This window comes from Pseudorca crassidens, chromosome 2, assembly GCF_039906515.1.
Source record: "Pseudorca crassidens isolate mPseCra1 chromosome 2, mPseCra1.hap1, whole genome shotgun sequence".
NCBI lineage: Eukaryota > Metazoa > Chordata > Mammalia > Artiodactyla > Delphinidae > Pseudorca > Pseudorca crassidens.
Genome location: NC_090297.1, coordinates 84,941,927 through 86,095,359, shown reverse-complemented (window position 1 = coordinate 86,095,359; position 1,153,433 = coordinate 84,941,927). Strand labels below are relative to the sequence as shown.

Here is a 1,153,433-nt window from a genome sequence, read left to right as displayed (position 1 = left end):
CTCTTCACTTCTTTGTATTACCTTACCTTAAGCTACTACCATTTCCAGCCTGGTTTTTATAGTAGCCTCTTGAACAGTCTTTCTCCTTCTACCACTGCCAACCTAGAATATATTCTCAGCATAGCAGCCAAAATGAGTCTATTAAACCTTAAATCCAGTTGTGTCTCCTCTCTGCTCAAATTCTTGCAATAATTCCCATCATACTCAGAGAAGCCAAATCCTTCCCATGGCCTACAAGGCTCTAAATCATGGGCAACACCCTCCACCATCCTCGTTCATCTCTGACTGTATCTCCCACTCCTTCTCACTTTGCTTCTGCCTCATTGGCCTTTTTTTTTCCTGCTCCACAAATGCAAGTTCAGGAGCTTTTAACTTGCTGTTTTCTCTGTCTTTAATATTCTCCTTCACTCCCAACTCCAGCCACACAGACGGTCAGGTCACTTGCTCCATTACTTTCTGCAGTTCTCTACCTAAATATTATCTTATCTGAGACTCTGAGATACCACTCTATAGAAATAGTTACTCTGGGGGGGGGGGGGAGGGGCGGAGTCAAGATGGCAGTGTGGGAAGACTTGGAGTTCGTGTCTCCCCACAACTGGGGCGCCTGAAGGACACTGATGTGGGATCTTGACACCCTAGATGATGGGAGGAACCCACAAGCGAACTGGTAGGACGTGGGGGGACTGTGGGAGGAGGCCGGACAGGACCGGTGCCCCTGAGGGGTGGCTGGGGGGGAGGGGTTCCCACACCTGGAGGGACCACGGGGGGCTGGGATCCAGGTGGAGCACAACATATTCCCTGCCCAATCGGCCAGAGAAGGCTGCCCAGCTCTTGGGCCAGGTCCTACGCCCTCAGAGGTCCCCTCTGGGCCATGTGGGTCCTGGGGGCATAGGATGAAGGCTGGGGGAAGAACAGGAGAGGCAGGCAGGAGGGGTCCTCCAGGACCAGAGGAGTGGGAGAGGCACAGAGGGTGTCTGCCCCACCCACTCAAGCCCAGAAAGCCTGCTGGGTCCCCAGGTGGGGTCCCCCACCCTCTGAGACCAGAGGTGGGGGGCACGTGTGGGCCCACTCTGTTCCGTTGAGCCTAAGCCCCACCCCCACACCCCCAGGGCCTTTTCCAGCCCTGTGGGTCCTAAGCATAGGCCCCACCGACTGCCCAAACCTAGCCCCTGCTAGGCCCCGCCCTCCACAGCCAAGGACTTTTCCACATTTTTTTTTCTCCTCTTTTTTACTATTGTGGATCTGTTTTACCTTCTGGTTGTTGTTTCATCTATATTTTTATTTTTTTATTTTTCTAACATATCTGTTAATTTCCTACTCTAATTTTATTTTTTACTTTGCTATTGTTATCCCTTTTTTTTTTTTTTTTGCCACTCCACACACCGGTTGGCGTCTTGGTTCACAAGCCAGGGGTAAGGCTGAAGCTCCTGTGGTGGGAGCTCTGAGTCCGAACCATTGGACTAACAGAGAACCTCAGACCCCAGGGAATACTCACCGGAGTGAGGTCTCCCAGAGGTCCTCATCTCAGCACCAAGACCCAGCTCATCTCAGGTCTCCCAGGTCCTCATCTCAGCACCAAGACCCAACAGCCTACAAACTCCAGTGATGAAAGTCTCAGGCCAAACAACCAGAAAGACAGGAACACAATCCCACTCATCAAAAAAAAAGAAAGCAAAAAGATATATCACAGATGAAGGAGCAACATAAAACCAATGAGACCAAATAAATGAAGAAGAAATATGCAATCTACCTGAAAAAGAATTCAGAGTAATGATAGTAAAGATGATCCAGAATCTCTAAAATAGAATGGAGGCACGGATTGAGAAAATACAAGAAATGTTTAACAAAGATCTAGAAGAACTGAAGAACAAACAAACAGAGATGAACAACACAATAACTGAAATGAAAAATACACTAGAAAGAATCAGTAACAGAATAACTGAGGCAGAAGAACGAATAAGTGAGCTGGAAGACAGAATGGTGGAAATACCTGCCGAGGAGCAAAATAAAGAAAAAGGAATGAAAAGAATTGAGAACAGTCTCTGAGACCTCTGGGACAATACTAAATGCACCAATATTTGAATTGTAGGGGTCCCAGAAGAAGAAGAGAAAAAGAAAGGGTCTGAGAAAATATTTAAGAGATTATAGTCGAAAACTTCCCTAACATGGGAGAGGAAATAGTCACCCAAGTCCGGGAAGCACAAAGAGTCCCATACAGGAAAAACCCTAGGAGAAGCACACTAAGACCCATATTAATCAAACTAACAACAATTAAATTCAAAGAAAAAATGTTAAAAGCAGCAAAGGAAAAACAACAAATAACATACAAAGGAAACCCCATAAGGTTATCAGCTGACTTTTTAGCAGAAACTCTGCAGGCCAGAAGGGACTGGCAGGATATACTTAAAGTGATGAAAGAAAAAAACTACAGTGAAGATTACTCTACCCAGCAAGAATCTCATTCAGATTCGATGGAGAAATCAAAAGCTTTATAGACAAACAAAAGCTATGAGAATTCAGCACCATCCAACCAGCTTTACAACAAATGCTAAAGAAACTTCTCAGGGTGGGAAACACAAGAGAGGAAAAAGACCCACAAAAACAAACCCAAAACAATTAAGAAAATGGTAATAGGACCATATATAATCGATAATTACCTTAAATGTGGATGGATTAAACGCTCCAATCAAAAGACACAGACTGGCTGAATGGATACAAAAGCAAGACCCATATATATGCTGTCTACAAGAGACCCATTTCAGACCTAGGGACAAATACAGATTGAAAGTGAAGGGATGGAAAAAGATATTCCATGCGAGTGGAAATCAAAAGAAAGCTGGAGTAGCAATACTCATATCAGATAAAATAGATTTTAAAAGAAAGCCTGGGGGCTTCCCTGGTGGCACAGTGGTTGAGAATCTGCCTTCTAATCCAGGGGACACGGGTTCAAGCCCTGGTCTGGGAGGATCCCACATGCTGCGGAACAACTAGGCCCATGAACCACAACGACTGAGCCTGCGTGTCTGGAGCCTGTGCTCCACAACAAGGCCATGATAGTGAGAGGCCCATGCACCACGATGAAGAGTGGCCCCCACTTGCCACAACTAGAGAAAGCCCTCGCACAGAAACGAGGACCCAACACAGCAAAAATAAATAAATAAATAAACTCCTACCCCTAACAACTTCTTAAAAAAAAAAAAAGGCTGTTACAAGAGATAAGGAAGGACACTACATAATGATCAAGGGATCAATCCAAGAAGAAGACATAACAATTGTAAATATATATATGCACCCAACATAGGTGCACCTCAATATATAAGGAAAATGCTAACAGCCATAAAAGGGGAAATCGACAGTAACACAATAACAGTGGGGGACTTTAACACCCCAATTACGCCAATGGACAGATCATTCAAACAGAAAATAAATAAAGAAACACAAGCTTTAAATGACACAATAGACCGGATAGATTTAATTGATATTTATAGAACATTCCACCTGAAAGTGGCAGAATACACTTTCTTCTCAGGTGCACATGGAACATTCTCCAGGATAGATCACATCTTGGGTCACAAATCAAGCCTTGGAAAAGTTAAGAAAATTAAAGTCATATCAAGCATCTTTTCTGACCACAACGCTATGAGACTGGAAATCAGTTACAGGAAAAAACCTGTAAAAAACACAAATACATGGAGGCTAAACAGTGTGCTACTATATATCCAAGCGATCACTGAAGAAATCAAAGGAGAAATTTAAAAATACATAGAAACAAATGACAAACAAAAACACAACGACCCAAAACCTATGGGATGCAGCAAAAGCAGTTCTTAGAGGGAAGTTTATAGCAATTCAATCTCACCTCAAGAAACAAGAAAAATGTCAAATAAACAATCTAACCCTACACCTAAAGAAACAAGAGAAAGAAGAACAAAGAAAACCCAAAGTTAGTAGAAGGAAAGAAATCATAAAGATCAGATATAAAAGAAATAGAAACGAAGAAAACAACAAAAAAGATCAATAAAACTAAAAACTGGTTCACTGAGAAGATAAACAAAATTGATAAACCCTTAGACAGATTCATCAAGAGAAAAAGGGAGAGGACACAAATCAATAAAACTGGAAATGAAAAAGGAGAAATCACACCTGACACTGCAGAAATACAAAGGATTATGAGACTACTTACAAACACCTATTGCCAATAAAATGGACAACCAAGAAGAAATGGACAAATACCTGGAAAGGTACAATTTTCTAAGACTGAACCAGGAAGAATTAGAAAATAAAAACAGAACAATCATAAGCCCTGAAATTGAAACTGTAATTAAAAATCTTCCAACAAACAGAAGTCCAGGACCAGATGGCTTCACAGGTGAATTCTATCAAACATTTAGAGAAGAACTAACACTGATCCTTCTCAAACTCTTCCAAAAAAATTGCAGAGGGAGAAACACTCCCAAACTCATTCTACCAAGCCACCATCACCCTGATACCAAAAGCAGAAGAATATATCACAAAAAAAGAAAATTATAAACCAGTATCACTGATGAACATGGATGCAAAAATCCTCAACAAAATACTAGCAAACAGAAACCAATAACACATTAAAAGGATCATACACCATGATCAAGTGGGATTTACCCCAGGGATGCAAGGATTCTTCAATATAGGTAAACAAATCAATGTAACATTCCATATTAAAAAACTAAGGAATAAAAACCATATGATCATCTCAGTAGATGCAGAAAAAGCTTTTGACAGAATTCAAGTCACATTTATAATAAAAACTCTCCATAAAATGAGCTTAGAGGGAACATACCTCAACATAATAAAGGCCATATATGACAAACCCACAGCAAACATCATATTCAATGGTGAAAAACTGAAATCATTTCCACTAAGATCAGGAAGAAGACAAGGATGTCCACTTTCACCACTCTTATTCAACATAGTTTTGGAAATCCTAGCCACAGCAATCAGAGAAGAAAAAGAAATAAAAGGAATACCAATTGGAAAAGAAAAAGTAAAGCTGTCACTGTTTGCCGATGACATGATACTATACATAGAGAATCCTAAAGATGCCACCAGAAAACTACTAGAGCTAATCAATGAATTTGGCAAGGTTTCAGGATACAAAATTAATGCACAGAAATCTCTGGTATTCCTATACACTAACAACAAAAAATCAGAAAGAGAAATTAAGGAAACAATCCCATTTACCATCACAACAAAAAGAATAAAATACCTAGCAATACACCTACCTAAGAAGGCAAAAGACTTATACTCAGAAAACTATAAAACACTGTGAAAGAAATGAAAGACGACATAAACAGATGGAGAAATATACCATGTTCTTGGGTTGGAAGAATCAATATTGTAAAAATGACTATACTACCCAAAGCAATCTACAGGTTAAATGCAATCCCTATCAGATTACCAACAACATTTTTCAGAGAATTTGAACAAAAAATTTTTCACTTTGTATGGAATCACAAAAGACCCCAAACAGCCAAAGCAATCTTGAGAAAGAAAAATGGAGCTGGAGGAATCAGGCTCTCCAACTTCAAACTGTACTACAAAGCTACAGTAATCAAGATAGTATGGTACTGGCACAAAAACAGAAATATAGATCAATGGTACAGGATAGAAAGCCCAGAGATAAACCCATGCACCTACGATTACCTAATTTACAACAAAGGAGGCAAGAATATTCAATGGAGAAAAGACAGCCTCTTCAATAAGTGGTGCTGGGAAAACTAGACACTACATGTAAAAGAATGAAATTAGAACACTACCTAACACAATACACAAAAAGAAACTCCAAATGAATTAAAGACCTAAATGTAAAACCAGACACTATAAAACTCTTAGAGGAAAACACAGGAAAAACACTCTTTGACATAAACCACAGAGAGATCTTTTTTGACCCACCTCCTAGAGTAATGAAAATAAAAACCAAAGTAAGCAAATGGGACCTAATGGAACTTAAAAGCTTTTGCACAGCAAAGGAAACCATAAACAAGACAAAAAGATAACCCTCAGAATGGGAGAAAATATTTGCAAATGAAACAATGGACAAAGGATTAATCTCCAAAATATACGAACAGCTCATGGAACTCAATATCAAAAAAACAAACAATCCAATTTAAAAATGGGCAGAAGACCTAAATGGACATTTCACCAAAGAAGACGTACAGATGGCCAAGAGGCACGTGAAAAGATGCTCAGCATTACTAATTATTAGAGAAATGCAAATCAAAACTACAATGAAGTATCACCTCACACCAGTCAGAATGGCCATTATCAAAAAAATCTAGAAACAATAAATGCTGGAAAGGGTGTGATGAAAAGGGAACCCTCTTGCACTGTTGGTGGGAATGTAAATTGATACAACCACTATGGAAGACAGTATGGAGGTTCCTTAAAAAAGTAAAAATAGAACTACCATATGACCCAGCAATCCCACTACTGGGCATATACCCTGAGAAAACCATAATTCAAAAAGAGACATGTACCATAATGTTCATTGCAGCAGTATTTACAATAGCCAGGACACAGAAGCAACCTAAATGTCCACTGACAGATGAATGGATAAAGAAGATGTGGCACATATATACAGTGGAATATTACTCGGCCATAAAAAGAAATGAAATTGAGTTATTTGTAGCGAGGTGGATGGACCTAGAATCTGTCAAACGGAGTGAAGTAAGTCAGAAAGAGAAAAACAAATACAGTATGCTAACACATATATATGTAATCTAAAAAACAAAAAATGGTTCTGATGAACCTAGGGGCAGGACAGGAATAAAGATCCAGACATAGAGAATGGACTTGAGGACATGGAGGGGGAAGGGTAAGCTGAGATGAAGTAAGAGAGTAGCACTGACATATATACACTACCAAATGTAAAACAGATAGCTAGTGGGAAGCAGCTGCATAGCACAGAGAGATCAGCTAGGTGCTTTGTGACCACCTAGAGATGTGAGATAGGGAGGGTGGGAGGGAAGCTCAAGAGGGAGGGGATATGGGGATGTATGTGTGCATGTGGCTGATTCACTTTGTTGTGTGACAGAGGCTAGCCCAGTATCGTGAAGCAGTTATACTCCAATAAAGATCTATTAAGAAAAAAAGAAATAGTTACTCCCATTCCCAGCACTCTCTCTCTCCTTTATACTACTTTATTTTTATCCTTAGTATATATTATTACCAAATATATATATATAATATTGTATGTTTTCCCTACGTAAGCAATATAATAGGCTAGCAGGGGATTTTGTTTTCTCCAGTGTAGATACATAGAATCTGGAACAGTCCCTGCCATAGAATATATGCCCGTTAAATATGAGTGGAATGAATACAATATTTTTAGAATTCAATTCCCAAAAAACCTTGTAAAGTAATGTATAGTGACACCGTTCTACAGATAAAGACACTAAAACTTAGTAAAGTTAAATAAATGGCAAAAATCACTGTTAGTAAATGGGAGTGTCTGAGTTTAGACCTAGGCCTTGTGACTCCAAAGCTAAAAAAAAAGAGAAAATGATGGTTACAAAGAAATGTATTTCAACAATATCTATGGTGGGCAGAATTGTTAACAATCTAATTGTCCTAATATTAAGGAGTGTTTAAATAAACAAATATTAACTTGATTATTATGGACTCATTAAAATGAGCATCATAAGAGTATGTGGCAGCATGGGCAATTCTGATATATTGTTAAAATTTATATTTAGATTAGGATTACAAATGATTATGAAATTAAAATAGTCGTATTTTTTGGCTAGAAGGATTATCAGAGAATTTCTCCTTTGTATTTGATTTCAATGATTATAAAGTGATACCTTGAGACATATATTAAGAAAATAGCAAAATCTTTAGGTCTGGTATAAATATATTGATATTAAGATAACATATTCTTCTGAATAATAATAATCTTATGAAAACCTTTAATTTTTGAAGCAAAGAATAAATGTTGAAATCATAATGTAAACATAACCTCACCATCTCATTGCACATATTGTTACAGAAAATGTCCAGCAGATATTGACTTAGAGTTACTTGATAAATTACTAATCTTAAATTGCAGGCCATGCACTATAAAAATCTTCAATGAATAATCACAATATTATATAATAATTTCCTTTCATGTCAAAAACAGATTTTTTGCCTTCATGGTTTCGTTTAAACTAGCTTTAATTTGGCATCATTTTCTTCATCTTTTAATTTAATCCTCTATAAAAGGTAATATTTCCGAGAACATAAAATAGAGCTTCAGTTGCTATTTAACTTAACACTCTGAAGTTATCTAAACTAGCAAAAAACATGTAGTTAATTAGAAATTAGTGATGATATCTGTTGTAAATCCACAATTTTATATGTATATCTCTGTTCATATTGTTGTTAAAATATAGCAGAGTGCAGATGGTGATAACAAAACTGATATTATCTGACATAAATATATATTTGTCAGACAAATGTGCTATCTCGCTCTGTACTCTATGAAATAGAGGCATAAACTACAGAGACTTTTACTCCAATCAGCAAATGTTTTTTAGAGTTATTAATCTCTGGTAGAGAATCAAAAAATTCAAATATTTAAACAAGTTTGAAATCAGTATGCTTATATGTTCCAAAATGAATCCAATAAAATTGAGTAGAGTGCTACTTTCCCAGAACTTAGTTTTTGAAACACACATACAGGCAACAAACACAAAAACCCTAGACAAAAACTGACTCTGGCCAAATATCACCAAACCTATCTTCTTTATTTTGTGTCTCAAATAATAATGGAAAAGAGTAGGGTGATAAAATGTAGAAAGGGCTTAAATAATAACAAAAGACTACCTGAGCATCATTGCTCCATGAAACACCCAGTGTAAATGAGGTCCAAAAAAACTAATGTTTTTCTACATCTCAAAAGCCATCCCCATTACCTGGGCTCACAATACTCTCCCTTCTCACCTCCTGAGAGAACAGTCATCCTCTCTTTCTCTTGCATCTTGGATCTTTCCTTCTCTATGGACTCCTTCTCTGTGTCTCCAAATGTGCATGCATCTTCCTCATTTAGAAGACAAAAATCATTTCACTTGACCTTTGTAACTCTTAAAATATTAATATATTCCCCTTCACAAATTTTCACATGAATCACCTGCATTTTATTCTGAATGAAAAATGCTAGTGAGATTAAGCAACATTGCATCTTTTAATTAATATATTTAACACTGGGCAAGGTAGGGGAATTTTTATATTCATTAAAGGAGTGTAGTAGCATACAAATCTCTCCTTCTTTACTTGCTTCTTTAAAGAATGCAACAATTCTCAAGGCCTCTTATCACTAAGTTTCCATTCAAACTAAAAATTGTTTGCTCATGCCTCATCTCTTCAAACACACTTCACTTTATTTTATGAAAAGAATGCTCCTGGCTATTTTCCTGCATTTTGGAGTCTAGTTCAAGGTTGCTTTCATTACTCCACTTTCTTTAGCTTTATCTACCTGCAGATGCCTCCAAAATTCACTCTTTTCCCCTTAGCATTTCCTCTCGTGGAGAACTCATCCAGTCTCATAGATTCTCATTACCAGCTCATTCTGCGAACAGTAAAGACTGTTTAATCTATGCATGTGTTGTCCTAGGCTGTGGATTCACAAATATGACTATGGCAATGTTCTTGTCCTCAAGGAGCTTAGAACTAAGTTGGGGAAAAGACAAAAAAAAACAAAACAGTTATTCAGGCATAGCTATGATAGTGAGCCCAGCAGAGGAGATAATGTGATATCTGAGTCATAAATGAGTAAGAGTGAGGTGTTTAAACATACACACACACGCACACACACACACACACATGATATATGTAGTACGGAAGGGCATTCCAGAAAGCAGAAGCAACATACAGATGATTTGAAGGGAAGTGAGAGCCTGACAAGAAAATTCCTAATTCGCCATGAGCAAAGCAGATTTCTTACACAAACTTATAACTTTTCAGTGTTCCCTAAGACTCCACTTAAATGTCTTTTTGCCACATTAAACTCAACATGCCTAAACATACTCAAAATCAGTGGTGTCTAATAGAAATATAATGATAGTCACATAAACAATTAAAAAACATTTAGTATCCATGATTTAAAAAGTAAAAAGAATCATGTAAAATTAATTTTGAAGTATATTTTATTTAAACCAATATATCCAAAATATTATTTCAATGTATAATCAGTATAAGATTAAAGGAGTATTTTAAATTCCTTGTTTAAACTAATTCTTTAAAATCCAATGTGTATTTTTCAATTACAGCACACCTCATTTACATTAGCCACATTTCAACTGCTCAATAGCTACATGTGGTTAGTGGCTACCCTACTGGATAGCACAGCTCTAAGGAAACTAAAACAGTAAAATATTGGCACATGAATAAAGACAGATGAATGAAACAAGAACAACAGAAAGTACAAATATAGACCCAAAGAAGAAATGTCAATTTGCCATATTATTAGGTGGCATCTCAAATCAGTGAGGTAGAACGAAATTTCTAATAAGTGGTACTATAACAAATGGATAGGCATCAAAAGACAACTTTGACCCTTACCAGATAATCTCTAAATGGATTAAAGATGTAAATGTAAACGTAAGATCATAAAATTATTAGAAGAAAATATGAACAAATTTCTTTATAAGCTTGGAGGAGTAAGTTCTCTCCAATTCTGACTTAAAAAATCCAGAAATGAAGACAAAAATTAATAAGCTATATTACATTTTTTAAAAAGCACCAGAAATAAATGCAAAAACAACAGACAAAATGGGGACAAAAATGTCAATTGATGTCAGAAACAAAGGACTGATCCCTTAATAAATATAAATGGCTTCAAGATATGGAGAAGAAAAATAACAGCAATATAATAAATTAAGCAGATGGTGTAAAAAGACAGACCTCAGTAATAGGAGCACAATCGGTTCTTAAGCATATTAAAATTTCTTACATATCATATTAACAAGTATGCTAAAGTATGATGATATACTCTGTTGTCAAACCTTATGGGAAAACAGGCACTCACAAAATGCTGGTGGGAATACAAAGTGGTACATGCCTCTGGAGGGTAATTTTAAAATATCCATCAAGATTACTAACGCTTTATTCTTTAACCCACTTCTGGAACTGACTCAGATACCCTTTCACATGAACCCAATGGCAAATATACTAGGATATCATTGCAACATTACTTGTAGTAACATAAAATTGGATACAGACCAAGAGTCCTTCAATAAAGAACTGTTAAACATAAACTATGGTACATACATTCAACAGCATGCTATGCAACTACTAAAAAAGCAAACAAGCAAACAGAAAGGATGACAGTCTCTTTATAGAGACATGGAGAGAACACCAAAACATATTTTAAGTGAAAAACTCAATGTGCAGAACACACACACACACACGTGTATGTATATGCATATGTATATCCCAAGAGGACCCTCTTTCTCTCCAAAAATATTGCAATAAGAATATGCATATATATATACACATATATATGAAAACATATATGTATATATACATATATAATGTTATCCTTTGTATAAGAAAAGGAAGCACAAAAATGTTTGTTTTAATTCACATATTATTTCATAAAGAAACACTGGAAGAGTGCCTACCTAAAGTGGGTTGGAGGGAATGGGGTAGATGAGGAAGGAGTTATTATTTTAATTTCAAACTATGTGAATGTATCATCTATTCACAAGATAACAAAATGTCAAATATATATGTCCTTGTGTGTATTTGCATGTATGTTTGTGTGTGTGTACCCTACTTTTTGAGATAATAAGGAAATGGGAATCATTTTTGGCAACAAGGAAACTTTTGCTCTAAGCCTGGCTCCTCTGCAATTTGCTATTTTATATTGCCTCCAACTTTTATTCTTGATTTCATTAAAATAAATATTATATATTTTAGCATTGTTATTATAATAATGTTATAACACTTTGAGTGATTATAACGAGATAAAATTAGGAATTTTAGAGTAAATGTGAGGTGAGAAAGAAAACATGAAGCAGGAAGAGGATATTTGAAAGAGTTGATGTGAACAATGGGAGAGAGTGTTGAAAAAGGAAAAGAGTATATTTCTCAAAAATGTCAAGAGTCCATTTCAGGTTGGTGACCATGAATCTGCCCATGTGTGGTTTTCACTGTATTTGAGAAAGTGCATAGATAAGGTCATCCATTGTTGGTTTTGCTAGTCAGAAAAAAAGGAATACGGAAATGAAGTATAGGATTTGATTAGAGACTGGCCGAAGTTTTTTACTAGGGAAGATAAGCTGAATGGTGGAGGGTGGAGAAGGAGTAGTAGAAAAGAAGAAAGGAGAGGGCCAGTGATGTCACTGAGTGAATTAGCTGTAAAGATAAAGGTTAGGATAAAGAATAAGGTATGGAAATTTTTCTTCAATGACACATCAAACATAGTGAGTTTTCTATTCTCCAAATTACTGCACTTCTTACATTCTATACTCCAAAAGTCAGGCTTAATTTTGCTATCCCAGACTTTCTTGCTGCTCATGCATCCTTAGTTCAAATCCTGGGTCTGCCTTTGTGGCACTGGAAAAGCTAGTTAAACTTTTGTGTTTCAGATACTTCATCTATAAAAAAGAAGAAATAGTGAGCCACATACTTGAGCTTGTTTCCATCTTTATTATTTTGAATCAAGGACCATTAAACAGTTAAAAAAGATAAAATGCTTTCTTACTGGTGTAAGACAAATTCTGATTTCAGAGATGTAATGTGAAAAAAATATACACCTTGGATTTGATTCTTATTGAATTAGTTTGTTTCTTCTCACAATGGAACCTAAGACTTCTAAATTAATATTTTTAAGACCGGATTAAAGATATAGTATAACAAAATGACAGTCCATTAATGATTATTACCAACCCACATTCCACCCAGAAGTTACTCTAAAACAGTGATATAAATTGGCAAAATTGTATTCACCCTGAAAGGAGGGGCAAGATATTTTCATAGCTTCTTTAGACAATACTTACTGATAAGTATTTCTAGTAGAATAATTACCAGTTACAATGTGCACTGTATTCTTTGTGTTTATTAAACAATTGTAGCTTATTATGCCTGGTTATTATGACCCTTTATTTACGATACTGCAGAAAAATTAGGGATTATCATGTTAATATTCCCCAAGTCAAAAGCTTGTATGTAACAGAAGAACAAAATAAGGATTTGAAATCAAGTTTCTCTGTATTCTTATCTTACTTTTGTTATTTTATGTCTGTACGAATTTGGATAAATTACTAACCTCAAATCCTCAGTTTTCTAATTTGTAAAATGGGTATAATAGCACTATTTAATAGAATTGTTGTAAGGATTAAATAACATTTTTGTCTATTAAGCATCTAAACACATTAGGCTTCCACGTTTGTCCCTAATCATCTACATTGCTTTCTGCCCTGGCATCTCTAACAGCATAAGGTTAAATTACAAAAGAATGCTTAGAAAGTTGGACCTATTACAAAACAGCTTTACAGTTACTAAGTTTACTCTCCCCTACTTCTCCCTCCCCAAGCCCACACTATTTAGTCACTTCCTTTTTTCTCAATATTCCATTAAAAACAGTCTTTTTCTCTTTAGTTTATGATTGATTATCTGGGAAAGGGCTGGTAATGCTGTGAATAAACTACATATTGAGTTGAGAACAAAATAGCTGAAAACAGTCTGAGGCAGTTCTAGTTGGCACACAAATCAATTATAGATCATCATTTAACAGAAACCAAAACACAGACACTCACTAGAGAACCAATTTTTATCCTCAACCTCTTCCTGAGAAAAATAAGAAATATATATCTATAAAAATGTCAACCTATTCCATTGACTTGTAGCAAGGGAAAAAAACTTTAAAATGTCAGTATCACCATTATTTTGAGTCAGAAAACGGTTGTCTTTATGATATGTAACCACACAAGTTCTTCTCAGTAAAATAAAAATAAAACACAAATTAAATTCTCTGCACCTTAAAGTATTATTTTATATAACATATAGATGAAAGCGAATGGTTAAGAACTTTTGGCATATCCAATAACACAGGTTGCAAAACAAACGGGATGGTGCATAAATGCCTCTCGTTTCTACGCACGTGCCTCTTTGCAGTATGATTTTTCTGTTCCTTCCAGCAAAAGGTAGAGTCAATTTCTCTCCCTGCTTATGGGCCTTGTGACTCACCTTAACCAGAAAAATGTGATGGGCATTATGTTATGGGAGTTCCAAGTCTATGCTTCAAGAGGCCTTCGAGCTTCCATTATCACCCTTTTAGAAACCAAATGCCATAAAAAGAAGCCTGAGCTAGACTTCTTGATAGTTATAGGCTACAAAGAGAGAGAGAGAGGAGGGAGCCCTGTCAGCAGCCAGATGTGAGACCATCTTAGATCATTTCGCCCATTAAGCCTCCATATTACTACATTCACAAGAGTGACCTCTAGTGAGTCCCACAGAAAAGGCACCCAGCTGATCCCAGCTAAAATTTCTGAATAAGAGAATGAGGAGCAAAAAAATGATTATTTCAGTATACTGAGGTTTTTGCTTTTGTTTTAGTTTTCCTGAAAAAAAAGTGGCATATTTTACTGATTCTCAACAAAGTTCTTCAGAAGATTAATAATAAAAGTTTGATATATATTATGAGCAATTATAACCTTTGGACACAAAGGAAAGCCAGGCTGTATCAAAATGAGTGAGCCTCTTTTCTTTTGATTCATCATCCATAACTGGCTGTACATCTTCTACTTCTGCTGGAGCATGTTTTGAATTCTATTTTTCAGAGTAATGACTGGACCAGGGTAACTAGCAAAGAACTTTGGCATTTTAGCTGTAAAATGCCCTCCTCAAATCCTCTAGAGATATTTCTCCCTCTTCCCACAGAGTTGGCCACACTCTAGTTTCTAAAATTCCTTATTGTTGTCATAACTTCATGTCTTGTTTTGTTTTGGTTTTCCTGATCCTACTTCTCCTGAATATGCTTCTTCAGAAAAGATTCAAAGAAGTTCAAAATTGTTGCCTAAATATCTGGCTTCTTTAAATTCCAGCCTACATCTTTACTTTCATTTGTGAAAGCAATGAAATATGAGCTAAAGAAGATACTTTTGACTCCTTTAATGCTAAATATCTGCTTTGCCAGAAGAGAGTAAAATGCCACAGCTGATGTGGGAAAACCCATGGTCCTTCCCCCTAAAATTGGTTTTAATAGCTTCAAACTGGTAGAATTTGGGGTATTTTATGTTTGAATAAACATATTTGATATATAGTTCTGGCTAATTAATGTTGAATCGTTTCCTTGGTGAAACAGAAATTGAAACTTAGCAACCATACATTTTACTTATATCCTTGTCCTACACATATGTCACTTGGTGACATAGTGACCAAGCAGACAATTAGAAAAGAGGTCTTTACACAAATTGATAAAGAGGTTTTTTTCCCCATTGGTATGCAAATTTATCATTGTGACAGAATCACTAGCACAGCCCACAACAATGGCCACAGCTTCCCCAAGCCACCATCATATGCAGTGATTTGTTACATAGCAAGAGACAACTGATATATCCACCAAGATGGAGTCAGCATATTTCAGAGAAAAGAATGTTGAAAAGAAATAAGGTAACCTGGCTTCAAGTCCTGGTTGCACCATTGATTACCCATGTAAAATTGGATGAACCTCTTAACCTCTCCAGACCACAATTTCTTCTTGTACAAACAGATTTCATTAGGCAATCTTCCGTCACCTCAGCTACAAAGTTTATGCTTCTAAGTTACTATAGCTGACAGTAATTGTAGATCCAAACTAACTGAAGCTTTGGTTTCAGAATACTGCTCATAACTGTCTAGAAAGTCCAGATTCTCACCTGCTAAAGGAAGATGACATCTGTTATCTCTTTGAGAACAATGATTCCGCCAAAAGTCTAAGGGAATCTTCTATTTTTGGAGATAGTTTCCTTTTACAAGTTGAATAAATGCAGTATGATCAGGTGAATAGTACTGGCCTGTATGTACAAACCTAACACGAAAGATGAACTTACAGAACTTTGTAAACTTTTCCCTATTTCAGAGCAAAATTATTTCTAAAAATCTTTAGCCATGGCAATAAATCCTCACTAGAGGAATCTGCAGAAATATAGAAATATTTACCTGAAAATGCTGCACCAGGTTTTCAGAGTTCTCATTTCTTAATGTTCTCATATCGTTTATATAGCAAGAATCAAAAATGATACATTGTGTCCCAGCCAAATTCAAGTCAACTGTAGACATCATTGAATCTACTTATTTTATAGCCCGCTAAACATGAATCTAGTGTTTTGAATGTAAAAATTTCTCAAATAGACAAAACATTTGTAATTAGCCTCAGGAAAGACTTATGGTACCAGTGAAAGTGCACTTTATCTGGAGTCAGATAGTCATAGTTGAGTCTACAACCTGTCTCTTAGCTGTGTAACCCTGGACAAACCACTAACCTCTCTGAGCTGTAGTTTCCTGCTCTATAAAAAAGTGATGATTCAATATCAAAAAAACAAACAACCCAATCCAAAAATGGGCAGAAGACCTAAATAGACATTTCTCCAAAGAAGATATACAGATTGTCAACAAACACATGAAAGAATGCTCAACATCATTAACCATTAGAGAAATGCAAATCAAAACTACAATGAGATATCATCTCACACCAGTCAGAATGGCCATCATCAAAAAAATCTACAAACATTAAATGCTGGAGAGGGTGTGGAGAAAAGGGAACCCTCTTGCACTGTTGGTGGGAATGTAAATTGATACAGCTGCTATGGAGAACAGTATGGAGGTTCCTTAAAAACTAAAAATAGAACTACCGTACGACCCAACAATCCCACTACTAGGCATATACCCTGAGAAAACCATAACTCAAAAGGAGTCATGTACCAAAATGTTCATTGCAGCTCTATTTACAATAGCCAGGATAGGAACCAACCTAAGTGTCCATCAAGAGATGAATGGATAAAGAAGATGTGGCACATATATACAATGGAATATTAGCCATAGAAAGAAACGAAATTGAGTTATTTGCAGTGAGGTGGATGGACCTAGAGTCTGTCATACAGAGTAAAGTAAGTCAGAAAGAAAAAAACAAATAACATATGCTAACACATATATATGGAGTCAAAAAAAAATGGTCATGAAGAACCTAGGGGCAAGACAGGAATAAAGACACAGACCTACTAGAGAATGGACTTCAGAATATGGAGAGGGGGAAGGGTAAGCTGGGATAAAGTGAGAGAGTGGCAGGGACATATATACACTACCAAATGTAAAATAGATAGCTAGTGGGAAGCAGCTGCATAGCACAGGGAGATCAGCTAGGTGCTTTGTGACCACCTAGAGGGGTGGGATAGGGAGGGTAGGAGGGAGGGAGACGCAAGAGGGAAGAGATATGGGGACATATGTATATGTATAACTGATTCACTTTGTTATGAAGCAGAAACTAACACAACCATTGTAAAGCAATTATACTCCAATAAAGATGTTTTTAAAAAAAGCGATGATGATACACTCGAATTGACTATTTCACAAGGATATTGTGAGTATCAAATCAGAGGATTTGATGAGAAAGGTTTTTTTTAAATGCTCTATGGCTAATACCCCGAGGAAAGGAAAAGTGAGAGGCCTAGGCAATTCTCAATTCAGGGCAATGCCTGAGGTCTGCTGTATGTACACAAAGCTGTAAGGTTTTGGATAGAAATGATTAACACCAGAAGTAGACTTTGTGTTTTCTTTTTTATGACTATTTTCTCTTGTCAATCGATTTTTTCCCATTTTTGTTTTTCTGCCCTTTTGCTTCTCATACTATGTGGACCTCTCATCATATTCAGTAACTCAACCAACAAACATTTACTGAGCACCTAGTGAACACTGAAGGCAAAGATGGTCAAGACCCAATCTCTGGTTCTAGAAGCTCACATTCAAATGGAATGTCATACAAGCAACAACTCATCTCAAGGCAATAAAAAACAGTAATAACAAAAACATGGCGAAAACACTAAGGGAGCAGAGAGGAAGAACAACTATCCTTTCTGAGACATAGAGAAAGGATACTCTGGACCAGCCTCTCAAAGGAAGTGGCAATTGAACTATATCTTGAAAGGTGAGAATTTTTCTAGGCAGACAGACATTTGAGGTAAATCATAAGATCATAGCCTATGCTAAGAGCTGCAATTAATTATGATAAAAAAATAATTTTGAGAGCTAATATCTATCAAGCATTTGTCACATGCTAAGCAAGGAATTTGGACTCTATATTTTAAAGGAAAGGGAAGATGGTTGTTCATACTATTTAGAGTATTTCACATACCAAATATTCAATTCCTGATTTTTTAACTTACATAATATTTTGGCATATTAATGCCTCTAATTGGCACCTCAGTACCATAATGCCCTCCAAAAAAATGTTACCTCAAGGCTATACATTTAAGCAGTTTTTAAAATGCATCCTTTAGTTCAATGCAAAAGAAAGCATAATTGATGATTATTAACAAACAGAAGTAATAATTAAATAATAATACATTTTAGGAATCTAGTCTTACTGTTTATTAGGTGTTTAATCTTTTAAAAAATTGCAAATAAAATACTAGCTATTGGAACCATATCAATTTAACTTGCTCTTCTCTGACATCAGTGAAAGGGTATTATTTATCACACTAAGTATATATTATAATCTTCTGTTGATAGTAAAAGATCAAAGATTACCTTCCATCAAACAGAATTATGATGCCATAACATTTTATCTTGTTACAGCTGATATCAATCACTAGGTGACAGTGAGCTGCAGAGCAGATTTTTCAGTCAATATACCTGACATGCTCAAACACCTGAAATACAGCAGCCAACTTCCATGTGCTTTGTTTGTGAAAGTGAAAAACGGAGCATAAACAAATAAATGCCTGATTGTTAATATCATATATGTTGCTCAATACCACTTGGTTTCTGAGCAATTAACTGGTGTTTTTACCTAGAACTTCATCAAAGGAGAGAAAAGTCAGTGTCAATAAAACAGAAAGTGGGGCATTGTTTTAAATGGAGACATGAGAGTGGTAACATCTTCAATCACAAGATTAGGGCAAAGAACCCCTCCTGGTGTAACTCTCTGGAGACACATATATTCTCACTCTTTCATCAGAGAGCTATACAAGGCCCTGACTGAAGTCACAAATCTCCCAAGTAAATCCTCTTTCTCAAGAAGGGTCACAGCCTCTTTCCTGCATCTATTTTGAGTTATATCATGTGCTCACTCAATGGGTAATCTGGGCCAATTTTTTCCCCTCCTCGTGGTTTTGTAACTGCAGAAGACTATTCTTCCCTTCTCATTATGTTGGTAGCTTTGCTTTTTAGAAAAAGATAGAACAGTGCCCTTGAATTTTTGCAACGTTCAGTGTGCACTCAATGTTATCAAATACTTAAGCTATAGAAAGGAAAACATTGTGTTTGTAAAATCTTTGTTCATCTTCATGTATAAATTTTATAGCATGCTGATTCATGTCAAAACTCAGAACTATATTCATTTGTCTTACTAGCTTCTTAATATTTCTTTAACTGGAATGACAGAAAAGAAGAGCTTTATTATAAATCCAAAACTTTAACCTTTCTAAGTACTGACTGTATAGTAAAGAATTAGCATTTACAATTGTTTATATTATTTAATTTAAAAACAACAGTTGTCTACTCTGTGAATCATAAAATAATTTGCTTGAATATTTTCTTTTCTCTTTTTTCCTATGTTGAGATGCTCATACACTACATTATAGAGAATACAGCAAAACCTTCCCAAACTTGCAAAATTATTGGATGGGGACATTCATTTTTATGCAGACTATATGCATATTCATATAAAACAGTCTGAAAAATGTATCAGATATAATTAGCATGTTTATGAATCTATTTGCTCTGCTATTAAGTAACAAATTTGTAGTAACCATGGCAACTGCAACATCACAAGCATAAGTTCTATTTTTGTAATAATATGAGTACCTTTCTTAAAGCAACATTCATACTTACATTCTACATTTTAAAATATTAAAAGAAGAGTTTTTAAAATATCATGTCATTTTTCATTACATAAGGACACATTTTATATTTTGATTTTATTTTAAAGTAAAAGCTGTTTCTTTTTTGTTGTAGTGTGTGTGCTAATAATAATATTTAAGTGTAAAGGGAAAAAACATGGAATATTAGGCTCAGGTTAACACAGGTGGTTATAAGATTGTTAACTTTTCATTTTTTTTAGATTTTTTTTTTAATGTGGACCATTTTTAAAGTCTTTATTGAATTTGTTACAATATTGTTTCTGTTTTATGTTTTGGCTTTTTTGGCCACGAGGTACGTGGGATCTTAGCTTCCCAACGAGGGATCAAACCCGCATCCTCCACATTGGAAAGTGAAGTCTTTAACCACTGACTGCCAGGGAAGTCCCAAGATTGTTAACTTTAAAAAATTCCATTTCCTTTGAAACAGAAAAAACATAAGAGTTTTCCAATTTTTTAAAATAAAAGTCATATATGGATTTCTTATTTGACTTTTATTTAAATTTTCTTCTTCAATCTTAATAAGTACATTTTATCTAAGTAGTAACATTTTGTCTAAGTAGTAACATTTTTCTCCACAGCTGATTTGGGGAGGTATTTTAGTTAACACTTTTGTTAGAAGTAATTAATTGAATTATTACTTGTTTTCAGCATCTAAGTACCATCACTTATAGACATATCATCCTGAGCATTTTATGTAACCATTACAAACCTCACTTTGCTGCCCTATAAAATAGATATAATAATAATACCAACATTAAAGGATGGGTAAGAAGGTAAAATGTGAAAATGCCAGTATGATGAACATACTTTGCTGTTCCTTTAAAATCACAATTCTGCCAGTACCATACTGTCTTGATTACTGTAGCTTTGTAGTATAGTCTGAAGCCAGGAAGCCTGATTGCTCCAGCTCCATTTTCCTTTCTCAAGATTGCATTGGTTATTCAGGGTCTTTTGTGTTTCCATACAAATTGTGGAACTTTTTGTTCTAGTAATGTGAAAAATGCCAATGGTAGTTTGATAGGGATTGCATTAAATCCGTAGATTGCTTTGGGTAGTATACTCATTTTCACAATGTTGATATCTCTCCATCTATTTGTATCATCTTTAATTTCTTTCATCAGTGTCTAATAATTTTATGCATACAGGTCTTTTGCCTCCTTAGGTAGGTTTATTCCTAGATATATTATTCTTTTTGTTGCAATGGTAGATGGGAGTGTTTTCTTAATTTCACTTTCAGATTTTTCATCATTAGTGTATAGGAATGCAAGAGATTTCTGTGCGTTAATTTTGTATCCTGCTACTTTACCAAATTAATTGATTAGCTCTAGTAGTTTTCTGGTAGCATCTTTAGGATTCTCTATGTATAGTATCATGTCATCTGCAAACAGTGACAGCTTTACTTCTTCTTTCCCGATTTGGATTCCTTTTATTTCTTTTTCTTCTCTGATTGCTGTGGCTAAAACTTCCAAAACTATGTTGAATAACAGTGGTGATAGTGGGCAACCTTGTCTTGCTCCTGATCTTAGTGAAAATGGTTTCAGTTTTTCAATAGAACAGGATAGAAACCCAGAGATAAACCCATGCACCTATGGTCCCCTTATCCTTGAAAAAGGAGGCAAGAATATATAGTGGAGAAAAGACAGCCCCTTCAATAAGTGGTGCTGGGAAAACTGGACAGCTACATATAAAAGAATGAAATTAGAACATTCCCTAACACCATACACAAAAATAAACTCAAAATGGATTAAAGACCTAAATGTAAGGCCAGACACTATAAACCTCTTAGAGGAAAACATAGGCAGAACACTCTATGACATAAATCACAGCAAGATCCTTTTTGACCCACCTCCTAGAGAAATGGAAATAAAAACAAAAATAAACAAATGGGACCTAATGAAACTTAGAAGCTTTTGCACAGCAAAGGAAACAATAAACAAGATGAAAAGACAACCCTCAGAATGGGAGAAAATATTTGCAAATGAAGCAATTGACAAAGGATTAATCTCCAAAATTTGCAAGCAGCTCATGCAGCTCAATATCAAAAAAACGAACAACCCAATCCAAAAATGGGCAGAAGACCTAAATAGATATTTCTCCAAAGAAGATATACAGATTGCCAATGAACACATGAAAGAATGCTCAACATCATGAATCATTAGAGAAATGCAAATCAAAACTACAATGAGATGTCATCTCACACTGGTCAGAATGGCCATCATCTAAAAATCTACAAACATTAAATGCTGGAGAGGGTGTGGAGAAAAGGGAACCCTCCTGCACTGTTGGTGGGAATGTAAATTGATACAGCCACTATGAAGAACAGTATGGAGGTTCCTTAAAAAACTAAAAATAGAACTACCATACGACCCAGCAATCCCACTACTAGGCATATACCCTGAGAAAACCATAATTCAAAAGGAGTCATGTACCAAAATGTTCATTGCAGCTCTATTTACAATAGCCAGGACATGGAAGCAACCTAACTGTCCATCAACAGATGAATGGATAAAGAAGATGTGGCACATATATACAATGGAATATTACTCACCATAAAAAGAAACGAAATTGAGTTATATGTACTGAGGTGGATGGACCTAGAGTCTGTCATACGAGTGAAGTAAGTCAGAAAGAGAAAAACAAATACCATATGCTAACACACATATATGGGAAAAAAGTAAAAAATTTTTAAAAAGTTCTGAAGAACCTAGGGGCAGGACAGGAATAAAGATCCAGACTTCGAGAATGGACTTGAGGACACGGGGAGGGGGAAGGGTAAGCTGGGACAAAGTGAGAGAGTGGCATGGACATATATACACTACCAAATGTAAAATAGATAGCTAGTGGGAAGCAGCTGCATAGCACAGGGAGATCAGCTAGGTGCTTTGTGACCACCTAGAGGGGTGGGATAGGGAGGGTGGAGGGAGGGAGATGCAAGAGGGAAGAGATATGGGGACGTATGTATATGTATAACTGATTCACTTCGTTATAAAGCAGAAACTAACACACCATTGTAAAGCAATTATACTCCAATAAAGATGTTAAATAAATAAATTAAATTACAATTCTATATTCAGGTGTATTTTGTTACAAAAATTAAATTTAATCCTGAAATGAAATGTTTCAAATAATTCAAACCCTACAAACATCGGATTTCTGTATTTTATCAGAAAGTGGCAGAGGAATAACTGACGTCTGGAGAATTGGGATGATGATATTAGGTGAAGGAATTGTGCAAAAGCAACTCTTTCCTTTTTTAAAAAAATTCTAGCATGGCTTTAAGCCCCAATCAACCACTCACTGAGCCTCATTCCCTCAACTATATATGGAAGAGTAATATCTATTTCCTTAGATTTTTACATGCATAAATGTAACATAAAGCAGCCATCATACTCTATGACACAATATTTGTCAATGAAAGTAGTTAATCTAATCCCCATCCTTCATTTTAAAATTGTAATATTTGTCAATGAAAGTATTTAACTTAATCCCTATCCTCCATTTTAAAATTGTATAGACTTGAGAAAGTTTAGAGCGTGCTAAAGAGAAACTAAGAGGTTCAGATGAGTTTAGTCTTTCTAGCTATGTGCTCTGAAAAGAAAAAAAACTGGATAGGAATTTCTCTGGACAGAGTCTGGTGGAGCTAGGACTTGGTTGGCTTTGAGAAGAATGGCTACAATTTGAGCTGAAAAGGTAACACTAGCCCAGATGGAAAGGCCTTGCTCACCCTTGAGACAGAGGAAGGGCCTCAGAATCAAACTAGAAGGTAGAAAGTGAGAGCAAACTGTAAACACAGGTCAGTGATACAGAACTCTAGCTGGCAAGGGAAAGGAAAACCCAGGGCAGATAGAGTCTGTAAATCTGTAATTGTCCTCATATACCTCATCTCTATGTTCAACACCACCATGACCATTCCGTTTAAAAACTTCAGCCCCAGTCTAACACTCCTGTTCGCCCTTACTCTCCTTTGTTTTCTTCATAGGACTTACTATATTGGAATATGCTATAAAATTTACTTATTGATTGCACATAGTGTCCATCTCCACTCTCTAAGATGCAAACTCCAGAGACTTGTGGCTCTTTCTTCACTGCTGTGTCCTCAGTACCTGTCAGACCCTCAGAAAATATTTGTTGAATGAGTCTTTAGCATGGTGTTTGGCACCTTGTAAGCATACAATAAAGATTATTTGTTATTACTACTATACTTTTTCTTTTTTTATCCATTTTTTTCCTCAAATTGTCTAAAAATAGGGTCTTCCTTAAGATAAAGATAATGGGAATAATGAAGATCTACCTTATCCCTTTTAGGAGAAAGAACCTAATTTTGGTTGGATCAATGACTTAAAAAAAAAGATTTTAACATAAATACTACCTTAATCTTCGAAAATACTATAATCCATATCAGATTGACCACAAATTAATCCATTAGATTATCTGGTCAACTAACTTTGTTAAATCAAAAAATTATACCCAATTACCCAAATTGGATAATTTGCTGAGTGTCATATTTACCTACTATTGTGGATTCCATACACATTTTATCTCTTTAAGACTTGCTCTCTATTCATAAAAATAAATAATTTGAAGAGTCTCTCCTTTCCGTTGCATAATAACCTCAAGGCTGAGCTGCTTACTCTAGAGTAGGTACACATTTTAACTGATTTGTTATCATTTAGAATCTAGGGAGAAAATTAATGATGATGGTAAGTGTGATTAAGTCTAATTTATCTCAGCCAATGCAGTAGACATAAATTCTCTCTAGTCAAAGTCAACATTTGTCAAGCTGACCTACCTTGTCTTATTTTCTGTGTGTATTTCAGAGGCATAGAAATAGAAGTAATTTGCTGAGCAATAATGTAGTTAGTGATGTACTAAACAGGACTTATGATCTTCCTAATGACAGAAGATACAGGCTGTGAATAAAAAGGGGAAGGAGCACTGCCTCTGTCTTATAAAGAACTAGAAAAGTGATAATGTGGCAGGGCGCACTCCCAGTAGTTGGTGACACAGTCTAGATCAGATTGTAAGGTCAATGAAATAAGAGGACCATAAACCAGTTGGTTGTATTTTAGTAGACTACTTATAGGAAATTTAGAAAGAAAAGCTGTACTCTAGTTATATATATCAAAGAGAATGGGGAAGGTCTGGATGCTTATAGAACTATTTCAGTTCAGACAACTTATTTCAGTTGTCTCAATAGAGTTGGCATTGGCTACAAACCACATATCATGACGGTTGAAAAGAATTCTGTTTAGTTATGCTACACAGTCAACTGTTCTGATAAAAATATTTCAAATGCATCATGTCTCCACTTAACGTTTATTCCTTCCTTCTAGAGACAATGTGTTGTTAAGGTTAAATTAGATAGTAATAATATAGATTGTGAATGATCAGCAGTTTCAAAAATAATGTTAACCAATGAATAATCCAAGTATGAAGGGCCTTATAGACAAGGTAGAAAAGTAAGTCTGAATTCCTCTCATGCTGTGTTGAAGGCTGTCCTTTAAAACTTCTACCCCAGGAACACTCCATTTCCTATCCTCCCTTCTCCCTTGCCTTTAGATGTGACTTTGTGTCTTTTTCTCCCCCACAGAATGTCAGCAGAAGATACTGCTATGAATAAGATATGCTACTGCCAACCCTGCCCCATAAAGTTCCCTAAACCACCCCTCCAGGTTCTTCTCTCCATCCCATGGGTAGAAACGACAATGATCTCAGATACCATGCATTTAAGACGGTATTGTTATCAACCTGGATCCTCAAATGATATTCATTCATTCATTCAACAAGTACATATTGAGTACTTCAAATGTGCTACGTACTGTATTTTTCTAATAATTAGTAAAATTATATTTATTAATCAAAATGATTAAACTATTTCAATAAATTGAATCATGTCATCCAACAATGTGATTTTATAACATATTTAAGATGTGACAAATGAGTGTGATAAAATTTAAACTGAAAAAATGCAAGACACAAAGCTATCTAGATAGCATAATTCTAATTGTGTTTGATGTTATAAGGGCTGTATAGGCTTTCTCAACACCCACTCCCTTCAGTGGCAGAGGTTCAAAATCTAAAAATGACCTTTTCTATATCCGTTTGTAGCTTGGGCCCCAGATGTAATCTGGTTTCCTCTTTCATTTGAAAGAGAGTTATGCAGTGAGAGGGAGAGGGGTAGGGTGCAAGGCACCCATTCAGCTTGCAGGTGTGAATCAGGGTAGTAGCAGGGAGATGGTAGAGCCAGCAGTCAAGAGGAAAGCTTCCTAATTTTGCAGTTTCCTGATCATGGCACACACAGCAGTCCTCTTGGTTCTGCTGTGGTTTCAAGTCCCTTCTGAAAGCTTAGACTAGAAGCTTTTTTTTTCAGCCCTCCAAAAATTGTGATCTTCCTATGTTCTCTAGTAAAGTATTTCCTGCTTAAGCTAGCCAAAATGGTGTGTGTGTGTACAGTTATTTATGAATTCTTGGATTAAAGATTTCTTAAAACAGTTTTTGAGCCTAATCCATAAATCCTTGGCATTTATTATTATTTTGATTATATACAAAAGGCTCATTCCCCCTAAGTATGTTAACTACAAACTTCATGTCTTAATTATTTCTGAAATTATTCTTTAACCATACTGTAGTCTTATATCACTATTTTGATGATATGGAATCACTGAAAGTCTAACTTCGCTGAAAATGTTCTTACATAAAATATTTATATTCACAACATTAACTATACTCCAAAAACATGTGACTAGATGCTTTTACGCTTCTAAAGTCCTTAACAAAGTATTAACAAAAAGCATTAATACTGATTGTAAACTCCGAAGATTGGGTTTAGCATTGGCCCAGTGGAGTCAAATCAATTGAACACTCTAAATAGTTTTATTTTTTATTAAAATGATAATTTTATTAAAAATAATTTTATTTTATTATTTTCTAAAAAGAAAATAATCCAGAAACTTTTCTAACCACATATTTAGATATTATAGTACATAGAGTTTTTGTAATAAAATTTATTATTATTAAACAGAAATTTGTAGTGCCTAGATCATTTATGCTATCAATCTGAATTGAAAATGTACTGGCTATCCTAGCACAATCACAGGCAGACTTCTTTTTTTTTTTTTTTTTTTTTTTTTTACAGGCAGACTTCTTAATTAACACTTACATCATGCTGATAATATACTCGATTGGTATTTTAAAATTAGAAATACAAGAGCACATTTTTCTGTCAAAAATTGACAGGCAGCGGGCTTCCCTGGTGGCTCAGTGGTTGAGAGTCCGCCTGCCGATGCAGGGTACACGGGTTCCTGCCCCGGTCCGGGAGGATCCCACATGCCGCGGAGCGGCTGTGCCCGTGAGCCATGGCCGCTGGGCCTGCGCGTCTGGAGCCTGTGCTCCACAACGGGAGAGCCCACAACAGTGAGAGGCCCGCGTACCGCAAAAAAAAAAAAAAAAAAAAAAAATTGACAGGCGGCCCCAAAAGTAAATCATCATAATAACAGTAACAATAATAATGATGATGATGACCAATTTCTTTTGAATAAGAAACAAAACCTCTGAACTACTTCTATTTCCATACTTTCTACCACCAGCTTAAAAGAACTGATGTTTTAGGAGGAAAATGCTGTAATTCATGATTATATAAAATATTGTATAGAGTTGCAACTATTCCATGTACATTTATTGCAATAATGTTGTCATTTGTTTAATCATCAAATATGCATTAATTGTCTACTTTGAACCTGTCATTTTGCCCTATACAGGTTATACAGTGGTGAAGAAGACAGACACAGATACATGTAGCTGACAGGCTAGAGGGTAAGACAATAAACATGTAACAGGCAAATAAATATCTACTTGCAAGCTCAGAAAATCCAGACATGATGCTGCAATAAAAGGTAACAGGTCAGGATCTACTTAGATAGGGTAACCAGGAAAGGCTCTCAGGGGAGACATTATCCTAGCCAAGACCTGAAGGATGGGCAGGAGCCAACCACACAAGTATGGGAGGAAATCCTGCAAAGGGAATTGACCTTGTGGATCCTCAAGAATGAGTTAGCTTGAAGTGTTTGAAGAAATAAAATGCTATGTTACTAAAATATGACAACATATATGGCTATATATGTATATTTAATATACATATATATAATATGTACTGTTAAGTTATAACACAGTTGACCTATGGTGTAAAATTTTCCCCAACTCCAAAATGCTAAACTTGCATGAAGAATGTAACTTTCCTTCTTTGTCTACACACTTACAGGATAGGCTAAATAATATTGTAGTTAAAAACAGAAACAAAATCTCAGAGTTAATTTCTTACTCTACCTGTCTTCTGGGTGTGTGAGGGATGGTAGTGTGGGGAGCTGAGGGCCTTGCTCTTCATGTCCCTCACTCCAGGAGCTAGGTAAAGAGAGAAGTTTCCGAGGCAAAAAGTGGGGTGTGTTGCACTCTGGTTCTTAATACTTCCATGGAGTAGGACACACAGCACTTTTGCTCACATTTCCTTGACCAACATAGATAACATGGTCACAACTAACTCCATGTACCCAAGGAGAATAAGAAATGTTTGGTGAACAGCACTAATAAGTCTGAATAATGGAAAGAGAAAGGGTGAGAGAGAGAAAGATTGATTCTGATCATGTCATCAGAAAGCTCATACTTAAGAATAAAACACTAGGTTTTTCCATTTAAGGAGAAATACATAGCTCTGAAATGAGATGAATAAAAATTCTCAGTACTAAAAATGTACAAACTTATATTATCAAATTCTCTAATGGTCAACAGTTTAATTTAATTGTGAATTTGATAGTTCTGTTTCATTTTAACTCTTCCTTCTTGAACTCTAGAAAATTTCAGAACTCTAAAACACCAGCAAATAAAGGTTGATAGCACCTGGAGCACATTCCCTTTCTTATTTACTTTCAGTTTACTTCCATTATGTTCTTTAGAGGGAGAACAATGTTGTAATCCTTGTGACATGTCTGTAGAAATTAATCATCCAAATATTCTAAATGTGTTCATTATCACTGTTGCACAAATATTTTGCAATATACAGCTATCTACCTTCAAGGCATTTTTATTCTCTTCTTTCCATAAACCATTTCTTTTCTTTGATTGAAATTGCTTAGGAAAAGAAGAAGGTCACTGATTACTTGGGAATGCTTGTGACGTACACCCTTTATTGCTCAACCAGGACCTTCTACATCCATACCCAGGAAACCAAAAGGAAAGAGATAAAGTGCATAAGACCAGTAACAGTACTCTTGGGAAAGCACCACTTCTGGAAGGAAAAAGGTCCCTTTGGAGGTTTAAGGGTGATGAAAAAGAAGGAGGTAAGAGATGAAAGTTAAAGGGCCTGAACAATGTTACAAAATCAGAAGATACAATCATCCACCTCCCCAAGAGAAAAAAAAATTAAATCAATAAAAGAAAATTAACGTTACCATATCGAAAGAAGGAAGTACTCCTGTACTAATAGGCCAGCCAAACCTATCTCCTTTGTCTGCATAAAACTTACCTCTGGTCTAAGAAAATCAAACACATTTAAAATTTTTTAAAAAGATGTCCAACGATGTTCATACAAAACTACTGTACAAGGAAAATGGAAAGTGCAAATCAAAGTATTTCAGTTTATATTCTCCTTAATGAAACTACAATAAAGCAGAAGGAAACTAAATTAAATAAACCTTAAACAAGAATTTACAAAATTTTTAAAAATTTAAATCATAATTTATAAACTTCAAAACAGAAATGGGCAAATAAAATAGAGATGAAGAATTGACAAACTCAGAAAGAAATGATATTTTTAAAATTATAAAAATCATGTTAGAAATAAAGACTAAATTACAAGCTGCACAAGGGAGAATGGATTAAACAACAACAATAGATCATAAAGGATATTAAAGAAACGCAAACATAAAGCCATGTCAATGAAAACAAAAGAAACTGGAAAAAAAACAGGGAAAATGTAATTGATATATAAAATAGTAGGATATTTATCATAGAAATGATCTGATCCCCAGAAAATTTTTTAAAAACAATGAAATATATAAAGTTACAATCAAAGGAAGAAATTCTGGTAAAAGAAGACCTGACTCATATTAAAAGGACCCACTGTGTAACTGGGAAAACTGACCCAGACAAGCTCTAATAAAACTAGCATTTTTTAGACTGTAGACTCTAAAGATGAAGAAAAATCCTCTGGGCCTAGGAAACACACACACAACACACACACACACACACCCCTATCTCTCTCTCTCTCCATCAATCTAAATTGAAACAGAAAAGCAGATAAAGAAAATGTTTACAAAATGTTAATAATCAATGAGCCAAGGAGAAGGATATACGGGTGTCCATGGAATTGCTCTTTCAAATTCTCTTTAGTTTAATTATTTTTTTATAAAAAGAGAAAAATCATCACTAGTAACAAAAAAGAAAAAAGAATGAACAAGTTTCATACAAATAATTTCCTAATTTCCTACATATCATTATTTTAATGGCTGCATAATATTCTTTATAAGAATTATTACACTTCCTTTTAACCAATAACTCTTGTTTGGCATTTAGGTTTTTTTTCAGTTGCTGCAAGTCTTCAAATTTTGAACATGAGTTAAAATTTTTTAACAAACCAAAATGAGACCAAAAACTAAAGGCTGGCAGAAAGTAATGAGACAATTTTAAAACAATTCCAGAGGAGATGATCTTAAAACATGTTTTAATGATGTCAGCATCAACAAAATAAATATCTTCTTGAAAGATGAAATTATATTTGCTGTGCAAATTTCATAGTTTTAAAAAAAAATTTAAGTAAGAAAAGAACAAAAGAAATTAGGTAAGAAGAAAGGAGAAAATATACTACTTTATAGTCACACTCAAATAAGCAAAAAATGGTAGAGCTAGGGATATATCTCAAAAGATATCACCACTTCCTCTCAGCTTACATTTTTTAGGGAACCATATATATATATATATATATATATATATATATATATATATGTATATATATATATAATGTTATAATATAGATAACATGGGCTTGCACCTAACATCTATAATATAGGTAATACACCATGTACATAATAGCTATAAAATAGGTAAAGTGTGACATATGCATAATAGCAGCCAGGAAAGTGCTGTGCAATATATTAGAAAAGAGAGAGCAATTTCTTTAAACTTTTTAGAGGATGCTCAAAAACAGGGACAGAAATAGTTTCATAAAGGAGGTGAGGCTGGGGACATGCTTGAAGTAAGAGAAGGGCTTTCCAAGGGAATTGTGGGAAAGGTCATAGGAAAAAAAATAATAAAACAAGGCTCAGAGGCCTTTGAGAATTCTTGGGTGAAAGCAGGACACAGTGTATGCCAGCAAATATCCATGAGCTTATTGAAAAAATATTTATTGAGCATCCAGCATGGTGAGCCTTGACTGACATGCTCAGGACTTGGAATTTGTTGTTAGAAAATAAGGAGCATTGAAGGCTTTGAAACAGCTTGTAATGGTAATGTGATGGTCATGCAGATGGTTACGTGGCAGATGAAGACCTGGTCTCAGTTCATCATATGTCATACCCTGCCCTGACTCTGTATGCTTGATAGGCCCAATTAGAGTATCTCTCACACCTGTGGCAACATGGTTACTGCCTTAAAACTCATTCTCAATCAAAAGTATAACTTTTCTTACTTTATACAATTAACCCGAACGGACATTCCAAGGTTCTCCAGAGCAGTCATATGGCTGACACGCTATAACAATGATAGAAGGATCAGCTCAAGGCTATACCATACTAAATACACAAATGAATGCTGAATAAAGGAACCAGTTGTTTTCTAAATAGCCAGCTGTTGGTATGGAGTAGATTAATCATAGTGATAGATAAATGGCTCAGTTATTCTTTTTTTTTTGGGGGGGGGGGATGTTTGGCTATAAAGTCAGCTCAGCCCAAAGGTTTCTCCAGGCTCCTAAAACATTCTGGACATGGCTGACAAAGATATTCACTTTGTCATATTTCTTTGTCCCTTTCATTCTCAGGGATGAAGATAGTGTACTATATCAATAATCATGACTTTATTGGAAGTAAATATGATTTTCTGGGTCTTCTGGAAAGTACTATACATTTAGTTGCTGTGTTTACATGATTTCAATTTGAAACCAACCTTTGAATGAATCTCCTCTGGCTGAATTACTTTTAGTTTAGGCCTCATTTGATTTAGGCAGAAAAAGAAAAATCATGTACTGAAAGATAGAGTCAAATTTCCTGTGCACAAAAGTAGAGATGTTTCCCCATTCCTCCCAAGGATATAGTGATAAGGTGCAACAAACACTGGATCGGACCAGGGACACTTGGGCTGCAGTCTCAAGTCTGTCCCATTAATTAATTCATTCACTCATTCATTCATTAAATATTTATTGAACTTCCTATGTGCAAAGCACTGTCCTAGGTGTTGAAAGAATAAGATGATATTGACTTTGGGGAGAGAATCTAACTTATTTGGACTCAGGCTTCTCAAAAACTTTCTATGTGTGACTATCTGCAGTCATAAGCTTAAAATGATTTGAGGAAACAAGTAGGGAATGTGTGGAACAAGGATGAGAGTATGATGGAATTGGTGGTGAGGATCTATGGTGTACTGGACAAACTATGCCTCACCTAAAGGCATTCAAATTCAATTTTTCAAAATAAAATATAATGGGGAAAAGCCACATTGCAGGCCTTATTTGGCGGGACTCTAGTTTCTCACCCTTGAACTATATGATTTCTAGGATATTCTCTGGTCCTCACATCCCTTTCATACTTTAAAACAAATGAATGAATGAGTGAATGAATGCACGAGTGAATCTATTTCCTTAAAGCTTAACTTCCATTCAGTTTTCTAGATGACCCTAATCAAATGCACGTTTTTGGCAGGAGTATCTTCTTCTGAAAATTTGTTCTATGGGAAATAGACTTGGGGGAGGGGAGAAAGTGGGAATGAAAAGGCACTGAAAACAGACTTGGCCCACTTAGCATATTAGCTTTAGGTGACCCTACCTATACACCCTTCTACTTCCCCACTCAGCCTAAACCCAGAAGTACCATTTGAGTCAAAATTCTTGTCTTAGATTATGATTTAGGTTTGGTGCTAAAGAAGAAACATTTCACAGCCTGTAAATTAATAAGGACAGTGTCTGGTACTTGCTAAGTGTTCAGTAAATGAGACTGTGAGTAGACACACAGCAATGTATATAAGAGCCTTGCCTCAGGTCAGAACTTGGTTTGAAACCAAATCCCACTTTTTATAGATGGGTGGCCTTGAACAAGGCATTCAGTCTCCATAAGTCTCAGTCCCCTCAGAGTACCTCCACGTGGGGTTGCTGCAAGATGCAACATATCTTAACAGCGTTTCTGGGATGTGTCACGTATCCAGCACAATGCCTGTTAGTCAGCAAAAACTAAAGAAGCACTGGTCATTTTGTCAGCTTTTGTGAAGGCACTACTTATTTTTTGAAAAATTTTTATTTATATTTTTGTAAATTGATATATAAAATGAGAGCACATTATTAAATATGCTATAAAAATTATTTTAAAAGAAGGAAGCCTTATACATCACTTTAAAAATTATTACACATTGGATGGCTCTATGAAGAGTTAAATCACTGCTTTATCTTTCATAAGTCTAGTGAAAACCAAATGGCACAAGAATCAATATGAAACTTTAAAACAAATTTTCTTTTCAGACAGAAAATCTACGTCTATAGTTCAGGCACATTTTTACACATCAGTGAACGTTCCAATTAATATTTCTGAAACTCGTTGACTGGCATAGATTTTCTTTATAGTTGGAAAATTGTCAAATGTTTAAACAAGGGGACAGAAGTTGTGCTAGTATAAAAGCAAATAATAACATTTTAAAACTCTGTCACTATCCAAAGTCCATCATCTTTGGTCTTATCTGAATCTAGGGAAATGTATTTGATTATTATAGGTCCTATTTGCATGCATTCAGTATTCACATTCTATTCATTTCCTGGAAATCAAGAAAGGGCATTTTATTCTTATGTGTGAAGGCTTATTTTAATCAACAAACAAGCATCATACTCCCAATATTTTTATAAAAACCTACTTAAAACATAAAATTCTGTATTGGCACATGGTACTTTTATTATTTACTTCTGTATTTTAAAGCTTGGTTACGACAGAGAAAGATTGTATGTCGTTGACTCCTTTAAGCTGAAGCTTTTTATGACACTAAGGGCTGCTCACCCTTTCCTCCACTCTATCCACACCAATCATTTCTGTGCCTCAAAGCAATTTCTTACATGAATAGCGTCTCTTCAACATGCTATTTACCTGAACCTTAAAACTAAACACTGATAGTAAAAATAATCTCTCAACTTTAAAAAAGAAAAATCTTCGAGGTGCCATAATGATAAGGGAAGACCTCATCTCACCCTGGATTTTATTTAACTTTATTCTGAGATGCCGCTTTTCACAGCAGAAAGCATTTCTCCTTTGGCAATATTCTAAGCGAATGACTTTATTTCAATTATATAAACCATAAATAAACAGAAATAAAAGAGATTAATGAGCACCGGTACAAGTGAGTGACAGTCGTTAACTACAGTTTTGCTTTATTGAAAAACCTCTCTCTGACTTTTGTTCCATTAAGATGATATCCTAATTATCTCAGCTTCATTCTGCCATTAATAACCTTATTTTCTTGGAAATAGTACTGATGGATGAGTTTTAAATCGTACTTTCACAAGTAAGGCAGAGTACGATCAAGAAAGGGGTGCTCATGTATAGTTTTGCGGGGATACATGTGAAACGATCACATTTCCTAAATGGTCTTACAAATCAGACTTCAGCCAAATGTAGTACTCCATTATAAGGGACAGGGGAAATAATTGAATGTTGGAGTTCAAATTCATATAATAATTAGAAGGGACATTTATTTCAAAATGTGGAAAACTTGACAGTAAAAAAATGACAGAAATTCAGCTCAACAGTGAACTATAAATGTCAAATTACTAGTATGCATGTAAAAAAGTATGTAGCTATTAGAAACCAGACTCTGCATTTATGTGCAGTGCTTCTGCCTTTATCAGCTTCTTATATTCCTCTAAGGTGTTCTGTCATTCACTGTCAAATTTCCAGTGTAAGATTATAAGACATATGTCAGATCAGTGTCCAAAGCTTTCCAGGTTCTGGACACACCAATGCAGCCCCATATTTTACACAATATTAAGTATATTAAATGGGAAAAGCTGCTCAGTTATTAGAAGTCAGTTACAGAGTGTACTCTAGCATGTGATATCATCTACTCTGAAGAATGCAAAGTGCAGGAGAGGGGGGAGCAGCGTGATTCTATATTGTGTGTGGACTCATGATGCAGTCAGAGTATCAGCAGGATGAACAATGAAAAGAATGTTAACTAAATTTTGATGTGCAAGAACATGTGTTTAATTTGCAAGATGCTTTGTTTAATTAAAAGGTAAATACCATTTACAATTCCTCTTGCAGACAAATTTAGAGCAGCAACAACACCTACAGAGTGTTCAAATTGCCGGCAGAATTTGTTGGATGCATTTGATCAATTAAAAGGGTACACATTTGGGGAAAAATAATTATTTTTTCCATTTGTTTTCAAATAAAAATGGCTTTATTTTCTATAAACAGATTATTCCTAATGTTTAATGCCTAGCTAAGTATGGATTTAAAGATATAAAAACTATAGTATTGTGGAATCTAGAAAAATGGTATAGATGATCTTATTTGCAAAGCAGAAATAGAGACATAGACGTAGAGAACAAATGTATGGAAACCAAGGGGGAAAGGGGTGGGGAGGGAGGAACTGGGAGACTGAGATTGATACATATACATTACTGATACTATGTATACAATAGACAACTGATGGGAACATACTGTATAGCACAGGGATCTCTACCTAATGCACTGTGGTAACCTAAATGGGAGGGAAGTCCAAAAGGGAGGGGATATCTGTATGTGTATGGTTGATTCATTTTATTGTGCAGTAGAGGCTAACACAACATTGTAAAGCAACCATACTCCAATGAAAATTAATAACAAATTTAAAAACTATATTATTATATACCTAGTGCAGAGAAAATAAACCTGAAGGCTAAAAGTTTCTCTTGTCACTCAACCCCTACCTCAAAAGAGATTTTTTTTCCTTTCCTCCCTTTTTCCTTTCCCTTCCTTCACTTCCCTTTCCCCCTTCCTCCCTCTGTTCCTTCCTGCCTGCCTGCCTTCCTCCCTCCCGTCCTTCCTTCCTGTCTTTCTTTCTACAGAGAGTAGGCTCCAAAAGCTGTGTGTTTCACAAAGACCTTTTCACCCCTCCAGAAAGATAACCTCAGTCACATCACTTGGGTGCTCCAACATAATTGTTCCATAAGCTCACTCGGATCTTAAAGCAGATCAAAATGGTCTCAGGTCTCATGTTTTTCTTCATTTAAGATTTGCTACTTTTTTCAGTGATCCTAGAGGGGGAGTATGCTATTGCTTCTTCAGTGGGTCTGTGGGCAGAAAAGTCAGAGATTCAGAGCTCTTTACTTCCAACTTCTAGTCTCAGTAATACAGGTAATAGGGATAACAATTCAACCATTTATCTCCAATGCAACACTTCGTGCAGTTGCAGTTTAATCTTGATTACACTTGGAGGCAGAAAATAGATCAGTGATTCTCCTGAGGATATAATCTAATCATTTCCTTGGTTGATACCAACACATGACATCCAGGCAACATGAAAGAGAAATTCTGCAAGAGTTCCTTAACAGTTCACAATACAGTGAATTGGATTTGGGTGGCCCTAACTATGGAACAGTCATCCAAGTTTATTTCAGTCAGTCTTGTCTATCACATGACTAACACATAGACTGCCGAAATGCGAAACAGCCAAACTACTATTTTATTAACGAATATATTATACTATATTATTAACTACTTTACAACTAATATGTTATATTATTGCTTTATTGGAACTGAGAACAAATACAAATTAAATTGTCAGGAAAGAGAAGAGAAGAAATTTCAGTGTGTAAATGTACCTTTTCCCCCTGCTTTATCAGACAAAACTCTTTTCTTCCTACCGCATCCCCCCACTCTCCCCAATTCTAAAAGTTTGACTTTATATATTTGTCAAAAGAAAACTTCATTTCATTACCAGGCAAAATATGGTAAAACCCTGCAAAAAAACCCTGCCCCTCACTAGTAGTAAACGTGGACATGAGACAATCGGCCATTGGTCCTCATTGTTTAAACTCTGACAAGCAAAATTGTTGCAGGAAAAGCAGCAGGGGAGGGATTTTAGGAAGCTGCTGTATCCTAATCATTTGATAATTTTTCATTTCAACGTCCAGTGTACGTCTTGTTTGTAGTGGCCTGTTCTACTTGAATAACATTGAAATAACATTGAAAAATGTTATTTTTTTATGAATTTCACAATAATGAGACCCAGGATTTTACAGGATTCAACTTTTTATACCTTGCCCTCCCCAATTATTCCACTGGGGGGTGTGGAGAAGGGGGCTACTGTATATCATATTCTAAAAGGGGAAACTTGAGCTTATCACAAAAACCAATTATAATAGACCCTGTGGCTTCTGCCTTAAACTCTCAAGCTAGTGCTCTCCTGGCCTTTTGGTTCATCTGCTAGGATAATCTAATATACATTTGAAAATGTATCTTTTTTAAAAACATCTTGTTGAATAATTTCCTCTTTGATCTCTTTATTATTTCTTTATGCTAGTTCCTGCACAAGTCCATGTTTTCTCACAGGCCTGTAATCCCAAATCACAAGACGACTCTGGAAAAGAATTACCCTTGATCCATGAATGGATCACCTGAGAGGGCCCTGCCTACGTGGTTACAGTGTGCTTTCTCCATTTACCAATTTCCAGTCAATTAATTATTTGGCACTAAGGAGATCCCCAAATTTCTTTCACAGGAAAATGTGGAAGAATATTAGCATGTTTTTGCTGCCTTTCACTTTATAACACATTAAAGGCATTTTTTAAGAAAAATGTCTTTATAAAATGTCTTTCTAACCATTGTTAAGACTGGCATTTGACTTTGTCCACAATTAAAATATAAATTTCAACAAATTAAAGCCTTTTTCTGGATTGTTTTATTTTTTCCTTTTGTTGAATTTCTAATGTCTAGGACAGCTGCCAAGTTCATGGCAATAACTAGTTGTTGAATGAGTGACTGAATCTCTGACAATCAAATAAAGAAGGAACATGATGCTGTGGCAATGCACTTCTGCGTTAGAGGTTGAATACAGAAAATCTGGGTTCCAGTTCTCATTCTTCCACTAAGTAGGCAGTGACATGGAGAATTCTGAATTACTTCTTACGACGTCAATTTATCCATCAGTAAATAAAAGGATTAGACTAGATAATTTCAAAAAGCCCTTCAAATCTAAAAATCTGAGAGTGTTTTGGTACAAATTCACGCAGACAAGCAAGTTTCATTACATAACATAATAGTTCCAAACTGATATTGATACTAATGGTTTTAATGAGAGGTTGGGAGAGAAAATTCCCAGCTTGACATTAACAATCATATTCAACTAAATTAAACCTTTGGAAAAATCACAGATCCCCAACATGACAGGAGGCCATGTGGCCAAATAATCTGCACACAAATGACTGAGAAAGATGAGACACATGGGCTGCAGTCCAATCAGTGACTTAAGGCAGTTCATCTGGCTTTTTCTGATACTTTTGAGCCCTACTGAAAATGAAGTAACCCTAAGACCATTTTATGAAGCACATTCTGTACCTGAGCTAACTTTACAACACAGAGTGAATCAGTTCTACACAATACACTTCAGTGCATTTTAAGTGTGTCTTAAAATGTGGGTGCCAGTCTAAAATCTCTTGCCAATTAGTTTTATATATTTTTTGTCATTAAAGTGGCCACTCCAGAGATTTGTTTTGATATTTTTACTGTAACCATTCACAGAACAAAGAAGAAAGATATGAATGGAGATGAAAAGCACCAAAACCTTGTGAGTGTTAAACTCCTTCATGAACAAAAACTAGCAGAAATGTAATGTGGAATGACTTACCTGGCGTGGGGTAAGATCGGTCTTGTGGGGGGTGAAGAAGACTAAAATTGTACTCAGGCCTTTCAGATATCTTTTTAACTGCTTTAACTGCTTTTCAAGTAAAGCTGATGTAGCTTATTTAGTCTTTTGTGAATTTTATGTCATTTAATTCACCACTGAAAACAGCACAATTTCTACATTTGCATCCTTTTAAGTATAAAAAGGTATTCACAATTAAGCTGAAAGAAAGCTTACTCACTGAGATATATGGACTATGAGCTGTTAATGATTTACTGTTTAGCATTTTGAGAAAAACCAAGGCCCTTTCTGTGTTTGGACAGTGTGGTTAAGTAGAATGGACAGAGGAGCTGGAATCAGAAAATCTCATTTCCAGGCCTGGCTGTGCACCTTGCCAGGGAAGCTAAGTCGATTCATTCTCTCAGTTTTTTCAACTGGGAAACAGGAATAGGGAATTGATGACTAGAATTTTTTGCAACAAATACTCCCATTTTATCTAATATTTTCTTTCCAGAAAAGATTACCTTTTCTCTTTTTTTTTTATGAAAGACAAAACTCAGACTTAAACTATTAGTTTATTGCCACCTTGAATTCAATACAATAAGCATCATTTCTCAAGATATCTCTCCCACTGCCTACTTTTCAGATCCTTACTTTATGATGACCACCTGTTGTCTCCTTAGTCAAATAAATAAACCTTTCTAAGATTTACTTTCCTGATCTGTAAAATGAGAAACTATAATAGTACCTTATCCATAAGACTGTAGTGAGAATTAAATGAGATAATGAAGGTAAAGGCTGAAACTTAGCACCTGGTAGTGAGCAGACACTCAATACATGTTAGTTCTTATTATTATAATTGTTATTGTTATCTTCTGGAGTTCTAATCCTCTGTGACCCGCTCAGATCTCCCAGACTGTTGGATATAAAAGAGAGGTGCCGGATCCCACTCCAAATCAGCCTTACTCCCTTTCCTATTAGCAGATCAAATATGCTGTCATCCATCTGAAAATACCAAATAAAAAGACACACCATTTTAAAAGATACTCTTCTAGATCTGGCCTACTATAAACTAGTCTCAGGGATAGTCAAAATCCTTAATTCTCTTCCCCAAGGAGTGTGTGAAGAAAGTAGAAGCAAATAGTACTGATCTTTTCTTACTGGACCTATACTTATTATTTGCCTAAACTTATAAAACAAAATTTTTAAACCTTACTCCTTCTCCAAAGACAGTAAACATCCAGAGGCAACAGACACTACTGAAAGTCACAATAGTAAGACATTATGCCCATCTCTAACTCAAGGTTGCCTGAATAGAAAGAAACATTGTGATTTTTAATAACCTGTACCTAAGCACAGAAGAACTTGCCACTCAAAGCACATAGACTATTTCAAGGTTAAACTAATTTCAAAACACCATACAGAACTAAGTTATGAATTGTCTAGATAAACAAAACAATCCCTTCGCCAGTTCTCTGGTGAAGAATGGGAGCAGTACACAGGAAAACCCCCAAAAAGGGCTGAATCTCTCTTCCTTCTCAGTAAGAGGATGAAAACTTTTCTGCCCATGCTAGGACTTGAGACTGAAAATAGGACTCACGTCCAGGTATGGGAGGGAGGATTAAACTAAAGGGAATCTTTCCTCGTCTTCCCTCCTCTTTCCAATACACAGAATCACTGGTGTTGCCTACAACCTGCAGTATCAGTAAACGTTTCCTCCAACAGCTAATGAAATGCTTCCAGAAACATGCACATCAGTAGCCCTCTTCCGGACTGGTAAGTGTGGGTTTGGATGAGGGTGTGTGTGTGTGTGTCTGTCTGTCTGTCTGTCTGTGTTTGATCTTTATGTTTGCAAAACGTGCTTTCAAAAGCAGCCACGATTTATTTGGGGTGGGGTGAGTTGCCCCTTTGTCTCCCCCAGATCTCAGCCCAGAGGACCAGAGGAGGGTCAGAGAGGGGCATGGGAGAAGAGGCTGGACTCACACTTACCTTTAAGCAGCAGACGAGGTGAGAGTGGATTTTGGCGCTTTGTTTGTTTTGTTTTGTTTTCTGTTTCTTTTAACGCGTCCTCAGCGCCGGGGGCGCTGGAGGGTCGCTGCGGGGCTGGGCGGGGCGGGGCTGCGCGGCCGGGCGGCGGGAACCAGGAGCGGGTTGCCGCGCCTGCAGCGTCCGGCCAGCAGGGGGCCCCTTCGCTCTGCCTAAAGCCGCGCTGCCTCCTCGGCCGGCTCAGCCCGCGCTGCCCACGACCCCGGGAGCGCGGAGGATCTGGAGAGACGAGGAAGGCGAGGGCTTGACAGAGACCAAACGGGGTGAGCCACACAGTGGGTTTCCCCGAAAGCTCGCCTTCCTGGAGCTGCTTGACACTTGACAAACTCTGGAGGAATCGAGCGTTTTCAGAAACAGGGTCCGCGCCTCCGCTTTACTCTGGCTCCCAAGCGCCGCGGCGCCGTCTCGCTCCGGCCTCCGGCCCAGGTCGCCTTCGGCCGGGGCAGCCTTCCCAGCGAGGGTGTGAGGGGGCGAGCCGACGTCGCTGGCCGAGACGCGGGAGGCCCGAGAGAGCGCGCGGTGGGGATACAGCGGGGGCGGCGACTCCCTGTGCCCTCGTCCCCGCGCGGACCGCACCTTGCGCTCCTGGGGCTGCAAAACGCAGGCCGCCTTAACCCAAAGAGGCAACGGTTTGTGTATCGTTGTCCGGTGTAACCACACCTTTGCTTTGGCTTCCTTTCCTCGAGCTGAGAGCCAAGGTGGAGGTGGAGTTTTCGCTCCCTTACTCTCCCCGAGGAGGCCCGGGTCCGAGACCGCGCTGGCGGGCCGCAGCTGCTGAAACTAGAGTGGATGTGGCTAAAGCGGTGCCCTCGTCCCACGCCGGGGCGTCCGGGGAAAGTGAGCCGAGCCGGGGCCCAGGGCGGCTGGGCTTCCTCCGCATTGGCGCACTGGGCCTGGCGACCGGCGCGCTGCCCTTCGCCACACGAGAGTTGAGTCCCGGCCCGCCCGCGAGAACTGGCCTCCGGCGGTCTTCGGGACCCTGTCTCAAAACAGCGCGAGCACTGGGACCTGCCTTTAGCTCGTCTCGGTGGAGATAAGAAAGATACTCCTATCTTTTAAGGGGTCTCTCAGAACTACCTTGTTTAGATCTGCAGCAGTAGTGATGGCCTTGAATTTGTATAAAGTTACTGCCCGAGACACCCTCTCCCCAAATGCCCTCAAGCCACACACCACACTCCACCAAAACTCCCACCGCTCCCACTCCATTTGCATTTGAAAACCTCTGGAAAGAAGCACTTTCAGGATGAACACACACACACACACACACACACACACACACACACACACACACACGGCCCGCCAACTGGAAACTGAGTTGAGTCATAGGACACAAATGAATAAGATTGCCTGGCCTTTAGCTTCTGAGGATAAGAATGTCCAATAACCCAGGATTCCGGCAATAACAACATTACAAGGTTTCTGGAACCCTGTTCGGATCCTTTAGAAACAATCAGAATAATAGTGATGATAGTAAGAGGAAGAGAATTGTGTTTTTCAGGGCACTTGCGGGCCATCTGTTGCGTCGTGTGTGGGGAGAACTAAAAATCATTGCCCTTGATTCAGACCCGCAGGTCAAATGACACCATCTCTCTTTTCTGGACGCTAATTAAGAGCAACTCTGTCCATAGACGTTTGATAGACATTTGAATAAAAATAGTTGAAATTGTCTTGCTCAATAGCAGTGTGCTTATATATATATATGTATATATATATATATATATAAAATCATGTGTAATCATATCAAATATATGATATGTATTTTGAAAGAAAAATGTCCACTCAAAGACAGCTAGAAATGTCAGCTGCAGGCAACCAGTCACTCTTCTGGCTACAACAAGTTATGCAATTAATAGTCCAACAGCCTAGTCCAAATCCTCTCTTTGCTTGGATCAAGAGTGTTAATGAAATGTAGAAGCAAAGATCTTAATTTATAGATGTACTGTCCTTTTGAAATTTACCAAGCTTTAAAAATGTAATAAAACAAGGGTAGGTTTTCAGGTTTTGTTGTTTGGTTGGTTTTGTTTTTAGATTTGTTCAAAATATGACATAGTCATCCCCAGTGCCCATACCATGTTTTTATTCCAGAGGGTCTGGAAAAAGTATCAGTGAGTAGGGTAAAAAAATCCTCCAAGAAAGCCCTGAGTCTTGCCACTATCCTTATTTAAGTCTTTTGTGTGCATTTCAGAATAGCTGTTAAGATAGAATAATGCATTTCATGTTTCTAACTACTTCAACACAATGTGGAAATAGTACTTCTAACATTTGACTGGGTAAAATTCTTATTGATTGCTAATTTGACATTAAAATCAATAATATTTTGCATAATGATATCCCACTGTTCAATAAAATATGTATTTAAATAATAGGGAAATACCACTGCAGGGTTCTTTATGACTCAGTGTAAGTAGCTATATCATGACTTCGAAAATATAAAAGAATCTTCCCATAAGCCTTCTGAAATCATTCCCATAAACCTGCCCCACTTTCTAATACTGTTGAGAAGTTGACTTAATCTCTATTCTGTCAACACTAAATTTATTTCATTTTGGCGAGGTGCCTTGTTTGGAAAAGTTGATTGTAGGAGAGGAGGATAGGATGGCGGGAGCATGGACGTTGAAATAACATTTCATTTTATATTCAAGAAAAACATTGTAATTGTCCTCATCATATCAGTAGTAGGAAGACTCTGAAAGGGTTTGATTCGAATGCACTTCATTGAGTCTACCTAGAGCACACTGACATCAAGTAGTAAATTACCCAGAATAATTTCTTTATTGTTGAGAAATCATAATTCCAATCCTGTTGCATTTGTTTTTAAGTTTTGCTGGAGCTTGTGGGGAAAGGATATGAAAAGGTGAAGAAACAATATTGAGTGCAAAAAGGTACTTCCTGTGTGACAACAAAGTGGGTAATCTGCTCCACCCTGCAATTCTCAGAAGGAAAACTGAAATCTTCTATCTACAAATCTCATTTCATTTTTTTCTCAATTTACTAGCTATTTCTAAACAGTTTAAACTATGATGTAAACAAACTTAAAGTTAATAAATGGACTCTACTTAAGTATTGGGAGAGAATGAGTAACGTGACTACCATAAATTTACGAGGACTTGGCCAAATTCTGCCTGCACTTTCAGCCTAACCTGCAGGGGGCAATAGCTTGACACGAATGACAACAAAGGTTGCTGAGCTATTAGACTGGGATTTCTGACTATGACCCTGGAATGTTGTGTAGGTTGGAAAGAGTGCTTAATTAATGTATATTGAAACAAAAGATCAGGTAAATTGTTTGGTTTGTCTTCAAGATATATTTTGAGACTAATCTAATTCATAACTGTGAGGTTTTTTTTTTCCTTAAAGAGATGATCAAAGTTTCAGAAGACATATTCAGCTATCTCAAGAATTATCCTAAACACTAATTGTTTACTATGAATATATGTAATTTATATTCTCAAAGGCAGCCAAATCAAAATAAATACAGCTTTCAGCGTTCAAATGGATGACAAAATGAGAGGAAACGCGGCCTATTTGGACATAGATAATAAAAGAACATCACATATCTAGATAATAAACTCTGTATTCCTTTTTTAATTTTAAAAATACAAATGGGTAAGGGATGGTCACTCTATTGTTTGCACTATTTTCTTTCCAAATATAAACCACTAATTTTAAAAACTGGTTTATATTTATATTTAAATATCATGATCAGCAATTAGTAAGTGATCTCTTTTATTGCCATAGTTTTTTTATTACAGGTAGAATTGAATTTATTGGCTATTGGTAATCTACAGTCTCCCTCCTCCTTCCTCCCCCTGACCCTGTATCTACACTCCCTCCCCTTCCCTATACCTCCCCCATCAGCTGATCAGGAAAGACTGGAAACAGTCCAAAAGGAATTTTGGCCAGAGGGAATAACTGTAGAATTAAAAAAGAAAACTCTCCCCATCTCCTCACTGCAATCACACTTAACGTTCATTATGTCAATTTTCAGTGATGCAAAATGTCTTGCCCAAGAGGCATCCTGATTTCAGGAAATCAAAAGGGTATCTGGCATTAAACAACATCCAGTCAATCCTGGTAGGATTAACTGGGCTGAGTTTCTATATACTGCACATGCTATAGATCTACTCTGATCACAGTAAGGAGAAAAATGATAATAGATTTTTTTTTTTTTTTTTTTTTTTTTTTTTTTTTTTTAGAATTGCTGCACAGGAGTGTTGTTTCTTTCATGTGGCAGAATTTAATCTTGAAAAACTCTTTTAAAACATCTTTTTTTCCTCCACTGTGGTAAAGATATGGTGTCTATTTTTGCATTTCTTTAAGGAAGGAAGATGGGGTTGCTTATACTGGGAAAGAAAATTTTATTCTCCAACACCCCCCCCCCATTCTACTAAACCGTTTTAGTCGACATATGTTTGTTATCAGAGAGAGGTGCTGTGAACACACAGCCATTTTCTTAGCAGCTTTTTGACTGTATGTTACCATGGTCCCACAAGGCATTGGTCCTTTCCCATTGGGAAGTCATGAATAAGAGACTATGAAGCTTGCACGTCAGATCTTCCTCAATTAATCCACCATTAGCATGTTTGGGATCCACTACTGGATGGTTAACAGCAGCTTTTGTAACTGTACGCCGACCATACCCAATTATGCTCTGCTAAAAATGAACTCTTTGCAGACCAGCCCTCTCGGGTTGTCAGTGTTTTCCGTTTTCCTATTTTAACGTTTGTGTATAGTGGCAGGCGACAGATGGTGTAGATCAGATCGATTTGATTGCATTAGATGATTTTTTTTCCCTTCCCCACTCCTTTCTGGAAGCTCGCATCAGCTGAAGGCTACCGCCTGGGACTCCTCGGAAGCGTGAGCAAGCCGCCACCATGCGAAGGCACTGGGGCACAGCCAGCGCAAGGCACCGAGGTCCCTTCCTAGGGCTTGTTAACACTGTAACCCGGCACTCCGAGGGAAGCAGCTCCCACTGCCCAGAGCCTACCTCACTGCTCATCAGATGACTCTCTGGCTTCTACACACAGTTGGAGTTCCGCTTGAAACCTGGATTTAGAGGGTAAGCTCTTCAATCGAGATGGATTTGTGACAGTTACTTTGCTATACCGCAAGACAAATCTCAGCAAACGTAAAGGATGTAGGATGTGTGGAACAGGGAGACTATGTTTACATCGATAAATCTGTTTCTTTTTGTCTGAGAACGACAGTATTATTCAGTAAGATGTGTATAGTGTTTTTCCATTGATTGTAAGAGTCGACTATCACACTCCTCCCGATTTTTCCCCTCTCCTCGGTGTTTCCCCCTTTCTACTTCAGAGGGAAAGAGAGAGGGAGAGGGAGGGAGGCAAGGGGGAGGAGGGGAGAGAGACAGGCATTTCTGCTTTAGCTTAATTGGCTTATTTCCTCAAACCGATTGCTTTGTCGCGTTTCTTTATGTATATTTGGTCGCAAATTACCAAGCGTTTGACTGGGATGGGTGTTGGAGTGCGGGGGACAGGGTGGGAAAGTAGTGGGGACTGGCAGTCAGTCGCGGTGGCCTTGAGAGATCAAAAGGTGCTGAAAGCCCTTGCCCGCAAAACACACCTCTAGTTATTGGGGAGCTAGAGAAATGTAGATTCTAATAAACATGGCTTGCAGGAGTCGATGAACAAAGGTACTTAATGCAGACCTAAGCCTCCGTTGATATTGCTCCGCTAGCAGTATCTAAATATTCAAAAGCAAAGTGTAAGTTGATCAACAAACGCCCTGATGGTATTGGGCTTTTTTTCCCTTTTCCGTTTTTGTGTAGAGGGTGGAGAAGGGGGGGAGGGTGGATGGGTGGGGGAAATCCGACAGCTTAAGGAGGCTTGAATTGAATATGCACCCAGCGGCAGTGGTCTCGTAGGAAATGGTGTTCTCGTAAGTCAGGCTGCCCCGCGGAAGCACGAGAGAGCTTTGGTTAGAGCTCAGAGAGTCAGTTCTGCTGCGAGTGCTGCCGGCAATCGGCCCGGGCTGAGCTGTCCACTCGTCCAGGTGCTGAAGCTGGGAGAACATTTAGGTAGGTAGGGAAAGGGCTGGCACTGACTACTTGGATAAAAAGAAAGCATATTGACTGCGTTGTTCTAGTTTCTTAAAGCGTGTGAGTCTGTGGGTCAGTGTGTGTGTGTGTGTGTGTGTGTGTGTGTGTGTGTGTGTGCTTTATTCCAATTGTGAGGAAGCAAAACTAAAGGAGATTACTCAGAAAGCATTGAAAAGCTGTGTGGGTATTTATGCTGTGATTCTGATATGCCATGTATTGTTGTGTATGTATGTATGTATGTATATGCATATATGTATGTATGTGTGTTTGTGTGTGTGGTGTATATATGCCTTGATAATCCTTTTTAATTCAAAAGGAATGTTCTATTTACTAAATCAAAATCTGTCTCTAAAATGTGTTTCTTATTTTCCTTTTAATGTTAGTTGATTTTAAATGGAAGAGTTCAGGAACAAATGTACACTTTGCTCACAGACTATTGCATTACTTTCCCTAAGGGCTTTTGTTTCTAGGAGTTCAAGCTGAAGAGAACCTGTCAGCTTTCTGTGTGAGTGTGTGTGTGTGTGTGTGTGTGTGTGTGTGTGTGTGTTTGGTTGTAGCATCCCCAGAGAAAAGCTTCACTTTATAGCTATGTTAGGTAATGGCAGAAAATAGCACTTATTAATTTGTTTAATTGGCATCTGTCTTTTTGTGAAAGGTGTACTTAAAAGTCATCTGAAAATACTGTAAAATAGGCTACTAATTGGGCAATGCTTCTTTTCTTTTGAGTTATTTTAGGCATCAGGCATTATATACTAAACAGCTGTTCATAAAACCTAGAATTCATGTTGATTTTTCTATTTGTAAGTAACATGTCAGGAAAATGATGAGTTGGTGTGTTGGAGAAGTCATATATTTAAAAAATAACAGTAATAAGAGAAAGCACGACCTAAATGCCTTAAATTGCAACCAGGTCAGTTAGAGATGAGTTGTGGTAGTGGGAGAGATTCTGTTATATAATTATCCCTTGATGAAGAGCTATTTGCACTTACATAATTTGAGGAATCATAACGTCTATTGCCATGTTTCCATATACCCCTCCCTATTCCACTCACATGGATGTACTTCCATGTATTTGAGAGTAAAGGGAAAAGCAAATTGAGAACTTTCTAATGGAACCACAACATGTCTTGGGTAGTGACGTTGCACTTGTTCATTTTATTTAGTGAACAATAAACCCCTATTATCAGAATATTCACTGCAGGATCTTAAGACAAAGCTTTTCCAGTAAGAGCCATATTGATCATCAAAGAATCACAGAGATTCTCTCTCTGGAAACCAAAATTACAGTCAATTTGCAAATGAGTTTATACTGTTTTTTTTTTCTTAAATTTTTTTTATGAAGACAGATCTTCAAAGGTTTTTCTGTAGAGGTGTTCACAACAACTGCACAGCAATGTATTTATACTGTATATTAAAAATGTGGGCTATGGAATTACACATCGTGGTACTACAAAACAGTGCCTAAATCATGGAAACTCTACCAGCTTGCCAATTCAGTGAGTTCTGATACTATGGAAAATGAGTTTAATTATTTTGTGCTTTGAAGCTTTTTTTTTTCCCTTTAAAAATCATTATGTTGTATAGCTCTAAGGCCTTCAAAGGAGAGATGCCTATTTTTGTAGATCTATAAGTATTTGATTTCAAGTAGTAAATTGAATGAGTGTTTATTTTCTGTGATCTTGGGCTTGAGAAAATGCATTTCCAAAACACACTGCTGAAAATTTCACCCATGCATGACCCTATCTTTATTTGAGCCTCACTTCTTCTTAAAGCCGTCTAGGCAAATACATTTGTAATATTTGTGTGCTTAACTATGCATGTCTCTTACAGGGCTCTCTCGCTGCCATGACACTCAATCAAAGCACCTAGAGTGGGCTGGCTGAGACCAGAGGGGGTACCAAGCAGAACAAGGACAGAGGAAGGCACTGGGAGAGCACCAGGTAAACTAAAGGTTACTTGTCACGCCCACCCTGTGCCCAAAGAGCCTTCCCACGTCCTCCTTCTTCACTGGGAAGAGTGCACTCTTCTTCTGTGTTAAGTGGTTGGTTTTGTGATTTGTCTTTCAGAATTGGAGATAGAGCAGCCATTTGGATTTGGGCAGGAAGCAGCCGAGCACAGCTTTGGATCCTTCTTTAGGGAAATCGAGTTATGGATTTATGGTCCCGGTCAAGCTCAGCCCAGCCCCAGCCAGGGGCGGGCTCAGCAGCAAGAGTTCTGGTGGCGGCGGCAGTAGCAGCGGCAGCGGTAGCAGCGGCAGCAGCAGCTTGGTCCTCTGACTCTCTTCGGTGACGGGTATTCTTGGGTGGATAATACGGATTACGTTGTTATTGCTTAAGAATACGCGTAGTCGAGGAGAGTACCAGCGGCAGGCGGGCAGCGGCCGCCCCTCCCAGCCCACCAGCTGGCCTCTAAACGCCTGTGGTTGCCAAGGTAGCACTTTTTTGATCTTTTCCTTTCCTCGGTGTTTTCGCTCTGGGTCGCGTGTTAGGTGATCGCAAGACACATCCCACCAGAAGGGCTGTGTGCGCCGCGCCTCTGGTGACTGGAGCTGTAGAATGGGTGCGTGCAGAAGGGCGGGGGTCGAGGCGGAGGGGAGGGGCGGGGAAAGGATGAGGGTCTGTTCCGCGAAGCCTGCGGGGAGTTTCGGCGTCCCCGGCCTTCCAGGCTCCTCTCCCCGTTGGGGTCTGGCTGCGGGGAGAGACGCGGCCCGGGCGAATCTCGAAAGTTAGGAGTGATGGAAAGGCCTTGAGCAGTTTGGCAACGTCGCGAGTGAGGAGCTGGAGCTTAGCAGAGGGTCGCTGCGGGCTGCCTGCGCAGAAAGGGCGTGTCCGTGGGCGAAGGTGCCCCCGCAAGCCGCGGAGGCTTGTGACTTCGCGAATCCCGGGCCCCACCCCCAGCCGTGCCACTCCGCAGCCAGACCTGGCGGCCCGGGTGGGGAGCGGGCGGGAGACCTGGGCCCGGGTCCCCCGGAACTTCCAGACTGGAAGTGTGTTGGGTCTCTCAGGGGCCCATATTTTCTTTTCGGATTCTCCGCGAAGGGGTGGAGAATCAGCATGGGAACCGGATTGGTTGCCGTTTGGCACAGAACTGGAACCTTCCCGAAAGCGGTGGGGCAGGCAGGGACTGCTCAGTCGTCCAGTTTCTTTGGGACACCTCTTCGTCGTGTCTTCCCTGCCTCTGCCGTTAGGATGAGTCTCAAACATCAACAAACCCAAGGCACGTTCCCCTTCTCAGGTCTGCTGCGATGGGACTAGAGGAAGAGAGAGCCTTTCCCTACTTCTACTTACAGTTTCTGTTTGTTTGTTTGTTTCAAATGTTAATGGACGATCAAACCCTACGGATTTGTCCAGCAGAGGAGGGGTCCTAGCGAAGAACTAGCAACCACCCACCGACCCCCCACCCCCACCCCGCACACTCGGACACATCTGAGGACGACCGGCTGTGGCGGGAGTTGAGATGCCCAAAATGGTGCTGGAAAAGGTGATCCACCGGAGAAGACGCGGGCCAAGGAGGCTCCAGCTCTCAGCTCTTGTGGGCTTAAGACCACGCGACTCTGCAACTCTCCTTTCCCTCTAGGGAGGCGCCAGGGCCTGCCCAGTGGCGGCGCTTCATAGGTGGAAGGAGAAAATGCTGGGGACTAGAACGTGCCAGGCCCCCAGAAGGTTCCACGAGGCTCATTAAGAACCTCCTAGGACCCTAAGACCAAGTTTCTTACCTGCGTGGTGGCCCCTGATTTTGCACGGGCTGCGAAGACTGAATTCCTGAGAAGTCGAAGCTGCAGGAGGGGAAAAAACGAGAGAGAGAAGCCTGCGACGCTCTCCTTTGCGGCGCTCCCACACCAGCTTTAAACCGAGCTACTCCCCAGACACCTTTTCCCTTGGGAGGACTGGCCTTTCCCGGGCGCGACGTGCATGTACCCCGATGGGTTCTTGCCCACCAGAGCAGCCCTGAGCCATGGAGACATTGAGAGCAAAGTGCCCCAGAGGAGGCAGGCACACTCTCACACTTTCCCATCTAGAGCCTCGCCTTTCTTCCAGTGTCTTGGATTCATAGTGAAGGGTACACTATGCCACGCCTCTCCCTGTCCCTATTCCTACCACACCGCATCTGATCCCACATTCAGGGTATCAGCACTCATAGCTTTTGCGCTCAGGGAAGGATGTTTGCAAGGAAAATGAGTGGTGGCCCTTCTCAGAAGCTCCCAGGGCTGGCGATCCCGTTTTAAGAAGGAGTCTAAGTAGAAAAGAAAACACAGATACTATCTTTGCACTCGAAATTCTATCACTAGCAAGAGAATTTGTAAACTGCTGTTCTTTCCTTCATCGTTCCATGAATTACCCTCTTTCACTCGGGATTCACCAGTTGGTGATTAAGGGCTTTTAAATATTGTGCTTGTTGTGTATTTAACAGAATTCAATATGTCTACTGGTGCCCTTGTTTCATTAGGAAATTGGGAAAGTAGAGAGAACCTGCATAATCCAGTAATTCGGTGATCTTTGGAAAGTTGGCCTCATGCTGGTTGGTTAAATAAGTGTGTGAGATTGAAAGGCAGAAAGGGAGTTGGGAACCTAGTGACAGAGTTTGCAAGAAATGAAAGATGTAATACTCTGGCATTTGTTGAGAGAATAAGGAAGAACTTTTGAAAAATAAGCTGTTTCATTCAATTCTTTGCCACTGGTACTTTAGCTTATGATTGCAATTGCTTCATAAATGAATAATAATTTTTTAGAGTGGAATACTTTTAAATGCTAGTGACAAAATCTAGAGGAAACCTGTACTCATCTCATGGTCACAAAAAGTATTTGATATTCTTGGTTCAAGTGGTTTAACTACGTATCTCATTGCTTTCTTTCCTGTGCAGAATTATTTCTTAAAAAAGTTTCCATTAAGTGTCAGTCTGACTGAGCTGGTTCCTATTTAAATTTAGAAAACAAAACAAAACAAAAAAATATAGGTTTTACCATATTTGGCCTTTTTAGATAAGAAGGAGGAAAATCCCCAAAACTTTATTAAATTGAAATTGCTGTAGTTAATTGTTATTGTTATAAGGCAGCTTTCTTTCTCCCTCAGAAAATAGAATTTTAAATTACATCACCACTAGCCTGTTATCACTTTTGCCCTCTGGGTATCCATAGACAAGATTAAAGAAGTACAAAGTGATTGTGTATGTTTTTCATGCTAGATACAAGTGATTTTAAGTAATCATAATAGGTGGGTTGTTTTTCAATTGATGTCCAAATATTAGAAGGGTATGCATCCTTTTTCTAAAATATGGTTTGCTTTACAAAGGTGATACAATTTCTACCTGAGAAAAGCATATGGATACAGCTTAGACTGTTTACTTGACAGTAATACTTAAGGCACAGTGGACAGGGAAGGAGTAAACTTGTGAAAATTGCTTTTGTCTGCTATTTTTACCTTAATGAAGTCTGCCTAAGTACTCAAATCTTTATGAACACAATTTATGGCTTTTGATAGAAGATTTTAGTTTTCTCGTTGAAATTTATATGTCTAGAACACTCAAATTTATAACATGATATTCATTAATAGGTGTAAGAAACACCATCTTGGTTGATGGTTTACTACTGAGTCTCAGGTAAGGAGATTCACAGAAACTGCGTTTTACAAAGAATTTTCTGATTTTATTTTTTGTTTGTGAATCATGTTCTGATATTTTTGCTTGAATAGAAGTGCAGGGAATGGTGGTTTTCAGGGTTAAAGATCCATTCAGGGTCGTGACAACCTCTGTGTGAATACCAAAAAAAATTATTGTGCAGATGATTCTGACCAAGTACATTTTTAAATAAATAATCATGTCCTGGAGGCAGGATCTCTCTCCAAGTCCACTGTTAGCTCTAGAATGATATGTTTCTTGGTGTTACAGCAGTGCCAGTCTAGAACTAGAACAGTACTATCAATGAATGTCCAGGCAAAGGAGAATGATGAAGTAGCATTTTGATGGGAGGAAAATTCCATAAGTCATATTACCATTTTTAAAATTATATTCCATATCAGTACTAGTAAATTTTCAAGTATAAAAATAGACATTTTTTTTGTCTAGGTGGAGATGATGGGTATATTGGGGAAGATTTTGTGCTTTAATGTAGGACAGAGAAGGACTAAGGACACAGAAGCCAGTATAAGATGATCACAATTATTCACCAACTTTTCAATACTGTACAGTTTCCGCTGTCACTGAATCACAGAAATGACAGGGTGATGTTCTTACTCTTATAAAGTAGTGTAATCTGCATGTTAGACTTACTATTTGAAAGTAAATTTATTTGATGATAAATGTTCTCAATACGAAGAAAACATATTAATGACAATACTTAAAGAGTTTTATTATCGTATTTAGCTATTACATATAGTTATTGGTAGTTATACACCTATAAACATAAGTGCTAAATATCTTTTAAACAATGAGTTTTTTAGTACAGTTTGTTTTTCAAACGTTTTGAGATTTTCTCCTCTGGCACCTATACTTTAAATCATGACTTAGAACTCAAATTTAAATTTACAAAACCTTTCATGTGAGTGTATATTATAAGCTTTTTCATTGAGAAGACATTGCAATTCATGCAAAAACTGTAAGCTAAAGAAATATTATGAAATTTTAAGTTTCTTGAAATATGTTTACTACCTGGTTGAGTTTGCTGAGTGCAGCTTGACGGTGGAACCAATGTGTCCTAATATTTATATTGTTGTCCCAGATTACAAATATGTGACTACCTAAATCTTTTATGTTCTGAGTTCTGAGTTCTCTGTCCTGGTTAATAATGAGAGCTAAGTAAAACAGTCTATTCTCCACAACCAATGAAAAGTATTATACTGTCTATACAAGTGTAAAGACAACACTTTTCATTTGCTGTGTTTGTGGAAATACCCTTTGAGATTCAGTAACAATCCATGGTATCTGAAAATTTATACACACGACACCTATAGCTGAAACTAAAAGTTAAAAAAAAAGTCAAGAATAAACTATGAACTTTAAAATATTCAAAGGATTTTAAATAAGGCTTCCTGTGTTTATTTTATTAGCTTCAAAACAATACTGAACCTCAAATTTCAAACTAAAAAAACACTTATATTGCTGTAGCCTATTTACTAATACAATTCATGGTTAAAATACAGTTTATATCATAGTACACTTTTTCAAGTTGACAAGTTACATTACAGTAGTGGCATAATTGCATAATTTGATAGTAGTGTCTGTTTTTTAAACTTAAATAAAATGTGTGCTCTTAAGAGACACTTTCTAAAAAATTCTTTTCATAACAATGATATAATTTAACTAGAAAATTGATATTTCTTGTAATTTTTTTAAAAATTTATATCCAATACACAAGTGGAAATTAATTGTTTGCGGTCTGTTTTTATCTCCGTGAGCAAATGTGACCAATTTCAAGAATTGCTTCAAACAATCCCAAGATAAACTAAAGTTACTTATTTAAGACTTTTTTTGTATATCTGGTAAATATTCCATTCATTTTGGGACGTCAAGAAGAATGAATGAATGAATGAATGAATGCCATGCCTAATATTCTATCAGAAGCATAATTGCAAAAACATTTTTTCCTTTACAATAGAAACATATTAGGATAAGACTTAACAAATATTCTAAATTATTTTATGCATAACTTGTGGGGAATTAAATTTAAGAATGGTTACTTTATGGGTCCAGTTTCATGCACAATTTGTTTTCATAACTATTATTTTAAACAGGCTTTCACGGTGTTTACAAAGACAAAGCAAATTAGAGAATTGAGGCAGTTATATGGAAAAAACTTGAATCTTGTCTTTTCCTCAATTATATGATACTTAATGGAAGAAAGTGCATCTTATGGTAGAAAGAACTTTGGAATAAAGGCTGGGAAATCTGATTTTGAGTACAGGTTCTGCTGTGAACTGTGACTAGCCACAGGGCTTGCCCAGCGCTCAGGGTCTCATCCACAACAGGAGGGCTGGATTTAGATCCTCTCAAGGCCCTTCTACCTCTCATGAATTCCATTTCCAAAATAACCTTTTTGTTTTGGCCTGAATTCTACTCTTTATTTTATATATAGATAGATGGTGAGCAAATCGATACCACAACTAAGAAAGCAGATTTAAAAAAGACATAAATCTTTCAAAGGTATTCACCAACATATTTTGTCTTGATATTGAACAGGAAATTGTTTTTACTTAAACAATCTTTACATAAAATTTTAAAACATGAGCACATGGAGACATTTTTATCACTTCTTCATCCTTTGATTTTTATTTGAAGTTTCAGTGGGAAAGAAAACCCCAAAAGAATGACTTACTGATTCATCCTAGTGTGTTTTTGTGGGAATGCGTGTATGTGTATGTCTCTATATGTATAATATTTGTGAGGCTCTCAAACCATGGATACATCTCAAAAATATTTCAAGTTAATAAGACCAAATCACAAACAACTCTTTTCAAAGTCTATGTATACAATAATAGTGGGTAAAGACTAAACATTGGGCCTTTTAAAATGTTTATTCTGTGTGTAAATGTTTCTGCTATTAAATTTAATTACAATTTTTAGAGGAATGGGGAAATTACTATTTTTCATTCTGTTAAAAAGAAAACGACTAATATTTGTCTAGGATATTTAATCCTAAAATAGCATAGCAATGGTACATCCTTTTAAAATATCTAGTCCAGTGTCTGGCACATGATAGTTTCTTTAAAATATTTATTAATTTAGTGAAAGAAACTATATCCTTTCAGGACATGTTAACACAGAATTTTATATTTTTTTCCATAGTTAATGTCATTTTTAAAAAATGGCCGTTGAACTAAATGTAGTTAAGTTTAATTTAATGTTAATGTAAACTCTAATTATCAATTTGTTTAATAGTGCTTTTATTTTTTTAAATTTTTAATTGACGTATAGTTGATTTATAATGTTGTGTTAATAGTGCTTTTATTCTTTGCTAAGATAGAAAATTCATTTTCTCTGATTCTCAGATATAACTCCTAAATAATTGAAAAATCTGTGGGAACATTTCTTTTAAGCTGGTATGCTTTTTAGAATTGTAAATAACTGTTTAATCAAGACTCATTTCATTCTATGTGAATTCTGATGTAGAAAATGTTACCTAATATATTTTATTTAATATTAAATCTATAAATACTTAGAAGAATTCATAAAATGTTAAACAAATAATAAATAGAAATTCATTTTATCCCATATAATAATTACTGTGATAGATATATTTTCTAAGGTCAGGATCTGTGCAATATTTTTTTTTCATTATTTACTAGCAAAGCAAATTTAAATTACAAGCAAACTTAATTTATAGTTTTATTTGAAAGGTGTGACTCTCCTGGATGTTCCAAGTATAATAAATATAAGTTAACATTTTAACCACAAAAGAATACACCCATTTTCTTAAAATTAAAATAATATGGTTTGTCAGCTATTGTTTTATCCAGATAATTTACATAATGTTTCATCCACAGTTTAATGATGGATATGACACATCATGTCCATTTAAAACTCTGAGAATACGTTTAATAAAAGTTCTGTAAAGCTTTCAAAAGCAATTGATTTCAAATAGATTTCTGGTGATAGGAGCATGAGGTTCAGAAGCCATTTACTTACACTTCAATTAAAATATCTCATATTCTTTTCTCTTGCTGGATATAGTTGTCCAAAACAGCTCTGACATTGTTTAATACTATATACTAGGACAAAGTCGAAATTCTTTACTCCAAACAGGTTTTTGTTAGTTGTGGCTGCTATATTAAGAATCAGTGTTGACGTTAAATTTTTTAGACAGTTTCACATTTAGATCTGGCGATCTGTGCAGATAACAATTGGATTTGACAAGAGACAAGGGACAGTGATAGCAAGTAACCATATTAAGGATGTGAACTGCAGAGAGGATCATGCAGTTTGGGGTGATGTGTTAAAGAAACAATAATGAAATTATTTGTGGCAGTTTTATTGGCAGATCTAATAGCTAGTACCAATGCACATTGAACAAATACCAATTTTTAGGAAACTTTACAAGAGATCTTTTTTATATAGTGTCCTTTTCCCAAAATATGGGAAGTTGACAGTACTGATTTTATATAGTGTAACTATATAGTAGCGTTTCTTTCATAGTACGCAAAAGTTCTTGCTTTTATTTAGATAGAAAGTCATGCTCTAGTATAGAACTATACAGAAATGGTATAGAATCAGTTAAAATAGAAATAGTGTCTGAGTAAAATGGGCGGAACTTACAGGTAGAAAATTGAGAAAGGCATGAAATCTGGATGTTTCACAGGTCAAAGGAAAGATCATCAGTCTGAAAAGACAGACTTGTGGAAAATTAAGCCTAAGGGGAACATGGCTTTAAAAAGCCTTTTTAATCCATTTTTCTATTGGAAAAGACATATTTTATATTTGAATGCCTGCTTTAGAAATAAAGTTACCTAGGGGGATTTGTTTAAGACAGTATTAGCAATATTTCTCAGTATAAAAAGGACACTTGTGTCTAAGAGTCTAGCTTTTCCTTTTCACTGCAATTTAAATTTTAGGGCGGAGGACTGTTTGTTAATTAACGATGGTAAAGTTATAGAAGATTGACACACTTGTTCTTCTCTGGCTTGGCTCTTGTGTCCAAAGACATAACATTCCCACTTGATCATTAGTTTTCTTTTGATGTAATTATTTTCCAGTCCATTATCCACACAGAGTACAAAATTTCATGAGTCTTAGATAAGCCTATAGTACATTCTTATGATTTTTAGTTGTCATGATAATTTTCTATTTCAGATCCAGTTATTTGGTGTATGGTCATACTTCTACTTTTTATACATGAAATCCTCACAACACAGAGAATCTAAGTAACGTCCCCATAGACATGCAGTTAATACTTGGAACCCATTTTCTAAGTTTTCCGGATGTTTTCTTTCTAACACATCCCACTAAAACTTCAACACTGAGGTTTTTATTATAATTTTGCTTTTCCTGGTATCTGACAATAATTATATTATCCTTACTAGTCAGTTATTATCTGATTTAACCTTTTCAAGCTCAAATATTGTATATACAGATGTGAATGTGCGAATAGATTCTAAAGGTCTGCAGTGTGCTTATGGATAGGGTTTTTTCAAAATCTAGGAAGATTTTATAGGCCAAATTAATGTTAATGCTGAAACAAACATAAATCATAATTAAAAGAACAGCTTGATCTTTTACCCAAGTTGCAATATTTCAGTAAAAAAAGGAAAATTTTAATCTCAATTAAATCAGCTCAATTTAATAAGCTCCCAGATGAAAATATTGGCTGAAAGATTGGAGTGACAAATATTTGTCATGTAGTACATTCAATGGAAAATTTAAAATAAGATTAGTAAGTAACACTGGCTGAATGATTTTCACACAGCAGAACAGAAATCAAATCACATCTTTAATATACAAATTAAAATTGTATTTACTCTCTGTTATTTCAGCTTTTAAGTATTCAAAGCTATCTTGAATAAAGAAAGACAGAATGACTCTTGGATTAGAATAGAGTCAAAATAAAATTCTCAGTTTTACTAAACCCTTGTCCATTGCTATTATGCTGTGTATGAAAATTATGTAGTACCTGTAATACTAACCATTTAGGAGCCTGAGAGGGTGATTACTCACTGTGTAGTCACCCAGCTTATCAATCAAGGAAATACACTTCTTATACTCGAAAGATGACTGTTCCAAAATCAGACCTCACTCACAGCAGTGAGAGTTCACTTGAAAAATGGTGTAAGTAACTATACGGTTTTAAAATTTACCAAGATAAAAATATATCTTTTGACCATTTTGTCCTCATCAAAAGGTTTTCCTTTTTCATTAACTGTAAAAAATAACTGTAAATAATTATGCTCATTATTTTCTTCAATTTTTAAAAAACAAAATGTGAACATAACTCTAAGATAGATAGAAAGATAAAGAGTTGAAACATGGAGGGAGGGAAGCAAAGAGGGAGGGAGGGAGAGAGGAAGGAAGGGAGGAGAAGAGGAAGGGGGGGAGAGAGAGAGAGAAAGAGAGAAGGAGAGAGAGATTTTCTTCTGATTATTTTGGTGCCTAGTTCAAGGTAATAAATACAGTTGCAAAACTGACTCTGAGAAGCCACACCTAAAATAATAACATTTTGTCCAAGGAAAGATGTTTTATGGATTCACATAATTTGGTCAAGAACAGAAGGCTTTAAAATTTGTAGAGGATAGATTTTAATCCTCAAACCAGCTAATTAAGCTTCTTTTGTACAACATACAGCTTTAAGTTAACAGTAATTAATATAGCCAGCTTGGAACCTCAGGAAGCTAAAGCCAACAAGTGCTTTTTGGTTCACTCCAGAGGATGCGGTTTGATTGCTGGCGCCAGTAAACAGGTTGGGAATTGTCAGCATTGTAATTAGCAGCAAGTTTCTGGATTCTTAGCCTGCCAGACTAGTGGGCTGATGCTTGGAGCAGTTGCCCCAGGGGAGAGAGGGAAAAATAAAGGAAGGGAATTTGAGCAACCTTGCAATGCTCTGCCAGCATATGCCACTGGACCAATGTTTTTCTTGGCAAAGGTCTATTTTAAGACATCTAGCAGTGGTTTCCACAAAATATGAAACTCACCATAGCAACCAAAATGGCAAGTATCTCTAGGAAACTTTCCTTGATTGGCTATCAGGTCAAAACTGTTCAGAGCTATTTTGCCTCCTGTGCAGCATAGGCTGTACTCTGTGCGATGTGGTTATTAACAGTACGATTAAAAGGGTTAAAATCTGTTTGGGCAGCAATCCTGTAATGCTCTGCTATAAAGCCATCAAAGAAAAGGTTATGCAAACCTTATTAACCCTTTGTGTAGTACAAACAGAAGGAAACGTCAACCTTAATACCACCAAGAATCCAATCCTCAGTACGTAAATGATAATTTAAATGTACTTTTCTTAATTCAAAACCATGCGACTGTTGTGGAGAAAGGTTGTCGGATAATGAAATATCCAAACAGTATTTGCAAGGACTGTAAGACTAAGGGCTACATTAATAACGTTTATGGGTAATTTATAACCCAAATGAATGAAAATTAGGCTAGCTTTTAGAACTTATTCGATAAAAGTTTGTGTGTGTATGTGTGTGGAAAATTTCACTGATCTTACAGCAGAATAGGATCTGAAACAACATATATACTTTAAGTAGCTACAGGATAAGTACTAAATCTACTTACCTTGTGGCAAAAGCATAATAACAAACACTTTCTCTTTAAAGCAGCTCTGCAGTATATTAATTTTACCTTCCAGTTGAAAAAGGTCAAGGTTGCCGAGCATTGCTAAACTACACATATTAATTTCTCCCAAATAAACGCTTGGAATCATATCAAGCGTATTCTTACTGTCACTTACTACCTTTGCCAAAATATGAGGAGGCTTCAAAGAGATAAAGAGGATATAGAGAGACAAAATAGCTTTCTATACTGTAAAAAAAAAAAAAAAGCCTCAAATGGATCAATGTGCTATATTAAGCAATTGCCAAGTGGCAATTGCCGCAGGTGGGTTATCAAAAGTGCCCAAGAAGTGGCTGTGTAGATCTGGCACCCAGGTGTCTGGTGTTGCATTTAACGGATCTTTTGTGGGGAGAAAGATTACTCCTATTTGTTGGAGAGAGTACAGTTCTCTAATCCTCCACGACAGAATCCGTATTGGAGTAAACCAGCAACACATTTCTTACCCACTCTCCTCTAGACTCGGAGAAATTCTCCACAAGTATTCATTATATTCAGTGAAATTAGATGCCTACAGGTGGCCCCAGAATGTGCCTCCAGGCATACAACCTGCTGTAAATTTTTAAGTTACATTAACTTAATGTTGTATGTTGTCTTCTAACAAAAGTTCATTCACTTTATGAGGAAAGGGAGAAGGAAGCAGAAAGAGTCTTTCGTGTTAAGCAGCATTACAGCTCTGGCCCACCCTGTTCTTTCTTTGAAGGTAGTAAAGGATATTTGCCAGAAGCAGGGCTGCTGGCGTGTTAGTCGGGGCTGCATCTCCTTATAGAGTCACATGGGCTGTCACAGCCAGCAGGCCTCAGTACTGTGTCCTGTAACTGGTGTATTGGGGGTTAGTCTTAAAAATAGACGCAGAGCAGTAGGACTTTTTCTTTCATTTTTCGTTTTCTTTCTTCCTTAAAAAAAAAAAAAGAAAAACCTTTAAATGACTTCTGTTATTAAAGTGTTTTGTCATCAGTGGTTTTTCATATTGTGTTAGAAAAAATTAGTTCAGCTGTATCGAGGCATTTGGGTTTATCAGATGTTATTGCGATTTCTCCCGTACCACACATCCTATATGCTGTAATTGTTTTTCCTGGGCTTTTAGGTTACCAATCAGTGAGAGGAAGACAGAACTCCTTCATAACTTTTTTGTCATTGGGTTTCACACTCATCCTTTCTTTGTAATGATGTAATTGTCATTTAACGTATGCAGTTAAATCCCCCTGCATATGTTAGGGTACAATTCTCAGAACTGATGAAAAAACAAAGATAATATCTGAGTTAATATACTTTAAAAGCAGAAATTAAATTCACATTTCAGGTGCAATACACAGGTCTATTTAAGCCTCAGAAGACCTAGTTCTAGGTTATAAATCTCTTTCTCATCAGCCACAAGTAGAACCAAATCTGGCTTTCACCATTCTAGTCTCATTAAACCTGTAGCTTATACTACAAGTAACAGTGATAATATGTGTATTTTGAATATATATTTTGTTTATACAGGGTCATAGCTACATTATTAAAAATGAGAAAACTTTTAAAATGTAGAAACAGGTTTTTATTGTAATGCCTGTAGCATAGACATGGGCAAAATGAATAACTTAAGGCCAATTTGGTATTTATCAAGTCATCTGCCTTAATGCAAGAATATTTAGACCATCCCACGTTTCATTTTACAGCTTCTGACGAACATGCTGAGATCAAACAGATTGTATAGTCAAAAGAGCTAGGATGTCTTTCAGAATAAATCAGTAAATATCTATTATGCATGTACTCTTCATGAGTCATGTATTCATGGCTGTCAACGTTTATTAAGCACCTACTATGTACCTGGCATTCTTCTAAATGTTGGGGTGACATTGTCATTAAATCATTCATGCCCTCTAAGACATCTCACAGTCCAGGCTCTGTGGACGAGCTCTGTGGGGGATTCAAAAGAATGTAAAGTAACATCTTCCTGGGCTTCCCTGGTGGCGCAGTGGTTGAGAGTCCGCCTGCCGATGCAGGGGACACGGGTTCGTGCCCCGGGCCAGGAGGATCCCACGTGCTACAGAGCGGCTGGGCCCATGAGCCATGGCCGCTGAGCCTGCCCGTCCGGAGCCTGTGCTCCACAACAGTGAGAGACCGCAAAAAAGTAACATCTTCCTTTCAAGAAATTTACAAGATTGTGGTTAATATAACAAATATTAAATTGTGTAAAAGTGAATGTTGCTCTAAGCCATTACTGTTGTCTCTATTCACCAGAAAACACTTACCCATCACAGATATAATATTAAAGATTATTTCTAAAAGGACTTGTATTTCTTTTCCTTAGAGTATAGACTACCTTTCAGAACCGAAGAGACCAAGGAAGCACCTGATAAGAAAAGAATTAAGTACACAGTTTTTCACCTCAAAGCAATACTTTATTACCATTTCTAAGTTATTATAACACAATTTATAACTACACATAATTATACTGTCCTAGGAAAAATTGTTAGTGTATCTATGGTTATCAGAAATTTTATTTTAGTAACTATTAAAATGATAGTGAATACATGTAATTCCCAAATCCATTAATAATCTTAGGCTCCAGAGTCAATAAATGTCTTGTGAGAATGTGATGATAGGCTTTCTCAAAGAAGGTGCTAAGAGTACAATGCTACAGTTAAGATCAGTTGTTCTCAAAATGTGGTCTCTCGATCGTAGTCTCAGCATCACTTGGGAACTTGTTAGAAACGCAGGTTCCCAGATGGCATCACAGGCCCACTGAATCCAAAAATCTGGAGGTGAGGGCCTGCTAGTCTGTGTTTTAACAAGCCTGATTCTGATGCCTGCTAGAGTTTGAGAACCACTGCTTCCTACTGATTAAAGATAATTCACAATTAAAGTCAGGTTCTATGCCACAGTGACCCAAATATCAACAATTTAGGCTCTGTTGTAGATTTATAGTAATACTTTATTATTAATTACTAATTATAGCAGATACTTTAAATTCAAAATCAGGACTGCACCTCACTGGCAAATTCCATAACATTTGGGAAATATTTTAGGTTCCCAAATATTCCACTTTATTTGGAGATCTATGTGTATGGAACTTATATAGTACTCTTATTAGTGTTATATAATACTCTTAATAGTACTCTTATTGCTAATAGCTTTATAATTGTGATAATGCATATTGAATTGAATTTTTCCAGAATTTAAACTTTTCTTTTGATTTAAGTTACTATCATTGTAGTAATTCCAATAGCTTCCCAAATTTTACTCTGGTGTTAAATTGTGTCCCAGTGCAGAAGCAAGGAGAATCAGCTTCATTTTATAAAAGGCGTAAAGCATTTAATAAGTACTTTGTGTGTGTGTTATTGTCCCATGGATCATTATTAACATTTTCTCATTCATCAATGACACAAAGAATTTTTAAATTCTCATGTAAGTGAATTGCCCTGATCAAATTCTTTGAGCATTTACAAAACGTTCCAGTAAGTAATGCAATAGTGTAAAATAAATTTCCTAAATATGTTTATTAGAACGTCATTTGATTAAAATTTACTTAGAATATAGATTATTGTATAATAGTAAAAATGAATGTTACTGATTAAACAGTTAGATTATATCAGTTCTCATTATGCCAAGTGGAGACTTTCATAGAACTATAATATGTTCTTAGTTTGTCAGACCACAGCTTTTTATTCAAGCTTTCATGGAAATACTAGGAATTTAAAGGCTAAACTAACACAGCTCTAAAGTGCAGGGAATTGTTTCTCTTTATACTTTAAATTCAAATTAAAAGGACAACTAATAAACTATATCACTCTGGATTGTAAGACCTAGAATAGTTCTCTGATCCATTAAAGTTGTCTTTTGTATTTAGCACAAAACATAATCTCAAACCACCTTTGAGTTAATGTTAAAGTAACCGATTGGCAACATAACTGAAATTTTTCTCAGTCTAACCTCTTCCTTCTTTTAATAAGACACTGTACTTGCTTATGACAAAGTGTAAGTTTAGTCATATGCATTATAGGATGCCAGAATATATAATGAACAACTAATAATAATATTTCTTAGTAAAAATACAACCATTACTAATGTATAAAGAGAGAAGGCGTAGCCCAAATATCAAAAAATTACCTAATGGAGAATATGTATAACATTAAATAATAAATTGTGTAGTATTTCACATTATAATTTTAATGCATTAAAGTGTTCTATAATATCTTATTTTCTCAAAAAAAATTTTATAGTTGCTCCATTACTTGTCAGAATAATAGAACTTTCTGTCTCTAAAAATACATTCTGACTATGAGCAAAAGACTATATATTAATTTTAGAATATGATCTTATTTCTTTTTCACAGTAGAGATGAGCAACGCTGTCCAGACTTAAACACTAAAGAGAGAATCTCAGTGGTGGAACAATTTATGCACACCCAGTTTAGACAGAATGATTGACCAGAGATATGTGAGAAATCCAAGTTATTCTTATGGAGGAAAAAAGAAGTCCATTATTTTGACAGTTAACATTTAAGATTAAGCACTTCAGATTATCCAGAAAGGAAAATGAAATCATTTTAGTGAGTCTGAAGTTTGATGGATTTAGTTATTAAATTAAATAGACACTAATTTAAAGGTTAGTACTTCAGACTAGTACTTCAGACCTCAAACAAAGAAGGTGTGACTGTAAAAATGATACAAAATAAGTACCAAGTAGCCTATATTTAAGCAGAAAAGATACAATTTGGAAATGTCAAAAACAGCTTATTTTTCTATTGTATTTTTATTAAATGTTTCAGTTTATTATTGGTTCTATTTCTTAAGTTATAGGGTGGATTCAGAGGTGTTCAATTATTACATTGTTGATGTTTCACACATTCTTTTTTTATGTAGCAAATGTAACTTTAAACATTTTATAAAGGAAAAGTCAGTTTGAAAATTTTGTTAACATTATAAAGCCCATTAGAATCTTTCTCAAATGAGTATATAGATTTACTTTTTAGCCATATCTCATTTGGCTTATTGTGGACGTATATTGCTGATCATCTCATCATTGTGGATTTATACTTTATATAAATTAGTATGTTGATAGCTGGAAACTTATCAGATGTGAGCTTATTAATTATCAACAATAAAACATTAGTGGTTTAGCATCTCTGTTCTAGAATGCTTGAAGCCTTTTGCAAAATTGACTTAGTCACATCTGGACCATTTTATTTGCAAACCGCTACCTGATGCTACTTAGAAAGTTTTTCAATATGCCTATAAAAGTATATCTATGCAGGAAATTTTAAACGATTATCCACCGGAAAATGTGTTATTTTATAGTTTGTGAACTCTAATTTTTTTTTTTTTTTTTTCGGTACACGGGCCTCTCACTGTTGTGGCCTCTCCCGTTGCGGAGCACAGGCTCCGGGCACGCAGGCTCAGCAGCCATGGCTCACGGGCCTAGCCGCTCCGCGGCATGTGAGATCCTCCCGGCCCGGGGCACGAACCCGTGTCCCCTGCATCGGCAGGCGGACTCTCAACCACTGAGCCACCACGGAAGCTCTGAACTCTAATTATTAAATGATGTACATTTTAAAGTTTGTAGTAAACAAAATTTCCTAAAACACTCAAATAATATTTATATAAAAAACATTTTCCTGTAAAGAAGAAAACTTGAAATTTTTAGCCATACAGGAAAAGATAATTGGAAAAAAAATACTGAGGAAATAAAAGTGAAAGCACACTTTGGCCAAGTATTAAGTCCAAGTATTAAAATTAGCATGTTAAAATATGAAATATTAGGTGTAACATGTTTATTAAATCGAATTATTTCTATTACCCGTCTTTTCTGTTCTTTCTTTTTGATATATATTAACTTTAATGCCATGACTGGCTCACTAACAAGAACCAGGCCAGATCAAACTTTTAGCACTTACCTCAAATTTCATGAAAATAGAATCCAAGAATGGCATACTGCAACAAGGTCTGTTTTTTTGTGTCAAAATGGATTATTGTGCATTATAAATGATACTCCATGATGTTTTTATAATGATTCATGAAACTATGGGGCTGACATTTTAGCACAAAGATTGCCATAGAATGCCAATAAAGCAGGAAAACTAATTTCAAAGTACTCCTAGATGATGATAAAACAAGGTATTCAAATAATTTAAATCCTTTCCTATCACTGTGTATAATGCTTTTTAAAAAATCTATAAAAACAATCCAAAATATTTTAGTAGTTAAATTAATAGAGATTAAGAGTTTCTAATCAAAGCTAGGCCATGATAAAAGACCATCACATGATATACTTTTGCTTTTACATCTCTTAGAAAAATATGACCACTTACAAAACGTCCAGTCTTAGGATGATTAAATATCTTAGTCTAATGTAGAAATAATTATAAAATATATCATTTATATCCTTTTAAAATTATGATCTATTTTTCTTTAAAAAAACTTTATATCAAATTTGAAATTCTGTTCTGATTTATTAACTGCTATCCTAATTTATCTTGGTTTCTTAGTCTTTAAAAAGGAATCCCACATATCTCATATACATTAGTTAAATTTATTTAAATAAATTTTAAAATGCAAAATAATATTTTAAATAATTGTCACTTGTTAGTCATACTAGCTTATTTGAAAAAACTAGGCTATTGTGTTGGGGAAGCCACTATTATTTTCAGTCAAGAGATAAAAATCCAGGTTGACTTAAAAGATTCTGAAATGATTTCCCAAAATTATATTTGGTGAATGGTGATTACTGTTTTCATTTTCCTCTCTTTAACTTTACATGTTGTTTATCAGCAGAAAGAACACATGGTAAAAATTTGTTTAGAGAAATTTGTTTTAAAAGAATTAGCTTCATTTCGATTTCTCTCCACTATTTAGTAGGAGGGACATTTATATGGATTTGTTTTTTTACATTTATTATAATACAAAATTACACTAACTTAAGGAATAAAGTTTATATTTAGGAAAGGCATTTTCTTTATTTTATTTTCATTTTCTAATATACATAATTTGCTTTCTCTGGTAGATCCATATGGCTACAGAAATTAATTATTTTGAAAAAAATATATTAAACTGTAATGTATTAAGTTCCTTTAGTAGTATATTTTTAAGAACTATTTATGAATAATTAAATGTTATACATACATATCTATGTATTTGATTTACATTGATTTGTGAGGATTACTGTGTTTCCAGTTTGTCTTTACTATGATTATTATATTTTTCCCCAAGGTATCTAATTTTAACCATAAAAGTAATTTGTCAATGTGAAATTCTTGGTATAGCAAATTTAAAATTTAAACTACAAATAGAGGTAGATGGAAGTACATCTACTTAGTGTTTAATGTGATCTTAATTTCTGTGAATTTCATGCTCTCATCCCCTTCATCTCTTTTTGCAAGTGGCCACTTTGTCATATGCTTTAACTGTAGGAGGATGAAACAACTCTAAAAGTGCCCACCATCAGCATAAAGTGAGGCATTTTGAGCTCTACTGTGCAAAATGAAAGTATAATATTCATTGCAAAGAAGACTTAGAGATCTATTATCCTGTCATTTACCTTTAAAGGCACTTCGATTTCTGGAGTAGGTTAAACAAAGGAAATTTGGAATGGATGTCTCTTTAAAATTTAGTAAAATTGGAATCCTGAGGCTTGAAGACCACTGAATACCTTCAGCCATGTTCCAGACAACACATGGATGAAGGATAATTTGTGACATAACAAGCTATAAGTGTCAAAATATGTGAGCATAAAAAAAAGGGAAGCTGATTTTGTGAGTTCACTTATGTCACAGCCACCGAGGGAATGGGTTAGTATACTAAAACATATTTCCCAGTTCTGGACAACAGTGTGGTTCTGCTTCTGGCCTTGACTTTAGGATTTCCTGCTGAAGTCAAAACTAGGTTTATGCTGTCCTGAAGGGTCAGGAGCAAACTAGGTTGTGATTATAGAAGCAGTATCTCTGGAATCATTCCTAAGTCCTCTAATAATCCTGGGTATTGGTTTGATTGAGAATAGGAACCTCACAGGGTAGAATATCTCCCCTCAAGCCTCAGTCCTGATGGATTCTGGGTGCATGTATAGGAAGGACTCTATCATTGAACTGATGATAGAATTGTTTTCAGAGTTTAATGCTGAAACAGACTTAAATGGTCATTTGGTACAATTACTCTTATTTTAAAGATGAGAAACTGAGCTTTAGAGAAATTACAACTTCCAGTCTTAATATGATACTATTTTCTCCAAGAAAAGTCCTGCTGATAGTAACAACTCCAGAGTCATGGATCACGTCTAGTTCAACACGTATGGGGTTTAACCTGCCAAGTATTTGCGTGATCATGTCTATAATTATCACAAAAAATTTCTTCCTCCCATAGTTTATCCCTAATTGTCACATTCTTTACTCAATTACTGGGTAATTTATGAAACTTATGTAATTTATAAAATATTTCTAGGCCTTTATTTGAAGTGAAAATATTGTTAAACATAACATGACAAATAAACATGGGATTCTTTTCTCCTTTATGGAACATAGAAACTAGAAGGACAACTCTATGTCCGATTATTACTGTTAATACTTACATTAACACTAAAAATAACTGATTTTCACATTCAGCGCATCTTCTCATTGGCATTCCCATGATGGCACATCCCCTCCTTTTCTGTGTAAATCTGATTAAGGGGCTGCCCCAGCTGTCATTCTGCACACAAAACTTCCATGCCATTTCAACAATGATCCTATTTACACAAGGACGTCAAGGTTGAACATTGAAAGAACCTAACCATTACTGAATATTGAATCATTTCCCTCCACATAAAACTGCAAATATGGTCTGAGAGCCAATTTCCCCGATTACCTTGGTTGAGTAGGACTAATTACTGCTAAACTGGGTGCAGCAACGGTCTGCCACAGCAAAGCTAGATCCTTCCAATGTCAGGAGAGCTCTGCCCACCCAATGATTGTCTCATACTGTAGAATGCTGTGATTACTCATGCTTATAGTAATGATTAACTTTTAAAAGAATGCTAATTGTAAATAATCATAATAGTATACTTTATTTGAATGCCTCCCACACGGCAGGCATTGTATAAAGTATCTATTATCTCGTTTTACTTACTTCTGAAACTGTGTCAGATACTATTATTGACATTTTATAAATAGGAAAACTGAGTTTCATAGGGATTGTCACATATCCAAAGCCACACAGCTAATAAGTTCAAGAGCCTAAGGGCTACTTTATATTCAGTTCTTCCCACTTCACTGCCATTTCCATGTTTTCTTAAAACAACCAGTGAAGATGCGTGATGCCTGAGAAGAGCATCAGTTTGGGAATTAGTAGAACTGAGCTCTATTTCTGCTTCGGCCATTAGCTGAAATGTGACCTTAAACCAGCACTTTGTGTCTCATTTCCTTCATCTGTAGAATTAAGTGATAGAACTAGCTGTAGCTTTCTGTGATTTTAAGTAATCTCAGAGATTTTTCTTTTTTTGAGAAAGAAAATTGAAAAAAAAAATCATTCACAGTAATAATGCCATTGAACAATATTTCTCCAGTATTTCCCAGGTTCTCATCTGATTTCATGGCTTCAATCACAGAACAATCCTGTTTGTATAAAAAGAAGTCCATATTCTGACCAGATCAGTGAAGCACAGAGAAAGATATGGAATTGACTTATCATGGGTCAGACTGTTACAGAGTTTGAATTTAGCATCATGCATTTATTATGCAGCATATATAAAAAAATTAAATGGATGATGTGAAGCAAGGTGGGAATTTAGTACAAGCATAAAGGATATTTACAGTATGTGTGATGAAGCATAAAAATACATTTATCTCCCTCAAAAAGCAAAAATATTGTATATATTCATGTGAAACACCTTAGGCTATATCAAGAACACTATATTTAAATACTTAAATACATTTACATACTATTCAAGTACATATATTGACTTAATCATAGCAGCTCTAGGGATTCATGATATGTTATGGAAATTGTCTATAAAAGATAAGTGAATAAAAATTAACTGTAGCACACCAGCAATTTCAGACACATATACATACCATTTTGAAAATCTGTGCTTTTGAAATGTTAACAGTTCCTTATGTATTTCTCACAATGATGCATCCATATCACATATACAGTTTCCTAAACATATTGTATTTTTCTTAGAACATCAAACATCATTATGTCCCATGTCAATTTTGTAATATTTTGAAAGAACAAAATATGGTATAGTAAGCTGACATATTTTCCTTCGTTGAAATATTCTTTTGTGTGTAAACTTTTTACAGATTTTTCTCACCATTTTCTCCTTTTCTAAAGTTGACAAAAATGTAAATGATGGCAAAGTGAAAAGAATTATCATTTCTTTCAGCAGTTATTACTCTGTGCCCTCATATTGCTATTGCATAAATATTGGCAGAATGCCACAATTTTTGGATTAGAAATAATAATAAATAATTGTTCCACAGAATTTGTAAGCACCTAGAACACTTTCTTGGAATATATGATTTTCACACACACAAAAATATGTCACTTTAGGCTATTTTGAGCTAGTAGAAATTTTGGCCAAAAAAGAAGTGTGGTTAAGTTTTGATTTCACTCATTTATTTATTCAACATGTATTTATTTGAACTGCTACTACATGCCAGACACTATGCAAGGTGCTGGGTTTTGTTGCTAAAAAACACAAAGTTGATACTTACCTGAAGCTTCCAGTGCAATAAGAGAGACCAATAAGCAATTAAACCAATAGAGAGAAAAGTAATTACAAATTGTGAAAACTTCCACAAAGGAAATTAACACCTTGAGGAGACAAAGATTAACTGGAGGAAGCCAACCGAGATAAGGTGACTTTCTGAGATCAGGAAAGCCAGGAATGGAACCAGTGCTCGGTGAAGAGTGTTCTAAGCTAAGGCAGGATCAAGCACAAAGACACTGAGACATATCAAAATAGTTTAGGAATACATTGTCTGCTTTGTCCTTCAGTTTCATTAATTAGCATGATTCTCAGGAAAATTCCAACTCTCTATTGAAAGATTTGCTAAAGGAAGGCATTTTTTTAAAGTTGTAGTAATTTAGAAAAATAAAGAAATTACTCCTAAGGAACAGCTTTAAGAATGAGGGTAGGGCTTCCCTGGTGGCGCAGTGGTTGAGAGTCCGCCTGCCGATGCAGGGAACACGAGTTCGTGCCCCGGTCTGGGAAGATCCCACATGCCGCGGAGCGGCTGGGCCCATGAGCCATGGCCGCTGAGCCTGCGCGTCCGGAGCCTGTGCTCCGAAACGGGAGAGGCCACAACACTGAGAGGCCTGCGTACCGACAAAAAAAAAAAAAAAAAAAAAAAAAGAATGAGGGTAGATGAAGTATTTAATATCTAAAATATTATTACTTATTGGATATTATATTTTTAAGAAACATATCCCAGAGCAAAGATCTCTGCTTGAATTTTCTGTTTATAGTAGTCTATAAGATAGTTTAATGTGTTTTTATAAAACACAAAACTTATTCTGATAATTTTCTGTCCTTAGAGGAGTAACTGTTCTTATTTGTTTCTTCTTATTTACAATGAAAGCATTTGAGTCCCAAAATACACACCATATTTGGGGAAGACAGAAAAAGCTAAAATTTGTTTGTCAAAAACGTCTAAAACTATTTTCATGTAAACTCATTGTTTCAGAAAAAAAGACGTGGGCTATCTGAAAGATTGATTTACTACACTATCCTGTCATTATATTATACACATACATGGGTGCTAGTTAGAGACCGCCTTACTTTATTTTGAAATATTTACATTGTATGATGAAAAAATAAATTAAATAATATTTAATGAAATAATTATAGATGTTTTTTATGAAAATGAATTTTAATCAGTTTTACACACAAATTCATGATAATAATAACATATCTACCTAATGCCAAATCAAATTAATAAAAAGTAACAGAAAAATCAATTAACTTGGTTTTGTACACAAAATATAAGGATTTGCATTTTTATGACTATTCTGAAATTTGTTTAGGTCTAAATGTTCTTAATTGACTAGTATAAAGTGACAAGAATTAAATACAAAATTGAATTAGTTCACTAACTTTGCATTTCTCTATCAGATGATAATGCCATTAGATTTAAAATAAATTAAAACTAGTATACGTCTTGTAAATCTTTAGCCTAGTACTTGAAATAGGCATCATCCAATCTTCAGATTACTTCTGACAATCCTAATTCTCATTTAAATTAATTCTAAAACATAGATATCAGTTAAATGTCATTGTTCAATCAATTTTGAAATAAATTTAGAACTTAATAGGGACTAACACATCTCTTCTGAGATGAAAGAAACAGAATCCAAATCCACTTTGAAGAAGGTAAATTCTAAAGCAAGCATTTTGTGAAAATTGAAGATATCAAGAATTTCTCAGAAAAGCTCATAAAATACAACATGTGGTAATTTTAACTGGAGGCTAAAGCTTGAAAGTTGAAGCTAAATTCTGGTCCCATTATAAAGGTTATAATATATATATTCTTTACCCAAAGAATGAATAGTCACTAGGCAAGAATCATGAACATCTTTTCCATTTTTGCATGGAAAAAGAAAGAGGGAATAATTAATTCAGAAATATTTCATACATGTATTACACAGATGAGGCAAATTGGAAAGTATGTTCCAATTTCAGTTAGGGTTTGCTTGTTAAGGTTTTAAGCCCGCTGCAAATACTTCCACTTATACAACAAATGATGTCATTAAACATGCTTCAGCAAATCTTGTGTGAAAGATAAAATAAAGCAGATATTTATGTACAGATAGTGATTCAGGAAAACATGAAGATGCATTAATCTGGAATCAAACTAACAGAGTTAGGGGGCTTTCTGTGGTTTCACATCTCCTTATGAATACCTTATGGTACCCATCGCACTTTATTGTAATTACTGGTTCACATACCGTTTTTCCTCCTTATTAAGAGCTCCCTGCGTGATGTTCTCTAAATCACCTGTTATCTTTCCTGAATCTCCAGTAGGTATTCAGTAAACTTAAAAGGAAAGGATAAATGAATGAATGAGAAGAGAGAATGGGAAATGTAACTGAGATGAAATTACAATCAGCTAAGCATAAAACAGGAGTTGGTTAGAGAGAGGGGAAAACAATTTTTTACACCAGTCCTGTTTACAAAACAATGGAGAAATGGAGAATGTTGAAGGATAAATTAAGAAACTATACATTTTTGGTGTTCCAAAATGCAGTAAAGATTTGGCATGTTTTGGTAGGGAGGCAGAAAAGGAGGTTGATAAACCATGATCTTCTATAGACACATTTATATTCACATGAGGATATACATCATAATTTCCTCACATCTTTACACTCTTGCCTCATATCACATCTTCATGGTATCATTATGATCTGATTCCATTTCCACTGATTGACCCTTATAGCTCTGTGGGTCTGCCTCATTGTCATGCAGAAGTTTAAACTCATATACTTTGTTATTTCAATAGTTGTCCTTCAAGGAACAAAGATGGTCTGTATGTAAGGATGCTGTTTCCACTAAAATGTCATCTTAGCCAGTATAGAAGGGTAAAAATGGAAACAATTTTGGATAACCAACAGTAAGAGTAGCCATCTGTTTCTCAAAAAGATATGAATGTGTTTTCCTGTTTCTTTCTTTAAATAATCCATAAGATTTCATTCCTAAAATCTGATTATGATATTTCTCCAGATAAAATTTATATTTTATGACCAAATAATTAACTTGCAAAAATCTTGGATAAACTTTAAATAACTCATCAAATATTGTTGATGGATACTACATAGAATGATCCAGCAGCCATCTGGAGACCTGTTGGATGATCAACCTACCATATTCCAGATTGAGAAAGCAATCAAAATGAGGAAAATGGGAAGAGTACCACACCAAATGGTGTTCCAGCTAAATTATACAAGTGTGGGTACACAGCAAATAGTGAATACTTTCCCCACTTGTTCAAAACCATATGGACATGGAAAGATAGATGCAGATATCTGAGGAACACCCATTTCTTAAGAGAAAAAAGAGGGAAGATAAATTAGGATACTAAAAGGTACTGTGTTAACTGACAGGAAGTTGCTGACTTAAATTTTACTAAATTCTCTGTTATCTAAAATAATTTACTTTGCGATGTTATAACTATGACAAAGTCCCATAACCTCATAAAGTAAATGAGATAATAGAATGAAAATATTTTATAGAATATGTTGAAATACATTGAATTATTTCAACTGCATTTACTTTTTTCAGGTCAAAATTTTTAAGAAATGCAAACACTCTAAACTTTAGGTGTTATATAGTATTTCTTTATGGTATAAATCCCACAACTTTATACTGCGGTCATAGTTGCTTTCTAAAATTTCAGTAGAATAAAGCAATCTAAAAAAATTTATTAAAACACCTAACATTTAGAACTTATTTGGGTTATAATATTAGGTTACATACACCTACTCCTATCATTGAGAAAAATTTTAATCTCACAGACACCTATAGAGAGGTTTTATGTGTATATGTGCAAAATATAGCAGATGATTTATTTGCTATTATCACAAAAAGTCTTGGCCAATTTCAGACAAAGCAAGGAACTATATTCTTGCATGGTTTTGACCATTGAAACATGTCAGTGCCAAGTTTACTAATTGTGCACCCAGTACAAGTATTGGAAAGCTCTGCCAGAACAGGACTCTGAAGTACAAAGTAAATGTACGCATAAAGAGAAAATATAAGGGGCGTGTTTTGATTTTTCCTATCTATCTTAGTTACTTTTTCCTACTAAGCATCTTATTATGAAGCTGGTTGGAGTATATAGTAATATAAATGATACATATATAGAGATAACTCCAATGATAATTGAATCAATGAAACTATTTAAACCCATGTTGACTTTTGCAGAATATTTTAGCACGCAATGCTATACTTATCTCATCTACATTGGTGTAGAATATAAGCTACAGGAAACAGAGAGGAGGCTTCTAGAGGTAATTTTAGAGATAGTATCTTAGAAACATGTTCAAATAGTTGTTCAAGTGCAATGCAAACAACTGAAATTCCACATTTAAGTTTGCAAGGAAGAAAGAAGTCAGAAATATGTTCTCCTGAAATATTGTCAATATTTCTTAAAACCAACACCCCTCAAACTGTAAGTAAAAATGTCAAACTCCACAGTCTTAAAATTTACTGACCAATTTATTTTTAAACTGAGACTACCTCAATTTTAACAGCATTACTCTAATACTGAAAAGGTATGGAGAATTTTCTATGTGTCAGGCACAGTGCTTAGTTGAAATGGATTCTTCTATTTAATTCTTACAACCACCCTGTGGGATAGGCATTATTTTTTCCATCTTATGGATAGGAAACGGGCACAGAGAGGTTAAGCAATTTGTCCAGGAGAAAATATTAGCAATGTCAGAGCAGGGCTTTAAAAAAGCAATCCGACTGAAGAGCCCTTTCGGAAATTTATTACCATGCTATTCTGCTTCCCTTAGAATAATCTACCTAAAACATTCTGGTACTCATTATTTTTAGAAATGAAGAAAACTCACATTTGAAAGGAGTCGCATCTTTGCTTGGTAGCTAGCATTAAGATTTAGTTGCTTCTAGATGAAATTTGATATAGCTGATTTTTTCCCTAAGGGTTTGGTAAAAATTAGTATGCCAGGAATTCTTGATATATGTAAATAATTTTATCAATTCAATGAAAATTAATTTTGGTGGGTGTTTTTTTGCTTATAAACTGATCAATACATTCCTAAGGTATTTTACCCTTTACATCTAGTCTTTCTTCGTAGGAGAAGTATTGATAATGCCTTAGTCTATATGAATAACTCACATTAAAGATCTGGAAAACCTATTTCAAGTATCAATATCAGTTGAAATTCATGAAAATTAATCAAAATATTGGCAATCATGAATATGTAAAAATTAATACTTGCCTGCTCTAAGTTTAAATGGGTGAAATCACTTATTCGAATATTAACTCTTACCTTTCACTTGGAGAACTGACTCCCAGGTATGAATGAAAAAGGCATACACAGATTAGATGTGGTAAAATTAATATTTTTATGCTAATGAGATATTATTACACTAATGAACTTAAAAATTAATTTATAAGCTACAACTCTGAAGTGATATACTTTTTTTTCATTTATGGAATCTATCTTAAGTTGAAAATCTGAAAAAGAGGAAACTACTTTGTGTCATATCTCCATATTTTAAATGGAGATGTCATAGGTCTGATATACTCTACTTCTCTACTTGTGCCTGTGTGTATATCTGCAGTTGTCATTCATGAAAGCAGTTAGGGCACAGGTGTTAGACCTGATTCCTGTCTCATAACCTCATAGCCAATTCATTCTCAGCATGTAAAGTTACATAATCAATGTATTTAGGGCCTTTACCTGTCTCTTTCTGTCTCTCTCTCTCACTTTTTCTCTCAAGTTTCTATTATACATGGAAAAATATTCCCCAAAATCACATAGGGGAGAAAATTCTTATGTGTTCTATGTAACAGTCCAATTTTCCTAAACTATGAAAACCAGAAGACTGCTTTTCTTTGTGGCTTTTTTTCTTCCTGATTGTAAGGTTTATAAAATTAGCCTATTGGAGACATACATAATATACTGTAAATTATTCTTGACACCTATTTCCTTTAATGATTAATAAATAAATGTCTTTGTGATGCTTGACTTCTCTGTCAGGCAATATATAAATGCTAAATAATGCTGTTTACACCACTTACAAAGAATATGAATACACATAACCAACGTCTGCTGGATTCATGTAGCTATACTGTGAAAAACTCTGAAATATATATTCACATTTTGAAGGTTTCTCAAATTTTCATAATTATGTATTTCCCAGTTACAGTAGTTCAAGTTCAATAGCTATTTCAGATGTCTAGTTTAAAAAAAAGGCCTTTCCCCCCATTCCGCTGTAATGTTGATTTTAAAAGAAATGACCAATTACTTCTAGTAGTGGAACTTATTTTTTCAAAAGAAAAAAGCATTTGAATATTTTAAGTAACCCATAGATTTTTAAATTATATGTATATGTATATATATATATATATTCTTTTTTAAAATCGTGGTAAGAAGACTTGACATGAGATCTACCCTCTTAACACAATTGTACATGTACAATAAAATATTGTTAACTATACATAAAATGTCCAGCAGATTGCTAGAACTTACTCATTTCACATAACTGAAACTTTATATCCATGGATTAGCAACTCTTCTTTTCTCCCTATTCCCATCCCCTGGCAACCACCATTCTACTCTTGGCTTCTATGAGTTTGACTATTTTAGATAGCTTATATATGTGGAATCATGCAGTACTTGTCCTTCTGTGACTGACTTATTTCACTTAGCATAAGGTGTCACATATTGCAGAATTACCTTCCTTTTGAAGACTGAATAATATTCCATTGTATGTATATACCATATTTCTTTATCCATTCATTTTTTAATGGACATTTAGGTTGTTTCTACATCTTGGCTGTTGAGAATAGTGCTATAATGAACATAGAAGTGCTAATAACTCCTTGAGATGAGATCCTGATTTCAGTTCTTCTGGATAAATACCCAGAAGTGGAACTGCTGGATCATATGACAGTTCTATTTTTAACTTTTTGAGGAACTGCCTTCTGTTTTCCACAGCAGCTGTACCTTTTTACATTCCCACCAACAGTATAAGGGTTTCAGTTTCTCCACATCTTCGCCAACATTGTCTTTTGATTTTTTGATCATAACCATTTTAACGGATGTGAGGTGATATTTCATTGTGGCTTTGTTCTTCATTTCCCTGATGATTACCAATGTTGAGCATATTTTAATATACCTGTTGGCCATTTGCATATCTTCTTTGGAGAAATGTCTATTCAAGTCCTTAACCCTTTATTAAAAAATTGGATTATTAGATTTTTTTGCTATGGAATTATAGGAATTTCTTATGTATTTTGGAAATTAACCCCTTATCAGATATATAGTTTGTAAATATTTTCTCCCATTCCATATGTTCACTCTGTTGATTATTATTCCATAAAGACAAAAAAAAAAAAAAACCACAACAACGAAAACACCTGTTAAACTAAAAACAACTGTAGTAAAGCTGCAGGATACAAAATCAACATAAAAAATCAGTTGCATTTCTATACACTAACAGTGAACTATCCGAAAAGGAAAATGGGAAAATAGTTTCATTTACAAAAAAAATAAAAATACTTAGAAATAAACTTAACTGAGGCAATTAAAGAAGTACACTAAAAAACTACAAAACATTGATGAAAGAACTTAAGGAATGGAATCACAGAAAAATAGGGAAATATCCTGTGTTAATGGATTAAAAGGTTTAATATTGTTAAAAATGTCCATACTACTCAAAGAAATCTACAGATTAAATGCAATCCCAATCAAAATCCCAATGGCAATTTTTTTGTAAAAATAGAGAAAACAATTCTAAAATTCATATGGAACCTTAAAGGACCTCAAAGAGCCAAAACAATCTTAAAAAGATTAACAAAGCTGTAGACATCACATTTTCTGATTTCAAAATATATTACAAAGCTACCGTATGGTGCTGGCATAAAGACTGACATATCAACCAAAGGAACAGAATAGAGAGCTCAGAAATGAATCCATACATATATAGTCAACTGATCTTCCACAAGGGTACAAAGAATACATAATGATGATGGGATAATCTCTTCAGTAATGGTGCTGGGAAAACTGGATATCCATATGCACAAGAATGAAATTGGACCCTTATCTTACACCATGCAAAAAAAAAAAAGGTCACCTCAAAATGGGCCTAATGACTTAAATGTAAGACCTAAAACTGTAAAATTCCTAGAAGAAAACATAGAGCCAAAGCTTCATGACATTGGTCTTAGCCGTGATTTCACTGATATGCCACAAAAAGTACAGGCAACAAAACCAAAAATAGACAAGTGGGACTACATCAAACTATATATGTATATTCTGAACATATATATATATTAACATATATATATTCCTCATGTACATAATATATATGTTCTTCAAAATGTAATTTAACCTGTAGTTATAGAGCACTAATTCTGTATTCATGCTTGAAGTTTGGCAAGCATGTAAAATAATATAAAATCAAATTATGTTCTCAAATATTTTAAAAGTGCATGACCTATATTACAAGGATTAGGAAAATAGGTCTTTTAACTTACTCTATAATCAAATAAAATAGCTGCCCTTTTTTTTATTAACTTGAAGTAATTAAATTCAAGTGTAAGATGTATAGTAAGTGATATTAATAATTAGCAGGACGTATTTATAACCACTAGATCACTTTTCCTATTAATATAATTCAAATATTTTCCCACAATCTGTATTCAGCATATCTAGAGCATGTAGACATGTGCAAATATAAATTATACAATATATTATATATTTGGAAAGAAATACACATTTCTTGAGAACTTCAAGGAGAATTGCACCAAATTAAAAGTTATGAATGTGTTGGTTTGTGACAATGAAGTTTATATTTTCATTTATTAGAGAATTGAGAAATCCTGGAAAAAGTGTAGTTTTATGGGAGTAGGGTTTCTAGGCCAGAAAATCTTCAGATTATAGTCATGACTATATTGCAAGAATAATTTATGACATAAGCTCTTTCAAAAATATGCTGATCTAGATGCTCTAATATCACTTAGTTTGGGCTTGAAATTTAACTTTAATATGTGAGATTAACTCTTGATCCTATAAATATATGAGGCTTCTGGTTTCTTCAGAAAAGCTTTACGAAACTGACGGAGCAGTTTTAGGAACAGGAATGGAGTATGGAGAACTTTATTCCTCTCCATGATTCATGCTTTTATCTTCAACTTCAGGGTTGTTTAACATGTTTCCTGACCTAAGTCATTTTATGTGTCGAAATAGTCACAGAGGGAAAGTTGAATCTCAGGTATGCTCATTTGCTATTAATACTTTTAGGGTCATTGTTTCACTCATTTGGCAAGTTATTTATGGAGAGTAATTTCCTGTTCTAGGGACTTTGAATCCAGATACATATAAAGTTCATGCCTTCATGTGAGCTTTAATGTGGACAATAAATAATAAGCATATGGTAATAACTCCTCAGAAAAAAATGAAGTACGGTAAGGAGACAGAGAGTACAGATTAGGGAGTACTACCTGGCATTTGATCAGAGAACTGATTGAAATGAGAGAAAATAAAACCATTTAACTTTCTGGGGGATAAGCATTCCAGAAGGAAAAACAGCAAGTGCAAGGGCCCTGAGATGGGAACCTGCTTGATTCATCAGGTACTCTATTGTCTAACCCCATGTCTTGCTACCTGCTGTCTCCCTTGCCTGGAACTCCCTTCACCTCCTTTTATTGACCCTTAAGACTCAGCATCATCTCCACCGCATTTTTATAAAGCCTTCAAACTGGTGCAAATGCCCTCCCTTCTCTGCCCCTATAGCACTCGCACAAAGCTCTAGCTAATTCTTTTTCAAATATTTGCATTTTCTGTTATTGTGTCTATCTTCCTACTTGATTATTAACTCTTCGGAAGCAGGAGCTTTCTCTAATTAATTTTGGTTGTCCCAGGGCCTAGTATGGTGCTCAGGATGTCACAGCCCTCAGTGTAGGAAGATAATAATATTTGGTCATAAAATTATTTATACAACCTGTTTTCCTTTCCTTGGATTGTAATTGGAAAACCTTGATTTAAGTCATATCCTCAGGCAAAAACAAATAACTAGACCTATTTTTTAGACATATTGTCATTATGAAAGATTCCTAATCTTAAAAATCAGCATTTTCCTGGGAATCTTATATGAATAAAACAATATGTTAAAGACTATTTGTTTTCTGTCTCTGTATCAAGAGACAGAACTCACACTAAATGGAATAAATATAAAATGTTTAAAGGAGAATCAAAAGAAGAGAGCTATTCCAGATTGAATTCTTGCTTCATCAGATCTTCATAATTAGAACAATTATCAAACTAAGAAAAATTTTTCTAGATCTGGTATCTATATTATTTAATATTATAATAAGAAAACATTTAAGAACATGAAGATATTAAAAGATAAATTAGTGGCATACATTTATAATTTATCTTTTTGAATGCATAGATACAACCTAAATTACATATATGGTTGAGTTTTGTAATTTATGCCTCTTTCAAGAAGATATTTTATTTGCATTTTTTTTAAGTTTAGAACATTACTGCATTATCCTAAATGTTTTATTTCCTCTGGATATGAAACACATCTGTTTGAATCATTTTGACAAAGTACTGCCTGGTAGGCTCAGAATCAAACCCAATCATATGATCATTGAACAAATGGCTACTGTATTTCTTGGATTTGATGCAAGTTTATTCTCCAGTGACGTTGCTCTTTTCTCATTTGGCAGTGTACTGTCAGCTCTCAATTAACTGCACATCGATGCTCTGTATATACTGAATACTGCTGCCTTTCAGCTTTTTCTTCCTTCCAGGACAGCATCCACCTCACCTCATCATCCCATTCTCCCAGACAGGCCTTTTTCTCCACCTGGTTCTCCCAACTTTATCGAAATTAAGTGAATGTTTACTCTTCTAGGCACTTTGATGTGCACTGGGGATACCCACTAATTGAAAAAGAAACATGGTCTAACCCCTTAATAAGCTGAAGTCCTAGTGATGGAGATACCAGTGTAGAGAGGAGCACATGAATGGATAATCTCATTACAATGGGAAACGTCATGAGAAGTCAGTATAGAGTGCTGAGTAGACTCAAGCAAAGATGCTCCACTCTCCTTGGCAATGTTTCCTGGAGAAATTACCACCTGAGCTGAATCTGGAACAAATACAGCACTTAGGCATAGACATCATTTAAGGGGAAATAAAAGGCATATGCAAAGATACAGCAGAATGAAAAGGAAAGTGAATAATCAGAGGACCATATGACCAGAAATAGAAGTCTTTAAATCCAGAAGGTGAGGAATATCTTTGGAAGGAACCTTATTTGTAACAATGCTTTATTTTAATCTCTGTTAATGCCATAATCTGCATAAATAGGCACTCAATGAGTATTTTTTTGTTTGACTAAATGAAGATTAAATTGACCTTTTAGCAAACTTAAATGTGTCCAGTGTTGAAAGTAAGAGAATTGGTATTAAAGGATATACCAGAAGGGTAGTAGACTCCTGATATTTTCGATATTTGAAATCTGAAGTTTCCAAATTTATAAACAGAAACACTGCTTTCAGTGTTGGGTTATTTCAGTTGAGAAATTCTTTCACCAGAAGTTAATCACTTTTGTTTTTGACTGTCTAATCTCCTCTTCTCTTTTGAAGACCAGTTCCTTTCCACAAAGAAATAGTTGTGTTTTTTAAACCATTCTAAGTGAGATGCTTTGTATGCAGAGATGGTTAGAGAACAACAGGCAGCATTGATGTCCAGTGAGTAACTAGGTTCACATACTAGCTAAGTGATTTTCTTCAAATTACCAGAGTTGAAAAGAAAATAATTCAAATTTTAAGGTTCAAAAAATGATCACAGCTTTTAAATGTCATAAACCTTTGGGGCAGTTTGTGAAGAGTCAAATTTCAAATGGTAAATCCATAAATGGTGAGAATCTAATACAAATGACAATGTTCACATTTCCGGAGTCTTCCTAGGTATTGGTTCTCCTGTTACCTACTTATCAGAATTATTAAATCTCTCTCAGTCTTAAAGACTGCTGAACCAGAAAGAAAAGTCTTCAGTCAGTCACCCTCCTTTTTGAGCTATCCTTGTTCATACTTCCATTAGGCTAAATATCCTAAATTAACTTAATTGCAATACCTAAAGGCAAGTTTGCAGTATGTGAAAGTGCTTTGGAAAAAAATGAAGTGCTCTAACATTACCAGGGCTGCTGAAAGATGAGTGACACATCAAAGAAATTTGAGCTTTTTTTTTTCATGATAATTTAAGGGACTCAAAGTCCTTCTAAATCAAATCAGTCCTCTAATATATCCTCTAGTCTAAGATTCAGCAAAGCAGTAGGAATAGAAATTTAGTGTTACATTTATTAGCCAACACAAACAATTAAACCATGATATGGTTAATTTTTTTCTCATGATGAAATTTCCTTCAAGGTCCTATAGAACTGTAAGGATTTAGAATAACTGGAAATACTATAACCTACTAGACCATTTTAATAATACTAGCATCATCACCACCAGATTGAAAAGACTAAAGACTAGAAAACAAAGAATTGTAAAATATGATGAAATAACATGTTTGCCCATTTATGTTTTGCTTGTTTATATTGTTGTTTCTAATTACAAGGTGATATACAAATTTAATAATACCAAACTAAAGAGAATACAAAGAAAATAGATCTTCATTCCAACCCCCTCCTCCCATCTTTCTTATAGATAATCAATATTAAAATTACATTGAACTGTGGATGACTTATTCATTGAAATACTATTGGGCTTCTGGATTTGATTTCATACTCATCATAGGGTACCTGGATTCAAGAAGGCGAAGATTTGACCAGGAGGTGAGGATTCAAGTCTTTTGTTTCTCCATAGTCAAAAGTATTTGATTCCAAATATTTAAACGTGGGATTTTTCTATTTATACTATTTTTGTGAGTCACAGCAGCCTCAGTGACTATCTAGGAGTGTATATCTCTAACCTACACTTTATTTATTTTTTTTTTTTTTGCGGTACGCGGGCCTCTCACTGTTGTGGCCTCTCCCGTTGCGGAGCACAGGCTCCGGACGTGCAGGCTCAGCGGCCATGGCTCACGGGCCTAGCCACTCAGCAGAATGTGGGATCTTCCTGGACCGGGACACGAACCTGCGTCCCCTGCATCGGCAGGCAGACTCTCAACCACTGCGCCACCAGGGAAGCCCTCTAACCTACACTTTAGAAGAGGTGATTTCATTTTGCATTGCAGCACATGATGCATTATTAAAAGTAACAGTTTCCTATAAACTCTTCAAATTTCCAGACCAGTCTTCTAAGGTTACAACTACCAACAAGGGACAGGCAGGTATGGTAAATAGGTGAAATGGGTCTGCTGGAGGCTGTGCTACACTGGAAAGTACAAGTCCTATGTAGAGGGAACAGCTGCTGTTCAGTTCCAGCCAATTGTTGCCATGTGAGAATATGGACCCAGTGTTATCAGAGCTTCCAAATTTTCAAGAGAAGCTGTAAACCCAGAGATTCATGTAAAAAACAAATACCCTGGTGTTTAAATACTGTCTTAAATTTTTAAAAAATATCAGGCAGAACAAATAACATGTTTATGGGCCAAATTCAGTCCACGGGCAGCCAATTTGCAATCTCTTCTATCCGTATGTAAGAACAACTTTGTTCCCACTGATTAACTTATAATTCACATGTTTGAGCATTGATCCAAATATGTCTGGGGGTGATCTCAATAATCTGGATCAACACATTTCCATTCATGTCAGCTATTTGTCAATGCTGCTCAGTTTTCATGATAAAAAGTACTTTGCCCAACTTACCTTGGTTGTGGAAACATGTTTTACTTTTCTTTTAAATCCCAACCTCATTGAAATATTCAGATAAAAGCTTGATTGAGTAAATAACCCTTCAAAAAACTCATGATGGGATACAAGGATAAATTTTGTACAGTTCATAACAAGCTCACTCTCCAACACGAAGAGAAATAAACATTTTCTGAGGAGTTGAACATGTCACTACCTTGAGCCAGTGTTTTTCAAACATTGTTTCAGGAGACCTAAAGGATCTCAATTTCCTTAGAAGCCACATCATTGAGATAACTGTAGGTTGTCATTTTAAATGTGGATTTTACTTAAAAATGAAAAGTTTGATAATATTTCTTCATCAGATTATAGAATTAAAAATTTGATCTGTAAGGAAAAGGGTTTTATCTTCAGATCAGTGGATTCCTCAGAAGATCCATGAGCTACATGATATGGAAATGGATTTGCAAATGGTATTTTTTTTTTTTTTTTTTTTTTGCGGTACGCGGGCCTCTCACCGTTGTGGCCCCTCCCGTTGCGGAGCACAGGCTCCGGACGCGCAGGCTCAGCGTCCATGGCTCACGGGCCCAGCCGCTCCGCGGCATGTGGGGTCCTCCCGGACCGGGGCACAAACCCGTGTCCCCTGCATCGGCAGGCGGACTCTCAACCACCGCGCCACCAGGGAAGCCCGCAAATGGTATTTTAAAAATTACTTTTATCATATTCTTATAGGAGTTTGCAAATCAACATATGATGTTTAAAATAAATAATTATATGTGTTTAAAAGCATGGATTCTGAAGTTAGATCTACCTAAGTGGTTCATCTAGGACTAATTGCAAATTTTTAAGCCTCAGTTTGCTCATCAGTAAACTAGGGATGAAATAACATCTATTGATACCTCACCGTGTTGCAGTGAGGTCCAGATGAGATAAGCAACGTAAAGGGCACAGTACAATGCCTTACATATAGGAAGTATTCCATAAATGTTATTACTGTTGTTCTCCTTGTTATTATTGTTCAGCAAACTGAAGCTCATATAGGAAAGGTCACAAGACATTAACATGCCCTTGTTTGTCAACAAAGTGATGCTGAAGTACAAAAGGCAGAATGACTATTTCTTCTTGGATGAGTCAGTGTAGACTTCCAGAAGATGTGCCATTTGATCTGGGTCTTGAAGATGAAAAGGAGTTTTACCAAGAGAAGAGTTGGGAGAAGACCCTTCCAAAGAGGGGGCCGGAACAGTCTGGGTAGACATAGAGTATTCACAGGGATCGGAGAGCTCAGTGAATGGTGAGAAGGTTGGTACAATTTAGTCAATAGAAGCCAGGAGGGGAGAGACAGGAAATGAGGTTAGAGAAGTGGACTGGAGTTAAAATATCCAGGTGAGTGTAATTTTTAAGCAGTGGGAATTCAGTGAAGCTTTTCAATAGGAAAATATGATCAGAATTGTAAAGGAAGATCATTCTAATGGTATTGTCTGGGATAAATTGAAGTGAGAAGGTAACTAATATTTGTATGTGTTTAATATATGCCAGAAATTATATTATACAATAATTTTCTCAACAAATTTGAAATGTTCATATTATTATTTCATGTCCTACATGAGAAACTGAAGCTTGGAGTAAGTAGTTCGCTATCCAAGATCACATATATAGTCAGTGGTGCAGCTGTGCTTTTAATCATTTTGAAAGATTCCAAAGCCCCGTATATTTCCACTAGTCTACATGGTAGGGAAATAGGATATGAAATTATTGCCATTCATCCAGATGAGAGGTGAAGTAGGACTGAAATAAGAAAGTGGCAAGAGGAATTGATATTCAGAAGACAAGGAAAATAAGCAGACTTATATTCCAAGGAAAATAAGTAGACTTTTTCTTTTTTAAAAAAAAAAAAACACATTCATTGTAAGAAAGGAAATAGAAAGCACTAGTCAAGGATAATTTAGAGGTTATAAGACTGAGAAAGTATTAACACAAGTGACAACATTCAAGACCAAGAATCAAGTAGATGAACTATGATTTTTTTTTTCTGGAAGTTAAAGTATCATTGGTTCAGAAAAAAATTAATTTGTGACACATTGAGTTTTAAGTGTCTAGAGGACATCCAAAGAGAGAGGTCTAGTAAGGAGCTGGAAATACAGCTGCAGGTAAGTGTCAGGGATAGGCAGCACACACTGTAGTTGAGGTCTTGAGGATCAGTGAGATTACCTGGGCAGAACATGCAGAGAAGAGAAGCATTGACATCATTCAGTTAGAAAGTTATGTTTACATGCTTTCTTCACTATTAAAGGTCAAGGTCTTCAGGATAGTGCCTTTATTGTATGCACTTTTGAATACCTCAGAGATTTCACACTATAGTACACATAGTAATTGCTTCACAAACGTTCTTTGGATAAATGAGAAGAGAACCAAAAAGGAGAATCTAAGGAATGGGAAAAGGGAAGGGACCCAGAAAGGAAATTGAGAAAGATCGGTTAGTGATACGATGAGAAGAGAAGGCGAAGAATGGAAGCCAAAGGAAAAGAATATTTCAAGATATAGAGAATTGTCCCACAGATTGAAGTACTTCAGAGAGATGAGTTGGGACAAGGACTTAAAATCAGCCATTAAATATGACAGTGGGAGAACACTGAAAACTGTGTTTCCTATTGTCAACTGATCACTGGAACTAATTCACTGGGACTTTGGAATACATCCTTTGATGAGCTGGGAGTCAACCTGTATAAAGCAAGTTTCCAAACCCACAATTTAGCAACATAACTAGTAGTATAGATCTAGTGTAAGAGACTAACAGGCAATTAATTGTGCTGAGTTTCATTACAGGTGTCCTAGTTTAAAATGTTTCCTGCTGATAGGAGAGGGTAAGTGTGTATTAAAGGAAAAAAATGAAACAAAATATATTTTCATTGTAATTCATTAATAATTAAAACCCCCAAACACAGACATATTATTTGGGAATTCATTGATTTGCCTAAATATTTCAAAGAATTTGTCAGTTAACATCTTCTCACAATGAAAAACAAACTGAGAATGCAAAAGTAAAGTATCACAAGTCTTTGAAAAAGAAATCAGATGTCTTTGATATTTCTGTTTTTGTGTTTCATGCTTCCAATGCTTGTATCTTTCCATGACAAGCAAATAGCCGTTCAGTCTGATACGAATCAGTATGTTGTTCCTGGAAAATTAAAGACTCATAAATATGCTATACCTTCCTGTAACTCAACTATTTTCATTATTGCTCCTAATCAGATGGATTTTTTTGGATAATAAGTATTCAGACATATTCAGTTATGTATGATACAGTGTTGTTTTAATATTTCATTGGAATGCTTTGAGAGAAAGGCACTGAAATCTAATAATAATTGCATTTCAATAGTATTGTTTTAGTGTTAAAAAAAATAGTGGTAGAAAAGTAATTGTAGTTTCTTTACAAAAATCATCGTAGGTGTCCTCTAAGCATCAGACACATAACAGTGCTTTACAATTTTATTTAGACAATGTTTTATAAAGTCTGAAAGTAACAACCAAGATTTTTTTTTAACAACGAGAGAATCTGACACCTCTGAAATACTGAGCAATCACTGATCAAGAACTAGCATGACCTCTTAAAGCCTGTAATAGCTAACGGGAATATAGCTATAGGCTATAGAGTTAGGGATTTTAAAATGTCAAGCAACACTAATAATTCGTGCATCCTGGGACCATAAAGCTAGCAGCATGTCAATAATAATGGCATGCTCTTTGGAAACAGGTACAATTAACATGCTAGTGTTTTAAGTTAAGAGAATATTACAAAACTTTTGTAAAAAGAAAATATTTTCTCTGGCATAGGATGTTGCTGATTTTGTGTTTTATGTTGCTGCTACCTATTATGCCTCCTAGACATGTATCCCAAATACAGGGCTACACATACTGTCAGTTGACAAAGGGCCTGACATGGCATAATAGCAAAATGTGTAGGCAATAAAAATAAATGTGCATATACACTACCAAATGTAAAATAAATAGCTAGTGGGAAGCAGCCGCATAGCACAGGGAGATCAGCTCGGTGCTTTGTGACCACCTAGAAAGCTGGGATAGGGAGGGTGGGAGGGAGATGCAAGAGGGAGGAGATATGGGGATATATGTATATGTATAGCTGATTCACTTTGTTAGAAAGCAGAAACTAACACACCATTGTAAAGCAATTATACTCTAATAAAGATGTTAAAAATAAATAAATGAACAAAATAAATATCAATACCTAACAAGTCATGTGTGCCAGAGGATACAAGAGATTTCACATGCAGGAAACATTTAAGAAAAGGGATGACAGGGCTTCCCTGGTGGCGCAGTGGTTGAGAGTCCGCCTGCCGATGCCGGGGACACAGGTTCGTGCCCCGGTCTGGGAAGATCCCACATGCTGCGGAGCGGCTGGGCCCGTGAGCCATGGCCGCTGAGCCTGAGCGTCCAGAGCCTGTGCTCTGCAATGGGAGAGGCCACAACAGTGAGAGGCCCGCGTACCGAAAAAAAAAAAAAAGGAGATGACAAAATAATGAAAGATATCTTTAGGAAGGCTACTCTTCTGTTAAAATAAAATTTGGTGAGATTTGTTATTTTTATTTTTATTACTTCAAGATAGCCTATGTTAGAAGCCACACAATGCTTAGAAGCAACACTTCAATTCAGTGCTTTAAGAAGCTACTTGGCTCTTCAGAAACTGTCTTTGTTTTTTTTTTTCCCATGGCCTTCACTTTTGAAAGAATTCTTAAGAAAACAGCTGCATTTGAAGAGGAAGGGAGTACTGGACACAAGAGAAATGGGAAATGGTGTTTTATTGAGCAATTTTTTTATTGCCACTCTGGGAATCAAAAAAGTGGCTACGTCTATCAAATAAGTCTCCCTCAAAAAAATCTTTAGATCAATCTTTAATGAGAAAGAAAGGGAAAAAAAAGAGATATTCACCCAGGTCTCGTGTCATGCAAAAAATTCTATATCTTTTCCTAACTCATCAATATGCTCATGGTTCTTAAATTTAGTATTTGAATTAAATGCCCAAGAGCCTTGAATGACATTCATCCACCCATTAAAAGATATATAGCTCAATTATATGGCATCGATGAAATCCTTGATATGATTTGTGACCCTTTAACTAACGACATTTCCTCTAAAGTGACAAAATTGCAACAAAACATAAAAAAAGAGCACCTCATTACAAAGGAACCCGCCATACATTATTTAAATCTTTCCCTCTGAGAGGAAGAGCTAGAATGCATACTGAGTAACTGCTACTCAACATGAAATGATTCTTTTTCATGAACTCAGAGTACTGATTCCTGACTGGTCATTATGAGAAAAACAAATACCATCTGCAAATAATAATTAGAATGTAATACTATTTAAGCTTATGAAAAAAACATAAAATATGTATATAGAAACTCTGAAGCTAATAAAAATATAATGTAGATTACTTCAAAGCGTTTCACATTTATGTTGCTCAAGCACTAATAAAATGAAACAATATTAAATCCACTTTTCTTAAGTCCTATTTAAAAATCTCTCAGTTGAATCAGGAATGGTTCAGCTCACTTGAAGTTACAGCCTGGTTTAAGAAAATTGCATTTTACTGCTCTTCTATTGATTTTTAGCAAATTTAACTCTGTCACTGTCTGCTGATTCTGCTTATCTTTGAATTTAAAATGTCCACAGTATTTACCCAGCATTGAAAAATTACTGTTTCAATGTATTGTATTTTTAATGCAGCTCTATTTTTTGGTTTACATAGCTAGTTTGCTACCAACAGGACACTTTGATGTCATCCTCCGTTGTAGCATACAATGAAATCTCATATCTTTCTTTAATCAGCAATGACATGTTTATTGAGAAATAAAACCATTTCTCATTTCCTTCCTTTACCCCCACTTCTACTTTTTTTTTTCTTTTTCAGTGATCAACGTTTCAATTGCTTTGCATTTGTAGTTTTCAATAAAACTTTTATTTAGTATTACTGGGTAGTTCAAAACTTTAAAATTATTTTCAGACAAATGCAACTTCAGTTTCAAATTACCCCAAGCAGAGATATCAAATTTTAGTTTCTTAGTTAGCTTACTGGGGAAAATTCTACCCAAAGATAAATATATTATTCAGTTTCTGCTATCCATAAAACCACATATATAAAACACACATAAAATTCAAATCACAAGGCATTTGTTGAATGCTACTCCCATCAATTATGCTCTGTTTGCCTATGAGTTTGCAAATGATTTATTCAGAAGATGAGCTTGGGGGATGTTTAAATATTCTGGTAAACAATTAATGTGCATCAATCAATATAAAAACCAGAATTTTTTCTAAACTCCTGTTGAATGTGATTTTTTCCCTAAAATATACATTACCAAACAAAAGCTATAGATTCAGTTGCTAAGCAGCCATTAAAAATGTAATAGCCACATGTGATGAAAGTCAGATCACTATGACAAAAAATGAAATTTACATTCTTCATGCAAATTCATCCTGATATGCAGCTCTCAGCAGTGTAACTGTAGGGGTCTATTAGTAATTTTATTTTACTCATGAAAACATATATTATAGGGTTATTAATAGGCACATATAAAAATGTCCACTTTCCTGAGATTTTAACTAAAATCCATGGCATTTTGCCTACTATTTGAATTTACTCTGGAGATTTAAAAAATTATGTTACTCAAAATAAATTTAATACCATTGGGTTGTACACTGATGAATATATTTGTGTTTGTTTGTTTTGTATTGTTTTTAGCATGAAATCTTCCAGGCCACACTGCAGACCTGAATTTTTGACTCACCTATCAATTAAGGAAGAAACAGTGATGAAGGAGAAGGAAATCAGGGTTCATTAAATGCCTATCATTTATTCATTCATTCTACTTTCTTTTCAACTTGTTCCTATTGTGAACAGAATGCTGTGCCACAGCGTGCCTGGTGCCAGTAAATTTCATACACGTTAACTTAATGCATTTCATTCATAAACATTTTCCCTGCCTGTATTTATTCAGTGAAAAAAATGCTGAAATAAAGGTGTTAACTGTGGTGTTTACCATGAACAAAAATCATCTCATAGCAAAATTGTTCCTCCTCAGACCTCTGTTACCAGGACAAAATTGAGCTATTGTACCATTTCCAATTTATTCTTGTCCTAAGACCATTCTTCCATATCTGTAGTTCCCAGTTTGGTGGCAATATAATAAAACACAATAATCATTAGTACTATGGCAAAGGTCCTTTAACAACTCTAATAAGACTTGGCTTTGAAATACCCTAAATGAAATTAATAAGCTCCTATTAGTTTCCAAACATTTCAGACTCAAGTTCTCCAGTCAATATTGTTTATAAAAAGGCACTTAGGGCTTCCCTGGTGGTGCAGTGGTTGAGAGTCCGCCTGCCGATGCAGGGGACACGGGTTCGTGCCCCAGTCTGGGAAGATCCCACATGCCGCGGAGCGGCTGGGCCCGTGAGCCATGGCCGCTGAACCTGCGCGTCCAGAGCCTGTGCTCCGCAACGGGAGAGGCCACAACAGTGAGAGGCCCACGTACCGCAAAAAAAAAAAAAAAAAAAAAAAAAGGCACTTAAAGTATACATTGAAATAATCTCCTCAGGAAATAATTTTATAGTATATTTTATGAGTTAAAAAGGTCTTGTTCTGTATGATTTTTAAATTATTTCTCAGTTATTATTTTCACACCTTCTTTGGGATTTTAGAAAAACTCTCAACTCACCCTTGTTGTCTTACACTTGAAAAGGGGAAGTATTGGAAATTTTACTATACATGAAGCCAAGTGCCTCAATTATTAGTAATAATTATACAAACCATGTTATCAAATATATCCCAATTTGTCACCCATGAGTAAGTGATGGAATGTTTTAGTATATGGGGACGGTCTAATAGTGTATTTTTTGTGCTGTCAAATAGACACATCAGCTGATGAAGGGCACTCTTTCTCCATTATTAGGGGCTGAGTCTATTTTTTTAAATAAGATTCTTGTGATTATAACAATAATATCTAATTTTGCAAGTTTGAAAAAGTGTAAAGAAATTTAAAAGAACACAAAGGACATTTCATTATCTCCTTAAGGACATTTCATTATGCATTTTAAATATAGTTAGAAAAATGCAGAAATAGGTACAAAATATAGTTATGCACATACATGCAGATACAATTCCTCATGAATTTATGTAATCCTTTCTTAAAGTTTGTTTTTCAATTGTCATTTTTTATTTATTTTAAAGCATTTCCCATATTATGAACAAGTTTAATTATTTGTAATCTCTTTTCCTCAGAGTGTATTATAATTTATTTACCCAGTAACATTGTGTTGGATGTTTAAATTATTCCCATATTACAAATGTCACTGTCATAAAAACCTTTCAATACAACTTTTAGTCAATATTCTAGTTTTTCCTTATGACAGATCCCCAGAAATAGAATTTACTACCTCAAATGATACAAATATTTTAAGGTTCCTGATGCATTTTTGCCAAATTGATTTTTACAATTATCAATTCATTCCCACTATCCATGTTTTAAAACGTTGATCCCACTGTCCTTATATTGTTTGTAAGTTCCAATTTCAGTAAAATGTTGCTAAATTGATAGCGGAAGTGGTATCACATGTTGTTTAAAAGTGTATCCCCCATCATCTAAAGAGGAGGCCAGACTGCATGAAGATATAGGCTCACAGCAGATGGTGAGGTCCCACAAGTGATCTAGCCTAGCTAGAATTTCTCACTAATAAACGTGTAACTAGACTTCCAGGTGAAGCTCAGGGCCAGACAACTCTGTAATTTTACACTGCACATGTGTTGGACTTGACCTCCAAACAAATAGCCTCTTTTGAGGTAGAAAGAAAAGAATTTCCCAAATCCATAGACCAGGATGCACCCCTTTTGTCTTCGTGTCTTTAAAATATGAACTTCACATTAAAATGTACTCATAAATTTATAGATGAAGGAGATTCTTTGGTAGATAACCAGAGACAACCTATCCATTTATGCTGTAGTAATAATTTAGTGATAATTATCTTTGCAAAATGATATCATTCAAAATAGCAGTTTTCTAAGTAGCTGCTGAATGATTTGGAAAGAACCTCATGTGACTGTCTTTAAAAACACAAAGCTTCATCTGTAACTCTACTTTGCTTTATACAGTTTTAACTATAGGAACTGGTAAAAGTATATAACAGTATCACTAATAATCAGATTTTAAAAATCAGGAAATTATTTTGACTTTTCTACTTTCTCATGAATAACATTTCACTTATTAGTCCATATATTCAGCTACTGGCATCAGTTAATAAAATGGTGAATGGAGCTACATTTCTGAAATTAAATTTTATTATCTAAACTGAACTCACCTTAACAAAAGATCATTTAGACTAATTCCATATGTTGCCAAAATAAATTCATTCAAATTGGTTACTGAATAGAGAAAACCTTAGACCTACCAAGTTCATAGAAAGGATAGTATTGTAATTAGCTGATAGTTCAAATCAAGAATCTACAAAAAATAGCAAAGTTCATTTGACAGAGTTAGGAAATATGTTCAGTTAGTACTTGGTAAAAAACTGTTACAGAAGAATCATAACTCAGAAATGGCATAATTTATATCAATTCAAAATTGTAAAATGGCTTAATAGGAAAGGTTAGTTTAAAATATTCTGGAAATAAATTTAACCATCATATAAATTTATTCACGAGTGAAAGTTTTTTTGTGTGGGCATGTGGAATGTGTTTCTCTAACCAGAACTTCAGAAGTTACACATGTACAGAAAGACCTCCCCCCACCCCCGCAATCTATTGGTGCCCAGGATTAATTATCAATCTGGAAAAATATGAGAGTAACAATTTCTAGATAATACGTGAGATAGCACCAACTCACCTTATTTGTTTCTCTAAATGCTATAGAATAACAATAGTGTGTACTCCTTATGTGTTTAATAATTTTGCGACATTTTTACTGTGTGTCAATTCAATGTTTGTAATAAAACTAATAAATAGTTGATATACTGTGTAAATTTAATACATTATATGTAAAATTATTGAAGATCATCAGAAATGTTATAAATATGTTAGGGATAGTTGGTATATAGTTTCATGTCCTCTGCATTTCAAAATGTTGAGGAAATGGATCCATTGTGCCCTTTAAAAATGGGAAAAATCTCATTTTTTATCCATTTGAAGCACAATACAAAAGGCACAATCAAGGGATATATATGTTGAAACCAACAGTTTCTCCAAAACTTTCTAGCAGTATGATAAAGTTCAAATGTACTTCAATAAGTTCCTTAGAAAAGATTTGATGTTGAATAGTCTTCTTAAGTCATTTCAAGTACAAGAGCTGCCATTAAGATGTCTGAGACAAATAGTTGCAGACTGGGTATTTTTCTGTAATTGTGATCCAATTTCACACTGGTTTTAAGGTCATAAATGCTCAAAGGGTATTCCTGGTATATGATCTCAGTCTCCAACAGATGAGACTAGTGCTCAAGAGTACATGTTGCAATGAGACTATCTTCAAAATTGAAGAGATTATTATGGAAGTACGAGCAGGTTAATGTGTTGGGAAATATACAAAAGATTATTAATAAAGCAGAATGAACATAGGAATCAATTGCTTAAGTGTCATAGGTTACTGACATCTTCATGGTGACATACAACCTCTTTTAGACTTCACTTGTGCTTTTAAAAGCTTTTGAAAGAAATACAATTGACTTAATCTATCATGTGTACAGACTCATGATTCTTTTCCTTTGGACAACAAGGAAGACTTTTTTTTCTTTTAATTTTCCACTATTGGACACTATTTCCAAAGTTTAAGGGCTATAGAACAAGTGAAATAGCTTTCATTTTATAGTTGTGGCAACGCTACCCAATCACAGTTGTAGAGCTGGTTATTCTTTAACTTCTCTTACACTCTTGGGGCCCTCTGCCTTACAAGACATAAAAAAAGAAAATGAAGTTGCATTGTAGTAGAAGAGATTAAAGCTACATATAACAGTTTCTAGACAGGAATAATTGTTAAATTTTGAACACACTAAGGGAAGCTGATAAATCAATCCTCTCTCCCCCACCCACTCTCACCTCTCTAATTGCTTTAAAGACATTTCTTTCTGAAGTTAAACTGGCTGGTATGCTTAATTCTGTTTTAGAGATTGTCATTGTTATACACGAGTTAGATGAAAAACACTATATCTTAAACTAGAAAAAAAAGATATTTAAAATAAAATAAATCAAGTTACATGGATATGCCACCTTATTCTTTTCTTCCAAACCATTAATAATTACCTTAGAAAAAAATTGCTAAGCAATCCAATTTGCTACTTTGAACCCCCAATTTTTTATTGAAAATTTCAGGGAAAAAGAAAAACCTGAGTCACTACAAACAGATTCGCTTATGTTAATTGCATTTATTTGAGACAAAACTCAAGTACTTACTTCTCATCATCTTCATCACTGGGGACATTGGAAGCCATCTATTCCAATAGAAAGCTGAGATATAAAATACAGAAATATTTCCTGCTAAAATTTTGGCTCAAGGAAACTGAAAAAAAGGAACACGTAGTCTTTTTAGCATTACCATCTCTTTAAAAGCAAACACAGAGCTCCCCAACAGGTATGCCAATACACCCTGATGTATGCAAACGGACTAGGAGTGTGCCAGAATAGTGATGCCTGCAGCCCTCAGGGCTTCTGGGTTGGGCCTGGGGCCCAGACCTTCCCCAGCTTTCAGACTCTGCAGGAAGAAGCCTTCTTTTTGGTTTTATTCACCCCAGTGTGCTATACAAATGCTACTTTCAATGAGTGCTGTGATGTGGAAGAATTTAAGAAACCCTGTTGTACAATATACATGGTAGATGTTGATGTCGGTGGTAGTGTTGGGAATTATCCTAATTTCAATGATAAATACTTAAATGTGGGCTCATAAAACCCCTGGAAGGAAAAGAGGTAACTTCTCTTTTTAATCTACTAGTTTTTAAAATAGTTTGTGTTTGATGCAGTCATCTTCAAAACATCCCAGAAAAACGTGAACAGTAAAGGAAACTATTAAATGCTTTAACTTTCTTATATTTACAGCATAGTAATTAGTAAAACTCCCTCTCGCTCCAATAAACAAAACAAAAAGGATATTTATTTGGATACCCTGGCTTTCTACTTTCATAAGTCAAGTGCACCATTCCATAGACTTTAAGACCTCTGCTAATAAACACCATTTTCTTGTATTATTTTTGCAACTACAAGTGGAATTTTAGGGAAATTCCAAAAGTAAGGCAGTTCTTTTGCTTTTCGGTGGGTGTATTATCTATGTAAGAGTTTATATAATTCCCATTTAGTGGCCGATATATTTCTTCTGGTCTTTGGAAATACACTCACAGAAATCACCATGATGTTCTTGGCTCTTGTTGAAAATTCTTCCATTTTCCAAAGCATCCACATCTATAAAACTGTTGGTTAAAAACCAAAACGAAAAACCCCCATGCTTACTGTTTTGTTTTTAGTTTTTGTATTTGCAGTTCTATTTTTATTTCACTATGGTCTTTTATTGTCTTTAGATTTAATTTAGTAGACTTTGCCTTTAGAATAATTTCCTTGTAAAAATGTAGTAATTAAATTTTAATGTTACCACAGAGAAATGAAATACCAAGAAACATAAGCCTTGACTACCGCACAGGATTTTAAAAATAGAGTAGAAAACATTGTCTCAAGGACATCATTTTCACTCACCATACTTCATAGAAACATTAGGTGTACTAAAAAGTTGACAATGTTTGAAGACACTTTTGTTATCATAAATAAATATTTACAAGTCATTGTAGCCACCTCAAATTTCAGTTTAACATCCTGTAAAATGCAAACAAATTAACACAGTAATTTTAATGTATAGATGTTAAATGCTAGTCAATATAACACCATTTTATAACTCATTTAATTTCACAGCTTGTGAGGTAAGAACAATTCTCCACACTTCACCATCATGCCTCTACAGCTTGAAATATTTATAGGATTATCAATGTGAGCAGAAAAATGCCAGGTTCAAAAGATAAAAATAAGAAATACAATGTATTTTCACCTAAAATGATAGGGCATTTAATAGTCAGAGATTCTGGGCTAGGCCTAGAATAAACTCTTCATAAGAGTTCATGTAGGATATAAACAGGTTTCATAGGGTGAGAAGTTGTGCCTGATAACCTGGATCCAACTGTTATACTTTCAGAGTTTTCAGTCAGACCAAAAACCTCAACACTTATTTTGATGATGGCTCTTTGGGGAAGATTGTTTTCAATTTGCATAAGAGCCAAGTGGCTATGAAAATTACTCTTAACTGGAGAGTTCTAGAGTCAAGCATGGTGAGTTGGGACAGATCACCTAAAAGAATGCTGAGATTATGTGAGTTATTGCTGTATCCCAACACCTAAAACTATACCTGGCACATAATAGGTGTTCAACAAATAGTTGTTAAATTAATAAACAAATGTGGGGTTAGAGAATGATTTCCCTTAGAATCCTTGACAATTGGTCAGAACTCTCCAGATCTGGTGACACTGGACCCAGTCATTTGTTCCCAAACTCCTCCTATCTGCATTCAGTTAAATCTGAAGTCAATTATCTGCATCTACACATGTGTAAACTGTGACCTCCACTAGAATCCCAGTTCCTCAAAATTCATGGAAGGGAATGACTTTAGGGTCACATATCCCAGCTTTCCACACTGAGCAGGCATCTAGTCTCCAGATATTAACTATAACTCCAAGAGATCTTTCCCAAACCTGCCTGGACAAGAGAATCGATTAGAGCAATTATTTTTAAAAAATTAAAGATTCTCAAGTTTTCCTTAGCAAATTCTAATTCCAGAAATATTCATTTTAAAAATATACCTCATTTATCCCTCCAGGGAATTTGGGATTAACATATACACACTACTATATATAAAATAGATAATCAACAAGGACCTACTGTATAGCACAGGGAACTCTACTCAATATCCTGTAATAACCCATATGGGAAAAGAATCTGAATAAGAATAGATATATGTATATGTATAACTGAATCACTATGCTGTACACCTGAAACTAACACAACATTGTAAATCAACTATACTCTAATATAAAATAAAAACTAAAAAAAAAAAGCAAAACACACACACACACCCACACCTCCACCTTGGATGATTTTTATCAACAGGCCCAGTGTGTGAAATGCTTTCCTAAAGCACTCATCTGCATTTTCAAACAAACATCTCTATTAAAAAACTTCCATGAACAAACTTGACTGCCCAAATTTTGGCATAAGTGGGCTACAATAGACATCTATATTTATTCAGTTCTGCAGGGTTTATTCAACAATATTTAATGAACCCCCTAAGTGGAGCACTTCAGGGAGAAAAGCGAAAAGACAGGATTTTTCATATACTCCTAGAACTAAGTCCAGGTAAAATAACCCTGGAGTCTTGATTCATTGTGGAGTGAAAGGCAGGCATTGAAGAGTTCTGAGCATGAGTGTGACATAATCAGATTTGAATGTTGGAAATATCACTTTGGGAGTGAAGTCAGACATAGAGTGGGTGGGGACATTTGACTTATGCCAGGTAAGTGCTAAGAAGGTTATTTCTGTGATCCAACCAAGAGAGGATGAGAACATGCACTGAAATGAAGGCAATCCAGATAGAATGGCACAGGATTGTTTCCAACCAATTTGAGCAAACAAGAATATTAGACTAAGATTATCAATCACATTGAAAGTCATATTTATAAAAGAAATAAATAGATATCAGCAAGTACCTAACACTGATAAGTCATGCTAGTAGTCATTGCTTCAAAAATATTAATCAGGGCTTCCCTGGTGGTGCAGTGGTTGGGAGTCCGCCTGCCGATGCAGGGGACACGGGTTCGTGCCCTGGTCCGGGAAGATCCCACATGCCGCGGAGCGGCTGGGCCCGTGAGCCATGGCCACTGAGCCTGTGCATCCGGAGCCTGTGCTCCGTAGCAGGAGAGGCCACGGCAGTGAGAGGCCCGCGTACCGCAAAAAAAAAAATTAATCAAGTACTTATATGTTTGTGGTCAGGTTGGAGATATAAATGTGTATACAGTGCATATGACCCCTGCTTTCAGGGGTCCACTTTTAGCAAGAGAATCACAATGAGGCAGAGACAATTATCATAATATAGTATTTAAAAGAAGGTCTCTAATGATATTATTAAAAAATATCATCATATTAAAGAAGGGGATGCATTTAATATCTTAGAGAATATTTATGTGGGAACATATTGAATAAACGATCCTTTCAGAAATTGTCATTTCTTGAATAGTCTTCTGTAAATTATGGAATGGTTTCATACATTTATTTACAATCCATTCTCCTTGAAAAGGAGTGGTGGGTGGCAGGGTGATATTTCTGGTCATAATAAACAGCGAGAGGCATACAACTCCAACAGTAAAATTAAATCTATAAAAAGCACAGAAGACTTCCCAGAATATTATTTACAAAAATCACCATGTTTTGGATCAAACTTCTATTTAAAATTGCTTTTCCATATTACTCTATTGAGGCTTCCTACTTAATGAGATGTCTGGCAGGGAAGATTTGGAGAACATTTATTTAAAATGCCAGAACTGCTTTCCCCTTGCTGAAATGCTAGCAAGATGCTTTGAAAGTGGCAACCCATTTGCAAGACATCATTGTCAAACTTCCCCTAAAGGAAAAATGTGAATAGATAGCAAGAGAGCCGTGAATCAGATTGTCAGTGCCAAGCTATGCTATTGAATTTCCACAAACATGTTCCTAATTTTGCAATTACTTCTCCATTTCAGGAATGAATTCCACCTTTTGAATTATTTTTTACTAATGTTTAATCTCACATGATCCTTTATCCTATCATTCATCATATTTTATCATTTGTCCTACTCCTAAATAATATGTATGTAAGCAATTAAAACAATTTAAAGATTAGCCAATCCAGCACAAAAGTTAATAAAACAAACTTGCTTGGCCACAATCAGAATGCATTCCAAATTGAAACAGAAATAGTATACGTTGTCTGCCAGATTGGATTATCCATTGGGCTAGGTAGTCTCTCAGTGACTCTACGTATTTCTATGATACATCTGACTGCACTGTATTGATGTTAATTTGTTTTCACATCCACATCATCTACCTTTCTTAATAGAGTATATAATTTTGGAGGAGTCGTACTATGTCTTTTCAACTTTGTATCTACAGAAATCCCTGGCACAAAGTTATGCTCTTGATATTGTATGATGGTGACTGATTGACTGCCTAAAATAAATTAATGAGATTCTTCTCTCTCTGACTATTTGTATTGGGCTTATGCCCTTTTACTTATATCAGTTATTCAATTTTTGGATTGGCATAAAATTTAATTTGAAATTCTTTGAACTTATATGTGAACTGAAATCCATGATATAAAAATAAATACTATATTATTTTTTCATTCTAAAAAAGAACAAATGTATTAATCAGTTCTGAAATTCATGAATATTTAATAGAAAATATTTATCTGAGTACTTGCACACTACTGGAATATTTTTTCAAACAGGAAGAAAAAATTACCAGCTCTAAGCTTGAAAAACTGTCATAAAAAAATAGAAACCTAGAATAAAACTATTTGAAAGTAAGAGAAAACAGCTGCTGACTTCCAGAAATAATATAAGTATTCAGTAATCCCTTTCCAGTATTCATCCATTTGTTCAACTGCATTTTCTTCTAGTGTTCTCTGAAGGGTAATTAGGTAAATAATTAGCATTCTTATAATAATAATAAAAAACGTATTTTGCCGCTCAGAGAAAATACACAATCTAACAAGGGAGAGAATAGTAAAGAAAAGTATAGTTATGCAAGATCTAAGGGGAGGACGAGCATAAAAGAAGCAAATAACATAATCAGCTAAGATGTCAGAATGTAACTCAGTGGAAAACATAACTGTACTTTAATCTATAAATAAGACAAGAGCCCAAGATAATTTGTACAGTCTCCCCGTGATCTCTATTATCATTTATACTGAAAATAATGCCATATGAAATGTTGTCATTTGTATATGAAGATGGTGCTATGACCCACCAATAACAAATCTACAAGATTGTTTTGTTTTGGGATAGGAAAGGGTTGGCAATAAACTCATTCACGCTCTCTTATCTGGTCCTCTTGTGAGCAATGGTGTACATTGGCAAGTTGAAGTTACAACTGCAGTCAGAGAGCCTAGAAAAAAACAAAACAAAAATCTGGTGAGTGAAAAATCAATCATATTGTAATTGGTACATGAGGGAGACTGAATACCCTAACCTGACATACTAGTACCAAGTTCTGACCAACTAAGCTCAAATATCCATATGGTGTCAAATAATACAACTACATTTAATCCAGTTTTAAAAATAAACTGGTGTCATTATACCTTGATGAATTTCACAAAGCATCCCCAGTTCCTTTTTATTGTACAGCCTTCAGCCTGTGCATTCAAAATAGAATGTCAGGCATCACTTAACGCTACAACTATGAGAAAATAAAAGGAAAATACTTTGTATGTCTCACCCGTTTTTGGTGAGGAAACACAACCCAAGTAATATTTTGAGTGGTCGGATCATATGGGCCAGGCCAATCACTGACAGGTGAGTTTGATGTCCCCACAAAATAAATGAATAGGAATCATTACATTTTTTAACTAAATGCCACCATCGGAATGTTGTAAGGTGTGTTTAAATGTTAAAGTATTATCCAGCACAAGTTTTATAGCCAAGCAAAAATAAAAACTATCACTGACCCAGAAACTGCCCTATGCCTTGTGCTATACACGTTCCTTATATAATACATTGTGCTTGATCCTGACAATAGAACTATGTGGTAAGAATCATCTTCATTTTCAAGGTAAGAAACTAAATCTTGGAGTAAAAAACTTGTCTAGAGCCAAAGATAGAGAAAGCTTCAGAATCTGGCCAGAAAGACTTACTCCAAATACCATGATCATTTTTATTTAAAATAAAAATAATATAAACATAACCAAAAAACTTGATAGAATTCAGATAATTTGTATTGTTCATACTAACAAATGGATATAACTATTGACATAAAAACCCAAGTGGAGAACACGGATTTTTGGAGAACCATAATTTGTGACCAAGAGTTTTATAGATATGGGACATAATTGACAGAGATATCCTATTTTCTTAGTTATTCTAGATTTATCTTAGAGACTTTGCTAGACTGGCAGAATTCCTGGGTAGTTGCAGCATTCCAGTGATTCTAATGTTTTAAGAGATAGTTATAAACCAGAAACTAAACATCTGTTAGGCTAAAAATAAAAGCATTTCTTTTGTTAATTTACCCAAGACTTTTTAAAATGCCACTATCAGCATGGCTTTTTAAGACCCCTATAAAAATAGATAGCCCAGTATTCATTGTATTAACTACATGCTCCAAGTGCAATCAAAGCAATTCTAATTTACCATTCTCCATGAATTTTTTCTGTTTGAACAAACTCGGGAACATTATTTTATTTACAGATTAGGTAGGTAGCAACTGAGAAAGAGTAAAGCTACATGCTATATGTATATACACATATGTGCAAACTTTCAAATAATTGATATGCATGTATGTAAGTGAATCACAGCAAAACAATAATTTCAAAAACAATTGGAAGGTTGGTTTAAAGGTTGTCCCTCTGCATTCTCAGGACCTCCTATGAATTCTACTATATTACTTACCATGTTGTATTGTCAATGCCTTTCTCCATAACCAGAGTATGAGCTTTATAAGGTCAGAGACTGTGTCATTTTCTCTATGATCGCAGTGTATAATGCAGTTCCAGCATTCACTATTTATTTATTGAATAAATAAATATATAATATAAAGTAAAATATCAAATTACATAATGGCATCATAGGTTAATTCATATTTGCATCCCCTTGATTCATAGTACCCTTGAATTCTTGGAAACATCTTTAGTTCACTTAGGAACAAATTTTATAGAAGAAAGTTATATTTAATCATGTATAGATGAAATAGAATTATTACTCAAAAGCAACAGCAGCCACCTATAGTGCCCATGACAGAAGCTGAAAGGAGTTGACTTTCCTTGAATTCTAAGCAATTGTTGCATGCTGGTCCCAGGACAATAATATAAAGCTGGTAAAGTTTGTAGTTGAGGTGACCTTCACCCTCCATTTTTTGAACTTCTTTGACCTTTTGCCTCTGTTCCCAGGCATCCAGAGCCTTTGGGATGTGCTCTGACTCTCAACACTCTGATGTTGTGGAGAAAGAGCATAAGCTTTGCCTCCACTTGAACTACGTAACCGTCTTGGGCGTGAGTTAATTTCTCTGACACTTAGTCCCTTCAGTGTAAATTTAGAATAATAATAATGTTCCTCTGGAAGAAAAGGTGTAGGCCTATATAAAAGGATGCAAGTGAGAATGCTCTGTAAACTATATGACATTGAATAGATATTTAATATTATATAAAACAACCTTAAAATTGGAGAACTTCTGATGTCCTCTCTGCTCTGAAGTATCTATGACCTAAATAACTTCATTCTCTCCCCTCATCTATCAGTGCAATTGTTGGGACAAAAAATAATCTGATTGTGTCTAAATTTTTTCACTTTAAGCTAAAATACCTGATAAACATAAAACCACCCTAGCTTGTTGATACTTTTAAAGAGGCGAATGTGAATCCAGTTATTCTAGAGGCTGCTGGGGACAAGACCCACTTTTGTCTAATCTGATTGCTAATCCCTACCCTAATACATACAGGGGTCTGAAAGGTGGCATCCTAGAAAGAAAAGAATATTCATCTCAGTTTAAGCCTCCAACACATAAAGGATGGTAATTTAATTTCCTGAAATTTCCTTGTCTGAAAGTTTAATTTAATAACAAACCGATAATAATTTAATAAAAAACCAAGACACTAAAATAGTTTTGTATCAAATATATAGAATAGTGGTACTAACTACCAGATGACTCATGTTTCTATAGTGATTGTTAAAATTATATTTATGAAAGAAACCAAGTGTAACCATTTTAGCAATTCTAGAAAGGCATACTCTAAGAGGTAAAATTAAATTTAGGGAAAATAAGACCATTTATAATGGGTCGTTATGACTCTGAATAAAGATGATTATTGGTTCTGCTTAATAAAACTGTCATCTAACACAAAATAGGTATTAAGCTAAATTACATTACATTATCATTCTGTGATGCTACAAAATTCAATGCAAAGCTTTTTTGAAAAAAATAAATCCACAAGAAAAAAAGACTCAATATTAACTTTTTCTGCAGATTTTCAAATGGTTTTAACTAAGGAAACAATGTAAAGAATTTTTAAAATGTATGCTGAAAAATGTTGCTTTTTACTAGAGCAAATGACCAAACATTTATTGTTTACAAATTTTTTAAAGGATCTAGCTTTGATATAATACTTGATAAGGGCAGGATCAGCCTTTCTCAAATTTTTCTCCTGTTATTCAGCTTTATTCCAAAGGTCTTCTCTCCTGTCAGTTTCAACTGTCCTCTCTACTGACTAAATCATGTAGAGGAATCTTTGGTTTACCTACCTCTACTATCACTTCAAAATCTGATTAGACTCAGGTAATATTTCTCTAAATACTTTCTGTACTCCCAGAATCAAAATCAAACGTGTGAAAATACAGACTTCTAGACATTTTCCAAACCTGCTGAATCAGAAACTCTGTGGTGAGGCCTGTAAATCTTCATTTTAAAGTTCTCCTGAAGTGTTTTTTTTAATATCTCTGGTTTGAGAATCATTGTACTTGAACCACTGACAATTAGAAAAGACAACCTATCAATGCTTAGCATATACTATTGCTAAGTTTATCACTTAGTTGGTTTATATTTAATCTATACTGTAAACACTTATTGAGATATACAATTTGCCAGGCTGTTTACTAGATGCTAGGGCTACTAAGATAATGATTCATCCTTTCTTGCATGCATCTTGTAGCTTAATCACAGGATTTTCCTCTCTGGAATTACAACCTCAATATTTTGGCATTATTTATTCAAGACTTAGTATAGAATCCTGAGTTCCCAGCTTCCACGAGTATAAACCAGAAAAAGTTTTCAATCAAATAAAACAATAAAGTCATTGGAATAAAACAATAATGAAAAGTATATAAAGTAGACTAGACATAGATGGAGAGAAAATGAGTGAATAGGAAGATTGAAGCATGCAAAATGCAGCACAAAGAGAGAGATGGAAAGAAAAAAAAAAGGCATTAAAGAGAATTTAAAAGACGTGGAGACAAAAAAACAATCAAGAAGCTCTGACATATGTCTAATAATAATCCAAGTAAGAAATAATAGTGTGCATAGGGAGGGGGAAATCGTTGAAATGATGGCTGAAAAATATCTTGAACTGAAGACAGAAATGAGCCCTCATATCAAAAAGTTAGATAAAAAATAAAACAAATTATACTTAGTCACTTTTTGTCATGAATTGCAGAACATCAGGGACAAAGAGAAAATCTTGGAATCAAATAGAGATAAAGGAGAAATAAGTTCCTTATTTACAAAGGAACAATCAGACTGATAACAGACCTCATCATCATTAGGAGAGGCTAGAAGAGAATGGAGTAATAATTTCAAAGTGCTGAGGAAATAACATTCAAAGTAAAGTTAACATTTACAAAAGAGGGTAGAATAAAAAAGTTTAAAGACATACAATGACACACAAAGTGTGTCACTTGAAAGAAATACTAACGGACATATTTCATTAATAAATAAATCCATAGAGATTTATTTATTTATAAATAAATAATTTATAAAGTATAAATTAGGGAGCCACTGTGCAAATAAGTGGGTAAAGTATATTGCTAAATCTAACTAAGTTTTAGGTAGAAATGACAGTAATATTACAAACACTAAGTTTTATTGTTTAAATATAAACTAGAACTAAATGATAGATAATGCAAATCTTTCTTAAGAGATTTATAAAAACAGATTGTCAACAGGCAATTTTATAGCTAAAATTAATTTAAGGTGATATCAAGAGGCACTTGAATTAACATTAAATGTATAATCAAAAATCAGTTTATTTTCCTTTATATCATCATTTAAATAGCAACTTAAACTTAAACTCTAAATAGCATTTAAATAGCATTTAAATAGCAACTTAAATAGCAACTTAAACTCTATGGATTTAAAAACAGATTTTACTGTTACTAGTTTTCCCTAAAAAGATTTTTTTGTTTTAAGCAACAATCAGTTCTGTTACATAGTTTTTAACGTGTAAAATATGTCACACATGTAATTGGTGAATAATTAGCTCTTCACAAAGAATGAAGGCCCTTGTCTTAAAAATCTTTCTTCTTATCAGAGAGAGTCTGCTTTTTCAAGTCATAGACATTAGTACTATTATAGTAAATAGTATCAACAAAAAGCAGTGGCCTATATGGTAGAAAAAAGGGCAATTTATTATATAATTTAGAAGATTTCTTATGAAGTTGGGTTGATGTGCTACAGATCAATTACTCTCATTTATATCGTAGCTATATTTTTTAAAAATCACATGTTCTCTTAATTTTTTAACTGCTTAATATAGCATTTTCCCCTGAATTAAACAATAACAACAAATTTTGAGTAACAGTTCTTGGTAAAGTCAAGGAAGTAAATTCCTTTTTTCCTCTCTAAGAGATGTTTGGCTCTGTTTGTAAGAGTTTTTTTAGAGTACAACAAGGAAATAATATGGACTTTCATATTTAATGAGAAATTCAAAGGATAGTCTCAGTTTAGTATTTATTAAAAAAAAAAACTGGGGCTTCCCTGGTGGCGCAGTGGGTGAGAGTCCGCCTGCCGATGCAGGGGACGCGGGTTCGTGCCCCGGTCCGGGAAGATCCCACATGCCGCGGAGCGGCTGGGCCCGTGAGCCACGGCCGCTGAGCCTGCGCGTCCGGAGCCTGTGCTCTGCAACGGGAGAGGCCACAACAGTGAGAGGCCCGCGTACTGCAAAAACAAAACAAAACAAAACAAACAAAAAAAAAACTGTTGGCATGACTGACATCAATATACTGTCAACATCCACTAGAAGTTATCAAACATTTGGTTGGTTCACTCAATCAGGAAAAAAATAGTTACTAAATTCACTGAAAAAATAAGTAATTGAATCATTTTGGTGTGGATAATTCTTTTTGAATCTATTTGTGTAGAAACTGTGAAAATAAATTGATTAAAGTTTTCTTTTCTCTACTAATTGTTACAGAAATGCAATTTTTAGCCTTTTTTCCTAGATTTTTTTCTTCCTACATTTCCATGTAATTAAGAAAATGATCCCCTTATTTCTTTCTCCACAATTAATGGGTGCATTCTTCTTTCAGACTCCTTAATCTCATGTCCCTGATAAGCAACTCTCTAGTTGTGCCACGATGACTTCCATCCCTGGCTGCAGGTTGTAATTATGAAGCACGAAGATAGAAGTGTCCCTTTTATCTCTCATGATGCAGCATTAGAGGATTTTTTTTTTCTGTACAATAAAAAGGTTAGAAATACACTAAAAGTGCCAACACAATTAGAAGAAAAATTACTATGAAAAATACAAACATTCTACACATAAAATGTTCAAAAACAAACAAAAAACATCTGCTGCTAATTGGGCTACATAAAACTGAAGAAAACAGCTCAATATAGATATTGGGATCATATGGAATCCTTCTTGTAGTAATCCAAACACATTCGTATTCTAATGTATCTTAGGTAACCTATGATTTAAAAAGAAGAATATAAGGAAAGAAAGAAAAGAAATTGTGGGAAATTTTAATATGTTATATGTGGCAGTAAGAAGCTGAATGGAAAAAGAATTGAGAAATGTTGGGAAAAAGAGAACATAAAGAAATCGTTAAGAAAAAGAGAACAGGTGAAGGGATTCCATGGTAAGGAAAAGGCATTGCTTAGTTTTATTTATTTAGTTAGTTAGTTATTTAGTTATTTAGTTAATCAGTTAGTTACCATTGTCTCAATTCATCAAACCTGGGCATTCCCAATTTTTAAAAGTCAGTGATAGATATAAATATTAAAAAGCCATTTTCTTCAAATTTGGAATAATGTTTACAATGTTACTATCTCCTGGTTAAATCTTGTACTGGTGCAACATATGCTCTAACGTGAACCTGAGATCACAGACTGCCATATCCACATTCTATAAAGAAAATTTCAGGTACTGTAATCAACTAGTTGATTATTCATTTATATTTGCTTGCAGGGAGTTAATACTGTAACTTGTCATAATACAGGAAACCTGAAAAGTATTCTAAATGCATTAATAAGAAGGATTTCATCACCTATAGAGTACCTACCCTATCCAGGCACTATACATTTGTTGTAGCATTTATTCTCACATTGAGAGAATAAAAGACATTAAATTCTAAGCACTGTGGATTTAACTATAAGGAGGATTTTCTTATAATATGAGTCGTTAATATTTTTTTTAAAAAGATAGATATTTATTTTAGGTGGTTTAAGGATTTTTTTTTTCTGGAAACAGGATTTTGAACATGTGGACTTATTTAGGTCAATTTCAACCCAATAATTGTGTGTCTGACAGATTCTCAGCTGCTTTTATTAAAAAACAGATTTTCTAAATAATGACCATAGTCAAAAGTTCATCACTGTTTATAGTGTGACTTCTCAGAGTCTCACAGTCAGCGTAGCATTTTGCCAAATTGAAACCATGTATGATACTCATTACTTATTAAGATGGTATTTCTTTTTAATAATTTTATAGCAAATTGCTTACTTATATAAACTTATGATTTCTGATTTAGTGCATTATTGCAGCATTTATTTTTCTTACCAAATGTAACATTCTTTTTGAGGACAAGGATAGACTAAGCTGGACCTCGGTGAATGGTTGTGTAGGTTGCTTACTGCACAATCCTAGAGGAGCCATTCACATTGTATGCCTTGCCAATTTACGTATTTATTACAACACTCTTCTGCAGATGGCAGTATGGTGGCTTGTTCTAATAAAATTAGTTTATTATGACAAATTCCTCAACATGGACACAAAAATGTCTTGAGGAAGAGTGTCTTTTCCAAATTGTACAACGATGCCATATGAATTAGTGGCTGGCAGCCCTGTTAGGTCAGATTGTTCAGTGCCTGGCACACAGGAAATACTGGGGAAGTGCTCGTATGTTCAATGAAGATAATTTTTAAAATTTATACAATATTTTGTTAGTTTCAGGTTTACAACATAGTGATTAGATATTTTTGTAGATTATACTCCATTTAAAGTTACTATAAAATATTCCCTGCGCTGTACATTACACCCTTGTATCTTATTTATTTTATACCTAGTAGCTTGTATCTCCTAATCCTCTACCTCCCCCCTCCCCCCACCCCTCTCCCCACTGGTAACCACTAGTTTGTTCTCTGTACCTGGGAGTCTGTTTCTGTTTTATTATGTTCACTAGTTTGTTGTATTTTTTAGATGCCACATATAATTGAAAACATGTAATATTTGTCTTTCTCTGACTGACTTATTTCCCTAAGCATAATCCCCTCCAGGTCTGTCCATGTTGTTGCAAATGGCAAAATTTCATTCTTTTTTTATGGCTAACATTCCATTGTATATATATTTACGCACAACAGCTCCTTTTCCATTCATCTGTTGATAGATACTTAGGTTACTTCCACATCTTGGCTATCAATGAAGATAATTTAAGTACAAGAGATTGAACAATAACTAAATTTTACTGAGTTCTTACATATAGTATTATATGTAATATGTAGGTATTTCATTGTGACTCATGTTTTAATTTTTAAAAAATCCGCTGAATATAAACACATCTTAAATGTAATCTGACTGCTATAATGATAAAGAAAATTAAAGTTTTGAAGATATATTATACCCATTTGTACTATTTGTATTAAGGAACACCTAGATTAAATGTAAACTGCATCCTTAACTCTCATTTTCAATCATGGTAAATTTCCGAAGTCACCAAGTACAGTTTGCTATTAACTGGATAGAGCATTTGATAATTGAGTGGATTACTATAAGAAAATGAGGCTTTTATGGTGGCAAACTCCCCACATATTGAGACGTCTCACTTGATAATAGGTTGGGAGAAAGAGTACCATGCAAATAATTATTTAGAAAAGAAATTATATTTGCTCTCACAGAGGAGTGGTCAAGGAGAGGTAAAAGGCTGAGGGTGGAGTGATGAGAGTGGGGTAAAACAGACACTGTGAACCAAACCCACTTGGAAGGAAGCCAGGATCAGCCTCAAACTGAAGGCAACATCTGAAGAGAGCCTTAAAAATAGGTTTTTCCAGTCAGACAAGTCAAATAAGGCAGAGGCAGTTAGTTTAGATCCTGACATTTCTAAAATGTCTTATTCTTATACTGCAGACCTCGATTATGCTCTCAGAACTCACTGTGTCTCCCTCTGTCTTAGCATTTGCTATTTTATACTGAAATGTATATTTATAGTTTCTCCCATAGACTATGATATTCTCCACGTCAGAAGAAATAACCCAACACCTAGCACAGAGCCTTGTATCATTGGCTTGTTGAATAAGACTGACCTTTGGTATTGCCTTCTTCACCACACCATCCATAATCCCCATTTCCACCTTCCATTAATACCTGACATATGCCTTGTTAAAGCGCTCACCACTTGGTGTTCAATTATTAATGTGTTCTTTTCCTAATTAGACTGTGAGATCCTTGAGAGAAGAGATTAGATACTATTCATTTTATGATTGTCATTGACTCGCTGGCACATAGCAGTGTTCCTGTTTTTTGTTTGTTTTTTAATAGTAAACTATCATTAAGTATTTCACTATTACGAGAAATGAGTCTGCTATAGGTAGGAGTGAGAGGAGGGAAGATGGGATAACTTTTAAGGCTGGAAAAATATGGGGAAATTCATTGTTGGGATTAACTGACTAATAACGAGCAGTCCAGGATGACTCCTGTGTTTTGTATAATAGCATTCGCCAAGGTAAGCTCTACTAGAAGGATAAATTGGGGAGATAATAAGGAGTTGAGACATCTGTGGAACATCCAGACATCTAGCAGAGTCAGATACATGGGTCAGTGCTCAAAAAACTGGGAACAAAGATTTAGCCATCAGGAAGAGGCAATAAAGAGTAATAACAATAAGTAACCATTAAAGCACTTTCTAAGTGCTGGTATTGTTCTAAGTGCCTTACATTTATTATCCCACTTAACACTCCCATAAATCCTGGGAGACAGGCATAACGATCCCAATTTTATAAATTAGAAACTGAGGCCCAGATCTATTAAACAGTTTACCTCAGGTCACACAGCGCCCAGCCAAGTAGGATTCAAACCCAGACAGTCTGCTTCTAAAAAACACACTTAGTACAAATCCGGTGTGGAGATTCAGATTTTCATTCTTTTCTTTCCTTTCCCATCTATGAGCTGTGTGACCTTGGTTATGTTACCTACTCATTCTGTGCCTCAATTTTTTCATTTGCTAAATGAAGGTAATACTACCTATCTCCAAAAAGTGTTTGGTATATAGTAGCATTCAATCGATGTTAAGTCATTATTTTTATTAGCCTATCAATGAATGTTGGAATCGTGGAGGAAAAGGAGATTGGGTTAATGTGGGGAATGAGAAATTGAGAGGATCCTTGATCCTTTAAGGGGTAGTTGGATAGACAGAAGTCTACTGTGGAGGCTGTGTGATCATCCCAAGGAGAAAAGGGAGGTGAGGCTTCCGGACCTGGGGTCTGGGAAGAATCTTGGAAGTCTGGTCCAGTGCAGGGGCAGTGTGTCCTCCTCTTATCAGAAGCACATTAGGTGCTGAGAGGATGAAGCAGGGGGGAAGATGCCAAATCAAAAGCCTGGTATGCCATCTAAATGCAAGGTCCACGTAAAGGGTTTGAGCAAAGAAAAATGAAGAAATTCAGCTTAGGTGGTAGGAGGCAAAGCTTGGAGAAGTGTCTTACGCAGGTGTCAGGGTCTTTCTAGGATGCCTGTGACCTAGAGTGTTGGCTAGAAGACAACGCTTAAAGACAGTGGTCTTACATGAACTGAGTTTGAGAGAATAGTCAAGATAATAGGAGGGAATGAGGATGAAGCATCATCACAGAGCCAAGGGAGGAAAAAGATGTTGTGAAGTACGTGGGGAGCTGGGAGGTCTGAGTGAGACCACATCCTCTCCAGCATCCCCAACTCAGTTAATTCCTGCCCCAGCTTTATGAGGTAGATATTTTATTTATCCTCATTTTTTAGACTATAGAAAAAATTAGGCAACATAATTGCCAATATCTTGCCTGGGGTCACACAGTTAGTGAATGCCTGAGTTGGGATTTGAACACAGGCAGTCTGGCTTGAGTCCACGCTTGTAATAATCTATTACACATTCCTTATTCCTGCCTGCTTTACTCTTTCAGGTGGCTCACTTTATTTCATCCCTTCTATATTTCTAATGATAGATAATCTCTTTATATCACTTCTCCTCCACCTGCTCCATGCCCAGCAAGCCTAGATGGGGGCTGGGGGTGACACATTTTTAGTTTTTCACAAATTTCCCTCTCATAAGTATATCTATACTCTGAGTCCTCTCCATAACTCCAAGGGCTTCAGGTTTTTTGAAACCAGTTTCAGAATTTAAAAAAAAAATTTTTTCTGCATTTATCTCTATATTATTCTGAAATATTGACAGTTTTGGAGCAGAGTTGGGGTAGAGGAGGTAGGGAAGTGACACAGGAGGGACTTATTAAGAAAAAAAATTGGTTAGCGTTTCAGAACTAGTTAATGAATTACTGAGTCACAAATGGTGGTGTTAAAACCAATTACTTTCTAAAAAAATAAGGGTTAGATAAACAATACCACTTGGCTGCTTGGTGGTATCTAAAATGTAAAACATATTTCCAACTATGTGTTATATCTGTATTTAAAGAGAGAGCAAGACAAAATAATGGAATATTAAAAACTCAGAAATGATTACATCATTTGTACCCTTTCCCTCTTTAAAGCGTAAAGGATTCAAAACACTTAGTGAGCTTGAAGATCTTACCAAGGTCCAATAACTCAATACTGTTAATGATTACATAGGATGTATTAAGGATCAATAAACTCTAGAATTTAAAACAATCCGATATGAAATTACTTCTGTATAAATTAAAATTGCAATTATAAACAACCAAAACATAACTGAATATTAATGTTGGTTGAATAAACAGATCACTGCATAAATAGAATAAAAGAACCAGGCATAAATTACGATGGTTTACTTTCAGGTCTAATATTCTTTTTGAATAGTTTAATCTCAGATAATTACCTATAGATTTTAAAAGTCTAATATTCTATTAAAACTAATTCTTTTTTCTATGTATATTTTCCATTAGCCGTAGATCTATTAAGTATCAAATTCTGATGCTAGAGACAGTGAAAATATTCATTTGGGTGGATTTTATTGTTGGGGTAAATATAGTATGTGAAAATTAATCTTGAACTAAATTCAAAATTCCAATTTCCCCAGCCCACACTTTCTCTCTAGCTCAAAAGTTTTTAACTTTGGGCGTACTTCAAATTACCTGGAGAACGTTTAAAAATACCGTTTTACTGAATCCCACCCAGGACAATTAAATGAGTCTCTGGAGGTGGAGCATTACTGTTTCTCATAATCTTCCCAGTGATTCCAGGGTGCATCCAGGGCTGTGACCCATCACTCTGGTTTTTTTTTAATTAGGTTTTATCTTAAGAGAATTCTATTGCTAGTCTGGAATGTTAGAATTTCCAGGATGAAGAGGTGGTGGGTAAAAGCTACTTCATTCATTTATTCATTCACTATGAAAACATGTATAATGAGATCCTAGAATAAAATGTTGTGTGAAGGTCTAAGGAACACGCAGACAAATAATAACCAAGCCCTAATTCTTAAGAAACTTACAGTGTATTGTAAGGGAGAAAAGACAGGGGAAATGTATCTTAAAAGTTACAGAATTTAAAAATAAGGCTAGACAAGTATATGTGGCCAAATAGTAGAGGTTATTGAAATTTAAAAACAAGTAATTTAGAATTCTCATAAAAAATCATTGGAGGTTTCTGAACATGATCAGAGTTATGTTTTACAGGAAGAAAGTGAATATAGAGAATCAAGTTATATAATTATTTTGATATTTTAGATCAAAGTTAAATGAGAGACTAACAGTAAAAATGAGAATCCGGATGGGGAAGCAGATGTTAGGAATATTGTGAAGGCAAAATCCACACAATTTCTAAACTCAAGACATGTGGTGAGGATGGTGGGGTGGGGAGTGAGACCCCAGTGCAGTATTCCTGTCTGGTTTTCTAGGATTATGGTCCTGCTACCCAAGGAATAGGAAAGTGTGTGGAGAGAGGAGAGAAAAGCTTTTGGACGCGTTGAGTTTGAGGTGCTGGTGGTATGTCAGGTTGATCCAGTGGGTGGTGTGGAGTGAGAGAGAGTGATTTCAGGAAAATCCTCACAGAGATTAAAGTAGGGAGAGACAAGAGCTACATTCCACAGATGATTAGAAAACCAAAGGAAAAAAAGAAAGCGGATCCTTAGGAAATACCTGCATTCCAGGGCAAAAAAGGGCAGGAGGCAAACAAATCGTCCGAGTTACAAGAAGTCAAGGAAGCCGAAAGAAATACATTTTAAGATAAGAGTGATAAGTAATATAAAAAAGCAGGGCTTCCCTGGTGGCGCAGTGGTTGAGAGTCCGCCTGCCGATGCAGGCGACACGGGTTCGTGCCCCGGTCCGCGAAGATCCCACATGCCGCGGAGAGGCTGGGTCCGTGAGCCATGGCCGCTGAGCCTGCGCGTCCGGAGCCTGTGCTCTGCAATGGGAGAGGTCACAAGAGTGAGAGGCCCGCGTACCGCAAAAAAAAAAAAAAAAAAAAAAGCAAAAGGTGACTCAGAATTAGTTCTGAGGAAAGGTCATGAGTTTGCTAACTAAAGATTCTTGCTATCTACAGCTGGGGTACAGGATGCCAAATTGAAAAATAGCTGAGGGGCGAAATGTGTGGTAAACAACAAAGCGGTGAATATTGACCGTTCTTTGAAGAATCATAATCTTTAAAAGAAAAAGATAACTTTTTAATAGTATATGTTATACGGATATCATATTTAGTTGAAGGAATAAGTCTAATTGCTATATTGCAGAGGAGTTTATGGAAAGGAGGGATTAGAATAAGTGGAAAGAAACAGCGTAAAAGGAGCAGCCAGCTCACTGACTAAACATCATTTGACAACCACGATCTTCTCATCACGTCTTTTTCTTAAGAGTCCTCAGCTGAGATCAACTAGTATGGCTTGATTAATACTGAACTTCAATTGGACAGGCAATTAATAGTAAGATAAAATGATAAGCCTGATGCTAGGTAGTGTGAATATTGCTAAAAATTAATGAAAGAAAGCAAAATTAAAGAGTTCATACAGTTCAAAGATAAACATTTACAAACACATTACAAAGCAAAATGCAAGAATTTATAACGTGAATATTAAACAAATTTTAGTATAAATTATTCATAGAGTCAATTAATAAAAGTATTATTAAAATACTAGAAATGTAGAGAAAATTTAATTATTTAAGACAAATTGAAACCAAAATAAAATTCTTTGGCTTTATAAATTTGTGATCTTAAGTGGAAAAGCTTCATTCAATCCATTTTGTTGTATTTTTCTAACTGATTGATAAGCTCTTGTCACATCTACGTGGTCTGGGAAATGCTGCCGAGGAAGTTATTAACTGTTTCTACACATTTTCCTCTAATTCTTTCATTTTCATATAATTCCACCTATTGTTTCCTAAGCTTAAGATCTTTTTTATTACATTTTTTCTTTCCAGAAACTGCAGTTTTTAAAATTAAGGCAGAACTGTGGTTTCGATTTTTTTTGTTTAAACATTTTCAGTTTGTCTTTACCATCTTTAATTGTATTTTATGTACTTGGAGATTCCTACACAGAGTTACTCTTTCACTTTCAATACTGTCTTATTTATATGCCATCAGAGTAGGATGATTCTTGCAATATATGTTTGCAGCAGCATGATATGTTTGCTTATTATATTAGGCAGTGACCACTTTAGAATTGTAGATTATTTTTTGGTTTGTCATTTTTGTACAAATTGAACAAATAAATTGTTGATTTAATCTTATCATATAAAATTTTCAGAATAAAAATAAAAATATTATACAAACAAAATTACTGGTATCTTGATACTTCAAATTGGTGTCATAGAGTTGAATGTGAAATACCAAAAACCTGTATTGAAATCACTGCTTTGCTAATAATATCTTAGTTCTTATGCCTTAAAATAACGGCATTCATACTTGGTGGACTTTTATAAGTGAGGCACTATATGTTCAGTGGTTCAAATTTACATGATGCTCTATGATATTCTGTAATTTAATTATTATGACCCTAGTGTAAAGTAATAAAATTGCTAAGGTAATAAGTTGCTTATTAGGGGAAGCAATTCTCTTGCCATTCAGTTTTGTTCTTTACATTAGACTGAAATGTCAGATATCCACAGGAAAGAATACTAATACTTTAATAACTGTTTTTATTCTTTGAATTGTTTATGAGATTTTTAAAAATTATCATTTAAATTATTGTTTTACTTGAAGAAAATGATTTATTAAATTATTTTGCACTTCCATTGTTTGCATTTAACATGTGACAGTAAATGATATGAATGTAAAAGCAATTCTATTTCAAGTGTTTCAGTTTTAATAATTTAAGATCATGCTTTAGGTGAGGAAAACTACAAAAAACTTAAGACTGCCTATTGTAATATAATTTTTAATTTTATTTTGTTTCTAATTTTATTTATTTTCTATCTATCTGTCTATCTATTGGAATACCCACACATTTCACACACATATACATAGATGTTCTGACTCAATGCTTCTGCTTGAAAGTTGTGTTATGCCTAGAATAACCTAGTTTGTCCTTCCCACCTTTCCAAATTTCATTCATTCTTCAAGATCCTGTACAAATCCTACCTGTTCTAAAAATTTTCCTTAATCACCATAGCATGAAATTCTCTCTCCTTCCTTTGAATATCTTTAGTCTTTAATATTTATATGACTAATTTATTACACATATACTTCTTCCTCGTAGTTCTTGGAATGTTACACTGCTAAAATATTTTTACTTAACTTTTATTTACAATCAACTAGATTGTAAAATTATTGAGAACAGGTTGTTTCCTGAGTAGATCTTTATCAATTTGATCTCTGATTGCCTTTTGCAAAAAATAGCAAATACAAGATAAACAAGCAATAAAATCTCCACTGCAGCTATATCTTATATTTATATGGGAAAGATATATATAGATATATGTATGTAGAGACTTTAATAACAATTAAATATAAGTTAATTCTGATTAGCCTATTACAACTTTTCAAATTTATTCTCATGTATTGCCTTATGACTGATAATAACTTGGGAAGGTGAGTTTCCTTACAGAGGAAACTGATATTTAGAGGATTATAATATGACTGCAAAGATTTGATCATTATTACTTAATTAGCTAGGCGAGCACCACAATTAGAACTCTAGGAGTCTTCTAAACCAGTGCCTATCAAAATATCTGTAGTGATAGATGAGTTTACCACCCACTTTCAATGTCACCATTATTTTTTAATAATATAATATAAATGAATTACTAGGAAAATAAACCAAAAATGTATACAAAACACAAATCTAAACTTTTTGTTGTTGGATTCAACAGCCATCAAATGACTTTAACAAATAGCTGTAAAAGTTCTGACATGGTTATCCTCAATGTGCTTATCATTCTGGTTGGGTAACAAATAGCACAGGGACCAGCTCCAGTCTCTGGACTACGCTTTGAATATTGTCTATGTCAGTAATGACATATTCCTTCTAAGAGAATCATTTTCATCCAGAACATCTGCCACCTAAGTGGAGATGTTTACTCACAAGTAATCTCTGCTTCCCACCATTTAGAGCTGACTGAATTGGGACCAAAGAATAGGCTGGCTAGCAACCTATGAACTGTGGCCAGGCTTGAAAAGATGACGGGCCCTTCAGTCTTTTTGTCTCTGGATTTAGATCTAATAAGTGAAAAAATGATTTTCTATGATAGCCCAGTGTTTTGTACATGCTTAAAATATGAGCTATCAGAAACTCTGAGTAAACTGTGAAATTTGGATTGGGGCAGAGAAGAAAGAGGAAGAAGTGAAATACAGCTGAGTCATATTAATGGTGGCTCACTAAAGATTCAAAAACGCTGATGCTGAGGTACAAAAAGCTGCCATAACTCTAGAATTGCCTTTTAACTCTAATATCTCTTAGCCCCAGGCATGAAACAGCATTTTCTTTGAATGTCCTAAGATACACATCCCATACTTCTTGCAATGTACATATATATCCTAGCTGGCATAAATGGGTCTAAATTATAGAAGAAAGTTAGCTTAAGACATAGTCCAAGGCTCTTTCCCTTATTCCAAATAAGCTTACTTCAGAAGCAATAGATGCCGTATTTGAAAGGCATGTTGTTAGTGTACCCGTCTCTAATTGGCTTCCAGTCCGCAATGAGATTGTAAGCCAAACTGGGTTGGTCTGGTGGAACTTTATGTTTGCTATCAAATATCTGTCTCCCACCTACTTATCTACTTTTAACATTCTTTGTTTCCAACATATTCCCTCCAAAAGATTGCTTACAACATTTTCCATAATTAATTATAGTCTGATTTTTCTCAAAGAGGGAATCCTTTAAAATTTATATTAAATTATTTCAGTAATGGATGCGCCTCCACAGGTTACCTGCCTTCTGTCTGTCCTCTGAGTTGCAGAACTCTTTAGAACCAGACCTCTGTCTAATGGACCAGGCATGTGCTTTTAGTTTGTATGAATCCAGACACATATCATGTGTTAGTGGCTTTTGGTATCACCCCAGAAATCAAAGGTGCAGGTTTGAGATTAAGTGCACAGTAATTCTAAAAACATGTTTTATTGTCCCGATGCTCCTTTTTTTTTTTTTTTCAAATTAACGTGTTCAGATTATTTTTAACTCCTTAGCTACATTAAAGTAGCATACTTGCTTTGTAGTAAAGAAGTATCTTTTAGTTTAAAAATGGAAACATAACTTCTTTTATTATTCTCCAATAAATTTTAAATTTCTGCTAAACTAAATGGTTTATATCAGAAGGTAACAATATGGGGTATTAGATTAAAACAAACTCCATGTAATCTTATTGAGCCAGTAGGATACAGAAATAAGAGAAAATGTGTTTGAATCACAGGAAAGAAAGGATGTTGGATGGATCTGTAAAATGCTTTATGTTGTGGTATCAGCTGATTGATAGCAGCGATTCTCAGAAGGGTTCCAATATTATGCCTTTTAAAAGCTGGGGATTAGTGCAACCATGGTGAACAGCACAGCGACACTCTGGCAAAGAAAAAGGGTCAGGGCTGGCAAAATGTGGCAGGTGTCAAAATAAAAGGTTAGGCTCTGTGCCTGGGGACCCATCTGTCAGATACAAGTATGATAAGGCAATTAATGTATTTATTTATATTGCTCATGACAAATCACGTACTCCATAAAAATGGTCAATTTAAACATTCTCCACTGTTCTCTAGAAGGTAGAATTAATATAAAAATAAAGTGTTCAAGACAAAAAGTAAACTCTAATAATAAAATGGCTTGTCTATAAAAATAAATAAAGGTTTGAGGGATTATAGTAGTCTACATTGCAGGATAAAAACTATTAGATATAACATCTTGACAATATAGTGATTATATTCAGGATAATACAAAATCCATATTTATGTTGCAAGATAATTTCGGTAACATTCTTTGTAAGTTCAGCATGCTTATTATTCCATTAGGCTAGATTTCATAACCTGATAATAAAATGAAGCCCAGAAAAACTATGAGGAAATAGAAATTTAGAAATCCAAGATATGTCTTGCATTTTCTTTAAATGTTTAGTTCACAACCTTGTCATTATTAGAGCTTTCGTTTTCACTTTGTGACTAATCCTGACTCCTCTTTAATTTATCTATCATTTATTTAGCTTTCTCACTACTTCTGCTTTACAATCTGTTTAAACTAGAGTATGTTTAGATTCAATATTCATCAGTGATGCAGTTTTACATATAAAATAAATTTTTGTAAATGTTTTAAACATCATGCTATTTTACTAATCAACAAAAAATCTAACCCAGAATACTGAGAAAAATGAGATTTACTACAGTCTAAAGTTTTATGCAAAAACTGACCCCCCGGGCCTCCCTGGTGGCACAGTGGTTGAGAGTCCGCCTGCCGATGCAGGGGACACAGGTTCGTGCCCTGGTCCGGGAGGATCCCACATGCCGCGGAGCGCTTGGGCCCATGAGCCATGGCCGCTGAGCCTGCGCGTCCGGAGCCTGTGCTCCGCAACGGGAGAGGCCACAAGAGTGAGAGGCCCGCATACCGCAAAAAAAAAAAAAAAACAAAAAAAACTAACCCCCATATTTTCCCCTGAATAAAATAAAGCTCTCGATTATCTTGTTTTAATAAGTGAAGCTCACACCTTATGGTAATACCAAAATTTGAAGAGAAACAATATATGTCTATAGTGTAATATGCTATATAGAGGGAAAGTTCAAGTTATTTAATTGTAGGAAGAAAAAATGCCAATATGACTATATTATTGCCAAGTTACACATTTTGTCTGCTAAGCGATGAAATTTAACAAGTGAAGCCATTGGAACAGTAAAGAGAATCATTTGGCTTTGGAAAGAACAGAGGTATTATATTCAATAGATTTCTTTTCTTTATGTTGATGCAGCATTTATGCCCTCATCAGTACTTTCCATTTATTAGAAGGATATTGGTTAAATTCTAAGTCAATGATTTTTCTCTCCAGAATTTCCTTCTAGCCCTTGACATTATTACATTATTAAACTACCTTCTATTGGTCATATGAAACTTGGCTTTCCATAGTATAACAACGTTAGAGTAGGAGTTAAGGAAGGAAAGTAAATTAAAATATATTAAACACAAACTACATTATATTTTCTATATAATGCTCTGATATATGATTTACAAGTTATGTTTGAAGCTTAATTGTAATTAACCACTACTTAAAATCGAATTCACTCATGGCTTCATTTCCTGATTCAGAGTTCAATGTTGTTCCTATTGCTGGTTTTATTTCATTTGAACCTCAATCTTCTTAATTAGCTCTGTTTCCTATCTATTTATTTTCATTTGCCTGGATGTACTTGAAAATGCATCAGGTCCAAAAAAATTCTTATTCACCATTCTGTACAACTCTTCAAAACTCTAGGGTATGCTACATGATAAAATAATAATTTCAACAGAAAATCGTGATATCACTGAATTTTGTTATGAGTAACAAGAATAATACATCAAACAGAAGGTAAGATTTTGTTTTACTACTAGACAGAGAGAATTCTCCATTTTAAGTTTGTTCTTTTGCAGTATATGTTCTATCTTTATATGGGAAGAAAATATATAATGGGGCTCATTTTATAAAAAGAGAAATCACCTCAATTTGTACTTTTATTTTTCTACAGAAGTATATGAAAAAAAATTTTGCTGGGTATCCACTCACTTCAATTCAGCTATTTGAAGAAATTATGAAAATTCTGATGAGTTTTAAAATTCTCATTTTCTCCAGCATAGTATAAACATGTATTGGTCTATCATCACAGGTATGCTTTCATAAATTTCCTCTTACCAATCAGATAAAAATTCATACCAATTTGCAAAATTGTTTTCTTTATTTTTCTTAAAGCTTAACACATATGAGAATATTTGGGAAAAATTCATTTTCTCATCTGTCATTCTTTCAATTCATGGTAACAGTAAATGGTATTCATGAGTATCTTAATTATTTTAGCAAAGGATGAAATTCTTAGTATAAAATCTGTTATGCAAAGAAAATAATCTAGTGCAATTTTATTTCATGCTATGAAAAAAATGCTATCATATTCAAGAGTTTTTTTGTTTACAAATCTTTGAGATACGTTCCCACCAAACATCAAATGATGTTTTTCATCAGCATAAAATGATGTTGGATCTCATACATTCTCAAAGTATCATCCGTACCACCATCTCATACCCTCCATTTTTGTTCCTGCTATAGTTCCTGGTTTGTTTGTTTTTTAAATGATCAATCACTCACACATCACAAGGTAAGTACTCTTATTATCCTCATTTACAGATGAGGATACTCTGGTATTAAAAAAGGTTAAATAATTCTTAAAATGTGAACCCATCTTATTTTAGTAGTTAGACTTCTACCCATCTACTTACTTGCTCAAACAAGGAATGCCAGAATGTTGAAGAACTAAAGAGCATAAGTGAGAAAGTTACACTATAAGGTAAGAAAAAATTTAATAAACTATGAAAATGAAAAAAAGCAGCCAACATTCTGAAACAGCAAAAAAAATTGTTGGGGACCAAGTATATGGATATTAAGATGAAAAGTGGCAATGAAATATGAATAAGAAGCAACACTAGCAAAATCTGTGAAAGCTTAAGATAATGGAAAGGGAAGAATAATAGAAATGGTGATGGATGAAGTACACCATTTTTCTTGGTCTCTAACATATGGTTATTGAATAATTCTAAGAGACTATTTCCTGTATTAGTTTCAATAAAATAGAGAATAAAGAAGTATCTATGTTTCTGGGATTAAAGATATTGTAGACCTTCATGATCTTTTGTGATTTTTCAGGTGAATAGTTTATTATGTCAGAAGGCATTATTGTATGATGGTTTAAAGGATGGACTTTGTAGACAGCCAGGAGCTCAAATCCTGGCTCTCCAACTTCCTATTATGCTTATGATCTTGACAGTGGAGTATCAGAGCCACCTCCTACTGGATCATGATAGCTGATTATGTGCAGCTCTTCCCAACATCGTGTTCACTGACATCACACTGATAATTTGAAATCAGCCAGGTTGAGATCAGTTACATGGCAAAAATTGGCAAACCATATAAATCAGGGCTTTTACCCCCATGTGCCAGCTTACCAGCACACCCCTGTACATTGGGAAATTCCCTAATCTTTCTGGGCTTTTAGTTTTTTTCATCTGAGAAGAAAAAACAAATACGACAGGTCCTCATAATGTTCTGCATACCTTTCCATGGATGATATATTTCACATGATGCCTGGTACGTAGTATAAACATCAATAATGGTAGCACTCTAGTAATTTAATTCATACTATCACATAAAACACTGAACCATTTTGCTTTTCTAACACACTAGAAAACATTTCAATTAGTTAATCAAAATTCCAGGAGAGGAGGATTTGTAAAAATTATTTCATTGGCTTTACAGATGGAATGATTTCTCCTATATATTTTTAGATTTTGTAAAGAAGACAATTGCTAATACTTGTATAGTATATTTCTTCTGTACATTAGTTTAGAAAAACTTCTGCTTTCTACAGTGACTCATATAGAAGCTCAAGGGCATCCTTTGGGCTTTTAACACACCATCCACTAAATTAGATTGTAAATGGCTTTAGTTCTTCAAAACTTCTCGATAAGTTAATTCAAGGACTGATGTTGGCTGTATACCCCACTGTTTGGAAAGCTCAAACAGAAGATTCTGAGCCAGAGGCCACTATGTCTATCAAGATGACAGGCTGTATGTATACCTTGAAACTTTGAAGGTAGCAACCGCAGGAAATAAGGAATTTAAGAAAAGATTAAACAGTCTAGAGATAACCCCGCTAGTTGCTTACTTAACAACTCTCTCATCTAGGTAGTCTTCAATATGGATTTATTCTTAAGATCCTTGTTTCATTTCTCTGGCCTTGGAATATAATTCTTTGTAATATTTTAAGATAAGTTATACTTACCCACTTTCCACTATAGTTCACAAGGTATGAAGATCATCTTATTGTTAAAAATATCAAGTTGAATTGTAATGTCCTTTAGTACTTCAAAGATTTCATGGTAGATTGTTTACAAAAATGACTAAAATAATCCCTCCTATCCCTGTCTGCACACACCTTTTGCATTATGACTTTGCTGTTCCTCTCATCAAGAGCTAGTTTCTCTGCACCTTCAATCTGGGCTTTATCAGGTGGCTTGCTTTGGCCAATAAAACATCAGGAAACATGTTGAAAGTAGAGATTTGACAAGCACTTGCACATCTGGGCTTGCTGTCTTTGCTGCCCTGAGACTGACATGCGAAGAAGCTTGAGCTAGCTTCCTGGAGGATGAGAGACCACATGGGGTGGAGATGGGACATACCATCTAAGGTCCCCAATATCAACCAACCTGCTAAACACCAGGTACATGAGCAAGGCCATTCTAGATTATTTAGCCTTAGATGACCTGTCTGCTAACTGGACAATCAACTTATCATCCCACAGAATAATAAGCAAAAATAGAATAGTTGTTGTTTGAAGCCAGGGGTCAGCCAATCTATACAGCCCATGAGCCAAATGTAGAACACGACATGTTTTTGAAAATAAAGTTTTATTGGAACACAGCCATAGTCATTTGTTTATGTATTGTTTATTGTTCCTTTCATACTGCAATGGCAGAGTTGAATAGTAATTGTAACAAAGACTATATAGGCTTCAATGCCTTAAATATTTACTATCTTCCCATTACAGAAAAAAAATTGCTGATCTCTGTTTTAAGCCACTAAGTTTCGGGGTGGTTTGTTAAGTAGCAATAGAAAAATGACACAGACTTATTTTCCAAAAAAGGGAGTATATCTCATTTCTTATTAAGCTAATAAAGTCCTATGCTCATAACAAAATACATGCATTTTTTTCAGCGTCAATAATCTCTTTTATGGGAAAAATAATACCATTTCAGTTTGCATGTCTAAAGTACAGTTATGGGGACTGCTAGCTGTACACCAATATCTGTTTTTTCCTTTTTCCATAGTAATACATTTGGCAACGGGCTTATAGCCACTCAGTCCGAGATTACAACTATGAGCCTGATTCTCAGTTGTGTGTGACCACAGGACAAAGTTTTCACTTCTGGACTATGAACGGAAATGATGTATGCATTTACTGTGCTTTCTCCATGCTCCCCGTCCCCTTCCCCTTCCATTCCCCTAACTGGAATGTACAGAAATCTGATTTACCATGCAGACAGGTAGAATGCTCTAGAGAATGGAGGAGATACAATGAAAGGAATTTTAGTCAGTTAAAAACCATGTGGGGAAGTGCCATACCCCCCAACTTGGACCACGAGTTAATGTTGGACTATTAACATGAGAGAGAAATAAACTTGAATCTTCCTTAGGCCACTGAATTCTCCTTAAGAGTCTTTTTGGCAGCAGACTAATCTTATCCTAACTAATACAATAGTTTTGTGCAATATATTTTGATACCCAAATGATTTAGTTAGTAGAATGTTGGATCTTGGGTCAAAAACTCTAGGGTACTTTGATAAATTTTGCCCTAATTTTCTGAATTGGCTAGAGGCTAGTCACTTATAGGAACTGTGATTTTGTTTCCCTAGATAAAAATATACAACTCCAGATAGGCTAAGCAGGAATTTTGAAAACTGACCTTACTAATTCCTATTTCTACCAAGTAAGAGAGCCACAACAACTGGTGATTGCCCTAGGCATGTGTCATTTTAGTCCCAAGAAATGCTTATATACCAACATAGTGCCTTAGGTAATATAATGGGAAATAATCAAGGTGAGTTTTTTGGTACTTGGACAGCTAGGAATAGTTCTCCTTGAAAAGACACATATACTCCATTTGGAGGCAATGAGAAGAAAACTGGGGAAGAGGATTTTAGTTACATTCTGAATATACACTCAATGATGGCAGCCAATAAGTCTCAAACTTTAGTGTGTATGAGGGGAATTGTTAAGCATGCAAATTTTAGTTCTCTCTCTTCCTCTCCTCACATTCCCAGAGATTATGTTTCAGTAGGACTAGGAGACTTACCTATAATCTCCATATTTAAATATTACCCTAAGTGATTCTGAGATAGGGGGTCAGTGACTCTTCTTTGGAAACCACAGCCATGACAGAAATTAAATTCACATATTAAGAGTCAGTTCCAGGAAGTGGAGAAATGTAGATGTCGCAAATAGTGTGCAGAAAAAGAATTAAGGTTTCCAGAAGAAAAGCTTCTAGTTTTTAAATATTCTTTCACGAGCAATTTTGTTGAAAAACTAATGAGGAACAACTCTGTTGAAAAACTAATTAGGAAACTAATTACCAAACACAAGAGTAAAAAGGAAATTGACCTATTTTGCCTGTGAGCTTCCTACTCAGTGTTCAGTTTAAAAGTAACCATCGTTAGAAGTTACATGAGGCCTCTCTGTCACGTGCCTTCATTATACTCCATAATTACTGGATCAGAGCAAGAATCGCGTTGAGTTTAGTTGTCTAGCTGCATGTCTTCCCTAGTGGACTAAATGTTCTTTAAGGAAAGAAATTGTCTCTTTCTTGCACACCAAAGTATCCCCAGAGCTTATTAGGATGCCAGGAATAAGCCAAGTGCTTAACCATTATTTATTGAAGGAATGAATCTCTGAATGGAAAATAGCTGGTTGATTTTACCAACATAGGAAACGGACGTGAACTGTAATGAGACCAGGTGGAAATTGCCTAAAGGGTGTGCTTCTATCAAACAGATAATGACTTAAGCAACATAGACATGGCAGAGGTATTTTCAGAAGATAACGTTGAGCCTTGTGGCCTTGAGGACATTCCTGTTTGGAGAAGGGGTAGATTTTAGTGCATGGGCAAGGATTGGAGATAAAAATCCTCATTCATAAGAACAATCTCCCTGTAAGAACTACGCAGTTCTTACAGGGAGAACTGTAAGAAACTCCTTGGGGTCTCTTACAGTTGGGGTAGAGACTTTGAACCAGTTTGATTTTCTGTTCTGTTATTCTATAATTACAGTGGTTATTCTTCAGTGCTATCAAGTAGTCTTTTGGGTAAGCTTGAGGATGGTGAGCTTGTGAGGAATGGAGCTGTTGGAGCTGATTTCCCAACTGTGAGAGAAGTAATCATCCCAGATATTAGAATCCAATCTTGAGCAAAGAAACGGACAACTGAAATGTGGATTCTAAAAAATTCAAACTCACAGAAACAGAGTGGAATGGTGGTTGCCAGAGGCTGGGTGGAGGGGGAAATGGGGAGATGTTGGCCAAAGGGTACACACTGTAAGTTATAAGTTGAATAAATCCTGAGGAACCTAATGTACAGCATGGTGAATATAGTTAATAATAGTGTGATTGTATACCTGAAATTTGCTAATAGAGTAGATCTTAAGTGTTCTCACTACAAAGAAACAGAAACAAAAACGATAACTATGTGAGATGAGAGATTTGTTAATTAGCTTGATTGTGGTAATCATTTCACAAAGTGTAGCAAATCATTACATCTTAAATATATACAATTTTGGTTTCTCAATTATACCTCAGTAAATCTGGGGTGGAGGGGTGGGGAGGAAACACAACTGACTTAAAACATAATCCATCTCTCCAGATTATGTTTTTAACAGAATTGTTTAAAATTTAAGTAAAATATATTATTTGCCTGCTTTAAGATCCAGGTTTTATAGTTTCTGTGTATTCCAAGCATGCCAGAGAAGAAATGAAGGACACAAATACATTAGAGAAGAAAAGGAAAGAACCTGTGAAAAAGGTTCAAATGCAGCCTGAAAAGGGTGCAAGCCAGTCCCAGAAAGCAGTTAGCCAGCTGCACGAACTGGGAAAAGTCACTTAACCTCTTCTCTACCTGAATCTCATTAGTAAAATTAGGAGAAAGGATGAAATAATTTATAAGGTTTCTATTAGCTTTGAAATTTTTATGAGTTCAGAGCCTTTAAAAACTTGGCATCTTCAAAAAAAACAGCACTGAGAATTTTTTTTCAATATTCCTTTTATCTATAATGGAAACAAGTTAAAAATAATTGGCCTAATGTTCACAAATCCATTAAATATTTACTGCTTACTCTCTTGATGACCATTTTGATTCAATATGCATGTAGAAATCATCAGTATTTCCAAAATTCAAAAATGTGCACTAAGGAATTTTATGGCTTCTGTGATGGCTTTGAACTAAAATATGATATACTTCCTTGTTTGTGTAAGTGTTTTCATGCTTATCATTTGTCAGTAAGCCCTAGAATCTAAGTATAATATTTATACATGCTAAGTGCTTAGTTTATCATTATAATTTGCATCTTGAATTGCAAATTGCATAACTTTTCTAGAGTTTCTCCATTTATTTTTTAAATGTTAGTGTCCAGGTAACAACCAGAAAAAAAAGGAACTTCTCCAAACCATGTGGTATGCTAACACTGAAAATAAAATGAGTGTTATTTCCCATGAGGGAAATGTAGTTAAGGATAAAGGGGAGATATATATATATAGATAAGAACATTTGCTTATACACAAATAATGTGATAATTCTACTTTATAATTCTGTACATTTTTCTTATTTTAATTGAATCTATGTCCCTGCTAGTATTTTTCTTTTTTAATAAAAAATTTATTATTGATTTTTCTTCTTAATGACATACTGCCATCTTTTTTTGTATTTACCCCAAATATTTATAGAATAATTCTCTATACTAGGTGTTGTACAGTAAATATTTGTTGATTGTTGATTGATTAACATTTTAAATGCTGCTTCCAACACTTCCTTCCCATCCTCAATGTGACAAATACTGTCACTACCTACCTTCACAACCTTCCACCCCTGCTTCTTCTAGGGACATGTGAAGCTGTTGTGGCCAATGAGACACAAGACTACATCATCTTGCAAGATTTTTTTCATACTCTTCAGACAAAGGGGAGGGATGCCTTTTCATTCAATCTTTGAATAGTCTTTTGAGAAGCTATCTGAAGCTATTGTAGCCTTCTTGTAAGGCTGAAGAAAGTAACACACATGCAGAGGATGGCAGAAAAGAGAGATTCTGAACCAACTGTGTAGTACCACCCTACATCTAAAAAAGGATTTTTGACACATGACATAATAAATTTTCCTTATTGTTTAAGCCACTTTTAGTTGGGTCTTCTGTATCTTGCAGCTAAAACTGATACACTCGTTCCTTTATTTCCAATCTCCATACATATAAACATGATATTCTTATAGAGCCTATGTAGTCTGAAATCTTACATAAGAGTAAAATAGCACACCAGTACTATTTCCTTTGAGAAAAACACTGGTCACAGGTGTAAGCACTACCTCAACTATATAATAATAATGACAGTAGTTTACAATTATTGAGCACTTTCAATGAATAAAAAGGACATTGTGCTACGAACTTCACCTATATTATTTTATATTCACAACAAACGTCTAAATTGGGGAATAACATTATCTCTATTTTTAAAATGCAGAAAATGTGGCAGCAAGATAATAAGTAACCCACAGCTAATAAGTGAATAAACTGAAGGTTTGATTGGAATCAGCTAGTTATCATTATGCTATCTCTTAATGAATATGTGTATTTAAGATATGGGGTATATATGGGTTTTTGGCAGCATTTAGGAATAAAATGAACAGACTAGCACATCATCTTGGTGCTCTCTAAGCTTATCACTCATAGCTCTGTGCACAGACTGAACTAACAATTTACAGGTATGGGAGTGGGAGGATATAGCACTGTATGTATAGCATGTGTAATTCAAGGAAGAATATTTAAATGACATGTAGCAACACTAATATTTCTCTACATTAAGTAAAGTATACACGTTCACTGATAGTTTCAAAGTTATAGATAGACACACCTCTGAACACCATTAGAAAAACATGCCATATTTCCCTGGACATACTTTATACCCCTTCTATATTGAAAAAAATACTGAATTGAATTGGAAAGCAGACCATTAAGTTGAATCAGAGTTTATCATTTTAAAAATTACTTTTTTATTGACTTTGAGAATCTAGGAGACTCAGGATATAAAGTATGATTTTTTTTCTGAGTAGACCACAATTCAAGATCTACAGTGACTAAAATTTGGTATTGAAATTGTCAAAATTAATTTTCTTAAACAATTTTATCACTAACTAATGATATATCAATATTTTACTCAATAGACATGATCTTTAAGACTAATTTTAAAATTTTACATATTATTTTATAATATAATATTTGTTATATAAAATTGATATATATATAAGTAAAAATATTTTATATATAAAAATCATGAAGCATGAAAATATAACAGTCATGAACCCTGCAGCCAGCTCAGGAAGTAGAATATTACCCATGTCACCGAGGCTGTACATATGCTTTCCTCCAAACCCCATCTCCCTGCCAATCCCAAAAGGTAACCAATACCTTGAATGTTGGGTTTATTGTTCCTCTGCTTTTTCAAATAGTTTCTGTTGTAGATGTATCTATTTCTAGATTTTGACGTATATAACATGGTATTATTAACTTTGTGGTTTGCAACTTGCTTGTCTCACCCAAGGCTATGTTTCTTAGATTCACTGTGTTGCATGTAGCTATAATTTGTTCATTTTCATGGCTACATAATTTTCCACTGAGTGCCTATATAACAGTCTCTTAATTCAGTCACTTAACAAAGAATATTTTGGGTTTTTTCCAGTTTTTAAAATTTCTATTAAAATATGTTTATTGTGTGCTCAAATTATCTCTATCTTTAAATTTCTTTCTTCTTAATGTGTTAATGATTGACAGGGCGACTGGAAGTCTCTATGATTGGAGATTTATCACTTTGCTCTTGTTTCAACCATTTTTCCTATATATATTTTAGAGATGTTTTATTAGGTGCACACAATTTAATTATTTAATATTTCTGATGAATTTTTGACATGTATTTGGCCACTTTATTCCTAATTATCCTGTTTTATTCATTGAAGTTTATTTATCAGTCTTTAATAAAATTACAGTGGGTTTTTAAAATTAACATTTGCCTGCTATATATTTTTCTATACTTCTTTCAACTTTTTCATGTCCTTATGTTTTAGTGGTGGCCATTTAGAAGAGGGACTCTAAAATTGTCTTTTTAGTTGATGTTTAGTCCATGTCTTAAATAAACTTCCCTAGAAAATGGACCTTGAGGCAAAAGCTTATGTGCTATGACTTTCTTGGGTATGCAATCCCAGAGAAGCAGGAGTGAAGGAAAAACTGAGGATAATAAGGAGTATATTTTTGAGCTGGTCACAGCTTTGCATCACAGTTGGTTGTTAATTGTTGCAGGATATCCCAGAAGGGTTATATGTAACTAATTGCAACTTGGAACAGTCCAGTGAGGGAAAGGAAAAGCAAACAATTTATTTGCAATATCCTCTGTTTTCTATATGTCCCATGCAATAATAGCTCCCCAGTTTCTGGGTTGTGTTAGTTGGCCCCTCCAGGTATATGCTGGGGAATCCAGAGCCTCCAGGCATGCAGTACAGCCAACGGGCAGATGTAATGTCTTTATGTCAGTTGGTACAACATGTGAAGGCTTCTAAATTTGTGGCAATGAAGGTGGCAGTGGCACTGGCAGTGTCCGGAGCTTCATAACTGTGGAAGGTGCGACGATTTGCTAGAGTGTCACTTCCTCTACCCCATTACTAGTGAGGGAAGTGTCTGAGGTCTGGAGATGTAGATGGTCTCAAGCAGATCTCAGGTAGTGCATAAACCAAGCCCTGTATGGTCCATCCCTGGCACCACTTGGATCAGCTTGCAGTCAATCTCATGTGAGTACAAGAGCCCACACTTTTTTCTCTGAAAGCCGAGGTGCAAGTCCAATCTGTTTAGGAGGTAGTGAATTGTAAGAAACTGAAAAGCTTACAGAGTTTTAGCAAATCATAGTTACAGTCCTCATTGCTGCAGCTGGTCCAGTGCTATAATTAAAGGATTTAAGGAATAAAAAGTGCAGAGAGTAACAGAAATGCAGAGAGAAAGAAGATGGCATTATGCTAGGTTTAGAATATTTAAAACTTGTAAGGAGTCAGAAATTATATCATCTTTAGTTTTTTTCTTATTTTCATCCCCCCTCCCACTAACCACATGTCAAACATTTTTCACTTATTATGGAATTGATCTTCTTAACATTTACCCCTTTATGAATACTTTTAGAATGAAAAATACATTTTTTAACTTCTCCTAAATGCGGTGAGAATGGATTTGTTGTGTAAATTCTAAAATTGATTCTACTTTTGAGTGGTCCATCATGCAGCAATATGTCAATTAGATAACGAAGTTTCTCACTATCCTACGTGATTCTTTGAATGAGGCTATGAAGTTAAGCCACTGTAAAAAATATAAGAACAAAACGTAAAGCTGATTGTTCTAGACCCTATATAGAGTATGTATTTATATAATACAAAAGTTATTTGAAATGTTAACCAAAAAGTTTCCTAGGTACAACTTGATGGGATATAACTCAATATTGGAAGACAGAAAAGAAGGGTAAATATATTTTAACAAGCTTAGTGGAAGGTGGAGGAACATAACATTTTATGACAAGAAGATATTCCACACCTATGCAGAAATTTGCAAACTTTGGAAGGAACAGAGGGAATAAGGAAACAAGGGAATGGGACAAAAGGAGTGAAACGATTGGAGAATTCTGTAAAGAATTCCCGAGTGGGGCTTCCCTGGTGGCGCAGTGGTTGAGAGTCCGCCTGCCGATGCAGGGGACACGGGTTCGTGCCCCGGTCCGGGAAGATCCCACATGCCGTGGAGTGGCTAGGCCCGTGAGCCATGGCCGCTGAGCCTGCGCATCCGGAGCCTGTGCTCCACAATGGGAGAGGCCACAACAGTGGGAAGCCTGCGTACTGCAAAAAAATAAAAATAAAAAATTCCCCTCCTGAGTATATAGCCAAAAAAACAAAAACACTTTTTAATTCAAAAAGATACATGCACCCCAATGTTCATAGCAGCATTATTTACAATTACCAAGATATGGAAGCAACTTATGTGTCCATCAGCAGATGAATGGATAAAGAATGAAATACTACTCAGCCATAAAAGTGAATGAAATTTTGCCATTTGCAGCAACATAGATGGACTTGGAGGGCATTATGCTAAGTGAAATAAGTCAGACAGAGAAAGACAAATACTGTATGATATCACTTGTATATGGAACCTAAAAATTAGAACAAATTAGTGAATATAACAAAAAGAAGCAGACTCACAGATATAGAGAACAAACGAGCAGTTACCAGTGGGAAGAGGGAAGGGGGGGAGGGGCAATTCAGGGATAGAGGAGTAAGAGGTACAAACTACTAGGTATAAAATAAATTATAAGGATATATTGCAGAACACGGGAATATAGCCAATATTTTATAATCACTATAAATGGAATATAGCCTTTAAAAATCATGAATCACTATATTGTACACACATAACTTACATAATATTGTACAGCAACTATACTTCAATTTAAAAAAATTTTTAAAAAAGAAAAAAAATTCCCATGACACTCTCCTGATAAACAAGACAAGGTTATCATGAAGGCAAGACACAGTGTTTGCTAAAGAGGGAGTTCAACTACCTGAACTTTCTCCCAAAGCAGAGTATCTGAAAACATATTAATTACATTGATAATAAGTGTATGCCCAGAAGGATGCCATGAAATCAGTGTGTTAGAATATTTATAATTAATTTTCATCAATGTGGCAAAACCAATTGGTGACACAAAAGTGACAGGACAATTAGAAAAATAATGGCCATCTAATCAATATGACTCTTCTATGTTTGCTAGTCTTCTGCCTGTTTCACTGACACCTTATAGTTTCCCATCCCAGCTAAAGAGGGGCTCTGAGGGCAATTCCTGGGATGGAGTTCTGTGAGATAGGCCTGATCATAGGAATAGGGTGAACTTCCTTCACAGACTGTAGAATATGGAGTAGAGAAACATTAGAAAGTCAAGATCCAAGGGCAAGCCTGGGATCAGGCAAAACACTATATTAACACCTCTGTCTGAGAAAGACGGGGTGAGATGTTGAAACTGGGACCAAGTCAACAGACCAGGAACCTGTGCCCAGCTAAAGGGGTTTTTGAGAGCATTTCTAGAATCACTGAGCTGGGAGAATTTAACTTAGCCCTACAGGTAGTAGCTGCTTCAAACATCACCCAACTCAAATTAGATTTATTTTAGGATTTTATTCTTTTCCTCTTTTCTCATTGCAAAATGTTGTTCCAATGATTTGGTGAACATATATACTCTATTGTATTGGTCATATACCTAAAAGTGGAATTGCTGGTAGCTCATATATGCAACTTTAGTAGATATTGTCCAACCATTTTCCAAAGTAGTTGTACTAGTTTACATTCATACTAGCATTATATGAGGTTTCAGTTGTAGCATCATCTCACCAACACTAGCATTACCTGAATTTTTCATTATTTTTAACATCTTTATTAGAGTATAATTGCTTTACAATGGTGTGTTAGCTTCTGCTTTATAACAAAGTGAATTAGCTATACATATACATATATCTCCATATCTCCTCCCTCTTACATCTCCATCCCACCCTCCCTATCCCACCCATCTAGGTGGTCACAGAGCGCTGAGCTGATCTCCCTGTGCTATGCAGCTGCTTCCCATTAGCTATCTATTTTACATTTGGTAGTATGTATAAGTCCATGCCACTCCTCACTTCGTCCTAGCTTACCCGTCCCCCTCCCCATGTCCTCAAGTCCATTCTCTACATCACGTCTTTATTCCTGTCCTGCTCCTGCGTTCTTCAGAACCAATTTTTATTTCTAGATTCCATATATGTGTGTTAGCATATGGTGTGTATGACGGACACTAGGTCCATCCACCTCACTACAAATAACTCAATTTCGTTTCCTTTTATGGCTGAGTAATATTCCATTGTATACATGTGTCACATCTTCTTTATCCATTTATCAGTCGATAGACACTTAAGTTGTTTCCATGTCCTGGCTATTGTAAATAGAGCTGCAATGAACATTGTGGTACATGACTCTTTTTGAATTATGGTTTTCTCAGGGTATATGCCCAGTAGTGCAATGGCTGGGTCATATTGTAGTTCTATTTTTAGTTTTTTAAGGAACTTCCATACTGTTCTCCATAGTGGCTATATCAATTTACATTCCCACCAACAGCGCAAGAGGGTTCCTTTTTCTCCACACCCTCTCAGCATTTATTGTTTGTAGATTTTTTGATGATGGCCATTCTGACTGGTGTGAGGTGATACCTCATTGTAGCTTTGACTTGCATTTCTCTAATAATTAGTGATGTTGAACATTCTTTCATGTGTTTGTTGGCTATCTGTATATCTTTGGAGAAATGTCTATTTAGGTCTTCTACCCATTTTTGGATTGGTTGGTTGGTTTTTTTTGATATTGAGCTGCATGAGCTGCTTGTAAATTTTGGAGATTAATCCTTTGTCAGTTGCTTCGTTTGCAAATATTTTCTCCCATTCTGAGGGTTTTCCTTTGGTCTTGTTTATGGTTTCGTTTGCTGTGCAAAAGCTTTTAAGTTTTAATAGGTCCCATTTGTTTATTTTTGTTTTTATTTCCATTTCTCTAGGAGGTGGGTCAAAAAGGATCTTGCTGTGATTTATGTCATAGAGTGTTCTGCCTATGTTTTCCTCTAAGAGTTTGATAGTGTCTGGCCTTACATTTAGGTCTTTAATCCATTTTGAGTTTATTTTTGTGTGTGGTGTTAGGGAGTGTTCTAATTTCATTCTTTTTCATGTAGCTGTCCAATTTTCCCAACACCACTCATTGAAGAGGCTGTCTTTTCTCCATTGTATATTTTTGCCTCCTTTATCAAAAATAAGGTGACTACATGTGCGTGGGTCTATCTCTGGGCTTTCTATCCTGTACCATTGATCTATATTTCTGTTTCTCTGCCAGTACCGTACTGTCTTGTTTACTGTGGCTTTGTAGTATAGTCTGAAGTCAGGTAGTCTGATTCCTCCAGCTCTGTTTTTCTTTCTCATAATTGCTCTGGCTCTTTGGGGTTTTTTGTGTTTCCATACAAATTGTGAGATTTTTTGTTCTAGTTCTGTGAAAAATGCCAGTGGTAGTTTGATAGGGTTTGCATTGAATCTGTAGATTGCTTTGGGTAGTATAGTCACCTTCAGTGTTGTTTCTTCCAGTCCAACAAAATGGAATATTTCTCCAACTGTTTGTATCATCTTTAATTTCTTTCATCAGTGTCTTATAGTTTTCTGCATACAGGTCTTCTATCTCCTTAGGTAGGTTTATTTGTAGGTATTTTATTCTTTTTGTTGCAATGGTAAATGGGAGTGTTTCCTTAATTTCTCTTTCAGATTTTTCATCATTAGTGAATAGGAATGGAAGAGATTTCTGTGCATTGATTTTGTATCCTGCTACTTTACCAAATTCATTGATTAGCTCTTGTAGTTTTCTGGTAGCATCCTTAGGATTCTCTATGTATAGTATCATGTCATCTGCAAACAGTGACAGCCTTACTTCTTTTCTGATTTTGGTTCCTTTTGTTTTTCTTCTCTGATTGCTGTGGCTAAAACTTTCAAAATTATGTTGAATAATACTGGTGACAGTGCACAACCTTGTCTTTTTCCTGATCTTAGAGGAAACGGTTTGAATTTTTCACCATTGAGAAAGATGTTGGCTGTGGGTTTGTCATACATGGCCTTTATATGTTGAGGTAAGTTCCCTCTATGCCTACTTTCTGCAGGGTTTTTATCATAAATAGGTGTTGAATTTTGTCAAAAGCCTTTTCTGCATCTATAGAGATGATCATATGGTTTTCCTCCTTCAATTTGTTAATATAGTTTATCACATTGATTGATTTGCATAAATTGAAGAATCCTTGCATTCCTGGGATAAACACCACTCGATCATGGTGTATGATACTTTTAATGTGCTGTTGGATTCTGCTTGCTAGTATTTTGTTGAGGATTTTTGCATCTATGTTCATCAGTGATATTGCCCTGTAGTTTTCTTTCGTTATGACATCTTTGTCTGCTTTTGCTATCAGGGTGATGGTGGCCTTGTAAAATGAGTTTGGGAGTGTTCCTCCCTCTGCTATATTTTGGGAGAGTTTGAGAAGGATACATGTTAGCTCTTCACTAAATGTTTGATAGAATTTGCCTGTGAAGCCATCTGGTCTTGGGCTTTTGTTTTTTGGAAGATTTTTAATCAGTCTCACTTGTAGTGCTTGTGATTGGTCTGTTTATATTTTCTATTTCTTCCTGGTTCAATCTTGGAAGGTTGTGCTTTTCTTAAGAATTTGTCCATTTCTTCCAGGTTGTCCATTTTATTGGCATATAGTTGCTTGTAGAAATCTTTCATGATCCGTTGTATTTCTGCAGTGTAACTTGTTACCTCTCCTTTTTCATTTCTAATTCTATTGATTTGTCTTCTCCGTTTTTTTCTTGATGAGTCTGGCTAATGGTTTATCAATTTTGCTTATCTTCTCAAAGAACCAGCTTTTAGCTTTATTGATGTTTGCTATTGTTTCCTTCATTTCTTTTTAATTTATTTCTGATCTGATCTTTATGATTTCTTTCCTTCTGCTCACTTTGGGTTTTTTTTTTTGTTGTTGTTCTTCTTTCTCTAATTGCTTTAGGTGTAAGGTTAGGTTGTTTATCTGAGATGTTTCTTGTCTCTTGAGGAAGGTTTATATTGCTATAAACTTCCCACTTCGAACTGCTTTTGCTGCATCCTATACGTTTTGTGTTGTCGTGTTTCCATTGTCATTTGTTTCTAGGTATTTTTTGATTTCCTCTTTGATTTTTACAGTGATCTCTTGGATATTTAGTAGTGTATTGTTTAGACTTCATGTGTTTAGCCTCCATATTTTTTGCAGATTTTTTCCTGTAATTGATATCTAGTCTCAGAGTGTTGTGGTTGAAAAAGATACTTGGTACAATTTCAATTTTCTTAAATTTACCAAGGCTTGATTTGTGACCCAAGATATGATCTATCCTGGAGAATATTCCATGAGCACTTGAGAAAAATGTGTATTCTGTTGTTTTTGGATGGAATGTCCTATAAATATCAATTAAGTCCATCTTGTTTAATGTATCATTTAAAGCTTGTGTTTCCTTATATATTTTCATTTTGGAATATCTGTCCATTGGTGAAAGTGGGGTGTTAAAGTCCCCTACTATGATTGTGTTATTGTCAATTTCCCCTTTTATTGCTGTTAGCATTTGCCTTATGTATTGAGGTGCTCCTATGTTGGGTACATAAATATTTACAATCTTTATATCTTCTTCTTGGACTGATCCCTTTATCATTATGTAGTGTCCTTCTTTGTCTCTTGTAATAGTCTTTATGTTGAAGTCTATTTTGTCTGATTTGAGAATTGCGACTCCAGCTTTCTTTTGATTTCCATTTGCATGGAATAGCTTTTTCCATCCCCTCACTTTCAGTCTGTATGTGTCCCTAGGTCTGAAGTGGGTCTCTTGTAGACACCATATATACAGGTCTTGTTTTTGAATCCATTCAGCCAGTCTTTGTCTTTTGGTTCGAGCATTTAATCCATTTACATTTAAGGTAAATATTGATATGTATGTTCTTATTACTATTTGCTTAATTGTTTTGGTTTTGTTATTGTAGGCCTTTTCCTTCTCTTTTGTTTCCTGCCTAGAGAAGTCCCTTTAACATTTGTTGTAAAGCTGGTTTGGTGGTGCTGAATTCTCTTAGCTTTTGCTTGCCTATAAAGGCTTTAATTTCTCCATTGAATCTGAATGAGATCCTTGCTGAGTAGAGTAATCTTGTTTGAAGGTTTTTCTCTTTCCTCTCTTTAAATATGTCCTGCCACTCCCTTCTGGCTTGCAGAGTTTCTGCTGAAAGATCCGCTCTTAACCTTATGGGGACTTCCTTGTATGTTATTTGTTGTTTTTCCCTTGCTGGTTTTAATATTTTTTCTTTTTATTTAATTTTTGATAGTTTGATTAATATGTGTCTTGGAGTGTTTCTCATTGCTTTTATCCTGTATGGGACTCTCTGTGCCTCCTGGACTTGATTGACTATTTCCGTTCCCATGTTAGGGAAGTTTTCAACTATAATCTCTTCAAATATTTTCTCAGTCCCTTTCTTTTTCTCTTCTTCTTCTGGGACCCCTATAATTTGAATGTTGGTGTGTCTAATGTTGTCTCAGATGTCTCTAAGACTGTCCTCAATTCTTTTCATTCTTTTTTCTTTATTCTGCTCTGCAATAGTTATTTCCACTATTTTATGTTCTGGGTCACTTCTCTGTTCTTCTGCTTTAGTTATTCTGCTATTGATTCCTTCTAGAGAATTTTCAATTTCACTTATAGTATTGTTCATCATTGTTTGCTCTTTAGTTCTTCGAGGTCCTTGTTAAGCATTTCTTGTATTTTCCCCATTGTATTTCCAAGATTTTGAATCATCTTTACTATCATTACTCTGAATTCTTTTTCAGGTAGACTCCCTATTTACTCTTCATTTGTTTGGTCTGGTGGATTTTTATCTTGCTCCTTCATCTGCTGTGTGTTTCTCTGTCTCCTCATTTTGCTTAACTTACTGTGTTTGGGGTCTCCTTCTTGCAGCCTGCAGGTTCGTAGTTCCCATTGTTTTTGTGTCTTCCCCCAGTGGCTAAGGTTTGTTCAGTGAGTTGTGTAGGCTTGCTGGTGGAGCAGACTGGTGCCTGTGTTCTGGTGGATGAGGCTGGATCTTGTCTTTCTGATGGGCAGGTCCACATCTGGTGGTGTGTTTTGGGGTGTCTGTGACCTTATGATTTTAGGGAGCCTCTCTGCTAATGGGTTGGGTTGTGTTCCTGTCTTGCTGGTTTTTTGGTCCAGGGTGTCCAGCACTGTATCTTGCTAGTCATTGAGTGGAGCTGGGTCTTAGCATTGAGATGGAGATCTCTGGAGGAGCTTTCACCATTTGATATTATGTGGAGCAGGGAGGTCTCTGGTGGACCAATGTCCTGAACTTGGCTCTCCCACCATAGAGGCACAGGCCTGACACCCGGCTGGAACACCAAGACCGTGTCAGCCACATGGCTTGTTTTTAGGTTTCACTTCACCACAAAGCTTCATGAGGTCTGAAGACAGTGAGCTTCCTTCCTATCCTGGGCTGTTTAAAGGTACATCCTCATCAGTGCTGTCCTCTACATTTTAGTGAGTCCAACAGCTGGGCAGATGGGAACCATTTGGGATGGGAACCATCAAGAAATGATGCACCTCTTGGTGTCTACCTGTATTTTTCATTTTACTCATTCTGGTGGGTGAGTAATGTTATCCCAATCTCATCTTAGTTTGCACTAACTTGATTATCAATGATATTAAGCATGTTTTATCCTATTCACTGGCCATTTGGATGTCCTCCTATGTGAACTGTCTATTCAAATCATTTGCCTATTTTTTCTCCTGGACTGTATGCTTTTTTCTTATTGATTTGAAGATATTCTTAATATATTCTAGATAAAAGTCTTTTGTCAGATATCTATCTATCTATCTATCTATCTATCTATCTATCTATCTATCATATATCTATATCTTTACCATTGTGTCTTGGTTTTTTTGTTTGTTTGTTTGTTTTTTGTGGTACGCGGGCTTCTCACTGTTGTGGCCTCTCCCATTGTGGAGCACAGGCTCTGGAGATGCAGGCTCATTGGCCATGGCTCACAGGCCCAGCCAATCCACGGCATGTGGGATCCTCCCAGACCGGGGCTCGAACCCATGTCCCCTGCCTTGGCAGGCGGACTCCCAACCACTGCACCACCAGGGAAGCCCTGTGTCTTGGTTTTGATTCTATTAATGGTGTTTTTGATTGCTGAACATTCTTAATTCTATGCAGTAAAACTTACATACTTAACTTAAATATTATCCAGTTAATCATTCTTTCCTTTATGTAAACTTAATGCTGTGTCCTGATGAATAAATCTTTGCTTCCTCCAAAACCAAACAAAAAATCCGTTATGCTTTTTCTTAATCTTTATTGTTTTAACTTTAATAATTTGATCTACAATCCTTCTGAAATTTACTTTTCTGTATGGCATGAGGTAGTTGTTGCATTTCTACACAATAACAATGAAGCATCTAAAACAAAACAAGGAAAAAAATTCCATTCACAGTAGCATCAAAAACAATAAAATACTTAGGAATAAATTTAACCAAGGAGGTGAAAGATCCATACACTGAAAACTACAAAACTTTGGTGAAACAAATTGAAGAAGAAGCAAAAAATGGAAAGATACCCATGTTCATGGATTAGGAATTAATAACTTTATAATGTTCATACTACCCAAAGGCATCTATAGAGTCAATGCAATCCCTATCAAAACTCCAGTGACATTTTTCACAATAAGAGCAAAAACTTCTAAAATTTGTATGGAACAACAAAAGGCCTCAAATATACAAAGCAATACTGATAAAGAAGAACAATCCTGGAGGCATCACACTTCCTGATTTCAAACTATACTACAAAGCTATAGTAATCAAAAAGTATGGTACTGGCATTAAAAATAAACACACTGATCAACAGAACAGAATCAAAAGCCCTTAAGGAATACTAAGTGGGGAAAGGATAGTCTCTTCAATAAATGGTGTTGGGAAAACTGGATAACCATATTCAGAAGAATGAAATTGGACCCATATCTTACACCACTGACAAAAAATTAACTCAAAATGGTTGATTGAAACCTAAGACCTGAAACTGTAAAGTTCCTAGAAGAAAGCATAGGAAAAAAGCTCCATGACATTAGTCTTGTAATGATTTCATAGATATGACATCAAAGGCACAAGCAACAAAAAAGCAAAAATTAATCAGTCAGACTACTTCAAGCTAAAAAGCTTCTGCACAGCAAAAGAGATGATCAACAAAGTGAAAAGACAACCCATGGAATGGGAGAAAGTATTTGCAAATTATATATCTGATAAAGATTTAATATTCAAAATATATAAAAAATTCACACAATAGCAAAAAATAATCAATTAAAAATGGGCAGAGGAACTGAATATTCATTTTTCCAAAGAAGACATACAAATGACCAACAGTTACATGAAAATGTACTCAACATCACTAATCATCAGAGAAATGCAAATCAAAACACAAGACATATCACTACACATGTTAGAATGGCTTTCATCAAAAAGACAAGAGATAACAAGTACTGTCAAGGATGTGGAGAAATTGGAACCCTTGTGCACTGCTGATGGGAATGTAAATTGGTATAGCCACTATGGAAAACAGTATGGATGTTGTTCAAAAAATTAAAAATAGAAGTACCATATTATCCAGCAATCCCACTTCTGGGTATATATCTAAAGGATATGAAAACAGATCCTTGAAGAGATATCTGCACTCCTGTGTTCAACGCACCATTATTCATAATAGCCAAGATATGGAAACAACAATGTGAATGATGAATGAAAAAGATGTGATATATCTCTATCTATCATCTATCTGTCTATCTATCTATCTATCTATCATCTATCTATATATCACATACACAATGGAACATTATTCAGCCATGAGAAAGAAGGATATACTGCCATTTGTGACAACATGGATGAAACTTGAGGGCATTATGATAACTGAAATAAGTCAGAAAAGAAAGACAAATACTGTATGATATCACTTATATGTGGATTTTAAAAAGGTAAACTTTTAAAATAAGATGAATAAGTTCTGGGGAACCTAATTGCAGCATTGTGATTACAGTTAATAATACTGTATTATACACTTGAAAGTTGCTAGGAGCATAGATTGTAAATGTTCTCACCATAAAAAAGAAATGGTAATTATGTGATGTGATGGAAGTGTTAGCTAACACTATGGCAGTAATCATTTTGCAATATATAAGTGTATCAAATCACCACATTGTACACCTTAAACTCACACAGAATTATGTGTCAATTATATCTTAATAAAGCTGGGGGAACAACTATCATTTTTTCATATGGATATTCAATGGAACCAGTACCCCTTATTCTCCACTGCCCTGCAGTGTCATCTTTGTCATACATAAAGGGACCAGGCGAATGTGTGTCTCTTTCTGAATTCTCATCTATTTCTTTCACCTATTATTTTGTCAGTACCATACCATCTTCATTACTGCAGCTTGATAATAAGCCATGGTAACTGGCACTGGAAATTCTTCCACTTTATTCTTCTAAAGATTTTCTTGACTATTTTTGGACCTTTGTATTTCTATATAAATTTTAGAATCAGCTAATCAATTTCCACCAGAAAAAAAACTCTTCTGGGGTTTTAGTTGGAATGCATTGAATCTATAGATCACTTATAAGGGGGAAAATAGTTATACACTATTATATCTTCCAATTCATGAGCATATTATATCCATTCATTTATTTAGGTTTTTAATTTCTCTCAACAATGTTTGTAGTTTCTAGGATACAGAATTTACATATTCTGTTAGATTTATATCTAGATAGTTTATATTTTATGCTATTGTAAAAGTTATCTTTACCATTTCTATGTTATATTTTCTGTAGCTGATATATAGCTATACAGTTGATTTTTGGTATATTGACCTTGTATTCAGTAATCTTGATGAATTCACTTATAAATTTTAGTAATTTGTCCACATTTTTTTGGATTTACCACATATGTAATTATATTGTTTATAAATAATGACAGTTTATTTCTTCCTGTAATATTATTTTCATTTCATTTTTTCAGATATTTTTGCACAGACTGAAACCTTCAGACACTCTTGTCCCATTCCCAAACTCTGAGGAAAGCTTTCAATAAAATGGAAGATCCCAACTGTTCCCAGCTTACACAATTCTTTTCTTTTCATGAATTGTATTTTATTTTTCTTTATCTATTGATATGATTGTATCTATTTTCTCCTTTTTTTTCCATTAAGGTCAATTATATTGATTTATTTTTTGTTGCTAAAACACCATTACAATTCATGGAATAAAACTGACTCATTTTAACACACTGCACTTTTTGGTGCAGGATTTTTTTCATCTGTGTTCATGTAAAAAAATTTGTGTGATTTTAATTTTTTAAAATATTTCCAGATTTTCTGGAATTATACAGCCCTCATAAAAAGAATGGGAAGTTTTTCTTCTGTTTTTTTTGTTTGTTTGTTTAAATCCTCTGGAAGTGATTCTATAGAATTGGTGTTGTTTCTTCATAAATATTTTGAAGAAGTCACTGGTGAAATCAACTTGACAGGATATTTTTGTGTAAAATTTTCAATAATGGGTTCCATTATTAAAATAGACACAGAATTATTTAATTTTCTATTACTTTTCCTGATGTCTTTGGCAAATTTTGTTTTTTAAGGTATCTATTCCTTTCATCTAAACTGTCAAACGTATTTGTGTAAAGTTATTCAAAACATCCTTTATTATCTTTCTAATATCGATAGAACCTATAATGACATCTCATTTTTGTTCCTGATTTTCGTAAAAATGATTTTCTCTCTCCTTTTTTTTTAAAAAAACTTGGTCAGGCCTGTCTCCTATCTCCAAGTGATAATCAATTTTATTATTCAAAAACAAAAGACAACTTTGCACTTTGTTGAATTTTTCTGTTGTGTGTTTGCTTTCTATTTCATCTTTTTCTACTTTTATTTCATTCAAACTACTATTCTGTGTTTAATATGCTGTTCCTTTTTCTAGCTTTTTGAGATGGAAACTTTGATATTCATTATTAGCCCTTTCTTTTCCAATATAAGATGTTAAAGCTATAAATTGTCTCTAGAGAACATTGCTGTAACTAAGATTTCATGTGCTGTATTATTATTTAGTTCCTAAGATTTTCTGATTTCCACTGTGGTTTTGTCTTTCAATCATGCAAACTAAATTGCTTAATTTCCAAAAGTTGGAGATTCTCTAGTTATCTCTGTTATTACTTTATAGCTTAATTCAGCAGTGACCAGAAGCCTATACTCTGTATTATTCAATTATTTGAAACTTTTTTTTGGAATTCTTCTTATTTTTATGGAACTTGCCAAGTTTAGATTTTGGTACATATTCAATATGCATTTAAATAATGTATATTCTATCATGATTGTATGCACTCTTCAATTTATGCCAATAAATAATTTCCTGTGTTGTTCAGATCTATATTCTTACAATGTTTTTGTCTGTTTGTTCTATCAGCTATGAATAATGGTGACTTAAACTCTCTCATATGCTTTGGACTTGTTTATTTCTCTTTTTACTTGTGTCAACTTTTGCTTATATCTATCTATCTATCATAATATATATTTGCTATGTTAATAGGTGTATACAAATTTACAATTGCATATTCTGTTGTTGCTTTGACCTACTATTAGTATGAAATAGTTCTTTTTTCTGTACAAATTCTTCTAATCTTAAAACCGAGTTTGTCTTATATTAATGTAATATCCAACTTCCTTTTGAATACATTCTTATATATCTTTTCATATTCTTTTACAGTCACTCTTTTTGTGCCCTTATACTTAAGACATACTTCTAATAAGTAGCATAGTTAAGCTTTATTTTTTGTCTTTTAGTCAGAATATTTAATGCCTTTTTATTTAGTAGAGTTACTGAGGGGGTTGATAGGTATTATATAATTTGTTTTCTATATAACCCATCTGTTTTATAGTTTTATGTCCTTTCTTAACTTCTTTGGGGTTAATTATATTTTGCCATTCTATTTCCCTACTATTTGTTAGTTCTATGTTCTTTTTTCTTCTGTGATTGCCATAGTTACTAAAATATGCATCCTTGTCTATAAATTATTGCTTTTTCATTGCTGAGATCTTGGAATGCTTTGCCTCAATTTATTCCCCTCTCCCCTTTTGTGTTATCTTCTTCTCTGCTTTATTAAGGTATAGTTGAGGTAAAAATAAAATTTTAAGATTTTTAAAGTGTGCAATGTTATGATTTATACATTATGAAAATATTATCCTCGTTGAGATAATTTTTATTATTATGATGCACTTAATTATATAACATTGTAAAGTGCTCAAGACATTAGTATTGTTCCTTAATATCAATATTCATTTATATTTACTCCTATACTTACCTTTTCCTTTCTTTTTTTTTTCGGTACGCGGGCCTCTCACTGTTGTGGCCTCTCCCGATGTGGAGCACAGGCTCCGGACGCGCAGGCTCAGCGGCCATGGCTCACGGGCCCAGCCGCTCCGCGGCATGTCGGATCTTCCCGGACCGGGGCACGAACCCGTGTCCCCTGCATCGGCAGGCAGACTCTCAACCACTGTGCCACCAGGGAAGCCCTATATATATGTCTTATCCAATCAACATTTTAGTACATATACTATTTTAAATGGCTTGCAAAAGTATTTGGAACATCATGGATATAATAAACATATTAAAATCAAACAAAAATTAAAAAGCTTAGAGAAAATAAAATCAGAGATAAGGTTAGTACAAAAAACACGCATGGGTTTTGCAGGGTTTTGGAAAAAACCTGCCTGTTTTTTGAGCTTCTCACAAGCCAAAGAGGAAAGAAGCAGTCAGTTACGAGACCAGTGTCTGAAAGATAAAAAGTATACCGGTTGATTAGAAGCAATATGATTTGTCCTGAGATCTGAGAGAAACTTCTGCCTTAGGCAAGTTCCCTCCCACCTAGATGCAATAACTAAAAAAAAAAAAAAAAAAATTTTTTTTGAGCAGTAAACTGCTTTTTCAAAAGAAGTTGTATACAAATTCCTGCTATTTGAAAAAATAAACTAGATTAAATGGGCCTGCTTAGATATAAGGAACTCGAAAAGATTTTCTTGGCAAAGAGAAGTCTGAGAATGGGCAAAAGTGTACAAAGCAGTGGAAAGAACATCAGCTTTCAGGTTAGGCAGACTAACCTGAACAGACACTATTTCAATCATTTAGATCCTGAGATTGAACAAACTACTCACCTCTTTGAATCTGTTTCCTCAGCTTTGAAATGTAGTAATCTTTCCTTACAGGGTTGTGAAGCTTAAATAAATGAGAAAAAGTATGTAAAGTACCTGGCATACAGAATGTGCTACAAAAATATTGATTTCCTTCCTTCTTCTCTGCTTCATATTTCCAATATCTTAAATTGATTTTTTTACTATAACAGATTTATATATTAATTACTTTATAGAAAGAGCTTTTTGTAGGCTAGGGCCTATTAACTAATTAAAACTAAGCTCCTGTTACTTGTGTTAGGTGTTCTGGTAGGCAGTGCACTAGGTGATGATATATGCCTATGATTGTAAATCTTCCTTTGTGTTTGTGATTATATTCGCTCTTTCATACATAATGTAAAGAGCTTGCATCTTCCCTTTTTATTGACTTGCGTTTTCTGCAGTTTGTCTCTTTTAATGGTCTTTTGCAGAGCCAGCATTTACATTTATTTACCATTCTGCTGTTTTTTCTCATTTATAAATTATTAACCTGCAATTTTATCTTTATTAATTTTTCCCTGCTTTTCTTCTACTCATTATAAAGAATTATTTCTAACTTCTTCACTTGAGTGATTAATTCATTTTCATTCTTTCTTGTTTAATACAAGATCATTTAAGCATTCAATTTTTTCCTGAGTGTAAGTTTGGCAGCATCCCACCAGTTTTAAACCTGCTGTAACTATAGTTTTGATTTCATTGTGTATCTGAGTAAAGAGAATATTTTCTTCTAGATTGGCCAAATCTATAGGTTGCCCCAACATCCCAATATCTGTTAGCCCTTTCTTATGTGGTGATATGTTTTTTAGCTGAGCACATGGTCACCATCCTGAAGACTACTACTTCCTAGTTGCTCTTGAAGCTAGGTGTTGCCATGTAATAGTTCCACAAGGAGACCTGAGTGAAAGTGATGGAATGATGAAGTGATATAAATGCTTACTCTGAAAATGAAAGAGTGTGCTCCCTTCTTCTCAATGTCTGAAATGCAGACATGAAGGAGAGGTGCTGAAGCAGCTAACTTAGACCACGATGTGGAAGCAAAAGGTTGAGGTGTGTAGAATAAGAAAGTAGAAGATGCTTGGGTCCCTGATACCAGGAGCTGCCCTATCCACCCTGATGGTTTATGATAGAATTCTTTGTGTGACAAAAATAAACTTCTAACTCATTTAAGAGCTGTTATTTTGAGGCTCTGTATCAGCAGCTATAATTATAGCATAACTAATACAGTTAATAATTTTTAGTTTCTTTGCATTGTTAACAAGGAATATAGAAAGCATAATTTCTGCCCAGAATATGTTGAGATATTTTTGGTTGCCTAATAAAATGATCACGTTTTGTAAACATGTTCTGTATTTTGTTAGTTTTCAAAGCTATGTAACTGTGTGTGTGTGCAAGTTTCGCATTATGTTTATATTTTATTCAACTACTTAATCATATTAAGACTTTCCATATATGCTCTATAAAATACTTCTGTGGAATATTAATAGGTTCACCTCAAAATACAAAAGTTTAATAGTCCCTATATGCCCTGCTTCCTGTCTTTATTGTAGTGGTTAGTAACACAGAGTCTAAACTAGATTGTTTGAATCCTAGCTCTCCCAGTTGACAGGCTGTGTGAATTTTCACAAGTTATTTAACCTCACTTTCCATGTCATTAAAAGAGGAAAAATAACAGTACAGTACTTATAGGACTGTTCTGAGGACTGTAAGACGAATATATATTATACTGAACACTTATTGTCTGGCAGAGAGTAAGCATTTTTAAAAACAGTTAGGTATTGATACATTGCATATATAAGGCTCTGAGAAGTAATGAAGTAGTGGAATCTGCTTAATATTGCTTATTCTATCAGTTCCCAAACTTGAGTATGGGACACTTAGGTCTTAGCCAGTTGGGGAAAAAATGTATTCCATGGAATACTGGTTTTGGAAATATTGAACTAGATTATTCAGATTCACTGCATAATGGGAATTCTTCACCTTAACATAGGGTACATGTGTGCAATTTGGGAGGTCTGCGAACCTTTTAAAATTGACGAGTTTTAGGTGTATATGCATGTGTACCTGTTTCTGGGGAAAAGATCCACGGAGTTTATCTTATTCTCAAATTTCTCCATAATGCATTTTATGTTTAATTAAAACATCAGAGACTAAAATAGCAAAAGTCATTTCCTACTGTTTTATTGTTCTTCTCTTTCTTGTTTGATTCAAGCTTATCCTCTACATCATCATTAAGCTTTTTGAGATATCAATGGATTGTTATTCTTTTAATATAATTTTTAATTTCTTTACAATTCTTTCTTATTTTAAGTCATTCCTTTATCGTTTCACTTGAACATTGTTTCTCTAATGACTTTCTTCTATTGTTTTGTAAAAAACAATGATTTCTTGCATACTTTTTTGAACGCTGATTGTTTTCTAATATTTCCTTCTGGTTCCTGCAGCAAATCACTTTCAGAAAAAAGTCCTTTCACCGGGTCAAGCAGATGCTTCTTTTCCATTGTCTTGTATTGTTATTTAACATATTCAGGTATGGCCTTTATTTTTTTTGGTTTTTCTCATTATTAAACAGATGATATCTAATCCCACTTCAAATGAATTGGTTTAGGTGGTGAATAAACTTCCTTATTCCAACACATTTTCCAACAATGATTCTCAATAATCTTTTCAGATATAAAGCTGATGGGGAGTATTATATATATATATATATATATATTTCCATATATATATATACACACACACACATACATATACTCCATACATTTCACATGAAATGTGAATTTCTATCAGATTTTGCCTATTATCCCTTCTTCATTTGAGAGAACCTTTCTATACCCCAAATTGATGCTCTGCTACTTCAAAATAATGCAAATATCTTTGCATAAAATATATTTGAAGTAACTCAGTTTATTAGGTTGGCATTGCTCTGACACACACACACCGGACAATTACATTATAAGAAAGACAACTTTATTTTTTTATTTTTTAATAGATCTTTATTGGAGTATAATTACTTCACAGTACTGTGTTAGTTTCTGTTGCACAACAAAGCAAATCAGCCATTTGCATACATATGTTCCCATATCCCTTCCCTCTTGAGCCTCACTCCCATCCTCTCTATCCCACTCCTCTAGGTCATCACAGAACATGGAACCAATCTCCATGTGCTATGCTGCTGCTTCCCACCAGCCAAATATTTTACATTCGTTAGTATGTGTATGTTGATGCTACTCTCCCTTCACCCCAGCTTCACCCTCCCACTCCATGTCCTCAAGTCCATTTTCTATGTCTGTCTCTTTATTCCTGCCCTGCAACTAGGTTCATCAGTATCATTTTTTTTTTTTTTAGATTCCATATATATGTGTTAGCATACCATATTTGTTTTTCTCTTTCTGACTTACTTCACTCTATATGACAGACTCTAGCTCCATCCACCTCACTACAAATAACTCAATGTTGTTTCTTTTTATGGCTGGGTAATATTCCATTGTATATATGTGCCACATCTTCTTTATCCATTCATTTGTTGATGGACGCTTAGGTTGCTTCCATGTCCTGGCTATTGTAAATACAGCTGCGATGAACATTGTGGTACATGACTCTTTTTGAATTATGGTTTTCTCAGGGTATATGCCCAGTAGTGGAATTGCTGGGTCTTATGGTAGTTCTATTTTTAGTTTTTTTGTTTTTGTTTTTGCGGTACGCGGGCCTCTCACTGTTGTGGCCTCTCCCGTTGCAGAGCACAGGCTCCGGACGTGCAGCGGCCATGGCTCACAGGCCTAGCCGCTCCGTGGCATGTGGGATCTTCCCAAACTGGGGCACGAACCCATGTCCCCTGCATTGGTAGGCGGACTCTCAACCACTCTACCACCAGGGAAGCCTCTATTTTTAGTTTTTTAAGGAACCTCCATACTGTTCTCCATAGTGGCTGTATCAATTTACATTCCCGCTAACAGTGCAAGAGGGTTCCCTTTTCACCACACCCTTTCCAGCATTTATTGTTTCTAGATTTTTTGATAATGGCTATTCTGACTGGTGTGAGGTGATACCTCATTGTAGTGTTGATTTGCATTTCTCTAATAATTAGTGGTGTTGAGCATATTTTCATGTGTCTCTTGGCCATCTGTATGTCTTCCTCGGTGAAATGTCTATTTAGGTCTTCTGCCCATTTTTAAACTGGATTGTTTGTTTTTTGATATTGATCTCCATGAGCTGTTTGTATATTTTAGAGATTAATCATTTGTCTCTTGTTTCATTTGCAAATATTTTCTTCCATTCTGAGGGTTATCTTTTTGTCTTGTTTATAGTTTCCTTTGATGTGCAAAAGCTTTTAAGTTTTATTAGGTCCCATTTGTTTATTTTTGTTTTTATTTCCATTACTTTAGGAGGTGGGTCAAAAAAGATCTTGCTGTGGTTTATGTCAAAGAGTGTTTTTCCTATGTTTTCCTCTAAGAGTTTTATAGTGTCTGGTCTTACATATAAGTCTTTAATCCATTTGGATTTTATTTTTGTGTATAGTGTTAGGGAGTGTTCTAATTTCATTCTTTTATATGTAGCTGTCCAATTTTCCCAGCACCACTTACTGAAGAGGCTGTCTTTTCTCCATTGTATGTTCTTGCCTCCTTTGCTGTAAATTAGGTGCCCATTTGTGTGTGAGTTTATCTCTGGGCATTCTATCCTGCACCATTGATCTATATTTCTGTTTTTGTGCCTGTACCATACTGTCTTGATTACTGTAGCTTTGTGGTTTAGTTTGAAGTCACGGAGCCTGATTCCTCCAACTCCATTTTTCTTTCTCAAGATTGCTTTGGCTATTCGGGGTCTTTTGTGTGTCCATATGAATTGTGAAATTTTTTGTTCTAATTCTGTGAAGAATGCCATTGGTAGTTTGATAGGGATTGCACTGAATATGTAGATTGCATTGGGTATAGTCATTTTCACAATATTGAATCTTCCAATACAAGAACATGGTATATTTCTCCATCTGTTTATGTCATCTTTGATTTCTTTCATCAGTGTTTTATAGTTTTCTGAGTACAAGTCTTTTGCCTCCTTAGGCAGGTTTATTCCTAGGTATTTTATTTATTCTTTCTGTTGCAATGGTAAATGGGAGTGTTTTCTTAATTTCTCTCTCTGATTTTTCGTTGTTGGTGTATAGGAATAGCAGAGATTTCTGTGCATTATTTTGTATCCTGCAACCTTGCCAAATTCATTGATTAGTTCTAGTAGTTTTCTGGTGGCATCTTTAGGACTTTCTATGTATAGTATCATGTCATTGGCAAACAGTGACAGTTTTACTTCTTCTTTTCCAATTTGTATTCTTTTTATTTCTTTTTCTTCTCTGATTGCTGTGGCTAGGACTTCCAAAACTATGTTGAATAAGAGTTGCAAGAGTGGACATCCTTGTCTTGTTCCTGATCTTAGTGGAAATGCTTTCGGTTTTTCACCATTGAGTATGATGCTTGCTGTGGGTTTGTCATATATGGCCTTTATTATGTTGAGGTAGATTCCCTCTATCCCTACTTTCTGGAGAGTTTTTATCATAAATTGGTGTTGAATTTTGTTAAAAGCTTTTTCTGCATCTATTGAAGTGAGCATATGGTTTTTATTCCTTAATTTGTTAGTGTAGTATATCATATTGATTGATTTGCATATATTGAAGAAACCTTGCATCCCTGGAATAAATCCCACTTGACCATGGTGTATGATCCTTTTAATGTGCTGTTGGATTCTGTTTGCTAGTATTTTGTTCAGGATTTTTGCATTTATGTTCATCAGTGATATTGGTCTATAATTTTCTTTTTTTGTGATATTTTTGCCTGGTTTTGGTATCAGGGTGATGGTGGCTTTGTAGAATGAATTTGGGAGTGTTTCTCCCTCTGCAATTTTTTGGAAGAGTTTGAGAAGGATCGGTGTTAGCTCTTTTCTAAATGTTTGATAGAATTCGCCTGTGAAGCCATCTGGTCCTAGAGTTCTGTTTGTTGGAAGATTTTAAATTACGGTTTCAATATCATCACTTGTGATAGGTCTGTTTATATTTTCTAATTCTTCCTGGTTCAGTCTTGGAAAATTGTACCTTTCCAAGAATTTCAGAAAGACAATTTTAGACAATAAATATGGATGTAAAAATGTGTAACAAATAGTAGTTACTAACATTTTTATTTCGTTTATCTGTCCTAACAACTATTTGCTTGCACAGTATTTTTATTTCATCTCTGCAACATCATCTACCTCTTGCTTCCATTCATTCTGTTATTGTCCTAGTTCAGATTCTTAATCCCTATCACCTGGATTATTATAGTAACTTCCTTACTTGTCTCCACACCTTCACTTTATTCTTTTCATTACCCACTACCAGAGTCTTCATCTTAAACCAAAATCTCATCATGTTACACCAGGATTTGAGTCTTGAAAGACTGTGAACAGTTTTACAGGTCTATTTAATACAATTAATACCTCTTATTCCAACATTTGAAATTCTCCATTACTACAGTCAACTTACTTTTTTAAGGCTTTTACACCACTGTACACCCTGTATGTATGCTCAGTCAGGGCAACTCCACAATCTTGCTCCATCTTTCTTACGTTAGTACCTTTGCTATACTGTTCCCTCTACATGAAAACTTAGTGTATTAAAATCCCATTTCCTCTTCCCCAATTTTAGTCTCTCCACGTTTTGTGCTCCCACGTTACTTGGCTTTAACACTTATCACATTCCACCTTCTATCATAGTTGAATATAACACTTATTATTTGTACACATATTTGGAACATAGCAGATGATACCAGATCTTATCTTCTTTCTATAGGTGTCTCTTGGATTTCCAATAAGATTGGAAAACTTAAGATTCTTAACTATGTCTAACGATTCTCTGTCTTCTCATCATCTAACATAGTATTGTACATACATAAGTGTTAGGTTAATAATACATACTTAATGATGGTATCAGATACATTTAGTGATAGACCTGAGTAAAGCCTGAAATCCCTTCTTCTGGACACAAGCCTCAATTGGAAATATCTGAATTTGTTTCTCTTCTATTTAGTAGCATCTTTTAAACTGAAACTATATTACACACATCAAAATGTGTGGATTTTCTGCATCCCTGATTCTGTAATTTTCTTGTCCAATGAGTAATAAAAGTATTTTTCACACTTTTGGTTAGTTCATGGTTATCCTTACTTCTATCCCTGTTCAGCTTTGACCCTCTTTCTCCTCACCCAACTCCAAGCTTGCTGTAAGCATTGCTTCTCCTATTCAGTGAAAGAACTTCTTTAATGTATATACCAGTAATACCAATTTTGAATATTTAAGGACTTTTTCTTATCTAACACATACACAACTTAGGACACTAAAATTCTCACTCAGCCACAAGAAGAATCATTTATTTTTCCATTTACTGTAAAACAAACAGAACACTAACCCAAGTACGTACATACTCACACACACAGAGGCAACTCATTCTACCATAATTTCTTATGCTGCACAGAAAATTCTTATTTTCAGTTTGAGTGGATATAGCTTAAGATATACACCTCTAAACATTTCATTTAATATCTAGACACTTGTACTCTTTCTTTCATTGCTTGGGTTTATATTTTAAAAATTCATGTTCAAGAGGCATTATTGAAAAGATCAAAACATTTGATACACAAAAAATTGCCTTTAATATTTTCCAGAAATCAGTTATTTGTACACTAGAAATATAAATATTGAGTCAAAATTTGAAAATCACATATTTGCTTCATAAAGTCACCAAAAATGGCATCAACATCCATATCTCTTTACTGTGTCTAATCTGTACAATAAAAAAAATAAAACACAATTTTTATTCAATTCAAATAAGCAGCAGAAGATTCATAATTAGTGGACATGTTTGCATTTAGCATTCATTTTGAAAATATTTATTGAGCACCTACCATTTGCCAAGCACTTTCCAGTAGAGGATGAGTGTTTCCTTAGCAAAAGGTACCAACAATATAAGTTTAATTTAATTTTTTAAAATTTAATTTAATTTATTTATTTTTTACACAGCAGGTTCTTATTAGTTATATATTTTGTACATATTAGTGTATATATGTCAATCCCAATCTCCCAGTTCATCCCACCACCACCACCACCCACTCCGCAAATTTCAGTTTCATTTTAAAGGGAATACTTTAGTGGGAAAATGTAATCAATAATTTGTCTCTCAACCTCAGAACAATTAAGTTGTCCCTGTTTCCAAATACCCAATTGGAGAGTTTCCAACTTGCCTACATCTCTATTGTAGTATGAATAATGTTTCTAACTCACTAATTTTGCTGTTAATCAAACACTAAAAAGAGATTCTTTATACTTTCAGATATGCTTTGAAAAAAAGCCTTCCAACATATGCACAAGGGAATTATAAGTTCATTAGTATACAGTTTTTCAAATTGTAGATTCATGGTTCATTATGTTACCTTAGAGATAAAAATACAATTTTACACTTATATGACAGTAAAAAGAATTAGAATTAACAGCTGATTATGAGTTTTAATCTTTGAAGTTAATCTACAGGCAACTCTAATTTAAACATCTCAAATCAAAAGCTACCTTTAATATTTTATTCCAAACAATACTTAAAACCTAAATTAGATCCATTTAGAGGCATGCCTTCCAAAACCATGCAGTATCTCCAGATTTTAAAAGAATTTCCATATTTTATAGTATAGGTCCTAATGTAGACAAATCTAAAAATATATGCAGACTTTGCATTTTAGCAACATTTGCTATGCTTCTTATTCGACTCATTCTTTATTCATTTAAAGTTTGTGGCTACATATTTCAATGGGAAATGGATTATCTGTAATCCAGTGATACAACATAACACTCTAAATCACAGAAGCACATATCACATAAATTCTGGCCAAGGAAATGTCTCAAGTTGTTATTACATGTCACTAAAGCCTAAATTAGCTCCGAGACCAATCCAGGAAATTTAGCTAAATACTAAGCCCTCTAAAAAGCTTTACCTAACTTGGAAAGGCTTCCACCAAATTCTACAAAGTTGTATAGAATAGAATATTCAGGTTGTGTGTTAGAAATAATCCTAACACAGCTCATCCTCCTAGGAATATAAATTGGACAGACCTTATGGACCTGCCTTTCTAGCACTAACTCTAGCCATAACTGGGTATTGAACACGAGGCCTGCCCTTTGAAGAGTATTTGTGCATAAATAAATCTTTGGTTACAAATTTTATAAAGGTAATACATTTTAACAAGATATTTTTCTCAGTTCTTGTGATACTCCCTATGCAATTACAAATAATAATAGGAAGTATAGGTATACGTTCATAGAGGATACCTTTAAGATATTCTAAGAAATACTTTGGACTAAGCTGAGAGATAGGGAGAACATTTTTCGTTTTATTTTTCATCCTGACTCAATTATCCCTTTAGAGTTCGCCTGAATTTCTTTGTCTTGAACATCTTTTTTCATTACAGGAAGACACATTCACATTTATTTAGTAACATTTAAATGTGTAAGAAAATGCTCTGCTGTTTAACATTTGTCAAAATATGAAAAATCATGTCCAGCATAAGAGACCGAAAGAAAAATACGTATATACATATACAAGCACTATAAAGTTTCTAAGGAAACTCAACATTAACAAAATTGCTCGAGGATGACAAAGGTTATGGTTGCAAAAAGTATACATCTCTTTATTTACAGTATCATGGAACAGCCCAGGATGATCATTAAAGTTACATGACCAAAGAATTAACTTTTTGATCAAGAAGATATGGTAGTCTTTCTAATTTGTTGTTATTATGACATTATATGAAAGTATTTGACTAAACAGCAAAAGTACTTATTACTATTTACTGCAATTATTTTATACTTCTGTTTTAAAAAATCTCTTTTGAATACTAGAGAAAGTTTCTGAAAACACTGGATGTCAGTAAGATTTTTCATGATTTTGTTAAACCTCTCCCTCTTCTACTCTGTCCTCAGAATTGCTGCCAAATTCATAAGTCTAAAACATGGCCTAATCATGTAATTTCCTTGCTAAGTTACCTTTGGGTAATTCCTTGAAAATCCTCTTAACCCATACAGTGTGAATCTAAACCAAGTCTTTAAGTACCCTTCTAAGATGGCAGCTTCCCCCAGGCCACTGTGCCTCATTTAGCATGTCACACCTCATTCAGAATGTCTGTCTTGTTCTTCTACACCTGCCTCACTCCAACTCTTTCCTTCCTATCAGTTCCGGGTACCAAAGTGGCTTGCACCTTTCTTGAATTGCTCAGGCAGGTCCAAATTTCCCCCTTGCCTGAATTACTGCAATAATTGAAAATTATACCTTGAGGTACTATATGTGATGATACAGACAACACTCAGTAAACTAATGCCTTCCAAAAGTTCATTTATAAGCTACTTATTAGAAGATGAAAACTTATTCACTCACAAAAATGCTAAATATAATTAATATTCCATGCTATATTTTGGATAATCTAAAATGTAGCTAAAATATATTACTAATAAAAAATGTAGTTTCTAAAACTTTCAGTGAAAAGATGTATAGTATACTCAAGACTGGAAGCTCAAGACCTGGAAGTCAATTATATGAGATATTTAAAATATCCAAATTCATAGAATCAGAGTGGAAAGGTGGTAGCCAGTGGCTGGGGGGAGAGGGTAGAGGAGTTACTAACCAGTAGGCATAAAGTTTTAGGTAAGCAATATGAACAAGTTCCAGAGATCTGCTGTACAACGTCATACCTATAGTCAACAATATGGTATTCTACACTTAACAACTGTTAAGGGAGTACATCTCAGGTTAAGTGTTCTTACCTCAATAAAATAAAATTTAAATAAAATAAGACAAAATAAAATAAAATAAACCTGGAAGTCAAACATGCATCACTCCATCATCTATTCTTTGTACCTCCTTGGCAAACTATGCAGTGTCAGATATTCTGTAAGTGCTTTTTCTGGTCATTCATAGCCAAAACTTACTGGCTTGAAACAACTGTTTTATTTGCTTACACATTTGTAGTCTGGGCTGGGCTCAGCTTCTGATTCTTCTGATGGTCCTATTGCTGGTCACTTTTGTAGGTAAATTCAGCGGGCAAGTCAGCTGTGGGCAACAGGGAGGTTGAGAGGGCTAGGCATCTCTCTGAGGGCTAGGCATCTCTCTTTCATGTAGTCTCAGGGCCTCTCACTCTCCTCGCTGCTTCTTATGGCCTTTCCAAAAGCATAGCTGAATTTCTTGTCTAGAGGGTCAAGGCCTCCTATGAGTGCAAAAGTGGAAGCTGCCAGACTTTTTAAGGCTTAGGCCTGGAACTAGCACAGTCACCTTAGACCTATTCTTTTAGTTAAGCACATTGTTAGTCCAGTCCAGATTCACAGGGAAAGGACTGCACAAGGGGACAAATACCAGGAGACTAATTCATCCGGGGCCACCAATGTAATAGACTACCACATGGCTTAACCACTACTTATTGCCTTTGCAGCTTGATAATACAGAACAATGTATTCCAGGTTCTAATCACTAGGGAAAAAATGACTTCAGCATTTTGGTAACATGCAAAATTCAAGTATATGGAAAGTAAATGCTTTAGTGTATACAGAATGTAACTTGGTTATACGTTTGACAAAGTCCTACTTTAACCACAACTTAAGCTATAATTCCTACCTATGGGTGTTATTGAGAAGTTTTCACTTTTTTCTATGTTAATTCATGATTTATAATGTTGAATACATTTGTGAAATACTAAGCTTTCTGAAACAACAAACCACACAGTGTGAGTAAACTTGCAAAGTACTGGCTTTTTTTTCTCCTCCGCAAATATTTGGTATGAAATTTGCTTCCATTTCATAATGTGGAGTTTTCTCAGAAACCAATTTACTAGAATCACATAGAAAAAAAACAACAAATCAAAGTATCCCAAATAATGAGTTTGCCAGGTTAATATTTAAAGATACCACCATTACTTGTAACATTTTAACCACATGCAAATATTAGTCCTAACAGCTTATAATGAATAACTTCAGAGTAAAGTGGACCTCCCTCTTCAAATTCCACCCTCTCCATATCTTTATGGGGGAAAAAAGGTATGCTAGTTAGCATCTCCTGATTGCAAAACCTGACACTCACTTAGGTAATCTACATAATGTTAGGTGGTCAGGTTGAAGATACAAAATATAAATAAGGAAAACAAGATTCTCAAGTGACCCAGGGGTCGTTAAATAGAGACCATAACATATAGAGTTCCCAGAGATGACATGACTCAAGACAGCTCTAGGAAGATCGTATCACCTCTCAGTCCCAGGAAGTTGTCCTTAACCACTATTTTCTTTCCATCACTTGCAAATTTTGAATTCTACCCCACACTTTTTTCTACCTTTTGGTTTCTGCTGACTCATACGTCTGGCTGTTGTTTTCATCTGGGACGCTCAATGACATTTGAGATAGGGCTTTTCTTGATTGTGCAAGACGCTTTCACACACTGCACAGTATTGACTGGGCCTCAGACAATAAATGCCTGTAGCACACAGGTCGTTGTTAAACCAAAAGTATCCCAACGCTTCTCCAAGCTTCCCTAGAGGGTGAAATGTCTCCTCCCCACTCAGGGAAGAATGACACGGGGTAATAGGAGCTTTCTGCCTCCTCTCTGGCTAACAAATGGCTGGCTGTCATAGTTTGTAACAGGTAGGAGTTTTTCCACAAATGTTGGTTGCAATTCATATCATATTTATTCGATTGAATAAAAATAAAGAGACCATAGTCTTAACACGTAATCCAACAATAATGCTTCTAGGTACTTGCCAAATTGATTTGAAAACTGCGCTCATACAAAAATCTGCACATGAAGCACAAGAAAATATGCTCAACATCATTAGTCATTAGAGAAATGGAAATCAAAACTCTAGGAAGATACTGCTTCATACCCCTTAGATGGCTATAATAAAAATAATGGACAATGACAAGTATTGGTGAGGACGGAGAGAAATTGAAACTTTCATACATTGCTGGTGGGAATTTAAAATAGTAAAACTGCTTTGGAAAACATTTTGGCAGTTCCACAAAGAGTAAAACATAGAGTTAGCATATGACTCAGCAATTCAACTCCTAGATATAGACCCAAGAGAAATGAAAACATATGCTCATATAAAGATTGTACATAAATATTTATAGCAGTATTATTCTTTTTTTTAAATTTTATTTTATTTATTTATTTATGTTTGCGGTACGCGGGCCTCTCACTGCTGTGGCCCCTCCCGCCGCGGAGCACAGGCCCCGGACGCGCAGGCCCAGCGGCTCCGCGGCATATGGGATCCTCCCGGACCGGGGCACGAACCTGCGTTCCCTGCATCGGTAGGCGGACTCCCAACCACTGCGCCACCAGGGAAGCCCGAGCAGTATTATTCTTAATAGCCAAAAAGTACAAACAACCCAAACGTCCATCAACTAAAGAAAGGATAAACAAAGTATGCTATATCCATAAAATGGACTATTATTCAGACATAAAGAGCAATTAGTGTTGTTACATGGTACAACATGGATGAACTTTGAAAACATTATGATAAGTTAAAGAAGTCAGAAACAAAACACAACATACTGTATGGTTCCATTTATATGAAACGTCCCCAGATAGACAAAGCCATAGAGACAAAAAGTAGATTAGTGATTGCCAGGGACTGGGGGCAAGGGACACTGTAGAGTAATTTCTAATGGATACAAGTTTTCATTTTGGGGTGCTGAGATCATTCTGGAATTAGTGGTGATGATTATATAACATTGTAAATGTACTAAAAATACTTAAATATACATCTTTAAAGGATGAATTTTATGGTATGTAAATTATGTCAAAAAATTTTTTAAAGATAAAAATCAATATTACATATGCATGTTTACAGAAACTTTATTCATAGTCACTAAAAGTTGGAAGCAACCAGAATGTCTTTCTTTTTGTTAAACAAACTGTGGTATATCCAAATAACAGAATACTAGTCAGTGATAAAAGTAATGAGCTAGCAAGGCATACAAAAATATGCATGAATCTTAAATGCATATTACTAAGTGAAAGACGTCAGTCTGAAAGGCTACATACTGTGTGAGTCCATCTAAACGAAATTCTGGAAAAGGTAAAACTGTAGAATGGGTAAACAGGCTAATAGTTGCCAAGGGTTCCAGAAGAGGGAAGGTTTGAATAGATGAAATAAAGGAGATATTTTAGGACAATTAAACTATTCTGCATGATGCTAATAGAGAATATATGACATAATGCATTTGTCAATCAATACCCATAGAACTTCACAACACCAACAGCAAACTTTAATGTACGCAAATTAAAAAGAAATTATTTAGGAAATCAAGTGATCCCGAGATAGAATGCAGACTGTGACAAAAGGATCTAACTGTATTACAAATGCACAAAATAACCTCACTGAAAGAAGTGGGGGAACAGGTGTTAACCAAAGCAACTTTGGAAATTAGCAGAGTCTGTAAAACTAGGCAAAAGTAACTACAAAAGCAATGTATTGTTGCTTCCCACTGGATCATGGGTTAACAGTTCTGGTACTGCTATACATGTGCACTGAAACTGAACAATTAAGTAAATGGATGGTGGATGATGGATGGTGGATGATGGGAGTCAGTTCTCTCACCGTTGGGATAAGAGGTTACAGAAAAGCAAGGGGAGAAGGTTAGATGATCTACGTAGTAATGGATTAGAGTTGAAGACATCAGTATAAACTCACATTTAGTTTAATATAGTCACAGAAGGATACATAGGAAATATTTATAGATATTTATCTACATGAGGGTGAGTATACATACACATATTTCCTTGCTCTGTCTGCTGAGAAGGCCTAGAAGCAATGACACTCTGGTAGCAGTAAGCATACCTCGTGCCCAGATCTTGGTTTCTAATACCATTCTCCAATAAAATGAACCAGGGCTCCTTGGAGAAATCGTTGCTTCCAGACTGTTCAGGAAGTACACACGATGAGCCTGCAGCATATTGTAGTGCCAGAAAGAAAGTGGTAAAACACACACACACACACAGTTATGAGCTGAATGTTTGTATCTCCTCCAAATTCATATGTTGAAGCCCCAATCCCCAATTTGGAGATGGAGGCTTTGAGAGATAATTAGGTTTAGATGAAGGTGGGGCCCCCATGACGGCATTAAAATCAGAGCTTGTTCTTTCTTTCTCTCTCATTCTCTCTTTCTCTCTCTCTCCCCACCATGTGAGGATAAAATTAAAAGGCAATCATCTGCAAACCAGGAAGAGGGCCCTCACTGAGGAACTGAATGAGCTGGCATCTTGTTCTTGGATTTCCCAGCCTCCAGAACTGTAAGAAATAAATTCTTGTTGTTTAAGCAACCCAGTCTATGGTATTCTGTTATAGCAGCCTCCTGAGTCGACTAATACTCGCACTGTCACACACACACACACATAAATGGAATCTTAAAGCAACACAGAAGCCAACTTAAGGAGCTCTCAATGTTTACAGCTGGAACAATTTGAGTAACAAAATAAAGTGGTACTGTATTATAACCTAAACTATTTTAAAAAATCCATGAATCTACACTAATATAAATTAATTATTGAATAAGTAAATACATGGGAGAGAATTTTAAAAGCTTCCATGCAGAAGAATTACAGGTAATTTATATAGATTCTCAGTCCTCAAGGAAGGGGAGCATGATCCCCATCCTCTGTTCTTTCTGCCTATCCAAACCTACCTCGGTTTCGAAGCACAGATCAGACTCTATCTCCTTTACATACTTCTCTACCTATTCACTCTTCCCCACCAACCACTGATCTTCTTTTTTCTAAACATTAAATATAAGCTTTTATAGTGACTTCATCACTCCGTTCCCACCCCCCGCCCCCCGCAAATACAGTATGGAAAAAGAGAGAGGGAAAAAGTGTAACTTCACAGTGGAGAAACCTGACAAATACTATTTCAGCCAAATGATCAAGTTTAATATCAAAAGTGATGTCAGACTGATAGCATATACTTTTGATATTATGCAATGAGAATGGCATTTTACTTCTGTGGTCTTCCTCCCCCAAATCCTTAGCCCAGTGTAATCATGAGAAAAACATCAGACAATCTTCATTAAGGGTCATTCTACAAAATACCTAACCAGCACTCCTCAAAACTGTTAATATCATTAAAAAAAAAGGATTTCTGAGAAACTACCAGAGCCAAGAAGAATCTCAGGAGACATGCCAACTAAATATAACATGGTATAGAGGATGGGATCTTGCAACAATAAAAAAAAAAATTAGGTAAAAAATAAAGAAATATGAATAAAGTTTGAACTTTAGTTAGTAATAGTGGACCGATATTGGTTCATTAACCTGACCTATGTACCATACTAATTTAAGATGGAAATAATAATGAAAACTGGATGTGAGATACACGGGAACTCTCTGTACTACCTTTGCAACTTTTCTGTAAATCTAAAATTTTTCTAAAATAAAAGGTTTATAAAAAAATAAAGAGATCATCCAGGGTCTACGTAATGTCATGTAATATTAGACTTTGATCTTTCACTATGTGCTCTTTCATATTTTTTATCAGAATTCCTGCCTAGACAACACAGTGCCTTTGAGGACTGTTGCTCCAAAGGAGGGTCAACTTCCACTTTATCTGGCTAAGTTATGGGGGACACTTGCCATGATCCTCAAAAGTGTGAAACTTAGCACTGGGTCTTTGCAGAAACGAGCCTTCAGCTTCTAAGACCCTACCTATTCAGAGGGCCTCTACTCTGTGGAAGCTGCATTCACTTTTGTTTTTTCACACTCCTTCCCATTTCCACTCAGGACTGAGGGTCAACTCTCATTCTCACCCCACTCCCAAAACATAAGGCCTCTACTATCCCTGTCCTTTTCTTTCTCAAAATATGAATTCATATCTCAAAAAGGGCTTCTTCAGCCAAAAATCCCTCTACCAGAATGACAAAATAATCTATTTTTCTAACTTTGCTTGATGGGCAGGAGGATTGGAAAATAATTCCTTAGAAACAAGAGAGAGCTTCCTTCCCAGGAGCCAGATGAAGGGAGAGAGGGAATTCACAAGCCATTCACAATTAATGAATTAACATTCACAACTAATGAATCACCTACCCACAGTGATAGACAAAATGCTTCTTCTAAAGCAACAACCAACCAACAAATGAACAAACAGCAATAATCCCCCATTTCACTACCACCATTTCTAAAGGTATATAATAAAATTTTATTCCTAGGAACACCAGAGTCTCTAAGCAAAATTCTAAGGTTGAGAATATGATTGAGCCACACATTACTACAGGAGAAGTTTGGCTCCGGGATCCCAAATAAACACTAGACAGTGAGAATTTATTAGATAACATAGCTGCATGGTGCAGAATATGGCCACCTTACACAGAAGAAACCAGCTATGAGTACTTGGTTAGCAGATTACAGAATAATATCTTGATAATTTGCTATGTATTTTTCTTTTTCCTTTCCTCATTTTTTGTGTTTCCTCTATTTATTCAGTCAGATTATAGCCTGAAATGAGGGTTGTAAAACACGAGTAAAATGAGTCAGATTTTCTTTTTCATTTTAAAACTTGAGATCCAGGAACAAGGTTATGCTACCTCATAATATTTGGGAAGAATATGTGGTCAATCTCTGTATTCCTCATTTTTCCTATCAAGAATGAAAGATTAGTCACTTGTGGGTTTCTCAGAAACGAACTTGAGCTCTGCCTGTTTTGCTTCCCCTCACACTCATCCCATCCCTAACACATTCCCAATGTAGCTACAGTAGCAAAATAATGTGTTCCCTCTGTTCCATAGGCGCACAGCAGTAACTGAGAGAGAACAGGATGCTTTGGAGGCCTTGTCTTCAGGAAAGAAGAGCAAACTGTACTTACATGTGTGGACAGTGAACAGAATGGATGATGGTCATCTCATCTTTTATCACAGAGAAACATGAAAATGACCGAGGACCAGGTGCCCACCCTCCTTACTAAGACGCTGGCACTTTGTCAACTGCCTAGAATTTAGAAGAAGCAACTCTGTGTGAAAGGGAAAAGAAGCCTTACAATGAACGAGATTTTGGTTTTGCCATTTGACTGATTAAGGATTCAGAATAAAAATTAAGTTCTGTTAGAGAGTAATTTAAGTTACATTTCTGGTGAACCTAACTGAGTCTGAACTCTAAGGTTAGTAACTGCTACCTTTATATCAACACTTGAAAAATGGGAAGAATGCCTTTCTTGATAATCATAACTTTGAGAAATCTCTGTTAAATATAAAACTGAAGGAATTATATTGAAGGAAAAAAGTGAGGAAGATTAGTTATATAAAATATTCCGTATGTTTCCTTACAGTTTTCAGCCCCCTTGCAATTAGGAGGGTAATATAACTTGTTTTGGCTATTGGACTATGAGTGGAAATGACACGTGTCATTTCTAGTTTAAGTATTTAATTGTTAAGATGAAAACTTCCTGCATCTTTTTAATGTGCTGCAGTGACTGAGGAGGACACATGTTCCAGAGGGTACAACCAAAAGAAAGTGAAAGCTCTGGCAACTAGGTCCCAGGATTACTGTATGGAGCAGAGGGTCTGGGTCGACCCACATGGGAAATGTATCATGAGTAAGACATAAACCTTGTGGTATTAAGCCTCTGAAATTTCTGCCATCATTTGTTATTGCAGCATAACCTAACCTATACTTAATAACACTCAAAATTTAGAATAACATGAATCTACTAAATATCATATTTTGTGTTAAGTGAAAAAAATCAGGTTACAAATCAAGGTTATTAAAATAATTCCACCTGTGTAAAACAGTTGTATAAATTGACATAGATTAAAGCATTGATGGTGGAATTATGAGTGTTACATATTTTCTCCCTTTTTTTTTTACATTTTTATTATCACATATTCAGAAAAAATAAATTATGAATACAAAATGACCATATATTCCTCAAAACCTCACTAGTGGATTGTATATAGTCTTAGGTACCATAATAGCAAGTAGGATAATTTTTCTTTCAAATTAAAATCAATATTTGCAGGGCACAAACTTCTGAATTTCCATAATCTGATAATTTTATTAGAACATCAATTCAAAGCTATAAGCATTTGCTGAGCATTTATTCAGTGCCCAATAATGTGCCATATGTTTTCTAAGACAAAAAGAAAATATATGTCAGTTACTGGATCATTACACTCAAAATCTTACTGGGTGACAAAGACTTAACCAAGAATTGGTACACAATGGCACATAAGCATAACTCTACTTCATTCTACCAAATATATTAAATAAAGCACTGAGTTGAATGCATATGCATAGTGTTCCTTGAAGCAAACTTGATATATTATGCTAAATCTCAGGCTAGAACTTAGGTGCTTAAATAGGTGGATCAAATCACAAAATATTAGAATTTGAAGACATCGTGGGCAATACTGGTTAAGAAAATGGGCTATGAATTTGGAAATATCTATGTTCATCCTGAAACTTTGATATTTCTGGTAGTGTGACTTTGGTCACGTACTTAAACTCCTGAAGGCTCAATTTCCTTTACTATAAAACAAGCATAATAATATCTCCTGAGATAGATTTAAGTATTGAATGAGATAATATACATAATGCACTCAAGGCAGTGCCTGGCATAGAGTAATCTCTCAATAAAAGGTAGATATTTTTATTACTCCATCCCACCATGTAGTTTTACTCTGGGAATAAACATAGAAGTTAAAGAATTAGGGGATTATGTAAAGTCATAAGGCTATGTGAACTCATACTATACTTGAAATGTAGTATTAAATGCACTAAATATCCCAACAAACATATGACTCTAATAAATATGGGAAAATAGGCTATGAAAGGTAATCACTATGTAGTTTTCCAACTAGGGATTCTCAGAAGCTACCCCTACTTTTGATCTCACCTCATGACTGACACTTTCCATCTACTTTCTCCTTTATCTACTTTATCATGTCAAGGGGATGGGGATGTCCCTGGTTATAAGCTTTCATTGTATCCTTCATGATTTAGAGTGGATAGTACAGCAAGTTAGGGTAGTCAGTGTCAACTAGGGGCACCAGAACTAGGGTGAGGATCCAGGTGAGACTTTGGAGTGAGAATTAGGATATGGCTCCATGGGATGTGGCTAATTAACTGTAGTGGAATCTGGGGAAAGAGAAAATAGAGGGATAGAGAAGTTCAAGAAATATGGGAATGGTGACATTTATTCCCCCACCTATAATAGCGTTACTCATACTGGTATATTTATCATCAGGTAACTGGATACCAAGCAAGGTCAGGAATGAGAAAATAATAATCCTTAGGATTATTGGGAGAAGTATCATGGAGAGGGAGAAGGAATGAGTTGAATGACTTGAAGAACTAGATTAGGTACAGAGGGAAAATGGACAACAATCCAGAAGAGGGCAACAACATGGGAAAAGGAAGACTGAAATAAATGGAGGCTGGTTTGCATTGGGGTAATGAGGATACTGCCCTAACTTTGTCCTTATTAGTCCTTTTAATCTCAAGAATTGTCAACACTGTGGCAACTGACAATAACAGGAATAGCTGTTTTATGACAAATAAGCTTGAGAGCTCTGACACAGTTCACAATCACCTTCAGCCAGTGAAGCTACCCAACTGTGCCAGACTCAAACCGATGACCTTGAGGTGAAAAGTTCTATTGTCACAACATTTCTGATCACCAAGCTTCCCATGTTTTTTAAACTCCTTTCCTTAATATTCTACAGTGTGCTTATTTTCATGGCTATAAAGTCATCCTCAGATTTTCAATGATATTTACTACTATATTGCAGGGTATTTTAACTGATGTTAGTTCAAATCAATTCTGGAGAAACTTTCCAGCCAAGGGAATTGCAAGCTAGCTGGTTGACACTGGAGGTCAAATACTCCAGGGTATGTGTCTCAAATCACTTAATTCTTCACAGCAAATTAGAAATGGGACTCCAGCTGGTGCTAAAGCATAAGACAGACTTGCTGTATAAGGACAAGCTGCTGCTTGGATTTCGAGTCTTTATATTCCTAAAATAAAAAATATGAGACTCCATTTCCCTTCCCCAATCTCATTCTTTCAGAGAAAAGCTTTCTTAACAACAGCAAAAATCTGGCCAACTGATTTCAATACATAAATCTTGTCAAGGTATAAAAATAAAATATGATTTAAACAGCAACCTGTAATCTCCTGTTGACGACCAGCTGTGCCTCCTATTAGTATTAATGGAACTTACACAGGCATAATAAGAAGGAGGGGAAAATGCCACCTTATGCTTTTTGCACACCTTAACATTTTTACAGCAAGTCTGATTACGAGGGTTTACTTGAGCAGCAATTAAACACTGATTGATTACTAAGTACAATTTGTATTCCAGGCAACATGCAAATGGCAATGAAATTCTCGGATAGGGAATGGAATAAATTCTTCTCACATCAGAGAGAGAATCACATTTTTTAAATAGCAAATGTTTTCTTACATGGAGAAAAGAAGTTCACTGTAAGATTTTTTTTAATAATACATTTTTACCCAAAGACAATAAGCCTTGATTCATTTTAGAAAGAATAAATGATATAATTTCTTCAAATTGTACTTCCCAGTTCACCTTCAGACTACATCTCTCTTTCTATTATGACAAACCATACAGATGAAAAGTTTAATATTCAGTCACAAATATACTGACTTTGGCTATAGTCACAACTATAAACAATATTTTTTTTCCATCAGATTTTGGCATTGTGGAAATACTGTCTACGTTTAAATTGAAAGTGGAATGAAAGGCTGATTTATTAAATGTCTAGCATGTGCCAGATACTATACTAGGTGTAGGCAATATAACAGAGAATAAGAAAGAAAGCAGTCTTTGATCATAGTACTCATGACATAGAAGGAGAAACTGACACTAAATGGGTATACAAAACAGATATAATGTCAGTGGATGTGCAGCAAAGAAAAATGTTCAGTAGAAAGATATGGATGTTGATGTGTATGTCTACCTATGCATGTTCAGGGGAAAATGACAGAAAGAGAGCATTCAGAGCTTTGTACTTGCTGTTCCCTGAGTGTGGAATATCCTCATACAACATTGTTTAGTGGTCACCTGTTCAGTATCATTTTGGTATTACTCCAAGGAAAAAGACTAGGAAGAGCTAAGAAGCTGGTGTGTTGGGTAAGTAATAAGACCAGAGTGGCTGAAGTGGTGTGAGCTGGAGAAGAATGGGAGGAGAAGAGAACAGAGATACAGAATGTTCAGATCCTGAAAGGCCTTGTAGACCATACTACAGAATTTGGATTTTACTTTAGTTTAATGAGAAGCCATTGATAGGTTTTCAACAGGGGAGTGTTATGATTTAACAATATTTTTCAGTCATCGATCTAGTCCCTACATGTATGTAAGGAATACATTTTAAGTGTGCTCTCCCTTGCAATCTGCATTTTTCTTGAAAAACTGGCTCATATATAACTATTTTCACTTCTTGACAATGGAATGTAAAAGAAAAACTGCAGTTAATAGTCTTATAATCAGATGTGCTTAAAAAGAAAAGGCAGAGACTTCCCTGGTGGCACAGAGGTTAAGAATCTGCCTGCCAAGGCAGGGGACATGGGTTCGAGCCCTGGTCCAGGGAGATCCCACATGCCGCAGAGCAACAAAGCCCATGTGCCACAACTACTGAGCCTGTGCTCTAGAGCCTGTGAGCCACAACTACTGAGCCTGCTCACCTAGAGCCCATGTTCTGCAATAAAAGAAGCCACTGCAATGAGAAGCCCGCGCACCACGACGAAGAGTAGCCCCCACTCGCCGCAACTAGAGAAAGCCCATGTGCAGCAGCAAAGACCCAACACAGCCAAAAATAAATAAATAAGTAAATAAATAAATAAAAGGCAGAAATGGGCAGAAGACCTAAATAGACATTTCTCCAAAGAAGATATACAGATTGCCAACAAACACACGAATCATTAGATAAATGCAAATCAAAACTACAATGAGATATCATCTCACACCGGTCAGAATGGCTATCATCAAAATATCTACAAACAATAAATGCTGGGGAGGGTGTGGAGTAAAGGGAACCCTCTTGCACCATTGGTGGGAATGTAAATTGATACAGCCACTATGGAGAACAGTATGGAGGTTCCTTAAAAAACTAAAAATAGAACTACCATATGACCCAGCAATCCCACTACTGGGCATATGCCCTGAGAAAACCATAATTCAAAAAGAGTCATGTACCAAAATGTTCATTGCAGCTCTATTTACAATAGCCAGGACGTGGAAGCAACCTAAGTGTCCATCAACAGATGAATGGATAAAGAAGATGTGGCACATATATGCAGTGGAATATTACTCAGCCATAAAAAGGAATGAAACTGAGTTATTTGTGGTGAGGTGGATGGACCTAGGGACTGTCATACACAGTGAAGTAAGTCAGAAAGAGAAAAACAAATACCATATGCTAACACATATATATGGAATCTAAAAAAAAAGAAAGAAAGAAAATGGTCAGAAGACCCTAGGGGCAAGACAGGAATAAAGATGCCGACCTACTAGAGGATGGACTTGAGGATATGGGGAGGGGGAAGGGTAAGCTGGGACAAAGTGAGAGAGTGGCATGGACATATATACACTACCAAACGTAAAATCGATAGCTAGTGGGAAGCAGCCACATAGCACAGGGAGATCAGCTCTGTGCTTTGTGACCACCTAGAGGGGTGGGATAGGGAGGGTGTGAGGGAGGGAAATGCAAGAGGGAAGAGATATGGGAACATATATATATGTTTAACTGATTCACTTTGTTATAAAGCAGAAATTGACACACCATTGTAAAGCAATTATACTCTACTAAAGATGTTTAAAAAAAAAAGAAAAGGCAGAAATTGTTACTGTTTAGGATATTGTTATGAATGGCAGGGAGAGATGGAAGAAAAGTAAGGAAAGAGCTATGATGTCTATAAAACAAAAATTTAGAAAAAAACTACTTGAGATCTTGTTGTCCAGTAGATTACTTTTGGGGGCAGGATGTTTGTTTATGTTCTTTGTGCAGATTTCCAGTATAAAGACTTCATATCTTCCTTAGTAATTCGTTCTAATATTTCATCACTTTGGCATAGAGGCTATTTTCCTTATAGCCAATTAAACTCTTTGATAATTTATTAATTCATCTCTTGATCTGATGTCAGAATAGAAAACTGTTCACTATTCTTATAAAAAACCTATTTAAATGAATCATTTTTTCAAACTCAGCAAGCTTTATCTTCTCTAGGCTAAATGATCTCAAATTCCTTCATCTTTCTCTACTTTTATTGCTTTAGCCAATTTTTTTCTTATTCTCAGAACAATCTATTTTAAACTGTGAATTGCTTTTTGTATCATTGCATCATATGAGTTGTTTTGAGATTTGTGTTGCATGCTTAGTAATTCAGCTTAGTGCAAATGATGGGAGAAAGATGACAATAGAGCTTATCACCTAGACATGGATTTATTGTATGAATCAACCACAAATACATGTATTTACATAGGATGTGGTTGATACATATAGTTACACATGTAACTTATATGTTTGACTCTTACTGTAGCACAGAAAAGTCACCATTTAGATAATATCATTCTCCAAACATCAGGATTATTATAGGTCACAGGTAGACTAGGCTAGACTAGACTAGAATAGATAGATACATAGTTAGGAAGATAGGTGGATTCTGTAGGAGAATATAGGCTACCAGTACACTATTTCAAGTTGAAACACATACTGAATGAAGGAGTCCTAGGCAAGAATCCAGGATATGCCTGGATTCAGTCTTGAGAAGATACACAGTTAATCTTACTAAGCCTCTTTTCTTTTCACTGTGATAATTAATATGAAGTTTACATAGTAGACACTTTAAAAGTTAGTACCATTCTCCTTGAAGAAAACTAAAAATGCACTTTTTAAATTCCAGTGCATTTACAACAAACAAACAAAATCCACACATTTCTAACATTGTTTTATCAATAATAACTTCTACACACACACAAAAAAAGTAGTTATCAGAAATTCCCATAAAATACATAAGCATCAGTTTCTCTATCTTTAAATTCTGATTGCTGTGATGATTAAATCGGAAATTATATGTAATGTCCTAGGCATACAGTAGCTGATCAATAAAGGCAGGTATTTTTATTAGTCCTAAGTAAAATTAATGACTAAGCATGCATGGTTCAACAGAGGACACCACGCAGCAATCGATGGTAGCTAAGGCTAGTACAGATGGGAAGGTGGCTCTGTCCACACATTCTAGTCATTCATTACCCAGCAACAAGTGTGGGCCAGGAATATCTCTCCCTAGAACAACAGTGCATGCCAAGATCCTAACTGTTCAATACAGTTTCTCAGAAAGAAACATTTGGTGGCCTTTAAATAGAAAGTATGATGCCAAAAGGATGCTTTTGGGTTCATATTTTTTAATCTCCAAATTGCAAATAGTGGTGTTGAAAAATGTTTCTCGACTGAAAGATATATTCTTTAGGGGGCAAAAGTCAATCCTGAAATATGTTAATGTTTTTTATATCCTAATGATGGTGCTGAGGAGGACAAAAAAAATAATCTAAAACCCTTAAAAAACAAACTTTTGTGTGTGTGTAACACAGATGGTTGGAATAAATTATGGGACTCAATAAAAAGCAGTTCAATTTACTTAGTTTTAAAATCCATTTGGACATTTATCAAAGATCACATTGTGAAATATATTTGTGCTACTTGGAAGAGTCATGCTAATCAGTATCCCTCACCTTCCCACTTCTCTGATTGAAAAAAAAAAGGAAAAGAATAAGACGATATTTAAAAGAATTTCTTTCAATTAAAGTTTAAAACAAGATAGTTGAATTTATGAGTTCAGTGATGACTAACCTTAAGCAATAAATCTAAACAGTATACTGAGTGATAAAATATATCTATATACACACAAATATGTCACATACAATGGCACAAACATGTAATTTTTAGTGCTTCTAAAAGAGTGTTAAAATACTTTAGGAACGTTTATCCTGCCTGTGATACAAACTGTTGTTGGGTAGGAAGAAATTTTCCTCTACCTTTCTAGGTTCTTCTGGCTGGTCTAAGAATTAAATTGACATGAGACAGATTAACAAGAGAAAATCAAACAAAAATTTAATAACATGTATACATGGGAGAGACCCAGAAAAACTGAATAACTCGCCAAAATGGCTGAAGCCCTCACCATAAACACCATCTTCAGCTAAAGACAAAAGAGGGATAAATTGGAAGATTGGGATTGACACATACACACTACTATATATAAAATTGATAACTAATAAGGACCTGCTGAATAGCACAGGGAACTCTACTCAATACTCTGTAATGGTCTATATGGGAAAAGAATCTGAAAAAGAGTGGATATATGTATTTGTATAATAGATTCACTTTGCTGTACACCTGAAACTAACACAATATTGTAAGTCAATTATACCTCAACAAAAATTTAAGAAAAAAGAGGATATTGAGAGTGGGAGAATCAGTTTGGGGAGGTATCAGGAAAAGCATAGTAAACAAGGGTGATTGCGATGCAGGTTCAAGTTACTGCTTTCTCTACTGATAAGAGTTTCTAGATATTTAGTCATCCACCTCTCAGGCACAGAAAGACACACTTAAAATGGAGATTCCTCTTACAAATTATGTTTCTTCCAAAAGGGCAACTTCTACGTGGTTTTCAGAGCCCTTTCACGTCTGCTGTTTCTCAGAAAATAACCAATTTAAAACAATTAATATGCCAAAGAGACATATTTGGGGCTGTCAAATGCTGCTCCCCAACACTATCAAACAATTTTTCTCTAGCATTCTGCAAATTAGATGCAATTTTTTTAAAGCATAATTTGATAATATTTTCAATAGATGGAGAAGGGACTGCTCAGGACACTTGAAAAAACAAAACTAATGAAACTCTTTGAATGTGTTTAAGACATGAAATAAGAAAATGGAAATATTTTCAAATTTATTTACTTTATACAGGTGACTATACTTATCAAATATTGCCAAGTAAGTTGCTAAGACAAGAACGAGAACAGGAAACATGTTTCAGAGTAAGCTTCTAGCCAGGAGTTTCTCTGATTGCCATACATGATAAATTTCAACTTTTAAATGTCTAAGGATGCACTGGGGCAAGTGCTACTGGGAGAATATACAAGTATGCTGATTTTTAATCCATTTGTTTGTTCAATCAACACATATCTGAGTGCATTTACTTATTTCTAGACACTATGTAAGCTAAGGATTCAAAGATTAACAAGACATAGTCCTTGCCCTTGAACAATTCTCTCTGGTGGGTGAGACAGACTCATAAATGTATAATATTCAACGTTAAATGCTAATACAGAAGTATTAAAAGGTGAAAGGGGACTATAATGTACTAGCTGTATCATGCATTCAGGCAAAATATTTGTTAAGCATATACAGTGTGCTAGGTAGTAGTCCAGATACTGAGAGTATAGCAGTGAACAAAACAACCTTACAGAACTTAAGGTAGATGATGAATGGACACATAATTAAAACAAATAGAATGCTAGTTTGCAGTAATGCAGGAGAGGGGTATGGTGAATGTGAGAAATGGGAGCTGCAGTTTTAATTAGGTAGTCAGAATAGACCTTACCAAAAAGGTGAATTTTACATAGATTCTTGAAGCTGATGAGGGGCTAGTTGTTAGAATATCTGGTAGAATATCACTGCAGGCAGAGGGAACAGCAAATGGAAAGGCCTATCTGGGTAGAGTTGGAGTGAACAAGAACAGTAGGAATTAGGGGGAGAGAGGAATCAGACAGCTAGATCATGCATGACTTATAGGGCACTGTAAATTTTACTGAGTAAACTGGGAAGCCGTGAAGGGTTTGGAGCAAAGAACTGATGTAATTATTACTTTATAGATTAAATAAATCAATACATTCAATCAATTATTTTGTAATAGGACATTATTCAAATATTCAGATTATTTTGTCTAGTTAGATGAGGCTCAAGTAGTGTTCACTATTTGCCAATTTCTATAACTTAAAAAATTGTAGCCAGGACTATGATATTAATAATTCTATGTGCCAGTTTCTATAACTCTTAAAAAATGTTCATCCAGAAATACAATATGAATAATTATTTTCATAGAATGGACTGTAGAATATTATCAACACTTTTGGTATTCAGTTTTTCATATAAAATACTTCATATGAAAATTACAGAGTGCCTAACATGTGTCAAGCACCATGGTAGGAGTAAGGAAGGTCTTCCTTGCATGCACATATACAAATTTATAAAAGGTATATGTGTTTGTGTATTTGCTCATGATGCAATAGAGTTTTTAAAATAACTTTTACTTTTTCCTATAATTAACTAATATGTGTTTGTTACTTATCCATGTATATTCAGACCATATAATCTCATATGTTCTTTGATATATTGTCAGTATCTTTCACTGTGGGTAAAATTCTACAACCCCAGTTCTAAAGACTGCATAAGATTTAACTGTATCCATTCAATACAGTTATTAATCAGTCACCTTTTGTAGGACATTTATGTTGTTACCTTTTTGTTTTTGCATAAACAACATTGGAATGAACCATATTTTTAGGTAAATTTTGCATGGAAGCATAACTTTTTTTTAAGATAAAAATATAAGAAATGAAGTTGCTGGGACAAAGATAATGAACATGTTTAAAATTTGGGTATGTACTGCTAAACTGCTGTAACTATACACCATAAGAAAATTTTACTCATTATAGAGTCTTATGAATCCATTAATTTTCCTATGCCTTGATCACTCCTTAAATTTTCTTTGCCAGTCTGATAGGTGAAAAATCATATCTCATTATCATTTAAATGGCATTTGATTACTAGTTTGGTTGATACAATTTCACTTCTTTATCATCCACTTGCATTCTTTGCTTTTTTGTGAATGGCCCATTAATGCCCTTTATTTATTCATTTATTACTAGAAATCTTTTCCTCTCAGGCTTTCTGTACGCTGTCAAGTTTAGAGAGAGTAATAATATTAATTCCAACATATTTATGTATGTACTATTACTAGGTACTGTGTTAGGCATGGAGAATGAAAAGATACAACACACTCAATACTAAGAAGGACCTCACAATATAGAGGAGGTGGTGATCATGAAAACAAACCAAGAAACAAGAGTAGCCTGTCATTCATTATTCAGAAGACTAAAAATGGATCTTTATAGTTTCATCTTGGAAAATAGGAAGGTAGTCACTGACTGAGAGACAGAATTCCTTCTGGGGTTTAGGTTTTTCTTTCTAGACTTTGATTAAAACCATAGAGATCTGTTTTATTTTTTTGATTCCATATATAAGTGATAACATACAGTATTTGTTTTTCTCTGTCTGACATTTCACTAAGCATAATGCCCTCCAAATCTCTCCATGTTACTGCAAATGGCAAAATTTCATTCCTTTTTTTATGGCTGAGCAGTAGTATTCCATTGTGTATATATATATCACATCTTCTTTATTCATTCATATGATGATGGACACTTAGGCCACTTCCATACCTGGCTACTGTAAATAATGCTGCTGTGAACCTTGGGGTACATATATGTTTTTGACTTTGTGTTTTCATTCTCTTCAGATATATACCCAGAAGTGGAATTGTTGGACCATATGGTAGTGCTATTTTTAAGTTTTTGAGGAACCTCCATACTGTACTCCATAATGGCTCTACCAATTTACATTCCCACCAACGCTGTACAAGGTTTCCCTTTTCTCCATATCCTCACCAACATATGTTATTTGTGGTTATTTTGATGATAACCATTCTGACAGGTGTGAGGTGATATCTCATTGTGATTTTGATTTGCATTTCTTTGATTATTAGTGATGTTGAGCATCTTTTCATGTGCCTGTTGGCAATCTGTATGTCTTCTTTGAAAAAAAATGCCTATTCAGACCTTCTGCCCATTTTAAAATCAAGTTGTTTGTTTGTTTGATATTGAGTTGTATGAGCTGCTTATGTTTTTTGGATATTAACCCCTCATCAGTCATATCATTTGCAAATATTTTCTCCCAGTAAGTAAGTTTTCTTTTCATTTTGTTGATAGTTTCCCTAGCTGTGCAAAAGTTTTTAAGTTTAATTAGGTTCCAGGTGTTTATATTTGCTTTTGTTTCCTTTGCCTTAGGAGACAGATCGAAAAAAATATTGATCTGCCTATGAGAATGTTCTGCCTATGTTTTCCTCTAGGAGTTTTATGGTTTCCTGTCTTACATTTAGGTCTTTAATATATTTTGATTTTATTTTTGTCTATGATGTGAGACAATGTTCTAATTTCATTCTTTTACATATGCTCCCCAGTTTTCCCAGCACATTGCATTGAAGAGACTGTATTTTCACCATTATATCTTTTTCCCTCCTTTGTTGTAGATAAACTGACCATAAATGAGTGGGGTTATTTCCGGGCTCTCTATTCTTTTCCACTAATCTATGTGTTTGTTTTTGTGCCATTACCATACTGCTTTGATTACTGTAGTTTTGTAGTATAGTCTAAAGTCAGGGAGTGTGATACCTCTTGCTCTGTTCATCTTTCTCAAGATTGTTTTTGCTATTTGGAATCTTCAGTGTTTCCATACAAATTTTAAAATTATTTGTTCTAGCTCTGTGAAAAATGCCTTTGGTATTTTGATAGGGATTGCACTGAATCTGTAGATTGTTTTGGGTAGTATAAATATTTTAACAATGTTAATTCTTTCAACACATGAACACAGTATATCTTTCAATCTATTTGTGTTGTCTACAATTTCTTTCATCAGTGTCTTATAGTTTAATGAGTACAGGTCTTTTACCTCCTTTGTTAGACTTATTCCTAGGCATTTTATTCTTTATGAAGCAATTATAAATAGGACTGTTTCCTTAATTTTTCTTTCTGATAGTTTGTTTTTAGTGTATAGAAATGCAACAGATTTCTGCTTATTAATTTTATATCATGCAACTGTACCAAATTCACTGATGAGCTCTAGTAGGTTTTTGGTGGCATCTTTAGAATTTTCTATGGTATCATCTCATGCGCACACAGTGACAGTCTTACTTCTTCCTTTCCAATTTGGACTATTTTTATTTCTTTCTCTTGTTTGAGTGTTGTGGCTAGGACTTCCACTGTTATGTTGAGTAAAAGTAGTGAGACTGGGCATCCCTGTCATATTCTTGATCTTAGAGGAAATGCTTTCAGCTTTTCACTGCAGGGTATGACATTAGCTGTAAGCTTATCATATATGGTCTTTATTATGCCAAGGTATGTTTCCTTTACACAGACTTTGTGAAGTTTTTTTTTTTATCATAAATGGATATTTAATTTTGTGAAAAGCTTTTTCTGCATCTATTGAAATGACTGTATAGTTTTTATTCTTCAGTTTGTTAATGTGGTGTATCACACTGATTGATCTGCAGATACTGAACCGTCCTTGCATCCCTGGGATAAATCCCACTTTATCATGGAGTAAGAACCTTTTAACATATTGTTGGACTTGGTTTGCTAATATTTTGTTGAGGATTTTTGCATCTATGTTCATCAGTGATGTTGACCTGTAATTTTTGTGTGTGTGTGTGACATTTTTGTCTGGTTTTGGTATCAGAGTAATGTTGGCCTTGCAGAATGAGTTTAGAAGTATCCCTTCCTCTGTAATATTTTGGAATAATTTGAGAAGGATAGGTGTTAACTCTTCTGTACGTGTTTGGTAGAATTAACCTGTGAAGCCATCTGGCCCTGGACTTTTGTTTTGGGGAAGTTTTTTTAATTACTGATTCAATTTCATTACCATAATTGTTCTGTTTGTATTTCCTATTTCTTTCTTGTTCAGTATTGGAAGATGGTACATTTCTAGGAATTTGTTCATTTCTTCTAGGTTGTTCAAATTGGAGTATAATTGTTTGTAGTAATTTCTTATGATCCTTTGTATTTCTGTGGTGTCTGTTGTAACTTCTCCTTTTTCATTTCTGATTTATTGATTTGGGCCTTCTCTCTTTTTTCTTGGTGAGTCTGGCTCAAGGTTTATCAATATTGTTTACCTTTTTAAAGAACCAGCTTAGTTTCACTGATCTTTTCTATTGTATTTTTAGTCCCTATTTCCTTTATTTCTGCTCTGATGTTTATGATTTCTTTCCTTCTACTATCTTTGGATTTTGTTTGTTCTTCTAGTTCCTTAGGTGTAAGATTAGGTTGTTTACTTGAGGTTTTTTGTATTTTCTTGGGTAAGCTTGTATCACTATAAACTTCCCTCTTAAAAGTGCTTTTACTGCATCCCATAGATTATCCATTGTTGTGTTTTTGTTTTCATTTGCCTCCAGGTTTTTTAAAATTTCTTCTTTGATTTCCTCAGTAATCCATTAATCTTTCAGTAGCATATTGTTTAGTTTCCACGTGTTTGTCTTTTTTTGCAGTTTTTTTTCTTGTCATTGATTTCAAGTCTCATGGAATTGTGGCTGGAAAACATGCTTGATATGATTTCAATTTTCTTAAATTTACTGAGGCTTGTATTGTGGCCTAACCTGCGTTCTGTCCTGGAGAATGTTCCATGTGCACTTGAAAAGAACGCATATTATGCTGCTTTGGATGGAATGTTACCTATATATCTATTAAGTTCACCTGCTCTAATGTGTTATTTAAGGCCAGTGTTTCCTTATTGGTTTTCTGTATGGATGATCTGTCCATTGAGGCAAGTGGGGAGTTAAATTCCCCTACTATTATTGTGTTACTGTCAATTTCTCCCTTAATGTCTGTTAATATTTGCTTTATGTATTTAGCTGCTGTTATGTTCGGTGCATATATGTTCAAAATTGTTACATGTTCTTGGATTGATTCCTTAATCATTACGTAATGTCCTTCTTTGTCTCTATTACAGTCTTTATTTTAAAGTCTATTTAGTCTGATATAAGGATGGCTACCCCAGCTTTCTTTTGATTTACATTTGAATGGAATATTTTTTCCCCATCCTCTCATTTTTAGTCTGTATGTGTCTTTAGATCTGAAGTGAGTCCCTTGTAGGCAGCATATTACATGTTTTTTTTTTGGTCTCCACTCAGCCCCTCTATGTCTTTGATTGGAGTATTCCGTTTATTTACATTTAAAGTAATTATTGATAGGTATGTATTTATTGCCATTTTGCTAATTGTTTGAGGGTAGTTTTTATAGTTCTTTATTGTTCCTTTCTTCTTATTTTTTTCTTTTCCCTTGTGTCTTGATTACTATCTTTAACGTGGTTTGAATTCATTTCTCTTTTCTCAGTGTGTATGTATTACAGGTATATATAGATATATATATATATATATATATATATATATAATTGTTTTAAGTTGCTGATCTCTTCATTTTAAATACATTTTAACAACCCTGCATTTTTACTCCTCGCCCCCTCACTACTACTGTTTCTGACATCATATTTTACATCTTTTTGTTTTGTGTATCCCTTAACTTCCTATTGCAGATATAGATGATTTTATTACTTTTGTCTTTTAATCTTCGTACTAGCTTTGTATGTGGTGGATTTACTACCTTTACCAGATATTTGCCTTTACTAATGAGCTTTTTCCTTTTGTACTTTTCATGTTTCTAGTTGTGGCCTTTTCCTTTTCCCTTAGAGAAGTCTCTTTACTGTTTCTTTCTTTTTTTTTTTTTTTTTTTTTTTTTTTGCGGTATGTGGGCCTCTCACTGTCGTGGCCTCTCCTGTTGCAGAGCACAGGCTCCAGACGCTCAGGCTCAGCGGCCATGGCTCAGAGGCCCAGCCGCTCCGCAGCATGTGGGATCTTCCTAGACCGGGACACAAACCCATGTCCCCTGCATCGGCAGGCGGACTCTCAACCACTGTGCCACCAGGGAAGCCCCTCTTTACTGTTTCTTGTAAAGCTGGTGCTGAACTCTTTCTCCTTTTGCTTGTCTGTAAAACTTTTGATTTCTCCATCAAATCTGAAAGAAAGCCTTGCCAGGTACAGTATTCTTAGTTGTAGGTTTTCCCCTTTATCACTTTAAATATATCATGCCACTTCCTTCTGGCCTGCAGAGTTTCTGCTGAAAAGTCAGCTGATAGCCTTCTGAGAGTTCCCTTGTACATAACTCATTGCTTTTCCCTTGATGCTTTTTAATAATCTAGCCTCTGTCTTTAATTTTTGCTTTGTCATTTTAATTACAATGTACTTTGGTGTGGTCCTCTTTGGGTTGATCTTGTTTGGGACTCTCTGTGCTTCCTGGACCTGGATGTCTGTTTACATTCCCAGGCTAGGAAAGTTTTCAGCTATTATACCTTCAAATATGTTCTCTGCCCCTTTCTCTCTCTCTCTTCTCCTGGAACCACTATAAGGTGAACATTTCTATGTTTTATGTTGTCCTAGAGGTCTTGTAAAGTGTCCTTATTTCTTTTCATTCTTTTTTCTTTTTTTTGTTCACCTTCAGTGATTTCCACTACTCTTGTCCTCCAGCTCACTGATCCATTCCTCTGTATCATTTCATCTACTGTTGATTCCTTGTAGCGTATTTTTCATTTCAATTATTATATTCTTCACCTCTGTTTGGTTCTTCTTTATATTTTCTAACTCTTTGCTATAAACTTCTGACTTCTCACTTTGTTCATCCATTCTTCTTCTGAGATCTTTGACCATTTTCACAATCATTATTTTGAACTCTTTATCTGGTAGACTGCCTATCTAGCTCCACTTCACTTAGTTCTTCTGAAGTTTTATCTTGTTCCTTTGTCACTTCATTTTTCCTAAGTTGCTGTTTTTATCTCTATGTATCTGATAGCTTGGTTATGCTTCCTGACCTGGGAAAAGTGGCCTTTTATGAAGATGTTCTCTGAGTCCCAGCAGAGCATTTCCTTCTCTCTGGTCACTACAGCTATGTGTTCTAGGGGTACCCTCTCTGTTGGCTGCATGGGTATTTCTGTTGTGGTTGGCTGTGGGTGGCTGCTGTCAGTCTGGTTGGTTGCTGGGCCCTGCTTTGTGTGGAAGCTGATGGCCACTCTTTGGTGGGGCCAAGTTGTGGAAGACCGGGGAGGGGGCCAGGTTCCCAGGGCTAGTGCTGGCTCACTGGTGAGCAGAACCAGGTTCTGGGGTGGGTGGTTGCAGGGTTAGATTTCCCAGAGCTAGTGTTGGCCTGCTGGTGGGTAGGGCTGGATCCTGACATCACTGGCTATGGGTTCTGTGGTGTCCCAAAGCTGGTGCTTGCCTGCTGGTGAGTGGGGCTGGATCCTGGGGCAGAGTCAATGTAACAAAACAGAAAAAGACTCACAGATATAGAGAACAAACTAGTAGTTACCAGTGGGGAGAGAGAAAGGTGGAGGGGAAAAATAGAGTTAGAAGATTAAGTAGTACAAACTAGTATGTATAAAATAAATAAGCTACAAAGATATATTATATAGCATATGGAATATAGCCAATATTTTATAATAACTTCAAATGGAGTATAGTCTCTAAAAATTTTGAATCACTGTGTTGTACATCTGAAACTAATATAATATTATAAATCAACTACAACTCAATTAAAAAGAAAATAGAGGGCCTTCCCTAGTGGGGCAGTGGTTAAGAATCCACCTGCTAATGCAGGGGACACGGGTTTGATTCCTGGTCCGGGAAGATCCCACATGCCATGGAGAAACTAAGCCCGTGAGCCACAACTACTGAAGCCCGTGCACTTAGAGCTCGTGCTCCACAACAAGAGAAGCCACTGCAATGAGAAGCCCGTGCACCGCAACAAAGAGCAGCCCCTACTCACTGCAACTAGAGAATGCCTGTGCACAGCAATGAAGACCCAACACAGCCAAAAAATAAATTAATTAATTTTAAAAAAGAAAAAGTTTAAAAAATTAAGAAAAAAATTTGCTTTTTAATTATTAGAAAATAATAAATGACAATGGCATTAATATATGGTAGGAAACTCACTATTTTGGTTTCTATGACCATGGTGACTATCAGCCAGGCTAACATGTGGAGGAAATGACTGAGCCCATCCCCAGAAATCACTTGCCTTGGTTGATTTTCACATATTTACCCAAGTGAGTATATGAATATGCAATTACACATACACTGCAATCAGAGTGATACTTCAAAATACATATTTGATCATGTCATTCCACTGCTTTAAAAAACTTCCATTACTTCTCACTTCTTATAGGATAATATTCAAAATCTTAAACTAAGACTAAAACACCACAGTCCATTCTTGTTTCTACTGCCTCGCTCTGCGACACTTTCCACCTAGATTCCTGACCTCCAGATATCAGAGCCTTCTTTCCCTTCCATTAGGATACCACTGTTCTTGGAGTCTTTGCAGAGATTATTTCCTTGCCTGGAATGTTGTTGATCTCTTCTTTTTTGCCTTCTTAACTTCTACTGTCCTTCAGAAATTAGCAGCAAGGTTATTTACTCAAGGTGTCCTTCACTGATTTCCCAGTCCTTCTGATATAACAGTTCTCTATATTTTCCTTGATATTGTTATTCATAGTAAGTACTATATTTTTGTGTGATTACTTGACAAATGTTTATCTCTCTAACTCATCTGCAAGCTGCATAAGCAGAGACTTCATTTCTTTTTTGCTTACCATGGTACCTCTAATGTTATTTACTATACCTAGTATGTATTAGGCATATAGTTATTTGTGGTATAAATAAATATATGAACAAATATAGGAATATCTCAGAATACTGAAAGAAATGATGAGACTTTATTATATGAGTCATTTTTTTTATGTCCAGACACGTGGATAATTAAGTACATTTTACATGCAATATATTTTATCAGTGAAATAATATACAGTGGTGATAATGCAGCTTAGGTCCCCTGGGAAGTGGACCTAAGATAGAAATGTGCATGCAGGAAGTTTATTTATTGGGAATTGCTATCTGGATGAGGACCTGTGGGAGTGGAGAATGAAGCAGGATGGACAGAGGGAGAAGTTGAATTCTTGGCAATTCCAACAAATGTCTCAGATGATCCCTCCAGGGACCTCTGAAGTTGGGATGGCCCCTCAAAGATATCTTGAATTTAGGCAAGTGCCAAACCTTTATGGTCCCACATCAATCAGTTATTGGATGTGCATTACCTGAGGAAGAGGAATGACCCTTAAGTGAATAGCTCTCTTTAGCCAGGGGCAATTTCCGAAGAGTGACTCAGCAAAGTCACTCTTCTGCCAACACACCCAGCAGCTGTGAGAATGAGTACCTTAGTCTTAACTTGCAGGGAAGTGTGGGAACCTGTGAGGCACATCAGACATCCACTGCAGTTGACCAAAAGAAACACTGAATAATTTCAGTAAGGTTCTGTCTCAATCCCAAATATAAACACACTTGAAACTATGAAAGAGTAAAATCTCAGCAAGAAAACCAAGAGACAGCTATTAACTGCCAGCTGCTGGGATTATGGTAAGTTTTGATTGTGAGAGAGAAGCAACAAGCCTGAGAAAAAGGCCTCGAGGTAATGACAGAAATTCAGGGACTATTCATTCCAGAGGATATTTTTCCCCTAGTTTAAGTCGTCTAAGTCTGTAAACCTCCAACTCACACTGCATTTTACCCCAAATCATTCATAGTCAACCATACCCCAATGGTGTATTTCTGGAATATGAGCATTGGAGAACATACCTTTAAACATTTAATGTGTAACACTGCATGGTGTTTTGCAATGTACAAAATACTATCACATATTTTGTCATTTAACTCTCATAATAACCCCATTCATCACTTACTTAAAATCACTATGTGACAGTATGAGTTTTTGAACTAGTGGCTTAATTTTTGTGATGACAAGGACATTGTCTTTACTATACACTGAGGTATCACTAATGCCTATCTCAGGGCCTGAAACAATAACATTAAGTAATCATTGAATAAATTTGTGACAGGAATTTATATTTTCTCTTTGTTATCTGTGATTTTTATGGCATTACATAATATATATGCATACATGTAGCACCCACATGTGTGTATGCGTGTGCACATGCAGGCTTATATAGGATACATGGCATACACAGCTGAATAAATTATACCATGTTTATTCCATAAAATAGGACAAATATATAAGTTATTATCTTTTTGAGCAGGAATACTTGATATATTTGAGCCCAATTGATTTTTAGTCATTATCCTCTTTGTCAGTTTGGATAGGAGTTAATCTGGCCTTAGAAAATCAGATGGGGGAAAAAAGGTTTTATGCTAAATCAAACGCTCTGACTTTTTGGAAGAAAATCATCTTCCAAAGAATGTTTTAAAAATTGCTTAATTCTAGACTAAAGAGGGGAAATAAAAGCATATGGAAATCTAAATTTTTATTGTGTTTCCAAAATCATCGTACTGAATAACTTTCCAGAAATGAAAGATGACTCATAAGCCTTCCTTCTGATTATGGTAATAATATTCATTTGTGTAATGTAAATTATTAGGCTGAGATGCATTTTGGTAAATCTGTACACTATTTGATATGCTGTCCCTCTAAAGCCTACAAACAATTAATGTGGAACACCTGATATTTGGCTGTGCTTCCAGATGGAGGGACAGCTTGACAAGTGCCATCATAACTTACAACTTTAAAAAAGTGTAGTGTGAATGCATTTGCAGTAAACTTTAAACAGCTTGGATTATTTACAGGTACAACTGTGTTTAATGTGGAATTTTAATGGATTTAAAATATTACTAGATTCCATCACTGATCATGGAGTATAGGTGTGGCATGTGAGCAATGTGATTATATGCCTTAATTAAATATCTCAGAATAGGATACATCTGTTTGGTGAGATTGAGAGGATGGTAAAATAACATTTAAATTTTCTATTTGATTATTGAGTATCACTGAAGAAGCTCTCACCTTTGGAAAGACAGCATATTTTGGGCTTTTATCCTCTATGGTGGTTTAGGAGAATAATAATCACATAAAATCAAAATGGAAATATAGTGTCTAACTCTTAAGGATAACTTGGACAACTAAAGTATGGATTGCTAACTGATAAGATTTGTATTAGTGTGCAACCTAAAACAACACATAAATCCATATCTCTGGTGGTCAGGAAATTGACTATTGAAACTTTCTGGTTAAACTGGAGAAGGAATCATACATATTAAAATTACATATATCATATTATATACATATTATATGTGGATAAATGCACACATGTGTATATCTCTTTCTATCCTTCTAAATATGTGTATATGTATGTATGATATATGTATGCATATATAAAAAATATCTCCAAGAAAGAGGATATAGATGACTTTGGTGGTGAGTTAGGTATGGTCGTAGGACGATGAAGGAAATCAGACTTTGGAATTTTACTCCATGAAAAGAAAAGTAGTTAGTTTGACACATTTTAACTAGAAAATCATTGATAGATACTATGATTTTACTTCCCAGGAATAAGTGGAACATTGAGAAGAATATATGGTAAAGTGAAACTGTAAAGTAAAACTAAAGTTTCTAAAATGAATTACTTACTGCATTAACTAACTTTAGGATTTACTGAGTTCATTCAGTCACCTAGTATTCCTGGTCCCATGTTTCAGTCCCGGTCTAGACACTTAATATTCAGTAGGCTACCAAGCCAGATGTGGACCCTCCCTTCCTGGTGCTTACATTCTAAATAGAAGACAGATATTAAACAAATCACACTCAAATAAATATGCAAATAAAATCTGACAGGGCTATGGAGACAAAAATAAGGTGTCCTGAAAGAGAACAACAGAGACAGGGTGGGTCTAATTTTGTTGGTGGTGGGGATAGGTCAGGGAAGGTTTCTCTGAAACCTGAAATACAAGTAGAATGGAGGACATGTGTAAAAGGAGAAAAGTGGTTGGAGAATGGGAAGATTACTTTGTGGCTGGAACATAATGACTCATGGCAAGAGTAGCCCTAGGTGAGGTTGGAGAAGAGGGGAAGAGCAGGTTATTCAGAGGTCACTATGGGTTTGTATTTTATTCTGAATACAGTGGGAACCACTGAAAGATTTATGCTGTGTGTGTGTGTGTGTGTGTGTGTGTGATGAGCCAATCGATACTTTTTAAAGCTCAATCTGGAGGGAAGAGGGGTAAGAGTAGAAGCTGCAATACCAGCAGCTTGGATCTTGGTGGATGCAGTGAAGAAAGAGAAATGAAGAAATGTTCCAAGATGTATTTAGGAGGTTGAATCCTGAGAGCTTGGGATGCATTAAATGTGGGAGAAAAGGGGAGTCAAGAATAGTTCAGGGTGGGCTTCCCTGGTGGCGCAGTGGTTGGGAGTCCGCCTGCTGATGTGGGGCACGCGGGTTTGTGCCCCGGTCCGGGAGGATCCCACATGCCGCGGAGCTGCTGGGCCCGTGGGCCATGGCCGCTGGGCCTGCGCGTCCGGAGCCTGTGCTCCGCGGAGGTGGGGGCTGCAGCGGTGAGAGGCCCAAGTACCGCAAAAAAAAAAAAAAAAAAAAAAAGAATAGTCCAAGGTTTCTATGTAACTTTCTACTTTCTCTTAATATACTATTAGATTTAAGAAAAATGTATCCAGCCTCTATCCAGGTTCTGGACGGTAATCTGATGGTTTGTTTAAAGTAGTCTTCCCAACCACTCAAGATGGTGAACACTCACACCCCAGTCATTCTGTTCTAGTCCTCTAATCTTCCAAGCTGGCATCTCAGTCTCCTATTAGTTTGCTCACTTCCTTACTCTGAGTAAAATTTCCATGAGACTGATGTGTCTTCTTGAAGCCTATGGGCAGAGCACCTAACACAGTGTTTGGTAACTGAAAATGTTTACTAAATATCTGTTGAATGAATGAAAATGTTTAATAAATATTTGTTGAAAGAATAATGATAAAGAGGAAATACTAGAATCCAAGGTGCTCACTATCTAGCCAAGAGGACTAAGAAGTGTGATAAAAGCCTTAATAGAAGTAAGCAGGACGAGTTACGGGAGAAGAGAGGACGATGGAGGGAGAAAGGAGGGATGCCTGGAGTACAGATACACTCAAAGATGAGGAGAATATTTTCTGGATTGAGACTGTCTCTAAATGAAGTCGTTCCCCTCTCCCCAGCAAGCTCTAGAACAAAACATAAAGAACAATTCTTCAAAAGAGCTTCACATTTTAGAACAATTTTTTAAAATAGACATTAGAACGTACTGCACTGCAAAAACACAACCTTGATTTTGTACCACCTACAGGACTTGCTACTTGCAGCTTCTGTCTGTAGAAATTTTTGCTCACTTTCATCCCGGGCCCCCTTTCTCTTCGCCCCTGCCCCCAGGGATTGTCAGTTCTCAGAAGATCACTGACCTTGCCTGCTCCCGCCTATTTGTTGGATGGCCTGAGGAACATTTACTACTATCTTATCCCTGAGGAATTCTGAGGATGCAGCTGCCCATGAGACAATGTTTCTGCACCTTGCAGGGCTCCTGCGGAAGGAGAGAAAAGGAGTAATTAGTTACTTAGAGCGCCGACCGTTTTTACCTTGAATCACATCTTGCCCCTACGTACCTAGCTCAGCCTTTAACAGTTTACAGAGCAAAGGCCAGTCCCCAGAGCTACCGCTCTCTCCCTCCCTTCTTTCCGAGAACAGAAGGAAAACAAGCTGCTAGGCTGTGGGGCGGAGGCGGGAAACAGGGGGCGGGCTCCTTCCCGCCACTCGGCCCACGGTGCGGCGCGCGGGGAACCGCGGGGCCGAGCGCGCAGCCCCGCCCCGGGGGCGTCACCGCCCGGCGCCCGCCCCGCCCCCGCGCCGACTGCCTTCTGTTTTCCATTTCCACAGGCGCTCGGGCAAGCTGTTGCTTTGCTCTCCGGCTGGAGCCTGAGGACGCGGGGTGGATTCGTCTGTAGGAGACTCCAGGCTGTGGGCAACGCCATGGCCTCTGTGCTAAGCAAGGACGTGGTGGACATCGAGGTACCGACTGCGCGCGGGCTCGTCTAGGGAGGGAGGGGGGCGCAGCTGGCGGGTGCCCAGAAGGCCGCCGCGGCCACCGCAGGGCCGGGGAAAGTGGGAGAGGCGGGAAACTTTGCCTTCGCGGGAGGCCTTGCGGGGAGGCGGAGGAGCGAGGAGCCAGAGACCCGTGTGGGCTGGCAGGGAGGGAAGTGGGGGGCCCGCGACGGTAGGGGTGTTCTTTGGCTTGGGACCTGGCTGTTTACTTCGGAGTGGGGGTTAAAGAAGTCTTTGAGTGGCAGTGACTGAAGAACCACGAGTGTTCGAGAGAGATGGATTTTCTCAAAGGAGCGCTCATTTCTCACGCAGTCTATCCCGCACCTTCCCCTTTGCCCCTGTAAGCGTCCGCGTTTCCGGACACCTCCAGTCTGCTGCCCCACCTCCAGTCGCGGAATAATGCATATTTGCAAAGTATAGAAATAAAGATCTGTGTGTCAGCTATAGCAGCCCCTGCTAGCCTTAGTATTGCTTATGAAAATAACATAGAGAAGAATGGGATAAGGTATTGAAAATATGAAAAATACAGTGCCTTCAGAAATACAAAATAAACTGTATTTTCCTCTCGTCAACAGTTTTTGATTCTCTCTTGCACTCTTTCTGTAAAAATGTCATCTTTCTTCCTGTGAATAAAGTTCTCCCTGAAATACATGACCATTTCCTTTGACTTCTCCCTAAGACCTTTATGTATGCGATGAGACAGATATAATAACAAACAGTGATTTTAGACGTACTAACCCAGTGTCAGCACTTTTGAGCTAAAATAAACTGCTTTGTAGTTTTTTGTTGTGTTTTGTTTGGGGCTTTTTAAAATTTGAGTCTCCTACGCTGGTAAAACGTGTGTATGTGCACGCCTATGTTTTCCTTAGAATGAAAAAATTTTCCTTTCCTCAGTCCTTTCAGTGGCTTAAGTAAAATTTTAAAACCACCTGTTTGCAGAAGAGCTGCTTCTTGCCATTGTGTTGCCTCTGTGTTCTCTCTGTCAGTGATTGAAGGAACTTTGTGTTCTGTTTGGGGGATGATAGTAGTGTTTTCTCCAGATTCCATACCTTGGGTTGAAAAATCCACTGTGGTAATAAGAGCCAAAGTATATTATGTGGACATGTCTACTTAATTTACTTGTAGTTTCTCTTGTGGATAGTTTACTTTTTTATATTGATCAATATGATATATTTAACCCAATGTTTATTCATGCACAGGGTAAAAGATACTTGATTTATGTCATTGTCCTTTTTGGTCCTTGTTACTTTGACTTCACCAAATGCCCCCTCTGCCCCGCCCCCCCCCCCCCTTTTGAAGCTAAGTCAAATAGTACGTTTCTGACAGTATTAGGTAGTAGTGATGTACTGATTTCAGAGATAAGAATGTCAGAGGGCAGATGGCTTTTGGCTTTTGAATTTATCTATTTCGCAGTTGTCCATGAAATCAGTTCATAACCATATTACACTAAGGAAAAAGATGCCAGTGAAACATTAACGACCAGCTTAATTTCATGAATTGTTTCAACTAAGACCATTTAAGAAGGTCAGGCCCTCACATTTACTCCCCTTAATCTAAGCTTAGTTGGCCCAATATTACTTGATATAGAATAGTGGCATTCAAGCTTTTTCAGCTTTTATGTAGTTCATATATGCACCACACTTTAATCAGTAACATCTTTCATCATGCATGGGAATTTTCTTTTCCCTCAAAGTAATATGCACGATTCAGGAGCTAGAGTACCATGAAAGGGTGTGAAATTAATCATTAAAATATAATGCAGTGAGGAAAAATACATTAAATCTAGAGGGATACATCCAAGCATAGATGTCTCAGGTGATCCTATTGACTCACCAAAGCTCATTTTTTTTTTTTTTGGAAGAGTCAAAATGAATTATGAAGGTTCAATTTTCTATCAAATTTGAATGTATACATTGGATTTGCCTTTTTTGAATGAATTCTTTAAAATCATTGTCTAGAGGTTGATCTGCTTGTGACCATTGCCTTGTCTCAAATATGTGGAGAAGCACGTAATCTTTAAAAAAAATTATCAGTGTAAAACAGTAAGTGTTCAGTTGATGAATGTGAAAAGAACAGAAGGTGATGGTGACAGCCCGCTATAATAGTGACTAAATTTTCTCCTTAAGCTACCTATAGAACCTCAGGTTTCAGTGAAGCAGCCAAGAAATATTTTTGTTTCTGGGGAAAAAAATTACTGAGGCTTACAAAGTTGTTTTGTGTGCTCACTCCATATTTCTAGCCTCAATCCAATAGTGCATCAGGGTTTGAAGGGTTGGGAGCATAAAAAACAGTCAGAAGGTCACCAGACTCCAAAACTGAAATATCCCTGGGCCGGAAGATAGGCATAGCAAGGATGCATTAGTAGGTAATAGATACTAGGCAATAAAATCTAGCTCATATACTAAAAAATTATTGTAATTGTAGTAATGGTAGCAGATGTATGAGAAGTCAGACATTTCTCCAGACCTATTAATGTGGTTCAGGGCCTGGGATCTGGAGCAAACTGCCTGTGGTTGAGGTCTATGTCTACCCCTTTTTAGATAGGTGACGTTGTTTAGGTTACCTAGCTTCTCTGTGTCACATCTGCATAATCTGCTAAGTAAGGAAAATAATCATAGACAAGATAATAAACAAGATATAAAATAGACAAGATATAAACATAGACAAGATGTAAAATTAGTAAATAAATGTCACAACTTCACATCTTGTTAGGAAAAGGACAAAGCATGTTAAAAAATAAAAATATAGAACAAATATCTCAGGAAAATCACTGCCTGTGAAATAACTACTATTTTAAAGTTCATTAATGGTAGCTATATACTTTAAAAAGATATTTTGCTTTGTGGGCTTACTTTTTGGATTTAGCTAAATTTTGTCAAGACTGACTTTTGAATACAAATTCTCCTGCGAAGGTTTTAAGAAAGGTGAATATCAGACATTGATCACGTTCCCTGACCTCAGCAATACCTTCACAATAATTCATTTAGTTTGAACTGACAACTGGTCTGTTGTCAATATCTGCACTTTTAAAAGCAAGTAAGAATGATTTTGGAAGAGTTCACTTTTGTTCAATGTCTTGTTCCCCTCCACTGACATGGGTAATTGAGAATTTACTGTAAAAGTATAGCAGAGTGAAAATGTATGCAGGTACAGTGAGCTTTTAATTAATTCTTTGGATATTAGTAATTTTGGTAAGTATTTATAGCTGAACTAAATTGCTGTCCACCCCTTTACTGTTTCCATAATCCCAAATCAAGGTCTATTCTTAGAATTATCAGTTAATGATTCATAAGGAGTTATAAACTCATTTCAAATTTATGTTGAACAAAAAAATGATTTTAGTCCAATGTCCACAAAATCATAATGCTTTTAGAGTTAAGTAGAAATGGTTTCTGAATTACCGATACTGTGACTTCTATTCATTTGAGAAGATAATCTAGAATTTTCTGTGTTTGTTAATAAAGAAAATAAGATAATAAAACGATGGCTTTGGGAAATGGCAGTATAATGGAAACAACTTGGAGAAAGTAAATTTTCAGGAGAATTTTAAAAACAGGCTTATGAATTGGTAGAGATGGCAAAAGATATTTCAGAATGCCCTTTATCATAACTACTTTTGCCCCTGGGGAGGGAGGAGGTGCATAGATCCAAAGGAGAGAATAAGGATTCAACTTTGCAGAAGTTATGGGTTATTTATTTATTTATTTAAACTTAAATGTTTTTTACTGCATCCATTTTTGTCTCCTTCCTTTTATTGATTGGGCACCACAAATCTCTGGGAATGCTATCTTGACTTGCCAAGGCTTTTAAAGCATTAAAAAAAATTTTTTTTTTAATTTGTTTTGTGAGTTTGAGTTGTTAAAAATGTGCTTGTTCTCCTTATTTTAAGCTGTCCCGTGGACAGTACTTAATTTTATTTTAAAGTATTTCTCCTTTCTAACGAATTTAGCTGGGTGGTAGAAATGTGTCTGATTATGTGATTTGGAAAGTTACTCCAAATTTGGAGAGTTATTCCAATGATAGCTCCTTGTAGTTTTAAGGTACTACACATTCCTGTAGTTAAGGATGGTTATGTATGTATTCCATTACAGTTTTAAAAAGAATTTTACCTCCTACATGTGAAGTAGATGGCTAGTTTCAGTGGTTTAATTAAAAACTGTGAGATTAATGACTAATGATGAATCTATCACTAGGGAGATTTTTAGATTGGATCTGCTTAATCTTAATCATAGCAGATAGTGTTGACTGATTGCTTAATTGTTAAAATGTGCTAAAATTCAATAGTCGCCTTTCTTACATTCTAGAAGGAAAACCCAGTTTTGGAAAGCTCTACATTTACAGTAAGGAATTAGTAAGAATACCAAGAAGATCTCTAGTCAGAATGCTGAGATAACTGGATGATCATTAAGCAATCATATCTTTCCTAAACTGTTGGAATACAGCATTTTACCAAACTCTGTATATAAACAAGCAACAACACAAGAGCTGAAAAATAGACCTTCCAATAAGGTAAACATGTGTGGTCACTGTGGGTGAATTCTAGTAATTAGCATAAAGTTAAGTCAGAAAATTAGAAACACTAAAATTGAAGACAATGAGACTAAAAAAAAATCGTCATGAAATAATGTGACAAAGGAACTGTAAGAGATTTGATATAGTCTAGGCTTCAGTGTGGCCAAAGAGATTGAAAAGTAGAATTGGCCAATTTGCTTTTCTGCCTCTTAGCTAAATGGACACAATGATATATAGGAGGAAGAAATCTTCAGTCCTTAAAACTGTAAGGAAAGTTCTGTGTCATTCATATCCTGCCTTAATTAAAAAATATTTAATAAGGCATTCTAAGGTTATAAATTTATCTGTAATCAGGATTTTGATATTCAAATGTGACGTGTTTGCCTTCTGGACTTCATTTGCTCTTAATCCTCCATGTTAAGACAGAGGTATTTTTTGGCCTCAAACATCAATAATGTGGGTGTTCACAGATATCCTGGAGCCAATTATACTACTGATAACTCTTAATAGGATTATGTCTTTCCTGTGGTTTATAATTATTACTGCTTCCATTGCTTTTAATTAAAATGTTATACTAGTAGATAGGAAACAGCTGTATTTAACTCAACATATAACTTCTTTCAGACTCTTCACCACACTTATCTATATATTGATGTTAGGAACTCATTATTTTTGTATAAAAATTTTTATTTTGTATTTCACAAAATCAAGCTTCATTTCATGGTTAGTTTGAAAAATAAACCAAAACAAACAAACAAACAAAAATTGTGTTTAAAACGGTCCTGAGTTCAAATCCTGGCACTGTTATTTTTCTATTTGTGTGATTGTGGTCAAGTTGTTTCCTGGACTATCAGTCATTTCTTCTTCTGTCAGTTGGTTTTAATCTTAATTTATTTCATGCAATAAATTAAGGATTTAATTTATTAACTTTAATTTAATTTTATTTAATAAATAAGGATTAATTGGAGTCATGTACATATAATGCCTTAGACAGCATCTGTCACTTAAAATATGTGCTTTTTGAATGGTAGTAGTTATTGTAAATATTATTATTGCATATATCATCTGTGTTATGTAAATGTCATTTGGCTAGAATGTTGTTCAACTCCAAGAATTAACTAGTGGTATCAAAAGCTGTTAAAATACGTGAAGAAAGGGAGAGTTAATGAAGTTAAAAGAATTATGAGTGAGGCTTATTACAGATGAAAAAATTTTGCAGACATGACTTATGAGAAAATTCCTGAATTCTTTTGGTCAGTATTACCAGTGAGATGGGGGAGTTTTCAAAATTCAGGTCAAATTAAAGAGACCTTCTTCATGTTGAGTTTTATTTCTATTTAAAAAATATTTTTAATACCCACTGTATTACCAACCCTCTAGTGTAAGCTGCAGGAGATTCAAAGGAAGTATGTGGCACAGGCTTTGTCTATATAGGATTATCCACATCTAAATCTCTGGGGAATAAGATTCAGATTCAGCATTGACTGTTCTCCTACCTCCTAACCCTTGCTGTTTTACTGCAGTGTACATATGGATTGATATTTTTGGTGTTTTTCTGAGTGTTTTTGTGACGAGATCAGGCGCAAGCATTGGTGAAAATGGTTTCTTGGCATTCTCAATGATATGTAGAAGGGATTGGTGTTATCCTTTTCTGAAAAGAAATCCCTATACAATTATTTTAAGAAAAAGTGTCTAACTCCATATCTCTTTGTGTAAACTGGACTAAACTTATAGTTTCTCTAAGTGAGCATATTAGCTTCAAAGAGAGTTTCTTTCCGGACTTCTAAGCATCCCTGCACACACTATATTTGTATTTATAACTTTTTGAATTCCTAGGAAGGAGGGAATTGGAGATAACCTATTTTGCACCAGGAAAAGGTAAAGTGTGCCCTTTCTAAAGGATGACTCAGATAATAAACTTTGTATACTAGGTTATGGTAATTTAATTTCTTTGAGGATTTCAGCTTGGTTGTGTAATAGCATTCTCACTATCTTTTACCTCTATCATAATAATTAAAGAGACAATCCGTGTCCCTACCTCCCAGGTGCTTGGAAATTGATATTATGAGTGCTTATGAATGTCCCCTTGAGGTACTCCTGGCTAGGCCACTTTGAAGAAAAATCTCTTCATCAATAATGAAGCCCTGAGGGCCACTTCTCAGGGGACCCACACAAAATTACATGTCAACTCCAGGCCTGATTTATACAGATGGTGCTCAAGGATGGAGCCTGACTGTACCTCTCCCTTCCCCAATATTTTATTACCTACCACTCTCTGCTGATCCTCCCCATGCCCTTCCCCACCTTCACCTCTCTCCCAAAACTTCATCCTCCAGTTTTCAACTTGTTTTACCTATTCAAGATTGTCTCATCTAAGTAGATCTGTTTGTTTAGTCTTTGTGAAATCCTTTGAATGATATTAAAAATTGACCATAGTAGCATGTTAAAACTTTAGAAATGTTAGTATGTTTAATTAAAGGCCATGAGGAAATCTTCAGCAAAACAATAGAAGATAATGTGTATTTACTATATGTTAATTAAAATAAGTATCCTGGGATAGGGGCCAAGCCTGGGGATATTTTTGCTCCATAAGTGAGATCCCTTGCTGTCTGACCTTGTGGAAATCATTCAACCACTGTGAAGAGTTTGCTGATTCCTCAATGAGTTTGCTATTGATCAGTCTTTTACGGATGGTTTGTGATACAATATGGCAATGGTGAAATCGTTTGGAAACGTGACCTGCTGGGTGATCATATTAAGGAAATACAAGGTAGTGGTGTGGAGCTACTGTATTTTACATGCTAGGTAGGATTAAGTGCACCATTTATACCAGCTATAAGGATTTGATATACTTATTCACCTGATTTTTAAACTTTCTTCATGCTTGCTTGCTTCCTTTTCTTTTTTAATCAAATGAATGAGTTAAGTCTAAATCTCTCCTGAGCACACAGAAAAAGTCCGATCCTTCTTTATATGGCTGGAGTTCTGTGAGGGTGATCTGGAATTAATAAATTCATATTTTTGTGTGTCTGTAGAGTGATGCTGTATTTAACTAGGAATTAAGACCAGAGATTCCAGAAAGGAATCAGTTTCTCCAGTGTGCTTTTTGATTGATAACTGTCAACGGAAACTAGAGTACAGATAGTGGATTCCCAGCCCCACAGAAATTCAAGTTACCTTTCTCTGACTCTTTGCACCACAGTGTCCTCAAAGCTTTGGGAATCTTCTTCCAAATGTTCTTCCATGACAGATTTTGGGAAGTGCTGGTGAAAAGTTTGAAATCCTTGGTAATTCAAAGAAGAAAAAGTCATTCAGTTCTCTTCACAGATCCCTAGGATTAAAGCATAACAACATTCACAGCAAAATACTCTTTATTGGGGGTTAACTTTCAATAATTTTTAAAAATTTCTCTAAATTAATTATTTTTCATGATCATTACAGAAGATTTAAAAGATGCAAAAAAAAGTGAAAAGAAGATCCCAAACATACAGTCATACCACATGAAACAGTCATGCTGATAGTAATTTAGTATTTTCCTATACATGAGGTTTTTTTCCCTAAATAGTTTAATCATGTATAATATTCATTTAGGTATAGTTGATTTACAATATTGTATTAGTTTCAGGTGTATAACGTAGTGATTCAAAATTTTTATAGATTATACTCCATTTAAAGTTATTATAAAATGTTGGCTATATTCCCTGTGCTGTGCAATATAACCTTGTAGCTTATTTATTTTACACATAGTATTTTGTATCTCTTAATCCCCTACCCTTATCTTGTCCCTTTCTGATTCCTTCTCCCTACTGGTAACCACTAGTTCTCTGTATCAGTGAGTATGTTTCTTTTTTTGTTATTTTCATTCATTTGCTGTGTTTTATTTTATTTTTTGATTCCACATGTAAGTGATAACATACAGTACTTGTCTTTCTCTGACTTATTTCACTAAGCATGATACCCTCAAGGTCCATCCGTGTCATTGCAAATGGAAAAATTGGCAAAATTTCATTCTCTGTTTTGGCTGAGTAATATTCCATTATACACATGCACGCACGAACACACACACACACGTGCGCGCATGGCCCCACCCACCAGCAAGCAGGCTGCCTTAAGACCCCCTGAACCCACAGCCTCTCCTGGGCATGGCCCTGTCCATCAGAGGGCCTAAGACTTGATGCCACACACCAGGGAGCAGGCACTAGAAGCGGGACAGCCCAGCGCCCTTCAAACAGAGACTCAAGGAATCAGCTGTTTCCCAGCTCTTTACTGGACACGTACTAGTTCCAGAACCCCCTGGGTCCCAGTATGTGGACACCAGTATGTGGACACCAGTCCCAGGTCAGTTGCACCTGGCAGCCTGCCGTGGCAGGACCCAGCTCACTTACCAGCGGGCTACCACCAGCACTGGGACCCAGTGGGCCCTGAGCCCTCCTACCAGCAGGCTAACACCAGCTCCGAGAAACCTTGGGCCCCTCAGCCAGCCACCCCAGGGCTGGCCACTCACCAGTGGGTTAACACAAGCCTTGGGACACCCTGGGGCCCTGCAGTCAGAGACCCTGGGACTTGGCTCTGCCCAGCAGTGAGCTGGCACTAGCCCTGGGACCCCTGGACCCACCTGCCAGTGTCCAGCACAAGCCTCAGGCCCTGCCAACCCTGGCCCCACCCACCAGCAGGCCAATATCAGTTCTGAGATGTTTCCTCAGCCAGCTGCCCTGATTTCCAGCTTCACTCACCAGCACACCGGCACCAGGTCTGGGACACCCAGAAACCCACAGCCTGCTGTGTCAGAACTGGCACCACAAACTAGCAGACCAACACTAGATCCAGGAACCTTAGTGCTTCGTCCACCCACTCCAGAGCCCAGCTCTGCCTACCGAGCCAGTACTAGTCCCAGGACCCCCTGGGGTTCCACAGCCAGCTATCTTGTGACCCAGTGCTGCCAACCAGTAGCCAGCAGCCTCTGCACAAGGCAAGGCCTGGCAACCAACTGGACGAAGGGCTGGCCACGCCTACCAGGCCATCCACAGTAGTCAGCCTGCCACAACAGAAGTACCCATGCAGCCTTCATAGAGGCACCACTAATGCATATAGCTCTGGTGATCAGAGGGGAGTATACTGCTGGGATGCATAAGGCATCTCCTACAGAAGGCCACTTTTCCCAGGTTAGGAAACATAACCAACCTACCAGATACATAGAAATAAATACAGCAACTTAGGCAAAGTGAAGCGACAGAGGAACATGTTCCAAACAAAGGAGCAACGTAAAACCCCAGAAGAAAAACTAAGTGAAGAGATAGACAGTCTTCCAGATAAAGAGTTCAAAGTAATGATTGTGAAGATGATCAAAGAACTTGAGAGAAGGATGGATGGACAAAGTGAGAAGTCAGAAGTTTATAACAAAGAGTTAGAAAATATAAAGAGGAACAAAATAGAGGTGAAGAATACAATAATTGAAATGAAAAATACACTAGAAGGAATCAACAGTAAATGAAATGATACAGAGGAACAAATCAGTGAGCTGGAAGACAGTGGAAATCACTGAAGCTGAACAGAAAAAAGAAAAAAGAATGAAAAGAAATGAGGACAGTTTAAGAGACCTCTAGGACAACATCAAGCTCACTGATACTCCCATTATAGTGGTCCCGGAAGAAGAGAGAAAGGGAAGAGAACATGTTTGAAGGTATCATAGGTGAAAACTTCCCTAGCCTGGGAAAGTAAACAGACATCCAGGTCCAGGAATCACAGAGAGTCCCAAATAGGATCAACCCAAAGAGGACCACACGAAGACACACTGTAATTAAAATGGCAAAAATTAAAGATAGAGAATATTAAAAGCAATGAGGGAAAAGCAATGAGTTATGTAGAAGGGAACTCCCATAGGCTATCAACTAACTTTTCTGCAGAAACTCTGCAGGCATAATGTATTTAAAGTGATGAAGGGGAAAACCTACAACCAAGAATACTCTACCCAGCAAGGCTTTCATTCAGATTTGATGGAGAAATCAAAAGTTTTTACAGACAAGCAAAGGAAAAAGAGTTCAGCACCACCAAACCAGCTTTACAAGAAACGTAAAAGAGAGTTCTCTAAGGGAATAAGAAAAGGCCAAAATTAGAAACATGAAAATTATGAAAGGAAAAAGCTCATTGGGGAAGGCAAGTCCACCACATACAAAGCTAGTAAGAAGGTTAAAAGACAAAAGTAGTAAAATCATCTATATCTGCAATAGGATACACAAAACAAAAAGATGTAAAATATGATGTCAAAAACAGTAGTAGTGAGGGGGTGGGGAGTAAAAATGCAGGGTCGTTAAAATGCATTTGAAATTAAGAGATCAGCAACTTAAAACGTATATATATATACATATATATATAGTTATATATAAACCTCATATCAACCACAGACCAAAAATCTATAATACATACATGCAAAAAAAAGAGAAGGAATCATATATAATTTTATACTTGCTTTTTTATCCTGTCAGAAGTATTTCCCTACATTCTTACTATTTAAAAGGCAGCATGATTCTCTGGGAGTGGAGATACCAAAGTTTATTGAAAACATTTATTAACAGACATTTGTTTTTAGTGTGGTTATTAAAAATAATGCTTCAACAAAATTCTTAAAATGTAAATATACTTGAGAGGGTGGCTTTAATGATTTGTAGTGCATTTCAGTTCTGCCCTTCTAACCTACAATGATTCAACTGAATTAAGCATTTTTAAAAAGTATTTTTTAAATGGAAAAATGTCTCATTATTGGGTACAAAGAAAGGACAAAATGGAATTGGAACCAATCACCCATTTGCCTCATCCTCCCACCACTGACACAAGGCTATGGAACACTCAGGCATCTGGATGTCCTTTCCTTTGATGTGGATATGACTTGATTTGCATTCAGTCCTGATCTGATGCTTATTTCTAGATTGTGACTTTACTGCCTGATGATGGTTCCTTATTTTTTCTGCCCTGGGAGAACAGGATGAGTAAGGTTGGGATTCAAGTTGTTATCTTGAATGAATAAATCTCAGGATGTGATTGCAAATGAATAAATGTAACACCAACTGCAGATGTCCCAACATGTGACCAAGGATGGTAACTTTTACATTGTAGCCCCACCTTTAAAATCACTCTGTCAGGCCAGATTCTCAAAGGATTCTTTCACCTTAGGTCTTTATATCAGAAGAATGAGTTGTGTGTGTGTTTGTGTGTACACACAAGCACATGTATGTTTGCAATTTTTTCCTTTTTCTTTTCCTCATAGTACTTAGGAAGAGAAAAGGGGCAGTTAGTGTAACTACTTTTGCCTCAACACAGTTTTCTCACATGACAAATTTAATAAAGCAAAACTTTTTTTTGTCTTAGATGTGTTAACCAAAATAACTTAAAAAAAAACATTTTCTTTTCTTTATTTTTCAAATTTTAATCTTTTGGCTGTGCCTCGTGGCATATGGGATCTTAATTCCCCGACCAGAGATCCAGCCTGTACCCCCTGCGTTGGAAGCATGGAGTCTTAACCACTGGACCGCTAGGGAAGACCCAAAATAACTTTGATTCATGCTTCATTTTAAAGCTAAAATTTACTTGCAACCTGAACTCTGAACATTGGTATGCTTAAGCCTCTATATTTTTTTAAAGAGATAAAAACATTTGTAGAAGAAAATTCTCATATGTTCATGAATATTACTGCCCATCACCCCTTCACGCCAAAACTAGACAGTAATAAACAAAACTTTAAAATATTTTTATACATGTTTAAGATCACATTATCATGAAAGGATTCTAGAAGAGAAATTATCCACTGCAGGTATGACTGTTTTAAGGATTTGAAATATTTTTGAGTTGTACAAATTCATATGGCTGCTATCAGTGTATGAATGTGTATGAAATGATACCCTTGAAGGTTAATATTGATTTTTAATTTTTAAATAAACAATTTGATGAAAACTGTTTGATTAGTTCAATTTGCATTTATTTGAATATTGTAAGTTTGAACATTTTTCCACATTTTAAAATAGTTTGCATTTTCTTTTAAACAAATTATGTTAACAGAATTTTAATGTAATAATAAGAGAAAATAAGAAATACAAATAAGAACAGTAGAAATATCACCGATTTTAAGAAAATTAAGTGCTAATGAATTACAAAATCAGAACAAAACTAATGCTATTTTGGAAACATACCATCCACTAAAACTACCCTCAGATAAATTCAGAAATGGCAATAGATCAGTAGACTTAACCTATTAAAATATTTATTGGTAATATGTAATGGATCATTATTATTTATTTTAATTGTAATGAAAGGGTAGCATGGATTAGTGATTAAGAGTATAGGCTCTGGAATGAGAGCGCTAGTGTTTGTATCCTAGCTCTGCCACTTACTAGTTTTTGACCTTAACAAATAACTTTTTTTGTTTGTTTCCTTGCCTGAAAAATCGGGGCAGTAATAGTACCTATATCATAAGATTGTTGTATGGTTGAAGGAAATAGTGCATATTCAATACTACATATTTTTAATAGTTCTAACGCATAGCAACTGTGTAATTAATGTCAGCTGTTAAAATATTAATAATGGCTACTAATTATTGTTTTGACTCCAGTGGACTTTGTATCTCTGAAAATATGGTGTTTTGATATTTTAAAAACACAGAAATCTACTTTTTTGTTTTGTCCATTTAAAAATATTTATAAATTTCTTACTGTGTGCTAGGCACTGGTCTAGATTTCAGAAACACATCCGCAAACAAGACCAAAAAGATTTCTGCTTTCAATAAAATTGCACTACAGAAGGCGAGTAATAGACAGTAAAAAAACTTTAAAATGTGCGGTTAGTTTTAGACAGTATGACGAGTTTTGGTAAAAGTAAACCAGAGTAAAATGATGCAGAATGACTAGTAGAGCCTTCTTTATATGTAGCAGTCAGAGCAGGCTTCCTTATGGAGGTGACTTTTGAACTCAAACCTGAAAGACCAGAAGTCTGCCATGGCTTTTGAGTTAAAAAAGAAAGCAAATCAAAGAGGTAGGCTAGAACTTAGTTTGAAGAGCAAAAAGAAGTAACCGGTGTGAGGGAGATACAGGTGTTGTATGTAATGGCATTAAGTTTGAAATCCCTATTTGATATCAAAGTGAAGATACCAGATAGGCAGCTGGAAATAAGCATCTGAAGATCAGTGAAGCAGTCCTAGTGAAGATGGATATTGGAGAATTATGGGGCTAAAACCACTTAGAGACAGTGGAGCTAGACAAGGGGCTGAGGAGTCTGGTATCACAGAGACCAGGGAAAGAGGAAGGATGTGTTAAAGTCAGCTGTCTTTATTGCTGTTGAGAGGGTAAGGTGAGGGCATAAAGATTCTTTAGTTTGTTAACATGGAGAAATCGTGAGCTTGACAATAGCTAGCTTGGAGAAAGGAGCCAATAAGAGTGGACTGAGAAGAGAACAGAATATAAGGAAGTGATAGTATGACAAGTGATAACTCTGGGGAAAAATTCTGCTGTAAAGAGGAACATGGAAATGGGGAAGTAGCTGGAAGGGGATAAAAGAGCATATACACATGTTAATGGAAGAGATCCAGTGGAAAGAGACACCAGTGTTGAATACATAGGAGGGATAATTACATGTATGAGAGGATTCTTTTGGTGAGAGGGAATAGGATTGATAATATAAGCATTAGAGTAGAAAAAGTAGAGAGGTGGTATATTGGGTGGTGGGAAATTGAGGGAGTTCCCATCTGATGGTTTTTATTTTCTCAGTAAGCGTATGAGGCAATATCGTTAACTGAGGCTAAGAGGAAAATGGAATATAGATTTGAAGAACAGACGAAACTATGAATAGATTTTCTGCAAAGTGGGAGAATGAAAACAATAAGAAAGTAGAGTAGAATTGTTACGCAGTGTTTGTTTTCCATTTGAAATTTGTCAAAAATTTAACATGAGAACAGTGAACATAATTGGGAATTCTCCAGCCACTTTTAGCTGCTTGGGTAGCTAGAGAAAGTAGTTAAAGGGCTTAATTGGGTTCAGATTTGCCTGGGCAATGACGTTGATGTGAGAGAGGGGAAGGGAGTTAAGGGTGTTTTGAAGATGAGGGAAGTCAGAATACCAGGGGTGCAGTCAATGGATTGGCAGTCTCAGTAAGGTCAAAGAATTTTTGTAAGAGGGAAGAGTATAAGAGGTGAAGATTAGAGTGGTGTGTTTGAAATAAAGCTTTTGGAGGTGGTGCAATAATTAATAACAAGGCTAAGGGAGATGGTGGCTGAAGTGATGTGGAAGAAAAAAAAATTGTTGGTGAGACTGTTGAGTAAGAGGCAGATGCTGGATGATCTAAGTGGCTGTTGAAGTCACTGGACTGCTGAAAAGAATGGAGGGTATGGAAAGAAAACTCGATGTTAAATTTTCACTGAATTTGGGCAGAGGGTGGTGTGGTGACCAAGGGGTTGGTAGATGACAGGAATGCAGAGTTATAAGGAGGAGAATCAGAGGAAAGATGATGTGAAGATACATGAGGAAAGATGGCCATATGACTACGGAGGCCGGGATTGGAGTGATGCATCTACAAGCCTAGGAATGCAGAGGATTGTATGCAAACACCAGAGTGTCCAAGAGACAACCTACAGGTTTCAGAGGAAATATGGCCAGTTGACACTTTAATTTCAGACTTATAGGCCTTAGAACTGTGAGCCTGTTGTTTTAAGCCACCCAGTTTGTGGTATTTTTTAATGGCAACCCTAGCAAATGAATACAGATTTTAATATGAATTGCAAAAAAGCTGGGATATTTGTGGAAGGAAGCAAGGGAAGGAAGGATGAGATTTTGGAAGTAGAGATAGCTAAAGTTTGTAAAAGAGAAGATCTTTATTAAATTCACATCCATAGTTTAAGGAAGTAATTAGGGTTAAATATCATAATATATTTTAGAGAACCCTAAATATGCTGTTAAAGTCCTAGTTCTGCCACTGTATAGATTTGTCAAATTAAGCTAATTTCTGTATCTATAAAATGGAGATCATGGTCATTGTCCTGTCTGCCTCATACTATTATTGATTGGAACAAATGAATGAAGAACAAATGCATCTGGAAGCTGATATTATCACGAAGTTCTTTAACTTACAGACATGTACAGTCGCTGTATGAGGGGAAAATATGTTTATTATCAAATATGATAAAGAACCAAGTAGATACATTCTAAAATCTACACTAAAAATTAAATATGTATTTTTCCAAAGCTAAAGTTACCAACAAGGTATATACCTTCATTCAGTTTTATAAGTAATTGTTAAGTATCTGCTATATCCTAAGCTCTACATTAAGTACCATGTGGGAACTGGCTAAAAAGATAAATGCGTCTCCCCTCAATGAGCTTATGACATCAGAATGGAATTTGAAGCAAATTGACAAATAAGTATAAATTAGGACAGAAGGTGAAGAGTGCTTGGGTGTGATGGTTCAGAATTATGGTGTTAGAATTAAAGTATGCATGTTATAAATCCACATTCATGCAGCTTGGTGATTTAGCTTTACACTATTTTCATTTTATTAAATAAATGATAATAAAGAGATACATGTAAGTTGTGTTATAATCTTCTCCCACCTTCACTCCAATCTACTGTAATTCAGGGGCCAAAAATGAGTTAGGTGTCTGTTTCTAGGGACAGGTAGAGGAGGGCTCTCCTGGCTTAATGGGTCAAGTGTAAGACAGGTGTAAGTACAGGAGCGGGCAGTGTTAGAGTTAAGAAGGGTGAATGTGGGTCTGTGTACTCACAGCACTTTTTTCCTCCCTGCCTTACTTAAAAACATGTTTCCAGCCTTACAAAGATATATTAGTTTCAGAAATGATAAAACCAAGGGCATAGAAAGGTTAAATGGTTCGACTAAAGTCAGTAGTGAACTGGAAACTAAAATCTATGAATATGAGCCCAGTTTTACATTGCTCTTTATTCAGACATTAAAATACATGACATGAAAATGAGGAGTAAAAGAAGTACAGGAGTGGGAAGTCCTTCAAACGTTACCTCATTTTTTCCCACTGTATGCATTCACAAAATTTCTCAATAAGATGTTTTATATTCAGTTCTTCAAGGAGTCCTTCACATGTGTAAATGAAACAAGGTATGAATGGCTTCTAATCCACAGGCCAGATGGTTGCAGTGGAGGGGAGCTGATGAGGTTTCATCAATCACTTCTCAACATGGTGTCAACTGACCAGTTTTGCCCTTTGCCAGGCTATGTTGATCTCTGACAGGACACAGTCTTTAATTGTTGGAGAAATTAGGAAAAATAGGCAAAATGGACTGCAGAACTGGAATTGGCTTTGGGATTCTATATGTATATATATATATATTTTTTTTTCTTTAGTTTCTATACATTTAGGCATTTGTTATAAAACATTCACTGGATCCCTTGACTGAAGGACATTATTCTTTTGCAATTCTACTTTATAACAGTGATGATGCCACTGTCAAGACAATCAGTTCATATTTGAGAATTAGAAAAAAATCATTACAAGGCTATGATCTGTGGTTAATTTATATAAGCCTAACCATTGTCTCTTTTGCATCTTTAGTACTAATACAATTTTGAATTAATTATGCTACAATGGCAAACACTTAAGAGTTGCATATTGTGTAATTGTAATTTGCTCTACAATGTTCAAAACAAAGCAATTTGTCTAGTTCTCAGGTAATCTGAAAATGAAATAAATCAGGAGTCTATGTAAATATTTCATTTCTCAATTTTAAAATAGTATACCTCCATATTCACCTATGGTTTAAAAATACAACCTTTGGGTTTGATAACTTTTATTCTTTGAGTCAACTTTTCTGGTGATATTAAATTACATTGACTAGTTATGCAAATGCTCATGCTATTACTCAAGCTCACCAGTGCCTTTTAATATCCATGGGAACTACTTTGGATTAATATGGAACTTTGAGTTCTTTCCATGTTATTAAGGTACTGTCACTGAAATGTTATGATTACCTTGCTGCCCAGTGAATCCTGTGGAATAATCTCTGAATTATCCCATTGTTTTAATAAAGGCATCTTTTTTTTTTTTTTTTTTTTTGGTGGTACGTGGGCCTCTCACTGCCGTGGCCTCCCCCGTCTCGGAGCACAGGCTCCGGACGCGCAGGCTCAGCAGCCATGGCCCACGGGCCCAGCCGCTCCGCAGCACGTGGGATCCTCCCGGACCGGGGCACGAACCCGCGTCCCCTGCACCGGCAGGCGGACTCTCAACCACTGCGCCACCAGGGAAGCCCATAAAGGCATCTTTAAATGTAATTTAATTAGTGTAACAAATGGACAAAATAAAAATAAAAAATAAAGAAAAGCTTTTAAGGAAATCAGTGGTGCTCTTTATTATTCCTCCCAGTGATAGGCTGGTAAACTACTGATTGGGAGTGGAGAAAGGGGGACGGGGAGCAGGGAAGCCATGGTTTGTAGTGTTTGCTGATTACCAGGGGCTAGATACATCCTCCACAGCAGGTTTTACACCCTAAAAACATGAAGTTGGGAAAAAATGTTAACTGTAGGCTCTCCAGTACCCGCTGGAGCTGGGTCCAGCTCCGACAACACTGACTTCTCTGCAGCTCTCTCCATCTTCTCTCCATTCCTTTTTTAGAGGCAACACTTTTAGCTGTTCCTGCTTTTAATTTACCCATAGTATGATTCATCTATCACATTTTTGGACATTTTTCTTTTTATCTTTGGCTATTTGCCTAGCAGTTTTGGAAAAGTACAGTTTTTTAAAAGACCACCTAAAGATTAAGATTTTTAAAACATTAAATATTTGGATCTCTGGGTTCCTCTAGTACAGTTGAAACTAATTTAAATTACCAAATAGTGGGCTAGAAAGTGAAAAACAGTGAAATGTAAGATAGTTCCAAGAAAAGTTTTCCAAGGAATAATTTTAGAAAGATATTAGTGAACCTAAAGATATTGCTATGTTAATAATAGAATTAATGTAATAACACGGGACATTTCTACAGCCTTGCTCATATTAGATATTGCTTTGCTAGTCTAGTATGTTTTGCCTATTTCAAGATTCTGGTTATGGCAGAAGCTCTACTTTGGAACTGATTCATGAATTGTGAGAAACACCATTTTTTTGTATACTTAAAAGTTATCAAATGCTTCAGTTCCATAACCTGTATTTTTAGGAGGGTTGAATTTCATTGTATTTAAAGTTTTCTTACCTTTTCCAATAAAAAGTTATTATGTTCAATGTAAAAAAAAAAAGCAAAAGAAGTCTGAGATATCTCATTCTCTGATAACGTTAAACAGATCATTTCTAGTACTTCGTTTTTATTTCACTTCATTGTAAATACTACGAGATGTATTAATCATCCAGCCTTTGCTTCCTTAAATCTTAACAAGTGTGTAAATAGCACAAATGTTGCTCACAATTAATTCTGTTATGTAATTATGTAGCAATCTTGTTAATTTCCATCACAGAGAGTCTTCCATTAAGTCAAATCCTCCTCTATGCTAACATAATAACCTTAATTACAAGTTAATATCCATCATTTTTGAGGAAAATGTTTATACCTTTGAATAAGTTTAAATGCCAGGAAGGCTTATAGAAACTATGTGGACCTATACAGTGATGGAATTGCCTTTTATCAAACACCTGGAAGTTACTACAGTTATTTAGATTGAAATAGAGAGTAATAGCTGATTGTTTCCTAGTAGTATGCCCCATTTTAGAAAAGTCTTAAAAGGTAAATGGTTCTGTTTGTATGCTCTTTTTACTAAATATTCTATGACTAAAATAAATCTCACTAGAAGCTGAATGCTACTAATTTGATAAAATTATTACTCATTACACAGCAATGTAACTCTGCTTAAAATTTATTTTCAGTTATGAATCTGTAAAATGACAGCTGAAGTGCAAGAAGCTTTGTATTGAAAGTGACAGTGATAATTTACTCATCTTGAGATGAATAGTATTTCAGTGGCAATGGAAAACTTTTAATGCTTAAAGAATTATTTTAAATATGGGGATCATGTGATCTTTCCTGTGGAAACAAAAGAAGCCTAGTTTTATCCAAAAAATCTGAAACACTGAACTTCTGACCTATTATGCCTCTCTCTGGTCTGAATATTTATACGTTTCTTGATTGTTGCTCCATTTCTGCTTTTATATATACTTCCAGTCAGAAGTGTGGTCAGAGGCAATGTAAAATAGTGGATAACTCAAAATATTTTGTAGCTTCTTTGTAGTAATATTTTTATATGAATATGGTGAAGTAATGGAATCAGGAGAATTGGTCCTAATCTTGACTGCCTTTAACTTGGGTTCTCCTTTCACCTTCCTAGGTTCATCTATCTGTAAATGGAGATCCCTTACAGCTCTAACACTCTAAGGAGGTGCAATTCAATTCATTGTGAGCCTCATTTATGTTATACCTATACAAGGTACTGAAGGTACTGAGATGCGTCATAGCCATTCATTATAGTCGATATGCTCAAGTCTTGTTGGGCAGACAGGCACATAAGTAGACTTTTTTTTTTCTTTTTTTACAGTGTAGATTTCAATTGGAACACATGATCTAATAATATATGTAAAAAATTTTATAAACTGAAAGTGTTAAGCATATAATTTCTATTATAATGGAAGTAGTGTTACTTGGCATTTCTAAGTTGTAAATTGTATTTTTGGTACCAGAGCATCTGTGATTTCTTCACAATTAAGGAAAGATCTTAGCTTTTCAGATAAGATGTCTGGACTTCATTCAAATTCAACAATTGAAAGGCACTGGTAACATGCTGTATTTCACTGTCAGTTTTTTTAGTCTATGTGTCATTTGTAAGATAACACCAGTACTCAAGTGATGTGTCAAAAAGAATTGAACACTTTTTCCTAAGCCAGTTCTGTATCTCAATTTTTATTTTCTGTGGTTACCCTTTCTCTTATAATCACAAATTCCTGACATGGGAGATACACTTAATTTTCTGTCTCTTACAGCTTTCATTCATTGTCATCACCTCCTTCCAGAGTTTCCTTAACAATATCTCTAAGATTTGCCTCTTTCTTTTCATTTAACCTCGAAGCAGGTAATCAATGTATACCAGTTAGTTTGTTAGGTGCTGTGGCTAACAGACAGATAATAGATTTTTCTTTAAGTCTGACTTATTCATGTCTTATTTACATTGTTATATGTCCTAATACAAAACTCATTTCATTATTTACAGTGAATATACTGCAATATTTGAGTTACATACATTAAAAGTAAATATGAAGGTAATGTTATTGCTGCCCATGGAGGAAGTAGAGTAGTGATTAACAGTATGGAATCTGAAGACACTCTGCCACTTTCTGGGCAAGTTACTTCACCTCCTTGTGATTTTGTTTCCTCATCTATAAACTGGCAATAATAATAGTAATGGCATCACAGGATCAACTTGAAAAACTCTTAGAATGGTGCCTTGTGTACTGGAATCTCCGATTTAACATCAGCTATTATAAACAGTCGTCCAATGTAAGAACATTAGAAAAATGTGCCTAAGTATTTCTACAAAGAAGAAACGTTATAAAATTTTGAGAAAGAGGAGTTAAGCTGTCTTCTTGTTTGAAATATATATTAGGCTGAGAATAAATCCTGAAATTAAGTCCAAAAATATTGATAGAGATAGTGTATCTTGGGAGCACAGAGTGTGTAATCTACCACAGCCTGGTAAGTTGGGTTTAACATAGCTTGGTTTGAGTGGATTGAAGGCAGGGAGTGTGCAAAGGATGGTTATGGAAGGTTTCCAGAAAACAGTGTACGAATGAACATTGGGTAAATTTTTATTCACATCATCGTGCCATATTGTAAAAAATTCATGTCAGTTAAAATGGAGAAACCTATTAGCAGTCAATCAATGGAGATTAAAATGAATCTTTTTTTTTTTTCTGTGCTGGCACAACAAAGTTTCCATTGATCATTTTTTGAAATGAGTAATTTTTGGTTTAGGATTTTTGACATGGCGATGGGTTTCAAGAAAAATACTAACTTATGCTGATGTGATTTCCCATTTTTCTTTTAAGTACGTAAGCCAAATGCTTTCATTTTGATGTTTATATATATTCTGGCTCCAAATAGTTTGCTTGTTGATGGGACTATCAGTGCTTCCCATACCTAGTTGGCCACCAGAATCACCTCGGGCACTGTAAGAACAAGTTTATGAGGCATATTATAGAAAAAATTAATAAAAGTGTCTTAAACAAGACAGTGATTTACTTCTTCCTCATGTAAAGCATCCCAGAGATACATAGTGGAGGGCATGCAGCACCTTTTTCTTGTCAGCAGGCTTCTGTCTTTACACTCTGATATCCTCAACTCCACCTCATCGTTCAGTTTGGAAGTTAGAGCTCCAGAAGGATGGAGGAAGGGGAAAAGAAGGGTGTACCCCTCCCTTTAATGAGACTTCCTAAAAGACCCACACTTCTAAATACATCTTACTGGCTGACACTTGAATATATGAGTGGAGAAATCACTTTGTTGCCATTTAGAGAATTTTTCTATGTTTTTTTGTCAAGATGCTTTAGAAAGTTAAGTTGTGTGGGACAGAGTGACCGTTAAAATATGGTACTCTTGTCTCTACTTCCACTTCTGCTCAAGGTGGAGTAAAAGGGAATGAGTTTACATTTTGTGTCAGGGGTGCCCAAGACCACTCTCAGACTCATTGATTCACCAGAAGTATTCACAGAACTCAGAAGTTATTATATTCATGATTACAGTTTATTACATGAAAGATATATTAAAATCAACAAAGAGAAAAGGAACATAGGTCAAATCCAGAGGAAACCAGGCACAAGCATTCAGGTGTCCTCTCTCAATGGAGTTATGTGGGACATGCTTAATTCCCCCAACCACAATGTGTAACCACATGTGTGAAGTGTTGCCAACCAGGGGCACTGACCCAGGCCTTAGTGTTCACAGTTTTTATTTGGCCTTAGTCACAGAGGCATATAGTGCTACATGGCTGACTTCAGTTACTCAAGCACCAGACCCCCAGAGAAAAAGCAGATGTTCATCATTAATCACACTGTAAGCTTAAACTATCTAGTCAGGTTAGTGTAGCATGGCCCAAGACCTTAGGCATATAAAAGTACTCTGATCAGAGCATTCCCAGCTTGGTTCCCAGGAGTGGGTCAAGGGCCACTTCTGAAAATAGTCCTTTTCTGGTAATGTGCAGGATTTGAGCGACTCAGGCCTACTGAACGAACCCATTCCTGCATACATTCCCACCTGATAGTAAAAAAAAAATGAAGCATATGAAACAATGTTTTTTAATAAACTAGCTATCTGGCAACAAAAGATTCTGATCCCTGAGAGACAGATAACAAAGGAGGAGAGCCCCCAATATTTGCCCAGCTTACTCTCTTGAGAGAGTTTATAAGCCTCATCTCAGGAAGTGGGAACCCACCCAGGGCCTGGTGGACTCTGGGGAGACCAAGGCCATTGGAGTTTGTAGCACAGAGTAACAGAGGAGAGTGCTTCTCAGAGGGAAAATCAGCACATGAATGTGAGAAAAGTGACCCAAAGCTGGGTAAGGAACAATCTGAGAGAACTAGAAGGAACAGTACCTGACATTTACACTGGTCTGGGAAGAATGCTTGCTCCCGCCAGCCAGACTGGAACACTTCATGATTCATAGGGCACTTGCCTCAGTAGTGGAAAATAATTAACCCTAGACTAACTGCTGCTCAGATACCACCTCACAAATCTTAAAAGCAAGACCCAAGAGGATCAAACTATTTCCACATAACTACGTCTTAGAACAAAACTCAAGAACATAAATAGGAATACAGAAATATCCCAACAAGGTGCAATCCACAATACCTGGCATCCAATTAAACATTACTAGACATTTTTGAAAAGAAGTAGGAAGATACAACCCATAATGAGGATAAACGTGAACGAATTGAAACAAACTAAGAACTGACACAGATGTTGGAATTAGTAGAGGACATTAGAATAGTTATAACGTTCTATGTGTTCAAAAGTTAAGTAGAGGCGCAGAAAATAAGACAGAAGTGCTAAATTGAATTTACAGAAATGATAACTACAATATCTATGATGAAGGATACACTGGATAAGATGAAACACTGATTAGATAGTGCAGAAGAAAAGATAGTGAAATATCTGAAATGAAGCATAGAGAGAAAAAAAAAGAGAGCTGCAAGTTGTGGGACAGCTTCAAGTGGCCTAATATATACGTACATGGAATCCCCTAAGGAGAGGAGTGGTGGTGGGATGAGAAATCAGAAAAAAATTTGAGAAAATAAATCCATAGGTCCAAAAAGCCCCATGAAGCCAAGTAGAAGAAATATGAAGGAAACCACACAAAGACACATCATAATCAAATTGCTGAAAACCAGTTATAAGGAGAAAATCTTCAAAGCAGACAAAAACACAGGCAAACTAGTTCAGAAGAACAAAGATAGGGTAAACAGCTTTCTTCTTGGAAATGATGCAAGTGAGAAGACAGCAGAGCAACGTATTTAAAGTACTGGGAAAAACACACAACTCTCAACCTAGAATTCTATACCCAGTGAAATCAGCATTCGAAAACTAAGGTGAAAAAGACTTTTTCAGACAAAAGCTGAAAGAATGTATCAGCAGCAAACCTGCACTGTAAGAAACGTGAAAGGAAGTCATGTCCTTCAGACAAGGAAAATGATATCAGGCAGAAATATTGATTTACACAAAGGAATACAAAACTGCAAAAATGGTAACTGCATGGGTAAATGTATGGTTTTTACTTATTTAAAGGTCATTAAAAGGTAATTATTTAAATGAAAACTATGTAGTGTGGGGTTTATAATATATATAAAAGTAAAATGCAACATGGATAAAACATTGAAAACATTGTGCAAAATGAAAGAAAGCAGTTACAAAAGACCATATATTGTGTGATTCTGTTTATATGACATGTCTGGAATAGGTGAATCCATAGTGAGAAAACAAATAATCCAATTAAAAAGGCAGATGCAAATAGACGTTTCTCAAAGAAGTCATACAAATGGCTAATAGGTATATGAAAAGGTGTTCAACACCTCTATTCATCAGTGAAATGAAAATTAAAACCACAGTGAGAGCCTACCTCACACTGTTAGGGCTGTTATCAGAAAGACGAAAGATAATGAGTGCTGGCGAGAATGTGGAGAAAAAGGAACTCTTGTGCACTGTTGTAGGGACTGTAAATTGGTACAGCAGTTATGGAAAACAGTGTGAAATTTCCACAAAAAATTAAAAATGGAACTACCACATGATCAGCAATCCCACTTCTGGGTATTTATTCAAAGAACAGAAATCAGTATCAGAAGAGAAGATACTTGCACTCCCGGGAATGTTCATCGCAGCACTAGTCATAATAGTCAAGATACAGAAACAACTCAAGTGTCCATCAGTGGATGAGTAAATAACTAAAATGGAGTACACACACACACACACACACACACACACACACAGAGGAATATTCAGCCATAAAAACGAAGGAAATTCTCTCATTTGCAATGTCATGGATGAACCTGGAGGACATTGTGCTAAGTGAAATAAGCTGGGCACAGAAAGGCAAAAATAGGGGCTGGGAGGTGGGGGAAATGGAGAGATGATTGTCGAAGGGTACGAAGTTTCAGTTATGCAGAGTGAACATGTTCTAGAAATCTGATACGGACAGTGTGGTGACCATAGTTAATAGTACTGTATTACTTGACATTTACTGAGAGTAGACCTAAAATGTTCTTCCCCCCGCCCCCACACACAAAAGGTAATTGTAAGGGGATGGGTATTTTGATTAGCTCGATTGTGGTAACATTTCATGATGTATATGTATATTAGAACAACATTGTATACCTTAAATACATATCTAATTTTATAATCTCTCAATTATACTGCAGTGAAGCTGGGAAAAAAGAACAGACAAATCTGTAGTCAGGAAGTAGATTAATGATTGCCTGAATCTGGGAGTTTGGGGTAAATGGAAAGTGACTACTAATGGGTATGGATTTTTGGGGGGAGGGGGAATTGATGCAGTGTTCTAAAATTGTTTATGATGATGGTTACACAACTCTGTGAATGTACTAAAAGCCATTAAATTGTATACTTTAAATGGGTAAACTGTGTGGTAAGTGAATTATATCTCAATAAAGCTATTATAAAAATTACTTGAAAAGTTAAAAAAAGGTGAAAAATATGAAAAAAAAAGTGAAATGTGTGACAACAATAGCACAAAGAGAAATAATGGGCAACTTGTTCATCATCAGAGAGTTGACAGGAGCTTTTCTAGTAGTGGTAGGAGCAGAAAATTACTTCAATGAAGACCCAGTGGGTGGCTGAACATTTTTTAACTGGAAATATACATGCATTCCTCTGTGAAGTGTTTATGCCCTTTTTGTATTTATCTTTTAGCATTTTCTTGTTTCCTTAATACTTTGTGTGAGCCTTGTATATGTTATAGATTAATGCTTTGTCATATTTCTTTGATAAATTTGATTGATATAGTTTAATAAGTGTTTGGAATAAGATTTCTGAGTTAGGATGGGAAATAAAATCTTAATATCTAAAGTCCATTCCAACTCTAATGTACTGAATCCTAGAGACCCTGAGAAGATGCAGAGAGTTTAATTTTATTTATTCCTGAAAGGAAACCAGTTTAGGTCAAGTAGTATTTAATCACAACGGAAGAGTAGTAAAAGAGGCTTCATTTCTTCATATCTTAATTTAGGTTTAAATCCAAAGTATTTAAAGTGAGATATTTATGCCCCTAGTTGGAATTGCTAGATCATGTTTGTTAAAGAATTGAGATACCTTGATCTGACTTCATACTGCATATTTTCCATTAGCTAATACTACTTTTTATAATAAATGGAGATCATTCTCTTAGGCACTCAAACAAAGGTCATTAAGAATACAAGATATCACGTAAGAGAAAGGGCTTAGATAGTAATTATATGCATGCATTTTATATTAATTAAAATAGTTATCTAATACACAAAATTATATCTTTCTCATGGAACTGATCTTATTTCATATATAAATTTGATTTTTCCTCCTTTTAAAACCTTTTCATAATATTTTCTCCAATCAGTATTTTTTTAAACAATTTATAATAAGTATGTATATTACTCAACTGTAGACAGACTGTAATTTAGCTTTTCTCTTCTTGCCAGGTATTTTCCAGGTTTTTTTTAATAAACAACAAGTCATACTTTCTTTTAAGAGGATCTCCTTTTTATTTTAAAGATTACAAGGGAAACCCTTAAAAAATACACTTCAAATCTAGCCTTTCCTAGACTCACCTTCTGGGCTGACTTAGCACCATGCATTGCTCTATGAACATACTTAGACCACTTTATTTATTTATTTATTTATTTTTGCGGTATGCGGGCCTCTCACTGCTGTGGTCTCTCCCGTTGCGGAGCACAGGCTCCGGACGCGCAGGCTCAGCGGCCATGGCTCACGGGCCCAGCCGCTCCGCGGCATGTGGGATCTTCCCGAACCGGGGCACGAACCCGTGTCCCCTGCATCGGCAGGTGGAATCTCAACCACTGCGCCACCAGGGAAGCCCCTATTTTTCTTTTTTTGTGTCTACTTCGTCCAGTGGTCTGCATCTTCTTTTGTCGTAGGGACCACATCTATCATATGTTGGAGATGTCTGTGTTGTGTAATAAAATTCAAAATTTTGACCCTAGAACATGTTCAAAGTGGATAACAAATAATTCATTTGTTTTCTTGTCAGAACTTTTTGCTGGTGTTATATTACCACAGATTGCAAGGTTCAGTTCAAAGTGTCACTGCTGCTTCAGCAAGTGATTAAACCTTCCAATGAAAGTAGGAAAACACTGACCTCCCATTTTGGAGTAGTTAATGATTATATGGCTTAAATATCTTTGTAAGTGCTGACAGATACTGAATGGTGTTTTTTGTCCTCTGCAATAGAATGAACACTAAGAAAACAAAATTTTGTTTGTTTTGCCAGCATTAAAGTTCATTTTCCAGTGGAAGTTTCTTGCTGCTTTTTATGACTGTTTTGCTAAAGAACTTTTCTTATTAACCATTTTTTGCATAATTTTACTAATGAAAAATTATGCTTGGTTTTGAGGACAGGAGGATATATAAACTATATCATTGCTTTTGAGGGTTTTACTGAACAGTTTGATGAGAGGGCATATATATTGATAATTGATATCCTATCTGATGTGTCCAATGACAGTGGCAGTAGGTTATCTAGAAGTTCATGGATATGATCTAAATAGAGGGAGGGACAGTTCTTCTTAATTTTTGGAGGAAATAGTTCTTAGTTCTTAAAGGAAAGTTAGCATTTACACTAACATAAAGTGGCTGCATCCTAGACAGGAAGTGATGTGAGCAGAAGTGTGGAGGTAGGATTGTACACAGACTCAATAAACAACAAATAGGTGAGAGTGGAAGTAGGTTGGAGTGGTAGGTGGTACCAGATTGAATAGCAAAGTGATAATTTTTATTGGCATTAGGTAGGTAACAGGGAGACATTGAAGCCTTGTGGTGTGTCTATGTGTGGGTACCAGATTGAATAGCAGGGTGATAGTTTTATTGGCATTATGTATGTAATGGGGAGACATTTAAGCTTTGTGGTGTGTATATGTGTGTGTGCACGTGCATTTATATGTGTGTAGGATGTCTGTTATATAGGAAAGAGAGAAAGTACAGAATTGAGGTGAATAGTTTAATTGGGAGAGTAGTAGTATATCATGATCCAAGTGTACTATAATAGGATCTGCAATAGTTTGTAGAAATAGGAAATACAGAGAGGATGGGCCAGATGTAAATGACATTGGCATTGTGTGGGTTTAAGGAACAAAAGAAACAGTAGTTATAGATTGACCACATGTGAAGTTCAATTTACTGGAGAAGTGGTGGTATTATTGACAGAAGTCAAGTGGAGTTAAAAAGTTGGGTGAAAAAGACAATACATTGTTTTTTGATGTGAAGAAATTGAGATAATGATGGAACATGCAAGTGGGTTATTTGGCATCCAGTGAAGTAGATAACTGTAGATCAAGACAGAGAGAGATCTCAGGGTTTGGAATATAGATATAAGACTCAGCTGCAGAAATCATTAATAAAGGGGCATTCAGAAGAGGTCCAAGGACCCTTAATTGTGGTCAAGAGGACAATGGAAGTCACAGAAGTAAAGGTAGTGAATAGAAAGAGAGGCCTTAAAACTCTGATACCAGAGAAACCAAAGACGATGTATTTCTGGATAGAAGAGCAAATCAACAGTATTGAATACGGCATAAAAGTCATGGAGAGTTGAGAAGTAAACTAAAGCTTATAGCATAATACAAAAAAAGTTTTCAAAAGTTGCATTTTCTTGATTTTAAATAGTTCAACTCCCAAACTCACCACATCCTTGCCTCACACTTATCCTTCTCAAATTCTTACTGACCCCCTCCTGGATCGGGTGGATCCCAGTTGGGTCCTTTTCTTGCCTGGTGCTGCTTGCACCAATTGAAGGGGAGCAGGTTCGGCAAAGCAGAGCGAGAAACTTTATTGATTAAGGAATGAGGAAGGGAAAGCTCTGTGTTCTACTGAACCCTTCTCCCTCAGGGAGGGAGGCGAGAAACTTTTAAGGGGTAACAGGTGAGTACGCCATCAGACTTTGGGAAAGGGGCAGCAATTTCCAGAAGCAACCAGAGCATGAGTAGTCCTTTGGGCTCCTTTGCATGCAGCACAAACTGTGTCTCGCAAAGTGCAAGCCCCCTCTTTGGATGGAGATCTTAGCATGGTAATGAGGCAAAGACAACTTATGGACACTTTGGTTCTCGTCTGCACAGGCGCCGCCCTCGTGGTTGGGCTGGAACCGGTTCAGGGCGGTTGACCGTCTTGGCGCTTTCTGGCTGGGGCTGGTTCAAAGGTTTTGCCTTAGTTTTTGTTAAGCAAGCACAGCTGTGGGGATAGACTAGTGGATGGTGGGGCGGAAAAAAGGAAGAAAGTAGGTTAGTCTCTGCACAGGTGTGGATCTCTTCCTGGTGGCAAAAAGAAAATGTATCTTATGATAATTCTTCATGTTAATAAAATCAAGAAATTAATAGATCACTTAAAAATAATTTTAGTTTTTATTTCTGATATAAATCACTTGCTAGCCCATATATGTTTCCTTTTAGCTATTAACCATATAAATGAAGGGCAACTAGTCAATCCTTGATTTATTACGATTTTGTGAACCTGGAAATCATGCTGCTTGCTCAATTTAGTTAATTAAAAAAAAAATCTAAACTCAGCCAAGGTCCTACTCTCTTCTTTCCCCTTAAATCTTGTTTTCTAGCTTTTCCATTTGCTCTCCAGTATTGCTTTATTTTTAGCATGCTGGCGTACACTTAGCCTCTCTTGAACTAAAATGACCTTTAGTCTTGTAAACACAGCTCTTTTGAGAAACAATGTATCTTATACACAAAAGTTAATAGATTAAAGGTAAATTGTAATAGTTTTCATATTACTTAAAAAGACTCTCAAAGGCTGATTTTTGAGGCCAAAAAACTTCTGTAAAGCAAGTTTTAAGATAAAGTTACTAATTTTTCTTGAATATAAAAAGTATAAATTCTAGAATATGAATTTTCTTAATTATCAGTGAACTGGTGAATATTTTTTGGTAATGTAATAATTCTCTTTAATTCTCTTCGTGTATAATTTTATCTTGAGTTTCTGTGTATACATTCATATATATATATGCAACTCTTGAGAATGTAAGATACTATTTTAGCATGAGTTTTTATAGTTATGCCTTTTCCAAATATTGTTTTTTATTTAAATATATAATGCAGAGATACTTTGCAATAATATATTAAATTATATTAAATAGAAAATAGTTTATAAAGTAGTGAAATTTTTAAATAAAATGGGTATAGTACAGGTTCTCATCTTTTTTATATTTTTGATACCACTTTATCTATTTTATTTTATTTTTTTTGATACCACTTTATAAGGGTTTGCATGTGACACTTTGTTTTCAATTCCTGTTATGAAAATATATAAACAGTACATAACTAGGTATATATGCTATTCAAATGGTTAAAGGAATAAAGGAAGATACATAATTAATGGCTAGTATTAATTTCTTTGTCAATATTGTTTTTATTAAAATTTAAGCAATACCATGTAATATCTCTTTTGTTTATTCTGAAGTTTCTTCTTGATAAAATAGAAGTGTAGACTCAATGTAGTACCACTGCAATCTTAAGAGAAAAATATCTTTTAAGTTAATGCCCAAGTTAACATTTGCATAGTTCCACAGATAGTAGAATCCTTTCCATGGCTGTTATGGACTGAATGTTTGTGTCCCCCTTAAATTTTATGTGTTGAAGCCCTAACTCTCAATGTGATAGTATTTAGAGACAGGGCCTTCTCGGAACTGTGAGAAAGAAATGTCTATGAGATTCTTTTATAGCAGCCCAAGCTGACTAATACAGTGTCTAAGTCAGAATCAGTCACCACCTTTGTTATGCTCTGTTCTGTATTAAGAATTATGAGATTAATATCAGATGTATAAGTTATGAATCCTGTGTTTGAATTCTTAATCTTTTCTGAAAGACATTAAAAGACGTTTTTCAATTAGGAAGCACTTAGGTGCCTAATGTGTGGTGTGTATTCTGTAAGTGAAGAAGAGTGCATACTGGACCCTGCAAAGGCAGACAGCAGCTTCACGTGGCAGACCTTTGCTTGTTGAATAGGAGAGTGACATGATGAATGCAGTGTTTTAAGATACGTAAACTATTTTATTTGTATTAACTATTGGTTCAGTAGAAATAGATCAAATTTCCCAGGCATGGAAGTCCCAGAATGACTAGCATTTCTGAAGGGGTTCATTCACTTCCAGTTGATGAGTTTTTTGATGTTTTATAAATTCATCACTTTTGACTTGCCCTGTCTTTCTTGGAAAGGAAATGTAATATGAGTTCACCTAAACATGTTGCAGCCAAAGGTCCATGAGTTATATAGAGTTGTATGTATTATAAAATGATATCTACATTGCTATATACATGTACTGGATTTTAAAAATCTGTAATTGAATTTCATGACCCTTCCATTCTAATTTGTGAAGAGCATATTGCATTTTCAGGCAATGTGCCTTTGAAATTGCAGACTTAGGGCAAAGATAAGTTCAGAGACCAATGATTTGTTTTCACCTGGGATATATCTCTACTTACTGTCTCATTTATAGTTACCTTTTCACCTGTTGCCTTCATCTGTTTCTATATTCCTGTATGATTCATATATACATATGTATTCAAAATTAACAATATAAAATATGAATATAAATGGGTTGAGTGGAGTCTAAAATCTAGTCCCATCATATACTAATTGATAACATGTATTAAGCACTTTCTGCACGCACCATTCTAAGTTTTATATGTCATTTTATTTAATCCTCAAAACAACCCTATGGGGTAGGTACTATTACTAATGACCATTCTATAGTTGAAGAAGTAGAGGGACTGAGAGTTTAAATAACCAGCAAAAATAGTAGAGCTAAAATCTAAGCCCAAATTTAATCTGAAACACTATGCATATTGCTTAGTAGATATTTAATACAATGAAAGTTGTAAAATTTAGGACTGTTAGAGACTTCATCCTTCATCAATTATGTATTAACTGTAGTGAGTTAGTCATTGTGCATAAAGGAAAAAATGTTCTTTGAATAGAGCTAGTAAAATGGAAAATATGGAAGATAAGTTATTTGGAAAGGTAGTCCAACCTAAAGGAAAAGAAATCTGAGCCTGGACAAGGAATGAAAGTGCATTAAGAATAATTAGATTTCTTGACCGGGACAGATTACCATGGATTTCCAAGGTTTTCAAACTTCAAGGTTATTTATATCTCAAGTGTGGGTGCAAGGTGCAAAATGGAGGCTGCATTCTCTCCTCTTCAGCTCCCAACCCAGCTGGAGTTCTGAGCTTATCCAAGAGCCAAAGACACCTTTGTAAATTCCTAAGTTACTTAAACTTGCCTTATACTATGACTAGTGATAGACATAGGAAAGAGTAGGGTAATTGGCTGAGATTGGGGCCTGTAAGCAAGAGACTGTTAAGCAAATGAATACTGAAAAGTTCAGTTCTCCATTGATGAACATTTGTTAGATTGTTACCTGGATGAAGCAAGAGATACTTAGCAAAATCATTAAGCAATAGTTGTTTCTGTTTTTCTGTTAGCTGAGAATATTTATAGAGGAAAAGAATGACAGCACAATACAATGTTTTGCTGAAATCAAGATAGTTATACCGAATTATGAAAAAATGAGAAAAGCATGTTTTAAATTTTATTTATTTTTGACATGATTCAATGGAAAGTAGGAGACCATTATAGAGACCTCAGGATAAGTTACCAGAGACAAAATTTAAACATAATTTAAATAAGACAAAATCTAACTCATTAAGTTCAGCCTGTAAATCAGAAATGTCAGTGTATGTGTATTATGTTAATGGGTCAGTAAGCAATGACCAGTACTGAAGAGGAAACATTTGCTTATAATTTAAAATGCAAAGGATGAAGGGAGCTTAATGGTGCATTATGTTTGAATAATCGATATTGTGATATAAAACAAAGCTGTGTGTTTAGAAAGAGAATATGTTGGCCAAGTGGTTTTCTGCAATTGGAATTCAAGCTCTCAGTACTCAGTTCCAGTATTTTTGGGCTAAGACTTAATGCTTTTATTTGTGAAGTGAGGGCCTGTTATTGTAGTCAATATGGGCTCCTCTTTGTGTTCTCTATGGCAGTACAGAAGGATGCTCCTCAGATGCAGAATTCTAGTTTTTGTGTTGTGGCATTCCAGCTGCTTCCCAGAATAGCACTGACAGACAGCACAGTGACAACACATGCCTCTGACTTGATCTCATGTGTAAATCTGTCTCTGGATCATATTCTATCGTTTCTTAACCTAAATAAAATTAGTACAATGGAATTTTCTCAAATTCTGTTCTTTTGTCTTTAGAATCACCAGTACATTTTTATCGTGTTACTGAAAATGGGAAAGCCAAAGGCCAAATTCTTTGCATGGGAGAAAATCTCCCTTTATAAGCAGTATGCCTTATATCTGAAAGGGTTAATGGGCCTCTTACAGTGCTCAATTTATCCAGGGAGGGGACCCTGTGACCCTTTTAGGACCTGGCTTTGGTCATTTCTTAGGAAGAACACAATTTAGAACTCTCCTGTATTATTCTGCCAGCTGCTTAGTTATTGATGATATTGACTTTTAGTTTTAAAAAGTCTTGCTTTGGAAAATTGTTTTTAACAGCTCTCAACCACTCGTGTCTTGTATTTTTATTTTATATCACTTTTCATTTGGGATATTATTAAGTCAAATCCTTGGTAACCATTCTCCACAATCCAATTTATTTTTAGCCAAGATCCATTGAATTCAACTCACTGCCTTTTTGCAAAAGGTTAACCCAATATTTCATGTTGTGTTATACTTTCTACTTATGCTGTGTAAAAGAAAAGTTACTGTGATAAGCAGCCAATAAATTGCATTCAGAATATTTATTCTCAAAGTTACATTACTGTGCCGACATAGATAAACATAATCATTTATCACAGTATGGATTGTGGAAGTAAAAACTAAATGAAATACAGCCATCTTTCTTGCATATTACCCAGTTTTTTTTTTTTTTCCTTTAAATGTTGGCCACAATAACTACCTTTAAAAAATGTCATCTTTTTATTTATCAGTTTGAATTAATGTGTGAGATTAGTAATGGTTCAGGTTGAATAACTAAAACAAAACTGCATCTATTTTATAATAAGGAAGTGTTTTCAACTTTTTTTGTATAAAAATGAGATTACTTATGTTTTCTTTCTTTTTTTAAAATAAATTTATTTATTTTTGGCTGTATTGGGTCTTTGCTGCTGCTAGTGGGCTTTCTCTAGTTGCGGTGAGCGGGCTTCTCATTGTGGTGGCTTCTCTTGTTGCGGAGCATGGGCTCTAGGTGCACGGGCTTCAGTAGTTGTGGCACGTGAGCTCAGTAGTGGTGGCTCGTGGGCTCTAGAGTGCAGACTCAGTAGTTGTGGCGCACGAGCGTAGTTGCTGCACGGCATGTGGGATCTTCCCAGACCAGGGCTCGAACCCGTGTCCCCTGCATTGGCAGGTGGATTCTTAACCACTGTGCCGCCAGGGGAGCCCACTTATGTTTTCTAATGTTGGCTCTTATTACTAGGTTGCTTTGGCATTATTTCATCATAAGGAATACACTATGAGTTTAAAACTCATAGCTCTATTGTTCGTTTGTTGTCCAGAACACAGACATCTAAATTGATAGATTGAAGAAATATCATGTATATCATATATAGCAATTATTAAAAGTAATCTTCATTTATACTGGGATAATAAAATAAGTCCCAATTGATGTTTATTAGAATGAATGCAGTATACAGTGAAATACACTGAATGTAGAATATGTGTTTATTATTATTATTTGGTAACAGCCTTATTGAGATGTAATTCACATACTGTACAATTTACCTGTATAAAGTGTAGAATTCAAAGGCTTTTAGTGTATTCATAGCTGTGCTGCTATCACCACAATCAATTTTCATCATCCCCAAAGAAACCATATACCCTTTAGCAGTAATGTTGCATTTGCCCTAATCCCCCCAGCCCCTGGCAGCCACAGTCTACTTTCTGTCTCTATAGCTTTGCCTATTTTGGACATTGTGTATAAATAGAATCATACAATATGTGGTATTTTGTAACTGACTCCTCTCAGCACAATGTTTACTATGTGCATGTAAGCTGTTTGTGAATTTCCCAGATTTCTTTCTGTTATTGATATCTGTTTCCATTCCATTGTGGTTGGAGAACTACTTTGTATGATTTTAATCCTTTAAAATTTATTAAGGCTTGTTTTATGGCCTAGCATCTGGTCTGTCATAGAGAATGTTTTGTGTACACTTGAGAAGAATGTATATTCTGTTGTTGGGTGGAGTGTGGTTATAGATATCTATTAGGTCTAGTTGGTTTACAGTATACTTCAAATCTATTTCCTTTTTGTTCTTCTGCCTTCAGTATAGGATTCTTGGTTGACAATTTTTTTCTTTTAGTACCTTGTAAATGTTATCCTACTACTTTCAGACATTTATTGTTCCTGATGAGAAGTCAACCATTAAACTTATTGGAGTTCCCTTGTACATATGAGTATTTTTCTTTTGCTGCTTTCAAGATTTTCTCTTTGGTGTTGACTTTTAGCATTTTTACCAATGTTCCTATGTGTGGATCTTTTTGCATTTATCCTACTTCAAATTTCTTGAGTTTATTGGATATATACTTTAATGTTTTTTCTGTCTTTTTTTAAAATCAAAATTTTAGTCATTTTTCTCCTTATATTTTTTTCTCCTCCTTTCTTTCCTCTCCTGATATCCTGCTACAATATTTTGGGGTACTTAATGGTGTACCACATATCTTTTTTTTTTTTGTACCACATATCTTTAAGGCTCTGTTAATTAAAAAAAAATATTTTTTCTCTTTGTTTGTTGGATTGCATAATCTCTCTTGAGTTCTCTTAAAATTTGCTGATTCTTTCTTCTGCAAGTTAAAATATACTACTGAGCCCCTCTAGCAAATTTTTCATTTCAGTTATTGTAGTTTATTATCTCCATAATTTTAAAAATAATTTCTATCTCTGTATGAATATTCTGTTTGATGAGATATTGTTACTATACCTTCCTTATAATGGCTGCTTTGAAGTTTTTATTAAATCTTATACCTGGAACCTCTGAAAGGCAATTTCTGTTATCTGCTTTTTTTCTTGCATGGATCACATAATCCTGCTTCTTTGAATGTCTTGTAATTTTTTTTTTTATTAAAAGCTGAACATTTCAGATAATATAGCAATTCAGGATACTAATTTCCTTCTCCCCCACCCCAGGGATGGGGGCTTGTTGTTGTTTGCATATTTGTTTAGTGATTTGGTGTACTACTTTAGGGAAGTCTATTTCCCCCAAGGTGTGAACCTCAGATAGCACTCATGTAGGGTGAAGTCGTGGGTGTGTGCCTAGTAACTCTGGGATGACAGGGGTTTTAGTGGGACTCTGTGTCTTCTCTTTGGATCTCTTTGTTAAACTATCCACCTCTGTTGGTATCACAGCCAGCTCTTAGTCTCTATTGATTGCTAGTTGATTGCTCTGCTGTTTTTGACAATGCCCTGGCATATAAATTGCTCCACAGTGTGATTCAGTTAAATTTGGGCCCCTTTGCTGGGGTAGCTTTCAGGTGAGTCTTTGCGGCTTGCTGTGGCCCTGCAGGAGCTGTTAGCTATTTCTTTCTGGTAAACTGTCTGCCTTATGCCTTACTTTATTGCTCTCATGAAGCTACCAGTTTTGTCTTAATTGTTTGGCATCAAAATCTTTATTGTTTTTGAGACTACCCTTAGGCTTGAACTTCCTATGTATTAATTCAAATAAAGTCAGTTCTTCTGGGGAGAGCCGTCTGTTCTTATGGCCTGCCTCTTTCTCTGGGAAAAATCTCTGAGCCACAGCTCCAGATCTAGGTGTGGTTACAGTGGCCTGCTTCTCACAGAGTGACACTCCTGCTTTTATGAGCAGGGCCCTGGTATAGGCGGTAACCTCTGATCTCAGTTTGCTTCTCTTGGTTTGCTAACTCTAAACCATGAGCGAGCTGAGATGATGGTGATCAGAACCCCATTGTTACTGGTATGTTTGCTTCTGAAGTAGAGCCTCTGCTCTATGAGTGGGGGCTGGGTGAAGCAAAGGAGCTCCTGACTTCTCAGCTGCACTTTTGGCATTTAGTTGCTGCATAGCTGGTAGAGTAGGGAGAGGGGATGAGAAATGTTAATGTCCTGCCTCTCTCTGGGAGACACCACAGCCTCAGCTAGAGGCTGGGGGCGGAGGGAGCTCTGTGTTCTTGGCTGTACTCACCTGAGGTAGAATTTCTGTCAGGCTGAACTGGGAACGTGGAGGCTGGGGGCAGACTGCACTTCGAATGCCACACACCCTCGCCATTCTTACCAAGTTTCAGTAGATTTTTCCTGAATAAATGTTCCTTCATTTGCTCTTTGGCTTTACGACAATTTCTGGAGATTTCAAAGGCTTCTTAATTTTACTAATTTTTATCAGTTATATTGTTCTGCTGGGGAGTTGATCTGCAGAGGTCTTCATGTGATTGTTCTGGAAGACTCCTAGTGGTTATGTTTTTTTTTTTTTTTTTTTTTTTTTTTGCGGTACGTGGGCCTTTCACTGTTGTGGCCTCTCCCGTTGCGGAGCACAGGCTCCGGACGCGCAGGCTCAGCGGCCATGGCTCACGGACCTAGCCGCTCCGCGGCATGTGGGATCTTCCCGGACCGGGGCACGAACCCGTGTTCCCTGCATCGACAGGCAGACTCACAACCACTGCGCCACCAGGGAAGCCCAGTGGTTATGTTTTAAAACATTGCTTAAGACAGGGCTTTGGAATTCATTTTTTATTCAGTTACTCAGGTGCTGCTTTACATGTGTGGTTAGAAAGGTTTTCTCTTCTACTTTATACCTCACAAAGTCACAGTAAAATATATAGATTTCATCTTTGGATGAATTCAAATGTAAGCCCAACACTCAGAAGAACTGAGTTCTGATTCATTCCCTTCCACATATTAATTGTGAGATCTTGAACAGGTTACTTAACCAGCCTCAGTTTATTTGATCATCCAAGATTTTGGGATAATAGTAGCTGTTTGTAAGTTAAATTAAATAATACGTTTGAAAGCAATTGGTAAAACTCTAAAAACTTAAAGTAGAGAGTATTATTACTACTTTAAATCAAATCTGGAATGAAGTGCCTCTCTTTTCATTCTCATGTAAGAATACTAATTATAAAATTTATCTTAAAGAGTTATTTGTTATATTTCACATGTTTTTGAACTCCATATTATCATTAATAAATATTTTTATAAAGTCAGCTGGGATATCACCTAGTAAATGATTACTTTAGATAAGTTTGTTGTGGAATTACAATAGTAGAAGGGAAAAACAACATTTTTAATATATGTCTTTGGGGTATGTGTGGGGAATCTTAAAATAAAATTTGATTTTTTAAAATGCCAACATATTTACACATGCTTATGCTTTGTTTATACTGTCTTCAGAGTATCCTGGCTTTAAATCCTCGAACACAATCTCATGCAACTCTGCATTCCACTTTGGCCAAGAAATTAGCCAAGAAACATTGGAAAAGAAATCCTGATAAGAACTGCTTTGTAAGTACCACTGATACATGAGTTCATGCTGAAAATTATCTCATTCTACACACTGTAAGACCAGATTTTATACGTAGTTAGAAACATAATTAAATATGTGTAAAGTACAGCTGTGATATTTTTCTTATTTTAAATATTTTATATTTGAATAATCTGAAAAGTGTGTTTAATTTTGATGCTTAAAAATCTATTGAAATAGTTTAAAATCATAAATTTAGTTTGGTGCCAAAATTTATTTTCTTAAAAATCTGTAAAAACCTCTTAAAATCATTTTGTAATGACACAATGATACAGAAGAGTTTCAAAGTTATAAATATAATTCAGTTGAACAAGGGTATACTAATGTATACAAACTGTTATAAAATATGCTTTGGGGGAATATTTGAACATTAGGTATTCAATATGAGCATCTCATAGTTCCAGGTGAGGTATAGGTGCAAAAATCTGAGATCTGGTTGCTAGAATGTTATTTAATTGGGCCCATGAAATGATTACTGGGTTGGGATTGTTAGGCCATAAATGAGGATTAAGTACAACCTTGAAGGCAATTTTAAAATGCTGTCTTAGGAGGTATAAATCTTTAAGTTTGGGAAAGCAATTTCCTTTTTACCTGCTTTCCCAAAATTAATTTCTCCAAAATTAATTTTCTCAAAGTAACTAGTGAGCTAATTAATAGTATTAGCTTATTTAACATTAGCTCTTTTGGTACCTTGTGTATATGTTCTATTTAATACAATGATTTTAATTTATTTTTATGCACTTCTTTCCTACATATAAACTCTTTGAGGATAGGAATTGAGGGTATGTGCTCATGTGCATTTGTTTTTATCTGATATTTAATCTTTCTGTCACTGACCAACCAGCAAAGTTTTTTGAGTAAAAAAAGAAATAGAAATACGGAGAAACAACATGACTTGAGATGATAACACAGCCACTTACTAGCAGATCTGGATTTGAAATTCAGTTTTCCTTGCTCCGGCTCTGTGAGCTTTGCATTCTACTATGACATTTCTAGTAGAGGTCTCTGGAAGGACACTAATGTGGTCCAAATTAGATCGAGGAATAGATCAACTATCAGTCATGTTCCTGTATAATGATGTGAACAATTGAAGGACACTGAAAAAAGAATCACATAATTTTCAAACTTAGAATGCCTTTAAAGATTATCAAGTCTAACTCTCTCATTTTAAATGTGATCCAGATAAATTAGATTAAATTAGATAAATTCTCTAACGTCCCCTTTATAGATTATTAAACTGTTTATTTAGAAAGAGAGGCTTTCTCTATTATTATTATTGTTATTGTTATTTTATAAAAATCAGCATTTTCATTCCACAATGTTAGCCTGTAAACTGAGTGGTGTATATTGGGTTGGCCAAAAAGTTCATTTGGGTTTTTCCATAACGTGTTAACAGAAAACTCGGACAAACTTTTTGGCCAGTCCAATATTATCCTATTTTTTGTAATTGGCAAAGATACAGTGAGAAGTGTTTTTCTCTATTAAATATATATTGGCACAAATTCCTAGAAAAGCAATTTGACAGTATCTTTGGCAATATATTTGACAATATTTGTTAATACCTGTGTTAGTTTGCTAGGGCTGCCATAACGAAGTACCACAGACTGGGTGGCCTAAAGAACAGTTTATTTTCTCAGTGCTCTGGAGGCTAGGAATCTGAGATCAGGGTGTCAGCAGGGGCGATTTATTCTGAGGCCTCTCTCTGGATTGCAGCTGGCTGTCTTTTCTCTGTGTCTTCACATGGTCTTCACTCTGTACTTGTCCAAATTTCCTCTTACAATGACACCAATATCTCAGATAAGATCCACTCTGATGACCTCATTTTAATTACCTTTTTAAAGGCTGTCTCCAAATTTGTCCAAATACAGTTACATTCTAAGTTACTGGGGGTTAGGACTTCAATAAATTAATTTGAGGGGATATACATACAGTTCAGTCCATAATAATACCTTTAAATTATCAAACACTTACACCCAGTAATTCATCTCCTAGTAAACTATCCTAAGGAAAGAATTAGGAATGTAGGTAAATAATTAAATAGAAAGAAGATCATCCCAACATTATTTGTAGAGAAAAATCTGGGGGAAAAAACCTACTGAATTCCAACCATTGGGTTATGGTTAAGTAAATTAGGGCCGATCTATTCAGTGGTAAATTGTGCAACCATTAAAATTACTTTTGAAATAATTAATAATCTGAAAAAATACTTACAATCTATATTATATGAACAAGGCACGAAACAGCACTGTATTTAAGAATGATTGTATGCACTTTTACATAACCACACTTATATACATATTCACAAAGAAAAAAAGAAAAAAATAATGAAATGTTAATAGTAATTATATTTGTTTTCTTAGCACTTTTGTATATTTCAAATTTTCTATAATGAGCAAGTGTTAGAGGAAAAATAAAAGCTTTAAATATATGTTAAAATAATCTCAATTTCTAACAGCAGATATATTGCTCTGGATGTAAACCATTTTGAAAACTCTATGTGATACACTGGATTAATAAAGAACAGTGAAATAATATTCCCAAGGGGAAATATGGAGCTAGAGTTGAAAGTTATCCTCAGTGTAATTAAAGAATGCATTTTTTTCCTTTTCATTATTATTCTCTTTGTGCATGAATAAAAGTATCACCACAAGATATGATTTATTTTGAATTGATAAGTTTTCATACTTGAGTTTTATAATCACTCATCTAAACTAAAAAGCCTTATAGGTAAAACAAGCATAAGAAGATTCTGAAAAGTGAAGAGAAGGCCAGCCAGCTAGGGATATGGACCTGAAACATGACACAGTGATGAGTTCCCTGGGTTTTCTTTTTTCTGCCTTGGAGCTGAAGAAATTGGAAAACCAGAAATGCTAACTGATACACACACACACACGCACATGCACACACACACACACACACACACACACATACACACACACACGTACACAGATCTCAACAAAGTCTGCTCTCTCTAGCCAAAATACCAGGAAAGGAACAGTCTAGCAACAGAAGACTTTTCGACAGTAACTGCTTTAATCTAGCCAAACACAACAAAAAAAATTGTGACCTCATCCTGATGCATTCATAAAGGCCGAGTGGGAGCCTAGACTTCCATCTTATGATGAGAGGATGAGATGCTCCAATCCTTCTGCTGGGTGAAAGAGTAGGGAGTCAGGATTTTCATACCCACTAGCTAGCTGGTAACCAAGGCAGCCCACAACCCCAGTCACCCTCTGTGGTGTCAGTGGTGAGACCACTGAACTTCTACCCCTATCAAGAAGAGAAGAAACGGGGTGAGGCTGAAAAATACCCCAAAAGGAAATAATAGCTAAAAACTTCCCAAATTTAACAAGAGACGTAAATCTACAGATTCAAAAGCCTCTGTGAAACACAAAGGAATCCATAGCAAGACGTATCATAATTAACCTTCTGAGAACTAAAAAGAAAGACAGTATCTTAGAAGAAGCCAGCCTGCTTGCCTCAAGGTAAGGACAGCTCCTATGGGCAGTTGTGCTCCAGATCCTTGCCCTGTAGCTTTGACTAAGACAAGACACTATCACTGACAAATGCTTGCTCAGCATTTTTTTTTTTTCCTACCCTGCTTCACCCCTCTTGTATTGGTATTTCCTGAAGAACACTCACTCCATAATCACGTGAACCCAAATCCCTGTCTCAAATTTTGCTTTTAGGGAAAACGAACTTTAAATTGCTAAATTAAGAGCAAATTGTGGCCTGTATCAGCAGTACTTGACATAGGCAGTCACTCTCTTCTTCCTGAAATATTTTTTTCACTTGACTTCCAGGACATTAGACTCCCTGGTGTTCTTCTTTCCTTCTTGGTATCTCCTTCTCACTCAGCGTATTTGTTGGTTATTCCTCATCTTCTCACCCTTAAATATCAGAGTGCCCAGGGCTCAGATCTTTCTTTCTTTCTTTAGAGACTCACTTAAGTTGGTGATCACATTTTGTCTCCTCATTTTAAATACCATGTATAGACAGATGGCTCCTGCATTTATATCTCTTGCCTGGACCACTTTCTTAAATTCTAGTCCTCTATAACAAAATGCCTAATGAATACCTCCACTTGAATGTCTAATCGCCATTTCAGTGTACACATACTGAAAATCCAAATTATGATCTTACCTCCAAAATGTATTATTCCTGGAGTCATGTCCATCCACCCTTTCTCTGAGAGCAAAATACTGAGTCCTTGATTTTGTTATTTCTCTCACCTTCCATACCTAAGTAGAAGATCCTTTTGGCTTCAAATATATCTAGAATCTGATTATTTCTCACCACTTCTACCACTACCAACCTTTCTAAGCCATCATCATTATCTTTCATCTGGATTATTTCAGTTGCTTTGTAATGGTTTCCATGCTTATGCCCTTTCCTGGTAGAGTCTCTTCATAATAATTCATCGGAGAAATCCTTTTAATATTCCTGTGCTCAGAATCGTTCAGTGGTTTTCTAGCTTACTTGGAGTTTGCATAATTTCCTTTGTACAGTTGTCACCTCAGCAAGGGCTTCTCCAGCCACCCTATTTAAAACTCTAACCTGCCACCCTACCAAGCTCTCTTTAGACTTCTTGGCTTCTTTGCGTCCCCAGCTTCATGAACCCTTGGTGCTCACTAAAGATCTGTTGAATGAATATGACCCCTCTTTTACATAGTCCTTACATACTAGACATAAGGATCACATGTTTTCTTGTATAGTGCTATATACAGTTTCCAGAGTCCCTTTGCATATTGCATTTGATTTTTACCATGATGTGAATGGACAGCCCAGATTTGTTTCCTCATTATACTGATCTGTTTCCTCATTTTACTGACTATGCTGAAAATGTTAAATTATTTGCTTAAACTCATTGAAATTACTTAGTGTTGGAGCCGTGTCTAGAATTCTGGTTATCTGAATCTAGTGTGTCCTATCCAGTGTATTACCTGGCCTCCTTAAAAAACACGAATAAGATGATTAGAAAATAGATACGTTAAAGTTAAGGAAAATGTAGATTGTAGTGGTGGTCACATTTGTGACCAGTAATCTTACATCATTTCTGAAGGCAGCCAAAGAGCTCGTTTTGAACCAACTCCCCAACTACCAAATAGAAAGGCTTTATTTATTCGTGTTTATTTTGTTTTATTTTCTAATGATTTTGCTTTGGCTTTACAATTCTCTGTTTTGGTTTGACTCAGATAATTACTGCTTTATCATTCTTAGCATATCTGCATTGGGGCTGTGGTTTGGGTTTATTTGGGTAGAGTCCTCTCTGTCTCTCTTTCCACTTTGGTCCTTGAAGCAACTGTATGTTAGGCACTGTATTGAATGCCACTCAAAGGTGAATAAAATATGCAAAATAAGTAGTCTAAAATTGTCTATTAAATTAAATCACATTTAGTTTTAATAAACAAATATTTGTTTATAGGCTTTTTAGAAAATAGGCATCTGTTTTGGCCTGTAGAAGTACCCTAAGAATGGCAGTTCTGAAATTTTTTACCCAGGAATTTCTTTCCTTGCCAAGTTAATACCATTCTAGTAATAATTAGAAATTCTGAATTCAGTAGGGAATTTAAACTGGCAAATGTGTTTTTACTGGTTAATGAAGCACGAAACAGTTATTTCCAGTATCTTTTAAGCAGGTGTTCTATAACTGCTGTTTATTTTTGCCATTTTTGAAAATGTTGAACTGTCTTAATTACATAAATATTTTGTGCTCATTTTCCGTTAGCAATTTTTAAAGAGCAGAAAATGTTACAAATCAGAAAACTTACCCTGGGTGAAAATAAAAAGGAAAGGCAATTAAAGACAACCAATTATTTGACATGTTTTGAGAATTTTAACTAATTTGTTTTAAACACATGGCACGTAGTAGGTGCTCAAAGTAAAATAATACAAATAAAAATAAACCATAATGTATATTAAGAATTTGCTGACTGCAGGTATATTTCAAAATGCTTTCTATGAAGTAACTCTTTTTAGCCTCAGAACCACCCTGGTGAGGTAAGTGTTATATTTTATCTCCATTCACAGATGAGGGAAGCTTAAGAAACCTGTCTAAGGGTCCACAACTAAATGGTAGAACTAGAGGCTGAATCCATGCAGTCTGGTACCAGAGCTCTTTAAGTAGACTATTTAAAATAAGTAAATAAAAATAAATCACTGAACTTTTTTCTTCTAGTAAGTAATATGTAGGTTTTGGTAATCATTTATTTTTTCCCTGGGTGAGCTTCACCATCTTAGTCACTACTTTGTTTCTACATTTATTGCCTGTTTACAATGGGCCAGGCATTGTGCTGCTTAGCACTCTGGAATAAAAATGAACATGATATAGACCCTGCCAAGAAGGTCTCACATTCTTTAGAAGAAGACAGAAATATCAACATATAGTCCTCTTTCAAAGAACGAACCCTGGAGGAATTTTAATTATCAGTATGAGTTGGTCAGATTTGTCTTGAGAGGAATCAGTCTAACTTTCAGTGTAGAAGATGGGTTCAACGAGAAAGATGGGAGGCCAGGTCTCTGGGACTGATGTGCAAGGCTGGAAGACAAATCATGGAGACCAGGGGCGGGGAGCATGTAGGAGAGAGGATAAGCTTGAATATATAGGAGGTGTCTTAGTCTGTTTGGGCTGCTATAACAAAAATATCACAGACTGGGTGGCTTAAACAACAAACATTTATTTCTTATACTTTTGGAGGCTGGGAAGTCCAAGATCGAGGCACCGGAAGATTTAGTATCTGGTGAGGGCCTGCTTCCTCATTCATAGATGGCTTTTTGCTGTGCCCTCACGTGGCAGAAGGGATGAGAGAGCTCTCTGGAGCCTCTTTTATAAGCACTAATCCCATCCATGAGGGCTCCACCCTCATAACCTAAAAGCCTCACAAAGGCCCCACCTCCTAATACCATCACAGTGAGAGTTAGGATTTCAGCATGTGAACTTTGATGGACACAAACATTTAGTCCATAACAGGGAGGTAAAATAAATATGACTTGGGAGTTGACTTTATGTGTACACTTAATTGTTCATACGATAAATTGAGAGAAATCGTGAATTCAGTTTGGGATCTTTTGAGTTTCTTGTACCTGTGGGTCATCCTGTTTAGTTTAAAGGTTGAAGCTCAGTAACGGGGTCAGGAATGCAGATGAAGAGTTTTGAGTAATCAGAATATATGTGGGTAATTAAAGGCCTGTGGGCAGAGTTACCCAGGAAGGGTGTGTGGAGTGGGAAGAATATGGAGGTTAGACTTTGGGCAGGGATTAGGGAGAGGGGAGTTAGACACAGGCCTCAGGTGAAGAGTGTAAAGGAGGCACCAAAAGACTCAATAATCAAGGTAAATAGTACAAAAATCATACAAAATATATAAATAATACAAAAAATATATAAAATGTGTATATGGAAGCACACTTCTTTCCTTTTGCCTCAGGCTCCATTGTGGCTCAGCTTGGCACTGAGCACCAGGCAAGGGCAGGCAGAGATGAGAATTTAGCCAAGAAGTGCTATGATGGGTGAGATGAGAACCAGAGGAGCGTAGTGGGAGAGTTCCTACAAAGAAGGAGAGATCAGTGTGCTTTTCCTCTAATACCCGATTACCGAATGGGGCTATTTTTTGTACTTTGGAAATTATCCTTCTAGCTTGCCTTATCTGCTGAGTCCATTTTTCCCTCTCAATTTTACATGTCTATTAAGAGATGAAATCCACGTAGTTAATAAAGTTATTAGTCAACCAATCTCATTCAGAAAGGGAAGGTGGAAGCTTGGATCCCCAGCTACTTGGCTCTGTTAAACTTGACATAGAATGCAGGTCCCAATATTGGTACATATCAAATTCACAATATGAATTTTTATTTTTAAGCTCCAAAATTAAATGAGCTTTTGACCAGAGTCACAGTAAGAAAGCAATCCTATTCTGCACTGGCCTCTTCTTACACCATAGTTTAAAACAGCTTCTCAGGCTTGAGCTTGCTTTCCTGATTGCTGACAATAGCTTTCTTCCAAAAATAGACTCAATGCCTGAAGGGGTTTCTGGAATTAAAAAAAATAACCAAAACCAAGATTCTTTACAACTTAATGCCTTCTTCAATAGTTGAAAAATACATGGTTTGTATACATAATACAAATATCAGACTAGAAACTCAGGCATGAAGGAAATAAAACCTCCTTTATTTTCCTATAACTGAACTTAATTTTTAGTTTGAACTTCTCTAAGAGTAGAAGTTTAGTCACTGTCACTTTCAGAATTCTCTTTTCCCTGTTTGTCCCCCCACTCCCCCTTATTTCTCTGAGCTAATATATGAGTTTCTGGGGATTTGGTGGCAAGTGTGATAGGTGAGCTGAGCCCTGCTGATTCTTCATGACATCTTTCTTCTAATAACCATCACGGGGAATGTGGAGTCATCCTTCATTCCCATTCACCGGGTCCCTTCCTGTCCCTCACCTCTCTTCTACTTTGAAGTCACTCTCGAACACATGACAATCATTCTAATGTCCTTCTCAACACAGGGGCTTGGGGAACTTCACGGTTTAGTCACCTTTTCCCAGGGCTTCATCTAGTTAGTGGGTGACAGGTTCTCCAAGCTCATGATTTCCACGCACCTGGCTAGGCTTTGTCATTCCCCCTGTGTCCAGCCTGAGGAACTGAGCTTCTTTCTCTGGATCGACCATTATTCCTGGACCCTTCCCTTTCCTTTTGATCCTCATTTTGTTTTTCCATTCTTAAAATATTTATATAGTTTAGATGGGAAGGTAAGAGTGGAGGAAAAAATTTGCTTTTAACTCATCACACATATCCTCCTAAATCCACACTGTCAATCACCCAAGTTCTTCCAGTTTCCTTGAAAACTTGACTTCTGAAATCCGAAGTCTCACAGAAAATCTCTGTGTCGCTGCTTTCTGCACTTACATTCTTCTCTTTAAGAAATGAAAACCAGTGGCCTAGCTGCCTAACATGTGTAAACTTTAGGAGGAAGGAGACAAAAATTACAGTAAAACATCTCGTATCCCACAAAGTCTGATTTTGAATTTAACAGGATCGGTGATTATCTCCCATCCTTCATCCAGCAGAGTATCAAATGAGGTCTGTTGGGGTGGGAAGTTAGGGTAGGGTAAGTTCCTACTTTGGGTTGGAGAGACTAAGAAAGAAGGGCTAGGCCAGGCAAAGCCATTCAGAACCCTGTGTTGGGAAGCTGAGATAGTACTTGCAGGACTCTTGAGAGTGAGTGTCTCCTTAAATTTTGTGACATGGACACCTCACTTACATCACCATAGTACTGACCCTGAAAACTGCTGCCAACCAAAGGCTTGCACTGTGCCGGAGGTACCAGCATGCCTTGGGACCCAGCAATGTCCCCATGAGTGTTTAAACTTGGGTAACAACTGCCAACCTGCAGCAGGGACTCAAATGGATTTGGATGGCACAGGTGACCCCAGAAATCCTAGCTGGCTCACTGGGTGGGCTTCCCTTGTCCTTACATTAATTTCCCAGTAATGCTATTGCATATATTATCGGATTTTTTGGAATCATTAATCTGGTATGGTTTTACCATTTCTATTAAGAACAGTTATCCTGCTGCATTTGTTGAGAACATTGTAATGGATTCGAAAAATAAGTTTATTTTTAAATAGGTGTATTTTAAGTGATCTTTATTGGATAATCTCTTCCATACTTCTAACAAAGGTTAGAAGTTATTACTGTATAAATTTAGTAATTAACTTTATGTGTGTGTTAAGATAGACATAAACTAGAAAAAACTAATCCTTTAAAGAAAATGCAAGTTTAAAAGTTCAGCAGAGGGAAAATTTTACAGAGTTAAAATCTACTGTGAAATGTGACTACCTAAAAATCCTGTTGTCAGAATATACAACTTTAAGAAGAACAGGGATTCTGAGCCTAAACTCTTGCTGCACGGTCATTTAGACATATGTAAACCTTGTAATTTTGAAATTGGGATGGAGTCTTCAGTCGTATGAATTTTGACACATAACCAGTATTTATTTTACTATAGTAGCATACTACTTATGGGAAGGGCATTTTTGGTAGAAGTCTTAAAGTCTAGTTATGAATTTCTAAAGAATTTTGGGCAATCTCAATTTCTTTAAGAATACAAAGTATACTCTGAATCTGTACTTAAAATATGAAATCATTGATTGGTTTCCATTGTCTATATATGAATTATGAACTCCAAAGAGCATCTTTTGAACATTTTTGGGCATTGATCCAATGGCTAGAAATAAGGTACTTTTTATAGCATTGACCTCTCTTAGATAATTAATACATTGCATCACATTTTTCCATATTTATACAACACTGATCTTGGTTGGCCTCGGTCTGCAGCGACTAGAAGCAGGGTTTCTGATCCTGGCCAGAGATTAAGATTGGGTCATGGCAGTGAGAGCACCGAATTCTAGCCACTAGACCAGTGGTCAGTGACAAGGCCCTGGCCCTTTGGCTTTGCAGAAAAGAATTCCCACAAAAACGGAAAGTAGTGAAACAAGTGAAGTGTTTATTAGGAGAAAAAAGAGTACAGTACGTGTGGATAGACACATGGGCGGACACAGAGAGAGGGTTGCGCCCTTGTGGTAGTTTAAATCGCTTTTATGGGCATTTCTTCCAGGTTTCCTTTGGCCAATCATTTTGATTTGCCTGGCTCAGAGTCCATATTTGGTATATCTCAGGATCCTTCCGTGTGTGCACGCATCTCTCAGCCAAGATGGATTACACCGAAGAGACCTATGGGTAGCTTGGCATAACTCCCCTTTTGACATCCAAGGAGCTTCTGGTCGGGAAGGTCTCCTTGACTTCGAGAGTGAGAAATATATGGTCTCTTATCTTCTATCTGGGCAGGGCCCAGCCTCTTCTCTCGATTTGTCATGCTATTCTCATCTTGGAGTATCCACAGGGGACAAACTCCAATTGCTTACCCTAGGGGGGGGCCCATCTACCTCCTGCCTCAACACTACTATAGATAAATTATTTTACTAATATTCATAGTATATTTGCTTGAAATCTGAGTTGTACAGTTTAATTAATTACCAAATATTAATGGAAGGCCAAATATGTGCCAACCACTGTGAAAAGTGGGGAAAGGGACAGATGCTTTTCCTGCCCTGACAGCTTACAGTCATTCGAACAGGCATTAAACTCATTCACAACCAAGTGTTGTGAGTATTGCCATCCATGGGACTTGAAGTATGTAACCTAGTCTCAGGATTTAGCGTTAGAAAACAGAAAATTCTGTTTTCTCTCTGAGAAAACAGAATTTAAGTTGAAAATGTAGATGAAGGAAGGAAAGAAGAAGAAGGATCCCACCAGAGTACAGACTATATATTGCAGACACCTAAGATGAGGGAGGATATTGAACTAACGATATTGATACTTTAACAATTTTAGTGCTGCATGGCTGTGTAGAATATGGGGGGAAGTACCAAGTGATGAGACAGAAGAGATCAGAGGGGAGTAGTACAAGTAACAATAACAGTAATGATATTAATAATAACATTCATTGAAAAGTTCTTTATGCTGATTCTTTCATTGAGAGAAGTGCATACCATCTCATTAAGAAAGCACACTCTGCTACCTGCTAGAATTTGGAATTTTGCCATATATTAGGTTCTGTCTTTGAAAGTATGTGTTTCCTTGGCACTTTATTGCACACATAGAATTAGAATAGTATTGTCAGAGATTTATTCTCCAGGCAAAATATGTAATAAAATGCTAATTGGCTAAAAAGAAGAAAAGTGTTAACTCTTGATTTCCTGAGGCTGTTACAAGAAAGCTTTGCTTTAATTATTTATTTCAGACTGATCACAACTTTCTCCACGTCCATGTGACACACAAATTAAACTCATTTGTAATTGTCAGCCATCAGCTCTGTTACTTTTATTTTGCTCTTCTTTAGTTTGAAATTTTATAATAGTTAAGTGGGAGTGAAATTTTATAGTAGTTAAGTGGCAGTTCTGGTTGTTTTTTTTTTTAACCAACTTTATTGTTAATTAGAATGGAGTGTAGTTATCTAGTCAGGGTTTAATTGGAACTGGAAAAAACTTTCCTCTGAGTAAGGTGTGTTTCAGTTAGCTTTATTAGCAAAAGAAAGAAATCTTTCCCTTTAAAGCTAGCTGCCTTATCTTTGAGGTTGGCTTTTTATGAAAGAAGACAGTGGAACCTGAAGGGATGACCTATCAGCAGAAAGGTTGGTTTAAGAGTGAGTTACAGAGATAAACTAATTGGGTTCAATTATTGGTTCTGCCATTTACTACCTATGTGCCCTTGAGTAAATTCCTTAATCTCTTCCTGCCTCCATTTCCTCTTCTGTAAAATGAGGGTAATAACAGCATCTACCTGATATAGTTGTTGTTAGGATTAAATGAGTCAATTTGCGTACTATATACACTTCCTATACACTTTAAAACACTTCCTGGCATATATATAATCCTCTATAACTGTCATTGTGTAGCATTGATGGGTTGATGCTCCCAGATCTGTTTCTGTTACTACATATGTAGATCCATAATGATAGTGGATACGGAACAAAGTAACTAAATATGGAAAGAATGTGGAAGGGTAATAAACAGGAAGATATTAAGGACGGTAATGGAAAACAGAGCAGACATTTCCTGTATTGCCGAGAAATTTCTTAGCAGCAAGTTGTGTGTGTGTGTGTGTGTGTGTGTGTGTGTGTGTGTGTGAGAGAGAGAGAGAGAGAGAGAGAGAGAGAGAGAGAGAGAGAGAGAGAAACAACGGAGGTACCAGATTTTCTGAGCACTGCCTAATATATCCATGAAGTTGGAATGAATTATCTTCCTGTGAATTTTTTTTTACCATATTTTGCACTCTCCAAAAAGCTTCATCATGACACCTTGGTCCTGCCCAGTTTCACCAGTCTATAGCTCTTCGTTGTCATGGGGATTTCGCCCTGGCCGATGCTCTGTTGTGTGAGCCCCTGTAGGGAACTAAGTGCTAACCTGAAATGTTTCTCTTCCCTTAAAATGGCCGAGAGTGAAACATTTCCTCTAACCATTTGACAAGGAAGTTTCTCTTTGGAGAAGTTGTTCATATAGATTACATATTAGTCCAGGAATATTGAGAAGGGAATCCAAAAGATCTGAAACCAAACTGATTTGGTTTGTTTATATAGAAATTCTTTGCATAGTCATAAATACTAAACTGGAATTATATGATGTATTGTATGTCAATAAGTAGTATATAATAAAGCAGATGTGTTAAGACTATGTCTATAAAAACAGGATATGTATATTTTAAAAGATATTAATGAAGCATATTACTGTATTTGCAAATAAGAAATAACTTTGCATATGGGAAAATAGAGTGCTCTGAACTAAAGAAATCAGCTAAATTGTCTTTAGAGCCTAATGGTATATTTTACCTTTGCAAAACATTTATTTGGTGCTCATAACAAATAAATATGCTAGTTTTGCTGTTTTCTGAATGGGCATACAATGGCAGCTGTCTTTCTAATCGCTCCCCTATTCAAACACTAATCGGTGGAACCCACGTAGAATGCTAGGCGCCTGAATAGGTAGACAATGGCAGCAACGTTTTTAATCACAGTCCTATTCAAGCGCTAATCAGAGTGATGATTAAGGGACATTAGAGGGAGCACTTTGACATCTGATCCTTTGAACTGACGTCTGTGCAGGCTGCACTCCACAGAGCTCACTCGGCCAAACTGATTTCCTTAAATAAAGTGCAGTGATTTCCAATGTAGGAAATATTACATTAGAGCCTATTGAAATGATTAGGAATTGAGGAGCTTTTCTTTTAGTGAGGATTTGGTGTATGCTGTATACTCAAGCTAGAACATTAATATTGCATGCACTCTGGGTATCAGGGACTATAGAGAAATAGCTTGAAAAAGATCCTCCTCTAGTCACACACTTACAATTGACTATGAGCAGAGATGTGAAACTCTGCTGTCATAGTCCTCCGTTATGGAAGTTTATTTGGAGTTTTATATAACTCAGTCAAGATCGGAACATCCTAACTGCATTGCATTTTTTTGTTTTCTTTAGACCAGGGTATTTTAGTGTTACTTCTTTTGAGTTGCTTTAATAACAACAAAAACAAAAATTGTGTTATATCCTATGCATGGTTATACTTTGCTTCAGTAGTCTTTAATAAGACAGAATGGAATATTTCTTTTTTTAGTCTCTCAGAATTTCTAATATCTATTTAGATTTTACTAACCTATTCTCCAGAACATTGCATAGGATTGATCCTGAAAACATTAGTATCTATTCAAGATTTGCAGATTGGATCAGTGGTTAACATTTCAACATCAGCATTTGAAGATGTAGCTCTAAATATCTGTATATTTCTATAGCTATCTATCTATCATCTATCTATCCATATTTATAATTTATGTAAAAGAGAAAAAAAATTTTTCTTCTTATGTTCAATATATGAGGTCTATGAAATTAAACTGGCAAAAAACATTAATAGAAGAAAAGGTGTACACATTTTATTTGATGTTAACAGTTTATGTCCATGAAGGCTTTCATAGATAAGAAGTGAAGACTCAAAGAAGCAGTTAGACTCATGGGCTTATATATCATTTTAACAAAGGGCAGTATATTGTAGAGAAGTGACCAAAGGAAAACGGATTTGACTTCTAGGGGTGGTTAATTGTGGGAAGGTAAGTATATGGGGGAAACTAATGGCTGATAGGACTTATTTTAGTAAGGTTTGTTTTTGCATCTTTGTGTCAACTTTCTGTCTCCTGTGATAAGGGTTGTTCTTCAGGAGAAGGGAGGAGGAACGCATTCAGGAAGGGAAGTTTATGTCCTGCTTTTAGACAGATAGTGGAGGGCAAAGAGCTCTTTCTGCACTTGTTTTTTCTTAATTGCCTTCAGCTCAAAATAATCTTTAAAGATTGAATAAAGTAGCATATTTTGGGATAGCATACTCTGATTGCCTTCATGTACAACCTCTTAGGATTGAGTTCCCTATAGTTTTTATGTTCCTTAGTTATAGGATTCTCTTCTACAAGAGGCAAATATTTATCATAAATTCTGGAATAAATATGACTGTGGTGTACGCTTTTGAGGGTATCTGCCCCCCAATTCACAGATGCATAGGTGTGGGCCGTTGAAACTATACTTGCACCATCTGACTGTGACCCCAATTCTAGGGTCAGATTCTGAATCTGATTGAGAAAACTCACCCAACCCAGGAAAAGCAGATTCTGTCTTAGAAATCTGGGACAAGAGATAACATTTCATTCTAGGTTGTTTCAGTAGAAAAAAAAATGAAACCTGGTTGTTGTGGGGTGGCCATTTTCCACCTGCCAATTATATTAAAAGCAGAAAAAGCCAGTCTAAAGAGAGAGAAGATTGAGGCAGATGTAGATAAAAAGGCTGCCTGGGTTACTCATGGCTTTTCATCAGGGGAGTTTTGCAGTTTTGTGTTTTGTGAGATACTCTTGTATCCAAATATAGTCTTCTTTTTTTGGCTTAAACTACCTAAAGCAGATTTTAGGTATAGACAACCAAAAAATCCTAAGGAGCACAGTGGTATATATCAAATTCTAATGACTTAGAAAAGGGTGTTTTAGTTTTAGGGAATATATGAAAATTATAATTAAGTAGGAAAAGAAAAACAGAGTAAGGGGTAAAGATAGTTAAATTGTATGTGTTGGGTGAAGCAGTAGAGTGTAATGTAATTAGCTCCCACTTAGAGACAGACTGCCTGGGTACAAATTATGTCTCAGCATTTACTAACTTGACCTTGGGTACTATTCTTCACTTCTATCAGCTAGCTCTAGTTTCCTTCAATAAAAAATGGAAACACTAATAATTATAGCAATCTAATTAAATTATTTTGAGGAGTAAATTAATGAATTTTAAAAGGGTCTAATACAAAGCTTAGCACATGGTAAATGCTCACTAAATGGTGTGTTATTTTATTATTTTATTTTTATGTGCATATGGGGAATGTCTCAGGTTCAGATGATAAGACATTTATCTAGGATTTCTTACATCTTGTCATAATTTACAGATGGTAAAAATTGAGTAAACTGATACTACATTTATTTATCCTAAGTGTGATTTTTTTCCAAATGTCATATACTTTTAAAAAATTGAGGTAAAATTGGTATGTAACATTATATAAGTTTCAGGTGTACAACATTATAGTTCTACATCTTTATACACTACAAAGTGATCACCACCAAAGGTCTAGTTACCACTCATCACCATACAGTTGACCCGCTTCATCCATTTGGGTATTTGGTAAACAAATCCAGGTTGATATAACCATATGATTTTCATGATTAAATAGACCCTTTATCATAAACTCTCTCAGTGTTCCTTATTCTATAAGAGACAAAATGTATACAGATGTAGTATTCTTAGTTTACTTCCATGTTACATGAAGTAATTGTAGTTGGTTATTTTGGATTACTTCTATTTTTTCCTCCCTGAGCTCCACTAAGAATACAGATAGTATTTATGGTATACCTTTGCCCTTATTATCTATTAGTTCATCCTATCCATTTTCTATCCATTTGCTTTTAGGTTTATTATGTTTCATTTTAAATTGCCTCTCATGTGTTTTGAGAATTGGAATCTATATCTGTACCTCTATATTAACCTATCTATCTCTCTTTATCTCTAAATCTATATCTATATGCCTTCTTTTTAAAGTTATACTCTCTGGCTTTAAAGCCAGCAGCTTTGTAAGCTGCAAATCAACAAGTAATCTACCCAAATCATTTCCCCACAGCTCTGCCTAAGAAAGTTTGACAGTGTGGTGGTTTTTCTTGCACACATTTGGAATAACTTTTCTATCATATTTGAGTTCTTGCCATATTTTGGTTTAGTAGGGGAGGATTTAAAAGAGTGAGTAAAAGGAAGAGGGCCAGGAGGTCCATCAAGGAGAACAGATTTTTGAATGTGGAATATGCATAGTATGTTTGGGAGGCAAAAATCCAGTAGATAATTCAGGCTCCAGAAGGGATTCATGCCTGAGAGCAATAGAAGAAGAGTTTTGGAAGGAAGGGTGGAGGTGAAAATGTCTAGAAAAGAAGACTGGATTGAGCTTGTGAAAAAAAATTAAGTACACTTTAGGGATTTGGATGTTTTTCTTAGGGCAATAAACTCATGATTTGGACTAAGATACTACCATCATAAAAGTAATGTTTTAAAATTAATGAGTAATCCTTAGAATGTTAATTTGGAACTTACTTTTTAGTTAGGTACATCAATAAAGGTGGGAGTTATGGGAATAAAGAGAAAGGGATTAAAGATTCTTCAGATATTGTGAAAATTATTTAGGAAGAATGAACAGCATTCTTTGTTGGAAAGGGATGAAAAAATTAAATAAAATGCCATCCATCATTCATTAAATACATATTGAGTACCATAATAGGGATACAAGAAGGTATCCATATTCGTATTAGGGAGAAACAGACATCAATGGAATGTAGCACTGATGTACGGTGGGAAATACCAGCTATGGTGCCATCTTGGCCCATTGTTCTCCCAGCTGGCATAGTGCCTGGCATATAGTAGGCACTCAACGATTGCTAGCTATTATATTCATCCTTGATAGATTTTGCTATCACTGTTGCTGATTTTTTCTCTTATTATTGACATTCAGTGGTAAAGTCACTTCTTGCTAATTACTGGTAATGTTACACGTTCTGTGGTTCTGGCTGTACCGGAATGGCTTCTAGGCAGAGGCGAAAAAAAAAAAAAAAGTAGAAGAGAAGATAACTTCACTCCAACCCAGAAAAAGGCTGAAAGAACTTATCAAGCCTCAAACTTCGGGTATATATTGGACAAGTTATCTGCGATGCAAGGTTTAGGCTTTATCAGATGTATACTAAGCTTTGTTAGATTAAATATCATAGGTTGTAATTTTTTCACTGAAAGTGTTCTTTTGAACACCTTACTTATCTCCCCTATAAAAGCATTATTCCTTTTTACTGCATTTATCTTATACCTTCTTGGAAAAACAGTTCATAGTATATTTTGTCCAGCCCTGAAACATTGCTTGCTTTGTGATGAATGTCATCATAGTAACCTAGTTTTAATCTTTTGAGTGGGAAATATTATGAATCAATTGAACAAATATTTAATCCCTCAAACAGAAATAAATAGAAATGGTGGCATTTCAGTCTTCTTATCATTCATTCAACAAACTGGGTTTGGACCAATGGTAGAAAGTTGAAGAGTAAAGGTCAAAATAAAAACAATTATATTTTTAAGATAAATCTTGAATAGATATTCTAAAGCATAGAAAAATTCTAGAACATTGGATAATATTGGACATTCTATAAATATTTGAGAAATAAATAACTGGATAATTAAAGAAGTTACCTTTGCCAGGAGGGAATACGAGGAATAACTGGAGAAGATTATGGGTCATTTGAATCTTGAAGATACAGCAGGCCTTTAACCAGGCAGGAAAGAGAAGGGGAAAAGGAAGCAATACAAGCAGAAGAACAGCATGTGTAGCCTCATAGATTTATAAAGCAGTGACATGTTTTCAATGAACTGCAGATAACTATAGTATTACCAGAATAGACAGGATAATACGGACCAGCATATGAAGGCCTTTAAATGTATATTATTACTATGCACCCTTTTAGAAGAAGAAATTAAACAACACCTACTTAATTTTCACAATAATTCAGTGATGTAAGTGCTAGCGTTATTCCTATTTAAAGGTGAGGGAACTGAGAATTAGAGATGTTAAGTTCCTTGTCCAGGTTATGTAGCTAGTAAGTAAACTATTAACACCTAGGGATGAAACTGGACATCTGCAAGTCCTAGCACACTTCAGAATATATAAAAATATGTTTATGTTTTTGCAAGAAGAAAGTAAATGTTTGGAATATTTTTGTACTGAACTGAAACAAGATAGGAACAGTTGTTAAATTTACCCACCTTTTTTTAGTTGTTTTCATTACCAATATATCATTAGGCAAGTTTTATTGGGTTTGCCCAAAATTCAAATCAAGTTTTCCAAAGAAACTAATTTTCAAAAGAGTGATCTAATTATACTCAGCAGCTTGATATATCTGACAGAAAATTGTCTCAAAGCAATAATGTTATTGTACTGTTGTAAGGGCAGTAAATTTAAGAAAAATAAAAATATTTTATTATTAATTAAAAAATAGAAACAGATATTTTAATAATGGGAATAAACATCTAGAAAGCTACATGTGAAAGATCAGTAAAATTCAGTAATGCTGAAAACAGTGCTGACGTGCTGAAAACAGTAATGTTGACAAAATAAAAAAATTTTCTGAGATTTGCCTTGTATTTGAGTCTTTCATTGGAACTGTTAACACAGTGTTGGCATCAGAAAAGAATCTAGACAGAATATATACTCAAGAAATCATTTTAAAACTATCATAAATAATATCAAGATAGCAGTTCCAGTTTGCATTTATAGAATATTTTTCTCCAAGGAACTCAAAACACTTGACATTTATCTTACCACCTTGGTGAAGTATTTCTATGGTAGGTATTATTGTTCTGTCATTCCTCTTAAGAGAAAATACATAGAAAGTGTCGGGAGCTGTTTTTTTTAACAGTTACCTAAACTTTTTTCTTTTTAATAGCCAGATAAGTCTCAGTAAAAGATAACTTTATCCACTTAATTCCCCTGGCCAAAAATATTGAATCTTGATTTCTTATTTTCTCCACACATCATATCTAGTCTGTTAATAAATTAGCTCTACCTTCAAAATATATACAGAAAAGACAACTTCTCACCTTCTCCACCTCATGGGAGCTTCATCTGTATTGTGATCTGTGGGTATGGTTTCTCTTAGAATTATGTGTACAACTGCACAACCATACCTGGTCTTCTGGCTGTTACCCTGGCCTGGACATTTGTTTGGCTCAGGCAAGAATACAAGTAGAGGCCCACATCTCATATATTTGAATATTTACAAGCTATAATGCAAGACAAAAAAGTGTTAAAAAATTATATTCTAGCACCCAACTTTAACAAATACATGTTCATGATAAAGTTGAAAAATATGGTTTTTATACATGGCTGTTCTGTTGGTGGGCTGGTGATGCTTAGGTGAGTAATAAAATAAACGTGTGTAGTTTATAAAATTACTATATTTATATTATGAAATTTATTTTTTCTTGCCTTTGTTTCAGCAGAAACAAACTGTGTTGTGATAATTGAAGATGCCATATAATTTGTATTCTAGTGGTAATAATGTTTTAAAGGATTAAAATATAATGGAATTTATTCAAAATATACCAATTTGAATATATTTCATTAAAATGTAAATTAAAGTAAATATTTAAACATTTACAAACTATTTTCATATATTTGAAACTTTTTTCTAAAATATTCACATTATTTATTAAAATGGTATAATAAAATAATATAAACAAAATCATTCAATGAAGTAAAACAATTTATAATTATTAAATATCAAAATATTTAACTGAAGTTGAAATTTATATTGAACTTTTTTGTAAATATTATCAAATATTAGTATTTGATAAAAATAAATCAATTTGAATATAAGCTTTAGTTTTCATGTATATGGTACTCTAAAGAATCATGTTTCACATATTATATCTAGCTCTATATATGCATACAAATTAACAGTAATATGGATTGTTTAATATTACTAGTTACTCACTGGCTGTCATGTGCAGATTTTGTAAGGATTGTGTGGGGGAGGAAAAACACATTCCTTTCCAGGCCCTGGGCCACACTTAGCTCGTGTTCTTTGTGGATATCTCTGGTGATAGTGCTCCTTCTGGACCAGGCCCTTTATAAAATATTTTAATTGGCCTTTAAGAGGAGGAGGTTAAAAACTCTTCCTGAGCCTTTTGTTTCTTTAAAGCAATCAGCCTAAAATAATCCTCAAGCCAAAGAAACACATTTTGGGGTGGCAAATTTTGTTTCCCTACAATTACAATAACGTGTTTCTGGAATTATGAATTAGGAGATGGAAAGAATCAAGTCAATGGACTCTTGGCACTACTAGAAAATGATACAAGAAGTATTGAATTTATGCTATCTGTAAGGAAGGACTTTAATTCTCTGTTGTTTATTTAACGGCTTCTGCCTTTAAATCCTCCCTTCATTCCAAAGCAGTTTTTATCTCATATGTCAGTAATGACATACCCACACTTATTCATGTTATTCTCTCTTTTTGAAGGAGATAGGATGGAAGATGTAGAGAAGTGTTCTCTGGAGCCTCAATGGTTTAGAACTTTTAGGGTTCTAAACCCTAAAAATGGTTTAGAACCCTTTTAGGGTTTAAAACTGTATCAGCACCCAATATCAGTTTCAGAGTGACAGGAGCAGGCATTTGTTCTTTAATAAATGTATTATGGGTATATATGTTTGAGAGATAGAGGTTCTCCAATGTGACCATCTCTTGCCCAGATTTAAAGCAATATTGAACTTAGGTATTCTCCTATATGGTCTCCTTGTTTTCCCCTATTCCTCAGACGTTTAAAACAAACAAACAAACAAAACCTTAAAAAACCCATATTATTATTATCTTGAAACATAAAATACGGCATGTCTTCTTGTTGTCTTCCCATCACAATCGAGATAAAATACAGTCTTGTACAATCTGCAGCACTACCCTTCTTGCTCCAACTTCTGTTGTTCTCCCAGTGACTTACTCTGGAAGGAAGACTTTGATTTTTATAGGAATTTTTAGGTTCATAGCAAAATTGAGGGGAAGGTACAGAAATTTTCCATATATGTACTACCTCCCAAACATGCATAGCCTCTCCCATTATCAGCATCTCCCACCAGAGTGGTACATTTAACTGCTTTAAAAATCCTCTGTGCTCTGCCTGTTCATCGTTCTCCTCCCCTAGACCCCTGGCAACCACTGAACTTTTTACTGTCTCCTTAGTTTTGCCTTTTCTAGAATGTCATATAGTAGGAATCATACAGCCTGTAGCTTTTTCAAATTGGCTTCTTTCACTTTTTTTACGCATTTAAGATTCCTGCATGCCTTTTCATGGCTTGCTAGCTAATTTCTTTTTTAGTGCTGAGTAATATTCCATTGCCTGTATGTACCATAGTTTATTTATCGATTCATCTACTTAAGGACATTTTGGCTGCTTCCAAGTTTTGGCAATTAAGAATAAAGCTGCCATACATATCCATGTGCAAGTTTTTGTGTGAACATAATTTTTCAGCTTCTTTGGGTAAATACCAAGGGGTGTGATAGCTGGAGCATATGGTAAGAGTATGTTTAGTTTTGTAAGAAACTGCTAAATTGTCTCCCAAAGTGGTTGTATCATTTTGCATTCCCACCAGCAATGAATGAGAGTTTCTGTTGCTCTACATCCTTGCCAGCATTTGGTGTTGCATAGTTTGGTCATTCTAATAGTTATGTATGGTATCTCATTGTTGTTTTAATTTGCATTTCCATGATGACATATGATATGGAACATCTTTTCATAAGCTTATTTGCCATGTATATATCTTCTTTGGTGAAGTGTTTGTTAAGATCTTTGGCCCATTTTAGAATCAGGATGTTTGCTTTCTCATTGTGAGTTTTAAGAATTCTTTTTATATTTTGGATAATGGTACTTTCTCAGGTAAATCTTTTGCAGATATCTTCTCCCTGTCTGAGGCTTGCTTTCCCATTCTCTTGACATTGTCTTTTCAGAGAAGAAGCTTTTAATTTTAATGATGTCCAAATTATCAGTTATTTCTTCATAAGTGCCTTTGGTGTTGTATCTAAAGAGCCATTGCCATACCCAAGGATCATCTAGGTTTTCTCTATGTTATCTTCTAGTTTTATAGTTTTTCTTATATTTAGGTCTGTGATCTAGTTTGAATTAATTTTTGTGAAGGGTGTAAGGTCTATGCCTAGATTATTTTTTAATTTTTTTTTTTTTTTATGTAGATGTTCAGTTTTACCAGCACCCTTTGATGAAAAGACTGTCTTTGCATCATTGTATTGCCTTTGCTCTCTTGTCAAAGATCAGTTTGTGTGGGTCTATTTCTGGGCTCTCTGTTCTGTACCATTGATGTATTTATCTTTTTTTTTTTTGGCAGTACCACACTGTATTGATTACTGTAATTTTATGGTAAGTCTTGAAATTGGTTACTGTCAGTCTTCCAACTTTGTTCTTCTTCTCCAATATTGTGTTGGGTGTTGTGGGGTCTTTTGCCTTTTTATATAAACTTTAGAATCAGTTTGTCAGTATCCATAAAATAACTTGCTGAGATTTAGACTTGGATTACATTTAATCTATAGATTAAGTTCAGGAGAAATGACACCTTGACAATATTGAGCCTTTCTATATAGGATCATTTATTTATCTCCATTTGTTTAGTTCCTCTTTGATTTCATTCATTAGAGTTTTGTAGTTTTCCTTGTATAGATCTTGTACATATTTTATTAGATTTATACCTAAGTATTTCACTTTTTTGGCTGCTAATGTAAGTGACAGTGTGTTTTTATTTTTTTTATTTTTTATTTTTTGCGGTACGCAGGCCTCTCACTGCTGTGGCCTCTCCCGTTGCGGAGCACAGTCTCCGGACGCGCAGGCTCGGCAGCCATGGCTCACGGGCGCAGCCACTCCGCGGCATGTGGGATCTTCCCGGACTGGGGCACGAACCCGTGTCCCCTGCGCTGGCAGGCAGACTCTCAACCACTGCGCCACCAGGGAAGCCCCATGACAGTGTGTTTTTAATTTCAAATTCCCTTTGTTCAAGTATAGAGGAAAGCAGTTGACTTTTGTTTATTAACCTTGTGTTCTGCAAGCTTGCTGTAATAGCTTATCATTTTCAGGAGTGTTTTGGTAGATTCTTTCCAATTTTCTACATAGACAGTAATATCATCTGTGAACAAAGACAGCATTATTCTTTCCTTCCCAATCTGTTTACCTTTTATTTTCCTATTTCATTAGCTAGAACTTTCATTACGATGTTGGAAAGGACTGGTGAGAGGAAGTGGTTTAGAGGGGATATCTTTGACTTGCACCTGATCTTAGTGGGAAAGCTACAAGTTTCTCACCATTAGGTATGTTGGCTGTAGATTTTTTGTAGATGTCCATTATCCAGTTGAGGAAGTTCTCCTCTGTTTCGAATTTACCAAGAGGTTTGTTTGTTTTTTTTTTTTTTATCGTGAATGAGTATTCGATTTTGTCAAATGCTTTTTCTGCATTTATTGATATGATTGTGTGATTTTTCTATTTTAGCCTGTTGATGGATTGTATTAATTTTTGAATGTTGTATCAGACTTGCATATCTGGAATAAGTCCTACTTGCTCATGATGTATAATTCTTATTATACATTGTTGGATTTGATTTGCCAATATTTTGTTGAGGATTTTTGCATCTATGTTCATGAGAATGTTGGTCTATAGTTTTCTTTTTTAATAATGTCTTTGTCTTGTTTTGGTACTAGGGTAATGCGGGCCTCAGAATGAGTTAGGAAGTATTCTCTGCTTCAGAGGATAACTCTGAAAAAGGTTGTAGTGAATAGGTATAATTTCTTCCTTATATGTTTGGTAGAATTCACCAGGGGATAGAATTCACCCTCTGGGCCTAGTACTTTCTGTTTTGAAAGGTTATTGATTATTGATTCAATTTTGTTAATAAATACAGTCCTATTCAGATTGTCTGTTTCTTTGTGTGTGAGTTTTGGCAGCTTGTGTCTTTCAAGATATTGGTCCATTTCATCGAGGTCATCAAATTTGTGGGCATAGAGTTGTTTTTAGTATTCCTTTATTATCCTTTTCATGTACGTAGGATCTGTAGTGATGTCCCCTCTTTGATTTCTGATGTTAGTAATTTGTGCCCTCTGTCTTTTTTTCTTAGTTAGCTTGGCTAGAGTCTTACCCATTTTACTGATGTCCTGAAAGAACCAGCTTTTGGTTTAATTGATTTTCTTTATTGATTTCTTGTTTTCAATTTTATTAATTCCTGTCATTCTCTAATTTTGCTTAATTTGCTCTTCTTTTTCTAGTTTCCTAAGGTGGAAGTTTAGGTTATTGATTTTAGATCTTCTTTTCTAATATATGTATTTAATACTATAAATTTCCTTCTAAGTACTGCTTTCACTGCATTCCATAAATTTTGGTAAGTTATATTTTCATTTTTATTTAGTTCAACATATTTTAAACTTCTCCTGAGATTTCTTTGACCCATATGTTATTTAAAAGTGTGTTATCAAATCTCCACGTATTTTACAATTTTCTAGTTGTTTTTCTGTTATTAATTTCTAGTTTAATTACACTGTGTTCTGAGAGCAGACACTGTATGTTTGGTATTCTTTTAAATCTGTTAAGATGTGTCTTATGGCCCAGAATGTGTTCTGTGTTGGTGAATGTTCCATGTGAGCTTGAGAAAAATGTGCATTCTCCTGTTGTTGGATACAGTCTGTAGACGTCAATTATGTCCAGTTGATTGATGTAGTTGTTGAGTTCAACTATATTATTACTTTTTCTGCCTGTTGGATCTGTCCATTTCTGATGAGGGTTGTTAAAGTCTCCAATTATGATAGTAGACTCATGTATTTCTCTTTGCAATTCTATAAGATTTTATGCTGACTTAGTTTGACATGCTGTTGTTAAGCATGTACACATTAAGGATTTTTATGTCTTTCTGGAGAATTGACACCTTTATCATTGTGTAATGCCCTTCTTTTTATTTTTTTATTTTTCTAATGATTCTTCCCTTCACATTAATGAACACATCCATTCCCTCACACATTTACTTTATTTATTTAGAGAATTTAAGTTCTACTCTTCTAGCAAATTTCAATTATACGTTACAGTGTTATCAGTTATACTCACCATGTTATACATGAGATGGTCAGACCTTATTCATCTTATAATTGAAAGTTGTACTCTTTACTAACCCATGGCAACCACTTTTTTTACTTTCTATGAGTTTGACCTTTTTTTTTTTAGATTCCACATATAAGTTATACCATGTGACATTTGTCGTTCTCTGTCTGGCTTCCTTTACTTACCATAATGACCTCCAGCTTCATCCATGTTTTTGCAAATGACAGGATTTCCTTCTTTTCAAAGGCTGAATAATATTCCACTGTATATATACATATACCACATTGTTTTTCTCCATTCATCCATCAGTTGACACTTAGGTTGTTTCCATACCTTTGCTAGTGTGAATAATGCTGCCATGAACATGAGAGTACAGATATCTCTTTGAGATAATGATTTCATTTACTTTGAATATACATCCAAATGTGGGATTGCTGGGTCATATGGTAGTTCTAGTTTTAATATCTTGAGGAACCTCCATATGTTCTCAATATAGCAGTATCAGTTTATATTCCCACCAACAGTATACAAGGGTTCCCTTTTTTCCACATCCTCCCCAGCATTTATTATCTTTGTCTTTTTGATAATAGACATCCTTACAGGTGGGAGGTGATATTTCACTGTGGTTTTGATTTGCATTTCCCTGATGATTAGTGATGTTGGTCACCTTTTCATGTACATGCTGGCCATTTGTATGCCTTTGGAAAAATATCTAAGTCCTATGCCCATTTTTAAATTGGGTTATTTTTGCTATTGAGTTGTGTGTGTCCCTTGTATATTTTGGATATTAACTCCTTATTAGATATGTGGTTTGTAAATATTTTCTCCCATTTCATAGGCTGCCTTTTTATTTTGTTGATGGTTTCCTTTGCTATGCAGAAGCTTGTTAGTTAGATGTAGTCCCCCGCTTATTTATTTTTGCTTTTGTTGCTTTTGCTTTTGGTGTCAAATCCAAAAAAATCTTTCCAAGACCAATGTCAAGAAGTTTTTCTCCTTTGTTTTCTTCTAGGAGTTTTACAGTTTTAGGTCTTATGTTTAAGTCTTAATCAATTTGGAGTTGATTTTTATGTATGGTGTAAGATAGGGGTCAGGTTTCATTCTTTTGTGTGTGGCTTCTTTTTCTATGATAATTTTCCTTGCTTTGAAGTCTGCTCTCTCTCAAGTTAATATATCTACTCTTGGAGGTAAATCTGACAATATTTTGGGGGCTTCCCTATGATTGGGTTCCCTGGAATTTTTCACTCTCAGACTTGTTCACATTGAGCATGCAGCAATTTACCAATTACAGTTCAGCTTTTCCTACCCTGGCACTGGTTCCTGTGGCAATTTCCTCTCCTTTGTCTTTATACAGGTACTCTCTGACTCCCTGTATGCACCTGTCTGTCCAGTCTTGGGGAAAACACTTTGCTCTGGGTCCTCGCCTCTTTCACAAGTCCAAGAAAAGCTGTTTATTTTTCAGTTTGTTCAGGCTTTTTACTTGTTAGGTTGCAGTAGTGACTTCCAGGCTCTTTACATGCAGAACCAGGAACTGGAAGTCCGTGTCTCCTTAATTTTTCATGAAACATCATACAGCTTCCTGCTTCATGGCATTTACACTATCTTTTTTTTTTTTTTTGTCTGAAATATTCCTTCCCAGATATCTGCATAGCACACTCTCTTAACTTCCTTCAGATCTCTGCTCATATGTAATCTAATTGGAAATATCTTTCTTGAGACTGAAAGTCACATAGCAACATCTCCCATCCCAGCATTTCTTATTATCTCTAACCACATTTAATTTTCCTCTGTAGCATTTATTATCATCTATATATTTGCTGGTTTATTTGTTTATTGACTTTCTCCCTCCCTAGAATTTAAATTTCTTGAGGGCAGTGGCTCAGTCAGTTTTGTCCACAGCTATATCCTCAGGACCAAGACAAATACTTGTCAAAAGTATATACACAGATTAATGAAACAAAGATTCTAGAAACTAGTCCATGTTATTATCTCAAATCTAATTAATGACACAAAAAAATACAGTCACACATGAATCAAAATTGAAGTTCACATTTAAAGTTTGGTTTTTCAAATTCATCTGCTTCTTTGAACACCAGTATTTTCATGTTGTATCCATTTTGAGGTGGATTGGAATTAGAAATATTTAGCCCCCAGTGGGCTCAATAAATTGTTTTCTCTAACCATCTAACAGTATCTTTTAGTGAGCAAAATGATTCTCAAGTTCTATAAGTAAATATAATACAGCTGTCATCCTGGCTTTTAACTGAAAAGATTGTTTTAGGTCATAAGAAGAGAAATATCACATAGCTTATATCTTTGGATTGTTATGATGAGAAGTTTTTATTTTGTCTGGAATTATTCTGTATAAAGGACTTGAAGAGGAGCATATTATGCTTTTTCTATGGTGCCCAAATGAAATCAGTAATAATGTTTCTTACCCTGATGCACTTAAGACCTGGACATTTTATGAAATTGTGGGATCCGTCAGAGGCATACTTTGTAATATTGTTTATAGGTTAAAATTTCACACACAGAATAATCTAGCTGAGGAGAGCACCACTACTGCAGATAGGCCAGTTTTCCCATCATTACAAATTGAGTAATCATTTAGCATAGCACTTCCCAACCTTTTTCTTTTGTTTTAGAACACCATTTTTCTTTTGTTTTAGAACACACAAAGAAATATTTGCATGCCACACTGAGATACCAGGGAGTATTTGGAGGTGTGTAAATGGGGCTTGGTAGATGAGTTAGTTACATTTCCCTATATAAGTTATGTAAATAAAAATATTTATATATAAGTAAATATATAACAAATATGTCATTATATATAAAACATAAATGTATATAAAGAATATAATATAATGTAGTAAAAATCAAGTATAGAAAGAAGATATTAAGTATTTATAATTTATAAAAAAAAACTTTCAAATAGGATATTTTTGAAATTATTAAGATCAGAAAGTTAACAGAAGGACCTGTATAGTTTTCAAATATATTTTCAAGTGTGGTAAATTTTGAATGTGTACAATGACTCAGTTTTTATCAATATAAAAAATGTTATCACTTTACATCCATCAGTATGTCCTGCCATACTTCTAACCCATTTGCAAAAAGTCGATTAAGAAGCTCCCTTATGGAAGTCACACTGAGAGGCCACAACATGTGTGATTACTCTACATTTGCCCTCCTGTGGCATCTGTTGATTGAAACAATCAAAGGTGACAAGGTGGTTTGGAAAGTGAATGGAAAAGTAAAAATTATTTTATATGTACTTTTGGAAATGCTTCTTGAGGTTCATCCTAGTTTTAAGGAAGGAAGTTTTCTATCTGTACCATGTAACTACGTGGATTCCCATGTCTTCTGTTAGAACATCAGAGATGATTTGAGCTGCTTGATGATAGGGATTGTGTCTTAGTCATCTTTGGTTCTTCTATGGCTGTATAACCACTTATAGCTCAATAATGAATAATTTAAAAAGGCAGCCCTGGGCTTCCCTGGTGGCGCAGTGGTTGGGAGTCCGCCTGCCGATGCAGGGGACGCGGGTTCGTGCCCCGGTCCGGGAGGATCCCACGTGCCGCGGAGCGACTGGGCCCGTGAGCCATGGCCGCTGAGCCTGCGCGTCCGGAGTCTGTGCTCCGCAGCGGGAGAGGCCACAGCAGTGAGAGGCCCGCGTACCGCAAAAAAAAAAAAATAAAAAAAAATAAAAAGGCAGCCCTATGTATGCTAGTTTAAAATGTGTGTCAGTGTTGACATTTTAAATTATTTTAGATCCTTGTTTATATGTCTTATTTTTAAAAACCTGGGGTTTTAGGCAGAGACATTATGGTCATGGTTTGACCAGAATAACTGTTTCTTAAAAAAAGCTTATTGGTATGCCCATATACAGTTCTCCCAATTACACATTCCCAAATACTGTAAAAAAAAAAAAAAAGCTTTAAAACAAGAGTGCCAGTTACCACATTATAATATGGTCAAGTATTTTATAATTTTATAACTAATTTTAAAAGTAAAAGCAATGTACTTCCATTGGTATGATGTAAGTGAAATTTCTGGGTTACTTTTGCAATAAATTTAAGTATAACAAAATAAATGCAATGTTATTGACTCATGAGTCAATGTTATTGACTCATGCCAACAGGCACTTTATTATTAACTTTCAGCAAATATTTATTATTATTATAAATATTATTAACTTTCAGCAAATATTTCTTGACAGTAAATTGTGGAGAGAATGGAACTATGTAGTTAAAGAGTGAGGGAGGATGGCAAGAAAGAGACAGAAAAAAAATAGAATGAAAAAATGGTAGTGATGGAAATTCTATGGTAATTTTCCATTATATAAATAAACCAATATCCAGTAATCAATAAATTATGAATTTTAGGTCTCAATATTTCTTATTCTTTGGAATAAATGTTTTTAAATATCTGCAGAAAGATTTTGATATTTTCAAAGGTATTGTCCTAGAACAACCAAAACCACAGAGATATACAAGCTTGAGTACACTCCTGGAGAGAAAAATTAAATGCATTTCATGTAGTTCAGTGGAGAAGCTTACTCTCCTTGTTAAAGCTGTTTGTTTTTCTTTTCTTTTAACATCCAAATAATAGGCAGGCAAATCTTTCTCCTCACCAACTAGTGTCACTAAGTAATTTTATACTGTTGGATTCTCAAAGCTCCTGGTGAGAATTTCCAAACGCCTATGGAAGACGCTCATTTTGAGTGCAGTACACATTTTTCCCCCTCTACCTCTGCAGCAGTATTTCCTCTTCCACATTCAAACACATAGCCTAGGCTTGTCATTTTTAAAAAATTAGTTGAAGTATATATTATAACTAGAGGTATTCACAGATGTAACCAGCTAAATCTCCTTCCCTCATCCAGACCTCAAAATCACTGCCCATTCTCTGGAAATGCCAAGCACTCATTTCTCTTTTACTCCTAAACTCTCTACAATGTGGTTTCCACTTCCTCTGCTTGAACGAAATCGCTCTCATCAAGGTCACAAATGGCCTCTGTGTTGCTAAGCCCAGTGAACATATTTCCAATCATTTTTCTTACTAGAACTCTCTGTATAATTTGATATATGTATCAAATTCTATCTATCTATCTATCTATCTATCTATCTATCTATCTATCTATCTATCAACATCTTCACCTTGGATACACCACTGGAACGTTAGTTGCAAAATAAAACAGTATTTTTACAGAAATCAATTCCACTTATCTCTGTCTAACCAGTCTTCCATTTATTTGATCAAGGACTTAAGATAATCTCACACCATTCAAATACTTTCACTAAATTCAATCTTGTCCTCAGGTCTCAGCTAAGATTTTATATCTTCTGGAAAACCTTCTCTGATTACTCCCTGGCCTCCCAACACCATGAACCTACCTCCAGTATAGCCCACCTTCCCTCCTTTCTGCTATCCCTTATTTTCTTTCCCTTTCTTCATTCAATCAACTAATCTGTTGAGGACTTATTAATTCCCTGGCACTGCTATAAGCATTTAGAATACAACTAGACAAAAATCTTTTCTTCATGGAACTCTCATTCTTGTCAGGGGAGACAGACAATAAAAACTTCCAAACAAGTAAATTATATTATACTATTAAGAAATTTCTTACACTGTGTTTACATTGCTGCTTTACTTGTCACTCTTCCCAATGATACTGTAAGTTCTTATACCTACTAAGTGCCTAGCATCTTGTGGTACGCGGGCCTCTCACTGTTGCGGCCTCTCCCGCTGCAGAGCACAGGCTCCAGAGGCGCAGGCTCAGCGACCATGGCTCACGGGCCCAGCCACTCCGTGGCATGTGGGATCTTCCCGGACCGGGGCACGAACCCGTGTGCCCTGCACCAGCAGGCAGACTCTCAACCACTGCGCCACCAGGGAAGCCCTTAAAAGTCTTTATTCAGTCTAAGATCTGCCTTTCCCACTAATTGGTGAGTTCTTTTCCAAAATTAGCCTAGCCTCCATTCCCATATTCCAGGGTCTTACACAAATTAACTTTAGACTAATGTCACTTTCATGGTTTACTAGGACCCTAAAGAGAAGTTCTCTTTGAGCAGATCTATATTACTATGTTACATGCATTATTATTTTCCTTTTATTACAGTTTGGGGGTTTACTTGTTTATTGATTGCATTCCAGAAACTTAGTGTTATATATACTTTTATGTAACATTAGAACTTATATGGTTATACTGGATTTATCATCAGGTTATAGACTTTTAGAAGAGTCTGCTGTTAGTTGCTACATATAAAACAGATTTTACCTGATTCCTGGGCAGTACATATTGATCTATTTCATTAATTTTAATGGCTACATAATATTCTATTATATACATATGTAATTACATATCTGATCATCCTTTTTTATTTTTATTTTTTTAAATTAATTAATTTATTTTTGGCTGCGTTGGGTCTTCATTGCTGTGTGTAGGCTTTCTCTAGTTGTGGCGAGCGGGGGCTACTCTTCATTGTGGTGCGCAGGCTTCTCATTGCAGTGGCTTCTCTTGTTGCGGAGCCTGGGCACGTGGGCTTCAGTAGTTGTGGCACACGGGCTGAGTAGTTGTGGCTTGCGGGCTCTAGAGCACAGGCTCAGTAGTTGTGGCAGACAGACTTAGTTGCTCCGCGGCATGTGGGATCTTCCCGGACCAGGAATCAAACCTGTGTCCCTTGCATTGGCAGGTGGATTCTTAACCACTGTGCCACCAGGGAAGTCCCTGATCATCCTTTTTAAAAAGACTTTTAGTACTTCCCAGTTCTGTACCGTTACAAACCACGTTGTAGTGAAGCTCCGTCTGTCTACCTTCTTTTTGCATATCCGCACGTTTCTTTTTGGCCACACCATGGGGCATGTGGGACCTTAGTTCCCTAACCAGGGAACCTGTGCCCCCTGCATTGAGAGCACGGAGTCTTGACCACTGGACTGCCAGGGAAGTCCCTCTGCATGTTTCTATAGTATAGATTCCTAGAAGTGAAATTGCTCGTTCAAACAATGAATGCTGACAAATTTTCTTCCAGAAACTGGAGTTTATACCTCCCCAAAAGTGTAGCTGCTGTTTCCCTTTCTTCTTTACAGATCTTTCCTGTGTGTGTGTGTGTGTGTGTGTGTGTGTGTGTGTATGTGTACGTGTGTGTTTAATTTTCTCATCCTCTGTTGATCATATAGCATTTCTTTATGAGAGGAAGGGAAGTTTAACCTTGAATCTGTAGCCTAGCTCATGTGTCTCTGCTGGATGCCCTCGTAGCATGCCACGTCACATTTTATCCTTATTACTAATATCACTACTACTTTATTTCACTTTTTTACTATCACTTTTGTTTTTTAAAGTCATAACTTCTTGACTTAAATATATCATTAAGATTAAAAAATAGTAATTACAGCTTGGCTAGGTCTTTAGTACAGTAAGTCTCCTACGTACAAACGAGTTCCATTCTGAGAGTGCATTTGTAAATCCAATTTTTTCATAAGTCCAACAAAGTTAGCCTAGGTACCCAACTAATACAATTGGCTATATAGTACTGTACTATAATAGGTTTATAATACTTTTCACACAAATAATACATAAAAAGCAAACATGAAAAGTAAACATTTCTAATCTTACAGTACAGCACCTTGAAAGAGTGCAGTAATACAGTACAACAGCTGGCATACAGGGGCTGGCATCAAGTGAACAGATAAGAAGAGTTACTGACCGGAGGAGGGAGGGGAGGTGGGAGATGGTAGAGCTGAAGGAACGTCAGCAATAGGAGATGGAGGGAAAGCCGAAATTTCACTCACGTGTGATGTTGATGGCACAGGTTCTGGTTCCTTGCTGGATTCAATTCTGTCTACCTTCTGAAAAAATGATCCAGGGATGTCTGGGTAGTAGCTCCTTTTTCCTCATCATGGATGACACAGTAGCACTGGATTGCATTCTGAACGGCTGCTGCAACCTTCGTGTACCATTCTACATTCGGGTCCTGTGCCACAAAAACTAACAGGGCCTCCTCAAAGGAAGAAAATCCCCTTGCCATTTCCTGTGTTGTGAATCTCTTCAGTTCTTCAGTTAATTCTTCCTCTTGTGTCTCTTCTCTCTGTCCTTCTCTGGGCCTCCAGTTCCATTAGGTCTTCATTAGTAAGCTCCTTGTGTTGCACAGCAAGGAGTTCAATGCTACAGGAACCAGTGACGTGTACCATCTTTTCACCTCGCTCCACTCTCTCAATTACTTTCACTTTTGTTTCCATCGTTATCGCTCGGCGCTTCTTGGCAGGACCAGCTACATCACTGCTGCTTTCACACTTGCTTCCAGACATCCTGGGCTTGAAATAAAGATACTGTACTACTGTACTCTATACAGTACTGTACCGTAAAGTACACAAAAGCACAACCACTCGTAGAGGATGCACGCACATGACAGTGTACGCCAGACACGTGAACTAGCTTACGTGATTGGACATGAGAAGGCATGTTCGCATCTTTGAAAGTTGGCAACTTGAAGGTTCATATGTAGGGGACTTACTGTATGGAGTTTTTTCATTTTACTTATTTAAAACAATTTTTTTTGAAAAAATTATACTTTTACCTAATAGCTGTTCAGGATAATGGTTGGCGCTTTTGTCCAAATGATTATATTTTTCTTGTTATGTTATCATTTTCTCATTATGCTGCATTGTAGTGAGAAGGCCTGTATAAAAATTGCTTTTTAGAAATGACTGTAAAATATTATTTTAAATTTGTGTAATATTAGGTTATTAGTTTTTAATGTCCTAAGAACAATTGAAAGTAAATATATCCCCTAATTATGGGATTTCATGTGAAATTTGATATATATTTATTAATTTAAATTTGTTAGCTGTGTTATTTAAACCATACTATCAGGTCTCTGTTTAAATGGGACTGAATACATGGTGAGTACAATTTAGTTAGGGAAGATGAGCAGTAATTAAATAGATAAAATTTGGGGTACTATAAATATATTGTGGTGAATGTAAGTAGAGGGAAATGAGAGGAAGTGACTAGACAGGGAATTTAGGTTGGATGGCCTCTGAAGAGGTAGCAGTTAAGTTAGGCAGCCATATATTTTATCATGTGTTGAAACTCAATTTAAAATTTTTGCTTTGTATTTTATCTGTTAGTATATTATTGTAGCTGTTTTATTTTTATTTGCTTATTAATACATTTTTGTTCATGCTTTTATCTTAAAAAGTTTGTTTGTTTCTGGCTTTGTTTTGTTTTGTTTCTCCTAAGTAGTATAGATTTGGATTTAATTACAGTTCAAGCTGAAAAACTTTGTCTATTATTGGTGAATGCAAATGATCATAAATGATAAATTTGTTAAATGCCTTCTATTATTTGGTTTTAAAATCTTTTTACTGTTTTCTACATTTTAGTGCACATACTGAGCTATATTTACCTCTATCTTCTGCAATAATTTGGTAGGAAAATTTCCTTTATTGGAAAAAAGGGTACTTTAATAACTATATTTAAGCTGACATTGTTCTAACTTTAAAAGTCAATAATTGAATAGTAGTAAGGATGTTAGTATCTTAAAAGTGTTTTCTAGCTATAAATAAGATATTTTAAAATACGACCTCATAAAAATATTTAGAATTTCTATTGTCTTCCATAATTATGAAAATCTAAGGCTATCTCATTTAATCTACCAGAGAGAAATTTTAAAAAAAGATTAAATTGTTATGAATACTGATATTAATAGTGGAACATATCTTTGTCATTTATGTCTTTCTTCTGTTTACCAGTGAGTCGATATACAGTGAAAGAAAGGTTTTGCATAGTATACTAAGGAGACAGAAAGGGAAGGAATCCTTGTTACTGCTCTGCGTTAAAAAGGGCAGTGAATAATGTTGCTAGACCATACAACAGTCCCATAGAGAGCATTTTCTTTTAACTTATTAATTTTTTGGTTTAGAAAGAGTACTGCTTAGGGTCATTTGGGTAATAGGCAAGAAGATATAAAGCTGAAGAATAAAACAAAGATAACAAAACAATAAATTGCTTGATATTTTCAAAAACAGAGAAGTAAATGGTCCAAAAGGGAGAGAATGATTAAAAATTACCAGTGGAAAATAAACATAAGAAAAAAAATCAAGTAGAAATTAGAAAAACAGAAATAATATCAAACATTAACTATAGGTCATTGTAAATTCATAGAACTATAATACATGTATTTTCATTCAAAATTAGAACTAGTCACATAATATTTGTCAAATACATTCTGCATTTGGCATTAAAGATTTCAAATATATATTCATTAAGCATATATTATGACTAATATTAAAATTGTTTTGACAGTAGTGTAGATTTGATAATTCTTAATTGAAGTACTAGACAGTAATGTCTGTTTTTCTTTCCCAGAGCCTAGATGTTTAGGTAGTTTAATTTTTTTAAATCAAAGTTTATTTTGGTAAACGTACTAGTTTTGCAAACACATTCAATTTTTTTTAAATTTAATTAATTTATTATTTATTTATTTATTTATGGCTGTGTTGGGTCTTCGTTTCTGTGCGAGGGCTTTCTCAAGTTGTGGCAAGCGGGGGCCGCTCTTTATTGCGGTGCGCGGGCCTCTCACTATCGCGGCCTCTCTTGTTGCGGAGCACAGGCTCCAGATGCGCAGGCTCAGTAATTGTGGCTCACAGGCCTAGTTGCTCCGCGGCATGTGGGATCTTCCCAGACCAGGGCTCGAACTCGTGTCCCCTGCACTGGCAGGCAGATTCTCAACCACTGCGCCACCAGGGCATCCCCAATACATTAAATTTGATCGCTGGTTACAGAATAAAGTTCAAGTTTCAAATGTCTCTATGGCAGGATTTCCCTTGTAAAACTCTTACTACAGCTAATGTTAGGGAAGACTTGTAAAACAGCAAAACAGAAGTACTGTCTTTATGTTATCTAGAAACAGAAGAAAACAAGCACTGTACCTGCAAAATTCACTTTTCAATAAAATTCATTTATAAAACATTATCCTAAGAATTGTAATCCTATCAAGTTTCCATAATCACTTAAATAATAGCTATAAAAAAAGGAAAAAAATCACATTTTTGAATGAAGACAAAAATACTTGCCTGTGTTTCTGGATTATTTTAGTGGATTTAAAAACAAAAATACTGTAATTACACTACCTACAAATTGAATAAGATGGAAGCAATTTACATATGATTCACATTTAAATAACACACAGTTATAAAATATTTTCCTATGGATTATAATCCTATCAGACTTTCATTTGAGCCATTATGTAATCACTTAATAGTAAAAATAACCCCAAAAAATGTGAGAAAGAAAAAAAAAATTCCTTTAGTAAAGGAAAAAAAAAGCATCTTGCTATGGTTTTGGATCTTCAGAAACAGACTCATGGGAAGGTGAGATGAACTAGGAAATTGACTTATTTCTATTTTCAGGCTATGTGATTAGAAGACAAAATTCAGTGCTTGGTATACAGACCTTTCTTCTTGTCAGGGGAGGATGTACTGAGTGAGGGAGTTTCTTCAGGGGAGTGGATTCTTCAGGAAGTTCATCTTCACTTTACAAAATTGGGGGAAGGTGAAAGGTTTCTCTTAATACCTGCCCCTGAGTATCTGTCTGTAACATCTCACTTTTAACAGAAAGACTTAGACCACCAGGGTCTGGACCAGCAACTCCACGTCAAGTGGGAGAGTTGTGCCCAAAGAAAGTCCAAAACACCTGCCAGTGCAAGGTCAGTTTTGCTGTTATGGAGGACCTGCTCTGTCAGGAAGGAGCTGCCTTGATGGAAGGGCCTGCTCATGTGGCTGTAACCCTGGGACAGGAGCAGGTGGCACCTGGTCCATTCTGGACTTGAAACTCTGCAGCTGCACAACACCACAGCTTGATGCTCCTCCTTTTCCAGAGATCTTTTCATCCAGAGAATTTCCAGGTAGTCCTCCTTGGTCTCTGCTAAGTGCCTCCCACGTGGAGTATTGAGGATGTTAGGATACTTTTCAGAATATTTAAATTCTTAATAATTTGTCTAATGTGTTGTTATTTTGTTTTCTTATGATATCAGAGTTTCTCTCAGCCAATAGATCTCTCAAACTATTATCTGAGTTTTTTTCTCATGGGAAATAAGCTGCCTTTGATAATAGCCAATGATATATTTTGAAATTATTTCTAAAAGACTTTTTGGCAATAATTTTATAGATGTCTATCTCTTTACATGTGTAGCTGATCTTTTCATCTCTGTTGAGAAGTTTCCCCTCCATCTTGTTTTTTTTTTTTGCAGTACGCGGGCCTCTCACTCTTGTGGCCTCTCTCATTGCAGAGCACAGGCTACGGATGCGCAGGCTCAGCGGCCATGGCTCACGGGCCCAGCCGCTCTGGGGCATGTGGGATCTTCCCGGACCGGGGCACGAACCCGTGTCCCCTGCATTGGCAGGCGGACTCTCAACCACTGCGCCACCAGGGAAGCCCCCCTCTATCTTTATGGAATAAATTCACTCTAATTGGATACTTTGTGAAAATGCATTTTTTTTTTTTTGATTCAGTTCAGGAAAAACTTGAAGTTTCACTAGAGCTTTTGCTTCTACCGTTCAGTGTGTGTGTGTGTGTGTGTGTGTGTGTTTGTGTGTGTTTGTGTGTGTGTTTTATGACTGCAATGAAGCTTTGCCAGTTTGGAAACTTTTGATATAACCTTTAAGTACATAAATTCTCCTATCTTCTTCAGTTAGCTTAGTTAGCATTTATTTATTTTTATTGAGTTGTTAAGTAATTTATCCATTCATCTGTTGATGGACATTTAAGTTCTTTCATGTCCTGGCTATTGTAGATAGTGCTGCAATGAACATTGTGGTACACAACATTGAATTATGTCTCTTTTTGAATATACTTGGTATATGCCCAGTACTGGGGTTGCTGGGTCGTATGGTAGTTCTATTTTTAGTTTTTTAAGGAACCTCCATACTGTTTTCCATAGTGGCTGTATCAATTTATGTTCCCACCAACAGTGCAGGAGGGTTCCCTTTACACCACACCCTTTCCAGCATTTATTGTTTCTAGATTTTTTGATGATGGCGTGTGAGGTGATACCTCATTGTGGTTTTCATTTGCATTTCTCTAATGATTAGTGATATTGAGCATCCTTTCATGTGTTTATTGGGAATCTGTATGTCTTCTTTGGAGAAATGTCTGTTTAGGTCTTCCGCCCATTTTTTGATTGAGTTGTTTGTTTTTTTGATATTGAGCTGCATGAGCTGCTTGTAAATTTTGGAGATGAATCCTTTGTCCGTTGCTTTGTTTGCAAATATTTTCTCCCATTCTGAGTGTTGTCTTTTCATCTTGTTTATGGTTTCCTTTGCTGTGCAAAAGCTTTTAAGTTTCATTAGGTCCCATTTGTTTATTTTTGTTTTTATTTCCATTACTCTAGGAGGTGGGTCAAAAAGGATCTTGCTGTGATTTATATCATAGAATGTTCTGCCTATGTTCTCCTCTAAGAGTTTTATAGTGTCTGGCCTTACATTTAGGTCTTTAATCCATTTTGAGTTTATTTTTGTGTATGATGTTAGGAAATGTTCTAATTTCATTCTTTTACATGTAGCCGTCCAGTTTTCCCAGCACCACTTATTGAAGAGGCTATTTTTCTCCACTGTATATTCTTGCCTCCTTTGTCAAAGATGAGGTGACCATAGGTGCATGGGTTTATCTCTGGGCTTTCTATCCTGTTCCATTGATGTGGCACATATATATATATACACACACACACACACACACACACACACACACACACAATGGACTATTATTCTCCCATAAAAAGGAATGAAATTGAGTTATTTTTAGTGAGGTGGAAGGACCTAGAGCCTGTCATGCAGAGTGAAGTAAGTCAGAAAGAGAAAAACAAATACCATATGCTAACGCACATATATATGGAATCTAAAAAAATGGTACTGATGAACCTAGTGGCAAGGCAGGAATAAAGACGCAGATGTAGAAAATGGACTTGAGGACATGGGGGGGGAAGGAGAAGCTGGGACTAAGTGAGAGAGTAGCATTTACATATATACAGTACCAAATATAAAATGGATGGCTGGTGGGAAGCTGCTGCATAGCACAGGGAGATCAACTCGATGCTTTGTGATGAGCTAGAGGGATGGGATAGGGAGGGTAGGAGGGACGCTCAAGAGGGAGGGGATTTGGGGATATATATATATATATATATATATATATACACGTATAGCTGATTCACTTTGTTGTACAGCAGAAACTAACACAACATTGTAAAGCAATTGTACTCCAATAAAGTTGTGAAAAAAAATAACTTAGTTGCATCAATTAATTTCTTCAAAATAACTTTCAATCCATCTTCTAAGTGGGCTTAATTTTCTAATGCATTCTTTATTTTAATTAAAGTTTAGTTGACTTACAATATTGTATTAGTTTCAGATGTATAACATAGTAATTCGACATTGTTATAGAGTATACTCTGTACAAAGTTACTGAAAATATTGATTGTATTCCCTTAATCCCCATCCCCCCAGAAACCACTACTTTGTTCTCTGTGTCCATGAATCTGTTTCTGTTTTATGCTTTTTCATTTGTTTTATTTTTTAGATTCCACATATAAGTGAAAACATACATTATTTGTCCTTCTTCGTCTGACTTATTTCACTAAGCATAATACCCTTCAGGTCCATCCATGTTGTCACAAATGGCAAAATTTCATTCTTTTTATGGCTGAGTAATATTCCAGAGTGTGTGTGTGTGTGTGTGTGTGTGTGTGTGTATCACATCTTCTTTAGCCATTCATCTGTTGATGGACAATTAGGATCTAATGCATTATTTATATTCAATTCCAAGTTCCCACCATCTGTGTTATCTTCTCCAAGAGCAGTAGCCCAATCCCTCATCTTTAGCTAGTGTTCACCCAAGGCTTGATCTTTCTTTATCTTTTAGAATTCATTTCATGCACACTGTAGAGTTTTCTAACATTTTATTTTGTTTAATGTTTGTTCCCTTTCCCTTTTCCAATCTCTGGCTTCTTGTGAAAGTAGTTTTGTACTTCCCTCAAGATTGAAATTTTTATCCAATGCACTGCTTTTAGTGCTATCTGAAGTCATTCTTAATTCTTCTTATGTATTTTGAAGGCTGTTTTGGTTGCAGCTACGTGAAATTGGCTGTGTTTTGATGTGTCTTCTAAAGACTGAAACTTTCTTGGAACTTCAGCTCCCAGCTTAACTTATTCTAAACATTTAGATTTTTCTTCTTTTGGCTCTTTTCTAAAAGGAACTCTCTACCTGTCTATTAAAGATTTATAAGTTTGCGTATTTCTAATGATTTGTTCCTGAATCTGGCTTCTCTTAAAGTTGATTCTAGTCCTCCAAATTCTTTTTGAAGCCCTCTGATTCTTTTTGAATCAGATTAATTTTCTTATAAATTTGTTCTTTCCTCCAGAATGTTTGCCCAGAACCAAACATTGTAATTAGGAATATTTTTCCATCCATCTTTATTATTTCTTATTAGTATTCTTTTACGGTTATAAATGTTTTTATTTTTGTGAGGATAAGGCATTTGCTTCCGTGTGGCCTGGTTTATTCTTATAACTGCTGCTTTTTTTTGAAGATAGTTTCATAAAGCACAGCAGTACTGGAAAATGGAAGTAGACTCTATGCTAACTACTCAATCTTAGATAAGTCATGTGACTCGTGTTATCTGATGATCTCTTATTATCTGATGACATCCTTCATGTCAGCCTTCTAGTAAAAGTGTATCTGAAGATAACTGAAGATGGTGTGTAATATATTTTGAAAGAAAAATTAAACGTTAAATAAATTTTGCCTGTTTGTTTACACAGTTTAGTAGATTTATTAACCATTTTAATTCAGACAGTGTTATAGTTTAGACTCTAGGCCAGGTGTGGTGTAGTATGTCTCATACTTGGATAGGAAAAAATCAGCCTTGAGGTTGTACTCAGCAATTTTATATAAGTTGCTGCTCATCAGAAGTGCTCACATTTGGCAGCAGAATCTTAACTATTCTTTTCAGAGTGATTCACTTAGTTCAGGAATTTAAGTATGATAATGCCCAAGGAGTTTATTGATCAAGAATTTTGAAGACTGCACATGACTAAACTAATATCATAGAAGTTCCTAAAGAGTTGAACTAAATATAAATCAATCGTTAATTAATCCAGTAAGTGGATATTGAGTACATACTATCGATCAAACACTGGGTTATGCATGAACTTTTATACACAGAAGAATGTTTAGTCAAGTGAGGGAGAGAAACCCGTTACTAAAGGACTATAATACAAGAGAAATAACCTGACAGACAGATACCCAAGTGCCAGAAAGCACTTCTGAAGCATTAACCCAGAATGGGATTAATGGGTTTTAGAGAGATATGCCTGTAGGTGATGTCAAGATACAAAGAATGCACTGTGGGGTCTGGGTATCGACAGCCAATTGGTTCTCAGTAATAAATTGGTAAACTATTTCTGAGGGAAATATATGGGAATGGTTCTTCCTAATTTTCAGTGTGCCAGTTTGTTAGTTTATAATGAGGAAAGTAACTCTTCCATGTATCAGAACACTAGAAAGGAACTCCGTTAAAAGCCAGATAATAATCAGAATATTACTATGTGAGCATCAGATCAATTGAATTTCAGTAAGATGAATAGAAAGTTGCCATTCTGCAAAGCAATTTCACAATGGAGATGACCTTTTTAGAAAATGCAGGTGTTCAGTGCTCATTGGTTACAACTCCACTCTTACAATTTGGATAATATCATCATTAATAAATAATAATAGTTATTATAATGCATTACATGTATTATGCTGTGTTCCATTTTAAAGATGGGAAAACTGAGGTTTAGAAAATTACTAGCCCTGTAAAACAAAAAAAGAAAAAATTACTAGCTCTGTGATATTAGGGAGGTTATTTTCCACTATCTGGTGCTCAGTTTCCTCATCTATAAAATGAGAATGATAATAATTTATACTAATCTTAATACTAACATAATAATAATATTGTTAGCAAATGTGACACCCTATATATGGCACATAGCAAGCACTATGTAAGCCATAATAACACTTAGTCGGTATTATTATAACTAAGAGAAAGCAGAAAGAAAATTAAAACAGAGAATTAGTTTTTAATGTGAGAATTTCTGATTTTAAGCTAACTAAGCTAATAATAGTTTAGTCTCTAATGTTGATCCTTGAATATTTGTTAAAAGTGGCCTAATTTCCACTTCATTTCTCCATTCCTTCATTTGGTTTTCTTCAGTCATCATATAACTGTACTTCCTGACTGGTTCAGACATGCAAAATTTAACAGCTCAGTTTCTTTCAGGTGTTCAGCCCTGGTTTACCTGAATCAAGCACAAACACACACACACATAGACATCAATTCTTATTTACGGTGCTTTACAATTACAGAAAGCTTTCATATTTATTTGTCCATCTCCCAATTATTTTTTTTTCCTTGCTGCTGGCACCATTAGCCACTGTGAAATTTATAAAAGTAGGTATGGTCTGGTTTGATATTTGCAGAAGTTTTGGGACTAGGGTTGAATATCTAATTTTGATTTAAGGTCAGAAACTTTCTGTAAAACTTTGTGTAAATATATGGATATCTGAAAAAGACTACATAAGGGAGGGAGGTCCAAATGTCCTTGCATATTTAAATTATAATTACTCTTTCTTGAACTTCCATCACGGTATATTACCATTCAAGAATTTCACCTTTGACCTTGACCTTATATGTAGTGTCTACACTTAGGTGATTTATATATATGTCATAGTTTATAGGTGAAAGGAATTATAAGTGAGGTGATATACTACACTACCTTAAAAATAAGGAGGATCCTAATTAGACCTCATCATAGCGAATAGTTTTCATTACTTTGTTTGAATTAGGATATTAAATAAAGTGCAACAGAAATGACATATATAGGAATTAGGCAAGTGATAATTTGTGTTCCAATATTATAACTTGTTAGAGACATTATTTATTTATTTATTTATTTTGGTACGTGAGCCTCTCACTGTTGTGGCCTCTCCCGTTGCGGAGCACAGGCTCCGGACGCGCAGGCTCAGCGGCCATGGCTCACGGGCCCAGCCGCTCCGCGGCATGTGGGATCTTCCCGGACCGGGGCACGAACCCGTGTCCCCTGCATCGGCAGGCTTACTCTCAACCACTGCGCCACCAGGGAAGCCCTAGAGACATTATATTTTTAAAATTTTAATTAAGATGTCCTTCTCTATATATCTTTCCTATGACTATAGATATGACTATTTCCTTTGTCAAATATTACTCTTTGAGCATCAGTGCTTTGTCAAATGATAAAACAGTGATATACTTAACTTAGGAAAGATGTTAAAGTTCTATTCTGTGTTTTACATAAATTATGTTGTTTTATTTTATTACATAGACAATTTATGAAAAAAGAGAACAATGTATTTTTCCCTTTCACTTGCAAATTGGTAAGGAATCATGGGAGATATATTCTAAAAAAGGACATATATTTAAAAAATCATTATTGATTTGATTTTAATATATCATTTATAGAGGAACAGTTGGTAGAGTTATAGTTATAAGCATTGAAATACAAAAATCACCTAGCCTGGTGGTTTTTAGTAGGCACTTTGCATGATTAAATTAAGTTGAAAAAAATTGGAGACTTAATTCTATAGATGACATTATTGGTAGTTTTATTTTCCCTATGATCTCATGTATTTCTTATCTCTCATGGTTGCACAGCACCCCTCATATTATTCCTCTTCTCATTTTTCCTTTTATACAGTCACTCTAGTATTCTGAGGCTGATTTTTTTTTAGAGATTTAAAGCCAGATTCTGGTGTAAAAATCCATTTGTGTTAAAGAATTCATATGAAATAAAAGGACTATTGAATCAAAGCACAAAATAGTTCATTAAGAAGCATTGTAGAAGTGAAAAGTGTCCTAATAAAGAGTTTTAAACTTCATTTTCATAACTAAAATTTTAGTTAACCTTAATTTACTTCCTTAATTAATACCTACTTTGCAAGTTAAGTAACAGAGAAACTGGAAATTTAACCTGCATTTTACCATTTGTAAGAGAGGTACAAAAGTATTCTATACCAGTTGTAATCGTGCATGACTTTAATCAGATATTTGGAGACCTATTTCAATTGCCTGCAGTGTTAGCTATTCAAACTCAAAATATTCTGTAAGATTCCCTTATAACTTGAGAATCACATGACTCATTTTCCTTAGACAGCTTAGCTTGTGCAATTTTAGCTGTGGAGAATGAGCTGTCCATTACTCTTTATCACCATTCTCTGCTGAGTGCATTTGCTCTTTCTTCCTTTCCGTTGCTTGTGTTTGTTTATCTAATTTGGATTATTAGCATGCCATAATAGTCTATAATTTTTTCCCCTCAGTCATTTACTTCTCAGGCAGGAAATTTCTTAGTGCTCCTGAGGACAACAACAACATGTGATTTTTTTGTTTTTGTTAAAGGAAAGTCACAAAATTAAAAGTTTGGAAGAGACTCATGTCTTTCAGGAAAGCTTTATTCAAACATTGCTACAGAATATTTGCCCATATTTTTTCCTGTAAATATGCATAAAAGGAGATAGAACTGATTATGGCAATCTTTATATTCATCAGGTTTGTTTCTTTAATTTTTAATATAACTATTATAATGCTTTGAGAATTATAAAAGATAATTCTTTTCTTGTTTGTGGAATGCTTAGAGTGTAGTGCAGGTCCTGGTACCATACGCGTAAGGTTCAAATCTGAACGCTGTCAGTTTCTACCCAGGAAATCTTAGGCAACAAGTTATTTAACCTCTTTGCCTCACTTTCCTCATCTGAAAAAAACAAATTTAGTAATGGCTCTTTTACAGAGCTGTTGGTAGGGTTTAAAAGAATTAGAACAATGCCTGATACAGAACAAGAATTCAGTAAAAGTTAGCTATTAAAGAATTTTTGATAGTGTTAGAGAATTTTAGGAAATATATATAGACAGAGCAGAGCAAAGTGGAATGAATCACTTGAAATCTTACCCCTCAAAAATAAAGTCACAGGGGCTTCCCTGGTGGTGCAGTGGTTGAGAGTCCGTCTGCCGATGCAGGGGACACGGATTCATGCCGCAGTCCGGGAAGATCCCACGTGCCGCGCGGGGTGGCTAGGCCCGTGAGCCATGGCCGCTGAGCCTGCGCGTCTGGAGCCTGTGCTCCGCAACAGGAGAGGCCACAACAGTGAGAGGCCCGCGTACCGCAAAAATAAAAAAAAAAATTAAGAAAAAGGTAAAGTCACAGACATTTTGGTGTGTTGTTTCAGTCTTAGTTAATACTTCTATATTTTTATTAAATATGGGATTATATAGCATACCTGTTAGTTTGTAACCTCGTTTTGTTCACTTTAAATGGAAAATTTACTACATATTATTTTATCACATATCATACTACATATTATTTAAATGCTTTTAGTACCACAGTAATATGATAATTTATATATTCAGTGCCCTAAAGCTGAATATGCAATTTTTATACAGGTTTTGTTTTGTTTTGTTTTGTTTTTTGCTATTATCAACAATGCCTCAGATGGTATTGATATAAAGGCCCTGATTTCACATATTTACATATTTAAGATTATTTTCTTAAAATATACTGTATAAGAAATTTCTCTCACATCTAATCTTCAGTTGTTAGTTATAACTTAAAGCAAACTGAAACTGATTACATTTCAAATGTTTGGAAATGTTTGACTCATAATCTCATAATACACAGAAAAAAGTCCTTAATCTTTCCTCATTGTTTTCCTCTGAAAACTCTTTGATTTTTTATTTGAGCTTCTCCAAAACAAACATAGCACTCAAGATGCTGAGTAATGGTGATGGTACAGAGGGAGATAACACTTGCTGTTAATTATACAACACCATTTTATAACTATGACATGAATAACACTGATTCATATCTAATTAGGCATAATTGTATAATTAGTAATTTCATATACTTGTAGATTTTTTAAAAAGACGATTTGAATGTGTATTATACACATATACTGTAAGTGTTCATATGATAATGGTGTTTGATATTTATATGCTGTATACACACACAGTAAAACTTTTTAAATTAGATCTGCTGCCCTAATAACGTAAAATATAATTGCATGTCACAGCCCAACCTCCTGTCTCCTCTATAATGACACTTTACACATTCTCTTAAAGGATGAACTGTTTTGGATTTATTTTATTTTATCTATTCAATATGACATTTTAGGAGAATAGTCACAATTTTTAAAAGTTCTTAAACAGAAATGATATTTTCTTATTGTTAAATAGAGAATATGAAAAATACTATGTATAACTGAGTCACTTTGCTGTACAGCAGAAATTAAACACAACATTGTAAATCAACTGTATTTCAATAAGATGTTAAAAGAATGCAGATAAACAGGACCTTAAAAAAAACAAGATATGGTATATATATACAATGGAATATTACTCAGCCATAAAAATAATGAAATGATGCCATTTGCAGCAACATGGATGGACCTAGAGACTATCGTACTAAGTCAGAAACAGAAAAACAAATACCATATGATATCACTTGTATGTGGAATCTAAAATATGACATAAATGAACTTCCATGAAACAGAAACAGACTCACAGACATAGAACACAGACTTGTGGTTGCCAAGGAGGAGGTGGGTAGGGGAGGGATAGATTGGGAGTTTGGGGTTAGCAGATGCAAAGTATTGTTTATAGAACGGATAAACAACAAGGTCCTACTGTATAGCACAGGGAACTATATTTAATATCCTGTGATAAACCAGAATGGAAAAGAATGTGTGTGTGTGTGTGTGTGTGTGTGTGTGTGTGTGTGTGTGTGTGTATATATATATATATATAACTGAGTAAGTTTGCTGTATAGCAGAAACTAATGCAACATTGTAAATCAACTATACTTCAATAAGATAATTTAAAAAAGAGAAAAAAATAGAGAAATGTCTTAAAGTTTTCTATTGACTATTTAAAAAATGTTTTGAATGCTTTGTTTCCATCTCAGTTTAATGTTATTGTATCTTCTTTGAAGATTTTACTATTTATCAATATAAAACAATCTTGTTCTTTGCATTTGCCTGGCCCATCCTATTATTTATAATTGTCATTTGATATAGAGGTATATCTTGTTATTTTTTATTCTGAGAATATCTTTTAATAAAGAAGCTTAACCATTTTACATTTATGTTTAATTGGTATATTTTGACTTGCATTCAAATGCTATCTTAATCCCTACCCTGCCCTCATCACATCTATGATATTTCTCTTTATTTCTTCCTTTTTTGCTGAAATTTTAATCTTTTCCTTTAGACTAATAAATCATACACTGTATATTGATTCTATAAATGTATAATATTAAATTTGTAACATATTTGAATTAATTGACTTCTCAATATCACAATCAGTAAATACCAGAGTCAATAAATGGAATGAGGCTCTCTTTAATCCCTTCATTTAAGCTGATAAATATAGCATGCTTTTATTTCCTGCCTAATGATCCCTTTTATTATTTTGTTAGGATAAACTTGTGTTTAAAATATGTTTTATTTTTAAAGTACTATGAAACTTTTAAGAATAATTTATTTTTACTAAGCTTCATAGGTATGTTAAGGACACATTTTACCAATTGCTTATGTTTTTTACACTTTTATTCCTCACTTATCTTTATTTTTTACACTACATCTTTTTTTTGTACTTAAGAAATAAAATAAGTGGAGAGAGTTCTTGTCTGAATAATTATTTGAGATTCTTTTTTGTAGCGATTGTATTCTTAGTTTTCAACAGTCACTGCATCCCAAAAGTACTTGGTTGTTCCTGGGAAGAAATTTATTTATTTATTTATTTATTGGCCATGCTGCGCAGCTTGCAGCATCTTAATTCCCTGACTAGGGATCGAACCTTGCCCCCCAGCAGTGGAAGTGTGGAGTCCTAACTACTGGACTGCCAGGGAATTCCCCAAAATAATTTATATTGAGGAAAAATATACAGTCTAGTGTCAAACATGTTCTAAATTCCTAGCAGTAAGTTGGAAATACAGCACTGATTCTTAGTGAAAGGTGAGCAGTGCAAGTCAGATCTGAGGGTGGCTAACTAAAAATGATGACTGGGACAGCCATTCATCCCTCCCTTTTGTTCATCATATTTAATTCCACAAGCTAAAAGATAATTTATCTGTTGTGCAGTATTTTTAGAAATCTACACTTCTTGATGAATACGTGTTTTATAGAAGCACATGATGAACTAATATTTTAAGAAGTTAAAAAATTAGTAAATGAGGAATAGTGATTACAAAAGAGAACAGAAAATATTATGTGATGATTTTCTTATGATTTTAAGACAATGATGCTAAATAAGTATCTCCCTGTGAAGGGTTCATGTTGTAATTCCAATGAATTACAAACTCCTTACCACGGTTTAACAAGATCCTTTATGATCTGGACCCTGTCCACCTCTCCTGTTTTAACTTCTACTATTATGCACTTTATCAAACTTTTAAGGAACACTGTTTCTTTTACTTGAAATTAGCCAAGTTCATAGCCATCTCAGGGTCTTTGCAATTCCATTTTCCTCTATCATGACCTTAAAAACTAGGCCTTCCCTGACCATTCTGTTTGTACTAGGTCCACATCTCCCTCACTATCACATTACCTTCCTTTCTTTCCCTAAAGCATTTAACAGTATTTGAGGCTCTCGGTGTTAAATGTTGATATTTGAAGTGTGTATTTTACTATATTTTACATAGATATTTGAAGTATATATTTGTATCATTTCTCTCCCCTCCATTAAAATGTAAACTTTACAAGGACAGAGAGCTAGAATATTCAGAATAAATTCTAAAAGTATTATTAATTTATTTCTAGTAAATCCATACCAATAAAATTCATAAAATGATTTATGTATACAAATATTATGGAGTGTCTATTTCAGAGTATTACTCAATTAATGAACATTTGACTTTTTAAGGAGAGAAGTGCGGCTATCATTTAATCTAGTTAATACACAAAGCAAGGTCAGCCTGATTGTATGCTAAGTGTTTAGAAAATCAAGTTTACATCTCCAACTTAGCTGACGAAATAAAAGTTCTTATGCAGCAGGTATCATATTGTTCACAGGGGGATTGTCAGAGGCTCCATAAATAATGATTTGGGGAAGACAGTGGAGTTATTCAAATCTACCATGAAATGGCACATGGGTGTCACTTTTTACTCTGTTTTGTTGTGTCTTAAAATTGTATTCAGTTTACATGTAACTGGATTGTGCTGAGAAAAATTATGATAAAACTCTATGGAATGTACTGAAGGGAAACATTATTTGCTATGAGGGAAAATAGCTTCTGCCAGTAAATTTGTATGTTCTAGTGGGTCAAAGTGTCATTTTAATTCCTAAGAACATCTAGATTGGGCTGCTGGAGAGGGAGTTATTGCTGTAGTAAGAAGCTGTAAAGCAACATTTTGTTGATTATGTTCAAAATTGGTTAAATGCATAGAACAAGTTATCCAGTTTTGAGCCCCATTAATAAGAAGGAAAGTTGAGAAATGCAGTGGATTCCTGAGATAAGCATGTGTATAAATTTAGAGTTGAAAACAAATCAGAATGATGAAGCAAGGCTAGAGAATTGGATTGTTCAATCTTGAGACGATAAGAATAGGGAGTTAATAACAGTCTTTAAGGATGAAGAGTTCTTACAAAAGAAAGATGACTAGCTGTTTTCCATCTTCAGTGAGAACAGAACAAGAGGATGGAATTTAACAAATATTTATTGAACATCTCCACTGAGCGCAGAACAAGAGGGTGGGAAGCATAAGGACTTTAGATTAGAACTAAAGAATATCCTAAGAGTGAAGATTTTAATTCCTTGAGAGGTTGTGAATTTTGTTTTTTGGAAGTCTTTTAAACAATATAGGTTTTCACTTCATAACTACCAATAGGCAGTAGTTTCAATTCAGTTCAACAAACATTTATTGCATTTTCAAGGCCCCCTCCAGTTCAGTGGTCTCAGCAGCAATCTGTCAGTAAATACAATATTGAGCAGATCTTTGTAGAACTAGTAATATATAAGCTATTTAAGATAATACTAACCATAATCATGTTAATTATGATAATAATAACTTAGTGAAATTAGTAAAAGGTATTAATAGTATCATTTGGTGGAGAGTTATACCAAGTAAGCTCCTATATGAATTGTAGGATATGTTTAAGTCTATGTATGTAATATATGTGTATGTAATATGTATATAATGCTTAATTTAAGAATTAAGATATTTGGACTATTTAAATATATAGATGTCTTCTGATAGAAATAACTAAATAATATATTTGTGAGAGAGGAAATTATCTTGAATTGCAGTTTAGTATGATTTTCCTTAAAAAAGTGCATTTGAGAATTAAGCCCTAAAATAATTTTTTCATCTTTGCAATTTTAACATATTCACTGACAATTTTATTATATTTCTTATTCTATTAATGATTGCAGACAACATTTAATTATTCTAACAAGGATGGCAAGATATCTACTCAATTTATCAAGTTGAAATATTTAATATGCTTAATAGAAATATTACTTTATAATAATATAAATAATACATTACTTTATATATTACTAATAGTCATTAAAGAACAATTAAGATATGCTTATCATCTTCCCCTGTGAAGCAAGTCAGTTTTTAAGAATTGTATCAATAAAGTAGTGCTTTTCAAAGGAGCTACTGCATACTAGAGAAGGTCTGGGCCTTTAGCCCAGCGAAAATGTCTATAAAGTCTCTTTTGTTTAATTTTAGTATTTATGCAAATTTTTAATTCTACATCTAATACGGTTTTAATTCATTCATTGAATGCCTATTATGGTCAGGCACTGCTTGATACCCTGCGAACGCAGCAGTGAACAAAATATAGGAAAATATCTTCTCTTGTGGAAATTGCATTCTAGTTTGATAAAATTAACAGCAAACAAAATAAGTAAAATATATAGTATGTCAGATTACTTTAAGATTTGTTCATTTTGACATTAAAATATTCGAATTGCTCAGGCCAAGGAACAATATTTTTCCCCAGCTTTGGATAGTCGGTAGGATGCTGTTTCAATGATCCTGTCAGTGTCAGGAAGCTGCTTTAATTAAGAAGTACTTATATCACATATTCATTTCAGCAACGTGGTGATTATCATTCTTTTTTAGCCCTCCCAGCATTGGCGATTGCACACAGTCATGTGGGGGAGAGATGCCATCACTTTCTTTTCTTCACTGCTTACTAAATACCCCCAGATAATCGCTAATAAGAGAGATCCAGAATGAAGTCAAAGAGGCAGTGCAGTGCAATATTTCGAGGCTGTGTTGACAGAAATTTTGATAAGTATATTTTTTGATGACAAGTTAAGCCACTTGTGGTTTATGATGGGATGAAAGGGATAAAAGGGTCACTAATCTTTTGGTCCATCTTCTCTTGTCTCTGTGATAATCTCATAAAAGGACTGATTCAGGGAAAAACGATGACTGATAATGCCATTAATTTAAAAACTGATACTGTAATTTTCATCACATGTAAATTATCTGAGCCTTGCAATCTGCATAATCAACTCTCTTCATTCAGTTTTCAAATTTCATTTTCATTGCAGCATTTTGGTCATGTACCATAAATAGACTGTTTTCCTTGTAATTTTTTTAATGAATCATGCCCAAACTTGTAAGAATGTTTAAATAGACCAAATTTGCAAATCTCTGTATTAGAGTGAGCAATGAATTTAAGTTGATTTACCTTATTTCAGTTTTTAACCTCTGACAGAGCATCATATTCCTTCATGATGAAAATTTCTTGGACCAACGCTTGTCTCCAGTGAAGTGCAGCAGAGAAAACTGTATACATTCTTGTCTATTTCATTAAAAAATTATCTAAAATTACAGTTATTGATACTTCAAATTTTTAAATCGTAAAACTACCTGTTTTGCTACTCAAACCAGTCAGGAAAAAAGAAGCAAACTCATGGAGACAAAGTATAAACTGAGAATGTGGCTATAGCTCCTGGAGCATTCAAAGTAGCATGGTCCAGATGCAGGTGAATCTTCTTGCCTTTCATGGATTTGGCATCATTGTACACATGACTCCATTCATTTTTTCTAATTAAATACAATATTTTAAAATAATAATAAAAAGAAATAAAAGGAAAAGACTCAAATAGCCTACTGAAATTTTCTTCACAGATTATTTTGTCTTTAAATGTTTGGAAAATGAACATACCATCATAAATAACGGTGAAATGGTGAACATGGAAAAATTAAGGAAATTAGTGAAGTTCATGCTTTCATCTAAGAAAGATACAGTATTTGGTTAACCTCTATTCTCAACTAGTTATTCAGATGTCATTTGAATATATTAAATTTTATGATTTAAACATAAATAACAACCCTGTTTTCTGCTTGGATGCTTCTTTCTGATGCAAAGCAGATCCAACCAAAATCTTACAGCCCTGGGTTTCAAAAATTTATTCCCATTTCCATCAGATAAGTGTGGAGGAATTCTCTTTTCTTTTTCTCTGTTATGAATTGTTATAAATACTTTATAATTTTCAATATTTTATGATTGTTTCCTGTGTTATTTTTTAATGTTATAAATTTTTCTCTAAAAAATCCATTTTAGCTTCATTTTATAGATTTTATGTTATTGTCATTGCTTTTAATATACTTTAAAAACAAGCAACAAAATAACAAAGAATGATTGTGTGGCAAAATGTACCCTAAACTAGTCAAATAGGAGCAATTGTCTGGGAATATATTTATAACATAAATGATTAAGAAAAATGTCAAAGGATATGAATAGACAATATCTAAAAGAGACAGTATAAACAGCCAGTAAACACGTGAAAGGATGCTCAACCGCATTAGGAGACAGGTAAATGTAAAATGATTTCCAGTCTTAAGTTGGCAAACGTGTAGGAGATTAATAATATCTAGCACGAGCAAAGTTTCAGGTAACTAAGCACTTTCATACACTGCTAGTGAGTTGTGAATTGGTACAAAATTTTGGTGAAAAATCTAGTAATATATCTTAAAATGAAAAAGAAACTCCTAGGGCTTCCCTGGTGGCGCAGTGGTTGAGAGTCTGCCTCCCGATGCAGGGGACACAGGTTCGTGCCCCGGTCCGGGAAGATCCCACATGCCGCGCAGCGGCTGGGCGTGTGAGCCATGGCCGCTGAGCCTGCGCGTCCGGAGCCTGTGCTCCGCAAAGGGAGAGGCCACAACAGTGAGAGGCCCGCGTATCGCAAAAAAAAAAAAAAAAGTCCTAACATTTCTACTACGAAAAAGTTTGTCCCACAATAAGAAAAATTATCATCACCCATGTACAGTGGTACGTATTATAGTATTATTTGTAGCAATAAAATGCTAGGATAAAAAGTACATTTCTATCATTAATAAAATTGTTAAAAATATGGAACTTGATGTAGTTTTTGGAATTTCAGAGGCATATTTATTGATCTGGTAGGATATCTACATATTCATGTTATGTGAAAAAAAATTGCTGACTTTTTAAAAAGGTGAACTTTATTGAAACCCCCCCGCCCCTCAACACACACAGGAAAAGTACAGCATAAAGTATATGTTTCTGTGAGCATGGAAAACTCTATAGAAAGATAGTAATTGTGCTTAAAATGACTAGTACAGAGGATTAGAATAGACTTTAGTATGGGGTAGGAGATTATTATTTTTTATGTAACTTCACATTTTTTTCCAATTTTACAAGGAAAATATATTACTTTTACAATTGAACACCTAATTATTAAATAAAATTTGAAATTGAAAAATTAAACTTAAAAATGCTAATTCACTTAAGCACAATTTTAAACTTGTTTTTTATATTGGGGAGTATACTCAGAAAGGATTGTGGCTTGATAATGTGTATTACTAAAACATTTTTAAGGAAGCTGTTGTGGAAAATGTTGATGTATTTTGTGGGAAAGAGTTTTGTCTATTGGTTGGTTTAATTGATGAGGAAAGAAGCCTGGTTTCTAAGGTTACAAACTTATTCTTCAGAAAATTGAATCATGGGAGTCTCCTGAAATCATTGGTTCTAGCTGCTACACTCCTTTTTGGGCTAGCAATGGTCCTGTTAATTTGATGTGACTGCAGAGTTTGTAATGTTAAATTCAGCAATAATACTCAATTTCCATTATTTACCAATTATTTAGTGCACATAACTATTTTCCACTCTGAGATTTCATGGAAAGGACATAGTATTGGATAACATGGAAAATGTGACTATTGATTATAGTTGACTGGCAAAATTTCAAAATTTTTTCCAGAATATCTTTCATGAAATTAATATTTCAGGAAAATATACCCCTTTTTCACCTGTCTTTGAATACCCAGAACTTTCAGCCACTTGCCTTTAACTATTACATCTAGCCATTTTGATAAGTTATAGCATTGATGTATTCAGAGAACTGGAACTTTTATCTTTGCTAATTCTAAAATGCTTGATATGGTGAGAAATACACCAAAAATATTTCCTGGTATTTAGCTATTAATTAAGTATAAAGATAACTATCTAAGACTTTGGTTTTTATTATGGTTACTAAGCTTATATCAGAATTCCATCTTTTAGTCTAATTTGTTTAATCAGAAAAAAATCAAAACACACCTGTAATTTATGATTATTGGACGAAAGGGAGAGAACTTATTTTTCATTTCATACCTCCTGAAATGAAGGTTATATTTTTTTACAAGAAAGATAGAAAAATCATATATTAACAGATGATAAGAAACTTGACACATATTTCAGATACACAGATACTATGTTTCATGTGTTTCTGGTGTTGAAAGTAAAAGGATATATGTCTTAGAATTTCTACTCAATTGTATACCTCTATGTGCCTACTATCTGCTATGTTAGATTTCTAATCAATCAATATTTTAAAAAAATTGTTAGCACATTCAAGTGTTTAGTTCCTGAGGATGGAGGGTTCATGAGCACTGAATTTATACTTTCCATATTGATCCACTTATTACTGATACTTAAAATTTTAGAACTGATAATCACTTACTGTTCTGGGCAATATAAATTATTTAATCAGTTCCAAACTTTTGAAATAATTGTCTGATGTTTTAGAAACCAGAAACAAAAATTATAATAGGAGTTTAGACTATAATATATTGCTGCAAGGATAATTATTAAGGGAAAACACAGCTGACATTTTCTGATTTATGCACACAATCAGAGATGGAGTCCAAGGACTGTGACATAATTATCTTCATGCTAACAATTTTTGTAAATCTCTTGACGGAATTTTAGCTAATTTTAAAATGGCTTCTGAAGATTAGCACTTAAAATTGTTGGGGAAAATAGCACAATTTATTAGCAAGGGTATAATTGTAAACCTTCTAAATACTCATTGTGAATATCATTTAGACAGTAACTCCTGCTTTAGCAGCTGGTATATAAGACACCAGTTTATGGAGTCTTGAAACAACAGAGAGTGGAATCTAATTAAAGAGGATTACATGCCAATGAAAAATTATTAAAAACAGACTAATAGACAATTGTTATGAATTTAGAAGTCTCTGCCAACTTCTCTTTTTGATACAAATTTATGTAAGTAACTGTCAAGTAAAAGCCTTTATTTCTTCAAAACCAAAAGGATATTAGAAGGCTTCATTTTTGTGACTTAAAAATTATTGCTTTTCTGAATTTTAACTTAACACAAGAACTTAAATGATTCTATTAAACTTTTTTCACATATTTAAAATGCACGTGTGCTTTTAAAGATACATGATTAGAAATACTATTTTAGGGTCTTTTGTTTGTTTGATATCTATCTAGTACCAAGCATTCCATGTTTATAGAGAAATCTTAGGCATATGGTTTTGTAAACAAAAATCAGTTTATCAGTTTAGGTACTGTTTATGGAGACTTATGTTGGATTGGATTGCATAATTTTTTTTGTAATGTACATTTAAAATTTTTGATGCACTAAAGATTGTTAAATTTCAGTACTTCCAGTACTGAATTACTCCTTCCTGTTTGAATTGACTCACTTTGCTGTGATCTCAAGGGTTTTATTCCAAACAAGAGAATGAGGTAGCTTAAAATGATACATAGTCAGCTTTTAATTATTTTTTAATAGAATTTAAAAATAAGTGGTCCTTCCCAGCACTGGAGAAAAGACTATGTTTGTGTATGTTCACTTCTTTGAGTTTACCTGATGTCTAACTTTACATCGTACATGCTATGTATGGTACTGTTGTAATACATTATGCATTGCATTACGCAGCCATATGGTCTGTAGACATTTGTAGATTTTGACCAAAGTAAACATACTAAAGATTAAGTGCTGAACACTGAGAATGATGTGTTTTCTGTGTAATTAAGTGCATGAATAAGCAGATTGGATTCAGTAAATGAGACACTTGTTTAAGATTTTTAAAGTGGATGATGTTCCTAAAGACAATCCTTCACGTGAAAAACTTAACTGTCTAAAATTGTCTTTGAGATGTAGAAAAATACCACTGATGTCAGAGTAGTAATAATGGAATTATTCCACTCCCCCAACACTGTCAACCTTGACCTCAAACTTTTCCTCATCTGCTGAGATATCCCTATTCTGGAAAGAACACCCACTGCTTCTGAGATAAGCTGCCCAAGGACAAGGGATTGTTTAATTTTAAAGCCTCCAGATTATATCAAATTTTTAATTTTGAATAGGCTTAAGATCCTATATAGAACAACCGTGTACCTCTGCCTTTCTAGTGGTGGTAATTAATTTAGTGGGGGCATACTGATGTTAGTAAAACTATTAGTAAATATTTTATTTTCAAGCTTCCACATGGCAAAGGTAAATAGCTGTTGGATCATGTGGTTGATGGGCATTTTAATGTAGATTACTCAGACTGGTATTGATCCTTCTCTACGATAACAAATCAGCCAGTATATGAAGTGCTTGGTACCGTGAATTTATTAGTATTAAGAAAATGAATTTAATTTTTTGTTTTGGTAGAAATACTTTTTATAGAAATTAACTCATAAATATATAACACTTGAAGAGTTGTCTTTTGGGAATGTTCTGATCTTCTTGGAATTAGGTTTTTCTTATTGGCCTCATTTAGCATAGCAGGGCTCAAAATATCTACCAGAGGGTTATTTGAAGGTATACAAAGTTCTGTCATTTATTTGAAGTTCATAGCAAGGAACTGCCAAAAGGGAGCTAATTCATGGTAAACCGTGGTCTGCATACACTCCAGTGCTAAAGAGGTATTTAAATATGAGCGCACATACCCTAGCTTAGGAGACAAATAAGGTGATCAAAGCTTCTATTCCTTCTGTAGCTTTCTGTCCATCTTCCACCGTATCACTGAACACAGGAAGGTCCAGTTTGGCCAGTAAGCTTTTGCTGTTCATCAAAAAAATATACACCCATGCTATTCAGTAGATATCATAGGCTGAACTGGATGAGAGTGCTGTAAATGAGCTAGGATTTGAAGCAGTGTCTTGAGAAAATGATACAAATGTAGATTATGATTTGTAATCCAATTTTTCCCACTTTTCTTATTCTTAGCAGGCATATTCTATAAACACCATCAGTTTCTAGTACTTTCAGGATTTTTTTGGTTTTGTTTTGCTTTCTTGTTTTTTTTCCCCTCCATTTTAGCAATTTATTAAGTACTTAATTGGAAGTCCTTGTTTTCTTACTATAGTGACTTGCAAATAGTTTTCTTTTTGATTTTTTTTTTTTTTTGGCACTGCAAAGAGCATTTTATTGTGACTTACGAGTATGTACAGGAAAAATTATCTTAAAAAGTTTGGGAGATTCAACTGGCAGATAAAGACTTGTTTGGGTTAGCTCTACCCAAATGTCCATTAAGAGTACTTAACTCTAGAATCATAGGAGAAAATGAGTTATAAAGCTCAACAAGGGCAGTGTCTATTCATGTCCAGTAAAGGCACTGGTAATGATCTCTTTGTGGAAAGCAAGAATACTCTATGCTGTCTCTTTTGAAGTAACACTTTTTAAAGTCTGATTTCTTTTCATTAGAATCTATGCTCACTAACCAACATTGATTTTTATTTGCCATTCCATATTGAATTTCCCGAAAGTTAAATTTCACTGTTCATGTTATCATAATAGTCTGGTCCATGTAACAGTTTAATGTAATAAATGACTGCATTTGCACTCTACTTTGGTATCTCTGTTTCATTTAACTTGGTTAATGTGAGACAAAATATGAAAGGCAGACTGACAAAATTAGCTGTTAGTTTGCAAGACTGAATAACCAAATTTGAACCATGAGGTAGTTGTCAAGATAAGGCTACAATGGAAGGTCTCTTGGAGGAAAGATAGCTAGCTGCCTTCACTGACATCATTTTGCACTTTTAATTGAAGGTAGCATCTGATTCATGTATGTGAAAGTTCCTAGACCATCCATTCAACAAGCCTTTAATGGTTAACTACTATGTGGAAATGTAGTAGTAAATAAATTAATAAAAAAATCCTCTTGCCTTCATAAGTATAGTCAACATTTATAAGTAAAAAACAACCCCTTGCCTTTATGAATACAGTCAGTATTTTAAAAATACCATAACATGTAATATAATGTTAGGTATAATAAATGTTATGAAGAAGAATAGTGAAGTAGGGAAAGGCGGCAGAGAGAGTGAAGATAAATTCATTTTTAGAGACAGTGGTTAGGGAAGATGTTTCTAAAGAAGTGCCATTTAAATAGAGACCTGAATGAAATGAAAGAGTAAACCATGTGAATATTTGGCAGAAGAACATTTCAGGCAGAGGGAACAGCATGTGCAAAGGTCCTGAGGAGAAAGGGTGCTTTTGTGTAGAAGGAACAGCAAGGAGGCACTGTCACTGGAGCAAACTGAGTTCAGGAAGCCTGGTAGCAAATGAGATCGGTCCTATCAAACAGAGCTTGAAGGTGAGCAAACTTCGCAGTTGAAGTAGTAGATTTTCATTATTTAAATTGTTCTTTGAAAGGCTTTTCCCCCTCAAGATTAGGTGAATAAGGAAATAATAATGACTTCTAAAAAGCAAATATTAAAGTTTATATAGTGATTTGAGATAGGCAGTGTCTGGCACATAGTACTCCACAATATTTTTTGAAATAATGATAATTGTTTTTCATTTGGTTATCCTGTAAACCAAGTGAGATTCATTCAAAATCTAACCATACGGGGACTTCCCTGGTGGTCCAGTGGTAAAGAATCCGCCTTCCAATGCAGGGGATGCGGGTTCGATCCCTGGTCAGGGAACTAAGATCCCACATGCCTCGGGGCAACTAAGCCTGTGCGCCGCAACTACTGAGCTCGAGCGCCTCAACCAGAGAGCCCGCGTGCCACAGACTACAGAGCCTACGCTCCCTAGAGCCTGCGCGCCACAACTAGAGAAGAGAAAAAAACCCGCATGCCACAACTAGAGAGAAGCCTGTGAGCTGCAACTAAGAGCCCGCGTGCTGCAACGAAGACGCGAAACAGCCAAATAAATAAATAAATAAATATTAAAAAAAAAACGAATCCAAAAAAGACAAACTATAACCATACGTTATGTAAAGACCTATGTGGTAATTTGAATAAGAAATTAAGATTAAAAAGTAAATACTCAATCTTGAATTTTGTTTACCTCCTTTAGATATAGGAATTAATGCTCAGCAGGTAGGATTCTGCAGCAGAACTGTTTTTAATTTTTGCTCACCTTGGGAAAGTACTAAAATATTACTTAATTTTTACCATGGATACGAGTTAAAATTTAAAACACTTCAAGGTAATTGTAGCTAAAATACATTTTGACTTAGACTATGAGCCTGGAAATGAGATTTATTCTATCCATTTAAAAATGTATAGCACTATTTGAACAGTGCTTTCTTGTTTAGAGTATATTTTCACATACATCATCTCATTTAATTTTTCCTCACAACACTTTGAAGTGTGTGTCATTACTTTTATCATTTTCATTGATATCTTCATTTCATGAGGAAATATTTGCAGACTGAGATGTTACGCATTTTCCTAAGAATATATAAACAGTTTACTTGCAAAGCTGGAACTTAAAAACAGATTTCCTGTCTCCACAGCTCCTATGTCTCCTACTATATTATATTCTATTTCACTGTGACTCATACGAGATTCTCCTAGACAGGCCTTGATTGTAAGCTGGCCACCATTAGTGAAATGACATTAGCTAAACATGATTATGTCTTAATGTTCACTGAAAGGATTAGACTAGTTAAGACATACCGAAGGGAAAAGCAATTATCTATTGAAATATGAAACTCTGGATTAGAACTGGAAATCGTATATTGGTATTAGAATATTCATCTGGAATTTTAAAAGTCTGAATATAATTATTATTTCTTACTTCGGTCATAAAGAACTTCAGTGGGGCTACTTTTGAGGCTTTTTGCTGAGTGCCAAGATTTAAAACATAACATTTTACTGGAAGAGTAAGTTCATCTAATTGACTCATTCTTTGGAGGAACTTAGACCTTAGGAATTTCTGACTTCATGAGAAACATAGGCGTTGGTATTAACTTTTCCCTGTTTACCTTACTGCCTAAAGAAAATCATTAAATTAATCCATGCTAAATTACCTTAGAGTTGTAGCTTTATAGCTTGAAGTGTGCTATTTTACTTAAATTGTTCAGATTTTGAAATGTAAATTTATTTATTTATTTATTTTTCACATCTTTCTTGGAGTATAATTGTTTACAATGGTGTGTTAGTTTCTGCTTTATGAAATGTAAATTTATAATTGCCTCCATAAAACTTGTGACCTCTGTGGTGTTAATTCCCTGTGGGTCCTGCAGGCTTCCAGTCATCTGAGATTTGTAATGATCGCATTAATATGTGATCATTTGTAATGATCGCATTAATATGCAAGTATTCTTCCTCTGGATGTGGGACATACTTGCCTGATAATAGTTTCCTTTTTGAACTGAAATTGTGTTTTTGAACATGAAGAGGTTTTTTTTTTAAACCTTCGTATCCCCAGTGACTACCGTGTATCTGGCACCTATTAGAATCTAAATGAATATTAAATGAATGAATGAGTGAATGACTTGCTTTCATTTTAGCTTGGCAACAGAATTGACTTTTGCAACATATTTTTTTATTAGGAATATGAATACTTAAGCATCATTATCAAACAGTAGAAATTTGCCAGCTTTTGGACCCCTTGCTTCTCAATGTACTTGGACATTATATTTGTAACTTTCATTTCTATGTCATCTAGGTCCATTACAAAATCATCCTTCCTCATATTAAAATTTGGTGCGCATAGACGTAGGGCTATAGATGGGCTTCAGGGGATCCACTGGCTCATTGAAATTGTATGTAGCATATTGTATATATATGCATATGAATTTTTTGTGAATATTTAATTTTTTAAGAGGAAAGGATCATGATTTTCATTATATTCTCATAGGGATCTTATGATCAAAAAGTTAAAAATCTTCTTTTTCCCATAAAGACTGTATTGATTTTACTTTATTACTCATTAGAATCACTTGGAAGACATGAAAAATGCACTTTTTTCTACCTCACTCCATAATGTCTGATCCATTAGGATTATGGTGGGGTTCATGGATACTCTTCTTCTTCCTCCTCTTTATTCTTTTCCTTTGCTTCCTCCATTTATTGAAGACCTTCTATTTGTTTGGTGTACTAAGTGATTTACATGTATTATTTAATTTTGATGACCATGCTAGAAGGTTCAAGTATATTTTGCTTAGAATAAACTGAGTGTCCTGCCTAAGGACCTATAACTAGTAGGCAGTAATGCTGAGGTCTGAGGCTAGAGCCAATTCCACTACCTTTGCCTTCTCACCCCTCCTCAGCCCCTGTTAATCTGGAAAATTTTGACTCATTTCAAAGACATGTTTAGAAGTCATTAACTCATAGACATATCTGCTCTAGGAGAGTTAATTCCTCTCTCTTCTCTATATTATCACTGGATTGTGATCAATATGGGGGTCTTTTCTTATTTACCTTTATATCCCTGATGCTTAGTATGATGCTTAACAGTAGATTTTCAAGTTTTTTTTCTGAATTGAAATTTAATTGATTAACTTCAGCTTTTGTTATTTAGTAATTATGAGACTAAAGTTCTAGTAGCTGTGCCATTAACTCTCTGTGACCTTAATAATATAAAACTGTTTCCTCATTTATTAAAATTAATTTACTAATTAAAAAAATTGGTTACTATATAAATTTAGGTCCAATCTATTTAGTTCTAATTATTGTGATTATTTCATAAAGGAAATGCTGTCCTAATAGAAATTACATTATATGGTAATACCATCAATTCTTTTATTTAATAATGTAATTTGCTGAATTTTTTGCTTCTTTCCTACCCCATCCAGCATGTGAATCACTAGATACTTGGTTGAATTTGTTATTGTTTGGTTTAGTTAAGCAAAGATACTTCAGTGATCGTGTTTAAATTTCTCAGCATTCAGAGATCTTCTTGTGTGTTACTTTGCCCCCATGTTGCTGTTGATATTTTACTCATTTGTTTTATCATACCTTTATATAATCCTTAATACAGATGAGATATTAAAACACTGTAAAATCTATCACAGTTGAAACCCTAGACCTTCTCTCAACCCATGGGGATTCATTTGGCAGGAGGCCACCAAAACCAGTTCTTTTTGATGCTTAGTTTCTAGTTTCTACTTTAATTGCTGCCAAAATCTGAGCACTTGGGAATTTAATTGCTCATTATATTTGTCACAGTGGTGTCACAGACCCAAATAAAGACTGTTGCATGCAAAATATTTATGGGTATTAATTTTGCCTAAACATCTGTATATTGGATTCCTTATTTTCTACCTTGTAAAGTGTAGCACATCCAGAAAGAAATAAAACAGTATTCTGTACAAACTTATGCCCCACTTTATTAGTAAACTATTGTCCGTCCAATCCAGTTATCTAAACTTAACAACAAACGTCTAGAGGAGGACCTATGCAGAACTTTATTATATTCACTTTACTCAGTTTACTCTTTTGAAGCAGTCTCTGAGGGATTTGAGTCTGGCTCTGAGGACAGACTCCTTGGGTTCAAATCCCTGCTTTATCCCTTATTAGCTATATGACCTTAGGCAAGTTATCTTAATCTCCCTGTGCCTGTTTCCTCAGTTGTGAAGTATGGATCTCAATGGTTGTTGTGCAGATTAAATGGATAAAGTTCCTAGAAAAGTGTCTAACACAGAGTAAGCCCTTCATGTTATTAGCTAGTTTACTGTTAATATAATTCATCTTTATACGCCAAAAAACTATAACATTTACCTTGGTTGCTGATATGGATTTCCAGTTTCCTACTAATTAAGTAGAGATAACATTTGCCTGTTGTAGCCAATGGAATATCTGGTCAGCACTAAATTCAATACTTTTCATGTCCTTCCATTTTTTCTGTGTGTTCCCACTTTCTTGCTCCATGGTATTTAGGCTAATAGGCCTGTTTTTTGTTCCAGTGTTTTATTACTAATCACTGATTTTTCTCGTTCTTGTACTTGCTAATCTGAGGAGTAGTTTGTTCATTCATTCTCTCCCTGTGTCCCCTTTTCCTTTTTAGTTACCCTTTGCCTTTGCCTTCCTTCTTTCCTACAAAATAGATTGTCTGTCTTGCATCTGCTGTGATGGTTGCAGCTCTCTCATGCAATCATCTTGGTCAAAGGAAATTACGAGGCACTTGAAAAATAAGAAGTATCAGTCATCACCATGCGTGAGTTCATTTTTAGAATTGTTTGAAAGCTTTTTACATCCTGGAAAGTCCCCTATGCCTTACTTATGCCTGAAATTGTATTCTGGGATAATCCTACACTAACATATAGAATCCCCTTGAAACAGGAGGGAAGGGGGCAGGGCACAGCCTTTAAAATAATGACATAGCCATAGGACATTACAAAAACTGGTTAAAACCAACTAGGTACAAGATGGTGGAAGATTTGACTTCCAGTATACCTTGAGCCTCATTATATGCTCATTGTAATACATTAGCATGCTAAATGACACACGCACCAGCGCCATGACAGTTCTGAGGCCAACTATAAACGGTCAGAAAGTAGGTGGTGGCTCAATTCCTGGAAATCCCCACCCCAGCCCCCAAATAATTGGAATAATCCTCCCACTCATTAGCCTATGAAATTACCCAGCCCATAAAAACTAACCACCTCATATTTTGGGGCCTGTTGCCTTCTAAGATGGCCCACACTCTGCCTGTGGAGTGTGTTTCTTTCTGAATAAATCCACTTCTTACCTATCACTTTGTCTTTCACTGAATTCTTTCTGCGACAAGAACATCAAGAACCTGAGCTTCGTTAAGTCCTGAGACCAGGTGTGTGATCTCAATTAAAAGACTGTGGGTTCAAGTCCCAATCTGGGTTACATGGTTTCACCCTGTAATGAACAGCGTATTAAGTTATTTGTTATTTAAACATAAGTTTATAATTTTTTTTAGATCCGTACTCATATGAACTGGGCTGAGAATAGACTTTGATAGAAGACATTGGCTCCATTTTACTTACAGTTGTCCCTACTGTTAGGAAAATGTTACTAATGGTGAACGTGAGAGTGTCTCTCTGCCTCTCATCTAAAGCATCTGATGCTTAATTTTATTTATGGAGAGGATGAGCAGATAAAAATGTTAGTTTCTTGAGATGTTTATCTCATTCTGGAAAAAGACTAACATTTGTCTTAATTAGAATTTAACTCTTGTATCTCTTCTTTGGTACTTTCATATATTGTTCTTAAAAAAAAATCTTGGATTTGATTTCTTCAGGACACAGGTATTTTTGGTGAAGGTAACAATTAGACTGTTTAAATGTTTACAAGACTTATTTATTTCCTCTATTGTTCTGTTGGGCACAATAAGTTTTCTGCAGACTCAGGGAGTATGAAACATGGAGCATTCTTTCCTTTTCTGTTATTCAATAATCATTTTGGGTTCCCATTCCACTTCATGGTAAAATATGTCATTTTAACCACTTCCAGATAAAATCACTATTAAATTTGAGGCTTCTTATCATTAAAATGAAGAAGTACCTTCAGATGCTCTGGAACACTTTCTGTCTCAGTCAACTCTGATATCTTTGCCTGTTCTCAATTCCTGGAGCCATAGTGAGCTCAGTGGGGCTACTTAAGGTTTCTGTGTCCAACTTTTCTCTCACTCTGTCTTTAGAAGAATGTTGTTATCTCCTATCTCTGTGGCTGGAAAAGCTAGACAGTCAAGCAGTCTTTCCACCCTATTGTTTGTGTATGCCAAGGATAGGCCTTTAAAAACTCAAAATCCAGTAATTTTGCTTGTTTCTTCTTTAATGTCCTTCGAACTTGTTTCTCTGCAGCAGTGGAGACCAAAATAAAGTTTAAAACCACAGTGCAGGTAGCTAAGAGGAGGAAAGTGATGAGGGATTTCAGGACCAGAAGAAAAAACAGACAAACAAGAAAGTATATGTATTTTTTCTTTATGCTCTCAATTTACCACATAGAAGGGAGGCAAATGCATTTTTTTGTAGTAACATCTAGACTCGTTTGAGATTCTGAAACCATCTGTATAATTTTTAAAAACATAAATCTGAAAGAGTAAAATTTCCACAAGAATTCTGTTTTGAAAAGGTTGTCTACACATGGATTTTACTGTGAATTGACCTTTTTCAAAAATTGATCAGATTAACATTCACTTTTTTGAAATGATTTATAAATTATAAGAAATAGTAAAAGCTTATTTATTTTTTGCTTTTTACATTTTGTTATACAGCTTTTCCCAAGGGACTCAGAAATGGATATTGGGATGAAAAGAGGTTTTTGTGGACTCCATCGGTGTTTGCTTTTGATTTAAGCTGCTGTGTCACACGGTTGTAGCAGGCTGCCTTAAATATTTGTTATCTATGACTTTGTTTTGCTGTGGGCATTATTGCTCTGGTCTAGGGAGTTACTTTAAATGGCTAAATTGAGATCTTAAAATTCTCTCTTAATTACAGTAGTGTGACTTTTCTAGCCTTTCCATTGATTTTAATGATTAAATCTCACATTTCCTATAGGTAGCGTCTGAGAAGACAGTACCCTAACTGAAGACAATTGTTCTTAAATAAATAGATTCAGATATAACGTTATTTGATTTTGTTAATCTCTGTTGGTAAAATCAAAGTTTCTAAGATTTTCTTGAAAACCAACCATAAAAAACAAAAATACCTCGTCAAGGTACAGATTTATTTCTATTAAATGACTCCATTTAACAAACACATTTGTATGTATATATGTGTGTGTATCTGTGTATATATTTATGTATATCCAAAGTAGGAGATATATTAAAAATGAAAAATATGCCCAAAACAATTAAATAGAAATATCTATTTCCACATCTGATTTATAAACCACCTGTGGGGAAGTGATAGGTGCTGTTTTCCATATCAAGAGTCAGTAAAGTTTGAAAGAACAACGTTATGAAACCTTTTTCCAACTTAAGATTTAAATGTAAGACTCTTAGCAGTGATTCATCTAAATTGATGGGGTTGGGTTTATGGCAAATCTAGATAAAAATAAGTATAATTATATGACCACAGAGAAAACATGCATTGTTTTCCATTAACAGTTAAATTCAGGAACGAGAATGAGATATAGAATCAGTAATCCTGAATTTGAGTATTGACTCTACCATAGTCACATAATTTGATTATATTTTAGATGAAAACAATTTGAGTTAGATGGGAAATTAGTTGGAATGAATAATCCCAGTCAATGATATTTATTTTTTCTTAATACTTTTTAAGCTTTTATTTCATTTTTAGCCATCTATTCTTGTTTTATATTTATAATAGCATTAGCAACAAACCACCAAACCAAACCAAAAAGGAATTAGCTAAATAAGTAATAGCACATGGGTGCAGTAGAATATTATGCAACTCTAAAAATTGTATTGTGAATTCTGTTTAGAATCATGAATAAATACTAGTCATCTGTTATTAAGTTTAAATATATGAAAGTTAAAAACAGTATATTCCAAACATTATATAACTAGTAGTTGTGTTTGGGTCTTTTCAGGTATTTGCTTAGCCCAAGTGGCACTATTTGAGTATCAGTTGTTCACATTAAGCTATGTTGTAGGTTGAATATAGCAAATAAGTGTAACTGATTTTATGATATGACTTTATTTTCTTTTACTGCTTTGTGTACATCCTTATACCTCTTTTTGGGTGTGCAAAAGTAAAGAAATCAAACTGATGATTGGAAACTTTTTTTGGACAATTTGAAATATTAAAACTTTCATGAACTCATTGGCAAATAATCAGGAGGCAGAAATCTTAATTAGTCAAGTGCATATTTAATAGAAAAAATAAATATTGGAAAAGTCCAGTCCTATCTTATATTAAATTTCTTTTATTGCTAGCAATTATTTTGTTTTATTATATTTTACAAAAATAGCATATTCAGCACAGAATATACAGATACTTTCAAAATCTTTAAAAAAATGCTTAATTTTTTAAATCTTGAAATCAAAAAGAAATATAAACCTGTAACTGAAACTTTGGAAAATATTGAAAACTATAAGTAAAAAAATAAACCCTTGTTTATTCAACATTTTGAGATAATCTGAGTTACTATTTCATTTCTAGTCGTTTTTGGCTTTGCTTGTTTTGTTTTCCAAAATTGTAATCATATCATACAACATATTCAATTTTATAGTGTCTTTTTTAAAAAAATTACACAATGTCAAATAAACATTGGCTAACTCTATCTAAACAGGATTTGTAATTAATGCATAATATCCCTCAAATTTAAAGTGCTTTATTTAACCATTCTTTTATGTTGAAAATTTAGAATCCCCCCCAATATTTCACTGTCATAAAAATGCTGCATTGAACACCTATGAACATAAAGCTTCTAAAAAATATTATTATTTCCATAGAAATATTTGAAAGGGCACTACAATCTGTTCAGTGTAAAATTTATATTTGTCCCCCCCCCTCTTTTTTTTCCTGAATAAAGAAAGGAAAACTCTGCTTTCTGCCTTAGAGGTCCAGACTAATTTTTATCCCAGAAGTACTGGGAAAGTGTTTTTCAAAGGCCATCTAATTCAAATAATTTAGTTATTCATCTTTGCAATTATAGTCATATAAATGTCATTCTTTAAGACTATCACTCTATAGAGAAAAAGTTCATAGTTTAGTTAATGAAGTATCAAAAATTTATCAGGGTAAGTTACAGGAATTGGAACTTTAGTACAGAATTTTAGTAAATAATAAAATGTTATTTTATTATTATTAGCTGGTAGCTAACGCTTACTGTGTCAGACACTTTGAACTTCTTTATCTGCATTCTTTAACTGTAGTGATATATTACTGCATTATGATTCCTTCACCAGAATTCAAGCTCTCTTCTTAAAGCTTTTTATTGCAGTATTACATATGGAAAACTAAACAGATCTTAAGTATTCAGTTCCATGAATTTTCACAAAATGAATTAAACAGTGCCCTAGAAGACCCTCTTCTGTCTCCTGTAGTCAGTATCCACTAATTTCCAACACCTTCATTAGTTTTGCCTACTTTTAAAATAGTAGCTTTATTGAGATATATTCACATACCATACGGTTCGCTCATTTAAAATGCATATAATTCAGTGGTTTTTAGTATATTCACAGTGTTGTGCATTGATCGCCACTAATTTCAGAAATTTCATGTCCCCAAAAAGAAACCCCGTTACCATTAGCAATAATTCCTTCCCTCTCTGCAGCCCCTGGCAACCACTAATCTCCTGTCTCTATGGATATGCCTGTATTTGACATTTTATATAAATGAATTGATACAATGTGACCTTTTGCATCTGGCTTTTTCACTTAGCATAACGTTTTCAAAGCTCATCATGTATCAGAACTTACCTTTTTATGGCTGAATAGTATATCATTATATTGGTATACCATATTTGCTTATCCATTTATCATTTTATTGACTTGCAGTTTTTCTACCTTTTATGTTATGAATAATGCTGCCATGAACATTTGTATATATATATATGCGGGTATATGTCTTGATAACTGTAGGCTTATAGTCATTTTTGAAATCAGGAAGTGTTAGGCCTTCAACTTTGCTATTCTGTTTTTAAGAAGGTTTTGGCTATTCTGGGTCCCTTCTATTTTCATATGAATTTTAGAATCAGCTTATCAAAATCTGAAAAAAAAAAAAGTCAGCTGGGATTTTGACAGGAATCACATTGAAACTTTAGATTAATTTAGGGAGTAGTGCCACCTTAACAATATTGTCTTCTAATTCATGAACATGGATGTCTTACCATTTATTTTGGCTTTCTTTAATTTTTATCATGATGTTTTGTACTTTTCAGTACACAAGTCTTATGCTTCTTTTGTTAAAGTTATTAAGTAGTATTCTATTCTTTTTTATATTCTTATAAATGGAATTGTTTTCTTTTATTGTTGAACTATTCACTGTAGCTTTGCTTATTTTTGTTTCCAAGTTATTATTTTTTTAAAGGTAATTTTTAAAAATTTATTTATTTAATTTATTTATTTTTGTCTGCGTTGGCTCTTCGTTGCTGTGTGCAGGCTTTCTCTAGTTGCGGTGAGCGGGGTCTACTCTTCGTTGTGGCACGCGGGCTTACTCATTGTGGTGGCTTCTCTTGTTGTGGAGCACGGGCTCTAGGCACCCGGCCTTCAGGAGTTGTGGCTCACGGGCTCTGGAGCGCAGGCTCAGTAGTTGTGGTGCACGGGCTTAGTCACTCCGCGGCGTGTGGGATCTTCCCGGACCAGGGCTCGAACCCGTGTCCCCAGCATTGGCAGGCGGATTCTTAACCACTGTGCTACAAGAGAAGCGCAGCTTTGCTTGTTTTTGAAATTCATTTAAGTGGAATAATTTTCCTATGTGATCTTTTGTGTGTCACTTTATTTGATACTATGGGTGTGAGATAATCCATGTTATTCCACATAGATGTAGTTTGTTCATTCTCATTGCTATGTATTTTCCATTGTAGTAATATAACACAGTTGATTTATATATTCCATCTTTATGTGCATTTGACTTGTTTCCAGTTTGGGGAAATTTGGATAGTGCTACAATTAACATTCTTGTATACGACTTTAGGCAAACATATTACATATTTGTTCTGGGTGTATTCCAAGACATGAAAATTCAGCTTTTGAAAATGCTACCAAAAAGCTTTATCAAGTGGTTTTAACAATTTACAGTTCTACCAGCAGTGCTTCAGTTGCTTTTTATATTAAAAAAACCCACTTTTTTATCATCTATCTTTTTCATTTTACACATTTTCAAAGTGTGTAGTGATATTTCATTTTTAAAATTTGCATCTTTATCATGACTAATGCTGTTGAGCATGTTCTTTTAAATTAGTTATTTGTATAGTCTCTGTTATATAGTGTTTATATAAGTCTTTTGCCCATTTTACATTGAATTGTCTGGTTTTTTTTCATATTTACTTGTCGGAGTTCTTTATTTATTATAGATATGAGTAATTAAAACAGTGTGATACTAGCACAAATATAGGAAATTGAGCAGTTGGCCATTATGGACCCCAGAAACAGACCCTATGTATACTGTGTCTTACTTTATGGAAAAGATGAATTAAAGTGGGGAAATGATGGCCTTTTCAAAAAATAGTACTGATTTAACCGCTGACCTGTATGGTGTGATTTTTCTGTTATACACATATACAAATATCAATCCCAGATGAATTACACATCTAAATGTGAAATGCAAAGTAATAAAGCTTTGTGGAAAAATATAGGAAAATAAATTTATAACCTTGAGGAAATCAAAGATTTCTTAAACAGGACACAAATAGCACTAACCATAAATTAAAGCAATAATAAATTGGGCCTCTTTAAAAATAAGAAATTCTCGGGCTTCCCTGGTGGCGCAGTGGTTGGGAGTCCGCCTGCCGATGCAGGGAACACGGTTTCGCGCCCGGTCCGGGAGGATACCACATGCCGCGGAGCGGCTGGGCCCGTGGGCCATGGCCGCTGAGCCTGCGCGTCCGGAGCCTGTGCTCCGCAACGGGAGAGACCACGACAGTGAGAGGCCTGCGTACCGCCAAAAAAAAAAAAAATAAAAAGAAATTCTCTTTATGAAAAGATACTATTAAAAAGTGAAAAGACAAGACACAGATCAGGAGATATTTGCAAGTTACATATCCAAAAAAGGACTTTGATCCATAATTCAAATTATTTTAGATACATTTTGCTAATTTTCAAGATTTTCATTGTAAAACATGTAACTATGTGTTAAAAAGGATCTTTGCCTTAATTTGGCCAATCTAAAAAAGATATCAAGGTAAGATAATGGTATATATAACAATGGGTTTTAAATCAATGAATTCTTACACATTGGAAATTATTAATCTAAATTCTGTATTTTTGTAAAATCCAGCATACTTATTTACAATTTAATATAGAACCCATTAATGTTAAAATTTTATTCTTTAGTTTTACTGTCTGTTAAATTAACTAAAATGCTAAATCCAGTTATTTTATTACCTAAATACATGAAATCTAATGTGCCAAAAGATTCATATGGATACATTTTTTAGGGTAAAATTTAATCCTATATATTATGTTCTGATAACTTATTAGGGTCATGTGAGATTAAGTTAGTTTTACATATAAAAACATAATTAAAATTAAACAAAAAAACTCTTAGAAAATTCAGTCCAGTAATGCTAAGAGCCTGATGCAATGTCACATAATTTTAATGAGTGGACTTATTTATTTTCAAATATATATACATATATATATATTTGTGAACAATTTGTATATAACTGTTATTTAAAGATCTAATTTTAAAATTTTGATTTCAAAATGTTTGAACTTTTATTATTATATTATGCCTGGGCTTTATCTTTCCATATCAGTAAATACTAATATTTTAGAACTGGGTATTTATCATATACAATTTATTGTGATTTCAAACTTTACTGACTTTCTTTGAATTCCAGTTGGCTTTGGCATACTTGAGATTATTTTAGAGAACTAATTTTTAAACCTCAAAACTCTAGAAGTTGTACTACTTTTATATAATACTCATTTCTTCTATTTACCCAATTTTGAAAAATTGATAAGAAGACTTCTGTGACAGCTGTAACATAAAACGTTTTTATTTTGTTACTGTTGAATTCACACTGTCAATTTTAATGAATCCTACCCAATTAAAATGGTGTGCATATTTTTGAGTCCATAATCAATATAATCAATTATATTTTACATAATTGCATAGATATAATTTTATCTCAGTATGTTGGGGGATTAATGCATTTTTCTAATATGTTGCAGAATTGCGAGAAGCTGGAGAATAATTTTGATGACATCAAGCACACGACTCTTGGTGAACGAGGAGCTCTCCGAGAAGCAATGAGGTAAGTCTGGGTCACCATAGCAACAGTCACAGATGTGGTAAAGAAAAAGTCATTCTTCATTATTGGGGGAACAAATGAGTTCATTGCCACCATTCAGCTCTGTTCTCTAAGGTATTAATTTGTCAGTGGAGAGACTTCCCTTGAGGCTGTACTTTGGTTTTGAAGCTGCATAAATGTTAAGCCTCAGTGCACAGTAAAAAATGTAAATGTTTAATTTGTTACTTAAAATGCTTGAGGGGTGTCTTGTTTTATATTTATACTAAACTGTGTGATTGAATGGAAATGTTGTTCATCTACATTCTGCCTGTGTAAAAAAATAAATAGTACAATGGTGTTTTAACTGAGTAGTATTTTCTCCTAATTAATATTTAACTAAAATATTTTATAGGATTATACCATAGTATTTTTAAACTGATACACGTTTTCATACTATTATAAAGCATACAGATTAACTTTTTTTCAAATACAGCAGTGTATAATGAACCTGATGGGTTTTCTTTTTTTTCCTTTTTAACATTACTATTTCTGAATATTTTTCTGAAATCTCCCTAAACTTAATACCTTTTTAATAACTTTTAGGAAGCAGTCTTTAAATCCATCTGATCAGAATCAATGAAGGCTTTTACTAGACATTGAAAATGTGTGAAGAATAAAACTTAGCATCCTTACAGCTGGAGAAACGACAACAAATGATGTTAATCTTAAAAGTTCTGAACCTTTGAGTGGGATAATTTCCAATATATTTGTACAGAAATAGTATATTTGCCTTGATTTAGCCTGTGAAACTAAAATTGATTTTTAAGATATATCTGCTTCTATCCATGCTCATTTTTTAAGGGCTTAAATTAAGGCTAAAGGAAAAATTTTAAATAGGAGAAAGGATAAACCTGTGAAGCTCCCTAGAAGGGTATTTTGGGCACAATTTTGTTATTGCTGGCACACAGTTACCATATACTTTAGGCTAGAAGCTGCTCTCATTTAGTGACCTCCCTTTTACCACGCAAGCAGCAGGGGAAAGTAATTAAATTTAATAGAAGCTGCCCTCATTTTGAAGCCACTTCTATTTAAAACCACAGGAGGAGGTAATTAAATTTAATGGAAACAGTAGCTTCTACACAAAGATACATGGTACTTCTATATAGATGATTATGATGTCACAAAAAGAGGAATAATATATTACTAGTATTGAGAAATTACCAGCTGGAGCAAGTGAGCCTATTTTATTGTTAATGTCTTTACTAATAAAAAAGAGGGAAAAATAAAACTGAGTCCACAATAGAGAGTTTGTATCTATATACAATGCAAGTGGGCATTCTCAGAAAGTAAAAGTTATTGAAAATAGTCGTAAATTTAAAATAAAGAGTAAAATGTATTGTGGAAAAGGCCAATGCAGAAGTTATGACTGAACCGCTGTTTTTCAATATATTCTTTATCCTCTACCTGAAACTACCACAGGTATAAATTGAAAACATCATTTTTGTAAATGTTTATTGTAATAACTTTGAATATGTTAAGCATAACATCAATATTTATTTAGAACTGTACAGTTATTCTCTGTATTTTTATATCTATTCAGTTTGAAGTAAACCCATAGACCCAAAGGAAGACAAAGAGAATGCCAGCTCTGAAGCTTTGAATAAAAGGCCAAAAACAGAAAGAATTGCAAAGGGGCAATGTGAATGAAAATGGATGTGAGTGAGGGAAATACAATGAACAAGGGAAGGATGTAATTAGTATAGAAAATTCATCATCAAGAAAAAAACAAATTGAATTATGGGAGAACTGCGTTGGAAGAGATTATAAAATTCTGCCAAATTTTGTAATACTTGCCATTTTCGAAAATTCTGCTTTTCAAAAAGTAGAGATGAATTAATGAGAAAAACAAGTATTACCTGATTGGAGTAACCTCTCAACCATCCATGCTATGAGATAAAGCAATAGGCTAGATAATTTAAATCAGCATTTAATCATATGGCTGTGTAATGTACTTTGTTTACGTTGGCAGGATATTTTACACATACACACACTCATAATCTTTAGATTCACTAAACACAACTAAATAATCTTGTTACCAAAAGCATTCAACAGTTTAGTGTACTGTGGGCCTAGCACTTTTAAAAAAACTTCTGGTTTTTGCCTTTAGAAAATACAGCAGGAGCTCATTCTTTATATGTGAGACTATGGACGCATATAAACAAAAAGTTATAATGTTATGTGACTAATAGAATAAAAGGAGAATGCATCAAGGGGCAAAAATTAATTGTTCTCTCATCTATGATCATTTTTATTGTCTTACATGAAGAGTGTCAAATCAAAGAAAACCATGGAGAGGATAAGAAATTTGATCTAGGCCTTGAATATGGCCAGTTTTACAGGTAGAGGGAAAGGTATTGAACAAAGGTGCAAGATGTATTTCAAGAACAGTAAAGTCGTCTTTAAAGACGTAGAGCAAATTTTTTTCAAGCTTTTTTGAATGTATGTTTTCCTGCAAAACTCACATAGGCAGAATTATTTGGTCAGTAATATCTCTCCTCATATGCCAAGAATCCTTGGGTATAAATAAAGCAGTACGAGGTTGGCAGGGATGGTGGGAACTATTCAGAATTTCAGAGTGTGAGAGGGGGCAGTGGGAGACAGGTATGAATAATTTGCCAACAATTTCAGTTAGCTCAGGGGCTGGTTTCAGGAGGCTTGTTGGAAATATGTTTGTTACCATATTCTAGAGGTCAGTTACATAGAGTCTAGCTTGCCAGGATAGATACTTTAAGTTACTTCAAGGAGTGATTGTGGTTTTTAAGGAAGGGTGACAGGATCAAATATATTGATAAAACTATGAAGATTATTTTACAACTTTTTAGAATTCTAATAGGGTAAGAAAATATAATGTGGGGATAGATACAATCATTCATTTATTTAATAAACATTTATTGTGTTTCTGTAATACACCAGGTAATGGGGTTACAGATATGAATAAGGGAATCTCTGCCCTCAAGGGGCTAATGGTCTAGTTGGGGAGACAGATACAAAAATCAAATGCCTGATGTGAAGACTCAGAGCCCCAGTACTTGAGTTGTTTCCCTGATCCCAAAAATGATATGGCATTTTTTCTCTTGGTCCATGGGCATGACATAGCTTGGCTATTGAACATCCTTTTTTTCTCACTAACTTAACCTCTGCAGCAGCCCTCAGGTGGCTCCGGGCACCCACAGTGGTACCCTCCTCCTGAGTGTGTCTGTAGTCTGGAGAAGTTGGAGCAAAACTTGACTGAATCTGAAGAGTGACAGACATTTTGTGGCTGCCTTGGTTGGGCCTTATCATCAAGTTGGGTATTACCTCCTCATTTATTAAGGTTCTACTAAGAACAAAAAAGAGAGGTCTCTGCCCTTGCTCAGTTCTCTGTCGTCTCATCCAATCCCTGTTCGTGGGCAGTCTTTGCCAAGCAATCTTGGGCCTGTTCTTTCATCAGTGTCCCAGCTCAGGAATCATTTTAGACCCCTCCGGTGCTTCTTCCTGATCCCAGATGTGAGGATCTAATCCTGGATGTGAGAACGTGTGGCCGGCTATTTAAAACGTGTAAGGGGATACAGCCTACTCTGGAATGTGCTGGCTAAATGAAACAAGTATTTTATTAGGTTTTAACTCATACCCAGACTGGGAAAAAATAATTCAAAAGTTTGTTTTGGCAGTAGAGTAGAGGGTACAGTGGAGGGAATGAGAGATGTAGAGAAATCAGTGACCCCACTAAGATAAAGGTAGAAGGGTATAGAGGTCAACAGAGGAGAGTGTGTTTGAGAAATTTAGAAATATTTAGAAGGTAGATCTGATGAGACTCTGTGACTTAATAGCCTCAGTATATTAAAAACTTGATTTAATCTCTGTTGCTCTGTTTAAAACCTTTTAAAGTTTTCTTATGCTTTCAGAATAAAGTCTAATTTATTTGTGTATCCTACTAGATAGTAAATCTCATGAGGGTAGGAGGATTGCTATTTTGCTCTCCTTTGTATTCTTAGCCTTACCATATGTATTCTTAGCATATTAGGTGCTTAATAATTATTTGTTGAATTATTGATAAAGATAAAAAATAAGAAGAAGGACATTTATCAAGGGCAAGTCAAAAAATTTTTTTTGACTTTGTATTCAACTTTTTTTTCCCTTCCAGTTTTTTTTTTTTTTTTCCAATCATTTTTTTTTAACATCTTTATTGGAGTATAATTGCTTTACAATGGTATGTTAGTTTCAGCTTCACAACAAAATGAATCAGTTATATATATACATATGTTCCCATATCTCTTCCCGCTTGCGTCTCCCTCCCTCCCACCCTCCCTATCCCACCCCTCCAGGCGGTCACAAAGCACCGAGCTGATCTACCTGTGCTATGCGGCTGCTTCCCACTAGCTATCTACCTTACGTTTGGTAGTATATATATGTCCATGCCTCTTTATCACTTTGTCCCTTCCAGTTTTATTGAGATATAATTGACATACAGCACTGTGTAAGTTTAAACTCAAATGTTTTTATTTTGAGTATTTGGATATACATTAATTAAGATAGGGAAAGAGAAAAGAAGAGGAGGATTAAGTAAGATGATTTTAGTTTTCAGATGAATTTGAGATAGCTATGGTAAACTCATGTGTAAATTTGCAGTAGGCAAAGGAAAATACAACTCTGCAACTCAGGAAAAAGACTGGAGGTTGCAGCCTGGGATTTGTTAAGTACTTTGATATTTGTAGCCATGGGAAAGCATCTGATTTCGAATGATAGTGCATGGAATCAGAAAGGAGAATCTAACCAGATGCCTAAGAAAATACTTGGTTTAGGAAAATGTGTGTCAGAGAGAAACATATTTTGGGATTTAAACTTTTTTTTTTTTTTTGCGGTACGCGGGCCTCTCACTGTTGTGGCCTCTCCCGTTGCGGAGCACAGGCTCTGGACGCGCAGGCTCAGCAGCCATGGCTCACGGGCCCAGCCGCTCCGCGGCATGTGGGATCTTCCCGGACCGGGGCACGAACCCGTGTCCCCTGCATCAGCAGGCGTACTCTCAACCACTGCACCACCAGGGAAGCCCGGGATTTAAACATTTTAAATAACTTTCTCCAACAGAATAAATTGGGACTCTGATATGGTGTGTCTGAGCACTTGAACTGTGGCTAGTGTAACTGAAGAACTGAATGTTTAATTTTATTTAATTTTTATTAATTTAAATGTAAATTGTTGCATGTGGTTAGTGGCTATGGTTTGGACAGCATCGCCCCAGAGGGATGTTTTTGAGTTGCTAACATGACATTCACCTTTCTCTCACCGATGGAATTATCATCAAAGGAGAGTCTAGGGTAAGGTTAAACCATGTTCACACACATCACACATACACATCATGCACACTCTCAAAAAATGAAGAGTAAAACTGAAATCAGAACATAGTAATGGATATAAAACCAAAATTAACAAATATGATATGGAGGAGACAAGGTGACTATTATTTTCTAAAGACATGACTTGTATGTAGAAATCTCTATGGAATTAACAACAAAAACACTCTAGAAATTAATAAAAGAATTTAGTAATATGGTCAGTTTTAAGATGAAGATGGAAATTTGTGAACTTTTCTGTGTATTACCTATTCTATGAAGATCCTATGAGGTAGTTATATTAGAGTACCCCAATCATCCAGGACATGTTGAATTGCTCGGCAAATGGTATAAGAGACAGTTGTTTTGCTGTTTAGAAAAAAGAAATCACCTTATATTTTTACCTCACGGGTATTAAAGGAAGTTTCGTGTATATTAAAGAGCTAAAATAAATAAATGAGACAGCCACAGTCCAATAAACTATGAAAGTGACTATCTCTGAGGTTTAGATGGGGAAAGAGATAATAATCCAAAAAGTAGTTGAGGAAATAACTAAGCTTTGACTGCATTAAAAAAGCTTCTGGGGCTTCCCTGGTGGTGCAGTGGTTGGGAGTCCACCTGCCGATTCAGGGGACACGGGTTCGTGTCCTGGTCCGGGAAGATCCCACATGCCGCGGAGCGGCTAGGCCCGTGAGCCATGGCCACTGAGCCTGCGCGTCTGGAGCCTCTGCTCCGCAACGGGAGAGGCCACAGCAGTGAGACGCCCGCGTAACGCAAAAAAAAAAAAAAAAAAAAAAAGCTTCTGTATATGGAAAAAAATCACAAAATTTAAAGACAACATCAGGGTTCTGTATTGCCATGTGTGTAAGAGATTCAAAACAATTTAGGAGCTTAGTGGTTAATTGGCAAAGTATGATTAAGAAACCCTTAAAATATTCAACTCTAATGGCAAGCAAAATATAAATTACATAAAAAGTACTAATTCTTGGTTATTGACGTTACTGCAGTTCAGCGAGGAGGAGATTTTTGAGTGCTGGAGATGGAATGGTAAGAGCCATTGTCCCATTCTCAGAGATCAAGAGCAATTGAAATTACTTTTACATTTAAGGAAGGGAGTGTACCAATAAGTACTAAGAACCTTGAAACAAACATACCCCTTTTCATATAAATTTAACTTCATGAAATATACTATGCACAAGACATAGACATTATGGACAATCTGAAACTGTTTCTCAAATTACAGAATATAACAGTAAACAAATTGAGTAGAACCTAATTGTCTACTATTAAGGAAATAATAAGAAAATGAAGTTTCTAGAATATAAAATAATATATATGGTATATCAATAAATATATATACATAATGGTAAATTGTGGCGTATTTAGTTATATCTGGATATTAAAATGACCTTTAACAGTGTTTTTGAGTGACACGAGTATCATCATGTTCACTGAAAAATACCAGGAAACAAAATTGCATGTAGAACATGATCTCCATTGAATATAAAGAATAAAGAGAAAAAAGATAGGAATAAAATACAGCAAAATATATTATATCTGAGTGGTGGGCTTACACATTTCTCAGGCTTATAATTTTCTGTTCTAAATTTTCTATAATGGGAGCATATTATGAATGATTAGAAAAATAATGAGATACGTAGGCGCGGACCGGCGTGTTCTTGGGATTAGAGAGCGGGACTTTCGGCTTGCGAGTGGGAACCTCTGAGTCGTGCACAGAGAAAGAACGATTTAATAATGGGTGATGTCGAGAAGGGCAAGAATATTTTTGTTGAGAAGTGTGCCCAGTGCCATACTGTGGAAAAGGGAGGCAAGCACAAGACCAGGCCAAATCTCCGTGTTCTGTTTGGGCGAAAGACAGGACAGGCTGTCGGATTCTCTTACACAGATGCCAACAAAAACAAAGGCATCACCTCTGGGGAGAGGAGATGCTGATGGAGTATGTGGAGAATCCCAAGAAGTACACCCCTGGAACAAAAATGATCTTTGCTGGCATTAAGAAGAAGGGAGAAAGGGCAGACTTGATAGCTTATCTCAAAAAAGCTACTAATGAGTAATAGTTGGCCACTGCCTTATTTATTATGAAATGTCTCATGACTTTTTATGTGTACCATATTTAAATTGATCTCATACACTAGAATTCAGATCATGAATGGCTGATGTAATATTTCTGTCCTGATTTAAATAAGATTGGCTTGTGGCTAAATAAATATGGTCAGCTTTTTGAATTTTGATAGTAATTCTGGTTCAACAAGTACTATCACTGTTTTCCCTTTCTAAAGAGATGATTAAACTTGAATAAGGAATGTTAAACTTTTCAGGGATATGGTGAATGCCTTCTCAAACCCTATAGGAGATTGGTTTTATATTTAGATTTCTATAACTGGTTATATTAATATATTTAAATATTGAGAAGCTCCCTTCACTGTCTCATAGACCAGCAAGAGTCACCTGTGTTTCAAGTTGTGTTCATTCGCCCGTTAAGGCAAGGGCTGAAGATACACTGACAATGTCCACCTTCCCTTTTTGGTCTTAACTATGCCAATTTAATTAAAATTCTCCATCTAAAAAAAATAAAAGAAAAAAAGAAAAATAATGAAGTAAGAAGGAAAAATGGGAAGAATAAAATAAGATACAAAATCTTGGATAAGTGGCAAAAATCAGATTTTAGACTCCAACTGTGATTTTAGATAAATTAGTCTTTTTTAGTCTTTTTTATAAGATAGGATTAAAAGCTTAATAGGATTGATATGAAGAACAACAATAATGTAGGAGAGAATGCTTTGTAATTTATGAAACATTAAGAAAATGAAGATACAAAGTATTACAATGTTTGTATACATTATTTCCATTGAATGGTGTATAGTGCTTATTTCAAATAAATTACATATGTCATACATAATGGAATTGACTGGAAAACTTCGGTGTGGTCTTAGAATGTAGAATGCCAGAGGGAATATTTTTTATCTAACTTATAGAGTCCATTGTAGTTCCATGGCTGTGTGGAAATACTGTACAGGATTTCTGAAAATGATGACATGAAAAAATTTTAAGGACAGAAAAAAATGTATCATCTCCAGGTGAAATCTCTGTCTATAGTATGATAATAGTGAATTTAGAGGTGAAATTCTCAATTTCTTTTCATTTTTTCCCCTTATCTCTGCCAATTCAACCCTCTTATCATACCAAAGTGATTTGATTACTGTATTATATTTTGCACCTGTCATAGTCCCTGTAATCATTTCTAAACATCAAGGGGAAAAGTGGGACCTTTTTAAAAAACGTGGTGTCTCTTTGTCACCTTTTTACTTCCCAAGGCAGTAGTGGGCCATGTGTAGTAGAAATAATGAAATTGGAAGGTACTTCAGTTGAATAACTTAAGAAAATGGGGTGTCAAAATCTGAAAGAAAAGTTACATATAGAATGTAGTTCATTAAGAAAAAAAATGTAAAAAACTATATGAAGCTTTCTGATAATGACTTAATACACAAAAATATAGATTGGTGAGATCTGTGGATATACCTCTATGGTAAGAATATAAATTACATTTTAGAGTACAGACATAGCCAATTAAGGGTTAGGATTTTATTTGTAGAGCCATACATATTCAGTGAGAGCTGTTACATTTGGTGATTATTCTAAAGATAAACTACCAGGGCATTATATCTCTGAAATCTATTCCTTTTTGCTCAGCTTTGTCACGTGTTAGGAATTCTGTCACTAGATGGTGATGTTGAGTTGCACAGTTTATATTCTTGGCTTTTTTTCTGGTGCGTGTAATAGTAATTGCAGGTGTACCATAAACCCAGCTATGTATCCAGAGTTAAACTGAAAGTATAACTATGTAAATTAGGAAAATAATTTTAAGAGATACAGTACATTTTAAATATCATTTAAGTTGAAAGGTAAAAATCCTTTAAAGCTATTGCTTTACTTTAGACTTCGAGAGGTAGAAGGAATATAAATAGCAATCTAAACTTTTCATTGAAAGAGTGAGGTCTGAAGAGAGATTCAAAGACATTAAAAAGAAGTATTTTTCAGTTTTTCCTTCTAGATGTGTTAGTTTATAAAGTACAACTTTAATTTCATTCCTCTGTCAATATCTAGTGGTACTGAGGCTGTTTGCCATCTGATCTAAGGGATGTGTTACTCCTGGTACCTACATATTGTTTTAGTTGCTTATTGTTTTAGTTATATTAATTTTGCATCCCTTGCTAAGCATAATGGATAAACGACACTGGCATTTCTTTAACTGGTACTTCTACATGAATTGAAGTAAAAGACTGTCTCTATGAGTAATTTGGCCATCTGAATAAGACTTGAAGATAAGAATATTATCACTATCCTACTTAACCTTACACTTGTAGATGTTTGTGTGTGTATGTGTATATATATATATATTATATGCAGAAATGTGTGTTTGTATATATATATATGTCCATATATATGTACTCTATCTCTATTAATTTCTATCTTTATTTTTATCTCTATATGAATCTCCCTGTCCCAGTCAAGGAAATCTTGCAGTTTGACAGCATTTGAAGTTTGGAGATCCATTTGCTTTTTAGACATATCTGTTAGAATTACAGTTTTATGCACAACTTTCAATGAAATTCTTTTATGATGGTAAAAAAAGATGAGAGGGAAGAGAAGGCAACCTAAATATTTATGAATAGTGAATTGAATAAGTAGTTTAGAAAACAAATCTAAGGCATGAGAAAATTTGAAGTGGTGTTGAAGAGAAGTATAAAATAAGTAAAATGAGAAATTATTAAAATATTTCTAATGAAATCAGCAGGTTGTTTAATGGTATGAAAAGTAAACACAAATTGTTTAAAATCCTGAATATGTTATATAATGATCAGTGATTACATATTCAATATTAGTAACATATTTTTGTTTTCAAAGTTTACAAAAATAAAGGTAATATAAATGCCCATGTGTGTGTATGTGTGTGTTTTAACTACATGCAAAGTTTGACCTGTGAAATTGGATGCAGAAGCAATGTGTAAGCTTTCTATTTCAATCATATTTCTTGATCCTATAATAATTATACTTCTCCAAGTTTTTTTTTTCGCTAAATGGATCAGCAGGAATCTCTGGAAGACACACCCCACCCTCCGCCCCCAGTAAGCAGGTTACAAGAGTATCCTCTTTTCTTCCATGCAGAGGAGAATATCTTGTCTTTATCACTTCTGTTAGAGAGAGGCACACACTCTACTATGCACATAAGCACATGTGTCTATGGTTTCTGTCACCTAACATAGAAAGAGGGCAACCAGGCTGAATATCGTCAAATTTTATAAAATATAAAGACAAAAGCACACCATCACTTTTTCTAGATAATGATGTGATGGAACTACTTTAATAACACTGTTGAAATGCAGCTGAGAAAAGGTAGGTTAAGCATTAGGAAAATGATTAATTATGTAAAAATATATGTAATTAATTGCATTTGATTATATATTCCGTGTAATTAAGTTAATGTAATTTGTGTACTACGAATACATATGTATACACACAGTTTACACATATGTGTGCAAATGTGCACACGTGTATGCACACACACATACATTTGGTATTATCTGTTTACTGCATAACTTACGAATGTTACTTTCATTCATGTCAGGGATTAGTGAAAGCAAGATTTGTCATTCAGTTTCAAATGGGCCAAAGATAATTTAATTTTTTCACCATTCATGGGAAGTAGAAGAAAAGTTCTATATTAATTTTCACTAATGTTTAATAAAACCAAATATATACCTAATACTTGTGGATTATTTATGGATTTGGTAGCAATTGGCATATATGAATTAGGAGCTATGTTAATTTACTGTTTTCCTCTACTTTGAACTTTTTTTTTTTTTAATTAAGTTATTTATTTATTTTTGGCTGTGTTGGGTCTTCGTTTCTGTGTGAGGGCTTTCTCCAGTTGTGGTGAGCGGGGGCCTCTCCCGTTGCGGAGCACAGGCTCCAGACGCGCAGGCTCAGTAGTTGTGGCACACGGGCTTAGTTGTTCTGCGGCATGTGGGATCTTCCCAGACCAGGGCTCGAACCCGTGTCTCCTGCATTGGCAGGCAGACTCCCAACCACTGTGCCACCAGGGAAGCCCTCTACTTTGAACTTTAATTAGAACTTGAGTGTGAGAAATGATTGCATACTTGCTAATTATAAATTTTGGGAAACAACAGCACAAGTAAATCAGGCATGACTTGATACAGTTATATACTTATAAAATGCATTATCATATTCATTAATCTGAGCATTGGTTCTTTCAACCTGGTGCCCACTGTGTAACTAGACAATATTTTCTTAAAAGAAATATTTACAGAAAAAAATCAAATTAATATTGTAACTGCTATTTTATGACAACTTGATACATTTAGAATGATAAAACCAAAACAGAAAATATGTATTATTATATTAGAAGTTACTATTTAAAACAACAACATTAGCAACAACATAAATAAATAGTACTTAACTAAGGTAAAAAAAAAAATTGCATTTTTCCCTTCGTAGCAAAAGATTGTGGGTTAAAGACTACAGAGAAAGGATACAGCTTTTGTTTTGCTACCAAAGAAAAGTACAGAGCTGTCTTACTCTAGAATGCTTATCATTTTAGATACAGACTTTGAATGAGCAGCTAATAGCTAAAATTATTTAGGAGATAAAAATTGGTACTGTGAGGATTAGCTTTAATTTTAAGTATCCATAATTGAAGTGCCCCATTATGATTTTAATGTTATGATAATCTTGTTAACAAGCTGTTGTGTATATACTATTATATTTTAATGTAGTTACAAAGCTTAAGTAAACCGTAAAGTAAATTGCTTTTTGAATCAGGCTTTTACAAGTGGAAAATTAGTGGTTTACATGTTTTGAATATGTATTTTGTAATTATATTTGGCATTTTCTACAATTTAAGAAGAATAATAGAATGGGTTTATAGATAATTCATTATTGTTTATAAGTACATTGGTATATTTTGTTATTGCTCATTCTAATTAATTTAGGTTCATTCCACATATAACACAATAGCTGATTCTATTTTTTTTCTGTAATAGTCTTCTCTTCTAGAAGATATACATTGCAGTTTAGTTTTTCTATTTACCATTTCTCATATATCAGCACACTACATTTAAAAGAAGATTTCTACCCTTTCTTATCTATTATTTCTACAGGTTATTGTGATGTATACTGAATTCTATCCATCGAGAGTGTTTGTGTTTACTCTATTTTTTGGGAAGAAAACATGTGTCCCATTCTGACAATTGGTGAAGATAGCTAACTGGTTAGATTTCCTTTTTCTGAATTTGTTGCTTAAATAAACAGAACATGGTAATTTGATAGTCTAAAGCAGAAGTAAGCAAGCAGTTTATGTAGAAGTCTGGATAGTATCTTCAGCTTTCTGGGTCATATGGTCTCTAATTGGAACTATTCAGTTGTGCTGGTATAGTGCAAATGCACCCACATAGACAATATGTCATGCAACGGGTGTGGCTGCATTGTTGTGGCTGTGTTCTAATGAAATTTTATTTATGGAAATTGGCAGCCAGCTGGATTTGTCCCATGGGTCATAGTTCACTGACCCCTCGTTAAGAGCAAACTTGACATAAACCAATTAAAATAAATTTCAAGGAATTGTTTGGTACATATATTATGAATTTGTGATTTTCTCTGATTAATAGTAAAAATACTATGAAGCTCTTCCACTGTTATTAATAAGTGTGACTTAGAACATTTACTGAGGTGTCATATCTCCTAGTTTCTGGGCTGTTCCTTGAAATTGAATAAGTTACATTTCCTAGATTACTCATGCAAGTGAACAGACATGATTAAGAATTAAATCGTCAGTTGCAATTGTAAAGTCACCAGTATGCAGGCAACTTGAGGTATCCATGTCAATGCCACTGAATCAGTTAGCATTAATCTGTTATGCTTGTGGTTGAAGAACCATGTACATTATGAAACAGTATAATGTTACTCTTTGGTTTGACACTAGTTAACCACAATGAGGTACCTATGAAAATTCAACGTTGTGATATTATACTTTATCAATTATTTTTATAAATGGATGAAGAATCATGGCATCTACTAAAGTACATACATGATAGCTATATTTATTGGAAAATATTCATTGTGATGTGTTTTTTGTCTATTTAACTCCTTTATAAAGTTTTGTACCCATGAGACTCTCTGAGGAATTGCCTCTATTTTAAAATTTAATCAGTCAATATTTACTTAATAAATCAGTTAATCATGAATAAATATTTTTCTTCTAGTGCACAAAGAAGTTTTTTCTAGAATTCAATGAGAGGCCATATGGGATACTCTGTACTCTTTAAAAAAATGCTCCTGATGTTTAAATTTCAACCTTCCTAATATCTTCCAAGAAACCTCCTAAGAAATTTAGTTAATTTAGTACATGTCCTAACTTTTAGCCCTATAGTTCTCTCCCATTTTAAGGGCCATTACTTTGGCTGGCAAATAGAAGAAATAATAGTAGTCATTTTATTTAGAAGTCTTCCATAACATCAACTTCCATCAAGTTTTAGTGGAAATGGGTATCTGTCGTTGGACGTCATAGGTGATACTTTTAGTCGATATCTGTGCTGTGTTTACAAACCAGTTATCCTGCCAGTATCTCCCTCTATCTTTGAGGAAAGTTTAGAGCAATCTTTCTTTTTTTTTTTTTAGATAGGTAAGAAAAATGATTTACAATAAGGTTAAATTACTTACTGGTATTATATTTGTCATTGTCATATTTTTCCTTCATATTTCATTTCTTCCTTCATCCCCTTAGATGTTGCTTATAATTTCATATTCTGTAAGGGAATATTGCTTGAGACATTTCTCACCCAGAGCTAAGAACTGTGTTGAAATTTAAACAGCTTGGATGAAAAAGCTGTTTGAGGAATCAGATTTTTTCTTTTTAATAGTGAAACAAGGTTAAGAAATTTTTTCTTTGTAAAGAAATAAATTACTAGTTTTGACATATAATTATAGTTAAATGATTGCATATGAGTAAAATATATTAAATAATTAAAAAGCATTGGGTAGCAAGTTTGAGCCAGTTAGAACCATTAATTGAAGCCTGAGAATCATTGCTTAGGTTCGGTCATTCCATTAAAATGAAAGTCTATTTTTATTTGGTAGTAATACAAGACTTGTCTTGCAATTCATATTTCTTCAGGATTATTCTGCTCACTTGAAATTTTTATAGAATTGATTGTTTTTTCAGCACTTCCACCAAAATATTTACCTGCTTTTAAGGGTCATGACAAATATTTTTGTCACATATATTTCTATAGATGATATAGTTATTCCAGAAAGATATCTTGACTGTATCAATACTAATACATACTATTTGCAATCTATAAATATATGAGCAAGCTTAAGATTATCTAAACATGCTAAATTATTGTATGCCTCTTATTATTTATTATTTTTATCTGCTTATATGTAACAATAAATACATTTTATATATGATGTTGCATAGAAGTATATTTACACAAATTTCCAAACAGTGTATTTAGTATATGAATAAATTCCTTAACTAAGTTTTATATTTTATATCCTCATAAGTATGTAACATGGTAGATTATTTGGACTTTATATAATTGAATATTACTCAGCCATAAAAGAATGTAATAATGCCATTTGCAGCAACATGGATAGACCTGGAGATTATCATCCTAAGTGAAGTAAGCCAGACGGGGAAAGACAAATATCATATGATATCGCTTATATGTGGAATCTAAAAGGAAAAAAAAGACACAAATGAACTTATTTCCAAAACAGAAAGAGACTCACAGACATAGAAAACAAACTTATGGATACCAAAGGGGAAAGGGAGGTGGTGGGAGGGATAAATTAGGAATCTGGAATTAACATATACACAGTCCTATGTATAAAATAGATAACCAACAAGGACCTACTGTATAGCACAGGAAACTATCAATATAGTCAATATTTTGTAATAACCTATAAGGGAAAAGAATCTAAAAACGATTTATATATATATATATATATATATATATATATATATATATATATATATATATATATAACTGAATTGCTGTGCTGTACACTGGAAACTTACATGATATAGTAACTCAACTATACTTCAATAAAAAAAAATTTTTAATAAATAAAAAGATCATGGATGCATACATCATTATTTTAAATAACAAAAAAGAAAAAAAGACCCAAATAAAAAGATCTATCTGACAAGATTCAGAACAAAGCAAGAATGTCCACTCTTAACACTCCTTTTTAATACCATATTGGAAGTCCTAACTAATGCATAAAACGAGAAAAGGAAATAAAAGGTATACAGATTGAGAAGGTAGAAATAAAACTCTATTTGTTCACAGATGACATGATTGTCTATGTGGAAAATCTGAAAAATATTGACAAAAAACCCTCCCGGAATACTGACAAAAAAACCTCCTGGTATATAATAAGCATTATATCAAGGTTGCAAGATACATGGTTAATAAACAAAAATCAATTGTTTTTCTCATACCAACAATGAGCAATTGGAATGTGAAATTCAAAACACATTATGATTTACATTAGCAACCCCCAAAATGAAATACTTAGGTATAAATCTAACAAAATATATGTAAGATCTATATGAAGAAAACTATTAAACTCCAATGGACAAAATCAAAGAAAAACTAAATAAATGGAGAGATTCCATGTTCCTTGATAGGAAGTCTCAGTTTTCTTAAGATATCAGTTCTTCCCAAGTTGATCTTTACCTTCAATACAATCCTAGTCAAAATCCTAGCAAGTTATTTTGTGGATATTGACAAACTGTTTCTAAAGTTTATGCAGAGAGGTAAAAGATCCAGAATAGCCAGTACAATATTGAAGGAGAAGAACAAAGTCAGAGAATTTACACTACCCAATTTTAAGACATTCTAGCTACAGTATTGTGGTGTAGTATTGGCTATAGAGCAGACAGATAAATGGAACAGAATAGGTAGCCCAGAAACAGACCCATACAAATATAGTCAACTCATCTTTGACCAAGGATCAAAGGCAATATGATGGATATCGGATAGTCTTTTCAATAAATGGGGCTGGAACAACTGGACATCCACGTGCATAAAAATGAATATAAACACAGGCCTTACAGCCTTCACAAAAATTAAATCAAAGTGGATCATAGACTTAAATATAGAATGCAAAAGTAGAAAATTCCCAGAACATAGGAGAAAGCATAGATGATCTTGAGTCACTGATAACTTTTAAATCCAATACCAAGGCATTATCTGTGAAAGAAAGGTTGATAATCTGGACCTCATTAAAATTAAAAATTTTCTCTGCAAAGACACTGCCAACAGAATAAGAAGACAAGTCACATACTGGGAAAATATTTTCAAAATACATATTTGATAAAGGACTTTTACTCAAAATATACAATGAACTCTTAAAACTCAATGATAATAAAACAAGCAACCTGATTAAAAAATGGGCAAAAGATCTGAACATTTTAGTGACCCTAAAGTACACTATGGACTTTGGGTGATCAAGACGTGTCAATGTTGATTTATCAATTGTAAAAGATTATGGCCAGAAAATAAAATCTCTACGATTTTAATATTTTCAAAGTTGATTTCTATCTCAGCATATGGTTTATGCCTAGTGAATATTTCATGTTGACTTGACAAGAAGGTTTATTCTGCAATTGTTGGGTGTAGTGTCCTATAAATGTCACTTAGAGACAGTTGATAGTGTTATCTAGATCTTCAGTATCCTTACTGATTTTTATTTATTTAAATATTTATTTTTTTCTGAGAGAGGGTTGTTAAACTCTTCAAGTATGATTTGAGATTTGTCAGTTTTCTTCTTTTGTTTCTAACAGTTTTTATTTCATGCCCCATTCCCTCTTCCCTTTTTTTTTTTTCTGTTTGCCTTTTAGAACTTTAGTCTCTATAAGCCTCCCACACAGCACTAGAATTCTGCATATATCCAGCAGGGAGACAGACGTGTTTGTCCTCTTAATGTTCCACTTACAGCACCCCTTCCCTTGTGCCAATGATCACTAAAAGTTTTGGTAATTTCTCCTCACCTTATCTTGAGAACATTCTCCCTTCTCAAGAACTTCAGTTTGTGTAATTTTCCTTGCTTTTTCAGATCTCTGATGCTTCTGAAAATGTTTGTGGTTTATTCAGCTTTTTCTAGTTTTTGGCAATTAGAGCATCGATTGACCTACTGTGACCTACTACATTCTGTATAGAAGTTGAAGTCCCTCTCTGTCTACCTTAACACATTGTGTTGGTTATTAAATTTATGTACTGGTTGAATATAAGCAATTACATGTCATTATAACTTTAGAGAAAAACAAATGTTGTTTTTCTTTTGTTTGTTTTATTCATTTCAAGCAGAATATTTTTTCTTTTAATTAAAAACATTTTCTTTTATATTGGCGTACAGTTGATTTACAATGTTATGTTAGTTTCAGGCGTACGGCAAAGTGATTCAGTTATACATATACATATTATCTATTCTTTTTCAGATTCTTTTCCCATTTAGGATATTACAGAATATCCTTATCCTAAAATAATATCCTAATAATAGTAGAGTTCCCTGTGCCATACAGTAGGTCCTTGTTGATTATCTATTTTATATTTTGTAGTGTGTACATGTCAACTCCAAATTTCTAATTTATCCCTTCCCCACCCCCACCTTTCCCCTTTGGTAAGCATAAGTTTGTTTCTGAAGTCTGTGAGACTGTTTGTTTTGTAGATAAATTCACTTGTATCCTTTTTTTAAAATTCCACATATAAGGGATATCATATGATATTTGTCTTTCTCTGTCTGACTTACTTCACTTAGTATGATAATCTCTAGGTCCATCCATGTTGCTATAAATGGCATTATTTCATTCTTTTTTATGGCTGAGTAATATTCCATTGTGTATATATACATATGTATATATACACATATATATGTATATACATATATCTTATATGTATATCTTTTTTAACATCTTTATTGGAGTATAATAGCTTTACAATGTTGTGTTAGTTTCTGCTGTATAACAAAGTGAATCAGCTATATGTATACATATATCCCCATAGCCCTCTTGTGTCTCCTTCCCTCAAGCAGAATATTTAATCCACTTTTTTTTTCCTATTCTCTCTAAAATATTTTTCCTCTTGGGTCCTGTTCTCACTTTGCATTCATGCCTTTAGTGATCGCACCTCCTTATTTTGCCTTTATTCGTAGTCTGTGTGTTAGTTATTGTCTCTTAAATCTGTATTATCTGCCACATCACTTTCTTGAACCCCAGACCCAAAGCTCTAAATGCTTATTTGACATTTGCATGTTTGTCATGAAAAACTCAGCTTCCTTAAACCAAAATTAATTTGCTTTACCTTTCAATTGGTCAGTCTTCTATCCTTCCAGAGTTTTAATTTTGGCTCTGTCCCTTGGACTGACTGTAATTTTTAGTAAGCTTCTTAACGTCTATGAGCCTCATTTTTCAAAACATTTTTAATTTATATTTCATTTAATGAATCGAAATAGAGCCCCAGGTCATTGCTTGTTTTAACAGAATATTTTAGCAAGTGTCAAGTTAGTGTTTATTTTTTCAAAACCAAAATAATATACATGCAGGTTATCCCAAATATAAATGAAGTATTTCACTACTTTGATAAAAATTAGTTATTAATTGGTCTTGTCAACTCAGTTCAGTGCTCAAAAGTGTAGGTTTACAAATCCTAAGAGACAAAGCTTAATTGTTTGTTTTTTGCGGTACGCGGGCCTCTCACCGTTGCGGTCCCTCCCGCCGCGGAGCACAGGCTCCGGAAGCGTAGGCCCATCGGCCATGGCTTACGGGCCCAGCCGCTCCGCCGCATGTGGGATCCTCCTGGACCGGGCCGCGAACCCGCGTCCCCTGCATTGGCAGGTGGACTCTCAACCACTGCGCCACCAGGGAAGCCCGCTTAATTGGTTTTAATAGGGCTTTTTATATGACCACTTAAGCACTTACTTTTCCTAAAGTGACTGTTTTTACAACTAGAATATGCAACCTGTTATCTTCTAATTTCTTTAATTCCCTCTTCTTTATTCAGGAGAGAGTTCTGTATCACTGAGTATGCTACACCTGGGTGAACACAATCAAATGCCATAGACTTTGGTCTAGGAAGAGAAATATCAATGAGATTCTGTAGGGATAGATAATGTCAAAGACACATTGTAGGATGTGTCTAATTAAGGTTTTATGAAATAAATGCATTTATTTATTTTTCTTAATGAATTTTTGTAACATGTTAAAATCCTCTGAAATAGTGAGTTTTGGAACAGAGCTTTAGGACATGATACCGTAGGATGTAATTTGCAAAATTATATTTAGTTCCTTTTTATTTTTCGTTACTATTATATTCACAAGTGCCTGTTCCTGAAGAAATTCTATGTGTGCTTTTATATAAAATAAAGTTTTTTGGTATCCTTATAATCTGATCCTCAGTAAGTGCTGATAGTACTTAAGAAACAGGTGGTATTTATATAGAGCTCCAAATTAGATGTTATACACCATTATATGCACCCCTTTCCCCCCCCCAAAGATGTCTGCATTAAATGAGAATTATGGTTAAAAAAACCATTTAGCCTATTAACAAGTTTGTTTTTTCTCTAAATGGAATGTGATAAGACTTTTCATTATTCACTAGAAATAACATTTTATTGCTGTTAGCACAACTGTTCATAAAGCTACTCCAGCTTAAAAACCTTTTAAATGAATTTTTTACTTCAGTGACAAAATTCTCTTTAAAAGTGGTCTTAGCATGTGGAATCCAGGGAGAGGTGGAGTGGACTTATCAAGCATTTTCTAAAGATCGTTTTTAATTCTTCTATGAAGATATTAGCACTTTCATAAAAGTTATTTATTTTGACAAAATTAATCATGGAACACATAATATATAAGCATCACTGAATATAACCCTAAATGATAGTCTCCAGATATAAATTTCAAGACTACTTTGTATACAAGGAGACTTTGCTTTTTAGCCTTATTTTAGTTAATAATTGAAAGGAAAAAAACAACCACTTTGTAATCTTTGAATAGTAAGATATATGGTGTTGCTCATTTAAAACATTTGGAGAAGACATATTTTTTTTCAGAATGCTTCTTATCTCTCTATCTGTGTAGTCGCATTTTATAGATACTTGGATATAAGTATGTGTGCCCATATTTCCATTGTCAAAAAATACATTCAATCATATTATTAGGAGCATTTGCCATTACAAGTAGTTCTAACACACCTTTTGATTAATATCTTTAAATTTTTTTTGTCATTATTTTTATCCCTCATATAAAATAATAATTCAGAAATCCTTATGTTGTATATAAAGGAAGAGCATGAAACAAGATTATTATACTAACTCAGTGATATAAAGAAGAGTATTTCCTGTAGGGTAGTCCAATTACAAAATAGTAAAACAGTAACAAAACAAAATAAAGTGTTTTTTCTATTTGTTTCAGTAAGTTTAGCACAGCAGGAATTGTAGCATTCCTCCTGGCTGGTGTGTCAAATCTGCAGTTTGAAACATAACTGCAAATAGATATTTTAAAGACATTGTATATAAGCTAATAACCTTAGCCATATAAATGAGATAATTATACAGCATTTAATATATGTAATTTGCTTTTATTGTAATAATTTCATACCTTCGGTTTGAGAAAATAATGTGTTTATTTGAAAAGAATAATAAACTAGTATGTTGAAGACATGTAAGAACAAAACTTTGAATCATTTAAACACTGCTTTTGCCTGTATCAAGTTTTTTGCAGATGTCTTTTTACTTTACTATATCTTGATAAGCCAGTTCAGTTTAGTTTGAGAAAAAAAATGTTACTGGTGGGGTAAATCAAACAACAACAACCATAAGGAAAAAAAAAAAAAGAAAAACTGATATAGGATCCTATAGAATTTTTGAAGAAAAAACCTGAAGCCATTTCAGGGCCATACCTTGGACTATAGCCTGAGAGGGATAAATATGTTCATTATATAGATTTGTAGACATGTAAAACATATATTTTTTAATGGTAAAAGTTCTAGATTTCAGAAAGATCAGTCAAGGCATGAAGGATAAGTAAGACGGCTCTGACGTCTGCACTAAAGAGAATAAGGTCCCTAAATTCAGGATCTCACATAGTGAGTCTTGCAAAGATTAAGCTGGGAGTCTTGGTAACAGAAATATCTGAGGAATGTATCTGGGACACCCAAAGGACAACAAATGGTACTTTGAGTAGTAGAAATTGCTTCTGACTCAGTGGTTTCTTGTATGTTTCTTCAAGTTCTAAGTTCTTACTGGAGCATGGATGGCCCTGAACCTGTGTGAGAATGTGCTTAGTGGTTCCTGGTAGCATGGCACGTTGTATGTAAATGTGGAGACTGTAAAATGAGTTTAGACAGAAACTTTTAGTCTTGCCCTCTGACATTTAAGCAGTTTCTTATTTAGGCAGAGGAAAGATTTGTCTTAATTAAGGCTTATGTTCATAATTAAATAGTTTTAAAAACCGGAAAGAATTCACTAAGAGCCAACTGTCAGAATTGTGCTGTATCTAACTACAAATTTATCTGGAAGGCGTTTCACTGCCAACCTTTTGGAATAAGTAATCTAAACAGTGTGAATCCATGTCTCTACCTTTCAGTCATACCTCTACCCACTACAATCCGGCTTCTTTGCATCTCTTTTTCTATTAAGCATAGTGCCCTTTCTTTACAAAGTAAAAGCTCAACTCACATACTGATATATTTTACTTTGACTTATTTTATTATTTGTATCCTGCTTACTTCTAAAATAAATTAAAAGAGGATCTGTTTGCATGAAGATAAGACACTACTATTCAAATAATAAAATAAATCATGTTTAACATTTATTGCAAAGTAGTAAACAATTAAGAAAGGCATAAGAAATTTTAAAAAAATGTTAGGCAGTGAAAAGTCAATATACATGACTGAAAATTTGATTAGAGAGGGAGGAGGCAAACCATAAAAAGTTTCACAGAACACAGGAGTTTGCCATTCTCTATGCCCTTTGCTTCCTCTCAGTCTTCAGTTCTCTCTGAAGAACTGAAATCTTACCTTCTTAGAGACACCTTCCTTGGCTGCTATCTAAACATAACCCAAGTTACATCATCAACGTTTCTTATTCATCTTTCCTAATTTATGTTTCTCCTGAGAATTCACAGCTATCTAATATACTGTCTATATTACTTGTTTATATTTAATGTAACTCCCTCAGTAGAATAAAGCTGTGTGAAGGCAGGAAGTTTTGTGTGTTTGTTCAATGTACATCCCTACCATTTAGAATTGTTCCTGGGGCATGACAAATGTTCACTATGTATCTGTTGAATGAACAATGAAGGAATTAATAATTATATTTGACATACATGCCCAAAGATAAGGACAGAGATGGGTTGTAGTGTGGAGATCTGAGAATGCAGGACATAAAGATGATAAGTATGGAGATATAATTGAAGCCATGGAAATGAGTGTAGAATGAGACAAAAGACCACAGTAGAATCTTGAAGAACTCCAGTATTAACAATTATTTAGGAAAGGAATGGGAAAACACACATGAAAACAAAGGAGACTGGGGAATGACCAAAAAAGCAAGGGGAAAATATACTATTTTTAAAGTTGAAAGAAAGAGAGTGCTTTAACAGGGAGAGAGTAGACAACTTTATTGAATGCTTCTGAAAGACTAAGTAAGAGGAGATCTGAAAACGTATTCTCTGGAGTGAATGGCGTGGACATACTTAGTAACATGAGTGTATCTATGGAGAAGTAGGAGCAGAAAGTAGACCGGAATAGACTGTGGAATGAATGAATAAATAAGTAGACAGGAAGAAAATGGGGATGGTCAGTATAGACAACAAACTTCTTTCTACTTTTTGGCTGTTCATAGGAGGAAGGAGATGTAGGATTCAGAGAAGAATGTTATTACATTGGAGTGACTAAAAATAATTAGATGCTAATAAGGAGGTTCTAGGAGATGAAAGGAGAAGAGGTGAAAATTGAAAGCATGTGACTTTAGAGACAGTAGAAGGAGATGGAATCCATTTACATTTGTGGGGATTCACCTTTGATAGGAAGAGGACCAGAAATACAGTTATGATAAGGGGCAGAAGAAAAACAGTGATCATTACAAGCAGGTTTAGAGAATTGGTGACAGCTCTGTTAGGGAGCACCAACTAAAGGCTTTTGTCACAAAAATAAAAAGGAAGGTTATCATGCTGAGGGTAAAGGAATGGAACAGAAATGGCTTGGCAGTGAGGAGGAAAGATGAAAGTTTTTCATAGTTGTTCTGGAGAATGGAAGAATGAGAAGTTGACCAAACAAATAGGTCCCGTTTCTGTGGAGTCTTGAGAGCTCAGATAATTGGTGACACTGGCTATATTATGTTGCTGGTTTTCTGCATGTATATATGGTTTTCTCTGTGGGCATGGAAGTTTTCATTCAGAATATGAATTTTCTAAGAAAGGCATAATGGAAGAACTGGGAAACAAGGGGATAGGCATCTTTATAGAAGGTTCTTTAAAATCATTAAAATGGAGTTTAAGTAAAAAAAGGGAGGAACTAAAATAAAGAAAAAATGAAGGACTCAATCATAATAGCTGTAATTTATTGCTTACTTACCTTATGCCAGGAACTTTTCTAAATCCTTTACATATGATTACTCACTTAATTCTTGTGACAATACAATGAGGTGCGTATTATTATTACTTAAAATTCAAGGTATTATTCTTACATTAATTTCACAGTTAAGAGAACCATGCCTAAGGTTACACAGATAATGAATAACAAATCAGGGACTTGAACCATTTGGTAGTCTAGTTCTGCGTGTCTTCGCTTTATTTTTTCAACACAGAGTATGGCAGAGATCTTGAAGAACATAAAGACCAGTAGTAACTGGGAAACTGAGCAAGCAGAATGGGAGGCTAAGAGATTCATGTTGGAATTGTGGGATTTTGAATTAGTAAATTCAGAGAGAATACACTTTAAAGTGACAACAAGGTTCTAGTTTTGGCATGTGAACTTATATTTTTTCCTGCTCTCCTCCAATGGAACAATTCAACACTGCAGGTATAAAATACTTTAGTCACACTTACTGTAGATTATGTTTTTTATATATCATTTTTGAAACATAGGAGTGTTACTGAGTCATTGAGACCCTAGTAATTTGTTATGGATTTTTAAGAAACTGGATTAAAGTATTCCCAGTGAAAACTCCATGGGAGAGCATCTTGAGGTAATAATCTCAAGAAATGGGTCAGACAGAGATAAAGACCAAAATCACAGAGTAGCAATACATGTTTATTTCACGTTATGATGGATCACATAGTTTGTACTTCACCTTTGTTATTTCAGATAACTAGCATGGACTTTCAGAAGGTAATTTTTTTCTTCAGGATGAGAACTTACTCATGCAGGTATAAATTTGCCTCTAGAAGTTACTGTCATATACTCAGTAATTTCCATGAAAATTTGCTTATTGATCACACAAATCAGGGTCACATTTTATTGTAAGGCTAGGATAATCATTTGTGATTCCTAAGAAATACTGAAGTTACTCAAATATACAAACTTCCTGGAAACCTTATTTCAGTTGACATAATGTGCCCGACTAATCATTACATAAATCCTCTATGCCTCAATGTTGCTTTCCATGGGTGAGGGGAGGTGTACCACTGAGGTAAAGTACGTGGGTTTCCAGGCTCACCTTGAATGGATATCAAGCTTGGCATGTATGAGGACTCTGAAGAAAGCAACGTGGATGGAGTTTGGTGGAGGAAGATGAGTTCTACGACCCATTGGCTATTGAAAGGAGTATGAATTTTATTCTAAAAATCAGAAGAAGGTAGTGGACACTTACAATCTCCACCCTTTTTAATAGAAAATTAACATTCAAGAAGCTTCAGTAATTTGCAGATGAGAACTCTCTTAAGTGACAAAGCTATAACTTATATTCTTGTCTGCTTGACACCAAAATCTGTTTCTTTTCAATACCACCTTTAGTTCCTGGTACAAGGAAGATTATTCAGCATAGGTTTTGGAACATATCCAGACTAGGTGACATAGTAGATAAAACTTTAAGCACTGAAGTGAATATATCTTAAGTATCGATACTTTTGATGAGTTTAATATAATATTATAACAATAACATAATCATTTAATATGATCTTTCTGTTTTCCAACACTATGCTAAATACTTTACATGGATCATCTTGTTTCTCCCTAATAATAATCCCATGAGGAAGGTACTATTATTATACCCATTTTATGTATGAAGATACTGCGATTCAAGTGGGTCAGGAAACTTGCCCGTGGTCATACACTGAATAGGTGGTAACTTCATAATAGCAAAAACTGTTTCACTATTTATTGGGTTATTATGGAGAATTCTGTTAAACCATGGTTTATTAGCTTAGTTTGTGGTTAGCCTATGTGTGGTTAGTTCTTATAAAAATAAAATAAAATAAAATAAAATAATATCCAATAATTCCTATTCTCATTGATCTTTTCCAAGATATTACAGAGAGAATATCCAGAGATCTAAATTAGGAGAATAACTCTGGAGAAATAGATGTCAGAGGAGATGACTCTAAATGTAGGTTAGGACAATGTCATTATGGGGAATATGGCCAAATAGGATTTTGAGAATATTTATTCAGTTATTCAACAAATATTGTAAACCTACTCTGTGCCAGGTACTTTGGGGAAAAAAAAGATTGGTGTGTAGGAGCCAACTAAGCTTAATACATTTCTGTCTGTGATTTAACTTTTCTGCAGAACTTGTCAGAACCTAATAGTCCCTGAAGTTAGGCTGACAGGAATCTTTTATACGCCAAACAAAGGACTTTCTAGTAACTATTGACCTTGCGTTGCATATATACGGAAAATATTACTCAGCAAAAGCTTATCATAAATATTAAGATGCAGTTATATCTCTAGGTACAGTTTGATCATATCAAAAGCAAAAATAGATTTTAAAATAGACTTACTGAACTCTGAAGAATTCATATCTGAATTTTCTATCTGAAAAATGACAAAACAGTGCCAGTCTCATGATGCTTAGTTTAGCACAGACACATAAACGTTAGCTAATCTAAACAGTGTGCGCAGCCAATTTGTTGCTGTCCTGGAGTGGTATTCAGCCTGCTTAGTGTTATGAAAGAAGGGGCGAGCTGGAGAATCTGACCTTTGCCTCTGGGTTGTTAAGCCATCCAAAGCTTGGGGTGCATGGCTTTTAAAATGCACATCTCTAATTCAGAATTTCTTGTGGTATCACACAGTTATGCTCTTCCACTTTAGTGTATACTCTCTTCAATATTTTATGTTGAAAAAGAAAAAGTAGAAATGTAAGCTACTAGACTTTTGGCCACATGTTCAACTTTTCCTTCTGTGACTTTGAAGGTAGTAGACTGCAGATGTAAAAGATCTTCCTTCTTAAATGAATATCCTTAAGCAAAATAGTTTTAAAAATATGCCTAGTATACCTAAGGGTTGCCTAGCTATCAGCTGCATGCATGCTTTTCATTGAACTGTGTATGTTTGTGTGTATGTGTATACGTTGGTATGGCTTCTAATGGCATGTAATAATTTCAGGGGAGGAAAGAGACAAGAGAGCAAGATAAATGTAATACATTTTTGTACTTTCTCCTTGCAATTTTTTAAAGATAAGAAGGCCCTGTTAACTAAATATGAACTGGTAATTTGATCATTACCTGCTATTCATTTGAACTAACTATAGTCAACAGATACTGGACAGTGAACAGAGGGAACTCTTTTGGAAAGCCATGTAGTTTCTCCAAAGGTGATTGCTATGCTATGTGTATTTAGATAGAAGCTTTCCCATGTATTACCAGCTTGCTGCTGTCCATTTTGCTGCCAAATATTCCTTCTCTATGGTAGCATAATACTGTTCCCAAGGGAACAGCTTATGGCCAACACTTACAGTAGTGCCACAAATTAATTTCACAGTTCTCAGGATATAGGATGATAACAGTAACGTGAGCTACTGTGAAATTACCATTGTTCCCATGGAGTTACAGTGTAATTATTACTTTTGTGATAACTAAAAAAAAATTCATATCACTACTGCTGGATGTTTGTTCTCTCTTCTCTCTGTTTCTCTGTCTCTCCCTCCTTATCTCTCTTTTTCCTTCCCTTCGTGTATTTTCTTCCTTTGTTGGTTCAGAATCTCCCTGATGTCTTTTTTCACAAGTAATAATAAAGAGTAATTTTTATACTGGCATTAAGAAAGAGTTACAGTGAAGTGGGGTGAAAACTTATTTATGTGAGTCACATCCATAATTAGGATGTTTACTATATAAGTACTAAAACATAGATTTTCCTGGTGTATTGAGAGGATATTTTAAATTTGTGATTAGTGTGGAATGAGAAATTACAGTATTATTTTCATAGAAAATTAAATCCATATGTTGAATAGAGGAATCCATTTAATGTGATTAAAAGCCCTGAAGAAAAATGAATGTTACCTAACTTCCTTAATTAGCTGTGTAATTTGACACAATAAAAAAAAAAAAAACTTCCTTAAGTGTCAATATTTATGTCTGTAAAATGGGGGATAATAATAATATCTACCTAACAGAATTGATATGTAGATTAAAAGAGAAAGTGAATTTTAAACTGTACAGAACAATAAAAGCTTTAAGATGTCACCATCATTGATGTGTCTTTAATGGGGGCATCGATTGATGAAGTACTGTTTTTGTTAGTAGGAGATTTATAGGGAGACCTTAAAATCACAACAGTAACACAGGGAAAGATCATTTTTATTGCATTTTATTAGAATAATAAGTAGTATTTCATTATATCTTGGTACAACAAAATGAGACATGTAATCATTATTATAACAGTTTTTTTTTGTTTGTTTTTGTTTTTGTTTGTTTTTTTTGGCGGTATGCGGGCCTCTCACTGTTGTGGCCTCTCCCGTTGAGGGAGCACAGGCTCCGGACGCACAGGCTCAGCGGCCATGGCTCACGGGCCCAGCCGCTCCGCGGCATGTGGGATCTTCCCAGACCAGGCGGGGCACGAAACCGTGTCCCCTGCATCGGCAGGCGGACTCTCAACCACTGCGCCACCAGGGAAGCCCTATAACAGTTATTTTTAATAAATAGCTTCCTCAGAGAATGAGATTTCTATTTTATACTATCTTTATTGAGCATATACATATATTAAAAGTTAAGCACTCTTATGCATAGAAGTGTGTATACTGTGTTCATTGTTTAAAAAAAACTGCAGTGATGAATGCAAAATTTTATTTGCTATGTCAAAAAGTGAAATTGTTAAGATAAAGGTAAAAGTATATAAAGTCAGATTTATGTAGGAATATTTGTTCTGATTATTTGCTGTAATGTATACTATTCTCCATTCTACTTTAGTTTGCTTTTCAATATATTTTATGTATTCTATTAGAAGGACTCACATATGACTTAACAGTTAATATTTTTCACTAAATGTTCAATAGTTGATTGCACAGTTATTTATTATTCCAACACTTGAAATTACTATCCCTAGCATTTAAAAAATTGATAAATGATGGAATAAAATAATATGATCATATTTGTTGTAGGTAGATACATTTGTTGAATGAGTGAATGAATTATGATGAATATGTAGTAAGCTGCCTCCAGTTGCTGAATCTCTTTTTAGAGAGGATAGGAAAGTACAAATAGAAACTATTTTCTCTCCTATATTTTTCTGCTACCCATTTTGAAATTACCCAAGACTGATAACTTACATAAAGGAGCATGACTTTAACTGAGTTTTCTGGTTATCTTATTAATCATCAGTTTTCATATATTATTTTAATGACACTTATGTGTGGTGTGACATATTTGAGGCTTAGCTTCATCTTTGGTAAAATGGAGATGCTGCTGCTGAAATGCTGTGGAACTAAGTTAGAAAAAAAAATATAAAAAGTATTTAGCACAAGAAAGGCCAGCTGCAGACTGAAGAGTCAGTAGCAGTATCTTTCTCTTTTTTACTCTGGGAGATGGGCAAAGTCCTATGACTAAATTGGTGTCAGGAAGGTACCTCTGATTAAGGACTTCTGATAGTATAGTCCTTCTTTGTATTTAATGGGCCTACAATGAACAATTATTAGTTGAAGTATCTTTATACTGCATTATGACTGCATAAAAGTGTTAGCAGAAGAAGGTTCTCTTTGAGAGCTATTAGAAACATCAATTTATTCCCTCATTTTAAAAATACTTATAATTTTTTGAAATCAGTTTCTTAAACCCAAAATATTATGAACACTGTGCTTCCTAGAGCAATTAAGAATCAAGAAGATTTTGTTTTTTTCTCTTTTCCCATTACTAACTCCTTTTCTATATTCCTATTTCCTTGTCTTCCCCCACAATTTAACAAAAAAAGAAAGGTCTAATAAAATATTGATGTAGCTGAATATTTAACTGGACGAATTTCAGTGGTCAGAATAGTTTTAGACAAGTCTATAAAATATTTGTTTTCGTGTTGTCCACAAATGTGGGATACTGATTGGAATGAATTAGTTTAGTATAACATTTAAATATTCTTTTTCTCAAAGAAAGGGGATTTTAAAATAGTAAAAAGAAATGTACCTGGGGCCAACTGATTCATGAGCAGACCATGATACAGTTACTAGACTTAAGCATAGTTTCCCTGTAAGCTTTCTGCATTATCACAAATGCAAATTTCTCACTCCTTCAAAAATGTTTAGCACAGCTATACTATAAATACACACTAGACCATAAAACTTGTTACAGTACTGCTAATGCTACAGTTGCAAAAGCAGAGTACTATGGTTTCCAAGTTAAGTAGAGGTTTCATTGGTTTCAGTTTTGTAAAAGATTTTTATTCCCTCCTGAACTATAAAGTGAATCTAGTAATTCTTAACTGGGGCAGTAGGTGTTATTACCCCTCAGCGGGCATTTGAAAACGTGGGGAGGCATTTTTGGTTGTTGTCACAATGATGGGTGGGTGCTTTGGCATCTAATAAAAGTGCATCACAGATCTCAGAGATCCCCGGTACAAAAAAGAGTTGTTCCTTACAAAATGTGAATGATGCCTCTTAAGAAACTGGGTATAACTGACCTGTCATATTGGGTATTTATTTATAATATATATATAACTCTTATTTAGACACTTTGGATGAACCAACTGCCTATTTCCTGACTGAATGTATAAACATTAATAAAGAAGTTGTAAGCTCAGTAGAGTAGCTTATCTATTTATAAAACATATTATGATAATTTAATAGATAATGGGAAACCTTTTGATTGCAGTTTATACTAAAGCAAAGAGGGACATTTACCGTGTGATACTTGTAGATAATCTTTAATGACTATAAATGTGAGTAAATGATGTATCGATGTTTTTTCCTAATTGAATATTTTGAACTCAACAGAATGTCCTCTGTAGTAATTCTACTTTTTCCAATATAAATGATCATACATAAACCTAATATTTTGAAGAATTGTAAAGAAGGGTAAAGAAGAGATGTAAAGAGAGTAACAAATAATATTCAAATGATAGGTGAACATAGAAAATAATCACACTGTTTTTTACTTTTTCAACATATGTTATTATCCACATTTTGCCAAAAAAAAAAAAAAGAATGTATTCAGGCAATTGCTCTGAAACAAATGTCAAAAAAGTAAGAGAACCATATAAATAACATTGTTGCAGAATATTCTGTGCCCTCCATGGAAACATGGTACTTCTGTTTGAAATGCATAGATTCTGTAGAAAATCTGTTCTCTCCTGGGTCCTGATGCGGAATCCCTCCAGGCGTCGTACCATCCTTTTCAATATGTGTAAGAAAGAACTTTTAGAGACTAAAATGCTAATATCATTGCTCTCCTTCTTGTGCAAGAAGAGTGGCCTCTTCCAGCAACACCTTTTCTGTTTAAAAGGAGCATAATCCTGAAGTCGCTTGGGTCTACGAGTAGTATCTGTTTTGAGCCCAGAGTGTAACTTTGAGACAGAATTTATCACTTTTCTCCATCAACAGAAAGAGTTCTTTCTTAGAAATTGTTAGTAAGCAGTGGATAAATTACTGAAAATTTTCTGAGGGAGGTGAGTGAAGGATTTACAACACACATCCCAACTTCCTGTTAATGTGGATCCTTAGTAACCTCTCCCTTCTCCAAAGGCGCACCTTCCCTCTTGCACACATCCTCAGGTACTGCCGGTGTGATTCTCTGCTCTTTAACTTGATTCTGTCCCTTGCACTATTGAAGGCCGCCCTGCTTGATTTTTCAAAGCATCCATCTCTAAGTCTATCAGAGATTTAAAGAGGTATTTTTATTAGCCATGTGTTGAAGCTTTCTTGCTAATAACTAGCTGATACCAGCTGTATTCAGAGACTGAACGTGTTGATTTGGGGAAAAGAGTTGAGTGATTTGGGGACATGGAGTCCTTTGGGAGATGTATCTAAAAAGACATATTTATGTTATACTTAATTTTGTTATTCAAATATTGCTCTTCTGAGGAATTGAGAAAATTGTGAAATAGCAAAAGGAACTCAGGCCAGCATGAGATCCCATGGGCTGAGAAAGAAGTGTGGGAGGTGAGAGAAAAGCAGAAGAAAAGAAATGGGGCTATTTAAAATTTTGCTTAACATCTATAATAAAAAATATGATTTATTTTCTGGGAAGAAAAACCTAAAATTCATGTTCACAAACTATTTTCCCAGAAATTAAACTACTAGAATTTACCACACAGGTTTTTGTATCCTAGTGATCAATAGTAAGTATGTGAGTAATAGCTTATCATTCAGTTTTAGAAAAGAAAGAGATGCTGTTCAATGATTGATGCTCCCAGTACAGTCAGAAGCCTTATCATTAAACGATATCTCATATAAAGCATTTTTGAAGGAGGCTCAGCTTATATGGTCCTGTTATATTTGTTTCTGAAATATAATATGTGGATATCACTTTCAAAATTTTAATACTGAATAGTTAGCAAATTATTTGTAATATTTTAAATTGGGGCTGTTACATGAATCTTTGCCAGATTCTGGATCACTGTGAATTTATTATTGAGTGAGGATACTAATGTGTCCCACCAATGTAGGTCATCTTTTGTATTGGTTAATGGGATTCATATTCAGCCACAGGATTTTATGTTCAACTTGACAATAGAGCTTGTATTTTTGCCTTTGCACTATACTTGCATCTTGGGTGGAAATTCAGGGGAATTGGTTTTTTGTCCTTTACTAGCTGGTTATTCTTGGGGAAATTAGATTAGATTCTATAGGTCTATGAATGCCATGATTATTTTTTCCTTATTTTGTATCATTTATCCATTGTTACATAACAAACCACCCCAAAACTTAGTAGCCTAAAACAACAGTTTACTGTTTCTAATAATTCCTTTGGCTGGACTCAGCTGGATAGTTCTGCTGTTCTTATGTGGGCTCACTTGTATGGTTGCAGTCCTGTGGGACCTCAGTTGGCGCTGGAATACTAGAATGGTCTCACTCACATGGCTCTCCCACATGGCCTCTCATCCTCCAATAGGCTAAACTAGCATCACATAGCATTGCGGTTAGATTCTAAGAGAGCAAAAGTGAAAGCTGCTGAGCCCCTTAAAGCCTTGTTTCAGAACTGGTTCAGTGGCACTTCTGCCACCATTTTATTGGTCACTGGGAGTCACAAATGTAGTCTACATTCAAGAGGGAAGATCCCATCTCTTAAAGGGAGAAGTGGCATGCACATACAAGAATGGGAGGGATTGTTGAAGAAAATCTATCACATATTATAATAAAGTACTTGTTACATTGTACTGCAATGATTATTTAAACCTTTTCATGCATATTTCCCCACTGTGGTATAATTTTCCCTAGGGGAAGACTTATTAAACTTTGTCTTTCAAATGTGTGCAGTAGGTGACCAAAAACAGTCAATGTCAAAGTGAACTCTGTGCAGAGGTATTGATAATGATAATATCAATGTTCATGCACACTTATATTTTAGCACTTAATGTATAAATATCTTCTATTTTCAGAAAAGAACATTTTGAGAGTCATTAGCTCTATTTTTAAAAGTACGTTTCTTACCATAGTTTTACTCAATTGAACTTCTGTTTGTTCAGAGTTTAGCTTTTTTTTTAAAGTAAAGGACATCATAAAAATTGCAGAAGGATCATTAGTTTGAATTTTGTATCTTAGACTTCTAGTCTTTGCCAAGAATCGTTCTTTAAAGTGTTTGCTACTTCTCTGCCTACGGGTAAGTTGAATCTTGTAAATAGACCTCTTTCTTCTTTTTCATGTATTACAGAATAGCAGGGGAACCTTGCCATGAAAGACTGCCACTATTCTAAATGAAGACTAGAAATGCAGGTTGACAATGTAAGCCAGCAGTTGTGATATAGCATCTTGAAACTTCTTTCTTTCCAAAGTGTCATTATGATCTATTTCACTGTTTAGGATGAAGGTCTCACTTTTTCCATTTCACTTTAGATATAGATGCAGTTATGACTTACTAAGTTATGCTTTCAAATATTTTTACTGCTTATGTGAAGTATCCTCCTGGGAAATCTGTGAAATGAGAGGGGAGGCTTTATTTTCTTCTTGAATTTACATATGATTTGTCTGCATATATAACTTGAAATTTTTAGTAGTTTTTTCTGTAATTGAACAAAATGTTCAATTTTCTCATTACTATTGTATGAAGAATAGAAGGCGGCATGAATATTTTAAGGACTGCTCTTAGTTCACAGTGACCTGTGTATTTTTGTCCCCAAAGCCAGGGAAATAAAGCATAAATTATGAAGCTGTGATTAAGTAGTCTAGAAGTTAGGAACGTCCATGCAAAAAGAGAACGATTTACCCAATTTTCCCCCTCAGCAGTTATGCCAACATTAGCTTTTTATTTCCACCCAAATTCTTGCAGGTATATGCTGTATTTTAACAAACTTTACCTTTGCAAATTTCTGCTATTTTAAAATCAAACAAAATAGGTGATAACTGCTCGTTGCCAAGATAGTATAAATTAACTCATTGGCCTCAGAATGTGTAAATTAATAGCAGCCCTCAGAAATCACACTCTTCAGCCTAAAAAGAATGATACTCTTTAGGTGTAAACTTCTCAGGTGACTATTCTAAGGTTCATTCAGAGACGAGCTAATAAAATGACTAATATTCATATCTCCTCAGGTAGGGCCCTAATCTTGTATGAGCGTATTTCCAGGATGAGGAGGATGAATATTTAATGGATGTTCCCTTGATATAAAATAAGATTATCTCTGACAGATGGTGGTTTTAAATGAGAACATTACAGTAATTCAGAGTGGACTGGACACATTTTATCTTTCTGCTTTATAAAAATATATTTGCAAGGGTGATATCTTTTGTGTAGAAATGAAGGCTAATCACACGTCACAAATTTAAATATTTTTACATATCACCCTATTTTTTTTTTTTTCATTTTTATGTTTGGAGAAGGCATGGATTTCCTTAGAAATATCATTAAATTTTTTTTGGCACCAACCATCATATTTGATAGGATTGGTAAAATAATGGTTACTAATAAACATGTTATAAAAAGAGAAGGGAATGCTTTTTTAAAAAAATTACCTTTGTTCTTTTCCGAGTAATAAGATTTAAATGCCATTCATCTTCTATGAGGTTGTCTTGAGTATTTTTGGAGAAATGCTGAGCCTTTTTTTTTTTTTTTTTTTTAATGTGGCTGAGGCATATCGTTGACCTAAGATTTAAAGGCCAAATTGGGCACACATTATTTCAGTCAGGAGGCAGTGACCTATAAGGAAAGGTCATCTTTCTCTTTCAACTCACATAAAGATCTATTAATAAACACAGAGGTGTCTGATGTACTTGAAACTCACTGAATATTTAGGTTCCCTTTGTGTTTAGAGAACTGCTATAAAAACATATGGCATGAAAGACTATTGATGGGTGGGCGTCATTGCCTAAATGAAAGCTTTGAATCACAAATGCGTGTGAGTAGTTATCTTCTTCCACTTGGAAAATACTACTCTACATATAAATTCAAAATGAATAATATGCATAGCATAAAACAATGGCCCAAGCTGCTTCATATGATACTAGTAGAGGAAATGTGTGTTATATCTCTGGTACATACTTCAAAAGATAGATATTTGATCTTTCTCATATTCAGTAAAGCATATTAAAATATGGTAAATGTTATAACAGTAAATGTTATCACCAAGGAAATAGGCATATTAATTAAATTAAATGTTTAATGGACTTCATGGTGTTTGAAGCTTGTTGGAAAGGCAAGTATATTTTAATTTTTCTGCTGTATTTTTTTCCCTTCTACAAAGTCTGAGTTATATTCACTTTTAATGATTTTATTAAATAGCAAGATGTAAATCTAATTCTCATTACACAACAAAAATCTAACAAATGTCATTGTGTTTACTAAAGTTAGAGCTCCATGTACACCATAATTCTACATTATTTCCTGACACAAAAGTTAGCAACACAGGAATTACTTTCCCAGCTTCTGTTGGTGTTAAAATTCCTCTGGACACACTTTTTAATGTATTGTCTACCTTTGTTCCTGTGTACTTAACCCTGTGAAAAATGAGACATTAAGAAGTTGATATAGATGACTGTCAAAATCACAGTCTCATAACAATGTCACTTTGGATAACATCTGTCAGCTTAGTCAGGTAATATGAATCCCTCGCATGTTTTTCATAGAAGTAGTTAGAGAGTATTCTGAAAGGGGAGCAAAGAGAGTGGCTGTGTTTTTTAATATAAACCATCTGTGAGAAACAGTGCTTCCCTAGTGCCCTTATGAGTAAGAGGAAATATATAATCTGGTTGATTCATAGCCTATTGTATTAAATGAGAACCTCCCCCGCCCCCGAATACATTGTGTGCTCCATTTCTTGAAGACAATGGTTTAGTCTTGTAAAATTGTATATATTTACATTTTCCTTAATACACTTAGAGACTTAAGTGTATTCCCTTGTTCTGTATGTCCTTTTCCTCTAAAGAGCTTCTTCATATATCCCTAGAGCTTTTTGCCAGGGAGACTAGGTTACTGAATAGATATCTATACTTTCAAATGTTGTTATGAAAAGCTGAAAAATTGGTTTTATTTTCACTGTAAGAGTAATTTGAAAAAAAAGGAAAAGGAAAAGCATGGCTCATGCCTAAGGAAACACTACTGCTTGGAGAGATAATGATCACTGGGAATTGAGATGTCCTTAGTTTTGCTTTTATTTACTATTCCTTCTATATTGAACATTTTTCTGTCTCTTGGGGATAGAAATTCAAATGAGATCAAATATTTCGCATCAGATTGGTTATACCATAACGTGACTCATGTTCTTGTAAACTATTACTACTACCCCTAACAAAAAATGTAAGAGGATAATAAGGTCAGTGTAGTATCAGTCCTGCTCGTTAAACCACAATTATGTGTATTGTTTCTACTCTGAACTTGCCTCTCCTGAGATATCATCTGTTGCCATGGGAAGCATGATTTTATTAGAAGTATGAGGGATTGTGTGGAAAAGCTGATGTTTCCTATTACTGATTTGGGGACAAGTCTGGGATTTAGGATAAAGTACTGATCTTAAGGGAGGTATGGCCTTCCATTGAACAAGTTGTCATGAGGTTCTATCTCCAGCTTTATGATCCCCAAGAAATGATGCCTTCTTATTCTTGCCTGAAAGTAAGAACATCATTCCTGGGGTAACAACCCCTTCACCTTCAACCCAAGAATGAAAGTACATTTTATTTCCTATGGTCCGAGTCCACTCGTATCAAAATATTTTTTTTAAATAAGAAAGATTTTTTAAAATAAGATGATCAACACATATCTACATAAAACTGAGCCATGGAGTTCTTAATATTGTAGAAGAGGCCAATCACTTACAGTCATAATTATTCAGAAATTATTTTGTCAAGATCAAAGTTTTCTATTCTGTTTTTATGTTCCATAGTCTTGATTCTATAAGAACTAGGAACAGAATGTTTGAGAGATAGGTAACACAGGAACTATAAATGTTAACATTTTGTGCTTCTCCCTTACCCACCGCTCCCCCACTCTCCAAGAATTCTTGAGTGCCTGTCACATCACTGCACATTTCTCTAGGATTGTACCTTCATTATGTTGATTCACATTTTATATTTTTGAGTCACAAAGAACCATAGCAACACCCTGATGGTACTACCAGCTGATATTCAGGGAATATATTCTAAGGCTTGATTCATACAGACAAATGCAGAAAAGGAGTTTAGTCATTTATTCTGTTTTTCAAATGTAGGCAAGGAAAATAGTTTACTCTTTATAAATGACTTAAGGCACTTAGTTGACTAATCCTGTTAATGCTAGAATGGGTATATATACAATAGTAGTATGATTCTATGGCCTTTTTCTGAGTGGGCCTTCCCCACCTACCCCCTTGCCTTTTCACCACTTTCACTTTCTGTGCTTTTGTTGGAAGTTTTAAATGTAAATAGGCAACTGAATGAAATTGGAATGCAGCTTGGTAGGGTGGGAAGAAAAGTGTGTGCACAGCAGTGTCTGGAGCAAATGGGTAATTCCCAATGCAGATGTTTTACCTGCAGATAATCAAGAGCTCTCTGTGGTAGGCTTCCATTTTCTGGGAAAGAGGTAGCTACTAGGATGAGGACCTTCCATAGAGCATGTGCCAAGCAAGGCTGCAGTGACTGTCATCGTTTATATTGTTAACCACAGCAGCTATCTGGTGCCACAAAAGGAAAGGGATGATGGTGTGAAAAGAAAGGTGAGGTAAAACGACTTGCAAAGAAGTGAGGATTGTAGAAGTAGTAGTTATGAGTATATCTCCTACAGTGAGTTATGTAACTCACAGAAACTGGGCAGTATGAACTACACCTCCTACATAGAAGTTCTTTGTTTGCAGTGATTTAATTGTGCATCTATTAGCGGGAGAGGATAAGGAAGAGAGAAAGTGGAAAATAGTGGCTGGGTTTCCTGCCTCAACATCTTAAGTGCCATCTTTCTGTCCCTTAAAGTTTCCTTTACAATGTATACTGAAGAGTACATTCTAGTATTTAACTTTTGTGCCTAAAAGCTTTATCAAGGGATAAAGGACTGGAATGAGACATGGGCTGGACACAAACATGAATCAGTTAGTCAAAACCCCAGTATTCTTACTTTCTGTGTGATCTTAGGTAGCTCTCTGAACCTTTGTGAGGCTCAGCTTTCTCATCTGTAGTGCTGGGTGTAAAGATGTCTGTTTCTCATGAATGATGTGGTTGTTGTATTTAAATACCGTAAAATTTTAAGCATTTGAAAAGTGGATAATATTGTTAATAAAATACTGCTTATTGTTGTTTAACCACATTAAGATGTGTTATTACTGGTATCGAAAAATGAGAGTTGACTTGCTACAATCATTTATATAATTCTTAGGCTTTATGTAGAAGAGAAGCAAACAATTTGTGTCATTAAGAAGCTTTTAGGAAATTATTTATACTACAATTTAGTTTAGTGAGAAATTTATGAATGCTCGTGGGGATTCAGTGATCTCTATCACACCATCATTAAGACATCATACCCAATGGAGACCATTTACGATGTGATTCAGATTCTTGATACAAATCATTCTCTTTCAGATTTTGTAGGGTATTTCTCCTGCCCTAAACTAGACTTCAGCTATAAAAGAAATGTTTAGTGATGTTTAAGGAATGGCTCCGTGTAAATAAAAATGCATGGTGTATGTTATATGGTAGGTACTCAACTAATGTTTTTATGCGGCCATAAGAGAATGGATGGACAAATTAACACATTCCCAGTGGCACCTCAGAAACAGTGAAGCTTGAACTCTAAATATTGAATAATTACATGTCCAATTTTGTGAAAAGCATCTTATCTTAAAATCGTAAGTAATTTTTGGTAGCAATAATATATCACAAAATTACTAGTTTTTGATCTTTGTATACATTAACGATTAAATCTGGCCACAGTATATTTAGAATTATTATGGTAATTTCATATAATGGATGGAAATAAAAGTCTGCAATGGAGATACAGGTGGAGGTTTAGCCCTAGCAGCACAGCTAGGATTGCTATATCATGAATAAAAATGCTTGTTTTCTGGTTTTTTGTGGCTGTGTGCTCCAAGCAGATTGCACCATTAACTGTTGTGAGAGATGGCTAGTCATGCAATAGTCACAGTCATTCTGGACATTATTAAGCTTCTAGAATGATGTCTCATTTCTTCATTCTGATATTATGTTAAAGATACAATCATATTGCCGTTGTCTTTACATTTATTGTGTTCTCTTAGAGATGTGGTGTTTTCTTTACCTGGAAAAGCATCTGGTATCTTTATTTTTATTTTAAAATGTCAGTGAAATTATTCTGAGAATTGAGCGACCAAGTATTTAAAGCTGAACATAAAGAGACCCATGCAATACGATGTATATGAATTCTTTATTTGCCATTTGACAAGTTGCATGTTTCCATCTGGCTTCTTTTCAGTTAAAAGAAGGAATAGAATGAGGTTTTGTAGAATACTACTTGCTTGGTAGAACTTAGAATATACCTCCTTCTGAGTTGACAGCTGTTGCAGTATGTTCAAGAAGTATCCATGATTTCTTCCCTGTGGCGTCACCAGGTGCTGCGATGCCTAGAAGAGTTAACGTGGCACTAACTTTTACAGATGTCTCCACTGGTATCCACATGTAAGAACTCTCTTGATGAAAACTTTGGGCAAACAGCAAGTCAGTAACTAAACTAAGCAATGTGTTATTGAGCACAAATTCTTTTTTAAAGTTTTGTTCCTTTGCTCATAAATTTTAAACAAAAATAGAAAACTTTAGTGAACCGTCAACTTTTTCCCTTAAAACTATAATACCAGAGTCTTTATTACATCCTTCATTTGTTTATCCTTCATTCATAATTTAACTTCAACTGAGCATTTCGCTGAAATATTTTTGTTAATAATTCTGTTTAGTTCAAAAAGAGCATGAGGGTGATTATAAAAATACAGCACAATAAGTTAATACTGTTTTTCCTAGATTCTCAGATATCACTGATTTAAAAACATCTTTTTTGAAAGAATACTACTGTATTAATTGCAATTATAAAATACAACTTGATTTCAGATGCTTTATTGAAATAAGAATGTAGAAATTAAGTTATATAAGTAACCATTACATATCAAGCACTCAATAGACATTAAGTATCTCTAATCATTGTCTAATCATTACGACAACTGTGTGCAAAGAAGGTATTTTAACCCTGATTTATGAATGACAAATCTATAGTTTACCCTGGAGATGGAGTAATTTATCAGGATCCTGCAGCTAGTAAAAGTTAGAGCTGGTTCTGGTTGTTCAGCTTCCAAAATCCATACTCATTCCACAGTACCAAGTATATACATAAAAATGAAAGTAAATGGTACTATCAGGCCAAAGTAAAAATAAGGCAGAAAAATAAGGTGTAGCCAGGAGTGATAGTAGAGTACAAAATGCATACAGTGACCTCTTATATACTTAATAAATATGAACCATAAATTCATCTATAAGTACCTTAGGAGCTAATGCAAAAAAGGAAACAAAACCCAATACAGACATGAATCACTGGATCCATAGAGAAAAATAAGCCAGCTGCTGGATAAAAGCTTCACATTTTCTGGTACAATAGAAATTTCTACTGTGGAAACAAAAAGAGGATTCTATGCAAATCAGTACTTTAATTTGTAGTAGTAATAATACTTATTTTGCTTTACTATAAATTTCACATAATAAAGACTTTATTCAGGTATACCATCTTTCTTAATTTTAGTGTCTCTTTACCCTATACTTCCAAACAGAACCATTGCAATTTTTATATCTTTTGGGTGTGTGTATGCAGTATGATAGATACAATAAGGGACTAAAGCTTTGGATATAACTTCTCAAACTATAATTGGAAAGTAGACTCAAAATTTAAGTCCATTGCTAGCATGCAATCAGTTATATCCTGGTCTCTTGAATTTAAAAATGCTTACATCATGTCATCAAAATCATTGTGTTATTCAAAATCTAAAAATATTATTTTAAATATAGCATTTTTCTCTCAGTCTGTTTTCAGTAGAGCTAGGGATTTTATTTTATTTGTTTATTTTAAATTTTAGATAATTTCTGTACTTCATGGTCATATTCCTGGCAAGAGTTTATTTTTAAAACAGAGTTTTCTGAAAATTAAGATATAAAAAGAATTGTCATAAGGTGGCAGTGTGTTTCAATGATAACCATCAGTATAGAAAGAGAGCTTGTTGCACCAAGTGGTTCCTTAACCATTGTTGTGCTGTACATAAAAATTCACTGTACCTAAGGATTTTTTTGGTTTGTTTTTTTTTTTTTAGGAAAATTGAGCAGCTATTTCTTAGGGAATATGTGGAAAATTATCAAAGATACTACTCTTTTGAGTTTTACCGTTGCTAACTCCAATTTGTTAAATAGGTTTATGTATTCACTGCTGCATAAAGGGAAACCTTTCCCTTCACCCTATGCCTATATACAATGACGTAACAGTGAAATATTTCCTATTATAATCATTGACATGTTTTAGTGAGAAGTGATAACTAAGTTTACACATTTTAAGAAATATATCTTAGGTTATAGTAATTTTGAATGTTGAGAGTAATAATTATAATTTTCATTTTGGTGGTATTGAATACAGGAGTTTTTGGACATGGTTTAATAAACAGCATTCGTGTGTGGAGAAGTGATAGAAAGAATTTAAGCTTCTTAATGAAATGGACTAAGTTTAATTTCCTGCCTTCCTATTCATTAGCTTTGAGACGTTGAGCCAGTTACTTTGTCTCTGAGATTTTTCTTCTTATTAGTAATTTGGAGATAATAATAATGTTTACTAAATAAGGCCATTGAAAGATTAAATGAGATGATGTTATTGATGTGCTTACTAAACTTTGAGATATTTTGTTAATTATTATTACAACCAAAGAAAATATTTTTTTATTTCTAAGTATTTTCTGATGTGACCTTACTTGGAGAACACATTTGAGGTTTATCACATTTAGTTGTCACATTATTATGATATGGTACATAATTGTTACTTAGCCATGCAGTCAAGCTAGAACAGCAACAGAAAAACAAAAGCATGTATTGCTTGTCATCCCTTATTTATCAGCGCTTCAACATTTTTCACTTATTACCCATATTATGAAAGAGGTTACTAGGACATAGAGGACATGATCTCTGTCCTTAAAAATCTTCCCATCTGGCTAGAAAAATAAAACTGGAAAAGAAATGGTAAGACCTGTGTTATGGCCTCAGTTCTGCCATTAGCTAGCTTTGTAATCTTGAATATGTCTCTGTGGTTCTGTTCTCTCATTTGTAAATTGAACTTGATAATCTGTAAGGTCCCTTCTGGCACTTCTATCTTAAGAACATTTCATACTATGAATTTGTAAATAAGTAAGCACTGAATTGCATGTTAGTGAGTGAATGTGCAGTAAGGAGAAATTAATGTGGGCTTGGGTGTCTGGAGTATCTTTGACACTGTTTCCAAGAAACAGATTTATAGTTGCTCATAAGCAAAGGGAAAGTCATTTTCATTACAAAGTCATTTTTTCTATATTGCAAGTGAAAAATCAGACATACATAATATGAAAAAGCCTGGCATATATAAATTTTAAAATATTAATATTTTAAATAATCTGGGTTAAAAATGAATCATTATGGATTTTCACTACCAGCTGGTAGGTGGCAAATAATGACTACCCAGGGAAGAAAAGGAAGAAAGACATATAAATAAATAATTATTAATTGTAGTTAGTAGTTTAATCATGGTAAATAGTATCCAAACTTCATGTGGTATTTAAGATAATTTCATTAGAAGTATATAATATCTGTCAGAAAACTTAAATACTACTTTAATTAAAATTAAAATGTAGCCTTTTCCAGCCTTTATGAACTCTTAAGGAGATACACTAAAAATGTCAAACCTTACAAAAACAGTGACAACTAAGTCTGATGGACAATTTAATAGTCTTGAAGAATTACATACTACATATACATCAGAAGGAATTCGCCTAAGAAAACTTTGGCCAGATTTCTTATTTTTATTGTGCCTGAAATTTATATCATAAAGACTGCCTGAGACTGAGGGAGGAGGATACTTCATTGCTCTAGACTCTCGCTCCTGTCTCCACCATGCCTCCTTCCTCTTTCTACATATAGGCAGATCTTGAAAGTCCTAGAGAAACTGGATAGGAAGCTTTCAAGACTAATCAAGTCATAGGATCTTCTTTGAAAGGTAGTCCCAAGATAGTCACAGGACTTGGTCATGTGAAGCAGATGAACTCTGGTAGCAATGCCTGTAACTGTTACCCATTATCTTTTGTTTAAAGATAAGTACATGGGGCTTCCCTGGTGGCGCAGTGTTTGAGTCCGCCTGCCGATGCAGGGGACACGGGTTTGTGCCCCGGTCCGGGAAGATCCCACATGCCGCGGAGCGGATGGACCCGTGAGCCATGGCCGCTGAGCCTGCACGTCCGGAGCCTGTGCTCCGCAACGGGAGAGGCCACAACAGTGAGAGGCCTGCGTACCGCAAAAAAAAAAAAAAAAAAGGACATAGCGTGCACGCACCTTGGAAGAATTTTAGGACCTCAACACAGTCATGAAGGCATGACTTCTATGAAAAAAGAGCAGAATACAGGAAGAGATAGGATAAGGGAGAGAGGTAAGACAGAACTGCTAAGAATCTAAAAAAAGAAAAATCCCACATTGGAGACAGTAATAAGTAGAACTAGGGCTAAAAATATAAAATAAAATCTGTGATAAAAAGAAGAAATTTGAGCAGTTCTTAATAATGCAGATGAAAATTATAATGTGTAACATGAGACAATCAGTTATATTAAGGATAAAATGATGGCCCAATATATATGATTTCAGTGATTCACTCAAAACGTTTATATTCTAGCTACATTCTAGGCATACTAAATCTCAGTCAATTCTCTAGGGATACAGCAATGAACAGAGTAAATATTGTACCTGCTCTCACAGAGCTGACATCCTGTGGAAGGATGAAGAATTATAGACATGGGGACATAGAAATATATAATATGTTAGGAATGATAAATACTTTGAATAAAAAAGAGCAGAGTAAGGGAATAGAGAGTAGGGGGGCAGAAATAGATGTGCCCCAAAGAGAAAGCAAAAATGTGGAAATGAGACAATAATCAGAGGCATAATAGAAGAATATTTTATTTACCTTGCAGTAATTTCTTTTTCTTTTTGTTACTGTCAAATTATTGTACTGCAATAATTAAGAAAAGTTCTATCAATATCTAGGCCAAAGAAACAGATTATAAGAGGGGGAAATATCAGTCGGCTTCACACATCTTATTTTCAATTCCATATGTCAGAAGACAGTGGAGAAATTCTATCTATAGAATTTTAAGGAAAACATATATTGTGTTTAATAATTTTATGAAAAACCAAGATGTTTATCTATGGTAGTGACAGAAAGATGTTCTTAAACTTTCAAGTGTTCAGAATATATACCGTTTAACCTATTAGGGAACATTACTGGAAAATGTTTTCCAAGTGAATGAAAAAAATTGAGAAATCAAGAATTGGAGTTTAAAATATCTTGGGTACAAGTGAATGTAAAAGACAAATATTCTTGAAAGAATAGGTTATAATGAAAACATGTCAATATAATGATGATAATTTGCATGTAAGACCCCAGACAGTAATAATGAAGAATGAGTAATTATGGAGTAGGGAAATTAAAGAAGTCAAAAATATACAATTTTACTTTTAACTGACCAGGAGAAAAATTGGTTCACTTATGCTATTAAATAAAACACCAAGAGAGCAACTAGAAAAATTCAAAGTAGAATATGTGCCTTGTAAAACATTGGGGAGACAAAAAAAAAGAAAAAGAAAAATGTTATGTACTAATTAACACTGCACTATTTATAATGAGAAAACTATTAAAATTAGGATGCTTGATAGAAGCTCAATAGTAGTGAGAAATGTGATAGCAGTAGGCAAATCAGTAAAAATTAATGAAGATATCAAATAAAAAATGAAAAACTGATAACTCAGTCTAAAAGCTGGTTCTTTGAAAAGATAAATCATTTATTTAGATAGACCATACCAAATGGATAAAAATAAATGCTATGAAACATAAATTCAGAATATTAGGAATGAGGAAGGAGATCTCCCCACAGATGCAGAAAAATTACTAGTTATTGCCCCACCTGAGGCAGGGCAGGAGTATTTTTTTTAATATAAATGTCAAATAGCTCTTTAAAGTTGATAACCACTGATGGATTTTTAATGTGTCTGTTTCCCATTTACTTTCCAACAGTGGATACTTTTTAATACTTGCCAATCTGATGTGGGAAAAATTACATTTTGATTTAACTGTAAGTTTTTTGATAAAATTAAGCTTAAACATTTTAAGATATCTCAAATGGATGGCCATTTGTTTTTCACAATTGCCAATTTATAGTGTTATGGTTTATTTTATCTACATACACACAAACAAATATATCCTATATGTACAGATGTATATGTGTGTGCCCATATATATTTATATTTTAGATTTTAATGTTTTAAGATGTATTAAGGATGTAATAAATAAATGTAAGAAATAGAATATATGAATGAGACTTTTGCAGTAAATAAATTGTTACACTGAGATTTTGGATATCATATCTAATATATTTCATGTTATTTCCTGTGCTTGATCTAACACTTATAAAGATTTATTTACAAGAGTATTATGAATTTTCCCAGTTTAATAAAATAGAAATGACTGTTATATTATCTAGTCATCCTAGACAGAGCCTATGTCAAAAAGCTGTCATGGGGCTTCCCTGGTAGCGTAGTGGTTAGGAATCCGCCTGCGAGTTCAGGGGATGCGGGTTCGAGCCCTGGTCCGGGAAGATCCCACATGCCACAGAGCAGCTGGGCCTGTGGTCCGCAACAAGAGAAACCACCACAATGAGAAGTCTGCACACGGCAACGAAGTGTAGCCCTTGCTTGCTGCAACTGGAGAAAGCCCACGTGCAGCAGTGGAGACCCAACTCAGCCAAAAATAAATAAATAAATTTATAAAAATAAAAAGCTGTCATGAAAATGTAGTGTGTTTTCTAGTTACTCAAAATAGTATGTTCTCATGTCAGGTGTTAGTCACAATTATCTTTTTCTGAAAATTGAACTATAGTTGCCATATAATATCATGTTAATTTCAGGTGTGCAACATAGTGATTCTACATTTAAATACATTATGAAATGATCATCACTGTAAGTGTAGTAACCATCTATCACCATACAAAATTATTACAGTATTATTGATTGTATTCTTTATGATACATTTTACATTCCTGTGACATATATTTTATAGCTGGAAGTTGGTACCCCTTAATCCCTTTCACCTATTTCAGCAACCCCCCACCTCCCTCCCCTCGGGTGACCACCAGTTTGTTCTCTGTATCTATGGGTCTGTTTCTGTTTTGTTTAGCTTGTTCATTTGTTTTGTGTTTTATATTCCACATGTGAGGTCGTACAATATTTGTCTTTCTCTGTCTGACTTCTTTCACTTAGCATAATACCCTTTAGATGCATCTGTGTTGTCTCAAATGGCAAGATTTCATTATTTTTTATGGCTGAGCAGTATGCCATTGAGTATATATATACCACATCTTCTTTATCCATTCATCTATCAGTGGACACTTTGGTTGCTTCCATGTTTTGCCTGTTGTAAATAATGCTGTAATGAAAATAGGGGTGCTTTTTATTCCAGTGGGTATTTTTTCATTCACATGCACAACATTAATTATGCAAATATGTATTTTTATATGTTCTAATTTGGAAAATGTTGGTACTCATAGAAAAAATGCATGCAAAAGTTTTAAAAAACTTTTGAAAAAGTTTTGTTCTTGAATAGTTTATTAAATATATCAGTCATTTCCTTATTTACATAGCTTAAATAATGACATTTTATCTTTTCTAATAGCTAAAAGCAATATACACACTCATATATCATAGTGCTACAAAAACATTTATTTTCATTAACTAATAGACTTTTATTAATCAACTGTTGGAAATGTAGAGTTATACTGATAATAATGTTCACATAAAGCAACTAGGGTAACGTAATCTCTGAACTCAGGCAACTGCAGTTTAGTTATGGAAGTGCAGCATGAACATGTTAATGAGCAGTGATACTTTGCATTTACAGAGCCTCCTGCCAAAACACTCTTCCTTCCGGGTCTTCCGATAGCTGGTTTTTTAATATCGTTTGGACTTACTTCAAATATTGTGTCTTAAGGGAAGCCCCAACTACCTAATCTAAATGATCCTTGCTCCTGTTAGTCAATTGCTTTTTTTTGTGTGTGTGTTTTGTTTGTTTCAAAGCATTTATCAGTAGCTAAAATCATATTGCTGATTAATTTGCTTACTGATTTATTCCTTTATTTTTCCCAACCTCCACTCCCACTCAAAATGGAAGGTTTAAAGTGGAAGGATGATAACTTCTTCCTAATGTCTCCTATTTTCTGTTTTATTTCCCCAGACACTGTGTTCTTTATAAGTTATGGAGAAAAATAATGTTTGAATATTTTAAAGTTATTATCCAATGTGGAATGAGCAGCTAATTTGTGGCAGAAGTTTGAAAATATGTGCATCTATATTTTAACAACTAAGAAATATTTCTAAATTAAGTTCACATTTGACTTCGAGATGTTTTTCTCAAAATATATTGAGGGTAGTCTTGAGATCTTGTCCCACACTTTGACAGTGTTAAAATTTTTTTTAATCTAAAAATGTAATGATTTAACAGTCACAGTCTCATAATTGTTCAAAATGAACACATCATTACTCAATGACAAATGTTTTCCAACCTGGTATGTTAAATGTTGTTTTATAACTCAAATGTATGATGGAGATTATTCTTATGCTTGAAGAATGTTGGTAAAAAATTGAGGAGTTTTTTAAAGGTAAAAAACCCATGATGAATTGGTTGAAACTTGATGTTCTATTGCTTTAGAAAAATTTGTATAATTGTATCCAGCTCTTGTATTCTTTGAGCATGAAAATTGTTATACCAGAGTACTTCATTTCTTCCAAAAAATCCTTTTCCTTCCTGCAGAATAGTGCTAGTAAGTGGAAATCAAGGCAAGACCGGCAATTTCTACCTAATTTGTAAGAATGTGGGACATTCTGTCAATAGAAAGATGAATGGCTATAGAAAGTCATCTTATAAGTTATAACCTAGTAAAGGATATTTTTTTGGCAATTTTATATGAAAAACTGAATAGAGTTTTCATTTTTAAAATCTAATGATCTTTATTTTTTATCTGGGGGGATTATGTGATATAGTTAATATTATAAATATAATTTTCTTATTTCTTTTATTACTATATGACAAATATTTATCATATCTTGATAAAATAGCTTGTATTTTGTGAAATTTGGCTAAATTTGAAACAGCTCTCATTTAACCTTCAATAAGTGGTAGACTGATATGTACTTTTCCTTACTAGGAAAAGATGCATTTTGAAATAAATAGTTGTGATTTTGGGAGTCCTACAGGCATAAAAAGTAGTTTTACTTACAGCAAAAAATGTTGAACATTTATCCCTCTTGTAGTAGGAATTTAGCTTTTGTAATTGAAATATTTCCATTTTCACACGTGAAATAACTGCTTAACTGCTAAACTGCAAAGAAAATGACTAAATTTAGAATGTGAAAGGATACTTGAAATTTTTACATTATCACAGATCTTAATGTCTTCTAAAATGCCAATAAAAAGGATGAGTGAATTTCTTTCACTGTCAATCTATGATTTGTGGGAAATTCTTGCCTATAGGATGATGTTTGGCAATGCTTGCTTGCATAAAAAAGAGTATTTAGAATCAGCTAACATAGAAATAAATGCTGATAAGAGCACACTCAGGGTAAAAGTACATTTTCTGCTTCCCAGGACTGTAGCCTGATTACAGTGAATTTTAAAATTATTATGTTTAATACACAAATATGCACACAGTACTTTTTAGAAAACTGTAGATTATGTGTCTCCTGGTATTACAAAATCTAGAACTTTTAGATATAGGAAGATGCTTGCTCAATAATTTCCATAATTAGGAAGGGATATACGTACATATTTGAGAGAATCCTCAGATTCCCAGAACTTCAGAGGAACTGATTGCTCTTTTTCTGGGTCATCTCCTTCTTAAATTGAGCCATTATAAATTTATTCATGGAAACATTTAAGTAAAAAGTAGATATTGTAATAGTGTGTTTTCTCTTAACTTTGTCAAATCTCAGCCTCTCTTTTGTGCATAGCAGAAAGAACAAAGTCATAAGATGAAAGAACCTAAAATGACCATCTGGTTCTGGCCCTATTTAAAGAGAGGACTGTTGAAATTAATTCTAGATGTTGTTAAAAATTGAGAGGTTATTTAGTCTGCATTTGAGATTTTTAGAGGATCATTGCATGTATCAATTAGCTATTGCTGCATAACAAGCAATCCCCAAACTCAGAAGCTTAAAACAATAGTATTTATTATTGTACATGAGTATACTTACACATCCCGTCAGGGCTAAGTTTTGCAGATAGCTTTGCTGATCTTGACTAAACTCTTTCACATGTTTGAGGTTGGCAGCCTATTGGGAGGTCCGGGTAGCCTTGGCTTTTACAACTGGACTCTCCTCCCTGTGGTCACTCATGTACTAGCTACATCAGGCTAGATAGGAGTTGTTCACACAGGAATGGCAGAGCTCCAGGAGAGGGGGCATAAGCATGAAAGATCTCTTGAGGCCTAGCTTCAGAACTGGCACACGATTTGCCACATTCTCTTGGCCAAGGCAGTTCACAGCATCAGCTTATATTCAAGGATTTGGGAAATAGATCTACCCTTTGATGAAAGTAGCTGCAAAGTCAACATTGCAAAGGGTGTAGATATGGGAAGGGGTGAAGAAACTGGTCCATTTTTCTACCACTCTATTATAGACCACTTCTTGCATCAGTTACACATGTCTCTCCCAAAAGCAAAATTTCCTCACTTCCAACTCAGCACCATCAGAAATCTTGTCCAGTTCTAGTATCATGTTAATTACAGGGTCTCATAAACTACATAAAGTTCTGATGTGATTCCTCAGATGCAGCTTCAAAAGGGGGGAAAATGAGAGGCACCAAACAGTCACTGGTCCACAGTAATTCTGAAACCATGCTGGAAAAATATTATCAAGTTCCTCAACTCCAAAAATAGGAAATGTTCCTTGATTAGGTCCTGACTCTTCCCCTTGGGAGTAAGTTTCCAGTTCATTGTTCCCCATGGCCCCCTCTCAGATTTTTGCTCTGCTGTTTGTGATGTCCTTCCTAATCTGTTACTTTTCTCGGCTACTTCTGAAGAAATACTTCTCAAGTCCATTTTGGGACCAGAGTAGTTTTCTTAGGCTTATTCCTCTCATAGAAAGTTAGAGGCCCAGAAGATGTTTTGCAATTTGAACAATTTAAATCGCTTTTATTAAAGGTTGGTGGCTCTTTTACTATGAAACTTACTATAAAATTTTGTGGGCTTTCTCTATATCTGGTATAGTTTACTCTTCACCACAAAAGCCAAACCGCAATCGTTTTCCAGAAATGCTTCTCTTTATACACTTTTTTATTGCTATTTTTTTTTTTTTTGATTTGGTGTCTGTGAGACCACACCTTAAAGATTTCTAGAAACCCATGTCCTCATCCTCATCTTTTCTCTCACCACTGGACACGACTTAATTCTTTTAGAGATCTTAGCAAAGGGCCTTACAACCTAAGCCTTGATTTCATTGTACTCCTTGGGCCTCATTTCACTTTGAAAATCTTTTGCCAGCTGGGAAGACTACAGATGAGAAAAATTTTATTTTCAAACTTAGCTACCCTCAGCTTCACTATATTCCCTCTAAAATTGACTTGCAAATGGACAAGTACCTTCTTGGTTCACTCTTTATTAATATACCTTAAATGTAGTAAGACCAACTGACATTCTGAATATATCACCTGAAAAATCATCTTGCCAAGATCCATAAATTCATTAGCTATATTATAATATCTTGCTTTAGATTTACTACAGGGCACAGTGTTACATTTGCTGCTACAAAACACAAGTCACCATTATTTTTCCAGCATCCCTAATAATTCCAGCACCTTCCCAGCCTTTACTAATAATTCTCTTGCCATTTTTCTATCTTTTGTAAGAATTTTCCACCTCTGACTACCTCCTCATTGTAGAGCCAGTGCCACATATTTTAGGTTTTTGTTATGATAGTACTGAACTTCTAGGTACAGTTTTCCTATCAATTAGCTATTGTCACATAAAAAACCACCCCCAGCTCACTGGTTTGAACAATGTGCATATATTACTGCTTACCAGACTGTGGGTTGGATGGAGAGTCCAATAGATTGGCATTAGCTTTGATTGATTGGCCAGTTTTTGCAGGAGTTGTTAGTATGTCCTCAAGAGTAAGGCTACCAGAATGGAGCCCGCGTTTGGGCAGAGCTGGAACTCCTGGCTTGAGGTCCCTCTCCTCTGCCATCACTGAGCTGCCCCTGAGCCCCAGGGCATGGCAGCCTCACTCTGCTGCCGGATCTGGAGAGGTCCCACTGACTGAAGCCATGACCCTCCTGGGGACTGCGGGCTGGCAGTGTGGCTAACAGAGTCTTGGTGCTCCGACCAGGTGTCAGGCCTGAGCCTCTGAGGTGAGAAAGCCTAGGTCAGGACATTAGACCACCAGAGACCTCCTGACCCCACCTAATATCACTTGGTGAGAGCTCTCCCAGAGATCTCCATCTCAATGCTAAGACCCAGCTCCACCGAACGACCAGCAAGTTCCAGTACTGGACACCCCATGCCAAACAACTAGGAAGACAGGAACACAACCATACCCACTAGCAGAGAGGCTGCCTAAAATCATATGAAGTTCACAGACACCCGAAAACACACCACTGGATGTGGTGCTGCCCACCAGAAAGACAAGAGCCAGCATCATCCACCAGAACACAGGCACCAGTCCCCTCCACCAGGAAGCCTACACAACCCACGGAACCAACCTAACCCACTGGGGGCAGACACCAAAAACAACGGGAACTACAAACATGCAGCCTGCAAAAAGGAGACCCAAAACACAGTAAGTTAAGCAAAAAGAGAAGACAGAGAAATACGCAGCAGATGAAGGAACAAGGTGAAAACTAACCAGACCAAACAAATGAAGAGGAAATGGGCAGTCTACCTGAAAAAGAATTCAGAGTAATGATAGTAAAGATGATCCAAAATATTGGAAATACAATGGAGAAAATACAAGAAACGTTTAACAAAGACCTAGAAGAACTAAAGAGCAAACAAACAATGATGAACAACACAATAAATGAATTTAAAAATTCTCTAGGAGGAATCAATAGGAGAATACCTGAGGCAGAAGAACAGATAAGTGACCTGGAAGATAAAATAGTGGAAATAACTAATGCAGAGCAGAATAAAGTAAAAAGAATGAAGAGAATTGAGGACAGTCTCAGAGACCTCTGGGACAACATAAAATGCACCAATATTAGAATTATAGGGGTCCCAGAAGAAGAGAAAAAGAAGGGGACTGAGAAAATATTTGAAGAGATTATAGTTGAAAACTTCCCAGATATGGGAAAGGATATAGTCAAGTCCAGGAAGTGCAGAGAGTCCCATACAGGATAAATCCAGGAGAAACACACCAAGACACATATTAAATCAAAATATCAAAAATTAAATACAATGAAAAAATATTAAAAGCAGCAAGGGAAAAGCAACAAATAACATACAAGCGAATCCCCATAAAGTTAACAGCTGATCTTTCAGCAGAAATTATGCAAGCCAGAAGGGAGTGGCAGTACCTATTTAAAGTGATGAAAGGGAAAAACCTACCACCAAGATTACTCTGCCCAGCAAGGATCTAATTCACATTTGATGGAGAAATTAAAACCTTTACAGACAAGCAAAAGCTAAGAGAATTCAGCATAACCAAACCAGCTTTACAACAAATGCTAAAGGATCTTCTCCAGGCAGGAAACACAAGAGAAGGAAAAGACCTACAATAACAAACACAAAACAATTTAGAAAATGGTAATAGGAACATACATATCAATAATTACCTTAAATGTAAATGGATTAAATGCTCGAACCAAAAGACATAGACTGGCTGAATGGATACAAAAACCAGAGCTGTATATATGCTGTCTACAGGAGACCCACTTCAGATCTAGGGACACATACAGACTGAAAGTGAGGGGATGGAAAAAGCTATTCCATGCAAATGGAGATCAAAAGAAAGCTGGAGTAGCAATTCTCATATCAGACAAAATAGACTTTAAAATAAACACTATTACAAGAGACAAAGAAGGACACTACATAATGGTCAACTGATCAATCCAAGAAGAAGATATAGCAATTCTGAATATGTATGCACCCAACATAGGAGCACCTTAATACATAAGGCAAATGCTAACAGTTATAAAAAGGGAAATTGACAGTAACACAATAATTGTAGGGGACTTTAACACCCCAGTTTCACCAATGGACAGATCAGCCAAAATGAAAATAAATAACGAAGCACAAGCTTTAAATGCTACATTAAACAAGATGGGCTTAATTGATATTTATAGGACATTCCATCCCAAAACAGCAGAATACACTTTCTTCTCAAGTGCTCATGGAACATTCTCTAGGACAGATCATATCTTGGGTCACAAATCAAGCCTTGGTAAATTTAAGAAAATAAAAATCATATCAAGTATGTTTTCTGACCACAACGCTATGAGACTAGATAACAATTACAGGAAAAAAACTAAAAAATACAAAAAAAAAAAAATACAAAGACATGGAGGCTGAACAATGCTACTAGATAACCAAGAGATCACTGAAGAAATCAAAGAGGAAATCAAAAAATACCTAGAAACAAATGACAATGAAATCACGACGGCCCAAAACCTATGGGATGCAGCAAAGAAGTTCTAAGTGGGAAGTTTGTAGCAATATAATCCTACCTCAAGAAACAGGAAAAATCTCAAATAAACAACCTACCCTTACACCTAAAGCAATTAGAGAAAGAAGAACAAAAACCCCCCAAAGTTAGCAGAAGGAAAAAAATCATAAAGATCAGATCAGAAATAAATGAAAATAAATGAAGGAAACGATAGCAAAGATCAGTGAAACTAAAAGCTGGTTCTTTGAGAAGATAAATAAAATTGATAAACCATTAGCCAGACTCATCAAGAAAAAAAGGAAGAAGACTCAAATCAACAGAATTATAAATGAAAAAGGAGAAGTAACAACTGACAGTGCAGAAATACAAAGGATCATGAGAGATTACTACAAGCAACTATATGCCAATAAAATGGACAACCTGGATGAAATGGACAAATTCTTAGAAATGCACAACCTGCCAAGACTGAATCAGGAAGAAATAGAAAATATGAACAGCCCAATCACAAACACTGAAATTGAAACTCTGATTAAAAATCTTCCAACAAAGAAAAGCCCAGGACCAGATGGCTTCACAGGTGAATTCTCTCAAACATTTAGAGAAGAGATAACACCTATCCTTCTCAAACTCTTTCAAAATATAGCAGGGAGCAATGCTCCCAAACTCATTCTATGAGGCCACCATCACCCTGATACCAAAACCAGACAAAGCTGCCACAAGGAAAGAATACTACAAGCCAATATCACTGATGAACATAGATGCAAAAATCCTCAACAAAATATTAGCAAACAGAATCCAGCAGCACATTAAAAGGATCATACACCATGATCAAGTGAGGTTTATCCCAGGAATGCAAGGATTCTTCAATATACGCAAATCAATCTACGTGATACACATATTAACTAATTGAAGGATAAAAACGATACAATAATCTCAATAGATACAGTAAAAGCTTTCGACAAAATTCAACACCAATTTATGAAAAAAACTCACCAGAAAGTAGTCATAGAGGGAAGTTATCCCAACATAATAAAGGCCATATATGACAAACCCACAACCACATTGTTCTCAGTGGTGAAAAACTGAAACCATTTCCACTAAGATCAGGAGCAAGACAAGGTTGCCCATTCTCACCACTATTATTCAACATAGGTTGGAAGTTTTAGCCACAGCAATCAGAGACGAAAAAGCAAAAAGGAATCCAAATTGGAAAAGAAGTAAAACTGTCACTGTTTGCAGATGACATGATTCTATACATAGAGAATCCTAAAGATGCGACCAGAAAACTACTAGAGCTAATCAATGATTTTCGTAAAGTAGCAAGATACAAAATTAATGCACAGAAATCTCTTGCATTCCTATACACTAATGATGAAAAATCTGAAAGAGAAATTAAGGAAACACTCTCATTTACCATTGCAACAAAAAGAATAAAATATCTAGGAATAAACCTACCTAAGGAGACAAAAGACCTGTATGCAGAAAATTATAAGATACTGATGAAAGAAATGAAAGATAGATGGAGAGATATACCATGTTCTTGGATTGGAAGAATCAACATTGTGAAAATGACTATACTACCCAAAGCAATCTACAGATTCAGTGCAATCCCTATCAAACTACCAATGGCATTTTTCACAGAACTAGAACAAAAAAATTTACAAATTGTATGGAAACATGAAAGTTTCCGAATAGCCAAAGCAATCTGGAGAAAGAAAAGCGGAGCTGGAGGAATCAGGCTCCCTGACTGCAGACTATACTACAAAGCTACAGTAATCAAGACAGTATGGTACTGGCACAAAAAAAGAAGTATAGATTAGTGGAACAGCATAGAAAGCCCAGAGATAAACCCACGCACATATGGTCAGCCTATCTTTGATAAAGGAGGCAAGAATATACAATGGAGAAAAGACAGCCTCTTCAATAAGTGGTGCTCGGAAAACTGGACAGCTATATGGAAAAAATGAAATTAGAAGACTCCCTAACACCATACATAAAAATAAACTCAAACTGGATTAGAGACATAAGTGTAAGGCCAGACACTGTAAAACTCTTAGAGAAATACATAGGTAGAACACTCTATGACATAAATCATAGCAAGATCCTTTTGACCCACCTCCTAGAGAAATGGAAATAAAAACAAAAATAAACAAATGGGACTGAATGGAACTTAAAAACTTTTGCATGGCAAAGGAAACCATAAATAAGATGAAAAGACCACCCTCAGAATGGGAGAAAATATTTGCAAATGAAGCAACTGACAAAGAGTTAATCTCCAAAATATGCAAGCAGCTCATGCAGCTCAATATCAAAAAACCAAACAACCCAATCCAATAGTGGGCAGAAGACCTAAACAGATATTTATTCAAAGAAGATATACAGATTGCCATCAAACACGTGAAAGGATGCTCAACATCACTAATCATTAGAGAAATGCAAATGAAAACTGCAATGAGGCATCACCTCACACCCGTCAGAATGGCCATAATCAAAAAACCTTCAAATAACAAATGCTGGAGAGGGTGTGGAGAAAAGGGAACCCTCTTGCACTGTTGGTAGGAATGTAAATTGATACAGCCACTCTGGAGAACGGTATCGAGGTTCCTTAGGAAACTCAAAATAGAACTATTATACAACCTAGCAATCCCACTACTGGGCATATACCCTGAGAAAACCATAATTCAAAAAGACATATATACCCCAATGTTCATGGTAGCTCTCTTTACAATAGCCAGGACAGGGAAGCAACCTAAGTGTCCATTGACAGATGAATGGATAAAGAAAATTTGGCACATATATGCAATGGAATATTACTCAGCCATAAAAAGAAACAAAATTGGATTATTTCTAGTGAGGTGGATGGACCTAGAGTGTGTCATACTGTGTCATACTGAGTGAAGTAAGTCAGAAAGAGAAAAACAAATACTGTATTCTAACATGTATATATGGAATCTAAAGAAAGAAAAGGTTCTGTCGAACCTCTGGGCAGGACAGGAATAAAGACGCAGATGTAGAGAATGGACTTGAGGACATGGGGAGGGGGAAGGGTAAGCTGGGATGAAGTGAGAGAGTGGCATGGACATATATACACTACCAAATGTAAAATATATAGCTAGGAGGAAGCAGCCGCATAGCACAGGGAGATCAGCTCATGCTTTGTGACCACCTAGAGTGGTGGGATAAGGAGGGTGGGAGGGAGATTCAAGAGGGAGGGGATATAGGAATATATGTATACGTATAGCTGATTCACTTTGTTATACAACAGAAACTAACACAACAATGTAAAGCAATTATACTCCAATAAAGATGTTAAAGAAGAAAAAAATAAAAACAAGAGTAAGGCTACCAGCTACTCTCCTGCTTATGTTGTAAGCCCACCTGTGAGGTGTGAGTTTTTGACTAGAGATGGAATTTGGAAATTCTTGAGTGGTATACTTATGTGGTATTACCTGCCACAGGTGCTTGTGTTCTACGGCTGATTCTGTGTCCTATGAGCTTGCACCTGAATTTCTCAGATGTCCTACCTTAGGACATCTCCAGTGTAATGGCTGTTGAGTGTAGTGACCTTGAGGTGGTCCAATAGCCTGTCTGTAGCCACGGCCCATAAAAATGTATTAAAGAAAAAATTAAAGAAAAAATTTCTTCAGGCATTTTTCTGTCGTATGTTAAATATTCAAGCAATGAAACATAATCTGCAAAAGCATTTCCTTCCCACAAACTCTATAAAGAACTCCCACAAGTTTATGACAGTGTCATATATTAATGCTTAAAAAAAACAGCAAAGAACCTCATCAGAGTGAAAGTTAAATGTTGGAGAACATTTAAATCTATCACTGAATGGTAGGGAGGTCAAGGGATTTAAACTTATAAGCCTCAGAAAGGATGAGTCTTTTTAATGTTTTGTGGCAGGAGAATATCATTATAAAATAAGTATTTAAAGAAGATTTAGGAATTCCCTGGCCGTCCAGTGGTTAGGATTCTGTGCTTACACCGCAGAGGGCGCGGGTTTGATCCCTCATCGGGGAACTAACATCCTGCATGCTGCCTGGTGCTGTCTCAGGAAAGCTGAGTCATTTTATCTTATACTATATTTTAATTTCATAATGCTAGAATTTTATATATGGATAGAATAAATACCATATGCATCTAACATTTTTTCTCTTTCTATGCTTTGTTCTCTTTTCTTGTTTTTCTCTTCTTTCTTTCTGTATTCTTCCTTCTTGTTTCATTGTTACTTTTTCACCCCTTTATCAGTTCTTTTCCTTTTTTATTCCGTTTTTTTTGTTTTTCCTTTTTTCTCAACATTATCACCTCTTCCTTCCAGTTTCCTATTCTCCTTTTCTCCCCTCTTTCTCATGCTTTCCTTCTTACCTCAACAGATTGTCAGCAGTGTTTTCTTATTATTTTTTATATATAGTGTTATCTTTATGTTAATTCTAAATTAATAAAATATTTAGTAGCTATTAGTAAAAGCAATTATGACCTGATTGGAAAAAAAAGTAAAATCCTTGAGGATGTTTTCACACACAATAAATGCATGCTAATTAGGTTGGTATGAAGCTTTACTTTCAGAGAGAAATAAGATTTATAATAGATGTTTGAATGAATATTGAGAATCTTAATGTCCTATTTGGAATTTTAAATCCTCATTTCAGATCCCTGGCATAAATCAAAATAATCGAGTTAATAAATCATAATAATTTAAAATATGCATTATCTTTTTATGATGCATTCTACTGCTATGAAAAAACTTTTAATTAATTGGCTAGATTATTGAAGTCAGTTTAACAAATTTGAGCTCCTACTATGTGTGATAAACTAGCCTAGGAAACAGAATATATTATTGGATATGATAATTAAGATCCTTTCTCTTTCTTGATTGAGGAATTCAGAGAAGTGATAGGTCAGTTTTGAGGGAGATAATAAAATCAGTCGAAGAGGTAGATTGGGTGTGCTTTTGCTAGGAGGAGGAAAGTTGAGGGAAATGATAGAAGAACAAGACGGAGAGACTTGTAAAGGTAATCTAAGAATATCATACTGTACAGTTTTAAAAAGCATTGGTTGCACGTAGGGGCAGTGAGTGGGAGATAAATGAGATGGTAGATACATTAATTTGTTTATCTAGCATTTATTAAGCCTCTGCTATTAGCTGGGCACTGTGCTAGGTACAGAGTGATGCAGAGAGGAATAAAAGTGGGCACTGCTCTGAAAGTTTTACAGACTAGAGGGGGAGACAGCTGGGTAAATAAATTAGTTTAACCAAATACATAAACAGAGAAAGGTAAGACACAATGTGGGCATTGGTCTTTTCTTTCTTGGTTAATCAGGAATATTAGAGACTGCTGTTCTTACTGGGTATTCAAGGGGATGGGGAAGTAACATTTATTAAGCACTTACTACATTACAAATATTTAGCAAGACTGTAGGTATTTAATCTCCTTTTGTCCTGATAATAACTCTATGAATCCCCTTGTATAGATTCAGAAGGTGAGGCTCACAACAGTTGTGACTTGTCACATTAATAAGTGGAAAAGACAGGATTTGAACCCAGATTCATTTGATTTTAAAATAGTACTATTTCTATTATCATTTTTCAAGAGTCTACGCTTCATTTGACAGTTATTAGAAAATAGTATGACTGCCATGTAATAATATGATTGGAGATATCCAATCATACTGAAAATAAATAATATTCTGGGTAGTAGGTAGTAATAAGGCTTTATGCTAGGGGGACTGGAAGGAAATAATGAAGATAGGAGTACTTGTGGAGAAAGAATCTGAGGCCAAGAAAGAGAGGATTCAGAGAACAACTAAAGAAGTTTTGACCTAAGTAATTTTTTAAAATATGGAAACTAAAACAAGTGAGAGAAAAGCTGGGGGAAATAATGTATCTCTTTCCATTCCTTCTACTACCTGTTTGCTCATGACCTCATCATGACTTGGCAGGAATATGACAGTGACCTGTTGTTCATTCTTTATACTGACACCAGAATTAGTTCCTAAAGAATCCTCTGAATAGTCATTTCCCACTCTCTGCTGTACAATGATGTTTAAAGTCCTTATCCCAGAATATAAATATATTAATCTTTTTCGCTGTGTGCTGCAGGTTATATGAATTCTCCAGTATCATATTACAATTGAGTAAATTTCTCTCTGACTGCATCCACTCTAGAATGTATCCCATCTATTATACTTTCATTTCAACAACAAAACTTCCTATTTCCTGATTTTCTATTTGGTTCTTTTCAATATCCTCCCATTTCTTTTTCATTTCTGCTTGTTTTTGTTTCATATGTTACTCTTTTGTTTTTAAGGAATGGTATTTACTACTATTTTTTTTTACAGTTGAACTTTTAAAATATTTCTTTATTTTATTATTTTAATTGGGGTATAGTTGCTTTACAATGTTGTGTTAGTTTCTGCTGTACCAGCAAAGTGAATCAGCTATGTGTATACATATATCCCCCCTGTTTTGGATTTCCTTCCCATTTAGTTCACCACAGAGCATTGAGTAGATTTCCCTGTACTATATACAGCAGGTTCTACTCCATTATTTTATTTTATTATGAGGATTATAAACATAGTAATCTTGAAATTTTCAGATTACTCTGTATTTTCACTGTAATAAATTCAATTCCTGATTACTGGCAGTCTTTTACGTAAGTTTTTCATTGTCTGTTTTTATAAATTTTGTGTGTTTGTGTATATTGAGTGATTGTTGTGCTTATTTGTTTTTCTCTTGGTGAAATGTGTTTTTCTTCCCTTCCCATGTAATAATTCCATGGTTGCCTCGATATGGATCTCATGTCTTCTATTGGTGGCTCTGGAAGTTATCCCATAGTAATATTGTGTTGATGTTGTATCTGTGGTAACCACATGAGGGGTGGCTTGACCCATGTCTTAGAATCAAGTCTGTGTTAGCTTCCTTCTGTCTCTCTTTGGCATAAAGCTTTATATGAGTCTTTATTCAAATTAGCACAACTCTCAGTATTTTTCTAATCCCTTACATGGTAAAGGTCCATGATTTTAAGCAGAGAGTCATATTCCAGTCCCCCATCTCAGGTGGGGCACTTTTGGTCTCAGTTATATCAAAAGAGTTGATTCTAGGCTCTCTATGCTTGCTTCAGGGCCTGGAGCCCATCAGACCTGTTGCTTCCAATCTGCTTGCTACTCTGTGGTTTTGTTTCTTTTCCTATCCGTTGAGGTATCTCAGTTGTTCTTTAGGTTACCTCTGCACTTTTAACATATGTATATATGGAGGGAGGGAGATGGGGAGGCAGAGAGAGAGAGAATGTCATGTGGCTATTTGAAATGAAGATGAACTTCAAATCAAAATTTTACAATGTCATTTTAACCAAAATTCTTAGAAGACTAGTAAAACTTAGTTCTAATCCAGACTATATTTCTGGACAGTTTTTTCTAGCTACTGCTTCTCAGGTACCTGTTACTCTAACCTTCCTGTAGAACAGCTTTTTCAGGAACACACAATGTAGTTTTACGTTCCATGCCTTTTCTCATTCTGTTTCTTCCACCGAATACCGCCCCCCCCCCCCCCCCCCCCCCGCTTTCATTCTCTCTCTGTCATAGTCATTGTTCTTTAAGACCAGATTGATTAAAAGCCACTTTCTGAAGAACACTTCCCTTGACTCTCCCCACTATAAACTTATCACTGCTTTCTTTTTGCTTCTGGAGCATTTTGTACTATCTTTTAATTTATCTCACCATATATAGCCATGATTAGGTGTTTAAATATTTGCTGCCCAACAATATGGTTAATGTGTAAAGTCATGGATCACATTCTATTCATTTTTAAAACCCTGGTGTGTGTTTGTCACATGGTAGGTACTTAGAAAATGCCTGATAAATAAATATGATGTTATTGCTGAAACAAATTAGAGTCATGTCTTTTCTTAATAGCATCTCAGTTTAGGAATGTGAGTTTAATACAAATATATATGTATACACATATATATAAAAGATTATAGAAGGTGGCAATACAGTATAAAAATTGTGTGTCTTACAAATCTTCATCTAAAACAAAATATCATTTTTTTAAAAAAAATGATATGTAGTGGTTTATATACAAAATTAAGCAAAAATATAGTTTCTTATTTGTCTTCTAAGAGAAATATACCAATGTTAATTTAGACAAATGCTGTTTTCCACTATTACGTAACTTTATGGCTAGGAAGGAAAGGAAATATCAAAGAGAGTGGTGAGGTTATAAGAAGCCACATGAATAAATCTGTTGGATTATCGAAGAAGAGATAAGCATAATATTAAAAGGCAATTTGGCAGTGAAGACTCAAAATTCAGGATTTTAGCAATTTTAAGAAGTGTAGACTAGAGACGGAGAGAGACAGAATGATGACAGAAATTCTGACAGGATGACAGAAATAAAAAATCTGACCTAATGAGTAGTCAACAGATCTTTGGAGTTTTAGGGCCTTAGGAAAGTTAGTGAAATATTTCTGAATACCAACTCAGCAAAAGGTGTATATCTGTGGGATTCAGTAATTCTGGCTTATAGCTTGGGCAGCAAGTAAACAAAATACAGGTCAAAAGACTTAGTCCCCGAGAGACATGCTCCAGGTAAGGTGTTGGTGGGATGAGTATGAACACCAGCAAACAGAATGTGTAAGTGAATCCATGTCTGTTTTGAATAGCTACTTGGGCTTCAGCCCTTCATGTACATTATTAAATTCTCATGATTCTAGGGTAAGTATTATCTCATTTTCCAGATGGGAAAAGGTAGGCATAGAAAGATTAGGTGGCTTACCCAAGCCCCACAGCCTTCAAGTAGCAGTGACAGGATATAAGCCCATATTTTCTGGCCCCAAACTGTTTTCTTTTGATACACTTTCTAGAAAGGAGTTTGACCTCTCCTGTGCAGGAGACTAAAATGGAATGATGGGGCTTCCCTGGTGACGCAATGGTTGAGAGTCCACCTGCCAATGCACGGGACACGGGTTCGTGCCCCGGTCTGGGAGGATCCCACATGCCGCGGAGCGGCTGGGCCTGTGAGCCATGGCTGCTGAGCCTGCGTGTCTGGAGCCTGTGCTCTGCAACGGGAGAGGACACAACAGTGAGAGGCCCGCATACCGCAAAACAAAACAAAACAAAACAAAAAAAACAGGCATGATGAAGATAGAAATAAATGGGAACTTCAGACTGTAGTGTAGGTAGAGGCGGTCAGTTCCTAACACTTAAAAATGGAATTAAATACCTTTCTTAAGGACTTTTTAATCCCAAATTACGTCAGACTGCCAAGAAATAACAGGGTGGAGGAATTGGAAACGTTCTATATCCTCATCACTTAATGTAGCTGAACATTTTGGACCAGATCAAGGTTGTCAAATATTTTACCATTTTTATTACTGTGGGTTGGGTTTCTTTCATGTTCTTCACATTACTTTTAAAATAAGCATTTCCATGTCACTAATGAAATTTTAGGACAGGTCTCACTATTGGGTTCAAAGTATGTTCCATTTATTAAAATGTTCATTTCTCTCATTTAAAAAAAATTAGAGTTTAAAATTTTGGTGATCCTTTATTGACTCCCCAAACTGAAAACTGAATGGTGTTTATACTTTTTCTTAAGAATTTTACTCTCCTAGTCCCATAACATTTGAGAAACATGTGAAGAGGACATCAGACCATGGCCCTTTTATGTTAGAAGCCACTTAGAGACCACTTCATCATACACGCATACCTTTAAGATGAAAAAACTGAGGCCTGATCAGGTTAAATGATGTGATCAGGGTTATATAATTTGTTCATAACAGCATAGGAGCCAGAAGGCACTCTTTGCCCAGTGCTCTTTCAATGCAGAGGACAATTGTGGATTAGATTCTTGAATTTGTCTTCCCCTGAGAGTTTATTTTTAGGTGTCTTTGCCTCATGACTGAATCACTTCATGATGGGAAATGTCTACAATGAGATGATCAGTCAGGGGCAGGTGTTCCTTTTTCTTGGGTAGTGTATATTATGGGAATTCAGTAGTGCAGACAAAAGAAATGGTTAGTGCCAAGCTGCTTTTGGGGGCATTCATTTGGTAAGGCTATGTGGAAAATGATAATTTTTCTCCTAAAGAGGTTGTACATTTTCATCTTCTTGGAATCCACAGAGAAACTTTGTAAATATTATAAATATTTCCTCTGGAAGCAGATGTATGTAAGATGCCTATTTTTCAAGTTAGCTGCATCATAAATACTGTATTTTAATCTGAATTATAGCGCTCTAAATTACTTTTAAATATATGAAAAGGGGAAAGTCTCACTAAGGCAAAAATATTCATTCCTATTTATAGTAATGTGAAGTAAATTACCTTGTAAAAATTTTAATTTTCTCAAGATAGAAATAATATAAGCCCTCAAAAACCAAGCAAGTGCATAGTCTTCTTTTTATTATTATTTTTATTCATTTATTTATTCAGCAAACATTTTTTGAGCCCCTGGTATGGCTATCTGATTGAAGTCCCAGAATAAATCTGAAGTCTCCCAGCCCTTGTTAGTCACCCTCCCGCTCACTTCCTGTTCCAGGCACCAGCATCTTCCTTCAAAACCTCCACCCTCTGAGCCTCCTGCCATCTCACAGCATTTTCACGTTTCCTTTGTCCCTTCCTCTCCTTGCTTGGGGTAACTCCTACTCATCTCTGAGATGGCAGGAAGACTTTCCTGATCCCCTGATCCTACCTCTCTATGATATTATAATCCTTCTTCATCTTCAGTGAAATGTTTGTTTGTTTAACCCTAAGCTACAGAAAGGAATTGTGTCTGTTTTTTTAGCCATTATTTTCTTATGACCTTATTCCTAACGGATGCTCCATCAGTATTTTTTGAATGAATGAATGTCTCCTGAAACCTATCAACTATTTGGGGATATAGTTAGTTTAAAAAATAATTATAGTATAGTGTGAAAAATGTGGGAATATGAAGTAAATGAATAACCTTTAAGGAGGGAAAGGAGGTAATTGAGGAAGACTTCTCAAGAGGAGATGATACCTATTCTGCATCCTGAAGGATGCCCAAGAATTTGCCAGACGAGGAATATGAGTGAGGAGTCATCCATTTTATATTGAGGGAAAAGTAAGAGCAAAGGCAGGAAAATGGAAAGAATATGGCATGTTTAAATCAAAATATTGCTTTTGTATCAGCATTACCAAAATCAATACTGTACTGTCGTCTTATATATAGAACTTTACCAACACCTCTTCAATAAAAAAGGATTTATGCACTCACTCTACTGGGAGAACAGATTCATATCTTCCTAGCTTGTAAAGCAATTTCCTCTCCGTGGGATTGTTCTGAAAAGTTCACCTTAAAAAAATATCAAGAAGGGAACAGGTGGGACATTTCACAGCTTGAATTAAAAGGTAGTACATAAGAAAAATTATTCTCTAAAAATATTTTTGAAAATAAGTTTCTCTTCTTTCTCTTTCTGTTTAAAGTAGAAAATTTAGGTGTCCTATCATATGAAATGTGTTCATGTATTGGAAAAATATCCATTCTAGATGTGGGAAATAAAAGAGGCAAAAAAATTATACTCTATCAGAGGTGCTTCCCTTGACAAAGCAAAATTCATTTGCCTCCCTGCCTACTGTCACCACCCTAGGCTCCAGTACCTCTTTTCATTGGTAACATATAAATTTGCCTACACTAACTACCCAAATACAGAATTGGTTACTAACACAGTCTCATTAAAACTATTAATAATGAGCTAAAGAAGAGATCATTTGGAGAAATGAGGTAATGATTGCCAAGTCATTTCTAAGTTTGACCCATCATGCTCGTAGGGTATCTGTAGAGATCAGTTTATTTTTGGCTTTGGGGTGTGGCTGCTGTTTTCATTATAAGCCTTATGGATGCACATAACACATCTTACATATTTTATTTCATATTATCTTTCATGGTTACACATTCTATTTTTATTCAGTATGATACCACTTCACTTCTGTATTCCACAAACTCCCTTGAAGTGGCTTGGAAGATATTCTTTTAAATGTTTTCTACTCATCATTTATTAGGCAACATTGTTGTTGGTCTTCTTCATAATTATCTTACTTCGTTTTCACAGTAACCTGTGTGGTAGTCATTATTTTACAGTTTCATCGTAACATTGCGCTTCCCATTAGCTGTGGAAAAACAGTCCTCATTTATTCCATTGCATTCTCCATTGTTCCTAGGCAATAATGATTTACAACGGTGATTTACATCATTGAGCATTTATTATATGGCAGACATTAAGCGTTTTACATGTATTAATTTATGCAGTCCTCCCTATAGTTGTATGGTGTCTAGCCTATAGTTAGCAAGTTAGATGAGGAAGCTGGGGGCACAAAGTATTTAAGTAACTTTTCTAAGATCACAAAGCTAGTAAGTGATAGAGCTGGATTTAAGTCCAGAATCCATCAAACTGTATTGTCTCTTATGGTATTGTGTTGTGATGAGTACCTACTGGCTGGTGTGTGGGTAAAAGAAGAGAGATCATTTGAAAGAGATGATGTGTTTGTGATTGAGGTGAATCTAAAAGTAATTGGGCAGAGAGCTCAATGCTACTTTCAGTAGATAGTAGCAAATACTTCCAGTTCCTCACTTTTTCTATCTTCCTCAAGCCCTGTATTACTTGGCCTATCCACAGGGACACACCTATACACATGTAGACACACACACACACACACACACACACACACACACACACACATCCTAGAGAAACAAATCTGTTCATTGTGTCCTTAGCATTATACTAAGAAAGAGGAGGGGACAGATTGAGCAAGTATGTACATCCCTCATCTTTCCATTGCCACACCTTCGCATCATTTGAGAATGTGTATTTATTTGTCTGACTTCTCCAATGTGAGCTTCTTGAGGGCAGAACCCAAGGCTTTCTCATCTTGTTTACTCCAGAATGCAGCAGTAATCCTCAGCAAGTAACAAGTGCTCTATAGATATCTGTTGATTGAGAAAAAAGGGAAGGAAGGAAATGAATGAAAAAACGAAGGAAATGATATGTTAAGATTCCATAGACCATAAACATATATAAGTTCTATTACTTCCACTCAAATTCTTCATTTAAATTTCTTAAATTTAATGGTACTTGTGACAAACTGTGACAGCACTGTCAGTATTATAATGCATTTCACTAGAAGCGTAGTCAATGGAATTTTCCAGTATTACAAAAATATATATGATGTGCCCATAGCTTTTTATTTTGCTGTTTTTAGAGTTTAAATAATATTTAGCTGTAGGCAGCTAGTTTTGATGACAATGTTCAAGATGTTATTTCTGAACATTGTGTCCTTTGGCTTCTAGGCTAATTTTTTTCAAAATATTCTGATAATGATCAGACCATCATAACATTAGTTCATTTCCAAGCAGTGCTATTACCTGAAACCTTGGTCCACCTTAAGATATGAATTAAATTAAGCAGATTAAACATTTATATTCTTATCTGTTTTTCTCTCATATTCATTAATTTCCTGAAATTTCTGCATATTCTTCATGTGCGATGTCAGCATTGACTCTTAGGCATTAAACTCCCAAGTACTGAAATAGTGTCTAAGTCACTTCACACAAACCCTAGTGGGAAGTAATAGTAGTCTGGACAACATCTTTAACAGAACAATTTTGGTCTTAATTATTTTTTTGCCACAATATATAATGTTCCAAATGTTATAATTATAGTGACATTATTTTAGGCTAGTCATGATTACAGATGTTGAATATATTTTTAGTTTATCTATTTTGACTCATAGTTATATCTGTAGGATGTTTCTAATTGCTTTTATTTTGTCTATCTGGTATTTCTACTGAAAAGATTGATCTTAGTGATTTCTGTAGGTAATTTACATATAAGAAAATGCTTTGTAAAGAATAACATGATCTGTAAGTGTTATTGCTGGTTACCTGGTAAAGCAAATGAGGAATTTTGTTAGATTGCATTTGAAGCCAGCCATATATGGCATATATTGTATAATAATGACTATAACATATATGGTTTTCTTATATTATATCAGAAATGTTCTCAAGTTCTCTGGGGCTCCTGGCTCTCATTATGAGAAATACTGCAGAAATGAAATGATGATACCTACAGACTGGACTTTGGAGAAAGTCACACCTGGATAATAGTCCTGAATTCAGCTTTCACAACCTGTGAGGCAAGCCCTGACATCACCATACACTATTATGATTTTAGAATGAAGTAGAAGAGAAAATTGGGAATCCCAGGACTTTAGGAAATGTCTATTAACTTAATAATCACCAGGATCACAGAAATAAGCAATAAAATATTTCAAACCTAAATCAGAGAAGAAAATTTTGTGCCTTACTATCTTTAAAATGAGAATAACAACAGTATCTACCTTATCAGGTTCTTATAAAGATATAGTGAGTTAATATTTATGTCTACCTCACTGAGTGGTTATGAAGATTAAATGAGTTAATATTTATAAAACACATACAATAGTACTAGCATATAGCAACTTCTACACAAGTATTTATTAAATAAATTAAACCAAATATAAATATTTTTCACCGTACATGTATGTTATTTACATAAGTTTGAAAGTCAATTATTAAAATAAAATAATTTTTCCCAAACATTAAAAACAATAACTGGCATATACCCAAAGTTCTGGTTGTCTTTTTCAGCTAATTTAAAATGAATCTATTTTCAAGCAGACCAACAACAAAGACAAGGGACCCAACCATTTTCTCACTGGAGGAGGAAATAGTAGAGAAACCAGAAAATCAACTGTTATAGTCCAATGTGTTAATTACTTTGATAAAGAAATCCACAGGGTGCTCTGGGAGATCAGAATGGTAAGAACCAGGGGGCTTCATGAGAGACAGCTGAGATGAATTCTGCAGCACGTTTGAAGTGCGGCTCTTCAGGCAAGGGACGAGCCTGTTGGAATAGATAGAGGTTGAAAAATGACTTGACCTGCTCACAGAACTGCAGAGTTCTAGAGTGGGACAGGTGTTGCAGCTGGAGCTGGAGGAGTGCAATAGGCAGGGGCCAAGTTCAAAGGTCATTATATGCCAGTTCTCCCTTTACACAGGAGAATGTCATGATCGGATATGGGTTTTTAAAAAGATCACCAGGATTGTGTAAAACACTTGAAAAAATTTGTGCTGAATACAGTTTTCTTTTACTTGGGGTAATCAACATAGATTTAACTAAGTAAAAGGAATGAATATTTAAATTTAATTTAAAGTGTGTTTAAAAACTTTTACTTTTAAAAAAGGAGGAGTGACATTATTTTTATGAAGTTAAACTTTCAGATAAATTTGTGTGGGCTCCACACTTGAAACTGAATACTAGTTCCAACAGGAAGAAAATTCAGATATGGCATTTGCTCTCCAAATCTGTTCTTTCAGCACCTAAAGTATTGCAATCACTGTTGCACTTACAAAGAAAAAAAAAAAAACTGAACAAAAATCTCTTTTACATGAAGTAAGTCCAGTATATTTTTGAGTCAACGTCTTCCAAGTAAGTTTCAGTAAATTCTCTCCTTCGCCGGCACAGAACTTAGAACATGGTGGCTTTTTAATAAATGTATTCCTACATTCCTGCTGCACTTAGATAGCTGAGATTTGGATAAATTTAAATACTATTATTGGCAAATACTGTCTTATAATTTTAAGGCCAAATATTTTATTCAGCTGTTGTTTTAACTTAATTAATGACTCCCTCCAGCACTTGTGCTGTCACTCACTCACTCTTTTTTTTTTTTTTTGGCCAGACCTGACCCTTTGTTCTGTTAGCTTTGTGAACCACCAGCTACTCAGAAGTATACTTCATTGTGGTCTTCCTATTAAAACCTTCAACTAGCCCCTTGTAAAACTTAAAGAGGCTATGGGAGCATTGTGGGTTGGCTTTGGCCTTGTCAATTCAAATGACCAAAATGAAAATTACACAAGATAATGTGATTTTAGTTGCCAAACAACATCTAAGTCTTTTTTTTATTTTTCATATTACATGTTTTATTTACACATTGCAAAAAAATTCAAATAATATAACATTGTAAAAAGTAAAATCTATCCTAAATCTTAGTCTCCATGCACTTAAGTAGGTTTACATATTTACACAAATGTTCTTTTTTTCATGATCAATATATCCCACATATCTAGGAGTTGTATTTTATTTATAGATTAAACTGTTTGACTTTGTTTCTCTTTTACATGTTTATTAGAAATCAAAGATCTGTCAATATTACTATTATTATTATATTTTTTCTGAAATTGCCTGAAAAAAGTCATAAAATATAAAGCTTTTTCAGTTTTGGCATTTGCTGAAAATTTTGCTTTTAGAGCATCTATGACTAATATAAATTACCTGTTTGGATTGCCCTTCCTAAAGGGGCTTCATTGGAGTTAAGATAAACATACAACAGGTGTTCCAAAGTTTGAAAATATAATTTGCACAGCATATGGACATGCTACGAAAAATAATTTCTTCTTTCTAAGAAGCCTGGAAGGATTCTCAGTATAAATCAAAGAGTTTATGACACTACTGGGGAAATAGTCCAGGTGAAACAAGATTATTGAGTAGTAGGAAAGCTATAATAAAAACTGTCAGTACTGTCACCTAGTTCTCCCTAAGGTCTGTAAAGGATCAAAAGTGTATTGAGCATCATGTAACAGATGTCTAGAGTGTGAGGGGAACCACAATTGTGCTGAGCAGCAATATACTGGTTTGAAAAATAATTACCTATGGCTTGTTGTAGTTAAAAATGGTAGGCTAGACTATAAAATGTATTGTGAATCTTGGGTTTTTGAAAACGACTACATGCTAACTAAACGTGTAACTGATCTTTATTACGGATGTATGTCGTCACATGTATATAAATGTATTCAAATTAAAATGGTATGCAAAATATAGGTATTTTCTTATTTGCAAACAGTTACCTAAGGAAATATTTTATTTGTGCATAGATAGCATATTTTGTCAGGACAAAGTGCTACCCTACCCTGGAGGGTAAGAAATACTTTGTCACCATCTCACCGGGTGGCAGCAGTTGAAAAGGGGAGGGGAGAAATATGCCTTATACAGGCATTGAAAATACAGAAGTACTAGGAGATAATGTGTGGAGCAGGAATGAAGGAATGAAGGAAAGGCTGTAACCTACATTTGGCAAATAAACCTATTTTCTTTAGATTTTGGTATTGGTATTTAAATCTTGGCTTATTATTTAAAACTGCTATTTCTAGTATCTTAAAGTCCCAGTAGATTCTGAAAGCCTTAAGGACTGACCCCACTTCCTTTAATCATACTTGGTTCTCTTTTCATACCTAATTATTTCTGTCTTATGCATATATGCATGATGTGTGTTTATTTTCTTTCAACGACTTCTTGCAGTTTGTAATATATACAGATTCCATCACATTCTTCTTGTTCCACCTCTGTACAACAAAAACTTAAAGTCCCATTGGCTCTCATAAGAAAGAGAAAAATCTAAGTTTAAGAGCAGCATTCTTCAGATACTCATGATGATACTCTCTTTGTGTAGTAAAATAGGACGATATGTTTGTTTAAAATTTTAGGAGGTAATATGTACTAAAGTCTTATGGAAGTGTTTTATTTGCTTGCAGGACAAGATGTATGCAAATTTATGGCTTCTTAGGCTGTTGAGGTTTCTGTAGCACACACAGTTTTTTCAAAAGTAAGACTATGCTCAAAAAGTATCTTTCCAATAGAAGTGGCTACAGCTAAAGCTGTTTAAAGCTGTAATTGAATTAGCCTTCGAAACTGTGTAATATCATAAAACTCTAATGTTTTCATCTTGACTTGAGAAGCCTCTTGAGGAGATGATTAAGACTACCTTCCACTTTTTTTTTTTTTTCTTAAACTAAAATTGGACTCTAGGAGAGAGGATACTATAGCCTTTTTCTAGCTGTGACTTCTCAACTGCTTTTTTCTCAGTCTTCAAATTACTCTGGGAAGGAGGCACTAGTGTTGTCAAGAGATGAGGTCAGTAAAACATCACCTTTTAAAATTTTGAGTTGTCTTCATACCTGAATGGGCTAGATGGGTGTAAGATGGTAAATATGTTCCAGTAGTTCCTTCAGCTGCCTTGGCCACTGGTTTCATTATGCTTCTGGGAGATTTACAGAGGCTCAATATTCTCATCTATGAAGTGGAGATAAAAGTGATCTTATTAATTTTTAAGAATCAGTTATATATGAAGATCAAAAACGAGTATTATTTTTAACTTTAAGTTCCTTCATTTAACTCAAAATATGCAAAAAGTGTAAAATGCACATTTTTAGCTATTAGTATTTGAGACAAAACAATTTTTTGACACAGACTATAGACATATTGTAGAAAAGTTTTTAACTATGTTATATTCCTAGATTCATGATCATCCAACAAAATGTTTTGAGCATTGATTGTGTGAATTGTGTACTGTTCTAAATTTTGCTTCTTTTTTTTTTTTTTTTTTTCCGGTACGCGGGCCTCTCACTGTTGTGGCGTCTCCCGTTGCGGAGCACAGGCTCCGGAAACACAGGCTCAGCGGCCATGGCTCACGGGCCCAGCCGCTCTGCTGCATGTGGGATTCTCCCGGACCGGGGCACAAACCCGCGTCCCCTGCATCGGCAGACGGACTCTAAAACACTGCGCCACCAGGGAAGCCCTAAATTTTCCTTCTTTTGAACTATCTTGCAGCACCCACATGTGAATGGAAATTTCTAGTGGATAAATATCTTTACTTAAAGATTGTTTTGTTGTTAACCTATAAAATCAAATAAATATTAAAAGCCTTAAAACATGAACATCGTTGGTGGGGTTAAAAGGCAGAATGGTGCACAGGATAAAAAAATTCAGTTAGGGCTTTCCTGGTGGCACAGTGGTTGAGAGTCCGCCTGCCGATGCAGGGGACGTGGGTTCGTGCCCTGGTCTGGGAAGATACCACATGCCGCGGAGCGGATGGGCCCGTGAGTCATGGCCGCTGAGCCTGCGCGTCTGGAGCCTGTGCTCCGCGACGGGAGAGGCCACAGCAGTGGGAGGCCGGCATATCGCAAAAAAAAAAAAAAAATTCAGTTATTGTAAATGATGTTGCCATAGCTTTCCAGCCCAGTGGAATGTAGAAACTGGGCCAAGATGCATATTAGGAATATTCAAAGTTAGTTCCAAATACCCTTGAGCTAGTAAGAACCTGTGGTGTAATCAGAGAAGCAGAGTCAGAAAGTATATAGGAAAGGCTGTTAATGGAATACTGAGAGAAGCAGAGAGAATTATTGGAAGCTGAGAATGGCTCTTGTATATTTAATGCATCAGAACATTGGATTAGTCTCATCATACTTTAAAGATGCCAACCAGCTTTCTTGGGTCCTTTTATTATGACAGAATCTGGGTGCAAGTGATGTAAGCTGTGGAACTCAGATATATGTATGACACTTCTAACCTCCATTTCTTGACTCACACACCTTCCATTCAATCTGATACTCCATTCTGCCCAGTTTCAGTAGAAATGTTGCCAAGTTGGGGAAGGATATTAGACTATATATTTGCTTACACTGGTTATAATAGGGTGGAGAAGTTAGATCCTGTACCCACTGCTACACCTGAAGTAGTTAGACCTTTCCAGATAAAGGTACTGAATATCAAAGATCTGAGGAAATACAACATGAATATTAAGAAAATATTTAATTTTTTTAATGTAAATACTGACTTGCCCAGTTTGATTATATAAGCTAACATAGATAATACATAACCTGATGAAACAGTGCTGACTTGATTGAACCAAAGTCTAGCAAAAAACCCAAAGACAATGCAATGTGAGTTTTCAAGTCTTTCAAACAGATTTGTGTGATTTTTTTAAACTGAGAAAGAAATTAATTATTATTTAAACTCATGGATTAGAAAATTCTTCAACAAGCATATGTTACTATTCCAACTGCTATGTATGCTTAACAATAAAAGAAGCAGGCATCTGTTCTCAGATGTGTGAAGAATGAAATGCTTTAGTTCATTGCTCACTATAATGTTTTTTGGTGTCATACTGTGGAGTAAAATAGGCCAGCCTCTGGGCTTCCCTGGTGGTGCAGTGGTTGAAAGTCCACTTGCCGATGCGGGGGACATGGGTTCGTGCCCCAATCCGGGAAGATCCCACATGCCACGGAGCGGCTGGGCCCGTGAGCCATGGCCGCTGAGCCTGCGTGTCCGGAGCCTGTGCTCCGCAACGGGAGAGGCCACAGCAGTGAGAGGCCCGTGTATCGCAAAAAAAAAAAAAAAAAAGAACAAACTGTCCAGCCTCACTGATATTTGGGGAGAGGAATCATAGCTCTCTTTCCCTAGAGAAAGTTCCTGGATAAATATATCTTTAATAGTTTTTGTCCTTTAAGTAGCAGTACTAAAGTTTTCGTACATTTTTTATGGTGATGTTGAATCATGAAGGATTAACATTATTAAAGATTGTATATTTTGCTTTTAATGAAATCTGTAGTTATCCTCTCTATTAAATATAAAAATGAAAAAAGTTCATCATTGGTAAAAAATTAAGACTTTTTATTGCTTTAAAAATAATTTAACATACTCAGTATAAATGTAATTATTTGGGGATTAAAATATTACATAAATGTTTATCTGTATTAACTTTTGCCTCTTACAATGCATTTAAAAATAAACTGCACTATAAAAGAGTTACTTTGAAACATAAAAGGGGAATTAAATGACTGAGGATAAAAAACAAGTGTAATTTAAATGTTACTTCTAATGAAAAATTTATGTAGGACTGTGGTTTACAATAATTGTTGACATATTCCCCTAAGTACTGTGTCTGTGATTTTTCATGGTATCAATCATTTAAAGCAATTTAGGTAATACATTCTGACATGCATTTCTGTTATTTTATTTACACCATTTGCCTACATCATTGTAATGCAGTACCTTTCTGATTTGGTACAGTAAATGCACTCTGTAATATCTATTATGGCATGGTCAAAGGATAATTTATTGTCAAATAGAAAAATAGGTCAACACTAATGTCACTTGATGATCAATCCCCCCCAAGTTTAATAAAACATCTCCCCAGTATGCATTCCACTGCAGTGGTTGATATTTTATTAGGACTACCTGGCTATAGCAGTAGTGTAATTACTGAGCTGTCAGAGTGATAAGTGGGATTAATGGCAGCCTGATGCACTTTAGTCTGCAGAGCGCTTAGAGAATTGCAAGATGGTATTATTATCAGAGTCTGCCCATTCTGGCATATTCATGGCACCAAAGAAAAAAAGAATGCTACAATTCAGGTTTCCATTGCCCTGCCTCATTAACATTTGACATTTCCAACAGCTGTTATTTGTGAACTAGCTCAATAATAAAAGGAGAATTATTTGGTAAAGAGGCTTAATAACCACAACTAAAACTCCTTGTGTTGTCAGTGCTGTTAAGTGAATCTGTTTATGTTGAATATAAGATTTCTCTGGAAGAACAGAAAAATACACTTTGAATTAATTTGGCTCATTCATACCTGCTGACATTATAACTTTATTTTTTAATTGCCTTATTATTCAAGTTGCGTGTTAAAAAAAAGAAAAGCCGAAAGCTTGTGACTTCATTAGGGATAACCAGAATCCTCTATCTATTTATCTATATCTTTATCTATCATAACAAGTATTTCTGTTGCTTTATTCTTATGGAGTGGCAGATATTTAAAAAATTGTCAAAATGACTTTTTTACAAATCAGAAGACATTTAAGATTGCATATTATTTTATAGCTATTTTTATTTTAGCTATTTTATTTTACCACATAATAGGAAATCCTTTCAAACCACTGTTAATGTACAACATATTTATCCATGTGAAGATAACACATATAAGTATCACGTCGTTTCAACATCAAGGACCAAATAAACCATGCTTTTTGTTTTCTTTTTGGATTGTTGTCCTACTGATCATACTTCCAAGAAATTCTTTTTAAACTCAGTGACAGTGTTTTAGGGAAAAAAAACCCCATAAGTATAAGAAGATAGGAATTCAACTAAATTATAAATGTGAATCTAACAATGGCATTTAGTGAAATGATAGGGGAGAGGTTTAACGACTGCATTTCAGAGAGGACAATTGATTATGAAAAGCCTTCGGTACTCATTGTGTAAAATTTAATTTAGAGAGAAGGCTAAGGGCACAAACCAGAGAGAAGAGATCAGATTTAAAAACAAGATATTAATTAGGTACTGAGAAATTGGTTCAGACAATGAAGAGGACTCTCTGACTTATAAAAGAATGACAAGGAGACCGGTATTGTTTTCTTAAAGGAAATGAACCAACGTCTTTACACATGGAAGTGGATAGAAAATGAGCCAGCTAGTGACCTTTGTCACTGAGCAACGTGGGACTCATTCTCAGTGAAATTCTCAGAGAATTCTCGTCTTCTGACAGATGTGACAATGGTGTATGTTAAATTTCAGATCACCAGCTTAATTTTTCACTACTCCCACTTTCACTTTATGCCATACCAGATTCCATTAGTTCACCTACCCTCTCATGTTTTTTCTCTCCAGGCCTTGGCACGTACTGTTTTTATCCTTTGTCATTTTCTTGAGTGACCCTGCACTCCAAATCCCACCTTCATTTGCTTCCCTAATGCCCACTCATTCTTCAATCATCCCTTTAAGTGTTATTGTTCCCAATAAGCTTTGCCTGACTCTCTCCCTCCAGGACTACTGTTCCTCTTATATGCTCCCTTAGCATGCTGTTTTTACCCAAATTCACATTGACCACACTGACTACTACAAGTGCCTTTTATATGTCTGAACTTCCTCCAAACTGCAAGTTCCATGAGAGCAGGACCATGGTGGTCTTGTTCATCACTTTTATAACCTCATATCCCAGGTTCTGCCATGTAACAAGGGCTCATTAAATATTTATCAAATGAATACACAAATACGTATATGAATGTACAAATTAAAGACCATTCTAACCAGTGGTTTCAGTCCTAAGGTAGTAATTATAGAACTGTGATTCTCACTGTGTGGCTCCAACCATGTTTATCAGAATCACCTTAAAGGGGCTTTCCAAAATGCAGATTCCCAGACCAATAACTCAGACTCAGGAGGGGCTTCTCTGTGGAAATTATGACATTTATCAAGCTTCCCAGGTGGTTCTTAGGAACACTGAAGTTTGAACATGTCTCTGGTCATTTCCGCAGAAAGCAGATTCTGATATGAGATTAGTATGTGGGAAGTTTATTAGAAGATCCACACCTGTAACAAGAGTGAAGGAATCAGGATTGGACAGACATAGCTACGATAAAGGCTGCAGTAGATCCCTGCAGACCTATTCCCCAAGTGGGGGCAAGGAGACTGCGCCTCTACCTCCCCTCACTGACCTGTGATTGGAAACTGGCAGCAGCTAGAAAGGGGGCATGACCTTGGTTCAGCCTGTTCTCTTCACGTGAGGGCACAGCAGCTGGAGGAATAAATACTTCAGTCTGAAAGGGGGTAGATCTGGTCTATGCATTGAGGCATCTACTGCAAAGCCCAATTGTCATGTGAATAATGCGTAGGTTAAAAGACATCAGAAAATTGGAGGAGGGAGGGAGGGAGGGATGATGGCAGGGGAAGAAGAAGGCTGGGAGGAGAGGTGGGTGGAAAAGTGGGAGAGATGAATGGAGGAAGAAAGGAATTTACACGTGGTAAAAAGAGAGACTTTACCTTTGTGTTTGTATAATTGTGGTGTAAAAGGCATACAAAACTTTTATCATAAAAGACTCCATTCTCTAAGCATTATCAGTGTTGTGAGGGATCCAAGTAAGACTGATTTAGTAAATGGATGGATGAATGATGTATCTTAAATAAGTTTGGTCTTCTTGAACTCTAGGAGGAGCACCAAGAGAAAGGGCAGTTATTAGCCTCAGTGGTGCCATTTCATACACCTTAGGAGGTGTGCAAAAAGTGAAACACAAGTACTCTATGTTTATTGCTTAAAAAATTTTTGTATCTAAAAATAGTACAATTTTATTTGTTCTTAATAGACACTAACTCTGAATGGGTATAGGGTAGAGAATATATAGAATATTATCTCACTTACTTTATAGTTTCTTTAATTCAGTTATTTTATTCCCTAGATGCCTGAAATGTGCAGATGCCCCCTGTCAGAAGAGCTGTCCAACCAATCTAGATATTAAATCGTTCATCACAAGTATCTCAAACAAGGTAAATTTGGATTCAGTTCTGCAAATGAAAATTAATAACAGCCTTTGATCTTGTTCTCTATCTATTATGACCATGATTAAAGCATAAAGCTTGTCTTAGTAAATTGGGTTAAAGTATTAAAAATATGATTTCTATAGGCCTGTGAAAATGTGGCACATTTTATTAATTAGTCTCTCCCAGTTTGTGATATGATTATTGTGAAATGCGTATTCACTGTTTATTGTCTTAAAAATTAGTTCGTGTTGAAATTAGTCATTTTTTAATACAAAGCATTCACTGAATAGATTTGCTCTAGCTTAGGCGTGCTAAATGCTTATAGATAGGAATGTCATTGATTATCTGAACACATTCAAATTTGTGAAGTATTTTTGTGTTTTTGTTTTTTGCGGTACGTGGGCCTCTCACTGTTGTGGCCTCTCCCATTGCGGAGCACAGGCTCTGGACGCGCAGGCTCAGCGGCCATGGCTCACGGGCCTAACCGCTCCGCGGCATGTGGGATCTTCCTGGACCGGGGCACGAACCCGTGTCCCCTGCATCGGCAGGCGGACTCTCAACACTGCGCCCCCAGGGAAGTCCGTATCTTTGTTTTAAAATGTGCTTTGGTATTAACTCTGGCACACTGAAACAAATCAAGGGAATTTGTTTAAGATTTGGAATAATTCATAGAGACTGATAGAGTTGTAACCAAAAGCCCCCAACAATTAAAAAATAGAAAACAGACTTTTATGGGCATGAGTAGAAAAAAAAGGAATTTTGATCTTTCAGTTTTGTTTTTTTTTTAAGTCAATGTAAGGCTAAGCCTAATTTTTATTCACTAAGAGAATGGTTTATTGATTGAATAATTAATTAATAGTATCTTTTGTTTGTGAAAGGAGCATTACAATCTCTTAGCCAAGTATCTTATCTTTTAACTGAGCAAAAGCTGAAGTAATCTTCTCATAAGGATGTAGCGAATCCTTCCTTTCACAGGGTTTAAAACTTATGTTCTAAAATGCTGCAAAAATCCAGTAAAGTGCCCCTTCAACTACCAGGTACCTTTTAATATATAAAGATCATTTCTTAATATGTCAATGATTTAAAAAATATTGTAGGAGAAAAATTATAAATTTATATAGCTTTAGAATTTCAAAAGATTTAGAGGTTATTACTTAGGTATAGGACATGGTGTTAATCTACATGGTCAGTTTTTTTAGGATTTGAAGTCCAGGTTGAATTTTTAGATTGAACGCTTGTGAACCCAGGGAAAATTACTTATTTCTTTACCTTCATTTATGAAAGAAAGATAGCATCTGTCTTACAGGATTATGGTATAAACTAAATAATATTTGTATGTGAAAAAAATCTCTAATATGGTAATTATTCAACAAATATTTTGTTGATGTAGAATTATTAACTTCCTTATTCATTCAATATGGTAAATATTGTACAAGTGATTACTTTTTTTGTAGCCGGTGTTATTCATTGAACACCTACTATGTACCAAACACAGTGACAGGTACTGGGTAAGAAAGGGTCCCTGCTATGACCTTGCCTTTTGGAAATTCATAATCTGTAAGCAAAGCCAGATACGTTAAAAAACAAAGCAACACAAAAACCTAGCCATAATTCAATATGGTTAGTGCTGCAATCCATGCAGTTCAGGAAGAGTATTCAGCATATGAAAAAGCAGGAATATGGGTGTATACACGGCATATTTGGAGAAATATAATAAATTCAGTGTAGCTAAGATGAAGCCTAGATTACATGAACAAGAGTGATGAGAAAGAGACCAGACAATTAGGTTGGGATTAGGTCGTGAAAATATTTTAATTCTATGCTCAATATTTGAGACTTAATTCTGTAGATAGTAGGAAATCATCAATGATTTATGTTTGTTTTGTAAATAAGATGAAATCTGAAAAGAGATACTAACTTTGTAGTATCCCAAACATTTATCATCACAGGATCTCTGTCTTGTATGTGAGAATGAATAATTTATGTGAAATGTGTGCATGAAATCTCATTTATTTAATAACCTCATGAGAAAAGGAGTAAAACAAAATGTCCAAAATTTGAAGTAGAAAGTGTTTTGGCTAAAATTATATCTAAGGTAGTAGTACTCTTGGCTTCATGCATGAGGAGATACTAGAATTATGATCCATGCTAGCTAAATTTTCCTTATATATTCTATAATTCAGTAGTGATTTTGTGATTCTAATTAGTGTATAGCACATTCATTTAAGGTCTACAAAAGTTTATTAAAAAAAGACAAAATGGGAATAATGATATTCTTTGAAAAGTTTATAAAGTGTCTAAACAAGATTAAAATCATTTCTATTTTAGGAAAAAATGTTGTTTCATTAATTCTTTACTACCTGATGAAACATTGCACATTGCACATTGTATTTATTTAAACAGATTTCCGTATGAAGAGAAGATATTTGGAGGTATTTAATTGAAAATGTAATCTTTTGCAGACTTTTAAGGAACTCTGTTGTAAGTAGTATTTTGTTGAAGAATCATTGCACCAATCATGAAAGGTCAGAGATTCTTGTACTTTAAAGCCTGCAGCTTTTTAGCTATTTACCAGCTGTGTACAATGTAGGCTGTCCCACATTGCTCTGCCAGTGGACTTCAGATCAGGAGGGGGGTTCTTTCCAGGTTGAGAGGGTAATTGAATCACCCAACTCAATGAACCTTGTGCCTTTTTGAAAAAAGGATGTCACTTGTGTTGTATTGTGTTCGGTTTCTGTGATTCAGTGGAGTTTAGGCCAATACTTCCATTCTTTACTTTCTTACAAACTGGATTACAGCTCTAGTTTCCAAAGGTACACTCAATTCTGTCGTACCTCCTCAGTCAGTTTTTCTGCCTGTTCGTGCAGGCTGTTGTTTACAATTGTATCTCTCAGTCGGAAGTACACGTTTCAGATTAATCAAACTGTGAATACTAGGCTATATTTTTTGATAGTTTTCTTATTTTTTTCTTATTTTTTTTTTTTTTGGTGGTACGCGGGCCTCTCACTGTTGTGGCCTCTCCCGTTGCAGAGCACAGGCTCTGGACGCACAGGCTCAGCGGCCATGGCTCACAGGCCTAGCCGCTCTGCGGCATGTGGGGTCTTCCCGGACCGGGGCACAAACCCGTGTCCCCTGCATGAGCAGGGGGACTGTCCACCACTGCGCCACCAGGGAAGCCCAATAGTTTTCTTTTGAAAAAACAGTATGCATAAGGTCAGTCTATAAATTTATTGAAAAATTGCTAAAAAATGTTTCTTGTTTCATGATGCTTTATTTCAAATTTTCTTTCAAAATTTTATATTAAGTTGTAAAGCTTTGGTTTTTCCACAGATTTCCATATTTTACAGAATCTGTGTACTTAGATTTTGTGACTTTTATATCTAGATAGATAAATTTAATAATATACATTAGAAAAACAACTGACTAAATGACTGAATGTAAAATAAAAGACTCTTCTTTATCATAGATTCCTATTGAAAGTAACAAGAAGTCAGAGGAGCAACACAATTTAACCAGCAGAATTTATTGATAAATATTCTTGATAACAATATTTTTATTTAAATATGTTGTCTTGATATATGTGTGTGTGTGCATATGCACACACATGCACAAAGGTTACAAAGCAGAAGTGCAATCAATAGATTTAGTCCATCCTCCTTTTGGGTTTGCTTTTCAACTTCAATGGCTAAGTGGTTTATACCCTTATCAAATAAAATGTGGATCATTTTCAGAATAATTTTTTAAAATCGTAACTCTAATTACATTACACCCTTGTTCAAAAAGCTTCAGTGGCTCCCCATTGCCTAGAAACTAATGTCCCAATACATAACCTATTATGTAAACCAATTGGGCTTTCTCCACTATTACGAAAGAGAAGTAAGCAGATGAAAAAAAAGTATTAGGAAGTCCATAATTTATTACTGAGTAATTTAAAAGATATGAATATTTTGGATAAATAAAATGTAGTGATGAGATTTCAGGTTTTCTTTGGTACACAAGGCTAGTTCCCCCACTTTTATTGCCAGATGATAGTGTGAGCACCTCTATCCATCACAAGAAAACTGACAGAAATTTACCTACCTGCCATAAGATGATGTTCAAGGGAACACAGCTTTTAAAAAGTCTATGTGATGCACCAAGAGGACTGACAAGCCATTATCCTTCAGAGCTAAGTCTGCCATTTGGTTTAAATAAGTAGTTCTGAACTTGTCTGTCAGTTTCCCTTACAGTTGAGATGCCAATTTTTGAGTAATGTGAAAGATGTATTTTTTTTCTAGGACTGATTGTATTCTAAATTTTAAAACAAGCTAAATATTCTGGATCTGTGCCATTTGGGGACCTAATCTGAGTGGGTCTTGTGGCATAGACTAAGGTACTGTAATTCTAATTAGCCCTCCCTATCTCATAATGTAATAATTCTATCCTTTTAAAACTTGATCAGTAGTATTGTTAATGCTTGATTAGCCAATATTGGATTAGCTTTATTCAAATTTTTGCCTATTTTCTTCAGGTTTTTTTTCCACGTTGAGATTTCCATGGGAAATCAATTCACTTTTGCTTAGAATAAATACTTTAAATCTTTATTCAGTAAGGGTATGGTGTTGACCAACTCTTTTTGTTTCTGAAACTTTATACATTTATTAACTCTTGAAAAATAGTTTGACTATGTATAAAATTCTGGGTTGGCAGTTATTATTTTTTTTCACCTCTCAGACAATATCATTTTAGTCTTTGGTCATGCATTGGTGCTATTGGAAAGTCACCAGCAGCCTAGTTATTGCTCATTTGAGAGTCATAATATCTTTGGAGGGGAGTTGATTTAAAGATCTTTTTATCTTTAGTGTTCAGCAGTTTTACAGTGACTTATCTAAGTCTGGATTTCATTTTATTTATTTTGCATGGTTTTCCTTGTGATTCTTGAATCTGTGGATTGATGTCTTTCATCATTTGGGGGAATTTCTCATTGTCTTTCTCCTCTCTTTATGGAGCTCTCATTAGATATATGTTAAACATTCTTACTTTAGTCTCAATGACTCAATTTATTTTTTAAACTTTCATCTCTGTGTTTTGGGGGTTACATCTTAGATCATTTTCTTCAATTCTACTTTCAGGTTTACTAATACTTTCTTAACCAATTTCAAACATGTTGTTAAAATGGTCCACTGAGTTTTGAGTTACAATTTTATCTTTCATTTCTAGGAGTCCTTTTTTTTACATTAAAAAAAATCTGGTAGCTTTTTATTTATTTTTCAAGCCTGTCTTTAATTTTTTAAAACAGATAAAATTACTTAACTTTGTACTCTGAGAATCCCACTATCTAAAGTATTTGTGAGCCTGATTATATTGTCTGTGATGTCTACTGGCTCCACTCATAGTGTTTTGTTTCCCTGTGTGTTTAATATCTTTTTTTATTTTTATTTTTTTATTATTATTTTTTAATTCTGGTTGCTCATTTTCTTTGAGGCTTTATCTGTGGAAGTTCTTTGAGGACAGCAATGAAGACGTTTCTTTAGAAGGAATTTATATTTGCTATGTTCTCAAAGGACCTGAAAACGAAAGCCTTTTTCACCTGGTTTGATGAATGCCTTTAAGATGGTTCCACTTATTTCTCTGCTCACTGCCTTTTCATTTTTCAGTCCCTGGACATGAGAGCTCATGGATGTGTTCACAGTGACTTTTTATTTTTATTTATTTTTTTTATTTATATTATTTTTTTTAACATCTTTATTGGGGTATAATTGCTTTACAATGGTATGTTAGTTTCTGCTTTATAACAAAGTGAATCAGTTATACATATACATATGTTCCCATATCTCTTCCCTCTTGCGTCTCCCTCCCTCCCACCCTCCCTATCCCACCCCTCCAGGCTGTCACAAAGCACCGAGCCAATATCCCTGTGCCATGCGGCTGCTTCCCACTAGCTATCTACCTTACTACGTTTGTTAGTGTGTATATGTCCATGACTCTCTCTCGCCCCGTCACAGCTCACCCCTCCCCCTTCCCCTAACCTCAAGTCCGTTCTCTAGGAGGTCTGCGTCTTTATTCCTGCCTTACCCCTAGGTTCTTCATGACATTTTTTTTTTCTTAAATTCCATATATATGTGTTAGCATACGGTATTTGTCTTTTTCTTTCTGACTTACTTCACTGTGTATGACAGACTCTAGGTCTATCGACCTCATTACAAATAGCTCAATTTCGTTTCTTTTTATGGCTGAGTAATATTCCATTGTATATATGTGCCACATCTTCTTTATCCATTCATCCGATGATGGGCACTTAGGTTGTTTCCATCTCCGGGCTATTGTAAATAGAGCTGCAATGAACATTTTGGTACATGACTCTTTTTGAATTTCGGTTTTCTCAGGGTATATGCCCAGTAGTGGGATTGCTGGATCATATGGTAGTTCTATTTGTAGTTTTTTAAGGAACCTCCATACTGTTCTCCATAGTGGCTGAACCAATTCACATTCCGACCAGCAGTGCAAGAGGGTTCCCTTTTCTCCACACCCTCTCCAGCATTTATTGTTTCTAGATTTTTTGATGATGGCCATTCTGACTGGTGTGAGATGATATCTCATTGTAGTTTTGATTTGCATTTCTCTAATGATTAATGATGTTGAGCATTCTTTCATGTGTTTGTTGGCAGTCTGTATATCTTCTTTGGAGAAATGTCTATTTAGGTCTTCTGCCCATTTTTGGATTGGGTTGTTTGTTTTTTTGTTATTGAGCTGCATGAGCTGCTTGTAAATTTTGGAGATTAATCCTTTGTCAGTTGCTTCATTTGCAAATATTTTCTCCCATTCTGAGGGTTGTCTTTTGGTCTTGTTTATGGTTTCCTTTGCTGTGCAAAAGCTTTGAAGTTTCATTAGGTCCCATTTGTTTATTTTTGTTTTTATTTCCATTACTCTAGGAGGTGGGTCAGAAAGAATCTTGCTGTGATTTATGTCATAGAGTGTTCTGCCTATGTTTTCCTCTAAGAGTTTGATAGTTTCTGGCCTTATATTTAGGTCTTTAATCCATTTTGAGCTTATTTTTGTGTATGGTGTTAGGGAGTGATCTAATCTCATACTTTTACATGTACCTGTCCAGTTTTCCCAGCACCACTTATTGAAGAGGCTGTCCTTTCTCCACTGTACATTCCTGCCACCTTTATCAAAGATAAGGTGTCCATATGTGCATGGGTTTATCTCTGGGCTTTCTATCCTGTTCCATTGATCTATCTTTCTGTTTTTGTGCCAGTACCATACCGTCTTGATAACTGTAGCTTTGTAGTATAGTCTGAAGTCAGGGAGCCTGATTCCTCCAGTTCCTTTTTTTGTTCTCAAGAGTGCTTTGGCTATTCGGGGTCTTTTGTGTTTCCATACAAATTGTGAAATTTTTTGTTCTAGTTCTGTGAAAAATGCCAGTGGTAGTTTGATAGGGATTGCATTGAATCTATAGATTGCTTTGGGTACTAGAGTCATTTTCACAATGTTGATTCTTCCAATGAAAGAACATGGTATATGTCTCCATCTATTTGTATCATCTTTAATTTCTTTCATCAGTGTCTTATAATTTTCTGCATACAGGTCTTTTGTCTCCTTAGGTAGGTTTATTCCTAGATATTTTATTCTTTTTGTTGCAATGGTAAATGGGAGTGTTTTCTTGATTTCACTTTCAGATTTTTCATCATTAGTATATAGGAATGCCAGAGATTTCTGTGCATTAATTTTGTATCTTGCCACTTTACCAAATTCATTGATTAGCTCTAGTAGTTTTCTGGTAGCATCTTTAGGGTTCTCTATGTATAGGATCATGTCATCTGCAAACAGTGACAGCTTTACTTCTTCTTTTCCGATTTGGATTCCTTTTATTTCCTTCTCTTCTCTGATTGCTGTGGCTAAAACTTCCAAAACTATGTTGAATAGGAGTGGTGAGAGTGGGCACCCTTGTCTTGTTCCTGATCTTAGTGGAAATGGTTTCAGTTTTTCACCATTGAGGATGATGTTTGCTGTGGGCTTGTCGTATATGGCCTTTATTATGTTGAGGAAAGTTCCCTCTATGCCTACTTTCTGCAGGGTTTTTATCATAAATGGGTGTTGAATTTTGTCAAAAGCTTTCTCTGCATCTATTGAGATGATCATATGGTTTTTCTCCTTCAATTTGTTAATATGGTTTATCACATTGATAGATTTGCGTATATTGAAGAATCCTTGCATTCCTGGAATAAAGCCCACTTGATCATGGTGTATGATCCTTTTAATGTGCTGTTGGATTCTGTTTGCTAGTATTTTGTTGAGGATTTTTGCATCTATGTTCATCAGTGATATTGGTCTGTAGTTTTCTTTCTTTGTGACCTCCTTGCCTGGTTTTGGTATCAAGGTGATGGTGGCCTCGTAGAAGGAGTTTGGGAGTGTTCCTCCCTCTGCTATATTTTGGAAGAGTTTGAGAAGGATAGGTGTTAGCTCTTCTCTAAATGTTTGATAGAATTCGCCTGTGAAGCCATCTGGTCCTTGGCTTTTCTTTGTTGGAAGATTTTTAATCACAGTTTCAATTTCAGTGCTTGTGATTGGTCTGTTCATATTTTCTATTTCTTCCTGATTCAGTCTTGGCAGGTTGTGCATTTCTAAGAATTTGTCCATTTCTTCCAGATTGTCCATTTTATTGGCATAGAGTTGCTTGTAGTAATCTCTCATGATCTCTTTTATTTCTGCAGTGTCAGTTGTTACCTCTCCTTTTTCATTTCTAATTCTATTGATTTGAGTCTTCTCCCTTTTTTTCTTGATGAGTCTGGCTAGTGGTTTATCTATTTTGTTTATCTTCTCAAAGAACCAGCTTTTAGTTTTATTGATCTTTGCTATTGTTTCCTTCATTTGTTTTTCATTTATTTCTGAACTGATTTTTATGATTTCTTTCCTTCTGCTAGCTTTGGGGTTTTTTGTTCTTCTTTCTCTAATTGCTTGAGGTGCAAGGTTAGGTTGTTTATTCTATTTGTTTCCTGCTTCTTAAGGTGGGCTTGTATTGCTATAAACTTCCCCCTTAGAACTGCTTTTGCTGCATCCCACAGGTTTTGGGTCGTTGTGTCTCCATTGTCATTTGTTTCTAGGTATTTTTTCATTTCCTCTTTGATTTCTTCAGTGATCACTTCATTATTAAGTAGTGTATTGTTTAGCCTCCATGTGTTTGTATTTTTTACAGATCTTTTCCTGTAATTGATATCTAGTCTCATGGCGTTGTGGTCAGAAAAGATACTTGATACAATTTCAATTTTCTTAAATTTACCAAGGCTTGATTTGTGACCCAAGATATGATCTATCCTGGAGAATGTTCCATGAGCACTTGAGAAAAATGTGTATTCTGTTGTTTTTGGATGGAGTGTCCTATAAATATCAATTAAGTCCATCTTGTTTAATGTATCATTTAAAGCTTGTGTTTCCTTATTTATTTTCATTTTGGATGATCTGTCCATGGGTGAAAGTGGGGTGTTTAAGTCCCGTACTATGAATGTGTTACTGTCGATTTCCCCTTTTATGGCTGTTAGTATTTGCCTTATGTATTGAGGTGCTCCTATGTTGGGTGCATAAGTATTTACAATTGTTATATCTTCTTCTTGGATCGATCCCTTGATCATTATGTAGTGTCCTTCTTTGTCTCTTTTAATATTCCTTATTTTAAAGTCTATTTTGTCTGATATGAGAATTGCTACTCCAGCTTTCTTTTGGTTTCCATTTGCGTGGAATATCTTTTTCCATCCCCTTACTTTCAGTCTGTATGTGTCTCTAGGTCTGAAGTGGGTCTCTTGTAGACAGCATATATAAGGGTCTTGTTTTTGTATCCATTCAGCTAATCTGTGTCTTTTGGTAGGAGCATTTAGTCCATTTACATTTAAGGTAATTATCGATATGTATGTTCCTATTCCCATTTTCTAAATTGTTTTGGGTTCGTTATTATAGGTCTTTTCCTTCTCTTGTGTTTCTTGCCTAGAGAAGATCCTTTAGCATTTGTTGTAAAGCTGGTTTGGTGGTGCTGAACTTTCTCAGCTTTTGCTTGTCTGTAAAGGTTTTAATTTCTCCATCAAATCTGAATGAGATCCTTGCTGCGTAGAGTAGTCTTGGCTGCAGGTTTTTCTCCTCCATCACTTTAAGTATGTCCTGCCACTCCCTTCTGGCTTGTAGGGTTTCTGCTGAGAGATCAGCTGTTAACCTTATGGGGATTCCCTTATGTGTTATTTGTTGTTTTTCCCTTGCTGCTTTTAATATGCTTTCTTTGTATTTAATTTTTGACAGTTTGATTAATATGTGTCTTGGCGTATTTCTCCTTGTATTTATCCTGTATGGGACTCTCTGTGCTTCCTGGACTTGATTAACTATTTCCTTTCCCATATTAGGGAAGTTTTCAACTATAATCTCTTCAAATATTTTCTCAGTCCTTTTCTTTTTCTCTTCTTCTTCTGGAACCCCTATAATTCGAATGTTGGTGCGTTTAATGTTGTCCCAGAGGTGTCTGAGACTGTCCTCAGTTCTTTTCATTCTTTTTTCTTTATTCTGCTCTGCAGTAGTTATTTCCACTATTTTATCTTCCAGTTCACTTATCCGTTCTTCTGCCTCAGTTATTCTGCTATTGATCCCATCTAGAGTATTTTTAATTTCATTTATTGTGTTGTTCATCGTTGCTTGTTTCCTCTTTAGTTCTTCTAGGTCCTTGTTAACTGATTCTTGCATTTTGTCCATTCTATTGTCCATTCTATCTCCAAGATTTCAGATCAACCTTACTATCATTATTCTGAATTCTTTTTCAGGTAGACTGCCTATTTCCTCTTCATTTGTTAGGTCTGGTGCATTTTTATCTTGCTCCTTTATCTGCTGTGTGTTTTTCTGTTTTCTCATTTTGCTTATCTTACTGTGTTTGGGGTCTCCTTTTTGCAGGCTGCAGGTTCGTAGTTCCTCCTGTTTTTGATGTCTGTCTCCAGTGGCTAAGGTTGGTTCAGTGGGTTGTGTAGGCTTCCTGGTGGAGGGGACTAGTGCCTGTGTTGTGGTGGATGAGGCTGGATCTTGTCTCTCTAGTGGGCAGGTTCACGTCTGGTGGTGTGTTTTGGGGTGTCTGTGGCCTTATTATGATTTTAGGCAGCCTCTCTGCTAATGGGTGGGGTTGTGTTCCTGTTTTGCTAGTTGTTTGGCACAGGTTGTCCAGCACTGTGGCTTGCTGGTCGTTGAGTGAAGCTGGGTGCTGGTGTTAAGATGGAGGTCTCTGGGAGATGTTCGCCGTTCGATATTATGTGGAGCTGGAAGGTCTCTTGTGGACCAGTGTCCTGAAGTTGGCTCTCCTACCTCAGAGGCAGAGCCCTGACTCCTGGCTGGAGCACCAAGAGTCTTTCATCCACACGGCTCAGAATAAAAGGGAGAAAAAGTAGAGGGAATTAGTAGAAGTATGAGGAAAGAAAGAAGGAAAGGAGGGAAGGAAGGAGGGAAGGAAGGAAGGAAGGAAGGAAGAAAGAAAGAAAGAAAGAAGCAAAGAAGGAAAGAAGGCAAGAAGGAACGAAAGGAGGGAGGGAGGGAGGAAGGAAGGAAGGAGGGAAAGAAGGAAAAACAGAAAGAAAGAAGATACAGTAAAAATAAAATAAAGTATAATAAAGTTATTGAATTAAAAAATTCTTGTTTAGGAAAAAAAAGGGACGGATAGAACCTTAGGACAAATGTTGGAAGCAAAGCTATACAGACAAAATCTTACACAGAAGCGTACACATACACCCTCACTAAAAGAGGTAAAGGGGGAAAAATCATAAATCTTGCTGTCAGAGACCACCTCCTCAATTTGGGATGATTCGTTGCCTAAAGTAGGGAAGGAAGGAAGGAAAGAAAGAAAGAAAGAAAGAAAGAAAGAAAGAAAGAAAGAAAGGACGAAGGTAAAGTATAATAACGTTCTTAAAATTGATTAAGAAAAAAATTTTAAGAAAAAACCATGGACGGATAGAACCCTAGGATAAATGGTGGAAGCAAGACTATACAGACAAGATCTCACACAGAAGCATACACATACACATTCACAAAAAGAGGAATAGGGAAAAAAGTCATAGATCTTGCTCCCAAAGTCCACCTCCTTAATTTGGGATGATTGGCTGTCTATTCATGTATTCCACAGATGCAGGGTACATCAAGTTGATTGTGGAGCTTTAATCCGCTGCTTCTGAGGCTGCTGGGAGAGATTTCCCTTTCTCTTCTTTGTTCTCACAGCTCACAGGGGCTCAGCTTTGGATTTGGCCCTGCCTCTGCGTGTAGGTCGCTGGAGGGCGTCTGTTTTTTGCTCAGACAGGACGGGGTTAAAGGAGCCGCTGATTCGGGTGTTCTGGCGTACTGAGGCTGGCGGGGAGGGAGGGACACGGAATGCGGGGCGGGCCTGCTGCGGCAAAGTCCGGCGTGACCCTGCACCAGCCCGAGGCCCGCCGTGCGCTCTCCCGGGGAAGTCGTCCCCGGATCCCGGGAACCCGGCAGTGGCGGGCTGCACAGGCTCCGCGGGAGAGGGGCGTGGAGACCGACCCGCGCTCGCACACAGGCCCCTTGGTGGCGGCAGCAGCAGCCCCAACGTCTCCCGCCCGCCTCTGGAGTCCGCGTCCTCAGCCGCGGCTCGCGCCCGTCTCTGGGGTCCGCGCCCTCAGCCGCGGCTCGCGCCCGTCTCTGGGGTCCGCGCTTTCAGCCGCGGCTCGCGCCCGTCTCTGGCGTCCGCGCTTTCAGCCGCGGCTCGCGCCCGTCTCTGGGGTCCGCGCTTTCAGCCGCGGCTCGCGCCTGTCTCTGGGGTTCGCGCTTTTAGCCGCGGCTCGCGCCCGTCTCTGGGGTTCGCGCTTTTAGCCGCGGCTCGCGCCCGTCTCTGGAGTTCCTTTAAGCAGCGTTCTTAAACCCCTCTCCTCACGCACCAGGAAACAAAGAGGGAAGAAAAAGTCTCTTGCCTCTTCGGCAGGTGCAGACTTTTCCCCGGACTCCCTCCCGGCTAGCTGTGGTGCACTAACCGCTTCAGGCTATGTTCAAGCCGCCAACCCCAGTCCTCTCCCTGCGCTCCGGCCTCAGCTCGCAGCCCCGCCCGCCCCGGCTGGTGAGCAGACAAGCCTCTCGGGCTGGTGAGTGCCGGTCGGCACCGATCCTCTGTGCGGGAATCTCCCCGCTTTGCCTTCCGCACCAGTTGCTGTGCACTCCTCCGCGGCTTCGAAGCTCCCCCCTCCGCCTCCCGCAGTCTCCGCCCGCGAAGGGGCTTCCTAGTGTGTGGAAACTTTTCCTCCTTCACAGCTCCCTCCCACTGGTGCAGGTGCCGTCCCTATCCTTTTGTCTCTGTTTATTCTTTTTTTTCTTTTGCCCTACCCAGGTACGTGGGGAGTTTCTTGCCTTTTGGGAGGTCTGAGGTCTTCTGCCAGCCTTCAGTAGGTGTTCTGTAGGAGTTGTTCCACGTGTAGATGTATTTCTGGTGTATCTGTGGGGAGGAAGGTGATCTCCGCGTCTTACTCTTCCGCCATCTTCCTGCTCTCCCACCACAGTGACTTTTTAAAACATATTTTACCTATAATTTTAACTTTTTAAATTAGAAGAGTCATGGTAGATAACTATTTCTCAATACATGTGGAAAAGTGCTATAAATAAGATCTAGTGGGTAGTCTAGAATGATTGAAACCCACATTTTTATTAGTAAATACTGGAATAGTAATTGAGAAGACACATGGAAGAAACTGTTGAAAAATAAGACAAAAAGATTTGCCATCAGATATTGATACTCACTATAAAGCTACTATAGTTACGATAATATAGAGTTGGTATAGGAATGCACATTTCTGAAACTGATGAAAATCTGTAAATAGAACCAAGTAAGTAAGAGAACATAATATATAATGAAGAGGACATTTTAATTCAGTGGAAAATGATGAGTTCTTTGAAAAGTGGTTCTGATAAAATTTTTACTTTACTTTTAGATTCTTCATCAGGCCATCTAAGATAAATTTTAGGTGGACTAAATTTTTAAATATAAAAAGAAAAAGATTTAAGGATAATTTTGAACCTGTGAAATATGTGAGAGAAAATTTTACTACACACATTTAAAAATGTATTTTAAAATAAAATCTAACCAAACTTGAAACCAAGTGAACATTTTTTTTTGCTCTGCATGTTTAGGCTAAGTGGTAACTTCTCTGTTAAATCAGAGTTCCTAAAAATTTAAATGAAAAAAAATAACCTGACCCTGTGTATGCATGGGCAAAAGTTATAAACATTAAAGAAGAGGTCATGCAAATGATTAATGGCTATATTAGAGATGTCCTACTTCCATATTAGCCAGAAATATGTAAATCAAAGGGTGGGACACCAGTTTTCTCTCATCATATTTTTTTTTTTTGCGGTACACGGGCCTCTCACTGTTGTGGCCTCTCCCGTTGCGGAACACAGGCTCTGGACGTGCAGGCTCAGCGGCCATGGCTCACGGGCCTAGCTGCTCCGCGGCATGTGGGATCTTCCCCGACCAGAGCAAGAGCCCGTGTCTCCTGCATTGGCAGGTGGGCTCTCAACCACTGCGCCACCAGGGAAGCCCTCTCATCATATTTTTAAAGTTAAAATGTTAAATAACCTCCTATGCTATTTAGCAGAAAGGAAGCAAGAAGTCTCATACAGTAGTAATGTATTTGAAAATTTCAAATATATATACTGTTGTACTAGCAATGCTTTGCTATCTGTTCTTCCTAGAGAAATAAAAGTACGACCATTTAATGGCATATGTACAATAGTATTTATTATACCAATCATAGCATTGTTTGAGGTAGCAAAAACTTGAGACAATTATAGTGCCATCCATCATTAGGAAAATTGATAAATCTATTAGGTTATATTTACATTATGGAATGTTATGAGGCTATGCATTATTATTATATTTGTTGATCTAGAGAGATATCCCTATTGAATGAAAAAAGTAAGTTGCATATTAATATGAATAACATAACACTATCTTTAGAAAAAATTCTAATTTATATATAAGCTAAAAGTGGCATAGAAGGAAATAACTTAAACTTCAGATTCCTCAGTTGATTAAGGTTGAGGGCAGGGTAAAGAGGTTATTAACATTTTTCTTATAAATGTTCTTATTATTTTACTTCTACAATGAGCATGTATATTTTAAAAAATATTTATTTATTTTCTTTATTTTTTGGCTGTGTTGGGTCTTAGTTGCAGCATGCAGGATCTTTCGTTGCGGCACATGGGCTTCTCTCTAGTTGTGGCATATGGGTTTTCTCTCTGTAGTTGTGGTTCAGGCTCCAGAGCACATGGACTCTGTAGTTTGTGGCATGTGGGCTTAGTTGCCCCGCAGCATGTGGGATCTTAGTTCCCTGACCAGGGATGGAACCCACATCCCCTGCATTGGAAGGCAGATTCTTTACCGCTGTACCACCAGAGAAGTCCCAGCATGTATATTTTTAATAAAAATAATAAATTAAAATTCAATAGTAAAATAAAATAAATCTAAGGGTTTACAGAGTAACATGTGCAGGCCTTATTCTGAGTTTTTATTTTGGTATAAAGGATGAGAGAAAAATTCAGCTTTTTTTTTTTCTAAATAACTAATAGTTCCAAATCTGTTGAATAATACATTTCCCACTATTCTGAAATGCCACATCTATCATATACTTAATTCTATATTTATTCCCCTGATAGTATATTTATTTTCAGAATATCCTGACTTTTCTCAACATGTAAAATTAATTTTATGAAATGGAAAGATGCTCTGCAAAATAATTATTGAACACTGTGTTTGGACTCTAATATATTAATTTAAATTTATTAATGCAAATGTATGCTTATCTTACCTTATTCATTTATCAGTTGGTATAACATTAAATTTTCTGGAATTCAGCCTTTAATACATAGCCTCTCAGTTTTGAGTCTAGCAAATGGTAGAATGCTAAATTTACTAGTGCTAAAGACAAAGGACTATAATATTATTGTCAAAATGTACCCTCTTTTCTAATGCATTGTGCTGGAAAAGATAGATGGATGTTAAATTGTCTATTGAATCATTAATGCTTATGCAAAGTCTGTCCTGTTTCTGTTTTATAATATATGTCTTTGGACCTTTAAAAGGTTACATTTTTACTTTTAATCACATCCAACATAGGTAACATTAACTACTTTTCTTTGTATTTGCTTCAAAAGATTAACATTTAGTTCTGAAAACCTGTAACACAAAGCATTATTAGTCAACCTATTATAAAATATGAGCAATATAAAATCTAAAAGTAATATAACTAAATGAGAAAAGATATTCATTGTACATATGAAACCAATTTTATATGAGACAGGTAAAGCCACACTGTTTGTGGTTGTGTGTATGTTTGGAAACATTTAAACATATGCTACTGTAAATATATTTTAAAAATTAATTATTTTGAAACAGAACAATGATTTATAGTCTATATATGTATATGTAAATTAAACTGGAATTACGGCTTTTTTCTTTAGTATAATCAAGACAAAGAAAAATCTATATAAACACATGAGATACTACTTAGAATATTTGTCATTATTAATAAGTAAAATTCAGTGTAACAGAATCTAGACAAATGGAATTTTAATCTAACTAACCATCCCATTATATGGCGAAGAAATTTGAAATCCAGCAAGGTTAAATGATTTATCCCAGATCACAGAACCACTTGATAATGTAACTGGATTTTCCTGAGTATGCTTTTCCTTGTCGAGTGTGCTTTTGTTTGCATCACACTACGCTATTTATATGAATGAAGTATGTATATTTATAAGTCATTATTAAAATATAAAGAGCTAAATAAGTAACACATTTGCTATCCTGAGTTTTATAAGTAGTATTAATGTATTGAAGAGTGGGCAAAATGTATAACACAGTAGACGTCATCTTAAAGAAATTTGGGTTTCATTTTTAGACAAGTACTTTGATAAATTGAAGAGTTTTAAGTAAATTGTTATAATCAAAACTAATTACAATTTTGAAAGTAGTTTGGGTTTAAATTAATGCACTTGGAAAGGAGACTTTTCTGATAAATCTATTTGTACCCACTGTACAGATTGTAACTGACAGCTGGTTTTATGAGCCATATATAACACACTATGGTAGACACCAAAACACCCTGTCAGTTAAGAAATCTCTCATTTCTGTCAGTGAAGAGTAAACCTTCATAAAATAGTGTGACTTTATTTTGCTTGAATAGAAGAAAATAGGAGTGTTAAATTATAGTTTAGTTCTATTATCATAAGTAGTAAAATTCTGTCAAGTTATTATCATATATATGATGTTCAACAACGGTCACTGAGTTTGTTGTTTTAAATCTTGTTTGGGGTAAGATGATTTGGAGTGAGATTATTTGAGCTCTTTCTTACCTTCAGGTTTCTTTTTTTAATTTAGCTATTATATATATTTGTTATTGAAAATATAAATTTATTTTTAAAACGTGGCCAAAAACTTGATTGACTTGTACTTTTTTGCCCTTTTCAATAACAAAAGTTTTTTAAAGAACAGAGAAACAACAACAAAACCTCCACAGTTTTTCTTTTTGTAGCCAAATATTAGTAACCAGTATATTTAAATTATATCCGAGATGACACAATTCTCTAATATAAAATTAGAGAAAAATCTTTTAGCATTTTTATGTAGTTTATAAATAAGGGATTCTATCAATGTTAATTTTACTTCACCTTCAATAATTTCTCAAATTAAAATATTTCTATTTGCTTTCAAGTTATGTAATATTTATAAATGATGCTTGTAGATTTCTACTTTTACATTTTTTTCTTAGCTTTAATGATCATTCTAACATTATGATCATGACTCTAACATATGTGTTTCTATATTTGCATTGCAGTTTAGATGTAGAAAGGCATCCTATCTCCTTGAAGAAAGTATATCATGAATTATGGTAAACTACTATATGCGAACTCTAGCATACACTAAATGAAATAATCTTATGTTCTATTGTTTATTTCTGTGCTTCTTAATCTCTCTCTAAGAATGAAAACAATTATACCTTTGTAAATTTCCTACAAAATCTATTGCACATTTTATTATTTTGTCGGATAAAGTGGGCTTGTTAGTTTTTACAACAGATATTCACATTATTTACTTTAAAATGATCATTCAAAACTGTGAAGTACTTTACACTTTTTGAATTTTACCTAAATGTTTATTTTTGATATTAAAAGATAAATGCTAATCAATTGAGTTTCTAATATTCTACTGCTTGCTTAGAGGCAAAGATTATAGATTAGACATGGTTTCTGAAATTTTAAAAAATTAATAAAAGACAGATCAGAAAAATATACAACTATCGTAAATTTATATTAACAAATACAGTGGTTGAAAAGGTGTAGTGCAAAGAAAGGACATACCTGCTTTATGCTTCTGGTTGGAAAATGGTGAAAAATTGATAAAGTTTCTTAAAGGAAATGTTATTTGAACAATGATATATGGTATGAATAGGGTGGATATTGGTATAGAAGATAATTGTATTCCATTTAACCAGAACAATCTAGAGCAAAAATACTGATTCTTCACGCGTATCTAGTGCTTACCAAAAGGCCTCTCACAGAGTAGATGTTCATAAATACTTGATGATTAGTGAATTGAGTACATGTACACATACACACTAAGTTATCTTAACTAAGTTGGGTAATATTATATGTTCTCAGGTCAATTTAATAGAGAAAGGTGGATAGGGTGCAGAAAATTGGAGAAGTAGACGTGACATTTTTACATTTCTATAATGTATATAAATTATTATGCCTCTACTTACATGCCTCCATGTCATTTCTTTTTTATGACCTAGTAGATTGATGATAATTTTTCTTTCTGTACTTTTTGCTCTTTTTTGCTGTCTTCTACTTCCTGAGTTTTCTTTAATAAGTGTTAAAATCTTAAACTCTTAGAATTAACATGTTAAGAAAACCTTTTTAGGGAGAAAAAGCCTAGGGGAAGGCGTGGGGACTTAAATTCATTAAATCTGCCCTATGCTCCATAATATACTAGGCATCTTATCTGTGTCAAGTATTTAAACAATATTTAACATAAATATGACTAATTAAGAAGGAATTTTGATCTGTATTTCTTAGGTGATGAAACTGAGGCTGAGAGATATTACATTTTCCTCCAATCATATGGTATAAGCATGATTCAAATCCAGGAGCATATGGCTCAGAAACCCGTGTGTGTGTGTGTGTGTGTGTGTGTGCACGCGCACGTGCGTGCGTGCACTTGAATGTGTGTTTTCTAGTTTAGCGTCTCAAGGTCAGATAAAAACTTTATTTTCTACAAGAATGATTTTTTTTATTTCCTTACACATTAAGTGAGACTAAAATAAATTCATAGTTCTAAAGTCTACTCATGTAAAAATTTTGTAAAATTTAGTGTATGTGGTATGAAGGGAGGATTTTCAGAATAAAAGCATCCAAATCTATTCTTCCATCTCCATTTGTCTCTACAAGAATGTGAGTACTGTGAGGGCGGGAATTTTTGTGTATTCTGTTCGTGATATATCCCTACCTCTCCTTTGCCAAATATGTGAAGATACATAGATTGTTTATTGAGGGATGGTGAGTGCCAGAGAGATGTCCTTTGCCTATACTTTTGTATGTGCTACTAGAGATATTTTCTATTCAACTAATGTACATCATGACACTCACCATTATATAGCTCAATCCAGAAATACAAGTAATGTTAATTCACCCTTCTCACACATGCAAACTTATTGAAGTTTAGCCCAAGTATTTTTTAAATGCAACAGATTGGAGTTTATCTTGGAAGGGTGCTTCCATCTGTGAAAACACTCATTGGAAGAAGGAAGAACACTTTAAAATAAATCCACCAGCTGTATTGATAATGCTGTAGTGACATGAAGGCCTGAATATGATAGAACTATTTGTTAAAATAGTTATACCATATGAGAGAATAGCTGGCTTGTGAGTTTTTCGTGTTTCTTGATAATGACTTTAAAAATCATTAAATTGTAGAGGGATGACACTAATGAAGTTTCAAGCTATAACTTTTAAATGAAAAACAAAGAATAAAAGTTGAAGTTATCTTAAAATTAACTCACGTAAATGGCATAAGTTGTTCCTTAGAATATGCTTTAAAAATCCCAATGAGTAATAGAAAATTCAGCACCGAGAAGACACTGGGTAAGTTAATGGACCGGATAACAGTCAACGCCTGTTCTTTTGTGTTGAGATAAAAACAGCAAACATATCAAACATCATTTTTGTCTTTTAGATTTTTGTTTAAAGAAGGGAAAAGTCATCATCCTTTATATATAAAATAAATCTGTGCACAAAAGATCAGATATTTATTTTCTTTCCCTCCTAACATAGCCCTGTACATTTTTTCTTTCACACAGTAGAAGACTAAAATACTTGTGACTGAATAACATGAAGAAACCAGTTGAAGTGGTTGTGTATTTTCTAGAAGGAGACTGCTGCGTTGTCTTTAAAGTACCCTACTAAATATAAATTTTATAGCCTTTACTTTTAGAAAGGTTTAAGAGCTCACAGAATAGGAGTCAAAACTCTAGTTTAGAAGGAGGGCTCAAGAAATCTTCCCACTTACTATGAGAGAAATAATTGATATTGATCTTGACGTTCTTGATGGGAAGAGTTGAGGAAGTGTTCCCTTTCTAACAGGTTTCTGAATGTCTTTGACTCTGAGTACCCATATCTCTACACATGGAGTTATCTACCGTTTCTTCAAAATTAATTGTAAGAGGTCAATTGCAAAGGTGACTTCTGAATAGGTGCTTAATGTTGGCTTAGCCCGTTTTCAAAACCATGTTTCTATATTCTGTGATATATGCCAATGCTTTCCGTTTTTTAGGTTTAAATTGTTTCTTCTTCAAATTCCCTGTAATTCCACTCCCTTTCTGAGAATTTCCACATCATCTATACAGCAGTCTTCCTAGTTAGTCCCTTAGTACTGGCACCCTTCTATTAAAAAACTTCAATTAAATACCAAACCCTTAAGTTGACAGTGAAGATTCTCCATAATTTGGTCCAAACACATTTTCCAAATATATCTCCTAATCATCATTTCCTAAGTGGATGAATGAACTACTCTAGCCAAACTGCCAAGTCATTATGCCAAGACATATTTTGAACTTTTCTGATTATTTACTCATTTCAGTCTACAATGACTATATCACATTCCCTCTCATCTCTTAGGTCTGTCACCTCCAGAGTCATTTTGAATGCCACCAATTTTAAAACTGATTCTAAACCTTAGCCTGAAATGACTTCTTACTCCGATAGCAAATCATTTTGATATCAGGGAACGTAAATTTGCCTTAAAAAAAAATTGTCATGGTGATTTTTTAATTTAAGAAACATTCAGTAATTCTTATTAATTTAAAAAAATTTTATAGCCTCCTATAATTTTATTTTGATGTAATGGTTACACTTGGAGTTATGAGAGTGCTGAAAAATTACTAGACAGTTTTATTGTCAATGATAGGCGGTGATAGATCAGGCCCAGTAAGTTTGACAGCGGTAGCATATCATGAGCCATAAGTGTAATTTTAAATGTTTTATTTGTTGCATTTAAAAAAATATGTATCTCTTTCTCTTCTGTGATTATTTTATTGCAGTCTTGAAACTAATTTGGGGCTCATAAAACAATCAGTATTCTTGTGGAAAGATCCTTAGGTGTTTAAGTAGATTATATTCTTTCTGCATTGTTTTTTCCTCAAATATCCTTAAAAGTTATCTGCAATTGACATTTTTTGCTATGATACTCTTTTTATATTATAAAAACTTCTAATTATGCAATAGGATTTTTTAGTCAGTGAGTCAGTAAATATTTGTTAATCAATCATGTCACATGTTCCTGATGTGTCAAGTAAGATGAGGAAAGAATACTGACAATGACTTTGAGATTTTCTCGGCAGTGATTAACTGCTTGCTTAATTGCAGGTGCTGAGTTAGTGGATCAATGGGTTTAAGTAGGAACTAAAGAAGTTTGCTTAGGAGTAGACCAATTACTTTTAAGCTCGTAACTGTTCATTATGAACAGTTTGTTTAATGTTTACCACTATTAGGCAAAATTATCCAAAACCAGACCAACGACCAATGAGATAAGTCTGTATTTGTTTACCATTATCATACTAAAGCATTTTGTAAGTAAATACAAGGTGACACCTAAGTATTATTTAATTTTTAGGAAAAAAACTATTAATTTGTAACATTAATTAAAATTTTAGACTGCAAATTTGCATCTTTACTTTGAGATTTGTGTATAGTAGAGTTGCAAATTATTTCCATTCAGTAGAAAATATAACTCCAAAAGTGATGTTTTGTTGTCTTCTAGGATATTGTCCAGTTTTGCATCTAATTTAGCAGTCTTATTCAAATATCCCTTTATAAAAAAATTTTATTTTCTACAAGAATGATTTTTTTATTGCCTTACACATTGCCTGTATAATTCCCAGTCCTGTAAGTGTACTTTTTAAAATAACAACTTTATTGAGATATAATTCATATCCCATACAATTCGCCAATGTAAAGTGCACAGTTCAGTGATGGTGAGTAAATTTGCAGAGTTACAATCGTTACCACAATCAAATTGAGCATATTTTTATCATCCCAAAATGAAACTGTATACCCATTAGCAGCTGTTTTCCATTTCTTTTCAGATTCCCAGTCATAGGCAATTATCAATCTGCTTTGTCTCTTTGGTTTTGCCTATTCTACATATTTTCTATAAATGGAATCATATAATGTGTAGTCTTTTGTGAATGGCTTATTTCACTTAGCGTAATATTTTCAAGGTTCAGCCATGTCGTAGCATTTATCATTACTTCATTACTTTTTATTGCCAAATAACATCGATTATATGGATATACAACATTTTTTTTTAGCCTTTCATCAGTTGATGATCAGTTGAGTTGTTTTCATTTTAGCCATTAGGAATAATACTGCCATGGACATTAGTGTACAAAGTTTTACATAGATATATGTTGTGAATTTTCTTGGGTGTACACCGAAGAGTGAAATTGCTGAATCTCATGGTAACTTTACTTTTAAAACTTATGAGGAACTGCCAAACTATTTTTTAAAGCAGCTACATCATTTTCCAATCCCATCAGTAGCTTATGAGAGTTCCAATTTCTTCACATCTTTGCCAACACTTTTCACTGTATGTCTTTTCAACTATAGCCCACTAAGCAGGTGAGAAGTGATATTTCATTGTCATTTTGGCTAGCATTTCCCTGATAGATGATGTTGAGTGTCATTTCTTATGCTTTTTGGCCATTTATATGTTTCTGGAGAAATGTTTATACTAATACTTTGCTCGTTTTAATTGGGGCTATTTGTTTGTTATTAGTGAGTTGTAAATATTCTTCACATATTCAAGATGCAAATTTCTTATCATGTATGGTTTTCTCCTGTTCTGGTTTTCTTTTAACTTTTCTGATGGCATCCTTTTAATTTTGATGAAATCCAATTTATCTATATTTTTGCTGTTGCTTGTGCATTGTTGTCATATCTAAAAACCATTGCCTAATCCAAGGTCCTGAAGATTTGCTCCAATGTTGTCTTCTAAGAGTTTTATAAATTTAGCTCTAAAATTTAGATCTATCATCCATTGTTAGTTAACTTTTATGTACAGTGTAAGGTAGAGTTTCAACTTAATCCTTTTGCATGTGGAATTTGGTTATTACAGTATCACTTGTTGAAGAGAATGTTCTTTACCTATTGAATTGTCTTGGAACCCTTTTAAAAATCAGTTGGGGCTTCCCTGGTGGCACGGTGGTTGAGAGTCCGCCTGCCGATGCAGGGGACACGGGTTCGTGCCCCGGTCCGGGAAGATACCACATGCCGCGGAGCGGCTGGGCCCGTGAGCCATGGCTGCTGAGCCTGCGCGTCCGGAGCCTGTGCTCCGCAACGGGAGAGGGCCACAACAGTGAGAGGCCTGCGTACCGCCAAAAAAAAAAAAAAATCAGTTGAACATATTGGGTTGGCCAAAAAGTCATTCGGGTTCCAAGTGTATTGAAGAAACATTTACATGTGTCAGTTGTGACTGTTGGTTTCTAAGAAGACCAATACTCCATTGAGCAATACTCCATTGTATACTATGTCTTCTTTATCCATTCATCTGTCGATGGACATCCGGGTTGCCTCCACATCCCAACTTTTGTAAATAATGCTGCTATGAACATGGGGTGCATGTAATCCTTCGAATGGTGTTTTCGTTTTCTTCATATATATGCCCAGGAGTGGAATGGCTGAACCACATGGTAGTTCTGTTTTTGTTTTTTTGAGGAACCTCCATACCGTTTTCCACAGTGGCTACATCAATTAACATTCCCACCAACAGTACACAATGATTTCCTTTTCCCAGACAGAGGTTTGAGGGCCTGAAATAAGGTGGTAAGCACAGAAATGGAGTGGAGAGACAGATCTGAGAATAAGAGAAATATTGTTAAACCACCATGAATGCTGTTAAAACCATGCATTTAGATCTATTTTAAAATGTTTTACTTAGTTATGGAATGTCAGTTTGATTCTTTTTTAACAGATTACAATATTCTAATTATATTTTTATTGTTTCATCTATTTTGTGTGTCTTTTTAGACTGAATTTTTATTAAAATTAATTTAAAGTTTTCATCTGCTAACTTTACTTTCTGGATCACCTTGGGGTCTGCTTCATTTATTTATTTGTTTTTCTGATCGTCAGGGATTTAGTTCTGTCTTTTCTTATGCCTAGAAATTTTTTATTTAGTGCTGGACATCTTATATAAGATGATTGGTGTTAAAACTTAAATAAAGACCTGGTAAAGTTCTAGAAATATAGTAAAGAGTCAATAAATAGTAAAGATGATTGTTGTTGTTTATTATCATCAGTATTTTATATAGGAATTTGTATTTATGATTGAAGTTAGTTATGGAAGCAATGTATGTGTTTTCGAAGACCTTCAAAAGTACTTTAAACAAAAGCCAAAAGAAAAACAAATGCATTTGTTTCATATTGTTAAATATGTTCTACCATCTCTTTTTTAAAAAGTATTTTTAGAGTATTTTTATATTTATTAAAAAATTGTGAAGATGGTACAGAGAATTTCCATACAAAGTTTCACCTACTATTAACATCTAACATTGTATAGCACATTTATTACAATTAATGAAACATTATTAATATATTATTATTAACTAAAGTTTATAGTTTCTTCAGATTTCCTTTGTTTTCACCTCATGCCCTTTTTCTGATCCAGGATCCTGTCCAAAATAACAGATTACATTTAGTTGTCACATCTCCTTAGGGACCTCTTGACTGTTACAGCTTCTCAAAATTTTCCTTAGTTTTGACAAAATACTTGACAGCTTTGAGGAATACTGGTCAGGCCCAATATTTTAATTTTCATTAGAGGAAAACATTCTTCTGAAATATTCAACTTATTATTTAGTAAATGATGATGTAGTTGTATAATTTATGAACACGTCGGGTTCCAAAAATAATTTTTTTAACATCTTTATTGGAGTATAATTGCTTTACAATGTTGTGTTAGTTTCTGCTGTATAACAAAGTGAATCAGCTATACGCATAGATGTATCCCCATATCCCCTCCCTCTTGCATCTCCCTCCCACCCTCCTTATCCCACCCCTCTAGGTGGTCACAAGGCACCGAGCTGATGCCCCTGTGCTATGCAGCTGCTTCCCGCTAGCTATCTATTTTACATTTGGTAGTGTATATATGTCAATGTTACTCTCTCACTTCGTCGCAGCTTACCCTTCACCCTCCCCGTGTCCTCAAGTCCATTCTCTACGTCTGTGTCTTTATTCCTGTCCTGCCCCAAGGTTCATCAAAACAATTTTTTTTTTAGATTCCATATATATGTGTTAGCATACAGTATTTGTTTTTCTCTTTCTGACTTCACTCTGTATGACAGACTCTAGGTCCATCCACCTCACTACAAATAACTCAATTTCGTTTCTTTTTCTGGCAGAGTAATTAATATTCCATTGTATACATGTGCCACATCTTCTTTATCCATTTATCTGTCGATGGACACTTAACGTTGCTTCCATGTCCTGGCTATTGTAAATAGTGCTGCAGTGAACATTGTGGTACATGACTCATGGTTTTCTCAGGGTATATGCCCAGTAGTGGGATTGCTGGGTCATATGGCAGTTCTCTTTTTAGTCCAGAAATCCTTTTTTTCAAAATTATTAATTAATTAATTTATTTATTTATGGCTGCGTTGGGTCTTCATTGCTGCCCGCAGGCTTTCTATAGTTGCAGCGAGTGGGGGCTACTCTTTGTTGCGGTGTGTGGGCTTCTCATTGTGGTGGCTTCTCATGTTGTGGAGCATGGGCTCTAGGCGCATGGACTTCAGTTGTTGTGGCTCACGGGCTCTAGAGTGCAGGCTCAGTAGTTGTGGCGCACGGGCTTAGTTGCTCTGCGGCATGTGGGATCTTACTGGACCAGGGATCGAACCCGTGTCCCCTGCATTGGCAGGCGGATTCTTAACCACTGCGCCACCAGGGAAGTCCCTAGAAATTCTTAATGAAACGTAAAGGATTCTAAGCTAATCTATAATAGTCAAATGTGTGGAAGGGAGCGATTAGGGATGAACTTGTTAAGGTTTAGTCCTGTATAATGAGTTTCGTCTGCATATTTGGTTAATAGGATGTTACTGAAGGAGGATAGTCAACAAAGAGTGTCACAGTACATAGTATCCATGGACAGGCCAGAAGAAATGAAGGGAAATAGAGCCCTGGTTGCTTTTAATTTAGTTAAATGGAGGATAACCTGGATAACCTGAGCATAATCTTTTTTTTTTTTCTTAAGGTTTAGATTTTAAGCTTGTTCAAGTAATCTACCTAACTAATCTTTGTTAAAACTGAAAATAAATATTTATAGCAGGATAGAGTTAGATGCCTTGTGAAAGAAAAATAGTTACAGAACATTCATATTTTAAATTTCGACTACCAAAATTATTCATTTATTAATATGATGTATATTGAATACTCCTATATATTACTTTGCTAATAATTGCTTTATAGCTCCTGATGATGGTAAACAGTATTATAACCTCTGCATCTTATACATATATTGATTTCAATCCAATAATCTAATAGAAAAAAATAGGTCATAATTTGAATGTTTAAAAGGTACATTGTTACATAAGAAAATTTTATTTTATTTTATTTTTGCAGAACTATTATGGAGCTGCTAAGATGATTTTTTCTGATAACCCACTTGGTCTGACCTGTGGAATGGTATGTCCAACTTCTGATCTTTGTGTAGGTGGATGCAATTTATATGCCACTGAAGAGGGACCAATTAATATTGGTGGATTGCAACAGTTTGCTACTGAGGTATGTAAGATGTATACATTGTTTCCCTCCCCCCAAAGCACAAAAATCTTAAAATAACTTTAATTCTTGATGCTTTGTTGATATCCAATATTTTTAGTGTGATAATACAGGTAAAGTGAAAGTGTTTTGTGCTATAAACAGTATTTTTATTCAACAACTTGGCTTCAAAAATGAAATTTTCTAAAACCATATGTCAATTTAATTGTAATCCCAGAAGGTTATTAAAAAACTTTCACTGAGAATTATATAAAATGGAGGATCTGAAAATGGAATATATTCATTAACTTTACATTGGAGTATGGCTAGGAGCCCTCATTATGAAAAGACTATCTTGCTTAACTGATTCTTTTTCCAGAAACTGTCTTTAATCTTTACAGCTTGAAATAATGCATCAGTATTCTTCTGTAATATTTTTTGAGTAATAGAGGTTGTAGAATTATCAAACACCCTGAAACTGAATAATATTCTTTAACATTAGCTTTTGTGAATTTATGGATTAAAAGCCGGTGTGTTATTTGAATGCAAATTTATAATAAAGTAATATGAAAACATTTTGTCCCTATTTATCCTATAAGTTTGGGCCATGTCTTTTTCTTTTATGAATCATTTTTAAATGACTTTGATTCTCTGGGACATCTTATTCTCTCTGGGGTCTCCTTTTTGGAGTCAACTACCAGGTCAATTCCCATGTATCATTTAAATGACCAGCTTATATGGAGGTTCCAGTAAAATTTTGTAATCCTTGGTGTCCAGTTGGCTAGAATACCAAATTAAATGCCTGTCAACACTAGATTTTTAGTTAATGACTTCCCTGTCTGATTTTGTCAACTTAAACGCAATATATTCTTTCTTTTTAGGACCCTTCCCATAGTATCCCTCAAGCTTAAATTTCACTTTGCTTTTAGTAATAAATCAGGGTTATTCCCTTCCTGCTTTCTGACAGGTTAATTCTAAGGAAGGGCTCCTGGGAATGAGAAAATAGAAACAATTTGAGGTTGTGAGTTGTTGCAATAAATTCTTGGATTTAATTTCTTTTCCTAGCAAATTCAAAATTGCATTAGGCTTACCTGACCAGTGCAAGGTATGATCTTTACAACCTGAGAAAATCCTTAGTTGATGGAGAAGATTCACTTGAATTCTTCCACATTTTTCTTTGGGGACTCATTGCCTCTTCATTAAAACAGGGCAAGCTTGCAAGGATGTAGTAAGTAAAAGGTCACATAACATGTATACGAACTAACACTGCATTTCAAAACAAGATGAGTTAAAATAATATTGTTAGTTTGTCAGTGACCTGACAACAGAGAGGGAGAAGGCGAAAGGGGGAGAGTGATAAGGAAAGGGGAGGAGAGGGGGAGAGAGAGAGAGAGAGAGAGAGAGAGAGCACGGGAGAGAGGAAACAGAGAGAGGGAGAGAAAGGGAAACACCATTCCTCGGAGAACTCTCACTTGGTTTTAATGAGGTTACTACCACTGCTTTCCAAAGCAGTCTGTTTATTTAAGACATAGCATAGATTAGAATGGCATTAAAATTATTTTAAGTGACTCATGGAATTTAGATAGGAATGTATCTTATTACATTCCATTTTTACTTTGTATTACTGTGTCTTCAAATATATCTATCAAATCATAAATAAAAATCTCCCAGTGGAACTATATAGAAAAGCTTTCCATTCATTTTTTTTTTTTTTTTAAGTTGACTACTTAGGGCAAGTTATTGTAGAGAGTTCTGTGAAAGGGTTGTTTACTTAAATTTACCCAACTCTCATAGTTGTGAAGGTAAGCAGAAACAGACTCACAGATATAGAAAACAAACTTGTGGTTACCAAAGGAGAGAGGGAATGGGGGGGACAAATTAGGGGTGTGGAATTAACAGATACAAACTACCATGTATAAAATAGATAAGCAGCAAGGATATACTATATAGCACAGGGAATTACACTCATTATCTTGTAATAACCTAAAATGGAGTATAATCTGCAAAATACTGAATCACTGTGCTGTACACCTGAAACTAACACTAAATCAACTACACTTCAATTAAAAAAATAAGCAAAATACAATGAACTAATTGACTTCCAGTGAAAAGAAAAAGTATAAATATTTTAAATAATATTAAAATAAAATATTAATTATAAATAACAGTATACAAAATACTATTATTCTTTCAAACTACTAAACTATTGACGTGAATACTTAAGTCAAAGTGGAACATGAGGCAAATAATTTCATGTTTTGGTTGTTTGATAAAGCAATGATTGATTTTTGACCTTTAAAGAAATATAAATCTATTTTTCAGCCAAATTAAGCAAAGGTTAGGAAAGCAGAGTAAAATAGTATGATATTTTTCAAAATTGTTTTTCCTATAACTTATAAGTGATTTTTAAAATATCAACTCTGTAGTCTGCCGTTATCATTTAAATCCATATCTTACACCTTTCCATTTGAACATGGGCATATGATTTGGAGGGACTGTGGTAGAAAAGGAATAAATCACACAAAGGATAGCATGAGGAGAATCAGGAGACCAGCTACTCAGCTACTTTCTTTTGGTCCTGTATTGTCAGTCCTTTGCTGTCCTCACATCTGCAGTGACCTTGCTTCATACACTTTTGTGTGCTTGTGGGACAGACAGGCTACAGGGTGATTCCAAATCTCTCTTGGAGGCAGTTTTTCCTAGTTCAGTTAGGTATAATACTAGTGCTTCAATAAAACAATTTTGGAAATAATAGTTTGCCATGGATTTTCTTATCAATTTCATCAGGGTCTTAAAAATTTCTCTACAAAAATGTAACACTTGAAAATTTTATTTTAAAATGTGTTTGATCATTTCGTTGAATTTTTAAGAAATCATGTATTTATCACATTTAATAAACCAACTAGACTCTCATTACCTCTCAAATTTAACTAATGAATTGTTGCAAAAAGATAGTGAAATAAGAATGCATCTTTCTACTCATTTCTAAAGTTTGAAAAACAACTATAAGTAGATAATTAGCTGCATGTCAAATCACTTCCCTTTTACTGATGTTAAAGAGTTTTAGAGACAATTTAGAAAAATTAAAATTGAAAGTCCAAGGTTCTAAAGTTTGACTCTAAATCTTAAAGTGAATGAGGTTCAGAGGATTAGTACTTAAGATTGCTTCCTCAATTATGAATTTTTAGGAATACATTAGATTATGAAATTGGTATCTAAAAACTATATTTTTCCGAGTAAATGTTTTATGAGATTATTTTAATACCCATTACATATACTGTTTTGTGTGGCATATACTTCTTGACACTGTACTTTTAGTTTACTTTTCATATTTTCAGTTAAGAATGGAACTGACAAACGGAATTCCACACTAAATCAGGTGACTCACTGAGAACAGAATTACTCTTTAGATTTTTCTCTAATTGTATCTCTCAGCAGGTTTTTTATATCACCTCTCATTTGTAATACCCAGTTCTTAGCCCACCATCATATACCATTTATATACCATCATATACTATTTGTGTTTATTTCTATGTTTTATTGAGTAGGCACAGTTGAAATCAAATTGACCAGTGCTTATAATATAATAAAAAAATACACTGATATGATTCAAGCAGCCAGGTATTATGAGGCTACATTAAGTAACCTAGTAAAATTACTTAAATGACATCAATATTTATATTTTGTTAAATGCTGCAAGAAATACTTTAAAGAATTGTGAATGAACATGAATACTTGAGTTAGTGATTATTTTAATAGGACAAATATTATTTCTACCATATATTCATCTTGAACATGGAGTCACTGAAAGCCTTAAACTTTTGCCTTCTACAGGTATATTGGAGTAGAATATAGACACACATACACTAATAAATAATAGAGTATTGCATGTCCTCTCTCAAATAATGTTTTTTTTTGATGCATCCCATCTATCAAATAGATAAGTAGAGAACAAATAAAAAATTTAGGTGCAGTCCTCATATTAAAATCAATTATTAAGAAAAAGTACATAAATTGAAATATGAGATTGGATATACTCTGTGTGTTATGTCGATTGCTTTATAAATCAGTTAATAAAACAAATGACCGAGATACTTTGGAAAGTGAATGAGAACACTATTAATAATTAATTCAGGGCAACAGAAACAAACCAGGACTATACCAGGAAAACTGGCTTGTATAAACACCCAGTGTATTAAGCTCTCACTAGGTAAGGATTCAGTTAATCAAACAAACATTGATTGAACATTGATTAGAATTAAGTGTTGTTGTAGGCTGCTTCTACATACTACATGTCCTGAGAAACATTGTAGTTTCTCAGGAAATAATACAAACCAACAATGAAATTTCATAACAAACTTGATAAGGCATATGCATTTACATTAGCATCCTTGGACTAATAATTCAACCTTCATTATTATTATTATTTTTTGTTAAATGGTTTATTTGAGATTTTTCTTGTTTCTTGAGGTAAGCTTGTATAGCTATAAACTTCCCTCTTAGAACTGCTTTTGCTGCATCCCATAGGTTTTGGATCGTCATGTTTTCATTGTCATTTGTCTCTAGGTATTTTCTGATTTCCTCTTTGATTTCTTCAGTGATCTCTTGGTTATTTAGTAACGTTTAGCTTCCATGTGTTTGTGTTTTTTACGTTTCTTCCCCTGTAATTGATTTCTAATCTCATAGCATTGTGGTCAGAAAAGATGCTTGATATGATTTCAATTTTTTTAAATTTACTGAGGCTTGATTTGTGACCCAAGATATGATCTATCCTGGAGACTATTCTGTGCACACTTGAGAAGAAAGTGTAATCTGCTGTTTTTGGGTGGAACGTCCTATAAATATCAACTAAATCTACCTGGTCTATCATGTCATTTAAAGCTTCTGTTTCCTCATTTATTTTCATTTTAGATGATCTGTCCATTGGTGTATGTGAGGTGTTAAAGTCCCCCACTATTATTGTGTTACTGTCAATTTTCTCTTTTATATCTGTTAGCAGTTGCCTTACGTATTGAGGTGCTCGTATGTTGGGTGCATATATATTTATAATTGTTATATCTTCTTCTTGGATTGATCCCTTGATCATTATGTAGTGTCCTTCCTTGTCTCTTGTAACATTCTTTATTTTAAAGTAATTTTATCTGATATGAGTATTCTACTCCAGCTTTCTTTTGATTTCCATTTGCATGGAATATCTTTTTCCATTCCCTCACTTTCAGTCTGTTATGTGTCCCTAGTTTTGAAGTGGGTCTCTTGTAGACAGCACATATATGGGTCTTGTTTTTGTATCCATTCAGCAAGCCTGTGCCTTTTGGTTGGAGCATTTAATCCATTCACGTTTAAGGTAATTATCGTTATGTATGTTCCTATGACCATTTTCTTAATTGTTTTGGGTTTGTTTTTGTAAGTTCTTTTCTTCTCTTGTGTTTCCCACTTAGAGAAGTTCCTTTAGTATTTGTTGTAGAGCTGGTTTGGTGGTGCTGAATTCTCTTAGCTTTTGCTTGTCTGTAAAGCTTTTGATTTCTCCATTGAATCTGAATGAGATCCTTGCTGGGTAGAGTAATCTTGGTTGTAGGTTCTTCCCTTTCATCACTTTAAGTATATTATGCCACTCCCTTCTGGCTTGTAGAGTTTCTGCTGAGAAATCAGCTGTTAACCTTATGGGAGTTCCCTTATATGTTATTTGTCATTTTTCCCTTGCTGCTTTCAATAATTTTTCTTTGTCTTTAATTTTTGCCAATTTGATTACTATGTTTCTCGGCGTGTTTCTCCTTGGGTTTATCCTGTATGGGACTCTCTGCACTTCCTGGACTTGGGTGGCTATTTTCTTTCCCATGTTAGGGAAGTTTTCAACTATAATCTCTTCAAATATTTTCTCTGGTCTTTTCTCTCTCTCTTCTCCTTCTGGGACCCCTATAATGTGAATGTTGTTGCATTTAATGTTGTCCCAGAGTTCTCTTAGGCTGTCTTCATTTCTTTTCATTCTTTTTTCTTTATTCTGTTCCACAGCAGTGAATTCCACCATTCTGTCTTCCAGGTCACTTATCTGTTCTTCTGCCTCAGTTATTCTGCTATTGATTCCTTCTAGTGTAGTTTTCATTTCAGTTATTGTATTGTTCATCTCTGTTTGTTTGTTCTTTAATTCTTCTAGGTCTTTGTGAAATGTTTCTTGCATCTTCTTGATCTTTGCCTCCATTCTTTTTCTGAGGTCCTGTATCATCTTCACTATCATTATTCTGAATTCTTTTTCTGGAAGGTTGCCTATGTCCACTTCATTTAGTTGTTTTTCTGGGGTTTTATCTTGTTCCTTCATCTGGTACTTAGCCCTCTGCCTTTTCATCTTTTCTGTCTTTCTGTGAATGTGGTTTTTGTTCCACAGGCTGCAGGATTGTAGTTCTTCTTGCATCTGCTGTCTCCCCTCTCTAATCTTCATTAATTTTTGATATTTGGTTTTGGAGATGATTAGACCTTAGTACAAAGGATAGGATCAGGTAGGGGGAAAACGTAGCATCATAATACTCCATACTTGCATAGCACTTCAATGCTTTTTTATAATATCTCACTTTAAAATGTTGAAAAACAACCATTAAGACATGTAAACTAGCCAATGTTTTTCCCATTTGGGGCATGAGGAAACCAAGGATCAAAATGATTAGAAAATCATAGTTTGTTAAACAAACTCCTTTAGCCCTGGACAATGTTAGGTACTTTACTTAGAACTTGACTGATACTCAAAATAACCCTCTAGGTAAATGTTATCACCCTCATTTTTTTGTATGAGTAACAAGAGACTTACACAAATTCACATGTAATAAAGGGCAGATCCAGAGTACAAAGCATCTAATTCCCATTATTTCACAAACTGTCACTTGTCCCGCCTAATGTTATAAGTCATTGATACAAAGTCAATGTAAACTTGGGTTTTCTGGCTGCAGGCTCACAGAGTTACACCTTGTTGACTCAGCCACAAATACCTCAGTCACTGTACCTTACAAGTCACAAAATGAGGTCACTGTACCTCATTTTCTGGTAGATATGAAGCAACTATATTAAAATAGGTTGTGTAAGACCAACACATATGGCTTAGTTGTTTTCTTTATTTATATATGTTACCAGGAAGCTTTTGTTTTTTCTTTTCTTCTTGCCATTGAAGGATTATTATACAGCCAGTAGTCAGGTTTCATGGGGCCTGAGATGATAAACTTTGGGTTCCTTCTTTGAAGAATTACACAAAAGTACTGCTACAAATTTAAATGCAGGGCCTTGGAAGGGACCCGTGCAATTGAGAGCCCTGAAGTTTAAGCTTTTACCTAAAGTTTTATATTAATTAGGAAAACCTAAGCCTGATTTTGTGATAACTGGTCTATAAGTACATTTAAGAATGAGTCTAACACATTTATGATACAGTTTGGCAAACTGGTCAATAAGATCTGCTAGTTCATGTGCATAATCTAAGATATATTACCATGATAATGGATGATAACCAATATTTATGGCTAATGCCTTTTGCAGTTCATCTATAAATAGAATATGGATTAGCGAATAGTTGTTAGATTTGATGACATTTCACACTTGCCTTATTGTCCCAAACTTGTATCATCTTTGAATAAAATTTCTCCATACCACTCCTATTTGAAAAAAGTGTTATCAATAGTTTGTGAATACTGTTCATAGAAAAGAAAAAAAAGTATTTCTGAGAGAAATAAGAAGTACATGAAAGATATGCATTAAAGAGTAATAAAATCAATGGTTTGTATAAATGAAATCAAGAGGGCTGCTCTTGGGGATGCAAACACAAGTAATGCCTGTACAGGCTTCATTTGTGTCTCTCCTTTTGGTCTTAATGCAATGATTAATAGAAAGGAATAATGTCTTGATAAAGATATTGGTAAATATTTGACATTCTTTTCCAAAAATCTTTAGAGATCTATTAAACATACTCAGTGTGGGGTTGGGGAGTGAGATGAATTTGGGGAGTGAGATGAATTTGGAGATTGGAATTGACATATATACACTCTTGATACTATGTATAAAGTAGATAACTAATGAGAACCTACTGTATAGCACAGGAACTCTACGCAGTGCTCTGTGGTGACCTAAATGGGAAGGAAATCCAAAAAAGAGGGGATATATGTATACATATAGCTGATTCACTTTGCTGTACAGTAGAAACTAACACAACATTGTAAAGCAACTATACTCCAGTAAAAATTTAAAAAAAATACTCAGTGCTGGCACAATGATGAATAATTAAACCTGCAGGATGGATAGATAGTTAGATGATTTTCATCATAACATTTTAGTTTGTCTTATAACTATATATTAGTATCTGGAGTTTTAACACATAAAAATACATTCAGAGATTTGGGGCAATAACATTGAAATTTACCGAAATCACATGGTTATTAAGATTTACTATTAATGTTTTTTGAATTTTTGTTTATAAGTTCAAATATATATACTCTTGTGGGCACCTTACAGTGTAGAAGGATGGACTTTCATTCGTTTGAATCTTAGCAACTTAAAAATATGTATCTTTTTTGCAGATATATTTGATGAGTAGTAGTATAAAGTAGCACAAAGCAGTAATAGTGTATCAGCATGAATCACTTGTAAGAGCCATTATGCTGGGAGTTAAAATTTAAATACCCGTTTGCTCCAAAGCGTAACTATAAATGAAATATAATAAGCACACAAGAAAAGTTAATAGCTGAACTAACAAGGAAGATAAATACCTTTTGGGGCCAGAAATGGTATAGAAATATTCAACAGTAAACAGGGGACTTGGGCCACTGTCTCCTAGGCTCTGCATAAGCAAACAATCAATCAGGGGCTGCTGGGGAGTTTGACTGGTGTGGGATAATAAGTACCAAAAACATTATGCATCATAGAGGACTGGATTTACCTAACCCTGGTAGAAAGTTTTAAAAAAAATAGATGCAGGGCTAGGGCTTATATGAAGCTACAAAGATAAGCAATGAGAGCTGTGCCCCAGTGTTTTGGGCATGTGCCTAGTGGCCCAGTAACTTGCTTCTGTGTTATCTCTAAATATCACCTGGGGACTGGAGCCCTGGGCTTCCAGTTAGAGACCTGTTTCTGCAGTGGGGTAGAGGGAGAGGAGTGATGCTGGGTGGAGGCCATCGTGTACTGTACATAAGAAGCAAGAGGGTAAGTGCAAAGGCAGAAAACTTTGTCTCAGAATAAGTCTGGAACAAAAAGTCCAAAGCCACATTGAAAAAGCTAATGCTGCCAGTGATAATCAAAAGACTCAACCTATAGATGATTTTGTCCTAATGAAACCAAATACTACCATAATCAGACCTTTAAAACAAATAGAAAATAATATCCATAAAAATAAGGTAAAATTATGAAAAAAACCCAATGAATTTGGTATGAAAAATAGTTGATTGGAAATATTCACTGTAGTAAAAATACCAGTAAAAAGTTAAATTTAGAAATGGAATAGAAAGAGATTGGTGAAGAGCAGCCTTAAGGCAGTTATGGTAGAGAATTTTCCAAAAGAAAGAAAAGATGTAAGCCCCTCTATTAGACACACGATTATAATATTGTGAAATACCAAAGATCTCAAAAGAAGCAGCTTCCAGAAAAAGAGAAAACAGATTACTTTAAAACCAAACAACATTTAGACTGACCCCAGACTTTTCATCAGCATCCATAGATGTTAGAAGCCAAGAACACTTTTTATAAAGAACTAAGATAAAGAACTGTATTTCTCCCTTAACAATACAAGCATGAGTAAAGGTATTTTAAGCATTTAAAATCTAAGGTGACTTATTACTCACCTTGTTATAAGAACTGCTAAAAGTTATTCTTCAGCATGACTGAGACAAACTTGGAATGAAAGAGAGATGTACGAAATGATGGTGAGCAAATAAACCAGAAAAATATGGTGGTAAATAAAATTATTGACTGTAAGGTAATGATAACAACTCATTTTGGGGTGTTAAAAAAGATAGAGATAAAATTTTATATAAAATTGACAAGGAAGGTGTTTGAGGTGGGTGTGGTAGAGCACAGTTAAGGGTGGTAAGGGCCTTTTGTGTTGGGAGGAGAGAGATACTTGATATCTCTCTTCAATGTTTTAAAAACATTGAAATATCTATGATGTTAAAAATTAAAAGGTAATCACAAAAAGTATAGAAATACCACCTGTAACTTCTAAGAAATCATAGAATCAAAGAGGGGTGGGTGGGTAGAAAACTTAATCCAGTGAGAGACAGGAAAGGAAAAATAAAAAATGAGAGAGAGAAGCAAATACAAAATATGGTAAACAGGAAACACAGAACAGATAGTAGAAATACATACAAATATATAATTAATCATAATAACATATTTATTAAGTTTACTTATTAAAACATAAGTGACTTTATTATGGATTAAAAATAAGTACTCCAAACAGCTATATGATGTTTAAAAGAGAAAGACCTTATCAGATAACTTGAAAATAAGGTGGTTGAAAAAAGCAATACCTTGCAAGATAGTAACCATAAAAAAGTTAGTGTAGTCATATTCATATGTAACAAAAGTGGAATTTTAGGGAAAGTGTACTAGTAAAAATAAAGAGAAAAACAATTAATGAAAAGAAGAATAAATGTCTTAAAAGTATAAAATTCGTAAACTTACATATACATTACAATATGGCCTTACTCAAAATTTGTAAGATTTTTTGAATAAAGTTTATTAGATTGATTTGATAAATCCAGAAAGGTTCCTGTACCCAACTAATATAGAGTGAGTGCATATAGATATATATGAGTGTGGACATATATGTATATATTGTTTCCAAATAAATACATACAGACTGCACTTTTCTGCAACACAACTAAATTAGAAATCAAAAATAAAAATATTGTCAAAATGAAGGTAATAGCAACAAATTTAAAACACACATTTGTAAATAGCTCATGGGTTAAAGAGGTTATCACAATAGAAATTATAAAATATTTAGACCTGAATGACACAATTTCCATTGACAACCTGTAAAACGTAGCTGAAGCCATTTTTACATGAAAATTTATTGTGTTAAGTGTATATAACAGAAGAGATAAAGATTATATATAAGTAAGCAGGTTTCATTTCAAGAAGCTAGAGAGAGAGGAAACAGGTGGAGGAGGGATGTGTTGGTGGTAGATGTGGAAAAAGGAGAAGAAAGAAACTGAAAATAATAGAAAAATAATGAAATAGAACATGAGAGCAAAAATAATGGTGATCTACAAAGAAAACCTGGCTCTTTGAAAATAGTTTAGTAAATGATTATCTGGCATATCACATAACAACCAGTACATTTCAATTATGGCTGCCTTCTAATTACTGTTCTTTTATTATTTTATTGACCTGCTTATAAGTAGTTAACCATTACTGCTGTTTCTAGAAAAATCATATTAAAAATCAGTTGAAGCTGATAGGATGGGGGAATGATCTCTCCAGTCTACCATGTCTCCATCACTCTCTGTTGCCTCCCTGCTCTCTTTTTGTCCCTAGCAAGCTGTAGCGTGGATTGCCTGACCCCCGGCAGCTTTATTTTCCAACTCCAGCAATGAACACATATTTGAGTGACTAACTAGGTAGTAGGCAGTGTCTGAGTGCTAAGGATACAGTGATGAACAAGATAGGAATGATACTAGCCCTCAGGGAGCTTATTGCCTAGTGAGAAAGACAATAAAGCAAGCAAATTACAATGAAGTGCGGAGAGGGGGCAGTCAGACAATACTGTGGGAGCCAGTAGCTAGGAACCCTAACAGATAGTCTAGCAGGGAGGGGAAGCTGAGTTGAGAAAGTGAAATTTAAACCGAATCCTGAAAGGTGTTCACCAAGTATCGTAAAGTTGGGAGTGGGTGAGAATTCAAGGCACAGAGAACAGCATGAGCAAATTCTGAAGGCAAATGAGTGTTTGCACTGATTTAGTTTGAACCTACATATGATTTTGGATCAGTAAAGTTGCTCATAACCAAAGTACACACACCTATGTTTTCTAATTGTATTTTGTCAACTTAACTATTCAATTCAGTTGTAGCCTTAAATCACAAATAGAACATATAGTTTAATCATAATAAAACTATGAACTATAATGTAGAATAATAAGTTAGGAATCAGTTCTGCTGTCTATAAAATGAGCAATGATACCTAACTTTAAAGATTTTTAGGGCTGGAGATATAAATGTTAAGCACCTACGTGAGTGCCTTATAAAGAGAAAGCATTAATCCCGGGAGGTTATCATCATTGATTTATTCAATCTTCACAATAAATTGTTGAAGTAATTATTACTCTCTTAATTTTAGAGCTGACATTTAGAGAGGTGAAATCCTCTCCACAATAACATGTGTCATTTTTTTAAGATTTGGCTAAGGCGTTATCTTTCTTCCCTTCTGGGATAACATTTCTTTCTCACCAGCTCCAACAGCACCATGTATAAAAATGAACCCTACACATGGACAGATTGCATTGTAATAATTTTTCTATATTTAAGACATATGAGTACTCTGTTACCCAGGGAACTACTTACTGGAAGGTCTGTGTTTGTCTTATTCATACTAGTATAGAGGGCACATAAAGATATTTACCAAATTAAGGTGGAAATTTAATGGAACAGAATATTCGGATTTCAAATTACACAGTAGTTTTACCATGCCAGCGATGTCTCACAGTAATGTCTATTTTAATAATAAGAACATAATGAAACAACATTTTTTAAGAATCACTAATGCATTAATAATTTTGATAACTAAAAATTTGCCATAGCATGAAATTTTCCTTATTTCTCATGTGTTTGAAACACAGTTCCCACTTTTGGTGTCCCTTGTTTAATTGTGATGAAGAAACTGTCAGACAGCCCAAGAATATTTCTTTTCTAAGGATGAGTGCGGTGAATAGTATGTACTCAGTACTTCCTTTGACTTCTTTCACAAAAGGAAGCAAGTTACAAAGAAAATTACATAGAAGCATCTCCTAGAAGGCATGTAATTTGAGGTAACTTACTTTTGGATGCACAAATAACAATCTCTTTCCATTTAAGCATTCAAAAGGTAACCAGACTGTCATATTGCTAATTAATTAACTCAAAGAAACTGAAACCAGCAAAATGAAAACCAATGTATTTTTTTTAAGGTTTCTCTTAGACCTAAACTGATGAAATAGTATCTCTTTAGAAATGACCAGAAATTATGTTTTTTTCTATAATAAAATCAAGTTAAATACTTGCAAAAATATAAAACTCTTATGGGATATGTTGAATACAACTAACCTTTTACAATATATCCTTCAACTAGTGGAGATATTCTGAAATATCCAAGAAAACTTTGTCATGATTCCCCTATAATTTATAGTTGCTATTGCTTGGTTTATAAGAACAAGTAGAATAATTGAGGAAGAAATATAGCTACCAAATATCTGTGTTTATTTCCATTAAGTACCATTTTAGAAAGTAAGAAATATTTAAATGAGTAAAAGGATACTCTCCAATTAGAATCAGTAAATATCTTTGCATTTACCATGTTATGTCCTTTTCCATTTAGAGAGCACTGCATAATTATTAGACAATTATACTGTTTCTGTCTCTAGAATGTGAGGAAGCTTGGGGGAATATTAGATGGCCCCTCTCTGTGTCTCAGTCTTTGCATTTTTAAAATCAGGATAATTTCTCCCTTGCCTCAAAATAATATGAAAATTATGGGGAAAATGCTAGTAAAGTCAATATGGAGTGATGAAAGAAATGCACTTCTCAGATGAGTGAAAAGTCAGAAATCACAGGGCGATTATACAAGGAAATCTATTTAAAATGTTCCTCAAGATTATTCACTTACAAATAACCTATAAATAACCATCCTTTTGTATCACTGAGGAAGAACTGCGTGTGTTACTCATTTGTTGAAATGAGTAACTATCACTGGAGTTCAGGAATTTTGAAATTAATCAAAATCTTGCTGGATGCCTACTATGTGGTACAATTCTACTGTGCCCTGGCATTCAGAGAAACCCTCAGATTAGGTTTACATGTATTAACTCATTTAATCCTCATATTAGCCCTATGAGATAGATATTATTAACCCCACTTTACAGTTTGAGGAGACTGAAGCATGGAGATGTTAAAACACTTATTCAATACTGTACACCGTGAGAATGATGGAGGTCATGACTCAACCCCAAGAGCATAATTTTAAAGCCAGACCTCTAAACATGTTGCGTTTGTGATGAAGTTTACAAAATTTCATTCAAATATTCAGTTCATCAGAAACTACCAAGGTTGATGCACCCTACTATAAAACTAAGGGGGAAAATCCAGTGCAATAATAATTTACAAATAACAGAACAAAACTGACTCATCTTCAGTTTATGAGTCCATTTTTGCTCACCTGTTCAAATTACTGTTAAGTACAGTTATTTAGTTTTCAATTTTAATTTTGAATTTTTTTCTTTTCTAAAATTTCTTTTTTTTTTTAAACAAATTCAAGTTTCCTGGTGAAGTTCACATTCTTATGTATTTTTTGAACATGTTCATTATAGTTATTCTAAAGTCTATCTTTGATAACTACACTTACTGGATTATGTATGCATATCTTTATGTTTTCTGAGTTATTGGCAGTTCTTAGTTCTTAGTTAATGAGAGGCCTGGGCTTTTTTGATCAAAAGCCAGGCCTCGTATATGAAAATTTGTAGATGTTGCAGTTGACTTATTATCCTCCACAGAAGGTTCACCCTATCATTTGGGAGGTAGACAGGAGTGAGACCTTATCACCTTCATCTAAATCAGGCTGGGTTACATGTCTTCCTCTGGTTTGCCCCACTTGCAGAGTACAGCCCTCCAGAAGTTTCAGCTGTATGCTAAGGTGTTTACTAGGACTTTTTCTTCTTCAGCTACTCCTGTACTCCAGTTGTTTCTTCTGGCCTCTCAGAGTGCAGAAAGCTCCCTTCTGCTTTACAGAGATTTATTTTGTTTATAAACACTGTGTCTCTCTAGTCCTAGAAAATTAGCTAAAATCTCTCTTTCAGTCTCTTCTGAGCCGTGGTCATCTATCTACAAGATTCCTCACTCTGCTAAGAAGTGGCGAATTCCCTCAGGGTAAAAGTAACTCCTAAACTGTCACCTCACTTCTCTGCTGTTCCCTTTTTTCTGAGATCTTGGCTCCTCTAGTCAGGCTTACTTCAGAGGCTCTCCAGTGCTTCCAACGTATTTTTGAAATGTTATTCTTCAAAAGCTAATCTATCATAACCAGAAGCAGATGTCATAAATTATCTACTGAATGTCTATGTGCCAGGTGAGCGCTCACTGCTGGTTATACAATGGTAACATGTTTCTAAAAATATTTAAAACAAATAGTTAATAAGTTATATGTGTGTGTTTTTATATATGACATATTCTATGACTCAAGAACTAATATTCCGCTAACATGGAAACGTGGCACACGTGGTAAATGGTTTCATTAATAGCATACACAATATGATACAGGAGCTTAGAGGAGGAGCATTTAACTTGGACCAGGGCTGGAGTAGGGAAAGCGAGTCAGGAATGCTTCCTAGAGGACCTTAGACAGGAATTTCAAAGATTGAGAAAGAGTTAGTCAAGCGTAGATTGCCATCAGCTTGACCCAGTATAACTTCTAAGTATGCTAATACTTAAAATGTACTGTTTATTTCTATTAAAAGCACAAATGGATTGGAAACATTAAAACTATGTTTGAGGATGTAAAAGTTAGCTTAAAAATGTTAACCATGCCAATTGATTTCTCCGTAGGTGTTCAAAGCAATGAATATCCCACAAATCAGGAGTCATTTTCTGCCTCCCCCAGAAAAAATGCCTGAAGCCTATTCTGCAAAGATTGCTCTTTTGGGTGCTGGGCCTGCAAGTATAAGTTGTGCTTCCTTCTTGGCTCGATTAGGCTACTCTGACATCACTATATTTGAAAAACAAGAATACGTTGGTGGTTTAAGGTAATGCCTACATTTATTTCATGTTCACAGTGTCAAAATTGATGGGGTAAAATGATTATGAACATTGTTGGTTCGTAATCGTATAGGAACTTCAGGCTCACAGATGGTATTTTAAGTGTTCTTTTTCCAAATGCTCAAATTTTGATTTCATTATTCACTTTAAATTTGCAGTTGGCTTTAAGCAATATTTATTTTAAAATTTCTCTGTCTAGTTCTGTGAATTTAAGAGAAATCTCAGCAAAATATTTTATGAATAGAGGAACCAATCATATGAAAGCTTATTTCAGGACTTCCCTGGCTGTCCAGCAGTTAAGACTTCACCTTCGAATGCAGGGGGTGCGGGTTCAATCCCTGGTCAGGGAGCTAAGATCACACATGCCTCACGGCCAGAAAAACCAAAAAATAAAACAGAAGCACTATTATAACAAATTCAATAAAGACTTTAAAAAAATGGTCCACATCAAAAAAATCTTTAAAAAAAAAAAGAAAGCTTATTTCACTCCTGTGAATCTTTCCTTTAATGGCGATATATATATGTGAAAATTATGCAAATTAGAGATGGAGAAACCAAACTCCACAGAAGATTGGATGATTCATTTTGTTGTGTACACAGACGTGCTGTCCTGATCACGTATTTTCATTCTCCAATCTCTTTAAGTTTTGCATTTGATTATAATTATGTTAGAGTCTACTAAAAATGTTCCATTTTAATGTACATTTATGCAGTGTTTATCTCATAGATACCATATTATTATTTACTATTAATCAGCATCATTATTAAACCAGGATTCAGTCACATAATCATTTATTCCCATGAAGATTCATACACTGAAATGGAAAATATTCACTTTGTATCTGATTTTCAGAAATTCATATTAAGCTTAGAAATTGGATGGAGTTTGCTTTATTTAAAATAAATGGAACTCTTTAGAATATACAATGAAGAAAAGGCAATCTCTTCAACGACTGATGTTGGGCAACCTGGACAGCTTACATGTAAATCAATGAACTTAAAACACTCACGCCATATAGAAAAATAAACTCAAAATGGTTTAAAGACCTAAATATAAGACATGACACCATAAAAGTCCTACAAGAGAACAGAGGCAAAACATTCTCTGACATAAATCTTAGCAATGTTTTCTTAGATCAGTCTCCCAAGGAAAAAGAAATAAAAACAAAAATAAGCAAATGGGACCTAATCAAACTTAAAAGCTTTTGCACAGCAAAGGAAATCATCAACAAAACAAAAAGACAACCTATGGATTCACAATAAGGAAATGAGGTTTAGGTGAAATAGATTTGGTCATAGAAAATATTTTGAGAACATGTGTTATGTAACACAAATTTAAAGTGTGGTACCTTAGCGTAATAAACTAAAGCAAAGTTCTATCGGAGTATGAGCATCGTGCTTTAAAAAGAATGGAAGGAGGTTGTTACTGGTTAATTCCATTTAGATGAAAGAAACATGAACATATAAGAGCAATTATTTTTTTAGGTTATCTGGGCATTCCACTGATTGTACTAAAGGATTTGTGGCCACAAGGAAGATTTCTTTCAAAACTTTAGATTGTTAAAAGAGCACATATAGAAGAATGAAAGTTTGTTTTTATAAGTACAACAAACTTGGGAAGTAACCATTCCAATTAAATTCCATCTTCTGTCCTTGTATCCCCTTTCTCAATACGCAGTCTTGAGGGTAATCTCCCTCTGTCCCTTCTTCCCTCCTTCCTCCCTTCCTTCCTTCCTTCCTTTTATATTTATTGATCTCCTACTATGTGCTGGTCATTGTCTCGGGCCCTAGAGATACAAAGGTAAATAAAGCAAAGTGCCTGTTCTCATGGGGATCGTATTCTGGTAGTGGGGGGTAGACAATAAAGCAACAATAAACCAAATATAGAGTATGTCAGGTGTTTATAAATGCATGAGGGGGTTTCAAAAATGGCAGTTTAGTGCTGTCCCTAGAGCATTTGATATATGGAATAGATAATTTTTAAAATATGGTTATCCTCTAGTCTGTACAATAAAATAATCTTCAAAGAGAATTATGTAATAATTGGTGATTGTAATTATTTTTATTCACTCCCATAACACAAAATATTAGCAATTAAAACAAAATAATTTCAATATTAAAGGTATAGTTCACAGTTTCACTATTTTAAAGTTTAAACCCAAGTTAAAAACTTCTGGTCACACAAAATGATAGAATTGAAGTAGATTCATATTGCTTCATGTGTTATCATTTTATCAGTCTCAGATCAACTGTTTAAACATTGGAATACGTAGTCTTGCAGGGGTGGAGACACATGCTGCCTATGGCCATTGGAATGAGGAATATGCTTGTAGGTGTATCAGCATGTGCCAGTGGTTGCTGTTTAACTGGAGTTCTCCATATTAACTGTTCTGTAGAACTCAGTTTATTAATGAATGGGTAATAAAATTGGGATTATTTAAAGGTTACACATCTTTTTAACATCTTTATTGGAGTATAATTGCTTCACCTTCCATAGCTCAGCTGGTAGAGCGGAAGACTATAGACCTGACACATGTGGATATTTATTTTAAAATCATTTATTACTAAAACTCTGTAGCAACTGTAGCCATTATTTAGAATTTAGATCCACCAAAGAGTTTTTTGGGGGGAGACAGTGTTTAGAATATCACTGACTTGTTGAGAGTTACCTGCTCATGGTGATAATACAAAAAGGCTTATTTTTGTCAGTTTCATAACTTTTTAAATCGTCTGAAAACAGTGTACCTCCTTATTGCCTGCACCTGGACTTGGTGTGATGCTGGTAAGAGAATAGAGTACGAGTATAGGGTTGAGCAGCTCATAGGAAGGAGTTGTCTGAGGACGTATTTTAGGGTGGAGGAACCAAAGTTTAGTTTGGGGTATAAAAAATTTGAGATACCTATTAGACGTCCAAGTGAATATAAAGGTCTGGAATTTAGGTTTGAGGATAAAAATGTGGGTGCCATCACATATGGACGGCATTTAGAGCTCTGAAATGAGGAATTTGCCTGGTATCTGGGGTGGTTAGTGTTCCTGTTGAAGCCTGCTGACACCCCCTCTGCTCCATTGCCCGTCCCCTGAACACAGCATGTACACTTTTTTTTCCCCTCCTCCCCCTTCTGTTCCTCCTTCCTTATCATTTTCCTCATCTTGAGATGCCTTCACTTGTCTGAAAGCTGATCATATGTCACATTTCACCTGATTATCTCATCTTGCAATAAGCTAATTCTCCTTTGAAACACTCTTGTTCACATTTGGTATTTGATATTTGTCACGTTGTACCATGAGGGTGTGTGTGTGTGTGAGTGTGTGTGTGTGTGTGTGTATCACCCATCTGTCTGCTGACCTCATCCATTGGTGAATATAATTGTGTCATGTTTATAACAATCAATAATTACCTCCTTATCCCCTGCCTACTTGATTATGATCAAATCTAACTCTTTTTAGTATCTCACATTACTCTTATTTCCTATAGAAGATGCTTGGAAATGTGATTCTCACACATTTATTCATAACACATGTGCTAAGTAAGTGTGGGCTACAACGCTTTCAGGGCAGTATGTGATTCTAAGCAGAGCTGCTCAAGCCCTAGCAGCCTGGCATTCCATTTGCTCTGCTGGCTACTTCAACTTTCAGAGTTATACTTCCTCCTTGCTCTGGTTTCTTCTTGCTAGGTTGAGAGTGTTCTCCTTTCTTCCTGGTCAGTAGAAAAATTGTTCCTGCTTCATTAACCTGCTGTTTCAGAGCCATATCTTAAATTAGAACCATTGACCTAAACTAGCATCATTTTTTTAACTTACATATCGTATACTTCTATTCAGAACCCATAAAAATCCCAAATCAGAGGAAGGTACTCAGCCTCACAGTGTATCTGTCTGTATTTAGAGACTCACCTTGCTGTGGTTGGTTTATTTAGCTAGAATTTTTGCTTTCGTTTCTAGCCTTTTGAGGACTTTCATCAGATTCCAATGTTAGTCCATTTTCAGTCTCCCTTCTGCAGACCCCCAGGCCTATCAAGACTGGGTGTCTCTTTGTGCCTACTTATATAATCCATACTATTTAAGAATTTTTCTCCTTAGCCTCGGAAGATACAGGAAGGAAAAAAAAAAATATCCTCTATCCTCTTAGGTCAGTAGTTGCCTTGTGAAATAAACTAACATAAGACAAATTAAGGAGAAAAACAGTGTTTATTAACACATGTGTTGTACATACATGTGGGAGAACTCAGTGATGAGTCATTTAGAGAAGGGGGGTCAGAACTTGAGGTTTATGTACCATCTTTTTTTTTTTTTAAAAAAGATAGATTTTATTTATTTATTTTTGGCTGCGTTGGGTCTCGAGTGCAGGCTTTCTCTAGTTGCGGTTGGGGGGGGGAGCTACTCTTCATTGCAGTGGCTTCTCTTGTTGCAGAGCATGGGCTCTAGGCACGTGGGCTTCAGTGGTTGTGGCACACGGGCTCAGTAGTTGTGGCGCACGGGCTTTGTTGCTCCACAGCATGTGGGATCGTCCCGGACCAGGGCTTGAACCCGTGTCCCCTGCATTGGCAGCCGGACTCCCAGCCACCTCACCACCAGGGAAGCCCCTATGTAGCATCTTAACAAAGAATGATAAATTTGTGGAGAAATGACAAGACAAAGGAAAAGGGATTTATGCTTTTAGGTACAGCAAACTGTAAGAGGTTAATATATGGGGGAAACTAATGGAACATAAGAGTTATTTAGTAAAGCTTGTAATGTAAATTCCTCTTGGTGCCCATCTTTGGGCTGGTAAGGGTCTACAATTGTCTCCTGGTGATTAAGAGTTTTGCCCTTCTTGGTACAGGAAAGGAAGACACACCATTGCAAATTTATGTACTGCTTTTTGGCAGGTAATAGGGGACCGGAGAACTTTTCTTGTATCTGTTTCTTCTTAATTATCTTCAGCTCAAAATAATTCTGTGCCGAAGTGGCATATTTGGAGGGGTATATTCTGCTACCCTACAAAGGCAGAGTCCTGTGTGGTGCCCAGAGCATTATGATAACCGCTGAGGTAGTGTGGTTGTCCAAAGATCAGCTTAGGAGGTTTTTCTCTCTTACCCTATGCCCTAAGTCATTCTTATGTATAATCTTACACCCTAACTAGATAGAAAGCTCCTTTAATATAGGACCTTGATTTTGTACTGTTCAGTACTTTGCATTTTCTATAGCACTGAGATGAGCATGGTGCCTTGCTGATTGATGTATGGAAATTAATTGAATAATCAAGTTCTTAAGTCACCAAAGAATGAAAAGACTACAGGTGCACTTTGGAAGACCTTGCACTGAATGATCCAGAAAGTTCATCTTCAACAGTTATTTATTTATTTTACAAATCAATCTCTATAGTGCTTGGATATAGCTCTTTCACTGAATGTACTACATTCTGTTGTAATGATCTGTTTAAATATCTTTGCTCACAAGAATGAGAGCTTATTAAAAGTGGTAATTTGGTCAAATTCACCATTAAATCACTGCAGCTAACACTGTACCTGGTACTTCGTAAATGCTTGTTGGATGAATGCTTGTTGGATGAATGACTACATGAATTGCTGTATATTCATGAACATATGTAGCCTTTTTATTGCTATAAGATATTGAAAAGTTATTTGAACTTACCTTTAATACTATGTATGAACTATTAACTCTTGAAGTGATTGTATTTGAAGACAGAAAACAATGAGCACTGATATCAAGTAGGATTACTTTTTTAATGACTGAACCCTTTTGGGACACATTGCTTTCATAGAAGATTGTTTTACTGTAAAAATATTCTGTAGATCACATTACAGAACTTATTCTGTAATGTCCTGAACAGTATGATAATACAAAGTTACAGATTTGAATTTGAACAAGCTAGAGGTATAGTTACAGAATATATATGTGTGTATGTATATATGATATGTATGTTAAACACTGTATACTTTCAAATTTTTGTTTTTTTAAGATTTTCTTTTCTTAGGAATTTATAGAAGTGTTAGTAAATAAATCAACTAAATACTGTAATAAACTTAAAAGTATAGGCCAATTGTCTACTCACTATTTGTTTTTCATTGTTTTTATTTATTTTCCACATCAGTTTCTACTGTTTCTCTTGAAGCCCATATCATATTCTGTCATGCATATAAAAATGTGGATGTCCTCACACTCACATTATGTGATATGAAAATACCCTCAGAAGAGATACTTATTCCTTTAATACTGATCAATAAAGACATGTTGCATTTTTTAAATTGGTGATTTTCCCACAAATGCTTCTCATTTTTATTTTCAGTATCTCTGAAATCCCTCAGTTCCGGCTACCATATAATGTAGTCAATTTTGAGATTGAGCTTATGAAGGACCTTGGTGTAAAGGTAAGTGAAAAACATAACGCTTACATGTGTATTGCTCCAAAAGAAAGGAGTAAGCTCTACACTAAAGATTAACAACAAAATGTCACACACTTTAGGAAAGAACAATTAAAAGCTACACCAGGCAGAAGCAGAAAGATGCTTCTCCTTGCTTAGGGCATTTGTCTGTCTACTGTCTGAATGCCACTAGCCTGGAAAAGGGCAATCAATAGTTCTCATCTGGCACGCCTGCATGTGATTAATTGTCTGTAAGAAACAAATTCCTAAATTGCTTTAGGGGTTCAGTGCAGCTAATAGAAGGGTTTGGTTGCTTTAATCACGTTTTTTTCATGCAAGTTTTGTGCACTCTGAAACATTTGTATTTCACAATTTGGAACATAATTTCTTACAGAGGTTTATTTTATTTACTATATGTGTAATGTCAATAGTGTTAATGTGATAATCCTGTTTCAACATAAACAGTTACTCAGCAAGGTAGAAAGCAACAGCTCTGTATTTTTAATTGTTTTGTGAAATAAATATTGTGTTCTTTTAAAGATGGTCAAAAAATTAATACATTTTACTTTCGTAATATAGCTTTAGATATTCCTATTCTTTTGTATTATTTAAGAGTATCATACTCTGGCTCTTCACTTGAACATATTGCTATTTTTATTTCAAAAATTTTACCTTTCTGTAATAGGTATAAGATAATAGATTAACAAAGTACTATGATTTACATAATACATTCTGTAAGTACATATGGGAGCTATTTTGAAAAGTACAAACTATTCATGGCTCTTGCATTTAGAAATAAAAATTAAAATAACCAATTAAAAGGGAAACACTCAAACAGTATTTTGTGCATTTACACTTATAATTACATCTTATTTGGCAATGGTTAGGCGATGAAACATTTACACATAATCACCAAACAAAAAATCTTATAGCAAGTATGCCGTACAGATGTGCACAACTTTATGAAAACAGAGTTCAAAAATAGTGTTCAAAATAGATTTAAGGGTGATTACTTGCTTTATATAACTACATTCTGAAAAGTTTGTTAAATGTATTTCATTTTGAATGCAAGTTCTTACCTAAATCTCATTAAATAAGAACATGATTATTGAGACTTCAAACTAATATATTAAGTGATACTTCAAATTGAAGATGAATCAAAAATTAATTTGACACCTCTGAATTCATCTTATAAGTAATTACAAAATTGCATTTGATTTTTACCATACCAAATATATTGCATAAATTAGGGCATACCCATTTCTCTTACTAGGAAGCTCAAGACATAATAGTAGTCAATTCACTGAGTGCCAGAAAACGTACATTTCAGCTACAATTATGACACTTTCTAATTTTATAGTCAGATAACCTTGACAAAGTCAATTAATGTCCCTTGCCTTGGTCAATATTTGTTCAAAGGGAAAAGTATGCTACTACAGTTTGTGTAAAATATAAACATATCTGCTTATATATGCCTGGAAATATATGTGCTCTGGAAATGTATAGAATCTGATAGTATAGATTGCCTTTGGGAAGGTGTAGGAAGGAGTTTTTCACCATTTTGTACATTTGAATTTTAAACCCTATGAATTTATTAAATTATCAGGAAAGAATTAGAACCTGAATTAAAGAGAAGGTTAATACTGTCTTGTCCATCACTCTGAGGAGAGACAGTAATGAGGTTCTTTTTCAGCTTTGAGGACTTGCATCCATTGATGAAATGCTTGCATCTTTTATGACTTATCAACTTTATCCATGAAAGGATATATATTTTTGAAAATGTTCTACACTTGTTACCACATTTTTCTCATCACCAGATTCTTCTTACAACCTGCCTTCCGTTTTTACCTCTCAACTAACACTGTATATTTTAAAGTCAACAATAATTTCCTGGCAATGAAACGAAGTTTTCTCTGGGTTTATACTGTTTGGCTCCTGTGCAGCATGTGATATATTCTGATATGTATGCATGCATGTATATATCTATGCATGCATTTATGTTCATGTATGTATGTATCTTTAGCTTTCATGATCTAGCATTATCTTGGTTATTATCTGATTTTTTTCTCTTTCTAATAGGTTTGTTTCATTTATTTGATAAATAATTATTGAGAATTTACTTTTGCCTAGAGGTGTGCTAAGGACTTGTCTAGAACCATCTTTCTTTTGAACTCCAGTCCTGTAATCTTAATAGTTTAATGAACACATTTATCATCCAAATAACATACACTCATCATATATAAACTTAGTTTAATTCATCATCTTCCCTCCCAACTGTGTTCTTCAGCTAAATTTCTTGTTGAGTAATTTCAATTTATTTCATATCTAATAGCTGATAGATTAGTTCTTGTTTATTCTAAGATGAATTTTTCCAGTCAAATATTGTGTCACAAAAAACCCTCTATTTGTACGTTATATATATATATATTTGTCTTCCACTATTTCATTGTCACTAGTATGTTATAAAAGTGGTAATGCATGGCATCTTTTCTGATCTATGAAATAGTATTTTTATCATATTGAATAAATGTTTTCTTTTTCTAGACTTAGAATAGTAACATTTCCTAAGTTATTTTGTTTTATTTTAACGGAGGAGGGGTGTTAAATTTTTTAATTGCCCCTTTTGAAAGTCTATGTTCAGATAATGTATTGAGTTATATTAATCTTTGCATTTCTGGAATATGTACATTTTGCATCATGTTTTATTATATCTGTACATCTAGAACTAGGTTTGTTCTATGAGTTTCTTTTTTAATTTCTTTTGCATTCACTTATTTATGCACTGAATATTAAAACTGTAAATACAACAGGGAATAGATTCTGTTGCTCGCTTTATAGAGTTTCAAAGCTACTGAAAGTCTGTCTTTGTTTTGCTTTATTTTTTATTTGTTATCTTTGTGAGTTTTGGTTATGCTATAGATTTTGGTTATAGAGTTATGCTAGCTTTATAGAAATAAATTTCCGAGCATTTCATTATTTTATTGTTGGTAAGAATATTGTCTTGATACTTATATTTTTGCTAAATTTGAAAATTTTATCCATCTGATTTCAGTCTTTTTATGAGAAACAGAACATTGATGGGTTTTTTTGTTTGTTTGTTTGTTTTTGTTTTTCGGTACGTGGGCCTCTCACTGTTGTGGCCTCTCCCGTTGGGGAGCACAGACTCCTGACGCGCAGGCTCAGCAGCCATGGCTCATAGGCCCAGCCGCTCCGCGGCATGTGGGATCTTCCCAGACCGGGGCATGAACCCGTGTCCCCTGCATCGGCCAAATTTTCTATCAAAAATGTGAAGAGCATGTACATTATTATCTGTATTTTTTAATAATGGGTGCCACATAGTTCATTTCAAAAAAGCGTTCCACGCCAAAAAAGTTGTAAACCTTAATCCTACATTAAAAATATTATTATATGTATGAAGACATATTATGGATGCATAAAGAAAATTTTTGTCAAGTCCCGGAGTAGATATTAGGTGGAACTTTGGCTCAGGGCTTACTATATTCAGCCCTTCTATTGAAATAGTAATAACTCTTAACACTAAGCTTGATGTGGAGCAAATTTTATTCTCAATTTAGCTGGGATGTTTGAGTACCCAGGCATATATTATTAAAGCCATTAGAGGGAGGTTAATATATGCTATAATCCATATCTAAGAAAATTATGACAGAAAATATTACATATATAAAAAATATGGGAGAAAAAGGAGCAAAAACACAAACAAAATGCCCATAACATGATTTTTCTAACATTGTATATATTTAACAAATAATCTTAGGACTTCATAGTATATCAGCCACAAAATGTTTTGATGTCTGTTAGTTATCATATAATACCAGTTTTAAGTTTTACACGTCTTGGTCCAATTTCCTAAGGCATAATGTAAGCAAAATTTTAACATTTTGTCAAAGAATCTTTCTCCTATTCTTTCTGAGAGTGAGTTTTGGATTTGATGGCAAATGTTTGGGGGTTTTATGCTTTAGAAAAGGGAAATTTGACTAGATTCCCCCACATAGGGAAGAGTCCTTGTGCTTGTCACTCCACTGATTATTGTTATTATTGCTTTGTTCTCATTTGCACCATGGAGCTACTTACTGCACAGTGATGGTTATTCTCCCCCTGTCCCACAATGTCTGACTACAATAAGTAAAGTCTTACTGGTCCCAGTCCCAGTAAACTAACACTAGGAGTAAAGCTACTTGTCTTTCCAGTTTTCGATACACAAAAGTATAATTCAACTTCTTTGCTTCCTCAGTTGCACGCTGTTGCCTGCTAGGGTGGAAACAGACTGAGAAACGCAAAATGCCTGTGCATCCTTTCTGAATGTTACAAATTCAGGGACATGTTCACTCTATCAGGGTGGAAAAATTGGAATATTTTCAATCCTGTTTGATAAATCACATAACTCCACTACTCAGCTACACACAGGCACACACACACACGCACACATGCACACAAACACTACCTCAGGAAGGATGGGGGTCTTTCTTCAATTTTTTTGCTGAGTCAGTTAGTAAACCAAACCTAAAGTCAAGTATTCTGAGTATCACTTCCACTGACAGACCCATTGGCAGGGCACTCCACTGCTCAACTTTGGAAATTGTAGTATTATTCAGTTTACTAAAATTTTATTTAAAATATTTGGACCTGTAGTTTTCTTTTATGTCTAACCTTCATTGTATATTGGTATTGAGGTCATTTCAAAAAATAAGCACTAGAACTTTTTATCTTTCTTTATGATCAGAAATAGTTTAATAAAAAATCTACTCTTTGAAAAATAAATTAAAATTCTAAACCTTCATTATCCATTACTTTTAATAGCATCTAACTCTACTAACTCTAATAGTAATACCCACTATTAGATACTTAGTATTAAGTACTTTTAATAATATGTGTTTATTTAATTGTCTAGTTTATTTCATGGTATTTGATATGTTCCAGAGTTCTGAATATTAGTCGTTAATCTCACCTTGGTTGTCCCCTGGTTGTAAACTTTCAAATGGTTCCTTTATCTGCCAATAAAATTAGAACTAGTATTTTAGTAAAACAAAAATGCCCCCCTATGTTATATCCAAAGTCATTTTATCCCCCTACTTTCTCTTTGTTTTCTTTGTTTTGCACTTTATACCCCAGAAACACTACATTTTCAAGTAGTTCTCCACATGCAGTATGTTGTTCTGTGCCTTTGAGGATGGTGCTGGTTCTGCCCTTCATTCTCAAGAGACATTAGAGCATAGCTTTTACACGTGCTGGTTCTGCAATTAAACTACATATTTGACTTTGGTAAAGGTTGTCAAAGCTCTCTTGTCCCTTAGTATCATCATCTGTAAAATGAGGATAACGATATCACTTCATAATGCTATTGTGAGGATGAGAGAAGTCCATCTATGCAGTATTTGGAAGAGTCTTGCACTTAGTTAGGTACTCTATGCAAGTTAGGTGCAATTATTGCTTTAATGGGTAAACTTTGTTCTTCTGCTATGAATCAGTTTAGAGACTTTTGTTTTTAGGAACATGTTGACTTCAAAACTCAAACCTACCAGACCTTGTGCTTCCTTATTTATAATGGTAAATGAGTGCAAAATTGCAGCGAAGTCATGTATTTTAGAGAGTATATACTGGCACATACCTGACCCCTTTACTTCACTCAAGTGGCTAGTCCCTGATCTTCATAAGGTTCATCTTCTGCCCTGTGGAGGGCAGGCCTATTAAAGTCTCCAGCATACTAGCTACCCCTTGCTTATGCTGTCCAATCTGCATGATGTTCTCAGTGTAATGGATCACTATGATGTTCTGTGGTATGGCCAGATTGTTTCAGATTATACATATTATTACAGAAGAGAGTTGACATATTCCTGAGGCAAACCTGTAAATGAATATTCTTATCTTTCCCCCATGAATGTGAACTGTTTCTGATCCCTTTTCCACAGAAACATGAAAAGTGTGCATTCATCATATCAATGGCTACGTGCATTGTACCTGTGGCCTTACTAATCTGCAATAATACCACATCTGTCACAGACACTGCAGTCAGGGCTTCACTTTGGTCAAGCCTGCAGGAGTTTACAGTCATTCTCCAGAAATCATCTAGTCTCGGCAGGGCCAGACTGGGAAACAAAACAGAAGTATTACATGGACCACCACCACCACGACTCCAGGCTATCATTGTGGTTGATTTACTCTCTCGACCAGGGTTTCAGAAGTTTTCTGGCCTTCCCAATATTATAACTATAATAGCTCTTGCTTTGCAGACCAGAGACCCAATGTGGGGATTATTTCTACTGACATGTATAACAATTTTTATTATACACTTGGAGACTTGGGAATAACCACTAACTGGGTCTGTGATCCCCTTAGGCCCACTGTGAACCAGACTTTATCCAGGTTCCATTTTTCACCTTATCACTGTAGGTCCCCACTCTTCAGCTATCAATGTCAGTGAAGAACCTTGTCCAGGGTCCTTGAAATGTGTGATTATGCCCCCTTCCCCAGTGTACAGTCACCTGGGTAAATGGCTATAATTCCCTTTGGAGAAGGAATAGAGGAATCATTATAATATTTACTTGCCAGGATGTTTCAGGGTCTTTCTTTCTAGGGACCTGACCACCTCTTCAGTCAGCAGGTTCAAGATCTGAAAATAGACTCATGTCTGGAATTAAGCAAAGTACTGTGATTTTTAATAGAAGTATCTACCCTCTGACTCCTGACTTTACTCATCTTCCCTCGAAAGTATCTGCTATCAAAATCCTATCCATTTTTTAAGATGGCTTTATTGACAGGGAACTATTTTCAATATCTTAAAATAAACTGTAATGGAAAAGTATTTAAAAAAGAATATAGATACACACACATATATATGTTTAACCAAATCACTTTGCTGTACACCTGAAACTAACACAATATTGTAAATCAACTATACTTCAGTTTAAGAAGGGCTTTATTGAAATCCCACTACCTCTCTTTTTTCTCATCTATATGACCTCAGCCAAAATGAATTTCTCCATCCCTTGAGTTCTTGTAGACATGTGCTGATCACACTCAGTTTTTTATTATACTTATTTCTGTACATCTTCTACACAGATCTTGACTGTACATTGAGGCAGAAACTGTGTCTCATTTAACATTTTATTCTTTAAAATGCCCCACATAGTGCCTTGAACATACTAATTAAGCTGTGAAAATTTACTGACTTGATTTTAAATACACTAACTTTTCTTGTGGTACTTAATTAAAAGGCAAAAATGCATTTAGCTATTAAGTAAAACATGTTTGTTCTACTTATATACTATTTAGTATACATAAGCCTATATACTAAAAGACAAAAATATTTTCATATCTATACATGGAATTATATATATGTGTATACGGAGTTTTTATTATTTTCGATGTTAAAGATTAAGGTTTTAGTCATTCAAATGCCAAAATACAGTTACAGAATTGTTTTTCTTACAGGTAATTTGTGGTAAAAGCCTTTCAGTGAATGAAATTACTCTTAGCACTTTGAAAGAAGAAGGGTACAAAGCTGCTTTCATTGGGATAGGTGAGTAGCTTACTTTAAAATATTTTTCTTTATAATATATTTTTACTTCCTGATAATATCCAGAAGAATAACTACCTTCAGACATTTTCATGTTAGAAGTTGTGTCTGTTCAGGGAGGAACAGACAGAAATGAATGGCCAAAGAAAATTTCCTATTTTGTAACATGTTGCACTGCCTCACCTCATTATGGATTGACTTTGGCAAGACTGTCTTTATCTTCCCATTCTCTCACCATACTCTCATCACCAGCGAACATCTAAGAAGCAAAGTGTTTTCAAGTCATGCCACAGAAGCTCAGAATTTGGGCTTAGAAATATCTTGATGCTGTAGCTTTCTCTTTATGATTAAACAAATTGGTTAAATTGATATTAAAGGAGAGAATTAGCTCATTTTCTTTTTTTTTTCAATATTTTCTAAAGACTTTTCATATTTGGCTGAATTTTAAAGATGTTTATTCATAGTTCTGAATGTCACATGGACAGTGTATAACTGCTAAGGCAATTGATGTATCTTATGGTTCCATATTTTGCCTAAATATCCCACGGAGATTGAGTTTTCTAATACTCTTCCCTTCCATTTCCTGTATACTGAGAAACCAGAAAGAGCAAATGGTTGATTTAATTTATTCTTTGTCTCATGAACTTTGTATTTAATCTCTTATATGATCATACTGTGAACAATTATGGCATATAAACTAAGTGCATCCTCATATCTTTTAGTTTGTCTCCTCTCTAGTTCACATTCTTTGAATAGGAATGTCTAATAAACCTACACAGAGGTGAAAACTGTTCCATCTCTTTAAGTAATCACACACTAGATAACATTTCTTTTAGGGCTCTCTTTTTTCATAGTGTTTCTGGAGTAAAATAGTCAGGAATGCTTTACTATCTACTAAATTTTCTTATCAGGATGGTGTGTGTTCTCTTACTAGATAATTGATACCAAGTTTAAGACCATCCCTGTCACTCCCTTTACTTAGATGAAAAATTATGAAGAGGAAGATAAATTTTCCTGCCTTGTAGCTCCTAAATATATGTACTGAACCTCCTTTCTTTCAGAAACTTGAGTGCCATTGTCAGCAGTATTTCCCTATGTTATCTAAGTACAATAATCATGCGTAGATACAAAGAGGAAAGAGAAAATATCTAGGGCTATATTCTCTAGGTTCCATTTTTAGTGGCACTACCCTTGATTTTGGTTTTACTTTTCAACATTACATTTGTACTGAGAATTTTACTTAAAGAAATTGGGCAAGTATTTTTTGATGTATATTTTGCTAAACACCAGTAAAATTGAATCAGTAAGTTGCTGTTACTCTCAACAAATGTGTATTAAAAAATGTTTGGTTAATAATAAATGAAAAATTTAGTCAGGCAATAGCGCTGAAACATTGGCAATGTTTTCAAATAGCTATTTGAAATTCACCATTGTGGTTTCCTACAGCAGTTGTATGTAAAAGATGCATTTTCTATTAATGGAGTTGCATATGCTAATGCAGTTTAGTGTATCTCTATGAACTTTGTCTACAAAGAATCTCTGTACTGAAGAGATAGGGGCCAAATAAATAACCAATACATTGAAATATCACCAAATTAATTGCTCAAGAAGCAAATTATAACAAAATTTGGAAGAGCTGAATTTTATCACTCTGAGTGTTTTCAGCCATGGAGATATCTTCCATCTGCAAGAATCAGGAATGTTTCAGAGTTTTCTTTTCTTTTATTCCATTAACTCCCCTTACATATGTTATTTGATAGTGCTACATCCCATTCACAATACTCCATTTGACTCTGCACTGAGGTGTGAATAAAACATTTAATGTGAAGTCCTTTCATATTTATGTTTCTGTGCATTTTCATGCTGAGAAGTGAATCTTTTGACATTTTGGTGTAGTGATGTGTAGAATGCAGTTATGTTCTATTTCAGTATTTTGTATGAAACGTATACAAGAAAGTTTCATTTTGCCAAAAAAAAAAGGTTCTGTGTGTAGAAGACAAGTAGCCTTATTCTCCAGGAAGTATTTATTTGACACTCTTGACTGCCGAGTTGGGAATTTGTGACCTTTCTATTACCATATAACTACCTATTACTTAGACAGCCTCACATCCTTACATGCTTTTGTTCATTCATCATGCTTCTATGTTGTAATTAAACTTCACTCACTTTGTTTATCTACTTTTTCCCACTCAGTATAGAGGAGTACATTTTGGAATAGGAATTCTACAATACTTAGGATATAGGTTTGGCCACTTTAAGAAAGGAAAATAATAGAGGCTTAAACGAGATATAAGTTTAGTTCTCTCTCATTTTAACAGTATGAACCATCCTCAACACCTGACTTCCATCTTTGGTTCCCAGGTAGCCAATATTTCCACATTCCTGCTAACAAAAATTGGAAATAAAGAAGGGGACTCCTTTCCTTTTAAGTTTATGACCCAGAAATTGCACATATCACTTCTGTTTGTATCTTATTGTCTACATCCTTGTCACATAAACATACCTGGCAGCAAAGGATGTTGGGACATAAAGCCTTCAGCTGGGTGGACATAATGCTCCATTAAACTTCTATTTCTATAGAGAAGGGGGATAATAGATATAGAGAGAGGAAAAAAATAGAGGTCTCTGTCATACATGTGCATCATCATTTGTATCTGACACATGGAATCCTTATTGAGAGAAATCAGTAAAGCAGTTAATAGCAAAGAAAAAACTCTTAGAACTTAGTTCTTACATGCTGGTTACATAGGTCACTTAATGATAAAAGAGTATTTTCTCCTTCTGTAATTGGGAAAACCGTATTATAGCTCTTCTATATTTATAACTATTGTCTCATCCTATGTTAGTTTCTCTAAAAGAAAAAAAGTTAGTTTTTAATTAAATATGACTTATTAAGGATAGCTTTATAAATCCATTGCATTAACAGAAGTGTGTTCTCATGTTTCCTGATTTTTAGTATTGTGTGTAATATTGCTGGTGAAAACTTGCTCACTTTTAGGTTTTTCCCTAATTCCAGAATCCATTAAGGAAATTATCTCACTGTGTGTACATGATTGTGAGACTGAAAGAGTACATCTCTTTACCCGTGAGATGTTTAGTTTTTTCTAAGTGAAATAAAGGTAAGTGAGATAAAGCTCTGTGTCTTATTCAAACTGGATTGAGTTGTCTTTGAGATAATTGGTATTTTTTTAAAAGACTGTAAATTTTGGGTATTCTTGTTGAAATAAAAGCACCGGCACAGTGTGTTACTATCAGTGTTCAGAAATAGAGTTTTAGAACATCCTCTCTACGAGGTTTTTTTTTTTTTTTTTTTGCGCGGTACGCGGGCCTCTCACTGTTGTGGCCTCTCCTGTTGCGGAGCACAGGCTCCGGACGCGCAGGCTCAGCGGCCATGACTCACGGGCCCAGCCGCTCCGCGGCACGTGGGATCTTCCCGGACCGGGGCACGAACCCGTGTCCCCTGCATCGGCAGGCGGACTCTCAACCACTGCGCCACCAGGGAAGCCCTGTACGAGGTTTTTTCAGAGTATTTGATGGCTTTCTTTGGTTGATATTGAAATCAATATAATGGTTTACAACCATCATTTTTTATTATTAAAAAATGAGCACAAGCAAATAGAAAATATCAAAAAGTGTGCTGCATATTGTTGTGGTAAATGTTATTTTGCGAAAAATGTTTTTCTATCATATGTGTATTTGTTTTTGGTGTATGTGCTTGCACATGCATACTGCATTATATGGAAAATGTGTTTTTAAGATGCGGCTTAATAGTCAATGCTTGAAAGCCACTGCTATACATTGTAAACACCCTCAAGTACTAATTGCTTTTTCCCCATAGTATGCCCAACACCTCTCAATAAGCAGCTGTTGAGTGAATTAAATAAGTATTGAGTGACTACAATGTTTTAGGTATATATATTTTTTTAAGTTCTTTGGGTGATTATATTCTGGAGCCAATCTAAGCATCACTGTTCTAGGTGACTGAAGAATTGAATCCTTAATCTTTGCTTCAAAGGAGCCTATTTCCCTTCCCATTTCTGATTGTCCATTTTATGGTACTTTACCTCTTATATTCTCACAAAACATGGCAGTGATGAAAAGGCTAAGCAAGCATGTAAGGGAAAGAATATCCACTAAGACACCCTCAGAAAAATGGTAATACTTTATAGATTCTTCTGACGAAGTATTTTTTTTTTCTGAATTTTTGTTTTTAATACTTGAGAGAGGGAAGGAATGACGGGGTGAATACCAGTAAAATCCATAATTACAGTCACAATAGATACAAAGGGAGCAGAGGCTGCCGGAAGATATTATAGAGCTGAATAGTCTCTGTCTCACTCTGTGAAGCATACAGAGTCTCTCTGTATGCTTTACTTGTGTCGATTCTTGAATTCACTTCTCACTATCACTATTCGCCTCTCTTCATGTTACTAGGCTACTCCTTAGCCTCCTAACCAGTCTCTTTGGCCACCGTTAACCACACAACAGAGATAGTGATCTTTCTAAAATTAGATCTCATCATGTCATTCCCTCATTTAAATCGTCCCTACCCCCCACCCAATTAGCTTCCTATTTCTTTCAGGATACAGGAAAAACTCCTTAAAATAAGACTTTCAAGGCTCTTCATGATTTATTCACAACTTATGTCTTTAGTCACTTAGTAAATTGGGTGTCGCAGACATTTGAAATGTTTTCACTTTTACCTCATCTTAATTTTTTTAACTTGGATTTTGGACCTGGTGTTGCTTGGACCCAGAACTGTCATTATTTTCATATTTGAGTTCTTCCATATCCTTTTTTCTACTTCATGGAGTTCTCTTTACTTGTGACGATCCACTCCCTACCTTCACTCTTTAGCCTGGATGAATGAAGCCACTTCCTTACCAACAATCCTCACACCATTATGTCCCTGTTCCCTCTCTGGATGTTCAGATCAGATTTTAGCACTTATTTCCATGTATTATAATTGACTGGTTACATGTTTGTTTCTGCCAGTAGAAGTTAAACTGTTGTAGGTCGAAGAGTCTGTCTGCCTTACTCACTGATAAATCTTCAGTGTATAGTGTAGTCCCTGGCACATAGTACGAAATCTATAAATATTTTTAAACTGTTGATTTTTATGCAACCGTTTTGACTATTTTCCGCCTCACACTTCCCAAAAGGCAAGAAACTCCCCACGTACCTGGGTAGGGCAAAAGAAAAGAGAAAAAACAGAGACAAAAGAATAGGGATGGGGGCTTCCCTGGTGGTGCAGTGGTTGAGAGTCCGCCTGCCAATGCAGGGGACACGGGTTCGTGCCCCGGTCCAGGAAGATCCCACATGCCACGGAGCGGCTGGGTCCGTGAGCCATGGCCGCTGATCCTGTGCGTCCGGAGCCTGTGCTCCGCAATGGGAGAGGCCCCAACAGTGAGAGGCCCGCATACTGCTAAAAAAAAAAAAAAGAATAGGGATGGACATGCACCTCGGGGAGGGAGCTGTGAAGGAGGAAAAGTTTCCACACACAGACTTCCACACAAGTCTCTCCCTTCACGGGTGGAGATTGCGGGTGGTGGCGGGGGGAAGCTTTGGAGCCACGGAGGAGAGTGCAGCAACAGGGGTGCAGAGGGCAAAGCAGAGAGATTCCCGTACAGAGGATCGGTGCCGACCAACACTCACCAGCCCGAGAGGATTGTCTGCTCGTCTGCCAGGGCGGGCGGGGTCTGGGAACTGAGGATCCAGCTTCAGAGGTCAGATCCCAGGGAGAGGACTAGGGTTGGCTGCGTGAACACAGCCTGAAGGGGGCTAGTGTGCCACAGCTAGCCGGGAGGGAGTCCGGGAAAAACTCTGTATCTGTGGAAGGGGCAAGAGACCATTGTTGCTGGGTACGTGAGGAGAGGGGATTCAGAGAACCGCCTAAACGAGCTCCAGAGACAGGCACGAGCCGCGGCTATCAGCACGGACCCCAGAGACGGGCGTGGGACGCTAAGGCTGTTGCTACAGCCACCAAGAAGCCTGTGTGCAAGCACAGGTCACTATCCACACCGCCCCTCCTGGGAGCCTATGCAGCCCACCCCTGCCAGAGTCCCGTGATCCAGGGACAACTTCCCTGGGAGAACACATGGCGTGCCTCAGGCTGGTGCAACGTCTCGCCAGCCTCTGCCACCGCAGGCTCACCCCTCATTATGTACCCCTCCCTCCCCTGGCCTGAGTGAGCCAGAGCCCCCGAATCAGCTGCTACTTTAACCCCATACTGTCTGGGCAGGAACAGACACCCTCAGGCGACCTATATGCAGAGGCGGGGCCAAATCCAAAGCTGAACCCCAGGAGCTATGTGAACAAAGAAGAGAAAGGGAAATCTCTCCCAGCAGCTTCAGGAGCCGCAGATTAAATCTCCTCAGTCACCTTGATGTACCCTCCATCTGTGGAATACATGAATAGACAACGAATCATCCCAAATTGAGGCGGTGGACTTTGGGAGCAACTGTAGACTTGGGATTTGCTTTCTGCATCTAGTTTGCTTCTGGTTTTATGTTCATCTTAGTTTAATATTTAGAGCTTTTTATCACTGGTAGATTTGTTTATTGATTTGGTTGCCCTCTACCTTTTTAAAATTTATATATATATATATATTTTTTTTTTTTTTTTCTTTTTCAGTTTTCGTGAGTGTGTATGCTTCTTTGTGTGATTTTTTTTCTTTTACCATTTTGCTTTTACCATTTGCCCTAGGGTTCTGTCTGTATGTCTGTTGTTCTGGGGTTTTTTTAGTATAGATTTTAAGGCTTGTCATCATTGGTGGATTTGTTTATTGGTTTGGTTGCTCTCTTCTTTCTTTTTTTAAAATTAATTTTTTTATTTTAATATTTTTTTTATTTTTTATTTTAATAACGTTATTCTTTTTCCTTTATTTATTCATTTATTTATTTTTCCCTTTTCTTCTGAGCCGTGTGGCTGACAGGGTCTTGGTGCTCCAGTTGGGTGTCATGCCTGAGGCTCTGAGGTGGGAAAGCCAAGTTCAGGACATTGGTCCACCAGAGACCTCCCCGCCCCACTTAATATCAGTCAGTGAGAGCTCTCCCAGAGATCTCTGTCTCAACGCTAAGACCCAGCACCACTCAACGAGCAGCATGCTCCAGTGCTGGACACCCCATGCCAAACAACTAGCAAGACAGTAACAGAACCCCACCCATTAGCAGAGATGCTGCCTAAAGTCATACTAAGTTCACAGACATCCCAAAACACAACATTGTACACAGCCCTGCCCACCAGAAAGACAAGATCCACCCCCACCCACCAGAACACAGGCACCAGTACCCTTTATTAGGAGCCTATACAAGCCACTGAACCAACCTCACCCATTGGGACAGACACCAAAAACAACGGGAATGATGAACATGCAGCCTGCACAAAGGAGACCACAAACAGACTAAATAAAACAAAATGAGAAGACAGAGAAATATGCAGCAGATGAAGGAGCAAGGTAAAAACCCACCAGACCAAACAGATGGGGAGGAAATGGGCAGTCTACCTGAAAAGAATTCATAGTAAGGATAGTAAATATGATCCAAAGTCTTGGAAATACAATGGAGAAAATACAAGAAACGTTTAACAAGGACCTAGAAGAACTAAAGAGCAAACAGACAATGATGAACAACACAATAAATGAAATTAAAAATTCTCTAGAAGGAATCCATAGCAGAATACCTGAGGCAGAAGAACGGATAAGTGACCTAGAAGATAAAGTAGAGGAGAAAACTACCACAGAGCTGAATAAAGAAAAAAGAATGAAAAGAATTGAGGACAGTCTCATAGACTTCTGGGACAACATTAAACACACCAACATTTGAATTATAGGGGTCTCAGAAGAAGAAGAGAAAAAGAAAGGGACTGAAAAATATTTGAAGAGATTATAGTTGAAAACTTCCCTACTATGGGAAAGGAAATAGTCAAGTCCAGGAAGTGCAGGGAGTCCCATACAGTATAAATCCAAGGTGAAACACGCCAAGACACATATTAATCAAAGTATCAAAAATTAATTACAAGGAAAAAATATTAAAAGCAGCAAGGGAAAAACAACAAATAACATACAAGGGAATCCCCATGAGGTTAACAGCTGATCTTTCAGCAGAAACTCTGCAAGCCAGAAAAGAGTGGCAGGACCTGTTTAAAGTCATGAAAGGGAAAAACCTACAACCAAGATTACTCTACCCAGCAACGATCTCATTCAGATTCAACGGAGAAATTAAAACGTTTACAGTCAAGTAAAAGAGAAGAGAATTCAGCACCACCAAACCAGCTTTACAACAAATGCTAAAGGAACTTCTCTAGGCACGAAACACAAGAGTAGGAAAAGACCTGCAATAGCAAACCCAAAATAATTGAGAAACTGGGAATAGGAACATACATATCAATATTTACCTTAAATGTAAATGGATTAAATGCTCCAACCAAAAAACACAGACTGGCTGAATGGATACAAAAACAAGACCCGTATATATGCTGTCTACAAGAGACCCACTTCAGACATAGGGACACATACAATCTGAAAGTGAGGGGATGGAAAAAGATACTCCATGCAAATGGAAATCAAAAGAAAGCTGGAGTAGCAAGTCTCATATCAGAAAAAAATAGACTTTAAATTAAAGACTTACAAGAGACAAAGAAGGACATTACATAATGATCAAGGGATCAATCCAAGAAGAAGACATAATAATTGTAAACATGCACCCAACATAGGAGCACCTCAATACATAAGGCAAATGCTAACAGCCATAAAAGGGGAAATTGACAATAACACAATCATAGTAGGGGACTTTAACACCCCACTATCACCAATGGACAGATCATCCAAAATGAAAATAAATAAGGAAACACAAGCTTTAAATGATACATTAAACAAGATGGACTTAATTGATATTTATAGGACATTCCATCCCAAAACAGCAGAATACACTTTCTTCTCAAGTGCTTATGGAACATTCTCTAGGATAGATCATAACTTAGGTCACAAATCAAGCCTTGGTAAATTAAGAAAATTGAAATTGTATATCAAGTATCTTTTCCGACCACAACTCTATGAGACTAGATATCAATTACAGAAAAAATATCTGTAAAAAATACAAACACATAGAGACTAAACAGTGCATTACTAAATAACCAAGAGATCACTGAAGAAATCAAAGAGGAAATCAAAAAATACCTAGAAACAAATGACAATGAAAACATGGCGACCCAAAACGTATGGGATGCAGCAAATGCAGTTCTAAGAGGGAAGTTTATAGCAATAGAATCCTACCTCAAGAAACAAGAAAAATCTCAACTAAACAACCTAAACTTACACCTGAAGTTTAGAGAAAGAAGAACAAAAAAACCCCAAAGTTAGCAGAAGGAAAGAAATCATAAAGATCAGATCAGAAATAAATGAAAAAGAAATGAAGGAAATGATAGCAAAGGTCAATAAAACTGAAAGCTGGTTCTTTGAGGAGATAAACAAAATTGGTAAACCATTAGACTCATCAAGAAAAAAAGGGAGACGACCCAAATCAACAGAATTGGAAATGAAAAAGGAGAAATAACAAGTGGCACTGCAGAAATACAAAGGATCATGAGCAATTACTACAAGCAACTCTATGCCAATTAAATGGACAACCTGGAAGAAATGGACAAATTCTAGGAAAGCACAGCCATCCGAGACCGAACCAGGAAGAAATAGAAAATATAAACAGACCAGTAACAAGCACTGAAACTGAAACTGTGATTAAAAATCTTCCAACAAACAAAAACACAGGACCGGATGGCTTCACAGGCAACTTCTATCAAACATTTAGAGAAGACTTAACACCTATCCTCAAACTCTTCCAAAATATAGCAGAGGGAGGAACACTCCCAGACTCATTCTATGAGGTCACCATCACCCTGATACCAAACCAGACAAAGATGTCACAAAAATAGAAAACTACAGACCAATACTACTGATGCACATAGATGCAAAAATCCTCATTAAGATACTAGCAAACAGAATCCAACAGCAGATTAAAAGGATCATATACCATGATCAAGTGGGGTTTATCCCAGGAATGCAAGGATTCTTCAATATTTGCAAATCAATCAATGTGATAAACCATAATAACAATTGAAGGAGAAAAACCATATGATCATCTCAATAGATGCAGAAAAAGCTTTCGACAAAATTCAACACCCATTTATGATAAAAACCCTCCAGAAAGTAGGCATAGTGGGAATTTACCTCAACATGATAAAGGCCATGTATGACAAGCCCACAGCCAACATCATTCTCAATGGTGAAAACTGAAACAATTTCCACTGAGATCAGGAACAAGACAAGTTTGCTCACTCTCAACACTGTTATTCAACACAGTTTTGGAAGTTTTAGCCACAGCAATCAGAAGAATAAGAAATAAAGGGAATCCAAATCGGAAAAGAAGAAGTAAAACTCACTGTTTGCAGATGACATGATAGTATACATAGAGAATCCTAAATATGCTACCAGAAAACTACTAGAGCTAATCAATGAATTTGGTAAAGTAGCAGGATACAAAATTAATGCACAGAAATCTCTTGCATTCCTATACACTAATGATGAAAAATCTTAAAGAGAAATTAAGGAAACACTCCCATTTACCATTGCAACAGAAAGAATAAAATACCTAGAAATAAACCTAAGGAGACAAGAGACCTGTATGCAGAAAACTGTAAGACCCTGATGAAAGAAATTAAAAAGATGCTACAAACAGATGGATGGATATACCATGTTCTTGGATTGGAAGAATCAACATTGTGAAAATGACTATACTACCCAAAGCAATCTACAGATTCAATGCAATCCCTATCAAACTACCAATGGCATTTTTCACAGAACTAGAACAAAAAATTTCACAATTTGTATGGAAACAAAAAGGACCCCAAATAGCCAAAGCAATCTTGAGAAAGAAAAACGGAGCTGGAGGAATCAGGCTCCCTGACTTCAGACTATACTACAAACTATGGTAATCAAGACAGTATGGTACTGGCACAATAACAGAATTATAGATCAATGGAACAGGATAGAAAGCCCAGAGATAAACCCACACACATATAGTCACGTTATCTTTGATAAACAAGGCAAGAATATACAATGGAGCAAAGACATGCTCTTCAATAAGTGGTTCTGGGAAAACAGGACAGCTACATGTACAGCTCTATGTACAATAGCCAGGACACGGAAGCAACCTAAGTGTCCATCAACACTTAGGTGTGGCACATATATACAATGGAATATTCCTCAGCCATAATAAGAAATGAAACTGAGTTATTTGTAGTGAGGCGGACTCACCTATAGTCTGTCATACAGAGTGAAGTTAAGTCACAAAGAGAAAAACAAATACCATACGCTAACACATACATATGGAATCTAAAAAAAAAAAAAAAAAAAGGTTCTGATGAACCTCGGGTCAGGACAGGAATAAAGGCACAGACGTAGAGAGTGGACTTGAGGACATGGGGAGGGGGAAGGGTGAGCTGGGACAACGAGAGTGGCATTGACATATATACACTACCAAATATAAAATAGATAGCTAGTGGGAAGCAGCTGCATAGCACAGGGAGATCAGCTTGGTGCTTTTGTGCCCACCTAGAGGGGTGTGTTAGGGAGGGTGAGAGGGAGATGCACAAGGGAGGGGATATGGGGATGTATGTATACTTTTAACTGATTCACTTTGTTATACAGCAGAAACTAACACAGCATTGTAAAGCAATTATACTCCAATAAAGATGTTAAATAAAAATTAAAACTAAATAAACAAATAAAAAGTGTTTCAGATGCAATGACTGAAACTCAACATGTTAGCTGATGACACCTGTTTACATGGATGAGTCCAGCTTAATGATCTTGAATATGGGACTTAATAATCTGCAAGAATTAGGCTTTATAGTTAAGATCACTTTTCTCATTGTTACTACCAATTGGTTTTCTCCCATTACTGTCAGAAAAGAATGTTTTTTAAATGTGATGAAGCCCAAATATTGTAACAGTAAAGAAGAGATAATTACAATTAAGAAAACCCATGGAGAGATTATGGTGTTAAATTTGCTATAGTGTGGCCTTTAGTTAAATCTCCTGTGCCTTCTTAGAGCCAGAATTCTTCTCTATAAAAGTTATTCTTAATTAGCTTCTTAATCAGTAGTTTCTAAATTGTACACAATCATGTATACTTCCTATTTATTTAGAAGAAAATGAAATAGGTTTTTAGACCACCCACTTCTGTCTACAGATAAAAACTGAAGTTGTTTGAGAACTATGCACAATTCTGAATAGATTATTTTAAAATAGTAAACGTGTCTTAATTGTAAGTGAGAAAAGGGCATGGATATTTTGCCAATCCACTTTTTAAAATTTGTAATAATGTCTAATCTAGTGTCACTTGTAAGTACTCGGGTATAATTGTTAGATGGCTCCCAAGAATTCAGAAATGAGGGAAATAGAATTCCAGCTGAGAGTTCATTAAATCATCACTTAATGAGTTCAAGCAAAGCCCCCAGAAGGAGATAAAATAGATGTAGGGCAATTAGTCTTTGATCATATTAACATATCTATAGAAAGTGCATCTTAATCTGCAGAAGTAGGTAATAGGGGCTGGTCAACTTTCCAAGCACAGAAAAAGACAAAAAAAAAAAAAAAAAAAAAAAACCTGAGGAAATATTGGCAGTGTCTCTTTAAAGGCACATGAATCAATGAACCTGGAGTTATTTGAGCCCCTATCATGAAGATACATAGTAAGTCCATTTTAAAGGTCCCTAAATCTCCTTGTTCTAATTTCAAGTTCACCAAGCTGGTGCTTATTCCTAAAGAGTTTGATTATATTAGGAGACCATACTAATCATGTTGGTAAGAGTAATCCTGGTCCCCAGGATGGTTATCACTGCTTCTCTGAGTAATGTGATACTCTAATTTGAAGAACTCTCCACCTGAGATAACAGTACATAAAATAAGCTATAAATGTCTCAAACATTTTTTGTGGCTGTCACTGCATTCAGAATAAGTCCAATTTTCTTAGTATGACTAAGAAATTTTCTTAGTATGACTTTCAACTGGCTTTCAACTGGCTTTCAACTGGCTTTCTTAGTATGACTTTCAACTGGCTACCATAGTATGATTTTCTTAGTATGACTAAGAAATTTTCTTAGTATGACTTTCAACTGGCTTTCTTAGTATGACTTTCAACTAGCTACCATAGCTGTCTAAATATACCCCTTTTTCCTTAAACATACACCCCTTATTGACCTCTCCCACTACCAGATCTCTAGCCATTCCTCAAAAGTAACCTGTACTTTTATAATCACCATTATACCTTGGCTTATACTGTTTCCTTTACTGAGAAAAATTTTCAGTCTGTCCCCATATGGTAAAGTCAATACATATAATATTCATCTCAAATGGTACTTCCTACATGAGACTGTCGTACTTATCCTGCTGAGGTAAATGTTCACTGTATGTTCACATATAGCAAAATGTTTTATATGTCATTTATAGGACTGAATTTAGTTTTCTTCTTATTTTTGGTGTGTGCATATATCCACTTCTCTGCCCCATAGACAAAAATGCCATATTAAAAACCTGTGGGAACTGAGATTAGTTTTTTAAATCTTTGTATTTTACAGTTTCAGCACATTTCTTGACACAAAGTATATCAATACAGTTTTTTGAAGTAAAATAATTGGAAGAGTGAAAAGAAAAGAGAAATAAAGGAAAAAATGAAAAATAGCATCATAACTTCTTGAGAAGTTTAAAACTATACTTGATCATTTAACCTTTTTTAAAATTCATGTACTTTCCAGGCATCTTTTTTTTGATGAAATGCAAAGACGTGTTCATGGTTTTGATTACCCACTCAAAGGCAATAATTTAAAAATTCTAAATGTTATAGTGAATGTCATTCTTATGCTTATGTCTATCATTATATCAAGTATTACACTGCTAAATTGAATATTAGGAGGTTTTTGAGCATTTTTGGTAAAGACAAAGCTATTTGCTTGAGGGTGTTTAATAAGTGTTTTATGATGAAGGTGGTGATACAGAAAAATCTTTTTTTTTTTTTTTTTTTTTTGTGGTCCGCGGGCCTCTCACTGTTGTGGCCTCTCCCGTTGTGGAGCACAGGCTCCGGACGTGCAGGCTCAGCGGCCATGGCTCACGGGCCCAGCCGCTCCGTGGCATGTGGGATCTTCCCGGACAGGGGCACGAACCCGTGTCCCCTGCATCGGCAGGCAGACTTCCAACCACTGCGCCACCAGCGAAGCCCCAGAAAATCTCTTTAAAAAATGTCTTTTTCTGCTGGTAGAATTCCTGGAATATTGTAGGTGCTCAATAAATATCTATTGAATTAACCATTTGTTTAATTAAAACATATTGATTGCTTTCATATGGTAGTCAAAGAGGAAGTAATTTATTTAGCAAGAGGGTTATTTTAAAATATCCTGTAGCCCATGTTCATTTTATTTAAAAATTGTAAAAGAATGTAGATTATATTTTAAAATATTGAACATCTTTGGATTTCTTTGGATGGAGACATGGAGGAATTTTTATTATATTTCTCTCTCTATATTTTATGAAATGAAAATATATTGCACTTACTGTAGTTGCTGAAATTAAAGAAGCACATTGTTAAAGCACTGTGTTTTTAGCAGTTCCTAATGGCTTATGGCCAATGGTTACATCTTTTGATGGGTGAAAATCATCATCTGAACTTGGAAGGGGATATTATTGAACATTCACTATGGGCAACACGATGGATGTTTTTAAATGTACTAATCATCCAATAGGTATGGGTTGTCCTCTAGAGGTAGAATGTTGATGTCGAAGGATAAACTTCAGGATAATTAACAAAATTAGAGGTCACTAATTGAAGTGACTCCTTGTTAGTGGATATTATAGAAGTATTAAGTAATGCCACAGTACACAACCTCCATCCCCAACCCCTCAATTCAATGAATTTGAAATTCACAAATACATCGAACACATATGTACAAAACATCAGTGATTTCCAATTAAAGTTGAGGCATACTACTAGATAGCTTTATTCATACTACAAATCACACAACTCTGCATATCTTACCCTTTTGTAAATCACTCTATGTAAAAGTTGGTAAAATAAGGGAGTCCATTATACACAATGAAAGAGAGATTAATAAGAGAAGCATGAGAAACGATATGGAAATGGCAGAGTTGATGCGAGTTAGAGGAAAGTAGGTATATTTCTACATATGCTTTAGCATTCTTTCTAGAGATACTTTTTCCGTAGAATAGAAATGAGAAAATTTGCAGGCTAATTTGTGTCTTATTTATCACTTATTTCCTATTTATACAGGTTAGGCTATACCATCTTTGGCTAGCAGCACTAGATCAAATGAACTAATATTCTTTTCCATGGACTTTTAAACACCTTCTTTGACATAAATGCTTAAAAACAGTATGTTCTAAAGCAAGACAAGTGCTTTGAAGAGGAGACTTCATTAAGACATTGTATTTTAAGTAATAACATCTATTTTAGAAGCAATTCAATTGAAATTTATATCAAATCAGTTTTTCTCCAGATCCTGTCTTTGAATCGTTTAAGGGGCCTCCAGCAAAATCATGTTCTGAATTCCCCAAGGCTCTTTTGTATGACACAGATTTATTTAAATGAATAAGTGAAAATCAATGGGGGAGAACCTAGTTTGGTTACATTACTCTTTCTTAATTTCTTAAACTCATATTACTTCGTAATATTATTTATGAGGAAAACAATACTTCATGATTAATTTATAACTATTACCTCAAATAACATAAACCTTTAGAGTATATTTTTAAGCATATTTGCCATGGACATTTAAGAAAACAATTTTAAAACAAAATTTTGATTTATTTACTTATCTCAAAATATGTGAGAAACTTGATGTGTGTTATCTTCTGATTAGCCATGCAGTGCCTCCTGGTGTGCAGATGGAAAGAACATTACACATCAGAGGCTCTGTTCATCAGAGGCTCTGTTCACATCCCCCACCTCCCCAAACAAAAACTTCCACAACAGAAAATTAACAGATGTTCACTTTGCTTGTGTTACTGAGATAAATTGTGCATCCAACTCTTAATTCATGTTAACTTTGGAGAAGATATTGATATTGAGTTAATCAGTCAAAGATTATGTCAGTACATCTAGTTTAGTGGAAAAAAGTCATATTAAATGGAAACTTGCTTTCTTGACTCTTTAAGTTCCTATTTTGTATTTCTACTCTTCCTTTTTTTATGTACATGATGGTTTTGTTTTTTGAACCTTAATATTTATACTTTACTGATACATTTATCAGTGCCAGATTAATGTATTTTAAAATTGACTGCAATTTAGTATCTCTATGGTTGTTTCCCTTTTACTGAGAGGAAACAGTCTTTCTTTTGTATTTTATAAAGACCATACCATAGTCAGGTGCATTGCCACTGTTCTTATTCCTTTAATCTTACCATTGGCTGATCATATTTCAAAGTATATTATTAAACTTATACCATATGTGCTAAGGATTATAGATTACAAAATAAATTTAAAGGGTTATGATTCATTTAGAAAAACAATAAAACTACTTTAATGCAATTAATAAATAAGAATTGTATACATATGAATGTAATATATATATAGTAGCTAAAGTTCTTGGAGTATTGGCTGTATTCTTTGCATAAATTATTTTAATTATCTTGAAGTAATTTTGGATTGGTATTATTGGTACTTTCGTTTCACACATACATAAATTGTGTCTAAAAGAAGTTAAGTAATTTTCTTAGTACTAGAACCTAGATTTGAATGGAGGTCCATCTGAAACCAAAGCCTTACTCTTAACAAACACAATAAGATGGCGTTGCTCGTATATAATGGTTTAAACTTTTTAAATTCATTTTTAAAAATTGTGGTAAAATGCACATAACATAAAATATATTGTTTTAACCAGTTTTTACATGTACAGTTCAGTGGCATTAAGTACATTCACTTTGTTGTGCTACCATCACTACCATTCATCCACAGAACAATTTTCAACATGCAGAACTGAAACTCTATACCCTTTTTTTTTTTTTTTTTTCCCAGGCAAGGCTTTAATGGGGCTCCTGAGCGAAAACAAGTAACAGTTTCTCTGCTCATTCACTGAGGTGGGGCTAGCTGGTTCCTTATATGGGGTGAGGGTAGGGGTGGGTCCAGGTGTTGGGTCTGGAGGGGTGGTTTAGGGGATGTGTCCACCCCTTTGGTAGTGTTGTGTGCACGGGGCATGCACAGTACTCTGATTTTGTTCTGGACCCCCTGCTTTTGCTCCCAGCTCTTCAGAAGTGGCAGATGGGTTTTTGGTCTTTTTGTATCTTGTTGTCCATAATTTGCCCCAACTGTGCATACATGCACTTATTTTTAGTCCCTTATAGTTTCTTTGAATTTTTTTTAACATCTTTATTGGAGTATAATTGCTTTACAATGGTGTGTTAGTTTCTGCTTTATAACAAAGTGAATCAGTTATACATATACATATGTCCCCATATCTCTTCCCTCTTGTGTCTCCCTCCCTCCCACCCTCCCTATCCCACCCCTCTAGGTGGTCACAGAGCACCGAGCTGATCTCCCTGTGCTATGCGGCTGCTTCCCACTAGCTATCTATTTTACATTTGGTAGTGTATATATGTCCATGCCACTCTCTCACTTTGTCACAGCTTACCCTTCCCCCTCCCCATATCTTCAAGTCCGTTCTCTAGTAGGTCTGCGTCTTTATTCCCGTCTTGCCCCTAGGTTCTTCATGACCTTTTTTTTTTCCTTAGATTGCATATATATGTGTTAGCATACGGTATTTGTTTTTCTCTTTCTGACTTACTTCACTTTGTATGACAGACTCTGAGTCCATCCACCTCACTACAAATAACTCAATTTCATTTCTTTTTGTGGCTGAGTAATATTCCATTGTATATATGTGCCACATCTTTATCCATTCATCTATTCATGGACGCTTAGGTTGCTTCCGTGTCCTGGCTACTGTAAATAGAGCTGCAATGAATATAGTGGTACATGACTCTTTGTGAATTATGGTTTTCTCAGGGTATATGCCCAGTAGTGGGATTGCTGGGTTGTATGGTATTTCTATTTTTAGTTTTTTAAGGAACCTCCATACTGTTCTCCGTAGCGGCTGTATCAATTTACATTCCCACCAACAGTGCAAGAGGGTTCCCTTTTCTCCACACCCTCTCCGGCATTTATTTTTGTAGATTTTTTGATGATGGCCATTCTAACTGGTGTGAGATGATACCTCACTGTAGTTTTGATTTACATTTCTCTAGTGATTAATGATGTTGAGCATTCTTTCATGTGTTTGTTGGCAATCTGTATATCTTCTTCGAAGAAATGTCTATTTAGGTCTTCTGCCCATTTTTTGGATTGAGTTGTTTGGTTTTTTGATATTGAGCTGCATGAGCTACTTGTAAATTTTGGAGATTAATCCTTTGTCAGTTGCTTCATTTGCAAATATTTTCTCCCATTCTGAGGGCTGTCTTTTCGTCTTGTTTATGGTTTCCTTTGCTGTGCAAAAGCTTTTAAGTTTCATTAGGTCCCATTTGTTTATGTTTGTTTTTATTTCCATTTCTCTAGGAGGTGGGTCAAAAAGGATCTTGCTGTGATTTATGTCCTAGTGTTTTCTGCCTATGTTTTCCTCTAAGAGTTTGATAGCGTCTGGCCTTACATTTAGGTCCTTAATCCATTCTGAATTTACTTTTGTATATGGTGTTAGGGAGTGTTCTAATTTCATACTTTTACATGTACCTTTCCAGTTTTCCCAGCACCACTTATTGAAGAGGCTGTCTTTTCTCCACTGTATATTCTTGCCTCCTTTATCAAAGATAAGGTGACCATCTGTGCGTGGGTTTATCTCTGTGCTTTCTATACTGTTCCATTGATCTATAATTCTGTTTTTGTGCCAGTACCATACTGTGTTGATTACTGTAGCTTTGCAGTATAGTCTGAAGTCAGGGAGCCTGATTCCTCCAGCTCCGTTTTTCTTTCTCAAGATTGCTTTGGCTATTTGGGGTCTTTTGCGTTTCCACACAAATTGTGAAATTTCTTGTTCCAGTTCTGTGATAAATGCCAGTGGTAATGTGAGAGGGATTGCACTGAATCTGTAGATTGCTTTAGGTAAGTAGAGTCATTTTCACAATGTTGATTCTTCCAATCCAAGAACATGGTATATCTCTCCATCTATTTGTATCATCTTTAATTTCTTTCATCAGTGTCTTATAATTTTCTGCATACCGGTCTTTTGTCTCCTTAGGTAGGTTTATTCGTAGATATTTTATTCTTTTTGTTGCAATGGTAAATGACTCTATACCCATTTAACAACTCCCTATTCTCCCCTTCCCTCGTTCTCTGGCGACCACCATTCTATTTTCTATGTCTGTAAGTTCAACTACTCTAGATACATCATATAGGTGGAATCATACAGTATTTGTTCTTTTGTGCTGGCTTATTTAGCAGATGTCTTCCAGTTTCATCTATGTTTTAGCATGTGTCAGAATTTCCTTTATTTTTAAGGCTAAACACCTTTCCATTTTATGTATTACTGCATTTTGTTTATCCTTTCATCTTTCAGTGGACACTTGGGTTACTTCCATCTTTTGGCTGTTTTGAACAATACTGCTATGAACATGGGTAAATATCTCTTCAGGTCCCCGCTTTCACTTAATTTTGGTATATACCCAGAAGTGGAATTGCTAGATCATATAGTAATCCTATTTTTAATTTTTCAAGGAGATGCCATAATATTTTGCATAGTGCCTGAACCATTTTACATTTCCACCAACAGTGCACAAGGGTTTCAATTTCTCTGTCTTTGCTAACACTTGTTATTTTGTGATTTTTTGTTAGTAGCCATCGTAATGGGTATGAGGTAGTTTATCGTGATTTTTAATACTTTTTTTGCATCCTACCTATTACCAACAAAAACTCACAGTGGTAATATAGAGGTAATGGATATTAAAAATATATAGATTAAGTGCAAAATTAATCAAGAAGATGGATAAGCAGATAAAAACTTCTCTGAGTAAAAATGAAATTTTATTTATCTTTTTGATGTCATGAGGACCTCAATTGGATTATAAGCAAAAAGGTTGGGGAAAGAGGGTGAAATACAGCAAAGAGATCAGTTTATAAGGGGTAAATTGGAGAGAGGAATATTAGAAGACAGAACTTAAATATCTTCTGTTTGAGCTTCTATCTAGTGGCAAAAAAAGTTACATGAGAAGTCAGCAAAATTTTTATTTAAAAAAGAGCAAGTATTTTACGTTTTGTGGGCCATAGGTCTCTGCCTTTATAGTGCAAACGCAGGCATAGAAAACTACCCAACTCTCTGCCTTTATAGTGCAAAAGCAGGCATAGAAAAGAGTAAATGTAAACAAAAGAACACAGCTGGCTATGTGTCAATAAAACTATATTGTGGGTGGAAGGCCAGATTTGCCCAGCAGATTGTAGACCAAGGAATTACTTAAGAACACTGACTGCTTATATTTTCTCATAGTTTTGAGACAAGAGAAGCCTTTACATGGACGTCCACATGCAATGTAAATCAAGTTAACTTTTTTGTCTAATACCACCTAACTTGTTTTGAGAGTATGGAACTGTTTGTTAAATACTTTTAAGAACACCAATATAAAACCTGTCTTTGAAGCAGAAGATGTATCCATCACTGATTATATTGTGCTAGCACTTTAAAATAGCCAGTTGTAGGTGGGTCCCCACATTTTCGTGTTCATTAAAGTACATGGCTTCCTCACATCTTAGTTACTATTTTAGCAAATAGCTTATCTGAAAGGTGTATCCAGGAATATTTTTCTTCCTGATACCATGCCTATATTAATTTTTTGAAAACATTACTAACATAGGTAAACCTGCTATTTTTTTTCCTCAGGTTTAATTTTTATCCTTTTAAAGTAGTCTTCAGTAACTAAGTATATGCTTAGTTTCACAATCAAAGAAAAAACAAAAACACATCCATGAACTAAAGTCACAGCAGGAATTGAGAACTGAAATTAGTCAGTTGTCTGTGAAGTGATTGATGGTTCTAAGGTGTAATCTTATAAATTGTGATTCATGCTTAGTTTTATGTTTTCTTATCAATTTTTAAATTAATTTTTATTGGAGTAGATTTACAATGTTGTGTTAGTTCTTGCTGTATCTCATCAATTTTTGATAGGTAAATAGGAAACATACACACACAGTAAAAATCTTTGTTTCTAGGCTAGGACATGATTTATTAAATATATGTAACTTTCCTTTCTACATTATTTTGTCCTCTCTCTCAACTCTCCATTATAATTTCTAACAATTAACACCTATTGATTCAGCCCAGAAGTAACAAAGAGCCATTCAGACTGTAATTCCTCTTATTCTTGGTACTCAGGGAAGTAAGCTGGACATTATTTGGAACATATCCTTACATTTTTATGTAAGTGTATCCATCATCTTATACAAAAAACAGATAAGGTGTTTGTTATGTAGCAAAGTTTATTAAAGACCGTAGAAGAAGTATAACTGGTAAATGAAAAGAGATAACATTAAACTAAATACTGAATAAGAAAAGAATGTGGATAGTGAATAGAACTTATGATTTTTCTTAACTTTAAGGACAGTAAGATCAGGTAGAAATGCATTTTTTTGGTGCTAATTGGTGGGAAAAATCATGTTTTATTTTATTTCAATATCTGTTTGACCTACTGTAAAAATATATTGAATTCAGGACTGATTTATTCAATTTTTATTTTTTCTTAAATTTGCCTTAAACTGGATTCAGGTTTGCCTTTATGCTACTTAGAAAAATGCCAAAACAAAAAATGTATATGAAAACTAAAACCCAAATGCTAACCAAGATTAATAATATAAAATCCTATTGTCATTTTTTGGAAGGTATAATCAGTTATTATTATATTATTATTATAAAATAGAAGCCTTTTGTGTATATAGACTAAAGTTATTTTCTAAAGAATACCACTCTGATACGGTCAAATAAGTAAATTTTTGGTGTTGTGTTTGCATATGTATGTTTTCCTCTGCTATTGACTGTAGAAATGCTTGATTAATGGGGGACTCTAGGGAAAGTTGAATCACTGTTATGTATCTGTGCTTTTCCCCCTTCTAATACATATTTGGTAGCTATTAACTAGAATTTCTGGTGGGAAAATTCTGGGCTACTATAGAGTGGATCATATGGGGACTAAAGAAAACTAAGTCTCTAATGATTGGTTCAACAGAGAGGTTTCCTATTAGAGTGGTATAGATTTGGCCCTAAAGCTGTCTTAGGTTTCTTTGCAACTATTTTCCATTATATTTAAATGTGTTCTTTTTTCTTCTATATATTTGTGTGTTTCTGTGTATGGTATACACATATTATATTGCATACACACATGCACATATAAGTTATGAAACAATCCTTCTTGGTTCTGGGCAGGGTTTTTTGGAGGGGTGGTGGGGTTGTTTATTTTGTTTTAATTCTTAGCTACCAGCCTTTTGCAATTTAACATCAACGTTCTGAGAAATGGAAGCTTGAGGAGGATAAAGTGAGGAAAGAGTAATTTTTCAAAGGCAGCATAACTTAAGGTTATTTTCATTCTGTCGCCCCTTTTTTTCTGTGGAAGAAGAGTCAAAAAGCAGTCTAGGGGAAGCAAACCTCACTTCTAGACTTTAAAAGTTTTCTAAGAATCAAGAACAGGGACCAAAATGAGGCAACGATTAAAAAATGTTTTGACTCAACATCATATTAAAAAAATAGTTTTGAATAATTTGACATATGTAGCTGTATTTTTTTACTTAATTATGCCCATACAACCTGAAAATGCTATTTGAAAAATCTAATATTTATAAGTTATCTTTAGAATCCAACTCTGGCATCACTGGAAAAAATATCAACAGACATGTGCTTAAAGTATTAACAATAATAAATGACCTTCATTCTTACAATTTTTATAATGCTAAGGCTTTCACTCCCATTATTGATTATATTACTTCATTCAGTTGTTCATTCAGTAAATATTAAATTCCTGATAGGTGATTAATATGTCCTTGCTATCAAGAAGCTTGCAGTTTTAAGGGGAGATAAACAAACATTTCATGATCGTTCCCCAGGTAACTCTTTCTTTCTTTCCTACAATATGTAACATGGTGGCACAGCCTCTAAACATTGTATTCACTTACTTATATGTGTTCCTATTAATTCATCCTAGCCATTAGCCTCTATAGGAAAAAGACAAATCAGGGAACATGCAGGAGGGAGAAGATGAGGAGGACACCAGGTATAGGGAATGTCATCTGGAACAGCTCCATATTGTTGCTGGAGCTTTTACTGCCAGGGGTGTGTGCTAGAAAGTAGGGTAAAACAGATATAACCCAGTCAGATTCTGCAGGTGTTGCATGATATGCCTGTGAGTTTAGTTTAGTTAGTTAGTGTATTTCCATTTTACTGTGCAAGATGAAGGAATGTGATGTGAGAGGTAAGAGATGAGAAAGATTAATTTAGTGGCACTATGGAAATGGATTGGGGAAGGACAAGTTCAGATACTGGGAGATCTTACATTGTACCTGTTGCAATAATTCAGGTAAAATAAAATTGAGGGTCTGAAGTAGGGCTGTGAGAGCTGAGAGCAGGGAACAAATGTGAGGAAGTGTAATGAGTAGTTCTTAGCACCTGATTAGATATGGTCAGTGAAGAATAGGAGCAAGAATCAGCAATGCGGGTACAAAATTTAAGGAATAGCTCTAAGTCAGGATGTCTTCAACACTTCTTTTGACCAATTGCATGGTGGTGTCAGTTTCCCAGTAGAATAAGAGGGGAACATTATGAGTTCTGATTTGACCTCTTACGTTTAGGATTCCTGTGATATCCTGGTGGAAAGATCCAGTAAGCCCTCGGGTATACCTGATTATGTCTGTAAATCAAGTGTGAAGTGTGGGCAGGAGAGGTGGATTTGGTATTACTTGCTGTGTGCTCTAGCAGAAAAACTATAAGCCTTAAAGCTGGTCAAATTCAGTTATTATTCCACCATTTATGATTATTGGGAGTAATAGAAATAATGTAAGTTATTTTTTCACTGAAATTGGCATGTGGTAGGAATAAAAAAATGGCAGTCGTTAGTATTATCAGTTTATAGGTATTATGTGAAGCCATGGTATCACTGGGATTACATATTTGTTCTTCATAACCGCCCTATGTGGCGTGAGAAACTAAGGCCCAGTGAAATTGTATGACTGCCCACGCTCACAGAGTGTGATATTCAGACACACTGCAATGACTATGTTCTAATTCTGTGTCTAGGGATATTATTTCAACATGATTTATTCATAGTTATTTTTAGTTCTGTTATTGTTCATTCTTTTGACCTTAGCATAGATTAGATAACTCTCTGGTTAGAGGGATCTTTTGTGATAATAGAGAAAAAGTAAAGTTAACTCACATGAGTACTGAACTTCTGTGGCGCGATGCTAGTATTAGCTGCTGATGTACAGAGCCAGTATTCTCAAACCTGGTTATTACTTGCTAAGGAGTTGACTTGGAAATACTGGATATTTGTCATAAGTAAGTTGGAAATATTAAATAATTACATGAAAATATACCTTTTAAAAGAAAATCTTGTATAATACATGTATATTTAGAAAATAAATGAATTGAGAAAGAAAACTTTTACTTTAAAAACCATGATCTTGCTGTCCTTAAAAAAGCAAATTTCCTTAACAAGAATTAACATAAGATATAGTTTATAAAATTTATTGATTTTTTTTCCTAGAGACATGTTTATCATATAACGTGAGATGTGAGTTTACCATCCTTTTTTCAATAACCAATAAAATTCTTTTGCAAAAGAAATTCAATTTTGCCATAATTTGTTCCTTTTTAAGTTTACTTCTTCCCTAGAGTATTCTTACTGGCTTTCTGTATTTTCTCTTTTGTCAAAATATAGTACTAGTATATGGCTTAATACATTTAGAAATTCTCACAATTACATAACTATTAAATAGATACATCTCTAAAATTAACTTTTTGCCATCATTAGAGTTCAATGTTGTATTCCGCTAACGTCTGGCAAGAAAATATATATTATGTATTATGGAAATGTAAAATCAATCCTTACAGATTCTTTTAAGTTTTCACAATGCAGAATAACTGAACATATGGTCTCCACAAACCACTGTAGGTTGATTGGTAGAGGAAATAAAGGAGTGGGGAGGAAAATCTTAGGCAAGTTATGATCTCAGGATTTATGTTTACCCTCTTGACAAAATGAATTTGTAGTAATGAGTTGCATTAAACTCTACCTAATACTTATTACTATAGACATAATTTATGTTAAATCAAATAAACAGATCTTTTTAAACACTGATAATTGTTGTTTTGCTAAATTCTTTTTCCCTCATCATTGTAACTTTTTAGAATCCTGGTAACAATATATAATATTAACCACTGGTATTCATTATTTGTATTCAATTTTTAAAATTACACTGGTTTTATTTCTATTAAAAAATAATTTTCCAATAATGCTTAAACCTGCTATTAAAATCACCTACCTTTCAGCTGAAAAGTGATGTATACTTTTCTTATCAAATTGGCTTTAGTGGAGAGTTCCTTTTTATTTATAACAGGATGCTGAAAGGACTCTGGGATCCTGCGGGAATTTTTACCATGTTCCTGATCGTTCCACCAACCAGTGTAGATGAATGACAGGACACAACACAGGCTTGTTGATCACAGATGTGAGCTCTCCTTAAATGGTTACAATGGAAATAAACTAAAATCCTGAGCCAAGTCATTCAGAAGATTTTAAATGTCTATTAATCAGGCTAGCAAATGTTTTGTGATTACTTTGTGAAGACTGTTTTGAAATGCAGCTTTTTTTTAGGGTCCTGAATCTAAGTTGTGGTAATTGCCTTTGTTGAGTATTTTGAAAGAGCCTTAAAAACTCCATCAGTAACTTGATTAACTTGAGAAAAGTAAGAAAAACCAATAATTCTAGAAAGTACACTTGGTGTTTTTGAGAGTTTTTCTTATCTAATGCAAATAAATCACATCTGTCCTATTGTAAATGTCAACTTTGGCTTGAGCCATCAGTGCCTAAGTGCTTTGCTAACGTTTGTTTTTGAATGCCTACTATGTGTTAGAGGCCTTGCACGTATGATCTCATGTAAACTGCACTGTAATCCCAGGGAGCAGGTGTTCATTACATCAAATTTAATGCTGAAGAAACTATGTCTAGGTGGAAGAGTGGCTTGCCTAAGGTCACCAAGGATCTCAAGAACTAAAGCATATATCCAAAGTTTGTGGTCTTCTTACCATTCCACAGTACCCCATACAATAATCACAGGAAAGTAAGTAAAGAGTGGTAAAGTGGCTTAAGGAAAGAGGAGAGATGAGAAAGTTGTAGTTATTGCTTTAACAGAGAAATCTGAATACACTTTCTGGCAAGGCAAGAAGTAAATGGAAAACAAAAGTTTGAAATATTTAAAGAGGAGAAGGTGGGGAAGAATAAGAGACTAGCAAAGAACAGCATAGGCAGCTGTGTTAGTGTTTGAAGGTTGTAAGGATATTTTTCCTCATTGAGAGGTTGGTGATGATGGAAAAAATTCTAAGGTAGAACATGAGAGCCAAGTGAGTGGCGGGGGAGTGGAGGAGGGAGAGAGAGAGAAGAGAAAACTTTATCTCCAGGAGCACACCCAACAGAAAATGTTAAGTGGGGAAAGGAAACTCCACAGCAAAGTAGAGAAATATAGACAAAGAACATTAAAATGTTCCTTAACTACTTTTACATTTATGGGAGGTCTTAGCCAGTTAACTTTTATGGGATAGAAGGAAGAAAAGAACAAAATAAAACATTTTATTGTAACAGATGGAACAAGTGGGAATGATACCTTTATTGAACATTAGTTTTATTTTTTATTTGTATTTAAAAAAAGTAATATCTCTTGAATGTATTACAATGAAATCAGTTATTATTTTTTCAATGGAATTCTAAGAGAACTACAAAATTGTTATCCCTTCAAGCATATAAAAATAAAACCAACACACAAAGCTGGTTTGAGCCAGTTTGTCTAGCTATAAGTTATACTCAGCTATAAATAATTAATTGCTTTGAAAAGGAGTTAATACTATCAGATCACTGAATAACCCCATTAGTAACTTATTATGACAAATATATTATTTTCAAAAATGCAGGAACAGTAGTATTTTAGCAAATTACTAGTCCGTAGCAAGAGCTTGTGTTTTGCTTGAGTATAGTGATGAAATCTGCCACCATGCCATTAGAGAATATTACTGTTAGGAAAAATGTAGGGCATTTTGTAAGTTAAAGATTGAAGATAAATTCATCCTTAAGCGTATTATGCTGTTACTGGAGCTTTGTAGGCACTGGTAACCTGGATGACTAAAATGAATGTACTATATGAATGATGACTATATGAATGTACGATACTCATGTATGAGGAGGTGGAAATGGAAGAAATGAGAGTGAATGAGGAGAAAGAGACAAGAGAGCAAAATAAATGTATGTAAAATTCAATAAAGAATGACCTAATTGAGCATTCATTCAAAAACTTGAGTTCTTATACTTTGTGCATGTATTTCACTTTTAAATAATCTAAGTCAACTATAGGGCATAAGTGAAAAAAAAATAAGTTAAAAAGTCTTATTTGCTGACTTGAAAAATGAGGTAATTCATTTTGAGCTAAGCCTTTAGGCCAAAACTTTAGTCAAAAGAAAAAAGTGAGTTCTGCCAAAGGCTTACTTAGCCATATGTTAAAGAACAATAGTTCAATATATGTAGTGTGGTAACTACTTCTTATTATGGATTGACCTTTTTAAACTATAACTGTTCAGATCAATACAGATAACCAAAGAATTTCCATTACTGAATATATGGAGCAGATACCACCCATATACTGGTGCACAAACTGTATTATGTAATATAAAAAAGATTATTGGAGGGGCTTCCCTGGTGGCGCAGTGGTTGAGTCCGCCTGCCGATGCAGGGGACGCGGGTTCGTGCCCTGGTCGGGGAAGATCCCACATGCCGCGGAGCGGCTGGGCCCGTGAGCCTTGGCCGCTGAGCCTGCGCGTCCGGAGCCTGTGCTCCGCAACGGGAGAGGCCACAACAGTGAGAGGACCGCGTACCGCAAAAAAAAAAAAAAAAAAAGATCATTGGAATCTTTCTCCCAAATCTCCAGTGTGCCAATTTACAAGCAGCCTATTTGGATGTATCTAATTATATCAAAATTTTATATTCATCCTACAGATATTTCTCATGATCTCTTTTAGTAGTAAAAACATTCCAGATTTTAAAAATTTCCAGCGAATTATCACCTGGGCCTGGAATTATAGAGGCAGTAAAGCAATAAAAGTTAGGAGCAGGGAATTCAAGGTTAGAAAGACCAGAATATAATCCCAACTCTGTCTTATATTAGCTGTGTGCCCTTGAGTAAATTCTTTTAACTTCTCATTGTTTAGGTTTCCTTATCTTTTAAGTGGAGATAATAATTTGCCTCGTGGGGGTTACTCTGATGATTAAGTTAATTTAGCACAGTGCTTAGTACCAAGGGCTCAGTGGTTGTTAGTGTAATTTTCATTGAAATTATGGATTTCCCTTAAAATCCTCGGGATCATTAATTAGGTTAAAAAATACTTGTGAGAAAGGAAAATTAAAAAATGAAACATTAAAATTTGAGAAATAAATTGTACTTCATTAAAATTTAAAAATGCTCTTCAAATGAAATGGCAAATACTCTCTCTCTATATATATACAGAGAATTTGTATATTTCCTGAATATGGTAGGAATTCTTCATGGCATATAAGGTAAATAGTCCAGTTTAAAAAATAAAAATGAGACAAAAGGTTTGAACTGACAAATGAATATATAGGACTAGCCAATAAGTATATGACAAAGATGCTAAACATCAGTAATCATTAGAGAAATGCAAATTAAAACCACAGAGGGAAACCACTTCACACCCACTAGCATGACTAAGGTAAAAAGACTAATAATACCAAAGATCGGCAAGAGTATAAAGCAACTGGAACTTTCATACATTCCTGGTTGGAGTGTAAAATGTACTTTGGAAAGCAGTTTAGTAAATGTTTATATAGTTAAACATATACCTACCCTGTGATGCCACAGCTAGATATTTAACCAAGAGAAATAAGAACATGTCCACAACAAAGACTCCTACATGAATATTCATATTAGTCAAAAATGGGGAACCCCCCCACAAATGTCCATTAATAGATGAATGGGTTAAACAAATTCTGGAATATTCACCAATGAAATATTACTCAGCAACAGAAGAGAATGAATTAGGGATACATGAAACAACATGGATGGATCTTGATAGACATTGTATCAAACAAAAGAAATTGTAGGTACTGCTTGTTAAGCATTCAGTAACGGGGAAAACATTGTACTTGGCTTCATGAAGACTAAAGACTCACGGGGGTGTAGAGTAACGTAATTTCAAAACATCATGGTAATGTATATAGTAGCTGAGAGTTGCCCAGTTTTGTGGGCACAATGGGGATGCCCAACATTATCCATGGCCCTGATGAATTTAAGTGTAAGAATGTTTTTTAGGGTGGGGGAAGGGAGTCATGGATACTTACTAGAGGGAGTGGCATCTTTACTGAGTTGAAAGAATGATTAAGAGGTAGCAGGAAAAGAGAAGTTGGAGGGAGGAGGTTATTTCTGACAGAAGGCTCAACAGAGCAAGTTTTCAGTGAACTAGCATAATAAATTCTGAGTACTTTAGTGTTGTTGGAGTGTGTGAATCTCTAATTGTTGAGCGTTTGGGTTGGAGAGTTAGGCAAGAAGCAGATCACGGAGGGCCAGCTTAGCAAGCTAAGGAACTTGGGCTGTTATTCTATTGAATATGAAAGACGATTGAAAGGTTTTAAGCAGCATAGTCTGTATGGATGCATTTGAGAGTAACAAAACTGGACATGTGGAGGCAAGCTGGGCAATTGTTATACAATGTAGGTAAGAGGTGATTAGAGCTTGAACTTGGGCAAAAGATGAGTTAAGTAATTAATATTTAGGTCTAAAGTCTTAGGTCTTTTTCCTTATGATTTAAAATTAGGAACCTAAATGAGGACATTGGAAAACAAATGGCCACTTAGTAAGTAGCTATTAGAATTATATATATAGTCTTTTACTCTTAAATTCCTGTAGCTTAGGCTTTTCAATGTTGTATTAATCTCTGTGTACATAGGATAAAAATCTAACATTCTCATAAAAGTGAAAATCATTATTTTCACCAAATAAAGCTGTATTGTCCCAGCAGTGACATTATTGAAATGATATACTTTGATCAGCATTTTCAGACTATGTAAGATTATTCTTATAATTGGTATCAAAGCATTTTCTCATATTTATCACTTGGAATATTAAAGCTTATTAGGAAATGTATATTTAGATATTTGAGAAGAATAATTTATAAAACTAAACATAAACATAACAACTAATTGAAATGCTTAAAAGGGCATCAACAAAAATTGAATTCTGGTATAACTAAGCAAAATGTTTTCTTGATGTTATTCTTGTGGTTTATTTGATGCAAACTGCAGGTACTGTCTGTAGAATAAAACTAATAGAATTTTATGAACAGAGATAAGCAACTAAATAACTTTTAATTTCTTTAGGTGTGGTCCTATAGGTATATTGAACCATTAGTTGGGCTTAAAAATTTTTTAATATTTGTATGAAATTCAAATGCATAAGCTGTATCTGTTTTAAAAATTTTTCAGGAATAATTCTAATTAGCTAATTGTTATACTTAAATGAGAATGGTCTCTGAGAAGAATTGAGGAAACAATCATCTTCAATATCCCCCATTAGTTATATAATAAATATATTTCTATTTGGAATATATTATTGATGTTAACTTATTAGTTTTCTGATACCACTAGCAGAAGAAAAATGCAGTGTGAACTGAATTTTCTGGACACCTGTTGCTCCTTTGTTAGGGAACCATTTTTTATCAGATGTACCTGTGACTATAAGAAAATGGATGGTTTTTCATTTACATACAATGTATTAAAAATAAAACCATTTGCTTAGTCTGTAATGGCAATAGGATGTGATGTCATTGATTGACAGAAGCCCCAATACTGTCAAAAAATAATTTGGTTTTATATTACATTGGCTCATATAAAATATTGACAAACTTTAAGAGTCACAAGCGTGAGGCAACTCATGGGCAAGACTGTATGTTAGAATTTAGAAATTTAATTTAAAAATACAAATTTTAATACTTTCTAGAAGTTTTAGTAAATAAATATCTACAGAAAGCCATAGTTGATTTTTTTTTGCCTTACGTCTTGCTTACTGGTGTGATAATTGTACAGTGAAGATGCTAAAGAATACAGTTATGCAATGGGCTTAAGAAATTACAGTTGAACTTAAAAGTTCAAATTCATTCTTGGAATGTAGACCAAAGAGAGAAAAGGCACACCTACAAATAAATTTTCTAGTTCTATTCAGGTTATTGAAAAGAAAATAGAAAATTTTCCAAGTATTAACACAAAGTAAGATATGATACAGACGTTCTTATTTTTATAATTAAAGTGAGGCTTCTATTTGAAAGTGTGAGGCTGAATACAAGCATATGCTTCTATCTTACCCTGAATTGCCACTAACATAAAAGCAATAGAATTTTTCAAATGCCATAAACCCAGAAGAAAAGAGTAGGAGAGAAAACAACAATAAAACTTTAGAAGCTGAAAATCAGATGGCTATATGGGATCGGACTGAGCAGACCCTAGAAAACTGAGTCCTGGACTGGACAACAAGGAATCCACTTAAACTTTCAATATTAGTAATACCGGGCAGCTGTGAGTGTAGGAGTAAAGGAAGAGATTTGTCAAAAGTCTGTTAAAAAGCAGCTAAATCTCTTGATCCCTTGTCCACCTTGAAGAGTTTAAGAACCCCATTTGTTCAGGAGAGTAAACCCAGTGCCTAAACTAGAGGACACGAGGCACATGGGTACTCTAGGGAAAAAAAGGGAGGATTAAGTGAATTTATACATTTTGAGTGAGTGAATTTCTCTATAAGTTGAGAATCTTTTTTTTTTTTTTTTTTTTCTTTTGCGGTACGCGGGGCCTCTCACTGTTGTGGCCTCTCCCATTGCGGAGCACAGGCTCCGGACGCGCAGGCTCAGCGGTCATGGCTCACGGGCCCAGCCGCTCCGCGACATGTGGGATCTTCCCGGACCAGGGCAGGAGCCCGCGTCCCCTGCATCGGCAGGCAGACTCTCAACCACTGCACCACCAGGGAAGCCCGAGAATCTTTTTATCCTTTCTCTCACTGAGCTCTCAGAGCAACTGCTTTGTAGGTAGAGTATGACAGTTAGGCATGGTTGTTTGTTATATAAGATGTGTTGTTATGACTTGTAAAGAGATCAATAGCTAATGGAAAATGGTACATTAGATTTATAAGAGACATGGAAATACAATAACGTCAGAGCTCAAGAGATGTTGCTTTTTTGAAAAGTTCCTTCAATCTTCTAAGTCCTCATTCTTGCAGAAGAAATAATGGTATTCTTTAGCAATTATTTTTCATTAAAAATTAAAGAGGAAAATGTGGCCTTATTTTGAGTTTCCTAAGCATGCTATTCCCCCCTTTCAGCCTTATTTCCCCGCAAACAGTGAAAGCTAGATGACTCAGAAAAATATTTAAAAGTCAATATTTTTATTAATTGCCTCACAACACAACACAAGTCCGTTCATATTTATCTCAAATTTGTACAATTTTTAAGTTTTAGTTTTCTTGAGTTGGAGGAGATGCCAGCACTTTGTGTACTCATGTGTGTGTTACACTCATTTGATTGCTTCTTCTATAAGACTATTTTTAAATATTTTAACTTTTATTATTGAATCCCAAAGGTTTTATTTTCCTTGCCCTAGCTGAGTTTTAGGAATCAATGTGTTTAAACAAAAACAAAATTAAACTGTGACACTCCGTGAGAGATTACCACTCTCACTTTGGAGCTGGGATGGCTAGATGTGTTTCAGCAGGCAACATGGAAAGAAACTCACAAAAAGCATCTTCTGAGTGCTGAAACAGCAGTCACAAATGTGTCTCGCTCTGTTTGAGGCTTAACAGAGTAGTGGAGCTGAGCTTCAGTGAGATCATGTTTTTAGCCTCTAAGGAAAAAAGGGATATGTACTAGTTTGTAAGAAAGTGGTGTAGTAATTTTAAAAATCAAATTCATGACACTTCATTGTGGGATCACATAGGATTTTATTTTCAAAATGCCTCATTGCAAAATTAATTGTCAAGATTTTTTTCTTGGGAAATGCAAGTGTTTAATCATATTTGTGTATATTCAAGTAGAACACAATAGATAGAAAATATCCCTTTTATGGTAGTCTATATTTGATTTTGATTGATTATTTTTCAAGCTATTTTTATTATTGTTTGCTATTTAATATTTTACTTATTTTTATAAAAGATATTTCTGATAGGATAATATAGTCATCGAATTGTTTTTTCTAAAGGTATGTATTTGCTGCTCAGATCAGATAATACATATTAGTGATTCTGTACAGAAAGGTTATTAGGATATCAGGTTATAGCCTTACAAAGGTTATATAAAGGTTACAATAAGATATCTCACATAATCTTGAAAATTATATGGAAATATATATATATATATATATATATTTTATTACAATTCCCAAGACTTCTTCAAATATTAAAAAGCCAAGTAAAGAAATCTTATTCCTTTGGTACCGTTACTATTGAACATTGTTATATTGGTCAGTAAATTTTATATATTGATTGGTATAACAAAATTCCTTGAAAAAAATAGTCTCTCCTGATGAATTGGTAAACCTTCTTTCATTAGATATTGATATCTATGTAGTTTATAATCATCTCATTTTTACTCCATTGCCAGGAAACTCAGAGTTAATATGAGTGTTCAATCATTGTAATTATCCAATTATTAGATTATCTCAAATTTTATACTATCTCAAATACATTATGAAAGCAGGAGAATATATATTATAACTACATATCTGTAACCTATTTGGCCTTACACAAATTTGTGAATGGCATCTCTACTTATCCCATTAATTTTTGAGATTGTTGGGTTAGTTGAGATAAGATGGGGTTATAAACTATAGATGACACCTTGATAAGTTATTGTACATACAGATAGCACATGCACAGTATTGATCACTGGTAGACATTAAGTTCAGACTTAAATAGAGATTTGAGTCTGATTTCTCTCCTCAAACACTTTTAAACCCAAACCTACAATTTCACAGCTAAAGGCTTGTTATTTAGCGTAAGGACAGCATCATATGCTTATCTTTAGTTAAATGCATATGTGTATGGAAAGAATAAAATTTTAGCACTATCACTTATTTTAAACCTAATACAAAAGTGTTTCAGATCCTTTCCTTGTGGGAAACTAAAACGAGAAGATAGAATGGATAGAGAAAGAAAAGAGGGGAGGGATTGATTTTATGAAAATGTAAGGACAAGACCATATTAAGGCATAAACAAGAAATTCAAATTTTGACTGGTAAAGACAACTTTTACCCATGTCCATTATTTTATTCAATTATTTGTCATATTTTTAACAATGATTATTCGTCTAGGCACTCTACTAGTCACTAAGAATTCCATGATTATTTAGACATACTTCCTGGAGACTCATAATTTTTTTTTTTTTATAATTACTGTACTAATGGGAGTGTGGGAGTCTTTTAGACAGAGGTGAGGTAACTCCATTGCTGGCAGAGAAGATCGTGTCCACCACAACACAGGAACTTGAAAGAATGGAGTGAAATTTGAAAACTGTGGCAAGTATTGTATGATGTATTCCTAAGATTCATGCTGAAGGGTAAGAAAATATATGACAGGGATATGGCATGACAGTAGGGCATGAATAAATTGTTATGGGTCATAGATGAGGTTAAGAAGTTTATGGAGTTTGGATTTATTCCCAAGGCAGTGGGAGGCATCTGGATTTCTGGATTGATGACATCAGAGCCTCTATGCTTTAGGCCTCCAGGCTTAGGAGCATCACCATACAAAAAAACTTGCCATGGTACTGTTACTCTCCCCTCTGCCCTCAAATTAATATTCTGTAAGGTTAGTTGATACCTGAGTGAAATCATGGTAACATGTTTTTCATGTTGCTTTTCTTACTGACTTTGAATCCCTCAGATCTTGATCTGAAAAAGGATCTTGCAAAAATTCACATAATTTTTATTATAAATTTACTGGAATGGGGACCATATCAATATGTATGGCTTTTAGCACCATACCTTAATGAGACAAAGTTTATGAATAATCACTAATGATATCGATTCATACTGGTGAAATGAAATATTTATAAAGCATTTCCTTTACGCTTAATTGGGTGGGGACTTCCCTGGTGGTACAGTGGTTAAGAATCCTCCTGGCAATGCAGGGGACACAGGTTCGAGCCCTGGTCCAGGAAGATCCCACATGCTGTGGAGCAACTAAGCCCATGCACCAAAACTACTGAAGCTGGCGTGCCTAGAGCCCGTGCTCTGCAACAAAGAGTAGCCCCCTCTCACCACAACTAGAGAAAGCCCGCGTGCAGCAACGAAGACCCAACACAGTCATAAATAAATAAATAAATTTAATTGCATGGCAGTCTCCAGTTCATGAATTTATTGTAAAATCAATTTTGGTCTTAGAGTTGGCTTTGAGTTCTTATTGTTCAAGACTTGTTAGTCAAAGAGAATGATTAACACGAGACTGTGTTTTTGAAAAGAAAATGAAAGTGATGCTCAAATTCTTTTTTGTAGTATCTGTATTATTGGGCTATCTTTAAGGCAGTAAAGAAATGCAGTTTACATCAGTTGTCAGTTCTTTAGGTCGTAAGGATGTTATGGGGTGTCTCCAGTGACTCATGATCCATAAGATCGTCCATAATATCTTGTATTACAAGTCGATCCATTTTCCATAATGTGTTTCCCTAGAGAGAAAAAAATTCAGAAAGATTTTACAGTTGTCTCTTTGTTCCAATTTCTTTTTGTAGGCTTAAAAATTACTGTGGGTAGACAAATTGCCCTTCATGGTCTTCTGAAATGATTTAAATAGCTTAAGCAAATTTTTTAAAAAGTATGTCCCTGCACCTGTGTTCTAGAAATTTGATGTTAGGCATATTCGTAGAAACACAGCATACGTTATAAATTTATTATTTTTGTGGATATAATTCTGAATGGATATTATGACTGCATTTATTTGCCATTTTAGATATGTAGTGTGATTTAGCTCAGGATAAAGCAATACAGAGTCCAAAAAATATAATACCATTTAGGATTTTTGCTGTAAAATCTATTATACTGTAGGAGGTTTCACATTTCTAAAGTGAAAGCAGTGAGTACTGTGGGGTCAGGGACTAACCAGTGAATGAAAGTCAGAACTCAAAATGAAGTGCTTTTTCTGTTTAACACTGGGCAATGATAGAAACTGATAATGTTTGATTAATGAACGGCAGCCTTGCAGCGGGTGAAAACATCTGCAAGAAGTGATTTATTATTTCAAAGGTATTGGAAGCTTGCAGTATCTTGCAGATTTAAGTATGTGTGCCTGAGTAAAATAAATGAGATGCAACATGTGAAAAATGAAAACGCATTACTTGTAAAGAATGTGTCACAAGCAGGGTATTTTTGTTCAAGTACACTTTGTCATGGGGACTTTTAATGCTGTTCTGAATACAAATCATTTAACTGGTTCATAAAATCGCCTCAGTTGGAATTCTTGCATCTATCATCCAAGACGTAAATGAGGGTTAAACTTAATGTGGTGTAACAACATCCCTTAAATGTTCAAATTCTGCATCATACACAACTATTAAAATTGCACATATGTTTTATGTATAAAGATGAATAAATTGTAGATACTTGAAACAACAGTCCCCAAACAGAAACAAGGTTTGAAGTCTTGAGGCCTTAACACTCATCAAATACTCTGAGTTGAGGATTTCACTGCAACTTTTATAGCTAGACGTTTGAATAATCTATCATTTTATGATTGAACAATTTTTAGTTAGGCGACATGTTATATGATAAATAATAGAATGCAATGAAGGGAGTGGTACTATTTTAAGCACTGCTGTTGAAGTTCTAATGTGCGTGTGTGTTGTGTATGTGAGCGTGTGTGTGTACACAACTGGAATTATTCACTGTTGCTTTGGTAAAAATTATACCTTTTCTATAAAAGTAGTTACCTTATATTTCACATATACTAGATAATTATATCAGAAAATAAAATTCAAAATTCTTTCAAGTTACTAGTAACCTGATAATAGTCATAGTGGGTTAAACCCAATGAAAAACAATGTGAAAATAAACTTGGAACAGTAGCAGAATTATGCCATCAGGACTACTAATTCCTTTTTGTGTGGTTTGTGAGATATATCTGCTTGTTTAACTCACCTCTAAAAGGCACTTTTGCAAAGTTTGGTGTTGTTACTATGAGGAACATCCTCTTCAGATCAACAAGATTTTTAAAAATGTAATCACTATCATAAGAAAACTAACTTCTATGAAAGAATTTTTTTAATATTATGGAACTTATTATATGTTATTCTTAATGAATTAGAAAGTAAATTGCAGCAAGTTTTATGCATCCCTTTTGCCTATGGTAGCTTTAGGACTGAGCATAAACTAAACCCTTATTAAATGTTTAATTGAATGATTGAATAAATGAAGAGATTAGTAAAGAAAATATTATTCACTGCAAATTTACTCATTCATTTAACAGGGTACTGGGAAACCTGCTTCATGTCAGGCATTGGGCAGGTTCTGGAAATATATACGTGAAGAGGACACACATAATCCCTGCTCTTAAGGAGATCCTAGGCTGGTGGGAAACAAATATTAAATAGAACACATACCACATCGTGAAACAATTTTAAAAGTGATATAATGAATTGTAAAGGACTATGAGGCTGCATTCCAAGGGGACCTAACCTGAGTGGGAGACACGGAGGGATCATGTAACCTGAGCGGGGAGAGAGCAAAGAAAGGTGACTAGAGGCCAGAGAGGCGAGGTAGCTGGATGGGGAGTGAAAGAATCAGATTTCCATTTTTTTTTAACATCTTTATTGGAGTATAATTGCTTTACGATGGTGTGTTAGTTTCTGCTGTATAACAAAGTGAATCAGCTATATGTATACATATATCCCCATATCCCCTCCCTCTTGCATCTCCCTCCACCCTCCCTATCCCACCCCTCTAGGTGGTCACAAAGCACCGAGCTGATCTCGCTGTGCTACGCGGCTGTTTCCCACTAGCTATCTACTTTACATTTAGTAGTGTATATATGTCCAAGCCACTCTCACTTTGTCCGAACTTACCCTTCCCCCTCCCCATGTCCTCAGATCCATTCTCTACGTCTGTCTTTTTTCCTGTCCTGTGCCTAGGTTCTTCAGAACCATTTTTTTTTCTTTTTTCCAATTCCATATATATGTGTTAGCATACGGTATTTGTTTTTCTCTTTCTGACTTACTTCACTTTGTATGACAGACTCTGAGTCCATCCACCTCACTACAAATAACTCAATTTCATTTCTTTTTGTGGCTGAGTAATATTCCATTGTATATATGTGCCACATCTTTATCCATTCATCTATTGATGGACGCTTAGGTTGCTTCCATGTCCTGGCTACTGTAAATAGAGCTGCAATGAATATTGTGGTACATGACTCTTTGTGAATTATGGTTTTCTCAGGGTATATGCCCAGTAGTGGGATTGCTGGGTTGTATGGTATTTCTATTTTTAGTTTTTTAAGGAACCTCCATACTGTTCTCCGTAGCGGCTGTATCAATTTACATTCCCACCAACAGTGCAAGAGGGTTCCCTTTTCTCCACACCCTCTCCGGCATTTATTTTTGTAGATTTTTTGATGATGGCCATTCTGACTGGTGTGAGATGATACCTCACTGTAGTTTTGATTTACATTTCTCTAGTGATTAATGATGTTGAGCATTCTTTCATGTGTTTGTTGGCAATCTGTATATCTTCTTCGAAGAAATGTCTATTTAGGTCTTCTGCCCATTTTTTGGATTGAGTTGTTTGGTTTTTTGATATTGAGCTGCATGAGCTACTTGTAAATTTTGGAGATTAATCCTTTGTCAGTTGCTTCATTTGCAAATATTTTCTCCCATTCTGAGGGCTGTCTTTTCGTCTTGTTTATGGTTTCCTTTGCTGTGCAAAAGCTTTTAAGTTTCATTAGGTCCCATTTGTTTATGTTTGTTTTTATTTCCATTTCTCTAGGAGGTGGGTCAAAAAGGATCTTGCTGTGATTTATGTCCTAGAGTGTTCTGCCTATGTTTTCCTCTAAGAGTTTGATAGTGTCTGGCCTTACATTTAGGTCTTTACTCCATTTTGAGTTTATTTTTGTGTATGATGTTAGGGAGTGTTCTAATTTCACTCTTTTACATGTAGCTGTCCAGTTTTCCCAGCACCATTTATTAAAGAGGCTGTTTTCTCCATTGTATGTTTTTGCCTCCTTTATCAAAAATAAGGTGACCATATGTGCATGGGTTTATCCCTGGGCTTTCTATCCTGTTCCATTGATCTATATTTCTGTTTTTTGTGCCAGTACCATAGTGTCTTTATTACTGTAGCTTTGTAGTATAGTCTGAAGTCAGGGAGCCTGATTCCTACAGCTTTGTTTTTCTGTCTCAAGATTGCTTTGGCTATTTGGGGTCTTTTGTGTTTCCATACAAATTATGAAATTTTTTGTTTCAGTTCTGTGAAAAATGCCAGTGGTAGTGTGATAGGGATTGCACTGAATCTATAGATTGCTTTGGATAATATAGTCATTTTCACAATGCTGATCCTTCCAACCCAAGAACATGGTATATCTCTCCATCTGTGTGTATCATCTTTAATTTCTTTCATCAGTGTCTTATAATTCTCTGCATACAGGTCTTCTGTCTCCTTAGGTAGGTTTATTCCTAGGTATTTTATTCTTTTTGTTGCAATGGTAAATGGGAGTGTTTCCTTAATTTCTCTTTCAGATTTTTCATCATTAGTATATAGGAATGCCAGAGATTTCTGTGCCTTAATTTCGTATCCTGCTACTTTACCAAATCCATCCATTAGCTCTAGTAGTTTCCTGGTAGCATTTTTAGGATTCTCCATGTAGACTATCATGTCACCTGCAAACACTGAGTTTTACTTCTTCTTTTCCGACTTGGATTCTTTTTATTTCTTATTCTTCTCTGGTTGCTGTGGCTAAAACATCCAAAACTATGTTGAATAATAGTGGTGATAGTGGGCAACCTGATCTTATTGGAAGTGGTTTCAGGTTTTCAACATTGAGAAAGATGTTGGCCCTGGGTTTGTCAGATATGGCGTTTATTATGTTGAGGTAACTTCCCTGTATTCCTACTTTCTGGAGAGTTTTTATCATAAATGGATATTAAATTTTGTCAAAACCTTTTTCTGCATCTCTTGAGATGATCAGATGGTTTTTATCCTTCAGTTTGTTACTGTGGTGTATCACATTGATTGATACAAATATACTGAAGAATCCTTGCATTCCTGGGATAAACCCCACTTGATCATGGTGTATGCTCCTTTTAATGTGCTGTTGGATTCTGTTTGCTAGTATTTTGTTGAGATTTTTTGCATCTTTGTTCATCAGTGATATTGGTCTGTAGTTTTCTTTCTCTGTGACATCTTTGTCTGGTTTTGGTATCAGGGTGATGGTGGCCTCGTAGAACGAGTTTGGGAGTGTTCCTCCCGCTGGTATATTTTGGAAGAGTTTAAGAAGGATAGGTGTTAGCTCGTCTCTAAATATTTGATAGAATTCACCTGTGAAGCCATCTGGTTCTGTGCTTTTGTTTCATGGAAGATTTTTAATCACAGTCTCAATTTCAGTGCTTGTGATTTGTTTGTTTATATTTTCTATTTCTTCCTGGTTCAGTCTCAGAAGGTTGTGCTTTTCTAAGAATATGTCCATTTCTTCCAGGTTGTCCATTTTGTTGGCATATAGTTGCTTGTAGTAATCTCTCATGATGTTTTGTATTTCTTCAATAACAGTTGTTACTTCTCCTTTTTCATTTCTAATTCTGTTGATTTGGGTCTTCTCTTTTTCTTGATGAGTCTGGCTATTGGGTTATCAGTTTTGTTTATCTTCTCAAAGAACCAGCTTTTAATTTTATTGATCTTTTCATTGATCTTTGTGTTTCCTTATATTTTTCATTTTGGATGTCCTGTCCATTGGTGAAAGTGGGGTGTTAAAGTCCCCTACTATGATTGTGTTACTGTCAATTTCCCCGTATATGGCTGTTAGCATTTGCCTTATGTGTTGAGGTGCTCCTATGTGGGGTGCATACATATTTAGAATTGTTATATCTTCTTCTTGGATCAATCCCTTGATCATTATTTAGTGTCCTTCTTTGTCTCTTGTAATAGTCTTTAATTTGAAGTCTATTTTATCTGATATGAGAATTGCTACTCCAGCTTTCTTTTGATTTCTATTTGCATGGAATATCTTTTTACTTCCCTTCACTTTCAGTCTGTATGTGTCCCTAGGTCTGAAGTCGGTCTCTGCTTGTAGACAGCATATATACGGGTCTTGTTTTTGTACCTATTCAGCCGGTCTATGTCTTTTGGTTAGAGCATTTAATCCATTTACATTTAAGGTAATTATCGATATGTGTGTTCCTATTCCCATTTTCTTAATTGTTTTGGGTTTGTTATTTTAGGACTTTTCCTTCTCTTGTTTCCTGCCTAGAGAAGTTACTTTAGCATTTGTTGTAAAGGTGATTTGGTGGTGCTGAATCCTCTTATCTTTTGCTTGTCTGTAAAGGTTTTAATTTCTCCTTCAAATCTGAATGAGATCCTTGCTGGGTATAGTAATCTTGGTTGTAGGATTTTCCCTTTCATCACTTTAAATAGGTCCTGCCACTCCGTTCTGGCTTGCAGAGTTTCTGCTGAACAATCAGCTGTTAACCTTATGAAGATTCCTTTGTATGTTATTTGTTGTTTTTCCCGTGCTGCTTTTAATATTTTTTCTTTGTATTTAATTTTTGATTAATATGTGTCTTGATGTGTTTCTCCTTGGATTTATCCTGTATGGTACTCTGTGCTTCCTGTACTTGATCAACTATTTCCTTTCCCATATTAGGAAAGTTTTCAACTATAATCTCTTCAAATATTTTTCAGTCCCTTTCTTTTTCTCTTCTTCTTCTGGGACCCCTATAATTCGAATGTTGGTGCATTTAATGTTGTCCCAGTGGTCTTGAGACTGTTCTCAATTTTTTTCATTCTTCTTTCTTTATTCTGCTCTGCAGTAGTTATTTCCAGTATTTTATCTTCCAGGTCGCTTATCTGTTTTGCCTCAGTTATTCTGCTGTCAATTCCTTCTAGAGAATTTTAAATTACATTTATTGTGCTGTTCCACATTGTTTATTTGCACTTTAGTTCTTCTATATCCTTGTTAAACGTTTCTTGTATTTTCTCCATTCTATTTCCAAGACTTTATATCATCTTTACTATCATTACTCTGAATTCTTTTTCAGGTAGACTGCCTGTTTCCTCTTCTTCTGTTTGGTCTGGTGGGTTTTTACCTTGCTCCTTCATCTACTGTGTGTTTCTCTGTTTTCTGTTTTCTTAGTTTACTGTGTTTGGGATCTCCTTTTTGCAGGCTGCACGTTCATAGTTCTCCTTGTTTTTGGTGTTTGCTCCGAGTGTCTATCATTGGTTCAGTGGGTTGTGTAGTCTTTTTGGTGGAGGGGAGTTGTGCCTGTGTTCTGGTGGATGAAGCTGGATCTGTCTTTCTGGTGGGCAGGTCTGCGTCTGAGGGTGTGATTTGGGGTTTCTGTGACTTTATTATGATTTTAGACAGCCTGTCTGCTAATGTGTGTGGTTGTGTTCCTGTCTTCCTAGTTTGTTTGGCATAGGGTGTCCAGCACTGTAGCTTGCTGGTCGTTGAGTGGAGCTGGGTCTTAGCGTTGAGTTGGAGATCTCTGGGAGTGCTTTTGCTGTTTGATATTACGTGGAGCCAGGAGGTCTGTGTTGGAAGAAAGAAAGAAAGAAAGAAAGAAAGAAAGACAGAAAGAGAGAAAGAGAGAGGGAGAGAGAGAAAGGAAGGAAAGAGGGAAGGAAGGAAGGAAGGAAAAGAAAAGAAAATAAAGTTATTAAAATAAAAAGTAATTATTAAAATTAAAGAAAATTAAAAAGTAATAAAAAAAGAAAAAAAAAGAAAGTAAGAGAACAGCCAAACCAAAAAACAAATCCATCAATGATAACAAGCTCTAAAGACTATACTAAAAAAAACAAACAACAAATAAAACCAGACAGAACCCTAAGGCAAATGGTAAAAGCAAAGCTATAGAGAGAAAATCACACAAAGAAGCATACACATACAGTCACAAAAAGAGAAAAAGGAAAAAAATATATATATTGTTGCTCCCGAAGTCCACCACATCGATTTGGGATGGTTCTTTGTCTTTTCAGGTGTTCCACAGGTGCAGGGTACCTCAAGTTGATTGTGGAGATTTAATCCACTGCTCCTGAGGCTGCTGGGAGAGATTTTCCTTTCTCTTCTTTGTTCGCACAGCTCCCAGGGGCTCAGCTTTGGATTTGGCCCTGCCTCTGCATGTAGGTCGCCTGAGGGAGTCTGTTCTTCGCTCAGACAGGACGGGGTTAAAGGAGCAGCTAATTCGGGGGCTCTGGCTCACTCAGGCCAGGGGGAGGGAGGGGTATGGAATGTCGGGTAAGCCTGTGGGCGGCAGAGGCCGGCTTGATGTTGCAACAGCCTGAGGTGCGCCGTGTGTTCTCCCGGGGATGTTGTCCTTGGATCCCGGGACCCTGGCAATGGAGGGCTGCACAGGCTCCCAGGAGGGGAGGTGTGGAGAGTGACCTGTGCTTGCACACAGGCTTCTTTTGGCTGTAGCAACAGCCTTAGCGTCCCATGCCCATCTCTGGTGTCCGCACTGATAGCCACAGCTAGCACCCGTGTTTGGAGGTTGTTTAGGCGGTGCTCTGAATCCTCTCTGCTCGTGCACCCCAAAACAATGGTCTCTTGCCTCTTAGGCAGTTCCAGACTTTTTCCCGGACTCCCTCCCGGCTAGCTGTGGTGCACTGGCCCCTTCTGGCTGTGTTCACGCATCCAACCCCAGTCCTCTCCCTGGGATCTGACCTCTGAAGCTCGAGCCTCAGCTCCCAGCCCCCACCCGCCCCGGCGGGTGAGCAGACAAGCCTCTCGGGCTAGTGAGTGCCCATCAGCACCGATCCTCTGTGTGGAAATCTCTCTACTTTGCCCTCCGCACCCCTGTTGCTGTGCTCTCCTCCGCGGCTCCGAAGCTTCCCCCCACCGCCACCCACAGTCTCCACCAGTGAAGGGGCTTCCTAGTGTGTGGAAACCTTTCCTCTTTCACAGCTTTCTCCCACTGGTGCAGGTCCCGTCCCTATTCTTTTGTCTCTGTTTTTTTCTTTTTTCTTTTGCCCTACCCAGGTATGTGGGGAGTTTCTTGCCTTTTGGGAGGTCTGACTTCTGCCAGTGTTCAGTAGGTGTTCTGTAGGAGTTGTTCCACATGTAGATGTATTTCTGATGTATTTGTGGGGAGGAAGGTGACCTCTATGTCTTTCTCTTCCACCATCTTGAAGGTCTCTCATGACCCTGTCATTTCTGCAGCTGTTTCAGCTCCCACTTCCATAGTAACCAGATGTGGATACAACCACTTTTCATTGCTCTTCCCAAACTTCTCCCAAAAATGTGTGAGTGTAGCAGACTTTTCCAAAGTTTGGTGCTTTATTTAAATCTTTCTTCTTATATTGAGGAAAAGTTGAAACCTCCACATCACCAGTATCAACTGCTGTTATGAAGCCACAGTGAACCACCTCCTGTGTTCACAAAGCACCTTATAGATCCCAGCATTCTTAAGCACTCCTGGTTCTTCTGCCTCAGACTCTTTTGTCTACAGAGGTCACTTGGTCACAGGAGGCACGGGAAAGGTGAGGGTGGCAGGGACAGTGGTTTCTGAGTGCCCAGGAGCGGGTGGTGTTTGGAGTGAGCCGTCCTCGGTTAAGCAGCACAAAGAGGAGACTGAGAGCAGTGGCCTGCGTCAGGAGAGGGAGGGCGGTAAAAGCAGACAGCGCTGGCTACTATCTGGTGGGCTCCATTCCGGTGGCCTCCTGCCCCACAGCTCCTACGTTTCTGATATTGGGAAGGAACGGTGGCCTCCCATTGCTGAGACCTTGATCCTTGGTAGGCGCATGTGGCTGCCTCCATATTTCCATTTTAAAGGAATCTCTTTGGCAGCTGTATAGAGGGAAGGGTAGAGGTGTGAAAATCATTTAAGAGGCTCTACTAATAGGAACACAAGATGATGGCATTGATTCTGCGCTTTTCAGGAACACAGATCTCTTCCTATTATGGTCTCTCGACCTCTCCCCTGTCTTCATTTTCTCTGTTCTCTGGGAGCATTCATGGCCTAAAAATAAGGGGCTTTTCATCATTACTGTTTGGTACCTCCTAACTCCCCCTTCTTATATTTAACTTAGAATTATTTATGAAATCTTAACTATCATTTAAATTAAACACAGGAATACTTGTCTGGCAACAAGACAGTCTCCCCAAAGTTTTCTTTGTACTTTTTGCTTATTTTCAAAATTTTGACTCCCCTGAAGTGTCAAAAAAATTAATTACCATATTTTAATTACCAAATAGTAATACATGGTTAATTGCATTGTGATCAGATTTAAATACATTACTATATGCAGCCACAGAATCATTCAAAACTGCAAAAGAAACATTATTTTTTAAGTAACTTATTCATGTGCAGACAAAATTATAACTAGAATAAGAAATATGAAGATTTATTTAATAACAGTCATGAAAGAATTTCTGTAACCTTTGTGTTTTCTAAAATTTGCTAACCTTCACTGTCAGGAATATTTTCCTCATCTTTTTTACTTATAAATCAGTCTTAAGTGGAAATAGGCATGATCATCTTGAGAGCTCCTTATGTAGCTGAAAATCTTCATTAAATTGACTTCTCCAGGCTGAATAATTACAGTTCCAATTAATTAAAGACTAAAAATTGCTTCCTCAATTAAACTGAAATGTGTAGGCAAACATATGAAAATATAAGCCTTCTAGATTTAAGAGTTTTCTTAGAACTCCTTGCTAAGATGTCAAATATTAATATTGCCTAGCATCCTTAACATCAAAGAACATACAGAGGTATGTCCTTCTTTCTAATTATGTAGATATAACATATGTAAAACAAAATTAAGATCCACGGCATACTTAGTAGGAATCTAATAAGAATTCATAATAAATATAGGTTTCTGGTTCTTTCTGTCTTTAAAATGGATCTGCAGCCCTGGACAAGTCACACCCTTCCCAGGTCCCAAATGCAGGGTTGATATGATGATGAAAAGAAATGACACATATGAAACCTTGATAATTATGCATCAGTCTGTAATCCTTATAAATATTAATTGTTGGTAGTGACATTGATTCCCACTTTTCATCTCATATAAAACTGAGCATAGTTTCAGACTCATATAAATGGCATAAGCAGACTCTATGTCCTTATGTGCGTCCTTCATAAGAAAATTTGAACACCAACCAATCCTACATTAAGATTATTTCTTGCAAGGTTTTGTACCTTCAACTTAACATTGTGGGGCATTTTTTAGGCTGGCTGTGGGGACGGAAGGTAGCACTTGGTGATTTAAACAACTGGAAGCTAATTGTCAGTATTGAGAGATTTTCATAATGGACGAAAATTTGACAGTTTACACTTTCAGTAGGGTTTCTGTTGTAGGAAAGAATCCAGGGTAACAAGAGAAAGAACCATAGTTTAGGTTATTTTGTAATAAAAGTATGAAAGAAATGAATACATACAGAAGGATACCTATGTGCTTTGGGGGAGATAGTTCAGAAAGTGATTGTAGACAGTGAATATTAAAGAGCTGTATTAAATAGCTACTTAAATAGTCTTTCTCCATTCCTTTCAACATATACACACATATAAAGATGTCATCTCAGAATAATTTGAACTAAATGATTTTGGGATTTAAAGACAGAAGTTGAAGTGACTAGTACCCCATAAAGTCATACAATATTTTATATATGTGTGTATATATATATAATGTATATAATATTTTATACACATACACACACACACAGACACACACACACACACATACCCACATATATAGAGAGACAGAGACAGAGAAATTATATAGTATAAGCCAGTCATATTGGAAATGAGAGTAAAGCCCAAAGGACTTGAGAAAGTATTAAAAGATAGAGGGTAATAAAACAAAATATCAAGAAAGACCTAATTTAAACAATCACTGTCAACAAGCAGATTATGAAATTGACCAATCAGGAGGAATAACCAGGATGACCAATTTTCTAATGGATTTTTGTGTTTAAAGTGTGTCAATTACCTATTGCTACATAACAAACAGCCCCACATTTATTTGCTTATGATTCCATGGATGGCATTTTGATCTGGGATCAAACAGAAGTTGTGCTACACATGTTTTCAGCTGTTTTCACATGAATTGGAATCAGTTGGGAGGTTGCTTAGAAGCTGGTTGGCCTGGGATGGGCTTCTCACATGTCTCAGGTGTCAATTGGGAAAATTGGATTTTTTTAATCTACACATTTATCCCTCTTCACATGATATCCCATCCTTTATCTCTCTTCACATGGTATCTCATCCTCAAGGAGGCTAGCCAGTTGTTCACAAGGTAGGTTTGTCCCAAGAGAATGAATGTACAAGCTTCAAGCCTTCTTGAAGCCAAGGCTTAGAAGTCACACAGTGTTATTCTCACCCCATTATTTTGGTCAAAGCAATTGTTACAGGATAATCCAAATGCAAGGGCAGGGTCATAGATTCCCCTTAAATTTTAAGGAGAGGAATGGCAAAGTCATCTACAATGGGTCATGCATACAAGGATGGAAGGAGTTCTTATGGCCTTCTGTGCAAACAATCTACAATCCACGGGTAGTATGTTATATTGAGAAAAAAGTAGATTTTATTTTTTCCAGGTGGTTTCTCTTTCAGCATAGGCTTCCGGCATGAAAACTGTTCTATGGAGGATCTCATCTGACTGAAATGAGATAGCAGGAGTCATATGCCTATGCGTAGTTTCAAAGAGTCATGTATTCCAAGTGATTATGATTGAAGATTCCAGAACTGTAGTGCCTGGGTTTAAACTTAGTTTTTTTATTGAATGAGTTACTCAGTAACTCCTTGTTTCAGTCTTCTTAACTTTAAGTCTGGAAAATAATATAACTGCCTCACTGGATCATAGACAGGATTAAGTGATTTGGTACAGATAAAATGTGTAAAATCGTGCCTGGCATAAAATAAATGCTTAACATGTGTTAGCTATTATTATATCTTAATCCCAGTTCTCCATACAAATGGTGAAATTTTTTGTTCTAGTTCTGTGAAAAATGCCAGCGGTAGTTTGATAGGGATTGCATTGAATCTGTAGATTGCTTTGGGTAGTATAATCATTTTCACAAAGTTGATTCTTACAATGAAAGAACATGGTATATCTCTCCATCTGTGTGTATCATCTTTAATTTCTTTCATCAGTGTCTTATAAGTTTCTGCATACAGGTCTTTTGTCTCCTTAGGTAGGTTTATTCCTAGGTATTTTATTCTTTTTGTTGCAGTGGTAAATGGGATTGTTTCCTTAATTTCTCGTTCAGATTTTTCATCATTAGTGTACAGGAATGCAAGAGATTTCTGTGCATTAATTTTGTATCCTCCTACTTTACCAAATTCATTGATTAGCTCTAGTAGTTTTCTGGTAGCATCTTTAGGATCCTCTATGTATCGTATCATGTCATCTGAAAACTGTGACAACATTACTTCTTCTTTTCCGACTTGGATTCTTTTTATTTCTTATTCTTCTCTGATTGCTGTGTCTAAAACTTCCAAAGCAATGTTGAATAATAATGGCGAGAGTGGGAAACCTTGTCTTGTTCCTGATCTTAGTGGAAATGGTTTCAGTTTCTCACCATTGAGGATAACACAAAAGACCCAGAATAGCCAAAGGAATCTTGAGAAAGGAAAACGGAGCTGGAGGAATCAGGCTCCCTGACTTCAGACTATACTACAAAGCTATAGTAATCAAGACAGTATGGTACTGGCACAAAAACAGAAATATAGATCAATGGAACAGGATAGAAAGCCCAGAGATAAACCCATGCACATATGGTCACATTATTTTTGATAAAGGAGGCAAGAATATAAAATGGAGAAAAGACAGCATCTTCAATAAGTAGTGCTAGGAAAACAGGACAGCTACATGTAAAAGAATGAAATTAGAACACTTCCTAACACCATACACAAAAATAAACTCAAAATGGAGTAAAGACCTAAATGTAAGGCCAGACACTATAAAACTCTTAGAGGAAAACATCGGCAGAACATTCTATGACATAAATCACAGCAAGATCCTTTTTGACCCACCTCCTAGGGAAATGGAAATAAAAATAAAAATAAACAAATGGGACCTAATCAAACTTAAAAGCTTTTGCACAGCAAAGGAGAACATAAACAAGACCAAAAGGCAACCCTCAGAATGGGAGAAAATATTTGCAAATGAAGAAACTGACAAAGGATTAATCTCCAAAATTTATAAGCAGCTCATGCAGCTCAATATCAAAAAAACAAACTGAATCCAAAAATGGGCAGAGACCTAAACAGACATTTCTCCAAAGAAGATATACAGATTGCCAACAAACACATGAAAGGATGCTCAACATCACTGATCATTAGAGAAATGCAAATGAAAACTACAATGAGGTATCACCTCACATCAGTCAGAATGGCCATCATTAAAAATTCTACAAACAGTACATTCTGGAGAAGGTGTGGAGAAAAGGGAACCCTCTTGCACTGTTGGTGGGAATGTAAATTGTTACAACCACTATGGAGAACAGTATGGAGGTTCCTTAGAAAACTAAAAATAGAATTACCGTATGACCCAGAAATCCCAGTAATGGGCATATACCCTGAGAAAACCATAATTCAAAAAGAATCATGTACCACAATGTTCATTGCAGCTCTATTTGCAATAGCCAGGACATGGAAGCAACTTAAGTGTCCATCAACAGATGAATGGATAAAGAAGAAGTGGCACGTATATACAATGGAATATTACTCAGGCATAAAAGGAAATGAAATTGAGTTATTTGTAGTGAGGTGGATGGACCTAGAGTCTGTCATACAGAGTGAAGTAAGTCAGAAAGAGAAAAGCAAATACCATATTCTAACACATATATATGTAATCTGAAAAAAAGAAAATGGTTATGAAGAACCTAAGGGCAGGATGGGAATAAAGATGCAAATCTACTAGAGAATGTACTTGAGGACATTGGGAGGGGTAAGGGTAAGCTGGGAGAAAGTGAGAGAGTGACATGGACATATATACTCTACCAAATGTAAAATCGATAGCTAGTGGGAAGCAGCCACATAACACAGGGAGATCAGTTCGGTGCTTTGTGACCACCTAGAGGGGTGGGATATGGAGGGTTAGAGAGAGGGAGATGCAAGAAGGAAGAGATATGGGGATATATGTGTACGTATAGTTCATTCACTGTGTTATAAAGCAGAAATTAACACACCATTGTAAAGCAATTATACTCCAATAAAGATGTTAAAATAAATAAATAAATAAATAAATAAAAATGAACCATTACAATACACTGAGATAGATGTAAAAAAAAAAAAAATCCCAGTTCTCAATAGTGAATAAAACTATATGTCCTTATGATATAAATCAATATAATCTCTAGTTTTAATTATATTTCTATGTGTTTTCTGTTACTGTTTACTTGTATAGCTACTTTATTTCAGTAATTATGTTCTAAACTTTATTCTCAAAACACTAATTTTAACCATAATCGTATAACAGAAATAAAGTTTATTCCCCAAGTATCTGGTTTCCTATCAAGCCCAAGACATAATACCTAATGAGATGATACACAGGCATTAAATTGCTTCTAAAACTCAGCTCCCTAATTCCTTTTCTTGTTACGTTAACACAGTCCACAGCACCTGGCCCACTTTTACTTTAGTTTTAGATTAGTTTTCCCATAGTGCCTTAGACATTCACTGTAAACCACAGACTGATTTCCACAGTCCTATCAAAGGTTGGGTTTTCTGCATGACAGCTGCTACTTGATTGAATCCAGGATGGATCTCACCACCTAGATTCCTTACTACTATTTCTGTTAGACCTCAACTATACCAATAGTTTCAAACCGTTACCTAGTAACAGCGGCAGTTAAATCCAGATCTGATATTTGGTAGCCTAGCTATGATCACAAAGTTCCTTTCAACAATAACTTTTCATGTTTCTATGAGGCCTATTGTCAAGGTGAAAGATAATGAAAATTTGATTTGGTAGTAGCAGCAGAAATGAAAATGAGAAGATGAATGAAAGAGAAAGGGCAGAGTTGACTCATCAGTAATTGGCAAAATATCAAATGTATGAATTGGAAAAAAATGGAGAGTCTGAGGAGACTTTTGTTTTGGTAATCCTATTGGACATAATTTTTGTGATGATATAGTACTTGACAGTGTAATAATTTTAATACTTTGTTAGGAAAACAAATACAGAGTGAATTTATATATCTTTATTTTCAGAAGTTATATAATTATACAAAGGTACTATGCAGATATAATATAGTCTGATAAGTATTTTAAGATAAACTTTCTTTGGCTTATTCAGAGAACTTATAAAGATGTAGCACTGTTGAATGAAATAATGTTCAGTAGTTTATTACACATTATAATAGGCAAATTTCCCTCTTTGAAAACATGTGTGGTCTTGAATTTAAAGTTTTCTGCTTTTAGTAAGAAACACATACTATATGAGTATATATTAGAATAAAAGCTGTATATTATACTGTTATTTTTGTTTTTCCTAGTTCTATACATGGTATATCTCACCTCCAGGGAATTTGTCTTCTATTTCTAATCAGATGAATAATTGGGCTCTGTACTTCCCATTGTTTTGGGTGATCAAATATAAAATTTGCTTAGAAGAAATATATAAACTCATGTTAAATTTTAAGAATAATATACATCAATTTAATTTTCTGTATTTGTGAAAAGGACACCAAAATATTTAAACTTATATTTTCTAGTAAGCTAGCTTATCTTTTTTTTTTTTTTTTTTTGCGGTACACGGGCCTCTCACTGTTGTGGCCTCTCCCGTTGCGGAGCACAGGTTCCACACGCGCAGGCTCAGCGGCCATGGCTCACAGGCGCAGCCGCTCCACGGCATGTGGAATCTTCACGGACCGGGGCACAAACCCGTGTCCCCTCCATCGGCAGGCGGACTCTCAATCACTGCACCACCAGGGAAGCCCCTTACATTTCTTCTTAAAGTCAACATCAATAATATCAAAAACATCCAAACACATTTTTTTTCAGTAAAATCAGAATCAGAATATAGATATAACTGGTATACTCCGAAGTATTTTAGGAGCTGCCAAGAGCTGCTTAAATCAGACAAAAACTGTAGAAGAGAAAGTGAAAACAAATATTATAGAGTTAGAAGTGAGAGATCTCATACAGCATGGCAATTTGCCCTTCTTTGCATAAATAAGTGTTGGAACTTGGGTGGGCAATGCTCGTAGGAAAAAACAAAAACAAAAAGCTCTTCCTGTACTTGATTTTGTTCAGCAAAACAGAGTAGGTAAAATTACTCAAGCAATCCCACATAAAAAAGCTATATTTGCAGGAAGCCATCTGTGTGCATGGCTGCAAAAAAAGGATAGAACCTTTGGGTTAATAATCTTGGAATGTTACCTTCTCTCACTGCCTAACCACCTCTGCAGGATCATCCTCTAAATAACTAGTCTAAACGAAGTCAAAACATTAGGTACTGAGTAATAAGATATTATTGTGGCCTTAAAACATAAATACTATAAGGAATTGTGGAAAAAAGCAAATACATTTACCAATAGATGAATCATACTCCCCAGAAACATACTGCAGTTGAACATATAAAAATAATGACTCATATTTTGCTATTTATTTAAAACAAGAAAACGTAGTGTGTCATCACGTCTATGAGTGAAAGCTGTAAAGCCTAAGTGCCAAAACCAAGGCAGAAAAATAGGAAGAGATAGAAAATGAACTGGCAGAATATAAGAAAGATGACAAAAAAACAACATAATCACTGAATGGAAGAAAAATTAATAAAGGTTGCAAAGCACTGTAAAGGACATATAACATGGAAATGAGAAGAGCGAAAAATGATATGGATAAAGGGAAAGAATTATAATAACTATAAGAAACAGTCAAAAGAGATCTAACATACACATAATTGGAGTACTTCAGAAGAAAGCCTCTTCCTCCTCCAATGGAACAGAACAAATATTTGAAATAATAATTCAAGAAAACTTCTATGCATGAAATAAAAGATTATAAATGATACTTTGAATGTCTTGCCAGGAAAAATTACCCTGGAGTGCCTAAGACTGTGAAATATCCAAGGAAAATTAATGGATTTTTTTAAAGAATAAAAAAATATATATTTTGGATATGTAGGGGAAAAGATCATGTCATACTTAAGAGAAAAAACATTAGACTGGCTTCATGCAACTCTGCAGCATTATTCTAGAACAGAAAACACTGAAGCAATACCTACAAGAGAGTCAAGGAAAGAAAATATGAGCTAAGTATTTTATTTTTAGCCAAACTGTCCTCAGGTATAAAGTCTACAGGCAAACATTTTGAACATTCAAGAACTCAGGAAAGATTGTTTTCAGGAGACCATTCTTGGTGAAACTATTAGAGAACAAACTTCAGTCAATCAGAAAAGATGCTGATTGGTGGGTCAAAAGTGTTAGTGAGTGCTACAAACATAACTGAAGAATAAAGTCTAGAACAAACGTGGGGATCATGGTGATAGAAGAGAATATGAATGAAATGTGCTATGATAATGCTGAAATGATAAAAATATCAAATATGGAGGAAAAGTGGGAAACAATGTGAGGCTTTATCTTTAATAGCTAGGTAATCATTTAAAGCTGACTGAGTCACTCAATAGAAGTATAAGCACATTGAGCTTAACATAAGCACATTACTCTTACATGTAATGGAAAAACATGAGGATGGAAATAGTATTGACTAAAGGCCAGTGGTGGAGAATGGGTGTTAGGGGAAGAAATCTTATTATTTTTCATATTAGGGAACTATTGATCCCATCTAAAATATTAGTAGGTTGAGGGTATTGTTTTTGTAAAAATATCGAAAGAACTACCCATTTTATTTTATTTTATTTTATTTTATTTTTAACATCATTATTGGAGTATAATTGCTTTACAATGGTGTGTTAGTTTCTGCTTTGTAATGAAGTGAATCAGCTATACATATACATATATCCCCATATCTCTTCTCTCTTGCGTCTCCCTCCCTCCCACCCTCCCTATCCCACCCCTCTAGGTGGTCACAAAGCACGGAGCTGATCTACCTGTGCTGTGCGGCTGCTTCCCACATATACATGGAATCTAAAAAAAAAAAAAGAAAAATTGGTCATGAAGAGCCCAGGGGCAAGATGGGAATAAAGATGCAGACCTACTAGAGAAAGTACTTAAGGATATGGGGAGGGGGAAGGGTAAGCTGGGACAAAGTGAGAGAGTGGCATGGACATATATACACTACCCGTTTTAAATTTTTAGAAAGCAGCAGACCAAGTGGTAAAATATGTAAAAACCAGGAAAAATAGCATGAAATAAGATGACTTAGCTGACCAACTATATTGACTATATCATAAAAGGCACAGAACAAAAACGAAAACAAATCCTTTAGATTGCGTCTCAAATCAAGACCCAATTCTGTGCTTTATTTAATAGGTACAGCTCAAACAAAGTGAATTGGAAAGGCTGAAATAAAAGGATGATAATGTTACACCAGGTAAATGAAAACAAAAGTAAAGCAAGGGTCATGATGCTAATAACAGGCAAGGTGAAATTCAGTTCAAAAGCAATAAAATGAGAAATAGGGCACTTTTTTAATACCAAATGCTGAAAATCACAATGAAGATGTAGTAGTGATGAAAATCTATGCACCGAAAGCAGCAAATTTCCTATAGGCACATTACTAGTAGGAAACATATTTCACCACTCTCAGTCCAAGCTGATCAAGGTGACAGAAGTGAGATAGAATTAAATAACATAATAATCAATTGCTAAAACACATAAACAAAACTCTGTACCTTGAAACTGAAAATACATCTTCCTTTAAAGCACCCATGGACAATTTTTAAATGAGCATGTACTATGCTGTGAAGAAAATCTCAGTAAATTTTCATGAGTAAACACAATATTGATCACACTGTAACAATATATTGGTATTGATTAGGTGATCATGATGGAGTAAATACAAACAAACAATAAAAACACTGTATGGGGGGCTTCCCTGGTGGCGCAGTGGTTGAGAGTCCGCCTGCCGAGGCAGGGGACACGGGTTCGTGCCCCGGTCCGGGAAGATCCCACATGCCGTGGAGTGACTGGGCCCGTGAGCCATGGCCAATGCGCCTGCGCGTCTGGAGCCTGTGCTCCGCAACGGGAGAGGCCGCAGCAGTGAGAGGCCCGCGTACCGCAAAAAAAAAAAAAAAAAAAAAACACTGTATGGGAAATACAGGGGAAGAGATTTCCTTTAAACTACCTTTGGGTCAAATAGGAAATACTTATTGAAATAACAGAATTTGTAATATAAGTGGGGGGGAAATCAAAACTCTACATATAAAATCCTGTGGAATACAATTAATTATAGCCTTAAATAACTTTAGCAACAAAAAAGAAAGAATAAAACAAAGATTTAAACTTCTGACCCAGAAGGTTAGGTTTAAATTAAAATAATAATATAATTTAATGTATTAATAAAAATAATTTAAATTGAGAAAAAAGAAGAGAAGTAATAAAGACAAACTCAGAAATTAATGACTTAGAAAACAGAAAAATAGAATTAAAAAAAATAAATCTAATATCTAGTCTTTGGCTATAAAACCAAGTAGATTAATTAGGAAAAGAGGAAAAAGTGAACAAATAAAACTACAAAAAATATGAACTCTGAGTACTAAATAACTATAAATAACAGAAAAAATTAAGTAAATTATAAAAAGTTCTTTATAAAATTCAGGGCAAATACATTTGAAATGTATAATTCTTTACTAAAATAATGTTTACCAAAACTTACCTCAAAAAGAGAGTTGACTGATTTCCACAAAGAAGAAGAAAAATATGTCATAGTTCACCTCACAAAAGTCAGGTTCAGAAATTTTCATAAGAGAGCAAACAACTTCATTATTATTTAAATTGCTTGGAAAGTAAGGAACACTTCTAAAGTTTTTCCTGTAATGTTCATAACTTTTATGCCAAACCTGACAAAAATTGCCCAATTCTCCCCAAAAGAAAAAAAAAGAAAAAAACTATGTATGAGTCTTACCAATCTCACTTATAAATATTAATACAAAATATTAAATGAAATTTATCAAGCAGACTCCACCAACACATTTAAAGAATAATGCAGCAGGAAAAAGGGAGGTTCATTACAGAATATAAGCGTTGTTCAACATTAGGGAAAGCTAGTGATATACTGTATTAATAAGTCTAAGGAGAATATGATAATTTATATCAAAATTGGGAAGTCATTTGACAGAGTTCAATAGTCATTATTGATTTTCAAATAAAAATACTGTAAGTAGGATGAGATGGATATATTCTTAACACAAATATATATTTATCCTAATGCAAATCTAACATAGCATTTCTCTAATGGAGAAACATTCTCAGTAAACTCAGGACCAAGACAATAATAATAATGTCCATTATCATTATTGTTATTTCACATTTACTGGAAGTAGTTAGTTAGAACACTTAGGGAAAAGAAAGAAGATAGAGTTATAAGAATTGTATTGGTTGAGAAAAAATATTTCATTCTAGATGAGTACCAAAGAAAAATCAACTGATAAACTTTCACAAACAAATTTCAGGAAAACTGGAGTTCAAAATGTGTGTACTGAGATCAGTAGCTTTTATATATGCAAACAAAAAATGATTCTAATTAACCTATTAGAAGATGTGGTGAAATGAAAGTATGTATTTATAAGAGCAACAGAAGTTAAAGTTATATTGTAATAAACCTAAAACATCATTAAATCTTATCAATTAAAATAATATGGTACTAGTACCTGAAAAGACAGATCAACAGAATAGATTAGACAAACCCAGAAATGGACACAAATGTACACGGGAATTTAGTATATGTAAAAGGTGGTATTCCAAATTAGTGTGGAAAAACAAATTATTCATTACATGGTTTTGATATAACTGGGATATCCTCTTCAATAAAGTTGGATCTATGTTTCACATCCTACACTAAGATAGAATAGCATGTTTCACAGAAAAGGAAATAAAAAATGACCCTTAAACAGTTGAAAAAATGCTGAACTTCACTCATAATAAAAGAAATGCAAATTAACACTCCACTGAGGTGCCATTTTATCTATTAGTCTGGCAGATTGTTGGATGAGGCTGTGAGAAAACAGGCACTCTCATACAATGCTTATGTAAAACCATCAGTTCCACTTCTGAGAAATTTCTTCACACATAAGAAATGATGTGTCTACTAGTTTATTAACTGCAGTACTTTTTAAAGTAGCAAAGTAATGGAAACAACCTAAATGTCCATCAGGAGAGACTAGCTAATAATCAACAAATAAATTATGGTATATTTATACAACAGAATACTAGGAAGCTTTAAAAATACTGAAGAACATCTTTATATATCAATGGGGAAATATCTCTGAGATGGATCAGTAAAGTGAAAAAAGTTGGTGTACAACAATATATGCTGTCATTTATGCAAAAAATAGGGTAATAAGAATATTTACTTGTGTATGCATGAAAATTTCATATATTCAGTGCTATCCAAAAAAGTTAAAGCAGTGAAGACAGGGGGACTGTTCACAATGTATCTTTCTGTATCTTATCTTTGAACTATGTGGAAGTATTACATATTTCAAAATGTAACTTTAAAATATTTTCCTTTAAAAACATGTGATAAATTTCACTCTATAGTGCCTTATCATCTGATATATATACACAAATATTTGCAACATGTGGAGCCCTGATAACTAAGGGTAGAAAGCAATGGGAAGACATTTTAACATGACATTTTGGTAGTTATACAAAGTTACAATTTTGTTTATTGCATCTTAGAGATGGAGGAGCTTGAGAGTTCTAGTTCAAATTTTATAGACAGTAATAATAAATATGTTTGCTGTGTTTTTCTCAGTGGTAGTCTTCTTTGCAGAAAGCCACAGAAGCTAGCTCAAGTTAAGAGTGATTCATTGTAAATATAGGACATGAGATGTTGCCAGGCTTTATGGGAAGTAGAAAGCATCAGGAACAGAAATAAAGCTCTTCATTTCTTGGTTGCCAAACACTCTTGAATCTGATCTGTCTCTTTTTGTTTCTGCTATTTTCATCCTCTACTTTTCTCTATAACTTTACATGTGCTTACTGTACTTGTCTCCAAAAGAAGTCCTTAGCCTTCTGCATTACAGATACCAACCAAATTCCCCACTACAGACTGCATATAGTATCTGGGTGGACTGATCAGAGGTTAGGACCTGGATTAAGCATTCATCCTCTGTCCAACCAGTTGTGTCCAAAGGAAGAATCATTTGGTTTATTCCCACTGCAAGACTTGGGACAGGCTAAGCAGTGACATATGTCTTTTATATTCCATGCATGTGTCAGCTAGGCAGTCATAATCTTCATCTAAGAAAGACAGGGAAGCTAAAAATCGCTTTTCACATTGAAGAGGAAAAGTAAAGCATTGACTTCATAATAAATATTTTATGCTAGAAGACCAGCTACTGGGATCTATCTCTTTAAGGGGATTGACCTCTTAAAGTCATAGCAGGCAAGAATAAACAAGATATTTAGACTAACTTTCAGACCTTAGAGCTAGAGCACCAGAGTCAAGTATGAGTCACCCTTTTCTGCTATCACTTTACTGACCTCTGTGACTTTTCTATAAAAATGACCATTTTATTCACCCAGGGAAAACTTCCATGACACATGGCATCTGTGAAGGGTCAGGAGCCTCCAGGCAGTGACAGTTGTTGCAAATGTAGGCTGTGTCCTAACTTCTCCAAAACTACCGGGGAACCACTTACACTGGTTAGGCCATGGTGTTGGATGTTGACCTTGTTGGCCATGGTGTTGTTATGCGACCGGTACAATTACAGACTCACATAATCTTTTAACAGAATAAATATGTCAAGAAAAACACCTCTGCTAGAGGTTGAAAGCAATACTAAAAAAAAAAAATCTTAAGTGCCTCAAGGGGAGTTGGAAAATGCCCTTTCTCCTCCTTAGGAATTTATTTTTAAAAAACAAATCAATGAATTTGTACTCTTTAAATTCTGCAAGTCATTGTTTAACCTGACTTCATTTATATATATTTAAATATTTTGATGAGTTGTCAGTTATATATGCAGACTAGATAAAGAGGTAGATTCTCTGATGATTGATTGCCCTTGGGTTACTTCTGTTTCGATAGTTAACTCCTTTTTTGTGATATCATAAAAATACAGTTTCTGTCCCTATATTTCAATTAGGTTGAGTAGAATAAGAACCAGCTTTCACATGACTGTTGACCTTATCAGTGTCACTCAGAAATCATATCAGCTTGCATAGGAATGTGAAGCATCATTTAGTGATGCATACATGTGTTTGAGGATCTAATTTGGTTATATTTTTTTAATGCATCTTAAGCCTCCAGTGGGCTCCTTAAATTAACAATGAGATAATTGGAATCAATGTCATAGCTGAAAATCTTATTTCTTTGTTTACCTACCAATTATATGAAATTAAATACACAGACATACACCACTGAAACTCAAGGACCCAGCTTCATAGACTATTTGTAAGACTGCTGTCATTTTTAATGAGACCATTGATTATTTGATATAACACATCACTTTAATGATCATTAGGAAAGGAGATTTTTTTAAACTTTCAGAAAATTCAACTGTTTCTTATTTATACTTTTTAAAATGCACAGTGCTTACAAATTCTTATTTCCAAAATGTCTATAATAGATAAGAAAAAGACAGGATGGGAGGAAACAACCAAATAAATATGCACAAAGTAACAGTTAATGTTGAGTATAGTACGGTAGTTTTGTTCAGTGTCTGAGCCATGGGACAGTAGATAACAAGATAATAGAACATTATTCTTAATTCAGTACACATACATTTATTTTACGATAATAGCATTATCAATAAGGGGTAAGGAATGAGCATTTATTAAATGTTTATATATATCAATCATATACAATGACGTTTTAAATCATTGTGGCAATTCTAGAATAGAGTCTTATTCCCATTTTATAAATGGGGAGAGCAATAGCTGCACCCTGGCCACCCTTAGCCCTTGGTTTGCAGACATGACACTAAGGATGGTATAATAACCAAAGAGGCCGCAGGCCCAGGAAGCAGGCTCAGGCCTTTGGTGAAAGGAATTCCATCCTGAAGCGTGGACTCCAGGTGGGCACATAGCTTAGGCTCTACAGAACATCTCACCCATTGGAGTACGGCCAAAAAATTACTAGAACATTACCTTCTGAAATCCAGAGCCAGGGGCACAGATAGCCTGAGTCTGAAGGCAGTGCTGTTCCAGACCCTCTCTTCAAAGACATCACTCTCAACAGATCTCTTATGGTGCTTTGTGCCTCTTCACTTTTTTGAACACCCCATCTAAGTAAACAGAGCATGGACAGAATACATTCTTTCTTCCTGGTTATTTGCATTTTAAGCCTTTTATCTCTATCTACAGATTGAAAGGCTTTGTCTTCAGTTAAAGGAATTTCAGGCAATTGCAACTAGATGGAGGAGATTAGATTTGGTCCTGAGGGTTTTTCTTTGTCCCTAAAAATCCTGCTCTTGTCAGTTGTACTACACTGAGACATGAATAGGTTTTATTCTGACACTGTTCTATAAGCCTTGTGGAAACATAAGTGCCCACTTTGGCAACCAGTGTTAAATACTGTAAAATACTCACCTACTATCTTTTTAAATCATACTTCTCTATTTTTCTATTTTATTCTTGGAACTTCAAAGACATCTGTTGGTATCTTTCATGTTGTTCCCGGTGAATTTGAGGTTCTTTCTTCATTGCGAAAGAATTCGGAGACGAAGTGATAGGTAAAAAGTGGATTTATTTAGAGGGTAACACACTCTGCAGACAGAGCGTGGGCCATCTCAGAAGGTGAGAGAGAGCCTCGAAATATGGCGTGGTTAATTTTTATGGGCTGGTAATTTCATAGGCTAATGAGTGGGAGGATTATTCCAATTATTTTGGGCAAGGGGCGGGGATTTCTAGGAATTGGGCCACTGCCCGCTTTTTGACCTCTTATGTTTGGCCTCAAAACTGTCAGGGCACTGGTGGGTGTGTCATTTAGCATGCTAATGTATTACAATGAGCATATAATGAGGCTCAAGGTCCACTGGAAGTCGAATCTTCCTTCATCTGGGACCCAGTTGGTTCTAACCAGTCTTTGTCTTGTATTATGGCTATATCATTCTTTTAAAGGTTGTCCCTGCCCCCTTTCCTCCTGCTTCAATATATTCTACCTACTTATTCATGTTTTAGTTTTTATTCTGCCTTGTGGATGAATTTTTCAGTATCATTTCTAATTATCTTTTTGACATCTTCAGAGCAAGAGTTATTTTTTCATTTATTGTTATTTTATTAATTGTATTTCATTTCCATTATTTTATATCAATTATTTTTTTCAAACCTGTTGTTTCATATTTAATTTCCCTCTTTTTGTACCAGAAGTTGATACTTTGTTAAGAAAAACCAATATATCATTTTCTGTTCTAAGCATTCTGGACATACTTATTGTAATGTTTTTGTCAGAGTGTTCCATAAAATGTTTATTTTTTTGTAATTCCTGTTTCGCATATTGACTTAGATGGTTTTCTTTCTTAGCATTTGAATCCTTTATAACATTTGTTTTTGCATATTCATTTTTAATAGAATTTTAAAATTTTGTGTTGGTTTACTTTTCTTTCTCTCCTCATCTGTACCCTCCTTTGCCTATCCAGTGGTTTTGCAGTTTCCTAATCTGTTCCTCTAGAACTTTAGTCTTGAATCAGGTCTTTGAAGGGAATCAGAATATGCCTCCCCAAAATATGCCTCTTAGGCATAAGGATTATTTTGAATTGAAAGCAATTAAGAATCACAGATACAGGAAGAGTACTCTGCCCTCCCCTTATCTGCCTAAAAACAGGGCATAAATTTCTCTTTGTGGAAGTGCCCCTTAGTCATGCCCCTGACCACCCTGCCCTGCCCAGCAGGAAAGGAAGGGAAGAGGACCTCAATGCCAAAGATTGGATTCAACACTTGAGACGAGTTTGCATAAACAGACTTTACTAAAATAACCCTTATCTTTCTTTATTTCCCTCATATATTTCTTAGTCATTTCCCCATAATTTATCTTCCCTTGTAGCACAAACCTCCTTTCCTTTGTTAAAAGAGTGTATAAGCCCCCAAGTCAAACTTCCTCTTGAGTTTTGCTTATTTTCTGTGAACGCTTATGCATGCAAATATTAATAAAAACCATACACCTTTTCTCCTGTTAATCTTTTATTTGTTGAATTCACAGGTCCCAGACACTGAATCTAAGAATAGAGTGAACGGTTTTCCTCCTTGACATCTTAATAATGTGTCTGGGGGCTTCTTCCCACAGTGATCTAATGTCTGAAGTGGTTGATGTCTTGGTTTGATTAATAGTGAAGAGGCTGTGTCTATGCCCAACTATCCCCTGTAGGCTCACATTTTAAAATGTCATAGTTTCAGACGGCGTGTTGGCAATGGTTTTGGCCACTTTTCCCTGGCAGGTTAGCCCAGCCCCAGACCTAGACTTTCAGGGGAAACCTGATTCCATATCCTTATCTCATTTTTAGTGCCCTTTATTTTATGAGGGCCTTAATATTGCTTGCTGTTTTATATTTATATCTCATTTTCTGGTCCAAGATGACCTTCATCTTATATTTGACACTAAGTCTTTTCTTTTTAAAATTTACTTACTGTTGGCATATCCCATCTTGATTCATAATTCTTATTAAGATGTTTGACTTCACATTTTAGATTTAGCTTTCAGATTTCTTAAATATTATCACTATTTTTTTGGAAACTCTTAATCAAAAGCATGTAATTAGCAAGAAAACCAAAGAAAGTTGTGTGGCTTCAGCAAATTTGTTAGTGTTAAAAAAGCATGCCCCACAATTTTGTTTTAGAATTACTTATATATTTTTGAAACTTGGGAAGAAGCCAGGGACATTTTTTCTTAGTAATGTGCATGTTGCCTATATCCTTAGGCTTTAACGACCAAACTAAGAATAACCAGAAACTGCAAAAATGTTGACTGCTCTGAAACCATTTTGCACATTTCACGTTAAAAAATAGCCCATCCTCAAACTTAGGTATATAGTTTATACAAGTGAAGGTAATGACACCTGTATGTATATTAAAAATTCTGGGACTATCATTATAAGACTAATGACAGTGAGCAATCATTTCAACAACGAGTGTATCACCCAATATCTGTGTTAGTTGAAATTGTGAAAGTCACCAGCAAGATTGGGGCCATTATTTGGCTTAAAAGTTTTCCAGTGAGAGTCAAACATGATGAATAGCAATGGACATGTATGACTTATATTCCCAGAAAGATTTTTTTTTTATATGTTGTGTGTATTAAAATATTTTGTTAATCTCATTTATGTCCAGCTTTTGAGTAGATTTGGCAGTATATCTGTATATCTGTAGTATGAGTAATTATCTCTATATGCATTTATCATTAAATAAACCTCACAGGAGACAGCAAGATTGTTTACTTAAGCAGTATAATACTGGGGATGGTAGATAGCTCTAGAACACAAGATTACATTGCCAGAATGGCACTATTTATTAAGCTATGATAACGCTAATGTTCCTCTTTGATGTATAGCATGTTCTCTACAGCTGAACTTGTAGAGAGACTTAAGGATGTTTCATTGAACATTTAGTATGGCAGCCAGCCAGAATACATTTAGCCTAAGCCCAGATGACGGGCTGGTAATGAGGTAGTGATTGATGACCACAGCTTCCTTATGAAAACCTGCTTGATATGCTGGGGGGGAAATGCATTGCCAGCTCTTTTCATTTCACTCCCTGTTATATTAGTTATTTTTACTATGGAAGAAGTTACATGGTCTTGTGCTTATGTACTCTTGGCATTACTTTTAGGTTACAACTGAGTGGTGGTATGGAATTTTAGAAGTCCAACCCTGTGGCTGTATTTATGTATAATTCAAGTCTCAATTTCAAAGGGGTCTTTAAAAATCATTTAAAAAAACTATAACTGTGTTATCCATAAAATGATCTAATATTCTTATTTTGCATCTTTTAATGTTATGGTTTCTCTGACTCTTTTATCCCCCTACTGTATTATAAAGATCTCTCCACAAATTATTTTTCCTACTCCCATACCTTTAAAGAGCAAACATTTGTCCAAAATTGCAAATTATGTTTCAAGAAGATTCCATTTTCATTTCTTTTTATATTTTAGCAGTTTGCATGTGTTTCCTTTTTCCTGAATAAAACATAGAAAAGTTATTAATTCATATCTACTTTTTTACATGAAATTCCTTCAACTTAGTTCTGAATAACAGGTTCCTTAGAAGCACATATTTTTTTGTCCATCTCTTTATTGCTTTATGCATTTGATCTCTTACTCTTTGTCAACATAAATCATTTCTCAAATTGGTTTCACATAAGTGCTTATGATTGCAAAATGCCACTTTCTAGAATGACCACTTTCATTGCCTACTGACCTGGGACAAGGTGGAGCAAGGCTCAAGATTGACATTTCACCCTTAATAAATCTTGCTTGTTGAAATGCCAGCAACAAGTAGGGTTTTCTAGATTGACAAGAGAAGATAAACTATACTCTGAGCAGGATTGATAGTGGCTGGCTGGGCTTTCAATTTTGCCGATCAGAAGAGAGTTTGTGCCTGTTCTTGACTTACAGTCTTTTGGGCTTGGAGTGACTAACAGAATGCCCAGTACTCTTGATCCCACTCCCATCATTGGGGCAGCTCAGACTATGACAGTTTGAAGTGACTGGGAAATCCTTCTGGGATCCCTGTAAGCCACATTAGGTGTAGTATCAGCAAAATGAAAATTGGTAAGCCACTCTCAGAAGCCTGTTACGTACCTACCTTTTTGTTGTTGTTTCAACTACCTCCATTTCTTCAATTATTTAAGTTATTATAGAACCTAGACTGAAACATATCAAGACAACAGGAGCATTAGTGTTCCATTGAGGTTTGGCTTATGTCTTGAAGCTTTTGACAGTACCGCCTATTGACAGGCTTTCCGAAGGGCGGGAAGCTGTATTACCACTGTAATTCTTTGCTTTGCTCCCCAAAACAAAAAAATAGTAGCAGATAGTGTTGTACCTAAGTGGTAGGCTTATGCCTTCCTATTATAGAACTTATATTTTATTAATAAGTTGCTTAGCACTAGTACCACCAAACCATACTTTCGTACCAGAGATAAAGAAACTTATTTACTGGGAAAAGTTTCTAGTAACAAAAACTTGACCTGAAATGAATTATTTACAGGTTTAGAAGGAAGACTTGCTAAGTCAATGCTACAGCTGAGAAATAAGCCAACACTTTCTCCAAAACAGCTTGAAGCTGACAAAACATTAAGCTCCGAGGTCCTAGAGAAGCAGCAGTTCAGGGTTTTGTTAGCTTCAAGCGGCAGGAGAGACAATACTGGCAGAATGCTCAGAGGAAGGAACAAACCCTCCAGGAGGAAGATGTGGAGGGAGCTAGAAAGAGAGTGACTAAGAAGTCATGGAGAAATAGAGCAGCGCCAGATTAGACACATAAGAGATGGCATACAGAGTATTTGAAGGGACCTAGGAAGCAAACAACAAAACAAAACAGACAAAAGTAAGTGGTTAAGGAAGGAAAATGGAAATGAAATAAAATGAACCGTATGGAAAACTTTAATACAAAATATTAAAAAGTGTTAAGTATAAGAACACTGCATTTGTAGTACATTTATATAGTACTTTATAGCATATTTGTATTATTTTATTCAATTCTTATACCCCTGAAAATAGATTTTATTATCCCCATTTTATAGGTATAATAATAAAATTTAAAAGATTTATATAAATCATAGTGTTGTCTAGATTCTAATTTCTAAAACCCATCATAGTATTTGCTGAATATATTGATCTTGAACAAAAGATTGCTAACATTTGAAATAAATTTTTGACTTTTAAGGGGAGTGGGGTGCGGGTGCTATTTTAAATAGAATGATCAGAAATGGCATCTCTGAGGAGAGTCACTTGAGTAATTGAATTATGTGAGGATGTGGGTCATGCTGGCTTTACTACATTTGATAAAATATGGCTGTATCAATCTAAAAAGTAAGGGGCCAGTATGAGATGACAGTGGAGAGGCAGGATGTACCAAAAGAAATAATGCCTCTATGAGCCACCTTTGAACTATCACTGATGCCCCCTAAACGCTCCAGTTACCAGACCCCCGGGATGGGATAGCTCTGAGGCAAGTGTCCTACATTGGCTCCCAGAATCCCTGACTCATGTCCTCCTCTGCCAAGGATGTAATCATCTCCCAAATAAAGTACTTGCAATTGATTTCTTGTCTTAGGCTGTTTCTGGGAAAGCCCAAACCAAGTGGTAGCAACCTAAGTGGTAAAAAGATGTCAGATTTAGCATGTGACTTAGAGGTGGACAGATAGCATTTTCTGCTAGAGTAGTTATGGTCTGGGAGGAAAACAGAAAATCAAATAAATCAGTGATTTGCTTTTTTTTTTGTTTTAAAGATAACTATTAACTTAAAAGGAGCAGAGATAATATCTAATGTGTGTGAGAGTTTACTAATGGCCAGGCATTCTTCTAATTCTGTTACATATGTTAAGTCAAATGAATTATGCGTATCTTCCCATCATTGGGATTCCCAGTTGAAAATTCATCCCAAGTCCTTTTGTTAGCATGTAGAGGCTAGGATTTGAACCCAGGTGTCTAGTTGCAAAGTCTAAGCACATAATGCTCTTTTACATATAATACATGGCCCATAAAACAGCACAGTCATACATTAGTATTTACTAGTTCTGTTTGCATATAATGAAATGAGAATCCTGAATTTTTCTCCTTTTAACCATTTTATTTTGCATATATAAATCATTTTGTAAGTCTAAGTAGGACTTGGCTGTCACCTCACAAATCATGGTTGTTCTCATCTCCTAAAAATTATGAAGAGGTATTATTATTATCATTGTTGTTATTATTGGCAAGATTTCCAAGTGGTATTAGATTTCCTATAATTAACTGTTATTGATACAGTTGTTTGAGACTATTGCTATGTACTTGATTGCAGGACCTAAAACAGCAGGCAAAACATATATGAAGCCAAAAGCATTTTTTCTTATTACTAGTTGATTTTCAAATGGCAATTTAACCATTAATGTCGGAGAATTTTTTCTCTATGGCATACACAACAAGAGAATCACTGTGTATACTGGGTGATATCTGGGCATGGAATATATATCAAGATGCAGGGAGGAGTGACGAATACACAGCGGGCGTGAGCTAAAGCAGGATGTGGAAATAGGTTCCTGGAGTATAAATGGAGAGTATTAGAGAGCTGGGGCAATAGGATGGGTAATTCCAGGAAGCAAATGCTCCTGAAGATTTAGTCAATGGAAGTGACCAAAGTTTCAGAGACTTTTTCTCTCCCTTTCCTTCCATATCCAGGCAGTTTTCATATCCTAAAGAGTCTACTGCTAAATGTCTCAAAAATGGGTCCCTTTCTTATCATTCCTTAGTCCTAGCACTTATCTTTTCCTTACTAGATAGTTACAACCCAGCTTGCAAACTGGTCTTTCTCAGGATGGCATCCAAAGTCTTCAGTGTGGTTCAAAAGGCTCTTTATAATTTTGCCTCTTTGGACCTAATAGTATTATAATTATAATAATGTATTTTATTTGTATACATTATATATGCTATATATATATATAAATATATATTATTATAATTCAATGCAGTTAGCAATGTAGTGTCGAATGATAATCAGTTGGTAGTGCTCAATCCCCCTAAGTCATCCAGTCTGGAAAAGATGTTCCAAAACACAGTACGTAGAGAGAAGGAAATAAGTGTTATTCAGAGCAGGATTTTCTGTCATAGGCAAGATGGGGATAGGGGAACTTAGAAACTTGCTGGCCCTGCAACAGACAAAAGCATAGTTGGGCCTCCAAGTGCGGTGTCATAATTGGGAAGGCGAGGGGACATACATTCTTTGGTACCTAGAAACCTGAGAAGTTGAAGAGCAGGAGGGTGATCTGGGAAGTATACCTGAAACAATGTGAGTTGCCACAGGCTGGGTCCTCAGTTTATAATGCAACAAGAGGCGATATGCAGGTAACAGCAGTTTACTTACTTGGAAGCGATAATTGAAATGATTATAGTTATTAAATTATTGTTGTTAATATTTACATACAAAGTTTCATTAATCCTAGAAGGCAGTGGGCTGTAAATTAAAGTATCTAGGCTTTGGAACCAAATCCTTGATCTGCCACTTAGTGAATATGATACCTTGGGAAGTTACTTCAACATATTTAAGCTCCAATTCCCCCTTAGATAAACTAGAGATGAGATGCTGTGGGAATTGAATGTATGCCACCTAGAAAATACCTGGCACATAATATGTATTTCAAGAATTATAGTTCCCCTCCAATCTCTTCCCTTTCTATGTCTTTTCATTTTGACAGTTTTCAAGCTAATACAGAGGGAGACATGATAAGACTTGATCCTTCTCACCTATACAAGTCAGGCAAATACTAACAACTGATAGCAACTTAACATTGTTTTAGAAGACTATTGATTATGTTGGAAATATATACATCATATTTAGAAGCAATAGACTGAAGTAGAAATGTGAGAGAGAACACAAACCCATTTTCAGTTAGGCAGAGGTTTTCGGAGAGGCTTAGAAGTCATTGCTTGCTTTTTTTCCTGTCATTTGGAGTAACCAGTTATAGGCATTGGAAGTATTCACTTCCAAATTAAATTGAGATTAAAATCATCTTAAAGTACCTGAAGTAGCTGGATATTTGCATGATATTTTTCCCATTACTTTAATAATTGTTTTCTCATTTAAGTTATGTTGGTATCATTGACATTCAAAAATAATTATAACTTTGACTAGGGCTTAAAACATTTTTCCTATTGATTTGTTTCAACAAACATTAATGAATCACTGATAAATGCAAGACACTCTGGGCTTGGCACTGTGGGAAATATAAATTCATTAGCTTAACCAATATTTATATATTTCTTGCTATGTTTCAAGATCACAGAGAGTGAAAAATAAGAAGGAAGTGGTCTCAGACCTCACTTTGCCCACAGGCTAGTAGGTACACAGTCAAGAGGACAAGCTATTTTATCCTTGATTTTTTAAATGACCCAAAGAGCACAATGATTTATCTGTGTTGATGGATTTATCATCTGCCACAGCCCACATGAACTTCCTCCTCCATTTTCCCAGTTACTTTTAGTGATGTCGTGGTTATTGTACTAGGTTGCAAAACTTCAGAATTGAGAATTATTGTTTTATCGTTATATTAATTTTCCAAGGTTACCATAACGAAGTACCACAAAGTGGGTGGCCTAAACAACAAAGTTTGTTTTCCTACAATTCTGGGAGCTAGAAGTCTGAGATCAATGTGTCAGCAGGGTTAGTTTCCTCTGAGACCTCTCTCCGTAGCTTGTAGATGGCTGTCTTCTCCGTGTCTGTCTTCACATGGTCTTTCCTTGTGTGTGTTTGTGTCTTAATTTCCTCTTCTTATAAGGATGCCAGTCTTAATGGATTAGGACCTACTCCGATGACTTTAACTTAATTTTAATTTAGTTACCTCTTTAAAGACCCTATCTCCAAGTACAATCACATTTTGAAGTATTGAAGGTTAGGACTTCAACATATGAATTTTGGGGCACACAACTCAGACCATAACAGTTACTGTCCTGTATATCATCTACAATTAATCTATAATAATTCTGTATCATTTTTTTCTTCTATTGTATCTGCTGCTACTCTATTTCAGATGTTTATAAACAATAATATTTTCTCTTATAGACAGGCTCTCTGTATCAGAATTTCTTCTTTAATTTCATCCCGCCAACTAAAATTATCTTCCTTAATAGTTCTTTTCATTATATTGTGTCCCTGATCAAAAAAACCCTCATTAAGATGCTTCTGTTGCTTAGGGCTGACTTTATGAGGTCTTGGTAACAACTGAACACTCTATGGTTCCAAATTTATTTCCAGTTATTCTGCAGTGAATCATCTCTACTCTAGATTGGTCATTCTTTTCACTTTCTATGATAGTCCACCTTCAATAAGTTGTTCTAGTCTACCTGGCTAAAGTAGTGTATGCCAGGTTTCCCCACTAATAAGTTACTCTTTTGCCCCCTTTTCATACTCTTTGGAACGAAGTCACTATGAGCAGAGGCCATACTTAAGAGTTGGGGAGTTATGCTCCCCTTCTTTGAGAGTACAGTACCTACATAAATTATTTGGAATTATACTGTGTGGAGATTTGTCTATTCTTCCTGTTTATTCATTTATCTCATCATTTATTTATATAAGTATGAGCTCAAGGATGCTTATTTTGTGCTTTGGGATATAATCTAATATTAAGCTATTTATTTTGTTGCTCTAATTTTTCCAGCTGTGACCATTAGGAGTTCTGTAAGTTGGCTCCCGTGCTTCTGTGATGTATGCCCATCATCCTATGTGTGTGTGTGTGTGTGTGTGTGTGTGTGTGTTTGTATGCGTATGTGTATTTGTGTTTTAGCACTTAACTTCTGGCACTACAACAGACTACAGGCATATCTTGTATATTTTTTGCCCTAGTCCTAGAATCAGCCATTTCTCCAAGGTCCATTTATTAAAAATGAAGATCTCAGAGCTAAGTATGCTCATTGCTACTGCAGTGTTATTGCTTCTAGGACCTCTTAACTGACAGAGTAAGAAAATATATATGTGTATACTCACCTGTGTACATACATATATCTATAAATGTATAATCATCTGTATCTATACTAAGCTGAACATGAGTACATACTGGTGTCTCCAGCTCTAATTCATTGGTCATTTTAGCATCTTCCCTTTATTTGCCTATATCCTCCTATGCCAACAGTGAGAAAGCTGACTCCCATCATCTGCCATTGATTTACCTAATTGTTCAATTCCAGTGTACATGTATAGTGGTATTCAAATTAACTCATATCCCTATCCTAACACATTAAATATAAAATAATATATAAGTACAGGTACATATATTTCTGTACTACTCAAAGTACCTAGAAGAGTGATAAATTTATAGTAGGTTCTCAATGTTTATGCTAAAAATAGTTAATATTTTTATTATACTCAAATTCAAATTTCTTTGATATCCAAAAGACATTCAGCTTCTTACAATGCTGACATGGCCATCATTATGAATTTAGGTACTCTTATACGGTAGGTGTATAAATTTGCCAATTATTAGATAGTTGAGTTTGAAGCAAATATGATAGTTCTCTTAATGGGGTGAAAACTTCTAATTATCCAATTTCATATAAAGCTATAGTACATTTGCAAATGGGAGGCTGATTTTTTTAATTAAAAATGATAATAAAAATGGAACCATAAAACTCTAATTAAAATGATTAGATGAAGGCAGAAGTATGAAGGAAGCGTAAGAAGCTTAGACCTCCACGTGTTGGGAGACTGAAGAATGAAAGAGCATACACTAATAAAAGTCATACACTACTGAACAGTATAAAAAGTAAATATGGATTTCTGGTCTAATATGTGAAACTGTAAGCTATTTGAAGCTTGAGTGAAATGTTTTGGCCAATTATGTTTGCCTGATTTTGAGAAGGTGATATGGAAATGGTTCTTATAACCAATGAGATGCTCTTAGTGAGAAATCTAAATATATTCAAATGGGTATGGAAACACCAATACATAGGAGAACTTTAAGATTAATGTCCTATGTATACCTTGAGATAGTGATGTAGCCAAGTAGCCCTGGAATCTGAGTTTGATCCAGGGTAATAATTCCAGGGTTCCTATATATACATATATTTTTTACTTATTCTAGGGAATTTTGCCTAACTATAACATTAAATAAAAAACAATGACTAAATTGGTTCTCATAGCATTCAGCTATTTTATATTTTGAATCAGTCATGGCAATTCCAGATGTGTGAATTTGCTTTAACTTCCCCAAATCTATTTTTCAGCATGAGAAAAAGCTGTCAACTAGTATAGGCACAAATGCCACTGGCAATATTTAAAAATGCTTTAAGCCTAGAAAATAATGTTGCCATATTAAAAAATATCCATTTTTAATGGATAAAAATTGCTTCCAGATTTCCTAGAAACTAAGTGAAATTTGAGTTTGTATATATGGTAAAAATACAAAAGATACCAAGACTAAGGAGGAAAACTGAAACTTTTTAAAGGAATAAAAAACATAGCTGCTGGATTTGTGATGCTGGTCAGTATTGTAAAAATAGAACCAATGGCTCTAACAATATCATTAGTTAGCTTTTCTTGCATTGATTAAAACATGGATATGGATTGTATATATGTAACACATTTGAAAGGAAAGGAAATTATTTTTTCAGAATTCTCATGTGACATTATAAACAATTAAGTACAAAAATGCGCTTAGGGGCTTCCTTGGTGGCACAGTGGTTGAGAATCCGCCTGCCGATACAGGGTACATGCGTTCGAGCCCAGGTCCGGGAAGATCCAACATGCTGCAGAGTAGCTAAGCCCGTGCGCCACAACTACTGAGCCCGTGTGCCACAACTACTGAAGCCCGTGCGCCTAGAGCCCGTGCTCCCAACTAGAGAAGCCACCGTAACGAGAAAGCCCGCACACCGCAACAAAGAGTATAGCCCCCGCTCACCGCAACTAGAGAAAGCCCGCATGCAGCAACGAAGACCCAACGTAGCCAAAAATAAATAAAATTAAAAAAAAAAATTCGCTTAATTCCAATTTCATGGAAAGTAGTTAACTTGTTTACATATTACTAAATGCTAAAGGCAACTGAATCAATCAGAACACTGTATTTTATCATGCCAACCAGCATATCCTTTTTTTTTTTTTTTTTTTTTTTGCGGTACGCGGGCCTCTCACTGTTGTGGCCTCTCCCGTTGCGGAGCACAGGCTCCGGATGCGCAGGCTCAGCGGCCATGGCTCACGGGCCCAGCTGCTCCGCGGCACGTGGGGTCCTCCCGGACCGGGGCATGAACCCGTGTCCCCTGCATCGGCAGGCGGACTCCCAACCACTGGGCCACCAGGGAAACCCTATTTTTAGTTTTTTAAGGAACCTCCATACTGTTCTCCAGAGTGGCTGTGCCAGTTTACATTCCCACCAACAGTGCAAGAGGGTTCCCTTTTCTCCACACCCTCTCCAGCACTTACTGTTGAGAGATTTTTTTGATGGCCGTTCTGACCGTTGTGAGGTGGCTATTTTTAATAGCTGCATTGAACAGTGAAGTGCATATATCTCTTTATGATACAGATTTCATTTCCTTTGGTTGTATACCCAGAAGCGGGATTTCTGGATTAAATGGTACTTATTTTTTTAAAATTTTTTGAGGAAGATTTACAGTGTTTTCCCTAATGGCTGTATCAATTTACATTATTACTAATAGTGTACATTTCCTAAAGAAAACGTGATATATATGTATATATATATGAATAATATATGTATGTGTGTATATATACACATATATATACTATCCCATTGTGTGTGTGTGCGCGTGTACGCATATACATATACACGCACACACACACAATGGGATAGTATTCAGCAGTAAAATAAAGAAAGAAATTCTGCCATTTGTGAGAACAAAGATGAACCTGAAGGGCGTTATGCTAAGTGAAATAAGTCGATCACAGAAAGACAAATACTGTATGATCTCACTTATATATGGAACCTAAAAAGGTCAAACTCATAGAACCAGAGAGTAGAATGGTGATTACCAGGGACTGAGGGGTAGCGAAAATGCGGATATGTTGGTCAAGGGGTACATGCTTTCAGTATAGACTAGGTTCTGTGGTTCTAATGTAGAGCAAGGTGACTATAGTTAGTAATACTGTGTTGTATACTTGAAACTTGCTAAGAGAGTGGATCTTAAGTATTTTCACCACACACAAGCAAAAACACCTGTGTGAGATGATGGATGTATTAATTTGGTCATGATAATCATTTCATTTCATATGTGTATTAAATCATCACATTTTACACCTTAAATATATACAATTTTTATTTGTCAATTGTACTACAATAAAGTTGGGAAAAAAAGTAGATCAAAGCCTGCCATTATAGAATAAATAAGGAAAAAATCAGAGGCAGCTTTGATTGTGGAAGGAGTATCAATGTTTGAATTAGAAGATCTCGAAGTCTTAGTTTTGCCCTTAACTAGCTTTTGGTACCCAAATATTCAAAAAGTTTGTAAGTTTCATTTTCTCACTACTACAATGAGACAAGTGAGCTCTGATGATATCCAAGGTCTCTGCAACTTATAACATTAAATAATCCTGTATATTCACACTTAAACATGGTTTTTAAAAATACATTGAAAAGTGCATGTTTTGGTGAGTAGGGAAGATGTACATTTGATTTCTTTTGGTGGGTAATCATGATGCTTTCATTGTTAATGAAAATTAAGTTGTCTGAGAATTAAGTAACTGGGTCCAGACCCCAGCTTGGTCACTTAGTTGACTATGCAGTTTTGGACAAGTCAAGCCCCTTCTGGGAGCAAATCATCCTTGAAGTACTTTTTATCTCAGTTTTATCTGGTTTTATAAAAAGTTTCTATGTTTGATTTTGCTCTGTCAGATTTATGGGGGAAATAACCTCACTGTGTTGTAAATACTATATGCTGTAATATCTAATAGGTGACTCTTGATCTACTGAAAACAGAGTGAAAGTGTTACATTATCTGGCAGAACCATTGATGTTAGATTAATTCTTCTAGCCCCAAGTCTCTGTCCCTTGTTATTCCTTAACATCTTACCTGCACCTTTGCAATGTTTCCTTTGTAAATAAAATCTCCTGGAGTTATTATCCTTTAAGAGTGAAATCTGTTTCTTGTGGGAACCTGATTTGATACACCTTGTTATAAAACTTTGTTAAAAAATTTAAATCAACTTTAAAGATTTGGCTCATTTAAAAACATTTATTATACTTTAAATCACTATATTTCAGTGCCATGAGTAGAACTTTGTAGGTGCAGTATAAAATTTCCCATAGGTCAGTTATTTGAGTATTGACTCCATGAGAGATACCGCTGGGATTATAAGTAAGATCCAGTCTCTCTGGCTCTTCATGAGCTGGAAAGTTAGAGAAAAAGATGATCCAGCAGTGAAAAGTCAAAGAAAATTATAATTTTGTATGTATACACAAAAGAAAATACATTTGACCCTTAAACAGTTGGGGCGTTGGGGGGGCCAATCCTCCGTGCAGTCAAAAATCCAGGCATAACTTTATAACTGGCCCTTGGGATCTGCAGTTCCTCTGTATCCACAGTTCCTCCGTATCTGTAGTCCCACATCCTTAGATTCAACCAAAAGTCAGAACACGTAGTACTATAGTACTTACTATTGAAAAAAAATCTGAATATAAGTCAACCTGCCCAGTTCAAACCCATAGAGTAACTACCACTTGTATGGTGCCCATAGTTCTGGCTCTGTGCAATTGTCCTCTGTATGTTCAAGGAATCTAATTTCATTTTCTTTTCTATACTGTGTCTTTACTCATTATTGGTGTTAATTGACATGTAATGATACCCTCATTATTTATTTAATGTAATAAAATTTATGAATTAGAATTAATTCATTATATATGTTTATATTCATACCCTACCTCTTTAAAACTGTAATTTTAATTTGTAAATGTATATAAAATAAATGAACAGATTTAGACACATACTGGCAATTCAGGATTAGTACCAGTTGTTTTGGAAGTTTCACCAGCACCTATCAGCGTGCTCCTTCCTCTGTCCTCTCCTCCTGCCCTCCTTCCTCCAGGATCAACACATCTCTCCTCCTTCAGCTGACTCATCCTTCACCTCGACCTGCTACACAGGGGAAAACATATTTGCCATTTGAGAAATGGCATGTAATCAAAATTTCTACATATAGCATCAGAATGCTAACATTTTGTGATTGAAACTACCTGTTTATGTAAAACAGGTGATGAGCATTGTGTTAGAGGATGAACAATGATAAATAATTTATTAAAGATTTTAATGACATGTCAATTGTCATGACTCTTCCCTAATTATTTTCAAAGAAGTATGATTGATTTCTATAAGCACACTGAACAGAGTTTGCCCCCTTGTATTATCAAGACATAAAGTATTTTTCCTTTGAAAGAAGGTTTTTCAGACAAACTTTATCAACTATTGACAACTGAAATTATGCTTTGTGCAAATAGACATTACATTAAATTAGTATATGATTTAAAACAAATTTAGATAAATTTTCCTAGAAGAGAACAATGCCTATCATATCAAGGCTGCTTAATAAATTTTTTTTTTTTTTTTTTGCGGTAGCGGGCCTGTCACTGCTGTGGCCTCTCCTGTTGCGGAGCACAGGCTCCAGATGCGCAGGCTTAGTGGCCATGGCCCACGGGCCCAGCCGCTCCGCGGCATGTGGAATCTTCCCAGACTGGGACAGGAACCTGTGCCCCCTGCATCAGCAGGCAGACTCTCAACCACTGCGCCACCAAGGAAGCCCCTTAATAAATATTTATTGAAGGGAGGAAGGAATCTAGGGAAGGGGAGAAAGAATGTAGGGGGAGAGGGAGGGAGGGAAGAAAAATGTATGCCTAATTTGGCTTTAACCTTTTTATTCTAACATTTCACATTTTAAGCAATGAAAATCTGATTCAAAATATTCACTAGATTATTCAATACTCTACATTAATCAATAAAAAATGTCAAAATTAGATACAATTAGACTCTTAATGGAAAAACATTCATATCTTGTTGTCTTGCCCTTGATTTTCTCAGTATTTCAGAGAAGTGCCTGCTCATAAAAAGGAAGCTTGAGGTCAATTACAACCTTGTTTAGCACTGGGGGTGGGTGGAAGGTAGGGGGTAGAAGAAACAAACCCTATTGTCATGACATAATTTGTCCTGGGGCTTTGGAAGGCATTTTCCATATAATGATTAAAGCTTAAATTAAAGATATATTAAAGCCAAAATTAAAGATGTAATTTGTTGCTTAATAAATGATATATGTTTTATAACTTCATTAGGGATGCTACCTTCCTTAATTTTTGCAGACCATGAGATTTTCAGTGAGGTGCATATTAACTGCAGAGATAATAATGTTTCTATATGTTAATAATTTTAAATGAAAAACACTTGAGCTATTTTCCAGCCACATGGGAGGAATCATTTACATCCTTAAAGGCTTATTTTACCATTAACCCCTTCATTTGAGTAGAGTGGATATCCATATGTAAAGTATTAATTCTTTTTACATTAGCGCTAATGGCAAGTACTTTAGACCCACTGGTGTGAGAGGATTAAAAGCCACAACGTTAGGCATGCACCAACATTTCTGAGATTAATCCTTGTTAGAGCAGCCTAGTGGGAATATGTAACTTGATTTTCTGTTTATTGATCAGATGCTTCTTGTTTCTTTTATCACGTGAAATGAAACTCCACAGAGACAATATCATATTGCATTGATATGCTGAATGCAACACAGGATTAGGTTAGTCTCTTAACCCTTTCTACTTTTAACGCCAATTACTATATAAATGCAGGTTTTAAGGAGAGATCTGTGGAAATAGGATACACTCTAAATATTTGTCATTGTGGCCCAAATAATAGATGAGCCATTCATGCTTTTTCTAGTTGTAAACTAATGCTTGAAAGTCATGTTAACAATAAATCTCTGGGAGTATTTACTTTCATTTGGTAGAAGGAGGGAGTAAGGAGTCAGTGAAGTATAGAAGCACGCTGAGATTTTGTTATATATTTTGCTAAGAGGCAAGGGATAGTATTTCTGTGTCTTCTCATTTCTCTGTTACTCCTACCCCTACCCCATCCCACTCCACCTTGTTGCCATGTTAGCATAGAAAATATTTCCTGGCCTCTCATCCTCATATTCACTTTAATTTGGCTAGATCCCAGGAGTGACATTCAAATATTGACTAACCAGCAAAGCATGGGCACAGACCAATCAGGAGGTACATCGGTTATAAAAGATTTGGTGATGAATGACTTGATTGTTTGGCTAAAACTTAGCCTGGCCTAGTGGCCATCTTATCCCTAATTTGTCTAGGTGTCTTAAACCACCTTGGATAATGGCAGTCAATGGATTCTTGGTGATTTCTATCCTATAGGAAGGTTACGAGATAAAGGTAGGAAAGGAGAGAGACCATTCTACCTAAAGCAGCTATACCTACTGATTCTTGTGAATGATTTTCGAGCTGGTAGAGGGGACGAGGTAAGTCAATTAATTGTCTTACTTTTTAAAAAAAAATTTTATTGGAGTATAGTTGATTTACAATGTAATGTTAGATTCAGGTGTATAGCAAAGTGAATCAGTTACACATACCCACTTTTTTTTTGTTTTGGACTCTTTTCCCATATAGGCCATTACAGAGTATTGATAGAGTTCCCTGTGCTATACAGCTTATTAGTTACCTATTTTATATATAGTAGTATGTATATGTCAGTCCCAATCTCCCAGTTTATCCCTCCCTCCCAACCCTTATCACCTGGTAACCATAAGTTTGTTTTTTACATGCGTGACTCTACTTCTTTTTGCGAATGAGTTCATTTGTACCCTTTTAGATTCTACATTCAAGCCATATCATATGACATTTGTCTTTCTGTGTCTGACTTACTTCACTCAGTATGACAGTCTCTAGGTCCATCCATGTTGCTGCAAATGGCATTATTTTTATGGCTGAGTAATATTCCATTGTATATATGTACCACTTCTTTATCCATTCCTCTGTCAGTGGACATTTAGGTTGCTTCCATGCCCTGGCTATTGTAAATAGTGCTGCAGTGAACGTTGGGGTGCATGTATTTTCTCTAATTATGGCTATTGTAAATAGTGCTGCAAGGAACATTGGAGTGTATGTATCTTTTCAAATTATGGTTTTCACCATTGAGAATGATGTTTGCTGTGGGTTTGTTGTATATGGCCTTTATTATGTTGAGGTAGGTTCCCTCTGTGCCCACTTTCTGGAGAGTTTTTTATCATAAATGGGTGCTGAATTTTGTTAAAAGCTTTTCTGAATCTATTGAGATGATCATAAGGTTTTTATTCTTCAATTTGTTACTATGGTGTATCACATTGATTGATTTGCGTATATTGAAGAATCCTTCCGTTCCTGGCATAAATCCCGCTTGATCATGGTGTATGATCCTTTTAATGTGTTTGTGGATTCTGTTTGCTAGTATTTTGTTGAGGATTTTTGGTTCTATGTTCATTAGTGATATTGGCCGGTAATTTTCTTCTTTTGTGATATCTTTGTCTGGTTTTGGTATCAGGGTGATGGTGGGGATCAGGGTGAGCTTGGGAGTGTTCCACCCTGCAGTTTTTTGGAAGAGTTTGAGAAGGATGGGTGTTTTACTTTTTGATAAAGCTACAATATGTTTGTTACTAACTAATACTTCTAAACCATACATACACGTATACATATACAGCTAGGTAAGTAGATATGGAGTTGCTTGTGTACCTGTAGTTGTGAATATGTTTACATGCATCATAATATATATTATACACACACATGTACACACATATGCAAAGTCTATCCTCGGTTAAGAAGAGTTGGGTTCTGGGACTTCCCTGGTGGTCCAGTGGGTAAAACTCCAAGCTCCCAAGGCAGGGGACCTGGGTTCAATCCCTTGTCGGGGAACTGGATCCCACATGCATGCCTCAAGTAAGAGTACACAAGCTGCAACTAAGACCTGGTGCAGCCTAAATAAATAGATTTTTTTAAAAAACCCAAAACGAAACAAACAAAAAACAAAAACAAAAAAACAAGAGATGAGTTCTGTACATAAGCTGGCATTTACAGTAGTCAAATTATAGCAGTTCTTTTGGTCAGATAGTATAGTACTGTTAAGATATCTAAAAGAAATGTTTTTAGTTCCACAAAGCTTTCCTGAACCAGTGTTCAAGAGGTGCTACTTGATTTTCTTCTAAATGTCCTCTTTTCTGCCCCTTACCCAACTCTGCCAGGTCTGGACTCCGAGTTTCATGCTCTTCTACCTGGATCTGGGTGTCTTTTACTTGAGCACATTGCAATTAGATTTATCATTCTACTTACCACTTGACTGGGTCTGATAGCCCCCAATTTCTTTACCATTTAAGATGCTGGCACATCCCTGAGTTCTTTCTCATTATACCATTAATTTAGCATGGCATTAACTAGGAAAAAAATGAATGCTTGGTGGTATTACTTTCATAGAACAGTTCATTAAAACTAATCAGCTTTGAGCATACATAGAACAGAATTGGACTGAATTGGCACACTGGATAGGTTAAAATGTTACTGTCCTTTTCAAATCAATATACATTTTAACTATCTGGTTAATAGTCATTTTAAGAGACAGAATAAACATAATTTTCCATTACTAAAATTCACATAGAGAAACAGATTCCTTTAGTAATTCACTTCTGTTAGCTGAGGTGGAGTCATTGTTCTTAAAATAAAAATGTCAAGATGATTCCCACTTCTGTTTTCTTGGGTTTTTTTTTTTTCTTTCCAGAGTTTTCAAGCCAATCAAAATGTCGTGGATTTCATTAAATATTTAAAATCAAATGATAAAATAAATCACTCCTCCCTGGTAAACAGCACCATACCCTGCTTTATTGGTTTTAGAATATCAGTTGTCTACCACTGCCAAATTTGAGCCTTTTGAACTGTGAACCCATTACACAATTAATAAACAGAGAAAAGGCAGCTCCTGTGAAAGGAATCTATATTTATCCTTTACATTTTCACTAGATGTTGATTTCTCTATGGGAGGAAACAGGACAAATGTACTTTTTGCCAGGACTTCATGTAAAAACCTCGTTACCTGCTATATTTTAATTTTTTAGTCTAGAAATACTTGAAATTCACTTATAAATGTGTGCTCTGAGCTGATGACTGATTGAGTCACTCTTGTTTCCTCTCTGCCTAAGGCATAACATATATCCATCCATCCATCCAGTTCTTTACTCCTTCATTCAATAAACATCTATTGACCATCCCCTATATGTAGCTGGTGTTATGATTGACACTTTATGTAATTAATTTCATTTGCTCCCTATAACAGTCTTTCAAGACAGATGTTACTATCTTAATTTTGTAAATAAGAAGGCTGATGTCCAAAAGTTAAACAGCTTGCAAACATCAGATTGTTGTCTTCTGCTCATCTTTGTTTCCTAACATGGTCCTTTTTACGCAGGGAACAGTTACTGAATGTTTATTAATGAATGAATGAATGAGCCAGAATACATTTTATTATAGCTAACACCTATTTTATACCCATGAAGTACCACACATACTTCCATGTTTGTCTGTGTTCTCTCATTTAGTCATTATAAAAGCTCTACTAAGTTCAGTGCTATTCATGACCTTATACTTGCTTTACGGATGAGGGACCTGCGGCAAAGGTGGCAAATTAATATGCTCAAGATCAAAGAGCTTGGAAGGAGCAGAGCTGCGAATTGAACTTAGGCTCTGCCTTTGGGGTCCGTGTTCTTCACCAGCTTGCTCTGTTTGTTTGTTTTTGTCTAGCACAGTACATGATGCATCATGAATGCTCAAAAACTGCTGCAATGATGGTGGTGATGATGTGGAATGGGAATTTTTGTCTGATGTATTGAAAATGCTATTTTATAGGAACTAGGGAATTTTCAAATTACAGTTGCCTGAATTGTCCCTGTAAACTGCAAGAACACTTTATTTTTAACAATAAAATATACTCTTTCTTATTTTCATAGAAAAATAAGAATATTTCTGCATTTGTTTGTAAATGCATTATCATATATATGTATGTGCATAGAGAGAGAGAGACATGGGTATAGATATAAAGATATAAAACTAACAAACTGGTGATGTCTTTTCTTCTCGTATCAATTTGCAATTTAAAGTTCCCAAAATGTAACAGTGTACCTAAATGTAGGGATTTGAAAACAACTAATCATGATTATTTTAAATGATGATTTTTGTAAATTATGCGTTCTTTAATTGCTTAAACATAAAGATTTTCACACAAAGAAGTCTGGCACAAAATTATAATCTTTCTAAGGAAATTCAAGATAGAAAAAGTGATTCCACTTTAAATCATGTAGCAATAAGACAAGTCACTATAAAGTCTGTTTCTGTAGGCAGTTGATCATATGTCCACAAAGACAGCTTTGCTTTTTAACCCATTGTGTACACATTTTTCAATATTTAGCTCTGTCGATAGAGGACCCTGGAAGCAGTGAGGGTAATGAGGAGGAATGATAGTTTAGATGTATTCTTTCCTGGAATGCCAGTTGAATTAAATCTTTCATTCCCACTGCAGACATACAAATCTATACTCTCCTTTCAAGATGAATCCAGAATCAGGAGTCTGCATTCTTTTATTCTTGGTCAGGAGATTAAAATTGATCACAGACCACACAAGGGAGTCGGCTGTAGTATCACAGCTCAATGCGGTTAACGAGGACAGCGCTTGCCTTCTGATCTCCTTAACTGTGCACTTACAAGTTACAAATATTATTGATTCCAGGGGTCATCTGAGGCTGTGGGCAGGTTGTGTGACTTGACAATATTTTGCTGTTTTTTAAGGGATAAGAGCTATGAGCCTTGATAGCAACTGGGACAGGGATAGTTTAAATTTGACAAATGAAGATTTATACTTTTTTGAGCTGGCAAAATCCTTCATGTAGAAATAATGAATGAAAATTTGAGAGTTGATTTAACATAGGTCAAATGACTCACAGTGAAAGAAGGAAAATAACGCTTTCATTATTACCCTTTCAACAAAATGAATTGATGATAGGTTTGTCATTGTAGATCTGTGCTTTAAACAAATGAATAATGCTTAGAAAATCCTTTTTACAAGACATCATGTAAATTTAAGTAGGCATAGTTTACCTAAAATCTTTGAAAATGTAGCGTAGGTGGGATATGTGAATAATTACCTGCTAATCTGTAAAGCATGTTTTTATCTTTCTTATGAATAAAACTACTGTATTAACATTCAGAAAATTTAAGGTGCCACAGATCATTGTATGCTAAATTTTCAAAGACTAGGTTATGGTTCCTTTTCTTCCCCTAATAATAAAGATTATAGACTATCCTAAACATATATTCTATGTAATGGTGGAAGAAACACTGTATTTAAGAGCTTTTGCTGGATTAATTCTGGCTTTGGCACTTACTAGCTATGGGACTAGCTGTGGGCTTCAGAAAGCTTGTTTCACTGCCTTGAACCTCAGTTTGCTCATTTTTTGAATGGTCATAAAGATGCCTAGCCGATAAAGCTGTTGTGGAGCTCCAGTACACAAGAATTATTGTTAAGTGGCAAAACACGCTACAAACGTTAACTCAAAATATTTATTACTACTGAGCTTATATGAAGTTGAACCTGAATTTAGGACAGGGGGTGCTGAAGAGAGCTTCTGAACTGCATTCTGTCTCCTCTCCTTCATAATCTACAGAGTACACTGGCAAGACAGCAAGTTAGACTCACAAAAATGTTCATCGAGGCTAGAATTTACAACTATTGGATTAGATGAAATTGCTGATATTGGTTTTACATGAACCATGCTCTAAGCAGCATAACTCAAACAGCTTAGCAGTAGACTATGACTTCTTTAAAAAAAACTGAAAATATTTATAAGAAATGACCCTAATATCATATTTCAGAAACTGAAAAAAAAAAAAAATCAAACATCGACTGCTCACTTCATTAAACCACAGGCATTTGGGATAGAATTCATTATTCTATGTTGACTTTAAAACGTGTAAGATTTTTATTGATGATGTCAAGATATATGCTTTTATACCATGGTTAGAGTGGTTCAGGCGCTTTTGAGTATAATTTAGTTTTTGATTTTGTGTATATTGCACAGTTCATAGGGAATTTAAATCATTTCCAAAGAGCAACCCAGAATTTCAATTTGATCTCCCTGATTAATCCACCATCCACTGTTACTGTAGTTTCTTCACCTTGTAGTAGTAAAAGAGAAGATGATACTCTTTGTCTATGTAATAGACTCCATTATAATGAAAATATTTTCAATTATTATTAAATTTCTTATGTCTGTATAATGCTTCGTGATTCAAGAGTTCTTGGAAAAGCTCAGGGGACGAGGTACTAAAAGCTTCAGTTTACAGAAGTAAAAGCTAAGGTACAGAGAAATAGGCTAATTTGCTACACATCACACAGCAAGTAGGTGGGGGAACTGAGAGCAAACATAGGTGTTGCTACCTTGGCCATGTATTTCACCTGTCTGGGAGTCATTATTTGGTTTTCCTTTCAGAAGTCAGAAAAATTTGTTGCAGGGTGAACCACATATCAGTGGGCCCTTTTGTGGGATTTCCAAACCTACTAGAGGTGGAACAACAGCTCCCTAATTCAAAGCTTCAGTTTTGATGAAATTCTTTAAGAAGCCCTCCTAAAGGCAGTTTTTTTTTTTTTTTTTTTTTTTTCGGTATGTGGGCCTCTCACTGTTGTGGCCTCTCCCGTTGCGGAGCACAGGCTCTGGACACGCAGGCTCAGTGGCCATGGCTCACGGGCCCAGCCGCTCCGCGGCATGTGGGATCTTCCTGGACCGGGGCACGAACCCGTGTCCCCTGCATTGGCAGGTGGACTCAAACACTGCGCCACCAGGGAAGCCCCTAAAGGCAGTTTTTAATCAAAGAAATATTATACAAGCTAAGCTACATCCATTTTCTGTTATTCGTTCAGAATTTAATTAATGCAGAGTTGCCATTGTTGACTAATTCTTTCTTCTTAAGAATGCATTTTAGTATGAATATATTCTCCACTGATACTGATTCCTAGAAAGGCATGTGTTATGTTTCTCTTCTAGCAAAATCTTTTCATACTTTGGCAGGCATTACCACTAGAATACCTTGCAGTGTGGGTGTCAGTATAGGGTTTATCCTGTTTCCTCTTCCTCTTCTGATTTGCCTCATTTAAATTGATTTTCATAGCTACAATACATATATTTCTATTTTGTTGTTTTTGTTCTCTTTTATGTTCTCTCTCAATAAATCTCCTTTAGCTATATTATCTCCAAAAACAATTAATTAATTAATACTTTTATTTCCAAAATAAAAGTGACCTTGCACTATACTTAAAATTCAAGAAGGATGAGTCCTAAAATCAAAAGTACTCTTTAAACGCCTGTTTCTTGGTACATTTTTATGCACTGGAGATATATATATATATACATGTATATATATCTATAAAGTCTGAACTGATACCTCTCTTCTCTTGGCATTCAGCATACTGCTTTCTCCTGCCTCTCATGACTGACTGATCCTTCCTCAATTTCTGTTTGGGCTCCTTTTCCTCTTTCTTCCTTTAAATGTTGTTATGTTATCTAGGGCTCCACTGTTGGCTTTCTTTTCCTCAGGATTAGCTCATTAGCATTCATGGCTTCCAGTACAGTCTCTTTGCTGATACTTTTCAGATCTGTTGGTCCAGACCAGATTTCTCTCATGAGCTTCAGCCTTGAAATTTTACTTGTTAATTATCTGTAGAATGACTCTACTGGATATCCCACACTCCATTAAATATGTTCGAAGTGGAACAATACTGTTGCCCTAGCATCTGCTCCTCTTCCACTGTCCTGGGCCACAGTCAAGCACACCACTGTTGAGGAACCCACCGAAACAGGAAGCTGAGGCTCAGCTGTGACCCTTCCTTTCTCTCTACACTTTTCAACCGCGAGGTGCCAAATCCAATGAAATTAGCCCTTAAAGACCTTCAGGATATGTTTTTATTCTCCTGTATGTATCCCCACTGTCAGTATCTTAGTGTGAATCAATTCTTTTTTTTTTTTTTTTTCCCCATTAAAGTTACTGTAATAGGAGAAGAAAGTGAAAACATACCTCTAAGGAATCCAGAGGCACAGTTTCAAATCCCATATACAGAATTTCTTTGAAGTAGTAAAATTTTATTCGAAATTTGCATTTCATTCCTCAGCATCTCCATTTTTGTCTTAATATAAACACCATAATTTAAAGTACTTATCTTTGATTGAAATTGTTGACCCAGGAAAGTAGGCTGTGTTTGTACTGAGGCTGTGGACACTCCCTGTAATGCCATGTTAGTGGAGGTTACTAATAATCCAGGTTGAGAAGTACAAGGTTAGTGTTCCTGTCTTATCCGGATTTATGCAGCATCCCCTTAAATGATCTAGTTCCTTCATTCTCACTGTCTGCAAATCCGGTCTACATACTGATACCAGTTTGTCCTTGTTAATATACAAAGCTGACTGTATCATTTCTCTGCAGTGTTTTCTCTGGGTAAAATCCAAACTCCTTGGTGTGGCTTGCATGGCCTTTTATGGTCTGGGGCCTGCTTATCTGTCAATTTCAAATTTTGCTATTCCCTCTCTCCTATCTGCTCCCCTGACCACACCCTAGTTTCATTCAGATTGAACTCTTACCCCTTCACACCTTTGTATATGTTGCTCATTCTTCCTCTTTCTTTTTCTACCATGGGAAACATTCATCTTTCAAGACTGAGCGTAAGTATCATTGTCACCAGCTGAGGTGAACTGTGTTTTGTAAGGGCTCCTGTGCACTTACCTATGCATCCGTTTGTCATAGCACTTATCTTGCTTTCTTCTATTTCTGATTATATGTTCTTCTCCCACTAGATTGGAAGCTATTCATCTCTGTATATCCCAGGTACCTCTGTATCCTAAGTACAGTAGGCACTCAGTAGTTATTAATGAATAAGTGCTTAAATAAATGAAACATCCAAAATTTCTTTTTCCATCTTATCTTAATAACAATTAAAAATCACAACTAGTATCCAAATTTGAAAGTTGAACAGGATAGACTGTAGTTTTGCTTGGCTTTTTTAAGTAACAGGAATTTCAGAACTGGATATGTAGTGAATATACATTGAATCTGCCAAGTTTTATATGGTTAATCACCAATATCAAAGGAAATTTCAATTGGCATTAAGTTTTTAAAATTATCTGTAGTTTTGGTGGTTGTTGTGGTGTTTTATATTAAAATTATGTAAGTGTTAAGAAAGAAAAATATCAAGGAAGGTACAAGTATGAAAGTAATAGGATTTTGGAAGTTAAAATACATAAAAGCCAATTCATTTACTAGTATTTACCACATGCTAGTCACTGTGGTAAGCATTTATCATATTATTGAGATATATTATCTAAATTAATTTACCTGATTTCATAGATAAGGAAATGGAGACTTGAAATTTAAGTAACTGTGATTATGCAGGTTATACAGCCAATATTACCGTGGAGTAATAACATGAACATAGTTATGTCTGACATCAAAACTATAACTTTATTTTACCAAACCTTAATATATTTACAAAGTCTTATATAAAATGGTATTTGTTCATGATGCGTAACAGTTGTCAGGTGTGGATAATTACATTGCATTTGAGACCACACTCCATGCACTTGGAATGGCAGCTGGATAAGTGGTATGGTATAGTTGAATTAATCTTAGTCAATGTGATTCTTTAACCATTTTTGAGTCACAGGCTCCGTAGGGGGTATAATGAAAGGTATGGACCCTCTGTACACATACACAATAAAATGTACACATGTACAAAGATACGTTTTCATAGTCTTGGATTCCTAGAAAATCACAGGCAAGTTTCAGAATTTGGTTTCTAGATAATCTGCCTATTTTGTGGATGAACAAACTGAGGTTCAAGGTCAACTATATGTTTCTGAAATGGTTGACCATGTCTATCCATCAAGAGTGTCTTTGGAAAGTGATTACTTTGTGGAATTTTCTGAATTCCTAGAAAAGTATTCTAGTTTCAAGACTCTAACTCAGCAATGTATCGGTAATACTGAGCACATTCCAAGTATATTTAATCATGGAAATAATTTAATATTTTTCTTATTGCATACACATTTCTTTAAAAAATCTACTAAGATAAGTATTTTCTTGTAAGATTTATAAAAACCACAGCAGTGACTTAGAATAAGATCAATAAATTTGCACAGAAATGTATCATTTGAGTAAAGAACAAAATGCATAATTAAAAGGTAAAAGAATTATATGGTAGCAAAACTAATATCTATATTTTCTATGTGTAAATTTAAGTTGTTTCAGCAATATAGAGCTGTACTATGCTTACTTGTCCACATAACAGTTCTATAAGGAAATGCATTTTGTAATTCTTCTAATTTTAAAGATGAGAAAACTGAGGTTTAAAATTTAATGACTTAGGCATGAGCTTATAGCTAATAGCTAAAAAGTAAAGGTCAGGAGGCCATTAGAAGTCTTTTGATTCTGAATCAGGCAGCTCTCCATTGTTTCACAGACATGCCTGGGGAGAATCAGGTAGATGCAGAAACAAGTTTCAGCAGCTGAGAGAGTCACCAAGCACATTTGGTGCATGATCTTTATTTTAAGGCCTGCCACTTGCTTCCTCAGACTTGTATTGTTTCACTTTGCAGAGCTCTGAAGGCCAGAGCATACTTGGGTAATTCAGAATGATTCTTAGCTTTCATTTCAGTTTTAATCCATGACCTCAACTCTTGCATTGTGTTTCACTCTTTTTATTTCAGTACTATAGCAAAGATTAGTTTGGCTTTAAAGAAAACAGTTTAACTGCATTATCTATTATAAATGCATATTATATTAAAAATTTTTACATAAAGTTTTTGATATACAGAATACTTTAGCCTCACAATATAGCTGTAAAATTCATTAGAACGATTACAAATAAAGAGGTTACCAGTATGTATATTTAAGAATTTATTTGAGTAAAAAATTTAGAAGTACAATTAATAAATACCTTTGAGAAAGTAGCTAATACAATACAATGAATGTATGGTACATTTACTGGTGATTAACACATTAGTAATACTTTTGAGATTACATTTTTAAAGGGGTGTTCTCCCTTCTACAGAATGTGTGTTTACGGTGGCAGCTTTAATGCTATTTCCTGCTGTGCAGTTCAATAAAGTATGGTTTTAGGTGGTTGGTTGAGGGTTTTTTCCGTAATGTATGTCGATGGAGATAAGTGTTTTAATTACTTTTTTAATGTCTGTGCTTTTGTATTTTTCTCCTCTCTTCTCTTTTATTTCCTGCTGTTGAGATTACTGCCTCATCTCCACAGCAGGTAGCTGTAGCAAATTTGTTTTCTTTGTAAGCCTGGTAGATTTATTTTGTAATATAACTGTTCCTTTTTAGTATTTTATTATTAATGATTTCTTTACTTTGGAATATAGTATACTTACATAGTGCTAAATAGTAATTTTCTAACACCATCTAAGAATTCCAGTCATTAAGAAAAAAAAATCTTCCCCTGAGGCATATTCTTTGAATTTTTTTGCTTACCCTTACTTCATGATGTGAGGATTAAAATTTAAGGAAATTGTTTTATAGCAAAAGCCAAATGAGAATGAGAAACAGAGAAAAGAGAAGGGAGGAAAACAAATAGAAAAAGCCCAAGAGATAAAGCACACTTTAATAAATAATACCAAAAATCAAAGGGATATGTATAATTTTGTGACAGAAAAAGAAAATTACATTAACATGTTTTCTAGAAGAGGGATTTTAATGAGATCTTATTTTTATATTAAAATTAAATTTTAATTAGTAAAATAACTTCTGCTAATTACAAGAAAATTGGATTACAAAAATATAAAGAAAAATAGTTCAGCTTCTTTTTTTTGGTCCAGAATTTTGTTGTTTTGTTTCCTTCATATGTCCCTTTATATAGAAAGAACAATAGATAAGGTGGATCCTGAATATAGAAGTTATTTATCAGGAAAGCAGAAAACACTCAAGGATATTTTATCTGTCTTTGAGTTCTTGGACAATATTTTATTAATTAAAATAAGGTCTCTCTCTCTATTTTTTCCAAACGTGTAAAAGGAGTAAAAATTATGAGACTACAAATGCATAGTGAATCTTATTCTCATTTTGTTATATGAAATTGCTAGATATTTTATTACAGATTAAAAATCCTCTAGAAGAATTTTAACCACTTAGATTCAATTTACTTCACATGTGTTGATCTTGTGAACACATTGCTTTATTAATATGTTTATATTTTCTGTCACCATGAAAACTCTAAATTGGAGCCTGATATTAAGCTCTAATATGAAATTTTATGAACTGATCTCGTTGGTATAATAGAACTTATACATATTTTCTACATGAAATCATAGAAGCAAACTGAAATACGTTTGTAACTTCATAGGAATTATTGCATTTGTTTATTTTATTCTCTTCTCCAATGCTTTTAAAATTATACTGTTTTCATAATTAAATACAAAAAGAAGATCTTAGTTCAGCGTCTCTCCGATTTTCAAAATTGTATGAGTGTTCTTTACTCCTCTTAGGTCTGGATGTCATTATTGTTATATGTTTCTGTATAGAAAAATACCTTGTGTAATGGGAAAAAATATGATTTGAGATGGTGATTTCATTCATAACATTTTTTAAGAGTCTTCATCTTGTTATGCTCTAACGAATTATGTGATCCATACAATTTATTCTTGTGGTCATATATATATAGAGAGAGACTAGACAGTAGTTATACAGAACAGATATTTAATGGGGATTTGAAAAATCAATGAAATGAATACTATTGTGATATATGGTGATCTGATTTCATATGTGTTATATTGAATCACTCCACTCTTTCTGAATTCAGTCTGAACACCCAAGAGCTAAACGCATTTACAGTGGGTTGTCAGAAAAAGATGGGGAGTTTTATTGAGAAAAGAATCACAATAGGGCATCATTGATCTGTTCTCTTTCTAATCCATATATAGATCTTAGAATGATAACCCTTACGGCACTGTTTTCCCTTGGAAGTAAATCCTTTGAGTCATATAAGTGATCTTTAAGTGACAGATGAAGAACTTGATAATCCATTGTGAAATTGTGGAATGCTTATTAGGCCCTTGAAAAGAATATTTTATTTCCATATTGTAATCTCAACTGTTTGGGCTTGATATTGAAATAGTTTACTTTTTCTAGTAAGTATATAAACACATATATCCATAATACATGTATTTATGAGTTATACCTACATTTACATATCTATGTACAGCCATTTAAATATCTTCTTATGATTAATTGCAGTATCTTCTGTTTGTGAAAGTGTATACTATGAATCTTTTATAATGTGAGTCTTTATTTTCCGTAGTTTTTATATTTTACCCAAGACAGTAATAATGATTTACATTTGAATGTTTTTTAGATTTACCAGAGTGCTTTTATGTGTACTTTTCCACCTCATTTCAGAGCAACCCTGTACATAAGTCAGAGATATCTTCGTTCCAATCAAGGCAGTTAGCTCGATTTACTGGGGTAATCATTTTGCAATATATACAAATACTGAATCTTTATGTTGTACACCTGAAACTAATATATGTCAATTATAGCTTAATAAAACATAATTAGATAAAATAAAGGAATTTGACAGCCACAGTATTAAAAGTAATTTTACCCAAGTACAGCTAGAAAGGGGATATAATGAGACTAGAACCCAGTTCTCCAGACTCCTAGGTCAGTGGTCTCTGAGGCAGGATGTTAACTAACTGCTGCAATTTGAATGATGCCTTAACCAATAGAGGGTCTTAACCTTGCTATTTCCTGATCTTGAAGCACGTATGGTTTGCGTCCATTGTAGTCTGTAGAACGAATGAGGTTAGAGGAATACCCTTGTCTTACCACAGCCTTTCATTCTACCAAATCTGTCCAACACTGACCGCTTAAATGTGCAACAGTGTGAATGTGTATATGATGGATTAGATGAACATTTAATTTATGTCTATCCGAATGTGTCCCTTCATTATATCAAACAAAGGCTTTTAGGGAGAGAATGCAAATAAAAGGAAATGTTTATTTCACATCTATGCAAAGAGCTTTACATATATTGTTTTCATTTTACTCTCCTAACAATCCTATGATGAGGCTGCTGCTGCCCAGAAAGAATAATTTACTTGCCCAAGGTCAGTGGCTAGTAAGAGCTAGAATGAGAATTTTAACACAGAAAGTTTTAGAGCTTTCACTCTTATTCAGTACGCTGTATTTACAAATGATAGAAATAAGTCAGTTGGCATTACGATATTTTTAAAAGATTTAATAAACAAAAATAAAGAAAAACAATGGTTACACAGGGACATTTCTTACAAAGATACAACTGCATAGCTGTGGTAGATAGCCTCGTGTCCCTTAGTGAGGGTTTGTTTAATGAATCCATGTTTAATCTTCACATGTTAATATTCTTCCTCATGCAGCACCATTCCCCAAACCAGGCTTAGCAATGAGGATTGAGATCACACAACGTGCTTTCTTCTTTGAGAAGACAGCAAAATCTCAGACACAAAAGTACTTGGAAAAGTGAAAAACTTAGGACATTTGCCATCAACTACATTTTGCTGTGCTCAGCCAGTAAACTTGAGAGTAGGACATAATCAGGGGGATTTTATATGTCTACTAAAATCTTCTTATTGAAAAAGCACTCGTGTGAAATAACAAGACAGTATACCTGCAGAGAGAGTTCAGAATACTAGAACGTTGCCCATTTCCGTAAGCCCGGAACCTGAGGCAGTCTCACAATGTTCTGTGCTGTCTTCTCCACTTCTGTGGGATGTGTGAGGCTGTCTCCCGTGACATGTCTGTCTGATCACCATCTTCCGCATGACGGCTTAGCTGTCATTCAAGTGAATGCCTTCAAGAATGAGAGGCGTCACACAAATTGTTGCTCAATTCAATTAACACTGAATGAGTTGACCCAGTAAAGTAACACATGCAGACATTATAAAATCTGAGAAATTCTTAAACACATCCTACAATAGCTATGAAGACTGAGCCTTAGAGACTTATTCCTCATCTATTACTTACTAGATGATAACACAAAACAGAATATTTAATATCTTGTTAATGTTAATTGAAGTTGTGCAGAACTTAATATGAGTACAAAGAATTTACTAAATACACTGCTGTTTTATATTCTGTAGTTGTTTCAGAGGGAGGTGCTTTGGAAACAAAGCAAAGATACAGATTTCAAATAATATCAAATATTGAAAAATAACCAGCAGATACCCAAGGGGAATGCAGTTAAGAAGGAAGACATTTTAGAGAGGAATTGTGCTAGAGAAAAGAATCGCAAAACAAAGATGCAGCCCAGAGAAGCAACCAGTCTTTTCTCTACCACTAGATTGGAACATTCTGTGTTGTATGCGTATCCATAGCCTTACAGTGAAACTTAATACATATACGTTGAATGATTACTTTAGACATCACTTGTTATGTAGCAACACATTATAACAGGGCTTAATTATAACCTTATACATGGCAAAGGCAGCATTTTGAAGTTAAAGCATACACTCTACAGCCAGACCATCCAGGTTAGAAATTGGCATTACTACTTACTTGTTCTATGACCTTCAGCGAAGTTACTTAATCTTTATGTGCCTCAGTTTCCTCATATCTAAAATGCAGATAATAATGCGAGTTGTCTTTTGGAGTTGTTTTGAGAATTAAATGAGTTAGTATATAAAAATCACCTACCTATATGTCAGGCACTTAAAACAGTGCCTATAAGTAATCAATACATGTTAAGTTAGATTTTCTGTAGTATAAGCAACATTTTATTTCTTTCTTTTCTTTTTGGAGAACTTGAAAATGATAATCTTTCAGTACGTCTTAAGAAGGTGTTCCTTTGTATACCTTTGTATAAATGCATGCTGAAACACCAAAAACTTCAGTAACTATTCTAGGGGAACAAAGAAACTATCTGGCCTCCTTGAAAGACAAAGAACACTATACGTATATTACCCTGAGCTGTTTTGTTTGTCAAATCTTTGTCAATTCCTCTTTATTCATAAACCTCCTTCTTCCCACTGAAAGGTGAATTAAAAAGTCATTTCAGTGTCATTTTGAAATCATCCTGGTATAGACACATACCTTATTTATTAATATGCCACCTACTCTCAGGGAAATCTTCCTTTGATAGATGGGTATTTGCAAGTTTCATTATCTTTCATATTTCACTTAAGGTTGCTTCATTCTTCTTCTTTTGTAGCACTTTGTTTAAATTTGCTAAGGTTTTAATACCTTACTTTGATTTAAGATTTATTCTTCCTTGCCACGGCATGTGGAATTTGAAATAAAAATTATAAACTACAGAATAATAAACCTATCTTAATATTAATAGATAGTGTTTATTGAGCATTCACTATGTGCCAGGTCCCAATGCTTTATATATATATGTATGGATAGATAAATAGATAGACACATCTATGAGAGAAGAGAAATATAATTATTATCTCTGTTTTAGAAATGCAGAGGTAGAAGATCAGAGCAATTAATTAATTGTTTCAGGGCTCTCTAGAAAGATAAAGCCTTTAAGAGATATATAAAATAGATAAATAGATAGATAGACAGATAGATAGATAGATTGAGTGGTATGATTTATTTCAAGGAATTGGCTTATGCAATTGTGAGAGCTGTCAAATCTAAAATCTGTAGGCCAGGCCAGCAGACAGACAGAATTTGTTCTTCCTTAAGGAAACCTCAATTTTTTCTTAAGACCTTTGGACTGATTGGATGAAGCTTATCCAGTTTATTGAGGTAATCTCCTTTACTTAAAATCAACTGATTATAGATATTAACCACATCTATAAAGTGCCTTCACAGTAATACCTGGATTAGTGTTGATTGGATAATTTGATGTGTGTACTTAGCTATGTACACATAAAACTAACCGTCATAGGAACTTACAGAAGATCACAATCAGATAAATGGGAGAGGTAGAACTCACACCAAACTCTGTCTGATGACAAAGACCCTGTTCCTAATTACCCAGCAGCATCATAGTTAGCAGAGAATAGGGTACTTCTGCCAGCTGGGCTGGACTGCCAAAGAGTATGTGAGCAGAGCTTCAGATACATGGTCCTAATAGATGATCTGCCACCCAGGTAGGGGAGAAGCGCTCCGTGGACACTGGGAATCTAAAAGTGAGCATGACTTGAGGTGTGGCTAAATAGGCTGCAGAGATAACCCAATCATAATCATCCCATCCAGTTACTGGCTCATTTTTCCTGTCCTCAAGCCAGTATCTATAGGTCAGAACATTTAGCTGGTGCCCTCTTGAACATTTACAGGGAGAATCTGACCCAGTAAATGTTAAATTCATTATAGTGATAAATGCAGAGTGGGGTGAAAGCACAGGAAACTCAGTTGTCCTTGTCAGTGTATGACTCAAGTGAAAAAATGAAATTTAAATTTTACCGAAGCTTTTTTCTTGTGAAATAATTCTTGCAGGAGAGAAAACATCATCTCTATGGGTCAGGTGCTGTGTTTAATACGAATGCCTTGCATTTCTTTATATAACAGTTATTTTAGCAGTGGGTCTATAGAAAATAAGCACAGATGTAAATCTCCCTTTTACCTTAACCATGGCAAGTAATGAAAAGGCTCAGATTAGGGATTAGTAAAGGAAGGATCTTAGACTTCATTCCCAGAAACTGTAGAATTCTTATCCACCACTTATATTCTCTGTGCTTTGTTTTTGATCTGTCTTAAAGGTTTTTGCTTATCACATCACCTTGAAATTGCAAAACCCTTCACATTGTTTTCCTTGTTGTGTTTTTTTAACAGGAAAATGAAGTACCATAGAACATATGCAGTCTCTATAGTATAGTAATATCAAAGGGGAGACAGGTCCTTATTATTTAAAAATATATATTTTATATATATATATAAAATGACACATGTTGGTTTGACTAATCAAATGTAGCTTAAACTACAATCATCTTTTAACAGCTTTCAAGAAAAATTGTTTTGTCATTAGAATCTTCAAGTACATATTCAGCTATATTTATGTAACTGTAACCACCCCCATCTCAGCCCTTTGAAAAGAATTACATTAATATATATAACCACACATTTATGTAATAGTTTCCATGTTACAAATAGACTAAGGGATATTCCTCTGTGTCAGAAAATGAAGAAATAAAATTATCCCCATTTTGTTTATAGAGAAGCCAGAGCAAAGACCAGTCAAATGACTTGCCTAACTTTCTTAGATAATTAAAATAATTTTTAAAAAATGGTCTTAAAATAACCTAAAAACAAAGGGCAAATCTTTTGGGGGGGGAGGAAAGGAAAGAGGTGCTAGACAGGAAAGAAAAATGTTTGATTTAATTTGAAGGGACAGCAGTGGTTTATTGCTGGCTATGCACTCAATCCACCAGCACCTTCAGTTTTCAGGTCAGATACAGTATCAACCTTATCGCACACAACAAACTCATCTCCTGGGCCATGCTTTTTACTCTGTGTGTCTACCAGCAGCTACCATTGGCTTTCATTTAACTATGAAATAAACTACTATTTCTCTGGAATGGCCTATTGGTAGACTGAGATTTGGATAGTAAATAACATTAAACTATAAATTTCCGCCTTATGGAATTGAGATGAAAAGCTTTCCTGTAGTGGGGTGAAAGCTATCAGATTTGCTTCATTTGTAGTTTGAAAGCATTTTAACCAACTATTCATATTCTTTTCAAAATGTTGGCAATTATTTCCTAACTAGTTGATACATGCATGTTATAGAACATTTGGAAAATAAGGAAATAATTTTTAAAAACCCAGAATATCCACAATCCCACCACCAGAAATGATTACTGTTCAGATTATATAGTTTATATATTTTTATAAAACTTAAATCATACTATACACAGTGTTTTATGTCCTGCTAGTTTATTTAACACTGTATTTTGACTACAATCTGTTACCACATTTTTCAAATGTTTGTTTTAATGGCTGCATTTTGTTCTGTCATTTTTTCATGTCTTAAAGTAAAACTGGATTATTCATTCTGTTGGCATTTTGATATTCCTCCACCCTTTCTGTTTCTCTCTTATCTTTTTTTTGCACTGACCATTTTTGTACATCAAACCTTTATTTGCATGTCTTAGTACTTTCTTATGATAGATTCAAAACTGTTTTTTAGAATTAGGCACCAGTTTCTACCAAATTTCTACCAAAAGAGCATAACAAATCTCATCTTTAACCTTGCCATATAGTGTAATTTTCTTAAACCCTTTACTTTTTAGTAGAGGAGAAATCATATCTCATTGTTTTAACTTGCAGCTCTTAAATTACTAGGGGATTTAAGATTTTTGGTGCTTATAAACTATGTTTTTTGTTATCCCAATTTTTGTTACCCTTTGCTTATGCTTCTATTGAAAAGTTAATATGTTCCTCATTAAAACTGAGAAATGTCTTTATGTAGAAAAGACATTTTATTTGTTAAAATATTCTTCTAGCTAATCACTTGGCATTTAATTTGTTTATAATATTTTTGAAGTGTAAAACTAGCTGAATTTTTGTGGTAAAACACTTTTTTTTCCTTCGAAATTTTTTAGTCTCCCCCCACCCCCTTAGAAAGACCTTCCATATTCAGGAACTAGATAAACATATATCCATATTTTCTTTTAGGTTTTGTGATGAATTTTTTATATTTAGCACTTTAATACACCAGAAATTTACTTTTATTTATGACATGAGGAAAGAATATAACCTGATTTTCCCCTTAACACTGTATGTGAGTATCCATGTTTCTGTATATGTACATGTGCACATGAATGTGTGATTTATGATGTATTCTTAGTTATGTATTAAAGGTATACTCTGAGGTCTGTTACATTGTGTTATGTACATTCTTTTATGTTAATTTGCTTATAGATTTTTTTTCCTCTAAGAACCACATTATCTTAATGATTACAGCTTTCTACTTTCTTTCTAATAGTCAGTAGAAAAAGTCAGTCCTCCTTCTAATGACATTTTATAAATTTTTTTACTTAGGTTTGCCAGAACCCAAAAAGGATCACATCTTCCAAGGCCTGACACAGGACCAGGGGTTTTATACATCCAAAGACTTTCTGCCACTTGTAGCCAAAAGCAGTAAAGCAGGTATCACATACTGTCTTCTGTTTCTAATGTTACCTATGTTGTTATGTGTATTATGAATATATATTAAGTCCAGGCTCAGTAGGAAATTGTCCAGATCTCCAGTTCATCCTTTTATAACACCAATGTAAAATGAAAAAAAAAAAAAATCTGACATTACTGTTAGCCAGAATCATCTATTTGTCCATCCTCCCAATCAAACATCATCATAAGGATTTTTCACTGTGTTGTATACAGGTCTAAACTGCATTATGAAAAGTTGCTTCAAAATAAGAGTGTCCTTAACAAACATCAGAAGATGTTCTTAAAAGAAAAGGCAGGAACTTCACTTTGGGAACTGTTTTATTTTTTTGTTTAAAATAGGACAAGTGATCATGTCTTCCATGATTTGTATCCACACCAGCAGAAAGATTCAGTCTCTTCTTGAACCACAGTTTTATGAAATTAAAACAAAACACTTTGATGGATACCCTAATACCTAGTCTCTGTGTGAAATCACTTCACACACCAAAGGAAGAACAACTGGAAGCTATGCCTGTCCTCTGCTTTGACTGGGCTAGAATCATCATCTTAGTCTTAAAGAAGCTATAATATATTCACTAAAACCCGATAGTCAAACTCCTTTAAATATATATTTTTAAAGAATTCTGAACTTCAGATATTCTAACATCAGTTACATATGGAAAAGATAAGAATCTACATTTATTCTCCTAAAATTGAAAAAGATTAGAAACTTTCTCTCTTAGATCAATCTGTAGAACTTTACAGCTAAAGTTGTGTAACATCTTCATCCTCTTCCTTCCAAGAGAACACGATGCTTGCTAGGGAAGATCATTGTACACATAGCATGTATTTGAGAATTACAAAAGGCTAATTATGTAATCCCAAATACAAACTCTTTCAAGCAAAATGATTATGCTATCTGTGGTGCCATTTCAAAAATTATAGTAATTTATCTTGTCAACAGTTTTATTTAATCCAATAATACAGCGCTACCTAATACATAATGAACACCTGCATTTTACTTTTTAAAGAATCTTCATGTGGACATCAAATATTCATATAAATGCTGTTGAGAAATGTTCACTTGGAGAGTCATATTTCTTTTATTGCTCAGTTTTACAAACAAAACCAGGAAAAAAGCAGTGAAAGGGAGAAAGTTTTATTTTAACTATTTCAAGAAAATAGTTCTCAGAAATTCTTCAGTTACATAAAGGGAACGTATTCAGCATGTTAATTTTCCAAATTTACTAAATATACTATACAGCAGGGCTATATGTTAGAAATCTTATAAGATGATTTCTAAATAAAAGGTTTTAATGAAATATTGCAAATTATTAACTCAGATCACAAGGATCACTTTTTTTCTTCTAACAAACAAATTTAATGACAATAAGTTAAAAATACATATCACAACTTTGACAGAGTTTAAATTGATTGATTCCAGTTTATTATGACCCAAACTCTTCAAAATGTGTTACAGCTATCCTTCTAGAAGGAAAAAAAGAAGTTAAAGGTATTGACTATGAAATTACATGTATGAGCATATTTTTAAAGTGGGAATAAAACTGTCTTTCAATGAAGCAGAATAATTTGATAGTGACACTCCATCCTCGAAAACTGCAAGATGCAATTTTACACTGCCTTGAGTACAAGTATCTTTTGAGCTGTCATGCAGAAATGGTTTCTCTACTTGAAAATGGGGTTTTCCTTTCATCATTCAGGAATGTGTGCCTGTCACTCTCCATTGCCATCGATACGGGGAGCCGTGATTGTACTCGGAGCTGGAGACACAGCTTTCGACTGTGCAACATCTGCTTTACGTTGTGGAGCCCGCCGAGTGTTCATCGTCTTCAGAAAAGGCTTTGTTCATATAAGAGCTGTCCCTGAGGAGGTAAAATGGAACCATCAGAAAATATGGAGTTGTCATGCAACAAATTTTAGAAGATGTAAAACTGTTAATATGCAGTCTCCTAGTTTAAATCATTAGAATGTTCTTCAGATTGTGATATGCACATTTAAAAATTTCTGGGTTACCCATAGTTGCTTTTTCTAGTACAGACATTCAAAGTAAAAGAAAATTATTTTATAATACTGATTTGGAGACAATGAGAAGTTTATCTTTGTCAATACACAAGTGCTTCTTGTGTATTGTATTCTCAGGGTTAATATCTTTGAAAGGTACTGTATTTAACTAGTAACAGTGGAATGTGCTAAGTCTTGCATATCCAAATACTAGATACTCTTCACAAAATATATGGATATTAATTAGGAGAATGTGATAATTAGAGACATTCGGAATTTTCCATAAGTCACATTTACAAGCTGCATTCAAAGATATCTATATCTATATCTATCTCTATCTATATATAGATATAGATATATATAATACTTATAGTTAATTCATTCTGCTATGAAGGCAGTAGAATGAAGAGATTTCCATTTATTTCTTAAAAGAGCTCTAATGTAAGCATTACTTAGAATTAATAATTAGTTAACTTACTAAAAATGACAGATTTAAAATCATTTCATTCTAACAGGTGACTGGTGACTAATCTTGGGTGAAACATCAGCTGGGTACATGTACCACAGACTTCTCAAATTTTAACGTTAAGGAAGATAATGCCTTATAAAGGGTATTAGTTCTGAGAACAAGAACCAAATGTATTTATAGAAAGATAAATTACTCATTTTATCCAAATCAGTATTATGAATTTGATTTGCTTTAGAATGCCTGAACATATTTGGAGTCTCTATTCTAGGAAAGAATTATAACTGTAGTCAATAGGTAATTTGTCACATATAGACTAGCCACATTACAGATCAATCTCACTAAAATATCAGAGTCACCACTGGTTCATGACTGAGTTAAAAATGTCAACTTTATTCTCCAGGTTTTTCTCCATCCACTCTACCCTTTCAGACTTTTCCAAAATCCAAGGTGGAGATAGTCTTGTAATCATAGGAGCTTTTTTCTGGAGCACCATTTATTTTACTTATTATTTATTTATTTAATTTATTTTTTAAAACATCTTTATTGGAGTATAATTGCTTTACAATGGTGTGTTAGTTTCTGCTTTATAACAAAGTGAATCAGTTATACATATACATATGTCCCCATATCTCTTCCCTCTTGCGTCTCCCTCCCTCCCACACTCCCTATCCCACCCCTCTAGGTGGTCACAAAGCACAGAGCTGATCTCCCTGTGCTATGCGGCTGCTTCCCACTAGCTATCGATTTTACATTTGGTAGTGTATATATGTCTATGCCACTCTCTCACTTTATCTCAGCTTACCCTTCCCCCTCCCTGTGTCCTCAAGTCCGTCCTCTAGTAGGTCTGCATCTTTATTCCTGTCTTGCCCCTAGGTTCTTCTGACCATTTTCTTTTTTTTTTAGATTCCATATATATGTGTTAGCATACGGTATTTGTTTTTCTCTTTCTGACTTACTTCACTCTGTATGACAGTCTCTAGGTCCATCCACCTCACTACAAATAACTCAGTTTCGTTCCTTTTTATGGCTGAGTAATATTCCATTGTATATATGTGCCACATCTTCTTTATCCATTCATCTGTTGATGGACACTTAGGTTGCTTCCATGTCCTGGCTATTGTAAATAGAGCTGCAATGAACATTTTGGTATATGACTCTTTGTGAATTATGGTTTTCTCAGGGTATATGCCCAGTAGTGGGATTGCTGGGTCGTATGGTATTTCTATTTTTAGTTTTTTAAGGAACCTCCATACTGTTCTCCATAGTGGCTGTATCAATTTCCATTCCCACCAACAGTGCAAGAGAGTTCCCTTTTCTCCACACCCTCTCTGGAGCACCATTTTAGGCATCAGTTAGTACAAACTTATCATGGTACAAATAAAAGGAAAACAGCCATACTGGAGTAAAGTGACTTGCCTAAGATAAAAAAACAGAAGCTAATTTGATTCATCTTTGTATCCTCATGCATAGCATAGGACCTCAGCAAAGAATAAGTGCTTGAGCAATATGTTTTGAACTAAATATTTTAAATCTTATTTTTCTAAATCTAAAGTCAGAGAAGTTTTCATTATGAAAGGCTGCATCTTGAAAGTTGGAAGGGAAGACACCCCTGAATGGCAATGTCAGTTTACTTCATGCTTTATATTATAGCCATCATCCATTGGCAAGGGTCACTAGAAATGAGTAGTGGCTATTTCTTCTGCATAAGTAGAACACACATAGACACACAAAATGAGACCAGATAATTAATTACTTGAGAAGGTAGAAGTTTTGTTTGCTTGTTTGTTTTTTTGTTTGTTTAATCAACCTACATTTATTGAGCATCCACTGTGTATCAAGCACTGCTTTAGGCAATTGGAATACAGCAGTGAACACGTCAGATAGAAATTCTTGCCTTCATGGAGCTCATACCTGGTAAGGAAATACACTCAACCAAACAAATAAATTGTCACATAAATGTATGTTGAACAGTGGTTAATGCAATGGAGAAAATAGTTGAAATAGGAGTAAACAAAGTGTGAATTTGGGGAGAGGCTATGGTGGAAGAGGAGACAGGACTTGCCATTTTATTTTATTTATTTATTTATTTATTTTTTTGCGGTGCACAGGCCTCTCACTGTTGTGGCCTCTCCCGTTGCGGAGCACAGGCTCCGGACGCGCAGGCTCAGCGGCCATGGCTCACGGGCCCAGCCGCTCTGCGGCATGTGGGATCTTCCCAGACCGGGAACCCGTGTCCCCTGCATCAGCAGGCGGACTCTCAACCACTGCGCCACAAGGGAAGCCCAGGACTTGCCATTTTAAATGGGATGGCCCAGGAATGCCTCTCTAATATGATGACTTTGGGGATAGAGATGAAAACATTGAGGGAATGTAGACATTTGGGAGAAAAAGGTTCCATGTCAAGGTAAATGCATTCACCCTTGACTGAGGAAGGCTGTTGGACTTCTAGGAATAGAAAAAAAAAGTCAGCGTAACTGGAACAGAGTATGAGAGGATAGTATGTGGCGGTATGTGGTGAGGTCTTGTAAGTGTTCATAAGGTCTTTAGTTTTTACTGAGTGAAAGAGGAAACAACTGAACTGTTTTGAGCAGACAAACATCAAGATCTGAGTTAAATTTTAAAAGGACTGCTCTACTGATAATTGACTAAGGGGATTGGGTCAGAAGCAGGGAGGCTATTCAGGGGCTAACTGTTAAAGCGGCTGCATTATAGGAAGGAAAGGATCAGAGTCCAGGCATGGCTCAGTCAGAAGGCCAAAGCTTGGTGGGATGAAGTGTGTTTATCAAAGTATTGGGAGGAAGCAATGGGTTGGTGGGATAACTTGTCGTATGCCTGCAGTTGAGCTTAGTGGAACTCAAGCGGATCTGGGGCTTAATTAAAACTAGAAGAACAAATGTTTGGATGCTTATTATTAGCTTACAAGAAACTAAAATGTTTACATGGTCTTAAAACTACTGAGCTGTGAGCTCTATGAGAACGGTGCCATGATCATCACTTTTTTCTTCCCCTGCCTAGCACAATGGATTCCACATAAAAAGTGTTCAACAAATAATTGTGGAATAAATGTTTTCTGGAGAGAATAAGCATCCAGGGCTTCTAGCATTAAAAAGGCTCATAGTTTCCAAGTTAGATAAATGTAATTACTTGATTTGGTATACATCAAAGAGGCCCAAGACATGGTAGTGCTAACACTTATGAAACTGGTAAGTCAATATCTTCTACTTCAAGATACAGGTTTTGAAAGAATGTTCTCAGACAAATTTTCAACCTATACGAAGAATTTAATATCAAACCCAATTTCTTGGTATTTCTTCTATTCCTCCTATGCTTTTTACCCCCAGTACACACAAACTGCAATCACACTGGTTTCTTTGAAGTCAATGAAGATTGATAAAGTTTTTCTCAAATATGTATATTGTTTATTGGGCTTTGGCTCTTTGATGGAATTTGGAAATAACATATTTTGTCTGTTGGTAAAAGGCCTCTCTGTCAGGCATGCCAGCATGTATATATCCAAAGCTGTGGTCTAATTCTCAAATGATTTTTGAAGGGGGAGACAAATACAGAAAAATATAAAGTTTTCCCATCATTTAGTGGCAAATATGAATTATTACATAGGCCAGTTAGACTTAACAAGGAATTGTTACATGGTTAGTAACAAAGAACCATATAATTAGATCCAGAAATGTTTTAATCTACTAAGTTAGGAGGCACTACTAATAGATTCTGCAGTGACAAGCGCATCCCATTTCTCTAATGCAGTGGTTTTCTTACTTCAGTGTGCATCAAAATCGCCTGGAGGGCTTGTTCAACACAACTTGCTGGGCCCTAGTCCCAATTTCTGATTTAGTAGCTGTGGGATGGGCCTGAGAATTTGCATTTTTAACAAGTTCACTGGTGATGCTGAGGCTGCTGATCCACTGCTCTAGTGTATCATCAATGTAGTTTCCAGCTGTCTAATTAGAGCCATAAGCAGTGTGCTGTTTGGGGGCACTTTCCATCTTAGTTAAGAAAGCATTAATGCTACAGGATATAAGGTTTGATGAAATGAAGATATGGAGGCATCATCAGCATATTGATGTAATTCTGATTCCAAATGTCTTTCAGTCTCCCTTGTGGCCTCACACACATGCTAAATAGGATGCTACTGACAAACTAGCACTGCTCAGCCATGGGTCCTTAGGGAAACCAGCCAATCATTCAGCACTGTCCTCTAAGAAGATGAGGGAAAATCTGTTAATAATTCCCTCCAGAACTTTCTGCAAGCTTAAATAGGTGAGATTGAATTTCACAGGATAACAGAATCCCCAAAAATGCTGGTATTAAAAGTTGTTGACAGATCAGATAGAACTGCAAGAATGCTTTAGGCAGTTGGGAATCCCTAGAAGGAGGCATGAAGGTCAGGACTCAATAGACCCTCTTGAGTTGATAAATTTAAAGGATAAGGTTAGGGAAGGACTTTGTAGTTCTTATTAATTATTACTGAGAACAATATGATACAAAATTATTTTAATAGCATAGTCCCACACACAGAGAACATACCAAGAATCTATTGTTCACATAGTCAATTTCCCAATGGCAGCAAAACATGACAGGTCTTTAATTTTGCTATATTTTAAATGGGCTCTCTATTTTACTCCCTAGCACCCCTTGGCTTCCCCCCTGTTTATTTGCCAAAATGATAACTGATTTAACTTTGATAATGCCTGTTTCTATGTATTTTAGCTATTCAGAAGGTCAACTATTTTGGTAATGCTACTTTATTATTTTTAATAATAAAATAACAGAACCAGATTGACTGGTCTGTTAGTCAAAAATTTCTTCAACTGTTACTACAACTCTGAAATAACACATCTTGGTGTGAAAAAATGTACCTTTTAATTGAATCCTTCTGGTACCACACAGCATTCCCCATAATAGATCATTCATGTGGCATGATCCGTAGGTCTCCCCTCAGATATTTTTAGTGTCAAATGATCATGTTAAAGCTACATCCGTAGATACTTTCATCATCTAAATACGGCTAGCTAAACATGCATTTTCCTACCAGTAGCTAATGTTTTCTAGGTTTTTAGTTATGAGAGATATGACCGTGGGACTATTTTTAGAAAATAAACTTTATAAGCTGGCAAATTTAATTTTACTTAGTAAGCAGCTCTTCAATATTTGTCACCTGCACATCATTTCGGTTGACGTTCTCCACGGAAGGTGATCAAAGACCTGTTAGCATGGTTGGAGATATGAAGGTACCTGCAAACAAACACACACACACAATTGTCCCCAGGAACACAAAGTTAATTAATGGTAGTTAATGACTCCCTTGGTACTAAGATATTAAGTATGCCTTTAATAATTTATGATGATGTGGGAATGACATTCCAAGGATCTGTATGTGTTTACATTTTGAAAAGCCTGAAATTTCAGTGTAGTATGAGAGGTAGAATGGAACAGTCAAAAAGGAATTAACTAAAAGTTGAAGTACTTGGTTCTAGGTTATATATTCTAGTCTGATGTGCCCATCTGTAAAATAAGTGTTATAACTATGCTTCTCAGAGTTTCTTCTATTTCCCCAAGTTCTGTATTTTGAACATTTAGAGAAAGATCTGTGAATGATATGGAATCTGGACAGGAAGGCTTTATCTCTCCATGGAATGAGAGCAACTCTGTACTGAAAATTTTAGCAATATCTATAAATATTGCACTTGAAACGAGTTGCAATTAATGTTTCCTCAGTCAGTTGGTGAGGTAAAATCTGCTGCACTCAAGACATGGGTATCAAAGAAGCTGACAGGTGTGGTTGTCAGAATTCTGCACTACATGTGATAATTCAGATGGTGAGTGGAAAAAAAGGACTGTAAATAGGCCAGGAGCCAACAAATCCTGTGCCCATTCAAGATTATATATTCTAAATGCTTAATTATTTTCAAAAATCCCAAGGGGGTGGCTGCATTGTGTTGACTTAGGAATATCTGTAGAGCTAAAAACGATGTACCTTTTTTTACCAACTTTCCAATGTACATATATATACTGTATATATGAAAAATATATATATACACACAGATTCATTAACAGTGAACATTTTAAACTGGTATCAAGTCACTATCAAATCTTATTAAATAAAGATATTTTGTTATTACTCTATTAAACTTTATGTTGCTATTACTCTTAACTTTTATGTGAAATTTAGAAGTGCCTCTCTCATTAATAATATTCATCTCAGCTTTCCAATATCTTCTTTTCTTTTATATAAATTGAAAATATTAAAAATTAATTTGTATGATTTTTTAAACACATGTTCAACATGCACACAATTTAAAAGATACAAAAAAATGAAAACCACGCATGGATTAATGCAAAAACCAAAAAAAAATTGTCATTCTTTTTAAAGTGATTTTTTTTCTCTTAAGAGGTGAGCTCATCCTTCAAGGTCTGCTCTAAATGTCATTTTCTCTTTGAAGGCTTCCTTAATCCCATTCTAATTAGCCTCTCCCTCCTGTGAGACCTTATAGCTCTTTATGCTTCCTATATTAGAGCACTTACCGCATAGGGTAGTTATTACTTTATACTCATCCCACAAATTAAAGTGCAGTCTCCTTCAAATGGATTGGCTCATTCAACTTGGGTCTGACTGAAAGTATAGAATAGTGCTTGATCCAAGACAACAGATCAATGAAGCACATTGAATAAAATATTTTAGGGACATTGAAAACCTTATAGGAAGACTTTAAATGAATATGAAATGTTCAAAGTATATAATTTATATTTATGTATATACATATACCTCAAAATTACTTCTGATAGCTTTTAAATAAGTAGTTATTTTTATTTAATTATTTATATTTTAATTTAATTTTTTTAATGTATTATATTACAATATCAACCTAGTATTAAAAGTAGATTGAAAAATGTTAATTGTTCCTGGTCTTCAGTCTCTTAAAAAATAGCTGAGAATTTTTTTTAAAAAAAAGGAAAAAAAGAAATTCAACCCATCAATGTATGAAACCAATGGAAAAATGAATAAAAAGTTGTAGAATCAGAGAGGATTAGTGAGTTGCATAAAACAGAGGATCCTGATTTGTACAGAATTTATATGAAGAGGCATTTCAAGATGGAAGAAGGTACTGCAAAGGCACCAAAGTTACGCAGAAGGTAATTGTGTGAGATACTCCAACATTAGCCAGGAATGCTTGACTGTAGCAAAATCTAAGATGAGGAACAAGAAGAGCTATAGTCAGATTTAAGAAAATGTTGTCAATCATAAGTGAGTAATGTTTAAAAATACCCTCTTCCTGTTAGAAAAGATGTATTTTATGATACCTGTGCAAAGGCATTTTAAGCCTGTAAATTATGTAGGCATTGCATTTCTGGTTTGTGCAGCTCAATCACGACACAATATAGTTAAGGGGCAACTATATCAAATGTGTAGTACAACTCTCATGTGAAGAAATGTTTCCTTCTGTTCAAGATTCTTCCATTTTAAAAACTTAAAATTAAAAGAAGCCAAATGCTTGTAACACCATAGGAGGTACTAAAAGAAGGAAACTCAACTTGTGGTTTCAGCAAACTCTTTCGCCCAAGAAAAGAATAATTGAAGAATTAGCTTGTAGGTTCCAGAGAGTGGTAAGCATATCAAAATTTCTCTGCATTCCACCACAGACTGTGAGTCTGTATAAACCGAAAAGTACAAAATACATTAGGAAGTATTTAGTAAATTAAAGATGAGATCAAGAGTGGATTGTCAGAGTTTACTGACTTTATCGTCCTTCGTCTCCTTGGTAACCAAAATAATCAGAAGATTGGATTGTGAAATCAAACTCACATGAATTAGAGATATAACTTGCATCGAACTTTATAAATAATTTCAAGGATATAAGTAAACATGAAGTGTGGGGTAAACAAGAGGAGGTGCAAGACCGCTAGTACAGTTCTCCAGGTCCCATCCTGCTGCATCAGGGTGTGCTTTTGTTCAGAATAATGTAGGGTCTCTAAGTAACGTTTGTAGCTCCATCACTTACACAAAAAGAAGCTGTTTTAACTATAAAGCAACTCCAGTTTATACTCAGATAGTTACATAGTTTATTTGACTCTTTAGAGAGAACCTTGCTGTATAAATCCATATTTCCCAGGTTTTGTTTACCATAGCAATCCTAGACTAGCAGGTATATCTTGCCAAAAGCTTTACGCAGATAAGGTCTCTCCCACTTGCAAATGCTGGTAGTTTGTTTTCCATTAGCATGTTTACAAGGGGATTTAACCAGGTCACTTTTCTTTCTTTCTTGAGATTAATTTTCTTACCATCCTACATCTTCCCTTACCAAAGGAAGATAATCTATTCCATACCAGGATTTCTCAGTAACTAATTCCTACTCATCCTTCAAGATTAGTTTATGCTGTATCTTTTCCAGGCTGACCTTTCTTGACCTGCACAACTGCTGTGTAAAATGCCCTTTTATCTGTCATTAGAACAGAAGGTGTTTATATGTTATCACACAATATAATTGCAGATTTGTCTGCCTCTATGAGATTTTTGAAAGTAGGGATTATTTTATTAACTGCAGCACCTAGCACCATTTTTGTACATAATAAGTACTTAATAAATATATGGTAAATTTATAAACTAATTGGACTCATTATGTAGTATGAATAAATTTAACAGCGATGAAATAAAAGATAATATTGTCCAGGATTATCACTGGCCAAAGCAGACTACCAGACAGTTTTGATTTGAAATACCATCTCTGAGGTCCTCATGTTCATACAGAATTGATAAATTGTTAAATGTCTAGCTATTAGAGGATAATCTTTACAAAGAATATAGTTTCTTCATATCGTTTCTCAAACTTTGGCAGCTAGAGTTTAATGTATGCTAGTTTTGAATTCTGCTAATTATGATTTATAACCTATGCTTACTTTGCCTATATGCAATCTAAAAATGAGTTGATATCATGCTTTTAATTATAGTAAATTAAGTTGTTTCATAATTTCCACAGTATGATGCCTGTAATATTAATCAGACCAAATCATCATATTACATAAAGTTAATCATTAAAATGATGATCATTATTGCATGTTATAGCACTCTATTTTTATTTCACTCTGCATCAACCACATATTATCCCTGAATATGGAGGTAAAAATCAAAGCTAAGAAGTGTTTTTTTTCACTTTCCTCATACAGTATGAAAAGAAAGTAACAATTTGATTTACTGAACCTCAAAAATGGAACCTTATAGATACTTTTGTCTTTTATTCCCTTGAGTAATTATTGGTGGAGAAAAAGACAAGAGATATTTGTATGTTTGCTTGATGTACCACTTGTTCCTCATGAGAACAGGCTCCATCAAACAAGTAAATAAATATGTGTGCCATGAACAGGAGTGTCCATATACCAAACTCTGAGCTGCTGATTATTAATGATCATTAACAAACATTAGGTATTAAAAGGCACTAACACTGACATCTGTGAACTACTTAGCCCAGAAGACTGATTAATTTGAACAATAAAATATTAAGACCCACAGCATGAGGTTAGACCACTGGTCACTTTGGTCCATCATTTTCATATGGCAGTGTAACTGACAACGGAGGAGAAGTACCATTTGCTTTCTGATTTCAAACTCACAACATAGGATGCTCTGGTCAGGTAGCATGTCTTTTGCATGCTCTGTGTTCCTTGCTTTGGTATGGATGTTTAGTAGCTGTTGACTCCACATACTACTAATTGATTTTCCTTTTGTTAGCTTGAATGTCCTCTGGGTTTTCATATTAGTCATTCATTTTGGTAAACAAAATGTTATTCAGTGTCTACTGTGTGCCAGTTATTTTGATAGATACTGATATGGCTGAAATTCACTTGATAACCTTCCATGTGGCATATCAGCTGGAGTATATCCTGATTTGCCAGGCATCTGTCTGAATGTTCATTTGTTTGTGCTCATCATTTGTTAAATATTTGAATGTCACTCCTGAACACTGGGGATAGAAAGTTAGTAAGGTATTCTTTCTGTACTTAAAGAGTTTTTTTTGAAGTTTACTGTCTAACAAATACATGTATTTAAATTCTATTTTAATTTTCCACCTTTATATCTTGAGATGATATGTTTTATGTTTCTACTATTTGCTTTATGAAGTAGTACTTCTTTGTTCTAAACTTATCCTTCCTCTGGATTCATGGAGTCTCCATTAACTAATTTACAATATTGGGTTCATAAGTCCATCACTTGGTTCCTGTATTTCATGATTATATAGTACCTCTAAACTTACTTAGACTAGGAAGCTTGGATTTCCTCTTCCCACTGAAGGCAGCCTTTATCCAGCCAACTCCTTATCTTTAATTTGCCTTTAGCTAGATCCTTTCCTGTTCTAATTCGCCTTGTTTTGAGAGTCAACAATTGGAACCATACAAAGTCTCATTATTTCAAATATACCACAATTTCTGCCTTTGAATAAAACTGAATACCACAGGATTTTGTTCTAGCCGTATCAGGATTTTAGCTAAGCTTTGCCATCTCTTAATATACCTTTGGTTTCTCTGATCCTCAGTTTCTCTTCTGTAGGAAGGAAATAATACTTCTTCCCACAAAGTGTTGGTTGTGAGGCCAGCAAGCAGCAGAGTGCCAGAGGTCGGTTGATAAATCTGTAAATCATGATGATATCCAGGGTGTTATTGGCTTTTTGAGCCACAACAGGGAGAAAAACTTGGTTTGAAGAAATACTTAAAAAATAACTAATATATAGGTGTCACATCTCCTGTGTGAAAATTAAAATGAGTTATGTATAAAGCACTTAAAGGATAGCTGCTATATAAGTATTTATTATTATTATTTTTGTCTTGTCAGACAGATTTCTTAAACAGTGAAAATAAATTCCTCTGTTGTCCACAAATAATGCAAAGGATATTTCACTTAGCATATGGCTTCACTTTCAATTCTCATTTTCCTAATATTCCCCTATTGACTAAGATATATCTTATTATCTCAGTTCTTTTTTCAATATAATATCAATACTTTCCAAATAATTACATATGTTTGTCATGTCTTTCTATCTTTCCTTTAAAAGTTTTTTTCCCCTCTTTTATGTAAAATGAAAAATCTAGGTACCTAATAGCAAAATAGCAGGAAGGAGTGTGATTTGTGTCTGCTGCCCAATAGTCTAATCTTAAATGTTTGAGAAAGTAAATAACATTGCAAGTTTCAAAAGCAGAATTTTAGGGCTTCCCTGGTGGCGCAGTGGTTGAGAGTCCTCCTGCCGATGCAGGGAACACGGCGTTCGTGCCCCGGTCCGGGAGGATCCCACATGCCACGGAGCGGCCGGGCCCGCGAGCCATGGCCGCTGAGCCTGCGCGTCCGGAGCCTGTGCTCCGCAACGGGAGAGGCCACAACAGTTAGAGGTCCGCGTACCGACAAAAAAAAGCAGAATTTTAGAATAGTGTTTTTGGGGGCCAATGTATATACCTGCTGACTTCCGTGCACTGTCAGATAGCTGTCATGAATACTAAATATTTGGTATCAACCCTGGCATATATGGAAAATTATGATATGAGCTAAGGATACATTAACATATGGTTTCTTCATGTTCATAACTCTACGTAGGTTTTAGAATATAGGTTTTAGTCAAAAGCCATGGTAAGAGTACTACTAAAGCATGTTCAAGCATAAATCATTTGGTAACCTTATTTTAAATTCTTTAAAGTTTTGATTTGTTTGCAGTGTTCAGTTTTTGTTTCTAAATTAAATGCCAGATTTGGCAAAAAGTATGTGAGATTATCTACATCTAATAATATATACTGTCTAAGTATTCATAGTTAAGAAGAGTAGAATGGGACAAAACAGGCCCTAAATCAGTCTGAGACATGCTCTCAATATGTGTACAGCCAAGTTCAGGGTTTTATTTCTGCCCTCCACAGAGAGGAGTACTATTATAAATACGCATCGTGTATTGATTTATTCAAACCATAAACATTTGGCATTGTTATCCAGTCAAGTTTGGCATTATCATTAAAATTTAGCATCACTTGACATTTTTGAAACACAATAACTGGTTTATATTGAGCTGTAAGGCACTGCATTATGCAAATGGGACAAAAGTGATACAGAAAACATATCATGGTATATTTTATTTATTTTTTAATTTGAGGTATTTAAGGAATATTTTGCTTTCCAGACATCGCACATTTTTATTTTGTAGAAATTTAAAGAGTAGTCCAAGTTTCTTGGGCCTTTCCTTTTTTTACCTTTGTTGTTGGGCTACCGTTCTATTGGAGTCATAATCCTATTGCCAAGTGATACTAAATAGATTGAAGAATGATTTGGGGAAAAAGTGAATTCAGAAAAAGACATCTACAAATAAATTGCATTTATTTTCACCTTCTACATGTTAAGTTCTGCTTTAGGTGTTTTACATTTCTGAATTGCCTTAAACAACACCACATACCAATTAGTTAGGTATTGTTATCCCCTTTTCATATATAAGGAACTTGAAGGTCAAAGAGATTCAGCAACTATCCCAAATAAGCAGTGGAAGTGGGTTTCAAAACTGATTCAGTTCCACTTACTTCTGTTTTCCTTCTAAACCATGAGCAGTTTGAGATCCACTGTTCTGTATACTTACTACCCACACTACCCACTTATGTAGTACTTTTGCTATTGCTAACCTCTTAATTTTATAATGCAAAGTAAAATATTGTGTGATAATAGCTTAGGTAGTCCAATTTTTAAGCCATTAAAACCAGTATTCAAAAAATATCCTAAGTAAGATGTAGATTGAAATAGCTTCATGCCAATATTTGGTAATATATTGCATTTCTCAAATTAAAAAAAAAATTATCAGCCCTTGAAGGAGTCATTTTAGATTTTTTTTCTAATTACCCCCACACTGTTATTTTACTATACTAGATATTCTATATATCTGTTTATAAGCTATGGCTCTATGCTTTATGTTATCTAAGAATTTTTCTTCCCCAAGAATCAATTTTGCTTCCTTATGGGCAATATTAGTCTCATGGAGAATACATGGTATAGATCTGTTGAGTTCAGAGACAGCTATAATCTACAATGACAGTAGTTCACAAAATGTCACTTCTGGACCAGCAGCAAAGCAGCACCTAGGAATTTGTTAGAAATGCACATCCTCAGGACTCATCCAGTCCTATAGAACTAGGAACCTTGGGGGTGGGCCTATGCAGTGTTTTAACAAGCCCTCTAAGGTGATTCTGATGCACTGTAAAGTTTGGAACCGCTAGTTACGGATAGAGCGCTGAGAGATGGGTCCATGGCTTCAGAACAACGTTGAGCAAGTTACTCTATGTCTCAGTTTTTTCATCTTGATGTAGCCCAGATAATTCCTGGTTTGAAGCCTTACACACACAACTATCTCAGCCTCACTTGTCAACTGAGAATCTACCTGTCTTCCATGGGGTAGGGAAAGAATAAGACTCAACACCCTCTCAGCCTCTTTAGTGGGATGTTTTTATATCTTTTGGAAAAGACTACTCAACAGACTGGTTAGGATCACATTAACAAATGCCTGTATTTCCTCCAAAACAGTAAGTGGAATAAATAAACATCAACATTCTGTCTTAATAGAAATCCCTTTATGGGCACGAAAACAAACAAAAACTAGGGTGCCTAATTTTATGGCACAATAAATTATGTGAAATATGTGGAGTAACTGGGAATTTGTCAAGAGGAGCATGCTTGTTTCCTGAAATTTTCGTGTATATTTTTACACGAAAAGTAAAAATAAATCTTATTTATTTCTTGGTTCTACAGAATTCCTCTAATCTATTTTCCTACCTACCATTCTAATCACTTACTTCCAGAGACTGGCTCACCCACTTTATTGACTTTTTTCCAGCTTAGGTATATACAGTCTGGTAATAATAATAAGAATTTATTTTCATATAATGCAGAATTAAAAAGAGAACTTAACCTACGGAAATGAAAGCATAAGGAGACCAGGCTACTATAGTGAGAAACGTCACACATCACCAACCGTAGGGCATGCACAACCTAAAACTTGAGAAGCATCTTGTCATGCCATGATCTATAAAATTCCACATGACAACTTCAGTCTAAGACTCTCCTGAGTCAGTGATTTATAAAATGTGAATAGCTGATAACTGAATCTCAGCTTTAGTGAAAGAAAAAACTTCATGTTTATTTAAACATTATAAGCTTTAGCATGTATAATTGAATTAAAAATCAAATATTAAATAAAGAAGAAACATTTTCGAGTTTTTCTATATTCTGTTTCATTTTAGATGGAGCTTGCGAAGGAAGAAAAATGTGAATTTTTGCCTTTCCTGTCCCCACGGAAGGTTATCGTAAAAGGCGGGAGAATTGTTGCTGTGCAGTTTGTTCGGACAGAGCAAGATGAAACCGGAAACTGGAATGAAGATGAAGATCAGATAGTCCATCTGAAAGCCGATGTGGTCATCAGTGCCTTTGGCTCAGTTCTGAGTGATCCTAAAGGTAGAGTGTTTGGGAGCTGAAATGTGTTATGAATTGTCTGTTATTTTACTGCCATAATGGTTTCCAGCTTTCAGGGAATTGTTTTTCACTTGAACATTCATTTCCTTCTTCTAGTATGGAATGCAAGAAATCTTGATTTATAAGATGTAGAAATGGTATTTAATGTTTACAGAGAATTATTTTTAAAGTAGTGGGAATTGAAAAGAACATTAACCTTTCTTTTAAGCTTATAATCAAAATACATGTTCTACTTTGTAATAATTTTTGCCTTGTTTCCTCTATAAGAATAGCTTTTTCTTCAATTAGACCTAGAGTAAGAAAATGTGACAGGTAAGTTGTAAGAGCCAATCTTCAGTGATTCAAGCAAATTAGGATCTAATGAATAGTCAAAAATAGAATTCATGTTGACTACTATCTTCATGCCAAATCATCACTAGAGACATCAAAATTATCAAATTAGGAAGTTTGAACTCCTGTCATTTCATTTAAATGGCATAAATGGACATGCTAAGAAAGAACAAAATGCTTAAAAAAAAGACAATGAGAAAAGGAAATGTTTTATATAGCATTCCAAATGAATAATAAGTCAACCAACTAAGACTATTTTGTGTTAAGTTTTCCCCACACACAGTGTTTCTGTGGACCATTGTATATAAAGCTTAGGTACCTCCCCATGCCTTCATTTTGCAAATCTTTTACCTTTTACTACACGCTGTCAAAATGACAATTAACTATTTTATTAACTAAAAGGAAAATAAAAGAAAGTTTCTCTCTGTCAGAGATTCATTAAGAAAAACAGTAACCAAAAAAAGAAAAAATGTAAACCTGACAATTCCTATAACTTTCTACTATATCTATGCTAAAATTACATTTTGTGTCTGAAATAGAAAGAGATATATACTTGGAAATGTGCATATTTCTGCAACAGATAAGTGAAAATTTTAACCACTCATCAAGATATTTTATCTGCAGGACATCAAACATCTTGGTATTTGGAAACATCCAGATGTTTAATGTCATCAAGATAAATGTTTTTGAATAGCTGGATGATGGCCTGAATTTGTCACTTTTCATCTAGACGTTTATGTGATATGTAGACATAGTCACAGTGTGGTTTGCTATTTGTTGATGAGTTCAGCAAGGAAAAAAAGAACAACGTATAAATTGCATTCTATTATCTACAAAAACCATACTGTTCTTACTGCTCTGCATATGACCAAAAATTGAGTAAAAAGTTGTATCATATTTAACTTGCAATTCTGTTGATTATTTGCCTATCAAAAATAATTTATTTTACCATCTAAATTTATGTTCCACAACTGACAACTCTAATATTAAGAAAAATATATCTTTTCCTAAGCAAACTTAAAGTAGATGTGACTTAGAAAAATCATAGAAAACAGCTTTCCAAAGCTTATGTTCCTGTGTGTGTGAAAGATTTAACTTAGTATTTAAAATATGAAGTAGAAGAAAAGAGAATTTGATTTATTTGTACTTATTTGGCGATGTCATTTAAGAATTTATTTGTGTATTTTATTCCAAAATTTACTTGTGTTTGTTTCTTCCAGTGCTCTACATGTGTTACCCCTTATACATTAGAGAAATCAAGGAAAAATGGTTCTTCACTTTCCTTTCTTCCCCCCTCCTGCTGACTTGAAAAACAAACTGCTTGGGAAATTTTTCCTCAAATAGAATTACTTGCTTTACGAGGGCCCTTCAATATTGACATTAATAAGAGCTACTTTCAAGTTAGAGGGGAGCTGGAAGAGTTGGAATATTAAATAGCATTCATGCCTCTACTGCTTTCTAAATATATTCAATATTGTTTTTTGAATGGAAAGCATTTAAAAAATAGAGAGAATCATTATTTGTTAGAAGTTGATCAAGAAGGTCTTATCTAAATGGTATTTAAAATCTTAAAATAATAATTTCAAAGAAAACTTTCATGTGCACATGTATCAGTTATAGTGAAAATCAGTTTATAGGAAGCAATTTGTCCATTTGGCTAAGAAGAAAAGATATTCATGTCTCCCTCTCCTACCCTGAATTTTATCCCATCTTGATACCCGTGTGATGTAATTTATGTGTGGTACCTTTGTGATTATTACATATGTGGTATGATATATTTTAATATATTTACTTATAATCTCTTTCCTTAAACATCAACCTGCTTTTCTACCCTTCTTCTTCTGTCCTTCCCAACCTCACTTTGCACAGGCTCCAGTGAACTTCATGCCAAACTCAGTGACATCTTTTCAGTCCATATTCTATTTTCTGCATTTGACAGTGTTAAATATTTCTTTCTGTTTGAAAAACTCTCTTCCGAGTCACTTAACCTTTCTGAGGCTCAGCTTTCTTCCTCTATAAAAAAACAATGATAATAATATATACTCTTCCTACCTCTCAGGACTGTTGTCAGAATTAAAATATAATGGGAACGTGCTTTGGAAATGAAACTGTAGCACATTATTATTGTTTATGACACTCCATTTTCTTTTTTTTAAAAAAGATTATGTATTTTATTTATTCATTTTTGGCTGTGTTGGGTCTTTGTTGCTGCAAATGGTCTTTCTCTAGTTGCGGTGAGCGGGGGCTACTCTTCATTGCGGTGCTCGGGCTTCTCATTGCAGTGGCTTCTCTTGTTGCGGAGCATGGGCTCTAGGCGCACGAGCTTCAGTAGTTGCAGCACACGGGCTCGGTGGTTGTGGCTCGCAGGCTTAGTTGCTCCATGGCATGTGGGATCTTCGCGGAACAGGGCTCGAACCCGTGTCCCCTGCATTGGCAGGCGGATTCTTAACCACTGTGCCACCAGGGAAGTCCAACACTCCATTTTCTTGCTTTTTCTTTTAATTATTCCTTTCCTACTGTCACTGACTGCTTTTCTTCCTCTAGATTTCCAAAGTTCAGACTTTGCCCATTTCTCTTCTTAATATATTTATTCCTTCACTGACCTGATTCATTCATTCATTCATTTATACACACATGCATTAATTCCTGTAAGAAATATTTAATGAACAACTTCTGTGTGCCAAGTAATAGCTAGATTACAGTAGGCACTATTGCACTTCTGTGTAAAATGACTCTGCAGTCTCTTTCTCCACTCTCTGTGTCTCAGAAGACATTTCATCATATATTTATGCCCATGCATGTAACAATGATTTAGTGAGTTTCTAGAGAATGCCAGGTACCAAATTGTATTCTGGAGAGTACAAAGATGAATGATGCTTTCCTTATACTTAAAAACCTCACAAACTGGTGTTGGAGGCAGACCTGCAAACAAATAGTTGTTTTATCAAGTTAAGAATACATTTAGAGAGATACGCCCAGAGTAAGGAAGGATCACCTCATCAGGTTTCCTTAAGGCAGATTTCTTCTCAAGTTCGCTATCACACCATAGTTCTCCTATCACTAAAGTCCAAAAATGGTGTCCCAGATTCAGATATCTAATTCCAGTTTTACTTTTCATTAAATTCAACAATTTTACCTACACAATAGGATGAAACGCCTACGCCTTAGTACTTGAGAACTTCAGGAAATGATTTTATGTATACTACGTGCCTGACTTTACGTTCCACTGTTCCCTCTTGAACTGTTCCTCCCAGTATCTAATACAGGGTGGATTCCAAATCGGTTAATTTAGAAAGTCCTTGGTGAATGCATTATGTAAATATATGCTGAAGAATTCAAGGAATGAAATAAACTTGACAGAGTACATATAAAGTACAGTGATAATTTATACCCTCAGCATTGTCTGATTACAATAATATTTTAAATGAAAATAGTAGTGAAATGAAATTGTAGTGTCTCAATTATATCAATAATAGGTATTTGTAAAGGTAAACTAAGTTGGGAATTTGCAGAAAATTAAATTTTTAATCTCACTTTTTTCTGATATACTGCATCACTTTTGCAAGTCCCTTAATTTGTGTGTTTCGCAAAGGAGAATATAAAATAATTTTATTTAGTATTAAGCACCCAATATATCTGTAATAAATATTTCATGTCAGAAAAATAGTTAGTGCCTCAATAGCTTAAAGAAAAGATAAGTACGTCAAATTTATAAAACAAATTTGTATAATATCCTTGGATTACAGTTGCTAATTATTTCATTGTTCCTAAGGCTTGTAACAATTATAAGTAATCATCATTATTTTATTTAATTCTATTTTATTTCTCTTTTTTTGGGATTGTAGTAGTAAGTGGGAAATAAGAACAGAAGACTGTATTCCACATCCCTGTGCATGGAATATATGTGTGCTTATGAGGAGCACAATTTAATCGAATCCTTCATTAACTACTGTCCAAATTCTAAAGGCAGTGTGGTGTCCAATTTCTAATTTGATTGGTATGATAAAGTCTTAGCCTTATTTAATATCTTTCCTATGAAAAACTGAGAGTAGTTCCACATTTTCAAAATTCTCATCCATTTTCTCTAACTATGTAAGATTCCAAATCACCTCAAATTTGGATTTTAGTATTGAAGACTGATTTTAAAGGCTGTCAGTAAATTAAGCACAAGCTACCTTTAACTGGCATTTCCACTCCACAAATGTTGCCCTTCACTGGAAATTTTAAAACATTTATTTATTTATTTTAAAAGTATGTATTTCATAATATAGGAAGTCTCCTCTTCTATTAAACACCAATGTCAGTGTTTATGGAATTGAATTTTCCCTTTTTTTGTTTGTTTGGACAATGTCAAGTTTGAGAAACTTTTTCCTTATTTTATTCCCTTCTCTTTCTGCTTTGAACCAAACTGCCAGTTGTGAAAGCGTGCATATCTTCATTGTTGGTTTGGAATTGATAAGGAGAATGCATTACCATTTTCACTGAACTCACAGTTTCATTTTTCCAGTGGAGGTGATAACAGTCGCCTTGTCCTCACATTCCTAGTTGACACAGTTTTATGTGTCTTTGACTATGCTTTCAGACAACTGAAGGAAGGCACTTTAGCCATGACCTCTGTGCCTCTTTCATGCACTACACCACGTCATCCTCTCATTCTTTTGAAGTGTCCACTGTGAAAAGAGCTATGTGTTTTCATCTTCCAGAATCTATTATAATTTATCTTCCAATTAGATTGTAAACCCCAAAAAGGCATAGACTGTACCTTTATAGTAAGTTGTAGTCCCAATAGTGGCCAACATATTATTGTACCCATAATAGATGCACAATATATATTTGTGCATTTGATTTGACTTGATTCATGTTAAGATATTAATTTTATTACACCTAGTTGTTATTTTTTCCTGTTGTGGGGTCAGTTTGGTTTACTTTTCTTAGAAAGCACAAATGTTAGACAAGTAGTTCTGTTTTTCTATTACTATTGATGTTTTCCCCTGTTTTGGCATAAATTGTTGCACTCTTTATAATCCAATAAATAGGACACTAATTAGAGTCCCTCTGGTAGAGTAGCTTAGAGCAGGGGCTCTGGAGCCAGGCTGCCCCGCTGGAAATCTGGCTCCCTTAGTCTCTTCATACTTTGTGGTCTTGTGGTCTCGATCTTTTAAGAGGGAAGATTATAGCATCTACCTTCTAGAGTTATTTTAAGAATAAATAAATTAATAATATATGTAAAGCACTTAGATATATGTCTAGCACATAGTGAGCATCTCTTAACATTTTGGATATTATGCTTGTGTAACAAAATCATATTTTAATAATTAAATTGAGTTATATTATACCCTTATGACATTATGAATGTTGTCTAGGAATAAAAGCATTTGAAAATTAGGACTTCATTTGGGGACCTGCAGGCTTCGTCCACATGTCTTTATAAAATAAGTGAAGCAGATGCTCTTACAATTTATGATTTTTTAAATGAGAAGATATTTCCTACATTTGGTTATTTTTATTTACAGAAAAAAGATTACACAGCTTGTAACTGTATCATATGTTTTAAAAATGTGTTATTATCAATTCTGATGATTTTCATACCATTGAGAGGAATTTTCTTTCAACTAATTGTTAGTAGTTAGAAAACTCCATTTTGTGTTTTCATAAATCATGTATATAAAGAGCAGAGGATATTTTTAATATCTTTGTTTTTTCCTCTTAAACATGGTAAAACTGGGCCAAATTTTTGGTTTGTTTGCTCACTTTTATCTTAAAATGGAAAGAGAAGCACTTTAGAGGATGCTAAGCTTGAGCTCTTAAGCATTTGAAAATTATGGTATGAGATAACTAAGATTAAAAACCTTTGTTTTTTGGAAGGAAAGATAGGATGAATGATGTGTAAAACTGACTCAGGATAATGCTGCACAGCACTGCTCAGGAGAGCAAATCATAAGGTGACTGAATTCTCTGGGCATAGCAGGGAATGCATGGCTTTTCTTCTAGGAAAGGAGTTTATACACTTCACCCAGTGCCTACATTTTCTTCCTGCTTATCTTACTAGAGACAAGGAAACATGAAGCCCAGTTCTTTCTGAAGATTTAAGGAAACCCTCAGAAAGCAACTTCCTTCATAGCATTAGTTGCAATTAGTTCCATAAGGGAGTGAGATGTTTTTTTGGGGGGGAGGGGGACGGTGGTGGAGAGGCTTTAAAATTGCTTACCAGTTCCCTCAGAAAATTATTTCAAAACCTCATGGGGTAAATAAAATGTTCTGCCAGTACTAGCTTCAAGTGTAGTTTGATTCACTTGCCTCCTACCTGAGAAAAGATGCAGGCCATGGGTTAGTTTGCCTTGTTCTGGCCTAAGCCAGAGCTAGAAATTGCTATGTAGGCAAGAAATGGTGTGCATGAGACTGTGACAGTGCAGATATTTAGGAATTTTTCAAATGGGCCCATTTTTTCCTCAATTATTTTAGGTGTTGGGAAAAACCTAGAAAAGGTGTTTTAAACTGAGCACTAGATGAGTCAAGTGCCCAATAATAATAGTTACTTGTGCTTGAAAAGACATGGCATCAGTATGTTTGATTTGTTTCTTTCCTTATTAAAATGTTACTTATATGCTACTTCTCTAATGGAAGTGGGAACACTGAGGCATTTTAATAACCCCTTTTTATTTTAACCAATATGTTTCATTTTTCAAACAATAAAGTATGTCCTTCAGAAGCCATTCATGGCACTTAGAGATTCAGCAAACTTTTCTTTGAACAATTGTCCACTCTTTGTGGCCTTCAGCTTTCATCATTCCTCTTCTGCCTTACCAAAAATAAAGAGGAAGGGGAAGGAGTGGAGTACCAAGTTGAAAATGTGTCATAATTGGTTAGATTATCCCTGTTGCATGCATTTTTATAAACAGAAATGTTTACAATATAGTTTCAAAGAACAGGTTAAGGAATACTGCACTTTATTGATAGATCAGAGAACTTTTTAACTAATGGCACAAATGTTAGAGGCAGGACCTCACTAATGATTGATACAACTAAGAATGGATGAGAAAGAACTGAAAAATAAAGTTGTCAGTCCAATGTAACTTATGGATATGTTACAATACAGTAACTTGCGTAGAAGTTTTCCTTACATACGTTTCCAAACGTGCTGGAAGGGATTTAAGAGATAATGTATTCTAGACTCCTAATTTCACAGATTTATTTGTTTAGCTAATGACTTCTGATGGCCTGCTATTCCAGGCCCTGGGCTGTATTCTGGGGATAAAGTGTGGAAAAGGTGTATGCAAACTTTGCCTCCAGGAATGCAGTTTAATAAATTGTGCCGGGAGAAGTTTAGAGTCCTAGGGAAGCGCAAAACATAGTCTGAAGGTTCAGAGAAACTTCCTAGAGGAAGTGGGTTGTAAATTGAAGGCTGAGTGATGTGTAGGAGTTTCCAGGTGGAATGGGGGTGGAAGGGAGGGAGCCACGGGGAGATTATGCAACTTGCTCAACACCATACTGTTAGATTAAGTAGTCATTTTACAGTCATTTTTAAAAGCTATATTAAAAAAACCAGCATGTCTTTAGAAAGTTGTCATCAGCCTACTTATTTCATGCATGTTCTCATCTTTATAAATGAAGGTCTGAATTTTGCATTTTTATTTCTAAAATTGAACTTTTAATTTTATGATTTTTACTATTCATTCTCTCATTATTTTTCATGCAATGAACATTTCATAATATCCAAATATGTTATAGGCCCTGTCCAGGCACTAAGAATACAAGCATGAGTAAAAGAGAGTCTTTGCCTCCCAGGGACTCATAGGCTAATGGGAGAAACAGGCATGTAAATACATAAATTGTAGCATAATGTGCTAATTTGAGATGATATTTGGACTGGGTTTTAGGGCTTGAGTAGGAGTTTCTCTGTTAGAGGGAATATTCATACACAAAGTACAAGCTGATGAATGGCCTCAGGTGACCAGACAATAGTGAGAAAGTCTGTTTAGCTGGAGCAGATGCCGTATGGTAAGGTAAGGTGGGAAGTGGGTAGGGGCAAGATGGCAGGAAATTTGGCTACAAATTTATGTGGAGTTAAGAGACTTATATGCTAAGCCAGGAGTTTTGAATTTTATCCTATAGACACCCAGGTGAAAATGAGGGGGTTTAAATATGGGAGAGACCTTTATGTTAATGAGGTAACTCTGGTAGGTGATGGATCTTCCATCTCTCTGCTTGGGTTTGCAGCATTTGTAATATTCTTCAAATAGTTGGGAGTTAGAAACCATGAAGTCACCTTTGAGGTGGTTCATATCAGAAGACAGGTGTGTTTCCTAGTACTGGATGCCTGAAATAAGCAAAGTTACTCACCAGTCACAGGTAAGATCCAACAATTGCAGGTCCCCTGTTCGGAAGCTGCAGCAGTAAGATTTTCAGTGTTCAGGGAGGGAGACAACCTGTGCTCAACTGGGCAGCTGCCAAGCTATAGGCTTGACAAGGGTGTGTCATGCATGCCTAATTTCTTCTTCCAGATCCACTAATTATAATTACTGAATTCAGCTTTTCTAAGAGAGGTGAGTAAGATACAGAGAGACACCACGAGTGTTATACCAATAATTGTTTCCCCACATGGAAGGAAGCATCAGGAGTGTGGAATAAGCATGTTGCTCCAAGGTGGCCTGGGATTAAGACAGAATGGTATCGATGAAACCAGTTAAAAGACTTGTTGTCAGTTTGCGTGGCTACTAATTAAGGCCCAGATTAAATTAAAGGACATAGAACTGCAGAAGAACATTCAGAATCCAGACATATTTTTTACGTAGACAGTCAGGGTTTGGTCATCTGATAAAGGGGTGGAATATGGAGTATCTAGCATGGGAATCTGATCAGATGTCCATAGTGCCTACAGAACTCACAAATGCAGCAGACAGAACAGATCTGAGGGAAATGGTGATGTGTGTCATTTGGATTTGCTAATCCATTCAACAACTGGAAATAGGACTAGAACTAAGAACATTCTGATTGAAAAGAGACATTAAGAATCATTATCTATCATTTGTCTGTCTTTTCACTGTCATAACCTAGTGCCCAGAACAGTGGTTATTCATTGATTGAATTAATGAATAAAAGCTGTTATAACTTGTACTTTAGATAACAACTTCTTAAAAGTATGATGAAAGAGGACATGTGGTATTTGGAAATCCAGAAGGATCTCACCTACCATATTATGAAGAGGAAAACAATCAGCTTTTGTTATTGCTGCTTTTTAGGTGGTAAATATCGTTGGAGGACATGGCATCAAGACAGTTTTAATCCATGGTTCTGTACCTTCCCCCTTTCACTAATGCAGTTGGTTCCTGATGCTACTGTTTCATTTCATAATGCTTGAGTAATAAAAGATTGATATATCCTTTGTATCGTTGGCCCAGTGATGAGAATGAATCCTTTTCTAGTCCTCCCTCTACATTATCTGGCTTTTAACTGTATTTTAGGCAAGAAGCATTCTCAGGAAACCAATAGTAAAACTGTACATATTTTCTTAAAAATTGTCCTAATTATCAGATTTTTTTCTGGCTGAAAGATTTATTGTCTTTCTATTACAGAATACACTGTGCAGAGTGAGGATAAAGTGGTAGGATTTAAAGCAAGTACTGGCATTTCTGCAGAGTAACCATCCAAAATAATGGAATCTTTGCACAGTTTTTCTTTGGAATTATTTTAAAGGGGTGAAGGTGATGAGGAGGGAGGTGAAACTGATAACAGTGTTGAAAGTGACTTGGACTCAACATCACATCACTTACAACTGCCTTAGACATCCGTTTGAAGCACAACATGATATTTCTGTAATTATTTTACTTCCCTCTAATAACTGCATAGGAATAGGTTTGTTTCCCCAGTGAATAGCTCTGTTCAGAGCCTTCCCTTATCTTTGTTTTCCAGGTTTCACTAGTGGTTGATATCATATGCATTCTCACAGGGAGACAGTGGATAAATCAGTACTTTTCCATCAAATCAAAGATTACATACAAGAAGTAGAGCAGTGGCATGTAACAAGTTTTGCTGGGGAAAGAAGGTAGAAAATGGACAAAATAACATAATTGTTTCAGAGAACAGAAATCTTAAAACGTAGGAAAATGTTATTCAACATAGAGTGAGTGTAATACATGTCCAGAGCTTTGTTTACCATAGCCTATTATATTTGTCTTTTAAATACTAGTTAGCTTATGATATACTAAAGGTTTATTCTGAAACCAAACATTTTTGTGAAGTGTTAAACTACAGTAAGCTGCTGCTGTGAGATGTAAAATCAAGATGTAAAATTTAGTGAAATTATAAATTTAGTAATGATGTAGATTGTATACTCATGTTCTTAGTAATATGTATTTGGTATTACAGATTAGTTTTGTTAATTACTTTGCATTTGTATTCTTGGCTCAAATCACAAAATAAAAATAACAGTATACCTATTTAAAATAGTCTTTGGTTAAATTAGATATTGACCTACATACATGTAAGTTGTAATTTCATCAGTTAGAAAAATTACATTGGATCATATTTAATAGATAGCCCCCCAGTATGGAAGCTACCCAATTCAAATGTAATATTCACATGTAATTTATTAGGTGTCCCGAACGTGCTGGCATTGCTGGAGGAGAAAGCCAGCACTTACTTGAACATACATTCAGAGGTCTCACCTAAGTTTTATATGTTCTAATGCTATCCAGTGCCAACCTTTTTTCCATGCTAGCCATTCTTATAATATTTTGTAATTATGAAGCTTTTCAAATGTTTTCAAAGGACTTTCATTTACACAACGATTTTTTCCATACAAGTGCATGAAAGAGTGTCAAGCATATTATGTTCAGTGAACATCCAATGATTTTCCAAGATCTCTGAAAAGCGTATTGACAATTCACTTTGTTTAACATGGCCCAGTGTTTTCCCTGTATTTGCACACTGCTGCCAAATGAGCTGCCACATCACCAGTATCATTGTATTACTCTCATAGTTTAGAATCTAAAATTATTCTCCCCTGACGGTGGGATTGAAACAAAATGCTTCAATTTAATTTTAACACCCTTCTAATCTGCCCTCCTACATACTTGTGGGACCTTATTTCCCATTCTTTCATTCTATATTTATTGAGTTTACAAGATTCTGGGTTAGGTTCTCCTGGGTTCACACACACACACACACACACAAAATACATTGTCCCTGTCTACGGGAGCTTGCAGTCTAATAGAGAGGGAAAAATGCAAAATGCCATTAGGTAGACTCAAGGAGAAATAGATAAACTGCTAGCATAACACACAGGGTGGAGAGATGACTTCCAGTTGTAAGCATCAAAGAAGTGTGTATGGAGGCAGTGGGATTGGTAATAGAGATGAAGACTGGACAGGAATTACGAGACTAGAGACGGGAAAGCACATTTCATCACAGTGGACGGGCTAGATACATACAAGAGGTAATTCCTTTGGCTAGATCATACTGCACACAACAAGAAATAGTAAAGGTGGAGAAATGTATCATTGCTAATTCACAAAATGTTTTAGTGTTAGGCTAAAGTATCTGAATTTTCTTCTAAAGTTGGTGGGTACCTGAAATCTAAAGGGCCATGTCAATAAAATATGTTCCCCTCACACATAGAGGGAAACATATAATTAATTTTGTATCTCCTTTTTGACTCCTTCTCTTCTCCTATTTCAACCTATACACCTTATATACTCTAAATTATGTTGACAGTAGGACTGCAGGGTAATTTATTCATATTTTAATCCAAAGTACCCAGCACAGTCTCAAGGGTTCACTGAATGAATGGCTAAATGGATGAATGAAGAGATGGATAAATGTTGGGATGAATAGAATGAAATGATTGCTTTATTCTAAATACTGCTACAGAAAATTCACAGTAAAGACAAAAGCCTATGAAAGCAATGTTTATATAAAATATTACATGAAGACCAGCAAGTCTTCCTTCTGTTGAGAGAATGGTCAGATGCTTGATAATTTCACTTGCATTGAAAATAGTAGCTTCCTCACTGGTCACCCTGCATTTACTCTTGCTTCCTTATAATCCTACCAGAATCAGCTTTTTAAAGAAGAATTACATCATTTCATTCCCCTGTTCCAAACCCTCCAGTGGTTTCCTACTTTATTTAGAATAAAATTCTTCCCACAGCTTATGAAGCCCTCCTTGATCAGGCCTCTGCCTATCTCTAGGCCCCCTCCCCTCTTCTCTTGCTTGCTTTCTTCCACGCACTTAAAGCCTCCCTTCTACTCTTCAAGTGCATCAACTTCAGCTCATTCTAACTCCTCTGTAACAGTTCCCTCTGCCTGGAATGATCTGCCTCAAGGTCTTCACATGCTGGCTCATTCTTATCCTTTGTTTTAGCTCAGATGTCATCTCATCAAAGAGCCCTCTGTGCCCCTCCATCCCCACCATGATCTTCCATTTCTCAGCCCCCTCACCTCATAACACTCTCCTTGATATATCTCTCTTCATAGCCATTTTCACTATCATATAGTTCACTTACTTGTTCACCTTTTATTTTTTATCTTCTGCCAACTGAAATGTACATCCCACAAGGACAGTTCCCTTATCTGTGGTTTACTACAGTGCCTACAGCTGGATTTAGTACACAGCAGACAATATTTGCTAATTGAATGAACCAATGCAAGCTAGTGCCGTATTTTTTTCCTGTGCAATCATTACTAAAGTCCCAGAAGAACATCCTGTATGCACCGCCTTGCTGTCTGTGCCAGGTCCTTTCTCCTTAACCCCTTTTATTCTGCCTTTTGCCTTCATCATTTACCTGCACATATCATCTTTTTACTGCTCATTGAACTCCAGATCCCCAAATCTGGTTACCTACCTTACATTTCTCTTGTATCTGACATTTCTTGAAACGATCACTTCTTGGCTGTATGGCTCAGAAACATCTTGAATCTCATGAAACTCTGATGATTCCTCTTCTGGCTTTAGTTCAGGTTGTGATTGCTGCCACTTTAAAAAATAAATGGTTCATTCTAGTTTTACCCAGGTTTGTGTTCTTTCTCTAGAATTTCATCCATCATATGACTATATCTAATCCCAAGGTGTAGGGCCCTCTACTAAGGTCTAGGTGTTTTATCTCCAAATGCCTCTGAAGGTATTCCCAGCTGGTACAGCTGTGGTGGATTTGTAGTTAGGTTCAAATCCTGAGAATGTGATCTGTGTAACTTAGTCTCAGTTTCCTCAGCTATAAAATTAAAATAATACCTATTCTGTGAAGATCCAGAGAGATGACATATACATTGCCTCATCCAAAACCAACCACATGTTCCTGGGGAGCTCGATAAATGTTTGTCATTATTATCATCATGAATTCTATTGAATATAGCCTTTGTCAATACCAAAGATAGTTCTTGACTGCATGATAATACAACCAGTACTCTATATAAAGAAGCTATATTTTTGAATCGTGCATCTACTTATGTGCTAAAATTGTTTAAAATAAGTTCTACGGTATGTTTTAAGTTTGCACTGAAGTATGCCTACAGCCGATTGACAAGGAAAAAAAAAGTCATAAGATGGATATCAAAAAGTAACATTAATGAGCTGCTAAAGCTAAAATTACAGGAACTTATGAAATTGGTTAAACATAAAAACCATTAAACTGTTTACTGAAGCTTCACAGATATACTGCAGCTAATGAGCATTTCTGCTATTTAAATAAGCCCAAATTGAACACACATTACATGGATACATAATTAGTCATGGCAGTCAAACACACATAGACTTACTTTTAAAGCTCTATTTAGGGAATCTTTTCCATTTGATTTATTTTGTTAATTAAAATATTTTTCAGTATTCACTTATATTTTAATAATATTGTTTTCACAAGTAGTGTAATTTACTTCTGGCTTTCTCTTTGTTTTTATTTATGCTTTAAATGCAGCAAATGAGGATTTTATATTAAACATTTTTTAACCCCTTTCTGTACTTACTTATATCACTTGATGGTATCATCCAGCATTTTAAAAAGTTCTTTCACTGAGAAGTATACATAAAATATTTCAGTAGCCTTTCCACTTTTTTCACTGTCTCCTAATTATCAAGAGGTATTAGGCACCCAAATGTGCATAGAATTATGATGATTATGGTCCAAATCAGATTAAAGGATGATCTATTCCTTCAAGGAGTTTGTAGTCTTAAGTAGATGGTATCATTGAATATAAATAAGCAAATCAAAGTGCAGCATTTGGGAATCCAACTGAGAATCTGAAAACAATCCCCATATATTTTCCTCAAGGACACTGACCTCCTTGAGGAGATCTCTTACAGAGAAAGTGAAATCAAATCTTCAAGGAGTTTAGTGTTTTAAATAGATGGAATTATTGCAGAGAAATAAGCAAATCAAGGTGAAGTGCTTAGACAATTTTAATTCTGAATTGATTAGTCGGTCAGTTTAGGAAATGAGACTCCCTATAGAATACAGGTAAAACAAAAGGAGTTGCTACAGGCTATTATTGACATCCATCTTTTGTATTTAACTTGGGGAGTCTAAGCTTATCTTGGGCATGGAGGGAAAGAAAATTAAATCTGTACTTTTACACTGCCTGAATTCTACAAGCATATCCAAACTGAGCGTTATTTAACCATAGCAGTAGGAAAGTCAAATAGTTAAACCAGTCAAAAGAAATTAGCCAATGCCTGTTCTTCTCTAATCAGTGTGTTTGTCACTGTAGAGACTTTCTTTAGAAGCTTTGGGAAGCTTTTGGAAAATACTTGGGTTTCTTCTCTACAATGAGCTGATTCTCTAATTGTGGAAATAAGACCTACAAGAAAGATAATTGCTGCCCCTTCAACCCCAATCTGCTTCATTTTAATTATTCCCACGGTTCCCAATAGTGAAACTTTAAGAGACTGTTTTTGGCCTATTCCTGGCTTTTTCTTTCCCTCACACCAAGGGTCAGTGGCAAGGAGAGCTTTGGAGTGAGAAATAACTGGATTCATATACTGGCTTTACCACCTCTTGGCTGTATTTAGGATGCTAATACCTACCTTAAAGAGTTGTGCTGTGGTCTAAATGAGACTACTGTATGGAAATATTCATCATCATGTCTGCCTCACACAAGGGATCAATGAATGCTGATCGTTTTCCTTCTTCATTAGGTGAGGATGATATAAATGAGATGTAAGGAGTAACTAGGAGAGAATTTCCTTTGGTTGAATTGTTAGAACATGGTAACTGACTGCATGTTGAGATAAGTGGAGAGAAAAGATTCAAATATTATGCCAAGACTAAGATCTATTTCTACGTTTTTTTGAGAAGGAAGAATAGGAAAAAGCAGCAGTGAAGGTTAAAGAGTGATCATGGAGGCAAATGGAAAAGCGGAAAGTGTGGTGTCATTGAAGCCAAGATAAGGGACTTTTATGAGGAGGAAGTGGTCATCTGTTGAATGCTACTGAGAAATCAAGGAAGACAGTGCCATGCGTAGGGTGAGACAGTTGAGGCACTGACCTGCCCTTGCACGATCTTGAGCCTAAGGACCTTCTTAAATCTTGTTCTCTGGGTGTCTCACCCCACCCCACCCTAGTTCCTGAAGTGAGGTGATGACGGGAAGGGTCATTGGATGTGGCAATCTGGATCATCTTAGTGATAAGAATTTCAGTGAAGCTTTGGTGGTCACGATGAGTAGGAGACGTGAAAAAGTAAGCTTACTAGTAATTGTGAAATGTGACAATCCCAGAGGAAGCTTGTGAACTGGGTTTTAGATGTGACAATTTAAAAGGGACAGTAGAGTATCCACATTGGAATCTCTAACAGGCAGCTAGAAGTGTCAGAAAAAAAAGCAGAAGGTCGTGTTTGAGGTCATTTCCAGAGAGATGAAGTTAAAAGCACAAGACAACTATAATTTCTGACACAGAAAAGTGTAAGAGACAATATTTGAGAGCTGGGAAGAGGATGATGACAAGATGAAAAGGAGCCAGATAGAGCCTAAGGACAGTTTAAAAAGAAGGAGAGTCCGGATAGAGTAGCATTCCGCAAATCAGAGAAGGAGATCAAAATTACCCTGATTCGTCTATTGGATGCTATAGAAAGGCAAAAAGGAAGTCACGGAATTTGGTGACCGTAGAGACCATGTTTTCATAAGAGGGATACATTGGAAGGAATAATTGGGTGGTAAAAAATGTAGGTAGTGTAAATTACTCCAGAAATTAGATAAAAGAAGATGTAAGAATGGCAGTGAGAAGGGAGAACCAGGTTAAGACCAGTTTTTCAACATAGGAGATGAGAGAGGAGAATATGAGAAAGGCAGTAGTCTAAAAAGAATCAGAGATACTTGAGGTTCTGTAGGATCAGGAAGGTACAATATCAAGGTTGACTTTTGAGGGGTTTACAGAAAGAAAATGATGAATTGGCATTGTCCGCTCCATTGTGTTTGGGAATGGACAGCATATTGATTCGAATACTCAGAGGCAGAAGGGAGGTGTGAGAACAAAGCTTGTGCCAACCGGACTTGATATACTTAGTTGAAGGCATTCTGTGGTTCTGTCCCTTCCATACCCCAGGGTATTCTATTTAAACACAGCTCTGATATCCTGGCCCTGTAATTAGAATTTATTTGCTCTTGCTGAGATTTTGCTTTCAGCTCTGATTTACTGAGATTATTGCCTCAGCTCGCCTTTTTGTTTCATTGTGCTTTGGTCCTCTTGGCTAATACGTTATGTAAAATTAAACAACAAGCACGTTGATGAATTCATCTGTTTTCAAGATATCATTTTATTACAAATGTTGAAATTTTGTATTCCCCCCGTTGTTTTATAGCATCTCAAACTCTCCAAAGAATACTAATAATCGTTCTTCATTATGATTTCTGTTGTATTGTTTTATTGTTTATGGAGAATTAATTTATATTTATGTACTAAAATATAACATTCTTGACATCTTTTTATAAATACTGAGAAATATACTTGTCATATGCTTGTGGGTTTCTCTTCTACATATATGACAGCACAGCTACATCAGTTTAATTGACCTTGGCAATCTGCATCTGCCAGTGATGTGTCCCTGAGGGACGGTTTCTGCAATTTTAAGCTGTGGCTTATTGAAGAACTTGTGTGTCACAATACAATTAAGTCTATATAAAAAAATCATCTCATGCATAACATTAAGTTGACTAAAAGTTCCTATTTCAAAACCATTTCTTGTTTTAAAGCTACCTCAGTGTGTCTTTGTTTTTTAAATAAGCTCACTCGAACATAGTAGTGATTAAAGCAGAAAATTAACATAAATCTTGAATGTTTGGTATGAATTAAGGATGTTTTCATTCCTTTTAAAGACTGCATAAAATTCCAGGCACCATAACATTTAACACATTTCTATCCCATTTGCAGAATAATATAGACTGTGAATAAGCACGTTTTGGGATTCTTTTTCAAGTTCTTTTTCTGTTCATCTATGGAACTACCAGGACATATGCTGCAGTCTCCAGCAAGATGCAATCTCATGGAAATCTGTGGGGAAACTGTGTATGATCATAACAGAAAATCCCTCTTCCCCCACCCCCATTATTTTATAAACAAGAAAGAAAATAATACAATCCTTCTATTAATATTCATTTAACACTTCATAGGATATGGCAAGCAGTTATTTGGTTTGCAAATGTAAATATACATTTTTCATCCACTTATGCTTTCATTCCTTCCAAGCTAGATAAAGGCAAAACAGAAGATATCCTTCTGAGACTTATTTTTATTGTATTCCAAGTTAAACGTATCAGCAGAGATGTAAGAGAGCTGTGAGGAGTCCATAGAAGGATAGTTACAATGATGAGGAGGATGAAAGTCCCTCTAATAAGAAGCAGCTAAATAAATGAACTCCTTCCTGACAAATTATGAATAAAAGCATATAGATTTTTTTCACTGAATCCTTAATTTGAGTTCTAAGTTAAATACTTTGGAGCTTTAAAAATATGATTAAGTAATAGAAATAGCTACATTTCAAAAGAGTCATCGAAATCGTGAAAAGTGTTATTAGGATCCACAATCAGAATCAACAAAGTTTCAAAAAATTAATTAATCCCCTCTCTCTGTCTCTCATGTTTAAATATTGAGTCCACTGTGCCTACAGGGAAACGATCCTAATCATTTGATGTTCAAGTTGTAATGAATAGTCATTCTTGTGTTAGCTGCTTAGTGCCACTGATTGAAAACATTTCTGACCCACTAAAGCATCGCTTATATTCTTATAAGCTGTCCGTGTTCTATTTTTTTCAATTTTTTCAATGATCCTTTATCATTTGGACAAAGAAAAAGTTAAAATATTAGATATTAAAATGCAAACAAATGATCTCTATTTTGATTGATGTAAGCTTTGCTATACTATTTAATAACATCATAACCAATTGCTTGACCTCTCATTTTTTTATTTATTTCTTAAATGAAACTATGAACATGTGAAACTTGAAGCCCTCTAAAAAGAGTAGGGGGAAAATTAAATAGGTGATTTTCAAAAGGGGGCTGAGATAATTTTTACTGTGAGAGAAAAATTTTGTTTTGGAATACAGTGTCATAGTTATTTGATTATTTGTGAGGTTAGTTGGATGTTACAAATGATAGAAAAATTAAAAGTTTATATTCAGGTCTGACTTCAAGCTATAATTGAGTCAAATATTGAGGAAAGAGAGCATATTTTAAAAATTAAACATGAGTATGTATGAATGTTTAGAGACATAAAGTAATACAAAGTGTGTCCAATGGAAAGACCCATGAGTAGAATAGTGCTTTTGAATTCACAAATAAATATTCCTAGGTTGGCTTATAGTGTTGGTGCTAAATATTTTAAGAAATGCAAGAATTACTTATTAAACTTCTAGTAACGTCTCCTATTTATTGACTGAGTTAGTGATAGAGCTCTAATATTAAAGTGAATCATACCATATGCATTTGTAAATCATAAAAAAGTTATAAAACACGTTATTCATGAACTTCAACTTAATTCAGCAAGCATTTATTCAGCACCTACTATTTAAGGTGCACTGTACTGAAGAGTAGATTCAAGTTTTGCGAGACCTGAAGCCTATATAACTTGAGGACTTTCTATAAAAAAGAAAAAAATTACAAATTCAAATTTAGGCCTTGAAAGAGGCCCATGCAAGTGAGGGACCCTGAAGCTTAAGCTTCAATAACTTCACAGTATATATGTCTTTGACTCTAATAGCTGCTGTGGGAAATCAAAGATAACTAAGGCATAATCCCTGCATTGCTCAAGCTTAGAGTGAAATCTGTGCTAATCTTCAAGGATATTCTTGTAAAAAAATGAGGAAAATGTATAAGAGAGCTTTGATCTCCTAGTGAAATAATTTTGAATTTCTTCTCATTTAAAAACCATCTTTATTTCAGATCTCTATGTAGGACAAAGTTGTATCAAAGTCTTGGACAAATAAGGTCATTTCTTATACAGGAGAATTATTTTTTATCCCTTGCATGTGAGTGTGTGTGTGTGTGTGTGTGTGTGTGTGTATGTATGTATGTCTCTATACCATTCAATGATGGTGTGTTACAGTTACCATTATTATAATAGGTTGAATTGATGAGCCGTGCTCACCATCGATGTTTTGCAACTCAGGTAACTGTCAACAAATGGTAGTGATGATCTGTTATGCAACAGGGAACAAATGCTAAAGGTCTCTTTTCATGTGACCTTTAAAGACAATAGAAAAATCTTCTCAGAATGCCATTCTGTATTGAAAATAATTACATGAATATTTAATTTTACTCTCAATGAAAGGTGAAATTGCATCAGAGATACAAACAATAGAAGATTTTTAAATAAAAACCTGAGCATGATGGCATTGATCCATCTACTCATCCATCCATCCATCCATTGAATTGAGTGTCTCTTATGTTTTAAGTGCTGTGCTAGGGTTGGTGGCACAGTGGTAAGCAGTATAGCATGGACACATTCTTGTTCTCATCGAACCTACAGTCTTGTGGGGAAAACACAATCAACAGTAGTCCCTTAATAGTTTTCTAGAATTCTAATATTCTTCAAGTAGAAAGCTACAAATATGCACCAGGGTTTATTTTATGTTTTCTTTTTCTATTGCTCAGAAAAAAATAATTTTAGAATAACATGGTTTGGCTATTTTATTTTAAACTTAAATTATTCATCTATTCAACAACTAATTTTTGTATTCTAAGAGCTTCCAATATTTTCTCCTTTTGTTTATATTGTTATATTTTCTTTTCAATTGGAGTAAAAAATAACTCCCTTAGTCTATCTTGAGAAGCTGTGCTTAAAATTCATGATATGAATACCTGGAAAGAACATTTTATCTTAAACACTGGCTCAGTTTGCTCCATCATATATGGTACTGTCTACCTTTCTTTATTTCTTCTCTAGATCAACCCCTTAATCTAACTTATTTTCTTTTATCTCTTCCAAATATCCAGATCGTGTGACGAGTGAGTTTCCTTTAGGTAATTTTTCTTAAAGGGACTCAACCTGTTCCTTTTCCTGACATGTTTAGATTCATTGGAACACAGCATATTTAGCAGATAATTTAAATCTCTTTTACAGAGCAATTTCCACAAGGAACTAATGTTAATGGTTGCATTTGTAGATTTTTACAAAATAAAACAGAAATTGCTGGCTAAATGTAACTGTATTCTGGGTCCATTAAATCGCTTAACATTAAGTGTAAGTAATTTGATGGAAACGTAGAAGATATGTCTTGTTTTGTTCATAAAACTGGCTGTGAAAGGAAGAGATTGGCAGTTGATTCAAATTCACAATATAACTTACATCTATGTTACACAGGAATAAATTTGGGTTCATAAGAGTAGTAACAAATTTGTGAAAATAATGGTCATGGACAAAGTTTTAGAAAATGCGTTTTATAACCATTAGAATATTTAAAGGACTGTAGTCTGCCAAACATCTTACATATAAATACCATATCTGAAACATTGCCCAAATCTGTGGTCTTTAACACCTACATGTGAGTTTTATTTTGAATTGGTTAAGTCAGTACACTTTGAATGTGTTGTTAACTAAGATATTTCATTAACTTTCCATTTTTATGGTTCATTAAAAACAGTTGCTTGAATCCCTAGAACAATAATTACATCATAATTTTTCTTAATTTTCAAATTATTTTTATGTGATGCACAGATTAGTCATTGCCTGTTGTCTTTCACTTTTTTCCAGTAAAAGAAGCCTTGAGCCCTATAAAATTTAACAGATGGGATCTCCCAGAAGTAGATCCAGAAACTATGCAAACCAGTGAACCATGGGTGTTTGCAGGTGGTGATGTTGTTGGTATGGCTAACACTACGGTGGAATCCGTGAATGACGGAAAGCAAGCCTCTTGGTACATTCACAAATACATACAGGTAGGTGTTTGCCATCAATTTCAGTTAATTTTTTCCAATGGATAAGTACTTCTTTATTTTTGCTACTCATTCATATGAGCATTTCTATAAGGTATATAGTAACTATATATGCAATAGATCACATACATATTTACTTGGATAAATTTTTTTAAATGTGGACTGGATAGCAGACCTGTTTAGGTGACTGAAAATTCATTTATGCATTTCTACCAGTGGAATACTATGAAGTTATTCATCCTGTATTCAAAATATTTATCGATGCTTAAAGACATAGATAATACATTTATCAAATCTGGATGATATGCAGTATGATATAGAATCTATATTCCTAATAATCTTGCACAGTCCAGAAAATTATGTTGTCTGTCCATGTGGATCAGTGAGTTCCTATTCACTTCCTAAATTATATGCACCTAATTGAAAAGAAAACAAAAATTTTATAAATTTCAATTGTAATTATTTTTTCACTATTTGCTGTTATGATACAAATGCAGAATGTAAAAATGATAAAATATAAAGTTAAGCGTACTCTGGTGCAGTAATTTTGTGCTCTTGGGGAAAAAAGCCATATCTACTAGATTTCAGTTGTCTTACTTTTTGACAAAATGCTCTGTTCTTTTCCTGCTCTATAATTTAACTAAATGTAGACACAGTAACCTCATTTACATAAAATGTTTCTGGAAAAGTTTGCTCTTGTAAATAAAATCCTTATTTTTCTTTCCTATTCAAGAAAGGCTCTAAATTCACGATATAATTCCTGCCTCCCTTCTTTTGATTTCTTTGGTTTCTCACATGCTAGCAAAATTCACTTTGTCTTTAATGTTTCCGTTTCCTTGAATATTTTTCTTCCTCTTTGTCACCACCATTTAGTCTATTCTGGTTGTTCTCTACTCTTTCTGTAATTCATCCATGACTACTTACTTACTAGGTAGGGCCTGGACTTGGTACTGATTACATCATATTTTTTATGTTCAGTTAACCAACCTACTCCCACCTCACCTTGGCATCTCTGAGTAGTGGGGCTTGAGATGTTGCGATCTGGGCCAGAGGGTGGTGTGGTGTCCCATAGAGGTAATGCTCTAAGAATGGGTGTAAACCACAGTCTACTGGTTGTGCATAGAGACAAAGGGAGCAGTGTTTTGGGGAGATGATAAGTCTAAACTTAAGAATTCTGTCCAAATCATTCATAAATCAAAAGGGACTAGGCTAGGAAGAAAAGGGGAAAAGGAATGAAATTTTAACAGACAGAAATCTGGGAATACAAAGGAGACATGTCGGTAGTGGTTTTGGCTCTAGTTGCTGCAGCATCTGTATTTTGGAGAGTCCGTATGGCCTCAGAAATTCACAGCAGGAACAGTTCAAGACAACTACCCAGGATGGACTCCTGCTTTGGCTTTTTCACTTTTTCTGTCCCAAAACTTATCACTCTTTTAATTTTCTCATTCTACTCTTATTTCTTATTTTCATAGTGTTCTCCCAAGGCTCCTAAGTGTGTAACTCCGTAATCTGTATCTCCAGTAGGGCATTCCATGACCCAGCTGTCTGCTGAATATCTTCACTTGTCTAAACTACATTTCAAATTCACCACTCCATTTGGATATATATTTACCTACACTTCAAACTCACTTCTTTTAAACCAAACATGATCTCCTAAACTTGTTTCATCTCCAGTATTTAACATTTCTGATTCCTAGAGTCAAATCCTCTACATCAGTGGTCCTCAAACTCTGGATTACTCAGGCTAATAAAATTTTCAAAATCAATTTGGAAACCAATATAGGGCTGATTGCTTCTTGTTTTGCTGAGTAACAGCATTAAAATAAACACTGAAACACATGAAATTATAATATTTACTCACATTTATTAACAAGAAAGTTTATGAGAAAAGTAGGAAACAGCACAGTCTCAGAATAGAGATAATTCTTAAGAAAACACAGTTGAAAGATTTATGCTAGTGTGTTCACACACCTATTTTTCTCATAAAACAGCACTGCTGTACACACCCTTATTTATGAGTTATTTATCTAAATTTTCTTTCTTTTTTTTTTTTTTTTTTTTTTTTTTTGCGGTACGCAGGCCTCTCACTGTTGTGGCCTCTCCCGTTGCGGAGCACAGGCTCCGGACGCGCAGGCTCAGCGGCCATGGCTCATGGGCCCAGCCGCTCCGCGGAATGTGGGATCTTCCCGGACCGGGGCACGAACCCGTGTCCCCTGCATCAGCAGGCGGACTCTCAACCACTGCGCCACCAGGGAAGCCCCAATCTAAATTTTCTTTTCTTCTCTCTATCATATATGCCTGGTCAATTCTACGCCTGTAAAGACTTTCATACACTTATTTTAATTTGCTTATTTTTTGTGTGAAATACGATTTTGGGTTGACCAGACATCTCACTGACCAGTCTGTTTACTCCTTGAAGAAATGAAGGTGGACCCAGGAGAAGGGAAAAGGCTTTTGTGCTACGCCAGATAAAACCTAGTGAAGATGTGAATTCAGTTTGCAGAAGTGAAAATGGTGGGAAGGCAGAGATGCTAGAGAGATTTGAAACAGTAAACTTGAACATAGGCAAGTGGAGAATGGCGTGTGTTATTGTTTTCTAAATATTTAAATCCATTTGTAGCTTTTAAATTAAAAGACATAGAGAATGTTTACTATATTTTATGATGATGGTGGTTTTGTAGTGCTTCACAATTATCATTCAGAAAGATTCTTGAAGGTATTTTTTTTTTTTTTTACTTCACTGTTATCTTTCTACTTCCCTGAATCTGATAAATGTGTGCTGATAAAAATGAGCAATCATTTTAGTTAGTTTCCACTTACTCATGAAAGGAAAGACACAGACTCTTAGGTATTATGAAAAAAAAGTGCATGTGCTTTAAATATATATTGCTAGGAATGATAGTGTTTAAAATATAAAAAAATTAAAAATTTGTGACCAGTAAAAGTTTTGGGTTTGGCTGAAGAATTCAGATTTGTCAAATAAAGTATTGAATGACATTTTAGAAATGCAGTGGAAACAAAAGGCAGATAAAATCTCTGTCAGGTAAAATGAACACTTTCACTATTCTGCGAGGATGTTGGATACAAAGTGCTAAGCAGTTATGAGACTAAAAAGGAACATATAGACAAAGTATGATTTTTCTCTCTTTACACTGTCAGTAACTTAGTTCTGGCCTCTATCACCTCCTAAAATTGCCCCCAATTTCCCCCTGTCAAATCCAAAGCCCCTGTGCTGCAGCCAGAGTCATCTTTCTAGAATACAAATTTGATCCTAATTTCCTCACTTAAAACCCTTCAGAGGCTCCTCTTTATGCTCAAGATGAAGTCCAAACTCCTTAGCTTGTGATACCAATTTGAATTTCCCCTAACACATCAAGATATCTCCTACATCTGGGCCTTTCCTGACTCCACCCATTTCACCTGTCTGTATCCCACTTGTCCTTCAGGTTTTGCTTCCTTCTCCTCTTCCAGAAACACTTTCCTTCTAGTGTGTTCTTTAGCATCCTATGTTTCCCTGATTGAAACCTTCTTACTGGTCTGATGCTACACAAGCCAGTGGCCTGCTAGCTTACTAATATACCCTCAAAATAAAGAGCGTATTCATCATTAAATAGGAAAAAATGTAGGGATAATTGATTTTAAAGGAATTTAAAGAAGAGTTAAGAAAACTAATATATTTGTTATATAAGTTAATTAGGACTGTAAGTAACTAGTGTTTTCTTACCAATGTAGCATTAGTTTAAAAAAATTTATATAATGCCTGAAGTGTATTCATGAATGAAGGTTTATAACACCTTGTCTTATGTTATACTTTGGGGAAACATGCAACACTAGACAGTGGACTTAAAAAAATGATTTTATACATACATTATAGTATTAATTCATACATGCAATCATTGCAGTTGGATATTTAGAATTTCTTTGAAATACACTTTTTCAGGTAAATGTGATTATTTAAAGACACACATGTTGGGATTTCAGTAATTCCCATAGTTATCTGAAGTGAACTTCACTTAAATTTTATTAGTTAATTTAATCAATTACCACTTATTGAGTACCAGCTGTTGGGTCTAACACTTGACTTTGGGAGGGTACCAAAGTGAATAAATGAGGAGAAGTATAATAGAGTAGTTAGAAATTTGAGCTCTGAACTAAACAGATCTGATTTCAACAATACTTTCAAACTGTATGACCTTGGGAAAGTCACTTCATTGCTCTAAGATGTGGTCTTCTTAGGGGTAAAGAAATGATTTATTAATAAAGGAGCAATAATAAAGTTGCTACCCTATTGGGTTTCAGGGAAGAATACATAAGGGAATTTATGGAAAGTTCTTAGTAAAGAGTCTGAGCTCTAAATATTTATTGTTTGTGAATTATTAGAGATTATTCCCTTTGGACTGTTAAAATGGTATCAGAGAAAAATTATAAAAGAGGAGATTTGAATAGAAAGTCAAAGTATAGTATTTTAACAGATGACGACTGAAAGAGGCTGTTTCAGGTCATGATAAGAGCATTTTATCTAGCCATTCATTTTTGCATCCATATGCATCCATCTGTCTATCTGTGTAGTCATTCATGCATGGATTCATTCATTCATTCAGTAAGCAGTAGTTTTTTAAAATGGTGCTTTACAAATAGTTATGGAAGCATACATATAATACAAAATAACAAATGCAGTAATAAAAAATGTAAAGGCACGAGGCAGTATGGAAGAGTTAATGATTGATTCTGCCTGGAGGTGGGTATCAGGATATGGAGTGAGCAGACTTCATAAAAATCAAGATACACGTAAAGAGGGAAGATAAAAACTGGAAGAATGCTGAGTGATTTGAATCGCTGGAACTTAAAGAAGCCTACTGGATAAGATTGCATAGCTTGCCCACTGTGCAAGGGCTACCCAAACAAGGGTACCAGTTGGCTGAAATCCAGACCAAGCTCCACTCACCAAACAATGGCATCTTTTGCTGTGCTGCTTCTATTCAGAGGCAGGAGTGCCTTCCTTGAATTTTCACAAAGGTGCTTTCTGCCTGCTCCCTAAGCCTTGCACCTGTGCTACAGCTTTTTCTTTTGTTTTCACCAAAAGGCAGTCTGAGCTAGTGGAGGCCCCGAACATGGAGACTATATAGGAAAAATGGGAGAAAGGATCTGGGGTTTATTATACTGGGGTTAGAACATGATGAGAGTACCCAGTTTGGGAATTTAATGTGGAGTATGTAATGAGGCAGGAATGTGGTAGGAACTGTTTGAATGAAGAAGTGATAGTGTCAGATCTGGAATTTATAGAGAGAGAAATATTTTTCATTTTGTCAACATTTCCCTCCTTGTAAGTCATTATTTTAAAATATTAAACTTGCTCTTCTTTAGTTGTACTAATAAGTGATCCAGTATGACTTCACCTCACTTGTTTATAATACTATATTAGTGGAGTCCAGGCATATTTGAGTTTTCTTCTTTCACTTAAATGAGAATACTGACTATCTAAGATAACTTTGACAGTGTACCCAAAGAAAGAGTATGTAACTGAAAGAATTACTACAGGTAAACAAAAAAAATTCTATAAATTTTCAAATTCGCACTTGTACTTGTATCTTTGTAATGGATTTACTTAACTAGTGTGTGTGTGTATGTGTCTGTGTGTGTGCATGTATGTGGACAGATGGATAGATAAAAAGTTCTGTAATAGGAAAAAAAAGAAATTAACCACATTAACCCATCAGCTTTCCTTCTCTAAAGGAGCTTATAATGATGTTTGAATTCAATTATTTCATCCATGTGAAATAGTTAGAGAAAAATATATATGACGTAATAGAAAGCTAAATTTACTATAACAAATAAATGCTAAATTAGTCAAAGAACAGAAATCAATGTTGACTAGAATTATTAGAGAAGACTCAAAAGAAGTAGTCCCTGATTTTTATCCTCCCTGGAACATGCCTTTTATATTCACTTGTCAACCGTTGAAATAACAGCCACTAATTGTTTAGCATCTATCATACATTGTACAGTTTTTGGTTATAATGACCCTGTTAAACAGGCATCATTATCTATGTTTCATAGCTGGTAAAAATACTTTACCAACTTTACCTACTTTACTTTAGGCTCAAATGATAAACCTATTCAAGGTCAGTATCCTGTTAGAAATGAAGCCAAGATTTGAACACACAAATGTCTAGCTGTTAAGTTCCCCTGTACTGGACTACTTCCCTGGTACTTTTCAACTCTGGAATCTTAGTTTTCTTGCCAATTAGCAGCAGTCCTTGACACCTTCCCCTACAGTATGTGTTAAAATTTAAAAATATAATAATGCAATAGAACTTCTCCTGAGAGTTCCTCTGTCGTTTGAAACTGAAATTAAAGATTGTGATTGGAGGCTGTAGTCTGTGTATAACTTAATTCTGGCCAAAAATATACCTTAACCAGAATGATTAAGTGTATAGAAAAGTTCTAGGAATTTGAACTTCCCAGAGAAAGAAAACAGAGGGGCAATTAGCTCAGTTAGTATGATTAAAGGCTATTTAATTATTAATTGGAGTAAAAATCAGACATTTAATTATATAGGTAAATCCAGAACATTTATCAATGATAAATTGGTTAAATCTAGAACATTTATTTAAAAACACAGGAGTACAAAAAAGTTATCTTGTCCTATGAAACAGTTATCAATAATTGTTTGGTTAATCCGAAAAAGTTAAAATGGGGACGTATAAAAAGGATATACACATATATTAAGCATATCATTTTATTTTAATGCATTTAGATATTTTCTCATTTTCATTTCTCTTAAAAGAAATAAGCAGGGCCAAGATCTTTTCAATCCAGTCACTGGAGTTCTAGAATATTTCTTATCTAAACCTAACTATAATATAATGTCTACAACTTCCATTTTTGTTTTTTGAAGTGGAGCCACATTTTCAAGGAACGTACATAGCAATTTTCTGGGTTTTTATGATTGTCCTGAAGTCATTTCAGTTGTTTCTGTCACACTTAATTTGACAGCAACTGTTTTTTAGTAACTCACCTTTTTATCATATCTTTTGAAAACATTCAACTTAGTTTTCACAGAATCAACCCTCTTTCTTTTCACATTCATATAGCTCATCGATTTATATAATTTTTATTTACACTTTGAGCCAACACAAATGGGGTAAAGAATGTACAACTGACTCTTAATAAGCACACAACTCAACAGGTGGAGTAGAAGGTTCATAGGCACACAGGAGCACCCCACCCATTACAAAGATTCAATACTCCTTGGCATTCCTTTGTATATCTCGGAGAGGAAAAGGAGAGAAGAAACTAGTCTAGTGAATCTGTTTGGTGGAAAGAACTTGGTTAAGAGAGTGTAAAAGGTGCCTAAGGTCCTACTTTACCAAAGAGGACCTTAATACCTTAATACCAAATGTTCTTTACAAAAATACAATCATTCAGAAGATTCAGCACTTACTTTGTTCTAGTATTGACATACAAACAAAAATTCAGTCAACGTAGAGGGAAAAAAGACTATATGATATCTCACCATGCTATGGCCTTCTCTGAGAACTTGGAGATAGAATACAAGCTAAATTCTTCTAAGTCTAATCCTAGATCAGAAGTTCATTTTTCCTAAAGTAATCATGGTAGTTCTCAGAAAATGATCTTGTAAACATGAGACATTTTGTCAAATAAAGCAATCTAAATATACGGAAATTATCTCAAAAGTCACAGGTTTGATTACATCATTAGAGTGATCCTTTAGTCATGTCACTATTCTGTGATTCAGAATTCTATTTTAAATTCACTATCTCTTATATGTAACATTAAAAAAAAAACACTATTTATTACTGGTAGTGGATGGGTTTATCTAAATGTACATGCTGCTGCTATGAAAGCAGTTGTGGTGGTACAAAGATAAATATTGAAAGGCAAAAGACAAGAGTTATTAGTGGAAGGATAAGTACGGAATTAATAGAAACTCAAATAAAGGACAGAATTTGTATAGAGCTTATTCAACTATAGGCAAGAAATGAAAAGGATAACACCTGGTTTCTTCTAGGTAGAATTCATGAGAAACTGCAAAGGGTAAGGAAGGAGGCATTGGGTCATTAAACATTAAAAAAAAATGTTTTGGTTACTGAGCTTACAAGTGACTTTAGGTGTCACTGAATACTTAGTTACAGAATAGTTGAAGTTAGGGCTTCCCTGGTGGCGCAGTGGTTGAGAGTCCGCCTGCCGATGTAGGGGACACGGGTTCGTGCCCCGGTCCGGGAAGATCCCACATGCCGTGGAGCAGCTGGGCCTGTGAGCCATGGCTGCTGAGCTTGCGCGTCCAGAGCCTGTGCTCCGCGACGGGAGAGGCCACAACAGTGAGAGGCCTGCACACTGCAAAAAAAAGAGAATAGCTGAAGTTAAATAGTTACAGAATATTGTTTCTTGGCAGTCAGCATTTGAGGTCAACTTTCTACAACAGAAAGTTAATTTTATTATTGGTTTAGTTTCAGTGTTCCTTCTATGTACATGAGTTTGTCTACATGCATGTTCCCAAATGATATTCTTTTTTTGTTTTCTCAAACTTTACCCTTAATTAAATAAGCTGTATTCCTATAATAAGTATCCATGTTAAAGTGCCTGATACTGTTATGATTATTTCATTTATGATTATTTCTTTATGTTATACTTTCCATTTTGTCAATCCCTCCTAAAACTAATTGTTGTGGCAAAATTATCTTAGAATGTATGTACCAGATACACACATAAATATTAGAGCATCATACTAGATCTAAAATGTCTTTCCTAACCCTGTAAGATCACAGAGCACAGGTATCTTTTAAGTTTTAGTTTTCTACAGTGTTTTTTCAGCTCAACTTTCTACAGTGTTGTTCGGCTTCAGTGAAGCTTATGTGATATTTTAATGAAGGTTATAATGAATTTCTCTCACAGTTAATGTGATTCTCCTCAGTTGTATGTAGTATATGGGTATATTTTGAAATAGGTGTTTGTAAAGTTCTTCAAAACTATCATAAATTCCTTGCATGGATGACCTGCTTCTCTACTGCTTGAGGTTTTTGTGTATTTTCTTTTGGTTTCATTGAGGCACAAAAGAATAGTTAGTTGTTGAGAGAACTAGATCTCTCAGGGGGTTAGTAATGAGATACAGAGCCTTTAACCTTTTGGTCACTAGTTCAGATCTGCCCCAGGTCAAGAGTGACAGAAAGTCATTACCATCTATCTGATGGTAGTTCAATAGGCTATGTGAAACAAATTTGTGATTTCAGTACCTAGAGAGAGAGACATGACATAGTCCCACCATATAGTGAGTGAGTACAACATGGTAGTTGTGGTTTTAGTTTGAAGAGAAAAGAGTCATCCAGTCATTGCTAAGTATTTCATTTTCTCTCTGTGAGCTGAGACTCCTCTTGGTGGATTTGTTAATGGAATGTTGTGAGAAAGCTAGGTTTGTGTCTGTGTTTTTTTTGTGATTTGAGGCCATGAGATTCCCATCCACAGGAATCCCTATCTGTCATTGTCACTAATAGGGTAAAATTCAGCCTCACTAAATTGACTTTTAAAAAGTGATTTCAGTCTCAGATGGTGATTAATTCAAGATTCAAAGTTACATCATTCATGTCTGCTGTTTCTTCAATGCCCTTCTGCATATATTTTTTTTAATGTTTCATTTTCCTCTTTAATCATTAATTTTATCTACATTTGGACATATGACTGAACATTTAGAGAGGCCTATTCATTCTTGTGAATCTCTCACATGGGAAATACTGAGTTAACAACCAAGAATAGAAAATTGTAAGGACACTTTGAAGATGGGGAATTCAAAACTGGGCACAGTGCAGAAGGATCATTGCTATAAAGCTAATTGAATTATGTGCATTCATATCAATAAATGAAATCTTTCACCTTCTGCCATCTTTAGGATTTGAGATTATGTGAAGGATTTTATCTATCTAATACCTTTAGTGAACTGTCAGGTTATTAAAACTTTTTGATTTGGGGGTCTCTTCGAAAGGTCTCTTTCTAAAGAGAAAAAAGTCCTATGTTTATACTTGAAAGATGTATAAGATCACAGCATTTTCTTAATACTGGAATATTTACAATTTTATTTTATATTGGGGTCAGTGATTTTCCAAACAAACCCACACTGTTGGATTGTTAAAATTTTAAACCTATCTCTCATAACATCTATGATGTGAAAATAAAGCCCAAAGAATGGTAGTGACAGTGCCTTTTGTTTAAGATTTCTGTTCTGGACAAAGATGAACAGTTGCTAAAAAAAATATGACAGTCTGGGATTTTAGAAAACAAACTTAGAAGAAATTATCTATGTCCAAGTCTCTCTTGCTTAGAAGACCTTCAGTGCCAACTTTAAATAAAAGGCACTTATCATCATCATTGCTTAAGATATCACTTTAATTCCACATCTTCAAAGGCATTCTTTTGCCCTGAAATATACCAGTGGTTTCTACAGTATCTGAAGAAATATGATTTGAGAATTAGAAATTTAAATTGCACAGGCTTAATATTAGAGTATTTCCGTTACCCTTTGCAGGTTTTGAGGCAGCTTATTCGACCTTACAGTCTCACCAGGAAGCTAATGGGAAAGCCTTGCAGCAATCTTCACAGGAAAGTTTCCAAATGTCAAGTGTCATCTTTCCAGCTGTTAGATGAATGGGTAGCCAAGAGGCATTTATTTGGGTGTGCAACCCCTGTGAAATCTGGGTGAGGCAGGAGAAAAGGCTATAATTTTGTGGTTAGTTTACCAGCATTGGTATAGTTGCAAATATCTTAGCCAGGCAAAGGACTTCATTTGTGGTTTAATGATTGACAGCCCTCTACAGTCTTCTTCTACTTAGAGAATAAAAATGCCTTTCAAAAAAGGCATCATCAATATGTCATACTAATTTTTGAATCCTCCACTGCTTCAAATAAAAACAGTCTTATCAAGGGAGCTGGTTTCTTCTCTAAACCCTTCTCCAACTGAGAGGAGGTAAGGCTTTTCAAATGACAGCTGTATTAAAATCTTGAGGCCTATTGAAAAAGTGTCCTCTAAGATATATTTCAAATTCTTTAATTCCTGTGTTAAAAGAAAATTGGTATAAATCTTTGGCCACTGTCAGGTTGAAAAACAATGAATATCAATAAAAAGACAGTTTTAAATCATAATGGATTTAGTTTGAGGTAGTGATAGCCTCCGAAAAATAATATTGAAGTATGTCATGGCTAAATGCTGTTTCCATGCTAAGTTTTTCCACTTGGTCAGGATCACAGTATTGAGATGACTTCAGCCCAATTGCTTATTGGGAAACTGGACCTTCAGACTGAAAAAGAATCAGAAGTGCATGTGATCTAATTTGTATCCCTTTCAATGGGAAGTAGTAAAGTTAAATTCGCTTACAGCTATTGAAAAATAAAGTCCATTTTAAGTGTTGTAAATAAGCATACAATAAACCCTATAGTGCTATCTATAGAATTTGCCTTTGGTGGTACATTCATGTTAATTTTTGATGTATTCCCTAGCTAATGTTTAAAGTAATTATTAAGTATCAGAGACAATACTTTTTCTATTAAAAATTTCAATTTTAATAATGTGTACCTTTTTGCATATGAAGGGGGATTTATTTTTTATATCATCTATATGTTGTAAAAGGAAATCAAGGAAAAACTGAGGAATGAGCCTATATCTAATGGAGCTATCAAAACAAAACTATCTAGTTGGTGATAGGGGAAGAAAATGCCATGACTAATAAGTAATTTTAACACCTTTTATTGACTTTGTATAAGGTTCCAAACCTTATTAAATGGCAGCATTTGACCTGAAAAGTAATTTAAAATGAAATTGTCTCCATAAAGGCAGAATATTTCCTTACCAATATAGCAGTAGATTGCTACTTCAGGCAGATAACTCAAGATTAGAATGGGTAGAAAAAATAACTCTGAAAATTCTGATCCATGCCATACAGAACCTGATCTCAGCGTGTGCTGATGTTGAATGAAAGAACTTAGCCACTGCAGTGTCACTTGGTCCAAATGGGCTATAGACGTTAAGAATTCTATGCCAAATCTTTAACACCTTAATGCCTGGAGCTGTATAGGGCTAAGGACAATATCACAGTAGAACAAAGAACTAAAATTCTTTAGGTTGCTGGGGGAAATTCAAATGCAAAATAACTCAGTTGAAAATTTTAGCTAAAATTTTATTCTCTGCATTCAATGATTTATTAAAGTTGACTCTTAATACAAGCTGTAAAGAATCTGAGTTTGGGATTGATATGTACACATTACTATATTAAAAATAGATAACCAAAAAGGACCTACTGTATAGCACAGGAAACTCTTCTCAATATTCTGTAATAACCTAAATGGGAAAATAATTTGAAAAAGAATAGATATATGTATAACTGAATCACATTGCTGTACACCTGAAACTAACACAACACTGTTAATCAACTATACTCCAATATAAAATAAAAATTAAAAAAAAGAAAATTATCCTGATAAGGTGACATAATGGAAACCTAAAAGTCAAGAGACCTGGGTTCAAGTCCTGACTTAATTATTCATTAATTCTCCCTTCAGACCTTTGGGAATGTCATATTGCCCTTTGGTTATCTCACTAATGGCTCTGAGGCAGCACAATGTACTTATAGAGGTGGAATTCCCAGTTTAAAGACTTGAAACCAGTTAAAGTTTCTGATGTGTTATCTTGTGCCTCACTATTTTCATCCATAAAAAGGACAAAATTATAAATTTTTTATGGTTCTGAAACCCAAATAATACATGTTAAAAATAAAGAATCTAATCTACTGAATACCTGCTACATGCTCATTTCCTTTTTAGGAGCTTAACATTCATGTTACACTGAAAAATTACCTCTGGAGTAACCATTTTTCCCCCATTTTACAAATGAGAAAACCTATGCTGAAGTTGGTTGAGAGAGATATGAATATCATCTGATTCAACCCCTTAATACATAGGGCAGGAAGCTGAAGAACAGACTTTGAAAGATTAAATTCAAGTTATAGGAGAATTGAATAATAGAACTATCTTCTGAAAGGGCTTTAAAATAAGTATGTTAAAGATCCTCAAAGAGATAAAGACAGCAATAAGATCCACAAAAAAGAACAGGAGAAATGTAATGCCACCGTTAAGGTGTTGAAACTCTGTGATGGCCGTGTTGGGGCTGTAGCCAAGTTTTTTCATCCTCAGCCCTGCTGTTCTTTTCAGTAACTGTGCATCCTCTTCCTCGTGGTGTTCTTTTGGCTGAACTTTAGCTGAGCTTGTGGAAGGCAGAATGCGTAGGTAAGTTCCTGCTAGTCATCAGAGAACTTTGTACCAGAGTGGGGATGAGAACAAAGGTACTGGGCTTTTGTAATCCATACAATCACCCCTCGAAATGATGTTATTTCATTTTTAGATGACTTAGCATATATTGCATAGTCACTGCCTGCAGGACAACATCCCATGGGAATGTAGCCTTCAATGAGATGTTTCGTCAGTTTTGTTCTCTATGGTATCTTCGATGCCTAGAACAACGCCTGTATTATAGTAGGTGATTGGACAACAAATGCCTACCATATGGTAGGTACTTGATAACTGTGGTTGAAAAATTGCATATGCTGAAGATTACAGGGCACATGAGGTTTAGGAAGTAGATTTTACAAATGCACTCGTATCATTGGTGATAAATACTACTTTCAACTGCTAAAACAGGTGGTGGGGTACAGTTAACATGGAAATGGAAGGGTGAAAATGAGCATAACAGTGTTACAGTTTTTCTCGTTTGATTCCCACAACATCCTTCACAATCGTTGTTTTAAAGATGAGACAAATGAGTCTTAAAGAGGCCTAACTGACTTGTTGAGGGTGGCAAAATAACCTCTGAGAGACTGTACTGGTTTTCTCCCTGCATCCTATCCCCACCTTAGCCTATATCAGAGACTTCTCCTAGAAATACAGAGTTAATAGCTTAACACCAAAGCAGGGATTGCCTGATAGGTTGTTGACTTACAATTTTGAACTTTTTATTCCAAGTCTTAATATTTAACATTGCTGCTGTCACTTTTCTTAAATGTCAGCTTCTGTTATTTACCTTCATCACTCTCACCTTGCTCATACTGACTCCTTTGTACTACATGGATTTGCTGTCAGGCACCACCTTGTGCTGGTCACCAGGCTTTTCTTACACTAGTCATTGACATCTTGTCAGCAGTGTCGCCGCATTTGCCCCTGGGCCTGTGAATATGGCAATTGTTACCTTCTTGACTGACACTTGAAAATTTGTCAACATGTTATTTATTATTGGGGAGGGATCCTTGGCTAACAGAAGCCATTTCTTAAAGTACTGTATTATCCTTTTAACCAACCCTTATGGTTGTATGAAGTAGAGGTTCTGTGTAATAGTCTACATGCTGTTTTCTTTACTACAACTTAATTAATTTTAAAATTAATTAATTTTATTGAGGTACAGTTGATTTACAATGTTGTATTAGTTTCTGGCATACAGCAAAGTGATTCCGTTATACAAATATGTATATATTCTTTTTTTAAATTCTTTTCCATGATAATGTTTTTACAAGATATTGAATATAGGTCCCTGTGGTATACAGTAGGGTTTTGTTGTTCATCAATTTTATATATAGTGATTTGTATCTACTAATCCCAAACTCCTAATTTATCCTTGTCCCCCCTTACCCTTTGGAAACCATAAGTTTGTTTTCTATATCTGTGAGTCTGTTTTTGTTTTGTAAATAAGTTCATTTGTATTATTTTTTAGATTCCACATATAAGTGATATCATATGATATTTGTCTTTCTCTGTCTGACTCCACTCAGTATGACTGTTTCTAGGTCCAGCCATGTTGCTACAAATGGCATTATTTCATTCTTTTTCATGGCTGAGTAATATTCCACTATATATATACTACATCTTCCTTATCCATTCATCTGTGGATGGACATTTATGTTGCTTCCATGTCTTGGCTATTGTAAATAGTGCTTCTATGAATATTAGGGTTCATGTATTTTTTCAAATTAGAGTTTTCTCTGGATATATGCCCAGGAGTGGAATTGCTAGATCATATGATAACTATATTATTAGTTTTTTAAGGAAACTCCATATGGGTTTCCACAGTGGCTGACCAATTTACATTCCCACCAAGAGTGTAGGAGTGTTCCTTTTTCTCCATACCCTCTCCAGCATTTTTTTTTTTTTGTAGACTTTTTAATGGCCATTCTGACCAATGTGAGATGATAACTCCTTATAGTTTTGATTTGCATTTTGTTAATAATTAACGTTGAGAAATTACCTATTGACCATCTGGATGTCTTTTTTGGAGAAATGTCTGTTTAGGTCCTCTGCCCATTTTTTGATTGGGTTTATTTTGTTGTTGTTATTGAGCTGTATGAGCTGTTTGTATATTTTGGGAATTAATCCCTTGACAGTCTCATCGTGAGCTGTATGAGCTGTTTGTATATTTTGGGAATTAATCCCTTGACAGTCTTATCGTTTGCAAATATTTTTTTGCATTCCGTAGGTTGTCTTTTTGTTTTATGGTTTCCTTTGCTGTGCAAAAGCTTATAAGTTTGATTAGGTCCCACTTGTTTATTTTTGCTTTTATTTCTATTGCCTTGGGAGACTGATACATTCTGTTTTCTTAATGGATGATATTATACTTAGTAGAAGGTAGAAACCAATGTTATTGCCGTAACTAAACTGATAAATTGGGCCATGCATTTCAAAGTCATGAAAAGGGTATACCAAAACTCTGTTGATACACACATGACCCTTTGCTCACCTCCTTCTGGTATCTGCTCAGGTGTTACTTTATTAAAGAAGCCTCTGTGTGTACCAAATGGAAAACTTCCCTGACCCCAGCCATACTATTCCTTAACCCACATATTCTGCATTCTATTTCTGAGGGAAAACCACTTTAAAACACAATATTTTGGGTCCCTGGACTTAATACCAACATGTGTGTGTAGAGCGGGAGTGGTTCTGTACACCACCAAGCAATGCTCAGGACACCAGTTGGGTATCCTACAATTTAACTCAATTCTGACACTATGTACTTGGGGATAAGTGTCATATCCCACAGGGAAGGGGTCAATCCCACAAGACTGACACCTTCCTCCCTTCTACCACTTCAGATACCAGTCACCAAGCCCAGGTTATCACATGTGTTTCTGACTAATAGGCTATAGGAGGTTCCAGTGACCCCCCTCTATCTTAGGATGCCAATCACAAGAGCAGGTTGTTATCTGTACTTCTGACAGGCTATAAATCAGATGTTTCCATGATCCCCTCCTTGGGTTCAATTAATTTCCTAGAGTGGCTCATAGAAGTCAGAGAAACATTTTACTTACTAGATCACTGGTTTATAATAAAAGGATATAACTCAGGAATAGTCAGATGGAAGAATTATTATATAGGGCAAGATATGGAAAAAGGGCACGGAGTTTCCATGCCTTCACCAGGCACACCACTCTCACCCAAATCTGGTATTCCTACCTTGGAAGCTCTCCACATCCTGTTCTTTTGGATTTTTATAGGGCTTCATTACCTAGGTATGATTGATTAAATCATTGGCCATTGGCAATTGATTGAACCTCCAGCCCCTCTCCCCTCCACTGAGGTCAGGGAGACAGGTGGGTGGGACTGAAAGTTCCGACTTACCACAAGGTTGATTCTCCTGGCAACCAGCCCCCATCCTTTGGTTCTTTCCAAAAGTCACCTCATTGACATAGCAAAAGACACTTCCATTGTTTTCATCATTGAGGAAAGTCCAAGAGTTTTAGGAGCAATGTGTGAGAAAACAGGACAAAGACCAAATATATACCTTTCATTATGAATCACACTATCTCACACACACACACACACACACACACACACACAGAGATACACTAATCTATGTTTGTGTTTGTGTCCCACCCCCTAGTCCCCATCACTTTGTATAAGATCCATGAAACTAGAAAGTGTAATTTGTTTACTGCTCTGTCCCTAGACCTGGTCACAATGTCTACCATATAGTAAGCACTTTGTAAATATTGTTGAGAAATTGAATATGCCTAGGAAACATTTTAGGTCATGGGACACATGAGATTTAGGAAGCATGTTTTACAAGTTCACTTGACTCATTGGTGATTCTACATTGGGTTGCTCTATTACTCAGCTCAGGCCACCATAACAATATACCATGAAGTGGGTAGCTTAAACACCAGAAAGTTATTTTCTCACAGTTCTGGAGGCTAGAAGTCTGAGATCAGGGTGCCACCATGATCGGGTTCTGGTGAGGGTTCTCCTGGCTTGTAGGTGGCCACCTTCTTGCTGTGTACTCACATGGTGGAGAGTGAGCTAGAAAGAGAGAGAGAGAGAGAAAGAGGGAGAGAGGAGCGCAAGTGAGCTGTGAGCTAGCTCTCCGGTGTCTCTTCCTATAAGGGCACTAATTCCATCATGAGGGCCTCACCTTCATGACCTCACGTCCTCATCTTAACCTAAGTAACCCTCAAAAGCCCAGTCTCTAAATGCCATCACCTTGGGGGTTAGGGCTTCAATATATGAATTTGGGGAGAACACAGTTCAGTCTATAGCAGTTGCCAAAAGTGCTGGTACTTGAAAATGGGAGTAAAGTTTTACATGGAAACTGAAGAATTAAAGGAAAAAAAAACAAAAAAAAAAAAAACAAAACATGCCAGGTAGAAGAGTACATGCAGACCCCCAGGGAAAGATAGAGTTTGGTGGAAATCACATGTGACTGATATGTATATTTATATAGAGAGTGGAATAAGGTAAGTTTGGATAGGGACACAGGACCAAATCATGAAGGATCTTGTAGACTATAATAAAGAGTTTGAATATTAACAAAATGCAATGAGAAGCCAATGAAAAATTTTAAACAATAAAATTTATGTATTTAAAAGGCTATTCTGGTGCAAAGTAAAGAGTGGATTTCAGTAGGAGGCAAGGAAAATGGGGAAACTGGGGAAACCAGTAAGAAATAGTCCCAGTAAGAGATAATGGTGGCAGTGAAAATGGATGGAAGTGCTTGGATTCATATATTTTGGAGACACTGTCATTAGATTTGCTGGTGGAAGAGAAATGGGGAATGAGAGAGAACAATATCAAGAATGATTCACAGATTTTTGGCTTAAGCTGGATAAATGGCAGTGTCATAATAAAGTAAATGGGAAAAACTAAGGGAGGAATAGTTTTTTTATTGAAGAACAGAGGAATGTTTGCATGATACTACTTTAAGTTGCTTAACAGCTGGTAGTTAGGCGTGAAGATAGGGTTTAGATGGAGAAAAAAGATCACATTGATTTGAGTTAATATCATTTAATTTTGTAGCCTTATTTTGTGTTCAGGTTACAAATATCTTATTAAAAGCAATGTGAATATAGTCCTTTAAGTGAATAAAATGGGATCATTATTTTTTAGAAACTTTTTTATAGACTCATATCTTTCTAAAATTTTCAGTATAAATAATAATTTCTCAAAATGGAGAAATGAAATCTGATTTTATGTTATAATTATAATCACTGTACCTAGGCTTTTCCATCATGGAAACAGCTAATCCAAATTAATTTCTGCCTTGTAAGTTTTTTTCCCTCGGATATTTCTTCAAAGGGCAAAGTAACTGAGCTGGAGTTAATTAATGCATTAATCCAACCTATGAATTAATCTAGCTGTAAGTAGCTGCACAATGTTATTTATTCTTTGCCTTAAAATAATTTCAGAATGGATGCTTCTAGAACAGCTGTACCCCAAGATAGGGACCATTATAGTTATATCACAATGAAATATAAATAAAGTGAGTAAGTGAAAGCTCTTTGAGGATTTTAAATTGGAAGCAACATAGTGATAGTTATTTTCTCTTCTTCAATTAAACATAACACTACCAATAGTCTTGCTTTTAACAGTGCTTTCTTAAAAAAAAATCATTCTACTAAAGCAAATTAGGGAAAAAGTGAAATTGGGATACATAATTATGATGTGATTTGCTTTTCCCTCAACAGAATAACAATTATATATGAAAATTTCTCTGTCTGTGATTCCATGACCCAGCCAGGTATAATAGAAGAATACCAGTGATAAAGAGTAATAATAAAATAATAGGTCATTGTAGTGTAGCATTGTACTTGTTTTTATTTCTATTCTCAAATGAAAGGCATTATGATTGATTATCTCGTTAATATCTGACTGGTATATATTTTTCTTTCTTTTTTTTTTTTAATTTGGACCTTAGGTGTAAGAGTCTGTTTGCCAGTGGTTTTTTTTTTTTTAATTAATTAATTAATTAATTTTATTTTTGGCTGCGTTGGGTCTTCATTGTTGTGCACAGGCTTTCTCTAGTTGCCGTGAGTGGGGGCTACTCTTTGTGGCGGTGCGTGGGGTTCCCATTGTGGTGGCTTCTCTTGTTGTTGAGCATGGGCTCCAGGCACACGGGCTCCAGGCACATGGGCTTCAGTAGTTGTGGCATGTGGGCTCAGTAGTTGTGACTCGCGGGCTCTAAAGCGCAGGTTCAGTAGTTGTAGTAAGCACGGGCTTAGTTGCTCTGCGGCATGTGAGATCTTCCCGGACCAGGGCTCAAACCCATCTCCCCTGCGTTGGCAGGCAGATTCTTAACCACTGCACCACCAGGGAAGCCCTACTTTTCATTTTTGATAATAGATTTTAAAGTGCATGTGTACGTGTGTGTGTGTGTGTGTTTAATCAAACCATCATGAATAATTTTTAAGTCAGTTTCCTATTTTGAGGGCATTAATACTTTAGAAAAACAATGTTTATGTAAATAGGGGCAACTTGATATAATGTAGTAAGGGAAAGCTCTGAATTCAGATCTTGCTCTACCACATATTAGCTGCTTATCTTTGGACAAGTAATTTACTTTCTTTGAACCTCACTTTTCTCATCTTCAATAGGAGAATGGTGCCTAACTTGAAGAGTTGTGATCAAAAAGAGAGAATAAGTACAAAACACTTATCACTGGGCCCAGCATAAGTATTATTTGCAAATAGACAAGTATCTTGTTCATTTTGAGAATAAAGTAAGTGACCTATTTTTACAGTGGGCCTTAATATTTGGAAAATGTATTGATGGTTGTCAGAACTAATGCCTTTTAAGCAGTTAAGCACTTTTTAGAGTATGTGCCCAGCTTATATGAAAAATGTAGACATTTAAGATGATGGTGGCTAAACTTGAATGTCTCACTTGAGAATAAGAATTAGGAGAAGCATTAATACGGCTAAAGAAATGATTCTCAAGCTTGGATGCACAGTGCAGTCTCCTGGAGAGATTTTTAAAAATTACAGTGCTTGAGTCCTACTCAGAGCAATTCTGATGTAATTAGCATGGAGTCTCTCTTGCCAAGATATCAGAATTTTTAAAAAACTCTCCAAATGTTTTAAAATGTAGAGTTAAAAATGTCTGGGCTAGACCTATAAAATATCAACCATTCTGGGTAATGAAGCAGAGGAAGTCAGTTTGCAGAGACAGAATAAACCTAGATGCACACAGAAGAGAGAGCAAGAGACAGATCCTATGGCTTTCCATGAGGATTCCCAGCTCTTCCTGGATGCCTTGCTGTTTTCCTGCTGTTACATGAGATACTTCTATACCCTCATAATAATCTTCTGAACCTAGTTTCTGTTACCTGGAACCAAAGGAGTCCATTTGAATCTGGAAGTTAAAAGTCATGGAGGGCCTAAAAATGTGTTATTTTAAGCTGGATCCTAGCAAAATTGTGAGGTGAATTTTTACGTCACTTTGTGTGACTGAATTATAGAATGCCTGTATTTACATAAGGAACTTGATTGCCTAGAACAGTTATTTACCATTGCTACTAGATGGCTCTTTTGAGAGGCTTTGCTAATAAATTCAGTAGTCTTCCAGAGGTAAGAGTCGAATGTTACTCTACATTAAAATAATAGAATATTGGACTTTTTAAATATCTGGAATACAGTTAATGATTATTTCATCTAAACTGATTATCATCTTATGGGAACTGATGTAAAAAAGAGGCTAAGTACCCATGGACAGTAGTCTGATGCATTCAACAAATATTTTAAGCATCTTTCTGTTAAGTCTTATGCTTGGTGCTGAAAGTAAATTAGATGGGAGACACATACATGTAAGCAACCAAGTACAGAGTATGATAAGGGAACAGGTGAGCTTGTGGATAGCTGGGGAAGTTTCCTGGTGGAGATGACAGCAAGACTGACTCTTGCAGGATTAGTTGTAATTTTCAGAGCAGAAAAGCCAGGCAGGAGGTAACATTTTAGGAAAAATAAAAAGTCATAATGCATAGATGCATTAATGACATTGTTTTGTTTGAGAAATTGTAAGTGGTTTAATAAACTGAAGTATAAGATGTTGTGAGGGAATGGTAGTAGATGAGATTAGAAAGGGTGAAAGATGTGATTAGAAAGTGTAGGGAAAGGGAAGAGCCCAGATCACAACTGGGGTTATATAGTGCTGAAGAGATAATGCTGTATTCTGCAGGTAGTGAAGCTCCTTGAAGGATTTTGTAGATGGAAATGAAATGAGAACATTTAAGTGTAACTCATATAAATTTGGGAACTCTCATGGTCTATGCATGTCATCGAGTTATTTTTTTTAGATTGAATTGTAAGTAACTAAAATCTTTTCTCAGTCTCCCCTAAAAAATTCTGAGGGGGAAAAAGGAAATTTTTACAAAAGTCATCTTTAGACATCTCTCTCATTCTCAATATCTCATGTGGCTGACAATGGCTTTTATAAAAGAAGTGTTACTTTTTATTTTTACTCTCTAAAAATCTGCTGAATATTTAGTTTTTCCTTAATCTCTATTTTTACCCTTGCCCTCCATCCTGATCTCAGTTCTTTATCACTTCAGTCTCTTTTGATTCTGTAGTTTTCTTTTTGTTTCTATTAAGTGCATTTTGAACAACCAGAGAGATTGTGGTGATGTCCAGATTATAAATTGATTCCTGAATTAGAGAGTGGAGAGAAGGGGGGAATTTTTTAAAATTCAAGTTCCTGTATTTAACCCTTTTAACTACTTTAGCAGACTCCTCAGTTTCAGAAAATAGAAGGTAAATGAGATATCCAACAAAGGACAATGAGAATGTCGAAAAGCATTGTGTATTAAAAATAATTATAAAGATATAAATGATGAGAGTTGCCTTATGGGAAAGTGATTTTATTTATCTTTGTCTCTACAAGGGGCAGATTTGCCTTTAAGAGTAAGTATTTTATATATAATATGATATAATGTAATCTAAACATATATTTTGCAAATATTTCAAATTCTAATGGAGATACTAATTTGAATAGGTTATAGTCTCTGCCTTCAAGGAGCTTATGCTCTGTTTGAAGAGAAAATCAACATGTACTGCACAGTATGATGACTACTGAGGTACAGCCATATTTTAAATGATAAAATATCAAAGAAAAGAGTCAGCTACTTTAGACAACTATATGAAGTCTATTAAGGAAATGCCCCAGGAAGCATATTCTTGCATGAATGAGTTGAGTTTGGAAGGATGATTAGGAGCTTGATGGGTGAAGAAAGTGTTAGGTTATATTTCAGGCTAGTCGGAATACCTAAGATAATGCATGGAGACAAGTGACAGTGTGATGAATGATCTGTGGTTTTAATTTTGTGTTCAGTTGGTTGGTGGGTAGTTTTATTTACATTTTTCTGTATGTAAGCTCCAGAGACCTTGTCTGTTTTGTTCATCACTAATTTTTTCACTTATTACAGGATAATCACTCTTCTATGTCAATACATTCTTTTTTTCTGTGTCATTCCTGACACCAGTATAACATTCTTTGTACAGTTGCATCATTGGGGAGCTAGTCCTCATTATTCAACATCTAGGTTGTTTCTTACATTCATTGCTTACTAACACTATCAGATGACTGGAAAAATAATACAGTCTGAAATTGAAAATCTGAATAACATATTCTTTAGAAGGGAATGTACGATGAGGTACATTTTGAAGGAGTTGAGTTTGAATTAATGACAAAGCATCCACATCCAAAGGTCTTGAAGTCTCTTGGAAATCTGAATTTGGAGGTTGCAATTTGGATTTGGGAGGAACTAGCCTTGTGGTGAGAGCTGAAATCTGAGATGCTTAAGTTCCCTGAGCAAGGGTGCAGAGGGGAACAAGCTTTTAAATTTCAGAAAATGAAGCGTACATTAAGGCTTGAGTATAGTGTGAGGTTGACCAGACTGGTTTGCTGTAGCACCACACTGTGGTAAAAAGGCACAAAGACAAAACAAAAAAATAGCCCTGTATGTACAATATGAAAAAAGACTGCCTATTACAACTAAAGATTTTAGGTTATGTCATATCTGCATATACATCAGTAGTAGTTTTGTCAATGAAATAAAATATACATTTTTATAAGAAAGTATACTGCTCATTTGACATTTGTGTGTTTATTGATTTTTTTGTTATTTGTTTTGTTGTTTGCTTTTCGACTTTGTTTTGAAGCTTAAGGAAAATCTTGCAGAGTTTGGCCACATCATTCCCTTTCTAAATATTAAGGCAGCAGCCTTCTTAAGAATTCCAAAACAATGATTTATGTATTTAAAACTACGTAAATTAAGAAATGCAAGTTAAACTACACATATATATCTACGTCCTTGGGCTATTGTCTAATGCTATATAGCTGTAATTATTGAAAAACTAAAATTCATCTGTGAGATTGAAGAGATTAGTTATTTCAGTACAAAGCCATGAAAAAAGGAGAAAATGTGGAGTCATTCACCTCACCTAATAATGAACATGGAAACATAAGTATTTCTGCTATCATCATCAGATCAAAGATTGCCCAAAGTTTCTAAGGCTCCTCAAACATGGAAGGGGCTTCTAAAATTTCCCTGGTGTTAACCAAATTGTGGTGTCAGGAAATTCTTCCATAGTCTAACCTTGAAGTTCCTTGATTCAATTTAAATTATGATTATTCAGAGCTAAAAAAATCTCACTGAAGATGTTTATTTCCTCACCTATCCCTGTACATACTCACACAGACACAGACAGACACACACCTCAAATTAACATGACTCTGATTATCCCTCACTTCCTTATATTATACATTATAACTTTTGTCTTTGCTAATAATCCTTTTAATAGTATTGCCATCCACGTGAGAACAGAAGACATTATGCTCACAATAGGACTGCACAACATTCAGAAATGTCCCTTGAAACCCAGAACATTGTTGGCAGAAGATGCCTGCCACAGCTGAAGGCTAGATGCCATCAGGTACCTCTTTGCAGGCACCAGAGACACATTAGTCTTTCAATTGACAAGTTTGATGCCTTTTTACATATTACGTGAACTTAACTTTGCATTATAAGTGGTGGCGGTCTAGAAATAATTTTTATGCAGGTCATGGCAATCTTTATCTACATAAGACACATTCCTGTAAAATTAAAGTTCTGCTCAAACAACTTTTGAGTGATGATTCACAAGAGAAAAGAGTTCTAACTTACAATTAACTAGACCTGTCCATTCAGTAACCACTTTGGCTGAGAAAATACATCCTCTTTATATTTGCCAGTATTATTTGTCTTTCAGAGATAAACAGAGAGAAAGGGAAGGAGGAAGAGAAAGAGAGAGACAGATACTTTTTTTTTTTTTACATTTTTATTGGAGTCTAATTGCTTTACAATGGTGTGTTAGTTTCTGCTTTATAACGAAGTGAATCAGTTATACATATACATATATCCCCATATCTTTGCCCTCTTGCGTCTCCCTCCCTCCCACACTGCCTAGCCCACCCCTCTAGCTGGTTACAAAGCAATGAGCTGATCTCCCTGTGCTATGCGACTGCTTCCCACAAGCTATCTATTTTACATTTGGTAGTGTATATATGTCTATATATACACTACCACTCTGTCACTTTGTCCCAGCTTACCCTTGCCCCTCCCCATGTCCTCAAGTCCATCCTCTAGTAGGTCTGCATCGTTATTCCCGTCTTGCCCCTAGGTTCTTCATGACCATTTTGTTTTAGATTCCATATATATGTGTTAGCATGCGGTATTTGTTTTTCTCTTTCTTGACTTACTTCACTCCGTATGACAGACTCTAGGTCCATCCACCTCAAAATAACTCAATTTTGTTTCTTTTTATGGCTGAGTAATATTCCATTGTATATATGTGCCACATCTTCTTTATCCATTCATCTGTCGATGGACACTTAGGTTGCTTCCAAGTCCTGGCTATTGTAAACAGAGCTGCAATGAACATTGTGGTACATGAATCTTTTTGAATTACGGTTTTCTCAGGGTATACGCGCAGTAGTGGGATTGCTGGGTCATATGGTAGTTCTATTTTTAGTTTTTTAAGGAACCTCCATGCTGTTCTCCATAGTGGCTGTATCAATTTACATTCCCACCAACAGTGTATCAGGGTTCCCTTTTCTCCACACCCTCTCCAGCATTAATTGTTTGTAGATTTTTTCATGAGAGCCATTCTGACCAGTGTGAGATGATATCGCATTGTAGTTTTGATTTGCATTTCTCTAATGATTAATGATGTTGAGCATTCTTTCATGTGTTTGTTGGCAATGTGTATATCTTTGCTGGAGAAATATCTATTTAGGTCTTCTGCCCATTTTTGGATTGGGTTGTTTGTTTTTTGATATTGAGCTGTATGAGCTGCTTGTAAATTCTGGAGATTAATCTGTTGTCAGTTGCTTCAATTGCTAATATTTTCTCCCATTCTGAGGGTTGTCTTTTCATCTTGTTTATGGTTTCCTTTGCTGTGTAAAAGCTTTTAAGTTTCATTAGGTCCCATTTGTTTATTTTTATTTCCATTTCTCTAGGAGGTGGGTCAAAAAGGATCTTGCTGTGATTTATGTCATAGAGTGTTCTGCCTATATTTTCCTCTAAGAGTTTGATAGTTTCTGGCCTTACATATAGGTCCTTAATCCATTTTGAGTTTATTTTTTATTTTATTTTTTTTAATTAATTAATTTATTTTTGGTTGCATTGGGTCTTCTTGCTGCACACGGGCTTTCTCTAGTTGCGCAAGCGGGGGCTACTCTTCATTGCAGGGCGCAGGCTTCTCATTGCGGTGGCTTCTCTTGTTGCGGAGCACGGGCTCTAGGCGCACAGGCTTCACTAGTTGTGGTACACGGGCTCAGTAGTTGTGGCGTGAGGGCCTAGCCGCTCTGCGGCATGTGGGATCTTCTCAGACCAGGGCTCGAACCCGTGTCCCCTGCATTGGCAGGCGGATTCTTAACCACTGCGCCACCAGGGAAGCCCTTGAGTTTATTTTTGTGTATGCTGTTAGGGAGTGTCTAATTTCTTTATTTTTACATGTACCTGTCCAGTTTTCCCAGCACCACTTTTAGAAGAGGATGTCTTTTCTCCATTCTATATTCTTGCCTCCTTTATCAAAGATAAGGTGACTATATGTGCGTGGGTTTATCCCTGAGCTTTCTATCCTGTTCCATGGATCTATATTTCTGTTTTTGTGCTAGTACCATACTGTCTTGATTACTGTAGCTTTGTAGTGTAGTCTGAAATCAGGGAGCCTGATTCCTCCAGCTCCGTTTTTCATTCTCAAGATTGCTTTTTCTATTCAGGGTCTTTTGTGTTTCCATACAAATTGTGAAATTTTTTGTTCTAGTTCTATGAAAAATACCAGTGGTAGTTTGATAGGGATTGCATTGAATCTGTAGATTGCTTTGGTTAGTAGAGTCATTTTCACAATGTTGATTCTTCCAATCCAAGAACATGGTATATCTCGCCATCTATTTGTATCATCTTTAATTTCTTTCATCAGTGTCTTATAATTTTCTGCATACAGGTCTTTTGTCTCTTTAGGTAGGTTTAGTCCTAGGTATTTTATTCTTTTTACTGCAATTGTAAATGGTAGTGTTTCCTAAATTTCTCTTTCAGATTTTTCATCATTAGTGTATAGGAATGCAAGAGATTTCTGTGCATTAATTTTGTATCCTGCTACTTTACCAAATTCACTGATTATACCTCTAGTAGTTTTCTGGTAGCATCTTTAGGATTCTGTATGTATATTATCATGTCATCTGCAAAGAGTGACAGCTTTATTTTCTTTTCCAATTTGGATTCCTCTTATTTCTTTTTCGTCTCTGATTGCTGTGGCTAAAACTTCCAAAACTATGTTGAATAATAGTGGTGAGAGTGGGCAACCTTGTCTTCTTCCTGAACTAAGTGGAAATAGTTTCAGTTTTTCACCTTTGAGGATGATGTTGGCTGTGGGTTTGTCATATATGGCCTTTATTATGTTGAGATATGTTCACTCTATGCCTACTTTCTGGAGGTTTTTTGTCATAAATCGGTATTGAATTTTGTCGAAAGCTTTCTCTGCATCTATTGAGATGATCATATGTTTTTTCTCCTTCAATTTGTTAAGATGGTGTATCACATTGATTGATTTCCGTATATTGAAGAATCTTTGCATTCCTGGGATGAACCCCACTTTCTCATGGTGTATGGTCCTTTTAATGTGCTGTTGGATTCTGTTTGCTAGTATTTTGTTGAGGATTTTTGCATCTAAGTTCATCAATGATATTGGTCTGTAGTTTTGTTGTTTTGTGACATCTTTGTCTGGTTTTGCTATCAGGGTGATGGTGGCCTCATAGAATGAGTTTGGGAGTGTTACTCCCTCTGCTATATTTTGGAAAAGTTTGAGAAGGATAGGTGTTAGCTCTTCTCTAAAGGTTTGATAGAATTTGCCTGTGAAGCCATCTGATCCTAGGTTTTTGTTTGTTGGAAGATTTTTAATCACAGTTTCAATTTCAGTGCTTGTGATTGGTCTGTTTATATTTTCTACTTCTTCCTGGTTCAGTCTCAGAAGGTTGTGCTTTTCTAAGAATTTGTCCAATTTCTTCCAGGTTGTCCATTTTATTGGCATATAGTTGCTTGTAGTAATCTCTCATGATTCTTTGTATTTCTGCAGTGTCAGTTGTTACTTCTCCTTTTTCATTTCTAATTCTGTTGATTTGAGTCTTCTCCATTTTTTTCTTGATGAGTCTGGCTATTGGTTTATCAGTTTTGTTTATCTTCTCAAAAAATCATCTTTTAGTTTTATTGATTTTTGCTATCGTTTCCTTCATTTCTTTTTCATTTATTTCTGATCTGATCTTGATGATTTCTTCCCTTCTGCTAATTTTGGAGTTTTTTTTGTTCTTCTTTCTCTAATTGCTTTAGGTGTAAGGCTAGGTTGTCTATTTGAGATGTTTCTTGTTTCTTAAGGTAGGATTGTATTGCTATAGACTTCCCTATTAGAACTGCTTTTGCTGCATCCCACAGGTTTTGAGTCGTCCTGTTTTCATTGTCATTTGTTTCTAGGTATTTTTTGATTTCCTCTTTGATTTCTTCAGTGATTTCTTGGTTATTAAGTAGTGTATTGTTTAGCCTCCCTGTGTTTGTATTTTTTCCAGATTTTTCCTGTAATTGTTATCTAGTCTCATGGCGTTGTGGTCAGAAAAGATATTTGATACAATTTCAATTTTCTTAAATTTAACAAGGCTTGATTTGTGACCCAGGATATGATCTATCCTGGAGAATGTTCCATGAGGACTTGAGAAGAAAGTGTATTGTTTTTTTTGGATGGAATGTCCTATAAATATCAATTCAGTCTATCTTGTTTAATGTAGCATTTAAAGCTTGTGTTTCCTTATTTATTTTCTTTTTGGATGGTCTGTCCATTGGTGAAAGTGGGGTGTTAAAGTCCCCTACTATGATTGTGTTACTGTCGATTTCCCCTTTCATGGCTGTTAGTGTTTGCCTTATGTATTGAGGTGCTCCTATGTTGGGTGCATAAATATTTATAATTGTTATATCTTCTTCTTGGATTGATCCCTTGATCATTATGTAGCATCATTCTTTGTCTCTTGTAATAGTTTTTGTTTTAGAGTCTATTTTGTCTGATATTAGAATTGCTACTCCAGCTTTGTTTTGATTTCCATTTGCATGGAATATCTTTTTCCATGCCCTCACTTTGTATGTGTCCCTAAGTCTGAAGTGGGTCTCTTGTAGACAGCGTATATACAGCTCTGGTTTTTGTATCTCTTCAACCAGTCTATGTGTTTTGGTTAGAGCATTTAATCCATTTACATTTAAGGTAATTATTGATATGTATGTTCCTGTTACCATTTTCTTCTTGTTTTGGGTTTGTTATTGTAGGTCTTTTCCTTCTCTTGTGTTTCCTGCTTGGAGAAGTTCCTTTAGCATTTGTTTTAAAACTGGCTTGGTTGTGCTGAATTCTCTTATCTTTTCCTTGTCTGTAAGGTTTTTAATTTCTCCATCAACTTTGAATGAGATCCTTGTTGGGTAGAGTAATCTTGGTTGTAGGTTTTTCCCTTTCATCACTTTAAATAGGTCCTGCCACTCCCTTCTGGCTTGCAGCGTTTCTGCTGAAAGATCAGCTGTTAACCTTATGGGGATTCCCTTGTATGTTATTTGTTGTTTTTCCCTTGCTTCTTTTAATATTTTTTCTTTGTATTCAATTTTTGATAGTTTGATTAATATGTGTCTTGAAGGTGTACTTCTCCTTGGAATTATCATGTGTGGGATTCTCTGTCCTTCCTGGACTTACTTGATTAACTATTTCCTTTCACATATTAGGGAATTTTTCGACTATAATCTCTTCAAATATTTTCTCAGTTCCTTTCTTTTTCTCTTCTTCTGGGACCCCTATAATTCGAATGTTGGTTTGTTTAATATTGTCCCAGAGTTCTCTGATACTGTCCTCAATTCTTTCTTTTTTTTCTTTATTCTGCTCTGCAGTAGTTATTTCCACTCTTTTATCTTCTAGGTCACTTATCCGTTTTTCTGCCTCGGTTGTTCTGCTATTGATCCCTTCTAGAGAATTTTTAATTTCATTTATTGTGTTGCTCATGATTGTTTGTTTGCTCTTTAGTTCTTCTAGATCTTGTTATCGTTTCTTCTATTTTCTCCATTCTATTTCCAAGATTTTGGATCATATTTCCTATCATTATTCTGAATTCTTTTTCAGGTACACTGCCTATTTCCTCTTCATTTGTTAGGTCTGCTGGGTTTTTACCTTGCTCCTTCATCTGCTATGTGTTTCTTTGTCTTCTCATTTTGCTTGACTTACTGTGTTTGACGTCTCCTTCTTGCAGGCTGCAGGTTCATAGTTCCCATTTGTTTTTGGTGTCTACTCCCAGTGGCTAAGGTTGGTTCAGTAGGTTTAGGCTTCCTGGTGGAGGGGACCAATGCCTGTGTCCTGGTCAATGAGGCTGGATCTTGTCTTTCTGGTGGGCAGGTCCACGTCTGGTGGTGTGTTTTGGTGTGTCTATGGCTTTATTATTATTTTAGGCAGTCTCTCTGCTAATGGGTGGGGTTATGTTCCTGTCTTGCTAGTTGTTTGGCATAGGGTGTCCAGCACTGTAACTTGCTGATCGTTGAGTGGAACTGGGTCTTGGTGTTGAGATGGAGATCTCTGGGAGATTTTTGCCATTTGATGTTACGTGGAGCTGGGAGGTCTCTGGTGGACCAATGTGCTGAACTTGGCTCTCCCACCTCAGAGGCACAGCCCTGAGGCCTGGCTGGATCACCAAGAGCCTGTCGTCCACACAGCTCAGAATAAAAGGCAGAAAGAAAAGATTTTTTAAAAAAAATATTATAATAAAAAACAAAAAATAGTTACAAAAAATATTTTAATGTAATTAAAAAAAGAAAGAAAGAACAACCAAACCAAAAAACAAAATCACCAATGATAACAAATGCTGAAAAGTATTACAAAAAAAAAAAAGTGGACAGACAGAACCCTAGGATAAATGGTAAAAGCAAAGCTATACAGACAAAATCACACACAGAAACATACGCATACACCCTCACAAAAAGAGAAATAGGGAAAAAGAATATATATATATATCATTGCTCCCAAAGTCCACCTCTTCAATTTGGGATGATTCATTGTCTATTCAGGTATTCCAGAGACGCAGGGTACATCAAGTAGATTGTGGAGATTTAATCCGCTGCTCCTGAGGCTGCTGGGAGAGATTTCCCTTTCTCTTCTTTTTTTGCACAGCTCCCGGGGTTCAGCTTTGGATTCGCTCCCCCACCACCACTTGTAGGTCGCCTGTGGGCATCTGTTCTTTGCTTAAACAGGATGGGGTTAAAGGAGCAGCTGCTTCGGGGGCTCTGGCTCACTCAGGCCGGGGGGAGGGAGGGGTGCGGATGTGGGGTGAGCCTGTGGCAGCAGAGGCCGGCATAACATTACACCAGCCTGAGGCACTCCATGTGTTCTCCCGGGAAAGTTGTCCTTGGATCACGGGACCCTGGCAGTGGCGGGCTGCACAGGCTCCCGGGAGGGAGGTGTGGATAGTGACCTGTGCTTGCACACCAGGCTTCTTGGTGGCGGCAGCAGCGGCCTTAGCGTCTCATGCCCGTCTTTGGGGTACGCTCTGATAGCCGCGGCTCGCGCCCGTCTCGGGGGCTCCTTTAAGCCGTGCTCTTAATCCTATCTCCTTGCGCACCAGGAAACAAAGAGGGAAGAAAAAGTCTCTTGCCTCTTCGGAATGTCCAGACTTTTCCCTGGACTCCCTTCCGGCCAGCCGTGGCGCACTAACCCCCTGCAGGCTGTGTTCACACCGCCAACCCCAGTCCTCTCCCTGCGCTCCGACCGAAGCCCGAGCCTCAGCTCGCAGCCCCGCCTGCCCCGGCGGGTGAGCAGACAAGCCTCTTGGGCTGGTGAGTGCCGGTCGGCACCGATCCTCTGTGCGGGAATCTCACCGCTTTGCCCCCTGCACCCCTGTTGCTGTGCTCTCCTCCGCGGTTCTGTTTCCCCCTCCGCCACCTGCTGTCTCCACCCGCAAAGGGGCTTCCTAGTGTGTGGAAACCTTTCCTCCTTTACAGCTCCCTCCCACTGGTGCAGGTCCCGTCCCTATTCTTTTGTCTCTGTTTTTTCTTTTGCCCTACCCAGGTATGTGGGGTGTTTCTTGCCTTTTGGGAGGTGTGAGGCCTTTTACCAGCATTCAGTAGGTATTCTGTAGGAGTTGTTCCACATGTAGATGTATTTCTGATGTATTTGTGGGGAGGAAGGTGATCTCCACATCTTACCCTTCCGCCATCTTGAAGCTCCTCAGAGACAGAGACATTTTACAAACAAAAGACCTGATGAAATGTTCAATAACCTCTGCAATCAGAGAGACAACATTTAGCAAGCACCTACTGTGTTTCAGTGGGCCATGCACTTTGTAAAGGGTTTTTTGATTGAATCTTTCCAGTAATGCAAAGTTGCTTTTAACTGTTCATTTAACAAAGGTAGTTTTACAGTTTTGAGAGATTACAGTTGAAATTTCTATACTGTTTGGTACCTGTTTGGTTTCTGAAGAAAGTCCCCTCATTCACATGAATACATTACCCACTTTCCAAATTAGATGTCTCCCTGTGGCTTTTGATCTCCTGCATTTTCCAGGATCCCTAGGAGGTAGGAAATTAGGCAACCAGCATTCATGCTGCTGTACTGAAAACGGTAAAGAAGAAAAGGAAAGGATGTGTTAGGTGGTTTTCCTAAAATCTCATAAATAGAGTGAGGTTACTGGAAATTGAATTTAGGACTCCTGACTTGCTGTTGCCCTTATCTCTGAGCACTAAAGACATTTCCACAAATTAAGTACAAAAAGGTTGGGCTAATGGGACCAAGGAGATAAATTCTGAAATTACTCCCTTTTGTGTTTGAATCTCAGAATGTTTTAAGTGTAGTTTTATTGTTTATTTAATTGATATTATTTCCATTAGTACTCTCTAAACTACTTTTTAAATTAGAAAAAGATGATATTATATGAATTTGGTTCTCTGCTAACTGACTTTTTTGCTAATTTTCATCACTCCAAACAGACCGATGTAATCTATATTAATTTAAATGCTGTGTTGAAGTGATTTTTGTAAAAGATTATATGGGAAAATCAGATGTGATACAAGAATAATTATTGGCTATTTGTTTTTTCGCAGTCACAATATGGAGCTTCAGTTTCTGCCACGCCTCAACTACCCCTCTTTTATACTCCTATTGATCTGGTGGACATTAGTGTGGAAATGGCTGGATTGAAGTTTACAAATCCTTTTGGTCTTGCCAGTGCAACTCCAACTAGCAGTTCATCAATGATTCGTAGAGCTTTTGAAGCTGGATGGGGCTTTGCTCTGACCAAAACTTTCTCTCTTGATAAGGTAAGAAATTATTTTTGAAGTCATGTTTAAATATCTATCATGTATTTTAATTAGGGCATAAATATTATAATGGAAAGATTTTTCTGACCTATAAATAACTATTATTAAACTACTGGATAAAACCTATTATTACAAATGAGTCTTTAATTTCCTTCTATTCCTTCTGTCCCATGGAGGGGGAATGGCATAGAGTTTTCATTGTGTTTTGTCTAAGAAGCATCAAAAATATAAATACTACAGAGTGTCTATTTCATTTAATAATCACAAACTTACTTATTCTTATGTCGGCATTATTAATTGTTTTGTGATTTCTGGATGTATGTGAATGAGGACATATGCCTCAACTCAAAGTTAGAGAGACAATGAATTTTATTTGCACATAATCCTGGAATCAAAGCCGTGCCAAAAAAAATCACTTATTGTAAATTACTGGTGCTGGGAATAAGATTCTTCTTGAATTTTTAAATACAGAAACCTTTCCCCAAATACAATACCTGAGTTTAATTTGATATTATGACTTTGTACTCACAATGCAAGTGGACATACTTAGTAGAAAATAAACTACATATTAAAGTTCAGATTGATTCTTTAAAGTACAGAAAGCATAGAAGTGTATGTTTTCAAAGTGGAATAATTTATGCAGTAGAGGGTTGCATCCTTACACGGTTTTGGATTAGAAAAAAGCAGCAAAATTTAACATTTTTAGGCCCTTTATTGATAAAATTTTAAATGCTACACCTATCGATATATTTAGTACTTACCAGTAGTTAGTAATAATTAATGTATAAGAATGTGTGTATCTACTGACTGAGAAAAGAGTATCATTATTTAAATCAGCCTTATCCTTAGGCAAAGAAAATAATACGCAAGAAATATGCCCCATTAAGCACATTCTCTTCTTTCACCTCTTACTAGGATCAATAGCTGGCGTTATTATGGCTAAACCATCACAGCTGTTTTATTCTGACAGCTTTACAAGATGCTATGTGTAAGTGTGATCAAGAATATCTAGAGAATCCTCAAAAGTTAGAAAACTAGTGCATGAAAAAAAAGGTTAAATATTTTTATGTTTAAATAGCTAAAGGGAGGTTTCTTCATAAATTGGCTGAATACTTAGAAATACTTTGGTTAAACAAAGTGTAAAAATAAACAACATATTGGATTTAGCTTTAGAATATCATTAATCAATTGTTTACAACCTTGTAGAATACTGACAATACATTTGTTTTTATTTCAATTCTTCCTTAAGAATTACTTGGAAGCTATAATCAAATGTTTAATCGTTGAGAAAAACTGAGTCTCTGATATCACTTAATGACAATTTTAGTTATGCTATTTAAAAAATTTTATATGTAAACAGAAATAGGTGGCTAATCAGGTATAAGGGAAGAATTGTAGGGGAAAAAAAGTGTTTGCTTTGAACTTCCTGTTTGCTTACAAAAATTGAATTCTGATTAATCAGAGACATCTGTCTTTGCTCTGTTGGTGACATGCATTGATTTGTGAAGCTGTCTCTTTCAATAACCTAAGAGCAGTTGCCTTTATTAGGATCACCAGCAGAAATAAATGTGGGAGCTAACTTCCTTCTGAAACTCCAATTTGAATTTAATCTACCAATTCAGAAGTCTGTGATGCTGGTTCAAAAGGAGAGTTATGGACAAATGCAAATTAAAGTTGGCACATAAAATATAATGACGGGGGTTTTAGGAAGCTCCACTTTACTTACTTTGATGGTGCGTACAACAAAATATTTGTGCAAAAACTATTTTAAATGTATCTGTGCAGATTGTAATGACATAAATAACAATGCCACCTTGGGCTTATATAATTCTATTTTCAAAAATGATTTTTTTCCCGTACTTGATTTTGCAAAGTAGTCATTTTGCTTCATAGAGATCTACTTCTTTTCGTTTTGTGTTCTTATATTGTCTCTAATTAGTGATTAAATTTCTGTGAATTTATTATTCTCTTATGAGTTTTGTGCTTTCTTATTGGTGAAATATTGTAGTATAAAACTCAGTATTATAAACACATGTTTTTCACAGCCTCTTACTAAAGACATCTATTAAAGTATTATATGTACTATACATTTGTGTGGCATTATAGCATACCAATTTAGATTAGCCTTATTACAGTTTAGTATGCGATTTCAAGAGTCTACTTAAAATGTATTAAAATTCAGAGTCTTGACATTTGAAATTTGGATGCTCTTAATATGACAAAGGTTATTCTATGCAGTTTTGTTATCATATGAAATATTAATATTTCACAATACAGTTTTGATGAAGTACAATTTGCCGAGCTTGCATATGATAAAGAAATTAAATGCTTGCCAAGGGAGTTCAGTAAAAATTAGAGCCCTGCCTGAACATCTGCTGGAGATTTTATTATCCTATCCTACTGACAGTGTGGCTCCCTCATTGTTTTTCAAGATTGACAGCTGAATATTACACTGCTTTCTGCAGCAAATATGTTTAGGTGAACTTTGTTTCCCTTTTTTTTATTTTTTTGGGGAGTTTGGAACATGCTTTGATTTTCATCCTATATATATATTTTTTATACTCGACATTTGTAGATGCCAGATTGAGGTCTAATATGCTGTAGCAATGAAAGACCATTGACTTACAGTGAAATGCCAGTTGTTATCTCAGTAAACAGAAATATTATTATTCTTTACTGTGCAGTCTGTATAAAAGCTGTATGTGCTTTCTTTAGGGAGGCAAATGATAAGATTTTTAATGTCAAATATAAAAAGATCTATGTTTGCTTTTGTGTTAAATAACATCAAAGGTGGCTTTTATTAACTATATTTTTCCTTCCCAAATCAGACTTTCCTAGAGTGTCCCAAAATACCTAGCTTGCTTTTCTTGAGATTCTGTTTGTGTGTTATAAAGACAATATTTGAAATATCATGATAAAAATATTTAAAATATAAGTATAAATTTTAATATAAATATATATTGAGTTCAAGTTTAAAAAGGTAGGGGAGAAATCAATCTGTCAAGCTTAATTAAAGCTAAAGTGTCCTGACAAACCAGAGTAGTGCTCTGTTTGACTGGGAATATTAGAAATTGTTTAGATTTCACATAAAATAACCTCCTGACCTGTGTTTGCATTATACTGATAAGAAATAGGTAAAACACTTTGTTTTTGCTGATTATATCATAATTTTTTTCTCATAGGTAGCCACATATTATATACTGCAAATATGGAATAACTGTAGGGTGCATATATTTTCATCACTACCCAGATAAACTCAGAAGTGTTTCTAACTATCATAAATCAAATTCAGACCTAAGCAGAAGTTCACTTCATTTATAAGCTATATATAGCTATTACAGTACACTTGTACTTTATTTTTAGTAAGAAAATGTCTTGAATGCATATATTTTGTTTTAATAAGTATCAAATAATTAGGTGTGTAGGTGTACAAATAATGAGTCTCTCTCAACATAAAATACTGAAAACTAGAATCTGAGAAATATTTAAGGGTCTTCATTATTTCTTTGGCATCAAAGTATTGATTGTAACTGTTTGCATAAAATACAATCTTATACCACATAGCACGATGCTTAGTGTATAGGAAGAGTTTGATAAATGTTTCATAGATATTCTTTGGATAAATGAATTAGTAAATGAATACATAGATTTCTTGGCAACAGCATATTGAGTTTATTTTTCTTCCAGCCATATGAACAGACAGTTAACACATAAAAAATGGATTGGTCTGAGTATTGATCTCAATCAAGGGAGAAAAGGCCAATTTAAAATTTTCATATCCCAGGTTGCTTTTATAGTACATGTATACATGTCTAAAAATGAAAATGTCAGTGGAATTTCTAAATGCATGGATTGTATATTAAGATTTAGGTTGTTGACTAAGCCTTTAAAATGCAGAGGATTTTTGAGAAAACGGAATAAGTATTGTACAGTATTAGGACGGGAAATAAAAATTATCTGGCCAAATTATGTGTCAATAGCCCTGACAGAAGAAATGTAGCCTTTAGTGACAGAACATGCTAGATCTTTTAAGGCACTGCAGCCTGTTATAGCTATAGAAAGATCTGTTTTAGAAATGTATTCATTTTAATTTCCCCAAATCGGCCTTCTCATAAGTTGCATCCATATTTTATAGTTCTGCCCTCGGAGACATCATGACATAAATTAGTCTAACTTATTAACATAAATGAATTGTTGATTTTAAAATATGGCGTTCTTTTTCTTTTTCCTTCCAAGTAAATAAATACCGTAGAGGAAGGCTAACAAGTATGGTGAGGCAGTGCCATCTAGGGAAAAGAAATTTGACCTGGGCAACAACAGTCTCTGTCCAAAGTTGCTTCTATATCACTATCTTGAACATGTTGTTTGAAATTGCAGGTCGTTGTTATGATTATTATTTTTACACACATTACTAACTACCATTTATCAATTACTTAGAATGTATAGATATTGCCAAATACTTTTCATAAGTTATCCATTGAATCTTCACAATAAGATAGATAGTATAATATTTTTAGATGAAATACAGCCGACCCTTGAACAACACAGGTGTTAGGAGCACCGACCCCCTGCAAAGTCGAAAATCTGCTTACAACTTTATAGTCAGCCCTCCGTATTTGTGGTTCCACATCTGCATATTGGACCAACCATGGGTCCATACAGTACTGTAGTACGTGATTATTGAAAAAAATCTGCATACAAGTGGACGCAGTTCAAGTCTGCATTGTTCAAGGATCAACTGTAATAGTCTGAGAAAGCTAAATAAGTAGCCCAGGAGTTGGAACAACAATTATTTATTCACTCAGTTATGTACATTGGTAGTTTGGCTGAGCTCATATGGGAAGTTCTTCTGCATCACATGATGTCTGCTGGGCTCATTCATGCATTTGCAGTCAGTTGGAGGGATGCCTGGGGACAGGCAAGATGGCCCCACGCATGTGTCTGGTCAGAGTTGCTGTAATGGCTGAGATGGCCGGGCCCTTCTCTCCATCTCTTCATAATCTCTCTTGCCTCTTGATATCTCAGCATCAAGGAGAGTAACTTGGGCTTGTTCACAAGGTAGCAGTGTTCTAAGAAGGCAAGACTCGAAGCTGCAAGGCCTTGCTGAGACCTCAAAATTCACACACTGTCACTTCCACTGTACTTTCTGTGACAAAGCAAGTTACAAGGTACAATATACATGGCTGTATTCAAGAAGTAGGTAAATACCATCTGCTCATTGATGGGAAGAACAGCAAAGTCATATCACAAAGGGGCATGCATACAGCATGGAAGGATTATTGCAGCTGTCTTTGTAACTTGCCCTCTGGTCACAATAATTCACATCCCTTCCATGTGCAAAATGCATCCACCCCGTTCCAAGACACTCAAAATGTCATCCAATCATGATTTGGGGCTCAATGTCTATGATCTAGTGATCTGTATCAGGTCCTAACCCATATAAGGCTGTTTGGGTTCACCTTCACTTGATCCAGGGTTCTGTGAAATAGAAAGACAAGTTGTCTATCTGCTATACACCCAACATAAAATGATATGGTCATGAGAACCACAGCAGATACTCTCATTCAGGAAGAGAAGAAATGGAAGGAAAATAGCAATCACTTGTCCATTGCAATTTTGAAATTCAGTTGGGCACATGTTGTCAGGGCCCCTTACTTAATTAAGATCCAGTTCTACTCTCTAGTGGTGGTTCCCTAATCCATTGTTCCTATCCACTATTGGCCCTAAGTTCTGGGATCTTGCTTCTGTCCTCTGAGTTTTGTTTTGCTTTGTTTTGTTTAGAAATGACCACTGATGGTCCATGTTGGCAGTGGAGTAGCCTTTTCAGCCTGTTTCTGACCATAGAAAGTTAGGAATCCCTATTTCTCGCTTTATTTTGAATTATCTCTTTTAGTCCTAGGTCATAGTGATGTCACCACAAAACTCTCTTAAAAACTTTTCAGATCTGTTAAGGGCCGACTCCATGCCCCAAAGCTACATCCATAAGTCTTTTTGAGACAGACTTCTCTCCATTTTGAATATGTCTTTCTGCTGTGACACAGTGTCCTAAAGATTCTTAGAATCAATATTGTCTACTTGAAAGAATCTACTAGGACCAGATTGAAATCTTTGTAAAGTCCTAACAGAGTATCATATGGCAATGCTCTTGATGTGATCTTTACCCCAGGGTCATTTCTTACTTGGAAAATCTTTTTCCTTCCAGGAGAGATGAAGTGTGAAGAATAGTTTTATTTTCCAATGTGGCAAGTTCTAGGCTCCTTTTCTTTACTCACTCTAAGTTTGCTAGCAGTCAAATATATCCTTATTTGACTCTTTTCTCTCTTACAGTACCCTACTATACATGGGCAGAAACACTCAACTGACACTCTCAGCATTCTGTCTAGAGATTTTAGTCAGATCCACAAATGCATTATGTACATTTTCTATCTTCTGAATGATCACCAGTGACATTCTTGCCACTTGTTCCGTCACTGCGTAATACAGACCACTCTTTTTTTAAAAATTAATTAATTAATTAATTTTATTTATTTATTTGGCTGCGTTGGGTCTTCGTTGCTGCGCGCGGGCTTTCTCTGCGGCGAGTGGGGGCTGCTCTTTGTTGCGGTGCGCGAGCTTCTCATTGCGGTGGCTTCTCTTTTTTGCTGAGCCCGGGCTCTAGGCACACAGGCATCAGTAGTTGTGGCACGTGGGCTCAGTAGTTGTGGCTCGCGGGCTCTAGAGCGCAGGCTCAGTAGTTGTGGCACACGGGCTTAGTTGCTCCGCGACATGTGGGATCTTCCTGGACCAGGGCTCGAACCCGTGTCCCCTGCATTGGCAGGTGGATTCTTAACCAGTTCACCACCAGGGAAGTCCCAAGGCCACTCTTTCCCAGTCTCCAATAGCATTTTTTACACTGTGTTTTAAGCCTCCACTAACATTCTTCCAGATTACTAACAGACTACTCTTGAGTTTTCAAGAGAGGCCTCTGCCTGCCTCTCAATCTGAGATCTGGTGCTGCATGTTTTTGATTTTAGGCTAGCAGATATTTCTGTATCACTTATCTGTTGCTGTATATCAAAGCACTCCACAATTTAGTGGCTTAAAGCAACAAGTAATCTGCTCTTGATCCTATAGTTTGGTAATCTGGTCAGGGCTCAGTTGGGTAGGCCTTTTTTGCCCCATGTGATGTTACTTATTCTCACTAGTGCATTTGTGGCCAATTGACAGACTGCTTGGTGGCTGGCTTGTCCCTGATGGCTTCATTCACATGCTTCGGTCCTCAGACAAGACCCAGGAGCATGGAAATGGCTCTACTCATCCAAAGCCTTAAATTTACCATGCCAGGTTTTGAACCAAGGTCTATTTGGTCTATTTCAGGCTCTTTCCTCTATATGATGCTGTTTCCTAATTTATCCTCACTGGACCTCATTACTCTATGTCTAAAATGAAGGCAGTTTGACTCCATCAGCGTTTGGAGTTCAGCTGAACAGGTGCACTGAGGGCCTCCCACCCCCTGCTTCAAGCAGAGTGGCACTTGGGATTTTATGTCTATTTTGGTTCTATCTACTATTTCACTGAGAGAGAGAGAGAGAGAGAGAGAGAGAGAGAGAGAGAGAGAGATTTATTAAAAACCTCTGGGAATCCATTGTCATGAAAAGCCAATCTTCCTGTACCATCCTTCTCCAGCCACCCTGGCCATCCTTCTAGTCCTCCAACATGGTAGGCTCCTCCAACTCTTAGGACCATTTTGCTTGTGTTTGCTCTGCCTGGAAGGCTCTGCCCTCAGCTTTTTATACAGCTACTCTTGCTTCCCATTCAGTTTTCACATCAAAAATTCTCTCCTCAGAGAATTCTTCGCTGACCACTCAAAACTCATTCTGTCTGTCCCCCATTTCCCTGGTTGTTTTATCTTCACCGTGCTTGGCACCATATGAAATTACCATGCTCTTAATCATTTATTTATTTACTTGTATATTTTCTGTTTTAGCCATTTGAAGTAAGCTTCATAAGAAGAGAGATGTTATCTTTCTTGTTTGCTACTGTATGCCCAGTGCCAAGAACCATGTCTGGCAGATAGGAAGGATGCAATACATACTTGTTAGATGAATGAATAATTATAGGATTCTAATTTAAACCACAATTCCACATGACAGCTCTTCAGTTACTTGGAGACAGCTCTCATGTCCTATCTGCAAGCCTTGTCTTTTTCCTTTTTAAATAGTCCCATTTTCCTTCCCATAATAAGGTTTGCAGACTTTTCACCGTGTAGGTTGTCGGTTCTCCCATGTGGATTTCCAGAAACTTGTTTCGATCCTCATTATCTTAATTGAGAGGAAGTTGCCTACATTTGCACAAATTGTCAGCACCTATGAACCAGATAAAAATCAGGACTAACATTGTCAGGACTATAAATGCAAAAAATAATATTTAAAGGTGTTAAGAAAAACTTCACAAATATGATACATAATTATATTTTAGAGCCTAAGTAATTCTCTTTGGATTACAATACAGAAAATCACAGTTTACTCTTATAACTTCTTTTGGAAGGCCTTATGAGAAATAAAGGTCTGGATTTTTAAAAGATTATATCAAAACTAATATATTTTATTATTATTGAGCTTCTACATTACTTTATCATGAAAGTCTATGAAACAATTAATGAACAACATTCCATTGCGTTATTTTCACTGCTATAGTTCTGGCTTTAAATTTAGTACATAAATAGGTTTTTTTTTTAATGTGTAGTATTATTCTATTGTATATCTAACTATACATTAACTAAGGACTATAATTATTTAAACACATTCAATATAAGCTTTTCCTCTGAGAAACTTTTTAACATGCTAAAACCATAAGTGATTTCTGTGTAGTAATAGTTTGATTTTCACTGGTTAGGTTCTTTAATTGTTATTTAGATGAACTGTATTCATAATTTTGACTGAATTCATAATTCATAAAATTGACTCACCCTCAGATCATACAGAATGGGTTTTTTTAAAGGCTACAGTTCACATGTAGTAGTCTTAGGGGAGATTTCATCCAAATGTTCACTTCAAGACTGTTTAGCAAGCTCTTCTCTGAAGCAAACTTGATCGCTTCAACAACAAAAGAATGTGTGTGTGTGCTCGCATACCCATTTGTGTGTACACTTGCAATAATGAAGCTAAGTCTTGCAAGTTAGAATCCAATAAAAATACTCCCTACCTCTCCCCAAAGTTCTAAATGAATAATTTTCAAGCACGCCATGTATGCCAGGCTTAGTTTGTTCAGTAAAATGTAGATTATGATGTTTCCAAACAGGTTGACGTACTTCTAATATTAAACATAAATCTTTTAATTGTAACCAAAGTAGCATTTTTAACCAAGTATATTATTAAAGTTATTTAAATTGTTCTCAAATTTTTTTGCCTTCTATTTCACAATTTGGGCTAGTCGACTATGAAGGAGACCAATCAATTTTCCAATATAATTACGTCTTCACCTCTTTTCCATTTCAGGCTGCGATTTCACACTTGCTAATTAGTTAATCATTTTGGTAGAGTGGACAAGGTGAGACTCAAATAGGCTTTTTAATAATATAAATTGATGTGTACAATTTTGATCTGGGTTAGCTGGTAGCAAAACCTAGCTTGTAGTGGAAAATACCTCTCATTCAGCTCCTTTTTTCTTAAGCAACTAGTGCCAAGGTTAATGGAAAAGTCTCATAATTATGGCTAATGGGAATTTCCTTAGAGTATAGTCCTGCCGTTGGGAAACTGATTTTCCAGTCTCACTTAATTTTTTTGCAGATTTTAAATTTAACTAGTTGAAAAGTATCCATATTCTGGGAATGTTTGAATGATGCAGTCTTGGTTGAAATTAAGATGACTTGAATTCCATAATACCATCCTTGGCTTTGTATTTTCTTTATTGATTTTTAACAAGATTCTAGTCATACTACATAAAGATAGTCTTTAACCTTCATTAAAAAAAAACTTTAAATATAAAACCCAGTGATTAGCTCACTGTCAAATTTTTATTAAAGATATACCTACATTGGCTATTTTGTTATAAGAATTTATTCAGTTTTAAATTGCAGTTCTATTTGTGTTCCTTTTTCTTACGTGACTTGCGATGAGCTTCATGTTCAATATTCGTCACTTCACATTCACCACTATTTCTGAAATAAGGTGTCACTAGATGCTTAAGGAAGTAACTGTTTTTTTAGAGAAACATTCAGCCAAACTTTCTTTTCATATATCAGTTACCTTTACTTACCCGACTTCCCCATCTGCTTCTTTCATTTCAGCTAAATCCCTGCCCTTTTCATCCTGCTCTGCTTATTCATTTGCATGTTTTCCCACAATATCCCATATGTTTGGAACAATTTATCATTAGCTTCTGCCAAATTCACTCTATATTAAAGTTAAAATTTATCTAAAAGTGTCATAAGTGTCACTTTTAGGTATACTGACTAGACTGGATGTATTTTGAGAACTGTTGTTGTCTTTATATACACTTTTTTTTCTCATCGACTCAAACATTTGTTAGGCACTGACCATTCATATGGTGTGCATGTGTGTGTGTGTATGTGTATAAATGGTTTTTGCTCTACAAGATTTAAACTCGTTCAGAATATACAACAAAAAGATGCAGGAAGACCGACTAAATGTTGACATAAGGCAGCAGAGATTCTTAGACCAAAAATGTTACTTTAAAAGCAGTATTTTCCTCAGTTTTTTAAAAAGAAAAATGACTTCACATTTGAGCTGTATCTTTATTCTAGGCAGAAAGGATAGCACACGGACATCCATGGTCTTGAGAGTGCCAAGCGTATTTAAGATTCAGCAGCTGAATCTTAAGTAAGATTCAGCATAATGCATCACAGGGTGGTATAAGTATCTGTGGTGACTATGGGAAAGGCCTGTTAGGCTGGGAATTTAAATGTGATTTTATAGACAACAGGGAACTAAAGAGGTTTTAAGTAGAGGAATTACACAATTCAATTTGGAAGTCACTATTAATCATGATGTAACTCCCATTCACCATTTCAGTAATGACTTCCACTTGCCCCCAACACAGTCTCTTTTTTCTGATTAATCCAGTCTAATCATGAGGCTTATGTTTGTATCATCTATACCTTATACTTATAATATACATCTATACTTCTCTAAACCTTCGGTAAAGCAGGACCAAAATATGTTTTCCCCTCTTTATGGTATTCTAGTGAAGATCAGTTTGAATTAAAAAAAAAAAAATTGTAAAAATGATTTTCTAACATGTGAAATACCGTATCAGTAGAGTTGTCATTATTGTTACCACAATCTGCATGCCAAACTAAAACATTAATAGTTATGTAATCATTTTTTAAAGCATAGAAAATCACTATATTTTTGCCCTTCTCATTTAAGGTCTTATCTCCACTAGTACCACCCACATCTAAGCCACCGTCATTTCTCAATGAATACTACGCCAGCCTCCACACCACAGTCTAAGTGATCTCTTACAACCTAAGTCATATCATGCCCCTCCTTTGCTTAAAACATTCTAACGGCTTTCCATAGCCCGTAAACTAAGATCCAAAATTCTTGTACAAATCGCTTTATCATATAGCTCCTGTCTGTCTCTCAGACCTCATCTCATTCTACTTGTACCAGTTAAGCTACAGCCACAATGGCCTTTTCTAGTTTTCTCCAATGAGCCAACCTCATTGTCACCTGTTGCCTTTCACTAATTGTTCTTCTTGCCTAGAATTTTTGGGCCCTTACATTCAAAAAGAAGAAAAAAAAAATCATTGCTAATGGGAAAGTGTAAATAATATAGGAAAAAATCTATTGTAATAAGTACTTTATGTTTATTGCAGTTTATCAGATAACAGAAAATATAGATGACAACTGACCAATTAAACTGTGAAGGAATGGTCACATATTCTTATTTTCTGTTCCTTTCAAATAGCAGAAGATTTGTGACTTTTAAATCATTCAATAAAATTCCTCTTTAATATTTCTGAAAAACAAAAGAGATAAGGAATTGTTCTTTCTTATAGCTGTTGGAATCTCATTAGTTGCCAATCAAAAAATCCCCCCAAAAAGGAAAGGATTTTATCAGAATCAGAAATTGCACTGCAAAGAGCAGTGGATGTTATGTAACACACACACGGGCTCAGAGAAAAACATTTTTAAAAACGCTTTTTCATCTAAACTTAATAAGTACTAATGTAAATGTTAAAACACCAAGCTGTGATTCCTGATTTCTGAACCTGTTTATAATTCACTGAAAACTAGAAAATGCTTCCCAACTCTAGAATGCCTTCCATCAGTGTGTATGGGGTTTGTGTCTATAACTGCTATTAACATTAATAGGATTTAATCGAGTAGTTCTCTTACACGCAGGTCAGAAAATTCACTCAAATTATTATAGGCATAGTCAATCACATGGAGCATAATTCATAGTACATGTAATTTGCAGTGTTTCACATTAAAACATGAAATAAAACATATTAAGAAGTTGCCGCTATAGCCATTTTTGGAGCAAGTACTTAAAGTATATTTAATATTGAACTTTCAGTATTAAATAAAAGACAAGTTTATAAGCAGTTCAATAATTGGACAGACTACATATTGATTTTTTCCTTTGTTGTATAATATTGCCCACTTCTCCATCCAGAACCACGTCGTACCAGGTTGAAGAGTGCTAGAAACATGGTCGCTGTTGTGTATTGGAATGTGGAGAGATGGAAAGGCTGTCACAGCAGTCAATAAGATCTGAGAGGTGTTGACTAATTGCCTGCTAATTACACAGTAAATTGTCTAATTAAGCTGATGGTTAATTAGGGTACGCTTGCACAGCAGTCTTGTGGAATTTGTGTCTGATGTCTGGGAAGCAGCTTGTGTAATTGGCAAACTGGTAAGGACTGGCAGAGAACATGACTGGAAAGCTCATGCCAGTGGATGACAGAATAAGGATTTTTGTGGAAACAAAGGGGTTTTCATTTTTATACTGAAAGTATTGTTTCAGTTCTGCAGATATTCTGCAGTGAGCAATTGAGAAATACATTTGAAGCCTAAGTTACATGAGCAAAGGAAGGCTTAAAATGTGCTTCAACATGTTAAATGTGCTGTTTGCTTGGCATTTATCAGCTCTGATACACTATATCATATTATATTAATATACACATTGTGTTTTTACAGTCCCCCCTTTTAACACACGTTATTTGGTGTTCATGTGCAAAAAAAATTCCACGCATCTAAGGGGAAAAATGCTTCTTTTATGAAGATATGCGAAGACAACAAATATGACTGATTAAAAGACATTAGAAGTAAGAATTTTGGGTTAATTATTTAAGTTTTTTTTTTTTTTTTTTTTTTTTTGCGGTACGCGGGCCTCTCACTGTTGTGGCCTCTCCCGTTGTGGAGCACAGGCTCTGGACATGCAGGCTGAGTGGGCATGGCTCACGGGCCTAGCCGCTCCGCGGCATGTGGGCTCTTCCTGGACTGGGCCATGAACCCATGTTGCCTGCATCGGCAGGCAGACTCTCAACCACTGCACCACCAGGGAAGCCCTAATTATTTAATTTTTAATTTATGCTTCACCAAGAACCATAAAATATTAGACATACTACAGATATGTTTAGATATACTTTTAAGAAATAAAAAGAATTATTTGTAATGGGAGAATTTCAGTTTTGTTATTTATACAATTTTACCACACAAATGGCTTTTGCTTAAATTTAGTAAAATATAAGAACAGAGTACTTCAGTATTGAATTACATGTATTTCATTTCTGAATGCATGTGAGTACTGTTGGAGTTATAACTTGCAAAATGTTAGTGCCTTAAAAATAGAAGATCTAGAAGTTTGTTTTGTTGCTATTGTTGTTCTTTATAGCTGAGGAAGTATAACTTTTCATTTCAGAAAGTTATCTATGGTTGAAATACAAACATGAAAATTCTCCTTGTAAATAAGCTAAACTAATCCACTGAAGAATACAGGCCCTTTATAAATGAAGTTAGTATACACATACATCTCCCTTTTAAAAGAGACCTGAATACAAATGATTGTTTCTGCCATTTGCCTCTAGATTCCAACATTTTTGAGGATTTTGAAATAAGATTTTGAATAGAACTTTAAGTTGCAGTTGAAACAGAGGGTCACAGATGCATAATAAATCTTGGATTTATACTTTTATGTTAATGAAGAAAGATAAAATTTTAAGTGTTTCAAAACAGATTTCTGAAAGATAAGGTCTTGATTAACTTTTAGTGTCAACATTTTTTAATTGCTTTCTTAGCTAATAAAATGCATGTATGCCTGTGATTAGATGAATGTGTATGTTTTTTATTCTCACTGTTTTCCACTGAGGATTTGAAGTTGTGTGTATGCTGTATGTTTTTAAATAGAAAGAGAGAAATACACATTATATACTCTGTAAAATATCTTTGAATTAGCATGAACCTTGGAGATATATGCATGGTAAATTAAAATATTTGCTATTTTAACACAAAAGGTGTTTTTCAACCTGTCTTAAAGCAATACCTTAAAATATTAAGTCACAGATATTAAAAAAAGGTGTAAAGTAAAATATTCTTTATTTCAAGGGTAAAGAAAAATCATATTCATTCCATTTGGAGTCTTAGGTTATGAAGTCTTTATAAAGAAATTATGTAAGATAGAAAAAAAGTGAATTTATCAAAGGAATACAAGGCTAAACACTGAAATTGCTTATTTAAAGGTATATCTCCTGAGGGAGAAAAATCAGATAGAGGTCAGTGTTGCAACTCCAACCATTCTACATTTTGATCTACTCAGTTTTTCATTTTATTCCTTAGAGAGTAATATGAAAAGTTTATTTATTGTAAGTGATATAAGTTTGCATAAGAAGAAATCACGTATATCTATCATTGCTGATAAAGTTTTAAAGAAGAATTTTTACAAAACACAGTCTTCAAAAAAAAATTCCTCATTTACATTTATGTATAAATTTCAATGTTTTTTCTATTAATTCAAAAGCTAGATAATTTCCATTTATGTATAGCTATCACAAGAATAAAGTATATATATGTATATCATGAGATCATATAGTTATCTGTTGAGAAATTATAATACTTTGCTTTGGTCTAAGTATATTATATAAAATATGTATATTTATTTTATATATATATGTGTATGTGTGTGTGTGTGTGTGTGTGTTATGTAATCACAGTTTTTTTAAATTCTTTGGAAAGTTTTATCCCTGCAATTAAAAAAAAGAAATACAATATTTAGCAACCTTAGCTATCAACCTCATTCTAGAATTCTTTTCTTTTACAATTTATATATCATAAATTTCACTCTTTAAAAATATGTATTTCCATGTTTTTTAGTGTATTCACAGAATGGTGTAGCCATCAACACTAATTAATTTCAGAGCACTTCCATCACTCCAGAATAGAAACTTTATACCTACGAGCAATGGCTCCCTATTCCCCCCACCCCCCAGCCCCTGGGGACCACTAATACACATTCTATCTTCATGGGTTTGACTATTTTGAACATTTTATATAAATGGAATCATACAATATGTGACCTTTTATGTCTGGTTGCTTTTACTTAGCATGATATTTTCAAGAGATCGTCCATGTTGTAGCATGTATCAAAACTACATTCCTTTTTATGGATATACTAACATTTTGTTTATCCATTCATTAGTTCATGAATATTTAGAGTCTTTTTCTACTTTTTGCTTATTATGAGTAGTATTTTCTTGAACATTCATGGGTAAGTTTTTGAGTGGATGTATGTATTCAATTTTCTTGTGAATATACCTAGGAGTAGAATTGTTGAGTAGGACAGTGACTCTATACTTAACTTTTGTTGAATCACCAAACTTTTCTCCAAAATGGCTGCACCAGTTTGCAATGCCACCAGCAGTGTATGAGGTCTCTAGCTGCTTCACATACTCACCAACATTGTTGGTTGTCTTTTTTGTTATAGCTATCAGAATGAGTTTGAAGTTGTTTCTCATTGTGATATTCGCTTCTAGTATAATTGATAACTAAATAGTAAAAGTATGAAAACCTAATAATTGCCTTAATATTCTTTTTAAAATTAATTTTTATTGGAGTATAGTTGATTTTCAATGTTGTGTTAGTTTCTGCTGTACAGCAAAGTGAGTCAGTTATACCTATACATAGATCCACTCTTTTCTAGATTATTTTCCCATATGGGTCATTACAGATATTGAGGAGAATTCCCTGTGCTATACAGTAGGTTCTTATTAGTTATCTATTTTATATATAGTAGTGTGTATATGTCAATTTATTTACAAAGCAGAAATAGAGTCACAGATGTAGAAAACAAACTTACGGTTACCCAGGGGAAAGGTGGGGGAGGGATAAATTGGGAGATTGCGATTGCCTTAATATTCTTAATAACATATCACCATAACAACTAGTTGTCATAACTAGCAGTTAAAATAGCTGCCATTTTTCACTCTTTTCTCTTGATCTAGGAAGTGTGGTCATCAGGAAAGCCTTATCCACTTATACTGGAGGCATAACATGAGAGCAAGCAAGTCTTTCTGAAAATAAGAGTTTAGGGTGGGGGGTAGAAGGCAACCTGTAAAGAATAGCCAGTTTATATGGGTCCCCGGCCTTTGGGAGACAGTGTTACAGGATGTCATATATTCAAAGAGTACTCTCTTACTGTTTGGTTATTTATATAGTTCAAGGAAATGGATAAGTGTTCCAACCTATATTATGAGCATAACTTACTAAATTAGAAACCTAAGGAGAAACATTTAATACACTCTAGATAGCAAGACTAAAGAATATCACTCTAGGGCTTCCCTGGTGGCGCAGTGGTTGAGAGTCCGCCTGCCGATTGGGGGGACACGGGTTCATGCCCCGGTCCGGGAAGATCCCACATGCCGCGGAGTGGCTGGGCCCGTGAGCCATGGCCGCTGAGCCTGCGCGTCCGGAGCCTGTGCTCCGCAACGGGAGAGACCACAACAGTGAGAGGCCCTAGTACCACAAAAAAAAAAAAAAAAAAAAAAAAAGAATATCACTCTAGGAGTCTGGAGCAAATGTTTTTCCCTGCTCTCTGCTGCCATACTTGGTGCTTTTCTCATTCTATGCAAGAGGGGGAGGATCAATGTATTCATTCCACAAGTATTTATAAGCTACTCTATTTCCAAATGCTGTACGTGGACCCTGAGGATAGAGTGGTGAGGAGCATGGCAAGGAACATCCAGTCTTCATGGACTTTACAGGAGCATTCAACTGGAGAAGAAATGGTATCGGCCCAAGGTTGTAGACTGAGTAACGTGAACCTATATAAAATGTATAAAGGAGACTGCAGTAGCAGCCTTGGTGACTGACTGCATGAAGCCAGAGATGGGGAGGGACAAGGCAAGAACGACTCCAGGATCTCTGACTTGGCAGCTGTTTATGGTTGCCCTATTCATAAAGCAAGTGAAGATAGGAGGAGAAAAACGTGGTTTCTGTGTTCTGGGCCAGTCACTGAAGTAGTACTTTTCAATAGCAAAAGAAAATTGTCAGTGGGTACTTTCATTCTCCAGCTATAATTACTTCAAATATTTGGAAGGAAAAGGTCACCCTGCTAGAAGAGTTTCAGTTATTAAAATTGAACTGAAAATGTTAATAATTTTTCAGATGAGATATAGGTACTAATGTAGAGTTTGAACGTTTGAACTCAATTTAATTATTCTAAAATTAGATCTAAAACTAACATCTACAGGGGAAGAGTTAACAGAACAGGTTATTAAATCAATATGATTAATTAACTTGATATAAATAACTTGAGTATTGCTATGTTTATCTGTAAATCATTTATCATGGTACCAGCTGTAAAAGAAAATCTTAATAATAATGATAATGATATGTGTCATCCTCCCACCCACCAGAGGTATCATGACAAATTGTTAACAAACTGTCTTACAGCACTTCACAGATTCAAATGCTAATGTAATAATAATATAATCAATAATAATAAAATCAACAACGGAACAAAAATCTTTGATGCAGCTTAGGAAGGGAAATTTATTAAAACTTTGAGTTCACAAGTGGATAAAGTACCAGCACAGAACTGTTCATCCATTTAAGTCCACATCTACATTTTGACTCTTGATTTTCAATGAAGGAAAGAGGAAGCAGAGAGAAAGGCATGAGAAACATTTTTACAGTTTATTAAGATGTGGAAACTTATCAATCTCTCTCTCTCTCTCCTTCTGTCCCTCTGTCCTTCTGTCCCTCTCCCTCTCCTTCCTTCTTTCTCTCCTTCTTTCTCAAATGGAGTGTTGACTGTTCCCATAGAATCAGTTACCAAATCCAGAACACTCCATACACATTATCTTCCTTCCCTGCTCTGACTTTCCTTGTTCAAGGCCTCATTTGTCCTCACTTAGAACATTTCATGAACCTCTTAAAGGGGCTAATTTCCATGGTCTCTCCCAACAGAAATTAATGCGATTATTTTCAACCAAATTTATCCCCCTAAAGTATATTTGGGCATGTCACTATCCTTTCTACCTGTAGGAGAAACTTCATACTCCTTACCGTGTCATACAAGGCCCTCTGTCATCTCAACCCAATGTTTTCTTAGCCTTGATTTCCACTCCACCTGTTTAGTAACAGAGAGTCTAAGATTTTTTTAAATAGAAGTGTTCCCTTTGTATATACAATTATACAATTTCCTATAATTGTGTAATACAATTGTGTAATATACACTTTCTCAGACCCTGTGTGTTCTTTTTATTATCCAATCTACAGACTATGCTTGTGCACAAGATTTATAAATTGCTCACTGCTCTAGTCACACCTGCCTGAGGGCACCCTCACGTTCCCCGAAGATGCCAGGTGCTGTCTTCCCCCAGCACTTGTTCATGTGGTGAGCTTCCATCTGAAGACCCCTCCCCAATATTTTGCCTATGGGAAACTCAATTCAGCCTCAGGAGCCAGTTTAGATGTAACCCTCCCTGGAAACTTTCTCCTCCCTTAAAACTGCATTCCCATAAACCTTTGGAATCCTAGAACTGCCTGTTTTAATAGGAAGAAGATGAAAATTGCCATGGAATTGCAACTAACACACTATGTAACCTTGTAAAGGGAGGTAGGTGAACCAACTTATTAGCCAGCTCTTTTCTCTTTTACCATGCTAAATGTTTAACTAGAACATTTAAAAATTTTTAGAGTTATCTGAGTTCCAGATGTAACTTCCTCTGAAAAAACTAGCATTAGGTATTTCTTGTATATATATTATATGTCAGGAATTCTGAAAGCCACATAATTTACATTTTGTTTTTTTACTACTCACACATCACTACAGTAGATGTCATAATCCCCACTGCATGGATAAACTGAGGCTTAACAGTTTTTTTGTTTTCTAAATTTTTAACCATTTTAAAAAAAATTGAAGTATAGTTCATTTACAATGTTGTGTTAGTTTCAGGTGTACAGCAAAGTAATTCAGCTATATATTCCTTTTCAGATTCTTTTCCACTATATGTTATTACAAGATACTGAATATAGTTCCCTGTACTATGCAATAGGTCCTTGTTGTTTATCTATTTTATATATATAGTAGTGTGTGTATGTTAGCTTAACAATTTCTGAGTCTGCTTGTTTCTTGTGTCTGCTGCAGTCATAGTTCAGTGCCACGAACACAGCCCGCCACTCAGCAAAAGCCAAATTCCTCTCTTCTGTTTTAAGTTAGGATTTTTATTCTTCCAGATGGAAATATGATGTAATTTATCATTTGATACAAACTGATCGATAATATTCTTTTCATAATTTAGCTATAGGTTGAATTTAAGTTGCTGTAGGTTTTTAGGAAAGAAATGAGAAACTTATTAAAAGATTTACTATCGGCCTCTTTTTAACTATCTTATTTTATGGGACAAGATTTCTCCCTCGTAAGTCCCACTGCTCTTGGGATCATGTTTGACTATTCATTGGTCAACATTGTTTTGTTGGTTTTATCTCTCTGGCCCTTGTTCCAGTAAGATGTTTTACACCCCATGAATTCCCAGTTCTTGGACAAAAATGACTCAACTCCAACATTCACCCAGTTTACTAGCAACATTTTATGTTAGGTAGAGCTCATTTAAATCCAGTTCCCTCACAAGGAAGGTGATGACCCTGGACTCACACCTTTATTTCTTAACATTTTTAAACACTGCACATAATTTCAGAGGCAGCAAAAAAGTTTCTTCTGAATTGAACTCCTCTGGGCTCTGGATTTCCATGGCTTTCTTCATTGCTTATATTTTCGTACAGTGGAATGAATATGAAAACCATTAGTACTAGGCGAATATCCTCTCCCTAGTGCTCTGTGCAATATTTAAAAGTGTCCTGACATTATAAATTATGCTGAAATAATAGAGCCTACTTGGTATAACATTTTGTATTCGTATTTACTGTAAAATGTATTGCTATAGCACATTCCTTAACTTCCTATAGAAAGAAGGTAATGTACAATAGAGAAGTGCATTTTTTAGAAACACTGAAATGAAAGTTGTTGATTTTAAAAGACATTTTGTCACAGATGAGTGAGAGAGAAAGACATCAAACCAGCAAGTCTAGCCAATCCAAGGTTTCATTCATGCATCTCTTCTGCTTAGTGCTTTCCCCTTCGGTATCATTAGCATTTTCATTTCGAAAAATGACAGTCTGCCGTAGAAGAAGTAAAAATGTTCAACCTGTGGTTTAAATTATTGATTTTTTTAGAATATTGAAGCAGTATTTCAAATGGATTTTGTTAGAGATACTTCTGGGTGGGGGGGTTCAAAGGTAATTTGATATCCAAAAGCCTGTATATTTCAAAGACTTTTCATTCTTTGAATTTATTTAGACTCCGGTTGATTGGATAAAAATGTTTATTGTCTTCAGGGTTGTAAGTAGCAGATCATTGCTGCTTGAACTTGAAACATATGTTTGCAGGCTATGCTCTTTGTGATTTATGCTGTGATCAACTGGCAAAATAAATCTTAATTTGGAAACAAAAGCTGATTTTAAAATGAAGGAAAGCATACTATGATTTGCATGCATAGAAGTTCAACAATGGTAGCTAATTTATTCTAATAAAGCATCCAAGGTGTGGTTCTGTAAGAATGGATTTTTTTTTTTTTTTTTTTTTTGTACGCGGGCCTCTCACTGTTGTGGCCTCCCCCGTTGTGGAGCACAGGCTCCGGACGCGCAGGCTCAGCGGCCATGGCTCACGGGCCCAGCCGCTCCGCGGCATGTGGGATCTTCCTGGACCGGGGCACGAACCCATGTCCCCTGCATCGGCAGGCGGACTCTCAACCACTGCGCCACCATGGAAGCCCTGTAAGAATGAATTTTAATGAAGCTCCTCAAATTGTGTTATGCTAATAGGGAGTAGAGTGTGGCTACAGAGGTTTTCCTTAAAATCTTTTTAAGTCTCTGACGACAGTCAACACTCCCATATGAACAGAAAATGTTTTGACAAGGAGCGGGATTACTGACTGCTGTGTGTGTGCTATGCAGGTAGTTTGCTGTTTGCAGCATGTTTCTACTTGTGGAAAAAAGCTACTTAAAAAAATTACATTATATCAAAATGGCTTGATCTGTAATCATTCTACAAGTTGAAGCCCTATTGAAGTCGATGAGGGCTTGGAGTGCAAATTTATGACTGTGTCGAGCTTAATATGTGGAAAGTTGCATCATCTTTTGTGATGTGAAGTATCACACAGCAATGGCATGACACAAATTTGAAATAAAACCTGATAGTCCCTCCTTGACAAGTGGAAATGAATCAAAAATACCGTATCAGAAGAGCTCCTTTTGAGGCATTGGGACATAAAAGGGAAACCTGCTACTGAATGCTGAATACATGAGATATATCCATAATAGTCCTGTTGATGTTTCAACCAGCTTAAAAATGCATTCCCAATGGCAGTGCTACCATGAAAGTTGGGTGGAGAATCTGCTGATGTTGCAACTTTTGGGGAAAAAAAATTTAATCTGAGGATACAAAACTCTAGGATCAAATCTTTTTGTAGAGCCTACCTTCCTCTAAAAACTTGATACAGAGGAAAATATGACTGAAACAGTTTATGTATTATTATGACAGAGATCATCTGATTTAATCTTCATGACAGTTCTTAGAAATAAGAATTTTATATCTTTTCATATTGTTTCATAATACTGTAATTAAGGAAACAAAATCCCAAAGAAGTAAGTAAACTATTCAGGGTCACACAGCTATTAAATGGTGAAGCCAGAACTCTTAGTCAGGTTTACCTAACTCCAAAACCAATGTCTTTCTACTACACAGCACTATCTCCCCTTATTCTTAAAAAATGTTACTCTAAAAATGGCATCAAAAGAAACTTCAAAAAAATAATGATGACACAGAAGAGCAGTGAGCCCTCACAATTGCACAGTATATATGATATTTCATTATTTTTTGGTTTCAGGGGCAAAGCCATTCATATCTGCTCTGTTCCCCCATTCATTAGGACCTTACCCAATTGAAAACAGTTCTTGTGTGTTTATATTCCAGGAGCTGTGGGTTAATGTACTCACTAAATCTCCACAACAAGGCTGTGCAGTATATATTAATATTAGTCCCATCCAGTAGATGAGGATGAGACATGGAATGGTTGCTCTAATGGAGCTATTAGTAAATGGTAGAGCAGATGAGAATATCTCCCCTAAGGAATTGTTGTGAATAGTCACTGAGTTGATGATAGTGATGATGATGATAATGTACTAGTAAAGGTACTATAATTATCAATACTTTATAGAAAGGAAACAGAGTCACAGAAAGGTTAATGATTTGCCCAACCAGCATCATGCCGTGGTGATTGATTTGGCATAGTGATGAAAATACTAGATATATTTCTTGGCATCTAGTAAGTGGTCAAAAAATATTAAGGGTAACATTATTAAATGCATGTTTAGAGCAAGAATCAAAATTTTGTTGAATTATAAACTAATGAATAAAACCCAGTTCTGCTTTATTCTGGTTCACCAACCAACTTTCATGGTAGCACTGCCACTGGGAATGAATTTTCAAGCTGGTTTAAGCACCAACAGGACTTATTATGCATACATCTCATGTATTCAGTAGCAGGTTTCCCTTTCATGTCCCAATTTGCTAGGGGACTCTGTGCAATTTATTTCAACTCTAAGTTTCAGTCTCCTATTTGTAAAGTTGTTGCAATGAAATAGTAATAACTAATTTACTGAGTTCACCCATGTGTCAAGTACATTTCTAGCAGGTAATAGAAGTAAAACCTTAACAAGTGCTGAGGGCATAGTAAGCGCTCAACAAAGGGTAACTATCATTATTGACATATTTTCTCATCTTCATGATAGTAGGAGAGGATTAACCAGGGCAATGACCTCAGGTCAAGCCTGTGATGTGTCCTAGAGTAGCTCTAGCACATGCAGTTGTGATGTGAATAGACCCCTCAGGGACAGTCTGAGAATTACTGAGTTAGGATTTCCCTGACTTTGCTGTGCTAAATTCATCCAGTTTTTAGAACTGAGCTTTTGCCTTGATGTCAAAATAAGAACATAAGCCGTAATCTTTGTTTTTTTTCTGTTTCACTATATTCATTTGTTTGTTTTTAGTTTTCAAATTCCACATATAAGCAATATCATACAGCATTTGTCTTTCTCTGTCTGACTTATTTCACTAAGCATAGTACCCTCCAGGTCCATTCATGTTGTTGCAAATGACAAAATTACATTATTTTTTATGGCTGAGTAATATTCCACTACATATCTATATATATCTATCCTATATATATATATATACACACACACACACACACATATACATATACATATATATATCATGTCTTCTTTATCCATTCATCTGTTGCTGGACACTTAGGTTGCTTCCATATCTTGGCTATTGTAAATAGTGCTGCTATTGTAAATAATCTTTTCAAATTAGTTTTTTGAGGAACCTCCATACTATTTTCCACAGTGGCTGCACCAATTTACAGTACCACCAACAGTGTACAAGGGTTCCCTTTTCTCCACATACTCATCAACATTTTTTATTTGTGGTCTTTTTGATGACATCCATTCCGACAGGTGTGAGATGATATCTCATTTGGTTTTGATTTGCATTTGTCTAATAATTAGCAATGTTGAGCATTGTTTCATGTGCCTGTTGGTCATCTCTATGTCTTTTTTAGAAAAATGTCTATTCAAGTCTTCTGCCCAGTTTTTTTAATTTTTTTTATTTTTGCGGTACGCGGGCCTCTCACTGTTGTGGCCTCTCCCATTGCGGAGCACAAGCTCTGGACGCGCAGGCTCAGCGGCCATGGCTTACGGGCCCAGCCGCTCCACGGCAAGTGGGATCTTCCCAGACCGGGGCACGAACCCGTGTCCCCTGCATCGGCAGGCGGACTCTCAACCACTGCGCCACCAGGGAAGCCCATTCTGCCCAGTTTTTAATCGGGTTGTTTGGTTTTTGATATTTAGTTGTATGAGCTGTTTATATATTTTGGATATTAACTCTTTAGTGTAGCACATGCCCCAAACTCATTAGTTCCTTAAAAATATTTTTTTCCTCAAAATAATTTCTCCTAAAAATAGGGTGTCCGATATCAGCAAGTATAAATAGTTTCACGAAGCTATGGATTGTCTTTTCAACTAAGTTTTATGTGCTCAAACAGTGGTATCATCTAGTCAGAGCCACTGTTTTTCAAACTTTACACCTGTAGGTTCATACCAATTTGTGGTTAGCTTATGAAATAGAGATTAAATTTACAATAGGCACCGATTTTGATATATGTATAATCATTTAAGATGGGGACACAGGTTGAGATATTAGATACAGATTTTCATAGAACCCATTTTGAGTATCTGAAAGGGATAACAAAGCTTAGTATTCATGTCATATTAAAAAATTTAATTACAGAAAATTTCAAAATGTAAAACACATGTCCATCCCCAAGCTGCAATAATTATAAGTTCAAAGCCAACTTTCATCCATTTTTACCTCACCACTCTTCCTGTTCCCGATTATTTTGAAGTAAATATCAGTTGTTTTATGATTTAATTGGTAAATATCTCAATATATATCTCTAAAAAGATTCTCTTTTAATATGAAAACAGTACTGGAATAGCAACTAAAAATAATTAACAATAATTCCTTAATATCATAAAATATCTAGTCAACTTTTGTGTTTGCTTCTAATTTTGTTTATTTATTTACTTGAATTAGTATGTCCAAATAAGATCCCTAAATAGCAATTGTATGATATTTCTCTTAAATCTCTTTAAACTTTTCCCTCTCTAAAATTGTTTCTGTCAGTTTTTGTTAGAAAAGCCAGCTGATGTGTCCTTGAGAGTTTTTTAAAGCCTAGATTTCTTTGATTGCCTCCCTGAGCTTTCATTTAAATTATCTCTAGACCCTTAGATTTATCGTAATGTGGTGGTTAGATCTAGAGGATTGATAGTGTTTGTTGTTGTTGTTGTTTTGGCAAGAATATCTAGTAGGTATCTATCCTAATCTATCAGGATATATAAAATAGCCACTTTTCTCTATTGATGATGCTTGTAAGTAACTATTGGTCATCTCAAGAAATCATACATCCCAAAGAGCCCAGGTTACATATGTTTTTTCCAGTGTCTCAATAGTACACTGATTTAGAAAACAAATTTTGTTATTACTCTACATGGATCTATTAATTTATATGGCATTGCATAAACATTATACTTTAATTCTATCTTACCTTCTTCAAATGTTAACTAGAATTCTATAAAGAGTAATTTCCTACCATGAATTATTTGGTTACACCGAGCTAGAGTTCATATAGGAGAAGCAGGATAAATGCTTTATTTTTTTCCACTTGTTTATAAGCTTTCACATGACTCTAATATGCTTGTATTTTTTGACAGCTGCCTTGTTTTATGATGGGACAAAATGTTCTAGGCTCACTTTGCTTACTTCCTGCCCTGAAGTAGAAAGTCATTTCTCTGAGTAATCTGGTTCCACTTAATAAAAAAATAGTATTTAGAGACCATAATCTGGGTCCTAGGGCTGCCCACTGATGCTAGGTTGGTCATTGCTTCTAGGCTTTTTTAGTAGACAGTGATCTGAATATTAATTGTTTTAGAATAAAATAAATAATAATACTTGTTATTTCCGATTCCAATTCAGAGCTACATGATTTTTAATTGACATTGTCAATGTTACATCTATACTTTCTTTCTTCTATACTATACACAGCCAAACCACTATCCCAACAAGTTTAATACTGAAAAAAAAATTGACATATATTTTCTTTCTTTTTGTTTGCCATTATTTTTGTCCCACTGGAGATGTACAAATCACAGTGCTTTAAAGTAGCTGTGTTGTGTAGCAACTCTCTGTGTGGTTATGCCACTGGCTGCTTTTAAATTATGTAAAATATGTGCCTGGTCCAGAGTCAAATGTATATAAGATATAGTCAAAAAAGTCAAGCTTGTATTTCTGTTCTTTCCCCCTATTCTCATTCTATCCCAATATTTACCTAGTTACAAACATAAGAATGTTGATTGGAGATTTAACTGAAAATGTGTTCAGATAAGTTGGGAGGTTGGAGGAGGGTAAGTTTGCATGAGAGGTAATATAAAAAGAACTAAAATCTTAACTTTCGTAATGGGAAATTATAGGTGAAGGCAGAGGGAGGTGGGGGACTTTTTCTGCACAAAGGTGACTGGCCTATTCTCAGTACCCAGAAATGCATACTTTTTTTTTAGTTGCTACTTCTATTATGAAAACTAAATTTGCTATCTTTGATTCCCAATAAAATAATAAAAATTCTTCCTTGTTATCGCTAATGAAACTGGCCTGCACATGTCCTTTATTTATCCAAACCAGTTTTTTACCCATGTGTACCCGAATCTGGTTCAGCCTTTACCTGAAGAAAAAAACAGTGGAATTTAAGTATATATTTTCTATTAAAGTACTCACATGGAAACGGTATCTTTGCCTCAAGTTCTTCACTCAAAATAATCTAATGAAGTGAGTCAATACTTATAGAATTGTAGCAATCTTAAACTCTAATGGAGAAAGAAAAATATAGGTGTCTATGATGTGTGCATTGATTTTTAGCAGTTCATCCTTAGTGGAAAATGTAATTGAATGTGTGTTCAGGTGGATAACACCACTTTAAAGGAGGAATAAGGCAATTTAATGCAATGGGAAGAACTGGATACATACACATATTAAATAACTGTATAGTTCACTGATTGACAGTAAATCTTTATATCTAGATTATATATATATATATCCCCTAGACCGTTCTCTCAACAACAGCACTGTGCTTCATCAATTGTTGTCGACATGTAGTATCACTTTTATAACTTTCAACGTGATAGACCTTTGCTTCTCCCACCACCCTCACCACCCCACAATAGGAGAAGGTAATGCGTCTGCTTTAGTAAAAGGTATATGGAAAAAAAAAAAAAAAACTTTCAAGGCAATGATGATTTATAGTCCACTATCAGTAATTTCTTTCTCTAGGACTAGGTGTGTGTTTCTTAATACATCTATGTGTGTGAATGATCATACATATACAGAGAGAGAAGGAGAAAGTGGAGCTCATACAGTTTTCTAAGAGGAACTGGTAATTTAAAATACTTGTTAGATAAAAATATGTGCCAATGCAGGTATCAGTTAGACAAATGAAACAACCAAAGGAACCATGGCTTCTTAACTTTAAAAAATAGCTTTAACTTTATCAAGATTTTAAGGTTCTAACAAGATGGTTATATTAATATATGCGGTTTTAGTTATCTGTTTATGGTCTACCTCTCAAAGTAGAATGTAAGCAAGTTCACTCATTTTTTAAAATGGCTCCCTAATTCTCATAGTATGGATTGGATATAGCAGGATTTATTCAACTATTTTTTTCTTGATGGACATTAGGGTTTTATAAATTTTTGTCACTATGAAATGTTCATATTTGGTGTTCTGGACTATTATTTCTCTAAACTAGATTCCTATGAGGGGAATTTTGATTCAAAAGTATATGTATTATTTAATTTTGAGAAACACTGAAGATTAATTTTCAAAAATGTCCTAGCAGTTCACACACCCAATAATGTAAAAGTATGCATCTTCACCGTGAATTTCAGCATTGAATGTTATATCAATCTTTTAAACTTTTTGACTGTCAACGTTTAAAACAAAGGTAAGCAGTTTAGCCAACAGAACAAGTTTATTTGGGGATAGCAGAGGAATTGCAATTCAGGACATGCCGACTATGGGTGAACCACAGACGTGTCTGAAGAACAAAGTAGACGAATGTTCTTTCATAGAGGAAAGGAGGGAGTTGGGAGGGGCTGTTTGAATGAAAGTTCATTGGAGGAGAACAGGAGTTTAGGGTAGTGGCAGTTTCTCATTGGTTGAATGTGGCTGTGTCTCATTGTTTGGGCTATTGCTGGGCAAGGAGAAAATCTTGGGAGTGGTGGTACATGAGAGCTCCCCCTTCAGGGCTTCCCAACTCCATTTAAAATGAGGTTTTCTTTACTTATTTTCACACACCATATTGCAAAATACTATGGGTGAAAAATGGCATCTCCTGGTTATCATGTGCATTTTCCTGACTACTGGTAAATTTAAGTGTCTTTTTACATTGTTATCAATATTTACCTTCCTTCCTCTATGAAATGTCTGTGCACTTCCTTTAACTATGTTTTTTCCTTTTTTTCCCCAAGCTTTATTGAGGAGTAATTGACAAATATTGACTACTTTTCTATTGAGTTATATGTCTCTAATATTTTGAGGGGTGTTTTTGCACATATAGTAATCTTTAACATAGTAGTTTTTGTACCATATTTTCTTTTAGCCTACTTTTTATAACTTTTTTAAAACAAAAGTTTGCTGTTAGCAAAGTATTATGTGCCCAAAGTTAAACCTCAAATAATACTAAAACTATTTTTATGAAATTCAGCTGTTCCCTGCCCCACCTTTTCACACTTTTTTTCTTGCTATTGCAAAGCAACTACTTTCAATTTTTACCATTTTTTAGGTTTTTAAAAAGTATGAGTCTAATGCACTTACATTGCTTTTTTTTAGTTATACATTTTCTATTGATTTCCTGTTACAGTTCCTAAGAATTTCATTCTCAATTATTAATGTTTACCTTACTTTGTCTACGTAAATATTGCTCATTGTTGACTCAAGTTGTGTGTGATGATTGTTTCCTTTGACTTACAAATGTTTGTTTTACATGGATTTAATAATTATACCTTTTAAAAAAGTTTTATATTTTATATAACTCATTATTTTTTCCTATATATTTTACCTGATTTCTTACATATGCATAAGCAGTTTTTCCACAAAAAGTTCCAAAGATTCAGTCAGTTTATTCATCTTATGGAGACCACCCACTCCTGTTCTAATCTATACTCATATTTCTGAGTCCTCAATTTACTTTATGCTACTCTCCATGTTTCCTGAATCCCATTTCTTCCTTTCTTGGTTGAGCTCTTATTTTCCTAAAACCAATCCTCCAGAAAGCTCCACAGAAAGGGTGTATAGTTAGGTACATTTTTAGAATTCTTATTGATTTAAATTTTCTAGCTTAAAAGTTATTTCTCTTCAAAAATTTGAGGCATTTCTCCTTGCTTTTTATCATTTAAATGCTGCTATTGAGAAATATGTTTTTCAGGCAGAAAGAAAGGAAAAGCAGGAAAGTGCAATGTCTATATCAAGAAGCAAAGCTTTTTCAGAAATTCTCAGATTACTTCTCACTGACCAGATCTATGTCAAATGGCCTCCCCTAGGTGTAAGGAAATGTACAGAGGCAAGTCTTAAATTGGGCACATTTCCGCCTAAATGATATCAGGATTCTGTGAGTAAGAACAAAAATAGGATTGGATATTAGATAGGCAGTGAACAATGTCTGCTGAATTTGGTTTTGATATATATTTTTTTCACTTATTATTTGACATTTAAGGTTGTATTTAATTTATTTGCTTACAAATAATTTCTTTGCTGTGCATTATTTGTATGCACATATGTGTATACACATTATTTACATACACATATGCATTTGTAATATGCAAAATATGCATATTACGTTATTTGTAATGCAAAAAATGCATTACAAATAATGTAATAATTTATTACATTTGAAATAAAATCCCAGAAATGAGATTATTGTTCAAAAAGTACATTTTATTTCACCTTCTGTTGCTAAATTCTTTCAAGTTTTCCAGTGTCAACTCCATGAAGTTTCCTATTCCCTCAAGTTTTACCAATGCACAGTTTTATCATTAAAATAAATTCTGATTTGATAGGTATATAATGGGGTATCATTTAAACTTACTTCTTTGATTACTAATGAGGTAAAACATTTTTATTGTTTCTCTTTTTATTTTTCATATGAAATTTTATTTTGTCAGCTGTTTATTCATATTTTGGGGCCATTTTCCTATTAGAAGATTCATCTTTTTCTTAGTGATTTAAAACCCTTTATAATCACACGTATATTTTACTCTTCCCAGCAGCAGTTGTCTTTGGATTTGGATTGATAGTCAAGCTCAGAGACTCAGTATCAGGTTTACTTAGGTTTGAAAAAGATCTGGGACAGGTCTGTTCAGCATGCAGAGTGACAGCAGAGTGGAAGTGGCATGAGTCTCTGGCAGAGTTTCCAACATCCACAAATCATTCTGCACTGTGGACTTCCATGGTTACTATAAAAGAGGCGGCCTGGGTGAGGACTCTCAGTTCAAAGACACCATCAGCTCTCGGACCCATCCAGTCTTTTTTACCTTGCTAGTTTATGGCTTTCTCAGTGGTAGGTACATCCTTTGATGTAGCTGCATCTCATCAATTAATTAATTAATGACCAAACTCAACAACAAGGTGCAGCCATCCAGTGAGTAGAGCATAACCTCAGCAGGACTCTCATTTAACTTGTATGGGATATACATTCTTTGAATTACTGTTGCAGGGAGAACTTGGCCAGAGGTCAAGTCTTTAGGCATCTCTGAGGCTAGAACAAAGGTCGGCAAACTAAGGCCCACAGGCCAAATCTGTGCCCTTACCTAGTTTTGTAAATAAAGTCTTATTGGAACACAGCTACACCCATTTGTTTATATTGTCTGTGGTAGCTTTCATGGTACAATTGCAGAGTAGTTATGACAGAGACTTTTGAACCACAAAGACTGAAATATTAACTAAATAGCCCTTTACAGAAAAAATTTTGCTGACATTGGAGCTAGAAGAAAGGCCACAACTCAGCTGTTAATCCTTTCCTTCCAACAGACGGAGTATTAATCCAAGCTCTCCATGCTGCAAACGTTTTCCCATGTTTTCATTTGTATTTTTATGATTATATGGTATGGAAGTATAGATATTTAAAATTTTTATTAAGTGTAGTTTGTCCTATTTATTTGTTTGTTTCTTTGTTTTCATTGATTTTATACTTAGAAAATTTATCAACATATAAAATTGAGGTACATCGTAACATATTTCTTCTATTTCCTCTTGTTCATTTACTTATTTTTATTTTATAAAATTTGGTGTTTATTTTGGTGTATGGCAAGTCATAATTATCTTTAGCTTATTTTTCACTAAATGATTTATCAATTGTCCTAGGACAATTGATGACTAATTCATATTTTCCCATTAATTGAATATTATAGCCTAACTATCCACCATATTCACACACATGCCCACATACACTGGCTTCCTATTTTGCTCCATTGTTCTTTCTGTTTCTTCTTGTAACAAAACCATACTGTTAAAGTTACTGATTTTTATTATATGTGTTAATTTTACTAATATATATTATTGCCCTTTTCTTCTTTTTACATTTCCTTAGCTATTCTCGCTACTTTATTTTTATAGGTAAAATTTGGAATCATTTTTTTTTATAATTCCAAAAGTCAATCAAAGGAATTTTTATTGGAATTACATTTTATTCATGATTTATAGAATTTATACAAGAAAAAAGATTTGTTATAATTATATTATATATGTTTCATTCAGGCTAAATAAAAGATTAGGAAAGATATTCAAAATGACAAAATTACGTCTCTATGCATTTTCTACATTATATACCACCATAATATTTTGTACCTAAATATGAAAAACACATATCTTATATGTTTATTATTCATTTGAGGGTTATTTATTAATTTTAACGGGAAGTAACTGGTACAGACTAATTGCCCTCTAAATTTTTACTGAATGAATGAACAGTAAATATATTCAAAATATCTAGTATACAATTACTACAAATAAAATTAATCTGTACATTATTTTAAGAAGAGTTGACTTAATACCTAGACACTAATCAAAGAACACCAAATATCTAAAAGTTATTAGAGAAAGTCCCAGAAATTTAAAATGTGAAATAACATCTATCAGAACTCCCGATCTATATCTAATTCGAAATATATCTTTGGTATGTTCTCATATATGTAATCAAACATTGAAAGTATATATACCTGGGCTCTATTGGCATTTACACTTCATTGTGTTAATGTCCATATTTACACTCAGAATTTGAAATAATTATATTTCTATTCTTTCTCCCTAAACTGCATTGTTCATCATTAGAATATTTTATTACAACTTCGACTTTGTCATTTCAGTGACCTGTGATCAATATTTAACATCTGTTCAGAAATTCAGTATCTTTTTTTTAGATTTGTAAACTATAATTGATATACAAAAAATTGCACACATTTAGTTTTTACATTTCGATCAGTTTGGACATATGCATGCACCCATGAGTGATACTATCATCACAACCGAGACACTAAACATATTCATCACCTCCAGAAATTTCCTTTGTTTTTTGTGGATTTTTATTTTTTGGTAAGAATACTTAACAAGAGATTTATCCTCAACATATTTTAAAGTGCACAATACCATATTGTTATAACTATAGGTACAGTTTTTTACAGCAGACCTCTAAAACTTACTCATCTTGTATACCCATCACTAATAATCAGGGAAATTTGGACCTAAACCACAAGTAGATATTACCTCACACCTGTTAGGCTGGCTGTTATTAAAAAAACAAAAACATGTAACTGTTGGTGAGGATGTGGAAAAAATGGAACCCTTATACACTGTTGGGTGGGAATGTGGAACTGTACAGTTGCTGTGAAAACAGTATGGAGGTTCCTCAAAATATTAAAAACAGAACTACTATAAGGTCCAACAATCCCATTTCTGGATATATACGCAAAACAGTTGAAATCAGGATTGCAAAGGGGTATCTGTGCCCCACACGTTCATTGCAACATTATCCACAATAGTCAAGATATGAAAACAATCCATATGTCCATTGACAGATGAATAGATAAAGAAAATGTAGTATATACATGCGATGAAATATTAGCCTTGAAAAAGAAGAAAATTCTGCCATTTGTAACAACATAGATGAACCTAGAGGACATTGCGATAAGTGAAATAAACCAGTCACAGGAGGACAAATACTGCATGATTCCACTTATGTGAGTTATCTAAAATAGTTAACTCATAGAAGCAGAGTATAGAATGGTGGTTGCCAGGGACTGGGGGGAGAGGGAAAATGGGGAATTATTTCTCAAAAATTCAGTATTTTAATGATTTAGGGAACATTTTATCCTATTTTCTTCTCTTTTTAAGGCTATGTGAGCTAACAAGATTTGGGTAAATGTTGGGGTTTGTGATAAAACTTCTAAATCTCACCCTTAAAAATGGATGTTTATTGAAAATAGTTAACCACAAAAATGCAAAATATTAGCTGGAAGAGGATTTGCGGGTTTATTTGCTGTCATCTGCCTGTTCCATCGTTATCAATTAGTATCCATACCAATAGGTATGTTAGTTTTGTTTTGGTTGCAGCAACTTAAGTCTAAGTGAGAAGTATATAATGGGATGTCCTACAGGATCCCAAAGACAAGAAATCAGTTCGCCTAAGGAAAAAATGTAATTAAAAATTGCAACCATGTCTGGACTCTCTTTAAAATGCTTGCCCCCAAATCAATCTAAAGTTGTGTATAGGGCTCCCACAACCAGGTGGATGAAGGAGAGAAAAGACAGTTCTCAGAAAAGAAGCGCTGGGTAGATAATCTAGTAGGTGTCTACTACATTATTCTCAAATACTTCAGTTAAGAGGAACTCTCTAGAGACAAATAATTGCCTCCTTAAACAGCTTTGGACATTAGAAAGCAGAGTTGAAATGCTTTTGAATAGTTTCTAATTATTGTGCAAGTTATTGCTTCTTAAGGTAATTTGAGAAAAAGTCTAAACCTCCTTTATATAACTGTCCTTCAGATAAATGATCAAAACTTTTATATATCTCTTGTTTTACCTTATCTAAGCTAAATGTACTTACTTTTTTGAATTACTCCTCATATGATATCATTTTAAGTCTCTTAACCAATTTTTGTTGTTGTTATTTTTTAATGAAAGTGTTCAGTTGCCCCAAACTGGAAGCAGTACTCTGAACATCTCTGAAAGGAGTGGGACAGTCACATCCCTTTTTCTAATACAAATTTACTGTTAATATATTCACTACTTTTTTGTGTGTAGCCTCCTTTTTCTTTATAGCCATGTTGAAATAAAAGCAGCATAGTATTTTATTTTTTTTCCATTGATGAACTATGCCTTTTCTATCTTGTACTTGTGTATTTGGAGTGTTAGATCCAAAATATAATTACTCATTACATGCTGTTTTGCTAAATTAAGTCTATCATTCCGGCCCATCAACATCTCTTTGGAATTTGATTCTGTATCCAATATATTGGTCTCCCTTTCTGACTCTAGCTTTTTTATTTTTTTTGTCCTGTCTTGGGACTGTCTACCTTAGTCTTTATGATCTCCCTTAAAACATATTGAAGGTAGAGGCAGTGTAATTTGCGACTGTTGGGGAAACTTTATTGATCTCATTATACACATTTGCAGAAGTGAAGTAGGCATCTCAAGCTTTGTACAAAGTTTTTTTAAAAAAGAAAACACAAAAATACACATAGCCATAAGAGAAATGACACTACAGTCTACATAGACTCTGAAAATCTCCACCATACACTGAGAGAGAAAGGATGTGTAAAAGGCAAGTATATATAGTGGACTATTACTCAGCCATAAAAAGAAACAAAATTGAGTTATTTGTAGTGAGGTGGATGGACCTAGAGTCTGTCATACAGAGTGAAGTAAGTCAGAAAGAGAAAAACAAATACTGTATGCTAACACATATATATGGAATCTAAAAAAAAGGTCCTGAAGAACCTAGGGGCAGGGCAGGAATAAAGATGCAGATGTAGAGAATGGACTTGAGGACACAGGGAGTGGGAAGGGTAAGCTGGGATGAAGTGAGAGAGTGACATGGACATATATACACTACCAAATGTAAAATAGATAGCTAGTGGGAAGCAGCCGCATAGCACAGGGAGATCAACTCGGTGCTTTGTGACCACCTAGAGGGGTGGGATAGGGAGGGTGGTAGGGAGACGCAAGGTGGAGGAGATATGGGGATATATGTATATGTATAGCTAATTCACTTTGTTATAAAACAGAAACTAACACACCATTGTAAAGCAATTATACTCCAATAAAGATGTTAAAAAAAAAAAGGGGGTATGTATGACCTAGATCTTTGCCACATTGTAGCACTCACAATCTCCAGCTTAAATTCTTTCTCTTTACCAGGACAAGCAGTGTGGCATGTTATCAGGAGAACTAATTCAGAAATTTTATAATCCTTTTGTGGATCCAATTGTGTCAGCTAACATGTGCAGCTTCAGTAAATTAGCAGAAGCCCTCCTGAAGACCAGAGTTCTCCCAGTATCTTTGTGCAGGTGTACTACTCTGAGCTATGCACAACCTCCCCAATATCCAGTATCAATTCACCAAAATAAGGTTGACATCAATATTATATCATATATATTGGAACTAGAGGGAGGGTAAAGAATGTTAATGCACAGAAGACCATTGAACTATAATAAATGTTTATATTTTATCACATACTGTTCCAAGTACTTTACATATACCTTGTTTTACCTTATCCAAGATAACTTTTTGAAATGTTATCTTTAACTGTCTTCATGTTACCAATGAGGAAAATGAAGTAGAAAGAGGTTGTAACTTGTCTAGGTGCCACAGCTAGTATGATGAAAGAATTAGGATGTGAACTAGGTAGTTTGACTTTATTATTTTTAACCAATACACCATACTGCCTCTTTGTATTAAAAAAAAAAAAAAAAGCCTCTGAAAATGCCAGGGGAATGGGTGCAGTAGGTTTATGGTAATCAGTATTGACCTATGTCTCTTAATCTGGTCTCTTAGTCCATTGGAGTAATTTCTTCTAATTCCCCTCAATACCATCGGCACATTTAATAAATATGATCTCTCTATATCTGTATTCAGGTCTTTATGTGGCTACCGTCAGTTATTTATAAAAATGATGAACATGACTTGGCTGAAAGTGGAGCCCTTTTGTTCAATATTAGAAATCCTTTTCCATGTGAATAAGCAATTATTTAAGTTTTTTTTTTTTTTTTTTCCTAACTCATATCCTTCATCTTATCTAAGGGAACAATCAGATACCTTACTTGCTGTGGTTCAGGTACTTGGGATCTTCCACATTTGTCTATATATTAGATTTGTACCCATTTCAAAAAAGAAATAAGATTATTTTGAAGTTACTCCCATTACAAAATTGATCCAAGACATTGCAATCCAATTATAAGATCATTATATGGTGCTGTGGTTAGTATCTACAGTCTAAGTTGTGAACAGTTAGTAGAACTTAATTTTGTTATAGAAGCAGAAATTTATCAATATGTTAATGAATGAAATTCAACATTCTCTTGTTTATAACTAGTATTAAACTGTGTTGCCTGTAACTACTGTTTTACTTTTGCTACCGGAAAATCAGAAATAATAATACTATTTTTTAAAAAATCAACCACAGCCAAAAAAGTTTGTGAGGAAATAGTGGCATTTTATTTGTGTCCTTTGTCTTTGCGATTGGAACTTCCCCTTAGGGCTATTTTATCACACAAATTGTACATCTGTAGGCCTGCAGTGTATAAATTACTCATTCTTTAGCCTTTGGTAATCAGAACCGTGAGGTTTTATTATGTTTACATATATCAGATAAAAGGCTTCTGGAGATCTATGATGTTTGTGTAACCCTCACCTAAATTTGAAAATAATTATATGTAGTGCTATGAAACATTACAGATGTTAGCAGTGCATTTTGTTCCTAATGAGGTTGATATATTAAAAGGCCGTTCCTTTGTATCATTTTTGCAAGGACAAGTCCAACTAGTAAACATTGGTGCTGACTCTCCACAGAGGGCCGTAAGGACCATGGAGCCAGCTCTGACTAATCTTGGAGTTTCCTGAAAACTTGTCAAAGTGGCCATTTAAAAAAATATTTTGGAAAGTATTCCTCTATACATTTATATTTTGGAATCAGTTATATATTGACCAGCTGTATTTCGTATTGCTGCTTACTGTCAAGCAGCTTAAATGTCTTAAGCCTACTAAACCTTAAGAAACAGGATCATCTTTATCTAATTATTTGTGTTTCACCCTGTAAAGCTTTGTAGGAAAATCAAAATGGTGCTTTCCCTCATCCCCATCCTTTGCTTTGCTCTTTAATCTGACCCTTTACACTTAGGACAAGGGGTCTGGAAACTATGGCCCACTGGCCAAATCTGGCCTTCTGCCTGTTTTTATACAGTCCATGAACTGAGAATGATTTTTACATTTTTAAATGTTTGGGGGAAAAAAAAAATCAAAGGAAGAATAGTATTGTAAGTAGTGAAAATTATATGAAATGTATGTAAGTAGCAGCAAGAAATGAAATTCAGTGTCCATAAATATATTTTCATCGGAACACAGATTGCTTTGTCATTACATTTTGTCTATGACTGCTTTCATATGACAGTGGCAGAATTGAGTAGTTGTGACAGAGATCACATTGCCCGCAAAGCCTGAAATATTTATTACCTGGCTCTTTACAATAGAAGTTTACCGACCTCTGCTCTGGACAATCTTCCTGTCCTTTGTAAGATTTTAAGCTTTCTCTCTGGACAGATTTTTCTTCTTTCTGTACTCCAGAGAGATATTTTTCAGTGCCCTCCTGTCCACTGTGAGTTCAAACATCCCTAAAGCATTGGGATATAGTAAGAAAGTAGGAAAATATTTTATTTTTGCAAATTATTTATTTGGAGATGACTGGTCAAATGTTTGCTCTTATTGATATGTATAAGATAAAAAATTTTAAAGACCACTGCCATATATGTATATCATGATCTGTTTTCTATAAAATATTAAAGTGTGCAGGGTATTAATTGGCAATATGTGAGAAAAAGTTTCAGAGTCCTGTGGGTTTGTGAGATAATGGATTATGGAAAGGTTGACAGATAGGTTTAGTACTGGATGTCTTATGGCCTTTCATATGCTTAGGGTGCATTGTTAATCACCAAGAGGAGCTATAACTTTGATGTTTTCCCAAGGTGGTATGGTCAAAGAACTTCCCATCCATACCCAAATATCCCAGCAAGCACCCTTGGGAAATGTTTCATTTCACAGGACATTTAAGAGCATTAAATTTTATTGTATATGTGAAAGCACCGAAGATGTTGTAGAGCACTATACAAATATGAGGTATCGTTTGGAGGGGCTTTTACCAGTCTTGGCACCTGGACAAGCATTTAAGTGACTGAATTAATTGCTACTTAAAATATATTCATTGTTATTATTATAGTTATTTAATTAATTAATTTTGAATATACTTAAAGTCAGAACATGATTACAGCCCAAAGGAAAACTGAGCACTGGATTGTTCCTTCTAACCATCTAATGATCTCTAAGGCTACTTCAGCAAGCTAGTGGTAGACTCTCAAATTAGTATTTTAGTCAGTGATGGAAGCTTTTGATTATAACATCTCTACCAGGAATCAGTTTATTTTTAGGTCAACCTGTAAGAATAGTTTGTGGTTATATCCAGCATTTGCATCTGCCCACCACTTTGCTGTTATGATTTTGATTGTACCATTTTCAGAATTAATAACTATTATGATTAGAGTAATTCATTAAGTAATTTAAACGGTGAAATTCTACAATTCATGCTGTCTTCTGAAGGATGAGTGGACAAGAAAGTATATTATCTCAGAATACTAGGTTTGAACCAACTGACAAAGCCATTTCTAGGGGAAGAAAAAGTTTTCCTGGACCCTTGTAGGGTCCCTGGCTGGGTCCCTGGCTGGGTTCTGAAAGTTAAACTGACAAAGACAGATTAAGAGACGAAAAGCATACACATTTTGTTGAGTTTTTACATGTACACAGAATACTTCACAAGAGAATGAAGACCCAAAGAAGTGGCCAGAGCAGGAAGATTTAATACGTTTTAGACAAAGAAACAATAAATTTGTGAAGAATGGACAAGACAAAGCAGTTTGGACTAGGGGGTAGTAAGTGGTGAAGAAATAACTAGGAAGTTATGGGTGAGTTTAACAAGGTTTGTTTGTACAGATTTCTTGGCCCCCAATTCCCCATCTCTGATATAAGAATGTCTCCCTCCTCCAGGTACAGGAAGGGTACTTTTCACATGAAAGTTGTATAACATGTTTCAGGAGAAAAGGGTGAGAGGAATGAGGTCAGCGTGACCTTTCTGCTTCTGCCATTTTAAACAATTTCTTCAGCTTAAGGTGTTAAATACGCCAACGTGCCATATTTTGGGGTAGCATGTCCCTGAAACCCATCAAAGCAAAGACTTTGCCATTCAATTTTCTTTTTTACAATAATGCCTAAAAAGTGGTCCTGATAATTAAAATAGAATGCTACTATGAATAACACATTCTGAATTTCAGAATTCTCAGTTTCTTTGTTTGCTTGGTTATTTGTTCTTGTTTTATTTTATTCTAATTTGTAAAGCCTTTCCCTATGAAGCCGTATCGACCACCTTTTAAGTGTAACATGAATGATTATTACTTATGAAACTAAAAAAAAAAAAAACAACTTGAAAAAACTAGAGGACACAGGAAGTTTTTCAAATGTCCTTCAGTTTACTTGTTTGCATTTCCTCAGAAGAGACTGGTACAAAGCAGTTTGGAGTTTATAATAGCTGTGAAAGCATTTAGTGTTCCAAGGCTAATTTTAACCTGTGATAAAGATTGCTTTTTGTATTCAATTGAATGTGATATCCAGTAATTGTTTGTCAAGGCTAAGTGCTGTAGGACATAATACATTTTTTTAAATTGTGTTTTGTAATTGTAATGCAAGCATTTTTACGGCCTAATATATGAAAGAATGTTATTGAGTTGGGGTGTTAGAATTATGAAAAAATAGACTTTAAACTTTATTATTTCAATTATTAAATCTCATGGCTGCTTAACTTACATTTAGGGGAGTTTGACTTTGTATATTTGCTCAGATGAATGATTTTTTGTTAGCTGATTGGTTTCACAGATTCTTGGCAGAAATAAACTTCTTTTTTTCTCCCTCATATTGCATCTTCTTATTTTAGTCAGTAGAATATTGCTGGGGAGGATTCCCTAAGATAGCCACAGCATGTGGTTTTAATATGAGTTTGAGATTATCCCAAAATCACAAATTTGTGTCATGGATGGAAAATGTTCAGAGAGTAACATTTCTAATCTGGAAGATTTGCATGTTGAATGTTTTATAGTTTTAGGATAAATGACGTTTTGCTATCCTAATCAGTGGTGGCTGAAACTGATGGTAGGGATCATGTCATACAACCTCATTATTTTCTTAGAGGGACACCAGAACCAGTATTCTCTAAAATATACAGGGCTCTATATCAACAGAGGTGTTAAGGTTGAGGAAGAACACAACAGTCTTAGGGTTTTAGATGGCTTACTCTAGAATACTTCCACCATGAGGTCTGCATCCTATCAGTTTTTCTTTTTCCTGCTTGATATATTTTTTTGTTTTACTTTTTTTAAAACCATGAAACATAGCATGCATACCAAAAAAGTATGTGTAATTTAGATATATAGTTTAAGTAATAATAAAATGAGTTTATTATTTCTCATTTCACAAGTTAAGATGTAGAATATAAGACATTTCTGTACCTTTGACTCTATGCACCCCTCCTCAGTTGCATTCCTTTCTCTTTCCTCTAGAGGTAGTAACTTAGATTTTGGAATAATCACTTTCTTACTTTTGTTTATGTTTTGCCACATATGAATCCCTAAATAGTATATTTAGTTTTGCCTGTTTTAATACTTTATATAAGTATGACCACACAGTTTATATTGTTATGCTTTTCACTTATTGTTTAATCTTCTGTTTCTCGCATTTATTTTAGTTGAATTAGCATTAGTTCATTCATTGTCACTGCCATATACTATTTGCTCATCATTCCTTTTATTTGAAAATGTCTTTATTTTATCCTCATTCTTTTTTTTATGTTTTATTTATTTATTGATTTATTTTTAATTTGGGATCCTCATTGTGGTGGCTTCTCTTGTTGCAGATCACAGGCTCTAGGCACGCAGGCTTCAGTAGTTGCAGCATGCGGGCACAGTAGTTGTGGCACGTGGGCCCTAGAGTGTGTGGGCTTCAGTAGTTGTGGCACATGAGCTCAGTAGTCGTGGCACATGGGCTCTAGGGCACATGGTCTTCAGCAGTTGTGGTGCGCGGGCTCAGTAGTTGTGGCTCATGGGCTCTAGAGCGCAGGCTCAGTAGTTGTGATGCATGGGCTTAGTTGCTCCGCGGCATGTGGGATCTTCCCAAACAGGGATCGAACCGTGTCCCCTGTATTGACAGGCGGATTCTTAACCACTGTGCCACCAGGGAAGTCCCTATCCTCATTTTTGAGTTATAATTTTGAAGGTATACAGTTATTCTCAGTCAATATTTCTTCTTTATAGAAAATAGATTACTCTCTTTTGACTTCCACTGGCACTGTCAAGAAGTTCACTATCAATCTGCTTTTCCTTGTAGGTAGTCTTTTTAACTTTGGTTCCTTTTTAAGTCTTCTCTTTGCTTTTAGTGCTTTATTTACTACAAGGTACTAATTTTATTTATTTATTTATGAAGTAAAATTGACTTACAATATTATATTAGTTACAGGTGTACCATGTACTGATTCAATATTTTTATACATTATGGAATGATCATCGTGATAAATCTAGTTACCATATGTCACCATACAAAGTTATATTATTGACTGTATCCCCTACGCTGTACATTACATATCTGTGTCTTATCTATTTTATGACTGAAAATTAGTACCTCTTAATCCCCTTCCCCTATTTTGCCCATCTCCCTATACCGCTTGCCTCTGGCAACCACCAGTCTATTCTCTGTATCTGTGAGTCTGTTTCTTTTGTGTTGTTTGTTGTTTTTTAGATTTGACAAGTAAGTGAAATCATGCAGTATTTCTCTTTCTCTGTATGACATTTCACTTAGTATAGTGCCCTCTAGGTGCATCCATCTTGTTGCAAATGGCAAATTCATTCTTTTTTATGGCTGAGTAATATTTCATTGTATATACATGTCATGTCTTCTTTATCTATTCCTCCATCAGTGGATACTTAGGTTGCTTCCATAACTTTGCTATTGCAAATAAAGCTGCAGTGAACAGTGGGCTACATATATCTTTTTGAATTAGTGTTTTTGTTTTCTTTGGTTAAATATCCAGAAATTGCTGGGTCATATGATAGTTCTATTTTTAATTTTATGAGGAACTTATATATTGTTTTGTGGTTGTACCAATCTACATTCCCACCAACAGTGCATGAGCATTCCCTTTTCTTCACATCTTCAACAATGCTTGTTATTATTGTCTTTTTGATAATAGTCATTCTGACAGGTATGGGGTGATATGCCATTGTGGTTTTGATTCGCATTTCTCTGATGATTAGTGATGTTGAGCATCTTTTCATGTGTCTGTTGGCCATCCATACACCTTCTTTGGAAAGTGTCTATTCAAATCCTCTGCCCGTTTTTTAATCAGGTTTGTTTTTTGTAATTGAATTGTATGAGTTCTTTATGTATTTTGGATATTAATCTCTTATTGGATGGGCCATTTGCAAATGTCTTCTCCCATTCAGTAGACTGCTTTTTGTTTTCTTGATGGTTTCTTTCACTGTGCAAAACTTTTTAGTTTGATGTAGTCCCATTTGTTTATTTTTACTTTTGTTGCCCTTCCCTGAGGAGACAGATCCAGAAAAATATTGCTAAGACCAGTGTCAAAGAGCTTACTGCGTATGTTTTCTTCTAGAAGTTTAATGGTTTCAGATCTTATTTAAGTCTTTAATCCATTTTGAGTCTATTTTTTGTATGGTATAAGATAATAAGTCTAGTGTCACTATTTTGCATGTAGTTGTCCAGCTTTCCCAACATCATTTATTGAAGGGACTGTCTTTTCCCCATTGTATATTCTTGCCTTCTTTGTTGTAGATTAATTGACCGTGTAGGTGTGGGTTTATTTCTGGGCTCTCTATTCTTTTCCATTGATCTGATGTGTTTTCCTTGAGTTTTTTGGTGTCCCTGGATCTGAAGACTGACATCTTTCATTAATTCTATTAAATCTCTGACAATATATATTGAAATACTTTCTCTTCTGATTGTCCCCATTATCTTCTTGTGAACTCCAGTTAGGTTTCTCCTTTAATTCTCAATCTGTGTTTCATGTCTCTTTACCTCCATCTCATTTGTCTGTGCTACCTTTCAGGTAATTTTCCCAGATATATCATCAGATTGACTACTTCTCTTCATCTATGTCTAATCTCTTATTTACCCCCAACTATTAAGATTCTTTTTTTCCCAATTATTACTTTTTTTTTCTAGAAATTCTTTTTTTTATATTTAAAATTTTTATGGTAAGTTTTGAATTTCTTATTCTTTGATTATACATTCAAGCCTCTCTTTTATTTTTCAAACGTACTAAACTTTTACACTCCATATTTGAAAATCTCAGTATCTGTGGGGGATTTTTATTTTGCTTTGTTTTGTAGATTTGATTTTATAGCTTTTTCTTCCTACTGACTTTCATTTATGATGCCTTTTTTCCCCTCATTTGATTAGTAGAAATCTATTGTGAACTCACATCCCTGGGGTAAAATTTCCTCCAGAGAGATTTTGACACTGCTTCTATTAATTATCTGAAGACACTATGGCCAAGAGCCTTTTTTTTTTTTTTTTCCGGTACTCGGTCCTCTCACTGTTATGGCCTCTCCCGTTGCGGAGCACAGGCTCCGGATGCGCAGGCTCAGTGGCCATGGCTCACGGGCCCAGCCGCTCCGCGGCATGTGGAATCGTCCCGGACGGGGACACGATCCTGTGTCCCCTGCATCGGCAGGCGGACTCTCAACCACTGCGCCACCAGGGAAGCCCCAAGAGCCATTTTTAAACCAAATTTTCAACTTGTGGTTTTGGGACCCGCACAAGTTTGTATTCTTAGGAGAGAGATTTTTTTTTCTCATCCAGTATTTAGGCTCAAATGGACACATACACATCATTACTCTGTAGCTGTTCTTCAGCTCAGAAAATGAGAGCATAACTTTTTGGAGGCTTCTTGTCACACGACCACCGTGCTTGTGCCCTGACTATGTGGCTCTCTCAGATGTTTCTAAGCCATTAGAACTCAGGCTGTAGGCCACCTGGGACTGGCAGAAACCTTGAGGGTAAATATCACTCTACAACTGGTTTGCCTTGTGGATCTCTGCTTGGTTGTCATTTCTGATCTCTGAGAAATTTCCTTATTTTGACACAGGTACAGTTGTGCATCTTTTGCTTTTGCTTTTTCATATCCTGTCAGGTATTTTTAAATGAACTATATTGTGAGGGCTTTCTCTCAATATCTTATTAATCATAATGCAAAGATGGAGAATTCCTGTCTGATTCTTTTAGATGTCCCCTTCCCTAAATAATAGCCATTTCATTTACAGTGGCTTCTCAAGTAAGACCACAGCATTTATACAAGTTTTATAAAAAGTAAAGTTTTTTTTTTTAACATTTATCATTTTCAATGAAAATCCTCCCCTGATACTTGAAGATGTTTAATAATTATTAGAACTGACTCATGCTTATACCTTCACAGCTGCTGTTTTGGGCCCTAAAAGATTTCCTCAAAGCATATCACATGATCATCTTATGAGCAGGCCAGCAGAAATTTCTAAGTTAATTACAGTTTGGCAGAGTATATCCAAAACCTCTTATCTGAACAGTGAACCCAATAATTTAATCAGTCTGTCTGCTGATTAATCACGTTCTAATCCATCTGATATCAGCACTGAAAAAGCTCTTCATCTGTTTCTTGTAAGACTTATCTCTGTGAATGCACAGCTGCTGTGAGCTATTGGTATTAATAACTTGAATAAGAGACAGAACACAATGGATTCTCAAAGCCTGCAGAAAGAAGTTTGAACTCTTTAAAACAGTCATTCAAGACTCTCTAATTTGACCTAACTCTATGCAATCTTCCCATCCTAATTTCCTGTCGAGTTCCCAGCTTCAGCCCATGCACAGTTGCCTGAACTTTCACTTCTACTTTGTCTCTAAAGTTGGTGAATTGATGAATGAATAAATATTTATCAAATATCACATGTCAGCCGTGTGCTCTATTATGTCATGTAATATCCTACAACCTCTCTGTGATATAGTGAAGCCATTTTGATAGATGAAAAAGTCAAAGAGCAAATCAAATTACTTTTTAGTGTCCTGTGTGCAAAGTTATAAACTCCTTGAAAAGGGGGAAGAGAAAGACAAAAGGCTACAAATCTGTGACCCAGAATTTTACCAGTCAGACACGAATAAAATTCAAAAATTAAATCTCCATATTTGTGCATTGTGAGAAACCATATCTTCTAGATGTCTGACACTATCCAGGAGGAGGAAGACAGTTGGCCCCAGGTGTGCACTAAGAGCATGTGAGTAAAATTCCTTCCTTGACATAGACATTCAGTCTATTTAGTTTCTTTTCATCATTTCCTTTTTAAGCCTAATCAGGTTCTAAATCGTTTCCCTAATTATTCTACTGCACAATGTGCTGTTGTTTGTTTGATTTTCCTCTTGCTCCCTCCACTGTCTTCCCTTTCTTACATAGGGTAGCCATTGGTCGGTTCTGTCCAGCCCAAGATTGAGATTAAGTGCACCCCAGGCCATTTGTGTTGACAGTCGTCAGCACACCAGCACACTGGAAATACAGAATTCCCAATGTGTTCTAAAACATGAGAAGGTTTCAAAGGGTTCTTAGGACTTTGATCTTGCAAAGTTTGGGGCCACAGGAATAAGAAATGGATTATCAAGGTTGATTCAAGACTATGGAAAGTTTAATTTCACTAAATGATAATAATTTTGTCTTTTTGCAGCCATTTTCCAAGTTAATGACACTTTATGAATGCCCATATCGTAATTTCTTCTTTCTAAGGTGAACCTGCATAGACTAGTCCTAGGTAGAAGACTTGTTTAAAAAGACTACTTGTTCAGCTCTCAGTTACTACATCTTTGTTTACATGAGCATCTGTGTGAATCCTGCTTAATTCTACCCTGCTAAATACAGTTAATTAGACAAACAGTGACTATCAAACCCAAGTTAAGCATGTCAGAGTCTCTGCCACAGGGGTTGGTGGGCCTGAGAGATTACAGGTTTTGGGGAGACACTATACATCTTGTAACTAGGGACCTGTCAACAGGCCTGTGTTCTATCATAAGAACTGAGACAGAGGAAGCCCTCTGTAGAAAGAGAAAAGAATGAAGAGATATGCAAATAGAAGCAGAGAAAAGAGACAGAGAAACATTCCTAACATTCTGGCATTATGTAATACATTTCTTTTCCTTAAAGCTCATATGCCACATCCCACTTTTAAAAGTTAAGTTGTTCAAGTTGATTTATTTTTCTTGCAACTAAAATTAGTACTAATTATTATCATATACATCAAATGTTAAATCACTAATAATTTTATTACTCATATCACATAAATACATCTAGATTCTAGTCTCGTCTCTAATGCTCACTAGAGCTGTGCAACAGTGGACAAGTCACTTTAATTTCTCTAAGACCTGGTTGTAGCATTAACTGCATGATGACAGAGTTGTGAAGATCAAATACATGATCTATGTGGAAGATCTGTGCTATACAAATCTAAATTACTATTGTTTCTGCATTTTCAACACCACTGTTTCTCTGATAAATTATTTTGTATTTGTAGGATAACGTTGGTAATCTTATTTACTGTGATTTCCATGTGGATAGACAGCTTTAAAGTTCCTGATGACAAATGGGTAAATTTTGTCACTAATTTAGGTTTTGTTTTTTTGTTTTTTTTTGCGGTATGCGGGCCTTTCACTGTTGTGGCCTTTCCCGTTGCGGAGCACAGGCTCTGGACGCGTAGGCTCAACAGCCATGGCTCACGGGCCCAGCCGCTCCGCGGCATGTGGGATCCTCCCGGACCAGGGCACGAACCCGTGTCCCCTGCATCGGCAGGCAGACTCTCAACCACTGCGCCACCAGGGAAGCCCTAATTTAGGTTTTTGAGCACTATCATTGTATAAGATACTAAGATGGAAAATTGATGTATTAAGAAAAGATTCTCATCCTACCCATGTCACCCCTCCAAAACAACCAAGTGGAAATTATTCTGACCCTTATAAAATTTATTTTATGGAGTAATCAAATATTAATATACTTAGTTCATGAAGAAAATAAAATGTTAGAGGGTTCTTTCATAACAGTGGAGTTGCACTAGAAACTGGGCCACTGTTGAATTTTATTTTACTTTTTGCTATTACCAGGGTAAAAGTATGCCAGATTTATAATGATGGAATCATATTATGTAACAGGATATTTGTTGTTAGATTTATCTGTAAAGTGAGTCTACTCTTTTATGGAATAATGAATACTTAAATCCCACTTATATAGAATATGATATATTTTAGAGGACGATCTTTCCTGCAGTGCATTACATTTTTGAAATTCTAGTTATTAAAACCAAATAATTAAAAGAATTTTGGATAAAAAACAACCAATTCACAGCAGAATCTTGGAAATTAAAAAGGAACAAATATCCCTAAGATTTAAGTTACAGGTTTTCAGGTAAACCAACAAACCTTTAGCGATAGCTTATAATAGTATTCACTATGCTAGCACAAAGCTTGTTAAACAGATTTCTCATTCTACCATGTGTTTCTACAGTTCAGGAATAAAGGTTCTTTGAAACTGCATATCACTAATACTTTTAGAAAGCCTTTGTTGCCCCTCATCTCCAGTTTCTCCCCCAGCATCTATCTACTCCAAAAAGTAACAAAAGTAATTGTTTTAAATTATTCTCTTACTTATTTTTAATTTCATCACAGAAATATGTTTTAGGTATCATATTCTTTATTTTTTTACATCTTGCTCTTTTTCACTCAACAACATATTTTTAAAATTCATCTGTTGTAGTATAGTAGCTGTGGTTCACTGTGCAAATTTTATTTTTCATTTTCAGCTACCATTTTTAGACCCCAATTCTTTTCCTAGTTTCTTACCAAGTCATCTCTGCAAAGTTTCCTTTTCCTATTCATTGAGCCCATTGTGACTATCTTACTCCAGCAGTAACCATGGAAACAGCATGGTTTTTTTTTTTTTAGGATAAGAGAGGTCAAGTAAATGAACTTAAACAAACAAATATAATCAGCCTATTTACCATTTCAGTCTCTTTACTAGTGCTGAAAAATCACTATCATCACTTCAAATGTTAAGAGGTCACTAGCACTCCATTTTATAATGGTAATTACAGAATCACATGAAGCAGTGATATCACCTAATGATTTCTTATAAATAAACATCAATTTTTTAAAATGTCTGAATATTGCTAATGTACTGAACACTAGAACTATGGTGATTCATCTTCTTTGTTATAGAGAATAAACTCTTATCTGTTCTAACTATTCTTGAATATGTTTATTTTGTTACATTAACTGCCTAAAGCAATGCTAATATGATTTAGCTCTTAAATATTAAAGCAAAATATCATCTTGTAAAATCATACTCAGATTCTAGTATTCCCAGGTCAAATGCTTTAGTAAGTTATTGCCCAATTATTGAAGCTCTAACTTTAATCAGATAACCAAGGATAATTTGTTATATCCAAGTTTTCATTCATCTTTCACTTAATTTAAAAAGTCTAAGTCTCAAGTCAGTGGAGAAGGTTTTTGACAAAGTAGTGGTAAATATGACTGAATTTGGGAAACAAAACCTAGAATAAAATTTATATTATTGATTTATCACTGGATGACCATATTGGAATTTTGGCACTTTAGTTGAATTTGGAATATGCTGAACTTTTTAATTGCTGTGATGGTAACAATTTACTCATGGATAGTTGACAAGTTATACACAATAGGTGGCTGTAATCTGGGCCATTATTAAGGATCTTTTTCTTTGCTTAAGGAGAGAGAAAACTGACCTGTATAGAGAGGCGCTACCTGTCATAAATCAACATAAATGAGTAAACAATCCCTGTCATACAGTAGATAAAACTTCCCTTTGATTTGCCTTGTACTTCCTGTTGGATCTTGGTTAAAGAAATCATTGATAATCCTCCCAAAGTATATTTACAGTTTAACATTGGATTATAGAAGAGGAAATAAAACAATCCCAACATTAACAATAAATTTAACTCACAGTACACAAAATCTCTAGTGGAAGAATTTGAGGTTTTAAGGTATCACTGAGGGGAAACATTTGAAGAAAGAAGCATTGACTTGACTGTCCTCCAATTAAATGTTGTCATTTTATTGACCCTTTTGGCTGTTGTGAGTTCTTGGCCGAATTGTTATTAGGAGGAATACTGTAAAATAGCATATGGCTTAAAATTCCTGGACTACTGAGATTTTCCTTATTCAGTATAGCTGTGATTCTTCCACTCATCTTTTTTGTTTTATGATATTAAAAAGATATCTACACATTCTATGAAGATATGGGCACAGCCTAGGGCACAGATATAAGAGGCAACTATAGTTGGTTAAGGTCCTGATAGGAAGAAATCATCTTATCAGGACTTTAACCTAAGAAATCTCTTAACCCAAGAAGTCCTCTAGGTGGCCATCGACCAGGTTAGGAATTCTTATCCACTTGAACTGGAAAAGCATAAGAGTTGGTTTATATCTGAATGGGGCCATTCTATTTGGATCCTAGAGATCAGATAAATCCAGCAACTTAAGGTCAACAGTCAGAAAGGTCTTAGAAGCTACAGGGTGATCAAGTTCAAATATGCTTTCTGTCATCAAAGATCTACAGTAGGCTAGGATGGGGAGAAGTGGAGTAATGGGCAATCTGCATCACTGCATGCTGGTATCGGGATCTAGCCATAGTGTGGGGTGGGGGACTGTATTCAAAGAAGGTGTCCCTGAGGGATCAGGGGAAGCAAGTGAATGGTCTGGTAGGAAAGGATTTAAGCAAAGAACGAGTTCCTAAAGTTTGACTATAAGCCCAAACTCATTTGTTTGTTCAGCAACAGAATGAGGCCAGCAACAAATACCTTATAGTTCCTGCCTCAGGACAAGACCTATTCTAGTGCCTAGGGTTCTAGTTTAGGTTCCTTCATAAACATTATTTGAAACAACAAGGACCTACTGTATAGCCCAGGGAAGTATATTCAGTATCTTGCAATAACCTATGATGGAAAAGAATCTGGAAAAGTATATATACATATATATGTATATGTGTGTATATATATGTATATATGTATATGTATATATATATGTATATGTATATATCTGAATCACTTAGCTCTACACCCAAAACTAACACAACATTGTAAATCAACTGTACTTCAATTGAAAAAAAAAGAAAGAAAGAAAAATGCATTATATGAGCACTTACTAAAGGCGAGGCTAGAAGATGGACATGTAATAGTAAACAAGATATAGTTCCTCCTCTTCAAAAGTTTACACTCTACTGAAAAGTACTGACAAGAAAAAAAAAAAAAAAAAACCAAAAAAAAAAAAAAAAAAAAGTACTGACAAGAATATAGACAATCAACGATACAGAGTGTAAAGAGTACCAAATGGGGAATGGTACTCTTTTTTTTTTTTGCGGTACTCAGGCCTCTCACTGTTGTGGCCTCTCCCGTTGCGGAACACAGCCTCCGGACACGCAGGCTCAGCGGCCATGGCTCACGGGGCCAGCTGCTCCGTGGCATGTGGGATCTTCCCGGACCGGGGCACGAACCTGTGTCCCCTGCATCGGCAGGCGGACTCTCAACCACTGCGCCACCAGGGAAGCCCCAGGAATGGTACTCTTGGTACCATTGTTATTGTTATGATGGTGTGAGTCAGAGCAGCTTAAGACTTGATGGTGCTGGAGAGATCAGAAAAGATTCCTAAATAGACTGAAGTCTAAGCTAAGACCTGAAGAATGGGCAGGAGCAGGGAGTCTAACACACGAGTCAGTTTTGTTGAATAAGCAGGAAGTGCCACTTCCAATCGTAGGGGTTCAGAATTAGCATCCCCAAAATGTGTCACTTTGGCATGAAGGTTACTTTGAGATAAAGGCAGTCAAGATCCTGCAGGTTCAAGAGAAACTACTGCCCCTCCTTTAAGTACCTAGAAGAATTTAAATTTGGGATTTTTCCCAGAAAAGAGTTATTTACCTAAGTGTCTCCATCTATTCAACAGGGCAAACATCTAGTTACCAAACATCTACTCTTCTTCTTATTGTCCTATAATGACCTTTCTGTTCTTGGAAGCCCCAGATCCCTATCTCTTTCCTTAGCTCAGGATGGCATTTATACTTCATTTAACCTTTCTGTCTCTGAACCTCTCATGTATGTGGGGACTCTGACCCTCTCATGTATGTAGGATTCCTGTACATATGAAGTTAAATTCCATTTCTCCTGTTTATCTCATGTCAATTTAGTTCTTAGACCAGCCTGAAGAACCTAGAAGGGTGGGGGAAAGTTTTCTTCCTCCTCAACACAAGTCAATAAATTACAAAATGGTCATTTAAAACAGGTGCCTTTTCATTTGTGGAACTACCCATTGCCAGGGCGCATGACTTGGTAAACTGAATATGGACTCTCTTCACCTCCTTGGTCCAATTCTCCTGTGCAGAGCACAGACTGTGACCTAGACTGGACTTATCTAGGTGAAGAAAATTTAGAGTAGAGGGGATAGCAGAGGAAAGGAGGAACTCAAGGCTTAAATGTATGTCTCTTGAAAATTGAAACCTAAGAGAAAATCAGCCTAATTTGAATGAAACATTTCTAGAATTGTTTTCTCAGACCGTGACAGCATGAGAGTACCTACCTGGCTGAGCTGCACAGAAGCCACCAGCAGGTACACAGAGCACACATTTAAGCATTTGCCAAGATAGAAATTGGACCCACTAGGCTTGAGCTTCCTGGGGTGACTCTACTTGTCATTTTACCCATTAAGATCGTGTAACATGGTTTCACAATAGCAAATCAAAGTAAGGCTGGTGGTATTCCTACGATTACAATAAAATTAGAATGGCTTAATTAGTAAAACATTAACTGGCAGGATTCCTATAAGTAAAAATGTACATATTTAAGGTGGCTTATTGTAACATTTATAACATTTATTTTATAATATACTAATTCGTATGTAAAAGTGAATGTAAATTGCCAGAAATTAACATGCAATGTGAAGAAAAGTCCTTTTATCCTCTGCAACTGTAGCATTTGGCAGATTCAGGAATAAATAATCTTTTGTGGCAAGGGTATGCCTTATCAAACATATGCAGATCAGCACTAATTAATGCTAATTAAGGTTTCCTGTCTATCTAGTTGGAAAAACGTCCAAATGTTATGAAATCCAGTTAGTATGCCTATTACGCTAATTGTTTTATATGGGGTGGTTCTTAATTAAAATATGTAAATTGACCTTAATTGCTATATACTAATGGGGGTTCATGTTATCTCACTAAAAGTGACAAGATGGTGAGGAGGGGTACTTAAAGGAATAATTCTGATAGCTCCTTAACTAAATGACCTTTACTCAAAATTAATTTTAATTGGAAGCTGGCTAAAGAAACATTTTTTTTGTCTGTTTCTTTTTAGTTTTTAACAATGTAAGAATGTTACTCTTCTTTGTTAATACAGCTTTAGAAGCAGTATGGATCATTAATTACACTTAACAAGCAAGTTAATTTGACTGTTTACTGTTTATAGTTATCAGGAAGTTATTGATATCCTCATTTCAGTCTTAGGAAAAATTAGTTCTCATTGAATGTGAATTTATGGTTAGAATCATATAGGTAAGTCAACCTAGTTAGTTTGTTAGAATCTGTGTTAAAGTTTGATGAGCCAATAATGCTAATATGTACTCCTTAGCTGATTTATATTGAAATTACTTTTTAGAAAAAAAAAATCTTTTTCTTTACAAACATTAACTCTTATTTGAGTTAAAATCTCATTGGAGATGCTTAGATTAAATAGACTGAAATGATTTTCTTACATTTTACTTATCGCATTTTTTTTTTTTTTTTTTTTTTTTTTTGCGGTACCTGGGCCTCTCACTGTTGTGGCCTCTCCCATTGCGGAGCACAGGCTCCGGACATGCAGGCTCAGCGGCCATGGCTCACAGGCCTAGCCGCTCCGCAGCATGTGGGATCTTCCCGGATCGGGGCACGAACCCGTGTCCCCTGCATCGGCAGGCGGACTCTCAACCACTGCGCCACCAGGGAAGCCCTCGCATTTTTATTTATTATTTAATTGCAGACAAATTAAAGTGTGTATGCCCAAAACCAGTGTAAATGAATTTACATATTTTTCCACTATGCTAACCTTACAATTATACGAAGTAATTTAAATAAAGATAACAAATATTTTATTTTACTTTTTCATTTGAAAGTAGTTTATGTTCAACTGTAATTTAAAATATATTAAAAATGTGAGGCAGGACTTAGTAGAATACTGTCATATGGAAATGAGCATAGAATGAAGATAACAGTTTTTCCTTTGTAGAAAGGAGACCCAATATCTTTATTCTTTCAACAGGACATAGTGACAAATGTTTCACCCAGAATCATCCGGGGGACCACCTCCGGCCCCATGTATGGCCCTGGACAAAGCTCCTTCCTGAATATTGAGCTCATCAGTGAAAAAACAGCTGCATATTGGTGTCAAAGTGTCACTGAACTAAAAGCTGACTTTCCAGACAATGTAAGTGTGATTTAACGTCTAAAACAAAAGAATTGGCATAAGTTGGTGAATGTTTATTTAAACATCCAATTCATAGGCTTATAAATATTAATGTGTATAATATATTTTATTAAAGAATCTGCCAGTTGCTTTGCTGATGCATAGAAAGACGAAAAAGAAAGAAATGCTCAAGAACTCATAAAAATCTGCACAATGTGAGGCTTTATTATAAATGGGTGCCATGTAGATGGAAGAAGTATCTACATAAGCAGGAGGAAGAGAAATGAAATACTCATTGTATTGAGTTGGTTTTCACTGTATGTGGCTAGTATTTATGAAGGTGATGACCTTAGGAAGAAATTGCAGACTGTAAATCATTTTAAATATAAAGCTGAGGCAGAAGCAGAATTTCTTGTACAGTTTAGATTTTTTCAGTGGGAAATAATTCACCAAACACCTTTATTCTGAATGAGTCAACTAGCCTTTATAAAATGTTTTTTTCTTCTAAAGTACTATACACAAATATTACAGTAATATCAGGCTTATGTATGATATTTCATTTTTTTCTGGATTTTATATATTGCCTATATTTTTTTAGTCCACAGATAGTATTTTCTCTTCAATAATTGGTTAGTGTTGTCTTTAATGTCATTCATTCATTCTCCTCCTCCTCCCCCCAGCCCCCTTCACCATACACACACATGAACACACACACATTTCTCTCTCTCTCACTGAGCTGGTGGTGAATTGAGGTTGAAGTTTGGGGCGATGTATGTTTGCATTGTAGAAAATATTTCAAAGACAAATGAGAACACTTCAAGTATTCTAATAATAAATATTTTAAAATCTAATGAAATTTGTGGATGTTTGCCCACAAACTGATAAATCAGGAAATTTTACGAAGGAACTTTAGCTATCACACTATCACCTAGCTCATCAAGTTTCTTTTTCTGTTTTAGAAGGCTCTAATTGTTTCAAAATTCTCTCTTATCTTGAAACAAAATATAATCACAGAAGATACAATTTATCTTCCTCAATTCAACCCTTCAGATGTGAAGGGAACTATAAAGGCCATCTGAAATCTATAGCTTCTGCTCAGGAATTTTTCACTTCCTGAGCTTGATGTTGCAATTATCTGTTTGCACATTATATAATCAACTCTAGTAACAATTTTGTTGGACTATTTGTGTTTAAAAGAATCCACATGTTTTGGGAAGCTTTTCTCAGAATGACAAGGACAAAAAGTGGTCAACCATAGAAATAATTATTAATATATTTTTAAACAATCTACAGTGTTAAGTAATACTATGCTAGGTACTGAACGTGCAATAAAATAATAATAAATGGTAATAAGTGTGAGCACTTACATAGTATTCACTCTGTGCTAGGTATGGTTATAAATGCTTTATGTATTTTAACACTCATTTAATTTTTCAACAACTTTATAAGATAGGTAGTATTATTTTCCCCATTTCACAGATGAGGAACTGAGGCACACAGAGTTAAGTAGCATGCATGCCCAAGGTTCACAGCTATTATATGGTGAAGCCAGAATTTGAACTTGAAATTTGATTTTAGCATCCATGCTCCTGTCTAGTAATAGTGTTCACTAGTGCACCTGCTTATATTGCAATATCATTTCAGTCCCTTAAAGGCTCAGTGTTACTTATATTAATGCAAAATAAGAACAGTATGAAATATTCTTTCAATAGTATTTAGATGAGCCAATGTATCTGAAAAAAATCCCTTTTTCTGGAAAATAACACCTACCAATAACTTGTCTTAAGCTCACCTGATACTTTCTACCCTCTCTTGAGGAGGAGTAAGATGTTATAATAATGGCCTCCAAGAAATGACAGTAAGTAGACAAGAAAGTTGAGACAAAACCCTTGCTTTGTGATCCTACAGTCAAGCAGAAAGACTTGAACACATTTAAATGTTCTTTTCAGTTTCCCTGGAAATAATTTTCTTCTCCTATAACACTTTTTCTTCTGAGAAAACAATGCAGCTTTTCTTGTTTCTAATTCTTTCACCATTTAGATTATATTCATTATTCTTTTTCTGTATTCTTAGAATTAATTTCTAACATTTTTACTCCCCATATCAAAGATAACATTTTAAATACAATTAAAATGGCATTCCCATTTGAACCCATAGAAATAGTATGTGTGCACCTAGATATTGCCATGCTGAGAGCAGAATGTCCCCCACTGTTTTGGAATTACTCTGATGCCAAACCCAATGAGCTGAATGAAAGAAGGTGACCCTTCATTTTCCACGTTTAATTATCACTCTCACTGGAGTTTTCCCACATCATTCTCGAGCGCGTGGCTGCCACCTTTAATGACAGGGATCAGATAATTCAACCTATTATGGCAGCTTCTAAACAAGGGCTAACTTTTCTGAAAAAGGAATTGTGCGGGGGGGGGGGGCATATAGTTCAGCTAACATCAGCAGCCAGTATCTTTCTTTCCAGAGAAAGTAGGCACCAGTTGACCATGAACTAGAGGAGACAGCTGGAAGAACATGTTGAATATAAAGACATTAAGACCCCCCTGAAATATATTGTAAGGGCTTGTTTCTTAACTGTCACAGAATTATACCAAAGCCTACACTTACACCAGATTTCTGCTTGGCTTTCAAAGTTTCCTTTTATTTACCTGTGAATTAAACTTGGCACACTGATCATTGTAGTGACAATTTATTACTAAGAGTTTTTTTCTTTTCTTTCCTAAGCTGAGATTTTGCAATGCTTATTATGAAATGTATTGTGTAATTAGGGCTTACAGAAATCAATTTTAAGTGAATCCTTTAATTCTCACTGCAAAAACCTTAGACATCATATACTTTAGGCTTGCAAAAAATTTTTAGCAAGAAATACATGCTGCATTTTGTCTGAATGCACTGAATTAGCAAGCAAAGACTGGCATTTTCTATCATTTGTGGCAGCTAAAGTGAGAGTTAGGCAAAAGATAGGGATTCATCAGTGAATCAGCTGGTGAAGACAGAAAAGGGAATGATGGCTTTGTTAGAGAAATTAATAAGGGAAGAACAATTGGTATGTAAATATACTTCTATTATAAGACACCTCATTTCTACTGAAACCCATTCTCAGTTTATTACTGAGAGATCGGCATTGCACACATTATGTTCAAAATGACTCCAAAGAAGTTGCTCTCCGTCAGCATTCTGAAGATGCTTTCCTGACCAGTAGCCTCTAAATACAGAGTTCTTAACCTTGTGTGTGTGCCATGGCCTCCATAAGCACCCTGGTGAAGCCTAAAAGCCTCTTTTAGAATACTGTTTTTCAATGCATAAAACAAAATTCATAAGGTAATAAAGGATTCCCGTTATATTAAAATAAAATTCTTGAAATATTTTAAAAAATATGATGTAGTAAAATATGTTACTCTTTAGTAAGGCACTAAAAATACAATCTAATAGCAGATCTACTACCTACTGCTGTCTTGATATAATGGTGACTCCAACTGATACCCTGAGATAGCTGCAGCAACTCTACATCTCTATGTGATTTTCTCTGGTTTCTGTTGGTGCAAAGCACACTGGCTTGTTGCTTCATGATGGAGGAAGTGCTAAATTTCAGTGAGAGACTAGTGAAAATAAAGACCTAATTTTTTTTTCCATCCAAGTTCATGAATTTTCTGTTTTCTATCAGGGGTTCTAAGGACCTCACATTAAGAACCTGTGTCCAGTGTTTCTCAATTCTGGTTGCATATTAGAATCTCCTAGAGAGCTTCAAAAATGATATTTATGGTTAGGCCCTATACTAGTTGAATCAGTTTAGAATTCTGGCATGGATACAGTGAATATAGATCTGTGTGTGTGTATGTATGTGTATAGATATGTATATGTGTATGTGAGTGTGTTTATATTTTTTATAAAGTTCCTCAATTGATTCCACTATATATACCATCAATGTCACTCATGAACTTTGGCATATATCATTAAATATTTATAAAACTCCTATACCGGAACTATTTACTGGGAGCTGTTTATATGTGCTAAGGGTTTTATGTATCTGTGAAACAGAGATTTTCCCCATTTTACAGATGAGGGAACTGACATTTAGAGACACTGCATTAACTGTCCAGATGACACAGTTAGTAAGTAAATGCTTTGGGACTGGAAATCTTTCCATTACACCATGAAGAGGTGTTCTATTTGACCATAAAGAACCTGAGAAATTAAGAACATACATATTACAATCCTCCCTTGTCAACCCACTCAGATGGGCCAATTAGATTGAGCTTTCTCAGCTGCAGACTGTCAAAAGAAAAAACAAAACAAAACAAATCTTTTCATTTGACAAAGAAAGTTCTGTCATCAGTCAATCATTATCTTGTCATTAGTTCCAGTGAAGAACACTTTATAGCTCAGCTCTTTTTGCTTTGCAGGGATGTAGGTGTCTATAGAAAACAATGCCAGTGACTCAATGTGGACCTTGGCTTAAATTGTTACCTGGCCTCGTTTTAAGTTCTGTATTTGAAAATAGGGAATTCGAGGGACTGAGTCAGATCTAGGTATCCTCCAAGCAGGAGGATGCTCCCTACTTATTCAGTGGACATTTGTCACCCCATTACTCCTGCACAATCTTCTTACAGGTGCCACAAAGTCCGGCTCAGCAGAAGTGGTCTTCCTTTTCTTTGAAGTATGTATAATTAAGTCCAGCTAATTAGAAATAGGGGATTGTGTTACCCATTCAGTCTGTTCAGATAAATTTGTAACAAATGGAACTACAATAAATGTATTGTCAGGAAGCAATGATCAGTGTAAGTTCATTACTTTTGCTTTCTGATCACAGAGCTTACAAAGCACAAACAGCACCTTAGCTCTTCTCTCCTCGTATCCCAAAAAGGGTATTCACCAACAGAAACGTAAGAGTCTCTGCAACTGGAGGCATTCCTTCTTTGTTCCATCTGGAATTATTTAAGCTTATAATGTCCCTGTTTCTGTAAATGTCTACATATTCCCATGCTGATTTATTTTAAGTAAATTAGAAAACTGCTGGATCAGGTATTGAAGGGAAGCTTAGTATATCCTCCAGGAAGTTCTTCTCTTTTTTACACCGCAGCTTAAGTAATGATTTTGTAATATTGTTTGTTTATTCCAGAGGACATAGATATTTCCCAGCCTCGCTTTTTTGCTAAAATCCAGGACAATTATCTAGTGGCATTACTTTATTATTTCTTTTTAAAAAGATCTGTCTAATGTACAAAAATCAAAATAAATCCAAAATGATTCACAATTAGCCATAGGCCAAGCACTAATTTGGTTATGCCCAACAAACCTTAAAGACCAGACCTGAAAGGATAAAAATATGTCCAAGTAATTTAACTGCAACTCATAAAAAAGCTCAAGAATATTTATAGGAATACAAAATATCTAGTACCAAAAAGAGAAAGTTCAATGTCTGGCATCCAATTAAAAATTACCTAGTATGTAAAGAAATAGGAAAATAGCCCCAAAATAATAAAAAAAAATCGATCAGTTAAAACTGATATGATGTTAAAATTAACAGGCAAGAACATTAAAACTGTTATTCCATACATTCAAAAGGCTAAGTTAAGCCATGGAAGATAGATAAAAGACCTAAATCAAAATTCCAAGCATGAAAACTACAACGAAAAGGATGGAAAACACACTGGAAGTTATTATCAGCATATTGGCACTGAAGAAGAAATAATTAGTAAATTTGAAAATACAGCAATAAAAACTATCCAAAGTGAAACACACACACACAAACACACACACATACACACAGAGGTTGAGAGAGAGAGAGAGAAGAAAGTAAACATACCATTCGTGAGCTGGGGAAAACTTCAAGTGGCCTAATATGTACTGGAATTCCTGAAATTTGAAGAAATAACAGACCAAACTTTCCCAATTTTTCTTAAAACTCTAAGCCTCCCAGTATGCAAACAAAACAAAAGCAAACAAATAAAAATAATAAACAAGAAACTTGATGAACTCCAAGCACAAGAAACATGAATAAAATTACACCAAGGTACTACATCCTAATCAAATTAATTAAACCATTGATAAAGAGGAAAACTTCAAAGCAATCAGGGACAAAAAGCATGTTCCATACAGAGGAACCTAACATAAGGGTTACTGCTCTGATTTGTCATCAGAAACAGTGCAAGTTAGAGGTCATCTTTAAAGTGCTGAAAGATTTAAAAAACAAGCAAACAAAAACTGTTAACCTAGATTTCAAAATTCAGTAACATATCTTTCAGAATACAGTGAAATAAGTACTTTTTCAATCAAAAAAAGATGGAAAGAATTCATCACTAGGAATCTTCACTACAGGAAATGTTAAAAGAAAATGTTTATGTTGAAGGAAAATGATGCCAGGTTGAAATATGGATCTACACATAGGAGTAAAGAGCACCAAGATTTGTAACTACATGGGTAAATAATTTTTTTAATTATTTATTCACTTTAGAAGGTAATTGGTTGTTTAAACAAAAACATATTATAAGATAGTGTGGGGAGTTTATAGCATATATGAAGGTAAAATATATGACAACAATAGTGCAAAAGTTGTGAGGAAGAAATGGAAGTATACTACTGTAAGCTTCTAAAACCTTATGAAGTTTTATATCCCTTGAAGGTAGACTGTGATAACTTAAAGATATATGCTCTAAGCTCTATACAACCACTAAAGTAATGTGACTTAATTACAGATAAAACATGAAAAATAAAGGTGTAAGATAGAATTAAACAAAGTACTCACACCAAAAGAAAGTAAAATTAAACCTAACTGTATCAATAGTCAAATTAATTGTAATTGGTCTAAACATCTCAATTAAAAGGCAGAGATTTTCATATTTGGTTAAAAAAAAGCAAGATTCAACTGTATGCTGCCTACAAGAAAAAACAATTTAAAATATGAAGACACAAATAGGAGAATATTGAAGCAGTGGAAGGAGATATACAATGGTAATTCTATTCAAATACAATCTCATAATACTGATAGCAAAGTAGTTATAAAAGCAAAGAATATTATCAAGGGCAAAAAAAGATCAACTTATAATGATGAAAAAAATTCATCCAGAGTTGATGACAATCCTAAATGTTTTATGACTTAATAATAGAGCTCAAGAAACCTGAATAAAAAACTGATAGAGCTGCAAGGAGCAATGGGAAAACTCAAAATTATAATTGGAGATTTCCATACCTACCTGTCAGTAATTAATAAAACAATGGAATGAGGCTGTTGAGGATTTGAAAAATGCTATCAACTTATCTAATTGACGTTTATTGGACACGCCATCCAAAGTCAACAGAATACACAGTCATTTCAAGTACATGCATAATATTTACTACAATAGGCCATATTCTGAGCCATAGAAGAAGTCTCAGCAATTAAAAAAAAATTAAATCATCCAAGGTATATACTCTGCCCCCAACAGAATTACATTTGTAATCAAAACAGGAATGTATTTGGAAAATCTCCAAATATTTAGAAAATAAATAATATACTTCAATAACCCTTGGTTAAAAGAGGAAATCACAAGCAAAATTAAAAATTATTTTGAATGGAATGAAAATTAAAATACAAAATATTAAAATTTGTGATATACCATACAAGCATTACTTGAGGGAAAATCTGTGGTATCAAATACATGTATCAGAAATGAAGAAAGATCTCAAATGAATGACTACAACTTCCACCTTTAAAAACTAGAAAAAGAGAAAATTAAACCCAAAATAAATAACGTAAAGGACATAATGAAGATTAGAGGAGGAAATTGATGAAATAAATAACAGAAAAATAATTGAAAATGTCAAGGAACGTAAAGCTGATTCTTTAAGAAGACAAATAAAATTGATAAAACTTTAGCCAGACTGATCAGGAAAAAAAAGGGAAAAGAAACATAACTTACCAATATAGGGAATGAGAGAAGTAACACCACTGCAGATTTTACAGATATAAAACAGAAAATTACAGAATATTATTAACAATTTTATGCAGATAATCAACTTAGGTGAACTGGACAAATCCCTTTTAAAGACACAAATTTTCAAAGTGTATTCAAGAAGCAATGGATAACGTTAAAGAAATTGAATTACTGCTTTAAAACATTTCCATGAAGAAAACTACAAGCCCAGATGGCTTCATGAGTGAGTTTTACCAATCATTTAAGAAAGAATAATGCCAATTCTACACCTACTTTTTCAGAAAAGAAGAACAGAGGAAATACTTACTAACTAAATCTGTAATGCCACACTTTGATATCACAACCAGATAAAGGCAGGACAAGAAAAGAAAACTATGGACCAGTGTTCCTCATTAACGTAGATGCAAAAGTTCTAAACAAATTTACAAATATTAACCAACAATATATAAAGAATATAATACCTCATGAACAAATGAGGTTTATTCCAGGAATTCTGGTAGGTTTAACATTTGAAAATAATATAATTCACATGAGTTGCAAACTAAATAATAACAACAACACAAACAGGAAAAAACATTCGAAGAAATTCAAAAATTCTTTCCTAACTTTTAAGTAATTTCAGCATACTAAGAATATGAGTAATTTCTTAGCCCTCTAAAATGCATTTTAAAAAAATCCTAGAGCTAACATCCTAGTTAATGGTAAAAGACTGAATACTTTCTTCCTAAGGGAAATAAAATAATGATATTTGCTTTTGCCATTTCTAGTATACATTGTGCTAGAGTTCCTGTACTGTTAAATAAGAGAAGACAAATAAAAGATATGCACATTGCAAAGGAAGAAGTAAAACTACCTTTATTCACAGATGACATGATTATGTAGAAAATCTGACTGAATATACCAATAAAAACCACTTTATTTACAAAAGCAGGCAGCTAGGTTACAAGTTACTGTTTTCAGATTTGATTTTTTAAAGAGTTGCATTAAAATACTGTTTATCTTTATTACTAACTTTTCTTGCACTCCGTTAAATTCTGCACTCCAGGCAAATGCCTAACGACTCAACCTAGCCTTGGCCTACCAAAATACAACTTTAAATAATAAATGAGTTTAGCAAGATTGAAGATACAAGATCAACATTTAAAAATCATTTGTACTTTTTATATACTAGCAATTAACAATTGGAAACTGAAATAAGTATATCTTATAAATATATCAGTATAGCAAAAAAATGAAATAGGGGTAAATTTGACATAAGATGTGAAAGATGTGAACACTGAAAACTACAATATATTACAATAGAAATTAAAGAATTAAGTAAATGGGAGGCTATATCATGTTCAGTGATCAGAAGAGTCACTATTGTTAAGATGTCAAGTAACCTCATTGATTTAAAGGTAAAATGAAATTACAATAAAAATATTAGCATGATTTTTTTTGCAGAATTTAACCAGTTGATTCTGAAATTCATATGGAAGTATAAAGAACTTACAGTAGCCAAAATAATTAAAAAAGAAACAAGTTGGAAATCTAAAACTTACCGATTTCAAGACTTATTTTAAAACTACAGTAATTAGGATAGTGTGGCATTGGCGTAAAGATAGATAGACAAATAGATTAATGGAGCAGAATAACAAGTCCAGAAAACAACCTACAAATTATTTATATGAACAAATGATTTTTGACAAAGATGCTAAAAGGAAATTCAATGGACAGCATTTAGTCTTTTCAACACATGATGCTGGTAAAATTGGGTATCCATATGCAAAAAATAAAAATAAAATAAATGACTCATGTCTGACATGACATATAAAAATTAACTCAAAATATTCATAGACCCAAATGACAAACCTAAAACTATAAAACTCCTTTAAAAAAAAAAAGGGAGAAAGACTCTGTTATCTTAGGTTAGAGAAATACTGAATGTTTCTTAGATGCATACCGAAAGTATAGTCTTTGAAAGAAAAAGATGATAGATGTGATTTCTTCCAAATTAAAACTTCGGTCTTCAAACCTGTTGCTAAGAAAATGAAAATACAAACTACAGACTAAGAAAAATATTTGCAAATCATGTATCTGGTAAAAGACTTATATCCAAAATGTTTAAAGGACTTTCAAAACCCCGTAATAAGAAAGCAAACAACCCTTCCCACTTTGAGCAAAACATGTAAAGAGACATTTCACCAAAGAAGATCATGAATGACAAATAAGCACAAGAAAAGGTGCTCAACATCATTAGTCATTATAGAAATCCAAATTAAAGCCACAGTGAGATATACATCTATTAGAATGTCTAAAATTTGTAAGACTGATCATATCAAATGTTAGCAAGGATATGGAACTACAAGAGCTCTCATACATTGCTAGTGGTGAAACCACTTTTGAAAATAGTTTGGTAGTTTCTTAAAAAGTTAAACATACACCTACCATATGACCCAGATAATCCACTTTTGGCTATTTACCCAAGAAACACCAAAACATATGTCCATACAAAGACTTGTACAGGACAGTTCACAGCAGCTTTATTTGTAATAGCAAAAAACTGAATGATTCAAATGTCCAGCTGAATAGATCAACAAATTATGGTGTATGTATACAATAAAATACTACTTAGTAGTAAGAAGAATGAACTATTTGATACATATAACATGGATTAATCTCAAAAATGATGCTGAGAAAAAAAAAGCCAGCCCCTCTCCCCCTCAAAAAATACATATTTTATGATAAAACTGTAGAAACTGTTAACTAATCTATAGGGATGTAAAATAGATTAATGGTTGCCTCATAGACAGGGGAGGAGTTGGAGGGAGGGATTATAAAGCGTCGCAAGGAAATTTGGGGGCATGATAGACATATTCATTATCTTGATTGTGATGATAGTTTCAAAGTATATAAAATTGTAAGCTTTAAATACGTGCAATTATTATATGTTATACTTTATATAATTTATAGTATATAGAGAATTATATTTCAATAAATCTGTTTTAACATATTCAATAGGTTACATTTAAAATTATAAAAGCACTTTTCATGGGATGTGCCCTGGGAATTAATCCCAGATTGGATTAAATGGCTAAACTGCTGTCACCCGGCTGTTCAATCCCTACCCATTGCCCAAGCCACCAGTCAATTATTACCTTCCGTGAAATTTTCTAGTGTTTTGATTGTATTCACTTTGATATGGAGACACGGGAATTAACGTGAGGTTAAAAATGATGTTATGCAGTGTTAAGAAAGAAAAGAAATGTTGGGTGTTTTTTTTAAGCTTCTGCTTTGTGGGAGATTAAAATGCTAGGGCTTTATCTCATTCAGTAAAGGGAAAATCTTAAGAAAATCCTTCAAAGCTTTTAGTCACTTTATATATACAAGCATTAACTGCTTGCAACATACTTTTTCTCAAATTCTCCTCCACTTTGTAATTTGTCAGGCTGCCTTTTGGGTAACAATATTGTCTCCTCAGTTTGGAAGTATAGCATCCAACACACTGAACCATGTTGAAAGAGACCCTGGGGATGGCGATGTTGCATTGAATTTAGACCCTTTCTTGGTTATATACTAGCTCATGAGAGAGGCAGTGGATACAATTTATCAATTATATATGTTTGCTACATAACCAGACCATGTCATAAACTAAAAACAAAGCCCATACTCAAACCGCTGAAGAGGTTTGCTCAGTGGACTCATTTACTTAATATCAATTTGGTAATATTTCACATCAGTCAGTGTTCTGTTTTTGTGGAGAAATCAACTCTAATGCATTCTTCTCTTAAAGTATTAGGAAAACTAGGAGAGAGAAAGGATAAAGTAAAACCTCTTACTGCCCCTGACCCCTCAAGTCCCTAACTGTATCTTTTTTTTTTTTTTTTAAATCTTGAAGGGCCCATTTAATTTATTATTTTTTTTTTAAATCTCCAACATTTTATGAGAGGCTAAAAGTTGGAGATTGTTAAATAGAGGCTGTTATTTAACATAAGATACTATAGTTATGTGTGTTGCATTAACTTTGTTACAAACTACTTATTCTATTTTACTTTTTTTTTGCCACTGGGCATTTTATTATTTTACACTGTACCGTACAGGGAATATTCCAGAGATTTATTTTTCACAAGGAGCAAATTTCATATTTTTCCCCTTAGGTCTTCTAAGGTATTTACTTAAAATTATTCTCTTTATTCTTTAAGACAATTTTCAAAAAAATAAATACTTAGTACTATTTTAAAAGTCTATAGACTGCTCTTTAATAACTGTCTTTCTATTTCAACCATTATTTATGTTTGGGTAATTGTTTCAATTTAATCAGAATTTAAAACTATATCTGTGATGCACAAATATGAACTAATTAATTGTAAACAATCTAAAAGGAGAATGGTCACGGAGGCACTGGACTTCTAATTTAATCACTAGGCAAATTTAGTACTTCATCCTTAAAATATCACAAATGAGGCAAACTTTAGTAGAACAAACATGTGTAAAATGAACCCTCTAATTTACTTAAAATTTCACTCTATGGGATGTGTCTTCATTTTAAGAATCAAAGTCATGAAAATATACATTAAAATGAGGTCCATTAATACTGGTAGCTTGTGATTATCATTTTAATAACAGATAGAGAAGAATTATGGAATTACGAATGAAATACAACAGTAAAGATATGATATTTTTGCCAGTAGCTTCTACTTTTCTACCAAGAGTGCATTTCATAACTGTGTTAAGAGAAGAGAGATTTTAAAAAAAGAAGGAAGGAAGAAAAAAAAAAAAACCACATTTTTTGGCAAGGAGCCATTTCCCAAGGCAAGCCCTGAATCTTAACAGAAGGAAAAGAAGCAAGAATTTGACAAAGAGATTTTATGAATTCAAATAACCTTGTAAGGAATACATGAATATCATCCCCATTTTGTATTAGAATCTGATATCCAGATGAAGGTAATTTCCCAAGGATATTTCTTAGACTGTTAGTGGTAAAATTTCAAATTGATGACAGAGGTCTGATGTACAAACACTCACAATAGAAAAAAAAGTATTTTTTAAAGTCAAGCTTCAGAATACTTAAAAATGTCCATGTATGATTCACTTTTTCTTTTCACCTGGATTTTCCTCCCCTTCTGGTGGAGGTGCTAAAGAGCAGAGAAATGGGAAAGGTAATCAGCCAGAGGGAAGAGAAGAAGCAAAGACCTAGATAATTCACAAACTGGAAAATGAGCTCCTAACTAATCAAAACTGGATTGTAAATAAGATAGAGAGAATTTATGCATCCCTGGTATTGGCCTGAATAGCATTTGCACCCAGTCCAAGGAAAGTATTTGTGAATTTCACAGTTGGCTATTTTTTCTCCCTTTGAGATTTTTCCTAAGCTAATTATCCATTATGTACATGAAGCAAAGAAATAACTTATCATTAAAGTCATTTTTGAGGTAGATACTTCACTTTGCATGTTGTTAAAATGCCTAGAGTATTAATAAAGAATGAGTTAACTATTAATACAGCTTCTTTGGGGAGTTTCTGATCTATATACTGATCACCCAAAAGGAAATTTTGTGTAATATTTTATTCATGAAAAATTTAGAGAAGTAACTAGATTAACTAATCTTTCCATAATAAATAATTTAACTTTGTGCTTCTTTTTGCATTTTAATTTTTTCATAATGTGTCCTTTAAAATCCCTAATATTAAAATGATCAGTAACTGTTTTGTGGTTGATTTAGTTTAAATTGTAAATTTAGTTATGGCTCTTGGGTTGCAAGGTTGGGGGGGAGGTGTCAATATAGAAAATGAACATATTTATAGACTGGAAAACTTATGTATGCAATAAGTTTTTAGATGAATTATTAGAAAACAGATTAGAAATCAATGTGAAAATGACATATAACAATAATTTTTGTTGTTACCCAGACTATAATTACACCTCAAATACTTTACATTTAACATACTTTCCTACTTACTATTCAATAAGTTTTTGTATCATGTTTTACGACTCAGAGGTTTTGCCTTACTTCTGCTTAACACCTTCTAAGACCTTCTCAGTTCAAACTCAGCTAGGATAGATACAATATGATTAGATTGTGTCTTTGAATTTCAGGCAGGACTTCTGCTTCTAGTTAGGAGATAGAAAGCCAGAAGAGATTACACTCCCACCCTAAAAAACAGAGTAAGTCAGATAATCAGCAAAATTGGAATTTTTTTTTAAACCCATGCAGATTAACCCAAAAGAAATAAATTCCAGAAAGTGATAAGCTCTTTTTGGGAGAGAAGAGACTCTTGACTGTTTTGCTCCCTGGAAGAATGGTGGGAAGGGAAGGAAATCACAACAGAAAAACCAGTAAAGATTTAAAGAATGTTTAATGGATGTGTTTGGAGTGGTATGATGCGTGAGAACCTCAAGGAGCCCAGGCAGAGAACTTGTCAGCCATTAGCAACCAACTCTTTCCCATGTTATTTCATTGCGCTGCCTACCAGATGTGGGGCTGAGGCAGCAGAGCTCAGAGAGATCATCCTGAAGGGAATCAGGACCTTCTCCAATTACAAGGCAGAGGCCTACTGAAGCCTGGGGTGGGGAAAAAGCCCTGAGAGAAATTCTCCGAGGCATTCTAAGCCTTCACCAGTTGTATTGCAGTAGCCCTTTTGAAGGCTTGAGGAAGGCATGCTCAGCAGAAAGATGTTCTGAAGCACGGAAGGCCAGTGTGGAAGTAGAGAGCAAAATGAACTCCCTGACAACACAAAAAGCTAGCAGCTGGTCTGCAGGCAGCAAGAGACATCCCATGGTTTGGAAAGTTGGTGGCTGGACTAATCATAATAAAGAGACTGGAGTCTTTCTGGGGCTCGGTTTCCAAGTCCTACTGAAGAGAAATTTCGAATCCAACACTCAAACATCTGAAGCCAGTGGAGAACTAGATCTAGTAAAATCAACACAAAGCCCAGACTCAGCTTAACTACAGATTTGATCAACTCAGTCTCCTACATTAGCAGCCTCATAAGGAGGGGTACACCCTTTTCTGAGATAATTTTTATTTATTTAAGTCTCTACTGTTCTTTTACACAAACTGTCAGACATACAATGAAAAGTTATAAGGTTTGAGGAAAAAAAATAAAAAATGTGACCCAGGTCAAGAGAGTTTTCTCGCAAGTTGTTTGTAGAAGCATATCCAGAGATAGAATTGGAATTATCAGATAAAGACTCTAGAATTAACATGATAAATGTGAAAAAAAAGAAAAGGTCTAGTGGAAAAACATTCATGAAAAGATGGTAGAATTTTATCAGAGGGTTGTAAAATATTAAAAAGATCCAAATAGAAATATATGAAGGATACTATTTCAGAAATGAAGAATTCATAGTATAGGCTTGAGGGAGACTGGATATAGCAGAGAGAAGAATCAATGAAGTTGAAGACAGAGTAAAAGAAATTACCCAAACTGAGAAAACAAAGAAAAAATATGTCATGGTGTCTGAGATCTGTGGGACAATATCAAATCCTCTAACATTCATGTAATTGAATCTTATAAAGAAATGAGAGATTCTAGCATAAGTTATCTATTCGAATAATACCATCTTACAGTGGCTTTCCTTGACTGTCATGTGGAGAGCAGTCCCCTATCACAAACTCCAATAGTACTAATTACTATCAAAATTGTTCCCTTTTATTATTCTACCAATATTTATTGAATATATACTAAGTGTCAGAAACTATTTTAGAATATAATATTCAACTAGACAGTATATTTCAGTATTTCAGTATATATTCAATAATATATTTGCCCCTTTTCTCACAAAACTTATTTCTTCTCTAGAGTGTGAATTTCATAAGGGTAGGGACCTTTTTTATTTTTCATTTGTTCCTGAATCTCGACCTTCTAGAACAGTAGCTTGTGCATAGTGGGACTCAATTAATATATCTCAAGAAAAATGAATAAATGAATTTTTCTAAGGGTTAGTTCTAGGCCCTATTTTATAGTGTCTTGCCAAAGATTGTCTGACAAAAACTCCTAAGCCTGTTCTGCTATGTACTATTTCTCTTTCTTTGTTCTTTCTAACCCCCAGGCTCTAGGCTCCACTTCTACATTCTCAAAAGAATTGATTCACATAGGCACATTTTACAGATACAGAAAGGTGTACAGATGTAAACCAGAATTTTTATAAGAGGAACTAGATATGGGAGAAGGGTAATCATACTTTTATCAATGCATATATAACTCTATCTTGTAATTTGCATGTAGTCTCTGTTCTTCCCTCCAGATAGTGGTCTCTTGGTATTCCTAGGGCCAAGACCCATGCCCAGCCAAGTTCAATTGCTTCTCTGTCATATACATCATGATATGTTATTTAATTTCATGTGGAAGTGGGCATTTCTTAAATTTTTCAATAATTTATAGAAAATCAGCCATATAATTAAAGGACTCATGCCATGAAAGGTTTTTTTGTTTGTTTGCTTGTTTGTTTGTTTTTAAAGAAAAGGGAACTGTCAAAATACTTAGTTTAAATTATTATTCTTTTTTTTTTTTTTTTTTGCGGTACGTGGGCCTCTCACTGTTGTGGCCTCTCCTGTTGCGGAGCACACGCTCCGGACGCACAGGCTCAGCAGCCATGGCTCACAGGCCCAGCCGCTCCGCGGCATGTGGGATCTTCCCGGACTGGGGCACGAACCTGCGTCCCCTGCATCGGCAGACGGACTTTTAACCACTGCGCCACCAGGGAAGCCCTAAATTATTATTCTTATTTAAAAATCCATGTCCCCTAGGCCATGTTGGCCGAGTCTAACAAACAGGTGACCAAATCTAAGTCGATCAGTGATTGATTAGATAGGCTATATCAAATCACACACTTGAATTTTCCAAGAGTAATATTCCTTTCTCATAGTTCTAACTAAGGAACTTCTATGCATCTCCTGTGATGTTCTGATTTACATTAAGATTTACTTCCAATCATCACTGAAACAACCTTCTAATCTTAGAAATCTGATGATGGTAGAAAAAAATTGGAGTTGCCATTCTTTATCATTCTCAATAAATGTAACTGAATTGTTAAGTCACAGGGTCCTTGAATGCCAGAATCTTTGAATCCCTAATTAGCAAGCATCATCTGGCTCAATCTGTTTACTAAGGAGAAAAATGAAGTTTAGAGATATTGGTACCCAAGTCATGCAAAATGGTGTTCAGTTTGTCCACATTTCTTAAGCACCTCATGCCTCTTTCCCTAAATACATGTTTTTTGGTTATTGCTGACCTTCCCTTCCCCCCACCCCCAAATAAAACACACCCAAGAGAATACTATTAAAACCCAGGTGCACATCCTTTAGACTTATATGTTGTCAGTATCTATTAGTCAGGGTATGGTAATTAACGATGACTAAATTAATTAGTAATAATTGCCCATTATTGTGCCAGTTGCTATGCTGAGTAATACCTACTTTATCACTAATGCACATCACAATTTTAAACAGAAAGTATCTTCCTCACTTTACAAATGTGCATACTAATCCTAAAAAAATAAGTAAATTACCTAAGATAAAAGTGCTAGAAAGTAGCAAAGCCAGGAATTGAACTTCAAAGCTTTCAGTCTCACCAATATGCAACACTTACCTATAACAATATCTACTTAATCATTCCTCCTGACCAGAAAGCAAAGCAAAACAAAACAAAAAGGAAGAAGGAAAAGGAAAGACAAGAAAAAAAAGAAAAAGGAAGAAATTGCAGACCACAATGACAGATATTTCTTTGTATTTAGGTTTAAGGCAGACAAAGTTATGCTGAACTTATTTCTTATATAAAATATTTTCACCAATATATTATTGATTTACTGAAATTTAAAAATGATACAAGTTAAGTGAAATATAAAATCAAATTATGTGAAATAAAACAAGTTATAAAGCATACCAATCTTTACAGTCACATACATAGCACAAATTGTAGTCCACATTAACTCAAATTTACCAAGATCTATATCATATTATACCATTAATAGTCTGAGCTAAACATTTAACATTTCTCTGTATAGTTACAAAGGTGGCATAATAGTTTGTATTAATTCTACCAAAATCCAAATTTATGTCTAATGTCCACTTCTAAAAATGCTCACTATTTTACTAAGTTTTCCTGAACTGATATTCTGATGTCATTTGCATCCTGGTAAAATTTTCTAAATGTTTTAAAATTTTAATACTCTATTTACCAAATATTCTGTTTAGCAAAGTAAACCATTTTCTCAATCCAAATTAATACTGCAGTTTAATCATAACCATATGAGCACTTTGAAAAGAAACCTTTCTTACTGGTACTCACATAAACAGACTTAAAAACACGTAAACACACTCAGAAAAACTTAAGGACTTGATGCATTTTGAACATGTTCATTTTCAAATTATATGAACCACTTATTTGTGTAAGTGATGTTATTAAGTGTTTTTTAAGGACCTCAGGTAGATTTTGTTGTTGTTTAGCTTTTAGTTTTTATTGTAGCTCCTTGGCTGGTTGATTGGTTGTCTGTCTTAACTGTCTCCTATCACATGATCCCCTTGTTATTTTAAGTAATGAGCTCAAACTCTTGAAACTTCCTTGTGTGAAAAAAACCTGCTGCTTTTCTACCTCTACTGATTCCACCTTATTAATTTTGTTCTACAGTGCGTGGCACATGGTAATCACTCAAATAAATATTTGTTGGCTATTAACTTTTTGAATAGTTTTTCCTTTTCAGGTTTAGAATTTGAAGAACTACGTTTTTTTCCAAAATAATTTCAAGCAACTGATTGAAACTGAGATTAGGGAGTCTGCAGCTTGGTGGTGGTGGGGGGAGTGGGGAGAGGAGGATGAGTTTGGGAAACAATCATGGAGTGTAGGGAATAAAAAATGAATAAATGCTGGGCCCAGTCTGCAAGAACTACAATCTTTTGCAGCTCTGTTGGCAGCTATATGACTTGGCCAAATCACAGTCTCATCCGTAAACAAAGAGATGGAGTGATGCTATCACCGCCTTAAAGATACTACATGTCTGACAATGATTTGATTAAAAAGATCTCTCACTGAGGCTGAGAAATCTTATTGTACCATATAACCTACATTGCAGTAGTATTTGTTGCAGTAGATATTGAATAACAGAAGAAAGAGCTTTTACATTTTAACTGAACCATAAATACTTAGTCATTTTTTAGGCATCTTTGAATTGCACATAAGAGAAGCCAGTGGGATCTCATGCTCAGAAAAGATAAGAGATCATTCCAGAGGTGAATACATATTATTTTCTATTCCCTACTTCATTTTAGTCATATGTAATGAACTAGTTTGATGGGAGCAACATAGAAAATTACTGAGAATTTTTATATTCAGAGGTTTTTTGACTATTGGCCGAGTGGGCAAAGGGGCAGGATTAATATCTATTCCTGGAAAAAAAAATTGAGATGGAGGCACATTTTCAGAGAGAATTTTTTTTCTTCTTGCTTCATTGGGCAAGAAAGCTTTATCTTGTCTGTGAGGTTAACTATGGGAACAGACCACTGCTGGGAGCTGGGGAACACACGGCAGAAAGAGGAAGGGAGAGAATGTTCTGTTAGTTTCCTGGCTAGACAGGTCACATTGCACTTGGGGCATGAAGATGAGGGTAAGAGTTTTAAATCAGCTGTGAAATTATTTTGGTACCTAGTGTAGAGTGAAGGATTGGGGTTATGTTTTCTTAGTAATTTCCTAGAATAGACAAACAGGAGTTTTGTATTATAGCTTATATGTGATGAAGGTATAGATCTTTGGACACACAAAAATGTCAGTCATTTGACCAAGCACAAATAGGAATAGGTTTATGTTGGCTCTTGAGATAATAACCAGGAAAAAAAATCGAGAAAGTCATTTTTGTCTAATTCTCAAGATTTCCAATATCAGAAAGCTTATATTTTGACTGGATTTACCAACATATAGATAATTAACTTCAAAAAACAAAGGGCAAAGCCTTGGCTAATATGCCTTTCCTTTTGCCTCAGAGTATTGCAAGTCAGTGGTTGTTAATAGAAATTTTCTAAAGGAACGTATTTGAGGATCAAACATGAAATAGTGCAGGATCAAAACAACTTAATTCATATATTAAATGCTGCATAAATGATGAAGCTCTTCTGCCAACTCTGAATCTGAAATCTCTCATGCTATAGGAATTTACAGGAACATCATATAAAACAAACTCCTAAGTAGTTGAAATGGCCTAAATAGTGACATCTACCTTATAGCTGTAAAGAAGACATGGGTTTTCTTTTTCAGTTAGCTGAAGCCAATAGATATAATATTTATGAAAGTGTACAGTTGTAATGCAAGTAAGGAATGAAAGTTGTGAAAAGGGGAATAATTAAAAGAATGCTGCCAAAGGTTCAAGTAAGAATGTTTTTAGAATCGAATACAGAAGGATTTGACCGGAGTTGGAGGATTGGCTTGAAGCCATAGCATGTTTGGATGAAGGCTGTTTTGTAAAATGTCAAATATACTTTTATCTCCATTGAAGTTTATCTATAATCTAAGAGCATAATCATGTGTGAAACCTTACTAATCAGACATCTGTTTCTATAAAATGTCCCTTCTAAATTTTCCTCTGGAGTAACAAAGAACTGGATCATGATAGATTAGAGTTTTCAAGAAGTTGTAGTCATAGAAGGAGAGTAGAAATCTCCAATTCCCCCTTTCTTCTGATATCTTTATAGTTTTTTTTAGTAATAAAATATTCCTAATAATAAGACAATATGATAATTCTACCTTTACTTTGAAATTGTTGCTGTCATACTGAAATATCTTGATTTGCCTAATTGTGTTCTACCAAAACGTACAAATCATCAGTTTATTAAAGATATCAGCTTAATAATCTATTGTATTGTATTGTTGTAAAGAGGAAACTAAATAGTTTTCTTTGTTTTTCTTGAGTTGAAATATTTTGGTAACATCTAATTATCCTGCTGATTTTAATATACATTTAATAAAAGAATTAACTATGTATACCAAACATATACATATTTATCGTCTAGGGATTTCAAATTAATTTTATCAGTTTTTTATAATACACTACCCTAAGCATAGTCACGATATGCCCTAAAATTTTTAAGACAGACTCATTATCTGTGTAATCTATATTCAATAAACGTGGTTCAGCTTTTTTAATTTATATGTTTTTTAATACAAGGAAAATTTTAAATCTGAAAAACTGAATGGGTTACTTGATGCATTTGGAACATATTAGAATAAAGATAATGTGGGATGCTGGGAATGGCCAATCTAAGAACTCTTAATTGCTTGGTTTTTATATTTTAGAAAAATCTAAGAAAAATTTAATCTTCACTAAAACAGCATTTGGAAAAGGGTTTTATTCACTGTGGGCACAAGAATTTCAAATATAATACTCAAGGGCCCACTAGATCATATACTAATATCAGTGTCTGGAGAAGAGGAAGGCTCTTTCAAATTGATCTTATGAAGGTGACAGAAGGATCCTCGAAGAATTACTGAGCCCAAACTCAGTAATGAGTGTTATGGAGAATTTCACTATAAGTATTTGCATAACAAATAATAAACGATGCATAGTATCATAATCGATGTTCATTTCCTCCTTTCTATAGTTTTGGTGATATAGTTTAACCACTGGGGCCAAAGAATCTTTCTTTCACAGTATAGCAGGTCAGTTTCCACATGGTGTTTCTCTTTCTTCTCGTTCTTATCTGAGCCATGTGTCTGTGTTTTCTGTGCCAATAGTATTCTGACTACCACTCTACTTTCAGTTGTCTTTTCTACTTGTGTGATGAAAGACTCATTTCCATCTTGTTTCCATCCAGCAGCTCCATGACTGTTTCTGAATAAACCACCCTAGCAAAAGTTCTAGAGTGTCCCCATGTAACCACTGAACACCCATTATTATAGGGACTACTTTCCCACTGGTATTTTGATTGAAAAAGTATTAAATGTTTCCCAGATATCATTTTTATTAGTTTCATGAACCACTCTGGAAGTGTTTTTTTTAAATCCTCTTTGATTATGTATTTTATTGGAATTATCTTTTATCATCAGTAGATAAAAATAAATGTAATAGTTATTATTGATATATACTAAGAAAGTTCCACAAGAAAAGACAAACAGATATGACATAGTGCTGGTTAATTAAAAAGGTACAAATCTTAGAATCAAGATGGCTAGCTATATTTCTGGTTATATATCTGGTTTTATTACAAGATTATAGGCAAGATTTTGTATTCATAGGTTAATAGAAAGATAAACGACACTGTGCCTATCTTGTTTTAAAATCAATGTCAAGGAAGATTTTCAGTGCAAAGTGCCTGAAAAGAGGAAAGGACTGGAAAGTAAAGGGCACATTAAGCTGGAACCTGAAGTGACAGGGCTGTGTCACATTGCAGGAATCCTACAGTATGTCAAAGGGTTGGTAATTTAATTGTCTGAATGCATGATTTGGTGAGTCAGTTTAGACTAGAGCAAACTGGACCTGTCACTGAAATCACAATGGGCCAAAATGGACCTATTCAATCTGCCTCTCAATACCCCAAATTCTTCCTGGTTGTAAATTAGAGCTTCTGGACAATACATTAACTCATTCGGGTCACCAGGGTACTATGTCAGCTCAGTGCTCACAATTGCCCATGACCAATTCTGCACTCTCCCCAGCAGGAGGGATGCAGTGTCATTTTGTATTCTCTTCTTCAGGATAAAATCAGGTCTGAAAGGAAAGGAACAAAAGAAGTTGCTGCTTTCCTTTCACCTACCCCACTTAGCCATAATCATACTCCTCCCCCTAGGCCAGATGACTCACCAGACAGAAAAAGAACTTACAGTATGGATGTGTGGTTACCTGCAGACTTGAATGAAATCAAGAATTCAGTGATGTTCAACTCTACCCTCAGGTTGAAAAAAATAGACATATGGGCAGCATGGGAGAGCTAGAGAGTTTTCCAGCTAATTCCTCGTAAGATCATCACAGTATGGTTTCTTTTGCTGGAACCAACATTTTACTATGGTTACTATTTGCTTCCCTGACAGCATCTTATTCCGTTCCCTCCTGTCGGTACCATCCAGCAATACTAGTCTTCTTTTATGCTTTTAAACATGGCTAGTTCTCACTGCATCTGGGTCTTGATACATGATAATCCGCTTAGTTGAATTTGGCCATTTTCACCCCCCAAATTCCACTCATCTGTCAGATTTTCAATTGCAAGTCACTTCTATGGGTAGACATTACCTGAAAGGATTATCTGTGTCAAGTGCCCATTATTTTATGTATGTATGTGTTTGTTTGGATACCGTAACAACCTACTTGCAGCACTCATCACAGTTTGTAGGCATACACCATTTTATGTTCTTTGAGTACTTCTGTTCCTCGCTAGACTGTAATCTTGAGGTATGTACGCTGATATCACATCTGTTTTCTTGACTATTGTATACCTAGAACCTAGCACAACTCCTGGCAAACAGTAGGTGCTCAGTGAATGAAGCACCAGAGCCTACCACCCTGTCATGTGCTAAGACTCTCTCCTGACCTGTAGGATCTGAGGCAACGCCGCTGACCTAACACCACCATGCAAGTAGGAAGTGGGATGTCTTAGACCGTGATGAGAAAAGTTTATTGTGCTTTACCCCGCCTTTAGTTTGCTGATTTCATGGTCTCCTAGGTCTGGATTTACCAACATATAGATAATTAACTTCAAAAAACAAAGGACAAAGGCTTGGCTATATGCTTTTGTCCTGACTCCTAGGTCAGCCTACCACAATACCTACTCATCAGTGGACATGTTATTAGAGGAAGTCTGCAAATGTGACCTTAATCCCCTCATTTAATATCATTTGCCCTTGTCATTTGCCCTCTATCCAGTCATTTTCATCGTGCCTTGATAAGGACTAAATAATCAAATTGTGAAAGCCTTCTTCTGTCTAATTGTAAAACTCTCCCTAATGAATGTATTATTTGTTTAAAATTTGCATTTTCTAAACTGTATCCAACTAGTGGTACTTTTCTTAATATTGTAAATTATAATTTAAAAATCGGATTTATTTTTTTAGTTTATTCATAATATCACTTAGAATTAATGGTGAGGAGAATTCTATTTCTCTCCCTTTTCCCAAAGATAAAACAAGGAGTAAGAATGAATAAGAATTTCAGGAGCATTTGACTCAGAAGCAGCACTCAGTATTAACACGGAACTCCAATCCCCGTTGCTTCTATGCTCTATCTCCTTGCTCCTGTCCTCAGTACTTTACATGTCTTACTAGTTTAGAACCTCACCTCTTACAGAAATTCTTCCTGCTTCTGCTCTTGGAAATATTCTTCCTATTGATTCTGCCATCAGGTCTTCAAAGCTGAGGGAGAATTTCCCACCAGAGATAACAGTTTTTAAGACCCTACATTGTTGTCATGCTTTTTGAGTGGTGTTTCCACCCTCCTGAGGAGTTGCAATAATTTCCCAGTCACTGACAATGGGCTTGTGTGGCACTTTAGGCCACAACAGTGGTTCATATCGATAAGCAGTTGGTGTCCCCCCCAACCTAAGGCATATACATTCTTCCACTAAGTATTATTATCCCCCATTATGTGTTAGACACTCTTGTATGCTATGGATTACACAATGAACAATAACTGACAAAACAAGTCTACCCTTGTATTTCTCTAGTTACCCAGAGATTTGAGCAAACACTTGTTTCTTTTGTTTGTCCAGAAATCTTAAATTTGATGCCCTCAGGAGTTTTAATGTCAGGCCTCAAACATTTTCACATCACTCTAGGGAAAGGTAGTGTTTCTTCATGCAAATAGTCGCTGTGAACCTCTTGGAAATGGAATCCTTGGTGGTTTGATATGATACGTAAACATTCTGGAGCAAACAAGATTAATGACTAACAGTTTATTGAGGGCTTCTATACCAGACATAGTGCTAAAGGTTTGGCAAACTTAAAACTCTTTTAACTCTCACAACAATCGTAAGAGTGAGGTGCTAAGATTACGTGCATTTTATAAGCTAAGGAACTTGGAGAAATGAAAGGACTTTACCAAGTACATACAGCAAATTAGTGAAGGCCCCAGGACTCACACTCATCAGACATCAGAGTCTCTGCTCTATACCAAAGAGGAAGATGAAAAAATGAGCAAGCAACAAGCCCTGCTCTCAAGTTGTTCACAATCTAAAGGGGAGGATAAGCAAGTAAACAGGTTCAGAAAACTGTGTGCAAGGGAGAAATGCACAATGTCACATAGAGGTTGAGAGTACCGAGTGTCTAACTTTGCCAAAAGAGAGTTGGTTGGGAAGAGCCTTCCAGAGGTAGGGACTCTGGAGTGGCATCTTGAAGAATGAATAGGAGTTGACCATGTGTACAAAGGAGGAGCTGGCTTTGCTGACCAAGTAATATAGTCACACACAGGTGTGAGAAAATGGTTCACAACTGGGAACTGCAAATGGCTCAACAGTGGTTGAGAGCTGAATACAAACAGGCAGTTTTTTGGTAGCAGGCGCGATGGCTAGAGAGATGGCCCCAGACCACAGGGGCCCAATTATGAAAGCCATTTATTCTTGCCTAGGAGTTTGAACTTTATCCCTGAAAAGTGGAGAACTACAGAGAGATTTTATGCAGAGAAATGGCATGATCCCGCTTACATTTTGGAAAGATCCCTGAGTAGCTCTACCGAAACTTGTTGGAAAAAGAACAAGAGTAGAGGCACCAAAACCACTTCGCAAAGGAGTATTTAATAGTTCAGAAAGCAACATGACAGAATAGAAGTACCCACATGCTTCAATATTATGCACAAACCCTTTTTAACTTTCAACTCTGGAAAATTATAAGGTCCAGTCGACATCTTCAGTGTGTGTTCAGATCCACTCTCCCCTTTCACACCATATCTGGATCTGGAAGGCTGACCTGCATCAATGGGCCATCTTGTCCTCTGGCTTCCAGTTGGGCTCAGTCAGGAGGACCAGAGAGACTGTGGAAAGGTTGGGAACTCCCTCCCTGAAGAGTCACTGTGAGGCGGCTGTGAATGCCACTAAATCTCAGCTCCTGTCTGATGGCCCTCCCTCTTCACCAGCCTTCAGGTCTTGGGATGGTAATGGCTCCCTACTGGCTCCTTTGTTATCCTCCACTTTCCCTTGTGGTTTTCCTCCACAAGGCTACCCCTTTGTAAATAGCCCTTTTATTAATCTTTACTCAAATTACCCAAATTGAGTGTGCCATCTGTTTCCTGCCAGGATTCTGATTAATATAATAGAATATGGGAAAATAGGCATTTTCATATGCTGATAGTGGGATTAGTACACACTTTCTGCAGAAGAATTTGACCATAGCAATAAAATTTTGAATGCATATGCCCCTTGACCCAGAAATCTCTTCATTAAGATTTTACTCAGTGGATATAATCTCCAACATATGTGTACAAAAGTAGTTTTTGTGGTATTGTTTAATGGTTTTTAAAAAATTGGAAAAAATACATAGAGGCTGATTTAATAAATATCAAAGATAATTTTGGAATTGAAGTTCAAGTTGCAGAACCATGTGCATAATGTGATCTCTTTGGTGTGAAAATGTATGTTTTTAAATAGATAAGTAACATTAATAGTGTTCACATTTGTGGAAAAAGGGCCTAGAGGTAGAGAATAGAGTTAGAGGTAGGTTTTTATTCTTCATTTTGCATTTTTCTGAACTGTTGCAATTACCTAAACTTTAATACAAGTTATTTTTAATTTAAAAAAATCTTTAAAATGGGAATATTTGTGCCTATGTCATAAAATTGTTGTGAGAATTAAAGCCATAATATATCTTATGTAGCTGTTAGGTACCAGGTCTATAGAAGGACCTGACATAGGTAATACATGGGAACAACCTGGACAAGCGCAGTGGACATGGAAGAGGTGATAAATTTTAGAGGGTGTAACAGTTGGAATTGCCAGAGATAGTGACTATTCAAGTAGCAAGTGTAGGACTTATTGCATAAAGAAATGAAGTATTGTAGAATGATTCTCAGTTCTCATTTACATAACTGTATTTGATGGCTCCATTCACTAAAGATGGAATGTAGCAGGAGACACAGATCTGGGGAGGGAAATGGTGGGTTTGGTTTTGGGTACATAGTATTTCTCGTGCCTGTTAAGATATCTAGTTGGGTTGCCCACAAGGCATTTGGACAGGAGCACGTTGAATGATCTCATGGCAAGTTAGCCCTCTCTTCACCCTGGAATATAATCGTCTGGGGTGGGGACGGTGGGAGTAATAGTTCAAAATCAGTTGGAAATTTCAAGAACCTTTTCTAGAATCCTTACTTCCATCTTGAACTTCTTTTCCCCTTATCAATATGTGTTCTTCCTTCCACAGTTTTTAGGCATTGAGGATGTCATTACTTCTAGGTTTTGGCTAAAACCTGTGTCCATTAATGCAATTTAATATGCACCAGCAATCTAAGATACCAAAACATCTCAGTAATTTTACAATGCAACTGAACTGATTTCTTGCTTTCTGCTTCTTCTTATAATGTATTTTTGTACCGAGAAGATTTTCATTCTTTTCTAGTACTGTATATTTGATTGATATATTTATACTTACGATTTTTACTTTTCTTGTCATATATTCTCATGGGAAAATGTATGACACATTTAATATAAAGAATCATCTTATATACATCTGAATTAGAACTAGAAGCAATTTTAATGCAAAACAGCAGAGGTAAACTGTGTTTTGCAGAAAGCTTGCTAAAGCAAATAGCTGAATCTCAATACCTTATATCTGCTTTTTACATCTCTATGTAATTATTAATACTTCATTCATCTAAAACCTCAGAATAATATTTTACATGCAGGTTATGTTAAAGCAAACAAAGGAAGAAGAAAATTTGTTAAATTATTTACTAACCCCTTCCACAAAATATTTTTTTTAAATAAAAGGATTATAGATCAGTAATGTCAGGATATTCTGCATAGCTTGTCTTTATCAAAATAAGGAATCTTTTTATTAAGGCATCCCAGAAAGGGTAGATTTATGGATTGAAAGGAGTATGTTTAATATGTCCGTATCCATCTGGATTGACAGTTCTCACAGACATGAATTTCCCCAGAGAGACAGTGTTACTGGTGTCAGTGGATGGCATCATTTACTTCAATGTTCCATTATTAAATTGATAACAAGATAATTCCTTTGCTTCTCAGAGACATGACAGGGTTTACAATGGTTAACACTCTTACTGCATGGGATTTGATGTTCTAGGTAGTTTTTAATAAGAAACATATTTGTATTTCAATGTTGAAAAAAATTGAAGTGAAAACACACAGTAAAATAAAATCAAAATCAGATTTACCAGGCAATAGACTATGTCTATTTAAAGAATATTCTTCTTACTATATGTAGTTTTGTTTAAAAGAAATGTATTTCGTGTACTTCCTTCAACCGTTCAGTTAATGCAATTCTCCTGCTTAAAGGCATGTATTGTAATATGTTATTTGTTGAAATTGAAATTTACATATTGGATTTAATATTTGTATATAAGAAATATGTGCTAATTTTAGATAATTACAGAGTCAAAGGAGCTAGCTAATACTTTTGGGGTGTTTTGTGTTTATCATTTAGAAATACAGGTGTAGAAGTAGAGATGGAGATAGGATTAGAGAAAGCGACAGAGACGGGTATAGAAATAGACAAATAAATAGAAATGCTTTTTAAACAGTAGCTCAAGAATTCACTAAGGCAGCTATTATTAACCCCATGTTACAGATAAGGAAGTTGAGTCTCACAGAAACTACTGACTTACCCAAGGAACTATGAAATTTACCTAAGCTCCACAGCTAATAAATGTGGAAGTCCAAGCTCTTTTCACTATGTCATGTGACCTCCCTTGTAGAGTTTAGGGAAGTATGTTTCCTCTCAGTGATCAAACAGCTAACAAGCAGGGGAGACAGGAGTCAAAGATCTTTCAGAACACACCTTAGAAAATTTAAAGTTAATTAATTAATCTTTAGTGGCTGTATTATATTAGAGGTTGAATGTTGAGAACCAATTGTAGGAAAATATGAGTCAATAAGAAATCTTTTGGGATTGAGATGAAACCAGGGCCTAATTAAAGGGGGGATTCAGTGACCACCTCTCAGTTAAGGATATCCCAGAAGGTCTGGATTAATTCCATCCGAGTGATGAATGGAGCAACACTTTCACATTGTTTAAATTTGTGTTGGGTTTGCAAATAGCTTTACAGATCATGGACCTCTAATGATTTCCAGATAGAAGTTTTTCTATTTCACCAAGAATAATGTGACGTTTTGGCAACTGCTAATTACCACAAGACATACGTCGAGATAAGTTCTATGCCAGTTGCTTCAAAGTATTCTAGGATCCATTTCTGATGGGAAAATTTTGCTGTATATCTAGAAGCTAAAACAAAATAGTGTCTTTAAAGTTAAATGAGGGAGGTCCAAAATTTAATACTTATGGATATGGCAAATCAGAGAGTTAAGTATTTACTCAGTCAAAGATTCTGGAAGGATCTAACACCATGAACAGTCACTAGATACATTTCTTTAGCATATTCCAAATTATAGCTCTACATGAACCATTGACAAGACAAGAAGTTTCTGTACCACATTACATGAGTGATGAGTGAGAGTGACAGTCTAATGAGTGAGAGTCTAATTCATGTGAATTTAGACCTTATAGGTAGATGGAATGACACAGTTTGAAATCCTTTCAAAGCTATAAGGAACCTTCAAGATGGTGGAGGAGTAAGACATGGAGATCACCTTCCTCCCCACAAATACATCAGAAATACATCTGCATGTGTAATAACACCTACAGAACGCCTACTGAATGCTGGCAGAAGACCTCAGACTTCCCAAAAGGCAAGAAACTCCCCACGTACCTGGGTAGGGCAAAAGAAAAAAGGAAAAGCAGATACAAAAGAATAGGGATGGGACCTGCACCTCTGGGAGGGGGCTGTGAAGGAGGAAAAGTTTCCACACACTAGGAAGCCCCTTCACTGGTGGAGACGAGGGATGGGCCGGAAGGAAGCTTCAGAGCCACGGAGGAAAGCACAGCCACAGGAGTGCAGAGGGCAAAGCTGAGAGATTCCCGCACAGAGGATCAGTGCTGACCAGCAATAACCAGCCTGAGAGGCTTTTCTGATCACCCGTTGAGGTGAATGGGGGCTGGGAGATGAGGCTCGGGCTTCGGAGGTCAGATCCCAGGGAGAGGACTGGGGTCGGCCGCGTGAACACAGCCTGAAGGGGGCTAGTGCGCCACAGCTAGCCGGGAGGGAATCCGGGAAAAGGTCTGGACCTGCCTAAGAGACAAGAGACCATTATTTTCAGGTGTGCGAGGAGAGGGGATTCAGAGCACCGCCTAAACAACCTCCAGAGACAGGTGGGAGCAGCGGCTACCGACGCGGACACCAGAGATGGGCATGGAATGCTAAGGCTGCTGCTGCAGCCACCAAGAAGCCTGTGTGCAAGCACAGGTCACTATCCACACCTCCTCTCCTGGGATCCTGTGCAGCCCACCACTGCCAGGGTCCAGTGATCCAGGGACAACTTCCCCAGGAGAACACATGGTGCACCTCAGGCTGTTCCAACATCACACTTGCCTCTGCCTCTGCAGGCTCACCCTGCATTCCATACCCCTCCCACCCATGGCCTGAGTGAGCCAGAGCCCCCTAATCAGCTGCTCCTTTAACCCCTTCCTGTCTGGTTGAAGAACAGATGCCAGAGGGCGACCTACATGCAGAGGCGGGGCCAAAAACAAAGCTGAACCCCGAGAGCTGTGAGAACAAAGAAGAGAAAGGGGAATCTCTCCCAGCAGCCTCAGGAGCAGCAGATTAAATCTCCACAATCAACTTGATGTAGCCTGCATAAGTGGAATACCTGAATAGACAACGAATCATCCCAAAATTGAGACGGTGGACTTTGGGAGCAACTGTAGACTTCAGGCTTGCTTTCTGAATCTATTTTTTTTTCTAGTTTTATGTTTATTTTAGTTTACTATTTAAAGCTTATTATCATTGGTAGATTTGTTTATTGATTTGGTTGCTCTGTTCCTATTTATTTATATATATATATTTTTTCCTTTTTCTCTTTTTGTGAGTGTGTATGTGTATGCTTCTTTGTGTGACTTTGTCTGTATAGCTTTGCTTTTACCATTTGTCCTAGGGTTCTGTCTCTTTTTTTGTTGTTCTTTTATATTTTTAGTATAGTTTTTAGTGCTTGTTATCATTGGTGGATTTGGTTTGGTTGCTCTCTTCTTTCTTTCGTTTTTTAAATTACTTAATTTTTTTTATTTTTAATAAAACATATATTTTATTTTAATAACTTTATTTTATTTTATTTCTTTCATTCTTTTTTCTCCCTTTTCTTCTGAGCTGAGTAGCTGACAGGGTCTTGGTGCTCTGGCTGGGTGTCAGGCCTGAGATTCTGAGGTGGGAGAGCCAAGTTCAGGACATAGGTCCACCAGAGAGCTCCCGGCCCCACATAATATCAAACAGTGAAAGCTCTCCCAGAGAGCTCCATCTCAATGCTAAGGCCCAGCTCCACTCAACAAACAGCAAGCCACAGTACTGGATGCCCTGTGCCAAACAACTAGCAAGACAGGAACACAACCCCACCCATTAGCAGAGAGGCTGCCTAAAATCATACTAAGGTCACAGACATCGCAAAACACACCACTGGACGCAGCCATGCCCACCAGCAAGACATGATCCAGCCTCATCCACCAGAACACAGGCATCAGTCCCCTTCACCAGGAAGCCTACACAACCCAATCTTACCCACTGGGGGCAGAAACCAAAATCAACAGGAAATACGAACCTGCAGCCTATGAAAAGGAGACCCCAAACACAATAAGTTAAGCAAATTGAGAAGACAGAGAAATACACAGCAGATGAAGGAGCAAGGTAAAAACCCACCAGACCAAACAAATGAAGAGGAAATAGGCAGCCTACCTGAAAAAGAGTTCAGACTAATGATAGTAAAGATGATCCAAAATCTTGGAAACAGAATGGAGAAAATACAGGAAACATTTAACAAGGATCTAGAAGAACTAAAGAGCAAACAAACAATGATGAACAGCACAATAAATGAAATTGAAAATTCTCTAGAAGGAATCAATGGCAGAATAACTGCGGCAGAAGAACGGATAAGTGACCTGGAAGATAAAATAGTGGAAATAACTACTGCAGAGCAGAATAAAGAAAAAAGAATGGAAAGAATTGAGGAGAGTCTCAGAGACCTCTGCGACAACATTAAATGCACCAACATTCAAATTATAGGCATCCCAGAAGAAGAAGAGAAAAAAAAAAGGGACTGAGAAAATATTTGAAGAGATTATAGTTGAAAACTTCCCTAATATGGGAAAGGAAATAGTTAATCAAGTCCAGGAAGCACAGAGAGTCCCATACAGGATAAATCCAAAGACAAACATGCCAAGACACATATTAATCAAACTATCAAAAAATAAATACAAAGAAAAAATATTAAAAGCAGCAAGGGAAAAACAACAAATAACATACAAGGGCATCCCCATAAGCTAATTTTTCAGCAAAAACTCTGCAAGCCAGAAGGGAGTGGCAGGACCTATTTAAGGTGATGAAAGGGAAAAACCTACAACCAAGATTACTCTACCCAGAAAGGATCTCATTTAGATTCAATGGAGAAATTAAAACCTTTACAGACAAGCAGAAGCTAAGAGAATTCAGCACAACCAAGCCAGCTTTACAACAAATGCTAAAGGAACTTCTCTAAGCAGAAAACACAAGAGAAAGAAAAGACCTACAATAACAAACCGCAAACAATTGAGAAAATGGTAATAGGAACATACATATCGATAACTACCATAAATGTACATGGATCAAATGCTCCAACCAAAATACATAGACTGGCTGAATGGTTACAAAAACAAAACCCGTATATATGCTGTCTACAAGAGACTCACTTCAGACCTAGGGACACATACAGACTGAAAGTGAGGGGATGGAAAAAGATATCCCATGCAAATGGAAATCAAAAGAAAGCTGGAGTAGCAATTCTCATATCAGACAAAATAGACTTTAAAAGAAAGACTACTGAAAGAGACAAGCAAGGACACTACATAATGATCAAGGGATCAATCCAAGAAGATGATATAACAATTGTAAATATTTATGCACCCAACATAGAAGCACCTCAATACATAAGGCAAATGCTAACAGCCGTAAAAGGGGAAATGGACAGTAACACAATCATAGTAGGGGACTTTAACACTCCACTTTCACCAATGGACAAGTCATCCAAAATGAAAATAAATAAGGAAACACAAGCTTTAAATGATACATTAAACAAGATGGACTTAATTGATATTTATAGGACACTCCATCCAAAAGAACAGAATACGCTTTTTCTCAAATGCTCATGGAACATTCTCCAGGATAGATCATATCTTAGGTCACAAATCAAGCCTTGGTAAATTTAAGAAAATTGAAATCATATCAAGTATCTTTTCTGACCACAATGCTATGAGACTAGATATCAGTTACATGAAAAAATCTGTAAAAAATACAAACACATTGGATGCTAAACAATACACTACTAAAGAACCAAGAGATCACTGAAGAAATCAAAGAGGAAATCAAAAACTACCTAGAAACAAATGACAATGAATAAATGACCACCCAAAACCTATGGGATGTAGCAAAAGCTGTTCTAAGAGGGAAGTTTATAGCAATACAATCCTACCTCAAGAAACAAGAAACATCTCAAATAAACAACCTAAGCTTACACCTACAGCAATTAGAGAAACAATAGCAAAAAATCACCAAAGTTAGCAGAAGGAAAGAAATCATAAAAATCAGATCAGAAATCAATGAAAAAGAAATGAAGGAAATAATAGCAGAGATCAATAAAACTAAAAGCTGGTTCTTTGAGAAGATAAACAAAATTGATAAACCATTAGCCAGACTCATCAAGAAAAAAAGGGAGAAGACTCAAATCAATAGAATTAAAAATGAAAAAGGAGAAGTAACAGCTGACACTGCGGAAATACAAAGGATCATGAGAGATTACTACAAGCAACTGTATGCCAATAAAATGGACAAGCTGGGAGAAATGAACAAATTCTTTGAAAAGCACAACCTTCTGAGACTGAACCAGAAAGAAATCGAAAATATAAACAGACAAATCACAAGCACTGAAATTAAAATTGTGATTAAAAATCTTCCAACAAAGAAATGTCCTGGATCAGATGGCTTCAAAGGCAAATTCTATCAACATTTAGAGAAGAGTTAACACCTATTCTTCTCAAACTCTTCCAAAATGTAGCAGATGGAGGAACACTCCCAAACTCATTCTACGAGGCCACCATCACCCTGATACCAAAACCAGACAAAGAAGTCACAAAAAAAGAAAACTACAGGCCAACATCACTGATGAACATAGATGCAAAAATCCTCAACAAAATACCAGGAAACAGAATCCAACAGCACATTAAAAGGATCATACACCAAGATCAAGTGGGGTTTATATGAGGAATGCAAGGATTCTTCAACATACGTAAATCAATCAATGTGATACACCATAGTAACAAATTGAAGGAGAAAAACCATATGATCATCTCAATAGATGCAGAAAAAGCTTTCGAAAAAATTTAACACCGATTTTTGATGAAAACCCTCCAGAAAGTAGGTATACAAGGAACTTACCTCGACATAATAAAGGGCATATAAGACAAACCCACAGCCAACATCATTCTCAATGGTGAAAACTGAAAACATTTCCACTAAGATCAAGAACAAGACAAGGTTGCCCACTCTCACCACTATTATTCAACATAGTTTTGGAAGTCAGCCACAGCAATCAGAGAAGAAAAAGAAATAAAAGGAATCCAAATCAGAAAAGAAGAAGTAAAACTATCACTGTTTGCAGATGACATGATACTATACATAGAGAATCCTAAAGATGCTACCAGAAATCTACTAGAAATCTACATGAGCTGCTTGTATATTTTGTAGATTAATCCTTTGTCAGTTACTTCCTTTGCAAATATTGTCTCCCATTCTGAGGGTTGTCTTTTCATCTTGTTTATGGTTTCCTTTGCTGTGCAAAAGCTTTTAAGTTTCATTACGTCCCATTTTTTAATTTTTGTTTTTATTTCCATTTCTCTAGGAGGTGGGTCAAAAAAGATCTTGCTGTGATTTATGCCATAGAGAGTGATGTAAGTCAGAAAGAGAAAACAAATACCGTATGCTAACACATGTATATGGAATCTAAAAAAAAAAAAAACCCGGTTCTGAAGAACCTAGGGGCAGGACAGGAATAAAGATGGAGACGTAGAGAATAGACTTGAGGACATGGGGAGGGGGAAGGGTAAGCTGGGGCGAAGTGAGAGAGTGGCATGGACATATATACACTACCAAATGTAAATTAGATAGCTAGTGGGAAGCAGCTGCATAGCACAGGGAGATCAGCTTGTGCTCTGTGACCACCTAGAGGGGTGGGATAGGGAGTGTGGGAGGGAGACACAAGAGGGAGGGGATATGGGGATATATGTATACATATAGCTGCTTCACTTTGTTATACAGCAGCAACTAACATAACAATGTAAAGCAATTATACTCCAATAAAGATATTAAAAAATATATTCATTGACAAATTTATTCAAGATGAAATGAACAGAGGAAGAGGCTGACACTTTAAACCAGACCAAAGGTCAAGTCAGGCAATAAAAATGCTTCAGTACTGCTTGCTGTTAGCATGCATAGTAAGATACAGGTTGTGCACTAAAATACTTGCACCTAGAGAGACTCGATTCTTAGCAATTTTATAGCTACAGCATATTCAGTGGAGTGATAGCTCTTCTGCAAATAAATAAGAAGGCAGTAAGAAATGGAGTGGGGCAGAATAATTCTATATGAGAAAAAAAAACACCATTAAGGCATAAGTATTTCTAGAAGATGAGCATCTTGCTCTGCCAGTTAAAAAGCCCAAGTTAATTTTCCGCCATGGGTCCCTTCTGATGCACATCAGTAAAATGACACCATGAAACTGACACCAGACCAAAACTATACATGTCCTTTAATACATGAAATGTAGCCACTAATTTGCTTTGAGTGAATTTTTTCTGGCAGGTCTTAAGACCAAAGTATATGATAGAGATAATATCCCATATAATGAGGTTCTCAGAACCTATAGCTTATTGGTTAAGGTATTTTGATACAATGAGTCCTTTACCAGAAATTGCTTGTGCACTCAACCAAGGCTGGTAACCAGTTGATAAAAAGACTAATTGTAATAAGTCACAATTCAAAAAGAAGGACTTTGCCTAGATAGGACAAAAATGTAAGGTTAAGTATTTTTCCTTTCAATTTATAGAATTTGTGTGTGTGTGTGTGTGTGTGTGTGTGTGTGTGTGTGTGTGTGTTTGGCTGAGTAATTCAGGCTCATAGGTGGCTGGATCATTGTAGAGTTATTGGGGTGGTTGATTAAGGGGAAGTGTATGTGTATATGTATGCATATAATATATATATGATTTCTAAGCATACATATGTATATATTATTTACATAAATAATTTGGGGGAATATATTATACATTTAGCCAATGCAGTAAATATCTCTGGCTTGACTGATTAATATCTACTGAGAAATAATACTCCAAGTCATTAGAACATATTAAAAGAGGAAAGGTATTTCTTAGCCTGATTCAAGAGGCATACCCAAGAGTATCTTGAAGGGGGAAGGGAAAAAAAAAACTCTTGACAGTAACTTCCTACGTACTATATTGTGAATTCTTCCTAAAGAAATAATGAAAATTCATGTTACTTAAAGTATACTGAAGGAAGCATTGAATATTATACTGTAGCAAACAGTTTTTACTAAGCAGAAGATGGATTGGGTGACACATGAGGTCTACATTTGTACCTCCTTTCCTTCCTATCTGTCTCTCATTGAACACTTTTGTCTCAAGAAAAGAACAGCATGGTGCCCAAAGAAGCTTCCACTCAGTCTTTACAATTCTGCATTCATTCCTTTATTTAGTAAAAATGTAAGAGGTTTTTGTTTTGCTTTTATGCTTTTTGTTCCATATACAAGGCCAGGAACCATTTGCTCTTTGTTCTTGGTTGTTGAAAAATGTAGCATATGGTAAACTTTTTCACTGAATAGGCATTCATGATCATGTATTTGAAAATGCATTAGAAGAATTTATGAGACATGTGGGGACATGGGCTGCATCTGAGACTAAAATCCTCATCACATGCTTTTATGGTATTCTACTGTGATGACTTGTGTGGTGGGGGAGGTAAGGATACCTCACTATTCCTTCATTAACTGATAGAACAATTGGAGGTAGTTGTAAATAATTCAAAAGGTCTAAACAGGAATTTGGTTTTTTTAAATCAAATTATTATGGAGGCTGTTCTCTGCCATATTCTAAGTAATTAAAATAATCAGTGCTATAGTTTTTATAATGCTCTTTGAAAATATATAGTAATTATCAAAACAAAACATTTGATAACCCAAAATTTCAGTCTTATGCCTTTTTCCCAACTCTTAATTGTGTATACTTTTATACAGTAGTTCCTAAGACATGTGTATGCTTATAAATTTATTTTTTAAATAAACTTTCAAATTGGCAAATCTTATATACTAGGGAATATGTATAATCTACCTTTAATATAGAGGACTACAAATTCCAGCCATAAAATTACTTTAGAAAGGCTACTTTTATTTGTTTTGAATGTTTCAAAGATCATGTAATTATATGTGGGATATGGGAGAGAAAAGATTACAAAACAAACACTTCATTGCTGTTTCTTAAAAACAGCATTTATATCACATCTGTGCAATCGTGAGCAAGCTGGAAAGTATGAACAATGAGCAAAAAGAACATTTAAGAGAAAAACTTTTTAATTTTTAAGCTTTAAATATATTATTTTGAAAAAACGTCAAATTTTAAACTCTGAAAAGGTCCTTCAGAGTTTGCTTTGGATTAGAAGTTCCAGTACATTGATTATTGACAAATGTGACTTTACCTCAGCAGTTGAAACAGCTAATATTGATATTAGAAATATTTTATGAAATAACTCACTAAAGCAAAGAAATTTGGGGATTTTTTCCCATGTGCTTAATGAGATGTATACCCTTTTCATGCATTGTAAATATTAGTGCATATGTATTATCTTAGAGGTATGTAAGTATGGCTTGAATAGCATTTCTTGATTTTAATTAGGCTACTCTGCCTTTTGGTATCTTCATTTAACAGGTAATGTGAATTTAACAGGGACTTTGTTGTACACTCTGTTTTATTTTTATAGTATGCACATAAGTTCAAAATGCCAACACATTCATTATGCTGTGTAAAGTTTATACCGGAAAGGTTCCAATCACTTTGAAAAAGATCCTGTCATTATTTCTGTTGTAAATCACTACGCCAAGCTTCTGAGAAGGAACATTTTGAACTGAAATTTGAAATATAGATGAAACCCTAAGATGTTTACAAAATGTGGAAATATCTTTGGTTGATTCCCAAGTATGAACAGCACATTAAGGCAGGGAATCATTGATCAAAATTCAATGATACAATGAATGTTTTATTAGTTAAGTATCATTAATCATTATCCTGAAAAGTGCAGCATGTTAGAGGGTTTGTTTCTACTGCAGTTTACCAAGGTGCCCATTGTTGGCAGATGCGGCTCCTCCAGATGGAGGAGGTGGAAGCACATGAGTCTCCACTTGGAAATAGCTTCCTGTTCAGAAAGGTCTGGTGAGGTGAGGGAAACTGTGGTGGGGATGGGAGGTGATGAAGAGGAGAAGGAAAGCAGAAAAAAAAAGTGAAGATGGCATTATTTGTGTAAAAAGAGAGTGCACAAGATCATTAGTTTATTCAGCCATCTAGTTTTCCCTCAGCGCCTTCTCTGTGCCTGTCTCAAGGTGGGCACTGAAGCAGGTGGTTTCATGGGGAGAAAGGTGATGAATGACTACTTACAGAAGTGCATAGGGGAAGGACAGGAGCAATGGAAATACACGTGTCTCATGCAGAGCATGGGTGAGGAGAAAAGCTTCCAGCTTTATGGTCTAAAGCGTGTGTTCTTCAGACCTCTCAGGAAAAGGGCACGGCTGCTAACGCCTCCCCTACTCTCCAGACTTTCCTCATTGCAGCACACTCCTCTATCCTTAACGTGCTACTTGTTTGCAGTATTGGCCCTCTTTGGGTCTTCCAAATAGGGAATCATACATGTCTGGGGTCAAAGGTCTTAGAATTTTTTCTGAGTGAGTAGGAAAAAAAATTTAATCTCAATTCTGATAAAACAATTTAAGCCAAGACACATAATTTAATAAAAGGTGTCCTAGATATTAGTGAATTTCCTAATATTTCAGTGAAATCTAAAAATAATTTTAAAATATCTATAAAATGTGAATTGATCTATAAAGTTTGATCCTGTGGATCTGCCTCTTTTTTTTTAAACTGCATTAATTTACAAATATACCCACAAAGTGACACCTACCAAAGATCAAAGGAGCATATACAGATGATGCTTTCTACCCTTTCCAACAGCATATTTTTAAAAGTCTTATCAGTGGATGTTTAAAACCAAAGTGGTGCAATATTTCAAAATGTCATTGTTTGCACTCTAACTAAATTGTAGAAAATGGCAAATCTGAATATGGCATTATTCTCGTAGTCATAAAAAACCATTGAATTTCATTGAAAACTATTTAATGTCAAATATATAAAACCATGTTATTCTCAGAATAATCCCTATGAAAAAAGTGTGGGAAGCCAAGTTATTCCCATTTTATAGATCAGGTAGCTGATGCAAAAAGACATTTAAATGACATGTTAGTATTTGATTATTAATTTCACAAGTAAGGGGCATCACTATATATGCCAGCACTGTTCTGTATCCAAAACAAAGATTCTTACTTTAGTGGAGCTTACATTCGCACCGAGGCAAGAAAGACATTAACTATATTAAATAAAATGATATAATAGAAAGTGCCATGGGAAAGAAAACAGAGCTGGGAGGGGATGGTTTGCAGTCTTAAGTAAAGTGTCACTGAGGCAATGACATTTGAGCAGAGAATGGAAGGAAGTGTGGGAGAGTGCCTGTGGATGTCTAGGGGAGAATATGTAAGTTTGAAGAAGTCCCCAGAACAGAATCAGAGTCTCCCAAGGATGGGCAGCATGTTCCACAGTGAACTGGATTTAAGGCTTCCTATAGAATTTCTGTGAGGTAATAGCATATAGTTGGGAAAGAGTTAGTTGTTTGTTTTTAGAAGTCCCTGACTTCTTAAAAACATTGCATTTAACAAACATTTATTGCATTTCAGCTATTCTTTTATTTACTTCTACACTCAACAAATATTTTGTGAGTTCCTAATGTGTGTCAGGTACATTAGTAAACAGAACAGGCAATCCCAGCCCACAAGGGACATAGGCTGAGATGGAAGACACAGCCAACGTCCTCCAGAAGCTTACCATCCAGAACTTAAGACACGATACCACTAACTTACACAACAGGATTATCTAATTCAATATGCATTAAACGTGCAACCATAGTTAATGAGAGCAAAAGAGCTACATCTCATAAAATAATTACAATAACAGTATTTACATAAAATTTTTATTTGGAATTTAAAATCTTTACAGAAAATGTTTCAATAATCTTTATAACACCCATGTGTTATATGTATAGTATTGGAAGAAGCGCCCAGACTATTTAAGGTAGCGCATTATTCCATGTAATTATCTTGAGAGGTTTTTTTTTAATAATACTTTATTTTTAACCTGTTTTTAAACCTCAAATTCCTATAGCACATTTTAATACTGTATTTATTAACCTTATTAATTTATGAAGGCATTTCATTAAATGAATATTTGTTATAGTCTCTAAATTGAAAAAGTTTAAAATTGGAATACAGATACTTTATAACATATTTCAAACCAACTCCTTTAAGTGCCTTTGAAAGGCTGTGTCCCTGAATGAACCACATCAATACAGGCAACATATCATGACCTTTTAAGCAGAAGAAAAATCAAATCTCATTCACAGGTTTTATGTAGGTGACACCATTTTTGTGTACAGTGAATTCAAATTTTATGACTTCAGCTGACTTACTGCAACCTCAGTGAAGGGTCAATAGTGATAGAACAACCTAAATCCAGTTAGACATCATAGATTAAAGCCAGTGCCAAAATCATGCTATGAAGACAGTAAATGACTTATAGGTATGAAAATATACAGTAGTCTTGGTGGTTTCATATATGTACTTTTTCTCCACTGATGCAGCAAGTACTGTAATCTTTATAGGGATGAACTAGAAAAGATTTTTAAATGAATAAAAAAATAACAAAAGGCCATCTTTCCTTCTACAGACAGTTGTTAAGTTCACATTAGGTGCTATTCAATGCTGAACCAAATGATAAGAAAATGAAGGTGAATAAAAATTAGCATGTTTTCCCATTGAGTGGAGTAAGGGAAGACAATGGTATAAATAAACATACATCTGTGATATAGTGTGATAGAAACTGAAATAGAGGTAGAGGCATCACACTCAAATACCTAGTAGAAACAGTAATTCTGTCTCTGAGATCATTGAGGGCAGTGTGGTAGAAGTTAGCTCTGTGTTAGAACTTGAAGAATGAATAGGAGATATACTGTCAGAGGAGTAGGGTGGGCTATAAGAAGAAGGAACAGCACAGGGAAAAGAATGGAAGCCAAGAAAAGTCTGGTGGCCAGTATATATAGTGTATTCAGTTTGGTGTGTCAAGATAAGGGGCAGCAAGCTGATTTGGGACCGAATTATAAAGAGCCAACACTACCCTGTTTTCATTCCTTAACATGTTTAGGTGGTTAGGAAACAGCGATCATCTCATTGGGTCCTTCTCACTTGATCTTCCCTTTGACTTCGTGATTTCCTAGGCAGTTCAGTCTGCCTATCTAGCTTAGATGGTACTTATGGAGTCACAGTGAAATAATACATTGAGCAAGAACACAGAAATAAGGTTGGTCTCTGAAAATAAAAGTAATAAAAATTGACACACGTTGAATGAAATGCATCATGTATAAAAATAAACCCACATAGTTTTCTATAAATGTGTGTTTAAGGAGCAAAGAGAAATGAGTCAGAGAAAAAATATTATAGGTAGAGAGTTTAAGATTTATATTTACTCTTGTTAGCTGTACAGTCCTGAGTACTTAACCTCTTTAAATAAGTTTTTTTCTTTCCTATCTGTAAATTGGGGCTGATAATTTCCACTTTATCATGATTAGAGATAATACACGTGAAATGCTTAACATAGTGCTTGACACATGCAAGTACAGAGCAAGTGCTAGTTCTTGTTGTTCTTGTTAAACTTAATAAAAGTGGTATCAGTTAGCTTTGGCTACATAACAAAACACCCCAAACTTAGTTGATTGAAGCAACTATGAATTTAGTTCACAATTCTGCATGCATGTTAGCGATTTGGGCTGAGCTAAGCTGTGTGGTTCTTCTGGTCTCAGCTAGTCTTACTCTATCTATAGTCAACTTCCAAGTGGGCTATGTGCTGGCTGGTCCCAAGTGGCCTCAGCTGGATGGTTCATCTCTGTTCCATGTGGTCTCTGATCCTTCAGCAGGCTGTACTAGCTTGATCACATGGCTAGGCAGGATTTCAAGAGAGTAAACAGAAGAGGATAAGACCTCTTCAAGCTGTGGTTTGACACTGGCACAGCATCACTTCTGTGATATTCTATGGATTAAAACAAGTCACAAAGCCCACATTCAAAAAGCAGGTAAATAAATCCCCCACTTTATCAGAGTAGCTGCACAGTTACTTTGCAAGGGGGTATGGATACAGGGAGGGGAACACTTTCTTTCAAATAGACTACCACAAGAGGGTTGAGGACACAGAATCAGCTAGAATCTCTAATGTAAACTGAAAGGATAGGAAATCAATATGGTATAGTCTTGATGTAGTCAAGAGGAACTTGGAGTCAACAGACCTGAGCTTAATCCCTGCCTGTGCTATTGATTTACTTTATGCTGGTAAAGTAAATTATCTGTGCTCATTATTCTCAATACAAGGTTTTCTAAGTTCAAAATTATTATGTGGAATAAATGAGATAATGTATGTGAAAATGTGTATTAAGTGTAAATCTATAAACAAATATAATGGATTCTTATTCATTGATATAAAGTATACTTTATAAAATGTGAGAGATTCTTGGACTTCTTACCTTGCACCACCTACCTGTCCTTCTCATTCTTTCTGTAGAATGTAGAAATTTACTTACATTTAGATATTGTAAATGTAATGCAATACATTATTTAACTGCTTGGATTACTTGCAGTGTGTGTTACTTGCAGTTTCTTTTCTCAGCTACCTATTTCATTATTCCTTTGAGGCAAACATTTTTGAATCCTAATTAAATATAAGGTACAATACTAGATTCTAGAGATATAGAGATGAAAAACTGGGCCCTATCCCCAAAAACTTCGGTCATCTTTTGAAAGACATACAAACCACAATTTAGTACAATATAGTAAATGTTATGATAAAGACATGCAAAGGGTGCTATGGGATCTCAGAAGACACAGGAGAGGAAGGATGAACAGGTAAGCCTTCCTGGGAAAGGTAATGGGCAAAAGAGGAGCAGGAATTTACTAGACAAAATAATCTAAAATTCAAGGCCAAATGCTCAGCGGATTAGAAACCATTGTTTTAACCCCTTGCCTGAATAAATCTGGTTTCAACCTATGCATCCAGCTCCATGCCCTCAAAGTGTAGCCATTCATTTCCCCCAAAGCTAAATTGAACTGCTTGATATTCCTTAAGCAGAGCATATTCCTTAAACACAGCACCCTGTGCCTTTGTTTCTGCTGCTTACTACAACTGGAGTACTCTTGGCCTTTTCATTTCTAATCAGTTTCCAATAAATACCCATGGATGATTTCATAGTCGGATAAGAGTTCCTTTACTCTGAGGACTTCCCTGATTCACACAGATACAGATAATCACTCTTTCCTTTCTGTTCTCACTGTATTCTGGTTCATACACTATAATTATTTTTGTATCAATTTACATATGTCTCCTTTATTATACCATATGAGCACAGGGACCATTCCTTATTCATTCAGACAAAAGGAGTAGACATATGGTCAAGAGAATGCAGAATACATGTTACATTCAGGAAGCAAAGTAGGGCTTCCCTGGTGGCGCAGTGGTTGAGAGTCCGCCTGCCGATGCAGGGGACACGGGTTCGTGCCCCTGTCTAAGAAGACCCCACACGCCGCGGAGCAGCTGGGCCCGTGAGCCATGGCTGCTGAGCCTGTGCGTCCAGAGCCTGTGCTCCGCAACGGGAGAGGCCACAACAGTGAGAGACCCGTGTACTGCAAAAAAAAAAAAGGAAGCAAAGTAATTCAATGCAGTTGGAGCAAATGTCCCATTGTGGTCTTGTATAGCATGAATTTGGATTTGAAGCAGAAGTGTGATATGATCAGGTTTGTCTCTTAGACGGATCTGGCAGATGACATAGGCTGATATCAGAGATGGGGAGACTAATAAGGAAGGTACTTCAGTAATCCAGGGGAGCAGTGGTGAAGGTCTTAACTAAGACAGTCATGATGAAGAGTCAGGAGCACCTAGAAGAGATATTTGATGAGTAAACTAGAGCAATACTTCTCAGACTATTCTGCATGTTAGAACTATCTGGAGATCCTGACAAAACACTGATGACTGGGCCTAACTACATACAGATCTTGGGGTTATGTTTTTAACTCTCTAGGTGATTTCAGTGCTCAGCCAAGTCTGAGAACCAGTGGACTAGAGACTATTTAGTAAGTAATTGGATGTAGGCAATGAGGGAGAAGTGAAGAAAGAAAATCTCCTCCTAGTTTTCTAACTTGGGACAAAAGGGTAGAGTATAAGCAAATTCGATGTGGGGAAAATGCAAATTCAGGGTGGAGAAATTTAAGTTTGATTTGGGGCAAGTTGAACATAGGTGCTCAAAGATAGTTGAATATGCTGTTCTTGCACTCAAGAGAAAGACACAGGTTGGAGGTGTTTACTTTGTGAATTTTCTGCATATAGGTATTCTCTGAATTCATTGTGAACATGATGTCTACGTTAAAAGAGGACCATGAGTAGAACCTGGGCACATCAACGTGGAAAGGTGGCTAAAGGCAGGAGAGCCTGAGAAGGAATAGCAAAAATAGGAAAAATAGGGGTAGAAGGAGGTATCTCCAAAGCTCACACAGAGGAGGGTCTCAGGAAGTGGAGGTGGTTAACCGTCTCAGTGCTGGGAAGAGTTCCAGTATAGATTTGGGCTGAAAAGTATCTAATAATTTTGCCAAGGTTACTGGTGACCTAGGGTAGATCAGTTGCTAAATACAGTGGGGATGGAAACTACATAAAAACCTAGTAAGAAGTGATGAAAAGGAGAGGAAAAAAGCAGTTACTGTAGTTCCTGAATAGTCTACAGTGTTTTTTTATTTCTTGTTCTAGTGGAAAACATCTCTGATTTTCTATGGACACTATGTGCATATTTTATAACTTTGAACATGACTTTTCTGTATTAGGAATAGTTGTGTAAGCAAGGTAGTTGTGGGTCCCAAAATAAGCAAAGAAAACGATAAATTTTAAAATAATATAGAAGACAACCATTAAATTGTTGCAACCATTAAATTAGCAGTAACCATATAAAATTTGAAGAGCTTATGAGTTTTACTTTTAATGTTCTACTCTCAATGTGTACATTTCAGGAAAATTGTACCAATCTCACTTTAGTATATTTGTACAGTGGTATAAAGAACATTTACAATTTGAATGTTGTACAATTAGTTAATATTTAGTAAACGTATTTTCTTAGTTTTAAATGTCTTTGAAAATCACATGTCCCATGCTATTTTTCCTCCTCAATATAATATAATCCCAGTAGTGTTAGCAATGATTTTGTTAAATTGTTTGACAAAACCTAACTTGGCCACTTGTAATTTACAATTGTTCACCTTTGTCACTTTGCAGTTTTTCCGTACTAAAAAATTTAGGTTGTCTTGAAGCTGAATTGTTGACTGAATTTCCAATATAGTTCACAGTATGATTACAGAATACCAAATCAGTGTTTCCAACCTGTGTTCTAGGCATAGACTGTAAGTATTTGGGAATTTGACAAGACGGCCTGCTTGTAACTACTTGGAAATTTTATGTTGCTCTTCACCTTAATTTCTGATGTGCAGACTTTACTGTCATTCAGATTGAAAAAATAAATAATAAAATCATTTTATTTATTCCATAAGGAAATGAATTATAAAAAAAATAATTTGACTATGAATCGTGATTCTTTAATTTAAAAGTTTGGAAGGATGACAGTTGAAGCCATTTAACACTACTTTTCCTTGTTGCAGAGTAAGTGTCCTGTCGTTTTTAACCTTTGAAGTATTTTTCAGGGAGAAACAACACCCAAAATTTGATTCATAAATTATTATAGATTCATCATCACCTCTTGCCTTTTCAACAGCTTCTTCCTCTTTTCCACATCATTTCCATCGGCATAAAAACATACTCAAATATAGTCCATTTAAAAATATATATATCTCACTAGACGTCCCACAGCCCTTCATCTGCTGCCTCATTGCTCTTTGAGCTAGCCCACAAAAACTGTTACAGAGCTTTGTGTATCAATTCTCTCACTCCTTCATATTCTGTTCATTCCATCTACTCCAGTCTGACTTCTGTCTTCCCTGTTTCACCGCCACCCTTCTTGTAAAGCTTACCAGTGGCATCTGTACTGCCAAATCCTGTGAACAGTTCTCTGTTTTCTTACACCACTGTCAGAAGCATTCATCCCCGTTGATTGCTCCTTACTTTTTGGAACACTTCCCTCTCTTAGCATTTTCATGTGGCTCTGGGTTAATCTTCATCTCTTTCATTTTCTCTATTTTATTCTATTCTGTTTAGAAGTCACTAAGCTAGGTAGATTTAAATACCATTGTATGTTGAAGTCTCTACAGTGTTCACTTTCATCCCTAACCTCTTCAGTGAATTCTAGACTCATGTGTCCAGTGGCTCACTTGATGTTATCACTAATGGGATGCTTGCTAGTCATTTTATATGTAATATATTAAAAATTGAACCTCTTAACAGTCCCCCACTTGTTACTGCACTACGCTTTGTTCCATCTTGGTGAAGTGTCTATGCTCTACTCAGTGGCTCAAGCCAGTAATCTAGGGATCATCCTTAATTTTTTCTCTCCTCTCACCTCCTGAGTCTAACCATTGATCTGCCTTGTTGGTCTTAGCTCAGAGTTCCACTTCTTGGTATCTCCATGAATATTATGCAAGCCACATTATTTCAACTCAACGGACTCTTTGCTTTTACCCTACAGCCCCTCATTCCGTTCCCTGTAAAGTAGCCAGAAGCATCTTTTGAAAATGTAAATCGGATCATTTTATCACCCTCCTTTAAACCTTTCAGTGGTCTCCCATTGTACCTACAATAAATCCAAACTCCCACAGCTTTCAGCTCCCAGAGATATGGCTACTGCCTGCTTCTCTCGTCTCCTCTTACACTCTTCTTGCCCTGTCATGGAATAGCATCTACAAAGGGCTTCTCTTTTTAAGTATATCAGGCTCACTCCTACTTCAGAGTCTTTGCACATGCCGTTTCCGCTACCTGGAATGCCACTTTTCACTCAAGTCCCAATCCATTCTTCTGTGTGAGGTGCCTTCTTATCTTTTATTTCTCAACTCAGAGAGCCCTTTACTGACCATCAACTAATGAGGCTCTGTGCACCCCTGTGATTCTCCATCTTGCTCTCCTCTATATTTCCTTAATCTTGACCTGGAAGTAGTCCTAATAATGTATTTTTCAAATGACTTTTTCCCTCCCTAAAAATGTAAGCTGCAGGAAGGTAGGGACTTTTCCTCTTTTGCTCATCACTTTTGAGTTACAGTTACTGGCGCATAGAAGGTCTCAAAAGATACTGGTTAAATGTCGATAAACAAAGACTCTGAATCAATATCTTAAACTCCTCTGCATGTCATCCAGTGCCTACCACAGCAGATGCTCAGCTTCCATATTAATTGATTAACTGACATTGTTTGAATCTCTCACTAGACTGTGTATCAAAAAATGTAGAATATAGTTATGTATAGACTCATCCAATAATGTTTTAAAATTTAGCCATGAAAAACGGAGCACTTAGAAATGACATAAATTAAATGAAAGATAGGGAAATGTTCCTTGGTTTTAAAAATGTTTCATTGGGTATTCATTTCTAGTAACATTTCATGATGTTTCACAATGTAAAATACAGATCAATTCTTTTTTTTTTCCATAGGAAAAAAGTAACCTGTCTTCCTTTGTTTGATTACAAACTAAGCACGGCAAAACACTGAAGGGCTTTCTAATCATCAAAGAAAGATTAAATTCTGTCCAGTGTTCTTTTAGCGTTCATGTCTTTTAGCCTGACTTTTCGAAAAATCCTAATATCTCTTAATAAAAAATAAAATGATTTGGAGTCATCATATTCCTCTGAAATAGAATGTTACCATATAATTTCACAAACTATCCCTTGGTTTTAGATAAAGATTTTTAGACTTCTTAGATAATTTAGCATTTAAAAATAGTGTATAAAGTTATTTTTCCCTTAAATTTACTTGACAGAAAAAAAATGCTTAGGAAGTTATTTTAAAAGTGACAATTCTAGTTTTGCATGTAGTAATTGCCAAGACTGTCAGTGATAGAAAATAGAATATAACTTGGGTTTTTAAGCCCAAAGTGGTATTTATTGGTTCACTTGTACAGGCATATTAGTGGTACACCTGACTTAGAAGTGGCAGAAACATCTCTCCATCTTGCATCTCTACCTTCCTCTGTCTCTGCTTTGTTTTTACCTAGTGCAGCTAGCCTTGGGTAGGAGTGGGAGGGTTGGGTTGGTTAGGTAAGCAGTCAGTGATTACCAGCTACTCTGAACATCCTTCATTCCAGTTCAGGGACCAAAGAGGAAAAAAGCCTTTAACTCCCCAGCTCCATTGAAGGACTTTAATGAGACCAGAGTAGTTGATCACTGTGATTAACCCTGTTGGGGATATTTTCCCAGCTTTTTGGGCAAGAAGATAAAGTCTGTTTTTAGATGATGAGGGAAGAACAGGGTAGTGCTCGGCTGCTCAGAGCATACAAATATAACTTGTATCTGTTCAACGTAATGTATCTCTCCCACCTGTGGTCACCCTTCCCCAATGACAGTGTGCCCCAAATCATATCTAGTCACTGCGTTCCTAGGCATTTGATGGTACCAGTGTTCTCAAAGTTCAGGAAAATTCTGTGGGTGATACTTATTTCTCTCCATCGAGCTCAAGTGTAGCTCCTGTGATCCCTAGGCCTTATAAGGCAAGTGACGATTTTAACCAATCCAGGCACAATCAATATATATTTGAAGCAAAAACAGCCTTATCAAAATAAAACTCGGCATTAAGGGCTTCCCTGGTGGTGCAGTGGTTGAGAGTCTGCCTGCTAATGCAGGGGACACGGGTCTGAGCCCTGGTCTGGGAGGATCCCACATGCCGCGGAGCAACTAGGCCCGTGAGCCATGGCCGCTGAGCCTGCGCGTCTGGAGCCTGTGCTCCGCAACAAGAGAGGCCGCGACAGTGAGAGGCCGGCACACCACGATGAAGAGTGGCCCCCGCTTGCCACAACTAGAGAAAGCCCTCGCACAGAAATGAAGACGCAACATAGCAAAAATAAATAAATAAATAAATAAACTCCTACCCCCAACATCTTTTTTAAGGAAAAAAAAAAAAAAAACACAAAAAACTCGCCACTTAGTAAAGAGGAACCATCTTAGTCACTAGTTGAGAGCATCTATCATATCCAGTTGTCAGTGCTAGTAAACCTTCCTTCCCTGGAAGTGGCTTTCTTTCTTTTTTTTTTTTTTTTCGGTACATGGGCCTCTCACTGCTGTGGACTCTCCCGTTGTGGAGCACAAGCTCCGGACGCGCAGGCTCAGCGGCCATGGCCCACAAGCCCAGCCGCTCCGCAGCATGTGGGATCCCCCGGACCGGGGCACGAACCCGTGTCCTGTGCATCGGCAGGCGGACTCTCAGCCACTGCGCCACCAGGGAAGCCCCTGATTCTTCTTTCTTAATTGCCCCTTCTAGTTCACGAGTTCTATGTATTTTGACATCTGACCCTTTTTTCTATTGCCAAGACCAGCCCTCGCAACTGCCGTGCTCACTCTTCACTCTGACTCGTATAATAATTATTTGCCAACAGTTTTCACCGATTGTTTATTTTTTTTTTCCCTTCTCTAACTCATGGTGTTCATTTCTGCTTAATTTTAAAAGGATGAGCTGCAAAAGCAACTCTCTGTTCCTAAACCTTTAGTGCCCTCGTACATTTATTCACTCAGTTTTACTATGTGCCAAACATCATGCTGGTTATTGTAGATAAAATGATGCATGATGCAGAGCAGTCCAGGCACCCATGGAGATTACAGTCTATCAGGAGAGAAAAAAATGACCCAATCTTAAGGACAGACTTGTTCAGTATTTCGAACTCTGGTATTCAGAACTCTCTCCAACATATTTTCTGTCTTTCTCTTAATATTAAAAGCATTCATCTGACTTGTACAGCACATCTTTGTTTTGTTTTGTTTTTTAGACATACATTAAAAACCTGTATGTGGTGAGAACCCAGTGGCTTTTAGTGGACTCTTCCACTGGACTCTGTGACTTTAGGCTTGGCACAAACTCTTTGTGTCACAATCTCATAGTCTTTAAATGGTAATAATAAAAAGAATTACTGACATATATTGAATATTTACATTAGGCCAGCAAAACCTAGTGGTTAAAAGCACAGACTGTCAGTCAGATTTCTGGGTCTGAGTCCTGGCTGTGACCTTTCCATATCAGTGCCTCAGCATCTTCACCTGTAAAATGGGGAGAGTAATGTTGAGAATGATTAAGTAAGTTAATAAAGTAAAATCCATTAAAACATTACCTAGCACATCATTAGAGCCATAAAATCTTAGCAATTCAATGATCACTTTTCTAAGTAGGAAGGTACTATTATCCATATTTAACCAGTGAGAAAACTAAATATCTTGCCCAGGGCCACACAGTTAGTGGTAGAGTCTGAGCTCTGATCTAGACATTCTGGCTTCAGAGCAGATACTAGTAAATACTACTCTATGTAGCCTCCATTATAAGGTTACTGTAAGACTATAGTTAAATAATCAACATTTAACAAACTTTAAAACTATAATTCACTCTGAATATGATATGTAAGGTGTTATTATCCATACTATAATAAGATATGATTGAAGAAGACACTAATTCACTTCCTTTCCATACCTTGAAAACTTTTAGCTATACCAGTAATTATATTAATAAATATTTCTGTGTCATTGTATAATTTAAACAACCCTTTCACATACACAAATCCATGTAATTCCAACCATCACTCTTTGAGATGGGCAAGGTCAGTATTATTTTCTCCATTTTAAAAATGTGAATGCTGAGGATCAGAAAAGTTAAGTAACTTGCTCAAGTATACAAAGAGAGTAAATGAGAAAGTCTCTAACGTAAGTCTGAAGCTCCAGATCTCATCCTTTGCTTCACTATAACGCCCTGCTGTTTTTTTAATGATTTCTTTCAACAGATGGAAAACTAATTTTTATAATATAGTTTATCATTATAAACATATATATATATATATCATATACCCTTGTGTACAAAGGCATAACTATTTGATCTAATATTCTTTCCTTTCTCTTTTTAAAGATTGTGATTGCTAGCATTATGTGCAGTTACAACAAAAATGACTGGATGGAACTCTCCAGAAAGGCTGAGGTAATGATTTCTTTCTAGTATATTTATTTTATTTCTTCTCTTCTATTTTTATTAGTTTTAAATAAAGAGCTGTCATGAAAAATAACCCAGGAGAAGTAAAATTGAATGGAAAATAGTAACTTAAAACATTTCTATTATAATTTGTTTACCCTATGTTTTCATTAAAATGATGGAAATGTAAATTTAAAAGGAATCTATTCTGTAAAAGTGGTCCCTTGGATTTCACACACTGCCTGAAAATCCTTTATTCTTTGAATCCATATGCTCTTTATTTGCATATTAAGCAAACTGTATATTATGATGGATGCCATGATAAAATTTAATTCTACCTTTGAGAGTCTAACTTGATCTTACCTTGCCTTTAGGCAAACTAGTTTGACAGCGAGAAAAGAAATTTTGAATATAAAACTCTTGAATATTTAAAATATAAAAGGTTCATTTAATACTATTCTAGTTTGAATACAGACATGCATAAAATGGTAGGACAGAATGCTCCTGAGTGGAACACTAGTCAGCAGGTTTTCTATAATATAAATTGAAGCTTGCACAAATGCAAACAACTAACCATGTGCCTCAAATTTGTATTTCAAGTGGAAAAATACATACCTAAAATTGTATACTTATGTCCATCGTGTTGTCATGAAAAATACTGTAGACAGCTTGAGCTGGGGTTTCTTGAAAACCTCTCAGAAATATAGAAGACTAAATCTAACAATACTTATGAACTAAGGACTCTACATTATAAAATATTATAAAGCTTTCTATAGTGTTCAAAAATATTGATTGTATATTTTATTTGGATATCTTAAACCTGCGAGGACAAAAATTATTTCTGGGACTTAGGGGGGTGAAATTAACATGATCAGTAATTGGCTTTATGATCTTTGTAGCTGGGTCCATTTCATACATGTATTTGCCTAATTGACCATGAAATCTTCCACAGAGCCCATGTTTGGCATGAGTTTTGCCAATTTAAAGCTTGACTATGATGAATGGCTTTATCACGCTACTAGCTTCTCTGCCTTCTGTAGAATAAAATACTTAAAGAATTTTCTTCAATAATGAGCGTTAATTTTTAAATAAGCAAATTTTACTTTTAAAAAGTCAAAAGCCTTTATACATGTAACCAACTTAAAGATATTTTTCATATTTCTCACATTCTATACCTATTTCTTAAATTGCAGTTTAAAACTACAATTTGATATCATATTCTAGGTTCTTATAGCAATCAATCAATAAAAGTAAAAGGGGAAGTAAGGAGGAAAAAAAAAGGAAAACATTAAAAAAAAAAAAGAAAAAGGTATGCCTTCCATTCAGTCAAAACAGTCTGTGGGATCTCTCCACAGGAAAGCAATATACATATCAAGAAGTTCAACCCATAGATGGTGTCAATTAAAAAACAACACTTCCCTCTAATCTTAAAATATGGACCAACTCAGGGTATAGCACATGAAGGAACTATCCCCAGGTCTTCACATCCCCCTGGAGGGCAGCGATAGGCAGCATGATTCCATCACAGCTTATATGGGGGACACCCAGTAAAGCTTTGTAGAGTCAGTATTTGGTTTTGTTTCTATGAACACATACTTCAAAACAGATTAAAACAGATTTTCTTACAATGGAAGAGCCCACATTAAAACAAATCAACAAAAACAAAGAGTGTTCAAGCCAAAGTTACTATACCACTTAGAATGTACATTTCTTTCGGGGTGGTGATAATGAGGGGTAAGAAATCTGAGATAACACACCAGCTGTTGTAGCGAGCCACTGCTTTTAAGTTCGGCAAATCACTTAATGTGGTGATGGGTATACTTTAAATTCATGAATTTCCTCTCCTTAGAGTAGATTAATTCTTGAATTACACAGTAGGGAATTGAGGAAATCTGCTCTTTACTGTTATATCTGAAAACAGAAATGCACATGTGTAACAGCAGAGCAGATCCAGTTGTATAAGAACATGAGACAGAAAATAGAGACAGAAACTCTGTATCAGAATGAAAATTTGCACAAGAAGGGATCATTATTAGTTGTTTCACCAGAGGATACCATTTTATTTCACTATTTTGAATAAACATTTGAGACCACGTGGGTGGTTAAAAAAAAAAGAACCTAGTACATTCTTAAAATATAGTAAATTCTACTAAATGCTGTTTTTAAAAGTTAATGCACATACAGTATATCTTTTTTGTCACTTGCATATTCTTGGAAATAGAACCATGTTGAACCAAACCTTCCTTTTCACTCTAACCCTAGAATACCCACACTTTTAATGTCTTCTTTTATGCATTTCTCAACCTGGTTTTCATTTGTCTTGTCTTATGAACACCATAAAACAGAAGCAGCCTCTGGAAAAGTTTTTACAGCTTGGTGTCAAATCAGTAGCATGGTTAGGCTCTGCTCAATTGTTTTTGGTTCAGTTATCTGATCACACACTATCCTACTTTTCTGGGACATTGATAACCTATTCCAATTCCATGCAAGGAAGATCCATGAAGCACCTACTATGTGCAGAGTCCCTGGCCAGCCAAAACAAAGGTGAATACGGTAGAGCCTCAGCTGTGTAGATATGTTCACACTTTAAATGTGTATACCAAATTGAACCATACACAATAGTAGGTCTTGAATAGATCTTGAACTCATTTGAATAGATTTTTGAATCCATTTCTTTCTTAATGCGTGTTAACTTAGAAAACAGAACCTGAGTCAAAATTAATGTGAAGATGCTTCATTGAAGAATTCAATTCCAGAGCAGTAAGAGTGAGGGCGGGGAAAGGCAATAGGAGGAAGGGAAAGCAGAGAGAGCATGGTGCATTCCAGAGCTGGCTCCCACTTCCCAAGGAGATGGAGCCAATCGCTTAGTCGTGTGGGACGGGGAGGGCTGTATGGAACTGTCCTGCCTCACAGCAGTTTACAGGAGAAGAAGGGGGAGGGAGCTATCTACCGGTTCCTTCCTGTCTCCTGTCTCTCATTGGTAAAATTTTACAGTACAACACTTTACTTTCTTCTGCACTTTTGTGTTATGTGTCCTGCCCCCTTTAGGTAGCTGCTAGGGAAGTCAAATCCCACAGCATATTGAGGGCACTGGCCCTCCTGGAGCTCCCACTTTGACAGGTACAGTGGAGGCTGTGACAGAGCCCCGCTCTCATCCTGAGGGAGCTGTGAGAGCTGGCAATGATGGGAGATGTAGGATAGCACTTTTTAAGCTAGTGGTAAAAGCTTGGGTGGCAATTAAGGCCATCAGATTTGAGGAGACATATAAAGGTGTGGCTCAATAAACAATGCTACCATCCTAATCTAAGTTTATCTCAGGATGCCCCACTAATCTCTCCATCAATCAATCCACAGTCTTCCCACTAGCTTTCTTAAGATGCAAAACTCCTGACTTGACCTACATGGTATGGTACCTTGCCACTTCCCCAGTGTCACCTTGGGTATGTTCTTTACATTCCAGTCCCCGATGGCCTTCTTTCACTCCTCCAATACATTTACACCTCAGAGCCTTTGCTGTTCCCCTGGCCTGGAATATTCCCTCTTCCTCCACTCTGCGCTCCCTAACCAGTAGGTTAACCCCCTGTCCTACTCCTTCTAAGATCCTGTCCTCAAAAACTGGTTTACCATAAAGCTAATGAAGGTTAAGTTTCAGAGCTCTGACTTGTACAAGCTACTTCCAAGTGCCTGTACTAATTTTCTCTTTGTCATTTTAAAATTATTTTTCATTTTTAAAAATGTTTCCCCAAATCATACAAACTTCAGGCTCCGCCAAATCTGGGTCTACCTTTGCTTGTACCTTTTTTCTGCAGAATTTAATAAAATGGTGATAAACAGTGGTGTCATCAGCCCTGTAACCTATCTTCCTTATGACAAAGCAAACTCTGACAGGGGGGTAGAGACCCCCATCTGGTTCACTGTTTAATTCCCATTTCCAAACATATAGCTTTGCCAGCCAGCGGATAGTCCTCAGATATTTGTTGAGTGAAGCAAAATAGAGGCACAGAGCTGGCATACTGGCATGTGACGAACAAAAGGGAAGCAATTATACAATAAATGGGAAGAGTGCACTTTATTGGGCACCAATGAACTTGAGGTGATTAAGATCCAAAGTTGAAGATTTTAAGTCAGGGACTTGATGAGGGATTGCCAAGGGTCTGGCTGTAACTGGTAGGATGAGGCAAGGAAGGCCCAGCTGAGAGGTGTAGATGTCAAACCAGTAGTGTGTCAAACCACACTACTCCTAGCAGAGAGTCCAAGTAAACCACTTTGAAGCCAGGTTCTTGTCATTTTTGACCTGGGTCTGGGCTAGCAGTATTTCATAAAATTAAATAGATGTTGAAGTTAGGAAATCTCAAATAGACTGAGGTAAAAAGCAGAGAGGCGCATTACAGAAATATGTAGGACCCGTTGGATATAAGTCCCTGAACACTAACAGTAAGCAGGACAGAATGGAATCAGGGAAGATAGACACCTAGTTGGAGACAAGAGATAGTCACAGACTTTGTGCCCAGTGGGTCCCAAGCCAGTTCAGTGTTTACCTGTGCCACATCCACTTCAAAGTGGTTTAAGATCCCAGAAAACTTGTGTCCCCAGTTTTGGATAGTTGAGATTAGTTGTCACTGTTGCTACTTAGAAAGTTGGCAGTGGACCTCGTGTATTCTTTTAACAGAAGAAATTAAGAGAGAATCCAAAAAGTGTAGCTTCGTGCCTCTCCACCCTGCTTGGGCTCTGTTGTCCTTTGCCTGTTCCCCTGATCCATGGAAGATTTCCCTTCCCACTAGGACTCTGATGCACGACACCAAGCCACCCTCCACATGTCTGTCCTTCTCACTGTGCTTGGGCTCTGATATCCCACACTGGACCCTCATGGCTCTTCCTTAGATCTTCCCAGTCACCTACCTTGCTCTACCCCAACCAATGACTTTATAACTACATTGATCGGGAAGGAAGGGAGAGGTAAGGAAAGGAGAAGGGAAAGAGCTGTGTACCCGATTTTGCTGTATATATTGTACAAGGGTTTGTGGTTTTGCTTCCCTAGTTTCTCTGAGAGTTTTTATAAAATGATTCATAAAATTTTAGAAATCACACTACTACCACTACTCTGAGGATTCCTTAGAATAGTTTTCTTTTTTCCCCCTGAAGTATGGATAGCTACTCTAAATTTTTTTCAGATCAAAGCTGAGGAAGGGCAAGTTGTAGATTCTAATTGGATGGATGGATGGATGGACTGAGAGACAGGTAGATAGATAGCAATTGTTTACACTCACATAGTATTTAATGTAGTCCAGGCACTTTTCTAAGTCATTCACTTTGATTAAATTTATTTATACCTTAGAAAAGCAACCTTACGAGTTACTTTCATTGTTTTCCACCTTTTAGAAGTGAGGAAACTGAGGCCAAAAGTTGTTAAATAATATGCCCAAACTCACACAGCTAGGATGTGGTAAAAGTGGGATTCAAACCCATGAACTCTGGCTCCATAGTCCACACTATTAACATATTATTCTACTTCATGCCGATAGATGGGTGATAGATAATATATGAAATTAGAAACAGCAAATTTTCTGTCACTGCCTTCACTAGATTACTTTATTGTATAATCATTTAGGTGAGGCAGAATAAACTCTGGGCTAAGTGACTAAACTAAAAAGCTTGTGACTAACAAGAATAAGAATGCATGCCCAGTTTCAGTTAATTTAACATTTCATGCGAATTCAGCAATTAAGGCTTTTTGAATGCATATAGTTGCTTGTAAATAGAATTAACTACCTTTTAAGGTGGTGTACCCTATGACAGAAATATTCAAGCAGAGGCCAGCTGAATATTCCCCATCTCTTGGTGTTACCTTGAGCAGGATTATCTGTTTTTGAAGCCTAGATGCTCATTTCAAAGGTCTTTCCAGGTGTGTTTGGTGAGTCAGTGTTTGTCTACGTGTATAACACTGGGGACATTTTTAACAATTAGACACTGAACAGACTTTAAATTGGATAAGCGGTTTTACAAGATTTTAATATTTATTTAAAGTTTAGAAGCTTTAAGGATGTCGAGTTGTAATGTTTTGTTAACACACTGAAACAACTCCAGTCAGTCATGGAATAAGTGATTTCTAATCAGTTATGATAGTGACTAAGAATACAGGCTCTGGACTCAGAATGCTTGGGTTCAAGACCCTGCTCTCATTTACAAGCTATAGAACAATAAGTGAGTCACTTGAACTCTTTGTATTTTGGTTTTATCACTTGCAAAATGGGGATAATGGTATATCCCATTACAAAGAGCCTAGTAAAATGTCTGACATATTGTAAGTACTCAGTAAATGTTAGCTATTATTGTCTACTATGATAGCTAATTGTAAACTTGCACTTACAATTTAGGATAATGTAAATGTATAATGTAAATATGTATACAAATGGTACCTAAAACTTATTCCAAAGTTATACTTATATACTTATATGTATATGTTACATACTTATATGTATATTTACATTATACTTATACCTAAGTATAATGTAAATATGTATACGAATGGTACCTAAAACTTATTCCAAAATGTTGTTGAATTGATCTACTATTAATTGCTGTAATTCAACTAGCAGTCTAAAAGAAATAAAGAAGTCTAAAAGAAGTACTTGAAATAACTAAGAAATAATAAGAAAAGTGCAGTATTGTATATAATTACAACGTACTATGTTTTAATTAAGCTGGAAATTCCCACATGACATGGTTTTGAGATAGGTCATATTATCTCCAGTTTACACTAAAATAGATGGAGACAAAGGAAGTTAACTGACTTGCCCAAATTCCTTAGCAGCTCTAGGATTAGAGCTCAAGAGTTTAGCAGTTTGTGCTTTGTCCAAGCTTACCACCAAACCAGCAGGAAAAAATGTAGCATGATTCATGGTAATTTTCAAATAACATGAAGCATTTTAAAATTGAATTAAAGAAGCAAAAACCATAATAAAACCATGTTAGAAAATAGGCTGAATGAGCAAATGAATGTTCACAAATGTACAGAAGAAAAAGCAGACTCACTAATGAATAAAGGTGGGTAAGACGTCAACCAAGAAAGAACTAACTAGAATTTTTAAGTTTGTTGAGGTCCTATTTAAAATTCATGAAACAGGAAAAAATAGGCTAAAATCTTGATTGATTAGGAAGAAAAGAGAGACTTGAAGAGACTCTGTTGGCCTAAAGAAAGGTTTGGTACACCTAGAAAATAATGAAGTTTTTTTTAAGTCTTTGTGTGATGCTATAGACATGTTATAATATTATGGGAACTGATTCAAGCTTCTGGTTTACCTTACTTAAAAGGAAATTGTGGCATTGGAAGAGTTCCAGAAGTTAGGTAAAAGAATTGTTTAGTTTATCCTCCATTCCTCAAATTAAAAAGCATTCTATTTGTTCTTAGAGTTTTTACAGAAGACTTCTCAAAAATTCTGTGTTTCTCCAATTATTATAAGAATGCTTAGCACGAAATATTTTTTTTCATTTTTAAGACCCATTTGTATACTAATGAATTAATGAGTTAAATAAGAAAGATTCCCATTTAATTATTAAAGTAAGACAAAATTATCTGTACTTCATGTTTCTTAGCATGGACTTTTAAGAAATACAATAAAATTGATTATCAGTTAAAAACATGAGAGAAATAGGAGAGAGAGATTAAGAGGTACAGACTTATAATTACAAAATAAATGGGTCATGGGTATGAAATGTACAGTATGATAAATATAGTCAGTAGTAGTGTAATATCTTTATATGGTGACAGATGGTGACTAGACTTACCATGGTGATCATTTTGTAATGTATAGAAATGTATAGAAATATTGAATCACTATGTTGTGTACTAGGAATTAACACAGTGTTGTAGGTCAATTATACTTCAAAAATAAACAAACAAACAAACTCATAGAAAAAGAGATCAGATTTATGGTTATCAGAGTCAGGGTGTGTTGGGTGAAGGCAGTCAAAAGGCATAAACTTCTGGTTATAAGATATACAAGTATTAGGGATGTAGCGTACAACTTGACTAATATAATTATCACTGCTGTATGTCATATGTAAAGTTGTTAAGAGAGTAAACCCTAAGGGTTCTCATCACAAGGGCTGTTTTTCTTTTTCTTTTATTTGGTATCTATATGAGATAATGGATGTACTCTACACTTCTTGTGGTAATCATTTCGTTATGCATGTGAGTCAAATCATTATGCTGCACACCTTAAACTTATTTAGTGCTATATGTCAGTTATATCTCAATGAAACTGGAAGAAAAAAATGAAAAGTATAAAGAGCAAAACCAAGAAGAAAAAGCAGCCCGATGCATGTGTTATATGTATGTTTTACTTTTTTATATACATAGAAAAAGTAGAAAATTACACATTAAATTGTTAACATTGATTACTTTAGAGGTAGGAAATCGAAGGAGAGAAGAGAAAGACTATTTATATTTTTCTATACTTTGGTTTAATTTGAACTGTTACCAAAATTTTATTTTACTTTTAAATTTATTTAAAGCAACATAGAACATAACGAATGGTGTTCCAGTTTGGGGAATTCACATGCTTGAATGCTCTGAAGCATATGAAAGCAGTATTAATGAGTAATAAAAGTTAATTGATCAAAGAGGAACATTTAAAATTTTACTCAAATTCAGTCCAGCTAGCCTACTACATTTTTCTTTGCACTGCTACCTCCAGTACCAATTATCCAGGATTAGTAAGATTTGTTTCTATGAAAATAGAAGCTCTGTAGGGCAGAATCAATGTGCTGTCAAACAGACCTGAGTTAAAATCTCTGCTGTGACATTTGATAACCAGGTTTGTCATTGAATTCCCTTGAGCTTCAGTCTCCTCATCTGTAAAATTGGTACCCTAATAATCCAAGGATTATGAGAGTCAGAGATAGCAAATATAACTCATATAGTGCAGTGAGTGTCATCTTACAAGCACTCAATAAACATTTGCTGTTGCTATTAATATTGCTGCCATACACACTCTCATTTGAGAGAGTCAGAATTTACCTCACAAGGTAGCCGTGGTACAGAAAGCAGAGTAGTTGAGATTTGGCAAATGTGACCTATGTTGAGTTATCAATGGTGAAACCTATTAGTACACGAGTAAAGCTTTGCCTTTACTTTCATTTTCCTTCCACATCTTAAAGGCTTCTGGAGCAGATGCCCTGGAGTTAAATTTATCGTGTCCACATGGCATGGGAGAAAGAGGAATGGGCCTGGCTTGCGGGCAGGTAAGGACCTCAACAGCTGCCATTATGTATGTCTGTGTGACAGAACAGGCCCTGTACGGATAGTTACTATACCTTAGGCAGGAAGATGGGAGGATCAGATGAGTGGCTTGAGACTTCCAGGTCTGCATTGTTTAAATATTTAGTGCTTAAAAAGTGGAAAATGAGAGAAGTTGAAATTACAGCAACTGTTTAGGTTTATTGAGGAAAATATCACATTATGTGCTTGACAGGAGGTAATATTATAACAAATAGTTTTTAAAAGCGCTGAAGCAGAATTAGCTGATTTCAAATGCAATGTTCTTTATTCATTCCTGATGCTGATCCAGTTTCCCTGGAGCAATATACTGTACAAAATGCATTGTTCGTAGTGATTTTGTAGTAAATGGGGCACAGCACAAATTGCATTTTACGTTTTTTAGCATATGATCATTATTCCCTAACTGTGTTTTGGGAGTTGCAAGAAGACTTTGATGCTATTTTTATTTTTGGATACAATAAATGGAAACTTCATGCTAAAGTACTTTCAAAAACCTAATGAATAAAATGTGGAAATATATGTTAATATGTAGAAAATATTGCATCTTTGTGTAACTAGATACAGTGTTATACGTTAAGGAACAATGTAAAAGCTTAATGCTAAAAAGGTGAGTATTTTGCATCTAATTTAGCTTTTAAGTTCAGAGGGAAATGATGTGAATTAAATAATACAAAATGTTGTAATTTATGACAAGTTTCCTAGTCCTAGAAAGTTTAGTTTTATTTCCACATGTGACACAGGGCCTTGTACATAGTAGGTGCTCAATTCTTTTTTTTTCAAGTCATAGAATTATTTGAATTAAACTCAGAGGCCAGAGGCCCTTAACTTGGGCAGAAATTTCTGCTTATTCAAATGAACATAGGTTGCTCTTTTCATATTAGCATTCAGGGAGGATTTTAAAGTACCTTGTAAATATTTAATTAACATTCAGAATAGATTTGTGACTTAGGAAGAAACCATTCTTTTATGGCAGCAGGAAAGGATGGCCTAGTCAAATGTTGCTCAAGTACATTCTCTGTTCCACTCACAACAGATTATCCAGAAGTGTGGTAATAGAACGAGCCTCAGAATTACCTGTAGAGGAAAAATACCATTGTATTAAATCATAACTTTTATAAGTCATATGATTAGGCAACTGTCAGTGTGTCAAGATGTGTAACTTCTTTAAAATGAGGAAGGTTCCTAAAAGGACACCTGCAGCAGGGCCTGAGGGAGTCAAGTTTCTCTCTTTACCCCTTTCCCAGTGTCTGAAACTTAGAACCAAAATATCTTTTAGTTACATGGATTAAAACAGCTATGGAAAATTTAAATCTATTGACTAATTTTTAAAAGAAAGATGTATTTTAATATATATTCCTTGCCACAAATATGACAATTATTTTGAAAATGTTGCCCAGCTTTGAGTTTATTTTTTAGAGTAGACTTTTGCTCTGGGAACGCCTCTAAACTTACCCTGCTGTTAAGTGTCTTAGGTGTATCCTCTCCAGAAAGTTATTTAGCCACACAGATTTTCTCGCAGCCTTTGGCTGAATGAAGATGCAAGTGCTAAAATTTTGCAGTCATGGAAAATTTGAACTCATGGAAAACATGTGTTCCAAAAACCATTATATCTTAGACTGAAGGAAACTTAGAACCATTTCCATTTCACTTGTTAGTTATAATCTCTAAAACTATAATCAATTCTTTCTATTAGCCAAGTTTAGAAATTTTCTTTTGAATTATATCCTCAAATTATATAATAGGAAAATAAAGCTAATTTAATCATTTTGCTCCAACATAATTTAAATGATTACTCTGCCTCGGGACACATGAATGTTCAATATTTTAAATAGCAGGAAGGAAGAATATTAGTGCATTGAAAAAAAAATCTTTACTATAACTCTGAATTTTTAGAGTGGGTACAAAAACATCTGGGGCTTATTCATCTTTTCTTTCATTTCCTTTTTTCCTTCCTCTGTCTCCTGTTCCCACTGGCTCTTCTTCCCTCCCTAGGGTTCATAGTTTTAAACACTTGCCAGTTGGTGGGATGGGGAATTTGTACTCGGTGTAGGGGGACTGAGGAGCCATTCCAATTCATTTTTCCCATCACAGTGTGATCCTGAATCCCATCTGCTGAAAGCTCCCTTTGTGCCAAGCACAGACCTGTGTGTATCGCCAGAGCCTGATAAATGTTTGCTTCATGAATGAAACAAACTGACCTTAATTCCATGGCTAGAATATTTATCCATTGGAAACACTCTCTTGTACTGTCCACATTTCTGGTGTTTCTAGACACAATAGTGATTTTAGCTCAAGATGAGGTAAGGTATCATAATACAGTACATTTTCCTCTCTAAACATCTGTTTTATTCTCCTTTGTCTCAAATATCTTCTTGCAAATATCAAATAAGTGAAAAGTACTGCCTTTGTACCTAAGTGCTTTTAAATTAGCTGTATATATTTAAACATATACATATATAGTTAAACTCTTTATGTTTCCATAACTGACTAAAAATTGTGAAATATATGAATAGAAAAGGCTCTAACCTTTACAGCACAGAGACATCATATATATTTATGGAATTTATAGAAATAAATAATATCTCAAGCCGACCTTGGGAATTTGAATTGTATATTCCCTGCATGGTGAAACTTCATATAAAATCTTAAACACTTAGCATGACACTTTCTAAGTGTTTAAAGGCAGTCTCATTCTTTATTCTTTCCATCAACCATCTATGTCACCTTGATCAAGCCACTTACTCTCCTAAAGCATCAGTTTCCATTTCTATATCATGGAATTTGAACTAGATGATCTCTAAATCCCCTCCAGCTTTAATGTTCTTTAAATGCTAACATTATAGGCAGCAGGCTAACATGTAATTTTTTAATCTACCCATAAAGAGCATTGGTAAAACAAGAACAACTAAAGAAATAAATGCATATCATGTTGTTCTTTTTAAAAACATTAACATTTTCCCTGGCCTGCATAAAAGTCAACATTTTACTTATCGCTCAAGTAAAGGTGAAAATGTGCTCTAGTTTGGGTTGTGTATACTCCAAAGAGTCAGAGGTATATTACAACATGAAAATTTTTTCTGTCTTCTTCCTTCTGCTCCTAACAATCCTTTGAAGTAGGATGAGTTTTTATCCCATTGAACAAATTAAAAAATAAGAAACAAAACACCTGAGCTTCCATGTTTCCCAGGTCACAAAGCTGGTCAGTGGCTCCTGGGGCCTGAGTTTAATTAGCATGTAAGCCTGAATATAGGAAAGGCACGGAGAACAGTTCCTAATAAATCAGTACTTGAATATTAGCATAAATATTATTATTATTAATTTAAAATTAAGTGCAGGACTAAGTAAGCTCTAAGTCACAAACAAACCTGAACCTACTATGGAGGTGTTCTGTCTCTTGGGAATAAGGAAGCTTCTCTGATGTCTTGACATTCAAATTTAAAGTTGTCTACATGCAATCTGTGTAAACCAGTTTCCTGTGGCAGCATATTACTTTATAAAGATACTTGAACTACAATAAATTCTCTAAAGTCCAGATGAAATGGCACCTCTTTGAGGTCTTCTCCTTTTCTGAAATGCTAAGTGTTCATAGAGCATTAAGTGAATATCCCTCTTTTGTCCTTTTAGAATTATACTGAATATTTTTACTTCCACCCTGTAGAACTTCCTAACCTAGGTTCACACAGAAGCTGAATAGACCTTGAGTAGCTTTCTACTGTTGTTGTGGTTGTTTTATTTTTGAAATTATTACCAACATTTTAAAAACAGGCGGCTGGACAAAAAAATTCGACTTCTTAGGTCTCTTGCAATAAGGAAGATATGGCCACACTTGGCCTGCACTGCCATGCAGCAATGAGGAACTAGAGCTTAATTAGGTTAATTAGCTTAATTAACAATGTATCTGGTACATGTAAACAGCAGCAAACATTTGACCAAGGATAAGTGCTCATTCGCAACATGGATTTGATCAGTATGTGCCTGTCCGGTTCAACCTTTAAGTATTGAAACCAAGCCTTCCCAGCATTTTTGCTAATCCTCTGGGTTCCTGACATTGAAGATTCTCTAGGCTGCCTTCTTCAGCCAACAGTGCCTTTAATTCTTAGACCCTCCATCAGCTACCAAAAGAAAAATAGTTGGTGGGGGCGGCGTGGGGTATGGGATAAGTTGCCTTGTCTTCCTACCTTCCTATTTTATCTTCCACATAGCAAAAAAGGAGAGCAAGAGGAAACATGCTCCACAGGACTTTAAAATACTGGTTACATAATCCCCATGATTTTTTGTCCTTGCCATCAGAAAGCATACATTTTTAAAGTCTTTTCTTGAGTTACTTTTCACACCAGCTGTTTCCTTCTTTGCCTTGAGTCAGTGATGTGGCACAGACTCTCAGAACTGAGAGGAACCTTGAAGATTTCCCAGTTCAGCCTCCTTATTTAGAGGACAGGAACTGGGGACTGGGAAGTGATCTAAATAACCTTAGCCTGAGGTAACCAACTAACAAGGCTCAGAGCCTGTGATGCCCTTGTCATTGACCCCCATCCGGTGTTCTGTCCAGTATTTTCTACTTTGTCATTTGGTTGTAACCAAATCTCTAGGCAACTGAATAAGTCAGTCAATTGCCCTGGAAACCTCTTACTTTGTACCTTTTTGAATACTATTATTCCCTCCGCCTGGAATTCGTATCTTTTCAACTGAAATTATTCAAATAAAAATCACCTGTCTAATTCTATTTCAAATGACATCGAATTCATTAATTGGGTATGTTTTATCAATCAAACAAATCTTCCATGAGAAAGGAAAAATAATATTTTATATATGAACAGGTTAAAGGTAGAAACTAGGTGCATACTCTCATTTCAGTCTGTGGTGACCTAGAGATTGAATCACTGTCAATGAATTTGGATTTCTTTACCTAACAGTTCTAAGAGGCTACAGAGATGTTATTTATCTGGCCCTTGGAGGATTCTCATTGTTCAGTGTTTTGGGTGCCATGGTTTGGCTTTCATTGTGGGTGTGATTGCTAAATAGTGCACAACTAGCTTGGTAACAATTCCTTTGGATGGGAAATTCCAAAATGATAGTATGTAATTGGAGAGAAGACTACTCTAGCTTTACAGGCAAAGCAGAATTCTGAATAAAGATGGCGGTGTCACATCATCACCTGCTATGTCTTTCTATCTCACAGCCCCCTCCATTTATTTACATACATTCTCTGCATAGAATTTCCAAACACTGGATTATTCAACTAAAACAGTCTTAACATTAATTTTCTCATCAGGAAATACGTATACAGTCCTGCTTTTTATGATGATTTAGCTAAGCAAAACAAACTAGTTTAAAAGTGATAAATCTTAAAATGTTCAGTGATCTTAAATAATTGTTGAGTTATATTAAGATCACCTAAAGCAACACTTTGATATTTCCCTCATGATCTGTTCTGTGTCCAAATTTAATTTACATAAACTCTGTATTTTTATTAAAAAAAGAGAGAAAGGGTTTGCTTCTGTTAAAACATGCCAACATTTTTCATAAAACACAGATTATTGCTCTTGCCCTTGCCAGACAGCAGATGCCTGTCACCAGGAAGAGAATCCAAAACTAAATGTGAGGACCACGTTGCCCCAGATGTGCTAGCGCTTCCCTTAGGAAATAAAACCTTCTTCCAGCGGCTGGGCTAACAGACCCTCTATCTCATATGCAATACAAAGTCTAGGGAACAATGACCACAGCCTTGCCTCAATCTGGTCCCCATTGAATGTCTGCGGAGGGGACAGTATAAAGATACCTCTTTTAAAGCCAAAACAGCTGACAAGTGATAGCACTTCCTATATTTCCCAGGGGTGAAATGCAGGAACTCAAGAGTATGAGAAATCTTAAAGGTTAGAGAAAGAAATGTGGGAGCCCCACCAGTGGTAAAACACAACAAACTCAAGTCACAGTGACCTCTCTGACATCTCTTGGGGGAATCTAAGGTGAGGCTTACTGCTGAGTTAAATTTTCTTTTTGATACTGGTTAGGTATGTGCCCACGAGACCTCCTCTGTTTAAGGTTCTTGATTCTTCTCATCCCTTCTGACTCTAGCCTCTCTAAGAAACATGGGTGTCAAAGTGTTGCTTTGTCCTGAATGTGGTGTTTAACTTTGCTCTAATCAACATGGACGAATGTAAGTTTGGGCTAGGAAGTTGTTCTTGAGGTCTAGGAGCTGACTGGCTAAACGTGGGCTAGGCTAGGTTAGCCTCAGTGGGTTGAGCCCCTGAGATGTCACAGGTTAGGAAATCACTGCACTGTAAAATAACCTCATTCCTGGAAGACGGACAAGAAATGGGTGCATGGTATAAGCTTCTGCAAAAGCGACTGAAATCTGATATTACCCAAATACATTTTACTATCCTGCCTTCTTATATTTTTCCTTTTGGCAGTATAATTTTGGAAGTGCTTTAAAATAAATTATCAACTTGGTTATGAGAAAGAGTATATCTGATTAAAAAGAAATATTTGCTTTACACTATATTATGTTGCCTAATTTTTTATTTGATTTTAATTCCCAGACATTCACATAGACATGGATAAGTAGACAACTACAGGAGATCTGTAAGAGGCATTTACAGAACTGCCAATATTTTGCCTTAAGCTGGTTCTCTATGAGTTTTTCAATTTTAGTTATTAATGTTGGTTAATGATATAAAAATGATCCCTTTCTTTTAAAAATAATAAATCTTTAGTAGAAAGTAACACCCTTTAAATCTAACTGAGATACTAGTTCTAGATCAGGAAGTGTCATTGTTTTTATCTAGAATAACAATCATGGGTCTGTCAGTTAAAAAAAATTATATATATATATATATTTAGTACAAATAAGTGGACCACCTGGTGAATGGTTGCAGGAAAAATATCTAAATATGTATTTTCAAACTTAATGTGGTTTTTACTACACTCATCATGTTATATTCCTGAAATAAAGCATCAATAACATTTCAAATTGTTTTAAAATCACTCTCAAATGATCACATCACAGTGAATTTGAGAGTTTTCTATATGTCTGTTGACTATAGCACAAAGATGAACCAAAAACATGTTTGACCTAAAGAGAGAGATGTGGAAATGAGGTGGGGAGAGGCTATGATCTTAGTCTGTGATATCATACAGTTTGTGTACCATAATGTCACACCAGAATAAATAGGTATCAGCAGTGCAGAATAGGAACAAAGTTGGAAACCAAAATTACTAAGATAGAAATATTGGCAATGGAATGGCGGGTCCAGTCACGGGATCCAACTAGCCTAGAATATTTGAAAGAACTGACAAATAGGACTTGAGTCCTGCATTAATAGGGACAAAAGACCCAGGAGTAAAAGGACACTGCATTTTGGGCTAAAAAGCAAGACTGGACCAGAAAACTAATAAGAACTCAGGAGCTAACAGACTCGGAGGCAGCAGAGTTCAAGATAAGGCAAGAGAGAGGATAATGAATAAGGCAAATCAAGGGAAGGCATAAGAGGCACTGCTTTTAAGAAGACCGTAAAATTAAGGCAACTTCTACTTCAGAGAGAAAGTTTTTACACATTTCTCGCTGGGGTAGAAGTAATCTTTTAAAGTACAATCAGTTTAAGGCTTCCAGCTGGGAGTAGGTGAGCAATGTTAGGAAGGAGGCACATGGGTTTATTTGACTATGGAAGAAAATATTGCCCCTCCCCACCCCCAGAAAAGTAAGTCAAAGAAAATAGATTTATCAAACTCATAGCATTTTACAGCCTAGGAGTACTGATTCAAAATTGAAATTTCTATGTATTTTGTTACCATCGTCCGGCAGTCACATTCCCAGGGAACTGTTACATCCCCCATCCCCTGAAACACATGAGGAGGTCCTTAAGGGGAATCACGGATTTTACACAAACATGAAGTCTGTGTTGACGTTGATTACACTGCAGAAATCTTAATGACAGTCATGTTTGGAGCTAACATTGTTTTTGTCCTTTCAAAAAAAAGTCAATTTATCAAGTAGCAATATGATTAATTAATACATACTCTGAAAAAAAAGTTTTGTTTAAAGAGATACCAATTTAAAGCATGACTGTCAATTTTAGCCACTTTGAGATGTCTTAAATATCTTTGGTTCTTTCCTCATATTACTTGCTAATTACCTGCTATTTACTTTTTCTAGAAATGATAGGTTGGGTGTTTATTCTTCCCTCCCTATCTTTTGTTCCTGGGTGTATTCAGCTTTAAAAGTCCTCATAGATCAAAGGTAACTGCAAATTCAATTACATTTAATGTATGTTAATCACTCATCAAAAAAGAGAATGTAGGGCTTCCCTGGTGGCGCAGTGGTTGAGAGTCTGCCTGCCGATGCAGGGGACACAAGTTCGTGCCCCGGTCCGGAAATACCCCACATGCGGCGGAGCGGCTGCGCCCTTGAGGCATGGCCGCTGAGCCTGCGCATCAGGAGCCTGTGCTCCGCAACGGGAGAAGCCACAACAGTGAGAGGACCGCGTACCGCAAAAAAAAAAAAAAAAAAAAAAACACAATGCAGATTTTTTTCTCTTATTTGTAAAATTTCTAGTCCTCTATCAAATGAGATTTCTGTTGCCAGTTTTCCATTGCCAACATTTTTCTTTTCTTGACTATGCAAGAAGCCGTATGGCAACAGAGTAGGCATTCCATTCCTGTTTTTTCTATCACTATGTTTTGCCTAATATGGGAGAACTTGGTATATGAAGGAACAGTTAGCTCCCTTCACTTCTAGTGTCTGTTCTCTGTTCCTCTTTCCTGCATTCACTCTTGATTCTCCTTCTATGTTCTATCACCTAGGTCTCAGACTTTTAGAAACTAGCCTTTTTATCTAGGAGAAATAGATTCTAGAGACCCTATTTTGTACTCCCCAAATCATCATATATTTCCCTACTTTCATTCATTCAACAAATATTTAGAGTATCTACCATGTACCAAGAATTGTGTGAAATGCTAAGAATACAATGATGAGCAATATTAGACATGTTCTCTGTCCTCATGTAGCTTTCCATTTAGTAAAGGAGAGAGATATTGGATGAATAACCCCACAAACAGTAAAGTATGACTGGCATAGTAACCATGAAGCAGTGGTCCAGGATACTTGAAGAGCATGTAGTATGAAGTTTCTGGGCTACTCTGAAAGGTCAAGGAAGGATAACTTAAGGAAGTGATATTCGATCTGATAACTGAACTATTTAGAGGATTTTTAACTAAGTGAAATGATTGGGGTGGGTTAGAGCATTACAGGCAGTGGAAACAACATGAGCAAAAGCCTTGTGGCTGAAATAACTCCTGTTGAAGGGCAAGAAATAAGAATGGGGTGCTTAGAGCAGATGTGTGTGGCACAAGACGGTATTGGAGAGGAAAATATAGGTCATGCTGTCTAAGACCCCATAACCAGGCCTTGTTAAGCATTTTGATCTTATCCAAACAGCAGTGGAAAGCTATTAAAGGGTTTATTGTATATGTGTGTGCGTGTGTACATGTGCATGTGTTTGGTGAGTGGGACGGTGACCATGGTGGGGATGATAGGATTATATTTTCATTTTGAGAGAAGAGAATAGAGGAGCATGAGAATGGACTTGAGAAGACCAGCTGAAATCTCTTGCAGAAAGTAGTTCAAGTAAAAAATATCAATGGTTTGTAACTTAGATGAAGAAAATGATGGTGGAGATAGAGAAATGGATATGCCAAAGGTAAGGAGTATATTGAACAGCAATTGAGGATGAATTGGCTATGAGTTTTAAGGAAGAAACAAGTGGAAAGATAGTTCTTAGCTTTCTGTCTTCTGCAGATGGAGGAATTCTGGTATTATAAACTAAGATCGGTATATTAGCTTACGTAACTGATGGTACAAGGTTGAAGGTGACCTCATGATTGTCCGGATCCAGGAAGACAGATGATGCCTTCAGCATTCACACTCTCTCCAGCTTTCTCTTCTTTGTTCCATGGTGTAGTGAGTGACTCATTCTTACCCACAACAGATAAGCATTCTTTATCCATCTGATGACCTAGCCTCAGACAAATCCATGGTTTATAATCCCAACTATCAGGGAATCTTTACTTTTCCAATCCTGGACCATGAACTGATATCTGTGATTCTGATATTTTCAGTATACTTTCTCCAATCCTTATCACTAAGCTCTTATTAAAAAATTTCCTCTAAATGGAACCATCCTTATTTTAAACAATTAAAAACTTACACATATAAAATTTTGAGTATTATATATATTAGATATTCACTCTCTCTATAGAAATGATAGATTTAGTGTAAAGGGAAATACAGTTTTCCCAATAGATAGTAAATAAGGAATTATAGTTTTGAGGTGGCTACAAAGAAAGTACCATGAGATATATATATATGTGTGTGTGTGTGTGTGTGTGTGTGTGTGTGTGTGTATAATAAATAAATAAATATACAACAAGATAATAAATTCATGAAGAGTTTTTATGAACAATAGAAATTGAGTTTATTCACTTAGTGCCCGTATTATTCTAGGCAATTTGCTAGGTCTTTCTATACATGGAATCACATCCACTCCTCAATCAACTTTGAGGTGGAAGATAGAACATTATCTATATTACAGACAAAGGAACTATGGCTAGAGTGACTTGCTCTACATTGAACCCTCAAGATTAATGTTATTCTGACACATGCTATGTTCAGTAAATACTTTTTGGACAGATTAATAAAGATATGAATTGATGAGTGAGTGAATGAATGAGTGGATGAATTAAGCCTTCATACAAAGTGGTTTTTTGTGCCATTTTTATTGAGAAGATCTGGAGCAGAACATTATTTTCTGCTGTCTCCATGCCCACCACCTAATGGCAGACAGTTCTGGATTACAAATGCCTCCTGAATGTCCCCTCACACTTTGAGAGCAGGTACCATCACTGACACCTGCCAGGCTCTGATTCAAGGTCTAACTCATGTAATCCTGATCACAACTCTATGGCATATGTACTATTATTAATTCCCATTGTACAAAGGGGAGAGTCCAGAGATTGAAAGTGTAAGTAATGTGGCAGAGTCACATAGCAAGTAAACGGCAGCATCAGGATCCAAAACCTGGGCATCTGATTCATGAACCTCTGCTCCCAACCTCAGGCACTAGTGCCCCTAAAAAAAGGATTTTAAAGAAGTAATCCCTGGCTTTACTAATCATAGAAATGGATACATATCTTAATGATGCATGTCTTTGAAGATAGTGCTATTTGTGGAAGTAATGAAAACTCTTCTATATAAACTACTGAAAAGGCCATGCTCCTGAAAATGACTGGTAAAAATAATTTGAATGATCTTTATTTTTATGTCATATTTATTTTTTCTGTATCCAAGTTCATTTCTAAAAAGAAGCCCTAACAGTTATTTTTTAAATCTCCAGACGTGATTAAAATACAGTGCAATTTTACAGCCATGAATGTTCATTTTCAAGGACTGTTTTTATTCTAAAAATCCATTTTTTTTGTTTCTATTTAACATCATCCCTCCCCTAGAGGAGGCAATATGTGATATTGAGCATTCAGAAACTACTCCTGATAGATGGTGATTATTCAGGAGAAGCTGAAGAGGGGTGAAAAAACTCCCACAGAGGTGCCCCAGAGTTAATTCGCCCTTTCTTCACAGGGTAGAGAGCACTAAATATGCCGAGCACCATCCTGACCATAAGTGGTTCTGTCCTTGCTGGCCATTCCACAGCCCTACCCCTCTACAAAGGGTGGATCATTAAGCCATCCAACGGTGGGGAGTATTTTCATATAGCTGTTGCCCTTTAGAACAGCCTGGCAGCGAGTGACCATAATAAATTATGCACTGTTCTGTGAGGCTGTGACACAATGCACTGGTGGAACAGCGGGGGTGTTAAAAAATCCATTATTTGAAATTTTTGTTTCTTTTTCTTACTAGATTCCATGCTGTTCTTTTCCTGTCATCTTGATCCTTTTTTTCGTATCTATTGTTTTGAGGGTTTTGTGTCTGACAGTTCTTTTCTACTGCTGGTTTTGTCCTTTTTGTTACGTTGTTTCTGCCTTCGTGGGCTCCCCCACCTCCTTTTCTTGGTCTTGTATGTCGTGAGCCTTGTTCTTTTCTGTCACACAGTCATTTGCTTTACTTTTCTTTCTCTTTCTGCCTTATTGTCTCATATAACGCAAAAACAAATTCTCTTTTTGCTGGCATTCTTTTACATGGTGTTATGTGGTTGTCATTTTCCCTTCAGGATAGGTGCACTTTACTGTACGTGATATTTGTTTTGGTTCCAAGAATCCTACACACACGTCAAGAGGAGTGCCAAGGCTGATGACAATAAAAAACAATCAAAGCAACCAGTAAGAATTGTTCGAGAAGAGTGCAGACCTATTTCTTCCCTGTAGATCAATTCACATAGAATCTGTATGTTTTTGTTCCTAATTTCTGTATTATTCAGGGTTTTCATCTTTTTCCAAAAGTTGGTGTATTATTCCGAAGTGGCAATTATGTTGACACTATTCCTGGCAAATCTACCTATTTGCTTTTCCTTCATTGTTTTTCTATTGATGAACACAGCCTGAAAAGATAGTCTGGTAGCTGAAACATCCATTCATTCAATTAATTAATTAGTTATTAATTGAGCAACTATTATGTGGTAGGAATTGTGCAGGTGTTGAGGATACTGGATACCATCAGCTTTGTTTTGCATTTTTGCATTCTTTAATTAGTCATGTCCCTTATCCCCAATTTCTTTCCTCTTTCTGTGGACACCTCATATTGCTGTCTGTTATTCTGCCTTCTCCATTTTCTCTTCCTTGATCCTTTTGGACCTAGCACTCCTATTCTTTATCTAGATTTATTTACAAAGAATTTCTGATTTTCTTCCTAAATTGGATTAGAAAGCTCAAATTTCCTTGGCAGTGATTATCCGAGAATATGCCAGATTCTTCAGTCTCATTTTTGAGTTGCATTTAAAGACAAACATAAACAGTATCCTCACATCTGGTATGATTATGGATTTTTGTAATATTTGCAGTAGGTGAATTTAATTGTATTAATATGTATACTTATTAAATATTAGTGTAATTAAATAAAAATCTATAATTAAACTCTTCCTTTTGCGGCATTTAGTTCCTTGTTCCTTTTAAATGTTTCTCCCTCTGTTTGCTTTTATTTGGTTGTTTATTTTCTCTTTCTGTAAAATTACTATCTTCTAATTTGGTTTCTCCTGAATCACGTTTGGTTTTCTGTTTCTATCTCTACTGTATTTTTATACTTTCATTCTCTATTTTTTTTACTTTATTGTATTCCAGGGTTGTTGCTGTTTTTATTTTTTTGGTACTTGATATTTTAAATAAGAATTGCTTTAGTAGCTCAGAAAAGCTAGTTTATTGTTTTTTGCCACTTAAATGATTTTCTTCTATCTCCATAATCATTTTCTTTATATTTTTCATCTCTCCACTGTTCCTCATGTCTCCAAATTTCTAGTTAAGTGTTTCCTTCATTTTGTGGTTTCTTTTTCTCTTTTCTTGCCACTTTGAATTCTGCCCTTTAACTTTTTCCTGTATCAGTCTTTTTATTTTTAAAAGAAACACTGGTCCCTTTAATATCATTTAACAAATGCCATTGGAACAGCTTCTCTTATTTTTACTAATTGGCCTTCAGAGTAAACTCTCAAACTTGTAATATAGTGCATTTTATGCACCCAAAAGAATAAGTCAGTTGTCCTGTCAGCTTCCAGATGAAGTAAAATGCTCGTATTATTTTCTCATATATTTCACACTTCCATTTTTAATATTGTCTTCCTTAGTTGGGAGAAGAGAAGAGGGAGGAACATATATAAAGAGCTATCAAGATGTTGTAAAAGTGAAAGGGAGATAATAAACTGAAAGTAAATAAGCAAATATGGTAACTAGGACACTTGCATACTTAAAGGATGCCATGGGGGAAATATTTTTGGTGACAAGATAGAAGATGAGAAGTTCAGGAAACCTCCCACAGATTTGTTCCTAAAAAGCAGGGCTTTTGTAGCTGATTCCACTAAACAAAACTGACTTTTGTATTAGGTGAACCCAGTTCACCCTCTATAGTTTTATTCATCCCGATACTAAATGGCTCAGCCTTGACGAGGCATCGCTCCTGTTTTGTGTGCCTTTGACATGATGTCCTAATTTTTAAAAGTCTACAGTATCAATCTCTTTTGAATCTCCTATTGCATTTTTATCAACCGGATTCCACTTATGATATAAACCATTGACTAAATGATAACATTTTTAAAATCAGCATATAAAACAATCCAAAAAATTACATCATATGTTTTCTCCTGATTTTATGACTTATAGTACCATGAATAATTGAAGTTCACTTCTTCCTGTGCCTTCCTTGACTGGTGTCAGTCTTAATATAAAACCTGTCATCTTCAAAAAAAAAAAAAAAAAACTCTCCAAAATTAAACTATTAACTTATCAGTTAGTTTACTTGACTGACCCCTGTACCCAAACTTTCAGATCACCTCAAATTTGTCAAATGGAATAGTTGCCTACAGAAGTTATCCAGTCTTATATGTAGATTAGTAAATATAAAATTGGCATGGGCAACACACATTCTGGTATAAGTTGTGAACATAAAAATAGAGAAAGCAGGTAAATTTAGAGGGCTATATTATTATTTTTTAAATGTTTGTATACAGTGGTACACTTCAGATTAGGAAGCTGTTTAAGCAATGTATTTTGGGCTAAATCTTATGACTTGAATATTTAATTTCTTTCTTCTCACCACCAATACCCCAGTCAGTATTATAATAAAGTTTAATTTACTTTGTTAAAAAGGAAGTTTCGGGCTTCCCTGGTGGCGCAGTGGTTGAGAGTCCGCCTGCCGATGCAGGGGACGCGGGTTCGTGCCCCGGTCCAGGAAGATTCCACATGCCGCGGAGCGGCTGGGCCCGTGAGCCATGGCCGCTGAGCCTGCGCATCCGGAGCCTGTGCTCTGCAACGGGAGAGGCCACAACAGTGAGAGGCCCGCAAAAAAAAAAAAAAAAAAAAAAGTTTCGATTTCCTCATGACTCCCTTTCTTTTGTGGTCCCCTTCCCTGTCATTCTTACCTCTCTCTCCTGCTCTGAAGAGGAGCAGTCCCAGGTCTGAGACTACTTTCATCTCACAAGATTTAAAAAAAAAAAAAAAAAAAAAATCTCATGGTTTACTTTCTTTTATTTCTTTAATTATATTTTTCTTCTTTTTATGCTTACTTAGCATTTTTCTTGATTGCATGTGTCTTATGGTTTCTGATTCTCATAGAATCATCACTAATTTTTTGATAAGAATTTGTAGGATTGGCTTACATTGCTAGCAACAAATAGCTCTTGTTTTTTTGAGAGTTTACTATATGCCAGGAAATGTGTCAACATTTTACATAGATTATATTATTTAATCCTCAAACAACCCTCTGAGCTAGTGTTACCGTGTTCCTGATTTTTGCAGATAAAAGAATAGAAGCATAGAAAGGTTAAGCAATTTGTCCAAAATCCTGCAGCCAAGACGTGGCCAAGCCAGGACTCAGAGTCGGGGTGTGTAACTACAGGCCTGTACACTTCACCACCACTCCATAGCTCCTCTTCTAAAGTGATGCCACGTTATATTAATTTGTTTTTAATGTTGATGTAAGAATAAGCGATTTCCTCGTTGTATCTTTCTTCATCATTAAATCTGATGAGAGCAGAACTCTATCTATATGGGAGGTTTGAATCCTATGGTGTTGACATCTTGATCCATATGCTCCTTAGCATATTTTCTTGGCTCCTTTCTGCCCACCAACCACATGAGATTAGATTATGCATGAAAGTGACTTTTGTCCTACCTCCATTTCTAATGTAAATATTTTCTAACGGCAGGTCTGTATCACATTCCTTTTCATATCCTCCTCATTGCCTTGTACCTTAATGGTTTCCAGATAAAGGGTCAAAATTATAAACCTGCTGTTCAGTGATCATCTTACAACAGATGAGTCTTCTCACGATACAGGAGAAAAGAAGGCAAGGCATCATCCTTCCTTCAATGTAGGCCAAATAGAGAAGTCTCAGAGTCCTTCCTAAGTGGTCTGCTTTGCAAGGACGTCATTCAGCTTTACACATTTTTATTTTCTTCGTTTACTGGAATTGAGTACAAAAGACGAAGCAGGATAACTTGGCTAAGCAGTTAACTTTATAGAATACAAGGATCTCATATACTTGAAAAGGTTTTTTAGAATTTTTAATAAATACTTCCAAAGAGCTTATGTTTTTATTTCGAATTACAATTCTACAACATTTAATCCCTTGTTATTGCTTTGTCAGATTTTAATTGAATTATTCAAAACATGAAACAAAAGGAAAGAGTTGTAGATAGCACAGTAATATTAGCAGAATTACCAGAGTGCTGAGAATTATTAAAGAGGACATTATGTTTGTTAATCGGGCATTTAATTTTACTTCTGTTTATTGATGGAAAACATCCTCTTGGAAAGGATTTTTTCAAAAACCTTAATTGTGACAATACTGTCTTAACATCCATGGATATACTGTACAACCAAAAGCTGTTTGAAACCTAATTAGTCAAAAAGACTCATAATTTTCATTTTAACTATAGAATGGCTGACCAACATTATAGTCAGATCGGTCTTTTGTGCATAGGAAAAAGCAACCCTTGCAAAACTAGCTTCAAACAATGGGAAGTGTTTGGAGAAAAGATTTTAAAGTATTACAGACTATAGCAAAGAAAGGAATACCCCCCTCTCAACTCATTTTATAAGTCAGGCATAACCTTGATATTGAAAGGTCAGTGTGAGAAATTGCAGGCTAATCTTACTCATGAGCATTGATACAAAATACCAAACAAAATATTAACATGTTGAATCCCACAATGCATAAAAAATGTGAACATAGCATGACACTTGGGGCTTACCTCAATAAAGCAAGGTTGGTTTAACCAAAAAAGAAAAAAATTAATTAAGGTAAATCATCACATAAACAGTCAAAAGGGAAAAAATTCATATGATCATCTCAATAGCTACGGAAAAAATGTTTGATAAAATTCAATATCTATTCATAATTTTAGAACCATCTTAGAAAACTATGAATAGGAATGAATTTCCTTAAAGTGATCTAACATGTTTGCAAAATACTTGAAATATATATTATTTTTGCAATAATACATATTGCAAACTTAATGGTAAGCATTTCTTTAAGATCAGTAGTGAAACAAGGATACCTGTTATTTGCATATCTGTCCTACATTGTACTAGATATAAAATGTCAATGCAGTAAGACTAATTAATTTTATATTATAAAATCAATTTATAATAAAATAAAAGTATAAAAATTTTAAAATATAAGGATTAAAAAATTAGATGATATATATCTTCTGATTATCTATAGTGAAATTATAAACTAATCCACTGATAAATTATTAGAATTAAAAAGATTTTAGGGCTTCCCTGGTGGCGCAGTGGTTGAGAGTCCGCCTGCCGATGCAGCGGACACAGGTTTGTGCCCCGGTCCGGGAAGATCCCACATGCCGTGGAGCGGCTGGGCCCGTGAGCCATGGCCGCTGAGCCTGCGCGTCCGGAGCCTGTGCTCCGCAACGGGAGAAGCCACAATAGTGAGAGGCCCGCGTACCGAAAAAAAAAAAGATTTTAGAAAGTTTCTAGGGAAAAAATCAATATGCAAACATCAATTCATTTATACACTAGCTACACCAAGTTAGGAATGTATTTTTTTAAACTATACACTATTGTTGCATTAAAAAATATAAATAAATATATTTAATCTAACAAAAGATATATATAATCATTTTGTAGAAAATTTAAAAATTTTTATTGAAAGATATTTTAAAAAGATGTAAAAAATGGAAAATATCATCTTCAGGAATTAGATATTGCTATAGAAAGATTTTCATTTTTTTCCAAGTAGATCTCTACGTTTATTGCAAACCCAATCAAAATCCCAGCAAAATTATTTCATTGAAATTGACCAACTGAATCTAAGGTTTATATGGATGACAAAAAAATAGCCAAGGCATTCAATAATAATAATAATAAACAAAGATTCATATAGCATTTATTCTGTTCTAAACATTGTTCTAAGCACCTAATATACATTGAGTTGGCCTTAACCACTATCAAAAATTCTTATAAAGCTATAGCTCTTAGGATAGTGGTTTTGGCACAGGTTTAGATATTCGAGCAAAGTTACAGTATAGAGAATTCATGAAAAAATCCCAAACATATATGGAAACTTGATTTAAGTGAGCTGTAATTGCAAACCAGTGCAAAAATATTGAACTAAGAGCTAAATGGTGCTAGGACAATTGTTAGCAATACACAAAAATCAAATACATGTAGTTAAAGACCTAAATGTGATAGGCAAAAACATTTACTAAAAACATTTAGAAAACAATGTTGAAGAATGTGTTATTGACCTCATGATCTGGAAGCTCTCTTTAAACAGGCAGAAAAAGCACAAATCATAAAAGAAAAGATTGATATCAAAAGATACCATGAGGAGAGTGAAAAGGCAAGATACAAACTGGGAGTAAACATTTGTTCTACAAATAATTGACAGAGGAGTAAAATTTAGAATGTATGCATTTCTTCAAATTTACAAGAAAAAGACAACTCAGTAGAAAAATGGGGAAAAGAATTGAATAGTCACTTAAGAGATAACATAAAAACTATAAACAACCAAACGCCCATCCACAATAAAAAAGATAGAAAAATCTGTAATGTAGTTATACAGTGAAATACTGTACAGCAATAAAAAAGATTGATACACAGCTACATGCAAAAATGTAAATGAATCTTAGGAATTTGATATTGAGCTAAAAAAGAAAGTTTCAGAAGAGTAAGTAAGAAAGGATATAATTCCACATATATACAATGGCTTGGCCAAAAAGTTCATTCGGGATTTTGTAACATCTTACCAAAAAACCCGAGCAACTTTTTGGCCAACCCAATAATATAAAATTATTTAATATTAAATTATATGTTTTTTAGGGATGTAAATGTATATGGTAAAACTAATTTTTGAAAAGCAAGGAAATGAGAAACACAAGTATTTTTATGTAAAAAAATATATTTTATAAATATTCTTTTGTATTTATTCTATTCAGAATGTCATACTGAGTGAAGTAAGTCAGACACAGCAAGAGAAATATGTCACTTATATGCAGAATCTTAAAAAAATGATACAAATGAATTTATTTACAAAACAGAAACAGACTCACAGACTTAGAGACGAACTTACAGTTACAGGTTGGGAGGGAAGGGTGGAGGGGAGGGAGAGTTAGGGAGTTTGGGATTGACATGTGCACATTGCTATATTTAAAATGGATGACAACAAGGGCCTACTGTATAGCACAGGGAACTCTGCTCGGTATTATGTAACAACCTAATTGGGAAAAGAATTTGAAAAAGAGCAGATACATTTACATGTATAACTGAATCACTTTGTTGTACAACTGAAACTAACACAACATTGTTAATCAACTATACTCCAATATAAAATAAAAAGTAAAAACAAACAAAAAGACAAATAATGAAAAAAATCTCTGTTCAAAATCCCTGCAATCGGAAAATAGTCTTGGGAAAAATAATTCAGAAAACACCAATCCAAATGCAAATGATTTCACTGCTGCTTTTGTACTTCCGTTAGGCAGGTTGCATAGTCGCTAAGAGCATAGATCACAAAACTGGATTACTGAATTCAGTCTGTATGCATACTATATGCTATATAAAGCAACTGCCTTTGCATTCAATTCCTCTTCTGTAAAATGGATTAATAATAGTATTCATCCTATAGAGTTGTAGTGAAGATTAAAATACATGTAAATATTTAGAAGAATAGAGTCTGCTTGCGTATGTAATTGCCATTAAGATTCTTGTCACTTTTCTTCCTGCTGTTTTCTACTTATCAACTAAAAGGCATTTTCTTGCATTCCCACAGTAATCATGATCCAGTACAGGATATGAGTTATGAGAGGAAGCTGATTGAGCAGCTCGGCTTTGATTCAACTTTAATTTTGAGTTGTGAATGAACATTAAAAGTATAGAAAAATGCCAAGGCTATGTCGTTGAGTGAATAGAAGAGGTGACATAACAGAATGGACACAATTATTTCTCATTATGATTATATCTCATCATTCATGCTACTAACAAAACATATGCCAAAAATATTCCTCTCTGTGTGGGTAGCAATATGGACAGCTTTAATCTTGTTTTTGCCTATATGTATTTTCTAAAGTGAGCATGCCTTATCCATATAAGCAGGAAGAAAAGGACATTAGAAAAAAAGATTTCTAGCCAATTAAGAAGAAGAGAAACAACCCAATAAAAAATGGATCGTCAATTTAAAGAAGCAGAATTGCAAATGGCCAGTAAATGCGAAAAGATAGCCAACTCAGTAGGTCTGCATGGAAATGCAAATTAAAGCAACACAGACACTAAATTTTTCATCAATTAAATTGGCAAAGAGTGATAACCTTCTGTGCTGTTGTGGATGTGGGGGAAGCAGTCACTCTCACATTTTGTTAATGGGGAAGTAAATCGTACCACACTTTGAGAAAGTGTTTTGCTGAATCTGAGTAAATTTCAGGGCATGAACTTTTAGGCCCAGTAATCCAATTCTAGGAATCTATCCTATAAAAATCTTAGCACATGCATAAACATGTTGAAAATAGTTCAGTGCAGCAGTATTTGTAAAAACACAAAAACTGGAAACAACTTAATTGTTCATCTTTAAGGGACTGGCACATCCATACAACAGGATACTCTACCATTATTAAAAAGAACGAGGAAGGTCTGTATGTTTTAATCAGGGGGAAAAAGTGAACATGTCACATATATCAATGTATGTGGTGTGTGTGTATATATATATGTGTGTGTGTGTATACATATATATGTGTATATATATAGAGAGAGAGAGAGAGAGAACAAAGCAAACGATTAAATTTTTGTTAAATAACAATAATACATAAGTATATACAGATATGCCTATATAAACATAGGGTAAAAAAATGAAAAGAATACACACTAATGTTCCTAGTGGTTAGAAACTCTGGGATTGGGAAGGGGGAAATTTTATTTCTTCTTTTATACAATTATATAGGAACAATTGTTAATTCTTGGGTGTTTTAAAATTTCAGTCAGGTTTTAAATGGATATTATTATGCTTGAGTGCACAGGATAGGATCCTGTAGTTAAAATAATTTCACTACCACTGTTGTTATTAAGCTATGAAATGCTATTGCATGACATTAGGTCAGGCCCAATGTTTTTTCTATTCAAAGAATAAACCAGGTTTATTTGGAAATATATTGTTCCACTTCCAAAATTCCTTAGAATGATTACTAACAACCACAGGTTAACTTTTGGGAGGAGTCTCATTTTTTTTTAGAAATAATGATCTACAATAAATTATCCTAAACTCATTTACTTGATCTAGAATTCCTGTCTATGAAATAGTCCAAAAATGACTAGTTTCCATCTAATGAGAATTATAATTTGATAATGCTATATAACAATTTAATGATAATATATCAATAAATAATAAAATTATTGGAATAATTTTTTCATAATAAGGTACTTGTTAAAAAAATGTTTACAGTGGACACAGCACATGAATCTTTATTTACCATTCACAAATAGGATAAATAGGTAGTAAGTCATGATATAAATATAAGCAAGTTGAAATTGTAAAGACTTGTAGACTTTTAAAATTTGCCATTGCTTTTGTGAAGATTTATAATATCTTACCAGCTATTTTTTGCCTATTTATTATAGTAAAAAGACTTTATTCTTTCATACCTACCCATGAGAAAAAGCCATTTGTAGCTTCAGGACTCATATATTAAAGAAGTTGTATGCTTTCCTTTAAAATTCCTCATGGAAGACATAAACTTAATCAAACCTTTCTCCCCTCCAGCTGGTAACCTCTGCATGAACTAAGGGATTGAAATATTGTTTAATCATGCTACATACCACTTTTTACAGTTATGAAAAACATTATTTTGCTGCAATAGAAGCAACAAAACAAAATGTTTTTACTCTGCGCAAAGATAACTATATTTTTAAATTATTTATTATTTTAAATAGCTTGAAACTACATTTTCCTTTTCTGTATTTCAAATATTACTTTTGGGAGAAAGGCACATTTTAAAAGGGTGATAATATACATGTAATCTGTGGAACACAGACCCTCATACTGACTTGAGACTCAGAAAGGAGCAGCGTGCTAATTTCAGTGGGCAATCTTTACTTGATTCCTTCAGTCCAAACTCAACTATTATTAACCTTTGTTTGTGACAATTGAAGAGAATAATGGTTGAATTTGGGGCCTTTAATGTCACATGGAAATCAATAACTGTAAATGGTAGTTGCCACATTTCTAACTGATCTGTCACATTCTAACAAAAGAAGGTCTTTCTCGGTTCATAGAAGATAGCTGAGACAATTAAACACACACACACACACACACACACACACACACACACACAGAGGAATATCAGAAGACCTTTATAACATTAAGGAAATGCACTGATTCTCAGTATTTTTTATAAGGCTTTTTTTTAAGTTGTTTGGTGTTATCTTTTGTTGTTGTTGTTTTTTGTTTGTTGTTGTCGTTTTTGGAGGTGGTTTTCTTCACTTCTTTGTTTTAACAGTGTTTATTAAATACCTGAAACTGTAAGTCAAATACAGGGGGTAGCAGACTTCATCCAGACCTCAAAAACTGGTCTCTGCCATAAAAATAAATTGAATTGTCCTTCTTAGAGTGGTGATGATGGTGAGTGGTGGGGTGCTAATGATAAGCCCCTTCATGAGCTGGCAAGGGCAGAAAGTACAAAGGCTGCTAAATAAAAACAACTCAAGCCCCTTAGAGCAGGGCTCTGCCTCCTCCTGACAAGCCCCTTATCACGACTTCAACTCCCAACACAAATCCCTCTTAGACTTCTGCACATTGATTTGTGTTCAACTTTCGGCGCTCAGTTTTGACCTTGTCTTTACCTTTCTTACTTTTCTGGACATTTTGTGGATGAAAATTAAGAGATTTCAGTTCATGTTCCCACACATGAGAAGCACTTGTGCCCAATCTGAACCTAATACTGGTTATAATCAGCTGGACATTGATTAATTCCATTAAGAACATAAGTTCACTTCTGCTTAGCATTATTAAGTTGTATGAAGTAATAAAAGTGTTTCAGTGCTTTATCAGAAAGGAAAAGCTTTGGTAATTTTTTTTCCCCATAGAATAATAACAGGTCTTCAAGTTTTATTAAGGCATAATATGAAAAATTCTTATTCACCGAAATGTCATTCTAACCATCCTTTGAAAAATTAAATTAGTTGTTCTTGGAAGTAGAAACTAGAAAGATTCACTACTACAAGAATATAGGAGATTAAAAAGAGGACAGTAGACAAGATCATGTTTTTAACTTGCCTTAAGCAAAAGTACAATTTTTTTCTAAGCTTATAATTTTATAAGATGATTTTTCAGACTTAACATTTCCTAAAATTATTAGTTTAAGGACTCCATGACTTTTTAAAAAAACTATACTTCTCAGAAATAAATTCATTTACTCAAGCAGAACATAATAAGTTTCTGATAGGCCTTTTTTCTACTTTATTTCTTCCTACTAGAATATGAGATTCCAAACTTTGTCAAATCAGCTACCTGGAACAAAAATCAGTAGTGTGCTGTTAAACTAGCTCTATGGAAAATGAACCCCTGATCTGTAGCATTTGTGGTTTCTGTGGTATAAATCCTCCCACTATGACCAATTTCAAGCTACACCTGATGTCACTGAATATAGAGTTGGTTCCAGCCCACCACTGGAATAGTTAGGCTTCATCTATGAGAGACTTAGTTCTGCAGCCGCTATGAGCACTGCTAGAACACTGACAACAGAAAAAGATGTGCCAATCTTTATCAAGGAGTGAAACACAGAGTGATGAAGTGGCTGACCAAGAAACCAGCTGCTCTTATCAGATCATCATGCTTATCTGCTCTGAGATAAAGGAAATGAGAACCATTAACTTTGTAGGTAAAACAGAAAAGTCTTTAAGGTAAATTTCACCTTTTTAAATTCTAAGCCTAATAACTCAAAATGTTTATTTTTAATGATGTAGTCTGTGTTCAGTGAAAGAATTTAGAAACTTGAAAATTCCATGGATTCCTAAGTATACTCAACAAATTATTTTTTTCTTAAATTATGCTATTCTGGGGCAGAAAAGGAAGGTTCATGAGAAAAGTCTAACTTGTCAAGCCTTGTGCATATGGACATAAATCTGAGGATATCTGCATTAATTTAGGGCCTTTGTAATTCAACATGACATAATTGAAGGTGTTTGTATAAGTTCAATATACATGTTTGCGTGTATGTGTGGAGAGAAAGAGAGAGAGAGAACCTTTGGTTAGTTGGCCCTTTTTTTGGATGAAAATATAAACGCTTAAGCCAAATGAGGGAAATGTTGACTTGAGCCAAACCACAGGAATGATAGTACAACTGACTCAGGGGAAAAGTGGAGACAAGAACTTGACGCCTCACTACCCTCTCTGTCTATTGAATCAGTTCCTCTCCATAGCTCAGCTTTGTTGTCACTCTCCTACAATGTCAGCAATGGATGAAGGAGTGTGGTAGGTCATCGATTAGTGGTTGATGCATAAGTTTATTAATTTCTAGTCAAAGAACTCAGTGAATAAAACCACTGTTTGGGGAGAAACCGCTGAGGTGTTCTTCTTGTGGCCAGTTGTATTCCCAGTGTATTCACATTGCTATCTGAGAAAAATGCATGTGCTAGATTTGTTACATAATTCTACAATTATCTATTAGATCAAGCTTGTTAATTGTATCATTCAAATTATCTACATCCTTGCTTATTTTTCAGTCAACACCTAAAAGACATCTATTAAAATCTCCAATTATCATTGTGTTTTTATATATTTTCCTATTTGTTTCCTAGGGTTGTAAGCCTTATGCTAAACTCATGCCTTAAAGTTATGTTATATGCCTTATCTTGTTTGCTGTATAGTTTATGCATATAGTTTTGGGAATCATGTCTGTTATCACTGTATAATATCACTCCTTATTTTCATTAATGCTTTTGGTCTAGATTTTCACTCAAAACTAAATTGCTCTTCCTACATTCTTTTTTGCTTTTTGTTTTCTATTTTAGGCATTTGATTTGATTTTTTAAACCCAATCTGGATATTTTTTACTTTGATAAGGAATTCAGCCTACTCACACATATAGTGGTAACTGATCTATTTGATTTAATAGTTCATATTATTTTGTGTTTACTATTTGCTTACTTTGCTGAAGTTTTCCCCCATTGTTTTATTATTTATTTATTTATTTGTTACTCTAATATGGACTTTCATTCTTCTCTTCACAATGATGTGTAAAGCAATATTTCTCAATTAGTATATCAAGTTCAATAATTATGATGTCCTTACTAGAACAGCCTACTTGCTCATTTTACCCCTGAAGTCCTCCTCATTCTACTTGTTTTTAGAGACCGTTAGGCTTCAGCCTGCCTTTCTCCCTCTACTTTCTTCCCTCCACAATTCCTGGGTTTCCTAAGTAGCTGAAAAAATTTAATTGCAAGTTTTTATTAAACTTATTTAAGACATATATATATATATATATATACACACACACACACACATATATATGTCTTATTTTAAGCATATAATTTTAAGAATACATATTTATTAAGAATCCTGTCATAACTTCTATTCTAAATCTTAGTTGTAGAATTGTCGTCATATAAATTAAAACAAGTTGCTTAACAGTATTTCATTGTATTGTTCTTCTTTCCTCTTCTCAGAAAGTAAAGATTTGATTCTGGTTGAATTTTTATGAGGTTGGGAGTACTTCCTTGAGTATTTTCTACAGATAAGATATCAATACATGGGTGGCATATTTTCTGAATCCCTGAATGTTGAAAACCATTGTGCTTTTTCCTTAACATTTGAGTATTATATTGGCTAGTGTAAAGATTCTTGGATCGTAGGCCTTTTCTTTTAATAGCATAGTCAGATAATCTTTCCTTTGTAAGAAAACTATTTTTGTTCTGGGTCGAAGAAAGAATTGTTTTCATTAGCATTGGAGGTCAGACATTTCCCCTGATTATGTCTAGGTGTGTGGCTTTTCGTAAAATTAATCCTGTCTGAGTCTTAGTGAGCCTATTCATTCAAAAGACACAAGTCTTTCTTCAACTCAGGGAATTTTTATTCTATTATTTCCTTGATCATCACTTCTATTCCATGCTCAATTTTTCCCCATCTGAAACTCCTCTTTGCGTATTATGTCACCTAGATCTTCCTCTAAGTCTCTTATTTTATTGCTAATTTTCTTTTTCTTCCCCCTTTTATTTGATCATGCAGACAACTAATTCAGTTCTCAGCAGTGGCTACACTCTTTTTCAATTTCTCTATTTGGTTTTAGAATTCTGAAAATCATTATTGTCAGTTCAAGTGATTATTATTTTTATTTTCTAATTGCAGCTCCTTGAGAATACTCATTACATGTAAATTAACATTCTTCTCTATCTAATTCATTAGCTGTTCTTTAACAGTAGCTACTGGTTCAGCTTGACCTCCTTCCCACAACTTACAGGGTCTATGAAATAGGTAGTAGTTCTCCTTTGACTTCCCTATAATGTAGGTTTTGTCACTCAAGAACAGGCCAGGATTTGAGGTTCTCTTGAGCAAGTGGAAGGTTGTGGATGATGCAGAGGTTTTGTCTTCTAGTGATCACACACTGGCATACCTGGACCCCTTTTCTGAGAAGGGTGTAAGACCAGGTCCTAAGACTCTATAGGTGAAAGTAGGAAAAGGTCAGTTCCTCCTAAAATATGAATGGTTGGAGCAATTTATTCCACCTATTCCCCACCCTCCAACCCTTCTAGGTCTGTCAGCCCTAGCAGGATTATTTAGCCTCCCAGAGGACCATGTGAAATATTGACAGATGTGCAAGATTGGAGCATCACTGGCATGTGTTGGCTGAGCCCTCTCCAAAAAAAAAAAATCTGCTGTGTTAACTTCAGACCTAGTGAGACTTCTGCTTACCTCCTCTTCCCAAGGTTAATGAAGCCTCATACTTGCTCTCTTCTCCGGGGAGCTCAAAGCTTCTTTAGGTGTTGTGTTATTCTGGCAACTTTCTATCTTCCCAGAATCTGTTTTTCACAGTTTTAAATATTGCCATCAAGTGTAAAGTTTTAATGTTATACAGTTTTTCACTTTCACAGTCATTTTGTTTGGGTTTTTTTCTACTGAGTCTAATTTTCCCAGAGTTTCAGTCGAAATATCTTTTGGATTAAAATGGCAGGTCAAAATAATGGGATCATGATGTCCTACTACTTCATCTACAAAATTCTTTAATACAGTAATTGCCGTTCTTAGTAAACAGTCATGGAGGAGCCACCCATTTAGAATAGTGGAAGAAGGGAACCAAGATATAGCCGTCAATGGAACTAAGCAGGGCCCACCTTCTGCTTGCCGATTTAGTGGTAACTCACTTCCTTTGAAGTAAACCAAGTTCTTTATTTAGCCAGTGTGGCTGCCATGGGTTCAGGTTCTGTTGCTGGGAGATAGTTCTTGCCCAGTATTGGCAAGAACTGTTAATATAGTTAAGTGGTATTTAGCTATTAAGCTATCCCTTGCCATTCTGCCAGACTTGGAGATTCTTGGCCATATAGTCCTTCAGAATCCTACTCAACTCTGTATTAATTTCATTTGAGGCACTCTCTTAGCTGGAAACCAATTCCCAAGAATGTGTTGAGTCATAATTCTTCAATTCAGACTTGCCTTAGTAGTTTCTTCGCAAAAAGCCTAGGAGTTTAGCCCATCAGCTAATATGTCTTTCAGAGGTCTTCTGCCTTAGAGCAATGAGAGACAGTAGGGATCTGTCCTGGGAGACCTAACTGAATAAGTACATTATACCATAGAGTTGGGCCTATGGGTGGTGGTCTCAGCGAGGTGCAATGAGTACTTTTCTTGGAACAGAGAGTACAACAGGAAATATTTGGTAGAGGCCTGAGGAATTCTGCTCCTCATTGCTCTGACATTCCTGGAAACATATCTTTCTAGTCAGCATTCTCCTTTAACCCAAATGTCAGATAAGAGTCCCTCCTCCTTTCCAAGACAAACCCCTCTGCTCAAGTGCTTAATCCCAACCTCATCTACTTCTTTAATATCTCACTCTCTTCCCCGTATTTATATTTTTCATTCCTCCTTCACCTTGGCCCCTTCCCCATCTCCTACATACATACATGAACAAAATCCTGAGATAAACCCTGTTCCAATCCTATCATCCTCTCAGTACACCTGTCCATTTTTTTTTTCTTTCATCCCTTCATTTCCAGTCATCTAGAAAACTGTCTTCACTTCTTCACCATTTATACACTCCAAACTTCTGTCTAACTTTCCTCTCACTGTAGTCAAAATACTATCAGAAATGTCACCAATAACATTTTCGCAATCGTCTACCTTCTTATCTCTTGCACAGAATTTGACCTTATTTAGAATACCTTCTTGAAATTATTTCCTTTCTTTTAAAAATTGTACTTTTCTGGTTCACTTCCCATCTCTCTAAGCACTTGTTTCCCCCCTTTTCAGGTCCATTTTCATCTTGTTCCTAAGCTCGAACTCAGGTTTCCTGGCTCCTGGTTCAATTCTCTTTTCTTGACATTATTGAAATATGTTGGCATAGTTCTTCATTCTAAAACACTTCTTGTGCACCTACTAGTCAGTCTTAGAATAGTCTACAAGGTGTAATTCCAGAGACGCTTTGTAAAGGCGTACTTGTTCAAATGTATCTTTCCTACTATTGTGCTGTGGTGTCTGAACTATCCACCATCATTGAGTCATTCTGTGAGGTGGAGACATTATTACATTGTTGTTTTCTGGAGTTGTCTTTTAAAATGTGGCTATTCTTTATAAGGAAAAATCATTAATCTATTTATAACTTCATGATTTAAATTTATGAAACCAGTTACCTTAAAGAGACAGAATGAGACGTAAGACAAGACATAAGGCACTGAATAAAGAAAATAGCCCGTGGGAGTAAAGGGAGAAAGGAGGTCTCGGTAACCTCAAGTCACTAGGATGAAGGTAGAGGAATGGAAGAATAAAGAATGTTAGAAAGAGTACACTGCATTGTGTCTTTGCCTCAAAAAGGCATATGTACTACTTTTAAGAGAGCAGCAACTGCACTGGTATATTTTCCAGTATGTTATTTTAAAATGTAAGAAATTTAGTTATCCTTGGTCCTATCTGTTGAATTGGCCAAGTGGGAGGTAATGCAAGACTGTGGGGACCCACCGGGTCAGATAGAACTGTGGTAAATAAAGTAGGCCTTTGGGTATTGACAGCTCTACAATTAATCCACAAGGTGACATATTCCATTATTTTAAGGAGAAATGTACAGTTATCCCAAGGAGAAATAAGCATGCTATTTTATCTGAACAGGTGACTACCTTTGACCCGCATTTTAAAGAAAAGATATGAGCTACAAGTTCTCCCCCAATCATTTCTGAAGATTAAAATCACCAATGAAACTCTCTTTAAAATGTGCATGGACCCCTCTTCCCTAGATTTGTCTAGAAGTCTGGGCCCAAGGCCTGTGTGTGTGTGTATAACTCCACAAGTGATTCTGATGCACAGGCAGTGTTGAAAACAGCTAAGCTGGAAATTTGAGGAGCTGAGTTTGATTAGATAAAGTGCAATAATGGAAAGAAGAGGGGAGGCTCTGCTTCTGTGTTAGGAAGCGTCTTCTAATTAAATTTAGGAAGCAGCCTCTACAAAAAGCTGACAGCAGAGCTTCCTGTGCATGTTGCCAAAGAAAGCATGATGAAAAACAAAGGAAGTACCCTCTCCTGAAGCTTATCACAGAGATAGGCAACCTGTCTTTCTTTCAAAATCTACAGTTTTGATCTGATTTCCCCTCACCTGTCCACAGAACCTCCGTGTTGCAACACTTACACACTCTGCTTTCCCCAGTATGCACCCCACTTTCTTGTTCCCTGCAGCACCTTCGTTTGTGTTTGGGCCACAGAACAGATTTCCTTCCACCATCTGCCCAGTCAAGCTTGTTTGTTCTCCAAGGATAGAGTCAAATATCTCTACTGACCACTGCTGCCCCAGATGACCCTTTCCTTCTCTAAACTTGGCAGCAGTTTGTGCTGCTTACCTTGTATGTTGACCTCCTGCTATGTGCTTGGTACCTGTCATATAGCTGGTAAGTGACAGATCCAGGAAAACAGAGGGTTAGCTGACTCCAATCCCATATTCTTTTCATTATGCCATCATGCTGCCTCTAGCATCCCATACCAGCCTACACAAAGCATGATTACGTGCTTTGCTTCCCTCTTAGACTATAAACTATGTATGACCACAGACTGTGTGTGAAATCCCATAAAGTCTGCCATTGTTTTCAAAAATGAGTCAAAAAATGACCAAACAGCAGGAATCAGTAGCTGGGGATATACATTTGGAGAAGTTGCAGTTCTTAAGGTATCTTAAGTCCTAAGTTTCCATGCATTGTAGTGTCAAATTTAACAAAAACTTTCAAGAAAACTCTGCATCTTCATAAAGAGTTCAATAATAAGCTGAATAAGCCAAATTTTAGCAATTACTGAAGAATCAACAGGAAATTATAGCAGAAAAGTAAATCGACAAGTGCTGAGACTTAAATATTAATGAGGGATAGGTCCCAAGACCTTCTCAAATCCCTAAGTATCACTATAATATATAATTTTCCTCATAAAAAGCAGTAAAGTATAACTGAAATATTTAAATGGTCCCTGTAGACCGTAATGATTCTATAGAAACAGAACTAAAGTCATTTATAATGCTATTAACATAAATTCTGAATTGAGCACCGGCCGAAACGTTTTCAAACATCACTTTTTCTTCTTTCCCATATAGAGCATATGGTTACTAATTTTTGCCTGAGTCACCACCAAATTTATACAGAACTTCTATTTTCTAAGATGCATCAATTTTATAAAACTGTTTCACTTTTTCCTTATTTCCGTCATGAGAATTAACAATTGGCTTTCTTTGGGATTCACTCTACACAAAGTCTTCTGACATGTTCAAAAATTATTTTGTACTTCTAAGTATTAAAAAAAAAAAAAAAGTTAAGCCTGCACCTCAGCATAGGTGCTAGCTAGAAAAGCTCTTAAAAGTTAGGCTTATTCCTGGCCAAGTGACTCACTCAGACCAAGCTCACAACATCCTCCAAGTTTCATATAAAATTACATATTAATATATGCTCTATGGGATCATTCACAAAGAGTTGAGACTTCAAATGTTTAGTCTATGAATATCAGAGACTTACTATATTAAGTAGTAGTTTTAATTCTTGCTTTTACTGTTTTTCAGTGTACACCAGTAATCATAAGGAATTTATTGATTGATTGATTCCTAACTTACAATTTATTTCCCCAGAGCTTGTGATTTATTTTACTGCTTATAGTGTGCCAGGACCCAATAAATGGTAAATGTTTAGTCCCTGTCATAAGATACATCACGACTATCATTTGTTGATGACTATCCTGAATTTTATTCATGCTCAAACATGAAGACAGGGTATTTGGCTTGGAGCAGATGAAGATGCCTTTAAGACAGAGAATCAAACAAAATGGTCAGGTCTTCAGAGATAGAATTCTTACTTCAAACATTTGCCTATTTTACATTTGGTAGTGTATATAGGTCCATGCCACTCTCTCACTTCATCCCAGCTTACCCTTCCCCCTCCCCATGTCCTCAATTTCATTCTCTACGTCTGTGTTTTTATCACTGTCCTGCCCCTAGGTTCTTCAGAACAATTTTTTTTTTTTTTAGATTCCATATATATTGTTAGCATACAGTATTTGTTTTTCTCTTTCTGACTTAGTTCACTCTGTATGACAGACTCTAGGTCCATCCACCTCACTACAAATAACTCAATTTCATTTCTTGAAGCAGCCACATAGCACAGGGAGATCAGCTGGGTGCTTTGTGACCACCTAGAGGGGTGGGATAGGGAGGGTGGGAGGGAGACGCAAGAGGGATGGGATATGGGGATAGATGTATATGTATAGCTGATTCACTTTGTTATACAGCAGAAACTAACACACCATTGTAAAGCAATTATACTCCAATAAAGATGTTAAAAAAAAATTTGCCTATAGTGATGCTAACCCTAGTCTTACTTTCATATTACTTTCACTATTAATATGTTTACTAAATATATGTGGTTGTATATATATATATATATATATATGTATGTGTATATATATTATATATATATATATATACATTTATATAAGTTGTAAAACAGAAACAGGAGAACTGGCTCAAAGACCTCATATACAGATAGGATGTGTCATCATTTTAAGGAGGTATCTGAGACCTCAGAATGCCAAATAGCACAGCAAGGCAAGAGGGGTGTATCAAGGCCCAGAAACACCAAGTGTATTCTCAGTGTTCCTAGGTACACAATCAGAGGTTAATTAACAGTGATTATCTCAGTAGCATCTCAGATGGAATAAAAAGGACCTGGAATATTAAACTTAAAGCTGAGAGAAATAAGGTATTCTTTCTTCTAATGTAAATGTTCCTAGATAATAGATACATAGTACCAAGAATATCCCCTTAGTACTATGGGATTGTATTTCTCTGAACACCTGCTCTAGCATAAGCATTATGTAACTTTAAGTAGAACTTAAAGTTATTGTCTTAATAAAAGCAGGCATTCAATTAATCTTATACTATTCTATATCTATGTCTGAAAAAGTAAAACCACCCGTCATTCCTAAACCACTCTAAATATATGGCACGATCATTTAATCTGTAACAAAAACCAAATACCATGATGCCTTGGAGGAGTTAATTCAGTTACTTAGGTCTAGTCTTCTTTAGCCTGCCTGCCTGCCTATGTGCCTTCCTTCCTTCCTACCTTTCTTCCTTTCCTCCTTAAATCTCACTACCTAGCCATAACCCATTTTAACATGAGTGTGAGCATTTGCAGTTTTAACTACTGGTGAGAGATCTCATATAAAATATAGCAGTGTATAGTTTTGCAAGGAATTTGAATTGTACATTGAGGTTAGTATAAGTGAATCACTTAGCTAAGAATTAGTCTAACTTTTACAAGCATTCTACTAGCTAACATCTGCATCTCAGTTTCCTGTTATTGTGTTAAACATAAAACTAGGTAATAGAAACAGGTAGTGATCATATAAAATCAACATAGTATTTGCTCTGAAGTCACATCTCGTTCTAATAAAGTTTTATCTAAAGTGATGAGTATTTAGTCAATGATTAGTACCTCTATTGTGCCTGTTGTATATCAGTATTACGCTTGCCTCTGTGGATGATATTGCATGATGAAAAAAAAAAATGGTCTCCGACTTGAAACAATTCAAAATCTAGGAACAAAGAAAAAAAATTAACTAAATGAAATTAAAATAATTTTAAGGTACTATAAAAGCAAAGTGATTATTTGTTTTGGTCATAGAATATACATAAACTTAAATGTGACTTCCTCAGGTTTAAACCAAGCAACCCATCTTCAGTTTACCATACCCACAGCCCCGTCACTCTTTCTCTCCTTATCTTCTTACCCTGCTCTAAATTTTCTATTACCTACTTGAAATTGTGTTACATATTTATTTATTTTTTCCTTATTGTATTTCCCAGTTGAATGAAAACTCCATGAGAACCATAACTTTGTCTTATTCACTTTACTTATTTACCCCAGCAACTAAGATAGTAATTGAATATATATTTGTTGAATGAATGAATGAATGGATGAATATCACCAAATAAGGAAAAGATGGTTACAACTGGTTACACAACACACAGCCCACTACTATGCAAATAAGTTGCATATGGCTGATGATGCCTTATTGTTTCCTGTGGTGCAGATTTTAGTTACACAAGTTCACATCTTCATTAAGCAACAACTGTGACAATAAACGACAAGAAAATAATAAAAAAGAAAATAGACTGATCGTCTTTACAGTTTCTTTAGAGCTGCTGCAAACTCATTTGTTGACATGGGACTCAGCCTGATTTCTTTTATAAACAGGAAATCAGTATTTATTTTCAGGTCTTCATTTTTATATCAGGATGAATTATAGGATATTTAATGTTCAAACAGTTGTCCGTTTATCCATTTCCTATTAAGAAGAGAGGAATATATGTAAAATGTTCTTTGTATATTAAGATTTTATATGTATAACTAATAATAAAATTTATACTAAAGCTCTGATTTGAAATTTTTGGAAAGTCTAAATAAATTGTCAAGTGTTCTTGAAACACATAGTGTACTTTTGGTATTGCAGAAGTTATGGGAAATACCATAGAAATAAAAGATCATTGTATGTATATTCTTTTGTAAATTTGAATATGCTAATATTTAATATTGATCAAACTCACAAATATGGTATAAGATAATCTGATAGTGTATTTGCTTTAATGTAGAGTAAGATATTTATTTAGTGTCTCATTCATGCATGGTGACTCAAAGATATTTCTTACCCTTACCTGTTAGTAACCAGCAGAGTGCTCACCAAGCATCACTTTAATCCAGTATTAAATACTGGAAATAAAGAAAGTTAAAAGTGTACATTTGTAACTGTGATTATATCCCAAAGAGAAATATACTTGCTTTTGAGTTTGCTTATAATATAAGTGTCTCTTACCAGTCCAATATGGATAATTCAAAGTTAATGGCATAACCATAAAAATGAATTTATGCATACTTCAAATTCATAGCAATTCCATCTTACAAAACATATTTTTATTAATGCTCATTCCTATTTGTGCAATTTTAACAAAATTCAGATTTACAACTATTCTTTTCTCTTGTTCTTAAATAGCTGTTTTAGGTTATTAAGTTCATCCTACCAAATTGCCCAAAAATCTAGGAAGTAACGTTTAAAAATTGTCTCTCACTCAAGTTGGGAAACATTTTCTTTAATTTATCGCACTTTAAACAAATTGTTAGCTTTAATTAAATGTGGAATAAAACAAAGACATAAACTAAAAAGCCTCTTGGTTATGAAGAACTGATGTAATAAAACTAACCTAAGAATTTATAAATGATAACTCTTTTCTGTAAGGATTGATTGCAACATAATCACAGTAAAATTTTGGCAAATTTTAAGGAAATTTAGTTGTATAAAAGTAAATATATGGGGCTTCCCTGGTGGCGCAGTGGTTGAGAGTCCGCCTGCCGATGCAGGGGACACGGGTTCGTGCCCCGGTCCGGGAGGATCCCACATGCCGCGGAGCAGCTGGGCCCGTGAGCCATGGCCGCTGAGCCTGTGCGTCCGGAGCCTGTGCTCCTCAGTAGGAGAGGCCACAACAATGAGAGGCCCGTGTACCGCAAAAAAAAAGAAAAGAAAAGAAAAGTATGTATATGATTCTCAGATAATTAGCAAAAGATTACATAAGGATGCTTTATAAAAGCATGCCTGTATTTAATGTAGTTTGACCTTTTTTTTTTCACTTAGTAGTATGTAGTCCTAGTCTTTTCTAACTAATGTGTCTTTGGGAATGTATAGCCCTATTGACATTTTAAAGTTTTTTTTCTATATCATATTATCCATTTACATAACAAATAATATTCATTCATTCGTCTAATACATTTCTATTGAGCAATCCAAATACAAGTATATATAAAATCCTAAGGAAAGATAAATGAAGAAATTAATTCTCTCAAGGGTTGGAACTAATGTGTGTAATATGAATGGGGAAGTATATTTTGGATGGAGGAAGCGTATTAACAAATTCTGGTCTGGTAGTTAAACATAAGTGGGCTAACATGACTGTTCTAAAATTACGTAGTGACTGATTTTGACTGCATATCATGGTTTATATGTACAGCATAGGTTATTGTCTATTTCTTAATTATTTAGAAATGACTGTGGCCACAGTATAATAGCATTATCATTTTATCTCTTAATAGGGATATCTGTGGTATATAAGGTTCAGGAAAATCCCATTATGAGTAGCATTGGCTTAAATTAAACATTGTGGAGGAACCAAATTGTACATGTGCTAACTGAGGAGAGATCCATCTGTGAGTGAGACATGGAAGCCCTGTGTGCTCTAGGTCCAGGGCCGGGGTGGGGGGGTGCGGGGGGATGGGGGAGAGGCTAAAAGCTGACTGTTTGATTGTGGTTGGGCTCTCGCCTATTTTGCATCAACTGAAAAATCCAATTCTGTCTCCCTCACCAATTGCTCCCATGATAACATATAGCAACATAAGTTTCCACTAGTGTCAGGCCCAGGTCTATTGACTATCCAGCTCTTCTAAGGGGTTATATATTCTAAATGTCTGATTTTGTTTGCTTGCTTTAAGAGAATTCATATTTTATCCATAAACACAGCACCTAGGAACAAAAGCAAGGGAATTAGGAGCACCAATCACCAGAAGAGATTTAGTTCAGTGTTATTTATAATGGGAACTGGACATATCTCAAAGTGCAAAAATTGGGAAATAATTAAGTAAAATAGGGTATATCTATATGATGAAATATTTTATGGATATCAAAATAGTATTTTTAAAGAAGTTGAATGACATAGGAAGTGCACATGATATAATGAAAAAAATAAAGGATATACAACTGTAAAAATGGTAAGAATTAAGTTTTGAGGAAACTGTATTCTTACTCCAAGAAAATAGAAGGAAATAAACCTTTTTAATAGTGCTGTTGTTTGGTTGTTTTATTATGAGTAATTTTAATTTTTCTTAGTCAATAATTTTTTAATTAATTTATTCAGAAAATTACTCCACAATAGTTATGAAATCATCCTTTCATAATCATGGAAAACTTTCTTAAAAATGACATTTGAAGAAAGATTTAATGCAAGGATAGTGTATAAATTATATTAAACAATTTTTATTTTTTTCTTTCAAGGTAAACAGAAATATATGATTTTAATTTGTATTAAGATGCAAAAGAGATTTGTGTGAATTTGTCTTCAAATGTTGTGAGAAGTGGGTCTACTGTATCTCTCACTGGGGATAACTTGATAGAAAACAAAACGTAGAATTATTTAAGGATAATTAAGTTACAATGTGTGAGAGCACTTGTAAATCACTGTGTTGTATGTTTGTTATTTTTAATATTGCCTGAGAATGGTCTAAATAACCTCTTTGAGTCCTATCTAGGCCTGTGATTTCAATAAGTTATTTAATTAACAAAGCTAATTATTTAGATCTCAGACTGTCATGGATTTCACATTGTTAGAATTCAGAGATATTGTTTAAACTGTAACCGATTCCTTTAAAAATGTCATATAGTCTCCCTTACATATATGCATTGCCTCATAACATAGCAAATGATCTTCCACTGTGTCATTAGTTCTAATTGTGATAACAATAAAATGATAATTACTCAACATATTCATTGCATACACCTTTTATGTCAAGCACAGTTCTAAGCTCTGATAGTTCAGATTAAATTTATTATTTGGTTTTCTTGGGCTGTGTGTATCTATAGATATAACTACATAACCATTGTAATGTCTCCATCCCTATTATGTTTAGCTATATGTGCCATAAATTGCCGGTGACTTTAAGGGGTATAATCTCTTGCCTACATTTCAGTCCTCATCCTACCTGATGTCTTTGGTGTATTTTATATCAAGAACTACATCTACATCTTCTTTATTGGAGTTTCCCTTCTTCCTTGGATCCTGTCCTCCTCATTGTTCTCTTCTCTCTCTGACATAGCAAGGGTTTCACAAGATTTCAACCACCAACTACATACTAACAACTCATAAACCTATGATTTAGTGATCCTGTGATCCAGATTCCTATTAACTCTCAACTGGATTCTTTCAGCTAGGTGTCTTATAGGGACCTCAAACTCAATGTATCTAAAATTCATCATTTTATTGCCAAACCTGCTTCTCTAGTATTTCCTCACTTGCTTGATGAAATTACTGTTCTCCTACAATTACAAACCACAGAATTATTTTTGATTTTCATTCCCCAACTCCAATTTGTACTAATCTTGAAAGTTTTTAATATTCATCCTTAAAATGATGTTCTAGTCCACTTGAAGTTCTTGCCTAGCACTAGGCCTTTTTTCTCTTTCAGATTGGTGTCCCTGCTTGCTCTGTATCTTATCCTACTCAACCCATAGACATATATGGAATTATATTTCTAAAACGGGGATTTAACCATGTGGCTTTTCGTGTTTTCTTATTGTCTAAAGGATAAGGCACAGAATCTGTAGGAAGCTGACTCTAAACTCTAGTTGAACCATTTAGCCATATCTCCTCTCTGCTCCCTTCATAAGCAATAGTTTGGAATTTTCTTTCTATTTCCCATCACACAGTGCATTCCCATGCTTTAGAGTCTTCCTATGCATTCCCTATCCATGTGTTTCTCCACAGGCCCTAATCCAGTTGCTGCCATTTTGTGACTCTTTCAAGACTCCAGTCCCCCACCACCACACACACACACACACACACACACACACACACACACACACACTTTAGAAGTAAATAAAAGTAATCATTCTACCACTAACTTCCCACTTTCTTTGTACACACTTCAAGGAGAGCAAATTGCTTGGGGTTGTTTTTATGTCTTTTTCTTATACCAAAATGAAACCATTCATAAAGTCTTTGTGGTTAACTGCAGGATGATTGCAAATGTCCAGTAAGGTTTAGATTCAATAGTTTTTGAATTCCCACAAATACCTTACTTAGCAGAGAAAGGATAAAGTAAGAAGTAACTGTGTCGCGTTTGTGATTTCAACTGTTGCATGTTAAAATCTAAGAATATTAGCAACTGGAAATGTATGAGTAAAACCTTTTTTGATACTGGATGCTGCCTTTGCCCAATATTCTAAAAACCTAATTATATGCTGCAACATCTAGATGTTAATTACATGACCCAGTAAGGGTTACCACACTTATTATTTTTAAGTGGAAAAAAAAAGTGCAAAGTTTTAAACTAAGTTTAGCAGTTCTTTGGGTACTTTACATTTCTTGAATATTGCAAAAGTAAATACTCACCTGTTTTTAATACTAATACGATTTTGTGTATCAAGCAGTTTGAAGGTTTTTTCCCCACATGCAAGCTTCCTAACTGTTTTATCAACCATGTAGGCTGCAGGCACCTCAGTAAAGTTGAATTGGGATAAACGAAAGATCCTTGTTGAATTGGTAATCATGCAGGTATTCAGAGTGAAAGGGAGATCATATTTTAAATTAATTTCAGGGCCTCAGGATATTTTTTCTTATGGGCTATATTACCATTCTCTGTTTACATATCCATCTTTTAAGAACTCATAGCTACTCTTAATACATTTCAAATCAAGCTTTCCTGTACCTGGGTGATATGTATTACTTCTTTCTGCAAGGGTCTCTTGAATTATATGACATCTTGCTTATTATGACATATTCAAATGCTAAATGATTTATAGAAAAATAATGACGTATACTAATCCCAAAAGCCATTTATATATTCTATTGACTTTGACCAATCTTTAGTGCCCTAAGTGATCTAATTTGACTGTATTTGAGGACAAATTAATACCTTATTTTTTTGTAATTTTCACATTTCATGGGACGTTTCAGGTTAATTATTAGGAGCTAAATAAAAAGTGTTATTTATTTATTTATTTATTACTCTACACAATCCATGGAGCTAAGTACCTGCCACACCTAAAGCTCCTTTTCTAAAGGGAAGTGACCAAAAGCAATATCTTGTGTACAAGCTGTCACAAAAGCATGTGTCCTGGAGACTTTGACCACAGTTCGTTGGACTAGATATTGTACCCTGAGCAGAAAGTGACCAGCTGTAGTCTAAATAAAGAGAGATCAGCAGCCTTTCAGGGAGTGTGGTGCCATAACTCAAGCAATAAGGTCACTCTGTACTGGGTACTGGCTCTCTGACTATCATTTAGCACTCTTAATTGCAAGCAACAGAAACTGATTTTAGCTGTCAGAAGTGAAAAGAAGATTTATTGGCAGGATACAAGATGTCTTAGAGAATCAGGGAAGGCAGGAACAACAGGCTTAGAAAAGGGTCAGAAACCAAATGGATCCAGAGAATGGGTAGCAACAATTGCCCAGATAATGCACAGCCTGTACCAGTGCTGTTATCTGCCACTACTGCCATTGTTGGATACTGTCAAGAGACTTTGCACCACACACTATCACAAAGAAACTTCAGCCACTTTTCTGATTGTGAGACTGAAATTTTGGCTGCAGCATCAGTTGGCCATGCCGAGAATCATGCAATTGTTTGTTGGTTGCAGAGAGTAGAGAGACAAAAATTTTCTTTTCAGTGGGTTCCATAGTGGCGATAGTTTCTGTGTTCCACCGATACTTCATACAGTGGGAATTTAACAAAATAAATGGGAAGGGTGTGAAATAGGAAGGACGGCCAAAAAACAAAACAAAAATATTATTCTGTTTTTATCTGAGGATCTTCTCTGTGGGTTTGGTTTTGAAATATATAGATTCTCTGGTGGATTGTAGAAAAACTGATTGGGAGAACCAAAAAGGCAATATAGAAAAAAGAGAAAGTGAGTAGAAGTAGAAATGGAAAAAGAGATACTGAAAAGAGCGAGCAGATTCATTAGTATCACAGAGTTTCTAATCCTAAAAGCAATAGACACCAACTCTTAAAGGAAAAACAAGAAAGTAAGAGCTGCTCTTTGTCACTGATTTCACTGGTGGGTCACCAGAGCTGCTGTGTGTCCTACAAGATGAGTGACAGACATCCCAGACCCCAGAGGACTGGCTCTTCCTTTGCCAAAAACATTTCACTTACCTTCTTACTTCTCCATATATACTTGTAATAAGCCCTCAGTAATGGGGGTTGGGGGCAGGGGTAGGCTTGCCATGGTTCCTTTTCTTGACACCTGAGAGACTTTAAAATAGAGAATCCTCTTTTTACACACACATGCACATACACACCCACCCACACACACACACCTTATGATGTGTACTCTTGCAAACCACATGAGCATAAATACATTGATAAAGATTAAGTTAGGTTCAGATTGCTCAAAATTTGGAGTAAAAGCTAACATCCATGAATTATCTGTCAAGAGTTTGTTAATATCACACTTACAAAAGGTCATGTTTAATATCGTTCCCATCCCACATTTTCACGCAAACACTTTTCAATAAAGTCACCCCACTTTTTGTTATCTCCAAATCCTTTTCAGCTCAAAGAGGGAAATCAGTCTACTGAGCTGGCAAAACAAACAAAGGCCTAGATATTTCTTTCTAGCTCTTCTAGCAGCAGCAGAAGAAATCCCTTAAGCAACTGTACCATCTTGTTACGGATGAGCTCCCCTTAGCTGAAACCATTCATTGCCAAGGGATTGAGGTTTCCTCTACTACATTATTTAAAATTGCCTCAACAGTAATTCCTTCTTGCTTGGATTTCATAAAGTTCCCAGGACAGAAGCATGGCTTCCCTAGACTCTTCGTCTTAAACGTATCAGCATCATGGGTGCTCCAGGGCAGAAGGCTGTTTTACACTAGTCTCCTCCCTGTGTCAGTTAATCATTCACACGAATAGGGGATTATAAAGACACTGAGGTTTTGTGCTTCTGGTTGTTTTCTAACTCTAGCACTCAAAAACATAGGCTAAGTGAGTAGACCAACAGATGTATAAAATATCAATTGTTACACTGCTTACACTAATGCTTTACATTAAGAAAACAAATGACAAGCTGCCTAACGTCTGCAAAGAATAAAAACTCCATATTATACACTTAAATACTTACTTGCCCTTATCTAAAATGAATCCATACACAGAAGTGCAAGTGACTGCTGTCACTTCATTACCCACTGAAGCCTTTTCGGTGTGTTCTGGGCAGTGATGGAGGAGCCTGCTGAGTTTCAGTTTGGCTCAGCTGGTCCACAATTTTGAACCCCTACTGGTGGTATCAGCAAAGCATGTTCATAGCCTGTTTCTCCACATATAAGATTTTTCAGGTTACACTGAATAACTTCATTAACAGACTATGGACAGCACTTTTTCTGCATCATGGACAATACTAACCTTTGAATTCACAAATAAATAACACCCCACATATAAGGAAAGATCAAGGTATTTTGGGGGGCTCAGTGTAAAGAATGCTAAAAAGAATAAGCCATTTTCAAACATGTTTTAATGTAGAGGATTTTGAAGTGTCTTAATTTCTGTGAACTATGGCCAATGTATGGTTCTCAAAGGGCATTTTTTGCCTATGAAGACAGACATGGAGCCTGCTTCATTCTTCATTTGGGTGGGGAGAGAGATGATAAAAGGGAAGTAGAGATGGAAATATCCGGCAGAGGTGAAGGAAAATCGTTGTGAAGCAGAAAGGAATGACTGCCTGTAACTGACCAATAAGTCATGGATCAAATATGGATGCAAACAGGGCACGTGCAGGCCAATTGAGGTAAGCGTCAGGACTCAAAGGGGTCTTATCCCAAAAGAAGTGGGCAAAGGATAAAGTCCAGAAATGCAAGAGTTCAGGCAAAGAGAATGGATATGAAATCAAAAGCAGACTTTAGAATAGAATATTAGAGACCCAACACACCTGCCGGAAGTTGCCAGACGACCTCTTCATGATGTTTTTAAAGAGATTGTTATTAATTTGTTTTATCAACAAGAGATATGGCACTGGGGTAGGGATTAGCATGTGCATTGGTTCCCCTGGCCATACTTCCCTGATGGGTAGACCTGGCTTTTCAGACACAAAGGTATCATCTCCTTTATCTATAGACTTCGCACAGTCATTTCCAGTGTCCCACATCACAGCAGTGTCTTTTCCAACAGGTTCTGAATCAAAAGGTAAGGTAGGTTTCTAAACTCTCCAGTGATGACTCTGAACTGTATCTGAACAGAGGACACCCAATCATTGTCTGCTACTATGTCCCTTAACGCAGTCTTTTTCACAGGAAAAATTAGTCCTGCTTCTTGATGTTGGACCCTTTCTTACCCAGAAGCATATATTGTCCGTTGTTGAGTAAACTAGGCTTGATTGTTTCCAGGACCTTCCAGGAAAGCTGGGTTTAAGAGCTTTGTTAGGATTCCATTTAGCTTTCTTGAGTTTCTCTCAGTGAGATACCCTGGGGTCATTTGGGTGAGCTTCTTTTTCTTCTTTGACTTTCTTAGAATACACCCTAACCCTATCACAAAGAGAATTAAAAAAATTCAAGTAAGGGGGCTTCCCTGGTGGCGCAGTGGTTGGGAGTCCGCCTGCCGATGCAGGGGACGCGAGTTCGTGCCCCGGTCCGGGAAGATCCCACATGCCGCGGAGCGGCTGGGCCCGTGAGCCGTGGCCTCTGAGCCTGCGCGTCCAGAGCCTGTGCTCCGCGACGGGAGAGGCCACAGCGGTGAGAGGCCAGCGTACCGCAAAAAAAAAAAAAAAATTCAAGTAAGGAATTGAGGTCTCCAGGAATCAGACACATAGATGGAGTTAGAAGTGCAAAAGGTTTATTGGGGAGTAACACTTGTGGAAGGAATAGGGACGAATAGGGATGAAGCAGGATTGGGGAAGGGGAGCAGTCAGACCCTGAAACAGATATGAGAAGAATCTTCACCAGTCCAACAGAGAGCCCTAGGGCAAAGATGGCCTACTAGGGAAATCCTGCATTGGATAGAAATGGCTGGGCCCCTGTACCACAGTTTTGCTGTCTTGGCTGGGGCCTCCCCAAGAGGATCCCGACCTCAGCTTGAAAGCTGAAGGGGATCTGAAGGAGGGACCAGTTAGAAGTTGCCTGCTCTACCACACTGTAGCAGCTGGGCACAAGTCTCTTCCTGAAGGAGGATCTGAGTGGTGCATGTCTGGGTCTGTCATGGTTGCTTGCTTCTATGTGTACTCATTAAGAACATTTCGGATCCTAGTTAAGTCACCTTAGTGTATTTACTCATTAGTTCTGGTGAAAGGTTATACAATTTCTCAACAGTTCAAAAAGTTGACCCCTTAACTTGCAGAATCAGTTTCTATTTTTCTGTTTGTTTTTTTTTTGTTATAATTTGGGGTTCCTACAATAGAGACTCAAGGTATTTGTATAATAAGACAGCAAGAGTGCTGTGAGGAAGAGCCTCCCCAAGACACTCATTGGCTAGAATAGCACATGGACCTGTGAGCAGGAGATGTTCATTGGCCTGACTACTGAACAGGTACTTCTCCCACTTTATTGCCATGGTCAGTTGAGGCAGTGGATTTCTAGTTGGGATTAAGATAGGATCAAGACAATCTGAGGAAATCTGAATCTGCTTCCATAGGGACAAACTGTGGAGGGGAAGATTTGAAGTTTGAACCGTTTTCAGAGCTGACCTCCATCATTACATTGTCACTTGGGAATAAAGAAGTGAGCTAGTGGACCAGAGGGGATAAAGAGGGGCTAGTCATCAGAGGGGATAAAAATAATGACTCAAAGACTACCTACTTCTTAAGAATTATCTAAATAGTTCATGGCAATTCTCATCCATTTGTGAAAGGTTTAAGCTTCTGAAACTAAGTGTGTGGGAATGAGGAACACTGACACTAGGAATATCAGAGGAATGGTACGCTAGGGAAATGCTGTCTGAATGGAAGAAACAGCGGCATTAAACCGTAGTCACAGGAAATGGTATTTAAAGGAATGCAAGTTCCCTTTAACTGGCAAAACTATGGATAGACTTCCCCACCAGGCCCCAGGGACCAAGGACTGGGACTTGAGGCAAGGTTAGGAGTGCAGACTGGAAAATCTTCAATATCCTAAAGATTTAGACAGAAAGGGCCATGGGCAGTCAGGACCTCAGGGAGCTTTTAATGGATTGCCGGGCCACAGGAGGGCACAGCTGTCTTCCAGGCAGTCCAGCTAGCTGGTAGAGAACAGCAAGACTGTTTCCAAATTCCACTGGCTTATGGAGCAAGAACTACTAATATCTCCAGCTTATTTTGGCTCCATTGAAGGGAAGGGACAGTTGTTTTCTTGCTGACTGTGGAAATCTGATCCACATTTAGGAATTCTTCATTCTTTTGTTCAACACAGTATTTATTATCTTTAGTGTCTTAGACTCTACATAAGAGGATCAAGATAAAAGAGCAGGATACATCCCCTAAAAGACTAATAGTCTGGTAGAGATGGGGAAAAAAAAAAACATGATTATAAAACACTGTGATAAATGAAGTAATAAAGAAACATTATGAGAGTATTTAAAAGGGAGTCATTATTTATTAACCCATCCTGTGTTGAGGTAGGATGGAAGTGATGTTATCCAAGGGGCAAGAGATGAAGGACATTCTGGGCAGAGAGAGAGAAAGAAAAGCCTGAAGCAAGAATCAGAATGGAGAAGGCTACGGGTGCCTGGGGAGGAGAGAACACACAAGCAGTTAGTTCTGTGTCATCTTCAGCTTAAGGCACAAGGGAAGTGGAGGAAAAAAAAAAAAATATATATATATATATAATATTTTATATGCATATACAGATACATTGCTATAGACTTATAGCATTTTATATTCATATTATATGTTTGTGTTATGCATTTCCCCCCTGGATTATGAAGTGTTTTGTTTTTTAAGAATAGAGATAGTGTATTATATATTTTTAACACCATTGTCTAACATAATCCATAGTGCCTGAAACAGTTGTCTATTAGGTTATCTTGGAACCAGTAATTTTATACTCCCAGTTTTCTTCTGAGTAAATAGAAATAAGAAAGTCAATGTTAATTTATGCAATGTGAGCTCTATCAAGTCGACAGTATTTGTTGAGTGCCTACTATGTGCTGAACTCTGTGCTACATGCTCTCAAATACTCCGAAATAAGAGCGCATATCAGGATCTCCTTTTTTATACTTAACATCCAACATCCAACATACATGTTATTTATGTGCCTGGGTTGTACTTCCTAGTAGACTCTGCCTTCCTTGTCTCACTCATCTTTGTCTCCAGCATAGGCTAGTTGCAGTGCCTTGTCGTCAGTAAATAAATTTGTTAAAATAAAATTTGTTAAAAGGATAGAACCCACATTGCCTAGAATGCCACTGGCTTTAATTTTTCTATTTATATTTGAACACCCTTGGAATTATTTTAAAATTTTAAATGAAATTTGTGGTGGTATAATTTACTTATAACAGAAAAAAATACATTTAAGTATAGAATTTGATATGTGTTGACAAATGTCTACTCTCATGTAAATACCATCACAATCAAGATACAGAACATTTCCATTACCCTAAAAAATTTCCTTATGCCCTTTCCTACTTAGTCTCTTTCCCATCCCCAAACCTCAGTGACAGCAACCAATGCTCTGCTTTCTGTCAGCGTAGCTTTTCCTTTGTGGAATTTCATATAAATGTAATCATGCAGCATGTACCATTTTGTGGACTTCTTTAACTGAGAATAATGTTTCCTTGATTAAGTCCAAATTGTTGCATGATTCAGTAGTTTAGTTTTTTTTTTTTTTTTAATTGATGAATAGTATTCCGTTGTGTAGACATGCCACTTCATTCACATACTAATGGATATTTGAGTTGTTTCCAATTTGGAGCTATTTTGAAAAAGTTGCTATGAACTTTTGTGTGCAAGTCTGTGTGGATATATAGTTTCATGTCTCTTGAATATATTACTCAGAGTAGAATTGCTGCATGGATTAGTAAGTGCACATTTACCTTTAGAGGAAACCACCAAACGGTTTTCCAAGGTGATTATGCCATCGTTAGAATTCTTAAATCAGGAAAACTGGTGCAAGAAGGACACATGCTAAAATATAAGTTAATTTAAAACATCCCCATTCCGATGCCTAGTCTTTGCATTTACTAATAGTTCTACCTGGAGTAGTTAACTCTTTCTGTCTTACTTTACTGACATAGAAGGATAAATATATCACTTTTGCCTATTACTCTGAAGCTACAGCTAGTCTTACAGGTATATATGAAGTAGAAGCCTTTTATAGTTCTAGTTTACAATTGATGGCTGCATTTTACTTTAAGGAACAATTTTGCTAAAGAAGATGATGGTTTAGGACAGGATAATGGGAAAGAAAATTAAGAAGGAGCAATAGGTACTCAGATTGATCTTCTAGACCCTAGTTCTGTCTATCAGAAAAGTGGACATAAAAATGCTAGCTACTTCCTAGCATGCCATGTGAATTAAGATTTAAGAGTTCCTTAGTAGAAAACATTTCATAACTGGTAAAATTTTTCAGTGGGTTCATTGAAATGCCACCTTCTAAGAAAACCATTTTGAAAAGAATTGTGCAGAGCGGAAATTACCAGGGAAATTGGAGAAAATGTTTCTTAAAGTCAAAGATTTCACTAGTAATTTAACTTATCAAGAAATTCTCACAATCATTCTCTAGTGCTTATTCCTGTGTACAGGGCATGAAATCAGTGAGATTCGATGCCCTAGGTAATTGGTGAAAATACCTGTCCTACAATAGAGAGGTCATCTAAGGGTCCTCAAAAGCAGCAGGGTGCATCATGTATAGAACCCCCTTAATGTGTAACTAGAGACATGCTAGTTACTAGAATTAAAAATTATTATCTTGTGGCCCAGATAGAACATTAAGCTTTTAAAAGCAGCCAGTTTTGGACAATGGAAATTTCTGCAACAAACAGTCTGCTCAGAAATACATTTTCTGCTTTTTGCTGTTGTCACTGTTGTTTGGTTTTCATAGGAATCTATTCCAGAGTGTATTAATTGCAGACAGACACAGGGTTGGTCCTCATTAAAATTGTCACAGGCCACATTTATCTCTAGTTTGCTTTTATCCTCTTCTTAGCACCTCACAGGCTTGATCTGTTACCTTCACGTCATGTAGTACCCCCAAGACCACCACGTGCTCCCCAGACCTGTCACTCATTCCTTTAAGGGCTTCACTGCTTTCTTGCTAGTAATATCACACACCTCCATCACAGGAAAACCCGTTCTGCTCCCTCACAGCTTTCTTTGGCGATCATATAAATAAAAAAAGGGTTAACAGGTATTAAAGTAGTACACACACACACACACACACACACACACACAAGCAGTTGCTATGGGAGGGATTACAAATCATGATCAGGAATGCACATTATGAATATCTGCAGGAAGAGCCAGTAAAAAATTGGTGATACAGGTGGGCTTTTTGTGGACTAGACACTTTAAAAGACTTGTTAAGCTGTTCTTTTTTCCATGATTATCTACCATTCTTCTTCAGAATTTTTCCTGCTTTGTAAAGAAGTCTTAGTGAATTTCATCCTTTTAGACAGTATCTATCATAACATATATTTGTGTTTTTCTTAAACCCAAACATAATCTATAAATTGATGGATACATAAAGAAAGAAATTGAAAATCTGCCAAGTTTTCATTTAGTCTTCTTTCATTGACACAACAAATTTTTTTGAGTGCCTACAATATTATATGCCTAGAAGTAGAAAAGCAATCCAGAATTGTCTTCTTTTATTTAATTTTTGTTGGTGTGGATAATGTTCAAGTCTCAGTCTGTCTGAGAGGTTGTAGTAACTTTGTGTATTTCCTATCCTGAAGACTTTTTGTAGGGGAGAATTAGAAATTGTCTAAAATTTATTCATTTCAATAAGATTCTAAAAATTAGCTTGTTAGGAAGGGCCATGCCACCTGATGCTATCACTAGCAAATGAGAAGGTCAAGATGCAGAAGCACTATTAATTTTTTTAGATCTCGATCATTCATATCAAAAATGTGAGGAAATAGGAATGTGTGAATAGTTTCTCCAAAGTATACAGATTCATTTTTTCATGTTATTAGCCTCACCACATTTCTAGTTGTATTAGAATATTCCCTATTATTCCTGGCAAACAAAACTTTGCAATTTATGGAACAGTCAATAATTTTTACAATAATGTTAGCTATAAGTTGTCCTTAAAATTCTCAGGTAATCAAATTGTGTTTCAGCTGGGTATGAAGATTAGTAAACAGCTGGCTTAACTGAGTATGAAGACAGGTAAAATATATCTGAACACCATAAACCTTACTCATAGAACTATCGGGGGATTAAACTATGGTATCTCAAAATAGCAGCAGATGATTCAAGTAAATAAAGGTAACCAATGGACCATATTTTTTTACAAAAACTGAAAAACTCTGAACAAATTTCAAAGTGTTAAACAATGTATGAGGCATCCATTTAAAGTATTCAGCTAGTGAGAATCAACAGAAAAAAGTGTGACAGATGTTCAAAGTAAATATAAAGACACAGTGGTCAATAGTATTGAAAGCCATTTAGAAACCTATATCAGATTATTAGTCTTTACTCTATTGGAACCAGATAATATTTTAAATTTGTTATACTAATTTTTATCAGGCTACCTTCCATGTATTATGCAATTCAAGTGATCTTTAAATTATTGGCAAATTCTACCTTAAAGAAAGCTTTCACAAAGGACATGCAATTGATGTCATCTAGAGTTACTGTCATTTCTAGGCTAAGTCCCATGGAAATTCATAACTTAAAAATGAAAGTCACAAAGATGCAACTGTCTTCATAATGCCAATGCAGTGGTTATAAATATTTCATGAACATTGCATGGGCAGGGGCAGATCTCCATTTTCATGAGTTAGAATTTGTACAGCTAAGTCTCCAGATTTTACTATTCATAATACACAATATGCCCTGTAGAGCATTCCATATAGTGCATTTTTAATATTTATGTTTAATGAAGAAATTACTGTTCTGAAAAGAGAACAAGCCAAGTCAAAGATTTCTTGTTGAAATTATTAGTTTTGCTGAATAGCAACAATAACAATCAACAGAAATTACCTCATCACTGTCTTAGCACACAAACACATAACTTGTAGAGTAATACAAGATGACTGATCAAGATACATTAAACCTAAGTGAAAAGGTTCTTTCTAAAGGTTATAACATTAGAAATCTCATCTTAAAAGAATTCGAAAGGTTAAAATGCAAAGAGTAACTTTCTTACATATAAAAATATTAATTACAAATGAAATACTTGCCTACTGTTTCATAGTTTAAATATATGTCTGCATTTTTCTGGGTGGATCTTTTATTTTTTAAAAAAAGCATTTTAACTTCCTAAGATAATATTACCAAGTTCAATAATGAATTGCTATTGCATATTTTAATGTAATTTATCAAAGCACATTATCAGTACCTGTCAGAATAAATTTTGCACTAAAAGTAATGAAAAAAAAGGACTATTGTATGTGTTGAAATCAAAGAACATTACTACTGCTAAGTTATTTTCAATAGGAAGGATAGGTTATTGCCCTCTAAATGATACTTGTCCCATGAGAAAATAGAAGCCTGAAAAATCACAAGAAACAGGCAGAGGAAAACATCTATTCCTTGCTTTTAAAAATGAGCATTTGATATTTTGTTTCATTCTTGTCATTTTAATCAATTCTTTCATGTTGACCAATGTTGGAAAGTGCTACACAGCTCTTGGCAACATTTGCAAAAGTAAGCTAAAGTTACTGATCAGCTCGTGTGTAACCTAAGGCTGAATTACCCCATATTAGCATATACTATATACCGTAATTAGATTGATTAGGAAGTCTCATATTTTCTTTTGAATACAATTCAACAAGACTAAGTCTTCTAATAATGAAAACAATAGACTTCAGATTTCATACCATTCACCTGGGAGTCAGCTATTCAAATATTTTTATTAGGCTTAAACCAATGAGGTCATTAGAAATTCTGTAATGGTTCCCGAACTTATCACCAGAAGTTTATGTTTTATTTCTGACATTATTTAACAGGAAGTGGGAAACACTTTCTTCCATTTGGTTCTTTGTAGTTTTATTTTCCAAAGGCTCCCTTGAGGAATTTAACCTTTATGTGATGAATTTGCAGTTCACTTGAAGTGTGTTAACCTTAGTTCCCTAATGAGTCTAGATGTAATACTGAGGAGGAATTTGAGAAATATATCATGTTGCTCATTGTCAAGTTGGATTTGTCTTGCACATCTCCAGCTTTGCTGTTGTTCCAGCACACATTTTGATCACAATTCTTTAATTATGTTCTATATTTGACTGACCTATTTGAACAGGATCCAGAGCTGGTGCGAAACATCTGTCGCTGGGTTAGGCAAGCTGTTCAGATTCCTTTTTTTGCCAAGTTGACCCCAAATGTCACTGATATCGTAAGCATCGCCAGAGCTGCAAAGGAAGGTAAGAACCTGACTTACATCAATTGCCTCGTTATGTAAGTATGGGCCTAAATTTCATAGCCATATTAAAATATATCTTTATCCACAAATAGATGTGCATATCTCTCTTTAAACTTTAAGAAAAGTATTGAATTGAGCGCTTGACCTCACAAATGTAACAGCTCCATACCTATACTCAAGCTAGTAAGTGGCCCGGGAATACAAGAATATCTATCATTTTTCCTAATGAACACCTGGTTTACACACAAACAATTGTGAACCGAAGCCACAGTCACAACAAACCACTCCAAAATGAATGACTTCACAATATAACAGTCCAGCAATAGCACCTGAACCTTTAATGAAACTTTTTAAAAAGATAGCTGCTTCCACAGGTGAAATTTCTTATGAGTTCCCTTTATATTTGATGGGATCTAGTACTCTGCCTTAAACACATGCTCAATAAATATCTTGAATACATAAATCATACAGTCAATGCATGATTTTACAAATCATATATGCTTGTGTGCTATCCAATGGAAATTGCATCCTGATTTGTAAAGATATTGTAAATTAGCTGGAAAAATAACACTGAATACAAAACATTTGGCATCCACAAATCTGTATAATAATTGGAAAAATAAAGTGGTGCTAATTAAAAATTTTTATGTCTAGCATTTTAAGTATAATTGTAGGAATGAAATTAGTGAATATATTTGAGGGGAGGAAATGTTCTCAAGAGAAAGTAGAGTGTGCATTTTTCTGGGTTGTGTGGGTTTGAATGGGCTTTAGCAATCGTCCCTTTAAGAACTGCAGAAAAATGTTGTGTTTTTCATAGGTGGCGCAGACGGTGTTACAGCCACCAACACCGTCTCAGGTCTCATGGGATTAAAAGCCGATGGCACACCCTGGCCAGCAGTGGGCACTGGGAAACGGACTACGTACGGAGGCGTGTCCGGTAGGTGTTACCCGCTCCTTGCATTTTTGCTTCCTTGGAGGTTGGTGAAAAATCAAGAGATCATGTTACAAGCAAGAATACTGTGCCTTTTATGATCCCAAATTCGTATAACTCACTGCTGGTCAAAACTCCTAATAGTTATGACAGATGGGACAGATTGATCAAGTGACTGATAGCACAAGAAGAGAGTATACCAAGATAGGATTTCATACAAATTCTATTCTCTTGCAGTCTGTGCATTACTCAGAATTTCTCATTGTCACAATTGTCTCATCATTAATTAGTAAAGGCTAATAACAAGGCCTTCTAAAAGAAGAATATAAGCACCCTGATTTTAATATATTTTTTCATAGTCTGGGCTAGTTTCCAGTCTTCCTAGAAGTTTGAAATCTACCTTCTTCAAAAATCTTACCTTCACAACTGTGAAATAAATCATTAAAACATTATGTTTATAGCTTCAGCTGACAAGATATTTGCAGACCTCATACCTTTGCACACTTTCTCTCATCATAGAACGCTTGCATTTGAAACAGAAAGAGAAGTTTTAATCCCAAAGTCCTGTTCAGTATCTTTTGCCCTGTGCACTCTGTTGCTGTGACAGCATGAACTTGGTCTTGCAAAGACAATGCTGTGAGGTTCTTGACTGTACTGGTATGGGGATTAGTCTCCCTGGTGATAGAGACAGTGGTAAATATACATAACATAGCAGTGTCCCACTGTTCAAGAAAAGCATTGCTGAATCAGACCAAAATGTGCTTTTGGAAGAGGCTGCATAGACACAAATAAAGCTCTCTCCATGCTGAGGTATTATGTTTTGAGAGCGTGAAGTGTGCCTATAAGCCATGATTAAAAAAAAAAAAAAAGTATATTCTGCTTTTAATTGAATGCCATTCCCACAATGTCAGAAAGAGGAAGGCTGTAGAGGAGCACCTGCTCAGGGTCCAGACAGAACTCCCTTTTATCAGGAGCTATCAAACAGGGCCTTAAATATTATTGTAATGCAGAATAACATGGAGCAAGTTAGCATGTGTCTCAGAAAGAGAGTCGAGAGATTCCAGAGTTGGGCTGTAACGTGCACTATGTTTTCTGTCAGCCCATTTCAATTTTTCCAGCCTGCCATGTTGACAGCAAGAGAATAAAGGAGGTCACAGAGGGTGCTGAACATTAAAAATTAATAAAAGAACTATTGCAGTAGTATTTTATATAAGTAACACCATTCGCGTTTTCTCATTTAAGCTGCAGTTTCTGAATATTCTCCCATACTATAACTCAGTCTAATAAACTGACGGAATTACAGCATTAGAAAAAGTCTTTTGTGTTGCAGTCTTTTAAGCATACACACACTGGAAATTATAGCAGTATCTGCAAACAAGTTTAGCTGTACCTCAGGGCCCGTTAACATTTCCATAAAACTCTATTTCTAAGATTTATAAATTCATCTATAAATATTCACTTGGGTTATAAACTCAACCAAGCCTGGGTAGAACTTTCATTTTAAACAACAAAATGTCCCTAACATTTTTAAGGGTTTGTACCTCATTTCTGATAGGTTCTATAATAAGTCCCTTCACATTATAAACAATTTGTTTTGAAAATAGACTCTCTCCATATTGACAAAATTAATAGTTTTTTTTTTCCTTTTAAGCAATGTTTGCTTTAATTTAAAGGTAATATAATCTGAAAAGCAGTTTAAACAGGCAATGATAATATATTTTAGGACAGAAGTAAGTTCTATAACCAAGTACCTTCAGAATGAGTTATAGCAAAAACTACCCTAACAAAATGTGTTAAATAATAATGGCTTCAAATTTTAGGACTGATGAAAATATCAAAATGGCTAAATACCATTCCTAGTTTTATGAATTATGCTGCTTCAATATAGAAAGCTACACAAAATATGCCAGGTATTTTTACAAAATTTAAAAAAAAATTCCCACAGCACAGTGCTAATACTTACCCAAGTGTTCTCTCAGAACACTGGAATATCTACTTTTGGAAGAGCTGCTTGAATCATAGATTTTTTTTTTTTTTAAGTGAAAGCTACAAAGAGTTCAGTTTTCGATAGCCACCTGAAATACAGTACGTACTTTTCATTACCAGGGAAGGCTATTTTTCTCTTTCAAAACTTTCTAGCTCTCTATCAGTCTTTTTTTTTTTTTTTTCTCCGAATAAGATCCCTGCTATTTGAAATGAATATTTTGTTTTGTGTCAATGGGGAAATGGTGAGGAACTAGAGTAGAGCACATGCTATAGAACAATGGTCACATTTCAGTAATGTCCTTCTTTTAAAACATATTAGCTAGTAGGGTGCAGTGACTAGCGTCAAAAACAGAACCTCAGCTAAGGAATGTCAGTTTAATTATTTCAAATATGATCAGTCTGGATTCTAGAGTATTCTAAAGCAATGTTTCTCAAACTTTGGTTCCCAACTCATGAGTGTACTATGGAATCAAGCTTAATGAACTCTGAACAAATTTTTTTTTTTTAATGAAATAGAACAGAAAAAACTGTCAGAATGCTTTGCACACAGTAGGGATAAACACTGGTCAAACGTCTTTTTTTAGTTATACATGTAATGCGCACATATGTATATTTCTATGCCAGGTCATGATGTAAAATGAATTTTTTATTGTGGTTAACTTCAAAAATGTCAGAAAGCTGCTGATTTAGAGGGAGGTCTCTTTGTTAAATAAAAGATGTCATTATGCCTGTAGAAGTCATTAAGTGAGGCAACTTCTACCTGTTGAAGTTTAAAATTTATATCAAGAGGGAGAGTTAGGACTTCATTCCAAGGTCTCATCCTCAGCTTTGTTATTTTAGAAACTGCATTTTCCAACTCATCTGTAGGTTATTGGAGTGGGGAAGATGGTCAAACACAGGAATCAAATTCATAGTAAAATGACTTATAAACCTAAATTTTAATTGTAGGAGAAATACCTGGCAAGATTTGTGATAACAGTAGGAGTCTATTAAAGGTGATTTCATAGTGAGAACAGTATCAAAAGAAAGCTTGTTCTGTATTCATAAGGAATATTTTCATGAAACTAGGATGACTAATTAAGCTCTCCACTATACAAGTACTTCTGTCTAAATCATTGCCTCTAAAGAATCAATATTCTCTACCTTTCTATGGACAGTAGAAACATAATACTATAAGTTGTTACCACCTAACTTTCTTTTTTTCTAGAATCCATGCAGAACACTTTTTAACATCAAACAGCAATTAGTTCATGTATCACTACACAGTTGAATAAATTATTGTTTTTTTGAGGGGGAGGGGAGAAAATTCCTTGGCTTTATTTATTTGGTTAGAAGGAACACTAATCTCATCAGGAACGTTATTTTTAAACTCTATCCTCAAGTGAATTACTCATTATTTTACCTAGTTTCAGTTTGGTTATTTTTTTTCTTGATTTAGTTTCAAATTTTGACCCTTTTCTTGACCTTGTCCACAAATAATAATGGTATCTTAAGCTTGCCCCTAACTCTGTGATTACTATCACCTGTATAAATGGTGTTATCCAGCTGTGGTGGAACATTTTCACATGAAGTCCTCCCTGTAGATAAGATTCTTTTAGAGATGGTTAAAAATGAGTCCTGCATGGCATAACTAAAGATATGTCTTTCTTGCAACTGACTTCACAAGGATAACTTTTATTCATTTATAGCTGCATCGGGAGAAATAGTAATCAAGCAATGGGGTAAACTCATTTAAAGGAGTTTTTGTTATTGTTCCTTATTGTGTTTTAAAAGGTTCTTTTTATTAATGGGGGATGGGCATATTCCTTAGGTTTGTTGTTATTCCGTTGTCCCGCACATATTTCGTTTGTTTTACATGAAAACGCATACACGCACACCCACATATAGGGAAAAGTTCTGAAATTTCTCTGCAGAAGGCACTTTGAGATGATGATAGATTCTTTAGGCTCAGTACAATTTACTTTCTACAAGGTTGAAAAATTAACTCATTTTAAATTATTTTATTTGCTAAATTTGTTTTATTTTATCAAAAAAGGGAAATTCTTGTCCTCAATTTCAAATTTTAGATGTTTGAAATTATTGATTCTGTATCAACTTAGTTAAAACAGTAGAACACTATTATTATTCACTACTAATACTTATGAACTTTATACTGATTTCTGAATAATTCATCAAAGACGGCCTTCAAGATTTGATCTCTGTTTCAGGAACCCATATTTTACTAATCACGTGAAGGATATTACAGAGGTTAAGAAATGATGGTGTATTTCTCAACAAATGATAATGGTATACTCCATAAATGTTCTTACATTCTACAAATAAATGATATATGATTTGATATCTAGCTATGTGGGCTATTGGACAGTGCACACTAACTGAGCTCTTATAGTTACAAGCCTAAAGGTGTTTTCTTTGTAAAATCAACATGAGAATTACCAATAAAAGAAGGTGCAAGTTAGAAATTTGCTAGTAATTTGTAACTCTGTGACAATGTAGGGCTAGAAATGAGTACAAAGTGTAGAGTTCAGAAAACCTGAGGGAATCGATGTATCAATAATGTATCAATAGTAGCTTAAAAAAGAATTTAAGCATTGTCTCCACACTGCATATTTTATGTTTGTCTTTAAAATAGTTACTCAAGAGTTGCTGGGACTTAGCAGCATGCACTCAGCTACTGGGCACTACATAAACACAAATCCAATGTAACCCACTCTAAGCATAAACTTAAACTTCTTTTGTTGTATTTATTAGTGACTATTGTGTAAAATGGAGAAGATGACAAAACATATACTAGATTGGAGACTCAGAAGTTTCCGTTACGTTTTGTTTTGAATAACTATTTTCACACATGCAAGCAACTGAAAATTTTAGTAAGATTGCTTGAAGTTCTTATACTATACGTTACAATTATATCATAAACTGCAGTACTGATATTTTTTATAGGAAGTAGTTTTTAATGGGCTGGATTTTTTTATGTGTCAATCACATGATTACTGATGCATATAATCCTTTCAGAAAAACACACCTACTATCCGTCATAAAATTTCAGCTATCTATTGTAACCATCTTTATCAATAAGAGCTTAGATTTTAATACTGAACTATCTAAAGTAACCTGATAAAGACAATATTTAAATGAATAAAAAAGCAGTAATAAATCATGCCAAAAAGAATAATGAAAAGGAGAGCCTTCCATTTTATACTCACTTATCTATTTTCTTTTTTTATATGTACCAACATAATGGAAAAAATTCTAGTCTATTATTCACATATGTAAAAACATTCTTAGACTATCACAAGTTTAACTGATCAAATTCTTAAAGAACTTGTTATATAAATATATGTACTATATTTGCAGAATAGTGAAAAGTAGGCATATCAAATAAAGATGTTGAATTACAATTTTCATTATAAATTATCAGTTTAGTTGAGAGAAGCTCACCATTAGGACTATTCTCATTTAAATCATGCTTATTTGAGTATATTCACGTACAGATTGACAAAGAATCCCCTTTTGCATTATATTGCTTTTCCCGAAGCCTGAGTTTCTTACTGTTTGGCCGTCGTTGGTCTATGCAGGAGATCAGAGCCCTAATAATAGATTTTTGACAGTGAGCTCGCCTGCTACCTGCCCTACACAAATCCTCACTGTTCATGTTTGCTTCACGGCAACAAAGCAGACAGAAGGAAAATGCCAAGTGCTGAGTTTGAGGTACAGCCTTGCCTTGGCTTGACATTTCAGCAGAATAGCAGTTTATGAGATGCATAATTTTTCATCTGGGACTCAGCTGCCATATTCATAGACGCTTACAGCTCATCGACAGACTGGAGCAAGGGCAAAGGTTTAAAGCATAGATCAAGGTCTATATTCTTTCCTTAGGTATTTTAAAATAACTGCAGATAAATGATAAAATCGAATAATGTTTAAGAGCCAAAAAATTCTTGGGTATCTGGATAGTATATATGTTTTCTTTGTTCAAAATTAGGAAAATAAATTAATGTCTGTTACCAGCTCCTAAGAAAATATTTGATAGACTTTGTAAACTAAAGGACACCAACAAGCATATTAAGAAAACTTACCTTTGCAGCAGTGGTAATGAATTATTAAATTTCTTTCTTGTGTGTGTGTGTGTGTGTTTTCGTAAAGAATGATTTCAAGCTTGAAATTAATCAAAAATGTTCTATTATGAAAGTAAAACTAGAGAGTATTTTGTCACTGTTTGAGCTTGAATTTAAATATTCACAGATTCATGCATATCTACTGTACTAAAAATCAGTGTAGGTACATGTCAGTGACTGTTTAATTTAGAGCTACACATCTCTGTAAGCTTCAGAAACAGTTCACCATGTCACAATCTCATACAGAACAATGGTACAGTCATTGGATTAATTAAAGAAACCTTGCAGAGAACTGAGTTCTCAGTATGTCAAGATTTCAGTTTTATGTTAAATATTTTCTAAAGGCCAGACCCTTAAATCTCAGGGGCTGTACCAAGCAGTGAGCTGTGAATTTAACCATAGGCTAACTGCTAATGATAAGGAAAAGAGTCCTAGTTGAGGCAGCTGTAATAGTCATTGGATTAGGCTATCAATCACTCGGCTCCCTAAGGAAAAGGAGAAGACCAAACAGTGAAAAGGGAAATTAGGAAAGGAGGGCATGATTAGAATGAGATTCTTCACATCTTTATCCATTCATTGGCCTAAATCCGTAAGCGTTGGTCCAAACTCTCCAGCAAACTCTGACTATAAAGCTAACACATTTATTCCTAACATCTAGAGAACTATCAAAATGTCATTGGTTCTCAGTAGTTAAAGATCTTGAAACCCTCTAGAAGCAAATGCCTGATCACATAATAGAAAATAGATTAACCCTTAATTGTTGGACTTAAGATTTGTATATATGATTCCTTTATGTATCAGGATTCATGTATGTTGATAAAGGAAATATTTCTATTTAACTTCTAAACTGTAGCCAGTTTTTACTTATGGAAGTCCTGCTGGTGAGGTGAGACTCCAGGAGATCAGTGGTTCTCAAACTTTAATGTGTACCAGTACGTGGAGGACTTATTAGAATACAGATTGCTGGAGCCTTCCTCTTGAATTTCTGATACATAAGTATGGGAGGGCCTGAAAATATGCATTGAACAGTAGATGAAGTACAGTTAGTGTCAGTGAGCATTTTGGTTTGAATAACTTACTTCTCAAATAACTTAAAAGGCTTTAAGCCAAGGTAAAATTAGAGAAGCATGGTATTCTATAAATAAATGCAGAATCTCTGCCCACAGTTAAATATCTGAAACAAATTGTAGTTAATAAGGTCAGAATTAATTCGTAGAAAAAGTATAGAACACAATATTTGATGTTTCAGAATAGAAAGAATATGTCACCCCATTCCAGATTAAATGTTGATTGCAAACCATTGTTTATGCGAAGAGAATACATTCTGAGTGCCACTAAAGACGATTTATGGATATTAGTAATCCTTTGAAGGCGTCAGAGGTAGACAAGGGTAAAATTAAGCTCACGACTGTGAAATATTATGTTTTCCTTTTTGACTTTGTGCAGATACTAACATACTGAATAATAACAGTTTTCTCCCAGGACAAGCACTTAAATATCAATGAACCTAAGTTACTTTCTCAGACTCTTAAAATATAGAAGACAACAGTATTGGTAGCCTTCTGTTCTCTCTTCACTTACTTCTTTCCTGTCATCCCCATACAATGGTATCCTTTTAGCAGTAAAAGGAAGGAGATAACCAATGTTGCAGAGATAAGCTATTTCAGTGTACAGTATCCCTGCTGTTTGCATGATTACACTATGCACTGAGAGTCTTCCAAAGTCATGTTTATAGCCTGTTTGCCATAATGCTAATCAATCATGGAAGCTGCCTACAGCCTTCTTGGATGGAGGAGTGTCCTGGTGTGCAGCCCAGACAATTTTGTATCATGTGAATACCTGATAAGTTCCAAGAGGTCCTTAAGTGTAGAGGATGGTAAACCTTTGAGAGACCCATGCGGTATCTGATGCATTAAAGGTACAGACTGCCAAGATGATACAGGAGTGATGGTACAGGAAGAGTTAGGATTGGAATAGAGGAGCCAAAGGAATCTGGTCAGGCCAGCTTATCCTCTTTGCTATGCTTTTGCAAAAAGTCCAGCACTTTGATTCAGTTTGGTGCAGAAAGTATACTAAGGATTCTATACATATTATGTCTGTGGTCTTCAAATTTTTATGCTCACAAATACCCCACATTTAAAAAATTATATACCATGTACCCTTCACTCATTTTAGGTTGACCTTTACAAATTTTGGCTATAAGTTTACTTGATAGCAAAAGACAGAATTTCCCGAGTTCTGCAAATATTCATTCTTAAAATGAAATTGCTACATCATTCTTGTAAATAAACCTAATAGAGTCTAAAAAGCAGTGACTTTATACACATTATCTTATTTAAAAGTACATAAACAAGCTCTAAATAATAGTTGAAAGTTTTACATAGATTTTTTTCCCCTTGAACTAATATTTTTAATTGAACTTCTCACCAGATTTTATTCTGTTTTATTCTGTTTTCCTATTTTTTAAGCTTGAACTTCTTTTATAAGCCGCTCTATGGAATTTGTCTTTAACAAAATATATGTCTATAACTGGACATTTATATTTTTTAAATTTCTGGGTTAAGACTTTAAATGATAAATGTTTTTTCTTTCATATTGTTAGACTTTAAAATTTATACTTTATCATAATAATATAAATGTATTATAAGTTTTGATTATTTTTCAACATGAAACTAATTTTATTGGAAATGCATTTCTTAATGATGGCTTTAAAAAAAATTCTGATCATGTATCCATTGATGCATGTTATTCCTAAAAATGCCCAGGTTCAGCATCATTCTATCCTGCTTTTATTTTTAGATGTGAACATTGAAAGTCCTTGTTCATCTAAATAATTTTAATTTTAGAGTGGAAAGAGTTTTATAATATCATAGTCATTTTACTCAAATCTTTGGACACCTTTCATGTTATAAGCTAAACGTTACTTATTGATCTTAACCAAAAATACTTAAACAATTTGATGAGTTTCTCTTTCAGTTTTTCTGAAGCAATAACTTAGAAGTCATCTGACTTGCAAAAATAGTTTTTACTCAATCATAGACCAACGCCAATATTTTGAATTATCATTCCATTTGGTACCCTAGAATCTTTATACCACAGGGCAATATACCATTGCAGTATTTGAGATCACTGAGAAATATGCTTTTTTTCTAAGGTGGAAAGGAACGTTGAGACACGGGAGTTGGGAACAGAAGAGCCAGCATGATCTCTTGACTGTACTGTTTCTCAGGCAATATAAATTAAGAAATAATACATATGGAAATATGGGATCTAGAAAGTGATTCCCTTAAAATCAATTTACCCATGGGATACATACTGCCATATGAAGTACATCACTGAGTATACATACTTTTAGGACAAGAGTGCTAGCTTATTTCATCTAATCTTCGCACAACTTTATGACAACAAAACAGTACCTTGGTTTTATTACTTTTTATGTAAACTCGACTATGTCTCTTAAAGTAGCACCAGCAATTCTGCGAAAATTTCCTTGTATGGGTTAATAAATTTCAGTATATAAGTTAACATGTGCTAATGGTGGTATTGGAACATTTATGCTGCTAGTCACTTGTGTTACTAGCAAAATTGATCAGCCTTTCTGCACTCCTCAGCCCTGGCAATTCAAAAAATGAGTAGCAGCTGTGTAGAATATCCAGGCCTTTTTAATAATATGATCTTTGTGTGCCCAGCACTGTATTGAACACTCTAAGTGCATTCTTATTTAAATAGCCCTATGAGGTGGACATTACTGGGCCCATTTTACAGACTTAAAGACTCAAACTCCAGATGGAGTTGAGCCATCTGGAGTTGAGCCAGGACATGTCATAGTTTGGTTTCAAGCTAAGATCTGTCTCCAAAGATGAACTGCTAGGCATTTTTATCAATGTCTTCATCCAAAATCTGCCACAATAAGTCTAAATGGTATAACTATGGTATACTCATTAAATTCTAATAGGCTACAGATGTCACTTAGTAATCTAAAATTTATTCTACGATTTGACAGTCTGTGAACATTGTCAAAATCATGTCCCTTATTATCTGTATCACTTTATCTCCAAATGGGAAAATTGAGTCAAATAGATGAATTAGGGGAAAATTCTTGAATTTATTCCAAAGAAAAACAACAACAACAAAAAAAAAAGACAGGAAGCATTCAGGCATTTTTTTAAAATGTAAGCATGCAGCATGCAATTGAAATGAAACTGACATCAGTATAGCCATAAATAACCTTATTTGTTACTGGCTTAGATAAACTGAATGAGGGCTTGGTCCAACTGTGATACTGAGAACAAACTTTGGGGTCCTTCTTAATTCCTTCTTTGTAATCTTCAGTCAGTTACAAATGACCACGTATTTCTGCAACTGTCATACCTTCTTTTTGGACAGATCCATCTTTTTCCGCAGGAGCAGTATTGTCTCCTTTATAATTTCAACTGAGCTTGCAAAAAGCAGTATTAAGTAATTCAGAGATGTTAGTTTTTCATTAAGTGGGGAGAGTGAAAAGGACATTTTGAAAGTAGTGAGGTGGGGAATATATTGGGCCATAAAACCTATGCTAAGCCCTTTCTGAAAGGGAAATAGTAAACTACACTATTTCTCACTTTCCCTGGTTTAAAACAAAAGAAGATAAAATATAATTAAAATAAGAAGAAGGTGAAACCCTCTTAGCATACATTGGGTATCATATGGCATGAGAAATTTTAATCATTGCAAATTAATTTGAAAAAAAGTATATAGACGTAGTCAAGAGTCCAAGGAATATTTCTTGGACATCTTTGTTCATTTAGCACATCTGTTTAATGATTGACCTATTTAGATTATAAGCTTCTTAAAAGCAGGAACCATTGCTGTTTCTTTGTTATCGCCACCAAAATGTAGGAAAGTTAGAGGCACATTTTCGACCTGCAAGAAACACCTTTTGATTCTTAATTTTCAGCTGTGTACAATTCAGAAGGTTTTGGAGATCAGACTGTCTCTTAATCTCTGCCATCCACCTTGACTTGCTGGTGAGCTTTTTGTAACTAAGAAATTCTAAGAAGAAATTATAAGAAATTCTATAAGAACTTTTCATGTGTGATGTCATTTAATCATTATAACCTGGTCAGGTGGTCTCAGTTAGTGACCTGTTTTACTGAAAAAGAAACTGAGGCACAGAAAGGTCAAGTAAATTCTGTAATATCACACAGCTGATATCTATGTATATTGGGATTCATGCTGTCTGGCTCTTGATATTATGAATTTAACCACTATGTTATAGCAGCTTTCCTACCCCAGCTCATTCTGTATTAATTTACTCTATTATGCTTTTGTTATTTTGTTATTATAGGATGAAAATACACAGAGACCCACTTTTGTATTTCTTTAACAACAACAAAAAAATTAGACTGAAAATAATCTATAAATATGCCACTAAGATTAATCACTGTTTAAAAAATATCACAGTAATGACAGGTCACAATTATACTGTAAGTGGCCTAGTAAACCTCTCAGGATTCCTGTTAACCTCTGTGCTTCATGCATTTCTCATATTAATATACTGAGAAATAACACAAAGAAACATATGTACTTTTCAAGGCAGATGCCAAAGGTTTAATGGATCAAATTATTTCTGTGCTGGATTTTTATTCACTAGCTCCAAACATTTGGTCTTTTACTTTAGCCCAATGTTAAAATGGAATTATAAATTTCTGTCTGAAATAGTGTAAAATAAAACATAATAGAAAAGAATTGGGCTAACAGTAATAGTTTCAGTAGCAGAAATATCTTTTTGCCTTGGCCCTTCTAGCTCCCTAAATCCTTATTTTAATAGCAAGTTTATACTTGATGGGGGTATGGTAACTTTTTGGTAGAAATAATGTGTGTGTGTGTGTGTGTGTGTGTGTGTGCATGTGCGTGTGTGTATTTGCATGTTTGTTCCTTATCCATTATTCTAAATTGTTCCCCAAAGACTTTTCTTTAGTTTCACCATTTTTGTATAGGTTTATAATATAGCAGGGATCACCAAAGTGTTTAGTGTGATAGTAGTCACCCAAGGAGCTTGTTAAATATGCCACTTCCTGGGCCGAGAGAGCATCTAATTCAGTAGATCTGAAGTGAGGCCAGGAATACATACTTTTCTCAACAAGAATCTCAGAGTATTCTGACACCTGTGATCTTCAGTCCCCATTTGGCACAGGGTTGGCGGGGGCATTTTAATGTGGGGAATGTCACCATTACAAGGTATAAAACTTTGCATAAAAATTTGAGATGTTTGTTTTAAGGAGAATGAAGTGAACCAGTATATCGTTGATGGTTCAGTTTAGTCATTGATCTTTCTAATAATAATTTAGATTTTTAAATGAGTAGACCCTCAGAAGGATTCTCCAAAATGCTCACTAACATTTATGAACAAATAAAGAGTGACCAATATTCAAAGGAACAGCAAAATGTTGACTTAACTCTTAGCCAAATGTCACACTTGTCAAGCAATTTTTACTAACTTTCTATTTGGTGAGCTTTACATATAGGTATTAAATTTGGGGTGATGGGATATATCTTTAGAGATATATATATCTTTGCTACTCCTATAGTATTCCTGACCAGGTATTTCTGAGAATGTGCATATGATTGGATGTATCAAAAGAGCTGTTTTTATGAGAATATTTTGGATGATTTTTTTGTTTTTCTGAACCAGGAATAGATTAAAACAGAGCCAAGAAGCACTTTCAGCACTTTTATACCTACTTTAAGGCAAGCAGCATTGCTGTTGTTCCAGTGCCCTAAGATAGATTCTAGAATGAATGAAAACTTCATCTCTCTCTCTCTCTGTGAGGGGTGGCCAGGAGTAGCTGGAGGCAATGCCTAATGTTTAAGAGCTCTAATCCTCATAAGCTAAGATCTTCAAGTAGAATTAGAGACTCGAAGAGTCCTAGTATCTGTTCACAGGGAATTATGTAGTTTTACATATATTCCATCTGTAAAGAGTGTCAGAGATCAAGGCAAGGAGAAAAAAATAAAACTTTCCCACTTTAGTCTCACAGACTCCCATGATCTGCTAGATTCTGCCAATTTGCCTTTGAAATGTGAACATCAATGCTGCACATACCTTTAGTCCTGAAGAGGGGATTTGCCTAACCATGCAGACAGAAAAAACAGGGGCAATTCATGCTGGACTGAGATGAGAAGATGCAGAATGTATAGGGAAACAGTTGAGAAAAGGAAAAATAGTAAAAAAGCCAAAATACAATAGCACAAATAAAATCCACATTGCTTTTATGACAGAGAAAAATTGAAACCATGGAAACTCAAATCAGTGTTGTGAAGGGTGGCCTTAGGAATCTCTCCAAAATGTAGACAAATAGGACAGAGAAGTCAATATCATGAAAGAGAAGGTGATGGACATACAGACAACCAAAAACGGAATTCTTGATAAAAGTAGCAGAATGGGGGTGGGGCAGCAGGTAATTAAAGAAAAAATACCAGTCACTATTCTAAGCTTACTTTCTAAATTTTAGTTTCTTTAATAGGCACTTTCCATATGTTAATTCATAATGAAAGGCATATATTTTTAAACTTTTAAAACACTTTCCTAAATTAAAAAATAATTAGAAAGAATTCACTGATTACCAGAAGAATCTGTAAAGAGACTTACCTAGCACATTCTACAAAATATTTTGAATTACAAGAATATATGGATAAAATTAGTCTAGCCACAGATATGGTCTCAAGAACACTAAATAGCAGAAGAAAATGCAGTGGCATGTATTTTTAGAAGAAAGGGTAATCAAACATCCAAGCTGATATTAATGTGCGAAAATTCTCAGATATACAAGGGCTCAGAAAATATATCATTCTTTAAAAATATTATTGAAGATATATGTACTAAATAACTGAGTGATAAATTACAACAGGGGTTTTCAAATTATGGTTTCTAGACCAGCAGTAAGCATCACCTGGGAACTTATTAGAAGCACAGATTTTTCAGGGAGAACCCCAAGACTTACTAAATCAGAAATTTTGAAGTGTAGGGCCCAGCAGTCTGTTTTAACAAGCCCTCCAGGTGATTCTGATGCACACTAAAGTATGAGAACCATTGAATTAAATTATGAATCCAAGAGTTAGGAGGACATTGCATAAATGTTAAGCTTTTAAAATGTTAACCATATATGTAGGCCTAAACATTTATCAGAAATTGTTTCAAAATTAAATGCCTGTGTCAAAACTTAATCCTGAAAAAGAAGCCACAAATATTAACAAAATTTTAAAAGGAAAAACTTAGATCTAAATTCCAGATTATTTTAACAAAGAATAATTTGTGAGAAATAACAAAAGTAGGTGGGTGGAAATTCAGGTGTGCAAATTTCTTATCCTAAATCGGAGATTTTTTTTTGCTTCACTCTTGACGTAGATAATTTTAAAAACTTGAAACAGCCTTTTGAAAAACTTAAGGATAATTATTATTTGAAGTAGTGAAATTTAAAAAGGACATATACTATAAAATACCTAGGAATAAATCTAACTAAGAGGTAAAAGACCTGTACTCAGAAAACTGTAAGACACTGATGAAAGACATTGAAGACAACACAAAAAATGGAAGGATATACCATGCTCATCAGCTGGAAGAATTAATATCGTTAAGATGACCATGCTACCCAAGGTAATCTACAGATTCAATGCAATCTATATCAAAATACCAAGTGCATTTTTCAAAGAACTACAATAAATAATTTGGTGGAAACACAAAAGATTCCAAACAGCCAAATCAATCTTGGGAAGGAAGAACAAAGCTGGAGGTATCATGATGCCTGGCTTCAAACTCAAAGCTATAGTCATCAAAACAATATGGTACTGGGGCAGAAACAGACACATAGACCAATGGAACATAATAGAGAGCCCAGAAATGAACCCACACTTAGATGGTCAATTAATCTACAACAAAGGAGGCAAAAATATACAATGTGGAAAAGATACTCCCTTCAATAAATGGTGTTGGGAAAACCGGACAGCCACATGCAAAAGAAGCAAACTGGACTACTTTCTCATACAAAAATAAACTCAAAATGGATTAAAAACTTAAATGTAAGGCCTGAAACCATAAGACTCCTAGAAGACAACACAGGCAGTACTTTTGACATTGGTCTTAGAAATATTTTTTTGGATATGTCTCCTCAGGCAAGGGCAAAAAAAGCAAAAACAAACAGATGGGACAACATCAAACTAAAAAATTTTTGCACAGCAGAGGAAACTATCAACCAAACAAAAAGGCCGCCTAATGAATGGGAGAAGATATTTGCAAATGATATATCTGATGAGTTTCATATGCAAATATATACAAAGAACTCATACAACTCAATATCAAGAAAACAAACAACCTGATTTAAAAATGAGCAGAGGAGCTGAATAGACATTTCTCTATAGAAGACATACAGGTGACCAATAGATACATGAAAAGATGCTCAACATCACTAATCATCAGGGCAATGCAAATCAAAACCATAGTAAGATATCACCTCACACGTGTCAGAATGGCTATTATAAAAAAGACAACAAATTGAAAATATTGGCAAGGATGTGATGAAAAGAGAACCCTCATGTACTTTCGGTGGGAGTGTAAATTGGTGTAGCCATTATGGAAAACAGTATGAAGATTCCTGAAAAATTAAAAATAGAACTACCATATGATTCAGCAATTCTTCTTCTGGGTGTTTATCTGAAAAAAACAGAAACACTAATTCAAAAAGATATATGCATCCCAATGTTCATAGCAGCATAATTTACAATAGCCAAGATTGGAAGCAACCTAATTGCTCATCGATAGATGAATGGATAAAGAAGATGTGGTATATATATATATGGAGTATTACTCAGCCATAAAAAATGAAATTATACCATTTTCCACAGCATGGTTGGACCTAGAGGGTATTATGCTAAGTGAAATAAGTCAGACAGAGAAAGACAAATAACGTTTTCACTTATATGTAGAATCTAAAAAAAAAAAACAAATGAACAAACATAATAAAAGAGAAACAGATTCATAGATACAGAGAACAAACAGATGGTTACCAGAGGGGAGGGGATGGGGGAAGAGAGAAATAGGTGAAGGAGATTAACAAGTACAAACTTTCATTTATAAAATAAGTGAGTCATGAGTATGGAATGTACAGTGTGGGGAGTATAGTCAATAATGTAATATCTTTGTGTGATTACAGATGGCAACTAGACTTATCATGGTGATCATTTTCTAATGTATAGAAATATCGAATCACTTTTTTGTATGTATCAGGAGTGAACATAATGTTGTAAATTAATTATACTTCAAAAACAAAGAAGCAAACTCACTGAGAAAGAGATCAGATTTTACCAGAGGTGGGGAGTGAGGAGATGGGGAATTAGATGAAGGTGGTCAAAAGGTACAAACTCCCAGTTATAAGATAAATAAGTACTAGGAATGTAATATACAATGTGATTAATCAAATTATACTGCTGTATGTTATATATGAAAGCTGTTAAGAGAGTAAATCTTGAGTTCTCATTACAAAGAAAAAGATATTTTTTCTTTTTTTTTGTACCTATATGAGATGATGGATGTTCACTAAAGTTACTGTAGTAATCATTTCATGATGTATGTAAGTCAAATCATTATGCTGTACACAAACTTACACAGTGCTATATGTCAATTATATCTCAATAAAACTGGAAGGAAAGAGGACACATATACTTATTTATAATTCTTTTAATGTTTATTATCTTTAATGTTTTAGAATCTATAATTATTAGCCTCTTTCATTCCTATTGTTAGTAATTTGAGCATTACCTTTTATTTCCTTGATAAGTCTACTTGGAAGTTATTAATTTTGTTGATCTTTTCAGAGAACCACCTTTTGGCTTTATTGATTTGTTCTAGCTTTTGTTCATTTTCTCTTTTCATTTCTTACTTCTATTATTTCCTTCCTTTTGCTTGTTTTGGATTTAATTTTTTCCTCTTTTTCTAGATTCTTAGAATAGAAAATGGATGTACAGATAATTGGCTTTATACTTTTTTCTCTTTTAATATAAATATATAAAACTATAAATTTCCCTCTAAGTGTTGCTTTAGACACAGCCCACAAATGATTTACTTACTTATTGTGTTTATGGTCTGCTACTACTCAGTAAAATGTAAAATTCCCAAGAGCAGAGATATTTTACTGTATTACTTACTGATATATATTCTGTTGCTGGAACAGTGGCTGGCACATAGTAGGTGCTCAATAAACACTGTTGAATGAATGAATATTAAAAATTGGGACCTGACATAAAGAATGGTGGTCTTGCAATATAATTAGAAAGTAATATTTTTGAAAGTCATGTTAAGCAGCATAGTGCTCAAAAGCACAGATTTTTTAATTAATGTATTTTGACACCTTGGGAAACATTTATCTCCTGCGTTTTCTCATCTATAGAATAAGAATAAGGCTTACTTCAGAGGGTTTTTGTGATGGTTAAACTAAATGATATGTATAAAATAAATGGTTACATTTATAAGGTGCTTCCTCTTTGCCAATACTACAAAAATAGTACCAGAATATTTCTGTAATGGAAGTAATTATGAAACTCAGCACACTAGAAAGTTGATTTTTTAAGAAGCACTAAATAAAAATTTGGGATCTGTTTCAGTTATGAATCTAAATGTACATTAATAACTAAGAAGTTAAATTCAATACTATATTAAAATATCCATCTTGACCAAAGACTAATACTCCAGGAATGCAAGGGTGGCTTAATATTATGAATATTATTTATATAATATCATTAGATTGTTACTAAATGTTGTTCTGGAAGTTATGTGTAACATATGTTACACGAAAAAAAGGGATATGAATTTTTAGAAAATATAGTTACTTACCTGGAGATGCTCTGCTCATATACCTAGGAAATGCAAAATGAAATATTAAATCTTAGAAGTAATAAGAGTATAGGACAGTGTAATGACAATGGTGGCACTAAGATATTATATAGCAGCTACCTTTTATTAAAGGGCCCCTCAGTGCCAGGAACTGAGCTAAGCAGGCTTTACAAAGAGTTATTTCATGAATGAGGAAAATTGTGCCAGAGACTCAGGTTCATTTTTATTTGAGGCCAAGTCTGACTGGTTCCCAAGCCTATGCTCTTGGGGCAGTAGGGCCTGCACCATACAGCAGACATACAAACATGAGTTGCTCTCCTATGCACTAACATTCACACTAGCAAAAAAAAAAATTAAAAAAATAAAATAAAATATTCATCCTTAACAAAGAATATACGGGGGCTAAATGTGAGAAACAACATAACTGCAGAGCATGGAGAAGCAGATTTGAATAAATGACAAAAACATAGTACACCCTTGTGGTAAAATAGGGGTTCCCAACCCTGGTACTGGTCCGTGGCCTGTGAGGAACCAGGCCGCACAGCAGGAGATGAGCGGCAGGTGAGCAAGTGAAGCTTCATCTGTGTTTACAGCTGCTCCTCATCGCTTGCATTACCCGCTGAGCTCCCCCTCCTGTTAGATCAGTGGCGGCATTAGATTCTCATAGATATGCAAACCCTACTGTGAACTGCACATATGAGGGATCTAGGTTGCGCGCTACTTATGAGACTCTAATGCCTGATGACCTGAGGTGGAGCTGAGGCAGTGATGCTAGCGCTGGGGAGCGGCTGCAAATACAGATTATCATTAGCAGAGAGTTTTGACTGCACAGAGACCATAATAAATCAATTGCTTGCAGGCTCATATCAAAACCCTATCAGTGAGTGGCAAGTGACAATTAAGCTGCATCTGGTGGCAGACTTTATAGTGGCAAGTGAGTTGACGTACTTCAATTGTACAGCTGCACCTGGTGGCAGGCTTTAAGTCAGAATTCAACACTTATTTTAGTCCGCACATGGCACGCCCATTGTTTTATTTACCACTTCCGTCCGCGCCTCTTTCCTGCACTTTGCACTTGTCTCAGTCACAGTTTTGGTAAGCCCACAAGCTAACCCGAGCCAAAATGAGTAAAAAACTAACGTCGCTGGAGAGCTTCTTTGAAAAGGGGGAAAGACCCAATGATGAGACAACAGAAGACGCTAAGACTGCCCACAAAAAGAAAGCTGCGTTTAAAAGAAAATACCAAGAGTCCTACTTAAATTATGGGTTCATTGAAAAGGTGATTCACATTCTCCAAGCTCGCTTTTGCATAATATGTGGCAACCGGCTATCCAATGAAGCCATGAAACATTCAAAACTGCTTCGCTACACGGAGACCAAGCACCCTGCATTAAAATACATGCCTCTGGAGTTTTTCAAAGGGAAAAAATGTGGACACAAAGAACAGAAGCAATTATTGAAGGCCACCACTTTGTCAAATGTGTCTGCGCTGAGAGCATCATTCTTAGTGACTAACCGCATTGCTAAAGCTAAGAAGCCCTTTACTGTTGGTGAAGAGTGGATCCTGCCTGCTACTAAGGACATTTGTCGTGAACTTTCAGGAGAGGCTGCAGTTCTAAAGGTGACATGTGTTCCTCTTTCAGCTAGCACCATGACTAGATGAACTGATGAAATAGCAGAGGATACTGAGGCACAACTGTTAGAGAGGATTGAGTCACCGTGGTACACAATCCAGGTTGATGAGTCTACTGATGTTGACAACAAGGCAACAATGCTTGTTTTTGTGCAATATATTTTTCAGGAGATTGTGCATTGAGGATATGTTATGTGCACTTTTGTTGCCAACCAACACCACAGCTGCAGAACTATTCAAGTCTTTGAATGATTACATATCAGGAAAACTGAACTGGTCATTTTGTGTCAGTATATGCACGGACAGAGTGGCTGCCACGACTGGACAGCTTTCTGGTTTCACTACTCGGGTCAAAGAGGTCACTTCTGAATGTGAGTCTATGCACTGTGTCATCCATAGAGAAATGCTGGATAGCCGAAAAATATCACCTGAACTTAACAACGTTTTGCAGGAGGTAATTAAAATTATCAACCACATTAAAGTACATGCCCTTAACTCATGTCTGTTCGTGCAGCTCTGTGAGGAGATGGACGCAGAGCACACACATCTTCTCTCATACACAGAAGTGAGATGGCTTTCTAAAAGCAGATCACTGGCCAGAATTTTTGAGCTATGAGAGCTGCTCCAGAGATTTCTTTTAGAAAAACAGTCACCACTGGCAGCACATTTCAGTGACACACAATGGGTCACAAAACTTGCTTACTTGTGTGACATATTCAACCTGCTCAACAAACTCAATCTGTCACTTCAAAGAAGAATGACAACTGTGTTCAACTCGGGGGATAAAGTGGCTGCATTCAAAGTCAAACTGGAATTATGGGGGCGACGAGTGAACACTGAGGTTTTTGACATGCTTCAAAAGTGTTTGCTGGCATAACAATCAATGAAAAACCAAGGAACAGAACAGAAAGCCCTGAAACTCTGTATTCCAAAGAACATAACATATTATAAAAGAAGACTCTCAAGTCAATTGGGAAAAGATCTTTTATTAAACTTATAATGAATGGGTAAATTAGCTCCTTGGGAAAAATAATCTAAGTGTATCCTTTCTTCATACTATACATCAAAACAAGTTTTATATTAAAACCTAAAAGAAGAACTGTACTAGATTAAACTGTTGAAAAAAGAAAAATGATAGGTGGTTAGTTACCCTATTTGAAATGGAAAAGAAAATCTTTCTAAAGGTGAAAGAAATGAAAAAATATCACAGTGAAGATACTGAATGTGTTTGCATGTAATTTTAAACATCTATATATTTTTTAAAAACATGAACAAAACTAAAATATGAAAGTAAAAAGTGTTCGTAAGATAATAACTCAGTTGCTTCAGAACCAAGGTGCATGCCTTCTCATTAAGTGAATACCATATAATATAATAGTTCTATCCTCAACAAAAGGCTTAACAGCCAACATGCTATCACCAGTGAGTTGGCTTTCTAATGACATCCCTCAGTTTATAGCATAATATCCAGGTGTAAGTCAAAAAATCAGCTCTTTTCTGGTCTGTTGTAAACTAGAGGTGGAGTTTTAAAGTTCTTTGAGCAAGAAAGGAAAATAAATAATAACACAAGGAAAAAAAACCTTTTAAAACTCAGTTTACAGAGACGTGCAAAGTAAAGCAGCAGTGAGGTATTTTGAAGTATCAAATTGGTAAAATATTTTAAAGGGAATATTTAATTCAAAAAATGGTGGTGAAGTAGAGATTTTGACACTCGATTGGTAGAATTGTAACTTGATATACATTTTCAAAACAAAACCTATGCCTGTATGCCTATTTGATATCATTTAGGAATGTCCCTTAACTTAGTACTTGTGTTGGATTCTCTATTTCTGTTTCCTCCATGTTCCTCGTTCTTAGTGTAATTACTTAGCATATTTTTCTGGAACTTAGCTTGAGAACTTCCTGAGATAGTCTAAGCATACTCATAAATTTTCAGCTCATGCATATTTTAAAATATCTTTATTCTATTTTCATAGTTAATAATTTGATTGAGCATAAATTCCCACATTAACGTCATTTTTAACTAAACATTTTAAGCCATTATTCCAATTTATTCTATCAGTTATTGAGAAATCTGATTGCAATTAATATCTGCTCATTTAAGATTATATATATTATATTATATATATATATATATATTTCCCCCCTTTCAGATCTCTTTACCCCTTGTAATCTGATTTTTGCAGTGAGGATTTTCCTTTCAATTTATTGTTGAGCTCTCAGGTCTTTTCTATCTGAAAATTTATACCTTTAGATCTAAGAAATTTTCTGGTGTTATTTTGTTATAATTTGTCTTCATTTTTCTCTGGTCTTTTTAAATCATTCTCCTTGCTAATTTTCAAAAATCTTTTTTTTCCTACTTGAATCTTACTGTTCTCTCTTTTGGGAGATTTATTATTCTATCTTTTGGGATATAATTTTATATCATTTTAAATCCCCTAACCTATTATTTTATTGGTAGTTGTATTTTAATTTTCTTAAAATTCTTTCTTGTTTTCCAATAGTTTCTTTTTTATTGCATGCTCATCTTTTGAATGCAATGCCTTATCTTACTCTTTCTAAGGATATTAACTGTTTGGTTTTTTTTCTTTCAGTTTTCCTTCAATTCTTATATGCTTACTATTTCCTCCTCATTATTCATTCTTTTATTTATTTTGATGATTTGTTTTGGTTTCTCTAGTTCATGTAAGAAACTTTCTGAAATGCCTGCAGATCCAGGACTCTTTTTCTTGATTCAGTTTTGAGTGTGAGACACTGAAAAGCTGACTGGAAGCTTTGAGTTTGTGAGTGAAGTTGAGCAGTTATAGAGTTTAAATGTAGAATGATTGAACTGTAAGCTGTCCTTTTTATTGGGGCTCATAAATATGGGGTCTTTTCTCTAGGAACAAATAGTTTCTTAGGAAAAGAATCCTCAAGTCTCCTATCATGGAAGCACATGTCCTCTGATGTAAAAGGAAAGGAGGGTGAATGGTAGTCTCAGTGTTCAATATGCAGACTTTCATTTCATTTCCCTACTTTTCATTATCATCTCAATCACAGCCTTCCACTAGTTTTGAAATCTGGTGTATCTCTAATACACTTTCTCAATAAAAATAAATCTCTGGTCTTTAGCGGACTACTAGAAATCTGACTGCAAAGAGTGGGAGAGGGGACCTGGGGTCCTGCTGATTCTACATATCAATCTTCACATGATGTTCCCATTTTTAGTCCCTTGTGGGCCCTTCATTCCACTGCATTGCTGCGTTCCACAGTCCTGAGCCTTTCTGGGAGTTCCACACCATGCATGTTCGTAGGTTTCTACTACGTCAGTTACCACTTCTCAATTCACTTTCCAAGTTCCAAAATTTTTCATCTATAGAAGATACCTTCCTTACTCTCTTTGTCTTCATGCATCTATGCTTTTTGTCTTTTAGTATTTACTTTCTGTCATTAAGGTAGGGTTTTCAGGAAGGAGTGTATAGGTGTGGTGAATCTGCAGTGTTTCATCAAAATATGTTACATTTTTAGATAATTAAAAAACAATTCTTTGAAAAATTTCAATGTAAGAACCATGATACTTAGAGATTCAGCGTGTCACATATTTTATTTTATTTTATTTTTTACATCTTTATTGGAGTATAATTACTTTACAGTGGTGTGTTAGTTTCTGCTTTATAACAAAGTGAATCAATTATACATATACATATATTCCCATATCTCCTTCCTCTTGTGTCTCCCTCCCTCCCACCCTCCCTATCCCACCCATCCAGGTGGTCACAAAGCACCGAGCTGATTTCCCTCTGCTATGTGGCTGCTTCCCACTAGCTATCTGTTTTACGTTTTGTAGTGTATATATGTCCATGCCATTCTCTCACTTTGTCACAGTTTACCCTTCCCCCTCCCCATATCCTCAAGTCCATGCTCTAGTAGGCCTGTGTCTTTATTCCCGTCTTACCCCTAGGTTCTTCATGACATTTTTTTCTTTGATTCCATATATATGTGTTAGCGTATGGTATTTCTCTTTCTGACTTATTCACTCTGTATGAAAGACTCTAGGTCCATCCACCTCACTAATAACTCAATTTCGTTTTTTTTTTTTTTTTTTTGCGGTATGCGGGCCTCTCACCGCTGCGGCCTCTCCCGCTGCGGAGCACAGGCTCTGGACGTGCAGACCCAGCGGCCATGGCCCACGGGCCCAGCCACTCCGTGGCACGTGGGATCCTCCCAGACCAGGGCAGAAACCCACGTCCCCTGCATCAGCAGGCGGACTCTCAACCACTGCGCCACCAGGGAAGCCCAATTTCGTTTCTTTTTATGGCTGAGTAATATTCCATTGTATATATGTGCCACATCTTCTTTATCCATTCATCCGATGATGGACACTTAGGTTGTTTCCATCTCCTGGCTATTGTAAATAGAGCTGCAATGAACATTTTGGTACATGACTCTTTTTGAATTATAGTTTTCTCAGGGTATATGCCCAGTAGTGGGATTGCTGGGTCATATGGTAATTCTATTTGTAGTTTTTTTAAGGAACCTGCATACTGTTCCCCATAGTGGCTGTACCAATTCACATTCCCACCAGCAGTGCAAGAGTGTTCCCTTTTCTCCACACTCTCTCCAGCATTTATTGTTTCTAGATTTTTTGATGATGGCCATTCTGACTGGTGTGAGATGATATCTCATTGTAGTTTTGAATTGCATTTCTCTAGTGATTAATGATGTTGAGCATTCTTTTATGTGTTTGTTGGCAATCTGTATATCTTCTTTGGAGAAATGTCTGTTTAGGTCTTCTGCCCATTTTTGGATTGGGTTGTTTGTTTTTTTGTTATTGAGCTGCATGAGCTGCTTGTAAATTTTGGAGATTAATCCTTTGTCAGTTGCTTCATTTGCAAATATTTTCTCCTATTCTGAGGGTTGTCTTTTCATCTTGTTTATGGTTTCCTTTGCTGTGCAAAAGCTTTGAAGTTTCATTAGGTCCCATTTGTTTATGTTTGTTTTTATTTCCATTTCTCTAGGAGGTGGGTCAAAAAGGATCTTGCTGTGATTTATGTCCTAGAGTGTTCTGCCTATGTTTTCCTCTAAGAGTTTGATAGTTTCTGGCCTCACATTATATTTTAAAAGTAAATTCTTGCCATTCATAAGCTCACGTTCAGTGTCTACAAAGAGCTATGGAAAAATTTCTGTGAAATACCATTGTCTTATTAACAGTGTAATGTGTATGTATGTGTATGTGTGTTGTTTTGTCTGTGCGTGTGTACACATACACGCATAATTAAAACTGATATGGAACTAGTAAATTTCCTTGTGCGAGGAAAATATTCTCCGCACAGAATTCAGGTTTTAGATTTCTCTAGCTTTTTGCGTCATTGCCAAATGACAGGAAACTATTTTTTTTTTTTTTGTTAAATGTTGCTTTCTTTCCAATTATGCACATGAAATTAGCCGGATTTGGTTGTCATTTTCCTCTACACAGTTTTAGAGGAGAGCAACGGCAAGAAGTCGGCTTGGGGGTTAGTAATACCCAGGTAATTCAGCATAATTGGAGTCCTGATCTGTGACTTTCTAAATCTAGGCACTGAGTTAAGAACATTGAGGAACATTTAACTAGTGCAGCTTAGTCATGTGTTGTTATATTATCAACAACAATTGTGTATCTCTTTCCCTATCCACTCACCTTCTGGAGTTTTTGGTTGTCCTGCCCTGAATTGTAATGTGGTAAAGGGGCAGTCAAGTAGTAAATGTTAACTTTTAAAAATTGAAACCTCAAAGCACACTGCTCTGTTATAGACTGGCACACTACTTTTGGCTTTGAAGTCCCTGAGTAGGCAGACTTTCATTGACATTAGACGTTGTTCAAGTCAGAGGGGAATACATCTCTGAAGATGAAAAATATTAAGCCACAATCAAAGAGAAATTAATTTTTTTTGATCTTTGCATTTCCTGGAACAGGCTGAGTCATGAGATGAATGACAGTAAACACTTACATGGCACATTAGTCAGAGTTAGTTACATAAATTGAACTGAGCAATAGCAAACTAAATACATAGATCAGCACCACCAAAAGAAAACATGTTGAAGAAAGTGCCTTACAGAAGAAACCTAGAAGGTAAGCTATCGGCCAGGAATGTTCAGTTAAATTATGAAGAAAAGATTGGTGGATTAAGAGACAATTGAACATGATCTTGATCAGACGGCATCCAAATGCTAAACTGGTCCATTACTTGAAATCAGTTATTCAAATATACTTATAATGCCTGTTTTATTAAACATTTATTAATTGAATATTTATTCAATAAGTATTCAGTCTTGCTATTTTCAGTTGCTCAGGAATATAGAACTGCACAAGGTAGATAAGCTTTTTTGCTATCACAAAGGTTAACATTCTAATAGAGGAGAGAGGGAATAAATAAATAGGTAAAGAGATACCTAAATGCAATATAGTGATAAGTTCTGTAAAGAAAAGATCAGAGAAGGGGCAAGGGAAGTATATAATCACAATTTTAGAAAGTATGGTGGTCAGAAAAGACTTGAATTAAATGTGGGCCCAAGCCATGTTTTCACCTGCAGAGGCAAGCACAGCACACAGGCCCTGAGATGGCGGAATGCTTGGGAACAGCAGTGAGGATATGTGATGTGAAGTAGCGTGAACAAGGAGAGTGTTTGACAATACGATGAGAGGGGGTACCAGAGATCATGTAGGCCCTCTATGGATTTTGGATTTTATTCTAATTTTTAGGATAGGTATATGACCTGATTTCCATTTTTAAATCAAATGTCACAGTAGGTATTCTGTGGCAGACAGAATGGAGGCAGGGAGATCATTTTGACGGCTAATGCAGGAATCCAGGCCAAAGATGATGGTGATTTAGACTAGTGAGGTAGTAATGGAAGCAATGGAGGGTGGGAATGTTGCATTCAGGGTATATTTTATAAGTAAGTCAGGCTGAGGGATTGCGTTTTGGAAATGAGAGGAAGAGAAATTATAGACGATTCCAAGTAGTCTGGGTCAAGGATCTGAATGAATAATGGTGCCACTTAAAGTGATGGAGAACCCTGGAGAAGAACAGCTTTATGGCAGGGGAGTGGGGAAGAAGATCAGTAGTTCATTTTGGATGTGTTGGATTTACAATGTCTATTAAAAATGCAAGTGAAGATGTATAGCCACTGATTGGATATTTGATTATGAAGCTCAGGGTAAAGGAAGAGCTTAAGACATAAATAGAGCATTCGGACTGTAAACAGTGTATGGTATTTACAAATCATGGGACCTGATGAGATACACTAGAAATGCATACAGACAAAGAAAAGAAGAAATCCAAAGACTGTTTCCACATTCTGTGATCAGGAAGAGTAGGAGGATCCAGCAAAGGAAGCTGAGAGGAGGAAGGTTAGAAGGCATAATATGGCAAGCACCATGCAATAGCTGTGCACATGTGTGTGAATCAAGAAGAGGGGACGGGGCTTCCCAGGTGGCACAGTGGTTGAGAGTCCGCCTGCCGATGCAGGGGACATGGGTTTGTGCCCCGGTCTGGGAGGATCCCACATGCCGCGGAGCGGCTGGGCCCGTGAGCCGTGGCCGCTGAGCCTGCGCGTCTGGAGCCTGAGCTTCCGGAGCCTGTGCTCCACAACAGGAGAGGCCACAACAGTGAGAGGCCCGCGTACTGCAGAAAAAAAAAAAAGAAGAAGAAGAAGAGGGGAAGTAACACATCAGGGAGAGGGACAAAGCAAAGATTTCCTGGAAGAAGTAAAGATTGAGATTAATCTTCAAGGTTTTAGGCTTATAAATAATTGGCAAACTACTGTCCACCCCTCCTAGAGTCTAATTCTTGTCCCTTTTAAAGGTGTGTACATTCTTATAGGAAATACATGATATATACTCAGATAAGTAACATTTCAGAATTTCTAGAGCACTTTCACATACTCACAATAACCCTGTGTGGTAAATGCTTATAAGTATTGTTACCCAGAATTAATAAGGTTAACACATTTGTCCAAAGACACAATTGAGAGTAGACCTCTTGCCTTCTGAATCCTACTTCCCTATTCTTTTCAGTCCACCACCTATTGCAAGAGAAAATGTGGTGAATGCCAAAAGATCAACTCAAAGAGAATTCTGTAGGAGCTCCATGGAGAGAGAGCTCACTTCTCTCTGGAAGGATCAGAGAAGGCTTGTGGGAGAGGTATCATTTTTAACCAGAATTTATAAAATGGATAGAATTCCAGGATAAAAGTCGCCTTACAGTGGCATCCCAGGGCCCTGCATGATTTTGTCCCAGTCAAGTCAACCTCATCTGTTGTCATTCCTAACAGCTACTCTGGGCCATGACCAACCATGCTGAGCTACTCACACATCTACCTCATGCCAAGCTCTCTCTTGCTGATGCATCTACAAACATACCGCTCCCTTAGACATAGAGGCATTCCTACCGTAAGAGCCACTCTTTCATGTATTCTTCAAGACAAAGTCCACTGTTTTCCTTATACGCCCCCAAACACTTTAGAAGCCCCTCCCCCTGAGTCCATGCATACCGTGCATCTCTCTATCATGGTTCTATGGTATTCTACTTCTAATTTTTTGTCTGTCTTCCTTAGACTGTGAACTTCAGGAGAGAAGGACTTGCCTAGCATGTAATTGATGCTAGTCCCACATACTGGATACAGTGGTCACTAACACTGATCACTCCTTGTCCCCATGGGGCTTCTAGCATAGCAATAGTTAGTAAATGCTCATTGGACATTTAGTTATTATTATGATGATCATTGTTAATGAGTATATGTACTTTGTTCATATAGTTCCAAATTACTTGCACTTAGATGTATGTATCTGAGCTAATGTTTATTTTACTTATTTTAAAGTAAAGTTTATTTTACTTCATTTTATTCTTTAAAGTATAAGCTTCTAAAATAAAGATTGCCGTAACTTTATGGTATATAAAGTCTCCTGTGAGCAAAATGAGCATCCAATAATTCACAGGCTATGATGACAATAATTTAGTCTGTGCTTCCTTCAACATAGACATTTTTCTCCACCTTTACTCCTAAAATTCAACAGGAAAATTGAAAAGATTGCTTGTGAAGTTGTTATATGTATGTTTCATTAGACATCGTCTTATCCTTAGAATCTTATTACTAAATAATTTTGTTCCTGAACTGTACGGACTCCAAGAAATTGGGGGACTGCAGGATTTCAAATAATGCAAATGACATATATCAGACAAGTAAGACACCTGCATTTTTTTTTTTTTTTTTTTTTTTTTTTTTTGCGGTACGCGGGCCTCTCACTGTTGTGGCCTCTCCCGTTGCGGAGCACAGGCTCCGGACGCGCAGGCTCAGTGGCCATGGCTCACGGTCCCAGCCACTCCGCGGCATGTGGGATCTTCCCGGAACGGGGCACGAACCCGTGTTCCCTGCATTGGCAGGCGGACTCTCAACCACTGCGCCACCAGGGAAGCCCACACCTGCATTTTAATATATGTGAATTCATACAAGAAAGAGGACGAGACTGAGAGAGCTGGATAAATGTTTCACCAAAAAAAGCAATAAACACAGAAATCCTCCAGGAAAACTGGTATGGTAATTTAATCACATATTAACAATATATATTCCTAGACAAATGCAAAAGACCTTCCCATTTATAAATAGCTTACCACCTTCCTTAGTCCTCTCCAACACTTTTTAAAGCCCTGCCTGGTAAATACTCAAAGGAAAGATTTACACTTTAAAGCTTTAACTGCCATTTTGCAGTCACTATGGAGGTAATTGTACTGTATTAAAAAATAATATCTTGTGAGAGGGAATACTTTATAAATGAATATCAATGTTGCCCCATTAGTATGTTAGTATAGTATAGTGCACTTTAATTCTGAAATTGTACATTATGAATTTAAAATATAGTCACCTACGAGTTATTTTTTGAAATAACTATTTTATATTTAATGAACGGGAATATCAAGTATTTCTGTTTTCTTTTAATTTTGTGGTATCACATGTAAAATGCCCTTATTTTGTCAGGTAACTTTAGGGTTAAAGTTTTGCACATTGATTTTAGCTCAAATATAATTTAAAAACTAATTGTCACTCCTTCAAAACTGATGAGAAAAAGTGCACTTTATTTTACTACAACTGAAAATAAAGACCAGTGATAGACTTTATCTGATCTCAGAGACACCTTATAATCAGAAAGTTCAAGGTGTTTGTTGTTAAATATTCTAGAGAAATTATCCCTATAAGTCTGGTCAGAGCGATAACTTGTAAGTAAAGCATCTTTTCCACAGTAAAAAAATGCTTGAAATGAGTAAAGATCACTACATCATTAATCTACCTAAAGATTAACCTTTTAAACAGCCAAGATTTGTAACATACTTGTTCTTATTCAAAGTTCAATTGTGTTCAGCACCAAGGAAAGTTTTATGATTGAGTATATGTAATTATAGTGTATGAAGATTTAAAAATAACTCAAGGGATTGGACAAAGTTTTCCAGTAGTTAATCATTAATGAAGATCTTAAATCTGTGCTTTAAATACAGACAAAACTACTTATAATGATCTCATTAGTGCCTTATTAAGGTTATCTATTTTAGTATTTGCCAGGAGAATTCAGATGGAAATGAACTCCTTAACATATTTAGAAAGGGTTGTTGATCATTTACTCAGATAAAAGACATACTATAGCTGATTAATTGTTGTGTAAATAAAGATTCAAACTAGAAGCAACAGAATATGCTTCTAGCTAAATGTAGCCCTCTCAAAAAAAATAAGCTTCTATGCCTGTGCTCTCTGCCATCTTTCAATTTGTTTTTATTAATTTAGTCAGGAAATAATTTTAAAATGTAGTGGAAGTTGGAGAAAAAGTAGAGAAGAAATAAACATGACTGCGAGTTGGGGTTTTTCTAGGACGTGGCGGAGTGTCAAACTCAATTGAGACCTCTCACAGATGTTCAAAACTTGGGTTTTTAAAAGAGAAAAATGTGCTTGTTTGCCTCTGACAAAATCTGTTGCCCTAAATTCAAATTGCAGGAAGCAAATCATCTTTCAAAAAGAGGCTCACAGTTATCTCAGGGTACTAGTTTGCTCTTAAAACAAACACTGTGATATAAGGGCCAATGAAGCTACAGTTACTGATATAAAAACACTTCAGAGAGAAGAATACAGTGAATGTTAAATCCTAAGAGACCATGCTTGAGATCAATTATTATTATTCGAAGTGTGGAAGTCCTTCGATTTGAACACCGTGATTCAGTCGTTCACCAAGTGGGAGAACGGGGAATACAGACAATTATTCTGGAATGTGGTGAAGTAGAAGGCATTGGTGAGTGGGCAATAAATTGAAAAATGGTCTGTATATTTATGCTTTAGTAATTTGTTCTCTACATTCTTTTAATCGGCATTAATGAAATTGATGCTTTTGTAGGGCTTTCAAAATATAGTATCATCAGAGTGTGGAGAATATGCAGATTTCTTGAAAAATATTGAATTTAAAAAGACAGCCTCGGACTTGTATTACAATTTTACCTTCAATGCACATTACCTCTTCCAAAATGACGACAGGAGGCTATGATAAGATTACCATATCTGATTGCTCTCTAAAGCCTAAGAAACCTACTTACTTAATGTTTTTCTGAGCTGCTCTTTTTCTTCTAACCCCCAAGACTATCGCTGACTGGGAATATTGAAATAAACTCCTACCTGATTTTACTTCCATGATTTCTCTCCCATCTTCTGTCTATTCTTTCTTTACACTACAGACAACTTTATTTAATCTTCAAACTCCTTACGCCCACAAACTCATTCCTAAGCAAGTTTCTAGCCTTAGTTTTTTTCTGCCTGTCCACCTCCCTAGACTCAGCTGTGCTTCAGTCACAGGGAACCACTCTGGTCTTCAGATGCTCCCTGGTCCCCATGCTTCTTGCTTATCTCTTGCTTTTCCCCTGTCTGGGGAAATCCCAGTTTTTCTTCAGTGTGCAAACAAATCTTCTCTGGGAACTCTCTAGCTAAATTAGATGTTCCCTTCAATGGCTTCCACATACTCTCCGTGTGCTTCAAAGAAGTCAATCATTTGTGTGGTTATTGTTTGTTTACATCTCTCTCTTAGTAGTCTGAAAGACCTTTTAGCACAGAAATGCTATATTGGTCAATTTTTTAAAAAATCTTCTATTAGCAAAGTCACTGGTATGTAGCAGTAGTAGTGGATACTCAATAACAGCTTAGGGAATCAACACAAGAGACAGATACTAAGTAAAGAACAGAAATCTTCCTGACTAAAATTACTCAAAACACATAAAACAGTTTGTGAGAGAACATATATAACTAATTCCTTTAAAATGTTCAGCATAGGCAGGGCTGTACTCTAGAAGAACTTAACTAGACAAAAGGTTTTGTCTCTCTCACTTTTACTTCCTCTTTCAGCAGACAAATTCCCAGTGTCCATATTGCCTTTTGGTGTTTGAGCCCAACTTTTGTCTCCCACGCCCCACCTTGAGGGAGTGATTGCCTGTATTCCACATATTTTCTGGCCCCAAACTCACAGCAGAATTTACCTGTCCTATGTTTTATCCCCTCACAGACATCATAGCTGTCCATGTGAGTGAGCTTTGGCGTAAATGGCTTAGCTAATTAACTTCCACAGATAATGTATGTATGTTTTAATTAGATTCTTCTGGAGATCTGTGATGTAACCCAAAGGAGTAGCTCATACACGAGGAGTGTCAGCACTTGGTTCAGAAATGCAAGGAGGCAGATTTGGAGAGAGAGAAGGATCGAGGTTTAGAGTCTGTAGACATTCTTCTGCAGTAGCATTCTGTCTTTCAACACCACAATAGCATAGATCCTTGGGGAAAGTGAAACTCATTCTCCCACTCTTTATGAATTCAGACTCCTAGTGGAAGATTATTAGGTGCTTAGTGATTCTGCTGCTTCTTGCTAACTTTTCCACCCTCTTTCCTTCCTTTAAGAAATATATATGCCAAGCAATCTGCTGGAATGAAGTGAAGGAAACATGTACAGCCCCAGGCCTTCAAGGCAATGGGAATAACCTTGAAGTAAGGGAATAACTATTAAACATTTAGAAGATAATTGCAATTGTGCTAAGTGAGTGAAGAAAACTATCAATTACATGAGCATCTCTCTCCAGTGTTTCAATATAATATCCACAGAATTAGTGTTAAAACACTATTTTTTGTGTAGTTCACACACTACAATTTTTGCAGATTAAGTGTCAGGTAAAGGCAGTTTATGTCCAAGTACAAGGTGCCTAGGACTATAAGGCAATCCTCTATGTTGAGTGAGATGATTGAGAAAAAAAAGCTTTCGCCAATCTGAATAAGTAAATTGTACAGATGTGAAGAAAATTTTCAAATACTTAATAATAATATTTAATATCATAATTTCCTTATACATACATAAAAGTACATTGTGTATAAAATAATATGTTAATTTGGAAGTAATCTTTCTCATGTTCATTTCATGAACAATCTTATTCAAACTCTCACACACACCATCAATAACAGTGATTTCTCATCAATGAAGCTACTTTTTAGTTACCCAATACAGTTTTCCTAAAGACATTTTTACTTATATCTAATATATTTGCCATAAAACAGTTTTGAAATCATATGTAATTTTGTCAGTGAAAATTTTATATCAAGCTACAAATGCCAATTCACCTAAATTTTGGTCTTTTTTCCCCTTTATCATGTACGGATACATTCATGATCTTTACAACTCTTAAATTTTAAATTGATTTTTATTCTAATATCCAGCCTTTTCAGTTGTGACGTCATTCCCCACCATGCAAGAATAATGGTTAAATAATTTTAAAAATATTTGCCTGCTTATAATTCTATCAGATAAATACTGACATATCCAAAATATCATATTAAATTGTTTCCTTTTCAAAATAAGTTTATTGGGAGAGTACAGCGTAATTGAAAGACTATCAGGGCTTAAATATAGGTCACTCTCTTCTCAGTGGTATAATTTGAGGAGTTACAGTTCATCTTCAGTTTGAGTGCTTGCGTACGGTTGAATACTTTAGCTCAGTTTAAGTGGGTTGAATTATGCCCCCCCTGCCCCCAAATTCATGTTCACTATGAAGCCCTAGTTCCTAGTGTGTTTGGAGACAGGACATGTTAAGAAGGAATAAACTTAAATAAAGTCACAAGGGTGGCGCCCTTATAAGAAGAGGAATAGACACCAGAGTGATCTCTCTCCTCCATGTGAGGACATAGCAAGAAGACTGCTGACTGAAAGCCAAGAGGGGAGCCCTCCCCTCCTAAGGAATTGAATCAGGTGGCACCTTGATCTTGAACTTCCCAGACTCCAGAACTCTGAGAAATAAATTTCTACTGTTTAAGCCACTCAGTCTATGGTATTTTGGTATGGCAGCCCAACCTACCTGATTAATACAATGAGTAAGTACACATTTACAGCAGGCAAGCATTAATAGTAAAAAGCAAGTTGTCATAGAACAGCATCTGGGGGAAAAGACATAAAATGCTCCTCCTTTTTATGGCTAACTATGGTAGGTACCCTTGGATGGCAGAAATTACATCCCTGCATTGGTCCCAGTTGAGGCTGGGAAAGGGAAGAGACTTCAGCAGTGAGTGACAAGGCTACCAGTAATATAACAAATAGTCCTCATACCAAATCATTCCAAATTGTAATAATCTCAAAGCCAATGGAGTTGACACCTCCAAATTATTATCAAAACAGACATTATTGTTGAAAATTTTTATCTGGATAATAAAGAAATATATAAAGAAGATAAAAATCAGTAATTCTGTCCTCTATTCACTATTAATATATGTGTGTGCATGCATACATTATATATATGTATGTGTATACACACAAGCAATTTATATTTTATCATCATAGAAAAACACTATATATTCAATTTTATTTGCATTCTTTTTCACTTAAAGTTATATCGTCATAAGTACTTTGCCATGCGATTAAAAATTGTCATGATTATAATTTGTAATAGTTGCATAATATTCCTAGATTGCCTAGAATATAAGAAAAAATAGCAAACACACTGAAAAGTTATTATTAGCTCAAAGATCTAGCCTTTGGAACAAGTGGGGAGGCAGCCAGAGCTGTTGACAAGTATATTCTTCTTGAGGGACTAATGGTGACAATTCCCAAAGAAAAGACAACTGCTGAGTCAGATTTCTCCTTGGTGTGATCCTTGTCCAGAGCACAAACATTGAGCTCCCCCAGTAGCTAGTAGGGACCTTGTGCTTAGCTAACAAAGCTGACGGAAAAGCCAAAGAACGTGCCTCCATATGACACTCAGAGCTCCCATGCTCTTCTCTCACTTAATCCTCTGAAGAATCGTAGTGAACACTTCAAGATAACAGCACCAAGATTCAGAAAGGGGAAGTGGTTGTCCAGGTATGCTAAATGATGAGATCAGAATTAAAGGACTCTGATGTGATGTTAAGTACAATATTCTTTCATTGACAATAAAGCTTCTCCTCAGTGGCTTAGCAGAAAGCACACTGCTGAAAAAAGAGGAATCTAGCACCTGATCTTTCGGACTGGCTGTGGAGTTTCGTGAGGTTGTTTTCTAACTCTGCACTTCTTCAAAGCCAACAGACATGAAATCAGGTCTTAATCCTACTTATCCTCAGCAAAATTAAAGAATGATCTGGAATATAATCCTTTGCAACCTACAACTTCAGGCTGCCTTGAAGGCTTGTCCCAGCTCAGAGAGGAAAAAAAAAAAAATGTGTTCCCAACTCCATCTCTCTTTTTAAATCAGCATTCGAGCTAAGATGCTGAGCTCTTCAGGAACTTTCTGCTGGGGGTCAGTTAAATTACTCTGACCTAAATAAAACTCTTGTTTCTCACTTGTCTGCTAAAGGGAGGGGCAGAACTAGATGATACTGCATTCATCTGAAATATTCACATAAAAGATGAAGAAAACTGCAAATCCACCAGAGATCCCTTGACATGGTCTAATGAGGTATTGAACTGAATTGCATGGGAAGGCCAAAGATCCAGGACCCTGAATTTCAGGCCACAGCAATGTTATTTAATCAGGTATTGGGTCACAGTCCTAGAGTCTGTCTGGATGCTTCCTGTGCACTCCATCCATGGTGCGGAGATTTCTTCTCCTAGCAGCTGAGCATTCTGAGCACAACTGCACTATTTTTCATTCCCTGGCTAGTATTCTCCCTTGACATCCTAAGCCAAGTGGAAGTTGCTGCCTAGGGACATTTATGAATACCCTTCTGAACTCGGACAAATCATACAGATTTTATAGCACAGTATTTCTCTGAAATTCTTATTCTATTAAAATTATGAGCTAATTCTTGGGAAACTTAGATTAAATTCTTTATTTCTGGATATCTCCATCTTTTTAGCTTAAAAAATCTGGTAATTGGTAATAACTTTATTCAATACTGCTATTTGTCTAAGTTCATATGACTTAAAAGTAATTTTTACTCGGAGTACAATATATTACTTTTCTCAATAAAAATGTTGTAGAATACATCTGATATGGAATGTTTCATTTATAAAATTCTGAGTGGAGGAATCAAACTTATACTATAATAAAGGAATGGGGTTTTCTTAGAAAACTGATTATCTAAGTGGAGAATACTAAAATGTTCTGACTTATGAATAGATAGGTTACATGTTTGAAATTGAGCTAGTCAGTAGGCGACCTGAAATGATTAAAGAAATATTGTGTTTAAAAGTTGAGTGGAAAGATTAAAATACCAGATTTATCTCAAATCAGTATTTATATTAAAAATACACTACATAATAGAAAATAGACTGTGAGGTTGTTTATACATCACAGTAACACAAATTCTGCTATGATTAAATTCCCAGAGATGGGGCTGATAATGACAAATGTTATTCTTAAAAATATTTTTGTGGGATATATTATATTTGGATGTTAAAGAGACTGATTCAGTTCTTTATCCTTTAAACATATTTGTTAGAGAGCCTACCATGTGCTAGGTACTGTTCTAGACTCTGAGCAAACAACAATGAGCGGGACAGGAGGTGAGGAATAAACAATAAGTAAGGATAATCTCAGATACTCCTAACTGTTATGAATATAGAAAAACTAGGTGATATAATTTTGATAGAGGAAGAAAGGGGCAGAGCTTTAAATTGGGGCTCAGAGTAGGTGCCTCTGAGAAATAACATTTGAGCTGAGACTTGTGTGAATAAAAGGTGCCAATCATGCAATCATGTGGATACTTATAGCACCAGGAAGAGGGAAGAGGGCATGCAAAGGACCTACTACCACGAGTTTAGGAATTTAAGAAACAGTAAATACTAGTGAGGCAGAAGTATGGTGAGCCACAGCAAGAGTAGTAGGGTGTAATTTATAGTTATGATTCCCAGCATCCAATAAGGCAGTGTCCAAGGATAAAAGGGATAGTGAATAAAAACTGATTTGCCATTGTCATCTACTGGGGGGAAATTGAAGTGGTTTTCTAAGAAAAGACAACACACAATATAACTGAAAACCATAATGTTTTATCTTTCCTTAACTAAATCTTTTTTTTTTTAACTTCTTTATTGGGGTATAATTGCTTTACAATGGTGTGTTAGTTTCTGCTTTATAACGAAGTGAATCAGTTATACATATACATATGTTCCCATATCTCTTCCCTCTTGCGTCTCCCTCCCTCCCACTCTCCCTGTCCCACCCCTCCAGGTGGTCACAAAGCACTGAGCTGATCTCCCTGTGCTATGTGGCTGCTTCCCACTAGCTATCTACCTTACGTTTGGTAGTATATATATGTCCATGCATAACTAAATCTTTGACACATGCTGGAGAGTAATGTTTCTCTAAAACCAAAAACATTTTTAGGTCTGGAAGTCTCATCATTGTTTGTATGCAAGCTTTGCCTCAATCAAGAAATCTCTGAAATGTTGTATTAAAGACAGAGCCCAAGGTTGTAATCAACAAAACCAGGTTCAAGTCCTGGTTTAAATACTGGTAGCTTTCTGATGCTACCTTGTACTCACTTGATCCATCCATCTATAAAATATGGTAATAGTTATGAGGGTCAACTGACATTTAGGAAGCTTAAATTAGGGACAATGATGGGAAGATTTATCACTATATAAAAGTTCAAATAGAATTTAAGAATGTATCTCAGACGTTTGTCTTACCTTAGTAAAACAAATATGATAAATCAAAACTGTTTTTTCAGTGAATCGTCAGAGTTTTCAATTCAGAAACTTGTAGACTGAGAAGAGAAATTTGCCATTTGTGTATTAAAAATCAGTACTGTCAATCACAGCTGTCTATAGCTAACCGAAAATAGCTAAATCATGGTCTGGTTCTGGTCGTTTCAGCCTGATTCTCACTAGTGCAGCATTGATCTGATTTCATCTTTAGTCATTATTTTGGGTAAAAACTAAGATAGATAGATGATATCAAGGCCATTTTCTGCTATGTTATAAGGCCTTGACATATATAAAAATTTTGATCAAGTGAAGGGGGTAATTTTTCAATTACGTGAGATATATGTTTAACATTTTGTTTTTATTTTTGCCATAATCTTCATCCTACTCAATTTCATAAATGCTTTGTCAGGCTCAATAAAAGGGAAATGTAGATTGCTAACCTCTATCTATTAAACCAGAAAAGTCAGATGGGAAAAAGAAATGTATTAGTTTAGGAAAAAAAGGCTAATTTTCATATCATGTTTTATTCTTAATCACCATAGAGGGTGTAGGTTTTCTTCATTATAAGATTCATCCTCACTATATTTTCTTAAATGTAAGAAATAATGGCTACAGAAGTCTAGAAACCTCATAGCATCATTGTAGCAGGAGATTCTAAGTATAGAGTTACTAAATTGCAAGCCATTTGTTTTTAAGTTTGCAGGAATCATTACCCGTCATCTCATCTGTATTACTTTTATTTCTCAATACAGATTAACGTTTTTTTCACACTTTTTCCCATATTGTAATCACGGTGGGGAAATTCTATTTCAAACCTCAGATAAAAGCCTTATAGTGATTTCATGTGACAGAATTTTATCTGGGTTTCAAGAAATCCTAATAACAGCATTTACAATTCTTCTATGCAATTTCTCCTCTTCTTGTTACTGTAGAAATATGGAAAACACATTCCTGGTTTAAAAAGCTAGAAGAAAAAAAAAAAAACAGCAGTTTAATCTGAGTGTTAGGAAAAGGATCACAAATCCTCCTATAGTATTTTGTATTTAAGCTAGTTTCTGTAAAGGCCCCTGACATGCCCCCTTGGGAGCTAAATATTGACAAGCATGCTTTGGCAATCAAGATCAAGCTTGTTGAATTAACACAGCTCAAGTCTTGCATTGACACTATAACCCAAGACTGAGAACTCTTATCTTACCCCATTTATTTTGGCTTTATAGGTGATACTGAATCCCTTGAATTAGGGATTTTCACTGTATCTTAAATGCTACAACTATAGATTAATTTGATTTGAGAATATACTAGTCCTTATCATTTTCACAGTGGAAATCATAAATGAAGTGGAACACTCATTGTTTTCTCTCCCAGCATGGGTCCAGAATAAAACTGACTATATACCTAAGTCTGATATCTTTTCTACCGGAAAATGTCTTATAATTTCCACCTCCTAAAAGAGAAAGAGAAATAAGAAGGATAATATTATCCTTTATGTATCTTCTAGGTAAAAGTTAACATACCCCAAATTGCTAATTCTTTTGAGGCTTTGATCAAAAGTTAAGACAAAATATAAATTATAACAGAAATAAAAGTTAATTTATGTTTCATCGTGACACTTAAAACTCAAATGGCAATCTCCCAATGACAATCGTTTTTATAAAACTTAAAATTGTCTTCAAGTTTTAGAGGAAAGCATAATGCTTTTCGATCTTTTAGGAAGTTAAGGAATGAATTTTCTAGGAATAATGACGGTAGTGGCAGTGGTGGTAAGAAATAACGCGCGTTGGTGGCTTACAGTGTGGCAGGTTCTATGTGGAACACTTTACACACAGTTTCCTGTTTAACCCTGGTGGTGGTGGGGGTTTCCATTGGCCCCATTTAACACATGAAGAAACAGACTGAAGAGAGCTTCATGAACTCATCCAGCCATGCTCAGTGTTTCCTAAAGCTTCCTTTCATTTTCTTTCCCATGGATACACCCACAGGCAAGGTAGGAACTAGATTTTTCTCCTGCCTTAACAGAGTTCATACCACAAAGGAAGAGGCATGCATGCCTGTTTGGCTGTCATTCAAGGTGATGGCTGCTAGTGCTAGAGGGAACAAGAAGGAAGGAATGTGGTGATTGGGGATGATCCAGGAGGGCCCTCCAAAGGATATAACATTTCATATGGGCCTCAAAGGAGGAATAGGAGAAGAAGGTGAAGAACATTTCAGGCAGTGAGAATAGCAAGAGAATTGACACAGAGATGGGAATAAACATGATCTCCTCAAGAAACTGCAAATAATTCAGTGTTTCGGGAGTTACTGGATGGAGGCCACATAAATGATGCAAAGAATTTACTGAGTTTAAATGTCAAAAGCATACTTACCAGCTGATGACCTCTGTATCTTCACTGCGAATTGAAGATAATACTCAAAATCAGGCCTCCCAGAGCTGTTATGAGGAATAAATGAGACAATGCATGCCGAATGCCTGGCCTACTCTTACTTCTCAATTCTAAGAACACTTGTTATCTTCTCAAGTAAAATCATACCCTTCGCAACCTTCAGAAATAATTTTGGAACCACCTTCTGAAACTAATTTTTTAAAATAAAACAACCATTTGGCACAGTTTTCCTTCTAATTTTCCTTCCTCCTATAGCATGGTAGGAGAGAGATGCAAATTGATTCTTTCTTGATATATAAGTTCTTCTTTTATCTCTTTCTCAAAGAGGGTTGTCATAACTTCATCCCCATGAGCAAGCGTCATTTAGTACTAAACTTCCCCATATTTGTGCAGTTGGTTTTCTAAAATAATTTTGAATTGATGTGATTTCAAATACTTATATTAATAATAAAGTGTAATTATAAGGATGACATTTAAAGTCAAAGTTGTCTATCACACTGCCCAACACATAGAGGTACCCAGTTAGTTCCCCTTCCCTTTCTCTCCCTTCACCTTTATATTAAAATCCCCTTCAAAATCTGCTGAATGCCACACAGAAAGAACTCTGTGTATTATGCCAATGTCCTGTTTGTCAAACTTCTTAGTCATCCTAGACTAAATCTCTACAATCTAGCAAGCATTACTTCCCAATTTACATCTCAGTGATCATTTTACACACTGTCTACCCAAGGCAAATGCTTATCTCCTTGTTCTGTAAAATCAGTGTGTACATTCTCACTTCCATGCCTTCCTTCAAAAACTTTCTGAAGTTTGGAATGCCTGACGTCCGCTTATCTCATTTTGTACTTTGAGGATCACTTTCTCCCAGCGCATCCTGGAATTCACCTGCTCTTTAATCTCCTTTAGAACCGTCCACTGTATTTCTTTGGCATTTAGGTATGTTACATTATATAGTTAGGTTCAGTCTGCAAACCCTCTCTCCAGCAAAATATAACTCAGTTTAGGTAAGGGACCCACTTTCTCTATGTATTTGACACAAAATGAAGTTTTGCTTTTGAAAATAAAAATCGTCATGGTTTTTACCAAAGAGCACATTCAATAAAGTGTACGTATCTATTTCATAAATTGCTTAAACTTTTAACTTCGTGTAATTGCAAGATGTATCACAAACATTCTTACTCCGAGTCCATACTTTTACAGTAAATTAAAATACTTTCAAATCATGCTTTTAGTAATCATTAAAATGGGCTCGTTTTCTGATTAAATGACCTAGAGCCACCACACCTATCCAGAATACTTTCATATAGTTCTTGAATATATTTCTATATCTTATTTCTTATGTCAGTACAGAACACTGCCATATAAGTTTCGTTACAAAAAAGATATAGAAATCTTGAAAACTAAATATTTAGAAACTGATGTAACTAGTTATAAAACCATAATTATATGAGAGTGTTCTTTTATAACAAGAATTCACATCTGTCATCCAGTGTTTTAAAGCCTAGCATACTTCTTAGCTGACTATTTCTATTATTACCATTCTACAAGCAGCTGCCATTCTTGAAACTGATTGATGTTTAGGAATAAAGCACATTTATTACATGGTGTCCACTTCAGAGGAGCAGTCTTATAGCCTACAGCGCTTTTTGAGAAGTGATGATACCTTATATTTCTGGAACTAATCACTGCTAAAGAAAGTAAAAGGGTGAAAACATAGTATTTTTTTTCCTGTGAAGACCTTTCATTGCATTATATGCCATTCAACTATAAAATGATTATAGTGTTTTATCTGCCAAGAATGACAGTGGTGAAAGGCAGGCAACTTTATATATATGTAGAGGTATGTGTACATACCTATCTATCCATATATGCCACTGTCCAAAGCTTGTTGAGTTTTAATGTGATCAAAAATTAATGTGTTCATATAATTGTTTTATTATTTTACTCCTTCCAAATTATTGCTGTACGGTCTTCAATCACCATTCTTTGAAGTTCTGGTGTTCTTTATACCACCTCGACTTTTTGCACTGACCTTGCCTCAGTTATGCCACTTGATCTCATCTACTGTCCTTAAGTCACTCTCTCACCTTGATTGAACACTTTGGTCCTTGGTTCATTGATCTATCACTCCAATTTCTGCCATTATCATTAAGGGATAATCATTATAAAGTACTTAAAGATCTAGCTAGCAGATAGTAAGGGTAATAGATTTTAGCTTTCATCATCATCATCATCAGAAACATCAGAATCCATGTTGCTATATATTCATCAATTTCCAAAGCTATTTTTAAAATGATGTGGTAACTGATATTTGTGTAACACTTTTACTGTTTCAAAGCATTTTCAGAATTTCATTTAATTCTCACAACCACCTTATGAGGTAGGTGTTGTTAGCTTTATTTTTAGATTGCTTAAAATCCAGCTCACAGTGGCTATTAAGAGAGGAAAGCAGAATTTATACCAAGGTTTTACGACACTAAAGTCCATAGATGGTTTTTCAACTGGACAACATTTTAGGAAATGCTTTCCAGTAGTCAATACCGTCACATCCTCTTTTCAGCCCTAGGCTACTATATATAAATAAGACATTTACAGAATCCCAATTATACAGTGCACTATGCATGGCAAACCAAAATATAAATAATGGACTATATTTCATGTTCCTAAGTAGCTCAGACGTTTTCCATCTAGATAACCTCAGGTACTCACCCAAATCCAAATTATTATCTTCTACAAACCCTAAAAATTATCACAGTTAATAACATTAACCTCCCAGCCTCTTATTCTGTATATCTAATTAATCACAAGGTACAATATGGTCCATCTCTGAGTGTGACAGAACTCTTTTACCTCATTTTCTGTCTCGATAACCTTGATTTAGCCCAAGGTCTGAACTTACAGATGATGAACTTAATTCTTTTTTTTAAATCATGTCTGTTTTAGCCACTATCCAATCAGAGAGCAGTGTACACTTTAAGTAACTTCGTTTCACTGCAGTTACTATTATTTTTAGTAGTTATTATTTTTTTAGTAGCTTCCAATGGATTTTTTCAAAGCTGAAGTAAAATATGTGGAGAATAGTTAAGTCCACATTTTTTTCACCAGCAAACAACCTCGTGGAACTCTTCTACAAAGATATACTTATTGCTTAATCTCACTAGTTTGGGGTTCATTTGTTTGGATTATCTCGGATGCACAAAAATGGGTCTTCAGTCACAAAACACTATCATGATTGGTCCATGAATGGTACTCTTTTATTTACTTATTTACTTATTAATTCATTATTTCATTAATATTATAAGTCTATGATCCCACTAACCCAATGTAAGAACTAGAATGTTGCCAATAACCGACACTTAGCTGACCCTCCCTATCCCGTTCTCCTGTCTCACACTCAGAGATAACCACCATCCTAAATTTTATCATTATGTTTACCAAGTTCTTGTTTTTTCTTTAATTTTATCGTGTGTGTGTGTGTGCAATACACCTAAGCAATATGATATTTAATTTTGCTTGGATTTGTACTTTATACAAAGCAGATGCTACAGTATAGAGTATATTTGGGGACTTACATTTTTTACTCCAACAGACTTAATTCTTAAATGACCTTTTAATAATCTCTTCACTTTCACTTTCATCTCCTTCTGATCCTTGTTTAACACCACTATCATTTATAACTTCTAAAATACTGTCTCATCTGGTGACCACTCTGCTCAAAATTCGCAGAGGCGTTCCTGCTCCTGTAAGAAAACATCCAAAATGCTGAGTGGAGCACAGGACCCTTCACACACTGGCCCTGTTGTAACTCTCACTGCCTTAGTTTGAGTTCTTCTGAAAGCTAACCCTGAGACAAAAACTTGGATGCAGGTTGTTTATTTGGGAGTTGATCTCAGGAAGCAGGCCTTAGGGAGGAAGGAGAGTAAGACAAAGAAGAAGCAAAAACCAATTAAGAGTGTTATTTTGAGATCGCAGTTGCAAACTCCTGAGAAGTATAGAGACGGCAGAGGGTCTTGCTGAAGTTTCCACCTGAAGGATGGAAAGCCGAAGCATTTATCCAGGGGTGCCCATCACCCCCTACTTGAAAGCTGTCCAGGGAATTTTAACGGCTTGGCACTTTTGTGGATGCAATTGCGCAGACCTGGTAGGCTTCTGCTGTGTCAGCAGCAGCCCTGGGGCACAAAGAAAAAAGAAGCCTAGCAGAACTTAGAGTGGGCCTCTGCCTTCTTGGGTTAATAATAGGTGGCGTGGAACTGTCCATGGCAGCAACAGTTGAAATCGGAGGTGGTTAAGGACGTGAGATGTGGGTCACAGAGATACCTGCCACACCCTCCTTTCAGACCTGTCCCCTTCCTGTCTCTCCTAATCCATCCTTTACTCTAGGCCTTGTTACACATCTCATGTTCCAATTACTTCCAGATCTTTGACCTTTTGCTCATGCAGTGCTTTCTATCTGTGATTCCTTTGCCTGCCTTCTCCATCTTCTAAAATGCCACTTCTCCTTTAAGATTTAGCTCATATTATCTTAAAGATGACCCAACAAAGTATACTATTGCACCTTCCTCTGAGCTGTCATGGTCATTTGCTCAGATTTTTTCTGGAGCCATTAGCATGTATTACATGCTAATGTTATTTCACCACCTCCAAACATAATGGCTACTTTATAGTTAGCATTCAAGAAATGTCTGGTGATTTAATGGATGGAAATATTTAAATACTTTAAATGTATACTTTAAATTTGTATAAAAGTTCATTTTTAATTTAAACTTTGTTTTCTGGTTGAAGGTCTGAAACTTTTCTTAAACTGAGGAAAAGCTGTTAAGATATTCACACTCAGACATATATATATAGTAGTAAAAAAAAATTTGTTCTCAATAATAATTCTTAAATATCAGGTTTCTTTATGAAAAGATAGATCTCATTCATCTAGTATATGTAATATATGATAAATAATTATCAAAATTATACTATTAAAGTATTAGTTTATATTCTAATAATATATCAAATATAGAGATTTTAAACATATTAGTATATATTTTAATATTAACCAAATTGTCATTTGAAAAAAAAAATCCTACATCTTTTTGTGAAATACATTTCATAATTTTTCTACACTTTAGTTTTCTCTTTTGAAATGCCAAATACCCCTATAATCTCTCTAAGAATTTTTTTCCCCATTGTGGTATGTTAAAAGTATGTTCTTCATATGTCACAATGTCCTCTGTCTCCTGACTTCTTTTTACCAATTTTTGGCTTTGAGATTGTCAAAGGGATTGGTTGGTGTTATGGACTGAAGGTTAGTGTCCTTCCAAAATTCATATGTTGAAAGCCCAACACCCAGTGTGATGGTATAAGGAGGTAGGGCCTTTGGGAGGTGATTAAATGATGAGGGTGGTGCCCTCGTGAATGGGATTAGAGACGTTATAAAAGAGACCCCAGAGAGATGTTCAGAATATGAAGTCTACTGCTATTGGGTTTGCTTGAAAATGGAAACATTTGCCAGCATTTTTGCATTGAGGCCATAGAAACATCCTAGAGGGAAATAACTTAGTCACTATCAGACATTCTCATTTTAACCATAAATGTTTTATTTGTAGGAAAATAAAATCTTAAAATAGGCAAAACTGAAAGAATTCATAACTGCCATCAGTCATCAGTCAATACTAATATCTTATAGAAACATCATTAATTATTTGTGTTTATATGTCTTATTTACAAAGGGGAGAAATTTTCACCTATTTAATTTGGCCCTGTCTGAAGATGAATTGATGAACTGGACAACTTCTCAAGCTTACATAACTTCTAGACCATAACACGAAGTAGTCTGCTATCCTATTTCTAAGAGGCAGCAGCCTAGCCCAGGGATGAAGTGTGGGGACTCTGGTGCTAACTGCTTGGGGTAAAATCCTGGTGCCACTACTTACTGGTTTCTCTTGGATTGGTTATTCAACCACTTTGTATCTCAGTTTTCTCATCTGAAAAAAAAAATGGCTGAAATACGAGAACTCACATCTCCAAATTGTTGTGAGGATTACATTACATTAGTTGATATTTGTACAGCACTTAGAATGAAGCATGGCATATAAGAAGTGCTATATAAGCTGTTTTATACTTATGAAACTCTGCCTTTATTCTTGGAAGCTTTGTTTCCTGCAGAGTTTGGGTTACATCAGACTCTTCTAATTAGTGGAGACATGAAATAGAACATATGTTTTCTTTGTAGAAATACCACCAAACAGTACATTTCATTTGCAGTTTGATGCTCAGGCATGCCTTGAAGTCTCAAAATCGGTTTAGATAAATGTGATGTCTAAATGAAGTCAATGTGGGTGATGTTGCTTACCACAAGCATAGAGCTTTTACCAGGTGTGAAGCATCAAACTTCCCACCATACCTTCTGGTCTAGCCTCTCCAAACCAAGACCTCTAGCACTGAAACTCCAATTTTAGCCTCTGTGTCTTGGCCTCCTGACATATCTTAGCAAAGGAAATCTTTCCTTTTTGTCTGGGTGAGCCTTCTTAAGTAGAAAGTGTTGAAATAAATGGCTTATGACATGTATAGTGTTGAAAGAAACATTTATTTTAACACTTCATAAGTCATGAGCCATTTATTTTAACACTTTTCACTTGAAGTGTTTAAATAATAGGTTTTATACAGGGATGTGTCATCCACTCTGTTTAATGTAAAAGTGAATATGTAAATATATCCATCTATCTAATCTGGATTTTACACCCTTTGACTGCCAAACAGCCTGGTTGCCATAGTTTCTGGAGTAACCTGAAATGAAATTTTCTTTTTCTTTTTCAGTTGATAGATAACTTGGTGATATATAAGGTGATTGGACATCAATCCATTAATGAAGAAATGGCTAAATATAGATTTTTTTTTTTTTTTTTTTAGTAACCTGAAGAAGTGTCAGCAAAGACTAGAGTTGACAGTGAAATGCTTTCATAACTAGAACAGCTTTTACTAGAAAACGTCAGCGTGTTTCCTTTTGTTTTTAGGACTAATAGCAACTTGTTTTCAGGGTTATTTTTGAACACTCTTACAAATATGTAACCTAGTACAGTGCCTGGAATCATATTAGTATGAACATAAGTACACACAAATGCTAACTGTTTGAAGTGAGGCAATGTGGAAAGCAGCACTGATTTGGGAGTCAACAGATTTGGGTGGAAACTAAGATCTTTCAGTTATTATTACAAGGGCAGGGTATTTAACCACTTTGAGCATCAAAAGTAATCGCTCCTAAGGATTTTCTGAGATTTAAATGAAACTATTTAAGTAAGAGCCTTAATAGAGTGCTTTGCACATAGTAGACAGTTCAATAAAAGATATTATTGCTATTATTTCTTAGTAGGAAATGGCAATTAATAAAAACAACTATAAGTACTGTGTTTTTAAAAAACTATTTCCAGTATGCACAAGTTTGTGTCTTCGTTTTTGCCAAATAATGTAGACAAACTGATATTTTTTGTAGGAGCAGGAAGAATCCAAGTGCTGTATAAGGGATTTTTCAAAATAAACTTTTTGTTCTGAAATGATTTGGGGTTTAAAGAAAAGTTGAAAAGATAGTACTCAGAGTTTCCCTATACCCCTCACAAAGTTTCTTTTATTTTTAATTATAAGGAGCATTTTAATTTACGAATTTACCCAAGTAATATCTTGTGATAGAAAGCATTTGTGCCAAAACCTTTATTTTGACATGCTAACAAAGAGTTTTTTGAATTGAAACAAAGGGAACAAAGTGAGATTGGAGGCTAAGAATGTCATAAGGGAGAGAAGCCAAAAGGGACAAAGACTAAAGGGGAAAACTTAGGACAAACCTTAGTTCTCATGAAGACTTGTCACTTTCCTGTATATAAAACAGCTCCCGACAAATCTGAGTCTGTTGGAAGAGTTAATTGAGACATGAAAGGGCAAATGTTTGCCTTTGCTTTTAGGTACTAGGAAATCTTTTAAGGAATAATTAAAATCTGAATAGTGAAAATGCTCCAGAAAGAATACAAACACTGGCATTCATTTTCCATTTGACATTTTCCAATGTCTATAAATGCTATTGATTTCAAATTCTAAATTATTTCACTTCTGAACACGCCTTGTAGAATTATTACAATGCTGTTTGTGTGGGCTTGTAATTATTGATTGCGGCATTATACTCTCCATAAATGTGCCATTGTGAATAATTAAACTTGTTAGCATTTTGTTTGCCTACAGTCTTTAGAGTGCTAGCCCTTTTTGGCAATCACAAATATGTTTCTCTAGTTCAGTTTGTGCTAGATATGGGACGTATATTATTTTTTCTTGAAACTTTTTATAATTTGCCATTTTAAAATATCAAATTTCAAGAGCTGCCCTGTGACAATTTAGCTTTTAGTAAATAAGAACTCTGGGAGTCTTATGATTTGTATTTTGGAGTTTATAAATAAATGATCTTCTAGAATGCAAACGGGAGACCTTTTTCAAGCCACTTACTGCCTGTGAGCATGCCATTTCTCACACCTTATTCTTATTGCCTAGAGTAAAACAAATATTAGTGTTAGAAAAGAGAAATACACTGTGACTGCTGGCCCTATTTACACCCATTGCAGATATACTTGAAAAGATTTGAAAGATTGGTATAGTCCTATATGATTTCTGTCAGTTTCTACACAATTACAAAGAGTCTCTGAACTCTGTTGAGAAAACAATATATAGCAGTTTTGGCAAAGGTTACTAGAAAAGTCTCTCCCCTTGAGGCATGGAAACCATGTTCTAGCCATGCCACTGTAGCTGGATTTAGCACATCTGTGATGCCCAATGCCCAATTCTGAATGGACCAATGCTATTTGGAATCATTATGCACAATTTAAGCATTTGGATGATGAAACACTTACGGCAACAATATAAACTGAATGAGCATCTATGAATGAGGAAAAACATATGCATCACATTTCTGCTTAGATACGTGCATTAGATACTGACTATATATCCTTTTCCACCAAGTTGGTTCTCATAATAGGCTGTCTCCTTTTCATTCATGCAGAAGTTAGCTAAATGCCATTTGGCAACGAGTTGAATCATCCGGGGTTGCACACTTGCCAATTCAGCCTAAATAGCCTTGCCAATCTACGAAGTAACGACCTCAATTTGACAAGAGCCTGAAATTTCATCAGAAAACATAAAAGACTGGAAAAGCAGCAAATAGGGGGAGGATTTTTTTCATTGCAAACCCATCATAGACTTGACATAAGCTATAAGCCAAATATTCTTTAAAGATTCGGCTGGGAAGATCAGTTTATGATTACAAGGTTTTAATAGGAATAACACCCTAGAGTGCTCACTGTTGTTTTGGAGAGGTAAAGATATACTCGAACAGCAATTTGGGCATAAAGTGCAGAAACAGAAACTCTCATTATATGTTAACAATATTTGTGATCAGTTGATGACATTTCTGAAATTTGGCTCTGGGGTCTTCATTTAGTACAACAGTCAACAAAGGGCCAAATTGCCTTTGCAGCTTACTGGAGCTGTCGTCTTTCTACATGGAGCGCTGCTTACAATGCCTGGCTAATTCAGGCGCTGTGCTTTAGATCTAAGGTCTGGACGTAATACCTGTCTTTATATTTGCATCATTTTTATACTCCATGTATCTTTATTCTTAACAATCAGTAATTTATCACTGACAGTGTGTATATGTTGCTGTACATGCTTATATGGGATATATATGGCTTCTTTAAAAGCACTGCTTTCAAGAAAATTTCATGGAGATTACAAGCATTGAAGAGGCCAAAAATATGATAAAAAGTGCTCCTGATGGGTCATGTACTTCTCCGGATTTCTCGTTCATGATGTACTGCATATATGATCTTTAGTCCTATTGACCTTTAAAATATAAGATTCACTTTCTCTTGGATGTAGTTTCTGCCGGCTAATGGGAAGATGCTCTCATATTTTATAAAATGAAGTCTTTGAGTGATCTGACCATCAAAGATTTCTTAGATGTGGATCCAACTGGGAGATGCTTACTTTTAAGATGGACATTTTTGCTACCTCTAATATGTATTTACATATTTTTTATTTTTTGAATGAAGTGTATTTACATACAGTACAATGCACAGATATTAAGTGTTCAGCTAAATTAGCATTGGCAATTGTATACATCTGTAGTAACTACAGTTTGAAATAATATAGAGTATATTTCTTTCATACCAGAAAATTCTCTTAATACTGCTTGGCAGTCAATTCCTTCACCATATTATATATATGTCACTGTAGATATATATAGATATTGACTATTCTTAAAGTTCATATAAATGAAATTATTCATCCTCTCTCTCTGTGATCTCTGTCTCTCTCTTTCTCACACCCCTACCACTGTGTGTGTGTGTGTGTGTGTGTGTGTGTGTGTGTGTGTGTGTTTACTCTTTGGTCTCATTTACTCAACATAATAGTTTTTATAACCATCTGTGTTGTTTCAGTATCAGTAGGCAAGTCCTTTTTATTGATGATAATTTTCAGTAAATTAATTGACCACAATTTGTTTATCCATTCTCTTGTTGAAGGACATTTGGGTGGTTTCCAGTTTGGGGCTGTTATAAGTAAGGCTGCAGTGAACATTCTTGTACATACACTTTTGTAGTCTTGTTTTCATTTCTCCTGGGCAAAAATCTAGGAATGAAATGGCTGAGTCATAGGATAGATGTATGTTTAATTTTTAAAGACATTTTCAAACAATTATCCAAAGTGATTTTCTCATTTTATGCTCCAACTAGCAATATATGAGAGTTCTACTTGTTACACACTCTTGTCAACGTTTGGTATTATCAACCTTCTTGATTTTTACCTATTTTCTAACAAGTGTGAAATGGAGTCTTACGAAGGTTTTGATTTTATTTCCCTAAGATGGAGTACTTTTTAATGTACTGGTTGCCCATTTATATGTTTTCTTTTTTGAAACATCTGCTCAAGTTTTGCTTATTTTAGCTGTTATTCATCTTGTAATTATTGTTTTATAGTAGCTCTTTATACATTTTAGATATGAGTTCTTTTTCAAACTTATGTGTATAAATATAATATTTTTTCTAGACTTTGGCTTCTTTATTGATTTCTTATAAAATCCAGTTTATCAATTTTTTAAAATTTAGTAAGCTTTTATTTTATTTTTTTAAACATCTTTATTGGAGTATAATTGCTTTACAATGGTGTGTTAGTTTCTGCTTTATAACAAAGTGAATCAGTTATACATATACATATATCCCCATATCTCCTCCCTCTTGCATCTCCCTCCCACCCTCCCTATTCCACCCCTCTAGGTGGTCACAAAGCACTGAGGTGATCTCCCTGTGCTATACGGCTGCTTCCCACTAGCTATCTATTTTACATTTGGTAGTGTATATATTGTCCATGCCACTCTCTCACTTTGTCCCAGCTTACCCTTCCGCCTCCCCATGCCCTCAAATCCATCCTCTACATCTGCATCTTTATTCCTGTCCTGCCCCTAGGTTGTTCAGAACCTTTTTTTTTTTTTTTAGATTCCATATATATGTGTTAGCATAAGGTATTTGTTTTTCTCTTTCTGACTTACTTCACTCTGTCTAACAGACTCTAGTCTATCCACCTCACTACAAATAACTCAATTTCATTTCTTTTTATGGCTGAGTAATATTCCATTGTATATATGTGCCACATCTTCTTTATCCATTCATCTATCGATGGACATTTAGGTTGCTTCCATGTCCTGGCTATTATAAATCGTGCTGCTATGAACATTGGGGTGCATGTGTCTTTTTGAATTATGGTTTTCTCAGGGTATATGCCCAGTAGTGGTATTCCTGGGTCATATGGTAGTTCTATTTTTAGTTTTTTAAGGAATCTCCATACTGTTCTCCATAGTGGCTATATCAATTTACATTCCCACCAACAATGCAAGAGGGCTCCCTTTTCTCCACACCCTCTCCAGCATTTATTGTTTGTAGATTTTTTGATGATGGCCATTCTGACTGATGTAAGGTGATACCTCATTGTAGCTTTGATTTGCATTACTCTAATGATTAGTGATGTTGAGCATCCTTTCATGTGTCTGTTGGCAATCTGTATGTCTTCTTTGGAGAAATGTCTATTTAGGTTTTCTGCCCATTTTTGGATTGGGTTGTTTGTTTCTTTGATATTGAGCTGCATGAGCTGTTTGTGTATTTTGGAGATTAATTTTTTGTCAGTTGCTTCATTTGCAAATATTTTCTCCCATTTGAGGGTTGTCTTTAGTAAGTGCTTTTAATATTCTTTCCAAAAAATCTTGCTTACCTCCAGACTACAGAGATATTCTCCTATGTTTTTCTCCTAGAAACTTTATAGTTTCAGGGTTTACATTTAAGTCCTCAGTCCATTCTGAATCTTTAAACATTTTTTCTATGAAGTAAGATAACAACTAAGGTTCTTTTTTTCCCCTTTTTCTTACAAATATCCAGTTGTTCCAGCACCATTTGTTAAAATGATTTTTCTTTCCCCCACTGAACTAACTTAGTGACTTGGTCAAAAATCAATGGACTTTGTATGTAGGGACTATTTCTGGATTCCATCCTCTTCTATATTTTTATACTGTTATCTTGATACTGTAGATTTATGGCAAGTCCTGAAATGAAATAACATCCTTGAATTCTGTTTTCTTTTTCACAGTTGTTTTAGTTATTCTAGTTTATATTTTTATATAAATTTTTGAATCAGCTTATCAGTTCTTCAAAGAGAGTTTACCAGAATTTTATTAAAGATATTTGGGTCTATATTAATGAAGGATATTGGCTTATAGTTTTATTTTCTTTTAGTGTATTTGCTGGGTTTTGGTATCAGAATTATACTGGCCTCATAAAATGAGTTGTGAATTATTCCTTCTTGTTCTATCTTCTGCAAGAGTTTGTATAAGATTGGTATTATTTCTTCCTTAAGCTTGATAGAATTTACCAGTGAAGCCATCTGGGCCTGCAGTTTGCTTGGTACAAATGTTTTTTATTATGATGATGATGATGAATTCAATTTCTGTGACAGTTATGGGGTTGTTTTTTATTTTGACTTTCTGTTTTTTGTTGTCAGTTTTGGTTAGCTGTGTTTTGCTTAGAATTTGTCCATTTCAGTTGTTGAATTTATTGCATAAAGTTGTTCACAGTGTTCCCTTATATTTTTATTGTTTTTAAAATCTGTTGTGATGGTACTGCTTTAAGCACTTAATATGTGCTTGTCACTGTGCTATCTGCTTTACATACATTATTTGATTTGATTTTACCTGATTCTATTTAGGTCCAATAGATGTTCTTACCCCCTGTATGGTTATCCAAATAGCTGCTGGTTTCTAACTAGCCACTTGCCTGAGGAGCATCCTTGCTTATAGTCCAAAGCCCTAAAGTATCAGGGGCCACATGGATAGGCACATGTTGAGAGTAGATGACCAGTTTTAGGCACATAGCTGCCCTCTGGCATGGTAGAAGAGGTTACCAGAGTGATGCACATCCCCAACGTCTAGTATAGTATGAGAGCTCCTCTAGGTAATACTTTGGAAGATCTTATCTGAAGTAATGCAATGTTAAATTATTTTCCCTTTCCTAATTGATCTATCACGTGCTCTATTTTATGCTTGCTGCAGATTTCTGCAATATTTATGACATTTGTTAAGAGTATAAATGCATTTATGAAAATAAAAATGTGCAATACTGGTGACAGTTGTTGAAAGGCTATAGCCAGGGACATGTACATAGACTATATATTCTGTTTAGTTCCCTCGGAGAAATATTTTTTATTAACAATGAAATAAATCTGGAATTCTTTCATTTTATTATATCTTTTGTTCAGGCACTGTTGAAATTCATAAGAATTGACGAATTCTTATGCCAGCTCAAAATTTTAAAAATCGTCTTTTTAAATAAAATATCATACAGCAATTTATGATGATAGCTGGGGGAGTGGGTGAGGGGCTGTCCCTCTGCTCACCAGGCAACACCTCTCCCCACCCAAATGAGTCATATACCATATCCCAACCTGAGAGGCTGCTTTAGTTTTGCCATTAACGTTAAGTGTCTCACAAACATGAATTGTTCATTACTGTATCTGCAGTTTTGCTCACCTTGTCCCCAACCCCTGCCTGAATTTTAAATATCCTAGTTCTCAACCCCACACCTATCCATCCATCTTTTGACAGCCCAGTTGACATCCTGCATCTCGCACAAAGCCTTCCTGAACCACTTCAGTCTCCTGGATCGTCCTATCCTCTGAGTTTCAGAAATTCTTTACTTTGATCCACATAATCAGGATGTGGACATGCATTGCCCATGTTTTCATCACATCTACTCAGTCTCATAAGTTTGCTGAAAGGAAGTACCTTTATTGCTGCCTTTTAGTAACTGACATAGTGCTGGGTACAAGCAATACTTTTGACTAAAAATGATTTCTCGTTTTTTTACCCTATTGTAATTTAGGAAGAAATTTTATTGTCAACTAACTGAGAAAGCAATTACTAATCAGTAGAGCAAATATTAGTGAGTAGAGCCCCTACTTTCCTAAGTGCCTGGTCAGTTTACAGAGAGCATTGGTACTCAGAGAGTTCTGATCAGGTCCACCTGGAAATGTCCTTGTCCACATTAATGTCTTTTAACCCCTGTTAGAATGCTATCATTAAAAAGTCTACCAATAACAAATGTTGTAGAGGATGTGAAGAAAAGGGAACCCTTGTACCTGTTGATGGGAATGTAAATCGGTGCAACCACTATGGAAACAGTATGAAGGTTCTTCAAAGAACTAAAAATAGGACTACAGTATGATCCAGCAATTTCACTCCTGAGTACACATCTGAAGAAAACAAAAACACTAATTCAAAATGGTACATGGACCCCATGTTCATAGCAGCACTATTTACAATAACCAACGTATGGAAGCAACCCAAGTGCCCATCAAGAGATGAATGGAGATTTGAGAAGATGATGGAAGAGTAAGACGCAGAGATCACCTTCCTCCCCACAGATACATCAGAAATACAACTACACGTGGAACAACTCCTACAGAACACCCACTGAATGCTGGCAGAAGACCTCAGACCTCCCAAAAGGCAAGAAACTCCCCATGTACCTGGGTAGGGCAAAAGAAAAAAGAAAAAACAGAGACAAAAGAATAGGGACAGGACCTGCACCAGTGGGAAGGAAAGGTTTCCACACAGTAGAATCCCCTTTGCGGGCGGAGACTGCGGGTGGTGAGGGGGGAAGATTCAGAGCCACGGAGGAGAGCACAGCAAAAGGGGTGTGCAGGGCAAAGCATAGAGATTCCCGCACAGAGGATCGGTGCCGACCAGCACTCACCAGCCCGAGAGGCTTGTCTGCTCACCTGCCGGGATGGGCGGGGGCTGGGAGCTGAGGCTCGGGCTTCAGAGGTCAGATCCCAGGGAGAGGACTGGGGTTGGCTGCTTGAACACAGCCTGAAGGGGTTAGTGCACCATGGCTAGCCGGGAGGGAGTCCAGGGAAAAGTCTGGACCTGCTGAAGAGGCAAGAGACTTTTTCTTGCCTCTTTGTTTCCTGGTGCGCGTGGAGAGGGGATTAAGAGCGCTGCTTAAAGGAGCTCCAGAGACAGGCTCGAGCCGGGCTATTAGCACAGACCCCAGAGACAGGCATGAGACGTGAAGGCTGCTGCTGCAGCCACCAAAAAGTCTGTGTGCAAGCCCAGGTCACTATCCACACCTCCCATCCCGGGAGCCTGTGCAGCCCACCACTGCCAGAGTCCCGTGATCCAGAGACAACTTCCCCAGGAGAACGCATGGCACGCCTCAGGCTGGTGCAACATCACGCTGGCCTCTGCCTCTGCAGGCTCGCCCCACACTCCGTACCCCTCCCTCCCCCCGGCCTGAGTGAGCCAGAGCCCCCGAAGCAGCTGCTCCTTTAACCACATCCTGTCTGAGCAAAGAACACAGGCACCAGTCCCCTCCACCAGAAAGCCTACACAACCCACTGAAAAAACCTTAGCCACTGTGGACAGACACCAAAAACAACGGGAACTACGAACCTGCAGCCTGCAAAAAGGAGACCCCAAACAAAGAAAGATAAGCAAAATGACAAGACAGAAAACCACACAGCAGATGAAGGGGCAAGATAAAAACCCACCAGACCTAAAAAATGAAGAGGAAATGGGCAGTCTACCTGAAAAATAATTCAGAATAATGATAGTAAAGGTGATCCAAAATCTTGGAAATAGAATAGAGAAAATGCAAGAAATATTTAACAAGGACCTAGAAGAACTAAAGAGGAAACAAGCAATGATGAACAGCACAATAAATGAAATTAAAAATACTCTAGAAGGGATCAATAGCAGAATAACTGAGGCAGAAAAACGTATAAGTGACCTGGAAGATAAAATAGTGGAAATAACTACCGCAGAGCAGAATAAAGAAAAAAGAATGAAAAGAATTGAGGAGAGTCTCAGAGACCTCTGGGACAACATTAAATGCACCAACATTCGAATTATAGGGGTCCCAGAAGAAGAAGAGAAAAAGAAAGGGACTGAGAAAATATTTGAAGAGATTATAGTTGAAAACTTCCCTAATATGGGAAAGGAAATAGTTAATCAAGTCCAGGAAGCACAGAGAGTCCCATACAGGATAAATCCAAGGAGAAACATGCTAAGACACATATTAATCAAACTATTAAAATTAAATACAAAGAAAACATATGAAAAGCAGCAAGGGAAAAACAACAAATAACACACAAGAGAGTCCCCATAAGGTTAACCGCTGATCTTTCAGCAGAAACTCTGCAAGCCAGAAGGGAGTGGCAGGACGTATTTAAACTGATGAAGGAGAAAAACCTACAACCAAGATTACTCTACCCAGCAACAATCTCATTCAGATTTGATGAAGAAATTAAAACCTTTACAGACAAGCAAAAGCTGAGAGAGTTCAGCACCACCAAACCAGCTTTAAAACAAATGCTAAAGGAACTTCTCTAGGCAAGAAACACAAGAGAAGAAAAAGACCTACAGTAACAAACCCAAAACAATTAAGAAAATGGGAATAGCAACATACATATCGATAATTACCTTAAATGTAAATGGATTAAATGCTCCCACCAAAAGACACAGACTGGCTGAATGGATACAAAAACAAGACCCGTATATATGCTGTCTACAAGAGACCCACTTCAGAGCTAGAGACACATACAGACTGAAAGTGAGTGGATGGAAAAAGATATCCCATGCAAATGGAAATCAAAAGAAAGCTGGAGTAGCAATTCTCATATCAGACAAAATAGACTTTAAAATAAAGACTATTACAAGAGACAAAGGAGGACACTACATAATGATCAAGGGATCGATCCAAGAAGAAGGTATAAGAATTGTAAATATTTATGCACCCAACATAGGAGCACCTCTATACATAAGGCAAATACTAACAGCCATAAAAGGGGAAATCGACAGTAACACAATCATAGTAGGGGGCTTTCACACCCCACTTTCACCAATGGATAGATCATCCAAAATGAAAATAAATAAGGAAACACAAGCTTTAAATGATACATTAAACAAGATGGACTTAATTGATATTTATAGGACATTCCATCCAAAAACAACAGAATACACATTTTTCTCAAGTGTTCATGGAACATTCTCCAGGATAGATCATATCTTGGGTCACAAATCAAGCCTTGGTAAATTTAAGAAAATTGAAATCGTATCAAGTATCTTTTCAAATCACAATGCTATGAAACTAGATATCAATTACAGGAAAAGATCTGTAAAAAATATAAACACATGGAGGCTAAACAATACACTACTTAGTAATGAAATGATCACTGAAGAAATCAAAGAGGAAATCAAAAAATACCTAGAAACACGGCTTCCCTGGTGGCACAGTGGTTGAGAGTCTGCCTGCCAATCCAGGGGACATGGGTTCATGCCCCGGCCCGGGAAGATCCCACATGCCACAGAGCGGCTAGGCCTGTGAGCCATGGCTGCTGAACCTGTGCATCCGGAGCCTGTGCTCCGCTATGGGAAAGGCCACAACAGTGAGAGGCCCACGTACCGCAAAAAAAACCAAAAAAACCTAGAAACAAATGACAATGGAGACACAATGACCCAAAACCTATGGGATGCAGCAAAAACGGTTCTAAGAGGGAAGTTTATAGCAATACAGTTCTACCTTAAGAAACAGGAAACATCTCAAATAAACAACCTAACCTTGCACCTAAAGCAAGTAGAGAAAGAAGAACAAAAAAAACCCCCCAAAGTTGGCAGAAGGAAAGAAATCATAAAGATCAGATCAGAAATCAGTGAAAAAGAAATGAAGGAAACGATAGCAAAGATCAATAAAACTAAAAGCTGGTTCTTTGAGAAGATAGACAAAATTTATAAACCATAAGCCAGACTCATCAAGAAAATAAGGGAGAAGACTCAAATCAATGGAATTAGAAATGAAAAAGGAGAAGTAACAACTGACACTGCAGAAATACAAAGGATCATGAGAGATTCCTGCAAGCAACTCTATGACAATAAAATGGACAACCTGGAAGAAATGGACAAATTCTTAGAAATGCATGACCTGCCGAGACTGAATCAGGAAGAAATAGAAAATATGAACAGACCAATCACAAGCACTGAAATTGAAACTGTGATTAAAAATCTTCCAACAAACAAAAGCCCAGAATCAGGTGGCTTCACAGGCGAATTCTATCAAACATTTAGAGAACAGCTAACACCTAAACTTCTCAAACTCTTCCAAAATATAGCAGAGGGAAGAACACTCCCAAACTCATTCTACGAGGCCACCATCACCCTGATACCAAAACCAGACAAGGATGTCACAAAGAAAGAAAACTACAGGCCAATATCACTGATGAACATAGATGCAAAAATCCTCAACAAAATACTAGCAAACAGAATCCAACAGCACATTAAAAGGATCATACACATGATCAAGTGAGGTTTATTCCAGGAATGCAAGAATTCTTCAATATACGCAAATCAATCAACATGATACACCATCTTAACAAATTGAAGGAGAAAAACCATATGATCATCTCAATAGATGCAGAGAAAGCTTTCGACAAAATTCAACACCCATTTATGATAAAAACTCTGCAGAAAGTAGGCATAGAGGGAACCTACCTCAACATAATAAAGGCCATATGTGACAAACCCACAGCCAACATCGTCCTCAATGGTGAAAAACTGAGAGCATTTCCACTAAGATCAGGAAAAAGACAAGTTTGCCCACTCTCACCACTCTTATTCAACATAGTTTTGGAAGTTTTAGCCACAGCAATCAGAGAAGAAAAGGAAATAAAAGGAATCCAAATCGGAAAAGAAGAAGTAAAGCTGTCACTGTTTGTAGATGACATGATACTATATACATAGAGAATCCTAAAGATGCTACCAGAAAACGACTAGAGCTAATCAATGAATTTGGTAAAGTAGCAGGATACAAAATAATGCACAGAAATCTCTTGCATTCCTATACACTAATGATGAAAAATCTGAAAGTGAAATCAAGAAAACACTCCCATTTACCATTACACAGAAAGAATAAAATATCTAGGAATAAACCTACCTAGGACAAAAGACCTGTATGCAGAAAATTATAAGACACTGATGAAAGAAATTAAAGATGATACAAATAGATGGAGAGCTACACCATGTTCTTGGATTGGGAGAATCATCATTGTGAAAATGGCTCTACTAACCAAAGCAATCTACAGATTCAATGCAATCCCTAGCAAACTACCACTGGCATTTTTCAGAGAACTAGAACAAAAAATTTCACAATTTGTATGGAAACATAAAAGACCCCAAATAGCCAAAGCAATCTTGAGAATGAAAAATGGAGCTGGAGGAATCAGGCTCCCTGACTTCAGACTGTACTACAAAGGTACAGTAATCAAGACAGTATGATACTGGCACAAAAACAGAAAAATAGATCAATGGAACAGGATAGAAAGCCCAGAGATAAACCCACGCACACATGGTCACCTTATCTTTGATAAAGGAGGCAAGAATATACAGTGGAGAAAAGACAACCTTTTCAGTAAGTGGTGCTGGGAAAACTGGACAGGTACATGTAAAAGTATGAAATTAGAACACTCCCTAACACCATACACAAAAATAAACTCTAAATGGATTAAAGGAAAACATAGGGATATGGGATTAAGATATACAAACTACTGTGTATAAAATAGATAAGCAACAAGGATATATTGTATAGCACAGAAAATTAACTGATTCTCTTCTGATAACTTTTAATGGACTATAATCAGTAAAAGTACCGAATCACTGTGCTGTACTCCTGAAACTAATATAATACTATAAATCAACTATACTTCAATAAAAAAAAGTTAAAGCCCATTAATATGTTTTCCTAGAGGAAAACATAGGCAGAACACTCTATGACATAAATCACAGCAAGATCCTTTTTGACCCACCTCCTAGAGAAATGGAAATAAAAACAAAAATAAACAAATGGGACCTAATGAAACTTCAAAGCTTTTGCACAGCAAAGGAAGCCATAAACAAGACCAAAAGACAACCCTCAGAATGGGAGAAAATATTTGGAAATGAAGCAACTGACAAAGGATTAACCTCCAAAATTTACAAGCAGCTTATGCAGTTCAATAACAAAAAAACAAACAACCCAATCCAAAAATGGGCAGAAAACCTAAACAGACATATCTCCAAAGAAGATATACAGATTGCCAACGAACACATGAAAGAATGCTCAACATCATTAATCATTAGAGAAATGAAAATCAAAACTACAATGAGATATCATCTCACACCGGTCAGAATTGCCATCATCAAAAAATCTAGAAACAATAAATGCTGGAGAGGGTGTGGAGAAAAGGGAACACTCTTGCACTGTTGGTGGGAATGTAAATTGATACAGCCACTATGGAGAACATTATGGAGGTTCCTTAAAAACTAAAAATAGAACTCCCATCCAGCCCAGCAATCCCACTACTGGGCATATACCCTGAGAAAACCATAATTCAAAAAGAGTCGTGTATCAAAATGTTCATTGCAGCTCTATTTAAAATAGCCCGGACATGGAAGCAACCTAAGTGTCCATCAACAGATGAATGGATAAAGAAGATGTGGCACATATATACAATGGAATATTACTCAGCCATAAAAAGAAACGAAATTGAGTTATTTGTAGTGAGGTGGATAGACCTAGAATCTGTCATACAGAGTGAAGTAAGTCAGAAAGAGAAAAACAAATACCGTATGCTAACACATATATATGGAATCTAAGAAAAAAAAAAAAAGGTCATGAAGTACCTAGGGGTAAGACAGGAATAAAGACACAGACCTACTAGAGAATGGGGGAAGGGTAAGCTGTGACAAAATGAGAGAGTAGCATGGACATATATACACTAACAAACGTAAAATGGATAGCTAGTGGGAAGCAGCCGCATAGCACAGGGAGATCAGCTCGGTGGTTTGTGACCACCTAGAGGGGTGGGATAGGGAGGGTGGGAGGGAGGGAGACGCAAGAGGGAAGAGATATGGGAACATATGTATATGTATAACTGATTCACTTTGTTATAAAGCAGAAACTAACACATCATTTTAAAGCAATTATACTCCAATAAAGATGTTAAAAGAAAAAAAAGCGATGAATGGATAAAGAAGGTGAGATATACACAATGGAATATTACTCAGCCATAAGAAAGCATGAAATTCTGCCATTTGAAGCAGCGTGGTTGGAGCTAGAAAATATTATACTTACTGAAATATGTCAGACAGAGAAAGGCAACTATTATATATCACTTATATCTCGAATGTATATGCAAATGAATGTATATTCAAAACAAACAGACTCACAGATATAGAAAATAAATTAGTGGTTACTGATGGGGAGAGGGGCAAAATAGGGGTATGGGATTAAGAGATACTACTGTGTATAAAATAGGTAAGCAACAAGGATATATTGTATAGCACAGAAAATTAACCGATTCTCTTCTGATAACTTTTAATGGACTATAATCAGTAAAAGTGCCAAATCACTGTGCTGTACTCCTGAAACTAATATAATACTGTAAATCAACTATACTTCAATAAAAAAAATGTTAAAGCCCATTAATATCTTTGAGAGATGTCCAGCCCAGAGGAGAGAACAAAACCTTAGTGCTTGCTGTACAACCTGGGTTTCAGCAGACTGTGGAATGCAGCCTTATCACAAGACCCAGAGATTTACACATGTAATTTATTGTAAAGTGAAAAAGAGAGTGAGAATAAAAGGAATAGATTGACAGTAGGTCAAGTGCTACCATGGACACCCTGACCATGGAACCACCCACAGTGTAAACAGAGTACAGAATTTCAGAGAGGAAAGAAATCATGGCTTTACAAAGAAAGAGATAATATGATCCTAGTGGATGTGGGAAAATTTTTGTTATTTTTTATATCTTCAGAAAAATGCCCCCTTGTAATTGTCCTGGGTTCTCCAAGAGCAAAGCCTAGTTCTGGTTCATCAACATTATCATCGTCATTTTAATCTTTCTCTTTCTCCTCTTCGAATAACCATTTTTGAATACACATAGACTGTGAAATTTTTATGTGGTATGATAACATTTGCCCTGAACATCCTTAGGCAAAATCTTATGAGAGATGTTTATACACCAAGTTTGCTAAGTCTGTCATGGTTCAGAATCTCTTCTCTAAGGAAATATGTGTATTTTTAAAGAGTCATATATTAATTGGTAAATTCATTATATTTATAAGCTTACAGTACTGCCAGAAGTACTTATGCGGGGGGGGGGGGACTGAGGCATATGGTAATCTGGAAATAAAGAAAAGCCCTCAAATTCAAACCCATCAATGAATTTTATGGTCACATTGTGAACTAATTGTTTTATTGCTATAATGTGTTATTTTACTACACAACCCTGCCTTTCTTGTATACATATGCTATTTAACTTTTTTGAGCCTGAATTTCTTCATCTGTACAAGGAGGATAATGCATATGTGACCTGTGAAGATATAAATAATGTGTAAGTAACTTAGCAGAGCACCTGGTATTCAGTAGGTTCTCAGCATTATTTCCTTTAAGCCGTAAAATGATATTGTCACTGCTTTTGAATTCTAGTTGTTTTTTTTTTAAATTTTTATTAGGATATAGTTGATTTGCAATGTTGTGTTAGTTTCAGGTGTACAACAAAGTGAATCAGTTATTCATATACATATATCCACTCTTTTTAAAATTCTTTTCCCGTATAGGCCATTACGGAATATTGAGTAGAGTTCCCTGTGCTATACAGTAGGTCCTTATTAGTTATCTACTTTATATATAGTAGTGTGTCTGTGTCAATCCCAATCTGAAGACCAACAGCTTAAAAACTGTGACGGTCTCAGAGAGTTTTATCTCTGGTAACTCAGAAACACACTATGAGCCCTCATCAATAGTTCTTAAAATAGGGAGCCGAATCACAAGGAAGAAACTGAGATTAGAAACCCTGGTCCATTTTAAATGCTAAATACCATCTGAGATGTAAAAGCCATTTATAGTTTTTCCTTGATGACTCTACTTTGATAATTTATACCATTTTGTAAGTAAAAACACAAATACATGAAAAATGAGAGTAAGAAAAATTCCCTACTTGTTTCTTGTGTGTGGAGGTTACTGAACAAATAATATGATGAGTATATTTTACATATTCATAGATTCATACGATTTTAACTGACACCATCCAATTACATGAATCAATTTACAAAACTCTTCATTCTTGTTTCCAAAGAGAGTACATATGTTGTAGCATCTACTATGAAAACTAAACCAAGTTGGAAATAGCAATAATGTACTTATTTCAATAATCCTTTTTCTTTGGTCTGTGTGTCTTTCCTCTATGTTAACATGTCTTGATTTCTTTCTAAATCTGAATGTCCTCGCTGGCCATATTGAAGAATGTGCTTACTGTACTGTTTCATTAAACTGCTGTGTTATCGGGTAATTGTTTAAACATAATGCCATAGCACTATCAAAAGGAAAGGTGAACTAATGGCATTTGCAAATGTCAGGGATTATCTTAACACTTTTATTATAGTTTATGAAAAAAGTAGGTTCAGGGCATTTCATGGCAATTATTTCTACAGAAATTGGTTATTTAAATAAATTGCTAATTATCTGAAGATGACAGTATTGAAAATGCTACTAATGAGTTGTTTAATAAGTGTAGCTTGTGGTGGCCACCTACAGGTTGAAAACAGAAAGAACATATAGACTAATTATGCCTAGATATCACATATGAATGCCATATATTTTTCCCTCTAGTAACAAGTTCAAGGAAATTTATCTCTTCATGCCATCCTTTGAGTCTTGGAAGGTGTAGTTAGTTTCTAAGTTTTTCATAGATTATGGTTTTGTTCTAAATCAACTTTCACTTTGCTTCCATAATTATCTTTGTCCTATAATTCCTAGATACAATTATCGTTATAATTGATTAAACAAACTAGATTACTTTTAGAGTGAAAGAGGATGCAGTTTATAATTACATCATGTAATTACAAATAAATATAGGTGTGATAAACTGGAACTCTCCTGGGCAAACCAGGTCATATGGTCTCTCTAGTTAGACCAATTACTAACTACTATCGTGTCTATCTGGTTACTAGCCAACAATTAATATAATGCCAATATTCTTGGTTTTATCATATGTGGACAACATACCTTTATTATTTATAACAATTATTAACTCCTCTCTCTATAACTTAATCAATATGCAAACAATTAAAATAGGGAAGAAATATAGTATTGTGGTTAAGAGCATGGCATTAGGAGTCAGGTACACCTAGATGCAAATACTGGACCCACATTGTCTGAGTGATCTTGAGGGTGAGATATTTATTTCTTACGATCTCATTTACAAATCTAAGAATATGAGGACAAAAAAATACCTAAAGTAATGTCACTGAGACAATGCATGAAAAAACACTTAGGAAAACACCTGGCAATTAGAAAGCACTCAAAAGAGGAGTCTCTATAATGAATGTATTGCATGTTAAAATTTCACTTTAACTCATACTTAATCCTTTTATAAGTTAACTTCATCACTGGTATCTACTGGGAAACCACAGAGCATATAAAATTGCTCCTTAAAATACCATGACAAAGTTCATATTATCCTGGAATTTTGAATTGGAAGAGATCATCTAATTCAATATTTTCTATAGTACAGATGTCTTTTTTATTGCATCCTACCTGCCACTACCTGCCAAATATCCATTTAGGTTTAAGGGATATGGGCATCCAAATGTAGCTACTTCTGTTGCTGAATTTACAACAAATTAATGATAAAAATAACAATAAAACCAATAGTGTGTTCTTAACCATTTGTTCTCGTTATCTTTTGAGGGAAACATAAATGAAGCCTTTCTTTATGGTTATCCCTTAAATATTTGAAGAACAACTATTGGGATTACTTTCAGCCATTTTATACACACACACATATTATTTAAAAAAATTTTTATTTCAAAATCAATCTTATTGCACCATAACAGTGGAATTAGCTGTACATAATAAACTATTTATATATAATATATGTATATTATATATACATATATATATATACATATGCATTTTAAGTTATGGGGAATAAAGTTTATTTTGGCAGATAATGTTAAAATTAAAGTTTCATACACTAGTAACATAACTCGACATCCTTAATTTGATATGTGTGAAGCCCTTTCTTGCTTTTCTTTGTTCTTCTAAATCACCATATCCTAAACTACTTCGGAAAACTGACATACTGAAATTTTGCTTTACTGGTTTTGCTTACCCTTTGATTCCAAACAAAACTTTTCATAGGCTTTTTCCATCTCTGGGTCCATCCCATTATGTGTGTGTATGTGTATATGTGTATGTGGCAGGGCGGGGAGAATGAGAGAAAGAGAGAGAGATCATTCTATTCACCCTGTTTTGGATATATTCTAAGTTTGTTAATATTTTACTTAAAATATTGGATATAGAACCAAATGGGCTCTTCTGAATGTACAGAGGGTAGGATCATTGCACATCCCATATATAAATGTTTCACAGCACAGAATCTGAAAATGCCTATTCCTGTATTGTTTTAGAAGCATTATAAAAAATAGTCACTTTTCATTGCAGAAGTGAATCATAAACACTTTCTTACCTAAAAGAATAAAATAATATGGACGTATAGATATCGAACTTGAAAGTTCCTCTTCAACCTCTTCCCCAGAAATAACTATTAGCAGTTTAAAACTCAACATTCTTTGCATTTACATGCCCACATACTAAATGTAATCATACATTTTTTTACCTAAAATGGGACTACACCCTATATATTATTCTGCTACTTGTCATTTAACACATAACATCATATCCTAGAGATATTTCCACGTCAGTTTTAAAAGTTTCCTGTGATATCATACATACATGGATGAACTATAATTTATTTACTAGCATAACTGCTAGTGATTATTTAGGTTGTTTTCACTGTTTTGCTATAAGAAACAATATTCAAGGAACATCTTTGTACATGTAACTTTATGTCTATGCACTAATGGATTAGATTTCTCAAAACAGAGTTTCTGGATAAGACATATACATTTAGATATTGCAATTGCATTATACATCTAATAAAGAGTTATTCACACAAATATATGCGTTTACAATCATAGACTCAAACTATAATTTTTAGAAATGAAATGACTTAGGATCTCCAAATTTAATATCTAGGAGATTAATTAACACCCCCTAAGTATTAAGTGTTTATCCCCACATGTTTATAGTGAATGCTTATTTTTCTGATCAATTTTCTCTGGCTTTGATAGTAGTATTAGCTTATATATACTATGAACCAGGCTCTGTGCCGAGTGCTTTCCACAAATTGTAATTTGTAATAGTCCCCAAGTTGCTATGATATTATTGTTATTGATGTCTCTGTTTCACAGATAGGGAAAACTGATGTTCTAGGAAGCTAACTAAGGAGCTTGCTCAGATTCACAATTGTGTAAAGTAATAGAGCAAAGACTTACACCTAATTGGTTGGACTTTAGAACCTGTGCTCTGAGCATTAGACCACAGACGATACTGATACTGGTTTTCTTAGGCAAAGACAATGTGCAAGTGATCCTCGTCATAATTGCTGCACTGTCATTTCTCAGTAGCAGCTGAAAAGTATGGACACTGATAGTCACAGAGACTTGGTGTTTAAACTTTGGCATAAAGCAAGTTTTATTCAGCTTGAACTTCCCTTTCTTCACATACGAAACAGAGATGATAGCATCTACCTGCACAGCACTCTAAGGGTTAAATCACACACTGTATGAAGCCCCAGTCTCCGTGTCAGGCTATGGAAATCACTCCAAAAATAAAAGCTCAGAAAGGAAAATGGCCCCTTCTCTGGTAAATAGTATTAATTCTATTGCTTTAAAATAAAATGCCTGGCACATGCTAGGTACCAAATTATTGAATATAAATCGACTATGAATATATTGAATATGTTATGAAGCAGATAAATAGCTATAGAGACATGAAGGCTCAGAAAAAATATCTTGAAATATTCAACAAAAATTAAAACATGTTCATAAGAAAATTTTTTGCTTTTTCAATAAACCTAAAATAACAACTTAAAATAATTGGTTTTCTTTTTCCCATTTCTCCTCTTTAGATTTCATATCTCTTGATATAACCCTGGATCCTTGTAGTACTTCAGTTTCTAGTTGAATTATGGTAATTTTCTCAGAGGACTTTAATCCATGTGTAAAGATGTATTTTTATTTATTTAATTTTATTTTTTTAACATCTTTATTGGAGTATAATTGCTTTACAATGGTGTGTTAGTTTCTGCTTTATAACAAAGTGAATCAGTTATACATATACATATGTTCCCATATCTGTTCCCTCTTGCGTCTCCCTCCCTCCCACCCTCCCTATCCCACCCCTCTAGGTGGTCACAAAGCACCAAGCTGATCTCCCTGTGCTATGTGGCTGCTTCCCACTAGCTATCTATTTTACGTTTGGTAGTGTATATATGTCCATGCCACTTTCTCACTTTGTCACAGCTTACCCTTCCCCCTCCCCATATCCTCAACTCCATGCTCTAGTAGGTCTGTGTCTTTATTCCCGTCTTACCCCTAGGTACTTCATGACCTTTTTTTTTTTTTCTTAGATTCCATATATATGTGTTAGCCTACGGTATTTGTTTTTCTCTTTCCGACTTACTTCACTCTGTATGACAGACTCTAGGTCCATCCATCTCACTACAAATAACTCAAATTCATTTCTTTTTATGGCTGAGTAATATTCCATTGTATATATGTGTATATATATATATGTATATATGTGCTTTACATATTTATCAGTATGTTAGGTTCATTAATACCTTAAAGTTGTTTTAAAGGATAAATTTTTGGTGCTTGATTTATGTTTATTTTATAACAATCAATCTCTCAACTCCTAAATCCTTGAAATTCTTGATTTGCTAATATTTTTTTTCTTCTGGGTGATGTTAAGACTGTTAACAATTAGACAGTCAAAGTTCAATTTCTAAGGAATTTGTTATCCACTTAATTCATTATATTTTAATTAATGTAAGCAGATTAAAACTACATTTTCTTTTTGTATACACAGTGAGCATGAGTGAGTATTATAACCCAATTCTGTTTTATTGCCAGCTAGAGCCATTATCAGGGAGTTTATTGTGGACTTAGCTTTAACAACTAACTCTGTAACAGTAGCTGTTAGGAGTCAAATGATTAAGCAAAAAACAAACAGAATTAAACTCAATTATTCAAAATTTCAGTTATCCAAAATTAGCATATGTTCCACACTATCTTGCCCATTAAAAATGTCTTTTCTCTTCAAGGGTTTAGTCATGCTAAGTAAAGCTCTGCCTCCTTCTCACCAATAAACTCAACTTCTGATGTTGTCATTAAAAGTCTTGCATATTGATTTAGTGCATGGACCTTTTGATTCTTAAAATAAAATCTTAAATATATGGATGTCTGCCTTTGAGATTTTTAGCTTTGGAGTCAGTTAATCCTACCAACATTATGACACCACTAAATGAAAGCTGCTGGAGAGGGGAAAAGGGAGAGGGAGATGTGTGGTTCTCCTAAGGGAGCAGAGGTTATAAAGTTTCATCATCCTAAGCATCACGATCTTGTCTCCAATAAAAAAAAAAAAAAAAAAGGTTTCTTTGCATTACTAAGCACACAGCAACAGCATAAAAGGCACAAAGTAAACTAAATAAGTGCTCCCTCTGAAATCAATTGTCCTTCTAGGTAGTACAGGTTACAATAGCAAACATCTGTATAATCTTTATTATGTGCTAGCCCTTTATATATATTAAATAATTTAATCCTCAAAACAGCTGTGTGAAGTTATTATAATTTTATTATTTTATAGATGAAAAGATTAAGAAATTTTCACAAGATTACAGAGCTTGTAAATAGTGGAGCTAGAATTTGAACCTAAGCAGTTGGCCCTGTTGTCTCTCTGATGTAACTAATTCATCCTCAAATTCCCTTCTTTCTAGAATTTGTATTAATAGCAATCATAAAATATATGATGTTTAAATGAATGTGAAGCTTTCCTAATGGGATATGTACAGAATGAATAACTGACTCATATTACCTCCTAAGATCACTGAGGCTGGTGTTTTGGGTATCCACCCTGGGTGACAATATGGTTACAACATAAACTGATTACCTGAGATTGTCTTTTAAGCTTTTCCAATTCAGTTACAATTACCTCTTTTTAAAAAGAAGGCACAGGTGCTTAATATTTCTTGAATAGACAGATGAACAGCTGAATGGATAAATGAGGCCTGAGTAAGGAACCTAAGTCATAATACATTAATTCTTACTTGCATATCAATATGTAATACTACTACTAACGGTAGCATTTTTGAAATTGCAATTAAAATAAGAAAGTATTTTCTTAAGAAAAAAAAATCATTGAATTCAGATTGGTTACCTTTGAATTCAACATCTCTGGCTTACTGAAATGTTTTTCTAGATCATGAATCAATCAAATGTAAAGTGAAGTTTATCAAAGATCTATGAATTCAACATACTGATTTGCATTTTAGGATGTGACTATATGGAGGGCCTCGATTGATTAGATACCAAAAGTTCATTCTAGTCCCCCAGGTTTTCTGCTAGGGTCACTTTGGCACAAATCAGGACTCTTCACAGCAATTTTGGAACTCAAAGGTCTAGTTCACTTTTTGTTTGTTTGAACCTGCAGCTTGTTTCAAAATGTGGGGATTCAGAATGGCTGACTTTCATTGGCACCTCCCACACTGTTGAAACAGAAAGGCTTGATGTAATTAATTTCCCATCAGGTTCATCTGGTTACCCCATGTAGATGAAGGCTTAATTTAAATTGCATGTTGCCTATTAATTAATTTAAGCTTATAGGATTTCAATTTTTGATTTAAACCTTGTTGCTTCCTTTAGGATGGAGTCCACTTTTAATTCCTTGAGCTTCTCAACTGGCTTCTTCCTTCCTGGTCTTTGGTCTAAAATCATTAATTACTGTAGCAGTGACAAAGTTTTAAAAATTCTTATCTCAATAACTGTGATTCTGGAAATCTGTATGCATTTTAATTAACATATGTACAATCTCGTATGATATCGATATATGTATTTATTTCACACCAAAAGTTTTATTTTTATATTGAATCTATTATTTTTTCATTTCTGTCACTTTAAAACTAAAAAGAAATTTCTGTATAACAATTTAGAAAGATCCTTTTACATACCTTCAGTTTCCTTCCAAAAACCTTTCATGGCGAATAAAAGTCATTTTTAAAATCTATTCCCCATAAAAATGCTGAGAACAGGTAGATTATATTTCATACTAAATCAATTGAGTTATAAAGAAAACCAATCAAATGGAATTTATAATGGAAATTAAAACTGAATTTACTATTACCCAGCAACAGAAGGATCCATTTCTTCATTTTTGGATCCCATTTCCTCAGAGAACATAATTACTCTTAATTTTTGAAAAGATACCTTTATTAGTTTGAAAGGTTTTCACGTTCATTCGGTATATTAGAAAAGTTTTAAAAAAGAAGAAATACATCAAATAGAAAATGTCTTATTGACCTAATTGAACATCTTCAAATGCCACTGAGGATTTGCTGATGTTTTTTAACAACTGTGTAATAATGTTGCCCTTTAAATGTAACTGGTTAAATTTTCAAAGCTGTGTTCTGGGATTTTGCCATTTGATGTCCATTAATATCAATTGGAATATGTGGCCAAATCCCTGTGTACCACTTTGAAATTTTACTCCTTAGTGTTAATGATAGTCTTCTAACAGTGCAGTTAGAAATAAATTATTTATCTGCTTAGCAAAAATTTCCTTTACTCTCCAGCGTCAACTAAATAAGAAAAAAAAAGAATCCCAATATTTCTTTATTACTTCAAAGTAACATGTGTGTAAAGGAGCCATCAACTTAGCATATATTGAACATATCAGTTATATTATGCCAAGATAGCTGTATGTCTGTCTAAAAGGTTTATTTAAGTTACAACTTCCTTTAAAAATGCTTTCCTCTAACTTTTACTCTTGAATTTCTTTTTAGTATAGCTAAAGGTATGTTTCTATAAATATGTGTGTGTATTCTTTCCATGCATTCTCCTGTCCACTATGTTAGCCTTTTTTATGGTTAAAACATATAGACTAAGAAGAAGTTGCTGATAAATATTTTGAAATAGAAATAGAATCTTGACGTTCAGTTTCTAATTTGCCCTAACTTACTACCTTGTATTTAAATGTCAGTTATGGAATCCTGAAGTGTCAGCATTGAATATTCTTGACTAAGAAACAGTGCTATCTAGAGGAAGATTTTTTAGGTGTGGGAGCGCCAAGTAGACATTTCCACAAACATTTTTGGTGTTGAGTGCTAAAGCATTAGTTTACACGTAAATTCAGTTTCATCTGAAATGAACAGGATAAAAAGAAAACCGCTGATTTTAATGAAAGCTCTTTGTGCTTCCTTAATAGGAGCACCAATGAATACATATTGAGAATGCTGGTAAGGATGCTTGTGGTGGTGGAGGAGATGCCAAAGTATGCACCACATGAGGCTTATTTTACCCTTTGCTTGTTTTGTTGTTTGTAGAGCCCTTATTTGAGGCAATGCCACATTGTTGCACAAAAAGAACTATTTTTACTTCAGAAAATGCCTTTAAAGGACCGTTGACTTATGAGTGTACATCTGAAATATCAAATTATATTACTGTGTTACGAGAGCATTAATTTACTCCCAATTGGGTTAACCCTTGAGAGTCTAAGCAGCCTTATACAGTGTAATCATGTAAAAAGCGACCTCAGAGTGTTCTGTCCATCCATACAGCCTTTATTACAATTAGCAAATAATGTGTTGGTAATGTTTGGTTAAATAATGTATACAAACTCAGACGCATACTCTAATTACTGAATTCTAGTAAATTCTCTTTAACTTGATTAAAATGTTCTAATGTATTGAAAATTAGATTAGGCTTACTATGTTTGAGTAAAATCACTATCAGATTTTGGGAAATACATGTAAAATGCAATATGGAATCTGTAAGTTCATCAGCACCTTGCTTGTTTTTGCAGTATCTCTATTCACACCAGCTGCTTTATACTTCGCGGAAACATAACAGAGCTGTATGTCTATTTATGCACTGTATGTGATTGTTTTTCTTTTACAAAATCTGCTATTCCTTGTTCTTTTTAAAACAGATGCTCGAGTGTTCCATACAATCTTTTACACATTACTGTATATCAAATTGTGGTATGTATGTATTTTATGTGAGAGTCCTAGAGTTGCTATACCCACTTGCATAACATGCCTGCATGCAATAATAGCATCAAAGTCCTTAAAATAAGTACATATCCATTTACAAATTAACATACTTTGAAACATAGCAATGCTTGTATATTACATACGTATATATCTTAAGTAGAGATAAAATTGAATTTTGTCTAGTACAACACTGCCATCACATGATAGTGATTATAAGGCAATATGCTCAAGTGGTCAATATACTAACCATTGATCATCCTCATTTTCTGTAGGCACAGCCATCAGACCTATTGCTTTGAGAGCTGTGACCACCATTGCTCGCGCTTTGCCTGGATTTCCCATTTTGGCCACTGGTGGAATTGACTCAGCTGAAAGTGGTCTTCAGTTTCTCCACAGTGGTGCTTCGGTCCTCCAGGTAGTACTTGTGTTTGTCTGTCCCTTCACAAAACTCCGTCTAACAAATAAAGTGAAAATTATGTGACAAGTATGTTCTTGTAGGGTCTCTTGAGAAAGAGGCCTTGCGGGATCAAAAGCGTGGCACTCATTAAGTTTCTATTACGGGTTGAGAACAAACCTGAGGTTCATTTCCTGTCCTTTTGAGGGCTTACAAACCCTCTATTTTTTTCTTAACATATTTGTTCACCTGTATGTTTCTAAAATAAATGAGATCACATTCCAAAATGTATACTGTACTACTGGATAAAAACCAAATATATGAAAAAAAAAAAACCCAAATATATGAGGAACTCTGGGTAAAAGTAAAATCTTGATTGAAAAATAAAAGAAGTCAGGGGCAAGGCCAATACACACAATCTATGCCATATGGTACTGGAGGCATTAACAAATTTGACTGTGAACTTCCTGGTAGCCAAAGCAAAGAAATCACAGCTTTCAAAATATAGAAGTGAATTGGTTGTTTACCTTCTTGTGGTACAAAGCTGAGGGAAAATCATCCATTGTCTTCATAAAGTGATACTTTGAGATGTACATGAGTACATGAGTACATCATGCTCATTTTTTTTTTTTTTTTTTGCGGTACGTGGGCCTCTCACTGTTGTGGCCTCTCCTACTGCGGAGCACAGGCTCCGGACGCGCAGGCTCAGCGGCCATGGCTCACGGGCCCAGCCGCTCTGCGGCATGTGGGATCCTCCCGGACTGGGGCACGAACCCGTGTCCCCTGCATCGGCAGGCGTACTCTCAACCACTGTGCCACCAGGGAAGCCCCATCATACTCTTATTAGCCCTCTACAAATAACTTAGAAATTACTTAATTTTTTTATTATTTATACACTTGCTTTTTATATTATAATGTTGTTCAACATAGATGCAGTACAGTGCCTCAGCACTTTATAGCATAAGCATTTCTCTCAGGGACCAGATATGCAGGTTTGGATGGTCTGACATGACCCAGGTAAAATTTTTCATGTGAGGACTAGACTGTGACCTCTGAGGTAAGTCCCACTTTAATATGGCTGCTTACTACCTAACATTGATGGTAATTGGGGAGCAGAGTGTTTAGCATCACTTATATTCTCTGGCAAGAAAGTGGAGTGCAGTATCTTGTGTTGCCAATTTAACAATCAGAATTAACATCCTGTTATAAAATATAAATTGGAAATAACATATATCAGAATGCTAATGGAGGAGTACTTCTGCTTCCAGGAAGATGGAGTAGGTGTACTTTTCCCTATGCTTCTGAGTAAGTACAATTAAAAACCTTTATATATCTAGAACAAACATAAAGAGATTCTGAAAGGAGGGGAGAAGACAGTCTGGCTAGGAATCTCGGACCCAAGGCACCACACAGTGGAGAATTTCCTGGGTTTTCTTTTTGCCTCATATATCCCAGACTTGGAGCCAAAGAAGCCAGCCACCCAGAAACAACAGGTGCAGACAAAAAACCCCTACTCTTTCTAGCCAGAGAACCAGGAAAAGACAGCCTAGCAAGACAGAAAATTTTTGACCGTAACTGCTCTTCTCTAGCCAAACACCACAGCTTAAAAACTGCAGTGCCACACCTGTCCACACAAGCAAAGGACAAGCATGGGTCTCTTACTTCCAGCCTCAGGAGGCTGTAACAAGGCACCCAGCATCGCTCCTGGGCAATAATGAGCTCCCATATGTGGGAGGCATGGACTTCCACCCCATTGACCGTAATGAGGTGTCCCTTCTCCTCCCCGCCGGGGCCTTGTCAGAGGAAGTCTAATGGAGAGTCAGGATTTTTTTTTTTTTTTTTGGCCGGTACGCGGGCCTCTCACTGCTGTGGCCTCTCCCGTTGCGGAGCACAGGCTCCGGACGCACAGGCTCAGCGGCCATGGCTCACGGGCCCAGCCGTTCTGCGGCATGTGGGATCTTCCCGGACTGGGGCACGAACCCGTGTCCCCTGCATCGGCAGGCGGACTCTCAACCACTGCACCACCAGTGAAGCCCGAGAGTCAGGATTTTTATCACCACCCAGCAGTAACAAGGCCACTCTGTCCCCGCCCCGTCACAGCCCCCTGGTGTCAGATGAGGCCTAGAGGGGAGCCAGAACTCCTATCTTCTCTTGGCAGTAACAAGGAGTTATGTCCCTCAGGTGTCAAAGGAGGACAAGTAGGGCATCTGGACAGTAATGAGGCAGCATCCTTGCCCTCCTCTACCAGAATGGTATCCAAAAATGCCAGCTAAAACAAAAGGTTTAAATAAGATGAAGAGTCCCTTAGCATAATACCCAAAATGTCAATGTTTTAATTGAAAATCACTCATCATTCCAAGACCCAGGAAGACCTCAAGCTGAATGGTAAAAGACAATTAATAGATGCCAATACCAAGATAGCAGTAACAGAGATTTAGAATGATCTGATGAAGATTTTTAAAGCAGACATCATAAAGTTGCTCTAAGAAGCAATTACAAACAGGCTTGAAGCAAATGGAAAATATGGAAAGTCTCAAAAAAGACATAGTTATAAAGAACCAAATGGAAATTTCAGTACTGAAAAATATAATAACAAATACAAAACTCAGTTGATGGGCTCAACAAGAGAATGGGGAGGACAAAGAAATAATCAGTGAACTGGAAGATAGAGCAGTAGAAATTAACCAATCTGAAAAACAGGGAGAAAAAAGACAGAAAGGAAAACAATGAACAAAGTCTCAGGGAACTGTGGGAGTGTAACAAAAGTTGTAATATTCATGTTATCAGAGTGCCAGAGGAGAGGTCACAGAAGGAGGGGATGAAAAAGAAATAATGTCTGAAAACTTCCCAAGTTTTGTAAGAGACATAAATAAACCTACAAGATTCAAGAAGCTGAATGCATCTCAAACATGAGAGATCCAAAGAAACCCATACCAAAACACATCATTATCAAACTTCTGAAAACTAAAGACAAAAGGCCCTTGAAAGCAAGAAAAAAATGACATCTTACCTATGAGGAGCAAACAGTTATGACAATAGATTTCTCATCATCAGAAACCATCAAGTCCAGAAAGTGAGACAAAATTTTCCAACTGTTGAAAGAAAAGAACTATCAACCCATAATCCTGTTTCCTTCAAAAAGGAAAGATAAAACAAGACATTCTTAACTCAAGAAATACTAAGAATTTATTTCCAGGAAGCATAACTAAAAGAACGACTGAAGGAATTTCCTTAAGAAGAAGGGAAATGGTAAAAGAAGGGACTTGTGGGCATCAGAAATGAAGGGAGAATACAGAGCAGTATCTTCAAGAAGAACCTGGAAGATAATGGATGTCTAGGCTTGAATATCACCTGAATTTTTTTCATGAACATGGAGGAATACATGAACTCAAGTATAAAAATGCATTATGAGTGGGTTCCAGAAAGGACTCCTGCTCATTTCCAGACATGTAAGCTTGGGCGAGTCACACATGAGGGGTGGTAATTGTTGACTGTCTACCGTGTGCTGATTCTAGCTACTGCTAGATACAGTATTTCCATGCCTACCTGAGAGTGAAATCATTTTATACTTCTTTGACATCATCTTAGGCTTGGAGGATGAAAGTAGTGTAGCCAAAGTCACATGACTAGCGCTAAAGCCAGAACTAAAACCTTGAGTTTCTCGACTGCAAAGCTGAACCCGTGTCCCCTGCATCGGCAGACGGACTCTCAACCACTGCGCCACCAGGGAAGCCCAAGCCCGTCATTTTTTTAAACCAGATTATGAAGAGGGGATGAGAAGGTCAACATGGTATTAAAAAGTGGCTGCCAAAGCACTGCCCCTTCAGCTCTGGCTAGGAATGGCCCAGAAACTTCCCAGCCATGTAAAATATTGACTCCCAATTGATGTTGTTAAAAAGGTAAATTTCCACACATAGGCTTTTACTGATATAAAATTACAGATTATGTATCAATTATGTGTCATTAGCTTTAGTCACGTTTTAATTCAGCCGGAAAATATTTTTAAACCAATTTTAGCTAAAGTTTGAACTAAAATCAGTATTAAGATATATTCAGGACAGTTATGAGTGGGAAAATCCCTGAATATACAATTTTGGCTTGGCATTTGAATGGGGTGGAGAATGTATAATATTTCTATCTCTCTTCCATTGTAACTGAATTTTACCCTGTTCCACTCCCTAGTCCTGGGTTAATCTAACCTTTCATTTTCTGTACTTCTGGGATGCTGAATATTATTAGAGAAATTCAGGTAACTTTGCCAATTGAATTTACTCCAAATTCACAGTGTTTAATGTCAGCTGGGCCTTGGTGTGCTGGTAAGCATGTTTTTATTCATCTTCTAAAAAAAATTTCCCATCAAATTCCCTCTGGCAGTTGGTTCAAATCTTTTTTGTACACCTCAAGGCCCTAAATCCCTCCATCATCACCTTCCCATTTCTCTGTTGCCATTTGTTCACTGGCTCTTAACTGCCCACCTCATTCCCCTTCTCTGATTCTATAATATTTCCCTTGAAGAGCTCATCCACTTATATAACTTAAGGTGGAATACTATCAAATCTAGCTTTCTGTTTCTACTCAGATGTAAAGTATGTACTGACAAGATGCATTTTTTTACAAGACATAATCAGACAGATGATATGTATTTAAGTAGTGTGATGGTGCTGATATACTGGAGTTTAGAAAGAGAATTAATAAACAGAAATAGTGATATAAATTAAACATCTTGATTCTGATTTTCTTGATGCACATAAATAAACTATGTAGTTAGGCGAGTGCACTACTGAATAAGGATTTATTCTCAAAGTAGCAATTTCAAATTCAATTTTTAAGTGAATTTAATAACCATGACCTTCTATGTGACTTTAGAAAAAGTATTGACATTTCACAAATGGAAAGCTAAAATTTTTTTCATAAGTTTGATAAGTGTGATAGAACATTCTTTTCTTGTTGATCAGTTTGCATCACAGAGAAGCATTCATTCATTTATTCATTCAGTAAATATTTATTGAGAATCTACATGCCTAGCACTATTCTAGGAATTTGGAATACATACTTCTGTGAGTAGAACAGACAAAAGTCCATCACCTCATGGGGCTTACATTCTAGTGAGGACAAAGATATAATATAATAAACATGAAACATAAGTATATTATCCGGTATGTAAGATGATATGTGCTGTGAAAAAGTGGTCTCATTGCAAAGGTAATATTTGTATAAAAAACTGAAGGCGAGGAATCAGGGAAATTTTTATTGATTTAAAATACTTAGGTTATAGCATCACTTGCTTAAATTTTTGCTAATTGAGAGTTTAACTGAAATATAAAAATCACAAAATACTTTAGACCACCTTGCAGTTTAAAAATGGAAAATGCCTTTTAGGTTTCAGGCTGCAATTTTTTTTTTTTTTTTTTTTTGCGGTACGCGGGCCTCTCACTGCTGTGGCCTCTCCCATTGCGGAGCACAGGCTCCGGACGTGCAGGCTCAGCAGCCATGGCTTATGGGCCCAGCCGCTCCGCGGCATGTGGGATCTTCCCGGACCGGGGCACGAACCCGCGTCCCCTGCATCGGCAGGCGGACTCTCAACCACTGTGCCACCAGGGAAGCCCTAGGCTGCATTTTAATGGGCAATTTTTTGCTTTTTGAAGTCTTCTTACAATTTTTAGGAATGTACCATTTCTCATTGGCACTGTTTATTTCTATTACCTTATTCTACAACTTGCTTTGCTGAGGATTTTAACATTTCAGTGGTAAAGCATCCAATAACCCTACCTTAAAAATGCTTCAGTTAATGTTTTATATAAAAACTAAGGAGTTAGCTAGACAATAATTTGAGTATTCCAGATCATTTCCCTGGAACAACTTTGGAGTAAAAATGACTATTACAACAGAACCACATGCAACACTTTGGCCAAGAAATAAGGTTCAAAACTAATTATGGGTGTGTATTCTTGGGTAGCTGCTCTTATTACTTTGTCAGTCAACCCAACTAACTTCTAATTTATTTAAGTGAACCCCAGTGTCTTTGAAATCTTATTTTTCATCTTTTTTGATAGGCTCTCATTAGTTAGAATATGCAAGTTAGATCTATAAAAGTTCTAAGTGAAAATTATTATTAAATTTAAGATACCGGGCTTCCCTGGTGGCGCAGTGGTTTGGAGTCCGCCTGCCGATGCAGGGGACACGGGATCGTGCCCCGGTCTGGGGGGGATCCCACGTGCCGCTGGGCGGCTGGGCCCGTGAGCCATGGCCGGTGAGCCTGTGAGTCTAGAGCCTGCGCGTCCAGAGCCTGCGCATCCGGAGCCTGTGCTCCGGAATGGGAGAGACCACAACAAAGAGAGGCCCGCGTTACCGAACACTGAAATTTATAAATACCTATTTGTTAAATTACATTCTCAAGCTCTTCATAAACTCTTGAGGTCTTAAATCTTTTGAAAGGCTACTCTGAAAAAAGGAAGTTTGCTTCTGCCTGCCAATTAGTTATTCAGGAAAAGCATAGTAAATAAACAACTTGAATAATTTCCCGTTAAAACAGTTTGAAAAGATTAATAAATTAACACTGGCTTTTTTTTAAAACTTGTAGTTTAAGTTGTTTGTCCCAGATCTAGCCTTCAGAATGAATTCTATATCCCCTTCATCTGATTTAAGTACTAGTCTACAATTTCTGTTAATAAAAACTATTTAGGGATTTCTATTGCAACCAAAACCCAGACGGAGTCAGTTGCTTTTAGTAATAGGTTTCATCACAAAATGTTCACTCTCCTCTATTGTATATAGATAGAGGATATAAGTACTATGCTACCTTTTTTTTCACTGAATTACTTTGGGTTTCTATAATTTAATTTAATGATATTGCCACTACAATTCAATCTTTTAAGGACTTTGATTCAGGACATCAGAAATTATAGGAAGTTCATTCATGTACAATTATGACCTGTGCCTTCATTGAGATTGTATGGGTGGGTTTTTTTATTCCATTTCTTTTGTATGGGTTTCACTGAAGTTAATAGAAAATCCTGAAATACAGGAGAAAGAGGGAGTATAGTGGGCATTTGCTGTGAGTCATGGTCATGTGACAGACACTCACTAGAGTTATATAACCAAATCAATTTTTGACAATAATTAGCTGCTCTGATGGAGCTAGTTCAAGCTAAATGGAATTTTTTAATGTGATCAGGAGATGTATTATTTTATTGAAACTAGAGAAAAAGAGGTAATTGAAGCAGCACGATGACACTGTTTCCACATGAGTGCAGATGCATTATGGACATTCTCTCTTGGTCATAATGCACAGGAAGACGGCAGTGCTTCAACTATATAGATGGGGTCTTTAGGTGGTAAAAATTTTGCGTACTATATTTTAAATTCTTATTGGGTAAGCGGAAAATATATTTATTCAATTATTTCTTATTTTTTATTTAATCATCATTAATCATCATCATTAAAGTCAGGCTATGATACATGAAGGAAGAATAGTTGATACCATTCAAAGTTATTTTAAATGGCATCAGAATTATTTCACATAGCTAGTTAAAATAGACACATTTTTCTTTCCACTATGCAGTTTCTTGTTTCCTAGCTTTAATGAGTGTTTCATGTACGGTGTTAAGAACAATATGCAAGTAGTTATTTTAAAAAATAGAAACCCTATATTTGTAGAATAATATATAGGAAAAAAGTAGTATCCATTCAGTGAAATTCAAATTACTGTGTCAGTTATTGCATTATTTTAAATTACTTTAATGGATGGTGTCTTTAATGGAAGAGGTTTTAATTTTTGGAAAGTATCTTGATTGCAGTGCAACAATGTTGCTTATAAGCAAACAGAGGAAATTAAATGGAAACCTGCTAGGCTTTCGAATGATTACACATTCGCCACTTGATAGAAAGATTAATATCTAGATTCAAAAGAAATTAATTGAAATTAAATCTAATCTTTTTGAATGACAGTTTTACTATAAGAAAAAGTAACTCTACCACACAATGTCTATTTTATGTGAGAAAATAACCATGAGTTAGCTAAGATGTTTGCAATTAGCCATATGAAATTTCTGATCTTGTATAAACTTCCTTGGCTAAATTTTTTCCTGACTCTGGCCAGATCCTTTATATTGTCTTTTCCTTTTTGCATTGTATGCAGAGCTGTGGTTAATTACTAGTTTCACTTCTTCATCAAAGAATCTTCATATGTCTGACCAAAGTTTTAAACTACTATTTACCTTTTTATTCTTCAGTTAAAAAAAAAATCCTAGTTGTTTAGATATTCTTATTTCACATATTATTTTCCAAACATTGTGTTTTCTCTGTTGGTTTTCTCTGAATCTTTCCAATTTATCAATTTATCATTTGAAATGAATTGTGATTTAACATAACTAATTTTTTAATAATCATTCCATAACTTATCCACCCAAATGACTATTAGAAATAGTCACTTGGGAGCTAATGTATTTTCAATACCATCAGTAACTACTCTTCATACTTTGAGAATGGATCTCATTTCCTGTAAACAAAGCTAAAGAGAGCCAAGCCAAGTGAACAACGTTGGTTGTTGAACTGAGTTAGGTATACAAAGTCCTGAGTCTCCTTTTCTGTCAGTCCATAAACTGACTTTAATAAGCTGTTCAAAAAAATGTGTAACAAAATTATTCTGAGCAGTGCCAACATCCACCAACATTATTTTGAAAAACCCAAACTAATTTAGATGTGTATAATTGTGTATTTGTTTAAAAATCCACCTCAATATTTTAGAGACTCGTTTTGGTACTAAGTTAGGGTTCAGAATTCAGACTGAATAGAGAGTTATTAGAAAATGCTAGGCCATAGCAAATATATTGTAAAGAATATTAATGATGAATTACCATCTGTTTTTCAAAACGTCCTTTCTAGTTATTAATTCATTTGGCTCTTACAAAGCTCAGGGCATATCAATAAGCATTTTTAACCCATTTTGTAGATTTGCAAATTTGTAATTACCTTAACTTTGTTTCACCAGTTGGCTAACCGGTGTGATTAGAAACCATGTTTCCTGATTTCTATCCCATGATTTGTCTCTGCGTCTCCTACCGTCCATGTTATTGTGCTCAAGAAATTGTTCTAGAAAATGAAAAAGAAATTCATCATCATTCACAAACATGTGAATGCATGCTCTGTCCTTGACTTATTAACTGATGATTCATTCTCAACTCTTGAACTACACCTGTGTATCATTTGTTTATCCCAGTCTTATAATTTTCCAGGTGAACTGCTTACTCCTTCTTAAATAATTTATCCCTGAATTCTGCAGTTTCCAAAATTACTTTAAATTCTAATAAATTTTCTCATGTGCTGAGTAAAGGAAATCATGAGATTTCTAGAAAGCTGACTAACTTAGGGGTCCTGAGTTCTGTTTGGGGAAAACGTAGAAATCCAGTTAATCAATTTTTAAGTAACGTGAAATAGGGAGGCAGAGTAAGTTCCAATGTAGCTTCAGGAAAAGCAAGAGACACATATGTGACTCATACCGTATAAGAAGATAAAGCTGGTTGTTGATAAATATAAAGACACATCCTTGGGTGCAAAAACTTAATTATACATCTAAAATAGAGGTAACTATGGCAAAGAGAAGATTTTGTAGAAAAGCTGTGGAGGGATTTAATTCACAATAAGGTCAACAAAAATAGCATATTGATGTAGCTTCCCAGTAAATGTTGATGTGATCTTAGTTGTATTTGAGATATGATATTTAGTAAAAGGGAAATGATGTCCTCAGTGAACTCACATCAGATGACATCTTCATTTATCACGTGGTGGGTGCCCACTATGTGCCAGGCATAGTTCTAGCCCCAAGGGTACAAGGATGTTTTCAGACAACTGAGAATGCTTTTAGGAACCTTGCATGCTAGAAGCCCCCTCAAAGGAGTGATACGATAATCGAGCCCAGATTCGGATGAGTAAAAAAAGAAGTCAGCCATGCAGAGGTCTGGGAGAAAAGTGTCCTCCTGGCACAAGGAAGAGCAAGGTCATAAATACAAAGGCCTGGCGCACAAGGGTGAGAGCAGTCTTGTCTTGTTTCAGGACAGAAAGACACAGCGGAGATGAGGATGATAGGAGATGAAGGGGCAGTCACAGGCAGAGGTGGCTCCTGTGGGGTACTGTACGCCACGATAAAAATTTTAGATGTTATTCTCTGTTTAATGGGAAGCTATTAAAGAGTGACAAGGTCTTTACATTTTCACAGTCTGACACCATACCCCTTCGCTCTCTCCACAAATCCAGGAGCAAATAAATGCTCAGTGGGCCCTTTCTACTTTGAACTTCCAGAGCACATGGTTCACTTTTAATTTATGGTTTTTATCCTTTGTGATTCAACTCTCCTCTCTTCTAGGGCTGCAGCCAGCCTCCCTCATCCTTGCCTTGCAAATATTTTTTTACTGTTTCCAAGGATGATGGTCTCCAAAAATGTGTTTTTATCAACACAAATCCATCACTTCTAGAAAAAAACATATCTCCCAGTACATGTTCTGTTAATGGTAGAACATCATCATCAATTTTCTATACAACAAAAATGTTATTAGATATGAATCTAAAAATCAGACTAACACAAATCCCTTTCCGGAATCATTCAGTTCTATCACATGCTTAATATATTTGAATTTTTTTCCCCAAGAGTTCAGATCAGAATAGATTGTTTGTGCCATTCTAAGTATTTCTTTTACAAGAAAAAATGAAAGTACAGACCACAAAGATTCTAAATATTTCTCTTACAAGAAAAAATGAAAATACAGACAACAAAAAGAAATTTCACAGTTGGTTTCTCATAAGTACCTACCTCCCTAGGAGTTCCCAGGCCTGACATTCAATTTTGTACTCTACTATTTTGCTTTGTATGTGCTATCCCAATTCTTTATCACTTTTCTTCTCTTTTCTTTCATTTCTTGTTTTTTTTTTTTTTTTGGTCACGGTAACCTGGATTTATTTACATTAGAACATTCCAAAAGACATTTTACTCTGTGAATTAAAATAAATCCTGCAATTTTGCGATATGTGTGTTTAACAAATTATTTTTACTTAGAGCATACTACAGAGTTAATTTTCTCTTGTGTGAGAGAAGAAATAAGTATGAAGAAGAAAATGCCTTTGTGCACTACAAATAATTGTCATACAAATATGAATTTTCACCTGTCCTGTTTATTAAAAATATTGTTTTGGGTATAACATGCAGTATTTAAAATATGAACACCTAGCTCATTTCTTACGGAGTAGCCTTGAAAACGTCTTATTTCTAACCATCTTCAAAGATTAGAAATGTGAAGATTTGTTTATTCACTTTCTGATCTTAATACAGGATGTGTCTAAGGTAGAGGAAGAGGGAGGACGACTCTGTTAGGCAGTAACTGCACTACAGGACACCTAGGGCTCTGCACCAAAGATATAACTGAGCTCTGAGAGCTGCCTTAGGAAGGTTAGTGGGATCTCTTCTTAGTGTGGTAAAATTGAAGCTGAACAGTTCTGCCGTATACCTCTATATCATTGTCTAATATGTAGTGTTTTGTTTCGTTTATCTTGCCAACCAGTGTCTCAAGTTCCTTGCTCTTAATGCATTCAGTTAAGAAAGCCTGTTGTTGGTCCCTAGTGTTTTTCAGAAACCTTTGTTTATTCTAGTCTTGAAGATTCTTGACAGTATTTGTGTGCCTCTGTTATGTATCCAGATCTGGTTGTATTGCCATGTATATTACAGTAGTTAAGAGAAGGAGATTTGAAGTTCTACAATTCTTTGCTCAACTCCTGGACTCACCATTTTATAACTAAATAAATTTAAGCTAATTATTTAACCTCTGTAAACCTTAGTTGATTCATCTGTATAATAGAAGTTATAGTATCTACCTTATTGGGTTGCTGTGAGAAATATTTAATATGTTAAAGGAAGTATCACGATTCAGAGTCCCAGTACGTCTAGTGCCTCCCTCCTGATCCAGCCTCTCTGATCCTGCCAACCTCTTGCCATCCAGCGATGCCTGGCACATCAGGGAGGCTCCAGCACCCTGGTCCAGCTCTCAGATTGGTTGGAAAATGCATATCAACTCTGATTGTGTTGGTCTCTCATTATAAACTCCTAGAAGAAAGAGTACCAAGATCATGTAATTTTAGTCATGTAATTGACATTTATTAGAGGTTTTCTTGCTACAGATGACAGTGACTTACTGAGGATTAAAGAATAAGCAAATAATTTGGATGCACATTTATTTTCATAGTATTGATTAGGACTCATGCAAATAGTGATTATGAAAGAAATTACAGTAAAATATCAAAGTCCTTATAGGCCTAAAACATTCTTAAAAGACTTTTCTTAGAAATCACAACTATGTCTCCCATTTAGAAGTTTTAAAAAAATCAGTGATAAGTTTAAGGTGTATGAGAAGTACAGGAAATTTCTGTCAGGAAATTTCAGTCTCCAGTTCAAGTGACTCCTAATTCACAATTCAGAAACCAGGCTTAGGCCAGATGACCTTTGTATAAACTAGGAGCATGATCAAATTCAGCATTGAAATTTATGATCAGCTCCACTCAGTAGAAGAATTTTTATCAATTGAGTTTGCCACAAACAAGAGGAAATCTGGATTTTGTCAGAAGTATTCTGTGTATAAATATTTACTGGATTTTTTCATCTTCCTCTCACATTTACACTCCTTAAAACAATGTATCTGATAGAAACAGTTTACTTATATGTTAAAAGTTTGCTCAAGGAAGGGAAATCACATCATCAATGCTCCCAAGCAAAATGCTTTTAAGGGAAAGTTTTGAATATTTTATTGCAGACTATTCAACAAATTGTAATTTCAGATAGAGGACCAAATGGATTTCTGTTTTATCTAAGTTAAAAAAAATCATTCAAAAGCTTGGCTCTCTAGAAGTATGTATCTGTGCATCATGTACGTGTTTTATGGCATCAAAGTTACACTTCAGTAGATTTCCAAAAGCCTTTTGAGACAGAGACATGAATTTTTACAGATTCTAATTACAAGTTAGAAGTCATCTCGCTGTTGGAAGTTAAAAATGGAGACAATTAGAGAAAATTCCAGTTGAAAGAAAAATGCGTTTTGGAGAAAGCAATAAAAGCACAAAAAAATAGGAAAGTAAAATCACTTCTCAGTAGTTCTTCTGTGATTCAATTGTAGATCAATAGTGTGTAGTTAATGCATTACCAGGAGAGCATTAATTTGCAATTATGGCAGGTGATCTGATCCTCTGTGTTCTGTCCATTGACCCAGATGACCTTTTGTTGAAAGAGATTCTGTGGTTATTATTTTAAATAGAGCAAGAGAAAGGCAAAACGAAAGTATAGGTCACTCTCAGCTGTGAGTATCTTACACAACACAAATAGGAACCTTTGTAGTACAGCCCCAATAGTCGTATAAGTATAATGAGCCTGAGCGTGGGCATGTCTGTCTGTGTGCAGGATGGATGTAATATGCACCGTATGATGGTGGGTAAAAATGATGCAAGGTGAAACTACAAATGCCCTGAATTAAGCATAAAATAAAAGTCTGTTTTATTACAGGTGTCTGTAATAAACCTCTACGCAGGAAGATATGAGAAACTTTGGTGCAACCAAGTGTGTGTTTTAGGATGCTTCCTTTTGAACGTGTGAGCTAAGTAGCCTGGGAGGTAGAGAGTCTGATGCCCCAAGCACACATTCTTGAAAGCAAGTGGATCTCAGCTGTTTAGCGACCACATTCTAATCATAAAAGTGTGGCAAGGACCCAAGTGGCCTTGTCCAGAGTCGGCTACACAGGCAATGATAGCCTCAGAATTGCCAGCTAAGCACAGGGGACCTCAGTCTTCTGAGGTCTTACTGATGTATGTTTCAACACAAATGAAAATGCATCAAACTGCTTAGAGTGAAATCCTAGCTCTACTGTTCGTTAGCTATATGACCTTGGCTTTAATAGGTGTGTGAACTTTTTATACTTCAGTTTTGTTATCTGTAAAGTGGGGATAATAGTAATACCTACTTCGTAGGATGGATGTGAGGATTAAACATTATCACATGTAAAGCACTTCAAATAGTACCTGCAAAAAAGTACCCCACAGATGTTAGATAGGAAGGTTCATCATCATCATCCCCCACTAGCATTTTTATACATTCACAAAGAATTTTAAAACAAAATTTACAGCCCTCTATTCTAGCTTTTGGCTAGCATGTAGCTAGTCTTAGCTCAGGTGGATTGAAAAGGAGCCTGAGGGAAAGGTCAAGTGCTATTGTTTTGTTGGAAAGTAAAATCTAGGATAGTTAGAGTAAAAGAAACTAGAAATGAGACAGAGGAAGATGCGATTTGAATACAAGTTAATGCATTACTGAGTTGGCCACCGCTTCACAAGACGCAAAGAGAAGCTACAGTCAGTTGGCCACATGGACTGCCTCCAGACAGACTAGATAAACAGTGCCTTGGGGAAATTCCCTGGCAGTCCAGTGGTTAGAACTCGGAGCTTTCACTGCAGTGGCCTGGGTTGAGTCCCTAGTCAGGGAAATAAGATCCCGCAGGCAGCATGGTGTGGCACAAAACAAACAAACAAACACAACTGTGCCTTGGGACAATCCATCACAGGGAAAATGAAGAAAAAACTTCTCTGCCATTCCCTTCGGTCTTCTCTCTTCCATTCGTTAAAGTTCATCCTTCTGGAGAGTTAACTCTCCCTGCTTCTGGGTTTTATCACCCTGTGAAAGCGGGCTCCTACAAACTGGAGTGTAGCCCATAGTGGCACATCATCCAGATTCTAATCTCTTCTACACATCTGGTTATCAAGCCTCTATATTCACTGTGACAGATAACTTATGACCTTACAAGTTATCCAGTTAAAATTATAAGCAAATTCTGCCTCATATTGTGGAAACTCAACTTCAATGTATCTTTCATCTGTTGGCCTTACTACTTCTTTTTAAAGAGAATATATTCATCTTATTTTGTAAAAGCATAGAATTTCAGAAATGGAGAAAAACCCTGTCAGTACAGAAACAGTTAAATGTTATATTCATACTGTTCATTTCTTTGGTTATAACCATAAGTGGTAATATAGGTAAGTGAAAATAGTGTGCAATTTTATAGTAATATTTTTACTACACTATAACCTAGATCACTTCACTCCCAGAATGAGACACAGGAAGCTAGGAAGCTCTCAAGTAGGAATAGCTTGCTGTGAGAGAATTAAATGGGTACCCAAAGACTTTCTGGAACCTGGAGAAATTAGGACAGCAGTAACCTAAGCATGCAGAAGTGATTCCTGTTTATACCAGGAAACCCAGGGGAAGTGCTCTGAAATGCTTTCAGTAATACGTAAAAACTGAGAAGCATGTGTGCAAAACATATTCTAAAGTTATTCATCAGAAATATACCTGATACGAAGATGGGACTTGGTTCTCTCTGGAAAAGTGTCTAAAATGAGCATTGTAGTGATTTGAGAAGGGGGAATATCATTCTTTGGCTGTTTCTCCATTCATTCCTTGGTTGAAGCACGCAGTGATTCATTAATCATCCAAATAGTCAAGTAAAGGAAAAAAGGAATCAAAGGTATGAATATACAGGTAAAGAAAAGGGAGGAAGAAGGTCCTTATGGTCAAGTAATTGAGAACTGAATGCAACTTTATGTAGGAAAACAACTTGTCTATACTAGTTTTTCATTTTTTTTCATGGATAGATATATTTTATGAATAAATGAAACCACTGCTTAAATCAGTCTAAGTCCCAATTTTAACCGAAGTTGTCTGATAGGTCACTCTGGCCATTTGGAGTCTTACCCATTCTAATTATATGTAAGATCTTTAGTTTGATTTTTATAAAACTTGACATTCTAGTGCCTGGATTTTGTTATAACTATCTTAGCCCAGCGTCATATAAGAGACTCTTAATGAAGAGAACATAAATATCTTCCCACAGCCTCACTATGATCCACAAACAGGCTATACGTACATTATAACTTTGCAAATCATAATAACAAAGCTATTATAATGGCTAATGCTCACACAGAATTTACTATGTGTCAGATACTTTTGTAAGCTATTAGTTCTATTACACTTACCCCTCCAATAATCCTCCGAGATAGATATTAGCATTGTCCCCATTCTATAGACAGGAATGTTAAATAACAAGATGGTAAGTGGCAAAGCTGTCATCTAAGCTCACATAATTTGGCCTAGCATCTCTGATTTTAACCACTATGCTATATTGACATTTTTGCCCACTAGAATGACTATTTTCAAAAGACAGACAGTAATAAGTGCTGTTGAGGATGTGGAGAAACTGGAAACTTCATGTATTGCTTGTGGGAATGTAAAATGGTGCAACTACTTTCGAAAACAGTTTGACAACTCTTAGAAAGTTAAACATAAATGTACCATACAGTCCAGAAATTTCACTCCTAGGTACCTATCCAAGATAAATAAAAACATATATCCGCACAAAGACTTGTACACAGATGATTGTGGCAGCACTGTTCCTAATACCCCCAAAATGGAGAAAATCCAGATTCACATCAGCTGATGAATGGATAAACAAAATGGGGTACGTCCAATGGCATAATATTCAGCAATGAAATTAACTGACACCATAACAGCATAGGTTGTTTTAACATGTGTAAAAACATTATGCTAAGTGAAGACAAGCCAACACAAAATACTGTACTATTTGTATTACAGAATTCTATTTATATGAAAATGATCCAAAGGGGCAAATCTGTGAGGACAGAAGACAGATCAGCATTTGCCGGCAGCTTGGGGAGGAAGTGGGAGGATGACTGTAAAAGGGCACATGGGGGGCTTCCTTGGTGGTGCAGTGGTTGAGAGTCCGCCTGCCGATGCAGGGGACACGGGTTCGTGCCCCGGTCTGGGAAGATCCCATATGCCACGGAGCGGCTGGGCCCGTGAGCCGTGGCCGCTGAGCCTGCGCGTCCGGAGCCTGTGCTCCGCAACGGGGGAGGCCACAACAGTGAGAGGCCCGCGTACTGCAAAAAAAAAAAAAAAAAAGGAATAAGGAATGATTCCTAAGTCTTGGACTATTGGAGAATTAGGTCGTAAGGAGTGGGAAAATTAAGAATGCTATTCTGGCCATAGTTAACGTGCCTAGGAGACATCTCAGTGGAGATGTCAGATAGGCAGTTGCATCTCCTTTTCTCTATCCTACTTTCCAGAGATGTACCGAGCATTCAAATGCATGTATAACCCATAAAAATATGTCTTCTCTCTCAGCTAGGATGTATATTCCTTTCCATTTCTTATGAATGCCTGGTAGTGATTAGGCACAAAGTAGATACATGGATACATGCTCGTGTACAGATGCTGAGAAATGAATGGGTAGATGTCTCTATCAGTGAATGTTTAGAAATAGACAAAAAGCGTCTGGGTGTTGAATAGTTCAGAGGGCAGTTTCAGTTACCCCTTATCATTCTCAGAGAGAGAGATATATATATATATATATATATATCCTGAAGCTGAGTTCTAGAAGATTATGTTAGAGGAAAAGATTAAAAGAAATGAAATTTGCATCAAATGTATATTTTTAAATAAAGTAAATAAAAGGTCTAGAAAACATTTCCTTCCAAAGGAAAAAAAAAGCCTAAATTTATTAGTCTTTAAAAACATGCTCATCCATTTCCCTAACTCATTTTCTTCAAACACTCAGGAAATATTGCTTCTCTGTTGTGTTTAAGTGGTCAGATTTCCCACACATTTAATGTTCTTGTGACTTGTGCGTCTTTTGAAAACTTTCATACCAGATTCTCCCGGTCTGAAACATACATATTCCTAGTTAAACACCTAGTTAAACACCTCTCTTATCCTGTTTACTGATCCCGCCCCACAAAATCAGAGGAAAGAGAGACAGTGATGGTTGTTTGCTTCTTTTGTTTAAGCTGACAGATCTGAACCAAGAGGACCTAAAAACTTCTTGGAATTAAAAATTTGGATATGCAGATTTAAACCTTCATTATCTCCGAATCAATTATTCTGTGTTTGTAAGACAAAGAAGATAATATGTCTAAGGATCAAAATATCAACCCTGTTTCAGATAGCTGGCTTAATCCCACAGTGATAGACGTGTCAGATATTATAATATTTAGCATATTTCCTCATGTGGAAAAGGATAGGATTTCAGTTGTCATGCTTTAAGGGCATGAGCCATAATCTCATTATCATCTCCCTAAATCAATCACTACCTCCTGGATGTTAACTCCATCCTAATGATACCAGATGCAGTAATATATATGAGGTGAGAGAAAAGTTCCGTGACTCATCATGGGGCCTGAAAACAATGACGCAAGCTAAAAATCAGTTTAATCACTGGTGAATTCAGCATGGCCAAATACACCACACATTGCACATGCCTGGTTTTATAGAGCTAAATTAAGAATAATGTTGCATATTCATAGAGCATGATGTCTCTGAAACACACAAAGTAAATGTGAGTAATCTAAAGAGAGTTAAAAAAAATAAGCCAGTTCTATTGCATTTTAGAGCGTTATGTAATTAGGGACTGTTCCTTATAACAGCTTCAGGATGTAAGCAATAGTTTAACTTACAGTGTGACATTTTATAGATAAGACTGAAATGTAAGACACATAAAATTCACTTAAGCTGCATTTACCTTATTTATCTTTTCCTTTAATTCATATACATATTCTAATTCATATTCTTAATTGATTTAAAACTTGCAGTATGTTGATTTGTGGAGAGGGGATGGCAATCAGATTTAGTTTATGTTGTCAAAGCATGACAGTTGAAATTCAGTTATTTCTTGGTCTCCACATTTTATCTTATATATTCATCTGTGTGTGATAAGCCAATTGCTTACAACATAGATGTGATAATTTTAGTCCTGGGGCTCAATGTAGTAACTTATCTTAGAAATTAATCATTATGGAAAGAAAACTCAAAAGGCACTAGTTTCACATCAAGATACACAATTAAAAACTTGAATAGTTACTCTTACCTCTGAATGAGACTCACTGTGACATACATATAACAAGAAAGCCTTCCTGTATATAGTTCTTCATAATTCTTATCTCATTTTGTCCCGACAACATCTTTTTGAGGAAGGTTCATTCTGATAGATATAAAACAAACAGCATCATCTCAGGATGCTGCAGTCAGTTTTGTTTGATAATAGAATTTGAAAAGAAACCAGAGGACTGGTTCATAAATTAGTATCTTTGAATGAAAAAATAAATGAATGAGTGGGTAATTTTTGAGTAAAACTTTTTTGAAGAAATGATGTCATAAAACTGCTCTCTGATGATTAAAATTCATATTGATCTATTAAACACTCCTGGCTACATCCCAAGCAAATAGAGAGAAAAGGTCTTTACTGGGAAGATGCAGCAATTTTGCAGGATATATTTTAAAGGAGGGCAAATTGTGTTAAATGCCAGTGTTTCCACAAATCTGTTCAGTAGTAAATTTGATTATTTACCTTGAACTACTTAGAGTAAGTTGATGAAGTTCTGAACTTTAAATTTAAAGGATGAACCTGAAATAATCAAAGATAGAGAAAGAATTCTTTAGAATGGAAATATTGGTCCTGATCCAAGGAGACAACTGGATATGAGTGACGCAGAAACAAAAAAATTAAATAAGCCAATCCAGACGCAAATGAACTTAAAGACCTTTCTCTTAGTTTCTCCTGGCTCTATTTTATCTGTTCTTCACCATGGATAGCATCTAGATTGCTATATATAAACACTTCAACATATATGCATATATGAATGAAAATTAGTAGTTTAGAACATGCATAATTTGGACATGTTACTGTAAGTTCAGTCACTATTAAATGAGGTCTTTATAGAATAATAAATTACATGTTTATCCAGTTGTGATTAAAGGAGACTACTAGAAGAGAAAAATCAAATGACAGCTGCTATCAACATTCAGGTATCTAGAGTGGGACCACCAGATAAGTAATAATCCAAATACAGGCCAAGTTTGGCTGTGACAAACAGTATGCTGAGTATCAAGAAGAATGCTAAAGAAGTAGAGCTGCTTCTTTGCATCGTAGAAATACATTGGTGTTCCCAGAAAAGAGTTAAGTGCAAAGAAATTAATGTTTAATGGTGCAATGAATGGAACAGACTCTAAATGCAATAGGAATTGAAATAAAAATATCTTACTGTAGAGGAAGAGAAAATGAATTATTGACAGAAAATGAAAGAACTATGCTCATCATTGAGTGCTGTTGCTCTGATATCTTTCTCTTGCTTCATTCATTTATTCATTGAACAAATCACATGCCAAGCGCAAATCTTTATGTGAGTGTGCAGTGATGAACAAAACAGACATAGTACCTATCCTTTTATTGTGTCTCTGAAAACTGGTGAATGAGATCCAGACAATGTTACCTACCGTACATGTACTTTAGGTACTGACCCAGATACTTACATGTTTTATTCGATATATTCCTCATAAGAGTTCTATTTTAGATAGATAGATAGATAGATAGATTCATAATATATATATATAAATATATATAATACAAAATTTATTTATTTATTTATCCCTGTTTCCACATGAGTGATTGTCGTGGTTACAACAGAAAAGCAAGAGTACGCAGAAGTTATGAGAAAGGGTCCTAGAAGCAGACTGACCCAGGATTTGAACCTTTGCTCTGCTGTTTATTAGCTGTATGATCTTAGTCAAGGTCCTTAGTTCTCTGACCCTCTTTTACCCATCTGCTAATTGAAGAAAATAATACCACATTTCATGGTATTATTGTGAAGTTTAAATGTGGTGCTACACATGAACTTGGAATGTAATACCCACTAGGTGAATTTCAAAGCACAGTAAGCCTAAAGGAATTTGGGTAAAGTATAAAGAAATGATAGCTACAAAAGAACAGACTCTTAAATATGTAAAGTACATCAGATTTTTCCACCCTTAAGGGTGGTTTACAAGATTCTGGCTTACAAGATTCAGATTTGGGACAGTCCTTATTGTTTCTTTTCTTCTTGAGTTCTTCTCCTGCCAAAAGACCCTTGGAGGCCAAGAGGGCCTCTTTAACCCTAGGGCTATCTGGATCAGGTCAGCTATCCATGACTCCAAATTCCCACCTAAGCAGTAAAGGCCCTGTGACTTCAATCCATTGTTAAGGTTCTGAGGCCTGCATAAGTACCTGAAGGACCAGAATATTAAACCAAACCGAAAGTGACAGAACATTTCAGAACACATTCCATGAGGATAAGCAAAAATCTCCCTCCAATCTAAACACGGGGGAAAAAACCTTCTAATAAGTAAGGAAATCATAGATCTAGGTTTGTCTAGGACAATTTTAATTTATGGTGATTGTCCTGGTGTTTTTATGAATAATTGCCCTGTTTACTCTCAAGTGTCATAGTTTCAATGGTAAATCATATGATCACCTCTGAGTATCCTCCTAAAACTCTCAGCCTAGAACTTTTACTGGTGTTTGTTATCTTCCTTCAGGTTAACTCTCATACTCATAAATCATAAAATATGTGCTCTTTTAGTGAGAAATGCAGAAATAAAACTGCTTGTTTGGTCATTGCATTCATTCATCTGTAACCATATCCCAGCGATCCGTTTGTGGAAGCTTGAAAACCAGGCATTTTGTTTTCAGGTTCTTGGTCTTCATTAATTTAAAAAATAAAAACCTAGTACACAAGTTACTTCCCTGGTCTCTCCACAAAGTCACAAACTTTGTGAGCCTCACGTTTTCTACCTGTATAGTAAAGGAGTTAAGAACAAGTCTTTAATGTTCTTTGTCTTTAGGTCTTTAATGTTTAAAAAGAGCACATCTTTTTAAAAATACAAACTTTTTTGCTTTGCTTCTCCAGCCTTCCATCGGTGCGTACGAGTGCTTTCAGGATATTAACTTGAACATTGGTAGGGTTTTTTTCTATAGCACTTAACTCTGTAAGTATTCACTCAATCAGCTGAACTTTGGCTAACTTTTTTGTCCCAGACTATATCGGCAACTCAGTCAAGATTCTTGACTCACTGATAATAGCTACACACTACTCTCACAAATTTGTGTTTTCATCAATAATACATTAACCATAAAATCAACTACTGAATTGTGAGGGCTTTGAGTTAAGAAGTGGACAGTATTATTTGAGATGCTATTTTCACATTAATAGCATTTTTCTCGTTGCAGGCAAATAGTCCTTTTTTCTTGGAATGATGAATGTCTGCTTATATTGTTGAGTAACCACATACCTTTATCCATCTTCAAGGTCCAGAAAAAATTTTCCATGGGATAATTTGCCCAATAGACATTTCCTTTCTAGGCATTATGACTTATTCTCCTTCTGTCATCCAAACCCCGTGCGGTATTTTAGTAAATGATATTGTAAGTCAAGTTTTCGCAGCTGTGTTGACTGTTGAAAAAGAGAGATTGCCTAAAATTATGGATTTTAGTCATCTGACAGCTATTGTTTGGATATTTAGTTTCCTTTTCTTGCCCCACTTTGATCATGGGAGGTGCTGAGCTTGCACAATGCTCTGTGAAACCCTTGCACCACCACCTGTGTTACTGCAGAGTAATTGAAAATTACTGTGGTAACTGATGCTGCACCACAGCAATAGCCCAGGATGGTGAGATTCTTTTCTTTAGTAGAAAAATCCTACTGCTTCTGAAGCAAAAGGGACCAAGCTTCCTCAAACTGCAGCCACAGCCCCTAACTGAAGAATGGGCTACATAAGACCCTGATGTGCAGGAGACTCCAGGCCTTGCCTCAGTTTTTTTTGTCTTGTATTTATGTCTGTGGGGAAGCATGGCCATCAACAGCAATGTCTCTGAGGAGGCAGGTAAGCAGTCACCGTTCTTTGGCCCTACATGTTGTGCCTGGCTTACCCATTTTATCTCTAGCCCCTCATAAAAGGCAGACAGCGGTGCTGTGTCTCTGTATGATTCTTTTCTATTATTATTTATTGGTTCAGGTCATAATTGAGATCTGAATCCAGTTGGAAGTGACTTTGTAAAGGACGATATAAGGAAGGAGACAGAGGCAATCTCACCTGCAGGGCACATCCCTTTGACTAATCAGCCCAGGCCATCTCAGTCAAGTTGTGTCATCAACAAAGTACAAGTGAGAAGATCAGTCCCACAATGCTGTTCTGAATAATAGTCGAGGGCGTGGCCCATCACCTGTGCTGCCTGTAAGGAAGTACTTGGAGAATAGATGAATATATTCTGGTTGGCAAAATGTGGTCTGAATCTCAGTGTAAAATACCTTGGAAACACTTTATTCTCTTTAGTCTGTCTTCAGCTGAATGTGGGTTAAGAAATTAATCAGATAGAGAATGACCACAGATGGACATTGAAAAATAGCCTTTCAAGCTCCATAAAATTCCTTCCTGATTGGGAAACAAGAGGTATTCATATACTTAGAATTTGTCAGAAAATAGGTAATTTAAAAGGCTAGGTAAGAGGATAAGGAATGTAATCGACAATGAAATAGATGGCATACAAAACAAAAATTAAGTGACTCCTATACCTTTAGGATTTATCAATGAGTAGCAATTAAAGGACAACTTTGAAAAAAAATTAATAAGCTTAACTGCTTATCCATTGGGCTTTTTCTGAACTGAACTTTCACAAAAACAACATCTGTGAGGCTATTTGGTTTTTGTTCTTTCTTCCCCAATCCAATTTGCTATGGTCAGAACATAGAAAACTGAACTCAAAGCCAGATTTCTTAATAGGATGGCATTTGGACAGCTGTTTTACTTAGTGATCCTGTGCAGTTTAGTAGCAAAGCTGAAATAAGCCCTCTCCTTTTGGGGCAAACAAGACGGTATTCTGCTGAATGCTAGAATTTTATCACTTTGAAAAAAAAAATGCTGCTTGAGAGACCTAAGAGTATAAAAGCATTTGAGATCTCAGAAGGAGTTTAAATCAATGCACTGCTACAGTTACAGAGCACATGAAAGAGCCTGCTGTCTCAATTGCCAGGAAACTACTTAGAAACTCTCACTTTGATTTCTTCACGTAGTCCATTACATTACTGCTAAATGCAGTATATAGGGACATCACAACTTTGATGTTGTACAGCTCCAACAAATGGAAACTAATATGACAGAACTACTAAGATTTGTGGTTTTATGTGGATATGCAAATATATCCCTATCTAGCTCCCTATGTGCTATGTATCTCCAGGGGCTGTCTTTTCACCTATAGCTTTATAAAATCATAATTTTGGTGTTTTATTCATGAATTCTAGTAAGCAGTACCATGTTTATGTAGTACCAAAACCTCACAGGGAGATATTGTTATTCTGAATTATTACTTTAACGATATGTATTGTACACCGGTTTCAAAAGTACAATGTAGTTTTATACATGTTTATCAGTACTGGTCAGAACTCAATTCAGTGAGGAATGACTGATTCCATGCCTTCGGAAGATCTGATGTTTTTAATCAGTGGGTGTGGACAGATGGAATTGGAAACTGCATTTTCATCCAACAACAGTAGAGGTCTGTTTTCCAGTTTTAGTAGTAAACCTTCAAATAGTCCTCCAATTATTTTAGGATGCTTTTAAAAATCTGTGGATTTCTGCCATTATTCATTAAATAATAAATTTGAAATCATTGTTCAATAATGTGCTTCTTCTTATGAAAATGATAAATACGAGCATATGGAACCATGGAAGACACGTTACAATTAAGATTTCGGAATTTAGAGAAATAAGATAAAAGCAGAGGTCAGAAGATCTGAATCTGACCATTGACTCAACCACCTACTAATCTTTTGAGTTGGGACATTCAATGTTTAGTTTCCATTTCTTCACTCACTAAACATTTAATAGCACCTTCTCTGTCTTCCTCTCCGAATTGGTGTATGGACTAAGTGATGACACTTGAAAGGCAGTGCCTTAGCACAAAAGCTTCAGACCAGGTGGGGAGGCCAGCCCTGCCTCCACCTGTGTGACCACGGACAGTTCTTTCAACCTTTCTGGACTCCTAAGCTGTGAAACAAGGAGGCTGGTCTGAAAAATGTCTAAATTCCCTTTTGTCTTTGAAAACAATAAAGCACTATGTAAAATATTGCAAGTGTTTTACATTGCTTAAACAGATTAACCCTTTATCAAAAGAGATTAGTAAAGAGAGATCATAGGATCACATTTTTCTTCTTTTTCTGGGAAATCTTTTAAGAATTGGATGGATAATCCTCCTTATTCAGTGTTTCATCTATGAAACATATTTCATGGTTCAAACATATTTCATGGGAATGTTCTTGAACTTCTTCCAGCCACATAAGGCTCTGTTATTAGTATATTTTGGAATGTGATAAGCATTGCAGAATTTCCATTTTTACTTAAGTGTAGTTACTCTCCAATATCCCTCTTACTAATGAATGTACAGAAACTTTGAGACTACTTTGGACTTAAAATGTAAACATGTATTTTACTTGCTTACAGTCTGGTGGCACACATTTCTGAGACCTGGAGTGTAGTTTGTCCACCTATGTGGTAAGAAATGAAACGGAATCATTGTGATCATGGGTTCATCTGAGTTGTGTCTGATACTTCAAGATCTCTATTTAAGAACCTTGTCACATTTTCAGAATATCATTTGAAAGAGGTGCTACTCTGTTGCACCTCTGTTGTAACAACAGAGGTGCACCTCTGTTGTAACAAGTCCCAGCCCCACAGTGTTCTATTTCTATAGAACTCTTCTTGGCCAAGTTATTTGCCTGGGATTCGTATTTTTAATCCAGTTTGAATTCTGCTTGCTAGTTTTCTAGTACATTGTCTCTTACGTTTCAAGGAGTTTGTTTTCCTTTACAGGCAAAAGTTTCCATTTTGACCTCCACCAGGCCCTTTAAATTCTAGATTACCTGATAATAACTCTGAGGTTTGATACCATTCTGTCTGAATGGTACTCTAATTTCCACAGCAGTTCCACCTACATGAGGTAATTTAATCCTCACAGTAATGAATTAGCTAACATCATCCACTGTTTTCAGATTGGGAGGTGTGAGAGGAGGAAACAACAAGCTAAAAGACTAGCTTCAGTCACACAGGTGCTGAAGGACAGAGCTGGGTCTCACACATGTCTTCTGACAACAAGACCAGAGCTTTTTTTGAGGTCATTACTTAATGTAAATAAAAATAGTATCCGTGACCTTCTTTTACTGCATTAGACCAAAAAAGTATAGATTTAAAAAATTATATTCTGCCTAATTCATGCTCTAATGATTTATTCATGTTATGAAATTTATTTTTGGTGCCAATCTAGCTTACTAAGTGCTAGCTACTAGTTTATGCACTTAAATACATTGCCTTTGACGCTCCTATGTGCTAAGTATTTAATCTCCATTTTTAAGTGAAGAAAGTTGCTCACACTTAGGCAGCTAAGATGCAGTTTAAACCTGATTCTGCCAAACTTCTACATGTATGCTCTTAACCCCTTGATATGGCATAAAAACCACTCAATTAGACTTTAAGAAATAGTTCTTCAAGTCCAAGCTCTTTCCATTGTTAAAGTAAAAATACTATCCTCTCCCCTGCCTAATTCATAGTTTTATTCGTAGTATTGAAAGAGATAATGTATGTAAAGGAGATTTTAAAAATATAAATCACCGTAAATAGGTAATTTACTATTAATATGGTTAATCTCATTTAATGAGAAATAATGAGAAAGGAATAGCACCCCTCAACCCTCTGTCACCTCCCAGGTATTTTTACAGTTGCTTTACATAGACAGGCTTCAATTAAATGTGGCTGCACCTAAAGTGAAAAGTCAGGGCACTGTGTCAGACCTCTAGAGGAGACTGTCCGGTGGCCACGGGAGCTTTACTGCACACCTCAAAACATGCCGCACAGGGGGTCACCACCTACTCAGCCCCTGCACAGAGCTGGTCCTGCTGAGAATCCAGGGGCTCCTATTTAGAACAACTCACTGTAGGGAGATTCACGCTTATGGAAATAATTAATGGTGGCAATGATCCTTATAATGGCACCTGATGCCCTGCTGCGAAGAAAGATAAACCAGCCTTCACCATAAAGAACTTACAAATTATACTGAGCAAACATGTTAACAGCTATTAAGAGTCCTAATCAGAGCTGCTAAACAAACAATTAAGAGATGTCATATAAAATACACCCATTTAGGAATAGCAGCTACATGTTTGGAGTTTTAAAAGGAACCATTTGCCTTTGAGATAGAGATAAAGCCCTCAGTGCAGGTTAGGCAAGAGCGAGGCACCTTTCTGAGCAAATCCATTTTCTGAGCATCAAATCCCATGGACAAAGCTCTGTACCCAGTGGTGTGCTTGCATCCTAAGTTTATTTTGGGTCTCATTACTATTTCATCAGAAAATGACTCTCTTTTTTTCAGACGTGACTTATTATGATAAGTAGTGCTGCTTTAAAGGGCCATGAAAATGTTGCTACAATCTAATAGTAAAAATCAAGAAATTATTTGTTTGGAAGAAACTTACTTTGCAGACAGCATTTCAGGATAAGATGAGATTCATCCCCACCAGTGCTTAAATCCTTGCTCTTCTAAGTGTAGACCAGCGACATCAGCACCACCTGGGAGCTTGTCACAAATGCAGAATCTTGGACCTCACTCCAAACCTACAGAAACAGAATCTGCATTTTAATAAGACCCTCCGATAATATATATATATGTTAAAATTTTCAAAGAAATATCAATGTGAACGCTTCTGTTATCAGAAATTCTATCAGAAAATTAATATTTAATCTTATGGATAGTAAAAGGTAAATTACTCACTTTAGGAAGGTATATAAATAGTGTGACATTTGATTGATGATGAAACATATCTGAAGTGGTCCCCTCTGACACCCATGCCTGATGGTGGCGTCCAGGGTTTCCAGCATATCACACCATCCCAGCAATGTTCAGTTGCCATCTGGTAGTCTCTCCTACCTCTTCAAGTTCTGTGTCCCCTTCACATGCTCGGTGTAGTTCCCATTTATCTGAAACACTAGCACTATAGGGTAAAGTGCATACAAGAGGGTGGGCAAGGAGGGAGTCTTTTTAGCCTTTAGCCCCACATGTTCTTCCATAGTTAAAATACACAAGTCTACTTTGTGATCACTCCAGCACCACTTGGCTGAATCTACTCTACACAATTGTGCCATGTTTGTGGATTGAGAGAAGTAGTGGCTCTTATATCTTCTCATTGGAAAAGTTAGGGAGGACTGAGATTCAACTTGACTATTCATACACTGCAGAGTATCTAGAGTCCTTTTAGCAGCAGGTTTTCACAGCAGTCATGAACATCCCATAAATTACATGACATGATGTGATTTTCAAAATCTGATTTCTTATGATGTCCATATGGGGAACTATTTTAAGACTATAGTAAAAGTATACACATTAACATATACTACCAAAAAATAGAATCTCACGGTGAACAAAGAAGATTAAGTAAAGCATCAGTTGACTTTTACAGTTAAAAAAAAAAAATCCCATGGAGGAAATTATAATGATGTTCTTTATAATTGTTCTGAAAAGAAAATCAACTCTAAGAAAGTTATAGCAGGCCTAATTAATGCTTAAATTGTTCCTCCTGAGAAACATTTTTTTTTTATGTGATATAAATGGACTTCCTAGAAAATATTCTTGTCTGTATTTAGTGGTTATTCAATGTTCTTTCCTGCACTGTGGTAACATACAGCCCTTCACAATAGGAAATGAAAGGTTTTTATTTCTGCTTTTTGGTTTTGCCTTGTTGTTTCTACTCATGTACAAGTAAGAAGTAAATAAAACAGGAGGACATTGATAATTTTTATCTAGCAGTATCGAGTTTTCAAAACAGTGGTTATATTTGGGTTGAAGATAATTGATCATTTAAAATTATATATACATGTGTTTGGGTCATGGAAAAGATAATTGTAGTTACATGAAAAGAGTTTTCCTTCGTGAATGTCTATACCTTAGTCACCTTAGACTGCACGGTCATGAATTATGCAGTATAATCCACTTTCTAACCATGTGGCCTGCCTGGGGCAAGTCTCTGCATCTCACTTCCCTCATCTGTAAAATAGGGCTAAAAATTAAACCTACCTCAGCGTTATTTTGAGGACTAAATGATATAATTTCCTCATGGAAAAACCAGAATGAACTTTTTGGACTACCCAATACATTAAAAAGTGTTTAACAGAGTGTGTGGCCCATAGTAAGAGCTCATCTCATGTTAGATATTACATTGTTTTCTTCTTACCACACCATCATTCAGCCAATTTTGACAGAAATATAATATACAGAAGCCATTCTTTCCTATTCTGAAATATAAAATGTCCACATTCCCCTAAAACATAGCTATTTCCATCCTTATAAAAATAAGATACAGGGCTTCCCTGGTGACGCAGTGGTTGAGAGTCCGCCTGCCAATTCAGGGGACACAGGTTCGTGCCCCAGTCCGGGAAGATCCCACATGCCGCGGAGCGGCTGGGCCCGTGGGCCATGGCCGCTGGGCCTGCGCATCCGGAGCCTGTGCTCCACAACGGGAGAGGCCACAGCAGTGAGAGGCCCGTGTACCGAAAAAAAAAAAAAAAAAAAAATTCAAAATTCTCCTACTTATACCCCTAGCTCTCCTATTTCTCTTAATAGGAGCAAAACTTCTCATCAGAGCAGTCTGTCTTCATATTGTCACATCCTCTCTCCTCATCCATTCTTCAACTCGCTATAAGATGGCTTCTGCCCTGTTGCAGAGCTTCTCCCCCATAAATGCTAAAGTCTTTTGATTGGTAAATTTAACGATCACTTTTCACCTCCGATGTCACTGACCTTCGTGCAGCATTTGACATCTTCCGTGATGCCGTCTTGTATCTCTTCTGCTTAGTGTCCTTCATGGTCTTCCTTAGCCTTCCTTTTAAATGCTCATATTCCCAGAATTCCACACTTAGCCTTCTTTTTCATATATATGATGAAATCACTACCACTTTTTGCTGTGAACTCTTAGGTATATATTTTTCTTGCCCTTTCTCTGTCTCTGTCTACTTCCCATTCCCTATTCTGGAACCCCTTAGTGTGTTTTCAATAAATTTTCTCAACCAGCCTAGCAATAGCTAGGTATCAGGTAGTGCACTAGGCATGAGGATTACAATGAAATGTGTTAATTAAAGACTCAGAAGGCTTTAAGAGAACTTGAAATAGAATATGATTTATTCTATTTTCAGGTATTTCTTCATCTACATTCATGTATGACATGGTTTTTCTTTATTGGCTGCAATCACCAGTAACTATGATATATGCTAAGAATTTAACATCTGGGAAGATGGGATAGAAGTGAGTTTTGCTTTGCTTAGTTTTGTTTGGATAGCTGTTTCTTTGGATTGATTTGAAATATGGATGCAGAGAGGTGTTGAATTCTATATGGTAAATTTTGAATTTGAAGTGATGATGGGCCCTATGGGCGAGGAGGTCCTACTGGCAGTTGTAAATGAGTCTCTGGAGACTATATATGGTATCAAAATTGGAGAAGTATCTTTGTAAATAATCAACCTGGAGTGTTTCTCTAACTCCACTAAATTCAAGTTCTAATTCAAATCCTAACACAGACTCTCAAGTATATTTTTATTTGAATGATCCTAATTTCTCAGAATCAACCTTCCTTAACTCTAGAATTAAATCTCTATTTTCTAAGAAATGTCACTCAAATTTAAAAAATCTCTTCTGAATTACGCATTCATTCAACATATACTTATTAAGAGCAGAATAAATGACAAACTCTGTGCTGGTCACTGGGGATAATATGTTGAGCAAAATAAAATAGCTTCTTCCCTCCTGAAGATTCAGCTTATTGGGGGAGGGAACTGTCAATCAAATAACGTTGCAAGACTTAGAAGTCAAAAATATATGAGCTAAAGAAGGTCTTAACTTATTTTGGGCTCCTGGAGGCCTCCTTGAGGAAGTGATAATTCCCATGAGACTGAAGCTGTGCTGTTAGCCATATGTAGAAGAGAAGGACCTTCTAGGCCGCGAGATCTTATGAGGTCTTAAGGCAAAGAAGGAATGTGGCGAATTCGAGGAAAAGAGGAAAGACCTGGGTGACTGGAGCACAGTGAATACAAAGGGGGACAGTGATAGATGAGGCTAAAGAGGCAGGCCGTGGTACATGAGGGCTGAGTTGATGGGTCTCCTGCTCAGCAGGACCACCTCCTTGCATGAGAACCACGTCCAGGCTGCACATCTCAACGGAGGGAGAATGAGAGAGTTAAAATGTCCGTTCTCATGTTGTGCTAAATTTAACTCCTGGGAAATTCTTCTGGTTGGACCTAATTTTTTTACAGCCATACTGACTATACCTGCCATACAGTAAACCGCACATATTTAAAGTGTACAGTCTGATGTTTTGAAATATGTGTATACCTGTGAGACCATCACCACATCAAGCTGACGAAAGTATTCACAGTCCCTGAAAGTTTCCTTGTCCCTTTTGTAGTCCTTCCCTCCCGACCACTCCCATCCCCTCCAGGCAACAATTGACCTGTCATGCTTAGAACAGTGCCTGGCACATAAAATAAATTGTGTTGACTATATGAAAAGTGAGGCTGTTTGGAGAATTAGCTCTTAGCTTGACTTTTAGTTGGTTGCTCCACCTTTTCTAGGTATGCAGTGCTGTTCAGAATCAGGATTTCACTGTCATTCAAGACTACTGCACTGGCCTCAAAGCCTTGCTTTATCTGAAAAGCATTGAAGAGCTACAAGACTGGGACGGGCAGAGTCCAGCCACCGAGAGTCACCAGAAAGGGAAACCAGTTCCTCGCATTGCTGAACTCGTGGGAAAGGTACGTGGCCACCTCTCCTGGGTTGTCCTTGAGAACTCTGCCTTGTTCACTTTCTATTTCAGGTCTTGTTTGCCCTCCTACCATCTCACTAACAGAGGAAACACCGTGCCCATTTGATGTGATTTCTGCTGTAGAATCGTTCTGAAGGAGGCTTGATTACAACTCTATGATAGGTCTCTGAGTTACATTTTTATGAAACCAATATAACACAAGGTCATATAAAAGAAAAAGATTGAAGTTTATAGTGTAAAGTGCCTCCAAATTCTTGCTTACTGTGGTGATGACTGGCATTCTTTCCAGTAGGAGGCTGGAGATTTCTTTATTCTTTAACAATCTCTGGAAATTATAACATTACCTTTCTATTTTCAAGACAATCAAATCACTGGAGCCCTGAATAATACGACGAAGTTTTTAAAATTAAAATCTAATCAGTATCTTTTGTGACTGCTTCTGCTATGTGGTTAAACCTGGGCTCAAAAGGTTATGTCCCAACTTTCTCACTAACTGCTATTTTCAGAGAAATATACACTACATTTACATTTTGTATAATACAGTGATTTTAGCAAATCTTTTCTAAAACAACATTCAGCATTTCGCCTTTGTATTTCCTTTGTATTATTCTAAATAGATAACCATTGTCAGAAGACGTTTCTTGAGTCCTGAATGAGGGGAGGAAAAAATTATAATTCTTAGTCTTTTCAGCTTGTCACTACATCAATAATTAACTTAAAAAAAAGAGAGGCAAGTAAAAGGATTCTTTAAGGAAGCATTTAATAATTCAAATGAATCTTAACTTGAAACAGGTCACATGAAAAAGAATGGAAAACAAAAACCCTGGGTACTCTGCCTCGGATGGCAAGGTTAGGGACTCAGAAAGAATAAGAGAAACATCATATAACAGTTTACATTTGGCTAATTTTAATGGGAAATATCACTATTCCTCTCCAAACAGATAGCCAAAAATAAGGGCTTCTTGGAGAATAATGTGTATCCCGGCAAGTCCAGTGATGAAAAATAAAAAGGAGAAAGAAATAAAATCTTACAGTGTGGATTCCAGGAAAATATCATGATGAATGACTCCATGAGTGGCAATCAAACAAAAAGGCTGGGTGACATTAATATTTATAATATTATAATTAGCGAGACTGTGCCTAAGCAGCATTATTAGTGTAACTAATCATATTATCATAAACTGAGTCTGCAAGTATTTAGACAGTGAGTGTTCTTGCCTTTATCAATGACCATCAATATCCTAAAATTGTTCATAACTAAAAAAAAATTACAAATAACTTTATACTCATCCAATGTAAATATATCAAGTCAATTGTTTCTGACATGGTAGTTTTGATAGTTTATGACTGTCTATAAAAGCATTGTCTCAAATGTATGCAGTCACCATGCAAGCTGAAATGGAAGTAGCTTCCTTGCACTGTGCCATTTTTGTCTTTAAAAGACTTCCACACTCATTTGAAAACTTACATATTCAAATAGAAGATGGATAATGATGGAAACACTTGTGTCAGTGACTTAAGTGGAAATTGATTTTCTGATAGTTTGAATCTAGATTCAGACTTTATTTTAGTAAGTCCAGCCTTCATCAAAATCAAAAGTGTAATTTCCAGCATTATCATTTGTTAAAAAAAAAAAAGATTTTGCCTGTGTGATTATATTAGCAATTCATTTCTCAGCACTAAGTTGAGGAACAAGCAGATGTTCTGCTAATAGATCTATGCTCCAGAGTCTCTGGTGAGGGCTGACATGACTCAAACAATAGGTGACTATCCCCTTTAGGTTAATATCCCTAATAGTGAATCAAAGTGCTGTGGCTTCCTAGCTATTCCTTCCTAGTGTTGCAGGTGTGTGTGTGTGTGTGTGTGTGTGTGTGTATGTGTGTGTGTGTGCATCTTTGAAAATAATTCATATTATATTCTCATTAGCTAAAGAATAGGATGCTGGTTCTTACCCTGTTTTCATGATAAATGGACAAGAGAAGTTGCAGACCCTTTTCAGAAAGCCCCGCTGGAAGTAGCTGGCTTCTTTAGATAGGAAAAAATTTGTTTGGAAAGTACAGTTGTTACTCTCTTTCATCTTTCACTCAGAGGTCAGGCTAGAATAAATTAGAGTAGAAATTTAGAAGAAACGAATTACAGTACAGTGTTTGAAGATGGAGGAAAAATGAGACTTGAGCCATGGAAACAAATTAGTTTGGCCAAATTAGTCATGTTATCTTTCAAGTAATTAGTATATTTAATATACATAATTAGTATATTTAATATAGTCTCCCTAATGCATACCTCACGTATAAATTGATTAAACTTCCCAAGCAATGTTTCTTCATGTGACTTTGGAAGAGCAAGCAGTCAGGCATTTATGGTTTGCTCTGGTCTTACAGTGCAAGTTGTATAAATTCGTGCCTGCAAGCATGAAAGTAGATCCCACAGGAAGAGCAGTCACCAGCTCTGCTGCACCACAAAGCTATTGATCTCCAACTCCTGGTGCTTAAAAACCATGGGGCATGCTTATGAAAATGTAGATTCCCAGGCTCCGCTCCCAGAGATCCTGATTTCATTGGTCAAAGGTGAGTCCAGGAATCTGCATTTTTAACAACCTGATTCTGATGGAAGCATACAAGGATCCGCATTGCCAAGAAAAATGAAAGTAAGAATAGCAACCGAATACAGTCAGAGATCGAGAAGTTAGCAATGGGAACAACACAAGCTTCTTGAGGGAGAAAGCTGGTAAGAAATGATTTTGAGCTGGAAGAGAAATGAAATAGAGAGTCAGGAGAGGACATCCAGAAAAGCAGCACACTGGGCTCTGAATGGCCAGTGGTTGAAAATACCCATTGAGGAACCAGGAGCGGGAGTTAGTTCAGCAGCTAGGTCAAAGACATGTAAGCAAGAAGAATTGTAAGGACAGATACAGTTCTCAAAGTATGACACCCAGAGTCCATGCAGACAGTCAGCAACGAGGAAGTCTGTGAGGATAAGGAAGGGGAGGCTATTCACAGTATCATCAAAAAGGAGGCGCATCGGGGGCTTCCCTGGTGGCGCAGTGGTTGAGAGTCCGCTTGCCGATGCAGGGGACATGGGTTCGTGCCCCGGTCCGGGAAGATCCCACATGCCGCGGAGCGGCTGGGCCCGTGAGCCATGGCCGCTGAGCCTGCGCGTCCGGAGGCTGTGCTCTGCAGCGGGAGAGGCCACAACAGTGAGAGGCCTGCGTACCGCAAGAAAAAAAAAAAAAAAAAAAGGAGGCGCATAGGTAGCAAAGCACTTTTATTGTATACTCAGTTACCTTAATCCCCTCTTCTACCTGGTGAAAACCTGGCGACTTAAAAAAAGTGAACTGTTTGCTTCCTACGTATGGGACAGTGGTTACCAACAGAGTTCCAAGTAAGACTGTTAGGTTTCCATGATGCTTCCTTACTATACTAGCTAAGCAACTTGGACAAGTTAATTAATCTCTCTAAATCTGTTTCTAAAACTATGAAATGAGGCTAACCACAGTACAAGTCCACGATCTCTCATTAACACTTCTGAAACCCAAAAAGCTCTGAAACCAAATGTTTCACATAACTCATTTGGCAGCAAACCCGGCCTGAACTGATGGGAGGCTTTTATAATCTTTATTTATTCCTCTTAGAGTGAACATTTACGTGTTTACTTCCGAGCGACGAACGTGTTGAAGTCCAGGTTGCCACGCCACATCTTGCTGTAGGTGCTAGGGAAAAGGTAGTATGTGTACCACTTTTCTTTCCTAAAGTCCAAAAAAAAATTCTGCATTTTGAGCTACGTTTGGCCCCAAGTATTTTAGATAAAGCGTTGTGAAGATTACTTAAGTGAGAATATAGTTGCAATTATACCTTTATCCACAAATTCTTCTTTAGAGTTGGAGACAAAGTATATATTTTAGTGACATTAGAAAGTAAACTGTTAGGATTTGGCATTTTTAGGTGTGGAAATAAGAATTATGTGGAGATTATTTGCTTGAGAAACATGAAAGAAATTGGAGGCTCCAATATTAGAACAGAAAATGTTACAGTCAGAAAGCATGGGAGGAAATGACTTCACTTCTTTGTGCCTGAGATGAAGGATTCCTAAGCAAGAGCCTTTGAAAGGGAAACAGCACAGGACAACACTACTGACTGCTTGGTCTCTGCGTTCATTTTCACATGCTGTTCCTTACATCTGAAATGTCTTTCCAATTCACTAAAGAGTAATGAAAGCATCCACTTCTCTTTGAGTTATTCTCTGACCTCTACACCAGAATTAATTTCTCCTTCTCTTCTTCAACCTTAGTTGCAACCAGTATCACACAGCATTTGAATTTTTGCATCTCTGTTTCTTCTACCAGACAGTCTTCTTCACCTTTGTATCCCAATTTCTGGGGACCCACTGATACTCAGAAAGGGCTTAATAAATGATGCTCGAATAAGTAACTGAATGAATAAATTAATGTAAGAAAACAGCTAAGTGGTAGAACTAAATATTAGTAGTCAATGACTTATCAAGCCATCACTTTTCCCATGACATCAGAAATGAAAAAATGTAAAAAGAAAAATAATAACTTTGAACTTAAAAGTTCCTTTTGGTGTATAAGTCTAGTTTAGTAAAATGAAATGGAAAGAAGCCAGAGTGGAAAGAGTGAGATAGGCAAGTGAGCAACCTGCATTCCTTCTAGAATTGGCAAAATGTACCTAGAGTATAAGCTTCTTTAGGGCCTAGACCACACACGCTGTGCCAGTGCCTGACCCAACATCTACCATGTGGGAGCAACAGCGTGGTAGCCGAATTGATGAATGATATATTGATCTCTCTTTATTTTTTTTAAGATCTATCTTAAATGTCACTTACTTTGTGAAGCCATCTATGACTATCTTCCTCTCCCTCTGGGAAAATTGTCACTCCTTTCTCCTACAGCCCTTTGTTCATATAACTACTATTGCAGTTATGACATTATCTTCTAGTTAACATTACTTCTTGTCCATCGCTGAGCTCATTATGAGCAACTTGAAAACAGAGATCATGTCTTATTTACACTTGAGTTTTCAAGCAACTAGCACAATGCTACATGTTTATACAATTAAGTTGCACAGACTATCTGTGGTGTCCTTATTTGGAAGGAAAAAAAGGAAACAAATTTATAATTAAAATTCCAGCCAGGCCCTTTCAAAAATAGCAGGCATTTTAGAAGAAAACAGTAAATGTGCCAAATTACTTTCAGTAGGTATTAAAATATGATGAAATACATATCAGTGATATTAATAAGTGAACATAATGTGTACTTATTAAAAAGCTTTCATTAGGATAAAGTCAGAGAAACTGTCGTGGTGCTTGTATAATGACTCATAAAACAAGGCTTTATTTTGATGATAGAAACCAAAATTGGCGCATCTATATGACCAGATGCATCATTCTCATGTTTTTAAAACCAAAAGTAATATGATTTTGTAAGACTACTGCTATCTGGTTATGGTGTTTGATATATAGATGTCTATTTATTTGTCTCTGGTATATTATCCAACACAGAGAACAAAGAAGTATCCACAAGGAATATATAATGTCATAAGCATGATCATCACAAAAGTCCTAATAATAACAGTCTCAGAAGAGGAGAGTGGTATCTCCTGTTTACCCAAAACTTTAAAAGTTTTATGTCTTCATGCTATTTATTTTTTCATGCTTTTTATGTTTCCAAATTGAGATATAATTTACATAAAGAAAAAAGGTCTGTCTTTAAAAACACAGGTCTTAAATAAACCATTTGATGAGTTTTGACAAATGATATACCCATGCAACTCTTAATTCTATCAAGATACAGAACATTGTCAACACCTCAAAGATCCCCTTTTGCACTCTCCCAGTCATTATCTCTCCCTCCTCCTCACCACCAGAAGCAAACACAATCTAATTTCCATCAACATAGATTAGTTTGTTCATACTCTTTAACATCATATAATTAGAATTCCACATTGTGTGGTTTTTTTGTGTGTAGTTACTCTCACTCTGCACAGTGTTTCAGAGATTCATCCATGATTTGGGGAGTGTTAAGTAATTCATTTTTTTTATTGGTAAAAAATATTTTATTGTATAAATATACCACAATTTGTATATTTATTCAAAATGACATTTGGGCTGTTTTCACTTTCCCTTTATTATAAATATATCTGAAATAAGCATTCAGGCATAACTGGTTTTGTGAATACATATTTTCATTTCTCTTGAGTAAAACCCAGGAGTGTAATATCTGAGTCTTAAGGTGATGTGTATGCTTTATAAGAAACCTATAAACAGATTTCCAAAGTGGTGGTACCATTTTACACGGCTACCAACTGTGGATGGGTGTTTTGGTTCTTCCAGCCAACATTTAGTATCCTCTGTCTTTTTAATTTTAGACATTTTAGTACATGTACATTGGTATGACATTGCAATTTTAATTTTCATCTCCCTGAAAATTAATGATTTAAACACTTCTTTGTGTCCTTATTGTCCATCCATATACCTTCTTCTGTGAAGTGTCTATTCAAATTTTTTGTCCACTTAGAAGTTGGGTTTATTTTTAATTAAACTTCAGGAGTTCTTTATATGTTCTCAGTACAAGTCCTTAGATGCAGAAAAAGCATTTGAAAAGATTCATCATTTACTTATCATAAAACCCTAAGCAATCTAGTGGAAGGAAACTTCCTCAATCTGATAAAGGGCATGTACAAAAATTCTACAGCTCATTTCATATGTAATGGCAAAAAAAATAAACTTTTTCTCCTAAGATCAAGAACTAAGCGTAAATGTCTATGCTCACTACTTATATCCAGTATTATACTGGAGGTCCTAACTAGTGCAATAAGGACATGAAAAGAAAGAAATGGCATCCAGATTGGAAACAAAGGACTAAGACTGTTTTCATTTGCAGATAGTAATATTGTGTACATAAAACATCCTTAAAAACCTATAAAAACACTATTAAAGTCAATAAATGAATTAAGCAAAGTTTCAGGACAAAAGACAATATACAAAAGTCAGTTATATTTCTGTATGAACAACAGGAACAATAAACAGAAAATTAAATTTTAAAATGTCATTTACAATGGCATTTAAAAACTACAAAGTACTTAGGAACAAATTAAAATATATGCAATAGCCACCCACTGAAAACTACAAAGAATTATTGAGAAAAATTAATGAAGAAATATCAATGGAGAGATATGTTAAGATCTCAGTTCTCTCCAAATTGATCTGTAGAGTTATGACAATCCCAATCAAAATCCCAGCACACGTTTATGTAGAAGTTGATAAACTGATTCTAAAATTTACATTGGATTTCAAAGGTGCCAGAATAGCCAAAACAATCTTGAAAAAGAACAGACTTAGATGATTTGACCTATCTGCCTTCAAGACTTTCTATAAGTCTTCAGTAATCAAGCAAGTGTGTTTTAGTGTCAGGATAGACAAATAGATCAATGGAAAGTCCAGAAGTAAACCCTCACATATACACTCAATTGATTTTTGACAAAGGCACTAAAGCAATCCAATGGAGAAAGGAAAATCCTTTTGATAAATGGTGCTAGAATTAATGGATAAGCATAGATATAGATATAGATATATTTTAATGAACCTCATACTTTCCTCACACAGGACACAAAAGTAATTTTAAATATATCATAGATATAAAAGTAAAAAGACTATAAAAGTTTTAAAGAAAATATAAGTAATATTTACTTATAAGGAAAAATTTTTAGATAGGATACAAAAAGCACTAACCATACAAGAAAAAAAAAAGATAAGTTGCACTTCAAAAGGCAAGTGCTCATCAAAAGACAAGTTAAGGAAATGAAAATTTAAGTCACAGAATGAGAGAAAATATCCATAATACTTATATCTCACAAAGAACTTGTGACCAGAATAAATATATGTAATACTTTATGCAAGTAAACTGGATTTGAAATAATTTAATCTTATCAACAAGTACACGGAATCTTACAATGAAAAATCCACTGTGAGGGAGCCCGTGGGCTCTTGCAGCAAACTCCTATCCATGACCACTTGCACGGCTAGCCCAGAAAAGAGAGAGAAAAGGTGATGAAAGCCATTTTCTTTCAAGTTCATCTTACGGCCTCATAGTTCTTGTCCATGCTATTTTCTCTCATTGCAGCTTTGTCCCTGCAGTTATGTTTTGGGGATACATTATACAGTTAGAGAAGTTCCAGATGACATGTTACATTTCTTTCAGTTAACTTGGGTAATGATTGAAATAGAAATCAATATTATTGCTTTCTATGACTGATTGCATGAGGCTAAATATTTTTTATTGTTTTAGTTCATTTCATAGAACATGGCAAAAAAACAGCATCAGTTCCTGGAAATTCAAACTTTCCAAAATTACCAAATGAGTCTACTACATAGATATGGGAACTTATCTACATCTCTAAATATCATCAGATGGTTTGAGTAGTATTTTAGGTAGAATGCTGAATTGCCAAGTATCCTTTTAGAATAGGGCAATCACCTGTTATAAATGGTGATTATTCCTACTTATAAGCAAAAAATGCTGGATAAGATTTGATATCCCCCTCTTGTAGTCCTGAGTGTCTCATCAGCTCATTAATGTGTAAGAATCCCACAAAGGAGTCAATATGCCGCTGTAGTAAAAAGAGCACTGTGTTTGGAGTCCAGCAGGTCTGGGTTTGAATCCTACCTCAGTGTCTTACTACTGGGTGAACTTGGACCAACCACATGAATCCTACAGTTCCCCTTTGCTGAAATGCCAAAGTGAGATAATGATACTGATTTCATGGGTGCTTTGTGAGGACCAGAAAACATATATATGATGTATGTAGCACATAGCAGGCATTCAATGCATGGCAGTTATTGTTATAATTAAGTCTAACATAGATAGATAGATTGGGGTAATTTGGATATGTGATATATTTGTATCCAAAATATATGGATAACATTAAGGTAAGCATAAACATTTGAGCAATGCTTTATGAGTGGATTTCTTCAATCTTCTGTGTAGATTTTCCAGCTGATATTCATACATTATTTTTATACATCCTCTTGGCTTTCTATTGATAACATGCCCTTATTAGGTTAGTTTTGTTTGATCTGCTTAAAAGCCTGCAACTTTGTCCTTTGAAGCATTCCCTTTCATACACACAAAAAAGCTCCTAAACAAATCAGAAATGTTTGCTTTCCAAGCAAAATGGAGATAAATTTGTTAATTTGGGGTCTGGGCAGTAAACTAGCATGAATGGTTCATCACTGGTCCTACTGTAGGTGAAAGGGAGGGGCCTACTTTGTTGCCAAATCAGAGTAACTGTATCAGAATTTAATATCAACAATTATAGGAGGGACTGGTAGAAGTCTCTCATGTTATAGGAAGAGATAGTTTTGCATTGCTTATAACCAGTGTGTGCCCCTATAAACCTTCCCAGCTTCTTTTCTCTCCCATCTCAGGGGTAGGTGGGTTCATTGCACAGGGGAACTCTGATATTTGGTGGCAATTACTGAGAGCATTTTGTAGAGGAGAATTCTAACTCAAAGCCAAGCCCAGCGGAGGTATGTGATCAATTGGTAATGCCTGCATGGGCACCGACACAGAAAGATGTTGCAGGATATGGCTTTGCACTTCCTGGAGTGTGGAGCACTGACAGCTTGACTGGTTTAGGAATTTGGGCAGCGATGAGCTCTTGAATTTGTAACCATTATACCCACCTCGTTGCAGTCCACCACTGTGTGCCTGAAATAAAATGTAAGCCATACAACATTTTTACTGTTGCCAGCATCCCATCATGCTTTTAAAACGTACGAGTCCCTATTTCTTCTCACTCATTAAATTGATATCTAATTCCAAGTACAAATGAAATTATTCCCTTTGTCACTTTCATGAAAGTAAGTGGTTCAGTATAATTCCTCATACTTCATCAAATATACTACTTTAATCAGAATGTACCTCATTAATATTAATTATATACTTAGAACTTGTGTAAAAGTGCTTTTCATCTTCAACACAAGTTACCCACATTAATTCTGATGGTACTTTTAAGCCAGGAAAAGAAATTAGGATTTTTCTTGTTCTGGGTGGGGACTGAGGATTTGTAAAGAAACCATTAGTATAAGCATGTAAGATAAAATTTGAATTCAAATACTATCCTCAAACTCATCTCCTATCCTCCCTCCTAAGAACTCTACAAAATCAGTGAACATTTATCGCAAACCAGTTAGCTTTGTTCCTAATCCTGATTTTATGGAATAAAGCAAAATATCTCTCTGTAATTCTGAGCTGTGCCCCTGAGAAAAAAATAGGCATTTGTTATATCTCTGTTTAAGCTCACTGTCCACTTGAATAAACGGAGCATTATATAAAAGATATAATATTCTGGTATTAAAGGAGTCATTTTGATAATGCAAAGAGTCAATTATAGTCAATCAGAGATTCTAATTATATTCAGCTTTATGACAATTTATCCTAATCTAAGATTTCTTTTTTTTTTTTTTTTTTTTTGGCTGTGTTCGGTCTTCATTTCTGTGCGAGGGCTTTCTCTAGTTGCGGCGAGCGGGGCCACTCTTCATCGCGGTGCGTGGGCCTCTCACTGTCACAGCCTCTCTTGTTGCGGAGCACAGGCTCTAGACGTGCAGGCTCAGTAGTTGTGACTCACGGGCCCAGTTGCCCCGCGGCATGTGGGATCTTCCCGGACCAGGGCTCGAAACCGTGTCCCCTGCATCGGCAGACGGACTCTCAACCACTGCGCCACCAGGGAAGCCCTATCCTAATCTAAGATTTGAGAAAAAAAATTAAATGCTATTTGAAATTCAAAAGAAAGATGTGATTTACCCCCTCCCACAAAACATCAAACAAGACAAACCATAGTTCTTTGGTTTTGTTATTGTATTTTGGTTTTGGTTTTGTATTTTTTTACCTTTGAAATTATATGCATGTAACTGCCATTGAATAGCATTACCAAAACCCTGGAAGTTTAGGAAGGATAGGCCAAGATATCTTCAATTGTTCTGAATAATTGGCAGTCTCCCAATTAACTAAATCCATTTAGATATCCAGATGAAATATCTATCCCTTCTCCTCTTCTCCTTAGAAACCTGATTACTCTGTTTGGTTGCCATATTGACCTAATTAACCACCTAATTTCTAAATATCCCCTCCGTTTCATGCTGTATAGATATTGGAAAGCAATCTTATTCATGTCTAAAATCCATGCCCTATATTAGTCTGTGCTTCATGCCCACGAGTGACCCCTAGAAACGTGTTTGAGAAGCTGTGACTACAACCTGCCCAGAGAATGTGACTAATGCTACATAGGGAATTCTTTGATTTGCAGCTTCAGGCTCTGTCTGTGAAGTTGCCTCATAGACTTGGAAGTGCCCTGAAGCCTCACTCCCATGCTGCCCCATCTACTGTGGATTGTTCCTGGCAAGCCATGTCAAGACCGTGCCTCCTGAACCTCTGTTGCCGTATATCTTTAAAGCATTTTTCTTGTCTTTCCTGCTTATCAGTTGTATCCTATTTCATCTCAAACTAGAGAACCTTCTCTAGATCCTCTGCTTTCAATTATTCTCTGCATATGCCCATTCCAACTGAGCTATAGAATGTCACCCGTTGTTTCAGGGCTATCAAGCTGGTCATCTTTTGGAGCCTAAATGTTACCAAATGTTGCCTAAATGTTTCTTTACGTTCAATATAGGTCCCAAGTGAAATTAATGAAAGTAAACATATGGCATTTGTAGTAATCCTGGCCTCCTAAGAAAATAGAATTATCCCAGGACTACTGTATACATTCTTCACTGAGATATAGAACAAGCCTGCAAGATTATCCTTCTCTGTTCATACCCTCAGAGTCTGTGGTCAGCATTGGTGGTGCTCACTAATATTTCCTTGTTCTGTAGGAGAAGTAAACCTCCTTGCCTCTTGGAGGCTTCATAGGACTAGGTGACTAGATCTCGTTGATGCAGTGTGAGTGAAATGTGGCATGTAATTCTGAGTGGAAACATTTCACGGCTGGCACTCAGTTCTCTAAATTCCCTTTCCTTTGCCATAGCAAACTCTGAAGTCTCACGTTGAGAAAGTGGCAACATAAAATGGATGGCCTGGATTGCTGAGCCGCCACATTGAGGATATCCAGAGACACAACAGGCTTTTTTTTATGAGTGAGAAATCAACTTTTATTGTGTTAAGTCACTGACATTTCAAGTATGATTATTACCAGAGTACAACCAGCCAGTGAGGATTAATACAGAATTGCAAATAACTTGTAGCTGTTGCCAGAGGACTGATAGCTCTGTAGCCCTTTGAAAATTGTAAAACGGAAGAGCTCCTCTTTAGTGACCTTCACTTTCCTTTCTGCACCTCTTTCCACGTGCTGGCAGCTGGTACCATAATGCGGTTTTCCATAATGCGGTTTTCCATTACATCACTCCACCCTGGGCCTGATCTCTTGGCAAAATGCCGGAAGATACCAGATAGCCTTGTTTCCAAACCGTACAGCAAAAATATTTATTCCTGCTTTGTAGCTGGTTTTAAATAAGTTATTGTGAAGAGATCCCACCATTGGCTTAATCCAACTGATGAAACTGAGCAGCGTTTATGCTTTTCACATAGCTTCTTTCTTGTTAGTAGTAAGGCCTTGGGCAGCTTACATACTTTCCTCTTAGCCACCATTTCCTTGTTTAAAAAATTGGGATAACAATAGGTATCCCATAGGATTGTTGAGAAAAATAAATAACAGGGTCTGAATTTTTTCTTCCTCTCACAGGTCAGGTTCCAGAAAACATCATCTCTACTCATTGTTTCTCATTCTTTACTTGCTTTACTATCTCCAACCCATCAAAATTAGATTTCTATCCATCCCCACCCCCCAAATCACTAGAACTGCTCTTGTTCAAGTTATGTGATTTAGTGATCACCAAATCCAGTAATTTCCAGTCTTGTCTTTACTAGATCTTCTTACATTCAACAATTGACCACTTCTTCCTATTAGAAATTTCTTCTTTGATTTTTGAACACTCTTTTCTCCTGGTTTCTCCCTTACTTTTTATCAAGCAAACGACAGTTAGCACCTAGTATGTGCCAGGCGTTATAATGCTGCCTTCTTTAAAAGGATCACAGACTAGTGTGGAAATTAGGCAATTAAAGAGTTATTTATATAATATAGTATGATAATTACAGTGATATAGAGATATGCACAGAATAGCAGGGGTGGCAGGGAACTTGAGAATGTTTTCCAAAACAATCTGAAATTAAGGCCTAGGAAGTGTGGGAAGGCTAGGGCCCAAGCTAAGGCCGAAAGTATGACAGAGGCTTGGGGTCAAACAACATTTCTGTGTCTGAACAGAAGCTTCTTGGACTTAATCTTTTAGAACCCCTCCCCTTTTTTGGCCCTCACATAACATTCCCCTGTCCATGGCTCTTCTATTACTGTCTGTGCTCATCAGACCCAGAAGCCAATTTTAATCTCCTTGCTGTTATCATCCAAATGTGTACTCTCACCAAGATCCCCCCTCTGGACCCCACACGCCCATCTCTCCAGCTTTCTGGTGGACTTTGCCACCCAGTAGCCCAGTTCAGTGCTCTTCCTGCAACCTAGGAATAAAACAACAGTAGTGATTATCCCTGACAATTATATAAGCACTTTATAATTTACAAAGCACTTTGGCATACATTATCTCACCAGCTGCTTCCTTAATGTAATAGCAGCAGTGGGCAAAAAACCGTGTCACTGCCAACAGCGCTTTTCTGACCTTGGTCTCCCAACCCCACCTACTAAAAACATAAGAGCAGCTGGATGGGAGCTGATTAGAGGTTGGAAGCTGACCTCGTTTGGGGACCAGGGGAGTGTGACAGCAGTGGTTGCCACCTCCACCTTCTCCATCTCCGGAGGGGTGACAGAGCAAGCCAGAGGTTTCATGGCAAAGTCTAGGAGGCTGCACAGAGCAGCAAGGCTTTTCATGGGCTTCCTAAGCGCAGGCTGAGGGTGGCAGGCATCAGCTTGTGGGAGGTTAAGCACTTATCCACTCTCCCCCTACGTTTCAGATTTCTCATTTCTTACATGCATTAGCTATCATTTTGAAAGTTTCAGTGGGTTAATTAAATTCTTCTAGTGTTGATGCTAAGAAAGCTGAAACATTTTCAACCGAGATTGACACTACTCAAGACATAGGCTTCACTGATGTTTGTTCAGTAACACTCCAATATGTCACAGGATTGCTGAGAGAACATCTGAGAGCTATAATGAGCTAAAAGTCAAGTACAGGGGGAAATGTGTTCCAGACTGCTGCAGATGTTCTCAAATCAAATCATATTTCTGTGAAATGCCATATAGAATATTCAGCAGTTGAAGGATGCAACATGAAAGGACAGTTCAATTGATTTGCACTGTGTTTAAAAAATGTATTTAGCCTAAATTGTATGAAATGTGGTGGGGTTTTTTCACATTAAGTCAATTAATAAGAGATACACTTGATTCTAAGGAGCTTCAAGGATAATTTCCGTGGGCTAAGGAGGAAGGCATTAACTGGTTAGGTAGGTGTCAAGGCCTAGAGCAGGCAGTAATTGAATAAAAGAAACAAGGTAGAGTCCAAGGACAGACATTCTATAGCCCCACTTCCTTGCCCCACTCCTTTTTTCTTCCGTTAGTCCTTTGGCACCAAAATTGAGCAGACTTCTGTTTAATTAATTTACCAAAATTAATTTACCAAAAGCCTGATAAGCCTATCTGTGATGGTGGTACATTCTGCCCCTCCTGGAAAACCCAAAGGAAGCTTAGCAGGAGTGAGTCAAGGAAATGTTTTGGTAGATGCATCTTTTGTCATCACCAACTTATATTCCATCACACAGGTGACCTTGCACGTCACCATAGTTTAGGTAGCCTGACCTGTGATTAGGAATGATATTCTCCTAAGTAAATGACAGTACTAGGTAAGAACTGACAAACCTGGGTAAGGAAAAACAGAAAAAGCTTAGGTGACATTAAAAAGTGCAGCAGGGCTTTCCTGGTGGTGCAGTGGTTGAGAGTCCACCTGCTGATGCAGGGGACACGGGTTCGTGCCCCGATCCAGGAAGATCCCACATGCTGCGAAGCGGCCGAGCCCGTGAGCCATGGCCGCTGAGCCTGCACGTCCGGAGCCTGTGCTCCCCAATGGGAGAGGCCACAACAGTGAGGGGCCCGCGTACCGCAAAAAAAAAAAAAAAAAAAAGTGCAGTGAAACACCACAATGAGATACCTCTTCACACCCACTGTAATGGCTAAAATTAAAAAGACTGACAATGTCAAATGTTGGCAAGAATATGGAGCAACTAGACCTCTGTATTTTGCCAGTGGAAATATAAAATGTTACAACCACTTTGTAAAACTCTTTGGCACTTTCTTATAAGACCCAACAGTTCTCCTCCCAGGTATTTATCAAAGAGAAATAAAAACATATCTCCTTAAAGTTTGAGATAGATGAATTTCAAAAACATTATGTTAAGAGGAAGAAGCCAGACACAAAAGAATACTTACGAAATAATTCCCTTTATGTGGAATTTTAGTATGGGAAAAATAAATTTTGTTAGAAATTGATGCTGAAAACTTGTCCTCTGTGCACTGGTGCTGTATTGAATCTTGGAGACAGAGTTTTATGTGAAGTAGCACAGAATAGCTTTATTGCTTTGCCAGGCAAAGGGGGACACAGCAGGCTCCTGCCGCCAAACTGTGTGTTCCAACCCCGGGGGATTTGGTGAGGAGTTTTATGGCAATGGTTCAAGGGTAGGGTTGCTGATAAGGATCAAGGTGTGTGCAGGGCCTGTATTCCTTTAATCTGGCCTCAGGTGGTCTCCCAGTGAACTTCTGTGATTCTTGAGGTTATCAAACTGTGACCTTCTCTCTGAAATGAAGAATCCTTCATCAAGTAGTTAACATCTTCCATTTGTTGGGGGGTTGGGTTCTGCAGAAGAGCTCAAAGATATTGTTATGTGTATCCCTTGAGGCGGAAGCAGGACCCTGCCCCAAGGCTGCGCTATTGTTTTTGGACTATTCCTCCTTTGTCTGTCTGTGTGTCCCCTTCCTTCCCTGATTAGCAACAGTTTGAACCTACCCTTTGGAATTCAGGGAAGGTCATGGAAGCTGAAGGCTATTCCCTATAAACAAGAAATGGAGGACATAGAAAAGCTTCTGTGCCCAGGATCCCCACAGGATCCTACAGGGTCCTACTTGATTTCAAAATGACAACAGTGATAAGTAGAAATTGACTGGAAGAAGGCACAAGGGAATTTTCTGGAGTGATAACAAGGTCCTATACCTTGATTAGGGTCATAGTTTCATGGATATATTTATTTATTCAAACTCCTCCAACTGTCTACTGTGTATTTTACTGTGTGTAAATATACATAAATATGTTAAATTAACTTTTAAAAAATAAACAACTAATTCTGAAAGAAACTAGAAAAGAAGCATTCAGTAATATTTCTAGGGACAAAGTAAGATATATCATACAAGAAATACTAAAGACACTTTTTATGTCCAAATTACTTTAATCAGGTAGCCTTTGGGAAACTAAAACCTTATGAATTTAACTATTGGAAAAGAATAACTGGTACCTAGATAACAATCTTGGCTGGAAACCAGCTTAAAGCAAATGGATGGCTGGGGGCATAAACAAATGTATTTCCCTCTGCCAACTCCCTCTGCCAACTGGGCGTGGAATTGGAATACTTTAGGCCTTGCACATCAGGGAGGTTGGCTAGGGCTTAGAAATCTAGAAGGGGAACAACTGGCTCCGTGAGGAGTGACACAGGTAAGGGATGCGGCATCACAATGCAAATGAGAAGCTGTTTCAGAAAGATGGAAGATTTGATTAGGTCCTTTGGTAGGCCTTCAGCTTCCTTTGCTTTGTATCATCAGCCAGTGTTTGCAGCCTCTGAAGAAAAGCTGGCCTTGCCTGAGGCCACAGCTCCCAGAACAGAACCTTAAATTGATTGTTGATAGAGTGTTACATGCGAGGCTGGGCTCTTTTGCCCTAATGTCCTACGCACCCTTATACAGACAAACCCAGTGGGACATTTGTCTGGAAATTTAAGCCAAATACCTTTCTGATGCTTTAATATATGCATTGACATTTTGTCTTGTAATAGCACCATTATTAATAGATAATAAAATTATAACATTTATAGAAATAAAGACAAAACTCTTGAGGTTGAATATCGATTCAGACGTATACATTTTGTGCATTTTGTGAGGCGTTACTATGGCAAAGTTGTAAAAAGTTCAAAACTATATTTTGATGCTGGTATTTTTTTCCTTCAAGCTTCTGCTTTTGTGCTTCCTATTATCTCAGATGCATCTCCTAAAAAATTATGGCTGGAAACAAATATCACATATCTTTTCTGAACTCATAACATTTGTGACAGGTTTGATTTGGGGAACTAACTAGAATTTATGTCTCTCTGCTTAGCTCAGAAGCTTTAATTTGAGTTTGGCTTTTAATCATTTAAACATATGTATATTCATTCAACAAATACTGAGTATCTGTTACATACCAGGCATTGTGGTAGATAATTGAGATTGAGTGATGAACAAGATAAACCCTTTATCATCAAGGGATGGTCAATTGCAAAAATAATAATAATAACAATAATAAATTAATTAAATGCTTTACATAACTATCTACACATATACATATATACATGCATTTACTTATATGTATATAAACCCTCATTTTATAAAGGTGGAAGCTGAGGCTTAAAGAGGTTTAGTTATTACTAGTGGAAGCAGGATAGAAACCCAGTTCTGTTTATTGCAAAAACTGTGCCTTTAACCACTAAACTATACCTCCTTTCAACATAACTGCTATTATGATACTGGAGTTGTAGAAACAGAAAGGAACAAGTGTCCATTTCAATCTGGGAAATTAGGAGCAATTGGGAAAGGACAGATGAACTGTCTCGAGGGTGGAAAATGGTAGTATAAGCTTTATGTAAATGCCCTCATTAATTCCAATCTATACTAGGCAATGGCTGTGGCCAAATGATCACTTGTGAAAACTGCTGCATTTTTATTTATAGCAGAGAAAGAGTTACAAATCTGTTAGATAATTAATTCCATCCCCTGATAGGGTACAGGCTTCATTCTTAGCTTGTGTTTTTGGGTGCTGTTGTCTTTTAGCATAAAACCCATCAAATCTTTGTGAGTTTTGCTTTTACATTTCCTTCATCTGTGACGAGAAGATTCTATTAGCAGCCCTGGCACCTTCCATTAAAGTCTACAACTTCCAACTGCCAGGAGGGGATAATGAAGTGATAAATTTAATTTGCTACCAAAATATGTAAGGCAGAGATATCTATATGAATTTATAGCGTTAGCTATGTCTTTCCTCTTAGCATTAACAAAAGTTTTATGGCACGTTATCAAAATCAGTGTGACAAAAACAAATTTATGTGAATTTCCACACACAGAAATCAGATCTATAACTCTGTATCAAATCATGTCTTTCCCTCTCCTTAGCATTTCTAGGCTCATCAGAACTTAATCCAATGAGTTTTAAGTACTTTATTTGGTACTTGAAGGATGTCCAATAAAAACTGTTAGCCAGAGTAAGATACACTTTTTACTCATTTATATATGTACTCTGGAGTTTTTAAAATACAAATCCCCTTCTCACACTCACTGTTAGAGACTCTAAAGGCTATGAAGAAAATAACAGCATCATCTACCTATGATTGTGACAATGAGGGTGCTTCAAATTCTATGAGACACAAAATCCACTTTCACCTGATTTTTTAATTCCTGTGTCATGGCCATAAACACAATGATTCCTTAGCTTGAAATTTTTCTTACATCTTCCCTAGACATTAATATTCCCATTTCAAGAATTCCTTTGTTCCAGTGAACTTCCTCTTAACATGGTTTCATCATCCCATGTCTTGTCAATGGGATCAGTCTTGTTATTCCAAGGGGCCAGTGATGCCCCTCAACTGCACCCACTGAATGCACAGCCTGGCTAAGTCCTGCGTCTACCATTCAGTGATGTATGTGTTCATCTTATAAAACAGACAAAGCTGTTAGAGTCAGTTCATGACTTCATAGTCATTTGCCCAAAGAAATGTAGAATTAATAATTATGATGATATGATAAAAATACTTTCAACTGGTTGCTGTGTAGTATTGTTTTGACAGCTTTGTATGTTACCTACTTTAATCCTTATAACAATCCATGTAAGGTTTGAACCATTTTCCTCTTTTTCCTGTGGAGAAAAGAGACTCAGGGAGGTTAAGAAAGTTGTACAAGTTCCCATGCTAGTAAAAGCAGAGACAGCATTCTAGCCCAGGTGTATGTGCTCACAAAATCTGCACACTTGCCCACTGTGCTTCACTGCCTCTACTTATCATCCTGTGCTGAGACAATCATTGTTTCTAATGCTTTAGATTTGAGCTGGGTTGACAGCAGATTAAGATTCTATTAATCTGTGGACAAAGTGGTGAACTTTCTACCTGCCTTCCAGTGACCTATGGTAGTGGATTGTACTGAGAATAACACAACACCTGCTTGCTCACCTGTATTCAGTGGACTCAGGGTAAATCATTACTTTTGCAGGCACATCACCTCCTTTCCTAGGCCCTTCGCTGCTGGCATCAAGATCGTTAGCCACATTGCCATCCTGCCCACTGGCCTGATCCTCTCACCATGTACTCTGTTTACAGGCAAAGGTCACGAACCCATCTCTTCCTTCAGTTCCGTCTCTTTATTTTGGATTTCTTGACTTTGAGCTTCTCTACAACAATTCCAGTTTGGGTTATGAATTTAGATATTTATTTATATGCATATATTTTCCCCACCCATTGCCTTAATGAATCTAGTCCTTCTTGTCTGCTGATTTATGTCTTTAAACATGTTTGAGATAAAGAGAGCTGGGGGGTAATGGAGAAGAGAGAGCCTTCAGACAACGGGGAGGAGCAGACTTCTATGCCCTCCCCGGCATCGGGCCTCTCCTTCGGCAGCTGCAGTGCCTGTCTAGATTTGTGTGCACGTCTGGCTGGATGCCCAGCCAAACTGTGAACACTGCCTTCTTTCTCTCTTAAGTCATCTCAATTCCATAGAAAATCAGACATCTAGGCAGTAACTGGTATTTGAATGGACTTTAGACTCTCCTATGGTACACAGTCTCCTATGTGCTTCTAGTGCCCTTCACTGTTCAGGGTACCAGGCAATGACTGATTTATACTTAATGGTAAGCAAACCCCTACACACACTTGCCAAGAACATTAGAACATTTTCATTATACTCCAGGCGAAGCTCCCATTCGTGCAGTCCTTATTCAAGCATTGTGGTGCATGTCAGTCTGCAGCGAACCAAAATTGAGCGGTGTTTGAAAGTACCCTAGATCTGTATGTGGGTACTATGCCCTAGCTTTACAATGCTTGTATATTTCCTGTGTTTGCTCCTATAAGGTTCTTTCTGGAAGTCCTACAGGATACCTGGCCTTATATTCTTGGACCTAAGAAAAATTCGCAGGAAAACAATTAAAATTTTTATCTACTCCTTATTTATTTATTTATTTATTTATTTTGCAATACACGGGCCTCTCACTGCTGTGGCCTCTCCTGTTCCGGAGCATAGGCTCCAAACGCGCAGGCTAAGCGGCTGTGGTTCATGGGCCCAGCCGCTCCACGGCCTGTAGGATCTTCCCAGACCGGGGCACGAACCCGTGTCCCCTGCATCGGCAGGCGGACTCTCAACCACTGCGCCACCAGGGAAGCCCTACTCCTTATTTTTAATTTGGTGTTACAAGGTATAGCATGCCAGAGCTCAGTGGGGTGAGGTGAAGCAGCAGCAGGATTTGGGCGTTGAGGGATGAGCTTCAAGGTTGTCTTTGAGGAGATTTCAGCATAGTGAGTATACAAAGTCAAGCGACAATCCCAGGCAGAGCGTAATTGGTGTATACAAGAGTTACACCATCGGTTCACCATCAGAGAGTATTTTTGAGTTTTTTTATTTATTATGCCCAATATGTACGTCTGTTCTAATGCAGGTTAGAACAATATAACCTGATTCAGTAATGACTAACTGCTTCAAGTTGAGAATAGAGTTCATCTAAAGAGCAAAATATGGCAGTGTTTCAAAACTTAACCCAATTTGTCCAAAAAAAATAGAAGAAACTCTGATCATTATTACAGCCATTTGTAAGCTCATTTTCATATTAAGGGTATTTCCCCCAACTGTTTTGCCTTGGAAAGAAATAGATGCTTCATCTAAGACAAAATGTAAGAAGATTGCTAATATGTAGACATTTTGATTTGGAAAGAAAAAAATAGAGTAATATGGATGGTATCCATCTCATCAGTAATATCTTTTTTTAGAGCTACCAGATGAAAATGGTAGTGATCAGACCATTTCTTAGGAAAGTAAATGTAAAACTGTTAAGTGTTTACAGGCGACACACAGTTGACAGAACTACTCAACTCCTATTTTGTTTCCATCCTCTCCACTAAGAAGGATCATCTCAGTCTGGAAAGAGCAGAACAAAAATCACTAAATGGAAACTGAAACCCTGTTTTGATGTGAGCAAGTTTAGTCAGGTACTACTTAACCACTTTAAAGGCAAGTCTCCAGCCCCAGACAGATTGCATCAAGGGAACTGAGAGAGCTTGAAAATGTGATCGAACACAGTACTGGTCATCTCTGAGAAATCATCATCCCCAGGAGCAGGGCCAAAACTTTGAAGATACATTGATTTTCCCAAAGGGAAAAAAATGTGAATTCTGAAAATTTCTGAATATTAAAGTTGAATTTGGCCCCCTGGAGAAAACTTGAACTCACTGCTTTTAAATATATATATAATTGTGAAAAAAGGAAAACAGTGTTCGTTTGGAAGCAGAATGGGTAGGGATATGGAGAAACGAAAACTCGATAAGAACAATTCATGACAAATGAACCTAACTTCCTTTGGATATGTTTCTAGCAAACAGATAACAATTGTTAACATTCTCCTGACTCCTACTAAGTACCGTGTGCTGGACTGAGTGCCACATTTAAGCCTCAGACCAACCTGTGAAATAGGTCTTGCTGGTGTCCCCGCTTCACAGATAAGAAAACAGTCAAGGCTAGTAAATAGCCAAGCTGGGATTTGAACCCAGACAACAGGAAATCAGAACACAAACCCAAACCAGTCCACATCCTTCTCAGAAGAGAAGAACGGCTGCTGGTAAAATGTACTTTGATTTCTGGAACTTATTTGACACTTGACTGTGATAGCCTGTTGAACACTGTATGAGTGACTATCACAGAGCAAGATAGGTATTAATTAGGGAAGCTTCATCATATTCTTATTTCCCTGTGAAAAGCTTAACTTGCTGGTTGGAGAATATCACGCTTGTAAAAAGGTTTCATCTTCTCAGAGTTCCTCAGATTTACAATTAGAATCTGTGACTATGTGACTAAAAGAAAAAGTTTAAGCTTATCATGCACTATAGAAATCTGTCATCCAAACTTGAAAACATAATTCTCTCAGGATATGATCATATTTAATTAAAGTTATATATTTGTGAATATGGAATAAGAATAGTGGACCTCTGAAAGAAAGTCCTAGAATTTTTCTAGAGACTAGAAATGAAAAACTACAAACTTGTAAATTTGAGATATGACTAATTTAAAATGCAGGATGTTTAGTCATCAGTAGCTGTAATATACCTTTATGCTATTTGATATAAAAAGGACTGCTTTGCTAAACAAATTATCAGTATAAACACATTGCAAGAAACTGTTTAACCTACTTTAGATAATTAACAGCTTTCAAGTATGCTATCAAAATGCTTATGAAAACCAACAATGTAGGTACTGTTTTAAATGAGCACTTGTTAGTGGTTTCTTCCAGTGGATATGCATTTCTTTCCCAATAATCTATAATTCAGACTTTTCACCAGCTCGAAAGAACTCTCCACACTATTCATCCAAATCAGTGAGCTTTTCATGTAGACTTTCATAGGATACAGAGAGCACCATATTCCCTGCGGATATAATTTGATCTCAGTTATGTAGTCATTGTCTCATTCTATCTGCTTCTACCAGGAAGCTTTCATGAGTTGCTTACTGACATTACTCTAGGGACTCAAAGTAATTATGTCCAAGAATTGTACAGTGTCAAGAAGTGGTAACTTACAGGAAATAGAGTGATACGGGCTTTAATTTTTAAATCTAATAGTGGGATACTAAATAAATCCAGGGAGTATATAAATATGAGGTAGATATTCCACAGAAGTGTTTATTGTGCTCTTCCTATGACAGGAATAATTCTAACTTTTATCCTGCACTAAAACTCTTGATAAATATAAAATTTCCACTGGATATCTGCTGAAAAGAAAAAAAAAAGCCACTCTAAAAACTTAATGTGTAAATCTGTTCTTCCATTTTTTTAATAAATCTAAACTTTTGCTATCAGAAACATTCCCATTATCTAATTTAGCATTAATATACTCTCTAAAGTTATTGAAAACATTAGTGGTAATAAAAATTACTGAAAATAAAATATAAGGAAAATTTCCAAATGCTCAGATAATGCGGAACATAGGTAATATTCCTGTATCTGCATTAAATTCTGATTTCTTTTTTTAAACTTTAAAGCACAAGTTTTAGCCCATTTGGCAAATTTCTGGGTTCTTGCTTATGTCTGGAGAGTTCTCAACACAAAATGTAATTCCTGATAGGTAATTCCTGGTACCTCTGATCTGGGAGGATAGAGAAGTTTGAAAGGAGTAGGTAGCTGGGTTGATCAGCTTCCAAAAGCTGAGGGGATAGTACAGGTAAACCACCAAGCATCTTAAGGAAACCCCAAGAGGAAAGTGATTTATTTTTCCCATTCGAATGAAGACTCAGTTTTACTATACAACTTTTTAACCTTCCACTTTTTTTTAAGAATCGAACTCTAGGAGCCAGAAACAAGTGAATACCACAACTTTATCCTCTCAGCCCTGTTTCCAAAGGAGGGTGATCCCATTCCTCTTATACTGTTCACAGTGTGTGGACTTGGTTAGTAGGTTGTTTTCTTTCTACTTGGAAAATCACTTTAACTACACATGGTTTAGATTTCATGTTGAATTTAACATTAAAAAGGAGAATACCTCTACAGATGCCAAATATATAGCTCTTTGACTGGCTTAGAAATACCCTCAGATCCCTCATGATTGCAGCACCTTTCAGAAGGTGAGAGTTCTTCTTTACAGAGTCTTAATTTATTGGAACACTGATACTGTTATTTCTTATACTTGTATCAGTGTAGAATAATGATGGATTTCCAGGCTCTTTTCTATGGCAGAGCTTCTAACATTAAAAATGAAAGTATTCAAAGATAGTGGTGTATTATATAGCTGGGTTGTTTGAGACATTCCCTGCAGCTGTGTATAAAAGATGCTTTATTTAAGGAAAAATCCTTGGAGAAATTAATTGATATGAGCCAGAAGTTGTTCAGCCAATTTAATCGCTAATCTGCTGTTGTTTCTAAATTGCATGAGATACAGAAGGAAGTCTGCCTGCCTCCAAATCAGCCAATTCAAGATAGGAATGCAGGATGGAATTTAACCACTATATGCTAAAATGCCTGCTTGAAATTAAATAGGCTTTGCTTGGGGTAGGGATGAGGGAGAGATTGGCCAAGTTGTTAAACATGCTAATTCATTTCTGAGGGCATTTTGCCAAGTTAACTAAAGCTATCCTGAAGCTATTTGAAGAATTAACTGGAGAACAGACAGTGACCAGGTCCAAATTTATGTTTTCAAAATTTGTTAAGAACTGGGCTTTGAAAAAAAAAATGAAAGCAGTAATTAAAGTAAGACTTTTATTCAGATATCACATTATTGAATCCCAGTAATGGTACAGTCTCTTGTAGACGAACTAAATAATTTGGGTGGTACCCTTCCAACTATGACTGATTCTGCGTGTAAGGCTGTTGTGTTCTCTTTGAAATTCAGATGTTCAAAATTTGTGACAATAAGGGAAAATTCAAGTACCAATGAAAATGTAATTGAGTTTAAACCTTGGGAATTAGAGGGGGGCTGATAGAAGGGGGTAAGTCTCATGCAATCTTTCATTTCTATTTAAAGAGTTAGCTTATCTCTCAGAATCAGACACCCCATCATTTGGCCTTCAAAATTCTGCAGGACCTTTAATCTCGTATTTGTCAGGTGGTACATTAAAGAGACATCCATTTTGAACTCTCTTATCAATATTATAGAAAAGCTCCAGGGCATTGGTTCAGTTGAGGATGTATAATTAACATTCTACTATGAGTAGTGTAGAGAAAACATTCTATCTTGCCTTTTCAGTATAATTTCCCAGTCACCCTATTCTAATATTCTGAATGGTTAATAGAGAAAAGTTGGCTTGTTATTTTTCCTTTATCACCTATTTTCATAAAATAATTTTCTGTTTTAATTTCATATCTGTTAAATAGAAATTATTTTAAAATAATCTTAGATATCCTAGCACTCTACTGTATAATAATTGTGGAGAAATTTGTTAAATATGCAATATTATAAATATAAAACTATTGGTTATCACAGTAACTCTTGACCCAAATAATAAAATGTCATTTCTTCTTCAATCTAATGTTGCCAATAAGAAAAATTATGTTCTTTGCCTTTCTCCAGGATAAAAGGGAGAGAGGGAAGGAGAGAGAGAGGGAGAAAGTAAGGAAGGAAGGGAGGGAAATGAAAGGAAATCTTAGAATTTATTTAAGTGGCATAGTGACTGAATAATATTATTTTTATTTAGTTATCTAATGGATAATTCATTCTTATAGTACTCCTGTTTAACATTCTAATAATAGATTTAAAAGGAACAAAATGCATTTCTAGTTCATTTTTGTTATTTTCCCATTTTTCCATATCCCCAAACATATTACAAATTCAGAGTCCCCAAATTTTTCCCCAACTTGCCCCTACATAGTATTAAAATGTTATAAAACGTTTTAATGTTTCAAAATCAACTATAATATTTATTCAGCTTAAGTTTCTCTGGGCTTCTTGAATTTGTAAATGTATGCATCTTACTAAATTTGGGCAATATTTAGTTACTATTTCTTCAAGTAGTTTTGGTGTCCCATTCTTTCTTTCCTCTTTTCTGGGACTCCAATTAAATATTTATTAGAGTTTGATATTGTTCCACAGGTCCCTGATGTTCCTTTATTTATTTATTTTTCAATTGTTTATATTCTCTGTTTTTCAGATTGGATAATTTCTATCGATCTCCCTTCATGTTCACTGAATCTTTCTTCTTGTACCATCACCATTATGCTGTTAAGCCCACCTAGTGAAATTTTTTATCTCAGATCCCACATTTTTCCGTTTTAGAATGTCTTCTTGGTTTATTTTTATAGATTTTCTTTCCTGCAAGGTTTCTTATCACTCATTATCATTATATTTTTTTATACCTTGAGTATAGTTATGATAGCTGCCTTAAAATCCTTGACCTCTAATTCCAATATCTGGATCGTCTCAAGATTGATCTACATTGACTGCCCTTTCTCTTGAGAATTAGCAGAATTTCTTGCTTTTTCGTATGTCTGGTAATTTTTTATTGTTTCTGGACTGTGTGAATGATACGTTGTGGAGACTCTGGACTCTATTATTTGCTACCTAAGAGTGCTGACTTTGTTTGTTTCAGCAGACAGTTAACTTATGTGAACACAAACCCCGAACTCTGACGCCTCTGCACTTAGCGGAAGCTGAAATATCTTTTCAGCTATTTCAGCTTTGGCTGGGCTGCTTGAAGTCCGCCAAGCACATTCATAGCTCAGAAGTCAGCCAGAGACTTGGGCCAAGTACATATGCAGAATTCGATGCTCTCTGTAGCCTTCCCCTTTCCTAGAAATTCCCCCAGTTTCTAGACGCTTTGATGGCACTGAACTCTGGGTTCTCAACTAGTAGGACTGTGGATTTCTCTCTGAATTTTAACCTCCCTGCTTGATACCACCTGAACCCATCCTCAAGCAAAAAGAATGGTGTTATTCCCTTCTTCCAAATGTCAACTTCCCTTCAGTTTCTGCTTTCTTTTAATCATTCTTAAATCCCTTTGGATAACTTTGTATGTGTGTGTGTGGTGAGTTACTTGCAGAAGTTCAACACAAGGTCCTTGGCCATTACCAGAAGTGGACTCTCCAGAATTCACCTCTGGTTAATGAGGAACATGAAGAATCCTCATAAAAAGAACATTCACCTAGGTATAAAACTCTCTGAAATTGCGAATTTGTATAAATTGAAGACCTAAATGATTTTTGCTATTGTTGTTTTTAAATTCTCATCCAACGTACTGCTATCTCTAAATCAGAGCAATGAATTCAGTGGTTGTGAGCAACTTGACATGATTTGTAGAAGCACAAAAGGCCCTGGGGAATTAGACTTGGTATTGCTCACTTTTAAGCTAATAAAGAGAAAACCCCGCAATCAAAGGCAGTGAAGGGTATAATTGGTGCAATATTGCTTGCTATCAGTGTACTTTTCCGGGTCATTTTTGTTAACTTCGGAATGAAGTAAAGCATTTTTAAGCACCCAGTGCTTCTATAAGAATATATATGGTTACCCTGAGCAGTCAAGTCCAAATACATGACGCCTGATTACTGTAGAAGCACCTATTCAACACTGCTCATTGTAAAGACTCTTATTCTCTGGTTGCACATATATATCACCTGAAATCAAGCCATGTCTAGAAAATATATCACTTTTAGTTCCATGTACCATTAAGGGTAAATAGAAGAGTCAAAAATAAAGGAGAGCTTATACACATATTACAGGTATGGGAATGCTTGTACAACTTCAAAATATATCCATCAAGAGGTGTAGGCAGTTCTCACAGAAACTGAAATATTTCAGAAGTGATACTCCATTCTGTGCCACGGAATACATATTTCCTAAGTCTGGAGAAATTTCAAGCCTCCTTTTTTCTGTCTCATATGCTCTGGCTGGCTCCTTGTAATCATTGCTTCTTCATTCAGTCACCATGGAAATGAGAGGGACTTTGTTGTCCTGCATAGAGCACTGACTTAATAATAGGAAATTACAAATAGGGATAACTAGGCATTTGTGTTCCTCAGGGGTCAGTAATCAAACCTATCTTATTTGAGGAATAAAATCCCACATAAGTAGATAAATCTCCCCAATAAGCAAAAGGCAAGAGGATGACAATACACTGAAAAGGGATCTATCTCTAAAGTTATATGAATAGGCGGAAAAGGTGACATGTGATTGAATGGGAGCAAACACTAGGTAATATAGCTTACCATCAAGAAGGGTTTGAAAGAACCACGTAAGCATTTTCGTACCCCAAAGCAGGACCCTAGATTCTGAAGAAGGGAAAATCAAATCCTAATCACCCTCTTAGGCCATATGGAAGTAAGATCCTTTCTCTAATACAAAGTCTAATACAAAGAAATTCATCTCAAGTAACCACCATTTCAAATAGGTTCCATGTGTAAAAACATGAACAGTTTCCTTAAAACTTTATTTGAAATCAGGTTACTTACGTTATTTGCATGAACTAAAATTGTCTAGATAAATGCTCCTCAAAGCGTGGTACATGAACCAGCGACATCAGCATCACCTGGAGCTTGTTTGAAATGCAGAATCTCAGGCCCAACCCCAGATCTACTTAATCACAATCTGTATTTTAACAAGATTTCCAGGTGATTGATGTGTATGTTAAAGTTTGAGAAATACTGGTTTATATAATACAATAAAGTAATATCTCAAAGCAGGAAGGGCTTTGTGTATCTTATTTAATGAAATCATTGGAAAATGAGGTCAAAGGAACAGTAAGGAAATTTGTAGATGGTTATAATTTGAGAGCCACTTTTCAATTCTCAGAAAAAGCTGACTTCTATAAAAGAATCTAAAGAGGTTACAAATAAGGACAAAGAAATGAAGCGAAACCTGGTTAGATGTAAGATACGAATCTGTGAAAAAGCAATGCCAAATAAGACATTTAATAGACACAATTTAGAAAACAGATTATCAGGAGACCTAGAACTGGGATGAAAATGAAGAACAAATTATAGTAAAATCAGGCTTTCAATGTATTAGGATAATAAAAACAGCTAATGCAATTTGGGGCCTCCTATCCAGAGACAAATCATGGAAGAGGCAGATAATGACTCAGGTGAAAACTCAAAGAGAATAGTTGGACACAAAAGCAGAAAGGCTCATGCTTCACACAGGACCCAGAGAACAACAGGTTATAAAATTTGATAGATGAAAAGAACTATGAATAGTTTAAATGATGATTCCAAGGTCAGACGTATGACAGCACACGGAAATATGAAATGCGAAAAGCCTTTGATTTTAGGAAGCATGATGTTTGACGTATAGTAGTGAAATCAAACAGAAAACTATGTCCCAAATGTTACATCCCACATACCTAGAAGTACCCAGCCCAAGTCTGGGTACTCATTCAGGCCAGGTAAGCCTTACCCCACACAGAAGATAACCAGTAGAGGCCAACTCCCCACTTCACTACCAGGTCTTGAGTAAAGTTCAGTCTAGTACAGCCCTAGCCTGTTCCACTTTCGTGATGACACAGGTAAAAACACATTTAACTTACCTAGGACAAGGGTACCTACTGTGCAGATTACCTAGACACATGCTCTTAACACTGTCTTCACCACGTTCTACAGCCTACAGCCAGGCCTCAATTCACCTATCATGCCATGTTACCAAATAGTCCACAAAAAAGACAGTGCTAGGAAAGGAGTGTGGATGCAGTGTAGCTGTTATTCTCTTTCCCCCACAGCTGAACCTAAATCCTGTTCTTCTGGCTTTTAATTCTGCTCATTAGGCTCTAAACTAGTTTTGTTACAATAGCAATGCAAAACAAATTTTTTTTTTAAATAAGCTGTATCAGCTATCATCAGATTAAGCTGCAGAGCATACTACAGGTTTGCCCTGCAAAAGAATGCCTCTACTATATGAACATTAGTAGTTAAAGCACAAATAAATAAATCGCTGATTACAAAAGATTTTCTGACATTTCGGAAAGCTTCTCTGTAGAGTTTCTTTTAAAAAACGAACTCCTCTAGTGTTTTTAAGTGTTTTACAGATCATTAAGTACATGACAGAGGGGCAGTGAGAAGGGATTTCTAAATTTAATGAACTAATGAATCTGTCCAATTGAGGACAGATAAAAATAAAATGAGTTATATTTAAAATTCTACTTTATCAGTGGGAAAATACAATGAAAATCATCAAACATAAGCTTAAAAAAGTATCCATTTCTTAGTCATGCTATACCTGAGAGAGTAACAACTTGACCAAAAAAAGCTGGTAGTGTTAATATCATATAGATAATTATATATATTAATATATTAAAAATATCATATGTCAATATCGATTTTGTATTGTATATGTCAATATCTATTGTATGTATGCCTATCTGCATATATTATATATAATACCATATATTATGTATAATATATAATATATTAATATCTATTAAACATGAGTGTGTATGTATATGTGATATAACACCATCATTTAATAGATACACTAATAGATATTAAATATGGGCCTCTGCATATGTATGTGTTCATATATAGGTATACACAATATATGTGAGTCAGTCATCTTCTAAAAAAGTGAGAACATCAAACTTCCTACCTTTGCATTTTACACCCAAATTTGATACTGAAACTGACCTTGCAAATCTTATTCATCTGAATGTAATGTAGCCCAGCCATACATTCACCACCGGCTTTTTTTTTTTTTTAAGGCATAATAGTTTTATTTGTGAATGCAATTTTATTTTGTACATGAAATATTTTACTTAACTTGAATATCTTTTATATCTTCATATATATATTTATTTATTTGGTTACACTGGGTCTTAGTTGCGGCACGCCGGCTCCTTAGTTGTGGCATGTGAACTCTTAGTTGCAGCATGCATGTGGGATCTCCTTCCCTGAGCAGGGATCAAACCCAGGCCCTCTGCATTGGGAGTGTGGAGTCTTAACCACTGCACCACCAGGGAAGTCCCTTAATTTGAATATATTTTATTTATCTATTTTTTAAACATCTTTATTGGACTATAATTGCTTTACAATGGTGTGTTAGTTTCTGCTTTATAACAAAGTGAATCAGCTATACATACACATATATCCCCATATCTCCTCCCTCTTGCGTCTCCCTCCCACCCTCCCTATCCCACCCCTCTAGGTTGTCACAAAGCACTGAGCTGATCTCCCTGTGCTATGCGGCTGCTTCCCACTAGCTATCTATTTTACATTTGGTAGTGTATATATGTCCATGCCACTCTCTCACTTCGTCCCAGCTTACCCTTCCCCCTTCCCGTGTCCTCAAGTCCATTCTCTACATCTGCGTCTTTATAGCTGTCCTGCCCCTAGGTTCTTCATAACCATTTTTTTTTTTTTTTTTTAGATTCCATATATATGTGTTAGCATACAGTATTTGTTTTTCTCTTTCTGACTTACTTCACTCTGTATGACCGTATCCACCAGAACACAGGCACTACTCCCCTCCACTACCAGCTTTTAAACTCTTAAATCTCATTTAGAGGTTGTTTAGGCCAGGAAATAAATCCTCCATATCCCTGGAAACTTTGGCTGAAATTGCACAGTGTAATTTCCTATAGAAAGTATTGAAAATACTTCCTGTGAAGTAAATGCTTTACCAAGTTAGCATAAGGAATTTCCTGGAAATACCAGTTTAAATATCCTCAACTGCATTTTGATGGAAAACCAAGAAATCATGGTAATTAATACTTTATCCATAAAGTTAAATCAGGCTAGAAAAAAATTAGTTCTTAAATAACTATAATGTTAATTTAATACACTTCTTTTTGATGGGGAAAGGTTGAAGAGGGCTTAGTAAATAATACTAGACCGATTCAGATAATGTACGATCGTAAATCTTCTTCATGAATTAACTTTTTGCTATTAAGTTCTTCCATGGAATTATAGAATATGTTCATCAAAATGTTTTTAATTTAAAATGCTTTTTATGGGCTTCCCTGGTGGCGCAGTGGTTGAGAGTCCGCCTGCCGATGCAGGGGACACGGGTTCGTGCCCCGGTCCGGGAAGATCCCACAGGCCATGGAGTGGCTGGGCCCGTGAGCCATGGCCGCTGAGCCTGCGCGTCCGGAGCCTGTGCTCCGCAACAGGAGAGGCCACAACAGTGAGAGGCCCGCGTACCGCAAAAAAAAAAAAAAAATGCTTTTTATATCTGCTGTATTTGTTAAACATAGAACAGTAAAATAGAACAGGAATCTGAAAATCTGAATTCTGACTCTATCATTAGCTGATTGCATGGTCATAGGTAATATTTCTGAGCCTCAGTTTTCTCATCTAGAGAATGGAGATAACTAAATCTTCCTCTGCTGATTTCATAGAACTGTTATAGAGAATCAAAAGAAAGTTTACACATATATATTTATTTTTATATATAATATATATTATATATGTAAGCATAATATATATATAATAAAAACATATATAATTAAAAGCTTCTAAATGAAGTAAGGTGCTATATAAATATATATAAAGCATTTTAATGTTTTCTATAGCATTCAAGTTATAAATGGAATACATTTCATAGAAGAATATTTTAAGAATGTAATGATTTTTTATTTTGAGCATAAGATAGCTGGATTTGATATCAATATTAATTTTCCATGTATGTATTGACTTCGCTGCTTATCTCTTAACAAGAGGCCATAATCCTAGCATAGTTTTTTTCTATTGACTTTATTACTTTGTCAAAGCTAGTAATTATACTTCTAGTATTTCCAGGCAAGCAACAAAAACAGTTGAACATAATGCAATGAATATTGCTATGAAAAACATTTGTCATAATAATGTACTAGAATTCCAGGAAGAGGCAATATACTCTGTTTGTGTGTAGTTTCTTAAAAACGGCCCTAGTTCTATTTGAAGCCAAAGAAGGACAAGATGGCTAGTGAAAAATAACAGCTCATTGTTCTGAAATAGAATAGAAAATGGGAAAGAGAAGGCCCTAGAAAGAGGCATTATATTTCAGACCACCCAGGAGTCATGAAAACAGATGACGAGGGAATGTACTTAGTTCTGGGTCCTATTTTGTTTAACAAAAATAAATATTAATAAATACTCATTGTCCTGAGAAAATAGTTTCTTCCTGGGTACAGAACAGAGCCTGGTACTCCCCCCTCCAAATGCCAGAGTGAACTTGTATATTTCTGGTTGCCCAAGCAAATTACATCTTAACTTCATTAAAAGAATGAGAAAAATGTCATTGATCATTTGAATGAATCATTCATTCATTCATTCAACAAATGTTTATTAAGCACCTATTATAAGCTAGGCTCTGTGCCAGATGTTATACTGTGGTGAGGGAGATAGACTGGGCTCTGGCCCTCTTGGAGATTACAGTCAGATAATGGAGAGAAACAATTTTAATATTTTTAAAAGTTAAATTTTGTCATAACTATAATGAAGGAGAAAAAGGTGTGCTTAGGAGAATATGTGGAATGTGTAGCTACTTTGGTTTGGGTATCAAGAAAGGGTTCTCTGAGGGAGTGATATTTGAAATGAGATCTGAAGGATGAGAGGGAGTCAGGGAACAGCATTCCACTGGGAGAGAAAAGCATCTGTGATTCAGTTTAACAGACTGAAAGAAGGCCTGTATGGCCAAAGTTAGAGAAAAAGGGTAAAAGTCATACCACATAGGATTAGAGAGGCTGGCAGTGACCACATCATGTGGAGCTTTATGATAAAGAATTTGGATTATATTAAGTGTGCAAGGGGAAGCTGTCAAATGGTTTCACCCAGAAACAATGATATTATCTAAATTTCATTTTAAATACATCATTGTGCTGCAGTGGGAAAATAGAAAATACGCAAAATCAAATCCGAGAGATCATTAGAAGACTATTACCAGGGCCAGCTTCAAGGGTGTGTGACCTGTGCAGTCTCACAACACTCCCCTCTTCAAAAGAGTTCTGCTCTTGGTTTAATGCCCTGCCAACTCCATCTTAATGCTTTTTAAAACAATGGGTCTTGCATTTTTATTGTGCACTGGGCAGGTGGGACTGGCTGTTAGAGAAATCTAGTTACAAGACAATGTTGCCATACACTAAGATGATAGCACTGGGGATGGAGTAAAGTAATCTTTTGCAGGTGAAATACAGTTAGAATCCAATATCATATTGCCACCAATATGAGCTTTCAGTTTGGTCCTTGTAGAGCATTTTAATTGTTTATACAACACTAATTTATAACATATATTCCATCCATTTAATAAATACTAGTTTTCAAAAGACTGCTATTTTTTGTCATCCTCTGTTAGCACATCTGCATATTATGTTTCTATAATAGAGAGGAACTCTGAAAAGTGTGAAACATTTAGATTTACCTTTCTATTCCACTAATATCTATTTAGCCCAAAGCACATGAAAGGCTCTGTGCTGTGAACTTAGAGTGAAGCAGGTGTTATCTATTGAGAACTTATAGTTTAGTTGAAAGGTAAGATTTAAATAGCTATAATGCAAGGAAGAATATTCAAGGGGAATATAAAGAAAATACAAGCAATGCACTGTAGGGGATTCCATTTATGTAGAACAATCATTAGAAATTTTATCAAGTGTTTCTGATTATTTAACAGGTGTTCAATGATTCTTGTCATGACATCAGCATGTGGAATGATATTATTGAGACAGATATTTCCAGGGATCTCATAGTAGACATGTCTCAGTATGTAGTAAGCCATAAGATACCCCTGGTATATTTGAAGATTCCATTTAGAAGATAAATATTATTGAAGTCTTTAAAGTAATAAATCCACAATACTTCTCATTCCCTACAAAATGAGATAGAGCTATAAGTAAAATAATTCTTAGTATTCATCATCAGAGTTGAAAAATAAAACCAGAATTTCGACCAGTAGATGCAAATCTAATGAAATTAAAAGGTGAATGAAAGCATTCTGGTTGCCGTGCAGTGTGTCTGTCTTCAGTTTAGCAAGTTACACAAACTGCAGGCAAATGTGGATGTTTTCTCTATAGGATGGTGCTCTCACCAGGGAAGAGCCTAGTTTGATGACCAGACTTCAAAGCAAATGTACCAAAGGAAAACACATACATACATACACATACACACACACACACACACACACACACACACACACACACACACACACACACACACACGGATACACCCCAAACAGAAGACTTGAGCAATGGAGGGATGTATTAGTGCCCCAGAGACAGAGACCTCTGGCACTGAAGAGCTTAGCTTGTCATGCATCACAGCTTTAAGACTCCAGACATTACATCCCAGGACATTTGTTACACTTTCAGGCTTCCATGATTCAACTGTGGGCAGAGCTTCTAGCTTGTATCTCCTGAGACAAACTCGGGGCTCTGGTTTGCCTTGCACTTATCTTCCTTTGCAAACCTGCACCTATAAAATAAAATAGTTATGTCCCCAAAGTATACACACACTTTTTTTTTTTTTTTTTTTTGCGGTACGCAGGCCTCTCACTGCTGCGGTCTCTCCCGTTGCGGAGCACAGGCTCCGGACGCGCAGGCTCAGCGGCCATAGCTCACGGGCCCAGCCGCTCTGCGGCATATGGGATCTTCCCGGACCGGGGCACGAACCCGCGTCCCCTGCATCGGCAGGCGGACTCTCAACCACTCCGCCACCAGGGAAGCCCAAGTGCTTACACTTTTAAACATTAAAGCAAAAGAAAATGCCTACTAGCTTAGGCTATACCAAGTCACATAGACTCACCCTCTTGGTCCTGAGCATTTTCAAAGTAGAGCTCAAGACCACTCACGTGCTCTCCAATCACTGCGCCTGAGACAAGGCACAGAAGAGATGTTCATGAAAACAAGATGGATTGGTGGCTGAGGGCACGGAAGACAGAGAAGATATGATGCAACTTGGGGAATATGTGTAAGTCTCACAGTAGAAATATTTCAGAAAGAATGGGAGCACTTGGATGAGCCCCATTTATCTGACTCAAATAACAACATTCTAGTTTAGGTTTTTAGGACCTCTCTCCTGCTCTTCAACCGTAGACTTTCTCCTTCCAGCTTCTCCCGCTCCAACCCTCTTATATATCACCGCCAGTTTACTCTTTCCAAAACTCATTTTCCTGTTCAGAGCTTTCAATGACACTGCTTGATCAATAGACGTAAGGGATTTTTTTTTTTTTTTTTGCGGTACGCGGGCCTCTCACTGTTGTGGCCACTCCCGCTGCGGAGCACAGGCTCCAGATGCGCTGGCTCAGCGGCCATGGCTCACGGGCCCAGCCGCTCCGCAGCATGTGGGATCTTCCCGGACCGGGGCACGAACCCGTGTCCCCTGCATCGGCAGGCAGACTCTCAACCACTGCGCCACCAGGGAAGCCCAAGGGATTCTTTTATTTGGCATTCAAGGCTCTTTGGGATCTCACAGCAACCTGTTATACGATCTTACTTTTGTTATTCCTCTGCACATACAGCATCATCTCTGAGTCAGGTGGTCCTGAAACATGCCCTCCTCCTTCCTATCACAACCTCAACATCTCGGCTTATGACGTGCAATTAATTCCCCTGCCTCAATTGTCCTTGCCTAATGAAATTCTACTCATTCTTCAGGATGTCATTACCTACTTCAGGAAGCTTTGTTCATTTTTCCTCACCAGCAAGTATATTTCTCTCCTCTGAACTAAGGGACCATCTGGTTTATACCTACACGAACATTTACTATGTGTGTACCTGTTTGTTTGAGTCACTGTGGTACTTGTCTTTAACCATCTTTCCACCCCCAGTCCTGTTTATAAACACCATGAGGACCATAGTTTTATAGATTGCTGTCTCTCATAGTGCCTGCTGATCAAATAAAATTTGTTTAAATGAGTGGTTAGAAAAGAGTGGAACGGTGGATTCTTCTCCCTATTCTGCAATTGTCTTCCAGTCATTGTACTTCTAGCCGGGCTTTATGGAGAGTCCATAAGCTGAAGGCAAAAACAAAAACAGAAACAAAACCCCTACACGTTTAATACAGATTGACTAAAATAACAGAATGTGTTGTACTTACTTTGGTCATTGTGAGTTTCTTTCACATTTACCAATCCAAAAACCTACAGTTAGGATAATCGTAGAGGCCAGTTTGCCTGTGACAAACCAGTTTTTTATGTCTTCAATTGTTGATACCCCTCTCCCTTTCATTCTCAATTGCGCTCTGGGTTAGATGATAAATTATATGGTCACTCTCCCTAAGGACCATTTTTATTGACAAGTGAAAAGACTTACCTTATACACTGTATTGGTTTTCTTAAACTGGCTAGTATGGAAGCTTCAGGTTAATCCAAAAAGACAAACCAACAGACAGACAAAAAAGCAAGAAACAGACAAACAGATACAAAACCCAGGGAAACAAACAAACAAACAAAAAACAAGCCCCAACGCCTAAGCCATTTGAAGAAGGAAAGGATAAAACATAAGGCATCATATCATTGGGAGAGATTTTCTTATCCTTCTTTTTTTCTTTTGTCTCCAAGGAATTCTTCATTAGACTCAGTTTAAGCTTTGAGTTTGAGGTTTTTGTATTCTCCATTGGTAAGCACACCTATTAAAAAGCAATGTATTCACGTAAACTCCCTGGCATCAGAAGGTTATGTGTATTCACTGCTAGCAGTGGACACCATGCCAGGAGAACCTGACTCCTGGTGCAAAAGGATTAAAAAAAGAAATCGAGCAATGCCAAAAACAAAAACAAAAACAAAAAAACCTACCGCATAATTCTTTTCTGTACTCTGTGGTTTGTTTTACTTAGGAAAACGGCCTGGTTTTACCCTGCAGCACGCATTCATTACTGTGATCTTTGACTGGCAGATGCAGAGTAATAGGATGCATATTTTAGTGCTTATTATAATACCCTGTCCAAAAACAACTTGACAAATTTGTGATTTCGACAATATCTCATTTTGCGGGCTGCAGTGCTCTGTGATTGTCTGGCCACGTGGCTTCCAGATTATGCATACCACCAATACTTCTCATTAAAATGGCCACAGTTCACCAGTTTCGGTAGCTTGGAACGAACTCGGAATGAATTATTATACAACAAAGAGGCTGCTGTCATGCAGAACAAAAGACAAGCAAAAGAGAGCTTTGGCTTAATGAGGCTAAGTGAGTGTCTCCCCTGCATCACAGCTACTTGACGGCCTTTGAGCATGGATTTTTTTCTCCACAGGCCAAAACCTTTGGTCTATTATTTTGTGTTTATGCACCTTGAGGCTAATATACATTTTAATATGCTGCACATGGAGAAAAAAAAAATCAGCCATTAGATTAGAACATGTGCACTCCCTGTTAAATTAATGACAACCGAACATAGAGATAAATTTAGGTTTTCATATTTAATTATAGCACACTGCAGTACGTTTAGCAAGGATAAATTGCACTATTATTATGCTTCATTTTTTTTTGACATCTTCTCCTATTAACGGTGCACACTTGCTCCCCCACCACCAACACCCTGTACCATACTAGCATCTCTCTACATATCATCCTTCCCTCAACATCACTGAATCTTAGCCACTACATTGAAAGGTATTTTATTTTATTTGTTAAATTTGCTGAGAGAACGAATGCTATTTTGGCATAACTGTAGAATGAATAAGAACGTAATTTGTAAGAAAAAATGATAACTCGTCTAAGACTCCTTCAGTTGTCACTCCTCTTTGCTGCATCAGATTTCAGTGATGGACCCAAGTTCTCTCTTTTTCTGATCTACCAGAGGGATAAAGCACAGCATATGACTCCAAATAGGTGGTATTTCACCATGACTCAAAAGACCTCCATTATGAAGAAGTAAGCATAACAATCTCAAGAAAACCCAATAACTTTGTCACTCTTCGGAACTTTTCTCTGTTGATTTTAATCTATTTGTTATGAAATGAGAACACTTCAAGTAGTGAAAAGTCGTAGGTTAATAACTATCCAGCGGTCTTCAAAAAAATTAACAAGGCTGATAGTAGAGACTATGAATATTGCTGTTCATTCTTCCAAGGCCACCAAAGCAGGAACGGATTGTTAATACAACAGAAATGTCAAAATGGACTTTTCATGTAGAATGACCTGATAACTTTTAGTTCTTTCCATTTATGGGCTGTGACTTTACCTTCCATGGATTGAGTGCATTTGTTCCCTATTACATTTGGAACATATAGTTTAGTTTACTTCATCTACCAGTTAATAGAGTTCTGGTTGGTTGCCAGAATATAAAAGATTCTTCTACTGTATTTGTGCAAAGCAGGAAGAAAAACACTTGCCTATGTATCTACTTTAAGGAAGCATACCTATTTCTTGTCCTTCTGCTTTAAAAAGTCACTTGAATTATCAAAGGCCTTAAAGTCAGAGAATATTGTTCCAAAGTCTTGAGAGTCAAGCATTTAGCTCTGGGGTTCTCCTGAGACAATCGTTTATTTGACATTTGTTTCATGGTGATACGTACTGGGGTTTGATGACCAGAAAAGCAAAGCAGGAATAATGATTACCGTGTAGGAAAGGTCCGTAACTGGGGATACTGCATACACTAGAGGAATAAGTCGGCATGTGCTGGGGGATAACTCTTCTTGATGACACAGAAAAGCAGCCTTTACACACTTATTAAGAATAACTCTGCCCAAATTCTGGTAGAGTAAAATTTGCAAGATGACGTATAAGAAATGGCCCTACAAAGATGGGTTGTAAGTTTTCTTTTCAGAATGCTTTTTGGTTTATAATTGTACTCATCTCAGAAACTAAACCTGAGGTAATGAATAGCTAAGTTCCCTGGTAATATGCTATAGTAAAAAAATTCTTATGATTAAAAAGAAATCATTTTTAACCTGTGAATGCTTGAAAAACTTAAATTCTAAGAAAGTACTTGTGGAATATAGATGAAGATTGTATTTGCTATTTTATAGATAGCATTATAAATGTATGCATTATATATACTGAGTTACTGCACAGAAGGGTCTACCTAATTTCTACAGTCACTGGATGATGCTAAAATGCCTTACTCAGGAGTCTAGGTCCACTCATCCCTGAGGTTTCTTTCCACTGTGGACAAGAGAATCAGATACCTCAATCAGTAATAGTGGTCCTCAAATCACTTTTCTGGGTTTATTTACTTTGCAGTTCAAGGAATTTACTCTAATTGGTCAAGTGTTCTCTGTTCCAAATGTGCTGGCCATTAAATATTTCAGTGTGTTTAAAGCAAATGCTGAGATACCCCACTTCTTATATAACTGTTCTACCAAGCAGGATTTCAAAAATATATCTTGTTATAAACACCCTTGGTAGAATGAAAGTGACTCCTTTTTAAAATAAATATAATATTTAAAAATAATGTACACTGTACCTAGAAATGCTCGTATTAAGTTTAAAAAAAAAGTAGGAAACTAAATGATATCTAAATATAATTCCAGCTTTGTTCAAAAAACATGTATATGTGGACAGGAAAAAAAGCAAAGGAGATATCTGTATATTAACTGGCATTTCTGAGAGCAGGCATTCTGGGTGATTTTGGTTTCCTTCTTTTTCTTTTCTGTATTTCCTTAATTTCCCAGAGTGAACATATATTTTTTATAGTGACAAAGTCTAAAAATGAAAGTAGTAGCTTTAGAAGGTTTTGTAGGAGTCTCTAAAGAATATTGATCAAATATTTTATCAAAATAGCCCTGGAAGAGCCAAATGTAAAAGAATCCAGACTTTTCAAGTGCCAAAAAGCAAAATCCGGAAGGGCATTATTTAGCTTTGTAGACTAAATTAAACTTAGTTTAGCCAAAAAAAGAAAGGCTGAAGAAAAATTGTTACTTTTCTTTTTTAAAAAGGGTTATTATGTAAAGTTTTTTTTTTTAAGGAGTGCAGTTTTCTAAGTCTACCACTGAGGAAGGGAAATTAAGCCAATACGAGAAAGTTAAATCCGATAGAAGTGATGAGAATAAACTATTTGAAGAGGACTGAAACAAAAATCCCTAGAATCTTTTCTTTTTCTTTTTACTTCTTTTCTCCTTTTTTTCTGTATCTCTTGATTTTTTTCTTAGGTGTTTGAGAAAAAGAGAGATTCTCATGTATCTGTAATCTAAATGTGTGGAACTATATGAAAGATGTGAGTTTCTTTTCCTTCCCTAATGTTATCTGAAGTTTTCTTTAAAATGCATTCGCCAGAATTCTCAAGTTAGGGCTTCCCTGGTGGCGCAGTGGTTGAGCGTCCGCCTGCCGATGCAGAGGACACGGGTTCGTGCCCCGGTCCGGGAGGATCCCGCATGCCGCGGAGCGGCTGGGCCCGTGAGCCATGGCCGCTGAGCCTGCGCGTCCGGAGCCTGTGCTCCGCAACGGGAGAGGCCACAACAGTGAGAGGCCTGCGTACCGCAAAAAAAAAAAAAAAAAAGAATTCTCAAGTTAATTCTTCACACTAACACCAGAAATATTTGGTGAAGTCCTACTGAAGATAGATTTATTTATCCTTAATGTGAAGTTTGATTATTTTTGACCAAAAAACTGCTCCCGTGTTCTCTGAGTGCAAGTTGATTTGAAGAACTATCTAATCTAAATTGATTCCATTTCAATATATTTTAATTTCCAATGGTATCTAAATTCCTATCCTCTCTGCATTATATAGGGATAGCTCTCAAACCTTGAGTACCTCTAAATCTAATTTAGTAGACCCTGCTTCCAAACAGCCAAGGAGGAATCCAAAGGAGCTCTTTGACCTGCCATTTGACTTGAGAGTCCCTGAGTAGTTCTCTTTCTTTTTTCAGCTTTATTGAAATATAACTGACAAATAAAATTGTAAGATATTTAAAGGGTACAAGGTGATGATTTGATATTTGTATACATGGTGAAAGGATTCTTCCCCCATAGAGTTAATTAACACATACCTCACCTCACATATTTACCGTGTTTTCTTTTGCCTTTTTTACTTTTGTGATAACATTTAAGTCTTACTCTCTTAGCAAATTTCAGATATACATTACAGTGTTATCAACTGTAGTCATCATTTATACATTAGATCCTCAGACTTTATTCATCTTATAACTGAGCTTGTACCCTTTTACCAAGTTCTCTCAATTTCCTCCACCACCCTCCCCCTAGCCCCTAGCAACCGCTTTTCTACTCTGTTTCTCTCAGTTTGTCTTTTCTTTTTCCTTTTTATTTAGAGTTCACGTGTAAGTAATACCATGCAGTATTTGTCTTTTCTTGTCTGGCTTATTCCCTTTAGCATAATGCCCTCAAGCTCCATCCATTTTGTTGCAAATGGCAGAAATTCCTTCTTTTTCATAGCTGAATAATATTCCTGTGTGTGTGTGTGTGACACAAGTTGTTTCCATACCTTGGCTATTGTGAATACTTCTGCAATGAACATGGGAATGCATATATCTCTTCGAGAGCCACTGAGTAATTCTTGAATGTGATTTTAGAATACCCAGGATGCTGGCTTTTGGTAGGAGGTCACGGATATGCACTGCAGCTACTTAGCATAGGAGTCAATAATTCCTTACTTTCCCTCAGCACATATTCTGTGATGCTTCAAAGGGAATTCAGTTCACATGGCACAGAAACCTAAGATAACTGTCAAATCCCTGTTTGCCAGACATTGTTCTAGACACATTAGGACACATCAGTAAAAATAAGTCCTGCCCCTGTAGAACTTATCTTCAAGAGAGAGGACATAAAAATGAACAATAAGGGGAGCCGCAAGAGGGAGGAGATATGGGGATATATGTATATGTATAGCTGATTCACTTTGTTATAAAGCAGAAACTAACACACCATTGTAAAGCATTTATACCCCAATAAAGTTGTTAAAAAAAAAAGAACAATAAGGATAAGAAATGATAGTGTGTTAGGAGGCATGGCTATATAAAAGGAAGAACAGAGCAGGGTAAGGCAGTTAAAAGTATGGGAGTCGGGAGACAGGTTGCAGTTCATTGAGACAGTGACATTTGAGCACAGTGGTGAAGGATGTGAAGAATAGGCCACGTGGATGCCTGAGAGGAGATTTCCAAGCAGAAGGAACAGGCAGTGTGAAAGTCTTAAGGAACAACAAGGAGCAGTGTGTTGGAGTAGAATGGTTGGGGGAAGTAACAGGAGATAAATTCAAGGAGGTAAGGCAGAGTGGAGCAAGGGTGCCCATCTTCATGCCCTAACTTAATTCCCTTCTAACTCAGGAACCTGCTGGCCACCTTCTGTGCTCTTCCGCCCCATGGTCTCCCAAGCTTTGAAGTTCTGTCTGACATGCATGTATAGAGCTTCCATTGTGTGCCAGGAACTGTGCTAGAAAATGCAAGCACCCTCTTCCGTGAAGCCAGGTCACCATAGTAGCACTTCCCATTCCACCCTGTTTGGGATGATAATGACAAGGTTTGCAGGTGTAATATCTACTCAGAAGAGAGCTTTCCCTACCCTCCACCTGTTTGCAAACCTATGTGACTTAAGGCCCACTCTCAGCTCACACTTATGTTCAGCTTTGTAGGATAACACAAAACTTAATTACTTGAGATTTGGAAAAACTGATACTACAGTTTACTGAATGAGCTTCACTTTCAAAACTAGCCAGGAACATCTCTATTCTCTCTCAAACCCACTAGGTTCTTTTCTTGCTTTTGGTTAAAACCCTAGGCAGATCTCAGAGCTTTTCTGGTCACTCTCATATGTTAGGATTAAACCCAGATTCTGGGGAGAGGAGTTTTAAATACCAGAAGTCCAAGATTTTTTTAAATCCATGAATAAAACCAAGTCTTTGGCTTTGGCACTGTTTCATTGTTCTGTTGCATATCTGGAAGTTGTATTATTGGGTTTTTCATGATGGTTTGACTTTTCTTTGATTCATCTTGTGAAACCACTTTAACAGTAAATATTTTTATTTTTATAACTTGTTCTCAGAAGAATGAAAAGTACCTTGCAGTTTTCTAAAACTCCCATTTACTTGATCAGTTGTAATTGGGAAGATCCTGCTATAGCATCAGAAATGAGGGAGAAGGATCTGAGGCACCAGGACCTGCTCAGCACTAATGAACCAGAGCTGGCATGGATCAAAACTGGATGAATGGAATTTCAGGATACCTAATTTGGAGGTATCTCAGGAAATTAATCTATATTTGAATAAGATTTGTGAATCCACAAAGCTTCTGAAGAAATATGCAATTGTGACAGGTTTCTTTTTATCAAAAGGACCAAACTAAATGACAAAATTTCTAGATTTCTGAAAAAATGTTAAAGTGGAATCACCTTGGTATTTTATTCTATGACTAATGTTACTATATTACTGCCCACGAGTTTTTGTTGTGAGAGTGAAATGCATCTAACCAAGTCAGCCATGTGAGTAGAATCAGTGAAAGCTAGTCACTGCTATTGCATTATAACCCATGAGTGGTCATAAAGTCAGACGGGCTTTTGGTTTTCTAAATCCCTGGAAAATGCATTGCCTTAATTAGCAGACACCAACTTGAGTTGCTCCCCCCAGAGACTCCCAATTAACTAAGCTTCTAGACTAGCATCATTAATGCTTCTCTCTTATTAGTTACTATGTATATACATATATACATACACACGCACATGTGTGTGTGTGTGTGTGTGTGTGTGTGTATATATATATATATATATGTATATAAAATCAACAAACATTCTCAACACTTTGTCACCCTAAAACCCAACCCATGTGAATATTTTCTGGTAGTAAAATGAGAAAGAATGAAACAAACGCAGTTTATTAAGCAAGTAATCTTAGAAGCAGCACACCACACAATTGCTCCCAAGCTCACCAGATTATATTTGCTGCTGTTTTCAGTCACTTCTATTTATACTGCTAACCAGACGAACTCACCATGCCCTCTACTGCTTAGGAGCAATACTACCACAGTGTAGCACAACACAACACATCCTGGTATTCTCTGCAGATTTATTCCTGGCCATATGCTATCTTTCAGAATGCTTGTTGAACAACGTTGTTTGTCTCCCCTTGGTCACCAATGCCAGGATAAATCTGTGGAGTCATGCTGGCAGGAGAAATGGCCTCCAATCGGCAACAACAAACAAGTTTCTTATTACTGACCCCGCCATCTGTTCCAATTTCCACGTGCCACACTCATATAGGAACAGGTTTCAGCCAGGCCACATTCAGTGTGCAGCCAACATCCACCAGTAGGGTCAGCTTGAATACCCAGATTGCATCTGGTGTTAGTCCCATACCTAGCTAACATCCTTCCTCCACACTGGAACGTGGTTGGTGAACAGTGAAGAAACCTTTGAGAGCTCCACTGCCGATAAGAAATGTGTTCACTAACATCTTGGATCAGGGATGTGTACTCAGTGGAGCCATCAGTCTCTCTGTGGGAAAGGCAAGAGTTGATGTTATGCTATGTTAAGGTGTGTACCTACCAAGACCACTCTGCCTGTAGGCAGTGAGTACAGAAGGAGTGCTGCCTGGCACATTAACTATTAGCCTTTTAGAAAAAATTGTGTAGAATAGCCAGACATATCCCCAAGATGAAATAATTTCCTAAAGGCTCATTTTATAAAGAGGTAGATGAACCTACATATTCTCCATTTCAGTCTCAATATTAATCAGTCTCAATATTTATCCACACTTGCAGTGTATCTTGAATGCTCAAAATATCACATTTGATGACAAGGATAAAAAAAGCAGTGCTCTCAAACCGGCAATCCTAAAGTAAGTGTGCCAAGAGCACATTATGGAAAAACCGACAGAGATACAGAGCAGGCAGAATGTCTACAGAGGAGCACAGCGAGAGCAATTGTCTTTTCCTGTTACCATTAGGAGAAAGCTTACAGAAAAGTTGTTCTATTAAGTGTTTGTGTTATTAAAAATTATTCCTCTGTCTGGAATTTAATGCTACACAATGAACTAAATAGTTAAGCTTCTAGAGAGATGATAAACCTGGAAGAATTACATTACTACCCAAAGTATTGGTCATCGTACAGTGATTTAAAATTTAACAATCACATTAAACACCAAGCTAAATCAATAGTAATATTTTCTGTCTCTCCAAGGCAGATGATTAAATATGCTGAAAACATTGATGGGTTGTGTGGCCTGGTATTAGCTGGCACATGCGTGATTGAGGCTGGCATCTAGTAGAGTCGGCTCAGGGAAGACACTACACTCTCAGCATTTTCAGAAGGCCCTGTATTCCACAGCTACAAAGAGAACCGACAGCCACTACACAGAACTGTGGCACCAACAGGTGAACAATTAATCTGGTTCGAATTGAACTATTTCCTCAGCATTTGCCTCATGATTCCTTAGGCTTCATCAGCAACATTAACAGGTGATCACCTTTCGCAAATATCATACTTATGGAATGAAGTGGTTAGCTGAGACTTTCTCTGATATGTGTCACTTTGAAATATTATGGTGTTAGTTGTCCATTTTAGCTCTTCTTTCTAGTCCAAGACAATCTAGTACGCTCCTCTTTACTGGTGTTGAGGATGGCATAAACAAAGAAAGGATCCAGTTGCTTTCACCTTAGATTCCTTCCTTCTCCTCACAAATTTGATTCCTACATTCCTCCAAGGTACTCCTTAATTGCAGCATCTTCTTTTCACTGACTTTTGAAGGAATTCAGATGATTCCTCCCCGATTTGTCTGAATACTTGGTGTTTTCTTGGATTCCAGCACTACTTGTGACTTAAGTCCTGAAGGGCTGAGTATGAATTACTGTTTTGATGGCAGGAAGTTTCCAGGGAAAAGGCCTAAGTGGGTAGGAATTAAGGATTCTAGTAGAGGATTATTACGGTAGCCCAGTCTGGTTTAGGAAAAAATATCTACATATCTAAAAAGGAAAGCATGTACTGTAATGGATTTGTGAGGCAATACTCATAGTAAATGAGAGCTCAGCTCAGCTCAGCTGAATCTTGGTAGTAAGCATGGGGCCTGCCACCCATTTTCTCATCTGTAAAATGGGAATAACAGTAATACTTACATCGAGGGTTATTGTGAAGATTGTATGAAATAATAAAACATGTTTAACACAGGGCCTGGCACAGTGAGCTCTTAGAACTTTGTTATTTGTGTCATGACTCCTAACGCTTTTAAAGCTTAGAGTTTTATGAATGAAGATTCTAATTAGGGTCATGCTTGATTTCAAACCTTAAAATGTGTGCAAGTCATTCTTATTGTGTGGATGTAGAAAGTGAATAAATAGATTGGCCTCAGATGACTTGACTAGAAAATGAGAAGCCTTAATTCCAGTCTTGACTTTCTAATGACTTCGCATGTAACCTTTGCAAATGATATAAACTCTCTGGGCCTTGTTTTCTTAATCCCTGAAATAAAGGAACTGGACTCTGTCAAAATTCCTTCCAGTTTAAAGAGTGGTGATCCTGGATATACTCTCCCTTACATATAGAAAATAATCATAGACCATTGTGGAGTAATTTGAAAATAACAGAAAGCCTCTGTTGGCTCAGTATTTCTATTAACCCATCATTTTTTAACGAAAGCTAGACATCCTCTTTTAAAAGACAGCTGTCAGCCAATCAAGTTATTTATTGAGTACCTATAAGTGAAGGGTATAGAAGGTATAAAACAAGAAATCCTATCCTGCTGTAGGACCTTGAAATTTACTTGGAAATAAAAAAATTTACCACTGTCTTTTAAAAATTAACATTTAACAAAGGTCAAAAGAGGAATACAGATAATAACTATTTCATTCATGTACCTATATGCTTTTTAAAACAGCTTATAGATTTAAAATATTTAAGATAATTCCTTCTTTTTTTTTAATTTAAGAGTGATCAGAAATCATTTAGGAAGTAAGAAGTACTTGTATCAGAAACCAAAGATAAGCTATAGTACTGAAACAGGACACCAAGTTTAGCTTTAAACTTAATGGTAGCCAAGAAACTAAAGAAGGTCATGGGCTTTGCAGTGCTTGTGGTCTGATAAAAGGAGAAGTTTAGGTTTGCCTTAAGAGACAATATTTTGCTCTGACAGGCACTAAATATTGGGAAATTTTGTTACATGGATCCATATTTAAGAAATATTCCTTAATATAATGTACAATGCCTACAACTGCTGTTTTGTGAAAGATACAAAAATGTCCTTCAAATAACTATACCATATCAATTCTTAGTGGAAGCTAAGGATTAGCTAAATCAACTAAGTAGAAATGTGTGTTAGTAGACCTAAGCTAATAACTCTAGGATTATTGCTTCATGGTGACCAAATTTAATGCTTAGAGAAACCCAGAAAAATAGTGGATTAAGCTGCCCTTTAGGGTGATATTTTTAAATATCAATTCTTTCTGAGACACTTTTTAAATAAAAAATGTGCATAAGATCCTGCCTAAAAGAAGTAACCCATTAGCTACTATTCACCTGTGTGTAAATTATTCTATCAGATCTTTTACCATGTATACTCTCAACACTGGGGTACTCTCAGCACTAGTTCTACTGAGAGGAGATAGCTGTCAAAGGCAGTATTGACATACTTCATCATTAGGCCTAAGACTTCTTTGAAAAAAAAAGGCAAAAGATTTATATGATCTGAAGAGAAACCTATGCTAGAACTTCTTTGAAAAAGCAATATTCTACTTGTCCCAGCAGAGCTGGGCAGAACTTTCTAAAAGTATGTAGTAAAAATTCTCTGCTAAATCGGCAACCACCAGCTTCCGAAACTGGTGTCAAAATGGAAAATTCAAATAGTGGACGTCTACTTAATGTTTTAAGATTTAGCCAAATGATAACCCTTTCTAGGAAACTTTTGTTAACACAGTTTCCCCTTTTCCTCTAAAACTAGGTAAAATAATATAAATATTCGTTCAATCCTTGTAATAACCCCAGGAGATAATGACTGTTATTATTGTCATTTTATTTATGAGGAAAGTAGTGCACAAAGAGATTAAGTAATTTGCCCCAAACTATCCAGCCTGTCAGTAGCAGCCCAGAGAATTATACTCAGCCAGTCTGGCTTCAGAATCCATGCTCACAATACTATGTGATGATACAAAATGCAGTTTTATTTTAAACAGTTCATTTACCAAAGGAAAACAAACGTTTATACTCAGATATAATGAGAAGGGTTATTTTCATTTTGGAGATAGAATAATAACTTAGTTTAAAAATTGAAGGCAATATCCTTCTCATTTCTTGAAAACTTATGATCAGTCCAGTGCCAACTCTCCAAAGCCCAGCTTGGTCAAAAGTCATTCCCTAGAAGATAAGGAAATTATCAGTGTAATGTTGCTTCCTGTAATTATCATATATTATCAATGTAATTAGCCCTTAACGAACAGTCTATACCTATATGGAATATAATTTTTTAAATTAAAAATAGAACCTTGTATGTATAGTAAGTTCTATGAATTCTATGCATCACAGAAAGTTTCATGCAACAGTGGGAAAGTATTTTTTAATTAAAATGTATTACATGATAATATATAGCAGTTACGTAGAAAAAAAATCGAAAATGTCTCATACCATACACCTAAGCAAATTCCAAATGGATTAAATAGTTAGATATAAAAAACAAACCAGAGAACAGGTAGAAATTAAAACTGAATATTTATCAAACTTCTATAGGTAATCAATTTTAAAAAGCAACAAAAAGGAAAAATACACCAACAAATAGATTTCTCTGTATGTTAGCTATAAACTTTAAAAACTTACAAGAAAATAAAGTTTAATATCCCTGTACGTTATCACTATTGAAAAGCAATTTAAAAACAAAATAAAGGTAATACCAACAATTATAGACTCCATTTATTAATACACGTATAAATTATAATTTATAGATTTATATGCATAAATTTTAAAACCTGTGTACATAATGTATAGCCTAAATTAAAAAGGCTAGCAATAAATTTAGGGAGAGTATAATAAATGTGGCAGAGTTACTATTTTTATTTAATAAAAGGTTAAATTAAAATTTTTAGAAAAATATCTTGATACCTCTATAGTCAAATACATGAACAAAAGCACAACTAATAAAGAACATAGAAAAATTTTTCAAGCCCACTGCTTTTTGAAGAAAATTAAAAGAAAGATAAGTTCTCCTTTTTATATCACATAACAAATAAGCAGAAAAATTACAGTTACGTATATTAAGACAATGTCAAGTATTGGTATGAAACTGGTGGTCTTGTAAAAAATTTTTTTTCACATCTTTATTGGAGTATAATTGCTTTATAATGGTGTGTTAGTTTCTGGTTTATAACAAAATGAATCAGTTATACATATACATATGTTCCCATATCTCTTCCCTCTTACGTCTCCCTCCCTCCCACCCTCCCTGTTCCACCCCTCCAAGCGGTCACAAAGCACTGAGCCGATATCCCTGTGCCATGTGGCTGCTTCCCACTAGCTATCTACCTTACGTTTGTTAGTGTGTATATGTCCATGACTCTCTCTCGCTTTGTCACAGCTTACCCTTCCCCCTCCCCATATCTTCAAGTCCATTCTCTAGTAGGTCTGTGTCTTTATTCCTGTCTTACCCCTAGGTTCTTCATGACATTTTTTTTTCTTAAATTCCATATATACGTGTTAGCATACGGTATTTGTCTTTCTCTTTCTGACTTACTTCATTCTGTATGACAGACTCTAGGTCCATCCATCTCATTACAAATAGCTCAATTTCGTTTCTTTTTATAGCTGAGTAATAGTCCATTGTATATATGTGCCACATCTTCTTTATCCATTCAACCGATGATCGACACTTAGGTTGTTTCCATCTCCGGGCTATTGTAAATAGAGCTGCAATGAACATTTTGGTACATGACTCTTTTTGAATTATGGTTTCCTCAGGGTATATGTCCAGTAGTGGGATTGCTGGGTCATATGGTAGTTTTATTTGTAGTTTTTTAAGGAACCTCCATACTGTTCTCCATAGTGGCTATAACAGTTCACATTCTCACCAGCAGTGCAAGAGTGTTCCCTTTTCTTCACTCCCTCTCCTGCATTTATTCTTTCTAGATTTTTTGATGATGGTCATTCTGACTGGTGAGAGAAGGTATCTCATTGCAGTTTTGATTTGAATTTCTCTAATGATTAATGATGTTGAGCATTCTTTCATGTGTTTGTTGGCAGTTTGTATATCTTCTTTGGAGAAATGTCTATTTAGGTTTTCTGCCTATTTTTGGATTGGGTTGTTTTTTTTTTTTTGTTATTGAGCTGCTTGTAAATTTTGGAGATTAATCCTTTGTCAGTTGCTTCATTTGCAAATATTTTCTCCCATTCTGAGGGTTGTCTTTTGGTTTTGTTTATGGTTTCCTTTGCTGTGCAAAAGCTTTGAAGTTTCATTAGGTCCCATTTGTTTATTTTTGTTTTTATTTCCATTTGTCTAGCAAGTGGGTCAAAAAGGATCTTCCTGTGTTGTATGTCATAGAGTGTTCTGCCTATGTTTTCCTCTAAGAGTTTGATAGTTTCTGGCCTTACATTTAGGTCTTTAATCCATTTTGAGCTTATTTTTGTGTATGGTGTTAGGGAGTGATCCAATTGCATACTTTTACATGTACCTGTCCAGTTTTCCCAGCACTACTTATTGAAGAGGCTGTCCTTTCCCCACTGTACATTCCTGCCTCCTTTATCAAAGATAAGGTGACCACATATGCATGGGTTTATCTCTGGGCTTTCTATTTTGTTCCATTGATCTATATTTTTGTTTTTGTTCCAGTACCATACTGTCTTGATTACTGTAGCTTTGTAGTATAGTCTGAAATCAGGGAGCCTGATTCCTCCAGTTCCGTTTTTCGTTCTCAAGATTGCTTTGGTTATTTGGTGTCTTTTGTGTTTCCATACAAATTGTGAAATTTTTTGTTCTAGTTCTGTGAAAAATGCCAGTGGTAGTTTGATAGGGATTGCATTGAATCTGTAGATTGCTTTGGGTACTAGAATCATTTTCACAATGTTGATTCTTCCAATCCAAGAACATGGTGTAGCTCTCCATCTATTTGTATCATCTTTAATTTCTTTCATCAGTGTCTTACAATTCTCTGCATACAGGTCTTTTGTCTCCTTAGGTAGGTTTATTCCTAGATATTTTATTCTTTTTGTTGGAATGGTAAATGGGAGTGTTTTCTTGATTTCACTTTCAGATTTTTCATCATTAGTGTATAGGAATGCCAGAGATTTCTGTGCATTAATTTTGTATCCTGCTGCTTTACCAAATTCATTGATTAGCTCTAGTAGTTTTCTGGTAGCATCTTTAGGATTCTCTATGGATAGTATCATGTCATCTGCAAACAGTGACAGCTTTACTTCTTCTTTTCCAATTTGGATTCCTTGTGTTTCCTTTTCTTCTCTGATTACTGTGGCTAAAACTTCCAAAACTATGCTGAATAAGAGTGGTGAGAGTGGGCAACATTGTTTTGTTCCTGATCTTAGGGAAATGCTTTCAGTTTTTCACCATTGAGGACGATGTTGGCTGTGGGTTTGTCATATATGGCCCTTATTATGTTGAGGAAAGTTCCCTCTATGCCTACTTTCTGCAGGGTTTTTATCATAAATGGGTGTGAATTTTGTCGAAAACTTTCTCTGCATCTATTGATATGACCATATAGTTTTTCTCCTTCAATTTGTTAAGATGGTGTATCATGTTGATTGATTTGCATATATTGAAGAATCCTTGCATTCCTGGAATAAACCCCACTTGATCATGGTGTATGATACTTTAAATGTGCTGTTGGTTTCTGTTTGCTAGTATTTTGTTGAGGATTTTTGCATCTATGTTCATCAGTGATATTGGCCTGTAGTTTTCTTTCTTTGTGACATCCTTGTCTGGTTTTGGTATCAGGGTGATGGTGGCCTCATAGAATGAGTTTGGGAGTGTTCCTCCCTCTGCTATATTTTAGAAGAGTTTGAGAAGGATAGGTGTTAGCTCTTTTCTAAATGTTTGATAGAATTCGCCTGTGAAGCCACCTGGTTCTGGGCTTTTGTTTGTTGGAAGATTTTTAATCACAGTTTCAATTTCAGTGTTTGTGATTGGTCTGTTCATATTTTCTATTTCTTCCTGATTCAGTCTTGGCAGGTTGTGCATTTCTAAGAATTTGTCCATTACTTCCAGGTTGTCCATTTTATTGGCATAGAGTTGCTTGTAGTAATCTCTCATGATCTTTTGTATTTCTGCAGTGTCAGTTGTTACTTCTCCTTTTTCATTTCTAATTCTATTGAGTCTTTGTTTATTTTGTTTATCTTCTCAAAGAACCAGCTTTTAGTTTTATTGATCTTTGCTATCGTTTCCTTCATTTCTTTTTCATTGATTTCTGATCTGATCTTTATGATTTCTTTCCTTCTGCTAATTTTGAAGATTTTTGTTCTTCTTTCTCTAATTGCTTTAGGTGCAAGGTTAGGTTGTTTATTCGAGATGTTTCCTGTTTCTTAAGGTAGGACTGTATTGCTATAAACTTCCCTCTTAGAACTGCTTTTGCTGAATCCCATAGGTTTTGGGTCATCATGTCTCCATTGTCATTTGTTTCTAGGTAGTTTTTGGTTTCCTTTTTGATTTCTTCAGTGATCACTTCGTTATTAAGTAGTGTATTGTTTAGCCTCCATGTTTTTGTATTCTTTACAGATTTTTTCCTGTAATTGATATCTAGTCTCATAGCGTTGTGGTCGGAAAAGATACTTGATACAATTTGAATTTTCTTAAATTTATGAAGGCTTGATTTGTGACCCAAAATATGATCTATCCTGGAGAATGTTCCATGAACACTTGAGAAAAATGTGTATTCTGTTGTTTTTAGATGGAATGTCCTATAAATATCAATTAAGTCCATCTTGTTTAATGTATCATTTAAAGCTTGTGTTTCCTTATTTATTTTCATTTTGGATGATCTGTCAGTTGGTGAAAGTGGGGTGTTAAAGTCCCCTACTATGAATGTGTTACTGTCGATTTCCCCTTTTATGGCTGTTAATATTTGCCTTATGTATTGAGGTGCTCCTATGTTGGGTGCATAAATATTTACAATTCTTATACCTTCTTCTTGGATCGATCCCTTGATCATTATGTAGTGTCCTTCTTTGTCTCTTCTAATAGTCTTTATTTTAAAGTCTATTTTGTCTGATATGAGAATTGCTACTCCAGCTTTCTTTTGGTTTCCATTTGCATGGAATGTCTTTTTCCATCCCCTCACTTTCAGTCTGTATGTGTCTCTAGGTCTGAAGTGGGTCTCTTGTAGACAGCATATATATGGGTCTTATTTTTGTATCCATTCAGCCAGTCTGTGTCTTTTGGTGGGAGCATTTAATCCATTTACATTTAAGGTAATTATCGATATGTATGTTCCTATTCCCATTTTCCTAATTGTTTTGGGTTTGTTATTATAGGTCTTTTCCTTCTCCTGTGTTTCTTGCCTAGAGAAGATCCTTTAGCGTTTGTTGTAAAGCTGGTTTGATGGTGCTGAACTCTCTCAGCTTTTGCTTGTCTGTAAAGGTTTTAATTTCTTCATCAAATCTGAATGAGATCCTTGCTGGGTAGAGTAATCTTGGTTGTAGCTTTTGCTCCTTCATCACTTTAGATATGTCCTGCCAGTCCCTTCTGGCTTGCAGAGTTTCTGCTGAAAGATCAGCTGTTAACCCTATGGGGATTCTCTTGTGTGTTATGTGTTGTTTTTCCCTTGCTGCTTTTAATATGTTTTCTTTGTGTTTAATTTTTGACAGTTTGATTAATATGTGTCTTGGCATATTTCTCCTTGGATTTATCCTGTATGGGACTCTCTGTGCTTCCTGGACTTGATTAACTATTTCCTTTACCATATTAGGGAAGTTTTCAACTATAATCCTTCAAATATTTTCTTTTTCTCTTCTTTTTCTTTTTCTCTTCTGGAACCCCTATAATTCGAATGTTGGTGCGTTTAATGTTGTCCCAGAGGTCTCTGAGAGTTATTTTCATTCTTTTTTCTTTATTCTGCTCTGCAGTAGTTATTTCCACTATTTTATCTTCCAGGTCACTTATCTGTTCTTCTGCCTCAGTTATTCTGCTATTGATCCCTTCTAGAGTATTTTAAATTTCATTTATTGTGTTGTTCATCATTGCTTGTTTCATCTTTAGTTCTTCTAGGTCCTTGTTAAATGTTTCTTGCATTTTCTCTATTCTATTTCCAAGATTTTGGATCATCTTTACTATCATTATTCTGAATTCTTTTTCAGGTAGACTGCCTATTTCCTCTTCATTAGTTAGGTCTGGTGGATTTTTATCTTGCTCCTTCATCTGCTGTGTGTTTTTCTGTCTTCTCATTTTGCTTATCTTACTGTGTCTGGGGTCTCCTTTTCGCAGGCTGCAGGTTCGTAGTTCCCATTGTTTTTGGTGTCTGTCCCCAGTGGCTAAAGTTGGTTCAGTGGGTTGTGTAGGCTTCCTAGTGGAGGGGAGTAGTGCCTGTGTTCTGGTGGATGAGGCTGGATCTTGTATTTCTGGTGAGCAGGTCCACGTCTGGTGGTGTGTTTTGGGTAGTCTGTGGACTCATTATGATTTTAGGCAGCCTCTCTGCTAATGGGTGGGGTTGTGTTACTGTCTTGCTAGTTGTTTCGCATAGGGTGTCCAGCACTGTAGCTTGCTCGTCGTTGAGTGAAGCTGGGTGTTGGTGTTGAGATGGAGATCTCTGGGAGGTTTTCGCCGTTTGATATTATGTGGAGCTGGGATGTCTCTTGTGGACCAGTGTCCTGAAGTTGGCTCTCCCACCTCAGAGGCACAGCACTGACTCCTGGCTGCAGCTCCAAGAGCCTTTCATCCACACAGCTCAGAATAAAAGGGAGAAAAAGAAGAAAGAAGAAAGAAAGAAAGAAAGAAAGAAAGAAAGAAAGAAAGAAAGAAAGAAAGAAAGAAAGAAAGAAAGAAAGAAAGAAAGAAAGAAAGAAAGAGAGAGAGAGAGAGAGAGAGAGAGAGAGAGAGAGAGAGAGAGAGAGAGGAGGGAGGAAGGAAGGAAGGAAGGAAGGGGATAAAAGAAAATGAAATAAAGTAAGGTAAAATAAAATAAAGTTATTAAAATAAAAAAATAATTATTAAGAAAAAAATTTTTTTTTAAGTAAAAACCAAAACACGAACAGATAGAACCCTAGGACAAATGGTGAAAGCAAAGACAGACAAAATGTCACACAGAAGCATACATATACACAGTCACAAAAAGAGGAAACGGGGAAAAAATAATAAATCTTGCTCTCAAAGTCCACCTCCTCAATTTGGTATGATTCGTTGTCTATTCAGGTATTCCACAGATGCAGGGTACATCAAATTGACTGTGGAGATTTAATCCGCTGCTCCTGAGGCTGCTGGGAGAGATTTCCCTTTCTCTTCTCTGTTCACACAGCTCCTGGGGTTCAGCTTTGGATTTGGCCCCACCTGTGTGTAGGCCGCCGGAGGGCGTCTGTTCTTCGCTCAGATAGGACGGGGTTAAACGAGCCGCTGATTCGGGGGCTCTGGCTCCCTCAGGCGGGGGGGAGGGAGGGTCATGGAGTGTGGGGCGAGCCTGCGGCGGCAGAGGTCAGCGTGATGTTTTACCAGCCTGAGACACGCCGTGCGTTCTCCTGTGGAAGTTGTCCCTGGATCACAGGACCCTGGCAGTGGTGGGCTGCACAGGCTCCCCGGAAGGGGGGTGTGGAGAGTGACCTGTGCTCGCACACAGGCTTCTTGGTGGCGGCAGCAGCAGCCTTAGCGGCTCATGCCCGTCTCTGCGGTCCGCGCTGTTAGCCGCAGCTCGCACCCGTCTCTGGAGCTCCTTTAAGCAGCGCTCTTAATCCCCTCTCCTCGCGCACCAGGAAACGAAGAGGGAAGAAAAAGTTTCTTGTCTCTTCGGCAGGTCCAGACTTTTCCCCGGACTCCCTCCCAGCTAGCCGTGGCGCACTAACCCCCTAAAGGCTGTGTTCACGCCACCAACCCCAGTCCTCTCCCTGGGATCCGACCTCCGAAGCCCTAGCCTCAGCTCGCAGCCCTGCCCGCCCTGGAGGGTGAGCAGACAAGCCTCTCGGGCTGGTGAGTGCTGGTCAGCACAGATCCTCTGTGCAGAAATCTCACCACTTTGCCCTCTGCACCCCTGTTGCTGCGCTCTCCTCCGTGGCCCTGAAACTCCCCCCCCCCCCCCCCCCGCCTCCCGCAGTCTCCACCCGCGAAGGGGCTTCCTACTGTGTGGACACCTTTCCTCCTTCATATCACCCTCCCACTGGTGCAGGTACCGTCCCTATTCTTTTGTCTCTGTTTTTTCTTTTTTCTTTTGCCCTACCCAGGTATGTAGGGGGTTTCTTGCCTTTTGGGAGGTCTGAGGTCTTCTGCCAGCGTTCAGTGGGTGTTCTGTAGGAGTTGTTCCATGTGTAGATGTATTTCTGGTGTATCTGTGGGGAGGAAGGTGATCTCCGCGTTTTACCCTTCTGCCATCTTCTCCCTCTCTCCGATCTTGTAAATATTGATAACTTTGGAAATAGTTTCAACTCTTTGGAAAAGAAATCCTATAATCTAAAGCCTTTGAATTAATTCTAAGGAAATATTCGCAAATACATCTTTTTAAATGTGCACACAAGTTCACTTCATCATTATTTAATAATCAAATAGTACTAACTATAAAAACGTGGAAGCAATATGGAAAATTGATTAAATTATGGTATGTCATTAGTTAGAGTATTTCAGTTTCTAGGCAGTGATATGGCACACTCCACATGATAAAATGCAAAATGAGCAAACACATTCTAACAGTAATTTTACATCATGATGACTTGCACATGACAAAGATGGAAGGAGGACCCATAAGAATACCAATTTTAGAGCGCTGGATTTCTGTGTGTGTTTTTCTTTTACTTTTCTCTATGTGTCAGTTTTTTCTATAGTATTATTTTACCTTTATAATTGTAAAATATAGAAACAAGATGTTTTATGCATATTTCTTATGCTATAAAGATTTCCTGCATCTTATTCATTTCCTATCCTAGTAAACTATACTATAGCCAAGGTAATGAACATGGAATAGATTAATGAAATGATATATAATAGTAGTTTATCTGTAGGGGCATTTTCTATATCACTTAAGGGAAAAAGTTCTTAGCATTATAATTTTTTATTATAATGTAACAGCTTTTGCACAGATGTGTTAACCTCAATCATGATATTCCTGTTGATGAAAGCATTAGCAGCGATTTGACTGATTGACCTAAAGAATGCTGAGATGTAAGAAAGTCTGATGAAGATAATGAAGGAATTATATTTTGTGTCTGTGTCTTTAAAAACATCTTTAAAGACAATTTTTTTCCTCGGCTTCTTTCTCCATGTCCCTCCCAATTTTAGTTGTGTTCACTGTTAATAGCATGGTAATTGTGAAAGTCACAGAAATCTTTTCAAGTGTATTTTAAATTGTAGACACCTTAGCAACCATATATCTTCATTTAAAAAGCATACACTAAAAGGTAAATAAATGAATGAAAAGTTTTGTAATGTAAAAAAATAAAATAAGGTAACCCTAGAAACTAAAATTATTCAGTTTTTAATGATCTTCATTGCTAGTCCAACTGAGCGTAATATGAAAAGTGTGTTCATGGATTTCCTTCCCGTTATGACTGGATCCCTTGGCTTGCTGCAGTCTTATTCTTCAGGGGTCTATACTTTGAACTTCTCAGTAGGGGCATCTTGATTTCACCTCTGTATTGAGTCATATGTGATCAGGTCATGAAAACTGACATTTGTACTGAGGTTTCTTCAGATCCTATGAACATTTACACACACACACAAACAGTTGTCTCTTCAGCTTCCACTGCTCTTGACCTTCTCAGTGTATTTCAGTTGTCTTGCTCTGACATACAGCAGGGACCAGCAATCCATGCTCCTTGCCCTTCTTCTTGTGCACATCCCATAACACTAACCTTTCTCAGGTGGAGGTAAGAGAAATATTGATGTGACTTTTGTGACTGCTGTTTGAGTTAGCTGATGTAGTGGTGCCTGAGTATTGGTACATGCATGAAAAGTACCATTCTCTTTCAGACCCTCTTTATGAGGATTATAGTAGGGAAAAATACTGCATATGTTGCCTCACTCTTTTTATGTAAAATTATGAAGTATGAGTCACTATAAATACATGAAACCCAATAACAATGAGTACCATATTATTGTCTTCAACTTTGACCAAAAGCCTATTTGGGTTCCTTCTAGTGACTGATTACATCTGACCTATAGCCTTTTTCTCTGGTATTTTTCAGTGCTTTGAAATTCTTTGAGTTCAGTCAGGAAACCCTTGAGTACCTTCTACAAATAAAGTGCTATCTTATGTAGTTTGTATGAAATAGAAATTTCTAATTTTTTTCCCTCAACTCTGTTCATATTTAAAACTTCTTACAATGATTTTCAAGTTATAAGTAATAACTGGATAAGTAGATGATAGACAGATGGTTAGATAGATCTTAGAAAGGGAAAAAATCAAAGGGTAGATATTAAAGTGAGAAAAATAAAATGGAAAAGGAATGGAGTTAGTAGCCATTGTCTGAGTGGCCTTGTGTTTGTTAATAAAGCATTGTTGAAAATAAGATTCTAAACTGCCTAGCAACATGCAAAAAGTGGAACAATCACATATACAATTCATAATACCTGTAGGTATAAACCAACAGAAATGAATGAAGCACAGCTTTTTCTGGTAAGAATCCCTCCAGAAATGTCTGTTATATCCTTACAAAGATACTATGTTCTAGAGCCCCATCCCGATACAAATGCAATGTGGGTTTCCTAGTGTAGCACTTTACACCATCCTTCACTGTTGACAGTGATGAGATTTTTACAAAGGACCATCTAGTTAAGTAGATCTCTAAAACTTGAATTTAGAACACCTAGAAATAAAATTTAGAAAATCTAGAAAAATTTATCCTTCAAACCATTCTCCTTGAATATTTTATTTTCAAATCTGTTTGATCATCACTGAGTGTTGCTAAGGCAGATCCATGCCATTTTATCTTACCTGTTACTAGAATATCTACAAGGAAGGCTGGGTCATTTAAAAATGTCAGAATATAGACCAAAAAAATCCTCATGAGTAGAGCCAATACTTTCTGCAAAGATAATTTTGGGTCCACTTAAAACACACTGTCAAATGGGTAATGGAGATGCTGAAGAAGACAGGAAGATGCAACTCACTGGGTGCTACAGGAATTAAAGTTACAAATTCTAATAAAAAGCAGAATAAAAATGCTGCAATGGAGATGCGGTAACAATAGTGTCAGGGAGCATAGAAGGGAGACTCTTTTTAATTGGAGAAATCCAGGAATACATACGAGAGTCTTTGAGCCACCTTTGACAGAGGAGCCATATTTCAGAGGTGAAGAAGTTCAAGAGGATTTAAGGTTGAGTAGAATGTGCAGAAGACCCTGAGTGCATCCAGTGCTGCTGATGTAAAGAGTGTGTGGAGCAGTGCAATCCCAAAGTCCTCTGGGACTTAGTAGCCAGGAGGGAGGGGGCTGTTGTTTATTTAAGGGGCTCTTTAAGGCTTTCTTAAAGGAACAGTCATCCTATGGTGGCATGTTGGAGGGTAATCTGAGTGGGAGAGGCTAGAGTCAGAAGAGATCGATTAAGATATGACTGAAGTAGGCCATGGGAGATAAGGTCAAGGCCTGAAACTAGGGAAGAGCAAAGAAGATGGAGGCGAGAAGTGGGTAGGAGAGAACTGAGAGGAGAAATGGCGGTACTTGTTGACCGATTAGGGAGCAACGAGAAAGGTTAGAGACCAAGCTAAGATTTCTAGACTCTGTGTCTCCATGATTGTGATGAGAAAGACAAATAGGGACTGTATATCAGAGGCAGCTCAAAATTTGAATTGAGAGCTCAACAAGTGAAGCATTTTAAGAACACAAAAGGGTCTTTCAAAACAAAAATCTGTAGGCTTACAAAAATGATTATGGAAGGACAAGTTCTCCAAGAACTAACTGTGGCCTGACAAAGTCTTGGGGGGTGGGGGGCTCCAATGGGAGAGGACAGTAAAATTGTATTTGGTTTCATTCCTCTGTCCACATGCTAAATTCCTCTCCTTGCTAATAGATATTATTCTATAGCACACAGAATTTAAGTATCATTTAAGGAACTACTGACTTCAGTCTCCAGCAGGAAAAACAAAACAAAAACCCCCTAAAAGCATCAAAGTTGGCATAGTACATTCCCAGACTTCTGTTCATTGCGGAAACAGAAGAGCTCTGATTCAGGTTGCAAGAGTCTGATATACTACAGTGTTCCTGCCATGCAGACAGGCAGTAATCCCTCCCCAAGTCCCATAGGAGTACTTTACATTTTCTTCCCATCTTTCAGCTCATAAACATGTTTCTCTTCAGAACACATACCATATGCCATTGGAAAAGGGTTGTAAAGTTTTATAGATATATTTGAGAGTATTATAAGAGTGTAATAAAGCAAAAGTAATGCAAAGGAATGGGAATTATTGAACAATGGAATTAAAATATTAGGCACGGATAACTCTAAGCACATCCAGCTTCTGTTTGTTTGTGCAAGCCATAAAAACCCAGATATGAAACCTTTGAGGTGGGCTTTAAAAAAAATCAACAATGGCTATATTTTATTGAAAGCATATAGGCCAAGCATCAGTAAATGAGAGCTAAAGAGTACATTTCTGTATTATCTTAAATACCATATATGAGGCTCTGAGTATGTTGAGGTGAGAAAATTTATTCTCTTTGGCACCTCCTTGGGATTTTTCCACAGCATTCCTTTTTCTGAAAGGATTAATTACATTCATTTAATTAGCATTTATTGAGTGTCTGTACCAGTGAGAGTAGAGGAGGTTGTAGAATATAAAAATTAATTCCTATTCATAAGGAACATGTATTCCAACATGAATCAAGATTCATTCCATTCATTTATTCACTAAGCACTTATTAAATACCTATTACTATGTGCTTAATTCATGCAAGATGAGCAATACAGACCAGGTTTATTATGGCAACATATAACATCATGTTGGGGGGGTTAATGACTTCTATTTAATATGCTTTATCCATAATCCAAGATGTCCAAGGGAGCTTGGCCGTGAGTTGGTGTTTCAAAAAAGAGACAACACAGAGGTATATAAGCCAAGGAAATGGCTCCAGAAATGGAAGAGTTGGAGTCTAAGGTCTCAGAAGGACCAGGAAAATGTATAGCAGGTAAATTGGAATTGGAAGGATGCCAGCAGGAAACTACAGAAGAGGCTAATTATTGGGATTTTTAACTTAATATAAGTAATAAAGCTTAATGAGGATGGGGGAAAGTACTTTGACAATGACCTTTCCAGCAGCCTTCAAGTGGGGCTTTTTAGAAGAATCAATTACTATGTCATAAAATAATAGGAAAAGGAACAGGAACAGGATGAGAAGTATTTCTGTGGCTTTGTAGGAAAAAAAAGTTAGATACAGAAATATTGTGTAGGAAGATGAAGCAAGACTCAGCCAGACGATGAGAGATTTACAGCTCTGCTCATAGCTTCAATAGTCCCCTTTGTCTGCCAGAAATCTAACTCTTAGCTCAGCATTCAAGGATCTCCACTATCTAGACCCAGGCTCCCTTCTCAACATACCATCAGCATTGTTCCAATTCTTCATAAACCCTGAGCTCCAAACAGGTTTTGTCTGTGTTTATATGCTCTCTGTCTTCCTCTTTCTTCTTTGCACACATTATCTCATTGCTTGCAATGTCTTTTCTCTGTATGCCATGATGTCCAGACCCTGCACATGCTTTAAGACTTTGTTCATGTTTAGGAAGACCTGTCTTATCTCTCCAACTGAATACATCATTTCCTTTCCCTGGCACTATTCTCTACTTTGATGATAGTGTTCTTTATGCCAGTCTTTCCTTTTCTATTAGACTGTAAACTTTTTGAGGGCCACACCCAAGTATGATTTCTCTTGGAGTTCTTCTCACAACCTTGCAAAAGGCCTTGTACATAAACAAAACTCAGAAATATTTGTGAATGAATAAATGATTGTCCAGGTAGAGCAAGGCAGAAAAGTTCCAAAGAAAACAGAGTATTTGAGAACATTTCAAGGTACTATTTCCAGGAGGAAAAAAAGAACTGAAATGGGGAAATCATGTACAGAAAGCACATTAAAGAAAAGACGATGTTTTCACTACCCACTCATCCTTTCATTTATTCAATGAATGTATTTGAGTGCAGCTATGTGACAGGCATTGTGCTAGTAATACTGCAACATTCAATCCTTGCCCTTCGAGGAATTAGCCTGGGGGAAAATAAGGTACTCAAGGTAGCAGAGGAAATGCTCTGAATGGGTTAATCCCACGTGCTATAGAAGTAAGTGTTGACAGGAGTGCTTCCTAGAAGAAACGATATCAAAGCTGAGACCTGTGCTTGCCTGATGGCGCAGTGGTTGAGAGCCCGCCTGCCAATGCAGGGGACACGGGTTCGTGCCCAGGTCCGGGAAGATCCCACATGCCGCGGAGCGGCTAGGCCCGTGAGCCATGGCCGCTGAGCCTGCGCGTCCAGAGCCTGTGCTCCGCAGCGGGAGAGGCCACAGCAGGGAGAGGCCCGCGTACCGCAAAAAAAAAAAAAAAAAAAAAGCTGAGACCTAAAGAAATAGTCAGTCTTCACAAGACTAAGACTAGAGAAAAGGTACGTAAGACCCAGAGAACAGTATGTGCATGATGGAGAGGCATGAGACATAATGCAGCATTTGGGGATTGAAAGAAGTTTAGTTTGGCTGCAGTGTACGTATGGAAGAAGGGGCCAGGGAGGCAAGTCAAAGTAAGTGCTTGTTTTGTGAAGATCCAGAGCTTTCAGCAAGACATTTGTATACAAATGATTTATAATCTACAGATAATAAAAATCACTAGGATAGAATCAAGTTTGTCAAATATTCACATTCAGAAGTTCTACTCAAGCAAATTTATCAGATTTATATATAGATATTGGTATCTAAAGAGAAGATATCCCAAACCAAATCAACTGGGAAACTTGTGCTGAAAGTGGAGACATAGCTACTGCCTCTCAATTTCTCCAACTATTGATATTTATCACTTAAGACCACATCTGTTAGAATGAGAGCCAAAGAACAGTTCTGGAAAAAGTCTCACACATATAGTAAATTTCACTCATTGTTATCCCCAAAATTGAGAATCTGTGACAAGTCAGACAAGAGCAAGGCTAAAGTTGATCATTGTACTAGTAATCTCAAAAGGGTTTATAAAACATTAATAGTATCAAAAGAAAGGAATGGTATAAATTATATCTCCACTAAGCAGAGTGAACTATTTCCAAGCATTTATATAGAAATAATTTATTGCTCATCATGGTTTATTCTGTCATGTTCAGTAAATTAGGGCTCTTAAACCTCAGGCCTATGCAAGTATTCAGCATAGTTCTAATAAATATATGTACTAGGAAGTTATAAAACTGGAATTTCTCTTTCACTCCTATGTAGATGATCTGCTATAAAACCGAAATATACTTAACTTTCTGTGGTAAAGTGAGATGCTTTGATGCTTTGTCTAAGAATCAGAATGTCTAAGATGCAATACTTTTTGGTTTGTTTGTTAAAAAAAATGAACTCATGCGGTTGAGACAGTCTTTTGAAAAAGAGATTCATCCACATAAAACAGGAGACATAGTGATACAAGTTCAGTTTCCATTCACCAACAAACCATCCTCACCTTAGATAGGAAAATGTGATTATTTTAAAATATTTACTCTTTTCTGAAAATTTTAATCTAAGAGCTAATTTGGGAAGTTGCTACTACAGGGTCCTAAAATCATTTGTTATTTCCAAAAATAAGTGGTTTATTTCTTTCTCACTAGTTAGTTTATTCCAAAAGAATCCTTTTTAAAGATTTCAAGATTAAGGTTAAAACAATATTATAGAAGTTGTGGTTCTACCTTACTGATTCATTTCCTCCAGATGTTTTTTAGGATGAAACTAGAGTTTTTCTTTCACACCAAGTAGAAAAAGTAAGGGCCCACAGATAGAAGGAGTTTCCTAAATTCATAAAACAGAGATTGCCCAGCAAATCACTAAGAGAAGAGCATGCAAACCATTCTATTTCTGTGTGGATGCACAGATATTTGGGATAGGAGGAGAGTAAGAGAAGGATCATACAGGATGTCCAAAGATGCAGGCAAATTTTAGTAGCATCTAGTTTTTCTCAGTGGTCTTCTATCCATGGAAACCAAATATTTTACCCCTAGTATCTGTACAAATATGGAGGAATAAATTCCAAATGGACCATAGAAAATATAATTTTCTCATCCTTGAGAGACACTGAAACAAGTTGAAGGAAATAATATAAAATGCAAAACACAAATTCTAATGTGGACATTGCCCTATGGAGTCTGTGCTTGGAATAAATCTAGTTCTTTGGTTTCCCTTGGCTGTCTGTTGGGAACTGTGCCTCTCTGTGTTTTTAAAATTACTGAGAAAAGTTACTAAATGTTATAATATTAAAGCACTGTGACCCAGTTAACATGACTATTTGCCTTTTCTCATAGCAAAGTATTAAGAGAAATAAATAAATTAAGGTTTAGGAGAATTATTTTGTTAGGGATTAAAATCTGTCTGGTCCAACTAACGATATATTAAAATGCCAGAAATATGTGCTATTTGGAGCAGGGCAGGGGGAGCCATTTGCTTCAGTAAAATGATAAGGAAGGAGTTCATTATGAAATTTTATTTTGGTTCCTATATATCAGGCATTGTGTCATTGTAAACCATAAATCCACTGATTGATCAGTGACTTTCACACAGAGATTGGAAGCGTAAAATACTTGTCCCGAAGTTGGTTAATGAAGCAAAATCCAAGGAAAAGTGAAATGCAAGAAACTCCAGCACGATTTAAAATGCAGGCATGGAACTTCACAATGGCAGACCATATTTGGCAGGGACCCAGATTCACTACTGCATATTGACTTCTATATGCTGAGGGCTCAGAACCTTCATCGTCCTGACAACTCAATAAAAGTATCCACCTTGGGCTTCCCTGGTGGTGCAGTGGTTGAGAGTCCGCCTGCCGATGCAGGGGACACGGGTTCGTGCCCCGGTCCGGGAAGATCCCACAGGCCGTGGAGCGGCTGGGCCCATGAGCCATGGCCGCTGAGCCTGCGCGTCCGGAGCCTGTGCTCCGCAGCGGGAGAGGCCACAACAGTGAGAGGCCCGCGTACCGAAAAAAAAAAAAAAAAGTATCCACCTAAGCCCAGCAGTGGCTTAATATGAAATAGGATGCTTAGGATGTTGTGATGTAGCTTTCTAAAAATCTGTTAAAGATTAGATAGGAAATAAAATAGAAAAATTAGGGAACAATGAAAGAATAAAAACACAAAAGTAAATATTGATATACATCCGTGTATATTTTCTTGGTTAATAAGTGCTCTCATCCATTTTTAAAGCATCTAGGTTTCTTATTTTCTTACATTCAAAGGACCGATAAAGAAAAATTTCGTAAATAAGCTAGTATATAAATGTGATGTCAAGGAGCAAATATATTTTTCTTCATATATTTACTTTTTTTATCGGATTTAGAAAGTAGCAGAGTGCTCTGGGCTATTGAAGGTGCTATATTTCAAACCCTATTCAGTTGAATTTTTACTGGTTTTCTTAGATTCACTTGATAGTACCAATTTCAGAGGGTAATAAAGGACCAAGTCTCAATGAACTGGTCAAACTCCAACCTTATTATTAGAGGCAGAATTTATTTGAAAAATAAATTTTATCTACAGGAACTGTGGTAAACTCTTTGTGTATATATCTTAGAACTGGCTGGTATGCAAGGTAAATATGTTTCTGATATGTAAAGATACCCAGAATTTTCAGAATGTTATTGTTGGCATTAAAATTTTCAGTCTATATTTTATCAACTTAAAACTGAGAGTTTTACCTTTAAAACAAATTAATATGTCAAAACCATGTTTCCCTGTACCCTGGTCACGTGGTAGTTAACCTTTACTCTGAAGATAACAGAGGATGATCTGATCTAACTAGGTCTGAGTATAGAAAAAAGAAAAATCTGAGGGTATAGGCAATCTTATATTTAATCAGACTAATCAGAGCAATGCAATTGAGGACTAAAAAGTCAGTCAATGACATTAAACAGTCACAAAATGATCATCCACTACTCTCTCCAATAGACATACTCTCCTAGGTATAGTTTTAATGTCAATCTTCAGAAGGAAATATAAAGATAGCAAAGAGACCTAAGAGTTTTGTTCTGTTTTGTTTCTTTTCACTGAAGGGATAAAATGAGTGACATTAGGAAAGATTAAAGCAACAAGGTTTTTAGAGAACAGTAGATTATTTCAACAAAATTTACTTGCTTACTCTCTTCAGGCATATAGCAGGCTGACTTTTTGTATAGCATATGGTAATTCTCTGTATACATATAGGATGAAGTCAGATAAAATTGGCTATAATGAAGGTTAAGAGGTTTGATGTGGGGCTTCCCTGGTGGCGCAGTGGTTGAGAGTCCGCCTGCCGATGCAGGGGACACGGGTTCGTGCTCCGGTCCGGGAAGATGCCACATGCCGCGGAGCGGCTGGGCCCGTGAGCCATGGCCACTAAGCCTGCGCGTCCGGAGCCTGTGCTCTGCAGTGGGAGAGGCCACAACAGTGAGGCCCACGTACCAAAAAAAAAAAAAAAAAAAGAGAGAGATTTGATTTGGAAATAAAGAAGAATTTCTTAACTGTTCAGAGTACTAGAAAGATTGACGAGCAAAGTTGCAAAGTCTCTATCTGCGAGGTCTTTGAAAAGCAAATACATGACTCTTTCTAGAATATTCTTTTATCACTTAAAGATTAGAAGTTGGATGGATTTCATAGTTCTTAAGTTTTATAGTTCAGCACTCATAAATATTTATTTACTTAAGTAATTATGTTTACCACCACCCCATTACCCCCACAAAAACAAAATAAAATAAGACATCCTGCCTAAAGCACAGACTTCCGAAGGAGTCTGCCCTCTCCTTAAAAGCTATTGGTGGTTCCCCAATAAAATAATACAACATATAAAACCCATCTCCAATATAATTAGCCACCGATCTTTCTAGATTTATCTCCCTTTTCAATTTCCCTCCAGTAAACATGTCTGCAAGGTAAGTGGATTACATGATTGTTATTCCTCAAATGCATTCTGCTTCTCTTAACACCATTCCCATTACATTTAACGTCATTCGTCTCATCTCCACCACTGAAAGCATTGCCATTCTTCAAGATTCAAGATACTAAACCCCATGTCTTGCTCTGGACTTGAAACATAAGCTAACTTCTATACATCATAATCTACTTGTAGACATAGGCCAGTTGCTGTCTCCTCTGCAGTGCCTGGCATGGTATCTATACCATAATGGCCCTCGCTGAATGACTGTGCTGAAGCATGCCGGCCCAACAGCTGAAGCCTTGTATCAAACTGAAACCAGTTAGGTTTGTCTCTACAATTCCCAAGTCCCAGGATCTGACTATTTATAAGCCCACACTTGTGCTAGTTCCTTGATCTGGTTTGGAGTTGGACTTCCTCTCCTCTACCAGTCTCAGTTCTTATGGAAGTCCTGAGGGTTCTCAGAGCAATAGGTGATTTTCTTCCCAAACACGGCCATGATGTGAGTCAGCCTCCAGGAAACCGTCTACAGCGGGTCTGGGGTGACAACAGAGGTGCAATGCTGCCATTCCCACACCCAAAGGACAGCTTGGCAGATGTGGGCCTGTAACATTTCTTTCTGAAACGTAATTATTGAGCACATACGGTGTGCCAAACACTGTGCCATGCTCTGAGGATGATTTAGTGAACAAGCAGTCAGGGCACTTAACATTTTACCTGGAATGGAGGTAGATAATAAAAATAAATAAGTAAATTATAAAGGTGGTTGAAAGTCACAAGTGCCAAGGAGGAAAAAAGAAAAAAGTTATGTAAGTGGTCTAGGTAGGTCTGGGGAATGGCAAGAGGCAGGAAAAATTCTCAATTTAAATTGGATGTTTCGGAAAAGTCAGATTTGAACAAAGACTTGAAAAAGCAATTCCTTTGACATGAGGTTCCTACTGAAAAGGCAGCAGAATCCACCTCCCTTGTGGAGTCTGCACCTCTCCCAGGCCCCACTGCTGCTCACCCCACCGTGGCCCTGATGGCTGTGTGGCATTGAGGTGGCCTCCGTCCCCTACGACAGCATGGCATCCAGAGCAGAGTGTAAGGCTCTGTCTGCTGGTCGTGCTCAAGCTCATTTTACGGTGCCCTGACAGAAAACACAGTGTGGTTCATTACTTAGAACTCTCCCCAAGGATGAATCATGATTAGACAGCCCCCACTTTACTAAAATGACCAGGCTTCACCACCACATACAGACTGCAGATTCTTGGCATCCCATTTCCATAGTGTTTCACAGGCATCTTTAGCGAAGCTAACAAACAATGTAGGCCCAGATTTTTTTCTCCCTAGAGACCCTCCACATTTCTCCAACTTGCTGCGCTCACATTGATTTCAAAAGGAGCTTTGCACTCACAGGAAAATCACAGAGGGCTTAGTATGTGACCCATGGTTTTTTTACAGCCATACTATTTTTAAAAAGGGAAGAAACTCAAAGCATTTTCACATTTTCACATTGACGGGAATTGGCTGTTTTGACAAGGGGAAGTCATGGCATAGGATTTTTTAGATAAATTATCAGAATGAAACTGCTAAATTAAAATTGCCACATTGATTTCCTTTTTAGCTCAGCTGTGCATTATATAAAAGGGTCAGAGGAAGGATTTATTATGGGCGATGAGTCTCTGTCGTCCACTAAGAGAGATCAGTGTAGAAAATAAAGTTGTCCATTTCAGACACCCTTTGTCTTCAAGGAACGCTGTCTAGGGGGCCCACGGGTGGCAGAGGCGCTGAAAGGAAATGGAAATTGATAATCGGTCCTGTTAGGCTGATTCTCTGCATGTTCAATTCATATCCTTTTGAAAAGAAGAGATTAGGATGAAACCTCATTGAGGAATACACATTTTGAAGAAAATAGAAACAAAGGTTCTGCGAGGCTATTTCAGTTGGTGTCAAATGTGAGAACAAGGCGACACAAACTTATATGAAGAAAGGGCATTAACAAAATCCCCAGACAAAGAAGGAGCTAATAGCAAATATATGCAGCCGTCTTTGTGGATGCTCACAGGAGAAGTGGTACAACTTGATTTACAAAGGACCTGGATAATTATTTGTTACTTGGAGCCAACCCTGCTTCTCCCTCTGCAGAGGGCAGGCACTGACCATCTGCGTGTCTTAGTTTTGCTTTTGTGCGGATGAGAATTAGCCACATTTTTGTGTCTGGTAAGTATTGCATGAAGAGATGTTTGAAGCACTGGCTTCGTTTTGTTTTAAATCTTTAAACTGTTCCCTCGGCTTCGGTCAGAGGATTATAGCACATCTAACCACAAATAAATTGAAATATCAGCTGAAGAGAGCGCGTGTTGCTCGCTGATGGAATAATGGACGGCAGGTGGTAGAGGGTTTTGTTTTCAGAAAAGCACAGGAGGCTAGAAGTGACAAGAGTGATTTTGTGAGAGGGCTGAAACTGTCAGGATGAAGTCGTGGGGGTCAGTAGTCCCTGAGCTGACCTTTTTGAACAAACCCTGAGAAGACCTTTTACTAGATCCTCACAGCAGTAGAGTATTCATGCCAGAAAGGTTGTTCCTCCGTCTCGATACGGAGAGCTTTAACAAAAAGCATATTTTCTATGATAGGGCCCATGTCCGTGGCTTCACTCACCCCAGCATTCCCTCTGCTGTCAGTGTGTGACTCGCGATCCTAACTGCTCACCTATTCCTTAACACCCTTCTTCAGCCTTTGATATCATCTCCTGTCAAATCATGGAAATCAAGAGACTGGGCTGCAAAGTGGGACACGCGATGTGCTAATTTCCATGTCGTTGTCTTCAACCGTCTTCTCGTGCAGGGCTGTTACACGGAACTCCTACCTGACTTCTGGGGACACACTGAAGGGATGAGATGTGTTGTCGATGGCATAAAATTGCCGTCTTACTGGTTGTGAGCCAGAGTTACAGAATGCACGGCATTGGTCTTTCTTTTCAAATACTCTTCTGCTTGGCCTCTAATACGTCACTAGCAATCACAATAAATAACACACCTAGTGTGCTTTATACTGAAGGCTTTTTATTCAAAATTGTAAGAACCTTTTGTCTCCAAAGACTGTGAAAAACAATGAGGAGTTTTTTTGCCTTCATTACTAAATAATATTACATTATTTTTTGTCTCATTACATCTTTTGGAAATGATGATAGTTTGTCTTACATACTTAAGAGGTATCCACGGGGGGAGCTGTGCTCCTTGCCCAGGTCAGCGTGCAGATACCAGGTTCATCCCAGAGTCAAAGATCTCCAAAGCCACGAACCTAAATTTAGAAACTTCTTTTCCATTTGCAACTGGCACAGTAATTTTCTCACTAAACTTCAATCCTCAGATGACCTGGTCTAAACCACTGAAAGGTAAATTATTAAAAATAAACAAATAACCTTTTACAAAGTTTTGAAGCAGATTCACCAGACCATAAAACTTACAATTAGTTTTTTTTGTTGTTGTTGTTGTTTTGTTTTGTTTTGTTTTTCAGTTTGGCTGCATGTACTTCTCTAATATTTTGAGTAAAAAGAGAGAAATTTGGTAAAAGATCCCTTAGAGAAGCCTTAATTTTTGAATCTGGCAGAAAAAAATAATTTAAACAAAGACCTAAAACCTTAATCTTCTTATCTGATTCCAGGCTCAGTATTCTTTTCAGTAGATGCTGCTGTTTCCTGGTACTTAAACAGACAGAAAACCTAATAATGTCACTCATCATTGCTGGATCTAATTTTTGACGCCCTTCCCATCCCTACTTCTTTGCAGAAGCCAAGAAATGAGGGAATCTATTTTATAATCACCTACTGCTTTCTACACATGTACATTTAAATGCTCTGTATGCAGGGAAGCCAAAGTTTCTGGCCTGAAAAAGAAATGCTGAAAAAAAAGAGAAATCTAATGTTAAAAAGAAAGAGCATCTAGGCAGAAGGTTAAGGACAGGGGCAAGATAGGAGGGAAAAGGAAGAAGGTATTTTCACAATAGAACCTGAAGATTATAAAGACAGCTCAGGATGCTCAGAGAAGGGAAGGTCAGCCTGCACCAGGGGGAAATACACTGCATCTACAAGGAATATTTTCTTCTCCTGGGTGTCAGCAAGGACTGTTCGGGAAATAACCAAAATTAATTAATTAATTAATTAACTAATTAATTTTAAATGACATTTGAAAAGAAAAAGCCAATAAATAGATAAAATTATTATTAAAACTCAAAAAGGAGGAAGTAAAAATATATTCTGTAAGAATGAAACCAGAAGTAACCTCAAATATAGGAGAATTAGAGAATAATGTGTTATGTATAACACTTTGGCAATAAAATCTAGAGAGAGTAGCTAATTTCTCATCAAATATAAACGACAAAAATTTTGAAATATGTAACCAGTTATCATCTATAGAACTGGAAAGCAAACTTTAACTTTTACCATTAAAAAGATATCAGGCAAGAGTAGTTTTGCAACTGAATAGCTGATAGTTTTGTCAGAGTTTCTGTTATTTAAACAATCCCTGCTTATAGAAAGATACAGAAACCCCCCCAATAAATTTATTAACCTTGATCAACTTTACTACTAAAACCAGATAACACTGCAATAATACATTATAGACCATTTTCAACTTATGAATAAAGATGCAAAATTCTAAACCAAATAATATTAAAAACTGCATCTTTGACATTACAACGATGTAATGATGTAAAATTGTAATTGTATTGACATTACAATGATGTAAAAGTTCCAAGCAATGTATCTCTACAGTGGATTAACTTTCTCTTCTAATCTCTGTATTAGCTTTCTAGAATGTGGATAAACCCCAGTATATAGGTTGAATCAGTATATGAGAAAGATGGTAACAGTGCTTGACCTAGCTTCCTTTGAGTGTCCTCTGCAATTATTCTACATTAATAAAGCTTCAGCTGATGATTCTGAAGTGATCTTTTAGTGAAGACTGTTCAGGAAAAAGTAGTTCATCCATACATTCACATATACTTGAAAGCATCGGATAAATGAGTGATTCTTGATGATGATAAGGCATTTAATCAATAAAGGTTTTAGTGGGGAAACCTATAGTGTTAGCACATTCAACCTGTCATTATGCTTTTTATCCCATGGGGACTTGAGTTACTTGTTCAAGCATCTGCTGGGATAGATATTAGAAGACAATAACGGTAATTCATCTTCACTACAAAATGTTGCAAGAAAGAGATTGTGTACAGAAATGAGTTCTGTGAGAAGAGCTCCCCCGCATCCATAGCAGATCCAGGGTTGTCATTTCACACCAGCTGTATGTCTCTAGGCCTCCGAAGCTGGTGTCTCAGTACAATACAGCATAGCCGCCTTTAGAAGGTGTCCATGGTGCAGTCAGCCTGAGTCTCCTTGCTGAACAGTGAATCAGTGAGAGAGGGCAATGCCTAAAAAATTGTAGGTTCTCAGGAAACGTTGGTGTAACTTAACTGGATTATTTAGACAGAAGATTATTCAGCTTTCAAATCACATCCAATGTCTCAGCATTTGCAGAGTTTCCACAGCTACTTTTTCTGAACTTCAATATCATATGCAATGAGAAAATTTTATTGACTCATTAATATTTTCCTTCATTTATCTTCTTTTAGATCATGTGCACATGCCCAGTTTCCCTTTTATGCATTTGTCCTTTGCTTCCAGAGGAAGATGGAGTTGAAATTACAGTTGGCTTCTCTCCATGTGTACTTATGTGTGTGTGTATACACATACAATATATATATTTATATAGTATATATTGTTATATATTTATATACATGTTATATATGTGTTATAGCAGGCCTTAGTGAAATACAGATACCCGTTTTTAAGTGTTTGGGAAGTAGATATTACCTTAATGGGTCTTCAGTGCTTGTAAAATCCAAGCCTTCACTGTGTCTCACCAACTGTTGTTTACGATCCTCTCTCTACTGATACCTTATTTTTCCAGCATCAATGTATTTGCTTCTATGGCCTCTAAGCTATGTATAGTCTTTGTTTCATATTTTTAGAAATTGGTTTATTATTCTAGTGAAACTTCTCTCATAGTCACTGACTTCTACATAAAAAGACTGGCCTACAAAAGACATCACTAGCCAGTCAAAAGTGTTCTCTTTCAGTCCACAAACGGACCCATCAGAACTGAATGTGAGGGTAACTCTTAGCTTGATAGCTCTTCTCAGCTCCGTTCAGTGCAGATGATACTTGCCACCAAAGAGCCTTCTGGAGATGCAATGTTTTTAGGCTCAGGGACATTCAGAAAACTACCGTTGTTTAGGTAGCTCGAAGTTTTATTCTGAGTGTGCGTGTAAATATTTTATATGTACATCTATCTAAATGTATGTCTTCCTTCAGAAATATAAATTAAAAATAACTCACTCTAATAAAAGCTAATATTAGAATTTTAATTCTTAAAAAGTTTACATTACCGTTTAATTCTTAGAAGCACATTAATTTGCCAACACCCCACATAGGACAGAAATCTAGTCATGTATTCAGCAATAAATATCTCTAACCTCAAATGTGCACAGTGCTTTGCTGGAGTGGATGAACATTTCCGATTTAATATGTATTTAACAGTATTTTAGAATTTGGCCTGAGGTCTGCTTATCATATTTCTGTCTCATCGTTGCTTATGCTTTCTCCCACAACTTAGATTTGCGTGGTAGCTACAGTTCTAAATTAATTTTTGAAGCTCATAGTTTTAAAAAAAGAGAACAATTTTTGCCATAATGATAACTGTAATTTTATTCCCACAAAGGTTTTTATAATATTTCCCATTAGTATACCTTTTAAGACAATATTTGTTTTAATAACATTTTTCTGATTATAAAAGTAATATGTGCTCACTGTAGAAATTAGCAAAATACATTGAGTATAAAAAAGATCACTGCTAATCTTACTACTCAGAGATCCCAACTGTGTGTGCGGGTGTGTGTATACACATACAAACAATAATTTCTCAAACTAAATTAGTATCCTACTGCATACACTGCTCTAATTCTGCTTTTTATTTCTCTTATTATGTAAGCATTTTCTATACTTCTTACAATCCTCCTGTATATCATTTTCTTTTTAATGGCCATCTAGGATTTTGAGGAATGAGTTCCAATTTAGCCAATCCACTATTTTGCAACTTTAAAAAAAATCAAAATCCATTTTGATGACAAAGAACTTAATGCAGCAAATCTTGGCCCTCTGGGACTTTTCTCTCAAACGTGAAATGTAAGACCATGTGAAAAAAGTAGGAACAGAAGGAGACCCCAAAGTCAGTACCCAGCCTTGATTCTGTGTGTTGACACGAAACATTGCTGAAGGCGCGCGAGCAGTGAGGCTCCCCAGATTGTCGTATGTGTAATAGAACCTGGACCATTTCTTAGAAGCCAGTAATGGCTTCTTTGGTCATAACTCGAAGTCATCTTATTTACACTAGGGTCCTTTTTTCAGTAGTGAATAGATTGCTTTTAAATTACAAACTTGGAAAGGAGAGGTAAAAAGATTACTGAGTATGAGAGATGAATGAAGAAAAGCAGTAAAGCCTGTGCAATCAGAAGGATAAGCATCACAGTTCAACTGACATAAGAGATGGATTACAATGGCTCTGAAGTGAGGGACGGTTTACTTAGGAATTTAGCAGTAATTTACATTTAAGGAATCCATTAGTGCCATCACATACACAGTTCCATCACTAGATGACTAACAGGAATGTATGGTATTTGCTTATGATTTTATTGAGTCTAATAAAATATGACATTATCTTTTTGATTCATTTTTATTCAGGGAAAACCTACTTTCCCAGGACTATTGGCTGACGTAACCCACACCAGCCATTAAATGGCATAATGATGCTGTATCTTTTGACATTGTCTTGTGTATCTTTCTCCCTGTGGCTCATTCTGTCCTAGAAAAAAAATATCTCCAAGGGGCTGTGATAGAATTATTCCCTGCACTCTGATCAACAGAAGTTTCTCCAGGAAATAACTAAGTCCATCAACTGCTCAGGTATTTAACTCATGCAAAGACATTCATAAGAAATACAAGAGGTGAATTTTGTGTTTTAAAAAATGGCCAGATACCGTGATTTTCTTTGAAGGAACACTATTGCATATGATATTTTTTTTTTTTTTTTTTTTTTTTGGCGGTACGCGGGCCTCTCACTGAGGCGGCCTCTCCGCTGCGGAGCACAGGCGCCGGACGCGCAGGCTCAGCGGCCATGGCTCACGGGCCTAGCCGCTCCGCGGCATGTGGGATCTTCCCGGACCGGGGCACGAACCCGTGTGCCCTGCATCGGCAGGCGTTCTCGCAACCACTGCGCCACCAGGGAAGCCCCCGATAATTTCTTCTTGAACTCACATTAATCTTACTTTCTAAGTGGCACTACCTACCTCTGGAATAGATATAGGGGGAAAATAGAATTCAGGAAACAACAGATACTTATCTCAGAAGCATTCGGATCTGGACTCCACCCAAATCAGAGGCATCCAGTGAGTTCTCTTCTCTGCCTTCTCTTTCTTTCAGATACTCACATTGTTTTTTGGGATAAAGCTGGAAATAAAACAATATTTATTCCCTGCCTTTTTCTGATGATAAGGTTTTTGTTATTGTTTTATACTTCTAAAATTTGGACATTTATTTATAAATAGAATTTTAGGATGATGATGTAATTTTCATACAACATTGCTCTAGGAATAATGAAATACCATTGTTACAGCTACTAACAATGATGAGAAAGAACCTTAGAACTGCACCAGTAAGTATTTAGGGAACATAATGCATTCCATCAATTATGAGACATGCATTTTTTTCACATTTTAATACCTCTGAATCAGAATGTCTTGCAATTAATTGATGTCATCTTTAAATTAGCAGACTCTGAAGGTGTAAAAAGTTTTATTAATATTTTAAACAATTTATTTTGCTTATATATTTCCTCTTATAGTATGCATAATAATAACATAACATTTTAAATGTGATTAAATACAATGTTGTGCTCTTAATCTGTAATAAATAAAGATAAAATTATCCAGTACTTATAACTGGCATTCTAATACGTCAACATAGACCCTCTCCCAAACTCCACTAGACAGAGAAAAACACATTCTCCTGGAATGATCTTCCATAAAAGGAAATTCAAAATCTCATCCTCATTCTGTTTAAAAAACTCACTTTCTGAAGTCTAACTAATAGGCCATTGGGCCAGGATGGATTAATGGATGCTATAGATAATCCACCAAAACTCAAATCATTCATTAATATATTATTCATAAATATATTCCCAAAGCTTGATGGGTAACCAGATTAATTAATTTGTTATATATCCTTACCCTTCCTTTCTGATAGTTAACAATGAAATAAAAATCCAAAGTCAAATAGAAGAAGCAGCACAAGAACCCAGATAATCCCTAAACTGAGTAGCCGCTCACTGGACAACAGAGAGCCTACTATGTTTTATTTTGTTTGTTTGTTTTTTTGCGGTACATGGGCCTCTCACGCTTGTGGCCTCTCCCGTTGCGGAGCACAGGCTCCGGACGCACAGGCTCAGCGGCCATGGCTCACGGGCCCAGCCGCTCCGTGGCATGTGGGATCTTCCTGGACCGGGGCACGAACCCGTGTCCCCTGCATCGGCAGGCGGACTCTCAACCACTGCGCCACCAGGGAAGCCCAGAGAGCCTACTATGTTTTACACCTTTCTATAGAATTCAAAATATTGCATTACGAGTATGGATGTCGTATTTGCATGTGTGTGTGTATGTATGTATATACACACAGTAAGCTCAAACGTATTTAATTTCATAGTTATATATATTAAAAAAGGCTTTGACCATTATGTTCTGAAACCACTGCTAAGAAAGCAAGAATGTACATGTTGAAATCTCTTTCTGGTTTAATGGAAATGAGGCGGAAAGTTATTGGGGTTTGAAAATTTATTTTAAACAAAATCTTAAAAATACCCACTGACCTACATTTATTGAAAGAAAAAACAGTCAACTCCAAATGTAATTGTTATCTTGTCAGGTATTTATTAATAGACAGACAGCTGTCATCTTTTTAAAATGCGCTGAGTTGACAGAATTTCATTTACATAAATGGGTAGACAGTCCTTTTCTTACTTGTCCAACAAACTGGAGACAAAGTGCCTGCCAATGTTTTAATTTCTTTTTCATGTTCTGGTTAGAGAGTGAGAAGAATGCTTTCACTCCACAGTGTCATGAATATGATAATCTATGGAAATCACGGAAAGCAGGTACTTAAGTTAAGCATATACTGTACTATGGGATTCCCTGATGAATTCAAGTCTCTTCTGTTTAGAGAAGATGTTGTTGCCTGTGAAGTGACAGACTGCCAGATGTTCGTGAAGTAGCACGGTAATGGGCTCAGATCTTAGGATCTTTCCCCAACCCCTACAGATGACAGCATTCACTTTAGGGCTTGGCTTCATTCTTTAAGCACTAGTGTTTACATTTACTTCGCAACTATCAAATCTTCATTTCCTTACTTTCACTTACTTAAACACGTGGAGCATAAAATTATATAACTATGTGAGCAATTCTTACTTTATAGAGGGTATGCAGTCTGGATGTGAAATAAACAATTTTCCATCATGTAAAACATGATGTTAATCCATTGACTTTCCTTGTAAAAGATGGAAAAATAGTTTACTGGAGGGAGGGGAATGTTAATTCTAGGGTAATGGTAAGCCCATAGCAAAAGATGCTAAAGCACATGTAAGATAATAATTGAAAAAACTATAATACACTGCTGGAATTTCTGTAATAATGATGATGTTGAAGACAAGGACTAACATTTATTAAGTGCCTGCTAGGTACAAAGCTCTAGCTTCATTTTATATACAGTGTATAAATTATATAATCCTTACTACAACCCTATGAAATGTTATTCCCATTGTATGAATGAGGCAACTGAGATAATATGAAGGTTAAGCAAAATTTGACTAGGTCAAAAACCTAGTAAATAATGGAACCAGGATTGGAAGCCAAGCTCAGTTCAAGGACTGCACTGTTTATCCTAAATATACTGCCACCCAGTACCTTCATTCACTAAGAATATACAATGAGTCACTCAGGGTTCAAGGTTCTGGGCAAACATCAGTGAATGAAATTGATGAACAACCTATTCTGGTAGTTCATACCTTTTAGAGAGGATGGAGAAATGAACGTATTAATTAATTAATTATAGGATTATTATTAAAAGGGAGATACGCAGAGTGTGATTTGGAGGGCCTACTTTAACTGCAAAGTCCCTAAGGCTATAGGAATTTATAACACTTGAGAAAAGCAAGACCAGTGTGCCTGCAGTATAGTGAATTAAGAGGAGAACAGTAAAAAAGAAAACTGAAGAAGTAGTTGGGGACCAGATAAATCTGCAATCATTGTGAAGCTTTTAGATTTTATTTTAAGTGCGCTGGGAAACCATTGGAGAATTTTAAGCAGAGGAGTGACCTGTTCTCATTTGTGTTTGAGATAACTGCTCTGGTAACTATGTGGAGAATACATTATATCAAGTCAAAAGAGAAAGCAGGCAGGATCAGTTAGGAGGCTATTGCCATGTTCACTGTGAGAGACAGTGAAGCCTTAGGCTAGTGCCGTATCAATGAAGATGGTGAGAAGTGGGGAGTTTGGGGATGTGTGTTGGGGGTGGAGCCTGAATAGTTTGCTGAAGGATCAATCTATGCAGGATTGTAAGGGAAAGAAAGAAGCCATAATAACCCTAGGGTTTTTACTTGAGCAAATGGGTGAGCAGTCACTCCATTATCTGAGATGGGAAAGATTAGAAAAGAAACCTATTTGGAGTGAAATAACAAGGAATCTACTTAAGACATGTTAAGTTTTGAGATTGCTTCTCAACATTTAATTAAATATGTTAATTAAGGTGCTGGACATAAGAGTCTAGAGCTCAGTTTAAAGAATAGAACTGGAGCTATAAATTTGAAAGCCACAGTTTAAATGATATTTAAGGCCATAAGACAAGATTAAATCACTTGGAAAGAGTATGTCAACAGAGGGGGAAAAAAGAGTGGCTAGGACTGAGTCTTGGATATTCTAAGTTTCACAAAGAAAGATTTAACCAGCAAAAGAAATACAGAAGTGATGTAGGAGGAAAAGAAGGGTAGTATTTTAAGAAGGAGGGAGGGCTTACCTAGGTTGAATATTTCTGAGAGATAAAGTAAAATGAGCACAAAAATGTGGCCATGTAATTTGAGAAATAAAGGTGTTCGTTGACCTCATTACCAAAGCATTTCCATGGTTTGGAATGGAGGACAAATTCCTGACAAGAGTATACTGAGGAGTAAATGGGAGGTGAGGGTGTGAGGACAGACACGATTAACCATTCTTAAAAGAAATTTAAAAGGCAGTAGATAAATAATACCTAGAAGCGGCTGTAGATTCAAAGGAGTTATTTTATTTGTTTTATGTATTCGTTTTCAGGATGAGAGATTAAAGCACATTTGTGTATTAATGGAATACTTTTTAAAAGTGAGAGTGAATCATGGGGTGGGCAGAGATAAAAATTACAGAGGCACATTCCTTTGGATGACCAGGCAGGTGTGAGATAGAGCCCTCAGTGGAGCCTTTGAAAGAACCAGGACACTTCCCATCACAGCAAGAAGAAAAGATGAAGGATGATAGTACAGATGAGGTGGATTTATAAAATTTAGAACAATTACTTCAAAAATGTTAACCAATAATGTAATGATCTTTAACCGAGATCATCAACTAACAATGAGAAGGAGTGGCAGTTTAGTTTTTGGGAGAAAGAAGAAGGTATAAGAATGTCATTTTGTAGTGAGAAAGTTCAAGAATGACAGTGGTGGGCTTCCCTGGTGGCGCAGTGGTTGAGAGTCCGCCTGCCGATGCAGGGGACACGGGTTTGTGCCCCGGTCCGGGAAGATCCCACATGCCGCAGAGCGGCTGGGCCCGTGAGCCATGGCCGCTGAGCCTGCGCATCCGGAGCCTGTTGCTCTGCAACGGGAGAGGCCCACGTACCGCTAAAAAAAAAAAAAAAAAAAAAAGAATGACAGTGGTACCGTACCAAGGCTTATTGGGTACTTAGTGCCCATTTGGGGAATGGGGAGCAGTCATATTCTCCAGCCATATTCAGTTTTCAAGTGTAAATATAGACTAGCTGGATAATTGGGTTAAATATGGGCTAAGATTTTGCCTGGTGAGTAAAGCAAAGGGTTAGAGGTTGTTGTCGGATAGGATTAGACTTTAAACAAATAATCAGATAACTATATATCATTGAAAATTGTATAAATGTTGTATGTTTTCATAGGATTATTTATTTATGTTTAATCCTATTACATGACAAACTACTACAGACTCCTTGAGGATAGGAATCATATCTTTTGCCCTCTGTTACATCTTCAATACTTAGCACATAGAATGAGCCTTCCACAAGAACACATTTTATTAGATCTTTCCCTTGCCAAAAAACATACAATAATTTTTGGCGAAATAGCAGCTAAAAAGCTTGGGAAGGACATGGCCAGTCAATATAGAGGAGAAGGGGCTACGCTTGGAGTTGGGAGACCTAGGTTTGAGTTTACTCTGCTGCCTACTGTTATGTGGACTTGGGCATTAAGTGTTTGCCGCATCTGTGGGCCTCAAGTTTCAGCAATATTACAATAATTATGTTATTGTGGAAATTGAGATAATACACAAAAACAATTTCTAAAACCATAACCGCTATGGTTTTATGGTTTTAGAAATTTAGAGCTACATAAGAGTTTTAGAGTTTGGTGTTAATGCTTCTTAGGACATGTGATATTCAACAATTGGCTGATGTCTGATGAAGCTCAGAAAATTATGTACTAATGGCTGGTTTCTTTGACTGCTGTCCTCATTTTGTGGTATTAGCCAATGCAAAGAATTAGGCTCATCTTTATAAAAGACTGGCAGCCAATGGCTGCGGTAGGGGGTCAAAAGAACAGTAGCATGTACTGCATAGCCATATGGCCTTTGTAAAGGCCACAGAATCAAGTGGATTATTCTTTCCCTGAAGCTGAGTATTTGACTTAATGTGATAATTGCCTAGATTCACAATTGTTCAAAGTAAACTTTTAATAAAATAATGGGTTTTGTAACTATGGTCTATATAAAATGTTTTGTTGTTTGATTTTTTTGTTATGAATAGGAAAATGAAATAGTTGGTCATTACTATTTTCTTGATAGAAAACTTTAAACAAAGAACCTGGAAAATACAAAGAAATTATTTGTATTGAGCTCTAAGCCATTGAATCTAAATTGATTGCTGGAATTATACCTTACAATACCTTATCACTACAAATGCTATCTGTTTTTACAATTCCCTGTTATTATCAGATATTGGATTATGCAATATTATGGACCAGGCAAAATTGTATTTGCCTGGTCATTAGGCATTAGATCAATCCCACTCTTGCCCAGCATTGTGCATAGAGAGAATCTTTCTGAATATTTTATATGAAAAGTGTTTAGACTAGATCACTTATTGTCATCATTAAGCTGTGACCACATATGGTTAGCTGAAATTTCTTGTCAGCACAGCTTTCTGTTGATTTTAATCCTTCATTCATTCATCAAATATTTAATTAAAGCCAACTATATGTAAAGAATTAAGAGGAATGACAAAACATGTTAAAAAAGTATCCTGTTCTCAAAATGTTTATGATCTATTCAGAAAAATAGAAAATACGTAAATAATGGTATTATAGTTTAGAAAGTGATGTGGAAGAGAGACAGAGAGGAAAATCCAAATCTGTGGGGCAAGGATTGCCTTCTGTAGTGACCTAGGTTTGGATATGAGTCTGATGTTACAGATGGATGTTAGCTACTGTTTTCTATTCTGTATGCAGAAGCTATTGTTTATGGAGAACTTTGCCACGCATATAAAAGATTCTTTTCCCATGTTAAATACTTCCTACTAGCATGGTAATTAACTATGTTAGAAAAGTCTTTTCCTTTCAACTAAAAACTTGCACTTACTTCTATTTTCTCTCCAGTATAAATCTCCTGCTTAGCATAGAAACCCTAAAAATTGACTTTCAAAATGATGATCTTTTTTTCCAGTATGTCCTGAAATGTAACTAACTCCAAATAGTTTTGATTGGATCAAAATGTAACAGTTTTTGTCTTGTGCCACACTTTGAGGTAAGAAGGCTTAAAGCAGTCATCCAGGTGTTTCTTGTGTAGGGAAATACTAGGTATCATATTGAATAAATATGGAAAAGATTGATTCATCTTCTACTCTGGCTCCAAATATAGCCTGAATCCTGAATGCTTTTTTCATATTGATAGCAGTCCCATTTTCTTCATCACTCCATTTTTCTGTTTTCCTTTGCTTCCACACCATTGAATGAAGTAATTTTTATTCCATTTTCCCTTATTGGTGTTTGCACTTGACATTCTATGCAACGTTTAGCCATGAAAGCAGTAGCATTTTGAAGGTGGATTTCAAAAGCCAATTATTTCATTTGAGTCGTCCTAAAGCATTGGAAGAACTATAGCTCAGGAAGTCTTTCTTCATGTGTAGCTAGTATTTTGTGACATTTTTATAATTCAGCATACTTCATCTTTATATTGTTTATCATATTGAGCATAAATTATATTCATATTAAAATAACACTTGGGTTCTATGCTGCTTTATAGTTTTTAAAATGGTAAAACCTGTATTTTAGTAATCTATTAGTGCCTTCCTATTTCAAAAAATTATGAAGAGTAGGGAGGAAGGGTGGTCATTGTTATTTCTGTTTTACACAGATGACAGCTGAGGCTCACAGAGGGCAGGTGATTTGTCTTAGAAACTAAGTGTCTTAGTCTCTGCATCCCAAGACGAGTGACCATTCTGTATATTGCACTGCTTTCGTAGAAGGCTCTATTTTCCTTTAACAACCTAAAACTTTGAATATACACAAATGCAGTTGAAGTGTATTTGTGTTTTAACCTTACTCACTTGGCAATTTCATGCCTGTTGTCACTTATATCTACTCCTAATATGTGTGTAGTTGATTTTATATAGAGTATGTCTCAGGTGAGTTTGTAACTAGACATCAAACTTCGTAAAGATAATTACAGTGTAGTGTCTGTTGTGATCGTAGGAATTTCCCAATTTATACAGATTATAATAGCTTTCTTTTTAAAATTGTTTTTATTTCTGTTAATTATCTATACAGATTTCATTATTTAATAATGAGATAAAATAGCAATGCTCTCTGTGGTTGTACTCATGAAGTCTAAAACAGTTTAACTCCAACCTTAGGAGTTTGATAAACATTATTTATAATATCCATATTTTACAGCTTCAACAGATTCAGAATGTTCTATAGCTAAATAGGAGGGAAAGAGGTATATATCAATATAATTTATGATTCAGTCCAATGTTTCATCCACAGACTATGTGATGCTACCTGGGCATAAACCCTGAGGATTCGAACTGAATCTGAAAACAAAACAAAACGACACACTGGAAGGAACCTTATAAATTATCTGGTCCAACCTCCTCATTTTACAGATAAGAGAACTGAGACTAAGAGGGAGTCACTGCACTGTCATAGGTCACAAGAAGAGCTGATAGCAAGACTAAGATCGGAGCCCCATCTCCCAACTCGGAAGCAAGTGCTACTTCCAATATACCACATTATTTCCCCCAGAAAGATGCCTCCCACGGGGCGCTGCATCTTGAGAATGAAGTATATTAAATTCACATTTGGCTGCTAATCATTTTCTCAGCATCTCTATGGTATTTCATTAACCGCTACATGTAACACTCTGGCCTTTCACCTGTATTAACTTGAGCTCATTAAACTTGAGGCCAGTAATAAACAGGACTAAACTAACACAGATATTTTGCATGGTATGTGTTCAGCATTTTCTTTAATGATGTCTACTGTGTGAGGTGTTTTCCGCTTCACAGTTTGTGGAAAAAGAAAAACAGGAAGCATAGATTTCAAGGAATGGAATATGTGTGTAGTATGCTTCTTTATAGCAATCAAGAATACATTAAATACTCATTTAATAAACTTTGTAAGTAGTACATCGAAATATGAGTGACAGCGTAGCAGAGAGTCTAGCATCTGGCAGACTGGGATTTGAATCCTGGCTCTGCCATTTATTAATAAGTGAAAACTGGAGCAAGTTATTTAGCCTTTCTGAACCTCAGTTTTCTCATCTGTAAAAGGGGACAAGAACAATACCCACCTCATGGGGTTGCAATGAAGAAGAGATTAGGTACTCATGCGCTTTGCAAAGGTCTTGGTGTATAGCGATGCTCAATAAATATGCTGATTTTGATGAAGATAATAATGATGGTGCAGTCCCTTCCTGTATAGAACTTACAATCCCCTCTCACTAGAGCTATTGTTGAGGAAGTTGATTTCCTTCACTTCTCCCCCAATTCATCATCACTACAAAACACAAGCAGGAGTCCTCCAGAATGCAAGGAAAGAAAAACAAATCCTATTTCATCCTTCCCAGGTTCCCTACCACCACTGTTTTATGCTCATTTTCACTAAGGTGTAACTCTTCTGTAGTTCACAGCCTATGCAGCCACCCGTGAACACAGTTCCCATGTGATTTTGAAAATGTTGGAGACTCTGATTGAGCAGGGGATGGTGAGAGAGGAGGGGTCATTTGCAGAAAGATGAGTAGCAAAGAGGTAGAGACAGAAGATTTTCAGAGAGGGTTCTGTGTCAGAAAGAATGAAAGCTAGGTGGTTTCAGGCAGGAGTCACTGTCAGAGCAGCGGTGCAGCAGCTGGTGGGTTGTGAGGGAGTGAAAATCAACGTGTACTGTTGGAGTTGGGATGTGTAGTCAGTATTGGCTCTCTATTTTCCAGAGTACTGTATAATCTTTTAAAAAATGTTATGTCATCTATTTCCCTTTTCTGCTACAACCAGAATCCTATCTCCAACATTCTGGATCATTCTCCTCTTTTTGCCAAAGCACCTACCCAAAATTCATCCTTCTTTCTGCCACCACAAAGACCTGATTACATATTTTCAAATATCTGGTGTTTCCCTACACCCTGAAGAATAAAAATCCAAACTGCTTTGCGCAGAATTCGGAGCCCTTCATAGATTTCCCAGCTTTACCTGCTAGTATTCCTCAGACACTTACTCTGTTTTAGTCATGTAAGAATAAGTTCATTCTGTAGTTTCTTAATGTTTCAACCCTTTACTCATCCATTCCTTTCTCTTTTTACCCCCCTTTCCAACACCACACACTATTTCTCCCTTTTATAATCTTTCATCACAATTTAAATTCCTCCTTCACTAAGAAGTCTCTTAGTTGGAATTAATTGCTCATTAAATCAGGGTTACATCAAACTGTGCATCTCTTCCTCTGCTTATCCCTTTCTTCCTTATAATTACCTACATAACCCAAATGTCAGCTGAGGTCAACCAGTCCCATCCTTCTGGATATTGCTACAAAATTCCTAGAGATTATGTTCTCTATGTCACTTCTGGCAGTAAATTCCTATTCCCACTGATTTCTGAATCTCCCTCAAATCTTGTCTCTCGTTGGTCTCTATTCTTTGAGCTATATGCCAATCCAAGCATGAAACTCAACCCTATTTCCCCGACTTTCTTCCAAATTTCTCTCCAGGATATGTAAGTGGGTAGGAGACGTTTTTAAAGTTTTAGGGGTCATAGAGGAGGATTTGGATTGCTTAAAATTGGATATTAGCACTTCCTCTTTATAGAAGTACTCCCGTCATCACATCAATAGGCTCTTCTCCCTCTATATCTCTCGCTTTTCCTTCTCTTCATGCACGTTCCTCTTCCCTCTCCTCTCTGCTTTCTTTTTTTTTTTTTAAACATCTTTTTTGGAGTATAATTGCTTTACAATGGTGTGTTAGTTTCTGCTTTATAACAAAGTGAATCAGCTAAACATATACATATATCCCCATATCTCTTCCCTCTTGCGTCTCTGTTTCAAAATTCTTCTGCATTTCTCATGCATAGTGGTTTGACCATCTCTTTGGTTTTGTTTCTCTTCAATCATGCCATCAGGGCTTAATCTCCCGAACTCCAAGCTAAAGATATTGCTTTAAAAGTTATCGCTTTAAGCAATGAAGTTTATTTCTTTAGAGGAATCTGCTATACATCATTTAAATGATATTTCAATATAAAACAATAATGTTCTCACCTCAGTTCCATTGAATATGAGTCAGTCCTCCTACAGGCCATAAACTGCTTTTGGAAAGAACGACCTCCTAGTTGTCTTTGCAGCTCCAGCACATGCACAGTCCTTGGCAAAAAAGCAAGTCTTATCTCCCTCATCCTTTGCTGGCATTCCATTCATGTTAGATTTTCTTCTCTTGGTTGACATTCTCCGTAACATACATCCCGACTTTATCACTTCACAACAAAATGTGCTCTGCTTCCCCTTCACGGAAGAAGCTGCTCACCCTTTGTATCTTATTAAACACAGAGCAGAGGGTCAGCAGTCTGCTGGCTCCCCAGCATCTCTTCCAAAGTATCGCCCTTCTCTCTCTGGTGTTTATTCCACTTGGAGGATTTTCCTCCCCTTTCCTGACCCTCACACCTCCAACTTCACTACTTGCCAACCGACTTTCACCCTATCCTTCAGAACTCAGCTCAGATGTCATTTCTAGAAAAGTTCTGTCCTCTCAGCCGGGGTCAGGTGCACATTGTCATTGTTCATCTGACATCCTGGGGCACCTCTGCCACAGCCTCTGTCTTGGAGTATTGCAATTGTTATTAACGACAGGCTCTTTAAGGAGACAGATTGTCTTTTATATATAAATTGTAAGTGTCTTGCACTCTACAAGTGGTTTTTTTAAATTTATGAATCACAGCTGTTGTGTAAGTATGATATAATTTTTAATTTTAAAGAACTTATTTCTGTAACTTAATTTCTTTCTGAAAGTAATTGTTTGGGATTGCCTGACATTTCAAACAACCAGCGGGATTTTTAAAATACATTCAAGATATTCATGCATGCATTCATTCAATAATTTTTCAAGTTTTGAAAAACCTATTGAGAAAAAAGCTAAGCAACAAGCCAAAAACAAGGGGGGAGAAAACATATTGAGTACCTGTTATGTGCTGGATCAAAAACTAACTAGGACCTCAAGTGGAGAAGATAGAGGCAGAAGCTAATAGTGATAAGGCAGTGACATAAGTGCAAGGCTAAAAAGTGCCCAGAGTGCTCTGCAGCACTGCAAGGCCCCCGTAACACTGCGGACAGAGGGGAGTCAGTAAAGGACATTACTTCAATGCTGTGAATACCAAGCTGAGAGGAAAATGCCAAATGGGCCTGTACCAGGTAAAAAAGACAGGGCGGGCTCGTTCTAGCATGAGCAAACGTGGAAATACAGAGCCTGGTACACAATGCAACATAAGCAGTTAAGGCTTGTGGGAATAAATTGGCAGGCATGCACTTTACAATTATTCCATTTTAATGCTTATACCGAGCATCAAATGTATCGTGAGTTAGATACTATCATTCTCATTTCATTGATAAGGAAAATTAGTAGCAGAATGGTTAAGTAATTGGCTCATAGTCACACAGGTAATGAGTGTAAAACTGTGATTTTAATGCAAATTTGACTTCTAAATCAGTATCCTAACCACTATGCAAATGCTGGCTTTCTGCTTTCACTATGAAGCATGAGTTATCTTTGCTTTTGGCTGCTATAGACATTGCATTTTTGATCAGAAGTTGTCCACTTAAATTTATCAGGTTAAACTAAGAGTTATATTTCATTAATTTCATATATTTTGCATGTCCTACTCCAGTGTCCCAATGTGCACCACTGGGCACCACATAGCACTATGGTAATATAATGTACAGATGGCCCTTCTCTCTTTGTCTTCTTATTGTTTTCCACTGTCCAAATCTGATAATATCATGAAAAATTGCTGTTATATCAGTGATTAAGTATTACAAGCCAGTTATTCATGGGGAAAATCTGAGTTTCTGAATGTAAGCCATATGAAAGCAGATTTTGGAATAAAAATCAGGATCAAATGTAAGTGATTACTGTCATAACTGAAGGAAGGGAAGAAGAAAAGTAACTGAATTCAGACAGAACAGAACAGAGACCTCTCATCTCTGTCTCCCATACTTCCTTGCATCGAGCCAAGTGCACAGTGATTGAAATTAGGGTGTGCTAGGAACACACTCAGAGAACCCAGGTTCCCAGCGATCGTGCTCCTGCATTTTTTTTTTTTTTTTTTTTTTTTGCGGTACGCGGGCCTCTCACTGTTGTGGTCTCTCCCGTTGCGAGGCACAGGCTCTGGACGCGCAGGCCCAGCGGCCATGGCCCACGGGCCCAGCCGCTCCGCGGCACGTGGGATCCTCCCGGACCGGGGCACGAACCCGTGTCCCCTGCATGGGCAGGCGGACTCTCAACCACTGCGCCACCAGGGAAGCCCTGCATTTTTTATTTTAGGTATCCAAGAGTACTCCGTTGCCTTTCTGAGTTTTGTTAAAGATCAACTCTTTGAAAGTTTGTTTTCTTCACTTTTCTCTTTGGTGGTCATTTGATTGAGATTAAATAGGTTTCCAAGGAGCTTTGTATACAATGCCTTTAGATAACTGCAATAACCAGATATACTTGACATATAATTCAGCCTGGCAGTACCCCTTAATGAAGGACAAGAGATACTTACAAAATTAGTTGCAATGATAATTACACACATTACGTATGGAAATTATTCAACCTTTAATGTAGCAAAGGACAGTTCCTGGCCCAGAGTAGGCATTTGATATTGTATATGTTGAATAAATGACAAAAGATAGATAGTGTAACTAAGTCATATGTGAACATGTTTTTGTAAAACATATAAAATAAATTCTTAGTTGTGAAGCATACTATATCCTTTACCTCTAATTTATTCTTCAATCTGTCAGTGTATACACACAGAAATGAGACATATATATATTTGGATTTCAGGTTTATACTGAGTACAAAATATGTATACAAATTAAAATACACACACATATATATTGCACTCAGTGTGTGTGTGTGTATATATATATTTACAGTATATGCACTATATCTATACATATATATATATATATCTTGCACTAAGTATAAACCTGAAATCATTTTATCTTTTATTACCATTTGAATATCAAATAAATTACTTTTCTTGCCCTCATTGTTTCAAATCAGATGAGAGAGTATGATTAGGAAAATAAGAGTTGATCTCTTACAGCACTATAGACCAGTGCTATTAGCCAACTTGCTGCCATTCTCATAAAAATTATGCAATTTAAATAGGAACATACTAGTGCCTGCTTCTATTAGAAACAAGAACCCTCTTCTACTTCATAATATGCTCAATTACCTTTAGATTGATCCATGAATAAATTATAATCCAGATAGACCTCTTTACCCTAAAGCTTTGCTGGCTTAAGGTATCCTTGTTGATTCATTATGTTGTCACTTTTCTATTGGCAGTGTAATGCTTTTAATATCTGGACAGAGACAGTTTTAGTGTGAGATACTGTTATCTTTAAATGAGTAGGATTTAGCTTTTCTGGTGAGGACAAATTCATCAATGATGAATCCCTGGAGAAAGCATTGAAACAAAAATCACACCATTTCTGAGCTTTGTTCAGCTCATCAGTTACAAAGCAGCTTTCGAGAGTCCTAAAGAACTTTTTCCTTTGTTTAAGAAATATAGCATGACGCTCAAAACTGCTCTCTTTGAGTTACCGCAGGCTACAACTTTTTCTGCAAGAAAATAATGAATGAAGAGGAAAAGCTCCTGCTGCTGACCCTGTCAGGCCCTGCTGCTTCTCCTCCTGCAATAGGAAATCAATTAACTATATGTTCAGACAGAGATTTGAACTAAATGCTTTATTAATCATCGCTGATTGCACACATATACAGTGGCCCGCTCTGCCTTCACCTTCACTCTTTCTTATTTCTATTTTGCTTTGGTTTGTTCCTTTGGCAAGATCTGAACACAAACATATGCCTAAATGTAATATGTGATCCTCTGGTGCAAGGGAGAATTGACCTTTTTATTTGCAGAAAACTTAACTTTTCAAATGTTCAGTTCTCAGCTATCCTAGAGGCATTCTAACGTGCGATGTAATAATAATTTTTTTAAAGCAGTGAAATTTCTCACACTAATGCAGAAAGCAAGGTGACTATGGCAGCCTTGAAGTTTTGGAACCTGGTACAACACTTCAGCCTCTGGGATCTCCATATGGCAGTGAGAAACTACATGAAAATAGACCCTGTTTGATTTGGAGATAAATGGCAGAACGTTGAGGGGGCAGTCACTGATATTCTGTGTGGGTGTGCTTTCGATTTAAAGAAAACTTTGGCAACAGTTTTCTTTTTTTTCCACTGATTCTTCAACCCACACACAAAGAAAATCCTATAGGAATCTCTATGTTAAATTGAAAACCTCTCCTTAGGACTAGTTATAAAAGATTAGCACATTAGAATCGTAGCACCTTTAGTTATGGAAAGGCTGCATTAGTTAAATATGGTAAATGTGGTCAACCACGGCAAAAAAGTTACAGAAAATATCAGGCGGTTGGTGTCTATTCAGGCTGTATTCTATTCTGAATCAAGGGATTTCCTATTATTAATTATTATTATTTTTACCATTATTGGAACAATTTAAAATCATCACAGTTTAAATTTAACTGCTTTATTTCTCTTTGGATAAAGAATAATCTAAATGGAAAAAAATATCTCCTCTGGTCTATGTTTAAAAGAAGATAGGTTAAAAAGTTCTGAGAATAATTCCTTTTGAATAATTTTACTGAACATTTAGGTGGAATGAGATAGTGTTGAGGAAGGTAAGGCCCCATCAAGGAATCAGGATGATGGTTCAGATTTTCATAGAGCTTGCCTTTATCATGAGGGATCTGCTAGACTCAGAGGTCATGTGTTTCACACTAACAAGTCTTGATAATAATCTTCAAGGATATAAGATTAGGGTAGAGGTGTCCTTGATGTGTAAGAGAAGTGTGGGGAGATTGATATTCTGACAAGATTTATATCAAGTGGACGTACATTCACCAAAGAAAGGACCCTCGGGGCATTTCTTTGGCACCAAGTGTAATCTGTAACACCTCATCTGCCCTAGGAAAAGAATCATTTCATAATAGGACAAGCAAGCACTATCTTTTCTACATGAAAAGGGCTTACATATGTGATAATATTGAGGATTTGTTTTAGACTCTATTTTATGCTTTTTAACAAGACAGCATCACTTATTTTATGATAAAATAGATACAACATATTCATATATTTTCTCCCTCTGTCATATCATTTCATATTACTGTAATCATTAAATACTGTAATTTAGAAAAGCATTAAGGTGCAGAGATGAAGTATATAGTTCTGGTTTAATTGTGTGTATTAATTTGGCATTCATAACATTGTTTCTATTTGCTCAACTTGTTGACATAATTACAGTAAACTGGTAATGGAAATAACAATCTTAGATAGTTCCACATGAATATTTTCTGCTAATATAAATTTTCAGTTGCAGTTTGGCCAAATTGGAACACAGTTTCAGTTTAGTTTACCTACTGTAGTGACATCTCTAAAGGACCAGAGAACTCATTTTCCTAGAGTGTTATGCAACCTGGTAGGTAGAGGCCAGTGTTTTAAAACAAGTGTGATTTTTTCACCTAATTACTTGCTAGGGCAGAGATCAGGATGACCTTGGAATGCTGTAGTTTTCCAAGCCTTCACTGGCTAGGTAAATCTGCTTTATTCTGCAGGAGAGCTAGCGGGGGGGAGGTGGGGGGGGTGCGGGGGCGGCGGGTGGTATTTTTGCAGTCTTTGAAAAGAGACCTAGCAATTCCAGGTTCCAGGCAGACACAGAACATTTGGAATTCAGTGGTGTCTATCACCAGCAGTATATGTCAGTAAAAGTGAAGATCAAAGGTTCTAGAAGAGAAGGACAAAGTGAAGAGGAAATAATTGTCGGATAATGAATAGTATGAGGGCATATTCATGTTAACGTGAAACCACTTAGCATTTTTCCATGACACCCAGGTATCTTTCTAAATGAACTTTGTAAAGTACAATTGAATAACCTTGAGATTTAAAGCTCCATAATGTGATTTTGAATACTGAGGGAGTTTGTTGAAGCACTGTGTTATTTCCTCTGCTTTTCATTTCTATTTTTGCCTCTTTCATGCAAAATAAACTTTATTTTCTGTGCAGAGAAATCAATATTTTTATCATTTTGTTTTTCAGCTATTCCAGTAAACTGCAATCAACGTTAGTTACAATCTTTAAAGAGATGTAGTAAGAATTTGAACACAATAAAACAGAGATACAGATTTGAACTTTGGCAAAGTACCTTTGCTATTGACAAAAGCATTTGTCAGAGACTAGGCTGTGTCTATATTGTGCTAAAAACCTGATGAAGAGGAAAAAAAGCATCAATAGGTTTCACCTTCTGTCTATATGAACTAAACAAATGGTTTAACAAATAGCTATTGTTTTAAGTGAATGATTTGGTTTACCATTGTGAATTTTACTCTGTTTAGAAATGTATTTCAATTAATATTTGTATATCTAATACATACCTATTTGGTAAAGGTATTGTGCTATTGTGTTCTTTTTAATAATTAATGGACTCTGTTACGTAGAAGACTAGGGTCCAAGAATGAATGAAGACCTTGTTACAGTATACGTGAAACAGTCTCAGAACACACATTTGTTTGTTTATAATATTTGTGTTTATATCCTCACATTTTTCTCTTCTGTGAGCTAACATACTTTCTTATTTGTGTGTTTTCCTATTAGAAACTGCCAAGTTTTGGACCTTATCTTGAGCAGCGCAAGAAAATCATAGCAGAGGAAAAGATTAGACTGAAAGAACAAAATGCAACTTTTCCAACACTTGAGAGAAACCATTTTATCCCCAAAAAGCCTATTCCCACTATTAAGGTAAAGATTAAGCTGTATATATAAATATGTCTATTTTATTGTTTAGTTTGTGTTTATTTCCTGTTTAAATATACCACTGTTTTTTTTTTTAATATATTGAGAGTTTTAAAAATTCGGTCTGCAGTGACAGGATAGCCTCTTTTATTTGTATATTTTATACTTTTTAGAACACTGTCAAATATGTGTTTCATGCAAATTTTGGATGTATTAAATAGGCCATAAAATATTACAGTGAACTCTTTGTCTTCTTACACTCATTTAAAAATTACTGTAATCTTAATTAAATCGAAGAGGTATCTTAGTCATACAGTACAACTAAATTATCAATATGCACCATCAATATCAACATGATACCTTACATTTTGGACAAACTTTCTCTGCTTCAGCCTTGGGAAAGCCTGTACAAATTTGGGTTTCAGGAAATTATTTTCTGGATAATATCAAAAATTATCATTAAGATGGAATTATGTGTGCATTATATTTCTTGTTTTTCTTCTTTAACTTCTTATTTTGAAAAAGATGTAGATTCACATACAGGTGTAAGAAATAATACAGAGAGGTCTCATGTACCCTTTACCCAGTTTCCCCCAATGGTAGCATGTTGTAAAACTGTAATACAGCATCACAACAAGGATAATGACACAGATACAATCAACAAGGATAATGACACAGATACAATCTACTGATCTTATTCAGATTTCTCCAGTTGTACTTCTACTCATTTGTGTGTGTGAGCACACACGTGTGTTTAGTTCTGTGTAATTTCACCCCATGGGTAGGTTCCTGTATCCACACCACAGTCAAGATATGAGTTCCATCAGCACAAAGTTCCCTCAGCTTGCCCTTTTATAGCCACACCTACTTCCCTCCTGCCCACCTCCCTCAAGATGGAATTATTTTAAAGCAATCATAATTAAAAAAAAAAAAAAAAAAGAGTATTACTGGTCCACATTCTCTCTGAAGTCACCATCAGGGAATGTGGTTTTCAGTCACTGGAACTTACTCTTCTCCATTTAGTGACTATCTCCATTTCCTGGTTGAAGCATCAGCTGAAAAGCTGACTCTTAGGAGCTCTTTGAAATTCCTCTTTAGTAGTCAAACAGGAGTTGGAACCCTTAAAAATCCCCTCTATCTATGAGAAAGAAGAAATGTGTCCTATGCTAAAAACAGTGGAATTTAGACGATGTTGAGAGGGCTAAGTTATTCAGAGCTCTGAAAGGAAATATGGAAGTGGCTGAACACAAATTCTACCAGCACTTTAATGCCATAATTCCAAATAAAGTGAACACTTGGGACTTTCAGCAGTATAATAGCCCCAAAGAGTCTCTTGAGCTGTTTCCTTTCAATTATTTGTGTGATACTGAAAGGATGAACTGGACACTGATGGTAAAGAAGAAGCCAGATCCTTCCACTCTTCACATTTCCCCCACCCTTTGGCTATAACTAATATATGATTTGGGGTTAAGTGGGAATTGTCCCTGCTTGTTTTTTCCTACTTAATTAATTTGAAATAAATGTAAGATCTCCATCTTTTCCTTATGTATACAAAATTCAAAAGAAAAATATTATTTATATTTGAAATAAAGGAAGAGCAAGGTGATTATAAAAGCATTGCGGCCTTTTTTAGGCTTCTATTCTGTCAGGGAATATATTGATAACCTAGAATCAAAACAAAAACAGAACAAACAAAAAAACCTGCTGAAGTTGAATTAAAGCTAGCCGATCACTAATCCAAATAAAATATCAAACTCAGCAGAATTAAATAAACCAAAGAACTGGGAAGTCAGGAAAGTAAGTAAACATTTTTTTAAAGTCTCAAGGAGAGATGAGGAGTCTTATTAGAAATCGTACAGGCTTACATTCCTCTCCTAAATTGTTACTTCAGAGATGATCCAAATTGAAGTACCCCTGGTGTTACATTACATAAGCCTCAAGAGACCATTGACACCATCTTCCCATAACTAAGACCATAACAGTGCTGACATATTAAGGGGCTGCTATGGTAGATTTTTCTCAATGTCCAGTGGATATTCCACTACCTTGTTTTTCTTCCCAGGGTGTCTATACCCATTCTATAATACCTGTTATCATTTCTAGAAATATGGTGTGTCCTGTCAGAAAGCATAATGGTAGCTGATAATGGTGAGGTTTTTCTGCAGAGAGTTGGGGAATTTTCACCAGTTATAGGTGCAACTATTTCTGGAAAATGAGGAATTACATTTGCCATGACAATGACTGCTCATTTCATCTTGCTTTCTATAAGGCTTTATATCTCTATAGAGTGGGACAGAGCTTATGTTTTAGAGGAAGAAGGAAGATAGAGATCTGTTCCTGTCCCAGAGATATTCGTGGTGGCGTTAGATGACACTTGATCGCTAGAGTCATGATGTTGTTACCAAAAGTGAGCTCTGTGTGTGTATGATTGTATTTTTAATTAGAACAGTTGTCCTCTAATAAATTCACTTTTACTCATATTCCAGTATGATTTTCCAGAGTAGGAGAGAAATTTCATCTCCTGAAAGCACCAATGGAAGTATGTAGCAACCAATAGCTCTAATATGCCAATACTGTTCCAAGTGCTATACATGTTTTATCTCATTTAATCTTCACAATACCTGGGATAGGTGCTATCTTTATATTCATTTTACAGATAAGAAAATTGAGGAATTAAAAAGCATTAAATAATTTGATCAAGTCACATAGTAAACAGTGGTAGAGTGGGGGATGGAGGTGAAATTGAGAATTGTTGGCTTAGGATTGAAAAGATTGGCTCATAATAGGGACCAAATGTTTGGATCCATTCTAGCAAATATATGAAATATACCTAGAGATTGCTCATGGAAGATGAAGGTGTCAGTATAGAACAAGGAGAATAACGTTTTATAAGGGAATTGTGACACATGGCTTTTGTCACCACTGTGCTACTAATCACTTGATTTGGGAAAAATATCTAATGAGAGATCTGTAAGAGGAGACCACTGGACAAAGACGTCTCTTTTCCTTTCTGCTTTTCTTCCTCCTCCTGACCTTCTGTAGTTTCATTTGTTTGTTTTGTTTTGTTTCTGTTAAAAGCACAAAGATTAATCTAAAATTTACCCATAATCCTACCACCTCAACTTAATCACTATTAAAATTTATATTTATAAAATTCTAGTTCTTTTTCTAAACCTAAATGTAATACATTAAAATAAACATAGAATACTCAAATTTTCTATATAAAAACCTCATAATTATTTATATATCACTCTAATGGTTTTATAATATTTCATAATATGAACTTATTAACTTCTAAAAATTAACCTATTTTTGAATTTTTAGGCTATTTCCAGAATTTTTTACCAATAATGCTATTATAACTATCGTTGTACAAAAATCTTTGTGTAGATCTCTTATTGTTTCCTCAAGAGAAATTGCAGGTGAAATTGTAGGGCTTTTGATACATAGTGCCAAATTGTCCTCCAGGAAGAATGTGCAAATTTACACTCTGCCAAAAAATGTAAGAGAGGACTCATATTCTTAGACACCCATCAACAATAGATTTATTTTTAATTTTAACTAATATAATAGTCAAAAAAGTATTTTTTCTTTAATTTCCAATGTCTAAATAGTAGTAAGATGGGCATGATTTTTTAATATATTTTGGACCATTTCTTCTTTTGTGAATTTGTTACTTATTTCTTTTGACCAGTTTTCTGTTGTCGTATTTATCTTTGTTTTATAGATTTTTTTAATAAACTTTTTATATATTGCCATTTGCCTCATAATTTGTATGATGGTGTTTTTAGATATACATACAGAAGTTTTACTTTTATGAAATCATATCTGGCAAAAGCTAGTTTTGTGATTTCTCCCTTTCTTTATTTGCTTAGTTTAGCTTTTTCTGCCTTAAGATCATATGCATTCACCCCATCTGGTTCTTTTGGAATTTACATTTGATTATTTAATTAATCTAAAATTTGTTCTGCTCTAAAGTATCAGATATGGCTATACCTTTAATTTTTTTTCACAAATAAGCAACCATTCCAAGATCTCAATATTTGCATTTTAAAGTGACTCCTTCCTTCTCTCAAGTTATGATCCAATGACAAAAAAATGTATCATAAATTGCATGACTTACTTTACATTTAAATGTTCAGTGTCTCAGAATTCGCTAAAGCTTTTCAAGAGTGAATCAGAAATGGGTTAGACAAAGTTCCAATAAGGATGGCCAATTTCTATAAAAAGTTTCATACCTTAAGTAAATCTTTGTCTAATAAGGAAGAGTTTAACAAAAAACTTTACAAATAAAACCTTCTGACAAAGTCCAGAATTCTTGTCTATAAGCCCCTTATTTGAAACCAAGACCTTAGTACTACTTTTAACATTTCTGTGAAGACAAAAATGTTTCTTCTACTACAGTGCTGATTCTTTACTTTGAAATATGTTCAACATAGTTCCCTTTTCTTCTTGATATGAACCAGATGGAAAAGGTAGCAGAAGGTGGACCTTGAGGTGATGAGTTCAAGTAGAAGCATGTAGCTTCACATGACCGAAGCAGGTGCAGGTTGGGGTACAATAAGAGAAAAGGGTGGAGAGAGAACATGATGATGGTGTCTGGACTCCTCTCTCTGCTTCCTTCTTACTATATCATTTCCCTTTATGATTCATTTAAACTTTTCCTATATATCGACTCAACTATCTTCCATCCTTACCTCTTTTTTTTTTTAAAACATCTTTACTGGACTATAATTGCTTTACAGTGATGTGTTAGTTTCTGCTTTATAACAAAGTGAATCAGCTATACATATACATATGTCCCTATATCTCTGCCATCTTGTGTCTCCCTCCCTCCCACCCTCCCTATCCCACCCCTCTAGGTGGTCACAAAGCACCGAGCTGATCTCCCTGTGCTATGCGGCTGCTTCCCACTAGCTATCTATTTTACATTTGGTAGTGTATATATGTCCATGCCACTCTCTCACGTCGTCCCAGCTTACCCTTACCCTTCCCCATGTACTCAAGTCCACTCTCTATGTCTGCATCTTTATAGCTGTCCTGCCCCTAGGTTCTTTAGAACCTTTTTTTTAGATTCCATATATATGTGTTAGCATACGGTATTTGTTTTTCTCTTTCTGACTTACGTCACTCTGTATGACAGTCTCTAGGTCCATCCACCTCACTACAAATAGCTCAATTTGTTTCTTTTTTATGGCTGAGTAATATTCCATTGTATATATGTGCCACATCTTCTTTATCCATTCATCTGTTGATGGACACTTAAGCTCCTTCCGTGTCCTGGCTATTGTAAATAGAGCTGCAGTGAACATTGTGGTACATGACTCCTTTTGAATTATGATTTTCTCAGGGTATATGCCCAGTAGTGGGACTGCTGGGTCGTATGATTGATAGTTCTATTTTTAGTTTTCTAAGGAACCTCCATACTGTTCTCCATAGTAGCTGTATCCATTTACATTCCCACCAGCAGTGCAAGAGGGTTCCCTTTTCTCCACACCCTCTCCAGTATTTGTTGTTTGTAGATTTTTTGATGATGGCCATTCTGACCGGTGTGAGGTGATATCTCATTGTAGTTTTGATTTGCATTTCTCAAATGATTAGTGATGTTGAGCATCCTTTCATGTGTTTGTTGGCAATCTGTATATCTTCTTTGGAGAAATGTCTATTTAGGTCTTCTGCCCATTTTTGGATTGCATCCCTACCTCTTTTTATGCTTCAAACCTGTGTCACCCACTATCTTCTGGATACCTCCACCTGGATAGTCTAAGCAAGGTGCCTAAAGGCCATCCTACTTCAAACTAAACTGATTATCATTCCTTCTAAGCCTGATCTTCCTCCTGAGTCCTGTGTCTCAACGAACAGCACTCTATCTACCCTCTTACCTAAGCAGAAACCTGAAATTTGGCCTAGATTTCATCCTATGACTCATCTCACTCATGAATGGGATCATAGACATTCACCAATGTCCACCATTTTTATCTGTCATGTCCTCTTCCTCTTCTGCTCTTCCCTACAGCAAAGGTCTTAGGGAAGTTCTTTATACATTCTTTCCTGGAATTCTGAAATATTCTACAAACTGGCCTCCCACCTTCTTTTCTCATTCTTACCTAATGTATCCTCCAACTATTATGAAGTATTCTTTGTTAAATGCAAATCTGATTGTTTTACCCTTTGCTTAAAATTCCCACATCTTAAGCATGATCTTAAGGTAAACTCCTTAGCATAAACATCAGACCTTCATATTTTAGCTTATCTTGGCCTAAGCAGGTTCAGTGGAGTGGTGAAAAGTAGAATCCAGGAGGTGGTAAATTGAAGAGTGAATAAAGGTTTCAAAATTAAGGACAAGGCATATGGAATACGCTTCCCTGAACTTGAGAAAGATCAAAAGGAAAGTGACAAGAAGAAATGTAGTAGAGGGAAAGGTTGGTTTGTATATGTTAGGATACTATAAGCTTGCATGTGTTTATATGCTAGGAAAGGATACCTACAGCTACCAGAAAGGGCATGATTAAAGAAGCTATATCCTTGGCAAATAAGGAAGGAATGGAGTCCAGACAATACATTAAGTCATCTTGGATAAGAGAGTGACATATGATTTTCTACCTACTGCAATGCCATAGGCATTTAATGAGACTGAATTTGGGCTTACCAGTGTCATTCTAGTAAGTAGCCTGTGTTTGAAGAAAGTGACTGCTAGAAAGTCTTAAGAAGCTATTTCCTTCATTGAAAGATGTAGCAAGGTTTATAAGATTTTAGAAGATTATATTTATGGGAAAAGAGTTTCCTGAATTAAGCCTGGAACTACTCTGTCACGCTGCTTGGGTTCAAATTATGCCACTGCCATTTAGCAGCTACATGAACTTGCCTCGGTTAACTAATCTGTAAAGTGGACATAATTAAAGAGTCTGCCTGGGCTTCCCTGGTGGCGCAGTGGTTGAGAGTCCGCCTGCCGATGCAGGGGACACGGGTTCGTGCCCCGGTCCGGGAAGATCCCACATGCTGCGGAGCGGCTGGACCCGTGAGCCATGGCCGCTGAGCCTGCGCGTCCGGAGCCTGTGCTCCGCAACGGGAGAGGCCACAACAGTGAGAGGCCCGCGTACCGCAAAAAAAAAAAAAGTCTGCCTCATGGGATTATAAATTAGGTAGTGTGTGAAGTGCTTTTAGCCTGCACCAAACATATCCTAAATACTGTATATGTTACCCACTATTAGTTATGATGTTAGGAATGGACAGCTTGAAGTAGATAACAGGTTAGGGTGACCCTCCATTTCCATATGTCCAATAAAGTGAACTCAAGAATGTTAGTAGGAATACATAAAGCTCTGGAAGTCAACCAAGTTGGAAGTTTTGAAGAAGTCCATATATTTTTCAGGAAATTTTTATCATATACCTACCATGAGACAAGCAGTGTGCTAGGAATTGAGCATCTATAGTACAAAAAATAAAACAGCCACAGCCTCTGTCCTCATGAAGCATACAGAATAGAGAAAGAAACAGGTATTAAAACAAAGAATCACACTAATAATATAAAGCTATATTTGTAATACAAACAATAAAGAAAAATACAGGATGTGTGGAGTCTCTTTCATAGCAAGACCTAATTTAGATTGAAGGAGATGAGGAAGGCCTCTCTGAGGAACTGGCGTTTAAGGAGCCCTGTAGACTGGGTAGTGATTAGAGGGGTAAGTGGAAAAAGGAATGTTCCCGGTGATTCATAATGTGGTCCTAGATTTGGTGAGTGGCCATGGTTATGGAAACAGAAGCAGAGGTTAAATTGATGAAGACTTGATAATTCTCCCTCTAAAATTTGATGATTCTCTTTATATACTGAGGTATAAGGGACGGTAAGGAGTTGAAAATAAGGAGACTAAGATGATTAGATTTTTGATAGTCCCACTAACTGAGATAAAGAAAAATGAAAGATAATGAATCAGGGTTTTATTCTTGGTGTTTTAGGTTTGATGAGTTTTTTAATGTGGGGTGAAAAATTTAGATTTGAGCATATTGAAATTAGTGAGCTCAAACTAATTTTGCACCTGTGCTGGATGATATAAAGAAAAAAGAACTAACATGCTGACCACCTACTGGGTGCCAGACACAAGACAGAAGCTTCACGTATATTTTCTTCATTTCTTGCTTAACCTAATACCCTATGAGGGAGTAGGAAGTTCTGGGGAAGCAAATGGGAACAAGTGATCAAAGAAATAAGAGCATAACCAGAAGGAAATGATGACGTGGAGAAAAAAATAGAGGAAGTCTTAAGAATGAGGAAGTGGTCCACAGGTCAGAAAGCACTGCTCATCTTGGTAAGGACATCTGGTATTGTTTCATTTTGCCTTTCACATGTAACCACTGAGACTCCAATTTTCAGTTGGCAATAATTGTCCTATTCACCCATACATCCATTTTGTCATTCATCCAACAACTATTAACATCCACCCACTATGTTCCAGCACTACTCTAGTCTCTAGCAATTCAGTAGTGAACAAAACAAAAGCCCAGCTCTCGTGGTGTCTACGTTTGGTGTCTACATTATAGAACAGACAATAAACAAATGAACAAGTGGGTACATACTATGTCAGATGGTCACAGTGCTGTGGAGAAGATACAGCAGGATTAGGGGAAAAGTAATTGCTGGAGAGGTTGATCAGGAGATGCCTGCCTGGTTAAATGGCATATGAGTAAACACTTCAAAGAGTGAGAGAGTGATCAATGCAGATAAATATCGGGGTCGGGGGAGAACGTTCCATTCAGAAGGAACAGAAAATGCAAAGACCCCGAAGTAGGAAAGTCCTTGGCAGGAAACTATTGAGGCTTTTTAAAAGGAAGAATGATGTGATCTGACAAAATTTTTCAAAGGCTCATTCTGTCTGCGGTGTTGATACAAGATCCTAGATGGGCAAGGACAGAAGCAGGAAGACTGGTTAGAAGGCTGTTGTAACAATCTAGGTGGGAGATTGGCAGGAAGGAGAATAAATACTAGATAACGTCAGAAGACCTCAACTCCATTGTTCTAAATGAAATGATGTGTGTGAAAGTATTGCACGAGGCATAGTTCTATTCAAATGTAAGGAGCCACGGTTGTTGTCATTTTCATACGAGTCCCTTGCCCCCTTGCCCATTATTTTAGACCCCATCTGGATGATGTGGCCATGTGGTTGTTCAGTCCGCATTGAAATTAACAGCCACGTTCCCTTTAAGAGTCATTTTCTCTCTGCATGTGAATCAGACATTTCTTCTTGTGCTTTTATTGTTTTATTGTACCACACTTACCCAGGCATGCTACATACTTCCCTCTGCTGCTTCATTATTACTTTTATGTTTTCCCTACAGTGTTTCTTCTGTTCTTGACATACCATTTTTCCATCTCCCCTTTTTCCTGAGGGCCTGGGTTATCTGTTTTCGTGCTTAATATTTTCCCTGTCCACCTATCTGTTTATTTTAGCATGTTTCTTCCCTACTCGCTGTTGGCCTCTTTATAGATTCCTCTGTTCAATAGTTTAAACTCCATGCCATTGCTTTGTTTATCCTCTCAGCTAGCACAGTATATTATTCCCCATCTGCTATAGAAAGGGCCCCAGTGTCCCACAAAGTTGACTAAGCCCCTCTTGTCTGAACAAGTTTTTCAGTCATGGATTCAAGTTTCTAATCTACCCACATCTTCTCTGGTTATGAGTGTGACAATATTATTTCTAAGCAAGCCATGCTCAATAGATCTCATCTTTTGTTCTTTTCTTTCAAATGCCTCAGATAAGACTTAATGGTCTGCTGCTTCAGAAGTAGGCAGTTTCAATATCAGTCAATCAGTAAGTACTTATTGAGTATTTGCTATGTGACCTTAGCAGTGTGCTCAGGACTGGGTCTTCGTCCAGAGACTAACAAGGCATGGTTCAAGGCACCAGGTTTTTCCTGATCTTGGTGGAGATGTAGTGCTAACATATATTTATTATGCACTCGCTGCAATCCAGGAAACTGGGAATACAACATGAATTTTAAAAAGAGAGATATCTATCCTTACGGAGCTCACAGTCTAACAAGGGAGAAAGACACATGTTAAAAATTATTTACAGTTCAATCAAATATGTACAAAATGCTCTGGGAACACAGAGGAGTGAAAGGGATTAGTTCCGCCTCGGGTAATTGTGCAAAGCTTCACAGAGATGGTGATATTTAACATGTAGTTTAATAAATTAGTGTTAATTAAGCAGAGAATTAATAATAAAAGCTAATATTTATTGAGTACTTATGAGGTTTCAGGCACTGTTCTGCATGCTTGTGAATTAACTCATTTAATCCTCACCATAACCCTATCAGGTATCCATATTTTCCCTATTTTACTGATTAAGTAATTAATAAACAGAGAGGTTAAATAACTTGTCTAAGGTCACACAGCTAGGAAGACATGAAAACCAAGACTTGATTCCAAAATCTGGCTCTAAAACTTGGTCCTTAATCACTATCTTCTTCTGTCTCTCATGAAAGAAAAAAAAAAAAAAAAGGAAGGTGGCATTTCAAGCATATGAGTATGTTTGCAAAGCATAGTGTTAATACATACTTGGAATAAATGCAGCCATGGGACCTTAAATCCAATACAAAACTCATTCTTTTGTTCAGTAGGATTTCCTAGAAAGGACCAAACTGAGAGGCAGTAATGAGGAAAATAATCCAGTTTTCTTGCTCAGTCTTAACATGATGTAAAAGGGCGAGGGGATATACTGATTAAACATTTAAGGATTTCAGCTAGAGCGTCAAGAGTGGTTACTCCCAGTGTTACACTGTGACTAGGGGGTCCTTGAGAACCAGAAGTCTTCACTAGCCAACATGGTATCCAGCTTCCCCTTGCGTCCTTGGAAGCTAAGAAATGGTCTCAGAGGCTGTCAGTCCTACCGCAGGGAATAGTCTGGGGCCCTAGCGTCAGCCAGGCGTCCAGTCAATTTCCTCTTTATCAACCCTACATCTGGATTTCCATTTCATAGTGACACATTTACCATACATATTGCCATATTGCGGAGCTGTCGCTTTTGTGAAAGAAAAGGCTTCTGAGGAAGAGGAGGGTAATCAAAATCAGTGCTGAAGGGGAAGGGGAAGAATGAGATAAAGTAAGAAAAAGACAACTGACCTCCAGCAATAGATGTAAAGGTCTCCTTCTAAAAGATGAACCAGGACCTTCTGAAGAAGCTCCTAACACATTCCACAGGTTCACCTGTGCTAGAGAAAAGAAACCAAATAGGAAGCCGTTTTATTTCCTGGCTGAAGAGAACTGAAATGACAGCGTGCACATTTGGCCCTGCTAAATGAGAAACGTGCTTTAGTCCCAGGCAGCATATAACAGAGATTTGAGAGTCTGCCAAGGCTTATAAAGTTCCCCGAATGCTTCCCACTTCTGTTGATATATTTGAGAATGAATTCTCATTCTCTTTATGAAGCCAGGAATGTATCTCTAACGTCTTTGAATTTCTGGGTAGGAAAATGAATGGTTTAGGGGCACTAGTGATGTTTTCATCTCTTCCTGCTGCTTCTAGGAAGAGATAGACTGCATCTCATAAGACTGGCAAGACAGTGTTGGCAGGAGACCAGTCAGTCTGATCGAGAGGTTTATTATTTCAATTGAGTTGTGAGGGGAAGGAGAAAAGTACTCATATATAACTGTAAGGCATATTAGATACTATGGAGCATAAAAGGGATGACACAGGAAGAAAAATAGTAGAGGATTTTCCCAGCATTTTCAGAAGATACCAGAGAAATGGGCAGGAGGCATTAACATTCTCAGTTGTCTATATACAGACAAATAGCAGATGAAAAATTATGAGACTGCACTTTAAAACACATGAACAGAATATGGTGAAAATCAACTCTTAAGTCTTACGGGGATGTTTTGAGATGTGATTCCTGACTGGAATATGATGATGGAAAGGTATATCTTCTTTGGAATAAATAAGTCTGATGAAAGGGCTGGGGGAGGAACAGTATATGTCAAAAAGATATACACATGCATGGAAATCCACAAACATGAAAGTGAAGCATGGAGGAAGCAGCTGCAGGAGAGTGAAATGAAAGGAAAACAGAAATGTTTTCGGGGACTACATCAGAGACCCCATAACTAGATGGTTAATACGGACAGGCAAGATAGAGCAGCGATGTAAGCCTTTACAGACTTCAGATGAAAATCCCACTCCACTAAAGGCAAAACATTGGCAAAACTATTGAATTGCCATGTTGGAAATTTAATCTCACAAAGGAGAGAGAAGCAATGAGAGACTTACTGCATTGACTTATTTCTGGTTCCTTATAAAAATATGTTTGGGGAAAATGGTAGCTAAAAGAATCTTGAAGGAAAGTAACCATCCCATATCATCGTAGAGTTTGTTAGGCCACAGAAAGGAAGTCTAAACTTAAATGTACAAGTATGCCACCTTTAGTAAATCTACTTTCAGGGAGCTCAGAAACAACAATAGAAAACAATCCCGTAGTCAGAGCTCTAACCTGAATGGATCAAGAAGAATGAGAGGCTGTCAAATTGAAATTTGGTGACATAATCTCTGAGTTTCACGAGGAATAGGAAAAGAGTGAAGCGTTTAGATAACTCAGTATTGAATAGTCATATGAGAAAATAGAGATCACATTACCAACGATGATCATAAAAGAGTGGCATCAGGATTTTAAAGTGTTTCAGAAATACCAAAGCCTCAAATTATCTGAATTTGGAGAAAATATTAGGAAAAATGGAAATGTATTTTCTCTATTAAAAGTAAAAAAAGAAAAAAAAAAAGAGAATACACCCACTACTTAGAGCAGATGGTATACTGTTAACTTACAATTAGAACTGTTCAGCTCCTGTTATCTTTGTAGCATCCCCATAAAGAATGCTTTTAGAACTGAAAAGGATAAGGAAAACATATTCGAGAGGTGAAGCCCAAGATAGGTAAGGATAAAGTAGAAACATATCACATTTAGCCTCATTAAATGTATTTAAATCCAAAGTGTCTGGCAAGAACTTGCTACTTTAAAGCCTGAGCCAGCCCACATAAAAAGAATACAGTGATCAGGGCCACAGCTCTCTACTGAACCAATATTGACTACACCCAAACCTCACCCATCTGTCTCAGTAACAAGCTCCCTTCCACTCCACCCTCTCTCACCCACTTCAGTTCCCAGGTCCTCACTAGCTCCTACCCCATCTCTTGGTTTGCTTGTTTCTCTTACCTTCTCCACTAATTTACTTACTATTTTATTTCCTGAATCATGCTTTGTCTCTGCCCTCCCAACTCAGCTTATTCACACTGAGTCCTGTTATCAGAGTTCTACTGAATTTAAACTCAAGACTTCCCTATCTAATTGTACAGTCACCATCCCTGTCTCCTAGCTCGGAGGACATTATATAGAATATCAAAAATAAATTGTATGCTGTATTTTTGAAACTATTTTAGTATGATATTGCTGTATCACACTGCTAAAAATTAAATGGTGCTCTAGGTTCTTTAGAAAAGGAAAAGGTTGATGTGGCAAGGGGAGTGAAGAAAAGATAGAAGTAGACCAGAAAGCTTCATTAAGGATCATTAAACTTTTGACTTGAGAGCATTAGTAAAGGAAGAAATTATCAAGTGTCAGCATAAATTCTGTGAGAACAAACCAAATTATCTCATTTCCTATTTTGATAGGTTTATTAGGCAAGCAGTGAACTTGATATAACAGATAAGAACCTGTGACATTGGTAATGGTACAGATAAGGAAATGGTAAAGTAATTAAACAGCTACGTCCAAATAATTTTGATCTGTTTTGGATAGACATCATAGTGATTGCCCACAGCACACTGTCCTTGGTCCTGGCCTTTGAATGACACTTTTTTACAGGTATCGTAAATAGTATGCTAATCAGATGTGTAGAAGACTTAAATCTAAGGACAGTTAACACGCCAGATATCAATCACAACTTGAAAATACTTCAATCACCCGTAAAAAAAAATAGGCCAAAACTAAGAAAGTCATACTAAGCCTAATACATTAAGTATGATGCAGCAGGGATGGGATGGGGGCCCTCTAGTTCCTCACTTTTGATCCCAAACTTTATATCAAACAGAAATATTGACTGATCTAGTTTTTAAAAATACTTTTGATTATCCCAAACAAATAATTAATTGACAAAGATGTGATTCTAGAATTCTGTACTGCTTCCCAACATTAATTTAGGGAAAACATATTTAAATCACATGTATCACCTACACTTTAAAGAATTTGGCATCACTCTTCCCACATACACATTCATACATAAACTTTTCCACTAATCAGGGATGGCTATAGCAGATCGCACGACCTTTGTATATCCACACCCTGCTTGGAATAATGAATGTAGGTACCCTAATCTCCACAGGTATGTGTCCAACAGGGACTAGACTAGCCATATGTGCTTTACTGATTATATGCAACTTTCAGCAAACTCCAAATTCCAGAACGTGTACTCAAGGGTATTTATAAACTGGCAGTACTACCTGGAAGCTTTGAGTTTTAAACAAATGTCCACGTTTTCTGCCACATAGAATGATAATTCATTTTATTTGATTACTCTTTACAAAATAACTTAAAATTGTTGCCATTCTTTTATCCTCTTCCAGATTAAATATATATATACATAATTTTCTTAAGAACTATGATGAATGAGGGGTGATTTTTAACACCATGTGTAAATAACTTTTTGAGGCTCCAAGGACTTTGTTTGATTTAGTTTCACATTAAACAATGATGTTTTAATAAATGACAACAGCAAATCTCCAATATAGAGCAAAAGGCGTATTTGATATACACAGAATGTGAATTTGCTTCCTCCAATAAAATATCTTAGAAATATGCACTGTTTCTTTGGAATAAGCCTTATAAGCTGGATGACCATCTAGGGAGTTTCCTGTTTAATCATCTTTTGAATATTTACTGATGATTTCAGTCAAGCCATGATCTAATTCAATGAAACAACTGTTCTGGCTAATTTGTTTACTAGATTGAAAAAATTATTTTCTACCACGTAGAGTCTTTTACAGCCATAGAGTGACCTCATGCATTTGCTGTCTTAAAATATTAGAAAATATTAAACATATCCAGATATGTTGACTATGATTATTTTGTATTTAAAGAGGTACTCAAATCTTTTTGTGAATCTCATATTAATAAAAGTATTCGGTAAATCAAAAAGTAGCTGTTAGCTCATACAACCGTGTGCCTAATATTTTGCTGAATATTTAGTATATAGAAAAACTAAAGATACATTTATTTTAACAAATATTTGAGTACCCATTATGTTTCAGTGATCTGAGGAGCAAGATACACAACATGAGATACAAAGATGAATAAAGCCTCCTAAGAGGCTGCAAATAAGGAGCTGAATGTAGAAAATACCTACAACATGAAGTAAACTTTGCTAAATAGAGAAATAACCGATGAGCCAGTAAAGCAGAGTGCTTTTGATCATAGAATTTGAAGTTAGGCAGCACTGGTCTGAATCCCTGCTTCATCATTTATTTAATTTTATACCTTAAATGTCAATAATCTCATCCTCTATAAAATGTGTGAGATTTAAATGAGAAAATGCTTAAAAATTATGGCACTGGCCTGATACATAGTAAGAACTCAAAGTAATCTGTAACCATTAGTTCCACATAATAGATAGAACACTCTAGGCCATTGCATTGGTAGGAGGGGGAGAGAGAGAGGATGAAGAGGGGAAAAGGGCAGGAGGAAAAGATGTAGGAGACAAAGGAAGAAGAGAATGAAGAAGCGGGAGATCACATCTTCAATTTGGTTAGGAAAGGAGAAGGAAGAATTAAGGAGATTTTCAGGAAGTAGTGGCATGTGAGATGTCTTTGAAGGATGGACAGGATTTTTCAAAGTGAAGATGGGAAGGAAGGGTATTCTGGACAGAGGACTCAAGATAAAATTAGGTGCCAGAGGAGTTGACTGACAAGTGTGTTCAGTGTAGGGCATGTGTCCAGTGTAGCTAAAGCACATGGTGTTCGGAAGTGAGAAATAAGACCAAAAAAGACTAGTTGGTAGAAAGCCTTAAATGCTAGACTTAAATGTGAAACTGTATTTAATTCAACAGATTTTTGAGTAAGGTAGTGAGAACATTTAAGCTGTGCTCTACAGCATAGATGAAGATGACAACACTGCATAAGGTAGAAAGGAAAGGGAGAATAAGAGGATGAGACACGTAGGCTCTTATAACTACATTAGAAGTAATGGGAAATTAATTAGTAATGGTTAAAGATTATAGTAGACTTGGAAAGAGGATTCAGAAGATATTGCAGATCCAGAGCTCAGAAGACTTGGCAACTAATGAGATCTTGGAGTAGGGAGAAGTCAGAGTGAAATACAGCTCTGAAATTTCAAGCCTCAGTGACTGAAGAAATCCTAACAGTGTTAGTAAGACTAAGGAAATCAGAAGGAAGATCCAGTTTTGTGATGCTGATGAAAAATTCGGTGAGGGGTGAATTTGACATACCAAATTCTAATGACAGTGCTTATCATGCAGCTGATAAAAGTAGATCTTAAGTCTGTGAGAGAAATTCAGAATGGAGATATTGATTTGGACATCAAGTGCCCCCCCTCTACAAACAGACTGTGGTATCACTGAAATTATACCTTCAACACACTGAAAAGAAAATAGTCAAGACAGTAAGTTTTTGATCACCTTATTTTTTGAGAGACACACGAATGGTATATAATTATGTAAGCTTTGTTTCAGTTTAAAAGCTCAAAGTCATGAGCATATTGTCATTTAGAGCTGAAATCGGGAAAAAATAGAGTAAAAAAGGGTAACCAAGGTCATAAAAAGAAGAACAGAAAATAAGATACCATAGAGAATATAGGAAGGTGGCTTTAAATGTGAGTCAAACCACCTTGAAGACGGACCTTGAATTCAAACAAAAGATTGTCTTGTTAAAAGTTAAAAACAGAAGCAGAAAATCTTGACAGCATACTAATTTTACAAACATTGTTACATTCTTCTGTTTTGTTTTATGAAACAAAGTGTTTCTTATTGTTGATGAAACATCTTCTGTGCTTCACATATTAAGCACACTTCCAATTAATATGAAGAACAAAGCAATGTGTAACAGCATGAAAAATCTTCAGTGGTGAATGAAGAAAATCCTAGTTCTTTAATAGTAAAAGAGCATCTTATTTAGCTATTAAATTAACCTAATTAATTAACATAAATTAGAATTTTTAAATCGTGAAATATACTCTTCAAGACATGACAGGTGGGCATGCTATCAAAGCACTCTTCTAAATGAAATCTAGACTCCAAATGCAGTGCTATAAATGCAGAGTGTCCACATTTTTATTCCCCTCATTCCTAGCAATCTAAGGTTTTCTAGTATCAGTGCATTACCCTTTGTCACTTTTCATTACTTTCGGATCATTCAAAGTCCAAAATTGAGAAAAAGGAAGCCACAACCACTGAAAAGGGTGTCATTTCTTCTGTCCACAGAAACACTGATTTAGATCATTTGTAGAAAACCTGATGAATGCAATTAGTTAGGTCTTGTGTTTCTACGCTAGATATATACAGAAAGCCCATCTTTCAGGAGACAGAAATATGTAAGCTATAATTATAAAAAGTATATCTGTGAGAACTACAGTATCCAAAACCTTCTAAGTTATATAATGCAGGATTTTATAAAAACAGGGAAATTTGGACAGATACTAATCATCACATGGCAATGTTTTACAATGAACACTGTAAGTAATTCAGTGCCTATCTTTCAGGATGTGATTGGAAAAGCACTGCAGTACCTTGGAACATTTGGTGAACTGAGCACCGTAGAGCAAGTTGTGGCTGTGATTGATGAAGAAATGTGTATCAGCTGTGGCAAATGCTACATGACCTGTAATGACTCTGGCTACCAGGTAAGAATCCTGCTGCAATTAGGATGCTGTGAGGCATGTTTCTTCTTGGCTTTTGTAGCAGAAAGCATCTTCTGTCACAAAGTGTGGGATTCAGACCAGACGTGCCAAACATTGCTACTCAGCAGTGACATAGCTCTCTGTCCTCTCACCCTCATAACATAGTGATTTTTTTTTTTTTAAAGGGAAGCCATAACTCATACTAACGATGCCACCATTCAGTGCACAGTACTGTTTTAGTATCATTTCATCACTCATAAAATTGGAAGGAAGAATTCAAACAAAAAAAGAAATTCACACAATTATGCCCATGAGGAAGCATTATGCTCTCATGCAGAGGGAAAAGAGCTACAATTTATTGCCATGACCCTGAAAGAACTTGCTTCCTTCTACCAAAAGAGAATGCTCTTCCATTCAGTATTGATTGAGCTTCATTTAAAAAGAAAAAGCATTTTCCCACCAACTAGATGGGCTGGTTGGGACCAGAAATTCCTCTATAGCTGGAAGAGTCAACAAGTTGTATTCCTACCACATGAAATGATCCAGAGATTCTTTCCAGTTCCTCAGCCTTCAGCTGAGAGTCTGCCATGGAACAATAAAGAAAAAATGGGCATTCAACTGTCTTCAGGCTAAAAACTACAGAATAATATTATTTTCATTAAATATTTCAAGCTATAAAGAAGTATAATAAAGTAAAATAAGATCCCTTTAAGATGATTAATGAATTTTCAAATTAGATAAACTGGCCATTGTTAAAAATTGTAGTTCATTTACCTTATTCAGCTTGGAGAAAGTTCCTATTTGCTTGTGGTACGATATTACATATTCTTCTGATCACCTAATACAGGTATGACAGACATAATTTTAATTTTTTTAAAATCTCTTCTTCCTTAATTTAACACTACTTCTATACCAAGTTTTCACCCTTGTATCACTTTTTTTCTATCTGAGAAGTGTCTCTAACAGTTACTTTGAAAATGCTAATCATATCACATTCATTTTCATTTCTTCTTTTCTCTAATTAACCAATCAGAGATAAGTAAGGAAGTTTCATCACTAAAATCACAGCATCAGGGTTCTAACATCTTAAATCTTAGAGGTTATTACTCCCACCTTGGAATTCTAGCCTTGGTACAATTTTAGCAAAAATAATCTTATTAATGAGGGGAAAAAAATCACAATTATACATTTAAAAAGATTTTAAAAGTCCTTTGACTCTTATGTCTCTAAAGGATAAAAAATAGAAAATCAAAATCTTCAACTGAAAAGTTTTACATGTTTGCAAATTTTCAAAGTATAAGATTTCTTTTTTTTTTTTTTTTTTTTTTTTTTGCGGTACGCGGGCCTCTCACTGTTGTGGCCTCTCCTGTTGCGGAGCACAGGCTCCGGACGCGCAGGCTCAGCGGCCATGGCTCATAGGCCCAGCCGCTCCGTGGCATGTGGGATCCTCGCAGACTGGGGCATGAACCCGTGTCCCCTGCATTAGCAGGCGGACTCTCAACCACTGCGCCACCAGGGAAGCCCAAAGTTTAAGATTTCTAAAACATAAGTATTATTTTATTTTCATCAATTGTTTCTTGGATTTCTATTTATAAAAGGGTACATAAAGAAGAGAAATAGCTTTTACTCATTTAAACAGCCATCTGAGATGTTGTTTTACAAAACATAGCAACAATTTGTTTAGACAAATTTTCTAATAGTTTGTCATAACTACAGTTCTTGTTCAGATATATGGTTGTTTCCTTAAAGATCAGAAATTTTTAAAAAATATTAAGCAGCCTGACATAATTTACTCTGAGACCATTTTCATTTTTATGTGCATAAAAGAGAAAAAAATTATAGTTACAAGTAGCCTCATTTGGGGGAGGAAAAGTTTAAACATAAAAAATATTTTGAATTGGATTATATAGCATGTTGTATGACACAGGAAAAAAAAACACAACAGAATTCAGTAATTATTTCAAAATGTAAGATTTGCAGACCTGGCCTCAAGGAGTATCTGGAGTGAGGCGGGGGCTTAATGACCCTCATAATTTTGCTCAGCCCCCTAGCTCGTTCCTCCAAATTAGTGCACCATCTGAGTAAAAACATCAAATTGTTCTGCAAGATTCCAGACAAGTCCTCAAGTCCCCTCTGCCCCCACGTATCTACCCTGAAGTCTCCCCTAGATGGAAATTCTTGCATGTTGTTTCCAAATAAGAAATGTTATAACATTTGGAAACAAATGTTTCTCTCTTTAACAAATAATCATCATGACTTTAAATAAAAATCTAATTGTAAATTTCACACTAGGTATTTTCATTGCACATTATAGATTGCTTCATGTTAAAAGAAAGGAAGGAAGGAAAGAAGGGAGGGGGGGAAATGGAATAAATTATTGAATTTCTCAAAATCCTGAGCAGTTTTAGAGCTGGAAGACTTATCCTGGTTCTCCCAGCTGAGGAGTGTCAGGCCAGGACCAGGAAGCGGTATCCAGGCTCCCATCTTTCAGTGATTTTTCCCCTTGGTGGTCGGGTAATGCCTAGAATCAGCTTGGAAATCCTCAAACCTGAAAGCTGGCACTTAAGCTAATTTTTTTTCCTATTGCCTTCTTCTAAACACTACACACATAATTTGAAATCCAAACAAGTGCATTCATTGCCCCATCTGACAGTGACGTTTCTCCACTGCCGAGAACCATGAGTGCGAGAAGGACAAGGTGTGGAAGCACCCTGCCCCCCTCAGGTAGCTGACACCTGCCCAGTCATGGTCAGACTGACAAGACCTGTGTTCTTCTCAGAACACAGGACACTAGAGAGTTACTATGTTATGAAATATTTTCCTCACACAAAGAGAGAAAAATACCTCTAAGGAATTTTAAACATTGTGTTTCTAATTTTAAAGGCATTTCTTTTTTGTCCTTTTTTTTTTTTTTTCCTTCTCCCTGGCAGCTCAACTGTTGCTATAGCTGCACCACGGTGCTGGGCGTAGTTGTCTCCAAGTGCAGCTCTCCTGCAGTGGAAAAAAACGTTGATGCTAAAATGGGGGCATTCTTGACCTTTGTGGGCAGTGACAGCAAGACTCTTTATTTCTGTTCGCAGGCTATCCAGTTTGATCCTGAAACCCACCTGCCCACCATTACTGACACTTGTACAGGCTGTACCCTGTGTCTCTCCGTCTGCCCTATTATCGACTGCATCAGAATGGTTTCCAGGACAACACCTTATGAACCAAAGAGAGGCTTGCCCTTGGCTGTGAATCCCGTGTCTTAAGGTGATTTGTGAAACAGTTGCTGTGGACCTTGAGGTCACCTACTTATGCTGATCTTTTTAATTGTGATCATTATGCTCAGCTCTTTCTAAATTCAAACAAACATATAATTTCTAAATAAAAAAAGATAATTTCTAAAGAAATTTCTAAATTTTAAAAATGTCTACTGCCAGTGACCATTCAGTTAATGGTCGTAAAATAGAATAATTCTTTTCTGAGGAGAGCTGTTAAATATAACTGTGTAGCAGTTAATTGGATGTTCACCATCAGTTGTCCATTATGAAAAATATTAGCAGTTTTGTGGCAATTAATACTACAGTTTCCAAATTGCCCTATGCTGGGCTCTGTCTTTGATTTCTAATTGTAAAAGAAATAAGTATTTTAGAACAAAGTACAATTTAACTTATGAGCAAATGTTTCCAAGGCAACATTTTATAATTAAAAATTACATTTAATTTTAACTCTGTTTCTAAGCAAAGGTAATTAGCTCCATAAAGCTCAAATGAAGTCACATAATAATTTTCTGTGGCAGGAAAAGAAAGCCAACAAGGATTTGGGAAACTTTTTTTCAGGCCCCTTCGCTGAAATAACTTCTTTTTGGTGCTGGATACTGAAGGCGAGAGTATTCAGTAACCATTCATATCACACTGTGCTATTCATCACTCACTCCTTAGATGGGTGTCCAAACGCCACCAATGAATCAACATGACATTCTTCTTTAAATATTTAAACTATGTTCCTAACAAAGTAAGATGTGTTAGGACGGAGCTCTGGTTAAAGCCACTCTTTTGCTGTGCACAGATCTGTTCTATCTGCTTCTAATAGTAACCTTCATGATTACAGCAATTAATGTTTGAACACAACCCAGATTATACAGCAGTGGGTCATGTGCTTCATCATTCAAGAATGAAAAATATAGTATTGGAAATATATATTAAATGTGTGATACCACTTTACCAACTCTTTATTTTAGTGTTTATGTGGAATTTTGAAAGTAATTAAATAAAAAAGAAATATTTTCTGTTACTGCCAAATAATATTTTTGTATTTCTCTATTTTCATAATCAGCAAATAGCATCCTATAAATTAGTTTATCTCTTCTTTGTGGCATATTTTAATATGAATCCATAAGTAGTGAATCTTTATGTAATCATCTGTGGCATATTTCTATGACAAATGCAAGATCAAGAAAAATTAAATGTTTGATTATGCACTTTTAGAAATGCACATTTACCACAAAATCTGTATGATTGAATAATACCAAATAAAATTTTATAAAGCATTATTAAATAACACGGTCTTCTGCTATCTCTTGGTAGAGCAGTTTGGTGTTAATTCTACAGCAAATTCCATTCACAGTCAGTCATACATATCAAGCTAGTTCAAATCTAATGAAGGTGTCCTTAAGATTTCTTCCCACTCTTGACTCTGATAAACCCTTCTATACAGATGGTGCTAACATCTATACCTCCAAGTTGGACTTCTGTCCATGTATCTGACCACTTGCTGTATTTAAGCATTTCAAACTCAATTTCAAAAGTCAAAATAGTTACTTCTCCTGCTTTTTGTCTTCCCTGCTTTCATGGAACATTCCCCAAGTCTTTCCCCAGCTCTAAATTGTAGAAACTGCCATGGTTCTTTCCTCCATTGTGTATTATGCAGCTCTTGTAATACCTCCTAACAGGCCATCCAACATCCCCTTCCACTTCTTCAGTGCTACTCTATTGATAGATTACTTGCCAACATGAATGTCCCATCATATTTCTCCACCACCATAAAAACCTCCCGATCCTTTCATGTGTTAACAAATTAAATGCAGTTTCATTAAAATGGAATTGAATACTCTCCTACTAAGAGCCTCCACTACTATTCCAAACATATGTTCTTTACATACTCTGGGCTTTAACCAAAGTTGGAAGATAATTGCAGTCTTTGGAGTTTGATACCTGGCTGTCACTTAATTGCTTGTTACCTCAGACAACCAAACTTCCTAATCTATAAAACTGGTATTAAAATAGTTTCTAATTCCTAAGGTTATTGTGAGGATAAAACAAAATAATACAGGTTAATTAAATAACTCTTATTGAATAAGTATTCACTTTTTTTTTTTTCTCATTTAAAAGCATCGTATAGTGAAGCAATTTAGAAAACAAAGATATGTTTTGGATACAAATCATCTTCTGTCTCTTCTATTATGTTTGTTATTTTATTTATTTATTTATTTGCGGTACACGGGCCTCCCATCGCCGCGGCCCCTCCCGCGGCGGAGCACAGGCTCCAGACGCGCAGGCCCAGCGGCCATGGCCCACGGGCCCAGCCGCTCCGCGGCACGCGGTATCCTCCCGGACCGGGGCACGAACCCGTGCCCCCTGCATCGGCAGGCGGACCCCCAACCACTGCGCCACCAGAGAAGCCCCTATGTTTGTTATTTTAAAATGAAAATGTTTATAGTGGAACAAGTTATAAATCTTACTGGTTCCCTTGTTAACAGTGAGTTCATTAAAATCTTTAATGTGTTCACTTAAAAATATGTTTACACTGGGCTTCCCTGGTGGCGCAGTGGTTGAGAATCTGCCTGCTAATGCAGGGGACACGGGTTCGAGCCCTGGTCAGGGAGGATCCCACATGCCGCGGAGCGACTAGGCCCGTGAGCCACAACTACTGAGCCTGCGCGTCTGGAGCCTGTGCTCCGCAACAAGAGAGGTCGCGATAGTGAGAGGCCCGCACTCTGCGATGAAGAGTGGCCCCCGCTTGCCACAACTAGAGAAAGCCCTCGCACAGGAACGAAGACCCAACACAGCAAAAATAATTAATTAATTAATTAACTCCTACCCACCAACATCTTCTTAAAAAAAATCATAAAAAAAAATATGTTTACACTAGAGCTCATATAATCAGGTTATACTTTATAATAAACACAGAATTTCAATAATATAAACACATTCAGTTACTAAGATCTTATCTAATATTGTCTGAAGAGACCATCATCAGTCTATCTTGTACTACTCATGTGAGAGCCTTGTCATTACAATAAAATAACTTAAAAATTCTTGTTGACTGTACATTAAGAAAAAAATTTACCTGTAAATATTGTTTATATAAGACACACGTTTTTTAATGCAGAACAAATTCTTCTACCATTGTTTTAAAACTCTATCAACCAAAATGACAGCAACAAACCAAAACTAAAATGTAAATAAAACATCTCATTTAAGCACACAGTAATTTGATCAGAATAGAGGTTATTAGCCCCATTTCACAGATGGAAAACCAAGGCTCAAAGAGTTTATGCAATTTGCCCAAGACCATACACTGAAGAGGGCAAAGTCCGTATTTAAACCCAATACTCCACTCCCCCACTACACAGCCCACAGTGCATGTTCCCCATCTTCACTTGCACCTCCCAAACCTTCCTACAAATGTGAAAAAAGTCATTCATCTTACACACAGGTTATTAGAATCTGGATCTGCTGTTTGCCAAGCACATGAACTTGGATATGTTAACTAGACCACTGAACCTCAATTTATTCATCTGTAAAATTTCATCAGAAGATGATAGCTTTGCATTTAATACATTAGATATAATTATAATTTCTTTTGCTATTATTTATGAATATAGAAATTTCAAATACACTTTAAAGAGATAAAAGGCTACTATCAAAATTCTACATTTGCTAGACTCAAAATCAGACTGTCTTAGTATTAACTGGTGGTATGACTTCCTAAGCATTCATTCATCATCATAGCAATCTGGAAAAAGACATTCCAAGCAGTTGGAAGATCAAGATTCTTTTTTTAAAAAAAATAAATTTATTTATTTATGTTTGGCTGTGTTGGGTCTTCATTTCTGTGCGAGGGCTTTCTCTAGTTGCGGCGAGCGGGGACCACTCTTCCTCGCGGTGCGCGGGCCTACTCACTATCGCGGCCTCTCTTGTTGCGGAGCGCAGGCTCCAGACGCGCAGGCTCAGTAGTTGTGGCTCACGGGCCCGGTTGCTCCGCGGCATGTGGGATCTTCCCCGACCAGGGCTCGAACCCGTGTCCCCTGCATCGGCAGGCAGATTCTAAACCACTGCGCCATCAGGGAAGCCCCAAGATTCTTTTAAAAAGAGAGTAGGGTGGCCGGGCTTCCCTGGTGGCACAGTGGTTAAGAGTCCGCCTGCCGATGCAGGGGACACAGTTTCGTGCCCCGGTCTGGGAAGATCCCACATGCCGCGGAGCGGCTAGACCCGTGAGCCATGGCCACTGAGCCTGCGTGTCCGGAGCCTGTGCTCCGCAATGGGAGAGGCCACAACAGTGAGAGGCCCGCGTATCGCAAAAAAGAGAAAAAAAAAAAAAGAGAGAGAGTTGAGTAGCTAATTCTAACAAAAATGAAAGATCCCAGTAATGAAACTTAACATATATATATATATATATATATATCTCCAATTACCATATTTAGAAATGAAGCTCAGCTGACTTGACTTTCAGACAATGCCCTCTCTTCCATATTATTTTGCTAGGTGGGTATTACCTATTTTTCTACAATATGAATATTTGGAGATGCATTATTCACTTTTGGTGGTCTTAGGGTGCCATTTAATGGCCTGAAGAAACTATGAAATAACCATTGTCTGAAAGGGTTAATTAATATGGTAACATTAATTAATATAGTACCTCTTTTATTAATTAGTACAGATTTTCTGCTTAAATTTTTTTAATTACAAAATGACATTTTTAAAGTGAATAGTCCCATTCAGGTTGGAAACTTGCATGGCTAATTGTCCCTCTGAGTATGTTAGCCTTTCATTAACTGATCTATAGCATTTATAAACTCTGATATTGTCTATCATTGTTTTCATATTTACTGTTCTTCTAATATGCACTATAAACTGCTGTGCCATTAAAGAAACCAAGCCATCTTGTCACTGGTAGATAGTCTATAGTAGTGAGTCATATTGGTTAATGTATCTGTGCAGTTATTTCTTTACAGAATTTGTGTAGTGCTTTTCCACATGTTGTGTTCCGCGAGCACCCAGAGTCTTCTGTGTCCCTGCCTTCTCTATTCCACTACCATTGATGAATTCAAATTCATACACTGCTGGAAGTTTTTGAAGATTTGCATTAGTCAACATACGGGTCAAGACCTCCTCTCTTACCAATAATTTTCCTTCATGTGTTTCTGTTGAAACTAAGATCTACCTGCCTATTACTAGTGCTGGCTTATTCATCTTTCCTGACCTTCTGTGATTTTATGGTATCCAGCTCCATGGAATCTAGGTATTTGGTCAAAGATAAAGTGCCAAGTATACACAAACACGCACACACACACACACACACACACAAGTGTGAGAAAGACACATGTATGTTAAGACTCAATTATTGAAAAGGTTAAGTCTGCATATTTTCTTGGAGATATAAGAACCTGAGTGAAAGATAAGAAACTTTCAATTCATGTCTTTATGTAAGAAACTCAAAAATGCTTATTTTCTCTGTTTTAAAAGAATCTCTTCTGAGTGAAACAGAGAGGGAGGGCTTAGGGATTTGGGACAGAACTGTAGGAAGCTAACCATAATTTTTTTTTTACATTCCCCATTTGTTTTGCAACATTTGGGAGACTACATCTTGCTCTTCCTTCTTATAGGTTGTGATGTTTTGATGGGGCACTTATGTGGTTGGGGGGGCATGGTATATTGAATAATGAAAGTTCGTTTTCTCTTTTGAGACTACAAGCATGAGTAATTTTTTTTTTTTTTCGGTACGCGGGCCTCTCACTGTTGTGGCCTCTCCCGCTGCGGAGCACAGGCTCCGGACGCGCAGACTCAGCGGCCATGGCTCACGGGCCCAGCCGCTCCGCGGCATGTGGGATCTTCCTGGACCGGGGCACGAACCCGCGTCCCCTGCATCGGCAGGCAGACTCTGAACCACTGCACCACCAGGGAAGCCCAGCATGCATAATTTTTATCCTACTGCAACGTCTTACCAACAACTATGGCCAATGGCAATGCCTCCTATTCCAGTATTATTCTGAGCTAACCCTTAAAATAAAAATCTTTGAAAGTTTCCTGAAGACAAGAACATGGCAACTTTATGCTCTCTTCTGCTAAAGACAGCAGTGTAGGAGTCCAAGGACCTAGCAAAGAACACCATAGATAAAACATCTACATTAAAGATAAGAGGAGAAAGACTGGTGACTCCAAAGTCTATGTGTCATCCCCACTTCTCTGAATTTCAAATGTGTATATCAGAGTCCTTGTTGTACAACGGATATTCAGTTACAAAGCCTAACTTCGGATGCCTAAAGTCAACTCTTATCTCCTCCTTAGTTCATCTCTTCCCATCCTTCTTCGTGTATCATAGCTTTGCTCCTCGTCTAGTCACTCAGGATTGATCCAATAAAATCACAATAAGCTCTTCCTTTCTTTCCTGCCCCATATCAGTCACGAAGCTTAATTTCAAGTGACAGAAAATCCAATTCAAACTATTTTAGGAAAAGAAAGAAGGATGTTATTGGCTTACATAACTAAAAACCCAGGGGTAGTGTTTATTGGATCCAGAGTTTCAAATAACAGCATCAGCAGAACTCAGATTCCCTTCATCTCTCTGTTCTGCCTTCTGTGGCTTTATTTTCAGGTTCCACGTGTGACCCCTGGAGCTCTAAGTTCACATCGTCTTTGTTGTATCATAAAAAATATCATATTGTTGTGTGGTAGACAAAACAATGTCCCCTCCCTAAGCTGCTTATGTCCTAATGCCTGGAACCTGTGAATTTATCAAGCTACATGACAAGGGGGGGAATAAATACCAGATTGAATTAAGGTTGCTAATCAACTGACCTTAAAATAGGGAGATTATCCTAGATAATCTGGGTGAGCTGAATGTAATCACAAGAGTCCTCAGTAAGTGGAAGAGGGAGGCAGAAAAGACAGAATGTCAGCAATGCAATCGAGAAATACTCAGCTGGTCACTTAGGGCTTTAAAAATGGAAGGGGGGGGGTCACAAGGCAGGGAATTCGAGCACCTCGAGAAGCTAGAAAAAGCAAGAAAATGGACTTTCCCCTAGAGCCTCTAGAAAGGAAGGCAGTTCAGCCCATCGTTAGTTTGTAACCAATGGAGACACTTCTTATACTCTGATCTCCAGAACTGTGAGATGATAAGTATTTGTGTTGCTTTCAGTAACTTAGTTTGTGATAGTTACAGCAACAATAGGAATCTCATATATTCTGCAAGGATCAAGAGCCTCTGCTGTTACCAAATTTGGGTAAACGGATGGACCAAAGAATAAAAATCAACTACAGTCTGTCCCACTGCATTCCTCCCATCCTTTGCCAGTTTTTATCAACTTCTACCTCTGAAATAAGAAGTGCTTCTGTATCTTCTTCTATTCTCATTGTCCTACTTCAGGTCTTTATCAAGGGACTTAAAGATAATTTGTAAGGTCCATAATAGTTCCGTGTTGCTAGAATCTAGTACCTAAGATATGAAAAAAAAAAATTGTCTAAAGTAGAAATTTACATGACCTTGGAAGTAAAAACAAAGCATTCATTTGTGCCCAAAAATATCAGATTACATTGATATATATAGGAGATGAGACAGTAAAATGTAGAGTCAAATATTCTCAAAAAGAAATTTAATATGATTTTTGTCTTATGTGCTAATTTATTTTCATAAACTTTTTATTAAAATATAGCACACACAGAAAAATTCACAAGTCATAAGTTTCAGCTTATCACACAAAGGGAACACCACAGGGCTTCCCTGGTGGCGCAGTGGTTGAGAGTCCGCCTGCCGATGCAGGGGACACGGATTCGTGCCCTGGTCCGGGAAGATCCCACATGCCGCGGAGCGGCTGGGCCCGTGAGCCATGGCCGCTGAGCCTGCGCGTCCGGAGCCTGTGCTCCGCAACGGGAGAGGCCACAACAGTGAGAGGCCCGCGTATCACACACACAAAAAAAGGGAACACCACAAAGAGAACAATACTCATTTAATTCCCACCCAAGTCAAAAATCTCCCTGCATCTCTGAAATCTTTCTTGGACCTCTTCCTTTCTCCTGCAAAGTAACCACTGTCCTGACCTCTAGCACCAGCTGGTTTGCCTATTTTTGAACTTTCTATAAATAGAACCACACAATAAGTTGTTTTTTTTTTTTTTTTTTGGTCACACTGCACAGCATGCAGGATCTTAGCTCCCGGATGAGGGATGGAACCAGTGCTCCTGCAGTGGAAGCATGGAGTCTTAACCACTGGACCACCACGGAAGTTCCCCACAATATGTATTTTTTTAAATGATTGATTTCTTTCACTCAGTATTAGCCTTTGGAGAGTCATATATGCCATTGCATGTAATGGTAATTTGATGATTTTTATTCCTGTATAGTATTCCAGTGCATAAGAATGACATGATTTCATATCTATGCTATTATTGAAGAAAATATAGGTCGTTGGTAGTCTTTCTTACTATTACAAATAATGCTGCTATGAAGATTCTTGTGTTTGTATTTCGGTGCATAGATGTATGCATTTCTTTTGAGAAATAACCAGGAAGGGGATAGCTGAATCGTAGGAATTGTGTGTCTTTATTATTATTTGTGCTACCGAAATGTTTTGCAAAATTATTATAGCCATTTACACTTCACCAGCAGCATTCAAGTTCCTCTTCACCATTGTTAACACTTTATATTGGAAGGAGGGGTGTTAGCAATCTGATGGGTGCATAGTGGTAAATATTTAATAAACAGAAAACAAAAATCTTAATCATGAAGGAAAAAGTTGATAAAGACAACGTTAAAATTAGGAGTTTCTGGGAAACTCCCACTGGTGGCCCAGTCGTTAGGACTCCTCGCTTTCACTGCCGAGGGCCTGGGTTCAGTCCCTGGTCGGGGAACTAAGATCCTGCAAGCCGTGAGGCACGGCCAAAAATTTAAAAAATTTTTAAAAGTTAGGAGTTTCTTTTCATCAAAAGGACCACTAAGAGTATGAACAGGTAAGTCACAGACTGAGAAAATACATTTGCAATACATATAACTGGCAAAGAACTCACTTACAAAATATTAAAAGGCCTACAAATCAATAAGAAAAAAACAGACCACCAATAGAGCAAATGGGCAAAAGACATAAATAGATGCCTCACAAAAAGAGGATATTCTAACTGTAAACAAGTGTATAAAAAGGTGCTTCAAGGTATTGAAAACTAAAATATAAGGTACAACTCCACTAGATAGAAAAAAACCTGAAAGAATTGTAGTAAATAGAAAATTCTGAAGCTGCTTGGCCCCTAACCAGAGTGTGTAATTGAGCAGTAAATAAAATTTAGCCTACCGGTTTCATGCTGAGGCAAAATGAGAAATGAAGTTTTCTTAATCTTTATTCATTGTAAAGGATTTGTTATTTAGGAAAGGAAGTTTATTAGTTCCTGTATCAAGTGAGATTTTAATTAATGAATGACTGTCAATTTCAGAGACTTTAGACGATACCTTCCTTAGGGAAGATGTTCATTACTACATACAGACCCCTATGGAATTTGTCGGGTGGTTGAAAATCTTAGACGGCTTGTTTGGTACAGCAACAGTAAAGAAAACCATACTTTGCATATTATCAATAGTATTGCATCAACCATTTTTACACTCAGCCAGGAGGTGTTTACAAATTAACTCTTCATTACCATGCCTTAAATAGCGGAGACAGCTCCACATTCATCAAGTGATAATTATTAAGGACTTTCAGGTGATGGGGCTGTCCAGATTATGAAATTATCGGGTCTAAGTGTATATACATTTAGCTTTCAGATCAATTTTATCAGCAGGGAAACTGTAGAGTCTTTTGATTGCACAAAGGCTTACTAAGAGTATCTCATATCATGACATATGGTGATGGGCATGGTAGCACAAAGTTTAATTACAGTGCCCTTACAGCCACTCAAACAAGAAATTTTGAGAACTTGAACTGATAAGGCAGCAATAGTGGGGTTAGAGATGAAGGAATGGATTGAAGATATATTTAGCAGTAGAGTTGAGAACACCATATATTTATTAATAACCAGTAGATACCAGCCACTGTGTAAAGTAATGGAAAAATACTAGAAATACACAGTAATTTTCTTCTAATAGAATGTTGATCGTGCTATTATGGAAATAATATAAATGCATCCTTAAGTTCATCTGGGAAAGGCAAAGGATACTTCACAGAAGATATATACCAGGTGAACAGAATCTTGTGGACTAGTGACATGGCGTAGTGATTTAGAATGCAGATTCTGGAATCAGACTCCTTGTGCTTGAATCCTGGCTCTGCCGCTTAGCTGTGTCTTCTTGTGGAAGATACTTAATAATCTCAGCCTGTTTTCTCAGGAGGAAGGAGATTACAACTAACATTTAACCAGTCGGCACTACATGCCAGGCACTATTCCAAACACCGTACATCCTATAATCTTTTTAACCATCACAGTCTTATGAAGTATGTACTATTATTATCATCAGTTTTAGAGCCGAGGCAACTGAGGCACAGAGCTACTAAACAATATGTACAAGCCTCACTGCCGGTAAATGGCAGAGCTGAGATTTGAACGCATGCAGTCTATCTCCTGAATCCACGCCATTAACCAATATACCACTCTCTCAGTGATCAACTTCTCAGCACTATTGTGAGGTCAAAAGGAGATACTGCACGCAAAGTGCTTCGCTCAGTGCCTGCACGTGCAAAGTGTGTAATAAATATTAGTTTAATAATACAAAATTATAATATAATATCAAATATTTTTTTAAATTAGCTTTTCAGGATGGTGCCCCTGGGCAGTAGGATCTGCTGGCTGGATGTTATAAAGAGTAAAAAGGAAGGAAGGAGGCAGCTGTCCTGAAACATGAGACCAGGGCCTCTATCTCCAACTTCTCTGGTTGTAGGTGGTGGCAGTGCCCATGCTCAAGGGCAGGGCTTCCTAGCACAGTCTCTTTGGGCTTGACAGGAGAGCTGGGTTCATTCCATCAACAATCACTTTCCAAGGACAAGGGATGGGCCAAGCCTTGTGGCAGGTTTCTCAGGGGATGAAAAATAAAGTAGTGGCTAAAAGTTCTGTTTCTGGAGACAGATTTCCCAGGTTTGAAATCCCAATTTTGCCACTTAGCTTTAGACTTTGGACAAGTTACCTAACTTCTCTGTGTCTCACTTCCCTTGTCTCTAAAGTGGAAAAAGAGTAAACAGACCTTATAGGGGGGCTGCTGCGGATGAAGAGAGCTGATGCACAGAGGTCCAGAGTTGAGGGCTCCATGAACATGCCCCCTGCGTGGTCCTTGCCCTCCATTCCCTCCATCCTACACTTTCGACCAGAACTGACATCCTCCCACTTCTCATCAATACTAGAACAATTGCCCAATGAAGTGCTTTCTAAACTTCTTTATTTTCCCCTTTTTTAGCATAGAAGTTTACAAAATGAACCCTATACCAAAATATATAAAACACCCTAATGCTTTAGCATGTGCTGCTTCCTTGTTCTGTATTGCTCTTCATACAAGGAATAATTTTTTTTTTCTTTCTTCAAAAACTAACACAAGACGTTGGGACCTCTTCTCTAGGGCATCCCCAGACATGAGAGTTAATCATTCCCTCCTGATAATATCTTTGCTCCTTATGCCTCTGCCTATGAGTGCACTAAGTTGCAAGCACTTGCCATGCGCATATTTGCATTCCCAGGGCCAGGTTGAGGGCCTGGCATATTGTGGGCTGGGTACACAACAGATTATTTTTTTAACAGTTTTACTGAGGTATAATTCATGAACATAAAATTCAGCCATTTAAAGTATAAAATTCACTAGCTATTAGTATATTCAGAGGGGTGAAACCATCACCACTATCAATTTTATCACTCCCCAAAAGAAACCCCATACCCACTGGCAGTCACTCCCCATTCCTCTCTGTCCCAGCTCCAGGCAAACATCAATCTACTTTCTGTCTGTGGATTTGCTTATTCCAGACATCTCATAAATGGAATCATAAAATATTTGGTCCTTTGTGACTGGCTTCCTTCACCTAGCGTAATCTTTTCAAGTTTCATCCAACTTGTAGCATGTATCAATACTTCATTTTTTGTGGCTACATAATATTCCATTGTATGATATACCAATGTTTTATTTATCCATTCATCGGTTGATGGACATTTGTTTTCATCTTTGGCTATTATTAATAAAGCTGCTATAAACATTCATGTCCAAGCCTTAGCGTAGACATGTTTTCATTTTTCTTGGGTGTATACCTACGAGTGGAATTGGTGTGTCATGTAGTAACTATGTTTAACCTTTTAAGGAACTACCAGATTGCTTTCCAAAGTCACTGCTGCACCATTTCACATTCCTACCAACAGTATAGGAATGTCCAATATCTCCACATCCTCACCAACACTTGTTATTATCTGTCCTTTTTTTTTTTTTTTTTTTTTTTTTTTTTGCAGTATGCGGGCCTCTCACTGCCGCGGCCTCTCCCATTGCGGAGCACAGGCTCCAGACACACAGGCTCAGCGGCCATGGCTCACGGGCCCAGCCGCTCTGCGGCATGTGGGATCCTCCCGGACCGGGGCACGAACCCTTGTCCCCTGCATCGGCAGGCGGACTCTCAACCACTGCGCCACCAGGGAAGCCCTTATCTGTCCTTTTGATTATAGTCATCCTAGCAAAGTGAAATGGTATCTCCTTGTGGTTTTGATTTGCATTTTCCTGATAGCTTTTTGTTACGCATTTTTTCTTGTGTGTATTATTTTTATCTCTGCTTTGGAGAAATGTCTATTCATATTCTCTTCTTATGTTAGGTTATTTGTCTTTTTTATACTGATTTGTAGAGTACTTTATATATTCTAGATACAAGCCCCTGCTCAGACAAACAATTGGTAAAAATTCTTTTCATTCCATATGTTTCCTTTTCACTTTCTTGATAGTGTCCTTTGAAGCACAAAATTTTTAAAATTTTGATGATGTCCAATTTATCTACTTTATTTTGTTGCTTATATTTTTGGTGTAATATCTAAGAAACTATTACCTAGTGTAAGGTCATAAAACTTACACCTATGTTTTCATCTAAGATTTTTATATTTTTAGCTTTTACATTTAGGCTTTTGATCCATTTTGAGTTAATTTTTTTAGATGGTGTAAAGTAAGAGTCCAGCTTCATTCTGTTGCACATGGATGTCCATTTGTCCCAGCACTATTTGTTGGAAAGACCATTCTTTCCCCCATAATAAAATTTTGATTTAAATGGCATGGCTCGTCCCTCAGGGAACTCACAGTACGATGATGGAGACTGGTAGGTACACCAGAAAATCCTATAACAGTGTGTAAGCCCAGAAGAGTGCAAGGGTCAGCTAGGAATCTCTTCTAGGTTTCTAAACTAAGCCCTGATATTGAACATAGAACTACTACAAACAATTGTTCTTTCCTCCTATGAGATATAATTAAAAATGACACGTGCATAATATCTGGATTTCTGGGAGGTCACTAGTCTTTCCACCTCATGGGAACATCAATTAGTAATCACCAAGATGCCTTTAATGACATCATCCTGGCCATTGTTAAATCGATCCATTCATTTTAAATAGGAAGCCTCCACACTTCCTTTTCCCACCATCTGTCTCCTCCATTCTGAATCAGGTGCCTGGCTTCTCTGCAGACATTGCTAAAATCACCAAACTCGGGCTTCCCTGGTGGCACAGTGGTTAGGAATCCGCCTGCCAATGCAAGGGACACAGCTTCGGGCCCTGGTCTGGGAAGATCCCACATGCCGTGGAGCAACTAAGCCTGGCACCACAACTACTGAGCCTGTGCTCTAGACCCCACGAGCCACAACTACTGAAGCCCGCATGCCTAGACCCCGTGCTCCGCAACAAGAGAAGCCACTGCAATGAGAAGCCTGCGCACCGCAATGAAGAGTAGCCCCCGCTCGCCGCAACTAGAGAAAGCCCGCAAGCAACAACGAAGACCCGATGCGCCAAAAATAAATAAATTAATTAATTTTAAAAAAAAAATCACCAAACTCAATTAGGGAGAAAGCCCTGCACTCCCTGCTTTAGGATGTCTGTCAGGGTGTCACAAAGGGTCTGGTGAAGGCCAAGAGATTGAGCAGAGTTTTTCAATCCTGGCCTCTAATTTCAGAGTCTGCACCAAGCTTTGGGCTTGCTACTTCTAACATGATAAAGAAAACTTTGACATTAAATGACATTATTCATCAAAATGTTGCCATTTATCTCTCAATTACAATACATTAACCATGTACTAGTACCATTTTCTTAATCTGACATCAGGGTTATGGGTGTGAACAAATACATATATGCAGTGTTCCATAATTATGCCTTTCCAATAAGAAAAACAATTTGTAAGTACTTTTTACTCATTGAATAATATGGAGGTTTCTAAATCCTCTAGAATTTTACCCATAAACATCTAAAATATTCTTTGTTACATAAAGAAGTATCCTAGGGGGTTATCGCTTGCTTTAATATGTGGCAGCACTTTGCTGATGACCTGTGGAAGATGTGCTTGCCTCGCCAGCAGCTGGCTACCAGGCAGACTCCAAAGGCAGCTGGGGAAGCAACTTCAGAGTTGCTTCTGGGTCTTCCACATAATTAGCCTGTTTATAGGCCATCTGGGTTGCTTTGATTTCGCCATCGCCATTTCTTTCTGAAGAATTTCTGTGTGTCTCTCCCTTTGGGACTAAAATCATTAATAAGTCCTTCCTTAGTCAGGGACGCTAGCTTCTTTAATGTGTCTAGCAGCTCTCTGTCCCCCTGGATCTGTCTTATTATGAAGCCCCCTACAGACCAAAGGAGGGTGGTGTTGATGTTAGAGAAGGCTGTCATCAAATTAACAGGACTCATTAGAAGGAAATTACAGATTTGGGGCTCCCCAATAGAATAGGTTTTTAGAAACCCTCATCCAAAGAATTACAAAGCGTACTTAAAGAGAACTATTGCAAGAAGGGCTGAATTTTAGTGAGGACAGCTCCGATGGGGACACATGCTGAACTGTCAGCACTGGGCTAATCAAACAGTGCTCGTGTGAAATGTTCACCTGATTTGAATATCTTCAGGCCTCACTAGGTCACTGTGTGGACCAATGAGGTCACACGGACATTATGAAATAAATGTTAACAGCCAACCCTCACCTGCAAGCCTACCTATGTCGGCCGTTTATGAAGAGCACACCCCACTCCCAATTTCCGACAACAACTAAAGGATTAACATCTGTCTCCAAGGGGCCGTGTGCTCCCCCATCCTCTTGCACACCAGCACTGCTCCTGGAGACACCAGGGTCCCATCACTCTAAACCTGGATTCTGCTAATCTGAGTTTCCACTGCATCATTAACATCCTCATTCACATCCTGCCAGTCCCAGAGGCAACAGAACTCTCAATCTTCTTAGCTTCTGTGACATCAACTCTACTTTCAGGTGAAAGGAATAAAAGCTGCCCCCACTCCTTATATTACCTTCTGTTAAAGGGGTCCAATGTGTTGGCCCTAATATTTACGGTGCCTGGAGCAAAAGTACAAATGGAAAGTGTCTTCCCAGCCTAAACCTTTCTCTCCGCACTCTCTCTCTGCCCCTGTCAGTGGCCTTAGACACATGCCTGTGGACACCTTAGTGCCAATATTCAGGTCAATAGAAAAAAAAAAACCGAAAACATATTTTCCTCCAAAGAGCCTGTCCCACATCGCACATGACAGGTCTCATGGTAGGATCTGCCTTTGGAAAGGGGACCCAGGGTACAGGCCTGGGCAAGTCCTAGAAGTGATGGTTGGGAATTCTGGGCTCCTGAAGCATAGGCTCAAGAGCCTCTACTTGCTAGATGATTCTAATCTCAGCTCAGGCCTAGAGAAGACACCCTTATACAGTGATGTAGCAATAACACTATCGTTCTCTGAGTTTTGCTGCAAAAGTCACAGAGAAGATAATGTGCTTTTGTGAGGAGGCAGTGACATGCACTGCAGGAGCTTCCAGAAGGATAAAGCAGATGCAAGTGGAATTGCTCTGGTTGAAACAGGCCACGAAAAAACGTCCTATGTCCCTTCCTCCCTTCCTTTATTTATGTATCGATATTTATTCACCTGTTTAACAAATACCTAGGGCATACTCTAGGACTTGGTGTTTTCAACATAAAGACAGACAAATCTCTGCTCACAAGGAGCTGATGGTCGCTTTCCTAAATTCTAGAGTGCCACAAGACACATTTTGAAAACCCCAGCTACCAAGGAGGAAAGGACATGGGCATTGATGTTAAACCGGGTTTGAGTTTCTGTCACTACCACTTTTAGCTGCAGCAAGCTACTGGACTTGGAGGATGAGGGAAGACTGTCATATTTACTTCACAGGATTGTGGTACGAATTCTGACACCTTAAGGAGCAATTAGCATATAATAGATTTCCTTAGATGTTCCTTCTCTCTTCTCCCTCCCAAGTTGGTATATATAGTCTATCTGGTCCCCCTTGGGATCAAGAGACACATTTGCAGAGTGAGTGACCAGTCAGGAGTGGAGTTTGACTGCGGACCAAATGGAAGTTGTCTGCCTGTGTAGAATTCACTAATCTCTACTACAAATAATAAAGCACCCATATCAATGGAAAATGAACAATGAGTGAAAATTTTTGCACTTATTCCTAAGAGTAAGCTGGCCTAAACATCTAGCTTGTTATTTACAAGTCCTCTTAACAAGTTTTTTTAATTATTATTAACCCAGTAGCTATTTGGTAATTCCTCTGTGCCAGGGATGGTTTCAAGCACTTTTACAAATAATAACTAATCTAATCCTTGTTATGCAGAGACGGGAAACCCAAGCCTGGGAGGTGAGGTCGTTCGTCCAAAGTCTCACAGCTAGAAGATGGCTTTAGTGTTTATACTCCTAACCACCCGCCACGAGCACCTTCTGCTCCCGATTGTCTTTCTCGTGCTATTCTTTTTATTAGAAAGTTCTTTCTTCTCCTCATCAGCTGTCAGATCCTGCTTATCCCCAAGCCTATATCAGATCTTCCTGAGAGTGAACAAATCGGCCGCAACGGGGCCATAGACATGATTTTGCTTGGATTAGGTGGCATTAAAAATTTTACTGAGTCAACATCTTAAGATCAAAATATGTCACATCACGATCCTGATTTCTAAATCCTTTTGAAAACTCAGATCCAACAGCCATCAGTTCTAGAGCAGGGGTTGGCATACTTCAGCAGCCACGCCAGGGCAGCTTCTTTTTGTAAATAAAGTTTTACTGGAACAAAGCCACATCCATTCACTAACCGAACTGTCTATGGCTGCTGTCATGGGTAACAAGTTGCATAGTGGGGTTGCAACAGAGTTTCACAGTCACAAGTTATGACGGAGACAGTAGGACTGAAGTATTTACTATCTGGCACTTTCCAGGAAAGGTTTGCTGACCCCTGCGCTAAAACTAGAAGCAGCTGCCCCTTCAGGCAGGGCTCTCCAAGTGGACAGACCACCTCCACTCACCCCTCTCATTGGCTGCTTGGCCCCTGCAGACACGCAAGTGTCTTCCCTGTTTCCAAGTTTCTAGAACCTCTCACCACCTCTGCTCACACCTCTCTCCCCCTCCTTTAACTAAGTCAGCCCCCAATTCTCCCCACTGTCAATCAAACCAGCCACAGTTACCTGCCCTGCTTTAGCTGCAGGAATGGTTTCTTCTTGTTTAAAGTCTGTTTGGAACATAGCTCCCCTTCTTTTGCACACCCCTAAGGCCTGGCTCTGTGAGGATAAAACAATAGATGCTTAGTAAATATTTTTATTTGACTAACTGTTGTCAACCTGATGTACCCTAACCTTAGAAAAGAATAAAGAATACCAAAATAGATGTTTTCCTTCAGGAAGAAAACCTGGAGGGGAAGATGCACATTTCCCATCTGACAACTAGGGACGTTACCGTGTTAGCTTCTCCTAATCACCCATCCGCTCTCTGCAGGCAAAGGCAGGCAGTCTCAGGAAAGGCTGCCGCCCACCTACAAGAATGCCTCCAGGGTGGTAACTTAGTCTTGGGGGCTTATTAGCGCACATAGCAGACTAGCTCCACATCTTGGGGTAAACTCCTATCACCTCCACTCAGAGATACAGTTCTATGAAACAGACTGTGCAATAAGAACTAGAACAGCCAAGGAGCTTGGACTCTCAAGCCTTCGGGTCAACATATTTTTTTCTCTCTAACAAGGAAAACAGGAGTAAAGTAAAGGGAGTTGGTTAGATGGTTGGAATGTTCACTGACATTACTTTCTAATCGTCCAGAGCACCTGGGCTGGTTAGTCACCTCCCCTGGCCAGAGTCCCTTCCCTCCAAGGTGCTTTAATGATTTCCATCTGTGATCCCATTTCTAGGATTTCATTACTAAACAAACACCTTTCCAATTCACATTCCTTCTCTAGAATATTTAAGTACCAAGACTAGCATCTATGTTTAGTCTTTCTTTAACATGACCTTATATGTCTGCTATGATTGGTTAGATACTGATAAATCTCAGAGGTAGTGTCTTATTTTCAAGATGAGTGGAAAGAAGAGGGAAGGCGTCAGCCCAGAGTGGTCCCAACGTACTAGCTACATTACTGAAGTGGGGGGCAAAGTGTGGACATCTCACTACGGCAGGAGCTCTCAGCACCAAACTGAAAGCCAAAGATGGGTAGGAGCCCAAGTCTCCAATATACAAAGGCTTTATTGGAACTAGAAATGTTCGACTCACAAGGCCATATTCTACTCTCACTGGGGAGGTCACCCTTCAGATTGAATTCTGATTGTCCAAATAGTCTTTAAATTTTGACTCCTGGCTTCAAAAAAAGTGGGGATGGGTTGCTTTCTCTAAAGCAAGAAGTCACCACAGTCAGGCTGAGGCTTCAGTCTCGATGGCCTCCCTTCTCTTGGCGAGCCCACCGGTGCTGCATGGAGATGACAGACGCCTCCCCAGGAGTGGGCACTCAGAGGTAGTGGCCCAGGGAGGAATCGATGGATCACACTGGGTCAGCTCACCCTACCAGACCAAAGTGAATCTGTGAGGAGATGTAGTTCTTAATCCTTTATCCACAAAGCTTGGGGCCACACGTGTTTCCCATTTCAGAATTTCTCACATTTTAGGAAAAAAATGCATATGCATATGCTGTATATCATATACATCCCTAGAAAGATGAGGGCAGCACTCCATATACGAAGTCATTAATATTTCTGGATCAGTGTATTCACTCTAGGGGTGACGATGATGCTTCAGATTTCACCCCCAAATGAGTGCAAGTCAGGTTAATTTTACTGGCAAATGATAAGTTACTAAAAAACAAACAAACAAAAACAAAAAACCCCAAACCCTCTTGGATTTTGGAGGTTTTGTTTAGAATTGTGGAAGAAAAGATCATGGACCTGTATTTCCAAATAAAACTGTGAATTGATTACCACTAACTCTTGACTTATCTTTGGTGCTTTCTCAGCACAGTGGGAAACACGATCATGTCCCAGGACCTTGGCTCAGGCCAAGGTCTCCCATGACATACTTTTCCCTCCAAGATGCAAGCCTGAAAGGCTTACACAGCTTCCTTCTATCTGTTAAGTAGGACATGGTGATCTCTAATGTTTGAGGATACTTCTCTCCAGAAGGCCAGTGTCAGTTCCTGATCACCCCCAAAGATGAATGCTCAGCTCTTTTCATTTTACAGACTTTACCCTAAACATTACAGAAACCAGAGAGGAGTTATCCATAATAATAATAAAAGTGGAAAATAATAGTATTAAAAATAGTACTAATAGTAAAACTAATATTTATTGAGCCCGTACTAAGTGTCATCTATTGTCCTAGTGGATTGTTTAAATAATTTGATTTAACTTCAAAATAAGTCAGTGACAAAGATAGTATGATTATCTTCATTTTCTAGACAAGGATACTGAGGCAATGGTAGATTAATTAACAAAATTACAAACTTTAAAAATTCCTGTCTTTATTGATGAGATGGAACATTACAACTGGGTTAGAGTTTGGGTCTCTGTTTGTTGGTTTTTAATTGTTGAGGATAAAATTATATATCATTCTTTCTTCCCTCCAAGAACTCTCTTCTTCTATCATTAGGATTTTAAATTATGAACAGAACAATAGAAGCCACCTTTCCCCCCAAGAAGGTAACTGATTTCTTCCAGGGCTTTCTGTCTGTGTGAAAAACGTTGCTGTCTCTTTCAGAGTTTTCTCATACAAATCTAAGCCAGACAAAGTTCACTGTCGTCTCCAAGGCTTTCTACAGTAATGCCTATCAGCTGCTGGAAGAAATTAGAAAACTTAAAAAATAAGTCTTGTTGCTTTTTAAGGAATTCTATATAACCAGTTGTCCTGTAGAAGGACGAAAGAATTATCATGAACCAGCTGGTAAAGTTTAGTAAATGTAATAGGGCAATGCATTGGCCAGATTAAGGGATGATCCCAATTCAATTTAATACAAGTTAACAAGCAGTTCTGAATTCACCAATAATTAGACAACAGCCTTGTGTTCCCCAGAAATGCATTCCTGTCTGGAAAAGCTAAAGATTATAATAAGTGCATTTTCTCTATTTGCATTCCAAAAAATGTGTGTGTGTTTTTCTGTCTTCAAAGCTGTTACCAAATGTATCAAGATGCATATTTCCACCCACAGGTAGTGATTTATTCTCAAAACTGAAGACAGAAGCTAAACTCAGAGGAAACTAGTATTTGTAAAAAGTCCCTACCCTGTAGAATGCTATCATAAAATTAAAAATGCTTTATTTAATCTCCCATCTTAAATCTTGATACTAAAAAACCTGCCTATTAAGTATTATCATAAAAGGAAAAATACATCCCATGCCTAAAATAGTAGTCAATGATCAATTTATCCAGATAAAAAATCCTTCCACACTCCTGATTGCCTTTTCTATTTACACATGAATGACTACATAACTAGAATTTATCATCTGCTGAAAGAACATTTTCTTTATTCATATGTTTTGAGACTTCTTGCAATCACGATTTCTATTTACCCTTATTAGAAAAAGGTTCAAATGTAGTAACCAATAATGATATATCTAATATCTTGGAGTTAATGTTTCAGAGGAAATGAGTTACCAGTATCATGCTGATTAGAGAGCCTGAGGATGAAATCATCCAATTTGATTATACAGATAATGACACTAGTGTCCTGATTCTAATGACTGAGGAATACATAGACAACATCTATGTAAAGAATGATCGTAGTCTTGTTAATAATTAAGACATTTAAACTGACTTGAGATCTGATCTGACCACTTCTAATAGAGAAGAAAAGGAGATAGCTCCATGCAGACATCTGGGGCTCTATTTTTATTTAAAGATGAACTCTCCTAAAAAAAAAAATGAAAAAAATTTTATTTGCCTGATCCCTCTCCTTTTAGGAGTCATCAGCTCTGCAGAGACCCCAGAGTAACAGCTCACTTGGTTGGGTCACTCCAAACAAAACTCTGCTATAAACTTTTCTCAGTCTTCTATCGAATTCTCATTTATTTGGGTTGTCCACCTTCATATTTATTAAATAAGTTAAAAACAAATAAGCAAACAAGCAAAAAATCCTCTCAAATAAATGGATAGTGTATCTGAAACAATGGCACTAAAAAATGCAAGGCTCAGTTTTTATCACTGCAGTTCATTCATCAGCACACTTTTTTCAGGTATCTAGTAAGTGCTAGGAATCCTGCTAGGCACAGAGAATATAGAGATTTGTCCATATACAGTATTTCTGCCTTTCATTTATTCAACTATAAGCTACTTATTTGCAAGGTCTGTATTTCATATATAACTTGTGTTCCCAGTCCCAGGCATAGTTCCTGGCACATTGTAGGTGCTCAGTAATATTTGCTGAATGAATTCAATCAAATTTTATTGTGCACTGACTATGTCAGATACTGAGCCAGGTTCTAGGAATGCGAAGATGAAAGACGCAATTAAGTTCTTGTCTGTGTTTGATAGATGTGCTTATGCTTTATTTTTACCAAAACATAATCATGCAAAAACTTCTCCTATTTAGGGCTTCCCTGGTGGCACAGTGGTTGAGAGTAGGGGACACGATGCAGGGGACACGGGTTCGTGACCCAGTCCGGGAAGATCCCACATGCCGCGGAGCGGCTGGGCCCGTGAGCCATGGCCGCTGAGCCTGCGCATCCGGAGGCTGTGCTCCGCAATGGGAGAGGCCACAACAGTGAGAGGCCCGTGTACCGCAAAAAAAAAAAAAAAAAAGAAAGAAAACTTCTCCTATTTAAAAGAAACCATTAAGAAAATGAAATGTCAAGCCATAGACAAGGAGAAAATATTATATAATATTATGTAAGTATTACATAAAACATTATGTAATATTGTGTAATACATACATAAAACAGAACTTGTTTCCAGAAAAAAAAAATTTAAATTCTTACAACTCAAGAAAAAGAGACAAATTTTAAAATGAGCAAAAGATCTGAATAGATACCAGAAAGATAAACAGATGACCAAGCACATGAAAAGGTGCTCAATGTCATTAATCAACAGGTAAATACAAATAAAAACCACAGTGAGATACCTCTACACACCCACTAGAATGGCCAGTATTGAAACGAATGGCACTATTAAACTTGGTAAGACTACAGAGGAACTGGAATCTCATGCACTGAAGATGGAAATGTAAAATTGTTCAGCGACTTTGGAAAACAATTTGGCAGTTTCCTATAAAGTTAAACATACATTTACCAATCAACTGAGCAATTCTGCTCCTAGAGATTTACCCAAGAGAAAAGAAAGCACATGTCCATGCAAAGAAGTGTACTTGACTGTTCATAGCAGCTTTATTAATATTAGGCAAAAACTGGAAATAACCCAAATGTCCACCAACATGTGAATAGATAAATTACTGAATAACGAAGTAGAGTACCACTCAGCAATAAAATGAAAGGATTATCGATAAAACAACATGGGGGAATCTCAAAATCTCTGTGCTGGAAGGAAAAAGCCAAACACAAAAAGCACATGCTATATGGTTTCATTGAAACTCTAGGAAAGAAAATCAAATCTATATTAGTAGAAGGGAAATCAGTGGTTGCTTGGGGCCAGGGGTAGCAGTGGGATTAACTAGTAAGGGGAACCAGTGAAAGTTTTGGCTGATGCAATATTCTTTATCTTGATTGTGACGATGGTCACATGCTAGTATGCATTTAAAAAAAAAACCCATCAAACTATACAATTAAAATGTGTACATTTTATAGTATATAAATTATACATCAAGAAAGTTAATTTTAAAAACTTGAATCACATTGAACATACTGTTTTTTCACCTGATAGTAACCTAAAAAGATAGCAGTAAATATTTTCTGTATCAATACATGTATATCTCTGGCATAGTTTGTAATGGCTTTGAAACATTCCATATTGCGTCTATGACACAATTTATTTAACTAGATTATTTAACTATGGGACATTTAATTTTTTTTTTTGCATTACATATAATACTATGTTGCTCACCTTTGAAAATATGAGTTAGATCTAAAATTACAAATCGGAGAGTATTAGATGGAGAAGCAAAAAGAGACATTCAAATTAAAGGAAGAAAGAGTTGTAAAATGACACAGATATTGAGAACATATCGCCCATTTGGAAAGCTTCAAAAGGTCTTTTTGGCCAGAGAGGAAGATGTGCGGTGTCACAGGAGATGAGAGTAAAGTCACTAAGGTTCAGATCATGAAGCGCCTTCTAAGAAGGAGATTCTGCCCTTTGCAACAACAGGGATAAAACTGGAGGACACTATACTAAGCGAAATAAGCCAGACACAGAAAGAAAAATACTTCAGGCTCTTACTTATATGTGTAATTTTTAAAAGTTGAAAACACAGAAGCAGAGAACAAAATGGTGGTTACCAAGGGCAGGGAGGTTGGGGAATGAGGAGATGTTGGTCGCAGGATACAAAGCTGCCATTGTGTAAGATGTGTTAAGTCTAGAGATCTAGTGAATGGCCTGACTGTACTTAATAACACTGTATTATACACTTGAAATTTGCTAAGAGAATAGATTTCAGGTGCTTTCACTACCAAAAAAAATGGTAACTATGTGAGGAGATGGATATGTTCATTAGCTTGACTGTTGTAATCTTTTCCCTATGTATAGGTACATCAGATCATCAAGTACACCTTAAATATATATAGTGTTTATTTAAAAAATAAAGACAGATGAATAAACAAAGAAAGAAGTTTGGATTTTTTTCTGAATGTAAAGGGAGACTCTCTGAAAGATTTTAAGACAAACGACACAATTTGATTTGTGTTTTAAAAAGATCACTCTGCCATCTGAGAAGACATTAAATTGGGGACCCATTCAGTTATTAGAGTAATGCAGGGAAGGCACAATGAGTACCCGAGCTACAAACATGGAAGAGAGTGGAGAGAATAGTTCTGATAGAGACCCATGAGGAGGAGAGATGAGGAAGACCAAGAAAGCTAGGACAACTTCCAGGAACCAGAAGGTGGAGAGAAGAGGTTTATGAAGAAAGATGAAATATGGGTCTTTATCAGAGTCCAAAATTGATCTGCAGTCAGGGTGGATTTACTGGTGTGATTATTCAGCGAATTGAAGTGAATTCACTTTCACACAAACAACACCGATGGGCCTGGAAAACAAACTCATTCACTTATTATGTTCTGGTGAGTTTTAAAAATTGAGTTACTTTTGCTGTTGCATTGCTGTTGTTGACAGTGATATTGTTATCTCACATATAATACATTCCTACTGACTGGCTAGACAATAATGTGTTTGATAATTACTCTGATATCCCATTTGAACATATTTTATTTTTTACAATTTCCACTCAGTAAAGGTTTTTATTTTTCCAGGAGCATATGTTTACCTTCCAGATCCCCTCTTAAGATAGAGCACAGGTAAACTTCTTTTATAAGGTTTATAATGTACAAACATATATTCCTTTTTATGCTACTTGTCTATTTATTGGATTAACTGGGAGGATTTGACGTGAAAGCTTAGGATGATATTGAAAACACATCACTTCTATTGTAGCTAAGAAAATCAGCTTTAGAACTAGAGAGACCTTGTATTGGGCATTATGTATAGACCTTTAGCTTTTTTATCACAGCTGTTCTTTGTTGCCATGACAACAGAATTAACCATTTCATTAATATCACTGAGAAAAGACATTTATGCATGTCTGACTTCGAACCTAGTCTCTGTTCAGATTTCAAGGTCTTTGGCATGGCTATGTGCTTATTTTTATCCCTTAATATTTTGCTAAATGCTTCTACAGGATATTTAAAGCAAAGCTTTGTATTTTTAAAGTTAAATTTCTATTAGCTACATTGGTTTGGCTGCTTTCAAAGTGTCCCCTGAGTGGCAAAACGGGCTTCAGACTCTGAAGCTGGGGAAAGCAATAGGGAAGGAAATTTAATACAAAAGAAAGCAGTTACCTGTTATAAGGAAAGTCACTTGTTTGTTTTTTCCTTCTTTTGGGCTCCACTTGGTGAAATGGGTGTTACTATAAATACTGAAGAGTAATCCCTCATCAAAATGGGTGATCCAGCTGTTTCTGTTGTTGTTGACAGCAGGTAGTGTGCTGATTGCAATTGTGATGAAAAGAATAAAAAAATTCCTAAGACAAGTAAAATCCATTATTTTGAAAATAATACCTGAAGAGAATAATTTTGTCCATTCTCCCAAAACTGTGATGACTCCTTACATGTTTCTATCTAGCTTTTTTTTAAAGGAAAAAAAATGCATCTTCATATTGAACGCTCTAGAAATATTCATATTTTTAAAGACCAAAGCAAAAACTCCCTAATTAACATTAAAGTGGCTTGAGGAAGCTAACTCTTTTCTAGTCATGTACTTTAGTTAAATAAACGAAATTGTTTCCTTCAGAATTATTATTAATCTCTTTTTTGAATATCTATCATGTGCTAAGCAACTTTGCAAAGTGTTTTAAATGCATTATCTCATCTAATACATGAGAGAACAGCTGTGTGAAGCTGTCCCCATTTTACAGCTAAGGAAATTGAGACTCAAAAAGAGGGCTTGTGCTAGATTTCACAACTAATAAGCAGGATTTGAATCTTAATCGGTCAGACCTCAAAGCCTGGGCTCGGATCTGTTAGGGCAAAGGGCCGCCCTTGACTCTTTGTTTCTGCACATATAAATATTGTAACAACACTTAAAATATTTACATTCCCTGCAAGGCATTTTGTCCTGGAAGGGGGGAAAAATGTCTGAAGGAATATTATTCATAATAATTAAACTCATAAAATAAGAAGGCAGATTTGAACCAGTGACATAAAATCTTTAAAAACCGAGGAAGGTTCTGTGAGGCTAACTGCACACATAAGAAGAGTTTTGAATGCCAAATGTCAGACATTGACAATAAAGGAAAAGACTTTGTTACAGAACACAGTGGGCAGGGTTTGTTTTCTTTTTACCTTTTTTTAAAAAAAAAAAACAAAACAACTTTATCGAGATGTATTTCCAATACCATACAATTCATCTAAAGTGTACAATTCAACGTTTTTTTAATATATTCACAAAGCTGTGCCACCATCCCCACAATCAATTTTAGAACAGTTTTATCACCTCCTGAGGAAATCCTGTGCTCATTAATAGCAGCTCTCCTTTTCTCCTCTCCCTCTCCATCCTTCCCTGTTACCCCTACTCCTAGGAAACCACTAATCTTACTTTCTATCTTTATAGGTTTGCCTACTCTGAACATTTCATGAAAATGGAATCATACATTATGTAGCCTTTTGTGTCTGGCTTATTTCACTTAGCATAATGTTTTCAAGATTCATCCATGTTGTAGTAGGTATAAGTACTTCATTTTTTTTATAGATGAATAATATTCCATTGTATGGATAAACCACATTTTTTCCACTGATAGACATTAAGATTGTTTCCGTTTTTTGGCTATTATGGTTATTATGAATAATACTGATATGAACATTTGTTTGCAACTTTTTGTGTGGACATATATTTTTATTTTGGGGGGGCTCCTTTAGCTTTTAAGTCATTCTTATCTTCTAAAAAGATGGAGTTTGAACATTATCAGATGACTAAAGACCTCATGGAATTCTAAAGTGTAAGCCACATCAAAGCTTTACTTCTCCATTCTGTGAGTTATGGGTTAAAGACAGAGTAATTAATTCAGATAGCAATGCTCAGTATTCTTCATTGCTCATACCTTTCACAGATAGTCAATGCTCAGTATTCTTCATTGCTCATACCTTTCACAGATAGTCAACTAATTCTTTTCTAAATAATAATAATTATTTGTTAAGTTCTTTAAAATCCTAAATTTAAAAAGTGCAAGAAAGCATTTGCATAAAATAAAACATTATTAAAGTATTAGATAGAAATAATCCACTTATTATCTACTGCTATTATATACTATTATCTATCTATTTATCAAAGATGAATTTTGGAATCACTACTTCGGTGAAACTAAATACTTGGAAAAATAAGACCAAAAGAGGGTGGGAGAGTGCGTGTGCTCTATTTTTCACTTTTAAGTGCTAATCTTGGAAGGATTTTCCAAGTTTCTTCTCTCCCTCTGGTGACAAAGTCAAGAACCAGCCTTCAACAGACCAAAAGGAATGATTCTGAGGTACACAGGCCTCTCACTGTTGTGGCCTCTCCCGTTGTGGAGCACAGACTCCGGACACGCAGGCTCAGCGGCCGTGGCTCACGGGCCCAGCCACTCCTCGGCATGTGGGATCTTCCCGGACCGGGGCACGAACCCCTGTCCCCTGCATCGGCAGGCAGACTCTCAACCACTGCACCACCAGGGAAGCCCCCTGACTTCTTTTTTATTTAGTTATATGACTCTGTTTGTTAACAGATCAGAAGATTTTGTAATTAGAAATAAGCACATCATTTACTTATTTTTTTTCCATGAGAGAATATTTTAATAAAATGTAAAGACAGATGAATGGATAAAGAAGATGTGACACATATATACAATGGAATATTACTCAGCCATAAAAAGAAACAAAATTGAGTTATTTGTAGTGAGGTGGATGGACCTAGAGTCTGTCATACAGAGTGAAGTAAGTCAGAAAGAGAAAAACAAATACCGTGTGCCAACACATATATATATATGGAATCTCAAAAAAAAAAAAAAATTGGTCATGAAGAACCTAGGGGCAGGATGTGAATAAAGACGCAGACCTACTAGAGAAAGGACTTGAGGACATGGGAGGGGGAAGGGTAAGCTGGGACATTTATTTTTTAAAAGGGGAGCCATGTATATTCTTCCTATTAGTGGGCTATATTCTTATATCGAAGTGAAAGTTTACCTTTGGCCTGAGTTGCATAAAAGAATTATGGAAATCATAATTCATTTATAAAGTAGAAGGAATCCAAAGGAAGATTAAGAGTGGCTTCTTGGTATTTCTAAATGATGAGTTGCGTGTGCCAAGCAAAGTCTTAATGTTCATTTCAGAATCCAACAGTAATTGCATCACTAATAAGGCAAATGAGGTTTTTAAACAGTTGCTTCTCATCTCTGCACAAGAGGGCAGCCTTTCACCAAAACCAAGGAAACAGTTGGGCAGAACTTTTTGTTAATTTGTATCGAGACCCCTCCAATCATAGAACTTCCAAGAAGAAGAGCTCCCTTGCTGTGAAGAATGAAGAAATTGTGAGACAGTTAATACCATGTGCTGTCAATCCCAGAAAATAACTTCACATCTAGATCACATACAAATGTTTGCAGTTTAAGTGACATTTTGCCTTTTTTGTTATGTAAATGTTTGGATGTCTTAGACTACTGTGGACAACTAATGTGAAATTAATGCTAGAGATAAGCTATTTTTAAAAACTGCTCCTAAATCGAATCACTCAACCCTAAAAGATAATATTTTATTGCCTCTCACATGAATTTTTTTTATTGGTTATCCATAATCAGATTTCAAGGTTTTAAAATCAAATTGCCAAAATCAATTCAAAATGAGTGATAATTCATATTGGAACAATTACAAATTTAAATGATAGAATACAGTAGAAGAGATTTACCAAGAAATTAAGAGAAACCAAAAAGAGGTGCTATAATGCACACACTTTCAAAATAATTAACCATGTTTGACAGGAAATATGTGATTTAAATGTATTATCATGGGACTCAAAATGCTATTTAAAAGGGGGTTAGAGTTAATTTGTCACACAGGAAGGTAAATGTAATTATCTTTATGTCCAAAACTTTGGATAATATTTTTGTAAAGTATAAACTTTACAAAATGTAAAGTTACAAAATCACAGTCCTTTTTTTCTCTTAAAGTTTATGAAACTTTCAACTAAATATCTCACAGGAAATTACTGCCTCCAAGAATATAAAGGGTTTTATATGAAGGATGCTGATCAGTTGTTCTCCGTGGATACAGAGAAGCAAACAAGCAGAAATTGTTTTAATAAAACAGGAGGGATTTCAATTGGACACAAAGCAGGACTTCTGGACTGTCATGGTGATAAAGAAAAGTGGGGCAACCTTTTCAATATTTTTCAAAGATAGCTGTCAAAAAATATCCAGTGAAATGGATAGGAGATGTCTTTACTTTTATTACTTATATTTACAAAACTGAGGACGAGGCAAGGAAATTAATATATACCTAATAAAATTTCTACCATTTTATTTATTTTTCAACAAAAGCAGTCATTTCATGTTAGTTCATCAGCTATTAAGGTAAACAATTAGCAACATTTCGATCTCCTTCAGGTTCAGCTTTGTAAATAGTTACAAGTATGTTTCCTTGTAGACCCAGTGAAGAACTGGGCAGATACCTAACCTTCATTTTCCTCTAGATAACATTTACCGGTGGAGAACAAAAAGCATAGCCAGCAGAAAAATGTTCTTTCATTCTCACTTGCTCCACAAATTTTACTAAATTGAGAGCTCTTAAATTGTACAGTAGGTACCAAGCACACTGCCAGTAGAAACTTAATATCGGTTTACTGAATTATGTCTCCATAAATTGCATTTTTTTCCTGATCTTTTCAGGATAAAACTCTAAGCACTATTATCATTTTCATGGATCACAGCCATACTAGAGACAGCTAAATCTACAGTAGAGGTGTGCTTGACTGTTTGTAGAGCCTGTTCATAATCTGCAGGAACCTACACTACTTTCCACCTGCTTTGTAGCAAAACATATTAACCACACACAGAGTCTTACTTCACTGACCGTAAACTTCTTTCAACAGCAAATATGTATCTAACATTTACAATGTACTGGACAGTGAGCCAGGTGCTAGAGACATAGTCATCAATAAGGTAGGCATGGTTTCCCCTCCTGGAGCTTACACTCTAGAAAAAGTAGGCAAGTTAAGTTGGAAGTTAAGCATTTCATTATATAATTACAGTTGCAATAAGTGCTACAAGGGAGAGGTCCAGTGTGTTATGAAAGAATATCATGGTGGGCGGGTAATCACAGAACCTACTGATGGTAGAGAAAAGGCAGTAGATTTGGATGCTATTGAGAATTGATTTTATAAACTGAGATGCAAAGGATGAGAAGGAGTAGCTAGGAAGGGAGTTAGGGGAGAGTTTGGGGGAAAAATTATATTTCAAGTATAAGGAAAACAATATGCACAGACGCGAGTCAAGGAGAAGCATAGTACCACAGAGGGAAGAAAATAAAGCCAACGTGGACAGACAGGGAGAGGGAAGGGAAGTTTTCATCGAAAGAGCAAACAAGACAAAAATGAAAGAGATGAAAGGCCAAATCAAAGTACTACCTGCTGGGGAGAGGTTCACTCCTCATTGGTTTCTCCCTTATTCAATACAAAAACTACTTTTTTGTCATTCCTCCACAGCTGATTTCTACATGCTCCACCATCTTCCTAACCGTGTGTCAGCTCCTACACTCTAGAAAAAGGGATGGATACTCTTGTGCAATTATTTTTATGGAATTTAGTTGTCTATGGAAGCATCCCTTTGAGGATTTAATCATAATGTGGAACATTCTCTATCAGAGCAATGCTGAAATGGGAGGCATAAATGATGCATAATTCTTGAAAAGCCCATTGTAGGCTTGGGTGTTTATAACAAAATAAAAGCCCCATATTAAGCTATAAGGCATTACACTTCTGTAAAATATATTAAATAAATGGCCAGCAAGTGTGTTTTACACAATTTATTGGTGCCCTCTGCAGTCAATGCTGCATCTCATTAGTGGCTCTGTCACTCATGAAAAATGTGGCACCCATCAGTATCACTCATTAACTTAAAGCGTGTGCCCACATATCGAATATATATTTTTTAATTATGGGAACATGCTATAAAGCAGATGTGTGTGTGTGCCATGAACAACAAGGACCATTCAAACCTCTCCAATCCTCTTCCGGATTTTTTTTCTTTCTACAAAAATGGGGAATGAGATACGGTTCTCATCCTTTCAAAGTTTTTTCCTCTCTACTGACTTTTTCTGCTTGCATTCATTGCAATAGTCCAGACTTTGCCAATTTTTTTTCCTTCTTGACATTTCATTTTTAATTAAAAATGACATTTTAATTAAAAGGAAACATATGTAGAATAAACAGAATAACTCACCAGCACCAGAGAGCTGGTGCTGTCCTTTCATCACAGTTTTAACCTTTCTGGCTCATGAAAGGCTGTGCTGGGCTTCTCCACAATGCTTGCCAAGGCGTATTCTGGACGGAAAGAAAGGAAAAAAGAAAAATTTTAAAAGATGGTCATTGAACCAAAATCCACCCACATTTAGAAAGCCCTAGAAATTACAGAGGGTAGAGAAGGAAGAAGGTATACCCACTCCAAACCAAATTGTTTGGGACTTTCCGGACCAGAAAAATCATTCCTTCTTCTGTTCAGAATATTAAAACTATCACTTTGGTGAAAGACCCCAGTTTTACAACTTTTCATGTTTACAGATGGCCTGATTTGGCAATCTTAAATGTCAAGGGAATTAGAAATCTGGCAGGAGGTAAGCATAGCCAAAAGTAAAGTATTACAATGAAAACTAACCACACTTCTTCGAGCATCCGTAACTTAGGACAGTTTGTGTCTTCCAGAGCCATCTTGCCTCCTGTAGCAGATCAGGTGCTCCTGGGGTCCACTCTCTGTGGACGTTAACCCTCTCCCTAGAGTAATCTGATTTCTTGCACAAAAGCATATTGTGGTGTGGAAGAGACTGCAGTAAAACTGAATAAGATGACAAAGAAAGAAACCAACAATGGGTAAACACTGCATGAGGTGCAAGTAAGTGCTTCTCTAAACAAAAACACCAAATAACATTAATAAGCCCATGCCCTCAGAAACCAGCGTGAGGATGAGAATCAATAGAGATCAATGTGGTGACCCAACTTTCACCACATTCAGTGCACATTTTTGGAAAAAGATTAAGGACATTGGGACAGACTGAAATCAGTCATGGACAGACACTGTAATAATAACCCAGCATGAAGGAGAAAGGAAGGGAATATAATTTTGTGGCACTTACTAGATGCCAAGCAATTGATCAGTCATTCTAGTTCAAACAAGAATGCCATAGGTCAGTGTTATGGGTTGAAATGGTCCCCCCAAAAGTCTTAATCTCCAGTATCTCAGCATATGAATTTATTTGGAAATAAGGTCATTGCAGATGTGATTAGTTAAGTTAAAATGAGGTCCTACTGGGTAGGGTGGACCTCTAATACAATGTAACTGGTCCTTATAAGAAGATGGTCATGTGAAGACATAGACACAGGGAGAAAACATGTGATTACAAAGACAGAGATTGGAGTTACCCAACTGCAAGCCAATGAATGCTAAAGATTGCCAGCAACCCACCAGAATCTGGAAAGAGGCAAAACTGCAGGTCTCAGAAGGAGCATGGTCCTGCTAACAACTAAATTTCTTGCTTCTAATCTCTAAAACTGTGAGACTGCCATCCAGGTTAATGAACTTTGTTGTGGCAGCCCTAGGAAACAAACAGCCAAGTATAATTATCTTGGCGTACTATTGAGGGAAAACAAGACATAAAAAGCTAAAATATTTTCTCAAAGTCCCATAGTTATTGAGAAGCCACAATCTGTCTCAAAGCTTATGCCCTTCATCACATATTAAAACTGGGGCAGAAAACTAAGAAGTTAAAGAGATGGGGCAAAGAAGAAAACACCTAGAAAGGAGACTAAGAAGTAAAAAAATTGAGAAAAAATCAAGAGAGTTAGTTATCATGCAGTCCAAAGGTAGAGAGTATTTCAACAAGTAAGAAAGGGTCACGGGGCTAAATACTGCCCAAATCTCACACACACACACACACACACACACAAAATTGTGGGATTTATCACAAAGTATCCTCCAAAGAAGAGTTAGTTCAAATCTAATTAATCACAAAATGACTTTATGCTTCAAGCTGATTTGATTGCTCTGCAATGTACATCATTGACTTTGGGGGCACATAATTCTGACTTCTTAGAAATGAGTGAGCCTAGCTGATAAAGAATGAAGTGGTTTTCATGAAAATAAACAAACAAAAAATGTCGTCAACTAAATTACATAGTGAGGAGAATGGCTTATTTTAATTTTTTTTTAAATAAACATCAGCTTTCCTGGAGCTCTTTAATTATCAAACTTGTTCCACTGTATTACCTTAAACCCTGATCAAAATGAGACAATATTTTTTTTTTCATAATCATCCATTAAAACAGTGGCATCATTTATGCGATCATTTAATTCTCATCCCATCTCCCACAAGAGTATGTGTCATATCCCTGGCTGCTAAACAAAAGCTTTTCTCTTAGTCACTTAAATTTCTTCAGTTTTGCTTTTAAGCAAAGGGATTTATCAGCTTCTGGGTTTGTTTTGCTTTTGAAGCTTAGGCACTTTATCAGCTTTAGATATGCTCAATTTGTTTTTGAGCCATAGCTTCCTAGAGAGGCAAGACAATTGACTGAGTGATTTGCCTTCTATGACCAAACAAATTTTGGTTTTCTCACTTTTTCTCCTCCCCTGGATGGGCAAACATAAAGCCAACATGTGAATGTGAAAGTTAGATCATGTAATGGTGGTGGCATTATGCAGACACTGCCTGATTTACTGACCTTAGGAAATAATTTTGACATATGCCAAATCATCCTTAGTAATCCTGGAGCATCAAGACTTTGTTTAGATGTGAATTGAACTCAGTGACAATTATCCAGAAACTACCTAGTAGTAGTAGTCTAGTAGCATTTATTAGAGTTTGATGAAAGAATAAATCTATCTGATGGTTAAAAATTATTGCTGTGGAGAAAAATGCTAAATATATACCTTAAAGAATAAAGATTATCAAAAGCCAATCAAGAAATCATTTAATTAGTATTTTTGGCCACTCATTAAGTCTAAGCCATTGTACCAGCTGGTGAGGAAGGGAGCTGTTAGGGAGGGAAGAGAAGTGCTGTATAAGGCAGCTTCTCTCCTGAAAAAGTTTAGAATTTGAGTCATCTGGGACAACTGTTAGTTTGATGCATAATGCCAGTTTATCATTAATATAATATCTTTTATAATGTATTTTAACAGTCTTATGTGTAATACTACGTGTGTGTGTGTGTTTTATATATATATATATACCTAAAATACACACAATAGAGAACAAGAGCCTCAAGGGAATAGATTAAGAACTCTGTTCATATTTGTAGTGAAAATGCTAATCCCAGTGCCTGGCACCAAATAATTACTTAAAAAGAGTTTGTGGAAGGAATAAATGATTGCATTAAACCATTTGTGTTCTTATTGTGGTTGTTATGGTAGAAATAGAAAAGATATTAAGGACAGATAAGTAATTGATTATCAATTACCTCCAGGAGGGTACTAGAGACTAGTATCAATAAATCTACATCATTGTTTTTCTTCAGGTTCCACACCACAAGCATGGTGACTGTAAGGATGCTAATAATAGCATTCTTCCCCCACAAAAACATTTCTTCCCATTTAGACTCTGTTCATACTTTATATTCCGGAGGCTGTCTGTGGAGTTGCTACTAAATGGCTTCATTTGAGAGCATTTTTAGGCTACATAAAATGGTCCCACTCTCAAAGAGCTGAGAGCTTTTTCTGCTGAGGTGTAAGCCACAGTACAAGACTGTGAACAGTTTTTAGAAGTCATTACACAAAAATATTATAATTTTTAATACACAGTGAAGTTTATAGTTTAAACTTGCCTTATACTTTCAATTTTAAGTACAAACGAAACAAATGTAATGCAAGGGAAAGTACTACTAGGATATTTGAAACCCATTCAAGACCATGCTTTTCCTCTCCACCCCTTGTAACCTTAGTCAAGTCACTTAACATGTTTCCTCGTGTAAAATAGGATAATGACACCTATTTCACAGGATTTTTGTGAGTGTTAAATGAGATGTGTGTTAAAGCTCATATTTAACTACATTTAATTCATTTAACATTTGGCTAGGCACTATGTGAAAAGTTCTCTCATTTCTGAAATGTGTAATGTGCCATTAATAAGTTAGATAGACTCTAATGCCATTGGTTTAATGAAGTTAAGGTAAAGTTACCTGAGTCATCATATATATTACATGTTTAAGTAATATAGGAAATTACTCAAAACTAAGGCTTTTGTGTATTATAGTTAGAGTAACTGTAGGGGTGTGTGTGTGTGTGTGTGTGTGTGTGTGTGTGTGTGTGTTATAAAACTTTCTTTAATGAAGGTCCAGAGTCTGAAAAATTGATAAAAATTTCTTCAGAAAACATGCAAGTGATATTGAAATGTACCAAACATTGAAAAAATCAGCAAACTTTTCTCTTGGATTCCCTGAAATTACTCCCTGGATTCACTTTTCTTCTCTATCTTGGTCACAAGTTCCTTTCCTTCCCTTCTTGGATTACAATAATAAGAAATAGGTCCATTGGTTAATGAAGAGCCTGAGCTAGGAAAATCACCATCGAGCCATGTTTCCTCACACCATGGTGTCCAATCCCTATAACTAACAACAAATCTTTTTGACACCATGATCAAGTGGGATTTATCCCAGGGATGCAAGGATGCTTCAATATCTGCACATTGATCAATATGATATGCCACATTAACCAACTGAAGAAGTATAATCATTTGATTATCTCAATAAATACAGAAAAAGCTTTGGGCAGAGTTAATTCATTTATGATAAAAATTTCAACAAAGTGGGTATAGAGGGAGCATATCTCAACATAATAAAAGCCATATATTACAAGCCTGCAGACAACATCATACTCCACAGTTAGAAGCAAAATCATTTCCTCTAAGATAAGAAACAAGACAAGGATGACCACTCCTGTTACTTTTATTCAACATAGTATTGGAAGTCCTAGCCACAGCAATAAGACAAGAAAAAGAAATAAAAGGAATCCAAACTGTAAAAGAAGAAGTAAAATTGTCACTTTTTGCAGATGATGTGATACTTTATATAGAAAATACTAAAGACACCATCAAAAACTACTAGAGCTCATCAATGAATTTGGTAAAGTTGCAAGATATGAAATTAAAATGCAGAAATTTGTTGTGTTTCTGTACACTAAAAATGAACTATCAGAAAGAAAAATTAAGAAAGCAATCCCATTTACTATTGCATTAAAAATAATTAAATATCTAGGAATAAATCTAACTAAGGAGACAAAAGACCTGTACTTGGAAAACTATAAGGCACTGATGAAAGAAATTGAAAACAATACAAACAAATGGAAAAATATTCTGTGCTCGTGGTTTGGAAGAATAAATATTGGTAAAATTAACATGCTACCCGAGGAAATCTACAGATTCAATGCAATCTCTGTCAAAACACCAATGTCATTTGTCATAGAAGTGAACAAATATTCTATAAAATACCAACACAAAAGACCTAGAATAGCCAAAAAAAGAAAAAAGAACAAAGCTGGAGGTATCACGTGCCCTGATTTCAGACTATTACAATGCAACAGTAAACAAAACAGCATGGTATTGGCACAAAAACAGACACATAGATCAATGGAACAGAAAAGAGAGCCCAGAAATAAACCCAAGTCTATATGGTCAATTAATCTATGACTAAAGAGGTAAAAATACACAATGTGGAAAAGACAGTCTCTTCAATAAATGATGCTGGAAAAACTGGACAGCTACATGCAAAAACTCAAACTGGACTACTTTCTCACACCATATACAAAAATTAACTCAAAATGGATTAAAGACTTAAACATAAGACCTGAAACCATAAACCTCCTTGAAGAAAACATAGGCAGTATGCTCTTTGACATTGATCTTAGCAACATTTTTTATATGTTTCTTCAATTAAGTAAACAAAAGAAAAAAAAATTAAACTAAAAACCTTTTGTACAGCAAAGGAAACTAACAACAAAAATGAAAAGGCTGCCTACTGAATGGGAGAAGATGTAGGCAAATGATGTAGCCAAAAGAGGTTAATATCCAAAATATACAAAGAACTCATACAATTCAATAATAAAAAGCAACCAGATTAAGAAATGGGCAGAGGCCCTGAATAGACATTTTTCCAAAGAAAACATACAGATGATCAACAGACACATGAAAAGATGCTTAACATCATCAAGGAAATGCAAATTGAAAACACACTGAGATTCCACCTCACACCTTTCAGAACGACTATCATCAAAAAGACAACAAATAACAAGTGTTGGCAAGGATGTGGAGAAATGAAAACCTTTGTACACTATTGGTGGGATTGTAACTTGGTACAGCCACTATGGAAACAAATTGAGGTTCCTTAAAACATTAAAAGTAGAACTTCCATGTATCCAGCAATTTCACTTCTGGGTATTTTCCTGAAGAAAACAAAAACACGAATCCAAATAGATATATGAAATTTTCATTGCAGCATTATTTATGATAGCCAAGATATATAAACAACCTAAGTGTCCATTGATAGATGACTTGATAAAGGAGCTGTAATATAAAAGAAGGAGCTGTAATATAACAGAACATTACTCAGCCATAAAAAAGGAAATCTTGTTATTGCAACAACATGGATGGAGCTAAATGTATTATGCTAAATGAAATAAGTCAGAGAAAGACAAATACCATATGGTCTTACTTATATGTGGAATCCCAAAAAACAAGACAAAACAAAATGAAAACAGATTCGTAGATACAGAGAAGAAAAGGGTGTTTGCCTAAAGGGTGGGGTGTGGGGGCAGTGTGAAACAGCTGAAGAGGATTAAGAGATACAAACTTCCAGTTATAAAATAAATAAGGCACAGGGATGTAATACACAGTTTAAAGAATATGGTCAATGCTATTGTAATAACTTTGTATGGGGACAGATGGTTACTAGACTTATCATGGTGATCATTTCATAATGTATGTAAATATCAAATCACTATGTAGTACACCTGAAACTAACATAATATTGTATGTCAACTATATTTCAATAAACAAATTAAATAAAATTGCATATCCCTCCCAAGAAAGGGTGGGATGATTGCATCTTTAATCACTTTGTCTCCATCGACTCCTCCCCTCTGACAATCACTCTTAAATTTATTCCATGCTTATTTTGAAAAGCTCTCCTTTTTAAAAATACCTATAACTAATCTCATCCTTGCTCCCCTGGCCCTCAATACCAAATTTCTCAAAAGAACAGGCGTCACTTACTGTCTTCACATTTTTATGCCCTATTCTTTCTTTAAGTTTAATCTGGAAATCATGTCTATGCACTAATGCTTTCCATGAACCACTCACTTAAAAATACCATTGATGTTTTAGTTATCAAACATCTTTCTTTGCTTTTTTTCACCAGTCACCCTATTTTATATCTCTGTTGCTTTTGATACCACCTTCTGTTTTGGAAAGTCCAATCTTTTTATGGTATCAGGAATCCAACCTTCTTCCATCTTCTGACTCCACCCTCTTTTACAGCTTCAAAATTCTTCTCAGTAAAACACTCCTTCCTAGAAGAAAAGCAAGAAAAGGTCACAGTCAGCTATCTCTGTGTTACTTTACCATCTGTGGCTCCATTTCTTCACACGTAAATTGGGGATAACAGTAGTGCCTACATCATAGGCTTGTTGTGAGGACTAAATGAAGAACTTATGTAAAGTGTTTAGAAAGGTTCCTGGCACACAAAAAAATCCTATGTACGTGATTACTGTTATTTTGCTATAATTATTCACATTCCATTATATGTATTAGTTCTAAGTCTTATCCCAGTTTAATTTATATCATAGTGAAATATGTACACGACAAACTCTATTGAAAATTTCTTGAAGACTAACACAGTGTCTTATTTACATACCTCCCTCAATGCCTTGCACATTGTAGGCTGCAAGTAATGTTATTTAATTGAATTGTTAAGCTGCTTGCATTAGTAAAGTTTTACCTTGTATTTCTTTTACTTTTTATACTTCTCAGTAAATATTTCTCTTAGAGGCTCAAATGTAATTCATAAATTAGGGTTACACATAAAACTGCTGGTTCTTGAAACTTAAGCCCTGGATGTATTTTAATTTTATTATGAAATCAAGAAGTTGTGTGAATTTTTTTCTAAGAAAGTAATTCTACCTTTAGATGAGAGGTTAGCATAGTGTGGTTTCTAGACCACTGATGGCCCACAAGTGCCCTCTGAGTGGTCTTCAGGTTCATTGTTTGCAGTTTGCAGGTTTATAATAAGACACCATCTGTGCTTTTGTTGCTGCCATGATTTCATAATCTATTTATGACGGTCAATAAAATTCAAATATTACTTCAAGGGTACACTATTCATGCCGTTAATTCTAAAATTTATTCTATTCTTATGCTGAGAGAAAGTGGGCAGATGAGGGGGTTCACTGCATTTTATGTACAGCAACTGACCTGAAGATTGGTGAAGTGTGATAACCATTCCTTCAGATAGCCTCTGGGCAGGAAAGGTTGAAAACTGCTTTAAGACTTTCTCACTTAATCTTTCTAATCACAAAGTAAAGGTTTACTGTTGACTAGCTGCATATAATTTGATCCTTCTCTTTGAATCAAAGACAAAAATAGATATCAGCCATTAGTAACAAAAGACAGAAACCAAAAACTGAGCGTCATCTGAGGCTACTGATATATTACCAAGACATGAACTGTATTCTCAGTTCTGTAGAACCTTCCCAAATAACTCCAACTAACCAATGTCGTGACTAGTATTATTTATTTCCCCCATTTAAATGTAAGCCCTAGTTACTCTAGAAACCAGCTTGATAATGCATAACTTCTCCATTAGGAATATTTTTATGAAGCCCATCGTTATGAATTCATTTGCTATTCACCATAATAGCACATATCATAATGAATTCATTTAGTATTCATGGAGATAACACAAACACCATTTAGCAACTGGTTAATGAACTGAGTGGGGTTCTTTATCCTTCCCGGGTTTTATAAGAAACAATTCTCATTTATTTAAATCATCAACTTCTTTTTCAGCTTCATTTTACATGAGCTCCCTTTTGTTCCCCAATGTACAAGTATAATGCTGGGCTATAGAACAGCTTTCTCTGGATAACAGAAACCCAACAGCTAATAGCCAAGAGACATGGAATTAAGGCAATAATGTGTAATTACGTTCCAGTTCATTGCAGGCCAGTTTTGACAATTTTATCCTGAAATTTTTAAATCATCAAAACAATAATACTGCTCATGTGCCAGGCTCTGAGCTAAGCTAAAAGTGTCATTTTGGACCCATTTTACAGATTAAAAAGCAAAAACAATAAAGTACAGAAAGACTAAGTAACTTGTTCAAAACCACGTGGCAAATAAATGAAGAATCTGGGGTTCAAACCCAAGAAGTCCTACTCAAGATCCATGGCTTTCACCATGTGCTAACCCACATGCCATCTTAGTTATCAGAGTCTCAGCAATCCTTCTGTAAAAAATAATGTTACATGTGTATCCTGCTCACTGAAGTTTTTGTTGTAAATGACCAAAACGCTCTTGAAACAATTTGAAAAATGAAAATGCAAAACCCCTTCAATAATCTATAGTAAATTACTAAATCAAGGACTGGCATGAGCCAGCTACATTCTGTGGGTAATGTGGCTTGCAATAACCAATTGTTTTTAAGTAAGGTACAAACTAAGCAATTCAGGAACAATTTTGTCCGGAGTCCATCTTCTCAACGTAAAATATGACATATTCCAAAATAAAATATGGGATAGTCTCAAACAAAAGAAAAGAGAAATATAGAGAAGAGAAAAATATCAGTCTTCACTAACAAAATTAAGACCATAAGGGAAAGTCAGGTATGATACGGGGTACGAGTTATCACTGTAGATTTCTTCTTACCGGATAGCATAGAATAACATCTACAAGCCAAACAGAAATACACATGCAAAAATTAGAGGTTGGGAGAGGAGAAAGAACAGATGCCTCTCTTTTTGTCCATGTGCACAAATTATTAGTCATTGATTTTACACAGGAGATAAACAGAGACTAAGAAGGCGAGTGAATGAAATAGAGGAAATGGTATCTGTGAGTGCTAAGAAGTTACAGAAGCCAGAGGAGGGAGGAGAGTTGTTTACTAATGCATACTCTGAATTTTTCTAGAGAGGGTTTGAGGTAAATATTATAAAATTGAAAAATCTGAAAACGTTGTATTTTAAACACCAGGATCTGGGATAATAAAATATAAATTGTAAGCTGTAAAGACCAGTTCAGTTGCTAGAATTGAGATTTGAATTTGACTGTAAGTTTCCTAGATGCCAATATGAAATAGTGGAATGGCTTTCATACATGAGCCACGCTTAATAATGTAGCAGGCAATGTCCTCAATAATATTCCTGAACAACTAACACAATGGTGTGATTCATAAACATTTTTCTTATAGTGTCCCTCAATGAAAGGGCTGATGGCCTCAGACACCAAAACACCTTTCAATTAAAGTCAGGCTGACATGGTCCATACCACTAGTATTCAGGACGGGTAAAAGCATCTAGTCTATATCTTTTTTAATTTAGAGATGAGAAAAGAGAAAAAAATGTGTTTAATTTTTTTATTCTCTTTCTCAATTCTCATGGACTCCACATTTTGAAAGATGTAATTCCCAGAAAAAAATGTGTTTATAAGTTGATTCTTTTTTCCCATTCTCTCTCTCTCTTATTAATGCAAGACATTTATAACTCATCAGAGCTGCTGATAAACAGGAAGCAGTTTCTTTATACTGAGTTCACCTAATTGGAGTCAAAAGAAGAGAAACAATGAAGTGCTGTTACAGATCAATTTAAGACTTCCCTCAGGCTTTTGAAATACTTAAATATCCTTACGTATATCCAATACAGCCCTTGCTTGAGACTCACTGGGTTGGGTCACAGACAAAGGTGTGCATATACTATGTTATTGTTAGGAGAAAGAGAAAACTGGACAGTAAAGGAGAGAAAGGAGAGGGGAGGAGAGGAGAGGAGATGGGACCAAAATGAAAGAGATAATAAGGAGAGAGATAAGAAATATACAAATAGTTTCCACTCGGGGAGTGATGATACTATGTAGCCATGCACTAGACTAAGTGCTTTATAAATGTAATCTCATTTATTTTTCGTAGCACCAATTAAGAGTTGAGGAAACTAAGGCAGAAAAAAGGATAAGAAACTAGTCCAAGTCGGCACAGCAAGCGTAGGGCCAGGATTTCAATTCCTGATCTGATTCCAACGTGCCTTGAAACAAAACACGATAATTTTCCCCATGAACTTTAAAAGGCAGAAAGGAAGAAATATACAAATGGATGCTTTTAACAACAAGGCCATAGGAAGGAGTCAGGGATGTGCAGGGGCAGACAAAAGCTGAACTGGCAGCCTCACTGGCCTCCAGTTACTTTTATTGTATCTCTACCTTATAAGAAACTCGAGGTTTCCATTACAATGGGTAATTGATGGCAGATCATATGGGAATGGACAGGAGATGAAGTATACAGATAAAAATAAATATGGTAAGAGGTTTCTGAAACCTGTCTGGCTTCTTAGCTCAGCACACTTTAGATTTGTCTCCCATTTGGGGCAAAAGATCATGTCCTAGCTCCATTTCTAAAAGTCACCTCTTTGGCCCAGAAGATGTCCTGGCTTTAAATAAAAGATATGAAAGGTACTTTTCTATTTTATGTGAAATACTCCAAAGTTTAGAAAATGCAAGCAAGACACAAAATTCCATTCTTAAGGTAAACCTTTAATGGAGATGTATAGGATTTTTGGAGACGGAAAATAACAAAAATCTGTCTCTCATCTGAGTTGAGTGAAATAATTCTCTGGCTTGTTTGCTCTCCATGAAAGCCAGAGTTTCAATGGGTTTACTGTAGCGTCAGTGCTGAAAAGAGCTGTCAAAGATTGCCAAAAATAGAAATAATCCTTAAATAAAATAAAAACATAGCCACTGTGCAACTTTTGATTTTGAACATCTAAAAGACAGTGGGCAGCATTGATATTTGGCTAGAAAGTTACTATAAAAAATGTAAAATCAAAGACAAGCTGACAGGATTGGAAATGTTCCACCGTGGTGAGTATACACAGCAGTGAGAGCTGGACAGGACCAAAGCCTTTATGTTAGGGTTGGCAGCCTTCTTGGAGATCCATTCTCAGGGTTACAGAAAATCTTTTGTTCCAGAGACTTCAGATTTTTGCAGAGAGAGCTGGTGTAGGATTTGGGACTTACCTTGGTCAAAGAGCCAAAGTAATCACTATCTACCTTATATCTTCCAAATCCTGATGGCTCAAAATGTAAGTGGTAAGCCCACCTTGCATCACTCTACCTTATGGAAATATTACTCCGATGAAAAATACAAAAACTTCTGCTCACCTCTGCCTGGATGACTATTTTTATGAGGCTGGCAGGCTGACAAGCTACTCTGCTGTTATGGGCTGAATTGTGTCTCCCCCTAATCCTACGGTGAAGTCCGAATACCCAGTACCTCAGAATGTGACTGCACTTGGAGATAAGGCTTTTAAGGAGGGGGTTAAGAAAATGAGGCCATTAAGGTGGCCCTAATCCAGTCTGACTGGTGTCCTTATAAGAGGAAATTTGAACACACAAAAGAGACACCAGGGATGTGCAAACTCAGAGGAAATACCGTGTGAGGACACAGAGAGAAGGTGGTCATCTGTAAGCCAAGAAAAGAAGTCTCATTAGAAACCATCCCTGCTAACACATTGATCATGGACTTCCGGACTCCAAAACTGTGAGAAAATAAGTGTCTGTTGTGTAAGCCACCCAGTCTGTGGAGTTTTGTTATAATATCCCTCATATGCTACTGCACATGCTATTCTATCTGGGGGCTTTAGGCTAGGTTGGAAGGGACAGTGGGGGTCCTCTGTCTGCCACCAACAGAGGGGTGGATGAACAGCTGGCAATCTGATCTCCCTATGCTTCTCCTTTCCTCTCCTCTCTCCCCTCTCACCACTCCGATGTTTTGCCTCACCCTCTTATTCCTTCACTAATACTCTAATAAGCATTTGTTACTTTGAAAGCAAATCACTCCTTTCCTTCCATTCTCTTATGTCTACCACTGTTCACTCTTTTGCATACAGAGAGATGCTTGTAACTTTTCCAAAAGAAAAAAATAAATCATTCCACCACTGACGAGAAAACTTTAGTTTGGATATAAGTTTCCAGCTGAACCACAATCATCATCTGCAGGAGGTAAAGAAAGCAATGATTTTGGGTAATTTTTTTAAGATTTAAGATTTTATGAGCACAAATCTAGAGGCACCATCTCATTTCACATGTTCTTGATATAATAAAAATTAGAACAGCCACACATATGGACATACTCCCACATTTATGTTTTTCCTAGTTTATTCTTTGCTCTGTTCCTGAGGGATTTGGTAGAAGTTTTTTTTCCTTGGAGTTGGTTGTGTATTTCTTGAAACATTTCCAAAGGATGCAGGGGGTAAGACCTCTAGGTTCAAACCAGCTTTAAAATATAACATAAGTCATTGCTTCTAGATCTCCTGTTCCTGTGTCTATAGTCTAGAGAACAGGGGGAAGAGAGAATGGAAGTCTCTACATGAAGGACAAGGATGGGAAGAAAAACAAGGATGAATCTAACCGAAAGTTATTTTTTCAAGATGCAAAATCAGGAGGGTGTTGATCAGCTAGAGTCCATAACCAATGAGCACTGTGCTCTATGAGCACAGCACAGTGCTCATATTCCTTGGTCAAAGAGTTATCCATGATCAGACAACGTTAAGGCCATTCCAGTGAGTACTGAAGCCAAGAATATGACCAGGATGTGCATGTGCGTGTTGGGGCAGATTTTTCTATCCATAAGTGAGGAGGGGGAATTAATGACTGCATCATAAATAATAGGAAACTTTATTAAGCGGTTGCTGTATAGCAGGCACTATGGTAGTAACATTATATGGATTTGCTCATTTAATCAGAATAACCTTCTCAAGCAGCTTCTATTCTTACCCACATTCTGAAGATGGTAGATCTGAGATTTAAAAGATTAAGTTTTCCAAGGTCACACAACCAGTAAGAAAGGTTTTTGAACTTAGACTCTACAGCCCATACTCTTGACCAACTATGTATTAATGCCTTCCAATGGCATAATGGGTAACGAGTCATAATTCTAAATGACCAAGAAGCATGCTGGATTTTCTTTCTCACAAATTATAATTCTAACATCCTATTTTCTTTTTCCTCTATATAGAATCAATGTCTGTGATTATGTATAAACACACTTTGTTTCTTACCAATTTCACACCCTTCTTGCATTTTCCCCACTATATCTCATCCTTCTGTTCCCTCTCTCCCCATATATACCATCTTTTCCCTTTCAAGCTACTGAGATGGCTTACTATCACCATAAATTCGTGGTTACATTTGTTCAATCTTAAATTGTCCTTTGAACTTGCTGTGCAAATGGACACATCTACTCCCCCCCCCAAAAACTGCTACAAATTGATATTAGTGTTCCATCATCATGCTCCCAGAGTTAATGGTAGATGAAAGAGATTTTTAAATATTAACTATAAATCTAAAAGTAAAGTACATTTTTTAAAAGCATTAAAGCTAAAACTTTCTGCTATTCATTTTTCCAAATGATGGAGTTCAGAGCTGCATGTGCCCATCCACACCACATTGTTTCTCACACTCACTCAAGCTGGTCAAGGAGAAAGGCTTCAATCTGACTCCCACATATTTTTTTTTAAATGGCATATCTAGTATTTATTTATTAATTATTTTTTAAATTGGAATATAGTTGCTTTGCAATGTTCTGTTAGTTTCTACTGTACAGCAAAGTGAATCAGCTATATGTATACATATATCCCCTCTTTTTTGGATTTCCTTCCCATTTAGGTCACCGCAGAGCATTAAGCAGAGTTCCCTGTGCTATATAGTAGGTCCTTATTGGTTATCTATTTTATACATAGTATCAATAGTGTATATATGTCAATCCCCATCTCCCAATTCATCCCATCCCCACCCCTGGCATCCATACACTTGTTCTCTATATCTGTATCTCTATTTCTGCTTTGCAAATAAGATCGTCTATACCAATTTTAAGATTCCACATATATGCATTAGTATATATTTGTTTTTCTCTTTCTGACTTACTTCACTCTGTATGACAGTCTCTAGGTCCATCCATGTCTCTACAAATAACCCCATTTCGTTCCTTTCCATGGCTGAGTAATATTCCACTGTATATAGGTACCACATCTTCTTTATCCATTCCTCCATTGATGGACATTTAGGTTGCTTCCATGTCCTGGCTATTGTAAATAGTGCTGCAAGTGAACACTGCGGTGCATGTGTCTTTTTGAATTATGGTTTTCTCAGGGTATATGCCTAGTAGTAGGATTGCTGGGTCATATGGTAGCTCTATTTTTAGTTTTTTAAGGAACCATCATACTGTTCTCCATAGTGGTTGCATCAATTTACTCTCCCACCAATGGTGCAAGTGGGTTCCATTTTCTCCACACCCTCTCCAGCATTTATTGTTTGTAGATTTTTTGATGATGGCCATTCTGACCAGTGTGAAGTGATAACTCATTGTAATATTGATTTGCATTCCTCTAATAATTAGTGATGTTGAGCATCCTTTCATGTGTTTGTTGGCCATTTGTATGTCTTCGTTGGAGAAATGTCTATTTCGGTCTTCCACCCATTTTTTGATTGGGTTGTTTGTTTTTTGGTTGTATGAACCTGCATGAGCTGTTCGTGTATTTTGGAGATTAATCCTTTGTCAGTTACTTCATTTGCAAATAGTTTCTCCCATTTTGAGGGTTGTCTTTTTGTCTTATTTATGGTTTCCTTCGTTGTACAAAAGCTTTTAAGCTTAATTAGGTCCCATTTGTTTATTTTTGTTTTTATTTTCATTAAATAAAAAAAGATCTTGGGTCAAAAAAGATCTTGCTGTGATTTACGTCAAAGAGTGTTCTGCCTATGTTTTCCTCTAAGAGTTTTATAGTGTCTTTAATACATTTTGAGTTTATTTTTCAGTACGTTGTTAGGGAGTGTTCTCATTTCATTCTTTTACGTGTCCAGTTTTCCTAGCACCACTTATTGAAGAGGCTGTCCTGACTCACATGTATTTTTAAATACATAAAGTCTCACACATAAATTTCTTTTTCTCACTTAATGTGAGTGAGACAGAATGAGAAACTTGTCCTTCACATCCTGATTCTTGTTCAATGCTGAAAATATGACCTCCATAAGGTACAAGCCTTTATTACTAACATAATTCCTAAGAACACGCTTGTGTAGAAGCATCTTTTACTCAGCACAGTGACAGCAATGTAAGGCAGGTGTAGCTACACCGGTGAAATCTCCCTCTTGAAAACTACAGATTCTTCTAGGAGCGGACTCAGGCCCATGTCTCAGAATCATGTTACTTAAAATGTCATGTGTATTAATTCTATTTTGCTTATTTAATTAAAAAGCACCAGGTGGCATTAGACTATGAGGAAACCTCTGACACGTCAGTCCATAAACTGTACCCATCCACTTTGCTTCTGAACTTAGTTCCCTCAGTGCAAGTCCCAGACTCCTCCAGAAGGTCATTCGGCAGGACGCCACAGCTGTGCTTTGAAGAAAGGTGCTTCTTATTCCCATTGGCTTCCTGTTACAATTTTATCTGACTCTAAACTGATATGAAAATCCAAACTGAGGTTGATATTATTTACTGTAATAACATTACTTTTGCTGAAATATTTGTAATAAAACTTTTCCAAACAGTCACTTATTTACTGGATTAACACAAATTTAATTTGCATACCGTTTTTTCCCAATGTGTAAAGCAAGAAATAAGTTTTCAAGCCCTCTTTACAATAGTTCTCTATAATTTAATGCTAACTTCAAGAAAATAAATTGAGTTGAGTTTTCTTTCATAGCCATTCAGTAAGGGCTGTCTATCACTCTGTCCCTTTTCCTGGGAACTTCTTGCTTCCTACTCCATCCACATACTTCTATAGACCTAATAAGTTTTCAAATGATCCAACCCCTCTATCCCTAGTCCCATTTTATTTGTTCCAGGGAACAAACCCTTGGGAAATTAAACCAAGTTGTGTCCATAAAATATATTGTCTTAGATTCTTGAACTGGACATGAAGAAAATGAGAAAACTGTCTCCCTTTTGTGATTAAGATGTAAAATGTAAAACGTGTAAGCTATGGTGCTTCATGTTTCCTGCCATTTGGAAAAAGCCAGTTAGCAATAAGGGAAAATGAATAAAAGGAAAAGCAGATGAGGACAAAAGATATCCAATAGTATTACCTTCTCTGTATTTTTCCGTGACTTCACTGTTCTGTAGATCTTTGGAGATCATGACCCAATAATTTTTTTTCTTCCTTAAGTTATAACAAGTTAAATTTCTGATACTTGCAGCCACATGTCCTAAATAATATTATTTTAATTAAATAGTCTTTGAAATTATATTTTGATTGTAAACCAAACAGTAATGTGTAATTAACCTGTTCTGAAAAGTAGGTATAGTCCTTTTAGGAATCTGGAATCAGATTGTAAAACTGCTAGAAATCAATTCAAGTGCTTACCAAGGGGACTGATTGTAAGACTGGCTGGATGTAGTTGTAGGTCAGCAGCCAGCTTCAAGTACTAAGAGGCAGCACATCCTGTTCTAAGGAGGGAAGCACTCGTAGAAATAACCACTGTCACAGGGTCACAATTTGACGGTACAGTGTAGCCATGATCATCTTCTCTTCTCTTTTTACCAAACTGAGTAGAGAGGACACCCAGTTAATTTTATACTGCATAGTGGTTAAGAGCTTGGACTCTCAAACCAGACTTTCTGACCTCAAATCATGACTCAGTCACTTACTAGTTGTGTTTTCTAGGCAAATTCCTTAACCTTCCTGTACCTCAGTTTCCTTAACAGTAAAATGAGGATAACAGCACATTTGTCATCAGGTTGTGATAAATGGTAAATGAGTTAACTGATACTAGTGCCTGTACATCTTTAAGCATTTAATGAATGTTAACTATTAAATCTTAGTATTCTGTCCTTATCATCCTTATAGGTCCCTTCTAAAGTGATGATATAGGAGAGACTATTAGATTGTGAGAACGTGGACCACATGTTAGTTGAAGGAGAAACCTGTGGTGGTCTAGAGAATCTTAGTTAAAAATTATAGGACCATGAACGGATCTTGATTTTTATGTTGAGTTTGAATTTTGCGGAACACAGACTCTGGACGCGCAGGCTCAGTGGCCATGGCTCACGTGCCCAGCTGCTCCGCGGCATCGGGGAACGAACCCATGTCCCCTGCATTGGCAAGCGGACTCTCAATCACTGCACCACAAGGGAAGCCCAAGTTTGAATGTTTATAGTACCTTTTTCTGGGAAAGGGTCCTTTCAGAATCTACTCAAATCTCGGACCTACAAAAACATTAAGAATCCCTACCAACATAAAATAAGTCATAGAGGTTTGAACAAATTAGAGATCTTAGAGCTGAGAATACGCTACATACAAGTTTTTTAAGTCTTAATGCTTCTATTCTATCTCAAAGATACTGTCAGGGTGATGCTAAATAATGTTCTGTTGAGAGTTAGTAGTGGAGGGGAGGTAAGGGAAGGGAGAAAAGAGGAAGAGAAAAGAGAGGGAGCAAAGAGAAGAAGAATGTGAAAGATAGCCATTTAAATAAAGCAATTAGGCCAGTAGTTTCGGCAATTTCACTCAGTCCCTATAAATCTCAGAGAGAATTGTGGATGGAATGTGAGAAGATGAAAATCTGTTCCTTCAACCTGTCCCGGTTCTTACATGCCCCTCATCATGTGACTGTCCTTGCTCTGTTGACTCAGACTCTGGTGCTTATACATATATCCTTCTTGTGCATTATGGCCCTAAATAAATGACATCTACTGCCTTTGGTGTGCACAGAAATCTGATCTACACAACCTGTGAGAAAACTGGCGGCTCTGGATTTCCTAAGAGGGTGTCTAGGTCTTCGATAGTGCAACTTCCTGAGGTTTTCAAGAGTAATCTTAATGATTTGTCTTTCACCCTTCGTGATTATATTAGAACTTATCACTTAGAAACAGCCCACTAAGTCCTGACTCAGAATTTAGTGTCCCACAGTTGAGAATAACAAAGAATTATTGTCACGTGTTCTCTATAAGTTTATGTGCAGCTATTTTCTGACCTGAGCACTGAGAAATCAGTCTAGGCCTCCCATTTCACAGCAGCAGAATGTCACTTATGTTGTTTCTTCTCCATCTCATAAATACTTGCAACACATGAGTCTCATAGACTCAACAGTCCTAGCACTGATGGAACCATTTGGGAGGAGATAAAATTATAGCACATTATTCTGTTAAGGGACTATTTGTTATTTTACATTTTGTCCTTGACATCAGTTGTAGTAAGATCTCATGGAACGTTTCTAGGAATGACTTGTCCGGTGTTTTTATTGTGATATTCATTGACAACCTAACCTCTGGCTGAGAAGCTTCAAGCACTTAAGATTTTCAAAGCTTAAACCTGAAATATTCAGTGCTCCTCATCTGACTTTGCTTCTCATCCTATAATTGATCTCAGTTTGCCTTTCATTAGTTATATCCCCAGAGCCACATACAGTACATAACGTGATAGACTCCATTGAAAATCTTTCTTCATAGTATCATAGCATCAACACAGAATCTGCCCACATATCCCACTTCCCTTAGTCAAACTGAATACTCACCTTCTGAAGCATAAGCTTATTATTTCTGGTACCAATTTGCTTAAGAATATAGGACACAATTCAATTCATCAATATACAAATGAATTGGGAATTCATGGACTCAACCAAGAATTCACTAATAGTGAGTTAGTGTCTTCTAACTTTTTAAAGAAAATGTTTTATAGCCAAGTATGCAGCTAAAAAACATGAAATAAAGACTCATTAAAATCAATATTAAATTAATATGAAGCAGAATAGTAACTTTAGAAAAGTTAACCCAGAAAGTGTGTTTTTAAGAAAAATTTATTGTTTATTTGAATATGATATTTTAAATTCATGTATAACAGAAAATTAATAGAAATGCTAGGAACAAAGTAATTTTTCAGCGCTAACATCACTTAATCACTACTGTCCATCAATAGTCCATGCAATAATACCATGCAACATTTAGCCTGACCTCTTTCCTTTATGTGTAATTATCACCAGGAAAAAGTTATACCTGTATCAGTTAACAGTTTTAAATTACCTCTATGTGATAATTTATGTTAATAGCATAATAGCATAACAATGATGGATAATGTGTACCAACATTTACAAATTGGTGGCAATGCGTTTCAATTACAATTCTCTTCATATCTCTGATCAGCAGCAAAATCAAATTAGCAGTTCAACCATTAGTTAGTGAATTATCCTCACACATAGAGTCTTTACTTGGACACCCTTTCGTTTGCAGATCTGCTCTAGAAATCTGAGTGTAGCAAAACTGGCAGGTGAATCGACCAAATCATGCACAGTACTGCTAATGATTTTTTTTGTGTGGGCAGGGGGAGCAAGAATGAAAATAATTAGGAGGTAACACTGGACATCTAAAGGACTCACTGGTTCAGGCCAAAAAGAGAACGCTGTTGGTATTACTCTGGAGTGAAATGGATTGGTGATGTGGAGTGATATGGAATTAATTGAAATAAATGAACCAATGGCTCATCCATCTCCCGTGTCCTGGCCACAGACCAAGGTGAAGTATACACGAGTCTCCAAGGGCAGAGTTTCAACTGGTCCTTATTGTATTAGGTTCCTTGGGAATACCAGTCACTCAGTACTACCTCAGATACTTGCAACCTCTCAGAACTCAGGGGGAACCAAGACTCATTGTGAGACACGGCTAGACCTAATAGTAGCAAATCAAAACTTTCTACTCAGAGGCATCCCTTGAAATGTCTAGTCCTTGATCAAATGTACCATCTACAGAAAATGCATTTATAGAAAATGTCCTACAGTTGTGTGTGAAGCTAACAAATGATTGGTGGGTACAGCAGCACTCCTTACTCTAGGTACAGTCACCAGCCAAATGGTTTAATATAGTGAACCCTGCATTCCTTTGGAGTGGAGCCTCTTCTCCTTCTTAGGTAAGACTTAAAACTGTGGATAGTACCAGTTCTGGAAACATCTATTCTATTACCACCACATGGGGTAAGAACATCTTTATGTTCATGTCTCTTACTAGTTGCAATTTTTTCATGTATTTTACACATTCAGAATATTTTTGTTGCAAAAGGAGAAAATATGTAGCTACAATAGATTTAGGATTTTCCCCCAATTCGAGGACTCTTAGATGCTCTTGCTAACAGGGCAAAGTAGCCTGAAAAACCAAGAAGTTTATGTATCATAAATCAGAGGTTTCTAGCTTCTCCTCTGGATTGACCTGATATTAAAAAATTTCCTTACTGCTACTTCTACATAAAAGCTGTCTCTCAAAGTCCATGGCCATAGTGGTTAAAAGAACTGGACATGTTTCCCCTCTACTACTTACCGTGTGACCCTAAGAAAATCACTTAACCTTGCTGTGTTTTTTATTTATTAATTTTTTTTTAAAGAAGATGTTGCGGGTAGGAGTTTATTAATTAATTAATTTATTTATTTTTGCTGTGTTGTGTCTTCGTTTCTGTGCGAGGGCTTTCTCTAATTGTGGCAAGTGGGGGCCACTCTTCATCGCGGTGCGCGGGCCTCTCACTATCGCGACCTCTCTTGTTGCGGAGCACAGGCTCCAGATGCGCAGGCTCAGTAGTTGTGGCTCACGGGCCCAGTTGCTCCGCGGCATGTGGGATCCTCCCAGACCAGGGCTCGAACCCGTGTCCCCTGCATTAGCAGGCAGATTCTCAACCACTGCGCCACCAGGAAAGCCCCTTGCTGTGTTTTAATGTCCTCATCAGGAAATTGGGAAAATAGTAATGCTACTTAATAGGACTGCTATGCTGATTAAATGGACTAACACATGTAAAGCCCTTAGAACCTGCCTAGAACATAGTACTCAGTAAATACTAGCTTATCTGTTGTTCTACCAAAGAAATACACAATATACCCAGAGCAAGAACAACTTAAATATTCCAAACCATAGCTACATTTTAAATAAATTACTGGACAGCCCTGGGTCCAGAATTGCAGATAGAAGGAAACCTCAGGTCTATGGTAGAGGAGGGGCATCAATCAATCCCTCTTTTTCTGTTGTTGCTCCCAAACTCAGAGCCACTTGGAATCCAATATGGCAGCCCCTGAGAGCCTTGGTAGGAGACGATGCTCCACATGTGATAATACAGAGTTCTGAACCACCACAGGACGGAGTATAAACCAAATACACCTCGAATGACAAGCCTCTGTAACCTGACTCCATCATTCTCTAAAGGCATTTAAGTCAGTGAACTGCTCTCATTCCTGGCAGATTAATACAAGCATAGTAACACATAGAGTTACTATACTGATATGCACACATCACACACATTATGTGCAAAATACATGCAGTCAGAAGCCCTTAGATTTCTTGGCTGGGAGATTTTGGAGGCCAAAGTAGGTCCTGAAGCTAGTGAGGTTCCATTTTTAAAGCATTATACCTGTTGAGTAAAGGATAACATGTTTTCATACAGTCTAGGAAGTGCTGTGCACTCTGCAAACTTCCTTCATTTTTTATTGCTCTAATCAGCAATCCAATGTACACAAGACCATATTCCAAACTAAAGACTGCTCCTTGGAGTCTGTGCTGCTACCTGAGGAGTTGTTGTTAGGATAGAAGAAAGGTCTTGGGTTTTGAAATGCTTCTGTTTGAATTTCGGTAGTCATCGATTCTCAAACAGATAAATTTAGCATTTCTATTAATTGAAGACAAAGATTGTTATAACTGTCAAAAATAAGCAGAAGGCAGATTTTGTGTTTTTATCATGTATCTTTCTGGATGTTGTGCGTTGGACAGGTTTGGAGAAAACAAATCATATTTTAAAAGCCAGCGCGGAGCTACTAGGAGGCACAGCTGAGTTCCTGCGTTGTTGCATGTGCACGCTGGCAGCCCCATCCGATCTCCGAGTATTAGCTGGACCAGCTAAGTGAGTGATGCTGCATAAGGATGAGGGCCGGGGTTGTTATGAATCACAGCTACCACAATATAATTAGTAACCCATCCTTTGTCCCACTCCCAGGTGGAAAGAGAAACACCAAAGGGATAGAAAAAGAAAAAGATTTCAGATTCCGAAATAATGCTGGTCGTTGACAAGGCTTTGCTATGAGGAAGCTCTCCACAATCTCATCCTCCTGACACTGGCATGCAGCCAGCTGGCGTTTCTGTGGGCTACACTGAGAACCAGTGAATACCATGTGGGTGGTTGTCAACATTAGAAACCAGAAAAATAGAGAAGAAAAATGCATTGAGAGTTATAATCTCAACTTTCAGGGACTTTTAATTTCTACCCAGATGGCACAAATATTCCTAGGTATTGGTACCCACACAGTAGGCATCACAGAATGATAATTATAAAAGCTTTAAAGTACAAAGTACATGCACAGGCTCGACTGTGAAGACAGGATCTGCAGCCTGGGATCTGATGTAGTAATGGTCAGGTGCACTGACCTTCTCATATAGCTGCTGGGGGTTTTGTTATTATTGTTGTTGTTTTAGTTTGCACGTAGATCAGGGCCACCTGAACTAGTGCAAGAGTCGAGTAAAATGGGAACACTGCAGTCTTCTCTTGACAGTGGTATAACATGTACCTGTGTGATACAGCACATGATGTGTTTACCACTATTTCTTATGTTAGAATGAAACATTCGTTAGTTATATACAAATGTCAGAAGTCTGTTATGGGGCCATTTTGGCCCCTGCACCACTGGAAGATATATAGCCTGAAACAAACCTGACTTTAAGTCCAGACATACCACCTATCATGGTGCAGTTTAGGATCACTTGCATTTGATTTATTCTTCTCATTTTTGACAGGAGGACAAATATAATACTGATATTGATACAGCTGATATTTATGGATCACTTACTATGGGCCGAGTGTTTTTCTAGTTTCTTAATATGTCAAATTTTATTTCTTTATATTATCACATTTAGTCCTTGAAGCCACTCTCTGCAGTTGGTACCCTTATTATCCTCACTATTACTATTCATATTACTCAGATGAAAAAAATCAAGAAAAATGGGGATCCAGATCACACAGCAATGAGTGATGCTACCAAAATTCTAACCCAGACAGTTTGGCTTCAGAGCTTTGGCCCTAACCACCATGTACTTGGCCTCCCAAACCCCACTTCACGTGTATCTGAGATAAGACAGGCAAAGAGATGAACATAGTGACCCAGAACATACGAAGATATTTAATGAATGGTAGCTGTCAATATTAGCAAACTTAACGTCATTACTGCCAATATTTACTAACCTTTCTCCTGTACTTTGCTCAAGGCTCTCAGAAAAGGAGACTATGTTTATCTCAAGAACAAGATAGACTCTGCAGAATCAGCAACTGAAAACAAGTCAGGAATGACAATGGACCTGTGGGGACCTCAAAAGAGTGGGAGTTTTATATTATGTCAGTGATGCAGAGAAGATCGATCCATGCGCATCTACGTAGAAAGATGGCGTCCATCCCCAGTGACATGAAATAGAGCATTTACTTTCACTGTCATGTCTGAACACACTTGGGGAAGATGGATGTGTGAAGGAGAGGTAAATGTGGAGGTAAATGGAAGGAAGGGAGTGAGAGGTACATGCCGTAAATTTCTCCTCATCATGAAGCATGAATATGACACAAGGATGGTGAAAACCTCAACAGACAGATGTATATGTAGGCCCAGCTCTCAAAGATGTTATTTTTAGAAGTTAAAGAGGTGGAAACAGTGGGAGACAAGTGGCTTTTGTTAATGTTCAATGTCCTTTTTCATGTCTACTCTTCTTGTACCTTTGTATTAAACCAGGAGGCTACAAAAGGATAGGACTTTTCTTCTCAAAATATTGACGTGGGTGGCATGCAAATTGTGTCCTCACTACTCCTTCTGTGAAGCTTGTAGGGAGTGTGGACAGGTTTGCCTCGTTCCCTTCCTCATGGGAAACCACACAGATGTCTAAGAATTTTGTACTCAGCACCAATACGTACCCTCTAGGTCAACTAATTCTATTCCTACTTTTCCATTTTTCTTAGGCTTATGGTCAAGGGAAAAGGAAAATCAGTCAAGCTTCCATCCCCCATCCCAGCTGTGCATGCAGTGTTGCCAAAAGATAACTAGTGAAAAGTATACATTCTTCAAACACTTGAATTGCCAAGGACCAGCCATGCCCTGGCACATAAACGCTATTTGCTGATAATGCCTACATGTTATCTCCAGTGTAGCCCTCTTTTCTGAATTTCAGGCTCACATACCTAAATGCCTACTCATCCTTTCCATTTAGATGTCTAATAGGCATCTCATATTTAACATGTGCAAAATAGAACTTTTGATTTCCCCCTACAAAACTGTGCTCTTCTCACAATCTTAGCCATCTCCTTGAAAGGAATCTCCTAGTTTTTAAATTAAAAAAAATTTTTTTACTGAAGTATAGTTAATGTACAATATTATATAAGTTATAAGTGTACAATATAGTTATTCACAAGTTTTAAAGGTTATACTCCATTTCTAGTTATTGTAAAATATTGGCTATATTCTCATGTTCTCATTTTCCCATTTTTTTCTACACATACAAACATACACACCTATACTACCAGTTAATAGAGGAGAATATAAATCTTAATCTAATCTGGTAAACTTAGATCCAATAGTTTAATTATTCCCTTAAGGCAGCTCAGTCTCTTCTGGTATAGCAGTCTCTTTTAAGTATTTCAAACTATCTTGTCCTTGCCCTGTTATTTGTAAAAATGTTGTCAGAGTATATGGAGGAATGTAGCTAACACAACCTAGTGCTTGTGCTAAGGAAATAGAATGTACAAATAACCCCATGTCCTCTGTAACACATGGTCTGGTCTGGTCTGTCCTGCTCCATGAACTTAAGATGCAGAGGCACATTGCTTCTATCTCACAGTTTTTTTTGACAGTGAGAGGGTGGTGTTCATTGCCAGATTCACAGTCCCAACCGTTTAAACTCATTCCCTGCATGCAGCTTGGAGTCTTCTGCTGCATGGCCTCCTCATCCCAACTTCTGGTAGTCTTCTGGCCTCTCAAGGCCTCTACATCCCCACAGCAGGCCAATTTTGCTAAGCCTTACAAAGGCCAAGGAGAGCCAGTGATGCTCCCTCAGGCTCATCCCTAAGAGTCATGGCACCATCATTTCTAAGCCAAGTTGGGCGGAGACCCACTGTAAAGGTTGGGATTGTTAAGAGACCCTGCATCCTCTCCCCACACCATGCCATTAGCACTCACTTCTCAGGACCACAGAATTATTTGGGTGATTTTTAAGTTTCCTTGTGCCAGTGAGAAGTGGACCCAACCAGGAGCAGGAAGAACTCCTCACTCTATCTCAGCTCACCCTTTCCCCAAATCTTCCTGGAACAGAAGAGGCCATTTTCGGGCTTCCCATTTCCTTTCCCCCCCGTCTCCTTCCATGCCGGGGCAATGAGTCTCATGACCTTGCTGGCTGAGGTAGAAAGTCAATCCTCTTTAAGTGATAAAAGAAACATCATGCTTAAAATCCTCTATATTTGGTCCTCGAAAAGTTAAATTGGAGAGAGTAGAATGGGGAAAAAAAGTTTTATCTAGCTTTAAAAAAATCTAGATTTCAAAATGATCATCTAAGCACAAAGATACCATTTAGCTAATTAAAAGCTAAAGGACTCTTTCTTTTTGCATTCTTGCTACACTAGTTCTTATTCCTCAGCATCCCGCAATTGCAAGTAGGTTGACATCTTGGACTGACAAACAACCATATATTGAACACTCATTCCGTGGTCGATGTGTGTAAAGCATATGTTGTAATACAAGCTTTACATACATTATCTTTTTTAATCCTCAAAGCATTCCTGAAAGGAAGGCATTTTTCTTACTCTCATTTTATAAATAAGGAAACTGAGAGTCAAATCGGTTAAGTTGTCCAAAAGGAATATATCTATATATAAGAGCCAGAATTCAGTCTGTTTGTCTTGTGATCACTGCACTATGAATAGAATCTTTGAAAACACACCAATGAGCTATTAGTCTTTATTTTGAAAGTTCAAGGTAGTTCATTCCTCAAATTGCATTTACTTTGTATCATGAGATAATTTGTCCAACTTGTCTAATTTTTACGTTATAGATGCAAGAAATATTGGAAAGTAAGAAAAGAGGAAGGAAGAAAGAAGGGAGGGAGAGAAGGAGAGAGGGAGGGAGGGAGGGAGGAAGGGAAGGATCGTCCATAGGACAACTTCCCAAAGACAATTATCTTACAAGTTCGGAAGAGTCACTACTGTGGTTTCCTGATTCTCTGTATGTGTCAGGATTTTAAAAATCGACATACACTACACTCAGAGATTTAGATAACAAAAACCTTACTAGAGACATTGTAAGGTAATAGTCAAGGCAAAGCTCTAGAGTTATATTTCTGGGTTCACATGATGATTTTGTGCTCAAGAAATGTTGGATTTAACTGTTGTCATTACCATGGATAGTTTTCTTTGACATGTCTAATCATCTCCATGAGCTTGCCACCTCATTCTGTAACAAGGAAATAAGTAAATTTTAATCCAAGTAATAAATGCAGCCTGATCCATTGATTTTAAAAACATCTTAGGTAGCTATTCCTTTTCCATAAATAGTCTTTCAGATTCTGCAGAGAAAACTCCATAAGGGATTTTATTCACATTTTTGCCTCTAGCACTTAGCACCGTGCCTGGAAAATAGTAGGTACTCAATAACCACTTATCGAGCTTTCCTAAAATATTAACCAGAGCCTTAAACCAACTTTTACTATCTAGCACTCAACACTGAAGAAAACGCACATATATTTGATCTTTTGGCCGTGACACAGAGAACCACTAAAAGCTAACATTTGCCAGGCAGCCACTCCCGGTAAGGCATGTGCCAGCGTTTAACCACGTGATCTCATTCAATCAATCTGGTAACCCCATGAGTTGGTGTTATTTTCTTCATTTTTTAATAGATGAGGGAAAGGAGGCCCTGAAAATTTGAGTTAGATGTCAAAGTCACATAGCTAACAGTAAGTTGCAAGGTTGGAACTCCACTCTGCCTGACCCCTAAGCCAGTGCCGTCAACAATAGACTCTTTTGTCCTGCCCATCAGTGCTTCATGGACTCAAGTACCTACCATAGGGGTCACACAAGAGGAAGTCGATTGTTGATGGCAGCTCTTCTCTGACTTGTTACGGTAGGACTACTTGGCTCAACGTGGGAGCCACCAGCCACCCTGGGCAACTGAGTGCTTGAAATGTGGCTGGTCCCAACTGTGATATGCTGTAAGTGTAAGATACACACCAGATTTTGAAGGTTTAGCACAAAACAAAGAACGTAAAATATCTTGTTAATGATTTTTAGATTGATCCCATGTTGAAATTGGGTTAATTTCCCCAATCCAAATAAAGTCCGTAGTTTAGTTAATAATATTGTGCCAATGTTAATTTCTTAGTTTTGATAACCTTACCGTGATTATGCAGAATGCTAACATGAAGAGAAGCTGAATGAAAGATGTCTGGGAATGTTGCATTATTTTTGTAACTCTTTTATGTCTAAATTTACTTCAAAATATAAAGTTTAAAAATTAGTTCCACCTGTTTCTTTCTACTTCTTTGAAGGTGGCTTCTAGAAATTTTCAAAGTGGTGCATATGTGGCTCGCATCATATTTCTATTCGACGGTGCTGCAGTAGAATCTCAAGCTACAGGAAGAACCAAAGTAACATCTGTACAGCTCTGCACTGTCAACTGCAGGCCCATGTTTAGAGATAGTTTAGTTTACTTAATAAGCAGTTTTATTGTTGGAAAGCTAATTGGGCCATCAGTTAATGCAGCCCCCATCACATCACTACACCGAGATAAGTAATGATTTGGATTCAGAGGTCATCCAGTCAATCTACGATTCCAGGCAGAAATATACTAAAACTCTTCCTGGAAGACAGCCCGATTCCTCAAAATCTCCTGTGGACGTTTCCACCACCCCCCTTTCTTCACAGCATTGAGGTCAGGAAATGTTCCCTCTTTGCTCTAATAAGTAAGTATGACTTTATGAACTTTTATTTCTTTTATGTATCTTAGGGTTGTGAAGAAAATAAACTACCAAAAAAATAACCTGAGGGCAGAGAATAAGTTGTGTTTTTGTGCTTGTTTGAAAATGCTGTGAGTTGATGCTCATGCTTGAATAAATACACTAAACATGGTTAAGTTGTAGGGTAATGAGAAAGAAAACGTTCTTTAAAAAAATCCTTCATTTGCACCTTTTTGGAGACCAGAATGAGAAAGTAAACAAAATTAACAGCTCACATTAGATCACTGCTTGCGCTGCAGCTTTTTTTTTTTTTTTTTTTTGCGGTACGCGGGCTTACTCACTGCTGCGGCGTCTCCTTTTGCGGAGCAGAGGCTCCGGACGTGCAGGCTCAGCGATCATGGCTCACGGGCCCAGCCTCTACCGCGGCATGTGGGATCTTCCCGGACCGGGGCACGAACCCGTGTCCCCTGCATCGGCAGGCAGACTCTCAGCAACCTCATCTGTAAAATGAATAGTTAGGATTAGATTGGTATTTTTCAGATCACGATGCTACCCCATTGGTAGATCATAAAATCAGTTTCAATGGGTCAAGACCAACTTTCTTTAAAATGAAGCAGAATAAAAACAGCAGAGTTCAATGCATGTATTAAAGATCAATATTCTTTCATGAAACTACTAAGTGTATGTTTTAAAATTTTTTTATACTGGATCATGATATAAGATGTTTCTTACTACGGATAACCATAAAATTGTTTGAGAAACACATTTTCTTTGCCTTTGACTTTTTTTAACTTTTTATTTTATATTGGAGCATAGTCGATTAACAATGTTGTGTTAGTTTCAAGTGTACAGCAAAGTGCTTCATTTATACACATACATGTGTCTATTCTTTTTCAAATTCTTTTCCCATTTAGGTTGTTACATAATACTGAGTGGAGTGCCCTGTGCTTTACAGTAGGTCCTTGTCGGTTATTCATTTTAAATATAACAGTGTGTACATGGAGAAACGCCTTTTAAATGATGCCTAGGGTACCTCATATCCCTGAAATAATATGCTCTACACTAGAAGTAAACTATCTACAAGCAATGAATCCAATGTCCAATGCTCCTCAGTCCCCACCAGAGCAGTCAGGAGGCCTCTCTAAGGTCCCTAAAGGTCAGTTCCTTCCCTTTTGTACATATATGGTGCATTTTTGTCTCCTAAGAGGGGAAATAGCTATTTCCCCTCCCTTGAGTCTGGGCTGGCCCCATCACTTGCTTTAATCAGTACAGTGTAGCAGAAATAATGTTATGGGACAAGCCCTGGATTTAAAAGGACTGGAAGTTTCTGCGTCTTCCCTGTTGGATGCCAGGCACCATGGAAGAAGTCAGATTCTCTGAGACCATGACGCCATCAGGAGGCCCAACCTTGCCACATGAAGAGGCCACGTGGAGAGAGATGCCTGACCAGCCCCCAGCTGTTCTAGACAACCCAGGTGAGGCCCAGCCATGTGAGTAAAGAAACCATCTTCTTATGTTCCAGCCCCAACTAACACCAGATGGAGCAGGAGAACTGCATCACTGAGCCCCATCCAGACTGTAGAATAATGAGAGATGATAAGCTATTGTTTAAAGCCACTGAGTTTAGGCGTAGCTTGTTACAAAGCAATATATTACAGAAAGAATGTCTATGGAACTGCTGTAAGTGTGGATCACAGGGGCTAAATACTTCTTTAATTGTAACAAGACCTCGGCTTATTCTGGAGAGCTCATTTCACAGCATGGGATGTCAATATTTACCTAGCATCTTGGGGGAATCCTGGCAAATCATGGACAATGCAATGCAAATTGCAACACTATGCGAGCAACATGGGGAATTTACTGGAGGCAGAATAAGGTAAGAGCTGAGAAAGTACATTCTATTCACGTAAATAAAGGATTTCAAGCATCTCAAGATTCCCATGTTGTTAAGTTTGCTGAAGTGTGGTTAGAGACAAATATTCTGGAAGGCAAATGGAGAAGGAAAGTCTAAGACTCTTCTAACACACAAATCTATGGACAAAAGTAACACTGAAACGTAGCAAATTATTTTCAAGTGGCAGCCCTTTCGTTTGTATCCAGAGCTGCTGTTAAGGACCACCACTGCCTCAGCTTGATCCAATTACTGCACTGTGTACCTTATCACACAGCTTCATTTTGTTCCTCTCCTGTCCTAGGATCTGTGCCTCATTAAGATAAGATCTGACAGCCTCTGTCAATGCTGGGTTAGTGCCGGTGGCTTCTCTTTATTTGGGCACAACTGCAAGTTCCATGGACTTATATTCAGTCACACAAAAGGGAGGGTGTCATTTGCTGGTGAGATTTTCATTTACTCTGCTGTTATTTATCCCATCCTGGGCATTTAAGCAAGTACAATTTTCTAGTCTTTTATCAAAAACCTCTCATCCCCTTTCACATCCCTTTTCTTGAGGCTAAAGTGCTACTTCTTGATTAGGAAAATATCTCTAATAGGGAGGTTATAAATTCATAGTGTTTTGTGACATGGGTCTACATGTTCTCCTTTATTTTAGTATTCTTGCTGTTCTCCCAAAGAGCCATAAATAACAATAAATGATAATACAGGATCTTGTCAAGAAAATTCAGCTCCTTCACCTTTAGGGGGCTTGATTTCCTTTCAAACTGACAAGGACTCAGTTCCTACCTGTCTGCCTTCATTTATCCTTTACACTTTAGATCTGCCATCTGCACTGGCTCCCAGCACAGTCCATATGGAAATAAAATACATCCACATGTGAAATGAGAGTACCTTCCCTCCCTGGTATTTGTTTCCAATATGATATATTTATTTCAGTGACAAGTTCCAATGGTTAAAGACATAGTAAGACCAGAGTTACGTGAGCAGAGAGAGGATTGAAGTGATTCCCTAGTTACTCAGGCAAAAGCAGCAGAAGGAGAGAGGGGTCCCAGGGGCCTGGTAGGTTCTGCCTGAATTATCTAGATAATTGCTTCAACCCTTTACTTTGACAATGGAGACCTGGACTACAATTACACAGGCCAAGAAAAGTTTAACTTATTTTTTCACATTCCCTTAATAATGACAGAAATGAAAGTGAGTAGAGCTACCTGTCAGGATTTAGGCTGAAGCTTAATTCCATGACTGTGATGTTTTTGGGGGGATTTGTAAAGTGTTATAGAGGTAAATTCTGAAATGAATAGAAAGGAAACGAATCCAACTTTAGTAGCTCCTTCTCAGCCCAACCTCTAGACTTTGGCATGTTAGAGGGCCCCCTGCCAGGCCATACCCTCTCTTCAATCTATGTTCTTTCCTTAATCTCACTCCACTACCATGACCTGAAGTACTGTTCATACTCCCAAATGTATAGATCCAGCCAGGATCTCCCCCCCGAGAGCACACTTGACATACCATTGCAGAAATAGCCACTTTTTTCCAATCCCACTACGACTTGTACTACCTCCGCTTCCATCCACTACCAATAGTTAACACTTACGGAGTGCTTTCTGTACCATGTACTGTGCGTAAACGTTCATAGGTGTGATCTCCTTTAACGCTCACAAGTAGAATCTACAGTTATCTTTTTTTCTGGATAAAGCAACTGAGACTTATGGAGGGTCTGTGAGTCATCCAGTGTTTCACAGGCACAAAGGACTGGAACTTGGACTTCAGGGCAGAACTGTTTGATTCTTAAACGTCTATTTACGGGGTGCTGCTTCACTACTGTGTTTCCTATTTCTTGGGCACATTTGTGATGTAGCATATGCTACTTGGAATTGTCATCGTCATCATCATTGTCATCATGATTACTATTTTATTATTAAGACTTGCTTCTTCCTACCCTAATGCCAGCCCTTATGGCAGGAACCCTGTCTGGTGTCTCTGCATGCTTAGTTCTAGCAAAGCCTTACTCCATACTTCATTACTGAGGCTGAAGTTTCATAGAAAGCCAATATTACAATTAATAGCCTAGCTAGAAGACTAAGTCAAGAGGTTCAAAAGAACATTTTTACTAATCGGGGCTTTAACCCATTACTCGGGTCTCTAAAAAGCTATAGAACATGTGGTCTGTGCTGTACCTGATGTATAGGGGGACAACAAGATCCTGTGGCTTCCTCTCCAGAATACACTTTGCAGAGATAGATGGAAACGAAACAAGGTCAGATTCCTTCAACTTCACAAATTGTACTTTGGAGGTCATCAGACCAAAATCTAGGAGACCAGCCTAGAAAGCGTTTTGAGGGTAGGGATTTACTATTCATGGGACAAAAGATATAATCAAAAGGCTTGTTCCTAACGCTACTGGGGATCAGCCTCTTGTCTTAAAGACTGATTTTTGTTGTTGCTGTTTTTAGCTTTTGTCACATTGTTCTGTCATTTAGTGTCAAATGGGGCAAGTTCTCTTTCCCTTTGTAACTAGTCGTCGCTGACATGTAGTTAAAAATCTTTTACTCCAGAGAATCTGCCTGTAGTGTTTTAGGTCAACCTCACCCCAGGTGAAAAGACCATACATGGTGTCTCTGAGTCCGGGATCTAAAAATACAACAAGCTTGTTGTATGCTGGTACTTTGTAGTACATCAGGCTGGATCATCTTTCACTGAGGCGATGTGCTGTCCAATGGTCCACAGCAAGTCCATCTCTGGCTTTGTCAAAGTGCACTGGATGCAGCGAATGAAAGGGGTCCTCACTGACTCGCTCCCTCTTGCCCAGCCCTTGGGAAAGACTTCAGCGTGGGATGCGGTTTTCTCTAGACTTTTGAGGTAGTCTCCCAGAAGTTCAACACTGTGAAGCCATGTGGTTGTTTGTTTGTTCTGATTTCTTTTCCAGTTGTTTTTTGTTAGTGTAAAGAAATCCTGTTTTTAATCAGGGCGATTGCAATATAATTATCTACACAGTAAAATCCACCCTTTTTGGTGAGCACTTCTATGAGTTTCGGCAAATGTGTAGTCATGTAGCCACCACCACAATCCAGATATAGAAGAGTTCCCTCCCTCCAAAATATTCACTTCTGCCCTTTGCACTCAACTCCTTTCCACAATCCCAGTCCATCACATCACTGATCTGTTCTCTGTCTTTATAGATTGTCTTTATAGAATCAGACAATGTATAGCCTTTGAAACTGGTTTTTAAACTTACCGTGACACATTTGAAATTCAACCATGTTGCTGTGTGTAGCTGTAGTTTGTTTTTTATTGATAAATAGTATTCCATGGGAAGGATGTACCACAGTTTATCGATTCACCAGTTGAAGGACATTTGGGCTGTTTCCAGTTTGGGGCAGTTATGAATAAAGCCACTACAAATAGGTGTGTACAGGTTTCTGTGTTACCATAAGTTTTTATTTCTTTTGGGTAAATATGCTTGCTGGGTCTATGGGGAGTACATATAACTTTATAAGAATAAACTTCCTGGGCTTCCCTGGTGGCGCAGTGGTTGAGAGTCCGCCTGCCGATGCTAGGGGACACGGGTTCGTGCCCCAGTCTGGGAAGATCCCACATGCCGCGGAGCGGCTGGGCCCGTGAGCCATGGCCACTGAGCCTGCACGTCCGGAGCCTGTGCTCCGCAACGGGAGAGGCCACAGCAGTGAGAGGCCCGCGTACCGCAAAAATAAAATAAAATAAAATAAACTTCCTGTTTTCCAAAGTGGCTGTACCATTTTACATTCCTAACCGTCGGAGTCTTAGCTGCTCTGTATCCTCCTTAGCATTTGGTACTATCAGTTTTTTGTTTTCTTCTTTTGTTTTTGCTTTTTAGTTATTTTAGTAGGTGTGCAGTGATATCTCATTGTGATTTTAAATTGCATTTCCATAAAGACTAATGATACTATGAATCTCTTCATGTGCTTATTTGCAATTTTTATATCTTCTCTGGTAAAGTTTTAGTTCAAATTTTTTGTCTATGTTTTCTTGAGGATATGGGGAGGGGGAAGGGTGAACTGTGACAGGGCGAGTTCATATGTCATGGACATAAACACACTAACAAACGTAAGGTAGATAGCTAGTGGGAAGCAGCCGCATGGCACAGGGATATCGGCTCGGTGCTTTGTGACCGCCTGGAGGGGTGGGATATGGAGGGTGGGAGGGAGGGAGACGCAAGAGGGAAGAGGTATGGGAACATATGTATATGTATAACTGATTCACTTTGTTATAAAGCAGAAACTAACACACCATTGTAAAGCAATTATACTCCAATAAAGATGTTAAAAAAATTTTTTTGTCTATGTTTTAATCAAGGGTTGGTTTTCTTATTATTGAATTTTGAACATTCTTTATATATTCCAGATGCAAGTCTATGGCAGTTAAGAGACATTCAAAAAACATCAAATTTCCCCTGGTGTTTACTATATCTTCTCTTTCAGCAGAAACCCAGCAAAAGCAAGGACGACTTATATTTTTCACAGTTACAAGTCACAAAAGTGATCAAATGTAGATATGGGCTCTTTTGAATAATGTTGCTCTTCCTTTAAATTTTGGGAGACATTATTTCATGAAGTAAACTGTCCCAGGGCTCAACAGCTGGTCCTCTTTACTATCACACTAATTTGCTTGGTGATCTCATCCAGTCTATGGCTTTAAATACCACCTCCATGCAAGTGATTTCCAAATTTGTATCTCCAGTCTGACCTCTAGATACATATCGCTAACTCCAGATCCATATCTCCAACTCTAGATGCATACCTCTCACTGCCCAATTGACCTAGAATTAAATAAACATTTAAAAATTCAGCATGTGGCAAACTGAGCTCCTGATCTTCCACCCCAAATCTGCTCCAAATCAACACTTCAGTTGTCCCCTTCCCAGCTGGTGGCACTTTATCCTTCCACTTGGCCAGGCCAAAACTGTCAAGTGATTCTTAACTCTTCTCTTTCTCTTGCACCCTACATCCAGCCCATCTACAATGCTATTGTCTCTACTTTGAATATACATCAAGAATATAATTACTTCTCAAAAGTTCCACTGCAACCATCCTCATCTGAGGTACCACCAACTCTCGCCTGGATTACTACAACATCCACCCGGTGGGTCTTTCTGCCTACTGCCTTACCTTTCTCCCCAAACCCCACCCCATAGGTTAGTGTCAACACAGCAACCACAAGAGTCAGTTAGAAACCTAATTCAGGTAACTGTACTCCTCTACTGAAAACCCTGACATGGTAGAAGTCAAAGTCACCATCTTCACAATGGTCAACAAGGCTCTGTGTGATCTATTCCCTCCCCCATTATCTCCAGATTCCTTCCTGAAAACACTTTTGGGCTCTGTTATTATCACCAAATTCCAACATCATATTTTCCAGATAACTTAAAAATTAAATGGCACAAGTAAGAAGGTACATTCCTAATGCCAATGAGTCGATAGTAGAGCTTTTATCTAGTAGTTAAATGCTAGTAATAATTTTTTAAAAAAATTAAATGCTAGTAATAGTAGCATTTTATCTAGTAGTAATGAGTTGATAGTAGAGCTAAAAACAGAATTTTGCACCTTGCCCACTTCTAATACCATATTCCAACCACTAGATATTCTGTCTTCCCAGGGGCTATAATAACCTTGTTAAAAAATAAAAATATCTGACAATTATTCATTACTTACTGTGTTCTGGGTACTTTGTATACATTTTCTTTAATCTTCACAACTCTACATGGGAGTTATAAAGGGACTCATTCTTAGGAGGTGAGCCTGAGGCTCAGGACTGTTGGGAACCTCCTTCAGGCCACACTGAGGGGTAGAGGAGGGCTCAGGTGGACAGGCTCCAAACCCCATCTCATTATTGCCTTATCCTCCTCCCTTTGTCAAAAGTAGGTCAAAATATGAAGAGAAGTATAAAAATTATTTTTCCAAGGTTTCTTATACAAAAGATATCAAAGGTAAACATTTTTTATGCTTTGTAATTCTATCTTCAAAATATTCTGTTCATGCTGCTGCCTTCCTCTCCTACTTTTTTCTTCTTTACCCATGCCTATGTAGGTTGCAAAGGCCTTAATACCCTGGGAGAAACGCTGCCGGTGAAGATCCTGAAACTCTAAAGAGAGTAGTGAATTTATAGGAGATGAATCAAGTTCTCCTGCCCTGGGAACAAGCCAGCCTAATCAATATATAGATCTACTTAGCTGTATGCACTAAATGTTTCTGAAATGTCTGTAAAATAAATATTTGTATACGAAAATCATATATTCCCACCGCCTTCCTTTGTGATTTTAGCAATGTGCTCCCACACACACAAAGAAAAATATTTACCCTAATATGTTACAAAAGGACCCTGGTGGAGACAAACATTCTCTTGAAGGAACAGTCTGACTGTCAACACCACTCATGCAAGAAGTTCGTCAAACGGACAAACAATCCATATGATCATTGATACTCCTGCAAAAGCACAACTATGTCAAAACACACAATCAATTCCCGCTCGAATATTTAAACAGCCTTCCTAGGCTGTAATGCTGGATGTTTAATAAAACCCAATGGAAATAAATGAAAATACTTTCAGGGAAGTTGTTAGGTATCCTCTGCTTTGCAGTTTAGTTGCTACTGCCCCTTTCACTAGCCACATACTCCTTTACCAATCAATGAAAGTTTGTTAACCTTAATGAGTATCTAATTGATAAAAAAAAGAGATTCTATGTCTCTTACCTGATAAGAACAATTGTAGTGTCACCTGAGATAAAAGGAAGCTTCCTGTTACTTCTATATCAGCCTGAAAACTGTAGAGCAAGACGTCAGGTATATAAATCAGAACGTGGCCTCCTGCTTTAACTACATGGATGCCATTCTGTGCAACTTGGGGAGAATCATATTTGGGAGAATCCTGCTTGCCTCCTCTACAAAAATGTGTATAGTGATATCAACCTCATAGCGTCATCCATAGAATCAAATATTAATTTACTCACATGTCTTCTCTAATTTAACCCTCATCAATCATGAGATAAGTTTTCTTTATCACAATCTGACAGATTTAGAAACTGAAACTTGAAGAGTTGAACTCACTTATTCAGTCTTAGGCAACTAATAGGATTTGAATTAAGGTCTTTCCTGATACAAGGTCTGTGCTCTCCTTTTTAGCATAGCAGTTACCTTATCGTAGGCCTTCAAATAAGTTTATACATTTAGTGACAGATTTATGGATCAGCAAGTAAGTATTTGTGCAATGGATGAGTGAATACAGTAAGTGTGTAAATGCATGTGCATGTGCACATAATTCGTGTGCAGATCCACAGCATGCTAACTTTAGTACCTGTTACAGCCGGTGGAACAGAATGAGTCCTGATTAGAAAGTTACTACCCATAACAAATTATCAAAGAACTAGAAGAAACAAAAACACCTAAACACCACTAATCCTATGCTAAAATTAGCTTCTTTTTTCTTGGGATGAATTCACGGTTCTCCTAGACAAATTTTCTTTGTTGAAATAAGAGCTATGGGCTTTGGGATATTTTCATCTAATCAGACTATTCAGTGCAGAAACAAATGTGTCAGTGCTTAGCAATCATACTATTTCTGAAAAAGAAAGCCAGCGCAATCATAAATATGGGCAAACATTGTCAAATTTTCTAATATAATGTGAGAAAACACTTGTATTGTTACTAAAACATTTGAATTATTAATAGATCTGTTTTTAAGAGTGCTGACATTTTGGTTGATTTGAATGGCCCTTAATGGAGTGGGGTTTAGCATTCTGGCCAGGTTGGCAGGCCAATTTACAGATCCCAGTCCTAGACACACAAAAGCCATTATCAGTCAGGGTGGAGAATTCCCAGTGAGGGAACCCTTTTGCTGCCATCATTGGTGGCAACTGCTGTGTCCAGCCTCCTGGGCTCAGGGACCCCCTAATGAGGGAAAGGTGGAACTAAATGAAAAGAGCACCTCTCTTGAGATCAGGGGTTCTTGCTTCAAATCCCAATTTTTAATTTATTATTCCACTTAGAAAATACTTATTTTCATTAAACAGGTACTAGCCACCTTCTTAGGAGCTTTCCAAACAAAGACGGACGATCATAAACGACCCAATATCCCAGCCAGTCTTCCTTCTTCCTTGCTAAATCCTTCCCTGTGGCATGGGGGTAGGGAGGGCTTTCATTTCAAAAAACCACACCAGCAAACCGCATGGAGCAGGTTCTGACCAAAGGAAGGGAGAGGTCTCTACCTTTCTGGGTCACAGACCAGTAAAGTATAAAAGTGTATTTCTCCTCATATCTTTGAATAGATCAGTAGTAGACGGCGCAGTGAGTGGCCTGCCCATTCCCTTTGGCTCTGCACCAATGCAAGCTATTATCGGCTTCTGACTGCGAGCACCTATGACTCTGCACGGAGGGCTTTCTCTGGTTTCTAACAGAGGGCGGGGCCTGCCCGAAATGCTGAGGGAGTTCATCCCTCCCAGAGTAGCATGCCATTAGTAACAGAGAAGAATAAATACCTATCTTCCCCACCCCTTGGGTGGGACACTTCTGATGTAAGTCGCTTACAGTCTCCCAGAGTTTGGCAGAGGACTGAGCTCGGGAGTCCACTGCACACACATTAGCTTCCTTCCTTTCCTTTCCTGTCTCACACCTTCATTCCGCTGTTGGCGTTTCCTGAGATCATCTCCCAGATAAACTAATTATACTTAAATCCTTGTCTCGGGGTCTGTTTCTGGGGGACCCAACCTAAGACAGAGACTAAAGGACTTGTGTGAAAACATACTGAGTGTGCACAGGGCACGGCCCCTCATCCCCAGCAGTGCCGTTCGTGTTGGTGCACTGTGAAAACTACCTGCAAGTCCTCCCACCTCTACACCCCAACTCTGTGGTTAGGGAGAAATTTGGGGAGCCGTCTTAGCCCCCCACACACATGCATAGTTGATGCTTGAACAATGCGGGTTTGAACTGCACAGGTCCACTTATCCATGCTTTTATTTTTTCAATAGTAAATACTACAGTACTACACGATCTGAGGTTGGTTGAATCCCCGGATGTGGAACCATTGGTGTTGGGGGAGGACTATAAGTGATACGGGCATTTTTTTTTTTTTTTGCATCTTTATTGGAGTATAATTGCTTTACAATGGTGTGTTAGTTTCTGCTTTATAACAAAGTGAATCAGTTATACATATACATATGTTCCCATATCTCTTCCCTTTTGCGTCTCCCTCCCTCCCACCCTCCCTATCCCACCCTTCCAGGCTGTCACAAAGCACCGAGCTGATCTCCCTGTGCTATGCGGCTGCTTCCCACTAGCTATCTACCTTACGTTTGGTAGTGTATATATGTCCATGCCTCTCTCTCGCTTTGTCACAGCTTACCGTTCCCCCTCTCCATATCCTCAAGTCCATTCTCTAGTAGGTTTGTGTCTTTATTCCTGTCTTACCCCTAGGATCTTCATGATTTTTTTTTCTTAAATTCCATATATATGTGTTAGCATACGGTATTTGTCTTTCTCTTTCTGACTTACTTCACTCTGTATGACAGACTCTAGGTCTATCCACCTCATTACAAATAGCTCAATTTCGTTTCTTTTTATGGCTGAGTAATATTCTATTGTATATATGTGCCACATCTTCTTTATCCATTCATCCATTGATGGACACTTAGGTTGTTTCCATCTCTGGGCTACTGTAAATAGAGCTGCAATGAACATTTTGGTACATGACTCTTTTTGAATTATGGTATACGGGCATTTTTGACTAAGCGGGAGGGTTAGTGCCCCTGACTCCCATGTTGTTCAAGGGTCAACTTGTATACATATGTCCATGAGTTAATTTTCAAAGAGGCTGAGTTTCACCTGAGAAAGAAGAGATTTAGATTTGGTGCCATCCATGCCAATGAATGTAAGGAATGTAATGCAGGGGAACATAGAAAGCCAGGATCATTCTCAAGAAACAATGTCAAAGGTCTGTTAATAAGGAGAAATGGGAATCTGTACCAAAGATTAGGTACAAGGTCTTCCAAAGGACAGCTTCCTGGGAAGAGGTAGAGGGGGAGCATGTTTTCTGTAGCTCCAGTGGGCTCTAGTTGAGAGCGCATTTGGTGGACCAGCAAAAAGCCGATAGAAGGAAAAAAGCCACAACATCTAGTGGATACATGAGGCCCACATTGTGGACTTTTCCGGACCCAAGGAGAGAATACAGTGTCTCCATTATTCTGGCGAGGGTGTTGAATTTCTGGGAGAACTTGTGGGAGTAGGAAGGGAATAGGGATTGTGCTGGGAACTCACGTGGGAAAGGGCTTTAAAGGGGTGAGAGGAGAGAAGAGGGAGAATTAGTGAGCAAGAGAGCATCCACTTGGCATACCCTCAAGGCCAATGTAGGGAGTCAGAAGCCATGCAATCTCCCCACATTCATCCCCTTACTATATGGTTTGAGCGCAAGCATGTGAGCTCTTCAATAAAGAACTGATGAGAACAGTCACCAGCATACTCTGTTCTCCTGGAAGCCAGCTGAGGCGGACACATGGAGAAGAGGATCTACCTCTGACAACCAGCCAGCCTAAGAAACAACTGCCGGCCAGAAGGAACCAGACACCCTGACAGTGTGAGAGGAAGGGCCTCACCACATGATTGACTCCAGCCTTTCCTACTCTGAGTTCCTACACTGCTCAAGGATTTCAGGAAGAGAACTTTCCTATCCAATTGCCTCTCCATCATGCCCCATCACACACATGGATATTCATTTCCATGAGTGAATTTTCAAAGAGGCTGGAGTTTCAACCAAAGGAGGCACTGTGGGGTTAGTAGCGTTGCTGTGGTTGTATATATGAGGGGTGCTGAGAAGGAAGGAGTGACGGAGAGGATAGCACAGTATCCTTCCATTCTCCCAACTGCTCTCCTCTCCACCACCAGTCTGATAGGCAGCCGTCTTGGACACAAAGGGAGGAAGACGTTAGGATGTACGGAGCTGAATGTTATAAGATTCTGAACCCAAGTTATTCTACTGTGGAGTCCAGGTGACAAAGTACAACACAGAGCAGGGCAGAAGGCCTTTCTTATCTTTTCTCTTGGGTCTCCAGCCCCATGACACCCCCCCATAATGGTGCAGCTCAGTCTCCCAAAAGGCTCTTGGGGCCATTCCCAGACAAATGCTGTGCCCAGGAAGAGTCTTCTTTCTAAGAACACTGCAAGGCTAGTAAAGCACCTTGCAAAGAACTTGACAGACTGAATCCTAAGTGAATGTATCCCAGGGTGGGCCTACATACATGATTAGTGAATCAAGTGGGAGAGGGACTGAGATTCTCAAATGAGCAACTGGGGGCTCTAAGCTAGTAAAGTTCAGGTAGTAAAATTTATGAGCCATCATTTATAAGATCTCGGTCTTCAGATTACACAAGTAGTTAGGCATCCAGATATGTGGTACATAAGCAGATGTAACAGAGCTCAGTGCTGGCTCCACATTAGTGAAGGTGATTCTGCAAAGCTCTTTTGGGAACAGATAAACTGTAGGGAACAGATGTTGCCACCTTTGAAACATTTTCTAACTTTTAGAGACCTAGGAGAATAAAATGTTTCTACCAGAGAAAAACAATTTGGGGATGGAGTAGGAAATGCTTTGGGGTGTTTTAAAACTTACTATTAGAGAGGAAGCTTCACCAACTCTTCAGTAGGCAAAATGCATAATTCTAAGAGCAAATAGGAAAAGAAAAACTAAACTTGCTTTGTATTGACTTCACCTGTCATTCTGGTGGTTGCTCAAACATCCCCTTAATTCCCAGAGAAGGCCTTTTGAACTATTGGACTGTGCCCTTGAGTTTGGTGTCCATCTATTGTTAGGCCTTGTGTAAATGCACCACTGAAGGAAAAACGAATAGAGGAAACAAATCACTGTGGAAGGAAAAAAAAATGTGACGGCTCACCCAGAGCCATCCTTTGGAATAAGACAGAGTTGACAACTAGCCACAATTATGCATCCTGTAAATCCTGAGGAATGAAAACCATCTCTTTCCATCAAATTGAATGCCCATGGCCATAACCACTGCCTCCCATTCATCCAGAACAGCAGTGGAAGGGGCATCACTGAAGTTCTTTTTTCTGATCTGTTTGTATCTAGAAGACTATTGGAATGACCACTGGCCCGAACTGTGAGTGCTTTCATCAAACAATTAGCCAAACAGCCAATTTAAGAATCCCTTCCCCATCAGCAACTCATCCCTCCTTCCCCGGCCAAGGAATGAATTGACTGAATAACTGGTTTGTTTACATGGATCAGTTGTTTTATGAACAAGTAGTCTTTGCCTTCAGACTTGTATCCACAAATATTAGATTATGTTTTATTCTATGAGATATAAAAAGCACAATACTAGGAATTAGGAGTCCAAGGCTCTTATCCTACTTAGTAACTGAGGAGCAGTGTGACCATTTTATGTTTTTCGGTTTCCTCATCTGCAAAATGGGCTGAGCAGTGAGTTTGGAGCTCTCCAAGGTGCTGTTGGGTCTAACATTCTCTGACGTTTGATTCTGGTAACAAAGTACAGAAATGCTTTTGGAAACTGCCACCACACGTATTTTGCACCTTCAGAGAGAGTTTTATGAGGTGTGAGGCCTTCTTATGACAAAATTTACTACTCGATAGGGCAAAGATTCGTTAATGGATTCCTCAGTCATCTTTACTTTCATTTACTCTTTAAATCAAGAAAAAATTGACACATAGCAGTATATTAGTTTCAGGTGTACAACATAATGATTTGATGTAGGTATATACTGTGAAATAATCAAGGCCAAGAAAAGTTATTATGTTAAGAGTTCTGTAACATATATTTGATATAAAATGACACTCAGGAAAGTTCCTTTGTGGGGTTCTGACATGGTATAACAGAGGAAGCTGGCATTTGGGGGCTTTGACCAAGAAAGCACACTACAGAAAAGACTAAGGTCAAGACACTTCTGAATCCACAGCTACTATGCATCACAGAGACATGAGCTGTTTGGTTCAGCATGGGTCTGTGGTGACCGCATGTTTGCTCACATTGTCTCATTAATCCTCACCAACACCTAAATAAATAATCCTTCGAGGTGGTTACCAATATTATCTCCATTTTACAGATGAGGAAGACTCAGACTAAGTGTCAAAGCCAGGGCTTAAATCCAGGCATGTCTTGACACCAAAATCTATGATTGCTGCCTCTACTCAATCCTTCAGGACACATTAAGCTGCCTTGATTTTGGAGATACAAGTCCACACTGAGTGGTAGGAACACACATTTCCTCATAAAATCTCTTCTGGCCACATCTGATGCCAATCCGATGGCTCAAGATTACTAGGTCATGCTGAGGCTGTCAGCACAAGTTGAGTTTAAGGGAAAAGGGGGATTAAAATCAAAGAGCATGTCTTTCAGATTGATTCAAGTCCTGGGACACCCCCCTCCCTTCCTTCCAGGCAAGACTTGAAGCAGTGTGCAACTGAGTACAGAAAATATTGAAAGGGAAATATATCAGAAAAATAACTTGGAAAGGGATTCAACAAGAAGCACCTAATCTTGTATCACCAGACACCACTCCACACATCCGCGGCTCTAGTCTTCATCACAGCCATCTCTTAACTGCAGAGGCAGAAATGAGATCTGCCCACTCTGCCTCACCAGAGTGCTGTAAAAGTCAATGAAAATGCATGAAAAATGTTTAAATCGCATTGAAATTGGTTAAATGAATTCAGGGTGCTCTCTTTATATATTATTACAAATTATCTTTGGTATCATATGTAGCAGCCATTCAAGAGAGCTCTACCCCCTCTCCATGGAGAAACTTATTTCTGCCACCCACAGAGTGGTTTTTGATAAAACCGTTCTTCCTCTTGTAAAGGAAACCAGCAACTGGCTTTAAACTGTTTTCTTGGGATTATATTTGAAACGACACAACTCCAACAATTTCCCACTCCATAATATACTCCTGAGTTCTTCTTCTTTAAACCCTCTGCATATTCTCATCTCTCTCCCAAGTGTGTGTGTGTGTGTGTGTGTGTGTGTGTGTGTTTAAAAGCCAGAGTCCTAGGACTGAGACAGAACAAATGAATGTTTCCTCAGGAGAAATGCTTAATCAGTGACATGAAGGTGATGTAAAGATCCTGAGGGGCATCCAATATTATTTAGCTTAAAGCATAGTCCCGGCTTCTCCAAGGGAATAGAACCAGCTGAAACTACCATCCTCAAATTAAAAGAGAGAGAGAGAAAGAGAGAGAGAGAGAGAGAGAGAGAGCGAATGTTGTATTTACAACTCCCATGTTAACTCAAAAAGAGAGAGAAAGACATTTCCAGAGAGGAAATATTTTTTTTCTAGATTCATCGTGTAGGCGAATTCAGTGCTTTTCTGAAAAGCTCTGTGTAGGATGCTTTTTAACTCAATTTAGTCCCCACTTTAAATTCTGTTTCTTGGGGTAAGAGAGCTTATTTTAGAGCAGAGCCAGGTAATAGTCAGCCTCCTCGATAGTCTGAAGCTTATGAAAGTCATACTCTTGCCTTTCATCTCTCCATAAACCTGTATACTCTCCTGATTACCCCAAATTACAATGTTTGCTGCTACTTCCTTTAATCAGATTTGAGCAATTCTCTTTTGTTAAAAAAAAAATCAGATGACATTTCCATTTCATAAGGTTTTACACTTCAAGAGGAGTGAATTCTGTTATCTTTCATTGCTCCCCATAAGAGATTTTTCTTTTAATGTTTTGAAGCCATGAGTGTTGTGTATCAAGATGCTCAGTCTTGGCCCCATGGTGGTGGATTGGATTACTTTGCTGATTTCTTACCTGCAGTGTAAGGCTCCCATGTAGATTAGGACATGGTTTAAGAGGAATTATCTCCTTTTTTTAATAGATCACATACTGAGTCTCAAGCTCTAAATTCAACAGAAAATCAAGCTAATTGTTCATTTCTTCCAGGATATCCCTGAAGGATAATTGACCTCTACAGAGCAACTTCTTCATAGGAAACTAAATAATTAAGTTGGAAGAAATACATTTCTTGTTCACGATTCCAATTGTAAAGGGTTTTTGTATGTGTGATGAGATCATAACCCTGCATGCATTTTATGCAAAAGATAAAATGCACCTTTTCCCCCAGCCTATTTTGAACTAGTTATTTTAAGCAGGACACACATTCAAATTACTGTTAGAGGTAAAAATCTTTACCTTTCAAGTTATTAAAATGAAATACTCTCAACCAAATTGAAGCTCTCCTCATCCAATAAATCAAATTCTTCTACACCCGTTGGGTTAATCCCTACATGAAAAAAAATGACCTGGAAACATACAATATAAACAGCTTTGAAAAATTATAGGTTTGGATGTTTTCCCCAATTGGCACATGTATTCTTTATTATTTTAATCTACTATGTCTATGTGCCTCTCCTACAAATTTTAAGCAGTAACTATGATTCACACTCCCTAAATGATAAAAAAGAATGCTAACCCCAAACTCCTAACTCAGTAAGGACACAAATCAACAGCCTTGATGAAGCAGTTGTATTTCCTATGATGTTTAAAAGCATTTCAACCCAAAACATTATAAATATATAGTCTTCTCAAAATAAGAGCACACCAGAGGAGATCCTAACATAGGTCTCCGAACCCACTAGAAATTACCCTTAAATTAGAGGCCTTGACATTTCCTAGAATCAACCCCAATTTAAGTCAATTCAGTCAATGCAATTTTAACTTAACAATTATAACCTCCAAAAGGAGCTTTACCATGATATTTCAAGGTGCTTGAGAAAAACGGAATAATGTTCGCCAGCGTGGCCTGAGGCATGGGAAATCTTCCCTAGGAGAGGACAACTTTTTTAGCTCAGTGCACATCCTCACACACACCCCCCACCGCAAAGTCTCTAATTTGTAAATTGCTGAATCAGTTTGTGCACATTTGGAAAATTACTGCTTTCCTGCAATTTTCTGTAAAGCTATTGCTAAATTGTTCTGTTGAATGTTAGTGAAAAATTATATTTTTAAACTACCTCTGAATCCTAAAAGCCCATGGCACAGTATTCTGTTTATGTGAGCAATTTAGCTTTATTAAACAGCATGACATAGACTAAGGGAGCTAAGATAAGCTTGGACACTATGCGCTCCAGAATCATCAGCCAGAGAAGCCAATCGGTTTCCATCCTGATGACTGAAAACTGAATGGACACCTGGGAAGAAAGGGGGGCACTGCTCCCCAGATAGATTTGACTCCCTCTTTCACCTTGGATATTATTAGAGGAATTTTTCTGACAGTGCAAATTTGAAGAACACTTTCTAGAAAGTATTTATTTCTGAACTTCTCTACTTTCGGCATTTTACCAAACCACCCATTATAGTTTGCTTTGCTCATCTTGGGCAGTATCATAGTATGATTCCCAAATAGAGTTTGACATGCTCTACTCCTAAGACAGGATTTGTTCATTCATTAAACAAATGGAATTAGGTAACCCAGCTATAACCCCAGAAGTAAGAAAGAATAGACACATTTTTAATTATTTGCTAACATACAAAGTAATGTTAGCTTTGCAGACCAAGGGAATAAAAATGGTTACTGAGATCTGTTAGTCCAACTGTGTCCTCCCGACTCATCCTGACTGCAAGTATTAGAAAGGTGGATTAAAAGGAAACATGCAGAAATTCAGCGAATCATCACATAATGTGTTCTCATGTTTCACTATGAGAAGTAATATTCTTGCTAAGCAGTTTGTTCCACTTTAAATCTTTAGATACTCAGTCTTTTCTAAGGTCATTGTATGAATTTAGACACACCATTCTGGAAACTAAATTAGCCTGCATTTGCTGGGAAGTTGAATGCAGCCAGACTAATGGTAGTGCAAGTGTAATTGGTTCCCAACATGTGTCACTGTGTATACTTCTCAAGCCCTAGAAAAGATGCATTATGGGACTAATTTTTAAATGTTAATGGATATTGGACATTTGCCAGACACCCAGCTGTGCACAAAACACTGAGATGGTAAATAGCTCTTGATCTGTTTAGAAACAAATGATGATGGTTTTTAGGATTCCGCAGGACTGGCGGCATGGCAACCGACTCAGACTCGGAGACTGACCCCATTAACGACATTGAAGGGAAACGGTTTGATTTTTACCATCAAAATTAAGGAACAAGGGCACTGTGTTAAGGCTCAAATTATGTTTTATTAATATTAAGGAAAGTCTAGTCCCTCACACCTATTAACCTTACCTGTGTCAGCACAGCTCTTCGACAAGCGTTTTGGGTTTGTTTGTCTATTTTCTATGGGATCAGGTCAAAATGAAAATGTCTTCCTCAATTAGCTTGGGTGTAAAAGCTGCACTCTGCATGACCTGCTCACCTGTGCTTGAGGAGACAGCCTTGCTCTCCCACCAGGCACCAGCCTCAGGGTTGACAGAAAGGCAACAGGTTTCCTATCACTTGATCTGTTGCAGTTATCATTTTAATTGAAAGTCAAAGAATGGAGCATTTTCTGTACATTCTTCCTCCGAAAGGTCTTACTAATTGTGTGTACTTGGTCAGTCAAGCCTACTGGCAATGACTTTTTTTTTAGTATTGGTGATGAGCTGCTTTTGATTAAAAAGCATTAGGAGGAAGTGTCATTTTTAGCATAAACATGGGAGAGAGATGGATGCAGGACACTGCAGCCTACTGTTCCTCTGGAAAGAGACCCACAGGGTGGTGTATTCAGCATCTAAAATGCCATCTGAGGCTATCAGCACCGTTTAAATATTTCATCAGCCAAGGAGAATATGAACATGAGCCGAGCTGGTCTGACATCATTTCTGGAGATGTGTGAGAAGCACCAGGGGAGCTCTGGTTTGTTGGCAGCTCAACAGCTAGCAATTTGTGTAGGGAGAAAGCAAGAGAAAAAGACAGAGCGAGAGCGCTGCCATTTGAATCCAGTAATCATGAAATAAGAAAATTTTGAATTTTCAAGACTTTACGCAATGGTATTGACCTATTAAGAAATAATCGGGAGAACTCACTTTAGGATATGTTTTCACTTTTGATAACTTTGTGGAGGGAACTTATACATAGCCAGGTTTCTTGCTTACCTCTTAGGTTGTTTTGTACTCCTTAGTGGTAAGGACGTTCAAGCTGTAGTTTTGGTCCACTTTCTTCAGAGGCAACTTGTAAAAGCAGACTGATGTCTGAAAGACACAGACTCAAGCCTTGGCTCTGCCACTGAACCAAAAACAGTGATTTGAAGCAAATTACAGTGTCTCTAAACTGTTTCTTTAACTCTAAAGAGAATTATGACTAAGGTATTTAAAAGTGACTAGGGCACAATAGACACTCAGTAAGTACCAACAAGTAAAAATTTTATTATTTCATATAACAAGCAATAAAATTATGAAATTTTAATATTTTGTTCCTTATTATAAATTTCAAGCTTGTATTGATGAGTGATACCCTTCTTTTATCATACGTTTCTTTGAAAAATTGTCCTTTTTGATAAAAGCTCATTGAGAGATGAAGAGTATCAACTGATTTGTGAATTTTCTCAGATCTTTCTCTCTTCTGAATCTTATCCTTGCATCCTTAGGAGTGAGAACCTAGGACAAAGGACACAGAAAGCACTAAAAAAAGGCAGGAGTTATCTTTCAGAAAACCCAGTTTCCCCAAGTCATCAGACAATGTCTGATTTCCATACTTGCTAAAATAGAGAATTAAAAGTCTCAAAAGGAGCCTGAAATGGACCCTCTCTTTTCTTTCAAACCAAAGCTGTAATTTGGAGTGTCCCATAATCTGGTTTGAAAAGTTGAAACCACAGATTCAAATATTACTTCTTTTTTTAACAGCTTTTTTACACTGTAGTTCATGTCATTTAGTCATTTAAAGTATACAGTTTTAGCATATTCACAGATATGGGCAGACATCGTCACCATCAATTTTAGAACATTTTCATCACCTCAAAAAGAAATTAGCTTTCATTCTCCTAGCCCCCCAACCCCTCTGCCAGCTCTAGACAATCACTAATCTATTTTTTGTCTCTATAGATTTCCCTATCCTGTCCTTTCATATGAATGGAATCATACAATATGTGGTCTTTTGTGACTGGTTTATTTCATGTAGCATAATCTTTTCAAGGTTTGTCCATGTTGTAACATGTATCAGTACTTCATTCCTTTTTATGGCCAATAAAATAATATTCCATTTATTTTATCTGATCGTCAGTTGATGGACATTTGGATTGTTTCCCCCTTTTCTCTATTATGAATAATGCTTCTATAAACATTCATGGACTTTTTGTATGCATATATGTTTTCATTTCTCTTGTGTATATACCTAGAAGCGGAATTGTTGGGTCATATGGTAAATGTATGTTTAATCATTTGAGGAACTGTCATACTGTTTTCCAAAGCAGCGTCACAATTTACATTTCCGCCAGCAGTATATTAGGGTTCTACAGAGACAGGTGAAGTAAAACTCTAATTGCTACCAAGTTCTTTCTTATATTGAGCAAGATATGCCTCCCTAATCCTCCCCATTGACCCTGGTCCTGTCTACACAGCAACACCAAATAGAAATATGAGTTCCTCTCTCTTCTAAAATTCAGGCCATGTACTATTTACAATTGTCAAATCTCACTCTCCCTTCCCCAAGGTTTCTCTTCTTCTTATGGATAAACTCTTGAAGTTCCCTAGGTACTCTTTATATTTACCCACATGGACTAAACAAAATGCACAACCTAAAAGTTGAGTATTATGTTTTTTTCCGGTGGACTTGCTGAGGACTTAAGCCCAGAAGACGGCCTCTCAGACAGCTCTGAGAGACAGCTCTGAAGAGGTAAGGGAGGAGCCAGGATATATAGGAGTTTCTGCAACAAAAAAATCAGGTAGTCGGAGCCTCAAAATATTACCGTTAATTAAAGAAAACCAGACATCTCAGGTTAATGAATTTAGTGCTTTTCTATGTATGGGAAGATGCAAAAGTCTGGACTTATTGACGTCATTCCTTTGATATTCACCTTAGCTATCTAGGACCAGTATCCTGCTTTTCTCCATCCTGAATCCCCTCAGGGTGCGCAGTTGGGGCAGCTGCAGTGACCGAAGGCTTGATAACCGCAACATCCTTTGTTGACTGATATGGCAGGTGACATTTTTCCTCCGCACCCATATCCTCTTTCTTATTTTACTTGCCAGAATACAAGCTCCCTCAGGATAGAGACTTTTTCTACCTTATTTAACACTTCGCCATTCTGTCCTCAGCACCGACAAAGAAGAGCTGGCCTGCAGAGTGCAAGAAATATTTGTTGAATAAATATGTTGAATGATTGTGTCCCAGTTGCCCTCCGAGAGATGTACTGCTTGTATCCAGAATTGTATAATGTACTCCAGGGGAGGTTGACTAGGGTTGAGTGCAATGAGATCACTTTTCCCCTTGTAGAAGCTTAGAAAACTAATTTCATAACCTAATGCCTCTGTATATACAACTCTACAAACTAGGAGTGAGAGACTTCCTTGCTTCAAAGTGCTCTAATGAAATCAGTACAAGAGAATTTTGTAAATATAAATACAGACTGATAACAGCCAGATTGATACAAAACCCTTCACAGTTTCTTTTACAAGTATCATGCACACTTTTCCAAGTATACTGTGGTAACTAAAGATAAATACCCATCTGGTTTAAAGAATTTTAGGAGACTCCAGTGAGGTCAGGATATCTAGCTAGACAACATGGGAGCTAGGGCACTAGACATCTCAAGGTTGCCTCTGAAATTGGACATTGTGAAGAAAGCTTATATGGGAAATAGTTTATAATGCCAATATTTTATAATTCCACTCAAATTTTACCTCTACCAATATAAGAGTGGGCAATGGGTGCAATGCTTTCAAAATGCCTTGAGTTGAAATTCTTTATTGGTGAATTGGATTCTCTCTTTAAACCTCAGTGACCAATGAGAATGATCTCTGCAAGGGAAATGAAGGATGTAAGAAGTCCTGATCAGAAAGGAAGAGAAAGTAAAATAAAAGCCCAACCTTGCCAGCTCTGAGCAATGGCAGGAAGGAAAGAAAGAGAGGAAGGGATGCATATGCATTTTCCTTTGCATACAATACCCCTCCCCTGCCCCACCCATCCTGAGGTCACAGCCCAAGAGGGAACGAGAATTAAAAACTTACAGTTCTAGCGGAATTTAGGAACACTGCAGCTAGTGCCTGCCTGCTTTTCCAGGCTCCGGATCTCTAGAACATCCCTAAACTTTGGGACCAAGCCAAGTCCCCATGGTTTAGGAGCAGCAGCCCATAGGCAGTCCTGGGAGGAGGCCAGACAGATGAACCAGAGGCTGAAATGAGACTGTTTAAAGCAGAGGAGACTGATATCTTGTTTATTGGCAACTCAAAGCATCCAGGAGAGAGGGGACTCATAAAGAAGACTCAGATCAATTATAGAATATAAAGACGCTACATTTTCCCAGCACGGCTGTGTATGGCTTGAGCAAATGTGTGACACCACTACTAATCTATAGAGGTTATGGTGGATGGGAAAAACCGTGTCAGAAGAGGGAGAAATCAGCCTGTCACTTCAACTGTCATCCTTTACCTGGAGACTTGAGTCCTGGGAGTTCTAACTTCTCTGTGTGGCTCTCCCTACTCTGTAATATTCTGCTCAGTATCTTGGTACCAAGGTCTTTGTCCCCGTGTCAGTATTAATCCAACAGATCAGGTCAATGCCCAGATCTATAGAGATCCTAAATGTCAACTGCGTGGGTGGGGAGGAAGCATTCTGGGACAAAGCCAGTGCAAGTTTACTGGGGAGCCGTGCGTGAAGCAGGCCAGAGGTTTGCCTCCGAGTCCCTCCAGGAAGGCCTTGGACTTCTCATCTTTCCCTGCTTCTCAAATGGGGATTCCAGAATCTCTCCTCAGTGCCAAGTGAAGCCACACTCATAGTTTGGTGTTGAGTTTGTATTTGTAATTTTGGAAGAAAGAGTACTCAGCTTTCCGGCTAAAGAGTTTTCATCATTCTCTCCAGTATTTACAAGACTGTGTGTGTTGATACTGAATAAACAGCTGCAGGAGTGAGGGTCTAAGAGGAAAGTACATGTGGTAACTGTTTGCTTTGGAAAAACAATTTCCACTATAAATTCATTTCCATCAATTTCATCAATTCACTTAAGCCGCCTAATCGAAATGATATGTCACATATTAAAGCAGAAATGGGAGTGATTTCAAATCTCTTCTAGTCCTTCATATTTCTGCACTAAAAAAACCAGGGCCAGAGGGCTGCAGACTTAACTCCATTGTCATAGCTCTTGCTTGGGATTCACGAGTTTATTGTGTCACTGAGCTGTATGGAAAGGGAATAAACCCATGTTCTTCCCTACAAGCTGCCTGTAGTCATTATGTGATCTGATGTCTCACCCAGTTGTATGCTGCACTGAGGTTGCTAACAGGAAAACAAGGGATGATTTTCTGTATGCCGCTAGATTTGGCGAATATTCTCAATCAGAAAAAAGAGCAGGGGGTATGCAGGATAGAAAGAAAATACACGATTCCATTTCCTGACAGATTGATACCCAAAGCAGGTTTCACAGATATACTAATTTTAACAAATCCATCTTTGGAAATTTTTTATTTACAGAACTCATTGCTGCCTCTTTTTAATGTAATGAGATTTCATAATGAAGTCCAAATACAATCTGGTAGAGGAAGAGGGCATGTTACACTGATTCTAATAAGCTTGGCTAAAATCAATAATGTTGTTAGTTTCCCTGAAACCCGCCTGCACTGCTTACAGAGCCATGTTCTGCCTAGAGCGCAGTATTAGTGGTTTATGTTATATCGGGTAGATTTCCTCCATAGGGGGAAAAAGATAGAAACTTAAAGAAATTAAGAAATGTTATTAGAGCTTCCCTGGTGGCGCAGTGGTTGAGAGTCCGCCTGCCAATGCAGGGGACACGGGTTCGTGCCCCGGTCTGGGAAGATCCCACATGCCGCGGAGCAGCTGCGCCCGTGAGCCATGGCCGCTGAGCCTGCACGTCCGGAGCCTGTGCTCCGCAACGGGAGAGGCCACAACAGTGAGAGGCCCGCGTACAGCAAAAAAAAAAAAAAAAAAAAAAAGTTATTAAATGTGTCTTTAGGCTTTAAATGACCACAAATTTGTTTGCTTCTCTCTTTAAACCAGTTCTTGGTTTCTGTGGAAATAGTCTGATAGCATCCGTTACTGCTCATTTCTCTGTGCCTACTTCTTTGCCATTTATTTTGCTTTGCTTTCAAGTTATCACATGAGTAGGGGACTGCTTACAAGTGTATTTTGAGGAGGGCACCCAAGAGAGCCCTGAATCAGGAAACCACAGTCGATGTCTCATATCTCAGCAGTAGAGACGTTCTTTAGACATTAAAGCATTGTCTGCTTATAATGCAAACACCCATGTCAGACTTAGTGGGGCTTGAAATAGAACAGTTAAATTTTCTTTTTTTATTGAAGTATAGTAGATCTACAATATTGTGTTAGCTTTGGGTATACAGCATAGTGATTCAGTACTTTTGCTGATTATACTCCATTTTAGGTTATTATAAGATAGTGGCAATGATTCCCTGTACTATACAGTATATCCTTGGTGCTTATCTATTTTATGTATAGTAGTTTGTAACTGTTAATCCCGTACTGCTAATTTGCCCCTCCCTACTTCCCTCTGCCCCTTGGTAACTACTTTGTTTTCTATGTCTGTGAGTCTGTCTCTGTTTTCCATAATTTTTAGATTCCACATATAAGTGATAAAGTATTTGTCTTTCTCTACCTGGCTTATTTCACTTAGCATAATATTCTCTAAGTCCATCCAAGTTGCTGCAAATGGCAGTATTTCGTTTCACTGAGTAGTATTCCATTGTATATAGATGTCACATCTTTTTAATTCAATTGTCTGTTGATGAGCACTTGGGTTGCTTCCAGGCCTTGGCTATTGTAAATAGTGTTGCTATGTACACTGGGGTGAATGTATCTTTTCAATTTAGTGTTTTAATTTTTCCCGGATATACATCCAAAAGTGGAATTGCTGAATTACATGATATGGAACAGTTAAATTTTGATTGTGGAAAGGCAAGAGGGAGGACTGGAGGCCCACATATACTTCAAGAGGGGCTTGGAGAGGGTTGCAAACATCCAAGGAGGGTATGCAGACACCAGGGCAGCTTAGCACTGACAGGAGAAATGTGTAAAGGGAGAAGAATGGAAAATGGGAGAATTAGAAAATTATTAGCCTTAATAACAATATTGAGTACTTTGTATCTGTCAAAAAACTTTCTAGTGCTTCCCTGGTGGCGCAGTGGTTGAGAGTCTGCCTGCCGATGCAGGGGACACGGGTTCGTGTCCTGGTCCGGGAAGATCCCACATGCCGCGGAGCGGCTGGACCCGTGAGCCATGGCCGCTGAGCCTGCGCGTCCGGAGCCTGTGTTCCGCAACGGGAGAGGCCACAACAGTGAGAGGCCCACGTACTGCAAAAAAAACAAAAACTTTCTAATGCTTTGCATCTGTTAACTCACCAAAACTTTGCAATATCCTGTGGGATGGATATACTATTATGGTCTTCTTTTTACAAATGAGACATCCAGGGACAAGTTTGGTTAGAATCAACCCTAGTGAGCAATCCTCTGGGCTCTATCTCTGGCTATCTCCTCTGTAATTTCTTGCCTGTGTAGCGTACCTATCTGGTGTCAGTAGTCATCTCCTGTTCTTGACTTCCAAATCGACACCTCTATTCCTGATCCAAGCTTCAGAGACTCTGGCTGAAAGAAAAAACAACAGATCAGAGAACTCTTGCTATCAAGTCCAGTGTGCCTACACTGCTGATAAGGCAGCGGAAATTAGGTTGAATTAGAAACCATACTAAATAAGTCATAAAAGAGGCTGTGTGGCTTGGTGGGCTCTGTGCTGGGGATGAGGTCTGCATTTATTGGCTGACTGTTTGGATAGATTCTGCAAACTTTTTCTCTTAGTTAAATCTTCCTAAATAAAAACGTCCTCCTTTGGCCCTCAAGGCTGCCTCTCTGAATCATTCTCCCACTGCATAGAGTTCACAGCCCTAAGCAATTGGCCCAGTTTTCCAGGCCCGAGGTATGCCTCTGAGGCCTATTCAGTTCCAATCCCTCCAAGATGGTGCAGCTGCAGATATCTGAGAAAACTCATGTTCATAAAATTTGAATAGACCTTCTCCATCAGAGTTATTATTCTGCTTCCCTGTCGCCAGTTCTCCTGCCAAAGGCCAGCTCACATCGTCTGCCTGTTTGTGTACTGAGCCTCCCAGGGAGCCTGATTATTTGATGCATATATAACCTTAAAACCATTAGTCAACCCTTTACCTGTATTTGACATGTTTCTCCAAATATATTGCAAGCTCCTTGATGAAAAGCACCTTTTACATACTTTACAGCAGGTAGAATGGAGTATTAGTGGGGTTACTCAAAAGGCATTGTAGATTAATTGGCTGATTAATTACAGAAAGTGAAGCTAGCATCCTAGAGAAGCAGAATGAGTTCAGAGTCTGATTATCTCCATCTATGTTGATATCAGTACAAAATTAAACACAAAAGAAAAGATATCTGGGTCCTGGACATTTCTCACAGTTGAGTCTGGTTCAAATTCAATTAAACTTATCACAGGGAAATGCCAGAGAGAGAGCAAAGCCAAATAGCCTGAGGGAACTTCGTTTTAATTTAATTTTTAAACCTAAAATCAAATCAACTGATGCTGATTGAGAGCCTACTATGTACAAAGAAGTGAATATTCTGTACAAATAAACAGATATCTGAAAGGGCTGTCTTCTTTTAACCCAAACACCTTCCAGGACAGACTTAGAGACAGAACAATGGGTACTGTGTTCCATATATGCTCCTGGATCCTGGAATAAATTACTTAACTCTCTGAGGCCAAGGTCTTTGTTTCTGTTTTTCTTTTATGATGTGCTTGAACCCGAGAGACAGGAGCAAATGGAGCCATTCTGCTTCCCTGTGGAGCTTGGGAATTAAGCCACCACTGAGCTCAGAGGTAAAACAGTACAATTTGATGCATCAGACTTTGCTATCTTTAAGAGACTGTGCTAGATCTTGTGTTGTTTGACAATGTGAACTGTGACTCCTGGAGCTGTGGCAGCCATTTTATGACCATGAAGACACAAGCTGAGTGTGAATCCAGTGTGCTCTGAGAACAGCAGAGCAGAAAGGCCATGGCAGACGTTCAGTCCTTGAAGACATCATTCTGCCCTGGAACCACTCTACACTGAAGCTTGTTGTTGTGTGAGGTAATATTTTCCCTTGTGTTTAGGACATTTTGATTTGACCAGTCCCTGCTCAGAGAACAGAAAAAAGAATTCTCCTACCTAGAGTATTTCTCCTCTTCTTTACTTAAAATACACATATGTACAAATATGTATATAGAATTTTTAACAGGAGGTAATAATTATATATTCTCAAAGGGATGGTATGAGAATCAGTGAGATAAAGATGCAAAAAAACCACTATAGAAGTATTAATAATTTCCTTTATTACCTTCATTCTCCCACCACCAGGCTTCTCTCCTCTGCTCTCTTCCCAGCAACACTCATTGCCTCAGATCTGCCTATTGTCAGCGCCTTGGTGTCGGGGAGGCGGCGCAACAGCGCTTCCCTTCAAAACTGAGACAGCAGGGGTGGAGAGAGCTACTGTGCTGTCAGTTACATTGTCGAGCGAGGAATAAGCGGGTTAGCTGCTTCCTTCGCGATTTTGGAACCCTGTAGCTATTCACCCTGTTTATGTAACAGATGCTAAAAAGAAAAGAGATGTCAGCTTTGAAAGCAGAAACCCCCACTAACCAACTCTGAAGTGAGAACTCTAATGAAAGCCAAAAATAACAAACTCCTCTTCTCCGTGACAAGAAAGCGGTATTAAAAATGCAGGCAACCTGAAACAATCCATTCAAAATGGTATAAATCTTCCTATAAGCTTTTACCATATGCTAGCATGTAACCTTTTCTGCACTCAACCAGGCACAACTGTGATGGAAAGCAAAATGGACACTGCTCATAAACAGGTGATAAGAAATATGAATAACAAAATTCAAAACTCTGATTGATCAACCAGCGCTACAGTCTATATTTTCAGTGAAAGCCGTAAAAGGTATAATTTTATAGTAAAATGTGCCATTTCAATGATGTGCAGTGTACATTCATGTTTTTATTTACTTTTTAATTACCACACATATTCATAAGGTCTAGGTCTCCCTGCTAAAACAGGAGAATCGCACAGATCCAAAGTTAAACACATATGTACATATGGGGATATAAAAAGACATTAATTTAAAAATGTCATAACATTTCTTTTTAATAAGAATATGCATAGACTTTATATTTAGATAACTATCATTCAATAATAATATTTTTAGATTGCTACTGCACAAAAATAGTGCAAGAAACTCTTGCCAGTGATTTGAAGGTGTTTGCTATTGTTTTTTATAGGTAAGTTTACTGAGGAGCCGTTAAGATATATAAAGTTCTATGGCTTCTTCCTTTTATACATCCTGTCCAGGGTGATGAAAAGGGCCAAATTTCTTTAGTTAAAGTTTGCGAATGATATTTTGGTTATCAAAATATCATTGGTTGGAAATATCTGTCACCCTCCAAGGAATTCTTCAGTAACAGTCAGCAGGCTGCCCAATTAGTGTTTAAATACGGAATAAGATGGTTACATAAATAATATCTAAACATGTAAGGAGATGGCTAATTAAAATTTTTGGAGTCTGTCTGTGAAATCAAGATTTGTTGAACCTTGACTGTGTTTCCTCAGTGAAAAGTTCCTACTGGGGCAGCAGAGACATGGTTCTTAAAAGTTCTGAAGCACCATTTCTATCCATTCAAAGATCTCCAGTGTTTATAATTGTTGCCCTTTTGCTTTGGAATCCTGCTTAAATGAATAGAAGTGTTAGTGTGAGAAAAAGTCAGGAAAGTTCCTTTTATTCAGACACGTGAAAACATCTGTGTGGATTTGTTTTAATAGACCAATTCTGGACATTGAGAGAGTATTCTGAATCCGGCACTGATATTTTAATTGAAGCTATAGAAGTTGGAAATGTTCACTGGGATAAATAAAAGATATTATGTCATGATAACAAGAACAAAAATAATAACTGGTTCTTCTCATTACTGTGGTTTGTAATGTATTGAAAATATGGTTATTCATCTTGGGAAATACCGTGAATGTGTTACTGGTGTGCACTAGTTACTAGTGCCCTCTGCTGGACAGAATGAGCATTTCAAGTACCACTAGGGCTATGGCTGAGCTAGTTCTCCCATGTTATAAGCAATGAGGATGGATCTATATTTCCTCCATTTCAGATACTGTTGTTGTAGAACACACAATGCACAGCATCACCCCCCAAAAGAAAAATATCTTTCCAAATGGAAGATACAAAGACTCATACCTACTGTGTGATTCTGTTAGGAATAATGGTTTGCTCTTAGCTTAGCCTCTGAAGGATTCCTTCTTGACGAATCCTTCCTGCCTTCTTTCTTCTTTTAAACAAACTACATAGTTAAATGCCTCACACTTACGTTTATTCCATGGTAACCCTTCCCTCTCACTTTTTCCCTTTCTATCTTAGACATATTACCTAAAACCTTCCTTTTAAATATCATGTATTTCATATTGGTTTTAGTTGTAAAATGCATCAATGTAGTGTCATTTCAAATGTAGACAGCAGCCATGACATTGCTCACCTCAAAAGGTGCCAGTTTATCATAAATGATCAGTAGCAGAGAGTGGGAAATCAAAGTTAGAGAAACATGAAAGACCTCCTCCTGGTGGCAAATCCTTTAAGGCCAGTTTGGACCAGCAGTCCAGCAGTAGGAGACCCAGCAGTGGAGGTGTGCTGGGGCTCGTGTGAACAGTTCACCGTTATTCACACCCCCTGAGTTGGACTGCTGAATAGAAAGTTCAAACATATTTCCTCAACTCAAAGCAACACTAACCTGAAAACATAAATTGGTCCATTTGGGCTTCAAACTTGACCCAAATGGACAAAAAGGGGTTCACAAACTTCAGGGAACCTGATTCAACCTTTTAGTTTGTTAAGAAACCCAGAAGAGAGGGTCTTTATAGTGATCAAAGGCCTGAACATTACCTCGCCAACGGAAGTGTGCTGTTAATAAAAGCCATTCCCCAACATGTCAGGGGCACCAACCCACTGTGCCTCAGAAGTCCCCAAATGTTCTTGCATGGTCCAACCTTTTCGTTAGGCTACATTTATACTCTCTCCAGTTAAACTCTGATGAGCAGAGTGCCAGTTACTTCAGTTAAACAAATAGCTGATGCCGGAAATAAAGCAAGCCTGATGATGTGTAGTAGAGATAAAGAAATTGAATATATGAAGGTATCATGTCATTGACCAGTTTATAATACTAACTTTAAAAAATTACAGCAAGGACGCTAAAATATTTTACATTAGCCTTGTCCTTTTTCTTGGAATATTTTTAAATGTTTGAAAATGACCTACAGTCCTGCGATATCTGCTAAATGGTCTCACAAGCGTCAGCACCTTCAATGTCATTTGACTTCTATAAATAGTGAATGTGCCTGAAGCTTCTCAAACATCACTTACATTTTTCCTGGGGGTTTGTTTCCCCTCTACGTAGGGACAGAATTTTTTAAATGTGTAATGTGTAAGCAATCCTAATACCATTGTTCTCTTTCTCATTCTTGGATCATTCCCTGCCTTTTGCCATATCTGCTATTGCTTTAATATGCAAAAATCAGACAAAATGTCAAAAGAAGAAGAAAGCACCAGCAGAGATTTAGTATAAATGGAAATAATTCATATCTATAGTAAAAGAAAACTTTAATTTTAAAAATGCCAGAAATGGTTCAGCGTGAAAATGAAGATGTCATGACTAAATAGGAATTTTTCAGTCCCCTAGCTGTCAATAATTAATAGATTATTTACACTGGCACACTCACATTTCCCAGCTTTCAGGATTCCATTTACACTGTGATCCTTTGCTCAGCAGCAAATTTAACATCAGTGTGACCTTCCTCTGCCCAACACCATTCGCCCATCAGACAGGGAGCGAGCATCATCTGATATGTGCATTTATTAAGGCAGCAAGCTCCAAATATTGGAAAAATGACAAATGCCAGTGTCTCCTGTAAGAAACTGGAAGAGAAACAGATTGTTCATAAGGAAAAATCAATTAACAAACCTTCTCTACAATGCCTTTCTTAGGAGCCAAGATGTTTGCCCCCTATGGTGAGGTCTAGCTCTTCAAAGATTGTTTCTGAGTTAAATCCTCCAGAATTTGTAGCAAGTTTGCAATGGTTATGTAATGCTTGTAGGCATACAGAAGAAACGTTAATATTAAAGATTCAGTGTCTTGCTTAATTGCATTGCAAACAATAGCATAAAATAATTGAAGTATCATTAACATCATGATGCTAGAAAACACTGAATTGTATTAAAAATTGCACATTTAATGAAGATTTAAGAAAAGAACTAAAAAATTATGACCCCAAAATCATATAATGAAAGTCCACATATATTAGTATGGAAAAAATCAACTCAAAACCATTGAATCTTAAAACTGTGTAGTAATCAATGTGATAATATTTGGTGGCGATGTACAAGACTGTTAGTGTGGAAAATCATTTTGAAGCTGATTTGTCCTTTGATGTTGGTTCAGGTTTGCATATTAAAAGATTTTGAACTAGGCCAAAATGATGTGGCGCTCCAATAAGCAGTAAAGATACAAAGAACAGTGAAAAATACACACTGTAGCTGCTATGCAAACAAGATGTCAAGTGTTATTTGTGGATTTCCTTACTAGAAAATGGTTGTGCAGATAATGTGTCAACATTTGCATTAATGATAACATTATTAATAATGAAACTGTGCAAGATGAAGCTCTTGGTGCCATGTTTCAGCTTGGAATATGTGTGTGTGTGATGGTGGGGGGCATATATTATACCTCTAAAAACAAAAGCAGCAATATTATCGATATATCACAGGGAGAGTATTCATTATGAGTAAGCAAACACCGTGCTTCCTTCCCGTGGCCTCTTTTTAAGCTGTATTGATTCTGACTCATGAAGGGAACAAGGGTTTTGGGGAGGGGGGGTATAACGTTATATGAGATTGAAGTGACACCTGTACTGCTTTTGTGCTGATTTGGAAATTCTAAGCTCTTTTCAACTGTTCCCCATCACGACCACTCAGCAGGCTAATGCTGCTTTCACTTGCCTTGAAAAGCTCTATAGAGAGACAGTCTTTTTCTCAGCCTTTTTCTCTCAGACCTGGTTTTATTATTACCCCTTCACTCTTTAGCATCTAACCAACAGTTAAGATAATAAAAATGATAGCTAGAATGTATGGAGGGCTTTTATTTCAATGCAAGTATTTTTATATTTTTTATTATTAAATCATGAAAACTTAGGTCTTGAAAGGAATTCAAGGGTTCTCTGGACTATTGCCCATCCAAAGGTTCGCTCTCATCTGATGTGATCCTAAACAGCTGAAAACATATTTCACCTGAGAAATGAATGGTAATAAACTATTAATAAACCATCTCCAAGGCCCCCTTTATCACTGTGATTTTTTAATTCAATGATTATTCTTATATAAACTTCCCAACAAGATACCTCCAAAAAGTCCTCTGAGAAACCCCTCTGGGTAGTTGAACAGATTGCACTACCAGGAAGGTCTTCCATTAATCTAACATTGATGCCCAGTCCAGAATTACCTAAATGTGTTTAATCACTATATTAGTGTGAATGTCTACAACATTCCAGATCACAAAAAATAGTTTCTTCCAAATAGGTAGAAACATGAGATTACTACCCTATCTCCTTTATCTTTATCTCCAGAGCTGTGTACTTACTTGTCCTCTCTTGTGACAATGACTCACAGAGGTCAGAAGAACAGGGTAAGTTTTTCTAGTCTAAGCTTTTTTTTTTTTTCTGCTGAGAGCACATATTTTTATTCATGTGGTGGGTACTCAAGAGTCCCGGCAGATTACATTCTTCATGCACTACCCAAGCACAGCATTTTCCTTTGCAAAATTCTTTGGCAGGAAACACCACCAAATGCTAACCTAGTCCCAGAAATAACCGCATATTGGACTATGTGAAATGTACTACACAATATACCTTAACTGTGCTTAAAGAAATGGTGATGTCACGGAAATCACAAAGTATGAATGAAATTTGAAGCTTAGGTAACTTTCTACTGCAAGTTTCCATCCACATACCAATAATCTTGGTGGGAAAATTACCGCTGCGTTTTTAAAAAGACATTCAACTGCTATCTCTCTGGAAGATATTCTTTCCCTTGGAGGCAGCAAGATGAATGGCTAGTAATATTCTTTCTTATTAACCTGTTTCACAACACCAAATTATCTTTTTATCAGTGATCTATGTATTATACAGGATTCTACTCTAATGCAAGAAACCCTTAGTGTTTCAAGATGACTAAAGATAAAGAGAAGAAAAATATTACATAAAATTGATTTATTACCAGGCAACCCTACAATATTTAGACAACTAAAATAAACCTAGGAAGCATTCCATTTGTGATATGGGCCAACAGAAAGGTAAGGAATTTCCACCAGAAGTGAATTTTCAGCTTGAGCTCTGACCTCTGAAGAAATGAGATTTGTAAAGTAAATGCTAATAGAGCCTCTTCCATGGCAGCTGAACACACTGCTATGAAAACACAGAATAACAAGCATCTTTTGACTTCTTCAGTTTAGTTTTAATTACTGCAGAACAGCCTTTTGCTTTTCCAGTTTTGCCTCTGTCAACACTCCTCTCTAAACCAGGGTTCTCTGAAGCTTATGGGTTTGCAGTGTAAGTTCACTTTCGAAAGCCTTTGTTTTGTGAGGTTTTTAAAAATCTCTATTTTCAGCTGGTTGAGTGTAATTCCCTCCTACCATTTCCCACTGACTCCTTCTTTAAATTCTACCCAGAGAAATAGATATTGGTGTGTTTGAAACACTCAGGTCAAAAATTGCAGCCAGGAAAATGATTGCCTCAGGAGTCTCACACCCTTATCCTGAACAATACAGTATTAAAATTGGTGGGCTTTCCTGGCGGCACAGTGGTTGAGAGTCCGCCTGCCGATGCAGGGGACACAGGTTCGTGCCCCGGTCCGGGAAGATCCCACATGCCGCAGAGTGGCTGGGCCCGTGAGCCATGGCCGCTGAGCCTGCGCGTCCGGAGCCTGTGCTCTGCAACGGGAGAGGCCACAACAGTGAGAGGCCCGCGTACCGCAAAAAAAAAAAAAAAAAAAAAAAAAATTGGTGTATTGGACATCTAAGAAGTCTACAGTATTTCCTTGTACTTGAAACACACCTAGGTACACACTAATACTTTTATTAGTTAGCTTCTCTCCCTGAAAACTCTTTTCCCCAAACCTCTCAACTTGCCTCCATATTTATTTCAACTTTCCTTCATAGAGGAAGCTAATTTCTCTTTGTACCTTTTACCTCAATGACTCTCAAATTGTGGAATGCAGAATGTCAGGGGTCCCTAAGATCTTTCAGGGCAACTTCAAGGTCAAAACTACTTTCATAATAATACTAAGACATTATTTGCCTTTATCATTGTGTTGATGGTTTGCATTAATGGTGCAAAAGGAATGGTGGATAGGACTTCTGATGCCTTTGCAAAATCAAGGCAGTGACCTCCAGCTATACAATATAATCATATTTTTCAACTGCCATGCAATTACAGTTTTAAAAAATGCCAGTTTCCCTTAAGAATGTCCTTTATGAAACAATAAAATTAATTTTATTAAAACTACTCTTGAATACACTATTTAATAATCAAGATGATGAAATGGGAAGTAGATATGAAGTGATTTGGTTGCATAGAGAAGCACAAGATTTGTCTTGTGCTTGTATCCATAATGATGAGTTTGACACCTTCCCAAAGTTAAAGATTTTGGGGTGAGATTGATGGTGATATTAGTGAATGCAATTTTTTAATGCTGTATAATGAAATGTGTCAAGAAGATCTGCAAAACTCAGTGAATTTACATTTCCAAATAACACTGCAAAAGTTTATAAAAATCATGCAGGAGCAAAAGATCCACTCAAAATGCAAAAAGAAACTAGTGGACTTTCAAGTAACAGTACAAAAAGTTCGTTAATATGGTTTCAAGTTTGACATTTCAAATAACTTTTAAGAAACAACCACTTGCCAAGTTTTGGTGGAATATCAAAGAAGAACGTCCACAATGATCTTATGAAACTATTCAAGGTACTCCTCCCTTTCCCACTACATATCTAAGTGAGAGTGATTTTTCTTCATATGCTCAACCAAAATAACATATCCCAACAGGTTAAAAGCAGCAGCAGACTTGAGAATCCAGCTATCCTCTATGGAGCCAGACATTTAAGAGATTTACAGAAATGTAAACTAATACCACTTGCGTTGCTAATTTTGTGATTTGGAAATCATAGTTATGTTCTATAACACATTTATGTAAGCACATAATGGGGGTTGTTGCAATTTTTGAATTAGTAGGCAATATTTTAAAATTTCTCAGTTCTAATTTCTCACATAAGTGTAGATTGATATAATCCATACAAACCAGAAACTTGGGGTGAGGGTTTTTCAATAATTTAAAAATTTAAAAAGTCAATATTTTTTAAAGATGTAAAGAGGTCCCTCAGGACCAGAAAGTTTAAGAACCACTGATCTGTACTCATGGCCATTATATACTAGTAGGCTTATTACTCATCCAGCTTGCCGTCCTTCAGACCAGGGGTCCCTAACCTGGGGTCCTAAGTGGTTTTAGAGAGTTCACAAACACCTTGAAATTTCACAGAATTCTACATAGGTGTATTTTTTCCCCTGGGTCAAGGTCATGGATTTTATAACATTCTCTACAGATCAACAGGAACCACTACTTTCAGTTAAAATCAGGGCACATGTCTTCTCTAAACTCTCCCCAGACACTGTGGCACCCAAGATCACCAACACGGAAGTCCCTGGTGTTGGGAAAGAGTGACTTAATTCAACCAATGAAACATTAAACTGATCTACGTATTCAATTTCTCTGTGCAGAATCCCATGCCAGGAGCTAGAGGATAAGGAAAGGACCAAGCAAATAGGATGCAGCCCAGTCATGGGGATCTCTTCCTTTAGCTTTCCTTCAGTTTCCTGCTCCCATTCCTCCAGATGAGTTAGATGCCCTTCCAATTGCTTCTCTAATTCCCCCTCTACATGCCTGTCTCTCTCTTCCCACAATGCAGTCTAGTTTCATGTATATCTCCCCTGCTAGACTGTGAGCCCCTGGAGAGCAGGGGCTATATTTACTCATCTGTGCATCCACCCAGCCTGGCACAGTGCCTGGGATATAACAAATGCTCGATTATTATCATTTTTAAAGCAGGGAGTTTACACTCTAAAAGAAGGAAGTAGAGCTTAAGTAACTGTCATAGTAATACATATAAACAACATGACATTGAGACTAAGAGAGTAGACTCTGGATTCAGACTTCCTGTATTCAAAGTCAAGGTTCTATCACTTAGTACTTCAGTGACCTTGGGCAAGATACTCATTCTCTCTGTGGTTAAGTTTTCTCATCTGTAAAATAGGAATAATAATAGTGTCTACCTCATAGCATTGTTATGAGTTGATTGTTAGGAGATTAACTGAGGTAAGTCATGTAAAATTCTTAGACTAGTGCCTGCACATAAGCAGGGCGCTCTAGATAAAGAAGATGAAGTCGTCCATATCTAAATAGGGAGAAAGCTTTAATGGGGAGCAGCGTTTGAGTAAAGTGCATTTTATTCCAATATCGTGTTAATTATCATTAACATCCTTGCACTTGTTTGAGGGTAAATTTATAGAACTCAGTACCAAGGTAGCAATCAGGGGTTCATCAACTTTTCATTTTATACCCAGTTAATCTCTGATAACTTTTCTCTTCGAGTGACACACTGTAGCATCGTAAGGCATTGTGCAGCATTACACGTTATGCACAAATAGGTACCTAATGGTGGGTTTAAGGATGTTGCAGCAGTCCAAGTTCTTTCATTTTCCTGATTATAACTGCATTTGCATAATGTATGAATTCAAACATTATTGCTGTTAAATAATGCATAAATATTCTCCCATGCCGAAATATGTCTATTTCCTCTTCATGAATCCTGTTGAGTGAATCGTTCAGTTGTTGTTCTATTTAAAATGTACTTAGAGATCTGCATACATCAGAACCATGACTGGGGGAAATGTCGTAGCCAGAAGAACGAAGCTCCTCGGAACTGTAAATGAAGTATACGTTATTAAACGAGCCAGGTTTTCCCCTCTTCAGGGTGCATTATCTTCAGAATCTAATGTTTAGTATTTTAGAAATGACAAATACTTCCTTGATCACCTGATCATCAGAAGGGATTTACATGTAGAATAAGACTCCTGGAAGCTCTTCGAAAGAAAAAGATTTTTTTCTTTGTTTTGTTTTTTCGAACCTAAATATAAATATGAACATGATCATATACTTTAGAGATTTTCTTGCATACTAGGAAATACTATCTAAATTATTAGAGGCAATGATAATCGGTATGAATTCCCATTTCAACTTTACAGCTTTAAATATTCCATTTAATGCACTCTCAATGGTTCTCTTATGGAAAACACAGCTGCTTCTTTGTTTTATAAAATATATGTTTAAAACAAACTATGACTGTTTATTTCTAACTATGTTGTCTCCTTTTCTTTTCCAAATAGATGACTTGCCTTTTAAATTCCCTTTCACTTATAAAAGAGATATAACCCAGGACTTAATTTAGAATCTAATGTAGTAGATTCACTTGTCTTAGCCTATTTTCTATTTTCTGCTAGTGTGAATAATCAAGTGACCAAAACAGACCACATTTTAAAAATTGTATTTATTTTCTGATTTGCCATTATGATGCCAAAAGATGTCTATACTTGCATTACGATTACTTAATGTTACACACATGCAATCACATACACGTATGAAGAGAGCCTATTTTCTCTGCCAAATGGATTTTCTGTCACTTCCCTACTCTATCCTCTACTTACTACTGCTGATAAAATCGTGTGATGCATTCAAATGTCTAATAAAAAAAAGATGTGCCTTTAAAAGAATGCATTTTTAATTCTAAGTGTTTCATTATAAGCAAAAGATAGCTCTAAACTGCATCACATGAACTTCAATGGGAAATACAAAAATACTTTTGTTCTAAAATTGAATATACCAGTGCAAAAAAGAAAATAAAATGAACTGTGACACTGCATGTCAGTTTCACACATGAAACTCCCAAACTAATATTTGCTAAGAAAATCAATTTCATGTACCACAAGGCTATTCATTAAATCTTTTCCACTTTGCCATGGGATATATGCAAGGGAGCCACCAAAGCATGAGGTAAGGGCTGCAGAGCCCTAGTGCTAGGCAGTTCAGGTTTGAGAGTGCAAATTTTCAGCACAAAAACTTGAACCAAATTTGCTTCTTTTCAACCTCCTTAATGAGCAATTCTAAAGCCCCATGGTGCAATTGATTTAGAAAACAAAAATCAATAGAAAGCACACCACCGGGCATGGGAATCCAAGGATCATCCAGTGGAGAATCATGGATACAATTTGGGAACTTGAGGCCCTGGCTCATTTCTCTTCACAGTTTACACCTATGGGATGTTACCTACCTCAGTCTTAGAAAGTGGCAGGAGCTGATAAAGCAACACGCCCAGTCATTACATGATCTCCAATGGAAAGAAACTTTATAAGAACTTCAATCCAAATTCCAATTTTTTTAATCCAACTGCTGTCAATTTTTCAAAGTATTAAAATGAGAAATAAAAGACCCCAGAGTGAATGCCATATAGAAGGAAATTTGAGAAGATGCTCAGAGGTAGGAAGCCACCATTAGAGCAAAATAAGAGGCAGCAGAGACTGCCCAGCCAAGTCCCTCCCAGGCACCCTCCACCTGGGGAACTCTAAGGCTTAAATTCTGCTCTCACCCCAGCAGAAGAGCAGACCCAAGGCCACCATCCCTTCACTCCACCCAACACCTCCAAGCCTTATGTTGCCAAAAGAGTTCTGCCTTGGAACCACAGTTTTTACTTTTATCAACTAAGACCTTGATTCAACAAACCAAATGGCATATGATTTTTGATGGCATGCTTGTTTGTATCGAAGTACATTAAGTAGGATAAATAAAGTTGAAACTCAAATTGTATCTGTGAGAATGCTATGGCAACACTGGGGAATTTTGCAATTTTTATCAATCTTCTATGTTGGGTATTTCCAGAACTTTTAGATTGTTTTGTAGGTGTCCCCACATCCATTCAATGTGCTGTCCTTTCTTTATCTTGTACATTCCCTCAACCAAAAGAGCTTATTAGTGGAGAGCTTATTAGTGGAGAATTCAGTGTCTTTGGAAAGACACTGAATTTCATCAAGGTACTAGAAATCCACACATTACATGGGGTCTATTGAACGCAGAATTACTCTCTAAGGTCTGAAAATTATGTCTGACCCTAACGTTGTCCCAGTTGCCTGCACTGACAAGGATTACTGACTCAAGGTCTTGGGAAAGTCAAAGCTCAGGTGACATTTGGACTCAATGGTGTTTCCCTCTAGCCCGACTGTGGGTCCCATCCCCAGCCCCTACTCATTTAGGCAGTTTCTCTATGGCTGAGACAAAGGAGTGTTTAATCAGAAAATGTATTAACTAATTGGTAAAGCCTCTTATAAAAATCCCCCTAATTACCCCGTGGTGTCAAGAAAAAGGGCCTGTCAGGAGGGTATCAGCATTACAACAGTGACAGCAAAAAGCAACATTTGGAAGTCCTCCTCCCCTGGGCCTTTTCTTTGATTTCTGCCTTTAATACTGATAAGAAGTGACAGTAGTTGGATAAAACAATCAAAACTTGAGTTGAAGAGCTTATAAACCTTCTGACACATCAATAAACCAAAAGCCAATATGAAAGTAGCAAAACGGTTTTATTTTAACTCTGGCTAGCCACACACTGCAGACATGACAGCCATTTGTGGAGCTCCAAGCTATCTCCTTGATATAATATTTTACTAACTCATTTCACATCTTTTAAATAAGAAATAAATGCTAAATTCTACCAAGAGAAATAAAATCTTTTATAATCTTTTAGACAGTTGTTGTCATCCCTCAGGAGAGCTTTATGCCTGCTGCTAAATGTCTACAAATCAATATTTAATATTTTGAAACATGAAGTCTTAATTATCCATCTCCCCTTTAAGCGTGAAACCCTTACTGAGTGAAAATAAAACCATTTGTTGGCTGATAGATTGATTGCCACTTATTAGCACTTTTTTGATCTGCAGGTCAGATTACAGGGTTCCATTCCAAACACATACGATGTCTTATCGTTTATGCCTGGATGTATGAGTGAGTAGAAAAGAATTTGTTAACTCGGGACTGTGTGAAGATCTTTTTCACTTCAGTTCATTGGACTAACACTGACAAATTAAAAATGAAAAAAAGAAATGATCAAGTCATAACTATTATTTACACTCCAGACAAACATTTTTACTCTTACCTACAATAACAACACACATTCTAATGCTCTATGTACAAACTGAAACATGAAAGAGAGCTGTGTATCAAGGAGAGAAGAGGAAATTATATGATTTTGGTGAATTCTGAAATATCACAAAACTCCCAGATACAAAATGGAAAAAAATCCTTGGGCTTCTGTGGACTTTTAAGTTGTCTATATTTGGTCAGAAGCCTTAACCACAGCAAGAGAGCTGAACACTGACCAGGGAGGTCTTCTGCCTCTGGAAGCAAAGAGATCACAACCAGATTGGTAATACCTTGGGTTTTCTCTGGATGTTCATCCAGAACACAGGAGGAGCTTCCTGAAATGGAACACGTGGTAAAGTGGGAAAAAGATGTGCCCATGCTCTCGAACCTGTGAATCCGACCTTACTGGAAAAAGGATCTTTGCATTTAAATTGAGGATCTATAGGTGAGATCTTCCTGGATTATCCAGTCCTAAACCCAAGGACACGTGTCCTATAAGTGACACACTGAGAAGAGACACACTGAGTAAAGAAGAAGAGACCATGTAAAATGGAGGCAGAGAATGGAGTTATGCAGCCACAAGCCAAGGAAGGCCTGGAGCCACCAGTGGAAGAGGCAAACAAAGATGCTCCTCACAGGGCCTTTGGAGGGAACACGGACCAGCTGACATCTTGATTTCTTGTGGCCTCCAGAATCTTGACAGAACAAATTTCTACTGTTGAGTTTGTGACTATTTGTTACGGAAACCCTAGGAAACTAATACGCATGGCACGGACATGAGGTGGCAGAATGGGTTGCTGGTGAATTACATAGGTAGAATGACATATAGATTTTGTGGGTTTGTCCTAAATTCAGTCAGAATGAGAGGTTCAGGAATATTGAAAGGCCTTCCTCAAATCACATCTTTCTTGTTTATCTTGCTTTGTCTACTGTTAACCCTTTCCATTTGTTTCTCTGTTTAAATATACTACATGCCTAGGACTGTGGAAGGTAGGGCTGTATAGCTGTGGTTTGCACATCAGCTTTGCCACTTACCTTAATCATCTCTTAATCACTCTGAGCCTGCATTCTATTATTGAAAATAAGGAGATAATAATACTTCCCGACAGGTGTGCTGTGAGAGTAGAGATTTATTTGTAAAGTATTTATTATGGTGCTTGGAATACTGTCAGTACCCAATAAAGAGTAGCAATTATTACCTCACCAGGTGTTGTGAGGATTAAATAACAACATAGAAACCTCCTGACACCAAGGAAGCATTTAATAAATGCTACTATAGCTGGTATCATTACATATTTTTGCTTCCTGGAGTTTCCATCATCACAAATTGGCAGTCACAGGCTGAAATCCTTTGGTGGCTGCCCTTGTACTGGGATTAAAATCTCAAACCTCTGACACAGTCCACCAGCCCTCCACAGTCAGGTCTACATACTAGCGCAGTGCACTATGACACCCATGCCACACCCTTGTGTTCACCCTAATTCAGCCCCCACCCACCACCACTAGCTTCCATTTGGTTCCTCAGAGGAGTGTCCTTCCTCCTTTTTGCCTTGGCACTCCTGAAACCCTCTCTCCCTGCTCCCTGCTAAATCCTACTCTTCCTTCAAGTCCCAGCTGAAATCTTTCTTAGAGAGGAATTCCCTACTGCCACCCATTCCCATCTCAATAGGTCCTATATTTGCTTTCATCACACTTACTCCTCTTCATAATTACTTATTCACTTGTGTGATTATATGTTAAAGCTTGTCTCCTCCACTAAAGCCATGTAGCAGGGATAATACTTTGAGGATATTAAACTAATGCATTTTCATGCTAGTTTCACTGTTACAAATTATTCCATGACTACCATAAGAACAGTCATGCCTGATAGACTCAAATCATGGATTTTTTTTTTTTGTTAGTGTAGGGAGAGTTACCCTTTCTTCCATCATGGGTGTATTATGAAGCTTGGTACCTAGGAGGATTAAAATAGGAAAGTATTATGCACAGGAAATGGGAAGTTCAACTTTCCTGCTCCAGTAAATCATAGAAAGGAAAGAGAGAGGAAAGAGCCAAGAAGTCATAAGGATAGGTCTTCAAATTTCTGCTTTGGGAGTTGTGTTAGTCGGCTTGGGCTACCATAAGAAGATATGGTAGACTGGGTGGCTTAAACAGAAATTCATTTTCTCACCATTCTGAAGGCTAGTAGTCCAAGATCAAAATGTTGGCAGCTTTAGTTTCTTCTGAGGCCTCTCTCCTTGGCTCGCAGATGGCCACCTTCTCGCTGTGTCTTCACATGGTCTTTCCTTTGTGTGCATAACCCTGGTGTCTCTCTGTGTGTCCAGCTTTCCTTGTCTTATAAAGATACCAGGCAATTTGGATTAAGGTCCACCCGTATGACCTCATTTAACCTTAATTAAAGGCCCTATCTCTAAATACATTTACATTCCGAGGAACTGGAGGTTAGAACTTCAACGTATGAATTAGGGTGAGGGAGATAATTCAGACTGAAACAGGGCTAAAGTCTTCAGTATGTGGGGAGTTTTAGAAACATGTGGGTAAGTCTGAGAAAGCCCATGTGGGTAAGTCTGAGAAAGCCCACTCATACCATGTGAAAGAAAAGAGGGTCGGTTGCATGTTTCTTCTCAGGCATCACATAGGAAGGCTGAGAACAACAGTGCAACAATGGTCTGGGAAGGCAGCTAGAGAGATGGAGACAGTTCTCCTGGTGCCACAGAGCCCATGTGGGACACGGAGGGGTCCTGTGTGCCCTGGTGAGCACACATGCATTTGTTGCTAGGGGAGGCGGACCAGGACAGGAAGACAACAGAATCAGAGACAAATGGTTTAACTGTGGATTCCAGGGTTTAACTGTGGAATGTGAATATCATTCCAAATATTCAGATAGCTCTGGTTGTGCCTTATCAGCTCAGATCACCAGTATCTGAAAGACACCGTGGGAATACCTACCTTCTTTTCCATGACCTCAGGGTCACTGAAACAAGCTTTCCACAGCTAGATGCCACTGTGGAAAAGAGCAGGAAGAAGAACAAAAAAATCTGAAAGACTAAAGATTTGCCTAAAAGATTGAGTCATGTGAAAGAGATAATCTAAACTAGCCCTAAGGGGGAATTGAAAATTCTGGATTTACTAAAGATTTAACCCACAGAGACTGTTAAATGATTGAGACTGAGAAAGATGAGGTGGAATATTATTAATGGGCAATGTTATATTTTCTTCCAGTGGGATAAGAATGGGGAGGAAGATTAGACAATTTGTACAAAAAGAAGCTACTTTTTCTCTACACCAAAGTAGTAGTGTGTACTAAATGTGGACATCATTCAAATTATTTAAAAAGAGGCAACAGGCCCCAAATGGAGTCACTTGTCCTAAGCCCCATGTCAGCAAACCAAGACTTAATACCTAACCTAACTGCAGTTTCACCCTCTGCCAGGAATGTAACCTTTAACCAGTCAATCTGGAATAATCTTGTCAGCACTAATGAAGTAATCTGCTCAATAAAACCCTTCCATCCCCCAAAGGAAGTTGACCTTGCCTTAAACAAGCTGCTCCTTCCTTGTCCCTCTCCACTTTCTGCCTATAAAGTCTTCTGTTTTGTACAGCTCCTCAAAGCTCCTTTCTTTCTGCTAGATGCTGCCCTGTTCATGAATCATTGAATAAAGCCAATAGGATCTTTAAAATTTACTCAGTTAAATTTTGCTTTTTAACACAACTATAAACTCCAGGAGGATAGGGAGCTTGTCCATTGGGTGTATCTAGCACAGTGGTGGTACTGGTAAATGTTTTTTAAATGAATGATGTCACCAAGTTTGCAGCAACTTCTATGCTAAATTATATTCCTCTCCACCTTTAAAAAGTTTGCCTCTACTATTGCACAATTTGTTCAACTCTCATCTTCCCAAATAATTCCATTAGGCAAGTTTCCAACCTTACAAAATAGTGGTGGAGGTAGAGCTTACCTCCAAATCTAAATTTATTCATCCACTAAACCATATGCCATCTCCAATTTAGAAACCTATAATGGGTTCCACATTAATTCCAGCTCTGTCTAGCTTTCTTGGCCTATTTGCCTACTTTGTTTTATCTTCTGTAATTCCAAATCAAGAAAAATTAGCCCCCATTAAGCAGATCCTTTCACTGCCTCCCTGACTCCAACCTCTATCTTGGCTCAAGCTCTTTGTCACAACCAATTGTTTTGTTCCTCCCATCTATGCACCTGAACGTCCAAATCAAGTTGTCTCTGATGTCTCTATTCATATTAATTTTTCTTAAAAATTCTCCTTTACAATATCTGTATTGCATATTGCATAAGTGACAGTTTTTTATATGCCAGTACCTCGCAATTTAACATTTAGCCTTATCTATATGTGATATACATATACTATTAATTCAAAACCTGTTGCTAATATAATTCTACAGATAGATGATATATAGGCAGATACATAGATGCATAGATAGATACATATATAGATAAACAAATAGATATAGACAGACATACATACATGTGTGTGCAGCTTGTCCTGGTAATCATATGTACTCTCCTTAGAAGCAGTCCATATCTTTAAAACTCATCAATTTTGTACTCCATAGTTCATAACAGATATTTAGTAGGCCCTCAACAAATGCTCTTTGATTGATTCTAGGCCAAAGATGATTTTATTGTTTAGGAAACATACCAAGAAACACGAAAAATTGATTTGTATTTGCTTAATTTTTAAAAATCACTTTTCCGTCTTTAGTACTTTATGAGTTGTTTTCATCTAGCAAGTAAGAGAATTTTCCAGAGCCAGCCCATCTGCTCCTCCTCTTGATTTTGAAGTGGTCGGCAGGCTAAATTGGTAACATCTTTCATCCGGTGGCAACGCCCCGTGTTGTCACAGGCATGCAATTCTGATTTCATTGCCTTATTGAGCCAAGGCAAAGAGAGGCAACAAGAGATAAATCCCTTCAAAAACTCAATAAGTTTAATAATAGCTAACAGACGAAGAACACTACCCACCATAGAAATGCTTAATTGCTCTTTGTCATTAAGTTGGCTCTAATGATAAAGGCTCTTTGTGAAGTTTCCTTCCCTTTGGTATTAGACTCTGAAGGATTGGACTGGAAGGGGCTTTGGATACACACCCTCCACCACTGCCTCCACCACCACACTTCAGCTACCACTGCACTGAGTATAATATAAACATGAAGGAAGCCAGTCTCTTCAGAAAATTCTCAAGGGAAGATATTTTCACAGTCATTCTAGATAATACATCACAGTGTTTCAAAAATCTTCATCTGAGCCTCTGTCTTCCAAACCACTCCTGTTACACTTTGAATGCAATTCATCTTAGTCTTCCCACTATGGAAACAAAAAACAAATTAATAATAGGTGTGAATCTAAAATTAATAGAAGAGGAGCCCATTGCTTCTCTCAGGCATGTTAAATTTATTCTTACATTTCATTTACAATAGTCAAGGTTAAAATCCAAGTGAATTTACAGGAAGGATTCACTTGTGCTGTGGTCATTACAGTCGATTTTTAAAAAGCTCTTTTTCCTACAAAAGAAATTCACTAACTGAACATAAGGACAGCAAATGATTTCTACCAAGTTGAAAAGTGGGGAAAAAAATAGAGAAATTTAAAGTAGAACACACTGGTGTGAACATAAAATACAGAAGACACATTTATGTTTAGCCACGAATCCACTTGCACTAACTTTCTCTTGCTTCATTATTTTCCTCTAGAAAGTCAAAGGTCACACCTACAACAGCAGTATGCCTATGAATTATGAGAAGACTGAGGCAAATTGTGGGACAAAGCCCAGCCCTAGACAAAGCTACAAAGCTATAAAAATGTTGTTTCTGGTGTCCCTCTTTCCTCCCTCTACCACCTCGGTCTTTCTACTCAACATCCCCATTATTCCTTTTGAGAAATAAGTAAGATTGAGAGTTTAAAACTCAGACAAAATGCCAGGCCTTTACCACTCAATAAGTACTATTTTTTGGAAATTATTTATCTGAATCTTCAAGCCTACTTAATGAGATAGGTGCTATGGTTAGCCCAGTTTTCTAGTGAGGAAAACGTGGCTCGGAGAGATTAAGCAACGTGCCTAAGTCACCAAGCTGATTACTGTTTTAATCTTGGCACTGCATGGACACTGTAGGAGAGGGCCAGAATATCCTAAGCTTGCATCCTTCTCCTGTATCTTTGGTGGATCCAGTCCTATGAGTGCTATAACCTTCATTCAGCAACTCCACATTCATAACTGGTTTGTGGAAACTGAGGTAGATAGAGATCAGCTCCAACCCTGAAGGAATACAAAGTCCTTCCCTCCCTGCCTCATCGACATTGCTGCTTTAGCACCACGGCCCTAACAGCCCATCAACAGAGTCTGGTAAACCAACCACTTTGCCAGATTCGTCAAACCCCTGAAATTGTGGGCCTTCAGACAATGACTTGAATTCACAGAATTCATAGAGTGTTAGAACTAAGAAGCATCTCAGAGGGGATACAATTGAATTTGCTCATTTTACAGATAAGAAGACTAAGGCATATATTGCTTAAATGAATTTTCTACCATCCCAGAGCCAAAATGTGGCAGAGTCAGGTCTTGGACTTATGTCTTTGGACATGACTCAGAAGATGGACTTCTACTCTATCACATGGGTAGTAGCTCTGGCTTTGCTTTTTCATCACTACTCACTACCACCTGAGACATCAAATGATCATGGCTTCCACCTGCAAAATTCCTTCCACTTCTTCCTGGGCTGAGTCTGATTAAACCAAACATCATGACATCATGATATTTTTCTAGAGTTTTAGTTCTTTGTAAACACGTGTGGGTTTCTACTGCATATGTTCATTATATATATTTTTTAACATTTTAAAAGTCTTATTAGTATATAAGATCTTAGAGATGGACGATATAGTGTGTTTAATTACTTTTCCTGACTCCATAATATCATAATCTACCCCAGTTCTCTCATGAATCCAGCAGGCTATTCAGATACACCCTGAACGGCAAGATTCTTCTTTTTGAATATGGGATCTGAGATTTCTTATGTAAAAAAATACAGTTTTCCATGATTAGAGAAAGCATTCCTTTCCGTGGACACAGACAAGACAGCTAATTTTTCCAAGGGTGACTTACATCACGCATCACAGTCGTCATTGTCGCCATTGATTAATAGTTCGGCCATAGGCTGGCATAAGGCTCTACATTAGGCCTGCAGACACCATTGCTGTCAGCTCTACAGTATCCCAAGCCCCATAATCAGTCTCATCACCTCTTAAATGAAATTTGATTCTGCTTTAATCAGGAGAGAAAGTTTGGGCTCCACAATTACCTTCAAGGCCATTTTCCCACCAAACGTGCACAACAGTTTTGGCCAAATACTGCTGCGCAAAGCAGCTTACAAATGAGCGTGAACTTGCTTAAATGCCAAGGGTTTGGTTGAATTTCAGATACGCGCCCTGGGCTGGGGAAAATAACAGTGATTTTGTACTCTGAGAGCAGTAAAGTCATGCCAGAGCTGATTCTTTTGCTATAGGGCAAATAAATCATTAACGATAATCAATATACGATCATTATCAATAAAATCCTTCTTTCCACTAGGGTTGAGTTTTTATATAAACATCTCCAGAAAATCAAATTCTGAGCAATGTCATTCAGTATTTATAGGCAGCTTCCGATTACCTTCTCTTCAAATTGTGCCTCACCTGACACCAAAATGATCTTCCTACAAAAAAAAAAAAAAAAAAACAAGCATGTCACTCTCATGTTTCAAAACCTTCAGACTCTACTACCTTCAGAATATAATACAACCACTTTAGAAAAATCACACTAAGCCCTTCCGCATCAGAGACCAACTCTCCTTTCCATCTCCATCCCTCTATCTCTCTTTCATGACCAACCTCTTTTTCCTCTGCCTCCTCTTGGTGTTGCACACTCCTTTCTAGCAATGAAGACCTGGTTCAAAAGTCATCTTCTCGCCTAAGTAGACATTTTGTCAAAGAAGATATACAGATGGGCAACAAACACATGAAAGGATGCTCAACGTCACTAATCATTAGAGAAATGCAAATCAAAACCACAATGAGGTATCACCTCACACTGGTCAGAAAGGCCATCATCAAAAAATCTACAAGCAATAAATGCTGGAGAGGGTGTGAAGAAAAGGGAACCCTCTTGCACTGTTGGTGGGAATGTAAATTGATAGAGCTACTATGGAGAACAGTATGGAGGTTCCTTAAAAAACTAAAAATAGAACTACCATACGACCCAGCAATCCCACTACTAGGCATATACCCTGAGAAAACCATAATTCAAAAAAGAGTCATATACCACAATGTTCATTGCAGCACTATTTACAATAGCCAGGACATGGAAACAATCTAAGTGTCCATCGACAGATGAATGGATAAAGAAGATGTGGCACATATATACAATGGAATATTACTCATCCATAAAAAGAAACGAAATTGAGTTATTTGTAGTGAGGTGGATGGAGCTAGAGCCTGTCATACAGACTGAAGTAAGTCAGAAAGAGAAAAACAAATACTGTATGCTAACACATATATATGGAATCTAAAAAAAAAAAAGATTCTGAAGAACCTAGGGTCAGGATAGGAATAAAGATGCAGACGTAGAGAATGGACTTGAGGACACGGGGAGGGGGAAGGGTAAGCTGGGACGAAGTGAAAGAGTGACATGGACTTATATATACTACCAAATGTAAAATTGGTAGTATATATAAGCTAAAGTTCAGTGCTTTGTGACCACCTAGAGGGGTGGGATAGGGAGGGTGGGAGGGAGATGCAAGAGGGAGGAGATATGGGGATATATGTATATGTATAGCTGATTCACTTTGTTATACAGCAGAAACTAACACAACACTGTAAAGAAATTATACTCCAATAAAGATGCTAAAAAAAAAATTCACTTTCTCTAAGTACTCTAGGAACTTAATCACTCTTCCTTCTGTAAATACCCAATATTTTTGTTGATACACAACTTGGCAGTGTCCTCTCACCAGGCTGAACTCCTCAAGGGCAGGCGTCAGTTCTTATTCATCTTTATATGCTCCTCCTGACCTAGCACCTGACCAGGCACATGATAGAACATCAATAAATATTAGTTAAAAAAATGGATGAATGAAGAAATAAATGCCTCGCTTTAAAGCTATAGGAGCTACAGCTTTCAGGCAAGAGGGAAATGTCTTCAACTATTACAGATTAGTTTATTTTGACTACAGCATTAGCTCAGAATTTCTCCCAAGCACTTGCATGGCATAATAAAGTAAGATTAAGTAGCTGTTGTCTGTGTGACCAGCCCTTCTTCATGAGCAAGGTAAAGGTCATGCTTGTATAGGGTGGGCTTCTGTAATAAGTAATCCCCAAACTTTAACCTTCAAAAATAAATGAATCCAAATTCTATCATCCAAAGCCTCAACCTATGCATATGCTTCTGATACACAAAATCAGATTAGCAGGAGGGGTGTAACATTTAGCAAGCAGGAAATATATTTCAAATATAGTCATAAACAAAGGGTAGACACTCTTTGTAGTAAGAGGAGAAATGAATAATGGTTGGCTAACATGAGCATGTTTAATGCCTGTTTTGTTTCAGTTCTCATTACAAAGGCCACTATTGTCAGAGACATAATATAATTCCTACCAGAGGACTTAAGAAATAGGATTTAAAACAGGCCAGGGACTTAGTCACCCAGATCAGATTTGCCAAAATGTCCAAAAAATTAATCAGTTCATCCTACATTACAAGAAGAACACAAGGGCTAACTCATGAATTATGGAGCAGTTGGTCTGACTCTCAAACCTGAAAGTTTCTGGGGCAATTCATTAAGAAAAAGATCAATTTGTAAAACCCTGGAGGTTATTAAGTTGTTTAAAAGCAGCTCACAAAATTTGTCATGTCAAACCAATTCCACTTTCTTCCTCAGCCAGGAGGAGGTGAGAGGGGGCATGAAAGAAATAAAGGAGATGGCTTACTCTGGTCTTAATAAGGTTTTTTTGATAAATCAACATATTGACCATCAACTAATATGTCGTTTGGTTAAATTTAGAGACAACCAAACCACAGAAAGTGATGCGGTAACAAAATAAGAGAATCAATCCTTCACCCAATATTTATTGAGTTTCTGAATGTGTAAGGCACCCTGCTAGGCAATGTGGGGCAACCAGAGAAAATCAAACAGCTGCTCTACACTCAAGAAGGTTAAAGGAGGAAAGGAAGCTGCCATCAACATCTTTAACATTAGATATAAAGCACTGACAATACTTAGGCGTTACAGAATAAGGGTTGAAAACATGGACCCTAGAACCAGACTGTCTAGGGTTGAATCCTTGATCTGTTATATACCAGGAGCATGAAATCAAGAAAGTCATGCGATTGTTATGCCTTAATTTTCTCATCTGTAAAATAGTGGTGATTATAAGGCTATGTATATCATAGGGTTATGGTTAGTATTGAATGAGTTAGCACATGCAAAGTACGTAGAATAGTGTGGGAAGTTCAAGGAGAGAGAATTACTCCCCAGAGTGGATAGGTTTGAAAGGGAAGGGGATGAGAGGGATGAGGGAAACAAGAGGAATCAGAAATATATAGCATTTAAGCAGAGTCAAGTAAGTAGGCCTTGGCCATATAGAGATTAAAATAGGAAAGGCTGTGGTTTACATGGGAAACACTGTATTAGTTCAGTAGTAACTAATACACTAACCATGTGGGGAATAGATTTCTGTCATACTGTGGATAGTACAATTTTATCAAGCATAATGCGCATAAAAGCCAGAAACGAGAAAAAAGGTTGGGATTCATTTACTTTGACATCATTATTACCGCAAATCACATAAAATTACAAAGGGAAAGAGGGTAGAGAAAAGAGAAGGGTCCATTGAGCAGCTCAAAAAATATGAGAATCAAGAAAAATATACACATACAAGGCAGGAAGATGGAAATTAGAATAGGAAGGATTATTTCTACTTCAATTTAATATTTATTCATCTTCCTTTGTTGTATGTCTGGTCTCCCTCAAAAAATTACAGATATCCATGCAAACTAGCTTAAGCCAGAAAAGGGAGCTGATTCTAAGACACAGTTGTATTGCATTGAATTCAAAGGCAAGAAGTCCTGCCAGGCTACATGAGAAGGCAGAGAGCTGGAGGGTTTACTCTCTCAGTGATACTCCCCCCCACCCTCTTCTCTCTCTCTTTCCCCAGGTGACATGGCGGTCTCCAGAGCAGGTGAATATGTGCTTGTCAGACACCCGCAAGGACTCTAGAATGTCTTTCCCTCTGCTGTCTCCGACCCACATGGGCCAGTGCCTCATACAAAGTTGGACATCCGGGAAGAGTCAGGGAGTTGTTGCTGGATGAGACCCCTGCTTCTTTAGACCTCCCTACTGGACCTAGCAATGAACTTGACACAAACTGCTTACTCCGTAAGTGTTGAGAAACTTACAATTATATGGAAGCCTCAGTTTACCCTCATTCCTGACATGCTATTTTCAAATGAGATCGTTTTTTCTTCAGTGTGAGAAATGTGTATGTTTCAAGAGGTAGTTGACTTGATTTTGAGAGAAACCAATTCCTGTGTTATAGATCAGAGACAACCTAGTTTCTCTGATAATTGTGTCCCCATGTCAGCTGTACACTTAAGCTGCCTTTCCCTTTTTTTTTTTTTTTTTTTTTTTTTTGCAGTACGCGGGCCTCTCACTGCTGTGGCCTCTCCCGTTGCGGAGCACAGGCCCCGGACGCGCAGGCCCAGCGGCCATGGCTCACAGGCCCAGCCGCTCCGTGGCATGTGGGATCCTCCTGGACCGGGGCACAGAACCCGCGTCCCCTGCATCGGCAGGCGGACTCTCAACCACTGCGCCACCAGGGAAGCCCTGCCTTTCCCTTTTTTTAATCCTCAAATATACAATGTTTCAGCCCCTTACTCTTTTTACATGTTAGAAGCTATGAGGGATCTTGTCTCCACCGCTATCACAGATTCAGCGCTCAGATCTCAGAAAAGCAGCCTCCACCCCAGCGGCACGTCACCTCCACAACCATAGTGACACACCTCATCCCATCTGAGGACCTCTCTGAGGAAATACAGAGTGGTGGCTGCCATGACAGTCAGACGCCAGCGGTCACTGTACCCACCCGCAGCCAAGCTCCTGCCTAAGGGTCTGCATGAACCGAATCCCTGCCCACGGCCCCACCTCGCCTCCACTGTGTAATCACAGCAGATAAACGCTGTTTAAATGTGTCTGATCTCCCTGTAGGTAGGGAGTGAATCTGTATCACTGAGCTTCAAAAGCAACGTGAATGGCAAATTATCACAAAATGCACGAGGTTCCATCATGCAGCTCTTTATACAAACATTCAAGGTGCATGATGTATCTGAGTGTGGACACTCTCCATTCCTGCATACTTTGCCCCTCAAGGTATTTCACCTGAACCACCTCCAAATTCAAGCTAAGCTGAAACCCCACAGAGAGTTGTATCCTTCCTTGACTACTTTCTCTCCAACTTCAAATCCCAGGAGAGAGGTATATGCTGATGTGAGATATGACTTCAGTGAATTGAAAACTCATCTGGAATTTTTCTGAGCTTTGTCCTGCCCTTTGCAATAATCAGACTTCCTGTTGACAGTTCCGCCTTCAACTATACACTGCAGCTAGTGAGACTCATTTTTCTATGTACTTTGCTGTCTAGAGCCTTATTAACTTCAGATTTATTAGCTTTTTTTGTCAACTACTTATACTGCCAGCCTCCCAAGAGGAGAACACATCACAAAGCAGAGAAACTCTAAGAGACACATACATAGAAAAATATCTCAAATAGCAAATATTTACTGAAAGCAGAAAGTCAGATGATAGCACTTGAATAACCCTTCTCCCCACAAGCACATCCTATAGATACACTCATGGAAGTTGTGCAAATAAATCTCATTATGCCACCAAAGTGCAGAATTATTGTCTCTCAGAATACTGAGATGAAGCTGAGAATCTTCACAGATTTACTGGGCTGGCTCCAGACACATACTAGATTATATTCATCAAAATGAATGGATTTTAAAGCAAGTCCAAAATAGATTCTTTCAAAAATCTAAGACTTTGCCTCAGAGGGACTTCGTTTTTTCCTTCTGTCCTCTCTCTGGCCTCCAGGGAGGAGAATAGAAGAGTATAGTATTAAAACAAAGAGAAAAGGGTAATTTGACTTAAGTTACTGAGTCAGAGAGCTGCCAGATGTCAACTGAGCCAGCAGAGGTTACTGGCAGCTTGGGACCAGAAATAGAAATTAGAGCAAATATATCTATAAAAAATGTCTGAAAAGTCCATTCAGCTCTAAATACAGAGCAATTTTAAGATCCCTAGATGGAACCTCTCTCGGCTGGCCAGGGTAGAGGTGGCTGTTTCTTTGGTTGGTTCCACAGACACTTTCCTCATGATTTTTCTTCATAAAAATCATGAAGAAGCTTTTGATTATTCCACTTTAATATATCAAACCTGATGTATGTGGTTCAGTTTAACTATAAGACCAACCAAAAGGGACATAAATGAACATGAGTTGCCACTGGATCCATTTTTTTATCCAGGTCATTTATAAGTTGTTTCCAAATACACACACACACACACACACACACACACACACACATACACACACACACACACACACACAAACACACAGTGAAATACTGAGAGCTAACATTCTTGAATGCTTACTATGCACCTTCCACTGTTTGATCTTATTTAACTTACCTAAGACCTTTGTCTTAGAATAAGAGAGTAAGAACCTTGTCTAAAGTCACACAGTAGATTATAGAGGCAGTATAGGAAAATAGGCAATCTAGCTCAGAGCTGGGCTTCTTAACCATTGCTATCCCTCCCTAAAACAGTGCTTAGACTGAGAAATGTGCTGGATAATGCAATATGTGTCTTAAGAAAGTAAATTTTTGATGTTATCTTATTAGCTTCCATGCATTTAAAGAAGGACAAAATATATATTCAACTACAAGTTAATTTTTAATATACTTGTCTTTTATCCTCTAGATTTGTACTATTCAATATGACAGCTATTAGACACATGTGGCTATGGGGCACTTGAAATGTGCTAATCAAAGCTGAGATGTGCTGTAAGCGTAAAATACATACTGGATTTCAAAGACTCAGTACCAAAGACAAGACTATAAAATATCTTGTAATTTTTATATTGATTATATGTTGAAATAATATTTTTGGATATATTGAGTTAAACGAAATATAACATAAAATTAATTGTAACCATTTCTGTTTACTTTTTTTTTAATTTTATTTTTTTTATACAGCAGGTTCTTATTAGTTATCTGTTTTATGCATATTAGTATATATACATATTAGTATATATACATCAATCCCAATCTCCCAGTTCATCCCACCATCACCACCAACCCCCATGACACTTTCCCCCCTTGGTGTCCATACATTTGTTCTCTACATCTGGGTCTCTATTTCTGCCTTGTAAACTGGTTCATCTGAACCATTTTTCTAGATTCCACATATATGCATTAATATATGATATTTGTTTTTCTCTTTCTGACTTACTTCGCTCTGTATGACAGTCTCTAAGTCCATCCACATCTCTACAAATGACCCAATTTCGTTCCCTTTTATGGCTGAGTAACATTACATTGTACATATGTACCACATCTTCTTTATCCATTCATCTGTCGATGGGCATTTAGGTTGCTTCCACGACCTGGCTATTGTAAATAGTGCTGCAATGAACATTGGGGTGCATGTGTCTTTTTGAGTTATGGTTTTCTCTGGGTATATGCCCAGTAGTGGGATTGCCAACAAGCTTTTTAAAATACAAATCACAAAGTTAATTCTTACATTTATGTGGAAAGAGCCTACAATATCTAAAATGACTTTGAATAGGGAAGAAAAAATCTGGGCTCACAATGTCTAATTTCAAAATTTATTATAAATAGTATGGTATTACATAAAGATTAAAAAATAGATCAATGAAACAGAACGTAGAGTTCAGAAATATTCCAGAAACATATATGGTCGATTGACTTTTGACAAATGCCCCAAGACAATTCAATAGGGAAAAAAATAGTCTTTTCAAAAAATAATGCAGGATTACTGGATAAATACATGGAGCAAAAATAAATCTCAACCTCTACCTCACAGAAAAATTAACTTGAAATGGGTCATAGACCTAAAACCAAAAGTTAAAACTTTAAAGCTTCCAGAGGAAAACATAGAATATCTTTGTGACTCTTGAAGAGGAAAATTTTTTTAAAGATGAGACAAAAAGCACTGACCATAAAAGAAAAAAGTGTCAAACTGACTTCAAATATTTTAAAAATATTGCTCATCAAAAGACATGGTTAAAAAATGAAAATGCAAGCTACAGCTTGGGAGAAAATATTCACAGTACATATATCCGACAGCAGACTTATATGAAAAAGGATTATGCCAGATTGTTTAAGTAACAGATTGTATTCATAAGAACCTAAAACTGGAAACAACCCGAATGTCCATCAACATTTGAATGAATAGAGAAATTGTGGTATAGTCATACAATGAAATCATACTCAGCAATAACAAGGAACGTACTACTGACACAACAACATGAATGAATCTCAGAAAATTTATGCTGAGTGAAAGATGTAAGACACAATAGTGCATACTCTATAATTCTATTTAATAAAATCTAAGAAAAAGAAGAAGCAATCTTTGGTTGTCAAAATCAGAACAGTCATTCCTGATGTGGTGTATGGGTTCTTTAGGAAAGAGCATGAGAAAACATTCTGGAGAGATGGAAATGTCTTATACTTTGACTGCAGTTATAAACCCAGGTGTATATATTCATCAAAACTTGTCAGACTGTTTACTTCTTACCTGTATATTACACTCTATATAAATTTTACTTAAATAAAAAGCCAGTTATATTGCTCAATCTTATACACAATTCTCATGAAATATTTCATTGCAATGTTGTAATTAAAGTCATCATGGAATTAGTGTTCCACAAAAGCAGAGGTTTTTGTTTGATTTGTTTATGGCTAAATCCCCAATCCCTGGCCCTTAGTAGGCATTCAATAAATATTTGTCAGGGAATGAGTCATGGGGTACATTACTAATGCCAGCTAAGGATCTTAACTTCAGTTATATACATCATTCTGTGTCTAGTTTGTGTATGTATAGATATATTATTTATAATCCAACTCAGTGGAGCCTCTTGGATGGTAGTATGCCTAACTGATAGAAAATAGGGATTAGGGAGTAAGGCATTCATTCATTGGTCACTTGGTTATAAATTTAACTTTACCAGCTTAATAACTAATAGCTATAACTGTCATGCCAAATGCTGCAAGCATTTCATCTTTTATGCAGGCACTCAACAGGTAACTAGATTTTAACATTAAGCATGATGAAAACAAGTCTACACAGATTAAAAAATTAAATTTTTTGAGAGATTTATGACCAATTTTAAAGGTTTAGGATATAGTTACATACACGGTTCACATAATTCTTCCCCTGCAAAGCATTAGGATAGAATTACATTTTTCTATTGAGTTAATATTTGTCCTTTGAGAAGTGATCAGAACTAGTCAAACATCATTAAGAATCATATAGAGGGCTTCCCTGGTGGCGCAGTGGTTGAGAGTCCGCCTGCCGATGCAGGGGACACGGGTTCGTGCCCCGGTCCGGGAGGATCCTGCGTGCCGCGGAGCGACTGGGCCAGTGGGCCACGGCCGCTGGGCCTGCGCGTCCGGAACCTGTGCTCCGCAATGGGAGAGGCCACAACAGTGAGAGGCCCATGTACCGAAAAAAAAAAAAAAAAAAAAAATCATATAGAGATACTAAGTAAGGAAGGTCAAGATCTTTGACTATTTTACCCTCCTAGTTTTAATGTGAAAGTTTAATTTATTCTTATGTTTTAGCAAGTATTCCAAAAATGAACAGGGTTTGTATGTGATAGGCTATTATAACAGATTTTTAAAGATATGTGTCACCACCACTTCCAAAACACCTCCACTTTTATACAGTAGCATGAAATTATTTCCAACATATTAAAATATGAAAGGAAACTAGTAGAATCTTAAAGTATGTACACATACACTTATTGTCATTGAGGAGTATTATTTCCAGGTGAATTATTATTTAACTCCATGAACTGAATGAGTAAACTTGGACTTGTACCACACAACAGCTGTCTCTCATGGGATCATACCTAAGAAGAGCCCACATACATTTTATTTCACATCAAATTGGGATTTTCTGATTAGTCTTGAGCATTATTATCTTAGGGAAATATTTCATAAAGAAATATTTTAAAAGAAATGCCACGTGAAAGTAGGTTGTGTTGGTTAGACAGTTCTGTATACGTACATTGTAAGATTTTCTACATGGTTAGTCCTGAGAGAAGAGAAAGTGAGAGAGAGAGTGAGAGAAAGAGAGAATGAGGAGGAATGTTTACAAAGTAAGGAAGGAGGCTCTCCCCTGAAGAAAAAAATAAAAGTTATCTAACCAATGCAAGTAATTTATCATTTTGCTATTTCCCAAGTACCCTAAGAGATCTTTTTATGCTCTCTCCTATTCTTTATAAGAGAATCTAGCTTGAGCAGGTTTGAAAAGTAATGGCTATGAATATTCTATTCTATGCAGACCTATTTTTGAATACCAAATAAAACACACACATACACACACAAAAAAACTGTGCATGTAACTTGACTTCCATAGTTTTATGTGAGAGTCAATTTCTGATTGGGTGACTCTGCCTCAGTGGTTGCTAGGTAATGAGCTTTTAGGATAAATGCATTTCCTACCTCCAAATCAATAATCGTACAATGTTAATTTAGAATATGATCTCCATGGTCACCAACAATTACCATGAGAACTTGCTTTTCATGAAACAACATGTGCACAAAACTTGTCCCTGCCAATGGACAGGGACAAGTTTGAGTACTTACTTGAGTACTTACTATTATTTGACATTGGCAGCTGTACTACCACAGCTTGCTCTTTTCCTGTTGGATCTATTGATTGAAATGCCATTCATTTTGTGCAGATAAAAGAAAATATGGCTTAGCTGGCTTCTGTTTATTAGGACGTTGCCAAGTAGAAATTTCATTTAACTTTAAGAAGCCCTGATATCATTTTTCTTCCATGTTTGCTTCTCACAAAAAGTATTTGAAATTCAGGGAAGAATTATAAGCCCTTCACCTGTGGTTTGGTAAAAAAGTCTTCAGCTTCTAGTTAGTCCTCTATGATTAACTTTTATTTACACCACAATACACTTGCGCTATGAAAGCAAACTGTCTCATAGATGTACTTTTAAAAGAAAACATCTACCCTACATGAGAACAAAAATGCTTGATGGGTGAAAGAAAGAAAATGGGTCGACACAGAGTATTGCAAATCAACTAGTAACAGACCACTTGTTTGAAAGTTTTCCCCAGTTAAACAGAATGATTTTACAAAAGAAAATGTGAGAGAAGAGAATTATTTGAAGGTAATGAAGATATATCAAAATAGGTGAGTATCTGTATTAGTTTGCAAGGGCTGACAACAAATTACGAACAACAAACTGGGTGGTTTAAAACATCAGAAGGTTATTGTCTCATAGCTCAGGAGGCTAGAACTCTGAAATCAAGGTGTGGGCAGGGCTATGCTCTCTCTGTATCCTTCTAGCTTCCGGTGACTGTCAGCCATCCTTGGCATTACTTGGGGCAGCATAACTCTAACCTATGCCTTCGTCTTCACATGGCTGCCTTCCTTCTATTTGTGTCTGTGTTCAAATAACCCTCCTCCTATAAGGATGCCACAGTGTGATCTCATCTTAACTTATTACATTTGCAAAGATCCTATTTCCAAATAAGGTCATGCTCTGAGGTTTGGTAAACCACATTCTGAGGTAGACATGAATTTTAAGGGGACACAATTCAACCCAATACCATTGGTTATGTTGGAAGATTAGATTATGTGTTACATGAGTTCAAGGACCATTACTGACTAATCTCCATATTCTCCGTACCTAGTATGAAGTCTAGTACCACGTAGATACGTAATAAATGTTAGTTTAATAGGGTAGATGGATGCATAAATAACAAGCTAGATAATGACTCTTAGCAATGAAAAACCAATAAATTGCAAATGGAAAATATAATAATACCTTTGTATTGAATTATATTTTCCACTGTTTATCTTTGTGTTTCTGTTGGGAATTATCCAGTTAGAATTCAAGATTCCCATTGTAACCTAGACCAGAAAGCACTATCAGGCCCATCAACCTCTCTTTGAACCAGTTCTGCAATAAAACAACAATGTTAAAGCACCAGTGAAGATTTTTCTAGTTTAATCAGACTCCTCTGATCTTCTTTGAAGTTCATGAAAATAAAATAGAGCTTCTTATAAAACAGCATTTCCAATTAAGGAAAAAAGACAGAACAGTAAGCTGTCTTCCTTTCATGTCAGGCTCTCTTGGTTCTTTATATACTATTTTTCCAGAAGTCTAGAAAAATGTGTCAGAAGTTTTCTCAGAATTTTCTTGCTTTAGCAGAGCTATGACAGATTATAAGGTTAGCTCTGCCACTTAAGAGAGAGAGACATCTCCTTTGTCTTTATTAAATGGTAGGGGTGACTAGAGTTAGCATCTTGTGTTATGAGGACACCACTGTGCTCTCATTTTCCAAAGATGTCTAAGTTTAGCATTGTAATAATGGGCCAAAGGGCTAAAAAAAGAAAATATGGGAATCTCTGTGGTACTTATTATTCACTTAGGTGAAGAACCCTGGAAATGAATCACAGCTTTAAAAGATAACCATAGGACAGCAACAAAGAAGACTTACAAATATGCTACCCCCTTAAACCTTTCCTTGTTCCTATTCTTTTCTTGTTCTGGAGCTAAGTGGCACACTCACCCAGACATTAATGAATAACCTCTGTTGGAAGTAAATATCTAAAATCACAACTGCTTATTTATAAAGGTCCAAATTCGTGCATCCATTGATAACAATATACTGTTATTTGAGGAACAACAGTTGTACTCATTCTCCAATAACATTTCCTCACCAACCTTATTACTGAAATCTGAAGTTCTACTATTCAATCATCAGGTATCGGGTAATGGTTTCTCCTACTGTTGAAAATGCAAATGTTCCCAGAGGGTGGATGACATTAAAGGCTTCATAATACTTTGTTATGATCCAGAAAGAGAAAATATCTTTACAAATTTTAAAAATATTACAGCACCAATGATTATGATTCAGTTTCAATCTCTTATCCCTGGGAAAGCTAGAGAAAAACACAGAACTATGCTGAAATTCACCACCAGCATCCTAGCACATCTGCCTAGTATACTCTCACTCCTAATGTCCTAGGTGACCCCTCTTATCTTTCCTCAAACTCTTCACAGCTCCTCCATTCTTTTCACTCTCTCCTGATGACCTTGCATTTTACTTCACTGAGACATTAGAAGTTCTCAGAAGCAATGAGAACATCTACCAAACTACCAATCTATCTGTATCTGGACCTGCATTCTCCACCTTCCCTCTCTTGTCATTTTCCATGGTTCTGTGTAAGTCTGGTGCTTCCCTGAGCTGCATCCCCTCATCCTGTTACCTACTTATTTTGGCAATTGTCCTGACTCCTGAGTCATCAATTTCTCCTATTAGTTCATTCTTATAAGCTTACAAATATACTATAATTTCTACCGTTAAAAAAAAAAACAACTTCCCTTGTACACCTTAAATTTATAGTTATATATCAAATATATTTCAATTAAAAATAAAATTTCAAAAATAGAAAAATAAAAAAACCTCTCTTGACTCATGATCATCTCCACTACTGTTCAATTTTACTGCTCCTCTTCACAGATATCATCTTTAAAGGGTGTCTATACTTGCTGTCTCTTTCTTTCACCCTGTCACTCTGGAGCTCACTCCAATCAGTTTCATCTTTACTATGTCACTGTAAACACTCCTGTCAAGGTTATCAAATTCCTCTCTACATTGCTACATCCAACAGGCAATTTTCAATTTTCAATTTTTCCCCCTACTAGCTGCATTTTAAAAAATTAATTAATTTATTTATTTTTGGTTGCGTTGGGTCTTCGTTGCTGCGAGCAGGCTTTCATTGCAGCAAGCCGGGGTTACTCTTCGTTGCTGTGCGCAGGCTTCTCATTGCAGTGGCTTCTCTTGTTGTGGAGCACGGGCTCTAGGCACGCAGGCTTCAGTGGCACGCAGGCTCAGTAGTTGTGGCTCACAGGCTCTAGAGCGCAGGCTCAGTAGTCATGGTGCATGGGCTTAGTTGCTCCGTGGCATGTGGGATCTTCCCAGACCAGGGCTCGAACCCGTGTCCCCTTTGGCAGGCGGATTCTTAACCACTGCACCACCAGGGAAGTCCCTACTAGCTGCATTTTTACTCTTCTTCTGGAAACACTTTCTTCACTTGACTCTGAGGTTGTTACTCTATTTAGATTCTCTTCCTATCTCACTGGCCCTTCCTAAGCTTCTTATACTAATTTCCACCTCTTTTCTCCAACTGCTAAATATTGAGACACACCAGGAAATAAGACTTAAGATGACTTGCAACTTATATATCCAGTTTTAAAGTCCACACTTACATATCCAACTCCTTATTTGACAACGCAACTTGAGTATCCGATAGGAAATTCAATCTTAACACGTCCAAAGCCACAATCCTCTTCTCCAAACCTACCCTGTCCCTGGATTTATTCATCAAAGTAAATATCAACTCCATTCTCTCAGTTGCTCAATTAAATTCCTTGACTTTTTTTTTTTTTTTTTTTTTGTGGTACGCGGGCCTTTCACTGCTGTGGCCTCTCCCGCTGCAGAGCACAGGCTCCGGACCTGCAGGGTCAGCGACCATGGCTAACGGGCCCAGCCGCTCCGCGGCATGTGGGATCCTCCCGGACCGGGGCACGAACCCGTGTCCCCCGCATCGGCAGGTGGACCCTCAACCACTGCGCCACCAGGGAGCCCGCTTGGCTTTATCTTTGACTTCTCCCTTTCTTTCACACCACACTTCCCCTTCATTAGCAATCTTTACAGATTTACCTTCAAAATATACTCACAATCTGGCCCCTTCTCCACCTCAGGGGCTACCATCATCCCTCAGTAGGATGATTTTCATGGCCTCCTGACTGGTCTCTCTTCCCCTTATTCCCTTTCTCACCCTCAGCAGTCAGAGTGATCTTTTCAAATCTGAAGTTAGATCTCACTTCTCTGTTCCCAAAACCCTGTGGATCCTCATCTCACTCTGAATAAAAATAAATTTCTCAAATATTAGGCTATAGTCTTGTCCCCACCGCTTCTTTGAACTCATTTCCTATTTCTGTCTGGTTTTCTCCCTCTGCTTCACTTACAATAATTTCTTCCCAGCAGTTCTACTTCTGTATGTATACACAAAGAAAATGAACACAAGATATAAAAGAGATATCTGCATTCTCATATTTATTGCAGCATTACTCACAATAGCCAAGATATGGAAACAACCTAAGGGTCCATCAACGGTTGAATGGATAAAGAGATGTGGTATATATACACACATATATATATATATGTGTGTGTGTATACACACACATACATAATGAAATATTATTCACCTATTAGAAATAAGGACATCCTGCCATTTGTGACAACGTGGATGGATCTTGAGGGCATTATGCTAGGTGAAATAAGTCAGACAAAAAAAGACAAACACTGTATGATATCACTTACATGTGGAATCTAAAAAAGCCAAACTCATAAAAGCAGAGAGTAGAGTGGTGGTTACCAGGGGTTGGGAGATGAGGGAAATGGGGAGATGTTGGTTAAAAGGTACAAACTTCCAGTTAGAAGATGAATAAGTTCTGGGAGGGCCTCCCTGGTGGCACAGTGGTTGAGAGTCCGCCTGCCGATACAGGGGACACGGGTTCATGCCCTGGTCCGGGAAGATCCCACATGCCGCAGAGCAGCTGGGCCCGTGAGCCATGGCCGCGGAGCCTGTGCTCCACAACGGGAGAGGCCACAACAGTGAGAGGCCCACGTACCGCAAAAAAAAAAAAAAAAAAAAAAAAAGAAGATGAATAAGTTCTAGGGATCTAATATATAGCATGGTGATTATAGTTAATAAGACTGTATTTTACACTTGAAAGTTGCTAAGAGTAAATCTTAAATGTTCTCACCAAAAAAAAGAGAAATGGTAATGATGTGACATGATGCATGTATTAGCTAAGGTTATGGTGGTAATCGTTTTGCAATATAAGTTCATCAAATCAACACATTATATACCTTAAACTCACACAACGATATATGTCAATTGTACCTCAATAATGCTGGGAAAATGAAATAAAATAATTTCTTTGCTCTTCTTCCAATATGCCAAGAATATTCCCACCTCAGGACATTCGGACTTTCTATTCCCTCTGTCTGAAACCCTTGTACCCGTATATTCACATGGCTCTGTCTCTTACTTCCTTTTGGTCTCCGTTCACAATAGTAACTTATCAGGGGGGTCTTCTTTGGCCAACCTGTAGAAAATAGCAACCATCACCCTGACTGGCTCTTCTCAGACTTCCCAGCACTTACCACTGCTAAATATTACATATGTACTTGTTAATTTGTTCATTATCTATCTCTTCTTCTAGAAATTGCTGTCTAAGCTCCCTAGACAGGGATTCTTGGTTATTTTATTCATTACTGTTTTGCCTAGAGCCTAGAACAGTGCCTAGCCTATGGTAAGTGTTCCATATGGCTTTTCAATGAATAAATGCCTTCCTTTTACCAACTTCACTCTTACATCTCTTAACGATGTCTATTTATTCTCATTTTCCTTTTATTGATGAGATTAACCAGCTCCAAGACCGGCCATCTGCAAATAATACTCAGAATCCTCCCACAGAGTTCCTTGAAAACTAAACTAAAAAATAATAGAAAGCTGTGGGAAATTTTAATGCATTTATTTTAGGTTAAAATTATAATTTTTACTAGGCCTACACAGTATAATTTATTTTGGGGAAAAAAGAAACCATTTGTGAAACAAGGCAGGATAAGAAGAAAAAGAAAGCAAAAAAAGCAGGGCGGGAGGAGGGTTAATTAACCATCAGATTTAACCTAGTTACCTCACAGGTGATCTGTGGGCATCAGATGTGTGTGAAAACACTCTAAAGTACACAGTACTATGCAAATCCAGTTGTTTTATTAAAAATTCATATTTTTGAGGCTCTTCATTATTAATCAAGTTATTTTTGTTTACATATTTAGTTTTGAAAGTCTCTTAAAAACATCCTGGTGACATATTCTACCTGAGTAAATGTAGTACTTCATACCAAACCTCACTGAATCTTCCTTTCTGTGAAAAGAAAAAGAACAGTGTAGTAGGCAGAGTAATGTCCTCCAAAGATGTTCACGTCCGTTGAGTATGTTAAGTTACAGAGCAAAGGGACATTAAAGTTGCAGATGGAATTAATATTGTTACTCAGCAGACCTGTAAAGTAGGGAGAATGCTCTAGATTATCCAGCTGTGCTCAATGTAATTACAAGCATTCTTAATAGCGGATGTTGGCGAGGCCCTACAGAGAGCAGCGCGAGGGAATGTTGCTGGCTTTAAAAATGGAAGGAGGCGGGGAGCCAACGAATGTGGCCGGATTCTCAAAGTTGGAGAAGGCAAAGAAGTTGATTCTCCCCTAGAGCCTCCAGAAGGGATGCGACTCTGCCAACACCTTACTTTAGCCCAGTGAGACTCGTGTTGAACTTCTGACCTCTGGAACGGTAAGATAAAACTTTGTGTTGTTTTAAACCACTGAGTCTTTGGTAATTGTTACAAGAGCGATAGAAAACTAACACAAACAGCTTTGGGGCATGAGCGGCCTCCAGTGTCAAAAAGACCTGAGTCTCCATTCCAGACCCATCAACTTCTCTAAACCTTGGTTCCTCATCAGAGAAACAAAGATAGCAATAGTGTTTTCTCCATAGGAATATTGTGAGCATGGAATAAGATAGTTTACGTAAAGACTCAAAACGGCCCACAACATGGTAACTTCTCAGTAATCGTTAGTTGTTAACTCATCAATTTTCTGTGAACTTCAAGTGTGAATTATTTGTAAAATCAAAGGACTAGTAAAATAAGCTGTACATGTGTTGGGATGAAGATAGAATTTGGAGTCAGAAGAAAGGAGCTAAAGTGCAGGCTCTCCTAGCAGTGTGATATTGGGCAAATCATTTAATGGCCTTCATCTGGAAACTAAGAAAATTACAGTTGCCTAATCACTACCAAATTAGATGCTCGATGTGAAAGCATTTTGGAAATCAAAGTCAAAGTCCTGCAGCTGGAATTATTGCACATCTCATAAATCCTTCCCATTAGCTTCTTTTGTTGACATTTATTTTTCTAAATGTGGAATAATAAAGAAAAACTCTTTGGTTACAGCTATTGGAATCTAGCTAGTTGGATTTGGGTTATGATAAATTTTATAGTAGGTAATGAGGTAGCAGAGAGAGAACAACAATATTACCCAAACAGGATTTCTTTTTTAATGAAATGTGGATCATAACCATGTTCTAGAGAGAATCAGAGCAATTTTTCTGAAATCACCATAAAGAACTTGACATTTCTTTCTCTGTACTAACGCTTCTTGCTTATCTCGAGCTCAGCTCACATTCATCCCGATTCTTTTGAACAGGCTGTATGTCTAAAGACTAGATTGTCTCTAGTAGGAAACCTAAAATCACATACTCACAGTAATCCAGAAAGCCTATTCCCTTACTCTCTTTTTCTTCTCCCTAAATTTGATATTCATGTGAAAAGTCCTTGATCAGCTTGGTTGGGTTTCTGATCTAACACCGTCTTGGTTCTGGATCTCTCTCTGCCCTCTAGTAGCTTCACTTTCCTCTTTTTCTCACCTATTTTCTGAAATTCAACTTCTTTCTCCTCTTAGGTCTTCGGTAATACAGATGAATAAAGGCCCACAGTAATAGAACTAAAGTAACAGGATAGAAAATGTAATTTAGGTAAAGTGAGTTAACACAGTATTCCCCAAAGCGTGTAATACAGATCTCTAGCTCTGCAGACTGTTAGTAAGTTATTGTAAAGAGTAACCTACTTTCATAAATTTGGAGAACGCTGGGTTAAATTGCAACATATTTCATTATTTCAGGTTTTTCCGGCCTTTAACGTGTTAATATGCATGGGGCTATAGCACACAGCTTTTCAGGTTTACCTGGCCAGGAGCTCTTTTTTGAATGTAGAACATTTGGGGGACTGGAATGTTTGGTAAACTTAGGTAAAATCCTGGTGAAATGCCTGCCCTTTTATATGTATATATAGTCCACAGAAGACCATGTAGGGCTGTAGGGGGAGGAAAAAACCCAGGAAGTACGTTTACCAAAGGAATAAGGTGTATTTCAAAGAAGATAAGGAAGCTCCAAAATTATTGTTAGATGTCTCAGGCTAATACAATATTATGCTTGTGTGTAAAGAAACAATTCCCATTCTAACTCTCCTTGTCTTGGTTGGGAAAGGCCCACTCAATTTCCTCCTGTCCTCTCATACTTTTCCTTTATCCTCCTCAACCCTAAAAACATTATCTTTGCCCAGTTTTCCTCCTTTATCTATTTTCTTCTCTACTACCCTCCCACCCAAGTCAAGAAATAGTGATAATTCTACAAAGCATCTGGGTGTTTATTTTTTTCTCTCTATCTCTCAGTGGAGAGATGAATAAGCTATAGCAGAATGCTTTATTGATATCTCATAACTAAAATGTTTCAAAATCCAGGAATTAATTGCCATTCAGATTTTTCTGGCTTGAGTTTTCCCCACTTTTTTAAAGCCCAACAACTTACTATGATCACACCTTAATTATTCTTACCAGCCAATAATCATGTACTTGAATTTTACTATGATCCTACAGCCTTGGAGTTGGAATTGGAATTTCAGAAGAGACCTGAAATTCCAATTCTGTCTCTTTGATTCTCACATACTACTCAGTAACTAGGCATTCCTCATTCATTGATGAAGACTTATCAGGTGCTGGTGTATGCAAGACTTTGTGCATGGTACTAAGGATTCAAATAGGTAGCTTACAGTTACTGGTGGTAGCAACAGTGGTGGTAGTGATAATGTGGTCTTCTGTAAAAGATTTTCCTCCGTTATATAAAGAGCCAGTGAAGTGGAAGTCCCCACCATTCTAAATGGATGAGCACGGCACCATCCTACAGACAGAGGGTAATTATTATTGTTGGTGAGTGGCTTATTGGACAAATCACTTGTTCTGGATCAGTGGTTCTAAATTCAAGCTGCACAGCAGAGATCTAAAATATTGATGCCTGGGTCCCACGACAAATCAACTGAAGTGTAATCTCTGAAAGAGATGGGTTCTTGGACATGGTTATTTTATTAAAGGTCCATTGGTGAGTGTAATACGTATCCAGTGTTAAGAACCATTGTTATAGATAGGAGGAGTAAGAAGGAAATTGGGTGCAGTAAGGATATCTACCTCAATAGTAACTGAATTAAGAGGAAGGCCAAGGGAGGAATTATCAACTCTACATAAATTAACTAAAGAGCTCAGAAGTTGAGCGTGCCACTGAATTGTGACCCAGGGTCACGGCGCCTACAAAATTACATAAGCCAGATCTCTGATCTCCCAAGAACTCCATTCTCTTAGAGCATGGGGAGGAGGACTGCTGCAAAAGGAATCCCACATTTCTAGGGAACTCGGCTCATGGGTTACATTTATCAGAGTTAAAATTATAAATATTGCACATGGTCTCAGTACCCAGAGGTAAACATTTACATAACAGATCTTATTAGCAGACAATTGGGAAACCAAATAATGATTTTTCTGCAGAGTTGCACATGTAAGAACAAACACAAATTAAAAATAAGAGGCTTAAATCTCCCTGTTGAAAATGGGGGAAGAGATTTCCCTCCCCTCCCTTTTCGCAGAGCATTTGCTTTTTAAAACTTATCATTGTAAGTACTTCCTCACTTCTTTGAAATACATATAAATCCTTTTGAAGACTAGATAGGTCTTTTGTCACCTGGCCTCCTGTCATCTTTCTGACCTGGAATGTCTTTCTGAAGAACTGGGGAACTATCTCTTTGAAATGCAAACATCAAGGGAGATAGTACCCCTATCTTCCAGATTCTGTGGCAGATAGGAATCTAACTTCAGTGGGCACTTTGCTCTAAGTTGCAAAATTGCCTCCTGCTATAAAGAAATGAGGTTTGTTTTTTCTCTAGATAAAACCAATTAGCTAATACATATTGTCTCCCCAATTACCAGGTAAAGTTAGGATGAACTATGTGCGACAAATGATGTTGAGTCCTTTACTTATTATTCATCTTGAAACATGTATGTAGTAGGTTAGTCGGCATGACTATATAAAGGGATGAGATTTCTTTCTCTCTTTGAAATCTGTTTTTAATTGAAGTATAGTTGATTTACAATATTGTGTTAGTTTCATGAGTCTCATGTATTAGTTTCAATTCAGTTTTTTTTTGCAGATTATATTCTGTCATAAATTATTACAAGATAGTGGGTATAATTCTCTCTTCTGCACAGCAAATCCTTCTTGCTTATCTATTTTATATCTAGTACTTTGTATCTGTTCGTCCCATACTCCTAATTTGTCTCCCCCGCCTTTCATGTTTGGTAACCATAAGTTTGTTTTCTATGTCTGTGAATCTGTTTCTGTTTTGTATATACATTCATTTGTATTGTTTTTTAAGATTCCACATATGAATGATCTCATACAGTATTTGTCTTCCTCTGTCAGACTTATTTCACTAAGCATAATATTCTCTAGGTTCATCCATGATGATGCAAATGGCAATATGTCATCCCTTTTTTATGGCTGAGTAACATTCCATTGTATATTCCATTGTGTGTGTATGTGTGTGTGTATATATATATACACACACACACACACACACACACACACACATACATACATACATACACACATACCACATCTTCTTAAGTCAGTCATCTATTTACAAACACTTGGGTTGCTTCCATGTCTTGGCTACTGTAAATAGTGCTGCTATGAACACTGGGGTGCATGTATCTTTTTGACTGTGTTCTTATTTTTTTCTAGATATATACCTGGGTGTGGAATTGCTGGCTCATATATTAGTTCTATTTTCAGGTTTTTTTCTTTTTTTTTTAGGAGACTCCATACTGTTTTTCATAGTGGCTGCACCAATTTACATTCCCACCAACAGTGTACAAGAGTTCCCTTTCTCCACATCCTCTCCAGTATTTGTTATTTGTAGACTTTTTGATGATAGCCATTCTGAGAGTTGCGAGGTGATACCTCATTGTGGTTTTGATTTGCATTTCTCTAATAATTAGTGACGTTAAGCATCTTTTCCTATGCCTGTTAACCACCTGTATGTCTTCTTTGGAAAGATGTCTATTCTTCTGTCCACTTTTTGATTGGATTGTTTGTTTTTTTGGTATCGAATTGTATGAGCTCTTTATATGTTTTGGGTATTAACCTCTTGTTGGTTGCATCCTCTGCAAATATTTTCTCCCATTCCATAGGTTGTCTTTTTGTTTGTTGATGGTGTCCTTTGCTGTGCAAAAGCTTTTAAGTTTAATTAGGTCCCATTTGTTTATTTTTACTTTTATTTATTTTGCCTTGGGAGACTGATCTGAGAAAATATTGCTACAATTTATGTCAAAGAGTCTTTTGCCTATGTTCTCTTCTAGGAGTTTTATGGCGTCTTGTCCTACATTTAAGTCTCTAAACCATTTTTGGTTTAGTTTTTTTTTTTTTTAATATGGTGTAAGGGAATGTTCTAATTTCACTGTTTTACAAGTCCAACTCCCAGAACCACTTGTTGAAGAAACTGTCTTTTCCCCATTGTATATCCTTGCCTCCTTTGTCAAAGAATAATTGACTATAGGTGTATGGGCTCTCTATTCTCTTCCATTGATCCATGTATCTGTTTGTGTGCCAATACAATGTTTTTCTTAGTGTAGCTTTGTAGTAAAGTCTGAAGTCTGGAGGGTAATATCTCCAACTTTGTTTTTTCTCAGGATTCTTTGGCAATTCAGGGGTTTTTTATGGTTCCATATAAATTTTAGGATTATTCTTATTCTGTGAAAAATGTCCTGGATACTTTGATAGCGATTGCTTTAAATCTATAGATGGCTTTGGGTAGTACAGCCATTTTAATAATATTGATTCTTCCAATCCAAGAGCATGGGCTATCTTTCCATTTCTTTGGATCATCTTCAATTTTATCAATGTTTTGTAGTTTTCAGTGTATAAGTCTTTCATCCCTTTGGTTAAGTTTATTACTAGATTTTTTTTTTTGATGAGACTTTAAATGATATTTTTTTTACTTTCTCCTTCTGATATTTCATTATTAGTATATAGAAATGAGACAGATTTCTGTACATTAATCTTGTATCTTGCTACCTTGCTGAATTCATTTACTAGCTCTAATAGTTTTTGGGTGGAGACTTTAGGATTCTTTATATAGAGTATCATGTCATCTGCAAATAGTGACAGTTTTACCTCTTCTCTTCCAACTTAGATACATTTAATTTTCTGATTGTTGTGGCTAGGATTTATAATACTGTGTTAAATAGAAGCAGTGAGAGTGGACATCCTTATCTTGTTCCTTGATCTAGCAGGAAGGCTCTCCGCTCCTCACCATTGTGTATTTCATTGGCTGTGGATTGACATAAATGGCCTTTATTATGTTGAGATATGTTCCCTCTCTACACACATTGAGAGTCTTTATCATGAATGGATGTTGAATTTTTGTCAAATCCTTTGTTTTGCATATATTGAGATGATCAAGTGGTTTTTGTTTTTCCTTTTGTTAATATGATGTATCACATTGATTTGTGTATATTGAACCATCCTGTGACCCTGGAATAAATCCAACTTGATCATGGTGTATGGTCCTTCTTATGTATTGTTGGATTCGGTTTGCTAATATTTTGCTGAGGATTTTTTTTTTTTTTTTTTTTTTTGCGGTACGCGGGCCTCTCACTGTCGTGGCCTCTCCTGTTGCGGAGCACAGGCTCTGGACGCGCAGGCTCAGCGGCCATGGCTCATGGGCCCAGCCACTCCGCAGCATGTGTGATCCTCCCGGACCGGGGCACGAACCTGTGTCCCCGGCATCGGCAGGCAGAGTCTCAACCACTGCGCCACCAGGGAAGCCCTGTTGAGGATTTTTGAATCTATATTCATCAAAGATATTGGCCTATAATTTTCTTTTTTTGTAATGTCTTTATCTGGTTTTGATGTCAAGGTAATTGTGGCCTCATAGAATGAATTTGAATTTGGGAATAGTTTGAGAAGAATAGGTACAAGTTCTTTATATGTTTGGCATAATTTCCCAGTAAAGCCATCGGTCCTAGACTTTTGTTGCGGGGAGTTTTTTAAATTACGGATTCTATTTCACTTCTGGTGATCAGTCTGCTCAAAATATCTGTTTCTTTTTGACTCAGTCTTGGCAGGCTGTGTGTTTCTAGAAATTTGTCCATTCCTTCTAGGTTGTCCAATTTGTTAGCATATAACTGTTCATACTATTTTCTTATAATTTTTTGTATTTCTGTTGTATTGGTTGTTCTCCTCTTCATTTTGAATTTTATCTGGGTCCCCTCTCTTTTCTTCTTTGTGAGCCTGGCTAGAAGTTTGTCAATTTTTATTTATCTTTTAAAAAAAACCCAGCTTCTGGCTTCATTGATCTTCTCTATTGTTTTTTCAATCTCTGTTCTTTTTCTGTCTGATCTTTGTTATTTTATTCTGCTGAGTTTTGGCTTTATTTTTTCTAATTTGTTTAGGTGGTAGCTTATGTTGTTTTGAGATTTTTCTTGTTTCTTGAGGAAGGCCTGTATCACTGTGAACTTCCACCTTACAAATGCTTTTGCTGCATCCCATAGATCTTGTAAAGTTGTGCTGTCATGTTTGTTTGTCTCGGCATATTCTGATTTCTTCTTTGATTTTATTGTTGATCCATTGGTTTTTTTAGTCTCCATGTGTTTGTTTTTTTCTCATTTTTCTTTCTGTAGCTGACTTCTAGTTTTATACCACTGTGGTTGGAAAAGATCCTTGATATAATTTCTAGCCTCTTAAACTTGTTGAGGCTTTATGACCTAGTATGTGGGCCATCCTGGAGAATGTTCCACGTATGCTTGAAAAGAATGTATAATCTGCTTTTGGGGGGATGTAGCGTCCTTTAATTAGATAACATTTAAATCCAATGGTTCTGCTGTATCTTTTAGGACCTTATTTGCCTTACTGATTTTCTGTCTGGATGATCTCTTCACTGATGTCACTGGGGTGTTAAAAGGTCTCCTACTATTATTGTACTATTATCAGTTTCTCTTTTTCTGTCTCAGTATTTGCTTTATGTATTTAGATACTCCTGTATCCAGGCATGTATGTTTTTTTTAATTGAAATATAGTTGACTTACAGTGTTGTGTTAATTTCTGCTATACAGCAAAGTGATTCAGTTATACAGATATATACATTCTTTTTTATATTCTTGTCTATTATATACTTTTCCATTATGGTTTATCACAGGATACTGAATATATTTCCCTGTGCTATACAGTAGGACCTTGCTGTTTATCCATTCTATAGGGAACAGTTTGTATCTGCTAACCCCAAACTCCCAGTCCATCACCCCCTACCCTACCTCTCCTGTGGCAACCACAAGTCTGTTCTCTATGTCTGTGAGTCTGTTTCTGTTTTGTAGATAGGTTCATTTGTGTCATATTTTAGATTCCACATATAAGTGATATCATATGGTATTTGTCTTTCTCTTTCTGTCTTCACTTAGTATGATAATCTCTAGTTCCATCCATGTTGCTGCAAATGGCATTATTTCATTCCTTTTTATGGCTGACTAGTACTCCATTGTATATATGTACCACATCTTCTCTATCCATTCATCTGTTGGTAGACATTTAGGTTGTTTCCATGTCTTGGCTATTGTGAATAGTGCTGCTATGAACATAGGGGTGCATGTATATTTTTGAATTATACTTTTGTCCAGATATACACCCAGGAGTGGGATTGCTGGATTATAAGGTAATTCTATTTTTAGTTTTTTGAGGAAGCTCCATACTGTTTTCCATAGTGGCTGCACCAATTTACATTCCCACTAGCATTGTAGGAGGGTTCCCTTTTCTCCACACCCTCTCTAGCATTTATTTGTAGACTTTTTAATGATGCCCATTCTGACTGGTGTGAGGTGGTACCTCATTGTAGTTTTGATTGGCATTTCTCTAATAATTAGCTATGTTGAGCATATTTTCATGTGCCTATTGGCCATCTGTGTGTCTTCTTTGGAGAAATTTCTATTTACGTCTTCTGCTTATTTTTCTATTGGGTTGTTTTTTTTTGTTGAGTTGTATGAGCTGTTTGTATATTTTGGAAATTAAGCCTTTGTCAGTCAAATCATTTGCAAATATTTTCTCCCATTCTGTAGGTTGTCTTTTCATTTACAGTTTCCTTTGCAGTGCAAAAGCTTGTAACTTTGATTAGGTCCCATTTGTTTTATTTTTGTTCTTATTTCTATTGTCTTGGAGGACTGACCTAAGAAAACATTGGTATGATTTATGTCAAAGAATGGTTTACCTGTGATCTCTTCTAGTAGTTTTATGGTGTCATGTCTTATGTTTACATCTTTAAGGCCTTTTTGAGTTTACTTTGTGTATGGTGTGAGGGTGTGTTCTAACTTCATTGATTGACATAACAGCTGCCCAACTTTCCCAGAACCACTTGCTGAAGAGACTGTCTCTTTCCCATTGTATGTTCTTGTTGAGCGTGTATGCTAATGAGTACAATATCCTCTTCCTGTATTGATTCCTTTGTCATTATATAATGCCTTTCTTTGTCTTTTTTTATAGCATTTGTTTTGAAGTCTATTTTGTCTGATATGAGTATTGCTACCCCCTGCTTTCTTGTTATTTCCATTTGCATGAGATCTTTTCCATCTCCTCACTTTGTCTGTGTGTCTTTCATCCTGAAGTGAGTCTCTTGTAGGCATCATATCAAAGGTTTTTTTTTTTATCCAATTGACCACTCTGTCTTTTGATCAGAGCATTTAGTCCACTGAAATTTGAAGTAATTATTGATAGGTATGTACTTATTGCCATTTTATTCCTTGTTTTCCAGTTGTTTTTGTAGTTCTTCTTTGTTCTTTTTGTTTTTATATTGTGGTTTGATTCTCTTTAATAGTATGCTTGAGTTCCTTTCTTTTTGGTTTTTGTAAATCTGTTGTAGGTTTTTGATTTGTGGTTACCCTGGTGTTCATGGATGTTGACCCATAACTACATCTACTTGCTGTAAACTGATAATCATTTAAGTTCAAACACATTCTAAAAGATCTATAGTTTTTACTCCCCTCCCCCACATTTTGTGTTTTTTGATGTCCTATATTTCATCTTCATGTCTGTGCTTTTAATATTTACTGTAGTTATAGTTGCTTTAACAATTTTTGTTTGTTTTTTAATCTACCTACTGGCTTACCTAAATGATCTTTAATCCTTACTATATATTTACCTTTTCTATTGGGATCTTTCCCTTTCCTATAAATTCTTGCTTCTTTTCAATTTAGAGAAAACCCTTCAACATTTCTTTTAGAATAGGTTTTAATATTCTTAATTCTCTTTGTTTTTGCTTGCCTGAGAAATTCTTTCTCTCTCTTTCTATTCTAAATGATGGTCTTGCTGGGTAGACTATCCTAGGTCGCAGGCTTTTCCCCTTCAGGACTTTTCAAGCCAGAAAGGAGTGACATGATATATTTAAACTTTCTTCAGAGAAATCAGCTGACAACTTTATGGGGCTTCCCTTGTAACTAACCCTTTTTTTCTCTTGCTGCATTTAGAATCCTTTCTTTATCTTTAACTTTTGCCATTTTAATTATGCTATGTCTTGGTGTGGTTCTGTTTGAGTTCATTTTGTTTGGGACCCTCTGTGCTTCCTGTACCTGGATATCTGTTGCCTTCTTTAGGTTTGGGAAGTTCTCAGCCATAATTTCTTTAAACACATTTTTGATCCCCTTCTCTCTCTCTTCTCCTTCTGGAACATCTATTATGTGTAAGTTGGCACATTTTATATTTTCCCATAGATCTTGTATGTTGCTTTCATTTTCTTTTCATTTTCTTTTCTGTGTGCTGTTCTAATTTGGTGATTTCCATTATTCTATCTTTCAAATGGCTTATATGTTCTTCTGTATCATTTAGTCAGCTATTCATTGCTTCTAGATTGCTTTTTACCTCAGAAATTGAGTTATCTATTTTTGATTGGGTCATCTTTATAGTTTCTACTTCCTTGTTACAATGATCTACATTTATATCGATAATCTTAATTCAATTAGCATTTTTATTATCTCCTTTTTAAACTCATTGTCTGGTAGACTGGTCTGTTTCATTATTTAGACTTTCAGCGTTTTTCTCTTGCTCTTTAGTTGGGAGTAGTTCTTCCACCTTTTCACTTAACTTTCTCTGTCTCTATGAATTTAGAAGAAACACTTATCTATTGTGGTATTGAAAGGGTGTTTTTATGTGGGAGTGTCCCTATGTAGACTGTGTGTATCCAGTGTCTTTGGTGTGAAGGCTTGTTTGGATGTGGATGACAGCCACATTTTTCCCCAGGTGTACTGACCACTATCACCTTGATAGGGAGTGCAGTTTGTGTTAGGGGATCTAAAGCCTGCACAGAGTGTGAGGCAGGACTTCCTCTCTGCTCCTTGGACATCACCACCCTGTCAAGGTATTGGGTCTGCTCCACAGTTGCTGGAACAGAAGCCCTGAGGGTTGAGCTTGAGCAAGCTCTCTTTCCCTTGAATGTGTTCTTTGCCCCAAAGGACAGGAGTGCTGAAGTGAGGCTCTTACACTCACACAGGTCTGATGCACTGCCCATGTAGGAATTCATGGCTCTGCTCAGACATAGCACAAGGTGGCGTCTCTTCCCCTCTTGTGGTTGTCCCAAGGCTGTGGCATGGAGTGAGTTGGGCCAGTGTGTCATCTAAGCTGGGGCTAGAGGTTGGAGCTTTGTGGCTGCAGGAACTGAAGCAGCTGTGCTGCCATCATAAATCTGGGTTTCCCCTGTGGTGCTGATTTGAGCTAGTGCCAACACTGGCTGCTGCTGCCCCACCTGAACCACATCCCAGGCCCCCAACCCACCTGTGTCCCTAGACAGTCTTTTCCCCAGACCCAGCTCACCCAGATCTCATGCCAAGCTGTGGTGTGGAGTAAGCAGGTCCAGGGTGTTTGCCTCGCTCAGATTGGGGAGTACAGTGAGGTAGCAGCTGCCAGTGCAGAGCTCCCTCCACCCTGTTTGTTGGCAAGCCTGCACCCATGCACTCTTCATGAGTGGGTCTAGTTTCTCCAGCCCTTCTACCTGTCCCAGCAGTTCTCCCAGCAGCTAGGGGGACTTGTCTTCTCCATGTAGGACTCCAGGACTGGGACACCCAGCGTATGGCTCAACCTGCTTGCTCCCCAGTGTGAAGGTGACCCATGCAGTCCTTTTCTTCCTTTCAAAGCCCTCCCAGGGATAGAGGTCCCAATCCCATGCATTTTTTCCATCCTACCCAGTTACATGGAAATCTTTCTTACAGCTTTGGCTGCATAGGAGTGCTTTGGCCAGTTTCCAGTTTTCCTTGAGAATTGTTCCCCATGTAGATGTATTTTTGATGTGTCTGTAGTGGGGAGGTGAGCTCCGCATTCTCCTACTCTGACATCTTGATCCCTCCTGTGTTTGCAATCTCTTATCAAATTGCCTGTGACGTGCATCACATTGTGGTTTAACGCTTGTGGTTTAATGCTTATTCAGTAAGTTTTCTACTACCATTGTGGAGAATTTTTCTGGGTTGGGAAATGATTTTGTTTTAATTAATAAAAATTTCCCCAACACACGAGAGTAAAAATTATTCTCAATTTGTTTTTTATCTCAGACTATCATCAGATACAAATAATTGAGATACTATAGTCAGATTTCAGATACAAATAATTGAGATATTAGTCAGATTTCAAATTGTCTCCAATGTTCACAGATCAGACTGAAATTTTTTTAAAATTTGAGTTATAATCTTGTTTTTCAATCTAAGAAAAACTGCAAGAATTTCCAAGAATTCTAAAAATAATATCTGCTGCTTTCTGGGGAAAAAAAAGTGTCCATTTTGGCAACTTATATAGCTCATACCGCTCTGAGTACTGGCAATCAACTGGTCAAGAAAATTAGAAATTTAGAAAAAATGTTGAAATTCGTTGCTGCTTAGTACCTACTTTTACTCAAGGCATTCCAAGGCAAAGATGGTCACTGGCAGCACTGAAAAGCAAGTTGCTTCAGGGAAAACGTCTTCTTTCTTCCCCTGCTAAATGCCTTCATCTCTAGTCCCGTTTCATTTAGACAATTTTGTGGCAGTGAAAGTATCATTCAACAAGTGTAAAGTACTTGTTTCTGAAGAAAAGCTTACTTTGTTTAACAAGTACAGAGAGCTAGAGGAAATCCATTGTTAGCTCATTATGATGAGGGTTTGGAGGAATCACAGGTCCCATTACGTCCTGTAGCAACAGAGCGACCACAACAGAAATGTACCATCTTCCTCCCAAAAGGAAAGGGCACCGCTGTTATCAGAGCACCATTTACGCAAGTAACGCTTGGGTCCCCAGGCTGATTAGAGGGATGGTTAACTAGAAGGAGGAGTGGGAAGACAGAGGACTAGTGCAAACAAACTCTCACAGGTGATCAAATCAGGGAAAACTGAACTAGTCCGGAAGACATTTTTCAGGGTCTGGGACCCAGTAGTTGTAGAACAGAAGTGAGGAGGGAGGTCAGGATGATGTTAGATGGTATCAGGCAGTAACTCAAATGAGCTGGAGCACATCCACTTAGCGCAGTTCCTGGGATGTAGAAAGTGCTTAATGAATATTAGTTGAGGAATTAAATTAATAAAGATGTCTTTCTTTCCTGTACAACTTGTACGGTGCGTGGCAATCTTGTTTAAATTCATAAGGACAAAGTGAACACGAAACATTTGTATTAACTCAGTCTGTGGGGTGGCTCTTATTTGTCGCCCAACATCAGTGTAGACTTGAAACTCTCACTGAGTGCTAAAACTCACTTTCCCTATGTTCTTATCGTAAGGGAAATTATCTTGTGTAGGTAAGATGTTCTCTGGAAATGTGATCCAACGATTATTTAAGGGAGCACGCATACCTTATCACTCACCTAGTATCCACCGATGGATCCGAATTTAGCTCCAGTTTGCTGCTCCCTCCCAGCAGCTTTCAAAATTAGTCAGAAACAGTTATCCATTTTCTTTTATAAACTAATAGCTTCCTTGTCTCAAGAGTTAAATAAAAAGTGTAATATAGTAAATGTTTAACAGAAATGTTAGAAATGCTGCTTGATCTAAATTTAAAGTGAAAGCATAAAAACTACACCTTTGATGCAGATATTGATCATTAGAAAAAAGTTCTAAATTAAGAATATAGATCATGTCACCTTTTCCTAGATCTTATTCTGACTCAGAGTCTGAAGAAATTCTCCTACCATAGAATTCTCCAGCTTTTAGATGATAGAACCATACACAGAAAAAACTGACAGCAGCACCAACTGGTTCTGCAGCAAAATCATAGGAAGTTTGATTAATATGAACTATCCAGTTGATAACGGCTGAAAAAAATGAATGGGCATTGTGATATCTCAAGAGATTAACTCAGTAATATCCTCTCTGAGTAGATCTGTACCTTTTTTTGATATTTGTAGTTTTACATGGTAATGAAGTCTCAGTATAAAAACGAACCGAGAAAAGATTAGCTTTGAAAAACAGCAATTCCAGGACAGCAGACAGGCTGTCGGCAGCAGCCGGTGTCATTGCCCCATCGTTCCTCAGAAGAACCTCAGGACCGTGCCAGTGAGAAAGCTGTTCCCTGACTCCTAATGGCCTCTGAAGCCCTCACATAAACCCTGGGTGGCTGCCTAGGCTTGCAGCCTGGGTGGAGAGAGAGAGAGAGAGATCTTAGCAGAACGGGATCTGAAGAGTTTGATTCAGAAGCTTGCATCCCCACAGTGACTCACTGGTAAAGTTCTGAGGAATCACAATTCAAAAGAACTTTTTGATTGATTAAATTTACAGGGATGACTGAGCTCAAAATGCGTTTACTAAATAAATTTGGAAATTAGGAATGAGGCATTTAATTTGTGCCAGGATGAAAAGCCTTTGCATTTGACAAGTGCGAGTGGATCTTTATTTTTTAATATCTTGAACTCACTAGTATAGATATACAAATGCTCTGACAATGTTTTAAGAGTTAAAATTCACTTAACACCTATACCTCAAAAGTACTATGTATAATTTACCTGTCAAAAATAAATTTCCCCCAAATCTAGTCTTCATTCTTCTAGAGGAGAGAATAGAAACACCAGGGGTGCTTCCTCCTGGGGTGTGGGGTATGGGCTGGGGAACACCATGGCAAAAGCAAAAGAATAGGTATCAAAATTTCTGCTTAATAATTCTTATGGTAAATATTTTTCCTATTAAAATATTATTCAAAATCACACTAATAACACTACCACAGTCCACCAATTCACCCAACTAGATAATTATGTTATTGCAGTGTTTAATTTTTTTAGCGATGAGCAATGATAGTATTACATTCTGTACATAGCTATTCTAACACATACATGTCATCTCATCACCCTTATGCTGCCAATAATGCAAGACCAAGCCCCCTACCCCTCATCCTTCAGTTTCCTATTACCTTAGGCAACCCAACAGAGGTGATATTATTTCAGGACATATCTGAAAATAACTTCTTTAAAAAAATTTCTTTTATATAACCAACCACCTGCATGGCAGGAAAATCACAGGAAGCAAATAACCAGCCCTGCATGAGTCACTGTTGCCAGCAATCTCACAAGGTAATGAAACCAATTCCACACTTTGCTGGTAGTCTGTAACTGGAGGGTAAAAACTAAAGGGTTTTGATCATCCTGAAAGCGAAGCCTAGAACAATTCCTGGATTTAAACAAAGAAGAAAGGCAGAGTTTCCCGAGTTCATTGTTCTCACCTATTTAATTGTCCTCCTGTTTCAATGTTCATCTAAGTGCGTAAAACACTACTGGACTTCTAGAGACCAAACTGAGCTCAAATGAAGAAAATCATGACCAAGGAGAGAAAGTCTATAATCAGGACTGCAGGAAGCTGCAACCCAGAAATTTGAATTTTGAGTTCTGACAAACAAGTTCTTCCAAAGGCCTAAAGGAGTCTCCTGATAATTCTTTCACTGAGTAAATCAGAGTTCTGTTCAACTGCTGGGATCTTGGAAAATTCAAACCCTGTCTACATAGATGGTAATCAGGCTGCAACACCTTGAAATACCAAGCAAGATACATAATTCTGGTGAGATTATGAATGGGATAAGAAATCTCTTCCCCCGATGGGCTGGGTAGACCAGGATACATCCAGACATAAACAAGTAGCCTAGTCAGTGCTTACATTCTGTTTTCCCAAAGCCAAATCCAATGAGAGAATTGGTAGAATGAAGTTTCTCTCTTGAAGTCAAGTTTAAGCATTTCAGACAAGATTCAATAAAAATTTTTAATCTAATTTTTGTCAGCAAAGCCATAGAAATCAGCACAAGCCCTGAAAAATTGAAGAGGCACTGTTTTTTATTGAATCCATAAATCTAAGAACTTAGCACTTAAAAGAAAAATTTTAACTGTTTCTTTAAAAAAAAAAAAAAAAAGTAGTGTAATAACAGACAGGGAAATTGAGCCCAAGGGTCTAAGAGCCTTATTCAAATTCCAAAAGCAAGAAGTATTTGGGAAAATAATGTTGCCTAAATAAACTTGACTAAAATATCTGAATCCAAACGTAACAATTGAATGTATCTTGTTTCAATGGGTTTTGGTTTGGATTTTGATTCCCTTATTATGTGTTCTAAAACCCCAGTGAGAATCACAGCAAGAAGAAGGTGCTTTGAAATCCATTTATTTTTCAAGTGAAACTCTTAGAGACAGACTTGGAAATTTGGCAGGGAAGTTGGCAGAAAGGCACAAAGGGAGAATTTGGAGGTGGCAGCATTCAGAATTCTCTCCTCACTAACAAGTTTTCTGATCACTTTAATTTTTATTTATATAGAGTTGCCATCTGACTTCCAATTACAAACCAAGAAGAATATGTATCAATATATAGTTCTTCCTGTTCTATAAACCACAGCATCATGTGCCTTATTTTATTCCAGGAACAAGGTCTTGTTTGCTTCCCAGGAAAGCTACCTGAAGTGTGATGTGGCAGAAAGCACATTGTGTTTTTAGTGGCGATTCAGGTTATAAAGTTCTGCCATCAACATCTATGTTCTTACAACTCCAAGTGTGGTCCACTGAGCATCAGAATTGAAACCACAGGCAAAATCTCAGGTTCCACTCAGACCCACTGAATCAGAATCTGCATTTTAACCAGCTCCCCAGGTATTCATATGCACATTAAAGTGTGGGAGACATTGTTCTATATAACTTAAGCACACTAATCCCTTCTGTATTTCATTTCCCCTATTGGTAAAATGAACAAGACTTAAGTAGCCACTAAGGTGCTGTGCACAATTTTATTTACAGCACAGGCAAGCTGGAAAACCCCCTTTCTTGGATATCATTTTGAGTTCCTGTAGTTCTTCCATGCAAACACCATCTACATACGGAGACTGAGATTTAATGAGCCTTTGCTGCCTCTAAGTTTACTTCTTTACTGAAGCTTTAAATCAAGCCAAATGTTTATCTTAGCCCCAAATAGAACACATTAAAGAGTAAAGGGGAAAGAGAATGAGGAGTCTAACATATCTTGAACCTTAATAAACACTTTAAACTTACATCTACTTTAATTCTGTGAAGTAGGATTCTATAAAATGTTACAGATGAGAAAACAATCTCAGAAACCTTAGATAACTTGTTATGCGTCACAAAGTCAAATGAAACAACCAGGATTTTAGCTGAAGTGTCTCTCATTCCAAATCTCCTGAAAAACAGAGTTGCATAGTAATGTGCAGACAAATTCAGTGGTATCAACTGCTTTTATTATTTCTGGTTTCCTGTGTAACTAAGTCACACTGAGGTCATCTAAATCCTCAATAACAAAAATGACACCAAAATTACACACCTGCTTTGCTTCACCTTCCTCCAAACCAACTATTCTAATGATACATTGGTAAGTCTGGATTTCGAACACAGTTTTAATATGCAATTGGATCACTCTTTTTCTGAGTGGATTAATGGATTAAATACTTGGTGTATTTAAGCCATTAACATTTATTGTGATTACTGATTTATTTAGACTCATTTATACTATATTATTTTGTGTTTTCTTTTTTCCATATTTTATCTTTTGTCCCTTTCTTTTCCAGCCTATTGTTTGATAACATTTATTTGCTCTCATTCCCTCTTTTCCTCTCTGCCAGTTTAGAATTATAGCTTGTATTTCTATTCTTTTAGCATCAATATTAAAATTTTTAACAATCCTACTTAATTTCATATTTTTCTAACAAAGCCTAAAGTTTTCACTATTTCTCTTACTCCTAAAATATCTTAGCATGTTTTACCCTCCAAACACCAGCCCTCCCTTTTTCTAGGGTATTATAATTTCCATTAGTTCTAAGATAATTGGCAGCTCAGAATCACTGTTCTTGGAGTTAAAACTGATCAAGCATCAAAGTTAGTATATGGCTTGAGCCATATCCAGCTGTCTTTGCTTCCTCCTACCATGCTGCTGAGCAGTATACTATGGGCTCCAGCCCCTGAGAATGATTTTGATTTTTTTTCTTACTTCAGCTCCTGACTAGAGTATGGAAAGCTTAGGTCCTGTTTCCCCATAGAGATGGAGCTCTCAGCTGCCTCTGTGTTTTCATCCTGTAATGTAGTAGATCTCCAGCTTCAGCCTCCATAATTGCAATTTTTAAAAAAATTTTTGGTCCATAAGAGATGTTTATGTTCCAGAACAATGATTCTATAAATATTATTTATACTATATTTATATTATTTATAGATATTATTGCCATATATTTATAGTTGGGAGGAGACAGTTTTATACATAAACTTACAACCCCATTTTGACAGAATACTACCTCTCTAGGAATCTGAGTTTTTATCCCAAAGAATGAAGTGGAACCACAATTAGAATCCATTGAGAATTAATTCATTTTTTATATGATCAATCATATTTAAACAAAAAATTGTTTTTCAGAAATCTTGCAAATCAAAGCCACAGAGCATTAATAGTCATTGCTAACAAAAATGCCCCCCAAGAAATAATTTATGATGAGCTTGAGACAAACTAGACTGACTTTAAGTCAAATGATGAGGATAGCAAAGCTGATTGTCTTCTCCAACTAGCCTGTTCTGCCACTTTTCTTCACCTATCACCTCATGTCCACCACTTTCCCCAGCTCACATGTCCCAAGTGATCATCTCCTCTTTGTCTCTTCCCCTTTGGAAAACTCGAAAAGATTTAAAATCTGTAATTTGAAATTCTCAACTTATTAATAGGGCATATTTTGATGAGTGAATTTCAGATATTGTATTAACTTATTTGAATAGTGAACTTTTTGTAGCTAATAAGAAATAAAAGATTTTGTTTTGTCACCTACAAATTGGTACTTGTCATTGGCACTTGCCATCTACCTGTACAGGATTAAATCATGAGCCGCTGTAGCTGCCGACCTTCAATACCCACTGAAAGGAGTTCAGGGTGGAGATCAGGAATGAGGCACTCTTTGCTCTGGGAAAAACTGGCAGAACAAGTCTTCAGATAGTTACATATTTTCAGGAGAGGATTTTATGAGCCCAATTCTTGCATCTCCTCGTATCTAGAAAAGCACTAAAATCCTTCACGATGACATCTGTTCCTCATGACTAGCAGTAACTTTTACAAGATTAACAGAAACCTTCTGCAAAAAATATGTGCTCGATTGCATGTACTCCCCTTTCTCCAAAAGCACATACATACTGACCTTCCCCCCTACCTCTCTGAAGCAGTTTCTCAGAGCTATCTGAAATATCTGAAATACAAAATGAGGCTATAGTCCTCATTTTGCCCCAAATAAAACTTAACTCACAACTGTCACATTGTGCTTTTTTTTTTCAGTTGACAGTTTCCTGTTAAGGAGTTTATTAGTAAACAAGCTAAGTTGTTATTTGTTCATTTGGAGCAGAAAGGCCTTAATTTCACGTTAAGCCAATTTATTGGACAAGCCATGAAAACACAACAGAGTTGAGAGAGGACCAGAAAGCATAGACTATGATCTGTGAGCCCCAAATCAGGAGTTAGAAAATTATGCCTGCAGGCCAAACCCAGCCCAATGCCTGATTTTGTAGATAAAATTTAATTGGACCACTTACATATAGTCTATGGCTGTTTTCACAGGAGCAGAGTTGAGAATTTTCTACAGAGACTGTATGGCCTGCAAAGCTGAAAATAATTACTATAGGGCCCTTTATAGAAAAAGTTGGCTGACCCCTGCCCTAGATGGTCTCCCTACTTTCTTGAAGAAAAATTAGTAACTGCCTGGCCACCAAAGGGAGGTCTGAGAATCTTTCATAAAAGAAGAACTTAGGTCCATGATGTTACACCAGCTTCTGAAAGAGATGGGTCTCCCCTGCCCTAATTCTGCTCTCCCCAGTCCTCCCTCTATATGTGTGCACACCCACTTCCCTGTCAAACTCGTTTTCTTCTTCCAGCTCAGCCCCTCTTTCCCTCTATACCAAAATCTTAGTGCCCAGTTGCACTGGGCACTATGTTATATCATCCTTTCATTTTCCCAACATTTAATCAGGTGCTATAACCTTTTTCATCTGCCATAACCCTTTGCTCCATGTGTAACCAGCCAGTCTCCCTCTGATATGTCTTGTACATCCTATATTTTTCTAGTTTCACAGCATTTTAGATTCACTCATTCATCCAGTCTTTCAAACAAAACAACACATTCTTGCAGCACCTACTGTGTGTACCGTGGATACTGCAAAACACAGGGAGACAAAGGAGCACATGGTCCAGAAAGAGAAGCAAACAGATAAACCAAGCACATGCAATAAACTGCTACAATTGAGTTTCACTGGGGACAAAAAAGAATATGGAATCAATTCTCCCTTGGAGGAAATGAGGAAACCTGTGAGGCACAAAATCTGTGAGGAGGCTTCTTTTTGTTAATAAATATTACTGTGTATGTCCTAAAAGCCCTACAAAAGCTAAGATTTTTATGAATTTGGTGTATTAAAATTCCTTAAAAAATTAAGTTATTTTAAGAGAAGAATGTATCACAAATATGCTTTTCTCAAATGCTTTAAAGTAGTTAAAAAAGACAAGTGAGGCAACACGAAGTTAATATAAATAGAACATGATTGATCTCCTGCCCTTAGGAATTCATTAACTCTCCCTGATTGAATTTGAATAAATCAGAATATATAGTTACCTTCAGTGGAGTTGGTGCTGGAGTACAGGCTCCAAGAGCAACTGACAAAGGATTCTTCAGATAAAAAAAAAAAAAATCCCTAAAAGAAACAATGGGTCAAATAGAGAGGCAAGTAGTTGGATAGGAAATTTATATTGGTTTCTGATAACAAAGAGAAAAAGGAGGAGAAAGTAAGCAAGAGGAGGGAGGGAGAAATATCCTCCCCACTGATTTGGAAACTCTGCTGGAAGATCAGAATTTCTAAACATCAGTTCTCAATTTGACAAAAGAGACACAGTCAAACTGTCTTGATTTGGAAATTGATCAAGCCAACCGGACTAGACCATTTCCAACGTCTTCTGTCCAATGGGACAGGAGCCAAAGCTGCCCAGCCACTTATTCCTCTGGAGAAAGGTTGGCTTTCTCCTTGCAGGTTGCTCTAGTGGAGAATGGGTGATAAAATCTAGTTACAACACAGGTTTAAAAAAAAAGGATTAAAGCTGAGATTTGAAGAATGGGCTACTTTGAAAGAACCTAAATTCCAAGCTCAGAAAGTTTTTGAGTGCGACTAAAACTGTTCGGAATGTTGTATCATCCCTCCACCCCAACCCCCGAAGGGTGTCCGACCCTTGTATCTATAGGAAGGTTGAACTACTTAACCTCTTGTGGTTATTGTAACTCTGCGGTTTTATCCAGTGGTTGCATTTTATGAGTCTATGAAAGCCTGTAAGCCAGAATCTAGTGCAGAAAAGGTATTCAGTGTGGGTCTGTACAAAGAATAAGCGGAGTAATATGGATGAAGAGACAGGAGGAAGGAAGAAATAAGGAAGATGAAGAAAGGACCCAGTTTGTCATTTCAAGGCAGTCAAACAGATCTGCCTTGAATGGATATGCATTCACTAGTATGTAACTTTGAGGAAAATTACTTAACCTCCCTGAGTCTTGATTTCTCATTTGTAAGACTGGGACAATACCACTCTCATTGGGCTGTTTTGAGGAATAAGTGAATTGCATGTAAAATGTATATCATACTTCATAGTAGATAGTAAGCATCCTATCGGTACCATTTCACTTCTTGACAATCTTGTTGTCATTCCTGTTATCCATATCAAAATGTGGTATTTGAAAGAATTCTAGAAATATAAAAGTATGGTAAACTGAATTCCATCCACCAGCATGAAAGCTATGAGGACATCTCTAAGTAGAAGTCAATGTAGAGGTGTAGACATCTAAGGAATTTTATTTTTCTGCAGTTAACTTTTATACTAAGAGCCTACATGGCCTCTTTCGTATTTTCCTATTTTAGCCACTGAGAGTTCTGAGATTTTAAGGTGACATAGATGCAGGGAAGCCTGTGATTTCTTTTGTTATTATTGGTATCTCTTCAGTCTGTTGGCAGCTAAGGAAAGCAGTAAGTCACTGTTCAGAGATGCCTGTGTGGGAAGATTTAAACCATATCAATTTCAAAGTGTGTCTATAGCAAGAAAATATTGCTTCTTTTAAAAAGACTAATGTAAATCAGATTAAGTGATTTAAATAGGAATAAACCTGTAAAGGTTACTACGGTGCTGATAAGCTTTTATAGCTGTTAGACAAAGAGGGCATATCTTTTATATTTTAAAGGAGGCTTACAGAGCCAGCATTTATTAAGGTAAAGAACAGTAACCTAATGAAAAACCAAAAATCAAAAACACCCACAATCCTGGATGTTTCTTAGTTCCTGGAACACTTTCACTGGTTCCCTCCTTTCATCAGCAATCAACAAGGAAAACACGATTTTCTCAAAGATGTTTTAAACATCTGAATTGAAATGAATATGGGCATTTATCCACCGGACACCCACCCTCATTGGTTAAGGGCTGCCTCCGAGGCTGTCAACTACTCCCTCACTTCAAGGCTGACAGGCTCAGCAGAGTGCCATTGAGGTGGAAGGGAGGTTGCCGGCACAAGGAGGGTCTGGGTTCCCATGCAACTGTCGTCACAGCCATGGCTGAAATCAGAGGTGGCCCAAGGGGATGTGACACTGGTCACAAAAAGTGTCAGCTACAGCGCCCTCTGTGGTAGGGTGACAGGGTTTCAGGAACAAAGCTTTCTGCACTGAGGACATGCTGTACGTATGCCCAGGTGGAAAGCACTGGATGCAGGCTGCACCCATGGAACGTGACCTACCACATCTTGTGTAGCTTGTCGGGGGAGCGGAACAGAAGGGGATGTGTGCTCCCCCAGCAACTGGAATGCTAGAACCAAAGCCAACCGTATGGAGACCTTGCCTCTGTGCACTTCCTTTGTGCGCTCTCTCCTCCTTAAATTTACCTAGCAAAATCCGACACCCCTCAAAATATTGCTCACGTACCTCTTTCTAGACTGCTTCTAATCACTAAGATTTTCTGTGGCTCTTTGAGACCATATGTTTGTTCTAGGCTGTTGAAGGACACAGGGAACAAAAACTATCCCCCTAACTGGGAAGACATCTCTAGACTGAAAAACGAGGCAGACAGCTCCATATAATCAACAGATCAGTTTATTATAGGGTAACATACTCGATGGGGTGGACAACAATTCCAAAGCATTAACAGCTACACTCCAGACTGCCCAGGCACCACTGGGACAATTTTATAGTTAACCTAGGGTATGAAGGTAGGTGCTTGGAAACAGGATGTGCATTTCAAAGTCAAGATTTATGAATGGGTGACTAGCGTCATAGGCCCCGGAAATATGTCAGGGAAGATTGTCATCATCAGCTTACCCTGACCAATACAGACACTTAACAGATATTTTTAACTGATGTAATTAACTCTAGTTGGAAGTAGTAATGCCATATTTCTTTGAATCTAAGACTCCATCAAAGGTAAGACACATCATTATTTTATGTTCCATTAAGAAAGAATGAATGCTGCCAATCAAGCTATGACAACCCATTCCAATTTCAGGAGTTAAATTGTGCAAGATAGTGAATCTTAGAATCAATGAAATACCGTAACAATAACTCTCGTGTAAAGTCATTCTACAATTTATGAAATGCTTTAGTGAATTATCCAACCCATTTTTGCAACATGAATTCACTGTTCACTTTTTTTTGTTTGTTTAACATTACTCTTGGTCCTGAGTATAAGACATATACCTTCATGGGGTGAATAGTCTAGTAAGAGATACTCATAATTAAAAATAATTAAAATTCAGTTCAGTAAGCATAAGAATTGCTAATATATACGGTACATACTGTGTACTAGATGCTGTGAATTACACCTATTTCAGGCTTATGTCAATCCCTTAGGATCAGTAGTATTTTGCCTATTTTACTGCTGTGCTGCCCAGTAAGTACACTAACAGAGGTCAGTCTGCACAGTCCAGAAAAAGCATTGTAAAGGGTGTGACTAAGTGTGTGATTGGAGTGGGCTGGGCAAGGGGATACAACACAAGGGTCAAGGGCCATGTTACAGAGAAGACAAGGCTTTAACTATGCCTTGAAACTGAAAAGTGTCCGCAGGGGCATGGCAAACATTCCAGGTTGAGGGAAAGCACCTGCAGAGAGCGGAGAGGTAATGAATGTTTGCAAAATGCTGGTGTACACCTTTTGAGGGGATGGGAGGTAAAGTAAGATGAGTTTGGAAAGAATGTGATGGATAGTTCACAGAGAGTTTCATGTGTGAGATTAAAGTGTTTGGACCAGTTCATTGGGACGATAGGAATTTCAGAGAGATTTTAGGGAGGAGTGGATGTGGGTCTGGATATTACCCAAATAAAGTCAAAATGGCAACTTAAAAAATTAATCCTTAAAATTATCCACATTTATAGGCATTCAGTTCAAATTAGCAAAGAAATATGATCCTTTGTGTCTCAGTATCAGTCGACCAACAAGAATAAAAGATAAATAGGGACATCCATTAAGATGGCAAAAACATCAAGAACATTTGTTACTGGAATTCATTTGAATTGATTTCATATTACACATGCATAAAAAGATAATTTTCTATTCCTTTTGCAGTTTTGTGAGTTATTACCTTAAGAAGACTTTATGGCAATCATTCACAAATCCATTCAGTTCAGTTATTACCTCTGGAATATTTTCTTTTAAAAATATTGCTAGGAGCAATTTTAGCCAGACCAAGTTCCAAGCTTTAAAAGGTGGCTATTTTACATACACAGTAAGTACTTTTTCTGAAAATTTTGTGTTATAAATTCATAATTCACAGTGGGCTACCCCTGTTAATATGCACTCACGGCTGCATGCAGCCCTAGGAACCATTATTATATTAAGAATAATGTAAAGACACTTAAATTTATTCTGTATCATCATGTTTATTACTACATGTTTGTCATTATGAATAGCAGTCACAGCGCACAGCATAATGGTATGTTAAAGACAACGTGTGGGCTTCCCTGGTGGCGCAGTGGTTGAGAGTCCGCCTGCCGAGGCAGGGGACGTGGGTTCGTGCCCCGGTCCGGGAAGATCCCACATGTAGTGGAGCGGCTGGACCCGTGAGCCATGGCCACTGGGCCTGCGCGTCCGGAGCCTGTGCTCCGCAACGGGAGAGGCCACAACAGTGAGAGGCCCACATACCGCAAAAAAAAAAAAGACGATGTTGTGGTGTAAACTAAATGCACACTAAGAATACACAAAACTGCTGAATTTTAATCATCCTTATTCATAGGACACAGAGCCCTAATGATTCTCAAAATGCATGTGATTTAAATAAGCCATCTTTATTCCATTCCATTTAAACCCTTGGTGTGAGTTAATCAGCTTGAGTGGACTCATTCTTAGTGATGCAAGTGAAGAAAGCTTGGCTCATATGTAGAGAAATGTGTGGTACATAGTGAAAAAACAAAGTGAGCCATCTCTACTCCACCTCACTAAAGACACCCTACTCACTTCCGAGGCCTGATCATAAAGTTGTATGAATTTAGAAGAAACTCACTGATTGAATCTCCCCTTCTGAAAGCTCATCTCCAAAGGACTTGCATATAAAAGAATTACAACTAAATAAGAATGTTGCCAAAGTTACTCTCAAAGTGCAAAGGTGAGATCTTTACGGTTATTCTGATATTTAATTTAAGAAATAACATTAGTGATAACCATAACTAACAAAACACTATCAGTCGAACTCATCTCAGTCATTTCAGTACCTTTATTTCCTCTGATATGGTCAGTGTAGCATTGCAGAGGAAAATACCCGGCCTCTTACCAGGAATTGCATGATTACTCCCAAATTTCTTCCAAATATGGTTACAAGAATATGAATTTCCAATGAGTAGATACGAGGTCTTATGTTCTGATAAAGTGGAACACACGCGTGATCTTTCTGTTTTTCATATTTAAAACACTTGCTCTTGGTGATTTGCTTTCAGAGGAGTGAGAAAGTACATGAGCAATGTTAATATGGACATGATATTAAATCCTTCAGAGGCCTCTAACCAGTCAGGGTAGACTGCTGTGGCTATGGTTTTGTCTGCTGCTTCTGATATATATCCACTTTCCTTTGGGAACCATTGCTTCCTGGTCCCCCTTGGGGTTGTTAATCCCAGTGTCCTGCCCTCACCTGGTCAATGGTGAGTCCAAACCTTGCCAAAGTAGCCTGGCATCGGGGCGTAGTCATTAATGAAGGGATAGAAATCTGACCCAAGCAGGGCAGAAAGTCTTCTCCAAGGGTTCTGGAGCTAATGGGAAAGACTATTATCTACTGGAAATGCTGAAGTAGTCAAATGTTTCCAGCTACGTAACAAGTATGAGGTTTCCAGTTGCCAATTTGCCCACCTTGTGCAGAGGCCTAAATACTAAAATAACACCAAATAGAATGCAAGTGAAAGAGTCACGCCAACATCATTTGAGCTCCTGGCCACTGCCTTGAATGAGGTCAGCTGCACCTCTGGACTTCTCATGGAAGTGAACTCATGAAGATTCTTTTATCCTTGAGTTATTTTGAGCAGGGTTCCTATAAGTTGAAAGAGAGCAAGAATCCTAAACACAGATGGCTTTTTTTAGTCATTCAGCATCTACTCACCATTTTTCCAATAAGCTCAAATTCCCCTGGAGCATCCTGTTTCCAATTCTTAGTCCTGGTGCTTCAGGTGGGCCTCCACCTTCAGCTACAAGCATGACCAACTAGAGCATCAAATTCCCTTGAACCACAGTGATTGGTTCAAGAATGGGAATATGCTCCAATCCGAGCCAATGAGGCAGAATGAGAATTTTATAAAATCTTTTTTCCACTGGATTTGAACATTGGAGAAACCAAGTACTAAGTTGACAGAGATTACCATGATGGGCCTAATTGTGAAGCCAGTAAACCAGAAAGTAGAGTGGAGAAATGGAGAGAGAGAGAAAGTACTAATATATCATTTGCAATGCTAAGACCCTAGATCTACCTGTATCAGAAGCTGTAGCTACTTCTTGATTTTTAATCAATTATTTTTCTTTTTTAGTTAAATCAGCTTGAAGTTTTGTTTTCAATTTTGTTTTGTTTTTAATTTTGATCACTTGTAATTGATCATTCTAATGCACTAACAATTATTTAATAAGTAGGTTGCATAGTTTGTATAATGTATATAGATTTCCCTTGATGTTTATCTCTTCATTTCTGGAAGGAAATGGTTCTGTGGCCTTTTCTCTACTCTCAGAGATACCTGGGAATATGACCCTGCAAATCCTCCTGTAACAATAATGGAAGAAATTTTAGGAGTATGCCTGTACCAGATCCAAGATAAACAAGAATCCAGCCAAGGAATATATACTAGACCAAGAATCTGTACCTTATTGTCAAGATTATTTATCAAATAATGGATAACTTTTATTGGTGAGAATCAGCTGCACTAAAGAATAAAAGTTAGAATTATAATTCTGAGACGGTCTAAGTAACTAGTTAGTCATGAAAGCTGAAAGGATCCAGAGGTTTCCCTAAACTGAGGTTGTCTACATCTACTCACTTTCATTTCATTCCAGGTGCAGAGTGAGAGGGACCTCAAAGTGTGCCTGGGAATCAAGGCACCTTTTCTCTGCTGATCTTATATCCTTTAGCCTTTTCTAAAGCTAAACAATGCTGGGTGAAGCCAACAGTGTCTTCCTAGTTTGTCAATCCAAACCCAAGATCAATGCTGCTGTAAAGTAGAGAGGGCATGGCAGTTACAGAACAGAATTGCCTCCTATGCTGGGAGACTAATAAACATAATTATGACAGGAGTGATCTATCTTTGAAAATATGTCATAACTTTTAAGGAAAAAATTTAAGTAAAATTTATGTATATAACTTGCAACCAACCCATAATTCTGTTGATTATTCCAAACATTCCTTCTTCCATAATGTTCTCCTTCACATAGTCTTCCTTATCTAATAATACTTTTGGTGGAATTTTATCTTACTCAGAAGTCTCAACTTCCATATTTTTTCCTCTGCCTCCTAAATTTATAACTCCAGCCCAGGGTTCCTTCTGAACCCCAGATATGTGTTTCCACTGTACCTCTCCACTTGGATGTCCTTGTCAGCATCTAACTCAGCTCCTAAAGCAATGTAGTATAACAATGGCAAAAGATGCAGTATTCCAATTCAAGCAAACCTAGATATAAATCTTGCCTCCACCATTCAATAGCTGTGTGAACTTAACAAATAATTTAACCTCTCTCGGCCTCGTTTTGTGGTCTATAAAATGGAGATAAAAATACCTATCTCACAGTATTGTTGCAAGTGTTGAAATGAGTACTATCAATACTAGAGCAAATATTTATTTTCTACTCCTCTTATTTCCATAGATGTGAATAATTCCAATGCCTCTTCCAAGAATGAAAAAGAAAACCAAGGACCACTTCCTTCATCTCTCCACCCTTTACTCATTTCTCCCCAAAAGAGGAGAAGCACTCTGTTGAATTCAGAAGGACTTGAGGCTGCTCAGGTCAGTGCCTTCTAAGTTCTTTCTCCTTCAGAAGTGCCTGCCTTTTAAAAGGGTTTGTTCTTGATCTGTTCCCAGCTCTGTGATAAATGACTACAATTGTCCAGTTTCACTAGTGGATAAATCTGTTTGATTCAGGCGAAAAATATGGACAAACCCACTTGGCTAGAAACTTTGATCTGCATGTGACTAACTCCTGTGTCCTATTTTTCAGTGGTTTCCAAATTTGGGAGAGAAATAAGAATATTATTTCTTGACCCCCTAAACTCCAATAGTCATGGAAAGCACCCAGCACATGCTAGCAAACACTAGGAGCTCAAAAATTGTCAAGGTCCTTTCTCCATAAGCACCTGCTGCTGCCCACGTTCCCTAATTCAGATCCTCAAGCAAGAGATTCGGTTGACTTCCTAATCTTCTTCCTCTCCTTCGTTTCCATATCTAACTGTTCACCAAGTGGGTTTGTTCCACTGTACTGATTTGTCTTGAATCTATCCTATTTCCTCTAACCTCACTTCCATTGTCTTGGTTCATAAACTAGTCACTTCACTCCTGAATTAGGTCAACAAATGGGGAGCTGAAATTGCTGCCTGCCTTCTGTCTCCCCTCCTGCCAATGCATCCTTCATACTGCAATGAGAGTGATCTAATACATGATCCCTTTTCCAAAGAGCTAAGTCTGTTCCAATTTTTCTTTTTAGTCTCATGTTCTATTATTTCCCATCATCTCAATACGCACATATACCCTATACTGTTCACATGCATACAACCCATGTTGGGATACTTGCCCCAGTTTATCACTGCCTGTGACCATGAGGGCAATTCAGGCTAATTCTGGGGATTGCTCATGTCAACTTAAATAAAGGAGTAAACTGAGGCAAGCTTGATTTGCCAGAAACTGAGTTTATTTGGGAATAGCAGAGGACTTGCAATTTGGAAACACATGCTGTAGCAAGCTATAGGTGAGTCCCTTGATGGTCTGAAGTGGGCTGTATTTATGCACACAGAGTGAAAAGAGGAGGGGGTCCAACCAGAGTCCAAGCAGTAAGCTCATTGGCTTGGGGATGGGAAGGGAATATTGGCTGATGTTCATTGGTCAGGAGATAAGTCTCAGTCTTTTGTAAAGCAGGCAGTTACAGGAAATCAGTTTCTCAGTTCTTAAGTTCTGTTCTTTTGAGAGTGCATGTGTGAGATTCTCCATTTCATATTATCCTCCAGTTCCATTTTAGACTGAAATTGTTTTACATTCAGCAGAACTACCCTAAGTTATATTCTCCAACTTGGCATATATCAGTAATAAAAATTATATTCAGTTCTCCATCTGCTGCTCCATTGTCTTATTTGACAATTTGTTCCAAACCCAAGGTAGAGAAGAGAGATGCTATGATTAGCCACTTTTCCAAACACTCCAAAACTCCTGTGCCCAAAATATGTACCTGTCTTCTACCTTTGACATCTCTGTCTTACCTTCAAAACCTAGTCCAAATAGCTCTGCCTCTGCAAAGCCTGTCCTGACAATCAAAGGTATTCAAGTTTAGGAGTGCTAATTACAGATCTTTCTTCCTTTGGATTCAAATCAATAGATAATAGACACATGAGTCAAAATAGGGATCAAAGTAGCCATGTTATTAATGGTAAAACTGGATTGGGGAATTCAACAGAATCTCATATAACCACACACTGTGCAAACACACTCAAGCATATACACCAGTCACCAGTGAAAAGATAGAGACGAGTCAGCTCCCTCACCCTTGCCCAGAACCCCATCCATTGAGGGGGGCTTTGGAAGCCTGTTGCTTCCAAAGACAACAGTCATAGAAATCAAGCATCTGGATCACATATAAACAAAAACACATTTATCAATGCCCCATAAAAATATGATACCCAGTGAATGTCAAGGTCTTACCATTTCACCAATTAGTTAGTTCAGTTAAGGCGGTGGAGAAGGAAGAATCTACTTCCCCACAACTTCTTCAAGTTCAATGTTAGAGGACATTCCTTCCTGTATGGGTAAAGATGGAAATTAGGGAGAGAAGAGTTGTCTAATATCCCTGTGATATTGTGATTTATAATAAGAAATCTATTATTTGGTCCTTGTTTCCATTCCTGGCTCAGAGTTCTAAAACTTTGGAATTTCCTGAAGGAGAACTGAAAAGGTGACTTTTATGTTAATGAAGTGACTTTTGGAAAGCCCCTAGGTAACCTAGGGAGTGGGGGCTTGTTGCCAGGGGAACAAATCTTGTGATTAGAGGGTTGGAACTTTCAGTCCCACCCCTGACCTCCAGGGAGGGGAGGGGCTGGGGATTCAGTTCTGTCACCAATGGCCAATGATTTAATCAATCATGTCTATGTAATGAAGCCTCCATAAAACCCCAAAGGACAGTGTTCAAAGAGCTTCTGGGTTGGTGAACATTCAGGAAGAGTGGCACCCCATTCCTACATACCTTGCCTGATGCAGGTCTTCCACCTGGTTGTTTCTGAGTTATATCCTTTTATAATCTGGTAAACATAAGTAAATATTTCTCTGAGTTCTCTAAGCCTCTCTAACAAATTAATCAAACTGAGGAGGGGGTCATGGGAACCAGTTGGTGGGTCTGAAGCAGGGGCAAAAACCTGGACTTTCAACTGGCATCTGAAGGGGAGGTGGGGGAGGGCATTTTTGTAAGACTGAGCCCTTAACCTGTGGGATCTGGCATGAACTCCAGTTAGTATCAGAATTGAATTGAATTGTAGGATACCCAGCTGGTATGAGAGAATTGCTTGGTGGTGTAGAAAAAGCACACATTATAATTCCCCAATTTAATTTTCTTAACCCCTAACTCTCCTGAGCTCCCCAAGAAATTTATACATTCCTCTATTAATAGATTTATTTTGCTATATATGTATATGTCTATGTATATTCCTAAAATATTGTTTGTTTAAATACAAGTATTTGTCTATGTTCCAATGCCTGGCACATGGAAGGTTCTCAATATATTTACTGGCTGAATGGATGATGTGGAATCATAGACTCTGATAAATAGAAAAGGATCTTAGAAGTCATCTACCTCAATTTCACATCCAAAGCCAAGAATACTACATCTACTCACTGTTTCAGTACTTCTATGAACAGTAACTCAACTTTACAAGTTGTATCTAAACATAGAGAATATTAAAAAATAACCTCTATGCACTCGAAAGGACACAACATCATTACTTAGGTATTCTTGTCAGAAAGGCATAAGTTTATTCTAAACATGAGAAAACATCATATGAAAACAAACTTGAGAGACATTCTACAAAATAAACGATCAGTATTTTTCAAAAGTGTCAAAGTCATGAAAGACAAAGAAAGGTGAAAAAATGTCACAAACTGGAGGAGACACAACAACTAAATGCAATGTGGGATTTTGGAACAGAATAAGGACATTAATGGAAAAATGGGTGAAGTTAAAATAAGGTATGAAGTATTAAATAAGGTATGGCATTTAGTTAATAGTATTAAACCACGACAATTTCCTGGCTTTGACAATTGGAGGATGGTTATTTAAGGTGTTAACATTAGGGAAGAGAGGTAAGGGATATACAGGTACTCTGGGTACCATCTCTGCAACTTTTCCATAAATCTAAAATGAGTTCAGCATTCAAGATGGTGGAGTAGAAGGATGTGCACTCACTCTCTCTTGCAACAGCACTGGAATCACAACTAACTGCTGAACCACCATCAACAGGAAGACAATGGAACCCACCAAAAAAGATACCCCACATCCAAACACAAAGGAGAAGCTGCAATGAGATGGTAGGAGGGGAACAATCACAATAAAATTAAATCTCATAACCGCTGGGTGGGTGACTCACAAACTGGAGAACAGTTATACCACAGAAGTCTACCTACTGGAGTGAAGGTTCCGAGCCCCATATCAGGCTTCCCAACCTGGGGGTCCAGCAACGGGAGGGGGAATTCCCAGGGAATCAGACTTTGAAAGCTGATGGGATTTGATTGCAGGACTTTGACAGGACTGGGGGAAACAGAGACTCCACTCTTGGAGAACACACACAAAGTTGTGTGCGCATCAGCACCC

General features: G+C 36.1%; 1 protein-coding gene and 1 pseudogene across 1 annotated transcript; both read left to right on the top strand.

Moving 5' to 3' along the window:
• The first annotated feature begins 189,368 nt into the window (after nt 1–189,368).
• On the top strand, nt 189,369–995,555 carry DPYD (dihydropyrimidine dehydrogenase). The gene is made up of 23 exons (XM_067726990.1): nt 189,369–189,527; nt 228,161–228,271; nt 301,341–301,423; nt 379,839–379,926; nt 407,089–407,250; nt 422,976–423,172; nt 429,474–429,555; nt 436,999–437,086; nt 535,321–535,428; nt 537,150–537,319; nt 552,179–552,389; nt 573,905–574,089; nt 607,028–607,243; nt 661,111–661,275; nt 712,862–712,930; nt 722,081–722,164; nt 773,198–773,318; nt 774,135–774,254; nt 847,403–847,545; nt 879,083–879,262; nt 972,984–973,127; nt 990,876–991,016; nt 994,094–995,555. The coding sequence occupies exons 1-23, from the start codon at nt 189,489–189,491 to the stop codon at nt 994,262–994,264; spliced, it is 3,078 nt and encodes a 1,025-aa protein (XP_067583091.1). The 5' UTR covers nt 189,369–189,488; the 3' UTR covers nt 994,265–995,555.
• LOC137219017 (cytochrome c-like) lies at nt 306,595–311,693 on the top strand (annotated as a pseudogene).
• Nucleotides 995,556–1,153,433: the final 157,878 nt, after the last annotated feature.

Excerpts from the sequence above, each read along its gene's own strand:
- DPYD (XM_067726990.1), top strand. The coding sequence starts at position 189,489 with ATGGCCTCTGTGCTAAGCAAGGACGTGGTGGACATCGAG. Across the intron at positions 379,927-407,088 it reads TCACAAGTATCTCAAACAAG|AACTATTATGGAGCTGCTAA; the intron begins GTAAATTTGGAT and ends TTATTTTTGCAG. Across the intron at positions 423,173-429,473 it reads GAATACGTTGGTGGTTTAAG|TATCTCTGAAATCCCTCAGT; the intron begins GTAATGCCTACA and ends TTTTATTTTCAG.